General features: G+C 44.3%; 15 protein-coding genes, 1 non-coding gene and 1 pseudogene across 40 annotated transcripts in view; 6 read left to right on the top strand and 11 right to left on the bottom strand.

Moving 5' to 3' along the window:
- Positions 1 to 31693: 31693 nt before the first annotated feature.
- LOC127213185 (IQ domain-containing protein F5-like) lies at positions 31694 to 32161 on the bottom strand. The gene has a single exon (XM_051173477.1). It carries the CDS (start codon positions 32159 to 32161, stop codon positions 31694 to 31696), a length of 468 nt encoding a protein of 155 aa, XP_051029434.1.
- A 50619-nt stretch (positions 32162 to 82780) lies between these two features.
- Positions 82781 to 83477, top strand: Iqcf6 (IQ motif containing F6). The gene is made up of 2 exons (XM_051205579.1): positions 82781 to 82897; positions 83050 to 83477. Exons 1-2 carry the CDS (start codon positions 82826 to 82828, stop codon positions 83416 to 83418), a joined length of 441 nt encoding a protein of 146 aa, XP_051061536.1. The 5' UTR covers positions 82781 to 82825; the 3' UTR covers positions 83419 to 83477.
- Positions 83478 to 100193: 16716 nt separating this feature from the next.
- Grm2 (glutamate metabotropic receptor 2) lies at positions 100194 to 108944 on the bottom strand. The gene is made up of 5 exons (XM_051205332.1): positions 108170 to 108944; positions 104986 to 105823; positions 102622 to 103697; positions 100980 to 101160; positions 100194 to 100757 (listed from the first exon to the last, which is right to left on the bottom strand). Exons 1-5 carry the CDS (start codon positions 108614 to 108616, stop codon positions 100684 to 100686), a joined length of 2616 nt encoding a protein of 871 aa, XP_051061289.1. The 5' UTR covers positions 108617 to 108944; the 3' UTR covers positions 100194 to 100683.
- A 3825-nt stretch (positions 108945 to 112769) lies between these two features.
- Tex264 (testis expressed 264, ER-phagy receptor) lies at positions 112770 to 142030 on the bottom strand. Of its 6 annotated transcripts, none has more exons than XM_051205472.1 (6): positions 141903 to 142030; positions 141022 to 141088; positions 138567 to 138857; positions 129114 to 129335; positions 116456 to 116633; positions 112770 to 113328 (listed from the first exon to the last, which is right to left on the bottom strand). In XM_051205472.1, exons 3-6 carry the CDS (start codon positions 138822 to 138824, stop codon positions 113048 to 113050), a joined length of 939 nt encoding a protein of 312 aa, XP_051061429.1. In that variant the 5' UTR covers positions 138825 to 138857; positions 141022 to 141088; positions 141903 to 142030; the 3' UTR covers positions 112770 to 113047. The 6 variants fall into 6 exon arrangements, with proteins under 6 accessions (XP_051061429.1, XP_051061420.1, XP_051061400.1 ...); XM_051205463.1 differs by having other exon boundaries at positions 141723 to 141998; XM_051205443.1 differs by having other exon boundaries at positions 141770 to 141998.
- Positions 142031 to 148360: 6330 nt separating this feature from the next.
- Rad54l2 (RAD54 like 2) lies at positions 148361 to 245217 on the bottom strand. 2 transcript variants are annotated; one of them, XM_051205277.1, is made up of 22 exons: positions 245071 to 245217; positions 205286 to 205478; positions 176511 to 176709; positions 174154 to 174293; positions 173377 to 173493; positions 172452 to 172678; positions 171372 to 171554; positions 170916 to 171049; positions 169605 to 169801; positions 167371 to 167713; positions 166441 to 166618; positions 164625 to 164876; positions 164296 to 164414; positions 162644 to 162762; positions 160070 to 160169; positions 158959 to 159164; positions 158409 to 158581; positions 157342 to 157538; positions 155415 to 155614; positions 153734 to 153823; positions 151732 to 151824; positions 148361 to 149797 (listed from the first exon to the last, which is right to left on the bottom strand). In XM_051205277.1, exons 2-22 carry the CDS (start codon positions 205422 to 205424, stop codon positions 148782 to 148784), a joined length of 4422 nt encoding a protein of 1473 aa, XP_051061234.1. In that variant the 5' UTR covers positions 205425 to 205478; positions 245071 to 245217; the 3' UTR covers positions 148361 to 148781. The 2 variants fall into 2 exon arrangements, with proteins under 2 accessions (XP_051061234.1, XP_051061243.1); XM_051205286.1 differs by having other exon boundaries at positions 148361 to 149776.
- A 10-nt stretch (positions 245218 to 245227) lies between these two features.
- On the top strand, positions 245228 to 331874 carry Dcaf1 (DDB1 and CUL4 associated factor 1). Of its 8 annotated transcripts, none has more exons than XR_007835825.1 (25): positions 267171 to 267272; positions 279821 to 279938; positions 285190 to 285266; positions 288470 to 288543; positions 290117 to 290230; positions 291168 to 291305; positions 292866 to 293375; positions 294220 to 294321; positions 296782 to 296940; positions 298523 to 298702; positions 300200 to 300409; positions 302638 to 302807; positions 305196 to 305320; positions 306704 to 307967; positions 308490 to 308688; positions 309304 to 309386; positions 309919 to 310003; positions 312005 to 312238; positions 312645 to 312738; positions 313446 to 313550; positions 313978 to 314051; positions 314540 to 314641; positions 324624 to 324876; positions 326836 to 326948; positions 330906 to 331874. XR_007835825.1 is itself a non-coding variant. In XM_051205253.1 (25 exons), exons 1-24 carry the CDS (start codon positions 267251 to 267253, stop codon positions 326259 to 326261), a joined length of 4497 nt encoding a protein of 1498 aa, XP_051061210.1. In that variant the 5' UTR covers positions 267171 to 267250; the 3' UTR covers positions 326262 to 326290; positions 326836 to 326948. The 8 variants fall into 8 exon arrangements, 6 of the variants coding, with proteins under 6 accessions (XP_051061196.1, XP_051061210.1, XP_051061179.1 ...); XR_007835824.1 differs by having other exon boundaries at positions 330903 to 331874; XM_051205253.1 differs by lacking the exon at positions 330906 to 331874 and adding an exon at positions 326257 to 326290.
- Positions 331875 to 334630: 2756 nt separating this feature from the next.
- Rbm15b (RNA binding motif protein 15B) lies at positions 334631 to 337797 on the bottom strand. The gene has a single exon (XM_051205297.1). It carries the CDS (start codon positions 337621 to 337623, stop codon positions 334951 to 334953), a length of 2673 nt encoding a protein of 890 aa, XP_051061254.1. The 5' UTR covers positions 337624 to 337797; the 3' UTR covers positions 334631 to 334950.
- Positions 337798 to 339373: 1576 nt separating this feature from the next.
- Manf (mesencephalic astrocyte derived neurotrophic factor) lies at positions 339374 to 342684 on the bottom strand. Its single transcript, XM_051205310.1, has 4 exons — positions 342426 to 342684; positions 341659 to 341786; positions 340743 to 340884; positions 339374 to 339794 (listed from the first exon to the last, which is right to left on the bottom strand). The coding sequence occupies exons 1-4, from the start codon at positions 342667 to 342669 to the stop codon at positions 339610 to 339612; spliced, it is 699 nt and encodes a 232-aa protein (XP_051061267.1). The 5' UTR covers positions 342670 to 342684; the 3' UTR covers positions 339374 to 339609.
- A 790-nt stretch (positions 342685 to 343474) lies between these two features.
- On the bottom strand, positions 343475 to 651120 carry Dock3 (dedicator of cytokinesis 3). 8 transcript variants are annotated; one of them, XM_051205186.1, is made up of 53 exons: positions 650694 to 651120; positions 621276 to 621359; positions 593939 to 593979; positions 571072 to 571127; positions 547633 to 547729; positions 528556 to 528704; positions 522297 to 522381; positions 510708 to 510749; positions 509948 to 510102; positions 490217 to 490298; positions 483629 to 483689; positions 482280 to 482427; positions 459727 to 459815; positions 458840 to 458965; positions 447654 to 447778; positions 445717 to 445879; positions 444927 to 445033; positions 444228 to 444399; positions 443788 to 443885; positions 442481 to 442564; positions 440744 to 440844; positions 436024 to 436105; positions 426336 to 426506; positions 422036 to 422228; positions 417145 to 417272; positions 414356 to 414502; positions 411917 to 412015; positions 404723 to 404817; positions 402603 to 402678; positions 402127 to 402227; positions 401816 to 401874; positions 394453 to 394601; positions 386463 to 386548; positions 383370 to 383396; positions 383153 to 383248; positions 379683 to 379743; positions 379455 to 379548; positions 375609 to 375757; positions 374106 to 374192; positions 372562 to 372666; positions 365463 to 365604; positions 363954 to 364120; positions 363724 to 363810; positions 363102 to 363281; positions 362471 to 362554; positions 362230 to 362346; positions 359442 to 359563; positions 358059 to 358197; positions 357334 to 357415; positions 352530 to 352630; positions 351442 to 351529; positions 347351 to 347433; positions 343475 to 346534 (listed from the first exon to the last, which is right to left on the bottom strand). In XM_051205186.1, exons 1-53 carry the CDS (start codon positions 650728 to 650730, stop codon positions 346025 to 346027), a joined length of 6009 nt encoding a protein of 2002 aa, XP_051061143.1. In that variant the 5' UTR covers positions 650731 to 651120; the 3' UTR covers positions 343475 to 346024. The 8 variants fall into 8 exon arrangements, with proteins under 8 accessions (XP_051061143.1, XP_051061124.1, XP_051061098.1 ...); XM_051205167.1 differs by having other exon boundaries at positions 352530 to 352648; positions 357334 to 357481; positions 414398 to 414502; XM_051205141.1 differs by having other exon boundaries at positions 352530 to 352648; positions 357334 to 357481; positions 650694 to 651119.
- On the top strand, positions 384668 to 385170 carry LOC127237206 (60S ribosomal protein L23-like). The gene has a single exon (XM_051205321.1). It carries the CDS (start codon positions 384685 to 384687, stop codon positions 385105 to 385107), a length of 423 nt encoding a protein of 140 aa, XP_051061278.1. The 5' UTR covers positions 384668 to 384684; the 3' UTR covers positions 385108 to 385170.
- LOC127213521 (U6 spliceosomal RNA) lies at positions 568507 to 568610 on the bottom strand. The gene has a single exon (XR_007833643.1). It is a non-coding gene; the product is annotated as a U6 spliceosomal RNA (small nuclear RNA).
- Positions 651121 to 671954: 20834 nt separating the features above from the next.
- On the bottom strand, positions 671955 to 704641 carry Mapkapk3 (MAPK activated protein kinase 3). The gene is made up of 11 exons (XM_051205129.1): positions 704475 to 704641; positions 703961 to 704237; positions 680335 to 680474; positions 679137 to 679201; positions 678640 to 678719; positions 676620 to 676743; positions 675455 to 675530; positions 674978 to 675102; positions 674327 to 674412; positions 673981 to 674061; positions 671955 to 673278 (listed from the first exon to the last, which is right to left on the bottom strand). Exons 2-11 carry the CDS (start codon positions 704183 to 704185, stop codon positions 673126 to 673128), a joined length of 1155 nt encoding a protein of 384 aa, XP_051061086.1. The 5' UTR covers positions 704186 to 704237; positions 704475 to 704641; the 3' UTR covers positions 671955 to 673125.
- A 2511-nt stretch (positions 704642 to 707152) lies between these two features.
- Positions 707153 to 708917, bottom strand: LOC127213176 (40S ribosomal protein SA-like; annotated as a pseudogene).
- Positions 708918 to 711418: 2501 nt separating this feature from the next.
- Cish (cytokine inducible SH2 containing protein) lies at positions 711419 to 716809 on the top strand. The gene is made up of 3 exons (XM_051205119.1): positions 711419 to 711757; positions 714799 to 715019; positions 715255 to 716809. Exons 1-3 carry the CDS (start codon positions 711738 to 711740, stop codon positions 715785 to 715787), a joined length of 774 nt encoding a protein of 257 aa, XP_051061076.1. The 5' UTR covers positions 711419 to 711737; the 3' UTR covers positions 715788 to 716809.
- A 24344-nt stretch (positions 716810 to 741153) lies between these two features.
- Positions 741154 to 751077, bottom strand: Hemk1 (HemK methyltransferase family member 1). 5 transcript variants are annotated; one of them, XM_051205091.1, is made up of 10 exons: positions 750824 to 751077; positions 750423 to 750514; positions 750075 to 750168; positions 744752 to 744886; positions 744388 to 744452; positions 744063 to 744112; positions 742746 to 742854; positions 741826 to 741921; positions 741572 to 741685; positions 741154 to 741459 (listed from the first exon to the last, which is right to left on the bottom strand). In XM_051205091.1, the coding sequence occupies exons 1-10, from the start codon at positions 751052 to 751054 to the stop codon at positions 741423 to 741425; spliced, it is 1023 nt and encodes a 340-aa protein (XP_051061048.1). In that variant the 5' UTR covers positions 751055 to 751077; the 3' UTR covers positions 741154 to 741422. The 5 variants fall into 5 exon arrangements, with proteins under 5 accessions (XP_051061048.1, XP_051061062.1, XP_051061067.1 ...); XM_051205105.1 differs by having other exon boundaries at positions 750862 to 751011; XM_051205110.1 differs by lacking the exon at positions 750423 to 750514 and having other exon boundaries at positions 750862 to 751008.
- A 5776-nt stretch (positions 751078 to 756853) lies between these two features.
- On the top strand, positions 756854 to 763819 carry CUNH3orf18 (chromosome unknown C3orf18 homolog). The gene is made up of 4 exons (XM_051205078.1): positions 756854 to 757110; positions 760204 to 760229; positions 760686 to 760833; positions 761804 to 763819. Exons 1-4 carry the CDS (start codon positions 756877 to 756879, stop codon positions 761882 to 761884), a joined length of 489 nt encoding a protein of 162 aa, XP_051061035.1. The 5' UTR covers positions 756854 to 756876; the 3' UTR covers positions 761885 to 763819.
- A 47945-nt stretch (positions 763820 to 811764) lies between these two features.
- Cacna2d2 (calcium voltage-gated channel auxiliary subunit alpha2delta 2) overlaps positions 811765 to 906582 on the top strand; it is a 130073-nt gene continuing 35255 nt past the window's right edge. Inside the window, exons 1-3 of the mRNA XM_051205055.1 lie at positions 811765 to 812045; positions 837699 to 837780; positions 875869 to 875985. Coding sequence (XP_051061012.1) covers positions 811831 to 812045; positions 837699 to 837780; positions 875869 to 875985 — 414 coding nt within the window. The 5' untranslated portion in view covers positions 811765 to 811830. The remainder of the gene's footprint in view (positions 812046 to 837698; positions 837781 to 875868; positions 875986 to 906582) is intronic.

Below are 906582 nucleotides of genomic sequence, written 5' to 3'. Positions count from 1 at the left end.
AGGTTAGTATTACAAAAGTAACAGATTTTACTACCCTGTATTATTATATTCTTTAGTTTTCAATGTGTGTGTGTGTGTCTGTGTGTTTGTGTGTGTGTCTGAGTGTATGTATCTGTATGTGTGTCTCTGTGTGTGTCTGTATGTGTCTCTGTGTGTGTCTGTATGTATCTGTATGTGTGTGTCTCTGTGTGTGTTTGTATGTGTGTCTGTGTGTGTGTCTGTCTCTGTGCCTGTATGTGTGCATCTGTGTGTGTCTGTATGTGTATCTGTATGTGTGTGTGTCTCTGTGTGTGTCTGTGTCTGTGTGTTACTGTATGTGTGTATGTGTGTGTGTGTCTGTGTGTGTGTGTGTGTGTGTGTGTATGTGTGCATGCTAGTGTGAAGATTAGGGGACAATTTGCAGGACTCCACCATGTGAGTCCTGGGATTATGCGTGGGTTGAGGCTTGGCAGCAAACGCCTTTACCCAATGAACCATCTCACTGGCCCCATACTGAGGTATAAAGAACTTTACTGGATCGAGCATTAGAATATCACCTTGTTCAGAAAGAATATGAAAAGTGGTACAGCCTGGACTCAGTGAAGATTTTGATAGCTCTAGATCACCAAAGCCCATGAGAGCATGAATAACTACGAGGTGATTCCAGATCTTCATATGGACAAGGTGTGTAAATCTGGCAAGACTTGTAAGTGCTGGCAGGAGAGACTGCCTCCGGACCTCACTGTTCTGAGGTAGGTCAAACACAGCACGTAGCATCTCTGGGTTCAGTTTTGTCTTTTCGCAGTATCCTTGGGGCCTCTGCCTTCCCAGGATTGCCCTCTGAGCTCTCTTCTGCTTCCCTCCTTCTCTACACACACGAGGGAGAACTTTTATCTTTGCTTCACCTGGGAGTGAGTGTTCTAGTTACTTTTCTATTGCCATGAGAAAAACACCATGAGCAAAGTCACTTATAAAAGAAAGCATTTAATTTGGGGCTCACAGTTCCATGGCCATCATGCTGGGGAACACGGCAGTGGTCAGGCAGACGTGGCACTGGTATGGCTGCTGGGAATTCATATCTGATCCATAAGCACGAGGCAGGAGAGACTGGGAAACACCTCCTCCAAAAAGCCACGCCACATTATCCTTCTCAAACAGGTTCCACCAGCTGGGGAGCAAGCATTGAAATCTAGGAGCCCATAGGGCCGTTCTCATCAAACACCACATTGCATCTGAGAGTCGAGGCCTTGCCTCACTTCCGGTTTGCTCTCCCTGCTTCCTGTTTGTGGTGATTTTCAGCTTCTTGCTCCTGCCACCATGACTGCCCCGTGACTGATGCCCCATGATTGATGCTTCCTCCTTGCCATGAGGGACTCTTGTCTCTCTGGAGCTGTAAACCCAAGTAACTCTTTTCCATAAGTGGCTTTGGCCCGTTATGTTTTCTCACAACAGAAGAGTTCACTAATACAGTGACCATCATTGTGATCTCCTTCTAGGATGTTCTCATCATTCAAAACAAAGACAAAAGTCACTTCGAGCAAAAACCCTTTACCAGTCACTTTTTCCCGCTGACGCTAGCAGCTACTAGTTTATTTATAACTCTGTAATTTACCTCTCTGGGGCATTTTATATAAATTTTATATAACTCTGCAATATGTGTCTGTCTTTCACTTAACATAATGTTTTCAAAGTTAGCTTATGTCGTTTTGTTTTTAAAGTTAGTTTATGTCGTAGAACTTCTGGTTTTCACATTTGTTCTCTCCTCTCTCTGTGTGAACTTGTAAGCATGTACTGCATGTGCCACAGGTCAGACGGCAATTTTTTCCCCTCATTTTTTTTTTATGTTTTCTAAGAATTTTCTGCGATGTATTTTGATCCTATTCACTTCCTCACCCCTCCCAGATTCACCCACCCCCTTTCAGCTGACTCAACTGTGTCCCCCCCCCCAACAAGTACAATTTGTTCTGCCAGTAATACTCTTGTATCACTGGGGGATAGTCGACTCACCAGGCTGCACCTTAAACACACACACTCCCTCCCAGCAGCTAACGGGTGCCAATAGCTCTTTAGCTAGGGATGGGACTTCATGCCCACCTCCCCTTTGTATGCTGGGATTTTGTTGTGGGAGATTATGCAGGTTTTGTACATGCTGTCTCAATTTCTGTGAATTCATGTGTACATCTGCCCTGCTGTGTCCAGAAACACTATTTCCTGGCCTACAACTCCAGGGCTTATAACCCTTCTTCAGTGGTGATCCCTAGGCCTCAGGAGGAGGGGCTATGAAATAGATGTCCTATTTAGGGCTGAGCCTTCTTCAGTTTGTTATTCTTTGTGCCTTGACTGGTTAGTTGTAGGTGTGTGTTAATTGCTATTTATTGCAAAAAGAGGCTTCTTCAATGAGGGTTGACAGGTACACTAATCTAGGGATATAACCACAAGCAGTTAGGAGTCAATTTAATACTGTGTCTATTTAGCAGAGTCAAAGCAGCAGGTTCTCCTATGGGGCTGTGACTTGTCTAGCCATAGGTTCAAGGCCCCAGGAATGGTACCATGTATGTATGTGACTCAGTAAGAAAGTGGGTGGTTACTCGTGGTACTTATGCACTAGTGGATATCTCTTGACAGGTCAGTCATTGCTGTGGCTTACAGGGTTCACAGCTAGGTAAGACTGGTCGTTCCTTTTCTCTTCGGGTATCATGCATAGCACCTTCCAGATTCCAGATAGTATGGGTGACGCCTCCTTGTGAGTAGCTGCTTGATATTTCCTTGTTCTATGACTCAAGTGTGTGGTATCTTTAGCAACAAGGTCTTACCATCAAGTTCTGGGAGTAACCAAGAGCATTGGAAGTACTCCATAATAATTGGGGGGGGGGTCTGTGTGACTCACCTCCTGACAACTTCAAAAGACGTAGCACATTTCTAGCATCAAGCTTTTGTTACCCAGTTGTGTCTAATAGGACATTTTTGTCCTTCAATAGGGTAATTCTATTTAAACTCGTTATATATGTATATGTTCATATTTTAGAAATCTTCTATAGCAGTAGGCTTCCATATGAGTTTTTCCAAATGTCTTCGGTATTATCCCTCCTGTATCCATTCCACTACCCTTTTCTCCAGGCTGCCTTCCAGAGGACAACTTGTGGAAGCCAGTTCTTTTTTTCCAACATGTAGATTCTAGGAATTGAACTCAGGTCTTCAGGCTTGGAGGCAAGTGCTGTGGTGATATATTATTCATTATTTATTAAAGCCTGTCTGAGGGTACAGAAAGCCAAGCCAGCCTCAAGCTATGGAGGTCAGGCAGCAGTGGTACACACCTTTAATCCCAGGACACAGGATTAAGAGGTAGATGGATCTCTGAGTTCAAGACCACCCTGGGCTACTAGGGAGTGAATGAGAGCTCATGCCTTTAATGCCAGGATTTGAGAAGTAGAAAAGGTAGGGGCAGTTAGTCTGAGAATTAGTCTCTAGTCACATTGAAGAGCATGTCTGAGTGAATCTGAGGAGCAGTGAAGTCGGGAGCAGTCTGAGGATCGCCCCATTGGTCTGAGCCGAGTAGAGGTGAGAGCTAGTGTCTGGCTGCTTTGCTTCTCTGACCTTCAGCTTGAAGCTTGAACCCCGAGATCAGTCTCTGGGTCTTTTATTTTTCGTGTTACAAAGTGCCTTCCCCCACTAAGCTGTGCCACCAGTCCACACCCCCACCCTCTTTTGGGCATGTAGCCCAGTTTGGTCTCCCTGACTCAGTCTCTCAAATACGGGGATAAAAGGTGCACCATCACATCCGGCTTAGCTTTTCGAGGAATTGACAAATGGTTTCCTCCTGTCCATCAAGACTTCCCTTTTGGCGCATCTGGTGCAGGGATGCAGCAGGACAGAGCTAGGCTCATTCAAAGGTGGAGAGAGAGAGTCACTGGGATAAATCTGTAAAGGAGTAAGAGCATGAATGGCACAGCCAGGGGAAACCGGTTCTGTCTGTCTTGGAGGAATTCTAATTAGACTTTAGAAAAATACTTGCTTAGTATATAAGAATCAGTAAGGGCCAGATAATATGTTGGGCTTCATTTAACATTCAGTCTCTCGTGCAACAGCCTTGCTGTATAGGCCCTAATATTCTGACCTTTCTCCTAGAAGGGATAAGGCAAGAAAACAACAAATTGGAGGCTGGGGTGGTAAATGTATTATTTCTGTACTATGAAGGGGTGCTCATAATGATTAGACCAAACGATTGGTAGTAGGCAGAGAAACTGCACATCTCACATGTGCTTTAGGAACATGAAGCTTAGTCCCTTTACTTCCAACTTCAAAAGGCAGGGGTGGTCCTAGGGTTGTGTAATGGGATGCCTGGCTCTGCATAGATACAGATGTCTTGAGTCTCATTTCTTGGTTTGGAGGTACCAGGCTCTGTGGGGGGTGGGGAAGGTCTTACCCTAAGAATAGGAAGGGATGTAGAGTCTGAACCCCTGGTGTGGGGGTGTCCCCTATGGCACGACAATCACTAAGACTCACGAAACCAGGTCAGGTATTTATTGAGGCACTGGAGCCAATTCTTTGTGCTACAGGGCTTTAGAGGGACAGAATTTCAATGTGGAACTCTGGCTGCTTGGAAACAACTCCATATTGGACCTGAAAAATGTCGTCATTCTGGAAGGCAATGCTTCTATTGAGGGACTGGACCACACAGAGCTTGTTGCACATTTGACTGAAATACCGACGGCACTGCAACATGCGAATCCAGGCCTGGAGCCTGACTGCTGCCTCTTCCTCGATGACATATATCCTCAGCAGGGCCAGCCGCCGCTTAAGAAGCTGCCTGTGCAGGATGTTCCTCCACCAGCACTGAATCACCCAGGCATTGAGGGCAGCAGCCAGCAGGGTTTGCCTCACCAGGAATCCACGCCACAAGGCCTGGATCTTACTGGCTGCTTGGGTCCTTTTTCGGTGGTGTAGTTTTGGAGGAGGGCACTAACCAAGCAAAGGACAGGATGCTCAGTGGTTGGGGATACAGGAGAGATGGATAGAGTTTTTGTCTCCACCGCTGTATTGTCCACAGCTATGGCCATGGCTCATCTTCTGAGCCATAGTGGCCTTCTCTATAAAGTGAGGTATGCTCGTACTGTGTTGTTCACTGGGGACCCAGGGGAAAGACTTTCTGACCCTGAAGCCATTATGAGGGCTTCGTAAAGAAGATCCATAGGATTACAGCCTGCATCTCAGTTCTGAACCAGCCCACAATTCTGCTAGATATCACAGTTCCCTAGGTTCTCTCACCTCATTTCCACCCCTCTCTATCATGCAGTGCCCAGGGCAACCCCTGTCTACCTTCTCACTTCCCACTGCTCTGTGACTCACCTTCCTGTGTCCTGTGCACACGTCACTCAGGATAGGGAAGGGATTTAAGGAGCTAGAGAGCAATACTGAGCTGATTGATTGGGGATGAAGATGGCGCCTCCATTTCTACAAACACTGAGGACAGGGTTTTGGGGGATTCTGGTTCATTTATGGTCCTGGGTCTCACACTTACCTTTGGTTGCCTCTCTTCCTCAAATAGATCTGGTTCAGAGTCATACTTCTGCAATTTAAACGGAGAGTCACAGGTAAAAGCCAGCACCCATGCAAGACATCTGCAGCCCAGCTCCCCAGTCTTCCTCAGGGTCCCCTAGAGTAGCCCATGACTTCCCTCTGCCAAGTAGCATCCCCCAACCCTAGGTCAGTGGAGCTGACAGTCTTACACAACATTGAGCACCCATGGTAGAGAGAAGGGGCTCAGGTGATCATCCCCCTTTGGTTGCTGCTCATCCGACTCCAGCAGGCCCAGGATGGCTGGTGGAGGAGATGACCATGATGTCATAAGGGCAACTGTGACCCAGGGACCAGATTGCCTTCTCCACTATCATAGGTTTTGGATGGATAAGAAATATCTTTCTGTGTCTAGCCAGGAGTGGATTAGAGTTCTTAGGGTGTGAGTCTGTCCTATCCCAAAGATGAATCGTGGTCTGGCTATATCAAGCACCTTCTGTCACTGGCCACTGAGGACCATAGCTCATGTTGTGACAAGAAGGTACATGGGCCTCTGACCTCCCTTACTTATATTCTCCTCCAACTCTCTGCTTTCTCCTTGGGATGGAGAAAAATCTGTATGGAGAGTGTTGTATTCATCTCCTCACTGCTGTGGCGAAATACCTGGGTGCTGGGACTCAAGCCTGTGTTCTCTGCAAGAACAATCACTGCTCTTACTTGTTGAGTCATATGCTGGCTGTTTTTATGCCAATTGGACACAAGCTAGAGTCACTGAGAGGATGGAGATTCGGCTGTAGGCAAGCCTGAAGGACACTTTCTTAGTGGTCTAGCCCACTGTGGATTGTGCCATCCCTGGGCTGGTGAGTTCTATACGAAAGGAGATTGTGCAAGCCATGGGAGCAAGCCAGTAAGCAGCTCTCTTTATGACCTCTGCACCAGCTCCTGCCTTCAGTTTCCTGCCCTGTATATGAGTTCCTATCCTGACTTCCTTCAGTGATAAACAGTGATGTGTAGCTATAAGCCAGATAACTATTTCCTCCCCAGCTTGTTTTTGACCATGGTGTTTTATCACACAGCAATAGTAACCATAACTAAGACAGAAATTGATGCCAGGAATGGGGTATTGATGTGACAGACCTGACCATGCTGTTTTTGGGAGGACTGTGGAAGGACTTTGGAATGTTGGGTAGAAAAGCAATTGAGTGTTTGGAGCCCAGTGAGGTCTTCCGTGGGAGCTTAGAAGAAAAGAATGTTGGGGGCAATGTGGATGAGGGAAGTCTGGCTTGTGAAGTTTAAAGATTCTACTGGAGGCATTTGTTATTTTGAATTAAGATTTTGTGGCTCTGGTCTTCTGGGTCTGAAAAGTCAAGCATGATTAACAAGCGACCGGCACCACTGAAGGGAAACCTTCATGCTGGTTAGCTGGAACTGAGAAATAGTGGTGATTGAGAAGAGACCAGCATTACTGAGGTGGAAATCTTCTGGGAAGTGTTTCCTGAGGGCACAGGGAAGCTGTTACAGAGGTGGCCAAGGTTGTATCTTGTGCTGGCAGATGGACTCAGTAGTGTAAGGGTCACCCAGGTGGTACTGGTTTTGGGAGCATGAAGAAAATCACAGAGAGCAGCTGGGATGTGGCACTGTGAGAAGCAAGGATAGTCCATTCATTGGTAAAGGGGCAGCTTTAGTAGCAGTTGAAGGCTCAGGATAGATGGAATCATGCAGAGAAGTAGACACTTGACACGGTGAAGAGAGCCCAGGAGACACTATTGGTGAGGGCGCAACCCAGTTACAGCAGAAGAGCCAGCCTTTTGGAGATGCCAGTGCCATAGGATGACTTCTAAGAACAGCAGCAGTGGTGAAGTACAGCCAGCCAGAGCCTGGAAGACAAGCTGTGTGTGCAGCAGCGGTACAGCCAGAGAAGTGCCCTTAGCTCTGCTGTGGAAGAATTCTTTTGTGTGCTGTGAAGATGTCTTGCTCTTGTTGGTTTAATAAAGAGCCAACTGGCCAATAGATAGGCAGAAAAAGGTGGAGGTTGCTACCCTACTCAGTCCTGCAGCTGCTTAGTCCCAAATAAGCACACGGAAGCTCATATTAATTATAAACTGTTTGGCCAATGGCTCAGGCTTCTTATTGGCTAGCTCTCTTTTAATTATTAACCCATTTCTATTAATCTGTGTATCTCCACCAGGTCTTGGCTTACCAGAGAATGCCCAGGTGTCCTATCTTCCCCGGAGCTACATGGCATCTCCTTGACTTTGTCTACCACCTTTCTCTATCTCTGTTTGGATTTCCCGCCTGGCTAAATCCCACCTGCCCATTGGCTAAAACAACTTTATCCATTAATCAATAAGAGAAACATATTCACAGCATACAGAAGGACATCTCTCATCAAAAAGATTAAGTGGGAGAGCCAGACTGAGAGAACTTGGGGAAGAAAGAGGGCGGAGTTATCAGCCAGATGTAGAGGAAGCAGGATGTGTACAAAATGAGGTAACAAGCCCTGAGCCGCATGGCAGCAAGTAAAGGAATAGAAGTGGGTTAATTTAAGATGTAAGAGCTAGTTAGTAGCAAGCCTAAGCTGTCGACCTGACAGTTATAATTAATAATTAGCCTCTGTGTGGTTATTTGGGGAGCCAGTGGTCCCATCAAAAAACTTCTACAAGGCCCCTTGGGGTGGTGCGCACCTTTAATCCCAGCACTCAGGAGGCAGAGGCAGAGGCACAAGGCTAGCCTGATCTACAGAGCTAGTGCCAGGAGAGGCTCCAAAGCTACAGAGAAACCTTGTTTCAAAAAACAACAAAGAAACAAAAAACCAGCCAACCAAACAAAAGCAAACATAAACTCATAGCCCCTTGGAAGAGCCCACAGGATGGTGAGTGGATCCCAGACAGTGGATGTCAAGTTATTTACACAATTTGAACTTGGTTTTGCTTTGATTTGATTGTGACTATGTCCTGGTTCTTTCCCCTTGAAATAAGAAAGTCCAGACCACTGACATCAATTTGACCTCAGGCCTCAGTGCAGGACACTCGCATCAACATGCTCCCCCTCCCCCGTCTCCCCTCAGCAGCATGACCTGCTGCTGATATCTACATCACCTCAGGCAGCAGCACAGACCATGAACATCCATACGGCCTTTGATGGTAACCTGAGGCACCAACATGGCCTCCAGTGGCAGCATGGACCATAGAGGTTTATCGAGAAAGCCCAGTTCAGAAAATGAACTGTTCTCCATCTCAGACATCCTGCTGTTGCCCAGAGTCAGGACAATTGTGCAACTGGACAGGGACTTCTGGGGCAGAGCCTGCAAGAGCTCTAGGCTACTGCCCCGCCTTGCTCCACAATGAAGACTCCCCCATCCGTTTCCCAATATGCATGTGCTGCTCCTTTCAGCCATCTGCCTACATCTCCATTGCACATTTATTTATTCATCTAAATGACATTGCAAACTGCAGTGTGTCACACAGTAGAGGTTCCATGTTGTGGGGCCAGTGCACTGGCCTGAGCATCGCAGGGGACCAAAGAGCAGCCCCACGAGCTGCTCCACAGTCCTAAGGGTGCCAGCAGCCACCACCAACTTGAATTGATCTTCAAATAGTTTTAACAGAAATTACAGATGTGCCGGGGCACGTTTTCTGGAGATACTGCCATTCTCTCTGATGCTCGTCTCTGAGATTCTTGCCACAAGGCGGCGCTCTGGCTTGGGAGGCATCTGCCGACTCTGGCTCCTCCACACAGCTGTAAGGGTAATGGGTAGGTTTGAGTCCCACACTTTGAACATACAGTACCACAGACATTTCCATCCCTGAGGAGAGGAACAGGAGACTACCATAGATCGAGGGGACACTTGCTGAAGACTTTCAAGGCTGAAACCCAGCAGGATAACCTTTACCTCTTGGAGCTATGTCTGGCATTTTGGGTATGTGGTGGAAGAAGGTGAGCCTCGGAAGGTTTGGGTACCATCTACCTCTCTGGCTGCAGCCCACGAGTCCTGACCCAGGCTGGCAGACTTGCCCTATTCTTGGCTTCTCTGACTTCTAGGGTCTTCTGGGGGCTTTGGTTTCACTCCTGAAGCTTCTCACACTTTCCTCTTGGGGTCTGCTCACAAGAATTTCTACCCTGCCACATGTCTACCTGCCCTCCTATGCTTTGTTTTGTTAAAGAACTATTTGTGTGTGTGTGTGTGTGTTTCATGTATGTATGTATGTGTGTGTATATACCACATGTAAGCATTGCAATCAGGAGCCAAGGAAAACCACAAAGTCACCGTAAGTGTTACAGCTTATAGTCTGCTCCAGGGAGAAGTTTCCCCAGTGTAACAACTCTGCTGAGCTAGGGGAAGGTTTTCCTAGCCGGTGTTACAGTTCTGCTCCAGCTCTGTGAAAGTTGTTTCTTCTTTGCTCGGCTCCAGTCTAGGGAAAGAAGGTCTCATCCAAACCTCATTCAAGAGATTGATTGGAAGGGAGGAATCCAGGAGGATGGCTGTCTCTGACAGGGTGGGAAAAGGCAGCAGCAAACTAAATAGGCACAGGGCTTCTTAGGGGCACAGTTTTTCCAGGGTGACGATGTGCAGGGTGGGAATTGGTCGGATTTCAATCCCTGAGCTTGGACAAGCTCAAGCATTGGTTGATTTTTGTGCTGAGTTGGTGCAGGCAGAGTGTGTTTCTTTGGCTCTGGTTTCAGGGCCAAAGTGTGTTTCTTTCACTGACTGTGGCTTCAGGGCCAGGGGTATTTCTTTGGCTGTCCCTTTTACCCTACACCACATGTGTGTCTGGTGCCTGCGGAGGTCAGAAGAAGGCATCCGTTGATTTGAAATTGTAGTGATGAGTAATTGTGGGAGGTACTTTACATCCAAATTATAATGGGGTTATGAGGAGGGCCCTGATGGAGAGCCTGGGCTAGCTTCTAAGCCTCCTTGTCTGTCACTGTCATTATTGGTCCTCTTGTGTCTATGATACCTTTGTTTCCCAGCTGAACCCTTACAACAAGCCATGCCATCTTGCATCTGAGTGTTCTTTTGGATGGGAGTTTTCCGAAGAGAAGCTGTTGTACAAGAGAACGGTGCCCTGATCATTGTAGTAACCCGTTCAAAAGGCTCAGATAGTTTTCTAGGCTGATGTCAAGCCAGCATTACCAGTTCGTCCCTCTTGCCACCTCTGATTAGATCTCCTCCTTTCAAGGCTCATTGCCTTCTGAGGTGGGCCAGGTTCAGCCCCTTCCTACGCAACCTTGCTTTGGCTCTCTCCTGCACCAGGTGGTCTGTGAGTTAGTGTAGGTCACATGACTTACATGACTGTTCGAAGGGCAGATTAAAGAAGTCCACAAACGCCCGAGTAAAAGAATAGCAAATAATTATTTAGGGAACACTCACACACTGAAAAGTAGAGCACCACTGTGGTCTTCTGCCCTTAGAGGTACAGGATACTGCAATATAGGATGATGGTCAGGTCTTAGCTCATCACCCTGAGAGAGAGAGAGAAAGAGAGAGAGCGAGAGAGTGAACTACACCCCTCCACTTCCTTATAAGGAGTCACCAAAGCCACACCCTAAGACTCAAACTATTGGTGGAAATGAATCCCACTACAACCATGACCTATGACCTTGAATGGCTACATATGGGTCACTCTCTAATTTACCCTTTTCTATTTTTATTATTATTATATTATTATTATTTTTAGATTTTTAAAAATTTATTTATATATTTTTTTATTTTACATGTCGATCCCAGTTCCCTCTCCCTCCCTCCCTCCACCCATCCCTCCTTCTCTCCCTCCCCCTTTTCTATTTTTTAAATCAGGTTTTAAGTTGACATCCACAATAAGAGGTTTTATGATGGCATGTTCATGTATTCATGTCATTATACTTTGTTCTAATTTGTCCACTTTCTTATGTCCTCCGTCCCCTTCACTGGTTCATCTCTTCCCCCGAACAGCTTCCCATTTCTGCTTTTTTATGTCTCATTATTGTCTTCATAATGTCAAAATGATACATGCTCATCACGTCTAATGTACCCACTACCCTGTCTCTCTATCATGGCTCGCATACCCACTACCCCCGTCTCTCCTCTGCATTGCCCAAAACTTGACTCCCTCTTCCTCTCCTCTTTTTTCTCAGATCCCCTCCACACACAATCTTTCATTCTTTTATGGGATGATCAATATGTCACAAAAATAGTTGCAGAAACAGCTCAGGAAAACCAAGTTCATTGTTCTCCCAGGTTATAGGAGAAAGGCCTGTGTGTGCCCTCAGGATCACAGGGAATTTTCAGGTTTTGCGAGAAGGCAGCAGAGAGAAGCAAGAAAAGAGGTTAGGGCCAGTCTTATTGGTGTTTCCATGGAGACATCAGACAGACAGGCAAATGGTTTAGGGCTGGCTAGGTGGAAGTGTTGGAACCTTCAGGGTCAGAACTGTGCAAGTCTGGCACAGAGCTCTGCATCCCTGACGCTGGCTTCTAGATGAGGTCATGCAGTAGTCAGGGTTCTAACAGAACTTATGGAATGAATCTCCCTCTCTTGCTATATAAGGAGGAACCACTGGAATGTCTTATGGGCTGCAGTCCAGTTAATTCAACGGCTGGCTCTGAAAGGGAAGTCGAAGAGTCCAGTAGTTGATCGGTCCTCAAGGCAGGGTGTCTCTGCTGGTCTTCAATATATGCTGGATTCCCAAAATAGTCTCCAAGCCAGTGAAGGAATAGATGTGCTAGCAAGGCAAGGGCAAACAGGCAAAGAGCAGGAGCCCCTGTCCTTCCTAATATGGGCTTCCAGCAGAAGGTGTGGCCCAGATTCAAGGTGTATGTCTTCCCACCTCAGAGGTCCAGATTCGAAGCAGATTCACCCACTTCAAACCAAACAAAAATAATCGCTCACAGGCGTGCTCTGTTTTAGGATTGTAGTTCATTCCAGATGAAGTTAAGGTGACAACAAAAAATCGCTGTCTCAGGTCAGTGGACAATGAGGTTAGACACTCAGGATCTGAGAACAACAGTTAGGGAGCTAGAAGCAACAGAAGAAGGTCAGGGGAAGCTATGCAAATCAGAAGGCTCCCCACTCCAGCCTTTGTGCAGAGATAGACCCGAATGATGAGAGCTTCAGTAGAGAATTCCCAGGGGAGCAGGCAGCAAGACAAATTTCTGAGATGGGAGCAAGCTTGGGGTGCTCTCCTTGGGATGTCTGATGATTGGCAGCTTGAGCAGGTAGGACTGTTGTGCGGTCTACTGGGATCCAACACAACTCAAATACCAAGTCAATGCAGAAAACAAAAGTTTATTGTAATCAAGCCACTACGGATGGATCAGGGTCGAAGACCAGACTGGGAGCTGAACTGTGACCCTGAGCCAGAATACTACACACAAAAATCACAAAAGCCACAAACATCTGTGTCAAGTTACATTTTCCACCAGTCAGGACTCAGGATTCAAGGGATAGGGGACTCTCCTATCTATGGGCGTTTTTTTTTTTTTTTTTTTTCTTTTTTTGTTGCTCTTATCCTGTTCCCATTGGTTGGCTTACTCAACTCTGGCTGCATGGCTTGCCCCACATTCCTGTCTCAACTTGCCAACCAGGATGTCAGTCACCCAGTCTTAGAAACTTAAACTTTATTTGACTCCTATTCAAAATGGAAGTTTCACTCAAAATGGCTTCGGTTTGGTTCTTTCCTAAAGGACAGGGATTATGAACCCAGAAAAGGAATGGATTCGTTCTGCGCCTTAATATGCATTCTGATATCCACCTTCTCCTTACAATGCACAGAAGGTCTTTCTTTATATTTTCCTCTTATTACAGGGACAGATGCACTGTAAAGACCAGGGTGTGGCTGTGGTGTTTCTAAGGATGGGACGATTGTTGATTTGTATCATATACAAAGATGTTCCTTTAAGAATGTCATACCTGGGGGCTGGAGTGAGATGGGTCAACAGTTAAGAGCACTGACTGCTCTTCCAGAAGACCCGGAATCAATTTCAAACATCCATATGATTTACAACCATCTGTAACTATAGTGCTGAATTCCTTTAGCTCCAGCTGATTCCACCTTCCCCTACCCATAATACTTTAGCCTACAACACTTAGGCTCTTTGCCTGAGTTGTATTCCAATGCCACTGAAATCAAAGTTCCCTCCTGTCCAGTGTCACAGGAAGGACACTGAGAAGGTACAAAGATCAGGCCAGACCAAACAAGGTCACATGGAATATGGGGAAAAATTAAATCCAGAAGATGTTGGATGATGAGCTCCTCCATATTGCATAACTTGAGGGACATCATTTAAATGGATCAGTAAGGCAGCGTCTCTGGAGTTGGTCATGCAACACCTGGACCCTACAACGCCAATATTCCAACCAGCAGACATCGCTAATCAATCATAGATCTAGATCATGCAGCTTGAGACTCTCACATTCTCTGTCCCCATGGAGTGTAGACATTCCTTTTTGATTCTCCAGAGCACACTTGTGTTTTAAGTGGACATCCAACAGCTTGTCTTACAAAGACCCAGAGACAGATATAAGGAGCAACTCAGGTCAGTTCTTTATTGGGAGGAGTATGCAGTCTGAAATCCGACAGATTTGTGTTTCAAAAAAGATATCAACCTGAAGCTGTAGCTTGTTTCCTGTGATCTCGTAGCAGCCCTGGACAATATTATGCTTTCCATGACTGTAGTGATTCCTGGAGTCTTCCAGTTTTTGGAGGTACCACTTCCGAATGAGCCACATCCGCACCCAGGACTGCAGCTTCACAGCTGCCTGTACTTGCCTCAGGTTGTAGCCTATCACCTTCTGGAACTTCCTCTTCAGCAGCCTGGCCCTTGTCTGCCTCCACCAGCACTGAATGGTCCAAGCACTGAGGGCGGCAAGAAGCAGGGTCCGGCGCACCAGTGTGCCTCGCCACCAGGCCTGGATCTTTATACTTGCTTGCACTATTTCAGCAGGCAGCTTCTATTTTGAAGAGACGTTAAATGAAAAAGAAAAGACACTCAGGAAATCATTCTCAGATACCTCAGCCTCAGAATGGGAAACCAGGAGGCTCTTAGAGACCAGGAAGAGCATTCAGCCTCTGCTTACCTCTTTCTGTCATGTTTATTAATGGATATGCATGCATCACCTTGAGTCTCAATGTCCCCATTTACAGGGGGATATCTGCTCTTGATACCTCTTCTGGCTTTCCACAGAGCTGGGCTGGCCAGTCTAGGACAAAAGCCCTGTGTTCTATAGAACCATCTTGGGATCTGATAGCCACCAGGGCCCCTTGACCTCTTCAGAGCTCCCATCTGCAGGCGAGGACTTAACTTTTCTATCACCTTAATCCACAACCTGCCACCTCCCTCCCTCACCAGGCCCTAAGATTGTTTCCCTCCGCTGTACAGTCTGGGGTCTTTCTCTTCTATTTTTTCTACTTTTAATTCATTCTCTTTCCACATCTTACACACACACACACACACACACACACACACACACACACACACACACGTTCCACACTCTTGTATGATTTTGGGCACGAGATTCTCTCTGCTTAGCTATTTATTCACCAAACACACACCATGCCTAGCTTCACATAGTCTTGTTTCTAGCTTCTGGGACTTTTTCTCCCCATACATCCATCTTCGTTTCTTAGTCATCTGCTTCTCTGAGGTCAGCAGGTGACTGGATAAGACAGTCCAGGAGAAGTAAGCCCTATTCATAGCAGCACTGGAGAGTGTAATTGGCCCAGTTAGCTGGGACAGTCTTGGTTTCTGAAGGTTGTTCAGGGTGATGGTTTTACTCAGACCTTTTACTCTCACATGTAGCATGCCTGGAGCATCAGTTCCATGACTATTCTATGGTATGGGCCACAAGCAAAGCCTTCATCAGCCTGGGTGAAGTGAGTGCAAAGATGTGTTAGATCAGAGGTCACCCCCCCCCAACACCGGGGCCCTGCACCCCCTATCTTTAGCTGGAATGAGAGGTCTATTACCACTTTCTTCCTTTTCTGAAGTATGGTTCCATCTGCCTTTGCAGCTTGGGTTTTCTTATCTTGGGCTTGATTCTCCTATAACCAGAACCAAAGGACAAAATAGAACATTCCGCGTCCAAGCCAGTGCTGGTTCTAATGCTCACACAACCGCTTCACTTGGATAGTCCGCCTAAACACAGGTCTGTGTCCTGACCACTAGTGGACACCCACTAGTGTACAACTTGTCGGGGGCTGACTTCTAAAGTGCCTCTGGCAACCCTCTTCAACAGTGGGAAATCCCAAGCACTGTGTGCTGTTCCCTCCCTCCATTCTCTTGGCTTCCTCTTTGACCTCTGGGCTATCTGTTTCTATGGGATGGATAGGCTGTTGGGGATGTGGTGTCAGTGTCCCGGTAAGGATGTGACACCAGACCCTGTTATGGCTCCTTGAGTCAACCTCAGTCAATTGTTCCTCTTGGAGGAAGAGTCCAAACAGCCCATTGGTAGCCCAAACCCCAAGCAGCCCCTGGATGAGCTGCCGAGCACGGATGTCTCAACCTTATATTAAAAATTATTTAAAAATATATAATGTACAGCTTTGACTTCCTTCCTTCCTCTTGTCACATTTGCCTTCTGTTTAGGGTTTCCACATCATTGTTGCCTATGCATTGTTCCTTATCACATCCTTTTTAAAGGTGCAATAGCTGTTTTTGAAATGATATATTCTCTGTCCCTCATTTGCACAAATGTGTGTGTGTGTGTGGGGGGGGGTGTCAGGGCCTGTGCTCAGCATTTGGATCCAGTGTTGGGCATTCTGTTTTTTTTTGTTGTTGTTGTTGTTGTTGTTGCTGTTGTTTGTTTTTGTTTGTTTGTGGTGGTGGTTGTTTTTGAGTTTCTAGATATTTACGTTCCCTTTGAAGTGAAACTCTGAAGTAGATCTTAGCCAGTGACTAAGAATTTTCTCCTATATAGGTGTCTTGTTTGTTACTTCATAAAAAAAGATTCTGTTTCTTCTCATCCCTTACCTTTTCCCTTCCTCCTTGAACTGAAAATCAATAGGCTGAGCAGTAAACACAGCTGGACAAAGACATCAGCCTTAAACAAAGCCAGTGAGGATGGTAAACCAGGTGAGGAAGGCTTTGGCTTGGGAGGGGTCCCCAGCAGGGAGCCCAGGCCAAGAATGTGACATAAGGGGGGACCACACAGAGAGGCTGACACTTTCTGTGCTCAGGTGAAGGGAGAGGACCTTTGCATGAGTCAGCAGGCCAGTGAGGAGTCAGGAGCCTCATCCCAGTGAGGAAGGACTGTAGTCGCCTGGAGGCCTTGGCCAGGCTCAGTGCTGGGGCCCGAGTGAGTGGGAGGAACAGCAGTGTGGAGGATGGAAGGTGATGGATGGTGATCAGAGAGACCAACTGGAGCAGGCAGGGTGTCCACGGAGAGGGATGCCTCGGTAAAGGGCGTCAGAGCTTCGGTGGGGTGAGGAGGGTGAGGGCACAGGAATAGGGCCACAGGGGCAGTGAAAGGTAATCATGGGCGAGGAGAGGGAAGGGTCACATAAAAATTGCTATGGGTAGTTATTAAAGATTGAGAACAAGGCTCAGATCTTGTCCTACCCTTGCTTCACCTGTTTATTGTTACAAAAGAAGTGATCTGTGAAGGATTGCCCGTTTTTCAAAGGATTACACGTTGTAAAACTGTGGTCTATGGTGCAAGCCCAGGTATGGGTGACTGAGGCAGGATGAGAAGGGAGTGGTTGTGAACCCCATCTGCTGATTCTGGAGTCTTTAAGTATGTCACTGTGCTTAGGGGGAAGGGGACTGACTACACGGTAGAAAACCTAGTGCTAAGGGGTGGGGGTAGAAAAGCAAGATCTGGACTATTTTCTTCTGTGTATTTTTTGCAAGAAGCAACTAGCAAGGACTCCCTGGGCATTTGTCACAAACACATGGGGCTCTGACAGTCACCCATTTTCCTGGACACAGGGGGAAGACAGGTGGGGTTTTGTCTGTACCTTTGTCTTGCCCATGGTATGGGCCATGTCGGCTTACCCTCTGAGCTACAGCATCCTTGTCTATCAAGTGGGATTACACCTGCCACATGGACCTCTCAGGGGGAACTGGAGCAGATGCCTTCCTCTGTGTATAGGAAGCAATAGGTCCTAACAGGGAAGAAACTTTGAATCTATGGCCTGTGACTCGGTCCTGAGTCCAGGATGCTGCTCACCAATGTGTCACACAGTGTCCTAGCCATCCAGGGTCTCCCTCGCCTCGTTTCTATTAATAAAGTTACTCCATAATTTTGGGGCTCATGCCAACCTTTGCCCACCTTCCATTTCTTACCACCCTGGGCCTCACCTTCCCTGAACTGTGTATGCTGTTTACTCAGGGAGGGGATTTTGGAAACAGATCAATGCTGTACCAATCCAGTGGGGCCAGAGCTGGCTCTTTTAAGTCTAGGGGTGGTGACATCATGGGCTTGTAATCTCCGCTTTTCTCACCTACCTTCAGTTGCTTTTTGTCCTCCGATTCTTTTTCTTGTGTTTCCTTTTCCTTACATTGACCAGACTCCTGCAATCACAATTGGGTTGGTATGATGGTTTGAATAAGAATAGTCCCCTTAGGCTTGTAGATTTGAGTGTTTGGTCACCAGTGGGTGGCACTATTTGGAAGGATTAGGAAGTGTTGCTTTGTTGGAGAAAGTGTGTCCCTGGGGGTGGACTCTGAGATTTCAAAAAGTCCATTCCAAGCTAAGTCTGTTGCCTGCAGATCCATTTGTAGAACTCTGAGCTACTCCCCCAGCCCCATGTCTGCCTGCAGGCCACCATGCTTCCCACCATGATGGAAATAGACTAAACCTCTGAAGATGTAAGCCAGGCCCAATTAAACACTTCCTAAGAGTTGCTGTGGTCATAGTGTCTCTTCCCAGCCGCAGAACAGTGGCTGTTGGGTTGTTGTGGGATATTTGATGGCACAGTGAGACTCTGAGTCTTAATAAAGTTAAACCTTGAATTAAGGGGTGGAGTCCATGACTAGCTGATCGGAATTAGTCATAGAGATTTTAGAGGGCCCAGATAGATACAGGAAGGGAGAGGGGAGGGGCTTGGAGAGTCTCGGGCTTTCCCATCTGGGAAAGTGGAGAAAATTAACTAGTCATTTCTCTACCACTTTCCTTTCTCTCCTTCCTTCCTTCCTTCCTCCCTTCCTTCATTCCTCCCTTCCTCCCTTCCTTCCTCCCTTCCTCCCCTCCTTCCTCCCTTTTTCCTTCCTTCCTCCCTTCCTCCCTCCCTTCCTCCCCTCCTTCCTCCCTTTCTTCCTTCCTCCCCTCCTTCCTCCCTTTTTCCTTCGTTCCTCCCTTCCTCCCTTCCTTCCTCCCTTCCTCCCCTCCTTCCTCCCTTTTTCCTTCCTTCCTTCCTCCCTTCCTTCCTCCCTTCCTTCCTCCCTTCCTTCCTTTCTTTCTCCCTTCCTTCCTTTCTGTCTGTCTGTCTGTCTCTCTCTCTCTGTTTTTCAAGACAGGGTTTCTCTGTGTAGCTCTGGCTGTCCTGGAACTCACTATGTAGGCCAGGCTGGTCTCAAACTCACAGAGATCCACCTACCCCTGCTTCCTGAGTGCTGGGATTAAAGGCATGTGCCACCCTTGCCCAGTTCCACTGCTTTCTTGATCTATCAGGTTTGTACCTTTACATCTGACTCCCGAGTTTTTATTAATAGCAGAATAATATAGGTAAATGCTTCATTGGGTCATGGGTGAAGACTAACTTCTCTAGGATATATCTAATGCTCCAGCTCCCTATGATATTCCTGAAGCCCACGGCATCATCCAGGACTCCCTTCTGTCAAGGGATAAGTCTCCACCCCAGGGAAGGTGGGTCTGACAGTCTTACACACACTGACTGACCATGGTGGGAGGGCAGGGGTCAGATGTTCATTCCCCTCTTGGCATTACTCCTTTAACTTCAGGTCAGGGAAGGTGGTAAAGGAGATGACCATGACATCACAAGGACATCTGTGATTCATGGACCAGGTTGTCTTCTCCCAGCTCAAAGACAATGGGTAGAGAGGAAACCCTTGACTGTTTTTCTTCTGCAGGAATGGACTAGAGATGTCAGGCTGACATGTGAGTTTTTACTGCCTCAGTGGTGACCGCTGCTCTGACCCACACTAGTGACCCCTCCTGTCACTAGTTATTGAGGAGAACACTTCATGTTGTCACAGGAAGGACATGGACCTTCCCACCCTACTGACTGAGACTGGGTTTCCCTGATACTCTCTGCCTGTTTCCATGGTGTCTGAGACACTTGTCTCATAAGAATTCCTGGCAGCCATCTGGACTTTTTCCAGTGACCTTCATTGGTCATTTCCAGCCATCTCCATGGTTCCTCAGCCTCAACTCTGTGCCTTCTTTCATCATCTTTTAATTTCTGCCTCTCCCCTGCTTCCCTCCCGAGCCACTGTCTGGAACTGTTTGGGTGAATCTTGATGCTACAGTGACTGTCACAGTCACCAGCTCAGGGGACGAGGCACCTCTTGTCATTACTGCTGCTGCTTGTCATTGTGGCCAGCAGTGCTGTGGCCACTGTCTCTGCTGTCACCATGCTGTCACAGCCATCGCTACTGCAGTCAGACTGCTCCAATTCTGCAGCCACTCCCCTGCCATGGCTTCATGGCTGATGGCCCCAAAAGAGAGTGGCGCTATTAGGAGACGTGACCTTGTTGGAGTAGGTGTGGTCTTGTTAGAGGACATGTGTCACTGTGGAGGGGGGCTTTGAGGTCTCGTATATGCTCAAGCCATCTCCAATGAGACAGACCACTTCCTGTTACCTATAAGACGTAGAACTCTCTGCTACCTCTCCAGCATCATGTCTGCCTGCATGATGCCACGTCCCACCACGATGATAATGGACGGAACCTCTGAACTGTAAGCCACCCAATTAAATGCTTTCCTTTATAAGGGTTGCCATGGTCATGGTGTCTCTTCACAGCAATAGAAATCCTAAGACAAGGACTGGCTTTTAAATTTGGAAAAAATTTAAGTTGAAATATAATTACATAATTTCCTCTGCTCCCTTTCCTCACTCCAGTCCCTCTGCTGTCCTCTCTCCAACCTCTCTCACATTCTGCCTCACCCCCTCTCAAGTTGGTAGCCTCTTTTTATTTATTGTTATACCCACAAACAGATGAATATAGAAATACAGAATTACAACAGTCCTTTTAGTGTTACATGTATGGATATGATTTCAGGGCTGACCACTTGGTATTGAATAACCAGCTGGGGAATCATCCCCTGGAAAGACTAGTTCTCTCTCTCTCTCAGCAGTCTTTAGTTGCCTATAGTGTTTGTGTAGGGATGTGGCCCCAAGGAGATTTCCCCCTTCTAAGTTAGCATGTCTGATGGGAGATGTCATTCTGTAAATATGTTTCTCATACTGGTTAATGAATAAAGCACTGTTGGCCAATAGGAAAGCAGAACAGGTGGGACTAGGAGACAAGGAGGAAAGAGGAAGTAGTAAGGAGGGGTCAGCATGTAGAGACTGGAGAGAGCAGAACACTGGCCCGAGTCTCCGGTAAGATGAGACCACATGGAAATACTTAAATTAATAGAAATGGGTTAATCATTAAGACAGAGCTAGCCAATAAGAAACAGGTAACTGTCCAATAGCATTGTATCAAATACAGAGTTTCTGTGTGTTAATTGGGGCTGGCGTGGTGGTGGGACCAGACCGGCGGGAAAACCTACTTGTAACACATGTCTATTAGAGTCATCGTTGTTCAAATCTTGTTTTGGCAGCTATGTTGTTGAGGTATCATGGTTGTAGCTAACTGTTCATTTCTAGGAAACACAATTTCACAGAAGATGTCCTGGTTATCTGGCTCATATGATCTGTCTATCTCTTCTTCCATGATGCTGTGTTGTAGATATATCTGTTGGGCATTCCATGATCAGTCAATCTCTATTTTGACAATTTGTGGTTTTGTCTCTAATGAGGAATGAGAGCTATATTCATCTGTGGCTCTAAGGATATGTTTTAGAATGTGGTCTGCAATCATTCTGGTTAGTAAATTGTAGTGCGTTCTCCTCTAAGATCCTTGCATTAGAGATGATTTTAATATGTTTAACAATCCTCTTGACAATGATTACTACCTGCCCCAGAGATACCGCTCTAATCTGCCCAACTATTTTCCATGACTGATGGGATTGTAAACTGCCTATCATTCATAGTGACTATAGTCATAAGAAACCAAACACTTGTAAAACAGTGTTATAGATTCTCACACCGCAGTAATGTTTTGATCCACACTGTGATGTGAGTTTTTTTCTATCAACACTGTGTACTGAGAGGGGCCATACACAAATGATATATGGCTATTACTGTTTATATGAAATAGACAAATTCTATAGGGACAGGTTACATTTTGAAGAGCACAAGAGACTGGAGGAGAGGTTAGTGAGGAATGGACACTAAAAGGCTAGGGGATTATATAGTCAGTAAAAAATACCTTGGAAATCTATGTAGGTGGTGGCTGCTTAACAATTTGAACATACTAAATGACATTGCCTTAATAGCTACTCTTAAATGAGTGATTTTCATTTTAAACACTCAAAAAGTACAAGCATATGTGCACATGCATGCACACACATACACATATACACACATGCATGTGCTCACACACGTACACGTGCACGGGTGCGAGCACACACACACACACACACACACACACACACAGTGATGATCAGTCCCTGCAGCAACAAGAAGAGGTGATACTCTGCAAAATCTGGGCACAGAGCCCTGCCCCCTTGCAGCTGGCTGTGTAATGGGAGGTCTACAGACACCTCCAGTCCTGATGAGTACTTTGCAATCAGGATATCAGAGTTACCAACTAAAGCCAAAAGAAGATGGGCAAGGATAGCCATATAAACCAGGAAGACAGGGGAGGGCCCTCTAGGGAGTGTTTGTATTGAGACCAAGATGAGTAGAGAAAGCTCTTAGGAGAGACTGCCCTAGGGGACCAGGACAAGGTCCAACTTCTGAATGGGAACAAGGCAGGCATGTTCTGCTTGAGATACTTTATGACTGGCAGCGTGTCTTAGAGGACATGGGAGAGTTTGAAGGATACAGCTTCACCATTAGGGTTGTGGACACGGGGAGGCTGTCAGATTTGTTCTAATAGATGGGAGACGTTAGAGGATGACCACAAGAAAGTGGCATATTGAATGACTAAAGGGAGTGGGCATCTAGCAGTGTTCATGGTGACTTTATCCCTACTCTCCAGACATGCAGGCATTGCTAATCAGACACTGGCACTGTTGAGGTCCAAGGCTCTCATCCTCTGCCCCTGGGAGATCAGAGACATAATGCTTGCATGTGCACATAGGGACACCAAGTGGTTTGTGTTACAAAGACCCAGTGACATCTGTTAGAAGACCTGATCAGTTCTTTTTGGCAAAGATATTCAGTCTGATATGCAACAATTCTGTGATCCCAGGAAGATGTCAAGCTGGAGACTTAGTTTGTGTCCTGTAATCTCATAGCTACCCTCAAAAAAGCCACAGGTGTGGCAGTTATACCAGCGCCATGACACCTGGATGATGTGGGCAGCACTAAGCAAATGGCAGTAGAGTTGGCTGATTTTCAGTATTCCAACCCAGGACTGAATAGTGAGTGACACAGGCCCTTGTTTCTTGTGCCATCCAGTGCAGAGCCTGTAGGCGTCTCTTCTCCAGCTTCTGGCCAGTGTTTTTCTCCACCAGCACTGAAAATCAAGCACTGAGGGCGCCCCTCAGCAGTGCACACCGCACTAATGTGCCTCGCCACCAGGCCTGTATCTTTTTGGCTGCCTGCTCTTGGTACCACCACAGCTACCAGCTGTGATGGTAGTTTTGACTGTGGTGGTGGTGTTTCTTGGTCTGAGAGTTGGAAATTAAAAGGTTATTCAGTTGTATTTCCCACCTAGCCCCAGAATATTTTTGAAAGGGGCCTGATCGGAGGTCAATGGCCATCACTTCCTCTCAAGTTGAAGAACACTGATCAGTTAATCACTGACCCAGGAGACCAGGACATATTGCTGGCACTATGTCCCTCCTGTTTCTGGCCTTTTCTTTCTGCCATGCCAATTAATGATCATGCATCACCTTGTGCCCGGAGTCTCAGCCTACAGAATGAGAACATTTGCTCAGTTTAGAGAAAGAAACTTGTGACTTAGAGGATCCATCTGGACTGGACCACATATAGGGCCCATGGCCTCCAAGATCATCTTCCATTTGATGGGAAGCTGGCATTCTCGGCTCCCTCTGCTCTCTCCTCCTCTACCTCAGCCTGCACCCTGATAACTCCACCTGTCAGGTCCTAATGGTAAGTAAGCTTCCTTCTCTACACAATTTGAGGTCTGTATCACTCTTACTCATTTTGCTTCTAGTACCTTGTGCTTACACACACACACACTCCTGAACGATTCTGGGTGTGAGGGACCTTCTGACAACATACTAAAAGGGGTAAACTAAACTCAAAGGCTTCACTTCTAATAATTCACACTGGGGAGAAATTGTTTAAATGTGACAAAGCCTTAAGTTTCCATTCAACTCTTATTATTCATACTAGAGAGAAATTTAAAGGGACCAGACCCTCACCCAGCCCCCTGCTTTAGCAGCCATGACAGGCTACAGAAAAGACATGTAGATCTCTAACTCAGCACATGACACAAAGAAACTCCAGATCCCTAGCTTCCTGGAGCCTAGGGCCAAAACTGATCACAAAGAAATTCCAGACTCCCCCTAGCCTCCTAGATACTTAGTTCCTGGGAACTGTTTGGCCATAAAAGAAACTCCAGGGGAAACCAAAACCTCCCCTGTAGTCTCCAGGACACAGTTGTGGAAATTATTGGTATTTACGTATAACAGGCCACCTGCAAGTAACAAGACAAAGCCATAGAAACCACAGAACGTTCCCTCTCAGTACAGACCAATGAGAATAATTGGTATACAGGTATTCCATGCCAAAATATGACTTTGAGAAATTCCCCTAAAATATGACTTTGAGAAATTCCCCTAATTGTTCCCAAGTGTCAATCAATCAGAAACCAATCCATATCTACTGATGTAATCCTGTGATTTTTGCCTTTAAAACCCTGGCGGTAGACAGGGAACTTGCTTCCTCTGGTGGCTGCTGTGTCAGCCAGCTAGACGAGGTCCCTGTCATGGTTGGATGAACAATAAACCTTGCTTTTGCAGGTGGGTCTGTCTCTCCCTGGTAGTCTTTGGGGATCTGCGTGACTTGGGCATAACATTTGGGGGCTTGTCCAGGACCCCCAGGACCCCAGACCCCTGAAGGTTGAAGTCTCTAGCCAGGCAGGTAAATGTTCTATTTTTGTCAGGTTTCTGTTTGGGGAAGGCAAGTTCTGCTTTCTGCTTCTGGCTGTAGGAGCTTTCTTTGGCTTATGTTTCCTCTCCAGCTGGCTGGGTGACCAGTTAGGTAGGTTTCTATCAAGGTCCTCTGCTTGCTTTGGCTCTAACCGGTCTGGTGAGTTCTGTATTTCTTGTGCTGGCCTGGCAAGTCCTATGTCCTGAGTTCTGTGGCAGGTTTGTGATTTTATGTTTCTGTTTTTGGTTTGCTGGTGGGGACAATCTGAAACTGTAAGAAACAGATCAAGAAGACCTTGGCAGACATACTATAAGGTTAGATTTGGAGGAGTTGAGAGATGTCTCAGCTTCTTGGTTTCTTGTCTGAGCAGGGATCCTGCCATCCTCCATCTAAATTTGGATAACAACCCAGCTGAAGGCTGGACTGACCTACCATCTAAATCTGAGTAGCTACTGGGGAGTTTGCCTTCTGTCCGTAAATCTGAAACTTACAAGTCTTTGCGATGGGCCCCTTCCTTTTGTCTAAGTGCTGTGTTTGTCTTGTCTTGACGATACTAACAGTACAAACCTGAGTGGGACACAACCTAACACGGGACAGATACCTTTCTCCCCTCTAGATCTCCGCCTGAAAAAAAAGGAAAAAAATATATATGGGTTTTAGTCATTTGTGGCGGTTGTGCACAGCACCTCCCATGAGAGGAGGCTGCTGGCTGGGGGCCAGTCCTCTCCTGCAGGGTTCTGGTGCCTGCATGCAATCTTTCTGCATGCAGTCTTTCTGCACTGTACCTCGCCTTGGACGGCTAGCAGCTAACTTAAGCAGAATGGCCAAGGTACAGGTTTTAATGGGTTAATGCTAGTCATTAATGGGTTAATATGATGTTAATCATCCTTTCGTGTGCTAGTCATTTGCCATCTGTATGTCATTGGAAATGAAATGTCTGATCGTGGCCTTTTGCCATTTTCCACTTGGATCATGTCACTGTTGAGTTTTGTATAGGTTCTCTATCAGAGGAAAATAAGTACATTTTATCAGCCCCGATGCACGGCTAATCGCTAACAGAAGAGATGTGGGGCTGGGAGTGTATCTCAGCTAGTAGAGCAAGACACTCCTATTTCTGATCCGTGCCTCCCCCCCCCCCTTTAAGGAGCAATAAAGTCTATTCAGTTAGTGTTTTCTGTTCTAAAAAAGTATGTCAACTTTGTAATTTAATAGTCACCCAGGTAATAATAGCTTTAAAGACATAAAGGGTATTTTATTTTTAATATTAAGTTACCTCCTTCCCTCAGCCTAGACAGAAGGACAACATAGCCAGCTTAATAGCTCATTTATTCAGATGTACCTAGACAGCCCTCTAATACTTCAGAGATCTACAGAATATGACATTTAAAACGTTAACTAAAAAAAAAAAAATATCAGACAGAGAATCCCAGATTCTGACAGTGACCCAAAGTCTCCAGAGAAGATTAAGGACACCTCGATGTCTGCACAGCATTGACCAGGGGACAGGATGCCCCAATGCACACATGCTGCCAGGACCTGGGCCAGACCGTGAACAAGCGACAGGACACTGGAAAATTGATCACATCCCCTTTGCCTAGACAACATAAGGTCAGTCTTTTCCATGTCCCTCTTCCACAGTGGAAGAAAAAAAAAAAAAACAAAAACAAAAAACCTCTCACCTTGTACCTTGTAGGCCTGGCGAGGATTGATGCTGTTCTTTGATACATCTTCTGCCTGCTGATGGAGACTTGGGTATGGCTAACTGTATACGGACTGGACCCTGTCATTTTTTAATAGATTCAAAAACTGTATAAAAACGTATCCTTCTCAGATCTCTGATCGCATTAATGGTTAGAATATAGCCAGCTTGATAACTCATTTTATAGAATTCCGATACGCTGGTAAAATGATGGTTACCTGGTGGTCAGTCACAAGCTCAAGGTTTTAGATTTATTTTGGTTGTCATCTAAGTATAAACTTAAAGGACTTTTCATCCAGGACTGCCCAAATGTGTAGGCCACAATCAGTCTGGGTGACATAGGTCAGAGATGTGACAGGTCACAGGTCACCTCCAACCTCCAATCACCTAACGTTTGAGCAGTTGGAGGTGTGGACTTTGGCTTTTTGGTTTTGCTTCTTGTACTTCTTCCACAGGGATTTCTTTGGCTTTTACTACCTTTATAGTCAAGAATTAAGGGGGCAAGTTGTTAGTGTCTTATCCTTTGAGTAGCTATGAAACTGCTTCAGCACACGGCCAGTTTCCCTAGACACAGCCTCATAATCTGATTAACTAGAAACCAGTCAGCTTCTACAGACTATAACCTACCCCACATAGAGAGGCATGTTTAGAGATAGATGGCGAGAAGAGGGAGGGGAGGGAGACGGTAATGGTGCCATAAGGGCACCTGTGATGCAGGAATCAGAGTGGCTTCTAAGAGTTGGGTAGGATCCCATTCATTCTTACAGAAATTCCCAAAGTGGGGCTTTAAATGGGGGTAGAGACAGAAGGTAACAATTCCTCCACGCTGTTGGCAGAAGTGTGACCTAAACTACTGCAGAAGATGGTGTTTGGCAGTTTCCAATAGTACTGAATATGTATCTACACTATAACTCAAGGTCCCTCCCCTGGGCAAAGATGAAAAAATGAAAACATTTATGTTCAAAGCGTGTATACATGGGTTGAGGTTGTAATAAGTTGGTAGAGAACTTGCCTCGGCATTTTTAATCCCCTGCATTGTATAAATGATATGGGTATGCATGCCTGTAATCCCAGTACTCAGGAGGTAGAGGCAGGGGGATCAGGAACTCAAGGTCATCCTCAGTTATAGCCAGCAACTTGAATGTAATAAATCTGAGGCTAGCCTAGGATACAGGAAACAAACAAACAAACAAACAACAACAGAAACTGGGTGTGGTGGTGTACACCTTTAATTTCAGCACTTGGGAGGCAGAGTTTCAGGACAGGCAAGGCTACAGAGAGAAACCCTATCTTGAAACCAAACAAAAACAAGTTTTTAGAGCATGGTAGTGCACGCCTTTAATCCTAGCACTCAGGAAGCAGAGGTAGGCAGATCTCTGAGTTTAAGGCCAGCCTTGTCTATGACAGAGTTCCAGGCCATCCAGAGCTACATAGTGAGATCCTGTCTCAAAAAATAAAAGTGTGCACACAGATACTCACAGCGGCCTTTTAAAAAACCAATAGCTCAAAAGTGGAAACAATCCATCTGCCTACCAGTATAGATGACTGGACAAGAGATTAGCCTAGCCATGTAACAATTCCCAAATAAGCTCAGCAGTCACAATACACACAGATATACTTAATATAGAACAGTCTCAAACTCTGCTAAATGAAAATGCCAAGTATAAAAATTATCTGCCCAAGGATTCCATTTGTACGGAATGACAAATCCAATCCACAGACAGGAGAAATCAGACTAGCGTGTACAGCTAAACTAAGGACATAAAGGGTAGTGTCTGGAAATAGCACAAGGAAGCGGAGAGAAGTACCTTAGTGCGTAGAAAGGAGTTTGGCAATGAATCAAATGAAGTGCTTCATGAAGCTGCAAAGAGAGCTTGTCTCTCTCTGTACTGCCCTGGAAGAGCACAGAGGAAGCAAGTCAAATCTGAAGGACAGTGTGGTCCCTGCTGCGCTTGTAAAATCTCTATAAGGGAGGAGATAGGAACACACACACACACACACACACACACACACACACACACACACACACAAAGACTAGTGATTGGTATTGGGGTCCTAGAGGAAAAAGTAGACAGCAGGACATAAGCAGAGGAGGCTGTTACTAAAGAAGAGGCATTTTTGACTGAGTAGAATGAAAAGAAGTGGTCAGGCAGCATAGAGGATCGCCAGCTCTTTGGGAGCTTCAGCACAGAGACCCTGTAAACCAGGCCAGTCTATGTTCACTGGGACATGTGCAAAACGAAAAAGGAGACAGGAGAGTGAAAAAGAGAAACGAGGAGGGGGGGAGGAGAAGGCAGGAAGAGGAGAGAGGGAGGAGGAGGAGAAAACAGAGGAAAAAGAGGCGGCGGAGGAGGAAACAATACAGGGAGAGAATAGGATGGGCCTGGGCTGCTAAACTGCCGCTGGGTATTGGAGGGGGATTAAATGTGAAGGAAAGAGCTGAACGGGGGTGCACTGTGTGAACGCAGTCATGTCTGATGGATTCAGTTTTGAGTCTCTTGGCATGCTTTCCCTGACACCTAGAAGTCTGTCTTGCCTCAGGGCATTTGTTTGTGAATATGTCAGTGCTCAAGGGACTATCAGTGTCCCTTAGATTCCTAAATGATTGACACTAGAGCAGTGATTGGTTTTTATATGGCTATTACTGTATTTTATTTTTTTTATTTTAACCTTGATTAAATTTTCCTCTGGCAATTTCATACACACAAATACCACACTCCTATCACCGTGTTTTCACTGTGGATGCTCTTTTGAGAGACCAGGTCAGAGATGCTGCTCCGGTTGGTAGGTGGAGTTTCACAGGTGGCACATCAGCTCTGCGCACATCCTTCTGGAGTCCAGATGAGAATGCAAGCCCTGTTCTCTATAGTCACTTTCTTTGGATTGCTAGCTCTCAAAGGATGACACGGAGACTTCTTAACTGTGAAAGCTTGGCCTTAGCTTAGGCTTACTCCCAACTAGCTCTTATAACCTAACTCTTTGCATTACTTTGCATCCTGCCATGTGGCGCATTACCTCTCCTCCATCCTGTACACCCCACTTCCTCATGTCTGGCTAGTGAATCCCACCTCTCCTCTTCCCATAGTTCCTCTCTCTCCCCGAAGTCCCGCCTATCCTCTCCTGCCTATTGGCTGTTCAGCTCTTTATTAAACCAATCAGAAGGTGCCTTTGCAGATACACCTCTTCATAAGGCAAAAAAAAAAAAAAAAAAAAAAAAAGATTATCTCACAGCACTGCTTCTGTGTAAACCTCGCCAAAATCTGTCTGCATGGAGCCTGGGCGAGTTTCCTTCCAGACCCTGGCTCTGACCGGGGTTCCTGCTCACCAAATTCTTAGAGTCTTATTCAAAGTTTCTTTTCTATAATCTCATGGTTCTATTGTGGAGGCTTTAGCATACAGTCCCATGACACTTAACTGTGAGTTCCCCAAGACTGTGGTCTGGGTCTGCCGGGTCACGAACATAGAAGGGGTTTACTCATATACTTATTTATTTCTATCTCTTTTAGAACTTCACATATAAGCACTCTACCTAAATAATTCTAGTCTCCCCCTCTCTGCAACTCCTCCTGTGCTCCTCCCCTGCTCCCAAAGTCATGACCCTTACAGAAGGGGTCTTTTCGAAGGGACATCTTGCCACTGCTCCACTAGAATGCTGGGCTTTGAGCCCAAAGTGCTGAGCACCCGGTGACAAGAAATCCCCCTATTTTCCTATCCTTAAAATTCCTGATATAGAAGTACAGTGCATCCAGGCAGTGTGGCACACACCTTCAGTTCCGACACTCACAGTCTCTGAGTTCAAGGCCAGTCTGGTGTGCAGAGTGAGTTCCAGGACAGCCCAGAGCCACACAGAGAAACTCTTGTCTCCAAATCAAAATTCAAGTCAGACACAAAGCAGAGTGCAGGTTTTCTGAACGTCCCTGTGTTAAGTTGTGGCTCCTGTGTCTGCTCTTGGCAGTCTCCAGGAGTGCATAGGGAGCACTCTGGGACTCGCTCTGGACTTGCCCTCCTGCAGTGTTAGGTTTATGGTTTCGGGTATCAGCTAAAGTATTCAGAGACCATGCACCTGAATAGCTGTTCTCCAGCTTTCCCAGTCTATAACCCAGAGACACTGTCTGCTGTTGTCTGCCAGCCTCCTAACCAGAATTCTTTCTATTTCTGTGGTCTACAGCATTCCAGCGTTAATGAGTTATGATTGATAACATGTCGGGACATCTCAGGTTTCTAGAGCGCTCATCTCGGTGTCATGCACACCCAATGTAATTTAAAGAAGGTTCAGTATCACTTATTTGGCAACGAATCTCACAGACTGTACCATCAAGCCTCATTAGTTCAATTCTTTCCAAATATTTTGTATACTTATTTTCCAAAAAATTATGTGTATAAATGTTTGCCTGCATGTATATACAAACATTACATGTATATAGTACCTCATAGACAAGAAGAGGGTGTCAGGTCCCCCAGAATAGAGCTAACAGGTGATTGTAAACTACCATTTGGGGTACTTGGAATCAAACCTAGGTCCTCTGCAAGAGCAACAAGTGCTCCTGTAGACCAGGTTGGTTTTGAACTCAGAGATCCACCTTCGTCCTGCCTCCTGAGTGCTGGAACTATAGGTGTGCACTGGAATGCCCAGCTTCATTGCTATTTCATAACTGTTAATTTTGCTACTGTTATGAATCATAATGTAAATATCTGATATGTGACCTCCCCAAAGGGGCTGAGACCCACAGGTTGAGAAACACTGCCCTAGGGGACCAGGACAAGGTCCAACTTCTGAATGGGAACAAGGCAGGCATGTTCTGCTTGAGATACTTTATGACTGGCAGCGTGTCTTAGAGGACATGGGAGAGTTTGAAGGATACAGCTTCACCATTAGGGTTGTGGACATGGGGAGGCTGTGAGATTTGTTCTAATAGATGGGGAGACGTTAGAGGGTGACCACAAGAGAGTGGCATATTGAACGACTAAAGGGAGTGGGCATCTAGCAGTGTTCCTGGTGACTTTATCCCTACTCTCCAGACATGCAGGCATTGCTAATCAGACACTGGCACTGTTGAGGTCCAAGGCTCTCATCCTCTGCCCCTGGGAGATCAGACACATGATGCTGCTGTCACAGAGCAAGCTTGTGGGGTGCTTTGTATCTGCAGTCATCGTGCAGACTTGCTGCTGGATGGGGACGCCAAGTGGTTTGTGTTACAAAGACCCAGTGACATCTGTTAGAAGACCTGATCAGTTCTTTAATGCCAAAGATATGCAGTCTGATATACGGCACACTTGTGATCCCAGGAAGATGTCAAGCTGGAGACTTAGTTGGTTCCCTGCAAGCTCATAGCTACCCTCAAAAAAGCCACGGGTATGGCAGTTATACCAGCGCCATGACACCTGGATGATGTGGGCAGCACAACGCAGCTGCCAGTATTGTTGGCGGATTATCAGCATTCGAACCCAGGACTGAATAGTGACACAGGCCCTTGTTTCTTGTGTCATCCAGTGCAGAGCCTCCAGGCGCCTCTTCTCCAGCTGTGCGGCCAGTATCTTTCTCCACCAGCATTGAATGATCCAAGCACTGAGGGCGGCCTTCAGCAGTGCACGTCTTACCAGTGTACCTCGCCACCAGGCCTGGATCTTTCTGGCCTTCCGTACTTTGTCAGATGGAGGCTGTGGAGATGGGTGGTTGTGAGGTGAAAGGTGAAGCATGGTTTCAGTTTACAGGGGTGAAGCTACTGGTAAGTTATCTTGAACGATGTAAACAAAGCCCTCCTCATGCAATGACACCCCCTTCCACACACACAAATACACGTTAGGGTGAGGGATAAAAGAGAAAATGTGATCAAAGTACGTTATATATATTTTCATGAAAAAAAGAATAAAGCTATAATAAGGGAAAGGTTATAGAGAACACATTCCCCATGGTATTCTCAGAAGATGCTCTGATCCTGTCACTAACCACGGATGCCTCTCAAATTCTTCAGCATTCGGCAGGGCAACAGAATGAGCCCTGGAAGCAGGAAGGCTCACTTCTACCTCTGGTTTCCCTTGTCTGCCTTATCAGTTCACGAACTAATTTCTCCTTAACACCCAAGTCCTTATGTCACCATTTCTAAGATCTACCACATTCATTCCTGTATGTTTTTAAAAACTATTTTGTATGCATGACTGTTGTGCCAACATGTATGTCTGTACCACGTGTGTTCCTGGTGCCCTCACATGGAGTTACGGGCAAGTGTGAGCCGGCACATGGGCGCCGGAAACTGAACCCAGGTTCTCTGGAAGAGCAGCCAGTTCTCTTAGCCATCTCTCTAGCCCCTCACTAGGTGTCTATGGACCTGGTTTGCCAATTTAGAACAAGAGCCTTGTAATCTATAGGCTCTTTCTGGGCAAGACCACATACTGAGGCTGAGGCTTCCTACCAGGAACTTCCAGGGAATTGGCATTCTTTACTCACTCTGCCCTCTCCTCCTCTGCCGCAGTTCACAACCTGCTCCCTCCCTCCACTAGGTTCTAATATTAAATTCATCTCCTCACACAACTTGGGGGCCTGACCTCATCTGTTTCTCACTTTTCCTTCCCAAACCTTAAACTTCAGTTAACACAATCGCACATGCATGCACAGGCGCACATGCGTGTGTACATTTACTCACACTCTGACACAACCTCGGATGTACAAGTTCTTCTGTTTAGATGCGTTCCCTAAACACAGATCTCACACCCCACTCCCCAGTTCACAGGGCGTTGTTCTCCTGATGGGGCTCCCCTCCCCCACACCACCAGTCATCATGTCTCGGGCAGATGAGACAGTCAAAGAAGAGCCCCGGTCCAACCCAGCTCCCAACAGGGAGACTGGTTTCTTGGTTTCTGATGGTTGCTCTGAGTGACAGCTTCCCAACCCCTTGCTCACACAGATCTGTGTGGAGCATAAATTCCATGACCACCCTGTGTGTGGGACATGGAGAAGACCACCATAAGTCTGGGTGACAAAGGTCAGAGATGTGGCAGAGGTCAGGGGCACCTCTAACCTTGTGGCGTGGTACTGCTTTTGGAAGGGCTGGAAGAATTGACTTTTTTTCCTGTTTCGGTTTCTTTGCTGTTTCTGGGAGTTCACGGATTATGTAGACTTTTTCAACTTCGATATCACAGCAACCATTCCTGTTCTATAACCACAGTTAAAGGGGAAATCTATGAGTGGGTTGTTATTTGAGCAATTACATAGCTGCTTCAACACATGCCCAGTTCCCTCAGTTCCCCCCAGCAACCCTAGACACAGGACTTATCTCCTGATTAACTAGAAATCCACCATCTATAGCCTACAACTTACACTACATAGAGAGCCCATGTTTGGAGACAGATGGTTCAAATCTCCCAGGTCTGCAGTCTTAAATTACCCCATGGCTAGTTATGATGGAGACATCATCTCAGGTCTGCACTTCACCAGCCAAGGAGCTGGCAAGAAGAGCGAGGGAGGGAAGCCCTTGATGATGTCATAAAGAAGCCTGTGATACAGGAATCAGAATGGCTTCTAAGAACTGGGTAGGATCCCATTCATTCCCACATAAATTCCCAAAGTTGGGCTACAAGATCAGGATGTAAGCAACACTGGCTCATTGAATAAAGGTGGGGAAAACTTGGTCATTTTTTAATCCAGTGAAATAATTAAAATTAGTACAATCTGACATACCAACAGGGGTTTCAATACCTCGATTTCAGCTCAGTCACACAGTAGATCTAAATAATGAACCCATGACAAAGTGCATAGCAAGTGCTTTGCAGAAGAAGATTCACGAATGGCTCCTAAAAATACGTCCATCCTGCGGAAATGAGGTAAGAAACATGGACGGCCTTAAACGGGGCGGAGACAGGAAGTAATAGCTATTTTCCATTGTGGTGGCAGAAGTGTGACCCAAACTACTAATGGGGAAGATGCGAAACATGCATCCATCCTATAACTCAAAGTTCCACTCCTGGAAATAGATGAGAAATGAAAATGTGTCTTCACAATATGTGTGTGCAGTCTGAAGTTTGTAGTGCGATGGTACAGTGCTTGCCTAGCAATCAGGAGGCCTTGGGTTCAATCTCCAGCAGTCCATAAACTTAGTGTGGGTGTGCATACTTGTAATTTCAGCACCCAGGAGGTAGAGACAGGATCGGAAGTTCAAGGTCAGCCATTCTCAGCAACATATACCAAGTTTGAGGCTCTCTTGGTTACAACAGTCACTATCTTAAACACACACACACACACACACACACACACACACACACACACAGCTGGCAAGAAGTCTCAGTGAGCCAAGTGCTTGTCATACAAGTCCAAGGACCTGAGTTCAATCCCCAGATCCCTCAAAAAGGTGGAAGGTGAGTACTGAGTCCACAAAATTGTCCTGTGACATCCACATAGGTACCATAGCATGCTCTTCCCCAACGCACAATGAGGAAAAAAAGTGCGTGCACAGATGTCCACGGCAGCTTTATTTTTGATCAAATCAAAAGAGGAAACAACGCAACTGTTCACCAGCATAGATGATTAGAAAATTAATCACATTTGTATAACCAAATAATCTCTATCAGCATCAGCAAGCACATGGACAAGCAGTAACACAGTGTGCTAAATGAACCCAACGTGAAAGATTTCCTGCCAAGTGACTCCCTGGACAGAAGATGATAAATCTAATGCAAGGGCAGAAGAAAGCTCACCACCCTTTCCAGCTAGAATAAGGATATAAAGGGAGTGCCTGCAAATAGCTCAAGGAAGCACAGGGAAGTAGACGCTGTGTCTGTGGAGTTCAGACAGTTTGAGAACTCATCAAATCAAAGAGCAGGGCCAGACGAGTGAAACGAAAGGACAATATCTGTTTATATGCGTGTGTTATAAATCACTATAAAGGAGGGGGTGGGGATTAGGGCAGAGCGTAGCGGCACTTCCCTTTAATCCTAGCATTCAGGAGGTTGAGGCAGGCAGGTGTCTGTGAGTTCCAGGTCAGCCATGGTTACATAGTGAGACCTTGTCTCAAAAAACAACGGACACTTGAGGACATCCAAGGCTGGTTTTAGTTCTTTGAAGGTCTGGACACTCAATCTAGACTTGTGCATTAAATATTTTTATGGGTGTATGTACGTGAGTGTTTGTGCACATGTGGGCCATGGTATGCATATGGAGGTTAGAGGGCTACTTGCAGGAGCCAGTTCTGTCTACCATGTGGGTCCTGTGATTGGCCTCATGTCACCAGGTTTGGTGGGAAGTGCCTTTACCCACTGAGCTGACTTGCCAGCCAGAGGCATTTTCTCCTTTCAGTGATTTCTTTTTATCTTTTCTATGCATTGCTGTGTCTGTGTGAGGATGTCAGATCCCCTGGAACTGGACAATTGAGAGCTGCCATGTGGGGATTGAACCTGCGTCCTCTGGAAGAGAGTCCAGTATGCTTAACCACTGAATCATCTCTCTAGCCTCCTGTCTTTTATTTCTTTCCTTCCTTTTTTTCCCTCTTTCCTTCCTTTTCTTTCTCTCTTCTGTCCATCTGTCCGTCCTTCCTTCCTTCCTTCCTTCCTTCCTTGCTTTCTTTCTTTCTCGAGTCTCTGTGCAACTCTGGATGGCCTGGGCTGGCTATGTAGATGGAGCTGGGCTTAAAATCTCAGAGCTCCACCTGCCTCCCAAATCCTGGGAGCAAAGGTGCACCCCACCAGGGATCATTGGGAGATTTTTAATTATTGCTTTGTTGTATTGCTCATTATAGTTTGTTTAAATTGTTTATTTCATCCTGGTTTAACTTTGGTATGTCATAAGCACCTAGAAATTCATTCATTTTCTTTTTTTAGATCTTCCAATTTAGTTGTAAGTTTTTAAGGCAAGTCTTCATATATTTCCGAATTCCATTGTTATCTGTTGTAATTTCTCTCTTTATATTTAATTCTGTTATTCTCTTTCTTTTTGTTACTTTGGTTAAAGGTTTAACAGATTTCGGTGCAATTTCATTAAATTTCTATCTTTGTTATTTCTTCTCATCTTCTGCTTTGGGGTTTGGTTTGTTCTTATTTTTGCAGTACATTAAAGTGTATGATATTCATTTGAGATCACTCTGATTTTTTTTTAATGTAGGCACTTAGAGCTATAACCTCGCCCCCACCCCCCAAGACAAGGTTTCTCTATATAACAGTCCTTCCTGGATGCCCTGGAATTCACTCTGTAGACCAGCCTGGCCTTGAACTCACAGAGGTCCTCCTGCCTCCGCCTCCTGAGTTCTGGGGTTAAAGGTATGCACCACCACCGCCCAGCATAAACCTCCTTTGTAAGACTGCAGCATAAACCTCCTTTGTAAGACTGCTTTAAATTCTTTAAATTGTATCCCACTCATTTGTGCATTTTCATTTTCAAGAATTTAAAATGTTTTCTTCATTTCTTCCATGACCCACTTATTTAATAGTTATTTAATCACCATGGGTTTCTGTAATATCTTTTAATTTTTTACTTGGTCATATTTTTGGACAATTTCATATATATATATACATATATATATATATATATATTTTTTTTTTTTTTTTTTGGTTGCTCTCTTCTCCATTTTCTATCCTCTCCCCTCACCTGTTAACCCCCTCTTGATCTTTCCCTCAAGCCAATGTCTTCTTAATTGGCCATGGCTGTCTGCCAGGCCTTGGATTGAAACCACCCATTGGAGTCTGGTGGGTACATAGGTGGATAACTGGAGATGGTGACTGCCCAGCTTCCGGTCTTTAGTAGCTTACAGTTTAGAAGTAAGAGTTACGGCTCCACGATCCCCTTCTACAACCATGACTGACCGTTGAGAAGGGTCTTCTGTGGAACCGGTGTATGTAATCACAGCTTGTTACCTGGGGCTGTGTGGGTCAGTCTGCCCACCCACTAGCACAGAGTGCCTGGAATTCCATGGGTCTATGTGCATCCCCAGTCTACCAGTCCATGACTTTTCCCTGTAGTGCGTGTGTTTGTGTGTATGTGTATACAGGAGCACACACACAAGACATGAGAGCATGCACACTTCTGTCGGTACGGATATGTTAGAGGACAAGTTTTGGGAGTCAGTTTTCTCCTTGCACTATGGGGATCCTGAGACTAGATCTCAGGTGTCATGCTCAAGAGCCATTACTCACTGAGCAATCTTACTGAGACAGAGGAACTCAGTATATAACCCAGGTGTGGCGGCTTGAATGTGAACAGCTGTTTAGGAAGAAATAAGAGGTGTGGTCTTGTTGGAGGAGGTGTTACTGAGGGTGGGATCTGAGGTTTCAAAAGCCCTCCCAGGCCAGCCTTGCTTACTGCCTCTGGCTGGATAGGAGGTAAGCTCTCAACCAATGCTCCAGCACCAATCTTGCCTGTCTACCTGCCTGTCACCATGCTCCCTGCCGTGAGAGTCACGGGATCACCCTCTGAGACTGTAATCAAGTCTCCAACAAGACATTTTCTCTTCCCAGGTGCCTTAGTCACTGTCTCTTTACAGTAAGAGAACAGTGACTCAGATAGCCGGTCTTTCTGCCTGACGCTAGTACTGGGTTCCCTCGTGTGCACCACATCTGACTGATACTAAAACTTATCAAAAAATCTATTTAACATGTTTTAAATTTTTTTTTAAATTTTATGTGCATTAGTGTTTTGCCATGGAAAGTTTCAAGTTCCCTGATATTGGAATTACAGACAGTTGTGAGCTGCCATGTGGTGCTGGGAGTTGGACCTGGGTCCTCTGGAAGAGCAGTCAGTGCTCTTAACTGCTGAGCCTATCTCTCCAGCCCAATATTAAAACCTTTACAGTAAGGCTGGTTGAAAATTGAAAAATTCTCTGAAATTTGATCCCCATTCTAACAGTATTAAGAAATAGGTGGTGGTGATGGCATGTACCTTTAATCCCAGCACTCTGGAAGCAGAGGCAGCAGGATCTCTGTGAGTTCGAGCGGCCAGCCAAGGCTTTACAGAGAAACTGTCTTGAAAAGCAACAAACAAACAAGAGAGATAGGTCCCATAAGAGCTGATATTCCGTATGTGTGAGTGTGTTTATGTGTGTGTGTGTATGAGTGTGTGTGAGTGTCTGTGTGTATGAGTGTGTGTGTGCCTGTGTGAATGTATGAGAGTGTGTAAATATGTATGAGTGTGTGCATGTGAGAGTGTAAGAGTGTGTGTGAGTGTGTGAGAGTGGCTGTATGTGTATGTGTGTGAATGAGTGTGTGCATGTGAGTGTGTGTGTGTGCATGCATGTGGAGGACAGAAGACAGTTAACCTCAGGTGTCATTTCTCAGTGCTTTGAAACAGCCTCTCTCATTGGCCTAGAGCAACACTTTTCAACCTTCCTTATGCTGTGACCTCTAATGCAGTTCTTCATGTGCGGTGACCCCAATCATAACATTGTTTCCATTCACAACTGTAATTTGCTGCTGTTGTGAGTTGTAATGTAAATACTTTTGGAGATAGTGGTTTGCCAAAGGGGTCACAACCCACACGTTGAGAACTGCTGAACTGGAGTTTATTGATCAGGCTCGCCTAGCTGGCTAGGGAGCTGCAGGGACCCACCTGTGTCCATTCCTCTGCCCTGGTTTCACAAGCCACGTCAGGTAACCCAGCTTCAAAATAAATTGCTCTTTGGTAATCGTATTCAGTGCATCTTGAGCATCTTTACCTCCCACTCCTCTCCTAAGTCCTCCAAGATGCGCCCCACCCTCCTGCCCTCTCAACTTGATGTTCTCTTTTGTGCGTGTGTGTGCTCATCTTTTTAACATGGGTGGTAGGAATTGAACCCAGGTCCTTGAGCACACAATGCAAGCACTCACTCATGGAGTGATTTCCCAGCTTCAAGAACAGATAGTCTTTATAGAGAGTCTTCATATGATTTCTCTATAGTAGCACAAATGGCTGCTTCTTGTGTCCTTTTCCCTGAGGCTTTCATTGCTATAGGGCCCACTGCCCAACGGTTGTCTGGAGGCCATACTGGAAACTTGCTGGGTCTTTGTAAATAAAATATAATCCTTTATTTTCCCCTTACAATGAATAACATTTGGGGTGCATTTATAATTCTTGCTTAAAAAAGAGTTTCTCGATGGGCTGTGGTGTTGCACACCTTTAATCCCAGCACTCTGAAGGCAGAGGCAGGAGGCTCTCTGTGAGTTGGAGGCCAACCTGGTCTACAGAGTGAGTTCCAGAACAGCTAGAGCTCAAAAAACCAAAACCAAAGACACCCCCCCAACACACACACACACACACACACACACAGAAAGAGAGAGGGAGAGAGAGAGAGAGAGAGAGAGAGAGAGAGAGAGAGAGAGAGAGAGAGAGGAGAGAGATTTCTCCAGGAAATTGGGGTGCATGTCCTCTCTCTGCTCTGCTGATTTGCTGAGAGTCTGATTTACTCCCCAGGAGGTAGCAATTGGCTTTACTTCTTCACACATCCCCTGGCATGTCTGGCTCCATCTGTATCCAGTCAGCTTGGCTCAGCTGGCTGGCTGGCTCATACTAGTTTTCCTAAAGACTCTCAGATCCTCGTTCTCATCAACAGGGAGAAATTCTCTCTACGATGCTTCCGTTCTGAGGAGCACACATTTGACAAACACTGGGACCCCTGGTTCTTCCATTTCTGTGGAATGAGTTGTCAGGTAGGGTCATTCCTGAGCCAAGTTCTTACCCAGTGACACCTGTCATCAGGCCCTTTCATGCTTCCCCAAACCAGACACATCTCCCTAGAGAGAGTAACTGTATTAGTTACTGAAGGTGGGTTTAAATGAGCCCACAAATACACATATAAATAATTAACAGGTATTTATTTGGAGGACACTCACACAATGATGGTTAATAACTGCTTTAGTCTGCTCCTGGAGATGCAGCCTCTGCCCTTCAGGATATTCTGACCACAACCCAAAAGATGATGAGCCAGCCCTTCCTCTTCTTTATAAGGGGTCATATCTGCACACCTGAAGCCACACCCCGAAGTATGTCCACCACTCCAAGTCCACTGGCTGAACAAGATGCCAGTACATTTCCCTCCCCCCCTTTTTTTTTATAAATAAGAAGGTTTTAAACCTGATACAAAACTATATGCAATGATAACAATTATCAAATATAGTCCAGGAGAAAGGTGAAAATTCATACAAATTTACACCTATAACCAGCTAGAGCAACATTAAGCAAGAAACACATACTAAATGTCTGGTCCAAGGGTAATGGCTTAAAACAGAGATTACTCCGATGGCTGTCCTACCCTGAAAAGTATAAATCTTGTACCTAATATGCTCTAGCTAAGATAAGAAAGGATATTAGCTGTGACTAGTCTTCAACCTCATCAAAGACCTGAGAAAAAAAGTAACATTACTAGGGTAAGCAGGAAGTACAAGTTGGGGACTTTCTAAAGGTTCAAGAAATGACAGAAATAGCAGGCTACCTGGACAGTCACCCCAGGGCTCACAGTAGCATCAGGGCAACCAACTTTGGTTAAGGCCTAGAGTATCTGACAGACCATATCAGAAGCAGGAAAATTTGAAAGATTGCCATATTCTGACTTGGCAAGGTTCAACAGTCTCTATTTACCACCTGCTTGTCCATAGTGGTCAAGGCAAGGGCAGTTATTTGCTCAAAATGCAAGTTTTGCCAAGAAGAAAAGGAATTCCAAATGGAGTGTCACCGGTGTCATACTCTTGGGAATAGCTCAGTGCTGCATGGAGCAATTGTGTCTCATGTCAACAGAGTTCTAAATTATTAAAACATTTATATGCCATATTCCGTAGGTCTTTGAAGTGTTTGAAGATCAAATATCTATGCTGAGTATATCTCAGCATCTAGAGAACCTGATTAACATAAGTAGGTATAAGAAGCATCAGTGACGATAATCTGTAGTTCTCAAAAACATATATTGCTTACTGACTGAAGCTTCCCATATATAAATTAAACAGTCTTTAAATAGATGTGCAACATGAGGACAATGACCTTAAAATTGTAACTACACACACACACACACACACACGTAAATATCTTGATCAGAGGTAGAACTGAAATATCTTTTATTGGGGGGGTTTCTTTGTATATATATATTATTTTTTCTTATTTTACATATTGATCCCAGTTCCCTCTCCCTCCCTCCCATGCCCCCCACCCCACTCCCATCCCATTTCCCTCCTTTTATGTTTTTTTGAGACGGTTTCTCTGTATTGTTTTGGAACCTGTCCTGGAACTAGCTCTGTAGAGCAGGCTGGCCTTGACCTCTGCCTCCTGAGTGCTGGGATTAAAGGCGTGCACCACCAATGCCCAACTTCTGAAATATCTTGATCAGAAGTAGAACTGTGTAGCGCAAAAAAAAATCCTAAGTTGTATCAATATACAAAATATTTTAAGCATATGTAGAAACATACATACATACTTTACATGTGTGTGCAAAAACATTGTAAGCAGAAAGAGGAACCTACCCAGTATGACAAATATAATTTCAAATTTGAAACAATGTACAAATTACCCATGGCAGGAATATACAATTAATTTTACATAAGTATCAATATATAAGAATCTATAACAATATAAGTTGTCTACAGCGAATAGTTGCTAAAATAGTTCACCTGAAGCCACGCCCTAAGGTGTGATCACCACTCAAGTCCACTGGCAGAACAAGATGCCACTACAAGTTACTCTCTTATTGCTGTGATGAAACACTGTGACCAAAGGCATTTATAGAATGAAAGGGCTATCAGCTGTGTGTTTCCAGAGGGATAGAATCTAACACCATCATGGTTGGAAAGTGTGAGAACGGGGAGACAAGGCCTCAGGAAGATCTGAGAGTCCACACGTGACTCAGTTTCCATCTGGAGTCTATTTTGACTTATAAGATAGTAGAGTTCAAGCTGGCTTATCTCAGTCTCCTTGAGAGTCGTGAGAAAGTTCTGATTGAGCCCATGGGAAAGAGCACATTCTCTAACAAGCTTCTGATGCCAGCCGAAAGGCACACAGAGATAGGGAAAGAAGCTGCTTGCTGCTAGCAGGACTCACGTGGTAGATAGTGAACCTGGCGGCTCCTCAACTCAAGGACAGTGCAGGGAGCTGGTTAATGGACTATGCTGTCCTTTTTCTGCTTTGCCTCTGGTCTGTATATAAGCAGGGTCTAAATTAAACTCGGGGCTGTCCAGCGTGCTGAAAAGCGTTGATCGGGAAGTCCTCCCAAATCTATCCTGTGCTTCTGTCTCTGTTTCTTTTATCTGCCTTTTCTCAGTCCTCATGCCCCTACTCAGGTAACCCAGCTGACTGATTGGAGCAGGCTCCAACCGAACCTCAAACAGGAAGCAGAGGAAACACAGGAGTGGCACAGGGCTTTGAACCCTTAAAAGCCCGCCCCCTGTGATCTATGCAAGCCACGCCTAAACCTCCCAACTAGTGACCAAGCATTCAAAGCTGAGCTGTGGTGGGGGAGGGGTCACATTCTCATTTAAACCACCACATCCTGCTTCCTGGCTCTCATATGCTCATGGTCAATGCAAACTGCATTTAGTCTAACTTTAAAAGTCTCCGTCAGCCTTCAGCCTCAGCATAGTTTAGAGTTCAGAGAGCCAAGGTAATCTCTTAATTGCAAGCTCCTGATATATCTATATCTATGTCTATATCTATATTTATCTCTCTCTCTCTATCTATCTATCTATCTATATATATCTTTCAACATATAATGGCGCCAAATATGCCTTATCATATCCAAAAGGCATAGTGAGGATATACTGGACCATGAAAGAAATAAAAGGAGGATGACCCTAAGGGGGTGAGGTTTTAATTATAGACATGAGGGAGAATACAGCTAGAGGTAGAGGCGGAGACATAGGAAAGAACCCTAAGTGGACATGGCTGACAAACCAAGCCGGTAATGTGAGGAGAGGGGGAGGGGAGGAGGGAGAGCCAAAAGACCTAGAGCAGTGGCCAAGAGGCAAAAAGGTAAAAGGGCCAGGGTAGCCAAAATGGCTGGATTATGTAGGGAAGGGGTGGGGGGGTGAAGGGGGCTGCCCAGCCACTGGGTAGAGGGTGGAATACGCCAGCCATACCCTGTGCCAGATGTGGACTGAGAGATTTTGGAAGAACCTGGTGTCCAGAGTCCACTTTGATATGTTAATAGGAATCTCAATTAGCCGGTCATTAGTTTGTCTTGGGTTTGAGACCTGACACACAATAAGACCAAACCAAAGCAGGGGAAAGGCCAAATCACAGCTCTGCCTCTGATATCCGTGGGTTAAGGTGGCTCCACCCTTCCAACTTTGCTGCCTGCAACTTACAGTTTTTTTTTTTTCTTGGTGTGATTCTACTAGTTATGTATAGCTCTCTCTGGCCCATCCTGTGTCCGTGGCATGTCCAATGTCTTGGGGTCTCCAATGCCACTCAGGGTTCACTCCCACAGCCTCACGCAGTGACCTCTCAGGGCCTCCTGCCCACTTAGGACCCTCATGAAGACATTGTCCTGCCACGTGTCGCCTGGCCTAGGTTGCTCTCTGAAAGTGCCGCAGATTCCATGACCCCTTTAATCTGGACTTCTTGCCACATGGGCAACATTGCCAAGTTGGGCTGCTCGCCAGGGATGGAGCCTGACCCTTGAATCACATTTGCAGCAGCTTTTGTTTGTTGTTTCTAGGAGCAGAAAATTCCATAGGCCCTGTCAGTTTCAGGATTGGGAGGGGTCCTGCCCTCAGGGAGCCTTCCCTTTTAAGGAAGATCAGGGCTCTGCTAATTCTCTTGCAGCACAAGGCTGCAACCTTAAGTTTTTAATGTTTTAATTTCATTTCTTTAAAAGATATATTTTCATTAAATTTAATTTTTAGGAGCCTGTGTGTGTGTGTACACATAGACACGCCAGGATATATGGATGTGGACATGGAAGCCAAAGGTGTTGAATCCCCTGCAGCCAGTTTTACAAACAGTTGTCAGCTGCCTGGTGTGGGTGCTGGGAACTGAACTCTGGTCCTCTGGAAGAGCAACAAATGCTCTTAACCACAAAGCCATCTCTCCAGCCCATTCTTTTTAGTTTTGTATTTCCATACCCTCCTGTCTAAGGATGAATACCAATAACTACGTGATAGAGTCAATATTACATATTCTTAACATCTCCAGTAAAGGAATCAGTCCATTTTTTTTTTTTTTTAAATTAGCCTCAGGCAAGTTTTAAGAGCCACTTTTTTTTTTTTTGGTCAAAGTATTACAGGAACAGTCTCTAGCTTGGTGCTAATATTGCTCCCCCTGAAACCCTTTGAGCTGGCCCCCCACAGTCCACATTGCTCTCTCAGCCCTGTCCTCCCAGCTTCTTCTAAGATGGCCCGTGAATCTCTGCCTAGAGCAGTTCAGCCACTTTTCTAGTCCAAAGTTTTTCAAAGGCCTTCTACTTTCCTCAAAAGGCAGCATAGTCAGTCAGGTCTCTTACAGCAACATCCCACTCCTGGTACCAATTTCCATCTTAGTTTGAGTTTCTATTGCCATGAGAAAACACCATGCCCTAAAGCAACGTAGAGGGGGGGAAGAATTATTTCATCTTCACCTCTCAGATCCTGCATTATCAGAGAGGGAAGTCAGGGCAGGAACCTGGAGGCAGAAACTAAAGCAGAGAGAGAAGCTGCAGCGGCTTAGCTCCTTGATCTCTATGACTTGTGGTACCTCATACAACCCAGGGTCACCTACACAGGGTGGCCTGGGCTCTCCTGTATCAGTCACTAATGAAGATAATACCCCACAGACTTGCCTACAGGCTAACCTTATGAAGGCATTATTTCAGTTAAGAAGTTTGTGAAAAGCCGATATAACCCAAACAGCACTTTAATAGCACTTAATTTTTTTTTTTTCCCCTTTAGGGTGTGTGGTAAAAATAAGGAAACAGATTTTCCTGAGCACTGGGAATTTTCTTCTACGGAAGACAGATATGGCAGGATTTATGTTGAGCTGGCGCTCCTAAGGAAAGAGCCAAATTATGAGCTAAGGAGTTTCTGGAAAGGAAGGCTTTAAAGCCTGAGGAGAGCTGGCAGAAGAGCCCGTGGCAAGACAGTACAAGTGAAGATGATCAAGCCTGCCCGGGGGGGGGGGGGGGAGCAGTCACACCCCGAGACTCAGGGGTGCACTCCCTCCAGCAAAAGGTTACGCTAGAGTGGAGCTGGTCTGCCCAGTTGGGAACTCCCCCAACAGCCAGGTCGGGTGGACGGGGAGGCAACAGCTACAGCTACACCCACCGTGCCAACCCAGGGCCTGTCACGCTAAGGGAGCCAGCAGGTGCAGCAAGAGAGAACACCAGTTCCTCTTGGCCCTCAGGCTGAGCAGAGTAAGCCATGGCCACTGAGTCTGTCAGGTATGGAGAAATGCAGGGAAGCTCATACAAGAGCTCCAGGGTGTGTAAATGTAAAGCCTCACAGAGAAGGGTTGAGGATTTCAGAAAACCAACTAAGTTAGAGCCTCCTTCCCATTCCTGCTTTCTACCCAACCTTGATCTGTGGAGACAGTAATTGGTACAAATGGATGGAACCTTTTCATGCTGTGTTGGTTTCTGCTTTTGGTCTGCTTTAGTTGTGAACCTCTGGGGTCACCAAACACTTGTGCAGAACAGATGACAAAGGACTTTTATGGCATTTCACCAAGGTTACCTTTGTGGCCCCACTATTTGTTATGGGATGATGGTCCGGGATGTTGCTTTGTCTTGTCTAGCCTCTGGATAGGTTTTGTAATGTAGTGAATAATGCTAACCCCTAAGTGTTGTACAAACTTGGGAAGCCATGTAGAGACAAGCAGACACAATGGTACATTCATCTACCTTTTAACTGGGGCTGGGTCATAAGGCTATTGAATGAAAACCCAATACCAGGAGTGGGCTGCTTCCCTGTGAGTTGTGAGTCAGAGAAACCCCCAAAGCCCCACAAACCAGTCTGTTGCTACTGCTATTGATTGTATTCTAGAGCTAGGTGGTAAGAACCTATGACTGAAGACACCACATGCTTGGACTCTAGAAATGGAGAAGAAGCTAAGACTGAACTGGAAACTTCCATCCTGCTGACTGGCTTTCACAGTGCCGAAAGAGGCCATGAAGACCAAAAGTAAAGGGTTGGGAAAAGCTTTCCCAGGCAAATAGAAAGCAAAAGTGGGCAGGAGTAATTAGATCAGACAGAGAACTATGCGAAGAGACAAAAAAGGATTTACAAAGTAAATAAAAGGAAACAATTATACTTTTTTAAAGCAACAAATGTACTTTTAATTGATTTCAGGTAAAAACTACAAAGAGAGGAGGAGGATCAGTGATTAATTCTGGCCCTAATTTATCAGAGCCCATACCATCTACACTAGAAAAAAAAAAAAAAAAAAAAAAAAAACCAAGACATTATGTCCTCACGCTCACATGTGTGGCTGGCCATCAAGTCTGTCTTTTATTTCACCGTATTCCACGAACTCCGAACTCCACTTGGCCTCGCCCTTGAGAGCTAGCAGCCCAGGATGATCTGTATTTATGTTGCCCGAGGTAGCTTGTTTGAAGAGGCTGTGAATGAACAGCATCTCTTTATCGCTTGGCTGAGTCTCCAGGCCCTTCCCCTGCTCAGCAGCTATTTCAAAATTAAAAAAAGAAATGGCCAATTCCTATTCTGTTGCAGAAAAGTTTAGGATGAGCTTGTGACATGTGTTGCTGTCAATGACAAAGACATGTCAAAAGAATACAGAAGTCAGGCTGAAGAAACTTTGGGTGAGTACATCTGGATGAGTACTAAAATTTAAATGTAGAAAATCAATGACTCATACTATCTAGTTAAAGTTTGGTTTGATAAACATTTTTTAATAAATCTGTTTTCTGATTTTTTTCTTTTTAACCAAAGAGAAGAATCAAGTGAAGACATCTGGGAGATGTCAACTTAATCAGGTGACCAGTATCAACCTATGATAAAGGCACAAACCGAAATCATGTCACTGAAGGTGCGTGAGAAGGCCATGTCACCTCCACTCTCGTTCTGCTGATCATGTGTGAAAAATGCCTCAATATTCATATACCCAAGGGGATTTCCAGGACAATAACTGTGAATGCATAGTATCAGAATTTGTGCGAGGCTGTTAAAGCTGTGGCGAGGGGGATTTCACAATACCTTTAAATCAATACTCTGAGCTCACCTATTGAGAGGTGGGGGAGGAAGGCAGAATAAATGGGGTGGAGGAAACAGTGCAGATGGGAACAGAAATCCATAAAATTATACAACAGACTTGGTTCTAGGCAGAGACCAATGAAGCTGACATTCCTGAAGCAGGAAGAGGAAAAAAAATGACATACAATGGCTATCTCTACTAACCCTATAAATACTAAACAGATAACACAGGATTTCCAAAGACTACTCATATAACTATGACAACTTAGATTAAATGGACTAAGATTTCAAAATACAAACTGTTTTAATTTTCTCCATATGAAGTAGATAAATGAACAGTTCTGCACCCTGACAGAAATTAAATCTACAAATCTACAATTTAAAAATTCCACCCCCAATTTTAACAGCCCCTTACGTAGTTAAAACCTATTTCTACGACCTCTTCTAGGATATGGAAGAAGAGAGAATCCCCACATTTTTAATGAAACTGATGTTGATACCAAAACAAAAAATTTAACAAGAAAATGATACCTTCATGCACATAAATGCAAAAGTCCTTAGAAATATTAAATATAGCCCAGCATACAAAATAACTATATAATGTGACAAACATGTTTTATTCCACACAGATTCAACGTTCAAAAATCCAACCAAAAAGCATACACTATGGTAGCAGGCCAAAGAAGATATGACCGTATTAATTGACCATGAAGACATCTGAGGTGCGGAGGGGGTGGCGCAGGGCGTGCACAAGCAGGGGGACCTGAGTGTGGATCCCTGCAATGACACATCTGTAATCACAGCACTGAGGGGGAAGCGAGACACAGCCTGATCTCTGGAACTCACTGCCCAACCAGCCTAGCTGAGTCATTGAGCCAGGGACAGAGAGGAAGAGTTAAGATTTGAGATAGTGCAAGAGCCTGTCTCAAAAAAAAAAAAAAAAAAAAAAAAAAAAAAAAGTGACAGCAGCAGGTAAAGATGATACCCGTAGATCTCTGGCCTCCATATGCACATACATGCATCTGCACATGGAAACAATATATGCATGTATGCATATATATATATATATCATATCACACACACACACACACACATATATATCATACACAAAAAAGCATTTGACAAGACCTAGTAGCCTTTCATGTATCAACTGTTCTCATTCTTATTCAACAGAGGGCTACAAGCAGCAGTGTAACAAGACAAGAAAGGTAAATTAAAAAGAGCATGCCTACCATAACGTAAAAAAGAAAGCCATCTTTGCATGACGTAATTTCATATGCAGAAAAATCCCACGTGATATACAGAAATAAAACAAAAACTTCTAGAACTAGTAAGTGAATTAATTCATTAAAGTCAAGGATTCGAGACAAACAAAAAGTCAATTTTATTTTTACATTGAAAGAGCAAATGGTTCCCCCAAATTTTAATGCCATTTATATCTTTAGTACAGTGAAAAACATACACAGAGCTTGCATGGTAAAAACTACAAAACACAGATGGAATTAATTGGAGAAGATCTAAATAAGTAGAGACAAGGCATGCCAATTGGAAGACTCAACATAGTAAATATGTTAACTTTCTTGCAGTTAAAAAGTTTCTATCCATAGGTGCCTACTGAATCACCTTTGAGACCATCTCAGCAGGAGGTTTGGAGAATTTTATTGCAATCTGGGGAAGGCAGGAGTCTATGCTGCCCACTCTGCCTTGGATGGCATGCTTTTGGGCGTTTGATTGGAGTAGAGGGGTTATACCTAACAATTTTATCTTAGTCTGCATTTCTCTGTTGTTTTGGCTAAAGAGGGCTTTGAGGAGAGGGTGGCTCTTGTCCTTGACCGTTTCTGTTTCCGGCTTCTTCAGCTCCATTTCTAAACTGAGAGCAAGGTAAGGAAGTTGACTCTCAAAACTGTTACTCAACAGAGTGCTACACGTTACGGTCAGTGCTATAAGGCAAGAAAAGTAAATAAAGGGTTCTTCGTGGCCGAAGGAATCCCAGGGAATTCACCATGAGTGTGTTTTTTTTTTTTTTTTTGGAGGGGAGGGATCTGAGGTCCCTAGTCATTTTATTCTCTCAACCTTTCAGTCTGTGGTGTGTGTGTGTGTGTGTGTGTGTGTGTGTGTGTGTGTATACAATGTCCAGGGCTTTAGTCAGACACTGGACTTTGAAGAACTAGACACAAGAAGCTAGACATACTCTCCATTAGATTAGGGCACACCTTCTTGCGTCTTCAGGGAATTAGCCTCAGTCACAGCTTCGTTAAAATGTTAAGGGCTGCATAGGAGGTAGGATGCTGAAGTGAAGGCCAAGAGAGCTCTGAGGAGCTCATGAGCAGGGAGGGGAGGCAGCTTCCCCAGTGTGAGAACGTAACCTCCCCTCAGGTGCATCTTCTGCCTCAGCTCAGGTCCAGTTCCCAGGGCTGACTACTGACAAACTGTATCCACCTTCTGGCACAGGATTTCTTTAAATGCATATGCCCGCTAAATGGTAAGGCATCAGAAACTTCCTGCCTTTCTTCCTGACACATTATGTGATTCCAATAGCAGGTGCCACCTACCTGGGAGACAGCTTCACCAGGTGGAGCCCCACCCCCATCGGGCCAAACCCTAGTTAGCAGATGTTTGCAAAGGTTATACTCCCCCCCCAACTTAGATTCTAATTTCATTTCAAATTTGTATTTGGATCGTTTGTAGAGCAGAAAGAATGAGTCACTTGAGTCACTGAGTCTGCCCTTCAGAGCCAATTTTAAACAGTTTAAACACCCCCCCAACACACACACACACACACACACACACACACACACACACACACACACACACCAGTGAACTCTTCAGGGACTTGTCTTATGGAATTCCAGGCACAATGACCTTAGCTATTCAGTGAATGTAGGCAGAGCTCTCACAATGATGGCATAGGGTTTCTTTCTCGATACTTTGAGTAAAAGAGATGGAAACTATCCTAAAATGCCCAAAGAGAGAGCCCCTCAGACATAAGTTGGTCAAGGCTTGGCATGGTGAAATGTGCCTGTAATCATAACATTTAGGAAACTGAGGCACTGGTAGCCTCACTTAAGAGTCATAAGTTTGAGGCCAGCTAAGAGCCATAAACCATAAACCATGAATCATGAACCATAAACCAGGGCCTGGAAAGATGCTAAGTGCTTTAGAGTACGTATTGCTCTTCCAGAAGACGCAACTTCAGTTTCAAGCATCCTCATTAGGATACACTCTGCCTATAGCTCCACCTTTGGGAGATACAGGACCTTCTGCTAGCTTTCATAGGTACTGCATTTGCATGTGTGTGTGTGTGTGCGCGCGCGCACACACACACACACACACACACACACACACACACACAGATAAATCAACCTAAAAATAAAAAACTCAAAGGTCTTGGTCTAAATCTTTGCAGCATGGTGTTGGGCATCATACTGAACCTTGAACCTGAAAACATACCCCAGCTGTCCTGGAGACCACCACACCACCCTCACACACAGAAGAGGCTTGGGATTTGGAGAAGCTACCCTCAGTTGCAGAGCCCAGGAAGGCCTGGCTTTCATTGCACAGCTCGCAGCTGGTCCAATTACTTAAAAACCCCAGGGAGAGAGAAACCTCAGACTCTCGAGGGAGCCAGGTGAAAATGAAGGATCTCAGGCCTAGATAACGAGGCAGAGGTCCTGAGAGGCAACTGAGAAGAGAGTGAACCACAAATGCCAAGACCCAGAGAGCGGAGTTCGGCAGGAGCCCCTGAAGCTGGCCCAGCAGGGGGCGGCAGTCTGGGGAGGGATCAGCGCACAGCAGCTTCTGAAAACAGTGGGATTTGAAGGCTGTGAGCCCAAACCCACAGCCTCCAGTCCTCCCTGCTTGTGTGTCCACCCCAGCTGCCCCTCTCCACTCCCAAGCCATGCCTGCTTCTCCCAGGGAGTGGCCAGCAGAGGGAGGGAGGGAAGCCTTGATGCCCATCCTCAGGGGACAGAGGCTGCAGTCACAGCTGCTCCTCCTCCACTGGGCTGGCTTTCTTCAGGGCCGGGCTCTGGAGCACAGCCTCCCCCACAAGCCCATGGGACATGCATGTCCTGCTGCTGCTCCACTGAGGTGTGCTGTCCTCCTGGCTCCCCGCCAAGCCCTGTGCTGGCCCTCAGGGCCCTGTGGTTCAGGATATGGAATCCCTGTTTTCCCAGCTGGCCCTGCTGCAGCCAGACTCACTTAAGCTAGCCTCTGAATGGAAATGTCTAGGCAGGAGCTGCCAAAGAGCAAAACCCAAGGTCGGTATTCGGGGGGGGGGGGGGGGGGAGGTAGAAGTCGGGGGAGAAACAGGAGTGTGTGGGGGGGAAACATCACAATAGGCTTCTTCCTGTCTCTTTTGGCATTGGGCCTTAGTCCCAGGATCAATTTCAGACATGAGCCTTGCCCAATCTGTCATTAGGAGAACAGCCTAGGGTGGCCTCAGTTTGGCCAAGTTTGCTGATTAGCTGGATTTTCTTCTAGCCAGGCCTGGGTGCCAAAGGTGTCTCTATTTCAAGTGCATCTGGCTTGCTGTCACTGCAGACTGAGCAGATGTGATGGGAGGGGCTGGGAACATTGTCTGGGCTCTGAATCCAACTGCTCCAAGGCTGTATTTGACAGCTCAAAAATAGGCCTTGTGGTAGGCTAAAAAAACTGGCCTTCAGAAATCTATCCTTGTCAACTCCCTGGAATCTGTGAATGTGTTTAAGTCTTGGGTCTTGTGAGGAAAAGGAGTCTATCCTTGATTGTCTGAGTGTGACCTAAATATAGTCACACACTTTCTATGTGAAGGAGGCAGAGGGGGACAGCTTTGTGGGAAAGAGCCCTTGCTGCCCAAGCATGAAGCCCGGAGCCCAAATCCCTGGAACCCACATAAAAAGCCAAATGTGGTCACATATACCTGCAACCCCGGTGCTGGGGAGTGGAGACAGGAGGATTGCTGGGTTTACTAACTCCAGGGTCTCAAGAGAATAAAACAGAGTGTTGATAAAGTAGGATACTCAATATTCCAATGTCGCCCTCCAGCCTCTAAGCATGTGTAGGCATGTACACCCACATAGACATGCACATACATCTCTCTCTCTCTCTCTCACACACACACACACACACAGAGGAGGAGGCAGAGGGAGTCCTGAGAGAGACAAAAAAGAGAAGCCAATATGAAAATAGTTTCAGACTTGGAGAGTGGGACATCCAGTCAAAGAATGTTGGTGACCCCCAGATATGGCAAGACAAGCTCCTCCCCTAGAGCGTTAGGCTTACAGACCCCTTAATTTCAGACTCTGCTCTGCACAGATATAACATCTTTCTGTTGCTTTTAGCCACCAAGTGTGTGATTTGTCACAATGGTAACACAAATCAACATACTCCTTACCCCCGTGTAGTTGTGGCGATACCCAGACAGAGGTGTGCGTGGCAGACGACAATGCACTATCACAAATGGAGATGCCCCGCCACTGACAATTGGTATGATGTTCTGGCAGGAATGGGGATGCTAGCCATTCATACAGCCATACAGGAATACCTACCTATACACTGGGCAAATGCCCACCCCTGACACAATCAGCCGTCTGTGAGGAGGTGTGCCCATGTGTGGGAGCAGCCAGTAATGGTGATTTATTGCCATTTGTCTCCCTCTACAGGTGGGGTGTTCAATAATAGAAGGTCCAGCTGCTGGCAATACTCAGCCATGATCAGGACTGCCCAGCTTCTGGCCTAGAGGAGGGTAAGTCAGTGTAGGCAGCAGAGACAAGCAGGAGGGGTGGCCTCATTTTACAGTTCGCTTTTCTCCTACTTGAATGCTAACTCCCTGCCAAATGGGTGGATATGGTAGATTCCTTTAGCTTGCTTCTGGATGGTTGAGCCACCTGGCATGAGAAAGAGGAGAAAAGGGGACATTATGAAATCAAGGGTGACCACAGTCCAGGGGTTAAGAAACTGGTCACAGGAGAGAGAGGAGGAGGGAAAGGGGGAGGGAGAGGGGGAGGGGGAGGTAGAGGGATAGAGGGAAAGGAAGAGGGGAAGGGGGAGGGAGAGGGGGGAGGGAGGGGGAGAGGCCACAGTTGAATCTTCTTCAGGAAGCGACTTATAGAAAGGATGTAACCGTTGTCCATTTTCTGCCTGTCAAGATTACACACTTGCCTGTAATCCCATTACTCAGGAGGAAGAGGCAAGGAGATGGAGAATTGGAGCCCAGCTGGGCCACTTAGCGAATTCAAAAGCTAGCCTGAGCTATACATTTAAACAAAACAAAGTAGGCACCTACAAGAACAACGGAAATAAATTAAGAGGTGTAAGTATAAATATGTGATGCGTGCCCCATCTTATCACTCCCATGTCGTCCCCAGAGAGCCCTGTCCTTATAAGGTGATAAAGAAACGAGGAGGGTTAAGACCACATTGCCGCTTGTCGGGAATACTGCGCCTAGCTGATCTTGCACGTTCTCTTGTTGATCCCAGCCCTCATCTTTTAATCTTGTCTTTTTTTCTCTTTTGTAGGCTTTCAAGCATGTTCCTCACAGATTTTCAAGAGTTTATACACAAAGGAGAGTGGGTGCTGTGAGCAAGTTTGTGATTTCCACTGTGTCCATTCCCAAGCCTTTGTTCCTTATCCACACGAGCTAATGCAAGGAACAGCTGCATTCTGTGTCCATCAATCACTCAGGGCTGGTACCTCAACTCGTCAGAGGAGCAGAGACATTCCAAGATTGCCAGTGACCGCCAGTGTCAGGTGGGAGGGCAAGTATCAGGACTTCCTGGCTTAGCAGGCTCTCCTAGATGGCAGCCACACCGCCGTCTGTACTCCTGAGTGTTTTGTACAACAGCACAACCAACAGCTGAAAGTCTATTTTAAAGGGAAATGACTAGATTGGCTTACACGGTACAGCCAGAGTAGCCCATATATGGCTGCCTCACACCAGCAAGGCTGAGCACCCACCTCAGCAGTCATGATCCAGTACCAAAGGCCCGGAAGATTTCGGGAGAGCTGCTGAAGATTCGGGAATTCAAGGTCATCTTTCACAAAAAGTGAACAATAATAAAGCAGGTTGTGAGTGGGGTTTGGTTGGCCAGCACTTTACCAATTCCTACTGTAAAATATTCCTCGTATTTGTAACAGTTAAACTTTTTGTTACAAAAGTTCATTTTGTTTGAATTTGCCAGACATCTCTTCATCTATCCTTGTTCTCTGTGTTTTTATTATTTCATGTGTAGGGGTGTTTTGCCTGCACATATGCCTGTGTATCACATGTTTGCCTAGTACCCACACAGGCCAGAGGATCCACCATATCTCCTGGGACTGGAGTTAGAGATGGTTGTGAGCTGCCATGTGGGTGCTTGGAATCAAACTCCAGTCGTCTGGAAGAGTAGCCAGTAGTGCTCTTAACTGAAAAGACATTTCTCCAGCCCCTCTCCCTGATGTTTTTCTGCTTTCGGTGTTACCTTGTTTTATTTTGACATCTCAGAACATTATATAAATCTGTCCGGTATGTTTAATTAAGTCTACCAACCTGCTTCTTAATCATTTCATTTTACCTGTTGCAATTATTAGTCTCTTTGGGATCATTTCTGTCTTCAACCTTAGAATCAGATCTGGCCCATTACCAGCAGGCTGGGTTGGCTATCAGAGCCCATGACTACAGAATGAGCTCTGGGTTCTTCAGCCCCATAGGAGAAACGGGCCAACTTGCATAGTAGCTCCATCTCCTCAGAGTCCATGGGTACTCATGTTCCTCCTCTTTCTGGGAACACAAACAACTGCTGGAGACAAGATCAAGGTGTGAACGTTTCTGTTTCTTACTGGCCTTTTATGTCCTAGACATCAGGCATGTGGCAGCATTACAACTATAGCTCTCCTAGCCTAGGGGATTCACAGTGATAAGAAATGGTAATTGAGCTCGACAGTGGTGGTGCACGCCTTTAATCCCAGCACTGGGGAGGCAGAGGCAGGTGGATCTCTGTGAGTTCGAGGCCAGCTTGGTCTACAGAGCAAGTTCCAGGTCAGGCTCCAAAGCAATACAGAGAAACCCTGTCTCAAAAAACTGGGGGGGGGGGTAATTGCTCTATTGTGCACTGTTCTCCAAAAAGCACATAACAGGAGAAAATCAAGGCCAAGGACTGATTGATCTGACGGTAAAGACACCATGAGCCACTTTAGATTCAGATGAGCCAGTGGTTCTCAGCTCGGACAATAGAGAGGTTCAGCGACTGCTCCACATGTGTGTGTGGCTGAGTGCAACATGGCCACAGCAAAGCCATCCTTCGGCCACTCCGTCCCTGACTCTCACATGTGCAGCTAAGAGTTCTCAGGAACTTCGGCCACTGACTTCAGTTTGTTGTACAGCTTTGGGAGTTGAGAGGTCCATTTTACATGTTTGGGGCAACAATGAGAGTGACAGTTACTGTGATTCCTGTCAGAGTACCTGCAAGCAAGCCAGTAACTATACCAGTGGCCCATATGTGGCCAGAGATGTTGGTTACTGTACCCCCCACAACACACACGCACCTCAACCAGCCATCAGAAAGCGCAGGCAGTACCCACCGCACTCTCACATGAGAAAGATAACCAGTATCTGAGAACCACACAAAGGGAAACTAATCCATAGCAGAAAGAGGCTAAACAGAATCACACCAGTGTCCCCAAATTCTGTCCTCTCAAATGCACCTGCTTCTTGCTGACTATTGGGTGTTTTGGGGGGCTTTCGGATTGGGATATTTCGTTGGCATATGGCTGCAGTGTTCCTCATACAGGCTGGACAGGGCCCTGAGTCAGGGTTAGATGTGGCCGTCTCCTGATTAGCTGCTCAATGCTTTCCCTCGTCCCTTACCTCTCACTGGAGCTTCCTTAACCATTTGGATAAACCTGAAGCCACCTCTCCAACCTAGATTACTGCTCCTCCCCGCTCTGCCCCATTCATTCATCTGTGTACCCAGCTCTATTTGCAGCTGCTAGAATCTTTCCTGTGCTGTCACTGCTGTGACCCCAGCCCCTACAACGGTGTCTTGCACATAGTGGGTGCTCACTAAGTAACTATTGAGTTGAATAAATTCCATCTAGGCCAGTTAAATAAGTTGACCTTCACATCCTTAGCATAGGCCACTCAGCCACAGGTTATAGACACAGACCTGTCCTTGGTCAGAGAGCATGGTCATGGTTTCCAAGCAAGAACTTGTGTTCTGGGCATTTGTTCAGAAAGTATTGAAATCCCATTGCAGGCAAAAGCCATAGACAAATAGCTACCCTAACTTCAACCAAGGTCACCTTCCTGTGAGTGACAGGCCAATGTGTATGCGCTTCCCACAAGTGCTCTGGTTTCATTTCTATTGTAGTGGCAAAATACTCTTTCCAAAAACAACTTAGGGAAGAAAGGTTTGTTTTAGGCCACAACCCCGGGCCACAGTCAATCACTGAGGAAAGTCGAGGCAGGGATTTGAAGGTGGACCTGCTTGCTATTCTACACCAGCCAAGGAGCTCCTTTGACAGCAAGTGAGGAGGGGCCATAGAGACAACTACTTGTTGGTTCAGACAGGCTTGTTTTCAGTTAGCTTTTTAAACACTTCAGAACCCGCATTTAGGGAATGGTGCCACCCATGGTGAACTAACCCCTCCTACATCAGTTAACAATTAAGACAACCCCTGGCCGGACATTTCTGCAGGCCAATCTGATCTAATGCAGTTCTTAATTGAGGTTCTCCTATCTGCTGACTCTGTGCTAAGTTGACATTTAAAGCTAAACAAGATCCCATGCATTGGGGGAGATGGAGGTTTCTATTTGCCCTGAGCTGACAAAGAGCACATCACATAATCGGAACAATGTTAAGGAACAATGTTAACACTCACCAGCATGGGCCCATTGTCTAAAAGGATTGCAACAAAATCCCAGGTTTGAAACATTTGTTACAAACCAGCAAGGACAAACAAATGCTGCTGGTACTGCTGCTATTTTTGCCTCCCCTAGAGGGCGCTTCTCTCCAGCCAAATCAAGGTGTGCTAGGGAATGCTTGTTCTGAATGTCTTCTTTCTGTGGTTTTGTCAATAGGAACACTTCCCATTAAAATTCAGAGTTGATGGTAAAATATATTGTATGACATTTTCAAAGATTAAATAAAAACATAAAAAGAAACATAGTAAAACACCAGCCCTCTTAAATGCTCAAAATTTTGGAAAAATGATTTCCCCAAAAAGTTGTGTTGATTGGTTTGTTTAAATATTTTTTAACCAGGCAGTGGTGATGCATATCTTTAATACCAGCACTCAGGAGGCAGAGGCAAGTAAGTTTGAGACCAACCTGATCCAGGAAAGCTAAGGCTACCCAGAGAAATCCTGTCTCAAAAAAGTGTGTGTGTGTGTGTGTGTGTGTGTGTGTGTGTGTGTGTGTGTATTTTAAATGCAGTCAAGCATAGTGGTACACACCTTTAATCCCAGCACTCAGGAGGCAGAGGTCAAAGTCTGCCTGGTATGCACAGTGAATTCCAGGCTAGCAAAGGCTATATACTAAAACTCTGTATCTGTCTGTGTCTGTCCCTGTCTCTGTCTTTCCTCCACCATATATATATATATATGCTTAAAGTTAATATTTTAAAAGAAATTAGAACTAAGATTATAAATATTGAAATCTGGGGAGCAGATTTCTAATTATTTAACATGATATGAGAATCTAGTCTATTCATATAATCTATTGAAAATCATTAAAATACTAACATATCTATGCAACACTTTCTTACTGGTTTTCAGAACAGTTGATTATTAATAGGAAACATGGAATCTTCTAGGCAGATTTCATTGAAAGCCTTTCTAGAATCGGTGGATGCAGCTAGAAAGCAAGTGTCTTGAATTAGGACGCAGAACCAAATGATGCTGGGCTCTCTTCCTTGTTGGGGGACATTCGATCACATTGTGAACCCTGAGTTAGCATGAATTAAATAAAATTAACCTTGAGTCAGGCAGGAGGCTGAGTTAACATCTAGTTGACAGAAAGTAATCATAGAGTGCCAAAAGGCATTGGAAGAGACGGAGAGATGCAGGAAGTAGTAGGGAGGGATTTGGAGTGTTGCAGCTCTTTATTGTTTGATGGAGCAGGACTTTTTGAGGGGGGAGGGGAGAGAGATGCTAGCAAAGAGAGGTTAGCCTCTCTGAGCTAGCAGGTCCTCACCCCAGTCTTTGAATCTTGAGATTTATTTATAAATACAAAGATAGAAATTTAACTAAAGTTACCTTTAGCAGCAGCAACAGGGTTGGTGCCTGCAGGGACAGAATTCCAGCCAGGCTGCAGCCTGAGCAAGCAGGCCAGTAACTGGAGTTGCGATTACTGGCTGAAATTGCATTAGATTAAGACCCAGCCACTGTGCCAAAGTTAAAGCAACACTTCCTCCTCTTGAGGTCTGAATGAAGGCTGCTCCAGTTCCAGCAGCCATTACCATTAATATAGAAGGCAGCTGAGTCTAAACTCCAGACCATCAGATCCCTGTAGGTCAGAGGTTAAGCCAAAATATCGCAAATTAAAAGAAGAGAAACCAACCGCCTAGTCCAAAGCATGAACAGACAGTTCTACAGAAAAAGAAAGGGCTGGAGAAAAACATCCCAAACATATGTGAAGATGCTTAATTCATCCATAAAAAAAAAAAATTAAGGGAACATATTGGTGACAGGTCCTCTGCGTTGGCAGGGGTGGAGAGAAATAAGCAGCATTATATATTTTGTTGCTCAGAATATAAATCTGCAAAAAGTCTTTGGATAACAGTTTGATACTGTCCGTCAAGAGTGGAAATGTGCAGACCTTTGCTGTAGCTTTTCTACCACTGGGTTTTCCTATAGAAATGATCTTGGCTGGGTGTGGTGACATGTATCAGCTATTGGGGAGGTTGAGGCAGGTGAATCTTAATGGATCTTAAGTTCAACACAATAAGATTAGGAGATGCAAACACAGGGAATGGTCAGAATAACTGTCTGTATACAGAATTAGTGACACCTGAATCCATGGTGCTTTCAAATAATAAACATACGGCTTATCTCACAATGCATGTAGATTGGCCATTGCTTGCAATCACAAACAACATATCCTGGCTCATACTCATTTAAGTAGGAACATATACATTCAGTCACCCACCAGTTGGTAGGAAGTCTGGTGACCAGACCCAGAAAATAGATCAACAGAAGTCGTATATCCATGATGACAGATAATGTTGTCATTGCACCAACTGTTGAGGATGTCAGCGTCAGCACAGTGCATGTGATCCTGGTGTTCTGGATCCCAAGCTCAGACCAGGAACCACTCACAGGTACATGTGATTGGTCAGACCTGGTCTCATGTCTGCTGAAGTGTAACAACAGCTGGGAAAATGAAGACCAGGCATTTCATGTCTGTAACTGGAGACAGACTGTCTTACCAACACAGGTGGGTAGTCCCCACCACATGGGGAGGGATTCAAGTGTCACATGGCCAAGGTCCACTGTTGTGATGAAGATTCTACTGCAGAAAAATCTGCCGATGCAATTTGCCATATTAATAGGTCAAAAACAAATACTAAGCGATCCTCTCTGCAACTATGTAAAGTCATTCCTTTAGAAAGAACAGTCATCTTTAAAGCATAAATGCTTTAGAACAGTCTCATAAAGAACCTGTGAATAGAAAACACAGCAAAATTAACCAAACACAGAGTTTGCACATCAGCATCTACCCCCGTGCTTAGAAGAGCTATCCTGTCTGCAAACTGTGCCCTCACTACCAGATACATTTTTATGCACTTATCCTCTAGCCAAAATCTCTCCTGAAAGATCCCTGGCAGGGCTAAATCAGCCTCCTAAACTCTGAGGACCCATGTGTCTGTCACTTGTACCAAGTTCTCCCTCACTACCCAATTCTTTCTACATGTTATGCTGAGCCCATATGTGCATTTGGTCACTTATATACATATGTATTATAGGCTAGGATCTGCATATAAAGGAGAATGCGCTTTTTTAATTTCTGAAATCATGTGGTTAATATTATACATTGTAAGTCCAATGAAGTCTTGATTTTAAAAAATTATACCTGGATTAGGATTTTAAGATGCTAGGTAAGGGAAAGCCTAGCTACTGTGAGGGGGAAATAATGGCCACTCCCCCAGCGTTCTTCAACATCACACTCAAGCCTTTGTGCAAAAGGACAGAAGGAAGGAAAGAAAGAGAAAAGGAAGGGAGGGAAGTGGGAGGAAATGAAAATCTGTGTGGGCCTTTAGCTCTGAGACAGAACAGTAAAGCGCCTGGCCATCGGAGTGCCTTACAGCAATACAAAAGTAGTTCCATAAATACTTTTGGTGACTATATCTTATAAAATCACAATGTTGTAACGGTCCTGGCTGCCCTGGAACTCACTCTGTAGCCCAGGCTGGCCTTGAACTCAGAGATCCACCTGCCAGTCTCCTGAGTGCTGGGATTAAAAGGCGTGCACTGGCACTGCCTGGCATAATTAAAAACCTAATGCCTTCCCTCACTGGAAATTAAAACCCTTGATAGATGATGAGATACAAGTAAAAATTCAAAAGCCCGTGAATGTAAGATAAACCCCTCCCTAGTCAGCACTGGGAGCTGGCCAGGACTTCACATTGTGGCAGAAAGACAGAAAGCTTTCCCAACAAAACGAATGGGGATGAGGCGACAACAGTAATTTTGAGTTAATGAAATGGAAAACCAAACAACAGAAGTTTCAGGAAATATAATTAAGCTCAAAATCTGATTGTCTATAAAAATCAATAAAGTATATGTACGCTTAGGCCCAGATGAAAGACTAAGGGGAGGAGAGAGGGGGTGAAAATCCAGAAGACAGAAGAGAAAGCTAAGACATAGCTGCAATTGTGGTTAAGTTACAGTGATATGAAAAGACCGTTTGGGGCAGATTTACAGCAAGCCAAGTTTGCATGTTCTAAGGAAGCAGACAATTTTCCAGTGAATGAACAGCACCAGCAATCCAAGAAAAATGAAGACTGACAGTAATTACACAAAACTATTCTTGTGTTAAGATTGTTATGTCTTTATTGCCTTAGGGCTGGAGAGATGGCTCAGTGGTTAAGAGCTCTGGCTGCTCCTGCAGAGGGCCTGGGTTTGATTCCCAGTACCCTTGTGGTGGCTCACAACTCTAACTCCAGTTTCAGGGGATCTGACACCATCTTCTGGTCTCCGTGTACATCAGGCACACTTATGGTGCACAGAAATACATGTAGAAAAGCATGCATACACATAAAAATAAATACATCTTATACACGCATATCAGGTATCTTGCATGTAAGATCTTTACATTATAATTCATAACAGTAGCAAAATTACAGTTATGAAGTAGCAACAAAAGTAGTTTTATGGTTGCGAGTCCCCACAACATGGGGAACTGTATTAAAGGGTCACAGCATTGGGAAGGTTGAGAACCACTGGTTTAGGACCTAATGGTTTCATAGCTAAGTTTTATGCAGAATTTGCAGAATTTATAGGGGAAATAATTCACTTCCTTCCCCCCACCTCCCACCTCAACCCTCCATTCCCCCACCCCGAATCCAGGGCCTTGTCCCTGCAAAAGAGCTTGGCCATGAGCTTTATCTCTGGAATCTAAAGCTGGTTAACTGTTCCATCTAACAGGAAAAGGAATCCTTTTATTTTATCAGAGCATCTTAATTGCAGCACCAAACTGGTCAAACAAGGCTCCCCAAGAAAGACAAGGCTAGGTTTCTGTGAAAAACCTGAATTAAACACTTCAGGTTTGCAAGCATATGACCCTTGTTCCAACTTCCCAATGAAATAGATTATGTAGTGAACTTAATCCATCTTTATTTACAGACATTGAAATCTAAATCTGATATAATTGTCAAATAAAGTAAAAAGCAGGGGCTAAAGAGATGGCTCAGAAGTTGAGAGTGCTTATCGTTACAGAGGTCCTGAGTTCCATTCCCAGCATCATAAAGTGACTTAGAGCAGCCTGTGACTCCGGGTGGGGGGGGCTGGTGCCCTCTATAGGTGTATGTGGTGCACATACATACATACACATAGGCAAAACGTTCATTTATATGAAACGTAATTAAAATAAAGTAAAAGATACTCTTCTTATATTTTTTTAATTGAATCTTTGGGTATTTCACATCCCCACTTTTCTCCCAGTCCATCCATATCTGCCCAACAAATGCTAATGAAAAATAATAAAAAAAAAGAAAACATCTTATCAACCTCTCTGAGCAACAACCTGCTCCTCTATCAACTGCAGTCTTCTGTGCTGGTATCATTCCAGTCCTCTCTTTCCTGCATCTCCATCACACATTCATTCGCTATAGAAGTATTGGAAGTTGCAGTGTATCACACTGTGTACCCTTTTGCCCAAGCAACTTTACTTGAGAATACTCTTGCAATGAGTCGCTAGGCTAGTTCAAGACCTCTGGCTTCTGCTGCAAAGTCAATACTGAACCCTCATAGCGACTCTCAAAGGTCCTGCTGTTGCCCTGATCCGTGGGGGGGGGGTCTTGGCATCTAGATCCACATGCCTGGCCCCTTCACGCCCTCCAATAATTCCTAAATGGGGAAGATGTGATGAGCTCTGGATCCGGGCCTGGGTGGTAGTCGAGTTGGTTACCACCATGCCAGCTTTCCTGCATCCACACCACCAGAGATGGCTCACCCTCTGTCCATGTGAGGGGCGGAGCCAGCTCTCCCGCAGCAGCCGGAGAGGGGTGGGGCCAGCTTTCCCACACCAAAGGCATCAGGCCAGCTTGCCCACACCTTGCCACCAGGGCCAGTTCTCCTATGCTGCTCGGGTGGGGCCAGCTCTCCCACAAGCAGCATCATGAGGTCTACTGTGCTCTTGACCTCAGGACCAGCTCTTCTGCTTGCACGCCAGGGCCTGCTCTCCCACACAGCCAGGCGAGGGGTAGGACCAGCTCACCCCTGCCCACGCCATCAATGCTGGTTCTCCTGCAAGGCTGGCTCTCCCATACTCATGCCACCAGGCCCAATCTCCTGTGCCAGCCCAGCGAGGGCTTTCCCACACCATTGGGGCCAACTCTCCCAAGCCCATGTCACCACTGGTACCACCCTGTGGTGGCTGATGGGGGTGGAGCCAGCTCAGGACAGCCCTCGTGGCTTCTGGCTGCATTACATACCCCAGGCATCCTCAGCCTTTGGTGGTAACACAGGTCACTGACATCAACACAGACCCCGACTGCATAAGGACCGAGGACCCAGACATGGTCCTTGCATGGTTGCAGCGGGGGCCCAGGCATCACACGGTCTCAGGTGGCTGTGTAGGGCTCTCGGGTCAGAGTGCCCTGCACTGCCATGGCAACTCTGCCTCTCTTCATAGCTCTCGAACTCTCAACTCCTCTTTCCCATTTCTCCATTGCATATTTGCTTGCTTCTTCCTCTCCCATCTCTTTACCACACATTTCCTCGTTTCCTTATACTGTGCTGGCCCAGCAAGCGCAGGGCACTGGAGAGAGAGAGAGAGAGAGAGAGAGAGAGAGAGAGAGAGAGAGAGAGAGAGAGAGAGAGAGCTATGGGTGATATTTTTGCTGACCTTGGCAATAGGACAACCTTACTATTGATTACAGAAACAAAAGTATGAAAGGAGACATTGCAAAGTAGAATCCGGCAATGGGTCCAAAGAACAAGACATCAAGAGTAAAAAAGGAAAAAAAAAAAAAATGAGTTTGGTGTTGCAGAACACATCTATAATCCCTGCTCTTGGGAAACTAAGACAGGGGATTGCTATTAATCCAAGGCCATACTAGGCTGCTCAGTGAGTTCTTGGCCAGCCTGGACTACCAGAGACTGGCTCAACCCTCCCCCCAAATAAATAGTAAGGACAGCTAAGTTTTGTTCTAAGACTGGCTCAGCATTTAACACAGGGCAACATCATCGCCTTTACTGATTGGTCTGTTCACGTTTTCTTTTTCCTAGTTGATTTTGTGCTGAGCTTTTTGCTGGGAGGCCACCCACTTCCTCAACGTTTTTGAACTTGGCTCAGAATACACTTGCCTTCGGTATTGTATCTTACTTTTTTTATTAATTGTGATTTGTTCTTGGGTAATTTCACGCACATGCGCAATGCACACTGGCCGCTCTTACTCTCACCCTCTCGGATCTCACCACCACCTCCCCTGACCACCCTTCCCACTCCACTTCAGCCTACAACCCTCTCATGTTAATGTGTACTCCTTTCGTTATGTGACTCTCTGGGCTTAACCAGAGCCCTCTTCACGGCTATGGGTTTGGAGCTATCTGTAGGAGCCTAAGGGGCTCAGCAGTGTGTACACAACTGGAGACAGAATTGCTCACCAGAGCAACAAAAGGTTGACAGGGCCAGTCTTCCGTGGGCCCAGAGCAGGCAGCCACACTTGTGAGTTAAGTGCAAGGGTTCTATCAAGTCCGGAGAATGGCAATTTGCAGTCTCGCACCCTGTCTTCCAGCTCTTACATATACTTCCTGCCTCTTCCTTCATCCTTAAAGCTCCATGAGCATCAGAGGAGGGAGTGTAAATGTCTTGTTTAGGGCTGTTATTCTCAGCTTTTTGGGCTTCCAGGAATCTCTGCATTCACTGCCATTCATTGTATGGAGAAGCATTCCTGATTAAAGCTCAAAATAGCTTTGTCTAAAGGTATAAGCATAGCTATAGTAGTAGTTTGATGCTATGTCGATTTAAGTTAAACAACAGTAATAGGTTCCCCAACTATGATCTCCCAAAGCCTAGGTTGTTAGTTGGGCTTACAGTACCAGCCATGGTCTCCTCACCCCACCATGGAATAAGCCTCAAACCCAAAGAGGCCAGTTGGTTACCCGCATAACAGCTCAGCCACTACTGTATGGGTGGACACATCTTGCCTTATGGTTGGCCTATGGTTCACAGCAGGGCAAGACTGACAATAAATTCCCCAGCAGCTCACACAATCCCCTTCCACACTTTAAAGGCCAGCCAGCAGGGAGGAAGAACTTTGCTGGTTCTAGCTTACTTTCTCTACTGTCAAAGGCGGTGGCTCCTTTAATACAGCTCCCCATGTTGTGGTGACCCCCAACCACAAAATTATTTTCGTTGCTATTTCATAACTGTAATGTTGCTACTTGTATGAATTGTAATGTAAAAATCTGTGTTTTCCAGCGGCCTTAGGCGACCCCTGTGAAAGGGTCATTCACCCCCCCCCAAAGGGTTTATGGCCCACAGTTTGAGAACCACTGGTCTAAGGTATGTGGTATCTTCTGAAATATAGCCTTCTCTAGTTCTGGTGAGCAAACATGATACTACTGTTTTGGGAGGAGCTTTGAAGTCCCCCTGTCCAGCTCCTGCCTGCGGTGTCATCTCAACTCCTGACATGGGGCTGTAGTCAGCTACTCACTGCGGCCAGGAACTGCTTCCATCAGGCCACGCAGAGTAACTCCCTCCCACCCCTTCCTGTCTCATGTCCTTTTTATTCAGGTTACAGGACTGCAGGGTTCCACATGGCTACCCCTCCCCTACCCCACCCTCTCATCTGCTCGAGAACAGTCTAGACCCTTCCTAGGGTGCTGAGAGAGTCCTCCCAGTACCTGGGGTTTCTGACTTGGATAAAGAGCAGCATTAGGCTCCAGCCAGGGGCAGCCAGGAGCCACTAGCAAGGCTCTAGCATGTTCCTTCACACCCAAGTACAGTCTATGACATCTTCCTACATGCACCCCAGCCAGGGTTCACCTGATAGCCAGCCCTTCCTACTAACGGTACCTCCATGTTCTCATTGACAGTCTATGATCAGGGAGGCTGGAGAGCTGGTGCCAGGGTAACTGAGAGGGGTTTGCAACAGGCCAGCTTCAGCTGTAGCCTTTATTAGGACCTTCACTACCTGAGTATTGACTGTGAAAGACAAAGTTTCTTAGACACCGCCTGCCCACAGCAGGTCCCTTCTCCCAGGAATCTACTAGAGAAGATCGAACCTGGGACTCTCACAGATGCTAGGCAAGCATCTACCACTGAGTGATATCCCAGCCCCCACTGCCCTTAGGGAGATAGGACCTCCCTACATTTCTCAGATTAGCCTTGATCTTGTGAATATCCTGACTTAGTTTCCCAAGTACAATGGATTACAGGGCCATGGCACCAGGCCCAGAACTTTCTAGTTTTTAAGTTTGAAAGAACTTTCTAGTCCAGGTAGAAACCTAGAAACTAAGGAAAACATAGTTATAGCCATGCATGGTGGTTCACTATTGTAATAATCTCAGTTTTCGGGGTGTGGATGCAAGAGTTCAAGGTCAGCCTGAACTACATAGTAAGACCTTGTCTCCCCCACCCAAAAATAAAAACAATAAAAAAGAAAAAGAAAAAAATTTGTACTATATCAAAATTTAAAGGTTTTACTGGAAACAGATACATGGGGGGGGGGAAGGGTGAGAGACCAGATGCTTAAAAGTTGTTGATAGATGAAGCCTCCATGTCTAGAGTTAGAGATGTCACAGAGTAAAACCACAACCACATAGGAGATCAGCCAAAAGGATTTGAATAGAGGAGCAAATATTTTATCAATCAACCTAGGAAAATGTGCTCAATCTGTTCTGAGAATGCAAAGTGACGTGACTGTGGGAAATCCTTTCCACCCTTTGGATAGAGAGGAATTTTGCAGAAGTGTGATAATAAGTACTGTTGGCAGAGATGTGTGTTCTCAGACATGGATGGCAGAGGGATGGGAGTTAGTTAGCACAGCTTTGAAAAGAGCAGTTTGAGCCTGGTGTGGGGTAGTGCACGGCTGTAATCCCATCATTCAGGAGGCTGAGGCAGAAGGATTGAGAGTTTGAGGCCAGCCTGGGCTACGTAGTCTAGAAAACAAATCAATAATCTGGCATCATCTAATGAAGTTTAATACAACTAGGAGCCAAAGGAAGCTGAAGAGGGCGAATTCAAAGTGCAGACCACGAGGAAAAAGAAAGCTGCAGAGAGAGAGGGAGAGAGAGGTTTGAGGATCTCTAGATGATCTCTCCTTGAGTATTCAGTAGGATGCCATCCAGGCCTGCCTGAAACCTGAGGCCAAGAGAAAAGAATAGTTACTGAGACAGTGTCTTGTGCCCACGCAGTCAGGTACAGGTGCATGGGACACTGGACAAAGCAGGGTTTCTTAAACTTTTCTGCTCCCCAGAAACTTTTGGGTGACCCTGGATGTAAGGTATTTAAAAGTAGATGTATGAAGCAATTATTTATTGATAATAAATCATAAAGGAAGTTATTTTAAGTAAATATAGATGTATCTACGTATTTTCCCGTGTATTAAAGATGAATCAAATTTGCATGCTACAAGATGGGTGTGCTTATTTAGTTTTGCATAAGGAATTAAATCCTGACAGAATATTTGACCCTGTGGGATGAAGAGCATTACCAATGCTCTCCAGAGTTGGTCAATATTTTGATCTTATAACCATCAATTTATGTGAATAGCATCGCATAAATGCATAGCACAAAACAATAAAAGTATGTTTAGTAGAGATCTTTCAGAAATTATTAAAAATTCTCTTTATCTCAAGCCAAAATTCATCTGATGATTTTTTTTAATGAAAGTCAAGTCAGCCCCTAAAATAGCAATTACCAAATTAAATGTTCTAACATAATATAGTCCAAAGATATATTAAATTGATACATGCTGAAGAATGACTTAGGATAGTATTCAGTATTTGGCTTTGCTTCTATGAGAGAAGAAAACTCCGTATGTACAGTGAAGATGCTGCAGCTCAGAGCACACCAGTCTCCGCTCCTGAGCTGAGGTGTCCTGTGCTGTGTTTGTTGCTGTTTCCTAGTGATGCTACTGGTGACTGGATTTGGGGACAGACATTTCCAGGCTCTTGGTGGCTGATCCAAAGAATTGAAAATCACGGAATTGTGAAAGAAGCAAGATAATTTCACTTGGAGCAAAGCAACTGTGCAGGTTACAGAGAGATACACTGTCAAGACTGACAGTGGGCATGCGTGTGAGGACATTCAAGGGCCTTGGTTATTGTTTGGGGCTTCCTTTCATGGGGTTTAAGAGGGGTTGGTTTGATAAGTCACATAGTGTTTTCTCTGCTGAACATGTCCCTTCCCATGACTTGAATTATATACACGCCCAACTGTATATAGGCTTAAGATGGTAAGGCAGTTGAGGCCACATTGGTGCTTCTATTTTTCATACCTAGACACTTTGGGAATGCATTTGAATACACACAGTCTAACGTATAACATTGAGATGGGAGTGTATATAGTCTAATATGGGTGGGTTCCAGGGTTCTGAGATTGCTAGGTGCATTGTTTATAGAGACGGGTATGTGTGCATAATTTATACAGGCGAAGGAACTGGGTTGCCAAGTGCATTCCTATAAAAGAGGGGTATGTGCACAACCCTAAACCTAATGGGGATCCATGGTACTAACTGTCTCCTACGCTCAACTGCCACAGAGTGATGGCGCACCAATGCAAAGCACGCAAGGCTGCATGTTCAGATCCAAAGCTGCAGTGAAATTGTGCAATGCACCATGGGTAAGCTCTGCCAAAATACCTTGGACTTTGAACTAGGTTTTGGTCGTTGCACCTTCAGTAACCATTTCCTCTTGCTAAATGTTGCACAATCCCCACATTCAATTCTGTGAGGTCATGACCTACAGCTTAAGAAGCCCGATTTGGTGCTCAGAATGGTCCCTCAAAGCTGTGAGGAATAAGGAAGACTAAACATTGACTCTCTTGTTTCCTAAAGAAGTTTAGAAGCCAGATCTAAGAGGAGCAAACTGTTTCCAAGTTTCTTAACTGTATCCCAAGGGGAAAAAATCCAAGAGTATTTATAGGGACACAAAAATATCTAGCATCCAACAAAGTATAAGTCTCATTGACTGGCATCTAACCAGAAAATTACTGGGCAAAGAAACAGGGAAATACCACCCATATTTTGGGGGTGGGGTAGCAGTCAATCAAAACTGACCCAAATACCAGACTTAGAAAGCAAGGACATTAAAGCAGTTACTGTAACTGCACTCCATATGGTCAAAAGCTTAAATATAGAGACATGGGAGATATTTTAAAAGATCCATGTTGAACTAGAGATGAAAATGACAGTGCCTGAGATGAAAAATATAACTGGTGGATTAACAAATTACAGAGGACAAAAAGATAAAGAAGAAAGAAAAAGAGAGAGAGAAGAGGAAAGAAGAGAGGGAGGGAAGGAAGGGGAGACAGTCGATCCAGCTTTCTGATTCGATAACAAACAGAGAAAGGGTTTATTTTGGCTCATGCGTTCAGAGGTTTCAGTCTATGATCTGCTGGTCCATTGCCAACAGGCCTGTGACAAGCAGTCATGCTGGATTGCATGCAGAGAAGACAACTGCTCATGCCATGACGGGGAGATGAGAGAGAAAGAGCATGAGCCCATGGCCTCACATGCTTGAAGGCATGTCCCCAGGGACCTAAACCCTCTCACTAGGCCTCACCTTGTGAAGCTGCCATCGTTTACCCAGCTGAGGATCAGAAACCACCATCTGGGGGGTATTTAACCAAACCATACCAAAAGAAATCAGAAAAGCCGTTCGCTGAACAATATGACTGAGAAATTTCCAAATTGATATTTTTCCTATTTAAATTTTACTTAATTAAAATATTATTCTCCCTCTCCTCTTTCCTACCCCTTCAATGTCTGTCCTCTCCCAAATCCAAAGCAACCTAAACATATAATAAATCAACATAAAAAAGCAAACTGCTGGATATAGTCAGTGTTGTCTGCATGTAGGTTCCTAGGGCTGACCACGTGGTATTGGAAAACCACTTAGGGGTCCCATCCTGCTGGAAAAACTAACCCTTCTTTCTCAGCAGATGGTAATTGCTTGGAGCTCTTCCTCTAGGGATTGGGACCCTGTGAGACTTCCTCCATCTGCATTGGGCTGTCAACTGTTGTTGGAATTGTTCAAGTCTTGTTTAGGCAGCCATGATGTTGAGATTTCATGTGTGTAGCTTCCCTATCATAGCTAAAAGGCACATTCTCCTAGAAGACTTCCAAGTCCTCTGGCTCTTACAGTCTCTCTGACCCCTCTTCCCAGATGGCCCCTGAATCTTAAGTGTAGAAGTTGTATTGCAGATGCATCCTTTGGGACTGGGAACCGCATGATCAGTTGTTCTCTGCATTTTGACTAGCCAGGACTTTCTGTGGTGGTCTCCTTCTGCTACAAAAAAGTTTTTTTTTTTGTTTTGATGAGGGGTTGATTAAAAATTTTAATTCACAGAGTCAAGAAGTCTAGTGAAAAAAACAAGCCCAAAAAACAAGAACACCAATGTGCACTAAAGCCTTCTGCCTCTAGACATGTGCATGAACTTCAGACACGCGCATGACCTTCAGGCATGTGCACAAACTTCAGACATGTGCATGAACTTCAGACATGTGCACGAGCTTCAGACATGTGCATGAGCTTCAGGCATGTGCACGAGCTTAGATGGGGCTTCTCCAATTCCAGTGCAAACCTCAGATGACAACGATCCAGCCATCATCTAGATGGCAGCCTCAAGGCAGAACCTTCTGGGTAAAACATTCCTGGATTCCTGACTCATGGAAACTGTTAGCAGCTGTTAGTTCTCTCTGTCTCTCTGTCTCTGTCTCTGTCTCTGTCTCTCTCTCTCTCACACACACACACAGGACAAAAGTCATTTTTGTCCTGACATACTTGGAAAAACAAAAATAAAAAAGTAATTCCATGGTAAGTGTTACCATGTTAAAAACACAACGCTGGGGATTTAGCTCAGAGAAGGCCACCTTTTCAGTATTCATGAGGCCCTGGGTTTGATCTCCAGTACTTGAAACAAAAAGTCCCTCTACTAGAACAGTAAACACTGTCCAAAACTGTCAGTTTATTTTCTTGGAATCTAGAACTCAGTCAAAAGATCAAAGCACAGGGTGAATGCTTCATGAAGAAAACCTGAGCAAGGCAAACACTGAATCTCACCACACAGCTTGGTGGCTGTTCCACTTACCCGACTCACCCTTACTCCTAGCTCAGTGGCAGCCCTAAAGCCCACAGCAGAGGTTCAGTGACACCAGCATGTGTCCAAGAGAAGTGTGGTCACTGTATCCTGTCTGTAGTCTCCCTGCAGTACTGGCCTACAGGGCTTGCCTTTATTTAGCTGGACTCCCCTGAGCAGCTCCCCAGGGGTGTTTGTGGAAACCACTGAAAGCAAATTTATTAGCCACTACCCCATGGCGGGCTGGGTGGAAGAGCCCAGGGGACAGGAGAGGCTTTGAACAGCTCTCTCATTCCTGTTATTCTAGAACATGCATGCAGAGGGGAGATGAGGATCCTTACAGTGGGAATGACATAATAGATTGCCGATGGGCATTAGAACACACCTGTGGGTAAAGCCATTCCCAGAATCCATAATGGTATAAAGGAAGATCTCAGTGCCAGGGGCAAGCTACCTTTATATGAGCTGTTGGCCAGAAAGTCCATTGAGCACCCCCACCCAAACAGTATAAGCTACTGATACTATTATTCTTGCCCTCCAGAACAAGATAAGACACTATTGTTGAAGACACCACATGTGTTGATTGCAGAACACAATGAAATTAAGCTGGACCTGAAGTGGAAACTTCCCCCTGCAGGCTAATATTCATGCCATTATCAGTTTTGCCCCTCTGTGAACCCTACATGCTAAACTACTGACCTACCAGGCAAAATGTGCTCAAGAGTACATGCCTGTCATGAGGTTAACCAACTGCTTTCTGCTTGGATTTGAGGCACGCTTCATGGGAAGGGATTTGTATATGGTGCTGTAGACATGGCCTATGACTGGAAGATCCTAGAAAGGAAAGCTACTACTGTTGTGTTGTTAAATGGACATGACACACCTGCAAATTGCTTTCTAAATAGCTATGTTTATGCACTTAGATCAAGGCTGCTGCTGGCTTTGGTCAGAGAAGCTCCCCCCCCCCCCAGTGGGCTCCATGACTGGTACTCAGTCAGAGTGCTGAGACAAAGAGGCTACTGAATTCACAGCCCAAAGTGAGACCTCCCTCATCATGGAATACAGGACAGGCAGAATGTAGGAGGCAGAGGGAGGGATGCAATTGTGTGGAATGCTGTCTTCCTGGCATGATGTGGCCTGTGGCAGGCAGTCTTGAGCTTTACAGGCAGATTTTGGACTAGCAAACTGGGCTCACTGCATCCCTGTCTTTCCATTATGTGGGCCATTCAAGCATTGAACTTAAAATGATCCATATCCTATTCCCCATACATACTGTTAGTTTGTGTGTTCACTCTTTCCTCTCCCTAGCTTTCCCTCTCTCCCTCCCCCTTCATCCATCTACCCACAAGCTTTTGACTCATTTAGCGACCTAGAATAGATTCCTCTCCAAACTCACAGATCCCTCCATGACCAGGAGATATAAGTAACAAGCTTTTTAACTAGCCTATGTGGCGATATATGTTTAATCTATGCCTTCCATCTGAAGAACCAACAGCTACCCCAGGCCAGATCTTCACCAGTCCTCCAGGGGACAACAAGAGCAGGATTCTAGCACCAGATTGATGGCTGACAAGGACAGATATGGGGCATCTGTCAGACAAGAGCCACAAAGGCATCTATCTATCAGTACAAATTGCTCACTGTGAAGAACTCCCAGTCAGAATCCAACATCCAGGCGATAGGCCTGGCTGCCAGGCAAGTGCAGTGTCTATGAAAGGCACACTATGAGCACCGGGACTAGTTCTTTCTCCTTGCCCTCAGGGCAGAGTGCTGGCTGCCCTGTGCGCCAAGTCAACCAATGACGAGGATGGGAAGCTTCGCACAGGTTACCATCTCCACAGTGCTTATTAGCTACATCCTCTAAATACCTTCCCCTTTGGGAAGGCACCTTTGCTGGCAGTCTGTAGCGTCATTTTGTGCTAACTTCTGCTGCCAGGTCCCAGCCCCACCTTACCACTGAAACTCAGTACTGCAGAACAAATTCCCCTGCCATGCCCACCTTGAGGAACTAGACTCAGTTCTCTTGGGCATGCAGAACATTATGGCTTACAGAAGGCCCTCCGCCCATGCTTTTACTGGCTCTTGGAGGGTCACAAATGAATTACATGTTTGACCAACCCAGCAGCATGGAGAGAAATCCTTACCTGGGCCCATCTTTGTGGGATGCCTCCATTTCAAAAGATGTGGCCAAATGGCCAGGCATAAAGACTATATAAAGTTAAGTAAAGTTACGCGGTTGCATTAGGGAGCCAGGAAGTGTGGCAGATGTGGGTGGACCAGAGCAGGTAGTGTCTTGGATATCTGTGAGAGAGCCAGCCTTGCAGGTAAACATTGTCTTAAGAGTGGCAGTGTTGGTGTGAGTCAAGGTGTATAGCCTTTATGAAACTCCAGGAGACAAGTGCTTCCTTACATGGGGTGGACAATTCCCTCTGCCCATAGGCTTCTGGCTCTGAGACTGGCAAAATCCTTGTTTAGTAGATGTCCCTTTGCTCTAAGACATTAACCATACTAACCTCCAGGCCATGTTGTCACCATTCTCCTCACTGTAATTGGGTACGCACAGCCACATAGCCCATATTGGTAATCCAGGGGTAATCAGTATTATCTTTATATTCTCCAAAAACTCCCCCTATGAATTTGAAGTATCAGTTGTTTTGCTTTACGCTATCCATTGGTCGCCCAATTGGAGACAGATGAGGAGCCCTTTTCTGAAGACAACCCTACAATGTTGCTGCCTAATTATATCCATCTACCCACTGAAATCCCTGTGTACAGTGCCTTTCATGATGCTTTATCTATGTCTGACTTTTCCAGGAGTTAAAAAGAATCACAACACAGTGCACAGAAAGCATACCATGGACCTGGTGTTTTTGGCCTCTCTCTTTATAGTCAGCTAGTCAAGCCCCCTTACCTCAGTCCCCCATTAGGACATGCTCATCCCAGCAAAGGTGAGCTGTTTTTCTACCCATGAGCCTGTTGTTCTTATTGGCAGGTGGTGAAATGAGCATTACAGTGCTATCCATTCAAGTTATCAGGCTGATGCAAGCTTAACAAACACACCAATCTATTGTAGCGAAGCCTTGTATTGATGAGACATTTGCATGAGCTTCTGGTCCAGATGGTTGGTGTCAGATGGTTGACGTGTGCTGTGTGTTCCTGTGTCTGTGTGCCTATGTCTCTATCTGTGAAAGTGTCTATATTGTGTGCCTAGATTATAGGGGAGGGGTCCGTGCCATCGAAGAACAACCTGCTGCAGATATAAATAATTCTGGCCAAGCACAAGCTAATCTAACAGCTGTGGCTCAGCAAATACAGATATCAATAACATCATCCCACCCTGGCTCCAACTTAAGAATGTGACCTGTTCTCTTGGCTCAACCCTACATAATGGGGTGAATGGCCATGTACACAATGCAGCTCATAGCCAGTGTCTTCATATTGTTCGTCGAATTATGCTTTTCCCATAGCCTTAATGTCTCTATTACTCATGAAAGTGTTCATCACAATGGACAAGGTCTAATGCCTAAACATCATGGCTCTACCTCATTCCCTTGCTTCTGGTTAACCTTCAGACTCTGCAAGAGCAGAAAGTGAAGGCTATAAGCTCTTCATAGTTGTAAACTGACAGAAAGCCAGAGAATACCCCAAATCCACAAAGAGCACTCTGCAAACACTAGGAGTTGGGGTGGAGTGCTTCTTTGCCTCAAAGAAAATCTCTGTTGAATCACAAAATGACCACTAAGATCACAGCACAAAGATATTAGCTATACACAACAAAACACACAAATTTTATAAATTTTTTTCAGAAAATTTACTTTAAAAATCAATAACATATTCTGAGTAAGGAGGATGAACTTTTAGAATTTTTTCTCTTCCTCTCATACACACAGACAGCAAGTGAGAAACTGGTAAAATAAATGTATATTAATAAGAGGTTTTAAAAAAAGCTAAGAAGCTGGGGTATAGTACACACACACACACACACACACACACACACACACACACACACCTATATAATCCCAACATTTCATATGCTAGCCTGGGCTACATAGTAAGTTCCAGGCTAGCTGGGGCGATATAGTAACACCCTACTTCAAAAAGCGGGGCCTGCTAGGTAGATGACTCAGGTAACAAGCATGGGAATTTGAGTTCATACTCAAAGCCCATGTAAAAACTGGTAGAGTAACACACATCTGCAATTCCAGCGCTAGGACTCAGAGATAGGAGACTCTCTGTAGACTCACTAGACAGCTGGTCTAACCAACCATCGAGTTCCATGTTCAGAAAAGAGTCGGATGGTTAACATCTTCTTTGCTCACAGCTGCTCAACAATGTCCTGGAAACTCTAGCCAGAGAATGAAGCAAGGATGCACACAAAGACAGACTCAGTCTCTGTTTGCAGATGAAAGGGCCCTGAGGACAGAAAATCCGGGAGGATATGAGAAAGTCCTGGGGCTGAAAACTGACTCAACAAAGCTGCAAGCTGGAAGTCCAACGTGTCCCATTTGCTTTTCTACATATCAGGAATAAATGATTCAAAAAGGAGGTTACGAAAACAATTCTATAAACAAGAACACACACACACACAAATACAATTGTTAAGAATAAATTTAGAAAACCATACCACCCTATGGGAAGAAACTGAAGAGAATTTAAGTACAAAGACATCCCAAGTTCGCAGGTAGAAAAATAATCTACAGATTCAATGTATCAGTATTAAAATTCCCACTGTCTTATTTTAAAATCACTTGGAAAGCTAATTGTTATGGTGATATAGACTACAAAGGACTCAAGAGTCAAAACTGTCTTGAAAACAAAGCAAAACTGGGGGACTTACGCTTACCAGCTGCCAATTTTAACACTATAAAACTGCAATAATCAAAATAGTATGGTATTGGTAGAAGGGCAGATATATACAATGCTGGAATGAAATAAGCCTATGCACCTACATTTGGCTGATTTTGGAGGGCGGGGAGGGACAGGGTCTCTTTATGTAGTCCTGGCCTGGAACTCACTAGGTAGACCAGCCTGGCCTCAAACTCACAAAGATCCTTGTCTCTGCCTCCGAGTGCTGGATTAAAGATGTGATCTCCCTAGCCTGGCTATGTTCAGTTGATTTTTAGCAAGAGTACAAAGATTGGGGGGGGGGTAGTCTCTTTACCAAAAAATTATAACAACTGGGTAATACCATGAAGGTGAGTGGTTGGTTTCTAACCTGGCATCATTTACATATATTAACTCACAGTTATTTGAAGATGTTATTGTAAAAGAGAAAACTATAAAATTCCTTAAAAGAAAGCATACAACTAATTCCTAATGATCTTGGGTTTTGCAAAGGTTCCTTGATTATGACACCAAAAAACAAACAACAAAGGCAAAATAGATAATTGAATCTTCTGTTACTTTTCTATCAATGTGGTGAAACACCATGACCAAACCAACTTATAAAAGAAGGCATTTAATTTGGAGCTTATGGTTTCAGAGAGCTGGAGTCCGTGATGGCGGAACAAAGGCATGGTGGCAGGGACAGCTGAGAGCTCACATCTTGATCTACAAGTAGGAGGCAGGATGTGGGGTGCAGGCCCTGGGGGTGGCATGCATCTTTTGAAACCTCAAAGCCTGTTTCCAATGACACACCTCCTCCCACAAGGCCACACCTCCTAATCCTTCCCAAATGTTGCTACTAACAGGGGCCCAAGGATTCAACCATCGCAGATTTCATGACAATTCAAAACTTTAATGTATCAGTATGAGGAAAGTGAAAGGATAATGTCACTTTCTCCATCATATAGTTCCACCAACTGGGGGCCAAGTACTCAAACATAGGAGCCTATGGCTGGACATGTACGGGAAAAACTTAGATAGACACTGCTTAAAAAGTTACCAAATGTCTTTAATCCCAGCACTTGAGAGGCAGAGGCAGGAGGATCACTGTGAGTTTGAGGCCAGCCTGGTCGACAAAGTGGGTTCTAGGATGGCCAGGGCTACACAGAGAAGCCCTATCTCAGAAAACCTGAATCACAGTGGGACGGCTATTATGTTTTAAGGGGCTGTACAAAGTATTGTGAGAATGCAGAGATTGATGGGCTTGGAAAATAGTTCAGTTGTGTAAAAACAAAAATCAGAGCCAAGAGGTGGTGACACACCCCTGTGATCCCAGGACTCAAGAGACAGAGGCAGGCAGATGGATGAGTTCCAGGACAGCCAAGGCTGTTACACAGAGAAACCCTGTCTTGAACTCCCCCCTGCAATAAATAAATAAAAAATCAGTGTTCTGGTTTTAGGAAAAGTTAACTGCCAAATTACTGCATGACCACTCCTAGTTATATCTGAAAAGAAATTGAAAACAGGCTTGCATTTTTTATTCTTCTTTTACATATTAGACCCTGACTACAGCTTCCCCTCCCTCCTCACCTTCCAGCCTCTCCCCTACCTCCCTTCTTCTCTAGCCTTAAAAAGAATCATTTATTTTTAGTTTTGTGTATGCATATACCTATGTGTGGATATTTTCATGTGAGTGCAGGCATCTGTGGAAACCAGAAGTCAGAGTCCCTGTAGCTAGAGTTACAGGCAGCTGTGAGGTACCTGCTGTGGGTGTTAGGAACCAAACTCCCGTCCTCTAGAAGAGCAGTTTGTGCTCTTAACTGCCAAGCCATCTCTCTAGCACCTGAAGACTTGTATACGAGATATGGGAGATGGCATTCTGTAAATATGTTTCTTGTATTGGTTGATGAATAAAGCACTGTTGGCCAATAGGAAAGCAAGATAGGTGGGGCTAGGAGACAAGGAGGAGAGGGAAATTCAAGATGGAGGACGGAGAGAGCAGAACGCCAGCCCCTCTCCGGTAAGATGAGACCACGTGGAAGTACTTAGATTAATAGAAATGGGTTGATATTTAAGACAGAGCTAGCTGATAAGAAACACTAGTGTCGGGCCAGTAGCATTATATCAAATATAGCATCTGGGATCGGCCGGTAGGAAAAACCTACTCAAACACATGAGTGTTCATGGTAGCACCATTAACAGTCATAAAAACATGGAGATACTCAAAAACCCAACATCTGATGAATATTCAAACAGAACGTGATATAACCTCACAGCAGGATGATAGCCATAAAAATGGATGAAATACGGGCAGGTGTTGCAACATCTATGAAACTTGAGATCATTCCTCTAACTTTAAGAAGTCAGCCAAGGACGACCCCTGAGATACGATTCCATTTATATGAAATTTCCAGACTAGGCGAATGAGACTGAAGGGCTGGGGTGGCAAAGAGGCAATAGGGAATGGTCGCTCATCGGGCACAGGGCTCCTTCTTTAAATTAGGTGAAAACGGAACTAGAAATTGGAGGTGGTTTTTAAATACCAGGGAGTGTGCCAAAAACCTCTTGAAGGGCAGTTTTAGATGGTTAAATGCTTGATTTTATGAGATATTTTAAAACTTCAATTTAAAAAGATACACTGAATACATCTATTATGTTATTATATATATTAAAAATATAAATATGACTTCTTTATAAATATATATTTCTTTAGGCCACAGATGTGATATTTATAAATGTCTAGGAACCAGCCGAGCCTGGAGCAGCAGTAATAAAAGGAGTAAGCATTGATTGCCAAGGCTAAGTAGGGTTTAAAATGTATGCATTTTTATATAAATATGTTCACCTTTTTAGCTTTTGTCTTTTCTTTATTAATTTTTAGGTTAGCAATCAAAGTAGTAGATTTCACTATGATATTGTCATACATGGTCATGTTTTAAGTTATTTAAATTTAATGGAAAGTTAAGTCAGTATAAACATGGCCATAGAGGGATATATTTGAGTATAAATTTGAGTATAAGAAATTTACTTCCCTTTTATCACAATTTTAGCAAAAGTATATATCATATGTTTAATCAGAAAAACTTATCAATCAGAGAAAATGGGACCAGAGAAATGGCTCTGTGATTAAGAGTGCTTACTGTACCCACATGACAAGCTGGGCTTGGTGGCATGTACACCTGAAACCCCAGGACTGCGAGGGACAGAGATAGGGAAATTGCAGGGGCTTGCTAGCTACCTAGCCTAGCTGCAGGTTCAGTGGGAGACGCCATCTCAAGGGAATATAGTGGAGAGTATTACAGCCAAGCACCCTATGTCATCCTCCGGCCTCAGTATATTTGTATGGGGAGGAAGCTGTAAGGAAACAGAGAGCAAACATCATGGTCTATGACTACTTAGCAAGAATGAGGAGTTCACCCCACCTTTTGCCTTAGTCCAAGTAACTTTACAAAGAAAGAAGTTCACTTTACTCGTAATTACTGAGATTCAAGGACCTGTCTGTCACTAGTGTTGGTTCATGGTGGGTGGCATCTGATTGGTGGAGTTATGGGGAAGCCAGAGGGTGGTTCTCAACAGCTTTGGAGGGTTTCAGACTCCTGATCCATTCATCCATTTGTAGGGCAGCACCCAACACTAAGACCTCCCACTAAGACCTCACTCTTAGATGTCTCATCTCCCAGCACAGCCATCTTAGGGACCAAGTTTACAGCACATGAACTTTCTAGAGGATGGAGCACCCTGGGACCGGAGTCAGACCATAGCATTCCCCAACACACCAGCTGCCACTGCATAACTGAAAAATACGTGAACATAAAAGGACAAATGGAGTCTTTTTTTTCAAGTTCATCTGAAAAGGAGATGAAGCCAGGATACCATGGCAACCTCTCCCAAAGCCAGGATGGAGGGGGAGATGCGTAAGGAAAAGTGGGGAGTGAAGTGACATTTGGGCCACAGCAACCTAGTCTGATGGTTGGACAGGAAAGATGGACGTGTCCACAGCCCCCTCTATGTGATTCCTCCTGTAGGAAGAGACTTCTGGTGCCAGCACTGGGAGTTCGCCACAAAGACAAATGCTTTCGTGGTGACTGACAACTGCGCTGCTCACCCAGCTAGAGAGCCATGGACAGAACAGTGAATCCTTTTCAGTACTTTGAACACAATGGGAAGAGTTTGCTTGGTTGGACCTGCCACTCGTCCAGATGGACAACTCCATGCTGATGTATGAGCAGCAGGAGCCTCAATTACACATAAACAGGAACTGTGGATGGTGTATGGTCCCATAGCCATCCACACCCAAAAATCCTCCCACGCAGAAAAAGGAGCAATCATGCTGAACCCAGAATGGCCTCGCGAGCCCCATAGGGCTTGTATGTCTCTGTATTGCTCATTCTTTTGTTCCTGGATCATTGGGCTCCAATCCCAATGCTGAGTCTTGGAAACACAGTCCTTGGTGAGCTCCCAGGAGATCTGGCTTCACAATGGCATGCTCCCAGCATGAAGGGACAGATTTGGGTTTTGTAGGGTCTGAAGCTTATAGCATTTAGAGGGGCAATTTTCAGAAAAGTACAAAGCACACAGAATTGCAGATACAAAGTTAAGTGAGCCTTTAGGACAGGAAATCACAGCCGATCACCCGTTTTTGGAAGTTGGTCGATAGCTCATGCTCATGGGGTTTCTTTATATTAACTGCCCCATCTCTATAATACTTTCCTATACCTCAAGCTGTATGTTGCTTGAGTAATCCTTCATGCCATGATTTTATATCATTTTCTGAAAAAAAAATATTGACACTTGGAATGCTTAAATCATGTTTTTGTTTTGTTTTGTTTTGTTTTTTTCTTGCAAGCTTCCACTTTGTTGTTCTGCTGGGGTTGGCCCAATAATCACAGAGATTCTGAGAAATTCTTTTAAAAAATCCTGTGTGTGTGTGTGTGTGTGTGTGTGTGTGTGTGTGTGTGTCTTTAAGGGGAGTTGCTCACCTGTGTTTGCACATGTAGAGGGCAGAGGGCAACTTCTTAAGAAGCCTTCCTTAATTGCACTCCCCATCTATTATGATGGAGGCTCTTACAGAACCAGGAGCTCACCATTTTGGCTGCGCTGGCTGACCAGTGAGCATCCAGGATTCCCATCTTTTATCCATTCTCCCAGATAAGTGGTCATGGGTGCACACACCATGGCTAGCGTTTTGCATGGGTGCAGAGGATTACACTCAGGCACTTAGGCTCACACAAGCACTTTACCCACTAGGTATATCTTCAGCCCCAATTCTGATAAATTCTAGTTCACAAAACTTCCATCAATAAAAGAAAAATAATGACCAGAGATACAGCTCAATAATACAGAGCTTTCCTAATATGTAGACAGCTCTGGGTTTAATCCCCAGTTCTACATTTAAAAATAAATGTAGGTGAAGAAAAATAAGATATATATACTTTTACCATTGCATCACCAAGTATGAATTTAACAACAAAGATCTTCAGCTTGTTAACATTGATACAGGGCTGGAGAAATGTCTCAGCAATTAAGAGCACTTACTGTTCTTGCAGAGGATGCAGGTTTGGTTCCCAGCAGCCACATGGCAGTTCACACCCATCTATAAGCCTAGCTTCAGTGAATCTGATGCTCTCCTCTGGCCTACCCAGGCCCCTGCATGCACATAGTGCACATACATTCACTCAGGCACACATATGTAAAAGTAAATAATTTTTAAAAACATTGATGAAAATAGAATCTTCAGCTCGGGGAGTTATGCACCTGGCATCAGGAACAGTTTTCTCCAGTAGGTTTCTGGCTCCCTATTTCCTGAACTTTACTTTTCCTTTGCAATCCACATACTTTTGGTGCCAGGTTCTGTGGGACATGTGGATGTCACAATAGCAATACCTCTGTCCTTACATCTTCATGCTGTGACAAAGGGTGAATGAACACAGCAGCTGCAGAATGACAGGAATAGAAGTCCCTGCTCTCGCAGGCAACTGTGACTCACATAGGGCTATGCTGTTAATCTAAACCAGCCACATCCCAGCTCAGTTTATTGCATCCCCAAAGAAGCTGTCTTTCCACACAAAGCCCCAGGAGACATGACAGAGGAATCTAGGGAAGAAAAGACAGAGGCCCTCACTAATCAAAGCTAAGAAACGTGGACAAAAATACACATTTCTACTGCTTCACGCTGTCTGGCACTGCCCCTCACCCCGGGATCCCTGACACTGAAGCCTCTCCAAACCCACAATGGCTCTGGGCAGCCGTAACCAAAGACCTTTTTTACCTGCAAGAAGGTTATGTGGCTCTCCACTGCTACTAGGAAGTGGAGATGAGTCTGAGAAGTAACTGGAATCCACCGAAAACTGTACACCCCAAGGGTAGCAGCACATGAATAAAGAGCTTGCCCAATCCAGAAGGAAGCAAGGCTGAGGTTAAAATGCTGGCAGACAGGGCCTGATGAGAAGGCTCCTGTGCAGAAGGGCGGAGTCCAATGATGGACATGTGACTAATAGTTGAGGGCGGGGCCTAAAACTAGGGTAGCCTAAATGACAGATGAGTGAACTCTAAAGACCAAGGCCATGGACATACAAACTGTAAGTACAGCCCTTTCAGAAGAGACCTGCCTGGTGGATAACGAGCAGTGTGTAAAGGTGAGTAAGGGTTGGAAATAAGATAAATGGGGTCTAGAGACAAGAGGGCAGGACAGTCCAAGCCAAGTCCCCTTCCCTCCCAAGTCCCAGAAGTGGGGATAGAAATGGCAGAGAACTGAACATTTCCATATTCTTCCTCCCCCCACGATCAGTTAGAGAAGACAGCTATAAAGATTCAGTCATGGTGGCGTGGCAACATGGTCCGACGAACACTGTTGCATGCAGCACTTGGAGCATGGGCCATCCAGTGCTGGTGGAGGTCGATGCAAAACAAGATGTTGGAGCAAAGACGGAGCTTGGCTCTAAAACTCTACACCTGCCAGGAATGGGCAGTGGTGAAGGTGCAGGCGCATGTCCGCATGTGGCAGACCCGCAGACGATTCCTCCAAGCACGCCAAGCAGCCTGCATCATCCAGTCTCACTGGCGCTGGCATGCCAGCCAAAGCCGGGGCATGATCCAGGGCCGCTATGAGGTCAGAGCCAGCCAGCTAGAGCTTGACATTGAAATTCTTATGGCCTAGGGTGCTGGCAAAGCCAAAGGGGGCTGGATCTCCCTCCCAATAAAGACACTTACTGACCATAGACTTGCCCTGTGGATATTGGACCCACAGAGAGAACTTAGCCTCTAACTTACCTTTCATTCCCAAATATTCCCTGGTATGGATAGGCCCTTGTCTTGAGACCCATCCTAGGCCCCTGTTCCTAATGTCATTCTTGGCCAGTCTTGCACATAAGGGACTGTAGGGCTCAGGCCAGGTACTGATGCCTCCATCAGTTGGATGGGTCTCTCCACCATGGGAATGGGTCCTGCACGGTTGCTCTTCTGCAGCCCCTGCCTAAGCATCTCCATTCAACTTCAAAGAGTCTAGCTGCAGCAGGGCCAGCTGGGAAAACAGGGATTCCATATCCTGAACCACAGGGCCCTGAGCACAGGGCTTGGCGTGGAGCCAGGAGGACAGCACACCTCAGTGGAGCAGCAGCAGGACATGCGTGTCCCATGGGCTTGTGGGGGAGGCTGTGCTCCAGAGCCCGGCCCTGAAGAAGGCCAGCCCAGTGGAGGAGGAGCAGCTGTGACTGCAGCCTCTGTCCCCTGAGGATGGGCATCAAGGCTTCCCTCCCTCCCTCTGCTGGCCACTCCCTGGGAGAAGCAGGCATGGCTTGGGAGTGGAGAGGGGCAGCTGGGGTGGACACACAAGCAGGGAGGACTGGAGGCTGTGGGTTTGGGCTCACAGCCTTCAAACCCCACTGTTTTCAGAAGCAGCTGTGCGCTGATCCCTCCCCAGACTGCCGCCCCCTGCTGGGCCAGCTTCAGGGGCTCCTGCCGAACTCAGCTCTCTGGGTTTCTCACTGCCTTGGCTCTGTCTCTCATCATTTCTGCCTGGTTTCTAAGCTCGAGGTGCCTCTAACCTAGGGCCCTCAGGAGTCTGAACTTCCATTCTGAAAACATGAGGGATCTCAGATTTTTTCTCTCCCTAGAATCTGGAGGTGGTCGGCCCAGCATGGAGGATAGGAGGGGCAGCTAGTAGATGTGCAAGAGTCAGGGGTCTTCGTGGCATTGTTGCTGGAGGTTTTTCTCAACCCCAACTCCCCTTGTGTGTATGCATGTGTGTGTGCATGTGTGTGTGCATGCATGTGTGGGAATGTTTGTGTGCATGTGTGTGGTATGTGTACATGCATATTTATGTGTGAGTGCGTGTGTGTAAGTGCGTGCGTGTGCGTGTGTGTGTCTGTGCGTGCGTGTGCGTGTGTGCGTGTGTGCGTGCGTGTGCAGTAGCTTCCAGAGTAGCAGCGGCACATGTGAGGACTTAAGTTCAGTTTGCTCTCATCGCCTCCCGTAGCTGCAGATGACAGTGACGCATTTGGGCATCTGACCTTCTGAATGGATGTCGTTCTTGCAAGGGACTCAGCTACAAACTCCGCATCCAGCTCTCTTCCCACTTTTCACAGCCGTGAGTGAGGAGAGATGGGTAAGATGTGAAGCTGAGCATGAGGGAAGTTCTCCCAGACTGGCCATGTTGTTGCCATCTCAACAGTGAGAAGTGTTTAAAACCTGGGTTGGCAAGGGTTGAAGACTCTGATCCTCCTTTTGATAGAACATTAGGCTCTCCTAAGTCACTGAAAAAAACCATCTAGTCAGAGATTTTCCTTCTGAGTATGTTGGTGTGAGGTCAGCATCAAGAGTCCAATGTGTGCTGTACAGTGGTGGCACGTGCCTTTAATCCCAGCACTCGGGAGGCAGAGGCAGGCGGATCTCTGTAACTTCAAGGCCAGCCTGGTCTACAGAACCAGTTCCAGGACAGCCTCCAAAGCAATACAGAGAAACCCTGTCTGGAAAAAAAAAAAAAAAGAGTCCAATGCATGGCCACAATTGGAAACTCCTGAGTTCAGTGCTTTTCAATGAGCCTGTGTAATCTCACTTGAAGATGGTCATGTAGAATTCAACCTGAACCAAGCAGGTTCAAGGCCATCAAGGCGTTGTGCTCTCCAGTGACCTAAGAGTGCAAAGTGAGGCGAGGTCCCTGGGTGGTGGGGAGGAAGAGCTTTAGAGGAGGGAAGTAGACGGGGTCTCTTGTCCCACCAGGTCTGTGGTAGGAAGATGAGACCCTACAGGTTCCAACAATGGAGACTCAAAGCTAGACCCAGAAGGGTGAAGATCCAAGGTTTGGTGTCCTGCTAGTCAGTAGTCTGGGGTCTTGAGAAACCAAAGATGGTCTGGACCTGTAAGGTTATGCTGGAGAGCCCCGAGGAAGAGGAAGTGAGTAGGCGAGCAGCGAGTGGGAGAGGTTTCCCTTGGCAGTTGTACCTGTGGCCAGCCTCAGCCATGCAAATAAGCCCTGCTTTCCCAGCAGGGCAGAGGTTACAGGAGAAACCTTTAAAGGCAGACCCCACAGACCCCTGCTGCCCTCACCATTGCTGAGAACCGAGCTGCATAAAGAACTCCTCTGGAGAATGTATGCCCTGGAAGGGACATGCTTGCAGTCTCAGGACTTGGGGGGGGGGGAGGGCAGTGTACTCTGGGAGGACCTGGAACTTACCCCGGCAACATATGCATTACCAAGAGACATATGCCCCAGATTGTTCTCCTGTTAATAAACAGATATATTAACTCTCAGACTGGCTCAGACTATAGATTCTTAGGAAAGTATCCGGTACATTAAAGGCCCATCATGCAATGGTTCCCCAGATGGCATCTAGTCTCCTTGTCCCCAAGTCTTACCCTGTGTCCCCAAGCTCCTCACCTGGTAAATCACCAGACAGCACTGATCACTCAGCTCCAATGTCACCATCCTGTCATATCTGCTTTTCTGTGTCACACACACCAATCCAAGATGAGGTGGCCACAGCCACTGCCGTGTCATCCTAGGTACATTGACTGGATAGGACACAACCCCATCCATATCCCATCAGGGTAGAAATGCCTGGTGTCTAGAAAGGTTAGGTATATAGTTTAGCTGGTAGGCCTGTGCTAGCATGAAGGCATGTGCTAGCATGCACAAAGCCCTGAGTTTGATCCCCAATACCACAGAAGCTGGGCATGGAAACATGTGCCTGTAATCCTAGCATTCGGGAGGTGGAGAAAGGGGGATTAAAATTTCCAGGACAGGCACAGCTACAAAGCAGGTTCTGGGTTATATGAGACCTTAGGCAAATGAAGTCTTCGATTAGCTTTGCCTCTAAAAACTGAGTTTGATAGAAAGTCTAGAAGCAAATGTCTGTTGTATAGATGAACTGGGGTGTATTGAAGGAGTTTGGCAGTGGCCAAAACTGTGATATGTGAACTCATGTGACAATAAAAGACTCAGCATAGAACTTGACATTAAAGGGAGTGACTGAGAGTTAAATGGTCACTACTAGTAAATATGTTGGGGAAACAGAGACTTCTGAACAAAAGGAAGTTCTCATAGTTGGGGTGCAGAGGACGACAGGAGGTAGGCAAGGGAAGAACAGAGAAAGAATGCTGTGGTCACATAGAAACAAAATCCCATCCATATGACAGCGTATTAGGGAAATGAGTTATTAGTACAGCGCCTGCCTGTGCCTTCTTCCATAGGCCCCCCACAAATCACCCCAGTAGGAGATCCGAGGGTGTAATCTGGGAATTGTGCAGCTCAGATGTTGCAAGATGCCCAGATGCTGCCTCTGGGAGCTGCCCCCTTGAATCCAGAACCATTTTGGCACTGCATAAGAACCAGATTCCTCTGGACTTTTATTAATCGTGTTACACTGAAGTTGTGGACTGAATAAAAGGAAGACGTGGACAGCAGGGTTCATCTTCCTCTGCTTCCTGACTGAAGGAGCAATGTGACCAGACATTGCTGCTCCCGCTACTGCGCCTTTCCCAACACGATGATAGTGTCCTCTCAGACTGAGAGCCAGAGTAAACACATCCTCCTCAAAGTTGCTCTTGTCAGATGTTTTGTCACAAAAACAAGAAAAAAAAAAAAAAAAAAAACCAAGAAAAATGACCAATAGAGGGTGTGAGTTAAACACACTCAGCATGAGCTATTGCTGTTGAAGCTGGGGGATGACTTCTCACCCTGCTTCTGAAGTGTTTAAATCTTCCACAGTAAAAAACTTGTGGTGAGGAGTTAGGAGTAGATGTCCCCAAATCATATCACTGACTTGTTTTCTAAAATGAAACAAAAACTTGTTTTCTCTTCTCAAAATGAAGCCCAGCCATGGGAAGTACAAAGTGTAGCTGATACACACACACACACACACACACACACACACACACACACACACACAATCAGTAGAGTGATCCATTCCAGCCTTATTCCTTATGGTTCTTCTAGGATAAATTCAACTCCTCTTGCTGTCAGGATGACTCTCATAGGTCCAGCCCCCATGTTACACTTAAGAAAAAGAAGAGGAAGAGAAAAAACAAACTGCTCTTGTCCACTGAGTTAATTCCTTTAAAGTCCTTACCTAAAAGACACACCTATACCCAGGGACCTCCACTTATGTTCACTGGCCCCTCCCAGCTGTGAGGACTGTAGTTGCCACAATGACAGAGCCTGGGCATAGCTTCACGGACTAGATTCTGCTGTGACACAGACTTGCAGAGCTCAGGGACTTAACGGGGTGCACTTCCCACACAAAGCCTGCTTTGCTTCAGGCAGCATGTCTCCTCCACGTGTGTGTTTGGTCTTCCCGGCTGCCCCGCCCCATGTGGGCATGCAAGTGTCTGTGACTGTGCTTCTGCTAACGGGAAGGGAGGGAGGAAAGACGAATCTAGCAGTTCTAATTCACCATCTAGAAAGGTCTTTTCACTTCTGCTTCCAGTGTGTGTGTGTGTGTGTGTGTGTGTGGTAGGCGTGTATTCATGCGGATGAGTGCATGTCTGCAAGCGAGTGTTGTCGGGGCAGAAGTCAATGTTGGGTGGCTTCTTCAACTGTTCCCTTGTCTTTTGAGATGGAGTTTCCCTGAGCCTGGTTAATGAGCTCTAGAGATGTACCTGGGCCCGTCTTCCATCACTGGAGCTACTCAGATCCTCATCAGCACCCAGCTTTTTACAAGGGTATTGGGGATCTGAGCTCAAACCCTCATGGTCACACAGCAGACACATTAACAACTGAGCCATCTTCCAAATCTCTAGTGTCATTCTTTCCAAGTGCTGTGGCTTGAACCTGCATCCTAAGGATGATGGCCTATGCCTCTAGCCTCTTTATCCTCACTATGTTGGCTCAGTTAGCCAACGGCCCATCCAGCTGTGTCTAATTTTTGTTGTTGTTGGTGGTGGTTTGTTTTTCAAGACAGGGTTTCTCTGTGTAGCTTTGGAACCTGGCCTGGAACTAGCTCTTGTAGACCTGGCTGGTCTTGAACTCACAGAGATCTGCCTGCTTCTGCTTCCCAAATGCTGGGATTAAGGCATGAGCCACCACCACCTGATGCTGTGTTTAATCCTAAGGAAAATGGAATTATAAATTTCCCATGTGGCTGAAGAAGAAAGGGAAAATGTTCATTCACAAATCGATGCCCCTACGTCTGGCTCTCTACATGAGGTGCCATGGAAGCAGTTATCAGCTTTTGCTAAAATGAAGAAAAGATGAGAGAAGACCCCCCCCATGAGAATTAGTCTATATTAAGTGGAAACAGGTAAAATCCATCTATTAACACAACCTCGTTTTTTTTTTTTTTAATCTAACCATATGTTGTTTATAACAGATACACCTGAAATGAAAGGAAATTGCGGGCTGAAAATAAAGATGTGAAAGGTCACACAGGAAGGAATCTGTCTTAAAACACATTTAATCATCTCTCTTGAGACAGAAGAGGATGAAGACAAACCAATCACTTCCATCCCCCGAAGCTCGCACGGTCATGAAGGGCAGGAGAAAAGCCACGGGAATAAGAGGGAACGGTCCCCTAGGAAAGGAGAAACAAGCACTGAACTGTGAGATGTGGGGAGCTGATGGACAGAACACCCGAGGGGTGGGAGGAGGAGGCTGCCGAGGCTCACATGCAGCATCTGATTCCAGGCTCTTAAACACTCGTCACCTGCTTCTTTAAGGGGACTTGTAAAGGCCCTAACCTAATGTTTTTAAAAGAACACACATAAACAACACATGTGCCTTTAAAGGGTGAAATGGGAATTGCAGGTAATGGTATCCTTTACCACCAAGACAGGTTCTACAGGGGCTGGATAGCTCAGTGTTTAGGAGTGCTTGCTGTTCTTCCAGAGGACTAGGGTTCAGTTCCCAGCACCCACATGGGGTTATCTAACAATCATCTGTACACTTGTAACCCCAGCTCTGTGGAATCCTATGCCCTCTTACAGACTCTGTGTCCACCTGCACACACATGGCATACACACACACAGAGACATAAAAGAACATCACAGCTTAACGAGACAGGGTCTACAAAATGCTAAACAACAGATGATCCTAAGGATTAGGATAGAACACTGCACAGTGCTCTGTGGTAAGGCATGACCTGAGAAGTGTGTTACAAGAAAGGAACATTGAGGCCATTCTCAGTGGTAAATACAGATATAAAACCCAAGTCAAACACCAGCTAATTGCAACCATTGTTCCAGGAAAACAGTGATGGATACACTGTGGGTAGGCACACCAGCAACTTCAGCTCTCAGGAGGCTGAGGCAGGAGGATTTGTTCAAGTCCAAAGCCAACCTGATAGACAGTATAGATAATGAGACCTGAGGACTTTTTTTTTTCTTTTTTAAGGAAAAATCAAAATAGATATTGTGGTTTATGCTTGTGAAATCAACACTTTGGAGGTTGATGCAGGAGGATTATTATAAGTTTGAGATCAGCTATAGGTGGTGGCCCACTCCTATAATTCAAGCATTCAGGAGGCAGAGGAAGGTGGATCTCTGTGAGTTTGAGACCAGCCTGCTCTACAAATTGAGTTCCAGGACAGCCAAGGCTGTCACACAGAGAAACTCTGTCTCAAAAAAACAAACAAAAAAGTGGTATAGGGGCCTTTTTTGGATGTCAAGTTGTCAAGGAGTACTTTTGTGATTGTTAATCTTGCCGATAATTATGCTGAGATATGTCTAGGAGATTAATTTTTATTATTTACTGTGTGTGTGTGTGTGTGTGTGTGTGTGTGTGTCTTCTAGGATGTATATTGCTGTGAAGAGATACTATGTCAGCCGGGCATTGGTGGTGTGCGCCTTCAATCCCAGCACTTGGGAAGCAGAGTTCAAGGCCAGCCTGGTCTACAGAGTGAGTTCTAGGACAGGCTCCAGAGCAATACAGAGAAACCCTGCTTCAGAGAGAGAGAGAGAGAGAGAGAGAGAGAGAATGAGAGAGAGAATGAGAGAGAGAGAGAGAGAATGAGAGAGAGAATGAGAGAGAGAGAGAGAGAGAGAGAGAGAGAGAGACTATGTCCACGGCAACTCTTGTAAAGGAAAACATTTAATTGAAGTATCAGCTTACAATTTCATTATCATGGCAGCACGATGGAGCATGGGAACATGATGGCTTGCAGGCAGACGTGGTGCTGCAGAAGGAGCTGCAACATCTTGATCCACAGGCAACAAGAAATAGACTGAGTGTCACATTGAGCTTGACACACTTCCTTCAACAAAGCCACGCCTAATAATGCCACTCCCTATGATCTTATGGGGGCCAATCACACTCAAACTACCAGTGTGTGTGTGTGTGTGTGTGTGTGTGTGTGTGTGTGTGCTATGTGGTAAGAGGCAATGTTACGTGCCACTGCACACATGTAGAGGTCAGAATTAGTTCTCTCTTTCCATTGTGGTATCTGGGGTTTGAATTCAGGTCAATGAGATTTGCACAGCAAGCTCCTTTACCCACAGAGCCATCTCAATGGCTTACCTAGGAAATCAATAAAACATACTTCTAGGTGTATTTATGTGCAATTTCCCTATATTATTCAGTTTTTCTTTGCTGTAGTAAAAATGGAATAAACAACCTAAAAGGCTGGACATGATAATATAACAAGTTTGAGGTCGTCTCTGGCTACACATAGCAATCTTTGATGTGTGTAGGCTTAACATCAGAGCATCAAAATATAAGAGGCAAAAGCAGAGGGGACTGCAAGGAAAAAGATGAGCTCACGGTATTATAATTAAACACTCATCTATCAGGGAAAGCCAGCATCAGAAGTGATGAGGGCAAAGTGGACTCCACAGCACCAAATACCGACTGACTAGAATCAGCTGGACATCTTCACCAGCACAGCTAAGCTAGAGAAAGAGATAAAAGGCTTTGGAGTCTGGAAGGGAGAAATAGAATTGTCTCTGCTTGCAGGCGATGTGATCTTATTTATATACAGAAACCTCGAGTCAACCAAAAAACAAAAAACCACCTAACCCTGTGGGACTTACTACACAAATGCAGTGGAGTTTTGTAGGCGACAACATTAACCAAAGATGTGGAGGTGATCTGGCTGTGCTATCCAGCACCCCACTAAACACAAGGATGATCTGGATGACCTGGCCAGTGAGGTGGGTGTCCCCTTCCTCCCTCCATAGATGACCACTCTTCAGCCAAGAGTATACAAGTGGCTACATGCCTCTGCTGGAGCTCCAAACAAGCTTCCAAAGTCAACCGAACAACCCAGCTACACTAACATAATGAACGTATGTAGGAATGTTTTCAAATATTTATGTTTATTTTATATGAATGTATGAGTGTTTGCATGTATGTATAGGCATACATATGTACCTGTGTCTGATTGCCCATAGATACCAGAAGGGAGAGTTGGATCCCCTGGAACTGGAGATACAGACAGTTATGAGTCACCATGTGGGTGCTGGGAACCAGTGTGAGTCTTCTGCAAGAACGGTAAGTGCTTTTAACCACGGAGCCATTTCTCCATTGCCAAGGAGTAATTTTATACATATGTGCGTTTGTATGTATATAGGTCTTACATACCTACCATGTGAACACCTGAAGGCTAGAAGAGGGCATCAGATTCCCTGAAAATGGAGTCACAGATGGTTTTGCGCTGCCATGGGGCTGGGAATTGAATCCAGGTCCTCTGCAAGAGCAGCCAGTGCTCTTGATCACTGAGTGAACTTTCCAGCCGCTTTAGGAGTAATTTTAATCAAAGAGAAGGAACACCAGTACATTGAAAGCTATGAAACATTGATCAAAGAGATTTTTGACAGAAAGAGAAAGATAACCCAAACCATGGTCAATAAATTAGAAGAATTCATATTGAAATATCCATCTGATCTGAAGTAACCCACAGATGTGATGCTAATCCCTACCCAAGTTCCAGTTCCCACAGACACAGAAAGAAATAATTCTAAAATTCACATGAAACTACAAAAGACCCTGAACTCCCAAAGTTATCTTGATCAAAAAGAACAAAGCTAGAGACATCACAATGCCTGAATTTTAAAATCTTTCAGGAGACAGAAATCAACACAGCACAGTACCAGCATAAAAACACACAAACAATTGAACAGAACGGAGGGATCAAAAATAAATTTGCACAGCAACAAAGCAAATAACCTGATTTATTTACTTTTATTAAGAAAATTTATTTGGGGCATGTATGAATGCACACACGCATGTGGCATATGCATGTGTAATGCTCATGTGGCTGTGTGCAGGCTGGAGGTTGACACTGGGTCATCTGCCCCTGTCACCCCCCAACTTGTTTTCTGAGACAGTGTCCTCACTGAATTTAGAGTTCATTGATTCACAGAGACCAGCTGGCCAGCAAGCACTGGGTCCCTGTCTCTGCTTTGCCCACACCAGGATTACAGATATTCACCTATGTGCCTAGCTTTTTCCATGGGTGATGACAGTACAGGTGTGCACCTATGTGCCTAGCTTTTCCATGGGTGATGGGAATACAGGTGTGCACCTACATGCCTAGCTTTTGCATGGGTGCCGGCATCTGAACTCAGTGATTGTACAGCAATCACTTCACCAACTGAACCAACTCTCCACCCTCAAATAACTTGATCTTTAAAATGAGCAACTTGACTAACCATCAAGGAAATGTATATGAAAACCAGAATTACCACCTCACACACGCTAGAATGGCACAGAAAAAGGTAACCCGTGTCGGTAAGGGGGTGGGGAACAGAGACCCCTCATACACTGTTGTTAGGAATGTGAAGTGGCGCAGCTGCTATGGAAAACAGCAGGAGCTTCCTCCAAAGCCAAAAACAAAACCCTGTCTATGACTCAGCAACCCAGCATCTCAGCGCATACAGAAGGGAAATAAAATTAGCACATTGAAGGGATATCAAATGGGCTGGAATGGTGCCACACACCTATGATCCCAGCACTTGGAGGCTGGGGCAGGCGGATCTCTGTGAGTTCAAGGACAGCCTGGTCTACAGAGTGAGTTCCAGGGAAGCCAAAGCTACATAGTGAGATCCTGTCTTGAAACAAACAAACAACAATAACAACAACAAAAAGAATAAGAATAAGAGGAGAAGGAATGGGAGGAGAAGGAACATGCATCATGTTCACTGTGGCATTATTTACAAGCTATGGAATTAACCTAACCGAGAATGAATAGTTAAATGTGCTTTTCCACTGAGATGTTTATACACAATAGACTGTTATCCAGCCATCAACCAGAATGAAATTATGTTGCTTGCTACAATGGAGATGAGTCTGGAGTATATCTAAGTGCAACAAAGTAGTCAGACAAAGAGGACTATGGCATGATCTCATCTGTGAGTGGACTCTAAAACAGCCAAAATAAATAGAAGCAGAGCCAGGCATGGTGGTACATGCCTGTAAGCCTAGCACTTGAGATGAGGAGACATGAGGATCCAGGGTTTAAAGTCAACCTTAGCTATATAGCAAGAGCAAATTTAGGCCAGTTTGGGCTACATGAGAGCAAGCAGAGCCAGTCTCAAAAAAATCAAACAAAGGAAAGCAAAAACGTAATAGCAAAAAAAAAAAAAAAAAAAAAAAAAAAAAAAGATAACAAAATCCCTCCGAGAAGAGAGTAAAACAATAACAGCCAGGGTTGGGAGTTATTTAACGTGTCGGCAGTTTCATTCTGAGCATATAGGGGCTGGGTATCTGTGATTATAGTTAATAATAATGTATCATTTCCCCAAAGACTCCTGAGAGATCTTCCAAACCTCACAAATAGGGGAGTAATTATGTGGTGTGATGAAACATAGTTTAAGTGGTAATTTTTTTTGTCATTTATAATTTCCCACAATTTAAAAATCAATTGTTTATTAATAGACTAACAGAAAACAGCTGGAAAAAATGAAGTGATACTTTGAAAAATCTCTTCTGGTCACATCAAAAAAAAAAAAAAAATGCAGACACCTAAGAATAAATTCAATGCGATGATTGTAAAACTGCTACACTGGGAACTAGAAAACAGGATGGGAATTGGGTTGAAATAAAGAAGGCATTCCAAGTCTGGGAACTGAATGACAATGTTGTTAAGATTGCAATTGCCTATAAATTCAGTTTTTTCCCAAAGCTAGAAGGACTGGAATCAAAATTTGTGTTGAAATGTATAGGACCTAGGAAAACCAAGGCAGTGTTAGGCAGAGGGAGCAGAAAGCCAAAGAGGCTAACCTCTCATCCAATCCCTTCTCTACAGCTAGAGAACTGACGAGGTGGTCTTTCCTGGGATAGACACGAAGCTTACTGAGACTCAGTCGTGTCCAGAGAGAAACAGAGATGCCTGTTTCTAGCCGAGCAATTTGAGGGCACCTCAGTCTGCAAACACTGGAGCAACTGAGTATTGGTGTTGTGGGGACTTCCATTGACTCTTACCTCATGCCATGCCAAGAAGATAACCCATGAAAGACCAAAGACTTGAAGGGAAATAACAAAACCTCTCCAGTCTCTGGAAATCAGAGGAGTGACTCTGTGAAGAGAGGAGCACATTCCCCCACAGCAACGAGATTCCCAGCCTGCCTCACTCCCATGGTTGACTACGGCAATACTGCCAAAATGACAGGCCAACAGGCTCCAGTCCCTGTGTCCTGTGTGTGGACCTGAGACTATCAGCAGACCTCCTAGCATGTCCTAGTACGTGAGTCATGTCATTAAAACTGCAAGAAGGTTGACAATAGGTCAAACTCTAGAGACTGAAGGAATGTTTACCATCAAATGTCACACCAGCTCTTTTCTTAAGCTTACAGGGCTCATTCTGGGAAGAAAAGCATCTTTTGTGTTGAAGAAATGCATGTAAAGTTCAAGAATTCCTTCCAATTTTACTTCAGATTCATTTTCTTCAATTAGAGTCAAGTAAAATTAAATCCACTGAAAAATAGACATATGGCATGATCCCATTTTTATGAAAGTATTTCTATCTCTCCTATCTGTAAAAATGCATAGAAATATGTCTAGCATGCTGTACCAGAAATGTTAATGATGGTTATATTTGAATCATGAAACTTGAGGCAATACTTTGATTTTCTTTTTTGTACTTTTCTGCAATGTTTAAACTGTTTACAGGGATGATATACTGGAAAAATTAATTTTTCTTAAAAAAGAAAGAAAAGAAAAAAAAGCAATCTTAAGCCAGGAATGGTGAAGCATCCTTTAGTCCCAGCACTTAGGAGACAGAGGCAGGCAGATCTCTGCGTTCAAGGCCAGCCTGGACTACATCATGAATTCTAGGACAGCTAGGGCTATATAATGAGATGCTGTCTCAATCATTATCATCATCACCCCATCATTCCCATCATCATCATCATTATCATCTGTCTTAGCTGCGTTTTGAATGCTATGAAGAGACACCATGACCACAGCAACTCTTACAAAGAAAACATTTAATTGGGGTAGATGGCTTACACTTTCAGAGGTTCAGTCCATTATCATCATGACAGAGAATAGGCAGCATGCAGGCAGATATGGTGCTGTAGCAGTTGAGAGTCCTACATCTTGCAGGCAACAAGAAGTCAATGGGCAGTTACATTGAGGGATACTTGAGCAAAAGAGACCTCAAAGCCTGCCCCCACAGTGACACACTTCCTCCAGCAAGGCCATACTTCCTAATAGTGCTGCTCTCTTTGGGGACCATTTTCTTTCAAACCACCATACCAACTCCACCATCACAATTCCCATCATCACCATCCCCATCGTCACCATCCCTATCACCCCCATCATCATAACTGCCTTCATCCCCATCACCACCATCACCATCCCCACCATCCAGTCACCATCACCATCATCACCATTCTCATCTTCATCACCACCACCATCATCACTATAGTCATCACCACTATAATTACCATAATCACAATCCCCATCACCATCATCACCATCACTACCATCATCATCCCCATTATCTATTCACCACCCCCATCATCCAATCACTATCACCACCATCACCATAATCACCATCATCATCACAATCACTACCATCCCCTCCCCACCATCCCCAGCTCCATCATCACCACTATCACCATCATTACCATCATCACAATAACCTTCACCATCATCACAATCATCAGTCCTGTCATCTTGGTATGAGCCCTCAGGGTTTCATTTCCGTCTTCCCCATTTCCCTCCCTTTCTCCTGGCCTTGCTGGCCCCAGAGCTAGCCTATCTCTGAGACTGAGAACATTTCACCTTGTCATGATTAACTGGCCCATGGGAACAGTGCGTTTTTCCCTTTCTTTGTTGAGACTTGGGGTGGAGACATTTTCAGAGGGTTTTGAGGCCCTTGGCCTCCTTTCCTTTCCCTCCTGTGAGCTTTGCAGTAGCAGAGGAGGCAGGGCAGATCAGCTGGGATCGACAGCATGGGGAAGATGAGTGCCTGAGTGCCATTCAGAGAGTATTTTCTTCCAGGGATGCTGGGGGATGGAAGAGTTTGGATTTTATCCCTGGCTCCATGTCATTCTTTTTGTCACCACACCTTTGCTCAGTATATTGCTGCCATCCCTTCTTAGTCAGTTATTATCTCAAGGGTGTGCTCCTGGGCAGGGCTCAAATGTGGGGGAGCATCTATCATCAGAACTCCCCTGTGATGTGGCCATCCCCCCTGCTCTGCCATGCCAGGTCTCGGGGACTAGATTCTCAGTCACTCTCCCACAAGTTCCATGACTTGGGGAAGGGTAAGAGGGTCCACAAAACAGAAAGAAGGGTGTCCTTGCTGTTTTCACAGGGCCAGTGCAAGGGACAGATACGGGACAGAACTCGAGCCGGGAAGGTCTTTGAACAAAGCCATCAGTGGAACACCCACACTGCTGTGTGAACTCTGGTTCTTCAAGCAAAGCATGTGGGGTGACAGTCAGATGGCCAGTTTACCAGAAAATGTCAGATGGACATTTTCACAGATGAATCGCCCATGTTTACTATCTGGTCCTCAGACCCCACAATGAGCAGACTGATTTGAGGACTCCATGCTTAGTAGAAACAAACCCAGTAGGGACCCTATGGTCCTGTCCCCTTTCAAGAAGTGTCAAGGTTCCGCGGGATGTGGAATGTGGAATTGGAGAGAAAAATAAAAGAGGCATAAACCCAGGACACGGAGGACTGAGGATGAGATGATATGGCCTGAGCTTCATAATTTGTGGTAAGAATTGAGAATTGAGGAGCAAACACCTAGATTCACTGCCCATGGGGCTGGGGAGATAGTTCAGCCAGTGAAGTGTTTGTGATGCAAACACACTCGTGCGTGCGCACACGCGCACACACACACACAGATTCACTGCCACAGCTCTACAGAGTGGGGAAGGGGTGGCCACAGACTATAATCACGAAGCTTGTACCCACAAGGCAGGGCAGGTGAGGGGGGGGGAAGAAGGGTGTGGTGGACACAGGAGATAGCAGGGCCTTAGGAATTCTCCACCCATTTCTTGTTTCTCTCCAGATTCCTAGACCTTGGGCTCTTCTTCCCTTAGATAGCAGCATGGATAGACATCAGCAGACACCCTTTGGAATATTTTAGCTGTGTGCAGCAATACTAATTACTTGTAACGCTGATATATTTTAAATGGAAAATCCCTGAATGATACAAACAAGGGCACTCTTAGCTTTCCCAGGGGTTCAGCGTGAAATCAAATGCTCTCTGGATGGAGGATGGCTGAAAGACTCAGAAAAAACCAAAAATGACATGCTGGAAAGAGGATGGCTGCTCCAGGCACCCTAACCCTTCCCCCTGGGAACAAGCCTATGTTCTCTGGGACCACGGAGCCAGCTTCTCTACCCAGCTATGGAGATTGTCTTGGCAATATGAGCTGATGAAAATATAAGAGGTCCAGGTTAAATGAGAAAAGCTATTATTTTATCAAAGAAAATCTAAGAAACGAAGACTTTTAGTAAAGGTATTTCCCAAATACTGTGTGGGGGACACACACACACACACACACACACACATGCGTTCTCTGTTTATCACCTCCCCAGCTACACGGCTAGTTGAATATTCCATTTCCCTTTTACCCTTCCACCCCGCATGTTGGCTGAGGAGAAGCCATCCCTGAAGTTTCCTTTTTTTCATTTTTTCCCCACTTTTAAAAAACTGTTAACCCAAATTTCCAGAAACGCACCAGCCCACTGATGCAAATTCGTTCATTTGGAAATAAATGTCTCTGCTGGCTTTCTCTCCCTGGATTTTCGTCCCCGTGATCTACAGAAACCCTGACTAGGGTAGCCATAATCTTCCAGCTCGCCACCCTTCAGGCCCTGGGAGCAGCCGCTGAGGGTGGGCCTTGGAGCCCTCTGCTGGTGAGTTCCAGGTGGCAAACATGGTTGATGCCTGAGGCATGTCAGGTTCAGCCACCAGTCCTTCAGGCCGGAAGTCCTCCAGAGACTGATGACTTCACACCAGACCCATCCACAGACCGCCTCTCCACCCAGTGTCTGCACCCCCCCCCCCCGCTTCACCCCTCTTTGTGAGCCCCTGCCCTGCTTTTTGTATGTACATGTGAACAAGTAACAGTCATGCCTGTTGTTGGGCCCCTTTTGCATCAAACACCCTGGCTCTGGCTTGTCCAAATTCCAGTCCGCCAGTCTCGAAAAGTCCCCTGCCCATGTTCCACTTCCTGCAGGTTGGGTCTCTGAGGAAAACCATCGCCTTGAGGACCAGATAATTCTAGAGAGTGTTGACCAGTCTTCAATGGCTCCTTCAAAGAGGGACAGTCACTCCCTTTCAGCCCCCACACCAAGCAGCGGTGCTGGGCCTGCCTTGGTGGCTGCCAGGCCCCAGCACTGGACACAGCCCAGGGTCAACATGCATTAGCAGAATGGATATTGGGAAGGCTGAGGAAGGGAGCCCCAAAGACAGAGTTATTTTTTTTAAACAAACAAATAAGTAAATAAATAAATGGTCTTAATGGTTAAGAGTACTTGGGGCTTTTCCAGAGAATTCAGGTTCAGTTCCCAGCACCCACATTGTAACTACAGCCTCACAGCATCTGACGCCCTCTTCTGGCCTCCATGGGCACTGCATGCATGTAGTGCAGGAGACCTGCATACACACCTTTAATCCCAGCCGAGGCAGAGGCAGGTAGGTCTCTATGAGTTTAAAGTGAGCCTGGTCTACATAGGGAGCCCTGGGCCAACCAAGGGCCACATAGAGAATAGAGAGACCTTGACTAAACTCCCCCCTCCCCAAATCCAACAACAACAAAGACAAAAAAGAAATGCTACACACACACACACACACACACTGCTAACAACAAAAAGACATAGATGGGCTGGAGACGTAGCTCACTGGCAGCATTGTGCCTTGCCTAGCATACATAAGACCCCTGCATGAGAACCACGAATAATGACGCACGCCTGTAATCCCAGGCCGTGGGAGGTGGAGGCAGGCAGGTCAGAAGTTTAAAGTCATCCTCAGCCCCACAGCAAGTTTGAGGCCAGCTTGGTATACATAAGAGACTGTCTATGGAATAAAACTAAAATGTTTAAATAAAGACACTTTATTTACAGATAATACAAAATAAACCACGGGACAAACTACTGGGTAGGGAGGGGAGGGGAGGGGACGATCCCCACGGTAGCCATCCTCTCCATCCCAGAGTAACTTATAAAAAATTAAGAAGGCCTGGGCAGGGGCTGGACTGGAAGCACCTTTGCTGGTGGGGGTTGGGCCTGCCATCCTCAGCCACATTGTTCTAGAGCACAGTAGATACTGACTCTCCCCTCGGAGTCCCAGGCCTGGCAAATATGGGACATAACTACAAGGACAGTTAGTGGCCATTGCAGAGGCTCCCCAGCTAAGGGCCCTGGCTTCTTACCTAAGAGCTGGGGAATCGGTAGGTGGGTAAGTGACTTTAGGGGCAGGCATGGGGTGGGTCTTATTGCACTGCTCCAGCCAACTTCCTCCTGGCCAGGGGAGGGGGTCTACACTGGGTCCGGGAGCAGCCATGTCAGGGCAGGAGTGTGGGGCCTTCAAAGCGATGATGTTGTTGAGTCTACCACCTCACGGCCGTTGCAAACAGTGGGAACGAACTGGGATCCAGACCCTAGGGAAAGGTAACCAGAGGTTGAGACTGAGCCCAAGAGGCGGCAAACTAAGTAGGGCTGAGGAGGTAAACATCCACCATGACTCTCGCTTGTGTCCAGTGTCGCCTTGAGCATCTCATTCCCAGACAAAGAATTTCAGCATGAAGTCCTAGGGAGTGGACCTCAAGCCTGGGAGCTGGGCGGGAGAGGAGACCTAGGAGGGGAGGGTTTAGGATGCTAACCTTGACCAAGGTTGGCACTGGCCCTGGGGGCAGTGCTGCCAAAGCGGCTGGTAGGTGCCCGGTGGCTCACCACATTCTTCTGTGGCTGGAAAAGGATGATATGCAGCTTGGGTGCGAAGAGGCAGCCGAGCACCACAGAGCCACTGAGGCTGACCGACACGCACATGGTAGTGGTCTGTACCTGTGAGGGGTGAATGAACAGGCACAGGTCATGGAGGCTATTCCAAGTGCCTGGGCCCATGACCCCTCCCTAGACTGAGGCAGGGGAAAGTAGTAAGCGTCCATCGAACAGTCCCTTGGCAAGCCTCAAAGGAGGATGGTTATAATCCCAGTGCCAGCCCCGGGGAACTCGTTTTCCAAGGCACACCAGGAGTCTAGCTGTATTGTGAACATGAAAAGGTGCATGCCTGCATAGGGGTGAATGCATGCAAGGTGTGCAGGTATGGAGTACATTTGTGTAGGTGCGTGCATATCCGTGTGTGTGTGTGTGTGTGTGTGTGTGTGTGTGTGTGTGTGTGTATGGTAATGAGTGTGCAGAGGAGTATATTCAAGTGTTTGTGGGAGGGCAGAGATGAACCCGTGGACAAGATCTGTGTATGTTCCATGTGTGCCAGGATGTGTGTGCACACACTTGTAGATGCATAAGGGGATGCGTAGGCATCTTCACACATGCAGGCATGTGTGTCTGTGCACACGTGTGTGCATGCATGGTTGACTACTGTGTATCTCTGGTGAGTCTTTAGCTGCCTATGATTGGCATGCAAATGCAAACCATATGCAAATACAGGCTGAGTCAGAGCAGATTCCCTCCCCAGCCTTGGCCTCCACTACCCAAGCAGGTGGCCCAGCAGGTGCAAGCAGAGAAGCCAAGCCCAGTAACCCCACCACCACCAGTGCTCCACCACACCTCTGTCTTGGGGAAAGGACCCACGCCAGGGCTCTTGCCACAGTTACCCAAGCCAGGGCTCTTGCCACAGTTTTCCAGTTCCTTTCAGCGTTAAAAGCATCAGTTTAGACCCTGTTCTGGACTCCCATGCTGAGTGAATGGAACCATGGGTCTGACTCCCCGAGTCTCTACTTCATCAATTAAACAGGGGAGCTGTGGGACTTCCTTGAGTCATGAGGGTTAACCAAGAGGACCGTCTTACTATTCAGAGCTCAGCTCACCTGCCACCTCCTCAGAGAGACCTTCCCAGGCCATCTCATCTGAAGATGCTGTTGCCTGTTGGAGCTGAGGACACCCCTTGAGACACTCAGTGCCAATTGGGACCTTTTGCTTGAAAGCCACCAACTGGAGTACAGTTGTTACCTACTTTTATTTGTCTCAGCCCTCCTCCTGCAGCTCCCACCCCCTTTCCATCTCTAGATGACCCTTGACTGGAACAAGGCAGGGCCTACACTCTCTGCAACATTTTTCTGCAACCCCAGCTCTCCTCAGGTTAGGGCATGGCATCAGAGTCCCAACAGCTGACCCCGCCCCTAGTTTCCGCCTCCCTGGACATTTCTCCCAGCTTTCTTTCTCCCTTCAACTTTTCACCATTTGACTTCTTGAAACGTTAGAGTTGACAGCAGATACAATGAGATGTCAGGAAAGAGTGACTCCCGTGTTCCATCCCACCCCCCACCCCTGACTTCTGCTCACCCGATAATCACTGGAGGTGACGTAGAAGATGGGAAGGAAAGCCAGCCAGATGATGCAGGTGGTGTACATGGTGAAGCCAATGAACTTGGCTTCATTGAAGTTCTCCGGGCACTTTCGGGTCTTGAAGGCGTAGAGTGTGCAGAGGGCGATGAGGAGCACGTTATAAGCCAGTGAGCCGAGCATGCTTGCATCACGGTGGTTGCAGCGCAATGTCACTACTTCCCGCCGCTCAGGGGCAGTCTCCTTGCCTATGCCTGGCGCCTCTACCACCAGCCAGGCAGCGACAATGAGCAGCTGGCCTGAGATAAGCGCCAGGCAGATGGCCACCTGTGAGGCAGGGCTGATGAAGCGTGGCCGCTGAGCACCCTCCCGGGCCCCGCCAAAGATTCGAGCAATGCGATTGGTCTTGGTGAGGAGGGCCGAGTAGCAGACAGAGAAGGCAGTGCCCAAACCGAGGCGCCGTAAGGTACACACTGCCGTGGAGGGCTTGGCAATGAAGATGAAGGTCATACAGTAGCAGAGGAAGACACCTCCCAGCAGAATGTAGCACAGCTCTCGACCAGAGGCTTTGACCACGGGTGTAGCATTATGCCTCACGAAGACACCCAACACAAAGAGGGTGGCCAGGGCACCTAGGCAGGCAATGGTGACAGGTCCCACTGCCCAGGCATCACTCCAGCGGATATACTCCTGGGGTAGCTCAAAGCAGCCGGTCAGACTGGCATTAGGCCAGTAGCCCAGACCACAGTCAGCACAGGTGAACTCATCCAGCCGGTACTCATAGGGCTGGCAGGGGATGCAGAGCCAGCAGCAGACCTCACCTGGCTGTACACTCTTCACCTCATTCTGAAGGCAGGGCTCACTACAGCGAGAGGCAGGAAGGGGGCCGGCTGATGGGGAGGCCCACGGGATGAGGCTAGTGTCCAGAGTCAGACCTTCTGCCCAGTAGCCTACCTTTTGGTAGCGATAGCGCCCACTGCCTGCTCGCAGATAGGTGAAGATGTTGTAGCGGCCAATACCATCACCAAAGCGGTCAAAGCGGACCTCGTTGTGAGTATCCGCTGGGCGGAAGGGGGCTGAGATGGAGGAGAGAGGGAAGATGTTAGAATGTGAGTTACTCTGATGTGACCTCGACCTTCACTCTCAGATGCAACCCGAACCCCAGAGCTATGATAACTCTGAACCCCAACACCTATGATAACTCTGGGTGTTGATCCTAGTGGAATTACTTTCAACACAGGTTCCACAGCTACAGAGCTGACCAACTCCAAACCAGGGGGGAAAAAATAGATGTATCGTTTGTGTTTGAGTTGAGTCTCACTCTGTAGCCCAGTTGGCCTTGAGTTCACAGCTCTCCCTTTGCTTGGATTAGAGGCATGAGCCATCATAGCTAGCAAAAACAATTATTCTAAACATTCAGTTATGGGATGGTGAGATGGCTCAGTAAATAAAGGGCTTGCTGTCAAGCCTGACGGCCCAAGTTGGATTCCTGGGACATGAATGACCAATTAAAGCAACAGGAAGCTGAGTGAAGGTTATTTGGAAATTCTATGCCATTTCAGATAAGGGACCAGCGGCCCTCAGACTTTGGTACCCACAGAGGTCCCAGAAACAGCTTATTGCTGAAGACAGCTGTCCACTTGGTCTAAAGCTTGACCAGTGACTCTATGAGCCGGTCCTGGCCGTTTCTCCCACTGCACCCTTGAAGATTCTTCCCGAAGCCAAGCGCACCAGTCTGAGGCTCTTGCTCTTCTTAAAACTTTTGCTTTGAGAACATTTTGGCTACTTTGGGTAGAAAAACCAATATTAGGATGAGTGTGGTAGTACACACTTAAAATCCTAGCACTTGGGAGGCTTAGGTAGAATTTCCATGAGTTTGAAGCTATCCTGGGGTACACAATCAGCTTGTGGCAAGCCTAGGCTATATAGCATGACCTTATTTAAAAACCAAAAACAAATTTAAAAAATGGTTTTACAAAATCCATCAAGATTAACAATAGAAATTTCACCTAAATAGGATGTCTTCCTTTTGATTCACACTCAACTTACCCTGATTTTGGACTCTCAGTCTGCCTGAGAATTGCTTGGGTTCCCCTGGCCAAATAAAGAGGCAAGAGCTGGAGGATTAATGTCCAAGCAGTAGCCAGGGATCTTAGAGTCAGGACCAGTCCAGATTCTACTTTCTGGAATATTCTCAAAAAGTGGAAACCTCAGCCCTGACTCCAGCTGGGGTCCTCTGCTTATGGTCCGTTTGTCCTAACTTACATAACCCCTGACTATGTCCTCCTGTTACATGCTATGTTTCCTTAGCCAAGAAATGAAATCTGAAGGCCATCAAGCTAGCAGACTGGCCAGCACTATTACCATCAAACTTGACATTGAGTACGAAGTCTTTGTAGAGGCGACGCCCATTGACAGGTCTCATGGCGTCACAGAGGTGGGTGGTGTTGGGACAGAGGGCACGGTGCATGTTATGCAGAGCGTGGGCCATGGCATACACTGCGTTGACCACAAACATGATCTTAGACTCCTGTTCAAAAGGCACAGCCCGCAGTGAGTGGGCTGCACAGTCTCGTTGCCGGAAGCTGCAGTGGAATCTTTCCTCCCAGAACTCACGGAACCAGGGGTTCCGGCTGTTGTTCCAGGGATCCAAGCTCTGGAAGTAGGAGGCAAAGTCACTGATGGGATAGGAGGCCAGCTCAATGGTGATGGCACCCTCCGCAGCCCCTTCACTACCTGCTACCACACTCTCCAGGGCCCCCCAGCCATCGCTGGCCACCCAGGTGAAGCTGGCGTTGAGGCGTTGGGTGGCGGCAAGCAGCTCACGAGCATCCTCAGACCGGGTGAAGAGCACAGCGACCCGGGCGCTGGGCTTCTGCAGCAGGGCTCGCACCACTCCCTCGAAGGCTGCCCGGTTCATGGCACGGCCCACCTTCTCCGACGTGGCCACACAGATGTTTCGTGCACGAGCCTCCAGCTCAAAGGCCTCAATGCCTGTCTCACCGTAATCACCCTCAGATGCCACTGTAGACACATATGTCCAGTTGAAAAAGCGGAGGATCTCAGCCATGGCCTTGGCCTGGTAGAAGTCTGGGGGCACAGTACGAGCAAAGTAGTCATAACGGGACTTGTCGCTCAACTTGGCACTGGTGGAGGCGTAGCTGATCTGTGGGATCTGAAACAGCCGCAGGAGATTGGCCACCTGGGCAAGGGTAGAGAGTGTAAAGGTCAGAGACGAGTTTAAACAAGTGCTAGAGTCAGTCCCCATACCAGTGGAATCTTGGGACCAAGTGTCCACGGGTTACTTCTGAGGGTCCCCTAGCTATGAGTCTGAACTTGATGTGTCTTCTGCCTAGGGATTGAGGGTTTCTCTCCTCCCCAAAGGATTGAGAGGGAGAACAGCCATGGCCATGAGCTGTACCTGAACCAGATGCGGGGCAGGAAAATCAAGGAAGGCCCGGGTGGATAGAGGTTGACACTTAGCTGCATAGGTATAGAGAGACAGTGGGTGAAATCTGGGATACGCAAAGATGCCAATCTCTCTTTTTGTTTGGTGTAGGTAGCCTTCTTAAGTGCCGATTCTCATGAGAGGCTGGAGAAATGTCACTCCAAGAAGAAAGGCCTAGAGCCAAGGGTCCATGGCTCAGGAAGCTCAAGTTGGTCTCAGCTGGGTGCCTAAGCTTGAAATGAACAAGGCTCCTTACTCTACTACTGACTGCCTGACAGCCCATTTCTTAACCTTTGGTCCCTATGACCATGAGAATGGGGTCCATCGTAGATGGTGGTAAATAGATGTGCAGGTCCTACAGGAGAGGGCCAAGACCTTGTGATGGAACACGGGGTCTCTAGATATGCTCTAGAGCTCAAATAGCTCCTCGAACATTTTCATTCTCTGTACCCCTCTAACAAAAATCCCCCCTAAGCCTCGGGTTCTCACGCTTGAATCACAAGTTGCTGAGCGGTTGAAAATGGTCTGTGTGGAGGCTTCGGGTGTAGCAGGTAGAAGCCAGCAGTAACATGTGCAAGGCAGAGGGGCTGGGGTGAGGAAAATCATTAATAGAACAACACAATCTAAGGACTAAAGGCTGGGCCTCTGCTGATCAGAACAACAGAAAAACGCAGCCTGACTCTGAAGGATGGGCCCTGCTAGAGAAAGGTTGCTTGGGATGGTAAGGAGGTGACTGCACTTCTGCAGGTACATGGAGAAAACTGTGGGGGAAGGGGTTGCTGGTAAAGCACCCCAGAGTCCCCTGAAGACAGCCACAGAAGGCTGCCCGCCCATCCCTGTCAAAGCCAGAACTACAGATCTAGGTGCTAGCACAGCCACCCTGTCCAAGCAGCCATTAACACCTCCACAAACTGGGATTAGCAGGACAGGTTCCACCAGGTTCCAAAGCTCCTGCCTCTGCTTCCCTAAACAATCATCCCGGGTCAGGAGGCTAAGCTGAGCTTCAATTGCAATGACCTCTCCTAAGGAAACCGAGGCCCTCATCAAGGTCCCCAGATAGTTCCCAGCCCTGGTTCAAGTTCTCCTCTGATCTCTCTGCATTTACACTGGGCACAGACAGGAGAGGACATGAGTGAGGAGACCCGATCAGGAAGGAGAAAGATCCCAGCTAGGCCAAAGCAGTCAAGCCAGGCCAGCATTCTAGAGTACAGTGGCAAGTCGGCTGGATCCACGGCCGAAAGCCTTGCCAGGGGCACCCTCTGCTGACCCCTTGTGGAAGAACAGGTGGTTCTGGTGGGGTCCCTAACCTTCCTCCCTGCCCGCCCGCCCCAATTCTGCATCACCTGAAGATCTTAGGCTATGCTCCGCTCCGCAGCTGAGCTCTCGCCTTGTCTCTGGCTGCTCCAGGCTTCTGTCTGTCTACCCTGTCAAATCCAGACAGACATGACCTGACAGACTAGGCTGGGAGCCCTGGTCTCATACTTCCCTTTTGCTACCACACTGATTTATGACCTGCTTCCCCCTGAACCTGTTTTCTTGCCTATAAAATGGGTTAATACTGACAGCAGCTCACTTTGACTATGCCCTTATGACCTGCCAGACCCTGTGATGCACACTCATCTCATGAAATTTCTACTACAAATGTAAAAGTAGAAAGTGTTATTAATCTTATTTAATAAAGAGGAAGCTGAGACATAGAAAAAAAGAACCTGTCCAGAGTCATGCAATTAGTATGATGTGGAGCCAGGATTCAGTTCTGAGGCTGACTTCAGAGGCTGCCTAGTAATGCTTTGGGAACATTTAACATCTATCAGGTGTGTGTGTGTGTGTGTGTGTGTGTGTGTGTGTGTGTATAACAGGATGGTTCTGTTTTCTCTCCTCTCCCTCCCTGAGAGGAGTTTCTCTTATAAAATCTCTAGAAACAGACCCTATTATATGACCAAGGAACTTTCTTGCCCTTTTGTAAGAAACTACTAAGAGGATGATGCTTGGTACCCTTCCAATGTTTCCATCCAGGAAGTCCCTGCTCATCAGGAATGCTGGATCACCCTTCCCAGCCAGCCCCCCTTCCTGATACCCATTTGGGTGATTTTTACATACCTGGATGGAGACATCACTGTAGGAGCCACCAATGACGCCCGTGATGGCTGTGGGAGCGTCGCTATGGGTGGCATAGGAGCCGTCAGGGCAGATGTGGCGTGAGCCATCAGCACCGCGACTGAGTGAGGCACGCACAAAGTCCAGTGCCTGCTCCAGGGCGTGTGTATCCTTGGAGCAGCTGTCGAGGATGTGTGCACCCAAGCGCACACCAGGCAGCAGGTGGGGGTCGCGGTTGATGCGGTCCAGTGCAAAGAGCATGGCCTCTAGGCGCTGTATGCCACGGTGCTCATTAACAGGACCACATTCCTCCATTGGGCCACCCTTCTGGTGCACCGGGAACAGCCCACCCAGCACCAGGTCCCCCTCCAGGGTCAGCACCTTCTTGGCCGGGCCCTCGGCCACAGCACCCTGCAGCAGCAGTGCCAGAAACCCAAGCAGTGATCCCATGGCCCCAAAGGGGATGGTTAGGTCCAGCAGACCAGGGTCTTCAAGGGATGAGGATGGGCTCGGCAGAGGCAAAGAGAGGAGGAGACAGGGGCCAGGAAAGGACAGACAGGAAGAGAGATGAGAAGGGGGCCCAGCTCCTGCAGAGAGATAGAGAGACAGACAAACAGGGAAAAGTACAGCCGGAGAGAGGCTGCCCCCTTTTATTTCCAGCTTCCCCTCTGAGTCTGTTCCTCCCCACACACTCTTCCCAGGTACTCAGGAGTCATACGGAGGGTGATGTCACTAACCATGCTGAGAAGCTCCTGGTCTACTCCCATAGGCCTGTCTCTCAGCTTGGATAGAGATGGGCTCCGTGTCCCTACCAAACTCAGCAGAGGCCAGGGAGGGTGAGAGTGGGGGCCCAGGCCGAGGGTAGGGGACCCTGCCATTGCCAAGTCCTACATCAACCAAAGGGCCTATGCTAACCTCCTAGGAGACCCATACAGTAGTGGCTGAGGCCATGGCAGTTACATACTGAGGGGTCTGGCTCCCATTCTGAGCCTTGGATTTCCAGAGCAGGGGCATCGGAAGACCCACCACAGGGAGGGAAGAGTCTCTATGGGATAGTTTCCAACCCCAAAGAAACTGAAGCCCTGGGGAACACCCAAGGTCCTAGACTCTGGTTCTTAAAGGGCCAGTCCCTAAAGTCTCCTGAACGTAAAATAAATGGAGACCCTCTGGGCAAGGAGCTGGTAAGGCAGAGGAACTGGCCCCAGAGAAGGTTCCATGTAGTTAAAGGTCTCGGAGTACACAGATGTGGCTATATGGGTGTCACAGGTGGGAAGCAATTAGTCTGGTGAGGCCTCCGAACAGGGATGGAGCTGACTTGTGGATTCCCAAGCTTTACAGGGAAGCTTTTGGAGACTTAGGGTCTCTGTCTCTCTTCACTCCGGCCTTGGCCTTCTCAGCCTCTGATCGACCTTAGAGTTCCCCAACTAGTTCAAGGACCCCTGTCCTGGCCACAAAGACTAAGGCTGAACTAGTCTTCTGCTGGTGGTGCCAGGGCAGGGGAACTGGGAGCCTGGAAGCCCAACGAAGCAGCTCGGCCAGGCAAACAGGAGATAGAATCAGAGGTGAAGACTAACTAACACAGATGGGGCAGAAATCCCGGGGAGGCCCTGATGGAAGCTGAGGCAGAGAAGGGGGCAGAACCCGGGAGTCCAACCGAAAGGCAGAACCACAAAAATCTGAGAGCGCAAGCGAACCTGAGAGGCCGAGACAAAGACAGAGGCACAGACAGAAAGAAGGACCAGAGGACGCTGGAGCAGGAGGAACTGGGAAGCGCGATACAGGGCGTGCGTTCTCTCGGGAAGAAAGGCGGGGTGCCCGGGACGGTCCCGCTTCCTGGAAGCGGGAAGCGCTATCGGGATGCCTCGGTCCGAATGCTTCAGAACTCGAGGACCCACGGGTCCCGGGGATGTGGGGTCAAGGCAAAAAAGGTTGGCAGTGGCCTCAGCACCACAGGCTAACCCTACCTGGCGCTCCCAGCTCTGGCGCGGGGCTCCCGTTCCCGCTTGCTGGCTCTCTCGCTGGCTCTGCGCTCTCCGCCCGCCCGCCCTGCCGCTTTCAATCGCGGCCTGCCCCGCCCCCGGCCCCGGCCCGCCCCCGGCCCCTCCTCCGTTCCTTCGGACTCCTGGTCCCCCCCACCCCCCGCCGCCCCAATTCGGCCTGCACCTCCCGTTTTACCGGACCTCTCCGGGGTTCCTAACCCAGCACCTCCAGCAGATCCTGCTCTTGACAGACCCGCAGGGCCTGGAGCTGTCCACCGTGTGGTGCTGAATCCCCGGGCGCTTCCACTCTGCGCTGGAGCAGGTGCCTCTCAGCCTCCTCTACCCCTCAGTCAGAATGGGACCCGGCAGGAACAGGGTGTGAGGCTCTGGCTGGGGGAAGGTCACTGAGCTAGCACAGGGAGCATATTGTTATGGGTTCCTATATGCCATAGAGTAAGAGGAGGACTTGGGGTTGAGAGGTAACACTGGAGCATGGATAGGTAAAGGGGTACATAGGAGGCAGGTGGGGTGCTTGCTGTTTTCCCGACCATTCTCTCTCTACCCAGTGATGGCAGCTCAGTCTGCATAGTAGACAGGCCCCATATGAGAGCTAAGGCCTGAGTCACTAGGAAGAAAAGATTAGGAGGAGGGGGAGGTCAGAGGATGGGGCCTCCCCTTCCTTCCCGTAGGTGACCTTTAAAGCTGCTGCCCCTCCCCCATGGATCTGCACGCCTATGTGCAAAGGGCATTTACTGTAGAGGTGTCAGGCCATGGGGTAGAGGGGCTTCAGGGAAAAGGACTGGAATTAACCCTGAGGGACCTGCTGGGTCTGGGTTAGGGGTTAGAAGGGGAGGTGGCTGAAGAAAGGCTCCAAGAACTAGCTGCTGCGTAGGAGTTGGGAGCCTGAGCAGAGGGAGGACAGCTCTAAGAATGCTCTTGACTCTTCTCTCCCACAGCAGGATGGGGAAGGACACCCCTGGGTAGGGGGTGGTGGAAAAGCGCTGTAGTGCCAGGCTGTGCTGAAGGATCTGGGGAGAAGGTCTGTGCTCAGATTTGGCCTCCCAGCTTGTCCTATCTGGCCCTGGCATCCATACACCCAATACGCACTAGGGCGTAGCATTCCTACCCAGCCCTCCGGCACTGACCTGCCTTCCACAGGTGTCAGTGGGAGCAAGGTCAACTCAGGTACATGCGGATGAAATGCCATGGCCAGACCCCTTAGGCATCTCTCTCGCAGGCATGTGACATTTGGAGGAGGGGAATGACAGATAGGCCTTCTCCCTGGACACAGAAAGCGGATGCCCCTAACACAGCTTTTAAATAAAGCAGACACATTGAACCCAAACAAACAAGCCCAACCACTAATGGGAGACAAGATGGTAGCGGGACGAGGACTCAGAGCTGTCATACAAAGCTGAGGAGACAGACTCGCTGTCTTCCAGATCCAGCTCTGATACCGGCTGCTCTCACCCTTGGCTGGCTCAGAGAGGCTGCTCCCTGAGGTGAGTGAGTGATGGGCCAAGCTCTCAGAGCAGAGGGGATAACAGCGGGAGGGTGCTAAGGTGAGAAACTGCCGAGGAATCCCAGCCACACTTCCAACCCACTCACCAAAGACACAGGGCTTTCTACACAGATGTTGATGTACGCACAAGCGGCACAAGAAGCCCATCCGATGGCCTGCAGCAAGCAAGCTGCAATAACCCACTGCAGCACAGATGACACTCAGCTATGTAGCCGCTACTCCTGGCTGGGCACACAGACAAGGTCTTACTTGGATTTACAGCTACAGATATATAAATGTAGCCTTAACTATACACGTGGACAACACCCCCAAAAAATCTGTGTATATACAAATGCACACAACTGCACACATACGTAGCCATATAGCCACAGCAGTACATATATACAGATACACAGCCCACACAAACATGCCCGCCCCAACACAGCTGTAATCATGGACACACAGCTACACTCATAGCTTTATACATGGTGACAGAGTAAAGCACACAATTTTACATATAAACATACAATCGTACACACACGAATGCACCCAACTGTCTATACAGTCTATGTAAATGCTCCCACCTAGTTAGCCTTACATATATAATGTGTATATAATATAAATGCAACCACATAAACAGAAGGAACAGCAGCATACACACACAGCCACACAGCCATCCTCACACATGTACAGCCATGTCCACCCAGAGCCACACCCTGAAGCTCACATGGACACGGCCTCCCCCTGGTATAGGTACACATGCCCAGGGACAAAGGCACTGGCAGGCCCAGCAGGGATGTCTTCACCCGCTGAGGTCCCAGCATGAGCATGGACACACTGACACTGCAGACACAAAGGCATCTCATGGGTGCAGACAAAGAGTCTGTGAATTCCCTACTCCTGAGACCTGGAGGGCACTCCTTGCTCTGCTATCTAGTAGCCAGGAGAGCCCTTAGGGCTGCTGCAATGCAGGGGTGACTCTCCACTGGGGTGATAAAACAGGGAAAATAGGGCCTCCAACCCCTCTGACCAGAGGACTCAGTCATGTTCCTTCCTCTCCTGCCCAGTCCTGGTCTATACACAAACACTCTGCAAGACAGAACAAACAAATGCACGACTCAAATCCAGGTGAAACAAGAAAGTAATTCACTTTATTCTGGGTTCTGGAAGCTCCAATGAGTCTGCAAAAAGTCGACAACCCAAGAGGCTGGTGCAGATAACAGTCTCTGGCTCCTTTGGCCCTGGGAGCCAAAAGGGCAGTGAGGTTTATTTAGGCTTGGGGTAGGAGAACTCAGGCTCCTGGTACTCCTGGTCCAAACTGGGCAGGTCAAGAAAAAAGGGTGCTGAAGAGTTTGCTCAGTCCCTTAGCAAACGCACCACAAGAGGGCAGAGGGCTTGCGGTTACTCCTCATCCCTTTCAGGGGTGCTGAGCTCCCGGGTAGCCCCCAGAAGCTTGGCTTCAGGGCTCAATCGGGGTTCCCCCAAGGGAACCTCACCCTCCAGGTCCAGCTCCTCAAAAGACGAGCCGCTGGCACCTGATTCACTGTAGCTGTGCTCGCTGCGGTTATCGCCATCATCCCAGCCACGGTTGCTTGCCCCAGGAGAAAGTGTGGTGGCTGAAGTCTCCCGGCTGCCAGGGCGCACCTCCACGCTTACAGAACTTGCATCACTTGCGTCAGCGCCTGTGGCCAGGACAAGGGAGCAGTGGTTAGACAACTACCACATATTTTCAATTGCACCTTCCTTCAGGGTCAGGGCAAGGACTCTACCACCAGCTCAGGAACTGAGCATGTATAGTCCACTCATGAATAATATAGCCACCCTGTCTCAGGAGGCCCATTCCAGCTGCCCTCTGCCCTCTGCCCTCTGCCCTGACCGGGGCTGCCCTGATAGAGCCAAGGGAGTTTGCAGGGTGGAAGAGAGAGCATGGAAGAGGAGCAGCTGACTGCACACTTCTCTCCCTACCCTAAATTACCTCCTGTTCTCTGCACTTTTACAAAGCCACTGACCCCTACCCTCACATCCATTAAGGGCCACTCAGCCCCAGGGTGAGGAGCTGAGGGTAGAACAAAGGAGACCCAAATCGTGTCTTCTCTACCATTCATTTTCAGGCTGTCCAGGGACAGCTACAGAACATTGCCCAAGAGGCAGGAGGGCTGAAGAAAGAACCAAGAGAACTACTTTCCACTCCATACCCCCACAAAGGCCTCCCCAAGGAGCAGTGATATTCAGGACACGAGCTGCCTCCTGCCTCTAACCACATTGTATCACCACATAAAGGAGGAGCTGAAGCAAGAGAATCAAGAAATCTGGAGAAACACCCATCCGGTCGAAAGGAAGAAGAGCACTAGGGATGAGCATTTTAAGGATTCTCTCCTCATGTGCCTGAGCAAACCCAGGAGAACCCTTACCCACCATATCCCCACTGCAACCACTGATGCTTTTAAATCTGCCCCTTCTACTCCTTGTATATCCTCCAACTAAGTGGTCTTTGTAAACCCTGTCCAGGAGCAACCTCTTGGATCAGCTCTACAAACCAGATGCACTGAATGCAGGTGCAAGATGCTAAGGAACAAAGAGCCTGGACCTACTGTGTGCAGGACTCCAGATTGGGAGACGGCCAACACATCAACCAAAGTGCAAGTAAAGAGACACAGCTGTCAAAGCTGTTAAACATCATGGAAGGTGAGGGTAGGCTAGCTCACCCAGCGACTGTCTCCATGGTAATAAGGCCCGGAGCCTGGAGCAGATGGGGACTGCTTGGTATTTACACTGGCCTAGAGCTGTCCTTGAGCCTCAGCTGGGGCCTAGGGTAGTGAGGGTGAGGCAATAGAAGGACTGCTCCACCACTCTATTCTGCCTTCTGGGCCCTGCCAGCAAAGGGGAGGTGAGCCCTGGAAATGCAAGGCTGCTGGCCCCGGACTCTCCCTTCCCTGGGGTCTGTGGTATGGCTCCCACAGCAGCACGTCAGAAGAGAGCTGAGTTATGGGTAACCCTGCGGACCCTGGGGCAGGTTCTAGTTCTTCACTCACTAACACTGACATCAGTGTCCCAAGGGCTGCGGGCCTGAAAGGCATAAAGGAGTGGGGTAGTTTCTCCCTAACCTCATCACTGTCAAGTTCTGTCTACCCACCCACTAACGGTTCACCCAAGACCCCTGGGAGTAAGGAGCAGCCTCTTCTCTTCCCACTCCTAGGCTAGGAGTGATCAGAAGACAGCTTCCTTCAGCCCAGGCTCAGGACAACAAATGAAGATGGCTGCCGGGAACACATGGACGCTACTTACAAAGGAACTGTCCAAGGGAGGGGAGTGGTATCCCTACAACCATATAAAAGGAGGTCCCTTTAAAGAGCCTGTGTCCCTTGAAAGAGGACCACAGGCAAAGCAAAAGAGCACTACATTCCTAGGGCTGTTAGGCAGGGGCTGCAAAGCTACCACCTTTACCCAGTTCCTCCCTCTTCCTCTGCCAACAGCCAATGCAAGGAGATCAAATATTCATCGCTTCTGTGGAGCTAAATAATACATCAATGTAATAACAGGCACAAGGTAGATAATCACCCCCTTTCACCTCCCAGTCCAAGTCAGGGCCCCAGCAGGGAGGCAAGGAGGGACAGGCCAAGCCTTGGGTGGCCAGGCACCCACCATGCGATGCTGTGTAAGTGGCACGCACCTGACGAGAGGCTGCCCTGGGAGTCAGGACAGCCTCTGTCAGAAGTGGGCAGATCCCACAACACCCACAGTAGGGAGTAGGCGGGCAGACTGGTGGGGAGGACAGGCCAAGGACCTCAGGGGTGTGGGAGCTGTGGCTGCAGCCAGCTGTATGTAGTGAGTGCCAAGCCGTCCTTTAACACTCCTGGCAGGCAGTGTTTGGGAGGGAAGGGAACTGGGTGGGTGGGCCAAGAAGGCAGGAAGCAGAGGAAGGTTGTAGGAAGGTCAAGGCCCTCCTCCTTCCAACTCTGGGGGCTGTCTGGGCTTGCTGACCTTGTGCTATGTCCAGTGCCCACAGTAGGGGCACGAAGAGTATCTGCTGGGCACTACCAAACAGAAGGGAGCAGTACCCCATGGAGGTAATTAAGTGGCAGATGAAGTTAACTATGTTGGACACAAGCCCCAAGGGAGAAGAGACTGCCTCCCAGTACCCTCCCTGCACCAGCCCCTGCCAACACATGTCTCTCTAAAGTGACCTTGGCTGTTGAAGACTAGATGGGCAGAAAGACTCCCAGAGAAGTAAAGGAGAGGGACAGTCCCTTTTCCCAAAGCCCTGTTATCACGTCTAGACTTTCTGAGTCACCTATCAGAACAGCCAAAAGTCGGGGCCCTTAGGATTACCTGGCATGTTACCAACAGGGTTCCTTGCCCACGAGTGTCACACAAGAGCATGGCAGGGTGGTGTAAACAGACAAATGACTTGTGGGCCTGAGCCTAGGGCATTCCAGCTACTAGCATGGGCTGGCTCCAGTGGCAAGAGCTCTACAAGAAGCCCTCCCTATATTGGAGACAGGAGAACACCTCACTTCCAGACAAGCCCTACCCAGATGACGTCTACCCAACTGCTAAGGATTATTAGAATTACTACTGCACCTGAAGGGAATTCAGACAGGGCCTTGTTACCTGGAACACGTGTGAATCCACATTTGTGTGGATGAACAGGTTTGAGAACAGGCAATTTGCACGTGGATCCTGACGCAAGGTATCCCCTTCCCTCCTTTGCCAAGTAGTTGACTTACAACGCCAGCTCCCTAGGCAGAGGAGCCTCCTTAGATGTACAGAAGAGAGACTCCAGGCAGGTCCCCACCCTATTTCTCCCACCTTTGGTACCTGTGCCATCCATCTGGGTGTCACTGGCTTCTGCAAGCCCCCGGCATTTCCGCTCTGTCTCCTTCACTTCCGGCACGTAGAAATCTCCTTGGCGTGCTAGTGGGCACATGAAATGAATCTGGTCTTGCAGGTAGATCTCCAGCCGAGGGTGAGCACACAGCTTCCGCTCCTACCAGTGTTGCAAAATGTGGTATAAGCACTACAGGGCCCTGATCAACTCGTCCCATGGGAACCCTGGGAACTGTCAATAGCCTGTTCCTTCCGGAGGAATTAGCTGTGCTTTTCATCCCAATCTCTTCCAAGGTTTTGTTTGTTTGTTTTTGTTTTGCTTTGTCTTTCCCAAAACAGGGTTTCTCTGTGTAGCCCTGGCTGTCCTGGAACTCACTCTGTAGACCACCCTGGCCTCAAACTCACAAAGATCCACCTGCCTCTGCCTCCCAAGTGCTGGGATTAAAGGTGTACGCCACCACTGCCTCACCCCTTCTAAGTTTTAACACACCACTGAAGAGGCACATGAGAAACACTCCAAGAGCAGGAATATACAATCTAGGAGCAATGGTCTAATGATGGAGAACCCTTAGATCAGCATTCTAAGTCAGATGCCCTACTAATCCTATGTGTATGTATAGGATTAAATAGCTGGCCTCATAAAATATAGGAGGCAAGAACCCCCTGAACTATATATGGCCTCAGGCACTCAAGCCAAGATCTGACCTATCTGACTTTTTATTCGAGAACTTTGTGGACGGATTCCCCCTCTCTCTGGACAATGCTGAATGACAGAGATATTGGGTGAGGTCAGTGCCACTAGCTGGGGTTGGGGCCTCCAGCCCCTGTATATAGACCTATTACTACAAACTGCTACATTCCCACGGCTAGGCCTGTCACACTCTGACACTATCCAATGTGGCTCCTGTACTTCTTACACCTGAGCCCAGGGTTTCTGCCAGAGGAGGAAGAAGCAGAATCTGAGCTAGAGGATACGTTTGACATGGGGGTAGCACTGAATATTATCACCCAGCGGGCTAAAGAACCAACTTTTAGGGCCCCGAGTTCTCACAGGCGCTCCATTCCCCTTTGGCTGGACACAGACCAATGTTTCTTAACCCCTAGTGCATCAAAGCAGCAGACATAATGCCAAAGCTGCCCTGAGGGAGGCAGGAACCACAGGAACAGGGAGCGTCTCTTGGACTAGAATTTTCCTGTGATGGGGCGCAATTACCCCCACGACAACTGTGAGGCCCCTGCCCTGTCACTGCTCGCCCGCCAACCTTCACAACATGGCTATTTATAGCACCTGCCAGGCTCTCACCGTGAGCTCTAAAATGAGCCTTCCACTTAACAGTAATGAGAGACTTATCGCCTGGAAAGAGAAGCCACTCCAGGCCTCCACTTGTCCGCCTGCCTGGCCAACCCAAGGTTGAGGGACCTCCTCCAATTAAAAAGAGCCCATGGGAGGGAAATATAGGGGTAAGAAGTCCGAAAGGAGGACCCAGCTAGAAAGCGAGTATCCAGGAGGCAAGGTGGAGGTAGGTGGTCCAGCCTAGGTCAGTGGCAGTTCAGATTCAATCTCCACACGTAGCCCAGGCAAAGCCTTTCCTCCTGAGTATCCACGCACCCAGACAGAGTGAAACACCCTAGTCTTGACACTTGTAAGGTCAGTGAAACAGTCATTACTTTTACTAGTTTTAACTTTCTTCCATGCCAATCTGGTTGCTCTCCAGGACACCTCAATATCCAGTCTCATGTCATCTCTATATATACATTTTAGCTTTTTGTTTTGTTTTTGATGGCTGCCTCTGTTTCTAGACATGCTCACTGAAGGCTCAGTTCTCAGGAGGAGCCTGAGGACAATGTACTGTCAGGGAAGTAACCAATCATACTGTCGAAAAGTAGGAGCTACTCAGCTCTGGGGCTCTTCCAAAGCCAGCACCTGAGGACAGGTATCTGCTAAACCTGTGTTCCATTCAACAAACTGAGCCAGGCTGCCCAAGTCTTGGGGGGCCCCCAGAAAGTCCAGTTCCTTTCCTAGTAGTTAAAAATAAGTAGTCCCCAAATACAGTCAGAGTGTGGCATTCACCAACCCCACCTTACTCTGAGCACTTGAGAGGTCCAACTGGCAGCATCAGAGTGACCAACGGCCATCTCAGAAGCAAGAGTAAAGTCTGTGTCCGTCCAGAGATTCCAGAGACAATGAGGCTCTTAGCCCAGGCCCAACCCTTACCAAACTCATGCTACCTCCCAACCTTTCTTTCCGGAAGAGTCTGACAGTAATAGGAAGAGGGGTAGTGCTCTTTCCACCCTCTCTTCTAGGCTGGGCATCAGGGTGGGCAGCAGCAGACAGCCACCCTGTGCCACCTGTTCTGCCAGCCCCCTCACTGGCAGGCATCTCTGAGGCTGTTCTGCGCATCTGCCTCCTCCAGAGAGCCCAGCTCTGAAGTTGCCTGGCTGTGGACAGCCTGTTACCATGGAAACTGCATCCTCCATCCTTGCCATCGCCTTCATCTCAAAGCCATCGGGAGAACAGAGAGAAGGGGAGACAGAGGATGGAGAGCAAACTGTGGCCTGGCTACAGTTCTCTAACACCCCTACCTCTTCACAGCCTCCTACACAGGGAGCAGAACACTAACTGCCCAGGCCTGTTTCAGACCTGAATCCAGCAGTGGCCCACCCTTTGCCACCTAACAGGCCCTGGCCCTCCCTACTGGAGGAAAGCATAAAGCTAATTAAAATCCCATTGCCTGCTCAACCCCAAATCATTAAAAACACATACTGGGTCCTGTCACAATTCAGACTCAGAAGCAGAAAAGAAGGGGCATGTAGAAGGCAAAGGAGTAAAACTTCTACCTTAGCCCTCAGGCAAGGAAGGGGCCTATAGCTGTCCCTGTTGTCCTTCCTGGGAGACCATTCTCAGCTCTGTGCTCTGCTCACCAAGCAGGAATGAGTCTAATGAGAACTAGAGATAAAAGAGAAAGGGGTCAGAACCAGCACATGCCCTGTCCCTGAGTGATCAGGCAGGAAAAATAAGCCTTTCATTGCCAGACAGGTGCAGCCTCCAGGGAAAAAAAGAGGGTAGCCATGGGCTAGCTTCTGGGCCCTCACTGCACAGCAGGAGTTGCTGCCCAAACAGCATGCAGACGAGGCAGGAGATATTGGAAAATCATTGGAGGAAGGTGAAGCCAGCTGCCTCTCCCTCAGCTAGCCCCAGGGAGCCCTTGGAGAACAACACACTGCCAATGGCCAAGGACACCAGCTCAATGCCACAAGAGCCTGGTATTGGTGAGAAAGGGAGCCTGGACAGGCCCGAAGTCCCAATCAGCCCTGGAATACCACATCCCAAGAGACTACAAGGTAGGAGGAAGCAGTGCAAGGCAAGAAAATCTTCCTGGCCATGAGGCTATTGGTCATCTGACACAGAGACCATCAGGTCCTCCTGAAAGGGGAAGAGAGGCAGACTTCCACAGCCTATGCCACCTAAAGAAGTCAGGCAGCCATGCCAAGGTTTTAGCAGGAACCGCTAGGAACTGGGTTCAGGAGTGCCAGTCTCTTAGACACATCTCCAGGCCTTCTAGAAGTGGAAATAAGAAAGGGAGACCTCAGTATATCTCCCATTATTACTATCCCCTCCATTATCATGGGATACCTACCCCAAAATACTGGGAGACAAAAGACAGAGCACCTCACTACTTACACAAGGTATCTCAGGCACCCTGGGAACTTAGTCTTCACCTCAGGCTAAGCCCATCTCTAGGGTAGGGGCAAGGGTCTGCCCATACTACCCAGGGCTCCCAGAAGGCACTGGGCTGGTATGATGGGCCAAGGTTTCCTCTTGGGACCCACAGGTAGATCTCTCTGAATTCGGGTGTAAGGAGGTAAGAGAGGATCTGAATATATTGTGTTTTGCTCTTAGTACATCAGCCCGTGTATTAGCTTCAGCTAGAAGTATGGAAGGGCAAGAACAGAAGCAGCCAGGCTAGGCTAGAAACCGAAGGAGAATCCCACCTCCAGGCTGCTCAGGGCCTCGTTCTACTTAGAGCTAGGTGGCAAATGCCCCAAATGGAGAAGCCATGGGTGCGGGTCAAGGTCTGTATCATATATCTATTACCTAAGCTCTGGGTTCTGCCTGATATATCCTTCTTACCTCTTGCTTCAGTGGGCCTCTTTGTTCACCCTTTGCTGCCTGCCCAGTCTTACTCACCCCTCTGTACCAAGCTGGACAAAGAAGCAGTCACATAGCACCCAGCAGCTGTTGCATCCCACCCGAGGTGGAAGCTTCTTCTTGCTGGGGGAAGTGATGCATGCTCATTTTTAATTACATAGACACTGAGAGGCTCCCGCCTGCACACAGAGGTCCTCACAAGTGGGGGCTCAGACCCTGGAGATCCCTCAGGCAGCCGGTCTGCATTGCATGTGCAAAGTGCTTGGGGGAGGCACAGCAGGGAGGCTGCAGCTAGAATATAGCACGTTGTTATTATTCTGCCCAGGAACTTCTGTCAACTTCCCTTCCCATAGCCCCCACCCCACCTCCACCAGATTTCACAAACAGCTTCTGGCCCACAACCCAAACCTCTGTGTCAGGTCCTGGGGAACCCCAAAGCCAGCAAGGAAAGGCTACTAAAGGGTTAGAGCAACTTTCCCCCTTCCCTCCCTGTCCCTCCTCACTCCATCCTACCTCTGCCCAAAGCCTTGAAAAGTACAAGCAAAGAAGACAGTCAGGGAGGGGAGAAGCCCCACACAGGTGTCTAGAATCTCAGCCTAAGCTACTGACAAATAGGTGGCCCCTCTCTGGGCCTCAGTGTCTCCAATTATAAAATAAAAGAAGAAGAATAGATACTTTCTAGAGAACAGAGGAACTAGGAGAAACAGAAACACCATTATTTAAAGACAAGGCACTGTATATGACCACAAAAGAACGGATGATGGATAGGCCTACCATAAACATCAGTAAACACAAAGTTCATTGAAGGACAGCCCGCTTCTTTGTGTGCCCGTCAACAAATTAGAAAAACACAACAGAAGCAAAAAATCAAGACCTTCTTAGAATTAGGTTTAGCCCAGGTCAGCCTGGAAGCCCCCTAAATGGCAAAGATGACAGAGGAGCTAGGCAGGCATGGCCAGACCTGGGACGGGAGCCTGGGGAAGACTGCAGAAGGGGAAGTGTGAAGGAGAGGGTGGGGAGGTGAGGCGCTGTGCCTGGCACCCCAGCCTGCTGTGCCTACGCTGCCGCCGCTGCCTGAAGACTTTTCATTTTCACCTCAGAGGCGGCAGCTTGCCACACAATTTACACTTCTGTCTATCTCCCTGGTGCTACCCAGACCCTAGCTTCCCAGGTGGCTCATGGAGGGATTGGGGTGCTTAGTAACAGTCAGGTATCAGGGTGTGCTGGGGATTGAGGAGCAGGGGAACCAGGACTCCCTGGAAGCAGCTACATGGGACACAGGTCCTCATGTATCTTGGTACCTGGACAGACTATAGCCATGCCCAGCCTTTCCTTTCTCCAGGGCATAGACTGACAGACAATATGAAACTCTAGTTGAGCCCTGCTCTAGGCTTTCCAGGCCCTCACGGAAAGGGAGCAGAGGACTAGGGAGCCTGGAAGTGAGAAGCCCATGGGCATTCAGCTAGAGCTCTGAGTGGGTCAGCTACAGGATGTCAAGGCTCTACCTTCCAAACTGGATGCTCTTGATAATACCCCTCCTACCAGAGCTTACACAGTTTACCCTTTCTCAAAGATTCGGCCACTCTGCAGTGTCTAAGAACCAAGGACCTTGAGCCCTGCCTGGTTCACAAACTGACAAAAACGTTGATGACTGACTACCCAGCAGCAGGAAGGCTGCTCAGTGCAGATGGAGTCATGAAGCCAAGCACACGAGCGTGGAAGGGTGAGTGCGTAAGTGTGACAGAAACAGGAGAGGGGGAGAGAAGGTAGCCCTGGATTTCTCAGTTCCAACCGGCACTCTGACCCTTTCTCCACCTCTCAGGAAAGTCCTTCCTACTTGCTTATCTGAGGGTGTTGTCAAAAGGCACACTCCATCTGTCCCATGAAACAGAACCCTTTCTGCTCCCTAGTCCCAAATCCCAAGCTTTCTGGAGAAGAGCAACACAATTCTTCCCTGGTAAGTTCCCCCTGCCTAGCGAAGGTGTTGTCTCTGAACTGGTGATGGTCCAACAGAACAGCACCATTCAGACAGCCTCAGCCCCTAGGGTCCTACAGGGCTGCCAAGCTACAATACTCAAGCTGGTATTTTGAGAGTGGTGGCTCCCACGCCGCCCCAGCAAAGGCTGGCTTTGTGCTTTCAGTCCTGGGGGAGGGGAAAAGAAGAGGTGAATCCATGGAGCCTCAAAAGAGAAAGGTCTAGAACCCCATGGGTCCCTGTATACCTCAATCTCCAGAAACAGTTCCCCGAGGGATCCAAGAGGAAAGCCTTTGCATGTGGAAGGTCTTTGTTTCACCTTGGGCTTGGGCGTCTAAGAGTAAGCAGTTACTACAACTCTCGGCTAAGTTCTGTTTCTCTTATCTGCCCTGAGTTTGGCTGTGGTCCAGTTCTTCCTTCTCATCTCCCAGCAAGCATGTGTCCTGCTCTGAAGCCCAGCCTGGGATGTTGTCACTCAGATGACATACCCCTTGGTATGCTGGCAGATACTCAGATACCAACCATGGCTCCCTGATATTTGCAGGACCCAGCCTGTTCTTTTGGGCATAAACTTAGGTACTCTCCCAGGGTCCTCTGTCTCAGTGGACTCTAATGTATCTTCTGGACCTGCCTTCCCACCTAAATAACACTGTCTGTCTTTATTACCACCTCAAAATGGCTGCTTGTGTTTTTCCCTGTGAGTTGATCCTCCCCTTCCCACCCCCATACTCTCAGACACAGTTAAACTCTCAATGAGGGTGACAGGAAAGACTAGAGTCTAGGGCCTTGCCTACTCCTATGTCCTGGGCTACTGCAAGTGCATTCCTCCCCATGCTGGAGCAGGCCAATTAGCAGGTTACAGCTCTGCCACAAAACCTGGCTCTAGAGACCCAGTGAGAGAAGCCCAGGAATGGAGTAGCCTCAGCCTCACTTGAGGATGAGGACATCAGACCCAATAAGGTGCCTGGAGAAGCAGTTTCCTGTGCCTAGAGCAGCTGCAAGACCGCCATTAATGAGCAGCTGCTGGGAAAATGGGAAGACAGACCAGCAGCCTCAGGCTCCAACACTAACAACCAGTACTGGAGACTAAGTGTCAAGCTGGTGCATATTACTGTCATCTCAGGCCCACCATGGCACCATTCCAAGTACAGCCCAAATTCACAAGTCTTCTGCCTCTTGGTTCCACCTCCAACCACGCCTGAATTCACCCACTACTTCATCCTGACCTTAGGTAACCTCCCCTTCTCTTGGCTTCTGCCCTCTATTTGGGCTACCTGCTTTAATTAAGACCTCCTATGATTGATTAATCTTCTAACTAATCACCATGCTCAGAACAGTGCCATCCAAAGGAAGGTTCAGCAATTAATTGTTTAATGAGAGACTAAACTGAGATGTCAGGAAGGCTTCCACCTTTCCTTTGATTTTTGGTGCTAGGGAAGGAAATGGCCTGTGTATTCTAAGTACATGTTCCATGCTGAGCCCTACCATAGCCCAGCATTCCTTATTAAAATAAAGCTTATCATGTTAGTTAGCTTGGGCCAAGATGACCAGATCTCAAATTTCCCAAGGGGCTCCCTCAGCTGAATTCCCACAGTCAGGGCCTAATAGGCCTCCACTAGTATTCTGGACCCAGTCTCACCCGCTAACTCCCTCAGAGATGATGAAGCAGGCTAAGAGAATACAAATACAGGGTTCAGAACCTACTGGGCAGAGCCAAGTTTCTGGGCTTCATCCAGCTCATTGGGCTGACTCACCTCCACAGGCACCTTGTTGTGCCCTGCTCCTTAGATCCGAGCTGGTCAAACTAACCCACCTCCACTCCAGACAGACCTCTAACCTCAAGCCCCCATTCAGGCCCAGTTTCTAATCAGAGGGGTGCTTTTTCAGAAACAAATGCCTCTTCTGAAAGCGACCTGGCACCCCTTCACTCTACTTACACTGCAGCTACACAGCATCTTCAAAATCCAGAATAATCATGCATGGCAGGGAGTCTTCTCAGGAGTTCATCTCAACTAGTACACAAGTTTGCAAACCAGCTGAGCCTCAGAGGTCCTCTTTCAGACTAAAGGCTAAGACAGCAATTGGATTAAAGAACCCTGAGGCATAGCTATTACAGCTGAAATGGGGGGGGGGGTCCAAGCTGTCACCCACAGGGTATACCTCAGCATGGCCTTTAGCTTCCATCCCAGACCAGTGTGGAAAGTATGGTTTAAGCCTGTTTAAGCCTGTTAGAACAACCCCAGTCAACACAGCTTTCCCAGGACTTGGCCTTCATGGCCCCCTTTGTATGGAAACCACCTTTTCTGACAACTCCTCCTATAGCTCTCTTTCCAACTCTATAGTGAAAGAACCAGGTCTGATTTCTGGGGCCTGCCTATACTACCAGCCACTGTGTGAATAAGACCCTGCCTGTTTCCCTAAATTTGGGAGAAGATGCTTAAGCACTTTTTTTTTTTTTTTTAAACAAGACCTTTCCTCTGGAAACTCCTAGATATAAAAGACCCTAGAGAAGGGGTTTATGAAGAAGATTCTGTACCTTGCTGAAGCATGGGACAATGTAGTCAGGTGGCTTAGTCAGTCTAATTCCCTCAATGATCCCAATGAACTATTCATGCCTCTAGTCATGAGCTCTGCCCACGTTAGAGACCCCACAATACCACACATAGGACCCCTGTTTTCTCCATTCAGTCATGGATGCTGCATGTGCTCAAAGCCTTCCTTGGACACTTAAAAAGACTAGTTCTAACATGAGATGAATTTTGGTGGAATGGAAGTCTTTACCCATTGCTCTAGACTCATATCTAGATCATATCTCTTCTGTAGTGTAATTTTACAAAAGTTCAGTTTCCTCCTGTAGCTGCAAGAAGAAGCCTCGGGCTGGAGAGATGTATTAGCCGTTAAAGGCTAGGCTCACAACCAAAAACATAAGGAGAAGCCTCCTGTCTGGGACTTAAGGAGTGGTCTTCTCCTGCCCTTGTACTTCACTGAAGCAGTGTAGTCATGCTGGGACATCTTCTACATAAATAAATGGTCACAAGATACCCAGGTAGCCCTTACACATACTGTCCCAGAGTGTTCAGCCTGGAGGGTCCTAGTTATAACTTTGAAGGCAGAAATTCCAGCATCTGGCAGTGGGTGCACACCTTTAATCCCTGCACTTGGGAGGCAGAGGCATGTAGATCTTTGTGAGTTCAAGGTCAGCCTGGTCTACAGAGTGAGTTCCAGGCCAGCCAGGGATACACAGTGAAACCCTGTGCTAAAAGACAAGTGCCAGGAGGTGATGACACACGCCTTTAATTCCAGCATTCCAGCACTCAGGGGTAGAGGCATGAGAATCTCAGAGTCTGAAGCCAGCATGGTCTCCAGAGTGAGTTCTAGGACAACCAGAGCTTTACAGGGAGAGACTGAGACTCCAGCTCAGTCCAGCAGTTGCCAAGCTGAGAAGGGTTGGCCAGAGAGCCAGAGGCCGTCATGCAGTCACAAAGATGGGTTACAGCCAACCCTTCCAGAAACCAGAGGGGCCTGAAAAACACTTCTCTTTGGGCTCCTTGCAGTGACCCCTAGGTCCTTTGCTGTCCCATGAAACCAATGCCCCAGGATTAGGCACATCTACAATTGCCAGGACAGCAGATACTTTCCATCTCCCATACATCTCCGACTCCTCACCCCACCCACCTCAGCCTCTGGGGCAGCAAGTGAGACTAGCAGGTCAATCCTCCCCTTAGTCTGGCAGCAAGACCGTCCCTCATGAAAGAATACTGATGGCTGCTGTCATTTCATCTGAAGAACATCCACAGCAATTCCAAATCCAGAGAAAAGTGAGAGAGGAGAGAGAGGAGAGGAGAGGGGAGGGAAGAAATGGGAGGAGAGGGAGAGGGAGGGAGGGAGAGGGGGAGGGAGGGAGGGAGGGAGGGAGGGAGAGGGGGAGGGAGAGGGAGGGAAGGAGAGAGAGGGAGGGAGGGAGGGAGAGAGAGAGTTGTGTATGTATGCAGAGAGTCACATGTGCTGGCGTCTCAGTGACACAGGGCAGTGGGAAGGCGGCAGGAGTGTGCAGCAGGCTGACTCTGTTCTGTCTCTTGTGTGGAGAGACACAGGGCCACCTGCTATAGACTGCAGTTGTGACCAACCAGCTTCTCCCTCATCTCAGTTTCCTAGGTCCCAAAGCCAGGCTAAACACAGGACAGGGATGGCTCTCACCATGCCCCAAACCCCTGGCTTTTTGTCCCTGCCACCACCCCAGGAAAAGAGCCCAGAGCAGAGCTGACAGGCTCCCACAGGAGGAAAAAGGGCTTTCATCAAAGAGATGATGTCAAAACCAGCCAACCTGTGAAGCAGTCAGGGGCCGGGAAATTTGGACAAAGGTATCTAAAAATAAACCCCTGAAGCCAAGGAAAAGCTTTGGTGGCTGAGTCGCTTGCTACCAAACCTGGGTCTGGAACCCAGGAAACATTTTCCTGAGGATGCTCCTCCAGATTAGCCATCACAACTGAAGATGACATAGACCAGACAAGATGGAAAACACGGAACACCAGCAATCCCTTGAGTGCAGTGGATGTGAACCCCTTGAGGTACCATGCAGAGCAGGCCTAGGACGCTGGTGTCTCGCTTCCTGCCATTATACCAGTCCACCTTCCCAGCCCTCCACACCTCCCCTCCCTCTGGGAAGCACAACCTCTCCAGCAGTGCTCCAGGCTACCGTCCCAGCTCAAAGGAAACTTGTTCTTGCCTTCCCTAGCCCCTGACCTACCACCATGCCAGGTATCATCGTCACTCAGCCATTCCCACAACCCATACAGATGTCAAACAGTTTCACTGTCAGCTCACAGACCAGCTTTACCCCAAACCAGGCACCTCTTTTAGATTCTCACAGGTCAATGGAAAGCAACACTATGCTTTCAACTACCTTAAAAAAGGACACAGCTTCTGTGACACCCCTACATCATCCCTCCTAACAGCCAACCCAGCCTTAGTACAAAAGTTCTACCACAAAATACACTGCCAATCTCTGTGCAGGTTCTACATCACTACAATCACTGCTCCAGTGACTCACAACCTGGAAGAAAGTAATGCTGGCAACCCAAACTGTCTCTAGGAAGGAGGAACTTCAACCACCAAGAAGAGGTAGCCTTCCTGTGGACATCCCCACTCAGATCCTGAACCTCCTGAGCACACTCCTCATCCCTTAACCCAAAACCAGAAATGGGGTAACCCATCTTCAACAGATGGGTCGGTTGGTTATTGGTATTGGATTGAATCTGGGGTCCTACACATGCCTTCAAGCTATCACTTATACACACTGACACACAGGGAGAAAGATATTTATAATTCTTTGAGACAAGATCTCTTTATGTAACCCAGGTTGGACTCAAACTCTGGGTCCTTCTGCCTCAGCATCCCAAGATGCTGGGATTACAGGAGTGTACTATCATATCCCTACTACATTTAGATCAAACCTATGCTCCTTGCCAGGATGGTAGAGTATAGCTGTCATCTGAGAACTTGAGAGGTAGAAAAAGGAGAACCAGGAGTTCAAGGTTATCCTCAGCGACACAGCAAGTTTGAAACCAGCCAATGATTCCCTGCCCGGGGCGGGGCGGGGGGGGGGTAGGGCGGGGGACAGGAGGACGGACACAAAACAAAAATGTCCAAACAAACCCACTGTTGCTCTTCACCTTACCCTGCTTAAAACAAAACAACCTCACCTTCTCTGCAAAGCTCTCCTAGGACTCCACCCTGAGGTGGCCTGTTACATCTAACCATCCTGCCCAAGGGGCTCCCCCAACTCAGCTGCAATTTCCATAATATACCATATTTACTGCCTCTCTTCATCACCTCATGGTACATGCCTCTTTCATGCTCAAGTCTTCTACTCTGTGTCCTGAAGAGCACTCAGCACACACTCTATAAACACAAGCCAGCAAATGAATAAACAATCACTTCCAACCCAAACTGGTCCTTTCCTTAGCTCTCAAGCCTATAACACATTCAAAAACGTGGTGTAGACAGGTCAAGTTTTTCAGATTTTTGTAGATAGAGACCCCTGTCAGATCTCTTGGTGGCTGACTCTCCGCCTCCTCCGGACAGGTTGTGTTGCCAGCATTACTTCCTCCCAGGTCAGAAATAAAGGAAGCAGAGTCTGGCACTGCTGTTCAAGTCCTTGGGGGAATGTGGTGGGGGCAAATGTAGCATCGAGGTGAGGGGGACACATGGCCACTGAGAGCTTGTGAGGCCTCAAGCAAGATAGGGACAGGGTAAGGACAGGGACAGAGCCAATCTGACTATATCAGGTCAGGGTTCTGAACAAGCTCTTGGAGACAGTGTGACCCCAAGACCAACATCTGAAAGAGATGCCAGGAGTCTCTGCCAATATTCCCTGGCAACACAGGTGCCTGCCCAATGAGGGTCTCAGAGAGCTACTCTCTCCAAACTACTTAGTTCTCACATCCTGAGACGTCCTCTCCGTTCCCACTCAAGGGACCCGAGTGTCCACCCCATGTACTATGCCCATGTCTCACCTTGATGTAGGCATTCAAAGCAGGGTGGACTCGGTGAGCAGCCAGCCAGATGGATATAGGGGTGGTGTAAGGGAAGGTGGCTTTCACCACATGGCTGGGTGCTGGAAAGGAGAAGACCTTGAAGCCAAATTTCTGATAGAGGTGGATGAGCTCAGGTGAGGGTGACTCCTCTCCCTCACTGAGGATGCTGCCTACTGCACACCGGCACTTCTCAGGACGCACCTGCGGAGGCAGAGCATGGGGTCAGTACCACGCAAAGGAAGGAGGCCTTCAGACCTAAGGCCCTCTGTTTCTGAGCTAACTCAACCCTTCTCTGACAGGCTACAGAGCCCTAGATACCAGGATGGAGCTAATCATTTCTGTACCCAAACCAGCTATGGCTCATGCTATGAATCCTGCTGCATGACTCTAATTCATTTCACCAGCAAAAAAGCTGCATACGACTCAGGAATCACAGTGAGAAAAAAGAAAAGAAAAGAAAAAGAAAGAAAAAAAACTTAGTCTCTATCCTTCAGGAGCCATGGGGAGGAAAGAACAAAGAGCTATCTGAGCTATCACCCCATACAAAGCCTACATGGCAACTGCCAAGGACTTCCCATCTCCTGCTGTTACCTTCTATGGGTCCCAGTCTCAGAGGGCCTCCAACAGGACTGCAGACAGCTCATCCCAGGGTCTGGGTCCAGCACAGTCCAATTAGTTTATTTCCCTCCTATCTCCCAGAGGAGCAAGTTTCACTAACAGAGAAATCACAGTGAGCAGGGCAGCAGAACTGAGGAGCGAGAATAAAGAAAAAAGCCTACAGCAGCTGGTTGCTCTGTGAAAACAAGTGTGTGTAAATGTACACAGGGAACACACAGGACAGAGGCCAGGGTGGGGATTAGAATTTGCTGTGGAGGGTCAGGACGTGAGATAAAAATTTAAGAGGGCAGTCCTCTAGGTACACAGGTAGGAACAGCCACTATCAAACAGCCTCTACATCTTTTCCACCTAAAACCTGCCCACTTTCCAAATCCCTCCCTGGTTATACTCCATACTGGTGGTTCCACAATGTCTCCCAGTCCCTAACAAATGTACTTTCTATTCGACTCCTCTCTCCTAGGGCTCTCATCAGCCAGAGGCAATGAGTTCTTGGTTTCCAACCCTTCCTAGGCTGACTCAAGGCCTACAGGGACAGTGCTCACTTCTGGCAGCAGGTGGCACTAGTCTGCTCAACCTTTTATTTCCTATGTCTGTTTTCCTGCCATCTATGTACCAGCCCTTGGACTAGGCCCCCAGGGAAAGGCGTTCCTAAATCCAGGACATTTACCACAGATATAGTGCCTCAAGTCTGGGATTTTTTTTTTTTTTAATCTTAAGGCACCACTCAATTCTTTCCCCACCAGAACCTACAGACCTCTCTCCTCATTTAAACAGGACACTCCCCTTCCTCTACCTTCCTACCCCACTTTCTCAGCAGCATGAAGCAGTTATTATACATCTGCTTCTACCACCCGGTTATGGCCCTTTCAACACCTGTTACCATTCTCTAGGGGCTTTCTTAGCCCCGATCCACTTCCTCTACTCTAGCAACCTATCCCTGCCTTAGAATCACACTGTTCTGTTCTGGGTTCTGACCTCTGAGCAGACCCTGGGGGTTGGCCAACTCTCACGGTTCTGAGCTTGTTGCTTCCTTGAACCCAACGGCAGCAAGTATAACTTAGGAGTTTTAGTCACAGGCGATATAATGCAGTGTTCATAAACATGGCTACAGGAAGGCTGCCAGGGAGTAAAACCTGAGTCATGTGATCCTAGCCAGGTCCCTTGGCTTCTCAAGAGCACCAATTCCTTGATATTTCATTATAGGCCTTTCACATAAAAGAGGTAATTCACAAAGGCTTGGCACTTATAAAGTGTCTCATAACTATTTTTGATTATTCTTAACAGTAACACTGTCCCAATAACAGTCCCTTGGTCTAGAATGACCATCCAACCTAGCCTTTGAATATAGTCCTTCCCTACCCACCCTTCAGGCTTAATGCCCTCTCGATGAACATTACAGGGTAGCTTTGTAACATTTTTCCTCTCCCCAGACTTTTCCAAAATCTGCTGTCTTAGCCTTCTCGAGACTATTTAGCCTTAGGCTCCTCCCATTCCATTAAACACAACAGTGCTGCAGTACCATGTCTTGTCTCTAGATGGAGGACCTGTACCACTTATACCTGAAGAGCTGCAATGGCTATACAGGCAGGAGGCTCCCACAGGCCTGGCCTGACAGGTTAAGGAACAGGGAAGATACCTGACCCCCATGTATAAGCTATGCTAGCTGGGAGAGGAGTAGAGAAAAGAGAAAAACATGTTAACATAAGTTAGAGGGAAAAATGGGTGGAAAGTCACTTGTCAATTGACAACAGCTCCTTTCTCCCTTGCCTGCCTTAATTTGAGTTCCAAGGTCTTTCCTGGTATCAGTGTCCCCATGGAACTACCAACAAAACATTCTTTGACTCCAACATACTTGAACACGATTAGAACCTCTCAATGACTCCCAGCTCATATCTATGGCAAAACTAAACTTCCAAGCCAAACAGGTCGGGCATGACACTGAACTCACCTCAAAATCAGGAATCAGAGGGCCAGAACCTGGGCAGGCAGCCATTGGGTACATGGCAGAGGGAGGGGCAGACCCGCCTTGCCAGCCTCCTCTCCTACCACACCCCATATACACCCACATGCAGCTATTTGTAGCCAAACATGCCACGTCTTCCCATGCTGCCTCCCTTGCGTAAGCTCCTTCCTCTGCCTAAATGTTCCTCTTCAACCTGAGTCTTCTTTCTGGAAAACTCCAGTTCATCCTGCAAGACTCACCTCAACTCCTCTCCCCAAAACCTTCTGCTACTCTCCTGGAAGCTGCCCTTCCTCTTTGATCCCACATATACACAAATGGAAGAGGTTTCTACTGCACTATAATGAAGCCTTCTCATCTTTTCCTACCACTCTATAGCCTCAAGCCTGCAAAGTCTAGGATCCTACACAGAAAATTCCTTGGGTATGTTTGACAATGGTGCCAGTACACACACAGCTGCTCACACAGACCCTACACCACAATCAAATGATTGGCCAAGGGGAAGTGCTCCTCTCCAATGTAATACTGAGTAGTGTGGAACACAAGAGCTCCTTCTAGCTTGGTTTGTCTCTATGTCTACCAACTCCACAAGTAAGGTCATTATTTGCCCCCTTCCCTATCCTGGCCAGTGCTCAGAAGAGGTCCTACAGAAATCCTACCACCTGCAGCAGAAACAGGTCACCAGTAGAAAGATAGGACAGCTACGAAGATAATCCAGGAAGTGGCAAAGTTGCTCCAAAAGCAGTGGCCTAGCCCAAGACAAGGGCCTATGTCGTCTATTTGTCTACTACTTCTACTTATATCAAATTTGTTTGGAGTATCTATGACCAGAACAAGGGCTGGACCTGAACTGCACCACCCTGGAACCATACTAGGGAGACAGGACAAAGACAGAACCAACACCACTTTGAAGAAAGCAAAGCCCACCCAGGATCTACTATCAAAACCAAGACGACCATGCCAGGCAGTGATGATGCATGCCTTTAATCTCAGCAGAGGCAGCAGGCCAATCTCAGAGTTCAAGGCCAGCCTGGTGTATAAATTGAGTTCTAGGATAGCCAGGGCTGTTACACAGAGAAACCCTGTCTTGGAAAAGACAGAGAAAGAAAGAAGGGTGGGGGGGAGGTGGTGGTGCTGAACGCCTTTAATTCTAGCACTTGGGAGGCAGAGGTAGATGTTATCTCTGCGAGTTCAAGTTGGAGGCCAGCCTGGTCTACAAATGAAGTTCCAGGACAGACTGGGCTGTTACACAGAGAAGCCCTATACTACCAAGGAAGAGACAGGGGCATGTCAGGCTTCAGCACATTTTCAAGGTATATAGCTTCCTCTGTTCCAGTGCTATGTGCTATGAGGAGTTGCTTGGAACTTTAAGATTTCAGGTATGAGTCCATCCTAATTCTAGCCCACTGTCCCTAGAAGAGAGGTCTCTGACAACCATTAGGGCACAGTGAAGAGACATCACAAGGGTACTGCCTGGCTGAGACCTCAAAAGTGTAGGGATAGAACAAGATTAGTATCTTTCAGGATTCAGAAAAGAGAAATTATGTCAGTTGGCATACTAGGGTCAGCGGAAATGGCCAACCTCAGCCTACAATCCATTCAGTCAACAGGGATAGGTGTATCATCTGCCAATCCAAGACCAGAGGACTGCCATGATCCTTCTCTTGTTAGCTCTCAACCTGAGTTACTAAGGCAAGGGGATACACAGAGACAGAGCCCTGTGCTTGCACTGGTACTCCCAGGGTTAAAAAGGAGTGGTATCTGCCAATTACAGAAATGTACTGGGCCCCCTTTACCCAGACCTGGTATACAGTCAACACATCAAGATTATGTGTTCAACTTATCTGCTATGTGAAGGAACATGGAGTAGCCACCAGCTGGAATATGTGCTGATATCAACACCTAGGCCAGAGGACAGGACTCATACTTTAGGGAGCTCAGAAGGAAGAAGACATGGGATGTCAACTCTAAAAATGGTTTTCTGGGGCTTTCTGAGAGTTCCCAACTTTAGTCCCTTAGGAACTTTGTCTTCTACTCCCAGAAGCATACCCTACTGACAGCAGGCACCTGACAAAGCCTCACCACTCGCTGCTTTCCACACTTAAGCTCATCAGATCCAAACAGCTTTGTGTGCTCAGTTGGTACTGTTCTCAGCCTTGTTCCTGAGGCCCAGGGTACCAAGTTACTCAGCCAATGTAACATAGCAAGGCAGTGTTGGGGTCAGGGTTCAAATCTAAGCAGACAAGCTCTGGAATTGCAACACACAACCCACAGTCACATGGAAATTTGAGAATTCAGCCCTAGCTAGGATGAAGCAATAGCATTCCCCTGCACTGTGTCCCTCCAGACTCAGGGTGCCTGGAGCAGGCATTCCTGAAGACATAAAAGCCCCATGGTGAAAGGCTCTCACTGCCAAGGCTGCTGTAAGATGTGCTATGTACCATTAGGAACCAGGCATTGGACATTTGCCTCATTACCTTGATGCCACAAAACTAAAACCTGTCACACGGGAAGATGCATTTAGCATGCACAAGGCCTTGAGTTCAACATTCAGCACCTGAGGCAGAGGGACTCTTTCATCCCATTTGATAGAAGAGACAGGCTCACTGGGAGACCAAGTGACTCACAGAATCACACGCTAGGAAGCAGCCAGAGCCTTGATTCAGACCTAGAAAGGTGGATCCAGAGTCCTCTCCTCTCACGTTATCTCTGAAGGGCAGCAAGGAGCTCACCTAGAGAGACCTCTTCCACACTTAATTACAGAGCAATAGTCTGGCTCCATCTGGTAGAAAACATCCACAGGTTAATAGGAGTAGAGATAGCCTGGGTCCTCAGGAAACATCGGGTCAGCCTGTATTTCCACCACCCTGTGGAAGATGTCAGCCCTGGGAAACTTTATCTCCTTATTCCTTCCTAGGCTCCATCTGACCTATATGCCTTAAGGTAGCCCCACACCCCACTGAGCAGTGAGGAAGGTGGTATAGACCCAAGTCAGAACTCCGAAAACTCTCAGGCCCTGCAGCCTTGGCGGTTCTAGGCCTTGATTCTCAGTAGACAAATGGAAAGAGGATCCTTTAAACCCAGAGTGCCACCAGTTCCTCCATTACTCCATGCTTGGGAAAAGCATGGTGCTTGGTGGTGGAGGTGAACAGCATCTTGCCTAGGCCAGGTAAATACAACTAACTACCACACCCTCTTGCCTCACCTAGGCTACCACAATGGTAAACAGGCAGGTTGCATAAGCCCCAAACACGGGAGGAAATGTGGAAGGTATGACTGGTGGAGGACAGGGCCGACCTACAGGAAAGGTGACAGCCACTAACCGCAAGGGCCTATGTGCAAGCCAGCATGGCCAGGGTCAGATGACACATGCAGGGTCCTCCCAGTTCTTTATTTCCCTCCAACACAGAGGGACCCCCAAACGATTTTTGTTTGTTTTTTGAAACAGTTCCTCTGTCTAACAGCCCTGGATGTCCTGGAACTCACAGAGATCTGCCTGCCTCTGTCTCCTGAGTGCTGGGATTCAAGGTGTGCACCACCACCACCAGGTTCCCCAGGATTTTTAATACTAGCAGAGGAGGCTAAGGTCAATTTTCAACTCTCCAGGACCCAACTTAGAAAGAGGGCTGAGAGTGGAACAGTTTTTCCCAGCCAGAACCCTTCTCTAGCAAGAGGCAGCATGAACCAGTAGATACTGGAAATAAGGCAGGTCTGTTGTGACTATGACCTCAGGAACTCACTCCTACTCACCAGGTACCTTCAAGAGGAAATGGCCTGTACTCCATGAATGTTGGCCATTGACGAGAGAACACCTGTGATCCGTAGCAAGTCTTGTCCACTTTCTGACACATGTTGCCTCCCTGCACCCCTTTACACCTAACAACATCCAAGGCTTTCTGGGTCAGGGAATGGAATTCTTCCTTCTGCCTCACAGAAACCATCTACTCAGACCTCATAGTTTCTTCCCATCCAAGACTCTAGGACTCAAGGCTCAGGCAGCAAATAATATGAAAGAATTTATAGCAACTACTACTGTCTTGCCTTGGAGGTATCTCTTCTGCCATTTTCTAGACCCATACTAAAAAAGTGGAGCTTCCCTAAGCCTTTCTCGGGAATCTTCTTCCCTCCAAGACAGCTTGGGCTAGGAATGGTCACAACTAGGGAGCTGTCAGTTCATACCTCAGCAGGGTGAGTGACATCTAAAGTCAAGCAAATTTCTAACGTGGCTACTTACTGCTTTACTCATCACTTCCCACCACAATCCCAGAGAAGCCCATCTGAGTCCTGTTGTACTGTGTTGGGAGACTGGAGGTGGTGCAACCAAGAGGCTGGCCTATGTCCCCTTTTCCTATATACACATCTATGATGGACACTGCTAGCAGAGGCAAATAGGAAATGGCAAACAAGGATTCACAGCCTAAGGAACAAAACTGGTTCTCATTTCTAGCATCTCCAGGTTCCTGAACCCTTGCCCCAAGTGATTCTGGATCTTACGTGCTCAGCAAACTATACCTCATGGTTTCCATGGTGCCCCAGTGTCAAGCACAGGCCTAGTACAGAGCCAAGACTCAACAATGTACTGACTAAAACAAAAGAGACTAGTACCTCATTCAGGCTATCTTCATTCCAGGCTCTTTCCCCACCCTATACCTATTATACCTATTAGAGTACCAGAATGTAGACCAGGTAGTTTGACAAACGGATGTTAACCCCTGAATCCTAGGAGTCCATGGTTCCCTAGACCTTTTACAACCAACACTGGACAATGTCTAGCCCAGGTGCACATAGAGAGCCCCAAGCGTCCCTGTACTACCTACCCAAAGTGCACGCCAGGATATAATCTTGCTCTTAAAAGCATCTTCCGGAGTGACCCAAGTTAGGGATGTGCAGAATCAAAGTGGTCACTTTAACCTCTCAGCTCATGTTTTACCACCCTTTTCTGTTAAATGCCTGTTGAAAACCATGTGCTGGGATGAATGCCTCACTCATATTGCGTCAGTGAATCCTTGTCAGCCTATCTATGAAGCAAGTATTTTATCAGCATGTTACAGAGGAGAAAACATTAGTTCAGAAAAGTTGTGATATGCCCAAGACGGCACATCATAATAGTAAGATACAATCAGAACCCAGACTGCCAGCTCCAAGGCTGTACTCTCAGGACATGACTCCCCTGCACCAGTATCCAAGGCAGACTATGCTCAGCCAACACTGGAGTCCTAGGGCATACTCTATTCCTGATGGTTTATTGGAAGAAGCAGCCATGCCAGTAGAAAAGTACACTTTACTAGAGCTCTTTTGTCTCATTTTCCCCTGGCCGTGCCTCTAAATAATGACCCCTGTTACCTTGACCGGTTCTGATCCTGGAATGAGCACCTTCAACCAAAGAGGGTTATGTGCTTCCACTGTACTTGGGCCTCAGTGCTTCTGACTTCAGGTAATGCCCTCTCCAGTCACGTGACTGTAAAACCTCAATGTTTACTCATCCCTCAACTAGTCTGTGCCACCTCTCACCTGACCCAGCCCAATCTCTTCAATGGCTTCTATGCCTCATCTTCTTCCCTCCCTCACTTATCGCCCCCCCCCAGTCAGCTTCCAACACAAGGTGGTAAATGATGTCGAAACTTCCATTAGCCCAAGGAACCTTCTCTACCCCTTTCTCTACCAACCACACATGTCCAAGGGGCCACACTTCCTATTCCACCCATGACACCAAGCCTTTGTTCTTATGGTTCTTCTAGTTTCTAAGTCAAGTAGCTAAGCACAGCAGAGGCAAATTCTATTCATGTGAGAGGGCCCTTCTATCTCTTCTCTGAATCTTCCCCACATGCTTGAGATACTCTTCCTAAATCCCCCTACTCAAACTTCTAAAGACATGGAGTTCAGTGTCTTATTGGCAAATCATCTATATGGGGCTGACTACAGTTCACTGAGGGCAATGCCAGGTCTAATTCATGTCCAGAGTGCAGGTGTAGAGCTAGAGAGGACCTGGCAGAGAGGAAATCAGCACACCCTTGCTTCACCAAGTGTCCCAATGAGGCCTTGTCTTTAGGCAGTGTATAGGGCTTGTTCACTTGAGCTTTCCAAGCAAGGAAATCCAGGTTGAAGAGTCCAAACAAAAAATCCCCAGGGCTTAGTTTAGTATGGCTCAAAAATGAAGGCTAAAGAGTCCCTGGCAGAGCTGCCAGCCCATCTAGCTGTGGGCAGCACCACCCCATAGCACAGCAGGAAACTACATTGGCAAGCCCTGACTCACTATAGGCTTTCGTACAGCCAGACGCCTACAGGGTACCAGTGATGCTAGATTACTCTTTGACCCCAGCATCTTGGGCATTTGGCTCTAATCAGCCCTCTCCCAATAGGTAGCTTGAGGTCTAGAGAAAAGCCTTATCACTGGGTGGGAAGGCACCATGGTGACTAGAGAGGTAAGATTCTGAGCCCCATGCCCAGAAACTGCCCTCTTGGTCCTCAAAAGCCCACAAACCTGGCATGAAAGCTGAGGGATGGAAAGCAAACAAACAAGATTTAACCCTAGAGAATGGGGAAATGGCCTAAGAGTACTGGCCTCAAGTGGAGACAGAAAAAGAAAGGACAGCAAGAGACAGAGAATCAAGGTCCAGACAGAGGTTAGGGTCTACTGCTCAGAAATCCTTGAGCAGACATGGGCAAATACAAAGCTTTCAGAATGCAACAATGGTCCAGGATAAAACTGGAAGGGCTTTAAGCTTAGAGAGAGAAGGTAACTGCAGCACCAGCTCAGATTTCCTTGTCCTTTACTCAGAAACCCAAATTCTCCTACCCCACCATAACCTGGTCCAGGTTCATCCAAGAGGTAGAAGCCCTCTGAGGCTCCTTACCGTATGGGGGTTGTCATAGTAGACAGCGATGGAACGAAGCTTGGGAGAGATGCTGCAGCTCTCCGTGAAAAGCTGTCCAGTGTTACCATAGGACCCCACATGGAACTTGTAGGCCACAGTGATGTTACGGATTGGAGGTGATCCAGCACTCACTGTCACCCCAGTCAGCAGTCCTGAATACCCAGCAAAGGCCAGCAGAGTCAGCAGCAACAGCAGAGTCAGGCCCCCAATCAGGCCCAGTAGTAGGAGATCCGGCATGGTTCTGGGACTCCTCTCAGCACCCCAAGGCAGCTGTAAAGGAGACAGAAGGGAGAGGAGGCTGGTAGCCTGCTCTAACCCTACCTGCCTGCTGGTTCTGGCCCAAGCTCAGCCATGCCTTAGTGCTCTGACCTAGGAGGGGGAGGGACCACAGGTATTTACACACAGTGACCTAGAAGGGAACGACAGATGATTGAAGCCACAGGCCTCTTTTATTTCCTAATCATAGCCATTGACGCTACTGAAACAGCTCTCCCTGGCACTAGCAGGCCAGCTCATACCTGAGGAAACTGAGTCATCCACCAGGCCCTGACAAGAGAGATTTTCCCCAAGCTAGGCTAGATATCACCAGGAGCTATCCCTCTCCCTACTCTGCCTTTTCCTTCCTGTGGTTGAACCACACTGTCACCCTAGTACCCTCAAGTCTCACTCATCACTTGACAGGTGTGGGGTTGAAAAACTCATTAATAAATAGTATACCATAAGGAACAAAACCCATGGAGAAAATGGGCCACAAGAAGAAAATTTCATGGGAAATGCTTTTTTATTTGTTAGTGGGCCCATCTGGTCTATAAGGAGCTGAATTTCATGCAGAACTAGAACTCTAGAACTAGAGGAGACATGATCAAAACAGTCTGAGTGGCCAGAACAAAGTCCAACATGGGTTTCCAAGACATGAACCACCTAATCAGCTTTATTCCACTTTTGCCAGAGCACAAAGATTAGAAACAAATAAACAAGAAGAGGCTGTTAGAAGTAGAAACACAAAAGAGTACAAAGTAGGAGTTACTCCTAATAGACAGAAGAGTTCTACAGGAATAAACCCAGACTCAACACAGAAGCCTGTGTGGAATGTTCTAGGTAGAGTCTTACAGAGGGCTTCATTTGAACAGCCCAGGGATCACAGCCCTTAGAACAACAGTTAAAAAGAAAGAGAAACATGAACTTTACTAGGGTAACAGTCCTGCTCTAGTTATTTAAAATTCATATTATTTTAAGGGTAAGAAGGCTCAGTGGCTAAAGGCACTTGCTGCCAAACCTGACAACCTGAGTTCAAGCCCCAGAACCCACATGGTGAAAGCAGAGAATCAACTCCTTTAAGTTATCCTGTACACCACCCACATGGTGTTTTTAAAGAGCTGGAGGGATGGCTCAGTGGTTAACAACACTGGCTGTTATTGCAGAGGACTCAGGTTCAATTCCTAGCATGCACACGAAGATTAACAACTGTCTGTAACTCCAGTCCCAGAGGATCCAACACCCTCATCTAGTCTCTACCAGCACCAGGCATCCACGAGATATACAGACAACATATATGCAGGCAAAACATCCATACTCACAAGAAACTAATTTTTTAAAAAAACTCACATTTAAAAAGTACAAGGTTTTAGAGCTGAAAAAGTGACGCTTTATCCTTATAGAAAACTTAGCTCCATGATTTGTTCCCTGAAGGTTCTGAGTGTAAGATATGCTAAAATCTGTTTCTGCAGTCAATGAGCAGGCAGAACCGGCCTTGCAAAGAAGCCAAGAATATTTCTGAACTCTGGTGTCAGGACATTGGGGTGCCTCCCACTGGTCTCCTCGGGCATCATGTATGCCTGCCTGTAAGTTCCATTATCTTCTGTCTGCATCCTCTGCCCTGCTCATCCCTGCCTCCAGTTAAGTTTCCCTCTTCTTTGATAATGATAACAGTACTTACTCTATGCTAGGTACTATCTGTTGTGACTCGGCTGCTTCAGTAACCCTCAAAAGAAGCCAAGAAGGTAGGTGTACACAGGAAACAAGTAGCTGGAGGTCAATATGCAATTCCAAGGTCACACAGGTATTGCACAGAGCCACCTGGACCCAAACACAGGCAACAGGAACCCAAATGGCCCGACTCCAGTCCACTGCCAGTTTTTCTCTCCTCTGGCTTCCAGAATGGCATTCCATCCATGTTGGACCTCGCTGAACTCAAGGCTAGAAGCTCTCAGCATCTAGGCCACAGCCTGCCTTGGGAGTGACGAGCAATGCCACACACTTCTGTTGTAAGGGAACTTAGCTCCCAATCTTTCCTTCCACTTCTCAAACTGCTTGGAAAAGAGAGGGTATATTTCTGCCCACTCCCATAGCTTTGGTCAGCCTGGGAAAGAGAAGCAAGGCAAAATTTCCCCACACCCAGTAGGTAAAGACAAGAACAGGGGATGAGGAGGCTCACCTAAAAAGGCAGGCTCACTTTTAGCAACTCATAGCATCCAGTACAGCAGGGCTCCAGTACTCCGGCGCTGGGGGGGGGGGGGGGGGGGGACAGAAAGGAACAGTCAACAGCCCTAGACACAGGCAGTGAGCAAAGCAGGACACCCGACCCTGAGCAACCCCCTTGCGGTGAAAGCCCACTGGACAGGACTGTCTACCAGCGAGCCGACCCCACCCTCAGACCCCGCGGGCAAATCAGGCCAGACCCAGCCTCACAACGTCACGTCTGGGATCTTCCCGGGGCCCATCTGCCACACTTGGCGTCAACGCGGTGCCTGCCGCTGACCTTGGGCAGTGTGTGCCCTCTCTTGGGCCTCAGTTTCCACTAACGTCAGAGGTCCAGGGCAGATGCCTTCCTTGGCCCCAAAGCGTCGGAGCTGGGGCTCGACGCAGGCTTCCTGAGGCCGCTCACGTGCGCCGTGCGGAGGGCCCGGCCCTTAAAGGGACCTGCGCCGGCAAACTTGGGCGCTCGGAGCCACGGAGGGCGCCGCTTCGCGCCCTCGGCTCCCAGTCCCCGCTCGCCTCACGGCCTCAAGCACCTCCGCAACTTCTGAAGTTTGCCGTCGCGACGAGGCGCGCGGCCCCAGGAAGCGGAGCTGAAAGGTGAGCCCCGCCCCGTTCTCCCCAGTCCCACTGACCCGGGGCGTGGCCGCACCCAAGCACCCAAGGCCGAGGCAGCGGGCCGCGCCGGGGGATCGGGACCACCTCACCGTCGCTTTCAGACCCGAGAACCAGGCCGGGCCGGCTGTGCGCCAGACGCGGTGCACAGGGCGGCTCGGGCCCAGGCGGGAGGAGGATGAGGACACCCCGACCGGAACGCCTCGCCTCCGGCCCCGCCCTCACCTCAGCAGCAGCCCCGCGGACGCGGACCGGCGCCGGGGGAGGCTAGGGCTCAGGCGCGGAGCTTGCGCGTGCTTGCCCCTCACGCTCGCTCCGCCCCTGTCGCCGTGGGACGTGGCCGTGGCTGTGGGCGCGTGCGCTCCAGACTTTGGAGGCCTGCCCCGCCCTGTCTCCTTGGTAACGTGCACGCAACCCCCCCCCCCCCGGGCAGGGACAGCTCCCACAACACACATTCCTACTTCCAACATACCAAGGTGACCAAGCAACAATCGGTAGCCCAAGGTACCCGGGACGACCGGGTGGGATGGGAAAGCGCAGCGGCGACCGCTAGCCCTAAGCGCTGGGAAAAGTCGGCCTGTTTGCCTGCCCTAGAAGCCCAGAGGTCAGGACTGGACTGGATAAATGTTTGTGTATTTTAGGGAGGATCGGCATAGCAGTGTCAGCCTTTTAGCAATTGTACCACTCTTACACTCGCCACCTCCCCTCACTGAGGCTTCATGAAATGCCTGTGAACCCAGCAGGGTCGGGCCCCTTTGGTCAGGTTTTACAGCTAAGGAAGCTGAATTCCAACCTGGGCGAAACAAGCTCTGGACAACCTCTGGAGAGTGCAAATGTCAGTGTTTCAACTCACCTACCCATCAGCTCTTCGATGAGCGTAGGAGTGACCATTCCTCCATCCAAAATTTATTAAGTGCCACTTCTTATCAGGACAGTTCCAGGAGCTGGAAACAACGAGTGAACCAAACAAAAGCCTCCAGATGTTCACTCCAGGGAAGGGAATGCTTTTCTCCCAAGCTTCTCCTTCAGTGCCCTGGATGTGGCTGTTGAGAGGTCCTGCTGGTTTACTATAACATAGGTAACTCCCAAGCTAAGTGCAAGCTCCTTCAGTACAGGTTCAATCTGGAGCTAGTATCTGATGAACTATAAACCTCAGAGAGCTGTGCTAAGGGCTCCTTCTGGGACACCCAGATTTATGGTGGAGGTGAGGAAGGTAACTATGCTTGTAAACTTGGCTGTTCATAAATTTTGCTGCAAGACAGGCTGGTCCAAGGATTATCCCGATGCTTCTGACAAGGTTGTTATTTGGAGAGATGATTACCCCAAAGAGTGTATCAGAAAGATGATTTGGAAAAAGTCAGCAGCCACAGGGGAACATGTGATCTTGACCTCATCCATGAAGTCTGTCCCAGTGCTGGACAATTGGCAGAATGGGCAGCTGGCTATCAAAAAGTCTCCAGGGTAGGGCCAGCATCAAGATTGTTATAGATGTATACATCAAACATGGTAGATAGACTATACACTAGATATGGTCCTTGAAACACAAGGACACCCTTGGTCTGGGCTCAAGGGTGACAACAGCCTTTGTCTTCAGGGCACATGGTTAATTCTGTTTCTCAGAATTTGATTAGGCTCTCAGGAAATCATCATCAGGAGACACCCTTTTCTCAGCTTGTTCTCTGCTCACTTCCTTTAGCCTGGTTGGGAGCTCCAGAATGCAATATCAGAGTTCCAGGTGTGCCTTACTTAGTTTAGCACTGTACTGTAGGAGTTTGCCTGCAACGCTCCCAACTATCAAGTGGCCACTAGGGGGCAACAGACTCCTTTGCAAGGCCCTTTCCACTCTTGACAGGGCTGAGATCTGCTCGCCTTCTCCCAAGTCCTTTCCCAATAGCACATATTCCCTTACTGTAAGCCCAGACTTGCCCAAGGAATCACTCTTTCCCAGGAATCACCAACTGAGGCTCTTTAGTTCTGTGCAAATTGTTCAAGGGCTCCTTTTCTTAAATGATTAAACTTTTGGGGCTAGATGGAACTGTTCCTTCCCTCCCCACCTCCCATTCCAAAACCTTTAACTCAGCTATGGCATTATTCATGCAATAAAATACTTCCTGTAACTGCCAGCTCCACAGTCTGAAGGACTGAAGCTACTTCAGTCCCCAGCCACTCAGCCTAGAAAGGGCTGCCTCTGCAGGACGTCCCACAGTTTCAGCAACTCCAAGTCAGCTTCTTTGTTCTGCCAAGAGCTGGAGCTGCAGCATTCAACCCTCTTCGGTGTGCAGGAAAAGCAACAGGACCTGCTAGCAGCCTGCCCTACCTCCATGTACTGTTCAAGTACCCCTAGTTCTCTTATATTCCGCCCACTACCACCCAGCTAAGCTGCTACCCAGTTTCCTGATCAAACAACAACGTCTTGAGTTTAAATTTTATTTTACAAAAAGAGAAATAAAGAAAACTGATAGGCAGTTATACTGACTTACAATTGTTCTGTTTGCTTTTTTTAAAAAAGTGACACGAAACACAAGTAAAAATAAATACGTCATAGAAACAGCCAGTTGCCCAGTCTCTGGGGCAGAATGTGCCTGCCCTGCTGAGAGAGGGAAGCCCGTGATCACACCAGCAGCTGGATCACCCAGCCACAGATGGTCCTCTAAGCCAGGCACAGATCCTGGGCCTTCAGGGGTGTCCTGAGCAAAGAAGACAGAAAACTAAAGCCAGATACCAGGGCCTTGGGGCAAACTCGCCTCCTCCCCTCTCCCCCAACTCCTCTGGCAGCAGTGTGGCCTTAGTGGTTTTCCATTGCAACCCCTTCAACCCACCTGGACCCTCTCTCTGACCCCTCTGAAGAGGGTACAAGGGAAAAACTTGTCTTGGGCAGGCTGGAGGGATTCTTCTGGTGAGTCTCCAGCCTACCCTGAGTTACACAACCAGTTAACAGTCATTTTACACCACAGTGCACATGAGCACACACATGCAGACGCATACACACACTCACTCAATCACAGCTGGGCTGAACTCTTTTCCAGGGAGGGTCCTGGGTCAGGTCACAGTATGAGGTCCCCTCTCATCTGAACATCATCCTAGTAGTGGTAGCAGAGTGCCCAAGCCTCCCTCAGCCCTCTACGTTGTAGATTATGCAGCCTGCCTAGCTACCTCTCCCCAGCACACTAGAAGACGACTATAGCAAACAGACTCGTGGCAGGGGAAAGGTGCAGACTTGGGTCCCTGAAAAGCAAAGAGGGTGGACACTGCTCAGTTCACCATTACAGGACTCAGGTATAGGCCTACAGCCAAGCTAATGGCACAGAACAGACACAGGGATTACAGCAATTTGAATACACAGGGGCAGAAGAGTCCGTGGAAATGAAACTGAGTCTGCCAGTGAGCAATGGACAGCACAGCATTTTCAGACCGGCCTTGAGGTGCTGATTTCCTGGGAATTAGTCAGCAGAGAAGCCACAGTCATCCTTTGTGGGGAAGGGTGACTTCTCTCAGCAGCTGTGGTGGGGAGACAGCAACCTAGTTGAATGCACAGAAAGCCATGGCTCATGGTCATGTAGAAACCATAGGGAAGTGGGAAGCAAGAGTCTATCTAAGAACAAGGAATGTAAAGCCTCCAGAAAACCTTCCCCAGAGGGAGGGGGACTCAGTTCCAGAGCAATGAATGTCAGGCTTAAAGATACTGACTGCTTGCTACCGGCACTTCAGCAAAACATGCCCCAGCTCTTTGCTTCATGCTCCCAGACTGGGAAACTTCGTTTTTAGTTGTAAGTCACACATATATAAGCTACACATTAATTCCTAGAAAACAGTTCCAAGGGCCAGACAGAATTATCTTTAAGCCAGGAAACAGTATACTAACTCAAAGGGGTGAGGGCTTCAGAGATAAGTCATCAAGAAGGATCTGACCCAGAGACATAAGAAAAGGGAATCAAGTATCTCAAGTGTCATCTTGCATCATTTAGTAGTGTTCCCTAGAACAAGAATTTAGAATCCACCAGAGTGATTAGACTTGAGAGACCCTTAAAAACATTCCATGAAAGACAAACAGAGAGAAAATGTATAAGCCTGTCTCTCTCTGCCTTTCCCCTCTGCACAGGGTCTCACTGTGCATGTAGACTAAGCTGATCGCCCTGCCCACTTACCACCAAGTGTTTCCAATCTCAGTACAGTATGACCTGTAAGTGTCCTGCTCCCCTCATCACATGTTCGCTGTGCATGCATTCATTTGCCCACTAGCCCACAGGAAAAGCCAGGTGTTTTAGATTTGCTGGGTGGGAGGTACCGGTGCCAAAGCCCAGGGGATTAGTAGGCAATTCAATCTCCCATGATCTCCCTCCCACCCCTACAATAGAAGCTGCACATTTTCACAAAAGCCTTCTTTAACCAGGAGCCTTGCCTAGAGTTAGCCTCGGCCAAGATGATTTGAGTTCCAAGCCCTGGAATGACAGTGGGTAAAGCAGACACATGCTACCTCTCAGAATACCCATTTACTTCTGGGCAGCTTAAAAACCAACTGGATTCAGTTCCCTACTGAAATAATTTCTAGTGATTTTCTGTCTGTGAATCACCCATTTCCCTGGCTGGAAGGGCATACATACAGACACAAAAGTCCAGAGCTCTGTGTTCCAAGGTCTGAGAGGCATCCATGTAACACACACACAGACAAACAGACACACACAACTCTGGGAGTTCAGTGTTCCAAGGTCTGAGAGGCATCCATGTAACACACACACAGACAAACAGACACACACAACTCTGGGAGTTCAGTGTTCCAAGGTCTGAGAGGCATCCATGTAACCCAAGTTCTGTGTGTGTTCTTTAAATTATAGAGATCTGGACTAGCTCACTCCCACTGCACCAGCCTCAACCTGAGAGTTCACTCCAATTCAAATGCCTTGACTATCCATTCTTGGGCTACATTTCAGAGAAAGCACTGGTTGGAACTGCTATTTTCCAATTATTAAAATAATTGCATAGCTAAATTGTAGATCTAAGGCTTCTATGAGTAGAATAGTTAAGTGTCTAACAGGGTGTGTATGAAAACAGAGAAAGGTCCACTTTTGGTGTTACTGGACAGTACACACACACACACCCCATCAGCTAAATTTCCTTGTCTCTCTGAAAAAAAAACCCTATAGGGTCTGCCTTGAAGCTCCCTCCTTCCCCCAACAATGGAAATTGCTAGTCAAGAGTCACAGGAGGCAGATTTAGCAGTTGCCCAATCAGGTTGGAGCCACAGGCAGGTGGTAAAGGCAGGCATCATGTTTGCTATTCACCACAAAGAACTGCCTGGAAAACTTCAGGATGGGGTGGGGGGCTGTAAGACAGTATACACCAAGAAAACAAGCCAGTGTTTATATATAAACACTAGATACCCTGCTCCTGCATTTGGAACAAGGAAAGAGACCAGAATAACCCATGTATTCTTTTTAAAAACAGAAGCCAGACTTAAGACTCCTACAGAGGAAGGGCTTCCCCATGACCCTTCAAAGAAGGGAGGGAGGCAACAGAAACCAGGTCCATACTTATCACCTGATAGGTTGGGGAGGCCAAGACAGTTCCCAACTGGTAATCAATAGTTCATTACCTCAACCCAGCAGCTACCTATCCAGCTTCACAATTCAGCAGAGAGAACTGGCCTGTAAAATCATCATAGAAGACAGCAGTTCCAAATGTGGAGGTTACCTACTTCCCAGTAGCAAAGTCCATGATCCCAAGTTTCAATTTCTGTGGAATGAGTCTCACCACCCCCAACCAGCCAGTCTCAGGGCTCCCTGATTTTCCTGAGAGGCCACCTACACACAACACCGTTGTTTAATCTAACTCTTAGTTAATTCTAATTCTCTTTCCCTAGTCAATTAGTTCACCATCCATCTGGGACCTTTTTTTTTTTTTTTTTTTTCCTTTTCTTTCTTTCTTCCTTTTTTTTTTTTTTTTTTCTTTTTCTTTTTTTCTTGTACCAGCAGCTAGGGGGTCTGGAATATCTTAGAACTTCCTTTACTATCTCCTATCTTCCTTATAACCTCCCCCTACCATCCCTACCCAAAATGAAAATAAATAATTTCCCATAAGAAATAAATTAACATGGAGCTCTCTAACAGGGAGGGAAAGAGAAAAAGGCCACCAGCATGGGCAGCCTAGGGGCTTAGTTCTGTCTGGTGAAGAACTTCTTTTCTAGCCACAACATATAACCTCACCCTCACACTGTAGTGCACTTCTAGCCTGTGTAGAAAAGGACATCTGCTCAGAGATGGCTACTGCAGAAAGCCAGAGACTGGAAATGCTCATGTCCTCATGATTTCCCCTCAAGTTACAAATGTGGCTCTGAAAACTAGGGACTCACCTGGCCTAGATCTTCACCTATCTGGAAGGAAACTGATGCCCATGGCTCTTCTCCTGGACTCACTTTGATGTTCAACTTAATAGCCATAAACCACCACACTCTGATTTACACTTCAAAAAAGATAAATTCATTTCTTTCTAAGTTTACCTCAGTTTCCCCTCCCTTCCCTTCCCCCTGCTTTCACCCATTCTGCTACATTCTCTCTCTCTCTCTCTCTCTCTCTCTCTCTCTCTCACACACACACACACACACACACACACGGTCTGCTTCCTTCCAACCTTCTAAAAAAGATACCACTTATTGTGGAATCTTAGTCTGCTACCCACGCCTGCCCTTATCTCCCCTACTCTCCCTCCTCCCTCCCATCCCCAGGCCAAACGAAGCCACTCAGTAAGGCAGCTCTCTTGGGAGAGATGTTCCCAAAGGCAGAATGGGATATGAGCTTATACACTCAGATGGGCAAATAAGCAGACAGCATAAGCAAGGCAGGAAGGAAGAGGCAAGTTGCCCTACCCCTCCATCCCTGTTTTCGGTCCCTGATTTCCCACTATTGTGGCTCTGTTGGGGTTCTTTGTTATTTTGTTTTGTTTTCTTCTAATGAACAGCAATAGAGCTCTGCCATTATGGCCAACCACTCCTTTTTGTTTTCTTTTCCCTCCTGCCAAGTACCCTATTTTCAGAAAGACCAGGTTCACTGCCTTCCAGTTTGGTGGGTAACCTGCTAGGGGCCCCAAGTGAGGTGGGAAGGGGCTTCCTCACTATTTCCCAGTGACCTCTATCACATCATCATCTTTATCCTCATCATCATTGGAGCTGAACCCCACCTCGGCAACCTCATGGGAGTCAAATGGAGGCACCTGGGACCGGAGGAGACCACCAGCTGGGTAGCCTGCATGTGAGGACATATAGCCTGGGTAGACAGACATGCCCCGAGAAAGGTTACTGGGCAACACAGGGGAAGGGAAAGGCGCAAACATCCTCGGCTCTGATAGGAGTGGCTGTGAGAATGGGAGTGAATAGCTGGGTAGTATCCCTGGCACAGAGGGGTTGAGCATGAAGGAGGGGTTGCTGGCAGTGACTGAGGTAGCCGTGGAAGAGGAACTGACAGGGCCTGCTGGCACCAGAGGGTCAGTAGTCACTGGGAAAACCAGGCGGGCATCTGCCAGCAAATTGGACAGCTGGTAGTAGGAGGGGTTATTGCCCATAAACAGGGAATTATCCCCTGCCTGGGAGGTGAAGGGGGCGGTGAGGTTATGATTTAAGGAGACGGGTGGCATGGCAAACCCGCCAGAGACTGGATACCCGTGTTCATAGGGCTGCACGGGGGCTGGCAGATGGCCCTTCCTGGACCGCCGACGGACTGACTCCTGGGTGACAGATGGAGTAGCCAACTTTCGCTTGTGGCCTCTTAAGTCCAGCACTGGGTGCCTGCCACCACTGGGCTGGCCAGTCACCAAGAGGGAACTATTGAGGCAATGACCCCCAAGGCATGGCTCAGTTCCAAGAGCTGTCCCAGGAATGGTGCTACTGTCCATAAGTTGGGCCGGAGGGCCAGGCAGGGTGGTACTGATGCTTGGGGAGTTCTGGCGGGATTCCCGAGCAGCAGCCACATCTGCATACTGCTGGAGCTCACTGATGATTTCTGGGCTGTCAGGAGAGACGGGCCTGGCCAGCCCCTCAGGGTCAGGGGCTTTGGGTGATGAGGCACTGTGTCTGCCATTGCTTGTGGATGCAAGAGAAGGCCCCTGGGAACCTGGAGATAAAATACAGGTAACTGAAACCAGAATGAAAAGGAAAAACAATTCCATTAAGAATAAATCTTGGCTGATCCTACATTCAAAACAGCTGGACAAAACAGCCCTATAGTCTACAGCCAGGATATCTGAATCTTCTTCAAATCCCTCATGACAGCGCCCCTTACCAGCAGGAAGTAGTTTGGAAAGAACGACGCCCAAATTCCCAAATATTGTGTATAAATGTTTGTTTTCATTTAATTGGACTTTGTTATATATATATAAAAAAAAAAAGAATAAGTCTTGTAGTGTGGTCCCCAAGTTCTCATTGTTTGATATTTAAACACCATCCAGTCAGCTTTCCCCAGTCACAAAGACAGAGTCTTTTCATTCCAGAAACAAGTTGTAATGGTTAATTCTGACTGTCAACTTGACCATGACCAAGAATCACCTAGGAGACAAGTCTCTGGGCACCGCTGTTAGGGAGCTTCTAGATTAAGTTAACTGAGGTGGGAAGGTTCATCTAACTGTGGGAGCAGTGTCCTTCCATGTGTGAGTCAGAATAAAATGGAAGACAGTGAGCTGAACGCTGCCATTTATTACTGTTTCCTGACTGCACATAGGCTCAGCTTCTGCTGCCATGACTTCCTTCTGAAATGCAGTTCCTTGAACTGTAAGCCAAAGTAAACCTTTTTTCTAAGTTTCTTCTTGGTAGGTAAGTGGGTTGTCACAGCAACACAGAAACTAATGCACAAGCCTAGCCATGAAAGGATATGTAAACTTTCTGCACCTTCCTCTGTCTGAAAAATTTTACAAAGTAAATACTATGAAACACTGGGAAATTCTTCCCCTTTTTGGAAACCAGATCTCTTATGTATAGGTGGCTAGCCTGGAATTCACTATGTAGACTAGGCTGACCTCAAACTCACAAAGATCTGCCTGCCTCTGTCTCTGCTTCTAAATGCTGAATGCTGGGATTAAAGGTTTGCACCACCATGACCAGTTGGAAATTTTCCTTAAAACTAACTAGTCATATTTTTTTCTGGGGGCAACAGAAGGTATAAAAAGACACAAATGAAGTTAAAAGACAGCCTATCTAAGTTTAAGACAGAGCAAAATATAGCTATAAAAAGCAATTTGGAAAAATAGGAAATCTGGATAAAAAGTTGAATATTATGATGTAAGATTACAGAGTTATTGTTAGTTTTTCTTTTAGTATGTTTATGATGTAGCTAGGATGTGAATGTCCTTAATCTTACTACATACATTCATACATGTATATATATTTATGGATTAAAATAGAATGGTATTTTCAGCTTACAAATAATTCACATAATAGAAAGGCAAGGGAAGACAGAAGGTTAATGGGGAATTAATCCTTAGGTCTAGGTGCAGGGAATACAGATACCCAATACTTCCCTTCTTCCAACCCACAAGTGAAAGCTAGAACAGCACAGCCAGGGGCAGTCTAGCTCTCTCATCTTAGTGGTAGGATAATACATGAAAACCACTTCTATTCAGGAGAAATTGGCAAGAGCCCATAACATTGTTCATGTGCCATGGATACACCTTGCTCAAAAATTCTGCTTCTGAGAGTGTATCCCACAACTACACCCACAAGCCAGTACTAATAACCTAAATGTAAATCAACAGTAAATTTTCACCGAGGCAAGACTAAAACAAAGGACAGGAAATGAGCTATCACTAGTGAGTGGAAAAAAGGAATAAAATATAATACATTAGCATTTGCTTTTAAAATGCAAAGAAAAACTATGCATTTAAAATGCACAGTCACATTTGTATGTACACACAACCCTTTACCATGTATGGAATATCTTTAACAAAGCAGAGCAGACCTCTAGGGAGGACCAAGGAGGATTGGGAGGAGGAAAGAAAAACTTATTTTTCATCACCTATCTCCTTCTTGTGTTCTAAATTGTTGTGTAGACCAATAGAGAGTAAAAGGCCACCACACCTGAGGCAGCCATCCGACCATCTTCAGGGGCCTTTGGTTTGCCAGTCGCCCGGACAGCAAAGATCCGTCCATCACTGGTGCGGATGTATGTCCCTAAGAGATACGAGACAGACTATCAGGAACCTGCATGAAATATAGCCAGCCACGACAAACTGCAGGCACCACAGGCTGTGAAGTGCCTACAAAATTAGATCTCAACCCCATCCCACAAGACCCCTGCAATAAGAATAGGATTCATAATGACGCATCCATTCTGTAAATATTGATTGCAGAAAGGGGCTTGCTTCGTGGACCTTAACCTCTAGGTAATTACTCCACAAAGTCAAAGTACCAAAACAATGGAAATAGTAAACAGGTCCTGTGAAAAACAAACCCAGATCATCTTCTTGGTCTGGAAAATGGACCCTTATGCTTCAGTATCCTCTATTGCTTGGTTGGGTTAATTCAAGACCTGGAGTTTATTCCTAAAAGGCACTAACCTGCCTTGTTCTTCTCCAGTCCCAGGAGATGTGACACCCTTTTCTGGTCTCACTGGCACCAGGCACACATGTGGTGTACAAACACAAATGCAGGCAGAGCACCCACACAAATAAATTTTTTAAAAATTAAAAAAATCTTTTTATTGCATTTCTTTATTGTGTGTATGCAGGTGTGTGCCAGGGTGGAAGCAGTTTGCTTCTTCTATCATGTGGGACCCAGGCTTGGTGAAGAGTGTTTTTACCTGCTGACTTGTCTCACTGGCCTTCCATCTCTTTCTTAAACTGCATTATCATTTCTTGTCAAATAAAGTTATTTTGGAAAAGAAAATTTGAATTTCTATAATTTCCATATCATAAAATATTATTCTTGACTTTTCCCATTTTCCACTAATTAAAAATATAAAATACAGCCAGGCAGTGGTAGCGCATGCCTTTACCCCAGTGCTTGAGAGTTCAAGGCCAGCCTGGTCTACAGAGTGAGTTCCAGGATAGCACAAAGCTATGAAGAGGAACCCTGTCTCAAAGAGCCCCCCTCCCCAAAGTAAAATATACCATCGATTTCAATTATAGTACTAGAAGCAGGCTAGACATGTCACACTTAGCTCAGCCCGCCAATCCCTACTCCAAGGAGAGCACAGTTAAATAAGGCTGGGTTGAGTCATCTGTGTCTGTGAAGTCTATTCCCCCTGTGGTACTATTCCCCTTGATCCAATGAAGACTAGGGCAAATCTTCCCAAACACAAAGACTCAAGCAGTCTCATAAGGGATGGAACTTAGTGACAGTCTATGAGGGCTGGGTGTGGGACTACATACAACACAAGCATCAAATAAAGAACACTATTAAGACCATGTTTTTCATTCCAGTGACATCGTCTTCCTCTGTAAGAATGCTAGAAACACACTAGGCTGTTATTTATTGGGTTTGTTTGTTTGGTTTGGTTTGGTTTTTTTTTGACACAGAGTCTCACTACATAGCTCTGTCTGTCCTTGTATTCACTATAGACGCCAGGCTGTCCTCTATCTCACAGCCAAGTACTGGGACTAAAGGCATACACCACCATGCCTGGCATCATATTGGGCTTTTTAAAGTTGACACACTAAAAATTCTGTTGTACAACCCATCTACACTAATTCATGTACAGTACATATTTCCTAACTTGGGACCACCACCCTGGCTCAAAGGAACTGTGTATAAACGACAGCACACGTTTGCTTATAGGCCATTCCACAACTGTTTCCCTCAGTTTTGGTAACTATATATCTATGCATATTCACCCCAAGATTTTCCATTAAAAAAAAAAACAAAAGATACAGAAACATGGGAACCCCACTTTCCTTCTTTTAAGTCACTGACAGGTACCCTCTAAGTTCAATGTCAGCTCAGAGATAAGCATTCTCATATGTTTCTCCCATCTGTGAAGCTCTTATGGGATGATGCCTATGCCCTCTCTAGCTTAAACCATAAGTATTTATTCTGATTCTCAGTTTGGCACTCAGACAAAGGCCCTTGGCTAGGCTCTCACCTTTCGTCCCCCGGATGATGTGGATGCTCTCACCAGCATTGATTCTTGCCTGAACATCTGTGGAGCTGTTGAGTCCAGGAATAACAATATCTAGTGAGAAACAGACCTTGCATTTAGATGACACAGGGCTTGAAGAAAAGAAGGAAACAGAAAGTCTCACATCCAACCCAGGTCCTAAATAGTGTCCCACAGCCTTTCTGTAGAGCTAGAATCAGAAAAGGTTGAACAAGTAGATCTTTACAACTGTCTCATCAAAGAATACTATGATAATCAAAGGTGCTTTGAAATCTTGTCATCTTTCTAATCAATTTCCTTTGCTTTAATTAAAAATTCATAGGTTTTTAGTTTAGAAAAGAAATCAGTTTGAACAGCCATTCCCATTTCTCTCCACTCTGAACTATTTGTCTGTATCCATCCCACACCATTTGAGGCTCTGAAAGTGCTCTGACCTCCCTTGCTGGTATCCCCTCACAACTGGAAAAGAGTATTTTCAAGATCAGTTGAGAAATAAAATCAATGGTGATTTTGTTCAGTTTATTTCACAGTTGTTAATAAATGTCATGTATTGCTTTCATGCTCAGAAAAATCAAGATGTTTTTAATCAAAATGTGTATAACATGGGTATTCGTAAATAACAAGGGGAGGGGGCTGGAGAGAGGGCTCAGTGGCTAAGAGGTGCTCTTCTAGAGGTCCTGAGTTCAATTTCCAGCAACCACATGGTGACTCACAACCATCTGTAATGAGATCTGTTTCCCTCTTCTGATCTGCAGGCAGACATGCAGGTAGCATGTTGTATGCATAATAAATAAATCTTCGCAAAAAAAAAAAAAAAAAAAAAAAAGTGAAGAGGAAAAGCATGAAATGCTTTCCTCCCCAGCCACTCTGAGTCTCAGAACTGACATCAGGGATTGGCTGAAACACCCACCTAACCCCATCGCTCCCTGGACCACCATGTCCAATCTATGGCAAACTGACACAGAAAAGAAGGTCTCAACTCTGTAGGCTGCCCCTTTGAAACCCAGCTGACCCTGCGTTTAGGCATATCTCTGAAAATCTTTGAAGCCCAAGCCAATATTCTGGTAACATTTCCAGAATCCCTATAGTATTCACAGAATCTCACTCACCACCATTCTAAAACAATAAAGCAACAACAACAAAAACCCAAGTCATATATTACATTAAGGTATCTCACCAGAATGCAAATTCTTCAAGATAAGGGAACCTTTATTTTTACCTATGGTGCCAAATATGGAAAGGTCTACACAAAAGGTGTGTAATGAACACTTCTTGGATGAACAACATCAAGTGACAAAAGATAACACTGGGCCAGTGAGGTGGCTCAGTGAATAAAAGTGTTTTGTGGTAAAACCTGACTAGCATTGTGGCACACAAATGAACACAAAAATCAATGGTTATGAGCACCTGCTGCTATTGCAGAGGACCCAGATTTGATTCCTAGCACCCACACAGCAGCTCATAATTTTCTGTAATCTCAGTTCCAAGGGATCCAACATACTCTACTGACTTCTGCAGGCACCAGGTACACATGGGGTACATTTACACACATGCAGGCAAAATACCCACACACATAAATAAATCTTTAAAGAAAAGGAGGAGGAAGGGCTGATTTAAGGAGACAGACAGACAGCCATCCCCAGACCAGACAGCAGGAATTCCCAACCTGTCGTGGTGACAACTTTCTGCACAAGGACTCCTGCCCGCTGCAAGTAGTTGATGGGAAAGTTCATGGATGGATTTGTGCTGGAGGCAGAGCTTACACTGCCACTGAGTGGGACATGCCGGGGCATCATAGGGATGGGGGTGGACTGTACAGGACGAACACTGGCCACAGGCTTTTCATCACCCTTCAGTGTTGGTTGCCTGCAGGAAAAAAAAACAAGCACATTTACGGAGTTGGGCAGTATAGCCACTAAGCTACTATAGATGCCATGCCCTGCATGCTTAGCTATTGCTGAGAGAAGCAAGCATTGGAAGAATATGTAGAGTCTAGTCTATTCTAAGGAAGCCTAGAGGCGTGACCAAAATACAATGGCCAAGAAAGTTCATTCCCAGAGATAAGCAGTCAGATACCTTTCAGGGATGGAAAGTACCATCTGTTTTTCTAGAGAGTAGACCATCCACACCAGAAACTAGATCTAAAGGGAAGATTAGGTGATGCAAAATATAAAAAGGAAGGGCAAGCTCTTGTTACCACATAAGTTGAAATCCAAAGGGCAGAATTTATGCTGACTCATCTTTGTGATGCCTCATGTTCAGGGATCATTGATCCCAACTTCCAGTCTTTACTCACTCTCTGATTCTCTCACACATACCTTAAACATCTGAGTTGTATAGATGCCCCTTCTCTACTCCAAATTACTTTTCAAGATGCTTCTCTTGGCTCCTATCTGGGTCAGTCTCCATAGTGTCTCTCTAGTTATGACCACCGCACAAAAGCAGCAGCAACCAAAGCCCCTGCACAAAGCCAGACTTCTACATGACAGTACTACAAGCAGAGAGAGATTTTGGTTGTGCATCTCTTTCTAACAAAATATCACCCGTGGCCAGTGGAGAATCCTTCCTGGTTCACCTTTCAACTAGATGGTGGTACATGGTGAAGTATATAACTCCTGATTCAAGGTATTTCTCTCTCTACCTGCATGTCTGTCTGCATATCTGTCTGTCTGTCATCTCCCACCTTCAACCCCTATGTTTCGTCTTCCTCCTACCGCCACCACTTATGTACTGCTGGCTGGCCTCAAACTCACCAAGGATCACCTTAAATGTCTCCTCCTGCCTCTACATCCTGAGTGCTGGGATTACTGGCATGCACCACCACATTTGCTTTTCCGATAGATTTGTGAAGAAGCTTCCTTTTGCATTTAGAAATTTATTACACTTGTTGACATTTCCTACCTCAAGACATCTGACCACCCTGTGCCTTTTCCTCCACTTGATTTGGAATGGCTCTACTGATTCTTTGTACATAAACGCACCTTCCAGGCATGTGTGAATGCTCTGCACATAGTTAATTTTCAATAAATAATGAAGGAAAAAATTATTATTATTGTACATGCATGTATCTGATGTGTGTATGTTGGTGCATGCTTGCCAAGGCATGTGTGTGGAAGTCAGAGGGCAGCTCTATGCAGAGTCAGTTTTCTCCTTCCACTTAAATGTAGGTTCCAGGAATTGAACTCAGGTCCTCAGGCTTGCATACAGAGTACTCTCACCAACCCTACCTGTCAATATCTGTCTGTATCTGTGACCTTGTGCATGAGGAAGATACCCTCTTGGGTTGGCATATACATTCCCATGTGACTTAAAGCTTGCCCTGTAAAACAACCATTTTATACCATTCTACCAGAAGGGCTCTGCTGAGTGGCAAAATGAGCAGGTCATTTCTCCAGCCAAGGTCATTAAAACTAGAGTCATTCAGAACACTTGTGCTGCTGAGCTGCTTTGACATCTGATTCTAAATCTAAAGCAGGACCTTCTTTTCATAGCAGCCAAAGAGCAGGCTATACATCCTGCCTTTGGTTAAAGAAGAACTGAATGGCAGGAATTTGGGTCTAGACCAGCCAGACCCTCTCCCTTCAGTAACTCACCAGTTCCTCTGACTGAAGGCAGGGATGCTGGTCAGGCTCTGGTCACTGGCAGGGTAATACTGCGCATACGATGGGCGAGTATAGGGTACTGATGTGCGCTTGTCCTCCTCATAGCTTTTCTTTGCTGCTTTCTTCTCAGCTTTGGTCAGCTTGTGATCCTTTCGGTTGAGGAGCAATGACTCGTGCTCAAAAGGCTCCTAGAGACACAGGACATCAAGGTCTAATTGCCAGTCTTTGTGCAAATACAACTGATGTACAGTGAGCCTTACTTTGGAATCAAGAAGAGGTTGGTTTTCTCCAACACTAGCAAAAATCCTGTTATATGCAAGCAGGTTCTGTCAGGAGTGGAGTTCATAGGCTGGTGAGTGGTGCCTTGATGACCCAGGTTCAATTCCCAGAATATACATACAGGGAGAGAGAGAACTGACTCTGCAAAGTTGTTCTCTTTACCTCCACATGCATGCCGTGGTGGATACCCACGTGGGCACATATGTAAACACACACACAGTTTTCAAAAATTTAGAAAGGGCTAGAAAGATGACTCTGTAATTAAGAGCACATACTATCCTTACAGAGGACACAATTTCAGTTTCCTCACAACTTCCTATAACTTCAGCTCCAGGGAGATCCAACACCTCTGGGCAACACAGGACCTGCACTCACATGCACATACCCACAAAGACACACACATACACAAAAACTAAAAGTAAAAATAAATCTTAAAAATAAACAGTAGAGTCCACAACTCTAACCTAGTATCAGTTTCAAATGCCCAAGTTTATATTCCCTACTAGAAAGAATAGAGTGCAGAGAATTCAACTGCATTCAGAACTTCCCCCTCCTTCTGTTAGGAAGATTCACAGTGGTCAGATTATTGGACATGGCCGACTAAGCTCAACACTCCAAAGACTAGATAAGTGGTGGAAGTAGGCGGGGCCAGCAAAAGAATCACGTCACTCCCAGTTGTGCATGAAAGACCACTTCAGAAGGAAGCAGGTTTGCCAAACAAACCTTCACACTGAGTATGCCATACCAAACCAAGGACTTCATACATACCAGGTACTTACCTTGGTGATGAGGTGAGGGTATTTCAGACAGGCAAGCTGCAAGACTGACTCCTTGATCCCCTTTATATCCAAAGATGTTTGGGGAGCTGGCTCCTTCTCAACAAAGTGAAGCAGGTTTTCCACTTCCTTCCGGGTGAAGTTCAGCATTGGGTTTAGATCATCCACTACCCGGTCTAGAGGAAGCAGGTAAAAACAAAGCCAGTACACGTCAAAGAAGACTGAAAACACAACTCTATAGGTCAGCAGAGAGAAAGTGGCTTAACTGACAATAAGGAAAAGTTGGCATACAAAAGTCAAAGGACAGGCCGAGGGTCCTGGTAAAAGGGGAACATCATAGAAAACTACTAACTCCTCTTATTAAATTTACTTTCCACAATGAGGCTAGTCTCCTTAATGGTCTGAATTAGAAGGATATGACAGGAATTTCTGGCATTCTATGATTCAAAGGCTATCTGTGTTCCCATGCCCTCCCCTCATACCCTTGATCCCTTCTTTATAGGATAGCAGCTGGCATAGAAGTATATCTGAAACAGCCTGAAAAATGGCCCACCTGACATGCCCTGCTTGGAAATCTGCCGGTCATAGATCTTCTTTTCAAGAGTATAATCAGCCACAAGGCGATAGATGTGACAGGGCTTTTTCTGGCCATAACGGTACACTCGACATACTGCCTGGGCATCATGGCAAGGGTTCCAGGAAGCATCAAATACCACCACTCGGTTGGCACCAATCAGATTCACACCCAAGCATCCGGCCCTTGAAGACATAAATCAACAGCCATAAAGCCCTTAGTCTTAAAGATGGTTTTCTAGTAAGCTCTGCTTTGTCTTAAGCACAATAAACTCAAGAATTTTATTCTCCTAATAAACACTATGATTGCTCCTCCAGTGTGCCCCGAAATCCAACAGTTCTATAGCTCTCCATTCCTCTGTGATAAAGTCCTACACAGTAGCTCCAGAGTTCTTTCCTTTAGTGAGTAGAAATGTCTGTACATAAAATGTTTCTGGTGTTTTCACTCTCATACCTAAGGGGGATGACAGACTCTTATCTACTGGGAGCAGCCCATAACCCTATGATACCATATATGGTGGTAGAGGCAGGAAGGTCAGGAGACAAAGACCAACATGGACTACATGGGACCTTATTTCAAACAAACCAGTGGAAAAGAACCCATCCACTGTTGAACACTGTTGGCAGAAAGCAACAGAGCCTTTAAAGTAGTTGCCATGAAACAGAAAACATCAGTCTTTTACAGCTATACTACACTTAAGATTTATTTTTCCTTTTGGTTTGCTGTTCTGCCTTGAGGCAGGACTCACTGGTAGAACTCAGGGTAGCCTTAAACTTAAAATTCTCCTGCCTTCTGATAGCTGAGATTGGCCACTTCTCACCTTTTAAAGCATTTTTATTTACACTAACATCAATTCCTAATGTAATAAAGCACTCCTGAGAGAAAATCTAACTATAACAATTATTAATGAAAGTCTCAAAGAACTTTATGACACTATGATGACTATCTTCATAATAACTTTCCCTGGGATCCCCTGACCTCAAAAAACAATCACAAACCTAAGTAGACCTCTTCTGTAATTTAGAGGAGCCTTTGAAATACCTGCCCAGGTGGCAAATTGCACGAACACCCTCTTACAGACTCCACTCACCTTGTAGAAAGAAGGAACAGCCAGGTGGTGAGGTTGCTGGGATCATTGAACTGATTAATGAGCCGCTCTCTCTCAAAGGCAGGGGTGCTACCATCTAGCCCTAGGAAGAAAGAAAAACAAACAAAAAAAGCATAGATAAGAGCAGAGAAACTCAGCAAAGTCACTGAACAATGTTTTTTAAAGGAATTTTTTAAATTGCATCTCTCTCTCTCTCTCTCTCTCTCTCTCTCTCTCTCTCTCTCTCTCTCTCTCTCTGTGTGTGTGTGTGTGTGTGTCTGCCTGCAGAGGCCACAGGCATCAAATTTCCTAGGAGCTGGAGCTATAGGTATTTGTGACCTGCTTAACATGGATGCCAGGATCTGAATTCTGGTCCTCTGCAAGAGCAAGCAGTATGAGCTCTTAAGCACTGATCCATCTCTCCAACACTGCAAATGTATTTAAAACAAACAAACAAACAAAAACATTAACCCACTGGACAGACCATGGGTCTATGATGAAGCCTAGACATCAGCACTATGAAAGTATACTCAAGTAACTCTCACATGTGACACAAAACTATAAAATAAAGCCAGGGATTGGTGGTACATGCCTTAAATCCCAGCACTGGGAGGCAGAAGTATCTACGGATCTGAGTTTGAGATCAGCCTGGTCCACAGAGAGAAACCCTGTCTCAAAAACAAACACAAACAAACAAAACCCAAAACAACAATAACAAGACCTATAAAACACATTTTTTCTCCTCTAGTGAATTCTAAGGCTGGCATAAGACTCACCTATGGAACCTAGGAAAGACTGACTCACTCAGCTTTATATTTGAGGCTCGTGGTGAGTGCAGGAACAGCCAGGGCTTTGTGTTTTAATGTGGGCAGTGTTCTTCCTCCATTCCTCTCCCTTGAGAGGGTTTGTTCTTTTTAAACAGTGTCACTATATAGTCCAAGCTAGCTTTCACCTCAGGGTCATCTTACTCTAAATACTGGAGTTACAGGTATATGCCACCAGGCCCAGCAAGACACTGGCTTTTTTATTTTAACCTCTTGATGTTAAGAACTTGCCATTAAAAAGAGAAGGAGCAGGAGGAAGAGGAGGATAAGACCCAAAAAGGTCAGGTGTGGTGATCACAACTTTAATCCCAGCACTTGGGAAGCAGAGGCAAAAAGATCTCTAAGAGTTAGACGTCAGCCGGGCCTAGTCCACATAGTCTCAGGCCAACCATAGCTACATATTGAGACTCTGTCTTTTAAAAAAAAAAAAAAAAAATTCAAAAGAAAAGAAAAAAGAAGAAAAGGACTTGAAACAGCGTTATTCATTAAGAACAAAAAGACAACCAGGTAGTGGTGGCACATGCCTTTAATCCCAGCACTCGGGGAAACAGAGGCAGGCAGATCTCTGTGAGTTCGAGGCCAGCCTGGTCTACAGAGTGAGTTCCAGGATAGGCTCCAAAGCTACAGAAACTCTGTCTCAAAAAAACAAAACAAAACAAAAAAGCCAAAGGTTCACAAGTGGGAGAAACTATCACCTTCACTTAAGAAGCAGCATAAGTAGAGAGGAGGGGTAACACCTGTCAAATTGGGGGAGGACAGATCAAGGGTATGAGATACCAGATAGGGAACTGAACTGCTACTCTTCGAGGAAGCAGACATTTTAGCTGTCTGGCACTAGTGTTTTCAGTTAGGACCCCAACTTACTTTCCAATCTGAGTTTTGCAATACAGAAGCACAGCTCACCACTGTCTTATTGGACAGTCCTATAGAAAACACAAGCTCTGAACCTCCATTCTCTAAACTATGTCTTTAGGCCAGTGATTCTCAAAGGGTTATTTCTCCACTCTCCTACCCCCATAGAACAATCTGGCAATGACTGGAGGCATTTTTAGTTCTCAAAACTGAAGATGCTACTGACATTAAGTTATTAAAAAAAAAAAAAAATACAGATTCCACTGAATATTCTTACAGCCAAAGTCTGAGCCAAATGTCTACAGGGTAGGGTCAATATTTCTCAGCTTTTACTTTTTTATTACCACTCACTTTTAGATATTTTTCTTAATCACACCATGTCTTCTATGAAATATTAATACTATTGATAAAATGTATACATGGTTATATACACATCTGAAAATAGGGGTTCTTCTCCCCCCAACATATACATTCCCAAATTTTTCATCCCCTTGGGGGTGCTTAGCTCCCCCATAGAGAAAGTATGATCTAGGTTTACACTCACTCTGACCTGGATGGATCATTAGACCACTGTGATTCTAAATCTCCCATCTTCCCTCTAAGACTCCTCTGATGCACCCTCCACCTCCCCACCTCACACACAGTGACTCCACCCTCTTTAGAACCCAGCTTTAAGCCAGGCATGGCCATACATGTCTTTAATCCTAGTACCTGAGCCATCTTTCCAGGCCTAGTAGTGGTTCTTTCTTAAAAGCTACCTTTCAGTAACTTCCTATTTCTTGGCTAATCACATATTTCTATACACTTGAAGAATAATGGGAGTTGGAGAAGAGAGAGAGAAAGAGGGAGGCCTTAAATAGATCATGCCAAGACTCCAGAAACAATGCAGCAATAAACTCACGGAAGTAGCTGACATTTCGGACCCACTTCTGTGCTCCTTGACCCTCGGCACCAGGCAGACAGGGCACGTCTCGTTTCCCTAGGAACTCCTCGATGAGAGCCAAGGTGGAAAGACTCTGGCTGAAAGGGAAGAAGTCATTCAGATGGCTCCCACACCCCAAGTAACAAAGAGCATGTGCAACCTTCTAAACAGATGGAACTCCACCAAGAACAACCAAGGATATCCTCCCTAACCCAGAATGGGAGCCATTATCCATATACTTATTACCACTAACCCATAAAAACAAAAAAGACAGAAAAACAACCAACCAAACAAAGAAACAAAAACTCCACTATTTCTCCGATTCCTTAATCTCTCCATTGAAAATTCTGGGGTTTAACTCAATGCTCAGTATTTGGAAGTGAGTCTAACTGTGGGCCACAGGCAATCTTAAGTATCTTACTATGGAGATCCATCTGACTGTTTTCAAAACAGTCAGAGAGCTGGGTTCTTGAAAGGCAGTATGTAAAATCAGGGGACAAGTTTGAATCACTACCAACTGTCACAGATGAAAGCTCTCATCTGATGCTCCCAAACTAGTCTTTGGGGCACAATGTGGCCAGAAGCAATCCACTTGTATATAGTCCCGTTTCCTTGTATATAGTCTTGATGAGACTCAAATTTCCAGCCAAACCTAGAGTGTGATGATGGTGCAAACCAGGACACTTACTTGGTCTTTTATATGCAAAACATTATTTAAAAAAGGGGCAGGGGAGCAGGATAGAAGGGTCAGCAAATGTGCTCTATAAAGGGCAAAATGGCAAACATATAATCTTTTTGCTTGTTTTTTGGTTTTCTGCTTGTTTGTTTTGTTTGAGACAGGGTTTCTCTATATAGCCCTGGATGTCCTGGAACTCAGAGATCCAGCTGCCTCTGTCTCCCAGGTGCTGGGATTAAAAGCCACCACACTCAACTAACCAAATACACTCTTTATTCTTTGTATTCCTTTTTATAAGACTAAAGTGTAAAACTAGTTGGGCTTAATATTCTCACCTTCACAGGAGGCTGAAGTAAGAGGAACACAAATTCAAGGCCAGCCTAGGTTCTGGAGTAAATTCAAAACCAATCCAGGGAACTTACTAACACTATGTTTCAAAATTTTGAAAAGTAATGCCAGGGGTGTTGGCACACACCTATAATCCCAACACTCAGCAAAGAATAAGACATTCAAACAGCCTGGTTTTTTGAGTCTTATCTCTGACAAGACAGTTCAGCGCATACAGGCCAAGCCTAATCTCAATCTGCTAGAGTGCTTGCCTAGCATACAGATGGTGCTAGGTTCAGTTCCCAGCACCACAAATTTAAATAAAAATCCTAACCATAAATAAACACACAAATAAATGTTTAAAAAAATAAGTAAAAACTAGCCAGGTTTGGTATAGGCCATAGTCCCATATAACAGATCTCCAGTGTAACACATGGACTTAAATCCTTTGGGGAGGGGAGACCTGGGCTGGGTGTTGGGATGAAAGAAAGCCCCACCTCTGAGTGTCTGGTTACAGAGCACTGGAAAAGGCAAGGTGCAAGTATGAAGTTAGACAGTCTTACTTCATGGGTGCTGCATTTATCCTTCCTAGAGACACCAAGCTTCAACTGAGAATTTCACTTCTTACCTGAACACAAGGATCTTGTCCCCAAGCTTCACACTTTCTTCAATCAGGTGAAAAAGAAGTACCATCTTGGGAGAGTTTTCTAAGACCCCAGTCTGGTAATTAGTCAGGAGATCCTTGGCCTGCAAAAGAAAAGATTGGAGCAGGTCCAAGGTCGGATGAATAGAAACACAATTACCTCTGCTAAGGCAGTGGCCTGCTGAGTAACTTTACTGTTCTTTGCACAGGCCCAGCAGTGTAGTGGACTATGTACACTAGTCTTCTCTAGGTTGGTCATCACCATCCCTCCTCAGAAGCAGTTTATGGCTACTGAAGGCTCTGATTTGACTCACCCATTCATATGTAACAATGTTATTGCCTCGCTCCTGGAAAGGGTTAAAGCCAACTCCCTGCAGGAACTTGCTATTGGTCGCTTCTCCCATTGAGGAAGCCAAGGTGCTATCTTCTCCCTTGACTTTTGTGCCATGTGGTGGGCAACGGGCACTGGTCCCTGCTGAGCCAAGCTCTTCCACATCTAGGTCCTGCTCATTGGCTAGGTTTTCCTTCTGAAGGGCTTCATACAGAACATCAGGGTGGTTCCAGATCTAAAGTTAAACAAAGGAAGAGTATAGACCAGAGACCATTCCAAGGTTGTCCCCAGGAGTATGGAAACACGCTCAAACAAACAGCTGCTACAGCTCAGATTGCATACCCAGAATTAATGACCCAAATCTTTCATAGTCCAAGAGTGTGCGATTTCACTGTTGGCTCTGATGACCATGACACATTAATGGGAAATGCCAGTGTGTTTGGTATATGATCAGAAAGGGTGTGTCACAAATATTTTATTCTTAACTCAAACAGGCAAAGACTGTTTTATTTTCATTGTATGGCTACATTCAGCTACTACACAAAACAAAATCCCTCCCTATGTTTAAAAAAAAAAAAGATCTGACTGATAGATGACCAATCCTATGCGATTTCAGGGATAATTCCTAAAAAAAGCTGAGAATCCCTGGCCAAGGGGAAAGAAGGAAGGACTCCATAACCTGGAGTACTATCACAAGAGCACTTTTGCTTTTGTTTCTTGGCTCTGGTCAGGACAATGGCTTCAAAAGCACTATTCTGAAAGCCATGTGTCATGGTACTTGCTTATAATCCACAAACTTGGAAGACTGTCAAGAGTTTAAGGCCAATCAAGACAACATGGCAAAACCCTGTTTCAAAAGACAAAAGAAAATTCTGGAATTCCATCCATTGCCAGGTATGATGGCACATACCAGTAGTCCCCACATTCAGAGGGCTGAGGCAGGAGGATCTGAGTTCTAAGACAATCTGGTCTATATAGTGAGACTCTAAATACGACTGAAGAAATATCACCTGACCCCAGAGGTATCTCTTCAGTAGACTTACTAAATAAAGTAAGGGGAATCAGGAACAATACCCAACATCTGCCAAGAATAGAACCAGAGACACTAAGTTAAAGAAATAGGATCAGTAGCAGGGATGAGAATGATCTCAATCTATTAAATACAGATCAGACAGAAGGTACTTTGTATAACTTCTTTTATGTTCTACTTTTTGGAGGCAGTGTCTCCCTATGGAGCTCAAGCTGTCCCAAATCACTATGTTCCTGCCTCACCCTCCTGATTGTTAGCATTATAGGCTTACGCCACCAGCACCAGCCTCAGTCACCTAGCAATAAAAAAAGAAGAAGAAGGAGGAGGAGGAGGAGGAGGAGGAGGAGGAGGAGAAGGAGGAGGAGGAGGAGGAGGAGAAGGAGGAGGAGGAGGAGGAGGAGGAGGAGGAGGAGGAGGAGGAGGAGGAGGAGGAGGAGGAGAAGAAGAAGAAGAAGAAGAAGAAGAAGAAGAAGAAGAAGAAGAAATATCCCATAACAGTCATCCATCACCCTTCTTTTCCAAGGGAAAAAGTCAGTAAGAAAGGATGGTTTCTGGAGTTCAGCACAGCAAACTATGCAGCAGCTGTGTTCCTAAAAGAAGCACAGAGCATACTGTATGAGCAACCCCAAGAAGTTTTGGAATTGAGGCAGCTCTTCTCACTTTATACTCTTTCTTCACCAAGGATTCCCACTAGGAGTAACACCCTAGTAGTAGTGGCAATTGTGTGCATGCTTAGTTCTGAACTATCTTCCATGAGGCTCCCACTCACCTTGCAACACACGCAGAAAGCCTTCAGAGGGTTCAGCCCCAACCAGCCACTGCTACCACAGTCCCGGAAACGGTCCATGAATTGTGTGTACAAATCTCGCTGGATCTGAGAAAGCCGCACCAGGATCACATTCTCTTCTTTGGCAGGGAGGTGAATCTTCAACACAGTATGGCCTCTCCTACGGAGGCAGGGAGATTAGACATGGCCTATAGGAAGCGCAGCCAGGAACTGTAGCCAGGATGGGTCAGTACATGATAAAAACAAGATCTTGCACTCTTGCCACACTGTCTTCTAGAAATGTCTCAACATGCAATGCATCCTTGTGTTAGAGCGGGGTGGTTCAGACAAAGTAGCCTGTCCCAAATCATGACTAACTGGGTAACTAAGGCCAAAGAACTCTAGGTTCATGCCCCAATTCAGGGATGCCTCTCTGACCTTTTCCACATCTGTCATCCTACCAGAAGGAAAAGAACTATTTTAGGCTAGCCTACAGTACATCAACTGGGATGCTGAACCTGGCTGGTAAAGCAATATCCTAGAATCATATTTATTCTTTTCTTTCATCAAAGTCAGCAGAATGCTGGCTCAATTTTTTTTTTTTAAAAACAAGTTATAGCAGGTATTTTTTCAGCAACTTTAGATAACACTGGTTTGAGCTTGCTATGTAGCCCATGCTGGCCTCCAACTCAGCTACCTCATCTTCCTGAGTGCTAGGAGACATGTGCTACCACATTCAACAAAGACAACTTTTGAATTGAGTGCTTATAGGCCAAACTTTCAGAGAATAGAGACAGTGCACCCATCACCTGCTAGTTATTCAGGATCAATTGTTGCTCCACTAGGAAGAGCCCTCCAGTGATGACATCTCCCCTTCATAATAGCTTTGGCATGACCTCTATCCCTCTAAGGATTGAGAAAACAAGGTCTCACCTCTGCACAAAGCCCTCCAGGAGGCTGTGCAAAACATGGCTCCGGTAGCGCATGAGGCGGACATCCTGAGGTGTGCTGTCAATACACTGCCCGTTCAGGATAGGGCGTTCAAACATGTTGCTGAACTCCTGACGAGTACCAAGGAAATCTGGGCGCACAAAGTCCACCATGCACCAGTACTCAATGAGGTTGTTCTGTAGAGGGTACCCAGTCAGCACTACCCGCCGACGAGAACGTATGTTCTTCAGAGCCTGTGAGGTGCTGGCTTGGCAATTTTTGATGCGGTGTCCCTCATCACAGATCACCACATCAGGACCAGGGCGGCATAAGGCCTTCTCAAACTCTAAGGAGGGAAGAGGATCCGGAGTCAGAGGGTGAGAGGGCCTGCTCTTAGTCAGTAATATGACAAGTAGGGGAGAGCCCTGGAGGAGACAGAAGGAATGAAGGAAGCAGGGAAGCAAGAGTCAGCCCCATTGGTAAAAGGGAACCAGCCAGACAAGCTCTAGGTGTTCAGTGGGGTGCTAACCTGGCCAAAAACTCTTGCATTCATGTCTTCTTATCCCCATTCTTTGCCTCATTATACTTATTCACTTTAAATTTATCTTTTTCAAACCAAAAGTAAAAATTACTTACATCCCTAGGGCTTAAGTCAATTGGAGAACAGAGAGGGGGCCTAGCATTAAAAATATGTCTGAGTGAAATCCATGGAAAGAACTCAGACACCACAGTGGGCTCTTGCCATCAGGCATTTTGGGTCCTTCTGAAGGTTGAATGATAGGAGCTAGTTAAGGACAAGGTCTTCTCATAATTATTTCCCAGTCACTGCTAAATGGCATGTTCATCACAGCTACCATAGAAGCAAACGTAGAACAGACATAATCTCACAGAATAAAAGCTTATTTCTCAATGGACAAAGGCTCCTTAAAAAAAAAAAAAAAGAATGGATACCCATAGCTCAGTACATCTCTTATCCTCAGCAGAGAAGTTTCTCCTGAGAGAGGACAATAACCACGGAGACCCAAAATGGATCAACATGTAGACACACATGCACATACCAGGGTCTTTGTGGAAGAGAGGGTAGAAAGATTGTAAGGGGCAGAAGCGGTGGGTAACTTCAGAGAGTCAGTATTTTCTGGACACCACAGGGCAGCTGGACATAGGGACTCACGGTTATCATGACAGCATGCATGCACAGCAAGTTCAAGCCAAGCACACTAGCTGAGGAGCTACTGGAATTCGGCAGCTGCTGAGAGAGGCAGTCAGTTTTCTTTAATATCACCCCTAGAGGGCCGACCACACCCACTCCCAAGGGCAACATAAACTGAATTTGAGCTGCTGGGATAGAAAACTCAAAAGTTGGATGGGTAGGGGGGTGAGAGTGGAGAGGGCAGGTCTGTGAGGAACTGGAGGAGGGGGAATATGATCAAAATATGAAATTCCTTTTTAAGTTTTAATTTTACTAGAGGTATTCGTTTTTATTTTATTTATGTGTGTTTGTATGTATGTGCAGCATGTGCATACTTGGTGGTTGTAGAGGTCAGAAGACAGCATCTGATCCCCTGGAACTGGGGTTAAAGATGGCTGTGAACCACCATATGGGTGCTGGGAACAACCTGGGTCGCCAGGAAGAGCAACAAGTGCTCCACTGAAACATCTCTACACCCCAAATATTATCATTATTACTACTATCATTTCAAAGACAGGATACAACTATGAGTAGCAACAGAGATTATTTCTTTTTATAAAGTCACAAATATTATTCCCCTTCTGTCTTTATATTAGCTTTAGAGGATTTTTTTTGTTTCTTTTGTTTTGTTTGTTTTGAGACAGGTTCTCACGATGTAGCTCTGGCCTGGAATTCACTATACAGAAAAGATGGCCTCAAACTCACAGAGATCTGCCTGCCTCTGTCTCTCAAGTGCTGGGATTTAAAGACATGCACCATCATGCCCTGCCCTTTTATGAATAATAAATATAAACCATTTACATTTTCTTAATACTTTCTTATAACATCTCTATGAAGTGGTAATGGCTGTGGTTACTTTCTCAACTGTCTAGTGAGTCAGAGACTCACAAAGACAGGGAGAGTCCTCTGAGCCCAGGTGTGACTTGCAGAAAATGCAGCACATTCTGAAAGGCTCTGGAGGTGGTCCCACCAGCTTCCTGGTTTAGGGTAACAATGTTCTTCACAGCTAACTGGTACTTTTGGAACACCTCCAGGAAAAGCCACCCACCTTTCCGGAACTCCTGCTGTCGATCTTCTTCATCCAGATCAATAATGACCGGGTGAGAGCGCTTCTTCGTTTTCTTCGGTCTACCTGTGGCAAAGGACTTCTTCAGTGTGAGCAGTCTGTACATTTCATACCCCATCAGCAGCACTCCACCCTCTGAAACCCAATCAGCCGTCACTTTAGCACGAGATGCCACTGTCCTGTAGGAATGAGAAGAGAGAACTATGAGCTAAGAACTGTTCAATAAAGATGGCTTTTAGTTTTCAAAAAAGGAAAACAGAAAGAATACATTGTTGCTTCTGCTGCTACTCAGGAAGAATTTTTTAATCAAAGCTGCACTGACTTACACTTGGAATGCTTTGTTGCCAAAGATTTCATTTGGCAGCAAGCACAAGTTGGACCAGCTACTCAAGGACTTTCCTAGTATCCCAGAAATCTTTATTTATACTGGACTGGATCATTGATGGTGACTAAACAGCAAGAATCAATAATTCAATGGAAGAAGGCCAAAGAACATGCTAAGCCCCTGAATGTATACCTACAATTATAAGGCAACATTCTAGACAACATTTAAGTGACTCACATGGTAAGCATAAGTCATGGGAAGAAAGCAACACTCCATACTTCACCTGATAAAAGCAAACCAAAAAGCCAAGGGAAGAGGCAATGGAGAACCAAAAACCCTTGGCAGTAACTCCGCTCAAGCCCCCAAGCCCCCTCCCTCACTGTTGCACTAACTAGATGTGAAGTGACAGTTCAGAAATCCAAGAAAGCAGAGCAGGTGACCAACCACCTGTCGGGTCACTCGGAGTCTCCTCACCCCCCAAAAAAGCATCCTTTGTAGAAAGGAAGCCTGCCTTTTTAAACGGTCTGTGCCAATGAGAAGAAAGGAAAGCATGAGTAGCGGGCTTGCACCAAAGTGTGCACTTCTCAAAGTTTTGAAGTTGTACTATTAAAGGTCAACTATGAACCAGTGCTTCAAAGAAGAGTCTAAAGTTCACTGTGGCATGCTGAATATTACTACAGTATACACCAGAAATGTGACTAGGCTGTAGATTATTTTATGTCAGAAAAGCATTCTAGAACAGAACAAAGAAACTTCAAACTTCCCAGGACATATAACACTCTCTCTCTCTCTCTCTCTCTCTCTGTGTGTGTGTGTGTGTGTGTGTGCGTGTGTAAGTGGGGAGCTAAGCAAGACAGAAAAGGGAAACATCAAGGATTAATAAGAATGTGGGAAAACAGAGAGACATACTTTAGTAGCCCCAGAGAAGGAAAAGGAATAAGACAGAGAAGACAAGGTAGGCCACCTACTTGTGTTCATCATTCAAGATATGAACTTTGAAGAACCTCGGCTGTACTTCTTCCGGCTTGCTGTCAGCTGGGAGGGCTTCAGGAGCTGGGAGCCACATGTTGAACTCTGCCAGCCAATTCTGAAGAGTATTAACCTATGGAAAGCCCAAAAGAGTTGGCTTTTATCTTAAAAACATTTTTATTTATCTTGTGTATGTACATGGAGGTCAGAGCACAACCTGCCACTATGTAGATCCCCAGAATTAAACTTATCATTTTTACCCACTAAACAAAGATGTTTCCTCACACCCAATGCGCACGCACGCGCGCGCGCGCGCGCACACACACACACACACACATACACACACACACACACACACACACACGCCTATAAGTTTTAAGGAATAAGCTCAGAGCTGAACTCAACAAACGTTTTAGTGGCCAGGGATGTTCAGAGAAGGGAGTTAGAACTCTTACCGGCACAATGGCAAGGACTGTTTTGGCTGGTGTGTGGCGGAAGAGGACATCAATGAAGGAGATCACTTGCAGAGTTTTCCCCAGACCCATGCTATGGGCCAGTATGCAGCCAAAGCCACTACTGGTCTTAAACCTTTCTAAAGACTCTACTAGGTTATCATATAGAAACCGGATCCCACCAATCTGACAAGAGACAAACAAGATAAATGTTAGAAACACTACCAGAGACCGGGGCTATACAGTTTTTCTTACTTGGGGATGGTCACTAAATAAGCTTGATGGTATGAGTGGACATGGAAGTTTCCCTGCAGTCATCTTGGAGAATATCCAAAATAGCATTGACCTTGTATAATGTCCCATATAAGTTAAAGAATCTTTAGTATCAATCTCTTGACAAGGCCTTTTTCATTCAGCCTGGCTACCTTGGGCTTAAAGAGCTGCCTCCTCTAGGCAACCCAATAGTTCTTTCTGTGAGAAGCCCAAAATTGAGTCAATGTCTGGCTGTGTGGATATTCACTCAATGGTACTAGTTCCAGGCACTAGATCAATATAAACTACTATGCTCTCAATTTCCTTGAAAAGCTGACTTTCGTAAATCTTCTGATCTACACACCTCCCACGCTTCTTGCTGATCCAACTGAAAGAAGCAAGATGGTGGTCAAGTGACTTTTTTGTATTTATTCCATTTTATGTGTGTGCACCTGGGTACATGTATGTGTACCATGTGATTACAGGACCTCATGGATGTCAAGAGGTATCAGATCCCTTGGAACACGAGTTATAGAACTGCTATGTGAGTGTTGGAAACCAAACCAGAGTCCTCTGTAAGAGCAGTGTGTGCTCTTAACAGCTGAGCCATCCCTTCAGTCCCTACATGATTTCTACATGACAGGGCAAACCTGAGGCATATCTCTTTTCTCTCCCTATATATTCATATTTGAAGGAATCTTCACACATCAACTGGATCAGGGCTTTCCAACAGCTACTCTTGGGAACCACCAAGTACTTTACAGGCTATAACAACAACAACAGGCAACGTTTGCATCAAGGAAAAGGGACTAGGACCAAGACTGGCTGTACCTGATGAGGTTTCACAGCCCGTGCCAACTGTGGGGCCAGGAAGACATTCTCCTCCTCCGGAGGGTGATTCAGGTTGACAAGGACCCGCCCAAGAGCATCATGCTGGTTTAAGGCATCATTCACATGGGTGCCACCCTTCTCTTCTTCCTCATCCTCCTCACTGACAGACTCACTGCTGTCCACAATGTGCAGAGTATCCTCTTCTCCAGAACTGAGTTCAATCACCTCTGAAACAGAAAAAAATGAAACAAACATCCAAGGAACAGGGTACTGCTGATTGTCAGAGCGAAAGGGCACAGACTTAGTAAAATTTGTTACCACTTACAAAACAAATGTTCTGCTTGGTTAGTTTTGGGGAGGTGATTTTTTTGTTCTTGTTTTTTGAGACAGGATTTATCTGTGTAGTTCTGGCTGTCCTGGAACTCACTCTCTAGACCAGGCTGGCCTCAAACTCACAGAGATTTACCTGCCTCTGCCTCCCGAGTGCTGAGACTAAAGGCGTGCACCACTGCCACCTGGTCAAAACAAATGCTTTCAAAGCCTCTCTCTTTCAGAACAAGTTAAGGTGACACAGGTGCTAAAGGTAGGCTCCAAACTAAATGAATAAAGAGTGAATTTTTCAAAAGTATAGCCAAGTCAGGATGGTAGTACATTTAATCCCAGCACTTAGAAGGCTGAGAGACAGGAGGATTACTATGAATTCCAGGCCAGGCTACAGTCTAAGACTTGCTCTCATACCCCCCCACCACCACCAAAGGGGGGGGATGGAGAGGAGGGAGGGTGTGAGAAACAAAGAAAGAAAAGAAAGGGAGGGAGGGAGAGAAAGGGGAAAGGGAGGGAGGGAGAGGGGAAAGGGAGGGAGGGAGAGAGGGGGGGAAGGGGGGAGGCACTGGCCAGGAGTAGATGCCCTCTGGCCTGACCTTACCATCTCGACTGCTTTTTTCGTCCTCACTGCCACTGCTACTGTCCAAACAAATGACTTCCTGGGCCAAAACCCGAGGCGGGAGTTGGGGACCATCACTTGCTCTCAAGACAATTTCCTCTAGAAAAAGAAAGATGGAAGGAAACACATTTAGGGCCACTGCAGTGGTTCAGCAGGTGAAGGTGCTTGCTTCCAAGCCTGCAGACTCTTAATTACCAGGACCCGCACACACAGAAGAGGGAGAAAGCCAATTTTTTTTTTTCCAGGTTGTCCTCTGGCTTCTACACATGTGCCACGATTCACAAAATGTGCCTCTACACAGGCAGACAGACATGCGGGCACACACACATGCACGCACATGCAATAAAACGCCCCACATGTAGCTCAATGTATTTTCCTGAGTGATCACCAGTGATCATCATCCTTTGCTGCTCTAATGGGGAATGGCTATTGAGAATAGCCTGGGAAACCTTTATATATATATATATAAAAAAATCCCAGCCTTTTTTCCAAGTTCCCTTTTCTGTTGGTTTTCACATTGTGCCATCCATCCATGTGACAACTAGTCCCCATCTCTTGCATGCTAAAGTCTAAAGCTATAGGGAAAACAGGAAGCCTCCATAAAATTAATCCAAGTATATCTGAATCTATTTCCACTTTGTAAATGACTGTGCACTCCCAACAGGCTAAGGGCCTCAGAATTCCTGAGAGACCACATCCAGATCTGTCTGGCCACTCTGAAAGCTGAGGCCTTTTTTCCTAGAACACTACACTGCTTACCAGGCAGGAACTCCAAAGGGACCGTAGGAATGGGGGCTGCATATTCTTTCCTCTGCTGTTCCAGGCGCTTTCTTCTTTCCAGTTCCTCCTGCTGTGCTGCTTTGGTAACAGGCTCCAACTGATCCTCCCGGAGTAGCTTTCTAAGCATTAAAGAGAGACGACCCTTGGGTTACCTTGAGATTTGGGCAACTAAAAAAGGAGATCACCAGTGCTGATTTCCCTTCAAATCAGAGAACTGCAACTTAGACAAGGAGTGAAGCTGGGTTTTTAAGGTGAGGGGGTAAGATGAGATGCCAGGGGGATTTTAAATTCAAATGGCTCTGTGCTACCATAAGTTCCTTATTATTTGACTTCCTCACAGACACACTGCCACTCAGACCCCCGCATATAAAAAGCCAAGAGTAAAGAATGGGGGAGATGTCTCAGTGGGTCAGAGAACTTACTGTGCAAACATGAGGACCTAAGTTAGGATTCCCAGCACCCACCTAAAAGGCTGGGTTTGGCCATATGTACAGAAGGCATAGAACATACAAGAAGGTGGGACCAGACTGTTGTGCTTGCTGACCAACAGTCACCTGGTGTTTCTCCTGTGCTGTTTGAAAAACATCAAGCTTTAGGTTCAGTGAGAGACTCAGTCTCAAGGGTATATATAATGTAGAGAGCAACAGAGGAAGATATTCAAAATCCTCCTCTGACCTCCATACATACTCTCACACACAAGTACACACACAAAATACATGCATGAACACCCACAAATAAATGAAAACTAAAAGACCAAAAAGTAACATAAAATAGTATGGTTCACAAAGCTGAACCAGTATTAAAAATAAAGTTGTACCAGTGATGGTGGCACACACCTTTAATATCATCACTCAGAAGGCAGAGGCAGGCACCTCTTTGAGGTGCCAATCTGGCTCATACACCAGGTTTATATGGGTGTGCTTGGGGGGGGGGGGTTAGGGGAAGGAGGAGACAGCCCAGTAGTTAGGTGAGCTTGCTCTGCAAGCATTAAGGCTTAAGTTCAAGGCTGGTCAATAGCGATACATGCCTTTAATCCCAGCACTGAGGAGGCAGAGGTAGGTGGATCTCTGTGAGTCAGCCTGGTCTATAATGTGAGTTTCGAGACAGCCAGAACTGTTACTCAGAGCAACCCTGTCTTGAAAAACAAACAAATGAACAAACAAAAAAAAACTTGAGTTCAGATTCTCTGCACTCATTTTAACCCAGGTACGGCTGAATGTGTATAATTCTACTATTGGGGGACAGTGACAGGATAACCTCAAGAGTTTCCAGACAAAAATGAGCTTCCAATTCAGTGAAAATTCCTGTCTCAAGGCAATAAGGTGGAAAGCAATAGAGGAAAATACTTTGATTTCCTGCTGTGGCCTCCACACATGCATGCACTGAGCCATAAACACATGAGTATTGGGGCACACACATAAACACACACACACAAACAAACAAATTTAAAACTGTTAGGTGGACAAATGGGGTAATAGGGATTCTGCATCATTATTTTCTGAGCTTAAAGCAATATTTCAAGTTTGCAGTGTGTGTTTTGAAAACTGTGGGGTGATGCCAGACATGGTGGCTCATACCTGCAATCCCAGCACTTAACAGGATGTGGTACAAAGATTACCAAAAGTTCAAAGCCAGGACTACACAGTGAGTTCCAGGGCAGCCTGAGCTACTGGGTTAGAACCTGTCTTAAACAAACAACTGAAGAACAACAAAAAGAAAAAGGGGAAATTATGTCATTTATCTCTTTTAGTAAAACAAGCTGTGACTTGGCAGAAGGAAAGGTTGCTGAGGATTTGAATAGTTAAGAAAGTTCTTGTTTGGTTTTCTTTGAGGTGAGTCTACCATCTGAAATTGAATTCCAAGAAGATGATAGCTCAGTTTTGTTGAGGATTTTATGTTGTCGCTGTCTGTCTAGTGATTTGTTTTAAACTTCATGTTTTGAGACATAGGAAACATAAGTCGGATGGCCCTACCATCATTGAACTGCCACCCAAGTCCTCGTAATGGTCAAGGCCCCTACACATCCTTCCTATGTTCTGTGCAGGTCAACGCAGTTCAACAGTGGGTCTAAACTTCACCTCTGTTCCCGGGTTTTTGTGGTGGTGGTTGTTTTGAGTCAGGCTCTCCTTAAGTGACCTATGCTGGTCTGAAACTCATGATTCTCTTGCCTCAGCCTTTTGAGTGCTGGTGTTACAGGAATGTGTCACACCATATGTCATCTTCACTACTAATAAGGATTTATAGTTGCACACTTTTCTTTATTGGAAGAGGACACTCTTCTATCTGCTATATCTAGTCTATTCTCTTCAATGCTCTTTACCCAGAACACAGCTCACCGTATGTTTCTTCTCATATGGGAGGGCTTCTGAGCTCTCTTCTTTTTGGGGTCTTCGGATGCTAGCATCTTGCCTTGGTGCCTAAGCTGCTCTGAAGGCTCAGACTGAGATGAGGTAGTTGAAGTGCACCGCGGCGGCCGCTGCCCATCTTCCCCCAGCTGGGCATGCTCAGTGCCACACATGCCTTCCAGGGATGGGTCTGGAAAAAGGGGGGGGGGGGGAAAGAAGTGGTTTACTGGGGATACGGGTGCAGGGAGAGTGGGTGGATTTTGATTTCAGACATTCCCAGGTTCAAATTTGAGCAGCTTATTAGAAGATAATCCTTTAAGGCAGTATCTCTCTGAATGTCGGTAGATGTACCTATAACATGAAGACAGTGATACTCATACTCAGGACTATATGAGGACTAGATACTGAGTGTACCTAGACCTAATCCTGACCAGTGAAGGGCACATAACAAATGACATCATCCATTTAGCAATATAATAGGAGTTCGGAGCCTTGCTGGCCTGAGAATACTCAGAGTTCTGGGTGTGGCAGTGCATGCCTTGCAATCCCAGGATGTGAGTGTTTGAGACAACTCACACTTACTTCTCTCTCAGTGCTTGGAGTAGTAACTTGTTCAACTCATCAGCCATTTAGCGAGGACTTACAAATGGCAAGCTCTGCTCACGATGTATCAAGAGATAGTTAAGACTCTTTCCCTTTAAAAGATACTGTGTTCTATTAAGAGATGGGCCATGTAGACTGAGACACAACACAGCAACATGTACCAAAAGAAGGGGCAAGTCACAATGTGGATGCTAAGAACTAAACTAGGTTCAATGTAAGAACAGCAAGTGTTTCTCCAGCCCTAAATAAGTTTGTCTTTTGTTTCTAAAGACTTGTGTGGGGGTTTCTCAGACTGATTCTTGACCTCCCCATGAAAGTAATGAAACAGAATGAGGAAATTTACACAGGGCAGCTGTGTCAATTTGCCCTATTGTTGTATATATAGCAGTTGAAAAGGCTGGAATCAAAGAAGATCATATGTATCCCTTAATGCCTGGAACTGTGTCCTTGGACCCATGACATTGTATATCAAAGCAAACCCTGTGCCAGTTTACCATCTTAATAACAATAAAGAGAATTATCTCAGAGGAGGAGCTGTAGTCAAAGTAGAACACCAAGTCTTTAGCTGCTCTCCCATATCTGTCCTCTCCAATTCTATTTCAAACAGCCCAAGAGAAAAGCCAGGCAATTGTTTGCCACTAAAAGAACTATCTTTCAGCCATGTGTAGTGGTGTGCACCTTTAATCCCAGCACTCAGGAAGCAGAGATAGGCAAATCTCTAAATTCAAAGCCAGCCTAGTCTACATTGTGAATTCCAGGACAGCCAGAGCTACATAGAGAGACATTCTCCAAAAAAAAAAAAAAAAAAAAGGAAAAACAAATAAAATAACTTTTCCTTTCAGCACCCTTCCTCTCAAAGACAGATGCATAGCATTTACACATCTGTTCAACCCACACCCCTTAATTCTTATCTCCTAAAAGAGAGAGTCCTCCATCCCACCTCTCCCCCACCCACTAAATAAACAGTTGCTTAGAGAGCAGCAGATCCCCTAGGAGGGGGATACTATTGTCAAGAGAACACCTACAAAGGTGGCTTATTGGATAGAAGGAAACCACTTGGCCTACTATACTTGCAGCTGAGCTAAGACACTTCAACTTAGTGTTTTTACTGGTTCTCTGGCCTGCTGGTACACAATGGCCTTGTTGTTTTCTTGCTGAGGTATACCCCAAGCCTAGATAATGACCTTTGGTGCTCTTCAAATCTTATTGTTTTGTTTCTATTTCACAAGCAGATTTATTGAGTAACGGTTTGGAGGAAGAGTTGGAAGCAAGGTTAAAGAGTAGGCAGGCAGGACAGAATCAGCACACAGAGGGCAGGTCTGCAAGGTCAGGCCCAGGGTCTGAAATTGATCTGCTTGCTGGGCAGGGACAACTTGCCAACTGTAGTTATTTCCTTGTTCTAGCTGCCATGCTTCTTCACAGGATGGGCTGTTCAGAGAGGGGAAAGCACAAACTGCCAGTCTTTCAGAATTACAAATAAATTTATCATCAAATATCCATCCCAAGTTGTGAGGCCTATTACTACTGTCCCGCAGGGGGCTGAATTTAACAATAGCAATTTTGAAATGATCAGATATTAGTCATAAGAGACCTATACTCAAACAAGAAGGTAAAGAACCCTAAGTTCTGTCACATAACAAATGTAATTAGTATCTGCATAGCTTAAAAGTCAAAGGCTATTACCACCCTGACTAAGATCATAGGTTCAGACCTGGGCACAAATACCCCTGAACTTTGTCCTTCACCTGAATGCCCTTAAACTTTCCCTTTCACTATGAGTAGCAATCACAAGTTATATAAACAAAGAACACTTGCATAAGCTTCTTGGGAATGAGTTATAAATACCACCACCATAAATTTAATTGGCAAACCTATGGCTTGGGCAGGGGAGGGGTGCAGAACAGGACACAGTACATTTCATTTGGTGAGTGCACAAATACATATACTTCCAGGGCCCACCCTTCAGCTGATTTCTCTCTTCGGCACTAGCGAGATTAGTGACCTCTAAGTCTTAGCTAATGGCCCATGATAAAATGCATATACCAGGGTCTGGTGTGGGAGCACACTCTATGTAATCCCAGTACTTGGAAGGCTAAGAAAGTGAAGATATCCTGGGCTACAAAGATCCTTCCTCAAGAAACAAACCAACAAAAATTATGCACACACCACACTCTATGGGCACCAAAAATTTACAACCTAATCTCAACACAACTTAGATTTCATTAAGTGTTTACAAAAATCACAAAAAACACAGAACTAAATTAAATAAGACCACATGGGTATGTATAATCAGTGAAATCTAGCCTATATAAAACTATACAGCCAGTAAGGCCTTTTCCTCTAGAAATAAACTTCAAGGAAAAATAATTAATGTTTATTTATATTTCCTTCTAGAAATATAAATAAACATTAAAGATATTTTTAAAGATAATTGAGGATTATATCAATATTTCATAATTCAAGGAACTACAATTTTTTAGTTTATTTGACTTTCAGCCATGTGTATGTGTGTATCTGTATGAGGATATGCTACATCCGTGTAGGTACCTGCACAGGCTAAGTGTCAGTTCCCCTAGAATAGGAGCTGCAGGCAGTTGTGAGGCACCTGACGTGGGTGCTGGGAACAAAAACCAGGTCCTTTGCAAGAGAGTTAATACTCCCAACTACTGAGGCATCTCCCTAGCCCCAGGAGCTACAATTTAAAAAAAAAAAAAAAGATTTGAATAGTGGTTCATGCCTGTAATCCCAGTAGGAGCAGGCAGGAGCAGGAAGCTTGCACACTACCAAATCTGAGGCCAATTTTGTCTACATGGTGAATTCCAAGTCAGCCAGAGGAATATAGCTAGGACCTTGTCAAAGAGTGGGGGGGGGGGGGAGGTTGTTTAAAAAAAACAAAACATTGTAATGTTAGGGATGGAAGATTGGAAGATAAATGCCAGAGTGGCTGGCTACTCAGAGAGCTGGAAACAGAGTTTTATCACTTTTATTACTGCCTAACTTTCCTAATTCTATCATATAAAAAATAATTTATTTTTAAATTTTAGGTTTTATTTAACTTTTGCAGGGCCAAGAGTAGAGCCTATGGTCTTAGGTATGCTAGGCAAGTGCTCAGTTGCCTACCTATAAGCAAGTGTCAATTTTAAAGTCAAGAGAAAAGGAAATTAAATGAGCACTAAACTCTAAACAACTTATATGTTAATTTCCTGACATATGTTAATGCATTTGCATATTTCATATAGTAATTAATGAGTATATATACACCTTTTTGTGTTGGGTTAGCTGCCTGATACACATAAATATTTCCTTCTTTGTTTTGTTTTGTTTTGTTTTTTCAAGACAAGGTTCCTCTGTGTAACAGCCCTAGCTGTCCTGGAACTCGCTCTGTAGACCAGGCTGGCCTCAAAGTCAAACATACACCTGCCTCTGCCCTCCTGAGTGCTGGGACTAAGGGTGTGAGCCATGCTTCCCAGGAATATTTCTTTTAAAACTTTGATTTTGTGCATGTATGTGTGGAGGTCAAAGGACAACTTGTGGGAGTTGGCACTCTCCTCCCAACACATGGGCTCTGAGAATCAGACTTGGTTGTCAAGCTTGACATAAAGCACACTCACCCACTGAGCCATCTCACTGGCCATATATAAATCCCTCATTGACAGAGAGTACACAGTTGCCATTTACATGGCACGCTGTAAGCAAATCACAGAATGCTATTTTCCTGCTGCTTGGGCATATTCTAATTTTACGCTTGCAACTACAGTAATGTAAGTATCTGTACATGTTCTCTTTTCCATCTATTTAATTTTACCATAATCCATCAAAGATCTGCAAATATTTTCACAAGTTAATCAGATAATAAATATTTTAGATTCTACAGGCAGTAAGGTCTCTATCAGATACTTTATCATTGCATCTCAAGAAGAAAAAACAACCCACACATAAACAAATGAGGGAAAGTGTTCCAATAAAACTTTATTTAAAAATTAGGCATAAAAAATTGTGAAAGGAGCAAAGTTAGAGACGCATACTTTCTGATTCAACACTTAGTACAAAGCTGCAATGGCAAACCTTGAGGCTTAAAGCACACATGTGCACTAAAAGAATAAGAAGTGGAATAAGTTGCCATAAGACTATTCAATGAGGAAATGACAATCACTCAATTACTAATGCTGAGAAATCTACAAGCAGAAGAAAGAAGCTGAGTATTTAACAAAGGCCGCATATAAAAACTGGGTCAAGCTGGAGGTGGCTGTGGTGAATGGCTTTAATCACACAACTCAGGAGGCAGAGGCAGGCGGATTTCTGAGTTTGAGGCCAGCCTGGTCTACAAAGTGAGTTGCAGGACAGACAGGGCTACACAGAGAAACCCTGTCTGGAAAAACACAAAAGGACTTGGAGAGTTAAAATAAAAGATAAAAAGGACACAAAGTTAGGAGAGAATGGGGGTAGAGCTAAGAGGAGTTAGAGGGAGGGCAAGGGGTGAATATGATCAAAATATACTGCATCCATGTATAAAATTTTTAAAAAATAAATTTTCAAAACACTGAAAGAAAAATTCCTATTCTCTTTAACTCTAAATCCATCCCATCAACCCTACTCTCTTCCTAAGCCTTACCAGGTGGTCCTACCTTTTATAAATTTTATTACAAATTTAAGATAAATGATTCATTACATTTTTTTTAATTTCACTATATAACATAGGATGATCATGCACTCCTGACCCTCCTGTCTCTGTTCCCTAAATGCTGGGGTTACAGGTGTGCACCACCACACTTTACTCACCTAACCATATTTTTAATGGCACTCAAGTCAGCAACTAAAACAGCAATTTTTAAGCTTTCTAACATACTATTATTCAAAAATATTAAATTTTATTAATCTATAATAATTAATGCCTCAAATCTGAACTGAGGTATGGAAAACACAATTAAAATGGTGAAGAGAGTAAAGTTTTGTGGCATGTAATTCATTAGAATAAATGGAGGGGATGGAGAACTAACTACACATGATGACATACATAAATGGGTTATAGGGTAACTGCCATCAAACCTGATGAGCTGATGAATCCCCAGGATTCACACAATGGAAGGACAAAAGCAACTCCTACAACTTGTGCTCAGACCTCTGCACAGGTGGTATACACCTCCCACATACAAACACCAAATAAACAGGCCAGTCAAGCAATTAGAGACTGCAAGGCCCTTGGAGCTCACAGGGGAGCTGTCCTGCCCACCCATGGGGGAGTTTCCCACTGCAGCACAGAAACCAAGTAGAAGACTATGAGTGTGGGACTGTAACAAAGCCAGCACACAGAAGGAGCAGAAAGCAAAAGAAACTAAATTTTTAATGGGAGTGGGGTAGAATTTGGGAGCTCCAGATCTGCCAGATCTCATTAACACCTCATTAACAACAGATACACCAGCTGAGACATCAGGAAGGCAATGGGAATAAACTACCCTAGAGTAAATCCTACACTAGACCCTCCCTAATGAAGCTTCCAAAGCCAACGATTCTGGAACCAAGGTGATCAATCAGTGTCTGAACTGCTTGCTCAAATTAGGATGGACAACCTTCTGGGGAAAATCCACACAGAACTGTGTGCTACAGTTATACAAAGGCCTTTTTGTTGTTATTTGAGACTGAGCCTCTTTCTGCACACCAGGCATGCTCTGAACTAAAGGTATCCTCTTACCACAGCTTCCCAAATTCTGGGTTTATAGAATAAGCCACTAAACCGAGCCAAATCTTTATTCAAAACTCACAAGATATGCAAATAGATGGGAAAATACCATCAATAGTCAAGAAAAACTTGGTGTGCTTGTAGCTCCAGCTACAAGAGGCTGAGATAGGAGAATCATCATAGCCTAGAAATTGAAGGCTATCTTTGAACATGAGGTATCATCACAAAAATTGGGGGACAGGTTGCATAGTGACAAATGCCTGTAATACAACACTATGGAGGGAGAGACAGAAGATTGCCAGCCCCAGCTACAAGTGAGCTTTAATAGTCTAGAAAGTTAGCCAGCCAGCCAGGCCCTTCCTGAAACCTCAGAAACCAAGAGGTTTTGGAGGTGATTTAAGTTTCAGGCTGGCCTCAGCTACATAGGAGTGTGAAGGCATACACACAAATAAATAATAGAAATTTTAAAAAAGAATAAAAGGAGCCGGGTGATGGTGGCACATGATTTAATCCCAGCACTTGGGAGGCAGAGGCAGATGGATCTTTGTGAGTTCAGGACAGTAAAGGCTACACAAAGAAACCCTGTCTCAGGAAAAGAAGAAAGACAGGAAAGAAAAGAAGGAAGGGAGGGAGGGAGGAAGGGAAGGAGGGAGATGGATAGGACAGGACAGGACAGGGCAGGGAATAGTTTGGATGTGGTGGCACAGATCTTCAATCCCAGCACCCAGGAGCTGGAGACAGGAATAGTTCAAGATCACCCTGTTTACAAAGAGGAGGCAGAGGTAGAAGAATATCTGTGAGTTCAGGGCTACATAGTGAAACCCTGTCTTTAAGGGGGAAAAAAATTTAGGATGAGAACTGGGTACCTGCCTATAATCTCTATGTAGGAAGCAGGAGATCATTGAAAGTTCAAAGCCCATCTGCTCTACATATAGGGTTCCAGACCAGCAGGTTTATAGTGAGACCTGTCTCACACTTCAAAAAGATGGAGCTGGAGTTGGCACTCAGTTGGTAAAGTGCTTATCTGGGATGCATGGAGCCCTGGGTTCAATTTCTAGGGCTCCATAAATCATGTGTAGTGATCACACCTGTAATCCCAGCACTTGGGAGATGGAAGCAAGAGCATCGGAAGTTCCAAAGTCATCTTAGATGACATGGTAAGTTCAAAGCCAGCCCGAGCTACATGAAATCATGGGGAGGGAGGGAGGGGGGGAGAGAGGGAGGGAGGGGGGGAGGGAGGGAGGGAGGGAGGGAGGAATGCAGTTGAATTTCTTTTAAAAGTCAGAACAAGTATAGAGGGATGGCAGCACAGGCCTGCACTCCCAGCACCCAGGTGAAGGCAAGAGGATCAGAAGCTCATTGTCACTCTTGATTACAAAGAGAGTTTGAGACCACCCTGGGCTATATAGCACCCTGTCTCAAACAAACAAACAAACAAACAAACATGCTGAATGAAATACAATTTTAAGAGCAAAACCTAAAACAAGAGTTGATTCTACAACACTGCCTTCTTCAAGGCTCTCCAAAAACCCTGGCTAAAACGGACCCTTCCTCCCACTGCTAGGGCTCAGCCCATTCCTTTATTGTCTACATAATTCTTTTCAGGATATGGGGGGATTTTATACATTAATTTATTTGGGGGGAGTTATCACTGCATGTGGAAGTCAGAGGACAATCTGTGGGAGTCAGTTCAAATTCAGGTAGTTAGGCTCAGCAGTGGGCCCCTTTACCTGGTCTCCTGGACAATTTCCGCTGTCAACACAGCCCAAAATTATCTGAGGCAGTCTCAATTGGGGAATTGCCTAGATTACATAGGCCTGAAATGACATCTGTGGGGCCTTTACTCAACTGATGACTGATGGGGGTGGTGGCATCACCTCTGGGCAAGAGGGCCTGAGTTGTAGCTGGGGAGTGAGCCAGTAAGCAGTGTTCCTTCAGTTTGTGCTTTACTTCCTGCCTGGAGTTCCTGCCCTGATTTCTCCACTGACAGATTTGAGGTCAGGAAGTGTAAGATGGAATAAACAGTTTTCCCCTCAAGTTGGTTTTGGTCAATATTTTATCACAGAAACAGAAAGCAAACTAGATCATCTAGTGAGCCATCTCAATAGCCCATGAAGTTATTTTAGTAATGTGATTGAACATTTGTCATCTATCATCTCTCCTAGAATATGATTCCTTCAAAACAGATTCTTCTCAGCTCATTCTCTACTATACATATAATGCCCAAAACAAACAAATGTCTGCCACAGAGCAGAAACCTGACTTGTCTGAGAGCAAGCCAGTACCTGCAAATAGGCCTATGTTAGCTCTTGTATGAATTTTTGTACATACAAACCAAAATATGGTTCACCTTCAAAACAGGTTACAGAAAGATCAAAACTCTGCCATGGTTCTCTCCAGGAAGAAAAAGAAATCTTTATGACACTTATACTGCATAGTATTAGCAGATTCTAAATTAAACATTCTCTAAAAACAAACCTGAGATGGGGTTGGATAGCTCACTGTTGAAGAGTTCATTCTGCTTTTCCAGAGGATATGAGTTTGCTTGCTGATGCCTTCTAAGGTGCTTATAACCACTTTAACTCTTCCGTTCTCTAAGAGCACCTGCACATGCGTGGCATACACATGCATACGTACATACGTAATACATTCGTCATACATACACACACACACACTCCCTCCCCCTCTCAAATGAAAATAAAAATGAGCTTCATCTGAGGAGAGAGGGAGAGGGGGCATAGTAGGATAAATAACAAAAAGGATGTTTGAAAAGACACCAGGAATTATATTTTATGTCTGTCTAATATCGTGTATGTGTGTACATAGTTACACAGTTTAAAGAAGTGTCATACTACATGGAGTGAGAATTTTCGCCCCAAGAACCACAGACATTTAACAAAAACCCCAGAACCACACATTGGAAACCTCCTCTAAAGTTGCCATGCCCTTAGATGGCTCCCAGATTCGAAAGTAAGATCCTACTACTAAAGAGACCACAAACTTTAGAGGAGTTGAGCTGGAAATGACCTGGAAACCTCCTCCCTGAGAAGCAGGTGTCAAGGTATCAGACCTTGCTATGCAAGCTGCTAAGGCAAAGGATTAATCTGTTGTCTTGCTCAGCTGCAAAAGCCTATAACCCACAACAAAGACTGGATTAGCACGATATCCACAATGATGCAATAGTGACACTTTCAGCTTGGATGTAACCAACAGCTGTCTAATTGGATTTAAAGCCTGTTCAACAGGAGGGAATCCATGCTCCTTACTGTAAACCTAGCCAACTACTCGTGGCTACAGCAGTCATGGAAAAGTCATAGCCACTAAAGGAGAACCTACTACCACTTTCCTAAACCAACAAAATTTCTCTAAGTATCTTCTATCCTCTTCCTCTTTTTTTTTTTTTTTTTTTTTTTTTTTTTGGTGGGGGGAGGGTTTCGAGACAAGGTCTCTCGGTGTTGCATCGGAGCCTGTCCCGGAACTAGCTCTGTAGACCAGGCCTGCCTCTGCCTCCTGAATGCTGGGATTAAAGGCACCCACAGATAAGAGTAGCTCTTAAAGCGGGGTGGTGGTAGCATGAACCTTCAATCCTAGTCTCAGAATACAGAGGCAAGTAGAGCTTTGAATTCCAGACCAACCTGGTCTACAGAGAGAATTCCAGGACAGCCAGGGTTAAATAGAGAAACCCTGTCTCAAAACAAAATAAAATTGCCCAGCTGTGGTGCATCTTTAATCCCAGCCCTAGAGAGGTAGAGGGAGGCAGATCTCTTGAGTTTGAGGCCAGCCTGATCTACAGAACAAGTTCCTGAGCAGCCAGAGCTAGACAGAGAAACCCTGTCTCAAAAAACCAAGAATAGTTCTCATCTATCATAAAGAAGCATATATTTGAAACACATGGAGACTATTATAGAGATCTACAACTGCTTAAAATGTAGAATATGAGGTGTTCGATCCCAACTGATACATCTGCAAGACAACCTCTAGCCCTAAAGCTCAGGGAAAACATCAGAAAGAGAGGCAGAAAGACGGTAAGAACCAGAGGCCCAGGGTGTTTGTTGACAGATGGCATCCCCTAGACATGACAGGGAGAATGCATCTATGGACTCTCAACAACAGGGTGGCTAGAAGGTCAGCATAATGACAACACTAATTGACATGCCAATGCAGACGGAGAAACTTCACATGCTTCTAACCCTAGATGAGAAGAGCTTACAAGCATTCATTAGGCTGAGAGAGGAAGAATCAGATGGCTTTAGGGCCAAACTCCCACACAGGATGTCCAATCCCAGGTGGTCAGCCTAGGACTCACACATATACAAGCAAAGCTAAACAGACTAAATAGGTTATATACACCTGTAACAATAATTAAAGAACTCATGACTTTAGTGGAGGCAGTGCAGAAGCTCGAGAGGGGAAGGGAGAAGGTAGAATGATGTAGATGCTGTGTCCATATATGAAATTATCAAACAAGCAAAAGCAAACAAACAAAAATTTTAAAGATATAAAAAAGTAAATTCACTGTGTAATATCTTGCTAATCTATATTGTAATGTTGAACTCCATGCTTTCCAGAAGTTAGAGCAATGTTCATAATAATAATACATATATTTAGCTTCTTCCTTTGTACACATAATATCAGGAGTTAATTGGAAAAAAAAAGTAAAATTCGATGTTGCAATTAAATACACAGAGAAGAACAATTCTTCCATTTACAGCCAAGTCATATAAAGTAAGCAAAAAAGCAACTTTATGTCATAAAAAGAATAAGTGAAATAGTTATTGGTGAACTAAAGACATAATTATAAAAACAAATAAAAATTTTGAAGCAGCAGCAGCTATGATGATATACTTAATTCCCACACTCAGGAAGCAAAGGCAGGTAGGTGTCTGTGAGTTCAAGTCTAGTCTAGTCTACATAGACAGTTCCAGACTAGCCAGGACTACATAAATGAGACCCTGTCTCAAAATGTTGTTTGGGTTTTTTTGTTTTGTTTTGTTTTTAGAGACAAGGTTTCTGTTTGTGTCCCTGGCTGTCCTGGAACTCCCTCTGTAGACAGGTTGGCCTTGAATTTAGAGATTTGCTTCTAGAAGCCCCAAATGCAGGGATAAAAGGTGTGGGTCACCACCTTCAGGCTCAAAAAAAGAACTTTAATATAAAAATAAAAAGATCAGAGGGCAACAACCCAATACCACTCTGACTACCCAAGAAACAACTTAGGACAGGAAAAAAATAGGCAGCCTCTGGATTCAGCTCACAGAGAAAAACAACTACAAATTTATTTGTAAGTGATCCCAAGGCTTCAGCCTCAGCACCCAACCTCAGCACCAATACCACTGTAAGGCCTGATGATAAGCTGATCTGGAAGCTGCTCTGTTCCTTGTAGGATGTTCAACAGCCCTTCCTACTTGTACCCACTAGATGATACTCTTTCCAGCTTCGACACCAGCAAAGTCTCTAAGACATTGCTAAATATTCCCTCAGGAGCAAAATCACTCCCTGTGTGAGCTTCAGTGGAATCTAGGCTAAAAAGCAGTAGAGAAACAATCATTTGTAAACACAACAGATCTTTTCAGCCCATCTGAAATTTCAGCCCAGTGCTACAGAGGGATTTGTTTGACTCTAACCAATAATATGATTTTAGGGGGCCAAAGCTCAGCATTTTGAAAACTGAAGCAGAACTGCCAGCAATTTGAGGCCACTGGAATAGACATATAGTGGACATCTTGGCATAAGACCCTGTCTCCAAAAAAAGAAGGTTGCCAATGAAAAAGCAGATAAAGGCAACTGCCACTGAGCCTGACTACCTGAGTTTGTCTCTTGAGTCCACATACAGTGGGAGAAAAAACCAACTCCCCAAAGCTGTCCTCTGACTACACACAATGCCACAATACACACACCCACAACTCCCGCCCACTGCCCCCCCAAACAAAAACACCCACTTTTCTAAAGGAAAGAAGAGACCGGCAGTAGTGGTGCATGCCTTTAATCCCAGCACCCAGGAAGCAGAGGCAGGTGGGTTCAAAGTCAGCCTGTTCTGAGTTCTAGGACAGCCAAAGCTACAGAAAGAAAGCCTGTCTCAAGAAACCAAAAGGGAGGAGGGACTAGGAATTGTGGTTGCTAGTACAAGATTGTCAGAAGACTGTGCCCATCAACATTCCATCATAAGACCCCACCCCTCCCAGGAGATCTATAGAGTTAATTGTTGCTGAAGGTTGGGAGACGGGGTAGTATATTTCTTAGTAGCAAAACTACTAACAAGTAAGTCACCACTGTGAAGTAAAAAATTCCCGCCCACACTTATGCAATCAACTCTAATTAAATATAGTGGGACATACACCAAAGAAGGCATGGATAGAGGATGGGGACTTGTAGGGAAGAAGGGATACGGTAGTGTCAAGGTGGAAAGATTTAAGAGAATGTAAGAAATATGATCAAAGTATTATATAATTGTGGAAGCATAAACAAACAAAAAAGACCTAGAGAGATGGCTCAGTGGTTAAGGGCACTTTTTCCAGCACCCACACAGTGGTTCACAACCATCCATAACTCCAGTTCTGACCTTTGTAGGCACCAGGCACACTCATGGTACACACACATGCATCTAGGTAAAACACTAATGCATGTAAAATTAATAAATCTTGAAAAAATTTTAAAGAGAAAGACAAGACAGGGGAGGGAAGGAGACCACACAGTAGTGAACACGTGTCTATAAGACCAGTATTTGAGGGATGAACTCATTAAGATCAGGAGTTCAAGAGCAACATCAGGTACATAGTGAACTGGGGACCTGAGCTATGAGACCCTGTCTCAAGTGCCTTGCCCATTCCACACCCTGTACAAAAGAAATAGAAAAGACCTACTAATTTTCTCTCCTTAGCCAGTGGGTCCAATACAAGATTATATATTCACCTTGATTTCCTCCTTTCCATCTACAAGCCCACACCTAGCCCTCATCACACATGAAGAAAGGGAAACTACACAGCCCAGAGAACATTGTAGTGCTATGTCATCTCTAAAAGGGGCATTCATTTGCTCATTCAGAAGCAAGAGAGGCACCTGCTGAATGACCCCATGCTAACTCGCTGACATAGTGACAACAGGATGGTTACTCTGTCCTCAAGAGTCCTTTGTCTCTTTGGTAAAGATTTGTAGAAAGGAATAGGCAGGGATATGAATAGGAAGATAAAGGAAGCGGGATGTTTTGATTACTCGCTTCCACAAGTATGAACAATCTAACTATGGAAGGGAAAAATTGAAGATGTGGGAGTTTAAATAAGAACACCCCCCCCCAAATGGGATCATATATTTGAGTGCTTAGTCAGCAGCAGAGTGGGACTTTTGAAAGGATTAGAAGGGTTAGAAGAGGTATTATCATTGGGTTAGGATTTGAGGTTTCAAAAGACCCTATCAGCCCCAGTCTTTTTCTCTGCCTGCCTGCCTGCCTGAGGATCAGGATTTAAAGCTCTCAGCTACTTCACTAACCCATGCATGCTTCCCAGCCATGATAACGAACTAACCTCTGAAACTGCAAGCAAGCCCCCGGTTGAATGCTTCTTTTGTAAGAGTTGCCTTGGCCGTGGTGTCTCTTCACAGCAATAGAACAGTGACTAAGACAGAAGACTTACATACATTATTCCAAGAAACTTCAGAATCACTAAAGAGTCGATACCCTTCTACCTACCATTAAATACTACAATTGATAAAATAGTCCCCGACCCTGTAGTTGCCAAGGGTCATGTCAATCCTCAATCCATCCAGGCTTCCTACTTTTGAAAGCTATAATTAGCAGCCTCTCTTCAGGGTATCATGGGGGTTGTGGAAGAGATATGGGCAGGGACACAACCTCTTGGCATCTTAAGTGAATGTGGGAGCCAAGAATGAGAGGGACAAAAGTGACTAGGGGCACAGAAGGTACAAATCTTTGCATAATACAAACTCCACAAGGGTCCCATGCAAGGGTGGCCACAACACATTAGAAGAAACTGCTGCCCTTTCAAGAGAGAAGGGACAAGGAGAAACCCAAAGAAGCTCACCTGCTTTCTTTAAAACATGACTCAGGTAAACTTCTAAGTCTGTTCTGTGTGCCTGTTTAACCAGTACAGCGAAAGAGGGTAGAACTGTCTATGCTAGTGCCTTAGCTAGGGTTTCTATTGCCGAGAAGAGACACCATGGCCACAGCAACTCTTATAAAGGTAAACATTTCGCTGAGGGGGCTAACTTACAGTTTCAGAGGTTCAGTCCATTGTCATCATGATGGGGAACGTAGTGGTGTACAGGCAGACATGGTACTTCGGGAGTAGCAGGGTCCTGAATCTTACAGGTAACAGGAAGTCGACTAAGACACTAGGCAGTATCCTGAGCATTGAAAACCTCAAAGCCTGCCCCAACAGTGGCACACTTCCTCCAACAAGGCCACACCCACTCCAACAGGCCACACCTCCTAACCGTGCCACTCCCTATGAGATTATGGGAGCCAATTACATTCAAACTACTACAACGAGTAACCCTGAAGGGAAGGAGAGAAAGCTAACGGAAATTAAATGTACTTCCCTCCTACTGGTGAACATACTGGAGCACAAAGCAACAAACTACACAACAGCCCTAACAAAATTTCCAGAAGGACTTTGTAGTCCAGAAAAGCCAGTGGACAAAGACTGGGGATCCATGAGCATCTGACTTGGTAGTAAACATTATGCTGGGAAAGCTAAGGAGGCCAGTGAGAGGAAATTAGCTCTGTAACCCCCCCCCCCAGATTACTGTATACAGTACTAGATGCAAGCTCTTCTGTGAAAAATAATCAGATCTAATTAAAAAGTTTAAATGATTCTTTCACATCCTTAATTGTAATAAGAATTTATGGTTTAGGATCAGGAAATAAGACAGATTGAAAAGGAGATGCTATAAAAGGCAAAACTAAATACTTAGCCTCTATACCCTCGCCTAAAGAGAGCAACATTTGAAGTTATGCCTTGGCAAAAATGATAAACTCATTATCATTAGTTTTTTCAACTATTTCATTAATTAAAAGCCTAAATGGTGACTTTATTTAATGCAACGAGCTACAGAGCTGGGGTTTTGTTTGTTTGTTTTATTTTTTTTTTTTTCCAGACAGGTTTTCTTTGTGTAGTTCTGTAGAGCAGGCTGGCCTTGAACTCACAGAGATCCACCTGCCTCTGCCCTCAGAGTGCTGGGAATAAAGGTGCGCACCACCACTGCCCAGCTAGAATTAAATTATAATCAGAGAAAGACAGGAGAAGTTCTTTCAGACTGGTCACATTATATAAAATTAAGTTTTAGGTACATGCCTATTACCCCAGCATCTGGAAAGTGGTTAAAGGATTAGGAGAATTCAAGGTCATTTTGGTGGTTTGAATGAGAACAAACCCTATAGGCTCATACATTTGAAAGCTTGGTTCCCAGTTAGTGGAACTATTTGGGAAGAATTAGGAAGTGTGGTCTTTATAAGTAAATGTGACCTTGTTGGAGGTAGTGTGTCCCTGGAGGTTAGCTTTGAGGTTTGCAGGCTCAGGCTCAGGCTCAGTCTCTCTCTCTCTCTCTCTCTCTCTCTCTCTCTCCCTCTCCCTCTCCCTCTCCCTCTCCCTCTCTCCATCCCTCCCTCACACTGCCTGCCTGCCTCTGGATTAGGATATAAATTCTCCACACCGTGCCTGCCATCATGTTTCCTGTCATACTGATCATGGACTAAACCTCTGAAACTGTAAGCAAGCCCCAATTAAATGCCTCCCTTTTGAAGAGCTGCCTTAGTCACGGTGTCTCTTCACAGCAATAGAAGAGCAATAAAGACGGTCATCTTCTGCTAGTTCAAAGCCAGCCTCAACTACAAGGAACTCTATCTTAAAAAGAGGAGGAGGAGAAAAGGGGCAGGGAGGAAGAAGAGGAACAGCAGCAGCTGCTAACTCGGACTACACATACGCAGCAAGGCTGTCTCAAAAAACAAAACCAAAAACATCAATAACCAGACACTAGGACTGGTAGCATATGCCTGAAGTCTCAGCACTTGGGGGACAAGCACAGGAGGATCAGGAGATCAAAGTCAACCTCTCTGCTCCAAATCAAGTTTAAGGCCAGCCTGTGAGACCCTACCTTTAAAAAGAAAAAAGAAAAGAAAGAAAACCAGGAAAGGGGTGCAGGAAGATAGGAACAATCAAGTGGTAGAGAATATTTATATTATGTATAAAGAAGAAGTTGAACCTACATATAAAGAATTTCTACAAATCAATAGAAAATAGGAAGGAAAGTTCTCAAAAGTCAAAATGGTCATAGCATAAAAAGAACTCAATGTCTTAAATAATTTTAAATAATTTGAGAACTGCAAATACAACTCACAATCTAAAGTTTCCCCCTCCCTAATTATTGGGAAAGAGTGTAAAGGTCCTACCAAGTCATGCTAAACAATGGGGTCAATGTCTGGCATGCTTTTCTGATGCAACTTTGAAAAACAATCTTTTGGCCATGGCATGCCCAAATACTCTGCCACGTTGTGTCTCCAGCCTGGCAGAGAAAGGGAGGACAGGAACTACGTATCTAAATTGGCACTGCTTCTTCTCAAACAAGGAGGCTGCCATAAATTCTGACTTTTGCTATTTGACATTTGCTCTTAGCCAAAAGACTGAGAAGCTATGACTAATTCTATTCTAGAAAATCAGTCCAACAATACATAGTAAAGTACCCCCCCCCAAAAAAAAGTGGTATAGCCTCCTAGTGAGTGGGAAGAAAGGTGACAGAACAAACTCAGAAGAGACGTTCTGAAACTGTAATTTAGCTGGGAGTGGTCATGTATACCTTTAATCCCATCATTCTAGGTTCAAGGCCAGCCAAATCTTCATAGATAGTTCCAGACCAGCCAGAGCTATAGAGACCCTATTGCAAAACAAAAACTGTAATTTAAGGAATGCTGTTGGCATCTATAGAAACACCAATATGGTGAAACTGACCTGGCAGAAATACAATGATGAAGCTTCCATTTGGTCACAGAGCCTAACTGCTTCCCCATGATCAACTCATGGCTCCTTTTTTTAGTTTGTTTGTTTGTTTGTTTGTTTGTTTGTTTGTTTTCTTCCCAAAACAATGCCCATCCTTCCCAATCTTTATACACAAGAACAGAATAAAACCTAGAGTTTGGGTTCCAGAGTTTTCATTTTGTGGTCCAGGACCAAAAGGTTAATCAAGGACTTGCCCAAGATCACAGGCGTTTAGACATGATTGTCTTGCCCCGAGGCATGTTCCTGTCTAGTTCAGCATCTGTATTCTACAGTGCAGGCAATTCAAGGCCATAGCCACAGCCCGGATCAAGGCAGCACAGAGTGTCCAAGCCTTTCCTCATCATCAGTTTCTCACCCTCCCTGATCATTGCTACTGTCATAAAGCTAAAGGATAAAACTTAACCGTAAAAAGATAAATCAAACTACCCTTCCTTGTTGGGAATGGTGGCCCATATACTTTCCTAGCACTACAGAGACAGAGAGTGTTAAGCCAATTTAAGCACTAACAAATATAAATAAATAAAACATTAAACCAGAAAAAAATCTCTTGATCATAACTCTCCCTTCACTATTGACTCATTTATTTGTGCCTTTATATAGCAAAAGTTCCCAGCTATCTATTCTTAGTCGGACTTACAGCATAGGCCTGTAATCCTGTTACTTAAGGAAGCTAAGGTAGGAGGATTCAAAGTTTAAGGACAGCCTGGGCAACTTAGTGAGATCTTGCCATGGGGAAGGAGAGGGAAGGGAGAGGAGGGAGGAAGGGAGAGGAGGAGGGAGGGAAGGGAGATTAATTACTTTTTTAAAGGTAAGAAAAGATGCCCTAGATTCAATCCACCTGTTGTTTAAGCAGCTCTGAAACTGTTTGTCAAGGCATTAAGGGTAAGCTCAGCACTTGGGAAATCAAAACAGGAAGACTGTTAGAAGGTCAGCTTAGGCTAGCTATGTAGTGAGTTCTAGGCTAGCAAGGGTACCAAGTGAGACACTGACTTTAGTTGGAGAGGGAGTGAGCTGAATAGATGGCTTGGTGGTTAAGAAAACTGGCTTCTCTTCCAGAAGTCTGAGGGTCAAGTCCTAGCACCCACATAGTGACTTATAACTGTAACTCCCAGCTCCAGGTACCTGATGCCCTCCTCTGGCTACAGACTCCCTTCTTGGAAGTGCTTTGTTATCTGGCTTCCACAGCACTTTTCTCTGGATTCCTTTACCTTAGCAATCATTTCTTCATGCTATTCTTTCTCTAGCCTCCTCTATATGTTGATGTGCCAAAACTTGGATTTTCACAGTTTCTCTTATTCTTCAGATGAACTCATCTTGATTTGCAATTTAAACTCAGTTACAACTCATGCTTTAATCTTTATTCTAGAATCCCCTCAACTTCAACCATCTATCTGCTTTCCAGACACCTCAATTTAGAGGTACAAGCCATAGTAAATTTAATGTTTATAGATCTAAACTCCTTTGTGCCTCGTTTGTTTCTGCCCTTACCTCCAACTCCAGACTTTCCAAACACCACACACAGACTCTTCCAGCAGTTTTACAGTCCAAATTTTTTGGAATTCACCTTAATTTCTTTCACAAAATCTACAACCACTGGAGAAAGGAAGGAAAGAAGGGAGGGAGAAATGGAAGGAGGGAGGGAGGGAGGGAAAAGGGGAGGGAGATAGTTCAGAGATTAAGAGCCCCAGCTGCTCTTCCTGGGGACCTGCATTTGATTCCCAGCACCCATGTGGCAGCTCAGAACACTCTGTGGCTCCAATTCTGGAGGATCTGGTGCCCTCTCTGGCTTCCTAGGGCATCAGACAGGCACATGGTACACAGATATACATGCAGGTACATTCAAAATAAATACAGATTAACAAATCTTGAAAAAATAATTTGTTCTATCTTAAAAACATACTAAAATCGAACTACTTTTCCCACTTCCACCAAGCCACCATCATCGCTTTCTGCCTGGACTTTTGTGACACCTTTATAACTGGCTTCTCTGCTTTGGTCCCTCCTTGTAGCTTATTCTCTCCTTATAAGCCAGAGGATCTTTTAAAACTGAAGTCAGGTCTTGTTACTGCTCTACAGAAACTCTCCAGCGTCTCTTGCTATCTGACGGAACTGCTCTTTCCCCTGGGCAATGTCCTAGCACGCCCCTAACTGTTCAGATGGCAGTTCATTGACCCTGCCAAGAGGGGTTTTAGTTGGTTGTGGGTTATTTTGGTTTTTTGACATCCCATATAAAGTAGCAGTTCTCATATTCATATTTCACTTGGACTTTACCTAGTATCCATTTCTTTACAGCATTTAAAAATCTTTTGCCATACCATGTATAAACCAGGTATGGTTGATACATGCTGTAATCTCAGCACTTGGGAGGCTGAGACAAAAGGACTGCCATGAGTTGAGGCCAGCCTGGGCTATACAGTGAGTACCAAGCCAGCCAGAGCCAAATAATAATAATAATAATAATAATAATAATAATAATAATAATAAAAAGACATTGTTTATGTGTGTATTATAAATGAGAATCCATGGGGGGGAAAAGCATTTTTTTATTTCCTATATTCCCAATGCCCATGACAATGTGTTTAACAAGCAGAGGCTCCACAAGTACTAGCGAATGACTGAAACCATGTTCCCTTCCCTGCTATAGTTAGATATCCCACTGCTTTCCTGATGGCCCCTGCTCCCTTTCCAATCTGTCACCACTTCAGGTGCTGGCAGTCCCTAGGGTTTTTAAGTAACTCGGAATCCTAGTAGACTCTAAATACTAGGTATCTGTCTAACAAGAACTTAATACCAACCATTATATTTGACAAAGTATATAGTGATCTGTAATCTAGGCAGGAGTCAATTAGACATAGGGCAGAGGAATAACCTTATTCTGAATGGTGATGCTTGGCTTCGGGGGTAGGAGGTATCTTTGTGTAACAATCCTGACAGCTGCTTTGTAGACCAGGCTGGTCTCAAACTCACAGAGATCCACCTGTCTCTGCCTCCTGAGTGCTGGGACTAAAGACAGGAGCCACCACCAACCAGCCAGTAATGCTTAATCTTAATTTTAAAGGGAGTCTAGGGGTAAGAGGTTGGCCTTGAACTCACAGAGGTCTGCCTGCCTTCTGGAGTTCTGGGATTAAGAGTGTGCATCACAATGCCAGGCCCAACTGCTAACTCCTTTTATTACTAAAAACATGCCTATTCTCCCTTCTTTCATATAGAACCAGAAAACACATATGAATCTCAAAATAACTGTGCTGAATAAAAGAAGTTAAACTGGGAGAAAGAAAATAACATGCAATATACCATGTGATTCTTTTTATATAAAATTCTAGAAAACAGGACTGGGAAGCAGCCTTGGTGGGTAAAGGACTGGCTGTGAAAGCCTGAGGACCTGAGTTTGGATTCCTAGCACCTGTGTAAAAAGCTGGACACAGAGGACCAGGCCTGTAACTTGTTTTAGCGGGAGGTAACAGGTGAATCCTGGAGGCTTGCCTACCAGCCAATCCTAGCCAGAATGAGGAGCTCCAGGATACAGTGAGACCTTAAAAATTTAAGGTAAAGAAAACACCTGATAAACATACCTACCACCCACACACACACACAAATTAATCATTAGTGACAAAAAGCAGAAATCTCTCCTTCCAGGAGCAGTTTTGTTTAGGGAACCTTCCCCCCCCCCCAATAAATTTTTAGATTTACTTAATAAGTATCCTGCTTGCATAGAAGTATGTGCATCATGTGCATGCCTGCTGCCCTAGGTGGTCAGAAGAGGACACAGGACCACCTGAAAGTGTAGTTATAGACATTGTGAGATGCCATGTGGGTGCTGGCAATCAAACCTCAATCCTATGCAAGAGTAAGAAGTACTTCCAACCACAGAGCCAACTTTCCAGCCCTGTTTGGAGGACTTTTGGGGGTGGCAATACCAGAGATTGAGTCCAAGGGTTTATGCATGCAAAATATTCTATCACTGAGCTCATACTCAGCCCTTTTCTTGTTTTGCTGGTTTTCAAAGCAGGCTCTCGATACATTGGCCAGCCTGGCTTAAAACTCACACCAGTCCTCCCTCCTTAGCCAAAGTTCTAGAATATGAACTGCCACCCCTAGCAACACTTTGCATTGTCTGAAGCCAAGGTCTTCCACACATGCACACTAGGTAAACAATTGACTGCTAAGGTACATTTCCAGCCTTCTGAGGTATAATTGTTCCTACCCCCACACCCTAGGGTGGGGTTAGGAGTTCACAGGGTCTCACTATATAGCCAGGCAGGCTTGAGGAATCTTTCGCCAAGGTCTCCTTAGTACTGGAATTACAGTTTTTGTTTGTTTTTTGATACGTGTAATACTATATAAAACCAAACCCACTCTGATTTTGGTTAAAACTCTGAAGGCCCTTGTACTTTTTCTGCTCTCAGTAACCTGAAGAGCATGACCTTTCCTGGAGATTGCTGCTATTTACTAACATGGTTAAGAGTCTGAAATCGCTAACCCAGGAGACCAAGCAAACCATGGGGGTTAGCAAGGTGGCTCAGCTGGTAAAGCTTGCCGCCAAGCATGACCACCTGAATTCAATCCCTGGTACGTACCCACACAGTAGAAGGAGAAAACAAGTCTTACAAGTAGTACTCTGGCCTCCACACATACCTGTAGCACAATCATTCACACACACAGGCACAGGCACAGGCACACGCACACCCACCCACCCACACACACACACCATTTAAATTAATCCAGGAGTCTAGCTCTTGTGTGATGGTTAATCTTAATTGCCAACTTGATACACCTAGGAAGAAGAATTGCCTCCATCACACACACACCATTTAAATTAATCCAGGAGTCTAGCTCTTGTGTGATGGTTAATCTTAATTGCCAACTTGATACACCTAGGAAGAAGAATTGCCTCCATCAGACTGGCCTGTGGACATGTCTATGAGACATTACCTTTTTCTTTCTTGTTTTGTTTAATTAAGTATTTATTTATTTGTTTGTTTGTTTTTCAAGACAGGGTAGACCTGGCTAGTTTCAAACTCAGAGATCGACCTGCCTCTGCCTCCTGAGTGCTGGGACTAAAGGCGTGCACCACCACTGCCCAGCTGGGACATTTTCTTGATTACTAATATAAATGGGCCCATCCCTAGGCAGGTGCACCTGGGTTGTATAAGCAAACTAGGCAAATTCAAGCCTGGAAGAAAGCCAGCGTTTCTCCACCAAGCACCTGCCTGCCTGCATTCCCTTGGTGATAGACTGAGACTTGAAAGAGTGAGCCGAATAAACCCTTCACTGCCCTTTTGGTTGCTTTTGGTCATGGTACTTTATCACAGCAACAGAAAAGCAAACTAGAACACCTTGCCTATCTTATCCCAGACTATTCTGTCCTCTGATGTGTAACTGTCTCACTACACTCCAGCCACAATGGTCTCTTTGTTACTGATTCTAAATCAAATTTATTCCTGAGGCCTTCCCTTGATTCTCTGCCTAGAACACTTCATCCCTGATACATCGTTTCAAAAAGAATAAACAGAAGGAAGCAATAGGAAAAGCAAAATGCAAAGTTCCTGAAGAGTGTCAGAAGCCCAGAGGCTGAGGAGAGCAGCTTTCTCTATTCAATAAGATGAAGAGCTTCAGTCTCAGATCAAAGTTCCAAGACTAATGGGTTTTTTGTTTTGTTTTGTTTTGTTTTGTTTTGTTTTTTTTGGCTATGAAGCAGCTTCCAGAAGGGACTAAGCATGCCATATCTAGGTTCAGTTCTAGGATTCCAGCATCTTGGTATGCCATGTAATATAGAGAAGAATTTTATGAAAAGCTGAAGATACAGCTTTAGTAGAGTACTTGCCTAGCATTCCCACAGCCCTGGCTAAACATCTAGAACTCATTCTCCAAGAAAACCCCAAGAGAATAAAATATTCTAAAAAGTTGCATCCAAGGTCTTTCAGATTTTTCTGTTAAGTGGATCCAAAAAAAAAAAAAACCCTAAATATACTATTCTGTAAGAGCTCACAGGCAACATAAACAGCACACAAGACCTGATGCAAATTTTGAAGAAATACATTATTTTATTTTTTTTAGAGATAGGATTTCACAATGTAACACTGGCTAGACTTCAATTCAGCTTATCCTACCTCTGCCTCCTGAGTGCTAGAATTAAAGACATATTTAAAATGTATAGGAATCCTGATTTATTTTATGGTCATGTGCATTTTGCCCCACCACCTGACCTCTGTGTGTGTGTGTGTGTGTGTCTGTGTGTAACACTTCCATGCAATACCCACATAAGCCAGGAGAGGGCAAAAGATGCAACAGGAACTGTAATTGCAAATAGTTGTGAGCTGCCATGAAGGTGCTGAGAACCAAACTCGGGTCCTCTGAAAAAGCAGCCAGTGGCCTTAACCACTGAGTCGTCTATACAGGAAGTCGTGTCCCTGTGACTCTGGTGCTAGAAGAAAGCAGAGTAGGGCAGATGCCAGGGGCTCACTGATCAGCCAGTCTAGCCAAAATGATGACAACTATAGGAGCTTTCAAAAAAACAAGGTGAAGAAACAATTGAGGAAAAAGACATCCATGTCAATTTATGGCACTACATGCTCATGCATGCATACAGACATGCACACACACACCGTTTTTGAAAGAAGAAATATGAGTGAGATGGTGCATATCTGTAATCCCAGCACTCAAGAAAATTGAAAGAGGAGGTTCACTGTAATTCAAGGCCAAACTGACTACATAATGAATTTGAGGCCAGCTCCCCAGTCACAGAATAAACCTGTCTCACAGGCAGACTATCCACAGAAGTTTAATGACTAGTGATGATGCTCAGTGGGAGAGCACCTGCCAGTGTTCACGAAGCCTTGGATTCAAATTCAATCCCCAGCACCATTTAAAAAAAAAAAAAAAAGGTCAGGCAGTGGCTGGTACACACCTTTAAACCCAGCATTCAGGAGGCAGAGGCAGGTGGATCTCTGTGAGTTTGAGGCCAGCCTGACAAGGCCAGCCTATTCTTAAAACAAGAGTTCCAGGATGGCCACGTCTGTTACACAGAGAAGCCCTGCCTTGAAAAAAAAAAAAAAAAAAAAAAAAAAAGTTTGGGTGAAAACCAAGATAACCTCAATAATGAAAAAAGATTATAAAGTAGAAATTACAAACAAAACCGTGAAGATCACCAAGGCCAAAGGACAATATAAAAGTAAGCTATTAATATCAAATAGAAATCTTAGTACTACTGACACTTGGGCCAGATAATGGTTGCGTTGGGGTGGGGTGGGGATCTGTTCTATGTAATATAGGATGTTTCCCAGCATTCCTGGTCTCTAACAACAAGTTGCCAAGGAGCACTCTAACATCTATACCCAGTAGGTCATAACAACCAAAAATGTCTTTACACACCATGAACTATAGCAAAATCATCACAGGGTATACCATATTATATACCAACTAAGACTAGATTCTCCTAGACAGTCCTCATTTTATTTTCTTAACTTTAAAATTTACATTTTTATTTATTTAGTGTGGTCTATGTGTTCATGCACATGCCACAGCACACATGTGGAGGTCAAAGGACAACTTATAGGAGTCCATTTCTTTCTTCCACTTTGTTGGTCATGGGGAGCCAACTCAAGTGGTCAAGCTTAACGGCAAATACCTTTACCATCTTACCAGCCCCAACTGTTATGAGTGCTGGGGATCTGCACTCAGATCTCATACTTATGCAGTAAGTAGTTAACTCACCGAGTCATCTCCCTAGCCCTTGGTTTAGCTCCTAACCACCCACCCTCAAAAGCCGGATGTGGCTGGACACATCTGTAATCCCATGCTGGAAGGTGGAGACTAGAAGATCCTGAGGGCTCACTAGTCAGCCAGTCTAGCCAATCATTTGCTTCCAGCTTCAGTGAGACACCCTTGTCTCAAAAAATAAAGTAGATTCCAGCATGCTGGCACACACCTTTAATCCCAGCAGGGCCATGTGGATTTCTTTGAGTCCCAGACCTGGCCAGCCAAGATGAGGGAAATGGATAGAAAGAAATAACGGGAAGCATCCTTCCATCCATCCATCCATCCATCCATACACACACACACACACACACACACACACACACACACACACACACAAGAGAGAACACATCCATGCATATACACACATATACACCCACACACACAACAAACCAAATCAACTTTTTCTTTCCAAGAAGGTACATATAGCTCTGATACTGTAGTGAAACACAAAATGGTCTTGAGTCAAACTTAAGAAGTCAAGGTACCCTAGTTGAACAAGAAAAAGAAGACAGTATCTAATAAAACATTCTGTATCATTTTGAACTTTATAAGTGATAGAAATAATTTCTAACTTCAAAAATTAAATGACCCCCCACCCCAGCCCAAATTCTACCTATTTGGGTATGTGGTGGTACACTCCTACAATCCCATAATTCACCGAGGTAGAGGTAGAAGTAGTAAATTCTAGACTGCCAGCCACAGCAAGTTCAGGGCCAATCTGGAATATCACATATCAAGTCTGTCTCATTTTGGCAACATATATACTAAAATCTAGATGAAAGAAGATTAGCACGATGTTCCATATTTTTCAGTCTAGATGCCCATTAACGGGTGAGCGGATATAGAAAATGTGGTGTGTATACATAATGAAATTCAAAATTAAAAATTATTTGGATGAAAGTGAATAATAGAATTGTAGTCATAGAAGGTATGTGTATATGTCCATCTGTCTATCTAAGGCAGGGTCTGGCTATATAACTCTGGCTGACCTGGAAGTTGCTATGGAAACTAGGCTGCTCTGCCTCTAGAGTGTAGAGATTAAAGGCATGCATCTATATGCTTAGCCCAAAATAATTTATTTTTTTTAATGCAAAAAAAAAAAAAAAAGGTAGGCTTAGGATGCTGGCTGGGTGGTAGAGCACATGCTCAAAATTACAAGACCTGGGTTCCATCCCTAGTACAACAAAAAGACCCCCACACACACACACACACATTAAAATTACACCATTCTTAAACACAGTAAAATTCTTGCCACTTCTAAATAAAAAAATCTATACCATTTTCAAAGGCATGTAATTTTTAGTACAAACTTTGGTATCTTCAGGACATTGGTTCCAAGAGTTGTGCAGTTAATAGAATCCACAGGTATTTGAGCCTCATGTATAAAATGCCATAGTAAAGCCAGGTACAGTGAAACATACCTATAATCCAATCCCTCAAGAAGTTGAAGCAGGAGGATGTCAAGTTTGAAGCCAGACTGAAATTCATAAAGACCTCACCTCAAAAGAAAGAGGGGGAGGGAGGAGGGAACCTAGTGAGATTCCAATAAGTTAGGAAGACAGTGAGTATATATGTATTACACTCATTAGCAGCACCTAAAATCCATCCATCTGAACCTGACAGATATCTAAGGGTGTTTAAAAATACCGTTCTGAGAGCCATGACGAAAGAACAGAAAATGATGCAGATACCTAGAGAACTGAAGGTTTAACTGGAGCAGAAGATTTGGACAGTATAAAGAAAAGAAAACTGACTTCTGAACCATCCAGCAGGTGTTAGGATAGATGAGAATGGAAAATTTAAACTTGGTGCAGAAAGAGGACTGCTACTTATGATCCTAGACTCTGAAAGATCAAGCACACTTCCCCAGACACTTCAAAACCTGTTCAGTTTTCCTGACATGGTGAATTAGTAGTCTGTAATAGTATTACAAGCCACAAAAGGTCAGAATTAATTGAGAAGACCTAGGCCCGACTAGATAACCTATCCCTAGGCTAAAAGAAAAGGTTTGTGGAAGGCTGGGAAGATGGGGCAGTGCTTGCTGATCAAGCATGAGGTAAATTTGAAGCCCTGAACCCATGAAAAAAGCTGGATCTGGCAGCATTCATCAGTAATCTCAGGACAGCAGAGGCAGAGATAGTAGGATCCTTAGGGCTTATGGGCCAGCTTGTCTAGCTCAATCAAAGAGAGATCTGTCTCAGAAAGAAGGTGAAGAAAGTTGAAGAAGATGCCCAATGTCAACTTCTAGCCTTCATGTACAGACACATGAATACAAACATGTTGTACATACACTTACCAAAAGAGTTTCACCAACCAGGCAGTGGTAGCTTATGCCTTTAATCCCATTTGGGAGGCAGAGGTAGACAGATCTCTATGAATTTGAGACCAGTCTGGTCTATAGAGCGAGTTCTAGAACAGCCAGAGCTACACAGAGAAACCCTGTGAAAGAAAGAAAAAGAGAGGAGGGAGGGAGGGAGGCAGGGAGGGAATCTAGAGGTAGCTTAAAAGGCCATGGAGATGCAGTCACCCTCTAGTTGGAGAAACTTATAGTCACAAGTGACCAGCACTGCAGATGATGGACATTCTGGGGCTGTCAGCTGTTCTGAGAATCTTTATCCACACAATTCCCTCATGTACAAACATGAAAGTATAATTTTAAACTGTTTTTAAAGGAGTCTCACAGGACACTTAGTAGCCACCACTATGCCTGAGAGTTCACACTCAGTAGTCATCACTATACCTGAGTTCACACTCAGTAGTCATCACTATACCTGAGTTCACACTCAGTAGCCACCACTATACCTGAGTTCACACTCAGTAGCCACCACTATACCTGAGTTCACACTCAGTAGTCATCACTATGCCTGAGTTCACACTCAGTAGCCATCACTATGCCTGAGTTCACACTCAGTAGCCATCACTATGCCTGAGAGTTCACACTCAGTAGCCATCACTATGCCTGAGAGTTCACACTCAGTAGCCATCACTATGCCTGAGTTCACACTCAGTAGCCACCACTATGCCTGAGAGTTCACACTCAGTAGCCATCACTATACCTGAGAGTTCACACTCAGTAGCCATCACTATACCTGAGAGTTCACACTCAGTAGCCACCACTATACCTGAGAGTTCACACTCAGTAGCCATCACTATACCTGAGAGTTCACACTCAGTAGCCATCACTATACCTGAGAGTTCACACTCAGTAGTCATCACTACTCTTGAGAGTTCACACTTCAGGTTGCAGACTCAAGCACAGAGACTCTACCATGACTCCTCTATCACTTGGGTGAGTATACTCCACTTTTAAATTTAAATGTCTGGATTTGAGACTACCTTTCTGTTAAAGATGGGCTAAATTCTCATTTTTCCACTACTGGACAAGGTTTACTTGGAAAAACAACCATTCGTTCATTTCCTGAGAATGAACACAGAAGTTCTATGGCTGGGTTCTCAGCCATGTCTTCTTACTATGAACGGTTCTCTAAATCCAGTAAATCGTAGGCATAATGGCATATGCCTAGGAACAAGTTAGCTCATGGTTAGCCTGGCCTACAGTGCACTTTAGGCCAGCCTCAGCTATTACAGATCAAGACTGTCTCAACAGCTCCCAATCTCTCCCCACCCAAAAACAAACAAGCAAACAAAAAACCCAACTACTAGAAATACCACATTCACCTAGTAAAAGGATATGGATACGACAGTCTGTTATCAATAGAGGCGCTTACCATCAAGCAGGCCTTCCTCGTCATCCCTGTCATGCTCCTCCTCTGCCACCTCCTCCTCCTCCTCCTCTTCTTCCGCATCCTCCAGCTCCACATCCGGGTCCAGGTCTGGATCGCTCCCTGAGGCGGATTCGTCTGACATGGCTCCCAGAAGTCCTCAGTGGGCATTACCAGCTCATGGTCCACTGTAGGGGTCCTAAGAGGAGAACAAGAGATCAATCAGAATCACCAAAGTTTCACTTAGGAGTGCAAAGCTTTCCCAAAACAAAACAAATCCAAAAATCCAAATCTCAATCTTCTCTATGAGTATTCTAGTTCGGTACATGTTTTGTTGAGTTTGTCCAGTTCACCTATCTCAGGGACTGCTTTAACAAGGAAGTAATAGCCACTAAATAAAAACCGGATGGCTTAGAATTCCCTTGTCCACTCCTTTGTCTTACTCCTTCCAGTTTCCTGAAAACCATCTCCTATGCCCATACCTGCACACCTACACATACACATATATTTATTTATAATTGCAGACACTATTCTAGGTAAACAAGGAGGAAAAATAATGCAGGGGGTGTGAGGGGCTGCTGTGTGTCAGGAGGACCTGCTACTTTACACTGGGGTGTCAAGGGAGTTCTCACTGAGCAAAGACTAAAAGGACACATGGAAGCCATGCAGGCACTTGGAAGAGTGAGCATCAGAAGCCAAGCCCTGAATCAAGGGAACTGGGTATACTTAGAGAATAAGGAATGCTCCTATGTGGAATAAACCACATGACAGTTCTCTCTCCAATCAACTGAATCAAGATCTAGACCTAGTGAGAAGCTGACTGTTTACCATACTGTCACTCTGCTCAAGCTTGTAGGAAGCCTCATGTGTAGGTCTCAGGGGCCATGTCTGTAAGGAGTAAGATTTTTCCTTCTCTGTTTCTTAGACTAGTTCCAACCATATCTTTCAAAAAGCTTTACAAAGTGCTCTCAATTTCCGGAATCTCACTTCTCTTCTGAATTCCATTAGCCATATTACATACTACAAACCTCCACTGAAGAATTCAGACAGGCTACCTCCTGGCCCTACAGTAATGTAAATGGAACTATCTTTCGGCCGTGTGTGTTCATTTGTCCATATTCCCCACCTCACTTGCCAATCTGCTATATTACATATACTATGTAGCAGACCTCTATTCCTCTCGTCTCCCTCCATCTCCTTCTTCATTTCTTCCCAGTACCCATAACTTTATTGTTAATTACATAGGGCATCTCTTTCTTCCTCCTTCTTTTTTGGGGGGTTGGGAGAGGTTTGAGACAGGGTTTCTCTGTGTGGTCCTGGCTGTCCTGGACCAGGCTAGATTCCAACTCACAGTGATCGACCTGGCCCTGCCTCACAAGTGCTGGGATTAAGGCATGCTCCACCACTGTCCAGCTCTTCCTCCTTTTTTTGTTTGGGGTGGGGAATGGTTTTTTGAGACAGGGTCTCAAGTAGCTCAGGCTGGCCTTCAACTGGCAATGTAGCCAAAGCTATCCTCAAACTCTAGATCCTAATATCTTCATCTCCCAAGTCCAAGAATTATAGTTATGAACCACCACAACTGACTTTAGAGAAAATGTCTAATTAGTAACTATCTTTAGGTACCCAGATGCCTGTTATTCTAGGAAGTACTACATACACATAGACACAAATACATACACACACAAAATATAAACATAACCCTGGGTTTAATGAAAGAAACATGAAAACATTCAGTCTATAGCACTGAGCAATGCCCTGGGGGAGGGGGGGATTTAAAAAAAAAACCCAACTAGTTGAAGAATTTATATAATTCTATATAATTCCAAGACAAGAAAAGAGTTTAGTGCATGTAAGCTGTCCAGTCTTCTAGGAACCTACTAGAGATCACTAAAGTTACTTCAAACCCTTTCCATACAGAATAATGCCACTGCTCTGATCACTCCCAAAGTACTTCAAACTCCTACTAAGCTTAAATGCCTTTGGAGTGAATATCAGTTACTTAAAAGCATATTAAGACACAACCAAGGCAGCCACAAAGTTAAACTGATACACCTAACACATTTTACTTAAATGAGAATAAAACTTTTAAGACAAAATAAGAGAGAAGAGTAAATAAACCTATTCAAGACTCCCAGTAGTAGGGCCTTGGTAGACAACTAACTCTCTAAAGGCAATGCAGCAGAGCAGGACCCAGGGAATTGGCACCACGCACAGCAGAAACACAGACGTGTATTTATAAAAGTCAGTGAAGGATTCTGAAGTGCCGTAGCCACAGCTCTGAAGGTAACCAGCTGCCTGACTTCAGGGAGGTTAGTTCTCCTTTAGTTTCAACCACCCTTCTTATTCCAGGCCAGGAGAGACATGAACCTAAGTCAGTTCTCAAGATCTCCTCCTGATTCAAAACAGCCATTCCTGAAGGGAGGCAAAGAGGCTCTGTGTCCCCTTTGAGTCAGCCACAAGGTCAAAATCATGCAGTTTACAAAGTCATTCAAAGTGCAAAACACACCAATGGATTTCTACATAACAGAATACAGAAAGTTCCTTGAAACGTGTTCAAATTCCACACTGCGGCTAACTTTTTAAAAACCACTACTTATCAGAATTATGACAAAGTATCAAAGAATACACACAATTATAATTTTTATAGACTAAAGTCTATTAAAAGACTCCTCCCTCTCCAAGTTTGTTTCTATGGAGCCTATAGTTCAACAATGCAAAATGTCAACAACAAAGCTTTTAGATACAGAAGAACTAAGAATCCATCTGTCTCTGTTTAGCCACTCTCAAATGTGAAAAATGATTATACTCTAATTTTATGTGTGTTTGCTTGTTTGTTATGGAAAAGTAATTTTTTCACTTAAACTGATATTTATGGGTTGGAAGCTTTTTGTTTTTTGTTTTTCAAGACAGGGTTTCTCTGTGGCTTTGGAGGCTGTCCTGGAACTCACTCTGTAAACCAGGCTGGTCTCAACTCACAAAGATTGGCCTGCCTCTGGATTAAAGGTGTGTGCCACCAACGCCCAGCTGGGTTGAAAGCATTTTTTAATGAACAGCAGTATAAAACTCTGGAAAGCCACTAGAAGACACCAATCAAAGATGCACTTCGTTCTCCACACAATCATGGCCACAGGGAAAAGCAGGAGGAGACATAACAACAGAGGTTGATTAGATTTGATATAAACCTAGTGGGTGTGGTGATGCACACCTTGAGTTCTTGCACTCTGGAGGCAGAGGCAGGTGGGTTTCTGAGTTCAGGTCAGCCTGGTCTACATAGTGAATTCCAGGCCAATCAAGGCTACATAGTCTCAAAACAAAATCCTCACTTGTACATACACATTAAAACACCAAGTCAGCCAGGCACAGATCTCACACTCATAACCTCTGCTCTTGGCAGGCTGAAACAGGAAGATGGCTTAGAATACAAGGGAGTGAAGCCAGCCTAAGCTATGTAGTAAATCTCTGTCTCAAAGAACTCCTCAACCCCCTGTGCCTCCAGTTCCAGGGGACCAACGCTGTCTTTAGTCTTCCATGAGCTTCCGACATGCATATAGTACACATATACACATGCAGGCCAACCATACCTATAAAATATAATAAAACTAAAATAGACTGTGGCAGTATATAAATGAAAATCATTGATTTCTGAATTGATGCTAAGCACATAAACAATTCATTAAAAAAAAACTACAGTATGTGTATATGTGAGTGCCTGCATTACATATCACTTGAGTGCTTGGTTAGAGAAGCCAGAAGAGGGTGTCAGATGCCCTGGAACTGTAGTTTACAGGTATCTGTGAGCGGCCATGAGTTCTGGGAAAGAACAGCAAGTGCTCTTAACAATTAAGCCATCTTTCCAGGCCCTTCACAATTCTTTTGTTTTTTGTTTGTCTGATTTCTTTGGGGGGGGGGTTCTTTTTGTTTGGTTGGTTGGTTTTGTTGTCTTGGTTTTTTGTTGTTGTTTTGGTTTTGGTTTTTGGGGTTTTTTTTTATTATTATTTTGGTTTTTTGTTGTTGCTGCTGTTGTTTGTTCTGAGACACGGTTTCTCTATGTAGCCCTAGCTGTCCTGGAACTCACTCTGTAGACCAGACTGGCCTCAAACTCACAGAGACCTTCCTGCCTCTGCCTCGCAAGTGCTAGGATTAAAGGTGTGTGGCACCACCACCCATTTTTTCCTTTTGTTTTTAGGCAGTTTGTCATTATGTAGCCCAGGCTGATCTCAAATTGTCAATCCTCCTGCCTCAGTGCGCCAAATTCTAAAATTACTATGTATTCCACACCACAGGCAAAACAATTTCTCAAGGAAACTGAACATCATGAGTCCTGTACTCCCGGCACTCAGGAGACAGAGACAAGTGAACTACTACTGTAATGCTATAGTTTAAGCTCATCAGGAAGTTCCAGGCCAGCAAGACCCTGGCTCAAAAATAAATTAATAAAAATTTGAAAATAAAGGCAGCAAAGAAGAAAATGTTTTTCTGTTGCTAGTTTTCCAAAGGTTTAAACAGTTTAACAAGCATAAACATGTCTTATTTTGAAGTACAGATTTGAAATACTACCTAGCCTCCACTGTTAAGTATACTCTTTGGAAGCACTTCCTTTCCTTTCAGACTTTCATGACTTGGGGGTGAAAAAGGTTAATTAACTCTCCTAGTGTCCCATACACAAACAGGCTATCCTCTGGCTAAGAGATGGGTCTATTTCTCTTCCCTTGAACCCAGCAGGAATTAGACAAGTGTCTCACTTGGGCTGTCTCTGAAAAGGCTCTAGGCATGATCATTGACATAAATAAATGGCATCCCACAAGCAGACAGAAATTGGATTCATCAGCTTCCTCTCTTCTGTATAGATGTGACCCAGATCTGAGGAGTCTTCTAAGGAGACTTACGTAATTTACCTAGATTACAAATTCTGCTATTACTTTACGGCCAAAGTTTATTCTAATCCATACTTTCCTTTGCCTTGGGATTAATTCATATTCATTAACCTACTACTTTCTATTCTCCCTCCTTAATGCCCCTCTCCCAGCAACATACAACCAAAATTACATAAACCTATCCTGTATGCCTATCTCTGGTCTAACAATAAACATAAACACCGAAGAAGAAACCAGTAATATCGACTATCTATAAAATGACTGACAGAAAATGGAGACTTTGCCTAATGTTACTGATCCTGTAACTTCTGAGGAAAAGTATTGCAGGATGAACAAAACCAACTCTGTAAATTTCAGAAGTAAAAGAAGTTGCAAATTCAGCTTAGAGACAGGCCATAGTTCTGGTGAGATAGCTCACTGGATAAAGGCACAAGCTGCTAAGCCAGACAGCCTGACTTTATCCCTGGGATTCACACTAACTCCCACAAGTTGTCTTCCAACCTTCACTAGCAGGCACTTGTGTATGCACAGACTAAGTAATTAATAATGTGATCTAAAAAGAGTTTTTTTAAAGAGCCATTAATTGACAGGTGTGGTGGCACACACCTTTTATCCCAACACTCAGGAGGCAGAGGCAGGTGGATCTCTTTGAGTTCAAGGCCAGCCTGGTCTACAGAGCTAGTGCCAGAAAGCCAGGACTGTTATATAGAGAAACCTTGTCTCAGAAAACAAAGCAAAACAAAACAAAAACAAAAAAAAAAAAAAAAAAGCAAAAGTTAAAGTACTTTGAGAAAATATTTTTAAGAAAAGGGTATCTGGTAGCTGGGGCTAGAAATATAACTGAGTTGGCAAGATGCTGGCCTAGCTCTGGGTTCAGTCTCAGCATCACATAAAACTGGGGACAATAGCACACACCTGCAGGTCATCTTCGGCAACAAAGTTCAAGGCCAGCCTACTTTACATGAAATCCTGTCTGGAAAAATTAAAAACTAAAAAGCTTGGTACTAACTCTAAACCTGATCAAAAAAAATCTAACGACTGAGTTCCTCCCTGAAGAAACAATAACAACATGGCTAGGGAAGCTGTAGGAGTACTCTACTACGATTGCTTTGCTAAACAGACATGTTGTTAAACTGCCTTCTAAATATTTATACCCAGGCTCTGCAATGGGCATCGGGTAATGCAGAGGCCAAAACCTGGTCAACATTGAAAAAATGACTGTTGAGTGCTCAGCCTGAAATAAGCTATCTCTGTCACCTTCTCCAAGGCTCAGGGGACAGAAGAGAAAGCAGGACTAATTTGATGCTGTCTTCTGGGACTGCCCTGCCCACTGCACTCATGACCTCACAGCAGCTGTGGCCATCCACTGCCACCCAACTCCCAAATAAATCACGGGGGCTTATGCCTCTTATAAATGCTCAGCCTTAGCTTTTCTTTAAATGAGCCCCTCTTTTGTCTCTGGGCTTTTCCTTTTCTCTTCTTCTATGCCTTTCTTTCCTTCTTACTCCTTGTCTTGCTTGTGGCTGGGTGGCTGGGTGGCTGGGTGGCTGCCCCCTCACGCCTTCCTTCTGTTGCTCCTCCTCTTCCTCATTTCTCTTTCTATTTATTCTCTCTGCCTGCCAGCCCCGCCCATCTTGGCTCCTGCCTCCATATTGGTCACTCGGCTCTTTATTGGACCATCAGGTATTTTAGGCAGGCAAAGAATCACAGCTTCACAGAGTTAAACAAATGCAGCATAAACGGAAGTCACACGCCTTAAAATAATATTCTATCACAACCTACACAACATGGGATGGGGCCTGTCAGCATTCCATCACAGATGAGGAAGAGGCTCATGAGGCCCCCACCCTCCCTGGGAGCTATTGGCAGGCAGTTAATGGTTGTTGGAAAAGAGAATGTCATTTTCTTCAGTGGTAGTGAGTTGTCCATGCTCCAGTAAATAACCCCTAACCAATGCTCATGTAAGCAACCCTAAACCCACAGGAAAACAAAAACCACAAAGTAGGAGGGAGAGGGAGGGAGCAGCAGGATTGAGGAAGGGAGAAGAGAGAGCGTGGGGTGAATATGGGCAAAATACATTATATAAATGTGAAAATTGTCAAAGACAACATTTCAAGGGGGGGGGGGGGACTACAGAGGATCAGTCAGTAAAGTACTTGTCACACAAACACCAAAGACTTTGATTCCTGGCGCCCAGGAAAAAGGCAGGTGCAGCAGCATCGGCCTGTAACCCAGCACTGGGGAGGTGGGGACAGGAGAAGCCTAGCGATTGCTTGACAGCCAATCTAGCCAAATTGTCAGGCTCCAGTTTCACTGAGAAACTATGTCAACAACTAAGATGAAAAATAAATTGATTGAGGGAGATATCCAATGTCTACCTCCATCACATGCACTGACAGCCCCATACATATTAACACACATGTAACACATACACACAAAAAGAAAAAAAGAAGGATGAGGGGTTAAGTGTCTGGCAATTATTTTGGAGAAAGAATGATAAAAGGAAAGAGAAAAAGGCTAGCAATGCATTCAGTCCAAAGCCTAAGCCCTATTTTTTTTTTTTAAATAAAGACACTGTGCCAGACACCGGGAAGTAGGAACAGACAGACACATGCTTGTAGAACAAGAAGCAGAGAATCTGTGTCTCCAAAGCAGAAACAAAAAAATGTCATTTGGGGCTACTAAAGCAGTCAGCATCATTTAAATAAATACCAAATCACATCTAATCATAATGTAAAATCATATCCTTAATAGAAAAGAAAATAATACTATTGCCTCACGAGGATTTACAATTCACTCTCTTCCCTTTTAGACTAAACACCTGCCTGAATATACACACACTTCCATCTGGTCCCTTGGTACCCAAAGATACACATTCATCCTAGTACAGCTTAAAGTACCATCTAGCATGGCACGGTGGAACACAGCTGCCTCCCAGCACTTAGGCTGAGGCAGAGGATTAAGTTAAATAAAGTCCTGATGGGAGATGTCATTCTGTATATGTTTCTCATACTGGTTAATAATAAAGCACTGTTGGCCAATAGGAAAGGAAGATAGGAGGGACTAGGAGACAAGGAGGAAATAGGAAGTAGTAAGGAGGAGTCAAGATGGAGAGTCTGGAGAGAGCAGGACGCCAGCCGCCTCCCCGGTAAGAGAAGGCCATGTGAAGATACATAGAAATGGGTTAATAATTAAAGGCAGAGCTAGCCGATAAGTAACAAGTAACCGGGCCAACAGTATTGTATCAAATACAGAGTCTCTGTGTGTTATTTGGGGCTGGTGGCATGGTAGCAGGACAAGACCGGGCAGCAGGCGGAAAAACCGTACTCGTTACAGATGGCGCCCAACGTGGCTAGTAAGAACTTACTTACACTTAAAATTTAATAGAAGCTTAAAAAAAGGGTTTTAGAAACAAAAGAACAGAGACAAGCAAGGTTTCTTGCTGCAGCATTTCTCTCAGTTGAACTCTTTGCTAGAGACAAGCAGATATTCGCGTGGCTCCTTTAAGGGAAGATTCCTGACTCAGCTTGAGCGGCAAAAAACCGCACAGCTTTCAAATAACTCTGCTAACAATTTATTGGTGTGTATGAGAGATGGCAATGGCAGTGACCACATCTCCAAGCCGGCAGCATGCTTTCTGGGTGGCAGCACAGACCAAGGCGGTGAGCATAGCTCTCAGTGCTGGCGGTAAAAGTACCCGCCACCATCTTTGGTAAACCATGGCAGAAACAAATACTTTCATTTTAACAATGTTGTTGTTTAACAGATAAAGACTCATGGCCAGAAAAAGATAAAGATTTACAGTAGAGACAGATTCACATTAAGAAAAGGTGCTAAAAGTTTACAGTGTATTTTAAAAAAAATACATAGGCTTGGGAGAGAAAAATAAAATGGATTTAAAGAGACAAAGAGGAACTGGGTGTTGTAGCACACGCCTTTAATCCCAGCACTCAGGAGACAGAGGCAAGCAGATCTCTGTGATTTGCAAAGTAAACCTGGTATGCAGAGTGAATTCCAGGACAGATAAGAGGTACATAGAGAAACCCTGTCTCAAAAAATAAAAAGTAAAAGAAACAGAGTAATAATAAAGCCACATAAAGATGAAAAGCTCAGAGAGAATCTGGTTACTGTATGCTATTGTGTTGTCTCTGCATTGTTTGACTGCTGAGAAAATAACAACAACTGATAAAGGAAATGCTGCTGGATTAATTCAATTTATATATTTTAAAAATGCTTTGACTCCAACATTTAAGTTCAAGGACAAGTTACTGGGGAAAAGGATTTCTATTTTTGTTTCCACAGAAAATGAAAAGCTATGGATTCCTTCCAGACTAATGTGGTTTGATCAAGCCAGGCCCCCTGAAACAGTCGCTGATGATCCAACATTCAAAACAGCTTGGACAAAGCAGCCTCGAAGACTACAGCCAAGATTTCTGCAACTTCTCAGGATCCCCCATGACAGCGCCCCCTGTCAGCAGGAAGTAGTTTGGAAAGAACGACGCCCAAATTCCCAAACATTGTTTATAAATGTTTGTTTTCATGTAAATGGACTTGGTTATAAATGGGTAATGATCACAGCCAATTATTTTTAAAGGTAAAAAGGGAATTATGGTATTGATATGATTACTTTGTTTTGGAATCGATTTTCATTTATTGATACAATTTAATGTCAATTTTGTGAGATGTGTATTTCTCCTCTTGTTTAGGTATTGTGTTTATATAGAAATATAATGTAGTACAGATTATAGATAATTACCTATGATAGTCAAAGCTTAGAGTTAAGTTAGTTAGGGTTTTCAAGATACACAGATGTATTTAAGATAGATAGGAATTCTTCAAATCTTTCAAAGACCTACAGAATATGGCATTTAAAATGGGTTAGGGTTTTTCTTGACAATGAGACATAATTGTTCCTGGCAACACCACCTGCGTCAGAAAGGAAGATGAAGATGAACATTGAAGAAACTCATTATGGAGTTTACTTCCAATATGGCAAGACTAGCCATTTGGACAAGATACTGCTCTTGTCTGGACTGTTTGACTTTATGCTGTATAAACTGCACATGAAGTGACTTCTGATTCAAGATGGACATTGCTACAGAGATCCTGCTTCATGGAAGAGTCTTCGAGACAGTATGCAGGACACGGAGAAAAGTGACTGACAAACTGCCAATACAAGAAGACAGTATAAAGTTTTCTGCTTTACTGGAGAGTCTGTCAGACACAATATGGCCTATGGGCTGAAGATGGAAGATTACAGAAGAACTTCGGGTGACTGAAAAGGCAAGATGTCTCTGTCATTTCTAGAGTTTATATATTATCCTTCTGTGGTCTTTGAAGGAGTTGAAGACAGATAGTTATAGTTATAGTTTTCCTTAGTATTAAAGATAAGTTACTTTAGACACACAAAGATAGGATAGATGATGGAATATTTTCTTCAAATCTTGCTAAATGTTAATGGACTAAATAGTGTTAACTGTGATTATTTGATAACTGTTATGTGATATATTTTGCTATGTTAAGGTTAAAACCCTTCATGTTATTTTAGACAGAAAAGAGGAGATGATGGGAGATGTCATTCTGTATATGTTTCTCATACTGGTTAATAATAAAGCACTGTTGGCCAATAGGAAAGGAAGATAGGAGGGACTAGGAGACAAGGAGGAAATAGGAAGTAGTAAGGAGGAGTCAAGATGGAGAGTCTGGAGAGAGCAGGACGCCAGCCGCCTCCCCGGTAAGAGAAGGCCATGTGAAGATACATAGAAATGGGTTAATAATTAAAGGCAGAGCTAGCCGATAAGTAACAAGTAACCGGGCCAACAGTATTGTATCAAATACAGAGTCTCTGTGTGTTATTTGGGGCTGGTGGCATGGTAGCAGGACAAGACCGGGCAGCAGGCGGAAAAACCGTACTCGTTACAAAGTCCAGCCTAGGCTACATGGCAAGACCCTATCTTTAAACAAGAACCAAAAAAAAAAAAAAAAAAAAAAAAAAAAAGGCTGTAGTCTCTTGAAGCCCTTTGAGGCCTGAGATTCAACCCCCAGCCTACCATAGTCACATCTGGTTGGGAATGGTAGCACAGACCTGTAATTCTCGAATGTGGGGAGGCTGAAGGAGAAGGACAGACAGCCTAAGCTACACAAAGAGACTGTCTCAAGCAAAACAGCAACAATACAAAAAGAACGCCCTGAAGCTACAGGGTGAATTAACACCTTGTAATTAAATCCCAAACACCTGACTCATTAGTGTTCACTATATCAATTTACAACAATTAGCAACTATTATATATAAGACAATAGAGTTGAGGGACGAAAGAGACGGCTCTGCAGTTAAGAACACTGACTGCTCTCCCAGAGGACAGAGGTTCAATTCCCAGCACCCACCCGGCAGCTTACAACTGTCTGTAACTCCAGTTTCAAGAGACCCAACCCCATAGCAAAATACCAATGCATATTTTTAAAAAATTAAAAAGTAAAACTTTACTCCTAAAAGGCAAACACTGCAGCTCTTTAAGATAACATATATATATATGTGTGTGTATATATATATATATACACACACATATATATATATGTGTGTGTGTGTGTGTGAGAGATTAATAAAGTTAAAAAAAAAACAAATTGGAGTGAAGAGTAGGCCCAGAGAGATGGCTCAGTGAGTAAAGGCACCTGCCACCATGCTTGGAGACCTGAGTTTGACCCCCAAGACCCATATAGTAGGAGAGAACCAACTCCTAAGTGTTCTTCTGACCTCATGTGCCATGCACCCGTGCACACACACATACACACACACACACACACACACACACACACACACACACACACAATATCTAGAGTAGAAGTGAAAAACTAGACACAACTTCCAAATCTTAAAGACAGGAACTCCAGGTTTCCTTTGGAGCAAGAAGCTAATGAGGTACATACAATCTCTGGTCCTCAGTGAGCAGACAGTAATTAAACATTCTTGTGATCTCAAGTATACATCTTCCCAGCACAGCAGCCAACATGAAAATGTCTATCCAGAATGTAGAAGGGGATCGAGGGATGGAGAAAAGCAGGATGACAAGCTAATCAACCCTCCCACTCACCAGAGCAAGCAAGAAGTCGTCACTGTTACATAACCATGAGGCTGAATAAAGAAAGGCCCAGTTAAGTCAAAGGTGATGGCTAATGAGCACCCAGGGATAGTGACCAGCAAAATAGCTCAGTAAGGAAAGGCCAGGCTGGCTAGCCAGAGCCCAAAGGATGCACCTGTCTCCACCTCCCCCAGCACTAAGAATGGCACTTAGAATGCTACCATGCCCAACTTTTGAACAAGGGTTCAAGGAATTCAATTCATATCCTCATGCTTGCACAGTAAGCACAAATGAACTATCCCTCCAGCTTCTGAACTTTACTATTTCTATAGTTAATAACATATAGGTATCATAAGAATAATTATAGACAGTGTGGTGGCACACAACTGTAATCTCAGCACTTGAGGGGGGATAGACAAGAGAATCAAGTGTTCAAGGTCAACTGGTTCCTTTGATGAAAACATCATAGTGAGTCACAACTGTTCACCTCATGGCAGCCTGAAAACTGCAAAAGTACAAATAGGAAAAGGCCAAGGCCAAGCAAGACACAACCTCCATTTTTTGTAACTAGGTCGCAATAATCAGTGGTACCACTTTTAATCCCAGCCCGCTGGCAGCAAAGGCAGACAAGCCTGAGTTCAAGACCAGCCTGGCCTACAGAGTGAGTTCTACCTAGGACAGCCAGGGCAGCACAGAGAAACTGTTTTCACTTCTGTAAGCAAGATTGGCTGCCCCAACTGCACAGGATGTGCTTGATCTCACATAGGCAGAAAGTATGCCATGATGTATGCTTGTCCCCAATTGGACGAAGGCAGGAAGTGCATAGCCTTATGGGTTTTGCTTTTGTAAGTACCTGACCAATGTAATTCCGTCGTTACCTGGAAATCCCCAGATATGGACCTGACCAGTGTCCATTATCCTGGCCTGTTGTGGGATATTATTTTAGATGTGTGTGTGTGTGTTTTTTTTATGCTGTGTAATATTTGTTTAATGATGCAAACGTGTTGCATTCTTTTGTTTTGTTTGGGGTTTTGTTTTACGAAACAGGGTTTCTTTGTATATCCCTGGCTGTCCTACAACTAGCTTTATATTCCAAGCTGGTCTCAAACTCAAGAAATCCACCTGCTTCTACGTCCTAAGTGCTGGGATAAAAGGTGTGCACCACCACCACCCAGCAGTGTTGCATTCTTTTATGTTGTATTTGTTTAACTCTGTGAAGCTGTGTTACTCTGCCTGTCTAAACCACTTCACTGGGCTAATAAAGAGCTGAATGGCCAATAGCAAGAAAGGAGAGAGAAACAGGGGGGTTGGCAGGAATCTGGATAAAATAGGAGAAATCTGAGGAGAGGATTGAGACACAGGATAAAGAGGAAGATTCAAGGGCCCAACCACCCAGCTCCATAGCCAGACACAAAATAAGAAGGAAAGACACCCAGAGACAAAAGATAGACAGGATAATTTAAATGAAGGAAAACTGGCTAGAAAAGAGCCTAGCTAAGGCCAGGCATTCATAAGTAAGAATAAGCCTCCATGTGAGATTTATTTGGGAGCTTGGTGGTAGCAACGCCCCCCCCCAAAAAAAAGAGCCAAAAGAGTAAAACACAACACTGGCCAGTATTGAATAAAACTTGCTTCAAACTTGGCTCACAATTGTGGTAATGGTCTTATTCTCACCCAGTGAGATAGCTCAGTGGAGGGAAGAGAAAAAAAAAAAAAAAAAAAAAAGGAAAAAAGCAAAGTTTATTGGAAAAAAATGTACAAGATGGAGTAAGATGGGGAGCAGAATAAAAAGCCAAGACAAGAGTGTGATGGCACACATCTGGAGAATGCAGAAAGTGACGCTCAAAGCCAGCTGAAACTCAAACCAACCAACAAACAAAAAAGTCTTGAAAAATTAGGGGGTTGGAAAGGGGAGAGAACAGTGGTTCACACTTGCAATCCCAGGAAACTGAGGTAGAAAGGTCAGAAGATGAAGGCCAATTTCAGCCACAGTTCAAGACTGTCTGGGCCAGATGAGACCTTGTCTCAAAACGGCAAAGACAGAAGGCAGCTAAAGAGGTATAAAACAGTTTCTTTTCTCGTGGTCTCTGTAACCAGGGTAGATAGTACTACTACCATCATCTCTCAGAGTCCACACACACCTCAACTTTTAACTACTGAAAAGGCAGTACTCCTACCACAGGACAGGACCTCTTTGATGTCAGAGAGATGATTTAATGACACCATTTTACTAGAGCAAAGTACTCTACTTCTTATCTGTACAAAAGGAATAATGACACATACAACCCTGGGCTGTGAGGATTCACATAGCATGGGACCCAGAAACAGCATAAAAATGCAACAACCAGGGCTGGAGAGATGGTTCAGAGGTTAAGAGCACTGGTTGCTCTTCCAGAGGTCTTAAGTTCAATTCCCAGCAACCACATGGTGGCTCACAACCACCTGCAATGAGATCTGGTGCCCTCTTCTGGCCTGCAGGCACACATACATGCAGGCAGAACACTATACATAATAAATAAATCTTTAGGAAAAAAACCACACAACATAACACAACAAAAACAACTACAGAGATGTGAAGCATACTTTGGTGTCACTCATGAAAACACCATTATAAGCCAGTCCCAGTGGTACACACCTTAAATCCCAGCACTGGATGGGCAGAGGCAGGTGGATCTCAGTGAGTTCGAGGCCAGCCTGGTCTACAGAGCAAGTTTAGAAACAGCCAAGACTACAGAAAAAAAACCCATCTCAAAAAAAAAAAAAAAAAAAAATTAAAAACTGGGCCTGATTCTACTTCCAATTATGTGTCTGACATATTCCAAGGTCTGTGCTGTCTAATTACTAAACAGTCAAATTTGTTTCAGGGTGCTCATTTCTGGAACAACAGCTAGGACACAGTTTTACCCAAAAGTTAAGTTTAAAAATTGACTCAAAAAACAGAAAACAGGTACAAAATTAGACAAGTCAGTTCAACAAGGACTGAATAAAACACTGTAGGGAAATGAAAAAAAAAATATGGTGACATTTAGAATAATCCATAAATATTTAGTCTACATTAAGACTCAAGATTCATCATGACAGACTAGCAAAGTGAAGAGATATGACCTAGGGAAGAGCATCAATTGAGACAAAATTTAGAAACCTTAAATGCAAAAGAATATTTTCCAATTGAATATTTTATTTTGTTGATGCTGGCTACCATACTTCACAAAGCACTCTTTACAGATCATTTAATAAATAATAACATTAATGAACCTGAGCTACATGAGACTGCTTTAAATGAGAAAAACGGGGCCAGCAATATGTCTGTCTTAGCTAACTTCCACAATGTTGTGATAAAATACTCTGACACAACTTAAGGGAAAAAGGACCTATTTTAGCTCCCAGGATACAATCAGTCCATCGTTGCTGAAAGTCCTGGAAGCAGGAGCTCCAAGCACCTGGTCACATTGTGTCCCCTGGCAGGAAGCAGAAGACAGTAAATATATGAATGCACACATGCCGGAGCTCAGCAGCGTAGTAGGATCCGCTGCCACCCATGCTAACACAACCCAGCTAACTAACTCCCCTTAAGCACAACCAGAGGTCCTCCTCCCAGGTAACCGTAGATTCTGTCAAGCTGACATTTAACAGTGAACATGACAAAGGACCAGCCAGAAAGGTATTCATCCACCTGGCAACCTGAGTCTGATCCCTGAAGTCAAGAATCCGTGTAAGGGTGGAAGAAGAAAACCAACTCCATAAAATCTTTCATCTTCATTCCTGTATTGTGTCATATGTATTACAAATACACACACACACCTTTTTTTAATAAAAAAATAAAAAGGAAATAAATTCAACATTTTATCATTATGTAGATATGCTTTCTTTATGAAATCAAATCATCCATGAACAGAACCTTCTTGGCTAAAAAAAATGTAGCTGGACTCTGTCTTTAGCAGCATCTTGTTTCTTAGGCTGTGGCTGCCCTATTCATATCCACATGTAGTGATCAACTATGGTTGGCATATGCCAAAGGTCCACTGGTCATTCATTACAGGACCATTTGTAATGTTCTCCTGGATGTTTATAGTCGCCAGGTGAAAAAAGACTGTCTATTATCCAAGTTAAAGTCAATCTTAAAAAAAAAAAAAAATTGAATTGCTATGGTGGTTTGAAAGAAAATAGCCCCCAACAGGAGTGGCACTATTAGGAGATGTGGCTTTGTTGGAGTAGGTAGTCCTGTTGGAAAAGTGTGTCACTGTGGAGGTGAGCTTTAAGGTTTCATATATGCTCAAGCCATGCCCAGTGTCTCAGACCACTTCCTACTGCCTGTGAATCAAGATGTAAGAACGCTTGGCTCCTCTACCATATCTGCTTACATGCTGCAGACTAAACCTCTGAACTGTAAGTGAGCCACCACAATGAAATGTTTTCCTTTACAAGAGTTGCTGTGAGCTGGGCAGTGATGGTACACACCTTTAATCCCAGAACTCAGGAAGCAGAGGTCAGAGGCAGGCAAATCTCTGTGAGTTTGAAGCCAGCCTGGCCTACAGAGTGAGTCCCAGATCGGGTTCCAAAGCTACAGAGAAACTCTGTCTCAAAAAACAAAAAACAAACAAAAAAGTTGCTGTGGTTATGATGTCTCTTCACAGCAATAGAAACCCATACTAAGACAATTACCCATACTAATACAGTATATAGTTTTATGTAAGCATTCCTGTAGGTATATAAAGAGAAAGAAATAATTTAATATTCATCCCAGCACTCGGAAGGGAGGCAGAGGCAGGCAGATCTCTGTAAGTTCAAGGCCAACCTGGTCTACAGAGCTAGTTCTAGGACAGGCTCCAAAGCAATACTGAGAAACCTTGTCTTTAAAAAAAAAAAAAAAAAAAGTAATATTCAGAAATTAAACTACCTCTGTTTGCTGCTTAGAGCAACACAGCAATCTTATGAACATTCCAGTCTGTAAACTGTTCCTACTGATTCTCCCTTCATCATTTCTAGTAAGTCAATATTTCTTTACAAGTCTGTAATTCTCTATATTCCTATAGAATAATAACCAACCACACTACCACCAGTCAGCATTCAAGAATTTATATTTAGCTGTAATCTCAAAACTTGGTAAGTGGAGAAAAGGAATTTGGGAGTTTAAGACCAGACAAAGCTGCACAGTGAGTTGGCAGCCAGCCCCGACTACACTAGACCCTGTCCTAAAAAAATAAATAGCCAGGCATAGTGGCCAACACCTTTAATCCCAGCCCACAGGAAGATCTCTGAGTTCAAAACCAGCAGTCTATATACCAAGGCCAAAAAGAACTACATAGAGACCCTGTCTCAATAAATAAAATAATCAATCTTGGTATTTAAATTGTTACTGTCTCACCATCCCCCTTCTCTTTCCTTTAGTCAAATACATACTAACTTCAAGTAAATCTAATGTTAGATATGTTATATAATCAGAGTGCCATGCCAAGCATAATGGCTCATGCCTATAACTTCTATACTCAAAAACAGAGGCAAGTGGATCATTCGAAGTCTGAAGCCAGCCTAGTCTACAAAGTGAGGTCCAAACCAGCCAGAACTACATAGAAAAACTCCCCCCACCCTCCCAAAAAAAAAAAAAAAAAAAAAAAAAAAAAAAAGCCCAGTGAGGGGCACTTTTGTACTGACGGGTACAAAAAAGAAGTCTTGGTATTCATGGGTTTAATGTCAATCTAGATCAGGAAGCAATTCAAGGCTGTATTTATTAAGTGCTTAAAATGAATGGTAGAGATCCCATCTGCACCATAGTTTAGTGAAAGAGGCAACAGAATCTGAGGTTCAGATACTGGTTAGGGTTCCTGGAAGAGTCAGTCTTTGAAACAACCTCTAAAGCAGGGCAGAATTGAATTATACAAGTGACTGGAAGAGAAGGAAACTTAGTAAAGGAACCATCACTTAGATCTGAAAATTTCTGGAAATATAAAGTGTTAGGTTTTCTGGAATGGTAGATTACTTAAGAATATAAACATGTATTATTCACTAGCAATGGTTAACCCTGAATATTTACAGATGAATGGATCCTGGCCATAGAATGACTGGAGAGCTACAATGATGGCCCAGTCAACTGATGCTGATATGATGACATAAACTATGTAAGTACAGCAATAACAGAAAATACTATGTTCTTCCGTCAACCACAGTACAGAGGAATAAAATGTAGAATATCTACAGAAAATAGTGCATTATTCAGGGATGAAAAGAATAAAGTACCAGGCATCATGCTGGTTCATGCCTATATCCCAGCATCAGCAGACTGAGACAGGAACACTGTCACAAAATCAAGGCCAGTCAAGGTTACATAGTGAACATCCAGGACAGCGCAGCCTTTCAGAATGAAGCACTGTCTCAAAAAAACAAACAACAGTGACATATTGAGAAATTCATTTTTGTGAGCTACCCAGACCACTCAGTGCTGTGATGAGGAGAGGAACTAAGGACAGCAGCATATACAACAGTACTGTTCCTTGAAGATAGGGGTGAATGGAGAAGAATACCGAGGACACCACAGAAGATTCCAACTGTATATCCTGGGCATTTGCTAATGAGCCTGAGCTGTCTTGAACAAGGAGGACTGGTAAATAATGCAGCACTTGATTCCACTTGTCTGCCTGTGCCTCTGCCAGGTTAACAACTATGCCACTGAGCTCTTATCTCAGTGTATCCTCCATAACTAAATACACAAAATATTCCCCACAATCTATTTGCTCCTGAAACCACAGAAGGATCTCAAACAGGCAAGTGGCTTCATATGAATTTTCAATTAAAAAATGAGAAAGAAAACTATGGTGTCTGTGTGAAGACAGGAAAATTAGGTAGAAAGCTGTGTGGCCATCTGGGCACAAAGTGATGAGACCTTGAACTACACTAACAGCAAAATGAAAAGGACAAAAAGAACATCAGAGACTAAGGGAGTAAAACAGTAAGACCTCAATGGCCAGTGGAGCCCCATGAGTCTTGATCATCACTAAGTCCCCGCATCCACATTCCTGGCATATAGCAAGAATTCTATAAATATCTGCCAAATTGTTAAGTGCCTTATCATACTCTTCCACTGACTGTTCACAATACCAGAATGGAGGTTTTGTCATTCCACAGAAAAGGAATCTATGGTTTAAAAAGGTTAAGTGACTTGTCCCAAATACACAGCTAGGGAACAGTAGAATGTAATTCTGACAGACTTCTAACTCCAAAACCCAAGCTTTTTTCTGTAATCCTGGTTTCCAACTTGAACAACAAGCTGGTAACAGTATTGCTAACACTGAAATGACAAAAAAAGCAACTAAAAAAAACAGCCTGTGGTCAGATATTTGCTTGTTCTCACTATATTCTGGTAGGCGAAGCCTCAAGTGCTGGAAGTTATTCAGGAGGGTGTATGGTGAGAAGATGATTGTCAGGAGTGAGCTAACCTGCACGGAAAGTCACAGAGGGAAGCAGAGAATGGGACCAGAGTATGTGTACAAGAAAGGCATCAGCAAGTGAGTATGCACAAAGGGGTCAAATTCTACAGAAATGGAAGTACATTGGACAGGAGAGTCGCTGGAACTGCAGAGAGTGGCTTCAACTACTATGGAGTTGGAGTTAACAGGAGGTTAGGGGCCACCTGATATAGCTGTGGAACCTGAACCCAGGTCATCTGCAAGAGTAGCAAGCACTGCTGAGCCATCTCTCCAGTCCCAACTCTCATGTTTTTACATTGAATCTTTAATGCCTTTAAATGTATTTGGAGATAGTGTAAGGGTTCAGGCATTACGCTGGCCTGCCCCTGTCACCTGGCAGAATGCACACAGGCAGTACTCTGGTCAGCCCTGGGTTCCATGAGTACTAGTCTGCAGGCAGGTGTAAAGGATCCTTTAAAAGTCAGACCCCCGACCACTTACGCTCTCTTTTGCTTTCTCTTTCCTGCTTTTGGTTGGCCACCGGCTACTCCCCTCTTCTTCTCTTCCCTCTCTCTCCCCCTCTCTCCTCTTCTGTTCCCTGTGCCTCTATGTCTCTTCCCTACTCCCTCACTCCGCTTTCTATTTAAGCTCCATCTGCCTGGTGTGTTATTCCCTCCCGCCTAGGTCACACTCACAGGCTATGGAACCGCTATGCTCACACATGGTCCCTTATCTTGGGACCCCACTCATCTGGGACCCTCACCTGGGACCACCACCCTCACCACCCCCTTCTCCAGCTTTTATTCTTATAACTGTAACAAAAGAACAACGGATGGAACATTTGGGAAGTAACTGGATCACAAAAGTACAAGTTTGATTAAATAGAGGGGGCAATTTAAAATAAACAATAAGGGATGATCTCTGGAGGTATCACCTGAAAACCAGAGTGAGAGGTGTTACCAGGGACCAAATCATCCAGTCTCCCACTCTGGAAAACCACCCTCTAGAACTTGAGAATAAATGTGTTAACCTAACTCGGGCATTTTGTTATACCAGCCAGAACTAAGACAGTGATATTCCCCAGGTGACTGTCTCTTTATGCTTATTTCCTCATCTCTGATACGGAAGAAAGCCAGGTGTGATGGCACATGCCTACACCTAGAAGGCTGAGAAAGGAGGATCAGTCAGGGCTAGCCTGAATTACAAAGCAAAACCTTGTCTGAAAAGACCAAAATATTTCTTTTAAAGGAAAGGAAGGAAGGAAAGAAGGCTAGGGAGAAAGAGACATACTATCATAGCTATCTTCTCTTAGTTACTGTGACGACTTCTTTTAGTTTCAAGATCTTCATCATGTGTGGTGGCCATTCATTCTCGGTTGCCGACTTGACTACATCTGGAATTAACTAAAACCCAAGCAGTAGGGCAGACCTGTGAGAGGTTTTTTTCTTTTAATCTTCTGAGGTAAGAAAATCCACCTTTGATCCAGGCAGAAGCAAGTGTGCCATGTCTCTGCCCGCTTTCCCTCACTGACAAGTCCAATCCTTTACTGACATTACAGCCTACTTCTTTGGGATTCCAGAGTACACACTGACAACCAGCCGGGACTTCAGCCTCATGGGCTGAACAACTACTGGATTCTTGGGCCTTCTGTTGATAAGACAGCCATCGCTGAACTAGCTGGACCACACTAAGCCATTCTAATAAATAAACTTCCCTCCCTCCTTCCTCCCTCCCTCCCCCTATTAGGACCTACCCCCATCCCCCCCCAAAAAAAAAAACCTCCTGTCCATAAAATTTGGGCATGGTATCATATCTTTTCCTGTCAGGTCCTGTTCTGTTTCCCTACATACCCTATCCGATAGAAAGTTTCATGTGGTCTAGGATGCCCCGAACTTCAGAGGCAGTAGAAAATCAACCTGAATTCTTGATCCTCCTGCCTCCAACTCCCAAGCTCCATATCCATGTTACATTCCATGTTTTCTTACCTAAGAACTTTTCTATTGTCTCTTCCTTTGCACTCTTACATTCTAGAGCTCTTTGCTTAGCCCATCTGATATAAGAGCAGAAGGATGCCATTGTGTGGGCATCTGTAGGGTACAAACTCCTATTACATCCTCCTGCTGCAGACACTTTGTGTCACATGAATGGAATCCTTTGTGGCCAACCCATTTAGGGCTCTCACATTACATCACTTGCTGTGGCTCTGACTAATAAAACAACGAAAAGCTTCAGAAAATATAAAGGAGTCTTCCTAGGGTTGGGTAAGCACGGAAACTATTCTTTGCCCTCATCATTGAAGGACTCAACTGATATAAAACTTATAAAAATACTTACCTTAAAAAAGTCTCCAAAGCACAGCTGACATTTACTTATATATTTCCATTTATAAGAGCCAGAAGGTATTGGTGCATGCCTCTAATCCCAGCACTCAGGAGACAGAGGCAGACAGATCTCTGTGAGTTTAAGGCCAGTCTGTTCTACATCATGAGTTTGGACTGTCTCACAAAAATAAAAAACAGGGGCTGGAGAGATAGCTCAGGGATTAAGAGAACTGCTGCTCTTCCAGAGATCCAAGGTTCAGTTCCCAGCACCTACATAAGAGTTTACAGCTGTCTGTAAGCCAGTTCCAGGGGAGCTAATACCATCACACAGACATATATGCAGGTAAAACACTAATGTAAATACAATTCTTAAAAAAATCAACTGGAAGTGGTGGTGCATGCCTTTAATTCCAGCACTAGGAAGGCAGAGGCAGGTGGGTCTCTATGAGTTTGAGGACTGTGTTTACCTTCATATACTAGATATTTAAGATATACTGTCTATCATTTCCTATACTTTGTTTTATTATTTATTTGGATTTTTAGGGGTTTTGGTTTTGAAGTTTTTTTGTTTGTTCTTTGTTTTTTTAGAGATAGGGTTACTCTGTGTAGCCCTGGCTGTCCTGGAACTCACTCTGTAGACCAGGCTGGCCTCAAACCCAGAAACCGGCCTGCCTCTGCCTCCCTACTGCTGGAATTAAAGGCATGTGTCACCACAGCTCAGCTTTTTATTTGTGGCTTTTTGTTGTTGTTTGTCTTTTTCAAGAAAGAGTTTCTCTTTACTTTCTAAATTTTAAATAAAATTTCCTAGGAAAATATTAGATCATCAAGAATTATTTTCTTGTCAGATGTAATGACATACACCTTTAGCACTTGGGAGGCAGAGGCAGGTATATCTCTGTGAATTTGGTCTATATACTGAGTTCCTGAGTCAGAGATATGTAGAGACCTGTCTCATATATATATATATATATATATATATATATATATATATATATATATATATATTTTGAAAAAGAGAAAGGGAGAAAACTATTTCATTGAAGAAAGGAATATATTTTTGTCTAGATTCAGAAATTTCAGGTCAGAAGTACGGCATGTGCCTAAAACTCCAACATTTCAAAGGTGGAAACAGAGGGAAAGAAGTTCTAGGCCAGCCTGAGCTATGTTCTTTTTTTTCTTTTTAATTAACTAATTAATTTGGGAATTATGTGAGAAATGTTTCAAATTACAAATTTAAGGAAAACAAGGAAGGACAGAAACATCAAATAGGAAAAGAGATACTTAAAAGTTAAGTAAGAAAATACATATTTTGGTTGAAGAAAAAGGAGCTGCTTTGGATGAGAAATTTTTTTTTATAATTCATTTAATTTTATTTTATGTGCATTGGTGTGAGGATGTCAAACCCCCTGAATTGGAGTTACAGACAGTTGTGAGCTGCCATGTGGGTTCTGAGAATTGAACCCGGCTCCTCTGGAAGAGCAACCAGTAGTGATAACTACTGAGCCATGTCTCCAGCCCTTGATAAATGATTGTGGGGTTTTTGTTTATGTTTTTGTTTTAGATATGGTGCAATAATATTTTGTCCTAACTTAAAGGGTTGTTCCTTTAAGTATCTCACAAAAAGGGTTATGAAGAGGGTTGGAGAGATAGCTCAGAAGAGCTCTTGTAGAGGACTTGGGTTTGATTCCCAGCACCCATGTGGCAGGATGCAACCACCTGTAGGGGGATCTGGCTGCCCCTATTTATTCCTAGGGCACCAGGCATGCACATGGTACACAGACAGACATGCAAGCAAAACATCCATACAAATAAAAATTAAATTAAAAATGTATAAAGGCTCAAAAATATTTAAAAACTGGCATGTTTATGATTATGTTGACTGTCTGTACTTTTTTGTTTGTGTGGGGTTTATGTTTATTTTTTAAGATGTGGCTTCACTGTAGCTATGATGGCTAATTTTTGGTTATCAACTTGACTACAACTGCAATCTACTAAACCCAAGCAGCTGGGTACAGGAGTAAAGAACTTTCTTGGCTGGATCATTTGAATTCATGGCCCTACTCTGGGCCATGCCTTCTGGTAGCAATCAACATAAAAGGCCAGGGAAGAAAACATTTGCTTTTGCTTGCTCTTGTAAATTCATCTATCCTTTTCATAAGGCATTCCTTCCCTGGGATTAGAACCTACTTCTTTAGGATTCCAATGAAATCTAAGACCAGCAGCTTTCTAGGACTTCCCTGGGACTCCAGCACCAGACTGGATCATGCTGAAACATCCAGTCTTATAGACTGAATAACTATGGGATCCTTGGCTTTTCCTTCTATCACTGTTGGACTACTGGGACCACAGCCTGTAAACCACTTTAATAAGTCTTCTTTTAATTTATACACACACAAAACACACACACACACACACACACACTCATTCTATCAGTTTTCTTCTTTTAGAGAACCCTGACTAATACAGCAGTGTTGGAACTTACTATGTAGACCAGGCTGGCCTTGAACAACAGATTTAACTTCCTCTGCCTCCCAAGTGCTGGTATTAGAGGTATGTACCACCGACACGCTTCACGAACCATTTTTTAAAGATTTAATTTTATTTATGTTTATCTGTGTTATCTCAGGTGTGTGTATGCACATGTGGTATTTATGTCTGCATGCCAAATGTATACAGGTGCCTACAGATGCCAGAGTGCTGAATCTCCTCAGTAGTTATAGGCAATTTTGAGAACATGAGTACTGTGAACCAAACTAGGGTCCTCTAGAAAAACAGCAAGCACTCTATTGAGCCATGTCCCCCAAGGACAATTCTTTTCAATTTTAACTTTTGCTGTCTTCTGGTACCCTGCTCGGAGCATCCTGAGGACTGAGGACTGTGTGCAGGGAAGCCTGCCCTAGCAGACTGGCTCACCCGGAGTCTGCTAGCATCCTGGTCCCACCAACCAGGGAGGGGGTAAGTGTAGACCTGTTTCCAGCCTGCCATCCAGTACCCTGCTCGAGGCATCCTGAGGACTGAGAACTGAGGACTGAGTTCAGGGGAGCCCACCCTAGCTGACAGGCTCACCCGGAGTCTGCCAGCGTCCTGGTCCAGCCTCCAACCACAGGAGGAGTTCTACCACCACCCACTGGAGTAGGAGAGCTATGGGGGAATTGGACCTGCTTACACCCACCAGAAGAGAACCTTGGTCCCATACCCACCAAAAGAGGGAGAGACCCTACCAGAACGCACCGGAAAAAGAGATGGGTAGACAACAGTATAAGAATACAGTCAACAGAAAGATCAATATGATGCCACCAGAGTCTAGGGACTCCACACCAGCATGACCTGTACATCCCAACACAGATGAACCCGAAGAGAATGACCCTAAAAACAACTTTATGGCAATGATAGAAATGCTCAAAGAGATAATGGGAAAATCCCTTAAAGGAATATGTTGCGAAATTTAAGTGCTTGTCCCTTACAGCTCTCTTCTCCCCACCCAGATGTAGAACTTCTGTGCAAACAAGGTTGTTTTCAAAACTTTCCAGTGTGCAGTGCGGGTGCCTTAACCCCAGGTGTGGGTGGTGCATGACTTCCTCCTATGCTTAGCCCATCCCCTGGCTTGGGCATATAAGCCCATTACTCTCTGTAATAAACGGTGGGAGCGGCAGCAGCTTCTTCTTCACTTCTTCTGGTGGTCTGTTAAGTCCCGACACCCTCTGGCAAGCTCGGTACTCTGGCTGTGCAGGCGTGGCAGGAATGGAAGAAAAAATTCAAGAAATGCAGTAAAAGACAAATCAAAAATTACAAGAAACAATTCAAACAGTGCAAGTTTTGAAAGCTGAAATAAAGACCCAAAACACACACACACACACACACACACACACACACACACACACACACAGAGTCTGAGGGAATGCTGGAAATAGAAAAGTTAGGCAAACGATCAGGAACTACAGATGCAAGCATAACCAACCGAGTACAAGAGACAGCAGAGAGAATCTCAGGCATTGAAGATATATACTAGAGAAATAGATTTATCAACCAAAGAAAATCTTAAGTTCAACAAATCCCTGACACAAAATATCCAGGAAATATGGGACATCTTATCTTGAAAAGGCCAAACCTAAGAATAAGAGGTATAGAAGGTGAAGAAACCCAACTCAAAGGTGCAGAAAATATATTCAACAAAATCATAGAAGACTTTCCCAACCTAAAGAAAGACATGCCAATGAAAGTACAAGAAGCTTACAGACCACCACAGAGTGGACCACAAAAGAAAGTCCCCTCACCACATAATAATCAAAACACCAAATACATAGAAGAAAGAATATTAAGAGCGGCAAAGGAAAAAAGGCCAAGTAACATATAAAGGCAAACCTATTAGAATCACACCTGACTTCTCCATGGAAACTCTGAAGGCCAGAAGGTCCTGGATATTCTGCCAACACTAAGAGATAACGGATGCCAGCCCAGACTATTATACCCAGCAAAGCTGGATATTGATGGAGAAACCAAGATATTCCATTACAAAACCTGATTTAAACAATACACATCAACTAATCCAGCCCTACAAAAAGTTCTGGAAGGAAAATTCCAACCCAAGGAAATTAGCCACACCCACAAAAACATAGGCAATAGATAATCCCACTCTACCAACAGCCAAAAGAAAAATGGGGGGAAATCCACACACAATACCACCGCCACCAAAAAATCCAAAACAAACAAGAATTAGTAATCAATGGTCATTTATATCCCTCAATATTAATGGTCTTAACTCGACTATAAAAAGACAGGCTAAAAGAATGGATATGAAGACAGAATCCATCCTTCTGCTTCATACAAGAAATACACCTCAACTTCAAGGACAGACATCACCTCAAGAGTTAAGGGTTGGGGAAAAAACCTTTCCAATCAAATAGACCCAAGAAACAAACAGGTGTAGCAATACTTATATCTAACAAACTAGACTTTAAACTAAAATCAATCAAAAGAGATGAAGAAGGTCATTTCTTATTCACTGCAGGAGAAATTTAAGATGAAATCTCAATTCTGAACAACTATGCCCCAAACACAAAGGCACCCACATTCATAGAAGAAACATTACATAGAAACACACTTATAGTGGGAGATTTTAACACCCCACTCTCAACACTAAACAGGTGCATCAGACAGACGCTTAACAAAGAAACAAAAATAACAGAAGTTATGACTCAATTGGGTTTAACATTTATAGACCATTCCATCAAACACAAATGAACATACCTTCTTCTCAGGGCCACATGGAACCTTATCTAAAATGGACCACATACTTGACAATATAGTAAACCTCAATTGGTACAAAAAAATTGGAATAACTCCCTGTATCTTATCAGACCATCATACCATCCTGCTTTAAAGTTAGAATTCAAAAACAACACAAATTGCAGAAAACCTACAAACTCAAAGAAACGGAACAATGCGCAATTGCACATTCCTGGGTCAAGAAAAAAAAAAAAAAATAAGAAAGAAATTAAAGATTTCCTAGAATTCATTGAGAATGAAGACACAGCATACCCAAACTTAAGCAACACTTTGAAAGCAATGCTAAGAAGAAAGTTCACAGCCCTAAGTGTCCACATGAAGAAACTGGAGAATAGTCACACTAGAGAATTAACAGCACAACTGAAAGCCCTAGAACAAAAAGAAGCAAACTCACCCTGGAGGAGTAGACAGGAAATAATCAATTTGAGGGCTGAAATCAATAAGGTAAAAACTAGGAAAACAATACAAAGAGTCAATGTAACGAAGAGTTGGTTCTTGGAGGAAAATCAACAAGATAAACAAACCTTTATCCAAACTAACCAAAAGACAGACAACATGCAAATTAACAAAATCAGAAAGGAAAAGGGAGACATAACACCAGACACAGAGGAAATACAGAGAATCTTCAGGTCATACTTTGAAAACCTGTACTCCACAAAATTCGAAAATTTAACAGAAATGAACAATTTTCTGGATAGAGATCACTTACCAAAATTAAATCAAGACCAAATAAGCAATTTAAATAGAGCTATAAGCCCTAATGAAATTGAAACAGTCATCAAAAGTCTCCCAACCAAAAAAAGCCCAGGGCCAGATGGTTTCAGTGCAGAATTCTACCAAAAATTCAAAAACAGCTAATACCAATATCCCTCAAAGTGTTCCATACACTAGAAGCAGAAGGGTCATTGCCAACTCTATGAGGCTACAATTACCCTGGTACCTAAGCCACACAAAGACACAACTAAGAAAGAACTACAGACCAATATCCCTCATGAACATTGATGCAAAAATACTGAATAGAATACTGGCAAATCGAATCCAAGAACACATCAGAGAAATCATTCACCATTACCAAGTAGCCTTCATCCCAGGAATGAAGGGATGGTTCAACATATGAAAATCTATCAATATAATCCATCATATAAACAAACTGAAAAAGAAAAACCACGTGATCATCTCACTAGATACTAAAAACCCCTTTGACAAAATTCAACACTCTTTCATGATTAAGGTCTTGGAGAGATCAGGAATAGGAGGAACATACCTAAACATAATAAAAGCAATATACAGCAAACCAACAGCCAACATCAAACTAAATGGAGAGAGATTCCTCTAAAATCAGGAACAAGACAAGGCTGCCCACTCTCTCCATATCTCTCCATATCTCTTCAATATTGTACTTGAAGTACTAGCTAGAGCAATAAGACAACAAAAGGAGATTAAGGGGATACAAATTGGAAAGGAAGAAGTCAAATTTTCCTGATTTGCAGATGATATGATAATTTACAGAAATGACCAGAAAAACTCTACCAGGGAACTCCTTCAGCTGATAAAAACCTTCAGCAAAGTGGCAAGATAAAAGATAACTAAAAAAAAAAAAAAAGAAAGAAAGAAAAAAGAAAAAAAAAAAAAAAATCAATAGCCCCAATATATATAGACAATAAAGGGGCTGAGAAAGAAATCAGAGAAATGTCACCCTTTACAATAGCCACAAACAACATAAAATATCTTGGGGTAGTGCTTACCAAACAAGTCAAAACCTATATAATAAGAACTTTGAGTCTTTAAAGAAAGAAATTAAGAAGACCCATGAAAATGGAAAGATCTCCTGTGCTCTTGGATAGGAACGATCAACATAGTAAAAATGGCAATCTTGCCAAAAGCAATCTACAGATTCAATGCATCGAAATCTAGGCACAATTCTTCACAGACTTTGAAAGAACAGTCCTCAACATTATATGGAAAAACAAAAGACCAAGGATAGCCAAAACAACCCTGTACAATAAAGGAACTTCCGGGGGCATCACCATCCCTGACTTCAAACTCTATTATAGTCCTCAGAACACCTTGGGTTTGGCACAAAAATAGACAGGTAGACCAATGGAATCAAATTGAAAACCCTGATATTAACCCACACACCTACGAACACCTGATTTTTGACAAAGAAGCTAAATTTATACAATGGAAAAAAGAAAGCATCTTCAATAAATGGTGCTGGCATAACTGGATGCTGATGTGTAGAAGACTGCAGATATATCCAAACCTATCGACATGCACAAAACTTAAGTTCAAATGGATCAAAGACCTCAACATAAATCCAGCCACACTGAACCTCTAAGAAGAGAAAGTGGGCACCCTTGAAAGAATTGGTACAGGAGAACATAACACCAGTAGCACAGACACTGAGATTGACAATTAATAAATGGGACCTCCTGAAACTGAGACGCTTCTATAAGGCAAAGGACACAGTTGACAAGACAAAACGGCAGCCCACAGAATGGGAAAAGATATTCACCAACCCCACATCTGACAGAGGGCTGATCTCCAAAATATACAAAGAACTCAAGAAGCTAGTTACCAAAACACCAAATAATCCAATTAAAAAGTGGGGTACAGAACTAAATAGAGAATTCTCAATGGAGGAATCTGAAATGGCTGAAAGACACTTAAGAATGTGCTCAACATCCTTAGCCATCAGGGAAATGCAAATCAAAACAACTCTGAGATACCATTTTACTCCTATCAGAATGGCTAAAATCAAAAACACCAAAGACAGTTTATGCTGGAGAGGATGTGGAAAAAAGGGGCACACTCCTCCACTGCTGGTGGGAGTGCAAACTTGTACAGCTATTTTGGAAATCAATATGGTGGTTCCTCAGGAAAATGGGAATCAGTATACCTCAAGATCCAGTAATTCCACTCTTAGGCATATACCCAAAAGATGTACATTCATACAACAGGGATATCTGTTCAACTATGTTCATAGCAGCATTAGTTGTAATACCCAGAACCTGGAAGCAACCTAGATGCCCCTCAACTGAAGAATGGATGGAGAAAATGTGGTACATTTACACAATTGAGTACTACTCAGCAGAAAAACACAATGGAATCCTGAAATTCGCAGGGAAATGGATGGAACTAGAAGAAACCATCCTGAGTGAGGTAACCCAGTCACAAAGAGACAAACACAGTATGTACTTACTCAGATATGGATTTTAGACATAGAGCAAAGGATCACTAGCCTACAATTCACACCACCAGAAAAGCTAGGAAACAAGGAGGACCGTAAGAGAAACATACTTGGTCCCCCAGAGAAGGGGAAAGGGACAAGATCTCCCAAGTAAATTGGGGACATGGAAGGAGGGGAGAGGGAGTTAGGAGAAAGAAAAGGGGAGAAGAGGAGGGGAGAGGACATGATGGAGCAGGAAGATTGAATCAGGGAAGAATAGAGGAGACAAGAAAAGAGATACCATAATAGAGGGAGCCATTATAGGTTTGAAGAGAAATCTGGCACTAGGGAAATAAATATCCAAGATCTACAAGGATGACCCCGACTAACAATCAAAGCAATAGTGGAGAGGCTACCTTAAATGCCCTTCCCCAGTAATGAGAGTGATGACTACCTTATATGCCATCCTAGAGCCTTCATCCAGTAGCTGATGGAAGCAGAAGCAGACACCCACAGGAAAACACTGAGCCAAACTCCTGGAATCCAGATGCAGACAGGGAGGAGTGATGAGTAAAGGGGTCAAGACCAGGCTGGAGAAACCCACAGAAACTGCTGACCTGAACAAGGGGGAGCTCATGGTCTCCAGTCTAATAGCTGGGAAACCAGCATAGGACCAACTCAGATTCCCTGAATGGGGTGTTAGTTAGGAGGACTGGGCAGTCTACAGGGCCACTGGTAACAGATCAGTGTTTATCCCTAGTATACTAGTGGACTTTGGGAGCCCATTCCACCTAGAGGGATACTCCCTCAGCCTAGAAACATTGAGGAGGGCCTGAGCCCTGCTCCAAATGATATGACAGACTTTGAAGACTCCCCATGGAAGGCCTCACCCTCCCTGGGGAGCAAAAAAGAGATGGGATGGGGGTTGGTGGGGGGACCAGGGGAGGAAGGGAGGGTGCGGGAACAGGGTTTGACATATAAAACAAGCTTGTTTCAAATTTAAATAAAAAATATTATAAAATTTTAAAACATTAATAATTTTTTAAAAAGGATCTCTATGCTGGGAAAGGTGTTGCATGTCTTTAATCCCAGCACTGGGGAGGCAAATGCAGGCAGATAGATCTCTGTGAGTTTGAGGCCAGCCTGGTCTACAGAGTGAGTTCCAGGACAACCAGAACTATTACACAGAGAAAACCTGTCTTGAAAAAAAAGGAAGGAAGGAAGAGAGGGAGGGAGGGAGGGAGGGAGGGAAGGAGGGAGGGAGGGAAGAAATTAAATCACAGTAATTTCTTTGAGGGGAGGGGTTTTTCAAGACAAGGCTTCTCCGTAACCCTGGCTGTCCTGGAACTCCTTATATAAACTAGGCTGGCCTTGAACTCAGAGATCTACCTGCCCCTTCTGGGATTAAAACCATGCCACCACACCCAGCAAATCACAGTAATTTAAATGCTATTTTATATTTTACTCTTGAGAACCAAGAGTATCTTGTAGTGAGACATGCTTTTAATCCCAACATTCAGAAAGCATTTGTAGGCAGATTTCTTTGAGTTCAAGGGTAGCATGGTTTACATAGTGGGTTCCTGGCCAGCCAAGGCTACATATAATGAGAGCCTCTCACCAAGGAGGGGGGGAGGGGAGATTGAAAGAAAGGAAGAAACTAGTGAGGCTAGAGAGATGGGTCAGCTTGTAAAGTCAACTTGAGTTTGATTCCCAGAATACTTGGTAGAACAGAGCAGAAGTAGAAGAAAGTTAACCCCCTTGAGTTTTTCTCTCATTTCCACACATATGCCATGACATATATGCTTGAACATGAGGGGTGTGTGTGTGTGTGTGTGTGTGTGTGTGTGTGTATAGTGAGAGATGATAAGGAGACAGAGACAGATTTTTTAAAAATAGAGAGAATAGAGGTACAACATACTTCTGTACCTTCTAGGTAAATAAATCAGAACACAAAGCATCTTAGACAGGATCTATGAATTTCAGTATTGAACTGAGCAGAGAACTGGTACAAATAGTTTCAAAGCCATTGAACTCAAATTCCCAAATAAAGCTTAGGAAAATAACCTTCTTTCCTGAGAGTAGTGGCCATGAGTTTATTGGCCTCCAGGAAGCCCAACAGCTAGCGAAAGTAACAACATCCTACTGTTGAGTTCATTTCCCATTCCCAAACAGGTGGTGGCACTGGAGCAGCTGTCTGGACCTGGTGGGATAAACTAAATAGTCACTTTTTACACAGCAGGCAAAATGCCTAGAGCAACAAACAGCCAGTGGAAGACCTAAACTGGTAAATAAAGAACTGCCACATTTACTAACAAAGAAACCTAAGACCCAAAAAGAGCAAGTAACCGTCCCCAGCCCCCAAACCCACGAACACAGTCACGTCTGGTAGCACATACTATTACTCCCAGCACTTGTAAGGCTGAGGCAGAAGGATTGCAAGTTCAAGTTCAGCCTGGGCTACACAGCAAGACCCTGTCTTGAAGAAGATATGGAATAAACACTATTTTCCCAGCAAAGTAAAGTGAGGCCTTTAATAATCTATAATAAAAAACAGAGTACTGCTTCAGAGTCCCTGCAGATCAGATGCATCGGCAAAGTCAGGCCTTAATCACACCACTACAGACTAAATGACTTCACATCAGACATAAGCAAGCAGACTTCATTTAATTCCTCACTTAACAAACATTTGCCAAGTAGCTATTCTGTGCCAGTAATGGTTAGGAACTGGGACACAAAGATAAACAAAACTGGGTGTTGTGACACTCATCTATAATCCCAGGACTAAGGAGACTAAGGTAAGAAAATCATTAAGTTCCCTACAAGTTGTCCACAACTGACCTACAGACACACACACACACACAGAAAGGGGGGGGGGAGGGAGAGAGAAAGAGATAATTAATTAATTAATTAATTAATTAATTAATTAATAGGTATTTTTAAAAGAGAAAAGGGAAATAAAATTTTAAAATCCTGTTCTTGGGCTAAAGAAATGGCTCAGTGGTTAACATCACCTGCTACTCCCAAAGAGGAACCCATGTTTGGTTCCTAGCACTCAGATCAGGTGGCTTACAACCACATGTTAACCCTAGTTCCAAGGGACCTGATGCCATCTTCTAGACACTGGGAGCACCAGGCATATATGCAGTATACATACATATAAACAGATATACACACATATACATAAATTTAAATTTTTTAAATCTCTTTTTTTATGTCCTATCCTTGAGTAGTTTGAAATCTAGTAATGGAAAACATTCAAAAATACCAAAACTGAATAATTTAGTATGATTGCTAGAAGAACCCCAAACTACAGTGTATGCAAAGGAGAGACAGCCAGCCAAGGGAAGTTTTCATCATTGCAGATGGTAGAAAAATAAATAACAAATATTTAAACAAAAACAGGGCTGGGCATGAAGCTCAGTGATAGAATATTTATCCTAGCATGCACAGAGACTGAGTTCAATCCCTCTGGAAACTGTGGGTTTATGAAGAAGAGATGTCTGGATTTTTGGCTCAAGCCTTAAAGTTGGCCACACACTATGAATGAAGCATATTGGGGTATTTATGGAATTCACTATAGTATAAAATACTTCAGCATTTGTACAATAGTAGGCCAAGCAGAGAACTGGTATGAATAGCTTCACAATCATGGAATTTAAATTCCCAATAAAGTTTGGTCAAATAATCCTATTTCCTGAATATGGTGACAATGAGTTCAGTTAGGCCTCTAAAAAGTCTATCAGACTCAAAACCATTTATAACTGTATAACTTGGCCTCAAGTATCAAAGTAATTATAATAGAGGAGAAACTAAAAGATATGAGGGGCCAGGTAGAAAAATCTTTATAAAAAGTTGAATCAGAGACATGTGAGATGCTCGTGGTATTTCCAGGCCAGTAAAACATTATTTACTCTTCACTGGAATTACAGACTTCTCTAAAATGAAGGGTGGATTTCACTAATGTAAGATTGCGAAGGATTTAAGGGTTGCTCATTTCAAAGCACTCTGGCCGTTCCTTAATTTACCCTTTGAATATTAGTAGAATTTTATTTTTCATTAGGAAGGCAGAGATATGCTAATCTTAGAATTTGAGGTGGGTCTGACCTATAGAGAGAGTTCCAGGACAGTCAGGACTACACAAAGAAACCCTGTATCGAAAGCCCAAAACTAAATAAATGAATTGACTGAATGATTCTCTAACAAAGCCTGCAACCTTTGGTATATCAAAGACATTTCTGAGGACTGGAAAGAGACTAGATGGTTAAGAGAACATGCTGGGCACACACAAGCAGACAGCTTCCAATTGCCTGTAACAAACACACACACACACACACACACACAAGCACGCACGCACGCACGCACGCACGCACGCACGCGCGTATAAATAAGTAATGAATAAAATTAAAACAAAACAACCGAGCAGAGTGCTAGATTCTATCAAAGTAGCCCCAATTAGATGACAGATCTCTCCAGTATCTAGAGTCTTCCGCACAGAAAGACCAAAATCAGGTTCTTCCCTGAAGACAACAGAAGATAGCCAGAGATATTCTGTCAATGGGACTTCACTGTTCCCAAAGTAGGACATGCCACAGAAATTGCCAGAGGAAAAAACTATGGGTGTTGATAATGACCTTGGATTTTATATGTGCACTCCTACTTACCAGTACTAGATAAAGACAATCTCAACAGTTCCTCCCACCTGAGCACCAGCAGATGCACACTGGACAGCTCTTGCCGTCCACATCAGATCAGGTAACTGAGTCCCTCACTTCTACACAGTACCTAGCTACATTTTACTGCGATTACTTAGAATAGCAGCTCCTGACTCCAGGTGTAATGGCTCACACCTGCAACTGAACAATCAAGAAGCTGAAACAAGTAAATTGCTACAAGTTCAAAGCCAGTCTAGGCAATAGTGTGAACATACCTCAAAAAGAAAAATGGAGGAGAAAAGGAGGAAGAGGAGGAGGTGCTACGGCAGCAGCCACTATATAGTAATATACTACAACTTTTACTAATAACCTACATTGATCATCTATAAAGCACTTATGCCCCCATCTCCATCCCTCACTACAACCTATAAAGGCTAGACAGGTTAAGAGTAAAGTTATGTACAAACATGAAGACATATCACCAGAACCCACATATAAAGCCTAGGTATGGTATCATGTGATTGTAATCCCAGAACTGGGGAGGTAGAAAGAAATGGATCCCAAGACTTACTAGCCACCTGATTTACTCTATTTAAGGAAGTACAAGGTTAGTGAGAGACTCTATCTCAAAAAAAAAAAAAGTGGGCAGAACCTAAGAAAAGATAACCAAGGTTGACCTCTGGCCTCCACACCCACACATACACACATGAACATGCATACAAATGCAGATGCACACATACACACACACATAGTTTGCCCAGGGTCAAAGGCAAGAAATAGTTTGATGGTGCATACATGTGATCCAAGCCCTTAGAAGGCTAAAGCAGGTGAATGGCAAATCCAAGGCCAGCCAGGGTTACATTGAACAAATGAACAAAAAGCAAACAAGAAGCAAAAGTAAAGACTGGGAACACAACACAACCTGGTTGGTAGAGCGCTCCTTGCTATGTGCAATGCTCTGGGTTTCATCCCCAGTACAGCATAAACCAGGGAATGGTACACACTTGAAATCCTAGCATTCAGGAAGTGAAGGTACGAAGATTCTAAGTTTAAGGTCAACTTAACTACATAAGAGTTGAAGGTTAGTATGGGTTACATGAGACCCTGGCCAGCCTGGCCTATATTAAGATACCCTATCTCAAAACCACAAAGGCAACAAAAGAGAACTACTCTAAAGACTGTTCGTCCCATTGTGCGAGGGAGTCTAAAGAAATCGAGAAGTCTAGCCAGATGTGGCACATGCCTCATATCCCAGCACTTGTGGGTGGAGACAGAAGCATTCAGTGTTACAGGAAGTCCTGGGTTACATTTGGATCTTGTCTCAAAAGCAACAAAAAAAGAAAGAAATATTTCTTAAACTGAAGTGAAGTTGAGTCTCTCAAGTAGTCAAAAATACTTCAAGTAATCACCTTGCTTTTAAAGCAATGAATGAATCAGTTTTACTTTCTTTGACCAACTAATTCCAGATGAAAAGAAAATCCCAGTGCTATTTAAAATAATTTATGATCTAAGAATCTTGATTTTAAATTTATTTTTCATCAAGACACAAAACAGAAAAGAGCAAAGGAACAATGTTTATTAGGATGAAGGTTAGCAAAGGAAAAATTTGAATTTACTCATATTTTATGCAAGAAAAGTTAAGACATGGGGGCCTTAGCTCTTATGTTATTCTGTTATTACAGGAGACAGCACTCCAAGCCATCAACATAGAGAGTAAGCAAAGCCTTAATTCTTCCAAAACCAAAGTAAGAAGGAGAGTGTGATGGCGTCTTCAAAAAACTAAATACATATATTATTTGTAAACCATTGCTCACTCAAGCACACAGAAACAAAATGTTTTGCCCTGTGTTCCCACACACACACACCCCAGAAGAACTTAAAATTAACAGGTATTTTTAAACAAAACAATGTAACTCCATATCAGTGTGAACATATGCTAAGCTTTTTGCACAAAAACATGAAGAGAAGCAATTATCAATATTCAAAATCAATGTACTATAAAAACTTAAGCTGAACGGTGGTGGTGGTGCACACTTTTAATCCTAGCACTTGGGAGGCAGAGGCAGATGGATCTCTGCGTTCGAGGCCAGCCTGATCTACAGAGTAAGTAGGTCTACACAGAAAAACCCTGTCTGGGTGAGTGAGGGGACTTAACTGCTCTACTTAATAAAACCTTGCTATACCTGAGTCACTTCTTCATACATATACAGCTACTTCTTAACTATAAACTAGCAATATCAGAATGTCAAAAGATCACCACTTTAGAGCTGCCTAACACAGTTATTGGCATAAGGAAGCAAATCATAAGTTTATCTATGAATAAATGATTTGCAGAGTATGAACCTATAATCACAACATTGGTAAAATGAGGAGGATTGCCTGAGTTCAAGGCCAGGCTGAAGTCTGGGCTACAAAGTAAGTTCTAGGCCAACCTGGGCTACAGTTTGAGACTTTAAAAAAAAAAAAAAAAAAAAAGCTGGACATGGAGACATAGGCCTTCAATCCCAGCACTCAAAGGCAGAAGCAGGCAGACTTCTGTGAATTTTCAGTCACCTGATATAAACAAATTCCAGACCAGTCAAGGTTACATAGTGAGGACACTGTCTCAAAAAGGAATTTTAAAAAGAATTCTGGGTCAGGCATTGGCGGCACACACCTTTAATCCCAGTGCCCAGTAGGCAAAGGCCAACCTGGTCTACAAAGTGAGTTACAGAACAGCTGGGGCTACACAGAGAAACCTTGTTCCAAAACAACAACAGAAAAAAAACTCCAGGCTGGCTAGATGGCTCAGCAGTTAAGAGTACTGTGTTTGCAGAGGACCTGAGTTTGATTCCTGGCACCCACACAATTCACACCTGCCTGTACCTCCAGCTCCTGGAAGACTAACACCTCTTAGCCTGCACAGACACCCTCACATGCATGAGCATACACCCATATACACAAAATATAAGTAATAGCAGCAAATCTTTTTTTAAAAAGAGAAAACTTTTAGAGGCAGGCTGTCTATAGAGCAAGTTGCAGAACAGCCAGGGTTACACAGAGAAAATTTCTCTCAAAAAAAACGAAAACCAAAAACAAACAAAAAACACAAAGAGAGACAGAGAAAAAGAAAAAACTTTTTAACAGAAATTCTCCCCACCACCACCACCCTCCAGGACAGGGTTTCTCCCTGTTCCAGAACTCTGTAAATCAGGCTGGCCTTGAACTCAAGAGCTCTGCCTGCCTCTGCTTCCTAGGATTAAAGGCATGCACCACCACCCAGCAGAAAGCATTCTTAGATTTAAAGAAAAAAGGAATCCTTAGAATTAGAACTATCGGTACAGGTACACAACTACTCTTCTTACTTGACAATACTAGCCTGAAAATAGGCAATACATCCTACACACTCCAGGTAAGTTCAGATGGTACATTGATCCCAATAGGGCTTTGTTCATAGAGTTTTCCCTTTAATATACATAGACAACATATACCAACTTTCCAAAGTTCTGGTGCACAGCTGTAAGCCTCAGAGTGACAGAGACTGTGACATGGAAACACAACGAACAGATCAAAAGCCCCAAAGATAGCATTTATACTGAAGATCATGTCCTGTGTGAGTTAGCCAGGAGGCAGAAATGATGCAGACAAAGATTCAACAGATTGAATATAATCACTTCATGGCAATAAGAGATAATGACACTTCATGGATTTAGGGATCTAAAAAACTCTGAACAGCAGAAAGGTAATTGTTTTCCCCCACATCCTTCTCAATAGTTACATACATTTTTTTTTTAAAAATGAGAAATAAATTAGTGAAGTCTTTTAAACTAATTTGGATTTATAAGAATTGTACTGAAAGCTCCAAGAATTACAACATTATTATTGGGTCTAAGTTTGTCATTACAAACAATAGCTGCAGCGCTAAAAACAAAGTATGAGTCACAATTCAAAAAAGGGGAGAAAGGGGGGGAAATGAGCAGAGAAAAGCTTGGATTCAAATACCACTAAGAAATTCCTTACTTAAATGACTGCCAACGACAGCCACCACTTTGACTTTGGAGTAAGAAGGAAAGGTCCACATTGTTCTCTCCTCCTCTGGAACAAATTCATTAACCGCCCCCCCCATACCCACTCCAGCCTCAAAGTCCAAGCACCAATACAGCCAGCCACATCCGCCTGCAAGAGCAGTAATCTAACAGATCTGAGTCACCCACTCCCCCGCAGTAAGAGGACATTCTCTATCAGGAAGCCCACTCGGCAAAGTGCTCTTGTTCTACTCCCAGACCGCCACCACGACCCACAAAAAGCCAATTCTTTGACCCCAGCAGCTGCCGGCCATCTTCTTCCCTCCCCAGCTGACAATTCACATCGGCCTCTCCTAACCCAAGGCAGCCAACACTACTCCTGAGACAAGTTTCCTACCTGAGAACCACTCTTAACTCGGATACATCTGAGCCGCGAAGGATCCACCTAGCTCTTTGCTCAACTCTTTTGTGCCCAACTAAGCTTCTGCCTTTCCAGGAACTAGTAACCAATTACCTCGGAGAAGCTAAACTCTCCAAGCCTCTTCTCCCAAAGCCCGAGCCCAGTCTAATCGATTCCCAGACCTCCCGACGGGGTATGGAGGAGACGCGCCCCTGTGTGCTTTGGGGATCAAGCCACAGAGGCCCCTAAAATCCGAAATACAACCACTCTCGCCCAACCACGCCACGATTTTGTCAGCTTCTAGAGCGCCGGTATCAAGCATCAAGAGCGCACAGCCACCGTAGTTAAGCCTCGGCAATTCCGACTCCCTTCCTTGACTACGAAATCCCCAAATATCAAGTCACTGAAGCCCCGGGTGGCTGCCAAGACCCCCGCCAAGCCTCCCGCCACTGGAGTTCCCCAGGTCGGACTCAGCTCCCCTAAGGCCCAAGCCGCCAGCAATAGGTGGCTGCCCCAGGCTGCTGCACGCCGGGGACCCTGGCCGCGTCCCCATTGTTGCGGGTCCCAGCGGCCCCGGCAGGGAGTAAGGGGGATCTCAGGGACTCTCACCTCCCGTGCCACGGATCCGGGCCGCACCGGACCGGGCTGGGCCGAAGGACCTCGCGTTCCGCCTCGCCCGCCTGAACAGTGTCTGAGGCAGTGGGAGCCGGAGCAGCGGCTGAGGCGGGAAGCAGCCAGCCAGGCCCGGGCGCCACGGGCTGGCTCCGGCCGAGGGTCGATCTTCTACGGCGGCGGCGCTCTCAGCCTCCGCTCGCGGTCCGCACCAGAAAGCTTCCCCCTCCCGTCCCGCTCACCAGCCACCCGGGCGGGAACACCAGCCATCCGCAGTAAAGTTCCGCTGTGAGTCCTGTTGTTCTTTTATCTTCCACTAAACTGCGATTCTTGCCTGAATAAGGTGTGTTTGTTACAGAGGACCTGTTCAGGAATAAGTGAAATTAATAATAATAATAATTAATAATAATAATAATAAAGATCCAAGGCCAGAACCTGCCTGTAAGTAGTGAGTGCAACTGAATGGATTTGCATTCGTTAACCACAAACACACTCACAAATCAGTACAATTGAGCCTGAGCTACTCTCCTCAATAATTTTGGGCTAATGTCAAAACTTATCCGGAATGAGATGATGCGGATGTAAGACTACACTGGCGTTAGCTCGTTGCTGATGCTGGTTCATGGTAACACGGCTGATGCCTCCAAAGTATGTTACTCCCCTTGAATTGATATGAGCCATGTAATTCTTGCTCTTTTTCCCTTCATCCCTACCCGTCTCGGATTGTCGGTTGATTGAAGCTGTCTTCAGAATTACCTAGAAGAGTAGCAGAGTCGGAGGGAGGGTGCTGACTACGGATGGGGCTTTTTTTTTTTTTTTTTTTTTTTTAAATCACTGACACTCCAGTGCAGGTTAAGATTACAGGATTTTCTCCCTGGAGTTGGAGATTGTTAGCAATTACGTTCTACTTTCCTATGACCTTTATTGTCTTCTCTCTACTACATTCCTTTGGCTCTTTCTTCTCTCCCCTAACCCCAGAAGTGAATATGGGTGAAATATGAAAACATTATGTAAATGGGTCTATTTTTAAATTTTTATTTTGTTTTCCTCATGAAATTAATAGTATAAAAATTCTCTTCTCAACTCCAGGTGTGCTTTCCCAAACTATCTATTTGGGAATTTAGATATGCCACAGATACTTCCCAAAAAAAGATAACACACACACCTGACATATTCTCAGTTTTCCATTCTTACTCACCAGCTTAACTTTTTCAGATGCTTTGACACTCTTCTGAAGAGCTCTGAGGACCACAAATTGGCACCTGATGATCACTGTGTAATACACATAAATTTCCATTTAGATTACCTTTCTGGAAATTACAAATGTATTTAGATGTGTAAAGGCAGTCTAGCACCCTCTTGAAAAGCGGGACTGTGGGTTAGAAAACATCATACTCAATGTTTCGGGAAGATTTTTGCTGCTGTGAGAACAACTTAATCCTAGGCTGTAGATGGGCAAAGCATGTCCCAAAACCTGATTTACTTCTCTCAGCAGTCTGAGGTTAGTCTTTAATTTTTCCCATTGGCCTCCTAGTGGGGAATTCTTTGGGTGACAGATAAAGCAAATTTGGCTTCAAGAGGTGAAAGGACTCAAAAACTGAGCATAATACAAGCCTGAATGAGGAAGATTGTCACAAGTCTGAAGTCAACCTAGGCTATATAGTAAATACCTGGCCAGCCAGGGCTACATAGTAGGGCCATCTCTCTTTCTTTTTTATTTCTGTTGGGGGTGGGGCGGGTGGAGATTTGAAGTCAGGGTTTCTCTATGTAGCCCTAGCTGTCTGGAAACTCACTCTATAGACCAGGCTGGTCTTAAACTCAGAGATCCACCTGCCTCCCAAGTGCTGGGATTAAAGGTGTGTGTCACCAGTTCAGCTATTAGGACCATTTCTCAAAATTACAAAACAAGTTTAAACATGTAATAGTCCTAAAGATGACCAGAGGGACCAGTAATGGTGGCCAGAGACTTAAGAAAGGAGCTTTATTTGCATCTCCCCACAAATGAAGATGCAAAGCCCAGCTATCAAAACAGCTGCATTTACCGTTTTCTCCCATAACTGATTTTAGAGTAACAAGGGCCAACGCTGGCTCCCCTTCTGAAGTCCCTTCTATTCCTTCCTCCTAGGAAGCCATTGGTGTATAATATCACTGCTGCTTTGCCCTTCTGGAACTTCTGTGACTACTTTGAATGATGTTATATCTTCACTAAGGAGGGATGGAAATCTGGGATCAAGTTAGGTTTATTAACAGGTACCACCATTACTGTACACTTATGATACAGAATGAAGCTGTGACCCTGCCACTGATTCAGCTGCCACTCTTGTTTCCAAATTTGTGATGGGAAAGGTCTGGGGAAGGTCACCAAGCTGTGGTTTCAGCAAGCCCTCCACAGTCCAAGAGAGAGTGCCCCCCACTTCTTAACCAGTCACTGCCCTTCAGAGAAGACCAGGCCCATTGGACCAAGCTGCTACTTATTATTGGCTATCAGGGCCAGCATCAATAATTGCCACAACATTTCCCCCTTTTGTCTAATTAAGAAGGAAAGTTCTAATCTGAACATAATAAAAAACTATATGCAATAAGAACTATTATAAAGTATTGTCCAGAAGAAGGAAAAAGTAACAATCTTAACAAAAAAAATGAGACTACATACAAGAACAATCATCAAGTAAGAAATACATCTGAGATGTCCAGACCATAGGTAATAGGTGATTTTATAAAGATTTCTCCAATAGCTGTCCTTTCCTTAAGAATCTAGGCTTGCACTTGATATGTCTTTAGCTAAAATTTGTGAGGATCATAACTGTAACTATGTAGTCTTCAACCCCATCAGAGACCACAGACAGAAAGTAATATTACCTGAGTAAACAGGAAGTGCAAGCAAGTGAATTAAAAATGGGGGGAGGGGCAAGAAATGACAGAAACTGCTGGCTGCCTGGACAGTCACCCAAGATTTCTCTGTAACATTGGGGCCACAAAAGGCAGTTGGGGGAGGGTGTCAGTCAACAACCCATTAGGACTGTATGCACACGAGTACAGGTACATGCTGAGGCTAGAAGAGAGTGGAGGTACTATCTAGTTGTGAACCAGCCAACCTGGGTGCTGAAAACTGAATTCAAATCCTCTGCAAGAGCAGTATGTGTTCTTAACTCCTGAGCCATCTCTCCATCCCTGGAAATTGGATTTGTTATATCCCTTTTGGATCAGAAGAATAAACATTTTATTCAAAAGCTGTTGGGACTAATGTAGTGTTTCTCAACCTTTGAGTTACGACCCCTTTGAGGGGTTGAAAGACCCTTTTATGCCAGACGTTGGTGGTGTACACCTTTAGTCCCGGCATTTGGGAGGCAGAGTCAGGTGGATCTCTGTGAGTTTAAGGCCAGCCTGGTCAACAAAGCTAGTTCCAGGACTGGCTTCAAAGCAATACAGAGAAACTCTGTCTCGAAAAGCAAATAAAAAATAAATAAATAAATAGAAGACCCTTTCATGGGAGTCACCTAAGACCCTGTGGGGGTCGAATAACCCTTTCACAGGTGTCAGCTAAGACTATGGGAAAACACAGATATTTACATTACAATTCATAACCGTAGCAAAATCATAGTTATGAAGCAGCAGTGAAAGTAATTTTATGGTTGAGGGTTACCACACCATGAAAAACTGTATTAAAGGGTCACAGCAGTAAGAAGGTTGAGAACCACTGGTCTAGTGGCTTCAGATGAACAGCTGCATATTCTAGGCTATCTCAAAGAAGTTTTTCCTTTCTCTGAAGATGGAGGAAAAGGGACCAAAATAGATTCATGGAGTTGAGCCAATGTTGGAAAGCCCTTGCAGTGGCTGAATGGACATCTGAGCTACTTGGACTGTTGTCTTCATATTAATATCAACTCACAACCAACACACTGAAGAACCAAGGCCTCGCCTGCATGGAATCACCCTGAGGTAGAATTTACCCTACCATGCAATCCTTGCTGTTATCAGGTTAGGTGGAGGCAACCTGACCAGAAACACTTGGCTGCTATAAAGCAAGCACAACACTGTGATAAGGCAAGTGACCTGGTCTTATTTTGCATTGTCACTGCTCCCCCCCCCCACATTGCTGAGACATAAAAGACTTAACAGGATTACTGCAAGACCTCCCTCTGTCTTCTTGTGAAATACAAAGAAGAAGAAGGAGAAGGAGGAGGAGGAGAAGAAGAAGGAACCATGTACCATACCATTTGTATTTCTAATTAAAAAATAAACAATGGTATTCCCTAAGGTGAACATGGTTGTCCAGGGTAGAAACATTGATTGAGTTCCTAGAAGTAGACGTAAGAAAGAAAAAGAAGAGGCGAGCCAGATGGCTTCGTGGGTAAAGTGCTTGCTATCAAGCCTGATGATCTGAGTTCCATCCCCAGAACACACATAGAAGTAGAGAGTGAGAACTGACTCCAATAGTTGGTATCTGACCACCACGTGTACACGCCCCCCACATCATACATATTCACACAATAATAATACATAGTAAAAGAGAAATTATGTTATCAATAACAGAATAACTTTAAAATTATTTATTGGAGATGTACACAAGTAGGGATAAGAGGACAACTTGTGGGAGTTGCTTCTCTCTTTTTAACCATGTGGGAGCTGGAGTTCAAACTCAGGTTATTAGGTTTGGCAACAGGTACCTTTACCCACTAAGCCATCTTGCAGACCCTTGCAGTAACTTTTGGTAAAAGACCAAATTACAGCCGGGCATTGGTGGTGCACGCCTTTAATTCTAGCACTGGGGAGGCAGAGGCAGGTGGTTCTCTGTGAGTTTGAGGCCAGCCTGGTCTACAGATCAAGTTCCAGGACAGTCACAAGAAACCCTGTCTCAAAACAAACAAACAAACAAACAAACAAAACAAGACAAAAAGATCAAATTACAGTGATCTAATATTTCCTTAATGAAAATTCCCCAATTTTGAGTCGGTGTGCAAACTGTCTTGTAACTTTGATGAGGAATAGTGAAAGATTTTAAGTAGTTTCTAACAATGTTTTGTTGTTTAATTGTTGTAGAATGTTATTTTAAGATGTGTTGCATTCTTCTATGTTACATTTGTTCAATTAACTCTGTGAAGCTGTGTTACTATGCCTATCTAAAAACACCTGATTGGTCTAATAATGAACTGAACAGCCAATAGCAAGGCAGGAGAAAGGATAGGCTGGGCTGACAGGCAGAGAGAATAAATAGGAAGAGAAATCTAGGAAGGGAAGATAGAAGAGCAAGAGAAAAAGGAGGAGGACACCAGGGGCCAGTCACTCAGCCACACACACAGACACAGTAAGAAGTAAAGGAAAGATTCACAGAAATAGAAAAAGGCAAAAGCCCAGAGGCAAAAGGTAGATGGACTATATTAGGTTAAGAAAAGCTGGCAAGAAATAAGCCAACCTAAGGCTGGGCATTCTTAAAAGAGAATAAGATTCTCTGTGATTTATTTGGGAGCAGGGCAGTGGAGCTGAGTAGTGAGTCCCCAAAGAGTAAAATCATTAACAATGTTGGCAATGGTGGTACTCGCCTTTAATCCCAGCACTGGGGAGGCAGAGGCAGGTGGATCTCTATGAGTTCTAAGCCAACCTGGTCTACAGAGTTCAGAAAAACAACAACAAACAACAACCAAAAAAAAAAAAAAAAACAAAAAACCTGAATGATGAATTGGACAAGAACTTAGTCCCAGGACTTGGGAGGCAGAAGCAGAGAGATCTGTGAGTTCCAGGCCAGCCTGGTCTACAAAGCAAGTTCCAAGACAGTCACAGAGAAACCCTATCTCAAAACAACAAGAACAAAAAGACCCCTAGGCCGGCAGTTGTGGCCCATGCCTTTAATCCCGGCACTCCGGAGGCAGAGCAGGTGGATCTCTGTGAGTTTGAGGCCAACCTGGCCTACAAAGTGATTTCCAGTACAGCCAGGGATACACAAAAAAATCCTGCCTCGAAAACAGTGTGTGTGTGTGTGTGTGTGTGTGTGTGTGTGTGACCCAAATTTTCTTTTGTTAAAAAGTTATTTTTGTTTACAGGTTTATGTCTGTGAGAGTATATTCTATGTGTGTGCCATTGCATATAGAAGCTAGAAGAAGGTGTTGGGTTCCCTAGAGCTAGAGTTACAGGTGGCTGTGAGTCATCTGACATGTGTACTAGGATCCAAACTCAGTCCTCAGCAAGAACAGCATATACTCTTAACTATTAAGTCATCTCTTTAGCTCCAAAGTGATGGGAGAAGAGTTCAAATCTAGAGAAAGAATGGACATCCAAGTCTAGGAGGACACTCTTTCCAAAGGGGAAATTGGTACATTCCTGTAATCCCAGCACTTGGAAGATAGAAGCAGTATGATAAGGAGCACAAAGTCATTGTTGGCTCTATGACCACAGAAGAACCTCTAAGCATCATGTTATAGCTAATATGCCAAAGGCATAGGACAAAGAAAGAACATTGAAACTGTAAGAGAATTTCAAAGTTACTTACAAAGCATTACATATCAGAAAAATATAGGCTGATGTATGTTAAACCACCAAATAAACCAGCTGTTGTCCAAATTATTATATCCAGCAAAGATATCCTTTACAACTAAAAGAGGAAGGATGTAGAGGTGGCTCAGTGGTTAAGAGTTCTTTTGTCTCACTACTGTCTATAACTCTAGGTCCAGATGATCCAACTCTTTCTTCTGGCGAATCGTGGTGTGTCCTTTCTTTAATCCCTGCACTTGGGAGGCAGGAGGAGTGCCGTTACCTTGAGACCAACATAGGCTACATAGTGAGACCCTGTTTACAAAAACCAAATAAGTAAATAAGTACATTTATAAATTAAAATAGTAGAAATAAACAGCCTTCCATGATAAACATAAGCTCAAACTGTGACCACTCAGCAAGCATTGAAGAAGATATTTAAATGAAATCTGCACAAAGAAGAGAAAAAGATACACACAAGCAAGAGAGCTTGAGAAATAATACATCTCATAAGAATAATAAACAAATGAGAATTCACCAAGAGTGTCAAAAAACTCAGTAAACCAGTATTTCTTTAGATGCAGAAAAGAGACATGTGTACATACTTTTCAGTAATAACACAGAATGTAGAAAGTCTGAAGTGTTCAATTAAAAGATGTTACTTGCTAGACAGTTGTGGGGCACATTTTTTTTATCCCAGCACTTAGGAGGCAGAGGCAGACAGATCTCTGTGAGTTCAAGGGCAGCCTGGCCTACAGATTGAGTTCCAGGACAGCCAGGACCAGCTACACAGAGGAACCCTGACTTGAAAAACCATATAAATAAATAAATATAATATAATAATAATAATAATAATAATAATTATACCTGAGCTGCGAATGGTGGCATTTGCATTCAATCCCAGCACTACTGTGGGATATCTTTCTGTAGGCTGTGAATATGTTTTATTACCATGTTAAATAAAGAAGCTTCTTTTGCCTATAGCAAGGCAGGATAGAGCCAGGCAGGAAATCCAAGAAGAGATACAGGGAGAAGAAGGTCAGAGTCAGAAGGAGATACCAGCCAGCCACAGGAAGAGCAAGATGAATTAGATCATAGGTAAAGTTACCAGACGTGTGGCAAAACAGATTAGAAACAATGGGTCAACTTAAGTTGTAAGAGCTAACTAGAAATAAGCCTGAGCAATAGGCCAAACAGTTTATAATTAATATTAAGTCTTTGGGTGATTATTTTAAAAGTGACTGCAGGACCAGATGGGACAGTGATGGGGAGATATCATTCTGTAAGTATGTTTCTCATTCTGGTTGATGAATAAAGCACTGTTGGCTAATAGGGAAGCAAGATAGGCAGAACTAGGAGACAAGGAGGAAAGAGGAAGTAGTAAGGAGGAGTCAAGATGGAGAGTCTGGAGAGAACAGGATGTCAGCCAGCTCTCTGGTAAGATGAAAGCACGTGGAAACACGTAGATTAACAGAAATGGGTTAATACTTAAGACAGAGATAGCCGATAAGAAACTAGTACCTGGCCAACAGCATTATATCAAATACAGAGTCTCGATGTGTTAATTGGGGCTGGCGCGGCGGCAGGACAAGACCAGCGTCAGGCAGAAAAACCTTACTCCTTACAGGACAGAAAGGCCTCCATTAACACAGCACTTGGTAAATAAAGACAGGACTGAGAATTCAAGATGATCATCTGATGGGGGATGTCCTTCTGTATATATGTTTCTCTTATTGGTTGATGAATAAAACACTGATTGGTCGGTAGCCAGGCAGGAAACATAGGTGGAGCTACCAGACCAGGAGAAGGCTGGGGGGAGGAGGGCAGAAAGAGGCCTGGAAGTAATACTATGCTGCTGAAGGAGTAACATGCTGAAGTAAGAGAAATGGGTTAATAATTAAGACAGAGCTAGCCAATAAGAAGCCTAAGCCATTGGCCAACAGTTTGATATTTAATATGTTTCTGTGTGCTTATTTGGGGCTGAAGGGCAGCAAGACCTGGCAGGAAAGAAACTCCAGCCACAATCGTTAGCTACGTCCTGAGTTCAAAAGCAACAATGATACTACTGACAATTTAAGAAAAAAATTATATGTAACAATTGTAAATACATGAATGCCAAATATTGGGACACCTAACCTCCTAGAACAAATATTGCTTGCTATACATAAAGGGGAAAAGTCAGTTCAAGTACAGTAATTCTAGGTGACTTCAACAACTAACCACCAGTAAATCAATCATCCAGACATCTCTTCCCAAAAGTCAACACAGAAACTTCAGGAACTGAGCAAGTGCCTCACTTTCATCATCTCAGCAGTCTGGAGGCTGAGACAGGAGGACTATTCCAAGTTCAAAGCCAAGAAAGAAGCAAACTTCAAAGTTAAACCCTGTCTTGAAAAACAACAACAAAAAGTAGGAGTTGACACTATAAAACTGTTAAAAGAAAGCACAGAGCAAAGCTTAACATTGTGTTAACAATGGTATGGCTTTGGAGTTCAAAAGGAAAGCACAAGCAATAAAAGGGAAAAAAGGTAAGTTGGATCCCATCATACCTAAAAGCTTGTGTATATCAAATGCCTCTATTAATAAAGAAATGTCAACTTTTGGGATGGGAAATATATTTGCAAACTGTATATCACGAAGAGGGCTTGATCCTTATCCTGGCACTTGGAAGGTAGAGGCGGTGTTAATCCCACCAGGTGAGAATAAGTCCACAACCACAGTTTCTGAGTCAAATTTGAAACAGGCTTTATTCAGTATTGGTCAGGGCAATAGATACTGGCCAGGACATTGGACTCTGGCAAGAACAATGGACACTTGGATTCTCAGAGAGTGGCCATGAACTGAAAGGTTTAAACTTTCCCACTTTTACAACTGAATCTAAATTCAGTTCTCTGAGAGGGGCAAGTGGTTGTTTCTCTCAACAAAGGTCCATTCATCAATAATCACCCTTGTATTCATGGTTAAAGGAGAGAGCACACACATAGCCTGAGTCAGCCCCACAATGTCTCAAGGACAGTTCCTGCAACCCCCTTGAAAGTTACCCAAAGATAAAACCTCAGCCAATTAAAAGCATATTAATGAAAATGCTACTTCCTTAATGGATTGTGTTTGAAGTGACTTAACTGTCCCTGAAATTTCCCTAGCTGTCTTAAATTGAGCCTGCATACTCCTCTCAGGGGTCTTTGTCATTTTGAACAGGTGTTCAGCCCTTGTGTGATGGTTTAGTAATAATTGTTCTTTGTTCTTGCATACTATTTCAGTCTGGGGTCTTCTTTCGGAGTTTTCTTGGACCTTTACAGAACCACATTACTCAAGTGCTTATAAAGGCAAAACTCACAGGGCTATGTACTTCCTGCCTTTGTCCATTTAGAGGCACACACGCATCCTGATGTACTTCTTGTCTATGTGCCTCCCCACTAGTTTGTGATCAAGCACATCCTTTGCAGTTAAGGCAACCAACCTTGTGTATAGAGGTGAAAACATGTGGCTTGTTACCTTGTTTTTGTTTTGTTTTATTTGTTTTTTAAGACACAGTTTCTCTATGTAACTGCTTGACTGTCCTGAAACTTGCTTTATATACCAGGCTGGCCTCAAACTCACAGAGATCCTCCTACCTCTGACTCCCAAGTGCTGTGATCAAAGGAGTGTGTCACTACCACCATGCCACACTTGTTTTCTTGCATGAGCAGCTTCCAGCTTCCCAGGAAGTGATCTGTCCTTGAGCAAGTGATGATTACAGGTTAGAGACATTTTTATTTTATAGATCTCTTATGTATGGTAATTTAAACCTAAAAGATAACTTTAATCCTCACAGCATCTTCCGGTGCATCGTGAAGTACAAAGCTGGAGTACTGTGATACCCTGTTTCAAACAAGCAAAGATAACATCAAGGAAGCTAGGATGGTGTGGTGGCATACACCTGACCCCTGCTGTCTCAGTATGTAAAAGGCTCAAGCAGGAGGATGCTAAGATTTGACCTACATCATGAGTTCAAGAGCTAAACTAGACTAGAACACAGAAACCCTGTGTCAAAAACAAAACAAATAAACAAACAAAACTAAATCAAGAGAAAGCCTTCCTTGAGCTCAAAGCTGGAATTTGAGCTACTTTATTGTTATAAGCAAAATTAACCTTTTGAATACTTTTTTGTTAGTACTTCTCAGTTTCTCATCCCATACCTAAAGGAGTATGAAATCTATCAATTGTAAGTTTATGGAATCTACTATTACATTTAAAAGAGCACTTACTACGAAGTTTGGATTGCTAAACATATGTGCAGGTCTATTCAGTTCACATAAAATGTAGCCAACCTTTACACTCAAGGCAATTGCACAATCTGTGTAAGGATGGCTGGACCTCTCTGGACTCAGCTGCACATTTGCAATTATCTTGGTTACAACATCTCATTCTTAGTAGAATTTTGTCTGCTCCAGATGGGAGCAGCTGGGTCAATCTCAATACCCTGAAAGTCTGGTAGAGGATTGGGTTCAATCAGCATATATTTATTGCAGGGGATCTTTCCTTAACCCACCCATATGACAAAGGGGATTCAATTTCAGTCAACAGACTCTGGGGATTTGTTATACAAAGACAAAGCCACATAGCTCCTGGGGTGCCTGGGGGAGACAAGCACACAAGTGTAATTATAATAAAACCTTAACTACTGTGAGCACAGAACCATGAGCAGGAACTCAAGGGAGGAGATACTTTACTCATATTAAGTCTGGGTATGGTGGCATATACTTATAATCCTAGCACTCAGGATGCTGAGGCAGGAGGATCAAAATTTCAAGGACAGCACCCCTATATAGTGTAAGAAATATCAAACAGATCTCTTTTCTATCAAATAGTATAAAGCATTGTTTTTGGGATAAGGAAGTGCGATCTTTTTATCTCCCCCACCTCATAAGACTTCTGTGCAAATATTTCCATCCTCTCAGGCTTTGTTTGCACAAAGGCCCACTGCTCCATTCCAGCAATTTGATGGTCTGGAGCAGTGACCTTTTCTCCTGGGAGCAGAGATCCTTTCCCCATCCTCCATTTGGTGAGTGGGCCAATTCTTTTCAGGCAGTCAAATAAGATTGTGAGGTTGGATTCCAACCAATGGGGAAAACACACAACCACTACTTGAGTTAGAATAAAAAGCAAATGTAGGTGTGTTTGCTCTTCTTTCTCCTCTCCTGTCTGATACAGGGTCTTACTATATAGTCCAGGCTAGTCTAGACCTCCTCCCCACACCCCTGCCTCAATCTCCAGACTTCTGAAATTATAGTTTCAGACCACTGTGTCTAACTCCATCCTCTTCTGAATAAAGTAACACACCTATTCAGGGGTAAGGCTGTGAGATCACCGATTAACTAAGGATGAGTACAGGAGACTATGGAGTTACCTTATGTTCAAGGCATAACACTGTGTATGGGGTGGCATAAAATGGGAAGGTATCCAATGCCTTTCAGATGTCTGAGCTGAGTATAGAACCCTGATCCTAACAGAGATCAGTGGTTGTTCCCAGCAGCCTAGCTTGCAATATTACCAGTTAAGCCCTGTAGCTGAGCTAGTAACAAAGCCTCTGATGCTTCAGCATACTGAGATAAAGGCCTGATTCTCTGGAATTCCCTCCCATGAGTAGCAGCTGAGAGGAAACATGGGTGAGAGAGGGCAACAAAACAAAAGCCAGCTAGGTGCAGGGGGTACATACCAGTAATCCTAGTTACTTGGCAGGCGGAGATAGGATAGGGTTGCTTGAGCCTAAGAGTTCAAGGCCAGCCTGGGCAGCAAAATGTGTGTGTGTGTGTGTGTGTGTGTGTGTGTGTGTGTGTGTGTGTGTGTCCTCCTAGGTATCTCAGTCTTCTGAGGGCTGAAATTACAGATATGTGTCACACTGTCTGGTGTTATCCTATTTCATGTTTTTGTTTGTTTGTTTGTTTGTTTGAGACAGTGTCTCCACGTAGCCATGACTGTCCTGGAACTCACTCTGAAGACCAAGCCCACCTCAGACTCACAGATCCACCTACCTCTGCCTCTCAAGTGCTGAGATCAAAGGCATGCACTACCACTGCCTATGTTTTTGCTTTTTGAGATAGGGTCTCAGGTGTCTCAGACTGGCATCAAATTGACAAATAGTTGAGGGTGACCTTGAGTTTCTGATCCCCCTGGGCTCTATTTCCTGGGTGCTGAGACTATAGGCATTCATCACCACACACAGTTTATACAGTGCTAAGGATTAGACCCAGAGCCTTGTACATAATACGGACACCTACATCCCAAGCTCAGGTATCCTTCCTCTTTCTTTGCTTTTGTTTTTCAAGATAGGGTTTCTCTCAGCTTTGGAGCCTTTCCTGGAACTCATTCAGTAGACAAGGCTGGCACCAAACTCACAGAGATCCACCTGCTTCTGCTCCCAAGTGTTGGGATGAAAGATGTGTGTCACCACTGCCTGGTTCCTTCCTTTTAAAAGAAAACGCATCTGTGCCGAATTAAGCCTTTTATATCTGTTATTTCATATAGTCTATGAAAATCTATGAGGTGGGGTCTTGTGTTTGTATTCATTCATATAAATAGCTGTTTTAAGTTGATAGTAGAATTTATTAGAGTGTATAATTTTTGCTTCCCATTTATTTTGCTTTATATGGTGCTAGGATCAAACCTAGGGAATCAAGTATGCTAGGCAAGCATTCTACCACTGATTGAACTCCTACCTTTTGTATTATTGAAAAAATTTAATTACATTATTCTGTTTTTATTTTGTATTTGTGCTTCTACACAATTGCATGAGGGCTAAAGTTAAATTTTAAGTTTTAGTTATTATGCCACAGAGATCCATGAAACAAAAATGCCTCCGATCTGCAAGCCCCTTGCCCAAGAACAGATAGTCCCTGAAATGCTGGCAGCTATTGTTTATGTGAGATAACAAGTCATATGTTTTTCACTCTCCCAAAAAAGTTTGTTTGGCCCACCTGCACTGGATATGCTTGGTTACATGTGGATGGAGGTTCACTGACGGGAAATATATCAGGATATAGGATTAGCCTGACTGGATGTAGGCTGGAGGTATGTCAGGATGTATGCTCGCCCCTGATTGGACCTGATGGAATGTGCAATGAAATATGGGTTTTCCTTCTTAAGATGCTGAAAACTGTGACTCAGGGCCATTTCCTGGAAACCCTCCACCTGGCCAATATTTAATTAAAGCTTGCTTCAAACTTGGCTTTAAACTATGGTAGTGGTTTTATTTGCAATTCACAGAATTCAGATTACCCACCCGTTATGTGATATTTTTATTGTGCTTTGACAAATAAAGCCTGCTTGGAGTCAGAAGGCAGAACTGGCCACTAGCCAACCAAAATTAGTCACAGAGGTTTGAGAGATCTGTAGAAAGATAAGACAAAAAGGTGGGGATGAGACAGATCTCACACCTTTGTGAAGAAGGAACAGAGCAGGTAGAGGAAGATTGGTGGCTTCTCTGCTTCTCTGATCATTCAGGTTCTTACCCAGGTATCTGACTCTTGAATTTTTATTGATAAAGATGATTAGATTAATGCTTGATCTGGCATCCAACTTTTGGAGCACAAAAGCCTGAGATAGCCACTGGCCCCTGCCTTCGCAACTGATGTTGGTAACCTCTGTTTGTGGTCACAGCTGTGGCTACCAAAGTTGGCTGGTTTTTCCTTTCCTCTGAGTGAGTCTGGTATTTTCCTGTTGTAGCATTTCTAAAACAATTTCCACAGGCCCCAAACTCCACAAGCGCCTAGGTTCCAAACACTGCCAGGGTTAGTGGTCTACTTGCCGGGTCTGCCTTCAGTCAACTCTGCCCTTCTGGCCCGTCACACATGCTGCTTCTTCACATTCCCCTGTGCCTTACTTTCAGATGACTGACTTCATGGCTCCTTTTCTCCATGGATTGTGGGCCTTCCCTGAACCCCCTCCTCAGGTTGCTGCCAAACCAGGTTAGCCACCTCAACACCCACTCTGGCTCCTATGTTTGCAAATGCCACATACTCTCAGTTCACAACCATGTGTGACTAGCAGCAGGTGGCCTCAGCCAAGCTGTGTACTGCCTGTGTTCTCCACCCAGGCATTCCATGCAACTTCAGGCAGCTTCACACTTCACTATCATCAGAAGCAGATATGGGGAGACACCTGGAAATCCTTATGGGAGGAATTAGTTAATAAACAAAAAGAGGAGTACACACACACACACACACACACACACACACACACACACACACACGTTAAAAATGGGAAGCATTACAATGCATGGAGTTAGATCTTGGTATAGTTCCACAATAGATGGTTTGAAAATGAACAATTAAATGAAGAGGTAATCAGCTTAGCTGGGAACGGCAAAACATTAATTATCATTTTGGTAACTCTTATTTTATCCCTAAAAATGTTGTTTGATATCAGTGCTAAATGCAAAAAAAAAAAAAAAAAAAAAAAAAAAAAAAAGGAATAAGGTAAAATCTTTAGAAAGATAGATAATTGAACTAAGAAAAGTATTCACACAGAGACAGAGGAGTTTAGAGCAGAAGTTACCACACCATGACATTATGAAACTAAAGGGGAGAGGCTCAAGGTTATTAGAAAACCAACCTTAACTTATCCAATTGTCATTCAAGACTGACCACCAGATGATAGGCATTCCTAAGGCTATTCAGAAGTTCACTGTGTACCTATAGAAATCTTAGATTTGAAGAGATTTAAGGAAGCAATAGTTTTATATGGTATGCATTCACCTTTTTTTGAAGCAGTTGTTAAATTAATGATCCACTTGAAAGAGAATTATTCCACAAGACTGGAAAGATTTACTTACAATAGTATTCGAATCTGGTCCCCAGTTAAAGTTGATTCCTGGTGGAGAAATAAAGCTAGGGCCATCCATCTAACCATCTAAATGGTTAGAGGTTAAGAGATTTCCCAAGACCAAATCCTCTATGAGGGCCAATATGCTGATGTGGAAAGACAGATTGCATTAAATGATCACACCTTGTACTTACATCATACAGAAGCTTTGAATAGTGGGACAAGACCAAAGAATCAGGAAAGAGAACTGAGCCATATACTAAAATTATACAAGGCCCAAAAAAGCCTTGAAATATATATATATATATATATATATATATATATATATATATATTTCAGTGGTAAATAGAATGATATCGGATCCAGAAGTTAGAAGAATATTAATTGAATTCTTGACTTTTGAAAATTGTTTTAATTGTGTAAACTAGGTCATCTGAAAGGGGATTGAAGGCAAGGTGTTTCCTAGAACAATGTTTTTTCTAGAGAGAATCCAGATAGAAAGCCCCAGCCTTCTGGAATATGCAGAAGGTGTGGCAAAGGCCAACATTTGACTAATGAATGCAGATCAACACAGAACAGGCAAGGTAACCCTTTCCCATTAGGAAATGCCATAGGTGCATCTCACTGTCCCCTCTATCATTGGGAAAACTCCTTCACAGAGCAATTACAACACTTACTACATGTTACAGAAAATCATATAGCTCTGGATGACAGAACAGTTTATAAGATAAAACAAAAATTTCAGGAGAAACCATAAAGCACATATTTTGGCAAACTTCTATAAATGGTCACAGACCAAAGTCAAAAATACAAATAAATGGCATTGTAATAGAGGGTTTGATAGACACAGGGGCAGATGTAACAATGATCACACAAAATCTTTGGCATCCAAGTTATCTTCTTCAGAAGGTAAATGTTCAACTTTTAGGGATTGGAATTTTGTCTCAAGTAAAAAAGCAGAAGATGGGTTTAATGTATAGGACTGGAAGGACAGAGAGGAAAATTAAAGCCATATGTGGCTAACATAACCATGAATTTATGGGGATGTGATTTGCTACAACAATGGAATACCCAGCTTAACATTCCTCTGATCTCAGAAACAAACCATACACTAACATATGTTTCTGGGAGAAATATTAAAAGGTATTACATAGCTGGGCTTTGGTGGCATATACTTTTAATCCCAACACTCAGAAGGCAAGAGACACGCTGGTCTCTGTGAGTTCGAGGCCAGCCTGCTCTACAAAGTGAGTGCCAGGACAAGCTCCAAAATAATACAGAGAAACCCTGTCTTGAAAAACAAAACAAAACAAAAGAACAGTCACTGTCTTTTCAGGATGTACATAAACAGGGCAAAATGGCTGATGATCTTTCAAAGGCACCTACATCTCTACCTTTAAAACGGTTAACTGACAAACCTGTCTGGGTAGAACAATGGCCTTTGGCATCAGAGATATTACAGGCCTTAGAACAGTTGGTACAGAAGCAGCTAAATGCTCAACATATGGAAAATCAACCAGTCCTTGGAATTCTCCTATATTTGTTATTTTAAAATATCTGGCTGGGTGGTAGTGGCACATGCCTTTAATCCTAGCATTCAGGAAGCAGATGCAAGTGGATCTCTGTGAGTTCCAGACCAGCCAAGAATAGGATAGCCTACTTATAATAATTCCTGGCCTGTTAAAAGATATCAATGGAAAGTCCTTCCACAAGGAATCTTAAACAGCCCTACTTTGTGTCAATATTTTGTACAACAGCCATTGGAAATAATTTGTAATCAGTTTTCTCAACCTATAATTTACTATTATATGGATGATATCTTACTAGCTGATTCAGATGCCTTAGAGAAAATCTTTGAAGAAGTGAAGAAAATTTTGCATTATTGAGTATTACAAATTGTTCCTGAAAAGAATTAAAGAGGAGAGTCTATTAATTAGCTAGGATATAAGATAAGCTTACAAAACTTCAGTCTCTTCAATTAAGAGAGATCAATTACTTTAATGATTTTCAAAAATTGCTGGAAGATATTAATTGGCTATGGCTCACAACTGTATTGACAACTCAAGGATTAAGTGATTTATTTCAAACCTTACAAGGTGATGAGGACTTAAATAGTCCATGAAAATTATAAGCTGAGGTTGAGAGAGAATTTTTTTCTAGGAGAAGAGAAATTACAGGATGCATACATGGATCATTTGGATCCAGAGCTTGATTATATTCTGGTTATTTTACCTATTACACATTTTCCTACTAAAATTCTAATGCAAAGAAAAGATAATGTCTTAGAATTAATATTTTTTTTTTACCACATAAACAGAAAAAGAAGTTAAAGACCAATGTAGAAAAGGTTTCTGAATTTATTCTGAAAGGAAAATCAAAACTTCATAAATTAGCAGGAATAGACCCAGCAGAAATTGTGGTACCTGTTACTAATGCTGAAATTTACTCATTATGGACAGAAAATGAGTAATGGTGTTGAACCCTAATTCTGTGGTCCTGATGGGCCAATAGGAGAGCCCCACGACACAAACACCAAAACCAGGAGATGCAACAGGAAAGAGGTGTTTATTGAACAAGTGCACTCAGATGACAGCAATCTCGGGGAAAGCTGCACACCCCCCAAAGGGTTTAGGCTCTCTTTTTATAGAGAATGACCACAATTAGCATACATGCATGGGGCACAAGGTGATTGATTACAAAGTATGATCTCATGTTTGAGAGATCACCCAGGTATGACCTGTTCTTATTCAAAGGATAAACCATAGAATGACTTGGAAAGTCCCCAGAGTGTCCATTGGCCAGGAGTGACCCAAACAGGGCTGTGTATCTGGAATCATTTGTTCCAGGGTTGAGGGCTTATTTCCTTGTTGTGGGCCAAGACCTGTGAGAAACTTTTTTCATATTCTGGCTTTCTCTTGGATGTACATTTAGAGCCTTCAGTTATTCCACAAAGGTTTGATAATTCAGTAACTAGTCCTATTTAACAAGATCAGCCTAGCATGACCACTAGCCCCCTCACCATAGTAACTTCCTTGCTTTCATATTTTCTGTTCTCTCCTCCCATGTCAATGTCCATGCTTTATGCTTTTCTATATTCCGCTTGCAAGAATTATTCTCCTGCCCCTTTCCTACATCCTTGCTCTGCAAACTAAAATCTTTCAATGGCAAGGAGCTTGCAATAATTTTTTGGAGACATTAACAACAAATACTCCCAAAACAAGAGATTTTAGTTTATAAAGAGAACTAATTGGATCCTTCCTCATATTGTATGGGGAACACTAATTTCTGAAGCACCTTCATCCTATATTGATGCAAACAAAATGAGAGGCAGGTTATAAGTCAGGAAATTTAAATAAAGTAGCAAAGCCTTTATGATTCTTTTCAAAAGTCAGAATTACATGTTATTCTTATGGTATTACTACATTTTTCAAAATCTCTTAATACAATTACTGATTGCAGAAAAAGTTGTTTTACATATTGAAACTGATTGAAATGCTGAACTTGGGGGCTGGAGAGATGGCTCAGAGGTTAAGAGCATTGACTGCTACTCCAGAGGTCCTGAGTTCAATTCCCAGCAACCACATGGTGGCTCACAACCATCTGTAATGACATTTGCTCCCCTCTTCTGACCTGTAGGGATACATGCAGATAGAATACTGTATACATAATAAATAAATAAATCTTTAAAAAAAAAAGAAATGCTGAACTTGTTCCAGATGATTCAGAATTAACCTTGTTATTTACTTAATTATAAGAAATAATTGGATTGAGCAGTGGTGGCACACACCTTTAATCCCAGCACCCAGGAGGCAGAGGCCAGCCTGGTCTACAGAGCAAGTTCCAGGACAGGCTCCAAAGCTACACAGAGCTGTCTTGAAAACTAAAATAAATAAATAAATAAAAAATAAAAAAACAACAACAAACATGAAGGGGTAATTAAGATATCCAGAAATAGATTACATAATGTTCTACTAACTTCAAATTTTTAAATGCTAATGAGAAAGGAATGACAGCTGTAGAGAGAAGCCCTTCATGAAGGCATGGCTTAAAGACAATGATAAAATGGCCAGGAGGACTCCTTGTTCTTACAGGAGACTAATGAGTCCCCCCCCCATAATAGTTTCTCTGACAACACAGTAAGCCAGATTAAGCTGAACTGAAAAAGTATAACAGCAGGTATATTGAGCAAAGCAACTCCTGGGTATGCTCTGTGGTCTCTTGAGAATGAAGCCATTGAAGTGGTGCATTCAAGCTAAGGCATGGAGATTTACTAGATTAAAGGTGAGGGCTGATGACATGTCTGCCACAAGCTGGGTTTGTGCCCATGTATGATCAAAAGCTGATAGATTGGCTGTAGACTTGAGCAGCTGGTGGCATCCGGGGAGGAAGATGCAATAGTCATTAAGAAAGTGGGACTGGACTTTTTTGTGCCTTCCTTTGTTCAGACACTCTCTGAAGGGGTAGGGTTGGAGAGAGGAATGGGGTTGCCTGGACCTTGCAGGGCTGAGGCTCAAGTCCAAGCCTGCAGACCCTGAGAGGTAGAGGAGCCCTGATTCCATCGATGCAAATCCTAGGTCTTCCATGGTTTCCCCCCCCCCCCCAATTTGGGAAGAAGTCAGGATACAGTCTCCTCTCTCTCTCTCTCTCTCTCTCTCTCTCTCTCTCTCTCTCTCTCTCTTCTTTGTTGATGTTGGGGATGGAATACCCTGATCTAATAATCTAACATTGAGCTACAATCCAGTGTAGTAGTTACCTAAATTGTCCTAATATTAAAACTTGGGAGTCAGAAATTGAGATCGATCTGTTGATCCTAGTCTCCAGTTTTTTTTTTTTTTTTTCCCGTCCAAAGCCTGGAAAATCTCCCCCTAGCCCCTTTTCTCTTTTCCTGTCCCTCTCTCTTCAACTTCTCTAGTTTTTCAACAACTCTATGGCTAATCCTAGTCAAATGCTGCTTAGTCTTTAATTCAAGGTGGCTTTATTAGCACAGTGGAGTGACAGTGTGAACAGTTCTCCCATATCACTCCCCGACCTAGTAGTCTTTTTTTTTCTTTTTTCTTTCTTTTTTTTTTTTTACTATATAGAATGCTTTATAAATGTGTGTATTATCCTCAGGCAGGCACCATGCTAATCTGTGGTGATATTTTGTTTGTGCTTTAACAAATAGAGTTTTCGGAGTATGGAGCTATTTCACTAGTTAGCCATAGAGGCCATGCAGTGGTAAAACACACCTTTAATCCCAGTATTTGTGAGTCACATGCCTTTAATCTCAGCACTAGAGAGATGGAGACAGGAAGGGATTTGGCTTGGCAGAGAGAGGAATATTAGGCGGGAGGGGACAGGATCTCAGGCATTCAGTCTGAGAATCCCTAGAGACAGGATTGGGCATTAGATCTGAGGATTTGGTAGAGGTAAGAACTAGTATGTGGCTGCTCTGCTTCTCTGATCCTTCAGCATTTACCCCTATATTTGAGTCAGGGTTCTTATTATTAAGATCAATTAGAATTCACACTACATTAATCTCTGTACCATTTCAATTGTGGTATATGTGCCACCAAAGTGAACACCAATAGTCCTCTTCTTCTTTCTTTTCCTCCTCTGTTTCTGTTTCTTTCTTTTTCCTCTTGTTTTATTTCTCAGAACCATATAGTTCTGGCTGTCCTTGAACTCACAAGATATCTACCTGCCTCTTTCTCTGCCTCCTGAGTACTGGGATTAAAGATGTGTACCACCACTGCCTGGCTTATTAGTTTCTTTTAAAACATGGTTTCATCATGACCTACATATAAACCTTGACTTCCAAACTTTATAGAATAGACTTTCCATACTTTATAGAATTGAGTGTTCTCTTTCATCTCGTTTTCTCCTTTGGTTGGCTCTTCAGGAGGTAAGTCTCTGCATTTAGAAGACAGTGGGTACTCATTCTTCTGCTGCCATTCTTTTTCCTTTGAGTGGTCTTTGATGGATTTGAAGACATAGTTATGGTTACAGTTTTCCTTAGTTATAATAATAGATGTTACATATAAAACTTTATACTCACAAAATAGAGTAATAATATATTCTATAAATTTTGCCAAATGTTAATGGACTAAATATTGTAATTATAGTTCTTGCTTAATAACTGTTTTGTTATATATAGTTTTACTATGTTAAAGTTAAAACCCTTCTTTTTATTTAGACAGAAAAGAGGAGATAATGGGGGGGATATCCTTCTGTATTTGTTTCTCTTATTGGTCGATGAATAAAACAGTTTGGCCAATGAGGCAGGGAGACAGGCGGGACTAGGAGATGAGAATTATGGGAAAGGTGTAGGCAGGAGCTGGCCAGAGTCACAATGCTGCCAGAGAAGTAATATCATGCTGGACATTACTGGGTAAGCCACAGCCTTGTGGCAATACATAGATTGATAAAAATGGGTTAATAATTAATACAGAGCTAGCCAATAAGAAGCCCCAGTCACTGGCTAACAGTTTCATAGTTCATATAGCATCTGTGTTTATTTGGAGCTGAAGTGGCAGTGGGACCTAGGCTGGCAGGAAAGAACCTCCTACAACAGCTAAGGACCAAAATCCTAAGCTCCCAGAGGTTACTGGTGAGACCTGAGAAACTGTCTTCAATCCCAGGTCTTTGACGGCACCTCACACTGAGGTTGGTCTAGTGAGTTTTTTCAAGTTCCATATTTCTTTGCTCCAAAGTCTGTTTTCTGAAGTCCTACCTCCCCCTTCATTAAGTCATGCCCAATTAGTTCCTGGTGTCCTGGCCCTTGTCCCTGTGTTGAGGGAGTCAGCTTTGTGACTTCACAAAAATCTCTTGTGACAAGTATGAGGCCAGTGAATCAGGAACTGGGCAGAAGGGGCTCCCCTCAGGAACATCATGTGACTTTTCATAGCGATACACCCCCACCTATTAGGGAATGAAGAAGAGCTGTCCCTACGGTAAGAGCCCAGGACACCCTCTGCACCTAGAAATGTTTTCCCCTGATGGCTCTGACTTGCAGGCCCAAATGGGGTACTCCAGGCTATATTTGGCAATATCTCAGGGATCCAGTTTCATACAGACTTGCGGAGAGGCAGGAGGTGGTTACTCTAGGTGTGATGCTGGTCTCTGAATAGGGCAGAGAAGGAAGGGAGAGTTCAGGTAAGATCAGGGTCTTCTCATTGGACACTGCTATTTTGAAATGAAAGAATTGATGGTGTGGATCTTCCATAGGCTCTGCTCAACCAGTCCACACAGTATTTCCCAAGAGTCAGACCAGGGAGGGTCTGCATTCTGTAGAAATATTTTTCCCCCTGAGAAAGGGTTTCTTTATGTTGCTTTGGAGCCTGTCCTGGAACTCACTCTGTAGACCAGGCTAACCTCAAATTCATAGAGGTCCACCTGCCTCTGCTTCCCAAGTACTGGGATCAAAGGTGTGCGCCACCACTACCTGGCTTTTCTGGCATCTTGAAGGCAAGAATAATATTTCCTGTTTGATGTCAATTCCACTTCTATTTCCTTTTAAAGGAACCTGAGAAGCTAAAGAAGCTGGGAATGCCAGGCCGTGGTGGTGAATGTCTTTAATCCCAACACTCAGGAGGCAGAGGCAGGGGAGTCTCTGAGTGCAAGTCCAGCCTGATCTACAGAGTTCCAGGAAAGCCAGGGCTACACAGAAAACACCTGTCTCGAAAACAAAGCAAAACAAGAAAAACCTGTACCCCCCTTTCCAAACCTGCCCCTGGAGTATGGCCTTTGGGATGGGCAAAGCTTCAGTAGCCAGAGTGATTGGCTCACTGGGGGATCAAATGAGATAGAGTGGAGATGGGGGCAGGACCTGGAGGACATTTGGACCCTTTCATGCTTATGCTCCTGCCTTGTGTTGGGCAAGTAGACTGTGAAGAATAGTGTTGGGTATATTATTTCTAGCCACCCTCTTTGGCCTCTACTCTAGTTATGACATCACTGTTCTGCCAACAAATCCCAGGGAAGGAGGTAAGTGTGCTTTGGGCAAGTACTTGAAAAACAGACAATGGCCCAAGGGGAAGCCAGTATGAATGAGTTGGTTTGTGGGAAGAGTGAACATGTAAAGTTTCATGCCTAAGAGACTCCTTGGCCTTTGCTATCCTTCAACTTTGATTAGATGCATGGTTTTCAACGGTGAGAAAGCCTGGAGAAGGTTCTCTTTCTTCTGCTGACTCCATTACTTTCAGTCCTCTGCTAGGACAAAGAAACAGATCAAGAAATGGCTATTCTACCTTGCTAGATGTGATCCTGTAGTCCCAGAGCTCCAGGAGAGGATGGGGAGGCAAGAGGATCAGAGTTCAAGGTCATCCTTGCTACATCTCTATAGAGAAGTTTGAGTTCAGTCTGTGTGTGTCTATGTGAGAACCTGTTTCAAACTCTACTTTCCCTTCAAAATAAAGAGGCTATTCTACTATTTTTCGGGGCTGCTGAAAAAGTGCTCTAGGATTATTTCTCATTTATATGTAGAAAATATGTACTCCTCTGTAGTCATCAAAGAGGCAAAGTAACAAGTCAGAGCTAAGGCCACAGGACAAGTAAGGCACTTTATACTTAACTCTCATAACAGTGCTGGAAAAGAGAGAGCCATATTTTTCAACCAGAAAAATTGAAGCTCAAGAAAAATGGAGTAATCTAAAGCCCCAGAACTGGTAAAAGGGAACAAGTGTTTTAGCTTTTCTACAGTGAAAAAATGCCATGACAAAAAAAATTACAGGGAGGAAAGGGCTTATTTTACCTTGCAGCATATAGGTCTAGCACTGAGGGAAATCAAGGGTAGGAAATCAGGGTAGGAACCTGGAAACAAGAACATGAGCAGAGGTGATGGAGAAACATCGTTTACTGGCTTGCTCTTCCTTGACTTGCTTATCCCATCCCTGAGGCATCACCCACAATGGGTTAAGTCCTCCATCATCAATCAATAATTAAGAAAATGCACTACAGACTTGCCTACTGGACAATCTTATTAGAGCTATTTTCTCAATTGAGAGTCCCTTTTTCCAAATGACTAACCATGTCAGGCTGACATAAAACTAGCCAACACAAACAGTATTAGGATTGGTCTGTTGGCCTCCAAAGCTGTACTGGACCATGGAACAATTTAGTTTTCCAAATTCCACTAGAGTAAAATAAACTGTTTCCTTATCCCTCACCATCATGGACACAGGAGGAGCCTGGTTACATTGATCATCAGGTTTTAGATAAGGGAGGCCAGACTCCTCGGTTTGTCTAATCATTGTTTTGTGACTGAGTCTTGCTATATAGTTCACCCAGGCTGCTGTTCTGAAACTTGTATGTAGTTCAGGATGACTTTGAACTTTTGATCCTAATTTTTTTTGAGAAAGGGCTTCTCTCTGTAGCCTGTCCAGGATCAGTCTTCCATGTCCCAGGAATTGTATTCAGCCATCAGGCTTATCATTAAGAGCCTTTACACACTGAGCCATCTCACCTGCTCTGCTGTGACTTCTTTACGCTCTTGCCTTGGCTCTGCTCAGATTACTGCCAGGTGCTGCCATGCTAGCCCTAAGTTGTCTCTCATATTTCAGAAAACTTAAGTGAGGCTCCACAATAAGCAAAAATGGGAGTCATTGGAAGTCTGTGGTTGAGTTGACACAGGGCTGTCAGATAAAATGTAGAATGGTCAGCTATTATTATTGTTCTCAATAATTAGGTGGGGCTCTCCTGAGGTTTAGGGAGGTGGGAGCTGGGTAGAGATGGAGGTCACTGTTTTATTTCTGTCTGGTCTCTATGAAGTTATTTTGAACTATCAGATAAGGTAGTGGTTTAAACTTATCTTTGTAGATCCTCAGTTTATTCCTCTGTAAAATGGAGTGGTGTACATGAATATAATTAGGTATACATTTTTTTGGGGGAGAGTCATGTTTCTTCTCATTTTCTGGAGGGCTGTTGGAGCTTTCTGGGCAGGTCAATTAGTGAATAACTGAGCTGAGTTTTCCTTTTTGCCTAGGCAGGGATCCCCAGAGCCTGGTAGTACTACTATTCTCAGTGATTTCTTGGCTTTAATGATTCTGGGGAGTTCTGGATGATTCCTCCTCCTGTCAGCTGGGGGTTTTCTCCTCCTCTTCCTTTTTTTTCTTTTTTCCAGATAGGGTTTCTTTGTGTGGACTTGGCTGCCCTAGTTGTTGTTCTGTAGACCAGGCTGGCCTCAAACTTAACAGAGAGCTGCCTGTCAGCCTCCTGAGTGCTGGAATTAAAGGGCTGGGGGCTTGGGGGTTCTGTCTTAGTTGTACCACAAGGTAGGAAGGAACGTATAGAGGAGGGTAGAACAAAGCCCACAGATACTCTACCAAAGAGACAACAAAGCCAAACAAACCAGAAGAATCCTTTTCAAGATTTCAGAAACAGTATGTCAGAATCAAGCAAGATATGCAGGCCTGGATTAGCTGTGGTTTTGTGTTTATACAGGCTTAGGTGTGAATGTGTTGGCTGTAAAGACTGGTGCCCAATACACAGATGCACATGCTTTTGCAAACGGCAATGTAGGTAACACCCCTCTTCTGAACTATGCCAACGCTCACCCTAGGGATATGTAGCTAGGGAAGCCTGGGTGCCTTACCATTGCTCCTCCCAGAATGGACGTCTGGAGTGCTTGCAGGCATGTGACTGTGTTTATACAGTGTTTGCAGCGGGGGAAGGAGGGCTTTGGGAGTTACAGGGTAGAGATTTTGGTATTTTCTTGGAGACAAGGTCTCATGTGTCTTAGGTTTGCCTCAAACATGCTAGGTAGCCGAGGATGATCTTCAACTTATGATCCCTATCTCTCCACTCCATGTACTAGGATTATAGGCATGCACCACCTCACTTCCTGTCTGTTTGTACAGACCTCTATGGTTAGCTAGTAGCAAGCTCCATTCTCTGACCTTCAGATAGGCTTTATCTGTACAAGCAAGATATCACCACAACCACTTGCTTAGGGTGGACAATCTTGAGGGAGTTGCTCCTACACAGGCCCTGTATTTCTGCCTTTCTTCTCCAATGTCCCAGACTGTAGCTTCCCCCAATTCTCTCCTTGATTCCCCTTAGGACCACTACCAACCTAGTGACCCCTACACAGGGTTCCTAAAGTGGGGTAGTGCCATCTGGTGACAGAAAAAGGCAGTGACTCTTGCTTTGACTTTGGGTTCTCACAAGGGTTCTTAGAACTGATCACAGGCAAAGGTAAGGTATCCAAGGGATTAGGGAGGATATCTAGGGATCCATACCTCTACATTTTGGGTTCAAAGCTCAAGGAGGTAAGGCAGGAAAGCTGCCTGAAATAGTATTATGAACTCCATGTCTTTTTTGTTTGCTTTTCGAGGCAGGGTTGCTCTGTGTAACAGCTCTGGCTGTCCTGGAACTCGATTTGTACACCAGGTTGGCCTTGAATGCACAAAGGTCTGCCTACCTCTACTTCCTGAGTGCTAGGAGAAAGGCATGTGCCACCACTGCGTGGCCATCTTTTTTTTTTTTTTTTTTTTTTTTTTTTTTAAGATAAGAATTTAGATGGGCACTGTGGCACAGGCCTTTAATCCCAGGATTTAGATGGCAGAAGCAAGTGGATATCTATGATTTTGAAGTCAGACCTGGTCTACATAGGGAGGTCCAGTTCAGCTACAGCTACATAATGAGACCCTGTCTTGAAATAAAAAATTAAAGATTTACATGTACGAGTGTTTTATCTGCATGTATGTTGGTGCATCACATGATGCCAGAAGAGGGCATCTGATCCCCTGGAATTGTGAGCTGCCATGGGGATGTGCTGGGAATTGAATCGGGGTCCTATGGAAGAGATGTGCTCTCTTAATTGGGGAGCTATTCCCCAGCCCCCAAATCCGCATCTTTTGTTCACTTTTTTTGTCATTCATGACAGGGTCTCTCTATTGTGTAGCTCTGGCTGTCCTGGAACTCACTGTGCAGGCCAGGATGATCGATCTAACTCATATTCACTTGCCTTAACCTCATGAGTACTGGGATTAAAGGCATGTGACATCATGTCCAACCAAACTCCATACCTTGATTCAACCATACTCCTTCAAATTTCTCCTCCATAAAGTTGGCTGGCATTAACTGCCCTAGTGTTGAGAATATTGAGTGTAACTAAAATACTTGATGCAAGCCAGGTCTGCTGTAAAGACAAATTAAATGATAATGGTCATCACAGCAAGAGATCAAATTCCATAAGCACAGGAGAAACTGTTTTGTGGCAAGAGGAGTCACCGAAGACATGTTACATGTCTGTGGCACTGCCATCACCCTCTAGAATTTGTACTTCTGTTTGTTACTCCATGCTACCCAACTAAGTGAGGGAGAGAACTCAAATGGATGGGATGGGGTGGTAGCGGACTTGAGTTGAAACCCAGGATACTGGCTTTTTCTTCTCATTCTTCCTCTTCCCCTTCCTCTCTTTCTTTCTTCTCTCCCCTGCCCCTCTCCAAGACAGGCTCTCTCTGTGTAGCCCTGGCTCTGGCTGTCCTGGAACTTGCTCTGCAGACCAGGCTGGTCTTGAACTCATTATGTGCCACTACTGCCTGGCTGATAGTGACTTAACAGCCACAGAATCTGTTCATAACAATAGGTCCATAGTATTTTTTAATCCCTATGTGACAGTATTGGCTGTGAGAACTCCATGGAAACGCACAGAACATACTCAGAATTCTAAGAGCAATAATGAGTTGCATCATGCCCCACATCTGGTAGGTCTTGTCAAGATTCTACTCAATTGTGGAGTTTATCTTCATGCCCTCATATAGGATCTGTGGGTCAAAGTCAGATCCCCCTGATGATTCTTCCTTTTGGTTGGTGATAATTAGGCAAGTCATTTACTCTGGGTTTCACTTCCCTCAACTTTAAAATTAAGAAATTGAATTAGTGTGGTCTTGAATTAGTCCAGTCTTGGCTGAATACTTTTTTTTTCCTGCCTCACATATAATATCTGGCAACGAATGCGTTTTTGTTTCTTGCCGAGTATGTTTTGAACAGAAAGAAAAAGGAAAACGAGCGAGTTATTAATGAGAACTGTGACTTCCGATATATTTGTGCGAAATGCATTCTTTGACCCCCGCATATTCTAGGGCTTATGTGTCATAATAAAACTATTGAGCCTTTCCGATTACACAGGGTAGAATTAAGTATTGACAAAGTTATCAGGAAGCTATAGCCTGCCGGGCTTTAGAAAGATCGATTCCTTCCTTCACTTTTCGCTTCCGCTTTCGGAAACCGCCAATAAATACACAGCAATTAACTTTTAATACAGAAAACTACGGATCCCAGAAGCCAATGCGCTGGGGAGGTGCTTACTAGTATTTCTGTCCCCGCCCTTCCCGCCCTTAAACACGGAACTTCATTTCCCAGGAGCGCTTTGATGTTCCTCCGCTCGCGCCGACGTTCTCCCTCCTCCCAGCTTGCGAGCCTCGCGCCAAGTTTGCGCGCGCGCGTGCGCGCGCACCGCACGTAACATGCGAGTGACGCATAATATGTGGGCCGCTCTGGAGCCGTGGTCGCGCTGTGTGTGAGTGAGGGAGAGGGAGTGCGGGGCCAGAGGCGGTGTGTGTGAACTGTGGCCGCTGGAGGGGCCCGGGGAGAAGCGGCAGAGCCGCCCGCGAAGGTAAGCGGGGGAAGGGAGGAGCCAGCTCTCTGTGAGGGGCGCGAGAGGGCCGAGCGCGCGGCCGGCTGGGCGGGAGAGTGGGCGCCTCGCTGGGGGAGGGGCGGCACCTGCTTCGGCTGCGGGCGGCGAGGGGGCGGCGGGACCACCCGGGAGGCTGGGCCCGGGCCTGACGGGGCTTCCCTCCTCCTGATCCCTGGCCCGGGGGCGGGGCCTCCGGGTCCTTCCTCCCGTCTTCCAAAGAAGCTTCCTTAGAGTAACTCTTCCGCCCGGAGTGGGGGGCAGGGATGTGCTCGCCTCCACCTGAAGGAGGTGCTCTTTCAGCTTCTCTGGTCACCTCCCAGGCTGACGAGCCCGGGGTCCCCGTCTCCCCTGCCGCACGTTGGACCCCTTCCCGGACAGTGTCTCCGCCTCCAGCCTCAGCCACCTGGGCGGGCTTTCCCCTCCTCCGCCTCCGTGCCACCTCCCACTTGCACCCGCCCGGCTCTTGGACTGGGCTGGGGGGAGGAGCTTTCCGGGAGCCCCTCCCACTTCTACCCAGCGGTGGGGGGGGGCGGGGGAGGTGCCTGCCCGGTTTCTGGGGAGCTCGTTCCCAGGGCTTTCTGGTGGGCTTTCAGGGCCGTTTGCCATACTCTGTACGGTTTCTAGAAGGTGTCAGTCAGTTTCCTCTTAACTGCAGCGATAGCTCTTTGCTTTTTTCCATTTGTTGAGGAATTAACTCTAAGAGTTTTGAATAAATGACTACGACTGGTTTTTTTTGTCTGCCTCCTGTTGCGCCTCACCCCCACCCCCCTCTAGTTTGGTGGCCTCAAACTCGGAGATCTGCCTGCTTCTGCGTCCCCAGTGCACCAATACCCGGCCTGCCTGTTTTTCGTAACTTTCTGGCGAAGCCTTTTAACTGTTCTGCATGTTTTAATTATTTATTGTAGCACTATCATCCTGTTGCAAGCTCTTTCTTAATGTGTAGCTGGAGAGGTTCATTGATAGTGTCACCTGAAGGCTTTTATCGCCCCTTGGATTTCCTGGCATTTAACTTTAAGGCTTTTATAAACGTATGTATTTTGATTTTAGGAGTTGATACAGTATATTTCTTCCAGATGTCAAGATTTGTGTTTGTAGCAGTCATTAACCATTTTCGAGAATAGGGATATATTTTTGGGTGTTAAGATAATATGAGGAAATTGTACACATTTCTTGAGCGTAGCATTTTACTTACATTGACGTTGTTCAGTTGTTAAAGTTAATAAAATGTAATAAAAGGAGCTCCGTGTTAAATTGAAGTTGGTTTATTACTACTGTTGTTTTCGTAAAGCACATAGTCATGGACAATAGTAGTTATGTATGATTATGTGTCATAGTTTTTGCTTGAAGCTGTAAAATTCAGAATTTCTCTCCTCTCCTCTTCCCCTCCCTTAAGGTTTTTGAAAGAGTCTCTGTAACCCAGGCTGGCTTCAGACTTGTGCATGTGTCTGCCTCAGCTTTTTAAGTTCTGTGATACACGTGTGCACCGTAAGCTCAGGTTGGCCTGCTTGCCTTCCTTTTTTCTTCCCTTCCTTTTTCCCTTTCTCCCTTCCTCCTTCCCTCCTCCTCCTTTGTGCTAGGAATTGAATTTAGGGCCTTAGGGCCTCAGGGGCAGGCCCTACTATTTACCTATACCTCTCTTTTACGTAAGGGTTGCAACTTTCCTAAAGGAGTGCTCTCTTCCTTCTTTTTCTCCCTGACCCAGGATCTATTTTAACAGACTTTATCTTAGATATGGGGACAGGTTTTGCTGAATTGTCTATTATAGTGTAGTAGAAGAGGACCTATTTTGTGGTTTAATTTAAAAGTTGCAAAATAATGGGGAAATGGTAGACTGGAATAAAGTAATGAAAAACATTTTTCCTACACACAGTTCCTTGCCATAATAACTCATCTATATTTTGGGTATTCTTTTCATTTCAAGGGTTTACACATACACAGGTGGCAATCCTGCACAAAGTTTTTCACTTTGATGTTTATATTTAGCATTGTATTTGAGCTGGGTGGTGGTGGCATACACCTCTAATCCCAGCTCTCTGGAAGGCAGAGGCAATCAGATTTCTGTGAATTCAAGACTAGCCTGACCTACAGAATGAATTCTAGGAGAGCCAGGGCTACACAGAGAAGCCCTATCTCAAAAGAACAAACAAACAAAATATATTTGAGAATCCATCTAAATTAATTTGACCAAAAAGTTGGTTCAGTTCCAACATTTTTTTTTTTTTTTTTTTTTTTTTTGGATAATTTTGGAGATGGATGGACCACAGGAATTCTCTCTTGCGGCCTCCCCCCCCCCCCCAGGATTCTTTGTGTAACAGCCTTGGTTGTCCTGGAACTTGCTTTGTAGACCAGGCTGACCTAGAAACTCACAGAAATCTTCCTGTCTCTGTCTCCCAAGTGCTGGGATTAAAGGAGTGTGCTACCACCACCCAGCTTGTTTTTTGAGCTAAATTAAGTGATTACCTTTAGTTTCATCCATTAACTGCTTTGCTGTATATCTTTCTCTCTGTTTATTTTGGGGAATTACTTCAGGTTGTAGGTACATCTCCTCTAAATGCTTTGGCACTTTTTTTTTTTTTTTTTTTTTTTTTTTTTTTTAAATGACAGGGTTTAGGGGCTAGAGAGAGATGGGTCAGTGGTCAAGAGCAATGGCTTTTCTTCCAGAGGACCTGGGTTCAATTCTCAGCACCCACATGGCAGCTCACAACTGTCTGTAATTCCAGTTCTAGGGTACCTGAGGCACCCTTATGCAGGCAAGAACACCAATGCACATTTCAAAAAAAAGTTGGTTAGAACAGGGTTTCTCTGTGTAGCCTTGGCTGTCTTGGAACTTGCTCTGTAGACCATGCTGGCCTCAAACTCAGAGATCAACTTTCCTTTGCCTGAGTGCTGGGATTAAAGTCATATGCCACAACCTCCTGGCTGGTTTTTCAAGACAGTTTCTCTCTGTGTAGTCCTGGCCATCCTGTAGCTCACTTTATACCAGACTGACCTCAAACTCAGATTTGCCTGCCTCTGCTGGTATTAAAGACATGCACTATCACCATACTGGTTTTTTTTTTTTTTTTTAAGTATATGGTAGAGTTCAGATCCAGGGTTTTATAATGACATGCAAATGCTCTGTCACTCTATCTGCAACCCTTGTGTGTATTTCTAAGTTGAATTCTAAAATGTTACTGTTATAATGTCCTTGAATTATCCTTCATTACAACTTAACCCCCCCTCCCCCCCAAACACACACACAGCGGTTTTTCCATTGTAGATTTGGCTCCCTGGCCATCCTGGAATTTGCTATATAGACCAGGCTGGCCTTGAATTCTCTTCCAAGTGCGACCACCCAGCTCACTCCTTCCTTCCTTCTTTCGTTCCTTCCTTCCTTCCTTCCTTCCTTCCTTCCTTCCTTCCTTCCTTCCTTCCTTCCGCTTTTTGTTTTGTTTTGAGACATGGTTTCTCTATGTAGCTTTGGAGCCTGTCCTGGAACTAGCTCTTGTAGACCAGGCTGGTCTGGAAATCAGAGAGCTGTTTGCCTCTGCCTCTCAAGTACTGAGGCTAAAGACATGTGTTGTTAATGACAGTTCTGGAATGGGGTAGAAGGAGGTCTGGACCTGACTGCATTTCCTCATGTAGGAAATGAGCTGTTCTAGCCTTGCCTGACTTTTCCAAGCCCCTAGGCCATACATACTTCATCTCTGTTAGAGTGGAGACAAGATAGCCAGTCACAGAGCATAGCTTAGAGGACTCTGCCCCCAAGTGCTGGGATTAAAGGTGTGCACCACTACCACCAGACCCCGGCTATTTTCTTGTTTTTTAAAAACATCTATTTTTTCTTTAAGTTGTGCTAGTATGTGGGGAAACCTTGAAAATAGTATGTTAACAGAGTAGGTATGGTGCATACTTGTAGTCCTAATACTCATGTAACTTGAAGCTGAACAATCACGAATTTGAGTTCAAACTCAAGTTACATAATGACACTGTCTCAAAACAAATGAGAAAACAACCCAACAAACCATGGGTTACATGAGTGTCTTAGGGTTTCTGTTGCTGTGAAGAGACACCATGACTGTCATAACTCTTACAAAGGAAAACATTACAATTTCAAAGGTTTAGTCCATCATGGTGGGACATGGTGTGCTGGCAGACATGGTGCTGGAGAGGGAGCTGAGAATCCTACATCTTGACCCACAGGTGGCAGCAGGAGTCTGTATCTACACTGGATGTAGCTTCAGCATAGGAGACCTCCACAGTGAAGCACTTCCTCCAACAAGGCCATACCTACTCCAACAAGTCCATACACCTCCTCATAGTGTGTCTCCCTATGTATTTGTGGGCCAGTTACACACAAACTACCACAGTGGGCCTAGTGTGGCAGGCCTGAAGGCTCAGGACTCAAAGATGAACTAAGAATATCTAAGGTTCAAGGTCTACTTGGGTGACAGAGTGAGTTTAAGGACGATTTGGGCAAATAGACCCCTCAGAAAACAAAAACAAAAACAAGTGGGGTGTTGGGGGTAAAGGCCTTTAAATCCAGCACTGGAGGCAGAGGTAGGTGGATCTCCTGAGTTCCAGGCCAGCCTGGTCTACAGGACTGAGTTCCAAGACAGGCTAAAAAACCCTGTCTCAAAAAAAAAAAAAAAAAAAAAAAAAAACCCAAAATGTTCCCTCCCCCCACAAAAAAAAAAAAAAAAAACCCAAAACAACCCAAACCAAAATATCAACTACCCAACAAACAAAACTAAAACTGAAAACCCTAAACAAACACTGGGAATATAGCTCAGTGTTAGAGTGATTTCTATTTGAGATTCTAGATTTCTAGTACCAAGGAACAAAATGAATAAACCAAAGGTTAGTGATGTAGCTCAGTAGAGTTCTTAACATGAGCAAGACCCTGTGTTCGATCTCTGTCACTGCCAAAGGACAAAACAAAAGTGTCAACTAAAAGTAAGTGAAAGCAGCAGAAAACTGTAGCAGTGTGTGTTGTATTCTAGAATCCTTATTTCTTAAGGGCATTCTTTATAGTTTTTTGTTTTTGTTTTTTTTTTTTGGGGGGGGGTCTTGGTTTTTTTTGCAGAGTTGATGGTTATCAAAGCCTGACTATTTTGGCTTAGAGACTTAGAGATCCACCTGCCTTTGCCTCCCAAGTGCTGGGACTAAAGACATGCATTCCCATGCTTATAGCTTGTTCTTTTTGAGACAGGATCTCTTTATATAATCCTGACTGTCCTGGAATTCATGGAGATGTTCCTTCCTTTGCTTCCCAAGTGCTGGGATTAAATGCATGGAGAGGCTCATTTATTTACTTACTGTTTATGTTTACTTATTTATTTATTCACTCATTTTTAAATTTTAACCTATAAAAATTTGGAAAAAATAAACATGGGAAAAATAAGTGCTCTTGTCTATCATGTATGAAGCCCTGTTCAATCTTCAGCATTCCATAAACCTCTGTAGTGATTGTATATCTCTCATCTTAGCTTTTGGGAGGTAGAAGCAGGAGACTCTGAAAATCAAAAGTCATTCCTGGGTATTAAGAAAGTTCAGAACTAGCCTAGGAAACATATCCTGCCTGTGTCCTGTCGCCGAAGACCGAGTTAACAGTCCAGTGGTATTTAGTAGATTGACATTGACTGCAGCCATCACCTCTTCAGTTTCAGTGCCCTCCCACCCCCTGCTTTGGAGACAGGGTCTCCGTGTGGCCCTAGCTGTAGTAAAACTCACAGTGTAGACCAGGCTGGCCTCAGACTCCAACAAGTGAGTCATGTCCCCAGTCCAGGCCAGCTCATCCCCACCTCCCTACCTTCACTCTTTTCTTTTTGTGGCAACTATTCATGTGTGTTTGTTCATTTCTTACTGTTCTGACTTCTGTAGGCCAAGCCATGACTACAGTAGTGGTGCATGTGGACTCCAAAGCTGAGCTCACTACCCTGCTGGAGCAGTGGGAGAAGGACCATGGCAGTGGGCAGGATATGGTACCTATCCTCACCAGGTAAGAATAATTTGTTTTTCCACACCAAACTTAGCTTTCTTTTCATATACACAAACTATATTTTAAAAAATAGGTGTATTGGTGCTTGCAAGATGGCTGAGCAGTTAAGAACAGTTGTTATTTTTGTAGAATTTGGTTCTCAAAACCCATGTTGGGCTGCTCATAACTGCCTGTAACTCTAGCTCCAGGGGATCTGACACCCTCTTCTCATCTCTTTGGGTAACTTAATGCATGTGTACACACACACACACACACACACACACACACACACACACACACACACACACCCACACACACACACACACACACACACACAATGGTGTTGGAAGAAAATATAAGAATATTTTGAAAGAATCTGGTTTTTTCTCTTTTTAAAATTTTTCTTTTTTCCCAAGACCTGGTTTCTCTGTGTAGCCTTGGTTACCCTGGAACTCTGGAACTTTGTAGATTAGTCTGGCCTAGAACTCAAAAACTGCCTATGTTTGCCTCCCCAGTGCTAGACATTAAAGGTGTGTACCACCATTGCCCAGCACTTTTTAGTTTCTTATCTTTCATTTTATTTATTTGTTTTTTTGTTTTTTGAGACAGGGTTTCTCTGGCTTTGGAGCCTGTCCAGGAACTAGCTCTTGTAGACCAGGCTGGTCTGGAACTCACAGAGATCCTCTTGCCTCTGCCTCCCGAGTACTGGGACTAAAGGTGTGCGCCACCAACGCCCGGCCTTATCTTTCATTTTAGGCTGTTTCTCCTAATCTTAATGACTTTTTTTTTTTAATTACATTTATTGTATGAGCATGTGTGGAGGTCAGAAAAGAACTTGCAGGAGTCTTTACCTGTTCCCTATCCCTACTCCACAGGCCTATAGAATGCTCCAGGATTGCCTGCTTATCAGATAAAACACTGTCTCAGACAACTGACCAAGAAAACACTATTCTATATAGTGAGCTCCAGGCCAGCCAGGGTTACATAGCTTGTCTTTAAAAAAAGACAATGCTTAGTGGGCAAAAGTGAAATTGTCCTCTGACTTAATGCATACATTAATAATAATCAAAGTCTAAAGAATAAATACTCAAACTATTTAAAAAGGTAGTTGGAATTTAGACAAAATGAGTTAAGCGAATGTAACTATTGGGAGAAGATAGTTTAATTGGTAAAGTGCCTGCAGTGTAAGCATGAGGACTTGTCAGATTTCTAGCACCTGTGCAAACAAGAAAACTGTAAAACAAGCAAACCAGGTATGGTTTGTGTTTATAACCCTAATCCAGACGGATGGAGACAAGTGACTCTCTGGAGCTCATTGACCAGCATGTATAGCCAGTCAGCGAGAGACAAGATGGAGAGTGATTGAGGAATATTTTAGAGATTTGGGCAGCAACGTTTTAGATAATCTTTAAGAATGGAAAAGTTGTTGGGTGTGGTGGCATATGCCTTTTATCTCAGCCCTTGAAAGGCAGAGACAGGAGGATCTCTTAAGTTTGAGGCTAGGCTGGTCTACATAGTGAGTTCCAGGAGAGCTCAGGACATTTTGAGAGACCCAATTGCAAAAAAGCAAAAACAAAAACAAAAACCAAAAAAAGTTCAATTAAATAACAATAAAAAAAATTTGATAGGGAAAATTTAGGGCTAGAGAAAGGGCTTAGTGGTTAAAAGCACTGCCTGGCCCTGGGTTCAGTCCTCAGCACTTAACATGGCTCTTCACAACTGTCTGTAATTCCAGGCACACATGTAGTACACAAAATACATACATTCAGATAGTTATTAATTCACATAAAAATAAATAAACATTTTAGAAAGTTTAAAACTAAAAGAAAGGGAAATTTACAGGACTGGAGAAATGGCTCTGGTTACAAGTACCTATTGCTCTTTCAGAGGACCCAAATTTGGTTCCCAGTGCCTATGTTGGATGGCTTACTGAAGACGGAGTTTCTTTCCAGCCAGGTTCCATAGCCCTTTAGTCCCAAATAAACACACAGAGCCTTTTATTAATTATGAACTGTTTGACTGATGGCTTAGGCTTCTTACTGGCTAGGTCTCTCTTGATTATTAGCCCATAATTATTAATGTGTTTGTTTCTACATTTATCGGAGAATGCCCAATGTTCTATCTTCCCAGAAGCTACATGGTGTCAACGTGGCAGCTCCTCTCTGCCTACCTCTTCCCAACATTCCTCTAGTCTGGTAGCCCTGCCTATACTTCCTGCATTGGCCAATCAGCATTTTATTAAACCAATAAGAGAGACATATATTCACAGCATACAGAAGGACATTTCCCCCACTAGCTTATAACCACTAATAACTCCAGCTGCTGGGGATTCAGCTCCTTTTTCTGGACCCATATGCATATATCCCCACACAGACACACATAATTTTTGAAAAGTGGGAAATTTAGCTGGACTTGGTGGCACATGCCTTAGGCAGGCTCAGCTCTATGAATTGAAGTTAGCCTGGTCTACATATAGTTCCAGGACGTTCAAGAGAGAGAACTCACTCTTGGCAGTTGTTGTTTGACCTACACATATGCTCTGTCATGGTATGCTTGCATATAGATGCATACACACACACATACAAAAAGGAAAATATAATAAAAGAGAGGAATTTGATTTTTGTATAGGCAAGTTTGACTTGGGATGCATAGCATACTTTAGAGAGTTATCATAATAGATTAACGGGATTAAACAGTTTAAAACCTATATAAAACTGTCTTTAAAAAAGACCAAAATGGCCATAGGGTGGTAGTGGCACAAGTCTTTAATCCTAGCACTCGGGAGGCAGAGGCAGGCAGATCTCTGTGATTTTTGAGGCCAGACTGTATAAAGTGAGCTACAGGATGGCCAGGACTACACAGAAAGAAACTGTCTTGAAAAACCAGCCAGGAGGTTGTGGCATATGACTTTAATCCCAGCACTCAGGCAAAGGAAAGTTGATCTCTGAGTTTGAGGCCAGCATGGTCTACAGAGCAAGTTCCAAGACAGCCAAGGCTACACAGAGAAACCCTGTTCTAACCAACTTTTTTTTGAAATGTGCATTGGTGTTCTTGCCTGCATAAGGGTGCCTCAGGTACCCTAGAACTGGAATTACAGATAGTTGTGAGCTGCCATGTGGGTGCTGAGAATTGAACCCAGGTCCTCTGGAAGAAAAGCCATTGCTCTTGACCACTGACCCATCTCTCTCTAGCCCCTAAACCCTGTCATTAAAAAAAAAAAAAAAAAAAAAAAAAAAAAAAAAAGTGCCAAAGCATTTAGAGGAGATGTACCTACAACCTGAAGTAATTCCCCAAAATAAACAGAGAGAAAGAATATACAGCAAAGCAGTTAATGGATGAAACTAAAGGTAATCACTTAATTTAGCTCAAAAAACAAGCTGGGTGGTGGTGGTACACTCCTTTAATCCCAGTCCAAATCCTGTCTGGAAAAACCCAGGTAATTTTTGTTTTCATCAAATTTGTATGAACAGATAGGCATGGTGGCATACACCTTAAATGCCATTGTTTGGCAAGCAGAGATTAGTATCATGAGTTTGAGGTAATTCTCAGCTTAATAATAAGAACCTAGCCTGGACTACATCAGATTTTGCCACAAAAGAATAAAAAGAGGGTGGTGGGACTGGGAGAGCTAACTTGTTTATTAAAGTACTTGCAAGTATGAATTTGATCCCCAGAACTAAGCAATTAAAACAAAGCCTGGTGGTATATACACTAGTAATCTCAGTGCTGGGAAGGATGAGAAAGAAGGGACTCTGAGGGTTTGTCTACCTATCCTGTTTGGTGAGTTCCAGTCCATTGAGAGACCCTGCCTCAAAGAAAAACCATGTGGACTGCATTCCTGAGAAATGATCTTGGGATTGTCTTCTGGCCTACACACACATGTATACATGTACATCCATGTACCTGTATATACAAGAATAAAAAAATAAGAGTTCATGAATAAAAAGGGATTTGATACTGTAATATGGATGCTTTTCCAGAAAGATTCTGACATAATAAGACTTTATATGATTTTATTTATGTAAAACTCTAGAACAGGGAAAACTAATCTCTAGTAAGCAAAAGAAGAATGGTTACTTTCATCAGTAGAGGAGGCCTTGATGGTGGAAAGAACATTATGGGCTAACAAAACAGAATATGGAATGGCCCTGAAGTATGAATGAATTGGGGTTCTTTGGATAGCAAAGAGGGTCGTATGTTTGAAGTTTAATGAAAGAGAGTAGAAGAAGCATTCACAAAACTGGTAGAAGCTAGATTATTGCAGGCTATAGTAGTACTTGGATTTAATTCAAGGGATGTAGTTAGTCCCTGGAAGTTGGAGACAGAAATGTGCTAGGTAAAGCAGAGAAGTAGGAAGCAAGCGCTGCAAAATGGGTATTAGAAGTAGTTCAGGTAGTTAATGGTAGTGGTCTGTTTAAGGATAAGATTTGGAATCAAGAGACATCTGGTAGGTAGAGTTATAGGAATTACTGCAGTGGATGAAGGGAAGGAAGAGATCTTGAACTTGGTCTGTAACATATGGTGACTTCAAACTTGAAATTCAGCCTTCTGATGGCTCTGAGTACAGGCATGTACTATACCATGCCTATCTGAAAATGAAGATTTTTAACAACGACTTGTTGGCTTTAAGTTTCTGAGGTGGTAGTAATGTTTTGTGATGCAAAGAAGTTTAGAGAAGAATAAGATTGAGAGTAGAAAATATGTTATGAGGTGCTTATTTCTTTTTCAGTTTTAAGAATTTATTAGGAGCCGGGTGGTGGTGGCGCACGCCTTTAGTCCCAGCACTCGGGAGGCAGAGGCAGGCGGATCTCTGTGAGTTCCAGACTAGCCTGGTCTACAAGAGCTAGTTCCTGCAGGGACAGGCTCCAAAGCCACAGAGAAACCCTGTCTCAGAAAACCAAAAGAGTTTATTAGGTTATTTTTAAAGATAGTAATTACATGACTCTTTATACAATATTTATGAGATTATTGAGTTTTTGTTATTCATCAGGAAAATCATGTTTTTCTAACTATGTTCTGTACCTTAACTATTGACTGATTATTGTCAATAGTGCACTATTTTGAATTTTACTTTTGCTTTTTTTCTGATGTTGTCTTACTGTGTGGCCCTGACTGGTCTGATGATGCTCACTGTGTAGTCCATGTTGTCCTAGAATTTAAAAGCAGGCCTCCTGCCTCAGCCTCTCCAGTGATGGGATTTTGGACGTGTATTACCATTACTGGCATTTTTTTGTATGCTTGTTCAGAGTTGACTCTTTTCCTCTTGTGCTAGGATGTCAGAATTAATTGAAAAAGAAACTGAAGAATATCGTAAAGGAGATCCAGACCCATTTGATGATCGGCATCCTGGTAAGATATTTTTATGTCTGAGACTTTTATTTTCTATTTCTTTTGAAAGAGGAAATTGATGTGTTGTTCAGACAGGTCTAAAATTCATGATTTTCCCACTATAGCTTCACGAGTAGCTGAGATACAGGCATGTGCCACTGTGCTAATATGTTTTTTCTTAAAAAAGAAAATTGTTGCCCAGTGGTGGTGGCACATGCTTTAATCTCAACACTTGGGAGACAGAGGCAGGTCCATATCTGAGTTCGAGGCCAGCCTGGTCTATAGAGTTAGTTCCAGGACAGCCAGGGCTACACAGAGAAACTGTGCTTAAAACAAAAAACAAAAAAAAAAAAAAAAAATTTTTTTTTTGTTGTTCCTGCTGCAAGCCTGACAGGCTGAATACTGTTTGATCCCTGGAGATCATGTATAGGTAAAGGAGAGAACCACTCATGATTGTATCTGACTTTTGTACATGTGCCATGGTGTACTGTGGCATGTTCATTCATATACATGCTTATACATCACACCACTCCAACATACAGATAATAGTAAAACAACAATTAAAAAAACAAAATTGCTAATAGTACTTTTCAATTGAAATAGCATCCCTTGTGGTAATTATTATTATTTTTTTGGTTTGTCATGCTAGGATTTTCTGTGTCTGCCTAAGTGCTGGGATTCAAGGTGTATGCAACCATTGCCTGGTTCTCTGTGGTTAATTTTAAGTTCTTATATTTATGCTGGGCATGGTAGCATATATCTTTAATCTGAGCACTTGTTTGGCAGAGGCTGTGGATTTCTGTGAGTTCAAGGCCAGCCTGACTTAAATGAAGTGAGTTCCAGATTAGCCAGGAGCCAGGGTTACATGGTGAGACCCTCATAAAAATATATATACATCTATGTGTGTGTGTGTGTTACACTATTTCTCAAGATGAGACTCGGAAAAACATTCCGGTAAAACTGTAATATGTGTGATAAGTCATCTGTGGTGGCACACACTTTAATCCTAACATTCAGGAGGTGGGCAGACAGATCTCTGAGTTCCAGGACTGTCTGGTTTATAAAGCAAGTTCCAGGACAGCCAGGGCTCTGTTAGACAGAGAAACCCTGTATAGAAACAAAAAGAAAAAATAAATATATTTGATGGTTACAGATCACTTTCAGGCTCAAATAGAGTATGTTAGATAAAGAAATTAAATTAAGTGCACTTAACCCAAAGATTTTTTTGTTTTGTTTTTTCGAGCCAGGGTTTCTCTGTTTTGCTTTGAAGCCTGTCCTGGAACTAGCTTTGTAGACCAGGCTGGTCTCAAACTCAAAGAGATCTGCCTGCCTCTGCCTCCTGAGTGCTGGGACTAAAACAGAAGGCGTGTGCTACCAACACCTGACTAAACCAAAGACTTAAGGATTTTTTTTTTTTTTTTTTTTGACTTTTTTTCTTTCTTTTTTTGTGGGATGGTGGTGGTTGTTTAAAGACAGGGTTTCTATGTATAACATCAGGCTGTCCTGGAACTCATTTTATAGACCAAGTTGGCCTTGAATTTAACCAGGTTGACCTCGAACTTAGAGAGATCCTCCTGTCTTTGCCTCCTGAGTGGCACCACCATCCAGCTGCTCTTATAATTTTTTATTCATTAATTATTTTTTTTGTTTCAGTGTGTGTCTGTGAACAGGTGTGCTCCTGCCATGGTGAGCGTGTTGATGTTGAAGGAGAAATTTTCAAGAGTTGGTTCTTTCTCCCCCTGTGGGATCCGAGAATGAACTCTGGTCATCAGGCTTATGTGTCAAGCACTTTTATCCATTGAGCCATTTTACTAACCCCCACCCCCCTTTAAAAAAAAAAAGATTTATTATGCATACAGTGTTCTGCCTTCATGTTTCCCTGCATGCCAGAAGAGGGATCTCATAGATGATTGTGAGCCACTATGTGGTTGCTAGGAATTGAACTCAGGACCTCTGGAAGAGCAGCCAGTATTCTTAACCTCTGAGCCATCTTTCCCCTTATTTTTAACTTAAAAAAGAAAACAGGTTTTCATTGCACTAATTATTTCATTGCAGGAAATAATTATCCTGGTATTTGTGGGAAAATATTTTTTGTTTGTTTACTTTTCTAGACAGGGTTTTTCTATTGCTTTGGAAGCTGTCCTAGAATTCGCTCTGTAGACCAGGCTGGCCTCGAACTCACACCTGCCTCTGTCTCCTGAGTGCTGGAATTAAAGGCATTTGCCACCAACACTTGGCTGGGAAAATAGAGTTGACAGTTGTGAGCTGCCATGTAGTGCTTGGTACTGAATCTGTGTCTTCTGTAAGAGCAGTAGTTACTGTTAACTACTGAACCATTTTTTCAGTCTTCTTTTTTTTTTTAAAAAACCTTGTAAAATCTTGATGCTCATCTAGTTCCAAAGTGCCATTATCTAATTTAGTATTGTTGAAAAGGCTGAGCAGTGGGAAGATCAGTGTCTTAAAAGAGTTTATGTTGCATTTAATTTTAAAGAATTTAGGTTTGTTTGTTTGTTTTTGATTTTTTGAGACAGGGTTTCTCTGTGTAGTCTTGGCTGTCTTGGAACTCACTCTGTAGACCAGGCTGGCCTGGAACCCAGAGATATTTGCCTGCTTCTGCCTCTCAAGTTGCTGGGATAAAAGGTTGAGCCACCACTGCTCAGTAATTAATTAATTTCTTTGTTTCTTTCTTTCTTTGTATGTGTGGGAGTATTTATGTATGTTCATATATATGTTAGTATGTGAGTGAACTTTTTTGTTAGTATGTGTGTGCATGTGGAGACCAGAAGTCACCTTAAGATGTTGTCCCTCAGGAGCCATCTATCTGGTTCCTAGGGTCTCTCACTTGGACCTGGGGCTCCCAGTTTGGCTAGGATGGCTGGTCCAGAGATCATTCTGTCTCCATCTTCCAATTGCTGGGACATCAAGTGTGCACCTATGCCTGGCTTTTTACATGGGTTTCAGGGATCAAACTCAGGTCCTCATGTCTGCATGGTAAGCACTTTAGTGACTAATCTATCTAACTAGCCCCTAGAGAATGATTCTTAAAAATTGTTGTTGCTTATTTATTTATTTATTTATTTATTTATTTATTTATTGAGGCAGGATCTCACTATGTAGCTCTAGATGGCTATGTGAACCAGGTTGACCTCATAGAGATCCTTATTTCATAGGTCTAATTTGTTTGACAGGGTTACTTATTCCTTTGTGTGTCTCTCTTTTGGTAGGTCGAGCTGATCCAGAGTGCATGCTGGGCCACTTGCTGAGAATACTCTTCAAGAATGATGATTTCATGAATGCAGTAGGTTTGCTTTTTCTTTCCTCCAGGAATTATCAGAAGATAATCATACATTTATTTGTTTGTTTATTTAATAGTTTTTTTTGTCATCTAAAACTTTGTTAATGCAGTAGGTTTGCTTTTTCTTTCCTCCAGGAATTATCAGAAGATAATCATACATTTATTTGTTTGTTTATTTAATAGTTTTTTTTTGTCATCTAAAACTTTGTTAAAGTTGAGAGAAGAATGGTTAAATTTTTTTTAACTTAGTTATTGAAAAAGTAATCATGCTGCCTTTTTAACAAAGTTCTGGTTGTAATGCAATTATTTTCTTTTTGGTGTGTAATTTGTTTGGTGTGAATTATTGGTAAAGGCTCTCAAGGTATCACTGCTTATTCTTTAGTAGGACTGTTTTCATTTAGGAATGTAAATGTTCTTTTGAATGGAAAAGTAAAAGTGTAGTGATATTTTGTTTATGATTTAATAAATAATGCTTGCCTGAAGATCAGAGTGAAAAGCTAGCCACACTAGTTAGCCATAGCAGCCAGGCAGTGGTGGTGCAGGCCTTTAATTCCAGCATTCGGGAGATAGGGAAACAGGCAGACGGATCTCTGTTAGTTCAAGGCACCCTGGGCTACACGAAATTGATCCAGTCTAAGAGAAACAGAGCTCATACAGAGGTGATCCCAGCTCTTGGGGTGACACCTTTAATCTTAGGACTATGGAGGTTGAGACAGGAAAGGACATGACTGGGCAGAGAGAATATAAGGTGGGAGCCAGGAGCTCATGACAGTCTGAGGGAGCAGTTTGAGGAGCAGTACAGTTTGAGCAATCAGTCGGAGGATAGGATCACTGTTTTGGTCTGAGCATTGGTAGAGGTAAGAACTCTTTAGTGGCTGGCTGTTTTGCCTCTCTGATCGTTCAGCTTTTCACCCTCTCATAGCTGACTCTGGGTTTTTTATTATTAATATCAATTAGAATTCGTGCTACATAAAAATGATATGCATTGTATGATTCTCCACTAAAACTGTTGTATGCTTTGGTATGTGAGTGGATAGGAAGGTGTTTTTTGTCTGTTGTGATGAGTAAATGAAAGAGTGTATGTATACACACATTATGTACATTTTTCTTACAGTTTCTGAAAGTAGCAGTAGCTAAAGAAATTATGGATATTAGTAGTTGGAAGTGGAAAATGATGGGAATCAGTATGGTGGTTTATGTATATAAGCAATCCTAGCACTTGCTGAGGGAGGAAAAAGATTGAGTTTGAGCTACATGAGACCCTGTTTCAAAATAAGTCCCTCCTCCACTGGCCAAAAAATCCCCATGGGGTTTTAATCAAATTAAGGAAGTTGTTAAACTTATTTTGTTAATAAAGGAAGTTAGTTTAATAAATTCATTAAACGTCCTTAATTGGATTGGATTGAATTCCAGAATAAATAGTACTCCTTTATACCTTTCTTAAAAATTTCAATTATTAATACATTGAATATACAAGTTGATGGAATTGTACATTGATATAGTACATTGATCATGTCTACTCACATTTCTTTTTACCCCCATCCCTCTGTTTTCCTTTCCTCCTTTTTCTTTACAGCTGGTGAATGCCTATGTGATGACAAGTAGAGAGCCCCCTTTAAATACTGCAGCTTGCAGACTGCTACTGGACATCATGCCAGGTCTAGAAACTGCAGTTGTTTTTCAAGAAAAGGTACTTGATAGAAGAAAAGTCTTTGTTTTTGATTGAGTGGATTGAACTTTTGGATTTGTGTTTATTATTACAGTAATTGTTAATTTTTTCTTCAAGTATCAATGTGTGCTCTAGATAGGCAAAAGAAAAATTTAAGAAACAGTTAAATCAGGTGATATCTAACTCTTACCTCAGTGTGGGAAGCAGGAGGATCAGGAGCTGAAAGTCATTTTTTGCTAATTTGGAAGTTTGATGCCACTTTAGTCTACATAATATCCTATCTCCCAAATCAACAAAAGTATGTTATTTGAACAGCTACCTGCTATATGGGTGAAATAATATTTTTCAGAATCTTAAGATCATGTCTTAAAAAGTTTATTATGGTTTTATTTAAATTCTTGCTCTTTTTCTTCCTTTATGGTAATGGAGATTAAATGTAGTTACTTTAATGAATAACACTGGAATACAGTTTGTAAAGGTGTGTGTGTGTGTGTGTGTGTGTGTGTGTGTGTGTATGTGTGTGTATGTGTGTATGTACATGTGCACATGTGTAGGCAGGGATTGTACATGCACTTAAGAGGCCAGAAGAGGGTATCAGTTGGCCTGCGATATCAGTCTACCTATTTCTTTGAGGCGGCCTTTCCTTGAAGATGAGACTCCCATTTTCACTGCTGTTCTGGAAGCCAGGGCACCCCAGCTGTCCTCTTTTTCTTTACTCCCTTAGAGTTGTTAGAGGCATGTATGGGATCCTGGCTTGTCATGTTGGTGCTGGGATCTGAACTTTGGTACTCAAGCTTGTACATCAAGTTGTCTTAGCGATTGAAATATCTCTAGTCCGTCACTGAAACTTTTACTTTTTTTTTTTTTTTTTTGTTATGGGATAGAAACCTTGGCTTATAATTTTAGTTATGAAAATAGGCCTTTTCTGAATTGTACTATTTCATGTCCTTTACTATAGGAAGGGATTGTTGAAAATCTTTTCAAATGGGCCCGAGAGGCTGATCAGCCACTGAGAACATATTCTACTGGATTGTTGGGAGGTGCTATGGAAAATCAAGACATTGCTGCCAACTACAGAGATGAAAATTCACAGCTGGTAAGGACCATCTTAGAGTGAATTGTGGCACAATTGCTGCCTGAATCTGAGTAGGTATATCTTACCAAAAACCTGTCCTAGAAAATACTTATATCAGCACTTTAAGATTTCTCTCCATAGTAATTTTGATTTTGCATTTACATTTAAACTATTTTTTTTAATCTTCTCAGGAATCATGACATAAACCATTCCCTATGTCCTGTACTCATTTCTCTCCTTAACCTTTGTGTTTTGAAGATTTTGAAACATGTAGCAAAGTTGAAAGAATTTTAGTGAATATTTGAATCTGTACCAGTTGAATGGGTTGTTAACTTTTTATTACACTCATTAGTTTACTCATCTACCTTCCATTTATCCACTATTGTAAATTTTAAAAGAAATGGCAGCTGGGCAGTGGTGCCTTTAATCTCAGCTCTTTGGAGGCAGAGGCAGGTGGATCTCTGTGAGTTCCAGGACTGTCTCTAAAGGTACAGAGAAACTCTGTCTTGAAACAAAACAAAAGAAATGCGTTTCAGATTGAAATCCAGGTACAAACCCCTTCTTTAATGTAGTACCATTCTTAATTGCTTTGCTATTTCTGTATGTGTGTGTGTTTGTGTGTGTTTTGTTTTTCTTTAAAAAAAAAAAAATGAAAAAAACTTTGTCTTTCTGTGTAGCCCAGATTGGACTTGAATTCACTATGTAGCTCTGGCTAGCTTCAGACTTGTGCTGATTTCAAGTGTTGAAATTATAGGCATGTACCATTGCACTCAAGTAAACAGAACCAATTTTTAGTTTTGGTCTCCTAAATAAATACTAAAAAGTTTAAAAAGGCAGGCTTGGACATTAGATTATGTAGTTGCTAGTGACAAACAATATAGTCAGTAAGTTATTAAAATCTTCAGTTTTGATTGTCAAAGCCAATTTTTAAAAAGTCCACGAATAAATCTTGCTTCTGCTTTTTTAGGTGGGATGCATAGTCCAGTCTACCTTGGTCCAAACAGACCACTTGTAAATGGTGTGTTTTATGTACAAATCTTCTGGTTTGGGTTCTCTGGGAAAACACACACACACATGCATGCATGCTATTATATATGTGTGTGTCTATATATATTTTTAGTGAACAATTTATTTTTTTGGTCTCAACAGTGTTTCTCTGTATAACAGCTCTGGATGTCCTGGTACTTGTTCTGTAGATCAGACTGGCTTCAAACTCAGGAGGCAGATGGTCTGTCTCCTGAGTGCTGGGATTAAAGGGGAGTACCACCATGTCCATCTTAAAATAGACTTTAGCCATAGCTTATTTCATCAAATCACAGGAATTAAACCAACCTGTTTATCAAATCTACTATTCCCAGACATTGTGCTAACTGCATGAATATTGTGTTCTCTTTAATAGGAAGTAATATATAATGAGCTGTTTGTGGTCGTATGTGCCTACAAATTTTAGCATTTGAGAGACAAAGGAAGAATGAGATTCTACCTCATAAAACAAACACAAAGAAAATAATTATTTAATAAGAATCATGTAAATTGAAATTCAGAATAAATAACTGCTTTTACTCAAATATTTGTTGCTAGGTGGCGATAGTGCTTCGAAGACTGAGAGAGCTGCAACTTCAGGAAGTGGCTTTGCGGCAGGAAAATAAGCGTCCTAGTCCACGGAAGCTTTCATCAGAACCGCTTTTGCCTCTGGATGAGGAAGCTGTGGATATGGACTATGGTGACATGGCAGTAGATGTTGTGGATGGAGAGCAGGAAACTTCTAGAGATATGGAGATCTCCTTTCGTCTGGATTCAAGTCACAAGACCAGTAGTAGAGTGAACTCAGCAACTAAACCTGAGGAAGGAGGACTGAAGAAGAGCAAGTCTGCAAAGCATGGTGACAGAGAGAACTTTAGGAAGGCCAAGCAGAAGTTGGGTTTCTCATCTTCTGACCCAGATCGTGTGTTTGTTGAGCTGTCTAATAGCAGCTGGTCAGAAATGTCCCCCTGGGTGATTGGCACCAATTATACCCTCTATCCTATGACTCCCGCTATTGAGCAGCGACTTATTCTCCAGTATCTGACCCCTCTAGGAGAGTATCAAGAGGTAAGTTATTGGTATAAGGTACTATTCACATTTTGGGACTATTATGTTTGTGTTTAGGGTTTTTATGGTTGTATCTTGCCCACTGACACACTCTTAACTGCATTCTAGAAAGGTCTTCATCTCAAATAAATAAGGCCTTATGCAGGTCACTCTTGATAAAAGCTTAGTTTGATCAAAATGTATTCATGTAAATATGTCTTCATTAGACTTTCTGTTGCTGGGAAAAGGTATCATGACCCCAGTAACTCATAAAAAGGAAAACATTTAATTGGGGCTGGCTTATAGTTTCAGAGGTTTAATCTATTATTATAGGAAGCATGCAGGCAGACATGGTATTGGAGGAGCTCAGGTCTGCATCTGGATTGCAGGCAGCATGAAGTGAACTGGTTTGAGCTTCTGAGACCTCACAGCCCAACCCCTAGTGACACACCTCCCCTTCAAAGACATACCCCCTAATATTATCACTCCCTATGAGCCAAATATTCAAACATAGGATTCTGTGGGGGCCATTCCTATTCAACCTACTACCACATATGGACATAATCTTCATGGCAGGGGTGCTTCTTTTTTTAAAAAAAATTAAACTTTTGGTTTATTGAGACAGGGGTTCTCTGTATTCCTTTGGAGGATGTTTTAGAACTAGCTCTGTAGATCAGGCTGGCCTCGAACTCACAGATATTTGTTTACCTCTTCCTCTGGGATTAAAGGCGTGCGCCGCCAACACCTGGCTTTTTTAAACTTTTTAAAAATTTATTCTTTGAGGTTTCATTTCTTTAATATTCTTTCATAAAATACAGGGAATGAAAAAAAACAATTTAAGACTTTTTTTTGGTCTTCATTTCAGTTACTTCCCATATTTATGCAACTTGGATCACGAGAACTGATGATGTTTTATATTGATCTGAAACAGACTAATGATGTCCTGCTTACTTTTGAGGCACTCAAGGTAAAGATCTCAAAAATATTAGGTCACTGAGCATTTTATTAGTATTTGATGTTTATGAAACTCATGTTAAATGCAGTTAGTACCAGTATCAGCCAACCATATGTGAATTTTCAGTATGAAAATATAGTGTCTCATTTTACACTCCAACCAAAATTCTCCCTCCCGTCCCTCCTTTCACTCCCCCTTCATCTCCTCCCACCCACCCTCCCAAAATAAAAAATGGGGAAAGAAAAAATAACAGCAAGAAAAGAAAATATAGTGTCTCTGAAGAACTCAAGTTTCATTTATTTACTTTTGGGACAGGATCTCAGTTTGTGGCACAGGTTAGCATGGAACTCTATATATAGACCTGGTTGGCTTCAAGTTTACAGTAACCCTTTTGCCTCAGCCTTTTTGATATTGGGATTTTATTTGTGTGGTACTACATGCCTGGCTTTAAATTTTAAATTTTAGTTAATTTTGAGTAAGTTACCTGCGTGTCACCAGTGTCTGCTGTATTAAACAGTAGTACAGCTATAAGTGTGTTGAAGTGGGATTGAAATGAATAAGTTTGTCTTTTAGTCCTTAGACATTTTAATAAGTCTGGATGAAATCAGACAGAATTGAAGTAATATATGGCTGTGTGTGTGTGTCTGGTTGTTTGTCTGGTTGTCTGTCTGTCTGTCTGTCTGTCTGTCTATTTGTTTGAAGAGTGAACTTGGTGATTATACCTTGAAGAGTGAAATGGCACTGGAGGTTGGAGTTGTGTTCAGTGGCCCAGAAATACTTCATTTAGTTACAACACTAATTTTGGCCAAAATGCAATTGGATAGTGACTTTGTTCACTCTTTTTCGAAATGGGTATTGTTATCTGTTTCGATAAAAAGTTATAAATGGGACAAAAGATAATATGTATGAACAAGGAAAAATCAAAAAGAAAAAGGATCCTTCTAAGAAACAAAATTGGAGTTGGAGAGATGGCTCAACAATTAAAATGCCAAATTTGGTTTCTAGAACCTGTATGTGGCAGCTCATAATGGCTTGTAACTCCAGCTCCGGGATCTGATGTCCTCCTTGGGCACCCACATTACTATCTTATGTACATATTCTCTCTCTCTCTCTCTCTCTCTCTCTCTCTCTCTCTCTCTCTCTCTCTCTCTCTCTCACACACACACACACACACACACACACACATACAAAAAAAATCTGGGTATATCATTTTGTTCAAAAGGAAGATTCAAGTTGTGTAATAGAAGGAACATAAAGGAACAATTTAATAGGAACAAAATGGGTTAAAAGGAAATTGAGGCTGGTGGTGCACACAGTTAATGCCATTATTAATTTTAGTACTCAGGAGGCAGAGACAGGCAGATCTGAGTTTGAGGCCTGCCTGGTCTACAGAGCAAGTTGACTATCAGAAAGAAAACCAACAGGATCTGCTCAAAGGGTGAGGTGAAGTGGGTTTGTAGGTGGTGAGGACCCAAATAAAACTAGGCTTCTTGATAAATGTTAAGCCTACTTATTCTATTTCTCAACCTTTTGTGATGGTAAATTGTCGTGGTATGGTAGTAACATGAGAAAACCATTCTTGTGGCTGAAGTTACTAGGAATGGATACCTAGTTTAGCTGCTTCTTGAAGGAAGAATGGTAGAGGCCTTTATGACAAATGAAGGAAAGGATTTGAATTTTTTGTAAGGCTTAGTCCAGCTCTAGGTGTTGAATACTTATGAAGAAGGTATATACCTATTAATGGTGCCATTGACTATCTCTTCAAGTATGTAATTGCCAACTTGTATTGTCCGTTCTGGAAACAGGAGGGGGAGCTCTAGCTCTCCTGAGGCTGTGTTTGAGGTGCCTGGGTTCAGAAATATGAAGAACATCCTACTTTTGTTAGACTCTCTGGACTAGTAGGAATTGAACAAGAAATTAATAAAACTTTAATGATAAAAATTGAATGGGGTGTTGTAGTGCAAGCTTGTAATTCCAGCTGTGGGGAGTCAATGGGTTCAAGGCCAGTAGATAGCCTATCTAGGGCTAGTGAGATGGCTCAGCAGGTTAGGGCAATTGTTGCCAAGCCTGATGACTGGAGTTTGATCTCTGGGAACCATAGGTGGAAAGAGAAAACCGATTCCTGCTAGTTACTTTCTGACCTCCACATGTAACACCATAGCCACTCACATAATAAATACAATGAAATATCTTTTGTTGTTGTTTTTTTGAGACAGGGTTTCTCTGTGTAACCCTGGCAGTCCTGTAACTTGCTCTATAGATCAGGCTGGCCTGAAACAGACAGAGATCCACCTACCTCTGCCTCCCAAGTGCTGGGATTAAAGGCGTGCATTATCACTGACTGGCTACTCTAGCTATTCTTTTTTGAGAGGGTGGTTCTCTACTTAGATAACTCTATAGAAGTTAATATTGTGTTAAGAGATTTGTGATGTTTTTGATTATTCCACTGTAACATGTGTCCTTACTGTTTAGCACTTAGCATCTCTCCTGCTCCATAACAAATTTGCCACAGAATTTGTTGCACATGGTGGAGTACAGAAATTACTGGAAATTCCTCGTCCTTCTATGGCTGCAACTGGTGTATCCATGTGCTTATATTACCTGTCCTACAACCAGGATGCTATGGAAAGAGTAAGTCTAGTCAGTCCATTTAGGTGATGAGAATGGGATTTGATGGGGACCATCTCTTTGAAACAGCACATTCACAGATAAACATTTGGATAAGAAAGGAATAGTTGAAAAGACGAAATTCTTACGAAAGACATGAAGAATGTAGATGTATATCTACACAAAGCATCCTAAAATGTGAAATGGTTTAGAAAAAATTGACTCTACCAAGAAAGTGTAGGACAGATATTCTACAAGCTTTATTTGCTTTCTGTGATTTCTGTGGCATTACAATTAATAGGCACTTTTCATTTGTCTCTCATTGCGGTTTACATTTTAAAGTCAATTTATTATAAAAACAGATGATGCTTTATATGTGTTAAATAATTTGTGGTGGAGATAGTGAACTAATTTTAGCTGTTCTCATTTTTAGTTTAAGTCTCTTGTTTTTCCATTAAGTTTTTCATGTTTGTGATCATTTTTTTAAAAAAGTGAGTGGGCTGTACATTTGAAAAGTGATGGTCTCCCTAGGTATCTCTAGGAGAGGGCTTATTTCTGTACCAGGGACATTTTTCTAATATTGTATATTGTACCTGACTTCTTAGTAAAGCTCTTGATTGTCTTGAGTGTTGTCTTTGTCTTTGCTCCTTTATTAAGATAACTAATAATTAAAATTTTACTTTTTGTGAATAGTTAACTATATGCACAAAGTTAATTATGACTAAAATATAGAAAATTGAACCAGGCAAACCTAGGTAATGTTTTCAGTGTTTGACTTAAATAGGAAGCATACACATGTATGAATTAGTAGAGCAGCAGATACTACATTTGTAGATTTAGTATTATCAGTAGGCTAAATTATTTAAGAATGTCTTTGTTGGGCATGGTGCTACATGCCTTTTTAATCCTTGTACTTGGGAGCCAGAGGCATGTGGATCTCTTGAGTCTGAGACCAGCTGGTCTACATAGTTGAGTTCTAGGCCAGTTAGGTTCACAAAGTGAGACTGTGTCTCAAAAAAAAAAAAAAAAAAAGTTCTTTGTAGCACAAATTTTTAATTGGTTTTAATAAAAACCTAGAATCAGATATTAGGGAGTAAAAGCTAAAAGGTCAGAGAAGCAGAGCAGCTAGCCACTAGAGCTCTTACCTCTATAAAATCTCTAGATCTTTGAAAAGAGGTCGAGCTACTGTCTCCTGCTTTATATTCCTCTCTGCCCAGCCATCTTACTTTCTGTCTGTACAGACCTCCAGACCTCTATGGTTAACTAGTGGCTAGCTCCAACCTTTGATCTTCAGGCAAGCTTTGTTAGAATACAAACAAAATATCACCACACTTAACTTCTGAGCCTGTTCATAATTGTTAAGCAAGATGTTAATACTTTATGCACGTAGTCATTTAGAAGCATTAAATGATATATTTTTTTTGCTCTTGGTAAGTATAACTTGTACTTAATTAAATTTAGGTAGTTTTCAGGTTTGGAATGAATTATGTTCTAGAAATGATTTAGAGTGATCACTGTATTCTGTAAACATTTCTATCTACATTGGACAGTTTTTGAAGAAACCTTTGTCCCAAATGTTAAAATGTATTTATTTACTGTTTTGCAGGTTTGCATGCATCCCCACAATGTTCTTTCTGATGTGGTGAACTATACCCTATGGTTAATGGAATGTTCTCATGCTTCAGGATGCTGCCATGCTACAATGTTTTTCTCAATTTGCTTCTCATTCCGGGCTGTCTTGGAGCTCTTTGACCGTTATGATGGTCTTCGTCGCCTGGTGAACTTGGTGAGATTTTTTTCACTGGCTCCTCAATTAGCTAAAGGGGTCCTGTATATTTTGGCATCATGAATGATACCATGTAGAAAAGAGGAAATTCTTTTAAAAAGATATTTTGAGCTTTATTTTTAACATTTATTTTGTGTGTGAGTGTTTTGCCTGCATATGTCTGTGCACCACATCCATGCAGTGCCTATAGAGGCCAGAAGAGGGAATTGGATTCTCTGGAGCTGGAGTTACTAAGTGAGGATTATGAGTTGTCTGTCATGTGGGTGCTGGGAATTGAACCCTGGGTTCTGTGGAAGAGCAACCAGTGCTTTTAAGCCATCTCTCCAGCCCCAAAAGGAAGCTTCTTTTTAGTTGTTTGAAACAAGATTTCATGTAGCCCAGTCTGGTCTTAACTTGCTATGTAGCTAAGAATGGCCTTGAACTACTACCCCACCTATTTCTACTTCAGTGCAGAGATCGCAGACACAATCACTGCTGCACCCAGCTAGGTGCATTTCTGATTGGCGTTTTGGGCTTTGTTATGTATGTGTTTTTCTCCTTTGTTTATGATTTTTTAACTTACTTTCCTCTGGTTTTTGGTGCTGAGAGTTGAACCAGGGGCACATGCACTATACCACTGAACTGTTGCACCCAGCCCCTTTCCGTGTCACTTTGGTGGTTGGAGCTTACTATGCCGTTGTAGGCATTTTTATTATTTATTTTTTGACAGTAATTTTTTTTTTTTTTAGGAGGGTTGCTGGGATAACCTTAGTATCTATCCTCTTTCTCTCTCTGGCTTTTGTAAGAAAAGGTTTCATTATGTGGCCTTGTTTGGGACTCCCTTTGTAGACCAGGGTGACATTGAACTTGTATCTAATTTTCTGGCTCTGTTTCCAAGTGCTTGGAGCTGGATCGCAACTGTGGGCTACCACTCACTGCAACTGGTTGATTTTGATCTTTTCAGATGGCAACAGCTTTAGACTGATTTATCTTTGTTTTACTTTTCTAGGTGATTATTTGTTTTTTTACTATTTTATTCAATTTCGTTTTATGTGCATTGGTGTTTTGTCTGTGTTCATGTCAGTGTGAGGGTGTTAAATTCCCTGGAACTGGAGCTACAGACAGTTGTGAGCTGCCATGTTGTACTGGGAATTGAACCTGGCTCCTCTGGAGGAGCAGCCAGTGCTCTTGCTGATCTCTTCAACCCCTTCTCTTTTGATTTTTAAGACAATTTATCTTTAGTTCAAGAGCCTTGAATTTTCTATATCGTACTTAGTATTTTCATGCCTCAGCCTCTCAGGTGTTTTATTACAAGAATACACCACCATACCTCATCTTCTGCATATATTTTAATATGATTAAAAGCTGTCATTTTTTGTTTTCATATGACTGTTAGTATGTTATATATATGTCAGTACTGTTGAATGTAAGCATTTACCAATTTTTGTTTTTATCTTTTTGCTTTTCTATGTGTTCTTTCCCCATCTTCTTTGCAATTTTATACCTGTTTACTAATAGATCAGTACTTTGGAAATTTTAAATTTGGAAGACCAGGGAGCACTTTTGAGTGATGATGAAATATTTGCTAGCCGACAAACAGGCAAACACACCTGCATGGCTCTTCGGAAGTATTTTGAGGCTCACCTGGCCATTAAATTGGAACAAGTCAAGCAATCACTGCAGAGGACTGAGGGTGGTATTCTTGTTCACCCTCAACCTCCATACAAGGTAAGAGAATAGTCATTTACTTGTTTAATTTTATTCCTGAGACATGGTGATGTCATTACGGTGATGAAACACCATGACCAAAGCAATTTGGGAAGGAAAGGGTTTATTTGGCTTTAGTTTCTGTATCACTGTTCATCATCGATGGAAGTCAGGGCAGGAACTCAAATGGCAGGATCCTTGATGCAGGAGCTGATGCAGAGACCATGGAAGAATGCTTACTGGTCCATGGCTGGAAATTGGTTCATGGGCAAAGATTCTCTTTTGCTACAACCCAGTTGTAGTCTTTTTTTTGTTGAGAGTTTTTCTGCTTATACAGATTAAGCATGTAGTAAGTAGGCTTCTTTTCTGTTTTATGCCTGGAAAAACTTGACTGATCAGACAGTCCCAAAGGTCCATAAGAGTCATGCTGCTCTTAAAATCACTTTGCCTTTGCTACCCAGTTCAGGTCAGGCCATTATGGACATACTTTGTCTTTGCTGCTCATTATGATAACTATGATCATCTTGCTTTTGGCAGTTCAGTCCTGCCACCTGACCCTTGCTACTTTGAGGCTCAGTTTGACCTTTTGCATTTGATTCATCCAGCTGAGTAGCAGCATCTCCAACCACTAAGGTCTAGTACAAGGAAAAGGATGACAACAGAACTCTTGGAAATGTGCTGGTGTCCCTATCACCATTTTGCATTTTACAGGATTAGTGAAGGGCATGTCTTCTGTCCCTTTCCATTGTGGAGGATTAGGTTTTAGACAGCATACCCACTCTAACATTGCAGTTTCCCTGAGCCTTAAAATCCCTTCATCAACACTAAGCCAAGAGATATCAGGCATCACTAGCTTCTTTTCAATCGGCCATCTTTTGGCAGATGCTTCAGCCAACCATTTAAACAAACTTTTGACTTTTTTTGTTTTTTAATGTTTTTCAGAGAAGGTTTCTTTGTATAGCTGTGGCTGCCTTGGAACTCTCTCTGTAGATCAGGCTGGCCTTGAATTCAGAGGTCCTCCTGCTTCTGCCTCCTTGGTGCTGGGATTAAAGGCATGTGCCACAACTGTGCAACTTCAAAATTTTTATATAGAGTCACCAAATTCATTGCCTCTCAGAATTGATGAGTAATCAAATACATTTGCCTCCTTAAGTTTGTAATATAGTTTACACTATGAGCTTTTAGTACTTTGAAGCTTCTAGGAGAGGCTTCAGTAATTTGAAGGGCTACTATAACTGTAGGTGTTGGCCAATTGGAAAACCTGTTCCAGATACTTAAAAAATTCATCTTGTTAGGTAGTGGTGATACACACTTGTAATTCTAGCACTCGGGAGGGAGGGCAGGCAGATCTCTTAAGTTCAAGGCCAGGACAACCAGGGATACATAAGGGAAATCCTGTCTCAAAAAATTATAACCAAAACAACAACAACAACAAAACTTATCTTTCTGTTGCTGTAGAATTACTTCTGGTGCCCAAATCAGTGGTAGGGTTGTCTAGAAGACTAGAATATGTAGAATGAACACACACACACACACACACACACTTGTTAGAATGGCTTACAGACTATGTAGAATGAACACACACACACACACACACACACACACTTGTTAGAATGGCTTACAGACTATGTAGAATGAACACACACACACACACACACTCTTACTTGTTAGAATGGCTTACAGACTATGGTCCAGCTAGTCCAACAGAAGATCTAATGTTCCAGTAGTTGTTCAGTCAGTCCATGAAGCGGGATGTCTCAGCTGGTTTTCAGTACATGACAGAATCCTAAAGATGTAGATTCTAATGCCAGTGAAGGAATGAACTAACCAGATGGGTGGGGGAGGGGGTGTTAGGGAGGGAAGGGGGAGAGGGAGGAGAGAGAAATCTGTTTTCTCAACCTTCATAAATATGCACAGACCAACCTTTTGTTACTATTTTTTTAAATTATGTGTGCTATTATAAATAAAGGATTCTGCCAGGTGTTGATGGTGCACGCCTTTAATCCCAGCACTTGGGAGGCAGAGGCAGGCAGATCTCTCTATCTGTGAGCTTAAGACCAGCCTGGGCTACAGAGCCAGTTCCAGAACAGGCTCCAGATCTACACAGAGAAAACCTTTCTCGAAAAACCAAAACCAAACAAGACTCAAGAATTGTGGGAATTGATAGCTGCTATTAAAATATTTTGTCAAGCATTGAGAAAGTAGCAGATGATACATACAATTATAATAATACATACCTGTCCTTATAGGCATGCTCATACACCCATGAGCAGATTGTGGAGATGATGGAGTTTTTGATAGAATATGGCCCAGCTCAGCTGTATTGGGAACCTGCTGAAGTCTTCCTCAAGCTTTCCTGTGTGCAACTCTTACTGCAGCTTATTTCCATTGCCTGCAATTGGAAGACCTATTATGCAAGGTGGGACTAATGTTATACTTGACTCTGTGAAGGAAGCAGATTGAAGGAAGCAGATTAAGTATAAAAGTGTTATCTTTTCTTTCTTTCTTTCTCTCTCTCTCTCTCTCTCTCTCTCTCTCTCTCTCTCTCTCTCTCTCTTTCTTTCTTTCTTTCTTTCTTTCTTTGGTTGGGTGGTGACGGCACATTCATTTGGTTCCATCCCTTGGGTTGCAGAGGTAGGCAAATCTCTGAGTTCCAGGCCAGCCTGGTCTACAGAATGAGTTCCAGGACAGTTATAGCTACACAAAGAAACCCTGTCTCAAAAAAAGAGCAAAAGAGTAACAACAACAAAAAGGAACAAAGAAAGAAAAGACGGGTGATTTTTATTTTATTAATTTTTATCCCCTTCCCTTTTTTTCTTTTTGTGTATATGGAGCACTTATATATCCCACATGCAGGATCTTGAGCAGAAGAGAACATCGAATCCCTTGGAATTTGGTGCCAGACAGTTGTGAGATGCTGTGTAGGTGCTGGAATTTGATCCCTTGTCCTGGAAGAACAACCAGTGCTCTTAACCCCTTGATCTATCTTCCAGACTTTATTATTCCAGCCTTTTATATTTTGAGACAGCACCTCACTATGTAGCCCCGACTGGCCTGGAGCTTAATGAGATCTACCTGCCTCTGCTTCCTGAGTGTTGGGAATAAAGGTGTATGCTATGATGCTCAACTATAATGTGATCTTTTAAAATTTTTTTTTACTTATTTATGGAGAGAGATTGATTGAGTGCCAGAGACAGCATATATATAGCTGTTGGTTTTCTCCTTTTACCATGTGAATCCCAGAGATCATACTGTGATTCAGGCTTGGTAGCAAATCACTCTGTCTGCTCATGTATTGCAATGGCCTCAAAGGTGTGACATTTGGCATAAAAATTATTTATTTGCTTGCTTTCTTATGTGGGGTACATGTGTGGTAAGGTGAGTATTTGAAAGTTAGGGGACAGCTTGTGGGATGGTGCCAGATTACCGTAGAGTGATCTTGATAGTTTCCCACCTTCTTGTGTTTGGTATTTTCAGATTTTAGATTTTGTCATATATTTTCTCTTTCACATAATTGTATTTTGAACCCTTTCCTGTAGATTTTTTTTTTTTTTTTAATCATGATTGTTACTGGTTACAGGGTTGGCCATAATTGATTTTGGGGCACTTTTGATTTTAAGTTTTTAGATTAGTGATTCTCAATTGATAAACTCTATCCAAATACTCTAAAAATTGGAAAAGCACTGTCATTTGAAGTGGTCCAGAGCATTTTGGATAATGAATTCTTAGCCTATACATAAATACTTGTTTGTATCTCCTTCCTTTATACATAAATACTTGTTTGTACCTCTTTTCTTCTTCTCTCCTCTCCCCTCCTCTCCTTTATTGAGACAGGATTTCTACATAGCCCTGGTTCTGGATCTCACCATATAGAACAAGTTGGCCTCAAACTAAAAGAAATCTTGCCTCTGCCTCCTAATTGCTGAGACTAAAGGTGTGTGTCACCATTCCTGGATGTAAATATCTATCTTGCTGCTTTAGCTTTCCTTTGCTCCTATCAGACTCTGCCTCTTCAGTGCTACAACACAGATTGAAGACCAGCAGGTCTCTAGAAATTCCCCCAGGACTGTAGCACCAGATTGGGAATACTGAGACATCCAGTGTTTTTGGGTTTTTTTGTTTTGTTTTGTTTTTCTGAGGCAGGATTTCTTTGTATATCCTTGGCTATCCTGAAACTCACTCTTTAGACCACTTTGAACTCAGAGATCTGTCTACATCTGCCTCTTCTGAGTGCTGGGTTTAAAAGTGTGCACCACCACTGCCTGACCTAAATAAATCTTAAAAAACAAACAGATAAACAAACAAAAAAAACTGTTCTGGGCAAATGAGATGGCTCAGTGGGAAAAGAAACTGCTTCCAAGCCTTGTGACCTATGTTTGATCTCAGGTACCAAATGATGGAAGGAGAAAATCAGTTCCTGCAAGTTGTCTTCTGACTGTACACACTGTGACTCACACGTGAATAATTAAATGAAATTATAGTTATCTCATGTATCCAGATTAATTTTTTAGAGTGCCCAGTATATTGTCTTATAATTTTTTAAAAAATAAATATTTTAGAACCTTTCAAATGGTGGTTCCAATCTGTTATGTCTCTTAGGTTTTTTTTCTTTACCAGATAGGGTTTCTCTGTGTAGCTCTGTAGACCAAGCTGGCCTTGAACTCACAGAGAACTACTTGCCTCTGCCTCCCAAGTGCTGGGGTTAAAGGCATGCGCCACCACCTCCTGGCTTTTCTTCCTTTTGTTTGAATTATTTTTTTGTAGTTGTGTTATAGTTCTCCTTTGAATAATTCTTCTTTCTGTCTAGGAATGACACTGTGCGCTTTGCTTTGGATGTTCTGGCTATTCTCACTGTGGTGCCAAAAATCCAGCTCCAGTTGGCAGAGTCAGTGGATGTACTGGACGAGGCTGGCTCTACTGTATCCACTGTAGGTAGGTTGCACCTTGTTAGTGTGCTGCTTTTTGTGAATGTATGCAGGTGTATGCATGTTTGTGAAGGCCAGTGGACAATACCAGTTGTCATTCTTCATGGATTAAACCATATTTTTGATATCTGGAGCTCAACAAGTAGGCTAGGCTGGTTGGCCATTGAGTCTCGGGGATGGATTTTCTTCTTTTTCCCCAGTACTAGGATACAAACATATGCTAATATTCCTGACTCTTATTTATTTATTTTGGTGAGTTCTAGGGATCAAACTTAAGTCTTGTGATGGTAAGGTAAACATTTTACAGACTAAGCATCTCTGACGCATGCTTCTTGCCATTTTTGTTGTTGTGTGATAATTTGCCTTTGCTCTTCTAGTCATGTTTGTAACCTAATTTCAGGATGGTAGACTACAACAATATTTCTCAATCTGTGGGTCTTAACCCCTTTGGGGTCAAACAACCCTTCTTCCATAGGGGTTGCAAATCAGATATCCTACATATAAAATTTATATTACAGTTCATAAAAGTAGCAAAATTATTAAGTAGCAATGAAAATAATTTTATGGTTGGGTCACCACATGAGGAACTGTTTTTAAGGGTCTTAGTTGAGAACTACTGGAATAGAAAGTTGTGGAGTTTGCCTTGTCCATCTGCTATAATTGACACCATACAGTTCATATAAAAAGAGTACTTGTTATCATAGAACCTACATTATGGAATCAGTAATTAATGGAATCAGATGCAGTGACCCACAGCCACACACTGGGCTAATCCCTTGGAGTTCAGTTAAAGAGAGGGAGGGGGAATCATATGAACAAGAGGGTCAAGACCATGATAGGGAAAACCATAGAGACAGCTGATTTGAGCTAGTAGGAGCTCATGGACAATGGACTGACAGTTGGGGAACCTACAGGACTGAACTAGACCCGCTGAATGTGCATGACATATATGTGCCTTGACCTGTTTGGGGGGGGGGGGTTCTAGCAGTGCCACCAGGACCTGCCCCAGGGACATGAACTGGCTTTTTGGAGCCCTATGGTGGGATACCTTGCTCAGCCTTGATACAGTGGGGAGGGACTTGGTCCTACCTCAATTTGTTATGCCAGACTTTGTTGACTCCCCAGTAAGTTGTCTTGCCATCCCCATCTATTTTTTTGTACATGTTATAATTTCATTCTTTTTATGGCTGAGTAAGATTCTATTGTACATAATATCATGTCTTTGCCCATTTGTCTTTTGAAGGACACTTAGACTGATCCCATAACTTGGCTGCTGTTAATAGTGCACAATAAAGATGGATGGGTATAGTATCCTTGTGATGTGCCGCCTTAGGTCCTTCTTAGCTATAAGTTTTACGTATAATAATATGATTTTTTTTTTATGTTATAGGTATTAGCATTATTTTGGGAGTGGCTGAGGGTGAGTTCTTTATCCATGATGCTGAAATTCAGAAGTCAGCACTTCAGATTATCATCAATTGTGTATGTGGCCCAGATAACCGAATATCCAGTATTGGTAAATTTATTTCTGGAACTCCTCGGAGAAAGCTGTCTCAGACCCCTAAGAGTAGTGAGCATACCCTGGCCAAAATGTGGAATGTGGTCCAGTCCAATAATGGCATCAAGGTGCTTCTGTCGCTATTGTCCATCAAGATGCCCATCACAGATGCAGACCAGATCCGTGCCCTGGCCTGCAAGGCCCTGGTGGGCTTGTCTCGAAGTAGCACTGTTCGACAGATCATCAGCAAATTGCCCCTTTTTAGTAGCTGCCAGATTCAACAGCTGATGAAGGAGCCAGTGCTACAGGACAAGCGGAGTGACCATGTCAAGTTCTGCAAATACGCAGCTGAGCTCATTGAGCGAGTATCAGGAAAACCCCTCCTCATTGGCACTGATGTATCACTGGCACGGCTACAGAAAGCGGATGTTGTTGCCCAGTCAAGGATCTCCTTTCCTGAGAAAGAGCTGCTCCTGTTGATACGAAACCATCTCATTTCTAAAGGGCTTGGAGAGACAGCAACTGTGCTGACAAGAGAGGCTGACTTGCCCATGACTGCTGCCTCACATTCTTCTGCCTTCACCCCAGTAACTGCTGCTGCTTCCCCTGTCTCTCTTCCCCGGACCCCTAGGATTGCCAATGGCATTGCCAATCGACTGGGTAGCCATGCTGCTGTGGGTGCTTCTGCCCCTTCTGGCCCCCCTGTCCATCCTCCACCACGTCCCCCTCAGGGTTCGTTGGCTTTGCCTGGCCCATCCTATGCAGGCAACTCCCCTTTGATTGGTAGGATCAGTTTTATCAGAGAGAGGCCATCACCATGCAATGGCAGAAAAATTCGAGTGTTACGGCAGAAGTCGGACCACGGTGCATACAGCCAGAGCCCCGCCATAAAAAAACAATTGGATAGACACCTTCCTTCCCCACCTACGCTGGACAGTATCATCACAGAGTATCTCAGAGAGCAACATGCTCGCTGCAAGAACCCTGTTGCCACCTGTCCACCTTTTTCTCTCTTTACTCCTCACCAGTGTCCTGAGCCAAAACAGAGGCGGCAAGCACCAATAAACTTTACCTCAAGGCTAAACCGCAGGGCATCATTTCCAAAGTATGGAGGGGTAGATGGCGGATGCTTTGATAGGCACCTTATCTTTAGCAGGTAAGGAAAAGGTTCCCCACGCTCCTTGGAAGATTCTTTTATTTAAAGCAGTGTTTGGTCACTTATCACTGAGTGATTAGTTAAAAGTCATTTGTTGGCCTGAAGTATCACTGAGCATCATTTTTATGTGTTTTGTGAACTAATTAAATTATGGATTCATTTTATTAGATTCTGGGCAATATTTTGATTCCTTTGCTACCATCAACAACCAGTATGTTTGTTAGAACTTAAATTCACTGTTTCTAACCAGTTCTCAAAACTTGTCTTTTGTGCTGGCTGAGTTGTCTTCTGTCTGATTCTTTACAAATCTCACAGACAGATCATGGAACCACACACTTCTTCATTGATAATTTAAACTACTGAAGGTCACTGTGATGTTTTAGAATTAAATTTTTTGTTTATGAGACTTCACATTTTGAAACATAATACTCTTCTCTCCTACTGTCTATCAAAGTTTGTGTTTTTCAGAGTTCCTGGATATTCTTTTTCTGATTTATGCACTTTCTCTCTGTTTTTGCTTAGATTTCGTCCTATTTCAGTGTTCCGGGAAGCTAATGAAGATGAGAGTGGCTTTACCTGTTGTGCATTCTCAGCCCGGGAGCGGTTCCTGATGCTTGGAACCTGCACGGGGCAGCTGAAGCTCTATAATGTATTTAGTGGACAGGAGGAGGCTAGCTATAACTGTCACAACTCAGCCATCACACATCTTGAACCTTCCAGGGTGAGGGTTCCTTCCCCTGTTAGCTCCCAATTTGATATGGATTGGGGATCCAGAGTTAAAGCAGTCTTACCTTTTGTTGGACTTTATTTTAGATGAGTCATTAACTAGAAAGTCTAATTGATGTTGACTCATATCTCAGAAGGAATCTGAGATATTTGGCCAACTATTGATAGGAAAGTTTTAACTGTGTGGTGGTTCATGGGATTGTGAATTCAAGCCAACTTGGGTTACAGAGTAAGTTCTAGGCCAGCCCAAGTACATGGATTCTATTTCATCAAAAGAAAAACAAATGAATAAACAATCAAACAAAAAAGCCCAGGCCAGCAAGATGGGTTAGTGGGTAAAAGTGCTTACCCATGCTAATTCTGACCACCTGAGTTTGTTCCTTGGATCCCATTAACGGTAGAAAGAAAAGATAACTCTCCAAAGTTGTTCTCTGACTTCTACATGCATGGCACATGTGCTACCATAACTACATATCATACACAGATGCACAATAAATAAACTATAAAAAAGAACCATCTTTAGGCCCTGGGAATAAATATATTTTTTTCTAGTCCACTATAGGCACATGTAATTAAGATCCTAGTGATTACTAACTCCTTTTTCTTTTAGGATGGGTCCTTACTTCTGACATCTGCCACTTGGAGCCAGCCTTTGTCTGCACTTTGGGGGATGAAGTCAGTATTTGATATGAAGTATGTATTTATTTGCTTTACAGCATTGTATTTTGTGTCTTATTTACCCACTTTGTTTCCCTTCATCTGATTTTAAATTACAAGCCTTTTTGGGGAAAGACGAATAATGTCAGCTGTTGGTAATTTCTTCCTTTTTCATTTGAGATTCACATTTAATAAGAATTTATCTTAGTTTATAAATAATCTTATTATGTTTTTATGTTTTCATTATACAATGGACTTGTCACTAACCCAAAATGGACATTTATGTGTTATGTTCACATGCCAATTGTATTGATTTCTGGGATATTTCAAAAAGCATATGCCTTGTATTAGCCATTTCTCTTACCAACAAACTCCCATTATTCAGGATCTGTTTAGTGGACTGGTAGAGGGACTTTTCTTTTTAATCTATGTATACAATTGTTTCTTCTTCGGAAACCAAGGAGAATTAGGTAAGTATGATTTGTAAGAGGTTTAAAATTTCTTGTATTTTCAGGTGACTGAAGAATATGTCCTGACAGTTGTTACTCAGTAATGTTTTTGTTTATAGGCATTCCTTCACAGAAGATCATTATGTTGAGTTCAGTAAGCACTCTCAGGATCGGGTCATAGGCACAAAAGGAGACATCGCCCATGTAAGTACTTTAGAGTCTACTTCTATCAAGCTGATTTTACCCATTTGTTCACATTGAAATCTTCTGGAGGTAACGTGGGAATCTGTTGGCAGCTAGAAATTGATCAGCGATGTGGGTTTGGTTGTCCATGTCTCTAATTCCAGTTATTCTAGAGATCAAGACAGGAAGATTTCAGATTCACAGCTGGCCTGAGCAGATATTGAGCCTCTTCAAAGTAAAATTTAAAGGGCTGGGAGCTGAGTTGGAAAGGTAGTAAGAATTCTTGCCTAACATGATCTACAATCTGTAGTATCTCAAACAAAATACCAAAGAACCAAAGCACCAAAACAAAAACTAGTTAGAATCCAGAAGTAATTGTGAATTATACAAAGAGCCAGACATGGTTGTGAATACCTGTGATTCTCACTTCTGAGGCTAGAGGATCAAGAGTTCAAGCCCACGGGCAAGCACACTTTTAATCCCAGCACTCGGAAGGCAGAGGCAGGTGGATCTCTGAGTTCAAGGCCAGCCTGGTCTACAGAGTGAGTTCCAGGACAGCTAGGGCCATGTAGAGAAACCCTGTCTTGTGAGACTATGTTATAAACAGTGAGCTACACAAGGAAAGCAGCAAAGGGGTTGAGTTTGAATTTGGCAGCTTGAAAAGATTTTTTTTTTTTTTTCAATTTTCTCTTTTTTTTTTTTCAATACAGCACTTCTTTATTATAGACTTGCCTAGTCTTGAATTTAGTATTCTTCTGTCTCAGCCTACCAAGTTATAGGATTATAGGTGTGGGCCAGCCACACCCAGAATGGATGTTTATTGATTTCCTACCTTATTTTAGATGAAATATAGCCTTTGCCTTTAGGGAGCCTTATTGGAGAGACAATAAAAAAAATAAATATATTAGGTAGTAAGTGTTACAGAGTAAGACAGGGCAGTATTTAACAACACTGAAGGACGTGTGACTATCATTCAGGTAATTGTAGAAGCAGGTAGGAGCTTGGGGAGGATGTAGAAAACTGTAAAAAAGAAAAAAAATTCATATGCTCATTACCTACATTACTCATTTTAATATTTTGCAGTATTTTCTGTGTAAATTCTGTTTAAAAAATCATTTGAAAGGGGTTTATAAACACCATCATGGTATTTTTATCTTTATGATATTTACCTTCTAACAATAAAGATACTTTATTGTACAATAAATTTTCAAATAATTTCCACGCATCTACTACCTAGTCCTCATTCAGTTTTCATAATTGTTCTGATGAACTTGGTTGCAAATTTTTTTTTTTCTTGTTTGTTGTTTTTAAACCAGGACCTAGTTAGGACTCATGTAATACATTGATATGCCTTACTAATGTTTTAAAGCCAAGAATCTTTCCTCCAGTTTTCTTGTTTTTGAATTTTGCAGAGACTAGAATGGTTGTCTTGTCCATGTTCTAGGCTTGTTTGTTTCTTTATGGTGTCTCCTTTTTTATATCAGAGGAGGATCTTTCTTTTTAAATTGGAAATATTACAATGTCTGAGTTGATGCAAAAGATCTGGTCTGTGCATCAGTTGCAAATTATAAACTTTTAGAATTTTTTTAGTGTGATGGGGCTAAAATAATATACACTGGAATTTTTAGGAAAACAAAACAAAAAACGTAAGTATTTCACCAGTAGCTTCTGAGTAGTAGTTTATGGTTAATCATTGATCTTTGACAATTTCTCAAGGTTTAACCTTGGAAACATTTTCTGTTTCTTCAAAACAGAAGAAGAAAAGGTTTGTTTGTTATGTTAAATCCTTAATTCGGTTGACCTCTCATTTTACTGTGGGAAAGGGGTGTTTAAGAGCTCAGATGGGAGCTGGTGTCCTTCACCTTTACTCACGGGGTGTGCTGTCTAGGATTTAGTTGACCAGTGTCAGGGCTTTTGTGATCAGTGTTGGGGAATATGGAGAGGCTTTTCACAGTCTCTCTTTAAACCTGCCACTGCGTAGATTGGTCTGATTTTTCTCTTCCCGCCCCTTCTTCTCTAAAGATTTATGATATTCAGACTGGCAACAAGCTGTTGACTCTGTTTAACCCAGATCTTGCCAACAACTACAAGAGGAACTGTGCCACCTTTAATCCTACAGATGATCTTGTCTTAAATGATGGCGTCCTCTGGGATGTCCGCTCTGCCCAGGCCATCCACAAGTTTGACAAGTTCAACATGAATATCAGTGGTGTTTTCCATCCAAATGGGCTGGAGGTCATCATCAATACAGAGATTGTATCCTTAAAAGAGATTGCGTGTCTGTCTTCCCATTTGTTACCTGATTTGTTTTATAGAGCTGTTTGTGACTACTTCACTTTTGCACTGTGGAAATCAGTTGCTAGACATGAAAAGAGGGAAATGAACTGCTACTTTTTTTTGGAGTGGGGGAAGGCAGCTCATAGTGTTTAATTATATGGCATTATTTGAAGGAATATCAGTCAGTAGTATGTGTTGGCATTTAAAACATCAGTACTTTAAATTTAGTAGGAAGAAAAGGGATAGTTTAGAGATTCCATGAGGTTAGAGAAGAGCCTTTGTACCTTAGTTGGCAAAGTGCTTGCCAAGCATGGTTCAGTCCTGCCCTTGTAAAACAAGATTCTCAATTTTTGTATAATGTTTCCCTTAATCACATCTTTCCTAGTGGGACCTTCGAACTTTCCATCTTTTACACACTGTTCCTGCTCTGGATCAATGTCGTGTGGTGTTTAACCACACTGGGACAGTGATGTATGGAGGTAATAAGCCTTTTACTTCATCTTCTTTCTTCTATATCCTCACGTAATTGGGTATTTGACTTTTGGAAATGTTTTTCACTTGTGAAAAGCCACTGAAAATTAAAAGTTTAAAAAAAAAAAAAAAAGAACAAATGGTGATAGAAGGTGAAAAATTTTGTTGATGAGGATAAAAGGCAACTAGTTTTGAAGATAATTTGTATAGAAAAAAGTATATGAGCCAGATGTGGGACCTTTAATCCCAGCATTTGGGAGGCAGAGGCAGGTGTAACTCTTGAGCTCCAGGCTAGCCTGGTCTACAAAATGAGTTTTAGGACAGCCAGGGCTATTACAGAGGGAAACATTGTCTTGAAAAACCAAAAAAGAAAATAAATAAATAAATAAATAAAATAAAAACAACAACAACAAAAAAGCAAAAAACAAAAAATGCAGTAATCTCCATGATGTTTACTTAGAAGCCATTGTATTTGTTTTCTTGGGGTAATATAAAACTTGAGCCTCAGTACTTACTAAGAGATTGAGGGTATTGTTTGCTGCATTGGGTTGGAGATGTAATAAGTACACCTGGAGAAGAATTAACTAAATGCAGAATAAATTTATTTAAGAAGATATTCACTAAAATCTTGATTGACCTTTTTAATTTTCTGCACCTGTGGTTCAGTAATGTTTCTGATTCTTAATGTTTCATTACTCTCCCTCTCCTCAATCAGCAATGTTGCAGGCAGATGATGAAGATGACTTATTGGAAGAGAGGATGAAAAGCCCTTTTGGGTCTTCCTTCCGAACATTTAATGCAACTGATTATAAACCTATAGGTAAGAATGGAAAGGCAGGCACTTGATGATCAGTTTTCTTCATTTCTTGGTATCCTTCCTTAAGATCCTCCATTTTCCAGGAGGACTTTTTATTGACAAGTACACAATTTACAGAAATATCTATGAATATTAACCTTTAAAATTTTATTTTTAATTATGTCTATGTGTTTGTCTATGTGTAGGTATATGGATGTGAGTGCATTTGCTCATAGTGGCCAGAGGCATCAGATCGCCTGGAATTACTTATAGGTGGTTGTGAACCATCTAACATGGGTGCTGAGAACTTTGGGTCCTCTGCAAGGATGCACTCTGAACCTCTGAGTCGTCTATGTAGTCCTAAATATTGGCTTCTAATTAATCACTGTGAATAAAAAAGGTATTTAGGCCACAACAGTAATTTAAGTTTCAGTCACATTCTCTTTTTCAGCAACTATTGATGTGAAACGGAACATCTTTGACCTGTGTACAGACACCAAAGATTGCTATCTTGCTGTCATTGAGGTAAGGGAGGCTTATAGAGACTCTTCTATTATTCTGGTATTTACAAAAAATTTCCAAGTTATATTTAGGCATTTTATTTGACATCAGATGCATCCTAAAGTAAGTAATATTCTTGATGATAGATTACTGATAATGTACTCAATTGGTAGGGCTTGGGAGATGCACGGTTTAAGAGAACTGTGATAAAAATCCCTGTATAAATTCCTAGCTCCTGGACTGCTCTTCCTTTCTCAGAGGAGTCTTTGTGTCTCATCAGAGTAAGATAAGTCTGTTGCAGCGGTCATGGCTTCTCTTGAACTTCCAGCTGCCACTGCCTAGATGTTTCCATCACATCTATTTCCCGTTCTGTCCTGTATCTACCAGCCAAATAATTGTAGGGCTGGAAACTTTGATAGGTACAGGATCAAGGAAAAGGGCACCTGTCAGAGCTGAGATATGGATGGGCACTGTGACTTACTGCTTATTTCAGAGTGCTTTTACCATTCCAGAATCAAGGCAGTATGGATGCTCTGAACATGGACACGGTATGCAGGCTTTATGAAGTGGGCAGGCAACGTCTGGCAGAGGATGAGGATGAAGAGGAGGACCAGGTCAGTGATCTTTGAAATGTCTGCTAAAGCCTTGAAGAGTACATGCTCTGTTATTGTTGCAGGAGATTTTAAGATAAGTCTTCTACCTGTTGCCATATTTCAAAGACCTCTTAATTGATCTGAAACTTACAGAAAGTGAAATTATGTTAATATAAAACATTTTTTTTAAATTTAAATGGATAAATTAAAAAGCAGTCATCTTTACTAAAGAATTTTAAAATGGAAAGGGGACAGGAAACCACTTTGTCATTAGTGCAGGCTTTTAAATATGCAAAGAGGTAGAATTATATGCCTGCTATCTCAGTACTCAGGCAGGATTGTGAGTTCAAGGCCAGCCTAGTCTATATAGTGAGTGAGTTTAAGGCCAGCCCAAGCTACCTGGTGAGATTATGTCTCCAAAGCACAAATCCCAAACCAGAACAACAACATAACCTAGTGCCTAATGACCCTGTATTCATTTACAGTGTACAGCCTAGCAGTCTTCTGATTTTATTTCCATGTTTGTTATAGTGCCCATTTTGGGCTTCAAGATAAGCAGTTCCCCTAGGGCTAGTGAGATGGCTTATTGGTTAAAATTGCCTGTTGGCCAAGTCTGACTATCTGAATGCAATTCCTTGTATTCATGTGGTAAAAGAGGAAACCAATTCTTCTAAGTAGTCTGAGTTGTCCTCTGACCTCCACATGTGCACTGTGTCGAGCACCCCACCCCTTATGTAAATAAGGTAACACAAGAGATAGCATCTCATATCCCAGTGTCAGTGTGATCAGGTAGCACTCCTGCAGGAGACGGTAATAGTGGAATGAATAGGTAAAGATCATTTTGATGGTCTTTTGGAGAAAATTAAACATAAATACAATATAAATAGATTGTATTATATCTTACAGTATTAGCTTTACCTTACTTGTGAGGTAGGGAATTTATGCAGTAGATGTTTGTATTGGTTTCGGTTCTGAAGAGGGTCTCAAACTTGAGCATCAGCAGTTTCCCTGATTGCTGGGCTCATAGCCTTCTTTTTACATGAGTACCCTCTAGTACATCTTCTTTGTCTGATCTTTTACAATATTTGCTGCCAAGTTCATGCAGAGTCGAAATTGAAGGACTAGTGTTGGACTTCTCACTAAAGCTAATGAAGGCCAACAAAATAACCTTTTTTCCAGATGTTGAGTTAATTTCTTCACTTTTAGTCTTGGTCCTCTGTAAGGGACTTTCAGGTCCCCTGGATGATATGTAGTATAGAACAAGAAGAACTCTGCCCATTCTGTATTACTATTGCTCTGGCCCATATCACTCTCCTGTTTTTGATCATCAGGCTCTGTGGTCAGGGCTAATGATGTACCTTTTTTAGTGTCCCAAATAGCATGTACTCCATTTACATTTACAAGAATATTTTTTAAGTAATATTTTTCTGTCTCCTTCACTCTTTTGTGCATGTGCTCACTGTTTCTTTTGTGGTATTAGAAATTTTCTAACACAGGGCCTTTTACATGCTGAGCAAAACCTAGCCCCTCACCCTTTTTAAAACTTTAACATAGGATCTAACCAAGTTGCTCATACCTTGTTAAAACAACAAAATCTAACGAAACCAAATCCCAAAGCAAATTTACAAAACCAATAAAAAACAAAACCCAGTAGTTTCCTGAGTGCAGTGGGCTAAGGACTCACATTTTTTTGTAACAGACCCCTTAGTGCTAGAACTGAATAAACAAAAGCATTTTGTTGTGCCACTTTGAAATTCACTATAGTTCTAGTTGGCACATTATCTGCTTCCTGAACACTAACTAGGCAATCATTTTACCCAACTGAACTATACCCTAATTAGGAGTCTGTTTTTGAATACTGTGTTGTCTGAACTTGAAAGATGATGCAGGACACGTGAGTGAGAAACACTGGGTTGAGAAATCTAAGACACGTTTCTAGAACCCCATTTGTGCTTTCTTGGTTTCTGCTGGTCTGGGTGGTGTATTCCACCTGGCTAAGCATGCTCGGGGTGATTGGTAGTCCTCAGATAGGAGGTTTTGAAGGGAATAAGAGAAAAGTGTGTGTTTGTGAAGTATGTGTGTGTCTCTGTTTCTGGACAGGGCTGAAATTGCTAGGAGCAGGGTCTTCATTGCTGTCTAGCAGCTGCTTGACCCAGAGGCATTTTCCTCTGTAGAGTGTTCTCCTAGGGAGGGCCAAGTGTTGACATCCTGCTGCCTGATCCTGCTGCCCTTCAGGCTTCTTATTGGCTAGCTCTCTCTTAATTAACCCGTTTCTATGAAACTATGCCATAGGCTGTGGCTTACCCATAATGCTCTGGCATGTTACTCCTTTGATGGCTACACTGCATCTCTCTCAGGCTACTCTCAGGGTTTCTCCTTCCTGCACTCTTCTGTTCTGGTAGCCTATGCTTCCTGCCTGTCCATTAGACGAAACAGCTTTACTCATCAACCAGCAAGAGAAACATCCCTTAGCAGCCAAATGTTCAGCTGACTTCCTTTCCTCTGTCACACAGCTCAATAATATTTTCTTGAGTGCTAAACTCTGATTTATATGTTGCTACTCTTTCCACATAACAGCTTGAAAGTGATAATAAATTCTCTAAATTTCATGTGGTTGCCTTGAATTTCTTCTTGCTGTCTTTTGTTTGCTTTTGCGCCCCCCCCCCGCCCCCTTTTGAGGTAGGGTCCTTTGTCTGTATCCTTGACTAGCTTAGAACTCACTATATTGACAAGGTGGCCTTGAACTCACAGAGATCTACTTGCCTCTTCCTTGACTGCTAGAATTGGAAGCTTGTGCTATACCTGGTTTTGGTGTGTGTGTGTTAATTTTGAGGTAGAGTCATTGTCACTCAGACTGGCCTTTAACTTGTGGAAGTTCCTTTTTGGCAGTCCCCTGAATGCTAAGGTAAGATAGGCATAAGCTATCATGTCATGGTTTGAGTGGTTTCTTTTTCATTTCTTTCCTTTTCTTTTTTTTTTTTTTGGGGGGGGGGTCTGTCTTTTAGATTTTAGGCAGGATCTTATGTAGCTTAGACTGGTATCAAATACACTGTGTAGCCAGAAATGGCCTTGACCACCTGCTTTTGCCTCCACATTCCCATTAGAGTACTAGGCTTACAAGCATTCACTACTATGTCTGATAAATTGCTTCCTCTTTTCATTGTTCCCTCCTTTCCTAGATGGTGGTCTCATGTAGTTGAGGCTGGCCTTGAACTTGTTATATAGCTGAGAATGATGCTGAACTGATCCTCCTGGCTCTACCTTCCAAGTGTTCGCATTATAGCTAGGCATGAGCTACTATGTCCAGTTCTCTGAAAAGTTTTTCTTAACAGTTATAAAGATCATGTATTATTAATGTGTGTGTGTGTTGATAGAAAGACAGGTGGGGTGTATGTGTGCTACAGGGTGCATATGGAGGTCAGAAAACAACTTTGTGGAATGGTTCTTTCCTTCGACCTTCATCTGGGTTCTGGGAATTGAACTCAGGTCTTTAGGCTTGTGTAGTCAGTATCTTCAGTTACTGAGCTGTCTTGCTGGCTCTATGCAAGGTTCTTAATTGTGCCATTCTTTTATACTTGCTTTACTTTGTTGCTTTAGGCACTGTATTTTTCATACTGCCTGTCATGAAATAAGATGAGATTTAGTGGCTGGGAGTGGTAGTGCGTGCTTATAATTCTGGCACTTGGGAGGTTGTGGCAGGACAATTTTGCTTGAGACTATCTTGGTTGCATATTGGACCCTGCCTCCAAAATGCATGAGTGAATGAATTAGTAAATATTTTATTCTTGGTAAGTAAATAGAAAAGGTGCAATTGTCAAGCCATTTATCTTAACACATCAATGACGTAGGTATTCATAGACTCATGAGTTCCTCTGGCCATGGGTTTAGTCATAAAGACCATCTATTAGGTCTGTCTCAGGTTTCTTGGCTGGGATATATGTAACTGTAAATCTGAAGCAAATTTGAGGTATATTTTGAATTCCTTGTCTAACATCATGTGTCTGCCCTCCATATTTTGAAGTAAGACCATGGGTAGTCTTGTCTGGGGATCATCACCTGGTACCAGTGTGGCCTGATGTTTTGTCTTTTTAAGGTGGAGCCTGAAAGGAAGCTAGGGTTGTTCAGAACCCTTTGGGGGAGGAAAAGGGGCCATTCATTGTGTTGCTTCATTCTTGAGTACAGGGGGTAGTGAGGAAGGCAAAGGCACCGAGGAGAGGTTGCTGGCTTTGGAAGGGAACCATCATGAAGTAGCAACTTAAGTATCGCATTGCTCTCCCCACTCGCCAGGGAGCACGTGTTAGGAAAAAGACCAGTTCTCTTTGTGTGATGCTGCTTAACTTGTGAATAATTAAGCGAGAAAGATACTGGAATGAGAATAGATTGTTGGTAAGGGTTTCTGAGTTTCTGATTCTGAAGGAAATAGGGAGGCTATCTCTGAATGCTTTTGATTTAGAGATGTTTGGGATGGGATAATATCATAAGCTTCCTTTGTAATATTGTTTTGGTCCACATTATTTCTAGACACTTGTGATAGTGTGGTGTATTTACTGTTCCCATTCGATCTCTTCCCCACTACCTTGCTTTATGCCTCCTTGAATTTTTTAAATGAACACTTTGGTTTATATGCTTCACCTGATTTTTAAAACTAGACTTTTCATTTTCATATGAGTTATTTGCTATTCAAAATTTTGTCCTGGTCTTGCTACCTGCTCTTTGGTCTTCTCAGATGTTTGGGTGTGTCATGTGGGTTAGGGATGCAAGCACCTGTGACTAACACCTTTGAATTTGCCTTTCCACCTTAGCAAAACAAGCTCAGGATAATGAATGATCAGTTGCCATTTGCTAAAATGGTCTACCATAAAGTATATGAAATGCTAGTTATTGAGAAATGAATGATGACCTGAATTCAATCCCTGAAACCATGTCGTGGAAGGGAGAACAGACTCCCACAAGATGTCGCCTGATCTCCTCTCATATATACATAATATATGAGTGAAAAAATTGCCTTTTACCCTTAGGCTTAAATAAGTGTGGATATTTAACAGAAAGGGATGAACTGTCATAATGTTGATGAGTGAACACTTAACCTTGCAGAGTTGGTCCTGAGGTAGCTACTCTGCCTAGCATCAGGCAGTTCATAAAAGTGCTGTTGGAGTTCATATTAGTCATTGACAGTTTAGTGTCTATCTTTAAAAAATTTAGTCAACTTTGTTGTTGGCTTTTAGGGAAAATTATAAAGCCAAAGGTTAATAATTGATCATTGTTCTAGATTTTGAAAATTCAGTAGTTGTCAGTTAATTACTGTTAACCTTAAATTTATAAAGAACAATCTGAACAAGGGAATAATGTTTTCTTTTTCCCACTCTGTTTGGAATCTGGGACACACTGCTTCCTGTGTGTGTTCTTCACTGCCTAGAAGCGGATGGTGAGTCCACACCAGCTGCACCCCTGGCCAGAGGTGAATGTAGTGACTCCTGAAAGGTTTTTTGTTTTTTTTTTTTTAAAGGAAAAATGAAAAATGTACTTGAGTTAAAAAACCTAAGCCTTTTGGGGTGGTCAATCCAATAACAGTCAGGCGCTAAAGACGAAACAGTGTGAGGATGCAAATATGGCAAATATGACACATAAGTGTCAGGCAAGTAGGATTGCATTAACATTTTAAAAACTATCCTTGTTTTTGGATTAATTGTTCTTAAAGTATGGCCAGAAATTTGGTTTTCTGACTGATTATATTTTGGAAGGAAATACAGGCTGAAAAATGATTCAAGAAGAAATTTTGAATTATCTCTGAACAAATGCTATACTAAATAAGCATACGAGATTTTGCACAAATCTTAAGGACCCAGACAGTTTGGTGTATATAGGTGGCTAATGGGATTGCCTGCATCATTTTGGTGATTCTGTCCTTAGAAAGTTGAGTGAACAGAAAAGTGGAGCTTTAGAGCCATGAATACTTGAGCTGGCATTTTTACATGGTTCTTAGGGTTCACATCACAATTTTATTTGTGTGAACTTCATCCAGAAAGTTCTACTTACTTGCCCTGGTGGTACACACATTTAATCCAAGCATTCAGGCGGTTGGATCTCTTGAGTGCCATTGAGGCCAACTTTGTCTATTTTTGTGACTTCCATCCAGCTCAGCCAGGGCCATAGTGAGACTCTGTCTCAAAAACAGAAAAAACTGACCATTCTGTATCCTTGCTGGAGGTTAGGCAGTTTATGTTTTGGGAACACATTTTTTGGATGGTTCTGATGGCTACATGTGAGAGGGAGATCTAATTTCATCTGAGTACTTCATTTAATAAGAAATTGGATTCAGAGAAGTTGGCATTTGATAGATTTGCAGTAAATGGCCATTGCTTCTTTTGCAGCTCTGTATTGTAGGATGTGTCACACGGAGCCTTTGGGATGTTTAGCTTATTAAAGGGAATAGACCACATAGAGCTGAGAGACAAGTGGGCAAGGTGGGTAGAGGGGATGGTGCAGCAGTTGAGGACTGTATGTGGGAAGGGGAGGTGTTGGAGACACTGGTTTTTGAGAAACAAGTTAGCTAGAAGTAGAGCCAAGGAAGCAGGAGATTTGACCTGGTAATTGAGAGAAGAGGGATGAATGCTGTTAGAAGCATCCAGAATTTGGTTGTAAAACTATATGAGTTTTAAATTTCTTTAGGTGTGAAATGATATATGCAGGCAAAAAAAAAAAAAAAATATATAAGCTTAGGGGAATAAATAGGGATCAGTCTAGCAATGGTTTAGAAGCCAAGATTGGTTAGTTAATTCCATCACTGGGGAGACAGAAACAGAGGCAGGCAGATCTTCATGAGTTAAAGGCCAGCCTGGTCTGCATAGTAAGTTCTTGGACATCCATTGCTACATAGTGAGACCCTGTCTCAAAAAACTGTCAGTAAATAAAATACCACTTAAAAATTACCTGGCGGTTGATCTTCGTGCTAATAGAGGTTGAACTTAGTGGAGGCAGCCTCATTCTAGAGCGCATTGTACACTGCAGTGGTGCTGGCAGAAGCCAGTTCCCTGCATGAGGAGAAGGTGGACTAAGTACAAGTGGGGTAGTGGCAGCTGAGGGTTACCTTCTCAACAGTAGGCAGGCGGAAGGCGGGGGCTGAGTCTGAGTAAGAGGTGAGTAGCAGTGCAGGAAGTAAGAAGATACCCACTTCTCCCTTGTAAAGGTGGAAAGAACAAATCCTTGGGAACAGGCCCAGAGCAGGAAGCTTGCCAGTCACAGTTAAGGGTCAGAGGCCAGAGGAGGAAGTTTCTGCTTTTGATCTGGCAGGAGGTTTTGGGGTTTTAGATAATCATGAAATTGACTTGAAATGAATTTAGAGAGAGAAAGAGTTTACTTCATTATGTTCTAAAACTTATTAGTAAATGGCCTCATTCACAGTTCCTCTAAGGTGCTTGCTCTCCTCAGTGAAGACTTAGAGAATTAGAAGAACAAAAGCCAGCACTTTACATTAGATCCAATGAAGCCCTTATTCAGATAGACAAGAGAGGGACTGTGCTGTTGGGGCTTTGAGTCAGAGTGATTGCCCTTCCTTCCTTAGACTCTCTTTGGGTTCAACATAGGCTTAGATTCTGCTGCAACATTTGGATAGGTCTGTGAGCCTTTGCTCCATGATCCAGGTTTCAGATTTGAATTTTAGACAGGTAAGATGGGCACCGCGTTCACACACACACACACACACACACACACACCACACACCACACACACACACACACACACACACACACACACACACACACACACACAGGTAAGATGGGCACCGCGTTCACACACACCACACACCACACACACACACACACACACACCCCTACCATTGGTTATTCAGAGTAGAGACAGTAAGGTGACATGAAGTGTATAATGTCCTTAACTTCCTCCTCAGTCTACCTTCCCTCCCACCTGGCCTTCCAGAATTAGTCTACACTCTAAGCCTAAAAGTTTTGGTTTGTAGATGGTGAAGTTTAACCTCTGCTTTTGCTATTTTCCAGCATTGTTCTTGATTTGGAAACTACTTAATTCTTATTCAACTAAGCTTGCATTTGCTGACTAACCAATACCTAATTGAACAGCTAACATATCCACTCAACTGTAGACCTTTAAGTTACGTTGATTCTGGGTAGTGGTGTGCACACTTTACACTTTTAATCCTAGCACTAGGGAGGCAGAGACAGGAAGATCTCTGTGAGTTGGAAGTCAGCCTGGTCTACAGAGCTACTCTAGGACAGCCAGGGCTGTTACATAGAGAAACCCTGTCTCAAAGAACAAAACAAAAAAACTTGGTGTTTTTGGTCGTGTGTGCGTGTGTGTGCGTGTGTGTGTGTACAGTGGTAGGGTGCTTGCCTGGCATAAATGATGTCCTGATTTCTATTCTAACCTCATACATTCTGCCCCCCCCCCAAAACAAAACAAAATAAAACAACAACCAAAAAAACCTTGGGAGTTGTGCTATTGTAATTTCTTGTTTGTTTTAAACATAATTGTTTTGTTCCACAATGACTAGAGACACATATGGTCCTTATTCTTTCCTCTTCGTTTATTTTTAACCTAGTTCTTTGTTAATAGATGTAATTTTGGTCAAGGCCATGGAAAGGCCTTGGAGCTGGAGTTATTATCTGATGAGCACTTCCAGGTTTTCCTGATTTTGACCTCCTCTAGTGTCTCTTTTGTTTGTGTGAGCTTGTCAGTGTTACTCACTCAATCACTGCTCCCTCCAGACATTCTTAGCCCCTTTTGGGTGGGTGAATGCTTAGTAACTATCACGTCTGTTTTTTGAAGTGATAGGTAGCCAAAGATGTAGAATAGTGGTCCAAGTGATCACACAGCATACTCTAGTATAGTCACATACTCACACACATTAGGATTACTGATACATTAGTTTTTCCTATGTAGCTGCCATCACTTGTTGGAAAGTCTCAGACACTGCATCAAGCAGTTAATCTGTGGATTGGGGAGATGGCTGAGTGAGTAAAATGCTTGCCAAACAAGCATGAACCTTCTTGAATCCCCAGAATCCACATAAAGCTGGTTATGGTAGCAAGTAATTGTAATCCCATAACTCCTATAGTGACAGGAGGGGGTAGGTAGAGACAGGAGAATCGACAGAAGCTTTCAGACCAGACTAGATACTGTGGCTGAAGAAGAAGAGATCCTGTCTTAAGATGGAAGATGAGGATCAACACTTGGAGGGTATCCTCTGACCACCACATGTGTGCTATTACACGTCTGCCCACCTGTACTAACACCACACACACACACACACACACACACACACACACACACACACACACCTGTTGTGTGTTAAAAAGTCTTTAATGGTTGTTCCTGAGTTATGAGGCCTAGATGCAGAGATGCTTATGGACAAGTCTGGCTTATTCTGTAGCTGTGATTTTTCTTTCCTTTTCTTCTTTGTGGTGCTGGAGTTTGAACCCAGGCCCTTGTTAGCAAAGTGCTTATCTTTTAAGTGAGTGGCAGCAGGATAACTAGAGAAAATGGTTCACTGCTTTTGTGGCACATTATTTATTGATTGATTTATTGTTTGTAACAGGAAAAAGTAGATGTCTATTTGCTCTGTCTTGTGTGCCTGGTTTGTTTTGGAGTTGGCAGCTCAGCAGCTGTGTTCTTTGTTTTGCTAGAACATGGAACTTTAGGTTTCAGGGAAAACCTTTTGTTCCAGTGTCTCAGTTCCTCACTTTGGTTGATGGAGTAGACAGAAGAGTCCCTCAGGTTTTTGAAGGTTATTGGTGGCTTAAGACACACATGAGGCAGGTTTTCTGCTTTGCATAAGGGCTACATGACCAGGATGCCCTCGTCCTTGCTGAGGGGGTTTTCAAATGTCTTGAATGTGTATTGAATGTCTGTCCCAATCATCATGGATAACAGTTTATTCCTTTGTGCCTTTCCCCTTTCCCAGAGTAGGAATTACCACATGGCCCATATGGGTTAAGCCTTTGTGTTTGTCCTAATGGACTTGATGCTCTCTCTCCAGGAAGAAGAAGAGCAGGAGGAAGAGGATGATGATGAAGATGATGACGACACTGATGATTTAGATGAACTTGACACTGACCAGTTGCTGGAGGCCGAACTGGAGGAAGATGACAACAATGAGAACGCAGGAGAGGATGGAGACAACGACTTCTCTCCCTCTGATGAGGAGCTAGCAAATCTTCTAGAAGAGGGAGAGGAGGGGGAAGATGAAGACTCTGATGCAGACGAGGAAGTAGAGCTAATCCTGGGCGACAGTAAGTATAAGGCAGAGTTTTGGATGAGCCCTAGCACCCTGGGCCAGGTCACTCTTCTTGGACCAACCCAGTCCAGAAGACAGCTGTGCTTGGGCTCTGCTGATTCTCCACTCTGGCATCAATCACCCCTGTTCTCCTGTTAGACTTTGTAACCGTTCCAGCTGGCTCCCACCTCTTACATTTCAACCAAAGGCCTGTAAACTTTTTCTGTCAAAGCAAAGTCAATGCTTTTTTCACTTCCTGGGCTGTATGGTCTGCATTGCAGACACTCAGCTCTGCTGTAATAATGAGAAAGTAGTCACAGGCCAAACATAAGTTGATGTTTATAACTATCCCAATAAAACGTATTTACAAAGTAGGTATGAGCTTACAGCTTTTGAATTCCTTCTTTAAAGGCTTGACTTTAGGAAGGCCAAAGCACAGCTATCACTTGAGGTTCAGGCTGCTGTCAGTGAGAAGTGGTTTATCACAGACTGCTGTGCCTTTGTGACTGCTGTATAGAAATTAATGGCCTTTTGTGGGAGAGCCATTTCCAGTCTGCTTTTGGCCAGTCCTCTGCTCAAGGCTGAGCAACAAATGCATCTATTTTATTCAATCCTCCCCTACTTGTTCCAAAGTTTAAAGAACAAACTTCAGTTAGTGTAGTAATTTCCTACTAATAGATTTCTGAAGCCATCTTCTACTTTAGCTAATGAATCTCAGATAAACCAATTAGCAACATTTAGACTGAGCAAACACCACCATTGCACTCTTACTTGTCTCAGCATTGCTATAGAGTGCCATTGTTGGCAGCCTTGTAGCTGTGGTCCTAGTTCTTTGTATTGCTACCCTGCCCGAGTGAGGAGTGACTCCTGTCTCATATACCCGGCTAACATACCCAGCATTCTCACAGGCATGGTAGGTATTGTGTGTAATAATGACAGCCACTAATCACAGAGGGATGTTCACATTTAATTAAATTAAAAATTAGCTTATTTCCAAATGCCCTGTAGCCATGTGTTGCTACTGTGCTCAGCAGCAAGAATATACACATATCATTTAATATCATGACAGAAAGTTGTGTTGTGATGGCCTAGGCCAAGCAAATGCCAAGCTTCTTCATCAAAGGGCCTTATGTGTATGATCATAGTTCTTGGTGGGAGAAGAGGTGGGTGACTGATTTTTAAAGCATTTGAATATATATACTCCTGATAAGTACTGTGTTCACAGTACTGCTTCACCTGATGTAAGCCCATACTCTTTGGGACAGATAGCTAAAGACTGACAGTTGATTGCCTTAGCAGAGACATTTTAGCAAGTTCTCTTAGAGTTATTTGAGGAAGCTCTTGGTGGGGTTGGGGTTGCTTATATCCACCTATCTGCTGTTTATCATATTTAAAGGTTGAGGTGATCCCGGCCATGACCTGAAAGCCAGGTAAGAAGGACCCAGAGACATTTTTAAACAGAATATCAATGTTACCAATTATACCTCCTTTCAATTAATAACAGTAGTTAATAATACAGGAGAGGTGGGGGTCAGTTAACAGCAGGAAGCTGGTGCCACCCCCACATGTAAGAGAGTGTCCATTTTTTTTTTGTTGTTGTCTGTAAGTAAAAAATACTTTATCAAAGCATAAGATTTAGAGAAGTTTGCAGATAAACTAGACAGCGTAGTCAAATGCTGCTTTTGAAGGAGGGATTCTACAACAAAGTTACCAACAAGGGCTGCAATACTATTATTGGGTATCCCATTTTTGTTCAGTTAGGACTATTCTTCCAGAGCCTACTTTATAGTGAGAGGTAGCTAGACTGCATATTCTGAAGAACTGAATCCCTGTTTTAAACCAGTACAATATCTCCATAAAGGTGGGGGGGAAGGTATAACCCAGAGAATGAAAATAAAACTACTCCCCAACAAAGATGAAATAGAGAAACCTTCCCACCCCCTACTCTAACCCTGACAACTGCCTTCATTCACAGGGCTGTGTACTTAATCCATGATGGGGCAGTGAATGAAAGCAGAGAGCGGCTACCAGTGATCGTGTCCCAACAATCCAGATGACACTTCCAGCTTCTGCTCATGCTTTACAACAGTAAATGACACATAGATGTGCTAATGTGCATTTAATCACCAGAGGAGCGAAGATATCTGGGCTTTTTTTATTCTGTAATGTTTCTAAACCTCTACCCATTAAATGCAAAGAAAAATGGAAGGAGTCTTGACAGAGCAGCAGGGACGCCCATGTGGTGATAAGATGGATTTATCCGCGGCAAGGAGCCTAATCTGTGCTCCAATTTATTCTAGGTCTTGGACTTTGCTGTTTCGATATAAACAGGCACATCCCCAGTGCTGGGGACTACTTGCCTTCCAGACACCTTAGCATAGCCCTAGCTTACCTGTTTTGGGATGATGCATTTTGGTATGAAACACCCTTTAAGTTTTACATTGGCTCTTATTCTGGCAGGGATAGTTGACACTTCAGTGTTTCTCTGAAAGGGGGGATCCTGAGCAGCAGTGGCTACGTGGTTAATGCACACTGCTCTCAGCTGTTGAGCTGGGACACTAGGTACTGGTTTAGCCAAGGATGCTTGGTTTTATGTGGGGCAGCATGGTCATCTCCTCAGACCCTGAGTTTGTCCTAGTCACCTAAGTTGGTTTACTGTGTGGCCCAGATTGGCCTCAATTCCCCAATCCTTCTGCCTTCATCTTATGAGTACTGGGATTACAGGCATGTACTGCCACACCCAGCTTCAGGTTTTCCATTCTTAATTTGAATATAAACCCTCTTAATTTGTATTTGTTAACAGTACGCCCTCCTTTTGCCATTCTGAAAATTTCTTCTCTCAAAACAAAGGTAACCTGGAAAACTTTTAATTCTATAAGAATATTGTCACTATGATCTGGTTGTAAATATTGACATATACATGACAGTTGGATATTTCTGCTTGGACTCTGAGGTGGAGGCACAGAGGTGGCACCTGTAGGTTGTCCTTTATTGATTGCTCTTCCTGTGTTTTGTGGGCTGTCCATTTTGGATATTGCTATCCCTCATGGCTGCACTAAACTCCTCATAAGAATTATTGTTACAAGCTTCATTCTGATTGTCTGGAGGAACTCCCCCTGAGCTTATGGGGCCCCTTTTAGGGTATGGTGAAAGCCATAGAAACCCACACTCTATAGGTTGCCATTTGATTTTGCATAGGCCCTGGGTCCTGCAGGGCACAGCTCCAGACACAGAACCCTAGTGCTTGAGAGAAAGGCATGTTGTCTTCAGGGTCCTTGTGTCTCTGCTCGTAGGGACCCTTTGCTCCTAAACCAGGATGATATTTATAGTTCATCTGTCTTAGCTGCATAGACCTTTCAGAATGGGAGATCCTGACCAGAGGCTGGGGAAGTGGTCAGTGGAACACTTGGGGCTGAGAAAAGGCTAGGCTGGTCGATAGAAGCAGTCCTGTCATCTGACCACTGGGTACTGTGATCCTCACTGAGCAGTCCTTATATGTGATGCAGAGTTAGGTTTTGCTGGCCCTTTTTTTGCAGTAGGCTAGGGGGATTGAATTGCCCCCTTTTGGGTAAGGTTCTCTGGCAGGTGGGCCTGGTATTATTGACTTGCCTATAATGCAAGCACTAAAGGATTCTGTAGAGGTCTGCAGAGGTGTCTGGCAGGGACAGGTGCTGTGTGTGGCTCTGGGGAGCACTGCCTTACTGTTTCTGGAGCTTTTACCCCAAGCCATGGGTATGGTATGTTGATGTTCAAGTGTTAGCTTTTTATGCTATGACCACTCTATTGTAGTGACCAATCCTTGCCATGTTGGGCCATTACTTGAAGACCATTCTTCTGTTAGAACTGTCTTCCTTTTACTGTGCTCCCATCCCCCCAAGGGAACCTGCAGAGAATGAAGATTTGGGAACATGCATTTTTCCTTCCTTACCTTGCCCTAGAATTCTTTCAGGTACCTTGGAGAGGCTGCTGAGGCTGTGTACGTGTGGGCACCCCTTTCCATATGGACATGTTAGAGTCCAGGGGTTTCAGGGTTCAGGCTATATTGCCCACACTCCTGGGAACCTTATGAAAATATTTCCACAGCTTGTTATTATTTTAAAAATCTTTAAGGGGCTAGAAGAGATGGTTCAGTGGTTAAGAGCATTTGATCTTGTAGGACCTGGGTTTGATTCCCAGCACCTACAGACAGCTTACAACCATCTGTAACTCCAGTTCCCGGGGATCTGATGTCCTGTTACCTACTCAGGCACCTGACACAGATATCCTTGCAAGCAAAACACCCATCTATACTCTTTTTTTTAGAGTTCAAATTATATTTAGGGAGGGAACATGCTTTCTACAGTGTGGAGGCCAGAGGAAGATAGTTTGTGGAATTGGTTCTTTCCATTATGTAGACTCTAGGGGACAGGCTGTAAGTTGATAGGATTGGTGGCAGGGACCTTTGCCTGCTGAGATACTTACTGGCCCTTTTTCATAGCTTCTTGAACAAACAGTAGGCCTTAATTTTTTTTTTTTTAAGTTTTGACTTCAGATAGGTATGTGCTTTTTGTTTTGAGGGCCCTTTGGTGAGGGAGGGTTAGAATAGGGTCTCACTATAGCCAGGTGACCTCTCCTGAGCTTGGGATTACACCCATGGCTTTGAGGGGCTTTTTTTTTTTTTTTAAAGCTTACATAATTTTTTTTTAATTTTTTTAAAATTTATATAACAAAGTCCATTTAAATGAAAACAAACATTTATAGACAATATTTGGGAATTTTGGGTGTTGTTCTTTCCAAACTACTTACTGCTGGTAAGGGACGCTGTCCCTTGGGGGATTTGAAGAAGATTCAGAAATCCTGGCTGTAGTCTGTAAGGCTGCTTTGTCCAGCTGTTTTGCTCTTTTGCTATCATTTAGTTTCATTCCTCAGTAGAAGTGTCAGTGATTTTATTCCTTGTGTGCACATTGTCAGAGGCCTTTGGTCTCTCTCCATGCTCCTTCTGGCTTCCTCCTCTTTGTGGCTGTCTGTCTCTTCTATAGCTGCATTACAATATAAGGATTGAGTCCTAGGGTCATCTGCCTTTGTAGGCTCCTGAGGACTGGAGAAAGGGATTCAACCTGGCTTTAAAAATAAATTTTAGTGCCTGGCTATGGTGGTGCACGCTTTTAATCCCAGCACTTGGGAGGCAGAGGCAGGTGGATCTCTGAGTTCAAGGCCAGCCTGGACTACAGAGCTAGTTCTAGGACAGCCAGGGCTTCACAGAGAAACCCTGTCTTAAAAACAGCTCCCCTCCCCCCCTTAAAAAAGTTAGTATATTTAAGGTATCCATCATGAAAATATGGGACTTATGTAAAAAGGGTTATTGTATTGAAAAATGGACATGACCACTATCTAACCATCACCCACTTCCTATGGCAAGAACAGCTTAAAACAAACAAAAAACCCTCAAAACACCCTCCCCCAACCCTCATTAGTCTGATATACAGTATACATTCATTGATATTGTGCTCATGTTGTATGTTAGGACTCTAGACTTGTTTATCCTTTGTATCTGCTACTTTGAACTGTTGGCTTTGTTCTGTCCAGTATCCCAGTCCCCTGGTAACATTTTTTTTTTTTTTTTTTTAAAAGATGGGTTAACTCTGCAACTCGGGCTGGGCTAGAACTCACTATAGCCCATAAGCTTCCTTGGGGTCAGGCTTATCCTGCCATAAAGACACAATAGGCCTGGGGCTGGGACCTCTGTGTTCCTCTTAGCCCTGTCCCTTTGTAGCCCGGTGCCCCAGGTGGAGGCTTGTGGACATTTGATCCTTCTGGGGCATCTCAGGCAGGAAGCAGGGCCTCCAGGTTCAGGTCTTTTGAAAGGCAAGAGAACTAAAGGTCCCAAGGGTGTTCATTGTTGCCAGCAACAGGCATATTCTCTGGAGCCAAGCTCCAAGAAGTTAATTGTTGTGTTTTCTTTCTGGAAACTGGTAATTAACCCTGCTCAGGCATAAGTGTGTTGAATGCAGGGTTTCCTACAATCCTAGCACATAATTCTTTCTCCCTTCTCTTACCTTTCAGCAGACAGCTCGGACAACTCTGATTTGGAAGATGACATCATCTTATCTCTGAATGAGTGATGTGCCATCCCCACTCGGAAGAGAATCTTGGCAGGCCAGAGAAACTGAGTGAATGAATTCAGAACACCTGCCTTTTGCTGTCTCCCAGGGCTGTCCGTTAAGGAACTGTATGCCCTGAATTCAGAGGACTGATTTAGAGTCTCCCTGGAATCTAAGGGCCCTTCTAAAAACAATAACAACCACAAAAAAGACTATAGGGACTAGGCCCTAGTTTGCATCCCCTCCTCCTAGGAAGGACATAGCTTTCCTCAAGGGAAAAAACAAACATGTCTCTGGGTATTTCACAATATATTTTCTTTGTATAATGTTCTTTACTTAAAGGACAAGAAATAGTTTTTTATAAAACTTTAAAAAGAAAAAGAAAAAAAAAAAAAAAAAGCAACAGGCATTTATAACGGAGGGTCTGAACTTATATCCACCAGTCTCCTAACCCTGCACTTCATTTTCTTTGAAGAAAATGATGTCTAAGGAACAATATAGAGGCATTTTTACATACGTATTTAAATGAAGAGGAAAATCGTGGTTTCTTAAATTGATAAGGATTAAGAATATTTTATTATAAATATAATATATGATTTTTTAACCTGTTTTGTTGCCTCATACACTGTCAAGTTCATTTGTTTTCCTTTGTGCCAGGGCGGGAATGGAAGGCATGGCTTGTTACTTGGAAGTGCCCGGCTCCCACCTTGGTGGCCAGGCAGCAGTTCTGTGGTCCTTGGTTTTGTAGAGTTGAGAGAACTTTAGGGATATAAATTCACTCCCTCTCTTTCTCTTTGTGATTCAGTTTTTCAAAAGTCTTTTTTCCTTCCCTTTCTCCCCAATGTGGAAAGTACAAATCAAAGGTCTTTTTCTTTAATGTAAAGTGTATTTATTTAAAAAAAAATACAAAATAAACTACAAGTCTGTCTTTGTTTATGGCCTTTCCTTGTTTTCTTTTACTGAAGTGGGGTGTTACTGTCCACCCCCTCACAGTTCTGACCAGACCACAGGTCTTGTGAGGATGCCTTGGGGACACAGGGAGTAGGGCTACATCTCTGTTACCATGTGTGGGCCCTTTCGGGATCACTCTGGCCACCCCTTTTGGAGAAAAACCTCACCGGTCTAAAGCTGACAAAGTGTCAGGGGCTTTTGTTATCCTGCCTCTTCCCTTCTGACACTATGCACCATTAATTTCTCTGACTTTGCCCAAACGGTAGCTTCAGTTTCTGTTACTTAGGCATTAATTACACGGCCACAGAGACACCTCTCCCTTAACTGAGAAGGGTGCATTGGGTATGAAATAAACAAGCAACACTTGACAGCGAAAACTCTCCAGGGGTAGGTAGAGCCTGCTAACTTAAGATCACAACCTGTCACGCTGAAATGGCCTTTACTACAGAAGTACATCCTGTTCCTTTAAAAGCCTAGGCCTCAGCTCACTTGCTTCATGCCTTGGCATTAAATAGTTAGCTGACAACAGCCAGTGAAGTGTGATGGCTGGTACTGAGTACAGCTGAAGAGAAAGCAGTAAAAACTCTGCACTGTCACTAATGCAGCTCATCTGCCAGGAGCTCTTGGGAGCACCCACAGGCCTCCCTAAGGTAGAGATGGCTACATTTAATAGGAAAGCACAATTCTGGTTGACTTGACAACACTCCCTTAGGAACGTGCTTCCTGAGACTAAAGGAAAACATCTTTCTTGTTCTACTAGGGTTCAAAACCTGAGTCACTTAGGAAGACACGGGATATGAAAACACTACCAATTAGGGGGTTTTGTCTGTTCATGTTTTTTGCCTTCATGAAACATCCTCAGGCACTGGGTACCTGATGTTGGCTTTCTCACGGGAGACAATATCATTGATCAAACAAGACCTTGGCCACCTGACCCACCTTTAATGCTGGCAGGGCTGGCTGAGAGGCCACAGGACCTGTTATGTCTTAAGGGCTCAAAGGAAGTGGTTAAGATGGTCCAAGGTGGAAGGTTACAGTGGGGTGTGGTTCTTCACCCAGAAACAGTGGTTATCAGTGGAGCCAAAGGGTGCCCCCTTTCAAATAGGCTGATGAAACTTGCTTTGTTAAAGATGGGGATCCAGAGGTGCTACAACAGCTGTTCTGTGACACTGTTCAAGATCTACAAGAAAGACTACACAACAGGCCTTTGAGATGAGGCCCACTGTGGCTTCTGGTGGTATGACAAAGAATCCTCAAGTTTGGGGCACCAGATGGATTGACTTGCTCCAGTCCCTGAAGGCAGTGGCCACACAGCTCAATGCTACTACTAATGCTGTAGAGCAGTGGTTCTTAACCTTCCTATGGTGCGACCCTTTAATACAGTTCTTATGTGGTGACCCAACCATAAAATTATTTCATTGCTACTTCATAACTGTAATCTTGACACTGTTATGAATCATAATGTAAATATCTTCTGGCAATATTCAGTTTGTCAACGGGGTTGCGACCCACAGGTTGAGAATCATTGTTTTAGAGGCATGCTTGGTCTCATGAATACCAGTCAGGGCCTGGTGAGTGAAAAGTCCCTGCTCTGCCCAGTCTTCAGAATTTCTGTCCTTGTAGACAGGCATGAACACCATACAACCTCCAAGGTCCATCTCAGAGACATAAGTGCTGTCTCAGGAAGTGGGTCTGAATCTGACCAGGATTCCCACTGTCCTAGGCCTGACTGGTTTGGACCACCCAGATTGTCATATTTTTAGCCTTGCTGTAATCTGTGGTGACAACTGTAGCCTGATCCAGCTTCCTACTGAGACAGCAAAGGCAGAGCCTCAAACTCTTTAGCTCACTTTTCCCTCTGAGCCCAAGGATGCCCAATCTGTTTCCTTCTAACCATAGTTGATGTGGCTCTAGGCTCTAGCCTATCATTCAGCAACTGTGACTTCTTTCCCACAAAGAAATATCTATTTCCTTACCTCATTTCTGTGTATCAGAGCACGAACATTATGTTACTCATCAAGGACATCTTCCTGGCACTGTTTCCCTTGCAGCATTGAGGACTGTAGTTGGGGGGGTGGTTGTTTGTCATAAAGCTCTAGGTTTGACTGGCACAGGCTCACTCTACTGAAATAGCCCTGGAAGACCAAAGAAAGCCCAAAATCACAAGCACATTGAAGAGACAACCAAGTTAGGCTGCTTCTCACCCTGCATGCCAACTTTTGCCTCTAGGACTCCTGGGAACCAGGTAGCTGACTCTGATATTGGACACCCTAAACTACATTAAGACTAAAGCCTGAACCAGAGGGAGCCTGGACAGGTCATGTACAAGGCCCCTTAGCATAAATATTGCACTATTCCTTCCCCCCCTGAATGCAAGACTACAAACCTGAAAACTACCCTCTGTCCAACAGGCTTTAAAATTGGGAGCTTTGTCTAAGAGCCATACCTCAAACTGAAGCATACACTTGGACAGGGAAAAAACAAAACAAAACAAGAAACTACCTGTAGCTGTTGGCACAGATCTTAGGCCCAGACCCTTCCTCTAACAGGCTCAGCTCAGGGTGGTGTTAACAGGGCCCACGTCACACAAGCCCGCTGGCCACCAGCTAAGATTGACAAGTGTGAGCAGAGTCCCGACATGAAGAGCTGAGCACCACCAACGCAGCACAACTTTTAGACACGGGGCATGCACCGAGGGAAGGTTTCCATTCTTTAAGAAAAAACCTGATTAAACCAGGATTAAAAATTCATCCTCTGACAAAGGCTTTACTGACAGATTTTCATACAGTTAGTCAAAAAAATAAAAATAAAAAAATACAGAATACAGCAGACAGTATCTCATACACAGGAAACATAACAGGAGTTTCTTCTTGTTAAAAACAAACAAAAAGCCCCAGACCTAAGAACTCAGTTTTAGCAGTGGACAGGGTGCCACCAAATGAACCAGAACAACCCAGCAGAGAATTCAAACCAAGGGAGTAAGGTAGGTAGAGGAGGGAGCAGATTTTTAAAATAACTGCTTTTGTGACACAGACACAGCTGGAAAGAACAGGTGTGGGCTAGGCAGTGTCTCTTACTATAACTATCACCATGTGCTCTTCCTCTAGCTTGCCCAATGTCCTCAGTGCTGACTGGAGGTACTGCTGTGAAAAGTCGCAGGGTGGGAAGGCATAGAGCATGCCTGTGCTGTCTCTGCCCTTAGACCCACCCACTGGCAGGCTGATCACCCCTGCAGCCTGCTTCTGTTTCAAGTAGGAGACCAGGTTCCTGAGAAGCCGCCTCTGTAGGCCTGGCTCCACCGTGGGCACCCCCTCGGTGCCAGGCCCACTGGGGGCTGACTGGATGGCTAGGAGCACTGCATAGCCGTTGGGGCTCCCCTGCTTGATACGACGGGTGACCTCATCCAGCTTGGGCTGGTCCAGTCGAAGGCGCTGGGCAATCTTTAGCTGGGTCAGCTTGCTGCCAGAAGTGTGGTCTTTGAGGAGACCGCTGATAACTCCCTGGTCCCCTTCTAGGATGTGCATAGATGTTGGAAAGCAGCTATTTTTCAAAACTAGAAGCCCATTCCAACCCAGCTGCAGTGTCTGAGCATACTCTGAAAGAGTCTTTAGCTTTTTGGTCTCGTGTTTTGGCTCTTCAAGAGCCTTGGACTCTGCCTCAATGGTCCGATGATTGCGTTCACTCTCTCTAGTCTTCTTCGCGTGGGAAGAGTCTGGAGCCTCGTGGTGGTGGTGATGGTGGCCCCTCTCCTCCACACCATGCCTGCTGTTGCTAAGGGAGTTGCTGCCGGACTCCTTGGTCCCTTCACTGGAGTGGTTCTCCTTCCGGCTCCGCTCAGGGGTGCGGTCCGAGCCTCGCTCAGACTGCTGCCCCCCACCCTTGGTCCTGCTCCGTTCCTCATAAGGGGAGTGAGCTGTCCTTCCACGGTCACTGGAAAGGCTCCTCCGCTTCCGTCTCTCTTCCCAGGGTTTGGCTATACTCCGGTCCCCATCTCCTCCCCAGCGCTCACCACTCCGGCTGCGCACTGAGCGGCTATAGCCCTCCAGGCTGTTTCTGCGGTCCGAACTTTTACTGAGGCTGGTCCAGTCCCCTTCCAAAAAGGTCCGGTCTCGGTCTGAATACAGAAGGTGTGGAGGGGTCCTATCCCGCACCCTAAGGTCAGCATCCAGGTTTCGATGCCGGGTATATCCATCAGTGAGCAGCTCATAATGCACGGGGAGAGGTGAGGGCTGGTACTGCTGGGGATAGCGAGTCTCCTCTGCTTTGGCAAAATCCACCCTGAGCCTGCGATCTGGACCACCCAAGGGAAAGCCCCTCATTTTAGCACAGGCGGCTTGGGCTGCGTCCAGGCTCTCGTACTGGATGTAGGCAAAGCTGTCTCCTTTGACATGATCGATGGTCCGAATGCTCCCAAAGCGATCAAATTCCCTGGCCAAGGCAGCCAGCGAGGTGTTAGGTCCCAGACCACCCACCCAGAGGCGGGTGGTGGGGTTAGCCTTGCCATAGCCTATCTTTATGGGGTTTCTGCCAATCACGCGACCGGACATGGCCACCTTGGCTCTGTGTGCCATGTCCAGGTTCTGAAACTTGAGGAAAGCATAGGCACCACCCTGGCCACGGGCAGGCCTCTTGATGACCACCTCCTCAATGATGCCGTACTTCTCGAAGGCCCGTCGAAGCTCCACCTCGGATACACTGTGGTCCAGGTTCCCGATGAAGAGGTTTCGAGTGGCTCTCTGGTCATCCTCTGGCATCAGGTCCTCCTCGCACACGGCCGGGTAGCCGTAGGGGCGCCCACGGTCGTCGTACAACCCGTAGTAGTCCAAGGCCCGCTCCCGAGACAGTCCCACGGCCGCCGCGGCCGCGGCATCCAGGGCGAAGGCAGCCGCCGTGTGCCGAGCGCGGGGCTCCCGCAGGGGCGGGGCGGCCACCGGAGACAGCGAGCGCTGCTTGTACTGGTAGCCCCCGTGCAGCGGCAGGTAGCCCAGCGGATCGGCGGGCGTGGGAGGCCCTGGGGGCGGCGTGGAGGCAGCGGCGCTGCTGCTGCTGCTGCGCCGGCTGCTCCCGCCGCCGCCGCCGCGCAGGTAGACCGGCTCCACCTTGAGCGGCCGGTCGTACAGCAGCAGCTGCCGGGCCAGGGCATGCTGCCGGGCTTCACGCGCGTCCTGTGGGTGCCGGAAGTTCACGTAGGCCACGCGGCCCAGCTCGGGGGTGTGCGAGAGGCGCAGGCTGATCTCACCGAAACGCTTGAACTGGTGGAAGAGCCGGTCCTCCAGGTGCTCGGCCGGCAGCGCGGGGCTCAGGCTGCTGATGAGGAGCGTCTTGTATTCCGGAGCCGCCGTGGAGCCGGGCCCCGCAGGTTCCGCCCCGGGCGGCGGCGGGGGCGGTGGGAGTGGAGATGCGCGGGGCGACGCGCCGCCAGCACCGGGGTCCCCCGAGGCCTTGCCGGTGCGCCCGCCGCCTCCGGGCGCGCCCGAGGAGCGCCCGCCGCTCGCTCGGTGGTTCGCATCCCCGGCAGCGCGGCCGTCGCGATGCCCGCCGCCGCCGCCGCCGCTGCCGCGGGGCTTGTCACGAGCCCGCGCTGGGACCGGGTGCTTGGTGCCGCCGGAGGCCTTGTGCGCTGCTCGCCGCCCGCCCGCCTCCGCCTCCCGTTCGCGCTCCCGCGGCCGCTTCGCGGACGATGACGAGCCACGCCCGCTCGGGCTGGAGTCTCGCTCGTTCTGCCGCTTCATGGCGCCGGCGCGGCGGGCGGGCGGCCCGCAGGCTCCTCACAGCGGCAGCGGCGGCGGCCCAGGAGGCAGCGCCCCCGGCGCCGCCATCTTGGACAAAAGGACTCGGCGCGGCAGCGGCGGCGGGGCGGGGCGGGAGCGGCGCCGGGGGCCGGGAGCTGCGTTATCAAGCTGCGCCGGCCACACCACGTGACTGGGGTGGGCGGGACGAGAGTTTCGCTCGGCGCCTGCCATTGGGCCCGGCGGCCCGGCACCACGTGACACCTTGGCAAGCGCGAGCGGGCTGCACTGCGCTCTGGCGCCTCCCCGTGGCCGGCGGGCCTTAGGCGCGGGTACCGCGTTGTGTGCGGATTCCCTCAGGAGCGAGCCCGGGCCACAGCTGCACCTAGGCTTTGTGCTCTAGGGCTAGCCGCTACGGGTCCGCCTACAGGACTGCCTACTTTTTTGCGAGCTCCAGGCCGTGCCCACTGGAACAATAAAAGCCACTTGACCGGTGGCCTCTGCGTGAAGTATCCCACTCAGACCTATTCCCCTCCATGGCGTTTTCTAACTGGGACCACAGGTGGCATCCTAGAAGGATCCTTACACCCTGTCTAGGATCCACATCCCTGGCATCTTCTGCATTGAGATTCTTCAGGCTCTGTCCTGGCAAGACCCTGAAAACAAACTTTATAGATGCACGTGAGACCTCCCTAGGTCCAGGTACAGAAACTAAAAGACTGCATTTGCAACCTACAGGCATCTTGGTGCCCCTTGGTCCAACTTTCTGCTGTGGGTTTCCGGGCAACTAGGAGGCTGGGAAGGTAGGTCTGCAGAGCAAAAGGCGAAGAGCAGGTAATGCCAGAAGCAATCATTTCTTGCCATGCTGACATCTTGCTGGCTAGAGTTGTCTACATCCAGGGGATGAAGTACAGGTCAAGGTACCCAAAGGACGCTAGGGGCTTATGTTCTCCACAGATGGTTGCTGGATCCATTGAAGCATCTGTAGGATGTCGAAGGGTGCACCCAGCTCTTCCCTCCTCCCACAGACAGAAAGCAATTGGAAGGAGACAGTTGCAGGAGAAAAGAACTTGGAGCAAACAGCAGTGGGCTCCAAGGCAGGCTGTAAGGAACCACACCAGTGAGCTAAGACAAGCTCTTTGGAAAACGTAACTTCTCAGCTGTCACTCCTTTCACAGGATGTTTGGGGACAGCAGGAGCACTGTCCCTGGCAGTTCACCCTGCTAAACACCAGTCACAGCGCAACTGAAACCATACTGCGCGTAGCTCTCAGGCTACTGCTACCAGCCCTCACACTGCTTCTGTGTGAACCGATTCCTGCCAAACTCACAAAAATCCAAGTAAGCAAGAGGCTAGACCTAGACTGGCATCTCAATGAATGGAGTGAAGAAATGCCAATTCTGAGCATCTGTACTCAGTTCCTCTTCTGCATCTGCTGAGCCACAATGTAAATGTACTTTAGACTTAATAAGCCCAGTAATAGGCCCACCTCCAGCTCCTCCTGCTGGGTTGGATCGGATGGGGGTTTGAAGATGGTGTCAAGCCTAACTCTTCACCCTGCTCAAGTACACAATACTCTGAAGCCCAGAACCCACACACTATGGCTGCTCCAAGCCCCTAAATCCTGTTTTGGGAGTTTCTGGCACTGGCAGGCCAAGGGACCTTTGCAGACTGGAAAGAGAAACCAGTAGATTATAGGGCAGAGTTCTGTTTCAGTTCAACTCTCCAAAGACAGATTTTTTTTTTTTTCCCCTTTAATAAAAAAATCCCAGACAAACTTTGAAGTCCTAGAGTAAACCAGCAAAAGAAGGAAGTAAATTCCTCCCCTGTGGGGAGGGGGCACCACAGAGCCAGCATCATCATTAGGAAAGCTCCAGGCTTCACAACTCATTGTCAGGAGCCCGCTTAAAAAATAAATTACAAAATGGTTGTTTGGGGAAGAGACAGGTGAGCTGTTCTTTCCCTCAGGAGCAGCAGGGATTAGGCAGACTACAAATCAGTCCGTGCGCTGGCAGCCTTGGGGGCATATTTAGGCATCAGTTCATTTATCTTCCGGATATAGTCAGACTTTTCTGCACAGCCTTTGCACATCTCCCCCCAGTCATCCAGGATCCTCTTCAGCTCTTTTACCCGGAGCTTCTTCAGGTCGACTGTACTCAGGTCAATCTGCTTGTCTGCAGGGAGAGCAGGATAGTAAATGGCGGGGTAGGAGAGGCTGCAGCCCCCAACTGCTGCAGGCCAAACCATTCCTGAGGAAGACCAGCCCGACTTGCAGCAGGGGAGACATGCATACTGTGCCAAAAGGGAACTGGCATTCTTCACCAGCAGGGCCACACCAGGCTGTCAGTATCCGCTACAGGACATGCAGTATCCAGTTCAGAGAACCCACATGGTTCAGAGGAGAAACCGCTCCAGTTCTCCAAGGACCTTCTACATGTCAGTCAGCACAGAATGTGACAGTTCCAGGCTGGTGATGGAGCAGACAAACATCCCCTATCTCCTCATCAAGGAGCTGATTCTATAACCCATATGACCCAGACAGACCTACAGCAGAACCAACCAGGGTATACCAAATTACCACAAGCACAAACCACAAACAGAACTCCTGGACATGTGAGCTATACTAAACACTGGCACTGTTTAAACTTTATGGGAGAGGCCTGGCTCTTCTCTCGGCTGGGGTTATGTGCAATGAGATGGACTCTGCCATAGTGATGCTGTGACACCTATCACTCTTAGGCTAGAAGGATTTAGATAAAGTACAGCCATGACAAGTCTGTTAAAATCTCATTACATCACTTCTCTGCTCAAAAGTTTCTGATGCTCCCAAATTCCTCACCAAACCCATAGGCCCTGTCCAGCTTGTCCACCTTATGTATTATACCTCTATCTATATGCTCTGTCTGCACTGTCCTACTGTGAGCTGGCCTCTTGGCTAACCCTCCAGCTTTCAAAGTATGATAGCAAGTCACCCTCTCCACTTCTGACCTCCACCTAGCTTTGATGTAGACAACTCTGAACCCTGCACAGAGTATCACCCATCATGCAGTAAACACTCGCGATGACTGCCTAGAAGGGCACACAGACATTGCAGGAGGCGCACAGGTCCTGGTCACACTCACCGTATTTTAGTTCGCAGATCTGGCTGTCTTTCTTCTTCAGCTTCTCACAGATCTTCTCCACAGGGATATGGTGGGCCAGGGGCTTCGATACCTCATTGATGATCTTGGTGGCTGCATCATCTGTGGCCCCAATGTAGTAGCACTGTAGCAAAAAACCAAGCCAAACAAAAGCCTTAAAAAAAGAGTTTATGTGCATGACTAGGTGCATGTGTGTGCAGGTGTGGAGGAGGCCAGAAGGCATTGAGTCCCCAGAGTTGGAGTTAGAGTGCTGTGGGTGCTGGAATCTAAACTCAGGTCCTCTGCAGGAGCAGTACACTTTTATAATCATCTCTCCAGCTCCAGACAATGGCTGTTAGGTCATCCTGAAAACTGCTCTCTGCCAAGGTCTCATGTTTCAGTCCCCCCAAATCTAGTTGTTACAAACTCTGGGCACTTGATATGTGCTCAGTTCCAGAGTTTCCAGATGAGTTTAAGAACCATCAGAGTTCTAATGAGAGATGGCCAGAGAAACTAAAGCCACAAAGCCTGATGCTTTACGAGGGCCCTGGCCGTTGACTTGGCCCTGGCCACCTTGGGGGCGCCTAACTACTTCTGATCCCAAACACAGCACACTCTCCTTCTGGTCTTTGGATACTCACTCCACTTCACTGGTTCATCCCCTCCCTCAGAGACACCTGACTACTTTCTCTGACAGCCCCTCCCCACCCCCAAACCATCCTAGTTTGTTTTCTTCATGGACACACCATTCACTGCTTTGCATTTGTCTGTCATTTTTCTCTTCTGGCATATTCAGTTCACAGTAGACACTTAATAAATAAATACAGGCTAAAAATACTTAGTTTACAGACATGTCCTGTCATGAAGTGGACAGTACACACGTGCCAGGGACAGCTTAGGTGGCTCACCAGCTACTCACCAAGCGATTCTCTTTGCCTCTTGCTTCACGGCAGAACTTTACAAGTTCTTCTTCGATAGTGGCTGGTGAAAATGTGACATCTCTGTCTTTAAGGTCCTGGTAAAATCTTCCCAGGTAAGAAATACAAACTGGAAAAGAGAGATGGTAAGCAATTACTAATCCCCATTTCCCCAGAAGAAACTGTGTCAGCAGTTCTGGTAGAAGGGATGATGTTCTTTAAAATGTTTCCAGTCATTGGTTTTTCTGAGGCACTCACTCACGGGTGCACAGAACACTTAGGATGCTGGGGTCCTAGTACCCAGTGCATGCCGGGAACGAACATTACCCCAGTGACCCACACACAATCCTTGTTCTTTTCGAGTTTAAGTCGAAAGTGGACATGTGTCCTTGAGAGGGAACTCACTGTGACCTCATTAGGGGCAGATAAGAGGCTGAAACAAACGATCAAAACGCTCCTTATTCCAAAAACAAAGCCGAACCCGTAAGTGCAGATTGGCAAAGAGACCGTTGAGGCCCACGGAGTCCCTTTCCGAAACCACTAAACAGTGATGGAAAAGGACAAAAAATACCACGCTGTGGGCGACCGGCCAAGTTTTCAACGCGATCGAGCCGACGCTTTCCCCTAAATGTTTCTAGGCCCGGGTAATAATTCCGAGGCCCTTCCTCCAGGGGACCCCGCTAGCACGGGCCTCCGTCCCCGCTCTCGGTTCCGTTGGCTTCAGCGCCGCCAGGCCGCCCCCTCCCGGCCTCCCCCTCTGCCCCCGCACCTTCACAGTCGCCTGGCCGCAGTGCCCGGCTGTCAGGCAGCACGCTCAGGGCCAGCGCTACCGCCAGCCCGCGCGTAGCCCACATCTCCTCTGCCTCCTCCGCCGCCGCTGCCTCCGCCGCCGCCGCCGCCGCCGCGCGAGTGAACCGCACCCGGCGCGGTGCACCGCCTAGGGGGCTGGAACACAAGCCGGAGCTTCCCATTGGTGGGTAGTCTCCGCGCCCGCCCATATGCCGCATCTTCATTGGTCCACGTGCCCTAGAGCCCAGGCCGGCGGCTCCACGCTCCCCTTCCTCATTGGCTGATGGCGTCTGGGTCCTAGACAGCTGTCGGTTGCTGATTGAGCCTGGGCGGGCCATACAAACTGCTGGGCGGAAGCTGCACGGCCGCCATGTTGGGTAGGGGCAGCCGCTTTGGCTGCTGCCGGGTACACTCCGAATCCGGTGACTCTTCCCGAGTACCCCTTCTCAGCTCCGTACCCAGTCCCCTCCCGAGCCCCGGACTCGTAGCGCAGCGCAGGATTTCTGGCGTCATCAGACACCCAGCAGGATAAGCGGCGCCAAGCAAGCATCAGCAGCGGTTCCTTGTTTTGAGTCTCCACGTGGATTGGCGAACCAATCCACGCTTTCAGAGCGTACACGTTCATTCGCCGGCTGCTCACTCCTTATCCTGGGTCGGAATGCAGAACCGCCCAGACGGAAGCCTCGAGGCCAGTCAAAGTCGGCTGCTGTCCTGGACCTCTGAGGGCTCTGTCGGCCGCAAGCAGGCAAGCAAGGGTTGGGATAGCCTCCCAGTGCAGGCCAGGGGTTCTTGGGAAGTTTTGTGTCCCACTCTTGGAGACGCGCAGATGGAAACTGGAGATGGTACCGCCTGCCCTGCCCTGATGCTAACTATTGTGCAAGGGCTTGGCCACTTGCTCTCGAAGGCAGAATACGGAGAGCGGCCGGCTAAGTACAGAAAAGTATCTGCAGCTAAAAGGGCGTGGAGCCCGGCGACAAGGGTTTGAGAGGGGCACTTATGCTCCCATTCAGTGAAATCAGTGGATCAATATCAGGTATTCATCTTTAATTCACATCACAGCAGTCAAGGAAGGGGGAGGAGTCAATTGGCAGATATTTACATCTAAAATTCACATTACTTGTTGGATTTATAACATGCTACCACAATATATACAGTAAAATACCTCTTGGGACACCGGCACATTTTTTTTCCCCTTTAACTCTTCTGGTACAGGTAAGATCATTTTTAAATCAAATTTTCTTTAGACATGAATACACAAAGGAAATGGTTAGAAGTTTTCTTGTTTTAAATAAGCACAGAATGCCAGAGGTTAAAAACACATTTATAGGGCTTATTACCAATTAGACATCACACTCTATACATTTTTTTTGCTCAAATTCCTGTACAAATACACAGCATTCAAATAGATATTTACAAATATGCTTGAAAGAATGAAAATCAGTATTTCACAATCTTTTCAAAGGATTCTGATCTCTGGCCTCCCATTTCCCTCACACTGGCTAGTTTCTCAATAGAAAGTACTCAGAATAGGGCCATTTCATCCAGTTAGGGAAAATGGAGAGGGACAACACAAATATATTTCATCTTGCATAAAGCAAGGCCAAGGAACTTAACCTACATTCCCTTCCCTACCTCCTGTGCCACCAAGTGGAGAAGGTAAATGTCAGCATGTCATAATTGGCTGCCTTCCTGGACTGTCCTACCTAAGAATCACGTTCAATGACCCTCACACCTGTGAACCCAGACGGTCCAGAGACAAGCTTACCAATGAACCTAGGCTCAGGAGCAGGCGTGTGCCCTTGGAGCCAGGGCTCCCTGGATTGGCCTACATCCTCAGCAGCCTCTGCTCTACTCTGTCTGCCTAAATGATCCTGAGGGTATCAGAAAGCCCTACGCTATTGACCCTGGACCCCAACATACTCTGGAGGAAAATGGGCCTTCCTTCTATCTTCTCCCTTGGGTTATTTGCTGGCAGTTCTACTGAACTTGTTTGTAAGAGAAAAACACCCTGACCGTGGACTTCTCTGTTTGGGAAAGAACTGTGGAGAAAGAATGAGCAGCTAGGCCCAGGATTTGGCCACAGGAGGCCAGAAGACCAACAAGTTAAAGGGTGTAGGGTAATAACATACCTGCTCACCAAGGAGAAGGCAGTCTCATGGCCATCATTGATGTGAGTGTAAGCAAATGAAAAAAACAAAACAAAACAAAAAACAACAACAAAAGAAACCCAACTGTCTCAAGACAAGTTATTTTTTTAAAAGTAACTTAGAAGCACCCTGGTAAAATATTACCATACCCCCACCATAATACCAAGAGAAAAATCAGTGCCCTGACAAGAAAGAATTTCCTATAAAGTCACCACTGTGGCCTGCCTAACAGACTGGGGAGGTCTGAAAAGCTGCCCTTCTGCCGGTCCTGAACCCTGAGTTTGGAGTGGAGGGTTCAGTACTTGGCTACTTGGAAGATAACAGTTTTACCTGTGTGGCTCTCTGCTTCCAAAATTAGTTTCCTCCCAACATCGTTTATTTTTTTATTTTTTAAACCCAGGAGCTTACTGAACCTGACCACACATCCTCAGGGCCTGGAAGCCAGGCTGGGCAGCCAACCCCAAGGCTCAGAGGTAGTGCTGAAAATCCCTGATTCAGGCGCTAAGTGGCAGGCATTTGGGGCCACCTGTGAAAGCTAAGAGCTTTCTGGCTCCTGCCACATTCCAGCCTCACTCTTAACACCAGCTCTCTCTAACACAAGGGAAGGAGTCTAACTCCCTGAAGGATTGATAGCCCTTCTGGCTTCATTTAATTCAAGCCCTGGGCATAAGAGACAACCCTTGCAAGTCCATTCAAGCCAGGGAGGCTTCTGTAGATCATGAGGTGTTTTGAGTGGAAAGGAGCAAAAGGTCCAAAATAAAAGTGATGAATTACGTCCAAAGTGGGATAAGAGACAAAGCTGGCCCATGGAAGCCTGGCAGTGTGCCCTGGGCATGCAGTTAGGCCAGTCACGTGCCTGACCAGCCCCTCAGTTGCACACTCCTAGATGGAAGAGTGGGCTGGCAGGCAAGCATTTGTGCAAAACGGCTTGTGGCCCCTTAGTCCACCTGTGACATGTAGTCCATGTGGTCCTTGCAATCCCTGAATGCAACCATGATTTTTTTTTTTTCTGTCCATACAGCAAAGGAAGAGGTCCCTAGTGCAATTTCCATTCTTCGCCATCGCTACCCTGGAAGGAGGCCTGGGCTCCTACTCCTGGACTCTGCAATGCTGCAAAGCAATTCTGTCTGTGCAATATCTCCATATAGCTCCATGTGGTCTGGAACTGCAGGAGGAAGAAAGCAACTACTGCATAAAGGAAAACCCAGAAAAATGGAAACAAAAAATGAAATAAAAGAGAAGCCACAAGCCTTCATGCTGCTGTGGCCTCTGGACATGGCAATACATGAGTTCACGGCAGTAGAACAGAGACTCTGGTGGTTTTCTCCTGAGTGCCAAGCCTCTAGCTCCCTGGGAGGGACTTGCTTTTCAGACCCGGAGTGCCTGGGCAAGCTGCTTATGGAAGGTGGTGGTGCAGCTGCCTCTCTGCTCCTCACTGTTCCCCTCGGCCGTGCTCCCAGGCCATGCGGGCCTGCTCCTCCTTGATGCTCCCAGGAGGCAGTGAGGCCTTTCGGTGCAGGCCCCGTGGCCTCTCAGCCTCCTCCCGCAGTAGCACACCCTCATCGTGCTCTAGGGCTGGCAGGCGGGGGTGGTAGGGCTTGGGTGGCAACGCAGGTGGGTCCATGGGGTCCTGAGGGATGACACACCCTGGGGCTGAGTGGCTTCTGCATGGCTGGGACTTGATGGAGTCAAGGACAGCAGACTCAGAGAGGCTGTAGTGGACAGGGAGGTAGGGTGGCTCAAGGTCTTCATCGCCATTCCAGGCCTGGCTTGGCATGGAGTCCATGGTGTCTGTTCGAGGCGGGGCCTCTGAGGAGTGCCCAAAGTTACTCTCACTCAAGGAGGACACACCGCTGCTGGCACTGCCAGACAGCGTAGAGTTGCTGCCATCCAGGCCCGATTGGGGGCTTGTAGGGGAGGCTGGGATGGGGTGGAGAGGAGACTGTGCGAAGGAAAGGGTGGGTAAGTTAGAATTCCCCTCTAGACAGGTGGACTGGCCTGCCACGTGGAGACCAAGAGTGTGCTTATCAACGAACTTTAAAGTTTTAGCAGCTTCTTGTCTTTCTTCAGCAATGACTCCCCCTAAGTGACTTCCCCCCAAAGCAAGCTAGTGGAGCCCAGAATCACTATTATTTCTGAGGGACAATAAATGCCCCTGCCCTAGCTGCTGGGCATTGATGCACCTGGGGCCAAGTCCCAGGTTGGGTATGGTCTGAGTTACTGACAGGAGGGCTGGGTCACCGGGGAGAAGGAACCCTGGTGGGCCACAGGTCAGATGAATGTTATTCTGTTGCTAAGACTGTCACAGACTTGGTCTTTTCCCATTTACAGAAAAATTAAGCTAACAGGACTCAGATTTTACTTCTTGAATTTTTCATAAAACTTTAGTGCCTGATGTTTCTCATTTTCAGTTGACACTAGTTTTAAAAACTATAACCCACCACAGGTACATTTAGTTAGCTACTGCATTATAGTGTATTGAGAGCCTGTGATACTGGCAGAGAGCCCCCAAGTTTCTCAGTGCTCCCTATGCACATATTCTTGTCATGTGTTGTCCAGACCCTCTGACCTCCCTGTCCTCATCAGATTCGTGGCAGGATGCATGGGTCACTGCTGCTCTAGTGTGGCTCTGGACACCCCAGCTTCTGCCAGCTTAGGCTCTCAGGGCAGAGGAGCAGGGGAGGCAGGTTCCTCTTGTAGGCCCCAAGGGTGACTCTACAGCAGATGAGGCGGTGGGACAGTTGCTTCAGTACATTACCTTGCGCAGGGTCCGGGCAGGGAGGGCTGGGGGGGCATCACCCAGAGGGTGGTGGAAGGCGTCAAAGTGTAGGGAGTAATGACCTGTGAAAAGAGAACAGAACCATAGCCTCAGTTGGGGACCCCTGCACAAGTTGCACAGCAGTATCACCTTGCTGGGCACTGGGCAGAGGTAGAAAAGTCCCCCAAGAACACCTCAGCATTGAAGGCCTTTCTTTGTACTGACAGTCTGTAAAATACAGGTTGCTGGGGTAAAATAATTCCATTTTACACAGGAGGCCAGGAAGGTCGAGTGCTTCAGAGCCCACGAAACAGGCTTCAGGCAGATGTTCTAGTCCACGGGTAAGGCTGATGGCAGACTGGTGAGTGGTGGATCTGGCATGGTTGATTTTGTTGTCTTCAGCCTTCCTGGCTGGGATGGCTTTACCGAGCTAGCTTGCAGGACTCAAAACCTTGTTGGCCCCAATGTTCGGCAGGCTCCTTCCTGCGGAGTGGATGTTTTTTTCTTGGCTGGGATGGCCTACACAGCTTCCGATCTAGCCCCTGGTCAGAGTTCGAGACCAGAAACTATTTGGGGGACCCGCTTACCATGCAGCAGGCTTCGGGGAGGCACTGGGGGGGCCAGGATGTGCCCCATGAGGGCAGACAGGAAGGGCTGGGCCTCTTGGGCTCCGCTATCCAGGCTCCAGCTGCTGGGGGCTGCTGGCACCGCTGAAGGGTGGAAAGAGACGGAGTGAACGGAGGTTACTTCTTGAGCTTCCCACTTGGAGAAGCTGCCCTAGAGCCCGAGGCTTCCTTCTCTAGGTGTGTTCTGTGTAGCCATCATATAAGAGGCATGTCAGGCCCTACAGATGAAGATATTGGCCAAGCAAGGCACTGTGGCCCATAGAGATGACTTAAAGTTGCTTAAGATAACAAGAGCAAGCTGACTCTGAAGAGTGTTCAGGATAAGGCAGACTGAGACAGTGCAGTAAGGAGTAAACACTTGTAGCCTCTGGGATCTGTCAGAAGAAAAACCAGAAGACCACAGGAGAGAGCAGGGTAGGTAGGTCAAAGAGATCAAGAACACAGAGTCTTCACAAGTCAAGAATTAAGTCAAGGCACTTACACTCCCCATGCCCTGTGTGAAAAGCAGGGAGCAGGATGGGAGACAGCGAACAGCATCCTTTGAGAGACAGCTCCACAAGTTCCATAAAGGGCCTTAGAACATTGACCTATTCCTGTTGTTCTTATGTCTACTGGCTGGGTTTAGGAGCAAGACATTTTCCCAGCAAGGAGAGGTATTTAAGGTGCCCACTGGAGTAAAGTTAAAAAGCCCAGGATTTTCAGCCTAGACTCGGGAACACACTGCCTCCTGAGGAAGGAGAAGGCAATAAAGGCCATGGCTGCAGAATAGAGCAGGCCCCAAACAAAGTAGGCAATAAAGGCCATGGCTGCAGAATAGAGCAGGCCCCAAACAAAGTAGGCTGCCTCAATACTGGCTCTTTGGGTACAGCCGGGGTGAAAGTTCTTTGTAAAAGAGGAGAGTGAGCAGTGGCTGGATTTTGCAATTTGGGGTTTGGCTACTCTGCAGGTGCAGAAAAGGACATGTGAAGCACGTTTATCTAATCAGTTCTTTTCAGAGATCAAATGCTACCAAGAGGAAACATGTCTTTCCTCTGACGGGGCCTTTTGGAAGAGCTCTGTTTTAAGGCAGTGGTAGCTGAAGGGAGCTCACTCAAGGTATCCAGGGTTTGGGCTTTTATGGTTCAGACACTCAATGGAGAATTTCAAGGCCTGATAGGAGCTGGGAGCCTGTACAAAGAGCTGGAATCTGGCCTCGGAGTAGGAGATGGTCCAAAGCGCTGGGCCCAATGCATTCCATGGATAGAAGGATGACATCAGCTTTCTTCTCTGCTCAGGGACTAGCACAGGTAAAACTTCAATTATAAGGGCTGCTTAATCTCATGACATATTGGTGGCTAACTGCAGGAAGAGGGGCATCTGAATCTGATGAGTAGCCACAGAGCTGTTACCTGCAGGACAGAACTCTGAATCTGATAAAAGCATCAGATGGCTTCCTCAGAAGCTTGAGCCCAAGAATAGGTGTTTCCTCTCCCAGGTTCTCCAAGATGCAGCAGGGGCTTCTTGGTTCTAAGCACCCAAGCTCTCCTCCCCCAAACAAAGATGACATTCACTATGAAAGCTACAGGTGTCAGAAGCAGCAGCTTGGAGACGATCCGAGAAGCTTCTCCAAAAGGACCTAACAATCCAAGGCCTCAGACATGTCCTTATCTCCCGAGAGAACCGAAGGGGCTGCAAAAAGGTTACCCCAAGGGTCCACTCGAGGTCAGGGATGCTTTAGGGGAGAAATACTAGGAAATCTGTAATGGTGTACTTAAGATGGTGTCTGGGTGAGTCATTACATGTCAACTATAAATCACAAATCTGCAGTGAGGCCAATGGACCTTTGCCATGTGGAGTGGCCAAGAGAACAATTTATTCTAGGAGAAGAGCAATAACTCCCTGTGTACTGTCATTTGTCAGCATTAAAAGCTCTACAGCATTGGCCTGAGGTCCCCAGTGCACAGTCCCTGGCTTGAGGGAAGGCTTGTCTTGTCTAGGAGTGACTGGCAAGAAAAGAACCTATAGGTGAGAGGTAGGCTTCTAGGGGAACCTGGAAGTTATTCTGGCTTGTGTATTACCAATGGGAGCTATTCTGGCTTGTGTATTACCAATGGGAGCTATTCTGGCTTGTGTATTACCAATGGGAAGTTGTCTAATTTGTTGGCACTAAGTGCTGATATGGATATGGTAGCTCTGGGCTCAGCTTTTGTTCTGAGACACCTGTCCTTCCCTCAGACACCTAGGGTGGGTGTGTCCAGCTCCTTGCTGCAGTGTAGCTTGAGGCCTGAGGCTCTTCTGTGTCCAGCTGATGTAGCATCCTGGTTGACCACCGGTACTCATCTGAGCTGTGAGCTGTGTGACTCTTGGCTAGTTTTGAGATTGTTCTGCATCTTAGGTGAAGAAAACACATTGTGGATTCTGGCCTTCCAGGCCGAAAGGCCCATTGTTTTGGGGTCATAGGTGCAGGAATCCAAGAAGCCACTCATTCGGGATGTGCAGCCGTGAGGTTAGGAAGGCATCTTCAGTAGGCCCTTCATGGCTGAGCATCTGGCACTAATGCCCACTAGGAACCAAGGTTTTGGACCCAGTGTTTGGACTCCTTAAAAAGGACACAGAGTTTGTCCTCTACAACAATCAAGAGGGGTAATAATGACAGTGGAGACAGCAGACAGCACTTGGTAAGCAGGTGCAGTGACAACACGATGAAAGCTTTGAAGGGACATGGTCTGATGGACTAAGGGGCAGTAGACCATATTGGTGGGAAGTGAACATACATTTAGCACAGCAGATGGAGGAGAGGAGAGAACTATGGGACCAGGTTCTGGCTGACAGCCAAGCTCAACATGGTCCCCATTTAGGTACTGCTGTGCTAAAATTAATTTAGGTGTCTGGGGCTTCAGTCAAGGTTATAGAGGGTGGCTGCTGGTTCTCACATCAGCTTGAGAACACGGGGTAATGTGGCACCATCTATAAAGCTGCAGTTCTAGGTAGAGTTTCTCAATGGCATAGTGTAGTACAGACACAGTAGTCGCTGACCAGAGTGGCTAAACACCCAGAGCTTTCCCTGTAGAAACTTGCTTTCACTGTAGTATATTTTCTATTGCTTTGGGGCTTTCATTGGTGCCGGTCCATTCTGAGCTCAAGGAGAAGTTTCTGAAGCCCCAGAGGGACTACCAAGCTAGAAAGAACCTAGGAGAGTAGATGCCAATAGCAGCCAGAGTTATAACAAATTACTCAAGGCAGATGGCAGCTGGGCCTCTCTGAAGATGAGCCCAGGAGGGAGGGAGATACAGACAGACAAACAGGTTCCAGGCCATGTGTGATCTAAATGGTGACCTGAGGAGTTGGTCAGCACTATTTCTAGGTAGACAGACCTGGGCAATGGGTCGTGGCTCAGGACTGGACATTTAGTTGGTAACTCAGGAACAAGAGTAAGACACTCAAGATGGGACAAACATGAGAGATCTCCTAGAGAGAGGAAAATACCTTTTTCAGCCATAGACAGATTGGGATCACTGCAGGGTTTACAGGCTCCAACTACTTGCTGGAACAGGGCTCGCTGGAAGTTTGGTGGCTGAGGGAAGGAGAAAAATATCAAAGAGTGTAAAAGCAGCCAGCTACATCTGAGAAGCAGGGTGGTAGACTACAAGAGCCAGGACATTCTAAGCTCAGATGACGATATCCAAACAGTAAGATGGCTCATGCTTGAGATGTGCTGATAGCGTCTCAGTCCTGGGAAGGCTGTTACAACAGTCCAGGTATTTGCATCTGAGCACTGCCATGGATATTTGAGGCATTACCCAGGTTGTCTTGTGCAGGACATAGGTACCTTCCATTATTTAACTGTCACATCTTTCTAGTTGCCAGGGAGACCACTGACAGGATTTAAAAAGTCTGTCTGCTCCATAATCACAGATAGGTCTTAATTCTTGGAGGGCCCCACCCAGATCCAGGTTGGCACTAAGGGGAAAGAAAGGCAGCACCCAAACCTGGAGTTTGCAGGTCGTATTACTTTTCTGAGCAATTTCCATCAGATCTGCTCTCTGCCTGGCAGAGGGGTGCCACTGAGAAACTCCTGGCACTTTGGGCCTAGGACAGTTACCTGGAAGTGACTTTTATGGGCTTGGGTAGAAAGGTAGGGGCAAACTGCACAGGGTCACATGTTACTTGCTGGTCCAAGCAGGGTGTCTAGAGAACTATGTGAGGAAGGCAACCCTAGGAAGATACAGACTTCTTCCTACCCATGTTTACTACAGCCTCCTCGGATGTTATAAAAACCTGGTGTTTTATGCCAGAGGAATAGGGAACCAGTAGTTCAGAAAGCTGAGCAGAGGTTTAGGAAGCCACCCAATGAGGTAAAGTTCCAATACTGTAGCCAGTCTACTTATACCTGCACTCTGACTGGATTTCTGGTCCTCAGATTCACTGTCCTCCCCAACTAGGAGTCCAACAGCTTATAACAGAATGAGGGAGGCATGCAAGACTGTGCATGCAAAGGTTTAGCAAATGCAATGAGGGAGCCCAAGCTAACACACTTGTAGCAAAGGACAGTTAGTCAAGGATAGGTCTGCTACCTGTCCATTCTCTAGGATAGCTGTGGGATACATGGCACTGCTTGGGCGGTCCCGATGTGTGGGCAACAGCAACATCATTTCCCGGGCATGTCGGTACTTATCTGGCAGAGAGGGAGAGCCTGTAACCAAGTGAGAACAATCACGAACAGATGACAAACCACAGATGGAGGGCTCAGTAGCCAGGCATCCTTAGGACTTGGGACTAGGGTAGGTATCCTTTATAGTTAGGGTAAACTCAGCAAAACACAAGAGGAATGAAGCAGATCTAGTGATGTGATGGTGAAGATTGTATCTGGTATCTTGGCTGAGGTATACCCACTGACAGAGGCTACCACCATACCTGGAGGTAAAGGGTAAGGAGAGTTGAGGCCTGGTGCAGGGTGCTTGGGGATTCTGAACCTTGTGTTCTCAGGGCAGCAGTATGGCCTGAACACCAGGCTCTTCTAGAGGTCCTAGGTGTTGGCCAAAACCAGCTTGTGATGGTACCATCACACAAAGACAAGAGACACTTGGAATAACAACTACATAGTTCTGACTTGACATACTGGGTCTACACATACACTTACCTTCTCCAAACACCCGTGGTTCTATTTTCAGCTGGCTTCCTACTACCTTTTTGGCATATCCCTTCCAGATGGTAGGTTCCCACTGTCTTGATTCTGCCTACTTGTTGGATATACTGCAGCTCTAAAGCTAGGCTAGTTGGAAGCCCAGGGCCCTGTATACAGGTAATACTTGCTGGCCCTTAAGTTCAGGGGCATGGAACCAACCAGAAGGCAAGGAACTTAGAATCAGGCCGTGTGTGTGTGTGTGTGTGTGTGTGTGTGTGTGTGTGCGCGCGCGCACACGCGCACACGCGTGCGCACACATGCTCCCATACGGCCTGTCTGTCTGTCTGTCTGTCTGTCTGTCCTGAAACTTGCTCAGTAGACCAGGCTGGCAGTGAACTCAGAGATCTGCCTGTCCTGAGTGCTGGGATTAAAGGTATGCACCACTACCATTCAGGTAGTCACAGGCTCTTGAGTTGACTTATTTCAAGTTATTTTCCTTTTGTTGCTTTTCATGTCCTTTTTCTATGAAGCCACTGCTGGCTGCTGGCTGAGGAGTTATTAAAGCACTGAAGGCCTTCCCATCCGGGGGTTTTAAGAACACTATAAAAACAGTAAGACAGTGTGCTGGCTTTCCCGTGGGAAGGTAATATGAACAGTTCTGCAAACGCACACTATTCCTGTATTAGATGTCCCTCCAGGGCAAAGTCGTCTGGACCTCAATGCTGCTGGCTGACTCAGCTCTGAGAAAGCTGATAGTGGAGACTAGCCTATGGGCTGCAGCTGAGAGGTGAGCCTGTAGCTCCTAGAGGGCCTCTGAGGTCCTGAAACCACTCTTTCTAGGACTCTCCCCTAGGCCTGTGGTGCTTGTACTAAAAAAACAAAAAACAAACAAAAAACTCCAACAAATCAAAGCAAAAGCAGATCTTCAGCCAGCTTACGGCAGGGGTCCGTAAGAAGTCCAGGCATTCATTTTAGTCTAAAAATTCTGCATAAATAGCAGCGATGTAACTTTCCCAGGTATTTTGTAACTTTTTCTGTAGCTGTTCTGAGAGAACCTCTGGACTGGCTTTAGGACTTTCTGCTTTTATAATACCCTTTATTAGTAAAGGGATGCATAGAACATGGCTATTTAGAATTTTGACTTTTTTATTCTCTTTTAAAATTTGTGTTTTTAGGCAATCTCAAGAAGATGGCTATGTAAAGAAAAGAAAGGTTTAAAGAAGCTCCAAATCGCACTGATTTGTCTCTGCCTTCTCAGTTGAGACTGTGAATACCTCTAAGCCTGTGGGAAACCTCTATGTTTGCCTGCGACAAACACAAACATCATTTTGACATGAGCTCCCTCAGAAAGTCTATTTAGTATCTATTGCACACCAGGAAGTTGGGTTGGGATTGCTTCCCTTGGGCTATATTCTCTCACCTCAGGAAGCATGGCGAGTGAGACCAACTGTGCATCCTATGTGCTGCCTTGATTCATGCTGAAGGCCTGGGGCTCTGGCAAGGACTGACATTCAAGTGTGGGGGCCCCTGGTGTATTATACAAAGGAGTACTGTGTGCTAGCTTTCTCCAATTCAGCCACCTCACTTTTCTATGCCCTTGGCAGCCAATCCCTTGGCGTGACAGGGTGATGTTGACTTTCATCAATACATTCTATCAGGAGGGCTTGTCTGTTCATGGAGCTTTTGAACTACTTCAGTTGCACTCCAATAGGGAAGTTGGGTCCTAGTGCCACTGGATTACAAATCTATTTCCCAGGCCTGATCAGCCTTTAGACCAGCAGGGGGAGCCATGGACTTACAAAGACTTAGACTGTCCTTTGCAGGCCATTGATCTTACAGATTTCCAGTTACAGGAGTCATAACATAGGGTGTCAAGGAAGGACAATGGTCTTATGACTTAGGAGTAAGGAAGGTGATTCCATTCCAGACCTTATTCAAGGAAGCTTTCCCCTCACTGGTAACAAGGGCCATTAATGAACGAACAGATCCTTCACTGCCTTGCTTGTCAACAGTGCATCTATTATTACATTGCTACATTTATTTGAAATCATCTGTCTTACCCTATGTTGTTGTACAGTCTTTTTAAAAACTATTTATTTTTGAATTGTGTGCTATTGATAACATACACAGGCCCCAGTATGTGAGTGGAGGTCAGAGAACAACTTCTGGGAGTCAATTCTTTCCTGCCACTGTGGGTACTGGGGCTTGAACTCAGGTAATGCAGATCCATGTGACAAGTGCATTTACTCACTGAACCGTCTCACTGGCCCCATGCAGTCTGTCTTCCCCCAAAGGTCAGCACTGTGCCTGACAGCTGTGGGTGCGCAGCTTTCCCCAGATGGCTGGGATATAGAGTACAGGCACACTGCAGTCAAAAGTGGCTCCCTTTCTTTCTCACTGCTTCTGCCCTTGCTCTTAGTTCCCTACTTTGGGTCAAGTTCTATTTAAAGCATTTTGTTTATTTATATACTTAATGCCTCAGAGAGGGAAGGCACTTTTCTCAACTGTCCTCTGTGTAATAATAGTCTGCAGGTCAGCCATTGTGGGAGCTTGTCTCTAAAAATGGTGATCATCAATGACTCCCTTCCTCAACTGTGTGTTCCACTCCTCAAGAAACATGCTGTTAATTTACAATTCTAAGAAACAACTGTTTTAATATATCTAAGTTTTGAGAACACTTTATATTATGCAGCAACAGATAACAAAGACATTAGAAAGAAAAAAGAGATAAGCAGGAGAAAATTTTCCTGTTTTACTCTGATGTGTTCATTAGACAAGAGCCATGCAGACTCTCCACTGTGCACCAATAAAAGCTTATGAGGGACCAAATCTGTTACAAGTTGGCTACAAGGACAAATGATAGTGTAAGGGGTAATCTTATTGTTATTGGCTTAAGGATCACCTACAAGACAGGCTTCTGGGTATAGAAAGCTGTGAGGCAGGACCACCCACCCCATGGGCCAAAGACCTAAGCTGAATAAAAAAAAAAAACAAAACAAAACAGGGGGAAGCCAGTGATTGTACCAGCTACCTTACACTCCTGCTGCAATACCTTCATATTGACAGTCAAAATAAACTCTTCCTCAAGTTGCTTGTCAGGTACTTAGTGACAGCACTGATAATAGTAACCAATACAGGTGGTAACAGCTAGCCTGTCTCTAATAGCAGCCACAGCACAGAACAATGTCAAGCAGTATCAGGGCTGGAGAGATGGCTCAGTAGTTAAGAACACCCGCTGATCTTCAGAAAACCCGAGTTTGGTTCCTAGCTAAATCAGTGACAAGGGCTTCAAACTGGCCTCAAACAAACAAAGCCAAAAGAAAAATTGACAGCAACATATGCTGTTGTTTATTCATTGCTGGCCCAAAGCAAAGAAATAAAGAAGGTAAAACTGACAACAGAAAATGCAGACAGTTATCACTTCTATTCTAGGCTATCGAACCACAAGGCTAAGCCAAACTCACTTATTCCTCCCTTAGTGGGTCCAAAAGGCTTCACACTCAAGGCCTATGTCACTCACTCCCTTAGGAAGGCAATTTTGCACTCCATCAATAAAACTACACAAGCAGGCCAAGCATTGTGGCATACCTTTAATTCCAGTTTTTGGGAGGCAGAAGCAGGTGGATCTACACAGTGATTGAGTTCCAGGCTAGCTAGGGCTGCAAAGTGAGAATCTATCTCAAAACAAAATCCAAAACACACACACACACACAAAAAAAAAAAAAAAAAAATCACCTTCCCATCCCAACCATAAAGGCTCTGGACCCTCTCAGTTCTCTTTTGTCCTCAACTTGTTTTCTAACTCATCTTTGTTACTTTGCATTCTATTAGAGATAGACAGCTACTCAATCATAAACCCACTTCTCTGAAATTCTGGGCATGCCCTCTCCCAGCAACCCTACCCCAGTGATTCCCACTCCTCATCGCAGCTTCTTGTAGATTTACAGTGCTGAACCTTCTAACTTGGAAAGAGTAACTTTCTCTTCCCCCTTCCATCTCTCTCCTTCAGGCAGCTGGTGAGAACTCCAGCTTACTTGCTCTGTTATTTTCTCTAACTCCAATTAAATTGCCTTTGATTTTTCTTCTATGTCTGCTTTTAAATTTTTTTTTTCAATCTATAAAAAGGACTCAGTGTCCCTTGGTGACAATAAGGTCACTCTCAAAGATACAGACAGGCACAGATGAAAGGAAGACATGTGGGGTTTACAGAACTTCCCATTCTCCTTCAGCAAGTAACATCTTGTCATCCTTACCTCGGGTGCTAGAAGGGGCAGAGGTAATCATCTGGGATGGTGCTGAATGAGTGGAACTCAGGCTGGAGGAGGAAGGGCTTGCCTGGGATGAGGATAGAACAGAGACGTTGGTGACTGAGCCCTGGTACCTGGGGTTGTGATATGCAAGCTGCAAAGGAAAAAAACATCAGCCTTCTGAATGATCAGTACTCTAAAGCTGAGAGAGAGAGAGAGAGAGAGAGAGAGAGAGAGAGAGAGAGAGAGAGAGAGAGAGAGAGAGAGCACACTGGCTTATGTATTCATGTCCTGAAGTACCCAGGCCAAGTAACTGATTCTGTATTCTGAACCCTGCTGGAGGCTGGACTAATGGCAAGCACTAAGGATTACCCATACCACCCATATAAAGCAAGACAGTTGTGTTGTCTTTATAGAGCTGCACATGGAGAAGAATGTAGGGCTTAGCTATCAGGACTGCAAAGCAGGAGTCTAATTTGGCAGAAGATCTCTTCCATGTAATCTGTAATAGCAGCTAGGTCTGAAGCTAGAATTCCTGCTTGCAAAAAATAAGGCATAGGAACTAAGGCTTGGGATGGTATGTAGAAAGAAGGCTGCCTTGCTAGCTATGGAAAAGTGTGTTCTGAATCCAGGAACTACAGAACTTGATAGTTTCCAGCCATCAGACCAGACTCCAGAAAGGCAAGTCCTCTAGCCATGATACCCTGCTCATTCTTGTATAGCTCAGGTACCTGCATGTGGTGGTAGAGATCTTCAGGAGCTTCACCCATAGAGCTGTCACCCATCATCACCATGTTTCCTGCTTCACTGGATGCATGTGAGGAGAGAGAGGATGATGAATGACGGCCTGTGCCCATTAAGTTCATGGGGCTGTGAACAAGAGTAGGAAATAGGGAAGAATCAGGCAATAGCTAAGAAAGCATGCTAGGCAGTATGAGAAATCGAGAGATTTGTGAGACAGTGATATACACCCTTAACCAGCACTGGTTTGGAGGGTTCTATAGGCAATGTTCATATCTGTCTGAGGTCTAAAAGATTGGATCCTGAGCTCCACTCTGCCACTGGCCTGAGAAGGCTTATGCTAGTACAATCCTCAGAGTTAAATGGATGATAGCCATTCAGTATGAAGGCATTAGCAGTATAACAAGAGGAATGAAAGAGAGATGATAAATCAGATAAAAAATCCTATATCCTTTCTATGGAGTATCAGTTTGAATAGTGTCTAAGCCAGCATACACTATTAAGAGATCTGCTCTGAGATCAGAGGGGTCTTACTGGTGTGAAGACACTATCAAAGAGATAGTTGTAAACTAACTCTCTGTGGATTTCTGCCCTCTATCAATACCAGGAGGCCTTTTGTTCATTTGTTCCTGTTCTTATTTGCTGAGTAGCCACTCTTCTGGGTTGCTGCTCACACAGGAAAATAAATCTAAGTGAGAGACTCCGTGAACTAGTTTCCTTTCTTAAACCTGGCTTTCCTATACCAAAGGTTTTGAGTTTTCTCACTAAAGCCTGCTCAGGTCAGACTTCTTGAATTTTAAGCAGTCATTACTTGAATGCCCATACCATCACCATTATTCTCTTCCTTGAAAACAATAAAAGTTCTTCATTCTCTTTGGGGTCATGTTCAAAGGCATATATGAACAAGGCCCATACCCAGCTGTCCCTGCCCCCTACCATGCTAAGGAATTCTGCACTTCTGCCTCTTAACCTCTACTCAGCTCTTACCTGTACTCACAGTACCGGCCAGGTGGCATTATTCACACCATGCATTTGTATGTTCTTTTGCCTGGATCTTGTCCCGTCACTCTTCTAACCTGAACTCTTCACTGCCTAGTAAACTTCTGTCTGTCCTTTAAGACTTGTCCCAATGTCCCCTCCTCTGTGTACCTATGATACCATATGCATGCTTCTGTTATGTAGGATAATCTGACTACTTAGATGCAGGTCAGATGGCATTGATTAACTAGTGCAGGGGCTGACTGAGGCAAGGCTGGGGTTAGGGGATAAAAGGGGATGTAAGTACACAAGCACCCTCTGCAGCTCTTTCCCTCTGATGTCTCCCTCCTAGACCCGCCTCTCTGGAGGAAGCCTCCCCAGGCCTAATGCCATACCTGTGCCTGTGGGTCATCTTCATGTTCTCAGGGCTCATGGGGCTATGGGATGCCAGAACATTTCCCCGTGGTGTGCTGGTGCCTGAGCATGCAGGACTTAGCTTATCCAAACCTGGAAACTCCTGTTAAGAAACGAATGCTCATTCATAGATTGCAATGAATAGATAAGGGGTAGGATAGATGAGCTGACAGTTGGTAAAAAATGTAAAACAAATGAACAAACAAAAATAGAACCATAGGATATACCACTGGTTTCTTCTGGACAATCACATCTTCTTTCTAAATACCCCTGCAAGTGTACTGGAGCCTAGAGCAGATGCTATAGAGACACACATCTGGAATAGGCTGCAGTGAATCTGAGTTCAGCAGAGAGTGTTAACAGACATCCTCTCACAGTAAGTAGAACAATGACTGGGGAAGAGGAGAGGAAGAATTTATCAGCTGCCACTCAATACAAACTCTTACATAAGAACTGGTTCTAGTGGGGGGGGGATAAGGGAGGATGGGATGGGGAGGCTGGGGGGCATGAGAGGGAGGGAGAGGGAACTGGGATCAATATGTAAAATAAGAAAAAATAATAAATAATATATAAAAAACAAAAAAAGAACTGGTGCTGGATTTCATTGGATTGCTAAATGGCTCAGCTCTTAGTGATCTGAGTGAAGTTGCCTGAGACACAGTCTATAGAGAAACAGGAAACAAAGTTCTGATGTAAGTCCCTGAAAACAGCACAGTTGTATTTCAGCATAATTAAATTCTTGCTAAGTATGTACACTTCTTGGCAGAAACTTCTAATCTAACTTCCTGCTGGGTGACAGAAAGCATAATGGTCTCTGTCTCTGTGACAATGAGGATATTTTGTTGTTGTTTCTTTTGTTTTTTGTTGTTGTTGTTGTTTGTTTTTTGTTTTTGAAACAAGGTTTCTCTGTGTAATGTTCCTGGCTGTGCTAGAACTTACTATGTAGACCATGTTGGCCTCTAACGAGATCTGCCTGTCTCTGCCTCCTGAGTGCTGGGATTAAAGTGCACCACCACTGCCTGGTGACAATGAGGAAATTGTAAAGCATAACTTTATCCAGGTTTTCTCAAGTTCTTCATAAAATATTATGGACAAAAGCTCTTATATACTGGGTATGTTTCTGAGTAGGCTTAAAGTGGCACATTTTCTAATCTCTTCTTCTAGAGCAGGCACAGTGTTACAGTATGCTTCTTCAAAGTGCACAATAGGGACCTTGATGTGTATGGACAACACTTTGTGCTTTTGTTGTAGTGTTCTGACTATAGAGATGTGGCAGGAAACCTCCCCTGGTGCCAGGCTCTAGGATTGCCAGGGCTGCCAGTTGGGATGAAAAGTCTGTATAGAGCAGAGACCAGCCACATTGGCAGGAAGCAGTGTAGTGTGGTGAGTTCCCCATCCAATTCAGCAATGTTGCTCATGTTCTTCACTAGCCAGCCACCTCAGTTTTAAAGGGAACCACTTATGTTTTGCATGTTTCACTTTGAAAGGCCACGGGAGAACCCTACCAAAAAGGGGACATTTTATGAACTATAGAAATTTCTCCGCAAAGTGGGCCAGTCTCTCAAACTATGGTGAACTTCTTTCTCTATTCTGCTTTTCATGCTGTCCACTCTTGCAGTGAATTGGCTGAGGCCTGCACTGGGAGTCTGGAGACACTAAGAGAACTACAACCCGCGGCATCCAAGAACAACACAGGCCAGTTCCAGGCGGGGCAGACTCACTGAGTCCTGGGATGGTTCAACCCCCAGGCCTTTATGTCATCTCTAAAGAGGGAACTTCTCTATGATAGCATGGTGCAGCATCTGACAGTGATATATTTCTTTGTTTCCCTAATACTTATACCTGGTGGCCCTCAGTAAAATGAGAAGCAAGTTTAGTAGCTTGGCAAGTAATTTGGGTCATGGCCACTGAGCTCTGGAAGCCAGGATATTTAACAGAAAGTCTACACCAGAAATAATTTAGTCAGCCTTGTGGCTAAAAACTGGATAAGGGTATGTGATGTGAATAGGGGCTCAGGGTTGCCTGCATCTCAACTCCAATCAGCCATTATTCCATGTTACGACCATGCCAAGGAAAGCTGATCCTGGAATACAGGTCTTGCCTGTGTGTATTTCTTGGGCCAAAGTTGCTATGGAGGGTAAAGAGCCAGGTCACCCTCCATAGGTAGACAATCTGGGGGCTGCCGTGGCCTTAGAACTGTCTGACACCTTTAAGAGAAGCCAGAATGAAAGTACTTCCTACCAAAAACTTTCTTAGATGTGATCCTGGGTCATAAGACATTATGGAGGAAACTTAGATGGGGAGAAAGGAAATTAGAGGGAAGGAAATGAAAGGAAGGAGGGAAGGTAGATAGGAAGAAAGAAAGAAAGAATGAAAGACAGGGAGAAGAAAATGGGTAGGGAGAGAGAGAACAGAGATGACAAGAGGGCCAGTTCAGGCCATGCCTTTATTCTTTAGGTTCTTGGTAAGAAAACTACCTCCAAAGAAATTCCTGTATATGAGCTCTTTCTGCATGTGGAAAACTCTATTAGCACGGTGCCCAGAAAAATGTTCTTTGCTCCAAATCTGACTCCTTCCTTGGGAGTGAGTGAACGGATGAGAGAATACTGAGTACCTCGGTTAGATACAGTACCCATTACCCTTACCTCCCATCCCTCTGTGACAAGTTTAGATTCTCTCCTGCTTACTCCACTCCTACTTTTCTTTGACCGTGGTATGTCTAGAGGAAGTGAAAGTTGGTTCTACTGGGCAGGCATGGGATCAGCTTACATGGTATAGACTGGCCCTCATCATCTGGAACTGATCAATCAGCTTCTTATGCAGAGGTCGCATTTCTGGATGCACAAACTTCTCATGGACTGCCAGCCCAACTCCAAGAACATGGACCTATGAGAATTGCAAAATAAGGCCTTTTTCTGATAAGCAGGAAGCAGCCTCTGAGAGCTGGGTCATTTTGTAGTATGTAACTTTTCCCACTGGCTTTGGACTTTCCAAACTCTACAAGCCATACCTGTTCCTGCATTAGCTCTTTTAGCTGGGCAATCTTCTCAGCATCTCCCGGGTGCTTGGAGATATAATCTTTATCAAAGAAGGCCTGTGGAGAGAAAGTTCAGGTAATGAAGACTCTTCCTAGGTTTAGATGGAACCCTTGAAAGGCAGCCAGGTTGCTTCCTCACAGGTGTTTTACTAACAGTTAGCTATTGTGTGTTTTCTGTGCCTGGGAAAGAGTAGAGGTGGCCTAATCTCCTGAGGCTGGAGGCTAGCTCTAGTTTCTCACAAAGGTTGGATGGCTTGGATAGGTCAGTCAGAGCTGGTATCCTGAGGATGTGTACCAGTTTCTTAGGTAGTCTGTTTCGTGAAGGACTGGGTTTCTTAAGGGCCCCAGAAAGTTACTTAATTTCTATGATAATATGAATTATCCATCTGACAGAGATTGGGGTGGGGGGAAGCCCCACAGAAATCTGTGCTACAGAAATAGAGAGTGGCTAAGAGCTTACAACTTTTATCTCAGAACCACCTCATCCAGAAGAGGGCAAGCTTGGAAGGTTTTCCAAGGAGACCATACCTTTGGGAAGAGGAGCCTATGAACTGTGTTCTTAGCCTGGCAGACTGACTAAGTCTGGTCAAGGTCTCCGTCTTACCTCCTGGTAGCGCGCAATGCCTCCATTGACAGCTGCATCAATGACACCATTCAGGCACATGCTGAGCAGATTGATGTTGCCATGTACTTGTTTGTGTTGATACTGGCTTATCAGAGCTCGAAGCTCCTGATTCTTATTCTCGACTACCTGGATGGCATTCTCCAGAGGGCTCACCTCCACCTGTGGGCACACACACAGAGTCTTCTCAGGGATAATAACCCCTCATCATATCCTGAGAACAGAGAGTGATAACTTGTGATGCTAATCCTCCTTCCTCATTCCTGTGGTCCAGAGACTTCCTAGGTGTTCTCTACTTTTCTGACTTCAGGTACTTGGAAGTGCACAGAATACTGAGGAGTATTAGTTTTGAAGTCAGGGATCTCTGGCTTCTAGAATCTCTAGAATTATTTTTTTTCATTTGTAAACTGAAAATACCTGATGCTTAGGACTGCCCTGTGGTCTAGATGAGAAAATAACAAAGCTTCTGCATAGGATTGGCCTTAGAGAATTAAGGCCAGTAGGTGGTCAGAGTTTGTTCTTTCTTTAGTCCTTAGAGAAAGCTCCCTAAAAAATGGGGCTGAGGAGTGGCTAGGAAGTTTAAACCTTCTGAGGCCTAGCTTACCAGTTCCCTCCTTTCCACTTCAAACCACCGAGAAATGCCAGGCAAGCTGTGGGTCAGTGTCAATGTGGTACGTTCAATCCACAGGCTCTGCAGGGAGGGCACAGACAAGTGTAAGAAATTAGACAAGTGTTGCTATACTTGCCCTAATGGAAGGATGCAAAAGCGATGAGTTCCCAAGAGTGCCCCTAGATTTGCTATATGTATTGTACTCACTTTCCTGTATTGTTTACCTTGAATTCATTCTCTTTGTCCTTGGGGCCTTTGTGGAAAGGTCTATCATACCGAAATTTCCTCACATTGTTGACACGATAAAAGCTCTTGACACGATCAGGTACTCTATCCATTTGTAGAACATCCACATAGTCTGGAATAGGTGTCACTGCATAGATCTGTAAATCTGGACATGAGGTGAAGGAGAACATCTAGACTTGGCAAAGGAAATGATTGATGTGTTAGCCTCTTGTCCTCTCCTTGATGATGTACACTGCAGCCTTGTTCCTTACTGGGTGTTGTAATGGAGGCAGCAGCATCCTGAGGTGCAGATCAGAACTAAACGCGTTAGACAAACCCCCCCATCTGCCCCTTCCCTCCTGCTACAGCAGTGAATGTCATGAGCATTCGGCCAAGGTGAGATGGCAAGTGCCCATGCAGGAGAGGGATTCAACAAGCAGGAGATGTAGTATCCACACCATAGGGATAAGTGTTCATTGTAGCTAAATGGATTTTATATGAAAAAGACTTTTTGTTTCCTTTATTTTTGTTTTTTCATTTTTCTTTTATTTTTTCTTCCTTCCTTCCTCTTTCTTTTTCTTCCTTCCTTTCTTCTTCCCTTCCCTTCCTCCCTCCCTCTCTTCGTCCTTCCTTCCTTCCTTTTTTGTGGCATTAGAGCTTGAAACCAAGGCTTTGGGGTGGGAATGATAACTCAATGCTTATTCACTGGGCTACATCTCTGACCTCTTTTGTATTTGACACAGGGTCTCACTAAATTACCCAGGTTAACACTGAATTCACCCTGTAGATTAAACAGACCTTAAACTCAGTATCTTACTGCTTTAGCTTCTCAAGTAATTGGGATTACAGGCCTATGCCTCCAGCCCAGTCAAAACAACATTTTAATAAAAATACTGTCTGAGGTCTTTGTGAAGAGAACATGAATGGCAGTCTACTTGCTGTTTATTCTCTGGAACAAGTTTGCCATTTGGTGACGAGCATATAACTTTCAATGTGTAAAGTGGGTAGTGAGGGGCAGGCCAGTGTTTGCACTGAAACTTCCAGATGCTATCAAATCATAGGCATTCTCGATCTCCTCCCTGGTACTCTTCTACAGGAATTTTAACAAAGACAAGGGACAAAAACTGCACAGGAAAGCAGAGCAGGTGGCAAACCCATGCCAAGAGCCCTGTTGGGACCACAGTCATCTTATGCAGTGATTGGCCCTGACTACCTGACCAGGCCACATAGAGTCCAGGGTGGAGACTAAACTCATGATATTGACTAGCATGACAACTAGTCCCTGAAGCTCAGCTTATAACTTATGAGGTCATCCATGGCTAATAGCATAGCAAGGACTGAGTATCTTGCTAAATGTGGGTTCAATGGTAAAGACACACTTAGATTTGGGATGGCAGGTAACCTAAACAAAGGTATGAGGCCAGCCACAGGGTAGATGAGTGGTTGGTGGGTGGGACTTACATCTCAGGATCCCAGCCCTTCCCATTCTACCAAGTTTCAAAAGATACACTGAGCATCACATTGTAGGATGGCATCATCAGGATGGTTGGGGTGCTGCATAGCAACAGCTTGTGGGAACTCGCTGAGCATCCTCTGCTGGAAGGCTTCCAGTCTCTCATAATCATGACCACGGCACACATATTCTTTGTTCTGCCAAAAACATGAAAGTACATTTTATGCCTTATATGTACCCTGTCTCCATCTTTACATAGAAGAAATTTTCATTCCTAAACATACATTGGAGCCTCCTTTGCACTAAACAGGACATAGTACTCAGTCCCTGTCTTAGGAGAAATGACAGTTGAAAAGGGAGAGGGACAGATGAAGAAATGATTGTTCCTTGGAGTGGCAATCCTTGGGGAGAATGTACAGGCATCCAGGAACTTGGGGAAAGGAGGAATACTTTACTAAGGAAAGGAAAGCAAAATAGGGGAGGAACTTTAGAAGAATCAATGTTTAAAAAAAAAAACCCAAAGTGTCCACTTGATTAACCTGGTATAGAAGAGTGGGAACAAGAAAGTTGTGTGTATTATAACAACCCAAACAACAGCCAAACTATGAGAAAGCATAGATGGAAATAATGTATGTTTGTAGAACTGGCGAGAGGGTGGCTAGAAAGACTGGCAAATGTATGTTAAAGAGTGAGTGCCATGAATGTTGAAAAGTAATTTTAAATTAGGAATGACCATGTGTACCTAAACTTTATACAGCAGGTATCTATTATTTATTACACTTGATAAGTCCTTTTGGTAGCAAAATTCTTTGCAAACATGTCAGCAGAACAAATCACTATCACTCTCTCCGTAAGCAGAACAAATGTAGATCTTTCTTTCCTCACCTCCTTCAGCCTCATTATACAGTCCAGGTTAGCCTTGAACTAGAGGTGATCCTTCTGCCATAGCCTTCTGAATTCTGAGGTTACAGACATGCACACATTTGGTTTGGGTTAGGTCTCAGTTTTTCTCTTTGAGGAATGAAATATCCTTGTAAACAAGACACCCTCAATTCCAGTTGCTCTGTCTACCTCACAAATGGTCATCTATGAATAGCCAGAAGCCCCAATAAAACCTACTAGTAGGAGGGCTAGAGAGGTGGCTCAAAGGTGGCTCTTGCTGCACAACCATGAGGAACAACAGTTCAGATCCTGGCACCCATGTAACATTGGGTATTGTAGGCACACCTATAATCCCAGCTCTGAGGTGAGCAGGGACAGAGGAACTGCTGAGGTTTGCTGTCTTCCAGCCTAGTGGAAAAAATGTGAGACCCAGGTTCAGGAATAGGGAATAGGGAAATAGGGAATAGGAAAAAGAGTGATTGAGAAGGACACCTGATGCCCCCTTTCTGGCCTCTATGTGTACACACTCATGCCCATACACTTATACACAAACACACACACTCATACAAACAAAAAATTTAAAAAGCCTATTAGTCACACTGCCTACCCAGCTGGCTCACCAGGCCCCTTTGGCAAGTCACACTAACTCCACCCCCGCCTTTTTTTTTTTTTTTTTTGACATATCTTAGCGAAAGGGGAAGTTTCACAGGGAGGTAAAGAACAAAAGAAAGAGAGACAGAAGAAGGGGCAAGGCATCATAAGGGCAGCACTGGTCACGGCTTAGACTTTGGAGGACACCATCCTATCTATGGGTAAACGCAAAAGACTGAGCCATATATCTGAGTGAATCAAAATGGAAAACTATTACCTGCAAAGACTCTACAGACTACAGAACTCAAGTCCCTTATATAAAGGTTACCTTCATATATAAGCAGAGTTTATTTTCCTGTACACGTCAAATCATCTTTAGGGTATTTAAAATAACAGGATGTAAGTTCTATAAAACTGTTGTCATATTGCATTATTATGGAATGATGACAAGGAAAAACAAGTCTGTATACAGGGTGACTTTCCCTCACGTGTGTTCTGTTGAATCTGCAGATGTGGAACCCATGGACAGAGAAGGCTGACTGTAACTTTGAAGAACTGGCTTTCTGAACATCCACTAACATACACAATAATCCCCACAAGCAACTGTTCATGGATCAAGTGAAAAGAGTTCTCCCAAGAAAGGAAGACTGGGTATTTTCCCTACTCCTTCAAGATTAGTAGATAATCATAATTGTGAGGTGAGGGAAGCAGGTAACCCAGAGAAACAAGCTAACTGAGCTAAAGAAGTGGATGTCCCATGTATCCAGGGATGGGGAGGAAGAGCTGAACCTTATGGGGAAGGCCCAGTAAGAGAAGGCACACAAGTGCGGACCTTGAGGCTGCTTGTTGGTCACAGTCACTTGTGCCCTCATGCAGGCACCCCCACAAGAAGGCACATCTAGTTGCCACTACTCTGCACTCTGTGCCAGCGATTTCCACTTGCCACAGAACTGAGCAGCTTAAGGAAGGGAAGATAGGAGGTCAAGCCAGGAGAAATCTGTATGCTTGAATCAGCTGCCAAGAACTCCTTTCTGTAAACAGAAGGGATGGACTGACAAATGGCACTTTCTAACATTCTCTCCCATGACTGCAGCCTTTGGAACAACACTGAACAGCCAGACTTTTACTTGCAAGCAGACAATATAGGTTCTATGCCCAGGCCTTCTTGTCCCAAAGTTCTAAGAATCTGAGACATTGTATATTCTGTGACATGTACATGAGAAGGTGAAAGTGAGCTTGAATCTGATAGGGTATTCTTGCTTGGAAGACAGAAACATGAGACAACAGGTATTGAATTTACTGCCTGTCTGTGCCTCCTGAGTGCTGGGATTAAAGATGTGTACCACCGCTGCCTAGTTCCTTCCATCTCTTTTACTGACCTTTAGTTCAACTATTATTATTTTTTTCCTTTTTCCCTTCCTTCCTTCCTTCCTTCCTTCCTTCCTTCCTTCCTTCCTTCCTTCCTTTCCTTCCTTCCTTCCTTCCTTCCTTTTGGAGACATGGGACAGGGTCTCATGTAGCTCAGACTGGCCTCAAACTCACTATGAACTTTTGATCATCCTGCCTCCACCTCCCAAGCGCTAGGATTACAAGTGTGCACCACTATATTTGGTTTCCACTGTTTTCTTTATTTAGGCAGGGTCTCCCTATTTAAGAGGCTAGACTGCTCTAGAACTTACTGTGTAGCTTAGGCTGGCCTTGAACATACAATTTGTCTTTGGTCACAAGTGTTGGGGTTGTGAGCACAAACCACCACACCAGACTATTATAGGATCTTTGATTATCTGAGTAATAAATTTACCGCTTCTGAAATGCCTGGGCTGGGTAGTCATTATATGTCAAGGAAGCCAAGTCAGTCCTCAGAAAATTTATCTTTGGAAGAGTTGGAACCTTCCTAAGGATAATTATTAAGGAGGAAGAGTTTCCTGTTACAATTTAGGTAAGTTTTTCTTTTAGCTAAAAATGAGTACTTCCTAGAAAAAGTGAAATTTGACCTACTTTACATCTAAAACATAGATGTCATCTACTCTGTAGAATGGGTCATTCCCTGTCCCCCAACTCTCAGGGAAACAGCAGACTCTTGATATTATGTTAAACTTGTTATTGTTCACTGGCTAAAGCAATTTTCCAAAGGAGATCTTAAATATATTAAAGGGGTTTAGTGACCTTTTCCATCTGTTGGCTGTGGTCTGTGGACATTGAAATTTACTAAGCATTGGAACTGGGGACAATCAGAGCTAGTTTTAGTGCACTGCGGCTCCAGGGATAATTCATAAGGACAGCTTTACTTAAGTCATCTGAGAACAATAAATGCCAATGGAATACAGCCTAGAGGCCCAGGATACTGGATCATATGGTTTGTACTTGAATTAAATAGAGTCACACACTACCTTTGGGCTGAGCCATAGTAAATATTCTGTAACCTGATTTCTACACCATGAAGCATCAATCCCTTATGCAATTCCCCCCTTTGTCTCTCATTCCCAGACTTACCAATGCGGACTCACCAGAAAATGACAGTATAGGAATGGAATGGTACTGGACAGAAGTTACTCTGGAGAAGAAAAAGCTAGGGAAGACAACCAGGTGCTGTAAAGGAGACTATAAGCTTGTTTCCTGATGATGGCATTTTTTTCCCTGAAGGAAAACTATAGCATCCAGGGAATTGTGAATTGTTCTGCCGATGGCATTATCAAAGATATAAACAGCAACAAAGATATAAACAACTACTGAAGCCATTTGGAAATTGTTTTCTAGGGAAAAAAATCCCCATAGCAACATAACCTAGGCAGGATTGATTTAAAAATTTGTGTCCTTCTTGGGCAGAACTGATTACAATCCTTGTCTGTTTGAATCTGTTTGGGTGCTAGCACTGCTTATGGGAAATCAGAAGAGACCAATGCTATGGTTATTTCTGCTGGCATTTTCCCAGGCTCACATTAGTAAGCAGCTATATGGGCTGTGGGAAATACTGCAAAAGATGATTTAGTTCTCTTATACATAGTTACTCAGATCCACTATTAGTTTTCTGCAGTTCCTGACATACTATATTTCATATGTAGTACTGGTATAACCTGGACACCTTCAAATGTTTGTCACTTTAAGAATCCTTCACTCCCATTAGATGATGTTGAACAAATTTTCTCTACTTTTAGTTCATCTCCTGTGTCATGAAGATCCAGAAGCAGAAGCATTAGCTGGGATGTTTCCTGCCTTACCAATGATCCAAACACAATGAAATGGTCATGCAAACACAAGTTGGGCTTCAACTTATGAAGCTTCTAGGATCTGGTGAATTTCCAATTGTAACTTCCATGCTAAAAGCTATAGAGAACATTGTCACTGGAACAGATGAGTGGACTCAAGTTATGACAGGTGCAGGAGTATCTGCCATATTTCCCAGATTGCTAACCTTAAATAATAATATTCAGAAGGAAGTGACAGGGACAATGTCAAGCATCACAGATGGCTGTCAGGACCAGGAACAAGATTTATACATTATGGATTAGTCTCATTTTTCATTTACAAAAGGAAACTATATAGACTGTGACCATATGAGTCTTGGAAGGGTTGCCTAGATTGTATACTCCATTTACTGTAGTACAATAGACACCCTGAGGAATTTTTAACTGTGAAAGATTCTCAAAACATACTAGTCATTGTGAATCATTACAATTATCTTTTAGCCTACAGAGAAACTTGGGATAGTGACTAAAGAATATGTGGTCTTAGAGAAAATTGAGAATCTACAAAGCCATAAAAATAAGTTTATGAACAAAACATTATCAAGCTTAACTGAGAAATATTTCTTGAGTAGGATAAGACCAAGAGCTGGGGATATAGCTCAGTTGATAGAGGACTTTGTGTAGCATGAACAAAGCCTTGGGTTTGATTTGCAACACTGCATAGTACCAGGCTCTTAGCACTCAACAGGTGGAGGCAGGAGGACCAGGAGGAGTTCAAATTCAGTCTCAGCTACATAATTAGCTCAAGGTCAGCTTTGATAACATGAGACCCTGTCTCAAAAACCAACACCAAACAAAGGATCAAAACGTGTCAGAAACTACTTCTGAATGCTTTAACTTTCCAAATTCAGGATGACACTACTGGGACCTTAATTTTAAATACAACAAATTGTCTGTTGTATTATCTGTTATACTTAGTTAAGTTTTTCTTACTGTTTCTCTAACACGTATTTTTTTTTCCCTGTAAATAAGGTCTGTGTAGTTCAGGCTGGCCTGAAAGTCAGGCTCTTCCTACCTCCATCTTCAAAATGCTGGGTTTACAGGTGTGTGTCATTATGCCTGCCTTAACAATTCTTTTATAACGTGGTTTGTTACTGTAGCATTAAAAAAATTAAACTGTACTTGAACAGTATTTCCAAACTACCACATACTATATGAAGTCTGTCCTCAGAATGGGTTTCTTGTATCTATACATAATTTCATATCTTGCAGTGACTTGTAAATAAAGATTAACTTCCACCCTTTACTTCATAGTGGCTTAACTACTGTCACCAGATGTATGCACAAGTTATCCTTCTGCACTGTGTGTGTTTATTCTAGATCAGTCAGTCATTTGGACATATTTCTCCCATTGAAAGACAGAAGTTGATGTTGTTATCTTGTGTCATGGAAATGGCTTCTTAATCTTTCATAGCTGAACTTAGCTCATAGAACTCTCAAAGGGACCTGGGAACTGAATGTAATGTCATCTAGGTTCTTTTACTCCAACAATTCTCCATCCTGCCAATATGGTTACAGTGCATTCAGAAGGAAAAAACCACCACTTTAAACAAACACCCAACAGTATGCGTACTGTTGAGGTCAGGGCTATAACTAATGCTACTGGTTAATGTTCCAGGCACTACAGGCAGATGTTGGAAGGTACCTATATAAGAGATTTTTAGGCACTAGTTACTTCCTGACACATTTCTAGTAAACATAGAATAATACTTCAGATTAAAATAGAATTGAAGGTGACAGCCAGTATTGCTAAATAAAGCCAATGTCTTTGGTTAACTGATCAGTCCTTTGGAAAGAAGTAGTCTGAAGAATACAGGAAATTGAGAGGAGAGTGTACAGGTGTTAAGTAAAAATGTGTATAATATAAATGTTCTTGTGGGCTGGGGAGATGTTTTAGTTGGTACCTGTGGTGCAAGGATGAGGACGTAAGCTTGGATCTCCAGAATCTATGTACAAAGCTGGTCATGAAGGTAAGTACATCTAATGTTAGCACTGGTAATAGAACCATGAAGCTCACTGTCCACACCGCCGAATGGAATTAATGAGCTTTAGGTTCAAAGAGACATCTTTTCTCAAAAATAAGACAGAGAGGTAGAGAAATGGCTTAGCAGTTGAGTGCACCTATTGCTCTTACAGAGAGTATGAGTTAATTTTCTAGCACAAACATTAGGCAGCTCACAACTATCTGTACCTCAAACCCTACAAGGATATAATGCCCTCTTCTAGCCTCCCCCCCAACCACATACACTTTCTCTCTTAAAAATAATACATATAAATCTTAAAAATTAAATGGAAAGTGACCATGGAAAGACACCTGACATCTACCTCTAAGCTTTGCATGCACGTGTAAATATAGAATACACTACCTACCCACCACCACTAATACCCACTCACACACACTCAAAAAAATTAATGAGACCACTTGAATGGACTTACCCTAAGGAAGAAAGGAAATTTCCTGCCATAAAAGCCAACCCGAAAGAACTCAGGCTCCAGGCGTTGCTGCTCTATAATGTTGTCATAGTAGCTGGCCTCCATTTTCTGTTAACAATAAAGGTATGGTTGTTACCCAAAGCAAGTTCTCCTAGGCTCAACTAGACATTGTCTTCTAGAAAGGGATCAAGGCCACAAGGAAGTAAACCCCTAGACAGTACCAGCCTCTCTCCAGGGAATTACATCATCAAAGAGGAGAGCCCTCGGTCTTCCTTCACTGCCATCTGATGATAGGATAAAGACAGGCCTGCCCATTACATCCCTGTGAGTTTCTCTCAATATTCTCCCTGGGCATGGACCTAGATCCATGGAGATCTGAACTTGAGAGGTAAATAGTTAACATGATTTGACTGATACTATACCATCTGATCCTTGACTAGAGTTGCTGGGAGCTGTCTACCAACAACTCTCATTACCATTATATGCCAGCCCATTTGTATTTGCATCCACTCTTACTCATCTACCAATTGACTTAGGATACTATTAACCCCAGTGAGGAAGCCTCAGTTGCCAGCATCACTACCATTGGTTCTAATTTAGGATACTTTAAATTTGAAAAGATGACTAATATTCATGATGTCTAACATTACAAAGTCACTAAGTTTTTCAGTATGGCTATTCTGGCTTCATATTTAAACATCTTTAGACAGTAGCCCCCAAACATTAGCCAGAAAGCTACTTTAGAGAATCATGTCCAAATCCCAATCTAGACCAGACATTCTGGTCTTTGCTAAAAGGTCTGAGCCATAGATGAGGGTGTAGTGGATGATGCTCTGAAACCACTAGTCATTCTTTGCTGATGAAATAAGAACATATTATGATTTAGAAGATAGCACTGCCAATAAGTAAAGACCTTACAAAAACCTTCAAAATCCATATGACATAATTTTGAATGTTTTGCTCCCAAGAAGGAGGCAGGACAAAGTGCTTAAGTAACTATAAGATGCAGTGGGGAAATAATAAGGTGCTGGTGGACTATAAAAGCCCTTACTGGCAGCACAAGCCTGGTGATCTGCGTTTGATCTCCAGAACTCATGTAAAGATGGAAGGAACCCCCAAAGCAGTCTTCTTACTCTACACATGCACCTCATCATGTATGCCTACCTTATATCATTGTACCTACGAATAATAAATTAAAACATTTCATATACCACTGAACAAAACTATTTCATGAAAAACTTCTTCATGAAGTTAGGCAGCACACACATGCATACATGTTCATGCGTGTTCTCGTGCAAACACAGAGAAATCACTATCCTATCATGCTGCCTTCTTTCCCTGAGTACAAGCGGCTTTTAGGGTTCAGATGATAAAGTCACTTGTCACATATGTGCTTTTGTTCTCCAGTCAGATTGCAAGTATCTTGAAGACATAAATCTAGCCTCTGTCCACAGCAATAAGCTAAAGGCCCTAGGCATCACTTAGAAACCGATGCCAGAAGTCCAGGAGTCTTTGGTCAGAGATATGGTAGAAGAGACAAAGCTTACCCGAATCCAGCTGAGGCTCTGATAATCATAGAGGCTCTCATACTGACATGCCAGCTCTCTACATAGAGGGATTCCAAACTCCCAGCTCTGTATAAAAGACAGGAACATGGTTATAGCACCTCAGGCATTTGAGGTAAGTCCACATTGAACACATAAAAGACTTAAAAAAAAAAGAGGCTAGCTCCAACTCAAGTATTAAAAGGAACATAGTCTTCAAAACCAATTTATACAGAGTAACAGATGACACTGTTGTTTTCCAGCTCATGCAGAACCTTCTGGTTTCTGCTTAAATGTCTTAGCTTCTATGCCTCTCTTTGCTACCTTAGTATATTTTGGTCTGTTATTCTTATGCTATCTCTTAAAAATATATTACTTTTTGTTCTATTAGTCTATATTAGATGATAAATTATGTAAGGGAGAAAGCTATGCTTATTTATTTTATCTTCAGATCCTAGAACAATAGCAGATATGACAGCTACTCATTATTTCTTTAATAAGTTAATAAAGGGACTATGAACCTTCAAATAGAGACCAATTATGAATAATTAGGGCAACCAAGCATAAAGGGGTTGTTAAAGACATGGCAGTAAGCCTTTATGAAAAAAGACTATCACTTCAGGCTTCAGATGATCTTTGCCTAGTTGGAGAACAGACTTCCTTTTTTTTTTTTCTTTTTTCTTTTTTTACATATTGATCCCAGTTCCCTCTTCCTCCCTCCCTCCCATGTCCCCTGACCCCCGTTCCATCTCATTCCCCCCTCCCCACTCCACAGGGAGGGTGATGCCTTCCAGGAGGGATCATCAAAATCTGTCAAGTCATTTGCAGTAGGGACTAGGCCCTCTCTCTGCCTCTAGGTTAATGGAGTATCCCTCCACGGGGAATGTGCTCCCAAAGTACTTTCATATACCAGGGATACGTCCTGGTTCCACTGTCAGAGGTACCTTAGACTGCCCAGGTGTTCTAACTGAGACCCATGTTCAGGGGGTCTGAGTCAGTCCAATACTGGATTCCCAGCTACCAGTCTGGAGGTCCATTAGCTCCCCATTGGGACAACAGACTATTTGTGACACAGTTCCTGTTACAGCAAAAGGACCATCTAACAGGTGTCTGAAGAAGGCTGCAGTGAACTTCATTCTAATGAACTGTTCATTTTCTCCTCCTCCTTCCTTCCTTCCTTCCTGCCTTCCCCCCTTCCTTTCTTTCTTTGTGGTGCTGAGGGCTGAACCTAGGGCCGTATGAAAGCTAGGTAAGTTCTCTACCACTAAACTACACCTTTATCTTCCTCTTATTATTATAGTGTTTTCTTTCTCTTGAGTACTTAGAAACATTAGTTTACATGACATTTAATTCATTTTTTCCTAACTTCCAAATAGTAATTCAAATTTACACACATGATGAACTTAGTTACCTATCATTAACCTCAGCTATTCCTTGTTTCTAGCAAAGATGTCATACGCTCCAGCAGAAGTTGAGGGGCTTAAAGTCTTGCTTTCTGACACCTACTTTGCCTTTGTTGAAGTAGTGGATGATCTTTCTACACAGTCCCTCTTTCCGCTGCCACTCAGTCTGGGATGGATAGTGTAGGAACTCCCGTAGTGGCCGGTCTTCCCATTGTAGCAGCTCACAGTAAAGAAGCAGGGTAAATGCAGCCTCTGTAGGGACAGAGAGAATAGAGGCTCAGGACGTCCTCTGGGGGCCTAGGAACAGCTGGGCAAGAATATCAGAGCAAGGCATGGGTAGCACAAATCAGGAATACTAGATACCAAAGACAAGACAGTAAGATTGTTTAAGCTAATAACCCTTGTTCACAGAATGAAGGAGCCATAAATGCTCCCAGCACCTGGGCACCTGTTTTGAGTTCTAGATAAAGAACAAAGAAAGGTTCACATATGGAAACCTAGTAGTTTAGAAGTTTCTTAAAATATATACAAATATGAAAGAAATTTAAATGGAGTCACTATATAATAGGTGAGATGATGTCCCAACTAGAAAACTTATGCCACCAAGTAAAACTGCCAGTGCCAGGAATGAGTTACATCTTGTTAAGTAGTTGGTCAAAGGTGTCCCATAGAACCCCTAAACAACACAGGCTATTCCTAAGGCTATTGGTTATTCTCCACAAGCAGAGAATGAGGCTCTATTGCTGAAGACACCACTCACTTATGCCATCAAACATTGGAGAAATGGCACTCAATTGAGCCCACCTAGAAGCCTCATTCCCTACTGACTGGCATTCATGTTGCTGGAAGGTACTCTACACATTACTGGAGGTGAAAAGCAAGCATTAATATCACCCAGCAACAAACCCTGCGACAACAGCACCATACCTAAAGACATACTAGTGCAAAAGTGGCAAGAATGTTAGGGAAGCAACCAATTACTTTTTGATTGGATTTAAGGCTCATTTGTAAGATAGAATCCATACCTGATATTATTCAAGTGGCCAAGAACTTGAGGCTAGAGCTGGGAGAAGATCTACTACTATTTTTCTGCTAAGGAAACAGCAGTAAAATGACTCTTAATAACATATTGTTACACCCACAGATCAGTGCCTTGTTCAACCCTCATTAGAGAAGCTTTTTCTTTCAGTTGATGGTAATTAACTCTGAGATCCACAACTGAACAATGGGAAGAGACTGAGAGACTTTGGAGGATTCAGCCTTAAATGGGAATGTCTTCATCAAACTCCTCCTCTCAAGGCTAAGGGATCCATGTAGAAGAAGAGGTGGAAAGATTACAAATGCAGAAGTGATGAATGATTCTAAGGAAGCAGCATTTTCCAGACACAAAAGAGCTGATGCACATATGAACTCAGAGACTGTGATGGCAGACATAGGATTTCGACAGGTTCAAACCAGACAAAGTCCCAACTCTGAGAAGGGGAGGTAGACATCGAAGTCCCACACCTAACCAAGAAACTATTTGTAATTGATACTTCTGGGGAAAGGGAAATTAGTTTTCTAAAATGGCATGTCATTGGGTATATCAACTATACTCTAGCATAGGTCCTATGACTAGAAGTAGCTGCCAGTGAAAAATAGACTCCATGTTTGTTTGGTTTTTTTTGGGGGGGGGACTTTCTATTTCATTTTGTTTTGCTATGTTTGCCTTATTAATTTTTTGTTTTCATTATTTTTGAGAAGGAGAGACAGAGAAGGGAGAAGTGAAGGGGAATAGAGGGAGAAGAGAGAGGGACAGAGGGAAAGAGATAGAGACAGAGAGAGCATGAGTGTATAAAGTTGGGTGGGTAGGGAGGTAAGAAGGATCTGGGAGGAATTGGGAGGGGAAAGAATATGAACAAAAATATATTTTATGGAAAAATTTCAAATAGAAAAAGAATGGCCCAGCCACTTTAAGGCTATGCAGAAGTTGCTTGCTTTGGTGACAGATACTTGAGAGCTCTTAGATCCCTTTCTGTTTGTTTAGCTCCAGCTTTCTTTCTAACCTTCTTAGAATTGGCTCTATTTGGTGAGCATCAATTCATCAAGGCTTCTTCTAGTACTTCTTAATCTACTTTTGTCTACTGCTCCAGGGCATGTTCTTTTCTCTTACTATTACTGTTTCTAAAAGGATGAAAGTTAGGGAATGTGAGTGGTATTAACTATATGATGAGTCTGGAACCAGAGACTGTTTCTGGAGGAATGTGTTGATACTGGATTCAGATACTTTGTATGTGGAGCAGTTAGTGACAGTCACATAAAAACACAGTGTCCTTAGATGCTTAGTGTAAATTACAAGAGATAAGTTGCACTGAATTGCTACCAGGGTCCAGAGCCCTATTAAGGAATTTTCTTTCTTCTGTTTGGTAATTTTTAATGGCAGTTCCCCACTAGCAAGTTAATAAATAGTTCTAGCTTCTGCCCAGATTTCTAGGTCATACGAAAAAGTGCTCATATAAAGAATTTCACTTCTAATCATCTTGTGATCCATTTCTACTGGTCCACTCTCTGAGCTTCTCATTCTTCTCTCTCTACTTGTGCCCTGACACTGACATCTCCTACCAGGCCCTCTTTATGGAGTTTAGAAGACTACAAGAAATCTTTGTCTTCCTTGTTGTGATGGCTAGTCTTATTTCAACCTGACATACAAACTTGCATTATAGGAAAGGGGGAAACTATATTGAGAAAATACCTCCATAAAATCTGGCTATAAATCATTTTCTTAATTAGCAATTATAGAGGGAGGGCCCAGCCCATTGTGGGTGGTTTCACCCCTGGGCTGGTGGTCCTGGATTTTACAAGAAAGTAGGCTGAATAAGCTAGGGCAAGCAAGCCAATAAACAGTACCCCATCCATGGCCTCTGCATCAGCTTCTGCCTTTAGGTTCCTGACATTTGAGCTCCTGTACTGACTTCCTTCAGTGATGAACAGAAATATGGATGTGTAAGCCAAATAAATAAACATTTTCTTCTTCAACTTGCTTTTTGATCATGGTCTTTTGTGGCAGTGACAGAAACCCTAAGGCACTTATCTATATTATTTTGACATGTAACACATATAGTTACAAAATACACACACATATTTTCTTTTAACATCTAGAGACAAGGGTAAGGAAGGGGGTTTCTCTGTTTTTTACTAATTCATCTAATCCTAGTTAAAAATTGTACAAGTAAGAATAGCACACATTTCCATATTTAGATGACAAATTTAAGTCCTTCAGTCTGAGGGATAAGAATACAGCCTGGTCACAGTAGAAAAGATGGTTCTTTGGGGGAACAATGATACAAGGGAATCACACAGAACACTCACACACACATCCTTCCTCTTCATTCAGAGCTGCTGTCAGTAAAGAGATCTTGACAGACACTTTGCATAGACTGTAGACATAAGGAAAAGTCTCTCATTTGGCCTGTCAGGATGAATATTGTCTATACTTTGTACTGGAAGCTCAGTGTAGGAGCTGGTATGCAGTTGCAGAGGAAGAGCCAGATCTACCAGCAAGTTCTAGAAGTTCCAGGAGATAATCCTTTGCTGTGGTCTTGGTTATTTTCAGCTTTGTAAAACCCAAGAAAAGCTTCATTTCTGAGGAGTAACAGAACTTTAAATGTTCTTAACTTGGTGCACCAGAATTTGGAAGTTACTCTTGGGTTCTCAGAGACATGGTTAAGAGCAAAGGTGAGTGGAACAGCCCCAGACAGCAGAAAACATTCATGGAACACCTGTCAGGAAGAACAAAACTTTCACCTGCTTTTTCAACACTAAAAAGGAGCAGGACAGGAGTGAGGTTAAGAAATAACTTGGGACCCAACACTGTTGAGATCTGGCAGATATCATCCTGAAGCCTTTCTCTGTACAGCCGCCAGGTCTGTCCTAATGGAAAGACACAGCACTTTGTCTTTCCCTGACTCACCTGTGTAATTTTCAGCCTGTAAGTGCATGTCACAAAGCTTGTGGATGTATCTGATATACATTTCCTCTTTGTTGATCTCAGATTTGTAAAAGTTCTGTAAGACAATGAAGTATATGTAAGATGCAAGAGTCTTACATCCTTTTAAGGTCATTTCCAAGCTCCAGCCAGCCAGCCAAAACTCTGGCTGTATAGTCAGGAGGGAAGGAGGAAGAGCCCATGTCCTCTCACCATTAGGTTGACGGTGCAGCCAATCTTCTTGTTCTCTGTTTCTTCTCCTTTCATGCAGTCCCTGAAAGAGAGAAAAGAGATGACTGGCCGTGATGTGAAGTGATATTTCCTGGGACAATACATAAAACAGCTGCATTACTGGAATATTAGCACAGTCAATTCTAAAAGTAGTATGCCTTCTAACAGGAAGTACTTCAACAGAAGAGGATTGTATTGAGACCCCTCTCAGCTTTGCACCCAATCCTGGGGTTCAAAGATCTCTGTTAAGTTCCTTGTTCTGGTTGCAGAGTATAGGGCCCAGATGCACCATCAGGACATTAAGTGGCACTTAACCAATTTCCTTAGTACAAAAGGATGTGTCTGTAAGGTAGAAGGCCAAATTCCAAGTTCCCTAGGGAGGCAAAGTTATTCTTAAAGGGCAAGTTTCATTTCATGAGAAAATGTGAAACAGAAGTTACAAATCTATTCTAGAATTCACATAAAGTTAAGACATTACTGTCAAAGCTGAGGAGGTACTTCTTAGAAGACTTAAAGTTTGGCCAGTCTAAAAATAAGACTCACCAAATGTCCAAGTCATGCCAGACTACAACTTACTAGAAAAAGATATTAAGATATTATATATAACTTGTATCTAAATGACATATATATATAGTTTTTATTGTATGCACATATACTGTCAATAACTGTTTAAATTCTTGGGTAAAGGAAAACGTTTTCTTGGTATTGGCATAGTCTTCCCTGCAAGTTCATTTGATTGATCATTATTTACTGTGTACCTATCAGGGACAAGCAGAGTGCCAGCAGAAAAGTTCAAGGATCCTGCCTTCAAGGGGTTGGCTCTTTCTGTCAAACTGTGTCAGAGAGATGGAAAATGGTGTATACTTAAGGTATGCACAGAAAGCCAGGTGAGCTGTGGCTACTCTAAGGAAATTACACAGCATAAAGAAACCCGAAGGGAAGAGATCAATGAAGAAAAAAATGGATGGGGATCTAGAGCACAGCCTTTGAATTAGCTAGAACTTGGATCAATTTTGGCAACAGAACTTCTCACATGCACCTCTTCACTGACAACCACAAGAGCAACCCTTCAGAGATGCAAAGGAGAATAGTCACAATGCATATGCAACATTAACATGGTAGTTTTTTTTTTTTTTAAATAGACAGACCACCACAAAAATCATGGTGTTTTTCTCCATGTTCACAAGAAGTTATAATTGGGGGCTGGAAAGCAGAATGTGAGCCCTGGGGATTGGAAGGACAGACACAGGGCAAAGACCAGTTCATGTTTGAAGATCTGTGAAAGGCTGTGTACTTGTTGTATAGATACCACACTGAGACAAGAAATGGAGAGTGACATTGGATCTGGCCATTAGCTTCATTTGTTTACAGAAGACAAAAAGAAAATCAGACAGTTAAAAGAAGGCCTTTAACAGGAGGGAGGGCCTAGTCCCTACTCCAAATGACTTGACAGATTTTGAAGATCCTTCCTGGAAGGCATCACCCTCCCTGTGGAATGAGGGAGGTGGGATGGGAGGGGGGTCAGGGAGCATGGGAGGGAGAGGGAATTAGAACCAATATGTAAAATAATATATATATATATACACATACACACACACACACACACACACACACACACACACGGTCTTTAAGTCTAAGAGACCAATTTTGGGTCTTTCAAGTAGATAATGAATATGAACAACCTTCAGTAGATATTTCAATAAGACAAAGATGTAGAGCTTTAGCCCATTTCTCTTTACTGTTTGATGGCAGGTATAGGAGAGGCTTGGGACCTGGCATGTAAAAAGGAATCCTTTTGCTTTAAAAAGGGCTGACAAAGACCAGCTTTGACCTTTTAAGGCCCCCTCCCCTAAATAGATAGGAGCTGTACATACACAACTGTGCTAAAGAAAAGAGGGGATGTTTGGGATGGGATCAGTACACGGATACCTGAGTCTTTGGAATGGCAGGGCTTTCTTCTTCAGAAGACTGGAAGCAGTCTAAGCAGCCTCATTTTTTGATTCAGGGGTTTTTACATCTTGTAGCATTATGGCTTGGGGTTGGTTTTATTACTTTACTATCCTATCTCTCTTTTTGACTTCCAGAAAACATCCTTACTGACTTTCTGAGTCCTACTGAGAGCATAATTAAGGCTGAAGTGGTTGTTTCATTGTTATTTTTAGACCAATTCAGCAGTCATGACAGGACTAGGAAGGCAGGCTTTCATGAAACAAGTTTAAATCCACATGAATTCTCAGGCTGAACATGACAGAGATCCCTGAATTCACAAAACATTTCCCTAATTTGTTCCCATGGCTAGGGTTAGGGGACAGGAACAGATTTTAACAAGAGAATACAGGTATAAGAAAAAAGGTCCCCAGTCCATAGAGAAGCAAATGAAAATTGTCCTTGGTCATATTTTGGTACTAGGCGACATTTCCTTTTTTATCTCCCATATGGCTGAGGAAGGTCTTCATTAAGGAACTACAGTTATTCCCTAACTTTCTCTGGAGACAGTTTTTCCTCGCCTTGCTATATCTATTCCTCTGATCTCCGACTTTTCTAGATAGAAGGCCATATGTGTCTCCGGGTTGCCTTCTGGGTACATTTAACCTTAGGGGGATCCCAAAAAGCTCTAATTTATACTGAGGTATTGTTACTGGTCAGATAATCCCAACGACAGCCAAGGAACCAGAACAGTCCTCTCTATGTTAAGACACAGTGAATTTTGTTTTTTTAAACATGGTCTTGCTCTTTCTGCCTCTGCTTTTCCAGTGCTGTGATTACAGCTGGGCACCATGTCTAGTTCTCTCATGTTTGTTTTTAAAGACAAGGTCTCATTACATAGGCATGCCTGGCCTGCATCTCCAATGTAGACTAGACCAGCCTGGACTCACAGATTCACCTGCCTCTGCCTCTTGAGTGTTGGGGTTAAAGGTATGTGGCAACATGTCTGGCATGATTTTTTGTTTGTTTGGTTGGGTTGGTTTGTTTTGTTTTATGGAGGCAGAATTTCTCAGTGTAACAGCCCTGGCTGTCCCAGAACTTTCTTTGTATACCAGGCTGGCCTCAAATTCAGAGATCCACCTGCCTCTGCCTCCTAAGTGATGGGATTAAAGAGCTGCACCAGAAACACCTGGCTGGCAGTTGTTATTTTAATGTTTATTTATTTTTATGTGTTTGAGTGTTTTGCCTGCCTATATGTACATGTATTATGTGTGTACCTGGTGTTCACAGAAGACAGAAGTGGGCAATGGATACCCTGGACTGGGAGCTACAGCCAGTTACAAGTTGCCATGTGGGTGCTGGAAACTGAAAGCAGGATTTCTGCAAGAGTGGCAAGTACTTTTAACTCTTGAGCCATTTCTCCAGTCCCCAGTGTGGTCTTAAGTTTTAAAGTCAAGTGAATATCCTCGCAGAAGAGAATATTGTACTAGAGGAGAGGCTACAAAGGTGTCAAACTAAGAAAATACCTGTAGTCAAGAAGGCGTTCCATGAGGCGGGTGACTGAGGTAACAAAGGAAATGCCAGTCTCACGCCATGTTTCCTGTTCAACCTTCTCCAGAAGGCTGTTGGCAGAAGAAGCAAACATAATTCATGAGCCCTCTCTGGTGACAAGAGTGAGGTCCAAGAACCTGTGGAGGCTGTGATACATCTGGAGACAGGAGACTTGGCACACTGTAGTCTTACCTGGGGTAGGGCCCAAACAGCTGGGTTCTACTCCATGCAGCAGAAAGCAAAGACAAGGGTATTATTGGACTGATAGCAATAAATGACCATCTCTCCCAGTTTCCTGTGCATGTTCCTAAGGGTACTATGAGGTGGGGGTGAGAGGCATATGTGATAAAGTCTGTCCTAAGGGACACATGAGTTAAGAGTTCATGGAACAATAAGTTTGGTTTTGCCAATTGGCTAAGTACTTCTAATACCCAGAGCCATTTTCAGTAAACACACAAAACAAATTCTTCTCATAAATCAAAGATTCCCACAAGCTTCAGGAGCCCAGCACGAAGAACAGAGGACAAATTCAGGAGCTGTGCTCTGTTGTCACCTTGGTCATTGAATGCTTCCAAAACTGTGATAAAGACAGAAGCTTCATGTACAGGGCACTAAAAACCCGACAGTACCACACTTTTGTCCCCTAAGGCAGCTTGTGGCTTGCCCAAAACAGAAAGAACAACAAAACAAACGCAAAACAAAGCCCTGGCTTTAAGATATACTGACATCGCGGACATGCTTCTTCCAGGAGGCAATGACCTGCATCCTTCCTCCTTGCTCAGGTCTAGATCCCATTCCATACAACTCTACTTACAATTCCTTATGAGCATGTTCCTTGCTGTCTAATTTTCTAAGAGTCAGCTGGAGTTGGCTGGCCCAGGACTGAGGACAAGCAATGGGGACTCAAACTCACAGCTTGACTGCCATTATATTTTTTATTATGATCACTGCCTCTTTGTATAGAACATACACCTGGACCAAAGGTTCAGGGAAAGTAAGGGTTTCTGTGATCATACTGCTAAAGAGAGAGAAGAAATCTACCTTATGTGGACTACAACATTATACTACTTTCCAACAGCTCTGTGGCACTTTACTTACCTGGACATTGGGAAGATATGCTGCTCTATGAGCACACAAGCATGGAAAATGCAGATTACTACCTCACTCCTTTAACGGAATCTTTTCTAAATTAATTTATACACATTTTTATCTCCCTCCAAACCTACAAACATCATCCCCAAATTAAAACTATGAAATGATGCTCCATGGTATCAGTAGCTCTCAGGTCTCAAACTAACTTTAAAAGGGTTTACAAATACAATCTAGATAGGTAATTAGTAATTGTGAGCTATTTGTATACTTTTTCCTTTGTAATAAAGTTATTTGTTAGTAGCCAACAAAGAGAATTTAATGTCTTTCTTCCACAACTGGAAACATTTTGTTAAAATAGATGTATTAGAAAATGAATGTATTTCGCTTTTTTTCTGGCTCTTTCCGGGCGTCCAAGATGTCGAAGCAAGGACATGGTGGGTCCTCCGGAGCGAAATTCCAGATTTCCCTGGGTCTTCCTGTAGGAGCTGTGATCAACTGTGCCGACAATACAGGCGCCAAAAATTTGTATATCATCTCTGTGAAGGGCATTAAGAGACGACTGAACAGACTTCCTGCTGCTGGCGTGGGTGACATGGTGATGGCCACAGTTAAGAAAGGCAAACCAGAACTAAGGAAAAAGGTCCATCCAGCAGTGGTAATTCGTCAACGAAAGTCGTATAGAAGAAAAGATGGGGTGTTTCTTTATTTTGAAGACAATGCAGGGGTCATAGTAAACAATAAAGGCGAGATGAAAGGTTCTGCTATCACAGGTCCAGTTGCAAAGGAATTTGCAGACTTGTGGCCCAGGATTGCATCCAATGCAGGCAGCATTGCATGATTCTCCAGCATATTTGTAAAATATATTCATTAAAAAAGTCAAAAAAAAAAAAAAGAAAGAAAATGAATGTATTTCATCATAAAATTCAAAAAAAATTCTTATGATTCATCAAGGAGCAAAGCAGACATAGAGTACCAGAAAGAATCCCCCTCTTAACTGTAGCTGTGGGTCCTTCCTTCAGAGGTGCCTTTTACAGGTTAGCTAACAGATGATGAACTAGCACTTCCTCGAGCCCAGTCTCACTTCTAAGAAGGGGAGGATAATCCCCATGCTGCAGCCCTTGCAAGTGTGTTGTCAGCATCATGCCTAGAAGTCAACTTATACAATTTTTGAGTTTAAAATTTCTTAAAAGAGCTATAAAATTTGTTAAATTTGACATTTTGATATGGTAAGATTAATAAAGTACACATAGGAATTATGTCATACAACCAATTATATTTCAATTTAAAGTACTATTTTCTGTGATTATTATGGATCAGACACAGTCAATGGTACTTTTGTAATAACTGTTAATGTAACTCAGAATCTTAACATATAAAAATATCAATACATCTTATACACTGCCATCCTGACAGGTGTAAGATATTATCTCAGAGTTGTTTTGATTTGCATTTCTCTGATGACTAAGGATGTTAGCCATTTCCTTAAGTGTCTTTTGGCCATTTGACATTCCTCTCTTGAGAGTTCTCTGTTTAGATCTGTACCCCAGATATGTACCCCAGATTGGATTATTATTATTTTTTTTATGTCCAGTTTCTTGAGTTCTTTGAATATTTTGGAGATCAGTCCTCTGTCAGATGTCTTGTTGACCATGCCCTTCACTTTACAGAAACTTCTCAGTTTCAGAAGGTCCCATTTATTCATTGTTGCTCTCAGTGTCTATGCTACTGGTGTTATGTTTAGGAAGTGGTCTCCTGAGATAATGCCTTCAAGGCTACTTACTACTTTCTCTACTATGAGTTCAGTGTGGTTGGTTTTATGTTGAGGTCTTTGATCCCGTATGTTTTTTGAGACAAGGTTTCTCTGTGTGTGTGTGTCCCTGGCTGTTTCTGGAATTTGGTCTGTAGACCAGGCTGGCCTCAGACTCACAGAGATCTCTGCCCCAATTGCTGGGATTAAAACTATCACCACCAGGCTAACGTAACCCCATATCCAGAGCTGAGGAACCCAATACCACTGAGCTAAATCCCCAACCCCATTTGTTTTTTTGTTGATAGAAAATGACTACTGTTACCACCAGAATCAACTGCATCTCTTACGGTACCCAACCTCTGAAGCCTGCCCAGTGCAGGTTTCATGTCTACCCACATCACCCCTTCTCCCAACATGGGACTTTTGGGGAAGGAGCAGCTTACAGCAGACTGAAGAGTTCCCTGTAGCTCTCGTCACCTTTCCCCTCTGACACCATGCTGTCCAGCTTGTCAATCAGCTCAGCCTCCACCTAAAAAGAAGCAGAGACTTCAAAGCTCAAATGAACTCAGAGAAGGAAAATCTCCAGTCTCATGGTTATACTAGGATCACGGAAAACTATTTTTTAAAAAAACTCTTTATCATAGTTGTAAGTAAATTCCAGCAAAGACAGGATCTCACCTATTGCAGTAAGAAAAAAACAACAACAACAAAACAACAAACAAACAAAACAAAACACACCTTTGTCTTCTCAACCAGAGACTAGATAGCCCAGGGACCTAGAGTAAAACCAAATACTGCTCTTCTAACAAACAAACAAAAAAATAATACAGAAATAAAATGATTCCTAATGACATTGTACTATATTCATAGGTCAGTACTTTGCTTAGCATCAGAGAAGCTTCCTCCTGCAGCAGATGAGAACAAATAGAGACCCACAGCCAGAAATTATACAGAGAATAGAGATCTTTGAACACTCAGCCTTGAATGAGATGTCTTTATCAATCCCCTCAGAGGTCGGGGAACTTTTGGAAGAGTAGGTGTAAAGAGTGTAAGATCCAGATGGGATGGAGGACACCAAGGATACAAAGCCCTCTAAATCAACATGATCCACAAACATGAACTCACAGAGACTGAGGCAGCACACAGGGGCCTGCACTGGTCTGTACCATTTTCTCTTCATATATATTATGGCTTCCGGTTTAGTGTTTTTATGAGATTCCTGAGTGTGTGAATGAGTGGGCCTCTTGATTCTCCTGACTTCTCTTGGGGCTCTTTTCCACCTGTTTGCTTGTCTTGTCCAACTCTAATGTGTTACTTTTTGTTTTACCTATAGTTTATTTCATCTTATTTTATTTGTATCCATTAGGAGCCTGTTATTTTCTAATGAGAGACAGAAATGGAGTGGATCTGGGTGGGAGCAGAAACCTTAATCAGGAAAACTATGTAAGAAAAAAGGAAAAACAAACAAACCTGTCTCCCTTGCTTAGGAAGGCTTTTCATTCTGGTTTAGTTTACTTATGTAAATGTTTCAGATAACCATTTCCTATCTAAGAGCAAAAGATGACTCCTTCAGGGAAAAGGACTCCTTTTCTGACTCCTTTTAAATCTGACTCCTTCAGATTTAAAGGAGAAAGTCCTTTGTCAAATGTTCCTATTTTTTAAAATAGAGCATTTTTATTAATTATCTGAGAATTTCATATTCACATACAATTTATTTTGGTCTTATTCATCTCTCCACCCTGTCCCTAAGAGCCTCTGGGTCTGTCCCTGAGGTGTTCCCCTTAAATAATCCACTGAATCCAATTTGTGCTGCTCATATATGCATGCATGTGGGGTCATCCTTTGGAGCACACGTGACCTACCAAGTTACACTTTTTTTGTTTGTTTTTTGAGACAGGGTTTCTCTATGTAGCCTTGGCTGTCCTAAAGCTTACTTGTAGATCAGGCTGGCCTCCAACTCACAGAGATCTGCTTGCCCCATTTCTGAGTACTGGAATTAAAGGGGCATGTGCCTCTAACCCTACCAGGGTCCCAGGCTACAGTTTTTTTATTTATTAATTAATTTATTTAAATTTGTATTTCTTATTTTACATATTGATCCCAGTTCCCTCTCTTCCTGTATTTCTCCCTCCCACCACCACCCTCCCCACTCCACAAGGAGGGTGATGCCTTCCAGGAGGGATCAACAAAATCTGTCAAGTTACTTGGAGCAGGGACTAGGCCCTCCCTCCTGCCTCCAGGCCAAGGGAGTACCTCTCCATGGGGAATGTACTCCCAAAGTCCTTCTATGCACCAGGGACACTTCCCTATTCCACTGTCAGATGTCCCCTAAACTACTCAGGCCTTCCCACTGAGTCCGATGTTCAGGGGGTCTGAGTCTGTCTTAAAGTAAACAGACTCTCCCTCTCCTAGCAGCCATCAACCATCAATAGTTCCTCAGCTAGGGAGTGAGAGACTCATAAGCCCCTCCCCATTCCACGCTGGAAAATTGACAGGCTTGATCTTGTATAGGCCTTGTGCAGACAACCATTAATGCTGTGAGTTCATGAGTATATCAATCCTGCCATGCCGAGAAGACAGTGACACCCCAGTCTTCTCTGACCATTGCCTCTTATGATCTTTCCAACACCTCTTCTGCAATGCTCTCAAATCAATCTTTCCCTTTCCCCTCTCCCTCTTTCCCCCCTCCCTCCCTCCCTCTCCTTCCTTCCTTCCTTCCTTCCTTCCTTCCTTCCTTCCTTCCTTCCTTTTCTTTCTTTCTGACAGGGTTTCTCTGTGAGACCTTGTCTTTCCTAGATCTACTCTGTAGACCAGGTTGATCTCGAACTCAGAGATCCACCTGCCTCTGCTTCCTGAATTCTGGGATTAAAGGTGTGTATCACATCACCCAGCTGCTTCATTCTTTAAATTTTTTTATATTTAGTATTTTGTGTGTGCTTGGGGTTTACATGTGGAGGTCAGAGAATAATCTGCAAGGAGCCAGTTCTCCCTTGTACTGTGTGGGTCCTACAGATTAAACGCAAGTCATCAGGGTTGTTGAAGGGTACCTTTAGACTCTCTGAGCCATTCTATTGGCTTCAAATATTTCCTTGTTTAAAAAGCACACCTTTAGTACCAGAACTTGGGAGGCAGAGATGGGCAGAGCTCTGTGAGAGTTCCAGTCCAATCTGCTCTACAGAGCAAGTTCCAGGATAGCCAGAACCACACAGAGAAACGATATCTTGAAAAACCAAGCTAACAAATAAAAATCAATTCAAAGGAATTTATGTACAGAGACTATATCTACAGATCTGTAGGATAGGAACAATGTAGTATTGTTCCTCCCAGTTGAGGAATCCAGTAACCCAGTGTAGGGCCCAGTCATCACAGATAAAGCAGCAGCTTTAGGTTTTATGGGTACAAAAACGAAGCCTGTCATCCTGAAAGTTTCTGAAGGAAATATAGCTCATTCAAACTCAACTAATATCAACCTCAGTAGAACAAAGACAAATCATGCAACAAACTTCTTTTCTTGATTGGAAGACTATAGTATTGAATGATAACTAAATATAGTCAGACTATATTTAGTTGTAACCCTAATACAATGTTTAACCCTAATACAATGAGGTGGCTACAAACTCTCTAAGAAAATGGCCTGATACTAATAATGAATCTCTGTTCATATACAAAGGTAGCTAGTGTGGGCTAGAATGGAGCAAAGGTAGAGAAGGGGCCTGTAATAGCAGAGAGTACAAACAATGCAAATACGCTTCAATAGTCCACTGGGGTCCAAAATGTTTGTAGAATGGGTACCTGGGTCAGTAGTCTTTGTTTTACCACAGATCTTCTTAAAAATTCAATTTAGGTCTCTCTAAATCTGATGGACTAGAAAATGAGGGTCGGGGTTAAAGTCCACAAACTGTTATAAGAAGCATATTCAACTGTTAGGCAATACATGATGGAAGGCTGTAGTGACATTATTATCTCTGTAGAACTGGTAGCCACAGCTTTCTATCCATTCGACATTTATCCCATGACATAACCAGCTATAGAGTTCTGGATATATACCTTTATAAATTCAAATCTCCTTATTGTGAAACAGTTGTCATGGTACTATTCCTTTATGGTGTCACGATGCCCTGGCTTTTGAGAAATGTTCAATATAAGTTTTGATTGTTATTCTCATAACCCACCATGTACTGTGTGGGCATTACAGTGAGCTATGAGAAATAAAATGCACAACCATTCTTGTTCCTGGGGACTCATAATTTAGTAAGGGAGACAGAGGCAACAGTGACCTAAGTTCAGCATAGTAAGTGCTCAGATATAGCTCACAGAGAAACAGTAGTCTGAGATTTGAGATCTCAACACACAGCCAAGTTTCAAGAAATAGTGCTATAAAAACTTAAGAATTGTTTTTTACTGTTTGTCCTGGTTAGATTTCTGTCACTTGAAATGAGCTAGGGTTATTTGGGAAGGGGAACCTTAACTAAGAAAAATGACTCCATCAGATTGGCCTGTAGGCAAATCTTTGGGGCATTTTTCTTGATTAAGATTGATGTGGGAAAGCTCACTATAGGCAGTGTCATCCCTGAGTAGGCATGTCTTAAGTTGTGTAAGAAAGCAAACTGAGCAAGTCCTGGGGAGAAAGCCGTTAAGCAGCATCCCTCCATAATCTCTGATTCAGTTCCTGCCTCCTGGTCCCTACCTTGGCTTCCTCCAGTGATGGACTATGATTAGAATGTGTAAAACAAAACCACTCTTTCCAAGGTGCTTTTGACCAATGTATCTTTAGTGTAGCAACAGAAAGCAAAGCGAGACACTCTTTGGCACAGTGATTATAGGTTGAGAAAGCTACCTAAAAAAAATAACAGAGGAGGAGTAAAGTGATGAAGTGCTTGCTGTGCAAGCATGGTGTTCTGAAATCCATCACCAGAACTACATAAAAAAAAAAGCTGAGTGTGGTGGAAAACACTGTAGTCACTGGGACATGTTCACTGGCCAGCTTACACTACTTAGTGAGCTCCAGGCAGTCAAATGCATAGGCACCCACATGATATACATTCACATATACTCTCACAATGGAAAGTAAAAATGGATGGTTTTGACAATTTTAACATCCAAATGTTGAAATGAACCTAGCTCTTTTTTAATTATTTAATATTTTTTCTTATTTTACATATTGATCCCAATTCCCTCTCCCTACCACCCTCCTCCCATGGCCCCCACTGACCCTTCCCATCCCACCCTCCATCTACTCCCCAGGGAGGGTGGCCTTCCTTAAGGGATCATCAAAGTCTCATCATTTGGGGTAGGGCCTATGCCCTCCCCCATGTCTCTAGGCTAAGGGAGTAACCCCCCATGGGGAATGGGCCCCAAAGTCTGTTCATGCACCAGGGATACACATCCTGGTGCCCAGGCCTCCTAACTGAGACCCATACTCAGGAGGTCTGGGTCCGTCTTATGCTGGTTTCTCAGCTCTCAGTCTGGGGTCCATGAGTTCCCCCTTGTTCAGGCCAGCTGTTTCTGTGGGTTTCTCCAGCCTGTTCTTGACCCCTTTGCTCATCACTCCTCCCTCTCTGCAACTGGTTCTTAAGAACTTGACTAAATACACTATAATGGAAAGACTCTAAAGGTATAGTGGAGTGTAGAGGAACATCAAGCCCAGTTTACCCTTCAACCAAACTCTTGGTGTCACCACTACCATCTCCAACAGGGAGCCTCAGGTAGCTATTATAGCTTCAAGGTGATCTATCTCCTTCCCTCTGGACCAAAGCCACTTTTTCAGTCCTGATGCAGTTCTGCAGACCCACCCTCTTTCTTTTTCACCACACCCTACCACTTAGCTGTTTCTTTAAGGTATCCTTTTTAGCATTCCTTCCTAGTGGTACCAACCTGGCCCATTCCACTGGGAAGGGACCTCCTGGACAAAGTGGGAGCCTCTATTTCTTTTGCTCCCTCCAGCCATTTCCCTCCTCCTTTTCCTCCAAACCACACAATCTGAAACACCCTTTCCCTTACCAGCCTCTCAGGTAGATCCCTGAGTATTGGACATCCAAAACCCCTCTATAGCCAAATATCAGCATTCAACTACAAAAATCTCATCAAATATATAACCCAGGATCAACACCCACTTTCTTTCCAAAGCCTCAGGGGACTTAAGCCTCTTATCTCTGACCTCTTAAGAAAGAAATTTCTGCTCCCCATTTCTTCCTTTAATACCCACATACTTGCAGTTAAACAAACAAACAAACAAACAAACAAAAACAAGGGAACCTATTGCTTGGTTCAGGATCTCTAACTTATAAACTCAGTAGTAGTTTCCCTTTACCTGTAGTACCCATGAAAAGTCTTAATATTTCAAAATGACTCAGTTTGCTAATTTGGCTCTTTAAGATGTGTACAGATCATGTTTCTGCTAGTTTCAGCTACCCATCCTATTTGGTTCCAACTCCTTTAGTTGGCTCTTCCCCACACCTGCTCTAGCCATCCATGTCTCCTCACCTACTTAGTAAATGTCCTCTCTCTGGCTCCTGGAGCCTGCTATAATCTCTGGGGCCCCACCAAGTGAGCAACTCTTTAGTTATTAAGACACTTGCTCCTCTCCCTCTATTGGAACCCTCCCTGTTTTCTGGCTTCCTCTCCCCTAGGAGTTGTTTGTTAAGCCTGGCAGCTTCCTTAAGCCCTTCTGGGTCTCTATGACCTTGTTCCTTCTGTCTTTCAGCTCCTACTTGGAGCTTATAGAAACTCCCTCCATTGGAGTTCATTTTTCTAACCTTCTCCCTTCCTCCACAGTCTCCAATTTTATTGAAGCCTCACTCTGGCCTCAGCACAGTTCGGATGGCCAAAATGGCATTCTCTATTTTCAATGTTGATAACTTCTGCCACCACACAAACAAATGATCCAAAAGTCTTCCATAACTAAACTTGCTTTCTCCTTCATCTCTTCTTATCTATATCTGGTAACTCTTACATATGGATATAATGTATCCTCTAACCAACAGCCCATCCTAATAGGGTTAATAGGGTCAGGAATTGCTCTATATCAGGCTGTCAAAGGTTTACTCAGTTCCCTATAACTCCCTTATCCATCTCTCTCTCACGGGGGTTACCCCCATGCCGTGTGTGTGTGTGTGTGTGTGTGTGTGTGTGTGTGTGTGTGTGTGTGTGTGTGTGTGTGCTAATTCTGTCCTGAAAACAAAAATAATAAAAACAGAGTTTATGCTGGACAGTGGTGGCATACGCCTTTGATCCCAGAACTTGGGAGGTGGAAGCAGGCAGAACTCTGTGATTTTGAGGCCAGCTTTGTCTACAGAGTTCTAGGACAGGCTCCATATCTACAGAGAAACCCTGTCTAAAACAAACCAACCAACAAACAATCCAATCAGCTAAAGATACTGGGGCATGATCCTTTGACTGACCAGAATTTGGACTGGGGGGGTGGTGGGGTCCAAGAGGTGCCTCTTCCTGAGAGCAGAACTTTGGGCTCTGTGGACATGGCCTCAAGGGTGAAGATAAGGGGCAGCTATTCAACTTCTAGTATATCCTGACAGGAATGCTAGGACAGCAGACCAGGGATAATCTGCTGGGTCCCCAGAGGCTTCTTGACAGTGTTTCCATGAGAATAAACAGGGCCACAGATGTCAAAATAAACAAACAAACAAACAAAAAAAAACAACGAGGAAAGAAAAAGAGAAAACAAAAAAACCAACCAAACAAACAAACAAATAAAAGAAACCCATTACAGTTTATGCTAAAATTTAAAAAGTAATACTTATTTGGTAAGGTATTAAAGGTATTAAAACAGCACCTTCGTGCACACTCATACAAGAATGGTGCTGGTGCTGGTAGTTGAACATTTAACACTTCAACCAGACCACTCTCATGGTGGAACATCTCACCAGCAAGTTATCAAAAGGAGATCCTTATCTGTTTTGATGCTGGCTAGAAACTTAGGAAAGCTATGAAAAGTCACCTTGTTTGGCTCTAGCCTTAGAATTTTCTGGGCCACATGGCAGAGGAAGGACAGCATGCTCCCAGAAATCCTCTTCTTACCACAACTAGGATAGTTCAGTCTCTATTGCTTTTTCTTCATCAGAAAGTTCTTAACATGTTTATCACTTTCCTCTAATTCTTTTCTTTGCTGATTTGTCCTTGAAACAAGATATTGCTATGTAGCCCAGGCTTTAGTACTTGCTATGTAGCTCAGGCTGGCCTCAGACTCATGGCAATTCTCCTGCCCCAGTTTCCTGAATTCGAGGATCTGGTCTCTAACTTGATGGAGAAAACTTGCATATTAATTTTGGCTAGCATGTGATACACAAACTCTAAAGCAGGATTTAAGATGATTAACTTCCTTACTAGACCCATGACCACCCCATCTAGACTACCTGCCTGATACAAACAGGTTCATTTCAGCGGAGAGTGCATCAAACACTGAAGTTAACATTTTACCTGCTTGAAGTTGCCATTTTTCCTCTGTTCCCAGTCCATCATGTCATGAAAGATAGGAATCATGATATTCCGCACTTCTGGCTGTGGGACCAGTGTCACACCCAGAAAAGGACCGATCATTCCCGGAATAAAGTGGATCTTATGTTCACCTGAACAATAAAACCCAACAAGTATTAGTTCATTCCTGCTTTGCTTCTTACCTGGAAGAGTCACAAATGGGGCCAAGCATATTATAATTTATAGCGAGGCTGGAAATCTAGGCTCAGTGGTGGTATAGTGTTTGCCTAGCATGTATGAGATACTGAGATAGATCTGAATTTCTCAGCTCCAAAAAAGCCAAAACAATTGTTTATTTACAGTAGAAGCTTCCAAGGGTAAAAGATGATTTATTCTATGGTTTTCAGATAACCCCTATGCTTTTAAAATTTTTATCATTTTTAAAATCCTTTAAAACATTTATCATCTTATTCTATGTATGAGTGTTTTGCTTGAATGGATGGATGTGCACCATGTGGGTGCCTGGTACCAGATGGTACCACCTGGTACCAGGTGCCAGAAAACAGCATCTGATCCCCTGGAAATAGAGTTACAGATGGATGTGAACCACCATATTGGTTGGAGTCAATCCTGGGTCCTCTGGAAGAGCCGTCAGTACTCTTAAGTGCTGACTCCCTCATCTTTTTAGAGTTTTAAATTGACTGGCCTAGTCAGTATGAAACATATGTTCAAAGATTACAAAATCGCTTTTCAAAAAATTTCCTGTGAGCCGGGTGTTGGTGGCACACACCTTTAGTCCCAGCACTTGGGAGGCAGAGGCAGGCGGATCTCTGAAGTTTGAGGCCAGCCTGGTCTATAGAGTTCCAGGACAGGCTCCAAAGCAATACAAAGAAACCCTGTCTCAAAAATTTTAAAAAACCGAACCAAACCAAAACAACAACAACAAAAACCCAACCTGTGAAGTTTTTTTTATTTTATTATTATTATTTTTTATTTTACATGTCAATTCCAGATCCCTCTCCCTCCCTTTTTCCCTCCCTCTTTCCCTTTCTGCCCCCTCACATGCACCCTGACCATCCTCCCCTCCCATCCCCCCACTCCAATTCCACATGTAGGGCAATGCCATCCAGGTGGGGTCATGTAAATCTGTCAGGTCATTTGAAGTAGGGACTAGGACTTCTCTCCTGTCTCTAGGTTAAGGCAGTTATCCCTCCATGGGGGATGTGCCCACAAGGTCCTTTTGTGCACCAGGAGTACATCCTGGTTCCACTGTCTGAGGTCCCATAGACTGCTCATTCCTTCTGGCTGAGACCCATATTCAGGGGATCTGAGTCAGTCCTATGATGGCTTCCCAGCTATCAGTCTGGTGGCCCGTTAGCTCCTCCTTGTTCGGGTCAGCTGTCTCTATGTGTTTCTGCTACCTGGTCTTGTCCTCTCCCTCTGCATCTGGATTCTAGTTTGGCTCATTGTTTAGTTGTGGGTGTTTGCTCCTGTTTCCAACAGGTACTAGATGAGGGCTCCATGATGGTGGATGAGTTAGTAGTTGATCTCACTATTGTTCCCCTTTCTCCTCTCCAGCATGAGTTGTCATTACTGTTTCTAATTTTAGCCATTCTGGCGGGAGTAAGATGGTATCTCAAAGTTGTTTTGATTTGCATTTCCCTGACAGCTAAGGATGTTGAACACTTTAAGTGTCTTTCAGCCTTTTTTATTTCCTCTATTGAGAATTCTATGTTCAGTTCTGTACCCCATTTTTAATAGGGTTATTTGGTGTTTTGTTGACTAGTTTCTTGAGTTCTTTGTGTATTTTGGAGATCAGTCCTTTGTCAGATGTAGGATTGGTGAAAATCTTTTCCCAGTCTGTGGGCTGCCGTTTGGTCTTGTCAACTGTGTCCTTTGCCTTACAGAAGCTTCTAAGTTTTGAGGTCCCATTTATTAATTGTTGCTCTCAGTGTCTGTGCTCCTGGAGTCATGTTCAGGAAGCGGTCTCCTATACCAATTTGTTCAAGGGTACCTCCCACTTTCTCTTCTAAGAGGTTCAGTGTGGCTGGATTTATGTTGAGGTCTTTGATCCATTTGGACTTGAGTTTTGTGCATGGCGAAAGACATGGGTCTATCTGCAGTCTTCTACTCACCATCATCCAAGTGTGCCAGCACCATTTGTTGAAGATGCTTTCCTCCCCCCATTGTATTCTTTTAGCTGTTTTGTCGAAAACCAGGTGTTCATAGGTGTGTGGGTTTATATCAGGATTTTCGATTCCATTGGTCTACCTGTCTATTTTTGTGCCAATACCAGGCTGTTTCCAGAACTATAGCCCTGTAGTAGAGCTTAAAGTCAGGGATGGTGATGCCTCCTGAAGTTCTTTTATTGTACAGGGTTGTTTTGGCTATCCTGGATCTTTTGTTTTTCCATATAAAGTTGATTGTTATCCTTTCACGGTCAGTGAAGAATTGTGCTGGGATTTTAATGGGGGATTGCATTGAATCTGTAGATTGCTTTTGGTAAGGTTGCCATTTTTACTATGTTTATCCTACCTATCCAAAAGCATGGGAGATCTTTCCATTTTCTGGTATCTTCTTTAATTTCTTTCTTTAGAGCCACAAAGTTCTTATTATATAGGTCTTTTACTTGTTTGGTAAGCATTACACCAAGATACTTTATGTTGCTTGTGGCTATTGTAAAGGGTGATGTTTCTCTGATTTCTTTCTTTGTCTCTTTGTCATCTGAAAAAAGTAGGGCTACTGATTTTTTTGAGTTTATCTTGTATCCTGCTAGTTTGCTGAAGGTGTTTATCAGCTGTAGGAGTTCCCTGGTAGACTTTATTGGGTCGCTTATGTAAACTATCATATCATCTGCAAATAGAGACAGTTTGACTTCTTCCTTTCCAATTTGGATCCCCTTGATCTCCTTTTGTTGTCTTATAGCATTAGCTAGAACTTCCAGTACGATATTGAAGAGATATGGAGAGAGAGGGCAGCCTTGTCTTGTTCCGGATTTTAGAGGAATTGGCTTAAGTTTCTCTCCATTCAGTTTGATGTTGGCAGTTGGTTTGCTGTATATTGCTCTTATTATGTTTAGGTATGTTTCTGTTATCCCTGATCTCTCCAAGACCTTTATCATGAAAGGCTGTTGAATTTTGTCGAAGGCTTTTTCAGCATCTAGGGAAATGATCATATGGTTTTTCTTTTTCAGTTTGTTTATATGGTGGATCACGTTGATAGATTTTCATATGTTAAATCATCCCTGCAATCCAGGGATGAAGCCTACTTGGTCATGGTGGATGATCTCTCTGATGTATTCTTGAATTTGGTTTGCCAATATTTTATTGAGTATTTTTGCATCGATGTTCATCAGGGATATTGGTCTGTAGTTTTCTTTCTTAGTTGTGTCTTTGCTAGGCTTGGGTACCAAGGTTATTGTGGCCTCATAAAAAGAGTTTGGCAATGAACCTTCTGTTTCTATTTTGTGGAACAGTTTGAGGAGTAGTGGTATTAGTTCTTCCTTGAATGTCTGGTAGACTTCTGCACTGAATCCATCTGGCCCTGGACTTTCTTTGGTTGGAAGGCTTTCGATGACTGCTTCTATTTCATTGCGGGTTATAGATCTATTTAAGTTGTTTGTCTGTTCTTGATTTAATATTTGGTAAGTGATAGTTATCCAGAAATTTGTCCATTTCCTTTGAATTTTCAAATTTTGTGGAGTACAGATTTTTTTCGAAGTATGACCTGAAAATTGTCTGGATTTCCTCTGTGTCTCTTGTTATGTTCCCCTTTTCATTTCTGATTTTGTTAATTTGCATGTTCTTTCTCTGCTTTTTCGTTAATTTGGATAAAGGTTTGTCTATCTTGTTTATTTTTCTCAAAAAAACCAACTCTTTGTTGCATTGATTTTTTGTATTGTTTTCCTGGTTTCTATTTTGTTGATTTCAGCCCTCAAGTTGATTATTTCCTGGCATCTACTCCTCTGGGGTGAGTTTGCTTCTTTTTGTTCTAAGGCTTTCAGTTGTGCTGTGAATTCTCTAATGTGACTATCCTCTGTTTTCTTCATATGGGCACTTAGTGCAATGAACTTCCCTCGTAACACTGCTTTCAAGGTGTCCCATAAGTTCAGCTATGTTGTGTCCTCATTCTCATTGAATTTTAGAAAGTCCTTAATTTCTTTATTTCTTCTTTGACCCAGGTGTGGTGCAATTGCACATTGTTCAGTTTCCATGAGTTTGCAGGTTTTCTGCTATTTGTGTTGTTGTTGAATTCCAATTTTAAAACATGGTGGTCTGATAAGATAGAGGGGAGTATTCCAATATGCCACCTAGTATGTGGTCGATTTTAGAGAAGGTTCCATGTGGAGCAGAGAAGAAGATATGTTCTTTTGTGTTTGGATGGAATGTTCTATAGATGTCTGTTAAACCCAGTTGAGACTTAAGATCTGTTAGTTCTTTTTTTTCTTTGTTGGTTTCTGATTGGTGGTCCTGTCTAGTGGTGAGAGTGGTATGTTGAAGTCTCCACTATAAGTGTGTGAAGTTTTATGTGAGCTTTGAGTTTTAGCAGCGTTTCTTTTATGAATGTGGGTGTCTTTGTATTTGGGGCATAGATGTTCGGAATTGAGACTGTGTTGATGGATTTCTCCTGTGATGAATATGAAATGACTGTCTTCATCTCTTTTGATTTATTTTGGTTTGAAGTCTAACTTGTTAGACATTAGGATAGCCACATCTGCTTGCTTCTTGGGTCCATTTGATTGGAAGATCTTTTCCCAACCCTTTACCCTAAGGTAATGTCTGTCTTTGAAGCTTAGATGTATTTCTTGTATGCAGCAGAAGGATGGATTCTGTCTTTGTATCTATTCTGTTAGCCTGTGTCTTTTTATAGGTGAGTTAAGACCATTATTAATGTTGAGGGTGAGTAAAGGACCATTGATTGTTAATGCTTGTTTGTTTTAGATTTGTTGTTGGAAGTGGTATTATGAATATATTTGTCCTGCTTTACACTTGGTTTCTGGTGTAGTTAGATTATCTGTTGCCTGCGTCTTTGTGAGCATTGTTAACTTCCTTGGGTTGGAGTTTTCCTTCCAATACTTTCTGTTGGGCTGGATTTGTAGATACGTATTATGAAAATCTGGCTTTGTCATTAAATATCTTGTTTTCTCCGTCTATAGTGATTGAGAGTTTTGCTGGGTATAGTAGCCTGGGCTGGCATCCATGGACTCTTAGTACTTGTAGAACATCTATCCAGGACCTTCTGGCCTTGAGGGTTTCCATGGAGAAGTCAGGTGTAATTTTGATAGGTCTGCCTTTATATGTTACCTGTCCTTTTTCCTTCGCTGCTCTTAATATTCTTTGTTTTATTAACTACCTGAAAACCTTCAGAGCAAGGAAACAGCTTGCTTTCTACAGATGAGTAATGTGATAAGTTTCAGACATTTATCTACAACTTCTGTTTAGTAAAGAGAATCTGTGTGTTTCCTGACAATTTTATTTCTAGAAGGCATTTCAATGACTAGGGAGTCCAGTCCAAGGCTTAAGTTACGAAATGCCTGAAGACCATGGGCCCCTTAAAGGACCACACGTATGTATGCTAAAAAAATCTCTACCTGAGTTGCTAAGAGCTTACTGAATAGCTTCACCTTATTAGGCTAGCTTGAAGACCTAGATTCTTTGCACCCACCCACCCCTGTTCTTCACACTGTATTCTTATGGTAGGAATATATCTGCTCTGATCAGTCTGCTTACTTCCCAACTTCCTTAATGGGCTTTCCTATGGGAATTGAGGTGAGTGATATAGCTTTCCCTCTGGTTGGTCTATTCTTTAGGGAGTAGTCCAAGAGCCTAGGGCCAGTCCTGAGGACTTATCTTTGCAATGGTGTAACAGAACATAACAACTTCAGATCTGTTTTGGGTCTCCAGAGACTACAGAGGGGACTGTTTGCTTATGCAATAACTGCTACAGTCAAGTAAAGCTAATTTTGGGGGACCACAGAGAGAATGTTACTTCCTTCAAAAGCAATGAATGGCTTTTTAAGCAAATCTATTATCTAAAAAATAATCAGCAGTATTAGGGATTAAACGCAGGCTAATACCTTTTTTGTTTCTTTCATTTTGGAAGCCTATCTAAGAAGCAAATGTAAGCTCTGAGGCTCACTATGCATACTCTCATCTTGGTACCTGGTATAGTTGTCAGTCTCTTGTGTTCCTAGGAATTTCAAATTCAAGTTCAATGTTGAAATATATATCCAAATTCTGTTGTGGGCAGGTGTTAAGAGTGATACAGCTAGAAGGCTTGTTTGGAAACACGTATCTACTAAGGGATGAAGAACCCTATTGCTGTCCTAAAATTTTTATATTATTTTATATGCATAGGTACTTTACCTGCATATATGTTAAGTCTATCAAGCATATGCTTAGTGCCTGCAGGAGCTAGAAGAGGGCATCAGATCCCCTGGAAATGAAGTTACAATTGGTTGTGTGTTACTATGTGAGAACTGGGAATTGAACTCAGGTACTTTAGAAGAGTAGCCAGTGCTTTTAACTGCTGAACCATCTATCCAGTGGACCCTATTGGAGGTCACCTTACTTTTCAACTCTAGATCAGGATGAGGAAGGTTCATAGGTGACTTTAAGACTCTATGCCATCATTTCTATGGTTTAAGAGGCACAATTTAGCTTAAATCACATTTCATTGGAAATATAACTAATCTTTAAAAAATATTCTTGACAGAAGACTCATATCCCTCCAGAATTCCGGGTGGCCCAGCTAGTCATCCAGGCATCTAAAAGGCTCTACCAAAAACACTGGTGTGACCATTTTAGATTCAAAGTAGTGTGTATTAGAGGTGTTCAAAGAAAAAAGCCCAAGTCAATCTCATTCAAAGGCTCTAACTTTCATCTTTCATGTAAATGGTATCAGATACATGATCTGGATACAGAAAGAAATATGATCCAAAATTTATGTTGATCTTTATTAAAATCAGTACCTGTCCTTATTTTCGTGCTGTCTCTATTATCTACAATTCTAAGACTGTTAGCACATAGGCAGGGGCATGAGTAGTATAGAGGCTCTTACAGCATGGATTCCTAAACTGGGGAAAAAAAAAAAAAAACTACTGAATCTTCTTTTTACTCTTTTAACTTCTCTTCTCAAAATGGAGTACACATGTCATACTAGGATCTCTTAGCCAAACTCTCCCTGCCAAGGAGGGCTTTATATACATATGCTACACTACATTATTCATCTGAGGTGCTATGTTAAAGCTGTTAAGGGTCTTTGAGTTCTGAACTGATATTCAGAAAGCTTTGGAGAATTATTACTTCTTGTACTTTTTATTTACCTATGCAGTATATGAAAGGAAAAATTAGTACAAAAGACCTACCCAGATTCTGCCACATGCTAAACAGTTCATATGCCATCATCACGCGCATGTCCCCATACCTGAAAACAATAACACAGAAGCCAACTGTTAGTGGAAGAAGACAGACCTGAAGATCAAATGAGGTCAGAACACCAACACTATTATCTCTAATGCTCTTGAAATGCTAAGCCATTTGGTTATTGACTGAACTTTCATATTTGGCTTCTTGGGAAACCACCAATGTGAGAAACTTCTGGACTTCTGAGTCTATCATAGAAAAAATAGCTCCATCTGGGCAAGTAGTAGAGATGAACAGAAGACATCTGTCTTACTTATCTAGAATCTTCTTCCTCTTGGCTGAAGTAATGATTTCTAGCTGAAGGCTTGGCTGGTTTATGAACAGAACTGCCAGGCTAAAATAAGAATTCCACACCTAGAGAGACAGAAAAAGAATCACGTGACTGCCTAAGTCCTTAACCTTGCAGGGTAAGTAACTAAATACATGCATGTAGCACATAAGTCCATTTTACAATCTTAAATTCTTTGCTTAAGAAATGTTTTCCCTTTTAACTATCTTTAAAAATAGGCCTTTCCCCATTTTTGCTTTCTTGATTCTTTCTGAAGCCAACAACAGGCATCTTTATAGATGCCTAGCTCCAAATAATTCTACCAGGAAGGCTCTTAGGTCATATTACAATAACCATCAGCCTAGAAATCTAAGTACTATGAATATATTAATAAAGCAAAAAGGGGGGAGTATGGGCTTTAGCTTTCTAGGGTTTTTGTGATGAGTTTTGGGAGCTCCTACCTTGAAGTCAAAGTCTGTCTCTGTGAAATTCTTGTGCAGTGCAGAGGACAGGTACTGGACAGTAGTGACTATAATACTGCAGTGAGGAAACAAGGCATTGGTAGAATTAAAAGATTAACAGTGGCATAGCCTAGCATCAGCTGTCTGCATCAGTTGTCTGCCTGTAGGCAAACTTCTTAAAGACAACTTGCTTTTATGTAAGATGTGGCTTTCAAGAAAAGAGAAAATGGAACAAACGCCACAGAAAACCAGTTTCAGAGAAATGCCTCTTAGAAGATGAGATAGCAAATGATGTCACTGGGTCATTGATAATTCTTCTAAGTCTTGTTGTTCTTTAAAATTTCTTCTAGCTCAAAAGGTAATTTTAGTATTCTGGGAATCTCTGGATGACAACAAATTATGATCACTTTGTAGGACTTAGATCATAATTTTACATTTTACCCAGATAATAGGAATTTATAGTGATTAAGTATTTCCTTTTGTCATGTACTATTTTCATCTGGTTTCAGCCTTTGAACTATAATATCACTCTTAATCTTAACTTGGAACATATAAGGGTAGTAATAGGAAGCTAGCCTGTGAGAATTAAGATCATGAGTTGAAGTGTAAAGGAAGGGAAATGTGATGTTAAGGAAAGGGAAGTTAAGGGTTTTATTGCAGAGGCCTTGACTTAAAGAACTATGCTTAAGAGTGTAAGAGCCAGAGGGCATAGAGGACACCAGGAAAACAAGGCCCTCTAAATCAACACGACCAAAGCCCATATATGAACTCACAGAGACTGAGGCAGCGTGCACAGGGCTACATAGGTCTGCACCAGGTCCTGTGCCTGTATATTATGGCTTCTAGTTTAGTGCTTTTTATGGGACTCCTGAGTATGTGAATGAGAGGGTCTCTGACTCCTGTGCCATCTCTTGGGCTCTTTTCTTCCTGTTGGTTTTCCTTCTGTTTATCATATTTGTCCAGCTCTAATGTAGTAGTATAGTTTTATCTTATTATATTTTATTATCATCTCCTTGAAGCCTGTTCTTTTCTAATGAGAGACAGAAAGGGAGTGGATCTGAATGGGAGGGGAAGTAGGGAGGACCTCAGAAGAGTAGAGTGATGGAAAGCAATAAGCTTGATATATTATGTGAAAAATAATCTATTTTCAATGAAAAGTGCCTATATGGGTCTTTATACAAAAGAGGAACAAAGCAAAAATAGCATATAAAGGAGACTAGTCCTCTAGCAGAGCAGGGGGCAAGAGTAAGGGTAAAAGATAAAGAGGCTACTCCTGCAGGACAGGCTACAAAATCTAAAGTTTTCTAAGTATAACTAGGGGACAGAAATAAGAAGGATCTAGATAGAAAGCCACTATTTGAGGAAATATTTGTGCAATCTCCTATCATTCTTTTGTTTTGGACAAAGCATTTTTAGGTTTTAGGGAAAAAGGGCCCTATAAAGAGCTCAACATGAAAAAAGTTTACATTGCCTTGCTCATATACCTAACAAATAATTTGACTGCATTCTACACAGTGCTGACAACAAAGGTAAACCAGTGAGACAGTAGGCTAAATAGTGCAGACCAAGTAAGTAATAGATAGTAGACAGACACCAAATTAACAAACCTCTTACTACGTGTACATCACTTGTCTAGTTGGCTACGAGGAAGCACAGGTTACGAATATGAGTGGGAAAGACATATTAAGACAGTCTTAGTATTCTATCTTTATAGTCAGAAGATCAGAGAGCTGGGGCTTAGGTGGATAGTTAGCACTAGGAGGTAAGTACTGCCTGGCTAACAATACAACTCAAATCAGGATGGGAGCTTAGAGCACTGCCTAAAGATAAAGAGCAATGGAGCAATGGTTCTTTCTTAGTATTGTATTTCTCATCTTTAATGTACTTTTTCTATCCTCACTTCTGTAGATTCTGTGTTTTGAATTACCTTTGATTCTTTTCTTTCATTGTCTTTATGGCCAGTGGGCAAACCCTGTGGATTGTATCTCCAAACAAATGTAATGTTTGTCAACTCCTTTCTCTTCCCAGTCCTGGTCTTAATCTTCATCTCACTCATATATACATATTACCCCCAGCTTGACCTAGAGCTCTGTTGATTCTAGTACAGGGACTTTCCTTACTTGCTTGTCAACAGTCTCATCACCATCCAGTCTCGAGGGAAGACACTCATCTTCATTAAGTTTCTGAACACACAGAAAATCTTCAGCAGAAATTCCTGACCACAGAAGAAAAGCAATGTGAGACAATGTTACTACTGCTGTCCCCGACTACTAAGAGAATATGCCGTACTAGTGGACTAGATACCGGTCCTTCTCTGAATTGCTTGCATCTTACAGGTTACTTGAAAATGAATTCAGGACATTCTTCCAGATCATATGGGACCAGAGTCAAATTTGGCAAACTCAAGATAGCTTTACATCAACTCTAGATCCACACCTAAAACCTACAGCCCAGGGAAGACTAGCATCCAGCAGAACTATTAGACTGAACCCATGGAAATCACTCTCTAAGTGAGGGTCCCAGTCAAGCATTTGATAGTAAGAACATGCTTTTTTTGCATATTAGGAGCACTTTAATTGTTGAGAAAAACACTTTAGGAATGGGAGCATAAAATCCAAAAATTCCTAGGGCTGAACTCAGTGGTAGAAGGTATAGGTATACCCGATAACCAGAGTCTAATTCCCAATATCACACAAACAAAACCCCAAAACAAAACAAAGCAAAAACTACAAATCCTCTAATAAATCTGTGCCCATGAAAATAATGAGGTGGCTAAGACTGATTAAATAATTCAGTATTACATAATTTGAGGAGAAAGTACTGGCTAGTTTGGACAACTCGACAAGAGTCAGAGTCAGCTAGGAAGAAAAAAAAAAAAACCTTAATTGAAGAATTGCTTCCATCAGATTGGTCTGTGCATATGTCTGTGGTGCATTTTTAAAAAAAAACTTAATGTTTGATGTGGGAGGGGCTTATCTAATTGTGGGTTGTGGCCCCTCTGGACTGGTGGTCTTAAGAAAGCAAACTGAGCAAGCAATGCAAAGTAAGCCAGTAAGCATCACTTTTCCATGGCTTCTGCTTTAAGTTCCTGCCTCCAGATTCCTGCCTCTAGTTCCTGCCTTGGCTTCCCAATGATGGACTGTAACCTGTAAAGAAAATAAATCCTCTCTTCTTCCAAGTCAGTTTTGGTCAGAATTTTATCACAGCAAACAAAAGAAAACAAAAAGTTTAGTAAGGAAAAAAAGATGAATATCACAAAACACTGAATTTTGTTACATTTCACTCTTCTCTGTTCATACCTTCTCTACCTACCTTAACATTCAACTAGAACTACAGCAGCCACAAAAACCAAGAGCCTAGCAGTTATTAGGACAAAATAGTTTTAGAGTCCCCCAAAACCCCATTCTCTACAGAACTGTTATTATTTGACCTGTTTGGCAGCTTCTTGGACAAGTATATTGTCAGGGTTTGTTTTTATTTAATTTAACTCAGAGCTTATCTAGCTATCCTCAGGACATCTGTTGAAAAGAAAAAAAAGTCATATAATTTAACACTCCAGATACATAACACATTCGCATTAGTTGGAACAAAAAGAAATCTGCCAAAAACTTCAGGGAAAATCTGATGAATGATATATCTATAGGGACCTGTGAAAAGATCTGATACATTCCTTGGATTCTAGAAGGCCACACATGTGCTGGGCTGCCCATATTGCCAGAAAAGACTCAAGAAGCTCAAGTCTCTCGCCTCTTACCTAACATGAGGTTCTGTACAGATAGTATTCTAAAGAGACAGAGCTGTAACATGTTGAAGGATTAAAGAGGAGACCCAGGATATACATCCACAGCCCTTAGCAAAGACACACACAGCCCTTAGCAAAGACACACACACAGCCCTTAGCAAAGACACACACACAGCCCTTAGCAAAGACACACACAGCCCTTAGCAAAGACACACCCACAGCCCTTAGCAAAGACACACCCACTGCCCTTAGCAAAGGCACACACAGAGAGAGCCCTTAGCAAAGACACACACAGCCCTTAGCAAAGACACACACAGAGCCCTTAGCAAAGACACACACAGCCCTTAGCAAAGACACACCCACAGCCCTTAGCAAAGGCACACACAGAGAGCCCTTAGCAAAGCAGATTTGTTGATTTTGAACAACTAAGAACATATCTACTTGTTACATGATCACCAATTTAATTGGAAACAGTTGTATATACAAACACTCTAAAATATAAAGAATTAGTTCAGGAAAAAAAAATCAGTCAATAAAGAAACATTACAGCTGGGCATGGTGGAACACACTTTTAATCCCAGCACTCGAGAGGTAGAGGCAGGTAGATCTCTGAATTTGAGGCCAGCCTGGTCTGTACAGCCAGGTCTACACAGAGAAACCCTGTCTTAAAAACATCAACCAACCAGTCAACCAACCAAACAAACAATTAACCACCCCAACAACAAACAAAACAAAGCAAAACAACAACAACAACAAAACCACAACACCAAAAAGCCAAAAAAAAAAAAAAAAAAAAAAAAAAAAGCTAAAAGCACCATTACTAGCAAAAACAACAAAAATTCACAACAAACCCTGTGGTGGGAGTAATTTGATTTTCAGAGTTGCCACATTACATAAATATCTAGCTTCAGATTGTGGGACAGTCTGAAGAAAAACAAATCTAAGGTCACAGACATAGAAAAGATAAGAACTGCATACTGAGGCCATAGGAAACATTTTCACCATAATAATAGCAGAAATACTTGCAGATTTTAGTGAAAGAGATGCTAATCCAGATACAGGAAAGACATTTAGAATAACAGACAAGACCAGAAAAGAATGCTCCCTTGTCATACCGTAATTAAACTATGAAATGTATAGAACAAAGAAAATACACTGAAAGCAGAAAGGAAGAAACACTGAGCCATATATAAAGGAGCAGTTTCCTTATTTTATGCAGATATCAAACCATTTCAGGACTGTCTGTTGAGGACTCCTGTTTCTTCATTAAACTGTCTTGGCTTTACCATTGGAAATTAATAGTGTAAATATAAAGATTTATTCCTGAACTCTTCGTCTCAGTTTTATTGATTTATGTGTTTATTTTTTGCACTTTTTTTAAAGACAGGTCTTACTGTGTGGCCCTGACTGGCTCAGCCTTGAACTCACAGCAATATGCCTGCCTCTACCTCAAGAGCTGAGATAAAAGGTGTGAGTCATCATGCCTCAGCTTGACAGTGTCAATCTTGATTACTTGTTACTTTGTAGTTAAGTTCTGAAGTGGGTGAGCTTTCATCTTCCAATATTGTACTTTTTCAGCAATGTCCCTTTCAATTCAATAAAAACTCCATAAGTCTCTGCAAAAAAGGAGGTGGAATTTTGGTATGTTTTACAGCAAAACTGAAGATCAATTTAGAAAGTATTCCCATCTTTACAGCATAAAATTTTCTAATCCAGGAAGACATGGATTATTTTTATCTATTTGAGTTTTGATTTTTTCCTAATTATTTTATTCATCTTGATATAATACATGTGTGTTTTTATTTAGTTATATTTATTTGTGTGGTATACATATGTGCACACCCAGCCTTCTATTTTTTAAGACAGGGTCTTTGATTCATTGAGAATGGCTGGGCAGTGAGCTCTGAGGACCCTTCTGTCTCCACCTTCTTAGCACCTGGACTACTGGCGCACACCTATATCCATCCAGCTTTTTATGTGGGTGCTGGGAATCCAAATTCAGGTCCTCATATTTGCAACAAGCATTTTGACTGAGCCATCTTCTCAGCCTAGAATTATTTTTTCCTACTTTAATTTTATTTTACCACTCTTCCAAAAATAAAACTAATGTAATATATAACGTGAACTCTTGTACTTGACACTCACGAAAGCTACCATTTGTTATGGAAGAGAGTATTTGTTTAACTATGTAAAGATGTGTTGCTGTTTTACCTTGTTTGCCTAAGACACCTGATTGGTCTAATAAAAAGCTGAATGGTCAACAGCTAGACAGAGGAGGGATAGGTGGGGCTGGCAGGTAGAGAAATGGGTGGGGGCAACAGACAGAGAGGAAACAGGAAAGCAGGATGGTCCAAGAAAGCCTGCTACAACCACTTATCTGAACCAAGACCTTTATGTTGTCTTCCCTAGGCATTGTCAAAGCAAAACTGCTGGCTGTCTCAATGATGTTCATATGATGTACTAAATTGAAAAGGGCTTCTGACACACTGGGGCTGGTGTTAGGAAGAAAGAATGGTAATCAAAAAGCATAATATTGGCCAGGCTTGGGTCATACATCAAGAAACAATGTTTCAAGGCAAGGACTAACACTGAAGTTGTCCTATGTTCCACAAGCATGCCATGGTACATACATGCTTCCTCCCCACATGAATATACACATGTACACACATCTCTTACACACACACACACACAAAGATAAAAAGTTATAAATTATATCTAGATAAAGATCACATGAACAGATTCCATATTTAACATGGTAGACTGAACATGTTCTCTTGCTCATACATCTCTTCAAATCTTTAAAAATGACAGTCAAGAAAGTGAAATACATGGATTTACAGAAACAAAACAGAGAATATAGTAATCAGATGAATGCAACAAATACAGAAAACTTTAAAAGGGGTTTGAGAGATGGCTCTGTGGTTAAGAGCACTTACTACTATTCCACAGGATCCAATTCTGTTCCGACCATCCATGTAGGACAGCTCAGTGCTGGCTCCAGGGGATCTAATCTCAAGTCTCTGAGGGTACCTGTACGTATATGTAAGCACTCCCTGAACCCGACACATAATTTAAAAATAAAAAAAATTAAAAGAAGAAAGTGTGGTAACTGACTTAACATACTTGAGAAGTCCTAGTCCCTGAAAAAATGGGGCCTTTGGAGGTGTGGGCACCAGGAAGCTGCAAGAAAAGAAGACTCAGAAAGTCATACAATTGCAGGTGCCACCAGATACTTCTGTGGGACTGGGCTATGATGGACCAAAATTGGAAAATTTGTCTCAAAAAAACAAAAAAGTAAGGAAATTAATCTCAAGTCTCTCTGGAGCCCCTCTACTAGCTCACTCATGCCTTAGGTAATTAGCCTTTTCCTATCCCATCAGAAAGCTCAGAAATGTTTTCTAGAGTTGGGAGACCACTTAGTATTTGTTTTCAATACAGCAAAGGCTGAAATATGAGATGCAAAAATGAAAATAAGAATTGAAAGAAAGTTTATATGTTAAAGTGGAATACTCATGGATTCTGTTTTTCCATTATTAATTTTTAGTTCCCATACAAAATAACAGGTTTCATTATGACATTTTAAAAGATATAGATCCCTCTTATGTTCTTTGTCTCCATTCCAACTGTCATATATATTTATTTTCAACATTGATCTTATTATTTGTGAGTGACACAAATTAGTTTTTTTTTCCAGGTGCAAGAGAACAAATCTACATATTCACGATTAAGATAAGCCCTGTTCACAACTAAGTATTCAAAACAGCAGCAGAAGACTTTACTTTTAGATACATACTACCATTGAGGAGTCTTCTCTATATAGGAAGAAAAATCTTTAATACAAAAGACAGAGAATGAGCTAGGCATGGTAGCAGAATTCCTGTAATCTCAGCTTTATAAGAGATAGAGATGGGAAGATTGCTAGTTTGAGACCAGCCTGAGCCACACAGCAAAATCCCATTCCCTGCAAAACTGGGGACAGGATATAACTCATTGGTAATGGCACACCAAGGCCTGAGGTTCAATCCTAGCATTACGCAACAGAACAAGCCAGACTGAAACAAGCAAATAAAGATAAGGATGTCTTTAAGGGGAAAAAAAAGAATGCCCTTATAATGAGTCAGGCTGACAGGAGACGTATATTAAGTGATAGCTAGAGTGCAAAAGCCAGATGTGAAAACAAAATAAAATATAAACATATTAGAAATGAGACAATCAATTTCTGGACAAGAAACATGCATAAGAAAGAAAACAGAATCGCAGTACAGTTCTTGGCTCACCACCAATTTAAACAAGTTAACCAATTTAAATAAAAATGTATAAAGTCTACATTGGAAGAATAGCAGCATAGGTGGGCATGTGAGAGAGAAATAATTGAGGAGAACTCTTCATTCTCCTTGGGAAGAAGAAAATAGATAACAATATCAACATTTTTAATAGAAGCTTCCCGAAGAACAGCAAATTAAAAATAAGGAATAGGGACTGGATATTGGCCAAGCTAAACAAGAAATCACTGTTTAGTAATATATTATAAACTTTGTGGACAGTGTTTGTTTTTATAACCATATACATGTGTTCCTGTAATAAAAATAAATAATTAAAAGCGAATGATGTTAGCCTGTTCAGACTCAGTATCACACATTGGATGAGAACAATCTAGAACAGGCAAGTCTGTACTTCCTTTCTCTACATCTCAGCATGAGCATTGCTTGACCTGTATTTGGGTTCTGGCTGTCTTTTGATTCACTTTACAGGTTATAAGCGATACCAACCTACAGAGAGTTATCTGTAGAGAGGAGGCAGAATCCGACACCAAAAGGTGATAACTGATATTAAGTGACACAATAGAGTTAATAAAAATAATGTTAGTGGAAAAATAGTGGGATGCATTGTTATAAAGTGCAAATGCTTTTGTTCTGAATAAAAAAGCAGAGCACACACCTAAAGTCTGCATAGTCCTTAGGCCAGGGAGGAAGCAGCATGCTCTGATGTAGACACAAACCCTGGCAGTCTGTGAGCAGCTGAGGCTCTGCTCAGCCAGGGCAATGCTCTCCTGCTTTCTGGACTCCAGGCTCATTTCTTTGTACCATCTGCCCCTCATTACTTCAAATTCAAAATCTGGCAACTCAAGGTAGGAAGGGTATACTCTGGCTCTTGACAGGTATTTTCCAGAACTACATTCAAATAAAAAAATGCTGTCATCATCATCATTAGTATTATAGCTATTAACACAGTTATGCCTGGTTTGCACAGAAGAAAAATGTAAGAAAGGGAGCATCCTGGCTTTTTGACCCAGTGTGTTTCAGGTTATTCTCTAATAGAGACACATGCTCACAAGACTGCTATCAGCTAGATAAAAACTCTCAAGTGTCAGCCCGAGGTTCAGGGCATATAGAGGGCACTGCCAGATTTCAGCTTCTGGAGGTCATGTACTCAGCTTTAAACTGGGGCTGCTGAATTCTGTGCCCTAGGCAGTAATGGCCATTTGAACATAATCCCCTGCAAGGAGAAGCCTATTGGAAGTTGTGGATGCCTGCTTCCTTTCCTGGGTAAAAGCCAGTGCTCTGTTGCCTACCTTGAGTTCATCTTTGCTCTGGAAGTTGTCTAAAAGGTGTTGGTAATGGGTGTCACACATCTGACGGAGCAATGAGAGGAGGCAGGACACATATTCACCCTGGGAACCAATGCAAAATAAAACAAAACCAAAAACACTTAGCACAGCCAGTCACAGGAGCTTTGTTCTCCAAATCACAGAGGGTAAGAAGAAAAGGGAGGGTTTGAGATGGCCCCAAATGTTCATGGAAAAAGGTGACAACTGTGTTCCTGAAAATGAACTTTTTTCTAGGAGTGCTTTGGAGTTTTAATAAAGCTTTTGCAGCACAGAGTTATTAAAAAAAAAAAAAAAACAAAAAAAGCACTTCACTTATAACATGGAGTACTGCAAAGCAAAGTCTTACTATTTTCTCTACAGCAAAGTTTTGGTTAAATAGTCTTTTATTATCAGTATACAATACCAAAGTCTGTAGAGGCTGCTTGGAAAGGGAGTCTCTCCTCTGGACAGTTTAGATCATCTGCTGGGAGCAGCCCTTCAACAAGGACATTCTAGGGAACGGAAGCTCAACTGGGAAAGTGGGACATAGGTGATCAGAAGAAAGGCAAAGGAATCAAAACTTATCTTTGGAAGGAAACAAGCTATCAACTTGAAGGCATATTTAAGTATAATGATGAGTCTTTTAAGCCAACTAGGATACATTAGAAAAAAAAACAAACAAAAAAACAAAAACACGCTTAAGGATTCCAAAGACCATGCTATGGCAAGTACTGACATGATTCTTAAAGGACTGTCTCCTCAGAAAGGGGAAAAGTGTTTTACTTTCAAATGTTTCTAAATTCATGGGAACTTGTCAGTAGCCTTTAAACTTACCAAATCCTTTCTAAAGCCCTGAAACTACACAAAGGCTACCCATATAAATGAACTTCAGTTTTACTTGAAAATGGGCATAAGAAGTCATAATTAATTTTCTGTAAAGGTTAGATGAGTTTATAAGTGGGGGTAGCATTGAAGCACAAAGTCTAATATATAATAAAGGTACCAAACAAATTATAGTTATAAACATAATCTACAGAAATGGATGGTTTCATTAATAACATTTGTCAAATGCTTAAAGCAGGGTCAGAACCCCTATCAAGGGCTGTGTAAGTGTTGGTTAGAAGGCTGGGATACCAGGACATGCCAGGTTACATGGTTATTTTATCTATAATGAGGGTGTCAACAACAGTTTTCAAACAAAAACTCATTAAATTTTTCTTACAGGCTTTTACATGCTGTGATTCTTTTACTGCTTGTTAAGGGCACTATTGTGCTAAGCTGTAGTTTCAGATTTCTCCTCAAGACAGTCTAAAAGAACCGCTTAATACAGCTATCCAAGCTGTATTATCAGCCCCTAAGATTTACTTAAGCTTCATCTCTACTTGAATTATGGACATAGTGATGACAAATTAAAAGTTCTTCATCTGAAATCTTTGGCATCTAATTTGTTGAAGTTTACTTTAGGATCCGTTTTAGAACAGATGGACTGTCTTTTTTTCAATCCTGACATCCTACTTCTTTCAACACAAATGAGTTCTTGATTATGTCTCTTCCTAGGCTGTCACACTGAGGAATACCACAGAACTACCTGTGCAATAGATAATGCCTACGGTTAAAAAAAGTTCACTAAGTCTTGTGTTTTTCAACAGGGGCTCTTAATGAAGGAGACGCTTTTCCAGAACACATAATCACCCTGGCATGCTTGTTCTCAGAGATGACTTTTTAAAAGAGAGTTCTGTAATCTCTCACCTTCCAATTGAAACAGTTCATACAAACGGTTTATCATGTTACCACACAAGGGCTGGGAAATTTACTCTAAAATATGCAAGGATTCTATCTCTATCCCACCTCCATCTCTATCCCACCTGAGATGCTTTTCTAGTTTGTTTCTCTCTTAATTATGTCATATAAAATCATTACGTAGCAACACCTTTGATATTATACCACATTATATTTTTCTTGATGTTATAAATTTAGATACAGATACTATGAACTAAACTAACTAATCTGTAGACCCAAGAAAGTTATTCTGTCCTATATATCACTTAGGAGAGCTGTAAGTGAGGTTTCCTACAGGGGATAGCCTGGCTGTCTTTTATCTTTTTCCTATAGCTTTATTGTATCACTGATCCAATCAACATTTATATAAAGTGACTTGCTTAAAGGCAAAGACCAACTGAAACTATGGTAGGGAAACCATACAAGAAGCATTCCTTGAATCTTCCTTAAACTAGGTTCCTGGGAGTATGAAACTAGAGCTTTCAGAGAGGAGAGGGGATAAGACTCAGGAAAGAAAAGGGTGGCATGCTGACAACTTGCAGGGGGGAGGCTGAGATGAAAATGGTGGGGTGATGAGACAGGAGTGATGTGAGGAGCCCCAGGTTAGAAAAGAAAGCAAGAAACACCTCAGTGTTAGTTACTAACAGTGATCTCGGCTGTGCACTGCGGGCACCGCTGCCCTCTTACCGCCTCCTGAGCATGTGATTTACTCATGATGGTGAGGAGAGTCTGTAAGAGCACATCCAGGAGGCTTTCTACCATCATCTCTACCTCCTCCATGACATCTGCCTCCTGGGGTGAGCAGTGAGAGAGGATATTATTAGCATTAGGCCATGTACATGTTCAGTAGCAACAACCACTAAGCTGCATCAGGAGTGAGCTTTTGTCTAGATCTTCAATACTCATCTCTCAGACTCAACAATATTAAGTTGCAAGGAACCCAGGACTATGGTTTTAAGAGGGAGTGAGGAATGCCTGCCTCTGTTGTCTAGATATGGTGGCCGAGGCCTTGCTTTCCTAATGCCACCCACAAATTTGAATCTCAGGCAGACACATTAATGCTGACATATAGGACAGAGATGAATGCCCTAAGTGAAAAGTTTTCTTTGATTTCCCTAGTATAGTGAAAAGAAAGCATGCCTCTATTGATACTTTGAGAAATGATAAAGTTGTACCCCAGAGTGTGGCAGGGACCTTTTCACTAGTGCAGGCATCTTTTTATAAGTCCTTTCCTTTCTTTTTTCCTTTTTTTTTTTTTTTTTTTTTTAAATCACTACTCTCAATTTCTGCAAACCTCTTCCGTGGCCATTTCTAGCTTCTCAGTCTGTTGCTGTTCCCAGCTCTTCTAGAATCTATTCTCAATCCATCTTTCTCTGACAGCTTTATAAAAATAGAACATGGCATCTCATTATAGGCTACTTCCCAGTTATTAGAATTTTAGAAAAGTTTGTATTATCTTTTCATAGACATCACATATTCACTTCAAATTTTTTAGAGTAGCTTTAATATCTCTCAAAGAAATTCCCATTGTCCATCCTCCAAAATATATTTTAAAATTGTATTTTGAGTGTCTATGTGGTTTGTGTGTTGTGTATATGTATGCTGGTGCATGCAGCTGTGTGCACACATATGGAGGTTAGAAGTTGACACCAGATGTCTTCTATTTTTCTTCACCATTACTATCATCATCATCATCATCGAAACTAGGTTTAGTCTTCAACTAAACCTAGAGTTTGCCATTTCATCCAGAATGGCTGGCTATCAAGCCTCCTAGATCTTCCTGTTCTTCCATTCATTCCCTCCCCACAGAGTTAGGGTTATAGACATATGCACCACTGTACCATTTTTTACATGGGTGGTAGAGATCCAAATTCATGCTTTTGTGTCTGCAAAGCAAGCACTTTAAACATTGATCCATCTCCCCAGAGTTTCAAAATATTTGTACTACTACTGGTCAGAATGCTCAGCTTCTGTCCATGCAGCATCATCAAATATTTACTATGTGCTATTCACTGTTTGAGAACCTGACTATACTAAGATGAACTAGAGAGAGACTATCTCTGATCTCACAGAACTTAAGTTTACCCATTCACCAAATATAATTATATTCTGTCCTATTTCACATGAGGAATTAGCTCTTGGGACTAAAGTCATCTTTCCCATCTATCAAAGTGATTATAACACTCATTCCTGTAGTCGATAATTATATTCAGCTATCTATTCCTCCAAATACAACCGAACTACATTTTTCAGGTTTTTCACTGGTTTCCTTTTTTTTTTTTTTCCTTAAGAAACTTCACCCCCTCCCCCATTAGCAATACGCTACCTCCTATGTGATCTTGGGCCACTATAGATTTTATGTGCTTGGTGTGGCTTCCATGAGGCCTGATGGAAAAGAGAGTTGCCAGGTCTTGCCTGGAGCAAAAAGCAAACAATAGGGTCCCTACAACCATTACAATTACTTTATGACAAGTTGGACCTCTATTGTTAGATGATACTTTAATTCAGGATAGTAGACCTCCCTTTTGGGTTTCTGTCTTTTGCTCAAATGAGGCGTATCTTTGTTTTAGGGGCCTCTTTTGCTCCATCTAAGTAGTCTAGCTTTGCATGTTATTACCTGGACCATGACCTTCATTTTAAATGTAATTCAAATTTCATTCTAGGAGCATTAACTTTAAAAAAAAAAAAGTATGTATTAAGCCCATGCTTATTCTTCATTCTCTTTATAGCTTTCCTAACTCTCCTAATTTTTTTATAATACCCATTTCTTCTATTGTAAGTATATAAAATAAATAGCACGAAAATAAATCCTACTCTCCCCCATGCCTTTACTTTTCCCCTACTTCAATTTCTCTCCTTCTACCACACATTTCCTTAGAAAAGAATATAAAAACATTATTGGTTGAAATGTGACCTCTAAAGAATGATTCTACATCCCACAGGGTTAACCACTTTATGGGTAACACACAGCTATTGCATATCCTGACCTCATTTGGCAAGATGTAAGGATGCCACGAGTGGAATCAAGCTGTGTGGAAGCTGAGAGAAAAGTATGAATAAGCAACCTTCCTCTGCCTCCTAGACTGGATGTGCCTCCTGATATTTGCACTTACAATCCAAGAAAATTCTGAAGATTCCAGAATTAATACCTTTTGATAGAAACAGAAGATGCACCATGACTGGGCTTTCTGATCTAAGGGAAATTATATAATTGTGTACATTTATAGTAGTATAACAATTAATGTGCCAAGAATGTATTGTATTGAGAAACCCATGGGCACACACAGACGTCCATTCATTTGAGCACTTTCTTTTTCACCTATTAAAGCATCTCTGACTGAGAAGGAACAACGTTATCTTTGTTACTCTGCTCCTGACTATAATAACATAAAATCAGGGCAGAGATAACTGGAGGCGGGGGTTTGGGTCACTACCAGAGAGCTCGTCTTGACGATGGAGAAGATACTGCCCAGAATCCCTGAGCAGATTAGCAGCTCTTTCTGCTGCCTCAGGTGAAGATGAATGTGATGAAGAACCACAGGAAGCAGGATGCGGCGGGATTCTAGGAAAGAAAACAGAGATGAGGTTGTCCACTGGAGGACAGCTAACTATTGCTAGAAGATAGTGGCATTGTGGGGATGGGATAAGGATGTCTTAGTAGAGGTTACCCTCTTCTAAAAGTCTAAAGCCTAGAAATTTTAAGCCATACTATGATATGGTTCTCTACTTTCTTCATTATTATTTTAGACCCCTACACTAATGGCATTTGAGATAAGATGTAAGTAGAAGTCTGCTTCCAAATGAAACCTTTTTAAGGATTAAGCTCTAAATTAGTTTTAGCTGGACAGTGGTGGTGTATGCCTTTAATCCCAGCACCCTAATTCTGATTCACCTTCTGTTAGATCAAATGGGGCTTGGTTAGATTCTATGACAGTTGAAATAAATCATATTATGGCTAACAGTCATGATCCTAATAGTAGTCATATTGGTTCTTGTGTGGTGATAAGGGATTGAAGTGAAAATGAGCCATTTAGGAGAACTGAAAGTAGGATAATTACTATGGTTACTTCATATAAGATTGTTTGGGCAATTGCTCGTAAGGCTCCAAATATGGAATACTGAGTTTGATGCTCAGTAAGACCAAAGAATTGAGTAAACTGATAGACTTGAAGTGGTTAAAATAAACAGAATTCCTATGTTTATACTGATTAGTGGATGGGGTATGGGAAGAGGGATTCACAGGTTAAATGCTAGTGTTAGTGATAGTGTTGGTGCAATAATAAATAGAGATGTTGAGGTGGCTAGTGGGTACAATGGTTCTTTAATGGGTAGTTTTATTGCATCAGCGACTGGTTGAAGAATTCCATATGGTCCTACGACCTTTTCACAGTTGCAAATAGCCTAAGATTTTTCTGGGAAGCAGAGGCAGGAGGATCTCTGTCAGGCTAGCTTGGTTTACAAAGCAAGTTCTAGAACAGCCAGGGCTGTTACAGAGAAACCCTGACTCAAAAAATCAAAACCACCCAACAAAACCAAAATAGTTTATAGGGAAAATCCATGTAAATGTCAAGCTTATCATGAACTACAATGACTAGATTTGTAGGCTTACTAGGAATTGCTCCTTTTCATGCTATGGATAAGTAGTCTGTCACTCCTATTCTGGTATGCATTCACCTAGTCTATTTCTTTTCTGTCACTGCCTTGTTAGACTGCTATTGGTAATGTTCACAACAACAAATGGAACAGGAGTATAAGCTTAGTCTGTCATAGTCTTTGATAACTAGTGAGCTCTTATTCCAATCCTACTTCACATTTAAATATCTTTCATTTCCTCTTCATGTTACCAGAATAGCATATCATTAGGAAGAAACCATGTTTGCAACCCCTAATTCAGACAGGGTGGATGATATTCAAGCTCCCTTACCGATTTGAGTTCTAAAGCAGACTGACTTCTTCCACAGGCTTGATTTTCCCCTCTGTAGAATGGGGTGTTAAAGTAATCTTCTACTAAATAAAATGCAAGTGTGAACATATTTCTGGCATCCTAAAGTTTTGTGTGGTAGTGATTATGCACCCCTGCAGACACTGTCCTGCCTGTCCATAATGATTCAGTTGGATTATCAATAACATGAGCCATGGAAAATATAATTTATTGTTTTTATTTGACCATAGTTAAGAGCTCCACATTAACTTCAAAAATTATTTCTTTCATTTTTATTTTATGTATAGAGGTTTTGTCTGCATTCCACATATATGCAGTGCCCCACAGAGGTCAGAAGAGGGCACTGGATTTGTTGGTATTGGAATTACAGATGGTTGATGCTGGAAACTGAACCTAGATCATCTAGAAAAGCAGTGTTCTTAACCACCAAAACATCTCTCCAGCCCCAAGAAATAAAACAAAAATTTAAGCCAAAGATAAATTATATGACATATAAGACATTTTGACATTGTTTTGTCAGATACTTATCATGCTGCATTTTCTGCATTTTTTGATAAAGCATGAGTTGTAAGCACTGGATTTAGTGACATTCAATGAGGTAGAAAAAAGAAGTTTCTCAACAGCTACTTGAGGAGGGTTCATTTCTTCAATGGTAGTGTCACTGTTACTGCTCTGTACTAGTAGAGCTGAGTTAATGGAAACATCTCCTTAGTATTCTACGTGTATATAGCACTGAATTAATAAGTTGTTCTTATACTTTGAAGTAAAACATTAAAAATTAACATAAAATTCTAATTATGAAAATTCAGGTAGCTGTTTTGCTGATGCTTCAGATTTATTCTTGTGCTTGGAGGTTTATTCTAGAACAGTGGCATCCTACTTAATCAGTTTCATGTTGTATGCAGCTGAAAGGTTGAACTTGATCACAAGCAATATGTTTTCAAGGATAAATCCAAAGATTCTTTCTGAAAGGTATCCTAGACTCCTGATTTATCAGTGAGGCTGTGCTGACCTTCTAGGGAGTATGAAAGGCTTTCTGTCCATTTCTATCTTGAAGAGGAAGGAAGGAGGGAGAAGGGGAGGCAGAGAGAGAGAGAGAGAGAGAGAGAGAGAGAGAGAGAGAGAGAGAGAGAGAGAGAGAGAGAGAGAGAGAGAGAATATGAGAATCTATCTGACTGGTGAGCCAAAGAAACAAGTAAGTACAGCTTTTCCCAGGTCCTCTTCCAGGGACTTTTTAATTTTCTTGGATGTCCTTGTCTTCTTGGACCCTCTTCTTTAGTTCTCTCTTCTTCGCCTCTGTACATCCATATGATTGCTGTTGTGACAGGATCCCATAGCCAGGATATAGCTGTGCCTGTGGCCTGGAGACAAAGGGCCTCCTACTACACATTGAGTGTTTCTGTCCCTATCAAATTCATATTGTCAAAACCTAATCTCTAGTGTGACAGTATTGGAAGTGGGATACTTCCTAGTGATAAGGCCATCAGGACCTTACCCTCATGAATGAAATTAGTGCCTCATCTCCCCTTTGAGACAGGGTCTCATACAGGCCTACCTGGCCTGGAACTTGATATGTAGATCGGAGTGGCTTTGAAACACAGAGATATGCCTGTCTCTGCCCCCATGTACTGAGATTGTAAGTATGTGCTACCATTCCTGGATGAGACTAGTATTTCTTACAAAGATACTCAGAAAGCTTTCTTGTTTCTCCTGCAAGGTGATACAACAGAGAAGAGAGTAGCCTATGAAGCAGGAAGTGGGCTTAACTAGACATCAAGTCTACTGGTGTCTTGATCCTGGGCTTTCTCATCTTCAGAACTATAAAAATTAAGTATCTGTGCCTTTTTTTTTTTTTTTTTTGAGACAGAGTTCCATTTAACTCAGGCTGACTTCGAGTTTACTATGGGGCCAAGGATGACCTTAACTTTTAGTTTTCGTTTCTATACCTTTCTCTTTACTTTGTTTATTTATTCTTTGTGTCATGCATCTCCATTCCATTCATTTCCCTGTCCCACTGTATCTACCCCCTGCCTTGCAATCTTCCCCTCCCAAATAAAATAACATTTAAGAGAAAATAAAAAGAAAAAAAAGGAGAAACAGAGAAGGACAAATCAATCTCAGCATGGAAGCTGCAGTGTGACACAGTATATCTTTATTTGCAAGTGTTCATTGCAAAGTCATCGGTCTGGTTTGAGGCCTATGGTTTCTGCTACACTGTTGATGCTGGGCCCTCACTGGAACTCCTCTGTTCCTGCTGTTGCCCTGGGTTGTAAATATCCTGCAACTTTGGGTCTGCAGGACCAGTCCCTTCACAAGCTCCAGCAGATCACAGACAGGGTGGATGTTGGGGTAGGCCAACTCATAATTCTGGTTCTGGACCTGGGTAGTTGCAGGGTTGGTCAGCTCACCAGCTTTCCCTTGTCCTCACCACCAGAGTGAGCCCTCCTGCAATCCTCTGGCAAGTTCACCCCTTGTACTGATGAGGAGAGGGTGGGGCCAGTTCTCCTGCTTTCATGTCCTCAGGGTTGGTTCTCCCAACCTAAACCTTCAGGACCTGCTCTAGTGTGCTGCCCAGGCGACGTGCATAGGGGTCACTCTCAAGACTGCTGCAGCTGATGAGGGGCAGGGCCAACTCTCCCACACGCCTCAGGTGTTGATGGGTGGGGCAGGGGGTGGGGAGGAACATCTTTCCCCTGCCCATGCTGCCACAGGACAGACAGTAATGGGACAGCTCTCCCATGCTCACAACTTTGGGGCTGGCTCACCCATGACCTTTTCCTCTTTTTTTTTTTTTTTTTTTTTTTTTGGACAGGGTTTCTCTGTAGCTTTGGGGCCTGTCCTGGAACTCACTCTGTAGACCAGGCTGGTCTCAAACTCACAGAGAGCCACCTCCCTCTGCCTCACAAGTGCTGGGATTAAAGCCTTATGCCACTACCGCCTGGTGACCTCTACTTTTCATGTGCTGAGTACAGGCATGTGTCCTCATGTCCACACACACACACACACACACACACACACACACACACGCACACACTTCCAATGTAGCTCAGGCTGGTCTCAAACTCATAGAGATCTACCTGGCATCATACCCAGCACTACTGTTTGTAAGCCACCTAGTTTATGAAATTTTACTGTCACAACATGCACAGACTAATACAGCTCCTTTGAGCACGCCCTAAGGTATGGGTTCCTAAGAGTAAATTGTGAAAGAGGCTGTAGGTCTAGGTCTTGGACAAATTTCTCACATAGTTTACTAAAATCTCTACACTTTAAGGCTCATTGATTTCTTACATCATGATTGTTAAACTGATGCCTTGATTAATTTAAATTTGGCTACCATCCTGGAAGGGAAGAAATAAAATCTGACTCTCAACCTAATTTACCTGAGAAAGAAAACAGGCGACTATCCACCGTCCTGGCGATGGACTGCAGCTTCACCACATCCATTGACTGCCCGATGTGCACAGTGCTCGGCATGCTCCCCAGTGTACCTCTCACAAACTCTGCTACCTCTTGCACAGTAAACATTTGCAGCAGCTCGTCAAAGATGGTGGGGAAAGAATTAAGCAGTGCAGCCTGTGGGAGTAAGTAAAGCTGTGGTTAGCTCAAAGTCTGGTTTCTGTTTATCTTGTACGTTCAAAGGTATGGGGTTGAAAGAGTTTCAGAAGGCACTATAGTACCCCTGCCTTGAGAGGGTTCTTCCCTGGCCTTTGACTCTACTCAGCCCTGTAGCACTCTTGGAGCACAGAAAGGAAATCCAAAAATGAAACTAGGATTTTTACTAAGGCTCAAGCCATTTGAAGCTTTCATAACTTGCCAAGCATTTGCAGACAAGAGAAGGAAGTATAAAGAGAACTTTGCACAATGTAGCTTAAAACAGCTATTTTTCATCATAAATAGATTTAAACTTTTATTCTTTATGATTAAACTTTGGACTTTTCACTTTTGGTTTCCAACACAAGCCAGAAACCTCTAAGAAAGGGAAAAGTAATTAAAAGCTGAGTGCCTTCCAGCAGTACCAGCTGGACTCCAGTAATAGCAGTAACCCAGCTTTAAGAACTAAAGGATTTTCCAGGGATAGTGATGGTTGTCTATAATCATGTAATCTGAAAAACACATAAATTATTTTCTCACATGTGATCCTCTGGCAGTCTCAAACATAAATTCAAAAGTATGGGAAACACATGGATCTATTCAGTTATAAACTCTTCAGGACTACTGATAATGTTGACTTAGAATTCAGTGATTCAGATGGCCCAAACAAGCAGGGGAGTAGGAAGGGGGAGAGTAAGGGGACAGAGAAGAAGAGAGAAAATGTACACAGGGGCTTCTAGGATCTTAACTCTGGAAACACTATGTGGTCTCTTGAGAAACTTGTAATAATTTATTTTAATGAGGTGGGGAAAGCATGATGGCATTTTTAAAATTTTATTTATTTATTTTATTTATTTATTTATTCACTTATTTCTTTAGTTGAGGAGCACATGTTCATGCAGAGGTCAGAGGACAACTTAGGGAGTTGGTTTTCTCATTTTACCATGTGGGACCTGGAGACAAAACCCAGGTCATCAGGGTGGGTATCATGAGCCTTTACCAGGTGAGCCATCTTGCTGCCCCAACTTGATAACACTGATCCATAATTTTTGAGAGGCAGAACACGATAGGGGAAAAATAATAGATTTTGAAAATAGAAACATATGAGTTCAAATTCTAGCTTTTTGCCAGGTGTGATGTTTCATGTCTGTAATTTTAGCTATTCAGAAAACTGAGGCAGGAGGTTGCAAGTTTAAGACCAGCCTGGATAAATAAATATATTTTCAGTTTTATCATTTGCCTGCTTTATGTTTGATGAATTGGCCCAATCCTTAACTTTCTCATTTATAAAATGGGGTTGATGCTATTATTGGTATATGGAAAAATTAGGTGAGCTCTTTTCAGCAGAGTGCCTAGAGTGCAACAGGTCTTCAATAAATGCTATGTGCTCTGTTAATTGTCAATTTGTCAAAGTCTAGGATCACCTGGGAGATGGGTCCCTGAGCACACCTTTGAGAGATTACCTTGATTATGTTAACTATTGTAGGAAGGACTTCCAGGGCAGGGGCCCTGAGCTGCATAAACAACAGGACTGAGCAGCAGCACATGCAGTCACTGCTCTCTGCTCCCTGACTGGGGATGCAGTGATGAGCTTGACTTCCACTATGATCAACTGCAAAGCAGAACAAACAATCGCCTTCTTCCTTAAGTTGCTTTTGTGACAATATTTTACCACAGCACCAAGAGAAGCGAAGATGAGCTGGTTTTTATTTCCTACCTGTATCTATTGAAAGCTCCATGAAGGAAGCTTTTTGCATTTCTTAGTCTTCTCACACCACTAATCCAAACAAGATTTACAAAGGGAATAGAAGCGGCACCTTAAGAGCAGAAGGTAACAGCTCATTTTTAGGAAGTGAGCTGGGGTTGGGGGGAGGATGGCTTTCTTTTCTTTCCTTTCCTTTTCTTTTCTTTTTGAGGATGGTTTTCTTAAATGATTCATCCAGCAGTAGATAATTGTGTAGAGTGGCTGAAAATTTATGCCATGGAAAGCCTATATTACTACTGTCCTTTATGTTAAGGCCAGACTGAAGTGTGAAATTCATATGAATTCTGTCTTCAGGTTAATAACTCCATGAAATTGTTTTACAACAGTTAAGACCAGCATATAAGCAATTGTGTGTGTGTGTGTGGGGGGGTGTAGTTAACTGTGTCATACTCAGTAATAACACTATAGCTGGTTTCTTCCATCAAATGGTGAAACTTCTGATAGTCACGATCAATGATAGAAAGTCTAATTGAACAGTAAATTTTCCAAGAGTTCTGAAACTCATGAAACATAAGCTTGGTAGCAAAGTATCAGATTTGAACCCTAAATGTATTTAAACTGATACCAGGTCTAAGCTATCTGCCCTGATATTCCTCACAATGATCCAAGGAGGCAGCAAATGAAACACAGTGTTCAACTAGGAACAAAAGGTGGTTCCACAAGAACATTTTGGTAAGAGCATGTACCTGAGCCAAGATCACCACTGTTTGTACACAGCATTGACAAATACCCAGAAAACATGTCTACCCTGCTCTGTTAGCTACCTTCCACCTCTCTGTAACTCTTTTGGGGGAGAGAAGCAGCAGGTACCCTTGACCCCTGTTAAAAGGAACAGATAGATTGCGGTAAGTCAAGGAGAAAAATGAGTGTTTTGGGTTCCTTAGAGGCTCCTAAAACCTTGAGGATTCCTTTATCATAAGTAGCTCCCAGATGATCACCTGCTCTTGGGCCAAAGAACCTACAGACAATTCATGGGCATCAAGGGACAATATAGAGGCAAGTGGAAGACAAAAAAAAAAACCTATTCTAAAAGTAAGACAGGGTTTAAAACATACATTTTCACTGATAACACATGTAGTCATGTAGTCATGGAATGGGGAGACAGAGAAACTATCTGACAGCTTTTTTGATTTCAAGGAGGAGACCTCCACTAGGTAAAAGCCTACTAATTTGATAAGAAAAAATAAATCCAGCCTCTATGTTGATGGAGTAATGAATGTTTGATTTATTATGGCACAGTCTGCTTGGTAAAGGTAATAGACTAGCTGGTATAAGAAAGACTTTGGTATAAGAAAGAAAATTTCTAACACTGGTACTTCTAATAGAATCTAGCTCTAATTCTTAGTTCATTCAGTTATTCCTCTTAGGTTTCATTTTATGTCATGCTTAACTTTATAATGGGCAAGTTGTAATAAAATTAACTAGGAAATTCCCTATATATTTTAAATAGCCACTATGAATATGATGGTCATAACAATTATAATATGGCTGGGTGGTGGTGTCGGCAGGTAGAAGTAGGCAGATCTCTGCGACTTCTAGGCCAAACTTGTCTACAGAGCGAGTTCCAGAACAGCTAGGACTTTTATATCGAGAAACCTTGTCTTGCAAATTTTGTCTAAAGAGAATTCATAATAGCAAAGTCCTGTTTTTCTAATATGAAGTCACTAGATCCTTTCATGCCTCATAGCTGAAGCAAAATTGGCTGTTCTACCAAGTATTTACTTGTAAATCACCTCTTTCCCCAAATCAGACAAAAAAAAAAAAAAAAACAAAACAAAACAAAACAAAAAAACCAAAAAACAAAAAAACAAAACAAAACAAAACAAAACAAAAAACCAAAAACCACTTTCTAAGGCAGAGAATCCTAGCAGCAATACCTCTGACACAATAACTGTAGACGTCTGTCCTGAAATAGGGTGGTCCATACTAAGGCATGTGTGGAAGAGGGTCTTGGGGATCCTACCCCTCACTACTAAACTTCTTGCTACTAATAGGCTCAGAGAAGAGGGAAAGTCACTGCCTTCAGCTGAGCATCCATTGGATAGTCCACCTGGCTCTGATCGGCGGTTCCAATCCAATGGTTACACAGTCAGCCATGATTAAACTAAATGGCCATAAAACCAAGCCAAGAGTCAGGAATCTCAGAAAGGGACTGGTAGGGAAGAGCAGAAAGTTGTTAAGGAGGGAAGGGGATAAAAGAGGATTGGGAAAAGAGTAATCCGAAGTTACTACGATAAACTGTCAAAGAAGTAATTTAATTTGGAAACCTCCCAAACAACAATAGCAACAAGAAACCCCACACTATTTCCCCACAGTTCACAGACCTGAGTGAAGAGGAGTGTTTCTGAGTTTCTACTGTCCAGACTCAGCACAAACCGGATGGACTGGAAGAGCTCCTGAATGCTAGACCGGAATTGTTCCTCTTCCATCCCACATGTGGCTCTTGAATACAGGATTCGTGACTGCACAATAAACTTGAAAAGGTACTCCAGGGCCTAGATATGTAGGAGGAAAAGTTGTGGGGAGACACTTAAGATGGTTAGGAGCTCATATAACAAGAAACAGCAAAGAAACAGCAAAAAAAAAAAAAAAAAAAAAAAAAAACCAAAAAGTGACAGGTGATTTCAATGCCCACTTTATTCTTAAATTCTTTTCTCAAAGATAAAAATTGTTGACAAGCAAAAGCTGTCTGGCTACTGACAGAATAATCAATGCTTTTATAATTATTCTCTAGGTTCTGGAATTAAGTCACAGACAGTTATTCAAAGAGTTAAATTAAGCATTTAGAATTCAAAGAAAATTCAGCTTGTTTCTTTTTCTTTTGGAGAGAAAATTCCAGGCCGACCTCAAACTCACTATCCACCTTCATGCACATCCTCTGGAGTGCTAGGATTATAAGCATACGCCACCATACCTGGTCTAACTACTCTTGAGTTTGTTGTATGAAGGGAAAAGTCTTTAAAGGAGTCTCCTGTAACTTTATATTACAGGTGAGGTCTAGAATAGGGACTTCTGCCTTCTTATAGAAGGTCACAAGTCTGGAAAACTAGTCCTAGATTATACAGCAGCTTGTGTACCTGACACATTCACTCTCCAGTTCCTTCCACCAATGGCACCTACCATTAACAGTTTAAGAGCAAGATAGAAGGCAATGTCCTCAAAAAATGACTTAAGAGCAGAATGTGATTCTGATGGATTATTGGAATTTGGCTGATACTTATAAACATAGTAATTCTCCTTTAAGAGAACTGATTCAAGCCCCAAGACTGTTACATTATCTCACATAATGGAAAGACAAAAAACACTGGATTAAGACAAATAAAACCCAGTTACTTGAAATACATAGCAAAAACAATTCTTAGTCTCTTTTTAGCATCTGCCTGTTAGGTTTGGCTTAGGAAATTCAGTTCCCATGGGTGATGGTTAGTTTAGGAAAATGTGTCTGGTAAGTTGTTCTCTAACCTCTACATGCACATTCCACATCCCAAAACAAATAAACAAACAAATGTAATTCAATTTTTTTTTAATGTTGGGAAAGGAGAAAGCCAGATAAGGACTTGTGTTTTCCTTTGTTTACTGCTCTGTGCCACAGACTAGGTCACTCCTGAAGTCATGTCTTGCCTGCCATGTTTTTATTGGGTATTTGATCACAGCAATGAAAAAAGTAATGAATAAAGTGACCTCATAAAATGTTAGAGCTCTGTGCAGAAAGCCTTTTAACATCTAGGAAATCAAGAATCTGAAAAGCCTATTACTTTATAAGTCTAGATAGATACTTGCAAGCTATGTGCTGCAATCATTCCTCTCTATCTGTATTTCAGCGATTCTTCATGACTGCTGCAGGAAACAGAAAATACCAAGACCCAGTCTCATTTATTAGGTGCTGTGGGATAACCCTTCTGTACACTGTTGTTGCAACACATATGTTGCTCTCATTGATAATAAAAGGTGCTTTGGCCTGTAGCAAGACAGAATAAAGCTAAGTGGGAAAGCCAAACTGAATACAGGGAAAAAGAAGGGTGGAGTGGAGATGCCAGCCAGCTGCCAGAACAGCAAAATGTACTAGACCACAGGTAAAGCCAAGAGCCAAATGGCAATATATAGATTAATAGAAATGGGAGCTAGTTAAAAGTAGGAGCTAGTTAGCAATAAGTCTGGGCAATAGGCTATACTGTCTGTAATTAACATTAAGCTTCTGAGTGATTATTTGGGACTGGGGTGGCTGGGAAATGAAAGCACCATCTCAGTTTACAATTAGGTTATGCCAGTCACTCAAGTAGAAATTACTTCCTCTACTATGACACAGATATTCTCAGTCCCAGAAAAATTTCTCAAAACTTTCACATGCTTAGGATAGAATGTGAGCCTGTTAAATATCAGATGCTTAACCTCAGAAGGCAAAGGATCAGTGGTTATGCAGAATATAGGAAACAGAAAAAGTTGTATTTTTTAAATATGAAAGCCTAGGATATCTATTATATCTAGGTATATACTGTACACATCTTGAACTAAAAAATATTGTCTTACCAGTTCCACCCAATTGTTTTGCTTTTCAGTCAGAAATGACTACTATAAGAGATGCACTAGGAAATATTTACTAGTTTAAAAAGGGCAGAATCTGATAACAAAGTTGTTCATAATTTTCACACGATGATTAAGTTCTCTTTCTAGGTTTTATGATATAAAATAGTGTGCAAAGGAACATAGGGTGGTGTCAAAGAAAGTCCTGTACAATGTGGATGGAGGAAAGAAAAACACCTTAAATCTTCCATTACTGCCTATTTCCCCCTTCTCCTGATAACCAGCTTGCTACCTCTGAGACCCCACCACAGAGTGTGGTAGAAAGTGAAGGGTACATTTTAGAGTATCTGTTCAAGACTCAAGGAGTTGCCCTCAACCCTATTTGGAGATATTGAAGCTTTTAATTGAGGCTAAAGCAGCTACCCTGTCCTTTTCTACTCAATAAATCTGAAAGGAGAGGAAACTGTGAAAGTTATTACAACTCTCTGTCTCTGTCTCTCTGTCTCTCTCTGTCTTTCTCTTTCTCTCTCTCTGTGTGTGTTTGTGTGTGTGTGTGTGTGTATGTGTGTGTGTCTGGGAGGGAGAAGAGGTATGTATGTGAGTGTGTGATGTATTACTTGTATGTATACACACCTGTGTGCATGTGTAGAGGCTAAAGAAGACTTCAAGTGTCTCAATTATTCTTTTGAGATGAGGTCTTTCACAGAATTTGGAGCTTTACTAGCAGCAGGAAAGCCCCAGTGGTCCTCATTTCTGACTCCTATAGAGTTGGGGTTACAGGCATGCTTGTGGCCATGCCAGGCTTCTTGGGTACTTGGATTCAAACTCAGGTCTTCATGCTTGCACAGAAGGTGCTCTTGTCAACTGAGTAATCTCTCTATCCCTATTATTACTTTTCTATCACCATGAAGATCCACTGTACCCATCTGCTGCCTGCTGAGGGAGTGATACGGCTCAGCAGTGAAAAGCATGCTGTCCTTGTGAAACCCTTTCTCAAAAGCCACTTCACATCATGGTCCACACACACTTGCTCAGCCATGCTTATTGCCACTTCTATTCACAATAACCAAGGAATAGAAACAACTTAAAGGATATTCATCTGATGAATGGATAATGAAAATGTGGTACACATACACAGTGGAATTCTATTCAGCTGTAAAGAAAAATGAAATAATGAAATTTTCAGGCACATGGATGGAACTGGAAAATATATTGAGTGAGGTAACTCAGACTCAGACAAACACCATGTTATTATCTCTCATTTGAGGATCCTAGTTCTGAATTTTTAGATGTTAGTATATAACTTGGCAGTAACCACAGAAACCAGGAAAAATAAAAAAGGACCAAGAAGGGGATGGCTGAAGAAAAAGACAGGGTAACAGAACACTTGCTGTGAAGGGGGAAATGGGAAAACTAGGGAGGGGAACTTTATCTGGGGAGGGGCAGGAAGGAAAGAGAAATACATGAAAGGTATTTGAGAAAGCCAAAAAAACACATTATTTTGTGTTGGCTTACACACACACACACACACACACACTCACAATTCATGCATGCCTCTGTGTGTGTGTGTGTGTGTGTGTGTGTGTTTAACAGAGTTATGCCATGTGGTGGTTTGAATAGGAATGTAAGAATGGCCCCTATTGGCTTGGATATTTGAGTGCTTAGTCAGCAGAGAGGGGCACCATTTGAATGGATTAAAAGGACTAGGAGGTATGGCCTTGTTACAGGAAGTGTGTCACTGGGGGTAGGCATCAAGGTGTCTGTCTTTCCGACTATCTCTCTGCTAGTAGAGCAGGATGTTGCTCTCAACTGCTTTTCAGTACAATGCTTGCCACGCCGGCTTGCCATGCTTCTCACCATGATGATTGTGGACTATAAGCAAGCTTCCAATTAAATGTTTTCTTTTATAAGAATTACCTTGGTTTACTTCTCAAATTGTTCTATACAAATGAAAAAGAAGGAATGTTTCCAAACTCTTTTTATGAGGTTGGTTACCCTGACACTCAAACCATACAAAGATGCAACAAAGAAAATTACAGACTAGTTTCCCTCATAAACATTGATGCAAAAATACTCAATAAAATACTGGCAAATTGAACTCATTTAAGAACATATTTAAAAGAAAATCATCCACCATGATCAAGTAGTCTTAATTCCAGAGATGCAAGAATGGTCCAACATATGAAATTGATGGGAGATGTCATTCTGTGTATGTTTCTCATACTGGTTAATGAATAAAGCACTGTTGGCCAATAGGAAAGGAAGATAAGAGGGACTAGGAGACAAGGAGGAAAGAGGAAGTAGTAATGAGGAGTCAAGATGGAGAGTCTGGAGAAGGTAGAACCGCCAGCCACCTCTCGCTGGTAAGACCACGTGGATATACATAGAAATGGGTTAATAATTTAGACGGAGCTAGCCGATAAGAAACTAGTACCTGGCCAATAGCATTGTATCAAATACAGAGTCTCTGTGTGTTAATTGGGGCTGGCATAGCGGCGGGACACCCAGCGGCGGGACGAAAAACCTTACTCCTTACATGAAATCTGTCAATGTAATCCATCATGTATACAAACTTTAAAAAAGCCCACATGATCATCTCATTAGATGCTGAAAAAGCCTTTGACAAAATCCAACACCCCCTGATCTCTTGGAGAGATCAGGGATACAAGGAACATATTTAAACATAGTAAAGACAAATTATAGCAAGCCAACAGCCAAATTAAATGGAGAGAAATGCAAAGCAATCTCACTAAAATCAGGATCAAGACAAGACTGTCTACTCTCTCTGTATCTATTCAACGTAGTACTCAAAATTCTAGCTAGAGCAATAAGACAACAAAAGGAGATCAAGAGAATACAAATTGGAAAGGCAGAAGTCACACTTTTGCTATGTGCAGATGATATGATAGTATACATAAGTGATTCCAAAAATTCTACCAGGGAACTCCTACAGCTGATAAACACCTTCAGTAATGTGACAGGGTACAAGATTAACCCAATAAACCAGTATCCCTCCTATATCCCTTTACAATAGCCACAAATAATATAAAATATCTTGGAGTAACTCTAATCAAACAAGTTAAAGACCTGTATGACAAGAACTTTTAAGTCTTTGAGGAAAGAAACTGAAGAAGATATCAGAAAATAAAAAGATCTCCCATGCTCTTGGATAGGAAGGATCAACACAGTAAAAATGGCAATCTGACCAAAAGCAATCTACAGATTCAATGCAATCCCAATAAAAAATCTTCACAGACTTTGAAAGAACAATACTCATGTGGACAAACAAACAAACACCAGGATAGCCAAAACAACCCTGTACAATAAAGGAACTTCTGGAAGTATCACCATCCCTGATTTCAAGATCTACTATAGAGCTATAGTAATAAAAACAGCTTGGTACTGGCATAAACACAGACATGTGGACCAATGGAATTGAACCGAAGACCCTGCCATTAATTCATACCTATGAACACCTGATTTTTGACAAAGAAGCCAAAATTATACAACGGAAAAAAGAAAGCATCTTCAACAAATGGTGCTATCATAACTGGAATTCAACATGTAGAAGAATGCAAATATATCCATATCTATTGCCATGCACTCAAGTCCAAGTGAACCAAAGACTTCAACATAAATCCAATTACACTGAACCTGATAGACGAGAAAGTGGGAAGTAGCCTTGAATGCATTGGCACAGGAGACCACTTCTGAAATATAACACCAGTAGGACAGACACTGAGAACAACAATCAACAAATAGGACCTCCTGAAATGGAAAAGCTTCTGTAAGGCAAAGGACATTGTCAATAAGACAAAACGACAGCCTACAGAATGGGAAAAGATCTTCACCAACCCCACATCTGACAGAGGGTTGATCTCCAAAATATTCAAAGAACTCAAGAAATTAGACATCAAAATACCAAATCAATTAAAAAATGGGGTACAGATCTAAACAGAGAATTTTCAACAGAAGAATACCAACTAGCCAAAAGACATTTAAGGAAATGCTCAACATCCTTAGTCATCAGGCAAAGGCAAATAAAAATGACTGAGATACCATCTTATACTGGTCAGAACAGTTAAGATAAAAAACACTGAGGACAGCTTATGCTGGAAAGGATATGGAGCAAGGGGAACACTCTTCCATTGCTTGTAGAAGTGCAGACTTGTACAGCCACTTTAGAAATCAGTAAAGTGGTTTCTCAGAAAATTGGGAATCAATCTACCTTAAGACCCAGCATTACCACTCCTGGGCATATACACAAAGGATGCTCAATCATATCACAAGGACACTTGCTCAACTATGTTCATAGTAGCATTATTCATAATAGCCAGAACCTGGAATCAACCTAGATGCCCCTTAACCAAAGAATGGATAAGGAAAATGTGGTACATTTACACGATGGACTAAAAAACAATGGTGTCTTGAAATTTGCAGGCAAATGGATGGAACTAGAAAAAACCATCCAGAGTGAGGAAACCCATACCCTGAAAGACAAACATGGTAGTTACTCACTCATAAGTAGATATTAGATGTAAAGCAAAAGATAACCAGGCTACAATCCACAGCTCCAGAGAAGGTAGGTAATAAGAAGGACCCAAAAGAAGGACACAGGGATCACCCTAGGAAAGGGTGATGAGATTTCCTAGGTAAGCTTAGGGTGAAGGAAGAGATAGAGGGGAGGGGGGATGAGAACATATGGAACAGGATAATCAAGTTGGGGGAGGGACAGAGAGGAAGAGCAATGAAAAAGATCTTGATGGAGGGAGCCATTGTGAGGTTGGGAGAAACCTGGTGCTAGAGAAATTCCAAGGATCCCACAAGGATGACCTCAGCTAAAACTCCTAGCAATAGTGGAGAGGATGCCTGAGCTGCCTTCTCCTGTAAGTAGATTGGTGACTACCGTAATTGTCATCATAGAACTTTTATCCAGTGACTGATGGAAGCAGATGCAGAGATCCACAGCCACACACTGGGCTGAGCTGGGGGAGTTCAGCTGGAGAAAGGGAGGAGGGATTGTATGAACAAGGGGTGTTAGGATCATGATTACAAACCCCTGAGCTTGTGGGGGCTCATAGACTCTGGACTGACGGCTGGGGAGTTTGTATGGGACCGAACTAGGTCCTCTGCCTGTGGGTGGTGTGTGGCTTGCTCTGTTTGTGGGGCCCCTGGCAATGGGGCCAGGAGCTATCACTGGTTCATGAGATGGATTTTGGAGCCTATTCCCTATGGTGGGATGCTTTGCTTAGCCTTGATGCTGGTGGGGAGGTGATGATCCTGCCTCAACTTGATGTGCCAGGCTTTGTTGACTCCTCAGGAGAGGCCTTGCCCTTTCTGAGGAGTGGATGGGGGTGCCTGAGGTAAGGGAGAGGTGAGAGAGAGTGGAAGGAGGGGAGGGAGAGGGAACTGTAGTTGGTATGTAAAACAAATAGAAAATTTTAAATTGGAAAAAAATAAATTGCCTTGGTCAAGACATTTTTTTCATAACAATAAAGACTAAGATATGTCACACAGGGTGACAATGTTCTCCCCATCAGCCATAGACTATCTAAAAAACCCTCAGTGCTAATCATGAGAAATTTCTCTTAAAAGTTATTGGTAAGGGAGTTCAAGAGATTCCCAAAACCATATAAGCTATTGCCATTGACCTTGACTGCCTCCCAGAACTTGAAGGTAAGACTAGCGCTGAAGACACCACACACTTTAGACAACAGACTTGAGGGAACAAGCTGGAACTGGCCTGGAAGCCACCTCCCTGAGGGTTAATTCTCATAGGTGCTTTGCAAACTATCAAAGGAGAAAAAGAATCAATAGTCCTGCCCATGTTTAATGCCTATGAACCACAACCATAACCAGTCTAGCAAGATATTCCCACTAGTGTAATAGTAGCACTTCTATCTGGGATGTAATCAACAGCTGTCTAACTAGACTTTGGCCCACTTAATAGGGAATTCATGCTTGGTATTACAAACCAAGCTAACTACTCATAGCTGAAGAAGTCATGGAAGAACTAGAGAAGAACTGTCACTTTTTAACCAGTATAATTTCTAACTGTATTCTACATACTTATTCCTACAGGTAAGTGTAGCCTTCACCCTTCATAAAAGAAGCTACTTTTTGCAACAGATAGGGGTTATTACAGAAATGCAAAGAACAGACTGTGGGGTGCCCAATCCTAACTGACACATCTACAATACAGTCCCTACAGCTAAGACTCAAGGAACATCACAGAAGAGGGGCAGAAAAATTGTAAGAGCCAGAGGACTAGGGTGTGTGTTGTGAGACAGTGTCTCCTTTCCATGGCAGGAAAGACGACCCATGAAATTTTAACAATATGGCTTTCTAAACAAGACCTGAATAATGACATACCATTGATGGGGAAAGTTTTCAAATTTTCTATAGTACCCTTAAATAATTAATGGGATCACACAGAATCTTTTGTATTTATTTTTTAGGAGATGGGCTGGTCTAATGTATGCTTCTTAGCACCCAGAACAGACAGTAACCATTTAATGAACATATGTATGAAGGGATTGAGAAAAAAACTCTTACAGCCTCAGGTATTTAAAGTATTTTCAGAGAGTCAAGGAAAAGTAAAGAGATCTGTGACTTAATTTTACCCATGCTATCTGACACATTGTGCTATGTAAGCAAGAAGAACAACACACAGCACAGGGCCTATATTTAGTATGGATGATGTGATATTAAAAGAAGACAGAAAAAAAGAACAACTTTGATGCCATTCTCCTTTTAATTACTATGTAGAAAGTGGGAGAAACATAATTAAAAAGTAGCTTTAAGGAAAGATAACCCAAGTACAAGATAAGACAGGGACAGACACAGAAAGTATGATCTTGCTTTAAAGGTGTTTCTAGAAGACATGAAAGCTTTCTTAAAAGCATTTGAAAAATAAAAAGGACTTAATTGTTCTTACATAGCCTTCTATTGTTCAGAGAGGCGCCATGAGAAGAAGTTAATAGACTGAAGTTAACTCACAGTGGAGGGAGCCTCTCGGTATCTGGAGCTACCCAGCAATGAAAGGCAAGCTGCACTGTCAGGGAACCTATTTAAGCCAGTGTGTTGATCATCCCACAGAAGACTCCAGATTCTCCTTAAGGCCAAGGTTCTAAGGTTATTGTCTTCAAACATCTTCATATGGATATCTATCCAATTCTCTCTCTTTATGTAACACAGTCCCCAAAACCAGCATTTAGTATCCAGTGGGAGGGCAAAGTGATTTACTGGTAAAAATTAGGCAGAGGAGGATGGCCAGGATCCATGCTCACGTCTTGCTTCAAGGTAAAATGATCAGGTGTAAAGCTCTTATGGAGCACAGCTGAGGTGAAGACAGGAGATTACATGGATCAAGGCCTTCATTCCTGAAAGGAGGTCAGCACACTTCAGTTGTTTTGAGCACCATAGCAATCATATTACATACAAATAATTTCAGGAGTGTCCCCCTTCTGAATGACAAGCTCTGGACATTACCCGCATGGCTTCCTGAATGTGGTCCTGCCGAATCAGTTCTGCTGAGCAGTCCATGTACCACTTCAAACAGCGGATGAGTTCCCTGCAAAGAAAACATTTACTGAAATTCAATTTTAATCAAAAGGCAAATAAGTCTCAAATGTACATTTAGTCAAAAAGAAAAATAGTAAAGAACTGAAAGTAGGAACTAAAGTAGGAAATAATATTCTGCTGATGGATCCACCACAGCTGTGGAATTCTCACATTATCTGAGATAGATAGACATTCTCTGTCCATAAGAAGCTACAGAATTTTTTTATCAGCAGTCACAAGCACTCTTTCCCACTCTCACTTTCCCCCTAAACTTAGGTTGTATTATGTATTTTGACTTAAGTTGCAATATCTCCAGTACATACAATGAATAAAAGTATATATTTCTAAATGCCACTCCATTCTACCCGCCCCCATTTTCCAAAGAACCAAGCAGTGAGTTTACTGGGTCAAAAGTATTACAATTTAAAAGAGAAGGTTTAGCAGGTTTGTATAAAAGAACTGAAACAAATTACCCTTCAAATTAGGCTTTAGTAGGTGAGAGAATGACACAACTAAAGGAGACATGATCAAGCTTTGAAATGGGAAAGCATTAGGAGACAAATTCTAGGTACACTATGAGGAGGTCTTGGAGGAAAGAGCCTTCAAATTCATGGAGTGGACAGGGTTTCTGAGTCTTACAGGTTTCCAAAGTAAGTGGAGAAGCTTCATATTCTTGGCCTAGCCTATGTGACTTCTGACATGGAGGTAGGCACTAGATGAGACCATAGTTTAAAGATGTCTTGTCCTTAGCAGCAGAGAGAAGCTGGGCTTCCTATAACAGCCACAGAAAGTGCCTGTTGGTTCTTTGTTCTTAGGGATAGGCTACAGAAGACATGTGGCCTGATTTCTCCTGGGCTGCCATATTTAATATCTCTCAATCTCTCCTTTCCCCATCTCTGTCTCTTTCAGCTTTTTGAGAAAGGATTTCTCTGTGTATCCCTGGCTGTCCTGGAACTCACTCTTCAGACCAGAGTGACCTCAAACTCAGAGACCCACCTACATTTGCCTTCTGGGAGTCTTGGAATTAAATGCATGCACAACCACCACCCAGCCACTTTTAATCTCTTAAGGGACCTTATTTTAAAGTGGCAGGTCCATGATCTAACAAGAAGATAAACACATTTACATGGCAAGAGATTAACAGAGGTAAAGGGTACAAGCTGTGGGGTCTACTAGTATGCAATTTTGTGTTCTTAGGCACATTATTTAATCCCAATGTGTCTCATTCTATTCACTGGACATATGGAGGAAATAACAGTATATAAATCACATAGTGTCTACTCTCCAAAGTGTCAAAGTCTAAGAACTCTGCAGTTTTGCCACTGTTAGACTTTATTTATGGCAGTAAAAATCATAAAAATGGCAACATCTTGTTTACCCAATGGTCTTAGCTAATTCACTTCACATGAAGAATCCTTTTGTTTTATTTGATCTTTACTTGGGGTGCTATAATGTTGGCTTCTCATGTTTCTCATGCAAACAAGACTGAATTTCAGGAGGCTTATCATCAGTTCTTATAAGAAAATCTACAGTAATTATGTAATAAATTTTATTTTAAATTCCCAGCAGAAACCTGTAGTTCATATCCTATTTGTTGTGACTAACAGCTATTTTAAGATAAGGAAAGGAAAGGATACTCGGTTGGTTTTGTTGTTGTTAGTTTTTGTTTTTTTCTGAGACAGGGTCTCTCTGTAGCTTTGGAGCCTGTCCTGGAACTCGCTCTGTAGACCAGGTTGGCCTGGAACTCACAGATCCATTTGCTTCTCTGCCTTCTGAGTGCTGGGATTAAAGGTGTGCACCCCCCCCCAAGGTAGGACACTTGTTTTTAACCACTTATTTTTATAAGAAATTCTACCTAGAGCAATAAGGTAAGAAAAAGAATTTAAAGGCATTCAAATTTGCAGAAGCAAAAATATCTCTGCTTAGATCTCATATATGTTCATTTCTTATTGTTCTACTAGTCATCATGATTGTGAGAGTTTGTGTGGGTCACTGAAGATCCAGGAAATTGTTAGAACTAGGTGAATATCCGGAAAGAGGCCTGGAGGGAAACAGATAGTGGAACACTGGGAAATGGGAGTAGAGAGGAAGAACGCTAGGTTGGTAAGGGTTAAACAAAGAGGGGGTTTGGAGGAAGGTTAACTGAGAGTAAGGACATAAGAAATTATATGGAGAGTAAGACTGAGTGGGAAACAAAAATCCACATGCCAGTCTGGGGCCACCCTGGCCCACAGGAGAAAACAGGAGCCTACCCAATGCCTCAAGGTGCCTGGTAGACGGGCTCTATTGTGGTGAACAAATATATTGTGGGGTCTGGAGGGAGAGATAGAATGGTTCATATCCTGTGGAGAAAGGCAGATCCAAAGAGGCGAGGGCAGTGAGGACCTGGCTGAGATTGGTGACAAGCCTGTATTCATGACAGTGGCTGCTGTTACTACCAAAGGCAGAGGGCATAGGGCTGCACAGAGTAGGCCCTGCCCCTCATTGGCTGCAACTCTATGGAGAACTGGTCCTAACTCTCACTGACTACAGCACTTGAGAGAGTGGGTCCTGCACCTTGCCTGGGCAGCATGATACAGCTGACCATGTCAAGGACAATCTGGTCCTGAGGGTGTAAGAGTAGGAAAGCTGGTCCTGCCTACCATGTGGTAGTGTGGGTGAGGGAAAGGTGCCCTCCCTGCCCCTTGCCATCCGTGGCATGCAGGGAAGCTGACCCAGTCCCTCACCAACTGAAGCACTAGGGAGAGCAGGCCCTGCACCTCGCCTGGACAACACATTAGAAATGACCCTGCTAGCAATGGTGTAGGTGAGCCAACCCTAAGGGTGTGAGTGTGGGAAACCTAGCCCCACTACTATCTGTAATGCAGCAGTGTGGGCATGATGGTGTAGGTGAGCCAACCTCAAGGATGTGAACATGGAAGATGTAGCCCACTACATCTGTCATGCAGCTGTGTGGGCAGTAGAGATCTGGGCCCTGGGTCATGAGAGCGGAAGAGCTGTCCCTGCGGGTGAGGGCATGGGTGAGCTTGCCCTGAGGTTGTGGCAGGCAAGAAAACTGCCCCTGCACTTTGTCTGGGCAGCACAGTAGAGTTGGTCCCGTTGATGGGAACACAGGTAATCTGGCCCTGCTCCTCCTCTGCCATATGATGGCATGGGCAAGGGAGAGAAGCACCCTCCATCCTCACTCCTCAAAGCCTTGTGGCAGGTGGGAGAGCTGTCCATGACATCATGAAAGCAAAAGAGCTAGCCCTGCCTGTCACCAGCTACACCTTGCTTAGGCAACATGGTTGAGCTGGCCCTGGTGGCATAGATGTTGCCAAATCAGCCTCAAGGACATGAGAGTAGGAGAACAGGTCCCACCCCTTGTTCACCACTGCAAGGGCCAAACTAGCCCGGACAGTGCTGGAGAGCTCATCCTGGAATTGAGGATGAGGGAGAGCTGGCAGGCCAACCAACACAGCAACCACCAAGACTCAAAACCAGGGCTATGAGTTTGTCCATCCCAGCATCTATCCCATCTGTGATCTGCTGGGGCAGGTGAAGGGGCCAGTTCTGCAGACCCAAAGTTTCAGGATACAAGGCAACAACAGGATATCCAAGAGGAGCCCCAGTATCGATGGTTTAGCAAAAACCTCAAACCAGGCCAATGACTCAATGCAATGAATACTTAATGATATATGGACTAAAGGGTCTATTGTGTGATTCACTGTGTCACACTACACTTACACAATGAGATTTTTCTTTTCTTTTACATCTCTTTTCTTTTAAGTTTTAATTTGCTTTGTCCTTGTGGGGGGGGGGTTTGCAAAGGTAGAGGGCAGATGTGAAGGGACAGGGAAATGAGATGGATTGAAATGCATGATGTGAAATACACAAAGAATCATTAAAAAATTAAATTGGAAAAAATAAATTATATGGGAACCTACTATTCTATAAGATAATTTAAAAACATTTTGAAAAATAAATAGAATGGAAGTAACCTATACAAGTAGCTGTCAATCCCAGAAGTAACAGGCAATCAAACAAATATCCCAGTGGCTGTGAGTTGTTGGTCAGGAATGGCTATTGATGGATGCTGGGAAAAGGGAAGTCATGTGAGTGCTTGGAATTGAGCCTTAGTCCTCCAGAAGAACAGCCAATGTTCTTAACCATTGAATCATTTCTCCAGCTTCCTACTGTTCAATCTTAAAAAAGGAGATTCTGTTATATGCTACAACATGGAGGAACTCTGATGACATGGTAAATGAAACAAGCTACTTATAAAGGACAAATACTTGACTCTTACATGAGGTATTTAAGAGCAGTCAAAATTCAAAGACAAAAGCCACCATGTTTTTCAGAAGCTGGGGAGACTGACAAGTATAACCGTTGAATGTTATGGAGTTTTGGCTTGTGGGATAAAAAGAGTTTTAGAGATGGATGGAGTTCTGATGATGGCTCTATAACAATATGAAAAAATTATTTAATTACATGAAATCATAAACTTGAAAAAGGTTATGACAATACATTTTATATTACATATTTTTAGCAACAATTATAAAAGTAAAGTTTAAAAAGTCAGCTAAATGAATGCTGGCTACAACTAAACTTCTTAAATTTCTGATTTTCTACTCAAATACAAGTTGTAATAATACCACATACAACTTACTTATATGCCAGGGCTCCAGCAAAGTGCTTTTGGATATATGTGTCCATCACAGGTCGGAAGTGGAAATATTTTATGTCTCGAAGCAGATTGATGATGAAAACCTGACAAGACAAAAAGAAGGCCACCATGGCTTAATTAGAGGCCTCATAAAAATACCAAGGAGGGATCAGACTCTTGTTCTTAAAAGAGCAAACTGTTAGTGTTCCCTATGGGAACTAAACGTAAGATTTCCAGTCTGTATTTATGTCTTGCTTTTTGTTTCTTCCATTGACTTTCCAATACACATCTGTACCTTATCAGTTTGTGCCTATGTTACCTGGAGTCTCTCCATTTGCCACAATGATGAGTAGTACAATATGGATCAAGGACAGATAAAGCAATACCTGTATAAGTGGCATAAACACTCAGGTGTCCTCCAAAACTTGGAAAAGGGGGTAATTTAAGCATGTGGAAGGCTGTATTCTTCCAAAAAGGCTCTCATGACCAGGGAGCAAGTTAAAGATAATTAATTAATTAATTAATTAATTAAAAAAAAAAAGGACCATTCTAGCGTTAGCTTCAGCTCCCTGTCCCCTAGATTGGAGGACCAATTCATCTTGAATATACAACTCTTCTGTGAGACTGCATGTATTAAAGTGTGTCAAACACTGACTTAACTCTCAGTTAAGATCAAATGCAACTGAACTTGGGTCCCCTGTAAAAGTAGAACTTGCTCTTAATTGCTCAGCAATCCAATTCTTCAAATTTGATCTTGGAGGGGTCTGTGGGTAGGTTGGTTGGTCTTCCTTGGGAAGATAATCCTCAGGAACCCCCCCTTTTATTTTTTATTAAAAACAAACCTTCTGCTAACTCAGTCTAGTAAGTTGCTGCCTTCAGATATTTTTTTGAATCATGATGGTAATAATAATAAGCACATGCCTGGCACTCCTGGATGACTAGGAACTGGAGGCTGGACAGCCCAGAGCTTAGAGTAGAACCAATCAGGACTGGCAAACAAACAAACAAATAAACAAACAAATAATTGCATGATTCCTAATGATGTTCTGCTATACTTATAGGTCAGAATCTAGTCCTGTCAACACCAGAGAGGCTGCCTTTGGCAGCTGATAGGAGTAGATGTAGAGACCCATACCCAAACATGAGGTGGAGAGAGCACCCAGATCAGAGGTCTCCATCATGTCCCTCCCCTCAAAGCTCAGGAAACCCTCCAGAAGGGGGGGAGGAAGAATTGTGGGGTCCAGAGGGATTGAGGACACTGGGAGAGCACACCTGCAGTATCAATTAAGCAGGAGTCATGGTGCTGACAGAGACTGAAGTGGTAATCATGGAGCCTGCTTGGGTTTGGACTAAGTCCTCTGCATACATGTTATGGTTGTTGGCCTGATGTTTTGGGGGGACTCCTGACACTGGGATTGGGGGGGTTGACTCTTTTGCCTGATCTTGGGACCCTTTTCCTCCTACTGGGTTGCCTTGCTAAATCTTGATTAGGGTTTGTGCTTGATCTTATTGTACCTTGTTGTGGCATATTTGGTTGATGTCCCTGGGAGGCCTGCTCTTTTCTGGGGTGCAATGTAGGTAGGGGAAATGGACCTGGAGGAGAGGGGTATAGATCTGAGGGAGACTGGAGGTAAGGAGATCTGGGAGGAGTGGAGGGAGGGGAAGCTTCAATCAGGATGTAATGTTTGAGAGAAGAATACAAATTTTTTTTAAAAAATCAAAATTCAGGAAATGACTTACCAGAGACTGAAAAACCAAAAGGCCATATTTCTCTGTATTATCATCCAAAATCACAAAGAGTGTATCTAATATATCCTGCAGAAACTGAAACAATTAAAGAAACAAAGGGTTCATGTCTTCGGACTGTGGATGCATGATCAAATTTTCATGTAACAATGATTTTTAGCTCCCAGTAAACAACAACAAGAATCTCCAAGAATCTTAAAAGGATGACAAAAGGCATCCAATACCTGCCTCTACCTAGATAAGGGATAACTATGGGGCTCTTGGGGTTTCATATAGCTTAAGAATCTTGCAAAAGATATAAAGGAGCTTTCCCTATTGGGCAAATGCTAAACTGCTAAGGAAAGAATAATTACCAAAATGTCTCGGGAGAAAGGAAAATGCAGCCAATAAGGTTCTCAACATGGATAAAAATCTGGCAGTGTTATTTGTTGCTTGTTTTTGTTTTGTTTTAAGTATATGCCTTTTTTTTTGAAGCAGCAAAACTAAGGAAGATAATAGTAAATAACAATGGGTACTTGGAGCCTTGAAAAATAAAATCTATTATCTTGCAATCATAGCATATAAATTATACATTTATAATTTATTTCAAAACAATATGAGGTAACATAGGTTTGTTCCTCCACTTTCTTCAGCAGAGCATAGTCTGCTGTGTAGTATTTCCTGCTGAAGTGCCTGGTACAATTTCAAGCTAAAAACCAACCTGGCAAAATGCTACCCAGAGAATTCCTAAAAATTCAATTGGAAGAGAAAGTGTTTTGTTGGATGGGAAATATCACAAAGATACCCAAGAAAGAAGATAAAGGGTAAAAAAGAGTTCCCTCACATGGACGGACCCCAGGTAAGAAATAGGGTCAAAAGTAACAGCTACATGCTAATGGACAGTATTCAGAGTGTTTATAATGAAGAGACAGAGCTTGTGTGTTAAAGGCCTATAAAGGAAGGAAAATGAGAAAGACCTAAAGAAGGAAGAAAACAAAAGCAATCAGACAATACAATCACTGGGATTGACTCTGAGCAGATACTTTTTACCACTACTCTTTAATATTTTTTTCTGTGGGAAGTAAAACAAACCATGAAATAGGGTTTAAAATTTAAATGTAATTCTTGAAAAAAAATAGCTAGCAAAGAAACTGGAGAAAACAAAATAAAAAACAAAACAAAACAAAAAAACTTTCCCAAACTATTCCCATTCATCTATTATGTATTTGGAGAAATGGTCTTCGAGGCTTATTGGCAGAAATCACAGGGAATTTCTGCCCATATTCTTCAGACAGTGTGCTTAGAGTGAGTGAGAAACATACCTTAACAATTTCTTCCCCACTGACATGCCGCAATCGCCCTAGTATGTCCATGATCCGATCTGGGAAGGCTTTCCATTTCAGCAGAGCAAGGAGGTCCACTAGAATGGAAATCCAGAAGACATCGAACCATATAAAGTTAAGTAAGGCTCTGATTCTTTCAGGCAAAGAAAAATAGAATCTAGGGTAATAGGATTGATTGTGACTATATCAGATTTTTTAAGTGCTGGAAAAAAAGGACAAAGATATATTTATGGATGTGAACCCTAGGAACTACAAAAACTATGGACAACTTTGTGGGCTACTACTGTTGCACAATCCCTTCAATTTCAAATGGAAATAAAGGTCTCTACTTTGTCATTGAGAATCATTCTTCATCTCAACACACTCAGCAATGTGGAACCCACAAAAGAGAGAACCACCTTGCAGGCACCATTACCTACCATTTTGTGTGAGTTTGGTAGAAGAAAGCTGTGTAGAAATGAAGAAAGACTCTTTGGTGCTACGCTGGAAGATGAGGCTGGAGGGAATATTAGGGCAGCCATTGTAGTCTTCTTTGCAGCAGGGCAGGCCCAGGTACAGGGCATGGTTGTTAAATGTGCTATTCTCATCACACTGCAGGTCAACAGAGAACACAGGGTGTCTCCTAAGCCACTCAACATGTAAAGCCAGGCCCCAAGGAGCTTCTGAGTTAATACTATAACCATTTTCCTAATATTGGACCCTGGGTTGCAGGTTCTGTTACAGGAGTGCTTTCTGTTCATGAATTTCCTAGAACATGATAGGATCTGTGGCCTCTGATATATAAGCAACCTTGGTTAGCAGCTATGCTGTCGTAACTAACAACACTATGATCTCAAATAGCAGAACTTGGAACATATTAAAATGATAATGGCATAAAAGAGTTGGTAATGATTTCTCTCTACTGCAGTGAGAGGTGAGAAACAAAGGGCATGCTGGTTTAGTTGTGGGAGAAGGGCCACCTAGAAAGGCACTTAGAAAACTAAGGCCTGACCACAGTTGTCTTACTGTCACACACAATCCTCTGGCTTGACCAATGAAAACCATTTAAGTGAGAATCATATTTGAGAATGGCCATAACGGAGGTATGGAATGGAGATGAAAGAAAGCCAGGTCCGTACCTTATACACATAAAGCTCATGAATATCATCTGAGAGTGTGGTGCCATCATCACGCATCAGGGGAGAGAATGCAAAACCAAAGAGTTTCTTTTCCCCTTTGTCCTTTGCTGAAAGCAGAGCCAATTATTAGAAATCCCCTTGTATTTGTCACCCACACTCTTTTGAATTTTACTTCATTAGCTAGGTAGCAACCTGATTGCAGGATGATGAGAAATATGCTGGTCTGAATTTCCATTTATCTCAAGGTATACAAGGCTACCATGACCACAGGAGAAACTAAATTTCTGGTCTTGATAAAACAGGGAAGAGGGTTCTTTAAAAGTAGTTTAGTAAGTACAAAGAAAACATTCCAAATAACACAGGGCATTTCAGATACTAGGAAAAAGGCAATTATCAGATCCCAAGGATTAAAAACAATTTTTTTGGTTTGTGTGTGTGTTTGTGTGTGTATGTGTTTATGTGTATGTGTGCACCACATGTGTACATGAGGCTAGGAGAGGGCTGATCCCCTGGTGCTGGAGTTACAGATGGTTGTGAGTCATCTGATGTCAGTGCTGGGAATTGAATTCATGCCCTCTAGAAGAGCAGATGGCTCTTAACTGCTGAGCCATCTCTCCAGCCCCAAATTCCATGGTTTTAAACCTTGTTTTTATAGTCTAAGACACAGTCTCTGGTGACATCCTATTTCTGTTTATTTCTAGTTCCCACAAACAAGAATCTTCACAATTTTACTTCACAAGTAGAGTTACATTTTTATCATTGAGGGAATATGAATGGAAGTCTCACTCACTGGAACAATGTCTGAACTCAAAGCGTAGATGGGAGCCCCGGAATCTGTCAATGGGAATAGGTAATTTGATAATTTCTCCCCAACGAGGACTATTACTATGGTAGAGAACAAAGGAGTGATAAGAACTTCTATTTGGCTCTCCAGAACCCAAGCTGATACAGTCCTAGAAAAGAGAAGCAAAATAAGATGTTATTTTAATGGAGGAACCTCACTTTCCGTCATTTTATCCTATGTGAAGACCTTATTTTTGCAGCTGATCAGATGATAATATATTTGACTTAAATTCATTATTTTTGGAAGTAACTACATAGGCAGTGTAATTATTATAGGAATGCCCAATCTGAGGTCCACGGACCACATGCATCCTAGGATAGCTATAAATGCTGCCCAACACGTTGTAGATGACAATGTGCTGAAGTGTCAAACAACCAGACATTCCTGGCAGCAGTGATAATGCTTCTTATCTTCTTTGGGTCAGAAGTAACCACACAAGCTGTGACAAGCAGAAAGAAGCTGGTTGGTGCACCTTTCTGAAACAGGTTTTTCACTCTTTCTGAGACAGGACACAAGCAGTTCCATGAGAGAAGTCAATTATACCTGACATTTTATCAGACCAAGAAGAAATTCTAAATTATAAGATAAAGACTATTTTCTAATTTTCCTTAATGCTATATTGAACTATTTTAGGTTACCTTTATTAGCTTTCCATAAACAAGACATATCAGATTTAATCTGACTCCAGCTTTGAAACATTACTACAAAGATACAGACTTAGTACTATTCTGTCCCTTGCCCTGGAAGATGGAATTTTGGGTAACAAAATTAAGGCCAGCAAGACAGGCGTTGGTGACGCATACCTTTAGCCCCATCACCCGGGAGGCAGAGGCAGGCGGATCTCTGTGAGTTCGAGGCTGGCCTGGTCTACAGAGCTAGTTCCAGGACAGGCTCCAAAGCAATACAGAGAAACCCTGTCTCAAAAAACAAAAATAAAATAAAAATAAAAAACAAAATTAAGGACAGTTCCCACATATGAGTGCCTAATAGCTCTCTGCCTCTATGATGACTATCTAGGGTCCTTGAGTTGGGAGGGAGGGAGGGAGAGGGAACTGGGATTGATATGTAAAATAAGAAAAATAAATACGAAAAAATTTTATTTAATGTTTTACAGTGACACACAAATCACTACTGTATTCTTGTTTAAACATTCTCCTCTATTTCTATCTGCTTTGGGGGACTATTTTGACTAATTTTGACCTTTCCCTCTGTACAGTAAAGCTAATAATTCCTGTTCTGACTTCCTCATGGGGTTTTAGTCAGTACACCAAAGTGAGACTTGTAAATGGCTGGCTTGCCAAGAGCATTGGAAATGGATGGAGCCTAGCTGTTGTTCCCCAGGGTCTTTGCCCTGACAGGACTGAAGAAAAAACAGGCAAACTTAAAAAAATAATCAGCTCTTTAGGTGTCTATATTCAATGAAGAATGACAAAGAGTTCTTGTACTACATTGATGGAAATAATTTCCTAGGCTGGATCTGTTGTTCTCTGTCCCAAAACTTGGTGCCAGGAAGAGGCTGTGCAAATCCTATTCTGTCTTTAAGAGCAAAAAGACAAAGGAAGACCTAGTAATCACTACAAAAACCAGGCAGCTCTGTGCTGGGTGGAATGGAAACAGGTAGCATGAAGGGCAGTACTAAAGGATTAGGTCTAGAATGGAGTAAGAGGCCTGCAGGTTAGACTGTAGGAAGAATTAGTGCAAGGGCTATAGGACATTAGGAATCCTTTTCAAACAGCACTGTGGATTTCCTGGATGAAAAATGAAGGCAGGAAAAAGAAAAAGAAAAACAAACAAACAAACACACACCAGGGGCCATTTGAATTTGGTCCTACTTAAAGGGAATGAGCTTCTGGACAAAGACAGTTCACGGAAACACGCCTTACCTTCAAGATTTCTCCATCTGCATAAAGTACATACATGGTCACTTCAATATTCTTTTGTACACTCTTTCCCCCTCTTTCAAAATCCCCCTTCTCCAGGGTTAGGTACAAATCATTTCGGATATCACCTGTTGAGGGGGGGAAATGCAATATATTCATGACCATAGACATCACAATGCCCTGTTTGCATGGAGGATCAGACTAGCATTTGAATCCTAGGGGCATTCCAAACCTGGTTAATAGTAGTGGACTTCCGCCAACACCAGTGAAGCAGTATCAGAAGGTTAGTTACATATTTTCTAAATGTATTCTAAAGGTGTTCACTACACTTAGAGAATCTTATTGGGTTATTGGTGTTCAGACTTCTCACACTCTCCTCTCCAAGATGGCTGCAGTATAAACCCCTCATAGAAGGAATATTTTAGAAATTATTTTAGTCATGTCTGTCGTACTACCAGTCCCTTATCTTTCCTTTAGGAAATTTAGGAAATTCTTTTTTTTTTTTTTTTTTTTTTTTTTTTAGTTTTATGAGATTTTTCTTTTCTTTCATAGTTTTCCTTTTCAACTCTCAAAACACTGGAATCTGAATAAAGAACATACTACTTCTTTCTGGAGACTTATCAAAATATGTTTATCACCTAGAGTCACAATGTGAGAAATGCCATTTGGTTTTGATTAGCAAGGAAGCTTCCTGGTTTGTTCAAATATATGTAGCATGCATCTTTCTTGTACCAACTGTCTCTCCTCTCTACTTTGGAAAGTGTCTTAGCATCAACTCTGAATAGGTCTGGCCTATATGCAGAGAATTCTCATGAGGTCTTCATGACCCTTCCTGTCATTCTTCAGGGCATACCATCCCAGTTTAGGTGTGTAGCCTAACAATCACAATTATAAGGCTTTTGAAATATAAAGTTTTTGAAATAACTTGGCTCAAGTAGAAAAGAGCAGTCCATGACAAATATTTTTCAGGAGCCTAGAAAACTTTCTCTAATATTGAAAGCCATCTTGTTTCCATAGGCTTTCATGAAAGGAAAAAGAAAATGCATTCTAAAGATCATACATGAATATTCCTATTGGATATGTAGGCAGGTTTGAAAGTGTCCATTTCTGTAGCCTTCTCAAACTTTTCTCTTTGTTTGGGTGGTCTGTGCTTTAAAGTCTGGTAAGTTTAGAACCTTAATCTGCTTCCTTTGTTTTGGCCTTCCTTACGTACATTAATAGTACTGATATGTACAGCTGTGACGGGGAAAGGCAGACAGAAAAAAGAAATTCCAATTCATCACTTTGTCACTGTCTCATAACAGGCTGAATAAAATTATTCCTGTATGTATTACTGAAAGCCCCTAAAGTCTAAACTCCAAATTTGACAGGGAAATTTACTATTGACTATTGTCATTATAATTAGATGAATCACAGTTGATGACATGTGGGACCTTTAACAACTGAAGCTGCCTCTTCCAATAAAAGCTGCACATTAGCTTTCCTGTGAAATTTAAGTAATTATTCAGTTTCTAGAATGATTTCTAACAGTAAGTGAATAAATGAACTAAGATAATTTTAATGCCTATTTTATTTTATATGTATGGCATTTTGTCTGCATACCACATGTGTGCCTACCAGAAGAGGGTGTCAAAGTCCTTGGAACTGGAGTTTGAGATGGTTTGTAAACCATCATATGAGTGCTTGGAATTGAACCTGGATCCTCTGCAAGAACAGCAAGTGCTTTCGGCTCCTGAACTATCTCTCCAGTTCAATTTTCATATCTAATCTAAAGACTAGGTACTTGGTTTACCTTGGTTTTCAGTTTCTGTGAGTTACTTTAGAGATAGTCCATGTGGCTTTTAAAAGTAAGCATACAAACTTTTTATTTCTATGGCTTTATGTGTAGGCCAACAATAAACATACCCTTGAAATGAAATTTTTCAAACTTTTCTTAGCAATAACAATACTGAATAGTAACACAAAACTGAGTCTTCATCTTGCAGACTGTTAATGACAAAATTTTATCTGTGTTGCTTCATTAATGAAGTTTTTTGAGCAGGATATTTTAAGTGAAAGTGCCAATTTTAAAATAAAAGGGCTAAGATAGATATTCCTTCTGTTTTTACTCTTTTTGAAAGAGAGTGACTTAGTGATACCCTTCAAAAGATTTAACACAAGTATTACCCTCCAAGGTACAGACTGAAGCAGCTTGATTTTACCACGTCCCTGGTTGTTCCTTATTTAGACAGTAGATCTGCCTAGAACAGAGATAATCCCAGAACAAGTATTAGACTGCCTATTAGACTGCTGTAATTTTGCAAATTTGTCTTTCTTTTTTTTAAAAGATACTTTATGAAGATTAATGTTACTTGAGGTGATGCCAGGTTCCTTATCAAAAGGTCCCGGTGATATTACTAAAATCACACTCTTCACTAATTGTCCTGGAATTAGGAAAAAAAAAAAAAAAACTAAAAAGCAAGTGTGAACAGCCTAAGTGCACCTTATAGGTAGTCTCCCAGGGTTTTCCCACTCTTCAATTGTTCCCCAATCCACATTATATGTACCCCAAACCCATCAATGGAATCATGCCTCAAGGTTAAGACACTGTCTTCAGGAAAAGCATTAACACATTAACATTCATTGCCAGGGGCTACTAGCCAATGAGGGAAGATAACAGGCACTTTGTAATGAAGATGGCTAAGAGAGGACTTACATACTGGTTTGGAAGGTTTGTATGTTAATGCCTGGCTGATAATATTTTAATGACCCAGACATCATGTTAAAGATGGATTTCTAGTATCTACCTATTGGGATTATAGTGGGTCATGTGTACATATATTTAACATCACTAGGTGATTCTGTTATTCTTCCTAGTTTATATCATGGAGGCTTGCTAAGAGGGCAGTTGATAATGTTTGCTGCAGAGTAAAAACTTGGGCAGCCCTTAGGCAGGCAGTCTGGAGAAGTGCTGGGAGGGCATTACTGAGCATTGTCCTGCTAATGGGCTGTCTTAATTTAGGAAGGGAGATGAGCATCCCTGCCTCTCTTTGTTGGGTATTCAGTTTTCTAATGATGGCAGAGGACGTTACATTTTATATAAAGTCACCCAAGCTTAGTGTTTGGGTGCCACACAACAGTGTTTCTTTCTTGGAGATGGATTAATTGGGTTAATTCTTGTAAGAATGCCTCAGAATAAATTGTCTCCTCCTCTTTCACAGCTTTTATAATAACCAGTATCAGCTGTTAGTATAGCAGCAGGTCAGGAGACTGATACTTAACAGATGGCAGAGGCAGAGAAGCTTCCTATACAGATCTGATAGCATTTTAGGTATTGTGGTTTAGCTGCACATTATGTTTTCACAATCCTTTATCACATTAAAAATTTTGGGGTAGAAGGATCTAAGTTCAAGACCAACCTATATTATACAGAGAAATACTGTCTCAAAAGACAAAAACAGTTTTGGCTAGTAACTAGTACAAAAACAGATTTCTGGCTGGATTTGGCTCATGAGATTAGAATGTTTATATATCTTCACATACAGACTAGAATGTTTATATATCTTCACACACACACACATATATATGAGCTTCACATACATATATATGTAAATATATATGAATATATATATATATGTGTGTGTGTGTGTGTGTGTGTGTGTGTGTGTGTGTGTGTGTGTGTGTATAACTTCTACTATGCTTTAAAAAACAAAACAAAAAAAAAATCCAGATTCTTGTGAGCCTACAGAAACAAATTCTGGAAGCAAAGCTTTGAACCTGAGACCACATTATCATGATAGGAATTGGCCTGAAATTCTTCCTTAGGGTCCTCACAAAAGAAGGGCTCTGAGAAGGTAACAGCAGGTTGGTGAGCACTTTGACAGTTTAGTCTTCCAAAAGGTGTATTCTAGTGATTGAAGAAACAACATACCATGACGCAATTCTTTCTTCTACAAGCAGTCTCCTTATGAACCTGAGTTCTAATTAAGATACCAGAACATTCAGCTAGCAAGATTATCTCTTCTTACTCTGCCCTTGCTTAGGAGTTTTGGGTTACATGTATCTGTAGCAGTTTGAATATGACTGGCCCCCATAATCTCATAGGGAGTGGCAGTATTTGGAGGTGTGACTTTGTGGGGTGTGGCCTTGTTGGAGGAAGTGTGCAATTGTAAGGGTGGGCTATGAGGCTTCCTATGCTCAGGATACTGCCCAGTGTATTAGTCAACATTCTGTTGCCTATCAAGATGTAAAGACTCTCAGATCCAGTGCCATGTCGCCATGAGCATAATGGACGGAACCTCTGGAACTGTAAGCAAGCCCCCCTCAAATAAATGTTTTCTTTATAAGAGTTGCTGTGGTCGTGGTGTTTTTTCACAACAATATAAGACAGTATTGTATCGATCTAGACTATCTGGAATTCCATCCTGATAGAAATAGTCCACACAGATTTGGTTATACAGTCAGGTTTGTCTTATATTCACATCCATTCTGCATAGATTATTCATATCACAAAGTAAGGGGCTTTGAGTTTCAGTAAAGTGGTGTAAATACTACATCATTTACACTTTGTTCTAGACAGGACTAGCAAGGATGTCTGTGGAAACACTTTCTTCCCCTTGAGACTGTGGAAAACAGAACCTAACTTTCTCCTAGAAGATGTAGCTGCCTACTTGAGGTGATGCCAGGTCCTTTTTGGCAGAAAAAGGAAGACATATCCTAGCAGCAGCATTTATCAAAACATAGAGATGCTATTCTACATGGAGTTTCAAGCACAGGAGTCCAAATTTTACTTTGGGGTAGTTCTTACTTTCTAAGATAGGGAAAGAAGACTCTTGGACAGACTGCACTAAATTACCCAGAAACAATGGGATCCTTATTATGCTTACACTGTCTTCAGCCATACACTTTTGACTTCTATCATTATAAAGTCACAAATACCCTCTGTTCTAACAGGATGATAGTATAAGGGGAAAGTGTTACGGTTATATATAATGAATCCTTCCTTAGGCCAGGAATGTGATGACCTTCCAACAAAAAAATTTATTAGTCCTTTCAGAATTTTATACAATGTGTTTTGACCATATCTACCTCCTTCCCTATCCATCCAACTTTGTGTCTTCTTTTTTATTTCCCTGAATACTTATCAAGTCCCATAAATTCTTGGATGTGTGGCTTTCTACTGGAACATGATTGATCCAACAGGGACTACATTCTTTAAAGAAAACTGACTTATATCCCATACTTTAGCATCACTCCCTCTGTTAAAGCCCATAAGGTCAAGGACTCATTTGATAAAAACTAAACATGGGAACACATTTGTAGTAAATCATTCTACCAGTGGCCATGTGGAGAGTTTTCCCCCCAACAGTCACCTTTCTGAGTGTTTGCCATTCTTATGAGCAATGTCCTAACATAACTAAAGAAAGAAATCTTTGCCTTTCTGATTCTGTGGCTCAGAATAGTACTTACTCAGTTTTGTTTGTCTTTTTTGTTTTCTGAGACAGGGTTTCTCTGTGGAGTCCTGGTTGTTCTGGAACTGACTCTGTAGACCAGATTACCCTCAAACTCCAGAGATCTGCTTGCCTCTGCCTCTGAGTGTTAGGATTAAAGGTGTGTACCACCACCACCTGACCTTTTTTTTTTTTTTTTAATAACGGAGTAAAGCATAATGTCTTATTTAAAAGTCCTTTCCCTATCTACACTTGTTAAGATATTTTAAAAACATTGCAGTACGTCCTCAGATCTTAATGAACACCCAAAGAAATGTATGGTGTTTTAGCTTCTCTTTTAGTTCTTGTCAATTACCCAGGAAGGTGAGACCGATGAAGGATTAATAATGTACATGACACCCCACCCCAGTATTGCAACATTCCATGAAACAAATGGTGATGAGAACAAAGCAGGCAATAAGCAGTCAGGACACACAAAATCAAGAACTTACACCCAACTATCTTCATCTCTGCATCAGAAAGAAAGGGGCGAGAATGAGGGGGACAGCACAGAGAAAAACAAGAACAATTAAGACAAACAGGAAAAGAGAAAGAAACATCACTTGTAGGTCAGCGATGAAACATGCACTTTTTTAAAATTAAGGATCAAAGAAAATGACAAGAGTGTATTAACAAGCACAAAGGCAAAAATCAGATGCTCCATAAGAGGGGTGGCATGTCTACACAACTGTTTTCTAATGTGCAAGTCCAGAGACACCCAGGACAATTACTCTTTACCTTAGATCTGACTCAGCGGGGACAAACCACCCATACACAAAGCAGAGCACTTTCTAAGTCATGGCTTGCTCATTCCTTTTCTTTTTTTTAAATTTTGAATTTAAATTTTATTTATTGTTATTGTGTGTAAGCATGTATGATGTATGTATGTGAGTGTGGGTTTATGAGAGCCATGATATAGAGGTCAGAGGACAACTTTCAGGAGCCAATTCCATCGTGGGTTTTGGGAACCAAATTCAGACTTACACAGCAAGTACTTTTACTCACTAAGCCATTTTGCCAGTCCCAAGACATGGTTCTTTCATAAAATATTTTTTAAAAATGTGTGCATTCATGTGTGTGTGTTTGTGTGTGTGTGTGTGTGTGTGTGAGGACATGTACACATACACTTGTGTCTATGAAGCCCAAGTGAGAGGGTCAGATCCTCTGAAACTAGTTACAAGTAGTGAGTCATACAATATGTGTGCTAGGGACTGAACCCAGGCTTTCTGCAAGAGCAGTACAAGGTCTTAACCACTGAGCAATCTCACAGCCCCAAGACATGGTTCTTAAAGAAGTTCTCAAACTAGCACCATCATTACCACCTAAGAGTTGGTGAGAAAGCCAAACTGTTGGGCCCCAACTCAACAAATCAGACCTCTTGAGGTGGGCACAATAATTTGTTTTTCTAAGTCTTGCAAGTAATTCTGATTCATATTAACATTAGAGGATCACTGCTTTAGGGGAAGACTCATTGTAGATAGAACAATATACTAAGTCATAGGTGGAGTTTTATATTAAGATAGAAGATCATTTAACTAATCTAAAACTTGGCTCATACCACTAGAGACAATAAATACCCTTAGAAAGCCAAAACTTAAAAAAACAGATCAAAGCACTGTACTTGTCACAGAACCACAAAAAACTCTCTGTATTTCCATTAACCCAAGGACACAGGCTTTCCAGGAAAGACAAGAAATAAAATAAGAAGATACAGGTATTGGCACATCACTTAAGTAAGTTGTCTAGAAGGAGGGTATAGTACCTTCTTCAATAGCTATTTTAAGCATGCTACATTCTATTGGCTGCCAGTGCTCTTGAGATATTACTGTTGCTAATGCTGACCCACGAGTCACAGGGAATGATATTAACATCTATTTGTTTCCCTGGAATAGTTGTCCAAATCAAGTCTTTCACAACCATCATCCTTCAGAGGAAAGAACTAAGGGTATGCTATAGAGTTATTAACTTTTGTAATGAATAAAAATAATCAGGAAGGACAAAATGGAGAAATATTGTGATTACCCAAAAAAAGGTTTTATGTGCTCAGTTTAAAAGATGAAGAGATGGCTTAGTTGTTAAAGCGCTTGTTGTACAAGCATGACCTGAGTTCAGATCCTTAACACCATGTAAAAAGCCAACCATAGTGGTATGTGTCTGTAACTCCAGCATTTGGGAGCATGGAGATATAAGTTTTCAAGAGGCTGGCTTGCCAACTAATATACCCAATTGGTGAGTTTCAAAAAAAAAAAGATAAGAGACAGAAGTCACCTGGTGTCAACCTTTGACTTCTATATAAACACATATACATAAACATATGAATATAAACACACACACACACATACACACACACACACACCACACTACCACCACCACCACCTACTTAAACAAGACAAAGAACAAACTATGAGCTAAGTGTGGTGAGACCAACCTGTAATATTATTTGGGAGATAGAGGCAAAAAGATCAAGAGTTCAAGGCCAGCCTCACACTCACATATATAAATAGTTCAAAACCATCCTATATCAAATCAATCAAGGCTTAAATTCCCATAACTATTTTTTCTTTTATAATACAACATGGCATTTTGTGTTAGACATGCCTTTTTATGGGGTTTAAGTATAATGGCTCTCAGAATTCCTGCAGTATCACTGCTGCCTTATGCTCATTACTAAGGGCCACAAGTAGAGCTAGATAGCTTAATTATGGATCAGCTGTGGCATACAGGCTCTTGTCTTCTGCTTACAGCACCTACCTGGCATGTATATAAACTCTCACAGGAAAACAGTGAAGTCAGAAAGACCTTTTTAGGAATGACATGTTAGATACCTATGCCTAGAGTCTGGCTGAACTCCTCTATGCAACTCTAGCAACATGTTTTGACAGGGATCTATCTGGGCCAGCCTGACAAAAATAGACCTCTCCATATGAGTATCTGGTAGTTTCTGCCAAATGCAGGATACTTTTAAAATAAGGATCACAGCTTACGAGTAATTGTAATTTTTCATTTACTATAATTTCTCAGACTTTAGTGTTGATATGCTCACAGCTACTGACACAGTTTCTTTTCTTGTTCTTGCTCCATGTGTCCATGTGTCAAGAAGATGAAGTTGCAGCTTCTTGTAAGTTGGCCAGCACTTCAAAGCTAAAGAACTGTTATAACCCAGGTACAATATTCTCTTAGAAGAAGGGTGCCCCAGCTTCAGATGGAGGGATGGCTAGGACTGACAACACTCTACTCTCCAAGGCTTTTCTTCCTACAGTCATTGTTCCCAAGACAGATTGACCACAATATAATACACATGCAAGCACACACTCATGGTCACACACACACACACACACACACACACACACACTCCTGCTTTAGCAGAAGCTGTAGGTAAGCATTATTAACCTGTCTAAGTGGTAAAAACCATTCCTGACAATATATTGGAGCACAATATAAGGAGATGAGTTGTAATTTCAGGGGTGGCCATTTGTGTAAAAGGCTCTTTCCTAAAGAGGAGAAAGGACAGAATATGTACTAAGTACTGCTTACTTTTAGCTAGAACACTCAGCACTGCAAAGGCAGAAAACCCACAAGAGTAACACACTCATTACCCAGTCCCAGGTCTCCAAGAAATGTCCAATGTCCTGCCTTGTAGAGAAAATCATCTGATGATGCTTTTGCTTCTCAGGAAATGGAGTACTTCCTTAACCTCATTGCCTCACTAATGCCTGACATCACACACTTCCAGGTATTTTTAATGTAGATAAAAATCCCTTATAAGCCTGTGCATCAGTGACACACAGTGAGGGTGAGTACCTGAGCAGAAGGCGTCATTGACACACAGTGAGGGTGAGTACCTGAGCAGAAGGCGTCATTGACATTCAGTGAGGGTGAGTATCTGAGCAGAAGGCGTCATTGACACACAGTGAGGGTGAGTACCTGAGCAGAAGGCGTCATTGACAGTCAGTGAGGGTGAGTACCTGAGCAGAAGGTCTTTTTCCATAGATGAAAGTCTCTTTGTAATGTATCTTGCTAATATAATTTGTACAAATATGTGCATGTGTAGAGGTCAAAGGAAAGTCAAATGTTATTTCTCAGAAGCTGTCCATCTTGAATCTTTTTAAGGCAGGATTTTTCACTGCATGCAGCTTTTCCAAGTCTGCCAGGTTGGTTGGCCAGCAAGCCTAAAGGAATCTGCCTGTCTTTGCCTCCTGGTTGAGTGCTGAGATTATACCATACACCACCATACTCAGCTCTTTAAAATGGTTCCTCCTGATTGAGCTCAGGTCCTCATGCTTGCAAGAGAAGCACTCTATTGACAGTCTCTCACATATTATTCCACTACAGTTAGCACCTAGCATCTAATTTTGAAAAGGTTATTAGATCAATTTCAGTTAGCTTTGGTTCTCTTTTCAAAACCTCGTTGCTACAAAGGTGAGACTGTTGTTTGGACTTTTCTTTTCTTGATTACAGGGTCCAGACAAAGCTAAAGAAGGGATTGTGAAAGTATAGGTGCAACTTCCAATGGAACACTCATCTGTACAATAGCCAGATGTAGGCCCTTCATAAGCATGAGGTCCCATATCACTTAGCAATAAACATAATTGATCTAGTTGGCCTAAATCTGCCATCCAAAAGCCTCCTGTGTTCATGAGTAGGAAATAAAAGCAGTGCACAGCAGCTTGCTCTGCATGCACAGTGTCTACAGGGAGGGAATGGAGGTGATAGAAAATAAATCTGGGCAAACAGAGTAGCTGGTCCCACTGTGTGGGCCTTCCTTTCTCAAGTCATATTCCCCTTTGGGTGTGTATTGGCAAATGTTTCCAACATTAGTGAAGAACCAGGAAGAACTAATAGATGACATATAAAGTAGTCACAATTTAGTTCATTCTGGCCTGGCTCTTCTCAATAAAACAAGCTTTGTACAGGGAATTAAAACTCAACTGAGAGGGTAGGTCCACCTCTCCTAGAATCTATCTAGAGAACCAGGTGTTTGCTTGTTCTGAACTCCATATCCTTCACATCTTGGTTGCCAAATTACCTGCTGTCAATCTCGAGCCAGTCTTTTCATTTCTAACAGCTCTTTCAGCTCTAACAGCCCATTTGGATCTACTTTCCCAGCTCTACCCAAGTCCACCTAATAGAAAACATGAGCCTAGTACTTGCCTAGCAAAACCTTACTTGAGAGGCAATGCATCCCTACTTTCTGCCTTGGATCTCCACTGAGACAACTGCTGAGAAAACAGGCAGTAATATTTAGAAGGTCCAAATCCATGCTGTTTGTATGTCTACTTTCTGTTACATTAAAATTTTCCCCCTAATTCCTACACAAACAGGAGTCTCCGATAGTGTAGACACATATTGTGATAAATTCTTCCCCTTAAGCAGGAAGTTCTCATGAAGAAATCCCCAATCAGGGAATATGATGGAAGAGAAGGTTACAAAGTACATCTTTATGAGGAAATTTCACATTGCTTCCCTTATCACCAGAGCTCCACAAAGCCCACGTGCTGAACTGTCATGTTGCACTGGGAAACATGGTACAGGGGCTTCTGGCAAAGAACAAATGCTTACAATACCCAAAGGGCTGCTGCTGTAAACTACAGTCAGCCACTGACTTGGGAGGCAGAGACCTTAATGGCTGTATAGCTCACCTGAATAGCTTACCACCTGCTCAAGCAATAAACTCCATTCTGCTAATCCATCTCCCCCCCATCCCCACTCACTTTTTCTTACCTGGCATAATGACATCAGGAAATCCCAGTTTTCGTGTAATTGCTAATCCTCTATTAAATATCATGGGATTTTCTCTCCGGATCTGTTCCATGTCACCACGAAAAAGCTGTAGGGAAATAATAAGACCTACAAAAACAAAACATTTTTTCTTTATTCAGAGCCATACATATACCCTGTGCATAGTACTAGGAAAGACATCAATTTCGTCTCTTTTCCATTTCTCCAGCCACAGTGCTAGGAGGGATAGATCCTAGGGCTACATGTTGGGCAAACACTTTATCACTAACTTACACCATAGCCCTGATAGTTTTCTTAGAAAAATAATCATTAGTGTCAGTCTTTCTACAAGATGCTGACATTCAATAGGAATAGAACGAGAACTGGATACTAATACTTGTCATTTTGTTTAAGAAAACAGACTTTATAATGTAACAAACCTGGAAACATTTTGCTCACTGGACTGGAAGTCCAGCTACTTACCAAAGTGTATAGAGTTTATTATTAAAAAGATCAAAATGTATATTAGTCAAGGGATATTAAAAAGGTCTTAAATGACTATATAAAGGACTACTACTAGAAAACTCCCAGGAAGGAAACAAATGTGAACAGGAAATTAGTCAAGCAACACCAACCACTGAAGTGTTATACAATTAGACTATACAGACATAACATAAAACTTTCTAGCCAAAGGAATACATCATGTGCCAGGACGGTGGTGGTGCATGCCTTTGATCCCAGCACTCTGGAGGCAGAGGTAGGCAGATCTCTGTGAGTTTGAGACCATCCCAGTCTATAAGAACTAGTTCCAGGACAGCCTCCAAAGCCACAGAGAAATCCTGTCTCGAAAACAAAACAAACAAACAAAAGAAGAAAAAGAAATACATCACCATGGCTGGCACTGGGGGCAGAGTACTTGGTACTTGACTTCCGGATGATGTTCTCATGAATCTGGGTCCACTCGCTCTCATTGTTACATCTGTAACAGAAGGACAGGTTTTATGCCTCACCAGAATTTAAAGCATCTGGTCTGGTGGCTCAATGTGTACCAACAAGTTTGAAGAGAAAAGGATTTCTCACTCTCCTACAGAAATGAGTATATGCTTTACAATTAGATAAGGTTCTTTTACTACTGTTAAGTATAGAAGATTAAAACTTGGAGAAAGAGTATATATTAAAATAAACCCTTACATATATGCATATAACAATGTGCACATTAATACAACACACACATACAATTTTGAAACTTTAAAATTAATCCTTGCTAGTATGCACACACATAAACACACACACACACACACACGTGTCTATAACTTTTGGGGGTGCTAAGGATTGAACCCAAGGCTTCCTGATACTAAACATATTTTCTGCTACTAAGCTACATTACCAGGTATACAAATTTCATCTTCATCTCTGAAGTAGAATGAGTTTTTTCTTTTTTAACTCTGCACACACACATTGGGGGGAGGGGAGGAAGTTGTTCCGATAGAGAAAGGTTTCTCTCAACAAATTCTACTGTTTAGAAACTGCCATGATTTTTTCTTTAGCATATGAATCGTTAATGAGATATTTTAGCACTTGGGGTGACAATTTGATAGGTATTAAGTAAATGAACATTTTCAAACTTGACTGATTAACACTTCTTTTCTTTCATAAATGGTTTTCTGCTCAGTGTGGCATTCTGTTTTAAAAAATAATTAATTTTACATTCCAACCTTAGATTTCCTTCCCCTTTCTCCTCCCAGCCCCTCCCTGTGTTCCACACCTCCTCTGTTTCTATTCAGAAAAGAGTAGACCTCCCATGCATATCAACAAAACATCAAAGTTACAGCAAGACTAAGCACCTCCCCTGGTATTAAGGCTGGGTGAGGCAACCCAGTATGAGGAGCAGAGTCCCAAAAATCAGTAAAGGAGTCAGAGACAGCCACTGTTCCTACTGTTAGGGGTCCCATAAGAAGACCAAGCTACACAACTGTCACATTCATGCAGAAGGCCTAGGTCAGTGCCATGTAATCTCTGTGAGCTCCTTTGAGCCCTGGTTAGTTGAGTCTGTGGGCTTTTGTGGTGTCCTTGACATCACTGACTTCTACAGTCCTTCCATCCTCTCTTCAGCAGGATTCCCCAAGCTTGGCCTAATGTTTGACTGTGGGTCTCTGCATCTGTTTCCACCAGTTGCTGTCAGGGTTATATTCTGATGGCAGTTTGTTATTAGATGGCCTAAAGGCCATTGCTTCCTGAAATGTTAAAAAATATGCTAATTGATATCCTTTTCTAGTTTATATTTAAGCTGTAACTACATCCACTTAAGTAATAAAATGGACCAGTAATATTTTAATAATTAACATGGAGCTTAATAGCTCACACAGGGATCCACAGAGGTGAGGGGAGCTTCCCCTGAGTGAGTCAAGTCTACAGCAGCAGGTCTGAGGAACTCAGTAAAATTAATAGAAGAGCAAAACAATGTTCCTTTAATATACTCCCTTTATGCAAGTCCCAAACATTTAAAAAAAAAATTCTGAAGCTGGGCATTGGTGGTGCAACACCTTTAATACCAGCACCCAGGAGGCAGAGGCTGATGGATCTCTAAGTTCAAGGCCAGCCTAGTCTACAGAGTGAATTCCAAGACATCCAGGGCTACACAATGAAATGTTGTCTAAAACAAACAAACAAAACCAAACGAACAACCCTCCTACCCTCCCCCAAAAAAAGTCTTAAATTTTTTTTTTTTGTACTGTTTCAGGATCATTTTGTATATTTCCCGTTCTAACCCTTGATTCATCTACTCTTCCAAAGATCCCTGATTCCTTTAATTGAAGAATGGTATTCAAAACTAAGATTTGTGCTCTATATGTGATCAATGTTATTGGGTTATTGTTGCTTCTGAGTCCCTTCAGCTGACAGAATAAGAAAATATAGAAAGAAAGAGGCCTCAGCTGGAGAGTGCCAGTTTCCAGTGAGATCCTTCCCAAGTGCAGAAACTTCCCAAGTATCAGCCCAGCCTTTGTCCTCTTCTGCCAGTCATTGGCTAGTGGTGAGTCTGGGCCCAATTGGGGCAGCCTCGCCCCTACCAACTCTCCCTCCCCCCCCCCCCCGAACTCCCTGGATTGGCCCCTGATCCTGCTGCTCCTGTGTCCTGTCCCCATCATGAGCACCCTTGGAGCTCTGATACATCCCCACCCATCCCCACCGCTATCCTGCCCCCCTCTACCCTGCCCACTGTCCCGCTGCTCTGGTTGAGCACTGGGACAGGGTGGAGCCAACAGTATACCCTACTTCGGGGACTTCTCAGAGCAACTCTGAACAAAGGTGACCTGCCTATCTATGCAGGACCACACGTAATTTCCACCTGCTTGGTCTCTGACCCCGCCTCCAGTCCTCTGCTGGAGCCCGGGGCCCCTCCCAGAGACGAGCCTATCTCTGTGGGACCATTCTGAGTTTATGCTGGCATCTTCTACTGGACCCTCATCCCTGACCCCACCCCTGGGTCCCTGTCTGCGGAGAGACCTCCTATAGAGCTTGGACCACCCAGAGCTACAGATATTGAACCTCTGACCCACATAAGCCCAACTGGAGAAGTACCATAGAGAGAGGGGGAGACCCCACCAACACCTACTGGGAGAAGCTATGGGAAGATGGCAATACAAGAAAACACCTAGCAACAGAAAGACAAGCATGACACCACCAGAATCTAGGGAATCTACACCAACTAGAATGGAACACAACAACAAAGCAGAGGAAGCAGAAGGGAACGACTTAAAAATTACTATCATAAAAATGATAGAGGCCCTCAAAGAAGATGTGAGAAAATCCCTTAAAGAAATGGAGGAAAAAACAAACAAAAAAGTGGAATGAACAAATTCCTTAAGGAAAGTAAAGAAAGTACAGAAAGCCAAGAAGAAACAATTAAGCAGGTGAAGGAAACGGTTCAAGACTTGAAAACTGAAATAGAGAAAATAAAGACAACACAAACCGAAGGAATGCTGGAAATAGAAAAACTGGGCAAAACATTGGGAACTACAGACGCAAGCATAACCAACAGAATTCAAGAGATGGAAGAGAGAATCTCAGGCGCAGAAGATAAACTAGAAGAAATAGATTCATCGACCAAAGAAAATCATAAATCCAACAAATCCTTAACACAAAACATCCAGGAAATGTGGGACACCATGAAAAGGCCAAACCTAAGAATAATAGGCATAGAGGAAGGTGAGGAAGCCCAGCTCAAAGGTGCCGAAAACATATTCAACAAAATCATCGAGGAAAACTTTCCCAATCTGAAGAAGGACATGCCCATGAAAATACAAGAAGCATATTGAACACCAAATAGGCTGGACCAAAGAAAAAAGACCCCTCAACATATAATAATATCAAAACACCTAGCATACAGAATAAAGAAAGGATATTAAGAGCAGTGAAGGAAAAAGGACAGGTAACATATAAAGGCAGACCTATCCAAATTACATCCGACTTCTCCATGGAAACCCTCAAGGCCAGAAGGTCCTGGATAGATGTTCTACAAGTATTAAGAGACCACGGATACCAGCCCAGGCTACTATACCCAGCAAAACTCTCAATCACTATAGATGAAGAAAACAAGATATTTAATGACAAAACCAGATTTTCCCAATATGTATCTACAAATCCAGTCCTACAGAAAGTATTGGAAGGAAAACTCCAACCCAAGGAAGGTAACTACACCCACAAAAATGTAGGCAACAGATAATCTAACTACACCAGAAACCAAGGGTAAAGCAGAAAAAATATATTCATAATACCACTGCCAACAACAAATCTAAAACAAACAAGCATCAACAATCAATAGTCCTTTACTCACCCTCAACATTAATGGTCTTAACTCACCTATAAAAAGACACAGGCTAACAAAATGGATACAAAGACAGAATCCATCCTTCTGTTGCATACAAGAAACACATCTAAGCTTCAAAGATAGACATTACCTCAGGGTAAAGGGTTGGGAAAAAATTTTCCAATTAAATGGAACCAAGAAGCAAGCAGGCGTGGCTATCCTAATATCTAACCAGTTAGACTTCAAACCAAAATTAATCAAAAGTGATGAAGACGGTCATTTCATATTCATCGCAGGAGAAATCCATCAACACAAAGTCTCAGTTCTGAACATCTATGCCCCTAATACAAAGGCACCCACATTAGTAAAAGAAACACTACTAAAACTCAAAGCTCATATAAAACCTCACACACTTATAGTGGGAGACTTCAATACACCACTCTCAACACTAGACAGGACCATAAATCAGAAACTCAACAAAAGAAACAAAAGAACTAACAGAAGTTATGTCTCAACTGGGGTTAACAGACATCTATAGAACATTCCATCGAAACCGAAACACAAAAGAATATACCTTCTTCTCTGCTCCACATGGAACCTTCTCTAAAATCGACCACATACTAGGTGGCATAACAAACCACAACAAATACAAGAGAATAGGAATAGTCCCCTGTAACTTATCAGACCACCATGCTTTAAAATTGGAATTCAACAACAACACAAATAGCAGAAAACCTGCAAACTCATGGAAACCGAACAATGTGCAGTTGCACCACACCTGGGTCAAAGAAGAAATAAAGAAAGAAATTAAGGACTTTCTAATATTCAGTGAGAATGAGGATACAACATACCCGAACTTATGGGACACCTTGAAAGCAGTGCTACGAGGGAAGTTCATTGCACTAAGTGCCCATATGAAGAAAACAGAGGATAGTCACATTAGAGAATTCACAGCACAAATGAAAGCCTTAGAACTGACAGAAGCAAATTCACCCCATAGGAGTAGACGCCAGGAAATAATCAACTTGAGGGCTGAATCAACAAAATAGAAACCAGGAAAACAATACAAAAAAAAAAAAATCAATGCAACCAAGAGTTAGTTTTTTGAGAAAAATCAACAAGATAGACAAACCTTTATCCAAATTAATGCAAAAGCAGAGAAAGAACATGCAAATTAACAAAATCAGAAATGAAAAGGGGAACATAACAACAGACACAAAGGAAATACAGACAATTTTCAGGTCATACTTTGAAAATCTGTATTTCACAAAAATTGAAAATTCAAAGGAAATGGACAAATTTCTAGATAACTTACACTTACCAAAAATTAAATCAAGAACAGACAAACAACTTAAATAGACCTATAACCTGCAATGAAATAGAAGCAGTCATCGAAAGCCTTCCAACCAAAGAAAGTCCAGGGCCAGATGGATTCAGTGCAGAATTCTACCAGACATTCAAGGAAGAACTAATACCACTACTCCTCAAACTGTTCCACAAAATAGAAACAGAAGGTTCATTACCAAACTCTTTTTATGAGGCCACAATAACCTTGGTACCCAAGCCTAGCAAAGACACAACTAAGAAAGAAAACTACAGACCAATATCCCTGATGAACATCGATGCAAAAATACTCAATAAAATATTGGCAAACCAAATTCAAGAATACATCAGAGAAATCATCCACCATGACCAAGTAGGCTTCATCCCTGGACTGCAGGGATGGTTTAACATATGAAAATCTATCAACGTGATCCACCATATAAACAAACTGAAAAAGAAAAACATATGATCATTTCCCTAGATGCTGAAAAAGCCTTCAACAAAATTCAACAGCCTTTCATGATAAAGGTCTTGGAGAGATCATGGATAACAGGAACATACCTAAACATAATAAGAGCAATATACAGCAAACCAACTGTCAACATCAAACTGAATGGAGAGAAACTTAAGCCAATTCCTCTAAAATCCGGAACAAGACAAGGCTGCTCTCTCTCTCCATATCTCTTCAATATCATACTGGAAGTTCTAGCTAATGCTATAAGACAACAAAAGGAGATCAAGGGGATCCAAATTGGAAAGGAAGAAGTCAAACTGTCTCTATTTGCAGATGATATGATAGTTTACATAAGCGACCCAATAAAGTCTACCAGGGAACTCCTACAGCTGATAAACACCTTCAGCAAACTAGCAGGATACAAGATAAACTCAAAAAAATCAGTAGCCCTACTTTTTTCAGATGACAAAGAGACAGAGAAAGAAATCAGAGAAACATCACCCTTTACAATAGCCACAAGCAACATAAAGTATCTTGGTGTAACGCTTACCAAACAAGTAAAAGACCTATATAATAAGAACTTTGTGGCTCTAAAGAAAGAAATTAAAGAAGATACCAGAAAATGGAAAGATCTCCCATGCTCTTGGATAGGTAGGATAAACATAGTAAAAATGGCAACCTTACCAAAAGCAATCTACAGATTCAATGCAATCCCCATTAAAATCCCACCACAATTCTTCACCGACCTTGAAAGGATAATAATGAACTTTATATGGAAAAACAAAAGATCCAGGATAGCCAAAACAACCCTGTACAATAAAAGAACTTCAGGAGGCATCACCATCCCTGACTTTAAGCTCTACTACAGAGCTATAGTTCTGGAAACAGCCTGGTATTGGCACAAAAATAGACAGGTAGACCAATGGAATCGAATTGAAAACCCTGATATAAATCCACATACCTTATAAACACCTGATTTTTGACAAAACAGCTAAAATTATACAATGGGGCAAGGACAGCATCTTCAACAAATGGTGCTGGCACAATTGGATGAGGGTGTGTAGAAGACTGCAGATAGACCCATGTCTGTCGCCATGCACAAAACTCAAGTCCAAATGGATCAAAGACCTCAACATCAATCCAGCCACATTGAACTTCTTAGAAGAGAAAGTAGTAGGTACCCTTGAACAAATTGGTATAGGAGCCCGCTTCTTGAATATAACTCCAGGGGCACAGACACTGAAAGAAACAATTAATAAATGGGACCTCAAAACTTAGAAGCTTCTGTAAGGCAAAGGACACAGTGGACAAGACCAAACGGCAGCCCACAGACTGGGAAAAGATTTTCACCAACCCTACATCTGACAAAGGGCTGATCTCCAAAATATACAAAGAACTCAAGAAACTAGTCAACAAAACACCAAATAACCCTATTAAAAAATGGGGTACAGAACTGAAGAAAGAATTCTCAATGGAGGAAATCAAAAAGGCTGAAAGACACTTAAGAAAGTGCTCAACATCCTTAGCTATCAGGGAAATGCAAATCAAAACAACTTTGAGATACCATCTTACCCCTGCCAGAATGTCTAAAATTAGAAACAGCAATGAGGACTCATGCTGGAGAGGATGTGGAGAAAGGGGAACACTCCTCCACTGCTGGTGCGAGTGCAAACTCGTACAGCCATTTTGGAGATCAGTATGGCGGTTTCTCAGGAAAATGGGAATTAGTTTACCACAGGACTCGGCAATCCCCCTCTTAGGCATATACCCAAATGATCCACATCCATGCAACAAAGACATCTGTTCAACTATGTTTATAGCAGCATTATTTGTAATAGCAAGAACCTGGAAGCAACCTAGATGCCCCTCAATTGAAGAATGGATAATGAAGATGTGGCACATCTACACAATGGAATACTACTCTGCAGAAAAAAATAATGGTATCTTGAAATTCGCAGGCAAGTGGATGGCATTTGAAGAAACCATCCTGAATGAGGTAACCCAGTCACAAAAAGAGGAACATAGTATGTACTCACTCATATATGGATTTTAGACCTAAAGCAAAGAATCACTAGCCTATAATTCACACCACCAGAGGAACTAGGATACATGGTGTTTTCCAAGAGATTCATATAAAGTCCCTCACAGAAGCAGGAAGGGACAAGTCCCCCAGAGCACAGGGAAAGTGGGGGGGGCAGTGAATGGAGAGAGAAGTAGGAGAAAAAGAGGGGGAGGAAAGGAAAACATGTGTGACTAGGAAGATTGAGCCCGGTTAGGAATAGAAGACAGGAGAGAGAGAGAGAGAGAGAGAGAGAGAGAGAGAGAGAGAAAGCACATAAAAGAGGGAGCCAATATTGGTTTGAAGATAAAATTGAACACAAAGAAAGGTCTAGAAAACTACAAGACTGCTGCCAACTAACAATTTGAGCAACAGTGGAAAGGCTACCATAAATGCCCTTCCCGGATAGTGAGATCAACAACTAACTTATTCATGGAGCCCTCATCTAATTCCTGTTAGAAACAGGAGCAAACACCCATACATAAACACTGAATTGAAGTAGAACCCAGATGCAGAGGGAGAGGACAAGACCAGGCTGCAGAAACACATAGAGCCAGCTTACCTGAACAAGGAGGAGCTAACAGGCCCCCAGACTGATAGCTGGGAATCCAGCACGGGACTGACTCAGGCCCCCCTGAATATGGGTCTCAGCCAGAAGGACTGAGCAGTCTAAGAGACCTCAGACAGTGGAGCCAGGATGTATCCCTGGTACACAAAAGGACTTTGCAAACACATCCCCCATGGAGGGATAACTGCCTTAACCTAGAGTCAGGAGAGAAGCCCTATTCCCTACTTCACATGACCTGTCAGATCTACATGACCCCAACTGGATGGCATTCCCCTACATATGGAATTGGGGTGGGGGGATGGGATGGGAGGATGGTTAGGGTGCATGTGAGAGGGCAGAGAGGGTAAAAGGGAGGGAGGGAGAACTGGGATCGACCTATAAAATAATAAATTAAAAAAATGCTTTGACTCCAAAATTTAAGTTCAAGGGCAAGTTACTGGGGAAAAGGTTTTCCATTTTTGTTTCCACAGAAAATGAAAAGCTGTGGATTCCTTCTAGACTAATGTGGTTTGATCAAGCCAGACAGCCTGAAACAGAGTACCAAGTGATCCTACATTCAAAATAGCTGGACAAAGCAGCCTTGCAGACTACAGCCAGGATTTCTGCATCTTCTTAGAATCCTCCATGACAGCGCCCCTTATCAGCAGGAAGTAGTTTGGAAAGAATGACACCCAAATTCCCAAATATTGTCTATAAATGTTTGTTTTCATTTAAATGGACTTGGTTATAAAAAAAGAAAATATACGTGTATATAAATCTGTGTATACAGAGATATTTATAATATATCTATATGCAACTATCTGCCTCTGTATTAAGATAAAAAAAGTTCATATTGATGTCTCCAACCCCATTTCCATAACTATATGGATAATTCTAGCCTATACTTCTTTTGTTGTTATGAGTTTGGTTTTTTTGAGATAGGGTCTCACAATGTAGCCCAGGCTGACATGGCGCTCAAGATCTCCTTTCCTTATGCCCTTGAGGGATTGCGGGCATTACCAACACTTCTAGCTCAATGAGTTTTGAAAAAGAAAATGATTTTAAAATTAAAAGGAAGGGAATAAGCACCAAGAATATATTGAGCATTTTAAGCCTCAGAAATGTGAAAATAGACATAAGGAGTAAGTACTAGGCAGAAGAAAAAAAGGCATTGAAAATGAGAGAGCAGCAAATTAGGCAGAAAGAACAAAGAACTCAGGAACAGACTAGCACACAGTGATTAATTATCAAAGATATGGGTCTACAGAAAAGTGAAACAGAAATGACCAGATTAAAAAATAAATAAATAAAACCCATTTTTATAGATTAGTAACAATGATTCAATAGGGACTGATCTTGCCCTAAGGGACATAAGTAATATCTGGAGACATATTTCATTGCTATGTCTTAGGAGCAAAGATTAACTGCATGGGGATGTAGTACAAGGCAAGTGACTGGTAATAAGTATGCCACCTATGTATTTGAAGATGAGAATATGAGTGCCATTAAGTACAGACTAAGGATAAAGAGAAGCTACTCAAATCATTTTATTTAGATGGATGTAGCTTCATCAGCATATTTTATCTAATCACTAGCATATTTTGTAGGAAAAATTTAAATGTGAGCATTTATTAAATAATCAAATGATTCATGATTATAATGAAACATGATTATGTTATACCTAATCAAATTAATATGTAGAGTGTGATTACTGATGTCAACAGTTTGCCTTTACTTATAAGATGCATGAAGGATTTCATCATCCACATATTGCCATGGCAGCCCATTTTATTAATTACAGGGACAACAATAGACAATTGGGTAGCACTTCAGTCACTGCATATTCAGGGATTAAATTAGAGGGTTGGAAAACTTTTGTTTTCTACATGAGTTCAGAAGCACCAGGGCAGGTATTCAGGTTCAACAGAGGTCATAATGTTCTTCTCACTCACTGCAGCATATTTCATTTATTTCTTCCCTACTATATTATTATCCTCTTGATTTTTGTGTTTCTGACAAGTTTTCATTTATATTTCCCTGGTTAGGCAGCCCCCAAAAAATCTTAAATATTTTGGAGGGCTGTTAAGATCTGTACACTTGAATTTTAAAAAGAGAGCCTATGAAAAGTCAATAACTGCTGTGTTAATTTCTAAAATTAATAAAACAATACAGTAGGTATTATCATGTCCATTTTTTTCAGATTATGAGAATAAGATAGGACATGAGCCTGAGCATAGGTCTGGCTGGTTACAAAGGCAGACTAGGGAGAGAACAGGATAGACTTGTAGAGCCTTATTCTCATACTAGGGTCAATGGTAATTGTCTGCCCAATGTCAGTATTCTTATTTTGTCTTCATCTTTTTAATTGCAACTATTAAATTTTGGTCAAGGCTTAACTTAATTGTTTTTAACACTGACTTAAAAATTATGTATTTATCTGTGGGATCTAGTTAATTTCGTTTACTCAGTTGAAGGTCTTATGTTAGAAAACAGACAATAACCTACATATTTAGGAACACCATCAACACTGATCATTAGTTCATGATAACTTTACCTTTAGCGCAAAAGAAAAAAAGAAGAAATTAGAAGGATGACTACATATCAAACAAAGAAAATCACACACTCCCACAAAAAAGACCTAACTAATCAGATACAAACTGACCAATCTAATTAATTTTAGATAATGAGACATATCTGTCCTCAATTGTCCAGAAAGGAACTGTTTAGACCACAAACACATTTCTATGTCTTAACTAAAAATATGGTTGAAAATCTCAGTAGGAAGAAACTGATATTTTTGCTGTTGTTTATGTCAGAAGCTCTCCCTTTTCTAGAATATTTAATGCCATACTTCATGAGAAATATAGGTGGTTTCAGCTATAGAGGCTTCCAGAAGTGCATAATCAAACCAAACTCTTCCTGTTAAGCTAAAATTTATGAGAAAATATAAGCAGAGCATGCCTTTTGAACTGGGCAAGGAAATAGGAACTTCAGAGGATCACCAAGTGTATGTGAAGATTAAATAGGTTAATAACATGTCAAATGTTGAGCAGAGTGCCTGAATGTAGAAAATAGCCAAATGTCATCTGTGGTGGTTACTTTATGGGTATTTGGTATTATCTTAGTAGATTTACTCATATGAAACAGGCACATGATCTCCACCTTACAGGGAAAGAATTGAGGCTCACAGAGGCATATGGGAGGCTCAAAGTTATACAGCTGTTTTATGAGTCTGTATCATTGAACTTCTAAATACAGGCTCTTGCAAATATAATACACGTATACTTGAAATGTGAAACAGGAAAATGTGCTAATAGACTGGAGTAAGAAGAGTTAGGTTCAAATCCTAGTTCTATGAACTTCTGCTGTACGAGTCAGGAAAACAACATCAATTTACTTCTTTTGAATGCACATCAAAATCCTTCTTTTGAATGCACATATTTCACACAAGGAAACTACACATGAACATAATTACTGCAATTCCCATCCTTGAGTAGTATTGTGTCATTATAGTACAGGAAATAATCAGAATCATGAATAAGAGGAACACACACACACACACACACACACACACACACACACCATAGAAATGAATCATAAATTCTTGTACTTCTGGTATTAAAAAGGACATACAAGAACATGGAGAAAGTCTGGGAGTAAGAAAGAGTACAAAGATTATAGGAGGCAACTAGGCTTACTTAGGTCTGGCAGGCATGAGAGGCTCTGTCCATGCATTAATCAGTTCATAAACTGAATTAGTGCAAAAAGTCTATGCTGGGAAGAAACAGCAACAGGCTGCTTACTGGCCACATTCTCATCTAAAGCATACCAGAAGCATTCAGCACAAGTACAAATAAAGCATAATTCATGGAGCTGGAACAATTCTGGTTCCATCTTTCAATGCAAAGTCTGGTTCCAGACTTTCGAATTGTCTGATTGGGTCAATCAAATAACTGATTCTATAAAACTTATAGAGAGTATCTGTTAACAGTTAACAGGAGAAACATAACAATATTCATTATAGATCAACATCCAGGTCTGGAAAGATAAAATAACTCACTGTACCTTTTAGAGGAAGCTCCATTTCTCACTTTTGTTTGAAAGTCACATATAATCATCGAAGTGGAAAGGGGGAGTAAAAGTATGTAAGAGCTAGAAAATAGGGTGAATGGCTGTGAGATGCTAATTTCTAGACTCACACCTATAGTTATTGCACTGAGCCTTCACAAGACCAACCCTATCAACAATCGGTCAAATAAGGGAGAGGGGCTCAGAGCCCCTACCTTTTAGCTCTGAACTATTGGCTATTAACAGATTCATAGATAACCTTCATGCTGATTTTTTGGTTTTTACTTTTTATTTTTGGTGATGTTAGGACTGTGCATATTAGGTGCATATTAACTCTATTGTTAAACTACAACCCCAGTCGTCTTTTTTTTTAAACTACTTTCTCATGTTTTTAAATATAGTTGATTTTCATTTGTCCTTAACAGTAGCTGACAAAAGACATGTGGAAAATTATCTCCCCCTTATTTTGTGGAGCTGGGAATTAAAGTTGGCCCTTATGCATTAAAGACAAGCACTCTATCAAACTAAGCTAAATTCCTTGCCTTGAAATCACCTTTCTATTTATGAAAAATTTAAACTATTTTACATATTATTCAGGTTTATTTTATATACAAACCTTCAGTTCCTTCATGTATTCCTTTTCTTTCTGTAAAAGAGGTGACAAAAGCCATAGTGTGTGTCTGATGATGCTACTATTATCTGTTATATCAATCTTATTCATATTTTCTTAAATATAAGATTCTCTCCATACAGAATAATTTTTGTTTTCTTATCTGTTCAGAGATACAAAATCATCTTTGTATCATTTTAGTAGTCTTTCTGTTTCTAGTAAGTTTGCTTTATGGGAAATATTATGTGCATACAGTTCAATGCAATGAGATCATCCTGATGGATGCCACTATGTACTGTATGAAATCTAGACTCATTACAACTACTTCTATCAGTAACTCACACCTATAGTTAGGTGTTCCTGCAGAGAAAATAAAGATGAGGTTTTCTTTAACAGTGGAGAAGTGGAGGCAGAGGTGCTACCTAGTACACTGTCTCTGCCATTCCCCCAGATAACAAGGGTAGACATGCTAAAGATGAATTTGATCAGTGTTCCTGTAACTGAAATACATAGGCAGTTGGGAAAATTCCTCCAGAATGGCATGTAAACTCTGAATTTAAAAGGCAGCAAATAGTTTTATTTCTTAGAGACCAAGCAATCAAGTGGTGGTCCTGTTAGGGACCCCAGAGTTAAAGAGAAACACTGTCATGTGCCATCCTTGTGCCAACTTTGAGAGGCTCTTCACTTGCCAATGTGTTCTTAGAGCATGGGATAGGAAAACTTAACCCCTAGAGAGCATATGTGTTGTTTCTGCATCAATCCCTAATATACTAACATCCATTTTGTACATTATGTCTTACATTTTAATCACTAGTATGTATGTGGAATTTTCCTACTCTGTTGGTATCTGGCTATATATACGTATATATATGCATATATATCTTATTTTTATTATTAAATTTAATGTCTTGATTTTATTTTTATGTCTATGAGTGCTTTGCCTACATGTATGTGCATCCATTACATGTGTGTAGTGTACATGGATGTCAAAAGATGGCATCAGATCTCTTGGAACTGGAGTCAGAGATGGTTGTGAGCTATCATGTGGGTACTGGGAGCAGAACCCCAAGAGCAGCAAATGCTCTTAACTCCTGAGCCATCTATCTAGCTCCCTATCCTATTTTTTTTAAATTTGTATGTTTTTAGATAATGCTATTATCTTCCTGAATTTTTGTTAATATACAGAATTTGTTTCTGACTTTGTAGAATAATCTTATAGGACTTTTTTTTTCAACTCATTTACACTCGTTAGTACAACTGATTTTTTTTTTTTTAGTGCAGCTCCTAAACTGTACAGTCTGTGTTCTTTCTTGCACCTTTGTGATGAATGATTACATATTCTACATTTGTTTTTATTATGGGTTGCCTTTATGTATCCAAGGTATTTGTTTATTCTCATTTCATATACACTGGCTTGCCTGAATGAGGGTTTCTTAGAACTGGAGTTACAGACAGTTGTGACCTGCCATGTGGGTGCTGGGAAGTGAACCTGGGGCCCTTGGAAGAGCAGCCAGTGCTCTTAACCATTGAGTCATCTTCTCTTTAGCCCATATTCAAGTTTTTAACTGAAACATTAACAGTTGAATGATAATTCAACATCAATAAGAACTATATGTTGATTATAAAGAATAATATTTTATTACCCTTAGAATTTTTGTTATTATTATTTAAGAATCATTATAAGTTAAGTGAAATTTTATTTTTTAAAATTAAATTGTTGTGGTGGTTTGAAAGACAATGGCCCACAAAACTAGTGGTACTATTAGGGGGTGTGGCTTTATTGGAGTAGGTACGGCCTTGTTGGAGGAAGTGTGTCACTGTGAAGGCAGGCTTTGAGGTCTCATTTACGTTCAAGATACTACCCAGTGTCTCAGTTCACTTCTTATTGCCTTTGTATCAAGGTGTAAGGGCTGTAGCTCAAGCGCATTTCCACCAGCACGCTGCCGTGCTTCCTACCATGACGACAATGGACTAACCCTCCGACCTGTAAGTGAGCCACTCCAATTAAATATTTTCCTTTATAAGAGTTGCTCTGGTCATGGTGTCTCTTCACAGAAATAGAAACTCTTAAGACTATTGTCTTTACATAAAATATGTAAGATACATAAAATCATAAAAATCACTCTATTAATGGAGTACTATGTAACTTTCCACACATGTATACATTGTGCAACGATTAAATAAGGTTAAATGTCTACCTACCCAAACTTAATTTTTTGGGGGAGTGGTGGTACTGGAATCAAACCCAGGACCTCGCACACATGGTAGAGCTAGGTAAGTGCTCTCTGTACCACAGAGCTATATTCTTAGCCCCATTCAGCTTGTGTGTGTACAGTACATATGCATGTTCATGTGTATATATGAATGCTTATACACCTCTATGTAGGTGTGTGTACATGTGTATGGGGAGGCCATAATTCAATCCTTGGTAGTATTCTCCAGGTGCCATTCATCTTGTTTGTTGTTGTTAGGCAACAGTTTAAGTTGACCATCAGGTAAGCATCGGGGATCTTCCTATCTGTAACTCTCCAGTGCTGGGATTACAATAACATGGCATCGAGTCCAATTTTTTTTTTTTTTTTTTTGTGAGGATATTGGGGTAGAACTCAGATATTCACATCTAAAAGGAAAGCACTTTAACAACTGAGCTATCTGTGTAAACCTAGAATTTCTTTATAGTGAAAACTCAGAATCCTTCTTTCAAGTTATAATGGTACTTCTAGTTCTTATCTAACTGTAATGTTACCTATTAATTAAAATATCCCCATTTCTCCATCTTCCCAACTTCTCAGTTTCCAGTAACCATCATTCTTATTTCTACAAGATTCATTTGTGACAGTGCATATGTGAGTGTTATCATACTATCATGCATTTCTATGCCTAGCTTACTTTATTTACTACAATGATCTCTAGCTCCCTCATTGTTGTCATAAAAGACATAAAAGATAACTGAAAAGTAGTCCACTGCATAATACATTTAGGATGTTACCTTTTTTTTTTTTTTTTTGGGTTACTGTGAATAATGTTGGAAAAAACTAAGTGTTCAGATGTCTCCTGATATCAGATGGTTTCATTTCTTTTAGGTATGTATGTAATACCTGAAAAAAATGGTAGTTCTAGTTTTAATTCTTAGAGGGTAAAATATTAATTTTATAATCAAAATATGGACACTATCATTCTCTTGTTCTTTCAATAAATGAGGTTAACTTGTTGAGTCACTTAGTCATATTGTATGAAGAGATGCTAGTAGGCTGGAGCATGGCAAACATGGCTCTGGCAGGCCTTGCCCTTCCCCATTCCATCTTCCTTGCTAAAAGAAACCATTAGATTACATTCCTAAAGCTAGCCACCAAGGTTTATTCCCTTATTTGGCTACTTCCTCTCTCTGAGGCTAACTACCAGGTCCAACTATCAAAATATTAAAGTCTAGTAATCAAAAGCCCCCTTTGGGGTAACCCAATTGACCTGTCAGAATTAAACACCTCATCATGACTTTATAAATCTAGGAGCCACATCTGTCTCCTTTCTATCAAGTGGCAGTCCTTTGTCCCTCTAGAGCAAATATCCCTTTCCCCTCCCCCTTGTTCCCTTCTCCCTCTGCATAGCTCTCTGTCTCCTGCCTTTGTCTCCTATTCCTTACCCTCTTGTCCCTCTGGCCTTGGTCTTGGAGTGTCCTGTGCTAATACCAGTCCTTTCAGTATGACTGTATTCTCATCTGTAAGATGCTGAAGCTCATTTACAGTACAGAGAATTAAATAAATATATACTGACATTGGTATTAAAAACAGGTGATATTTTATGTGATCATCACAGAGTACTTTAGGTATTATGGATTACGTGGAGTCTGTAGCTGAGATATAAAAATGAGCAAAAAATAAAATGAGAAGAAAAGATAGGAAACTAATTTTAGATGGTATGGGAACCACTGTACAGCTACCCATCATTCCCTTAGCCACTTCTTTCTTCATTACATTGCCTCAATCATTTTAAGTCAACCAGCATACCTCGCACAAAGGTAAATGCATCTAAGGTTGTTTGTCTATTATTTGAGCAGATACTCTTTTTTGTCACTATGGTAGATTAGTAGAACAGAAAACAAAGGAAAAATATTTAGATTTTTTCCAATCTTGTGGCAACAAACAAACAAACAAAAACAACAACTTGGAATTAACAATGAGATCTGCATTAGATTCCTGTTGTGAGCTGTTTATGCCTACATGAACAATCGCTACCCTGAGGTGACCTAAATTCTGGCTCATTGAGTTCTTGTTTTTTATTTGTTTTTTAATTTTTTTATTTATTTAAAAGGTTTTTTTTTTTCCATTTTACATACCAACCACAGTTTCCCCTCCTTCCCCTCCTCTCATTTTTCCCCACCTTCCTCCACCCAAACCTTTAGTAAGGATAAGGCCCCCATGGCAAGTCAACACAGTCTAGCATATCAAGCTGAGGCAGGACCAAACCCTTCTCCCCTGTAGGCTAAGCAAGGTAACCCTCCATAGGGAATGGGCTCCAAAAAAGCCAGTTCATGCACCAGGGATAAATCCTGGTCACACTACCTGTTGCTCCACAAACTGCCCAAGCCACAGAACTACAGTCAAACTAATATACAGACACGATTACACACCTAAGGTAGAGATAGTGGGTATTAAGTAAAGAATAAGGGGTGGAAAGATGGCTTAGCAGTTAAGAACACTGGATGCTCTTCCAGAGGACTCAGGTTTGATTCCCAGCAACACATGACACCTGTCTGTAACTCCAGTACCTGGGATCTGATGCTCTCTTCTGCCCTCTATGGGCACCAGGCACACAGCAATAGTTATTCAGGCAAAATACCATTACATAAAAATAAATTTAAAGAGTAATTTCATGACTATAGGCACATTTTTCTCTCATGTTAAACATACATCTATGCATGCTGGTGCACTCAAGCGCGCGCGCGCACACACACACACACACACACACAAATGAATTCAAAGGGCTCTATGGAGAAGGGAAGGAAACCAATGGGAGAGGAGAAGGGAGATAAAGGGAGTATAACAAGGGAAGAATATGAAGATAAGAAAATAAAATAATGTGTATATACGAGGATACCATAGGAAGCCCATTATTTTACATGCTAATTAAAAAATTAATACAGGTGTTTGACAAATGGCTCATCAGTTAAGAGTGCTTGTTGCTTTTCCAGAAGACCTGAGTTTGATTCTCAGCATCAGCATAGGTGACTCACAAACCAACTGGATCCCTTGGCCTTTTTTGACTTTCAGAGTCACGAGGCACACATGTGGTGCATATACATGAAGACAAAATATGCACACACATAAAATATTTTATAAACATTAAAGACTGAAAAATTGCCTAGGGCCCAGATAGACATATATGCAAAAACACACACAGAAATGGGAAAATATATGGAAGTTGCCAACACCGCCACAAAGTATCCATTTATACAGGCTACGAAGTCTACAAAACATGAGAGAGAACATGTGATGATGGTGTACAGGAAAGGGAACCTTCATACGTTCTTGGTGGAAATGTCAATTGGTATAGCTATTAGAGAAAACAGTATAGAGGGTCATTCAAAAATTAAAATGTATGCTATCACATGACTCAGAAATCTCAATTGCAAGTATTGTGTGTGTGTGTGTGTGTATTTAAAACTCTCACCCATCCTCATCTACTCTCATTCCAATTCCATACTAATTTTCAAATCACCTTACAAGCAGAAAAGGCAGTAGCTATAATGTGAGTTCAAATGCATGGAATTAAAACAATCACCACCAAATACAGCTTAATTAACAAAGAAGTAGCTGTGTCTCACAATGAATTTCTGGTGAAAGAGCATCATTAAGGAATCACAGGATTCATCAAAAAGCAGCCCAATAGCAGCAAAAATTTTGTTCCTTGGGAAATCTTGTCAGTTGACACAAAAATGGCTCTACTGATAACAAAGCCATGACAGCATGGCTACATATGATAAATTCATGGAATTTTTTTATAACATATGAGAATGGAGAATAAGCAATACTCAATTTGTCAGAGTCTGAAGCATTATATAACAAGTAATAAAAATATAATCTAAATTATGAATTTAACATATCCATAATATTTATTTGTTAAAGCTGTCCCTTTATAAATATTTACTTAAACTTTTGTCATTGTGAAATTGGACAGTGGCCATCATGTACCTAGAATCTTCTTATATTTATTCACATTCATTACTTATAGATACCCATCCCTTCCAAATGTTGGCTTTAGTCCCTGATAGTCTTCTTTAGTTTCCTACAGCCTGACAACATGCTTGGTCCTGCTTGTGACCCTTTCTCCCTCTAGGCAACAAGAAACATGATATCTGTAGCATAACGAAATGCACATGATGCTTATCTACTTATAGTTTTAAGGCATTTGATTCAGCAAACAACCTGGTTTTCATGTCTAAGTTTCTTGTTCTTAAAAGGATGTTGTGTCAAAGGACTTTGCGAACACATCCCCCATGGAGGGATAACTGCCTTAATCTAGAGACAGGAGACAAGCCCTAGTCCCTACTTCACATGACCTGTCAGATCTACAGGACCCCAACTGGATGGCATTCCCCTACATATGGAATTGGGGTGGGGGGATGGGAGAGGAGGTGGTTAGAGTGCATGTGAGAGGGCAGAGAGGGAGGGAGAGCGAGAGAGGGAGGGAGGGGGGAGAGAGGGAGGGAGGGAGAGGGAACTGGGATCGACATGTAAAATAATAAATTAAATTAAAAAAAAAAAGCTTTGACTCCAAAATTTAAGTTCAAGGGCAAGTTACTGGGGGAAAGGATTTCTATTTTTGTTTCCACAGAAAATGAAAAGCTGTGGATTCCTTCCAGACTAATGTGGTTTGATCAAGCCAGACCGCCTGAAACAGAGTACCAGGTGATCCTACATTCAAAACAGCTGGACAAAGCAGCCTTACAGACTACAGCCAGGATTTCTGAATCTTCTTAGAATCCCCCATGACAGCGCCCCTTACCAGCAGGAAGTAGTTTGGAAAGAACAACGCCCAAATTCCCAAATATTGTCTATAAATGTTTGTTTTCATTTAAATGGACTTTGTTATATAAAATAAATTTTAAAAAATTAAAAAAAATTTAAAAAAAGGATGTTGTGTCTTAGCATGCACATATATGGTATTTAAAATACTATAATGCACAGTAGTGACCTTGGCAGAGACAGGTAAGAATTTGAATCTTCTCTAGTAGAAGGTGACTCTGACTAATACAAAAATAATGAGAATGTCATCAACTATAGAGGTAAATTTATCAATTACTGATTAATTTTGTAGAACAAGTTTTCATACTTAGAAAATTCTATCCTAGCAAAGCCTAAAGCACTGTTAGTGAAAATTAGTAAAGCCTTTAGGTTTATCATTTAATTGAATCAACAAACACATCACATGAAAGATACTAAAAAATATGGCTTCTGACAGCTGGGTTCAATGAGATGATAAGGCTTTAAGTTACTAATCCTGGAAGGATTCCAAACTGCATGAAAAATCAACTTCATAAACCTACATTTGGGAATCTGTTTGAGAGTTCTGTAACCTCAAGTTGAAAAGTCATCCTACATTTAAACTTTGTTACTCCTTTCTAAAGTTGTTCTAAAAACAACTACTCCTTTCTATAAACACTTTCTTTCTTTGGCTTTTTAGAACTGACACAGTCTGTAGGAAGGAGCTAAGAAAATACTATGCATGAATCCCACTTCTTGCAAAGTGGCACACTGGTATGGCACTAAAAGCTGTTGTTTTAGAGGCAATTAGGCAAGATTTCAGAAGAGAAGCAGTGCAAGAAGTTCCTTCCTTCTTTGCAAAGAGATTTTGTACTAAAGCAAGGATTAGCTGCTAAATACAGCTATACCATCTTTTGAACTATCCTTCAGCCCTTCGCCATTGGAAGGGATACAATGGAGTAAGATGATAAGAACAATGATCTTGGATTTCTGTTTAGTCATTTTGGAGGGAAAGCACAATGAAGAAGCATGCTCTATCACTCATTAAAGAAGAAACTCAGTATTTTTAGAAATCTGATTCATACACTAAGGAAGAAACAAGACAATCTCTTCTTTGTAAATGACTACTTCCACGAAAGATCTTTGCTTCATAATTCTACAACTCAACTGAACAGACCTGAAGAAAAATATGTAATAAATGTTTGGACTTTTATTTTGAAATTCATCAAATGTACTTCATTCCATATTTGATCCAGGAAATGTATGCAGGCAAATGTACATACAATGTTATAGTAAAACTATATTAACAAAATGACTGACCGTATTTGAGTTAATTTGGGGAAATGATACTATATTAAAGCTAACAGAGGACTGGTTTCTTTTAAAAAAATTATCAGGAGTAGGGCCTTAAGTTAAGAGCATTGTATTCTTGCAGAGGACCTGGGTTTGATTCTCAGCACCCACATGGTGGCTTAGAAACATTCATAACTCCAATTCCAGGGGATCCAAAGCCATCTTCTGACCTCTACAAACACCAGGATATTATGGTATACATACATACACGCAGGCAAAATATTCATACACATAAAATAAGGTAAGATAAATATTAACAATTATCAGAGATACACTTGTTTTAAAAACTCATGAAAGCTGGGTGGTCACTCATGACTGCAATCCCAGCATGCAGCATGCAGGATATGGTCACTCATGATTGCAATCCCAGTTTCCAGCTTGCAGGAAGCTGAAACAGGAGGATCATCAAAAACCAGACACCAGCATGAATACACAGTGAGCTCCAGACTAGACACCAGCGTGGGATACACAGTGACCTCTAGGCCAGCTGGGACTACTGACTTTCTCAAAAATGTCCTTATTGTTAAAAAGAGCAAAAAGTTCCTAAATTCACCACTAAACATTTTTAAAACTACTATTTATTTCTGCATTCCCCATAAACCAAGACAGACTCTACATCCATGTTTTATGTTTCTTTTATTGGTTAGTTCCTTTTCTCTTTCCTACTGTTGAACAAGGGCCATGAGGAGGAAGAATGCATCTATAAGGCAGTTCCCCTGGTTGAAGAATACTAAAAATAGTTCTATGACATGCCAGATGTGGCATAAGAGATCTGTGGTAGCAGAAGAAAAGAATAAGATCTTAGATCCTCAAAACATTGACTTTTCTTCAAATACATTGTAACCTGACTCATAATTCTTTTAGGTAAACTGCATTCTTGGATAGCTCAGCATCAGTAACTGTTGGACAAGAACTAAATATAGAATTGTGTATCTAAGATACATGAAAACTTATATTGTTAGCTTTTCTGAAAATATGTAATAAAGTTGGCTTATTCTACAGAGAAAATGACTATTATAGCATGAACAAGAAATGTATACTATCAGACTTTCACTTTAGGATAGAAGGTTCAGATGTTTTAGTACCTAGAAAATTTATTAAAAATAAAAATGCATGAGTCTTTAAAACCTTAGATCAAATCTTTGCATTCCCACTAACTTCCCTATGCTGCATTATGGCTAGTCTATGCTCATAAGGCTTGAGAACTGCTGCTCATTAATCCTCATATGTATTATTACTCACGTATAAACTTTAAGGACAAAATCCTTTTCTTCTTTTAATTCTGTAAGTGACTGCAGAACATCCAAAATGCTTAGAACTGCACATCCATAAGGTCGTCTGTAGTGTAGGTGAGCAGGACCCTTTTTGGAGTCATTCAGGAGCATCCGGCCTTGGGTATAGCAGAAAACAGTGGTTAGATGGAGAACTCCAAAGCTCTTCTCCAGCACCCTCTAACTGTCACCCAGTGACAACAGAGTTACAGGTACCTAAAAGATCCTCTAAGAAGAATAATGAGCTAAAGTGACTCATCTAAGAATATCTGTGTAGACCACCAAATTAGCCTCTGGCTAAAGCCCCTTTTCTGTCACATTTGGTCAATTAACCCCAACAGTACATTTATTAAACAATGAAAGTACGAATGGTGATGAATTTCTTTAAAAAAAAAAAAATCAACATGCTGATAAGATTTAAACTTCACGGCCATAATAATAACAATAATAAAAGTTCAGTATTTTTAGCTGTGCTTATAAACTGTATATTTACAGGTAAAGAGGACACCATGTTCTTCCTCTTACTAAATTCTAATGCCAAAGGTGCTGATGAACCACTGTGGGAGTGAGAGAAATCTTAGTTATGGATGGCTCCTTATTCCTCCAAGTCAGCTAGGCTGTGCCAGCAGTGATACAAGCACTTGCAAAAGCTGTGATCTTAACAAATGCTTTATGAAGTAAGTCAACATAGTTGTTTTATTGTCAAGGGATTAAACATATTTTTTGACAAAATTATATACCATATTCAAGAATTTAAACTATGAAGGAAAACCTGGTTAGTTATAGCCCCCAAATCTAAAATATGTATGGACAATCCAACTATGGAACAGTAGTGAAAAGTCACTTTCTTTCATCTCAGTTTGAGTAGAAATGAAAAGCTACTCATCTTTTGTAGTGGTGACATTAACTCTAATTTTGTGGGAAATGGCACAGATGCATAATTTTGGACAGAAACTACAGCAAAGGGCATGTACCACCTGTTCAATCGGCATTCTAATAACTTTATAAGAATTATAGAGAAAAAGAACATATACAGAATCAGGCAATGTGACAGGAAGAATATAAAAAATCAGACCACTTAAAATACAAAGTTTGAGTCCAAAAGCAAAGTAGGAACAGACGATTTGAAATGGGGAAACATGCATTCATTTGCATCAAATCCAGATACTGCAGCAGCTGAAATGAAAGGCAAAGCAGGCAAGCAAGCAAACAAGTTAGACTAATCCTGAGACCTGAAATAACAGGAAAGACAAGTTCAGAAGTATATTTTTCCTATGTTTGACTAGTGTTAATCAAAAGAACAACTAAAGTGGACAATACCTATTCGGATCACATGGGCAACTATGTATAAATCTCTCTTCATGTCTTTGCTGCTCAGATCCTAAGGAAAGAAAAAGAAATACAGGCAAATACTGCACAGAGAAGAAAAATTTCATTTCATTCAAATTTCATTTGAACTTCATAGTAGTTTGCTTCTAGAAGATATTACAGGTGGGAGAATGGAAATTATAGAACACAACATTTAATGCATACAATATTTATACAGAGGAGAGCCCCTATTATTGAAAACGACTACTTATGTCCTTGAACAATGAAAAATTGAGCTGGTCTTCAACTAGAAGTTTAACCCCCACTAACTATTCATGATGCTGGAAGGTACTTTGCGTACTACTGGAGGGAAAAAGTAATCACCAATATTAACCAGGTACAAATCCTATGACCTAAAACAGCAACCTGCCTGCAAGATATACTGGTACAATAGTGACATAAATGTTAGGAGTAATCAACTAGTTTCTGATTGGATTTAAGGCCCACTCTATGAGACAGATTTCACACTAGACACTGCTCAAATGGCCAGAAACCTGAGACTAGATAAATCATGGGCTCTAGGGGAAAACCTACCATTATTATCCTCCTAAAAGAACACAGCAATAAAATTATTACTAATGACACACTGCTACATCCATAGATCGGCGTCTTGCTCAACCCTCATCAGAGAAGCTTCCTCTAGTAGTAGATGGGAACTGACACAGCTTGCCAGTGTGTAAAGAATGAGATACTTTGGATGACTCAGTTCCAAATGGAATGTCTTCATCAAGTCCTTCCTTTCAAGGCTCAAGGATCTATACTAATGAAAAGGAAGAAAGAGCCGGACATGGTAGATGACTCCAGGAAAACATTGTCTTACAAACACAACAGAACTGATGTACAGATGAGCTTACAGAGATAGTGACAGCACCTATAAAAACCGCACAGGTTCAAACCATTCCAGAAGGGAAAGTGGACATGACATCCCACTTCTAACTAAGAAGTTGTTTGCAACTGAAACCTGTTTTCTCAATGGAGTATCACTGGGTATACAACCACACTCCAGGCAGGACCCATGCCCAGGAGTAGCAGGCCAACATAAAACAGACTCCATGTTTGTATATGGATGTGGGGGGGATTTTTGCTTCATTTTGTTTGTTTGTTTTGTCTTATTGGGTTGTGTGTGTGTGTGTGTGTGTGTGTGTGTGTGTGTGTGTATGTGTGTGTGTTAATTTTCTTTTTCTTGAGAGAGAAAGAACATGAGTTGGGTGAGTAGGAAGGTTGGAAGGACCTTGGGACTTTCTGGGGGAGAGGAAATATGATAGAAGTACATTGTACAAAATTTTTTATTAAAATAAAAACTGTTAAAATATTTACATAGTGAAAACTTGAATATCATGTTCCTTTGAAAATTTATTTTACTGATAGTATTTTTCTAGCTCTCATTTAGATCATCTAATAAATCAAGAATCTACAAAATTTTTACAATGAAAATCATATTGTCTTCATCCATGGTTATTTTGTCATGCAAAAACATTTTGTAATGAAAGTAAATGTTCAGTGCAATAAAACATAGCAACACATTAAAAGCTCATTAATGACTAATGTGCTAAAAATTTGTTCTGTACTATCTTTATATTCACCCCACTGTCCACAAATCATTATAACACACTGGCCATATTTCTTGTAGATGAGATTAATTATGTCTTTGTGAAACCTTGATAAAAGATTTGGGTCTAAATTCAGATATTTATTGTTATTATCTGTACTTAGTTATAAGGCTGAAAATATTTTATCTCTTGTTTTCATTTATTTGTGGAAGGGAGCAAATATGCCATGGCATGCATATGGAGGTCAGAGGGCAACTTGCACAAGTCCGTTTTCTCCACCATGTGTGAGCTAGAATCTAACTCAGGTCATCAGTCTTGGCAGCAAGTACATCTGTCTGAGCCATCTTATTGGACCTAAAAATAATTTTATTGGAAATTTTAAAGAGCGTCTTTTAAGTAAACAAATATAATCCCAAATCAGAAACCATCAATCTGAAAAGTTATAAAAATCTGTCAGCCTATTTATATTTAGAATCCATTGTAAAGTAACACATTTGCTATTTTTTTATTTAGAACATTACACCAGGAATAGTAAAACTTATCATATAATCTGTCTGCTATCTATCTATCTATCTATCTATCTATCTATCTATCAATCAATCAATCATCTATTCAGTTTCAGATTTTTCATCAAGCTATCCAATTGCAGGTTGCTTCCAGCCTTTACTGTGATTTAGTGATGCCTAATGGCATGCCCTTTGTCATTCATGAAACAGGTTTTCCTACTTTCACTTCTAGGAAAGAGCCCCCCCTCCCCCAGCTCCCTTTCCTGTCCATCTTACCTTGGTTTCACAGGTTTGTCTCTTAATACGGTAAGAAAAAAGAGTGGCTATGATTTTGGGTTAGCTTACAATGCAGAGTCACATTTCTTTATTTATACCCTTTTATTGGACTAGAATTACGGCGAAACAAGCAAGTAATCTACGCTAAAAATATAAAGAGTCTCTCACTCTTGGGATCCCGTGAGTAGCTCATCTTACTCTAGTCCCAGCTCTGTCCTTCTGACTAATTCTGAACAAACAGAACCCGGGAGACATTAAAAGGTAATACAGAATGGATAAGGAAAATGTGGTACAGTTACACAAAGGAGTATTACTCAGTGGGGGGGGGGGGGGGTGGATGGAATCTTGAAACTCACAGTCAAATGGATGGAACTAGAAAAAAAAAAACATCCTGAGTGAGGTAACCCAGTCACAAAAAGACAAGCATGGTATGTACTCACTCATACATGGATTTTAGACATGGAGCAAAGGATCACCAGCCTACAATTCATACCGCCAGAGAAGCTAGGAAACAAGGAGAACCCTAAGAGAGACATACAAGGTCCCCCACAGAAGGGGAAAGGGGCAAGATCTCCTGAGCATATTGAGGGGGGGGAGTGAGGGGGTGAGGGGCAGTGAGTGGAGAGGGAGTTAGGAGAATGAGAAGAGGAGGAGGGTAGAAGAGAACATGAGGGACCAGGAAGTTTGAGTCCGGGAGGAATGGAGGAGAGCAAGAAAAGATACCATAATAGAGGGAGCCATTATAGGTTTGAAGAGAAACTGGCACTAGGGAAATGTCCAGAGACCTACAAGGATGACCCCAACTAAGAATCAAAGCAATAGTGGAGAGGCTACCTTAAATGTCCTTTCCTGATAATGAGATTGATAACTACCTTATATGCCATCCTAGAGCCTTTATCTAGTAGCTGATAGAAACAGAAGCAGACACCCACAGCTAAACACTGAGCCAAACTGCTGGAATCCAGTTGCAGAGAGGGAAAAGTGATAAGAAAGGGGGTCAAGACCAGGCTGCAGAAACCCTCAGAGACAGCTGACCTGAACAAGGGGGAGCCCATGAACCCAAGACTGATGGCTGGGAAATCAGCATAGGACCAACCCAGACCCCATGAAAGTGGGTCTCAGTTAGAAGGCCTGGGCAGTCTAAGGGACCTCTGACAGTGGAACCAGGATGTATCCCTAGTACATGAAAGGACTTTGGGAGCACATTCCCCATGGAGAGATGCTCCCTTAGCCTAAAGACAGGAGGGAGGGCCTAGTCCCTACTCCAAATGACTTGACAGATTTTGATGATCCCTCTTGGAAGGTCTCATCCTCCCTGTGGGTGGGGAATGGGATGGTAGGTAGTTCAGGGAGTGGCATGTGAGGATGGGAGGGAGAGGGAACTGGAATCGATACGTAAAATAAGAAAAAAAAATCTAATTAAAAAAGTAATACAGAAAGGCAAAATTGTAGTTTTAGATTCTAAAACTACATATCATACCAGTTATGATATACTGCTAAGTTCTTTAAAAAATTGTAACAATGAAATAAGTTAAAAAATGTATTGGACATAATTGGTATATCTGGCATCACAAAGATAAATGTTACATGAAAGTTATATTTTAATTATGAGTGGATGTATTGGACTCCATTTTTCATATTTCTCTAATTTAAAATGGAATTTTAGGGGCTGGCAAGATGGCTCAATAGTTAAGAGAATTTGCTGTTCTTGCAGAGAACAAAGTTCAGTTCCCAGCACCTACATGGTGGCTTACAAACATATGGAACTCCAGTTTTAGAATACCCTCTTCTGATCTTCATAGGTTCCAGGCTTGCATATGGTTCATATATGTATGTGTGAAAAACACTCACACACATGAAATAAATCTAAAAAAATGTTTAATAATAAAATGGAATTTTAAATGATTTTTTTTCCTAGGTAACACTGTAATAAGATATACAACAGCCAGGTGGTGGTGGAGGAGCACACCTTGAATCCCAGTACTCATGAGGCAGAAGGAGATAATGCAGATCTCTGTGAGTCCAAGGCCAGCCTGGTCTGTACAGAGTGAGTTCCAGGACAGCCAGAGCTGTTACACATAGCCTATATTAGTGTTAACACACACTTCAAATGTCTAGCATCATTATCCATCGTGCTCCAGTGGGCAGCCACATATCCAAATGTGTGTGTGTGTGTGTGTGTGTGTATACATATATATATATACACACACACATATATATATTTCATAGAGAGAAAGAAAGAGAGAGAGAGAGAGAGAGAGAGAGAGAGAGAGAGAGAGAGAGCAAGCACAAATTGGACTCAATTATTTTTTAATGAGGACACAAAGTTGGGAGAGGATGGAATGGGCATGAATATGGAGGAGTTCAGGTAAGGGGATGAATATGATAAAAACAACATGCAGAGAATTATTAAGGAATTAATAAAATATTATTTAAAACTTTATAAATACTCCTCCAATAATGCTGGGGAACTTTAAAAAATTCACGGCTGTACCACAAAGGGAACATACAATAATATATTTAACAGTCTTCCCACCATGGCAGAAGAGGAGTGCATCATGAATATTATGAACATTTCTTATTTATACAGGTGATGCTACAGCTTTGGACTCCAGGTTCATATAGATAATTAAAGTCTAAATAAAAATTTTAACTTACTGTAATTACATTCTAATATCTCCAAAATTAAGTACATTTTTCAAGAGACAAGGAACATTTATATCTAATAATTTAACAAAGCCTACTTATACACTTAGCTCTTGCAAATCTAAACAACAGTCATCAACTATTTCTCGTTTACCAGAAAATATGAGGGAATCAAGATCTAGAAAAGCATCTTTCTATTTTAGAAACGAAGTCTCAAAGAGAGCTCCAGTCAGGCACTCTCACTTCAAAAGTTCTCAGTAACATAAATCCCATTTCCTATAATCTAGATTCTTTCTTCTGTTTGATGCTGAATAGAGTGTATTGTTCTTTCCAGATAGGCCATTTTAGTTTCATTCCCTCAATAATTGTCATGGGTTTGCTTTTTCTGTTCTTTTGTCTTACATTGTCTCCCGAGGTTTCAATGATGAGCTCACACATGGACAAAACATTATTTACTGGAGCTTAGCTAGATTTGAAAATCTTCCTGTACAGCTGGAACCTTTTTTTCTTTATGGAAAATATTTTCAGTGAAATCTATTCCTGTGAAAGCAGTTTCTTGTTCTGTAGTACCATTGTTTGACATTTTGAAAGATTACATTGTAGTAAATGATCTGAAATCAGGTGAAGAAATATAATTTTAGCTCTCTAAAAAGTCACATATTAGATCTTCAGATAAACACCATTTTCCCTTAAGAGGCATCAAGTCAGCTTTATAGTATCTCTCCATCTACCAGTCATAGGCCACATGCAAGGCCAAGAACACTGTGAAACTAGCACACCTTCCTAAGCTCATAAGGATTTTGGGTTTTTTTTTTTTTTTGGTTAGCATCCTGTTAATCCTCCAGCTTTTGCTTTCTAATTAACTAGTTGTAACAGACATAAGAAAACTATGCCTAGCCAATGAATTTGATATATCTTAATTATCACTGAAATAGGTCACAGAATTTATAAAGGTCAAAGAATTTATAAGGATCTAAGTGCTTTAAATTGTGACATACTTTTGTTTTCTTCAATAAATTAACTCAAATAAATGTGGATAGTTTTCTTTCTTAGTAAAAACAAAGTTGATTTGGAGAACACAGAGACAGTGTGTTATTATGAGATTTAGTATTCAATAAGCAGATTTGCCAAACCTACTGAGATGATGACTTCATGAGTGGAGACCATGAACAATAACATAATTATTCAGAAAAATGTAGACTATAGATGAGAACAGAAAAAAATCCCTTCATTTGGTATTTAACAGAGGACTGGTTAGTTTACATGAACTTATTAAAAGGCTCCTAAACTGTAGCTCTGGTAGATGCCTTGGACTTCAGAGATTTTGTATAAAATGGCTTATAAGATCTATATTAGTAACATACTTGATTTTTTAAAAATAAAATTCCAATTAAAAATCATTACTAATTGAAGGGCTCCAAAGATATTTCACTACAACTTCATGGAAACATAAATCAATCCCTATTCTCAACAATGGAGGTGAGGATATGAACAGATGTTTGTTCTAACACAAGCCCTTGGTTAGAGCTAACACATAAAGGGGAAAGAGAATTTGCACATACTGTAAAAAGGGCACACATTCGTTCTATCTTCTCTGGGTTCCTTGGCCCACCATTCTTGTTCAGTCTCACCAGAAACCGTTCACTGAAATGTAGGAAAGAGAGAGAGACAGGAAAATGTAATGAACTACATATTCTAGAACAAATTAAAAAGGCATATACAGGAAAATCCCTAAATGCTATGAAACAGCTTATTGTGATAGACAAGGATAAAACCATGTGCATTGGCAAACTTTGTTGTGTCCAGCAATTTGCAATGGATATTCTAAACCTCCTCATATATGTTGATGTTATTTATTGGTTGTGGTTGTGTGTCTAGTCTCTCTCAAGTTGTGAGCTCCTTGAGAGTAGCAATGAGTTTATACTCTTCCCTAAGTTCTCCTCAAATAAGCCTGAGACTGATTCAACAGCTATTATAACAGATACAATCTTCGATGTGAACATAGTAAAAATATGTAACTTACTAGAGCTAAGAGAAGCTATATTATCCAGTTATCTAGAGAATTACTTTAGGACTTTAACTATTATATATTGATTTTTAAACTTTACCTATGTTTTCATAAGTATTTTTCTTTTTGCTGCAATGAGAATTTAAGGGACACTAAATATTTTATTTTCAATCCACACAGACTATTCCTGTGAGAAATTATGGAATAAAATACATCAGAAACAGTATTTGCAACATTTGGAAAAACATTTCCTTGCTCTCTAATCTCCTTCCTATCCTTTTCCCCCCAGAGGCTCCCTTCTAACTATAATAGCCACATTAAGCCATGGTGAAAAACAAAACAAAACAAACAAAAAAAAACCTATGTGATGATGAAGTAAATGTACTTTGTTTATGTGCTCAGTTATACTCATTAAATGTATGATATTTAGCAAAAGGATGGTATGAAAATATTACACTTAGAATAATAAGAAATTTCCTACAAAATTTGAATAGTTCTTCATATATTTATTTGTTCACATAATAAATTGCTATAAATTTCTGTGACATTCTATGTACTAAACATGGGAATGCAAATGTGAACAAGATACATACAAGATACTTTTCTTTCACCAAAGTTTTAGTCCTGGTAGATAGTGAGATATGCATAGCCACATCTCAAAAGATTTAGATCAGATATAAAGTTGAGATTCTTTATCTGAAGGAGTAAATAAGAATAAGAAAGGGATACATATAGAATGAGAAGAAGCTCTTATCAGAATCCTAAAGGTACTTAGAGTTAAGAAATAGGCAAATAAACAAAACCTAACAACATAGACACACAGGGACAAATACCAACACAGAAGAAAAATTAGGACAATGAGATGCTGTTTAAGTCAAGACCATAGAGAATCACCTTAGCTAAGGACAAATGTTAGGACAGTGATGATTCTGGGAGACCTGCCTTAGTGAAACAATAGAGAAAAGCATGGCCGTGAAACAGACGTGGTGTACTTTTAGTTAAAGTCACATGCAGTTAAGATCATTGTTAAATGAGAAAATAACCCACATGGATAGAGTCAAATACTTTCAATAAAGTTATCAAGGTAACTCAAAGAGATAAGTGGTGGGAGATGTCATTCTGTAAATATGTTTCTTTTATTGGTTAAAGAATAAAGCACTGTTGGCCAATAGGAAAGCAAGATAGGTGGGACTAGGAGACAAGGAGGATTCCAGGATGTAGTAAGGAGGATTCAGCAGGTAGAGACCTGAGAGGGAAGAACGCCGGCCCCTCTCTCCGGTAAGATAAGGCCATGTGGATGTACTTAGAGTATTAGAAATGGGTTAGTAATTAAGACAGAGCTAGCCAATAAGAAACTAGTAACTGGCCAACAGAATGATTTCTAATACAGCATCTCTGTGTGTTATTTAGTGCTGGCGTGGCAGTGGGTCTAGACTGGTAGGAAAATCCTACTCATAACATAATGGTGTCTGCAACATGGCTAATAAGAACTTCACTTAAAACTTAACAAAAGCTTTAAAAAGGGTTTTAGAAACAAAAGAACAGAGATAAGCAAGGCTTCTTGGTAGCAGCATTTTTCTTGGTTGGACTCTGTTTTGCTAGAGACAAGCAGAAATTTCTGTGGTTCCTTTAAGGGAGGTTACCTGACTCGGCATAAGCGGCAAAAAAAAAAGGCAAGGCTTTTAAAGAGCTGCTGACAACTGAATGGTGTGTACGAGAGCTGGCAATGGCAGTGACCACACCTTCAAGCTAGCAGCATGCTGCTGGATGGCAGCGCAGACCAAGGCAGGGAGCACAGCTCTCAGTTCTGGCGGTAAAAGTACCCGCTGCCATCTTGGATAGACCGCAGCTAATACAGCTGTGACTTTCATTTTAGCAATGTTGTTGTTTAGCAGATAAAAGACTCGTGGCCAGAAAAAGATAAAGATTTACAGTAAAAACAGATTCACATTAAGAAAAACCACTAAAGGTTAACAGTGCGTTGTAGACTTGGGAGAGAAAATGAATAAAATGGTTTTAAAAAAACAGAGTAGCTGAGTGTGGTGGCACACGCCTTTAATCCCAGCACTCGGGAGACAGAGGCAAGCAGATCTCTGTGATTGCAAAGTAAACCTGGTATACAGAGTTAATTCCAGGACAGATAAAAATTACACAGAGAAAACCTATGTCAGAAAATGAAAAAATAAAAATAAAAGAAATAGAGTAATAAAAAAAAAAGCCACTTAAAGATGGGAAGCACAAAAAGAGTATGGATGCTATATGCTGTTCTGTTATCTTTAAATTATTTGACTGCTGAGGAAATAGCAACACCTGCTGCTGGATTAATTAAATTTATATATTTTAAAAATGCTTTGACTCCAAAATTTAAGTCCAAGGACAAATTACTGGGGAAAAGGATTTCTACTTTTGTTTCCACAGAAAATGAAAAGCTATGGATTCCTTCCAGACTAACATGGTTTGATCAAACCAGACCCCCTGAAACAGCGTCCCAGGTGATCCAACATTGAAAACAGCTTGAACAAGGCAGCCTTGCAGACTACAGCCAGGATTTCTGCATCTTCTTAGGATCCCTATGACAGCGCCCCCTAACAGCAGTATGGAAAGAACGATGCCCAAATTCCCAAATATTTACTATAAATGTTTGTTTTCCTTTAAATAGACTTGATTATAAATGGTTAATGATCACAACCAATTCTTTTTAAAGGTAAAAAGGGGATTATGGTATAGATAGGAATACTTTGCTCTGAAATGGATTTTCATTTATTGATACAATTTAAGGTCAATTTTGTGATAAGTATATTTCTCCTCTTATTTAGGTATTGTGTTTATATAACTCAGTAAAAAGGTAATGTATAAATTAGTACAGATTATATATAGTTACCTATGATAGTCAAAACTTAGAGTTAAGTTATGTTTTCTAGATATATATAGAGATGTATTTGAGATGAATAGGCATTCTTCAAACCTTTCAAAGACCTACGAATATGGCATTTAAAACGGTTTAGGGTTTTTCTTGGCAATGAGGCACAACTGCTCCTGGCAACACCGCCTGCGTCAGAAAGGAAGATGGACATCGAAGAAACTCATTATGGAGTTTGCTTCCAATATGGCAAGACTAGCAATTTGGGCAAGATACTGCTCTTGTCTGGACTGTTTGACTTTATGCTGTATAAACTGGACATGCACGACCCACAGGAAAATGACTGCTGGTACAAGATGGACATTGTTACAGGATTCCTGCTTCATGGAAGAGTCTGCTAGGCATTCTGCAGGACACAGAGAAAAGTGACTGACAAACTGCCAATACAAGAAGACAGTTTAAAGTTTCCTGCTTTTTTAAGGAGTCTGTCAGACACACTATGGCCTACTGGCTGAAGATGGAACATTACAGAACAACTTCGGGTGACTGACCAGGCAAGATGTCTCTGTCATTTCTAGAGTTTATATATTATCCTTCTTTGGTCTTTGATGGAGTTGAAGACAGATAGTTATCATTATAGTTTTCCTTAGTTAAGATTAAAGATAAGTTGCATATAGGACTTTAGACTCACAAAGATAGGATTTTAAAATGTTTTCTTTAAATCTTGCTAAATGTTAATGAACTAAATATTGTTAATTGTGATTCCTGTTTGATAACTGTTGTATAATATATTTTGCTATGCTAAGGTTAAAACTCTTCTTTTTATTTAGACAGAAAAGAGGAAATGATGGGAGATGTCATTCTATAAATATGTTTCTCGTATTGGTTAATGAATAAAGCACTGTTGGCCAATAGGAAGGCAAGATAGGTGGTACTAGGAGACTAGGAGGAGAGAGGAAGGAGTAGGGAGGAAATTCATCATGGAGGACTGAGAAGAACACAAGCCCCTCTCTCCGGTAAGATAAGACCATGTGGAAGTACTTATAATAATAGAAATGGGCTAATATTTAAGACAGATCTAGCCGATAAGAAATTAGTAACTGGCCAACAGAATTATATCTAATACAGCGTCTCTGTGTGTTAATTGGGGCTGGCTCGGCAGTGGGACCAGACTGGCCAGGGAAAAACTACTCATAACAGATAAGCATGGGGCTGGACAGATATCTCAAGGGTGAAGGGCACTTGCTGCTCTTCCAGAGGAGCTGAAGTTGGTTCCCAGCTCTCATGCTCTCAGCTCACAATTGCTTACAACTCTAGTTGTAGAGGACTTAACACCTTCTCCCTTTGCCAAGGACACACATGGCATACAGACATATATACAAATAAATAAACTTTTAGAAGATAGTAGTTTACCAATACTGAAGAATCCATGTTAAAAATGAACCTTGATCCTTATCTACAACAATTAATTTGAATGGATCACATACTTAAACAGGCCAAATTATAAAACAGTAAGAAAATAAAGGCAAACTGTAAGAAAAAAATAAGAGCCTTGCATCACTCTCCCTGTGGACTGTGTGTGTGAAGAATGGAATGGCAGGAGCACGGAAGGGAGGGAGAAGAAACTGGAATCGGTATTTAAAATAAAATTATATATATATATATATATATATATATATATATATATATATATGAGCCTTGTATCTTGTTGATATTTGTGTTTTCATAGTTAACATATAATGGAATGGAAACACTTTGTAGCCTGGGATTATTAAGAAGGCATCCTAAGTCACAGGAATGAGATAGTAATTGCTATCCAGTGGAAACTACCTTCCTTTTGAAACAGGATACAAAGAAAATAAAAGGATGGGGTACTAACTGGGAGAAAATGTTTAGCAAATATTTATCAAAAATTAAAAAAAAATGTATTGAGAATATATAAAAAAGTCAACTCAATAACATGAATAAATCTCTTTAAAATGGAAAAAGGATCTGGGGAGAAGATTCAATTATTTAAAGTACTTGCCATGGAAGTCAGTCAGAAGACTAAAATGTAGATCCTCAGAACACATATAAATGTGCCTCTTCTGTAACTCCAGCCTTGGAAGACAGAAGGCAAAAACAAGGAATCCCTGAAACAACATGGCTAACTAGACCCTGGTGGGCTCTAAATTTAATTGGGAGAGACTCTGTCCCAAAAGAGAATAAAAGTAGAAAGCAATCAAGTAAGATTCCCAACTGACATCAACCTCAGGCCTCCACATGCACCTACGTGCATCCCCACATACAACTGTACTTACATGCAGACAAACACATTGATATTGCACACACATACACATGAAAAGGACACGGGAAAAATAGATTTGACTAGATCCTTTACCAAAGAATGCACAGGGATGGAAAGTAAGTGGGGACAATCATTAAATCTACTTGCCAGTAACTGCTTCCATTCCTCCAAGGTTTAAAGGTAATTATAGTCAAAACAGTCAAATTTTTCTTGAGATTTTTTTAAATAGCATTTCACTATATATCCCTGGCTGGGGTGGAACTTGCTATGTAGACCAGGATGGTTGAACTCACATACATTTACTTGCCTCTGCCTCTAGAGGGGTAGGATTAAAGGCATGTACTATCACACATGGCCCTACATATAGATTTTATTAACATCAATATATTTACATGACAGTTAACAGGTCATTCTTTCTCTTAAAGAACAGGTGAAAAATTCACTAATGTCTTTCAAGAGAAAAGTGAGATGACTAGTATTCTTTCCCTATTTTGTTTTGTTGAGATAGGATCTTGTTATTATTTCTGGATGGGTTGTAACTTACTATGTAAATTGTGTGTCATCAAATTTGTGATGTCCTCCTGCCTTTGTTTCCCCAGTGCTGAAATTACAGGTGCACACCACTGTGTCCCCATTTTTTCCTCTTTAATGAACTATATTACCAGAAAACTCTACATTTAGTTGTCTTGATAATGATGAACTATGGACAGACACTATTTGAAACTACATTAATTTCATATTATAAAACAAGTCTTACAAATTAATTCCATTATTAGAATCTGTGACAAGTCTAATGTATCTTAATTTTAAGATCACTTGCTTTTATGAACATTATTAATTCTTTGGTAGCCCTGCATTTTATACATTTCATTGCTGGCAATTAACACGTCACTACAGCAAATGTTTGGTGAATGAGGTGTACTAAGGCAGAGGCAAAATCTCTCATCCTAAAGGACGATCTTTCCTAAAGATTGTTTTAGAAATAAATGCCGTTTCCTCAAATAAAATCAGTTGAATTCTCCTGACTCTTCCAATTTAGTTTTTAAGTTCCTCATCTGGTCCTCCCTGGAGGGGGATGCCCGCCGCTTAGCATCTCTCTCAGAATAACTGGCCAGGTGCTTAAAAACTGGCAAGTGGCCCCAAGGATATACTATGTATATCCTAACAGATTAGGGAATTTCTAACACTCCCTCATAGATTTATTTTCTAATTTAGATCACTTAGCTTTATTTTCCAAGTTCCTTAAGTTTTCCTGCTTCCCATTAAAGTAGACAGAGCAAACATACCCAAAAGGGTTTGTTTCATAAAAGCAAATCAGAGTCCAGTGCCATGGTTTCCGATTTACTTAATTTTCTGCTTTCCCCTCCTCTTCAACAAATCTTACTGTTCCCCAACAAAGGGAAAATTAAAGAACAGAGTTACTTTGGCAGGATCATAACATTTTTGTAACTACTAACACAAGGGTCTTTCTACCGTTTCCCCTGCCCTTACCCTTTACTTTTTTCAACAAATCTTCATTGACTTTTATCATGTTTTTAGAGCTTGGGATCCAGCAATCCTTTTCCAGAGTCTCCCTGGGTGAATCTGCCTGACCCTCTCCTCCACATACTCTCCTAAACTGGCCATATCTAGGCTGGGGTCAACAGCTAGCATGCTGGCTGGCTTTGTCAGGCCATCCCTGCCTGCAAAGCAAATTAACCTCTAGGACCTATCCTACCTGCCACTGACCCAAAGGTTCCTGATGCTGCATCCAATCTCTCCACCCACCCAGATCTCCCACATCCTTCTCCAGGGTCTAGTCTATTAAGTCTGTCTGACCCTCCCCTGCACACATTCTTTTCCAACTAGAAAGATCTAGTCTGAGCTGCTGTATCTAAGACCTAGGTCTAGTCTTTCCATTCCTACCAGCACAATAACAAATTTCTAGGCTTCCTTTGGGACCCACCCTGTCTACTCCCAACCCACAGGCCATGTCAACTTCACAACCTCCTATGCCACACCCAACCTCTTCACCCAGATAGCTCTACCCCACACTCCAAGGTTGAACCAGGAGACACATCCTTAAACCACTTCAGTTCCTTCTGACTTCTTCATTACACCCAAGTTATTTCCTACCTCTAGGCCCAGCCTGCCTGCACATCTTCTTTTCTGCCCCAAACTGCTCTTTCCATATTATACTTAGAACAAAGGAAGTTCACACACTCAAGATTCCATTGCGAATATTCAAACAATATGAAAGATCAAACTAGTTATCTTTTCTCCAGAACCTACCAGTCCTGTAGAAATGTTCACCAATACACTCCCAAATTCCTTCTAAGAAGCCAGTATCACTAATACCCAAACCAGGTAAAGACACAGCAATGACAACAACAAAAGAAAACTTCAGGCCAGTATCTCTGATGAACTTGCACTACTTCCAAACAAAACACAGACATATAAAAAAGAGTATCCAACATGGTCAAGTTGGTTTTATCGCTGAAATGCAGGGATGGTTCACCACATGCAAGCAAGTAAATGTAATAAACCACGTTAATAGACTAAAAGACAAAAATCATATGATTATCTCAATGGAGGCAGAAAAGCCTTTGACAAAATCCAACTTGCCTGTATGATAAAAATCCTAGACAACATAGATCTAAAAGGAACACACTTTACTTCAACATAATAAACATTATATACCCACAGCCAACTGACTTGCTTCAGAAACAGAAAAAACTATCCCCAAATTTATATGGAACAACAAAAGACCCTGGATAGCCAAAACAATCCTGAGGTTAAAAAAAAAAAAATGCTGGAGGAATTACCATTCCTAATCTTGAAATACAATATAGAACCATAGTTAATAAGAACCAACCAAACAGTACTGGCACAAAAACAGACAAGCAGATCAATGGAACAAAACTGAAGATCTGAACGAAACAAACATATAATTTCAGCTATTAAATGTTTGACAAAGATGCCTCCTGCCTCCGCTCCCCCCCCCCAAAAAAAAAGTATCTTCAACAGATGATGCTGGGAAAACTGGGTATCTATATAAAATAAAATCTATCACCTTGAATGAAAACTAACTCCAAATGGATCACAATCCCAAATGTGAAACCCCAAACACTGAAATTGCTAGAAGCCTACATAAGTGTAGGAAAGGGCTTTCTGAACATGACTCAATTCACCAGGTTGTCATCAGTTGCTGAAGACAGAAGGTCTTATTATATATTGGAATGATGTACATTCTCTTGATTCAACTGTCCTAGGGAATGGCAGGGTATTGGGAACTGAAATTAATGAACAGAAAAGATTAAGGCTACTGGCATAAGCTATGCATGGCATCACCTGTAATCCTAGCTTTTGAAAGACAGGCAGGAAGATGGCTATTAGAGGCATGTTTGAGCTATTGCCTTAGTTAAGGTTTCTATTGTTGTGAAGAGATACCACAACCAGAAGCAATTCTTACAAAGGAAATCTTTTAATTGGAGCTGGCTTACAGTTTCAGAGGTTTAGTCCATTATCATCATGGCAGGCAACATGGTGGCATGAAGGCAGACATCGTGATGGAAAAGGAGCCAAGAATTCTACATCTTGATCCAAAGACAACAGGAAGTGAACTAACTGTGTCTCACATGGGCATAGCTTGAGCATAAAAGACCTCAAAGCCCACTTCCACAGTGACACACTTCCTCTGACAAAGCCACGCCCACTCTAACAAGGCCATACCTTTTAATAGTGCCACTCCCTGTGGGCATCCAAACACACAAGTCTATGGGATCATACCTACTCAAACCACCACAGCTATTTAGTGAGAACCTGTCTTAACAACAATAAAAGAGAAACAAAAAAGCACTTTTCTAAAACCTGCTCTTTTAAACTTGTCCTCCCCTTTTGCATTATCTTTGTAAGTAGTAGATTCAGCAGTCAAAATCACTTTTGTCACCACACTTTTAATGAAATGTCTCTTGAATGTGTATGTTTATGACCATTTCTTATATTTTTGGTTGTGAGCCTAGCCTTTAAGGGATGAGCCATCTCCTTATCCCTTTATGGACATTTCTAATGCCTAGCTTATAAGCAATTATTATGTATTTGTCTTTTTAAGCATGCTGTCATATAATTTACTTATAGCAATACATACAAATCTAAGGATGTGACTGTTACTTTTGCTTATGGAATTACCATGCAAACCATTATACCGAATGCTAACTCTAACACCTTCCTGCTCCCCTGTGATGTTTCTAGTAAATATCTAGGCATTTAGAAACTGTATGCAGACTAGTTTTCTTTAGGATTACCTACTCTTAAATCTGATGTGAATGTGATCATTTGTATATTTCATTTGAGATCTGGCATATTTTATCACATAATGAATGCTTTCAAGATTAATCCTTGTTAATGGCATCAATACTCTATCCTTTTTATTGTTGGTGAGTATTACATTATGTAAATATACACCAATTATTACTCATTCTATTGGTATTTTGGGTATTATGAACTTTCATTAGACATTCTTGTTTAAATATTTTTTTTACAGACCTGTATCTTATTTTCCTTGGGTTTACCGAGGAAGGAAATTAATTGCTAGAACAAAGAGTAGGCATGCTTAACTCTATTAAGAACTTATCCAAGGAGGGTGAGCACCACAGGAAGACAATGCTGGGGCACATGGGTGGCACTGTGGAAGGGCAATAGACACTGGTTACAGCACCTACTGGGGTTGTTGGTGTCTTATGGCCACTAAGCAGCCTGCAGCACCTGTAGGTAGGGCTTCTAATGTGTAGTACAGGGCTCTAAAGCATGGAGGGGTTTGGGTACAAGTAGAGGAATTCTCTCACAGTTGGCAAACTTGCTGGCTTATTCTAGATAACAGAATCCTGTCTTACCAACAGTCACAGGATGATGTCTTCAAAGGAAGTATAAAGATGGCAGTTTGTGAGATTAAAGCCCACTCGACAGACAACACAAGAATGAAACTAGTCATTCCAGGAAAGTGGCATTTCTACATGAGGGCAGTAAATACCATTGACAAACATGGTGGCTGGTTGCCCTTGGGAGCTCCAAAGTATGTTTGACTGACAACAGGACTAAAACAGAAAAAGAAATGTGCGACTAATATATCTTTGAAAACCAAAGTGTCTGAACTTCGCCTATACTGTGACCTCCTAATAGAGCAGGTGCATCCAGAAATTTGTTCACCATGCCTAGAGCCATTTATGAGAAGCCACTTCCCTGCGCAGTGCCACCTTTAACACATTCATCCTATACTCAAGAACTGTGTGAAGACAGCAAATGCCAAGTTTAAACCTGACACAGTCAATGGCCTCATCTGGATCCCTTGGTTTTGCTTATTTCTCCTTTTGTGCAAATGACACATTCAGTCAGCTACCCTGGTTCTTGTAGTTCAGAGAGTAGCAGCTACTCTATCAAAGGACCAGCACCTGCCCTTTAGCTACTTTCTCAGTGATACCAAAAACCTACTTGGACAGATTTTTGTGATGATATTCCCCTTAAAGACCCAGATAAACCTCTTCCCTGTAGGAAACATGCTGATAGTGATCAGCATCAGCAACAATTCCTGAAGAAAGCAGATCTATGGCCAAGACAGTCAGAGGAACTTCTTCCACCCTCTTCATGAGGAAACTGGTTTGTCTAGCTTCCTCTCGGTATTGTTATGTAAAAGATGCTGTAATTAAACTCTTTATAGAAGGTAGTTTTCCCTTTGCTTAGGATCTCTTCGCACTTTATAGACTATTATAAACAAAAAGCACAAATACTTTTGAAGCATATTTTATCTTTCATTCACAAGGGTATTTTCCTAGAAACTTCAAAGTATAAGTGTACATTTTAAAAAACAAATGATGGTGTAACATTTTGACAACCCTAAGGAAAATGTAGAGATTTTTCTAAAAAAATTACAAGGGACTGACAGCTTGGTCAGTGTGTATTGCAGCTTATAAACATGAAACCTCACCAAGTTTTTTGACAGAAATGTAATATATGTAATTTGTACACTGACCAAGGTAACTTCACCCCAGCTTAAAATGAGTTATGATATCGGTATGATGGTCATTGTATCGCATTCCTTTAATATAAATATCATTAGTCCAAATAATATGACATATTTTAAAAAATTAGACTTGCTGTCCTTCATATGTGAAGTTGACACTACTGACTTGTCAATACCAACTATCAGGTTACAATATTTAATTCTTATTTTTGATTTGCTTAAAACCCTTTTTAAGGTCTACCAAATTTAAGATGTATATGCACTGTTGTTATTTATTTTGTTCTAAAAGAGGCAAGTATCAGACTGACCTTGTCCTCTTATAATATAGAAATACACGGCTTAAACAATTTTCTAACCTCAGACTCTGGACATCATCTATGTTCCCTTTAGATCCATACTACATAAGGGACCCATTTGATATGTAACAATTTGATTATGCCAGGTTCTTTCTATTTTTTCCCCCGAAATAGGGTTTCTCTCTATTGCTTAGGAGCCTGTCCTGGAACTAGCTCTATAGACCAGCCTGGCCTCAAACTCACAGAGATCTGCCTGCCTCCACTTCCCTAGTGCTGGGATCAAAGGCATGTGCCACCAACACCTGGCACCAGGTTCTTTCTTAAATCTCAATCACATTCTCTATCATCTCAGCTTCAATATCTGTGACCTACAACAGTGACCTGCCTGCAAGATATACTGGTACAATGGTGGCATGAATGTTATGTTAACCAATGACTTTCTGGATTCAAGGCCCACTCCATGAGATGCAGCCCATACCTGACACTGCAAAGGGGCCAAGAACCTGAGACCAGACAGGTCATGGGCCTGTCTTAATGCTGGGATCCTTTAATTCCCCATGTTGTTATTACTTATGACTATAATTTTGCTACTGTTAGGAATTGCAATGTAAATATCTGTGTTTTTTTGATAGTCTTAGGCAACCCCTGTGAAAGGGTCATTTGAACCCCCAAAAGTCCCACAAGTTAAGAACAACTAGTCTAGAGGAAAACCTAGTACTGTTATTCTGCCAAAGAAACAGCATTAAAATGACATCTAATCACATACTGCTATATCCACAGATCAATGCATCATTCCACTCTTATCAGAGAAGCTTCTTGCAGTAGAAGGGAATTAACACAGAGACCCACAACTGGACTGTGTGCACGGAGTAAGAGACTTTGGAAACTCAGTCCTAAATGGGATGTCTCCATCAAAGCCTTCTTTCCCCTCAAGGAATAGGGATTCATGTGGAAGAGGAGGTAGAAAGTTTGTAAGAGCCCAAGGTGATGGATAACTCCAAGGAAAGTGTCGTCCAGACACGAAAGGACTATGCACATATGAACTCACAGAGACTATGGAAGCACATACAAGACCTGCACGGGTTCAAGCCAGATTGGGTCCCAGCACTGAGTGGAGAAAATAAGACACATGGCCCCACCTCTATGCAAGAAGCTCTCTGCAACTGATACCTTCTGGCAAAAGAAAAAGCTGTTTTTTCCAGTAGAATCTCACTGGGTATATTACCCACTCTACGGGCAGGCACCACAAGTAGCTGACCAGCATAAAACAAACTCAATGATATTTCTGTAGTCCTTTTATCTCCTTTTGCATTGGGCATTTTTTTGTCTTCATGGTCTTTTGCTTGTTTGCTTTTGTGGGGTTTTCTTATGTGTGTGTTTGTTTGCTTTGTTTTTTTTTTTTTTTTTTTTTTTTTTTGAGACAGGGTCTGTTTGTGCAACAGTCCTGGCTGTCCTGGAACTTGCTTTGGAGACAGATCCACCTGCCTCTGCCTCCCGCATGCTGGGGTTAAAGACGTGTGCTAGCACACCTGGCTACTCTTGTTTGTTGTTGCTACTATTGCTTTGCTTTATTTTTGTCTGTTAGTTTTAAAGAAAGAGATCAAAGGAGGGTGAGTATGGATGTAGGGAGGAACTAGGTAGGATTGGGGAATGGAAAAACAATCAAAATATATTACATAAAAATTTTAATAAAAGCTAAAAAATTATATTCATTTCCAATCTAGTTTCTATTATCAATACAGCTACCAAAGCAAAATTTAAAACTCAAATCATGTTTTCTTCTTTTACTTAAAAATTCTTACTGGCTTTTCATCAGAGTAAATTCCAAAGTATTTATGACGTATCAAAACCCCGCAGTTCTCTATCACCCCCTTAATTAAGGCCAACCACTTACTCCTCTGGCCTTACCTTCCACTTAGCCCTATAAGCTTTCCTTCTCCTTGCTCACTTTGCTATTTTCAAATCTTTAGGCATGTATCTGCCTAAGGCTCTGTTAATGTACATTAAATTGGCAAACTGTCTAGGGCTGTTTAAGTTCACTGAGAAGCTGGCTCTGAAAGCAGTTTCCCTCCATCCCTCATTGCAGGCCCAAGCATATTTCTCAAAATCCAAGGTGTCCTGCCTGGTGATGGACTGATACTTCAAAATCTGTTACAGGGATGGAAAGATGGAAAATAGCACTGGAGTAAAACCATAGTGTCCTTGCGAACTAGAAGCTAAAAGATTAACAACACATGCCACTATTGTTCATACTACATTATAACGTTCTTGCAGTGATAATGAGAAACAGAAAATTCAGCCACAGACAGAAGGCTCAACTGGAACTCCAGCTGACAACCTCAACTTCCCTAGTTGCATTTTGCTGGATATTGTTAAACACTTGATTTGGCAGTATCTGCTGCTATTTGTACTTTTATTTAGAAACCTCACTGTAGAAACCCACAGAAACAGCTGACCTGAACAAGGGGGAGCTCATGGACCACCAGACTGATAGCTGGGAAACCAGCATCGGACCAACTCAGACAGACCCCATGGAAGTGGGTATCAGTTAGGAGGCCTGGGCAGTCTAAGGGACCTCTGACAGTGGAATCAGGATGTATCCCTGGTGCACAAAATGACTTTGGGAGCACATTCCCCTTGGAGGGATACTCCCTTAACCTAGAGGCAGGAGGGAGGGCCTAGTCCTTACTCCAAATGACTTGACAGATTTTGTTGACCCTTCCTGGAAGGCATCACCCTCCCTATGAAGTGTGGGGGTGCGTGGGTTGGGAAGGTGGTGGTGGTAGGGGGGCATGGGAGGGAGTGAGGGAGGGAGGGAGAGGGAACTGGGATCGATATGTAAAATAAGAAAAAAGAAAAGAAACAGACAATGAACTCTTTCATTTTAAGATCATTTAGCTTCCTTTTTAAGTCCTTTTCAGAAAATGTTTCCCAATATTGTGTCCTACTGATTCAGTACACACGCATTAAAAAAAAAAGAAGAAGAAGAAAGAAAGGAAGGAAGGAAGGAAGAAAAAAGAAAGAAAGAAAGCTCACTGTAGAGGATACTCAGCTCTGCCTAGGATTTTCTCTTTTGGGAATCCAGCTAGTTTCTGCTAGATGTTTTAAGCCCCCAATTTAATGATATTACCTTTCTGCTTGGGGTAGTTTGAAAGTAAATGGTCCCCATGGGAAGTGGCACTATATGGAGGTGTGGCTTTGTTGGAGGAAGTGTGTCACTGTGAGGGTGAGCTTTGAGGTCTCCTATGCACAAGCTATGCCTAGTGACATAGTTCATCTCCTATTGCCTATAGATTAAGATGTAGAACTCTCAGCTCCTTCTTCAATAGCATGTCTGTCATGGTATTTCTTCACAGCAACAGAAACCCTAACTTATTTTTATTTTTTTTACTTTGGCTTGCTGTACAGTTAACTTATTCAAAATGAAAACATGACTATCATAGATTATTCTCCAAACCATACAAATTAGGGTCTTTGCAACCTCTAAGACTTCACAATTGTTCTCTCTCCCTTTCTCGGAAAATAGGTTCATTAGTACACTACAAAGACAACAATAGGGTAGCAATGACAGAACTACTTGCCTATTTTGTATCTCTTTTAGGTCTTTTCTCAGTTATCTTCTGAGTTAAACTTCAGTCATTGACTCTATTAAAAATTCTCAATCCATGATCTAGGCCCCTTACTGCCTCATTTCCCCTTACATACACTATCTAAACATATGTAACTAAGCATACAATATATTTTAGTTATATATCTTATTTTTACTCTGCCTAGCTCACTAATGTATACTCAGTGTATACATAGTAGCTGGATTGTGTGTGTGTGTGTGTGTGTGTGTGTGTGTTCACATACATATATTAGACTTATAATATAGAAGCACTAAATGGGTCAGAAGGAAGCATTTGAACAATATTGTCTTTGGACCTTCTATGAAACAGCTGTACAATGCTTAAGTATTCTGATAGAATCACATTAATTTGGAGAGACAAAATGTAATTCAGAGTTAAATATGATAAAGAAAGATAATTAAAACATAGTATTTTTTAAATAAACAAAACATGACTCAGACCAATTTTCAATTTTGCTGAGGAATTTATAAATGACTCTTGCTTTTGTTTTTCCAGATGCTGAATTTGATCAGTTTTATTTCTTCTGCATATCTCCCTCACTTCTCTCCTCAGTTTCCTCCAGCCCAAACTCTTGGGTCTGCACCATAAGCAGTTTACTGAATCTGCTGTGTGTCTCTCCATCCTACCTGGTGATGCTAAATATCTCTGTTTGCTATTAAAGACATGGGAAAAAAAGGATACCTTTCTATATATTTAGGTAGAAAACTTAAACACAGCAATTAAGGTATTTAGTAAAGTATTTTACAAGCTTGATTTAAAGAATCATTATGAAACATAATTAATTTTCTTTTTTCCTTCACACTTTTTTTTTTTTTTTTTTTTTTTTTTTTTTGCTTTGAGTAACATAGAGTAGTTGTGGGCTCCTGGTTCCTATTTATTGCTGAAGACATAGCTAGTCTCAAAGCTTCCTATCTCTTGTGCTATTCCCCATTATTTCACCTATTTCGTTGTTTCCTTAACATCTGTTATCTCCTGCTCTATGGCAGGAGGCTTGTGATGTTCTGATATTCTCATCAGTTCCTAGGTGTTGGAGGCCCAGGGAGGGGTGAGGTGTTGCTAGTTCACACATGCTACACATGTGTTCTACTACTAAGCTAAATGCCATTCTCCCAGTACCTGGTTTTTGCTTTTAAACACTATTCAGTACATTCTTCAAAATTCCAGTCATGTGAAAATATTAAAAAAAAAAAAAAAAAAAGACAACTATCTGTAAACTTGAAATAATGCTATCAACTAATTGCTAAAACTTTCTAGCTTTTAGAATTGTGAGAAATATAAGCCTTCCAGTCTATGACTTTCTGTCATAGAAGCCTGAAATAAGACATAATACCCATACAAATAAAAATAATAAACAAAGTGCCTCTCTCAGTATAAATGCTATCACTACTCTCATGCCTTGATCAGTAGTGATGGCGGACATCCTTCTGAATGCTGTGATTATATGTTTCTCTTATTGGTTAATGAATGAAACACTGATTGGCCAGTAACCAGGCAGGAAGTATAGATGGGCTACCAGACAAGGAGAATGCTGGGGAGAGGAAATAAGAGTGAGTCACCAGAGAGATGCCGTGTAGCTGCCAAAGGAGTAATATGCTGGAGTATTAAGGGTGAGACACAGCCTCATGGCAATATATAGTTTATAGAACAGGTTAGTAATTAAGAGAGAGCTAACCAACAAGAAGCCTGAGTCACCAGATGCAGAGGGAGAGGACAAGACCAGGTTGCAGAAACAAATAGAGACAGGTGACCTGAACAAGGAGGAGCTAACAGGCCCCCAGACTCATAGCTGGGAATCCAGCATGGGACTGACTCAGACCCCCTGAACATGGGTCTCAGCTAGAAGGACTGAGCAGTCTAAGGGACCTCAGACAGTGAAACCAGGATGTATCCCTGGTGCACAAAAGGACTTTGTGAACACATCCCCCATGGAGGGATAACTGCCTTAACCTAGAGACAGGAGAGAAGTCCTAGTTCCTACTTCAAATGACTTGACAGATCTACATGACCCCACCTGGATGGCATAGCCCTACATGTGGAATTGGGGTAGGGGGATGGGAGGGGAGGGTGGACAGGGTACATGTGAGGGGGGACAGAGGGTAAGAGGGAGGGAGGAAGGGAGGGAGGGAGAGGGAACTGGGATCAACATGTAAAAATAAAAAATAAATAAATAAATAAAAAAGAAGCCTGAGCCATCAGCCAAACAGTTTACAATTTATATAAGCTTCAGTGTGTTTATTTGAACTGCACAACTGCATTACCAGGTGGGACCGAAACACCATCATTACAGTAGTGTATCAATCTACTTATAGATAAAGGGAAGCAGTGCTTTAATTTATTATTTGTCAAAATCAGAGCACTGTGAAGCATGCAAATTAACTTTTTTCCTTCTTTTTGTTTATTTATTTATTGTTGTTATTTCAAGACAGGATTTCTCTATGTTGTGGTGATACACTTTGTTTGTGATCTAACAAATAAAGCTTGCCTGAAAATCAGAGAAGCAGAACAGCAAGCCAGTAGTTCTTACCTCTACATGTCAGACCAAATGGGGGTTCCGGTCTCTAGGAATCCTTACACTGAATTGCCGAGCTCCTGTCTCCCGCCTTATATTCCTCTCTCTGCTCAGTCATGTACCTTCCTGCCTCCACCTTCCTAGTGCTGGCTTTTAAACTGGATCAATATTGTGTAGCTTTAAATTCACAGAGATCTGTCTGTCTCTGCTTTCTAGTGGTGGGATTAAAGGTATGTGCCATCACTGCCTGACCTCTATGGCTTAACTAGTGGCTTAGCACTCTGATCTTCAGGCAAGATTATTTGTTAGATCACAAACAAAATATCACCACACTGTGTAACAGCTCTGGCTGTCCTTGGACACTCAGAGATTCATCTGCCTCTGCTTCCTGAATGCTGGGATTAAAGACTTCTCAGCCAAATGAACTTTCTTTCACATGATTTTAATTTTCATTAAATTTTTAATGTGTAAAATATAGTTCTAAAAGTAAATTTACATAAAAGGACAAATAAGCTCCATTAAATCACTCCCATGACAAGAAAATTCCCAAGTAATATAAAGTACCCCAAGATTTCTTTCTCTTGGCTCCACTTAAACCACAGAGAAATGTCTGAATTCTCTAAAATAGCAGCTTGGCTACAAATGTCACCACATACTATCAGATCTTTATACCTGTTAGACTAAAGGAAGCCTAGGGTCTTAATTTTTCCCTATCCATGAAGAAAGCAGTACTGTAGTTATTTATACTTAAGGATCCAACACTCTGCCAGTACAGTCGATTGTGTACCAACCCATGTTGTTGCCTTTTTTCCAAACCAAAGCAAAAATGACTGACAATGTCAGCCTTTGTGTCTGCTCAGAGGATACACTCCCTCTCACGGGGCTGCAGCAGCACTGCGGGCCAAAGCTGCCCTCAGCTGTAACACAGCCTTTTTCTCTGTGCTCTCTCTCACATAAAGCAAAACCAAGCCAGGACCAAGTGCCTTCTGTTCTCTGGGGCTGAGCATCTTTGTCACATTCTCTTTGCCCTTCTACTTCTCCTCTGTCTTTTCTCTAACATTAAACACAACATGTTTTTTGAGGCAGTGATAGTCAAAACTTAATTTTTAACTTCCATATGGAACTAGCTATAGAAGAAAAAGAAACCATTCGTGTTACAGGTGTTTTCTGGAATATCCTTTCCAAGGAACCATGTTGAATGTTTTATTCCCACTTGGTGATATAACTGGGAGGTGGTGGTAAACTATAGGAAGCCAGTCTTAGCTGGAGGAAGTAAGTGAATGGATCATGTCACTTAAGAGTACACTAAGACTCTAGCCCTTCCTCTGCCATGCTGAACAGTTTCTTTCACTCCATCACGTATGTTCATTGTGCTATTCTGCCTTACAAGTCTAAAAGCAATGAAGACAGCCAACAATGGACTGAAACCGTTGAGTCAGTGTCTAAAATAAATCGTTCTTCTTGTAAGCTGCCTACCTCAGATATGCTGTCATAGTGATGGAAAGTTAACACAACATGAGATGATTTAGATGACTTCAATGGCTACTGGGAGCTGAAGCCAAAGTTTCAGCTAATAAGACTAAGCTATTTTATCTTGTTATACTGCCTCAATACATTTACTTTGAAGGCCAGAGTTGCCTTTGACCCATCCCATTCTAATAAATACAAATATGAATATAAACCCCACCAGAACTTCCCAGGACTCTGACCTGATCTGCTTGCCTTCTCTCATGTCATACAGAGAAAAGAAAACATCAGTATCTTCCCCAATGGTATTATAGGTGAAACTTTTCAGACTGAAGAAGAAATGATGTGGTACTGGCATCCGACAGCTTTCCCCATGGCGTGGGCGCATTGTATCTACCTATTGAAGAAAGTAAAAATGTGATCATTTATATTTTGTTACTCATTATATTTATCATTAACAAACAAAAATAAATTACTAAGTCATTATACTGACAAATGGGATTATTAAATAGGTAAGACAGAAGATGATTTCTCTGGCAATAAGGACTACTACAACAGACTTGGACTGAGCAGGGCAAGCATCTGACATATGCAATTTAAACTGTTAGGTGGTGATAGCAACCATTCCAGATATCATTTTCTCTTTTCCTAAATAGAGTCTTTTTTAGTTCCTCAGTCTACTTTCTTTTAATTGTGCTTATATAAATTTTCACAGAAGAATGGAGACTGGCTGAACTGCTTGGAGGACAAAGCCCCTTAGAAAGAAAGTATAATACAATCAATGTCTTAGGAAGGCAAATATGAGCTGAGTGCAATAATATATATATACTATGAAAATGTCTTTAAAAAGCCCATTATTTTATATATGTCTTAAAAATTTTAATTACAAAGTAGCCCCCCAAAAGTAAATGGTGTCCATTATTTCTTGGTGTTTTCGCATATATGATCTTGTAAAATAAAGAGTTGATGAAAAAAACTGGATGGTTTAAGGAAGTCACTTACTTGGGATGTGCTCTGCTGTACACTCTGTCGGCTAGATAAATGCTATGGGAGGAAAGAAATACAGAAAGATTTATTCTGTGGTGGAAGAAATTAACTTTTATTAAGCAGTCTATTATGCCTATTATAGCCACGACTTCACTTAAATCAGTATTATTCATATTTGATAGCGACAATCAAAGCTCAGAGTAAAGGACTGGTTTGCTGAAGGTCTCACAAGAAGGTGGTAAAGTCTGTGTGTAAAACCCAAGCCTCTTAATTCCTGAGCAATAGCCAAGACACACATGGGTGGTTGATGGTTACTAGATTTCTGATTTGGCAATATCTTTCACATTGCATAATTTTCTATGCTGCTGGTTGAAGTTTCTTCAGGCTTTCCACAATGGAGCCCTTTAATACAACCTTTCAAAAATCTTTCTACATTATTCCTTTATCACTGGTTGAAGTTACAAGATATAGACTACAATTTGAGCTCAATCATGTAGGCTGTAAACTTTTTTTTTTTGAGAACCAGTTTTAATACTTGAAACAATAAATATCTAACAATCTCCACAGTAACTGCTAGACAGCAAAATCAGCATTACTTATCAGGTCAGTGATCCAATGCTCTTTTTCTTTTGGCAGTAAGTAGGAATTCCAAAGGACAGGTGAACAACTACAAATTAAAGGTTGTGCTTGCTAATCCAGAATCACATTTCCTGTCTTGGAACCCCTGAATATGGGGAAGGAAGATATGAGTGGCAAGGCTGCTGGAAACATAAAGGGTGTACCTTAACTTCTGGCCCCACGTGGGCTCTGAGGCAACACACAGGATTTGAGACTGAAGAAACCGAAGACCTGGGCCGCAGCTATAAGGGAAGCAGGGCCCCCAGCGGTGGAACCAGTGCTGGGTGGGCTTTCTTCTTGGCTTCCCTGTCCTTTTTAAACCTTAATATCTTCAAGTATTTAGCCAAGCTTGACATGTATGTCACAGTTCTAAGCCAGAAACAGTCCAACCACTTTGTGTGGATTAAATCCAAGCGGAACTGGAACATGGCATCTGTCAGTAAGGAGGATGATTGAGGGCCCTCAACTCCTTCACTTGGGGCCTCTTCCCCATACCTAGGCTATGAAAGTTTTTAAGATGCCCATCTTTCTGTTAGAGATTCCCCTCAAATATAAAAGATAAGAATCGGTCTCATTTTTCGCAGTGTTGGTTCAGGTGCTCATGCATGTGAGTGTAAGACAGACACACAGAGGTCAATACTGAGTCTCTTCAGTTGTTTTCTCCCTTAAGTTTTGAGACAGGGCTCTCAGTGAACCTGATACTCACCACCTGGTTAGGCTTGCTGGCCAATGAACCCCAGGATCTCCTAGGAAGTTCTCTTAAGCTCAAATTACATGGTGGCAATCAGTATTACATTGTAAGTTAGGAAGTTAACTACAGAGGTCCATTCTGGTTTTGAGTCTTGGCTCATGTTTACTAGCTCTTAACAGCAATCATCACTTGTATCAGGACTTTAATTCATCAATTGTTCCTTGTTTACTACCTAACATTAGATTATGAGCTTCCACGAAGCAAAAAATTGTTTTATTTATCTTTTTGTTTTGTTTTGTTTTTCGAGTCAGGGTTCTCTGTAGCTTTGGAGCCTGTCCTGCAACTAGCTCTGTAGACTAGGCTGGCCTGGAACTCACAAAGATCCTCCTGCCTCTGCCTCCTAAGTGCTAGGATTAAAGGCGTGTGCCATCAATGCCTGGCTTTTATCTTTTTATTCTAATAGTATATATTCTAATAGTATACCAATGCAAATAAGACTTAGAAATTAAAAAATGCATAGACTACATTATTCCTTTTGGCAATTTTCCTCCAGATGTTTCCAGATCTTTACAATCTCTAGTCAATTTAGTCTACCAATAAGAAAACAAACCTATGCATCTTTGAACACAGTATTAAATTGAATAATGTAACTAACTCTCTGATGTATACACTGGGGACTGTGCTAAGAATTGTCAGTTTTAGGGCTAGAGAGATGACTCTGTGGCTAAGAACACTGAATGCTTTTCCAGAGGACCTGGGTTCAATTCTCAGCACCCACATGGCAGCTCCCAACATGCAGGCAAAACACCAATGCATATAAAACAAAAGTAAATAAATTATGTAAATAAAAGATTTGTGAATCTTACAAGAAGACATAAGGTATCTGACTGATCAGGATTATCAATGACACCTTAATTTTGATAAATAATACAGTCAAGTGATTGGCTCCAGAAATGGGAAAACATTTATATATTAAAATATCAATTACAATAAGGGCTTTATTTTGATATACTAATTAGTACTAAAAGAAGATTAAGATAACAGAATTTCAAATTAATACAGCAGTGAGTAAAAGGGTAAGAATGAAGCAGGGGTTACAATGTATTGAGCAACATGACAGAGCATGGAACAATTTGGATAATTTCTTTGCAATCTCCACCTAAATGCAACACAAGCTATATTTATAAAGATGGGTTTTTTTCCATTTGTTTGTTTGTTTTAGAGCTGAGGTCCATACCCAGGGCCCTGCACTTGCTAGGCAAGCACTCTACCACTGGGCTAAATCCCCAACCCCATAAAGGTGTTTTTTTACAGGAAATGTTTGACAAAGAGTACTAAAATTAGAAAGTTTCAGACTTAGTTTTTTATAATCTCTAATTTTATTTAAATTTTAAGATAAAGAGACTTTTTTGAACCTCACTGATCATTGATAACTTTTAAGATTTAACAAAAATGTATGAATTATTGTTCATTTCCTTTTCATAAAAATTTGGTTTATTTCTCTAAGACATATATATTATCTCTATTGGGCATATACCCAAAAGATGTAATCTCATACCACAAGGACATTAGCTCAACTGTGTTCATAGCAGCATTATTTGTAATACTCAGAACCTGGAAACAACCTAGATACCCCTCAATTGAAGAACAGATAAAGAAAATGTGCTACATTTACACAATGGAGCACTACTCAGTGGTTAAAAAAAAAAGAAAAAACAAAGACATCATGAAATTTGCAGGCAAATGGATGGAGTTTAAAAAAAAAAAAAAAACCATCCTGAGTGAGGTAACCCAGACCCAGAAATACAAACACAGTATGTATTCATTCATAAAGGATATCAGATGTAAAGCAAAGGATAATCAGCCTATAGTTCACGACCCCAGAGAAGACAGATAACAAGGAAAACCCTCCAAGAGACATACATGGATTCCCCTGGGAAGGGGAAATAGACAATATCTCCTGAGAAAATTGGGAGTGAAGTGGGAGAAGGGGAAGTAGAAGGGAAGGGGGGAGGAGAAAAGAAGAGGGGAATTGGGAGGAGAACATGAGGGAATGGGAGGGTTGAGATGGGGCAAGGACACGGAGGGAGAGCAAGGAAAGCGGTATCTTGATTGAGGAAGTCATAGAGCTATCTAGAAATCTAGCACTAAGGAATTTCCCAGGAGTCCACAAAGGTGACCTCAGCTAAGACTCTAAGCATTAGTAGAGAGGGTACCAGAATTGGCCTTCCCCTATCAGATTGATGACTATCTCAATTATCATTGTAGAATATTCACCCAGCAACTGATCAAAGCAGATTCAGAGATCCACAGCTGAGCATTGGGCTGACCTCCAGTGTTCAGTAGAAAAGAGGAAGGAGTAACAATATGAGCAAAGGGGTCAAACCCATTTTGGGGATACTCACAGAAACAGCTGGCTTAAGCTAGTGGGAGCTCACTGACTGGACTGACAGCAGAGGAACCTGCACAGGACCAAACTAGGCCCTCTGAATGTGGGTGACAGTTGTATGGCTTGGGCAGTCTGTGGGGCTCTGGTAGTGGGACCAGGAATTATCCCTAGTGCTTGTACTGGCTTTTTGCAGCCCATTCTCTTTTGAGGAATACCTTGCTCAGCCTAGATATAGCAGGGAGGGCCTTGTCCCTGCCTCAAAGTGATATGCCTGACTTTGTTGGCTCCCCATGGGAAGCCTTACCCTCTGAGGAGTGGATGGGGTGTGGATGGAGGAGAGCAGGAGAAGGGGAGGGAGTGTGAAAAGGATTGGTATGTAAAATGAGAAAAGATTGTTTTAAAATAAAAACTATTTTAAAAAATTGTTTTTTAATTTTCATTTTATTATTTATTACTGTGTATATAGGTACTTTGCCAGTATGTATGTGTGTGCACCATGAGTGTGCCTGGTACAAATAGTGACCAGAAAATGATGTCGGATTTCCCTGGGACTAGTATTAGTTGCCATGAGGATGCTGTGACTCAAACCCAGGAAGAACACCCAATGCTCTTCACTGCTGAGTCATTTCTCCAGTCCAATAAAAAGCAGAGGGGAGAGGGGGGAGGGAGGAAGGGAAGAAGGGAGAGGGGGTGGAGAGAGGGAAGGAGTGAGGGAGGGAGGAAGGGAGGGAGGGAAAGAGGGAGAGAGAATATATGTGTATCTTATGCTTATGAATCCAGGTTAAGTCAGAAGAAAGCATCAGATCCTCTGTAACTAGAGTTCCAGGCATTTGTATGCTTACTGACAAGGGTGTGGAGAACAGAATTTGGGACTTCAGCAAGAGCCCACACTATATATTTCTGTAGATGAGCTAACACAAATTCCTAAGTGCTGAAGTTGTAAACTCTCAATCAGTTTTTCTTTATTATAACTAATTCTTTTTTGTTGGTGTATTTATTTATGTTTTTGGGACATGATCTCACTACACATCCTCTGGCTGTCCTGAAACTCACTATGTAGACCAAGCCAACCTAGAACTCACAGAGAACTGCCTGCCTCTGTTCATGGAGTGCTGAGATTAAAGGCGTGCACCATTATGTCCAGTTTATTATACAGATGATTCTTTCAATATAAAAATAAATGCAAAATACAAAAGAAAAGAGTAGAAAATAAAAGTCTTAAATTTAAGCTTTTATAATCAATATTTTGACAAAAATTAATAAAACTAAAGCATGTATTTTAAAAGCTAAATATCTTTAAAGACTTAAAAGAAAAAATGACTAGTCTTTTGCCCATCTGTCCTGTTTCATCAAGATAAGCAGTTTTAACTCTTCACTGTGTTTTTCTCCAAAACTTATCAAATACTTCTAAATGTTATGTTTATATGTTCTCTCTTATTCCAATTTTAAAATGATCTAATGATGTTTTATTACAGCAGGTTAAGACAAACTCTTGTTTACATCTTCTTCCATTCATCTATCTTCCTCTCAAAACTTTTGGCTAAAACTGTTCATAATATTATAAGATAAATATTGTTCACAGTTAAATAAGTCAATATTCTTCTATTATAGTTCTTTTGTTTCATATTTTTAACATGGATATAATTATTTATTTTTAATTTATGATCATTCTTTGTTAGCAGTCAGAAATTTGTTCTAGGCCTCCTCAACAAAACCTGCAGGATAGATACAGCCTACACACATTCTGCTCTTTAACTCATCTCTCAGCTGCTTAAAATATCAGCTACAATGCAAATGTTATATAATGAGTGGCTATACCATCCTCTTTAGGAATAGCTTCTTTGGTATGTATGTATGTATGTATGTATGTATTTATTTATTTATTTATGTGAACTTGATACAAACTAGAGCTATCTGAAAAGAGAGAACCACAATTTAAAAAATACCTCCATAAGACTGACCTGTAGGCAAGCCTATGGCACATTCTCTTAATTAGTGATTGACATGAGAAGGCCCATCCCATTGTGGGTGATACAACCCCTGGACAGATGGTCTTGGGGTATGTAAGAAATCAGGCTGAGCCAGTCTTGGGGAATAAGCCAGTAAGCAGCATTCCTCCATAGTCTTGGCTTCAGTTCCTGCCTTAAGGTTCCTGCCTTGAGTTCTGGCCTTGACTTCCTTTGATGAGGGGCTGTGATGTGGAAGTAGAATAAACACTTTTGTCCTCAAATTGCTTTTGATCATAGCATTTTATCACAGCAGTAGAAACCCTAAGACATATTGTTTGGAATAATGACATATTTAAAACAGACATAACTTTTTTTCTTGAATATTTTCTATTAGAAGTTGGTAAAAATCCTCACATGTGGAACCTACAGAAAGGTTGTACCAATTGTAAAGGGTCTTTTCCTATGCCCTCCAACAGATCTACAAAATACCTTTCAATTTCATATTCCAGAAAACGAAGGTTATCAAATAATTTAGTTTTTCTTCTGCAGATAAACTTCCTGGTTACTTTCTTCTTATCTATTGTGGGCAAGTTCTCTGTTGTGGATATTATTTGAAGATGTGTTACACTTGTTTAGGCTGCAGAATATTTTTATTGATGCAAAGATGTATTGTATTCTTTTATGTTGCATTTATTTAACTGTGAAGCTATGTTACTTTGCCTGTCTGAAACACCTGATTGGTCTAATAAAGAGCTGAATGGTCAATAACAAGGCAGAAGAAAGGATAGGTGGGGCTGTCAGGTAGAAAGAATAAATAGAAAAAAGTGATAAAAGAAAAGCAAGAATGAGAAAAGGCGGAGGAGGACACCAGGGGCCAGCCATCCAGCTACACAACAATCCACAAAGTAAGAAATAATGAAAGGTATTCAGAAATAGAGAAAGGTAAAAGCCCAGAGGCAAAAGATAGATGGAATAACTTAAGGAAAGAAAATCTGGCCAGCTACAAGCCAAGCTAAGGCCAGGCATTCATAGGAAAGAATAAGCCACTGTGTGTACAGGCCTCTTGAAAAGAGTAAAGAGTAATAAAATAACCAACAACAGTTCTCAATGGTTTTTCTCTTAAATACTTGTACAAATGCTACCTTGGGACTTCCCTAGACTGATCACATCACAATTCTCTGCCCATTTCACTTGGACGGCACATACTACCTTTGGTCTCCTTTCCTTCCCTCCCCTACCCCTTGTCTACTCCTTCATTCTGAAGGAATAATTTGTCCTTCAGTATTATCTTGTAAAGAGTCTCTCACCCCTTGTGTCTGCTTTTTCTTCTGAAAGTCCATTAATCCCATCATACTGAGACTAAATTTCTCATCTTTGTAGCTTCTCTCTCCTACTTTTATCCTTTTAAGATTTATTTCTTTTCAAAGCCTTTATTTTATTTTTATTTTACATATTGATCCCAGTTCCCTCTCCCTCCCTCCATTTTTCCCTCTTTCCCACCCTCCCATTCCCCCCCACACCCACTCCACAGGGATGGTGATGTCTTCCAGGAGGGAATCATCAAAATATGTCAAGTCATTTGGAGTAGGCACTAGGCCCTCCCTCCTGCCTCTAGGTTAAGGGAGGGGAATGTGCTCCCAAAGTCCTTTTGTGCACCAGGGATACATCCTGGTTCCACTGTCAGGGGTCCCTTAGACTGCCCAGGCCTTCTAACTGAGACCCATGTTCAGAGGGTCTAAGTCAATACAATGCTGGTTTCCCAGCTATCAGTCTGGGGGCCCATTAGCTCTTCCTTGTCCAGGTCAGTTGTCTTTGTGGGTTTCTGTAGCCTGGTCTTGTCCTCCCTCTCTGCATCTGGATTCCAGTTTGGTTCAGTGTTTAGTTGTAGGTGTCTACTTCTGCTTCCATCAGCCAGTAGATGAGGGCTCCATGATGGTGGATAAGTTAGTCATCAATCTCATTATCAAGGAAGGGCATTTAAGGTAGCCTTTCCACTGTTGCTCAGATTGTTAGTTGGGGTCATCCTTGTAGGTCTCTGGACATTTCTCTAGAGTCAGTTTTCTCTTCAAACCTATAATGGCTCCCTCTTTTATGATCTCTCCCTCCCCCCTCTCAGATTTATTTTTTATTATTTTAAAACATGTGTAGTCAGCCATATGTGTCTGCATGAAGGAATGTACATGTGAGTGCAGGTGCCTGAGGAAGCCAGATCATTATGAGCCACTCTGACAGGTGCTAGGAATAAAAACAGTCCTGTGGAAGAGCATAAATGCTCCTAAGCACTGACCCATCTACCATATCCTTTTTCATCTTTTGATGTTTTCAAATTAATGTCCTCTTCTCCTATAGTTATTATTGTTTTGTGTATGTATATGTATTCATACCCTATTGAGTCTAGTTATTCTTGCCCATGTATACATGGATATGTATTCATACCCTATTGAGTCTAGTTATTCTTGCCCATGTATACATGGGAACAGAACTGGCCAACTGAGTATGGGCAACCTGTTTGGGCACTCATTTCTCATTTCCTCAATGGCTATCGATTGCCTGTCTTAACCCAACCTTGCTGGTATGTTGACTTGTATGGTCTTGTGTGGGTCTTGTACAAGTAATAACAGCTGTTTAGAGTTCATGGAGCAACAACCTCTTCATGTCAAAAAGACACCATTTCCTTTTTTTTCACACACTCTTTCATAATACTCCCTGAGCCTTTGGCATAGGAATTGGTGTCTCACTCAGGGATAGGTCAGGGAGATTTTCTCTTCCTTCTATATCATATTTATTCTAATGATCTTTGTTTAATTTTTTTTTTCAAGACAGGGATTTATTTCTCTGTGAAGATCTGGATGTCCTGGAACTGACTCTCTTTCAGGCTAGCATTGAAATCAGAGGTCTTTAATCCCAAAAAAGCATGCATTATCACCATGTGGCTAGTTTAAATTTTTAAAAGTTGTGGATTACTATGCTTTTTGTACTTGTTTTCTCCTTTCTCTTTGTAGACAACAATCACTATTTTATCCTACTTGCATCTTTCATACACTGCTTGCTCTGTTCTCTAACTTTTATGTAGGAATTTTTGTTCATTCATGTATGGCTATCTAAATGTTCCATGCATGATCTGATAGCATTGAGTTTCACTGTAGAAAGTTTGGAACAGAAAGTAATCCTTAATGGGGGATGTCCTTCTGTATGCTGTGAAAAGATGTTTCTCTTATTGGTTGATGAATAAAGCTGTTTGGCAGGATGTAGCCAAGCAGGAAAGGTAGGTGAGGCTACTGACTACAAAGCTGGGAAGAGGAAGAGATGGGGGTGGGGTAGCTGTTGAGGAAGAGACCAGAGCATCAGAAGTAAGCTAAGACCATATGAAGATGGATTAATAATTAAGAGAGATCTAGTCATTAAGAAGCCTGAGCCATTGGCCAAACAATTTATTAATTTATTAATATAAGACTTTGTGTGTTTATTTGGGACTAAATGGCTGCAGGACCAGGCAGGACAGAAACTTCTGTCTACAAATCCTCTTGCTGAGCTTCAAATATAGCTATTTTTCCTGATAACTCTAAAATTACTATAGCTAAACTTTACTCCTGAATCACAGACTTTAAACACACTTTTTAAAGAAGTTTAGAAGATACACCAAACAAAATATCTAGCATTCTTGGTCCCCCATTTATTACCCTCCAAATCTGATTCTGTATAGTTTTCTACTGTACTTTTATCATCTAGGCAGATAAAACATAGGAGTCACTGTTCTTTTATCTTTCCTGTCCACGTTCTTTTATCTTTCCTGCATACCAATTCAATCTATCACTAACTCTGGCTCTAATGCCAAACTATATTCAATATTCAACAACTTCTTACCAAGTCCACTGTACTGACTCTAGCCTAAACTACTGAAATTCAGATCTCTTACTTAAATGATTCCTCTGTGGTTCTATTTTTATGATGTGAAAAATTTAACCATGTCTAGCAGACTTCTGGAGAGAATTTAATTTGGAACCTACAAAGCTCTTTACAATTTATCTCTGGACTCCTTCTTAGCCAAAATTATCAAATGTCTCACATATCCCAGAATTGCCATTTCCTTCTGCTGTGTGTCATTCTGGAAGTTCTTTCCTTAATTTTTCTGGTCTCAGAACACCAATCATTGATTCTAATAATATTAGCATACATCTTATTTATGCTGTGCAGCATGTGCAATGGTAATTGTGATCTATACATGAAGAGCTTCTAACATAGGTTCATAATCACACCAATAAGTATGATGTTCAATAAAAGCATCTATTTTTCTTAAGTCTCTAAACTTGTAGTTTTCATCATATATTCTGAATCACTATAAACTCTTAAAAGTGAAGTCCTTTAGTCTGAACTTCTCACCTTAACTTTCTACTGTACTTTACATCATGATGTTGTGGGGGTTTTTTTATGATATTTTTTATTTAAATTTGAAACAAGCTTGTTTTACATGTCAATCCCAGTTTCCTCACCCTCCCCTCTTCCCCTGTCCCCCTCCCAACCCCCATCTATCCCCTTTCTGCACCTCAGGGAGGAAGAGGCCTTCCATGGGGGATCTTCAAAGTCTGTCATATCATTTGGAACAGGGTCTAGGCCCTCCCCCATGTGTCTAGGCTGAGAGAATATCCCTCTATGTGGAATGAGCTCCCAAAGTCCATTCATATCCTAGGGATAAATGCTGATCCACTACCAGAGGCCCCATAGACTACCCAGTCCTAACTAACACATTGTGGGTATTTTTTTTGAACTTATTATCCAGCATGTAAATATAATTGACCCTAAAATTTTTTTCATTAAAATGGTTACTTAGATCTATTGATCTTTTACTTTATTCCCAAAATGTTATACATTGTTATATAAATGTTATAGTCCTATACTTATTATATGATTTAAGTATTATACAGCATTACATGGTCTATTGCTAGAAGTGGTTAAATAACTGTGTTACACAACTACTAAAATATGACTGGGGCTTAAGGCTCATCATTTTTATTGAGTATTCTTACTTTAGTCTGAGTTTATAATTCAATGTCATAACTAGAAAAATGACATTAATTGGAGGTCAGTTTTATTTATTCAGCATATTTTTATAATAACCAACATACATCTAAGGTTCTATCAGATGTTTATAGGCTTTGTCATCAACAATGTTCATCCCAAGAGTGGAAACCTCTGTATGTTAAGAGAACTTGAGTTCCCTCCATTTTCCAATGGCTTATAGACCATGTATACATACTATAAGGATGATGATTGACAGCAGGACCCTGAATATGCTTCTTAATAACATCATGTCTCAGGAAAGATTAATATATTGTTTCCAGGTTCAATCGCCTTTTTTTTTTTTCAATCATTGTTTTAACTAACAACTGGTTTTTTGCAACTTTAATCATCTTTTCACTATAAGAGGCAAGATAATGTTATTAACTACCACAGTGGTAGAAAAACCAGCAGGGCAGAATTAACAGGGAAGTGACCCCTAGGAAATATAGTGAGCTAAACATCTTTGCTTTGTATTTCCACTTGGAAAGTGTGACGCCTGAGTAAAACCAGTTGTTTCTTAAATATGGAGACAGAAGCAAAATGACAGTTTTTAAAATGTTGCTTTAGCCTAGATACACAGGGGAGGGCCTAGGTCCTACTCTAAATGACTTGACAGGTTTTGATGATACCTCATGGAAGGCCTCAACTCTCCCTGGGGAGTTGGGTGGGGGATGGCATAGTGGAGTCGGGGAAGCATGGAAGGATGGGAGGGAGAGATATATATTGGATATATAAAATAAGATTGTTTCTAATTTAAATAAAATTTATAAAATTAACAAACAAAACAAAAATATGCTGAAATACATGAAAAGAATATGCAATATACAACATTACCAGGGAAAACAAAGGAGAAAAATGAGCTATGAAGGAACAATCCATCCCTTGTTAAGATTTCTTACCATTTTATATAGATCGGAGACACTAATCTGGTCTGAATCCACCACTTCAAAGTCCTTCCGAGGCACCAAATCAAGGCCCAAATGCCTAATAAAGAGAAACACCATATTTAGTTGCAAGTGTTCCAATTACTCATCTCTCTGTATAGAACTGGAAACCTATACCTGCCATGGTTTTATAGACAGAGCTTCAAGCACTATCCGAGAAGGGAAATGCCTTTATCTATTAACATCTAATTGTGTTCACTTTGGGAAAAATAAATGAAGATAAGGATTTTAAAATACGATTACAGTTACTAAACAGTTCCATGGGTAATTACAAAAAGTTTTCATCAGTATGTTTAAAACAGTACTTTAATTCATTAAGAATACTTTTTATTAGACAAATAATAAGCCATTTTTTATTTCTCCCACCATACTATTATGTTCAAGGTTCAATTATGCATTATTTTCATTACAGAGAAAAAATCATGTCCTAGCACTTAGCATGGTGGTGCACACCTTTAATCCCAGCACACAAAGGCAGAAGCAGGAAGACTTCTGTGAGTTCAAAGCCAATCTGGGCTACAAAGCAAGTTCTAGGCCAGCTAGAACTATACAGTGAGACTATCACAACAAAACAAAACTGGGGCTTGTCCACTCAGCCACACAACGATACACCATCCCACCCAAACTACACACAAAACTTCTGAAATTCTTTTTTTATCACATCATGCTAACAGTATTAGATACAAGGAATAACCAGTTTTGAGTCAAGAAAATGTCATTTATCAAACTTTCTCCTCTGAGAACAGTGCTTTCTGTACCTAGAAGTAGCCACAATGAAGTGCCCTTTCAGTGTCTTCATTATCTTGGGAAATAAGAGAATAATTAAGGGGTGATTTCGTAAAAACGGAAAACTGAATAATATGTACTATGATCGGTTTTTAAAATAAAAGATTTATTTCATTTTTAATTATGTGTATGCATGTGTTGTCTGTGTGGGAGATATGTGTATGTTAGGGGAGTTTCCTAAAGAGAAAGCACCCTGGAGCTGGAGTTACAGGTAGTTGTGAGCTACTTGACATGGGTGCTGCAAAATCAAAATGTACTCTTAACTGTTGATCCATCTCTCAGCCTTACTATGATCATTTTCAATTCAGGAAGAAAAGTTTGCAAAAGTTAAACTAATACTAGTTTCATTTGAAGAAAGCAGAGCAACTGCATAAGGAGATGTACACATGTTCTCTACAAATTTAACTCTGACAAAGAAGTTCCAATTTTTCCACCAATCCACACTGACTGATACATCCTCATTGGCTGTTTTGAGGATTGATGCATGTAAACACTCACCACTGTCTGGTGTTGTGGAGAGCTATCATTAACCCCTTCCAGCCCTCCCCATTGCTTTCTACTAATTGAACTAAGGGTTTTTGCATATGCTAGGTAAGTGTTCCTCCACCTGAGTCCCTTCATATTTTTTGAGCCAACCTTGACCTCTCCCTATAGTGTAGGTAGCCTTAACCTTGGATCCTCCTGCTTCAACCTCTCTAGTAGTTAAAGTTAGACAGGCCTAGACCATGACATCCAGCTAGATACATTTTTATTAGTAAAGAAAATGAAGGTTTAGAGAGATTAAAAGTGGCCTCTTGAGGGGAGCTGAGTTTTTCTCATTTGGTCTATCTTGCTCTGAACTGATAGCATTTCATTTTTCAATTATATCCACTATCTTTCTAGAAATGACTATCTAAATACTAATGGCTACAACTGACTATAATAGTTTGAGGGGTAATTATAAATACTTCAATCTAGAAAGAAATACCAATTCATTAATGAGTAACCACTAGGTATGGTAAACGTTTATTTTAATACAAAAATACATTATGTACTAACTACCAAAGGTAGGCATTGTACTTATTACAAAATATAAGGATAGGGGGAGAGGAAAGAGTAGGAGCGGGGAGAGGACCTGGAAGAAGATGAAAGAAAGGTGTAGAGGAAAAGGGAGAGAGGGAGAAAGAGAGAGACTGGTCTGAAAGTAAAACTTCAAGGTTTTGTTTTGTTTTTGACCACACATAGTCAAAATTCTTAAACAGAACAAGAACTGCTCCTGAGGGTGCTACCCTTAACACTAGAAGAACTTGAGCAGTCACTGATATTCCTGCTGGTTTCATGTCCTAAATGGGGGAGGGGGGAGGAAATCACCATATCTTTAATAAGGAATCCTAGTTTAAAATCTACTGAGGGGAAGTTCATTGAGTGTATACTGTATACAGTTTGTATATTACAAACCAACCTACTGATTGTGTTGCTTTCTTTAACCACAATTATCTAGACAAAGGACATAAACTAAATTGGGGAGAAAAATATGAAGGAGTTGTTATAGGTAAAAATCGGATAGTGGAGATAAAAAGGGGAGGAGAAAAAATGATAAAGACAAAGTAAAATTAAGAAAAAACAAAAGGCTGAGCAAAAATTAGACATAACCCTAAAACTCAGGATACTGAAGTAGAATAATTATAAATTCAAATCCAGGCTATAGTGAGGCTCAATCTGAAACAAAGCAATAACAAAATAACTAGAATTATAAATTTATAAACGATTCATTTAAATTTTTTTGAACTTGGCAAAACACTTCATTTTTTTATTTAAATTAAAAATCTTATTTTACATTCTAATCCCAGCTGCCTCTCCTTCCCTTTGTCCCATTGCCCCCACCATCTCGACATCCCACCGCCCATCCCACTTCTCAGAGAGGTTGAGACCTCCCATGGCGGATCATCAAAGTCTGTCACATCATTTCGGGCAGGACCGAGGCCCTCCCCCTCTATCTAAGCTGGACACCCCCTCCAGAAGGGGAAAGGGACAAGATTTCCTAAGTAAATTGGGAACATGGGGAGAGTGGAAGGGAGGTAGAAGAAAGAAGAGGGGACAAGAGGAGGGGGGAGGAGAAGAACATGAGATATCAGGACAGAGAAGGGGAGTAAGGAGAGAGATACCTGGATAGAGGGAGCCTTTATGGGCTTAACAAGAAACCTGGCATTAGGGGGAAATTCCCAGGAATCCACAAGGATGACCCCAACCAAGATTCTAAGCAATAGTGGAGAGGCTACCTTAAATGTCCTTCCCCAACTAACAATCTAAGCAATAGTGGAGACACCACCATGACTACCTTAAATACCACCATGGAGCCTTCACCCAGTAGCTGATGGAAGCAGAAGCAGAGATTCACAGCTAATTGAACTCCTGGAATCCAGTTGTAGACAGGGAAGAGTGATGAACAAAGGGGTTAAAGACCCACAGAAACAGCTGACCTGAGCAAGTAGGAGCTCACAGACTCTAGACTGACAGCTAGGGAACCTGCAGAAGACTGAACCAGGCCCCCTGAACGTGGGTATCAATTGGGAGGTTTGGGCAGTGGAACCAGTATTTATCCCTAGTGAGTTAATGAGATTTTGGAGCCCATTCCCTATGGAGGGATACTCATTTAATTTTTTTTTTTTTTTAGTTTGCAATAAAAATACCAATTTCATTTTATAATGATACGCAGATTTATTTATTTATTTATTTATTTTTTGAGATAGGGTGTCAGCAGCTAAGGCTGCTGAAAGGAGTGCAAATTTATACAGCCACTTTGGAAATCAATAAGGAAGTTTCTCAGAAATTGGGACTCAGTCTACCTCAAGACCCAGCAATGTCACTCTTGGGCATATATCCAAAGGATACTCAATCATACCACAAGGACACTTGATCAACTATGTTCATAGCAGCATTATCCATAATACCCAGAACCTGGAAACAACATAGATGCCCCTCAACCAAAGAATGGATAAAGAAAATGTGGTACATTTACACAATGGAGTACCACTCAGCAGGAAAAAAAATGACATCATGAAATTTGCAGGCAAATGAATAGAAGTAGGAAAAAAAAAACCCGAAAAACAAAAAACAAAAAAAAAAAAACAAAACAAAACAAAAAACAAACAAAAAAACAACCTGAGGGAGCTAACTCAGACCCTGAAAGACAATGTACTCACTCATAAGTGGATACTAGATGGAAAGCAAAGGATAACTGGACCACAATCCACAGCTCCAGGAAAGCTAGGTAACAAGGCAGACCCTAAGAAGGACACATGGATTGCCCTGGGAAGGGGAAATAGATGACATCTTCCGGATAAACTGGAGGCTTGAGGGGAAGGGCGGTAAAGGGAAAGGGATGGGGATGAGAATATGAGGAAATAGGATGGTGGAGTTGGGGGGCGGGTGGAGTAGAAGAGCAATGAAAAAGATATAGAGAGAGCCATTATGGGGTTAGGGAGAGACCTGATGCTAGGGAAATTCCCAGGAATCCACAAGAATGACTCCAGTTAAGATCCCTAGCAATAGTAGAGAGGGTGCCTGAACTGGCCTTCTCCTGTAATCAAATTGGTGACTACCCTGCCACCATAGAGCTGTCATCCAGTAACTGATGGAAGCAGATGCAGAGACTCAAATCCAAGCACCAGGCCAAGTTCTGGGAGTCCAGCTGAAGAAAGGGAGGAGGGATTATATAAGCCCGGGTGGGGTGGGGGTGGGTAAGATCATGACAAGGAAACTCACAAAGACAGTTGACCTGAACTTGTGGGAGCTCATGGACTCTAGACCTACAGCTGGGGGCCCTGCAGTTTTGTAGCCTGATCTGTTTGTGGGGTCCCTGGCAGTGAGACCAGGATTTATCCCTGGTGCATGATCTGGCTTTTTGAAGTTTATTCTGTATGGTGGGATACCTTGCTCAACCCTAATTCAGGGGGTGGAGGTGCAGGGAGGTTGGTACTGCCTCAATTAAATATGCCAGGGCTCGTTGACTCCCCATGGGAGGTCTTATCTTTTCTGAGGAGTGGACAGAATAAGTTCAGGGGAGGAGGGGATGGAGGGAATTGTGGTTGGTATGTAAAATGAATTTAAAAAATAACTATTGACTTTGTTCTTTTTCTGGGAATTATATCTGATCTTGAACCTTCCCAGTAATTACTCTCTAATAGTAAATGCATTCACTGAATTATTTTCCATCTTTTTTATTTTCAAGGAGATTATACACAATTTATCTGAGTGTCTTATTTTAGAAATCATATTCTTCATTCTTTTTTCATTGACTCTAGTTCTACATAATGAGCCTTCTTGATTCTCTTTGTAGATACAAGGGGAATTTGTTTTGGTCTTAAAGTTTATAAATGAACTTCTATTTCTCTCAAAGGAGAAATCATTTCCCCTGGGCACAGGGGTTTTTTTTTTTTTTTCAAATCCTGATGTGTATGTATGTTTTGCCTCCATGTATGTCTGTGTATACACTATGCGCATGTATGGTGCCAAAGAAGCCATAAGTGAGCAGCAGAGCTGGAGTTGCAGACAGTTGTGAGTCACCATGTTAGTGCTGGCAATAGAATCTGGGTCCTCTGAAAGAGCAGCCTGTGCTCTTAACCATAGAGCCATCTCTCCAAACTTTATTTTAAGGGCACAGAAAATCATCACATCCACTGCACAAATGTAGGAAATCTTTCTGAATGACAAATGAATTAAGAATATCTGAAGTATAAATCCTCATTTGTAGGTTATGCTTACTCAGAAAATGTATAAAGAACACTAATTCTCTCTCTCTCTCTCTCTCTCACACACACACACACACACACACACACACACACACACACACACACAGAGTATACATTTATTTGTGGTGTGTGTGCATGGAGATACCCATGCAGAAGTCAGAGCACCTGTAGGAGTCAGTTTCTCTTGTGGAATTCCACTGTGTGAGATATGGGAATCAAAAAAAAAAAAAAAAGAAAAGAAAAAAAGAAAAAGGAAGAAAGAAGAAAGAAGAAAGAAAGAAAGAAAGAAAGAAAGAAAGAAAAAAGAAAAAGGTAGAGAGGGCAAGTGGCAAGTACCTTTATCTGCTGAGCCATCTTTTCTGACTCACCCCTCCTTTTTCCCCTCAAGTACCACAATTTATTTTTTAAGTATGCTGTGAGTTATGAGGTTTAAAATAAGGGAATTTGGTCTCCTGGAAGACAGCTCAAAGGATAACCCAATTCTTTAATTCTTTCCAAATAAAACACAGGCTAAGAAAACTTCAGGTTGGAACTAGTGAATGCCCTTTGATAACTAGAAGAAACAACAATACCTAGCAAAACTGTACAGAAGATATATGATCTTTTAATCATCAAAGAGAAGCTTAGATCAAGTTTAAATTCTATGAAGACTGAGTTACAATGAAACTAGAAGATGCCCAAGTAATGGTCATACTTACTCATTACCCCAGTCCAGGCGCACGGTGATGTGCCGTTTAACCTCCCGTGCCTGATCCTGCGTCAGGTGACCAGACAGTAGTTGCCTTCGCAGGTCAATAAGTTCATTCATCACATGGCGTAGTTTGTAGAAAAGATCTACTTTGTGTTTCTGAAAGGTATTTTGGTGTGGGTGAAGTATATAAGGGATATGGAAAGGGAATGAAAAGAGAAAGAAAAATAGTTAAACTATGAGAAGTGCTCATTTCCCTGAACTACATAGGCAATGTAAGGAGGAACATACTTAGAAACAAAGTTTTGACTTCCTACTTTCTAAAACTTTGCGCACAGTGCTATCTAACAAAGCATCATAACTAATTTGGATTAGGAAAAGCACAACCTCTATCCTATTCTGAACTACTCATCTCAAGTAAATCAGTTATTAAGCTTAATCAGAAAAGTAACTTACACAGGAGCCCAAAGTGATTTCACAACGGAAGTAATAAAGCACTTAACAGCAAAGACTTCAACCATCTGGCAACACCTCTACTTTCATCAGGAGGGACAGTCAAGTTGAAAGAAGGAGGGAGAGAATTAATTGCCCTATTTTGAAGCCACTAAAGTTCATATAAAGCCAGTCTCAGGAGTGAGATTCCTTTCTTGGTTTCTAGACCTCATCTGGCTTTCTAATTAGTTTCTTTTAAACAGTGTGGGTCCCTAGAGCAATAGACTTCTACTCCTTTCAGCTTAATAAAGATCCTTACGTTTACAAAAGTTAAGTAGAAACAACATAATGAACTTAATTAAGGCCATTATAGTGTTTATTATCTTGCAAGAAAAAAAAAAAACCCACAAAACTAAGCACCTAGAGTTGATACCTCCAAAAAAAAAAGTTCTTAATAAAAATTTAAGAACTGAAGTCTTATTTCATAGAAGCAAAATCTTGACTTTTGAATACTTAGAACTCTGTTTCTTTCGGGGAGAAAGGTGATTTTATATGATTACTTTACAACTTGGAATAAAACTAATCTATAAAGAATGCTTTCAATGATCAATTAACAATGCCCAGATGCAATTCTTTTCCAAGTATTTCTGTTCCAAATTCACTTGGGTAGAAAGGGGTAACTATATTATCCCAGAAAAGAAAAGCCCCTAATATGGGTAATGACACAGAGAGTTGGAAAGGTAATGAAGTGACTAAGGCTTTTTCCTTCGATTGCTTCGTTCTCAGAGAAATAAAAGGCAAGATCATCCATGAGAGTGATACAAAAGGGTGCTTGCTGAGGCTCTAGAAGACACAAAACAGTTTCTCAGGGAATGATACCTTAAATTAGAGGAGGAAAGGTAGCTTCAGTTGCTAGGTAGCTCTGGAATTTATGTACATCATTTAAAAGTGTTTTGTTTTGTTTTGTTTTTAAGGCCAACTATAAGCTAGTGTACTGACATCACTGCATCACATGTGTGCTTATGCCTTATGATTATTTTAATTTTTTTTAGTTTTAAGTGTATCAGCTTTCTGCCTAAATGTATGTTGTGTATCACATACAAGCCCAATGCTCACAGAGGAATGAACAGGGCAGTGGATACTCCTGGAACTGGAGTTACAAACAGTTATAATCTGCCATGTTGATACTGTGAATCAAACCTAGGTCTTGTGAAGAAGCAGCCATACTCTTAATTGCTAAGGCACAGGTGCTACAATTTAAATTCTTGTGTCACACCAAAATTCACACATCAAAACCCCTAAGACAACTATATTGGAAGGCAAGACCTTTGGGGAGACAATTAAAAGTCATGAGGGCAGAGCCCAAATAGCATTAGTGCCTGTATAAAATTGCTCAACAGAGTGTGTTCATTTCTTACACAATGTAAGGATGTAGTGATAAGGTGCCAGCTATATGGAAATGGGCTCTCCCATGAGAGTAACTCTGTGAGTATCTTTATCTTAGGCTTCCCAGACTCCAGAACTGTGAGGAATAAATTTCTATTCTTTACAGTTTATAGAATTTTGATATAATAGCTTTAATAAACTAAGTGCATGTGTAGCATATATGTATAAAATTATGTATATGGGTATATGCACATATAAGTATATAAGCATATACACATGTAATATATACACACATGAACATACATACATAATATCTATGCAAGAATACATTGTAATTAAGGAATTACAAACATTTATTTTTTAATAATGAGTTTTCATATTAAAATATCCAGAGAAGACAATATCTACCATGCCCTGTTCTTCAGTAACAATGTGAAATTGACAGTCCTTCAGTGAAAGACAGAGTGTGTCTCCATGGATCTTGGCAGGTCCTGAGACTGCTCTGTGACAGCAGTGAACTAAGTCAGTTGTTAGCCCTTAATTAGTTCAGTTCTTGCTACCTCTTAGCATGCATGAATCAAGGAATGCATAAAGGAGACATCCTTTTAAAAGCACAAGCTGCATGCTAAAGTCACAAGTAGGTATCCTAATAAACTAGTTCTGAATATGTGAGCCATGTTGTATATACAGCCTTATCAAATGTTCAGAGGCCTACTGCCCACCCTGCAACTGTCTGAGTGAAACAGAATGAGAAACTCTAAGAAAAAACTGCCCATCTGAGCTTCTGAAACATTTAGCAGTTGACTGAAGCTACTAAGCTGTTGGTGTTTCATTATGGAGGTAACTGGAATATAGCCAGTTTACTTTTTATCTAGAAGAAAATCCATTCTCATTTAACTATGCATATGTGGAAAAACCTGTGCTAGCCTTTTATACAGAGGTAAAGTAAGAATGACATGGATCATATAATTAGAAAGCAGCATTATTATTACAATCAACATGGTGTCATTGTACTTTTCAATCCACTACTCTCAACTCAGTGGTTTCCTCTCTCTAGGACTTTCTCCTGCTACACAGGTGCTCTGATAGTTTACTTTCCCTTAAGCTTTCACCTATAATAATGTCCTTCCTAAAATCTTACCCTACCTGTTGTCAGTAAAATTCATTCTTTGAATTCTCAAGATAAGAACCTAAAGCCACTAACTCAGCAGAAGTTCTGTGTAACCAGCTCTTCCAGCACTCTCACTTCCAAATTAAGCTACCCTACAACTACATGTGCCAGAAGTAAAGAAAATGAGCTCCCATGTTGGAATAACCAGATGTGTAGCCTGCATAATAAGTCTACAATAAAACAAAACAAAAGACAAAAATAAAAAATGGATGCAATGATAGACATTGTCATAAAACTTCACAATATTGAGGATCCATAAACGTACAGGGAGACAAATTGTAAGTAAGAACACTGTCATGGCATGACAGAAACAACAGCACTGGAAGACGGAGAATGATGAAGACATGCTTTCAGTGTGCTGCAGGGCCTGCTTCTGTTGTTTTGTCTGTCTGAAACAGTCTCACTGGGTGTTTGAGCCTGAATGAACTCAAACTCTTGATCCTCCTGCCTCAACCTTCTGAGTGCTGGCTAGGATACATATGTATATCCACACTAAGCTAAAATTCCGTATCTTCTTTATAATAATTTTATACTCATCATAACTACCAAATGCAAAATGTTAATTTTTATTTTACATGTTTTTTCCCAGAAAGCTATTGGTAAAGTGTTTTCCCAAATAAACCAAAATTAATGCAAAATGGTTTAGCCTCAGAGACAAAGACATTCTTCGGGACATACTAATGTAGAAGGTGGCAGAGTTCCACACAGGATGTAACTGAGAAAAAATTATGTTGGCTAAATACTGATGTATTTGAACATACTCAATATAGATTTTTATTTCTGCAAAGATGTTAGATTTTAGAAAGCAGGGTAAATAAGACCAAGCAGTTATTAACAACGAAAACAAGTTATATAAGAAAGGAAGCACAACCTGAATTCTTTATTTATGAAAGTAATTACACAGACATCACAACAACTTAATATTGACTCAAAATAGGTCACATGTAATTTATGAAAATAGTTACAGAAACATCGTAACTACTGAATGCTGACTCAAAAGATGGTGCTATAGGATTCTGGACACAAGGCAGGAGGGAGTAGCACGTACATAGGTGCATGTGCATTCAGTTTAATCGCTGTCTTTTACAATAAGAAAACCATTAAGTAACACCTAAAGTTTAGAAAAGACATCCATTAAGGAAATGTTTCTAGAAATATAAAACATTAAAGAAATAGCTAAAGAGGTAGAAAAAATAAAGACTAGGAGGGAAGGGATGGCACTAGAGCCCAAATTTAATTAAATGACTAGCAGTCCTTGATGTATAAAGTTTTATTTAAAACCCAGATTTACAAACATCTTAACTGTTTTTAAAAGATAAAACTGAATAACCCCAACTATATAAAAGGCCTTTCTCCATCTCCCATCCCAAGGGAGTTATCAGAGGACACAAAGTTAAGTAGAGTCTGAATACAGATTTCATTGCTTTTTACCAACTTAAATATTGATAAATGGAACTAGCAAATCTAAGTACAATAACTCCCTGTCAGAATCAACACAAAAGCTAGACTACTTATATGTCTCATTCCTGCAACCCATGAGAAATGAAATGCATTCCACAGCAGAAGGTGGCCCTGGAGAAAGCTTTGTGTCTTAACTACTGCATGTCATTTGTCCACTGATAGCTTTCACACACTGGTGACATTACACAGACAGCAGCAGTGATTGCAGCTACCCTGCCAACCAACCCCCTTTAGGAGCTCAGTCATCCAGCAGTAGTTAAAAAAAAAAAGGCAGAAGATACATATTTACATCTAGTCTAGAAATACAGCAACAGTCATTTCATACCAGGATCTAATACCAAGGAAACCCTATGAAAGCTCAGTGTTATGTTAAATCCTACATTTGGTTTGTTTTCTCTTAAAGGTCTGTCTTTTCTACTGGGGGGGGGGGGAACCTCAATAGTTTTAATTAAATGTTAAACAATTCATCCCTGCTCTTCCAAAAGGAATCCTCAAGTTCATCATTAGCAGTAACAGGAGACCATCCCCTGCTTTCCTACTACTGAACATCATTCTAGACTTTAATAATTCTTTAACAATATAACACAGTGGGCATTATTACAGTGGTATTATAGGAATATTAATATAGTATCATGAATGTGTGGTGCTCTATCTTAACTGCCAATCACAATCATCTAGGTGAAATTTACTAACACCTGTGGTATGTCTTGGTCTTTTAATTTGGGGGAAGAAAGGAGAGGTGAGAATGTATCTATCTGCAACTATAGTTACGATCACACCTGTTTTGTTCTTTCTCCACTAGACACTGCTCTGAATCTGGCCTCCAAATATCACCTACTTTGCTAGATAAGCTTCTAAACAATGACCACCAATCTTTGCCCCATGGCTTACTTATAAGTATCCCTACTAACAATAATGCTTTTTAACATCCAACTGGTAATCACAATCTTGGTTGGTGTCATACAGTCCCTTTATATTATATCTATGCAGATAATTCCTGTTAAGAAATGCCATATGCAGAAATTCTGTATCTTACTAATGAAATGAATCTTTAAGTTCCGAAGAGCGTACTGCTCTAAATAAGATAAACAAGTCAGTCATAGTTGTTTTTCTTTCAAAGTGTGATTGTTACTGATGAAGTCTTAGACTTGAACTCAAAAGGCTATCAACAATCAGATGAACAACAAAGTAAAAACAGTAAATTTAATAATAATTTTCAGTTATCATGAAAAGTACATACAGTTATATATAACTATAAGCTGATGTGAAAGCACAGTTGTCATTTTTAAGTAAGCATGAGCTTGTTTATTCTGGAGCCAAATATGAATGACTTTGGCACAGGATTTTTAATTGTGTTTTAATTTCCTTTAGCAATGTTTCACCTTTTAGTGTACAAATTTTCCACTTTCCTGGCTAACTTTATTCCCAAGATTCTTATTATTTTTGATGCTATTATAAATGGGGTTTTTTTCTTCATTTCCTTTTCAGATGATCTGCTAGTTTTATAGAAATGTTAATGACTTTGGTATGTTTTTTTCTATCCTATAACTTTACTGAATTTGTTAATTCTAATGAAGTGTACATATGCACATAGTCACCAGAGATTTCTACAAATAAGATAGTTCTCTAAAAACAGGTAATTTTGCTTCTTTTCCTACCTGAGTGCCTTTAATTTTTCTCTTACCCATTTGTTCTGGCTTGCACTTCCAGGACTAAAATTATAAAAGCAGGTATCTTTATATTGTTCCTACTCTTTATCACCACTGAGTGGACTAAGGTTGGCATACAGGCTTATCACATATGACCTTTATTATGCTGAAGTGCACTAATTATTGTGAGGGTTAATCTTAACTTGACAGGAACCAGAATCACCTACGAGACAAACCTCTGGGCATATCTGTGGGAGAATTTCTAGACTGGGCTAAATGATATGTGTGGCACAATTCCATGGGCTAGTAACCCAGAACAAATAAAGACTATTTGGTTTAAGACTATTTATGCTTATTTAGAAAGGATAGTGGCCTATAGTTTTCTTTTCTTCTGGGGTCTAAGTTTGAAATTGTGATTATGTTAGCCTTGTAAAATTACTTTAGAGGTATTTCTGTAACCAAAATATGAGATTAATTGTTCAGGACTTTACCAAACAAACAAACAAAGAAAACACAAAAAACCAAAATGAACCAAAGCAGTGGGTAGAATTATACAAGATAGTATTCAATTCAACTTTCCCTCCTTCCCTTTCTTTCTTCCTTCCTTCCTTCCTTTTTTCTTCCTTCTTTCCTTCCTTCCTCCCTTTTGTTTCTTTTTCTTTCTGTCTGTTTTCCTCCCCATCCCTCTCTCCTGCATTCTATCTTTTTCTAGTTTGACCAAAAGTAGAGACCTAAAACTCTCCAAATGAGTGAGAAAGCACTAAACAGAACAGGGGAAATCTTTGCCAACTATATATTAGTATCTAGAATATATAAAGAACTTTAAAAACTAAACATCAAGAAAACAAACAGCCAACTTAAGATTGGGCTATGAACAACACAAAGTTATCAAAAGAAGAAAGACAAATAATCAATCAACACTTTTTTTTAAATTTTCTTTTATTTTGTTATTATATATATATATATACATATATATATATTTCTTTTTCTTTTTTTCTTCTTTTTTTATTTTAATTATGAAACTGTTGGTTACTGACTAAGGCTTCTTATTGACTAACTCTATTTAAATTAACCCATTTCCAATAATCTAAGTATTTCCATGTGGTCTTCTCTTACCAGAGAAAGGGTCAGGACCTGTTACACCTCTTCCATCCCTACATGGTAACTGACTGTGCCTACCTTTCCCAAAATTCTCCACCTCTCCTAGTCCCACCTATCTTGCCAGGATAGCATAACCCTTCATGTGGAGTTGTGGGGGGATGGGAGGGAGGATGGTCGGGGTGCATATGATGGGGGAGAGTGGGAAAGAGGGAGGGAGGGTCATTTGGAGTAGGATCTAGGCCCTCCCTCCTACCTCTAAGCTAAGGAAGTATCCCTCCATAGAGAATGTGCTTCCAAAGTCCTTTCGTGTACCAGGGATACATCCTGGTTCCACTGTCAGAGGTCCCTTAGATTGCCAAGGCCTTCTAACTGAGACCCATGTTTAGGGGGTCTGAGTCAGTACAATGCTGGTTTTCCAGCTATCAGTCTGGGGGGTCCATGAGCTCCCACTTGCACAGGTCAGCTGATTCTGTGGGTTTCCTTAGCATGGTCTTGACCCCTTTTCTTATCACTCCTCCCTCTCTGCAACTGTATTCCAGGAGTTTGGCTCAGTGTTTAGCTGTGGGTGTCTGCTTCTGTTTCCATCAGCTACTAGAAGAGGGCTCTATGATGGCATCATCAATATCATTATCAGGAAAGGGCATTTAAGGTAGCCTTTCCACTGTTGCTCAAATGGTTAGTTGGGGTCATCCTTGTAGGTCTCTGGACATTTCTCTAGAGTCAGTTTTCTCCTATGTCATTATTCTTAAACAATTCTTGGAAATTCTTCAAATAAGGAAGCTTATCTAGATGATAAAATTAAGAATACTTAAAACTGTAACTGAGGTTTAAAGAAAAAAAGAGAGAGAAAGAAACTATTCAATGACCCAAATGCTGTTTCATGAAAGTAGCATTATCAATGGTAAATAAAATCAGATCACATGGGACTGATCTAGGAACTCTCCATGTATGTTACAGTAGGGTAGCTTGATTCTCTCATGGAACTTGTAACAGCAGGAACATGGGCTATTTCTGACTTGAAATTTTTGTCACACAGGTCTTTCACTTGCTTTGTTAGAGTGACCCTAAGATATACTATATTATTTGTGGCTCCTGTAAAAGGTGTTCTTTCCCTGATTTCTTTCTCAGCCTGTTTGCCATTTGTATATTAGAGGGATACTGATTTTTTTTTTGTAAAAGTTAATATTGTTAAAGTTAATATTGTAAAAGTGTTAATATTGACACTTCACTGAAGGTGTTTATCAGCTGTAAGAATTCCATGGTAGATGTTTTGGGAAAGAACATCCAGAGGTATCACTATCCCTAATTTCAATCTGTACTACTGAGCTACAAAAACAAACAAACAAACAAATAAAACAAAAGATGGTAACCCACATGGTATTCACATACAAACAGACATGTTGATGGATGGAACTGAATCAAAAATCCAAACATGAATCCACATACCTATGGACACCTTATTTTTGGTAAAGAAGGCAGAAATACATAATGGGAAAAAGAAAGCATCTTCAATGAATGGTACTGGTCTAACTGGATAACTGTATGTAGAAGAATGTAAATAGATCCATATCGACCACCCTACACAAGTATACCCTATTCAAGTCAAAGGGTATCAAAAATCTAGATCCATTGAACCTTATTTAAAAAAAATGGGAATAGTCTTGAATGTATTGGCATAGGAGACAACTTCCTGAACAGAATGCCAGTAACACAAGCACTAAGATCAACAATTAATAAGTGAGACCTCATGAAACTGAAAGCTTATATAAGGCAAAGCACACTATACATAGGACAAAACAGCAGCCTACAGAATGGGAAAAGATTTTCACTAACTCCAAATCTGACAGAGGGCTAATATCCAAAATATATAAAGAACTCAAGAAACTAGACAGCCACAAAACAAATATTCCAAATTGTAAAATGGGGTACAGTTCTCAACAGAGAATTCTCAACAGAGGAATCACAAATGGCTAAGAAACAAATAAATGTTCAATATCCTTAGCCAGTAGGGAAATGCAAATCAAAATGACTTTGAGAATCCATCTTATTGACCTGCCAGAATGGCTAAGGTCAATAACACAAATGACAGCTCATGCTGCCAAGAACATGGAGCAAGGAGTCTTGTGGAATATTACTTTAACTAGGCAATGATGTGTTACATTTATTTATGCTGTGGAATACTATTTTAGCTATGTAAAGGTGTGTTACATTTGTTTATGCTGCATTTGCTTAACTATGTAAAGATGCATTTGTATAATTATGTAAAAAAAAAATGTGCTGCTGTTTTACCTAAGGCACACGAGTGGTCTAATAAAAAGCTGAATAGCCAATAGATAGGCAGAGGAGGTATAGGTAGGTTGGCAGGCAGAGAGAATAAATAAGTAAGAGGAGAAATCTGCTCAGAGGAGAGAATGAGGGAGAAAGAGAGGAAAGCACTTGGGGCCAGGCAGCTATTAGCCAGCCAGACACGGAGTATGACATACAGAATGAAAGAAAGGTAAAAATCCCTGAGGCAAAATGTAGATGAAGAGAAACAGAGTAAATTTAGTTATAAGAGTTAGTGGGACAAGCATAAGCTAATGACAAACATTTATAACTAATATTAGTCTCCATGTCTTGATTTGGGTATAGACAAAAATCACAGAAAAAGTAAATAGTTTAAAAATAACTAAGTCTTTAAAGAGAGATTAAAGTAATACAAAAGAAAAGGCCACATAAAGATGGGAAATAAACAGGAATGCTTTATGGCATTGACTTTGAATTTTTTGAATGCTGATGAGTGAATGACAGCTGCTGAGAGACATGGGAATATAAAAGAGAATGCTAAATTAAACCACCCTACTTTAGGAATGTCTTTACTTTAAAATGGAATTAAGCAAATGTATTTTATTGGGGAAGAGGTTATGCTTTTGTTTCTACAAATATGTTATTTAAAATGTTTAATAACCTAAGGCTTCTTATGACAGTGAGACATGTCTGCTCCGGCCAGCACCAATCTACTTCATAAAAGGATGATGGACATCAAAGAACCTCCATATGTAGTCTTCTTTCAATGTCCCAAATCTGGCCATTTAGGGGGAAAAATTCTTTGCCCCAACTGCTGACAGTATAGCATCCAAACTGGACATGCAGAACAGACAAAAAAGTGACAGCCTAACTTTGCCAAAGCAAGGCGGGACAGTTCTTCAATATTCTGCCAGATGTCTGCCAGATATTCTAAGCCTGTAGGTCAAAGTTAGATGCCCCAAAATTGCAGAGACAATATGGGTGACTGTCCAGGAAGCCAGATGTCTCTGATATTTCTATAGTTTTTAGAAGTGGCTTGCACTACACTTTCTGTTTACTTTGGCAATATTATATCCTTCTGGGTTCTTTGACAGAGTTTAAGACTAGATGGTTATAGTTATAGTTTTCCTTAATTATGATAGAAGGTAAATTAGGTACAAAACTTTGAACTCATCAAGATAGGATAGATAATAATCTCTCTGAATTTGCAAATACAAATGGACTGGATATTGTAAATGTAATTCTTACTTGATAATTGTTCTTATTATATATAGTATTAGTATGTTAAAGTTAAACCTTTGCTTTTTATTTAGACAGAAAGGGGTAAATGTTGAATATTACTTTGACTAGGCAAAAATGTGCTGCATTTGTTTATGCTGCATTTGTTTAATTATGTAAAAATATATTGCTATTTTAACTTGCCTGCCTAGGGCACCTGATTGGTCAAATAAAAGGTGACTGGCCAATAGATAGGCAGAGGAGGGATGGGTGCAGCTGGCAGGCATCAAGAATAAGTAGGAAGAGAAATCTAGGCTGGGGAGGAGAGAAAAAAATAAAGAAACAAAGAAAAAAAGATGAGGGAGAAAGAGATGGAAACGCCCAGGGCCAGCCAGGCAGGCAGCTGCTAGCCAGCCAGAAAAGGAGTAGGCTATACAGAATGAAAGAAAGATAAAAAGCCCTGAGGTAAAACACAGATGAAAAGACACAGGTTAAATTAAGTTAAAAGAGATAGTGGGACAAGTATAAATTAAAGTCAAGTATTCATAATATTAAATCTCTGTATCTTTATTAAGGAGCTGCTTGGTGGCCCAAAAGAAAACCCCACACAAAGTGGAAAACTCCTCCATTGCTGCTGAGAATGCAAACATATATAACAACCATGGACATCAATATGGTGGTTCTTCATAAAATTGGGACTCTATATACCTCAAGACCCAGCTATCCCATTCCTGGGCATACACTCAAAGGACACTCCATCCTAGCACAAGGGCACCTGCTCAACTATGTTCACAGCAGCTTTATTTATAATAGCCAGAATCTTGAAACAACCTAGATATCCTTCATCTGAAGAATGGATAAAGAAAATTTCTTACATTCTGGAGTATTCTCAGCTGTTAAAAATGAAATTTGCAGCCAAATGAATGGAATTAGAAAAAAAAAAATCACCCTGAATGAGGTAACCTAGACCTAGAAAGACAAACATGATATGTACTCACTCATAAGTGGATATTAGCTGTTAAGTAAATGATGATCATGCTGTAAACGGATCCAGAGCAGCTAAATTACATGGAGGCCTTAGGGGGAGACATGTATCTCCCTGAGAAGGGGAAACTGAATAGATTTTATGAGTGGACTGGGACAGGTGGGAATGGAAACAGGTGGAATCAGGTGTGGGGGGGTACTGGGAAAGACAACTGGAATTTAGGGGCATGGCGGGGGCAATGTGGAAACCTAGTACAATAAAACTCTCTGTAATCTATGAGGGTGATCCTAGTGAAGACTGCTAGTAATGGGAGATACGGAGCCTGAACTGGCTATCTTTTGTAACCAGGCAAGGCTTCCAGTGGCAGGACTGGGACATCAACCCAGTCACAACACCTTTGACCTACAATTTACCTCTGCAAGATGTGCAGAGAACTTGTGGGAGTGATCAACCAATAATTGGTCCAACTAAAGGTCCACACCACAAGAGGGAGTCCATGCCTGACACTGAGCCTAGAGACCTAGGATAGAACCAAACATGGCTGAAAACTCAATGAAATGATTTCTAGTGATATTCTGCTGTACTCATAGATCAGTGCCTAGTCCAATCATCATCATCAAGGCTTTATCCAGCATCTGATGGGAGCAAATGCAGAGATCCACAGTCAAACATTAGGCAGAGTTTGGAGAATCCGCAGAAGAAGAGGAAGGACTGTAGGAGCCAGAAAGGTTGATGATACCAGGAAAACATAACCCAAAGAATCAACTAAGCAGGGCTCAAGGGGCTCACAGAGACTGAATTGGCAATCACTGAGCCTGTGTGGCTCTGAGCTAGGTCCTCCTATTAGAAACTCCTAATAGTGGGAGTGTGGACTGTCTCTGACTCTTGCCTGCTCTTAAGACTCATTTCCTCCTATCAGTCTTGATATGAAGGTTTGTGACTAGTCTTATTGTAACTTGTTACACTGTGCTTGGTTGATATCACTGGGAGGCCTGGTCTTTTCTGAAGGGAAACAAAGGAGCAGCTGATCTGGAGAAGAGGGTAGGTGTGAGGGAGGACTTGGAGTAGTGAAGGGAGGGGAAACTGTGGTTCTGATATAATGCATGAGAGAAGAATACAGAAAAAAGAAAGCATACACAGGCTATACATATCATTTTGCATTTTGCCATTTTGTATGATTGATCAAATTACTTCACATCCTCATCAAAAATTGGCATTGTTACATATTTTTAGTTGTATGGCATTATAATTTTAGCTTTTTTTCTATGGATACTAATGGTATTGAATAATTTTGGTGTGCTTATTTGCCACTTCTACATGCTCTTCAATGAAATGCCTTTTCAGGTCATCTGATGATTTTTGTAACTTATTTTTTTACAAACGTTTTACAAATTTTGAAAAAAGAAATAAGTAGATAAAGTAAAAAAAAAAAGAAGAAGAAGAACATAACTTGTTAGCAATCAATTTGCTAGGGTTTTTTAAACCCAGTTAAAGATCTAAAACCTTTCATATTAAAGAAGCAACTCAGAATTCTCTGACGTAGATCCATGCTTGTTAAGTGATATCCTTCCCACATTATAACTTAAAACTCCCACAGTATAAACTTCACTCTTGCAAAGAATAGCCCCAAAATGTTCTGCCTTTTACATGCACATAGTTCAGGCAATCAATTCTTCTCACATGTGCACATGGAAAACCACCCCCTGAAACCAACAATACACGTTATCTGCTGCTTCATTATCTCAACTGCAATCATTTTACTTTTTCTATTATCTTTAATTCCAAACACCATTTTACTTTGGTTAATTTCTTTTCCTGCCTTCAATTTTTCTTTGACCAATCCCCATTACCCATGTCATTTCTCTGCACTACCGTGAGAAATGAATGTAGAAAAGGAAAAAGACAATTGCTTTTCAAATCAAGACATTCTAGATGCCTGTGAGTGGATCCTGGACTTAATACACCAATAGTTCTGACACATATCAGTGCAATTTATTTACGTATATCTGCTCACCTGACATAGTGTGAGACCAGTGGTGCAATTATCTACAGGGAAATCAGCAAGCCTAAATTAACTTCTGAAACTCTCTACAAGTTTTCCAAATACTCATCAAATAGAAATATTTTCAAATATTTAAATGCTTAGCAAAATGTTCTAGAACAAAACAGTTTAAAATTTAAAACATGAGCATTTTTAAAAGCCACAAGATCTGAGTTTTCCTAATCTAAAGGCAAGACTTAAAATATTTTGAAACTGAACAAACTTAATAATATGTAAATATAGGTACCTACAGTAACATTTACATTCAAGAAACTATGTAAAGAATAATCTGGGCTTCTTTCTCATGTGGGGTTGATTTTTTTTTCCCCTCTAGATCTTAAGGCATCAGTGAAATGGCTCTGCAGGGAGAGGCCTTGTCACTGAGCCTGTTGACCTGAGTTTGAGTTCCAGGACTGATAGAGTAGAAGGAAAGAACTGACTCCTGTAAGTTGGCCTCTGATCTCCATACATACACAACAGCACTCATGTATATGATAGACACACATACATATAGACACACACAAATACACATACATACAATAAATAGATAAAATGTAATTTAAAAATCTAGGTCCAATTAATCTAGGATTAACTGTTACCCAAATCAAAACTCTAGGTATTTTATTAGACTACAAAAGCCATTCTGCAAATTCAGACAAATTGGTCTTCATGTTATTACAGTCATAAACTCACAAATTCTATTTCTACCTCTGCAAGTGACCATAAGCACAAAATTAAACTTCTCTGTAACAAGTTAATGCCAGCTCCCTTGCTGTTAGCATAGAAGATGGTCACCTCTCTTAGGGTAGCAAAGGGATTGATGAATTAATTTCTAGTAAATTCAGATTGTTTGCAGAATGTACAGGAGATACAAATGATTGGAAAAAGTCTCTGTATGTATCCACATGTTATTTTATTGGTCCTGTTTCTCCTTTCAAATGAACATGCATGAGCAATCTACAAGGAAACAAAGAAATTGAAACAAATGAGTACCCAAGAACAAATCTGAAGACTCAGCAAATATTCTGAATTCCAAAAACACATTTCAGACCCAGCATAGGGGTGCATGCGTTTAATCCCAGCACTTGGGTGGCAGAAGCTGATCCCTGCAAATGAGTTCCAGAAAAGCCAGGTCTACATAATAACACACAATAATCGAAAAAGTTACTAAAAGCATCTCTATAGTTTGCATAAGCTTCCTTATGCATTTAAAATACAAACATACAGGGGACCGGAGTTACACAAAAACTTTAGTGTATTTCATAAGACCAAAACTGTTTAGCTACTACTACAGGATAACAATATGGAGGTTCCTCACAAAATTAAAATAGCACTATATGATCCAGCTATACCACAACCAGGTATTTACTCAAAACATTCTAAAGAAGCATATAACAGTATACCTCACATAGAAATGTGTAGCACTAATTCTAATTGTTCTTAATAACGAAAACTCAAGAGTCAGATATTAGGGTTAATGCTAAAGATCAAAGAAGCAAAGCAACCAGCCACTAGGCAATTTTCTCTCTCTCTTTTTTTTTTTTTATGTTTACTGTTTTATTTACTTTTCTTATTTTACATGCTGATCCCAATTCCCTCTCCCTTCCTCCTTCTCTTCTCCCTCCCTCCCTCTCATGCCCCCCGACCACCCTCCCATCCCATCCCCCATACCATCCCCCACCCCACCCCCTGGAAGGCATCACTAGACAATTCTTAACCTCTACTAATGCTCAGACCAAAGGAGCGACTCTTCCCTCAGATGGCATCCTTAGACTGCTTAGATGGCACTGTTCCTCAGATTGCACTGCCCCTCAGAATGCATCTCCTTCCTGTCTCCTCCTGCCTTATATTCCTTTCTCCACCCAGCCATATCACTCCTGTCTCTACTTCCTTAGTGCTGGGATTGAAGGTGTGGGATCCCAAGAGCTGGGTTCACCTTTGTATGAGTTCTGTTTCCCTTTTAGACATTCAATTTTATGTAGACCAGAGTAGCCTTGAACTCACAGAGATCAGTTTGCCTCTGTCTCCTGAGTACTGGGATTAAAGGCATGTGCCACCATTGCCTGTCTCTATGGCTAATTAGTGTGGCTCCTGGAAATAAATGTGTGTACCACCACTGCCTGGCCACTATGGCAAACTAGCGTAGCTAGCTTTGCATTCTGATCTTCAGGCAAGCTTTATTTATCAGATCATACACAAAACATCACACAGAAATGGTAATGGGAGTAGTTTCAATTCCTAGCATGGACTATGGCAACTCTTTAAAATTAAGAATAAAAATAATTCTGGGAAATAAATGCCTTATCTAGTAATATTGATGATCAGTCATGATTAGACTGTTTTAGAAAAAAAGGAAAGATATAACTTTTCTGTGACTTCAAATGAGCTTATACTTTTTAGTTTTTTTTATTTGTTTTCAAGACAGGATTTCATTGTGTAGTCCTGGCTGACTTGGAATTCAACATGTAGGCCAGGCTGGCCTCAAACTCACAGAGATCTGCCTGCCTCTGTCTCCTGACAGCTGGAATTAAAGGCATGTGTCACCACACCTAGCTGACAATTTTGTTTTGACTGAAAAACATAATCAGGTATTTTTTACAAATGAAAGTTTGTAGATAATATTTATGTTAAAATAAGACCACTGAACAGGGAGATTGTAGTTTGATGTCTCAGAGAGATGAGATTTTCCTATTACAATTCATGTATGTATATATTATGTAAATATCATATTGTCCAAATAACCTCCTTATATGAGTCAACCCCATTTTATTATGTCCATTTATTTTGTTTTATTTTACATATTGATCCCAGTTCCCTCTCCTTCCCTCCCTCCCTCTCATTTCCCCTGACCCTCCTCCCATCCCATCCCCCCCCCATACACACACACACACACACACACACACACACTCCACAGGGAGGGTGATTCTTTCTCAAGTGATAGAACTGCTTTGCCACTAAATATCATATACATTAGTAAATAAATAATTCTATAAATGTAACTTTAGCCACTGAATATACCTTATATTGCCACAGGACACTGTCATAATCAGGAAATTGATATTGCTATAATATGGTTACCGAAATACCTCTAATCACAGGTCATTAGTGAGAAATTCATCAGTATTAAACCTTAAAAGTCACATTTCAACTCCAATTGACCTACTTCAATCACTGGATTTCTTCAGTTTGAGGATGTTATATAAACAGGATCACAGTATATTCAACTCTATGAATCATAGGAATTTTATGCAACATGATGCTCTTGAGATCAATTAAGATTGCTGAAAAGTACCATTAATTTCTTTTTCATTTTAGTTTTCTATTGTATAAATCAAAATAAACAAAAAGCTATAAACTCATTTAAAATCACACATAAAGTTTTCATTCCCCTCTTTTCAAAAACAACCTAATTATGACTGATCATCAATATTTCTAGACAGGGCATTTATTTCCCACTATAAAATATTTGGTTTTACCAGTTTTGTGCTTTAAAAAAAAAAGTTTATGAACATTCACAAATTGGTTTTCATTTAAATTTTTACTTCCATAGGGTAAAATACACAAAGCTTGGTCATTTATTAAATCCATGTTTACTGTTACAAGAAAATACAAAAATTTTCCAAATAGCTGTACCAGTTTACATTCTCATCAGCAATACAGACAAAAACCTGAGCCACATATGTGCCAAGACTTGGTATTAGCAGTATTTTCTGCTTCACTTACTCAAATAGGTGTGTATTTTACTGCAGCCTTGATTTGTAATATTATAATGGTTAATGATAAGAACAATATTTATGTGATTACTGACTATCTACATGCAGTCCTTAATAAAGTCCCTTTCTGTATTTTTTGGCAATTGTACAATTGAATAATTTCACTATTTTCAGCATAGAGAATGTTTTATATATCTTAAATACATCTCTTTTAGGGATGTGTGATCTGAAATCTTTCTAGCCTATTGTTTTATCTTTTCCATTCACAATGGTGGCTCACAAAGCAAAACTTTTTACATTTTATTTTCTACTCTACTCTGTCAAGCTGTTCTTTGTGAATTATGCTTTGGATAACACTAGCAAGTCCCTTCCCTTCTTTACCATATCTTCTGGAGTCTTCTGGTATATGATTTATTTGTTCTGTCCAGGAGTCTCTGTTGCAATGTTATTATCAGCAAACAACAACAAGAAAAATACTAGCAAGGATATGGAGAAAAGGTAAGTGTAAACATAGTTGGTAGGCATGAAAATCAACACAGCCAAAACACTGCTAAACCAAATGTGCTTACTCCATATTGCCTAGAATTCAAACCTAAAATGAGTTGTTTGGTTCATCTTGCTCAGAATTCAATTCTGCTACTTATTTCTAGTGTATAACTATGCACATCTTATCATTCTCTACTCTGTGTCTAAATGGTTTTATTGTTGTTGGGTTTTTTTTTTCTTTATTTCTTTATTTTGGATTTCGTTATCCCTAATGGCCAAGGTACTAAAAACCTAGTTCCTTGCTGGTGGATCCACTCATTGAGAGATAAGAGGATCTTGAGAATCACTGATCCACTTGATAGATTATCCACTGACAGATTGATCATAAATTTAGAAAAATGGGCCTGACTGAAGAAGTAAGTCATTGGAGCAGTGCCTTTGAATACTATATCTTGTTTTTGGCACCTTCAAATCTGTTTCTTTTTGCCTGCAATCTGCCCTTTTCTTCCATAATATTCTTTCTACCAGGATGCATTATTATGCTCAGGCCCAGATGCAATAGAGCTAAGGAGACCATGAACTGAAAGTGCTAAAAACCATGAACCACAATAAATGTCTCTGTTTTGATATCTTTCTTTATGTTGTCTTGTCACAGAAATGACAAGTAACTAACATAGGTTTCTAATAAATTTTCAGTTACTTTCCAGACTAACAAAGTGTTACATATGATACATTCTTTAAGTAGTGCAAGAAACCATTAATACAACTTCTTGGCCTAAACCACTCTTAAGAGTGGTTTTATTATCTTAAGATCATAAAAGTTAGGAAATTCTCAAGTTTTTAAATCATTCAGTAAACACCTGTTTACAAAAGCATATATGCACTTGTAACTTACAAGACAGATAAGACTCATTGTTATAGAACTTCAATTCTAATGATAGTAGGATAAATGTGCCACATGTCTTAATATATGAAAAATGTGTTATGTGTAGGTTCAAAAACTTCAGTTTGTTACATTTCAACTGATAATCAGAACATTCATTTAGAAACTGGAAATAATTTTTAAATTTTACACTGGAGAACTGGCACCAAGGCAGACTTTCTTTCACTTGGTACAACAGAACTTTATTGCTCTTTAAATTATTATGAACTACTTACCACATATAGTTGTTTCCACAGGCTGGCCCATTCTTGTAGAGTTGTTGTAACTTCTGTCACAATAGAATCTTCAAGTGGAACCACAGTTTCATACTGCCTAGAAACAAAAATCACCACAGCCACATTATCTTTGATAAAATACTAGATGCCACTTGCTAAATTTGTCAGTGTTCTAAACTCAAATTTTAAAAACATGAAAATGTAAAGAGAAATACAACTAACTGTTCAGACACCTTTGTATAGTGATAGTATACAATGGTATAACTGGGCTAAATTAATGTAAAAATATTTAGTTTTGTTACATAATTTCCAATTGCTTTTAGAAAAGCTGCCTAGAGAAAGGGACAAGATCTCCCAAGCAAATTGGGAGCATGGGGAGAGGGGAGAGGGAGTTAGGGAGAACAGAAGAAGGGGGCATGACAGAGCAGGAAGATTGAGTTAGGGAAGAATAGAAAAGAGCAAGAATAGAGATACCATAATAGAGGTATAGGCTTTTAGAGAAATCTGGCACTAGGATAATGTCCAGAGATAGACTAGGATGACCCCAACTAACAATCTAAGCAACAGAGGAGAGACTACCTTAAATGCCCTTCCCTGATAATGAGATTAATGACTACCTTATATGCCATCCTAGAGCCTTCATCCAGTAACTGATGGAAACAGAAGAGGCACCCACAACTAAACACTGAGCCAAACTTTTGGAATCCAGTTGCAGACAGGGAGGAGTGATTGGCAAAGGTGTCAAGACCAGGGTGGAGAAACCCACAAAAACAGCTGACCTGAACAATGGGGAGCTCATGGACCCCCAGACTGATGGACCAACCCAGATTTCCTGAATGTGGTGTTAGTTAGGAGGTCTGGGCAGTCTATGGGGCCTCTGATAGTGAATCAGTATTTATCCCTCCTATAAGAATGGACTTTAGGAGCCCATTCCACATAGAGGGATATTCCCTCAGCCTATATATGTGGGGGATGGCCTGGGCCCTGCTCCAAATGATACGACTTTGAAGACTCCCCCATGGAAGGCCTCATTCCCCTTGGGAAGCAGAAAGCAGATAGGAGAGGGGTGATGGGGGGAACAGGGGAAGATGGGAGGGTACAAGAACTGGGATTGATATGTAAAACAAGCTTATTTCTAATTTAAATTTGAAAAAATTAAATAATAAAAAGAAAAGCTGCCTAGAAAACATTGGCTTTTTTGTTTGTTTGTTTGGTTGGTTTTTTTTTTTTTTTTTTTTTTTCTTTTTCTTTTTAGTATAGTCTTAAAACACTAAGTGTTTTTCTTCTAGAAAAACCATAACTAGGATACAAGGTGTAGTCTAAGAGATTCAAATAAAGTCCCTCACAGAAGGGGGAAGGGACAAGTTCCCCAGAGCACAGGGGAAGTGGGGGGGGGGCAAGGAAAACATGTGCAACCAGGAAGATTGAGCCTGGTTAGGAATAGAAGATAGGAAAGAGAGAGAGAGAGAGTCAGAGACAGAGAGAGAGAACATAAAAGAGGGAGCCAATATTGGTTTGAAGATAAAATTGAACACAAAGAAAGGTCTAGAGAACTACAAGACTGCTGCCAACTAACAATCTCAGCTTCCGTGGAAAGGCTATCATAAATGCCCTTCCCGGAGAGTGAGATCAACAACTAACTTCTCCATGGAGCCCTCAACTAATGCCTGTTGGAAACAGGAGCAAACACCCATACATAAACACTGAGTCGAACTAGAACCCAGATGCAGATGGAGAGGACAAGACCAGGTGGCAGAAACACATACAGACAGCTTACCTGAACAAGGAGGAGCTAATGGCCACTAGACTGACAGCTGGGAAGCCAGCATGGGACTGACTCAGGCCCCCCTGAATATGGGTCTCAGCCAGAAGTACTGAGCAGTCTAAGGGACCTCAGACAGTGGAGCCAGGATGTATCCCTGGTACACAAAAGGACTTTGCAAACACATCCCTCATGGAGGGATAACTGCCTTAACCTAGAGACAGGAGAGAAGCCCTAGTCCCTACTTCACATGACCTGTCAGATCTACATGACCCCAACTGGATGGCATTCCCCTACATATGGAATTGGGGTGGGGGGAATGGGAGGGGAGGGTGGTTAGAGTGCATGTGAGAGGGCAGAGAGGGTAAAAGGGAGGGAAGGAGAGAGGGAGGGAGGGAGGGAGGGAGGGAGAGGGAACTGGGATCGACATGTAAAATAATAAATTAAATTAAAAAAAAATGCTTTGACTCCAAAATTTAAGTTCAAGGACAAGTTACTGGGGAAAAGGATTTCTATTTTTGTTTCCTCAGAAAATGAAAAGCTGTGGATTCCTTCCAGACTAATGTGGTTTGATCAAGCCAGGCCGCCTGAAACAGAGTACCAGGTGATCCTACATTCAAAACAGCTGGACAAAGCAGCCTTACAGACTACAGCCAGGATTTCTGCATCATCTTAGAATCCCCCATGACAGCGCCCCTTACCAGCAGGAAGTAGTTTGGAAAGAACGACACACAAATTCCCAAATATTGTCTATAAATGTTTGTTTTCATTTAAATGGACTTGGTTATATAAAATAAATAAATAAATTTAAAAAAAAAGAAAGAAAAACCATAACACTATAAAGCTCTTGCCTAGTGTGGTAGTTTGAATATAATTAGTCCCCATAATTCATAGGGAGTGGCATTTTTAAAAGGTGTGGCTTTGTTGGAGTGGGTGTGGCCTTGTTGGAAGTGTGTCACTGTGGGGGCAGGCTTTGAGGTTTCCTATGCTCAGGGCACTGCCCAGTGTTGCAGTTGACTTCCTGATGTCTACAAGATGTATGACTCTCAGCTATTTCTCCAGTACCACATCTGCCTGCATGCCGCCGTGTTCACTCCCATGATGATGATAGACTGAATATCTGAAACTGTAATCCACCACCTCAAGTAAATGTTTTCTACTTATAAGAGTTGCCATGGTCATGGTGTCTCTTCACAGCGTTATAAACCTACTAAGATACTTAGGTAATTAAAAAAAAAAAAAACATTTTCTATATAATGCAAAGCAGTTCATACACTAGGCTAAAAGATCTGAAAGAATTCAAAGTCCCTAACCCACTGCTTAGTGATGGCATTCTTCTCCTTAAACCAGACCTGTAAGACTGGAGAAGGTGACTTTACATTCAAATGAGAAGACAGAAATGGAAAGCTTCAAGGAACACGCACACACACAAATTAAAAATGATACAACTGAAGTAATAAAATAACATACTAATAATCGATACCAAGTAAAAATGAAGACATGAATTTCAGAAAAATAATTCAAAATTATTGTGTTGTGAAATCTCATTAGCTAAAATAAACAGGAGCTGGCTGGCAGAGCTTGGTATGTGTGGGTGATCCAGGCTAATGCCACAAAAGACAGTGAAAAGGGAGACCTGTGGTGATATCATTTGTACAAGTAAAGCATATCTGAAGATCAGAGGGTGAAGCTTGCCATTAGCTACCATAGCCACTAGCTAATCAGAAAGTGAGATGGCTGGGCAGAGAAAGGAAATTGGTGGGAAGAAGCAGGAACTCGTTCTCTTTTCCCCTGGAAGTTAGTGTGGTAAAGGTGGCTTTGGTTGGCTCCTTCCTCTCTCTGATCTCTCAGCATTTTCCTGCATATCTAACTCTGGGCTTTTATTACTAAGACCTATTAGAACTCATGTTACACAGACCCATTCATATGAGAGCAACATGCCATCAGATTTATATCCTGTTGGACAGAGAGCATTTTCTTAATAGGTAAAGTAGCTTCCCGTTATATGTAGAACTAAAGAACCAGAGAGATTATATGACCCTAATTAAAGGTTGTAGCAGACTGTGACATTAATGAATTAAGCTCAAAACTAGACGATGTGTTTAGCTGCCATTTGAACAAATGACCTTAAGTAGAGATTAGGTCCCAAAAGGTCTTCTGTAGGGAATATAATTTAATAGTACTGCATTCACTCAGGACCTGCAAGGAAGGCCTAAATAAGTCAAGCATCAAATGTGCCTATTCATTCTACTACAGACAGATTTAGGCAATAAGGAAATAGTCTGTGTTATTTCCTACTTTAATAATAATAATAATAATAATAATAATAATAAACAATCTTGACCCAGAAACATTCAAGGAGATAACATAATTAATAACAAAACAAATGTACAATATAAACTATCAGGTCCTAGAATCGTTATACATAAGTAGATTTACTACAGATTCTTACTATCAGATAAACATCAGTGAAAGAACTGAGGATCCTAAAAGAGGGTTATGCCAAAAGATAAACAGGTATGAAGAGGGACTCTGCACACTGCTATGTTATAAAAAGAAACATGAAAACAATGAGAAAGGCATGTTTTAAAAATTGTACAAGGGACATAGATGTAATAACATCTGTTATGACAGACTGTTATCAATGGAAGATTAAAAGATCTAACCTTAACATTATAGAAAGAGGAAGACATGTCAGCAATATGAATACAGAAATGACACACAAGATAAATAGCAGAATGCCATTTCTTTAGAACCTCCTCTTTTTTTGTTTTGTTTTTTTGTTGTTGTTGTTTGTTTTTGTTTTCAGCTACTTTAATCACTGGCATTTTTTTGAGAGACATTTTTCCTATTTTAAAGTTCCAAAATTTCTAACATACTGAAATATCTATCTTTCTTTTTTGTTTGTTTTTTGTTGTTGCCACCACTGCCTGGCCTGAAATCTATACTGTCAACCTAAATTAATATTTATTTCTTTTAAACTATAATATATAACCAATGTATTTATGATTCAGAAAAAGTATAATATGTAGACACATTATTACATAAACCAAGTAGAATGTATTTATAACACTACAAAAAAATGCACCAAATTACTTAACTGAATCCAAAGGAACCCCAGGATCAACAGATTTTGAGTTTATGAGAATGAAAATTTGACAATGAAAAAATACAACACTTTCATTACATGGATATTATACAATCAGCTGCTTGGTAGAAGGAGAGGTGGCCTTCAGAGAAAACTCCCAGGGCATCAAGGTAAACATTCCTAAGCATTGTTTAGTATCTAAAAAAGAGATAAAGGGAGGGGCAGGGAGAAGGAAAACATCTGTATTGGTTTTGAGACAGGTCTCACACTGTATTCCAGGTTGGGTTAGAAAACATTATGTAGCCTAAGTTGGCCTTAAAGAACTACTACAACCTCTTTGCCTTAGCCTCCTGTGTGCTAGGATTATAAACATGAGCCATGTCCTGCCGTATTTACCCTACGTGATACCCCTGGTTTTTCTTTGGTACCCTGAAACAGTACTCTGGGGTTTGGGGGTCTCCTGGTTTTACTAACAAATGGCACAGTCAGCAGTATACCAAAAAGAAATACAGTAAAGAAAAATACAGTAAAGAAAATCTTAGAGTGGACACAGATGAGAAAATCACAGGCCTAAAATGTTTATGTAGTTTTATGATGTCTCACTGTGTCACTCCTGGGAACCACCATGCTAAGTTCAAGAACACATTAAAAGTGACAGAGTTTAGTAGCTATAGTGAAGGCAGCAAACAAATCAGTCCCAGAAAAACTGAGTAGCAGTTGGTTATTCATTGCATTGTCCCTGTTGGATGTACTGAAGGATAGCTCTGACAAAGACATAGGTACCCACTCACAACTTCACAGACTCTAGGAAGAATTAAAACTACAAAGTAATGCCAGCTTAGCATAGGCTCACAGCATGGATGCTCTGACAAAAACAAAACAAAACAAAACAAAAAAAACTTGATCTAGCCAATGAGAACCTTCATGGTATAGAGGTCATCCAATATCACTATGCCACCTATAAGGGCACAGAGAGAGCCGAATGTGAGGATCTGCACTAGCATCTCTAGTGGAAGTTGGGATCCTCAGACAAAGTGAGGTATGAGAATAGGGCAGAGGACAAGTTTCAAAGAGCCTTGGGCTTAGGTAGTCAAATTAATGTATGAACAAGGGAAAGAAGAAATCTGGAAACCTAGATGAGAGTGACTAAACACAGACAGGCAGCAGCACAGGCACACACTCCACAGTAGCTGAAGGCAACCCCATGGCAGACTATAATACTAAAACACACACCCCTGGTTGGAGATGTGTGGTGATACTTTGTTTATGCTGTAACAAATAAAGTTTACCTGAAGATCAGAGTGCAGAGCTGAGCCACTAGTTAGCCATAGAGGACAGACAGTGGTGACACACACCTTTAATCAGTTTGGAGACAGAGGAAGACAGATCTCTGTGAGTTCAAGGCCTCCCCGGGCTAATGAGATCGAATCACTCTAAAAGAGAAACAGAACTCACACAAAGGTGATCCTAGCACTTGTGATCATAGGCCTTTAATCCCAGCACTAGGGAGGTGGAGGCAAGAGTGACATGGCTTGGTGGAGAGGGGAATATACGGTGGGAGAAGACAGGAGCTCAGGGCAGTCTGAGGATGCAGTCTGAGGACAGGATCACCCACTTTGGTCTGAACATTGATAGAGGTAAGAACTCCAATTGCTGGCCACTCTGCTTCTCTGATCCTTCAGCTTTGAACCCCTGATAGCTGACTCCAAGGTTTTATTATTAAGACCAAACAGAATTCATGCTACAGAGAGTTATGCTAATAAAACAGAAAATGCATGGAGTTGCATTTAGAGTTACATAAAACAGAACATGTAAAAGAAAAGCCTATTTTATGCAAATGATCTAGAAAACTCCTATTACTTGACATAAAAAAAAAAAAAATCATCCATTCTGCAGCAGGGCTCCATTGGCTGTGGTGCATTTCCTCCAGTGAAAATGGTTTGTTTGTTTGTTTGATTTTCAGCCAACTGCAACTGTTTGTCTCTGCTCAAGTCTTTGTTCCACATAAAAGGACCTATAATCCCTCTGGATTGCATACTTGACACTTATATCAACTGGTGACACAACCAAGCAGAAATATTTATGTCACTGGTCTCTGAAACTTTGTACTCATTCTGGAGGTACTCAAGAGGGGCCACTGCAAATTGTGGGCATGGGATGGGTAATTACACACCATTAAAGAGCACCTCCTGCTTGAAGAGTCCTGTGACAGAATTATCTGGTCACTAGATGATATTAGAACTGCCCCTTGCCAAATGTAAGCAAATGTTCATGCATCGATGCACACTGTAAAATCACAACTGCAAACATCCTGTGGTAGCTCCTTGATAAAGACATAATTACTTCCAAGAAGCTGAGACTGTTTTCATTCTCTCCCTTCTCTTTCTCGTCCTCTAACGAGGCCTTCCTTAAGTCACCTATTTCTACCCTTCTTTCATCCCCTCCTACCACTTTCCCTGAAGCTCATAGGTATAGTGGATAAATAAGAATCTGGGAAAACGAATCAGCTGATGAACGTTTATTCGGGGAGAAATCACTTACACCAGAAACAGATGACTGCCAGCAGGTTCCCTTCCCAAGGATGCCTCCAGATGCTCTCTGTCTCCAACCAGGAAGCAAGAAGAGAGTACTGGGGTTCCAGACCCCAGACCTAGTCCCCCCAGGTCAGGCCCACACCTGTCCCCACGCCCCAATGGGTGTGGTCAGTGCAACAGGTGCAGGTGGGGTGGATATCTCACTACACATAGGGATGGTAGGTATGAGACAGGGAAGAAGAGGCTATCTAAGTATAGTGTTGCTTGTACACTAAAGGTCTGGCTCCCTGCCCAAGGAGTGCAGTGCCAGGAGACCCAGGCATGCAAGCATCATGCTGGATGTTTTTCTAGGGTGGTATTAGCAGTGTGACCTGGGGTACGGCTTATCTTATTACTGCACTCCACTGAGAACTGCTGTCTCTCCAGGCTCCCCTATATGACAGGAGGTTAGCTCACCTATCCCCACTTGTCCTTTTTAGCACCTCTTGCTACTTTTGCTTTAGAACTTCCTACCAACATTCTGAGCTACTAAATTTATTTACTTTTGGTTTGTTGGGTTACTTACTGCTCTTATATCACAGAAAAAAAAAAAAAACATTTCTGAGATATGTACTCTCCAGGTAGTAAGACACTCTCTTCAACATGAGATCCAGAAAGAGACTGGTCACCGTGTATACCTCTGGCAATGGGGGTGGGGAAAGGCAAGAGCTGTTCATTCAAGCAAACCTCTGTTAATGAACCTAATAAACTGAGTCTTTTAAAAGAGAGATCTTGTTAAACTGGTGTAAAAGAAATAACCTCATATACTTGTAGTATAGGTTACAGCTTAGTTCCAGGAAAGTTACCATGGAATATGGTCCCTAGAGAGACAACACTTAGCATTGGTTAAAACCCCAGTGGATATTAGGAAGCCAGGAGGGTTAAGAGTTCAAATTAGTGTTTCTAACCCTCTACTAAGCTATTTTCAGTTCCTCGGAGACACTTAGTAGTATGATGGAATTAGGGGAGACCACAATTTGTGAAGTCCTCTTGAGATTTCTGCACATGAGCTGAATCAATGCATACCTCCATTCCAAAAATTCTCTTTTTATCATATCTCCCCTTAAAAAGTACAATTTCTTCTAGTTCCCCGCTATATTGGAGTAAGTCTAATCCCAAACAAGAGAAGAGTTTAATACTTTACTATAAAACTGTCTGCCCCAATAAATGATGTGTGATAGGGAAGTTTAGCTAAAAGTTGGAAAGGCCTATACTTTATCAGATTTCTTGGATAAATCAGAGGAGTTGGCCTCCCAGATCAAGGAAACATGCAGATATACTATTTGCTCAAAAACACTCTGCCCACCTCCCCTGAACACACCTTTTCCAGATCAGGACCCCATTTCTTGGGATTATAAAACCTTACTGGACACAAGTTGAGCATCTCCTCCAAAGAAAACTGTGTTAAGAAATTTGTCTGCTCTGATAAGAAAAAGAGGTCATTTACAAAAGGGGAGAAATCTTGCCCCCCCTTTTTTTTTCCATCAACTAGCTCAGGCTTTGAAAAACATTAAAGTTACCTCAGTGGATCCTTTATAGTTTTTTACTCAATGTACAGAAAGAAGTATTAAGGTAAGCATACAGTAAGCTTCATCTCTTTATTGTTTTTGCTTTCACAAATGAGGACTTTCTGACATCTCAAAAATAATACAGATATAACCTTTCTACTTCATTTTACTAAATTTCCTATTTTGTTTTTACTAAGAATATACTCTGATTAAGGTAATTATGTCATGGGTGCCCATGGTAACTGTTTCGGTGTGTCATTCTATATCTGAAACAGCACAGAACAAAAAACTCAATCTGCCACTAGAATTCTTGAAATAACTAAGTAACAAAACATATGTAACTACATTTTACATTTTTTTAACTTATTGTAAGCTAAAATTACCCTTCTTAGCATATCTAATTAAAATGAGTATACATATATGTATGACTATAAAAACTTTAGTATATTTTTTAAACTTTTAATTATGGCATAAAGGTACAGGAGCTTATCTGCCTGAGTTCCCTTCTTCAAAAAAACAACAACAACAAAAAAAAAAAAAACCAACAGACTTTCCAATGTTCTTATCTTAGCCAATTTGGGACTACAGAAAAAAAATTGTCATTTGAAACCAAGCTGTAGCTGCCTGTTCAGACTAGTTAGAGATTTATTAAGGACAGTGACTTATCACTGTACTTTAATATGCCTATGTACAGAGTTAAGAAAACAACCCCACCAAAAAAGAAAAAAATAAATAAAAACAAAAAATAAAATAAAAAAAGAAGAAAACCCAAAGGAATGGAGATAAATGCAAAGTAAAGGCAGGGCTGTGATATAATTTTATCCTGCTGTTGGAAAAAAAACCCAAAAAATATATACATACATACATATATATGGCAGTAAAGCTGTTTTTCCTGTTTTAGCTACAACTCCCTGTGTTTTCATAGGGATATATTTTATTGAGAAATGTTTTTCAAAGGACAGAAACCATCAAATGCAAAAAGGTACAGAAGGACTATGAAATGGCTCAAATAATAATGTGCTTGCTGTTCTTGGAGAAGACTAAGAGTTCACTGCCCATCACCCACACTGGGCAGTTCACAGCAACTCCACAGGATCAGACACCCTCTTCTGGCCTCCACATAAACACATACAATTTAAAATTTTTATATATAAAAATATATGCATAGAAAGTTATAGATATATGTTTATTTTTGAAGAAGGTTAAAGAACAAAGGAAATACTCTTTAGAAGAGAAAGGACTTCAGGTAATTGTGTCCTAAGTAAAGGATTATTTCAAATTGGAAATGAAAAAGGTGAAGACAAAGCCAGAAAGCTTAAGCACACTGCAGAAGGTCTGATTAAGTCACAGTAAGATTGTGAACACAAGACTTAAAAAAAAGATGGTGTATAAATATGACAGTTATTTTTTATAGCCAGGTAGTACTGTAAATGAACTCGTCTCCATATTAGCAAGAAACCTCAAAAGGAAACAGAAGGACCCGAGACACTCCAAACAAAACTTTTTATTGTTTTTTTTTTTTTGTTTTGTTTTGTCCTTTATTTTGCATGTGTATTGTGGTCTAAGTGCATAATATTGCCACATTTTTGTGGGAGTGCCCAAACATGGATGGAGGGTAAAAGACAATGTGAAGTGTCCTGCTTTCACTCACCACCTTATTCCTTTGAAACAGGGCCTCTCACTGACACTGTAGCTAGGCTGGCAGCCAGCAAGCACAAACAGCCCTTCCATCTCAGCCTGCCACAGCACCAGGGTTAAATACTCACAGGGTCACACCCAGATTTTTAATGGATTCTGGGGATTTGACCTCAGACCTTCATTCTGTTTAACAAGCACTCTTACTCACTGAGTCAAACCTTGAAAATAAACTTCTAAATTAAGCTTCTGGAGATTTTAGCAACAGACATAAAACAAAGATAGTCTAAAAGGGCCATGGCAAATAATTGCAGATACAAGAACAAGCCTAGGGAGGGAGAGGGAGAGGGAGGGAGGGAGGGAGGAGGAGGCAACTGGGGTTGATATGTAAAATAAAAAAATTAAAAGAGTAAAATAAAAAAATAAATAAATAAATAAATAAATAAATAAATAAATAGAACAAGCCTAATGCCGGCCTTCAGTGAACTACTGTGTTACTCCAGGGAATTTACATAGCTCAAAATATGCTTTGGGATAGTAACATTTAATCAAGTATCATGGATCAAACCACCAACTATTCAAATGTCATATTACATTAATGATATACAAACCTTTCTCTTTCAACTATACATCTGGTTTGGAAAACTTTCTAGCTTACCTGAGAAGGAATGGTCTATGAATCTAGAAAAGCTCCAAAGGCCATGGCTTATTGGTAAAATTGTGGGGTTTTTTTTCTGGTTGAGTAAGATTCAAGTATTGTCACAGGAGGTAATAGACAAAGTACAACTTTTCCTTCTTCCTCACATGGTGGAGCCAGTGTAGGAGCTTGTGAGGCTACTGGAAGACTGGTGGGCTTTTATCTCACATTTGGACCAGATATTGAGGCCCCTCTACAATTTCAGTGGGAATGAAGTAGTACAGGACTAGACAGAAGCTGTGCCATGGCTTTCAAATGAGCAAAACTGGCTGTTCACCAGACACAGGTATGAGAAACATGATACATCTCATCCTGAAGAGGTAAAAGTAGATTCTGACAAAGGACAAATGGCTCCAAACAGCCTACATACAGATTTCTGCCCTAGGCTATAAAAGGATGTCAAGGCTTGACACAGTCTGCTAGAAAAACAATTATATAATTCTGAAGCCTTATAAAACACAGAACCAGTTAGGCAAGGAGCTGCTGTTGAGATGCTGACTACTCCCCCTACCTGGAAGTACAGACTCATGAACAATCTAATACTGCACACCTGAGTACCTTGACCAAATAGGAAATTGTGTCTTAGACAATGATCTGTGGTGAAGACTGTCCTACCCAACTCTCACCGAGGAAATACAGGAAAATAATTGAATGACATAAGACAAATACAAGATATGAGATATTCAAGAAAGACAATGGATCTCAAAAAAAGGAAACAGAAATCTTGAAAATAAAAATTACAAAAGAATGAAAACACTCAGCTAAATGTCTATGCCACTGACGTGTGTGTGTGTGTGTATGTGTGTGTGTGTGTGTGTGTACACATGTGTGCATGTATAGATAGCTAGATAGAAAGGATGAATGAACGAATGAATGAATGAATTTGGGGGTATGTATGTCCTTTGTGTATATATAATATACGTATGTTTCTGAATGTGCATTCATGCCTGTGAATGCAAACATCTGTGTACCTTGGTGCACATGTGGAGATCAGAAGACAACATGGGGTGTCAGTCCCTACCATCCCCATCCCTCATATTTAAACAAGATCTCTTCTGTATTTTCTGGATGTGTGATGGCCGCTCTTGGTTACTAACTTGCCTATATCTTTAATCAACTAAAACCCAAGTAGTTGAGCATGCATGTGAAAGATTTTCTTGATTGGATCATTTGAGAAGGGAAAACCCACCTTAAATCTGGGCCACACTTTCCGGTAGCAATCCACATAAAAGAACAAGAAAGGACGGAAGCTTTTTATTTTTACCCATTTGCCATCACTTTTACTCCCAAGTTTATCTATCTTGTTCCTTTGGTTTTCCCTTGCTTGTATCAGAATCTCCTTCTTGCTTGTATAATAATCTACTTCTTCAAAATTCCAATACAGACTGAAAGCCAGCAGGTCTCTAGGAATTTCCCAGGACTCCAGCACCAGATTGGGAATACTGAGACATCCAGTCTCTTGTTTGGTGTTTTTTTGTTTTTGTTTTTGTTTTTTTCTGAGACAGGGATTCTCTAAGTAGCCCTGGCAGTACTGGAACTCACTCAGTAGACAAGGCTGCCCTCAAATTCATAGGTCCACCTGCTTCTGTCTCCCAGGTGCTGGAATTAAATGCATGTGCCAACACTTCTGGGTAAGACATTCACTCTTATGTATTAAACAACATTCATTGTTTGCCTTTCCCACAGCAAATGACTACTGTTAGACTACCTGGACCACAGACTGTAATCCACTCTAATAAATCATACATGTTGTTTCATAGTATCAATTCTGTTCCTTCAGGAAAACCCCAATTGACATATGCCATGTGTCAGTTGTGTGGCTAGCTGACCCACAATCTTTCAGTAATTCTCTTGTCTCCACCCCTCATCTCCCTACAGAACACTAGGATTATAGCTGCTGATGCTGTATTTCCAGATTTGACATGGATTCCGGGTATTTTGAAATCAGGTCCTCATGTTTGTGTAACAAGTGCTTTTACCTACTACATCATCTCCTCAACCCTAGATATATTTCTATTCTGATAAATTTGCTATATTGCATTTATATAATTCCAGTAGTTATATAAAATATGAAGTTATAATACTGAGCAGTTTTGATATACAATGATTGCTTTTAAAGACCCCAAACGAAAACTCGGCCTTTTAGTAGAAAATAAGTTGTTTCAGGGGGAAAATGTTGCTTAGAATTAGTTCCTCATTGGCATCTACTGCACTTAAAAGCCTCTCTCTGGCAAAACATCTTAATCCATTAAAGTGATATGAATACCAAAAATGTCCAGCTGTGCCATAGGGGCATAAAAATTGTTTAGGGATGAAGACATCCATCCAAGAATCAACCATTGCAGGAAGGAGTCTTCTCTTAACTATGTAAAATTATATTCCTTTAAAAAAAAAATCACAAATCTCCTCTTACTAGGAGTTTCAACCAAAAATTGATGCATCATAAGAGACCAGGCAAAATTGACACAATACACAAGGTAAACATTTTTGCAAGCTGTCGGGTCTCCCAATTATTCTCCTCAAAGCCTAGTTACCTTTCAGATGTCATTTGTGCTTCTATACATGTCTCTTCCCCACCCCCTCTGCTCCTGTAAAAAAGCTATTTATTTTTCCAGAAGTACCTCTCTGTCCCTTCTTTTCCCCTATTAAAATAGTATAATGAGCTCCCAACTGTCACTGCTGCTTTGGGTATTCATTTCTTCCATGATGCTCTTGTGCACATAAAATTAAAAATAAACCTCTATTTTTTTCTTTTGTTAAAAAAATATAACTCAGTTAAAATCTTCAAATAGATTAGGAAGAAAGAATAGCAAGTCTCATGGTTTATGAACTGTACCATCCGACAGTGCTGTAATCTCTATGTGAAACATCTCTCACACTCTCATGTGTTTATACTCCTGGTCCTCAGCTGGTGGCTGTTTTCGAAGGTTGGAGAATCTTTAGAAGGCAAAGTCTCACTGGAGGAAGTCAGATGCTGGAGACAGATTTTGAGGTTTTATAGACCAGCCAACAGTAGATGTCCGCTTCTCTATTTCTTGACTGTTGAAAAAAAATGTGACCAACTACCTCATATTCCCACAACTAAATATTCCCCACCACAGCATCTTTTCTTAAACTACACATAAAAATAAATCCTTTGTTTCCTAAGCTGCTGCTTGTCAAGTATTTAGTCACAGCAACAAAAGTAGCTCATGCAGACAAGGAAAAAAGGGAGAAATTATGAACAGAACATGTGTTTGAATATGAACAACAGACCCTTATTAAGATTAGTAGGCACAGAAAACACATTTAGTAGAATAAACAAAAAATTCTCTGATCTTGGGAAAAATATGGACCTACATGTGCAAAAGGTATTTAGACCTTAATGATGCATATATGCAATAAGAAAAAGACTCTATGCACACTCCTTTAGATCCAATATTCAGGAAACAGAGGCAGGCAGATCTCTAATGAGTTTGACCAGCCTGGTCTACAAAGTGAGTTCCAGGACAGCCCAGGCTACACAGAAAAACCCTGTCTGTAAAAACCAACAACAGTAATAATATAAGAAAAATAAAAGTATTTTGTGAACTACTTCACAAAATACTTCAATTTCCCAGAGTACAAAACAAAGACTATTGAGAGCCACAAAAGAGTAACCAACTTACATAAAAACTAGCCCATCAGAAAAACAGCCAACTTCTCAGCAGAAAACTCAAAGGCTAAGATGGCATGAAATTTTTTCAGATCCTACAAGGAAATAACTGCCAACCTAGATGACATAATTTAGCTAACTTGTAAAGACAATACAAAACTACAGGGATCCAAGAGAACTAAGTCAGTACTGCAGAAATTACTTAAAAGATCCCATACACAGAAAAGACATAGCTACACAAACAAAAAAGCACAGGAAAAAAAATAAACCTCATAGGAATATTTAGAAAAGCTAGGGTAATTAAGAAAGCATCAAATATTAAGTCAGTAAATTATCCAAACTATAAGAGGAATAAAGGAGGAAAAGAATTTGGAGTATTTAAAACAACTGGAATAAAACAAACTAACAAGAATTAATATATATATCTTCCAACAATAACTTAATGAAAGTGATATTAATTCTCCAATTAAAAGACACAGGCTTATCAATTAGATTAAAACACAAAAACCAATTGTGTCTGTCAAAATACTGATTTCACCTGCAAAGCCAGGATGAAAGGATAGAAAATTATATTCCAAAGAAATGGAATCTGAAAGCAAGCAGTAATTTAACCTTGTACCCAATGAAGCATATTTCAAGCAAAACTTAGATAAATGAGACAATGAAGGTCACTACATATTGATCAAAGAAAAAATTTATCAAGATGATGTATTCTAAATACATGTGTATGAAACATCACTGCACCCAGTGTTATAAAAGAAAAACTACTGAACATAAAAAAATAGTTGGGCTTTCAAGAGACAATAGCCAGAGTGGAGAAGAATACAAAATTTAAAAATAATTTTAAAAATAACTTTTAAAAATTAAAATAAAGGGAGGAACTTTGTAGTGAGATATTCACTTTGTCTGCACCTGTGGCACAGACCATGCCCATTGGGGGTGGGGACAGGGATACAAACCTGGTACATGAGCTAGTTTGTTGCAGCCCATTCCCTATGATAGGATGCTACCCTCAGCCTTTATGCATGGGAAAGGGCTTGGCCATGCCCCAACATTGTGTCAGACTTTAGTGACTCCTCATAAGAGCCCATGCTTGTAATGAGAAGTGGACTCGGGGTGGGCAGGGGGGAGGCAGGGAGAGAGGGAGTGACAGGAGGGATGGAAGGGAGAATTGTGGTTTGAATGTAAAATGAAATTTAAAAGAATAAATAAATTATAAGAGAGTCAACCAACAAATAGATGGTAGTATCAGATAAATTCACTAATGAATTTATCAGACACGTTTAAGATTCTTCTTTTATTTTATGTGTATGGGTGTTTGCCTGCATATATGTCTGTGCACTGTGGGTATACAGTGCCTTCAGAAATGAGAAGGCAGCTTTGGATCCTCTGGAACTGGAGTTAACCATTGTGTAACTGTTGTGAATCAAACTCAGTACTCTGGAAAAGCAGCTCAGTGCTTTTAACCACTGAGTCAGGTCTCCAACCCAAAATTTATCAGGCTTTAAATAAAAAATAATATCCCCAAGATCTGTTCCTGCTGAGAAAAGCTTAGTGGAAAACAAAAGGGAAAAATACTGAATTTCTGTTTCCATAACAAAATCTATGCAGGAATGCTATCCAAATGTTCTGAGTGCTTTTCCCAGCAAGACTGAGATTTGGGATCTTGATGGAGCATGTCCTTCTGTTTCTCTTATTGGTTGATGAATAAAACATTGTTTGGCCAATAGAGGCAGGAAGATAGGTAGGACTAGGGAATGAGAAGAACTCTGGGAAAGGCAGGCAGAGAGAGAATGCAAGGAGATGCCATGTACAGATCGGGAGGATAGGACATGCCAGGCGTTCTCTGGTAAGATAAGGCCATGTAGAAATACTTAGATTAGTAGTTATGGGTTAATAATTAAGACACAGCTATTCAACAAGAAGTCCTAGCCACTGGCCAACAGTTTTATAGTTAATATAGCATCTTTATGTTTACTTGGGGCTGAAGCAGTGGCAGGAGCAGGCTGGAACAAAAAAACTCCAGCAACAGGGTCTCATCATAGCACGTTATGAGCCTATAGCAAGAGCATCCCAGTTAAAGAACAAGCACTGAGTTTCTACCATATGTGTGTACTTTACCACAGCCTATTTGTACAGGAGCATGGCCATGCCTGCCAGTGGCTTACAGTATGCAAGATGCTTTTTGAAAAACTTGTACTGTGTTTGCTGAAGAGCTTGTTTCCATTTGGTTAATGAGTTATTTAAACAGGCTACATGGGAATTTTCCTATGGGAAACTTTAAGTTGTCATAGTTTTAGATTGGTTATAAAATTTTTCTTTTTTTTTCTTTAATGTTACTAGACAATTAAGCAAACTTTTATTGAAGCCTACACTGTGGTACAGAAATACATTTCAACTGATTATAAGTCTAATACCAATGAAGAGAAATTATGACACCAAAACTTCCCCTCTTATAATCACACTAGGATCACTAGTCAATCTATATTTAGTTTTCTAAGCTTTGTTCCACAAAAACTTATGCAAATTTCAATAATAGAATTCTTAATTCTAGAGTTCAAGGACAGTTTGCTTTATAGAGCTAGTTCCTGGACAGCCAAGGCCACAACACACACACACACACACACACACACACACACACACACACATACACACACACACCACCTCAAAAAAAAAAAAAACACAAAAGAAAGAATTCTTAATTCTTTAAGATCAGACCTTAACAACAAAATCTACTGGGTTACAAAGTCCAGCTTAAGTAAACACCAGTCCTCCAAATAGCATTTGAAAGCCATCAGGTGCTGTGCTCATTGCAAAACAAGACTGATAAAGCTGACTAAAAGCTTTCCCAATGACACATTCAATCAGCAACAGCATGCTTACAGTAAAAACTGCCCATTTTCTTCTTTTTAAAAATTATCTGGAGGGGGGTTGCGCATCTTTAATCCCAGCAATCAGGAGGCAGAGGCAGGCAGATCTCTGTGAGTTCAAGGCTACCTTAAATGTCCTTCACTGACAACAAGATTGATAACTACCTCATATGCCATCCTACAGCCTTCACCCAATAGCTGATGGAAACAGAAGAAGACACCCACAGCTGAACACTGAGCTGAACTCCTGGAATCCAGTTGCAGAGAGGATGAGCAAAGGGGTCAAGACAGGCTGCAGAGACCCATAAAAACTGCTGACTTGAACAAGGGGGAGCTCATGGAGCCCAGACTGATAGCTGAGAAACCAGCATAAGACCAACCCAGATCCCCTGAACGTGAGTCTCAGTAAGAAGGCCTGGGCAGTCTAAAGGACCTCTGACAGTGGAACCAGGATGTATACCTGGTGCATGAAAGGACTTCAGAAGCACATTCCCCATGGAAGATACTCCCTTAACTTAGAGACACAAGGGAAGGCCTAGGCCCCACCCCAAATGACTTAACAGATTTTGATGATCCCTCTTGGAAGGTCTCATCCTCCCTGGGGAGTAGATGGGGAATTGAATGGGGGTGGGGGGAAGGGTGGGAGAACTGGGATTGATATGTAAAGTAAGAAAAAAAAATAAAAAAAATTCATAAAATAATCTTGGTCATTCTATTCAACATCAACATTAACACATCTATTTAACTGGTTCTTCTCTGCAACGTTTCTGTTCTCCACCTCTAAGAATGTTTCTTATCTCCATGTACCTCACTGGCTACAACTTCATCTTACTATGAATTCTCCCCTTCCACCTAAATTGAAATGCTACAGTTCCTTAGAATCTGTCTTCAGTTCATCTCTGGCTACATTAACTGCTTATTTTTAACAACGGAATTATACAACTTCACATTCAGACAGACAACTGCCTAATTTACAACTCCACTTAAATCTGTAACTCTTCAACTTTAATATATTCAAGATTGTAGTATTTTATGTCTTCTTAAAAACAAATCCTTTCAAACTACATATCTCCCAGAATGATGACTACATCCTTAGTGAAAAAGTCACATCTTCTTTTATCTGTATATGTTATTGGAAAATTATCCAAGAATGATGGTGCACACCTTTGATCCCAGCACTCAAGAGGCAGAGGCAGGTGGATCTCTGTGAGTTCTAGGGCAGCCTGGTCTACAAAGCAAGTTCCAGGATAGCTAGGGCTATTACACTGAGAAACCCTATCTCAAAAAAGAAAATTCCATCATCTCAAATACCAAAATGGATAAAGTACCTTGACACTTTATATCAGCCTAATGAACATCTGCATCTAAGCCAGCATAGTGGCCTCCATGAACTAGAATAATCTTCCTTTATATTTTTCTCTGGTATTTACTAGTGATGGGAACTGAACACAGGGCTTTTGCATGCCAAGCAATTGCCTTACTATAAAGTTATATTTAGCCTGGACCAGTTCTAAATTTCTGTGGTCTTTGTGGTTTCCATGATGTTTATAAAAAGGCATCTTATAATCATCTATTCTGCTATTGTGTATGCATGTGCATGTGTAAAAGAGAAGGGGACATATACATGTGGAGGGTATGTGTCCATGTGAAGACCAGAGGAAGACCCCAGGTGTCTTGCTCTATCATGCTCCACCTTCTCTTGAGGCAGGGTTTCTGTAAGCTAACAGGCTCCAAAGATCCTCCTGTCTATCCCAGGCAGCATAAGGGTTACAGGTACAAATGACCATACCTGGCTTTTTGCCAGAGATTTGAAGTCAGATTCTCATGCTATAAAATTTTATAAAATTTTATATAATTATGTTTATAAAATTATGTCTAATGTTTCTATCTTTGCCTTCACCCATAAATCCTACACTTTCATTTTCCTTTAGAACACACAGGAAGCACCCTTTTTGCTCCAACTTACAGAACTCTTTCCTTGTACTTCTTGCTAGGCAAATCTAGTGATAAATTACCTCTGCTATTATTATTTGTATTGGAAAATCTATCTTTAAAGAGTCATTTTACTAGGCACAATATTTTTTGCTAAATGGTTTATTCCTATGATATGCCTAATTTATCATTCCATTTCCTTCTATTTTGAAAAGTCTCTACTGAGAAATCTTCCATATCATCAAGTTTCCTTGTACACAAGTTACTTTTTCTTTTGTTGCTTTCAACTCCTATATTAGCAAAACGAAGGGGAGAAAAAAAAAAAAAAAAAAAAAAAAAAAAACCAGCCACCTTCCTTGGTGTTTGTGGACTGGCTTTTTATATGAGGACCTGGGAACCTCTTAAGCCTTTTGTATGGATATGTATTATTCCTCCATTCTTCCTGAGAGTCTCAAGATTATGGGTCTCCTTCCAACTGTTCATACCCATAAATAGCCACAGTAAATCACTCTTCCCTAGGGTAGTGTATTTAAAAGACACGGGCAGCAGATATATACTCTGTCCTTCTCTTTCCCTCTGAGAAAAAACTCAATCTTGCAGAACTGTACTGACTACAGGGAGATGCCCATCCCTTTCTTCTAAAAGTGTACTTACTAAAAGGCTGAGACACTAAATGCCTGTTACACTCCTTTTTATCCTGTCTGGGAAGAAGTCTTGATTTTTGCACTATTCTTCATCTTACAGTGCTTTACACGCTTCAATATGCTGCCACTCCTTTTATTTGTTTTTTTAGTTGCCTCTGAAAGTTTAAACTTATGCAGGTAACTTCAGCAATTGCAGTAAAGCAGGTTAAAATGTGTCACTTGGACAGTGACCCAAAATGCTAAAGATGTTAAATATATTATGCTCATTTTATGATGCTCTAGTGAAATAGATCAACTGTTGTAAATTCTGCCTTAGCTATCATGGAGAAAGGGATGATCCAAGTAAATGAAATTGTTCTTAAAGGGTTCAAAAGTGGCTGTTTCCTATTTTGTACTCTGGGGGAGGGGGTCCTGCATCAACTTTACTGGATTCTGTACAGCTCATAAAACATAAATTGCTGTATATGTGATTGTTAAATCAATGTTTCTGCAAAGGATGAGGAATGGAATTTCCTTTCTACCTTTTATCTCTTAAAATATGAACAGTGCACGGATTTGTGTGTCATCCTTGCACAGTGGCCATGCTAATCTTTGTACTGTTACAATTTTGCTGTATGTGCTTCCAAAGTGAGCACTTACTCCATCTTGCTGATGCCAAACCAAGGAAAAAAAAAAAAAAAAAAAAAAAAAACACTACTATTGTCTTCCTGGGCTCTCTTTCCATCATATGACAAATTGAAACTTTCTGAGGGAAAAAAAGAAGCCAAAGTTAACTTGAAGTTCTTCCTATGTGTATCTGTTCCTTCATGGATCACCACCTTTAAAAATCTTTACCAAAAGAAAACAAAGTCAGCTAGGGCTAGAGAGACCCCCCATTTCAAATGTAAGAAAAAGTATAAAAGCAAAAGAACCTTTAGAGAACTTATCTATGTCAGTTGTTTGTCAGTGCCTGCATGCAAGAATTTTTCTTCATACTTTATCTGGGTTTTATAACTTCTGTTCTGTGTGATGACCCCGCTAGACATCTAGACACAACAGTTAATTCTAGGTAGCTTTCTATGACTTATATCCAAAGCTATGCTCTCACAGAGAAAGAATACATCCAATAAATATGACCGTCCTGAGCAATTCTGCATAGCCCTTCTGCTTTCCCTAAGCAAACAGAATTCATGTATTTATACTTTTGAAACCAAATTGTCTCCCAAGCCTTTCTGAGCTCAAGATGAGCTTGCCTTGCTAGTATTTTCTGAGACACTCTTCTTCTGGATCACTACATATTCCTGTAAGTCCTTCCTTACCTCACTCCCACGGTGCTTCTGCACAATTTCAGCTCTGTTACAGATCATAGCACTACAGATCAAGAATATCATTTTTAGGTTTTCCTACATAAAACATAAAAGTAGCCATTTCAACTTGGAAAATATATTTTTGTAACTTCTAAAAATCTATACTTTCCCCATTGGGAGCCTAGATACACCCTTTTCCTCATACAACTTCTATAGAGTGTTTATACTTTGACAGTCCTTACTTAAATTTTTGAAGTGGCAAGTTTACACACATACACACTAGTGTATGTTCATTTCATAAAAAGAAAAGAGGGAAGAAATAGAAATATGCCAGGGACTCTATAGACATGGCTCAATGTAAAGTGTTCATCACACACAGGGCTCTGGGTTTACTTCTTAATACAAAGCAAAAAGGAGATGGGTAAAGGATTGTTTTAATAATATTCATACCATAATATTGTAATTCTTTTAATTCCCCAATAACAAGTTTTACCTTTGAAGTCAAACCAGTGATTTACTAATAATTATAGCCTCCAAACCTAACCTTCTTCACACATGAACTTCATTACACAACCCCCTTTGTCAACTACGGACATTAGAAAGATAGCAAGGAAAAAACTGTGTTTCTTACTGTTCCTATAAACAATTCTCTATCGATGAAAATTGGCCTTAGCATCCAGTTGTCTTTGGCATTGATAGTATGCCCCTATTGCCACATTATTCATATACAACACCAGCAGCCCTGGTATTTCCCTTTCTTAAAGTTTGAGCTCTAATGTCTCAAGACCCATTTCCTCCAGTCCCTAGGGTCTGGTGTCCCATCCTCTTGTTCTTTGTGTCCCAGCCACTTGAGTAGACTGATGTCTGTTGTTATCATTACTTGGATGACATCAGTATTTCCTCTTTTGTTTTTCGCCCTTAAACACAAGCACAAATAATGTCCTATATTAAATCCCACTTCATACTTTTACTAATGTGTTTTATGTCTTCATGACTAAACTTTAAATGACTATAGACTCTGCTGCTTATTCACTCTCCAGTCAAAAGCGTCCTTAGTTGAAAAGTAAATACTACTTAAATTTTACATAACTTTATAAAATAGGACATGACAACAGCAAATATCTTAAAAATCACTCTTAACATGTAAAACAATCAATGTTAGTATTTAGTATATTTATTTCTCATCCCTGTCGCAAAACAAAAAAAAACTTGCCTTGGCTTTTCAGATGTGTGCTTAATATATTCATATTGCATAATAATGTTTCTATCCACAAGATAAACCTTTAAATTTTTTAATCTCTACTTATAAATAAAAAATTTTAAGTTCCCTTCACTTTGACATATAAAAGTGAAATGATAAATTTATCTCTAATACCTAGTCTAGAATGATAATTCTCAAAGTAATACCTAATATATATAAAAGATAATATATATGTAACTGCTTTAATGAAATTTACAGCTAAGGTTATTTATCTGAAATATTGTTTAAAAAAAGCATAGCTTGGGATTCTATACAATAATAAATGCATAATTTTAAAAATCCCTTCAGGGCCTGGAGAGATGGCTCAGTGTTTGAGAGCACTGACTGTTCTTCCAGAGGATCCAGGTTCAATTCCAGCAACTACATGGCAGCTCACAGCTGTCTGTTGTAACTCCAGTTCCAGGGCATCTGATCCCTTCACACCAATGCACATAAAATAAAGTTTAGAAAAATTTAAATCCTCTCAATAATATATTTTAAACTACAAACCATGTCAAACTTCCTCTGCAACCTCTAATAATTATAAATTAACTTAGGCTAATTACTTACCCCCTATTACTGACAATTGCCTTTTTCAAATGAATATAATTTGCAGGAAAGATCCCCTGTAAAACAAACAAAAAAATCTAGTTAATGAAATGCAAATTGTGATTAACATTTCATATATATTGAAAGAAAGTGGAAATGTAGTGAATATTCTAAATATTCTATTAAAACTACCACTAGTAGACAATCTAGTTATACATGGTCATAAAATTCTATCCTAATACCCTTCCTTCAACTCTGTATTCTTGATGCACAATTTTATGACCATGTATAGGTAGACTGTATACTCAGGAGAATACTACAGCCTTAAACACTTCATAAATAAAATGTTAAAAAAATTACAAAGAAATACTCTATCAAATAACTCACAAGCTACAGTACTGTGCACAGGCCATTCATGCTCAAAACTCACATGTAGCATGCATGGAGGTCAGAGGACAATTTATGTGATTTCCTTCTCTTGTTCTGTTATATGGGTGCTGAGGCTAGAACTCAGGTGGTCAAGTTTGGTGACCAGTAAGAGCCATTCCAGTTTTCCAATTATTTCACTTTATCCTAATAAAATTCCTTCAAATAAAACATGAATAGCCTAAATACTATCATCCTTTAACCTAGAGTATAATAAAGTCAACCATTAATATGAGGCTATCAGAAACTTAACTATAGTAATTCATTTTATATAATGCTTTATAACAAAAGATAACCTGTATACTGACAAGGAATATTAAGTATGAGATAATATAAAGGCTTAGACTACACAACTACATGCAGAAATAACTAAATGAAGCTCTCATAATGATAATATACCCACCAAGAAAAGTTAAGTAGAAGTAAAGACGCCAAGGGAATAAGTCATAAGGATGTTATAGTGATTGTATAAAAAAAAATCAATAAATGAAGGCTTTCCCAATAGCATAAAATAAACATTAAAGCACATTAAAAGTCAGATAAATCTTGATATAGTAATAGTGGGAGGCTTCACTGCCTCACTATGAACTTAAGTAGGTCCCACTCTTGATATAGTGCTTGGAACTTTAGCTACACCAGTAAGAGAAAAAAAATAAAGGGATACAAATAGGACAAGAAGTTAAATCATTCTTTTTGCAGGTGACATGATCTTATACTTAAGGATGCTATGCTTACCACCAGAAAACTGTTAGATTTGATAAATATTTTCAGCAAAGCAACAAAATACAAGCACACACAAAAACCAGTAGCTTTCCTGTTTATCAATAATAAAGTGGCCAAGAAAGAAATTAGGAAAAATAATTCATTTTCAATAGCTTTAAAAAATAGGGAGCTGGAGAAAAGACTCTGTAGTTAAGAGTGCTATTGCAGAAGGGGTAAGAGAAGTGGCTGGGAGGCAGGGTGAGTAGAAGGGAAGTGGTGGAACGTAACAGGAGGAAAAAAGGGAGTGGAAACTGTGGTTGTTATGTAAAATAAATAAAAATTATGATAAAAAAGATGCTTTTGCAGAGAAATGGAGTCTAGTTGCCTTCATATTACAGGGCCCGTAGCCTCCTATAACTCGAGCTCCAAGGACTCTGATGCCCTCTTCTAGGTTCTCTGATTACTGCACAATATACACATACACACATAGGCACACAAATAAGCATAAATAACAAAATAAATCTTTTTTGAAGTTAGGAATAAACCTCATTGGGAAAATTAAAAATATATCTACAATGAAACCTTTAAAACATTTAAGAATGATACTGATACAGTCACTAGAAAATAAAAAGGTATTTCATGCTTAGAGACTGACCCAATTAATACCATGAAAAAAATTACTAAAAGAATCCTAAATATTCCACACAATTCCAATCAAAATATAAGTGAAATTTCTCACTGAACTATAAAAAAGTCTAAATTCATAGAGGACTACAATGACCTCAAAAAGACACAGCATTCACAGCATTCCAAAAAACAAATTAATAAATATTTAAAAAAAAAAAAACAAAACAAAACAGATTTCACAATACCTGACCCCAAGTTAGCCAAAGTGATAAAGAGCATCGTACTGACATACAAACAGATGTATGAACTAATGGAAAAGAAAGGAAATACAGAAATGAACCCAAACAGCTATAGCTACATAAGTTTTGACAAAGGTGTGTTAAAACCATACTTTAAATTAGAGGGGTAAAATAATTTCTTCAACAAACAGGGGTTGGGAAAATCGGGTATCTATATAGAGAAGAGTGAAGTTAAACTTCATCTCTTGTCCTGCACTATATACACTGTGTGTATTTTTTTCAAATTTTTGAAAAAAAAATACTTTATTATAAAAACTGAATGCTGAAATTGCTGGAAGAAAATCTAGGAAAAGCGTTTCAAGATATGTTTCTTTTGTTTCGTTTTGTTTTTTTTAATTCTGGAAATCACACTAGTGGGAAATAAATGAATTGACAAATGGGATTACATGAAATCCAAAGGCTTCTTCACAGTAGTAAAGCTACCCACAGGGACTGGCTACAAAACAGGAGAAAATCTTTGCCCATTATACCTCAGATAAGCAGTTAATAAATATGTAGATATGTATTTTTTAAAAACTACAAAAATGAAACACCAAAAACTAATGAGCCAAAAAGACAGTTCTCAAAAGAAGAAAACCACGTGGCCAACAAATATTTGAAAAACGCTTTATAGCTTTATGCATTAGAGAAATACAAATTAAAACTCTTTTAAGATTGAATTTTACCCCAGTCAGAATAACTATCACCAAGAAAACAAGAGGCAACAAAGTCTGCTGAGGATAGAGCAAAATAGGAACCCATATTCACTGCTGGCAGGAATGTAAACTTGTGCAGCCACTATGAAAATGAGTATGTAGATCTCTTCAAAAACTAAAAATGGAACTAACATATGGTCAAACTATACTACTCCCAAGAATACACACAAAGGATTAAGTCCTACTACAGAGATACTTACACATCTATATTTATTGATGCACTACTTATATTAACAACAGAACCAACCTAAATGTCTGTCTTAGTTAAGGTTTCTATGACCATGGCAAATCTTACAAAGGAAACATTTAATTGGGTGGCTTACAGTTCAGAGGTTTAGTCCATTGTCATCATGGTGGGACAAGGTGGTGTACAGGCAGACATGGTGCTGGAGACAAAGCTGAGAATCCTACATCTTTGATCCACAGGCAACAGGAAGTGAACTGAGATGCTAGGCATGGCTTGAGCATATATGAGAACTCAAAGCTCACCCTCCAGTGACATACTTCTCCAACAAGGACACATCTACTCTAACAAAGTCACACCTCCTAATAGTGCCACTACCTATGATGGGAACCAATTATATTCAAACTACCACAATGTCCATAAAAGATGACTGGACAATGAAAATGTGATGTACATACACAATTAAACTTTATTGAGCCATAAAGGAAAATGAAATCATGACATGTAGTGATATATTGTTTGTAATCTAACAAATAAACCTTGCCTGAAGATCAGAATGCAGAACTAAGCCACTAGTTAGCCATATAGGACAGGCCGTGGTAGCCACACCTTTAATTCCATCACTCAGGAGACAGAGGCAGATGGACCTCTGTGAGTTCAAGGCCACCCTGGGCTACATGAGAATGAATCAGTCTAAAAGAGAAACAGCTCATACCTTTAATCCCAGCACTAGAGAGAATATAAAGCAGGATCTCGGTGAAGCCTCAGATTGCATTCTGAGGATTCATAGAGACAAGATTGTCCTTTCAGTCCAAGGTAGAGGTAAGAGCTAATGAATAACTGGCTGCTTTGCTTTCCTGATCTTCCAACTTTAACCCCAATATCTGTCTCTGGGTTTTTATTATTTGTACTATGATAACATGCACAAATAAAATGGATGGACCTGGAAATTATATCTTAATGAAGTATCCTAGAAAGACAAATACCCTGTTTTTTTTTCTCATATGCACAAGACTTGTACAAGATCAAGCCAATCAACATTCAAGCATAAACAGGGGAAGAAATCATTAGGACCCAGTATTAGCCAAAAATATATTGGCCATAGCTACTGGGAGGGAGGGTCATATTTCTTTAGGGGGTGTAGCTCTGGTAGGTTGCCCATATTCTGTTGAGTAGCCTTATGTCTATTCTAATACAAGCAGCAATAATTGGCTCAATGAGTTATTGAACAAAAGGACAGAAAAAGAGGAGAATAAGAAAATGGAAAGGTAAAAAAGAGGGGCAAGGGCCAGTTAAATTGATATTATTGAGATAAATACAGGTTAAGAAATTGTCAAAGAACAAATAAAATATGCAAAAAAAGTATGTGTGAGGATCCTATGGTGAAGTTGCATTACTTTGTATATTTAAAAAAAAGAAACTAATAAAAATATCCAGGTGTTGTGGGACCCACCCATAATACCAGCACTTAGGGGGCAGAAGCAGATGGATCTCTGCGAGTTTGAGGCCAGTCTGGTCTGTATAGTAAGTTCCAAAACAGTCAGAACTATACAGAAAGAGCCTGTCTTTAAAATAAAAAAGAAGAAGAAATTAAGAAAAACCTAATAAAAATAAATAAAGTTAAAAGCCTCTATTCAGCAAAGAAAACAGTTACCAGTGAAGAGCCCAAATAATGGAGAAAATCTTTGCCAGATATTCATCACATATGAAATTAATACCAAGAATACATCAAGAAGCAAAAAGAAAAAAATTAAATACACAGACACACATGCAAAATCCCCAACCAATTTAATCAATAAATAGGTAAGTGAACTGAGTAAACAGCTCTCAAAAGAAGTAAAACAAACAGGGTGGTGGCAGTGAGCACCTTTAATCCCAGCACTGGTAAGCAGAGGCAGGCAGATCTCTGAGTTCAAGGCCAGCCTTGAACTACAGAGCAAGTTTCAAGACAGCCAAGGCTATTTGTTATTACAGAGAGAATGCTGACTCAAAAAAACCAACCCCCCCCCCCAAAAAAAAGGAGGATGGGAAGGAGAAGAACAAGAACAAGGGCCTGCAGAGATGACTCAACAGTCAAGAGCACTTGCTGCTTTTCTACAGATTCAGTTCCTAATACCCACATAGCAGCTCACAACCATCTATAACTCCAGTTCAAGGAGATCCGATACTTTCTTCTGGCCTCCATGGACACCACACATGCACAAAGTGTACATAAATACATGGAAGCACTCATATATACACATGAAAATAAAAATAAATAAATCTCTTCATAAAAAAGAAAAAATGATGGCTGTTAGGAGTAGTTGTCCCTTGCTGGTCTGGTCCCACCACCACGCCAGCCCCAAATAAGACACTGAATTTGATATAAAGCTGGTCAGTTACTAGTTTCTTATCAGCTAGCTCTGTCTTAAATTAACCCATTTCTATCAATCTAAGTATTTCCATGTGGTCTCATCTAACTGGAGAGAGAGCCCAGACCTCTGTTCTCTCCAGTCTCTACATCTTGACTCCTCCCTACTACTTCCTCTCTCCTCCTTGTCTCCTAGTCCCACCTATCTTGCTCTCCTATTGGCCAACAGTGCTTTATTCATTAACCAATGCAAGAAACATATTTACAGAACAACGTCTCCCATCAGATGGCTGACAAAAACATGAAAAGCTCTTTATCTTTAGCTATTATTGAGGCTGGTTTTAATGTCAATTTGCCACAAATTAGAATCACCTCAGTTGGGAGTCTCACCTGAAGAACTGTCCTGATTATTGGGGGAAGATTCAACCCAATCATGGAAGTACCTTTTGGTAGGAGCCCACATGAAAAAGGGTGCTTTAGAGGAAGTTTGTTCTCTTGCCTTTTGCTTTCTCTCTTACCAGTGGGTTGATTTGCCCTGTTGCTGCTGCTTCCTTTGCTAACAGTAGAAACAACATTTCTGAGCTTTCATCAGATAACAGAGATCATAATAGAGAGCAGCAGCTTTCTAAGAACTTACCAGCACTACATTGGGAATACTGAGGCACCCTACCTTGTGGACTGAGTGACTTCTAGTTGTCACTTCCCCACACACTGGAAGAGTTATTCTGGAACTACTCCAATACTGGCTCATAGCCTCAAGGACCCAATTCCAGGATCTCAGCATCTTAAGTATGATTTGGCTGTAATTACTATTTTAAAGTTTGTTTAACAGGTTCCCCATGGGGAAAGCAAATCAAACTTTGGAGCTTCCCTGACTAATAACTTGTGAGGCGGTATCACACACCTGGCACAGAAAATTCCACTTAATAACCCATGTCTTCTGAGGGAAGTGTGATGGCACATACACAACATTAGGGAGCGAGAGCTTTTCTTGCCTAATTTTAATAGAGAAAGCCGAGATGAATCAATCACAAAGGACGCAGTATCAGCAGAGATGGTGGAAAAGCAGCAGTGGAGCAGCTAGCTGCTTTAATAGCCACATAAGAGGATGAGCCACCAGAGACGCAGACAACAACAAAAGCTGAATCTCAGTACCTTGGTTTATTAACTACATTAGCAAGGGCTAAGGAATTCCAGCTTCCCAGACTTCCATAAGAGATGTGACTTTATAAGCTATGCCTGAACAAGAGCTGTAATACTTATTACCATATAGTTAGAGTCCTAGTACCTAGTACTCTAAACAAGAGCTAAAAAAATCAGAGGGGAACACCTGCTGATGCTCCCTCTTGCCTGCTGCTACCACTCACCATTGTCAAATGCCAAGGGATATAAAAGCTGCCAGAGGCCAGCAAAAGAACTCCTCACCTACATACAATTTCTACTCAGAGAAAAATAACCCCAACATAGCAATTCACAGGAAGCACAAAAAAAGGTGTTTTGCTGTGAAATAACCCTTCTGTACACTACTAATATGTATTACTCTCATTGGTTAATAAATAACTGACTGACCAGTAGCCAGGCAGAAAGTATAGGTGGGACAGCCAAACTAAGAATGCTGGGAAGAAGGGCGGAGTCAGTGGAAGTCACCAGGAGATGCAGAGGGAGCAAGACATGCCAGAGGACAAGAAAAGCCATGAGTCATGTGGCAGCACATAGATTAATAGAAATGGGTTAATTTAAGTTGTAAGAGCTAGTTAGTAATAAACCTGAGCTATCTGCCAAGTACTTATAATTAATGTAAGTGTCAGTGTTTATTTGGGAGCTGCTGGCAGGACAGAAACTTCTGCCAACAGTGCTTACAATAAAAGCTTAAGGAAATTTTAACAATAAACTACCTATTCTAACAGTATTTGACTGTACTTGTGTAGGGAATTTAAATTTTGAGTTCAGCCAGGGTTATACACTGAATTTGAGGTCACCTTGACCTAAACAGAAAGACTCTGTCTCAGAAAATGAAAACAATGCACTACTCACCCAGTACCTTACAGTAGTTAACAATGCTAAACTGTACCACACAATCTTAACTCATCATTCCCCAGTAATCCTCACTGCAGTACTGTATAATTCAGAAAGCATGTATACATTCATCAATAAGTATCTTTAATAACAATTTCTCTTATAAGTCAAATACTGTGTACTATGGTTTGTGCCCCCTGAGGTTTTTGTGTTGAAGGTCCTTGGGGTAGCACTACTGGGGGTAACCAGTTCTTCAGAGAGTAAAGCTCCTGGGAGGTCATTGAGGCAAGAACCCATAGGAGAGTCTGGTGTCCTAACTTCCCAGCTTTGCTTCCTAGCTTATATTATATACAAAGTGCTTGATCATACGCTCCCTGGCCACTGTCATTTGGCACAACAATCCCAAAGGCTCAATGAAACACGCTGCCTGATCGTGCATGGACTTGAAGATCTAAAACTATGTGCCAGAATAAACCTGTTTATTAAGCTAATTATCATGTGTACTTCGTTGTAGTAACAGAATGTAAGACAGTGTGTGACAACAGCACATGTGCAGCTTGGCTGACTCACAGACTCCCTGTTAGCAGTGAGAAAGTCAAAAGGCCTTACCACTCTCTGTACTCTCTGGCATAGAATACACTAAATACGTGTCTGACTTACTTTTCCTGTCATGCCAACCACCATTCTCTTAACACTGTACTTCAGCATTATTTGTTATTTCTTGAATATTCCTTGTAGTTTTCAACCATACAAAACACTCTATAAGGCCCCTTTCCTAGATTGTGTAATTCTAGGAATCTGTTGATCAGTGTATGAAGGATGCTTGTTAAAATCACAAAATGGAAGTAAATGTCAACTCTTCCAGAATGGTTTTTCCCTCTTAAGCATATGCTTGATAGAAAGCAAAAACTGTAATTAGTTTTCCTTACTTATTTTGTTCTGTTATTCTTTAATACTTTGGGTATATTCTTTAAAACTATAACTTTTTATTAAATATTTTGATAACCCTGATTGGCAAGCCCTTCTTAATAGTAGCCTTAAGAGAGCAACTGTTAACCCAGAGCCCTGAAAACATCCAGGCCTGGGCTGCAGCCAAGGGCCATATCTGGGTCTGTGTTGATGTCTATGACTCCTTTTCCCACCAAAGGCCATACAGATGCCTAGAGTCTGAACTGACACCTGAGGCCACGTTGGTATCCAAGGGTCATCCTGGGGCTGGGGCCATGCAGATCTATCTGAGTGGCCTACACTGCCACTCATGGCCATGGTGATATTTGGCCCCAAGCTGCTGCTGCTAGAGGTATGATCCAGGGTCTATGTTGATGTCCACTGCCATGTTAACATAGTGGCCCATTCAATCCATGTGTGTTGAAGTCCGAGGTCCATGAGGAGTTGGCTCTGCCCCTCACTGGCTCTGGGAAAGCTGGCCCCACCCCTCATAGGAGAGGAAAACTGGCCCCTATACTTGGGAAAGCTGGATCCAACCCTCACCTCTGAGGGGGACTGTTATCATCTAGGCAAATCTGGTTCCACCCTTTGGGCACCTTGCAGAGCATGCCACCTCTGCACACATGACAGGCAGTTAGTTCACTGCCTCTGGACACAGGTGCAAAGATTCCTTTAAGAGACAAACTCCTCCTTCACTTTGATTGTACTCCAGGAGTTTAGCCTAATGGTTAGTTGTGGATTTCTGTATCTGCTTCTGTTTCTTCTGGAAGAGGGTTCTAGCTTCTCTGGGATTGTAGACTGTAGGCTGTGTATCTTTTGCTTTGTGTCTGTTATTATATTTGTCTTTCTGGGTCTGGGTTACCTCACTCAGAATTTTTTTTTTTTTTTTTTTTTTTTTGCCCTGTCCATTTGCCTGCAAATTTTAGGATGTCATTGTTTCTTACCACCAAGTAGTGGTTCATTGTGTAAATATACCTCATTTTCTTTATCCATTCTTCAGTTGAAGGGCATCTAGGTTGTTTCCAAGTTCTAGCTATTACAAACAATGTTGCTATGAACATAGTTGAACAAATGTCCTTGTGGTATGAGTGGGCATTCTTTGGGTATATGCCTAAAAGTGGCATTGCAGGGTCTTGAGGTAGTTTGATTAGACTCCCTGAATACAGGTGACAAAGGTACAAACTGGGTGATATATGAGGCCACTGGCAGTGGGTACAAGATCTAATTCTAATGTACAAACTGACTTAGTGGAGCCCATTCTACATGGAGAGATACCTTGCTCAGCCTAAGCATGGGGATGCGGTGGGGGGGGGTGCCTGTTCCTGCCACAACGAGATGATAGAGACTTAGTAGACTTTCTAGGGGAGGTCTTACCCTCTCTGAGTATCAGATGGGAGGTGTAGGAGGAAGAGGGGGGAACAGGAGGAGAGGAGGGAGAGGGAACTGGGATTGGAATGTAAAAAAATAAATCAATAAAGAAATAATAAATTTAAGCCAGGTGGTGGTGGCCCACACTTTTAATCTCAGCACTTGGGAAGCAGAGACAGGCAGATCTCTGTGAGTTTCAAGACCGGCCTGTTCTACAGAGTGAGTTTCAGGACAGGCTCCAAAGATACAGAGATACCTTGTCTTGAACCCCCCCCAAAAAAAATTAAATAAATAAATTTTAAAAAAAAATAAGACAAGCTTCACCTACTTTCGCTCTTTCTTTCTGCCATTTCTCTGAGAAGGAAGGCATATCTCTATCTCTCCCCTTTACTCCCTTCCCTATCCCAATAAATCTTCCCAAGTAACCTCTGTATGGCTGGTGTGTTGTCCCACCATGGGATCCACCAAGATTTCCCTCCCACTGCATATCAAAACAGGGGTGATCCCAGTGTCCTGGACTGACCAACTAAGCTATCACCCAGGCAAACAACCAGGGCTTTAAATTGGCATATCCCAACATCTACCCCACCTATAACACACTGGAGCTTGTGAAGGGACGGGTCCTCCAGAACCATAGCAGCAGGGTCTCTATGACTAGGGAAAACTGCATGATGTCAGAGAGGAGTTTCAATGAGGATCCAGTATTGATGATGTAAAAGAAGCCAGAAGCCTTGAACCTGACCAACAACTCATTACACAACAAACATTTGCAAGTAAAGCTGTTTGGACAAAAGGGTCTACTGCATGACACATCATAGTTCCCAATGCCACTAAGACAAACAAAGAGGTGATGGAGAGGCAGGAAAGATGGAAGAGTGAATTAGTTTTTTGTTTGTCGTCTTCTATTTTATGGTTTTTGTTTGTTTTTTAATTAATATTTTATTTGTATTTTTATTTTGTTTAGTTTCCTTTTAAATTTTTCTTTGGGGGAAATGCTACAAGGATGAAGGGTGGATATGGAGGAACTAGAAAGTACTCAGGACTGGGATGCATTTGTGAAATTCCCAAAGAATCAACAAACGATTATGTTCTAAATAAATAAGTAAATAAATAAATGAGAGCGACTGTCTTCCAAGAAATCCTTAACTGTCAACTAGCCAAACTGTCCTCTTAGAAGTCTGGCTGTTTTAGACACAATCACTGTTGGCTATTCACACTGACTCAGGTGATGAAAGGATAAAAATACAGCCTAACTCTCTAATGGCCACTAAAAGTTAAAAATTGAAAAAGTCCATCAGCATGTATTTAAAAATCACCCGAGCTGCATGCAAAGCTCAGGAAAAAAGAAAAACACATGAAATAGCTTGGTCACGATGACCGGTTTCTGGAAATTATTAGTATTATTCATAACTACCTAGTTTCTGAAAAATGTTATTATCCACAACAGTCTAGGAACTGTTATGGGTCATGCTGTCTACAAAAAAATTAATAACTAAAAAAGACAGGACTCATGGCAAGAAGGAAAAACTAAAAAGAACAAGTGCCTTTGCCAATAGATATAGAAAACTCCCTGACTGGAGAGTACATTCTCCCAGCCGCTCAAGGACAAGGCCACTGAGCCCGCTGATCCTAGAGAAAGAAAACCCCCTAAACTTGCAAGTGTGCTAAACAATCTTGCCTTGTAAAAACTGTGTACTCTATGAAATCTCTGTAACCTAGGAAACCTTATTAACCATTCCAAGTTTTGAACTATCCCATGACCTTGCTTTTAGGGCTAATGAAAATAACAGGCTATCTTTGAAACTAGCCTTGTTAGCTTTGATGTAAATCCTATAAAAAGCTATCTCAATTCTGCCCTCAAGGTCCTCAATCCTCTACCCCTGCACGGCATATGACTGTGGACCCCCAATGCACTTGAAATAAAAACTCCTCATGCTATTTGCATCGAGACCGCTTCTCGTGAGTGATTTGGGGTATTGTCTTTCCTAAGTGGGAGCGTGAAGGTCCATGCTCTGCAGGTCGTTCAGTGACACAGGTGACTTTTCCAACAGCCAGGCCCCACCACTGAGGAGATCCAATGGCCAGGCCCTGCCCCCAGATTTCTCTAACGGGTGTAATGGCCATTCCTAGTCCCCAGAGGTAGGAGAGTGGTCATGACACACCCTACAGGAAAAAAAAAAAAATATCCCACCAGTCTCTGAGCTTGCCCCAAGATCTGGCCACATAATCCCTCCAATCCCAGGCCACCCAGGAAAGCTCCCCACACACACACTCGCCAGAAATGCTATACAGACCCTATCTTCTGTTCAGCTTTCTACTGCTTCTCACTTGAGCACAGGCAACTCCCCTCCTGAGCTTTTCCCTCCCAATAAATCACTTGTGTCAATGTGAAGTTTGTTGTATGGTGACTTTGTGACATTCTTTGGCTGCCAACTGCCAAGATACCTTTCCCATCTAAGCAGTAATACAGTCACTCTAAGGACACTCCTACAGATTCAGAGGGCCAATTACAACCATAGCATGGCTGAAGAGTAACCACTCCAGACTTTGTTTAGAAAGCAGCACTCCAGAAGACTCTACAGTCACTTTCATCAACACAGGGTAAAACGGCCAGCCAAAGAAAGATACTCTGACCCTACAACCAGAGTCACTTCACTGATCCTGAAACCAGCGCCAAATGGTTAAAAAGGGTCAGTGAAAGAAACACACCCTGACCCTGAAACCAGAGCCAAAGAAACATACTCTGGCCCTGACCAAATCAGCACAAAAACCAACCAATCTCTGAGCAGAAAATCCAGCCAAGTCTGAGCTGGTCCAAGCTCTGGGATTGAAATCTGACTAAATCCAACCCTGAAAATCTTCACCCTGAAAAAATGCCACCCCTAAGAAGCCCAATATAAGTCCTGTACCTGTTCAGCTAGCAGCTGCCTTTTTCTACCCTGGCAGAAGCAGCCATCCTCCTGGATTCCTCCCTCCAAATAAATCTCTTGAAAGAGGTCTGGGTGATGGCCTTCTTTTGCCAGAATGGAGCACAGCAAAGAAGTAACAACTGGAGCCAGAGCAGAGCAGAGCAGAACTGCAACACTTTCACCGGGGAAACCTTCCCCTAGTAAAGCAGAGTTGTTACACTGGGGAAACCTTTCCCTGGAGAAGGGCTATACATTGCTATGCTTACAGTGGAATTCCTTGGCTCCCAATTGCTAGGCTCCCTTTCCATCTGAGCTGCAATGCTTACAATCATACCATACCAGAAAGGAGTACTCTGATTCATGTATAACAATCCTTCATTAGTATGAATGGTTGCCCTCTCCTGACTATATAAACACACTACCTAGGAGACACCCTCTTGTACTGGCCCCTGGTGTTGCAAAATTAGGCACAATAAAGCACTTTTTCCTGATGGGAATAGGCTGAGCTGGTAAAAATCAAAGAAGAAAAATGGGGTGGTAGTAATGGCAGTGGAAAGAAGAGCAACAGTCACAGTGGTAGTAACAAAAATAGAATACTGACAAGTAACTAAAGAGTTCCAGAGAAAGGTCAGTGGCAGAAATGGTAGGAAATAATTATCCACATGGACAAAGGATGGTAGAAGTATAGAGGTGGCTATGTAGAGCCAAAGGCAAGGGATTATGGGCAATGATTACTGGAAGAGTTCCAAGGAACTGCCAAACCCTAGGATCTTGACACCCAATGCCCAAAAGATACATACAAGCTGCTGTTAGGAGCCATAAATCTATCACCCAAGGCTTTGAGAATTGTGACAGTAACTGATACTGGGTGCTGCTACCTCTACCTACTACTAAAAGCTAAAGACTGGACAGATGGCTCAGGGGGTAAAGGCTGACAATCTGAGTTCTCTTCAGGACCTTCAGGGTGGAAGGAAAGAATTGACTCCCTCCAGTTGTCCTCTGATCTGCACATGTGTGCTACTTTGTACATGCTCACTCATACATGTATACACAAGACACACACACAATTTTAAGATGAGGCTTATAATAGCTACCAATTAATGGTCTCTTACAATCAAAGCATAAAAAAGTAAACTTGCAACCTGAGCAAAAGACACTGGACTATAGTCTAGCATTACAAGCTAGTTCTCAGAACATGGAACTATAAGTATGTCAACTAAGTCCATAAGTCTTTGGCGCTAGAAGAGCTACTGCTCACTTATTAGTGAGATATCTCTCTCTCTCTCTCTCTCTCTCTCTCTCTCTCTCTCTCTGTGCGTGTGTGTGTGTGTTTGCAGATATGCATGTGCCACAGAGCACATGTATATGTCAGATGTTACCAGGTGCCAGGGCCTCACCTTTCACTGTTTGAGACAGGAACTCTCACTGTTACAGATGCCAATCTTCCAGAAACACTCTTCTTTCTCCTCCCATCTCCCAGTAGGGGTATACTGGGATTACAGACATGTAAAGCTTTTTACGAGGGGTCAGGGATCTGAATTCAGGTCATTGGGCTTGCACAATAAGCACTTTACCAGTAAGCCATCTCCCCAGACACCATTTAAAATTGCTATATGCCTACAGAAACAACAAGCTGACTGGCACTATCAGTCTTTTACTGTATCTAAGAGAATGTATACTTGAAAAAAAATGTTAAAATGGCCAAAGCCTTTAGCTTTCATTCAAACTTTATTCAACAAGAAAATTCAAATATATAAATATTAAAAGTTATTTGTCCAAAAAATATATACCTTAGAAAACACCAGAGAATTCAAAGTGAAAAAAAATATTGACAGAATGAATATGGACAAGTAATTAAAAAGCCAAGTCTATATACATATATATGGAAATATTTATGTGTAGCAATAATAATTAAAGAAAAAAAAGGCCATGGATTTGAGAGGAGGAAGGAAGGGCATAGGATGGGCTAGAGGGAGGAGGAAGAAATGATGTAACTATGTTTTAATTAAAAATAACTTAATTTTTTACCTAAATGTGGTGGTGTGGTGGCATATGCCCTTTAATCTTAGCACTCAGGAGGCACAAGCAAGATCTCTGTGAATTCAAGGCCAGTCTAGTCTACAGAGTGAGAGTTCCAGAGCATCCAGGGCTATACAAAGAGACCCATTTCAAATAATAATAATAATAATAAATTTTTAAAAGTCTAAATGAAAATAAGTCTCACACTAGAAACTAAGAAATTTACTCTTTAGATATCATTGACACAGAATAGTCATAATAAGTAATTTACTTATGTACACATTTAAGCCAGGAAGAGGTTAATTTTGGGGAGTTATAGTTATATTCAATGTACATGTCTACATTCAAAATTTTGATATTTATCTGTATATTATTTATTAAGAAAAGTATATATCAGGAGCTGCAGAGATAATTCAGTGGTTATGAGCACTGGCTGCTCTTCCAGAGGACCTGGATTCAATTCTAAGAACCCACATGGCAGCTAATAACCATCTGTAATTCCAGTCCCAGGGGATTTAATGCCTTCTTCGGGCATCCACAGGTATCAGGTATGCAAAAACAAAAACATGAAAAAAAAAACATATAAAATATTTTTTTAATTTTAAAGCAATTACTGATACAAATCTAAAAATCACTTATTCGTGTTTTTATATGATGGTACATGGTCAGGAGTGGCTGATTCAGTGATGGAGAGATGGCTCAGAGTTTAATAGCACTGACTGCTCTTCCAGTGGTCCTGAGTTTAATTCCCAGCAACTTTATGATGGTATACATATAGGCAGAACACTGTATACATAATAATTTTTTAAAAAAAAGAGTGGCTGATTCAGGTGTACATATGATCTTTCTACATTAAATAGGTATGTACTATCATATCAACTTTTAGTAGCAGAATAAAGATAAGGAAATGAAAGATCATAAACACTGTCTAATGGAAAGAATTTTGTGGTTGATACAATGATCCTATAAGCCATATATAAAATAGTTACTCCAGGAAAATTGGAAATTTTCTAATGAATATTTCAGCAAATGAACCCAATGTTGTCTTCTGTCCTACACACACACACACACACACACACACACACACACACACACACACACACACACCACCATTAAAGTAAGGTTAATACTAGCTTGTTATATTTGTATTATACTGATTATATTTGTATTACTCAGTAGTTAAGAATCTTGGGCTGGAGTTAGGTATTTGCCTAGCCTGTCTGAGGCCCTGAATTCAATCCCAAGTACCACAAAAAAAGAGTTAAACATTTTGAATTTTATTTGATATGGCAGAAATGAAGAAATCTTTATATAATTCAGAGAAATTTTCAGATGATCCTTTTTTAAATGATTTAAATGTATAAATCTACATTTATCAAATAGTCATAGTCCTAAAAGATGATGAAAGCATAACTCTCACATTTTTCATTACATCAGAGAACAAGAAATTGCTTCTTGAATGTTTCTAATGTATGTTTTAATCATTGAGCATATTATACACATAATTCCATGTTTTATTCCGACTACATATGAATTTTGTTGAAAAACAAAACTGAACGGTTTTCAATGTGTTTTGAAAGGGAATACCAATTTAAATTGAAGATGTAAATATCTATTGCTAGTAAATGTTATAGCCACCTAAAATCTAGAAGAAAGTTGAAATTACCAAAATACACAATCACAAAAATACTATATTTGCATAAAGAAAACAATGAAATCTGGTTAGACACACACACACAAAACCTTCTATGATGGCATATAAATTAGTCATCAATCTCATTATCAGGGAAGGGCATTTAAGGTAGCCCCTCCACTGTTGCTCAGATTGTTATCCCTGGTGCACAAAAGGACTTTGGGAGCATATTCCCCATGGAGGGATACACCCTTAGCCTAGAGGCAGGAGGGAGGACTCAGACCCTACTCCAAATGACTTGACAGATTTTGATGATCCCTCCTGGAAGGCTTCACCCTCTCTGTGGAGTGGGGGAGGAATGGGATGAAAGGGGGTGTCGGGGAGCCTGGGAGGGAGGGAAGGGGAACTGGAATTGATATGTAAAATAAGGAAAAATTATATACATATATGTATATATATGTATACACACTCACACAAACACAAACTAATACTACTTAGTGTAACTTTTCTGTTCAATTGGCTGTCAAACTATTTCAGAAACTAAACACAAAATAGCTCTCTCACAAAATCCAAGTAACTATACCATAATAAAAAGAATTTAGAAACAGGTATAAGATTCTGAGCACTGCTTTGTAATTCTTTCTGGAGAAGTCAGTTAAAAAACTAGAAGAAGGGACACTCTTTTAAGACTATGTAGAGAAACCCAATTAACATAGTGGTTCAGATGAAAACAGCTAGTTCAGGAAGTTTCTATTTCTATATAACTTTTAAAGTCATGATCAAACTACCAAGAGCTAAAATATGAATAAGAACTATTTTTTATCTCTGAATAAGAACTATTAAAAAGCAATGGAAGGTTATAATTTATATCATATTCTATTTATCTTGATATCTGTGACCTATACCATCCACTACCTTGATTCCATTACTAGTATTTTGATATCAGAGTGAAGAAAGTATGCTATGGAATAATCCTCTTGTGCCCCATAAAGATTTGTTACTTGAATTGATAGCCAGGCAGGAAAACCAAACTAGAAGAATGGTGGGAAAAAGAAGGCCAGGGTCGGAAGCATGATGTGTAGAAAATGAGGTAACAAGCCATGAGCCACATGGCAAAACACAGATAAGAAATGCAGGTTATTTAAACACAAGGGTTAAGTAGTAACCAGCCTGAGCTATCAGCTGAGCATTTACAATTAATATTAAGTCTCTGAGTCAGTTATTTGGGAAGTGGCTGCAGCTTATTTGGAAGCAGGTGGTCAGGACAGGAAAACTATGCCTACAAAAGTAATCACTGACAACTGTTTTGTGACTAAAGTTTCAAATTAATACACAATGTATCATTTCAAGGTTTTTTTTATGTTTTTTTGTGGATTTCACATAATGCATCCTGATCCCACTCCCTGCTCCCATGCTTCCACCCTCTGCCCTTGCAACCTCCTGCCCCAAAACAAAATTTAAAAGTAAAAACAAAAACAAATGAACCAACAAAATATAACTGAAATCTTTGCATGGAAGCTGGAGTGTGGCCCAGTGAGTCACACAGTACACCCTTCAGTCCATACATCTTTACTGTAAAAGTTCATTGCAGCGAGTCATTGGTCTGGTTCAAAACCTGAAAATAGAAATAAAAGCAATAAAAAAAAAAACCCTGCAGAACCCTAGATATGGAAAATCTAGATAGGAGAACAGGAACTATAGACCAAGCATCACCAACAGAATACAAGAGATGAAAGAGAGAATCTCAGTCACTGAAAACATAATAAACAGGTACAGTGGTCAAAGAAAATGTTAAATCTAAAAGATACCTAACACAAAACATTCAGGACATCTGGAACACTATGAAAAGATCAACTCTAAGAATACTAGGAATAGAAGAAGGAGGTTTCCAGCTCAAAGGCCCAGAAAATATTTTTTAACAAAATCCTTGAAAAAATATTTCCTAACCTTAAGAAGGAGGTACCTAAAAAGTTACAGGAAACTTACTGAACACAACATTGACACAACAGAAAAGGAAGCAATAATCAAAACACTAAACACAGAGAACAAAAAAGGAATATTTAAAGCTGCAAGGAGAAAAGAGAAAGTAACATGATGGGAGATGTCATTCTGTAAATATGCTTCTCTTATTGGTTAATGAATAAAGCACTGTTAGCAAATAGGGAAGCAAGATAGGTGGGACTAGGAGACAAGGAGGATTCTGGGAGATGTAGGAGAGGAGATTCAAGATGTAGGGACTTGAGAGAAAAGGTCCGGATTCTCTCTCCAATAATATAAGACCACATGGAAACATTTAGATTAATAGAAATGGGTTAATGTTTAAGACAGAGCTAGTCAATAAGAAATGCTAGTAACTGGCCAACAGCTTTATATCTAATACAACGTCTCTGCGTGTTATTTGAGGCTGACATGGCTCTGGAACCAGGCTGGCAGAAAAATTGCCTGTAACAGTAACATATAAAAGCAAACTTATCAGAATCACACTAAACTTCTCCAAGGAGACTCTAAACACCAAAAGGACCTGGACAAATGTGCTGCAGACTCTAAGGGACCACACATACCAGCCTAGACTACTATACCCAGCAAAACTTTCAATAACCAGAGATGGAAAAAAAAAAGATAAACCATGATAAAGTCAAATTTAAACAATTATCCATCCACAAACCCAGCTCCACAGAAGGTAATAGAAGGGAAACTCCAACCCAAGGAGGTTAACTACACCCACAAAAACATAGGCAATAATAATCTCACATCAGCATAACCCAAAGGACACACACACACACACACACACGCACACCAACAACAACAAAAACAACAAAATAACAAGAACTAACAATCATTGGTTATTGATATCTCTCAATATTGATGGATTCAATTCCCCAATACAAAGACACAGATTAATAGAACAGATGCAAAAAAAAAAAAAAAAAAGGGCCCATCCTTTTGCTGCATACAAGAAACACACCTCAACATCAAAGACATTACATCAGAGAAAAAGGTTGGAAAAGGTTTTCCGCATATGCCCCAAGAAACAGGCTTGTGTGGCTACTGTAATATCTAACAAAATAGACTTCAAATCAAAATTACTCTGGATAGAGAAGGACACTACATACTTATCAAAGGAAAAATCCACAAAGATTACAATTCAATTCTCAACATCTATGCTCCAAATGCAAAAGCACCGACATTTATAAAAGAAACATTACTAAAGCTTAAATCATACATCAATCCTCACACATTGATAGTGGGAACCTTCAACACTCCACTCTCATCAATGGACAGGTCATCCAGACAAATACTAAGCACAGATATAATGGAGCTAACCATGTTCTGAACCAAATGGACCTAACCGATATCTACAGAACATTTCACCCAGAACCCAGACACAAAAGAATACACCTTCTTGTCAGCATACACCTCATGGAACATTCTCCAAAATTGACCCACACATTCAGTCACAAAGCAAGTCTCAAAAGATACAAGGAAATTAAAATAACCCCTTGCATCTACCAGGTTAAAGCTGGATTTCAACAATGACAGAAATAACAGAAAGGCTATAAACTCATGAAAACTGAACAACTCTATACTGATGACTACTGGATAAAAGCAGAAATAAAGGAGGAATTAAATACTTCCCAAAATTCAATGAAAATGAAAGCACATGTCCAAACTAATGGGACATAATGAAAGCTGTCCTAAGATGAATATTCATAGCACTATGTGCCTTTACAAAGAATTTGGAGAGATCTCATACTTGCAATATAACAGCACACCAGAAAACTCTAGAACAAAAAGAAGCTAATACACCCAAGTGGAGTAGATGTCAGGAGATAATCAAATTGAGGGCTGAAAACAATAAAATAGAAACAAAGAGAACAATACAAAGAATCAATGAAACAAAGAGTTGCTTCTTTGAGAAAATCAAAAAGATAGAAAACCCTTATCTAAAACAACTAAAAGACAGAGAGAGAATTTCCAAATTAACAAAATCAGAAACAAAAAGGGGAACCATAACAACAAGCACCTAGGAAATCCAAAGAATCAGGTCATGCTTCAAAAACCTGTACTTCACATAATTGAAAAACTAAAAAAAAAAAAAAAAAATGGACAAATTTCTTCATAGATACCACTTACCAAAGTTAAATAAATACCAGATAAACAATTTAAATAGAATCACAACCCCTAAGGAAATAATTGGACCTCGTGAAACTGAAAAGCTTTTGAAAGGCTAAGGACACCATCACTATGACAAAATGGCAACCCACTGATGGGAAAAGATCTTCATCAACTCTACATCTGACAGAATGCTAATTTCCAAAATATATAAAGAATTGGAGAAACTAGACATCAATTAAAAAGTGGGGTACAGATCTAAACAGACAATTCTCAACAGAGGGATCTCAAATGGCCAAGAAACACTTAAGAAAGTGTTCAACATCCTTAGCCATCAGGTAAATGCAAATTAAAACATCTTTGAGATTCCACCTTACACCTGTCAGAATGGCTAAGATCAAAAACACAAGTGACAGCCCATGCTGGAGAGTATATGGATCAAGGGTAACACTCCTCCCTCCACCCCTTGTATAGCCACTTTCAAATTCACTATGGCAGTTTCTCAGAAAACTGGGAATCAATATACCTCAAGACCCAGCTATCACATTCCTGAGCATCTACCTAAAGGACACTCCATCCTATCACAGGGACACATGCTCAACTATGTTCACAGCAGCTTTATTCATAATAGCAAGAAACTAGAAATAATCCAGATGTCCCTCCAGTGAAGAAAGGACAAATAAAATGTGGTACATTTATACAACAACTGCATATTGCTCATGTGTTAAAAACAATGGCATCATGAAATCTGCAGATAAATGGGTGGAACTTGAAAAAAGAATCCTGAGTGAGATAACTCAGACCCAGAAAGATATTGGCTGGAAAGTAAAATATAACCATGCTACAATACACAGACCCAGAAAGGTTGGCTAACAAGAAGAGCTTAGCTTAGGGAAGACACTTGGATATCCCTGTGAAGGGGAAATAGAATATATTTTGGTGGTGGACTGGGGGCTAGTGGAACTGGGAACAGGAGGAATCAAGTTAGAGGGGCAGTATAGACAGGGAAGAGTACTGGAAAAGACTAAAGGAGGGGCACATTTCGGGATGAGGGAAAAACCTAGTGAAATGCAAACTCCCAGGAATCTAAAAGGGTGATCCTAGCTAAGACTCCTAGCAACTGGAGATACACAGCCTGAACTAGCCATCTCCTATAACCAGGAAAAACTTCCAGTGAAGGCACTGGGACACCAATCCAGCCACATAACTTTCAACCTACAATCTGTCCTGCCTACAAGATGTGCTTGGGTAAAGGTGGCACAGAAATCATGGGAGTAGCCAATTGATGACCAGTCCAGCCTGAGACCCATACCACAAGAGGAAGCCCACCCCTAACACTGCCTGGATTGCCAGTGCACAGAGGATGGATAGCCCTGAGACCTAGGACAGAACCAAACAAAACTGTCAAAAGAAAAAGTCAATGTAATGATACCTAATGATATTCAGCTTTAATCATAGATTGGTGTCTAGCCCAATTGTCAGCAGAGAGGTTTCACCCAGCAACTGATGGAAACATATACAGAGACTGACAGCCAAACAGCAGTCATAGCTCAGGCAACCCTTTGGAAGAAAAGGAGGAAGGATTGTAGGAGCCAAAGGGGTCAAGGACATCACACAAGAACCCACAGAATCAACTCCTGGAGTAACGGGTTGAACCAACAACCAGAGAGCCTGCATGAGACTGACCTAGTCCCTCTGAATATATTTTACAGTTATGTCTTTTGGTCTTCTTGTAGGACTCCTAACAGTGGGAGCAGGGCCTGTCTTTGACTCTTTTGCAGACTTCTGGGACCCTATTCCTCATACTGTGTTTGCTTTGCCCAGCCTTAATATGAAGAGAGTAGTTTAGTGTTGATGTAACTTGATACACTATGTTTGATTGATATCCCTGGAAGCCCTGGCCTGCCCTTTTCTAAATAGAAACATAGGAGAAGAGGGTAGAAAGGGTGGCTCAGAGGGGAAGTGGTAAGGGAGGGTCTAGGAGGAGAAAAAGGAGGGGAAATTGTGATCAGGATATAAAAATAATAATAACTAATAATATAATAATAAAACATTAAAAAGAATGTTTTAGTTATAACTGCTCATTAAAATATATTTTATTTTATTAAGTTAATAGTAATAATGGGCTGAACACATAATATCTAAGATATGACATCAGTATTCTATATAGCCTTATTTAAGTTCACATTTTAATTTTTAATATCAACAAAGAAATGCCTTGTTAAGCATTATTTTTATTTTTCCTACTTTGCATCTTAGCAATAAATTCATCTAAGTAGACATATGGTTCCACAGCACTAAAACTATAAATAAGTCAATTTAGTTTTTGTCAAATCTTGAAGAAAAATTACTTAAAAGTATGAATAGGTTTCTTCAAGATAAACATATAGTTATAACCACATTTGCATTTTCTTTGCTTTCTGAAAAATCATTTTAATACTGCCTGGGCCTTAGAAGACTCTTACACAACTCTGCCAAAAAAGATGACTATATCTACTATAAAGGATTAAAGATGAACTAGAAACAGCTGTTATGACTGTTAATAACATATGAGGCAAATCTTACACATTGAGGAACACAATGATAAACTCTCCATTACCTTCACATTAGGCTTCTTTGTTGAAACTCCTCTGTACCAACCTAAAAAGATATTAAAATAATGTTACTGTCATTCTATAAGAGACATAGAGTAATTTTCGAAAAAAGCAAATGTGAACTTTTCCTTACTATGCTTTGGCTTCATTAGGATCTACAATGAAGTACTAGCAGTTTACTCCTGAAAAAGCAGGTTATTATTTTTATTTGGTCTTTTTTCTATGGCAGATAGGAAGTACATTCCAAACTATTTCCTGATTCATTCACTCACTCTCCCATGCTGCATACTATACTAGTCTCTAAGTTGGTTGTTATTGTTTCTACTCAGTTGCTAAAGTCAGTATCATTATATTACAGAGAGATTAATCTATATTTTTCCTTTCAGCATTTATTTACAGCAATACTAATAAAAGTTTCATTTATACAACAGAAGTATAATTTTCAAACAAGGGAAATTTTACTGCCAACCTTTCTCAAGTCTAATCTATTATTTTCAGAGTTTTACTATAGTTCACTCGTGTTTGGGAGGAAACAGAAGGTAAAAGTAAAACCGAGAAAAACACAGAAGAACATTTTTTTTATTAATTTTACACATTGAAATTGGGGGCATTATCCATGTACTAATCTTCAAATCTCATGACAGTGCCATGAAAGAGAGAAAAATCTAATTTTCTCACATGAAAACAACAGAGTACAAAAGAACAAAAATTCTGCTTCTTTTAGTAACAATAGCTGAGATAATAAATTTCAATCACAAACTGAGTCTCAATTTCTTCATTGATCATTTTAGATAATTTTCAGCACTTGGGAAGTAGAGGCAAGCAGATCTCTATGAGTTCAAGGCCAGTGTGAGTCTACAGGGCTAAGCTATATGACATCCAAGGCTACACAAAGAAACCCTGTTTTGAAAACCCTTAAAAAAAAAAACTTACCATACCTAACACCTAACAAAAATACATTGAGATACCACATGGCAGAATGAGTCTCTCTAAAATCCTTGAAAATTGAATGAATAAATAAATAAATAAATCCATGAGAATGCTCTAAAGCTACATAATTCAAAGCTGTGGAGTATGGGGGGGGGGGGGAGGCAAACAATCTACCGAAACAATCCACTGAACAAAAACTAAAACCCATAAACAGACCCACACAGACTTCAACCACCCCTTCACAAAGAAGTGATGGCAACACAGTAAGAAAAGGTGTGTTAGTAAGAGGTGCAAGAACAACTGGTTTCAACTGGGAAAACATAAACTCTGTATACACACTCAGCCCAGCCCCCAACTCGGATGGAGGCCCCTGCTCCACCAGAGACCAACCCAGCCACCAGAGGTCCAGGTAGGCCACTGCCCAACAGACCTCTCCCACTCTCTCAATGCCCCTCCCCAATCCACCCTCACCTCCTTGTCACCAAGTCCCAGGCCCCAAATCAGACCGAGAACCCCTACTCAACTACAGGCCATGCCACCCATCAGAAACCCAAGTATGCTGCCCACCTGTGTGGTCCCCTACTCTCTTAAGTCCCCCACCCTATCCCCAATCCCCCCCATGCCTCCTTGTTGCTGTGTCCGAGACCCCAACTCAGGCAGAGACCCCCTCCTCAACCAGAGACCACACTTGCCAGGAGACCAGAGAGGATACAGAAACAAAGAAACAAAACACCTATTATACAAAGACAAACTCAGAAATAGGCACCTAGACCTATTATCTCCCCAAACCCAGATGCCTAGAGGCCAGCTCAAGAACATAATCAACATCAGTTCCCACCAGAGCCCAGCTGTCCTCTATAGCAAGCCCTGAATATCCCAACACAGCTGAAACATAAGAAAACAACCTAAAAGCAACTTTATAAAGATGACAAAGGGCCTTAAAGAGGAAATTAATAATTCCCTTAAAGAAATTCAGGAAAAGGCAGTCAAAAAAAAAATCGGAGGAATTCAATAAATCCCTTAAAGAAAACCAAGAAGAATAAACAAATAATTGAAGGAAACGAATACAACTGTTCAAGACCTAAAAATGGAAATAGAAGTAATAAAGAAAACACCAACTTTGGGAATCCTTTAAGTAAAAAAAGAAATCTAGATAAGAGAAGAGGCAAGCTTTACCAACAGAATACAAAAAGTGACATTGAAGACATGATAGAAGAAATAGATACACTGGTCAAAGAAAATGTTCATGCTAAAAGACACTTGACACAAAACACCCAAAAAATCTGGGACACTATAAAAAGCCAAAATCTAAGAATAATAGGAATAGAAGAAGGAGAAGTATCCCAGCAAATATAAAGGCCCAAAAAATATTTTTAACACAGTCATAGGAAGGAATTTTCCTAACCTAAAGAAGGCAATGCCTATAAAGGAAAAAGAAACTTACAGAACACCAAATAAATTGAACTAGAAAAGGAAATCCCCCCCCCTTACCACACAATAATGGAAACATTTAACATAAAGAATAAAGAAAAAATATTAAAAGCTGCAAGGAGGAAAATAAACAAATATCAGATAAAGGCACACCTATTAGAATTACACTCAACTTCTCCATATAGACTCTAAAAGCCAGAAGGCCCTGGACAGATGTCCAACAGACTCTAAGAGACCACAGATGCCATGCCAGAGAGTGGAAACAAGATAATCCATGATAAAGTCAAATTTAAACAATATTGATCTACAAATTCAGCCCTACAGAAAGTATTAGAAGGTAAACCCCAACTCAGGAAGTTAACTATAACCAAGAAAACAGGCAATAAAAAAAAAATCTCACAGCAAAACAAAAAGGTAGGTAGGGGTGTGTGGGTGTGCTCGCTCACGCGCCACCTGCCTACCTGCCGATGCATGTGACTCTATCAGGGACTCCTTGTAATAGAAGATGTGGAGTCTGAAACAACCATCTTCTGTAACCTAGCAAAGCTTTCAGAGGGAGACTGGGACACCAACCCAGCCATGAAACCTTCAACCTACAATTTGTTTTGCCTGCAAGATGTAGTAGGGAAATGGTGGCACAGAACCACACCACCCAATGACTGGCCTAATTTGAGGACCACAACACAGAGGAAGCCCATGCCCAGAACTACCTGCATGACCAGGAACCAGACGCTAGATAGCCCAGAGACCTAGGGTAGAACCAAACATGACTGGCAAAATAAAGAAATAAATTTAAAAATAAACAAATAAAATCAATTAAATGATTCCTAATGATGCTCTGCTATACTCATTGATCAGTGCCTAGTCCAGACATCAGAGGCTGCTTCTGGCAGCTGATGGGAACAGATGCAGACTCACAGCCAAACACTAGGGAGAGAGAAAGCCCAGATTGGAGGTCTCCATCAGGTCCTCCCCTCAGAACATGGGACTACCCACAGATTCAACTAAGCAGGGCTCATGGGGGCTCACAGAGACTGAAAAGACCATTTCAGGACCTTCATGGATCTGTGCTAGGTCCTCTGCATGTGTTATGGTTGCTAGTTTGGTATTTGGTGGGGAGGCTCCTGACAGTGGGAATGGGGTGTCTCTGGCTGTCTTGCCTGCTCTTGGGATCCTTTTCCTCCTACTGGATTGCCTTGCCCAGCCTTGATGTGAGAGGTTGTGCCTGATCTTATTGTATCTTGTGCCTTGTTTGGTTTATATCCCTGGGGAGGCCTGCTCTTTTCTTGGGGAAGACAGGGGTGGGAATCTGGAGGAGACTGGAAGTGGGGAGTGGATTGGGAAGAGTGGAAGGAGGTTAAGCTGTAGTCAGGATGTATTGTATGAGAGAATAAATTTTACATATATATGTGTGTGTGTGTGTATTGTGTGCATGTACATATATAAAGACAGAGAGAGCGTTTGTACCCCTCACAAAAATTAACTCAGCTGAATCATGCACCTAAATGTAAAGTGCAAACTATAAACTCTCAGAAGACAATACAGGAGAAAACTCCAGTAATATTAGGTATGGTGAAGACTTTTTGGATGTAAGGCAAGATTCATGAAATAATTGATAAATTGGACTACATAAAAAATTTAAAGCTTCTGCACTATGAAAGACAATGTGAAGAGAGTAAGTAAGACAGGTCACTCCTGACTAGGAGAAAATCTTCACAATGAACATATCTTATAACATACCATTACCTCAAATATATATAAAGAATGCATACAATTCATGGGAAAAAAGAGGGGGAGGGGGCTGGAGAGATGACTCAGAGTTCAAGAGCACTGACTGCTCTTCCAGAGGTCCTGAGTTCAATTCCCAGCAACCACATGGTGGCTCACAACCTTCTGTAATGAGATCTGCTGCCCTCGGAGATACATGCAGATAGAATACTGTATACAGAAAAAATAAATAAATCTTTACAAAAAAGGGGAGAGAATGGGTAAAGGAAGCAGAAATGAAGGGAGTAGACTGAAGGGGAAGAGAGGAAATCAAATTTAAAGATAGGTAAAAGATAAAGCTAGACATCTCAGCAAATAAGATATATAGATGACAAATGGTAGAATAAAAAAACAGTTGTCATCAACTGATTAAGGAACTGCAAATTAAAACAAGGATACAAGTGCACTCAGAATCACCTAAATCTGGAATACTGGAACACAAAATGCTAGGTATAACCTTATATAGATAGTGTTCAGTCGTTTATAAATATTACATGAGGAAAATGTAAAACCATGTTCTTTTACAGTCACCCCTTTTTCCAAACTTTCTTTCCCTACAGTCCTGGCAAGCACTAATCAAAGCAGCTTCAAGAATGTATTATCTGTTTTCACCATTAAAAAAAAAAAGTATTATTATTGGCTAGGCAATGGGAGGTACACGTGCCTTGAGGGAGGGGGCAGAAGCAGGAGAATTTCTGAGTTTGAGGCTAATTTGGTATGCACAGAGAAACCCTGTCTATAAAAGCAAAACAAAACACACACACACACACACACACACACACACAAAAGGTGGGCAGTGGTGGCACATGCCTTTAATCCCAGTACTTACTTGGGAGGCAGAGGCAGGCAGATATCTGTGAGTTCAAGACCAGCCTGGTCTACAGAATAAGTTCCAGGACAGGCTCCAAAACTATAAAGTCTTGTCTTGAAACACCAAAAAAAGGGGGGTGCGTTATCATGACCACTTTAAGGATCATGAATGAGCATGTGCTCACTGAAATTCAGTTATCACATTTTTTCTTTTCATTTTTAACATGAATTAACTATAATACTACTGAGGCAGTGTACACTATTCCCATACATGTATATGGTGTGCTGTGATAAAATCTACCCCTTTTTTCTCAACTTTTACCCCAGTGCATGCACCCTAGTCCCTAGCAGTAACTTTAATTTTCAGGTTAACATTTTTAATTTCTAAATATGTGAAAGAATGTACAGTAACTGTCACTCTACGTCTAGATTACTTCATGTAACACAATGTCCTCTAGTTTTACCCACTGTACTGCCAATGACAGAACTTTGAACCTATCATTGTAATACTACTCTATCGTGTGTACAAAGCATATTTTCTTTATCCATTCATTTGCTGGTGAGTATCCAGGTTGAATCTTTATTTTAGCTATTATGAATAATGTAGCAATAAATAATGTGTATGCATGTATTTCTTTGTTACACTGACTTCATCTCCTTTGGATAGCAACCAAACACAGGAATAACTGAATCATATGGTAATTCTAATTTTATAGCTTTCTGAGGAATCTCCAAACTGTTCTCCATAATAGTTGTGCTAATTTACACTCCTACCAACAGTACTTAAGACCTGCTTTTTTTCTCCATAACATTACCATTTTTGGTCTGTTTATAATATCTTCTAATTGGAGTAACATGGCAGCATCTCATTGTAGTTTTGGTCTGCATGTATCTAACAATAATGAAACTGAACATTTTTCAAATACTTAAGGACCAATTTCTATCCTTTACCTCTGCCATCACAACTACACATCACACCAAATTACAACTTAAATTTTAAAAAAATAAAAAAAAAGATTTCATTTGAGTAAATACTGTTCTTATTTGAGGTATTGTTGTTTATAGTCACTGAGCAACCTCTTATGTGTAGGTCTTCTTGGCTCAAGTGCTTTACTACATATATGTCAGAACATCACTCAATCTCCTGCCTCAAAACACTGGAAGAAAGAAATACATATGGGGGCTCCCACCAGCACAAAACTCAGGAGATCCTACAGGCTGAGGACTTCATGGTTAAATACGTCCAGGAAGGTTTACATCAGCAGACCTGTCCACTTATATTTTTACTTTTTAATAATAGCCATTCTAGCAGGAGTATGGCAGCACACTATGGTTTTGATTTGCATTTCCCTATGACTTGTGATGCTATTTTTCACATTTTAATTTGCCTGGCTTCTTTAATTTTCCTTTGAGAAATGTCTATCTACTTGAATCTTTTGCTCAATTTCAAATTATTTGCTTCTTTGCTAGTGTGTTCTTTCCATACTCCTGATAATAGTTCTTTGTCACACTATAGTTTGCAAGTATTTTCCCCCATTCTGTAGGTTTTGTCTTTCAGTCTGTTATTTCCCTTTGCTATGCAGCAAGCAGCTTTTGAATTTTACAAAATCTCATTTATTAACATTTGTTTTTGTTAACTGTACATTCCAGGCCTGACCCAAAAATTCCTTGCTCAGACTAAAGCCATTAAATGTTTCCACTAAGTTTTCTTCTACAAGTTTTATATTTTGGGGGTCTGACATTTAAGTCACCAATTCATTTTAAGTTGATTTATATAAGTAATTTGAGTTAGGTTCATACTTCATTCTTCTACAAGCAGAGATATTGAATGTTCAAAGTATCTAGGCTAGATGTGAAATGTTCCCCCACAGAATTGTGTGTTCAGTCACTCGGTCTTCATTTAGTAGTGCTGCTTTGGAAACTAATCTGAACCTTTCACAAGTGGGACCTAACTGAAAAATGGATGGGCAATTCATCAAACACTCCAAGAATAATGGTACAAACTCATTTGAAAAACTGTCATTTGAGGGGCCAGAGAGATGGCTCAGCGGTTAAGAGTACTGCTTGCTCTTCCAGAGGTCCTGAGTTCAATTCCCAGCAACCACATAGTGGGCCCTGATTCCCTCTTCTGGCATAAAGTTTCACAGGCAGATAGGGCACTCATACACATAAAAATAAATTTATATTTTTTAAAAGAAGAAAAAAACTGTCATTTGAAAACAGAGTAGTGAGTTAATCTTGTATTCAGCTACTTTGCTAAAAGTGTTTACCAACTGTAAGTTTCCCAGTGGAATTTTTAGTGTCACTTATGCATACTATTATATCTTAATCTGCAAATAAAGACACTTGACTTCTTCCTTTCCACTATGTATCCCCTTGATCTCCTTCAGTTGTCTTATTGCTTTACCTAAGACTTAAAGCACTATATTGAGTAGGTCTGGAGAGTGGACAACCTTGCTGTGCTCCTGACTTTAGTGGAATTGTTTTGCGTTTCTTTCCATTTTAGTTTATGCTGGTTATGGGCTTACTGCAAACTGTTTTTTATTATGTTGAGGTATATCCCTTGCTTCCCCCTAATCTCTACAGCAATTTTATTATGAAGGGGTCTTGGCTTCTGCCAAGGGCCTTTTCTGCATCTAAATCATGTGGTTTTTTTTTTTTTTTTATTTCTAACTGCATTTTCTTTTCTGCTATCAGTGCTTGCAGATGCTGCTGTTGGGCTTCCCTCTGCTTTGCTATGGATTTGAGGAGGTTCCGAGCACCGATGGCCTTCATCTTCTCATTCTCCGCTTCTTTTGCAGGCTGATCAACAAGCTCAATTAGACCACCAACTATTTTCTGAAACTGGCCAATTTTGTCCACAAAATCCTTACACTCTTCCTTGAGCTCTGTGGTCTGCTGGGTAACCTCTGGGTCCAACACCTGAAGCTTGTTCAGCTCATCAAAGTGCAGCCCTGCTTCCCCCAAGATGTCCCTCCTTGGCCATAGCTGTTTCCCTTCCAGGCTCCCTAGAGAAGTTCTGCTTTGAAGGGGTGACAGTGGCAGTCAGGAGGTATGTCATAGGAGCAAGGGTCAGGAAAGAATAAAGTCCAATTGCTTGTCACAGGCATTGTTCATTCAACATACATTTCTTGAGTGCCTACTACATGCCAACACTGCTAGATGCAGGGGGGGGGGGAGAGATAAAGATGAATGCAACATGGTGCCTGCCCTGGAGCAGTTTAGCTGCCGATCCGTCCTGGCGTCGCGCTGCAGCCCAGAAGGCTGAAGGTGGAAAGTTCTCTCTGGTAACTGCAACCAGCCGCTGCAATGGATACAGGAACTATTATCCCTACTTGCTCTTGATGGGTGGTCTTTTTGATGCATTTGTGGATTCTGTTTGCAAGTACTTTATTGATAATTTTTCATCTATGTCAGTGGTTCACAAATTTCCTAATGCTGCAAACCTTGAATACAGTTCATCATGCTGTGGTGTCCCCAACCACAAAATTTTTGTTGCTACTTCATAACTGTAATTTTACTACTGTTATGAGTCATAATGTAAATATCTGATACACAGAATACTGATATGGAACCCCAAGGGGGTCATAACCCACACACTGATCTATGACCATGAGGGAAATTAATCTGTAATTCTCTTTGTTGGGTCTTTATGCGGCTTGGGTGTCAAGGTAACTGTAGCCTTGTAAAACAAATTAGGCAAATGTTGCTTCTGATTCTATTTTGTAGAATAATTTGAAGAGTATTGGTACTGACTATTTGAAAGTCTGATTAAATTCTGACTAAAACCATTTGGCCCTGGGGGAGGGGATTGTTTGTTGTTGTTGTTTGTTTGTTTGTTTGTTTTGGGTGGGGTTGGTAAATAAACTTTAAACTTTGAATTACTGCTTCTATTTATATCCCTGTCTAAATTGCTTATCTGATCTTGATTTAACTTTGGTAGTATTTATCAAGAAAATAATTAGAAACGAAAAGGGAGGACATAACAACGAACACAGGAAATCCAGACAACTTTCAGGTCATACTTTGAAAACCTGTACTCCACAAAATTTGAAAATTCAAAGGAAATGGATAAATTTCTGAATAACCATCACTTACCAAAATTAAATGAAGAACAGACAAACAACTTAAATAGACCTATAACCCCTAACGAAACAGAAGCAGTCATCGAAAGCCTTCCAACCAAAAAAAGCCCAGGGCCAGATGGCTTCAGTGTAGAATTCTACCAGAAATTCGAGGAAAAGCTAATACCAATACTCCTCAAATTGTTCCACACAATAGAAACAGAAGGTTCATTGCCAAACTCTTTTTATGAGGCCACAATCACCTTGGTACCCAAGCCACACAAAGACACAACTAAGAAGGAAAACTACAGACCAATATCCCTGATGAACATCGATGCAAAAATACTCAATAAAATACTGGCAAACCAAATCCAAGAATATATCAGAGAAATCATCCACCATGACCAAGTAGGTTTCATCCCTGGGTTGCAGGAATGGTTTAACATACAAAAGTCTATCAACGTGATCCACTATATTAAACAAAATGAAAAAGAAAAACCATGTGATCCTCTCCCTAGATGCTGAAAAAGCCTTCAACAAAATTCAACACCCTTTCATGATAAAGGTCTTGGAGAGATCAGGGATAACAGGAACATACCTAAACATAATAAGAGCAATATACAGTAAACCAACAGCCAACATCAAACTGAATGGAGAGAAGCTTAAAGCGACTCCTCTAAAACCAGGAACAAGACAAGGCTGCCCTCTCCACATATCTTCAATGTTGTACTTGAAGTTCTAGCTAAAGCTGTAAGACAACAAAAGGAGATCAAGGGGATACACATTGGAAAGAAAGAAGTCAAACTGTCTCTTTGCAGATGATATGATAGTTTACATAAGCAACCCAAAAAACTCTACCAAGGAACTCCTACAGCTGATAAACACCTTCAGCAAACTAGTAGGATACAAGATAAACTCAAAAAATCAGTAGCCCTACTTTTTTCAGACTACAAAGGGGCTGAGAAAGGAATCAGAGAAACGTCACCCTTTATAATAGCCACAAACAACATAAAGTATCTTGTGCTAATGCTTACCAAACAAATGAAAGGACTATATAATAAGAACTTTGTGTCTTTAAAGAAAGAAATTAAAGAAGATACTAGAAAATGGAAAGATCTCCCATGCTCTTGGATAGGTAGGATAAACAAAGTAAAAATGACAATCTTGCCAAAAGCAATCTACAGATTCAATGCAATCCCCATTAAAATCCCACAATTCTTCACTGACCTTGAAAGGATAATAATCAACTTTATATGGAAAAACAAAAGACCCAGGATAGCCAAAACAACCCTGTACAATAAAAGAACTTCAGGAGGCATCACCATCCCTGACTTTAAGCTCTACTACAGAGAGCTATAGTCCTGAAAACAGCCTGGTATTGGCACAAAAATAGACAAGTAGACCAATAGAATAGAATCGAAAATCCTGATATTAACCCACACACCTACGAACACCTGATTTTTGACAAAACAGCTAAAGGTATACAATGGGGGGAGGAAAGCATCTTCCAAAAATGGTGCTGGCACAATTGGATGATGGTGTGTAGAAGACTGCAGATAGACCCATATCTATCGCCATGCACAAAATGCATCAAAGACCTGAACATAAATCCAGCCACATTAATCTATTAGAAGAGAAAGTGGGAGGTACCTTTGAACAAATTGGTATAGGAGAGTGCTTCCTGAACATAACTCCAGTAGCACAGACACTGAGATTGACAATTAATAAATGGGACCTCCTCAAACTTAGAAGCTTCTGTAAGGCAAAGGACACAGTGAACAAGACCAAACGGCAGCCCACAGACTGGGAAAAGATTTTCACCAATCCTACATCTGACAAAGGGCTGATCTCCAAAATATATAAAGAACTCAAAAAACTAGTCAACAAAACACCAAATAACCCTATTTTAAAATGGGATACAGAACTGAAGAGAGAATTCTCAACAGAGGAAATCAAAAAGGCTGAAAGACACTTAAGAAAATGCTCAACATCTTTAGCTATCAGGAAAATGCAAATCAAAACAACTTTGAGATACCATCTTACTCCCGCCAGAATGGCTAAAATTAGAAACACCAATAACAACTTAAGCTGGAGAGGATATAGAGAAAGGGAACACTCCTCCACTGCTGGTGGGAGTGCAAACTTGTATAACCATTTTGGAGATCAGTATGGCGGTTCCTCAAGAAAATGGGAATTAGTTTACCACAGGACCTGGCAATCCCCCTCTTAGGCATATACCCAAATGATCCACATCCATGCAACAAAGACATGTGCTCAACTATGTTCATAGCAGCATTATTTGTAATAGCAAGAACCTGGAAACAACCTAGATGCCCCTCAATTGAAGAATGGATAAAGAAAATGTGGCACATCTACACAATGGAATACTACTCTGCGGAAGAAAAAAAAAAAAAAAAAAAAAACAATGGAATCTTGAAATTCGCAGGCAAGTGGATGGAACTTGAAGAAACCATCCTGAATGAGGTAACCCAGTCACAAAAAGCGGAACATGGTATGTACTAGCTCATATATGGATTTTAGACCTAGAGCAAAAGATCACCAGCCTATAATTCACACCGCCAGGGAAATTAGGATACAAGGTGGATTCTAAGAGATTCATATAAGGTCCCTCACAGAAGGGGGAAGGGACAAGTTCTCCAGAGCACATGGGGAGTTGGGGGGGGGCAGTGAGTGGAGAGGGAACTAGGAGAAAGAGAAGAGGAGAAAAGGAAAGCATGTGGGACTAGGAAGATTGAGTCAGGGGAGGAATAGATGAGAGAGAGAGAGAAAGAGAGAGAGAGAGAGAACATAAAAGAGGGAGCCATTAATTATAGGATTGAAGAGAAAACTGAACATAAAGAAATGTCCAGAAATCTGCAAGACTGACTCCAACTAACAATTTGAGCAACAGTGGAAAGGCTACCATAAATGCCCTTCCCTGATAATGAGATCAACGACTAATTTATCCACCATCGTGGAGCCCTCATCTAGTACCTGTTGGAAACAGAAGCAAACGCCCACAACTAAACACTGAGCCAAACTAGAATCCAGATGCAGAGAGGGAGGACAAGACCAGGTTGCAGAAACACATAGAGACAACTGACCTGAACAAGGAGGAGCTAACGGGCCCCTAGACTGATAGCTGGGAATCCAGCTCAGTCAGACCCCCTGAACATGGATGGGTCTCAGCTAGAAGGCCAGAGAAGTCTAAGGGACCTCAGACAGTGGAACCAGGATGTATCCCTGGTGCACAAAAGGACCTTGAAAGTGCATCCCCCATGGAGGGATACTCCCTTAACCTAGAGACAGGAGAGAAGTACTAGTCCTTACTTCAAATGACTTGACAGATTTAGATGACCCCCTCCTGGATGGCATCACCCTACATGTGGAGGTAGGGGATGGAAGGGGAGGGTGGTGGGGTGCATGTGAGGGGGGAAAGGGGGAAAAAGAGAGGGAGGGAGGGAGGGAAAGAGGGAGGGAAGAAGGGAGGGAGGGAAAGAGAGAGAGGGAAGGAGGGAAGGAGGGAGGTAGGTAGAGGGAACTGGGATCGATATGTAAAATAAAAATAAAATAAAAAAAGAAATTATCCATTTCTTTTAGACTTTTCAATTTGGTGGAGTAAAGGTTTGTAAAGTATGTCCTTAGTAGTCTCTGGATTTCTATAGGTGTCTATTATATTGTTATGTCACCCTTTTCATCTCTAATTTCATTAATTTGGATCTCTCTTCACCTTTTAGATATTTGGCTAAGGGCTTGACAATCTTACTGATTGTTTCAAAGAGCAAACTCTTTGTTTTAATGGTGTGTGTGTGTGTGCATGCGTGCGTGCATGCATGTGTAACATGAGCTTTTTCTCCTGGCTGGTCCGGAGGCCCTTGAGCCCCAAATAAACACATTGATGCTATATTAGTTATCAACTGTTGGCTGATGGTTTGGGCTTCTTATTGGCTAGCTCTTTCTTAATTATTAATCCATTTCTATTCATCTAAGTATTTCCACATGGTCTTATCTTACCAGAGAATGCCTGTCGCATGTGAGCATGGTGTCTGCTATCTACCTACACTTCCCAGAATTCTCCTTGTCTCCTAGCCCTGCCTATACCTCCTACCTTATTGACCACATTGTTTTATTCATCAACCAATAAGAGAAACATATATACAGAAGACAAACCCCATTGTTGTGTATGTGTGTGTGTGTTTCTATTTTATTGATTTCAGCCCTGAGTTTATTTCTTGCCACCTATTTCTTTTGAGCGTAATTCCTTCTTTTTGTTCTAGAGCTTTCAAGTGTATTGTTAATAATATGAGATGTCTCCAATTTTTTTATGTACACATTTACTGCTATGAACTTTCCTTTTAGAACAGTTTTCATTGTGTCTGATTTGGGAATGTTATGTATTCATTTTAATTCAAGTCTAGAAAGTAATTTTTCAATTTCTGTCTTGATACATTTTTCATTCAGTAGTTAGCTGTTCAGTTTCCATGAATTTGCAAGCTTTCTGTTGTTTCCATTGTTGTTGATATCAGTTTTAATTCATGGTGGTTAGATAGGATGCAGGTTATTACTGCAATTTTCTTATATCCATTGAGACTTACTTTGTAGCCAAGAATATGGTCAATTTTGGAAAAAGTCCATGAGCTGCTGAGAAGGTGGTATATTCTTTTGTGTCTGGGTGAAATGTTTGGTAAATATATTAAGTCCATTTTATTTATAATATCATTAGCTCCAGTATTTCTATGTTTTAAGTTTTGTCTAGATGACTTGTCTATCATTAAGAGTGGGGTATTGAAGACACCCACTATCACTGTGTGAAGAACAATATATGATTTAAGCTGTAATAGTGTTTCTTTTGTGAACTTGGTCAGTGTCTTAGTTAGGGTTTCTATTGCTGTGACAAAGCACCATGACCAAAAAGCAAGTTGGGGAGGAAAGGGTTTATTTGGTTTACAATTCAGCATTGCTGTTCATGACTAAGGAAGTCAGGACAGGAATTCAAACAGGGCAGAATCCCAGTGGCAGGAGCTGATGCAGAGGCCATGGAAGGGAGCTGCTTACTGGTTTGCTTCCCATGGCTTGCTCAACCCACCGTCTCATAGAACCCAGGACCAACAGGTCAGGGATGGCACCACCCACCATGGGCTAGGCCCTGCCCCACTGATCACTAAATAAGAAATGGTCTTACAGCTGGATCTCATCAAGGCATTTATTTCCTCAACTGAGGCTCCTTTCTCTCATGACTCTAGATTGCATCAAGTTGACACACAAAACCAGCCAGTACAGTCAGTTTAAATTAATACTCGTATAATGTCTTTACATAGTCTCTTACCCACAGTAACTCAGTAAGTAAGAGAAGTGGCAGATGACCAGAACAAAAAATACTCTTTATGTTTGTCTTTTAATGATATAAATTTTTTTCAGGAAAGACTAGGCTTATGAAATGAGCCTGAAGTTGCTTAATATAAATATTGTGGACTCTAGGAGACCAAAAACACATACTTACAAAGATCTATGTAAAGTCCATTTGGAAAAAGTTAGGATATAAAAATGGGGGTATTTAAATCCATGCATGAATTAACAGCTATGCTTCTATTCCTACCAACAAAATAGTAATAAAAAAACACTATTAATGAGACATATTATCACTGATTATCATTGATAAACAAAATGACAATCACTAGACATGAAACTAGAGGAAATGAATATGAAGAGCTTCCATACCTACAGAAAGCAAATGACTCTTCCAATGTTAAACAGGAAAGATTTCTTCTCCATAAAACCTGTCCAGTTATCGGTAAAGTCTATACTATTCATATGAATATGACTTTATCTATATTCTCCTGATTTTATCGATATTCCCCTTAGTTGGCTAACTGTCTGTATGTGTATACATGTGCATGCATGTGCATGTGTTTATACAAAGTATGTGTGCAACTGTGTATATGGATAACAGAAGCAGACACTGGCTGTCTTCTTCAATTACTTTCCACTTAATTATTTTGAGACTGAGTCTCTCACTGAATGTAGGGCTCACCAACTCACCTAAACTAGTTGGTTAGTGAGCTCCACTGATCTTCCTATCTCCACCTCTCCAGTGATAGGATCACAGACATGTAGTCCTGCACTCAGATATGTTTATGGGTGCTAGGGATCCAAGCTCTTATCTTCATGCTTTGCACAGCAAGTTCTTCCCTGGCTAAGCTATCTCTGCAGCCCCATAGTCCCCTTATCACCACTGAAGTCTCTGCTAATCCTAACCACAGCTCTGTTACAGCTAACTTTTACTTATAAATCATCTTTACTTAAAATGCTATCTAAAGCTATCCATCTGTTGGTTGTCTTTTTTATCAAGGCTTAAAAAGAAACTTCAGCCAAAACCAAGATACAAAAAGTAAATTAGAGATATGAGAGACTAAAATAAACCGAAATGTTTCTTTTGGTGTCCCAAGCGCACAATGGGCTAGTAGGGAAAAAAAGGTTCTTAGTCTACTCTGTTTATTATTAAGGGTAGAACTTTTCATGAAAAGGCACACAGGATTGTCCTCTAAACCAGGTCTACAAAAATTCTAAATACTCCTTCATTGACACCAGAACTACATAAAACTTTTTATGCTGAAAATACCCAAGCAAAGGGCGGCTACAAAGTAAATGGAAACAAACAAACAAAGCCCCAGGGTTGAAATTCCATTTAGAAGGCATATCAATGATAGAATAAGGCCTCTAAAATAAAATAAATAGAAAGTAACAAAATAATGAAAAAAGTAGGAAGTAAAGCCAAATGTTCTAACATATTAACTGGGCCTATTTTGACTCTTCTAACATTGTCCTAATTTGAAATAGAAATGGCCCTATGTTATATAAATTTGTTAACTCAAACACCTGAATTCTAGGGAAGACAGTTTAAAAAGTGAGGCATTTTTTATTTATTCATGTCTTGCATTTGAAGTACTCTCTAATGACATTCTTGGCCAGAGATTCTTTTCCATAGTCCTTAACTACTACACAACTGCAGCCAACCACTTTCCGTGGTTTTCCCTCTCGACCAGTTTTACAGAGGCCTACACATTCCCCTAGTTTCTCATTGTCATTAACCTCAATTAGGTTGACTTGGTGCTTAGCACAAAATGCCTCCACCAACTTCACATACACAGATTTATCACATTTGGATACAAGCACACAAGGTTGGGCTTGGTGATTGTCTAAGGCTTTGGCAGCATCAGGTATGACACATGCCAGTCCATTGTGGCAGGGGTGGTCTTTGACATCTCCTGTAGTGCAGTATTGCTGTCCATTACACCTCCAGCAACAATGCCTTCCTCTGCCATGGTGGTGAATTACAGGTGAGGCCAAATCTTGAAGGCACTGAGCCTCCACCTCCACAAAACTCAGTGGCAGCAGAGGAAAAGCAAAGGGAGGCATTTCACTGCAAACATTACTAATTACATTCACTAAAAATAATAAATTTATCTAAATACATTTAATAAAGATATAAAATTCAATAATATATATTCAAAACATCTACATTAAAATACTAAAAACATAAACTCTTTTTTAAAAACCTCCAGGGTGGCTCAGTAAGTAGAAGTGCTTGCTATACAAGCACAGCAACCTCAATTTGCTCACTACACAAATGTAGGAGAAAGTTGACTCCACAAAGTTGTTCTCTAACCATACGCAAATATCACACTATGAGCACATGCATAGATACACACAATGAATTCAGATGTTATGTGTAACCAGATGTGATTAAAAATTAAGGTATGGAATAAAACTAAATTTGTGACATATACATATTAATTTTTCTTTTATACTAGGGGTTTTAAAATTTAAGAGTATAATTGTTACTTTTATTGCACTGTGGCAAAATACCTGACAAGTAATTTAGGGGAGGATTTATTTTGGCTCATGGGTTGAAGAGATACAGTCCAGTGTAGCAGACACAAGACAACTTTGGTCACACTACCTCCAAAATAAGGTGACAAACAAAGGTGCATACAGTACTCAGCTAGCTTCCTCCTTTTTCCCTTTTAACTCCAAGACCTCAACCTATTTAGTGTAAAAATTTCCCTCCTCAGCTAAATTACATCTCTGTAAATGCCTTCAAACACATACATAGAGATCTCCTAAGAGATAAGATTAACCATCAGAAAAAGTTATTTTACAGCACATTCTGCTTAAGCAACTGGGTCACAAAGAACAGGAGCATATTATGAGAAACAGTTTAAAATTAAAAAATGACCATATTAGGCTGAAGAGCAAGAAGCAAACAATGATTTTAGAAGACCTGGATTGACAATACTTTCAAAGATAATAAATTCATAGAAATATTCTAAACTGTTTAAAGGTCACTAAAGTACAAGAAAAAAAAACTGAACACTAGGCAATCACCATAGAAGTACAACAGAGTGCAACTGTGCATTCCATCAGTGATTACTTACATGAAAAGAGGTGAGAGTTGTGTGGTTTACATTTATCCTCTTAACTGTGGATTATATTTTACTTCATTAGTCACAAACACCTCATATATAAATTAAAATCACTTCAAATTTAAAATTACTTAAAAGTAAATATGGTTTATTTTGTTTCATTTTAATTCTGCTATATTAAACAAGCAAATAAATAAGAGAAATACAAATAAAGAAAATCTATTTGAAAAAATGTTCTTTGTCTTTGTGTAAATATGAGATTAATTTGTGTGAAAGGCATAATTGTTTAAATGCATAATATATTCATAAAATTACTTCACCTTGTGCCACATTCTATGCTAGAAGTTTTACCATCTACAATCTCAAACACTGATGAATATCACTTTGATAAATATACAATATCATTTAGATTGTAAAATGAACTTGCTAGGCCCCCCAGTGCAAGTGAAGCCATACTATCCCATAGAGGCAGAAAGCACTACTACAATTGCTACTGACAGAGAGGCTGCAGAACAATGTGAGCAGTGTGAACTCAAAGAATGAAGCCTCTATACAGACCAGGCCATGTGACAGTCAACAATTAGCAGCCAAACCAGGTGCAAACCAAGAAAGTCAGATCAAAAGCACTAAATGTAGCCCAAGAATAGTACCCCCTTTGACAAGAAGTTTCAAGGCTTTTATTTCAATGGTATGACATACTGACAGAGGTAAAACAACCCAAACTTATTGACCCTTAACCATAGCACAAGATACTCAAAAAACAAATACAATCTCTTCTCCATCCCATAATCTCTAAGCCTGATTTGAATTTTTTGAGAAACCATTAGGGTTGATAAGATGGCTCAGCAAGTAACATCTGCTGCCTAGTGACCTGAGTTCAATCCTCAGCACTACGTAAAGACAGAAGGAAAGAACCAATTCCACAACGTTGCCTTCTAACCCAGGCACCATGGCACACACGCCTGCACATACAGTAATAATAAAAAGAATTGCAGTTGTTTCTTTGTCGATTGTACATTCTAAAAACCATGTAAAACCAACTGTGGAATTGAGGCCAAAAACAAAACTTTCAACTTTTAAAAAATACTTCTTTACTTTAGTATGTCAATAAAAATATATGTATCCTTCAAATTCTTAGTCTCTTTTCCAGTTATATAACTAATAATAGGCAAGAAAGTGCCAATCAATTATAAACCTAAGAAACTTCTAGCAGAATTCTGCCCCCAAAAGTGGGAACATAATTATTCAAAAAGCTGACTTTCAAAATTATCTTTCCATTATTTTCACAGAAAAGCCTAAAGAATAATCTTGTATATTTATTCACAAAATTTAATGCTATTTTAAGTCTTCATTTATGACCTATTACTATAAAAAATTTTAATCAGCAAAAATTAAATATGCATCCAAAAACTGGATTTTCTTCCAAATGAGTCATTATTCTCTTGATGTTATTCTGGAGAGCCCTAAACAAATTTGAACAATACTGCCATGATCAAGAAGATACTTGTAAAATTCTACAATGGCAATGTCTTTAAAAATACATTTTTGAGAGCTGGTAGTTGGCTCAGTAAGTTAAGTATTTACCATGCAATCATGAAGAACTGAGTCAGATCTCCATCACCTAATAAAATGCCAGGCGCAGCAGCATTCATCAGTAATACAAGCACTGGGGAGGCAGAGACTAGAAGATCCCTGGGCCAGCTAGCTTAGCCAAAGTCAGTGGGCCCCAGGATCAGCAACAGACTCCATCTCAAAAACAAGGTGGGGGAAACAATTGAGGAAGATGCTGGATGTCTACCTCTGCCTCCATGTGTACACACAAACACAAATAAGTTTGTGAAATTTCTGCTTCCTTCTCTAGAAACGACTTTGGGAAAAAATAAAACTCAACAAAGTACATGAAAAAAAATATGAAAGAACACAAACATAAATACCAAAGACAGAACTTGAGGCACTATAATTCTTAAGAAAGGAAACTGTAAGAGTGAGCTCCTCAACTCACTTGATATTTTTCTGAGGATATCCTATTAGAAAATGATAATCCCACTAAGATAATAAGATTTGAAATTGAAATATCTGAGTCTTAAAGGATAAAATTCTGTAAGAAAGTAAATTACAGTCAATTCAAATTTTTCTATATAATCTCTAATCCTATGACTACCAGTTTTGTAAAACGATAGCCATGGAAAGGCTCCAGGAAAGCAGCAGCTCTGAGGCTAAAGGACTGGGTAGAGCCACTCTTAAGAGAAAACAGTAACACAGTGACTTTTCAACAGAAACTATGCAAATCAAGTATTAATTAAATGAAACTTATTTTTTTTATTATTGTGTGTATGGATATGTTTGGGTGGGTAGATGAATGTGTGCCACAGCACATGTATGGAGATCCGTGGACAACTTTGTGTCATTGGTCCTTTCCTTCTTCCAAGTCCTTTGTCTTGCACAAGCACTTTTAGCCACTGACCCATCTTGAAGGCCCAAATAAGTAAAATCTCTAAAATGTTAAAATATCAAACTAAAATTCTCTACCAAGAAAAAACAATGACAAATTGAAAGGAGATTTACAGAAGTAGAGGCTAAAAAAAAGAATCCAGCCAACCTGCACTAAGAGAAAATTTTAAAGATGAAAAGAAAATGATTCTGATGGAATTTTGCAGATGAAAAATTAAAGGGAAAATACTGGAAAGGGTTAATGCATGTGAAAGAAACTAAATACAAACAGAAGTAAAATAGATAATGGGAGAACTGAGACGATGGCTCAGTCACTAAAGCACTTGCCTCACAGCATGAGGGCCTGAGTTCAGATGCCCAGAACCCACAAAAAAAAAAAAGTCTATTGTCTCAAGCTCAGGAACTGAGATGCTACCAATCCCCACAATGAAAATCTCCACCTTAGAGAGCTCCACCCCTAAGAATCCTATATAAGCTCTGTACCTGTTCAGTTTGGGGCTGCCCTTTTTTCACCCTGGCAGAGGCAGCCATTCTCCTGGGCTCCTCCCTCCCAATAAATCTCCAGTGAGGTTTGTGATAACAACTTTCTTTCACCTAAAGGAAACAGAGCAGCTATATTGGCTCTCACCAGAGTGGAGTGGAGCAGGAGCAAAGTAGAACTGTAACATTTTGGTTGGGGAAACTTTCCCTTGCTGAAGCAAAGTATTACACTCCTGGGAAGCTGAGCAGAGCTGTAACATTTCTCAAGAGCAGAACTGTTACACTTGCATTAGAGAAACCTTTCTCAGAGCAAAGACTGTCAAACTTTGCTGGAGAAACTATACCCACACTGGAACAGAGCTGTAACACTTCTGTTGGGATACCTTTCCTTTCAGAGCTGTAGATAATCCTTGGATTCCAACTGCCAGGATACCTTTCCCTTCCAAGTTGTAGGTATTCCTTGGCTTCCAAATACCAGGATACCTTTCCCTGCTTAGCTGTAACATTTACATGTATTCCTTGGCCTTCCACTTCCAGGGTACCTTTCCCTTTAGAGCTGTAACACAACAATGGCAAGATGTAAAGCAAAGGAAGATGGATCCCTGAAAGCTTAAGGCCCAGTTATATAACAAAGTTCTGGGTACCAAAGAACCACTATCAGAGTTTGTCCTCTGATCCACATATGTATGTCATATACATGTAAGTAAATCAGCAAATAAAAAAAAATAAGAGCAACATAAAATATGGGGGGAACATAATTTAATCACTATAATTGTTATATATTGTTGACAGTATATAAGCATAAAATTAATGTAGACTCTAAAACCAAAGTGCATGTTTTAAGATTCTAAGGCAGATGTATTCAAACTTTTGACAGTGTAATATAGTGTTGTCATTTACAAATGTGTTGGGCCATAGTCATTAGCCAACCTGAGTGACAAGCACAGAATACAGGCTGCAGGTTGGACAGATCTGTTCTAGAGTAACCACCAAGGGAAAAATAATGCACAAAAGAAGAAAGGATGTAAGAACCAAAGGATAGAGAGCTACTCCACAAAAAGACATCTTCTGGACATAACATGTCCACTGCACTCATGAATTGCAGCCACAGTTTTAAAGTGTTTAGAGCTAATATTACACAATGTACTTGAAATACTCTGACTTCAAATTCCATGATTTCTAAACATAAAATAATTTCCTCTATTAATAAAAAGAAAATTTTACAGCTACAAGTACTTTTCTTTTTATTGAAAAGTTGTAAACTTTACCCATATGTCACCAATAAATAGCAGGGAATATGGATCCACCAAGTACAGTTAAACTGAATAAAAATGGTATCTATCCATTATTCTCTTGTATCATCTAGTTTTTATAATATCAGTAGTTAAAAAGTTTTCTTTCATTTTTATATGTGATTCATACAGTTAACTCTTTTTCTGCTACTGATTGTTGCCTGAACATTACAGTAGGGCAAGACAGGAACCAGAAAACAAAATAAAACAAATGGAAAGTTCCATTTAAAAAAAAAAAAAACTCTAAAGGAAATCATAAAGTTTCTAGATGACTAAACTGTGATTGACCTTGTCTGCTTACTTACTAATTGTTTTACTCTGAGAAACACAAAGACCGAATTCATTATTTTCTCTCTCTGCAAACAAAATAATTATGCCAACATTTGGATTACTCAGTTCAAAGAAAAAAATAAAAGAATTAATCAATATTTATTACGCTTAGATCTCTCTGGATAAAAGAACTCTTAACACTGACTTACTTAAGGAATCATTTGCTCAATACTACTTTAGAAAAGACTATTAAATCTGTGTGAAATATTATCTATGATATAGAAACATTTGTTTAGAACAGCCAGCATCAATTTTAACACTATAGTCAACAAAAGAACACAACTAAATCCAAAAATATTAAGAGAATTAGAAGGCAGGAGTGTTAAGGAGAAACTGGAATCAAATGAAAAACCTACACAGAAGAACATGTAAAAACCAAAGTCAAAATAAGGTTATAAATTATTAATCAGTGTAAAAAGACAGTAAGCCTGGAATCTATGACCATTCCAAATTGGGGAAATTTCCCCCTCTTCCCAGAATATCTTATAGTGTAGAGAATAGGGAGACATCTTTTAAACAAACATGCACACACTTGTGTGTGTGTGTGTGTGTGTGTGTGTGTGAGAGAGAGAGAGAGAGAGAGAGAGAGAGAGAGAGAGAAGAAGTATATATTTCCCATGAATGATGTACCATATATGTGAAGGTCAGAGGATATCTCTTCTTCCACTATATGGGTTCTAGGAATCGAACTCAGGTCATCAAGCCTGAAAGCAAGTGCATGTCACAGCCCCAGGGAGTCATCTTGAGGTCTTGTCACAGAGTTTTAGTCATGAGTCAGAGTTCTCTGTATATTCCTATCTCTGGAACCTGTAGCAAATATCAATTTACTGAGTAAGTGAATGGGTGTCTTCCCTTGCAAGCTAGTTTACCTACAGAAAAAATTCTGAAGAAATCAAAAGAGACACTGAGAGGTCTACGTAGAAGTTAAGTATTTCTGAGATGCATAAGGGAAGTGAAGGTGCTTTCACTTCATACTATGAACTAGGGAAACCATCGGTGTGAGCTAGGTACTAAGGCAACAAGTGATCATATGTGACTGAATGTAAGAGCTAAATCTAGGAACACCAGAGTCTGTGGAGTAGTAGTATGCAAACGAATTTCCAATATACTGCCCTCTATTTCACTGTACAAAGTGGTTACCCCACCATCCTATCTGTCCCCAGCAGGCATCACAAAGGTATCAGACAGATAGACTATGCACTATGTACTCTGAGTGTGAAGAAAAACAATATAGGGTAAGCTGCGGGGAGGGGGAGCTACATCCTATTTGCAAAATAACTGAGAAATAGTAACAAACCATTACAACGTGACAATTAATCTTTACTGTCAGTCAATTTGACTGAATTTAAAATCACAATGGACCTGCTCGTATATCTATTAGAATACCACCAAAAAGGGGTAAAGAATGAAGACACACCCTAAAGGTTGGTGGCACCATTCCACGGAATGGGGTCTTGGACTGAATAAAAATAAGAAAGCCAGTAGAGCATTGATCTCTGTGTTTCCTGGCTGCAAATGCCCTCCATGATGGACTGTATCTACATATCGTGAACCAAAATGAACTTTCTTAGATTGATTTAAAGTAACTAATACACAAGTCTTAGTGCTAAGCATCAAGGAAAGGAAGCTGCCATAGTCTAAGTCCTCTACAAGGGGCACAGGGTCTAAAAAGGTCATTGGAAGATCATGAGTTCAACACAGGTTGAGAAAACCTGAAGATGGGTATCATTTGGGAGCCTGGGCAGTCTATGGGGCCTCTGGCAATGGAACCAGTATGTATCCCTAGTGCAGGAATGGGCTTTGGGAATCCATTCCCTATGTAAGGATACTCTCAGCCTAGATACATGGGGGAGGGCCTAGGTCCTGCCCCAAAGGTGATAGTCTTTGATGATCTCCCATGGGAGGCCTCACCCTCCCTGAGTAGTGGATGGGGGATGGGATGAGAGGGGGAGATGTGGAGGGGGATGGGATGATGGGGAGAATAGGAGGATGGGAGGGGGAGGGAACTGGGATTGGTATGTAAAATAAGATTGTTTTTAATTTAAATAAAAGTTAATTTAAAAAATATTTTCAAAAAATCAGAAATTTATTTTTTTCTAAACTTCATTACATAAATTGTTGCAAAAAAAAGACATCACATAAACTTTCAGTAGTAAGGAATATGTGGTTATCATGTCATTTCTATTTCTGTATATCTTTGTGACTTATGTAATTGATAACAATTACTATGGAAAGTGTGTAAATTTTTCTTTTGACTCCAATTTAAATATACATGACAAATATACTTTTACAATAAAGAAAACCCATTCTTTACAACTAACTTCCTTGGCACACAGAAGACTTTTACTTTATTTCATGTAATTTTAATTTTACTAAGATTATTTTTTGTTATACCTATATAGCTTGAATACACAGATGTGCATTTTTCTTTTTTAAATTTTTTTTATTTTTTTCTTTTACCCTTATTCTTCAAACAGATCTTTCTCTTGTCATTTTCCTTCTTATTTACCTTTCTATTTTTAACTAGTTTTTAAAGTATTTCATCTTTATTCAGCTCATTGTTTATTTTTGTCCTTTTCTTTGCTATTCTTATTGATGCTGTAAGGATTCTTGTTTTAAATTGACTATTTCCTATTTTCATATCTTGTTTGTTCTTATCATGTGGTTGTCACTGTTTATTTTCTTCTGAACAATGCTAGGGATGAACAGTGCCAAATGCCTTGAATTGTTAGGTAGGGACACTGCTACTAAATCTTAATCTGAGTCAACTGAGAAATTTCATCTAAACCCAGGCAAGTTTCATCTTGCATGGATCTATCACACACTTTCATATAAAGAGACAAAGGAAAAGAAATTTAACTTGGATCTTCTACAAGAGCAGTAGTGATCTTAACTACAGACCCATCTCTTCAGCCCCCTATTTTTTTTCATGTGCTTGTTCTAGGTTGTTATTTTGTTTTTGTGTGTGTGTGTTTTTTTTTTGTTTTGTTTTGTTTTTTTTTTTTTTTTTTTTTTTTTTTTTTTGTAAGACCTTAAGAATACATTTAGTTGATGTCTTGGTTTTGTTTTTGGGTTTTTTTTTTTTTTTTTTTTGTTAATGTGGGCACTTTAATAACTATAAAGTTCCCTCTTAGAACTTTCTCCACTGTATTCCATATATCTTGGTTTGTTTTAATTTGGTTCTATAATTCTTATTTTTTCAAAAACTATACTTAAATAACAAAATATAATAGAAAAAAAGAAAATTACCCTCTATTTTTCTTTGGTTTTTAATCAAGGAAAAAAAAATATTGATTTACACTTCTAAGAAAATTTAAAATGAGTACTGCCCTGGAGACAATTTTCCAACAAAGTATACTACTAGACTAGTACACTTCCAGGGGTGAGAGAAATGGCACTTGTTATTATTGAAGATCTGGTTTAGTTCCCAGTACCTACATGGTGGCTCACAATTATCTATAACTCCAGTTTCAGGTGATTCAATGACTTCTTCTGACCTTTGCAGATACCAGGGGCACAGGCAGGCAAGACATTTATAAACTTTTTAAAAGTCTGTAAGCCAGTTAGTGGCAATGACACACACCATTAATCCCAGCACTTGGGAAGCAGAGGCAGGCAGATCTCTGTGAGTTGAAGGCCAGCATGGTCTACAAAGTGAATGTCAGGACTACACAGAGAAACCCTGTCTCAAAAAAAAAAAAAAAAAAAAACTAATTAAAGTTTTTTTTTCCCTTAGGAAACCTGTATGTTTCCAGAGTCAGGTCACAATAACAGCCTAAAAGTGTCATTTGCACAATGCCCACAACACAACAGTTCCTTTCTACTACAAGTGACTTCTAGTCATGCTAAACACATAGACTAGGCTGCTGAAGTTATTTCCCATGACATCAACTGTGTTAATTTTGGGTTTAGTTTTTTTGTATGTTTGCTTGCTTTTATATGTATATCTGTGTATATGATAATGTGTGTGTTCAACCATTTATATGTGCAAATGTTCATGCAGGTACACTGGTTCACGTGGTTGTATCTACTGTATAAGCATGCATACAGAGGTCCGAGCTGATACAGGATGCTGTCTTCAATCACCACTTTCTCTTCTGTTTTTTGTTTTTTTGTTTTGGTTTTGGTTTGGTTTGGTTTTTTTGTATGTGTGTGAATCTATGCAGATGACCAAAGGCCAAAGGTGCTGGATCCCCCTGGAGCTGGAGTTACAGATGGTTGTCAGCCTAATATGGGTGCTGGGAACAGAACTTGAGTCCTGAAAGCTCAGTGCAAGTTCTTAACCAGAGCCATATCTCCAGCCCCCACCACCTTATTTTTTGAGACAGAGTCCCTCACTGACTCTGGAAGTCAGACATTCAGCTAGACTGGCTGGCCACTGAGCTCCAGTTATCTGCTTATCTGTGCCCAGTGCTAGGGTTATAGATACAGTGCTGTACATGCTTTACATACTAGAGATCCAAACTCATATCTTCGTGTGTAAGCACTAGGTACTTTCACATCCAAACTATCTACCCAGTGCCCTTACTTTTTTGCTAAAGCTTTGATTCCGTATAATTTCTAAGTTGATTTTATTGCAGGACTTTAGAATATATTTTCAGAATGTATAAATATCATAGTAAAAATGATCACATATATAAAAGAAAAGACAGTAGTAGAATCAAACTTCACTGGAGCACTGTGGTGTTTTGAATGTAATTGGCCCCTATAATTTCATAGGTAGTGACATTAGTAGGAGGGGTGGTTTTATTGGGGTAGGTATGGCCTTGTTGTAGGAAGGGTGTCACTGTGGGGGTGGGATTTAAGGTTTCCTATGCTCAGGATACGGCCCCATCTTTCAGTCAACTTCCTGATGCTTCCAAGATGTAGGACTCTTCCAGCACCAGGTCTGCCTGCATGCTGCCATGTCCCCACCATGATGACAATGGACTGAACCTGTCAAACTCTAAGTAAGCCCCCTCAATTAAATGTTTTCCTGGAAGAGTTGCCATAGTCATGGTGTCTCTTCACAGCAATAGAAACCCTAAGACAAGCATATATTTAGTTTTGTTATAGCTAAAAATATCTAGTCTATTTGAAAGAAAAACAAAAAAGAACTAATTACAATTCACTCAAATGCAGATAAATTAGAGGTGTAAAAGAAATTAAAAATTTGATTAAATTATATGTGAAATTAGTATACTGATGGCCAGAAATGTCTGTTACTACATTAAAACCAAAAACGTATACATATAGGAAAGATTTTATAACAGTATTTAATATGGTTAATAATGGCTTCACAAAGATTGCTAAAAAACCTATTAGCACAACTGCAACACTTCCACAATTGATCACAATTTATGTGTTTTATAGGACAGCACTTACCTTCACATTTTTCAAGAATCTGAACTGTTTCTCCTATTTCTAAGACCAGGCCTTGAGGGACAGATCCTCGAAAGCTGCATATCACTATAAGAGCAAAGATAAACATATCAGTTAGTATTTTTTAAATACTTATGGTCATAGTTACTGAATTAAGCATTGAATTTTCAATATTAACTCTCCATTATTCAATAATTCCTGTTTTAATGTGTAACAGTCAATATATTGTGAAAGGTAGTACCATTAAGTCAGAAAGCTACATACATTGTGGCAAAATTATTATTCCTGAGTGGATTGCATGTGCTCCTACATAAAAACATTTCATGTATAAAAAACTCTTCCTATCCCCCAGCATGACCTAGGTTCACATAATCTTTCTGAGCAAGCTCGTTAGTAATCCTAATTAACAGACTGGCCAACCTGCAGGCCAAGAATTCAGGTGTAGTATCAGAACAGAACCTATGGATGGCACTCAAAATCTACTACAACAGGTTATCTGTTGAACATTACTGTAAACCACAAGTTGTCCCAACTCCCAGACCAGCCCTCATGACCCTTTTTATGCTAGGCTAGCCTCCAAAGACCTAAGGGATGATCCCAGCACTAAGCCAGCCTCTACAACATGTGGCTGAAGACCAGTTTCAGGTTCTGGATCCACACCTGAGAACTAAGGCACCAAACCAACCCCTAAAAAAGAATCCACCACCCACATGCTAACCAAAGCACAAGACCAGGCCATCCAAGAACTCCATCATGGAGTTAGTTAGTGTTAGTTCCAGGGCAGCCTCCAAAGCCACAGAGAAACCCTGTCTCGAAAAAGACCAAAAAAAAAAATAAATCAATAAATAAATAAACAAAACAAAAGACTGAAGTAAGAAATACTTATTTCTTCAAATTCAGGCCAAAGCCAAAAAAGATCATAAATAACCAGGAAAACATAAAACTGCCACCAAAGGAACAAAACAAACACCTCTGGCTGAATAAATAAACAGAACTAGATATGTGACACAACTTATAATGTCAGGACTTGGAAGGTAGGGTGTGATGGGCCAGACACAGATAAAGCTATTCTAAAGAGACACCTATGTCCCTCCCTCACTCTATGAGACTACTCAAATAATGGACTGGAATTCCCCCCAGGAATCTCATGCTGAGAAAAAAAAGCCTAAAGCCTGGCCCAACCAAAGTTGTCTTAAAGAAAATAGAAGACAATGATGAGTGGTTCTTATCCTTGGTTGGTGGGAGAATTTGGAAACGGACTCAGAAGGAAACTCAAGGATCATGTTGAAGTTTGGGAAAGGGAAAACAAACTGGCTTGTTGGTCTAGTGATATGATTCCTGGTGTGGGACCGAGAAGAGGGAAGTGAATAGACAGGGTAAACATGTTGGCAGCTGTTGTGGGGGGAACAGAAAACCAGTGTAGTTCACAAAAAGACTGTTGGACTCTGACTGTTGGACTATAAAACTCAATATCTACATTTGTAGACATAATGGTCTTATGATATACACATAGATGAATTATACTATGTAACTCTGACAGGTGCAATATAAAGAAAATGCTACTGGAGATTTTGTTTACCTTTTGATTTTACATATTCATATTTACTGCTATCCATAGCATATAACAGTTTCAACATTAATTCAACCTGAGAGCTTATTATTTCCTTTTAGTATTCAGATAAAAGAACCCCACTTTTGTGATACAAGGCATCAGAACAGCAGCCCTCTCCATCTTTGCCTGAGCATTTCCTCCATTTTCCCTTTGCTCAAACAGTTACATTTTCTTGGTATATGAAACCTACTGGAAGAACTAGCATTGCAACAGACTGCTAATTTACATATTTAAAGTTGCAGTGCTGGGTCTTCTCCCCTCTGTTATAATTCTGTGCTTAAGGTGTTAGATGAGCTATATGTAAACTCTTCTAAAAGTGAACTAATATTTTTAATGATAAAACACTTCTGCAATTAACATTTATCTTCATTAACCTGTGTCCTTTAATTTTAAAATCTACAGTTTTAATTCATCTATTATCCATTTAAACAGAACTAAGAAACAGCTGCAGTCTACCCTCCTTCCTTTTTGCCACATCTATTGTAAAGAAATGTTCTAATGACTGGAATTGAATGCACTATCCAGTTCAGGTTTACATAGCTAGGTATGAAGAACCTTAGGAAAAGCAAAGTGAAAGCTTTCTTACAAAATCCAATTTCTGTAAATATATCTCTGTGGTTTATACCATCAATCACTCTACCCTAAGACTCAACAACATTTTAATATTCTCACCTATTATTTGGTTTGGAAATGTTGCTGTACTTGTGTATCTTGAATTATCAGTTCAATGTAGGTATAATTTAAGAGAATTCAGTAGAAATTACAAAGTGACAATTCAACCAATTTTGCAAGTTTTCATTTTGACAAACTACTTAAAAAAATCACTCAATTACAAATTTCATCTGGTTATTATTGTTTCAGGAAAAATGTACTAGCTTTTTTTAAGCTTTTTTTATATTTTTAAATAATTTATTTTATGTGGGAGGGAGGGAGAGGGAACTGGGATCAACATGTAAAATAATAAATTATATAAAAAAATGCTTTGACTCCAAAATTTAAGTTCAAGGACAAGTTACTGGAGAAAAGGATTTCTATTTTTGTTTCCACAGAAAATGAAAAGATGTGGATTCCTTCCAGACTAATGTGGTTTGATCAAGCCAGACCACCTGAAACAGAGTACCAAGTGATCCTACATTCAAAACAGCTGGACAAAGCAGCCTGACAGACTACAGCCAGGATTTCTGAATCTTCTTCGAATTCCACATGACAGCGCCCCTTACCAGCAGGAAGTAGTTTGGAAAGAACAACGCCCAAATTCCCAAATATTGTCTATAAATGTTTGTTTTCATTTAAATGGATTTGGTTATATAAAATTTAAAAATAAATAAATAATTTATTTTATGTGCATTAGTGTGAGAGTGTCAGATTCCCTGGAACTGGAGTTACAGACACTTGTGAGCTGCCATATGGGTGCTGGGAATTGAACCTGGGTCCTCTAGAAGAGCAATCAGTGCTCTTAACCACTGAGCCATCTCACCAGCCTCCTTTTTTTAACATTTTGATATTTGTAAAAGTCTTTAAAATGCTCATGAGTTTAAAAATTAATTGAAATTCAAACTTTCAAGATTCAAAATTTAAGTAACAGATGCCCAAACACATTCAAAAACTCAGTTTTCTTTTCTAGTCACCCACTAACCATGCTATCAACAGTTGAGAATCCTAAGGGTGTTGAGAAAGTTGACTGTTCAGTTTCTTGGCTCTGAAAATATAGATGGTTATTTTTAAATTTCTCTGTTAGAAACCTGAGAAAAATATAAGGCAGTCTGTGCCCCTAAATAGCTACATGCCATCTTATGACATTTTAAAACTTGAGTATGAATACTGTTCTGCTAATAACAGTTTATGTTTAACTTAAAAGGCAAGATTTTGTTGGGTTTTTTGTTTGTTTTTCATTTTTTAATGTTTCAGGCTTGGATTTCTTAGGAAATTACTGTAGCAAAGCTGAAATCCATTTAAGTATCTGTTAAAGTCTTTTAAATAACTGCTTACACATAACTACTTTAAAACAATACCCTATGTATCTGTATGACTTTCCGAAGCATATTAGTTATGTGTATGAACTTCATATGTTATTTTAAAAGTTTACAAAACCAAAGACATAAAGTTAATGCATTCAAAGTAACCAGTAACTGTTGTTGCTCAGCCCAGGGCCTTCCCAGAAGCCAAGTGTGGGTGACAATAACCGAAGCTGCAACTAGAGCCAGTCTGAGCAATGGGCACAGCCGGCCAGAGCACAGCCCTGCTTTCCCTTGGTCCTGGGTCAGGCTAAATAGCTTGAGTTAACAAGGAAATTCCTCCCACCCATGCAATTGTACCTAACTCAGCTCTCTTAAAAGAATAACTGATACAAACGATGGTATCTTTTCATGCTGCACTGGACTTGTGGTATAACATTGACCTCTTAATGTCTCACTGACAAAAGGCATCTGGGGGAAAAAAATCTGTCATCTAAACAATCATACTATTTGAAACTCATTGTGTGTGTGTGTGTGTACATATACATATGCATATACATACACATATACATTTGCTTTGGCAAATAATATAATAAAATTTTGTTGTACATACGACATATACTTGTATACAATCTGACTGTAATAACTCATACTGTTCCATAAATTTTTGTAAAAATAATTTTTAAAAAGCTTTGTAATTCTATGTATAAGAATGTAATGCTCCAGCTGGGCAATGGTGGTGCACATCTTTAATCCCAGCACTCAGGGGACAGAGGCAAGAGGATCAGGCAAACAGATCTCTGTGAGTTCAAGGACAGGCTACAAAGCTAGTTCCAGGACAGGATCCAAAGCTACAGAGGAACCCCTGTCTGGGGGGTGGGGGGTGGATATAATTCTCAGGCCATAATACACAATTACAATCAGTAACCGTTCCCTGTGTCTGGCTACACAACCTCTTATTGAGGAAGGGGGGGGGGGGTCGCCCTGCTCTCTCGGGTGGTGAAGACCTGGGCAGATGGTGTGAAGCAGCATGTGATCAGTCCCCAGCATTCCAAGGACTCTGCAACTGGACTTCCCACATCCTGTATTCATGAGTGTATTTCCCCACTTTCCTATCTTCACAAATCCTTGACGCCCCTTAAACAGATGCACGTGGGTTTCTCATTACACTCCCCCTGTGTATCTCTAGCTAACAGATTTCCAGGTACCAGGGTATCTCACCTGGGGATGTACATTTCCATTAAAGTGGCCACACATCCTGTTCCTCACCCCCTTTCCAACCTCTGCCTGAGAATCAGGGAGCATGATTACAGGCTTGTGCCATGAAACAACCCCCATTCTCAGAAAGGTGTAAGAGACGCTCCCCTACTTCTGCCACATGGCCCTGATTTCCTTTCTTTGGAGCCTCTGCCACACTGTCTGTCTGTTGTTGGGACATAAACTTTTCTCAAAGCCCCTGCCATACATACTGTTACCCACCTGTTTGACCATGGCATTAACAACTCTTCTAATAAATTCCTTACCCCCAACAATCAGTCTCAGTGTCCCTCTTGAACTCATATGTTAATTGTCACTGGCTGTCTCACATATATATTATATACTCATTCTGTGATACAAAACTTAATGGTTACAGTAATGGTAACTTCTCCAGAATCTATGTATCTGCATTCCTAATTATATCATGACTATTCTCTTCAGCAAAGGCAATTAAACAAGCTCTAAGACTAGGAACTCCATGCAGTACCTTTTGAAATTAAAAGGTATTGAACACTGATAAATCTATATACAAGTACTTAATGTTAAAATCAGATTTATTCTTGCTGGTTATCATAAAGCTTTGTAACTATTGAATTCTAATTCTGAAAAAGTACTTGATCTTGATAGTTGTGTTTTGTTTGTAAAGCTTTAGACTTTTTTTTAAATTTTTTTTATTTAAAATAGAAACAATCTTATTTTACAAATCAATCCAAGTTCCCTCTCGATACCACCCTCCCATGCCTCCCACTGCTTCCCCCATTCCACCCCCCCCCCATCCACTCCCCAGGGAGGGTAAGGCCTTCCAGGGGAGATCATCAAAGTCTGTCACACCATTTAGGACAGAGTCTAGGCCCCTCCCCGTGTATCTAGGCCGAGAGAGTATCCCTCCACTGGGAATGGGCTCCCAAGGTTCATTCCTGCACTAAAGATAAATACTGGTTCCACTGCCAGAGGCCCCATAGACTGCCCAGGCCTCTTAACTGACACCCATGTTCAAGGGGCCTCGTGCTGTCCTATGCTGGTTCCCCAGCTGTAAGACTAGGGTCTGTGAGCTCCCACTTGCTCAGGTCAGCCGTTTCTGTGGGTTTCCCCAGCATGGTCTTGACCCCTTTGTTCATCACTCCTCCCTCTCTACAGCTGGATTCCAGGAATTCTGCTCAGTGCTTAGCTGTAGGTCTCTGCTTAATGAGATTGATGACTACCTTAAATGCCATCCTAGAGCCTTCATCCAGTAGCTGATGGAAGCAGAAGCTTTAGACTATTAACATGCTGCACATGAACTGCTTCTGACAAAGAAACTAAACAATATTTTCGAGACACCATTGCATTCATTAGCCACAGGACAAACAGAATGGACTTCAGGTTCACCTTTTAATTGCTTGTAAAGGATTCACTGACACTAATTCCTTAACATCTGTCACTTATTGCCTCCAATGTGGGATCAAATCACATCAATCTTAACAAAGCTTGTCATATCAACATGAGACAGAAGAGAACAAACTACCCAATAGTTCATGCTTTCAGAGACAAGGCAAGGAGTATCAGAACTGAAATGAAGTCACATTGGGCACAGTAACACTTGCCTTTAATCCCAGCACTTGTGAAGCCAAGACCCTGAAGAAGATTTACAACTTGTCATATCACCTTACAGAAGAGAAAATGATAGGTCAATGGTGGATGGGACTATGCCTGGACAGGACTACTCAGATATGCATAAATCCCTGACCCTCCCCTGACACCTACGACACATGTCAGGTCCCAGAAAATGGGTCACTGGAATTTGGTGTCGTTCTCCTTTTTCTGCTTTTCACCATTAAATTGGCTATTCTAATTGGTATACTAAAACCCAGAGGCTGAACCTGGCTTGTTGGGGAAAACTGTGACCCTAAGTCTGACAACAAAGCAGAAAGATACGTGAGTTCAAGCTAATCTAGGAAACACAGCAAAATCTTATCAAAAAGAAAAAGAAGAAAATCAAAAGAAATTCAGACCTACAAACTGCCTTACTGATCCAAATTAACCATTGTAGTTGAGCATGGTGGTTGGTTCACACCTGGAATTCCAGCATGAGGAAGGTGAAATACTAAGAGTTAAGACTATTGCAGGCTACACAGTGAGATCCTGTCTCAAACAAACAAACAAAAAAATCCTCTTTTTTGTTTGTTTGTTTTTGTTTGTTTGTTTGTTTGTTTGTTTTGTTCTTCGAGACAGGGTCTTACCACGTAGCCCTGGCTTTCACTATGTAAACCAGGCACTGGCATCAAACTCACAGCAATCTACCCGCCTCTGCTGGGATTAAAGATAGGCCCCTTCCTCCTACAGCAGATGGGAAAAAAATACCACAGCTGGACATTATACAGAGAATGAGAAACCTTGGAACACACTCATCCCTAAATGGGATGTCTCCATGAAATCCTCCCCTCTGGGGTCAAGGAACTGGTGCAGAAGGGGAGAAAGAAGAGTGTAAGAGCCAGAGATGATGTAAGACACCAAGGAAACAAGGCCCTCTGAGTCAATAGGACCCACACACATGAGCTCACAAATCTCTGTGAGCCAGCATGCACAGGTCTGCACCAGATGAGGCCCTAGAACTGAAAAATGTGGACACATGCCTCTATCCCTAACCCAGAAACTATTCCTTATAAATAATCATTTACAAATTCTCCAAGGGAGTCTTATTGGGGAAACAAAATACTCTTAAGGGTAGGCTACATGCCCAGCAGTAGATGGCCAACAGAGAGTGAATTTAATGGCATCTTTGGAGGTTCCTTGTCTCATAATGTTGTGATTGGGCTATTTCTTTTCTTTTTTAAATTTTATCTTATTTTTATTTTATTTTTGTTTTGTTTTTCTTCTTTTGCTTTATTCTTCTCTCATACAATACTCCCCAGATGCAGCCTCCCTTCCCCCCATATCCACTGATCCTCTGTTTCTCTTCAAAAAGAGAAGGCCTCCAAGGGATATCAACTGACAAGGTACAAGATGCAATAAAACTAGGCATAAACCAAAATAACAATACTGGATGAGGAGGAATTATTTCTATTTTTTCTCTCCTTTTACCCTATAGGTCCTTTGAATATATATTATGATGTCCAGTTTATTGTTTCTATGGTATTTCTGACTGTGCATACATGTGAGTCTGTCTTTATTTCTTGTGCCTTTTGGGGGCTCTTTTATTTCTTTTTGTGTTGTCCTATTCCCATGTGTTAGCCTCTGTTTTATCATAGCATATAACATCACTTCATATAATAGCACTAATTACCCCTATAAGCCTGTTTGTTTTCTAAGGAGCCGGAAAGGGGTAAGTGCAGATGGGCGAGGAGGGAGAAGCTGAGAGGAGCTCAGGAAGAGAAAATTATAACCAGGGTATGTGAGGGAAAACTATTTTCAAAGGGGGAAAGAAACCTTTAAAACTAACTTGAGGTTTGACTTAAAAATATAAATAAATAAAGGCACCACCACACCTGGCCACAAACAAGGAGAGTAAGCTATGAGGACACAGACAACTAATGACATCAGGGAAAGAGTGAACAAGATGAGAAATTCAACAAATATAAACCACTAAGAGAAATTATCTCTCCCTGAAGAAAACAATGACTAAGCGTAAAAAACTTCACAAGAACTTCAATAGTGCATTCCTCTAATGGAAAAAAAAAAAGGTAAACTAATATATATCTTCATAGAAATTTCAAAAAGAGGGAAACAGGGAAGGGGAGAGAAGGCTTTTTTAAAGAATGAATGAAAATTGGGTGTGATATGGTTTGTGCCTATAATTCTAGCACTTAAAAGGTAAAGACAGGAGGATCTCAAGTTTGGAGTCAACTAGAGAAGACAGCAAGCTCTAGCAAGTCGTGGGTGCATGGTAAGATCCTATCTCATAAAAACAAAGACACTGATGTATAATCAGTTAGCAGAGTGCTTTCCTAGCATGCTCAGAGACCTGGGTAACCCGCTGTAACAAACAAGCAAAAATCACCCATAGCCATGAAACACAGTTGTATAAAAAGTAAACAGCTCTTAACTAAGACACATTATTATCAAATTCTAAAATGTCAAACACAGAATTCTGAAAGCACCAAAAGCAATTTATTATATGTAAGTGTTCTTCCATAAGAACATGAGTGGATATCTCAGCAAAAACTTCCCAGGCAGGAGACAGTGGAATGATACACTCAAACTAATGAAAGGAAAAAACTGCTATAAAAAACAGATTACTCAGCAAAGCTGTCTTTCAAAAATATAAGACATACAATTTTTATTTCCAAACAAAACTGCTGAGACATTTTATTACCCCTGGACATACCTTAAAAGGAATATTGAAAAGAGATCTTCAAAGTGAAAAAAGCTCATGCTAAAGTTGAGAGAATTGATCAAATTGATAATAATGTATCACTTTAGTATAAAACTTAAAAGACAACAGTCAAAAGTTTCAGTTAATGAATGTCCAATATAAAAAGACAAAAATTAATATATAGAGATAAGATAACTGTGGGGGAGTTGATGTTTTTTAAATTTATATCTAACTGAAAAGGTATACAAGGTGATACTGGTACACACCTTTAATACCAGTAATCGGGAGGCAGAGGCAGACAGACCTCTGAGTTTGAGGCCAACCTGGTTTACAAAGCAAGTTCCAGGACAGCCAGGACTACACAGGGAAAACTCTATCTTGAAAAACCTAAAAGAAAACAAAAGTGTGTATCTCTATTATGTACAAAATGGTATTTTTAATTAGTTATTAACTCACATACTTATATTTTGTGTAACATTTCAAATCTTTTAGCAATTTTCAAGAACAAATTACTATTAACTATAATTACCACATTGTAAGTGTAGAAATTTTTTACATATTGTCACAGGCAATTGCTATCAGTTATAAATAGACTTATAAAATGTCTTGAAATACCATCTTACATCTGTCAAAATGGCTAAGATTAAAAACACTGATGACAGTTTATGTTGAAGAGGATATGGAGTAAGGGGAATACTCCTTCACTGCTGGTGGGAGTGCAAACTTGTACAGCCACTTTGGAAATCAATACGGCTGTCAAAAAAAAAAAAAAAAAAAAAAAAAAAGGAACCAATCTACCTCAAGACCCAGCTATACCAATCTTGGGCATAGGCCCAAAGGATGCTCAATCACCACAAGAACAGTACTCAACTGTATTCATAGCAGCATTATTCAGAATAGCCAGGACCTGGAAGCAACCTAGATAGCCCTCAATCAAAGAATGAATAAGGAAAATGGGGTACATTTACATAATGGAGTATTATTCAGCTGTGAAAAACAATGACCTCATAAAATTTGCAGGCAAATGGATAGAACTAGAAAAAAAATCATTCTGAGTAAGGTAACCCAGACCCAGAAAGACAAACATGGCATATACTCACTCATAAGTGGATAGCAGGAGTAAATACAGGATAACCAACCTACAATTCACAATCCCCAGAGAGGCTAGATAACAAAGACAGCCCAAAATGGGATACATAGATTTCCCTGAGAAGGGAAAATAGAAGAGATCTCCTGGGTAAACTGTCGGGGGTGGGGAGCACACTTGAGGGAGCTGGTTGGGTGAGCTGGGTGCAGGAGGTAGGTTGGAGGCAGGGTGAAGGGAGAGAGTAATGAAAGAGACATTTTGATTGGGGAGGAGCACTTCCGGGTTAGAGAGAAATTTGGTGCCAGGGAAACTTCCAGGAATCCACAAGGATGACCCTAACTAAGACTCCTAATAATAGTGGAGAGGGTGCCTGGAACTGACTATCTACTGTAACCAGATTGGTGACTGTCCTAATTGTTATCAGAGAGCCTTTATCCAATAACTGATGGAAGCAGTTGCAGAAATCCTCAGACAAGCATTGGGCCTGGCTCCAGGAGTTCTGAAGAAAGTGGGGAGGGAATATACCAGCCAAAGGGGTCAAGGTCATGACAGGGGAACCCACAGAAACAGCTGACTTGAACATGGGAGAGCTCACAGACTCTGAACCAACAGTTAGGGAGACTGCATGGGGCCAACCTAGGCTCTCTGCATGTGTGTGACACTTAGGTAGCTTGGTCTGTTTGTAAGGCTCCTAGCAGTGAGATCAGGACCTGTCCCTGATGCTTAGCTGGCTTTGGGGAACCTGTTTCCCATGCTGAATTATCTTGCCCAGTCTTGATAAAAGGGGAGGAGCTTAGTCCTACATCAACTTGATGTGCCAGGCTTTTCAAGCCCATGGGAGACCTGCCCCTTTCTGAATGGAGATAGAGGAGGAGTGGATGAGGAAGGGGGAAATGGGAGTAGGGATAGGGAACAGGAGGAAAGAAGGGAGGGGAAACTATGGTCTGTGTGTAAGATAAATGAAAAAAATGTTAAGTAAAATTTTTAAAAAGGAAGAAAAGGAAAATAAATCGACTAAGAAAAAAGCAGACACTTCATATGATTTTTCACATGATAATTATATATGAAATATAAAATATGAGACATCATAACTGGCACCACAGAAATTCAAAAGGTCCATAAGACACTATTAAGAAACTTATAGATGAACACATTTTATAACTCACAAAAAATAAGAAAATATTCCTGATCTACAGAGCTAGTTCCGGGATAGGCTCCAAAGCAATACAGAGAAACCCCATCTGGAGGGAAAAAAAAAAGGAAGGAAGAAAGGAAGGAAGGAAGGAAGGAAACTATTCCTATGTAAAACAAGCTTGGTTCTAATTTAAATAAAAAAAGAAAAATAAGAAAATATTCCTAAAAACTATGACTACCAAATCTGAATCATAGAAAAATACAGACTCCTGGAAAGACCAGAAGTTGCTTTCAACTGATGCAGTGAATGAAAAGACCCAGAATAAGGGAGAAAGGGAGGGAAGGACGTAGGGAAGGAGTGAGGGAGGGAGGGACAGAGAGAGGGACTTTTCTACAATAAGAATTTAAATAGTTTACAAAGATCAATAACTTTTAATAATTTTAGGTATGTTATATGATTCCTTAAACATACAGAAAAAAAAACAATGAATGACACATTGATCTGACACCCTCTTCTGACCTCTGCAAGCACCAGGCACACAAGTGGTGTACATATAAACATGCAGGTAAAACACAAATACACACACACACACACACACACCATAATCTAAAAAAATTTTAATGACCAATGACCTCAAATAAGACGTTAAAAGAAGACAAATTCAATACAACACAAGAAAACAACAGAGGAAAGCTAGCAAAATGGAGAAAATCAACACTATAAGTGAAAAAGTCAGCAACATTTAAAAAAAAAAAAACTTCAGAAAACAAAATTGATTTACAAAACTAGAAATATTCTTATTTGGCATCATATACTCTTCTAATTCTGCTTATGAATTCTTATTATGGAATAAAAAATTCTTCTTCCATTATCATTTTATTTTCCTTTTTTCTTACACCCTGTGTTCATTTTTTTTCTTTCAATTATACAATGAATAGCATTTTGACTTTATCTTATTGCTTCTATGTAAAGAAAAAAAGACTTTTTAATTTTCATTCTCCTAAATACAATTTACCTAATTTTGTCCTTGAGCTTCATCATTCTTAGGAAATCTAAAGGCATGGAATGTCAATAAAATTGGTGCAGAAAAATTCCCCAATATAAAGAAAAGAATGACCACCCAAGTACAAGAGGGAATTAGAACACCAAAAAGGCATGATCAGAGAACTTCTCCACAACATATTATAGTTGAAATGTCATAAACAGAAAACAAACAAACAATATTAAAATATATAAAGGAAAACACCAACTCAAAAAGGCTAAAGAATATCAGATCATTCATCTACGATCTAAAGTCACAAATGCAACAATGTATGCCAAGCCCTAAAGTAAGTAACTGCCATCCAAGACAACTATAACCAGCAAAGCTATCATTTAGAATTGATGGAGAGGCCTGGTGGTGGTGGCTCATGCCTTTAATCCCAGCACTCAAGAGGCAGAGAGAGGCAGGAGGATCTCTGAGTCCGAGGCCATCCTGGTCTAACAAAACAAGTTCCAGGATAGCCAGGGCTACACAGAGAAATCCTGTCTCTAAAAAATCAAAACTTAATAGATAAATAAAATTGATGGAGAAATAAAATACATCTAGCAACCAGCACTAAGGGAGTTCATTACTAACAAGTCAGCACTGCAAGATTCTTAAAGGAAAACTATGAACAGAGAAGTAAGAACAGTCTCAGTCACAAGCATGAGGAAAAGAATAAACTTGATGAGAGATGAACAAAGAAGAAGGAATCCATTATGTCCAACACAGTCAACCAGCAAACTCCTAATACTACTAAGGGAAGGAAGAAAACAACCAAAAAAACAAGCCAACAAAATTATAAAAATTAGTAAGCATCTCTCAGTAATAACCCTAAATGTAAATAAATGTCCTCAATTTACCAATGCAGATTGGGTGACTGAATTAAAACCAAGATTCAACTATCTGTTATTACCAAGAAGCATGCTTCACTGGCATGGCAGTTTAAATTAGAATGGTCCCCACAGGCTCCTATGTTTGAATACTTGGTCCCCAGTTGATGGAACTGTTTGGGGAAGATTAGAGGTGTGGCCTTGTTGGAGAAGGTGTGTCACTGGGGGTAAGCTTTGATGTTTCAAAAGTTCACACTAGACCCACTGTGAATGTTAGAGACAGACAGACAGGCAGAGAGAGAGAGAGAGAAAGAGAGAGAGAGCACATGTTTGAGACAGAGAAAGAGAGTAAGTACCTGTGTCCCTCCTCTCCCTCTGCCTGCTTCCTGCAGACCACGATGTAAAGCTCTCAGCTACTCCTCTAGTGCAATGCCTGTTTGCTTCCTGCCATGATGATCGTGGGCAAACACTCTGAAATTGTAAGCAGGCCACCAATTAAATGATTTCTTTTTATAAGAGTTGTCTTGGCAATGGTGTCTCTTTACAGCAAAAGAAAAGTAACTAAGACAACTGGTAAAGACACCCACTGTGTACATAATGCTGGTCTTTAACTCACAGAGATCTGCCTGCCTCTAACTTTTGGAGTGCTAGGTTAATCTTACCAGGCATATACCATGTGGCAAGTAAATAATAAATAAAGAAATAAATAAGTAAATACTTCCTGACAGTATAAATATAAAAATTTATATTTATTTTATGTATGAATGTTTTGCCTGCATGTATGTATGTGAACCATATTTATGCCCAGAGGCCAGAAGAAGGCATCACATCTGGAACTGGAGTTGTAGATGGCTGTGAACCACCATGTGGGTGCTAGGAACCAAACCCAGGTCATCTGTAAGAGCAATAAGCACTCTTAACCATGGAACCATCACTGCACTCCTTTAAAGTATGCCTTAACAAACAGAAAATGTTAGAAATAATTTATGTTTAATCAGATAAGAAAACTAGAAACCAATAGTAAGAGAAAGTATACAAAGTAAACAAATATTTGGAGATTGAACAATATACTCTTGAATGGCAGTAAGTCATGGAAAAAAAATCAAGAAGTATATAAAAAAAATTGCTGGAATTGGGGACTGGAGAGATGATTCACTACTTAAGAGCACATATTATTCTTACAGTGGACCCAAGTTTGGTTCCCATCAACCACTTCAGCAGCTTACAATCACCTCTAGCCCCAAAAGGATCCAATGCTTCTGGCATTTGTGGACATTACACACACACACAGGCACACGCATACACATACACTCTGTTAAATAGAAAATCAAACACACCCAGATGAAATAAGACAACTCCGCAGGAAAAGATGTTTGCCTTCAAGCCTAACAGTCTGAGTTTGATCCCTGAAATGCTCATAGTGTAAAGGAAGAACCAACTCCCTTAAGCAGTCTTCTGACTTTCATGACTTTCATATGCACACCACTGCAAATGCATGTCCACAAACATATACAGACAAAAGTAAACAAAATGTAAAATACTTTTATTTACTAATAATTGTAGGAACCAAAAAGCTTCTATAGAAATACAAGACATAAAAAGATAGAAATACTAGAAAAATCTTATTGACATATTTAAAAAGTTCAATAGACAAAAACTCAAGTAAAGCTTTCCAAGAGACTGGATCAAATAGGAAAAAGGATCAAGTATCAGGACTTGAAGACAAGTAAGAAGAATTAGAACATTTAAATCAGTAAATATTAAAATTAATAACCAAGTATAAACCAATATTAAAATTAATAACAAAGTATTAATCAAACATGTGATATCTATAAGACACTATTAAAAAGCCAAATGCATCATAGGTATTGAAGAAGAATATACAGAAACATATTGAATAAAATCATTTGCAGAACACTTTGTAAGCTTAGGGAAAGAAACAAACATCCAGACCTAGGAAGCATTTAGAATACCAAATAAGACTAGAAAGTAATTTCCCCATACCATATTGCTACTAAAACAGTTTTCTAATTGCTATGACAAAATACTTCACAAAACCAACTATGGTTAACTTTGTCAACTTGACCCAACATAGACTCACCAAGTAAGAAATTTTCACCAGGAGGCTGTCTACACTGGGTTGCATGTGGGTATGTCTGTGGTGGACTGTCTTATTGATTTAATGTGGAAAGATCTAGCCCACTATAAGTGGCATCATTCCCTAGGTAGGGGGTCCCAAACTGTGTAAGAGTCAAGAAACTGAGCTAAACCTAAGTAAATAGGCAGCATGCATGCAGTCATCTCTTTCTGTTCTTGACTAGAGGTGTGATGTGAATTTCTGCCACTTTGACTTCTCCAAAATAATGGACTGTAACCCAAACTTGTAAGCTAAAATAAACCTCTTATACCTTAAGTTGCTTTTTTCAGAGTATTTTAGTATAACAACAGAAATAAAACTAGAATACTAAAGAAAGAGTTACTCTGGTTTAGTTTGAGAGTACAGTCCATCCCATCCATTCAGGGAAGTCATGATCATGAGGCACCTGGCACATTAAACCAGAAGTGTAGTGTTAATCTAATTCATCTTTATCAATACAAAATTGAGAGTCAAATATTGGGATAAGAACATGGAAGATCAGAGAACAAGGAGCAGCCACCAATTGCATCCTACCTCTTCATTTCCTCTGTCCAAAAGGGATTAAGATCAGCCCTGCTTTACCACTTCCTGTTCCTCTCTCTATATCCTCCAAACCTCTATGGTCAACTAATAGCTAACTTCTCCCTCTGACTCCAAGCAAGTTTATTTGTCAGGATACAATCAAAATATCACACAACAAAGAAGCAGAAATACATCAAAGCTAGTGCTCACCTCATTTTCCTCCTTTTATTTAGTCTAAGAATCCAGCCCATGAAATGGTACGACACATAATTAAGGATGTGTCTTCCCACCTCAAGTTAACCCAATCTAGAAACTCCCTCACAGACAGTCCAGAATTTTGTCTCCAAGGTAATTCTGGATACTGTCAATTGACAATATTAACCACCAAAACTAAATATACGAAACAAATGAAGTTTATTGAATGAAACTTCAAAAGAGAAACACCAATTCAGGTATAAAACAAGACCCATCAAAGTAACAGCACATTTCTCAACAGAAATATAAAACCAAGAGGGCATAGGATGGCACATTTCAACCTCTGAATGACTGACTGTAACTGTCAACCCAGATTACTATATCTTGTGAAGCTATTCTTTATCACCAAAAAGAGAAAAGCAAAATTTTTCCATAATAATAACAAACCAAAAAAAAAAAAAAAATGACAACTAAGCTAGCACTACAGAAGATACCTGAAGGAATCTTATACACAAAAGAAAAAGATAAATGGGAGTGGAGGAGATGAACTAGAATCATAAATAAGCCAGTGAAGGCAAGGAAACAGTAGTAAACAGTACTAAAACAATAAAATGACATGAATAAAATGTGTATCTTTCAATAAAAACTCTGAATGTTAATGTTCTTAACTCTTCAATCAAAAGGCACAGAATAACAATGGATTTAAAAAACAGGTCCCACCAATCCCAGCATTTGGGAGGGAAAGGAAAGTGGATCTCTTGAGTTCAAAGCCAGCCTGGTATGAATAACAGTTCCAGGTCATCCAGAACTACATAGGAGACACAAATGTATAAACAAACAAACAAACTAAGATCCCTCAAAGTGCTATTTGCAAAATATCTCACTGGCAAAGCCAAACCAGAGTCTTAGGGTAAAAGATTGGGGAAAAAAATATTCTAAACTAATAGCAGTAAGCGGGTATAGTAATTATAGTATCTAACAAAATAGATTTCAAATGAAAATTATTTTATTTAACATTAAGATAATTTCAAATTAAAATTAGAAAGGAACAAGATCTTCTGAGCATATTGGGGGCAGTAACTGGAGAGGAAGTTAGGAGAAAGAGAAGGGGAGAAAAGGAGAACATGTGGGACCAGGAAGATTGAGTTGGGGGACAAATAGACAAGAGTAAGTTTAAAAAAAAAAAAAAAAAGTGAGAGAGAGAGATACCATAATAGAGGGAGCCATTATACATTTGAAGAGAAAACTGACTCTAGAGACGTGTCCAGAAACCCACAAGGATGACCCCAACTAACAATCTGAGCAACAGTAGAAAGCCTACCATAAATGACCTTCCCTGATAATGAGATTGATGACTAACTTATCCACCATCATAGAGCCCTCACCTAGTAGCTGATGGAAACAGAAGCAGACATTCACAGCTAAACAGTGAGCCGAATTCTTAGAATCCAGTTACAGAGAGGGAGTGGTGATAAGAAAAGGGGTCAAGACCAGGCTACAGAAACCCACAGAGACAGCTGACCTGAACAAGGAGGAGCTCATGGACCCCCAGACTGATAGATGGGAAACCAGCATTGTACCGACTCAGACCTCCTGAACATGGGTCTCAGTTAGAAGGCCTGGGCAGTCTAAGGGACCTCTGACAGTGGAACCAGGATGTATCCCTGGTGCATGAAAAGACTTGAGGAGTACATTTCCCATGGAGGGATACTCCCTTAGCCTAGAGGCAGGGGGAGGGCCAAGACCCTACTCCAAATGACATCACAGATTTTTGATGATCCCTCCTGAAAGGCATTACCCTCTCTGTACAATGGGAGGGAGGATGAAAGGGAGGGAGAAAGAGGGAACTGGGATTGATATGTAAAATAAGAAAAAAATAAAGTATAAAAAATAAAAATAACTGTATAAATAAATATATTAAAAAATCTTTAAAATTAAATTAATTTCAAATTAAAATGAGAAGTTTCAAGGAAAAACCAGAAAATTAGGGTTGGTTTTGTTTTTGTTTTTGTTTTCTGAGACAGGACTTCTCTGTGTAGCTCTGGAGCCTGTCCTCAAACTCTCTCTATAGACCACTCTCACCTTGAACTCACATAGATCTGCCTGCCTTTGCCTTCCAAGTGCTGAGAATAAAAGCATGTGCCACCACAATCTGGCAAAATTAGGGATTTTTAAAAGGTCCCTTTATACTGATTCAGAGAATGATCTACCAAGAGGACATACAATTTTAAACACATATGCACTGAATATTTATGTACCCTATTTCATACAACAAGTACTACTAGATGTAAAGTCACAGATTGAGTCCCAACACACCTGTAATGGGTGATGTTAATAAGTCATTCTAACAAATAGACAGGTCAGCCTGATAAAAATAAACATCTGAGTTAAGTGATATCACAGGTCAAATAGACCTACCAGACATCATTACAAAGCATTCCATCCAAACACTGCAGAATATACACCCATCTCCCAAGCTTTCTATCATCCCACAGAACCTTCTCTAAAGTAGATTATAACTTGACACAAAGCAAATCTTAACAGATAAAAATCAAAAAATTTCTTGTAATCTACCTGACCACAATGGAATAAAACTAAAATCAAAAGCAAGAGAAATAGAACACTCACAAACTCACAGAGATTAAATGACACAATAGTAAATGAGGAATGGTTCATTAAAGAAGTTAAGAAGAAAACTAAGGCCTAGGGGAGATGACTAAGTTGGCAATGTGCCTGCCATTCAAGCACAAGTACCTGCATTAAATACTCAAAATGCACGGAAAAGGCTGGGCATGGAGGCATGTGTAATACCAGCTTTGAGGTATAGGAGACAGAAATTAGAAGAATCCTAAAATTCACTAGCTAGCCACCCTACCTGAACAGATGAATTCAGGTCCAGCAAATCCTTTCTCAAAGGAGAGACTGATTAAGGAAGAGATTGTGATGGGAGGAAAGACTAACTCCACAAGTTGTCCATTTACTTCAGTGTGTGTGTGTGTGTGTGTGTGTGTGTGTCTGTGTGTGTAAAACAATATGATCCTACAGTTATTTTAAATGTCTATTTACATGGACATATAGAAAGAAGACTAGAAAGTTATGTCAATATGTTAGCAAGAGTTATATCTGTGTAAAAAATGTTTAATTGTGTGTGTGTTTTCCATATCTTCTGATATTTCCATAATATGCATCTTATATAATCAGAAAAGTGAATACAGGTAAACATAAATGAATTCAACATACTGAATTCACACTATAGGGAAGACTGTAATACAATAAAATTGGAGAAATTTCAACCAAAATAGACAAAATCTCTTCATTATGCTTTTAACAGTGGAAAAGCTACTGATCCAAAAATACAGAATTCCCTAAAGATGCTCAACAAAAAGTAATGGGAAAAAGTCAAATTATATTACAATTACTTGATGTAAATTTCTGAATTACTGTTGTGATAACTGTATTCAAGGTGAGATAAATCGCTTCAAGAATCCTCAGGCTCCCACCCAAATTCAGTCATTTGAACTCAGTCATAAGCAGTAAATCCCTAACAGGCTCAGGAAGAAAATGGTCAAGCACAAATATATATTCATGTCACATGCCTAACAACCATATATTAGACTTACAGCCTGACTTTTAAAACAGCCTCAAGATTAATAAAAAATAATAAACTCTTTACCAGTTCAGACTTCCAGTAGAGTACATATTAGATCCTGATGACACAAACATGAACAAAGTTCCTTGTCCAAAAGCTGCTAAGTCTTCTGGGGCAAAGAAATGCAATCAAGCACATTATAAAGGATTAAGGGACGTGTCAGAAGCAGCACTTCTTTATATCAGGCAGAGCTGTGGAAAGGCATCCAAGAGATGACATTTGAGCTTTTTCAGCTGGCATTCCTCAAACAGAAAAAGGTAGTCACAGAATTTTGGTAATATTATAACCTAAACAAAGCAAAAAAGTGGAGAATTAAGGTCTTTCTGAACAGGGGTGTATCAAGAACATAGGTATATCATAGTCAACTAACATCTGAGATAAACTAAACAGAAAAGGCTTACTTTATCTCACAACTTTGGAACTTTAGTCTATGGCTGCGCAGATGGAACTAGGTCTCTCAGGAAGCAGGAACACATAGCACATCAAATTTACCTCAAAGCCAGGAAGCAAAAAAATGAAAAGGAAGGAACATCTAGGTCCTCACTAGTCTTTCCAAGGATGCATCCCCATTAACCAGAGGACTACACACAAAGCCCTGCATCTACCACTTCCCACAAGCCCAAGCTATCTTTTAACACGTGAGCCTTGAGAACAGAAATATTCCAAGTCCAGACTATAGCAATGTGGAACTCGTAAGGAAAGTCAGAAATAAAAGTCAAGAAAATTTTGGCACTACATTTCCTATGTATAATGATGAAAATGGAACTAATCTCTTTTCAATACTAATATTTCTTTGACAAGCACCATAACTAAAAGTAGGTCCACACATTCCTCTCAACCACATCCTTCTTCCTTGAAAAAATACCTTGGCCATAGACCACAGTCTCACCCTAATCCCAAGCACCATCAGATTCACAAAGGTGGTGTAGCTGGCACTGTCATAAAATGTTTAACTAGATTATTTGCATTGAAAATATAACACAGCAAAAAAAAAAGTTTTATACACTAAATATTTCCCTCTAGTGTTTACTGAAAATTAAGTATTGCCTTTTAATATTTTCATTAGCTATCTGCAAAAAGACAAGCCACTTGGATAACAAAGTTTTATTATTTGTATAGATAAACGATCAAAGAAAGATGAGCAAAATCACAAATTCAGCATTCAAAAATATTTGAGAAGTGGTACTGATAAGCCAAAAACAATAACTTAAATGTGATGACAATAAAAAATAAAACATTTTAAAAGAACATTTAGAGACAGGCAGTGGTGGCAAACACCTTTAATTTCAGCACTTAGGAGGCAGAGGCAAGCAGATCTCTGAGTTTGAGGCCAGTCTTGTCTACAATTCCAGGACAGCCAGGGCTACACAAATAAAGCCTGTCTTGAAAAAAAATAAAAAGGAATATTTAACATCTTTTATTTGTTATTAGGTATAAGTTCAGAATGCATAGTTTGATTTTGTTGTTGTTGTTGTTGTTGTTGTTCAAATGAAGTTCTAGGAAAAAAAGAAGTTCTAGAGTTTAGTTGGTTGTAAGTTCAATATGAACAAATTAAATATGGAATAACATCTCAAAAGTCATCAAAAACCAAGCATAATGCCACAGTAACAAAAGTGTTCAATTGAATTCACAAGCACATGAAGCCCTCTACATTCCTGGCACTGAACTCTGTCTTCCAAGAACACAAAGGTAACTGTAACACAATACCTACTTTTAAAAGTTTATAAAATGAGAAAATTGGATTAAATAGAAAGAAACTCAAAGTAATTCCACTAAAATCAGGAACAAGACAAAGCTGTCACTCTCTCCATGTTTATTAATATAGTACTTGAAGTAGCTAGAGCAATAAGACAACTAAAGAATATTGAGAGGATACACATTAGAAAGGAAGAAGTCAAAGTATCACTATTTACAGGTGATATGATAGTTTACATAAGTGATTCCAAAAATTCTACCAAGCAACTCTTACAGCTAATAAACACCTTCATTTAAGGAAGTGGCTGGATACAAGACAAACTCAAAAAAAAATCTGTAGCCCTCCTATACACAAACAATAAATGGGTAGAGAAAGAAATCAGGGGAGAAACACCCTTCACAGTTGACACTAATAATATAAAATATTTTGGGGTTACTCTAACCAAACAAGTAAAAGGCCTGTGTGACAAGAACTTTATGTCTTTGAAGAAAGAAATTGAAGAAGAAATCAGAAGGTGAAAAGATCTCCCATGCTCATAGATCAGTAGGATTAACACAACCTACCAAAAGCAATCTACAAATCCAACACAATCCCCATCAAAATCCCAACACAATTCTTTACATATCTTGAAAGAACAATACTCAACTTCATATGGAAGAACAAAAAAGCAGGATAGCTAAAACAATCCTGTACAATAAAAGAACTTCCAAAGGTATCAACATCCCAGCTATAGACCTCTGCTAAAGACCTCTATTATATTAGGTATTAAAAAGGTCTTAAGAGACTATGTTGGAGAACTTTACAAAATCTTGCTTCTCTATACAAAATTTGTTGGGGGGAGCATTGAGAGCACAATCCTGAACAGGATTGTTCACTACAGTAAAACCATTGGAAACAAATCCCTAATATAGCAGGCCAACTGCTGTTTACATACTAGGAATAATTTAAAACATTCTTATTATCACAAATAAAGATACAGAATTCAAAAGAAGATGCAAAGGCTATTAAGTTAAAATTCAGCAAGTATAAATATAAGGTACTTCCAACCTCAATGACCATTCTTTTCAGACTGTCATGTTTTAGGATGTATCTAAAAATGCTACACATTGAGCTGGAGAGATGGCTCAGGGGTTAAGATCATGTGCTATTCTTCCAGAGGACCCCCGTTCAGAATCACACCCATGTCCAGCAGCTCACAACTGCTTGGAACTCCAGGTCTAGAGGAACACCCTCTTCTGGCCTCTGACATTAATGGAACACACTTGGCTGACACAAATACATACACATAAATAAACATTTTAAATGTTAAACTGAAAACATTACCATGTTTACAATGCACTTTAATACTTCTAAAATATATTCAAATACAGCATGATAAAATCATCTGTAAATGTGAAGTCTAGTGAATGTTGTTACACATTAAATCTATTAATGTTAAGCTGACTATGGTAGCTCATGCACCCTGTTGACCAGCTACAGTGGAGATTCAGGTGGGATCCCAGAAATAAGAGACTAAACTAGACACAACACAGCAAGACAACCATTTCTATAAGGGGGGGTTCAACCAATGAAATATTTGTTCCACAAGCCTGGGAACATGAATTCAGATCTTTAACACCCATGTAAAAGTCAGACACATCTGTGACACCAGTGCTGGGGTGGGGAGATCTCTGGAAGCTCTCTGGTCAGTTAGCCAATCTAGCTAAATCCTTGAGTTCCAAGTTGAACAAGAGACCCTGTCTCAAAAAGTAAGGTGGAGAGCAATTGAAATAGACACTTCAAGGTCAATCTCCACCTACACACATGCACATATCATAAATACCACAAACACAAGCTTTTAGTTGATAAATTCCCTGCAGATTGTTTCCTGTTTGCTTTTTTTAATTATTTATTTTCTTATTTGATATATCGATCCCAGTTCCCTTTCTCTCCCTCCTTCTCTCCCTCCCTCTCTTCCTCCTTCCCATTCCCCCACCCTCCCATCGCATTCCCCACACACACACTCCACAGGGAGAGTGATGCCTTCCAGGAGGGATCTTCAAAATCTGTCAAGTCATTTGGAGTAGGGACTAGGCCCTCCCTCCTACCTCTAGGTTAAGGGAGTATCTCTCTATGGGGAATGTGCTCCCAAAGTCCTTTTGTGCACCAGGGATACATCCTGGTTCCACTGTCAGAGGTCCCTTAGACTGCCCAGGCCTCCTAACTGAGACCCACATTCAGGAGGTCTGAGTCGGTACAATGCTGGTTTCCCATCTATCAGTCTGGAGGTCCATAAGCTCCTCCTTGTTCGGGTCAGCTGTCTCTGTGGGTTTCTGTAGCCTGGTCTTGTCCTCCCTCTCTGCATAGGGATTCTAAGAGTTCGGCTCACTGTTTAGCTGTGAATGTCTGCTTCTGTTTCCATCAGCTACTAGATGAGAGCTCTATGATGATGGATAACTTAGTCATCAATCTCATTATCAGGGAAGGGCATTTATGGTAGCCTTTCCACTGTTGCTCAAATTGTTAGTTGGGGTCATCCTTGTAGGTCTCTGGACATTTCTCTAGAGTGAGTTTTCTCTTCAAACCTATAATGGTGCCCTCTTTTATGCTCTCTCTCTCTCTCTCTCTCTCTCTCTCTCTCTCTCTCTCTCTCTCTCTCTCTCTCTCATCTATTCCTCCCCTGACTCAATCTTCCTAGTCCCACATGCTTTCCTCTCCTCCCCTTCTCTTTCTCCTAACTCTCTCTGCACTCACTGCCCCCGCCCCCTCTCCCAATATGCTCAGGAGATCTTGTTCCTTTCCCCTTCTGTGAGGGACCTTGTATGAATCTCTTAGGTTCTTCCTTGTATCCTGTTTGCTTTAGAGAACAGAAGTGAACACAACTCCTTTTGGCTTAAAAAGTCATTCAATAAATGTTTGCTACATTAAATTTCTTTCCTCTGTCCTAGGTTTCTTTCTATAAGAGAACATTATGTGGAGATGGTCAGCCTAGTCTATATAGTGAGCTCCAGGCCAGTCAAGGAACTGAGACCCTGTCTCAATAGCACCTAATATAATCCTCAAGGCATTATTAAAAACTTGCATTCTGAACTCACACCCTGTATTTATACTCACTATCAAAACAGATCATTATATTCAGAAATGGAACAATACTATTATGTAGCCTTATACAATGTCCAAGGTGGAAAAAAATTCCTTAAATATATTTACCTATTTTAAAATGAACAGACTCTAGAGCAGTGACTCTCAAAATGTGGATCACAAACCCTTTAGGTCAAACAACCCTTTCATAGGGGTCTCCCAAAACCATTGGAAAACACAGATATTTCCATTATGATTCACAATAGTGGCAAAATTAAAATTAGAAGTAGCAACAAAAATAAATTTATGGTTGAAGGTGCATTAGGAAGGTTGAGAACCACTGCTCTAGACTTTGTCTCAACTTTCAAGTTAGACATACAGTACTCACAAATTCCATTCAAAGGCAAAAGGGTATAATAAAAGAATCTGTAGCAGATAAAACAGCACTTCTGCCCAAGCCTGTCAACCTGAGTTTGGTCCCTGGAACCCATGGTGGAAGAAGGAATCCAACTCCCAAAAGTCTTCTCCATACCACAATGGGACCTCAGACACAATATATAGCATATATACATACATACACACGCACGCACGCGCGCGCGCACACACACACACACATCAAAATAAAATTTGTAAAGGGGGAAAAATCTGTGACATAAAATTCTGAAATCTTGGATTTAAATCAATTCAGCCCTTAATAGGCTAGTTATATCTGTCACTTTACTCCTGTCATAATGCTTAAGTAAAATCTTAAATGTTAACATTCCCTATAAATACTAAATCTGTGATCATAAAATGCAGATTATATCCTTGTTTTTCAGAACAAAATAAAGTTCTGGAGATGTGACATCTCTTCCCCTGGTGAGTATCTTTACCTCAAAAAGAGGTATTGGTTCTCAGCCAGGCAGTGGTGGCACACATCTTTAATCCCAGCACTAGGGAGGCAGGTGGTATAGATATGAATACTTTGTTTTGGAATGTATTTTCATTTATTGATACAATTTAAGGTCAATTTTGTGATATGTATATTTCTCCTTTTGTTTAGGTATTGTTTTTATATTGCTCATTTAGAAATGTAATGTATAATTCAATACAGATTATAGATAGTATCTATGATAGTCAGATATTATAGTTAGTTAAGATTTCTAGATATACAGACATGTATTTGAGATGGATAGGCATTCTTCAAACCTTTCAAAGACCTACAGAATATGGCATTTAAAATGGTTTAGGGTTTTTTTTGACAGTGAGACATAAATGTTCCTGGCAACACCACCTGCACCAGAAAGAAAGATGGAAGATGGACACTGAAGAAACATGTTATAAAGTTACTTCCAATATGGCAAGACTAGCCATTTGGACAAGGTACTGCTCTTGTCTGGACTGTTTGACTTTATGCTGTATAAACTGGACATACAGGACCCACAAAAACCGTGACTGCTGATTCAAGATGGACATTGCTACAGAGTTCCTGCTTCATGGAAGAGTCTACAGGACACAGAGAAAAGTGACTAACAAACTGCCAATACAAGAAGACAGTTTAAAGTTTCCTGCTTTGCTGAAGAGTCTGCCAGACACACTATGGCCTATGGGCTGAAGATGGAAGATTACAGAAGAACTTCGGGTGACTAACAAGGCAAGATGTCTCTGTCATTTCTAGAGTTTATATATTATCCTTCTGTGGTCTTTAAAGGAGTTGAAGACGGATAGTTATGGTTATAGTTTTCCTTAGTTAGGATTAAAGATAAGTTACTTTAGACACACAAAGGTAGGATAGATAATGGAATATTTCTTCATATCTTACTAAATGTTAATGGACTAAATATTGTTAACTGTGATTCTTATTTGATAACTGTTGTGTGATATATTTTGTTATGTTAAGGTTAAAACCCTTCTTTTTATTTAGACAGAAAAGAGGAGATGATGGGAGATGTCATTCTGTATATATGTTTCTCATACTGGTTAATGAATAAAGCACTGTTGGCCAATAGGAAAGCAAGATAGGAGGGACTAGGAGATGAGGAGGAAAGAGGAAGTAGTAAGGAGTCAGCATGGAGAGACCAGGGAGACCAGACGCCTGCCCCACTCCCCAGTAGGTGAAACCACGTGGAAATACATAGAAATGGGTTAATACTTAAGACAGAGCTAGCCGATAAGAAAAAAGTACCTGGCCAACAGAACTGTATCTAATACAGGGTCTCTGTGTGTTAATTGGGGCTGACAGCCCGGTGGCTGGAAAAACCTTACACCTTACAGGGTTACACTGTGAAAACTGTCTTGAAAGAAAAACATTAATTACTATTAGATTTCAAAAGCCTTACAAATGTGAAAACACAATGAAACAACTTCATACAGGGTGGTGGAGGGGAGACTTTTACAATGGGGGCCCATTCCCTCACAGACATCAGGAGCTCTTTCTTACAGTACTCCAGATTGGATGGAAAGTATGTTTTCTTCCTTGCTGTAGGGTTACAAATTACCAAACAGGAACAGAAATGTGTGTTCCAACTTAGTCACAAAATTCAAAGCTAGGGCCAGTGAGATGGCTCAGTGGACTAAGGCACCTGCCACTAAGCCAAATGAGCTGAGTTCAATCCCCAAACCCCACAGGGTAGAGGAAAACAACAGACTCCACCAAAATGTTCTATGACCTCCACGTGCATGTCATAGCATGGGTACACCCACCCATGCCCCACTCAAGTAAGTAAAAATAAATGTTTAATTTTAAAAAGAGTCAAAGCTGAACTCAAAATATTTTCTTACAGAAACAATGGTAATAGTTAAACTTTCAAGCTAGTCCTTAAAGCAATTAAACAATGGAACAAATGGAAAATCATTTGTATTGACTTTTTTTCTCATTTTTAAGCATAATATTGAAGATACCTTAAAGATTAAATTAGATTTTAAGAAAATGCCTAGAAGTGCAGCCCTTAGCATGTTTATGGAGGGGAAAATGTCCTGAGTTTTAAACAATTTAAACAAAAACTTTAGACCATAACTGAGGAAGAGACAGTTGAAAAAAAAAAAAACTGTGGGAAGAATACCAAGTAATTGCCTTTCTTTCTTTCTTTTTTTTTTTTTTTAAGAAGAAAAAGCATCACAATCATACCAAACCACAGCTGCAAAGAAACTGTTTTCAGAATGACAACAAGCATCAGACCTACCCTGTGCCCAATGTTGTGCCCCTCTACAGGGAATAGCAATTTTTCTAAAGCTAAGCACACAGTCTGAAGAATTCAAGAATCTCCTTCCATCCTTTGTCTTGGTAAATCATACATCAAATACTAGTACTGTAAAAGATTCACATACGCCTGTCCTGATTGGTTTGAATAGCCAGTCTCACGCTTAGCATTTATTATCAGAGTGTTAGCACTCTCTAAGTACTAATGGGGGGATCAACATTTACTACCTACTTAGTGTGTAGTTATCTGGTTTTCCTATAAGATATGTAAACATGGACCCTCATTTACACATTAAGAAGATGATTTAAGTAAAAGCACCAGTAAAAAGAAGTTAGCACTCTGAACTCCATTATCTTGCACTACTTGGGAGTCGTCACACACACACACACACACACACACACACACACACACACACACCAAAAGAAATTAATCTGGTTCCACTGGACAGCTGACCACTTTCACAATGATTGTTTGGTATTCTAAATAAGTGGTTCTGACAGCAAGTTATGAAGAAGAAAAACCATCAAACCCTCATTTCATAGATCAACTTAGTAGTATTCAAGCAATGCTTTCAATAGCAAAGGTAAAAGAGTCCCTAGGGGTGGACACCAGCATGAGCATCGTCATTTCCCAAATCTGTTTCAACAGACTCTAGGACCAGGAGTCTTTTTCACCAGCTCCACTGCAACACACATAATTACAAACTTCCGGATGTTACTTTTCAGGACAAGACAGAGGGCTTCTCTGACACAAATCCTATTTTGACACACCTCGCCTGATGGCATTCCAAAACAATTGTTACCACTTCAGTTTACAAAGTTACTTTGTAATGAATTATGAACAAATTACTGATAGATAGAATTGTTGCAATAGTGGAAATAATTATTTGTCTTTAAGCAATATAGTTCCTATAAGGTTTCTAAAAATTTTCCATTACAAGCTAAGAAAGAAAAACACTGCACACTCAACAATGTAAATATTTCTAAGTAAATCCAAATTGTAATCCCAATTTACAATAATGTAAAGTGGCTAAACACTCCTGACATGTAATGACCACGAAATACTAACACTGTAAAAGTAAAACACTTGGTCCCTGAAATAACTGAATATTCATTTTAAAGAAACAGAATGTTAAAAGAAAACGTTAGCCTCTGGAGTTTCACATAACACTTAAAAAGAAACTAAAGAATAACGTCCTCATTAGAAAATATTTCTTAACAAAACCATGTCAACAAAATACACTCAACTTTAACAATGATGTATGTCCAAAACACCTCCCACGATAGTAGGGTAACTATTTCTAATAACCTAAAGCAAAACAAATATCTGCAGCATTTTGAACTGAGAAAATGATGTCAACGATTTTCATCCTTTATTGTAAGGTTCCAATCGGAAAATAAACCGCCATCGGGCTCATTAACTTCTGTGCAGAAACTCATTAAAATCGAGCTTTTGACTGCTGGGGGGGGGGAGCAGATCCTCAGAACGTGTCTTCTTAGGTAAACTGTCCTGCGCCCCACACCACAAACCTCCTCCCGCAACTGCCCCGGCCTTGCGGCCCCTCCCGCGCGCGGGCCGCACCTGCCGAGGCCGCCCCGGCAGCGCCCCCTGCCGCCCTCCCGCACCCAGAGCCCCGAGCCCATCCCCGCGCCCCGTAGCGCACCCGCCCCGCGCCGAGGCCGCACAGTCTGCGGGCAGGGGCGGAGGAGCCGGGGCAGCGATCGAGGCGGGGCCGGGCACCCGGGCACGTGCCCCCGGGTCCCCGCCGCTGTCAGGCCCGAGCCTCACCTACCTACGCCGTATTTCTCCTCCTCCGTGGGGGTCCACATGGCCGGGCCGGGCGCAGCCCCGCAGGCGCGGCGGCCGGGTGACAGCGCGGAGGGGACGACCGCAGGGGCGGCCGCGGGCCCGGCTGTGGCGCACCGCGAGGCAAGGCGGGGGCGGTCAGGCGGCGCGGGGCAGTAGGCGGCGCATCCCTCACAGGCCGTCCGGGATGCCACCGCCACCGCCGGCTGCCACGTCCTGACCAGCGAGACTCGGCGGACGGCCGAGCGGCCCCAGACGAGGCGGCCGAGGGCTCACCACCTGTCCGGCGCCGCCGTCCCTGCGCCGCCGCTCGGCTCCTCGCAGCTCCGTCGCTGGCCGCCCGGCGCCGCCGCGGCTCGGCTTGCCTCAGCGGGCTCGCGGGACACCCGCGCATGCGCCGCTCCCCGGCGCGCGGGGGCTCGCAATACCCGGGCTCGCGCCGCCCGAGCCCGCGCGCGAATCCACGAGATGCCGCTGCGGTCCGGCGGAGGGAAATGGGCGAGAGGCTATTGGATGGCCCGGCCAGGGAGGCCAGGTCCCTCCGCCCACCCAGAGCCTTTGGCCGCAGCTAGCGCCCAGGGAGCTCGTGGTCCTGCGTGTGGAAGGCCACCGTGTCACCCGCCAGCCGTACCGAGATGGCCGCTGGCCCTGTGGTCCGAGACAGGAGAGCCAGTAAAAAGAACAGGGGGGGAGGGCATCGTCATTAAACTCATATCATTGTCACTGTGCTGTCGCAGACACATCCTCTGAAAGGTCCTCTTCTGCCACCCTGGGTGGCCGGCAGAGTGGGATCGCCTCAAAGGAACCAAGGGAAGCGCAGGCACGGGTTCCTGGGCCCCTAGGGTGCTGTATCTAGGCCAAGGCCTCTACATCCCCTGAGTTCTTTTGTTGAGTTGGCTGCTGTGCTGAGTGTGTGGGGCCTGAACAAGCTTAGCAGCCTTTCTAGTAAAGGAAGCCCTTTCTCTCAGAACTCTATGTAGTTGTGCACACCGGAGACCTATGCCACAGCCTCTGATGGCTACCAGCATCACCTAGCATATAGCCAGATCAGCGCTCGTCACAGCACTGGAAGTTCAAAATCTTGGTGTCGTTCCTCGATATCACTCTTGGATGACCTGTCTTCAAAAATCATCTCAGTTAACTCTCTTCCAGAAAGCCTAAACTAGTACTACAGTCAACACAATGACATCTTTCCTCTCTTTTGTTTTAAAGGGTGTGTGTGTGTGTGTGTGTGTGTGTGTGTGTGTGTGTGTGTGTGTGAAAATAATGTCCTCTGGAAGAACAGTGCCCTAAAGCCAAAACCATTTCTCCAGCCTCCTCCTTACATCTTTTGTCTGGGATTTCAGGTATTCATTTTTATCTAACAACCCTAGCCTTTCTCCTGTAGGACCTCAGCTTATTGGCTTGTAGGCAAGCTTTAAGCTAAAGTCATCTTTCTGGCCTCTCAACTCAGCATTTAGTGCATGGCCATTAATTGAGGAGCAAGGCTAGAATAAGAATATTCTGGTGTAACTGGCATGGTGGCACTCACCTGTAATTATAACACTCTGAAAACGAGGCAGAAGAATCCTGTTTGAGACCAGTCTAGGCTATATACAGAGACCTTGCTTTTGGTTTCTTTTTTTAATTTAAAAGTAAGTATCTTAGTAATTGTCAGGTCTTGTTGATTACTTCTTCAAAGTGCCCTGGCTGTCCTCATCGACACCTGGATTATTGCCACTGCCTCCTGATCTATGGACTCTTCCTTTCACCAATAAAGGCTGCCTGTCACTCCTGCCCAGAATGTCTATTGAATTTCTCAATAACCAGATACACTTTGAGAGTAAAAGGTTGATCAGGAACCAAAAGAAAAACAACAGAGATGCCCTTATTTATTCAGCTAGCTCTTCCAGGATTATAGACCCCAGAACGATGTCAGTGATGGAGGGCATTCCAGAATGGAGCCACGTTCCCACAAACCTCTCTCAGAGAACTCAGACCAAGTAGTGGGTTCCGGCAACACAGGTCTTCTGAAGACCCATGAAGCTCTTACTTCCCATGCCCTTGACTGATGTACATAATGACAGTTGCAGAGCCTAAGGTCCATTTTCCCCAAAGTTTACTCCCATTTCCAAAGAAAGAAAACCCACCCTACTGCTGCACATCTCAGCTCTGGGGTCAGAGATCACTAATTGCAACTGGTGAAAGGGAAAGGAAAAGGGCCAAGGAGAAGAAATAGGATACTTGGTTCCGTCCTGAGCTCCTTTACTCTTGCTGTTCGCACTAAATTTAGATTGTTTTTCTTGAAATGAAGCAAAAGGACGCAGCGTACAGTGTGGAGAAGCAGACCTCATCTGGTCGGAGCCTTCCCTTCCTCTGGTTCTCAGTGCACTTGACAACCCCTACACACAACCCTCTCAGGCATAAGCTGATTTGCAGCTTGTATCTGAAATGCAGACTCCTCACTGACCTCCCCTCCTCTTTCTCGTTTTCTTGCATTCCCGCCAGTACCCAACCTCTTGCTTTTTCATTGGAAGCCTCTGTCTCCTTTTTCACCCTGCCTTGCTCCACAGGCTCCTACTGCCCCAGGAAAACCATCTTGCCAGTAGCCTCACCCATCCTCAACCACTCGTTCCTCCCCCTCTTTCCACCCAACTTCAGGAGAGAGCTGTTTACTCCAGGTCCTTTTATGCCAGTGCAATGTATTTCATTCTCAGCCCCTCCAGATCTGGTTTCTAACTTTACCACCTAAAACTGTTCTCCCGGAATTTCTCCAGAGCTATCCTAATGCCAAACGCTGGCATCTACCATCTCTTGATCTGATGGGATTTTTGTGAACACTATCCCTCAGCCCACCACTTCCACTTGAAATCCGTGGGTCATCCTCACTCTCCAGGGCTTGCCTCAGGACCACTTTGTTCAGGAAGACTCCCAGCTACCCACATTGAGAGGAAGCTTTTCTCTACCATCAGGGCCTTTCTTCCCCGTAGCGCTTAATCTCCGATTTCACTCTAAAAGATGGAGTGTGTCTGCTTGCCAAATTGACAACCACCCATTTTATTTTTCAATGGCAAGGATTTCATTTCTTATAGCCCCACACAGAGGCCAGTACCTGACACCTATCAAGAATTCCACATGTACTCTTTTATGAATGTTCTACCTATATGTATACTGACACCATAATAAAATTAGGCTGAAAAGGCGAACTGGGATATTTTAGCAAATCACAGATCTCCCAATCATTACTCAGAATAAATTTCCCCATTATATGAGCATCAGTTTTAATTAAGAGACATCCTACTGAACAGCTATATAAAAGATAAACGTGGTAGAATAATTTAAGATACAAAGAAATCTGCAAACAGTTTAAGTTATTGTGCCACCATTACTCTTGGTTTTACCTCATTACCTTAAATGATAAATTGCAACTTGATGACTGAGGAAGGAATCAAATTTTCAGCAGGAAATCCCTTAATACTAGTGGCTATTAAAAGTAGCTATAATGAAACTGATTTCCTAAGTAATGTATAAGAAATGCAGAAAAGCATCATATTTCCTCTCAAATGAAATGAAAGTTGATCGATAATCCTTTTATCGGGAGTAAACTCCCTAAAGGCAAATCCCTCATCACCTTTGACAGATGAGACTGACCCTCTATAAAGTTCAGTCAGATTGCACTTCAAGCCCTCTTGTTTTCTTCTGCCTGAAGATTCAGACAGCACATTTAAGGAGCCAGCCAGGCTGATGACTCAGCTCATAAAACAATGTGTGGCCACAAAGATGATGTTTATCCAGGAGCATTCTGGAGGCTCTCGCTACTGAAGTCGGCAAGCTGTGGGTATGTGACACACGATGCTCATTCTCCCAGGAGTTTCTGGTAGCAGTGACAAAGTAGCACTCCCTTCCCTCTCCCAGCAGTTGCTCTCGCATGATGCTCTGCCTAAACAGAATGGTAAGAAGACTTCAGAGAGGCACATTTGGCACAGAAGCAAAGCCAAGTAGAATGCAGTGGCACCCCGCCTTCCCTTGACCAGGAGGCAGCAGCAGTCAGAGCTCCCATCCACCTACACAAAGCCCAGGAGGAAATGGAGGTGACTTACACAGTTAACCTCTGCTCTGCTGGCACCCTCAGGGTCTGAGCCTCCTCTGCTGGGTAAAATCCCAACTCACCGTTCATGTTCCTTATGGAAAGAAACTGCTAAGGTAGTGTCACTTTCCCACCACTTCTAAAATACCCCAAACTGACACCTTGTAGGAAGCCCAGGAACAAAGGGCTACACCAGCCCCACAGAGTTAGCTGCCCAAGTTAGGGTCCTTTCAGGTAAGAGACCTAAAGTGACTAAAAAAAAAAAAAAAAAAAAAAAATTATTAGCATTTTGCCTCAAGTCTTTTTGCAATGAATATCTATGCAGTGGGGAGGGAATGGGGAAGAGTGTGAAAGAGAAACAGATTAAGCACAGCAATATTTCATTATTTTTCCTAAAATGACAAACTTTAACCATCTGTTCCTATTTAATCAACCCATTCAAAATATTATTAAAATGCATATTTCTTGCAGTTAGCCAGTGTCTTCAAATGAGAGAAAAAAACAGGGTTCTTCTGGTTTCAACCCCTAAACACTGACAGAGCATTTCTGGATGGGATGTAGTCATCTAGTTCCATCATGTTGAGTACCACAAGATATGTTCAAATGTGCCAGGAATCTATAGCACGTCTTGCCTCACCCCACACTGAACTACTTGGAGATAATATGTCATTTTTTCCATCTTCGGCGCCTGACACAGAGGATGTCACACATAGTAGGCACTCAGTAGCTACTCTTTGAATGAATAAATTAGTAAAGGAGGGCTTTTTTAAAAATCTCAGAAATGTGTATCTTTGTTTCAATAACGCTTTCATTTGCTTATGGGGGGGGGGGCAAAGAAATGAGCAAAACCAGAATACAAAGGGAAATACCCCCAGAAGGAAGGGCAAGCAGATAAAACTTGGCATTGCTTAGTTCTCCTTCCTCTTGGGGGAAATAACTTTGCCCTTGAATTTCTACACTAAGTCATCAAGGAGGGATTGAAATTAAAAACCTTGGAGAGTAATTAGCAACAAAACGTTCTAATGTCAAGAAGTGAATTTTATGGGACCATATTTGTAATATTAATTGAGCCTCTGTGTAGCCAAATGGTGAAATTATTGCTCTAATACAAATAGGCCCAAAAGAGAAAAACAGCTCAAAATAGCACAGATATTGCAAATCAGGACAGAGGTAATTTCCCTATACATAAAAAGCAACCAATTGTAATGCATTCACCAACTCACTGAAGTGCAAAACAAAGCCTGTTTCCTTGATACAGCCCTACCCACCCAGCATCTGAATTGCTGTGGGACTGGGACTAAGAAGGGAACTGAGACTTTGTTCCTTTGCTGCTTTTCACATTGAATGCATAATTTTTGCAGCATTCCTTCACCAAAATTTTATTGAGAACCTATTAGGGGCTTGGGTCACAACAGGAGATGTTCACAGGTCTTTTTCATCATAGGGTTTATGATCTAATCATAGGAAAGAGAAACTGAACCAGTTACCACAAAAGCAAATTGTAATCAGAGACACAGACTACTATACAAAGGGAGCATCAGTCAGGTGGCCAGACCTTGTTTGCAAGTGAGGGAAGACTTCCTGGAGGAAATGATACTTAAATTGGAGCCTAGTGAAGCAGATGAGTTAGTCAAATAAAGGAAAAACTGTTCTAGACAGAAAGAGCATTGGGGGGAAAAAAACTAAATAGAAAAGTTGCTTAGTGTACTTAGGATGTGATCTGTAAGGAGGCAAGTAGACAGTGGGGAGAGACACATTTGGAGTAAGAGGTGGAACCAGGTCTTAGAACCCTAGTAGGTCTTGTGACATTGGGTGTTAGCCATTGTTGGGCCCTAACAAGCCATTAACACATGACACATGAATAAGATAGACCCTGAGACAAAGCTTTTAGAAGAAATCCTGAGTATGCTTAGGAAGAGTCTAGGGAAAGGCCCACCCACTTGAGTATTAGGCTCAGAGCTTACTTTTGCACACTTCCCAGTTTTCCTTGAGAAACATTCTGTAGAGAGTTAAAAAAAAAAAAACCTCAAAGGACTCTTTTATGAGAACAGGTCTTGAATATGTGTTTAGAAAATGTAAGGTCTTGACCCAGAGAACAACAGAAACAGTATTCACCTGTTTCCACTGAGAAAACTTGAAGAAATGGAGACTATTCTTCAATTAACATTGAGGGTGATGGATCATAATTTATTATGCACAGTCATGAATAATAAAACAACCGGAGAAGTAATATTGGTCCACCAACCTGCTGTGCCAGGATCCTATGAAAAATTTTATGAGAACTCATCATTGAATGGTCTTGCTAGAACCACTTCTGCACTCAGCCTCCTACCCCTAACCCCTTGCTTCAAATTTTAGGTAACATTGCAATAAAGAGTAGATCTTAAGTCCCTAGAATCAGAACTGGGCTCACACTCAGTCCTGGACACATTCAAGCTGTGTGACTCTAGGCAAATAATTGAATCTCTCTGAACCCAGTTTCCTCTAGCAAGTGAAAATAATAATGCCTTCAATACCAGAAATATCTATGAGGACACTGCCTATAAAATTCTCAACATAAAGCATGGCCCAAGTTAAAAAAAAAAAAAAAGAATTCATTCAACATTGGAATCTTGTCCCTCTCCCAGAAACACTAGGTCTCCTCAAATTTATAGGACCTGCCTTTCTTCCAAGCCAGGCTGAGACTAAGTTGGTCAGTCCTGCTCAGCTGGGCTATCCACATCTACCTTTTATCAGTCCCCACTTAGCTGAGCATCAGCCTCCTCTCTCTATTTAACACCAAAAGTATTGATTTCCCCATTCTGTTTTCATGATACAACACCCTCGAGATCTATAAATGCCATTCATTCTCCTCTATGGCCATCAAATCCCCTGCTCATAGTCACTCTACCTACAGCCACAGGGTCCTCAGCTGCTGAGGCATAGATATGTTTCATTTTGCACTTGCTTAAAGGTCAAACATGAATTTCTCCCCATTATTGTACTGTGTCTTGTCACACAGACTCTGTTTCATGGATTAGTCACAGTCTTGCTATCAAATTAAATATTCCTCGGTGGTTATTTTTAGAGAGATCTTTTTCTAACTCTACATGGTGCAATGATGTGTGTGCACCCACAGCTCTGGAATCCAGGCATTTGCAGGTGGGCTCCAAACTCTGTGAGGGCTTGAATCGCTCTAGAAAGCAGCAGCCAATGGAGCAGTGGGATCTGTAACCTGTCTCTATCCATGAATTCCTGATAAGTAAAGAATATGCCATTCCCCTGTGCCTTGGGTGATTGATCATTCATCACTCAGTCCAATAAAGGCTCAGAAAAGCTCTGGACACAATTGTGAGTTAGGCCACCTCTCATTTGGGTACCCCCTATTCCAGTGCCCTCATTTCCTGCACCCTCATGGAAACTTCCTAACCTATTCCCATGAATTCTGCTTGCATAACTAGGCCGTCACCAATAGAGAAATGAGGCCCTCAAAAAGGAACAAAATCTCAGATTTGGCTAGAGGGGGCGTGCTTGCTAAGTGAGTCTTTTTCACCTACCTACCTACCTAAAAGCAGTGTGGATAAGAAGTTCTACATACTTTGGGCCATAAGGTGGTCAATGCATAGCTGAAACAATAAAATCTAAGAAGTGACAAAATTATAACGGCAGATGAGATTTAGTGTTTCTTCTTGGGGGATCCTCTGTGTGAAATACCTCATTGCTTATTTACCCTTCCATGTGTGTTCCTTCATTGACTATGGCATTTGAGACTTCCCTAGGAGCACTTGAGACTTGAGGAGAGATAGGAAAGATAATTCTGGGGTCAATTTACAGTTCTATTTGTCTTCACACTAAGCTGCTTCCTCCACAAAGCCTGTATCACCGAAGGAAAAAAGGTGATGCTTTGACCTCTACCTGGACTACCTTTCTCAGTACTAAAGGCTTTCTTAAAGACCCCCTGCATACTGAAAATGCTTCAGACACTCAGAAGTAAGATGGAGGCTGAGTGGGCTGGAAGAAAATCCAGGAAACTTGACTGAGGAGGCTATGTCTCAGAGAATATTTGACTTGACATAGCCAAAGAGTAAATAGAGGCTCTCTAGGAAGAGGGTCTCACAAACCAAGATACAGAGGGAGGAAGAAGTAGAGGGTTATAGAAGGAAGCAAAACAAGTCAAACTAAAGCCCAATATTTCCTTCAGAAAGGTAGCAAATAGGTGGAGACAGACTAAAGAATTCCAAGCAGTCAGTCAAGAAGTGTTTCTTGAAGTTTTTGTGAGGTCCATGGAAAATGGCTAAAGAGAAAGCCAGTGATGGTTTAAAGAAGAGTCCATAAAAGGTTGCTCTGGGCCTTCAACAGGAAGTTGAAGAGTGGCTGGAGGTAGGGAAACATGCAGAAGGGCACAATCATTTGACTTGGTTTACCTCAGTAGGTGAAAACAGTCCCGGCAGAGCTTGGGGAGCCATCCAGAGACCTCGCAGAGAAAGACACCAATATGAATCACTCTTTGGGAGCTGCATGCTCCCAGTAAATGAACAGATGGGAAATGAGCATCTTATTTAACCACCAAAGACAGACAAATTGGATGAGACCCCCCTCTTTGGTGCATCAAGTTTTTAAAAATTTAAGTGACAAATGTGGAGGAGTACTGAGCTGTGTACCCCAAGTGGGGTGGGTCCAGTTGACCTCCCATCAACAATGTGGCTAGAAAATACCAAAAGAAAATATATACATACTAGTAATTGTATGGATCAAGACTAAGTTCTATTTCTATAGCTAACCAGTGTGATGCTGTTTATAAATATTAAATATAACCCAAATGGCCATCCATAGGGAAAGAACTGCTTGAACTAGAGGAGTTACACCAAGCAACTTTACTATGAAAGCCATATATCAACATGGAAAATGTGTTTTATACAACATTCAATGAAAAATAATAAATCCTATGCAAGAACAATTGCACATAGATACAAACTAGAAAGTAAAATATGTCAAAAGATAATCCTTCATTTTTCTGTCATTTCCCAATGAGTACGCATAGTTTCCATCTTAAACTCAACTGTATAAGGCATTGTAACTTTCTCAGGATAACACACATAGGAAGAATGTGGTATTTGAGAACACTAGCTCCCACCCTTCCACCTTCTTTGGAGCTCACCTCTGCTGGAAAGGAAAGGGCTGTCTGTCACAATGAGGGTCCTGTGATAGAGAACCAGTACAATACTGCAAAGGGATTCCTACACTCGCTTCACTTACTTCATCCTCCCTAGTCTGCCAGCCCCGTGCCCTGTCTTGCAGGATACTGGGTCTACTTTTTTGTGGCCAGTGAGGGCTTTGGTCACCAAAAGCTCCTTAAAACTTTTTGAGGCAGTAATAGAGAAAGGCTTGAATTCCCCACTGCCCCTGTGCTGTGCTGCATGCCTCTACAGATATCAGTAGCTCTCACTTCAGCCGAATAGGCCCCTAGCTCTATTGCTCCACGGAAATGCCCTCCTTGACTCTACAGAGGATGTCTGTAAGCCAGCTCTCATGATTGCTTCTCTGTCCTTGTCCTACTTTTCCTACTCAGCAGCATCTAACACATTAACCAGCCCTTTCTGGGAACACTTGCATTTTAGAGTCTTATAATAAACTATATAGTCAGATCTGTGGATTTCCACATCAGTGGTTTAAACCAACATTGGAAAATAGATTTTTTTTTAAAATTACATCCGTACTGAACACAAAATTTTTCTCATTATTATTCCCTAAACAAAACAGTATAACAGCTATTAGCACAGCAGTTACATTGTACTAAGTATTATAACTGATCTAGAGATGACTTAAAGCACTCATGAGAATATGCATAGCTTATATGCAAGTAGTACGTCATATTATGTAAGACACCAGAGCAACTACAGATTTTAGTATATGTGGGGATCTTGGAGTCAATCCTCCCCTGATATCAAGGGACAATTTTTCTCTCCTACCTGATTGCCCCTGTCTGTTTACTTTCCTAGTACTGTCTCATCTGAGTGGATTAAGAGACATTTAGGGCATTAGTGAAAACACCTCTTGTGGTGTTTGTGAGATTGCCAGCTGAGCAACAGTATCCTCTCTTTCTTGCTTCCTGATCCTCCATGATATGAAAGAACAGCCTCCTGCTACTCCCGACGTGGCGGCCATGTCCCCTGAACCACACTCTTTTGTCGGTGGTCATGAACAAACAGCTAATATATCTTCCTTCAATCCCTAGTTCAGAACTGTGACTCTGCCTTGGTTACTTTTCTGTTACTGTAATAGAGGAGAGTTTACTGGGGGCTTACAATTTCAGAAGGTGAAAGTCAATGGCAGCAGTCAATGGCAGCAGGCATGCCACTGGAGTTGTAGCTGAGATCCTACATCTTGATCCACAAGCACAAAGCAGAAAGAAAGCTAACTGGGGATGGCATGGGCTTTTGAAACTTAAGGCCCAGACCCAGTGACACACATAGTTCAACAAGGCCACACCACACATCCTAATCCTCCCCAGATAGTTCTACCAACTAGAGACCAAAAAATATAAGACTACATGGGCCATTCTCATTCAAACCACCACAGACTTTTTTTTTTTTTTTAAATCTCTCTCCTCTTCTCAATTCTCTTCTCTGCTTCTCTCCTCTCTTGCCTGGTTTTATAGCTTTGAATTGCATCTAAGCCATTTCTTAAACTTAAGTCATGTCTAATCCAGTGTCTTAAACTGGATTATTACACAGCTCCCTTCCAAAGATCAAGAGCATCTAGTAGTATCCTGAAAAATAGGTGGAAAGCTACTATCCCAAGAGTAAGTTTTTCTGTATCTCCAAATGGCTAGTGGTTACCCTCTCCCACATGCATCCACAGTGAGTGCTATGACTCCAACTCTAAATTCATCCAGCTCTTCTATTCTCTCAATCCAAACCATCTCCCTCTTTTACTTGGAATTCTCAGCCTCTTTCTCTGCTTTCTTCTAGGTTTGTCCCCTATGATTCTTCCCAGGCAGTCAGAAGAATTAAGTATAAATCGTAGCATGGAATAATGACTTCTTGGGAACTTAAGTCCCAACCTGCATATTGTGTTGAACTAACGTCACCATCAATGCAACAAAGCAAGGAAAACAGCCATACAGACTGGAAAGGAAATTCCAGGAATGATAGCACATATCTGTAACACCAGCACGCGGGAGGTGGAGGCAAGAAGATTAAGAGTTCAAGGCTAGCCAGGCAGTGGTGACACACGCCTTTGATCCCAGCACTCAGGAGGCAGAGGCAGGTGGATGAGTTCGAGACTAGCCTGATCTACAAGAGCTAGTTCCAGGACAGCCTCCAAAACCACAGAGAAACCTTGTCTCAAAAAAAAAAAAAAAGAGTTCAAGGCTAGCCTGGGCTATGAGACCCTACTGCATAAGAGAGAGAAAGAAAGGTGAAGGAGGAAAAGATTGTAAAGGAAGAAATAAAGCTGTCTTTATTCACAGATAGCACAATTATGTGTGGAGAATATAGGAGCAAATAAATAACTATAGTATTATCAAAGAATGCAAGATCATTGTGAGAAAAACAATACTTCCACAATCTAGCAATAAACTACCAGGGAATTAAAACATTCTTACATTTCACTTACAATAGCATCCAAAAGCTAAAAATACTAGGAACAATAAAAGGAAAAGGACTGCTAATGCAACATGGGTAAATCTCCTAGCGAAGTCAAATACAAAGAGCTATGCACTTACATACGTAAAATTCCCTTTTTATGAACTTCTAGAATAGGCAAATCTCGTCTATGATAATAGAACTCAGACACTATTTTCTGGGTTTGGGAAAAGAAGTGACTAGAAACAGAGATGATGAAGATGTTCTATATCCTGGTTGATAAACTGGTCATATGAGTTAGATCAAAATTATCTATCTTTTTACTTCATATTTCATTCTGTGTAAATTGTATCTCAAAAAGGAACTTCAGAAGACACTTGCTTGAGCAGAACAGACCCAAACAGTGAGATGCCCTCATAAGGACCGGGACATGAACATCCTGCAGCTCCTTCTTGGTTGTAGTCTGGAGGAACAAGAAAAATCAGGCCTGGAAATATATAACATATATTTGACCTACACTTAACTAGATGAGCCAGGGCTGCCAGAACAAGAGAGGACAGGTGGCTGAAGGCCTTGGGTTTAGAACCCTTGGAGCTCTACTTTTGTTTGAAAAGTTTTGTCACTTAGTCAGCCAGACCATTTTGTGGGCAGGGATGGGAGTCTGACATCTGACCCCATCCCTAGTAAGCAAGACCTGAAGGTGATTTAAGTTCATGAGCACAGGCGTGGCCTTTAAAAAACAGAACTCCATCTTCTAATCCATCTACCTACTCTCCAGGGTAGCTAATGACAGCACTACTGTGTGTACCCATGGATCCCTTCAGTGTCTTTACAGTAGACATCTCTGCAGAGCTCAGCAACCTTAGACTCTTAAATCCCCTGGCCTTCCTGTCATATCAGTTGTCACTTTCCATCTAATCTCTTCCCCCCTCCCCATCCTTTGGAGCTATCTCCTACCTCCCCCCATCCTGGAATAACCTCCATTATTAGACTTTCAATTCAAATCAAAAATGTGGGTTTTTTTTTTTCACTCTTGTGCTTTCATATTGAATTTTCCCAAGAATCCTGGGAACATCATGGTGGACACTTACGGGCAATGAAATAGAGAATCCAAAGAAGGAAAGAGGCTTGTCTAAGAGTACATGTAACAGCTGGTCCTCGAGTTCCAGCATTTCCTGGCAGGGGCCAGTCTTCAAGAAGTTGAAGTGGAAATTCTGCAGAACCTAGAGGGAGATGTGCCAGATCTAGAACTATGGCACTCAGCTGTGGAACATACTTTGGGAAAGGAAAAAGTGGGAGATTTTTCTCTTCCCCCTTACCAGTGCAGGACACAGCCTATATTTTTTTTTAACTCATGTCTAGATGCAGAGAATCCCAAAGGCTTCGTGAATGACGAGGAAATAAAAAGGTGGCTGCTGTCATTGGCAATCACTAGCCAAACAAACCAAGTGTTGGCAATTAGATCCAAGGTCCCTAAACCCAACCCATTGCATTTGTTACTTTTCTTGTTGCTGTAACAAAGACACCTGGCAAAGACAACTTAAGGAAGGAAGCATGTATTTTGTCTTACAGTTGGAGACTGCAGTCTATCATGACTGTGATGCATGGTAACAGAAACATCCACAGTCATAAAGCAGGAGTGATCAGTGAGGTGGTCAGCTCATTTTATCCTTTTTATTTGGTATAGCAACACTTCCCACCCCAATTAACTTAGTCTAGAATCTCCAAACAGGCATGCCCACGTTTCCATGGTGATACTAAATCCCATAGAGCTGATAGATAACCAAGATAAACCATCACACCCATAAAGCCTCCTAAATTCTTGAATTCACTGTGTCCTTACCTCCTCCAGACAACTTCATATGGGAAAGATTTACTCCTTGAAGCTGACTCTCTGAGGTAAACCACCTGACCTCAAGAACAACAGGACAAAAACCTTCTAACAGGCTCTGAAAGGCAGTTGTTGGGGGGGGGGTGTCACCGCCCTGTGGGATCACTTTGTTGTCTCTTGACAGTACTCCTATCCTGTTAAGGCCACACCTCTTACAGTCAGATTCAGCAAGTCCCTTCCAGAACAAAGCCTCAACCTTTCCCAAGTCCCCTCTTCCTTCTAAACCATCCCCGAGGTCAAGCAAAGCTACCATTCTATTCCCAGAATCTCCACGGTGCTGATTCTAGGAACACAGCCTGTAGGGGCTGACCTTATCTCCAGCCAGAGAGACGTTCCACTATAGACAGCTGTGGCTTTCAGCTTCTCTACAGCTTCAGGGACAATCAGGAGGTTCTGATCGCAAGCTGGGGAGGAGGAGGCACTTGACTCTTGCTGGTTGAGATCATGATGTATGACTATTACTGAGAACTTCTGCATATGCCAACCTCAGCATCTCCTTACCGAGCATCCATATAATGCCAGCAAATGAAATGCCAATTCTGAGAGCTCATCAAGAGGAATCTGCCCCCTCTTTCTCTGGCCTGGTAGATAGAGCACTCTCTGTCTTTACAGACTCTTATCTCCAGGGCTGGAAAGATGATTCAGTATGTAAAGTATTTTCTGTGCAAGTGTAAGGACCCAAGTTCAATACCCCGCACCTATGTATAAGCTAGGCATTGTTGTTCACATTTATAACCCCATGTTGGGGAGGTAGACTGGAATATTCCTGAAGTTTGTTGGCCAGACTAACTGAATTGATACTCTTGAGTTTAGTGAGAGACTTTGTCTCAAAAAATAAGTTGGAGAAGCAATTGAAGAGTGATACCCAATGTTGACCTCTAACCACCGCGTACATACACAAACCTGCACACACATGCCCATGAACAACTCACACACTCAAATCTATATCTAGATGTGAAATATATATTTTTAATATTTATTTTTATTATTTTAATTTATATATATGCATGTCTTACAGTTGGAGACTGCAGTCTATCATGACTGTGATGCATGTTGAGTGTAGATGGCCTCAGAGACCAGAGGCATCTGATCCCACTGTAGCTGGAGTTAACAGGCTATTATTGTGAACCACCCAACATAGGAGCTGGGAACCAAATTCAGGTCTTCTGGAAGAGTAGTACATGCTCTTAACTGGTAAGGCATCTCTCCCTCCAGCCCTATAAATTATATCTCTTTGCATCTTGGTGTAAAAAGATATAGCCATTGGGTTTGCTGATACTAACAGCCCCAGAAAAAAAAACTGTGTATCCACAAGTTAGTGAGTTCAATTTACTACCAACAATAATGTAGTAAAACCATCTCAGAAGCCAATGGTTCTTCTGTAGAGTCAAAGACTAGAAGAGGGCTGATATACATTTAGCCAAGCTACCCTAAGCCATGGGCTTGACCTGCTCTGTGCAGTCAGTGTACAACTTAGTGAAAGAGACCTCCAAAAATCTGTTTCCAGCAAGGTATAGTGACACACACCTTTAAACCCAGAACCTGAGAGGCAGAAGCAGGTAGATCTCTGTAAATTCGTGGCCAACTTGGTCTAACATAGCAAGTTCCAGGTCAGGCAAAATTACATGAGGAAATCATGTCTCAACTCCACCCCATTCCCAAAAAAATAAAAATAAAAAATAAAAAAGGGTGTTTTCCAAAGCCCATAGGCAACCCATATGTTCACTCCTGTTTAAGAGAGGCTGGTGGGAAATAGCCCTCTCTAGGAACAACACACACACACTTTACCCCTCTGCTTCCCCAAGAACTTTTGAGCCTTTACACTTACTTTCTTTTTTTTTTTAAGAGTTATTTATTTATTTTACATATACAGTGTTCTTCCTGCAAGCCTGTAGATCTCATTATTGATGTTTGTGAGCCACTATGTAGCTGCTGGGAATTGAACTCTGACCTCTGGAAGAGCAGCTGAGCAGCCAGTGCTCTTAACCTCTGAGCCATCTCTCCAGCCCCGGCACTTACTTTCTTTCTGTCTAGGATGTCCTTCTTCTTCCTCTTCTTATAGCCAACTTTTTGTCATTTGTCCCTAGTTGGATATCCCCTACTCAGTCTTCTCTGATCCTTCTGTCCATATCTGTAACCTGATTCCTCAGCTGTGGACTCCAGCTTTGGACATGGAGTCTCATCTGCTTAGCTTGCTCCAGCCAGCACACAGGGAACCTGCCCATTGTAGGCCCTCGGAGCCAGTCCACTCCATCATCCGTCTGATGCAGGGTGCAAGCCTGTGCGCCACAGCTTCTCGTGCCTTTTAGAACCCTCTAGGAGAGAGTCTCTGGGCCTGCCTAACATAGCGTCCCCTACCTTTCTTGCCTCCTTATCAGCCTTGGCAGCCTCATCACACAGCCTACTAGGCCTGGCAAGGGATCTTCACAAAGAGGCCCAAAAGAAGTAGGCAGCTCCACCAGACAGGAGCTCCTCCCAGGAAGACTGCCTCCTTTTAGAGCCTCCAACCCATGACTCAACACTTTTCTGAATGCCATCATACCCCCCCACACAGAGACCTGTATGAGGTGAAATTTTTCAGGACCTGTGACAAGCTGGGAGTTCTAAAGAATGTCATGCTTTGCCTTTTCTAGTCTCGTGGTATAAGGGACAGGCATTGTTACCCATATTTCCTAGTGAGAAATGGGACTAAAGGGATTATCTAAGTTTCAAAGCAGAGTCAAAAAAGAACCCCAGGTTGTATGACTAGGGTATTCATTTGCAGATAAATACCTTAACTGCAAACATTCATCCATGCCCAGGGTCAGGAGTCAGATCCACAGAAGATCACTGCAAGTCCTTCTTCTGGTAGCCAGGAGTAATGAAAAGCAGGGGAGGAGAGGGACAGATGAGTGACATCTCAACTAGAACAGGTCTGGGAAGGGATTGGATCGTCAGCTCTCTTTGGTTACTGACAAACTTCTTATTGAGAAGACTATGAAGATCCATGCCCCTGGCCATGACATAGCTACTCAAGCCCCAGGGACTTGGATTGTAATATGCGCATAACTCTGCTTCAGAGGCTGCTGGAAGAACAGAAACATAAGGGAGGCCATGGGAGATATATCTGGCACACGTGAAGTAACTCAAAACATGAGCTGAAAACTGCTTGCAATGGGCTCAATAGACTGACGGTCTTCAGTGACCTTTACCCAAGCTCCTATAATAGCTATGCTGTGGAGAATATCCTATAAGCCAAAAAACCTACCACCTGAAAGAGAGGCTGGATTGGGGTCTGTACACACTGCAATGAAAGGCTGCTTTGTAGGGAGCTGACAAGCCTGCCTCATTCTTGCACAAAGAATCTACCCCCCCATGGGAGCGTCAACTACCCCTGGTTTGCTGTGGACACTTCACGCAGTCCCTGAAGCAGAAGCCACCTTTGTAGAAGAGAGTAGACGCCCCAACACCTTCCCCGCTATCTCCTTATGCCTGTTACTGCCTCTTCTCCCCAAGTCTCTCTTCCCAGAGAGAAACACCGCCCCCACAGTGGCAGCACAAGATGACCATGGCCACCCAGCCATGTCTGCTCCCTTTGTCCGGGAGTGCCGGCAGCTTGTCCCTGCAGAATCCTGGCTCTTGAGGGCAGGCACAGTCACAGAAATGATAACCTGAAGGTCATTGTGCCATGTCAGAGCTCCATCCCCTGTCCTCTCCAGCTTTGGACTTCGGAAAGCCACTGAACTACTCTCAGTCTTGGTTTTCCCACATGTAAACCGGGGAGCGTAGTGCTTGCATTGCGGGATTCGAGATGTATTTTGATAATGTCTAGTTCAGTGGTCCATAAACTTTTTTTAGAGCACATAAATTCATACTCAATTTAAATCTCAAGAGAAATCCCAGTGCATAAAATAGCTCTGTTGGCAGCAGAGGTGTAAGGCAGGCAGCGAGGACTCCGCCACCAAATGCTGGGAGTCCAGGGAGTCCAACATAGATGAGACCAGGTTCCAACTCTGACAGCCAGCTCAGGAGTGAACTGAAAATTCCACAACAGCAAGAGGAGGTGGATGGATTGTTTGACAAACTGGCATCAAAGGCGGGAGTATCTCTGGGAGAGACGGGGGTGAAGGGTAGGGGTGGCAAATGTGACACACAGGAGCGTGCCCTGAGAGCACGTGGAGGAAGAAGCTGCCTCCAGGTGCCCGCTGCCTCACACTGAAGACCCCACTCTCATTTCCTACAGGCAGATGAAGAAATGAGAGACTGCTTGCCAGAGCTGACTCTCGCCTGCTCGATCAACGGACATAGTCTCTGCTAGCTGAAGTGCCCACTCCTAATTTCTCTAACCAAATCGGGCTTACCCTTTGAATTCCATTGTTACTACATCTCAGAGGTCTTCTGGGATTGTCTCCAGCCAAGACCAAGAGTAGCTTTTCCTTCCTCTGGCCCCTCAATCATAGAGGTGGGGAGAGTATGCAGTTCTCCATCTAGAACTAAATTAAGTGACCCAGGTAAAGCCCAGCACACAACAGGTACTCAGCAAACAGAAACTGTTCATCATGATGTAGCTGCATCCTCTTCCAAGTTCTGCTACACAGCAGGTTTCAACAAAAATGCTTACCTGGGTGGCCAGTAGATGGCCTCACACCTCCAATAAACATGTCCACTGTCCACTAACTCCCTGAGGGCCCCCATCCCGCCCAAACTGGCTCCCTTGAATCACCAGCTATATTTTTGGGGCAGAGGAAATAGAGGAAGAGTTAGGAGAATGCCAGGCAGCTGGACTCACCTAGCAACAGATACTGGTGATGAAGGCCTTTGGGAGTTCATCTACCCATTGTCCTCCTACAGCCTTAAGGGGGGCTTTCTCCCATTTAATAGGTAAGAAAACTAAGACCTAGCAAAGCTTGTGGCCTGCTTGAGACCACAGCACATGCTTCCAAGTCTATCAACTCTTGCAGCATGTCTGCCAGGCTGCTGGAATAATCTGCTCCTGCTTAATCAACATCTTATTTTACTGACAAGGGAACCTCAAAAATGAGTACAGTCTTGGCCAAGGCCTCAGAAAAACTAAAGTTCAGGTCTGGTTCTAACCCCATCCTACACATAGGGTATGAGGTGGGCTTCCTGCCTGCTCATTTTTATTCCAAAGGATAAGCAGAGTGGCTGCTCAATGGGACAAAAGGAGGAAGTTTACCCTTCTGGGCTTGAAGGCAGCTGTGAGAATCCATGAGAGCTACAGAGGCTCAACCTAAGGCAACCAGGTCTGGAAACAGCTACACAGTTCCCGCTGCACCCCCATGCCTTCCAGGGGGAGTTTAGGAGGTCAGAAAACATTGAGACCCTCACAACGGCTATAGCAAGCTGCATTTGGAGGCTCAGTTCTGATGCTACAGTGGAGGGGCTGAATCGAGGGCGAGGGCGGAGAGGGGATGGGATAGAATAGCAATGAGCCAGACTGCTGGAAGCCAGCCAGCCTCAGGTTCTGAGGACAGAGTCAGGGCTCCCCCACCCAGCCCCTTTGAGCATACACTCGTGCGCACGCGCGAGCGCACACACGTACACATATCTCTCATATCCTTATATGCGTCTCTCACACAGATCTCTCTCACACACACCCACACACGCATCTCTCTTACATACACACACCCCTCTCTCGCACACACATGCATCATACACATACACACACACTCTCTCTCTCTCACACACACACACACACACACACACACACTCCTCATGAAGTTCTTCACTAAAAGCTCCTAAAGAAGCCACCACAGTAACAATGTATAATAAATGCCTGTGTTGAGATTAGCTCATGTGAATGTGTGGCCAGATGGCTTCTTAGCTCATCTACAACACCTACCATCTGACCATAGTTTTCCATTGTCCATTTCACAGGTAGCCACACTGAGGCCCAACCTCCCAGTCTTGGCTTGTGGGAACTGCATCTAATGACAGAGACCAGGGGTGGAGCCATGGGCTGGGCTGTCACTAAGTCAGATTTTCTCCTGGGATCAAGCAAGTGGCTAAGGAGACATGGGAAATAATAAGCCTTCCACCCTCTTCTCTAACTTAAATGCCCCTACAGCACCCCTTCCCTAAGAGTCACATGAGAGGTAAACTCCCCCCCCCCCCTTGCGACAGTGATGGGCCAAGTGTCCTTGGGGCTGGAGGAAGACACTGGTCTGATAGGAGCCTCTTCCAAGACTTCTGCAGCTATGGTCTTACCTGTGGAGAAGATGGGTACAGCAGAGGATCGAGGCCAGCCCTAGGGAGACACAGACTAGGAGAGCTGAAGTACAGACAGAGCCCTAAGGCAGTCTATCTGTCCTTGAGTGTCCTGTCCCAGCTGTTATACTCTTGAACCCTGTACCCATCAGGTCCCTTCCCACCCTCTAGGTTGCATCAACTCTTTCCTTGGCTTAACTGCCCATGAATTTTCCTCTTAGACCATATGAAGACCATGATTCAATAATACACATTTATGTAGTACTTAAGGTGAGTGCCTGATACACAGTGGATGTCCAGCCCCTATTAGCCACCCAGTATCCTCTGCCTCTCCCCACCAATGTAAACTCCATGTAGTGAGAACCCTACCTGAAGTTTTTACTGCTGCCTGCCCTGTACCTACAAGTGCATAGTATTGAATCAGCAGCCAAGTGAAAGAATCCATCTATCTGCATGTACTATATGTACCTTCCTACACGGCCAGCACTTCACCAGCCTTAGCACACTAGGAATGTAGACCCTCACAGCCATCTAACCCCCCTCCTTTGAAGTCCAGATCTGCAATAAAGGTCCCCAACGCCCACATGTTGCTGTCCCGAAGAGCAAGTCCTTGGAAGTGAAATCCCATGAGTACTGAAGATCTGATCTTCTGGATACAGAGTCCCAAAAGTAGAAATGAACCTGGAGTGAGCCTCCTCCTCCTCCTCAGACCACTCTAAGTTCTCTCCTAAGTGGATTTGGATAACAGTATTTCACAAATGATATCTACCCAACCCCCTAACAGAACTATGTGATGGGTATCCTCATCTGCAGTCCTCAATTGAGGAACTGCAAGTCAGGGAAGCTAAGAAACTTGTCCAAGGTCATCAGGCTAGGGAACAGTAGAACATCTCAGGAGTGCTTGCCTTCTAATATCTCTGCACCCTCCCCCATGTCCTGGGGGGAGGAGGAGCAGCTGAGGAGGAGTGAGCCTGCCTGAGCCAGATGAGCTCTTGAGAAACTGGGAGGTTTCACGATTGAAGCTGGGGGTTGAAATGCCACCGCGAGGGCCCCTTGAGGCTGCCCTCAAGGGTTCCCAAGGGGTGAGGGTGCTCTCTTGCTGGAGTAGTGAAAAGACAGTCTTCCAGCATGCCACCCCTCCCCTGCCCGATATTCTCACTGCCAAATGAAACCTGGCAGCTTCTGAAAATAGCTCCTTGCTGCAGCAGGCACTCTGCCCGCCCTTCAGCAGGCTGGCACGCAGCTGGGGGTGGCCACTGTGGGCAGACGCTGGCACACACAGGGCCGGGGGTGGGTGTCACACATACAGTGCACAGGGGCGGCGCAGAGCTGGAGGCATGTGGCAGCTGCCATCCCTCAGTCGTTCTGACCTTTCTACAATGAATGAGGCAGAGGTGCTGGCGTCAGCTTGGTGTGTTTACCAGGCCAGAAGCGCCCTCTCCAGCCAGGATAGAATCACTAGTAGGGGTGTGGAGCTGTCCACCTAGGTACAAAAAAAGAAACCCAGGAATCATTGAAAAATGTTAAAAAGATGTTTATTAATATCTGGAGATAAAAATCCAGCAGTATTGTTCTAGCTGATATGATCTAAGGTTGCCCAGCCAGTGAGAAAGGCCAGGATCTAGGAACGAGGCTGGATGCCAGGCACTTGTCAGGCCATCTATCAAACACTCAGCACCTGGAGGCTACCCTGGGCATGGCAGGGCAGAGCTGGCTAAGTCTGGGGTCAGTCAAGAAGGACCCTCTCTGTTCCAACTCATGCTCAAGCCAGGACTAGACCTCTTAAGCATGGCTCAGTAGCCCATCACCACCTCAGGCCTGATTTAGAGTCCTGGAAAATGGAGCCAAGCACTCCCTTTCACAAGTATTCCCAGAGTAGCCCTTGCTATCAGCAGAGAGGGACTTTCCTACCTGAGATCTGCTGAGCAGGAAGAGGTAGGGGCTTTTGTCAGAGTGACGTTTTCAAAGTGGAAAAGGTTAAGGATACCCACCCCCAACACACATACCCACACCTACAACTGAGATGAAAAGTTACCTTTTGGATAGGGGGTAGTGACAGGATGCTTTGTCAGAGACTCTTGTGGACTGACATGTGGGCTGTGCTACAGTAAGGCATGGCTGGACCACCCAGGGAAGTAAGTAAGCTGGACTACACAGCCAGCCTCTGGCAGACTAAGGAGAAGCGGTTCTGGAGAGAGACAGTCAGTGTGAGAGAGACAAGTCTCCCCAAGAACATAGGCCCTTGGTTGTCCCTCCTTTTTCCTTTGTTCAGTATTCATAGACAGCAACATGGCCTCTGGTCACCATAGCAACCAATGGCCAGATACCTTTCTCAAGGCCAGACCCATCTGCCCACACAGCAGGATATGTCTCTGTAGGAAAAGGGTAGGTTCTCCACAACCCCCAGTGACCTAGAAGTAAGGCCAAGTCCTAAAGCAGAGCTGTGGCCTCACTCAAGACACACTGGCCAAAGTTGCTTCTGTTGTAACAGAGGGCATCCCCATCCTGGAGCCCAGCAGCTTTCTAGGGCCTGAGCTTAGGCTGGGACCCTTGGACCAAGCTCTTCAGCCTCAAGTTCAACATGACATATTAAGACAAGAAAATTATCTTTTTGTTATAAAAATGACTTCGACCTCTCATGGCCAGAGCCTTACAACATTGTAGTCTGTCACTCTGGCTCCCCCATGAGCTACTGGTTGTTGCATCCTTGAGAGGCTGAGGAGCCGCCTGCTTGCTTTTTCCTCCGCTTGTTGAGGAGCCGGTTGTTAGAGGTCTTCAAGTCCTTGATCTTCACCTGGTCATAGTCTACCCGCATGGTGGCCAGGGCACTGGTCATCTCCTCCTGTGTGCCATTAGCATGGGGGGAAGAAGAGGTCAGGATAGCCTAACACTAAAAGCCATCTCGTTCGCCCCTGTGAAGGCCCTCAGTAACATCACTGACAGGGTTAACAGCGTGCACTGCTCTGGTACCTACTATGTGCTTGGCCTTGGATACAAAATCCTCCCTGCAATTGTTTTTTATGATGGAAACTCAGCTTATTCACAAAGGCAAAGGAGACAGATGACTCCCTGAGTCCACACCAAGGCTACTTGGACAGAGAACTGAACCAATGGCATTTAAACAGAGCCACAAGGCCTGCGGACAATGGCATTTCCCTAGGTTCCCAAGGGTCTGAACTTCTGAGACTGAACCCTGGGTACCCCAGTGCTCTAAGATGCTATCTCACAGGGACAAAACTGACCTTTACTATGTCTAAAACAAGGCTGGTTCCTATTGAAAATGGCAGGTCATAAGAAAGTTTCTGGCCAGTGCTTAGGCTCCAGATCCTTTCATAGAATGCCTGGCCTAAAGCCCCCTCACTAACAGTGCCCCGTGAGCACCACCCTAAATGGGAAAATGAGCAGCCTAGTGCTCAGTGGCATGCCCTGGTTGGATCACTGGGGCAGACACTGACATCCTCTAGGCTCAGGGGAAGTGCCAAATTGGATTCTAAGGTAGTGCCTGCCATCCAGGAATTTATAGACTGAGAAAGAATCTACCCACCTTGACTTCATCCCAGTGGTCTTTATCTTCCTGTAGCACTCGGGCTGTGTGGAGTGGGGTCTGTGGGACCACCATGGATTGCTAGAAGGAACCCCAAGTCCATGGATTAGAGCCTGGAACTGTGCGGTACAGCATAGACTACCACCACCACATACCCTTCTCCCATTCTCGGGTGGGAAAACGGAGGCTCAGAGAGGCGAAGGAGCCTGACTGGAACAGTGGCAAAGCCAGGCTACAGTGTTACCATACATCCCTGTGCAAGGTTCCAGTCCATCCCTGAACCCAGGCCTCCAGGGCTACCACTGTCCAGCCTGCCAGACCTACTCCAGGCCAAGACCACGCTCACATTGATCCAAGGGTGGTTCATGAACTGCATGATGGTCAGCCTCTCTGTAGGGTCTGTCTTCAGGAGCAGGCGGATTAGCTGCTTGGCTAGGGGACCCAGAAAAGAGGGGAGTAGTGAATTGTAGTCCCCCAATCCTCCACGTGAAATCACAAGCTCAGTTGGAATGTAAGTGCTGCATTCTTCATGATCAGAAAAGGGGAGCTAACAATGGTGTCTTACTTGAAGTCATTGAGTGCTCAGGACAACTTGTTAAGCAACAATAGATAACTAATACAAGGCAGCATTGTTTGTGCTACCTAGGAAGGAAAATATGAGCAAGGAATAAAAGGAAGAGGGAGCCCTGGGGAGGCAAATTTTTGTCTTGAGTCTGTTTATATAGCCCTGGCTATTCTGGAACTCTATGCAAATTCATAGAGATCAAGCCTGCCTTTGTTTCCCAAATGCTGGATTAAAGGTGTGTACTACCACACCTTGCTGGGGAGACAAATTTTGAGCCCACTTGACAGATACAGAAACTGAGACTTGAAAATTTCAGATGGCTTGCCTAAATTCACATAGCTAGGATGCAAACACAGGTTAGTTTGACAGCCAAAGTTTGATCTCCCAAAACAAAGGCTAAAGGGACCAGATTGAGCAGAGAAGCTCACTCACCATCCTCAGAGACCTCTGACCACTCAGGCTTGGGGAAGCCATATTGGCCCAAGCGAATCCTTCTCTTCATGCCTGGAGAGATGGCCTGTCCAGTGTTGGAGTAGAAGGGTGGGAATCCACACAGACTGGGAAAGAGAAGAGGTCATTTGGTGTAAGGTTTGGGCACGCAAGGGTCAGGCAGATCTACCCTGTCCTTCCACGAAGGACACAGGCAGCCAGACACCACAGCAATAACGCCGAGCCTGGGGACTCTTGAACATATCCCAAGAATGCCATCAGCCTTGACATGAGGAAGCCCTCAGGCGGTCTCAAGGAAAGTGTCTCACAACACAAGAAACAAAAGATAATCTGGTCAAGGGATGGCATGTCCCTGAGGACACAAAGGGCGAGAAGCTGAACGGCACTAAAAGGACATGGAAAAGTAAAGGCAGAGGCTTGAGGCAGGGTGGGGTGGGTCGGGGGAGGAGCAGTACTCACAGGATGTACATAATGACGCCCAGGGACCACATGTCACATGACTTGTCATACTTCTCTGGACCCAGGACCTCAGGAGCTGCCAGAGCAGAGAGCATAGGAGATCTCTCAGCACCAAGGGTCTTGGGAACTAGGAAGGAGTCTTAAGCCTGGGTAAGGTGAGGAATAGGTACCCAGGCTGGGAGGTAGGGCAGAGAAGACTGGTGTCTGGCACTTTCTGGGAAGGCAGCATGTGTGTGAAGTAGGGGGAGGAGAGACAGCTCCCAGAAAAAAAGAAACTGCCTTCAGACAGCCCCCTAGCTACTTGGGCCCTCCTGCTAGTCTCAACTTGGTAAGAGAGAGGAGGGAAGAAGGCCCCAAATTTAGTGAGGCCCTGCTGCTGACAAGAGGGTCTCGGTCTGCCCGCTGCATTGTGCTGTGCCTCGCATCTCCCTGGATGCACAGCCTAGACTGCAGACCAGCTTGGCTACCCACCCATCGGCCTCGGACTCCCAGTCAGTGCAATGAGGTCAACCAGCCAGACTGAACATTAAAGAGCTGCAGAGTACACCCTGGTAAACAGGGGCCATTTCTGAAGTCTCCTACCCCTTAGCTGCCTTCCCAAAAGGGAAAAAGCTTCCGTTATTACCCTACTCTCAGGAAGGGGCACTTGTTACAGGGACCTTTGGTGATCTTAGAGGTTGCCATTTCCCTAGACATCATAAGTGTGTGGACATCCCCAAGCCCCACCTAGTTCTGGCCTCAAAGGACCTTTTCCCATAAGGCAGGTGACTAGGGCCCTGTATCCCTCTAATGTAGGAGAAAAGGCCTGCCCACTTTCTGAATATGAAGACGAAAACCAGAGAAAAACAACCGCGTTTGGGCTCCGTCCCGAGCTGATGGCAGCCTTTTATCACATATATATTTAGAGCTGCTGTGATGTCATTCAGCTCACAGGCCACAGCCAGAATTTTCCTGGATCTATTTTCAAAAGCAGAAGCTGAAGTTTGGGAGAATATTTTTGCAGCCTCCGGCCCCCCACATCACCCGCCTCCATGCAGACTAGAGTGCTCCCTCCTCCCTCCTCATCAGGCTTTAACTCTTTGGTTCCCACAACCCACTGGCTGCCCACCCCTATTCTATAGCAGTATACAGCAAGGAGGATACAAACCACATGATTAAGACTCACCCACATAATAGGGAGTGTAACAGGGTGTCTGCAGCGCATTTTGGGTGGTTTCTTTGGCAAAGCCAAAATCGGTGAGCTTAAGCACTGCATCTCTCTCCTTGGATGTATAGAGTAGGTTTTCAGGCTGCATCCAGAAGAGAAAGAAAGCATTGGTATAGACAGACGAAGGTACCAGGAGGAGACAGAGCCGCAAAGTAACCTTTTGTCCCTGCCTGCATCCCAATTCATGATGAGCCAGCTCTGTCTTATGAAAAGATCTAGACCTTGGTCACCAACAACATGGATTGAAGGTGATGCCTCCATTCACAGAGATAAAAGTGAGGCAGGTGTTCAGCCAAGACCATGAATGACCGGGTGCCATAGAAAGTCCCTAGGCAGAAACTTCAGCTCCTGAGTTGGTGTGAATACCATGAAATGCCAGAAAGTCGCTGGGGTAGCGAAGAAAGCAGACAGCTCATGAGCCAGAATTGCTAAGCACAAGTCCCACACCCAACCCAGAAGGAAGCCCACCAAGCCAGCAGGCTAAGCCCATTTGAGCTAGCTCTAGGGAGCAGGTGCCCCCTCACCCAACACAGACCTCAGGAGCTACACAGAAGAAATCTTCCTAGCTACAAAGCACAGATGGGCCTGGCAGATGGGAACAGCCAGCAGGGCTCCATGGAGGAGGCAGCCCTGAAGCTGGCTGTTAGTGAACAGGTAGGATCTTGGCCTATGTCAAGGAGCAGGAGAGATGATTCCCAAGCAAAACTCGGGCGGAAGAATAGTGCTCCAGTTTGGATCCAGTGGGAGCTATTTCTTAGGTTCTGTTTGAGACGATCTGACCTTGAATTGGAATAAATAGAGAAGCAGTTTAGCATATTCTGCTCTGCAGGCTTTTCTTCCCTTAGGAAAAAAGGAACTCATGAGCTAAAAGAAAGCAAGGATTTAGAAGGTGAACCTGCTTTGGCTGTGTGTCTATCCTGAACCAAAGGGTAACTGTACAGGCTGGCAGCCCTCAATCAGAGAGGCATATCAGCTAGCATCTCCGGTCTCCTAGGTCCAGGCTTAGGAGGAATAAGCCAAGCAAAGGCAAGGAGGAACAGATTCTGTGCTAACAATGGTTCACACACAAATGCTTATGTGTGCACATGCATATAGGGATGTATATTAGGGCCGGGGAGACCTCGGCTTTCCCAGAAAAGAATATTTGGAGCATTGTGCTTCCTACGTTTCAAGCCCATTCACTGGGATGGCAAGCAGGCCCAGCCCTGGGACCACCTAGATTCCTTCCTCACATAGCCATTTAATGTTGTTGTTTGGTTGGTTTTTTGGTTTTGGGTTTTTTTGTTGGTGGTGGTGGTGGTTTTTTGTTTGTTTGGTTGGTTGGTTGGTTGGTTTTGGTTTTGGTTTTTTGTTTTTGTCTTTTTGTTTGTTTGTTTTGTTTTGTTTTTCGAGACAGGCTTTGGAGCCTGTCCTGGAATTCACTCTGTAGGCCAGGCTGTCTTCAAACTCACAAAGATCCACCTGCCTCTGCCTCCTGAGTACTGGCCTAAATGCTGTTGTTTGGTAGCCTAATCTGTGACTTCACAGAAGACTGACACTATAAGGCAGCCCCTCTCAAAGGTCTGGCACACTGATGGTCATAAAACTTCTTGCTGAGCAAGTGAACAAATGAACCAATGAATCCCCACTTGTAGCAACTTCACAGCTTAAGGCAAGATGATTAATTTCCCAAAGAGCCTCGGTTTGCTTGTCTGTGAAATGGGTAATGGCCCCATCCCACAGAGCCAGTTGAGGATTAAAAGACATGCTTGTTAGGGCCCACTGGCTGGAAATAGGCAGTTATTCTCGTTACTATTGGGATTACCCAGTGTTTGAAGAAAACAAGGAGGTCCATCTGGCAAGAGCAGACTGAGTGAGCTGTGCCATGGGAGGAGCAGGGAGGCTGAGGCAAGGCACTTAGCTTCAATCAGTGAGTGCTGGGAGGCATCAGGGTGAGTGACTCCTTCACTGTCTCCCAGGCTGAGTTCTGGCAACTCACCTTGACATCTCGGTGGGCGATGTTCTGGCTGTGCAAGAACTGGATGGCAGTGCCAATATCCCGCATTATCTCTGCAGCCTCTGCAGGCACAGAGGAAGGGGACAGGATGTCAGTTAAAAGTCATGTGGCCTATAATCTCTCTTGAGCAAGGTCTGGCAGGCCAGCACTAGATGGCAGTCCTGCAACCTAGGTAGGTCTTCCTACCTAGCTATCCACCCATACATTCCAATTTGCTCCAAGAACGTTCTGAGCCCGCCCAGGCCTGTTTCCTCAGGCCTACACTGCCTCAGATCAGTTCTGCCGTGGGTCAGCACCGAAAGCCTCAGAGTTCTCATGGGCACAGATGGTGTTACAGATTCAAAGAACAAACCCCTTGAGGGGGTGGGGCATTCCATCTCATTCTCTTTAGCTCTTATGTGAATCTTGAGGTTCGGCGAAGGGCAGTATCTCATAGCCTTCCCACACTAACTCCTCACTGGTCCCAGGGCCACACAAACCTCTCTCAGTGAAAGCCTGGTCACCACGTTCCTGGATCCTGCTGAACAGCTCACCGCCTTCCATGCTGCAAGAGAGGCAGAAACGGGGAGAAGTGAGTGTCACCAACTTGCTCTGTTCTGGATCAGGGGCCCTGCCTGGGCCATGGAGAACCTGGCAGATGGTGAGCTGTCAGCTTGGATGGCTTGATCTGAACTTTCAGAACTAAGAAAAGGCGGTAAGCCCAGATCCTTGCCAGAAAACCCCCATGCTCCCTGTGGTGCTGGCTCGACCTGGCTGTGAGACCTTGGACACCCCCAGCCCTAACCAAGGGTATTTCCCCAAATGCATAATGAGACATCAGCTGTCATCTTCATGGCCCGTTGCTTTCTGTGTGCTCAGTATGGGCTATGCCCTGAGTTCCACCCTTCATGCACAGTGCTATGGAACCCTGGTCTGGTTCTTTCCCTCAGCTACCTCTTTTGTTAAAGGAGAATAATAACAGCAACCTCCAGGAGTCATGAAGATTGACTGTGTGATATACAGCAAGAGCTTGGAACAGAGTCAAGCTCAGGGTGAACACCTCATTACAATCTTCCTCCACATTTAACATGTGAGCTACAGAAATCCAGAAAGATTAGCAGGTGCCTACAGTTCCACAGCTAGTGGGTGGCAGAGCCAGGGTCTAAACCCCAAATCTGGACAGCTAGCTAACTTATAGAGAGAGAAAAGACTTGAAAAATCAGACAAAAAAGAACCCAGACAGGGGACATAGGTCTGAGGAAGGCTAAGATTGTGCCCTACTGCTGATGGCCCAAGCCCAGGGTGGAGGAGGCCAATGGCTCCCATCCCTAGGTCTTATCACCCATAATCCAATAGCACACGTCCCATAGAAAGGAGAAATCCAAGGAGCTGTGTGTACCCTGCTTTTTCCCAAAGCTCCCTGCCCACACATTCAGAGCTTGGCAGCCTTTTCTGACAACTCCTTGCAGAGTGAAAGTCCTGTCCAGAAAGGCAACAGAGAGCTGTGGAAGTATTTTTCCTGCCCTTGTGGAAATTCCCTGGTGGTCAGCTCTACAAATCCAAGGCCTGTGACTGTCTACTCCACTACTCCTCAAGAGCTGGAGCGACACTCGGAGCTGCCATCTGAAGAAGTCCTTGGATAGCAGTGATCCTGGGGGCACAAGGACACCAAAGGGATTTGAAGGGGTACCTGCCTACCATTCCATGACGATGAGGAGGCAGCGCTTGCCATGATGCATGTTCTCATACACATCCAGGATTCGCACGATGTGGGGGCCGCCTGAGGCCTGCCAATGGTGGTCCACCTCCTGCCGGGCCTTGGGGCTGTCATACAGGAGCTGTGGGAGGTAGGAACCAAGGGCATCAGACTCATACTCACTACCTTCCCTTTGATCAAGGAGGCATGTGTCATGCCCAAGCACCAGGATTTTATCTGAGAAGGACAGAATGAAAATTCAAATCCAGCTTTCCTTGCTTTCTGGTCCATGAGCCTATAAACTTGTGTCAACTCAGGGCATAAGCAACTTGGCCAATAGCTCTAAAGGCCCCTGGAAGGTAGGTGACAGGCTAGAGTTCAGAGATCAGAGAAGTCCCTATTTCTCTTTTTAGGAGAAAAGAGAAATTGAGTAAGGTGCGTGGTGGGTCACATGAGACGTGGGCAGCAGCCCAGGGACCACATATCTTGTAAGCCTCTTTTTTTTTTATGATTGATGACAGGGTTTCCCAGTTATCCAGGCTGATTGGGATCTGCATATGCCAGGCTTTTGGTGACTCCTCGTGTTCCCCATCCAGAATCTCTATGGGAATGAGGGGTGCCAGAGAAAGGGAAAGGAAAAGCTCAGCACACATGGAAGATGTTTGAAGAGGCATTGAGTCCTGTGTCCATCAGTCTATCCCTCTGGGACCTGACCCTGAATGGAGGGAGACACAGCTGCATTCCCGCAGGAGCAAAGGTAATTAAGACATCACATTCTCCAAGAGTGGGTGCAGAAATAAAACTGTCACTACCCAAGAAAAGCACTTCTAAAATGAGTTGCTTTTTAGATGGTGAGACAGCTCAGTGGGTTAAAGTGCCTGTTACCAAGCCTGGTGACCCAAGTTTGATTGCTGGGACCCACGTGGTGGAAGGAAAGAACCAACTGCTGTAAGTTGTCCTCTAAACATGCACACACACACACACACACACACGTACACACACACACACACTCCAAAATTGAATTTATAAGATAAAATTAGCTGTTTGGTCATGACTTCTGGCTTTCAACATAACTCTGTAGCCTCCCTGAGAGCTGTGCAGAGCAGGGCGATGGAGCAAGAGGGATGGAACCACCTCAAGGTGACTCACCCTCACCCGATGCCCACAGACCCCCGGTTATAACATATAAACTCGGGGCGGGGGGACTCTAATGGAGGGAAATGACAGTTGAGTGGAGTTGGATGTAGTATGGGGGTTGAATTCCTCCAGCGCTTACTGTGGCCTTAACTAAGTATGCACAGCTCCAAGCCACAGCCCACAACCCTGTAAAATGTAGTAATAACAGAGTCATCTCCACAAGACTCATCTCAGTCAAGCGGGCATGAGGTAGGCGAGTGTCAGGAATCTCACTCAGGTTAACAGCCTGGGGCTATGGCTGCCTTCCATAAGGCTGGTCATCGGAAATGAGCAAACTCTGGAGTGAGAACCTAGAGGAGTTGTGAAAGAAGTTAACATACAAGAGGAGAGGGCCCAAAATGGGGACAATAGTGACAAGCCACCGCCAGCACGCTTGCTGTATTTTATTTCTTATTTGAGGGAGGCTGGCGATCTGCGCTCTGATCATCTCTGCCCTGCTCAGCACCTGGAGGAACCTGGGACACACTGGCCTCAGTTTCCTCCACACAAGATGGAGAACCAGACACTTTACACAGGGCACAATTAAGACGGCTGTAGAGCCAAGCTCTCCAGATAAAGACAGGGCAGTGTCCCAGGGAAGGGAGAGCAAAGCAGTAGTCTCTGGAATCTTCTACCTTTTGGCTGTTCCTCCAGTTCTGAGGGTGTTTCTCTCTGCTTCATCCTGAAAACTCAGGCAGTGCAAGAAACCCAGGGAACTAGGGGCTAGTAAGTCCCTTCGTCAGCTCTGAGTCCCCTACTCTGTTACCCTGGCACAGCTGTAGGCCAAGGCCACTTCTGGGTACCAAGGAGCCTGGCTTCCTGCTGTCAGAGGTGAGGACCTTTGTCACAGACCCTGCAATTACTATAGCAGCCCACCTCCACCATGTCCCTGTCAGGGTGGCTCTAGCTAGGATACCCTCATTCTCAGCCAAAGGCCCCCAGGTGAGGTAGTCTTCTTTGAACATCAATTCTCTCCTACATCCCAACCTTCCCACTCCCCAGGCTGACCTGTCTGTCAGACCTCCCAGACTGGCTCTGGACCCCTCCTCACTCTGACTCCCTCTGCCATTCATTCCCACCCAAGTCCTCTCTCTTTTCAGAAACCCCAAGCTCACAGATAGAATGCATCCAGCAGGGGCAACGGCCCTCCCTCTTCTCCATCTGTGAACACAGATCTCTTTTCCACAGGCCTTCTAGATAAACACCCTCGGCCCCAGCACCCAGACTTCACCGTCCTCATGATGTGCTACCTCTGGGCCCTAAACAGTTTGTTCAGGCCCGCAGGCTGCCCTTGCTATTCCCAAACAGCCCCTCCCTCTATTTTACCAGCCAGGTTGGGAGCCGGTACAGAGCAAAAGCAAGGCAGATGAACTGGGGCTCCCTGACTGGTTCTCAAAGGAAACCTGGGGTCCTGAGCAAACAAAGGTGGGGAGGGTGGCAAGGGCTGGAAGAAGAAAGGATGGAGGGATGGGAGAGGGTGGCCACAGAGCAGCTACAGAAACTCAGAGCTGGGCCTGATAGGGAGAAGCAGGTGGAACAGCTCTGAGATGAAGCTGTGTGAGGCCCCTCCCCTGCTTCCCATGTAGACTAAATAGTCCTTTAGTTCCAAGGCCCTGAGGACAGGCACAGGCAAGGGACAATGGCTGTTCCCAGTAAATCAATGAATGTTTCCTCTGTTCCCTCTGCAGGTGAGACCACAGGGCTCAGAGCCTTGAACCTGGGCCCACTCAAGCCCAGCTAGCGGCCAAGAAATATTCTCGACTGTCACTTCTGCTACCTTGATTTGTCCCTCAACATAGCCTCAAATCTGTGGTGTGTGTGTGTGTGTGTGTGTGTGTGTGCGCGCGCACGCGCACACGAGCACGCACATGCGCGTACTTGCCTGTTCATGAACAGGTGAAGGCTAGAGCTCCACAATGGGTGTCTTCTATTCCTCTCTACATTTTTGTTTCTTTGTTTGTTTGTTTGCTTGTTTGTTTTGAGACAGAGTTTCTTTGCATAGCCTTGGCTGTTCTAGACCTAGCCCTGTAGATCAGGCTGATTTCAAACTCAGAGATCTGCCTACCTCTGTCTCCTTGAGTGCTGGGATTAAAGGTGTGCAACACCACCACCGGGTAACATCACACTTCTATACTTTTAAAAAATATTATTTTTATTTTATGTGTATAAGTGTTTGTTTGCATACATGTATGTGCACTGCATGCGAGCCTGGCACCCAAGGAAGCCAGAAGGCTGTGTCAGATCCCCTGGAGCTGGAGTTAGAGACAGTTGTGAGTTGCCATGTGGTGCTCTTAACCACTGAGCCATCTTTCCAGTCCCATCACCTACTTTTTTTTATTTATTTAACTAGTTTTGTGAGACCAGGTCTCTCACTGAACCTGGTGTTCCCTGTTTCCGCTCTAATGGCTGGCCAGTGAGTCCCTGGGATCTGCCATCTGAGCCCTACCCAGCACTGTGGTTACAGACAAGCTCGGCCATACCCACCTTTGACACCAGTACTGGGGATTCCCAGCTCAGGTACTCGGGTCTGTTCAGGAAGTAGTTTATACTCACTGAGCCATCTCTCTAACCTACAAATCTGGTTTTGGTTTTGTTTCCTTTTGTGTTTTTTGTTTGTTTTGTTTTGTTTTATGAGACAGGTTTCTCTGTGTTGTCCTGGCTGTCCTGGCACCCTCTCTGTAGACCAGGGTGGCCTCAAACTCAGAGATCACTTGCCTTTGTATCCTGAGTGCTAGGATTAAAGCCCTGTGCCACCACCAACAGGCTTTTGTTTCCTTCCTTCCTTCCTTTCTTTTTTTTTTTTTTACACTAGGTCTCATAGAGCCCAGGCTGGATTTGAACTCACTATATAGCCAAGAATGCTCTTGATCTCCTGATCCTTCTGCCTCTACCTCTTCAGAGTTGGGGTTATAGGCATGTGCCACCAGTCCTGGTTTAAGAAGTGTTGGGGATCAAGCACTCTACCAACTGAACTACACTGTCAGCCTCCAAATATTGTAAAAGCTAATTTTCTTCATAGTCTTTCCCCACAGCTACAGTCTCCTCCTCCTCCTCAAGATGTCCCTTAATGTCACCTCCTTCCAGAAGCCTTTCTGACCATCTTTCCTAAAAAGGACTCCAACAGTCTCCTTTGGTCCTGTATTTTTCTCTTTCTTTCTACATAGTTTCTATTTGTTTGTTTACAGAGTACAATTTACAGTGGGTAAAATGTACAGGTCTCACAGGTCTGGTTCAATGAGTTTAGACAATCCCACACACCCTGGGAACCACACCCCCATGGAGATGGAAAACATTCCCAGCTCCCCAGAAGGCTCCCACGTCAGAGGCCTTTTTACCTCCCATGCCGCAATGCTCACAGCCTACAATTAGCCTGTTCCTTTGATCACTCCTTAAACAAATATACACAGACACTGTACATTCAGTGTGCCTGGTTTTGTTCAGAACATGTTACAAATATCAAGAGGAGAGCACATCGTTATCGTTATTTTTTAGATAAGAAACTGAAGTACAAAGAGAGGAAATAACTAGTCCCTAATCACATGACTGTTCTCCCAATCTCTCCCAAGGCCAACATCCTGCTGCCTCCCTCATCAAACTGTGAGCCCACAGAGCAGGGTCTGTCTGCTTGGTCACCTCTGGTTCCCAGTCCTGGGGAACAGGGCCTGGCACAGAGCCCAGCCCTATCTCTAATATTACTTGTAAATTAGGTGACTACATCCACGAAGGATGGATGATAGGAGGAAACTCTTACAATGCATTATGGGAACAAGATAAGAAGAGGCAGGCTCTACAAAGACAGGCATGACATCCTAGCCAAACTTTCTGTGTATACCTCCTCCGCCTCCCTGGTGAACCAGACTTTACTTCCTCTTTCAGGGACCCATGAGAATTTATTCCCCACAGCAAGTTGCCATCATCCATGCAGGCACATGACTCTACATGATCCTTCTTAAACAGTGTCCCCAAGCATGCAAATGAACACAGGCTCAGGGACAGGAGGCCCAGACTCTATTCTTAGAATGTCTGTAGGCCAATCCCCTTGTCTCTCTGGGCCTCTGTCTGCCCAGTGCAAAACTGTAAGCCTCAGTAACAAACGGAGCCTTTGGACAGGCCCACTTGCAAAGTACCTATTATAGCCATTGTTACAGCTCCCATCCAGGACCCATAGCCACACGTGGAAGGCCATTCAGGTCTACTCAGAATAGGCAACCATTTGCCCAGTCACAGTTTGGGAGGCACAAAAAGATTAGGGAAAGAGCTTATGAAACACCATTAAACAATCCCCCAACCATTGCTTCATTCCTATGTCTCCTGGGCTCCTCAGGAGTCCATCTACGCTGGGGGGGGGGGGGGTCAGCAATGACATCTGGAGCAGCTAGCCCCATAGACACAAAGAGGTGTACACAGAGGGACATCTGTGTACATGCACACATACACTATAAGACTATAAGGCTTCCTTCTGAAGATTCGGCGTTCCTGGCTATAGCTGAAGTCTGGGCCCCCCTGAAGCTCAACAAAGAATTGGATTTGAGGTAGCATGTCCTTCTCTAGCCTAAGACTTTCAAGCAGTGGTTTCCACTTCGCCTTCTCCCCTCATTCTCCTTTGTCAAATTCTTTCCCATCTTCAAAACTGGCAGCCAGATGGCCAGACCCTAGCAAGCCAGTGACTTGCTGGTGCCCTCCTGACTGCCCCAGGTGGGACTGAGCCTCAGGAAAGCTAGCTGGCACCACCCACCTCTGAATTCTGCCCATTCCCACCCAGAAAACACAGGGTGTAGTGATGGTGGATTAATTCTTGAGTTCCAGGGCTAAGAACACAACCATAGCATTTGTTTGTTTGGAAAACAATTTGCAATTTACAAAACAGTCTGCTGTACTTTATCTCCTGGGAATGCTTGGTGCCACCCTGTGAGGCAAGCAGGGTGGGAACCATTAGCCTCAATTTGCAGATGAAGGAGCAGAGGCCCAGGAAGATGAAGTCATTGCCCTGGGGCCTCCAGTCTCACTGTGGAGGCTGGGAGAGAACTAACTCTAAGGAGAGATGCTCTCTCAAGGGGTGGCCATAAGCTGGAAAGCCACAGCTTGCACAAGACTCAGAAAACTAAATTCTAAATAAATGTGTGAACAGGTGTATAAGCACATGGAGGTATATGTGTGTATAGGCACGTAGGTGTGTGCATGCATGCCAGAGTGTAGGGTGGGGATTGGACATTTTGGGTTTGCGTGCATCTCCAGTCTCTATGATGTTGACTTCGAACTCTTGGAGAGTGGGATTCACCCATCTGTTCATTAATTCTTCCAACAGCATCAATGTGGAGAACCACAGTGAGTAGCAAAGAATTGGCCACAAAGAGGGTCTCAAGAAGGAATTATGGTCTTGCTGCCACAACTCAACTTATGACAGCCTTGCCCAAGACAGAGCCTGGCAACTTCTGACATCTTCCATTTAGACCACTGAGGATAACACAGGATGTGAGGGGGCTCCACAAAGGAACCACAGAAACTCCAAACCCATTATCTCCGTATGCCTTAACCACGGACCACAAGATTTCAGGCATTATATGTAATTTCCAGGCACGAGAGAAGCCCAGTGAAACAAAAGCCTCTGGTTGTCTCTAGAATGAAGACAAAGTTACCAGAAACCTATTTAAGTTTATAAGTTTAAACAAAGACAAATTTTAATTCTGAGCTTCCTGGAAGTCTTGGCAAAGAAACAAACCAGGTATGTACGACTGCTTTCACAAGAGACCAAACTCCAAAAGTGATTTAGTATCAACCCTTACATGAAAGGCAACGGACAAAACGTTCTAGCAACGCCTTTAGCAATAGTCTTGCAGAAGATACAGGAAGACACAAACTGACATGTTTAATATGGATTCCCCCATAAGGACTGAATTTAGCATGGTGAACCTGGCATCAAGTGCCAAGATAACCAGACCATTCCTTTCTTAGGATTCAGGCTTTGTTCTTTTCCAGAGGACAGAGAGGAGACAAGTGCCAAGAACTGGTATATCCATCCCCTCAACAGCTTCTCACTTACCTAAGAGGTTCCGTCCCGGCCTCAGGCAAGAGCAGACAGGAAGCAGAAACCCTGAATTCCCTGCTGTTGATGAACTAGGGTTGTGCATGCCCGGTGTCATCAAACACTACAGTGTTATAGGAAAACAGCTTCTGACTCGTACTGTTTTTCCTGTAGTAAGCCCATATTCCCACAGAGGAGGCTATGGATAAGCAAAAGCACTAAAGCTAGAAAGTGGACCACGGGCGGGGGAAAGGGACAGGTATTTTGTGGGAGAGGAGGTCTCTAAGGGTAAAAGAACACATGTGACATGGAAACAATGGAGGCTACTGGATGTGGAAGGGGGAAGGAAAGGTGTAGAAGAGGAAGAAAGAGCAGAGACAAAAACAAATTACGTTGGAACACGCCATAATGATGCTAATCAGTGGTGACACGTGCCTTCAATCCTAGCAAACAGATCTGAGTTCAAGGCCAGCCTAGTCTACAGGGTTCCAGAACAGCTAAGGCTGCACACAGAAACTTTGTCTTAAAAGGAAGGAACAAAGGAAGGAAGGAAAGAACGAAGGAACGAAGGAAGGAAGGAAGGAAGGAAGGAAGAAAGGAAGGAAGGGAAAAATGCCATAATAACCCAGGTATATTGGTTCACACTTTTAGTCCCAGCACTTGGTAGGCAGAAGCAGGCAGATCTCTGTGAACTGAAAGCCAGCCTGGTCTACAAATCGAGTTCCAGAGTAATCAAGGCTACACAGGAAAACCCTGTCTTGGAAACACAAACAAACAAACACACACACACACACACACACACACACACACACACACACACACACAGAAAGCAAACAAACAAGAGAGAGAATGTCATAATAAATCTATTCTGTGTATTGCTTAAAAAAAAAAAAAGACAACAAAACAAACCCTGCCACACACCCTCCTTGACAAGAATTGTTAACGCAACCATCTCCAAGGTCCCTTATGGTTTATTGGGCACTGTGACTGTGACCCCCACAGGGGCTACTTCTCCAGTTTTATAAAAGACACCATTGGAATAGTGGGACACATTTTTTTAGCCTTTTTGTTTCTTTATAGGACCTCGTTATTATGAGGCTGGCCTCAAACTCATGATCCTCTGCGTCAGCCTCCCGAGTGCTGACATCACAGGTGTGCACCACATCTGGTTCCCACCTAGGTATGAGACCACCCCTGCCTTGCACTCTGTGAGGGTTGTGAACACACTTGCCCTTGGCCCCCACCTACCAGTGTGCCCTTCTGGCTGTTTCTGCCTGCTGAGAGCATGAGACATAGCCTCTGTCTATGATCTGGGTGCAGACATCATCCGGGTCAGCTCAGGGCACACAGGCAAGAGTTTCTTTCTTTTTAGTATTTGTAACACTTAACTTATTTTTTACCTTGTGTGCATGTGTATGCCTGTGGGTTTGTGTGTGCCATAGTAGGTGTGGAGGTCAGAGGACACCTTGCTGGAGTGAATTCTCTCCTTCCATCATGTGGGTACCTGGAATCAAAAAGTGCTTGGTGGCAAGAACTTTTACCTGCTGAGCGATCTCACTGTCTTGATAAGAGTCCATCCAGTCCTGTCCTGTCCCCCACTCCCTGTCACAAGACAGGGTTTCTCTATAGCAGAGCCTGTTCTGGAACTCACTATGTAGACCAGGTTGACCTCAAACTCACAGAGAGATCCACCTGTCTCTGCTTCCCAAGTGCTGACATTAAAAAGCACCACCACTCAGCTTAGCAAGAGTTGCTTTAAAACAGGAAACTTACAAAAGCAAAGTCGTCACAACTCCCCTCCCCCCTCCCCCACAACACTCCCCGAGGCCGTATCCTCAAGAGTAGTAGTGCTATTTAGGGAGCTGGTAGTGATGTCAAATCTAACTTCTTAGCCACAGTTTCAAATTAGAGCCTCAGACATGTGCCATTATTCTCTCACACTCATTTCCCCAGCTTTTGTAGCTCATTAAGAGAGCTAATGGAACCAATTTTGCAGCTATGGATTAGTTGGCCTCACGCCAGATCAGACTGCACTTCGGTAAGTTCCGACCACAGCTTGTCCGCTATGGGCACCCTGGTCATTTGCCATCTCCTCCTCAGATGCAAAGTTTCAGGGAGATCAGCTCACATGATACCAACGACCCTGGAATGCCCAGGCCCAAGCTAGATGCCTAGGTAAGGATGGTTTTGGGTCATTGTGAGTACCCCTTTCAAAGCAATTGTTCTTGCCTGGTGCATAGCCCTTGTTTGTGCTGACACACCTCACCCTTCGCTCACCAGAGAAGAACTAGCAACACCCTTTTACCTATGGGGAAATTGTCTCTCTGTGAGGTTAAGTGACCTACCCAAAGTCACACAGTCGCTATTGGCTTCTAAATATACACATACACAGGGAGAGAGCTTCTTCCCATAGCTGTGAGGTTGAGTGGGCAATACTCCCACAATATCAACTAGGGAAAACTGGAGGGCTCTATCTAGCCAGTCCTTCCTAAACCTGGGCCCCATACTCCTTGGTCTAGACCAGACTTGGTAGATGTGCCAACTGTGGCAGATGTTTGCAGATCCCATGCCCTGTCCTAGGCACGGTATATCCATTAGCTCTTGTCCTTCAACAGCTGCGCTGATACCCTCCATCTTCAGCTGAGGAAACTATGTCTCAGAGGTTTTGTGGCTTCCCTGGGTCATGTGATTTGCAGAAGGGCATCTCCAAGTCTGAGAAGTCCCTGGGATCCCAGATTCTGCTCTCTTCCCTAGCAAGGCCTGTCCATTCCCAGATCTTACAAATAGTTACTGGCCCTACCTTGGCACCAGGTCCAAAACTTGGCAGCAAGCTGGGCATTGGTGGCACATGCCTTTAATCCCAGCACTCAGGAGGCAGAGGCAGGAGGATCTCTGTGAGTTCGAGGCCTGCCTGGTCTACAGAGTGAGTTCCAGGACAGGCTCCAAAGCAATACAGAGAAATCCTGTCTTGGAAAACCAAAACAAACAAACAAAAAATAAAAACTTGGCAGGGAATGCTGTCACAGACATTCTGTCCTCAAGGATTCGGGGGCTCTATGCATGAGTCACTGCAACATTTGCTGAGGTCCTCTCTGGGAAATGGGCCTTGGCTCCCTCTCATCTCCCTTCTTTCAGCGACTATACCTTTGCAGAGCAGGCAAAATGAGGAAGACTACCCCTAAAAGGGTACCCAAGAGCACAGAGGGTTCCCAAATGACTGTTCCTCTTCCAGATCAAGGCCAGGATCCCTGGCAGGTTAGAACCTTCCTCAACACTACTCATCAGCGTTCTGGGAGGAGGGGAGCAGCTGTGGCACCAAACCCCACTCTCCCCAAGATGCCCGGCTGACAGCAGAGCCAAGGCACATTTTGATGTCAGCAAGTCTCAGAACACAGACTCATCCGATTGATTAAATTTTGATGGCCTCAGTTTTTCTGCTTCCTGCCAGTTCCAGACAACCCAGAAATAAAGGCAGAAGGGCCAGATCTGGTGGGGCTGGGGTTGGGAGAGAAATGTTGCCAGTAAAAGGGACCAAAACTGGTCTCATAGGCGCCTGAGTGCTAGTTGGAGTAAACCAGAGTTCCAGTGCCTCAAGTCATGCATGACAAGACCAGCTGTGGCCCGAGTTTCAGGTGGGACACACCTGAACATTGAGATTAATTCATGCCCCATGCTTACCCAATGGTAAACCATTCCATACCCCTGAATCGCTGGCCCAATCTGAACAGTAGGGATAATGACAGTGCTCATTCCCCAGGCAGCCTCAAGGATGGACTGAGAACACACACAGTTCAGATTAACACAATGACAAGCACACATTGAATGCACTGCGGGCTACTGTTTCATGGGTGGACATGGCTTTCCAAGCTTGCTTGAAGATTCCCGGCTTCATCTAGGCCTTGCCCTGAGATAAACTTATGCTCCTCTCCCTGCTTCCCAGAGCTTAAAGGCAACCTCCAGGAGCAATCGTGTGGGTCAGGAAATAGTCTCAGCCTTCAAAGGGGAGAGTCCTGAAGTGCACACTCAAAGGGCAGCCTTTGAGCTGTCCACCTTCCTGTCTCCTCAGAGGAAAAATCATTCTCTGTCTTCCTTTTTTCTTTCTTCCTTTTTTCCTTCTTTCTCCCTTTCTTTTTTCATTCTTTCTTCCTTTCTTTCTTTCCTTTTTCTGTCAAACCAACTACATTGGGACTGGAGAGATGGCTCAGCAGTCAGGAGCACTGGCTGCTCTTCCAGAACACCAGGGTCTGATCCCAGAACCCCTGCGGGTCACAAGTGTCTGTATCCAGATCCCGGTGATAACGACCTCTTCTGGGCCTGGTGACACCAGGCACATAGGTGGTGTGCACACATACATGGGACAAAACACTCATACACAAAACAATTAAATGAAAAATAAATAAATAAACTTAAAAAATAATAAGCAGGGGGAAATGTCACAGGGCCCCACCCTTAGAACTAGGGCAATGAATGTCTGTTGAGGGGAGAATTAACCTCTCTCAGGGATGAACACCCTTATTGCTTTTCAATACACAGTGGTCATCTCTGAGACCATATACTCACAAACAACAGAAATGGTCTCCACAGTGATATTTATGTTTATTTGTGCACACACAGAAAAAGGAGGGAAAGTGATGTAATTCTATTTCAATAAAAATATATGTTTTATGCTGGGCACTGGTAGTGCCCATGCCTTAAATCCCAGCACTCGGGAGGCAAAGGCAGGTACATCTCTGGAAGTTCAAGGCTAGCCTGGTCTATAGAGCAAGCTCTGGGACAGCTGGTGCAACACAGAGAAATGTGTCTTTAAAAAAGAAAAACCAACCCAACATGCATATATAATTTTAAAATTCTAAGTAATTTGTGAAACATTACCCCAGTACTATGTCTTCCACGATAGTGTTAAAAAAAAAAAAAAAAAAAGAGGGTGTTTTCATTGTACAAACAGAGACTTTAATATATACAGCGTTTTGTTTGGATCTCAGAAATAATGTTCCTTTGGTGGTCTGTCTTCACCAGTGAATCTGAGCCTGGCCACAAATATGTGCTTCAACTGGTCAGCGGTGCTGTGTGATGTCCATATAGCTGGCACAGGGTTACAGGTGACAGTGGCTAGCTACTCTGTCTAAGCATGGATGACCAGAACAGGTGAAGCCAAACTCAGATGACCCCTGCTGAGGCACTCAACTTCCAGTCGGTTCTAGAGAAAAGGCACCCAGTACATTTGTAACTCCCAGAAGAATGACAGATAGTATCGCTTACTACGGTCGCCACAGAAAGAAGTAGGGGTGAGGGGCTGGAGAGATGGCTCAGTGTCTACAAGCGCTGGCTGCTCTTCCAGAGGACCTGGTTCAATTCCCAACACTCACACCAGGCATCTCACATCTGTCTGGAACCCAGCTCCTAGGGCTTCTGAGGGCACCAGACATGCATGTAATATAAATATCCAATACCTAGCCAGCGTCTAGAATAATTTTCTTGTGTCTAAAAGTCATGCCATAGAGCCAGGGACTTGGAGAATGAGAGAGAATGGGAGAGATCTTGCCCTCTTGGGGCCAGGATGATGGTCTGGCACTGGCCAAGGGACACCCCTGTGGAGGTGATGGGCTATAAGACTCATATCTGCCTTCTTGGGCTTTCTGAAGATGCTCTCTGGCACTGGGTTAGCCTGACTCAAACATTTAACTGAGCCATGGAGGAGAATGGAGAGGAGTTCCCAAGCCAGAGTTTCCTGTCCCTAGTTGACCAGGGACCCTGCTAGTGGCATCATCCAGCTACACTTTCCCTGGCAGCATCATTCACTGAGTGGCTAGGAGACAGGCACCCTGGGCATTCTCTGGCTAGTCCCCACCCTGCAACTCAACCACTTGCAAGAGCAATCCCAACAGCGAGTAGGACTCCCCCCTGCCCACTTCCCTGGCACTGTTCATGATCACTATCCACCCAAAGTGTCACAGTCAGAAGGAAGACCCTTTGCCAAGGAAAGCACCCAGCCCCTCATTTTACAGATTGGGCTGACTATGGCCCACAGGGAAGGATGGCAAAGAGCCGGGAATGGGCTGCCTGCCAAGCCTGGCACCCAGCCCAGCATGGACACAACCCCGCTCTGTGAACATGGGTGAGTTACTCTGCCTTCTTGAACCTCAGTGGCTGCAGCCATGACAGGAGGGTGCCGGCCAGTTCTCAGACTCTGCCGACCACTTTTAGCACATAAAGACATTCAGCAAGTGGGGCTCTCATCTCTACCCTTCAGCTCCTGGTTAGCTGCCTACCAGAGGTCAGGAAGAGTAACTGCCAGGACCCCTGCCACATCCTGAAGAGAGCGCTGTTCATGCTGAGGAAATTTGTAAGATGAGTTCAGGTCCTCTGGGAATGCCTAACTCCTCAGGAACAGAGTAATGGGCGTGGCTGAGCAGGCTCTGGCCACTAAGACTCTAGAAATAGCCTCTGAGATTACTGGAGTGACGGAGTTAAGTACAGTCTAGAAAGACCTGGGGATGGTCCCAAAGAATGCAGGGACAGCTCACAGACTGCCCCACCCTACAGAAACAGAATCAGGTTGCACCTCACATTCTAAGACTTCCCAGTCTGTCCCAGGCTCCTCTGCTAGCCTTGGGGCTCTAAGACCCTGGTCCTTTTCTTCCCTGGCTTTGGCTAGGTAACCTTAGGAGTCATAACACACCTAGTTACACTGTTGTCCAAGCAGTAGTCTCTGACCATTGCACCATAAGCAGACCCAGTAAGGAGAGACTGCAGCTAAAGTTGGCTTCCCACTCTCCACAGGGACGCCTCAAGTTACAGCTCAGCCCCAGTGCGCCTGACTCCACTATTCTGCCAGCACCTGGTCAAAGCTGAAAGCAGGAGGGGACATTGGGAGTGGCATGGGCGCTCTTCACTCTTGTCCCACCCCAACTGTCCCCTGAGTATGGGGGAGTGGTGGGGTGACTAGAATGAATCCCCAGCACCTGCCCTACCCTGTCCTGGGTCTGCCCTCAGCCTGTGGGCTGCCGCAGAGAGGGCCCATACCAGCACAAGCAGCAGCAAGGCTTGGGAGAGGAGGGGTGAACCACAGCAGGAGAAATGGGCCGGAAAGGGAGACTAGGAGGGACAAAGAGGTAAAGAAACAACTCCATTGCAGAAAAGCGGCAAAGACAAAGGCCTAATCTAAAGAAAATGGCACCTGCCCTGAAAGCAAAATCAATTTTTCTCAGCACCTCTGTCTATCCTGTTCTGAAAAGGCTTCCTGGGAGTCCCGGTTCCCTGGTGCCTTGTATTTCTGCTCAAGGCCAAGCTGCCGTAGTTCCCACGCAGCAGGGTTTCAGTCACAACAGGGTTTCAGTCACAATTGAAACCCACAATCTAATCCACTTGGTTCCAAAAGGGCAAGAGGGTGGGGAGGAGCGCAGCAACCCCAGCTTCCTGGATAGTATTCTTTCTACCTCATGATGGCTGGTTCCTCCAGATCCCTTAGAAGAGCCCTTAGAAGAGCCAATAAGTACCGGCAAACAGTTTACCTGAGCCCCCGGAAGGAGAGCCGCCACCGGAAGGAGAGCGCCACCCGCTGAGAGTGTGTGCTAGCTTGTGCTGTCTCTTCATTAACACAAAGATGGTTAGAGCCACCAAGACTGAATCCTGCTCCCTGACATACACACAAATCCAGGCTCAGTCGCAAAGAGTTTGACAAAAAGATTCCCAAAGGCTTTTGTCTAAGGTTACTTAGGAAGAGCAGGAGGGGCTTTTAAGCTTGGAGCACAGTTATCTCTGCACCCTATACAACTTCTCATTTAGGACCACACAGGATCTCAAACAGCAAAAGCCACAGAGCCAGATTTCTGTGGAAACAGTGGTGCTCTTAGGAACAGTGGTAGAATATTTAACTATGTCCCATTTGTTTATGCTGCAGAGCATTACTTTAACTGTGTAAAGGTGTGTTGCATTTGTTTATGCCGCCTTTGTTAACTAAGTAGAGATTGTTACATTTGTTTATGCTGCATTTGTTTAGTTATGCAAGGATGTGTTGCTGTTTCCCCTCACCTGCCTAAGGCACCTGATTGGTCTAATAAAAAACTGAACAGCCAATAGCTAGGCAGAAGGGGGATAGGTGGGGCTGGTGGGCAGAAGGATAAATAGGAGGAGAAATCTAGGCAAAAGGAGAGAGAACAAGGGAGGAAGAGAGGGACATACTAGAGGCAGCCACTAGCTAGACTTGAGAAGCAGTGAGCCTAAGATACAAAGGAAAGGAAGGTTTAAAAAACAAAAACAAAAAACCCTGAGGCAAAATACTAAGTTATAAGAGCTAGCAAGAAATGAACTTAAGCTAAGACCAAGCATGCATAACTAATAAGTCTCTGTGTCATGATTTGGGAGCTGATTGGTGGCCCAAAAGAAAAAGCCTGCTACAAGGAGCCCTGGTCTCCCTGTCCGGAAGAGCACATCCAGCCCTCCAGGAAGTGCCCTGTACGCTGTTATAGCACGGGTATGTTTGAAATTACTCTTCACACAGAGATGACTACTGTTCTCAGCTCCTGCATAATGGTCATCACGAGGCTGGGACCATGGGAGGCTAAAGAGCAACAAAGCCAGGGTTTTCCGATTTCCATGATAACACAAAGAGGAAAACTACTATCCCAAATTTGATGGTCACAAGAGATAGCGACATCTGTTGCTATGGAAACCAGACTCTGGACAATAGCCCAAATGACCTAGGCATCTCTACTGCATTCCCAGCAATGGTGCTTTTCCTCCTCCCAAGCCTGTGACATTGACCCCACTGGAATCATTCTGCCAGGATCTGATCTGCAAGTGAGGAAGTGGTACCCACCATAGGTGCCACGGTTCTAAACCAGACATAGTGTCACCCACGCCAGATCATTCTTCTCAGACCAGATCATTAAAGATGGCAACACCTTCCAGAAAGTCGTCCGCCCCCCTCCCCTCCTCCGCCCCTCTCCCTACACACTGTACCCCAGTCCAGATAGTTCTTACACACTCGACAGCCAAACTTCCTGTCTGTGGTACACTGGGCTCTGGCGTACTGGCTCATTTTGATGAGGCCTGAGATGAGCTACACAGTTTGAGGAGCCCCAAATCCATCATAACCTTTGTATACTTACTTCATGGAATGAAACCTAGGATTTCACAGATACAAACTTCTAGCCAGTGAGTGAATTCAGTAGATATAAGCAAACACCAGCAGTATCACATGGAACTAAACAGGGACCGCAAAGATTCCCAATAAAATTATAGAGGGTGATGCTAGCATCCTTCTAGAGGTCAGGTCTCAAAGACTTCCCCTTGTCTTCGAGAATTTACATGAGGTAGGGATGACATAGATACTAAGACTAGCATCAAATTTCCTAGGCTTTACCCCGGCCCTGCCATCTACCAGATGTGTGTACCCTGGGCAACAGGGGACCTCTCTAAACCTCTGTGTTCTCATCCACAAAAGGAGAATGGTGAGGATCCATTAAAACAATGCCTGCCAAACAGATGTTTCCAGAAAACTGTCAGCTGTTTATGGGCATGTTAAAATCCACAGAACCAGGGATTGGAGAGATGGCTCCATGGTTGACAAAGCTTGCTGCTTTTCCAGAGGACTTTAATTTACTTCCCAGCACCCATGTCAGGGACAACTGTCTGTAACTTCAACCCCAGGAGATCTGACACCTTCTTCTGGTCTCTGTTGGCACCTGCATCCATATCCACATATCTATATACATATATACACATAATTTTTTAAATAAAATAAATCTAATTAAAAAAAAAATCTACAGACCCAGGGCTGGTAAGATGACTTAGCAGGTAAAGACTATTGCCACCAAGTTGACAACTTGACTTCAATCCTATTCCCACAAGGTAGAAGGAATGAACTGTTTCCTGCAATTCTCCTGACCTCTGACCTCCACATGCAGGCCATGGCATGCACACACCCAAGTGCATGAATATACACACAAATTAGTAAATGTCAAAAAAATTAAATTTACAATACCCAGGAATGCTGTGGAATATCACTTTAACTATGTAGAGGTGTGTTGCATTTCTTTATGTGGCAGATTACTTTAACTGTGCAAAGGTACTTTGCATTTGTTCATGCTGCTTTTGTTTAACTACATAAAGATGTGTTGTTTCACCTTGCCTGCCTAAGGCACCTGATTGGTCTAATAAAAAGTTGAACAGCCAATAGTTAGGCAGTAGAGGGCTAGGCAGGGCCGGCAGGCAGAGAGAATAAGAGGAGGAATAAGGTTCAGGAAGTGAGAGAAGAGAACGAGGGAGAAAGAGAGGGAGGCACCTGGAGCCAGCTAAGAGGCCACAGTCAGCCAGACACACAGCGGAGCATGACCTACAGAAGGAAAGAAAGGTAAAAAGACCCCAGGCAACATGTAGATGAAAAGAAACAGGTTAAATTAAGTCATAAGAGCTAATGGGACAAGCACAAGAAAAGGCCAAGCATTCATAATTAATAATAATTCTCCATATCATTATTTGGAAGCTGGATGGAGCCACTCCCCAAAAAAGCCCTCTACAAAGGAATGCTGGCATTCGCTTCTAGATGGGCTGGGGGCAGTGGGGAAAGGACCCTGAAAGACTATCAGAGGGAATCTCAAAGTCGGTTGGCAGCACACTTTCCAACCAGGTGTGGTATGAAGTATAACTTCTTAAACAGTGAGCCAAGACCCCATATGGGGATGCCTAACTGAATGTGAGAGCTGTCAAAAATCTAGTAACGGTAAAAAGTTTCTGAGTATACAACAACCAAAAATTTTAAAAAAAAACGAACACATAATGAATCCAAGGTGTTGATCATGTGCCTTCCCTGCCTTGGTTCTCAACACACAACACATGGGCTTTGCACTGTGCATGTCATCACAGCGTGCAACATGGAAGCTGCCTGCCTTAAACCACCTCAGTTGAAAATTAATGCAACTGTATATTATGGAAGGGGCTCCCCCCCCCCAAGTCAGGATTCCTCTGTAACAATCCTGGCTGCCCTGCAATTCTCTTTGTAGGCCAGGCTGTCTTTGAACTTACTGATCCTCCTGCCTCTGCCTCTGGAGCGCTGGAATTGAAGGCGTGTGCCGCCACCACCTGGCAGGAAAGTGGCTTTAAAAACAAAAATGTATACAAAGTTTTCTGCTCTTACAGAAACACAATGGTTTAATTACAGAAAACAAGACTTTTAATATTTTCCTACAATCATTACTCGGCAAGTTTTACACGAGTATATCTTTGGATTACATTATTTTTTAGAATATTTGACTTTTAAAGTTGCTGTTTGAGCAGCTGACTTGAGTTATATTCTTAAAAATCATTAAAATAGATTTTGACTTGAGATTAGGGCAAATTTCCAAGAATTTCTGAAAAGGCCCTAAGCATACTTCTGTCATTTTCTTAAAAGATTTGTTTGTTTTTATTTTATGAGTTTGACTGTTTTGCCTGCATGCATGTATGTGTACCCCATGTAACCCTGATACCCGCAGAGCCAAGAAGGCACTGGATCCCCTAGAACTGGAGTTACAGACAGTTGTGAGCCCCCATGTGGGCTCTGGAAACTGAACCTCTACTCTTCTGCAGAAGCAAGTGTTTCTTGACCATTCAGCCATCTATCCAGCCCACTTTTCTTTGTTAGAAATAGAATCTCACCCTGTAGGCCCTGGCTGACTTGGAACTCACAGAGTTCCATCTGCTTCTGCCTCCCAAGAGCTTGGATTTAAAGAGGCATGTGCTACCATGTCCAGCTTCATTTTGTTTTATTTATGTAAAAAAAAATTAATGGTTATAAAATCAAAATATTAATCAACTCTGAAAAACAATCTAAGTCTTGTGGTATCAAATATTCAGCCAAGATATCTTTTCGTCAAAAATAAACAAAAGTGCCAGACAGTGGTGGCGCTCCCCTTTAATCCCAGCACTTGGGAGGCAGAGGCAGGTGAATCTCAGTGAGTTCGAGGCCAGCCTGGTCTACAGAGCAAGTTCCAGGACAACCAGAACTGTTACACAGAGAAACCTTGTCTTGAAAAACCAAAGCCAACAACCATAAAAAGTAACCCAAACACTCTGGAGGCAGAGGCAGGTGGATCTCTATGAGTTCAGGGACAGCCTGGTCTACAGAGTGAGTTCCAGGATAGCCAAGACTACACAGAGAAACCCTGTCAGGAAAAACCAAAATAAATGAACAAGTGTATTCATCTCATTAATATGGAATTTTGCCTTCATTTTTAATAAATAGTCACATAATAAAAAATTTTAAGTAAATGTCTTGGTGATTTTTTTTTATCAGTAAATGTATGATTTATAAGCCTTGGTATAATCTCAGAACACCCAAGCCTAGACCCAAACCCCCTTTTGCTGTGTAGACTTAATGCTCTCCTGAAACCTGCTTAACCAAACAGATCGCCCCTGGGTGTTCAGAAGCCCCCAGGCTCCCCTGATATTTCTTTCCTTCTAAGTGAGGGGTCACCTGGTGAGACCCTTTGGCCAGTGAAACCTGTTCATTTCCAGGGACTCTGTTGTGAGAGGCCACCGGCCTGGCCGTGTGCCTCTGGCCTGTTGATTGAACAAGTAACAAGAAGCAGAAGCTCATCTGACTGGCCTGGGGATGGCAGGTGAGGGGGTGATGGCTGCCAAGTGAGAAAAGGTCTGCCCTGCCTTGCAGCCCCGCCCAGCCTCAAATCCAGCTCAACCACACCAGCCCCAACAGGCCATCCCCGCCCGCCCGTGGAGCAATAGGGTGGGGCAACCTGGAGCCAGTCCCCCTCCTTCTTTCGCTGCCTCCCACTCAGACTTCTTCCTCCTCCTCCCTGCCGTTCTGGGTGGAGAGAGCCCCTCTGCTCACAGGTGTGGCCCAAGGGTAGATCCGTGGCAGAAAGGACCTCACCGAAGGATACTTCCTCCCCAGGCCTCCCCAGTGGCCTCTATCTTTGTGAAGTGCCCGGCCTTTAGCATTTTCCTGTGGTTAATCTCTGAGAGACTGTAGGAGACATTTGGAAAAGTCCAGGTGCTTGAGCTTGGTTATTCCAATCAGCACTTATGAGATACCACTGCAGGCCAGGCCCTGGGCCCACGTGCTGCAGGGAGCTTTGATTTATAGCTTCAGGGGCGAAGAAGATTCCACTGCTCCAAAAGGCAGTCTCAGGGCAGCTTCCCGGAAGGGGTGGCAGGTGACATGGCTCCATTACAGAAGAAAGTCACCTATGGAAGCGAAGACCAGAGAACTGCACTGCAAAAGTCTTGCATGCCATACTCAGAGGCTCAAAGTGTACAGAGTCAAGTCCAAGGCCCTGGTGACAGCAAGCAAGAGCTCGGGGTCTCGAGGGTGTTTTCCCACTCAATCAGGGGGAGATGTCCTCTGCGGCACTGTGCTTCCGAATATCACTGTGGTCCTACACAGCACATCCAGAGCAGCCCAGCTTACCTCAGCCATCCGCACACATGGAAAAAGAACTGTTCAGGGTGAGGTGGCCAGCCACTCCCTGGGAGGAGGATGTTCATTGTAGAGACCCCACCTGGAAGACGACAGGAGATAGCCCACCCCAGCATTCCGTTCTCTTTAGCAAAGAAGAGAAGACCAGGCACTAGAACCCAGAGGGGATCCAACAGGCCATGGTGATCGGAAGGGAAGGTTCTAGTGTTGTCTAGCATCAGGAGCAGAAAAAGGCCCCTGCCTCTCCCCCAGTGCCTCCCCAGGCCCTTCTGTTATTTTCACTTGCGGGCACTAAGTGCCTGGATCACATCTGCTTTTAATCAATTAGGCCTAGGAAGGAGCACAAGATGTCAGCAGGGGGAGTAGGAAGACTGTACTCCCCGAGGCACCCCACTCTCTAGTTCCAACAGCACAGCATAAGTGTTCGGGGTACAACCGAAAGCTCTACTGGTCACAGAAGCTGGGCTGGGGAGAGAGGCCTTGCTGTGCATGAGGCCAAACCAGAAGAAGCCAGTGGTCAGCGGCAGAGAGAAAGGGGAAGAGGGGGAGGGCCTGCCCCTCTAAGGCCTTACGAATGGTCGAATGGTCGCAGCTACTGGGACAATGACCACACTCTTCCTGTTTCATGAGTGCCTACAGCATTTAGGCTTCCTGCTAGGTACCTTCTGACCGCCCAGGCAACAAAGCCTAAAGATGAGCATAAAAAATTGATGGCTTGACTAAATTCAGGGTACAGGGTGAGAACGGGACAGCCTAACAAACTGAGGCACCTCTCTAAGAAGGCACAAAGACACAGAGCCCATGACCACCCCTACCCCCACCCCCGGGCTGAGCTAGAGAACGGCTGGGTAGAGGGTTAGGGCCCACTCCAGGGCTGGCTGAGCTCCCCAGGCCCAGGCCTGCCACTATGCTGAGGCCCCCAATATGTCCTTGCTTTCCTGAGCAGAGGACAGAAATTATGAGTGAGAAGATGCCACCCTCCCACCACCAAGGCCAAGCCACTAAAACAATGTGTACTCAGTCACTGAGCCAGAGATTACACCGGCCTCTTTTTGAGGGTAGGAGCCAAGATCAGAAAGAATTGTGGTGAGGGTCACATCTCATCTCTGTCCCCAGACCAGGACATCGAGAACACTAGGGCCCCAAAACAGGAGCTGGAGTGGAGCTGCGGCAGTCCCAAGTCCCTCCAGTTCCTAGTCATCACATCATCTCTGGGAGAGCTGCAGGACCAGCCATGCTCAAACCTAGAACTGCCTGGGCCACAGACTTGGAACTCCCACTCCATCCCTGCCTTGCTCACAATATCTGAATCCCAGGAGTCAGAGCCCCCAGGCTCACCTCTCAGGGTCAAAGCCTTGGACCTGAGAAGAGAGTCTCTGGCCTCAATCAACCACTTACACCCTCTCCCAGACTGCCTCCTAGTTCAGACAGTAGCAAGGGAGAACACAGAGACTCGGGTTTCATCTCCTTATGGATCAGCCATTAGAAAAGCCACCTATGCCGGGCGGTGGTGGCACATGCCTTTAGTTCCAGCACTCAGGAGGCAGAGGCAGGTGGATCTCTATGAGTTTGAAGCCAGCCTGGTCTACAGAGTGAGTTCCAGGCCAGACTTCAAAGCTACAGAGAAACCCTGTCTTGAAAAACAAACAGAAAAAGAAAAAGAAAAGAAGAAAAGAAAAGCCCAGAAGGACTCAGAATACCCCCATCCTGGAACCTCAAAGCTCTAGTGTGTCCGTGGATAAAGAAACTGTGCCTAGGTCCCAGCTCCCAGGTCAGTCCTTACCCTGCCCTTGAGCCACCTTCCTCCAGAGTCCTTCTTGGGGGACGACCCCCTCTCCCTCCCCCTCCCATACACCAGAGAAAGACAAAGAATGGGACCTGGGCCCTCACTCAAATGCCTGTAGATCGTGGGCCTCAAGTAAGCCCTGCATGATTCATCTCAATTCATGTTCGCACCAATTCCTGTTCTTTCTGCCCGAACAAAGTCAGAGACTCAACTACAACCATCCAAGGTATCACCCAAGGTCACAGAGCTGGCACACACAAGGTAGAGATTACAGCCACATCTATAGGACTCTGCACTCTGGCTCCTGCTGCCAACTTGTGAAACAGACCTTTCTTTACTAAACGGACTCCCAAGAGTCACTGTCCTCCATGCTGTACCATCCAGGTGCCAATAACTTTACCTCTGTCTGGGCTAGGTTCCCAGTGACAGGCGATTCATGGGATTCTGGAGGAGTGGGATAGGGGTGGGGTGGGGACATGAGTAGGGGTGGGGTTCTTGGGCTGGAACTGGGTGTCTGGAGCCAGATCCAGAAATCAGCTATTCCAAGCCATTTCCCCCAGTCCACCTACATCAGTGTGCCAGGCCTCTAGGGAACCTTGAGTACCACGTGAATAAATGGCTGCCCATCATTTGTCCAGTGTGGGTCAGCCTAGGAGCAGAGCTGGCCCACAATAATTCATCAAGAGCCCAGTAGTCAAAGAGCACCCTAAAGTGTGATGGGCATCGGCCATTGCCCCCCCCCAACTGGCTCTAAGAGGCTCGCAGTCCAGCCTAAGCAGGCAGAGGCAATGAGGAGGAAGCAGGCCACTCTGAGCCTTGGGGGCTCAGCCTCGGGTAGATAGAGGGAAACTTAGACCCATCACCATAGCAGGAGCTACTTAGCGGAAGGGTGGGGGGGGGGAGCCAAGCAGAAAGAGCCCCACTTGGGCCTGAACACATAGCCCAAGCCAGAACCACAGCATACAGCCTCTCCCTCCCACCTTCCGAGTACAGCAGCTCTACTCACAATGGCTCCTCCCCTTGTTCTCTGGGACACACCCAGAGCTTGGGTAGGTTGAGCCTCTGTTTCCCCAAGTGTGAGGCTGGAAGGACCATGAGTCTGATCTTAGAGGAAGAGTATGATGCTAAGTGTAGATGCTTAATAGAGGATCCGAACATACACCCACTGGTATCTACTGTTAGACCCTCCATGTCACCTCAGCCCTCAGAGAGATTAGGGTCACTAACCTTCAAGGCACACTTCTGCCCAGTGCGCCGATGGTAGCACTCCAGCACCTTGCCGTTCACACCCAGGCCCAGCACCTGCTTGGATAACTGATAGTCATCAGTCACCGCGTACTTCTTGGGCTCTCGTCGCACACCAGGGGCCTGAGCACCGCCCAAGGTGGGCCCTTCTAGTGCACCTGGCGGGGGCACAAGACTCCCCTTTTCCCCTGCTGCCTCGCCATCCATGGCCCCCACGGGGCGCTCGGAGGTAGCCCCAGCCTGGCGCGTCCAGAGGCACCTGAGGGAAAGGGAAAGAGTCACTCCCCACATGGAGTTTTTGGACACACCCCAGCCTTGGTTTCTCCAGAACTAGACTGACTGGGCTTCTGGCCCCGAGACAAGCTGGAAACTGCCTGAGAGTGTCTACGGGCAGCAGGGTGGGAGGTGATCCCTCAGCCCGGCACCTGTCGAGTGGGGAAGCAGCTCGGCGCCAGATCCTGAGAGCTGGTCTTACAGGGGTCCGGGGAAAGCGTACCTGGCAAAGGCGCACTTGGTAGCAATGCACTAGACGGAAGCCATGCTGCAGGCGAGACGGGCAAGGAATAGTGATCGGGTAGCCGGGAGCCGAGGGGCGCCCTGGGCCCGAGTCTCGCCGCCCGCGGCCCACGTGACCCCCACCCCCCTTCCCGGCACGTCACCCGGACTTGGGGCCCCGCTAGGTCAGCCTTAAAGGGCCAGGCGGGTCCGGGCTGGGCTGGCCAGGGCACAGCCCCTGGCTGGCTCCGCCCCCAGCCCGGACAAAATGGGGGCGTGGCCTCCTGGAGAGGCTGTAACTTTTCCTGGCGTCCTGCGTGCGACACCCGTAGAAACTCCTCCAACTGCCGTACCAGCCTCGGATTTTATCCGCGACCTAGAAAAGTGACAGCGCAAGTAACGGCAGCAACATTTTGTTTCTCCAAGGGCTCTTGAGTGCCGTGTTCTTTTTGCACGCGGCCAAGGGACTTGTTAGATCCTCGACTTTCCAGGTGGCTAAGCGTTCTAGAATTCAACCTAATTTTTGCCAGCCTGCCCGGGGAAGTGATACGTTGTTTGATTCGCCACTCCAGTCCCTGGTGGTTTAGGGTACCTATCTAGCACTAGCCAACTTTTCTTTCTGTACACTACCTGACCAATCTCTTGACTTTGCGACTTACTTCTCAGCCACAAAATTTGTGGGCCACATTCATGTCCTGTAACGCATGCAGCCCGTAGCCGCAGGGTGAACACACCTGGGATGTTCTTGAATCAGAAATCTTGATCGGGTGCATCAACTTTTCATATTATGGCTTGGGCTTCAAGTTCTATTTCAAATCTCTGGTCGTGATGGTGAAAACTTGTAATTCCTGCACGAAGAAGGTTTAGGCAGGAAGATTGTGAGTTCGAGGTTAACCTAGGCTACATCGTGACGTTGTGTTTATAAAGATGCAAGCCTTTAATCCCAGCACTGGGAAGGCAGAGGAGGGCCTGGTCTACAAAGCTAGTTCCAGTTCAGCCAGGGCTACACCGGGAAACCCTGTCTCGAAAACCAAATAAATAGAGATTAACTTGACATTAAACTCTTTCTCCTACCCCAGAGGCAAATTCTCTATCAGCTTTGAAATTTCCCTTTCTGCATTTAGACATCAAGTTCATTCTTAGTCCACCTTAGCCTGTCCTAGATATCTTGAGCCAGTTTTCCCAAAAGTCTCTTATTTTACAGAAGAATCAGAGGCTCTCGTGGGGTCGGGGCGTGGGAGGAAACTCAGCGAGAGCCACAGAAATCTGGACTGTGTCTCCTGTGACAAATTTTCCAACCATATCGACAACCCACAAATTGAGGAGCCCCAAGTGATGATTCCTTGACACTTTCGAGCAGACCCTCTGAATGACTCTTCTGCCATCTACAGGCTATATTCAGAACTGCAGTTACCAGGACCTCTATTTATAAGTTTCCTTGAAAACCTCCCACCACAGCACATACAAATATGCATGGCTTAACATCCACAATTATCAGCGAACTAGCTAACAGAAACTTGGTGGCCTTCTATCTATACAACTGCATCCCGTTGCTGAAGAATACTGCAACTATTTGTGGGTACTCTCTGTGTGCAGATGGCTCAGCCTGTCTCCTCCAGGCAACATTTAAGGTAGCAACAACCAGTGAAACAGAAGTTCTAGATAAGAGCCTCTGCTAATCATAAGAGCACTTCCTGTGAACACCACGGCCTCACTGAAACAGGGGGGAGGGTGTGGGAGGGATGGAGGTTACCATCCCTTTAGACACACTGAAAACACACAAGACCAGAGAGGGCAAATGACTTTCTTGAGTCCAGCAACTAGCAAGGGAGCTCCCCATTTTTTACAGCACATGATGCTGAGATTTCCCCCCCCATTTCAATCCCAAAGCACAGCCTCAAAGTTGGACCCTCTCAAATAATGACCTCCACCCAGGATGCTTCCTTCTTTGCTCTACTCATTCACACGTGCAAGTATACTCTTACACATGCACTCACACTACTGTGGAATAGTATTTTAACTAGGCACAGATGTGTTGCTTGTGTTTATGCTGCAAAATATCAATTTAACTGTGTAAATGGTACATTTGTTTACGCTGCATTTGTTTAACAATGTAAGGATATATGTTTAATTATGAAAACATGTGTTACATTTGTTTCACCTTGCCAGCCTATGGCCCCTGACTAGTCTAATACAGTGCTGAATGGCCAGTATCGAGGCAGAGAAAGGATAGGTGGGGCTGGAAGACAGAGAAGATAAGTGGGAGAAGAAGCAAGGGAGGATGAATGAGAGAAGAATGGGAAAACAAGGGAGATGCCAGACAGACAGACAGACAGACACGGGGAAGCAGTGAAAGAAAGATATACAGAAGTAAGAAAGGTAATAGGCCCCAAGGTAAAAGGTAGAGGTTAAGTTAAAAGAGCTAGCCAGCAAGGAGCCTAAACTAGGAGGGACATTCAAAACTAAGCGTAACTCTTTGTGTCATGATTTGGGAGCTGGTTGGTGGCCTAAAAGAAAAAGCCTGGTACACACACAATGCACACAAGAAACACAGATAGATAATCATATACAGGACTAGATTTTAAGTACCCTAAAATTCTCATAATTGTGTTTTTAAGTTAAATCATTTTATTAATTTTTGTTTATTATTCATGTCTTTTTCAGCTTTTAGGAATTTTATTCTCCTCCCACCTTTTCCTGTTTGCTCGGGTGCCTGCGGAGCAGCTCAGGAACACTCAGTGGTTGATTCCAACCACTCAGTGGCCTGCACTGTGGGAGCTGCTGACCGGTCCTCAGGGGCTGGCTGGGCACTCCAGCCTTTAGTAGGGAACTGCTGGATGGTTACAGAGGGCACATGCAACTCTCAGACAGGTCTGTCGCCTCTGGAGAGCAACGATGGCCTTAGGAGCTGGTGCCATTCTCTCGCTGTGAAATTCGTCCTTGGTCACAGCCTTCTCAGCAGCAGCCTGCTCCTCCTTCTCAATCTCCTCTGGGTAAACATCAGGCATAACCTCCCATAGGCACTCACAGGAGATATCGCCATGCATGCAGAGTACCTCCGGGGCCAGCGTCCACCACATCAGGCACACTGAGTGAGCTCCTTTGTTGGCATGGGATGGCAATGCTCACCTAGCGTAGAATCAGTGTTACACAGAGCAATAGTGAGCAGGTTGACATAAGACGCCTCTGTGAGGGGCTGGTGGTCAGCCCAGCCTTCAGTCAGCACTAGAAGCCACAGCTCCCTGAAGACTGCTTGGATCTGGTTAGTGAAGGTGCCAAGTGGGAAATAGCAGCAATTGGAGTGGCATCAGCAAACTTCAGCAGGGCTCACTGGCCAGTGTTCCCTAAGGAGAGGATGCTGACATCAGCAGGGTTCTCAATGGCAACCATAGCCCGAGCTGCAAGCAACAGCTTCCCCCGGTCCTCTTCAAATTTATGACTGAGAAACCATCACTTTTCCTTTTGTTGATGTGCTGTTCCATCTGAGAATTGAGGTCGGTGCCTCAAGGAATTTGAGGACATCAAAGGCTCCCAACATTGTATAAGTTTCCCTTTAAGTAATAGGAACCAAGAACAATGCCATACGAACCCATCCCTGGGCATTTAGAAAGCATTTAATTTATTTTTTGAGACAGGGTCTTGTGTAGCCCGAGCTGACATCAAACTCACTAAGTAGACAAAAACCTTCAACTCCTTATCTTCCTGCCTCAACCTCTCGGGTGTTAGAATTACAGATATGAGCCACCATACACTTCATTTATACTCATAGAAGTCTAATTTGCTTGCTGCAATTGTTCAAACCACATTGAAGTATAGAAAATAAGTAGTCCCATAAAAAAAAATGCCCTTCCTGGCTGGTGAGATGATTCGGTGGGTAAATGTGCACTTCTTACATAAGCCCAGGGTTCAATCCCTAGGATCTATGCAAAGATGGAAGGAGAGAATAAATAGACTTCACAAAGTTGCATTCTAACCTCTATGCTCACACTGTGGCATACACACACACACACACACACACACACACACACACACACACTTAAATGTAAATGCCTATGATTATACAAACACATGAGGTTTTCCAGCTGTTCATTTAACCCAGGAAAATCAGAATATGTAGCTTCTTCTCAATGCTTATGCTGCAGCAACCACCTGGAATCATGTCCCTTTTCACACTGTTGAAAAGATGTAAGACATAGGATGCTGGGGCATGAGCAGGCATGCAGACTCTGCCACTTAGCCCTTTGTAATGGTTGTGTTCAAGGGAACAGAGACTGTGGCCTTTGTAGTAGCTGACAGTGGCCAAACAGACCATCCAGTAAGTGCCTGGTGGAGGGCGGTCGCTGCTCCTCACCACAGTTGCCTTTTGATGAAAGGGCACCTGCTTATGGTGAAAGGGTAGAAACCAGACATTGAGGGAATGTTGCTGTGCATTCTTGTTATCCATCTTGTGATTTTTCTAGGAGGAGGGAGACAAAAGTGTCCTGCAGCGACCGGAATCCATACAGTGCCTGGAACATGCTAGAAAGGACTCTCTCTGGCTATTTGGCTAGTGAGGGCTGAAGAGGCGCCACTAGGTGGCATTGTGGGCCCAGCAGTCGAGGAGGAGCCCATTTAAAGGGCGCAGCCAGGGACTGGAGAGGCAACAAGGAAATGGCCAGAGTTATTCACAGACCTTGACTGAAGCAAGTAGATGGGCAGTTGGGCAGAACAGAGGCACGCCACAGTTCCAGGCACACAGGTGAGATGCATAACACTGTTAAATCCACAAAAGACTATCAGAAGAGTCAAACCCCTTGTGAACACTGGTTTGCTCAGGACGCCCTAACCCCTGACCTCTGTAGGAGATGCTTTCAAAGGGATACCCAGGTGTTCTGATGCAGACTAGATTGAGGACTGGAAGGATGCTGAGGAGTTTGAAGGTTACTTTGACCTAGAGAGGAAGTATTTGGAAGGTTGGAGGGCTTTGCTTCCAACCCACTACTTGCTGGCTGTAAGATCTAAGCACATTGTAATCTGTCTTAGTTTACACACAAAAAAAGACAGCATTGTCTGTGGTAGTTGTGACTGAGAAATAAAACTGGAATTTGCTGAGTGTCTAGCACATGGTAAGTGCTCAGTGGTCTCGGTGAACTGGAAGGGACATAGTCTTGGGGTAGAGTACTTGATATATGGCACCATAAAGATCCAAGTTCAAAATCACAGCTCTGGGGGCCAGTGAAATAGACCAGCAGACCAAGATGCTTGCCACCAAACCTGAAAACCTTAGTGTGAGCCCTGGGGCTCACATGGTTATCCTCTGGTTTCACATGAGTGTTGTGGCACCTGCAAACATGTGAACACATACACATGCACACACACGCGTGCGCGCACACACACACACAGTTGCATGACATCTGTGAAATCTTATCTTCATAGCAATGTGGCAATAGGCAGTTCCTACTGAAGAGTTAGCAGCCATACAGGGATCCCATGCTCTCTAGATACTCCAGCTCTACCCCACCCACATTCCAAGAAACTGGCTTCTTATTCTATTCTGGGAGCCCTGGTTGGGTTACCCTGAAGTCTAACTTCCCCTTCAAGGCAGCTACGGAGAATTGGGTCCCTTGGAGTCATTTCTGGTCTTCACTAAGTACTCTTTCCATTTCACAGAGTTTTATCATCAGCTCTCTATCTTGGGTGGGGCACCCAGAGCCTTATCTGTGTTGGGGAAAGCCCAGACTCTACTATTCAAGATTCTATACGCAACTAGAAACCTGTCATCCCTGCTGAAGATTCTGTAGCCACCCTTTCTGAGGAAGCTGGGTGGGGTGACATGTGAGAGGGAAAGGGCACACATACTTGGCAGTAATGGGTATGGAAGTCGTGGATACTACTGGCTCTCCAGCTCTCGTCTCCCCATATCCTGGACCACGGTTTTGGAGGATGTTCTCAATAGACCCTATAGTCCTTCAGTCTGCCCCTTGGTAAACTGGATAGGGTGGCTTAGCCTGTAATCTTACACTGGAAGCCTGTTCTGGGAAGTTTTAGGATAGCCTGGCCTACATACTGAGTTCCAGGCCAGGCCAGTCTGTATTTTTTTTTTTTTTTCTCCCTGGTGAGTTACTGGGAATAAAACACAGCAAGTTAGTCAGGCGTTTGTGGTGCACACCTTTAGTCCCAACACTTGGGAGGCAGAAGCAGGTGGATCTCTGTGAGTTGGAGGCCAGCCTGGTCTACAGAGCTAGTTCCAGGACAGGCTCCAAAGCTACAGAGAAACCCTGTCTCGAAAAACCAAAAAAAAAAAAAAAAAAAAAAAAAAAAAAAAAAGGCAAAACACACAAAAACAAAACAAAACAAAAAAGCCACCAGCTGAGCTATTTAGGAGAGGACTGTCTCTGTGGGATTTCCACGACTGGAGACCCACTCAGAGATCAGGCACAGATGGGATGGATTCATTTGATACAAAAGATCAGATGTAGCCTGAATCCTTCTAGCTGTGGTGATCATAGCAGACCTGACAATTTCCTCGAGCCCCCTATGCACTCCACGCCTTTCCCTAAGTCTCTCTCCAGATCTCACACCATACCCCCAACTCCTGGCAGCTCCACACTGTGAGACCCAATAAGGAGCCCTAGGAGCGGCTAGCTAGGAAGACTGGCCCAGACCCTGCCCCCGCGCAGGGGAGATAAGCGCACCCATCCCCAAAGAAGCAGAGGAAAGGAAGGCATCCTGGCCTCAAGTTGCGGGAGTCGCACCGTTGTTCTTTCTTAACTTGCCCCCAACCCAGTCTTCTCCCTACCGAGCTCTAGGTCCCGCCTTACTCGTTCACGTCAGTCCAGGGTCCACGCACTTCAATTGGCCCGTCCAACTGCTCGGCTCCACCTCCAGCGCTACGATTGGTCAGCTCGAGGAACGCCCGCCCAATTTTCCTGGAAAGTTCTTGGAAACCTGTCAAAGGTGTTTCCTTTCGCAGTCCAGATCCCCGGACGCCAGCGCCCCTGTTCCCCTCCCGACCGCCACAAAGCCTGCGGTTCTAGGAAGATGCGGCTTCCGGGAAGGGCTGGGACGCAGCGAACAAAAGATTAGGAGGCGCCTGGCCCCGCCCCTCCCTCCTGTCCGGCCCGTCCCCCTCGTCCTTCCAGGCTGCTAGCTCTACAGCCTTTCAGTCCCTGCTCGTCTCCTGTGCGCCCCGGGACCTTGACCTTCGTGCCCTCGACACCCACTGGCTCCCTTCTGCTCCGGTCCCGCCGAGTCCCGACTCTCGAGCCGCCCTTGCCTCTGGGATATGGTCCTTTGCGTACAGGGGTAAGCACAGCTCTCTCCCTGCCCGTGCCCCATGCGGGAAGCACGGGAAATCACGGGCCTCGAGCTAGCTGCGGGGTTTGGGAGGGCTTGACCGGTTGGAAGTGATGAAGTGTGAGAGGAACTCAAGAGGTGCGTCTAGGATCCCCCCCCCACACACACACAAACACACAGTATGGATAGGGAAACGGGGTTGGCAAGCAGTGGGAGAAGCCCCCATTCCTGAGATCTCCCTGGCGCCAACTATAAGAGGTCCCCCAGGATGGAGCTCACCAGTCTAGACCTTTGTGAGCCCAGAGCTTACCCAGCCATCCGGATTCCTACTTATCGGTGACCTTGAGCTAGCCCCATTTTCTGTTCAGGTGTCCGTTCCTCTGTGCCAGGTCAGCGGTTAGATTCTTCCTGGGAAGCCAGCCTGAAGTCTTTGACTCTCCCAAGGCTGGCACCTGATAACCAACACCCTTAGTAGCACCCCCCACACCTCTTTAGCCCAGAGGTGACAAAAACTTTAGCCTACCTTCTCCAAGGTTCCCCAAAGACATGGAATATGGGACTGTGGTGGGAGTGAGGCTTTGGGAAGACAAACTCAGCGGAGTTTTCTTGGCACACTTGTTCACACTGTTTCAGCATCCCCTTAAGTCACTGGCCAGTCAGTAATTCAGGAAACGCTGAAAGGAAATAACATAGGTGGACATTACACGCCCAGGGAGAGCTGGGTGGTCCCGCAGCAGTTGTTATAACTGACTTGGAGACGGTGCCAAGGGAGAGAGGGGAGGGGAGGCTAGGCTGAAGTGCCCTTGCTCGAGAAGTCCCAGATCACAGGAAGAGGACATGGAGGTGCTGGGAAGACTGGTGGTTCCTACCATGTTCCTCCATTCCCTAAACTTTGGGGTCCTCAGCAGACCCACACACTGCCTGCCTTCTTGGGTACCCCCTCCTCCATTCTGGGTCCCAACAGCCTCTTTGACTTTGACTTCACTGACGGCCCCTGGGGCCCTCAGGACCTTGTTGGGTATTATGGAAATGAGATCTTTAGCAGATGTGTGTGTAACCCACCTCCCTAGGCCTCCTTCATCTCACCGGCATGCAGTCTCGGGCAGGGGCTTCTGGCTAGACTCCAAGACATGCACACACAGGTCCATGGAAGACACCAGCCCTAACACCCTCCATCACCACAATGGCACAGCGGTAGACACAGCCCTACCTAGATATGTGGTTTCTCCCCAGTAACCTGTGGGGATTGACAGAGACATTCCACACCCAGACAGCATACCAGCCCCAGAGTTGCCTACTACTCACATGTGGGACCTGTGCTAGCGGCCTCAGTCACTAAGCTGTCTGGTTATGCTTACCACAGAGGCTGTGGAATGACTGGCTAGCTGCCCACATACTCTCAGAGGGTACCTGAATCAGGCTATGAGCCCCAGCAGGCAGGTCACCTCAAAATTCTGCTCCTAGCTCACTAAGTGGGTTTCCAGAGCTCTCACAGCACATTCAGATTGTTTGAGTGTGGAAAATCCCTTGGCAGGCAGAGCCAGTCACCCCTTCTCATGAGTGGCGACAGGACCATGACCTTCTAAACACCACTTACACTGTCAGGTCTGGCTTCTGTTCCTGCTGACAGCCACCAGCTATTAACTGCCCTTGTTGTTTACAAGCAATACCTGATACAGGGTCCCTTCCCCAGCAAGTGTAGGCAGAGCCTATGGATTCATTATCTTGAGTTCCTCAGATCCAACAGAGGCCTAGACACAGAACTGAGGCCCGGGGACATATTGTATTAGAAATGAGAGCGAGCCAACGATTCCTTTCTCAGGAAGCAGGGCCCCTGAATCACCACCTGGGTGGGCTTCCCCTGGGATTTCAGCCTTCTGAGGTCCTCTAACCCCAGCTCTCCAATATTGCCAACCCCCTCAGGGCAAGTAGGCCCTCATCTGGAAGGAGGGAAAACTGCAACCCAGAGAGGCACAAACCGCCCACAACTTCATACAACATAGCAGAGCTGACTCAACAGGGTGGAGTCTGGAATGTGGGCTGAGTTTTCTGTCCTTTAGTGGGAGCTCATAGTTATGAGACATGAGAGTTGCCTATGCCTTTAGAGGCCACTGTCTCTTCTCAGCTGGGAGAAGCAAAGCCCAGGATAGGGATCCAGCTGGTATTGGTAGGAGCTTGTCTAAGTCTTGAAGTCCTAGCCAGTGTAGACTGAGGTCCCCACCCCCAACAGATTGACAGGAAGCTACCATGTAATCTTAGGCTTTCTCCTATAATCTTGAGGTCTCCCTGGGGATCCTACCCTCATTCATTCTGTGACTCTACCAGATACAGTGCCATTTGACAGGCTACCTCGGTCAGAGCACAAGTGGAGATAGCTTTTGTGTTGGCAGGTTCCCCATCCTGTGGTAGGAACGCTGAAAGTGCCCATGGGGGATGGCCTGTGATTTTTGGTGAAACAAGTTGAGGGTTGATTTGTATATAGTAAACACGGGAGAGTAGGAAAGAATCTTTTGAGAATGGGTTCTGTGAAGCTGGGGGTATGGGTTTATATAGATCAGTGGTAGAGCAACTTGCTTAGCATGTGTGAGCCTCTGAGGTCAATTTCCAGCACTCCAAAAAACAAGAAGGATCTGTTTATATGAGCTGGGTGTACTGGCTTATTCCTTCAATCCCAGCATTTGGGAGCCAAGCAGGTGGATTTCTGAGAGTGTGAGGCCAGCCTGGTCTAAACAAATTACAGGCTAGCCAAGGCTACATAATAAGATCCTGTTTTGTTTTTTCCTTTCTTCCTTGCTTTCTTTATTGGTCTTTCAAGACAGGGTTTTTCTGTTGTCTTAGAACTAGCTCTTGTAGACCAGGCTGGCCTTGAACTCACAGAGGTCCACCTGCCTCTACCTCCTGAGTGCTGGGGTTAAAGGAGTGTGCCACCAACGCCTGGCTGTTTTGTTTAAAAAAAAAAAAAAAATCTGTATATTGGAGGGAAGCAATCAAAGAACTCTTCTAAAAATGGAGACTATGTGAGACCTCTGTCACCTATCTGCCCACTTTAGATCTTGTCCTTTGCTGGCTGTGGAGCAAACTGGGCAGCGGCCTCTGTGGGCCCAGTCTCTGGAGCTGCCTGGGCCAGCCATGCAGCCCTTGCCCACTGGGGCATTCCCAGAGGAGGTGGCAGAGGAGACCCCTGTCCAGTCAGAGAGCAAACCAAAGGTGCTAGACCCTGAGGAGGACCTGCTGTGTATAGCCAAGACTTTCTCCTACCTTCGGGAATCCGGTGAGTCTCAGGGGAGAGACAGATCTTGTCCTGGGAAGTCTGTGGAGGAACTAAGCTCTCTGGATTTTGAATCTGCTTTGGGAAGCGTGGTCCTGCCCCCAAGTCTGATAGTAGAGATACATCCCTCTCCAGGGAAATGTGAAGAAGGGCCCCTCCATCTTGACCTACCCTGGGTTGGTGCTCTTAAGTAATTTCCTTTCTGATCAGTTCCTTGGCCTCCTTTCTACTTGTCTAGGATGGTATTGGGGTTCAATTACAGCCAGTGAGGCCCGGCAGCACCTACAGAAGATGCCAGAGGGCACATTCCTGGTGCGAGATAGCACCCACCCCAGCTACTTGTTCACGCTGTCCGTCAAAACCACCCGTGGCCCAACCAACGTACGCATTGAGTATGCTGATTCTAGCTTCCGACTGGACTCCAACTGCTTGTCCAGACCTCGAATCCTGGCCTTCCCAGATGTGGTCAGCCTTGTGCAGCACTATGTGGCCTCCTGTGCTGCTGACACCCGGAGTGACAGCCCAGATCCTGTTCCCACCCCAGCCCTGCCTCTGCCTAAACAAGATGCACCTGGCGACTCAGCCCTGCCTCTCCCCATGGCTACCGCTGTGCATTTAAAACTGGTGCAGCCCTTTGTGCGAAGGAGCAGTGCCCGCAGCTTACAGCATCTGTGTCGCCTAGTCATCAACCGCCTGGTGGCCGATGTGGACTGCCTACCGCTGCCCCGGCGCATGGCTGACTACCTCCGACAGTACCCCTTCCAGCTCTGACTGGGTCAGGCACCCTGCCTTGCCTCACATAATTACATCCTGGAGGGGACACAGGGCCCAGCTGGACTTGGGTTCCTGTTGTCCCTTTTTCATTCATCCTGGTGCCCTGCATACATACAGCTGGCTCAGAAAGTGCCAGCAAGAACAAAGCAGGTGGGAGAAGGGTTGTCACACGACTCTGAGGTTGATGCCTCCAGGTCCCGCATGGCTCTTTGTGGTGAGCCGTGTGTCAGAGCTCAGTGAGACAGGCAGGTCCTTGTCTCACCCTGGAGGCTGGACCCAGGCCTCCATTCACTCGCGTGCCCTAGTTACTCAGACTCTGTATGTTCTCCCAGCCCTGATCTCTTAACCTACTGGGTAGGGCAGGTCCCCTGCCCATCTATAGAGCAGTCAGCTTGTTTCTGGGAGAGGATCAGCCAGAGGAACTGAGTTTGGTAGGGCCAGCCCCTTGTGGGGAAGCAGGCCAGGCTGAGGGACTACATAGTTATACAGTATTTATTTATTTATTCTTTTGGGGGTTGGGGGTGGGTTAATGGCATGAGCCATTTCACTTCTCTGCCCTAGGCCTGGGTGGTTCAAAGATCCCTGGCTCTGGTTCTTCCCATGGAGACCCCCATCCCCAGATGTATTGTTGGACCCAAAGTAGTCCTGAATGCCTTGGCCCTGTGCATGGATGTGCTCACTCTCTTTTCTCCTAGCCTCTTTTGAGAGGCTGGGTAACCAGACAAACAGGAGCCAGAAACATAGAGCTCACACTTAACCTCACAGGCCAGTGCCATGGCCCCTGCAGAAGGCCACACGCTGGGTCAGGAAGGGGATTGCTGGCCTAAGAGCTACTGTAGCAACTCCTTTGTGTCTGCTTCCGGCCCAGGAAATCAGGAAGTTGCCTGCATGTGAGAGAGGGAGAAATATACACCTAAGGAGACTTTATAAAGCAGTTATTATAACACAAAAACCAGTTTGGTAGTTTTCCTTCCACTGATTTTTTTCTATAATGATAATAAAATTATGCCTTCCATTTATGAAGCTTTCCATGGGGCATCTGGAGTTGTGGAGAGTTTGCCTCCCTTTCATCCTATTATCATGATCCAGTTTCACATCTGGAAAAGCTGAAGCTCAGAACCTTACATGACTGAGCAGTTTCCGCCAGGGAACTGAGGGGTACAAGTAACAGAGAGCTGCCTTTCTTGTCCCCGTCCCCCTCCTTCCCCTTGGGAAATGAGAGACAGGAAGTGATGGTCTGCTGGCATGCCTTCCAGGGTGCTATCCACTGTACTGCTAGGTATGCAGAAAGTGGTAGCAGAAGGGCTCTAAGCCTGAGAGGTGTATGAAGAGGACATATCCATTCAAAGTGCAAGTGGGCACGGAGGTAGGGCAGAGACTTAGAAGGAGCCACAGAAGTCAGGCCAGTCCTCGCAAGGAGAACGTGCAGTGGGAACGAAGGCATGGCGGTATGCTGAGGAGTCCCTGACTTGAGGCCTTAGAGGGCTCTTCCCAGGCAGTCAGGTAGATCATTTGAGTCAGAGATAGTGACCGATGAGCTGTGGGGTCTGGTCTGGGGGAAGGGTGTCAGGATTCTTGCTCAGGCTGTCTCCTCTTAGTCAAGATTTTGTACATCAGAAACACAATTAAAATGAAAATGCTATCTAGGGTTGATGGTCTGACGCGGGAAATAGTTAGGCTGCTGGGATCCTGCTACGGCCCTGATATTTTCTCCATGTGTGAAGGACCTCTCAGGGAAGCCCCTTTAAACTGTGCTCGTGGCCATCTACGCCTTATTCTGTAAACAATTCGAGATATGTTCTTAGTCCTGAGAACATTAGAAGTTGTAAATTACAAGAGGCCAGCAATGGTGGCTTGCGAGCAGGAAACTATGAGATGCGATACAGAAGAGGCATAAATAAATAAATAAAAAGATAAATAAACCAGAATCAAGGAGGCCCAGGACTGAGGATAAGGAGACAGTCATGACAGTCAAAGAAGAGGAATGGCATTGTGTGGGCCAGGAAGATGGCTCAGGGGCCAAGGGGGTTTGCTACTGTTTCAGAGGACCAGAGCTCCCAGTTCCAATGGAACTGATTGCATCGTCCAGCCTCGGCACTCCTACCCACACAGAAACACACACACTAAATAGAATACTTTTTTTTTTTTTTTTAAAGGAATGACATTGGGTTAGAGTGAACAAGAGGTAGATGAGGGAGGGATGATATTTTTAAAAGCCAGGAGTAGTGTCCAAGCCCATGTCTTTGATCTGACACCTTCTCGGTTGCTGGTGGCAGCTGGTAAAACTTTTGCTGACTGTGGGGGCCAACAGTTGCACCTCTTCCGAGTGTCGCCATGGCCCTGGTAGAGCCTTTTCTTCAACTTTGGTCTCAGCCTCTTTGTGGTCCCCAAAATGTGTGAGGTAATCCCTGTTGCCCTCCACCCCCCAGATCTGAGTCATTTAGTGGGAAAGCAGTGGGTACATCGGGGCCAGAGGCAGGGTTTCCACATCTGGTGCCTCCCCCTGGGCAGTCAGCTGCTGTAACAAAGAAAACCTCATTCTTCACACGAATGTCTGCATGAGAGCTGGGCATGCGAGTGGGGTTCAAATACTACCCTAGATTCAAATTCCAGGAGCGGGGCTGGCTGAGGCCACTCAGAGAGCTGAGCACAGACCCCACTCACCCTAAGTGCCCCTCTGCACCACGCGGCTCTGTGAGATGGGGACAGCTTGAAGAATTGTTTCTCTCCACCTGCTTCTGGCTGCTGAGAGCCCTGGCAACGCGCCCCCCCCCCACCCCCAGCTCACCTCAAACCAGGGTCTCTTTCCTGAGAAGGGACTGCCAGCTACTGACATTTCAGTCTTCATATGCGATGGCTAGCAATGCCTGCCTGGGGATAGGGACAGCAGAAAACATGTCATTGGACCCCAGACCCAAGCCCAACAGAAAGGGAAAAAAAGCAGCTAGCCAGGGCAATCATCCCTGGATGGCCCTGGGCTACTAAAAAGGACAACCCTGCTGGTACTAGCTGGGGAGGAAGGGTGAGCCATGAGGTGGACATGGGGGGACCCTGCATAATATCCAAATAATAATTAATAGTAACCCTTTAGTGATTGAGTTTCTTCACATGTGCTCTTTGGCCACTAACTGAGCCAGACTTCCTCAAGGCCCTGGGGACACAGCAGGGAACAAGACAGACATGGCCCCCATTCTCATGGGACTTGTGGGTAGTGCAAGAGAGGTTGTAAACAAGTGAACAAATGGGCAAGTTTTGAGTGGATGAAGAAAGCAAAGGCAGGGGAGTGGCCTCAGGTGTGGGGGTCACCCTGCAGCAAAAGGGGTTTGAGAAAGTGCTGAGTAGGGTGGCAGTGGCCTTGGCTACCAGAGCAAAAGGGGGGGGGGATTAACTCCTGTGGATAACGTGGGGGAAGGGCTGTCCCAAATCCTGGGAACAACCAGTACAAAGGCTCTAAGGCAGAAACAAACCTGGAATCCAGGGTGGAGTTGGGAGGGTAAGGGGGCATGGCTGATTCACTCCAGCTGGTGGAGCGCCTGGTGGAGCAGGGCCATGTTGTGCTCTGGTGCTCATTTCTGAAGGGTCCTAGGTGGATGGCTCCATGAGGGCTCCAGAGCAGGTGGCCAGTGACACAGGAAACTTAGAGGGGTGGGGTGCCATAGGAAACTGGAGGAAGGAAGGGTGGCAATTTGGGGCGTGGCTCACTCCCCATTAATTTTACTTCCAGCTCTGCACAGTAACAGAAGTTGTCCCTGCTTTCAACTGAAGGAGTATGGCTTAGAGCAATGGCTCTCAACCTGTGAGTCAGGACCGGTTCACAGGGGCCCCCTAAGACCGTCAGAAAACACAGATATTTATATTACAAATCCTAACGGTAACAAAATTACAGTTATGAAGTAGTAACAAAAATAATTTCATGGTGGGGGGTCACTACAACATGAGGAACTGTATTAAAGGGTTGCAGTGTTAGGAAGTTTGAGAAGCACTGGCTCAAAGAGAGGCAATGGCTAGCTCAGGGTCATAGCCTTGTCTCTAGACCTTATTCATGTAACCACTACTCTACCCGGTCTCTAAAGACTCTCCTGCCAAAGCCTTAGACGTCTGAGGTTCAGAAGCCAGACAGAATATGTTCAGCAGGGCCTTGGGGGTTGGGGTGCTGGAGCTGGGCCCTGGAATATTCCACTGGGCCAGAGAGTGGTCCTATGTGGGGTCCCTTTCTGGCCTTTGCCTCTGGAATGGCTGGGGAGCAGGTGCTATGAAGCCACACAGGTATTTCCTGTCAGCAGGTCTAACTGGTTAGTATCTTGTTAAGATGTTTCACTCAAGATTACTGAGTCACCTAGCATTCCTTTGGACCCGAGGGCCCCTTAATCTAAATCCAGCATCTAACTTGCTGTCTGAGCAGACCCTGTTAGACCAAAGCTATATGTGTCTGAATAGTGTTGAAGCCATGACTGGCTGGCTGCCAGTGTCAGATGGAAACCCTCCTAGCCTGAGTGCCAGGCCTGAAGTGAAAGGCCAGGGGCCTGGGGCCTGAAATCAAGTACTATCCAGCAGACAGGAAGGTCTGGATCTGTGTGTTGGGAGGGGGTCTGGCCCTGAGAACCTCGCTGAGGCTGAGCTTGGGCAGGCCAGAGCAGCCCTTTTCACACCAACCTGTTAGACCAGTTTTACACTTGGCAGGCTTACACTTGGTCTCCCTACCCCTCTCTGGCTCGGTGGGGGCAGCACCGCCAGCCTACTGGGGGCACCCCAGTGGCCATTGTAGGGCATCAGGATCCATGTCTGTGACACAAGCTAGAGGAGGTCCCTGGAGGGTTAATTCTGGCCAGACTGCAGACTGGAGGGTGAGTAGAGAGAGACTGGGTCTAGCTCTGGGGGAAAGCCAAGTACATGGAAGCTGATACTCATCTATGAGCAGGAGATACAGCAGGCTGAGTACAGAAGGAGGCCAAAAGCTGTCTGCTCGGTGGAAAGATGCTGGTTTCCATAGCCCAAGCCTCATCAAAGCAAGCAGAATCCAGGGTACAGCAGGCAGCCTCTGAAGGCTAGGAAAACTTGGGGCTACCACAACTCCTCCAGGCAGCCTTCCGGAGTGTTCCACCCACACAGGAACTTACTGTCCCCAGAGATATCCTGATGGTGTGGTTGAAAGGGGGCATGGCATCTAGCAAATGCTTTCCTGGGGAAGAACCCTGCTCTGGGGACTTTCCCAGCCCTAGCACTAATAAATCAGACCAGGCTTTTCCTGTCACTAGACATGGGCTCCCTTTCCACTGAAGATGTGTTCAGTTCCAGCCTGTGTTAGGCCAAGGCTGTGTGCGTTCTAAGTGACTCTCAGCAATCAGCCTCCTCCCAAGAAGCATTTTACCCTCCCCACTTGAGCACATGAGTGTGTGCGTTCATAAGTGCGTGTGAGTGTGCATTTATGTGTGTGTGTGTGTGTGTGTGTGTGTGTGAGTGCATGCCTGTGCTTGTGTGCATGTGCTCGTGTGTTCGTGTATGCTCGCATGCATGCTGACCTTTCCCCTTGGCTAACACTCCTTTGTTTTCTTCAGCTCCTTCCAGGGGACAATTTGGTAGGAGGAGCCAGCCGTAGAAGAGAGAGGTCCTCAGGGAAACATTGCCTCAAAGCTCAGAGACATGAAGGTCTATCCAGATAGAGATGGTTCCTGTGGTAGCCTGAAAAGAGACTTCCTGGGAGGGTGTACTGTTAACCCTGGCACTTGGGTGCCTGTGCCCCTGGGGTCTTGCTATCATCAGTCTGTCATTGACAGGGTAGGCTCAGCTTTAACAAGCAAAGCTGGGTGGCTCTGAGCAGGTTGTTTTTATCTTTGTGAGACACACATTCTCATCAAAATTCTGGGTTTGCTGTCTGTGGGACCCATTTGCTCTGTGTCTTACCCAAAAGGTGCTCAGGCTGGTTCTGCATAGCCCTGTCTGTACCTTTTCCCTTCGAGTCAGCCAGTCAGTATCAGGATGGGGAGGTGTGAGCTTTGAGCACACCAGCACCCCCTTTCCAGCAACTTGCCCATCCTCAGTTTCTCTCCTGGATCTCAGCAGGTTACCTGTGGGTGCTTGTGGAGGGCAGAGGAGGCATAGAGTGGGCCGCTCCGCCCCCACCCAGGGTGAGGTATTTTCGCCAGAACCATAGCAGCTGTGGCTAGAGGCCTCTTCCCAGGAAGAGCAAAGCGCCTCTTCCAAGAACTCTGAGGAGGGCGGGCAGGAGGGTGCGCGGGGGAGTTAATTTTAAACCAAACAGCTTTCCACGCTTCTCAGGAACTGGTTGCTCAATGTGCTCGGGCAGGTCCCAGGCGAGTGGGTAGGCCCGGTGCCAGCTCAGAGGTGGAGTGGGTGGAAGACACCCAGACGAGAGGCCCATCTGACCTTGAGGGAATTTGGACTCTGTCTCTGTGCAACCATCAGGGCCTGTCTCTCCAACTCCAGTCACCTACCCAACTTGCTGGGGGACTTGGAGGGGTGGCTTACTCAGTTATAAGCAGGCAAAGCAGCACCATAATAAGATTCATAGTGAAGATGCCACTTTTCTTTCGAGGCCCCAGAATTCCTGCTCCCATCCGCTTCACTGTTGAGAACTTGCCATACTGTTCCCTTGTCTGTTTGTCTAGATGTTCTCTGATGAAGGCCTCCTCCAAGGCCATGGGAAGGCTGAGCCAGTTCTCTGTGGATTAGCCCTCTAGAAACCAGGCTAGTGGAATGGGGAGTGGAGTATGGAAAGCTAGTGGAAGTGTTGGGCCCAGACAATCATTTTCCTTTGTGAATAGGGAGAACGCATAGGCCTGTCCACATGGCTGACCAGAGATAGGCCATTTCACTTCATTGACCTCCTATGCCCAACTTTAGTGTGTTTATCCCCGTTGCCTGGCAGTCTAGGACCACCTCGCAATATCTAATTCATTAGGGTCATCTCTGTAGAGAAGTCATCTCTTTCCATTCTCCACCTCCAACTCTCCCTGCCCTGGGACTCTAGAAACCTGAGTAGGTTCTAAGAAAGAATGCCAGGCAAATGTTGCCAGGGCCTGTGGTTCTTGGAACCAGCAATGGAGACACAGGGGACACTTCTTGGAACCTGATGGTCATTCAAGGGAAAGGCTCAGAGGATATCCAGTGACCTGGGGAAGGGACGGAGTGTCAAAGCTTCAGCTTAGGTCCCTACCTCCAGGAAGCCCTCCTTGACTGAAGCTCTTTCCTACAACTCTGTCATCTCACTAAGGACTCTGCTAGGGAAGGCCCAGGTCTGATGTGGCCTTTATGGAGTCTACTCCTGGGGCAGAGTGAACAACTAGAAATGCTGTGGACAGAAAAAAAAAAAAAAGCACAGATAAAAGGGGTGGGTGTTAAACATGAGTGCCCTGCCAGGTAAGAGGAAAGAGGGGTAAGAGGGCTGTAAGAGAAAGTAGGAGGTCAGCAATGGCAGGTCTTGCTGAGGGGACTTCCTGTTGAACAGGAAGCCTCCAGGTCAGTGTTGTCCCTGGTTTCAGATCCTTGCACCTTAGAACAGGTCCAGCTTCAGTGTCCGGCCTACCGGGGTTCTCCTGGTAGGCACTGTGCAGCTGTGAGCTGGTACCTCGGTTCTCAGCTGGGAGCAGGAAACTGCCTCTCCACTCACATCTGTACATCACTGTTTGCCCAGCCTGCTGAGCCATCCATATGCTCCAGAGAAAAGGACACCCTTCCCACCCCCCAGCCCAAGGCTGGTCCAGGGATTGAAGGCTAGGGCAGTGGCTGGGGCAGTTATGAGGTGGTCTATAAGAAAGAGATCCCCAATCCCTTATTAAAAAAAAAAAAAAAGGCAGTTCAGGTGACCCAGAACTCAGTTCCCCATTGTGCCCTCACCTTGAAGCAGCCAGTCATCCGGGGTTCCTAGTGCAGCTGACAAGAAGTGGAACCCCCTCTACCACTTGGAGCCCAGGTGGTTCCTGTCCCTGGAGCCTGAGAACCTGACCTGAGATTCACTCTATGGTGATACATTGTTTATGATTTAAGAAAACAGAGCTCAACCCTTTAATCCCCACACAAGAGAGGCACGTAAGGAAGAAGCAAAGGGTCTCATGGGAGATTCAGTTACCAGTCACAGGGAAGACAAGATCTCCATTTCAGCCTTGGTAAAGGTAAGAGCTGCTGGCTGGGTGCTTTGCTTTTCTGATCTTCAGCTTGAACCCCAATATCTGTCTCTGGGTTTTTATTATTTGTGCTGCGTCACTCCACTTGGGTGGCAGAGCTGCTGGGCTTGCTAGGTTTGTGGGGAATGGTTACGCTCAGGTGCAGGTGGTTCTCCAGCCAGATCACCAGCAAATCCTGAACATCCTTGAAACTCAGCCTTCCTCACCAAGTAAAGTGAAGTCAGTGCCATCATTTATTTACCATATGGAATCGCTGTAGAGTACTAAATAAGTTGTAGACAGGATCATTTCCGTTTTCCCTGAGATGATCTCTCTGGGCCCCGTGCCCTCTCCAGCTTCCCCTTCATCGGGAACCCGTGTAGACATGCGCCAAAAGGACTGTCTCTGGTTCCTTTTGCAGCACAGAGCACTTGCAAATCCACCTCCCTCCTTCCCTCTGGAGCACAGGCCCTGATGTATTCAGTGCTCTGGGCAAAGGGACAAGTTGAGGTCCTAATAAATGAGTCTAAATATTGAAAAACCATAAACAACAAATTGCTAATATGTGCCCGCCTCTCACTTAACAAACATGCTTTCATAGTAATAAAAGTATCTAAAAATAGACAACTTTTATAAGTCTGGAAGTCAGGATATATTAAGGATTTTTGAACTTTATGATAATTATTTGTGTGTAGGTGTTCTCTGATGGGTCTGAGGTTTAAGTAAGAAACAGAGATATGCTTAACTCATAATCCATTCTCTATCCTGTAGCACCAGTTGATCTTGTATTTAGTCTAGAAAAGATGATCATGTTATAATCATTTACAAGACCAGCTATTGTAAGATTTGCATGCAATTATTGTTTTTGACAGTAATGGTTTGCAAGGTTAAAATAACATAGTATACTGGGCAGTGGTGTTACACACCTTTAATCCCAGCACTCAGGAAACAAAGGCAGGTGGATCTTCATGAGTTTGAGGCCAGGCTGGTCTACAGAGGGAGTTTCAGGACAGCCAGGGCTACACAGAGACACCCTGTCTCAAAAAACAAAACAAAACAACAACAAATAAAAAGTGAAGCAAATCCACAGTATAATCAAATGGTATAAAAATGTTAGGTTAAGTGAAAAATACCAAAATTGCAAGTATTTTAAACATAGACTCAAATCGATTGATTGATTGATTGATTGATTGATTGATTGATTGATTGATTGATTGATTTAGACAGGGCCTCAGAGTCCTGATTGTCCTGCCCCCATCTCCTGAGTATTGGGATTATAAGCATGTGCCACCATGTTTAGTTTTATATAGTGCTGGGGATCGAACAGGAATACTTCACAACTACTTCACCAAGTGAGCACATCCCTAGACCCAAAAAAAAATATTTTTAAAAGAATTACAGTTGGGGCTGGGAAAATGGCGACTCAGCAGTTAAGAGTACTTGCTAGTCTGGTCTTCACAGGACTCAGGTTCAGTCCCCCTGCCTCGCCCCCCCCCCCACATACATAGATTCACAGCCACTTGGAACTCCAGTTCCAGGGATACTCTCCTCTGGCCTCTGAGGAACACACATGATGCCCATATATAGGCAGGCACTCACACACATAACAATAAATAGAGTTTTTTTTTAAAAGATTATCTATTAGAAGTGAAGTAACAGGTTGGGATGGTGGCTCAGCAGGGAAAGTACCTACAACTTCAGTTCCGAGAAGTCAGAACCCACATAGGTGCCCAGGGGGGGCAGAGTGGGGTGCCTGCGAGTCCAGTGTCAGGAAAGTAGAGACCAGAAGAGCCTCCAAGAACAAGGCAGAGAGGGACCAAAGAAGACCCCGATGACCCTCAAGACCTCAGTCCCTGCCCAGGCGCCTGCATGCATATGCACGGGCATCCACCCACACGTGGGCTCCATGCAGAGGAAAACGTACAAAATTAAGAATTAATTAATTAAGAGGAAGTAACTTGGGAGGCTGAGGCTGTAGCATGGGTTACATACAGAGTGAGTTCCAGGAAGCCTGGCATACAGAGTAAGACCCTACCTCAAAAACTAACAACAGCAGCAACAACAAAAACTGAAGTAATGAGTTACATATTGCACAATAATGTCAAATATTAAGATGATTTAAAATTAAAATTTTACTTTTTTATTTAACTAGTTTTGTTTGTTTTTGCAGTTGAACCCAGGGTCTCCTATATGTCAAGACCAGTGAGGCCCACCCTTAGTCCTGAAGTTTTTATTAAGATGTGTTAGATGTTTTCACAGTAGTGAATCTTCTCAGAATGCAGTTCAAATCCTCCGTGATGGCTGCGGTGGAGTTTTTGCTGCCTCAGAGCGGAGCCTGTGTTTCCCTGGAATGCAAACTGTCATCATGGGAGTGTAGTTTTGGCTTTTCTCACTGTCCCAGGCACAGGGTATCAAGTCCCTAGTATTGGTAATGTTCATGCATTCTTTGTAAACGTATCAGAATTAAATTTTTTATGGGTTTGGACTGTACTTCAAATGACAGGTTTCAGGAGTGAGGAAACAAGGATAACCGACCAGATGTAATTTCCAATGAGTGATACCAGAATAACTTTGAAAGAAAAATCCAATGTCTACCTCCCCATAAATTCTCCGATGGATCAAATATTTCAAAATTAAAGTGGAACGATGTTTAAAATGTCCTTTACAGCTCCTCCTGGGTACTCAAACCAGTGGCTTCCTAGGCATGGCTTCCCTGCATTCCCCCAGAAGTACACTGAGACAAGGACTCCAATGCATGTAGCTCTTTCCGAAGCCATGCTAAGGAGCCCCAGTAGGATGCTGGAAGACTACAATCCACAGTTCTTTCAAACTTCTGTACTCTTGCAGGTCAGCAAGCACTGACAGCCCTTGTTCCTGATAAAGCAGATGTAATCTGTCTTTTGTTTCTAAACCAGGATCTTTTTGCTTCCTGCTAGCATCTTTGAGAACGTGATAGGCTAGCCCATTTGCTTACACAGTGGATAAAAATCTCAGCTTTCATCCTGTGTGTGTGTGTGTGTGTGTGTGTGTGTGTGTGTCTGTGTGTGTACATGTGCGTGCATGTGAAGACCAGACTCAACTTTGGAAGTCTTTCTTCAGCACTGATGTCTTTTGAATCAGCATCTCTCACTGGCCTGGAACTCAGTAAGTAGGCTAGACTGGCTGCCCAGTGAGTCCCAGGGATCCTCCTGTCTCCACCTCCCCAGCCACTGGGATTAAAAATAGAGGCAGCCACACTTGGCTTTTATATGGGTCCAATCCTCATGCATGCATGGCAAGCAATTTGCTCAACACAATTCTAAACATAAAGGCCAGGAAAAAGTGACACATGGGCCAATTTCAGTCTTAGTGGTGGACATGAAGGGGACAGAGGCTAGAAGGAAGAAGGTTAGAGTCATAGGAAAATTCCGGAGGATGAGAAAGATGGGGGCATTGGTCCTCAGCTGGGCTCCAGAAAGGTCATTGACCTGAATAGTCACCCTCCAAGACTTACCCCCAAAACACTGAGATGGGAGACCCTCAGTTTCAACATTGTTTTCCTTGATGTGCCTGGTCTTCCACAGGCTGTCATGACTCAGAAATAGTGGTTAGGCCTCTGAGATAGGATAATCTCTCTCTCTCTCTCTCACACACACACACACACACACACACACACACACACACACACGGAGGGAGAGGGAGGAAGAGAGAGAGAGAGAGAGAGAGAGAGAGAGAGCTCTGACCCAGTTTCCAGCCTAGAGCTCCTCCACCCAAGGGAGGTTCTGTAAGGGTACCTATGATCATGAATACCAGCCGGTGTTCAAGTGCCACACCCATGCACATGCATGTACAAGTACATTCTTGTGCAGAGGCATATATGCGGTTCTCTGATAAGCATTACAATATAGACAGCTCTCCCTGGAGGGCAAAACTTTATGTGGGTCCCCTCTGCTGACAAGAAAAACCCTAAAGACCCAGAGTCCCTCACAGGGACAATAGGAGGAGTCTGTGCCTCCATCCTTGAGCTCTAAAGACAAGGAACCCGAGGGCCCCCTGAACCACCCTACCTTCCTGGCTCCACCCATACAGTCAGTACTTAGTAAAAGCTTGAGGGGTGAACAATGGCAAGAAAACAGGAGGGACAGGGTACAAAGCATCTCAGTCGCCCCTCCCCTAAGCTTGGGGGGTGGTCTCAGCGCCCAGAACCACTCACGAAGGATGCTGGAAGAAAAGAGAACTTGTCTCAGATGCTGTGTCCTCACCTGACCCTGAATCCTGCCCCAGCCAGTGGCCCTAGGGAGGCTGAGGTGCCTGGCTCTTGACTGTGACTCAGCGGAAGAAGGCAGAAGGGGGGGGGGGAGTAATGCTGGGGCCCAAAAGGGTTTTGCTTCTCATTTCTTTCTCTCTAAAGCACAGCCAGTTCCCAGAAATGAAGGTACCCAGAACCAGAGAAACCCGATGCTTTGTGGGGCCCTGGGTTCCCCGGTCTGCCGGCCTTAAAGGCACCACGAAGCCTGGGGAAGCCCCTAGGCCATGCCTCCTGCTTGGGCCTTCTTTTTACCGCCTTAGACCAGGGCATCTGTGCAGCCAGGTCGGGGCTGTGGACTCCAGGGACCCTTCAGAAACACGTGGCACAGATGCGGTTGCTGTGACAGATGCTGGGTGGGAGAAGATGCCTCTAGGACATTAGAGTTGGAGAGGTTGGAGGCTTCAGGAATAGAGCAGTCAACACAGAAAAAAACAAAACCCAAAAAACCGATGCCTCATGCCCCACCTACAAGTTCCTTCCTCCCTTCTAACGTAAAAACTTTTAACATGAATTTGTTATGTGTGCCCACACACACTCAGATTCATGTGAACGCCATCGTGCTCTTGTGAAGGTCACATGCATTTTTACTCTTTCCACAGGTAACACAGGTCATCAGGCAGCAAACACTTTTACCCCATCTTGCGAACCCTCTTCCAATTTTCTTTCCTTTCTCTTTTTCTCCCCGCTTCCTTTCTCTTCCCTTTCTTCTCTTTTTCCCTCAGCCCCCTTTGCTTTTTTTATATTTAAAAATAAACAGTGGATGGAACAGAGGTCACAGAGAGTGAAATAAACCAGACTCAGACAAATGCCCAGTGTTTCTTCTCATACACACAGGCACACACAAATACACACACATGCATGTCACACACACACACACATCACAGAAGGATACAGAAGAGACACTATGTAAGGGGAGGAGGAGGGTAATGAGAGGCAAGAAAAAATGTCAAATCTTTTCTCTCCTGTGCAGACTCTATGCAGGGGAGCAAAAGGACCATTTGGAAGCGAAAGGACAAGCAAATGGGGAGGAGAGGGGTAGGGAGTGGATAAAAACAAGATACAATGTAGCCAGGCATGGTGGCTCATGCCTTAAGTCCCAGCACCTAGGAGGCAGAGACAGGTAGAGCTCTGAGTTTGAGGCCAGCCTGGTCTACAGAGTAAGTTCCAGGACAGCCAGAGCTACTCAGAGAAACCCTGTTCCTGTCCTACCCATTCCTCAAAAAAAAAAAAAAAAAAAAAAAAAAAAATATATATATATATATATATATATACATACATACACCCACATATATGAAAATCTAACAATATATAACTCATTGTTTTGTATGCTAACGAAATTAATTTTAAAAAAATAAATAATTTTAGGACCAGTGATATGGCTCGGTGGGTAAAGTACTTGCAGTGCAAGCCTATGACTCCATAAATTGGCACTCTGGTCTCTACATGTCCACCATGGCATATGCACACGTACCCCACACAAATAATTAACAATGATGATGATATCTAAACACCACAGGCTCAAACAACTCATCAGAATCTTCCCCGTGACCTGGGCTTGAAATGAGCCTTCTGTCGCAGTTGGAGACTGTCAGTGGGCTAAGTACCACCACTGTTGTGAACCACTTCCTGTGAGCCCCTTGGTCCTGTGTTGGGATGAAAGTGGAAGCTTAGACCAGCGTAAGTTTCTACTCGCTGGGGCTGGAGAGAAGCCTCAGCAGTTAATAGCACTGGCTGCTCTTCCAGAGCACCTGGGCTTTGTTCCCACCTCAGGCAGTGTAACTCCAGCTCATGCAGAGAACCGGAGCTTGAATTTTAGTATCCATGTCCAGCTGCCTATAACTCCATTTTCAGGAGATCTGAAGCTATCCTTCTGAGCTCCACAAGTCCTGCATGCCTGTGGTTCACAGATACACAGACAGGAAAATACATCTTTAAATTAAAAAACAGTTCCCATCCTAGGCCCTGGTGCAGACAATTGCTGTTCATCTTGATGGACTTTATGCTAAGAAAGAATTTAAACGTTTAATTATTATGTTGTTAAAATGCTGCTTTTGCCATTTTAAAATGTATTTGAATGCCATGTGAAACTTGGTTTGAGGGAACAAACTCCAGCTATAAAGAGGCTGGGGTGAGATGAAGGAGAGTTTTACTAGGTGTGGTGATGGAATGCCTTTACTCCCAGCAATCAAGAATCAGAGGCAGGAGGCCCTCTGCCGAATCTGAGGCCAGTCTGATCGATGTAGCAAGTTCCAGGCCAGCCAGAGCTACATAGTGAGACCCTGTCTTAAAACAAACAAACAAACAAATATCTTCACAGTGGAGTGCCTGCAAAAAGGGTTTTTAGGCCCATCCATCCAGTGATTCTTCCTAGAACCTTCCAGGCCTGGGGATCTGAAATGTTTCTTCCTCACAGCATGATGGGGACTTACCTCCTTAACTCACCTGTCAGTCAAGAGCCAGAGTGTGATGTCTGCCAGCCACACCTCACAGTCAGTGTACAGGAGTCCTGTTTCAGTACCAGTTACTTGCCCTGCCTCCTCCCCCACACCCAGGGCTCCTTGTCTGGTTCCTCTGCAGTGGGATGTGAAATCTGGGCACCCAAGGGCAGCCAAGAGGAAGCTCACCAGAGTCCAGTGCTGTTAGGTTTGGCCATTCTCCCCTTTGCCTAGGGATCTATGTTGGCTCTGGGCCTCTAACCAGCTGCCAAACCTGTGAGGTAAGGCCCTGGGTGCAGGAGGCCTCTGTAGCCTGCTCTCCTTCTGTCCAGATGTTAGAGGACTAGGTACAAACCCCAGCATGGGCACTTGCTGTGTGACCTTGGGCAGGCCAGGGCTCCCTCTTTGTCCTGACAGCGGGCCAGACAGGCATCCCTGATGTGCTGTTGTCTGACTTAGGATCAAAGGCTGGTGAGGCTCATCACCGCTTATACATAGCAGATGTCTTGTTCCTGTTGTCAGCAGCCCCAAGGCCTGGGAGAGTCTTCCCAATTGGATGCTATCCCCCCCCCCCATGGTCACATCTGGACCGCTGGATGCCCAATGCTACCTCTGGGATGTTCTGAGAATATCCTTTACTCTTATCCTCACTGTCTCCAGATCCCCAGTCTCCAGCTCAAGCTCCTCTGGTACCAATCAGAGCCATGGGCCACACATCATGCTCCTGACTACTCCATCCCCATCACCATGCAGCTCCTCAGTAATGATTGTGAGTCAGTTGATCCAGATCTTTTGCTTCCACTATAGCCCTACCCACCTCCAGATTGGACAGCTCCGCCGTTTGCCTGAGCCCTTTCTCCTGTGACCATGTAAGAGCAACTTTAATGCGTACATGACAACCCTGTAACTCAACTCAAAAAACTTGCTTTTAAGCCCATCATCCAGGGCTAGAGAGATGGCTCAGTAGCTAAACATACTGACTGCTCTTCCAGAGGATCCAGATTCAATTCCTACCATCCACGTGGCAGCTAACCGTGTGTAACTCTAGTCATAGGGGATCTGATGTCCTCTCCTTGCCTCCATGTGTACCAGACATGCACTGGATACATGGACATACAAGCAGGCAAAACACTCATAATATACAAAAGGAAGTAATAAATGAATTAGCTACTGGTCCTTAGTTGTGCATTTAGAGCTCAATCAGGACATTGTACTCCTATTCACTTGGTACCACATAGCCCTGCTCATGTGCCTTGCACCCCCTAGGCATTTCCCCCGGCTCTCCCCACTGCCTGCCAGTGTTCTGGTTTCCACCTTACGGGCCAGCATGTAGGCTGATTAAGATAATCCAATGCTCTTGTCCCAGTGTGCACCATTCAAGTGCAGTGTTTTACAGCCCTTCTGCTCGGGCATGAGCTGTCTTTCTGGAGTCTGACACCTAGTAGGACTTGGGAGATTGAGGTTCTGGCTCTGAGATGCACACGCCTCAGGAGAGGAGCTCATCAAGCGGCTGCATTTCTGAAAAGCCCCCCATGGAAATAACTCCGGCAACCTCTGCTCCTGCTCTGACAGGTGGACCTTAGTGTTGAGGTCTGCAAGGTGCACCCCAAGATCCATCTACACCCATCTCTGGGTCTCTGATGATCAGATGGGTGTCAAGGGCAGCCTCATCCTCTCTCCCAGTTTGCTGTGCAAGCTAACCTGGGGTGTTCTCAGTTACAAGGCCTGAGGCCTTCCTGAGATTTACAGTTAATAGTGCAGACCAGCTGTTTGGGGTCAGTGCCTAGCTGGACACTAGACACTTAGCTACAAGGTCAATAGACAGGGAGGGCCCCGGCAGCGCCAGCTTGAATCCGTTCTGCACATGCACAGAACTCGGGGTCTCACTGGCTAACAGGAGGGACAGAGGAATCTAGGTACTTCTAGCAGGTGAAACTGATTCTGGAAAGCAAGGTGGGCAGGAGCCTTTAGTGGGTGGAGGAAGGGAAGGGATGGCTGCTGGGATTCCCAAAGAACTGTCCTGCTCCCCACCCTTCTGGGCCTTAACCTCACCTGCACAGGCTCTGTGGGCACACTGAGCCCTAGCAATGGCACCTGCTGCTTGGACCCTGAGCGGGGAGGGGACATTTGGCAAGTCTGCTCTTCCAGATGAGGCCCTTGGAGAAGGTGGCAGGGCCGAGAGGATGGGGGCCCTTCAGCGGCTGCCTCTTCTCTGAGAAGCAGAAGCCCTAAGGAGACCCAGGCCCTGGGAAGGGGGCTACCTGGTCAGGGCCGCCCCAAGCCCTCTCAGCTGGGCCTTAGAACGTTAGCTCAGTTCAGTCTCCCAGCAAGACCCAGATCAGCTCCTTTTGTTTGTCTTACTCTCTGAACTATAAAATTGGCCTTTGCTGACCACCTACGGGCCCGGTAGACAGTTATCTGGAAGAAAAGAGGCCCTCGGGATGTAAAATTGTTTCATTTCACATTCCTGATTATTATAAGTGCAAAGACACCCAGCGATTGGCCTGTGCTGGGGCATTTTACATCAACTTGACACAAGCCAAAGTCACTTGGGAAGAAAGAACCTCAACTGAGAAAATACCCCCAGCAGACTGGTCTGTGGGCAAGCCTATGGTGTATTTTCTCCACTGACAGGGCGAGAGGGCCCAGTTCACTGTGGGCAGTGCCTCCCCAGGGCAGGTGGTTGTGGGTGCTATAAGAATGATGCCTGAGCAAGTTATGTGGAGAAAGCCAGTCAGCAGCTCCTGCCTCCAGGTTCCTGTTCTGTTAAATTTCCGGCCCTGCCCTTCCCTCAATGATGGACTATGATGTGAAAGTATAAGCTGAAATAAACCCTTTCATCCCCAGGTTGACTTGAATTATGGTGTTTCATCACAGCAATTGAAACCCTAACTAAGACAATGCCTCACATGGGCAGTGGTGGCACATTCCAGCACTCAGGAGGCAGAGGCAGGCAGATCTCTGTGAGATCAAGGCTAGCCTGGTCTACAAAGCAAGTTCTAGGACAGGCTCCAAAGCTACACAGAAGTAACCCCGTCTCACCCCCCCACAAAGACAATACCTCAGGAGGGCCAGAAAGCCTGTTCCCACAGAAGTGGTAGCACTCATTTATCCTACTGAGGAAACTTCACTCTCCTCACAACTATCAGGGCTTCAGATGGGACCAAGATGGAGGAATCCATATGCCCAATGCCACAGTTGAGCCAATGTGGCTCATGTTAGTCTATGAACCTATCCCAGAAGGTTTTATACATTAGAGTCCCTAGTATAAGAATTGGTCAGTGGATCTCAACCTAATTCTGCAACAGCTCCTTATGCTGTAGTGACCCCCAACCATAAAATTATTTTCAGTGTTACTTCATCACTGGAAGACTGCTACTGTTATGAATCACAGTGTAAATACCTGTTTTCCAATGGCCTCAGGAGACTCCAGTGAAAGGCTCTTTTGAAAGGCCAAGGGGTCATGACCTACAAGCTGAGAACACTGAGCTATAGAGAGCCACATATACGCACTGCCTATTGGCCACAGGACTTTGAAAACCACGGAGGCTGAAGCCCTAAACTAGGAGTCAGGAGGCAAGTGCTACATAAACTCAATTAAGGGCCCTGAGTGTGGCAGTCCCTCTGGAGCCTGGCTTGAGAGCCTGAGATACTGGCTCTGTGTTGCATATGCCAGGATTAAGGCAGCTGCTGTGGTTGTGGGAAGCCCTTTGGGACAGCTCTGGCAACTTCTGCTCCTGTCCCGACAGGTGGATCTTAGCTCTGAGCTCTGCAAAACATGGCTCAGGATCTAGCCATGCCAATCCCAGAGCCTCTGATGGTCAGTGGCAGCCTCATTCTCTTCCAGCCTGCTATGCAGACTTCTTCTTGGGAAGAGGGAAAATAGGAATTAGATACAAGTCTTGTTACAGTTCCCTCTTTTTATTACTGAGTCCTCTAGGCTTCATCCAAAGTGTATCCAGGGGGGATTCGTGTCCAAGCTCCCCCTTAATCCCAGGCATCTGAACTATTCCAGGTATCTGAACTATCAGTCCTCGGCTTCTCTTAAACCCCCTGGGGTTCCAGAAATCTCTCCATGTGACACCTGATTTAAGACTGTAGCTTCAGGAGGGCCACACAAGGTGGGGTAACTTCTCCACAGTGCTTGAGTTCCTCATCCAGAGTAGTTGCAGCCTCAGACTGGCCAGGGACAGGGTCCAAAAGGTAACAGTTGGTTACCCCAGCTTTGAGAACCAGAACACTAAGATCCTCAAGGACAACCAGATTTAATTCCAGGATGGAATGGTGACATGGCCCTGCCCAAACTGCGGACTGCCTGGTCACTGGAAAGAGTAACTATGCACCGAAACAGGGGTCAGGCTTTCTGTTTACTCACAGGTTGTTGTGCTCAGTTCACAGGCATGACATGCATATAGTGTGGGCCTTCCTCCCTCTCCAATGCTGCCTGGCCAACCACATGATTCCACGACAATCCAGGACCAGGACCTGGGTAGTCCTCACAAAATTAAAAATAGCCCAAGGAGGCCAACCTTGCTCTCTCTCTCTCCCTCTCTCTCTCTCTCTCTCTCTCTCTCTCTCTCTCTCTCTCTCTAATTCCAGTACTGTCCCCTCATCGCTCCCAGTGTCTGGGCCAACCTCTCTGTTCTGAGAGATGGTCCACTCTCTCTAAGCACCACACAGTTTTGCACAACTCAGGCTGGCAGACCGAGGAGGGCTCACCACTCACTCTGGCCACATCTCTGAGGAGAGGTGTCCAAGGCAGAATATCATGTGTCTACAAACTCTTCTAGTCTCTGCCCATTTCCTCATTGCAATTCCAGAAATACTTCCACTTTTAAGTGTTTGCTATCGTAGAAATGTTCCAGTATGGACCTGGAATGTCCTTGTGTGTTGAGGTGCTAGTCCCCAGCCAGTTGCATGACTGAGAAGAGGTGAGAAGATACTGGACCTCGTTGGAGGTGGTAAGAAACTGGGACCTATAGAAAAGTGTGTGTTTGGTTTCTGTTGCGGTGATAAAACACTGACCAAATCCCTCCCCTTCCAACTGTGGGAGGGAGGGTTTATTTCAGCTTAAAGGTTATAGTCCATCCCTGAGGAAAACCAGGGCAGGAGGCCAAGGAAGAACCTGGAGGCAGGAACTGACGCGCAGACCGAGGAGGAGACTGCTGACTGGTTTGCTCCCAGACTCGTGGTTAGCTTTCTCTAACACAGCCCATGTCCACCTGCCTAGGGGATGGTACTCCCCACAGTGGGCCGGCCCTCCAACATCAATTAGCAATTGAGAAAATAGCCCACAGATGTGAAAACAGGCCAATCTGATGGAGACAGTTCTTCACTTGATGATTCCTCTTCCCAGATGTGTCACGTTGACAGCCAAGGTTAGCCATAAAAGTATGTACCATCCGAGGACCCTTTACTTACTTTGCTTCCTGGCTGCCACGAGGCGAGGAGCTTTTCCTCCACCATCTTTCTACCTTGTCACATGCCTGACAGAGTCAGCCAATCCTGGGCTGAAACAATGAGGCAAACTAATCTTTCCTCCTTGTAAGAGATTTTGTCACAAGAATATAAATAAAGGGACAGGCCAACCAGGGTAACTCTGGGTAAAGGTACTTAAGGCTAAGCCTGAAGAACAAAGTTGAATCCCCAGGACACACATAGTAGAAACCAACTCCTATAAGTTTTCTTCTGACATCCACTAGCATGCCGTGGCATGGATGGACACACACACACACACACAAACACACACACACACACACACACAATAAAAACATTTAAAAAAAAGAAAAAAGTGACTAACCCAAACTCCATGGAGCATTAAGGTCTATATTAGTTTCCTAGAGTTGCTGTGAAACATTACCACAGACTTTGTAACTTAATACACACTACTGCAGTGTATAATTCTAGAGGTTAGAAATCCAAAATTAATCCCACTGTTCTCAAATGAAGATGTGGGCGGGGTTGCATTCTTTCCCAAGGCTCCGTGAAGAAACTGCTGGCATTCCTTGGCTCATGGCTCCATCCTCCTGCAATTACACCACACTGACCTCTGCTTCCTCTCACTTTTGACACCCCTGTCCCCTTCCTATAGTCACCTGTGATCATACTGTGTTTACCTGAACAACTTAGGACAACTTTTCCTTCTCAAGATCTTCAGTAACTGTAGGGCAGTTTAATCCCATCACTCGGGAGGCAGAGGCAGGTGGATCTCTATGATCTCTATAGTGCTAGTTCCATGACAGGTTACACAGAGAAACCCTATCTCAAAAACAAAAAAGCCAAAACAACAACAACAAACAACCCAACAACAACAAAAATAGATCTATAGTCACAAGTCTGGGAAGAAGGATCCATTGGTAAACTGGCCTGCTGCACAAACTTGTAGGCCTCCCTCAGTTAGGATCCCCAGCATCTATGCTGAAGCTAGGCATGGCTTCACACATCTGTAACCCCAGCTTTGGGAGGATGCATGCAGGAGCCCTGGGGCTGTGTAATCTGTGAGGTCCAGGTCAGTGAAATGCCCTGTCTCAAATGTAAGGTGGTGACTGAAGTCTTTGCCCCCATCATGCATGCATGTATGTACACTCAACATCTGCATGCTCATGTGAAAACATTCATGCCACATACATGTACACACACACACACACACCCCTTCATATCTGCAAAGTCCTCTGTGCCATATGATAGTCATGGGTTGGGGGACAAGGACACAGGTGTCTTTAATTACTATTCTATTGCCTATAGGGTTGCTTTGTCTCAAACCCAGGCTCTTGTTCAGGGCAGAGTTCGTAAAGAGAGATCAGGCCACCATTACAGCTACCACCTTGACTGGGGGCTGCTTTAAGGCCTAGAGCTCCAGGAAGCCTGGCATCTGCTCCTGCCGCCGCCAAGAACAGCCTGTTCTCCTGGCATGCTGTGGGGTGGGGATCAGGTGCACTGGAGCCCTCAAAGAGATTATGGCTCAACTTGAACAGCTGCCTGGCTCGGGCAGGAAGCCAGACCCCATGGTTTCCTCTCCCTACTGACTGGAATATGTGAGTGCTAGTCAGATGTGGGCCACTCAGGAAGCTCTAGTCTCAAGTCTAGAAAATGGATATGGGGCCAGTTTATTGGTGGACATTTACTAAACCTGAATGTGCCAGTTTCACAGGGGTTCCCAGAACGAGACTAGAACGTTTCTGGATTTAGGGGCCGGAGATGTGGGTAGGGGAAGGCTAGAACACAAAGTCAAGGCAGGTCTGTTACAATTTAGCAGGTATGACATGGATTGGCAGTGACGGGCAAGGGCACTTCAGATGGGACAAGAGGAGGGTGTTCAGGGAAGGGTACCGCAGGGTAGCTGAGGTACAGGGCAGTAAAGGATCTGAAGGTGGATAGGGAAAGATGGACAGGCCTGCCTGCAGAGATTTAAGGGCTTTCCACTTCAGCCCAGCAGTTCTCAGCCCCATCAGTGGTGAAACCCTTTACCCTGACAGAAGCTTACTTATGGGGCGAGGGAGGGATATCCTGGAGCCTTTCTCAGAGCTGTCCTCCCCCACCTTCAGACAGCACTCTGCAGGACACAGGGACCACACTTAGGTCCTGGGAATACAGTCAAGGTTTAGAATAGAACAGATGTCCAGGGTCCATGGAAGTGGGTGTGCAGAGAAGGGTATATTTCTTACATCTGGGGACACATTTTAATAAGCCGCATGGAACCTAATAACCCATAGGAAGGTGCAAGAAGCATCCAACTGTGAGGCAAGACCTTAGTTTCTCCACCTGCTGGAGGGGACAGACTGCTCTCCCAGTCTGGCCTCAAGACCTCAGGGCCTGTAGAACCTGCAGGAGCCTGGGTGACACCGTTTGCACCACATCCTCCTGCACTCTCCCCAGGGGACTTCTTAACTTGTGCCAAGCTTCTGGCACTAGCATCAAGAGAAAGAGGGAAACAGGGCATGAGAGCTTAGCCTTTCCAGAATGGAGCCCCTGGCTGCCATGGCTTGGGCCTTGGGTACTCAAGTCCTGGTAGAGAGATTCAGTGAGGGTTGGAGGAGGCTGCTCCTGGTGGCTTCATCTCCAAGACTGAACTCCTGCCATCTTTCCTCTGCTGACTGCCATCTCTCTGCCTGCCTCATGTTTGTGAGGCAGGTGCACGACTTTCCCCGTCTGTCCTCAAGGCCACAGAAACACCTACAATGTACCAAGAAAGTCTCACAACCATCCTTGTGGTAAAGTACTTTGGCCCTGTTTCTCAAGGTTTAGAGGCCAAAGCTAAATAAGGTGAAGTCATCTGCCCAAGGTCACATCCTGGTAAGGGGCAAACTCTAGAACCTGGGTTGATAAGGCTCCAGCATGGCAACTCAGTGTCTAGCCCAATTAAGCCAGTAGCTGTAGTCTGGAGGCCCTGCCTTGCCACTCTACTTGGCTTGAACTTTTATCCCAGTGGAGTCAAGCCCCACATTTTTCTGGGAAGGAAGTTGTCCCAAGGGTGGCTCTTGCTCCAATGACCCCAACTGGCCCTCCACCGTCATTCTCCACCACTGTACTCTCTTGGGTGCCATACCCGCAGGCTCTCCAAGGCCTTACCTCAGAAACAGGCCTCCGGCCAGGAAGCAAAACCGTCAGGGAGCTCAGCACTGAGTATAACCCAAGCTGGGAGACAGGAGGGCAACAGAAGGCTGCGAGGTCAGGGCAGCCTGATGCCTGAAGACAGCCAGAGCCAAAGGGCAAAGGCAAGAGAAAGAAGACAACATTCACACCGGCTTTGGCAAGCGAGGGACATGTGGCACAGGAAGTGAGGGACCTTGCTCCGCTTGTACCCAATGTTACCCTCCCAGGTTCTTTCTGGAACAGTCGTGAGGGAAAGCCCAGGCTCCCTCCTTCAAAGGAAGCCAGAGACAGCTTGAGGGTAAGTCACCGGGACCAGATGCTGGGGCTCTGAGCCCTGCAGTATGGTCTCTGCCAACACAAATATACCCTTTAACCACAGCAGCAGACATCACTTACACAGGGTGTAACTCCAGAAATACAGACTCCTAGAAGGCGAGCGCCTGACTTCTGTTCTCAACCTAGCTGTCTTGTATCATGGGATTTCAGAGGCCTTCTCTAAGCACCCTCCTGCCTGGACCGTGGGCATTTACACGCCAGCCTGCATGTTCTACTTTGCTGATCGGGACTAGGATAGAATGAAGCTATTTTCTGTACTGCTCCTGGACCCAGAAGAGTCCTCAGCTCATAGAGAAAGGAGATGACTGAGGTCCAACTCCAAGACAGGACCTGGAACTCAGCTGTCTTGGCCCTGGTGGAGCTGCTGCCTACCAGAGCACACTGCCTCTGGCTGTTGTGACTTAGGTCAGGCCCTTGCAAATGCTGGGGAGAGTCAGGTAGAATGAATGTGCTTAGTCTTCAACACACATGAAGAACTATCCAGATGCAGTCGTGTGATCACTCACCACACCACTGAGCAGCTTCCTGTTGCTGGGACAGTAGGCTGGTTTTTAGGCCTCCTGGTGGCTGTGACTCTGCCCAGGGCTGGGGTGAAGGTCACAGTTCAGTGCTCAGGCGTGGTTGGGTGCACCAACCAGGGTTATTTGGACTCCAGATTTGAATTTCCACACTTGGAAAGGCGGTCAATAAAAGCAAACACAAGTCCTGTGGTTGTTTTCCTACCCTACTGTCTCATACCTTCACTTACCTGAATGTGGGCATGTAATCCCAGGATCATGCTGAAAAGTTTCTATACTCCGATAAGCCTCTCTGCTGTTACAGCAACCCAAATCAGACCAAATCAAACTACGTCAATCTCACATTTGATGCTCCCGGATGGCCTTTCAGCGCCCCCCCCCCCACCAGAGGAAGCAGGACAGAGAGACTGTTAAACCACAAGTCTATTTTCTGGGGGCAGTATAAATACCCTGTGGAAATGGTCTTGAGCATCTCTGGGGGAGGGATCATCGTTTGGCAGGCTTTCTGAGATGCAATAGGGTTTGGAGGGAGATGGGGGAGGTGGAATCTCCACCATAACATTCCAGACTCTCTGGGTGTACGGATGCCAGGGGCTGGAGTGAAGCTTCCACCATAACACATGTCAAAGACCCTCAACTCCCGTCTCAGAGATGGCCCCCATGCTCAGCCTAGGCCCAGTCAAGGGAAGGTATGTAGGGATATCCAGGCTAGAGGTGGATGATGTTAACCAAAAGAATGAGCTATCCTGTGTGGCCCCATATCCCTATCCGTCTTCATGTGCTATCCCATACTGGGCCCCACCCTCACCACACAGTCTGCTTGACCTGCTGGAGTAGGAGGGGCTCTCGGGCTTGATCCTACATGGGGACAGGGACCCACACACACTGATAACAAAACACTGGTTTACCATTTATTGCTTTTTTTTTTTTTTCCCCCCTGAGAAAGGGTTTCTCTGTGGCTTTGGAAACTGTTCTGGAACTAGCACTTGAAGACCAGGCTGGTCTCACAGAGATCTGCCTGCCTCTGCTTCCCGAGTGCTGGGATTAAAGGCATGAGCCACCACTGCCTGGCTTATTGCTCTCTCAGTACTTGACTGGCCACATTCCCCAACATCTTCACAGCAATTTCACCAACAGGAACACCAAGTAGCCTGCTACACTGAGGGAAAGAGCTAAGCTGGAAACCCAGCTCAAGTTTCTGTTCTTTGCTGCTCCAGGAAGAATACTCCATCCTTGTTAGACCCATGGGCCATGCCTGGACCTCCCTGTGGGTAGCGCTCCATGCAGCATCAGCCAGGCACCCAGCAGGCTGGAATCCTGGCCAGCTGCTCAGAGTAGCCACGCTATGGTGCAGACTTCTGGACATGCAGGAACCGGGGCCTGGGGAGACAGGACGAGTATCTGGGTACCATCTAAGCTCTAAGGAATGCACAAGTGATGGGGGCTGCTAGAGAGCAAGGAAGTGATACGGCTAAGGGAACTGTAGCCTCACCTCCCACAGAAGTCTTTCCGCACAGCCACAAGACTAAGGTGCAGGTCAGGCCGGCTCTGAAGCCAGCTGCTGACAAGCTCTGGGTGCCTTGTGTCCACTTCTAGGAAGATGCTTCTACATGGGGGAGAGAGGGGTCAGCTCAATTAGGTAGGGCTAGCCCCTGTGCTTTTGTGTTGTCTAGCCTGCAGGAGACCTACAATGATGCCAAGGCATGCCAATTACACAATGGAAGTGGAGGAGGCTGGTGTCCATACCCAGAGGCATTCAAGAGCCGGGGTGCCAAGGTCAAGATGTGGGTAATGATGTCCATGCCTTCCTCACCACCATCCAGAGCCACCAGATCTTCATAACTGAATGGGGAAACAGTGGCAGGTAAGAGCCTGGGGTAGCCAGGCAGGCCTTCACAAAGGGCCCGCTGGGACGTAAGACTCTGGGCTGAAAGGTAAGCTGAGGATCTATTAGCAAATGATTCCTAAATGGATAGCAGGTTTTACCTTCCCTCATAGAGAAGGGCTAGATGGACTTGCTGAGTCCCACTGACAGACGGCATGAGTCACCCTCAGAACTCAGCTGCTCCAGCTCTTGATCTGAAGACATTTGAAACCTGATCCTGACTACTTCTTTGAGCCCAGAAAAGAGGAGCCAGCATCCACCCATGTCACCAGTGCTTATGCAGGGACACATGGTTACCCTGAATTTCCTGTCCTTATAAATGCCGATGGCTTTTCCAAAACCGGAGGAGGGTTCAGTGCTGGCTTTCCCACTAAATCCTCATGGGACCTTAGACAGGGCACCCTCCCTCTCCCAGCCTTGGTCTGGTGTAAAATGGCACATCCCTCTACAGGTACCTTCTATTAGGTCTCACTATGCCCAATGCTAAGTCCTTCCCATGGTCCTTCAATTACTACCACTCCTCTTTCAAAGCAGGAAACGGAGGTTCAGGGAGACCAGGGGTCTCCAGGGGTCAAAGTGCAAAGGCAAAAACTGTCCCAATAAGGCAGCAGGCTCTAAAGTGTGCCTCTCAACACTGCTGTCCCCTCCGGGCCCCTCCCATTTTCTCCAGATGGAGTCCCCAGCTCAGGCCAATCCCACCCCGTACCTGCAGATCTGCCATTCCACCCACCCCGTACCTGCAGATCTCTGGGGCTTCTCTGCCATTCCACCCACCCCGTACCTGCAGATCTCTGGGGCCAGTTGTCCCATGTCCTTGTGGAAGACGTAGGGAGGATTACTGACCACCAAGTCCACAGGGCCCCAGGGCAAAAGGTGTGTCCAGCATCCTTCTGTGGGCAAAGAGGACACAGAGAACAAACTGAGAAGGAAAAGTTGGTAGCTCTACCTGCCACCTTGTCCCTCAGGTAGCCCCTCTCCCCAGGTCATACTGTGGGCCTGTCTCTAGACCTGGCCAGACTTGAAGATTAGTAGCCAGAGTCCCCACTTAGCAGACTGGCCAGGAGTAGACATGCTCTGACATGTAGCCTTTCACCTAGCATGTCCTGTTGAGGCCTCCTCATTAAGCAATATTCAAGTGCCACTTCCAGAAAGCCCTCCCTGATTACACAGGCAGAGGAAGGGCTTCCCACTCTCTGCTTTATAACCAATGTAGTCCCAAAGCATTGTGAGGACAGGCACCCTCAGCCAATCCTTATGGTTGAGTCTGGGTCACTATTGCACTAGATGCTAAACCAGGTGTGTCACACTGGCACAAAGCTCGGGGACTCCATGGCTAACAGAAGGATCAGAACTGGCGCTGGAAACCTGAATATACTGCAAAGCCTGCCACAAGCCTGGCACGGCCTGACCATCTCTTCCAGGACAGCTGGAGACAGACAGACAGACACATACACACACACCCACACACACAGACACACAGACACACACATTCAGGCCCTAAAGTTTTCTTTGTTGTTGCTGTTTTGTTTGATTTTTGTTTTTTGTTTTTGGGGATGCTTCACTTTGTACCCCATGCTCATGGAGAACTCACTATGTTTCCCCTAACAGGCCTTGAATTCATAGGAGTCCCCCTGCATCCCCACTGCTAAGATAACAGGTATAGGCCACTACCTGGCTCTGAACTGCATTCCTTTGAACATCTGTTTATCTCTTGCCAGTAAAGAAATCCTAGTTAAGCTTATCAGTTGTAGAGGATCCAGAAGAAAGACCTTGTGGCTGGGCAGTGGTGGCACACACCTTTATTGGCACCACTCGGGAAGCATAGATAGACAGACAGACAGACAGACAGACAGACAGACAGGGCTCCACAGAGAAACCCTGTCTCAACAACCCCCTTCCCCTCAAAAAAGACTTGTGGCTAGTCCCTTCATGGGTCAGATCAGCCAACAACAGCACCCTGTCTGTCCTCAGCAAGGGCTGGTCTGAGATGGTCCACTGGTCCACAGGTATGGTTACTGGGAAACCCTTCCCCCATTTCTGCTGTACCTCACCCACCAGCAAGTCATCTATTCAGGACACCCATCCCAAGAAGATGTACCTGAGGTTACATCAAGGGGAAGGATCCGAATCCTTTCCTGCAACTGAAGCCTGGAGAGATGGGAAGGTGATGGTGAGCATGGGATGCAAACTGTTACCCTTGACTACAAGGACCAAGAGGGAAAGTGAGCCCTTCTTGCACCAGCAACATAACCACTGCTCATAGAGCATCCATTCATAAACCCGTGGGACCAATGCCAGGCGACCCTCATTGCACCTCTCCCTCAAGAATGGAAGTGATACACTAGGTTTGATACTAGAATAAAGGTCAAGTCCCAAAGTCCAACTCCCCAGTGCTGGCTCTCTGGACCTCCCAGACCATATACCTCTGAGCATTCTCACGAGTCAGGCTAACGGCGGCTTCTTCCTTATCCACAGCAATGACTCGACTCTGCCCCAAGAACAAAGGAAGAGAGGTGGAACTCTGGGAGATGTTTGTCTGGGAACCCTCCCTTAGCTCCCCGGAGAAAGAAATATGTAGCAAAACTTCCTATAGTTAGGTTCTAGCTAGACAGACAGGGATGGAAGTCAGACGTGATCACCAGGCTGCGCTGGGCACACCTTCCTTTTCTGGCCACCTTCCCTCAATGCTTCTGCAGAGGGTGTGGAGAAAGGGCCAATGGTAGGACCAGTGGGTGACTATCTCAATGTCAGGTAAAGGCAGGGTAGAGAGATGCACAGGGGGCTTACCTGCGGGAGCTGACTCAGCAGGCTGAGGGCAATGGCTCCTGATCCACAGCCCACCTCCAGAATGAGGGGACCACTTTGGGCTACCAAAGCAGGAGGCCTCTGGACCACTTCCTCTAAAACCCATTCAACCAGCTCCTGGAAGGCAGAGGGTCTGGATCAGACTGGGTGCCATTCTTGCTCCTGGGGAGCCTTAACAATGAGGCCCTAGCGGCTGGCTCCTAGTGAAGGCAGATGGGAGACTGCCAAAGCCTAACAGATCTTGACATCAGCAAGGACCCGGGGTGGGTCAGTCTGTCCCTGCATGCCTCAGTTTACTCGTCTGCAAAATAGAGCACTCCCCTCAGGATCATAATAAAGATTAATCAGAAGCACATACCTGATCCCTTATCTGCTGCATATGTGCACAATAAACCCCAGATATGCCCTTCCAGACATCTTCCCATTTTTATCCTCACAGCAATGCCAAGAACCTTATCTGATAGTCAATCCCTCTGTTCTGGTCCTGACTCTAGAACCTGTACTAATTTGTTGGATCATCACCACTGGCTCATGAAGAAACACCCAGGAGTTGAGGCCCTTACTGGGAGCCTGAACTGTGGGCTGGGAATATAGTTGAAAGGAAGAGTACATGCCTAGCATGTAAGATCCTAGGTTTCACCCCCAGTACCATGGGGGTAAAATAAATAAACCGGGGGTGGCTGGTGTGTCCTCAGCTTTCCCACAGAGCTGAGTTTGGGAATTCCCTAGAAGACTCCCAGGCCAAAGGGACAAGCAACTATGCCCCAACCCGCGGGGCAGTCAATGACAAAGTGGGAAACACCTCGGGGAATCGAAGGGCAAGGGATACGAAGAAGGACAGCAAGTCCATATTCTGATCAAGCTGCCAAATTTTATTTTCTCAGGGGAGGCTTAGATAGGACCATGGGCAGGATGTGAGCAGGGTTTGCAAGTGGGCAGGATGAAAGGGTCAGTAGGAGGAATGCCCTGAACTGATCTTTAACTGGCTGTAAAACTGCAGCAGGAGGAATATCCTAAGCTATTCTTTAACTGGCTGTAAAGCTGCAACAGGAAGACTACCCTGAGCTATTCTTTAACTGGTTGTAAAACTGCATGCCTGTATCTAGGAATGCTCTGCTGAACATTCTGCTTACTTCTTAAGAGTAATTTTCTATCTCAGAGGCCTGAGGTAGTGAGGATGGTGATGGTCCCCAACACAACTTCATTAATGGAGCAGGGATACACCTCTGCCCAAGTCTCATACTTGCAGGTGGCACAGGTGTGGTAGGAGCCTGTCAGGATGGTACCCATTTCTGCAGCAAAAGTACACTTTCAGCATGAAGTGACAGGGTTTGGGGTGATGCGTACTGATGCCACCATAGATGCCACTGGGGCTGTGCATGGTAATCAACACAGGGTGATCCAGGAGTGAAGGGTTCCTGTTGCCCATAGCTGAAATGTGTCTAACCAGATCTAAGCATTCAGCAGGGGAAGGGCAATGTGGTCTCTTCTCAAAGACAACCTCCCTCGGATCCAGGCAGAGGGACTATTCAAGGCTCTGGAAACTGGAAGGGAAGCAGCAGGTGAGGGTCCTTCGCAGGAACCCTTCCTTAGCCCCTGTGGAGTGTTTCTGTTGACTTGGGAGGTCCCAAACTGTGCCCCAAACCAGACCTGGCCACCCATTCTCAATAAACCAATAAAAAGAGCCAAATTAAAAGTAGAAAGCAGCTGGGCAGTGGCAAAACACAGGAGGAAGAGGCAGATAGATCGATCTCTGTGAGTTCAAGGCCAGCCTGGTCTACAGAGCGTGCTCTAGCACAGCCAGGGCTACACAGAGAAACCTTGTCTCAAAAAACAAACAAACAAACAAACAAAAAGTAGAAAGCAAAAAAGGAAGGAAGAAAGAAGGGAGGGAGGGAGGGAGGGAAAAAGGAAGGGAGGGGAAGAGAAGACTTATATAATGTGGCCACACTGTGGGGCGGACAAAGAGACCCAGAAAACCCCTCAGGTCCATCTCAGATTCCTGAAGTGAGATCAAAAATTAAATAGTGGGCCAAGGATACCCAGGTCTAAGCAGTGTGGATCAAGGTGTGGTCCTACCCACCACAGACCATCATTGTCTGGGCTTCAGTCTCATCTTTAAGATGGTCTGACAAGTTGTTAGGACCTGTGTGAGATCGATCCCTTTGTGGGAGACAAGCTCCCCCTGACTAGTCTTAGGAAATCCCTACTTCTTTGGGGTCCACTGTTTCCAACAGTCTGACAGACTGAGGAATACAGTTGTCTCTTTAGAACATCTTCATTCTGCAGACCAGTTACATCTCTACAACCTGACTTGAAGATCTAGGACAGGGTTCGCCTCTCTTGTCATATTAAATTAGGAGGAGACCTTGGGTCTGACCCATCAGCCAGGCCCAGTGGAGCAAACAGCACTAGATCGTCTAAACCTTTTAAGTTTGTCCTGCTGAGTCCCAAAGCCACTTTGTCTTCCTAGGGCCCCAACCTCATGGCAATGCTCATTCACACCAAAGGTAACAAGTCCGAAGCAGGCAGGAGTTGGAGAGTTGGACCAGCCCTCCCTGTTTGGAGCTGCTTCTGCGCTAAAAGTCTACTGTCCATAGGCGAGGGAGCCTGGTTCAGTCCTGTGCCAGGCAGAAATGAGTAGAGAGCACTGGAATGTGCAGCACACTGGGCTTGTGACTGGTGAATGGCTTGCAGTCCAGGGCTGTGACCGAGAGACTGCGGTAAAGGCAACAGGCTGAAAGGCCAGCAAGATGACAGCCTATGCTAGGGGTGTGAGCTTCTCTGGGTTTCCTGGCCACAAACATCCCACTCTGGCTGGAGGATGACCCCTCAGCCAGCCCACACTGGCGAGCCACCTCACAGAGGCATCCCTGACCTCAGACACACACACCATCCATGCACAGGGCTACCCGGGGCAGGGTTGAGTGACTGGGTTCCTGCTGCCGCCAGCGGCCTCTTCCCTTCCCTTCTACCACACACCACGGAAAGCTCAGCTTCATCGTAGGACCATCTGGGGACTATCTATGTTGAGACTACATCCAGGAAGTCTAGGAATTTCTTCCCTATGCAGTGAAGACCTTCCCTCTACCTAAAGCTGTTGGCTCTTTGGGAAGGATTTGAGTCACACTGTCAGGGACCCAGCTCATCTGTCCCAACTGAATCCAGAAAGAATTCAAAACATGGAGTGATAGAAAGAGAGAAATATGAGGCCGGGAAGGGGCACCTAGAGCCACTGCTCCAAATGGGACTGCACAACCCTTATGTAGCCCTGAGGTCTCAGAAGGATGTCCCATGAACATCCTCTGCTGGATTATATCCCTGGTGGGCTGACCCTACTCAGGTGTACTGCCTCCCTAAAACAATTACAGCACTGAGCCTCTCACAGCCTGTACAGTCATACCACACCAGATGAGAATGGAATGGGTCACACCCCAGCCTTAAGTTTCCTACTGTATATAACTACCACACAGGAGACTCATCCACCCTCTCACACACACCCCCCCAGGCAAAACCAAGCTCATCAGGCCACAAGCCACTTGCAATTTTGCATCTCAGACTTTCGCACCCACCATTAAAATTGCTCTTTGATGGATAAAGAATATGGACTCTGTGACCCCTCCCCTACACCCGATCTCTCCACACTCTGCCACAGGCCACGTCCTCTTGATTTCTCAGTAAAGCAACCCTGCCTGATGTGGCTTCACATTGGGGCAAACCTGGTGAGTTCTCAGAAATGTCTGTACAGTGAGGCAAACCTGGCCTCTCAACCACAGCATCCTCACTCTTCCCCTCCTCAAGCTTCGAAGCTGCCTTCCTGGCCCAGACACACTGAACGGGTGGGGCACACGGGAGCTGAAAGCTCACACCCAAGACCTAGAATCCAAAAGCACACAGCAGAAACCGCCATGATAGCTGCCCTTTTATGTTCTGAGCCTTGACAGTCTCCAAGGATGGCAAGTGATATCCTGGCCAGAAGTCACATATGGGGAGGCAGCTACAGGCTAATCCCCCCAAAGCCTGAGGATGACAGACCACATCCTGCTTTTGAGTGTCTGTACCCCACCCAAGGTTATGTCAGTACTAAACAGGATAGAGTTGGGAGAGTTCAGGTGCAGCCCATGGGTCCCTTCCTTGACAGCTCTGTGACTTCTCAAGGCCTCAGACTTCCTGCAGTTCTGCCTCAACTTTGGCGAATGAGGTGAAATTCAGGTTCCCAACCACAAGATAATGGGGAATGCCAGGTGATCAGCAGATCCATTTTTTTTTTTTATGTGTATAGTATTTTGCCAGAGTGTCTGTCCATATGCAGAATCCACAGAGGCCAGAAGAGGATGTCAGATCCCATGGGACTGCAGTTACAGGTGGTTGTAAACCAGTGTGTGGGTTCTGGGAATTGAACCTGGGTCCTCTGGAAGAGCAGCCAGTGCTCTTAACCACTGAGCCATCTCTCCAGAAAGATCAGAGAATTCTGACCAAGGGACAGAGATTGAAAGGGTGAAGGTCAGACATCTCAAAGACCCTGGCTATATGCCGACGTATCTTTTCCAGGAATCTTTTCCAGAGTGCAGTGCCCTCTGATTTTGTTCAGCATCCCCTATGCAGCCCACTTCATGCTAGCGGCCACTTTCTAGCTCCCAGCTCTGCCGTCAACAAAGCAAGGGGGGGGAGTCCAAGAAGGACAGAGAAACACCTTTCCTAGATCAGGGATACATGGGCCACATAATCCCCAGTTCTATAGTTTGAGGGACTGACACAAGCAGTCACCTGACCAGATAATAGACTTAAGCAGACCACTGAGTCATAGATACCCTGGCCTAAGAAGCCAACACTCCCATCATCTGAGCCCAGAGTAGGTAGCAAGCCCCTATAAAATCACACTGCTCATACTAGGCCTCCAGGTGTCCAGCTAGAGTCCTCTACTTCTCCCCTGCTCTCTAAAGTTGCTGGAGGCCATTGATTTCCCAAGGGTTACGTCTGCCATGGGCCTAGGCGATAGCGCCTAAGGAATGACCACAATGAGCCGAGCACTGGGACAATACTACTTGGAGCATGTTATGTCACTTCCAGTCCTTGGAGGTGGGGCAGAGGCTTGGAATATGAAGAGATTCAAAGGGAGAGGGCAAGAAGAGTCCTCTGTCACGGCTCAGTCAACCTAGCCAGCGAGAAGACAAGGAAGGAAGGGCACTGCCCCTGTGAAAGGCAGTCACGGGGCCTCAGCACCCCCTGGAGGAAGTCTGGGGAAAGGCAGGTACCTTGAACCCTTTCTCATCTCCATCCTGACCTGTCTCAGTGATATACTCACTTCCGTCTCTGGCCGAGGAATGAACACTGGAGGTACCATCTTCAGAGTGAGCCCCCGAAAGTCCCATTCCCCAAGGATATACTGCACTGGCATCCTGCGAGAAGGGCATCCAGGAAGTCATCAGTCAGGGTCCTGTCTGCAATACCCCAGGACACAGTCTAGGCCTACTCTCTGTCCCTTCTTTAAATTTCCTGTGTCAGTCCCTCTCTTGACACTTCCTCACCCCAACAGCTCTCTAGTCCTTAGGCCCTTTACCCCCCCCCCCCCCACCATAATTTGTTAGGACTAGGGAAGGATGATTCTCTGCTCCTAATTCAAGAGTCCTCACAACTGTCCATGGTAGCTTACCTCTGTAACCTACGGCTACACAGTTCCTGGATGCATTGCAGCTGTTTAGGAGTCAGTGGCTCGGTCCAAAGTACTGGTTTCAGGCTCTGAAACTGTTCCCATGGAGAATGTGAGTGGCCGGTTCCCTTGGTGTCTTGTGTGAACAATGGACTCAACATAGCCACTTAATCATCCCTGAACCTATAGTGCTAGAATGCACTATGATAGTTTGTCAGATGAATGAATAAATACGTGCCTGAAACCTTTGTTCAGCAAAATCCCAGCGGTCTCAGCTAAGTACCCTGACTGAGGCAAATAAAATAAAATAAACAGGACAAACAAACAAACAAAAATCCCTCAGTATCTGTTCTCCAGAGTCCTCCCTCCTCCCTCTCCCTATCCTCCCCAGCATGGCACTTAACTGTTTTGGCTCCAAGAACATGAGCCACGATGTACTCACTGGATTCCTGAGCCTCTGGGATGCCTCTTTCCTCAAAGACCTGTGTCCAGTGTCTGACCACCCTTGTGGCACTCAACATCCCAGGCAGAGATGAATGAGACTTCCATGAGTTGAGGCCCCAGCCCTGGGGTGCTCCCCTCCTTCCCCCGGGACCACATAGGAGGGTCCAAAGTATTCGTCCCCAGAGTTTCATGTCTTGGAGAAAGGTTTGCAAGTTTGTACGTCTCCCTTGTGATGCCAGTCATTGAGGGGATTGCTGGGAGCGATCCCTAGGCTGGACTGGGTACAGAAGCATCAGTCATGGGTTCTGGCTCACAAGCATTTTTTGTTTCTCAGATGTTGTTGTTACCCTAAAGGAGAATGCAGAAAGACTCAAAATTACATGGAGAGAGTGCTTTTAGTCTGCTAATTCCTGAACTATATTCATACCCTCAACCACCCATTTGATTTCTTGGTTTTTGTTGTTTTGTGGGTTTTTTTTTTTTGTTTGTTTGTTTGTTTTTTTCAGTTGAAGTAGATTGAATTGGTAGAGCGTGGTCCCTATTAACAGTCAAGGTATGGGATTGGGAGTAGGGCATATGGCAGACCCCAGTGTGTGTGAGCTCAGTCAAGTAAGTCATTGTTTCTGACTTCCAGTTTGAGCATCCGTAATGTGGGGAAAATAACACCAGCTCTGTGGTGACTGGTACCTTGACCAAGGGATGTCAAGGGCCTGGCAGACAGTACACCACACATCAGGAACTCACTAATGGATGGCAGGACATTGTCATGCTTGGGAGCTTTGCTTCTGACATTCTGTATGCACAGCCATTATTTGGAAACTGATTTTTATTTCCTCTAATTTAACCCATAACCCCAGACATTAGGATAACTTGAAGGCTGAAAAATTAAGTGTTGCACTTAAGTTAACATAAATAAGTTATCTGAAAACTTAAAAATCGGTGGGTCCCCTATGCTTCCAAGCAAACTAAGCAAGGTCCAAACTAACATCTGCTGGGACTTCCTAACTACCACAGCCTCAAAGACAGGGCTCCAGAAGAAGGAAGCAACTTGTACCCAGTTCCGGAACTCCATCCTAAATTCTCAAGGACATTATCAACAACTCAGGTAAGGGCGCCCTCTCTCCGAGCCTGTATCCCCCGACTGTGAGGGATAGGGCCGGCCTGGCCTCAAAAGGCAACGTTGCCGTCCATGCATTCCCATCCCGATTTCCACCTCCGGTGCATACCTGATTAAGGGAATGCACGCTTGCCCTACCTACCCACCGGCACCGGGAAACAGCCCCGGGGTCGGCCCCGGATATGCGTAGCCTGCATTGCACTCCCTCAGCACCTTGCTTCCGCCTCAGTGCAGTTGAGAAAGCGCTCGGGTGCACCACGTCTGCCTGATCTAGGGTTCCTACAGCAGAAGGGTTCCCTCTTTGAAGATCGGGGGAAGGCAGGGAGGCTGAGCTGTCCTGCACCCACCCGCAACCCCGCTCGGGATGCTTTGTAGGGTTGCAGACTCACAAGTCTTCCTTAAGGTCGCAGCAGAGATGTGGCTCCAACCTGCAGTGATTGCTTGAAGCACACGTTTGCATATCCAGCCTGGGTGGTGGATGGGCAGAAACAAACAGCGAGAATGTCACGCTTGTGCGCTGGATTTCAGAGCCAGGCTAGTCGGGAGAAAGGGTACTTGTTCTAACCCCTCGCAAGCTGGGTCTAGCAGCGTGTGGTTGGGTTCCAGTGTTTGGGGGCAATCTCTGTTTTCAGGAAGAGACTAGGTATCTAAGGACCCCAAGAGCTTCACATGTACATAAAGTTTGGACCAGATAGCATGCAAGCGAATACTGGAAAACCGGATTTGAACCCTGATTTTGTTAGCAAATCGTTGTTTAAGTGCCCAGGCCTTTCTAGGCTTTAGTTGCGCCCTTTATAAAATGCATAGCAGTTGCAGGACCTGGTGCAGGCATATGATCACAGCTACCAAGTCACAGAAGCAGGAGGGTATTAAGTTCAAGGACAGCCTGGGTAATTTAATAAAACCCTGTCTCAAAATTTAAAAGGTGGGATGGGAGCTTGAAGAGATGGCTCAGGGGTTAGGCACACATATTGCTCTTGCAGATAACTGAACTTCAGTTCCAAGCACCCACAAAGGTGAGCCCCAGTGGGTACCTGTACTCCCATGCATATATCTACCCAAACACACATACACATAATTTTGAGAAATAAAATTAAAAATTTAAATAGCAGATAGACCATGGGGTAGCTCAGTTGTTGATGTACTCACCTAACATATACAAAACTCTGGGTTTGATTCCCATAACTGGGATATGGTGATACATACTTATAAATCCCAGCTCTTGGGAGGCATGGAGACCTTCTGGCTCATCTTTCAAGGCCATACTGGGCTACATGAAACCCTGTTTCACAAAAGTAAAAAACAGAAAATTGAAGAAGGGAGGGAGGGCTGTGTTGTGGAATAGACTATTTGTTTAACTAAGATGTGTTACATTTATGTTGCAAAATAATTGTTTAACTATGTAAAGATGTGTTGCATTTGTCTAACTGTGTAAAGGTGTGTTGTTTTTGTTTGTGCTGCGTTTATTTAACTATGTAAAGATGTATTGTGTTTCACCTTGCTTGCCTAAGGCAACTGATTGATCTAATAAAAAGCTGAATGGCCAATAACTAGGCAGTAGAGGGATAGGCGGGGTTGGCAGGCAGAGAGGATAAGTAGGAGAAGGAATCTAGGCTGGAAAGAGAATGAAGGAGGAAGAAAGGGAGGTGCCCAGGGCCAGGCAGGCAGGCAGGCAGGCAGGCAGGCAGCCACCAGACAGATAGACACAAAGTAAGACATACAGAATGAAAGAAAGATAAAAAGCCCCAGGCAAAACATAGATGAAAAGAAACAGGTAATATAAGTTGTAAGAGCTAGTGAGACAAGCCTTTAGGCTGAGCATTCATAACTAATAGTAAAGTCTCTGAGTCGTGATTTGGGGGCTGGCAGTCCTAGAAAGCCTTCTACAGGGCTGGGAACTAGGTGTACTGGTGCACAATTATACATCCCAGTACAATGGGGCATGGGAAGATGGCTGAGCAGTTAAGAGCACTGGCTGCTTTTCCAGAGAACCTAGACTCAATTCTCAGCACTCATGCAGAGGCTAACTAACAGCAGCCTATAACTCCAGTATCAGAAGATCCAATGCCCTCTTCTGGCTTCCTCAGGGACCAGGCACACACATAGTGCATAGATATACATTCAGACAAAACATCCTTACACATAAAAATCAATTAAAATTAAAAGTCCTAGTCAGTACCTAGGAAGTGGAGGATTGCCTCAGTTCAAGGCCAGCCTGGGCTACATGTATCAGGCCATCCTGGACAACAGTGTGCTACCTTATTATCTAGAGGACAGGAGATGGGGGCGTGGTTTTAAAGGGTTAGGGATATAACTCTGGAGTAGAGGGAATTAGTATCTCTGTCCTGAAATGAATTTTGCTGTGGATAAAAGTTATTATGAGCGGTATAGGTAGGCTTGCTTGGGTCAGGGCACACAATTTATAATGCCATTAAATAATTCAATAATTCCATTCTGCTTCCAACATCTCTGGACTGAAGATTCTCCATGTATAGCCCCATAAGTTCCATAGTTGTAGTCATTTACCAAAAAAAAAAAAAAAAAAAAAAAAAGCCTTTTTTTTTTTTTTTATCAGAGTTCCTATCTAAACAGGAAGCGGACACAAAGGGAAGAGAAGCAGCTTGTTGTCCAAGGACATAAACTCAGTAGAGGATTAAGCCAGAGTTCAATGTAGGCTTCAAAGACTCGGAGTATAAAGCTCTCGCCAAACCTCTGTGCCTATGCATTTTTGGCTTATAAGTCTGTCCCAGTGCGAGCGGAGCTGTCCAGAAGCCCAAATTCTGGTCCAGAAAGGGTCTGGTCACCTATGGCACACTGCCCAACTTCCGGCAGGCCATCAGGGTCAGAGGTGTCTTCTGAGAATCTCTTTTGGCAGTCGGGTTTCAGCTCCCGTCTCCCGCTAGGGGCGGAGCTATATTCGAGTGACAGGCGAGTTGGCCAATGCTGGCTGGGTTTTAGGCTTGGCACCCAATCAGAGCCCGGAGGCGCGGAGGGGGCCGGGAGCAAGGCACTCCGGCTCCTGGGGATCCCCGGAGGCTGCTCATCTCAGCCCCACCCCCTCCGTGGTCCGGGCCCAGCCCACCTTACCCGAGGCTGTCAGCCGGCGCCGGCTAATACTAGCTGATCCGTGCGTTCAGAGGAGGAGGACCTTGGGTCACCCCCAACGCCCAGGCCTGGGTGTTCCCCCCTGCCCACGTCTCCCGCCCGTCCGTCGCTACCACCTTTAGCTTCTCAGACTGAGCTCCGCGTCCCGGAGAGGATTAAGTAAGTGCCTGAGATCGGCTGCTTCTGAGCAAGAATGGAGGAATCACAGGGTCGTGGAGGCGGGCGTGGGGACTGAGGCTGGGAGGACTGAGAGACCCGATGGAGAATGGCATGCAGCTTCTTGGAGGTCGCGGTGCCCACCACTTTCACCCTTCCCCTTTGGACCCCGAGGCAGGCCAAGAAAATAGTCAGCAGGATGCCTTCTCTCCCTTTGGCTCATAATAAACCGAGACTCGGAGCAAGTTAAGGGTCTGGTCCAAGGTCACGCTGGGATGAGTGGCAGAGCCCAGAAGTAAACCTGAGACTTCTTGCTGAGCCAAGCTGGAGAGGACAGGAAGGAGTAAGTCTACTCCATGCATGACCCTCTTCCAGCTTTGTTCCTTCCTAAGGGACCACGATGGATATGTGCACACCTCTCACACATAATCTTGGCCCTGCAAGAGGAGGCATCCCATGCACACCTAGGAGCCACACAGAGAAACATGCATGGAGCCATAAACTAAGGAGCCTTTCTTTCTAAGTCTGCCCTTCTGCACCACCTGCTAGGACTCCTTCCCACCGTGCTTTACCTAAGACCCACAGGGCTGAGTGGTCTCCCACCCTCTGCTTCCAAAATAGGAGGGAAACCGGAGAAGGCATTTCAAAGTGGGCATTCCTTTTACTGCCTTTCCAGATGTAACCCCTTGCCTTACTATTCGGAGTGGAAGGAGGTGGTCCAGTGCCACAGGATCTAGCTCAGTCTATCCTTCCTGTCTTGTGGTGACTCCACACCAGCCCCACCCTAGCTCTAACCACAGCCTGGGCCACACAGGTCCAGTGACTCCTGTGCCCTCCTCCTCCTGGCTTGTTGCTGGTAGTGATGGGGATTTAGAACGTTGACTGGGTGCCTTCTGTGGACAGGCCCTGTGTTCAGCTAAGCCCCTCCCCCAATTTATTCATTCTAACACACCACTAACCCTACAACCTCATGTAACCCTACAACCTCATGGGGTTGCTCTTAACATTTTCCATATTGGGAAAAAAAAAAGTAGATACAGAGAAAAGGGGTGACTTGCCTGGGGTGATCCATTGAGCCCAGGATTCAAAATCAGGTCTGTCTGAATCTTAGGCAAGGGTTTCCCTTCAAGGAAGGAAAAGGTTGCCCTTTTTTTCCCTCCAAGCAGGGTGAGGGATGTGTGGGGTGTAGGAGTGAGGAGGTAGGAACAGGAGAAAAAGAGAGTGCAGAGATATTTGTGCAGGGGGTAGACTTTCCGTTTAGGGCATCTGCATCTTCTCCCATTTTCCATGTATGATCAATATAATCATATTTTTCATGTGCCTGCATCCATATGGGAACCATGGGCAAAGCCTGGGCCCTAATACTCCCCGAACTTGACTTAGGTCTCTTTTGAAGCCTTTATTTCCTCAGTGCCTTCCGGTTCTCAAGGGATTTATCTCTGGTCATGCCCTGGGTGGTAACTCTTGCTTTTATTCTTGCATTTTTAGAACCCAGGGAGGCAGGGGTCTCCTGATAAGGATTTGACTGTACCGGTGGTCATCACAGTGGCGGGAGCTTCAGCCTTGGATGCTTCTCACATCAGAAGTCAGTAGGAAGGCTGACTGAGCACTGACAGTCTGTCTCCCCGCAGCAGAATGAACTCCAGGGTCCCAGCTACTCAGAGCTGGTTCAGTGGCCCCCCACCTACCACTGAGCCTGACTTGGAACCTGCCACTGAAGGGTCTACCACAGAGACCGCTACCCTCAGCCCAGAAACCACAAGCTTCAATGGCACCAGAATCCCTGATATGGCAGGGGGTGCGGCTGGTGTGGGCACCATGCTTCTGTCTTTTGGGATCATCACAGTGATTGGCTTGGCTGTGGCCATGGTGAGAGCTGGGGCTAGCTGGAGAAGGCCGAGAAGGCTGTCCTTTGCGGGAGGGTGATTAGTGTTTAGACTTACAGACAATCTAATTAGAAGACAATTGTCTATTAATGATAATGCAACTCCTTCCCATCTCCCCGCCCCCCAAATTTATTTACTGGGGCCCACGTAAGCAATTCTAATTGGAAGAGCCAGAAATACATCTGAATAATACATGGTACTTTGAGCTCCTGCATATAAGATTGGGACTGGGGAGGGGTCACGGCACAGGATCTCGATAGGCAGATTTTTGAAGCAGGTAGGAGAGGTCCTGTGAGCAGCAAACAGGGCAGTGAAGCAAAGGAGTGTGGGAATTTCAGTAACAGGAGAGGCCAGATGTGGGCGGCTGTTTCATGGGTTGCAGAACTGGGTGGGATGCTTTATTCATAGCAGTTCACGTATGCATTCATTTGGCAAGTATTTACTGACTATCCTTTTTACCCTTGGGACACAACAGGGCCAGAAGAGATGAGAGAGGCCGTGATTTGTGTTTCTTATGAAGAATGGTTTAATAGGCAAGGGGTTTTATGTGGGATGGGTGGTCAGAGACATTAGAGCTCTGACTCCAGGGAGGAGGCTGACCTCATTGTCACAAGAAGGGGCAGGTAGCCATCAGAGCAAAAGGGAGCTAGAACACTGTAAGTACCCAGCAGTGACAGACACAAAGAATACCACTAAAGGGCCACTAGAGACTGTACAAGTCAAGACTAAGGAAAGTGGGGTGCACCTGGAGTGTCCCAGAAGGCATTCTGCCCACTGTCCCTTTCAGGCAATGGACGGCTAGCTTTAAGCTCAGGAGCAGGTGGGTCTGACAAACAAGGCTAGACGGGCCACTGGGGATGTATGTCAGTGCTCAAGTGCATGCAGAGCAGGTGCAGAGAGAGTCCTAGGTTCAATCTCCAGCACTGGGCTAAAAACAAACAAACAAACAACACACACTCTCACACACACACAAAACACATACACTCACAAAAGGCAGGGATAGTCGTCATCCAAGGCCTAGCTAGAGCTAGTGTTAAACTAGGGTTGCCATATGGGCCCGGCAGGCTCCGGATGGATGCCAGGGAACAACTACTGGCCAGCAAGTAGGGCCAGGGTGCATCACAGGCAGAGGGAAGCCAGGAAGGAGAGCTTCCCTGGGGCAGGAATGAGGAAGTATGGTAGTGTGTCCCTTCAGCTAAAACAGCCTGAGACACCCTAACCTCAGGGGCAAGTGGCTTAGAGTCTGTCTCAATTCTAAGCAAAAGATTTTGACATAAGAATTTGATAAGGCTGCCTTGCTCTTTGTCCCCAAGGGACATTCAGGCCAGTGGATGACCTTCCCACCGAAGGTAGAGGGGCAGAGGGTGGTAGGACAAGGAGACTGGAGGGCAGGAAAGGACTCCAAGGCACAAGGGAAAGACTTCTAGAAATGTCCCGAGTGCCTCTTCCTTCCCCCTTGTGGCAGCCTTGAGCCATGCCACAGGCGCATGGCGGAGTGAGTGGGTGCCAGTGGGTGTGAAAAGAGCTTGGTCAGGGAGGAGCAGAGCAGGAACACCTCCTGTCAGATGCGGGGCTGGACAGCGACAGGCAGAGAAAGTAGAAGTGTGTCCTCAGCTGAGGCGGAGAGGCTGCAGGGCAAAGGCATGCAAGCTGGATGGAGTTTCTGGCTTGCTTTTCCTGAGATTATCCTGAGTCACAGGCCTCAGGGAAGCGGGGAGATTTGGAGCAAGAGCCACGAGGCCAGGGTGCAAGAGCTCAGGGTGGCTGGGAGCTCAGAGTGGAAGGAGGCTAGGAAAGACTCGGAGACCTGAGCTTCTCCTCCGCTTCCGTCTACCCATAGGACAGCATGGAGTCACTCCCTGGAGCAAGTGGATGATCTGGGGACACGTGAGCTTTTTTCCACTTGAGATCACACGGGGAAAGCTGTTGGCCAGATTGGGAATTAAACAAGATATAAGCTATGAGTTGGTTACATAAATGGAGGGAGCCACAGGACTTTAGGACAAACTAGAGGATGTGGTTTTCCCCAAGCAGAAGCTGTTTGTTTGTTTTTTGTTTTTTGTTTTTTGTTTTTTTTTTTTTTTTGAGACAAGATCTCACTATGTAGCTGTCCTGGAACTCACTCTGTAGACCAGGCTGGCCTCGAACTCACAGAGATCTGCCTGCCTCTGCCTCCCAAGTGCTGGGATCAAAGTTATTCATGACTACACCTGGCTGTCATGTTCTTGATATTCAAAAATTGTCAGTTTGGGGAAGAGCAGCTGGTGGCAGCAGTCCGTGGAGTCCCTGCCCGGGCGTGGTCTCCCAAATATCCCTAATTTCTACCTCTTTGGTGCTTGGTGCCAAGGCTTCCCACTCCTGCTGGTGAGTTCTGTAGTATCTAATTGTCAACCTTTTACTTTTGTGTCTGGACAAGGAAGGGAGGGACCCAGGGACTTCTGAGGATCCCTTAGCATCAGAGTTCTGAGGGGGTAACCCTGGGGCTCAGATGTGTAGAACATTGCCTGGAGCCACTGCTCTGAAGACTGGCAATTGTTGATCTGCCGTTCATTTTGCCCATAGGTGGCTTCAGTGAAAATTGGAAGGGACATGCCAAAGTCCTCCCTTTCCCCTTCAGCACTTAGGAGTTCCAGGCAGATGCTGAGTGGGTGGTTAGTCAGGATTTAGAGAGTGGAAACAGTCAATTCCAGACAGGCCTAACTAGTTTTCCTGTGCCTGGCCCATCTCTGAGTCTCCAGACTCAGTCTGGGATCTGTTGGCATCTGAAGATATCATAGTAGCCAGGTGTGGTGTGCAGGCCTGTAATTCTAGCTCTCAGAGACTTAAACAGAAGGATGGAGAGTTCAAGGCTGGCCTGAGCTACAAAGGGAATTCCAGGCAAGATTGGGCTCCATAGTGAGACCTTATCAAGGCAGGGGATGGAGTGAACGTGAAGCATACATGTGAGATGTCTGTATGGGGTGGGGACCCACGAGTGGTCCACGTTTCATCCTCTACAGTTCCCCCACCATGAGGGCATGCTGGCTTGGTGGGGATCTCCGTTTCTCTCCGTCTGATGCTGTTCCTTCTCTTGCAGGTTTTATACATCAGGAAGAAGAAGAGGTAATTTCCCCAGATGGTTCCTGAAGCTTTAGCCCTTGGGAAGGGCTGGGCTGAGACCCAGGGGTACAAGTGAGAAAGGAGAAAGAGGCCCAGCACTGGGATGGGGTGTGGCAGGAAGAAAAGAAGGGTAGGGATCATCACCACCCAGCTACCCTTGCCCTGATGTATTAAGCTAACTGCCACTGGCTCTCTTCCTCTGCCTCAGTCCATACAGGCTAGGATTGCAGGAGAATCCTGGCCCAGGCAGCCCCCACAGATCTTATAGCCAGACCCAGGAACCGCTAGTTGCTCATTCTAAAGCTACCGGTTTAAGAGTCATATTGGTACTATAGGTTCAAAGATGTCTGTCAGCAAATCCTGAGGGGAGACTTAGGGTACCTTAAACTTGTTGAATGTCTCCCTTGGCCACCAGGACTGAAGGTGGCCTACCCACAAACAGCCCCTGTCCTCCCCCAGGCTGGAGAAGCTACGCCACCAGCTCATGCCTATGTACAACTTTGACCCCACGGAGGAGCAAGATGAACTGGAGCAGGAGCTACTGGAACATGGGCGAGATGCAGCCTCCATGCAGGCTGCTGCCTCCCTGCAGGCCACACAGGGCAAGGTGGGCACTGGCCGGTTTTCCTACCCACTCTGGAGCTTTCCTGTCTCTTGCAACCCACCTTCCATCCTTTCCATGCATTTTTCCAGCCCCTGCCAGGTGCTGAGGTGGAAGCTTTGAGTATATGGGTCTCTTCATATTTGTGTAGAAACTGCTGGAATTGTCCTATGGCCCTCACAGATTCACTGTGCACAGCCAGGCCTTGTGGGATCCAGCCTGGCTGGTCTCTGACAGCCTGGAGATCTTGGAAGCCTAGTTGGGATCACTGAGCCTAGTTTTCTCATCTACTTAATCCTAAATCTTGCCCTGTAAACCCTCATGCATTGCCTGGGAAAGCAGAAAAGCAAACAAGCAAAAACTAAAGGCAAGACTGACAGAGTCAAGGACTCGGGTTTCTCTGGTCCATGAGGATCCATGGACCTGAGTGAGTTGTGAGTGGGCTCAGGATCTTCAGCAGAGGCTCCTCTGAGTAGGCTGGTGAATCTTAGTCCCTGACAGTCTGGGGCAGTGGAGACAGACCCAAGCCAAACACACCTTCTCACCCTTATCCTTATCCTGCCAGAGCCATCAGGCAACCTGACTGCTACCACTCTCCCAAATCCTCAAAAGCCAGAGTACACAAAGGGCTTAGGCCTGTCCGTGGTCCATCCTTATGTTTGCCCCTGTCCTGAGGGGAAGAGGGCCAGAGGTGAGATCTTCCTGCTGGCAGAAAGGAATACATGCATAATTAATTCAATACAAAGCCCATAGTAAGTGCTGCCAAGGTGCAGGGCAAGCTGGGAATGGCTTGGGAGAGGGAGGAGTCATCGGAGCCAGGGCACATTTCTAGACTGAGCTTGGTGGGAGGGCATTGTAGGCAGAAGGCACCGCTGACGCCAAGCAAAAGCAGGTAGCAGGAAATGAGGGTGGAGATGACTGGACCAGAGACTGGCTTTGGTCAAGGTTTCTGATGCCCCTGCCTGTCTCCCTGCAGAGCACTCTCCCTTCCCAAGGCCCACTGCAGAGGCCTAGCAGGCTGGTGTTTACTGATGTAGCCAATGCCATCCACGCGTGAGTGGCCTGAGAACAGGCCTGGACCTCTGACAAAGACACCTGCCACAGTGCCAGCAGCGCTGCCCACTTCCTGGCTGTCAAGACCTCCTCTCAGGACCCGAGCCACTGCTACCCACAAGACAGGAAAGGGCTGAAACAGACCCCAGCCGTGCTGAGGCCCCACCTACCGACTCTCAGGCTTGAAGAGAGACCTCTGGCTAGGCTCGCCATCTGGCCACTGACTTCTCCTGAACCGATGGCCCTGGCACAGAAGGCAGCCCTCATGCAGGAAGACAAAGAGCCACTGCTGGCTTCCTGGTCTCCTGGCCAAAAACCCTCACATCAAGGTCTGCTTCTCTGATGGGGAGAAGGGGCACAAGCTTGAACGGCGAGGGAGAAAACAGGAAGGCTCTCCTCTATCTAGGATTGCTTTTTTTTAATTTTTTTAAAGCCTGGAACCTCCTCTTGGGTAGAGAGATACAAACCAACCCCCAGATGACAGGAACATTGCAGGGCAACACCGTTTGGGAAGGTTTATTTGGTCGTTTGTTTTTTTTTGAGACAGGGTCTTGGCTGGCCTGGAACTTTCTGTTCCTCCAACTCAGAGATCCACCTGCCTCTGCCTCCCGAGTGCTGGGATGAAAGGTGTGGGCCACCACATCCAGCAAGAGCAACACCATTTATAGGCCCAGGAGGCCCAGAGACAGAGCTGGGAATGCCCAGTGGATGCCAGGGAAAGGGCTACACAACCCCAGGAGCTGTTCATAGTTAAGATAGTACGGGGAGTGGGTAAGCATGAAGTCTCCCAGCCACACACACTGGCAGCCAAGGTGGCTGAGGGAAAGGAAGTTGGGAGACAGGGTATGCAAAGGTGCAACTCCCCCAGGCGTGGAGAAAGGCTTCATGAATGTTCATGAGTGGACTGCACACAGACATGTACCTGTTCCAGCACAGGAGTAAGACAGAGGCCTTGTGTTCCGGCTCCACCTTGCAAGCCGGCTCCCAGCCTGTGGAATGAAGGGGAGTTGCCACCATACGCTGCGTCCCTTCCTTCAGTGCTCGGGGCTACATGGAAAAGGGACAATGCTGAGTTCCTCTGTCCGCTGTTTCTTCAGTGGGCTCAAAAAGCTGGTCTGATCTGCTTAAGGAAATGGCTCTCTTCCAGCATGGGGTTCTGGGAGAAGCCTTTGGTCTAAGGGCAGTCACAGGCCAGAAGCTAGCAGGAAAAGTTACTGTTGCCTGGAAGAAATCACCCTTAGAGGAAAAGACCTAAGAAACCCAGTCTGGTTTTAGTTTTTCCCTTCCATCCTATATGCAGGAAGGGCCACTCAGTGTTCATGGAATGTGGAAGGAGACTCTGCCATTGGTCTCGCTCTACATCTTAGAGGTGTGACACTGGTACCAGGAGCCTCTGGGCAGAGGAGATCGCAGTTTTCTCCACTGGGACGCACACAGGAGCATGCACAGAGACGTGTCCCCCATTTCACCAGCATCGCTGTCCTCTGCTGGCTAGAGGGGATGCGGGGGTGGCACATATGCCGTTGGGCAGATACCATATGTCAGGAGGTGAGAGGCTAGGAGGATCCCATGGGGATGGTTCTGGTTTTATCCCTGCCTCTAGATGCTATAAATATGTTAGCGCTTGAGCAACTGGAGGGCTGTGAGTAATTTAGGATGCACAGAGCTGTAATTTAACTCACAGCATCTCCACGTGTGAGAGCATTAAAGATGTAATTAAGATGTTTACACAAAGAGAATGGAGTCTGTGACACTTGGGGTGCAAAACACCAGGAGGGGACACAGTGGGGTGAGGTGAGGATCTGTGGGAGGCCTGGGGACAGTCACGAGGACCCCAGCTACGAGATGGCAGGCAGCCCAGCTGCTTTTCTTGATCTATACATGGAAATGCTTTGGACTGCAATTCAGGGTTGCTCTGGGGCCTTGCACTTCGACTCGGAGATGGGATGCCAGTGCCTAGGGAGGTGGAGAGGTCAAGAGGAAGACTCTTGTGAGATTAGGTCAGGAAGAGGGCTTGATTCCCAAAGATTGTGGGGTGGCATGTGGTGTCTCTGGATCCATAGGAGCTGTGTCTGAAATACAAGGGTAAAACAGTTTCCTGTGGAACACAAAGTACTGAGTACACGGCATGGGATGGAGAGTCAATAAGGTTGTCTGTATGGGACCCACCTGTTAGGCTCAGAAAGAGTTAAAAGAAAATGACACCATGGCGACCAGTTTGCCCAGGAATGCTCCAGTGTTAGTGCTGAAAATTCCATGAGAGAGCAAGCCAAGGTCTGGACTAGCATGATGGATGGGGTTAGCCTCCAAGTTTCATGATGGAGGCCTGGGCTGAAGGAGGGAGCTGTAGATGGTAGGATCGGATTTTAGGCAAGGCTGAGAACCATGTCCCCCGTAGGCCACCCACACGAATTACAGTTGGACCTGTCAGTGACAGATTTGCTGTTAGGAAAGACTCTCCTCTCAGAAGACTGGCAGGGGCGGGCATGGGGTGAGCAAGTGGGCTGTGTGTACCCAGCCCCTTGGTTCAGGTGTGTGGGTGCGGAAGACCCTGTAGAAACAGTGACACCCAGGGACCAGGGCTGGTGAGGGATATAGGAGATGCCCTTCTCTTCGGTTGCACGATCTAGTTCCCTCTCCTGAAGGGTGGGCCTAGCTAAGAGAAGGATACAGGCTGCTCTCTGTGTAGGCAAACCACCTACTTATAGACTGTACTCTCACAGTAAATTGTCCCGTCTACTCACCTTGTACTATTCTCCAGATCTTTCTTCTCTCAGAAAAAAAAAAAAACCAAATTCCCATCTCTTTCACAGAGTGTTGGGTTGATAAATATCGGGGTGAAAGGTTCTGGTGATGTTTTCTCCTTGAAGAATCAAGCCTAGGGTGGTAAAGAATCATTGCCTCCTTGGTGGTGAACTGGGTGAGGCAGAATTGCCCACTATTGCTGCTTCTAAAATTGGCAACTGGGTCCCTCTCAAGAAGGCCCTCCCCCTTCTATAATCGATCAGACTCTGTGTTTCTATGTCTCTCTGTCTCTCTCTGTGTGTCCCTGTTCCTATCTCTCCATCTCTATCTGTCCCTGTTCTTCTGCCTCTCTCTGTCTCTGTCTCTGTCTCTCCCAGGCATAAAATCCCTCTTTGTGAGCAGTAAGCAGGGCTTCAGGTCAGAAGCAGCGGAGGTTGCAGTGGGTGGTGTCGGGGTGGATGTGGATGGACGCCTTCAAAGGAGGTCGTCTCTTGTTTAAAATAGTGAAGTGTCACCTTGGAGCCAGTGAATAAAGTAATCCCATTGCTTGGCTGCAGGCAGACAGCAGGGATGCCTTCAGAATGTAAAGGAAAGCTCTTGTCAGGGAGAGCTCAGAAACTCCTGCAGTGTTCTGACCTTCCTGTAGACTCCTAGAAACATTTCCCTCCAGCCTAGTAGCCCATCAGTGAGCCAACCCACACTACTTCATTCTACATGGGAGAGAAAAATGCCAAATAGAGAAAAAAGATGAGCAGTGTTATGAGTGAGTGTCTTATGTGTCCATATCTTATTTACAACTAAATATAAAGAAAGGCAGAAGGGTGAGGCCAGGGAATGCCTGGGGTATTCCACGGCTCAGGCAGACATTCCTATGGTATCCTGTGAAGTTGTACCCCTTTGGTAGGTGTGTGTGTGTGTGTGTGTGTGTGTGTGTGTGTGTGTGTGTGTGTGTGTGTGAAATCCCAGGGCCACCTGGCCCCTGAGGGCTCAGGACATGGGGACAACTGCAAGTAGGGCAGCAGTGGTTTTCCAGGGAATGCTCCCGAAAGACCATACTCAGAAATGAACAAGAAATGTATGAGCCTCGGGTGCAGGGAGCAGAGCATGGGGCCCTGCAGGTGTGACCAAGCGGGATTAGAGCAGGTGCCATCCCACCTGGGACTAATTTGCCCTTAGCATGCCACCTCACTTCACCTTCAGAACTAGGGGGCAGTGGTCCTGCAGAGGCGGATCAGGGTAGGGGACAGGACTCCCTAGGGGCATCCTGATCACCTCCACCCAAGTCCCCAAGAAAGCTAGGTGAAGCAAGCAAGCACGCAGAGCAAGAAGAATCTCAGGGAAGGACTAGAGACGTTGCCCAGTGGTTACAGCATGTACTCAGTTGCAGAAGACCTCAGTTCTCTTCCCCAGCATCCATATCAGATGGATCACAGCCCCCTGTATCTCCAGCTCCAGGGGACCCTCTTCTTGCCCCCATGGGAGTCTACACTCGTGCACAAACCTATGCATATAGATAATTTTACAAATTACATCTTTTTATTATTTTTTTAAAGAATCCCAGCATGAAGCCCAGCGTTAGAGCCTTCATTTGAGAGAGGGACTGCAAAGGAAGAGAGGGGCCGAAGGTCCTGAGATGCAAAAGGCAGTTTCCTTCCCTAGGCCCTGCCCTGGGAACAGGAGTGTGCATGAGGAAGCCCGCTTCTCAGAGCATTCCAGTTTGCAGGACCCTTCCCAATTCTCAGTTCATCTAAGAAGGTGACACCCTTGGAACTTGGTTGGGCCCAAGATTGGCAGGCCTGAGATCCCCATATGATGGACAGGAGGAAAGCCTGGAACACTGAGGTCTCTCAGAGGTCAGGGTTTCTGTACGTGGTGTTGAAGAGCCGGGACCCAGAGGCAGGGGATGTTGAGGGAGGTAGCCTTTCTCCCAGGCCAGAGCTCCTTTCTCTCTGACCAGTGGGTCATAGCCTGGCTAGAGTCTTAGGGTTCCTATTGCTATGATAAAACACCATGTCCATAAATAACTTGGCAAGGAAAGGATTTGATTTCAGTTTTCAGTTTCACATTGTAGTCTAATGTTAAGGGGAGTCAGGGCAGGAACCTGAAGACAGGAGCTGATACAGAGGCCATGGATGGGTGCTGCCTACTGACATGTTCCTCATGGTTTGTTCAACCTGCTTCCTTATGTACCCCAAGACCACCTGTCCAGGGCTGGCCACAGTGAGCTGGGCCTTTCCACAGCAATCATTAATCAAGAAAACGCACCGCAGGTTTGTCCACAAGCCAATTAGGAATGTGTGTGTGTTTGGTATGGGGCTGGGATTTCCTCAGTTGAGGATCTTCCTTCCAAAATGACTTTAACTTATGTCAAGTTGACATAAAACTACCCAGCACATAGAGGAAAGCCCAGGCAGCTTAGAAACAGAATCAATCATAGGAAGGCCTCCTTCCAAGTGTCCCCCACAGTGTGAGGTTTCTAGAACGAGTAGAGAGCTAGGAGGCGGGCTGGGACACAGCTGAAGTCATAGTGAGTCCAAGAGCCCATTAAGCATCTCACCAGCTTCTGGAGGCACAAGTGAACCTCCCGGTGGGCCTGTATAGGAAAGACATAGATCCTCCCAGTGGCCCAAAGGAGACAGCAGCAAACATTGCCCAAAGTGTCCAGAAACATAAATAGGGCAGCTCTAGAGTTGTGCAGGGTTAGGAAGAGGCTGAGAACCACCTGCCTGGTGGGTGATGGTCTGCCTGGTAGGTGGTGGTAAGTCTGGTGGGTGGTGGTGAGCTTGGAGAGAGCTGAGACACTCTCTTGCCTCCTTGAACACCCAGCTGAGGAGAATGAGTACCATCATTATGTGGTCTCCAGTCTAGACCTCCTCATCAGAGGCTTGGCATGGTCCACGGCAAGACAGGAAGGTCCCTGGGCCCCTTCCATCCTCCCTGGTCACCAGGCCCATGGTGCCCTCCCCCCATCAGGTGACTCTAGCAGGCCTAAAGAGCTCTCTGAGAGTCAAGGTCTGACCTCACATCGCCACAGCCATCTCTCTCACCACCCCATTTGCCCATCCCAGATGGAATCCAGGCGAGTCCCCAGTGACGGAAGTCTTGGCAGAAGCTGAGATTTGGGCCAGATTCCACTTGGCGAGAGTACTCATGCCCTTCCCTGCTCCCTTCAGGCCAGCTGGATGCTCCTACAAACACCTCTACAGCTTGCTTGTTTATAGTGCAATGAGATGGGGTGGGTGGGGGCCCTCAGACCCTGTCACAGAGTCTTTGACCCATGGCATCCTTTCTTCCCTGGGCCTCTCAGACCTCAGAGTCTACAGGACTGAGCAACCATTTTGATTGTATCTGACATGTGAGGGGCTTCCTGACTTCTGGGACTGAGAACGGGTGCTGACCAGAGCTAATCCCAGGCCCTAAAGTTTAGTCAGGAAAGGCTGCCTGGAGGCATACTCAGCCACTTACTCTTTCTGCTTGCTGGCCAGGATGCGGCTGTGGCTGTGGCTGTGGCTGTGGCCATGACTCACCTATGTCTTTCCCCAAGAAATCCACAACCTGGGAATGGCTACTCATATAAACTGAAGCTTTTCCCCAGGGTCCGAAGAAGAGGATGAGGGTTTATCCCTCATAGGGTGTCCTAGGGCAGGGATTCAGGTAAAGTCATCTTAGAGGCCTGGCACCTATGGGCCTTGAAGGGGCAAGGTGGTGAGTGTAGAAGGAAACCAACTTACTTGGCACCCAGGCACACATCTGACCAGATGACAGAAGACATGCTTAGCCAGAGGCTGGAGGTTGGGTAACGGCCTGGAGTCCAGCTGCCTGCCTTGGCAGGCCTGGGACCCCGAACATCCTCTTACCAGAGACATGTTCCTGCTGGACATGACAGTTCATAGGGAGCTGCCTGTGATCTGGAGTCAGGGCCAGGGACAGCAAGACCGGTGCAGCCCACCCTCATAGGGACGTCCCCCTGGACATCCCCCACCTGGCTGTTCTTCCTGACCCCTCGGGGAACCCATCCTTTCTCCTCCAGACTTGCCTGTCTTTTGATCTTTGACCCAGCCAATAGGGTCTCTCTTTTGCCTAAAACAAAGCTAAGTGAAAATGAGCACCCTGGCATCTATCCGCAATCCCAACATTCCAGAGGTTCACACAGAAGAATCATGAGTTTGAGACCCAGCTGGGCTACAATAGGAAGAGCCTCACTAAAACAAAGACAAAGAGGACAAAAACAAGGGAGGGGGAGAAAGAAGAAAGTGCCAGACAGAACCTGAGAGTAACTTCTCATGGCCCTCACCCAACCTCCTGCCGGCTACATAGTATCTGCTACAAGCCAGGCATTTCTGCTGGTCCCCCACTCCAAAGCCTTTGCCAGACAAAGCACAGGTGTGTTCGGAGAGGCAAGGGGACCAGTCCAGGGTCCCCTGAATGAGAAGCAGGATGGCAAAGGGATAGCTTGGGAACATGTCTGGCTCTTGGTAGAGCTGATACCACAAAGGCAGCTGATTTCTCAACCCCCACCCCCAGAACATTTTTCTGCAGACTGACCCCATCAAAGAGATAGCCCGCTGCCCTTGGTCCAGGTCAGAATGCAAAGGTACTGGACAGCAGGTCTGAATGGAGAGGCAGAACTTACACCTGGAAAAGTTGGCTCAGAGGAGGCCTCTCCCCTATGTTCACTGCCATGACGAAACCCACAAATATCCACTGTGCCTCTCAACTCAAGGACGTGGGGTAGTGGCTTCAGCTGGTAACTCTGGTCCCAGGATCCTTGATCCAGGCACAGGGTGTGGGGATCAACAGTCACCCTGATTGTTGCGATTCTTCATGATCGGCCCCTCCAGGAAGCAAGGGTCACCTGCGCTGCACAGGAGAGCCAGAGTCACATTGGGAGCATCAGGCGTCCAGCTAGACTAGGGCCTTCTACACCATTCCAGACAGGAGCTTCAGATAAGGTCTAGATGCTGGGGTTCTATAGCCAGACAGGTCTCCAGCAGCCACTCACATCCCATTCGGCCTTACAGCCTCTTTCGCCACCTGCCGGCAATTCCAGGCATTGACAGCCTCAGCCAAGTACTATTGGATGGCCCCACTCCTCTCCCCTCCCCTCCTCCCCTTCCCTCCTCTCCCTTCTCACACCCCTTCTCTTCCCTCCCCTCCTCCCCTTTCCTCCCCTCTCCACAAACGCTGGTCATGCACGGTCATGAGTTCTCACCATAGCACACTCCTTATCTCTACACCCTGGCTGCCTCTCTCACCTCACCCTAGCACCCATGCTGCTACCCAGGCTTCTGTGGGTCAGGACCCAGCAGGGGCCACCCTATTCTCCTGCCATTAGACTGCAGGACCCAGAGAGCCACAAAATGGATCAAACTCTCCCTGCCTGGCATTCACAGAAAGACTCATCCACTAAAGGAAGCCAAGAACACAAGATAATGACAGGTTTAAGAGATTTACCAGCAGCTCAATAATAAGTCAATAAAATGACACTCTGAAGTTCTGCTGAGGGAGGGTGTGTGGATCTCCTGGGTACTCGTGGACAGAACCAGAGAGGTCCAATCTCCCAGCAACCTGGTGAGCATGCTTTGCGTGTCCGGATTACAGATAGAGAAACAAAGGCACAGGATAATAGGAGATACAGCAGAGCCTGGACCTGACCCCCAGGCAGGACAACTCCATAGCTCACTGCCAATTCTCAAAGAAGGAAAGAATATTCTCTGGAGCTGGAGCCGCTCCTCAGCTAGTTATTTGTTCTCTTTGGCTACTCTCAACTTGTCCACATGAGGTTCTCTGCTGGGCTCTGGTGCTGATGGGCACAGATGGGGCTGGCCTCGGAAGAACCCCATCTGTCGTGACAGCCAAGGCAGCAAGGCTGTGAGCAATGACAGCAGCCCTCACTGGAAGTGGGGAAGGTAAAGGTGAGGTCCCAGGAGAGTATGGAAGGGGACCCATCATTCCTGGATAGGGCAAGGGTTGTGTTGTGTTGGGCCTTGCACTGAGTTCAGTTAGGTTTGAGATAAATCCACAGGGGTATGTCTCCAACTGAGATGAGCTTTCTTCAGAGGCGGGCAACTGTAACCCCTGTAAACCTGGAGAACTTCACCACATGGGATCCACACCACATGGCACACCCATTCTGCTTCCCTTTCTAAATTGCCTTTCCTGGGACTAGTGCTGGTAAAGATGAATCTATTGGACATTGTTCTGAAAGCACACCTGTGTCCCCAGCTCCAACCCTCTAAGTGGTAACGTTTCCAAGTCTGGACAATGAGTGAGACCGAATCAAGTTAGTTCCCTTGGCCAAAGGAAGCATCAACACTGTTTGGAATATTCCCAGTATGACCACCAGGTGGCAATATAGGTCCAGAATACTGGGTTGACTGTGGCTTAGCCAGTGATGAGTGGGAATGGAGCTGAAACTGAGAATGGAGTTCCTTAACTGAAATTTAGTCTGAGATTTCACCTGTCTGCCTGTCTGTTTGTTTGTCTGTTTGTCCTTCTGTCTGTGTGTCCATCTGTCCACCCATCCATCCATCTTAGGACTCCAGAGGTCCTGGCATCTGGTACATTGTCTGCCAGGAGCAGGTCTGGAGTGGGGCTGGATTAGGATGATCAGTTGCTGTTGAAGCCTGAGCCTCCCGAGTGGACCCCAGTGCCTAGTAGGTTCTCAGAGCCATTTATTGAGTGGTGTATTGGATAAGTGGTTCTTGCCTCAGGAACTAAATGAGTTAGGATGTTCCAAGAAAGCTAAGAGCCTTCACTAAATGTATGCAACTACTGTACTTTTATTAGAGGATGGCTCTTTCTAGTGCAAAGACTGGGCTCTAGAGGATACCAGGCTCAGGGGGTCTGGCATCTTTCTTGCCTCCAGTCAGCATGGCAATAAATGTCTGTGTCACCCCCCACTGTCTACTGAGCTCTGACGTTACTCAGCTATCCTATCTGGAGCCTAGTTTCAGTGAAGCCGAATGACTTGTTTATCTCTCCATCCCTCAGGGTGGGTCCTGTTTAAGGTTGAGCTCAGAGGGTCCCAGCCTCCTCTGCTTTTGGCTCCTGCATCCTTACACATGAACATGAAAGAAACAGGTATTTGTTGACCTTGTGCTGGCTTGAATTAGGTTTCAGATAATGCCACAGGGGTGTATTTTCAGCAGGACAGACAGCAGGTTATAAGAGACAAGGAATTTCTTCAGAAGCAGAACATTAACAATGGAGATCTCAGCCATGAAGTGGTGGCACACGCCTTTAATCCCAGCACTCGGTAGGCAGAGGCAGGCAGATCTCGAGTTCAAGTCCAGCCGGATCTGCAGATGAGTTCCAGAACAATCAAGGCTACACAGAGAAATCCTGTCTCAAAAAAAAAAAAAAAAAACCCAACAACAACAGAACAAAGGTAACCTCAGCACTGACCCTTGCCGGCTGGGAGTACCTCCCTGTGCCTGGGCCATGACATACCCACTCTCCCTCCCTTCCTAACCCCCTGCCTGGTACTAGAGCTGGTGGGATGGATCTTTTGGACAGCACTCTGAGACCACACCTGTGTCCCCGCTGAGCTGTATTCCCAAGGGGGCAGAAACAGTGTCGCCTGATCCCTGTACATCGCAGACAGTAACAAGCAAACAGCTCAAAGTGTTGCCACAGGCAGCAGGCAGTAGACACCTGTCACCAGAGATGCTAAGCAGGGCCAAGGTCCCCTTGAGTCTTAAGAATCAGCCCAGTTATTCTGCCTGGATGCCAAAGCCAGGTGTTCCAGGGGCTTCTGACCAAGGATCTATGACAACTAGGTTTTGCTGAGTGTCCCTTGCTGTATTAACATTCCGGTCTGAATCCCAGCTTACTACCGTAAACTCCCAACCAGGTGTCTGAACTCTTACCTCAGTTTCCCCATCTGCAAAATGGGGTGGGTCTTCCACGCTTGATGAGATTAAAAAAACCTCATACTTGTAGGGAGTTTGCGTGGCACCTGACACGTAGGAACGCTAGATAAATATTTAGTAAATCGATAACATTCTAGGTGTCCAAAGGGTGGCTCAGGGGATGCTGGGGCCTTTTCAGGCTTTTGCAGGGGTGAGACCCCTGAGCTACATTCAGCCCCAGTCTTTGGAAAGTCCTGCAGACTGGGCTACAGGTTCCCCTAGTTCCAGGCCACACTCCAGACTCAGTTTCTGCTCTGACTCTCCCGAGTGGCTCAAGTTCTAAAGTGGCCTCCCACCACCATCACTTAGGAGAGCAGGTCAGACTAGGCTGAATTACAGTGAGACCCACTCTCACAGAGAGAGCAAGGGACTGAAGCTTCCCTTCCACGGTGGAGGGCTGGCCTACTACGCACAGAGGCCTGAATTAAATCCCAGCACTATAAAAAAAAAAAAGTGGCCAGGTGGTGGTACACACCTTTAATCTCAGCACTTGGGAGGCAGAAGCAGGTGGATCTCTGTGAGTTCAAAGCCAGCCTGGTCTATAGAACAAGTTCCAGGACAGGTTCCAAAGCTACCCCCTGTCTCGAGACCCCCCCCCAAGGAAAGTGGCTCCTGACTAACAGAAACCATGGACCCTCAAGTTCCTCAAGGCCAGGTAAAGAAGTCCCCTACTTCAGATTCAACTGACCTTGTACTTCTTAGATCCAGACTGGGATGGTCTAGCCTGGGAACTCTGGAACAGGGCCTGAGCTCTGGAGCCAGGGAACCCTCTAACAAGGCTTCAAGCGGCAGCCTTGGGTCATAAGACCATGGGATTATTTTTTTACATGGGCAAGGATGCGGTTCCTAAGATTTGTGGAAACTTGTAAATGGCAGGGGCTGCTTCCCTGATGGACCGTGAAGTGACATTCTCAGAAGGGCACTTGGCCCCAGCTTCTTCTGGCTTAGGACACCCTAAGTCAGTCACCATGCTTTATCCAGTCCCAAAGGCCAGTCACTCTGTCCCCTCAAGTCTTATAAGCACGCCTATGCCTATGTGTACCAACTGGTCACCCTGCCCTGAGCCTCCCCCTCCCCCACCATGCTCGATCCATACCCTGCTTAGCCTCTCCAACCGTCTCCACCTGAGAGACTTCAAGTCAGTTCAGGAAGAACCCAGTTTGACCAGCAAGGTCTTCCATGAGCTGCCTCTCATTGTACCCAAGCCATCTGATCCTAGAGCATGCTGCCCTCTCAACCTCTGCCTGGGCTATGGTTACTCCTCATTCCATCCCTGGCCAGGCCCTGGTGGGCAGTGGCCTTCTTCCCTTCCTCCACCCAGTTCTTCTGCAATTACCTGGGTGATTAATTTGGCAATTAATTTAGTAATTAATCATGCTCTGGCTTCTCAAGATGCTCTTTTTTAGCTAGCCTGGCCTGGAATATAGATCTGCTTGGCTCTACTTTCCTGGGAAGGGGGAGGGACCAGGTTTATTCTGAATGCTCCTAAGCAACCCCAAGCATACAGCAGCTCTAGTGAAAACATTCAGAATGAGATTTAGCAGGGAGAGAGTCCCAGTCCCACCTCCAGAGGCCTTGGGGGAGCTCCAAGCTACAGTTTGGCACTTTCTCAGCCTGTATCCAGGTATGAGGACTTATTGCTCCTGAAGCAGTCATCCTGCCTCCTGTCCAGCCTCCTGGAAGCTTCTTTCAGGATCTCAGGAAGAGCCAGTCACTGATGGAGAGCCTCCAGCCTGCTCCTCAATGGGTCCCCAGCTCTCTGAGGCCTCCTATCTTCCTGGAAGAATGGTAGGGGGTGCCATTTCAGTTTAGCTTTGATCAATACTAGGACTTGGTGGTAACAAGAGGGAAATTGAGTCTTGCTGTGTGGTGAGGTTTGGGAGCTAGGTCCAACCTAGGTGGCCCTGACCTTGCTGTGAGCTCCTACAGTGCTAGCCAGCAGATGGTGGCCTGCCCTTGTAGTCACCAGATGTACTGCCAAGATGGGGTTCCTATGGAGCCAGCCCTGTGGCATTGATTGAAATGCCCCCTGCCAATTATGATTTTTAAAGAAATGCATAATGATCCTTAATTGGCAGCCTCATTGGGTGCCAATTAAACACTCAAGTATTTCTTACAAGTTTAACACATTAATAAGGCAGTTCATTACATGGTAATGAGATTTATTTCTCATATTTAGTATATTGTTTTACCATCATTGACAGTAGAGTCATTTTGGAAAACATGGCATCTTAGTGATCACACACGTGCTTTCCCACCTTCCCTCAGCCACTGGATGTTCCTGCCAGACACCAAAGCCTTGACCTCTGGTTGGCCACGCCAGATCCTGGGTCCCCTGGCTTCTTTTGGGCTGGCCCCCCAGTGGCAAGTCAAACAGGGTCACATCCTTCCCAAGCCTGGAAGGGCCACAGCTGCTTCTGCAGCAGGGTGCAATCTGGTGGGCCCTGCACAACTCTTGTCCATTTAGACAGCTTTGCACTGTGAACACTGGAGTGGGGGGTGCATGCTTCCGGCTTTCAGTTTCCTGGCAGAGGCCAGGTTGGAAGCAGACACTAGACTAGTGGCTGACATTGTAAGGGCAGGACAGAAGCCAGAGGAGGAGGGAGAGACCCTTTGAGGCTGCACTCTGGAGTGGGCAGAGGGTTGCAGGAAGAGAGAACCATGCAGAGGCCAGCGGCCTGCGAGGGTATAGACTCTAGACCAGTGATTCTCAACCCGTGGGCCGCAGCCTCTTTAGGATGTGTGATAATGCTCGTGTACACTGTAAAGATTTATCACTTGTATTGGTTTAATAAAACACTTATTGGCCTGTAGCCAGGCAGGAAGTATAGGCAGGACTACCAGAAGAGGAGAATTCTGGGAAGAGGAAAGCTGAGTGAGTCCCCAGCCAGAAACAAAGGAAGCAAGAAGAGAATGCCTTACTGAGAAAAGGTACCCAGACACGTGACTAAACATAGATAAGAATTATGGTTTAATTTAAGTTGTAAGAGTTTGTTAGTAATAAACCCGACCAATAAGCTGAACAGTTTATAATTAATATAAGCCTCTGTGTGTTTATTTGGGACTGAACGGCTGCAGGACTGGGCGAGACACAAACGTCGGTCTATACCTTTAGGGTTCCCATATCAGACATCCTACATAGAAGATATTTACATTATGATTCAAAACAGTAGCAAAACTAGTTATGCAGCAGCAACAAAATAATTTTACCATTGGAGGAAGCCACAACATGAGGAAGTGTGTTAGAGTCGAAGCACTAGGAAGGCTGAGAACCACTATTTTGGGGTCTAGAGGATGGACTGCTAACTGGAATAGACCCTCTGATGCCTTACAGAGTTCTGGCCTCCATCCAGGGGGCAATAGGGAATCACAGTGGTTTGAACATACACCCACATAAAGAGGAGAGAGAGAGAGAGAGGGAGGGAGAGAGGGAGAGAAGGAAAGAAGGAGGTGGCCAGATGTCTGGCTTAGAAAACTCAAGTGGAGGAGCCCAGGGTAATAAATATGGCCTCTGTCTCCTATCTGCTTAATTCCTGGGTACTGGCCACCAGGCTAAAGATGCAGTTAAATTTTTTGAAACAGGACTTTAGATGGAAATGAAGAGGTCTGGAGGACACCATAAGCTTTGTGCTGCTGTCTCTTATTTATTTATGGGTGTACCTGTCTTGTATGCACATGTGTACATATGTGTGCAGTTGTCTGTCTTGCAGGCACATGTGTGTGCAGTTGCATTCACAGGAAGATGCTGAGCAGCTCTCCTGGTACTCCCTTATTCCCCTGAGACAGGATCTCTCACTGATCCTGGAGTTCAACATTTTCCAGCTGGGTTGGCCAGCAAGCCACACGGGTCTTCCCAGAGGAGGTCACAGATGTATGTGGAGAAAACCCAGCTGCTGGTGTGAGAGCTGAAGATCAGGACTCAGAGCCTCACTCTTGCACTTACCCACCATCCCCAGGCCCTGCTGTCTTCTTAAAAACAAACAAACAAAACAAACAAACGGGTTAGCATCCTATAGCTTCAGGACTCCTTGTGTTTCTGTCTCTGCATGTGACCCACCAGCCTCCATCCTCTTTAGTAGCTGCAGAATACGCATGATGAGACCACTCCCTATTTACCCAGCCATGCTCCCCAGGCTAGCTGTTTCCAATTACTCTTCCAAACACTACATAGGGAGCATCCTTGGACATAATTTCACACGTGTGTGAGTTCATCTGTAGGATATTTCCTAGAAACGGGTTGTGGTGGGTCAAGGGGGTTGTGCATTTTAAATTTTGACAGACATTGTGAAATTGCTTTCAGGGAAGTTGAGCAATTTCCTCCCATCAAACAGCTTTAATTTCTGCTCCACCCCCCACCATGGTATGCAACGGCTTCTGACTTTGCCTGTTTAACTGCGTCTCTTCAGATCCAGATGTAGAACTCTCAGAGGATAAAGGACTAAACCTCTGAACTGTAAGCCAGCCCCAATTAAACATTTTCCTTTATAAGACTTGCTGTGGTTATGGTGTCTCTTCACAGCAACAGGACACATACTAAGACAAGCTTTCTACTTTTTTTTTTTTTTTTTTTTTTTTTTTTTTGAGATGTGGTCTCTCATTAAACATTAAGCTTATTGATTCAACTAGGCTGGCTGGCCAATGAGTTCCAGGGATTCCTCTATCTCCATTCCCTTCCTGGGGTTACAGACACCTCACTATGCTCAGCTTTTTTTTTTTTTTTTTTTTTTTTTTTGGTTTTTGGTTTTTCCCGGACAGGGTTTGTCTGTATTGTTTTAGAGACTGTCCTGGAACTCCCTCTGTAGACCAGGTTAGGCTGGAACTCACAAAGATCTGCCTGCCTCTGCTTCCCGAGTACTGGGATTAAAGGTGTGCACCACCAATGCCCGGCAACCATACCCAGCTTTTTATGTGGGGGCTTGGGATCAGAACTTGGGTCCTCATGCTTGTGTGACAGATGCTTTACAGACTGGGCCTGTCTCTCCAGTTCATAATAGTTAATCTTGATTGACAGTTAGATGATATGTAGAACCCCTGAGAGGCAAGTCTCTGGGGTGCCTGTGAGGATGATCAGCAGATAAGAAGACCCATCCGAATGCAGGGGATACCATGGGCTGGAGTCCTGAACTGAACGCAGAGGAGAAGACAAGCAGGGTACCAGCATTCATCTGCCTCCTGGCTGCACGTATAATGTGACCTGCCATCTCATGCTCCTGCCACCATGACGACTGTATCACTTTAAACCCATGAACGAAAAGAACTCTCCTACAGTTGCCCTTGCCGGGTACCTGGTGGCAGCAACAAGAAAATACAACTATGCACAATGCACTTGTGATTCATGTGTCTGAGGGCGGAGGGCTGAGCGGAGCCTGCGGGGCTCACACCGGGTCCTTCCGAGAGAGGATCACTTGTGGGGAAGGTGAGATCGCAGGGGGAGGGCCTGGCTGGGCTGCACCCACTTCCCAGTGACTTTCCTCCTCTTCTCGTCTCGTTCCCATTCTTCTCTGTCACCAAGACCTTAGATGGGGCCCTCGGTGTCACTGGAGCTCAGTAGAGTGTAGGCAAGACAGGTCATCTCTGATCCTAGTCAAGTCACTCTATAGTTCTCTGCAAGATTCTAGTGACACCCAGACCAAGCAAAGTGAAGGCCGGCAATACTGGCCTGGAAGAACCCCTCCCCCCCTGCACCCCAGCGTCTTCGCCTCAGTCCTATGCTATTTCTTTCACTCGCCTCACTTCCTGGAATTGGAGCAGCATGATTTTGTTTGTCCTTTGGTTTGGTTTGTTTTTCTCTTGCCTATATTGTCCCCTCATCCACCAGGGGGCAGCAGTGAAATCTGTAGGCTGTCTTGCTTGATCCCTGTGGACTTGACCTCCAAAGAGATTCCAGGTTTCTCTGGTGATTCTGGACCCGACAGGGTTGAAGAAAGCCGAGGTCTATACTCTAAATCAAAGACTCTAGAAAGAAGTTAGGCAGCAGGAACTGCAGTGGAGTGCTGGGGTGGGTCTCAGTGGCTTGGCCACACAAGGCATCCACATCTCCCAGGCCTGCTGATAGCCTCGGGGAACCATAAAGGACCTTTCATGGAGCTGAAGGAGGTCAAGAGAGTGGAGGGAGAATGAAGAGGGTTGGGGAGATGGGGACAGGAGCCAGGAGTAGTGGATGAAGTTCCTTCACTGCCCCCTGCCAGTCCCTACCAGGACCAGCAACAGGGTGATGCTGAGGGCTCTCATGTGGCCCCTCCATGACTCGGGCTGAGCTGGGCTCTAGGCTTACACTATCATATGCCTTCAGGACTACCCCTCCATCAAGGACGGTGTTTTGAAGGGTTTATGGATTCTCACAAGGTCTTGTCACGCCCCCCCCCCCATTTCCCTGCGCGCCTCACCTTGGCCACCTCACAAAACCCTGCATCAGTCAGGCTGCACCAGCCTTCTTGTCATTTATTAAAGATCCAGACACCTCTCATTTGTCACCATCATGTTGGGGGCGGAGATACCATGACTTTGTGTCAACATCCCTTCTGGGCTGTGGTCACAGGGTTTAGCCCAGACAGGGCTCCAAGAATCTACTTTCTGGCTATACAATACCCTTATGGTCCTGATCATACAGACGGCCCCTCCTACAGCCTGGACCCCCAAAGTCATAAGCCTCTCTGTGTACAGTCCCTCAGTGATGGACAACAACCCTCTCACTACTGGTCCATGAGATGAGTCTGCTTTGCCCTGACTTGAATGTCCTGGGGGCCTGATGGGGAGGTAGCTAGGACCTCACATGTTAGGAAGAGCTTGATGAGGGGCTTCTCTTTGGGATTCACCAATTCCTGATGGAGACAGCTGATAAACTGATGAACTAAAAAATTAAAATAAAATAAGGGATTTCCAGGTTCTGAAAGGAAACAAACAAGGTCGATATGGATGATGAGGCTGAGGGGGAAGAGTGGGGGGAGGCCACAGGGGACATGGGTGACCTGGCCTTTCCAGTGGAGAAAGTTCACAGCAGGCAGGAAGGACAGCAAGTCAGACGCGAGAAAGGATGGGTGGGTGAGTAACCAGGATTTTACAATAGCTTAGTTCTCACCCTAAAGCTGTGGGCAGTTGGTCCCTCCTATCAGAGCAGATCTACTACAAGAGGCCTCCTTTTCTTCCTGACCCAGCCCTGAGTCATCCATCAGGCCCAATACTGCCTTACCCAGCCCTGACCCCAGCCTGGGACAGGGGCCATTTATCTCCATCAGCTGCTCTCAGGAGCCAGGCTCTCAGCCAACAGGTCCTATCTCCACACTTTGGAGCTGATGCAGTCGGTTACTTCTGATTCTTACCTCATTGGCTGAACTGCCTCGGGGAGACACTACAGCGGCTGGGCTGGGGGACCTTGCTCAGTTCTGGGGGACCCAGAGGACACTCCACCCACTAAGTCTCAGGAGCCCCAGTTTCTAACACCTTAGCATTACCTGCCTGCCATGATGGTATTGGGCAGGCTTAGTAAACAAGGCCAGGGTCCTACCCATGAAATTAGGTTAACACTGGTCAAGAAGGTTTCCTGGCACAGGAAGTCAGGCTCTGGGAGCCTCAGGCTAGGCTTGTCACATCCAAAGCTCAGGGTCCCTGGACCTCCTGTCTTGGAGTCAGGAGGTATGAGTCTTCAAAATCTAATCCTAAGAACATCAAGGGGGGGGGGGCTGGAGAGACAGCTCAGCAGTTAAGAGTACTGGCTGCTCTTCCACAGGACCTGAGTTCAATTCCTAGCACCCACATGGTGGCTCACAACCATCTCTAGTAGGATCTGATGTCCTCTTCTGACATAAAGGTGTACATGTAGGTAGAACACTCACATACATTACATAGATACAAACATACACACATACAAAGATGTCATCAGGCAACACTGGGGTCTCCCTCTCCCAGTACCCAGCCTAACCCCAGCTGGTTGGGGCCCATCTTCATCTCCTGGGGGTAAGAGCCACAGGGACCAGGCTGAGTGTAGTAATAGAGAAGTATGATGAGGGGCTATAGGACATAGCTATACAGGACATAAATATGCAAGGGTAGCTAAGCCCACTGGGGCAGGGACAGCTCTAGTGACAGGAACCGTTGCCATGCCTGTCAGGGGTTAGGATGGCCACAGCTACAGCTTGTCTTCGGTTGGGAGACAACCCTGCACTCAGGGAGTCTTTCACACTGCCCTACCCCTCTGAACACTGCCTGGGTCCAGCACCTGGGCCTGCTTAGATCTGCTGGGCTGCAAGGATGGGGGGCTTTCTTATTCATCCCAAGGGCAGAAGGCTTCCCTTAAATAGGGGCTTTCTCTTCTTTCCCCCAGCCTTCCTCTTCCTGGGTTTCCACTCGTAAGACAAGCCCTCGGAGCCCCTAATCCCCACGCTCCCATCAGCTACTGTGACTGAGTCTTTCTCCCCAACCTTATCTGTCTCCTGCAGCCACGGTTGACTCCCCTGCGGCCCAGGCTCCCCCTCCCTCCTCCCTCCTCTTCCCCTCCTCCTTTACCCTCCTCCCCCACTCTGCTCCCCTCCCTCCTGTCAATCTCCCCCTCCTTTCTGTTTTCCCCTCCCCTTTCCCTTCTCCTTTCTCTCTCCTCGCCCACCCCCTCCTCCTATTTTCCTCATTCCTTCACACACACACACACACACACATACACACACACACACACACACACCCGCCTCTTAGAGAGGGAGGTGAGGGATGGGGGCCAGCAGCCACGACACTCACTCGTCCAAGGTCAGTCTTACAGCACGGGCTGACAAAGACCCCTGGGCCACTTCCTTAACAACCCCCAATCTAATCTGGCCAAGTGAGGGAAGAGCAGCTAATGACACCCGGCAAAGGGAGGGCCTGGGGCTGTTTTTTTATGGAGATAAGGCGAGCCAGGGTGGGGGCACACTTACCCATTGCAAATGTGAGCTGCCTGCCCTAGAAGGGCTTGGATTCCACCCCACAGAATGTAATCTTCAGGAAATCTGGCAGGAGCCTTGTCACGCAGTTCCAGAAAGAATAGCGAGGAGAGAAAAACGTCCTATGATTTCTTTACCTGTGGAAAGGGTTGTAGCCCATGTCCCTCTAACAAAAGATGGATTAGCAGAGTAAAGCAGGACTTTCTCTAACCAGTATTACGTGCCAGGGCTCAAACACGGAGGGTTCGGAGACTAGAAAAGTCAGAATTTCTATGCTAATTTGTATTCGTTTGTTTATTTGGTTTTTGTGCATAGCTGTGGAGAAATACACATAAAGAGAACGGGGTGTGGTCTCAGGGTGATAGAGAGACTTGGTGCTGCTTTTCTGTGTCTGTGTGAGGCAGACTTCCCTCTCAACCCTCCGATTAAGGGACAAGATGCCCATCTTTAAGGGAAAGAGGAATTGATCAGAGTAAGCTCTCCAAGCTTTATGGCTGGCATTGGGCAAACAGGAATTGGCTTGTGACCCTTTTTGGAGGAGAGAGATGGGAGCAGAAGAAAATACACCCTGGAAGGTCAGCATGACCTCTAAGGTGCCATATTTGGGGACATCATCTTTTTTTTTTTTTTTCTTTTTTTGATCCCTGACAACAGCATACTTCTAATGCTATGCATCCCATACCCAAAAGAGTCTGTGTGTGGCTGTGCTTGAGACCACCATGCACTTCCTTTTTTAACCTTTGGTCTGTGTAGTGTGGGTGTCAGCCCAGCCCAGCTGGTGACCTACCTCAAGGTCAATTCTTGCTTCAATATTTCCAACAAGTCATTTCCATCTCCCAAAGTCTTACTTTCCTTATCTGGGGTGTGTCACTGCCAGACAGCAGGCAAGGACCTTGGCAGTCCATAGGAGGCAAGATCACAGAGTATCACAACCACAAGGCAAATCAGTTAATGGTAAGCAGGAAGGACAATGGGTCCCCTTCTCCAAAAACATGGACTCAGACACACCCCTGACCTTGCAGAAACAACTCGAGGACACTGGAGAGGGACCTTGAAGCCTCTGTGAGGAGCAGGGATGTCCTGAGGAACTGGCTCTTATCCCTGAGAAGAGGATAATGGGGGTAGGTGTGGAGATTAGGACACTTGAAAGTGTTATGGGAAAAGCCCTGGGACCCCAGGAAAGGACCACTTCCTCCGGAGCTCTGCCTTCTCCAGGATGTGTTCTCTGTGCTCCCCTTCTCTGGTGCCTATGATCTGCTCAGGGTGCAGAATCCAGGTACCACCTAGTTCTGGCTGACAGAAAAGGGGCAGCGATGTTTGAGCGGGAAGCCTTTTGCTACTTGTACCCTCGGGTTCAGAGAGAAGACGCTAAAGAGGGAAACTCAGAGTATCTGCTCTGGGGACTCCCCCAAAAGTAGCCAACATATTTTCCCCCATCAATAGAGATAGGCTGAAGAGAACCCCCTTTCTCTGGTCAGTCCTTCAGCTGCCCAGCTCCTGGCCTCCCACTCCCAGCCCCATCCTTAAGCTGTCCCAAGTGTCAAGGGACCCCTCAAGTGGAGTGGCTGGAGCGTTTTGTTGATATCTGATTATAGAGACCTCTAATGCCAGGCCTAAGACAGTGATGGCTAATAATAGAATAGCTGCTTGCTACAGCTGGAGGCATATCAGCAGGTATGGATGTGGGTGGGACACTGTGGGAGACAGTGTATGTGTGCATGCGTGGCTTACTATGCGTGGGATATGGCTGTGCAAGTACCATGCATGCGTGTGTGTGTGTGTGTGTGTGTGTGTGCGCGCGCGCGCGCATTCACGTGCATGTGTGGGTGGATTGCATACACTTCTGCCCCTTCTGAGAAACCCACCTGCTCTGCTATACTCCTGAGTGAACAGGTAAGGACTCCCCAGAAGCCTCTCTGCCCACGGCCTCACCCACCTCTGTGTGGGTAATGCACACAGCAAATTGAGTCAACTTGGCTTCTTAGAGGAAAGTAGCTGCCCTGTGTGTACTATGGAGACCTGTGGTGAGCGGGCGGGGGCGTGAATCAGGGAGCCCAGGGGTAGGGACTTGGGGGTGGAAAGGGGTGGTTGGTCAAGATGCCACCCACACTACAGACACACTACAGAGAGGAAAGGCACTGTTACCAAGGGACCAGGTTGGGACTGGGTGTGGACAGAGTAGGAAGGATGTAGCCAGCAGGAGGAAGGGCTCCATCTTCTCAGCCTACTGAGGCCCCTCCTATTGTATAATGTAGACTGAAATACAGACATAGTATCCAGATCCCTTCTAGAATGGCTCCCTATTGACTCTATTAGCATGTATGAGTCTGCTCTGTAGGCTCTGTGGGGGATGGGGAGGCCTGGGAGGTCTTTTTGATTGGCCCTGCCCCTTGATGCACATGAGAGGACTTGCTGGAGAGCCATCACTCACTGCAAGACCATGCACTGAGCATTAGGCTCTGAGCTGTGCACAGTCAGATGACATAAGGAGTCATACACGAGCTGCCCTTGAGAGGGCCATGTGCCACTGTAGAAAAAGACCTCACACAGACAAAGTCTTCCACGGCAGGAGGAGGACAGGGTGCAATGCCACGTGAAGGGACCACAGAATTCTTCACCACTATAGTTGGTGATCTCTGAGCTAAAGCATGAAGAATAAGGGAATTAGCTAGAAGAGAGTTGGGAGAAAGAGGCCACTCTGGTATTGGGGACAGCAGAGCCACAGTACAGGGCTGATGAGAACACCTGCAGAGATAGACCTTGCCTGTGTGGAGAGGCCAAGATCAGGGCATGTGGCTGGAGATGGTGCAGTCAGCTTGGGGGATGGGGCTGTTGGACTAGTCCCAAGAACAATAGAGATCCGGGAGTGATTTGTGTAGGAGAAGGCCGGGAAGGAGCCCCTGTCCAGTCCAGAGTGTAAAAATCGCCACTGTCTGCAAGGTGAGTGTGATGGATTGGTGGAGAAGGTGCATGCCTGAGCACGACCCTGAGCTGCTGCTGCGTCATACATGTGCAGGAACACCCAGGGCAAGTGCCCCACAGGGAAAATGGAGACAGAGATCAGGGGCTGGGGGGGGGGGGAATGTGTGTATCAGGACCCATGTATGGGAGTGAGGCCACAGGCAAGGGTGGCCATGAAGTTCACTCTCTAGTAAATATATTAACAAAGAGGCTAGCTGAAAGTAGCGGAGCGTGTCTGGAATCTCAGCCTTAGAGAGGGTGAGGCAGGAGGTCCATACGTTTGTGGTTATCTTGGGATATACAGCAAAACCTATCTCAAACAGACAAAAACAAAGCTTTATTTATTTATTTTTTTAAACACAGGCTGCAGAGATGGCTTGGTGTTTAAAGAGAACATACAGAGCCTACATGGGACAGCTCACAAGTTTCTGTAACTCCAGCTCCAGAGCAATCAGAAGAAGCCTGTAGCTCCTATAGGCATCTGTGGCCTTCACACAACACACACAGTAAGTCTTTTTAAAAGAAACAATAAAGCTAAACAGTCACGTGAGTGTGTTTAAGCACCTGTATCCACCAACCATGCCTGAAATTCATCTGATTTTTTTTTTTTCAGTTACTTGCTTCAAATCTTCACTTTTGACTGAAGTAGCGGTGAGTCAGGGTCTGAGGTGTGAGTTGCACTACAGGCTTGGTCAGGCTGAGCAGAGAGGATGGGAAAGGCAAGAGCTCGTGGACCGATGGACCCTGAGACTGATGAAGGAAGAAGCTGCCTAGTGGGCACGATGCCCTAGAGCAGTGCTCTGGAGAGCCGTGAGAGGCCTCCGGAGTGAAGGGATCAGGGTTAAACTGAGCAAGGCATTGGGTAAACTGGAGCATGGGCAGGAACAACTAAGGCTTCCCAGGTCCATTAGTATGGCTCCCTGCGGGGCCTAAGAAGAATATGATTGGTCCTGGGGGAGGCAGGGGCGGAGCTAACCTCAGATAAGGGACGGGAATACAAGAATGGATCCATAAATGCCGCACAAGGGACTTTGGAGTCTGAAGAGATGAATTTTGTTCCGTGTGTGATCTGCCAAGCATGGTCTTTGGGAGCCTTCACCTGGGCCCTTTCTGGGGTGCAGAATAGGACAACGATAAGCTACAGAGAAAATGGGGCTCCCAGTGCAGGTGAGGCTGCAGGTGCCAGGTGGGCAGGAGGCACTTGGAACTCAGTCAGCCCCTCTTAGACATCACATACTTGGACTGAAGCCCACCCCCCTGCCCCCAGCCCAGTAGAGGAAGAAAGTCCATCAAGAAGTTGTTGCTGAGCTCCTCGGACTTGTGTGTGTGTGTGTGTGTGTGTGTGTGTGTGTGTGTGTGTGCAAGGCAAGGAAAGGAGATACCAGAACAGGGAGAGGGAGGCAGGACATGTGGCAGCTCAAGGTGAGATGGGGCTCATCCCAGACAGGCAGCAAAGATCCTTCTATAAGGAAGAAGAGTTGGCAAGGTGAGAGCCAAATACTTAGACCTACACTACAGTGGGGCTGGATCCAGAAAACATGGCGGCATCTGCGCAGGCCTGCAACTATTTCAGATTCTTAGCTGAGGTTCTCCTCCCTTCTGTGAAATGGGGGTACCCAATGGCTACCAGGAGGAGGGGCAGGAAACAGGAGCCCCACCCTAAATCCACCCCTCCCCACCCTACCGAGTGGCTAAAAATAAAAGCAACAATAATTTCCCTAAATGAAACCTCCACTTAAACACTTAAAAAGCAATAAAAACTCAATTTTCTTTCTCTCAATTATTTTACTTATTCCATTTTCCAAAAGGTTCACCCTGTTATGAAGATGTATTTTCCCCCATCATCGGCAGCGTTCTCCGCCATTACTCAAACTGACTCAGCCTCCCTCTGCCAGGAGGGTCGCCTGGTCTCCGCGGCAACCAAGTGCATATGCCTGTGTGACTGTGACCCCAACCACTACTGCTGTGGTTGGTGGGGACACTGAGCGGGGGATGCGTTCCCCACTTTGGCCCTTGCTCATTTTCCCAGTCTGTCATCTCTGCCCCCTGCACCATCACTGGATCTCCCTGCCTCCGAGCTCTACCACCAGCTGCTGCCCTCTACCTCCTGACCTCCCAGTCACGGAGGAGACCAAGTCCTACCACCCTCAGACAAGCGCGCAGCTTGTTTCAGAGCGGTAGGCCTGACAGTTCAATCACACAAGCCTGACACTGTAAAAATTAGGTTTCCCCGATGTCATTAGTGCTCTGTGATTGGCTCCATTTGTATGGCACTTGCCCTGTTGACTCATCTCTGCTAATTGTTTTTACCCGTTCTTTCCATTTTTAAACTGCTGTCGTGTTGGCTTTAATTTTTAATTATTGCTACCTCTCTTTCCTTCCTAATTGTGCCTGTAGCTATAGCCACCTCCCTTTTGATGGCTGGCACCCGGTCCTTACCAATCGTGACATACCTGCCCCCCTGGTCCAGTGAAGGAACTTGATCCTAGCCTATCTCCCAAACATGCACTGGGCACCCAGCATTCAGTCCTAGGAATGATCTGGGCTCCTAAGGGGTACAGGGGGTAGTTGAGAGCTGATTTTGTTCTGGTGTGAAGAGGCATGGGTACACAGCCATATCCCGTCCACCTGCCACCCGACCTTACTTTCTGGAGGCCTCAGTCCTCTGAGACTTACTGCGATAGGACAGCAGTCTTCTCCTCAGTCTCAGCTTCCCTCTGGACAATCTGCACCCAGGCTCCTACTCTGGTGTGCATGTGTGGGCCCCTTAGTTTGTCCAAACTCTCCATGCCTCAGCTCTAACCTCAATCTTCCCCCTGACATCTGTCCTGGTGCCCTGGGCCTCTGGTTTTCCTCTGCCATGAGATACAACTCTGTGAAGGACTCTCCTACATTTCATTTGTCTGACTTAATCCTTTCCACTAATGCAGGCTTTACTGGGTGGTAAATACTGACCGGGTTCTTACATGCCATTTGATCCCTGCGCACTCTTATAAAATAGCAACTATCCACTAGCCCCAGAAAGAGATAAGAGGTGCTCAAAACCCATCGCTAAGAGAGGCAGAGCAGAATTTGAACCCAAGATTGTGGTAGCCTTGCTGGGGCTGTTCAGTGGCTATAGGTGAGTATAGCCACTCCTGAGGGTTGGGATGGGCAGCTCTAGCATCAGTCAGCAATGTCAGCATTTTACCCAGACACGCTCTGAGATCAAAAGGATGAATGACATCTTATCCTCCTTCTGTTGGGAGATGAGCCACGACATACCTGTGGCTAGCTGAGGAACAGGAATGGGGAATGGAATGGCTGTGGTCACAGGTGACTGAAGTTAAGCTCACCTTGCTTGGTCTGTACTGCTACAGAGAGACAGGGAAGGGCAGAATGGAAAGAAATTTTATTGTTGTTTGATTGGTTGTTTTATTTGTTTGCTTTGAGACGAATCCCATGCTGTAGCCCAGGCTGGCCTCAAGCCTGAAGCAATCCTCCTGCCTCAACTTCCTGAGTACTAGGTTTGGAGGAGTAAACCACCATGACCAGCTCAGAAAGGACAAGGCCATATTTAATCCCTAAAGTCATTCTCTTTTACAGGAGCAGACTCAGGCTCAGCTAGAGGCAATGACCAGCCCTGGCCCATTCCTGGCAACCCCAGGCTTCCTCTGGCACTTGCCAGCCATCATCTCACCTCAACACTTTGTGAGGGGAAAGCTATAAGAGGCCGGTGGCTGGAGTCCTAGAGCATAAACATTGCCTGCCTTGCTATCCCTCCTCCATGCCAGGCCCCCCAGGATGTGTGTGGGGACTCCCAGTTTAGAGCAGGTAATCTGACCATTTACTACTTGCATCAAGAAAGAAAGAGATGCACACCTGGGCCCAAGTTGGCCTCTGCTAAACGCATTCCGGGTGCTTATGCACTCTTCGTGCTAAACATGTGGACTTCAAAGGCAGCGCTGGAGGAGGCGAGGTTCGCTTAATGGCATCGCAGGCAGAACTGAGGAATTCAGAGACTACTGGTATGGTTGCCTTCCTATTATTATACCTGCTACCGGCTCCCACGGCAATCCCAGACGACTGGAGGCTCCCGGTTCTACCTCCCTGTTAACCTAAGGATGTGTGCCCCACTATTCCGGTGTCCCCTGCGGGCAACCGGCAGCGATGCTGGAGCTTGCCGCTGCGGAGGGCAGCACCACCTGGACCGACGCACATGCGCGGAGCAGCCGCCCGGCCCTTGCCGCAGCAGCCCGTGCCCCCCGCCGCCTGTGCACAGAACGCGCGAGCAAAGCAAACAAAGACGTATTGGTTTCTGCTCTATTAGAGGCGCAGGAGGGGGGAAATCAATGTTTAGTAAATGGGAAAAGAGAAAATCGTTCAGGAAAGACAGTCTATTTCCAAGTCGGGGAGAGGTTCGTAAACAGCACAGGCCATTGCCGAGGAAGCACGGCGAGCCATAAAACTCCCCCGAGCAGAGGAATGTTCACTTAGCTAGGCTGGGCAGGGTGCAAGCGCTAACCCGGGTGCGGTGACACTGGATGCCCAGGATGGAGGAAAGGGCCCGGCTTATTAGTGCATAACTCCACCTGTGCACCGCTCATGGACTACATGGCTTCCTGACCCCTTTCATGTCCCACCATTGCTATGTAGCCCCTATTAGTGGTGCAGCAACACACTTTCTCTGGCCTCCTTTACCAGCCTCACCTCAAAGCTCTAGCCATCCTGACTTCTTAAATTTGACTGTGCTCCGGAGGGTCAAGGTTGCTTTCCAGAAAGGAGAGTTTGATCTGGATCTTAACCCTGTATCGTTCTCCAGGCTAAGAAGGGAAGGAATGGCGACCTAAGGGTCAGGTAATAGCCTATACAAAGGATCTTTGGAAAGTGACCCCAGGTTCTAAGGGGGCGACTTAGGGCAGGGATGGCAAATGCTGCTAGAGAAGGGCCAAGAGAGAAGGGGCTCAGGTTGAAGAAATGAATAGAAGTGGGAGCAGACATCTTGGTAGTCCCAGGTCCCACAGCCCACCTTGACCAGGCTTCAGTAACTCCAAAGTGCCCAGAAAAGCTTGCGGAGAGGGACGATGTGTGTCTGAGGGAGGCTGCAGACATGAGGGTGAAGCCAGACATGTCCTGTCAGAACCTCTGAGGATAGGGTGGATGCTGACCTCCTACAATAGCTAGGACTCTATTCCTTCCATCCTCACTGGACCTGTGGCTGACATTCCCTTGCTCTAGAGAGGGAGGCTCAGTGGCAAGCATGAGACAGAGCCTTTGTCCTCTCCATTCATCAAGGAGCAGCAGGCCAGCCGAGAAGTATTGAATTTTAGCTTAAGATGGATGGCACGACTAGCTTCTCCTTTACAAATGAATTACATTTTGTTTACCATTTGTGTGTGTGCATTTGTGTGTGTGTGTACCACATGGGGGTATGGGTTTCTGGTCTATTCTGATGGCAGGCATGCTCCTACAGGAAGACACAAGTACTTAGGATAGGAATTCAGAACGAAGTAGCAGTAAGGATCTGGTCAGTTTTGGGGGGGGGGATTGCTAAGGAAAATATCCTCCCGGGTGGGGATTGAGGAGGAGGAGGACATAGAGAAGGGAAGCCATTTAACTCCCATTGTTGCCAATATTGCCATTTTGTCACAGAACCCTTCCAAGTGAGCCTGCTCAGGGTAAGATCAGGACTACTATTATCCCATTTCCTGAGGAAATGGAGATTCAGAGATGAGAGGTGACTTGTCTGAGGTCACACAACAGGAAGCCAGAGCACGGTGGGCGCTGGGAATTATTTTCCTATGGGAAGATGGTAGGAAGAGGGAGAGAAAAAGCGTAGGAGAGAGCCAGGAATAAGAAGGTAAGTGGGGAGGGCAGGTATGAGATCGAGGGGTTAAAGGAGACTGGTGCTCCCCAAAACAGACTCTTAAGATCTTGTTTGCTCTGCACAAGAAAAGAGGCTGCAGCTGGGAGTGATGTACACATATTTAATCCCAGCATTACAGAAGCAGAGGCAAGTGGATCTCTGAGTTTGAAGTCAGCCTATTCCAGAACAACCAGGGCTACAAAGAGAGATGCTGGAAAGAAAGAGAGAGAGAGAGAGAGAGAGAGAGAGAGAGAGAGAGAGAGGGAGGGAGGGAGGGGAAGGCAGGATGAAGAGGGAAGCGAACCAGGCGATCGGTCTACGTAGGAGGTTCACCTCAAAAGAAGCAGGAGACCCCTTTCTCTCTCTAGGACTTTGCAACCCATCTCCCACCAAGGTGACTGCTTGCATTTCAATCGTACAGGCCTCTGCTCTTTATTGCACAGCAATACATCTACTCTGGGTTACAGGGAAGTGGTGTGTTTTGGGCCTCTCTGAGCTCTGACCTTCTTTTGGCAATATGGACTGGTTTGTGAGTTCATGGAATTTTTGAGGGAGCCAATGAGGACTACAAGAGCAAATCATGGATGGGGTGGAAAGTGCACACTGGGTAAGGTAGGTGATGTCTCTCAAGAATCCGCAAGGTTAGCCAAAATCTAGATGATAGAGTGGGTGTAGACACGAGAAGCCTGTTGAGGTAGGGCCAGACTGTGTCTGTAACCCGAGGGGCAGGAATGGAACAGAGAAGGTCTCTGGGGTTGGAGATGATAATGAGGGAGCTTCAGGGTGAAAGCCAGCAGCATAGACCCTGGGCTGGGAAGGGCTCAGAGCAAGAGTGGGTTATGAGGCATAGGCTGAGCTGAGGGAAACTGAGGAAAGAAGACAAAGGGAAAGATTACCCTGGAGGTCAAACCACAGACAGCTCAAGAACACGAGAGATATATGGCTATGTCAGAGAGGATCCATATATCTGGTGGGGGGGGGCTTTCTTGCTCAGTGCCTATACGGCCCGTGAGGAGCTACCCGCCCTGAGAAGTTCCTGGGTTCCTAATTGTCCTCTAGCGTGGATATCCAGGGAAGGTGAGCATGGAGTGAGTGCAGAGTCAGGAAGACGCATGTGCTGAGAAGAGGTCAGGGTAAAACCCGAGACAAGTGCGATGCTTGTGGAAAGTCAAAGGGCAATGAAGGGAATGGGAACCAGGGTCCCAGAGGCTGCTTCTCTTACCAGTGTGGGTACCTTCAGCAGAGGAGGTGCCCTCGGATAAGGGGGATCAGGTCACAGCACTCCCGAGCCTCCTTGCTGACAGCGAGCAGGCGTCAAAGTCTAGACCACACCAAGACCCATCCAGCCAACCTACTTCAGGGACTCGTCTTGCCATGGTTTAAGATCAATCAGGACTGGGCAGTGGACTGTGGAGATGAGAGCTGTTAGATGAGCGAGGCAAGGGATGCAGGTTAGAAGAGGCTCAGGCAGGTCTCCTGGACCGTGTCATAAGGTGTCCTTGCCTCTAGGGACCTTACTTCTTCTATGACAAGAACCACTCAGACCCTGACCAGCTACACAACCATTGCAGTACCCAGTTCATCTGCCAATCATGGGACGTTCCTACAGATACCTCTGCTGTGACCACCTTCAAAACTGGAAGGGAGATAGGGTTAGTCTGGGGCCCCTCCATCCCCCATGATGGTGGTGGCTGAGTGAAGGACCTGGAGTTTCTAGCTGGAGGTAGGGTGTGTTTTTAATGCATTTTTTTTCCACAAAAGAAACACGAGTCTACCCTTGAGTCTCAGGAGCCTCTAGAACAGTGGTTCTCAACATGAGGGTCATGGCCCTTTTAGCAAACATCTACCTCCAAAAAATTTTTCCTTCAGGATGGTTTCTCTGTGACTTTGGAGGCTATTTTGGAACTAGCTCTTGTAGACCAGGCTGGTCGAACTCACAGAGATCCACCTGCCTCTGCCTCCTGAGTGCTGAGATTAAAGGTGTGTGTCACCACCGCCCGGCTCCAAAAATATTTATATTGCGATTCATAACAGTAGCAAAATTACAATTATGAAGTAATGATGAAAATAATTTTATGGTTGGGGGTCACAACATTAGGAAGATTGAGAATCACTGCTCTAGAAAGACGTGTAACCTCAAAATTGCCTGGTCCCTGCAAGGGAGCCCAAGCTGTATGTGATGATAGGGATGTTTCCTGATACTCTGTCTGTTACCAAAGCAACCCATTGAGCAACACTATATGCCCATTGGATGTAATACACTCATGCTCTCAAGTACAGGTCCAGGGGTACATGGTTGCTTACTACCTGGCCTTGACCTTTAGGTTCCTGAACATCTGAGAACAGTGTTTCCTAATGGAAAATGCTACCTACAAAGGAAATGCTCTATCTGCCCTGTTGTCAAAGCTTCAACCTATCAGTTTGTCTCTTAGTCCTTTATGTCTTATTGACAGTATCTGGGCAAGTTCCCCATCTTTCAGCGAGAGAGGATACAAAGGGCATGAAGAAGAACCCGAAAAGGAATGATTGCAGAGGGTCCTTGGATGAGGGAAACTGTGTTATGATGGAACACAGAGCCAGGCAGAGAAGGAACAGAGTCCCTCTGGCTGTGAGTTGTGACTGGAGGGGAAGAAACCAGAAATGATCATCAGCACCATGGAGAGCTCCCACAACCTCGTGCCGCCTGCTGGACAGAACCCAGTGGCCCCTTCTGCTTATGAGCCAAAGCCCACTTCTGGTGAGTCTCCAAAATGCTGTCCCTCCAAGAGGTAAGGCCTCACCTCATCTGCGGTCTCCTCACTCTAGCCTAGATAGATCAGGCTCTCACGGCTCATGTGAGTACTGAACGGCGATTTCCCCAGAATACCTCCGCCATGCTCCAGGCTGCTCTTGGGTCTTAGGGACCATCTTTCTATACTCTATTTCCTCTCCAAGTTTTAATTTAACCAAACCATCCTTTCTTCTCCCTGAAGAATCAATATTTTCTCTGTCTTTTGACACTTATTTTATTTTATTTTTACATGCGGCCTCCCAAAGGCTGTAATTTACAACTAATACCATACAATCAGAGACAATGGCTAGGCGCCCATCAGCGGGAGCAGGCAGGCTCCCTGCCAGGTGCCCCCACCCCCTCTTGGGGGGGGTACCCATAGTCATAAAACCTCTGGGTGCAATGTCCACGGGCAGCCAGGAGGAGACACAAGCTAAGACCTCAACTCTTCTCTGGAAGACACAGAGTATGAATATTGGGGGGGGGGTTCCTGGAGAAACTCAGGGGCTTATGGGTTCCTATGGGGGCCTGATCCTGGTGCAGAGACTGGTGGGGTGCTCAGATCTCCTTACTGGACTGGCTTCAGCTGCAAAGAACTCACCACTTGGGTACCAGGGCAATAACTCTGGCCTGTATCTCCTTAATCCCCACCTTTCCCTCCTCCGCCTCTGCTCCTCTGCCTTGCTGAGCCCTCGTGGCTCCCGCACTGTAATCTACTGCGCTGTTACTCTGTGTCAGTGATTTAAACCTTCTGATGGAGCTGGTGACAGCTTAAATGGCTGCCATCTCCTCCCCATATCCACCAGGCCCTGACGAGGCCCCATGGGGGGAAGGAGGGTTTGCTAAGGTGGGATTCAGACAGTATTTTCCAAGCTCCAGGGTGGCCAGGCTGCTATTCCTTGCTCCTCTGGAGGGGAGGGAGCCAAGCTCGCCCTCTCCTTTCCCTCATCAGTGATCAAGGAGGGAATATAAAACCCTCCATAAATCCCCAAGGAGAAAGAGTGCCTGGAACCTAGAACATGTGCAATTCCACCTGCTTGCAGCTGAGAGGTGAGGCGAGAGGACAGGAGCCTGGGACCCAGAGGTCCATCTCTGAGGCTGTGGTCAATGACAGCAGGAAACAAGACAGGCCTAGAGCTCATCTGAGCTCGGGCCCAGTTCCTGTCACTCCGGTCACCCCCAATGCTATCGATGCTTAATCACAACTCTCTTGGGTCCTCTTTTTTCCTCTGGAGTCTTTGCCACCACTCAGACTTTTCATCCGCTCCTCATCTTTGTTCAGAAATTGAGGGAACTGTACATATATTGGGCTAGTAAGGTGAACAAAGGCAGGACTTCCTAAGCTTGTGAAGGGGCAGACATCTTGAGAGTGAAGATATCTTCTATATCCGGCTTCCTCTCTGGCACAGTGCTAAAGGTAGGGTACAGAGGCAGAAGGTCCAGTTGTCTGGTACTCTGGTTTTAATGTCCTTAAACCAGTAGGTCAGACAATATACCTGCAATGCACCTACAGAAATACCAGTTTGCCCCATCCAAGGCTGAGTTGCAGGGGAACAGGTCTCAAGTAGGAGGTGAACATAGTCTCTGCACTGAGTTGCAGGGGGACAGGTCTCAAGTAGGAGGTGAACATAGTCTCTGCACTGCTTGGAGGGTATCAGGGACAAAGCTTGGCCTTTCTGGCACCCAAGACTAATAGGGGAAGACGAGGCCTAGTACCATGAGATGGAAAAATGCCCCCCAGGGGTTACATAAATATCAAGATTTAAGGGAGATCACTAAAGCAGAGGTCTAAAGAGAGGATAGGTGGAATTTTCTAGGAGAAAAACGTGTGAAAAGGGCAGATATTTTAGCCAGAGGGAACAGCATAAATGAAGCAGCCCCTTAGAGGAACCAGACCTTAAGAGACCTGAGGAGCTGGGCATGAAGTATGACAGAGCTCTAGCTAAGGAAAGAGAAACCTTGATCTCATGACCTCTCTTGTGGTTGGTAAGGAGACACACAGCAGCACCCTCTTTCTCCAGAAGTGTAAACTACGGTTCTGTGGGGTGAACTGTCCAAGGTCAACAATTCTTGGGTGGCTGAACTGTGACATGTGCCCAGCTCCTATTGCCAACCCTCAGCTCTGACCTGAGCCAGGGCTCAAGCTAAACTCGGCTTGTAGCTTGTCAGTCTCCCAAACCCTTGAAAATCCCTCCTGGGAGTAGGAAGTGTCAGAGGAGTAATTAAATGATTGAATGAGCAGGGCCAGTGACTGGAACGAGGCACCCGGCCACACCAGGTGTCCTTCCAAATAGCCACATGTCCCCACGTGGGGGCTCCAAGAGCTTGTGCTGTAGGAGAGCCTGTTTCTCAGCCACAGTGGGAGTCAGGCTAACTCAACCCTCTGCGCAGAGCTACAGGACAGTGGGGCTCAGGACTCAGTTGGGCAAACTGTCACTATGAGTAACCTGTTCCTGCCACCACACTATTCCATAGAGTTCATAGCCTGGAGTGTAGACTCAGGACAGACAGGTTAGGGAGGCATTTGGACTGGGGGTAGGAGGGTGACTGTAGTGAGGTAGTCCTTCTGTAGCACTGACCACGCCCATTGGGGGGTGGAGCTATGGGCGGAGGTGACCTGAGGAAGGAGGTCGGAGGGGGCCAGGAAGGCGCTCTCTTTCTGGCGTGACTCGGACAGGAGAGGATCGGGTTGAATTTCCTGGTGTTCATCTGTCTAGGTTGTAAGTTATTTCTCCCTGAATAAACATCTATTCGGCTTATTTGTTTATCCTGATCCTTATTTACCGCAATAGGTGACTTCTCATTTTCAACTTGAATTGAGGCAAGCTTAGGGAAAAGACATACCTGGGGTTGCTTCCCCCATGCAGAGCTCTGACTCAGTGTCTTCGTCCAGCTCTTCCCTCCACCCACTATCCCAACCGCGTTAATGACTTTTTAATAAATTGAAAAATTGTTCCAGTACCAGATGCGATCCTAGGACATTGTTCGTGACTGTATTGAGCTTAAGTCAAATGCTTTGCGTCCCCAAATCCAACTGATTAATAATTACGAGGAGCAAGTCTGTCTTTACTGTAATGTGTTTAGGAAAACTGATGGATTTAATTTTTTTATCGGCCAAAGTAAGAAAATGTAATCTTTCTGAAAGTATCTAATACAACAATGCACCATAATTAGTTTCTCTGGAAACAGGCATAATGGAATAGAATAATAAATCACTTCTCTCGTCCCTTTTCTCTGATGGAGAGAGATTTTCCTTCCGTGGGGCTGGGAATACAACAGGGAAAGAGTTGGTGGGGATGTCCTTGTGACCCTGACTCCTTTCAGCTGACTCAGCAGATATTGGGTCTACTTTTCCAGGGGCCACAGGGAACAGCGCCCTCATTCCCAGGCCAGACCCTAAGCATCTTTCAGGAGCCAAGGCTCAGGTTTTAGGGTTATAGTATCTCCTGCCTGTCCCTCTTGCTGGACACATATGGATTTCCTTTAATACCTTTTCTGTCTCAGCAACCAAAAGAAGGTGCCTTGAAAGGGCAATGGTGAAACGTTATTATTTTGGCAGAGTGTTTAGGGATCCTGAAGTGAGGGAGTTGAGCTAGGCGGTCAGAGGAGGGTACCCAATTCACAGCTGAGATTACTCATAGTATCTAATATGGCCCTATCGCGGTAAATAAGGATCAGGATAAACAAATAGGCCGAATAGATGTTTATTTAGGGAGAAATAACTTACAACCTAGACAGATGAACACCAGGAAATTCAACCCGATCCTCTCCTGTCCGAGTCACGCCAGAAAGAGAGCGCCTTTCCTGGCCTCCTTCCACAGGTCACTCCGCCCATGGCTCCACCCCCAATGGGCGTGGTCAGTGCCACAGAACTATCTCACTACATGGCCCTTAGCATAAGCTGGCACAGAATGAAGGAGATGCTAAAAGGAGCAGAGGGGTAAAGGGATGGTGCAGTCCCATCCTACTAAGAGATATGTGGGGACCATTTACCCACTTCTCTAGATGTGGCTTACCGGACAGTTTGGTTTTCCTGGAATTTATTCCTACTCTGCCTGGCAGCTCCAATCTTTAGTCTCCATCTCCCGACACCCCAATCCTGGGTCAACACCCAAAGTGTGGACACGGTTTCCATTAGGATCTTGAGTATAGCTCGGGTGCCTGCCACGTCCCCCTTTCCATGCTGTTGACTGGCCGCAGGCCTGCAATCAGTAATGACAGGATAATTGTTTGTCTTATTGATCACAGCCAGTCTTCTGTGGCTCAGTGATGGATGATGTGAGGAGAGCCACACCCTCTCAGGCACAGGCACCCTCGTGCTAGGAGAGCAAGAGATGGTTTTACTTGGACCTATTCCCATTTTGTCGCCTGGCTTCTCACTGCTCTATAATGGAGCCCTGAGGTTTAGCCCTGGTATCCCAGATTTGCTGGCCAATCCCTTTTTCCTCCCCATTCTCTTGCCTCAGTGTAGTCCTACAGCTCAAACTGCAGGAGACCCTTACCCAAGTTAGAGGTTTGGAGGAACAATGTGTGACTCGGGTATTCTAGATGGTGTGGTACAAATGTCTGCGGACTGCAAGCTTGGTAGCCCATCGCTGGCCAATAAGCTGCCGAGCTTGCAGTCTGCAGGCCACCCAGAGATCACCTCACTTATCCTCCTTTGTGTTGGCCTCCCCTCTGAGGCTCTCTCCCTCGCCTATTCCATTCTCTACACTCTCCCAGCTGGTTTCTGTCTCAGCCTCTCCTACGGTAACCCCCTCCCCAATTTTGAAGTACCTTTTACATCTGGGAGCCACGAGGGAGCAAAAAGCCCAGACAGGAAGATTATAGACATCTCATCTCAACCTTCATGATCCTGCTGGACCAGTGGACTGGAGAGCGCGGGTGTGTGTATAGGACTGGGAGGTGAAGGAGAGAAGGAAAGAGGGTAATTTGATGCCCTTGTCACATTACTCTTGCCTTGCTTCAGGCTGAAAGTAGAAGTGCACCTTTCTGCCCCCTGGTGGTCAGGTAGTGCTGTACCTCTGGTTCTAGCCAATGACAGTAGTAAGCAAAATCTGTCGGCCAAGGAATTCTTCAACCAGTGAGTCCTTTAGGGGCCCTGTCTTCATCTGCCATGACAACAGTCAATCTTTCAGGCTTAGATGTTTGGTCAGCCTGCTCTCTGCATGAAGATGGCACGGAGCAGAGCCTCAGCCGACCCATGAAGGACATGGAGCAGGAAAAAGAAATAAACCTCAATTATTTCAAGTCACTAAGATTTAGATGACTGCTATTGCAGCCTAACTGAGTCCGTCTTGACTGATGTAGGAAGGAGGATATGTCCTCCTGTATGAATCATAGTATATTCAGGGAGGCCATGTCCTCACACTGCTTTGATGAGCATACCACCACCCTATGCCTTGGTCTCCCTACCAATAAATGACCTGTCTTTTAGGACTGCTGGGAGAATCAAATAAGGGGACAGTGTGAAATCTTGGAGTCATGGAAGAGTGAACACAGTATAGGTAGGGATGATGGCAGTGGATTAGTGAGTCCTGGTTGGAAAGTGTTGTTGCCACTGTGTGGGTGACAGCAATGTATTGATGGTCACAATGACAGTGACTATGACAATAACAGCAACACTGAGTGTTAGTAGTGGTGTTGGTGATGCTATTTGGGCTGGCAAAGAGGACACAGATGGCAATTGAGTCTGCTCCTGTTAGCTTCACCAGACCCTGATTTTAATGAGGGCCCAGGCAGAGCAGTGTGCACAGAGCCTTGGATGGATGGGAGGCCTGGAACATTGATTAATTACCTCCACTGGACTGGCTAATTGTCCACTGATCTCTGCTGTTCAAATGCCCTGCCTGTCTGGTCATGGCAAGCCTTCCAGAACAGGAATGCATGGTGTCAGGGCAGAGGTTGCCAGATCTGCCAGATCTGCCAGATCCAAGACCTCTTTATTTGCCTTAGATGAGCCTGTCCCAATGGGCACAGGGCAGGCTTTTCCTAGGAAGCTGGGTGCTACCCGACTGGGCAACTATACAAAGCATCAGATGGTGTTTTCTTAAAAGCTGATGGGTACAATATGGAGTTGCTGTGTGCCAATGGTGTGTTCTGTGTATAGCCTGAAGAGCTGGGGGTGGGGTGGCCAGGGAATGGCCAACTCTCCGCTGCTTAACAGAGCTCGGAAAACCAGCCTTGGCTCCCTCGGTAGCTTTGCCCTTTCTATTCAGGACCTCTTACCAGCTTCAGGAGGGGGGCAGAAGGGCACCCTGGATTCAGGGATGATTGCCCTGGCTTGCTCTCGAGGAGTGCTCTGGCTGCTAGAGGAGAAAGTTCTGGAGCAGACACACCTGGGAGAATGTGTATGACGTGGTTATCTGAGCAAACAGGGCAGAGTATGTCTCTGGCTGTAAGTATTCCCATCTCCAGCCTACTTCCCTGATACTGATGGGCAGACTAGGGTCAAATATGTGTGATGCAGGTCCCAGATCACACTGGGAGGAGCTGGAACAGAGCTACACCCGGACTCCTCCCTCAGTCCCTTGGGACTCCGTGCATCATACCCAAGTTCTTCATTCCCAACTCTATTTTTTGTTGGAAGATACAGACAAAAATGGTATGAGTGTGTGGAGGAGGTGCCAAAAAAATAAAACAAAAACTTACATTTTTACTTTTGCTGAATTGGCATTTCTGTCATCCCAATTTGAGGGGCTTGGCTTGTCTGCTCTGAGTGGGGAAAATGCCTCCATTTAAAAGCAGAACTAAAAGAAAAACATCCACAGGCCCCATTTCACTGCGCCAGACACGATGAGCAAACCATGGTCGTTAACATGATAAAAGTCACTTTGTCTGGGTGTAAAATTCATTTTTCCCCATTTAGCACATGGTGCATTTGCCTCCCGCTGCAGTTCCTAGGCTGCAGTCTCTTGCCAAGGATGTCCCGAAATTGTTCCCATTCCCTAGGCAGGGTGCCTAAGATCTAGACCTAGCAAGACAAGGACCCCCAACTCCAAGAAGAGCCCACTGTATAGGTACTCCCTAGGCCATTAGGCAGCTCCCTCACCCTGTAGCCCTCCACCCTGCCAGGCCCAGAGGATACCTGTAGGGTAAGTAAGTGGGGCCTCTCAGGACTCCAGTGAGCTCCAGCTAGCTGGATCTGTGACTTGGTCCTGTCACAGAGCAGCTATCGGCGTCTTTCCGGCCTACCACTTGCCCCCAGCCTTCGCCTGCACTTTATGAGCCCCAGGGTCCTGCCCTCATTCCTGACTCTCAGGACACAGAGTGACCAGTGTCCATTAAGCAACTGAGTCAGGACTCATTCCTGCCACCCCAGGGTAGAGAGTTCATATTCCAACATTGCCTGTGTCAAGGACAAATGCCTGGGTTGGGACTAACAGCCTGGGTTCTCCTCCTAGCCTGTCTTAAAATATAACATAGGTGTTTCCTCACGCTTAGGTCTAGTTTCACAACTACATAGTGACATGGGCCAGACTTTGAAATCCCTCCCAACTCCATCCATCCCCTAAGGTTGCTCAAATATCCTTTCTTCTTTAGCCTGAGCTTTTAAAGGGAGGACTTAGAACCTGGCTGGGGCCCTCACCCCAGCTCCTTCCCTGGTGGTAGTGTTGGTGGCATTGTTCTATTGCTCTAAGTGTCCCAGAAAAGCCTGGGAGCTGAGAGTGGGCCTATGGGTCAGATCCAGCCCAGAGTTTTCCTGTGTAGCCTTGGCTGTCCTAGAACTAGATGTGTAGACCAGGCTGGCCTCGAACTCACAGAGATCTACCTGCCTCTACCTCCTGCATGCTGGAATTAAAAGTGTGTGCCACCACCGCCCAGGGCTAGCCCGGAGTTCTTTAAAGATCTGTTAGCGTGGCAGAAAGGGGGACGAGTTTGGATCTCCAGGGCCCCACACCTCAGCTATGGAGGCTTGGGCTACCTACTAATAAAGCTTCCTATGGGCAAAGCACCAGACACAGTGACCCTTCTGCAGAAGATGACTGGGCAGCCCCATAGGAGAATGTGTGGGTTCCAAAGAGGGGGGTGTTATTTGTCCTCAAGAAGGACTGGGGATGGAACCCTTAGGTAACAATACTCACCTAGTCCTAGGTCAGGCCTGGACACAGTGACTCCTGAAAAGGCACACTGCATCTGCCAGACAGCCAGGCAATGTCTTGTCTCTTTGATTGGAGCTCTAGGAAAGCCTGGACATTGAAAAGGAGTTCTGGCATCAGTGGGGAGGGCCAGCAGGTCACAGAGGCAAAAGGCCATGCTGGATATCCTTCATTTTGTTATATTTATTTATTTTGTGGTGCTAGGGATGAAACCCAGGGCCTTGCACATGCTAGACAAGGCCTCTATCACTGACCTACCTCTCAACCCCTGTATGCCCTTTTAAGAGAGCGTTGGGGTCACCACATGGACTTTTCTGGGAAAAAAAAAAAAGCAGGATTGCAGCAAGGCTATATCCAACCTCACAACCTCAGGGAAAGCTATAAATTGTTCCCTCCCATCAGTCTGGGACAAGAGGGTCCCTGCTCCCCACATACCATGATTCACACGTGGCTGTTTGAAGAACCCTTGGACTGCGAGCCAGAGCACGCCTCTCGGTATTAAAGTTAAAGTGCCTGGGGAGTTACTGGAGCCCCAGCCGAGGTGTCAGGGTGCGGGAGGCGCAGTGCGCATGGCGGGCGGGGCCAGCAACAGCTGTTCACTTACTGAAGCTATTTTATAATATTGCCGGAGCTTTTAAAATAATCCCATTTCTGCAGAATATTCCCAGCTAATTGGAGCTGTCTCTTTCTTATTAAACAGAAAGGTTATAAAAATGTGTGTTGAGGGTTTAAGAGCAATACCTCTCGGCTGCTCTGATTGTTATGACAAGGATCACGTACCGGAAGCCCGTGTTTGGCGGGCTAGGCCATGCAGGCTCTGGTAGCCAGGCTGGTGTGGGGCTGGGGCAGGGGCAGGGGCAGGGACAGGACCAAGGACAGGGTCTGGCAGACTCTCCCCATGGTACCTTGCACGGCACAAGCTTGAGGAATGGCAGCCCTCCACAGAACAATTACTCTCTAAGCACTTAGGCTGCTGTGACAGGGCTGTCCATCACCCAGGCCTCTGACTGGGGGAATTCGAATAATTTACTGAGAGTCAAAGGGAAAAAAGGGGAAAGTGATTCCAATTAGCTGAGCCAGGAAGCAGATGAGCTCGTCAGGTCCCCAGCTCTGGGAAGATGAATAAACAGTCTCTGCTACGTGATGGGGTGCAGCCCCACATCAGTTCCAGCAACCGAGAGACAAGCAGGCCCCAGGGAACCAAGAACCCTCCATTCTTCAAAGGGAGGAGTGTATAGCCTGCATCTGCAAAAACTTTGTCCCAAGGTGACCGTGGAAGGATAAAAATGTTCAGATTCCTCAGGCTGAGGCCTGCCCAGTACGTGAATTTCCTTGTACCCAGTCTGGTCCAGTGTGCTCAACTTGACTCTGCGCTGGGAACCTTGAGACCCCTTCACTTCCTCCATCAGAGCAACCCCATTTCAATCCGTCATATAGCGGGGGTCTGCATCAAATTTAGCTCTAAAACAACTTCCTTTGTCTTTGAAGAGGCCAAGCTGACCTCTATAGATGCCCTTACTGCTTGCCCTGTCTGACGATGTTCCCAGAGGCAAATATATCAGTCCTAGAGACTCTCCTAGGGCCTTCTGTTAGAGCATTCTAGACTGTCCTGACCCCTACCTTCTGTTCCTATTCTCTTATTTCTGTAGGAAATTTCTTGTTCCAGCTTCCTTCCCCTGTGCATCTAGGCAGCGAGTAAGGTCCTGCCCACTATTTCACCTTCACCAGTTAGTCACTCCTCAATGTACCCTGGTCCTGCCTCTGACTTGGGGCTCACTTCCACATTGTCTGGCATGTGTCAGGCATGGCTCAGCACCTCTGATAGGCAGTGTGTGCAGGAGTGGGGATGGTGTTCATGCCCATCATGAACCTGGAGAGCATCATGAGTATGCCCTCTCCGTGAGTGCTTCCAAACTCATCAGCAGGTTAAACCCCCAGAAACCAGCCAGCAGCTCTGAGAGGAAGCCCAGGGCTTGGTGTGAGCCCATTTTCCCTCCAACGAGACTGAGGGGCAGTGATGTTAGGAAACAAGCTCAAGGTTACCTGGGTCCTGTAAGATGCTTCCCCGACCATGAATCAGCTGGAGGCTTGACTGTCCTTTCCACCCTGTGCTCATGGGACATCTCTCCCGTGATTTGCGGCCACAGCTTGGTGTTACAGTCCTGCCACCTGCCCGCCAGCCTCCTGGCTTGTGTGCTTCGGTGCAGTGGGCTCCTTCATCACAGGGAAGAGTCGCTCCTCTCCACAGAGCAGACTTTAAATGCTTCACCAGCTTTCTCTGGAGCAGATCTTACCTCAGTACCTTTTACTAACTGTCCAAGGTTCTTTTCACCTGAATCGTCCTTCCTTCTACCTCAACAAAGCTGCTTCATGGCCCTTATGCTAATCTTCACCAGAATGCAGACTTTAACTCTGCTGTGCTGTGGTCCAAGGAAGGGCAGGGATAGGATGTTCAGAAGGCTGACTCATCCCTAGGATCTAAGACCTGCTCACCAACTACATGGCATCAAATGCCCAACTTTCTCTGGTGAAGCCCAGCCTAAGGTACCTTGGTAGAGCAGGGAGATTAGAAGAAGTAGGGGGTGTGAGAAGGGCAGACTGTTGGATCATTGGTAAAACCCAATGCACTTCCACTCTAGGAGCAGGCAGGAAATGCTAATTTGCATTCCATGTGCATAGTTTTGCATATTGAGATAAGATGGGCTTATTAAAAAAAAAAAAAAAAAAAGATTACACCATGCTCCTCTTGCATTAATTCAGGAGGAGCTGAACTGAGAGTCTGAGCCTATCTACTGTTTCCCAACCAGCCTAAATCAGTCACTCCAAACTGCTGGAGCCTCAGTTTACTGATCTGCCCAACTGGGCTAATGCTGTCCACTCAGCAGGTTCTTTTGCAAATTAGAGATCTTCTGGTTCAGTCTTGGTAGGTAGTGAAGATGGAGAGGTTGGAGCAGAGGGGAAGAATGATGATTGGAATTACTCTTACCTTTAGGAGGAAATATCTAAGATTCATTTAGAAAAAATATACCTGTGTGACAAGGAATCTCCAAAGATGCCACTGGGCTTGTTTTCTGTTGGCCATCTACTCCTGGGCATGTGGCCTGCCTTCAAGAGTAGTTTGTTTCCCCAGTGAGATGTCCTTGGAGAGCACTAAATTTTCATTTGCATGTGGTTATCAATTGGAGATTGGGATGGGGCATTAGTCTATTTCTCCTTTCAGCTCTAGGGGCTCCTCCTTTCTCCTTTAGTGATCAAACCCTCGGCAAGATAGTGCTGAGCTGCCAGACAGGGCCAGAGAGAACTTCCCAACAAGCCAGTGGGAGTCAATAGGTAGGAGCCTCCTCACTCTCCCTGTTCCCACCTCCCTCCTTCGTAAGGCCTCCCAGTCACCCATTCCACCTCCCTGCAGCCTAGAGAAGCCTTCTGATGCCTTACTTAGACACAGCCATCTCTGACCACCTGATAGTGCCATGGCTGGCCCACAACACAGGCTGTGGTCTTAGAGGTGTCATTGTTTATTGTGTGACTTAAGGAATCATCTAGAGAGTCAGTGGGCCTCATTTGCCCAGTTCTGGAAAGGAGTGAGTCCACAGAGGTACTGCTGTTCTTTGAAAGAGAGTCTGAGGCTTGGTCATCTCTAGAATGGTCAAAATGTCCCCTCTCTGTCCACATTCTGGGCACAGGTAAGGTGGGACGCAGAATTCTTGCAATCCATGATTGTTCCTGGGCAGGTGCCCTGGACGATCCCCTCTTCCGAACATTATACCTTCCAAAGTAGGTATGTGCTTCGGATCACACTGCTCTTCTGTCAGCCAACTACTCCTAAGGCCCTGACGTTTCCCCCTTTTCTTAGATGGGTTACTCCCATCCCTTCTGCTTCCCCTTTCCCACCACATAAGCCACATGGCGTGTTCCACTTGTGGAAATGGGCACTACTTCCAGCCAGCAGAGAGGGTAGGAAGTATGTCTCCATGCCGACAGAGCACCAGTCCCGTTGGCTTTGCCCCTTTGTGTAGCCTAAAGAAGCAGAACTCCTGGCCCTGTCACCTGCCCTGACAGACCCAATTCTCTTGGGTGCTACTCAGACTCCGCCAGGTCCCCTAGGTAACAGAGTAGCCTCCAATGTGGCATGGCCTTCCCCTGCAGACCCTGTTCAGACAATCCCTTCTTGGCTCAGCATCACTGAAGAATTCATAGTTAGCTGAGGATGAAGCTCAATGGTAGAACACTTGCCTAATAGTCACAAGGCTTTTGCCCAATGTCTGGTACCCAACAGCAACAGTAACTGCAACAATGTTTCCCAGGAGCTGGGGCTAGAAAATACTTTGTGCTTAAGAGGGCTTGAGGAAGTGTTAAATAACAAGAACCCTAAGTTCCCTTGGAGTATGTGTGAAGTTGACTTCTGGGACAACAGACGGGGACTAAGAGGGCACTCCAGCCACTTGGGAGGAGTCACATGTCTGTCTCCTTCTTCTTCCTTCCCTGTGTTACCTCCCTTTAGCCAGCCTCGAGGACAGATGTGGAGTCTGCAAGTAGGACTGCGACTCCAGGGGGAAAGCTCCACCTGACCTTACTAGGGAAGCGTGTATAGTTACTAGCTGAGAATGTCCCTTGCCTTGATCAGGACTTAAAAAGATCCAGTTGCAGAGAGGGGGAAGTGATGAGCAAAGGGGTCAAGACCAGGCTGCAGAAACCCACAGAGGCAGCTGACCTGAACAAGGGGGAGCTCATGGACCCCAAGACTGATAGATGGGAAACCAGCATAGGACCGACCCAGACCCCCTGAATGTGAGTTAGGCCTGAGCAGTCTAAGGGACCTCTGACAGTGGAACCAGGATGTATCCCTGGTGCAAGAAAGGACTTCAGGAGCCCATTCCCCATGGAGGGATACTCCACTTGCTTAGAGACACAAGAGAGGGCCTAGGCCCTACCCCAAATGACAGATTTTGATGATCCCTCCTGGAAGGTGCTTTTCTCTGGTTGGTGTGAGGTGTGGCTCTGTCCCAGAGAGACCCCTCTTGGGAAGTGGCTCTCCCACTCCTGACGTGCTGTGCAGAGGTGGCTCATTCAGGCGATGTGTCCCTGGACTGTTGGCTTCATTGGCCAATTTGTCAAGGTCCTCTTCTCCTCAATTTCTACACTTGCAACATGAGCAAGTTAGGAAAAAACCATTTCCAAAATTACAGACTGGATGCTAGCTAGCATCCTGGTCAGGACACAGTCCTGACCAGAACCATCTTTCCTACCCTTGATGGGGACAGCACCTGCCCCTCACCCTCTTCTGAGGGGCATGGAGGGGCAGCTAGCAGAGGGGGCAATTTGCTGTGGCCACTGGGCTAAGGCACTGATGGGATGTTAGGCAGTGATAAAAGGCTGCCTCTGTCAAAGCCTGACTTAGCCTACCATCGGCACCCTTCACTTCCACCTGGAGGCAGAAAAACACATCTTGTGGAGAGTTAGAGCTGCTGTCAGCCCTGGCCAGGGGCTCTGAGGAGACTTTTATTTATTCGAAAACCGTTCAGACACCTAATGCTCTGCTGAGGGGACAATTTCTCTCTTTTATTTGTCCTCATTTTCTCCTGCCAGAGTGGGATGAAGGTCTGAGGAAAGTGAGTAAGACCAGCATCTGGCATTTCTGTCACAGCAGTGGGACCCAGCAATGGGGCCAAGAACCCCTTCCCACACTGGGCAGGCATTTTGGTCAATGTCCTCCTAAAGATTCAAACTGAGAAGGAGGCAAAGAGGACAGAACCCAAACAGTCTGGGATCTCTCTCTCTCTCTGGTGGGGGTTGAACCCAGGGCCTTGTGCATAACAAAGAAACACTGTATCACTGAGCCATATCCACATCTGGTCTGGGCCTTGCATCTTTCTATTTACTGAGCCTCCAATGAGCCCAGTTTCCCTGAGCCTCAGTTTCCACATCTGTAACATGAGCAGGTTGGTCCAGGTCTTTGGAACACCTGCTGTAAGACTATACGTGTAGCCAAGACAGGAGCTCTCTGATTGTGTAACCATGTCTGTCTGGAGGAACCCAGATACAAGCAGCTGAAGCAGTGTAGATGCTGCTTCCCCTAAGCTCACACAGTGATTGACATATTTTTACTTTCCTTCTTTATGGATGAGGTTGCCCAGGGTCCTGGAGCCCTGGGTACAATGGTAAACAGCCTGCCTTGACATCTTATCATATTCACCTCATGCTGTCCATGAGACCACACTGTCCATCTTCCTGCCTCTGCTGGGAGCTCATTCTTGGTTATTCACACATACTTTGCCTGGAGAAAGGGTCTGCCAAAGATGCTTTTTTGTCCTCCATCTCACAGCCACACAAGTTCTTTCCTGCCCTTTTGTGCCACTTCCAGGCTGCTCCCCTGAACGAGATCTTTCCTGACTGCCTGGGCCTTGCAGAGCTGAGTAATGATATGCCCTGTTTGATCATGCGCCCCCCCCCACACACACACACTCACCACGCATGTTTGAGGCATTTATCATATCTTTCCTATGTGTTGTGTTCCCCTGCTAAGTAGGGAGTTCCAATGGATCAAGCCTCTTATAGAAGCTGAGATCCACCTAATTAACCAGCTCTCTCCATTTGAGCAGGTGATCTGAGTTCAGTGACCCCTGTGATAATGGCAATCTAAGTAGGCAGCTGCCATTGCAGTATAAAAACGTTCTTGCTCCCCCATGGGCCCCAGTCTAGGACTGTTCTTTTGCCCTGATTCCAGAGGCCAGGATGAGCATGTCAAAGTCAGGTCTGAGGCTGTGACTTCCTTCTTTGCCGTGGGAGACAGAGCTGGGATAATAACACCATCCCCAGTCTCAGAGCTCCACATTCAGATCTTCACTAACATATGGGTGGCTTTAGGTTAGTTTTTTCCCCTCTCTGGATCTCAGTCCCCCTCCCCCTTCTGTCTAAAAAGATACTATGGACTCTGATGGTCTGTACGTCAGGATTGGGCGTACTTTAATGTGCAGGTCAAAGGATTAAACTCCTCCTCCGTCATCTATTACAGCAAGTGTTAGCAATCTCACTGAGGATATTTAAAGGTTGTTTTGTTTTGGGTTTTTAGTACAGGAGCTCACTATGCTGTCCAGGTTGTCCTGAACTCCTGGGCCCAAGTGATCCTTCAAGTCTCTGATGATCCATCCCAACTGGAAGTATTCTCTACGCACTCGGAGGTGGAGCCCTCTTCTGGTTACATAAGGAGGTTGCAGTTCATCTGCACCATGCTTAGACTAGGGCACTTTGGGGAGGCTGAGCTGGGATCTCTCTGCCTTTTCCAGGAAGAGTCTTCTTGCCTCAGTGTAGAGCCTGCCCTTCCTAGGAGATGTGTGAATCCTGTGTCTTCCTTCATTAAGCACTTGGTAAACTACTGCCAGATGAAGCTCATGTTTGGCTCCAGGTGGATGAAGACACAGGCAGAGTGGACTTGCCTTCATAGTCCATAGTGCCTATTGCCACGGTTGATTCACCTCACTCCCAGGTCAGACTACATCTTCTGGGCATAGCTCTCAGGCTCCTTAACCTGCCACCTGTTGGATTTTTTTTATGCCAAGATTTCTTTGCCCTCCCAAATGGCCACAACCTATATAGGACCTGGAGAGTGTGACAGGGACTAGAGAACTTTAGGTCCCCACTTGACGAGAGTAGGGAGTATAGTATAGGTGTGTTTCAGACCCCAAAGCAGAAGCCACGCTGTGTGTGTGTGTGTGTGTGTGTGTGTGTGTGTGTGTGTGTGAAGAGATGGGAAGGCTCATCCAATTGTGGAGGGCTGTTCTAGGAGTATTTCCTGGCACAAGCGGTTTGACAGGCTCTTGAATACCCTGGGTTCAGATGGTAGAGGTGAGAGTGCATGCCCCCAGGGAGAAGAAACTGCAGGAGCAAGGCCACAGGGCAGAGTTTTCACTGAGCAGGCTGCTGTCCAGCCTGTGGGCTTGAGGGACAAGTTGGGCTGGTGAAGGTGGGGCAGTTTGGGGCAGGAATCTTGCTGTCCTGGCATAGTAAATATTCCCTGATGGGCTTCCTCTTCCCTTGGGTGGTATGGCTGAGCCTAGGGCCTCCTTGGCACATAGTAGGCTCTCCATAAAGCTCTGTCAGTCTCTCTGGTCACTGAGCTGACCTCCTGTAGGCTTGGACATGGAGATGGTTTTTGCCAGGTCCTTGGCAAGAACCGGTTCTTTTCTGCTGACTGCAATGTTGCATGCTCCTGTCACCCCACACTTTCAGGGTAGTCACCTTGGTCAGGTGGGTGGTGCTAGGCATTTCCTGCTGAACCCATCTGCCTGCTGTGGACATCTTATTCTCTGGTAAGCCACAATTTCTCCTCCCCAGATCTTAACCTGTGGCTGGAGCCAGCTGCCAGGAGGCTGTGGATATTGTAAGCCTCCAAAGTTGGAATGTGTAAACGCTTACTACCCATTTACTCTTAATTACCGCCCGTCCTTATTTGTCTTCCTTTAACGGCCTGTCAACCAAAATCTCCCGCCTTTCCCTCAGCGCCAGCGGCCTCAATTAGGTGCACATCTGCAGAGGCTGAGACTAAAATGCCCAACCTCCAGTGCTCACTGACAAACTGTCTGGCCCCAGGTGCTTGATGGCCTGGGTTCTCTCTGAGAATAGCACTTCCATCTTTGTGTCAAAGGTCAAGCAGGCTGTCCCTGATATGTGTCAGGACATTGCAGAGTCTGCCTTGGGAAAATATTCACCCTGTGCAGGAAAGCCAAAGGGAGTTGCATCCTTTGGGCTGAATGGTTATTTGTCCAGCAAATGAGTCGGGGGGGGGGGACATCTCAGGCCAGTCTTCCCTGCACTCGAGGGATACAGGCATTAGATGCAAGGGGGATGCTTAGCCTAGGCAGACTGACTCCAGTGAAGGACACTCTCTTTATCTATCTTGGTGGTGAAACTGCCCTGCCCAGAGCTGGGGACAGGGAGCAGTAGTTATTAGACACACTTACACATCTGGCTCAGTGAGGTCCCTGCTTGTTTCCCTGTAGACCTGGCCTGATGCAGCCTCCCATAGTTCACTAGGCCCTTGCTGTCTGTCAGGTCCTAGGAATTGTTGGAGCCCAAGACCTCTGGCCCCCGTCATTGATGGGGCCTCATGGTTTTCACCATATTGTCAACTTGGCCCTGAAACTTCACTCAGAAAGGAGGAAGCTGGCCCTTTGTCAAGTCCTAACTTACCCGAGTTGGGCAAGGATGGGAAGCCCACAGCAGGGTTGAAAATCAAGTAAAGGCTGTCCTATGTCTCCATCACCCCTGTGACCCTCAGTCCAGAGGCCATAGCTCTCTCCTCTCTCTGAAAACTCTCCTCCAAGTAGATGATAGGTAACCTACCCAGGCGCGAGATTGAAGTCCCTGGGCGCCTCTGAACCCAGCAGCAGTTAAGAACTCCTTAGTTTCAAGTTTGGCAGACTTTGTGAGCAGTTACTGCTAAAGGGATCCAGCCCTGTGTAGGACTGTCAGGGAGCATCCTCATCTGTGTGGGCGGGGAGGGGGGAGTGGGGGGCTCAAGGGCCAAATGCAGCAGTTCCTTGAGATGCTCCTCCCAACTGTGAGTGCTACTCACAGGATGTTCGCTCCGTTCTCCCCACATCCTGGAAATGACACTGAGTACCTATAGGCGTATTCCTAAGAAAAAATGGGACTCTGAGAAGGTGGCCCACAAGCTGAGGAACTGAATATTACACAAACCGTATCCTTGTAACTAGAGCAACGAAGTGCCAGGGGTCACTGATGAATGGATTGTGCTGGGGCGAGCTCCCTGACTCTAGACTAGTCTGACCAGAGGCTCTGCTAGTCCAGGGAGCTGAGGCTTGGGCTGCCCTGCACACATTGCCTTGGCAGTAAAGTAGAGCAAAGCAAGAGCAGAGGGAGGTATCCTGCCACCCAAACTCCCTTCCAACGAACTAGAAGAACTAAAATCATTTTTTTTTTCCTACCAAGGGCTGGAAGTGCAAGCCCCCTTACTCCCCGCAGGGAAAAAAAAAACCTTGAGGTAGCTGGAGTTACTGTTGGGGGGGGACACACTACTGCCACCCTCCTCTCTAGTCGACAGAAGCCTGCCATTCCACCATTAAACCTGTGACTCCAGGCCTTAAGCCTGTTGAAGGTCGAGTCCCAGAAGAGTCATATTTGCGACTGCCTAGTAGAGTTCCCACTCACGGGGCAGAGGGGTGTTCTGGGGTTTGAATTGGGAGAAGGGGGCGGGGGCGGGGACGTACGCTGGACGCTCGGACAGCGTCTGGGACGCGGAACTCGCGAGCCTGGACTCGGCTTCGGCTGCACGAGCCAGTAGGGCAGGCTCGGGGGTGAACGGGGACGAGGGGCGCGCGGGCACAGGCGGGCGCGTGGCCGCGGCGGGGGCGCGCGGAGGCGGGCCGGCCGAGGAGAGAGAGAGGGAGAGAGGGAGGGAGGGAGGGAGCGACAGGGGAGGGCGGCGCCGGCAGGTTGGCGGCGGCCGCTATTTGAGCGCAGGTCCCGGGCCAGGCGCTCAAAGCGCTTGGAGCCAGCGCGGCGGGGAGATCGCTGCGCGCAGCCCGCAGAGGCGCTGCGGCCAGTGCAGCCCCGGAGGCCCCGCGCGGAGAGGGAGGTGGAGAAGAGGCCGGCTTGCAGCCCGCAGCCCGCCGCCCGCGCCCCCCCACATCCCGCCGCCGCCGCCGCCGCCGTCCCCCCCCCCTCCCCGCGGCGCCGCATCTTGAATGGAAACATGGCGGTGCCGGCTCGGACCTGCGGCTCTTCTTGGCTCGGCCCGGTGCGAACCGCGCGCCCCTGGCCCGGCCGCGGCCCCCGGCCTTTCCCTGACCCCCGGGGCCCAGCGTCCTGGCCCGCACGGCCGCTCTTGCTATTGCTGCCGCCACTGCTGCTTTTACCGCTGCTCACCGCCCCCGGCGCCTCTGCCTACAGCTTCCCCCAGCAGCACACGTAAGTGGCCTCGGCCAGCCGCGGGACCCCGCGGAGCCCCGCGCTCCCCTGTGCCCCTCAGCCAGCATCTGCCCCTCCTCGCGCCGGGTGTCAGGGCGGGGGACTCTGGATCCCATGGCATGCTACAACTGAGGGTGGCGGCTACAAACCCCCGTGGGCTGGCAGCCAGGGTCCCGGAGCTTCTGGCTGCGTCGCGAAACTTCCTTGCGGTGCCCCTGCGCTTCCCATAGACCGCCCCCACCCCCAACGGGACAGAGCAAAAAAATCTTCAAGCCTAGGGACGGGGCGGGGGTGGGGGTTCAAGTCTGTCAGCTGATACTCTTGACACTGTCCTGGTAACAGAGGATCTTGGGTTTGGTTGAGAGAATGGTCAGCGACCCCTGCCCAGTAGACTTGGAGCCTCGCATCTGCCCTGTGTTCTATCCCTGATGGGAACCTAGCGCTTTAGAGTCAGACTTGGGTCTGACATCCACACCTGTCTTCTTGGGCCTTTTCCTAGTGTGTGTGTGTGTGTGTGTGTGTGTGTGTGTGTGTGTGTGTGTGTGTGTGGTGGGCAGCTGGATGCAGAGGATGTCTTCTTGATGTGGTCAATGTCACCTGTTCTTGGCTGCCCACCTAAGGGGCTGTCCCTGGAGAGCTCATAAGGAGGTGAAGGTGCTGGGGGTGGGTCAGAAGGTGAATGATGGGAGGACCCCTGCCTGCCCCTGATGCTGATACTGTCACTCCTGCTACTAACAGGGTAATAACATTCCCAGGTTCTGCCAGTTTCTGCTGGCACATATGGTCCATCCGAGCCTCCTCACCTTCCCCGGGAGCTGGCAAAGTCGGGCAGATGTGTCTGGAGAGGGAGTGGGTACGCTGCATGTGGCCTTTAGGACATCTGTTTCTTGACACCATGCCCCAGCCATATGCCAATGTCCAGACATCCCTTTGGGGCATGGCAACCACCACGCTTCTGTTTTCTGTCACCGACTTTGAGGAGCCACCTGTCCCTGGGCTCTTCACGAGTGTCCTGGCTCAGGTTTGGGCATGAGAGGAAGGGTCTGGCCCCAGGAAAGAGACTAGTTAGTCTGTGTCATAAGCGGTTCTGCCCTTGGGTAGGAGCCTCTGGTTCTGCCACAGAACCTGCCTACTTCAGCTGGTAGCTTCTCCCAGATGAGGAAAAAACAAACTCGGATGAAGCCCTGCTCTGAGTCTGTCTTCCTGTCCTCTCTGCCATCGCTCTGCTCACACAGCCTGGCCATGCTCAGGCAGGTGATCAGTTGGCAAATTACAGGTGCTCAGAGACGTGTCCTCTGTCAGCTGTCTGGGTTTTTCACGAGTGGATGGGGGAATGCAGGGAAGTTCAAGGGTTGGTGGGTTGTGTTTTGTCTTTCATTTGCTTCAATGAGACTGGATTGAAACTACAGTGTTTAAAAAGAGCAAAGGCATTTTTTATTGTTCTTTTTTTTTTCCCTCAAAGCCAAGCCACAGTTTTTTTTTTCCTTTCCTAGCTGTTTCTTTCCAAGCTCAAGTGAAGGTTTAAGTAGTCATTTCTTTCTATGTCTTCTGACCTCTCTCCCTTTCCCTGCAGCATGCAATGTTTTGCATGGCTGCTAGGCCTTCCTGAGTCTCCTCTAGGACAATGTAAAACCCTGAGAAAAGTGTACACCTGTCCCTCTGTCCTCAGCCAGAGAATGTTGGGAGGGTGTGACTAGAGGCACACATTTCTAGCTGGACACTCTACTCTTATTGATGTAGTTGGAGTTAATTCGAGGGCTTGGGACATGTCTTACAAGCCATAATTAGGGAATGAAAGTAGGGAATGGACAAGGGCTGTGGAGCTCTGGGGTCTAGTGGGAGGTGACAAATGTGTGACATGGAAGCAGATTTGCCATGACAGGCAGCGCCCTTCAGCTGCCCTGGTCCCCTGGATGCAGATGTCTATTGGTCCTTGGAGGAGAAGGGGGACTCTTATGGACTCCTCCCAGTGACTGTACTGGTTCTGAATTTGAGCTTTTATTAAACTGACATAAAAGGCCGAGGCAGCCGATGGGCTACAGGGTTCTACAGGGCTGCTCAGGGCCAGGTGGTATTGCTCTGAACCTTTTCTTGGGTCAGAGTGGCTAGCCTCGGAGGACACTGATACAGGTGGATTCTCAAGATGGAAAGTAGGCCTATCAGCCCCATGGTACTGGGATAACTCAGAACAAGCCTTCCATGGGGAGAATAATACCCTCCTGGGTGTGGAGCTGTGGGAGGGGGCCCGCTTCTCAAACTGCTCGGTTTTAATCAAATGCGGGCTTAGAATCTGGTCGCCGTTATCGCTCTGGCAGCATGGCTGTCTGCCATCGGGTGAAATGAACCAAGCCATTAGATTTCAAAGGGCAGAGGAGTTGCCATTGGAGGGAAGACGGGACTTTGGTTTTAGGAAGAGGGGCCTCTGCCGCTCCACCTGGATCTGAATCGGGGTTTCAGATACATGTGTCATGCATGGGTGTGTGTGTACTCTCGTGTCCAGGAGGATGGAGTCCTAGTACAGCACACACTCCCTTTCACCTGCTTCCTTCTGTTCCCATTTATGCCCACCCCAGTGCTCAGGCCAGCCAGGGCTGTTGGCTGAGAGTCAGTCATGGCTGCTGAAAGCCTCGGAGTATTTTCTGTCCCTCTTTGTTGCCCCACACTCCAGCTTTGGGTTCCCTCCCTCCCTTACCTCCTTATTTATCCTCTCATCATTCTGTGCCCACCCTGGTCTGCCTGCCTGCCTTTTTGTCCTCTCTGTTGAGTCCCTGTACTGTGTTCTGTGGTACCCTTGGCTTCATGCTTCCCTGCTCAGTGGAGTACTGGTTAAGTACTGTATGGAGTGCCTGGCTGAACCACCCGCCCCGGCTGCTCCTCTTAACCCAGCCCTGCTCTAGTGATGGGGTAGATTTGGCGCCTTCCTTTCTCTGGCAGGGGTAAGGAGCAGAGAGGGGACCCTGAAGGGTTTGTACCCCCAACAAGTTAATGTCCGTCAGAGTACATAAATGCTTTTCTCCTGAGCAGACAAATGGGGAGCAGTACCCATGACAGGGCATGCGTCAGTCTAGCTATGGTTAATGGTGGGTGACGCGTGTCTGTCTGGGCCTCAGAGTAGGTCTCTACCTCTCTGTGGCTCTCCCTACTGGTGGGAGGCAACATTACATGCAGGAGGGAGGGGTGAGACTTCTAGGCCTGCTGCTGCTGTCAGTAGAATGCTGCATTGCCCGGTCCCTGCACCCCTCCTGGAGTCGAGAATCTGGGGGAGACCTTTGGTTGCTGTGTGCTATACCCTACTTTTATTAGACTACTCCTCCTGCCCAGAAATGTCTGGCTAACCTTCTGAGAAGGGAAGAAGCCCACATTAAAATGGCTACCTTCATAATTTGAGGGGCTAGTCTTCTTCCAGATCCCTCACCACACATATGTCCCCAAAGTGAAACTGGTCCCACAAGCAGACCAAGTGAGCCCTTTGGCAGTCAGTGCCTCCTTCTCCCCTCTACTTGAGTAGAGGTAGACACTACCAGTTCTTAGCACCTTGGATGTCTACAGTGAACACTGTCAGTGTCTTAGAGGACACAGTTTGAGGCATGCTGGGTATCAGTGTCAGCCTTGCATGCTCCATTTTGGCCTCTAGACTTGACCCTCTTTTTTGAGACGACCTTGCCTTGATTTCCCTTAGTGAAATCATGTAATCTTAAGAGGCTAGTGGAGGAGAATCCATGGGAGAAGGGCAGCCTCTAGTGGGCAGGAGCAACTCTCTTGGGCACCAAGGCAGTGACTGTTCATATCTTCATCAGGTTCACAAGCCATGGCTGTGGGACTTCAGCTGCCTGTCATTTCACAATGCCCACCACACCGGGTTAACTGCTTTCTTTTAAAAGTATATATTTATTTATTGAGACAGAGTCTCATCATGCAGACCAGCGTGACCTTTTGAGGGATTAAAGTCTCGTGCTACCACACCCAACACTAACTTCCTTCTTGTGTCTTCTTTGCTCCCCCATCTAACCATCATTGGTAATTGGTGGTGGAGGATGTTGCAGGGGTGAAGGGGATGGGCTGCTCACCTCCGTCACCAGCTTGTGACGGTTCCCCCAGACTGGGATACTGAGGATCAGAAAGATGGAAAGGCCTGCCCAAAGCCACATTTCCTGTAAGGACAGAAGGAGGATTGTTCTGTCAGATATGCATCCTCCCTGCCAGGGGCCTGGGGACATCTGGACAGGGGTCCAGGAAGTGGGGAGAGCACTAAAAACTCAATCTTTAGGAAGAAAATGAAAAGGCTGAGGGTGTGGGAAGTAGTTGAAAGCCACCCCCCCATGACCTTGTCTGCTTTGTCCTTTTCTCTTGTGGGTCTTCTGCAAGCCTGAGGGGCCATCCCTGGCCACGGCCAGTCCTCTCCTTTTGCGTGCATGCTGGCCATCAGAGAATGCCCACACAGCCCAGGATTGCCTTTGCCCTAATGCTCTAATTGTGGCAAAGGCTGCCCAGCAGGGCACTGAGCTGAGCAGCAGTGTGTGTGCGTGTGTGTGGGGAGAGGATTGTGGGGGGGGGGCGACTTCATTTCCACATTCTATTATGATTCTGGGAAAAAAGGTTAGAGAGTGGGGGTAGAACCTGGGTTTTAATGCACATATGAAATCGGAGCCTCTCGGCTATCTTACCAAGCCCATAGAACTTGGGAAGGCTCCGACCTTCCAGGTGCTTGAGACGTTTGCGCTGCCTGGACACAACAGGTGGGGTTGGGACAGCCAGCCCTGGATTCTTGAGAGCCTGCTGCTCAATTCAGAGGTTGCCTGTAGGTTCAGGAGTCGAAGCTAGCAGGTCTGGGCCCTGCAGGGTAGCATGGCCTAAGGATGGGAATGGGCTCTTTCTGAGAAACGTCCTTTCTCACTTCCAGCCTCCAACCTATTCCAAAATTGCCTGGGAACCCTCTATCTGTGCCTCTGGTGATTGGGCCCTAGGCCTGGGAGGTGCTCTGGTGCCTGAAGTCCCCAAGGCGATGGGGAAGAGTTTCCCATCACAGATACAGGCCTGCAACTTGCCGAGAAGATCCCTCTTCATGTCAGGGCTATTGTTCCTGGTGCCCACTGTCTAAACAAGAAGCTACGGAATCAATATTCGTATTCCCAGAGGGAAGTGTATATGTGGGTTATGCTTTTCTTTCTAAATTTGTTTTTTACCTTCCCTTTTTCTCTTGTCCTTTACCTAAAGAGCCTTCTGCATTAGCGTGGAGGGTGTCAGTACAGATGACCCCTGAGATTGAAATGCCCATAAAGGCTTCTGAAATCCCTACAGGTTTCTTGGGATGTCCTTAAGGACTCCAGAATTCTGTCCTTTGGATGCACATAGATTGAGATGACCTCATACAGGTCCTGTCCTGCCCCTGTGAGAATCAGGCTCATGTGGTCGTCCTCACCACTGATCTTGTCCCCTGTCCTGGACCTACTGTCCCCCATGGTCCCATGTACTTCCTTACCTGTCTGGTCTGGTCTGATTCTCTTTGTCTCCTGAGGCTGATGACTGAGCCTGGTGGGAGTTCGAGACCCTGCTTAGCTGTGTGTGGGGAAGGGGTTGGGGTGCCACTGTCAAGATCAAACCCAACCCAGCCTTCTCTGATGACCTTGGACAGAGCTCCTTCCTGCTGGGCCTCAGTTCCCTCCCTTCTCAGCTCTTTTGACTCTGACATTCCGGCACCCTAGGAAGACAAGTGTGGGACTCTGCCTCCCAGCTCCTCTCCATACTCCATTGTAGCAGGGATGAAGCAGGGCCTCCCCCCAGCCTGCCCACTCTCTTCTGCTCTCTGTGTGCATGAGCTTGTCTGGGCCTAGTTCCTTGGGTGCCTTGGAGCCTCTTGGCTTCTGACTGACCCACTTTGGGCTCCGATTAGCCTAATTGTTTAGCAGAGAAGGAGGATGGAGAAAATCTTTCCTGCTGGTCATTAACCACCTCTCCCCACCTTAGAAATTATACTCATCAAACAAAGGGAGCAGGGAAGGAGACCCCCACCCCATCATTCTCCCTACAATTCCCTTAGATCCCGGCCCCTTGCTTCCATCATGGTGCGTTCCTACTCCAGTAGATGGCCGGTCCTTTCTGAGCAATGCCCTCTTTCTGTGCCCTGAGAGTGCCACTCCACCACCCCCCCACACACACACACACAGCTTCATGACCTTGGGTACTTCCTAGGCTTCTCTGGGTTTGGAAGCCTCTGTGCTACCTCCTAGAGTCAGGATGGCACAGATCATGAGGCATAGACCTACTTCCAGGTCCTGGATCTAGAAGGGCACTCAAGTATAGTTGTGGCTGCCCTGATTATACCTGTCCCCTTACCTATAGCATCCAGTATTCAGGCAGGTCCTATAGGTACCTGGACCCAGTTACGGCTTCTGGGACTTTCCTGTTGTATTGGGCCCTTACCTTGGCCTGAGTGCATTTGTAATCTAATAGGTAGGATTGTCTACACCTGTGTGCTCATGTATGGCTTGGCACATGTATTGGACGCACATCATACTTGTTTATTCGCCTATTTGTGTGCCTTCGAGTAGGTATGTGCTTAGGCATATTTGTGCTAGCATGGTGTTTCTATGCACATGTGTAGGTATATATGTGCATACATGTTTGTATATATACACAAGTGCAGGCAAATGTACACAGGCACATATGCACTCAAATGTGGGCATGTGCTCATGTGCCACTATGTGTGTGTGTGGTGCAGGCACACAATAGTTTATCTCTGCAGCCAGAATGTGTTTCAGTGCCCACCTTCTGTACCTGTCTTTGATGTGAATGCCAGAACGTAGTGGGCGAATGCTGGCAGTGGGAAACAAAGCCTCCTGCTTGTGAAGACCCATGTTTTGCAAACTCTTATGTCAGGAACAGCCTGAGTTAAGGCTGAGCTAGAAAGTTTGATCACTTCCCAACTGGCAGGGTGACAGTCTGCGAAGAAAACGCACAGAGACTGTGTCCTCGGAATTCAGATTTCTACAGATTGAATGGTGTTTAGATTTACTGGAGGACTGGGGACTCTGAGGAGCTCTGTGAGGACTTCTAGAAGCTGAGTGGCTTTGCAGGTAGCCCTCGTGTGGAGAAAATCTGCAGGGTTCTGGAAAACTGGAAGGCTTTTTGCTCTGTGACCTTGGGCTGGTGGGTTTCCCTCTCTGCACACTTCTCATTTGCACAGTGAAGGGCACGGAGCACCTGCAGCAGATTTTGGGGTCCCTGCTCAATGCAAGATGCCCATGCAGTCAGCAGTCACCATTCAGCATCAGGCCTGGTGACCCTGTGTGCTCTAATGAGATTCAAGGATAAATTTTTGTGTGCTGAATCTTTATGTGATTGGCTATCCTGTTACCCCACGTTAGGGCGCTGGCCCTTGGGGCTGTACAGGTCCTGATGTCTGAGAGAACCATAAGTTTAACTTTATTGGCATTCTCAAAGTCTGTGCGTTGGGAGACAGGGTAGCCTAAGGTTCTGGGCACTTTGAGAAGAGGCTTCTGTAAGAAGGGCAGAGGTGCCTACCATAGGCTCAGGAGCCTGTTGGACAGGGAGTATTTTTGAAGAATCAAGGGACCTGGGAGAAACCAGATGGGCACTATGAGCCTTGCATGCTTCCTGGAGTTAGGAGGGACACAGCCACAGAAGCTCCAGGAGAGCCACGTGTCCTGATCTCATACACAAGAAAACTGAGTCCAAGGAGAGGGAAGTGAGCCCTCAGATGCCACATTTATGCTGTCAGCTAGGACTCAGTGCAAGCAACTTGGAGCGTGACTTCCCACACAGCCATCTGCATACTGGGACATGCAATCATTTGTCTTAAACAGCCTTATCTGTGGCCTGGGGTGAGAGAGTAGTTGGGGTCTCCCTGGATGAACTTAAAGCAGAATGCCTATGTAGTGTGATACTCCAATTCCTGATTAGGGGGTGGGAATGAGGGCAGACCTTGACGCCAGTGTCCCTGTGCTGTTTCAAAGTCACCTAAGCATTCGGGGCCTCCTTGAGAAGGACATCTTTGCCACTAGGCAGGAGGGTGGGTGCTGAGGGATGGGCGTGCTCTCAGACAGGTAGGAGCCCCTGCTCTGCCTCGTTTCCAGCCTGACGTGGCATTTCAGTCTTGATAGCTTCCTTCCGCAACTGCGTTCTCCCGCTGGCGCTGCCTGAAATGCTGCATTTGAAGCCTTAAAGGTCAGGCTCGGTGCTGCCATCAGCTCCAACAAACACACAACAAAGCACCCCACTCTGGCCCTGCCCCCAACTTCAGTTATTAGAAATGTGAGGGCGCTGGCAGAATGGCTGCCCTCCACGCAGAGCCTTCACAGAGGGACCTTTCTCCATCCTCTCTGTGAGCAGGGCCGGGTGGGCTCGCCTTCTTTCCTGGACCCTTTCCTCTCCACCACCATGTTCCTTTATGGGGATTAGCTGTGACCTACACTCCAGCCTGGAATTCAGATCTTTGCCTGGGTTGCCTCTAGCCGTGGGAATACCTGTTCTCCAGTCAGGTAGAGACATTTGCAGGTCCTATAGGCTCTCTGGCCTCCCTGACTCCTGGCTTCGCCCAGACTTCTGGCCCCAGTGCAGGACTGATGAGCCTTCCTGAATGATGCCCTTTTGCTCTTTCTGCTCTGTGTGTCTCTCCTATAATCCAGTGTTAAGGGGCCTTGGGAGGAGGGATTGTGCTGACTGTCACAGCCCTGGACACAATGTGTGGGATGTGTTTGGCTAAGGAGATGAGGAAACAAGGCTGCTCCTGTGTACAGCGTGGGAACCGTGGTAGGTTTTCCCCTGTGGTTAGGCCTTTCCTCCTCTGATACAGAGTCAGGTTGATAAGTAAAAGCTGTCAGTGGGAACCAGATCTTCTGATCTCTGCCTGGCTGCCCATGCTTTCGGTATGGCTTATTATTTTGGTCAACTTCCCTAATGGCAACAAGATGGCTGCCACAGCTCCAGGCATCATATCAGACCCAGTTTTTATGTACAGAACAGGAAACAGTTCCTCTAGGTTTCTCTTAAGAGGAGAGGAAACCTTGCCTAAGAAGCCCCTAGCCTACTTCCCCTTACACTTCATTGGCTAGCTCTGGGTCACATGCCCACTCTAAACCAATCACTGGCAATGGAGAAGGCACATTGTGATTGGTTCAGGCTAATCAGGATTTACCCTTGAGCTGAGGATGGGGTCACCTTGAGGCTGGAGGTGGAGATTCTGCAGGATTGGGTTCTGTTAGCAAGAAGGCTTGCTTGATGGAGGGTAGAGAGACAGTGGCTGCTACACAGTTAGTCAAGAGGGCAGGGGAGGAGCCAAGAGAGGAGGAGAGGAAAGGGGAGATATAGTCGAGAAAACAACAAAGTAGTTATTTGAGCCACAACTTCAGTTTTTGAGAGCTGGGCCCTGGTAGTGTATTTCGTACATGCTGTCCAAGGAGGCCGGTTCACACATACCCTGTTTTACACTCAAGAGAAAAGGAGACTCTCGGGAAGGCTCACAGAGAGCCAAGTGGTGGGTCCAAGTTCCCTCTCTGCACTCAGCACCAAGCTCTCACACACTGTCCATGTAGCTCCAGGCAGCCTCTAGCCACAGGACCTTTGGGATGTCCCAGTAACATCCATGTTGTCTCATCATACACGGCCATCTGCAAGAACTATCTCTGATGCAAACCTTAGTGGGTTGATCATGGGGGCTCTCTCTCTGGGCCTGGAGCAGCCCCAGAGACGGTGGCATCTCAGAGGTTAGAGGACCCAGTAGGACAGCTCTGCTCCCACAGTATAGCTGTGGGTCGGTGGCATTTGTTGTGAGATGATATGTTGAGAAATTGAGTCCTACTAAGAGACCATGCTTGAGCTTTCTAGCAGTTGAGTCATAGCCGAGACCCCAACTTATCTATCTATATATATATGTTATGCAGTGCCAGTTGAAGTTGGCCAGTCATGACGTGGAGGAGGTCATTCGGGTCACTTCTATTTCTTTGTCAAGGCAAGGGCAAGCTTTCCCGGGCAGTGGGAGCTGCTAGACATTATCAAGCCGGTGGTAGACGGGCATATCTTGCTGCTGTGGAGCCAAGCAGCTGGCCTGCATTAATGGGCTGCCATAAGTATCCCATGGCCACGGGAAGACCCAGACTTCACTGCACGCTGTCTGTGAGACTTCCTCTTCATCCTAGAAGGGGAGCAGCTTCAGGAAAGGCTATTCTTATGCCTATATTGGGACTGTATTTGTGCCTGGGCACTGGGAGAAGCCTGAGTTGTCGTTGATTGGCTCTCCTGATGAATGATAAAATCCACACTCCAAAACATGACCTGATACCTACCTTTCCATTTCCCTCTGGGCTCTTTGTTGAACCAGTCCTTGGTCTGGGTTGGGCACTCTGGGCTCTTTCTGGCTCCTGGGTAAGGTATCCCTCTGGTGGTTAATCCCCACCTGCCACCTGGGAGTATGGCCCTCAGGAGCTTCTTGGGGTCCAAAAAGGGAAGGGTATGACCTCTCCTGGGCACAGCCTAGAGCCCTTTTGTCCACTGCAGGCCTCCTGTGATCTGCACCTACTTCTGACACCTGCTGGAAGTTGGTGGCTTGGTATCCAGGGTCTGTGTGGACTAGAGGGGAAGAGCAGTCGAGGCTCATTCCTTATTTCCCGTCTCCACCTCTACCTTTCTGTAGTCCCGCTGCCCCAGATTGCATCCAACATTAGGCAGGCAGAGAGACTTGCAGGGAGTGAGGCAGCACATCCAATTATTTACATTAGTCAGGACACCAAGGACTTGTGGATGAGCATCTCAGGAATCCCCTCTGCCTTTCTCTCCAGATCCCCCCTGTTCCATTTTAACCTATGCCCCGCCCAGCTGGCTGTAGGGGTCTGCACAAACCCCTGTCTTCCTCCCCCAAGCCTCAGGGGCCTCATCATTCCCAGGCCCTTTCAGAACTATAATCCTGCAGCTGGTGAAGATACTCCTCCGCCACCCCATCTGTATATCCGCCCTCTGTATCCTGCGCTTTAAGCTGCCATTCATTGGTGCCCACTGTCCAAGAGCCATTTTCTGGTAGGCACAGGGGTGGACTGAGGGTAGCACCGGAGAGGAGCTCTGCCCACTAGAGTACCAGATCCTGCGTTCCATATTCTGTGAAGATGGGGACAGTTGAGAAGGGCTTTAGAGGGTTCAATCAGCCCCAAGCAAACCTAGCTGTGGGACAGCTAATGTGTGCATGTTTCTTAGTACTTGTCGAGGAGTAACTGTCCTCTGAAACCTGTATCTCCCTATGAATGTCATGGACAAGTATTGAAGTACACGCTTCTTCCTGTATCCTGTGCCCATCAAGGCTGTGTGCTCAGGGCCATGATTATGACTCTCAAGTGCTCCATAAATGTTTGTAGAGCAAATAGCTCATGATATGCATAGGTGGTCCCAGGACAAAACTGGTCATGTCTATTGAGGCTGAAGTAGGCTTATCCGTGGTTTGGGACGGGCCCTCCTGTGGACCTGTTTTGGCTGTTGCTAGAATACAGTTTGTGCCCCTGTCTTCCTGAGATTTTATTGCAGTGGCTTCCCTGAGGGTGGAAAGGAGGCCAGAAACCCATAGAACTGTAGCCTTTAATGTGGAGGTAGGGAATCCACATTTTCCCTTTTTTGTTTATTTATTTATTTAGAGAGGAGGTAGCCCAGGCTGGCTTCAGGCTTCAGATTTACTATGTAGCTAAGAATGACCTTGAACTTCAGATTCTCCTGCTTCCAGATCCAAGTGCTGGGATTACAGTCACACACCATGACACCAGGCTTATGTGGTGCAGGGAACCAAACCCGGGGCGTCATACGTACTAGACAAACACCCTGCCAAAGGAGCTGCATCCCCACACCAGAACTAGAGTCCCCAGATTAGCCAAAGTGGAGACAGGAGAGTCAGTACCCGTTCTACTTGACGAGGGTGAGGGGTATGGTGGACTTGCTCCGAGGAGTTGCCCTGACCATGGTAAGAGCTCATGCTGTTCCCACATCCCTACACGTTCCCTAGGGGGATGCCCTGGCATCCTGAGAAGGCTGTCCCACTCCATCCTGTTCTGCAGGGACGCTTGCCCAAGCCCCGCCTGCCCTGTTGAACACTTCATGAGCGGCTTATCTTTCTAGACCCACCTCCTAGAACTGCCTTCCCTATTTAGGCCCACTCCCCACACCGTCACTCTGTGTTGAGCTAACTGGGTCCCTGTTCTCAGGAGCTCACAGGCTGTGGGAAAGATGGTCAGTGAAGAAGACATGTGAGTGTAGCTGAACAAATGGTACCCCGAATGGCCTGTGCATCATGGATTATCTAGGGAATTTGGAGACACCATACTCCAGGCCACCGATTGTCTCTGGCCATTCCATTGGCCCTGAACCTTCCTTAGTTGGGGTCATGGGGGTTCTGGAAGATCACACAGACCCACCTTCCACTGAAGACAAGCTGTTGTTGTGGGGCCAGGCAAGGGTAGACTCTGAGAGAGGTTGCCTTGTACCCTGGCCGGCTTGTCCCTTTCTCCTTCCTTGCTCTTAGATACTGTTGCCCCTTTGGGCAGTCCCTCCTAGTGCCTAGAATGCCTTAGGAAGCCGGACCATATGCCTGGGGCCAGCCAGCCTGCTGCCCTACAGCCCCAGTTTCCTAGCACAGAGCTTCTGAGAAGTGGGTGGCAGAGAACAATCTCAGAGGCCATTAAATCGAGTGATTTACATGGTTCCTGAGCTAGTGCCGGGAGAAATATATTTCACAGGTGATTTCCGGACTGGTGGCGTACAGATGAGGCCATTACTCTAAAATGAAGCAGGGTGGAGACTCCATGTACCCATCTGGAGGGACCTGTAGCTTTGGTTTTTGTTGTCCTTGATGTGCATACCTACTAAGTGCTAGACAGTCTACAGGGACAAGGACTGGGGTGGAAAAGAGCTGAGGAATCACAAAATCTGCATCTGAAGTCACAGAGTTCCAGTGATTTGGTACCTTGGTTCCTTCATCTCTAAAGAGGATTGGATATGTTTTTCTCAGTCATTTAGCCCTATTCTCAACAGGTGATGTTTTAGTGGCATGTAGCTCCTCTCTGCCTGGAGTGGGCCTCTGGGTGGCCCGTGAAGCCCCTTCTTGATATAACTGAGAATCCCTTAGAAGCCCATGGAGGGGGTTCGCATAGAGCACCAGCAAGTAAGAAAAAAAAATGCCAGAAATGGTAAAGAGCCTTGTGGGCCCGTCTGTCAGTAAGAGGGTCTGATGGCCGGGCAGCAGGGTAAAGAGTGTAGAGGATAATAATGCTCCAGCCACGGTCTGGGAGTGTAGCTCAGTTGGTAGAGTGCTTGTCTAGCATGTGCAAGGTTCTGAGTTCAAGTCCCAGTACTGCCTAAACTGGGCATAGTAGAAACAGGAGGCTCTGAAGTTCAAGATCACCCCCAACTATGTACAAATTTGAAGCCAGCCTCTGCTACCTGGATCAAGCCTCAGTACCTACTACCTCACCTCAGGAATAAGGATACTAGTTATGGAGTATAAGCTACAATGTTGAAATAAGCTACAATGTCAAAATGCTGCTACAATGTCAAAATGCATGAGCCCACCTGGTGATGGTGGTGGTGCAGCCCTTTAATCCAGGACCCAGGAGGCAGAGGCAAGTGGATCTCTGTGAATTTGAGGCCAGCTTGGTTTACAAAGCAAGTTCTAGGATAGCAAGGGCTACACAGAGGAACCCTCCCTGTCTTGAAACACAAACACACACACACACACACACAGAGAGAGAGAGAGAGAGAGAGAGAGAGAGAGAGAGAGAGAGAGAGAGAGAGAGAGAGAGACCGGGGGAGGGGAGAGAGGAGAGCATGGGCCAAAAGACTCAACAGCAGGGCCCAGTTGTAATGGGTACAGGCTTGTGTTCTGTGGAGTCCTTAGACATGTAGTCCTTAGCTGTCAGTCTGTTCTCCCTTCCTCCCAACTCAGAGGGCCTAGCTTCCTGCTATACACAGAGTACCAGGCATCTTTGGAGAGAGGTCCTGGTTAGTCTGGGCACCAGGAGTTGAGTAGAATCCTGCTCCGTGACTCTTGAGTTTACCACCCTTTGCTTATGTCTGATTTCCTAATACCTCTTTGGGAGCTGCCACCCTTACCACCCACCCAGCACTCGAGTGCTTCTCGTGCTGGACTTCTGCAGCTTTGGTGTGGGAGCAGTCTGCTTGGGTACTCATGGAGCATCACTCTGTGCAGAGCTCCCTCCCAGCTTTGCAAGGCTATGCCATGTGTGTGGACTTCCCTCCAGCTCAATGGAACTATCCCAACCTGACCCAGGCTAAGGTCAGGCATCTTGTCCCTCAGGCTTGCAGAGTTCCTCTTCCCTCCACTCACAAACATGCTCAGATGTCTTCCATCCGAATGGATGGATGAATGGTGAATGAAGAAGGAAACTGCTAGTTAGGAGTTGGCAGAAGGCTGAAGATACCTACAGACTATTTTTCCAGGACTGAGGTCTGTTGGTTCACCTTCTTGCCTGTCCTTGAGTCAACCCTGAAGGACAGTATGGGTTCATCAGGCAAAGTGGTTCCTCCCTGCCTGGTCACTCCTCTAGGGATACCAGAGGAGGAGGGACCCATATGAAGCCCCTCCCTCTTTGCAGCATCTTGGTTCTCAGAGGGAGACTCCCAAGTCACTAATTGGCCTGGCAGGTTGTGTACTCATGCTGGTGGCTTGGCTTACTTGCAGAAGTTGGTCACTATCGGGAATCAAATTCCAGAGGAAGTGGTTCTTCTGCTCCTACCTGGCCCCGGCTCTTCGTGTGGGGTTTGGAGGAGCTGTAGGGAGACAGCACTCCATGGCCCCGTACTTCAGCTGGGATATGAGAAATGGCTTCTCCATTGCACTCAGAATTGGCTTGGCTTTTGGAGGCAATAGTCTCTCCTGCAGGAGTGGAGAAGGTAAACAAAGAATGGTGGCCTTTACCTGCCTGCTTTTCCCTAATTTTGGCCATTGAAAAGCCACCTTGAAAGTAGAGACATGTATAGTCTCAAGGCAAGGCCAGGACTCAGAGGCCAGACTTTTGCAGGTTCAAATTCTGTCTGATTGCACAAACTGGCTATATGGTCTTTACCAGTTGCCCTGACTGTGAAGTGGGCATGAATTGGTTTGTACTTGGCTGCTTATCCTGGTCGACCACAAAGAACACTGAGCACACAATGGGTGCTTTACACCCCTATTTCCTGTGTGTCTGGGTGTTTGCCGAGGGTGACATCTCTCTCCCAGTCCCTACTCTCCCAGCCTCTCTCACACTGCAGAGGGAGAAGGTCAGATCAGGAACCAGTTTGGAAAAAATCTGTCCCCAGAAGACTTCTTTGTCTGGCTCTAAACTATGCAGAAGTTCTTTGCCTGGTTCTAAACTATGCTCCAGAAGGATGGTTATGTCAGGCTACAGTCTCAATTTAAGGTGAAACTTGCTAAAATATGGTGGAAACTGTGGATTTGGAGGGGGGGTAGGGAAACCCAGGAGGGCTTTCTGTCGGAGGTGACTGGGCCAGATGGAGGTGGAACAGAGCCAGAGAATAGAGCTGTCCTGATAGGTTGGCCTCTGATGTCTTGGCCTGGGTTCTCTTCGGTATCTGCAGGTCTTCAGGCAGCCTAGAAACTGTGCAGGAACAAAGGATCTTGGGGGGGGTCTCTGTCCTCCTCAAGGCATGAAACCACGTTGAGGACAACCGGAGGACAGCTATTTGTAGCTCAGTGAGGAGTTGACTCATACTGGGGGAGGGGAAGGACATGCAGAAGGGGAGTGGGGACTGATGAATCACAGACTCTGACCAGAGTGGCTGGTGAAATGTGGATGGGGTCTGTCCTGACGCCTCAGGGGAAGCTCTAGCTACTGGCTGGAGCTGGGATGGGAGGATGTCACACATGTGCCATTCCTGACTCATTTGGTGACTTCTACAGGTGTCTCAGACCTGCTATTTCCTTCTGAGACTAGCTAGGCTACTCCATCGCAGCACCTGGCTAGGCACACAAGGGTGGCAGCCCTATGGCTACCTCCTAAGAGCCACTTTGAGGGACATAGCTTCTCAGTTTGTGAAAAGGGTGTGGGCGGAGCCTGACTATAGGGAATGTACCAGAAGGGGGCATACAGTGCATGGTGCAGGTGACTAAGGGCCTAGGAAGCCTATAACAGATAACCTACCTTCCTAACTATGGCTGGGGCCCTTTGTCCTGCCCTCGGGCCTCAGTTACTCCATAAGTGTTTCTTGCTCACTGTTGAGTCCCAGTTTGGGATTGGGAACTTCCCAAACAATGAGACTTGGGTGCTGGCATTCATGAACCTTGCCACCAGGGAAGTTGCTGGTGTTTTCCAGGACCTCAGGAAAGGATTCCAGACCCTACTCATCTTCAGTGAGCTATAAATCACGCATACACAGGGACTTTCTCCGCACAGTGCAGGGAAACTAAAGTACAATGCTAAACAAGACACCGGGGCCCTGCATAGAGCTTAGCTGGAAAATAAAAGGTCCCCCAAAACTTACCAGCCTTCAGATGGGAAACCGACAGACAGGGGGTATGTGTGCTTGCACGAAGCCCATATTCTTCAGCTCAGGGCACCAGAACCCAAGTGGACATGAGGAAGCACCATGGGCCAAAGGGTAGGTGAAAAGGCACTGGTGGCCTTCACTGGGGGCAGGGTGACAGGCTGGAGGACAGTCCGCTTCTGGGCTATTCCTCTGCACTTTCTTCTTGCTTCCTGGAAGAAGTGTCAGTGCCAGCACACCACCCTTCTGAGAGAGCCATGAATTATGCAGGGAAGCCACAGGCCTGGGCAGGCCCATCATAAATGAGCCTTAATAATTCATCCGGAGAGGAGCCAAGGGAAGGAGAGCCTCCTGGACTGGTTCTGGGGCAGCCTTCATTTGTGCATGCCTAGAGCTGGCCACTCACAGGCCGGAGCAGCACTCCTGGGAGGTCAGCTGGTCTCTGGGGAAGTATATTTGCTCAGTCAAGGATCTGTTCCTCCAGGCCAGAGATCTGGAATGTCTACTCTCGGGGCTCACAGCCCAAGGCAGAAGCATTTACAGAGGAGAAAATGGCTAGTTAAAACAGCGACCCTCTAGGAGGAATGGAGACCAGTTGCTGCTAGGGGAGAGCTTGGATTTTAAAAAGGAGTTAAGGTGGGCTTCGCTGAGTGGATGGTGTGGGTGTGTCTGCAGAGACCTGGAGAGGGGAAGAGGACTGGGCCACTGGAGAGAGACCGTCCCAGGCTGAGGAGCAGTGTGTTCCAGGACATGTCCTGTGAGCTCAAAGCTGTGTTCAGCCACACTGAAGGATACGGCCACTGTTGGACTTTGGCTTTCCCCCAAGGGCCCAGGAACTAAGCTTGCTGCAGATAGGAGGAACAGCATTCCAGAATTTTGGCTGGGTTGATCAAGAAGCTGGGGAGATGAAATACCAAGGCAAAAGCTAGCAACTAGTTAGTTAACTGCTGCAGGTCCAGGGGAGATGGATGGCCACCCAGGACAGACTTAGGCTGGGGGCTGGGGGGCAGAAAGGTGATTTGTAGGGATGGAAGGGGCACATTGTAAAGGTTTTGCACAAGTTGGATGTGGGTGTGAGAAGAAATAGGTTCCTAGTCACCCCAAGAACTTTGGCCTAAATAGAGGGGTGACCATCAGCAGAGGAAAAAGGCTGAGGGGAGGGGACTGGCCCCAGAGGGAAGGACAGGATCTTAACTTCACACACATTCCGAGACCTGCTTGACACCCAAGTGGCCATATTATGTCAGCAGCTGGATGTTTAAGACCCGTGTCCTCAGGAGAGAGATTAGCCATCCTGATTGGCCGTCACGAGCCATGCAACCTCGGAGACCTTACTCCATTGCTCTCTGCCTCAGTTTCCCCCTGAGGATTGGAGATGCTGATTGGGCTGCTGATGAGATTGATTAAGGTAATGCAGTGCGTCCCTGGGGGACCCTAGGCATCAGGAAGGTCTCCGGTCAAACCTCTTGAGACATGAATCTTCAAGCAGTCTGGGGAACATTGCGGCACCCCTGTTTTGGTCAGGAAAACTGAGATTTGTATGTGGCTCATGGGGAATGGCCTGGTACATGGGAGAGGTTGGAAGAAAGATGGTGGCAGGGTCTCTACCCACCAAGGCCATCCGTTAGGCCAGAACCCTAACCAATGCTGGTCCACTTCCCACCCTTCCCTCTTCCATCTGCCTTCTCCAGCCCCTCTCCCACTGCAGCCGCAGTTACTGAATAGAATCTGCTCCCCTGGATGCTTGAGCAATCTACTTTAGGGGTTCTCGGTGTAACTAGACTACTCCATGGAGACCTGAAGGAGGCGGTCATAGCTACAGAGCCAAACCTGGGGAAAACAGAAGTAAGACTCAGACCTTCACCACCATCCCTAACTGCCACCAGGGAACTTCTTTCTTAGCCCCCGTCCCTAACTAAAGCCTAACCCAACTGCACAGTCCTCCCTGCTTGCGTACCAGCTTCCTCATCCTTGGTGGTGAGCTAAGGGGTTGGGGTCATTTGTTCTGTGACCCTGGATCTCCTCCATGTCTCTCTGGGCCAAGTGGGCCGCCTGGACTCTCCTGGCCCTGAGTAACAAGACTTCCTGTCTCCAACTCTTGTTCCTTTGTTCTTCCCCCAACCCCCAGCCGACTGTTATGAGTAAATATTGGGTGGACCCAGTGCCCTAATTAAAGGCAAAAGACCATTAGTGTGGTGAGGGGTGGAGGTGGGGCCAGGGTACAAGTTTGCTGCCTCCCAGCCAAGCACCAATTAGAAGGAAAAGTTCTTTTTTTCAGCAAAGAAAAGGAAGGGACAGCTCCATAATTAATAACCTCATTAAGGCGCAGTATTTGGGCAGGGTCCCAAGACACACGTAGATGAGTAGACGAGGCGGGGGATCTGCACTAATTCAAGCATCAGCAGTACTAGCCTCTGCCAGCTTCTCAGGGTCTGTGAGTCCCTAGCGACAAATGGGCCACGTGGGACAGGGGAGGGGCTCTCAGAAGCTTCGGGTTTCTCATTCGGAAGGTCCCCTTTGAGTCACAAATAGGTTGATGATGATGTCAGTCCCCTTTGAGTCCTGTACCTCAGTTTACCTGCTTGTGAATTTGGAGGGGGCTGCCTCACACCACCACAAATCATCCCAGCAAGCGCACTCTGGTCCCATCCCCACCATGACACCGCACATGCTGTGGGAAGCCAAGGCTACATCTCTGGTCTTACCATCTTTGATGGCTTGGCCCACCTGGCCTCTGGAGAGCATGTCACTTTGACTAGACGGTGGCCCTCTGCCAGCTTTCTCATCACTGATACGCCTGGGGTGGAGTCCTCCCCCAGTGCTGAGCTTTGAAAAAAGCTGGGGCGCCGTAGAAGGAAGGATCCAGAAGGAAGGATCCGGTGGCTCAGCAGTCCCTTCTCTTTCCGCAGGCTTTTAGGAACAGGACTCAGAGGGGTATAGCCATCCCGGAGGCCCATCCGAGGGGGACTGGATGGTGGGAAGATAGACTGGTGAGTGTGTGGGGTAACTGCCCTCCTTAGCATTTCGTATATGAGGCAAACTTCCACTTGCCTCCTTTTTGGGCCTGGGAAGTGGACAGGTTAGTCAGTTTCATCTTCATTTTCCAGACGGGAAAACCGGAGAGCACACATCTGCTTTAAGAGTTTGGAATATCAAGGGTGGACATAGGCATTCAGGTATGACAGGTCGTCTGCACACGTGGTCAGAAAGGATGCCACGATGCTCAAGGATGGCCTTGAACTGCCTGCCATCTGTAGTAGGCTGGAGCCTAGGAGGGGGAGGTTGCTCACAGCTGCTGTTGGAGAACACCGAAGCCCCTGGGGAAGCACACCTCTTCTGGGCCAGCGTGGAGTTGTGGACTTTGTGAATACCACCAGCTTATCTTCCCCAGGCCAGGTCAGCCTGGCGGTGGCTCTCCAGGAATCTTCCGTCTGTCTTTCCATCTCTTACTCCCCATCTTACCCCGTCTTTCTTTCTCTCAGAAGCCTGCGAGGGAGATGAGGTGGAGGTGGCAGGCCAATTGAAATGTAATCAGAATAATTGAATAGCACTTTATTTTAAATTGTTGCCTCCCCCAAAGCTGGGAGAATAATTGGCCAGCCTGTCACGAGAGAGGCAAGAGACCTGGGGCCTTTAGCAGTGCCAAGCTTGGTTCACTGTGCCCTTGGCAGCCAGAGGCTTCAGCTGTGTGCCTGTCCCTCACACCCTTGCCTGCTCCAGCTGAGCCCCGGCCTAACACCCGCCTTCCTGCTCCTCAGGCTCTCCCATCCCAGTGTGCACCGCTTGCCCTTACAAATGATGGCTGCTCTGCTGAGCTCAAGTCCCTGGTGAAACAGGCTGCCTGGCAGGGGCAGCAGGGTTTTGATGGGGGAAAAATGGCCTCCAAGTGTGGTGAGAAAGGCCTGCAGAGGCAGAACTCAGGGGTCTGAGTCCCTTCCTCCTGGCAGGCCTTGGCCTCTTCCGGGCGAGTGCATCTGCTGTTGCACAAAGCCCCTCCCTTCCTTTCTGGTCCCTCTGCAGGGTCCGAACTGCCCGCACTGGCCATGCCCTCTGAGGGTGAACGGGCAGTGTCACCTGTCTCTGGTTTTTTGATTTGTTTAATTATAGATGAGTTTTCTGCATAATTTATTCCAAAAGCCTGGATTATACTGTACAATTAAATCACATTCTGATCAACAACTTCACATATAAAATTAACAACCAACAACAGTTTAATCTATGCTGCTGCATCTGCACACGGCCCTTTCTCTTTCTCCCCTGTCCCTTCCCCGCCCCCCTCTCCTCCCCTGTCCTCAGGGTGAGCATTTGCAGCCCGCCTCAAGGCTGGATGGCCCCACCTGAGGTTGGACAGAGCCTCCCCGCCTGCTAGAGGGCTTCTGGATGGTTCTGTGTACTAAAGGGCGCCTCAGCACCAGCTCTCACCTCACATATGGCTGACATTGCTCTGTTTTGAAAGTGACAATCACACGTGCACACGTGCGCACACACACACACACACACACACACACTCCTCTTGGCCTAGAGACTGAGAGCTGAGCCCCCACAACTCCTGAAGTGGCAGTTTCTTTCCTACTAGGCTGACTCAACATGTCATATGCATCACACTCTCCCTTTGTGCCCCCCATGTCCCCAGGAGGCCCTTCAGTTTTGAGGATAAAGGCCATACTGCGTGACTGTCTAGTCCTTTAGGGACAGTCCAGTGTGGTTACTGCTTATCAAGGTGTCCCTGTGAATATGTTCTAGACTGGTCTTGAAGTTCTGATCCTCCTGCTTGTGCCTCGAGAGTTCTGCAACTGCAAGCATGCACCACCACACCTGGTTGACATGGCACTAGGCAAGCACTCTACCAACCCAGCTATATCCTCCAGGCCCCCATTTACAATATTCAGACAGTTATTATTATCCTGTTGACAGGTGGGAAAGCTGAGGTTCCAAGGGGACAGAACTCGCCAAAACTCCACAGCTGGCGGTCTCCCCTGGGGCTTCTCGGGAGCTGCTTTGTCCTGGAAGGAGGGGCTGATGGGCCTAATGGGGCTGGCTTCTTTCAAGTGTCTGACTCTGTACCCATCTCTCCAGGTGTCTTGATTTTCCTATCTGTAAAGCAGAGCTGCAATGCCTTTACTTCCCCCAGTTCAGGCACATGGGAAGCCGAGGCTGATCTCCATCCTCTCTCCATATCGGTCAGGAAGAGCTGCAGACAGGCCTCTGGCTGCCTCCTCCCTTACTGTCCTGCTAATGAAGCCCTAAGAGATAGCGGAGCCGTTTCATCGAAGAGGATGGGAAATGCCCAGGATCTGAGGATATAGCAGATAGACCTCTTTGTTGCAGTATGACCTGAGGGGCAGCACTATCTGGCTAGGGGGCACTGGCATGGACTCATGGGTCCAAGTCCACAGAAACACGGGTAGTATTTGACCCATTTACCTTTGAGTGAGTGAGGCTATGGATTCTGCTGCCTCTCTTATTCTCCCAAAGTGCCTTTCCCTGGGATTAAGCTCAGCTCTGCCTCTGTCAGGGTTGAGCTTGGCTTGCTGTGTGGTTTTCTAGCCTCAAGGCAGGAATGCTGCAGGCATACACTTCATCAGCTCCTCAGTACTATAGACCAGCCCCCTCCCAGCTAGCGCTGGCCACTGGCCAAACCCTAAAACCCACAAAGTCATATCTGTGTGACAATGAGATGGATTATCTGTCAAGTCCTTTTTAGCTCCAGGACATAGACATTGCCTTCCTAATTTGGTTTGGTTTAGGTGAAGAATCAGAGTAACTTGTTTTCCTTAACACTGAACTGATAGGCTGCAAGCTGAGGACCTACAGTTGACCTGTGAGGCCCAGGATACCTGACTAAACCTGACTAAGGACTAGAGCTGCTCCTAAATCCAAGAGGGAGGGGTAGAGAGACAGAGACATACAGAGAGTCACAGAGAAACAGACAGGCAGACAGAGAGACACAAAGACAGAGAGGGAGTGTATATGTATGTCTTGTGGAAAAATTTGAATTTGTCCAAAGATTTGGCTCTTCTAAAATGATTTTAATGTTGAAATAGCCCTTTTACATGAAATGATGGTAATTATATTAATAATGTGTTGTCTGAGCAAAGTAAAAACTTGGCATCCATGCCTGTTTTTCCAATTAATTGTCTTTTACTTTTCTGTGAGATTCCAGAAGCAAGGGTCTGTATGCATACTAGCAAAGAGTCCATGCCCAGGCAGAATCATTGGTGACTTGGTAAATATTGCCAGCTATCAACAATTGATAGCTTCTGGGGGAAGGAGAATTGGTTTTCTTTAGAGGGCTGATCCTAGGTAGTCTGACCACATGGCCGTGGATATCGCCCCCACCATGGGACTCAGTGGGTTATTTAAAAATAAATGAGTAAAAGAAATGGCACACAACTTTAACTCCAGTACTCAGGAAGTAGAAGCGGGTGAGTCAGGGCCAGCCTGGTCTACACAGAGAGTTGGCTAGAACTACATAGTAAGAAACTATCATTCATAAATAAATGAATGAATGAATGAATGAATGAAGTTGGGAGGTAAAGATAAGTCTGGGAGGAGGTGGAGGAGGTAAATATGGCCAGAATACGTTGTATGAAATTCTTGAAGACTTTTAAAAAACTTGTCAGTTTGCTGCTGGGGGTGGGGGTGTTGCTGTGATTTCTGACATCTGCCCATTTCTGTGGTGTAAATGTTCCCACTGTGGCTAATTAGTGTAACATGAATATTAAAAAACCCAGAGACAGATATTGGGGTTCAAGCTTCAAGCAAGCAGCCAGTCCAGTAGCTCTCACCTCTAACTCAGACCAAAATGGGTGATCCTGGCTCTATAAATCCTCAGAGCGCACTGTTCTCCACTAAACCTCAGACTGCAATCCTCCGAGCTCCTGTCTCCTCCCACTTATATTCCCCTCTCGGCCCAGCCATATCGCTCCTGTCTTCACCTCTCTAGTGCTGGGATTAAAGGCGGGTGACCCCAAGTCCTGAGATCACCTTTGTGTGAGCTGATTCTCTTTTAGACTGGGTCAATTTCGTGTAGCTCAGGGTGGCCTTGAACTAACAGATCTGTCTGCCTCTGTCTCCCAAGTCCTGGGATTAAAGGTGTGCACCACCATCGCCTGACTCTGTGTTTAGCTAGTGTGGCTGCTGGGATTAAAGGTTGTATCACCACCGCCTGGCTCTATGGCTGTGGTTAGCTTTGCATTTTGATCTCCAGTGGCTTTATTAAATCATAAATAAAATATCACCACAGATTGGAAAACCGAAGGTGACATGTCAAGTCAGAAAGGGATGCACACGGTGACTTGTGTGTTAGTTCTTGTAATTCTAGAAAATTGCTGCAGAAAGTCCTGTCTCCACCATGTCTTGGAGGAGTATCCTTAGATAGGACACTAAACCCCTGCTTTTAAACCCTCAGCTTCCTCATCTGTAATTTGGGGGCTTTGCCTCTGAAGATTGAAGCCAGAGAGCACATGGCATGCTGGTACTGTGCTTGGCACATGGTGGGTGCCCTTCTGTATATTCACACAGGAAAGATTATGATTGACATCTTGTCCCCTAAGCCAATGGACTGCTGAGGTCAGGTTTAGAATTCAGGGCAGAGATAATGGATGTCTTTGAAGATCAGGTCCTTGACTCTACCCATTCTATCCAGATGCAGGACTGTGTGAGACTCTCTCCATTATTAACCCCCAAGGCTCTGTAGTTGCAGGATCACAAAAGAGCCACCTGCTACATTGTCCTCATGCCATCAGGGCCAGAGCATCGATGCTGGTGGATGGGGTCAGGCAGAGAGCAGCGCCTTTCCCCCTGCAGGCTGACCGCTGAGGCTTACACCCTGGCCTCTACCCAGGCGCGAGGTTAGACTTTGCTCTATGGTGGGGAACAGAGCTGGGGAGTCAGGCTGAGGCTCAGCCCACAACAAGCTGAAGCTAATACCGCTTTCTTTTGATGTTGATTTTTTTTTTCCATCACGGTCCTGACATTCAGCTTGGCAAATTGCAATTAGTGATCTACCCGCCTCCTGCTCTGAGTTCCCATGCCAACCAACCGGGGCACACACAATGGCATGAGCCCAACCCCCCCCAGCACAGGCCTGAGGAGGAATGTGGGACAAGGAGCCAGAAGAGAGAGAGTCCTGGCCCTAAGTGATACTAGGGGATGTTGTTGGCCCTGAGAAGGGTGTTGGGGACAGTTGCAACTTTCCTGACATCTCCCTACTCCATTGTGCTCTATGATCTCATGGCTTCTTTACAGCCTGGTGGTGGGTCCCTTACGGGCCCTCTTGGAAGAGCTTTGTCTACAACATGCTAAAATTGATGTAGGCTTGAGAATACAGGATCATATAGACACCTGTTCATCTTGTCCACGAACAGAGATTCCTGTATAGCCTCCTTGGATCACCTATTCTTATGTTTCCCTGTGCCATTCTAAGAGATGGCTCCAAATTATCTCAGGAAGCTGAGAGAGACAGAGATGGTTTTAAATGATCAGATGGTGGTACCCACGTACAGACAGCCTGTTTAAGCTTGCAATTCAGGGGCTTGCCGGACCTCCAGAAAGGACCTGGATGATCTGTACTGGAACTCTGGTTGGGCTCATGGTAGACATCCAGCCTTGGGTCTCTGATGAGCATCTCCTACAGGAAACTAGGAAAGCAAAGGCCATCTGAGTTGGAAGCTCTCTGTGTCTTCTGCTCAGATGCAGCCCAGGGAAGTGGGTACCTCAACCTCCTGTTTACATGCTGGGTCGGAGGTGGCAGCAGTGTCCCTCTCCCCTTCCTCAAACTTCACCTAGCTTCCTCATGTCTTCATCCTCCCTGGTGTCCAGACGTCCCCGTGTTCAGAACAGCAACATCAAGGACTGGTCTTCATAGTGGACAATAGTCGCCCTGCAGGCTTCTTCCAAACTGCCAAACTCCCTCAGCGCATCCACAATGCCCTCTCCTCTCCTCCCTGGCTGCCAGTCAGTGCGAGGAAAGCCTAGGCCACCAGGCCAAACATCAAAGGGAAACATCACAGGCTCACTCTGCTCCTAGTGTCTGTCCCTTCTCTGGTGAAAATGAAGTTGAGGGAGTAGCTGCCCTGGTTCCCCTGGGTGGCCAGGAATGGGTTGTTGCAGCTGCAGCTCCAGCAGGCCTGGTCCTGACATCTCTTTCTCCTCTGGATGCAGGATGCAGCACTGGGCCCGGCGCCTGGAACAGGAGATTGATGGTGTGATGCGGATATTTGGAGGCGTGCAGCAGCTCAGAGAGGTAAGCTGGTGTACTTGCTTTCCTGCAGGGACCTGCTTCCCAGCAAGAGTGACAAAAAAAAAAAAAAAAAAAGGGAGAAATGAGGTGGTGACATCACTGAAGTCCTGGCATAGCGAGCTACTACTAGATCTCAAGTAGTAGTACTCCATGGGGTCTCAGTCTGACCTTCCCCAGGTACCCGTTGGAATGGTGGCCCATTCTGATGAAACTTGTGCTTGGAAGGGTGTTGGGACTTTGCAGTTTTCAAGGGCGGTGAGCTCTGTATTTGAGGCAGTTGCCTTGGGTGGGAGGCCAGTTCCTTGAAGGGCCATAGCTACAGGGTGTACAGAAGCCCAAGAGTCTCATCAGCAAGTAAATAGGATGGCCAAGCAAAGCAAGACCCAGAGAAGAGGGTGGGAGGCTGGGATTCCAGGCACTACAGTCCGTATGAAGTGGCAAGCCTATGTTAAGTGTGGGAATGAGGGATCAAGGTGCGGGAGGGGGTGATTGATTAGGCGCCAGCGACCACATTCATCCTGGGAGATTATGTTAATGTTTGAAATAGTGATGTGAAGAGCCAGTCATCCGTCACCCCCAGAAGGCTGCAAAATGTGCTGCTGTCAGGCTACGGGCTTGAGCTCTTTATGTGGAATGCGGAGGCTCAGAGAGCAGAGCTCTTACCGTAATAGGTGTGAGGCTCTAATAGGAGGGCATCTCTTCACTGGGGTCTATAAGGGATAGAATCTGCCAGAATCAAGCAGAGTAGTAATGGGGATCTCTTTCCCATAGTTGGCCTGGGAACAGCGGAGAAGACAGCTACTATTGGGGATTGAGTCTAGGCCTAGGGCTCAGCAATTATTGTTTCTGTCATCCATCTTGCCAGGGCCAGGGTCAGGAGCTGTAACCTCTGGAGTAGACAGGGAATGTGGGGATCATCCTCATCCCCTTTCTAGGCTTAGCTAACTCAGTGTGAATATCTTTACATTGCTTATGGATGTAAGGCCCCTGGCATAAATGATGCTAATCAGAAGTGGCTAATTAGTGGGTCTGAAGGTCTGAACTACTAGTGTGTTCAGCATCCCTTCTGAGATCGCCCAGGCCTCTATACCTGCCTTTCCTGGTGCTGGCCTTGAACTGCAGTAGCCCCCATCCTACTCTTCCTGTGAACTCTCAATGACTCAGCTGCACTTGGAAGCCGCCAGAGTTTCCAGAGAAAGCACTGTAGGAAAAGCTGTTCCGGAACAGGAGTCAATTTAGGCTCAGGAATAGCATCCTGCACTAACAGGCTCTAAGTGGGCATTGCCAAGTGCAACCGTATAGGTTAACAGAGGAATGGTAGGTCCCTGGAGTTTGTGATGCACGCTTTTCCAAGTTTCCTATGGGGCATTAGTGCATCTTTGTATTTCTAATGCCAGTTAAGAGCCCTGCAGGATTCTGTATTTATGAGCAACTCAGAACATTTGTCTATGAGAAAATAATAGCCACTACATGCAGGAGATGTGGATCTGTCTGGACTAGAGAGCTTCCTGGATGGTGAGGGCCAGACATGGAATCTGATAGCAAACCTGTCATATGCACCTTGGGGAGACCCGCCTGGATCCCTCTGATCATCCTTCTTCGCTGGGGGTTTTGCCCGGAAGATGTGGTAGTAAGGTGGCAATAGAGCCAATCATACCTCCCCACCCCCGTCCAGAAATCTTCAGAGTTTTCTTCCGTGGTAATTTTCTCTCCCAGGACAATTTTCTCTCCCTTTGGATGGAGTGTGGGAAATTCCAGGCCCTTCCACCAGTAAAGCATCTCTTCTCTGGCTTTTACCGGTTGGGCAGCGAGCAAGCTGCCACAGCTGGCCTGCGGCAGACCTGGGGTCCCTGCCTCCTGCTCCAGCCCAGCCTCTGACCATTTTCCTCCTCCTGGGTGCATGGAGGAGGCCTGCAGCTCTGGGAACCGGGGCAGGACTGTGTTTGGTACGGCAGGTGGGCAAAGAAGTGCTGACCCGGCGTCCCTTCCTCTTGGCAACCCCTCCGCTGCCCACGGCTGCCAGCTCTCAGTGGCTCTGTCCTGCCCCAGTTTTTCTCACCTGCTTCCTCAGCCTCTTCCTGCTGACAGCTCTCGGACTGCTTCCTGGCACAGAATACTTGGCCGAGATGTGTCATTGGGGGAGGGGACAGGTGTACAGCTCTAGCAGAAGAGAGCAACCCTGTGGGAGCTGGGATGACCTATAGAGTGGACTCCTCACCTACTCCATAGTTCACATCTGACCCAACCCTCACACCTTTTTTCCTCCTTCAACGCACGTGTGCCCTGCTTGTGTTTGGATCCCATGGGTCAGGAGGGTGCTTGGTGCAGAGCTGTGACCCAGCTACCAATGCTACCACGGGCCTTCTCACTAGTGTTGCCAAGCTGACAGCCCAGGCCCCCACTGGAGCTGCCCCTCCTCAGGCTTCTGAGCCAATTCTGAGCCCTCCAAAACGCCCCCCCACTCCACTGTGGTGATCAGAGCCTCCCCCATGGCTGTGTTCCTTGCCTGCCCTGCTCCTAGAGGCCGCCCCATCCCCCAGTAGCTTGGAGCCTCAAGGGCTGGCAGCTGCAAGAGAGCAGAAACTGCAGACAGTGGCATTTGGGAGAGTTTTCCTTGCCTTGGCATTTTCCTCCTCCTGACCTTATCACAAACTCCATGGGGGCATGGCTGGGGGCACAATGTGGCCCATTTATAGGTTAGAAACCATGGCATACCATAGGATAAGGAAGCTGCCTATGAAGACCCTGTCACGTTCCCTCATCTGACCCCAGGCCAGCACCTAGTCTGCTGCTAACCTATCATCTCTTCTTCCTTAATTTAGCCAGACACCCCTGAGCTACACTTTCTCAGGCAGGAGAGCCCCACCCAGCCCTTGCCAAACGTGCCTGTACCGTCTATGAAAGTGTGGACCCTAAGCAGTCTGTCCCCTCCACAGCCCATGGGACTGAGAGAAGTCTCCTGAGCTCCTTCTCCACCCTCCCCCATCAGCACCATATTGTCCCCATCCTAGGGGGAGAGTAGAGAACATATGCTTGGGCTCGGAGCTCATTTGCATAATGAGGATATCAGGATGAATAATTCATCAGTTGCTTGGGGGTACAAGAGGAGGATGAGGAGAAGGGCAGGTCTCTGCTCTTTGAAGCCTAGGTCAGGGACATTCCCACTTCTGAATGGATGTCTAGGGTACAAAGAGAACAGCTCTGGGGACCTTGTGAAGAGTAAAACAGAGCGACTGTCCTCAGGCATGGGACTGCGGTCATCACATATATCAGCCCTAGGATAGGTTTCTGACCTGGTGACATACTCCCTTCTGCTTGGGCTAGGAGTGAGGGGAAACAGTTGACAGAGCTGTCATGGAGCAGGGACCTGAGATGGCCATGTCTGGGACCACAGCATATCTTCTGGAAACATACCGCTCCTGTCAAACTCCACGTACCTCATTTGCTGCTCAGGGTAGAAATGCCTATTGCCCTGTCTATATCCCAAATGCCTTCTCCTGCATGGTGATCTTAGCCAACTTACATGCTACTGGTTATCCTCACAGACTTAAGAAGGAAGGAAACCCAAGGTCCTGGTCAGTCATCTCCAACAGCCAGTCCTGGAGCTCAGACAGGCAGCCGTAAGTGCTGGCGAGCGGGTGTCAGGATAAAGGAAGCAGGACTCAGGTTCAGAAATCCCCAGTCCCAGTCATTCTCCCGCTGGGTACCCCCAACTGACATTCCAGCCAGGGCAATTCAGCCCATGGTATCTGGGGCTCTTGACCTCTTAGGAGGACCAAAAATAGTATTTCTAAACCGGTGCCAATGTCACAGTCCTGTTCTGTCTTGTCTGCCCCGAGCTATTCCTCCTGCTCAGCGCTCCCAGGAATGTGTAATTAATATTTGCAGAGTGCCACATCTGGAGCTGGCTATCAGCTTGGGTCAAAGTCTGGAAACATCCAGGGTCCTCTGTAGGTGCCTTTGAGAAATGACTCTCCGTGCCCCCACACCTCCTCCCCAGCTGGCTCCTCTGCAAACTCGCACACTGGATTTAGTATTTGCTGAAGTGTTTCCGTTTGAGGCGAGTGTGCACTGGGCATCCAAGACAAGGTTACCGGTGCCCTCAAGTGGCATGGAGCCCCAGAAGAAGAAAACAGCTTGGGTGAAGGGAAGTGCCAGGGGTTTGAAGTGATTCCAGAAGGGCCAGGCAAAGGCAGAGGTTGTGACCCGTGGCCCACACACTGATTTGCGTGTGCCTTTGAAAGGCAGGCAGCAAGCAGCTCCTTAGGTCTGCTGGGGGGTGATGAGGGAACCCACCAGTTTCCTCCCACATCCTCACTGGCTTACCACTCCTCCCCGCCCCCCACCCGTCTCAGAACTATCTTCTTAGTGGCTCTGCCCTTACTTATCAGGCAGGCCCCACCCCTTCACCCAGCCGCCTGCCTCCTGTTGGGGCCCAGCGGCACCCTCCTCTCTCCTGGTGCAGATGATGGTGATGTGGGGCGTGTTGTAGCAGCGGAGGGGTGGTAAGGGGCTCGGGTGTGAAATATGCCGCTGGGTAGGGATTGCTGTCGCTTGCCTCCCTAAAAACCCACATATATTATTCTTTAATGGAAAGTTAATTGTCTTATTATTCCCTCCATATGGTCCTCTTGCTCGGCACCCAGCGGGGATGCATGGGGCTGAGGGGGGGCTCCTGGGAGGGTGTCTGAAACGTGATGAGGCCGCTGCTTGAGCATAATTGGTTACAGAGAGACGGGTGCATCAGAGCCTGGCCAAGCCCTGTCTGGACTCCCGTTTTGTACTCTGTTCCCTGTTCTCAGTCTGACCTACTCCCTACCTCTTCCCTTCCCTTTCCTGTCCTGTGTGGCAGGACATACACACCATGAAGTCTGGACTGTGCTTCCCTGAGTGGGGATCCGCAGTGTTGGATGGGAAGTGGTTGTTGCTCTTCTCCTCCGCCCTGAGATGCACACTCTCCAATGAGACCTAATGGAAAAAAATTTCCATTTTTTGAAGAGTTTTTCTAAAAGCTGTTTCATCTATGGGCCAGCCAGGCTAAGGTCTACTACCTTTTCACAGAGCACATCAGATAGGGAGGGCCTGCAGGAAGTAGGGCGGAGGGTGGCCTCCCCAGGACACCTTCCCTAGGTAGGACTTCTGTTCCCTGCCTCAAGCACCAACAGCCTGTACCCCAACCCTGACAGCTCCTCCAAGTCTGCTAGGCTGGACTGGCACCAGAGCCTTCCTCAGCCCCTCCCTCAGCTCCAGCCTTCCCATCTTCCTTCTGTCTGGGAGCATGAGAGTATTGTGTGGAAAAACCAGAAGGGGCCTGGGCACAAACACATGCCTGCCCTTCACCTCTGGAGCCTCAGCAGGGAACAGCCAAGGCTGGGCTACTTGCTAGATGGCTTCTGGGATTCTGAGCATCTCCTCCGGAAGATGCTGCCAAGGTTTCTGGGAAGTCCATAGATACAGAGGGATCTAGAAGAATATCCTTAGATGGGGCTGTCAGCGATAGAACCACAGGGACAGTGGCCTCTGGCTTCTAGCTTTTGACAAGAGGTCACTGTGGGGCACATCTGAGGTCAACTCCAGGGCATGAGGAATAGCTTGGAGTGGGAAGGACATGTTTGGTGGTCTGTGTCTTCTGAAGACAGAATCTGCCCTGGCTCACGCTGCAGCAGAGCTGAGGTTGAACCTAGAGTTTGTGCCTTGAGCAGCGACTGAAGGATAATATGAGTGGGAATGACAGACAGGGCTGGACTTTTACTATGTAACCTGGGGCATGCCCTCCTGCCTGTCTGAGCGTGTCCCCATGTTTGTGATGTGGAGGTCCAAGCAGCTCTGTCTTCATGGGAAGTGGGGGAGCCTCGGGGGAGCAGAAAGAGTCAAAGGTGCTGGTTACAGGCAGGCGTGTGCATCAGAGCCTCCCTGCCAGAAAAACGGGCCCTGTAAGTGTGGGGTGTCTTCGTTCCTTCATATCTCCAGAACAAATTGATTGCAGTTCCAAGGGTTGGTCACAGATTTTTTTTTTAAAAAAATTCAGATATCAGGGTGTCTTCTCTGCTTAGCTCTATCCAGGATTTTGAAAATTGGTTTTCTCATCCCGGCTGATCATGACATATTTTGGAGACATTTTACTGAGAAAGGCATAAAGGCCACCAAGCTTGGGCAGGGCTAGAATAAATAGCATCTGTGATCAAATAAAGGGTAGTGGTTTTCTTGGCCAGAAGTCCAGGGAACCAGATGAGGAGTCACACTGGGGAGGAGATGCCAGAGGTTAAGGGGAGGGACCTTTACATCCCAGAAGGCTCAGACTTGATTTATCTGGTTAGCAAACAAGTCGCTTGCTTGCTTACTTGCTTGCCTCTCATGTCCTTTAAGAAGAGCAAAGAGTAGCTGGGAGGTGGTAGCACAAGCTTTTAATCTCAGCACTTGGGAGGCAGAGGCAGGCAGATCTCAGTGAGTTTGAGGCCAGCCTGGTCTACAAAGCAAGTTCCAGGACATCCAGGACTGTTCCACAGAGAAACCCTGCCTTGAAAAAACAAACAAAAGCAGTGAAGACATAGACAAGGGGGGCAGTAGAAGGCCACCAAGCTCTGAGCTGGTCTCTGGAATGAGGAGGTTAGTGAGTCAGGCCACAGCTGTGATCTTTAGCTGGATCTCAGGGTCGTCTGGCCCAGGGTCTTAAGTAAGGGGCAATGTTGGAGGGCATGAGCAAAACCTTTCCAGGTAGATGACACTGTCTCAGGAATTTTGGAGACGCCTAGTCAATAAAAAATGTCTATCCATAAAGCAAGATAACTCTCAATGCACACATTCAGAGAAAGAATGTTCTAGTGAACACATGGGTTCTCCTCTGAGATCCCCCAGAGAAGCTGGCTTTGATGCAGGACAACAGAGTTTAGCTTCTATGATGACCCAGCCCTTGTAGCTTATGGAAGTAGCTAGGGCCTCTGTCCTCCTCCCCCAGCTTCCACACCCAGCTCTGAAGAGTGATGGAGCTGCTGAGCCTAGAGGGGGGGGGCCGGTCTTGATGATCTAGGGTTGGAAATGGGGGATGGGATAGAAAGCCTAGTGGGTTTCCATCTTGGGCCATGGGGGACAGTTGACCCAATCTGTATTCTTCCCCATTTGTTCTTATCCATTGCTGGATCAGTGGCAGCCATGGCGACACTTGACTCAGATTCATGGAGCCCCAAGTGCTTGGCAGAGGCAGAGAAGTAATTGGTTTTGACAAACCACAGCCAGCCCCAGGGGCAGTGCAGGGAGCATTTCCCACTACCAGGCTGAAAATGGAGATGTCCTCTCCCTACCTTTCCTGCGTACAGCTGTCCTCTGTATGTATAGAAGTGCTGTGTTTGGAGAAAGTCTTCCCTACCACTCTCTCCTAACCTTGGGACCGGTGATTCTGAAGGCTAGCTGACCTGTCCCACATCGGGGAGGAGACTGAAGTAGCTGGATCCTGAGTAGACCCCTAAGGTCCTGTCCTTGTCTCTCCTTGACTGGATATCCACATGACTGGCACTTAGGCTTGGGTGCCTAGCCTCAGGGTACACAGCAGGATGAGAAACAGGCTGTGCACATACATGGCTGCAGTATATGCTGGGCATGTAGATGCCACATGACTGTGACGACAGATGATCAGCTAGTGACTATTCTGTGGATGGATTAGGAAGGAGGCACTTGGGGCTCTGGCTGTCGCACAAGGCCTTGGGTGCTAGCTAACCCCCACATGGGAGAAGTGAAGTCAGTTCTAGCTGCCCTGGGAGAGAGAGGGTTATTATGTATGAGGCCACCGGAATACAGTCTGTGCACGGGATCCCTTGATTGCTCTCTGTGAGGAGATAGAGGACACAGGCAGGGCAGAGGTGCTCTGGAGAAGAACCGGCCGCACAGATATGCTGGCACCTAGCTGAAGCTGGGGAGTATGGGTCATTCCGGGGTGATGCAAAATCTTAGCTAGGACGGAAGCTTTGAGTAGAGGTAGCAGGAAGCTTTGCCTAAGCCTCTGGGCCTCCCAGCTGCCCTACCCTCCCTGGACTTCTTCCAAATCCACCTGCTATCATTCTTCCTCCTCCACCTTCTCCACCTCTCTGCTGACTTAAACCAAGATCACAGCTCTCCTCTTCCAGGAAGCCCTCTAGGCCAGTGCCAAGGCCGCCCGTGTGTAAAGCTTCCCACTTCCATCAGCTTTTGCATCCTTACTGTACACATAGGCTGCCAGGAATCTCTGGGAGGTCCAATGTTGTGATTACATCATGTGGAGTACAGAAACCATGGCCAGAGGGCAGGGTTATGCCCAGGCCAGAATCCACCTGAACAACCAGGAAGGCCATTAGTCCTGATGACTCACCGAGACACAGTGCCTTCCTGCTGAGCCTGGAATGCAGTGGCACATGGCTGACCACTGTGTATGGAAGAGAGGATAAAGTATGCATGACACTAAGCGGGAGTGTGAGCATGCACATGTGTTCATACTGAAGAGACACCTGTGCCTGAGTGCTACACGGGAGGCATGAACAAAGGAGGGTGTGTGTGTCCATAGGAGGGAGTGCTGGTGCCTGCATGTAACCCACATGACAAGTGTGACCAGGCAAGAGGGCGCATGTGGATCTGTGTGTGGTTCCGAGAGCTGCCTGTGGAAGTGTGTGCAGGCATCCATAGGGCAGGGTGGGACTGGAGGAGGCAGATGCTAAGAGTTCTGTCACCTAAGCAGGTGAGAACTACTTAACGAGTCGTTATCCAAGCTGAGAAGTCTCAGTTGTGGATGGAGAACACACGTTACACACACGCTTTCCCAGGTCGTTCCCAGGTACTGAGTGCAGCTCCCTGCAACAGGGAGACAGGATAGCATCAGCCGTGTGTCTGTGCTAAGGATGAAATGACCCCCACAGTGGAGATCATGGACCTTGTACAGGACCTTGTGCAGTACAAAGGCTGGGCTTTAAAGCCACCTAGGGCCCAGTGTCCATGGAGTGGTGGCTGTCAGAGGGCACAGGTTCTGTGCCTCTGCATTGTGTGTAGGGAGCTCTTGTTCAGTCTGCAGGCATCGCTGGGCCCTTTTTCAGGCAGCTCTAGTAGCCCATCATGCTTTCCCTGCATTAATGCCTATGCTACCCTGTCCCTCCAAAATGAGGGCCTTCACATTTCCCAGTAGCCACAGCCCCATACCCCTTCTGTTTGATACATCAGAGTGGTTGTAGCTGCCCTGCTCTGCACAGATCCTGAGACACTGGTGAGCTCTGCACTAGAGTCTTACAATCTGGGCTCAATGCTAACTCCAGCCCTCACTCTTCAAAGACCCCCCGGCCCCAGCCCAATTCTCTACTGCATCATTGCGCAGTCAGACTGGGTAGCTGGGTCAAGAAGCAGCCACTTGCCTCTTGATCAGGTGTTGACGGAAGAGCTTTCATTATACTCCATCTACAGGCGTGGAATAAATTGGTGTGCAGTGAATTTATTCTTTTTAAAGAGGGACTTTACCACTGGGGAAAACTTTTAAAAGGAACATTTATATAAAAAGCAATTACCATGCCAGTAATTTTTATGTATTCTCCCCCTTCCATCGTTGCCTTTGTGTTTGAACGTGACCGCCTCCTGGGCAGCTGCAGCCGGGCTCCATGGCAGCCTAACTAAAGCTTCCTGCCTATAGGAGTGGCTACTTCCAGGAAGGCTCAGCATTCAGGGCCTGGGCCCAGCAGAGGTGTCGACTCCAGGAGCATGGCTGGGCAGATTTGTGCTCCAAACTTGAGGACTTTGGAAATTTCCTCCAGTGTTCACCTTTGTCCTGGGGTTGCTCCCATCCCTGTCTTAGGCCGGGTATGTCCTTTCTAGACTCCTCTTGGCAGCTGTGGAGTGCTTAAAGGCCCCGCTTCCCAGCAGCCTCACAGGCCGGCTCCGTGAGGGAGGGGGTAGTGGTGTGGCGGCAGGTAGTTCCCCTCCCTAGGAGCCACTAAGGGAACCACTAACCGGCACCCTACTTCTCCAGTCATTATTGCGCTCACATTCCATGCATTATGTAAATTGTCTCCATCACTAAGTGGTAAAGGAACCACTCAGGGAGAAGGAGGCAGTCGGGTCTGGAGCCTACTTGGGGGTGGACAGGAAACTGGTCCCTGAAAACTCTGCTTCAAGGAGGGTCTGGCAGCTTCTATTTCTGATTAGGACCCCTGGGAGCCTGCACAACATTTACACCTCCGACCACAGCTTTTGGGGGACAGATTGGGAGTTCCCAATAAGTTGAATGAGCTGCCTCACTAGATGGTTTCTTGGGTAGGACATATCCCCACACCCACCATAGAAACCTGTGGTGGAATCATGAAAGGTTTCGGGTTGGGAAGAGAGCTCATTGGGTAAAGACAAGCATGAAGAGTGAAGTTTGTATTCTCAGAGCCCACACAAAGCCTGGTGCAGTAGCGTGGGTGTGTGATCTCAGTGAGACTGAATGAAGAAATAGGAGATTCCTGGGGAGATCACTGGCCAGCTAGCCTGGCATACCCAGCAATAAAGAACAGACTGGTTTGAACAAGATGGAAGATGAGGGACTGACACCTGGGGTTAGTCCCACACATATGTCATAGGATACATGCACTTGCACTCTTATACATGAATGAACATACACATAATAATAACCAATTATTTATTTGTTTATTTTTCTAGACAGGGTTTCTCTGTGTAGCTTTGGAGCCTGTCCTGGAACTCACTCTGTAGACCAGGCTGGCCTCGAACTCACAGAGATCCTCCTGTCTCTGCCTCCCGATTGCTGGGATCAAAGGTGTGCATCATCACCACCCCCTATCAATTAATTTTTTAAAAGGTCATATCTGGCCAAGGAGCTGACTCAGGGGACCTCTTACAACCTTAAGCCCCTTATGAAGCACCAGTGAACATGTGATGGGTAAAGGTTTCTATTTGGGGCAATGCCGACATCCTGGGGTACCAGCAGTTATGGAGGATCCTTTGGGAGGGGCTGTGGTGCTCCCAAAGCATATGAGGGGCATGGAAATCCCCAGGCCTTTATGAAGGCTAGGATGTGATGGGGCTCTAGTGTAGACTCAAGACCTGTTGTCTTTCCTTTGACAAACATGGTTTGCTGGGAGAGCCACGCCCACCCAGAGGGTTTGGATCCAGCACATCACTGTCTGAAGAACTTGGTGCTCTGAATTTTCCAAACTGCTCATCTGAGCCCGTACTTGACCTGAGGCCTAACAGTACAGACCACATACTGGTCCTCTTGTCCCAGGACCGGGGCTCCAATCTGTCCTCTGAATAAGAGGCTATGGAGTTATGCATTCCCTATACATTAGGCAGAATTTGTATTCTACAAAGGCCATGAGCGTTAACAAGCTGGCAGTCTATTCAGTCCCAAACCCTTCCCAGGCAGGACTTGCCTATGAGTCCATATGAGAGAGGCCCCTTGACTTTGGTATAAGCGCCAACAATTGTGAAAGACACAGTGTCTCCAGCCTTCCTTGGCACTGTCCCTCAGGTCCCTGGGATGGGTGGCTTTATCTGTCAGATCACTCCAGGGGCTGCTATCCCCTTCTGATTATTTCTTGCTTTGGGAAAATATAGGAAAGGGACCCCAGAACAGAGGTCACAAACGCCAAGTTGGTCTTTTTGGTCATCTATATCTGTGATGTTGTCTTCCCTTTCAGCCTGAGTAAAATCATCAGCTCCCACCATTTGTAGCTGCTGTCTGGAGGCCAGAGCCAGGGTCAGAGTGGTCTCCTGTCTAGTTCTTGTACCTCTGCTGTTTGCCCTTCTCTCTTCCTTCCTTCTCTGCCTTCTCTACCCCCTTACATTTCTAGATGCATTTCAGAATTTAGGGTTTTTAAGTCTGCGTTGCAAGGCACCTGGTATAAAGTAATGGTTACACCAGGCAAGCTGTGTAAGCCCAGCGGCCCCCTCTGCATTTCCAACTCCCTGGAGGCTGGCACTTCTCCAAGCTCCATACCTTAGAATGGCACACTTATGTCGCTTCTGCGTGGTGTTCAGGGGTAGGCATTATCCTAAGATGAGAACTTGCCCCACCGCGAGTCCTCCAGTGTCACCATATTAGGGTATGGTTCGATTCGAACTCACTGCTGGCCTCATCCTGACCTGATAAATGCTGTTCATAACCGTACATCATAACACACGTACTTTTTAGTGGTTTTCTAAAGATGACAACTGTCAGGGTTTTGTTTGTTAATCTATTTGCTTAGTTTGCTGTGAACCTGTCCTTTTTCTGCCTGGGACTCCCGCTGCTTTACCTGACCCTCCTCTCATTCAAGCTGACACTTCGGTTCTGAGGCCTTCCAGGTTGCTCCAGTGAAGTCTGGCTGTTCTCCAAGCTTACTTACAACTCTCAACGCTCGACTCGCAGGGCATCGCCCCTGGGATTTCCTTCACCTCTCTGGGACATGTCCCCTCTTCTTCCTTGATCTCTTGATTTTTATTTTTTCTTTGTCTGGCAGAGAATGTTTTTCTTTCATTTACCTTCCTGAGGCAGGTTTGTGGAAACCTGGCTCTTGGCTTACAGGCCTCAGCCTTCCTGCCCTGTATGCTTCACAGGAATCAGAGGCGGGTTGGAGTCCAGCTGGATATCATTTGCCGCTAATGTTCCTTCCGGCAGCAGAGTTTGAAAGCATTCAGAGTCCTGACCCACCGTGTATGACCTGTTACACTCTGTTTCTTTAACCAGAAACATAAAAATTTCCCCCTCTGCCCAGCGTTCAAACAATTCCATACTTTGCTAACGGTATTTACTTCCATTCTTAGAGCCCAGTGGACACTGCAGACTCCATGATCGAGGCCGTCACTTTGGGAACTCTGAACTCACACACCTCCCTCACCTCCTCCCTCACCTCCTCCCTCACCTCTCCCCTCCCTTCCCCTCCCTTCCCCTCCTTCCTAGTCCTCCTCACCTCTGGTTTTCCACGTCTGTACTTTTGTCTGGCAATTTCTCGGTTTCGTATTCCAATCTTTACGTTTTACCACCATATTTAAGGTGTCTTTTTGCACCTTTTTAAAAATAACATTGTTGCCACGATGTCTGCGACTCAGTAGTTTCCCTTTTTTAGAAAACCTTTTTTTTTGGGGGGGGGAAATAGATAGTACAAAAATGCCCCAATCCCTTACCCAGTTTCTTCTAGTTGCCTTGCAGAACATAATACAAATGTCACCTAAGAAAGCGGTGTAGCACTGCCCTCCAAAAGAAGACTCGATGTAAAGTTTTACTAGATTTTGCACTCATCTTCTCTTTCTCTTCCAGGGTCAAATTTAAGACAGTCCATTATATTTAGCTGCCATATTTCTTTAATCTTCTCTCGTCTGTAGCAGATTCTGTATCTTTGCCTGTCCTTACCTTTTTTCTTTTTTTTTAGTTTAGTTTATCTATTTTTATTTCATGTGCATTGGTGTTTTGCCTGCATGTTTTGTCTGCAATTCTGTGTGAAGCCATCAGATCCCTTGGAACTAGAGTTACAGACAGTTGTGAGCTGCCATTTCAGTTCTGGGAATTGAACCTGGGTCCTCTGGAAGAGAGCCAGTGCTCTTAACCACTGAGCCAACTCCCCAGCCCATCCTTTTTTATCTTAACACTTAAATAAATTATGTGCATGGAGGTTTATGTGCATGCACATATGTGCACTATGTTTGTTTCTGGTGCCTGTGGAGGTCAGAGGAGGGCATGGGATCCCCTAGAACAGGAGTTATGGATGGTTGTGAGCTGCTGTATGGATGCTGGGAACTGAATCCAAGTCCTCTGGAAGAGTGGTAAGTATTCTTAATCACTATGCTAGCTCTCTAACCCCTGTCTTAACACATTTTTTAATGCCAGCTAGCTGTGCGGTGGTGGCACACACCTTTTATTCAGGAGGGAGGCAGAGCCAGGCCGATACCTGTGAGTTTGAGGCCAGCCTGGTCTACAGAGTGAATCCAGGACAGTCAGGGATGTTACACAGAGAAACCCTGTCTCAAACTGCCCCCTTTGGTTCCTGCCAAAGCTAGGTGTGGTGACTCACACCTGAATTCCCAACATTTAACAGGCTAAGGCAGGAGGATAGAGATTTGGAGACCAACCTAGGCTACATAGCAAAACCTATCATTGGTTATAACTCAATAATATCATCATCTTCTATGAAGAACAAAACAAAGTAAAAGCACTCCTCAGTTGTTTTGTTTAGTAGCCCTCCCCCTATTTTTTTTCCTGAAGATTCCTCATTAGTAGACTGAGGGTTTACATTTTTTAAGAAGAAGATAGATGTGTGTCCTTCTCAGTGTGTTGTATTAGGGCTATATGGTGTCAGTATGTCTTGGTATTGGTGATGTTGGCCTTGGTCACTTGCTTAAGGGAGTATCTGCTTGCTTCCTCCATAGTAAACTTGCTGCTTTTTCTATTTATAATTTGAAAACCCTTTCTTGGAGGAGATACTTTGAGGCTGTGCAAACATCCCATTTCTCTAAAACTTCTGGCTGTCAGCTTTAGCATCCCATTGCCGAAGCTTGCCTGCAGCGGTTATTACAGGAGCGTTCAAATGGTGCTTTTCTATTTCTCTCATTCCTTCTGCATGTATTAACTGGGTTCTTCTGTAAGGAAGAGCTGCCTCTTTCCCTCTGTTTATTCTTTCAATTATTTATTTCAGTGTGGACTCATGAATGCTCTTTGTAGTCTGTAGATATAATTCAGTAGTGTTGTTAATAATTTTATTGGGCAAATGGCTCCAGCTCTGGAGCTCTCTTGGGTCATCTCCTGTGCTCTTTGGGTGTGCCTTCACCCTTGCATGGGCCCTTATTTTAATTTCTGTCACCACAAGATGCTCAAAGCACATCTGTCCCAACCTTGGACTGTGAACTAGTCCAAGGAATACTAGTTCCATTTATTGGAGAATATTTAGACGTCAAGATCTGGGTGCTGCGTGTGCTTACAGGTACTATGTGTTAATACTGCGTCTAGGTCCTCTTGTGATCAGGAGTAGTGTGTGCATGTGTGTGTGTGTACATATTTGCGAGCTCACCCAGGTAAGCACAGCATCTGTAATTATGCCTGTATCTACCCTTCAATACATTTTTACATTGTGAAGCCACAATGGACTGGCTCCAGTACAGCAACCCAGAGGCTCATTCAATTCTTCTTCCTTTCCTTCTAGAGAATTCTTTCCCCAGCAGCAAGAACCCAGTTCTCATTATATAAAAGACTCACATGTTAGTCCACCCCCAGTGTTTACTTTACAGCACATTTCATATATTCTGTGCTAGATTGGTCTCTGATTCTGAGGTGCGTGTTTCCCTTGCTCTGTACATCTTTAAACAGACATAGAAGATCATGTGATAGGAGTATGGCACTGACATAACCCTAGAAATCCCAGGTCAATGTACCACCAAATGGTATGGGTAGGAGGTCTGGGTGTGGTGAAGGGACTTGTGTATTATGATGTTCATTGTCTGGTCAAATTGCCTTCCTGGACTGTAGGTCCCCACAAGAGAAGTTTCTTCCAATATCCCATTTGGGCTTCAGGGTTCCCCAATATTGGGATTTCCCCCACTACTGGCAGAAGTGAGGCTTCTGAGATCAAAGGACTTAGAGAGGACGAAGAGGCAAAGGACACTCCCGACCTCAGAGGGACATTTGGACAACTTGGTTTTCTCCCTGCCTGTGGCCCAGCACCCCTGCATCTGTGGCCCAGGTCTTCCGCTTGCAGAGAAAGCATCAGTGGTTGTGGGGAGGGTTTTCCTGAGAGAGCATGTTCTGCCTCAGATGAACCCCAGTACCCAACACCTGTGTACCTGTAATTAGAAAACAAGACCTCCGTGACTAGGAGGCCATTACCCTTTGGGGTTGTTCCCAACACCTCAGCTGGTTCTGAGTCATCCAGGACAGGGTCTCATTTCAGTGCAGCCCCAAGTCTTGGAGCCCCACCCAATGCCACGCCTTTATCCGAACAGTTCTGTCCTCCTGGGAGCCCTCTTCAGTTGCCAACTCCATCTATTGAAACTGAGCTCACCTGGAAGCTGCAGAAGTGAGCCTGGGCAATCTTGAGAGGTCAAGCCAAGTAAACCACTCAAATCAGATGACACATGCCCCAACTTCCTCATCTCTTAAAGAGAGGGATGTCTCAGCCCTTGGAACCTGGATGATATGGTGAAGGAAGTGAATTTATTACAGGTAACAGAACCAGGCTACAAGTGTGTAGAGGCAGTAACAGAGGGCCATGGCAATCCAGAGGCAAAAGCTGGAGGTAAAGCAAGACGTGAGAATACAGATAAACTAGCACTCAGGACCCAGGACACCTGGGAGCAAGGTGGAGAGTTCCAGGAGCTGATGGGAGACATTCCTCACTCTTACAGATAGAGCTGGGCAGGCTAGGTAGAGCCACAGGCTAGTCTTGCAAAGCTCAGAGCCAATAGAACGACTTTTTGCAGGCAACTGCTGGTTATAAGGAAAGATGCTTAGAAGGAAAAGAGATTTCACTTTCAATTTCTCTGATGGCATTTTCAGAGGCTAGGCTGGCTGGACCACCCGCCAGAGTCCACTTTATTGCTTTTTGTACTAGCTTCATTCGGTAAAGGATGGAAGAGGGGACAGAAGGCTTTTAAGAACTCTAAAAAGGCAGTGCTGGGTGGTTTGTTTGTTTGTTTGTTTGTTGAGGACATGTACGTGTGTGTGTGTGTGTGTACGTGTGTGTGTACGTGTGTGTGAGTGTGTGTGTGTACGTGTGTGTGTGTGTGTGTGCGTGTGTGTGTATGTGTGTGTGTGTGTGTGTGTGTGTGTGTGTGTGTGTGTGTGTGTGTGTGTGTCACTAGGGATGGAACCCAGAGCCTCATCTGTGCTAGACAAGTACTCTACCACTGAGTGTCCTTCCCAGCTCAACAGTGGTACTCTGGGGGAGGCTATCGTGGGGATGTAGAGCTGGGATGGGCGGCCAGGCTCTATGCTGACCTCTTCAAGATAGATTTGGGTATCTGAACTTTCCCTTCCTGTTTTTTGGTTGTTTTGTTTTTGTTTTTGTTTTTTTTCCTGCAAAATTGGGTGGTGATAAAGAACCCACTGCCACACTCTGTGCTCCTGATCTGGAGTGGGTTAGCTGTGGAGGAAGGGCAGATGTAGACACTGGCCTAGGAAGACAGCGAGGATCCTGATGAGTCCTGAGCAGGCATGGCATTGGAAATTGTCTCCCTGGGGAACTGAGGTCCAGAGAGGATCAAGACAGGCTCACGGTCACACAGCAAGCTGGGGCCAGAACACTAGATCCAGATCCCACCCCAGGTCAGTGGGTGAAAACGATCAAGTCCATCTGTTGTGCTGGTTGCAGTAGGTAAGACACATCTGTGTGACGGATGCAGCCAGCCATGAAGGGAGCTGGCCCATCATGCGAACTTCTCCCCTCCCCCGCCCAAAGCCCTTGCCTTTTCTTGCCCTTTGATTTGTGAGAACCACCCTTTCTGCCCAACCCTTCCCCTTTGCACACGGCCCTCTCTGGCGAGTGTACCTCTCCATGCCTCAGTTTCTTCTCCTAGAAGGCAGGTTTAACACTTCATGCCCTGATTCTCTCCTGGTGTGTCTCCAAATTTAAGCAACACATAACCTGCTGGGCTGGTGACAAGAAGTACTGGATGGTGGCTGATGGAGTCCTCCGTGGTGGTGGTGGGAGGGGAATGGACTTGGAACCCTGCCCTCCTGGAATCTGTCAAGAGTTGACAGTGCTTGGCGCTGGGGCAGGCTGGGATGGATAGAGCAGAGCATGAAGAGGACTGGGGTATGCAGGCCCGAGTGTCTGTTTTGCTGATTGCTCCTTTTGCTTTCAAGGAGATTAAACTATTTTTAGTCTGTGCCTACTGCTGGTGAGACGCCGGAGGAAGCCTTTCCATCGCCGAGATTTTCTGGAAGCTGCCAAGTGTGGTCTTCAGCTCAATTCTGGGAGCCTCCCAGAGCGGGCAGGAGGAATGTCTCCATCTGGGGGCTTTGGGGACAGGCTAAGATCTTCCCTGAGGTCCTTGCTGCGCTGGCCTCCTCAAACCACGCTGCCTCGGCCTGCATAAAGCAGTAATCTGATGCGCCCGATGTTTGTAACGCTGTGTTTAAAAAAAGTAATTTATTTTCTAATTATTCCTTGTCTTGCATAACCGTGCATTGCCAAAGTGTCGCTATTTAAAATATTTATCTCTCCACGCCGCAGGAGCAGCTCTGGAGCGTGGAGGGGGAAGAAATAAAAGTCCGCGTGCCAGTCGCAGGCATATTACTTTGACTCGTCCTGGCGTCTTTGACGTCTCCCTGTAAATACATTTATTTTTCATTAGGACATTTCTGAGCTTGTGGCCCCCGGAGAGCGGAGTGATTATGCTGTTCATCTGCAAGAGATGCAATAGAGGGGTGCTTGCAGAATGAGTTTCACCAAGAGCATCCTGAGCCTGTCTGTGTTGGAGGGGCCTGGGTGTGGGGCTTGGGGTATGGGGCTTGGGGTATGGTTGAGGCGGACAGTATCCAGTTCGGAACTTTATGTGCACTGGATGAACATGTGGTCAGGGAAACTGAAGACCACAAAGGGTCTGCTTGGAGGAGAATCAGTCTCATTGGTACAATGGGCAGCAGGCCCCTGGCCTTGGAAAAGGCTTCTGGGTTGGGGTCAGGGAACTCATGGGTAGCTTCAAAGGGAGCATATGCAGAGCTCAAGCAGAGGGCCTCAGAGTACTGCTAGCAGGCTTCCCACGTGCAGGTCTCCCAACTCCTTCCCCATTGTCCATCCGTGGCTGCAGATCTGAGGCATCGTGCAGAGGCTGCTCAAAGGGTTCTGAAGGATTTCCCACTGGGGTCCACTGCTAGTGGGAACTGGACCTGCCTGGCTCCTCCCTCACTAACAGACTCTTTTTCCAATTTAAAAACAAAAAAACAAAAAGAAATTTTTTTTTTTAGCTCACTGAGTCTAAGAGAGAGTGTTATGCTGAATTTTAAAATACCTTTTTTCCCCCCCAGTCTCTAAACTGCTAATCTCCCAGGCTAAGGGATTCTGGGACAAAGGCGACGCCTGGAAGTGGAAATCTGTAAAATTAGCTTCAGTGGTATTAGTGTTTGCCGTTGAAGATTGAAAAATTGCTTTCCCGGGGCCTGATTGGAGGCTCCGCTCTCCTCAGGGAAGAGACAGGGACTCTGTACAGACACCAGAGACAACCCCTGGGAGGCTGGGGTGGGGCCTGGATTCCAGGCTGCCGTGTGCTGGCCTAGGAGTGTCCTCTCCCAAGTTGCCCCCAGCAGCTAACAGCTTTTCTAGCTCTCAGTGCACAGCAGGTGCCAAGTTCATGCTCTGGAGTCCAGCTGGGCCCTTCCTCTTCTCCTTTTGAGACCTTCTGAGCACAGTTCCTTACACACACCCACACCACACACACACATACCACACACACCACACACACACACAAACCACAGACACACACACCACACACACAGACATATACACACACACCACACCACACACACAGACACACCACACACAGAGACACATACACACCACACACATACACACACCACGTGCACGCACACACATACACACACACCACATGCACACCACACACACACACACACACACACACACACACACACACACACACACACACACACGCCAGTTCCCAAACCCATGAGAGTGGGAGGAGGCTCCACAGCCAGGCAGAGGGGCCAGCTCTGGTGCATGTGGTGCGCCCGCCCGTCCGTCCGCCCGTATGGCCCATCAGGCCTCTTGTGTGCTTGATTGCCTCTGATTGGCTGCAGCTGAATTCAGCAAAAGCTATTATTTGCCCTTGATGAGCCAATCAGATGGCCTCATTGGCCATTCAGAGCAGGCACCGGAACCTGGGGGTGGGGGTGGGGGTGGGATGGATATGGGACTCAATAAAGGGGAAGGCTAGGAAACAGATGCAGGACCCAAGCCTGGTCTGCGTCCATCACGACCTTCACATAGGTCACACCTCCCTTCCCTGAGTCATCACCCCAAACCAGGGTTCCTTATACACCCTACCTTCCCTGTTACCTGTTAGCCTTTGGCCTCACAATTCCTCCTTTCTGCAGCACCTTTCCACGTAGCTCTGCCTCTCTGCTCCATGAAATCCGTTCCCATCCCCAAGGTGAGCTAACTCTTCTAAGGTCCCAGAGCCAAGGCCCCTGCTGGCCCTCTGGCCTGCTCCACCAGCAATTACAGAAACCATGGCAATAACAACCAGAAAGATATAAACAGCCAGACCTGGTGGCTCAGGCCTATAATCCCAATTACTCTGGAAGCTGAGACAAGAGAATCATAAGTTGAAGACCAGCCTGGGCAACTTAGTGAGACTGAGTCTCATAAAGTAAAAGAGAGGAGCCCATCGGGGTGGCTTTAACCCCAGCACCCAGCAGGCAGAGACAGGCAGATCCCTGAGTTCAAAGCCAGCCTAGGATATAGATTGAGTTCCAGGACAGCAAGGGATATACATAGAGAAACCATGTCTCGGGGGAAGAGGGAAAAGTAAAGAGAGGGCTAAGGCTCTATAGCTCAGTGGTAGACCTTTGGTCTAGCATACATAAGGCCACGGGTCAAATCTTTGGTATAGAAGGAGAAGAATTGTTGTCATCTTTATCATCAGGATCAGGTAGACTAAGTTCAGTCATCTTTCCTGAGACCATGGGCAGGTGAGTAACATTCTCAGAGTTTTGTTCTCCTTGCCTATAAAAGGGGCTAATAATCCGGGGCTAATAATAAGGCGGTGTGACTAAAGTTTTGGACTGGGAGATGTGAAGCACAGGCCTAGGGTAGGAGTGTGGAGGTCCTACAGACCCCATGGTAGGCCTTCTTGAACCTCTGTAGACTGGCCTAGGGTATGGCAGAGAGGATTGGGCAGTCCAGTGGTTCTACCCTGTCCAGATGATATTTGAATGTTAAGATACCAAAGCAGGTAACATGCTGTATACTCTGTGTGTGTGTGTGTGTGTGTCTGTCTGTCTGTCTGTGTGTCTTCAGGCATACATATTATATCCCACAGAGGTTAAGAGGACCTGGTGGGACAGATAGACAACCCCCTTCATGGGGTTAGTGAAGGCTCTAGAGGAAGGTAGGGCAGAGAGAGGAGCATTTCAGGTGAGCATAGATGAAGGCCTGATAGCGAGAATGAGAAGGGGAACTTGGTGTTGGGATGCAGTGATGTGTAGAGGGGTCAGAGTGAGGAAACAGAGCCTTTGTCTTGGGTCGTGTTCCTTGGAAATGAACTCTTAGACATGAACACAGGAGGCCTTTTCAACAAGTCCATCATGGGAAATCATCTTTTATCATTGAATAGTAAGGATCGGGGGGGGGGGGGGGGGGGGAAACAGCCTGAATAGATGTTTGTTCAGGGAGAAATAACTTACAACAGAGAGAGATGAATGCCAGCAGGTTCCTGTCCCAAGGATGACTCTGGATGCTCTCTATCTCTGTCCAGCAATCAAGAGAGTGCTCCCGGGTCCCCTCCCTCAGACCTAGTTCCCCCAAGTCACCTCCACACCTGTTGCCACCCCCAATGGGCGTGGCCAGTGCAACAGGTGCAGACAGAGTGAATGTCTCAGAGTGAATGGAGTAGTGGGGTGTCTCTCCTATAGGCTCAGCGTTTATGGGACCTCAAGGTTCTCAAGGGCAGTGGCCCAGATGTCCCCATCCCATGACTCAGGACTCCAGTCAGGGTCCTGGATGTTGTGTAGCCAACCTTCTGGAATTGTGATGACAACCCCCTTCAGGGTCCTTGACTCTTATAATTAAGCCCTGTGCCTGACCCTCAGCTTCTCTGCCTCTGGCTGCAAGAGATGAGAGAGTCTTTTTATATCCAGCCAAAGGGGCTTCTGACTTACACATTTCACCTTAAATCCATGATTAATCACACTCAGTTTTTGATTGTCTCTCCAAAGTGCTGGGAGCCTGCAGCAACAGCCATCCCATTCCAAAACCCTTATAATTACACTTCCCTGGGCCTCTCAACTGCCTGAAATATTGCACCCATTTGTAAGTGTCCCACCTCAGTTCATGACAAGGGAGCATTTGATCAGTTGTACCTGTCACATGCCAGAGTAGTTAGTACCCTACCTACCTCCACAGTGAGGCTGTCTTTGACAGGGAGACAGCGCCCACTATAGAATCTGCTTTCTTGAACCTTTCCTGCCTGCAGCTGTGATGGGGCCAGTTCCCCCGAGTCAGGACCTGAGGTGGAGAAGGCATGCAGGGTTTGCTAAGGACCACATATGGGTGGCAAATGAAGCAGGGTTAATTGGGCAGCTGAAGAGGTTTGGTGGCACACTGGCCAAAGCTGACCAGAGGAGACCAAGCCTTTGTCCTCTGCTGTGTTACCCTAGCACGATAGGGCTGTTCCCTTTCACTCACAGCCTGGGGGGAGGGGGGGGACTCAGAGGCAAGAGCTCAGCAGCCACGGCCCTGGCATGTGTGGGAGAGAGACAGGTGAAAACCTGTCCTGATTGTCCCTTACCAGCTCTGAGACCTCAGGTGAGCCCCAAGGGCCCTCTCAAACCAGGGCCACGCATTTCATCAGGGTACTGCCAAGCCTCCAGTTAGGATGTAGAGGCTTCTGAGAGTGGTACCGGAGCTTGGTGTGAGCTCTGGGCCGCACATACTTGGGTCAGGCTCAAGCTTCATCTGCTGTCCATCTGGGGGGGGTCTCACTGCACCGGCAAATCAAGGCCAAGAGCGCCTGGGTCTGAGAAAATGGGGACCATGAGTCACTGCCCTGCCAGTGAATCCCCACTGATGTTGTCTGAGCACCTCGTTTGGTGACCCAAGCCTGTAATCCCCGGAATTGGGAGGCAGACACAGGATGGTGAGTTCAAGAGCAGCCTAAGCTACAAAGAACGATCCTGACTCAAAGAAAACAAGTTTTCTGAGTGTTCAGGCAAGGACTCAGGGAAGGAAATGGTGGTGTGTAGGGGCAAGCAGGGAAGTCTGTCAGCTGTCTCGATGGGTTGATTAATTAATGACATATTGGGGCAGGCTGGGCTCTGGGGACTGACACTAGTGACAGTTGTTCAACAAAGTGACCAAACAGCAGAGGACAGAGCTTAGAACCCCTGGTGGAGAGAAGAGCAGTGATAAGTGGGGCTTGGCCAAAGGGCCCTTGCCAAGGCCATGGTTGGGTTCCCTTTGTTGAGGCCTAGCAAACAAGGCAGATATGAGCACATTGGTCATATTCCTTATTTGAAAATGCTCCGTGTAGGCCCGAAGATGGTTCCTAGTTAGATTCCATGTCCAAATTTGCCACACTGGCCAAATACTCCTGCAGCATCAGCCTGTGGGCTGGTGTGGAAGGGCAGGAACGTAAGGGCTGGAGCCTTATGGGTGTGCCTGTGCTTAGGGAAGCATTGGCATGCAATGGAAAAGGGAAGGCTCTGAGCCGGGCATGCGCAAGCTGGCATGCCAGTTAAAAACCATCATCAGCCTTAGTGTTCCAACAGCCTCTTTCACTCTGTAAAAGCCTTTTCTTTCAAAAAATAAAAGAAGATTGGAGGCAAGTACAATATTTGGCTGTGGCGGCTGTTAATTTGGCACTGGATGTCACCTCCGCCTTTCTCTTCCCGGATGCCAAGTGTGCCTTTCCTAGCTCTGGGTGGGTGGGTGAGGTGATGAGGGTGCAGAGCGGGCTTCCCAAGCCTCTTAAGATTCGAGATTCATTTCCTTAAACACACATTGTCTCACTCCAATTTCACGTCCGAGCAGTTCTGGTGAGGAATTAGCAGCCCCTGGGAGAGAGCAGGCGGGTTCTGTTTACAGGGGGAGGGCGGGCAGGCATGCAGGAGGGTGCAGGCAGGGGCTTGGGGCTGTTTGCACAAGGAGCCCACAGACAGGCTGGGTCCTGGGTTGAGGTTGTCTCCCTGGCCAGAGGCTCTTGAAAGAACCTATTCAGTCTCCTGTCACGGAATGTGTTAAGTCCCACCCCATTTCAGGTGCATGGAAGGGGACTCTGATGATTAAGGGACAAATGGAGGACGCTGGGCCCTCAGCTCAGAAGTGACCCTTCAGCACAACTCTCAGAGAAGTCTAGCTACGATCAGAAGGTCTACGTCTCCATCCCCTTCTGCATGTGGACTTAACATTTCTAGAAGCTGCCCCTTCCCCTGCATGCTGCCTGTACCTCCAACTACATGTCTCCTCCGTGGTCCATGCACCTGAGAGGCTACAGCCCTCTCCAGCACATGAGCAGATCCCCAGGACCCAGCATCAGGGCTCTCTCTGCGTTCATCAGTCCCCAAGTCCAAGATGTCATGTAGGAAGTGTGGGGATGGTGACTCGAGATGGGGTTCCCGCTTGCCTGCTTTCTCCTTTAAGGCAATAAAGTGTGTGTAGGAAGCAATCCAAAGGGGGTCTGAGGAGGGCTGTGTTTCTGCCACCCTGCTTTTCTTAAAGGTGCCTTCCAGACAGCAGGAACACAGTCCATAGATAGAGCCTTCCTTCAGTTCTGCAGGTCCATGTCCTGGGCTGCACTGCCCATCTATCTCCCGCCTGCCTTTAGCCCGTAGTCAGCATCTGTCCCCAGCTCATGTCTCCCTCAGCGTGACAGAGCTGTACACCCCAGAGAGACCAAACAGGGCTGAGCCTAAGGCATGCTGCAGGGGAGGTGGTCCATCCTCCAGCCCTACTGACCTGCTGCTCAGTCATCAATCTTAGAGAGGAGACCTGCTAATTTGTTAGCCCATTAGCTGGGCACTAGTGGCATATGGACCCGATTCCTGCTGCTCTCGTCCTGCCTGCCTACCTGCCTCAGAGAGCACCGTCTGAGCTCATTGCATGGTGTAAGGTCCAGGCTTGTCATAAGGTGGGGGGGGGCTTTATCTTAATCAGAAGCTGAGCCCATTGGTAAGGCATCGGAGTCTTATTTAAAAGTATACTCTGGACTTCAACAAGTCTACATATGGAGTTCAGTCACATCCACAGTTGAGACAGAGCCTCAGCTAAGCTGTGGACTAGGGAGGGGTTCAGAAAAGGGTGGCTGCTCTAGCCCCACCAGCAAGAGGTCAGCCATTCCCCCGCTGCTTCTAGATACTCTTGCTGGAAACGGGGGTGGGTAGAGATGATGCTTTGTCTATGGTTCCTTTATTGTGTCCCCACACCCCTGAATTTCTGTGACAGAGCATCCTTATTGGAGGCTCTGAGATACCTGGGGCTGAACATGTGGCAAATGCAGAGCTCTAGTCTCTAGGACAGTGGGCAGAAGGTTTGAGCAGAAAGACTCCTGGGACTCGAGGTTTTATTCGTGGAAGGAAGGCCTCTCCTCTCATTCGCTGCTGCTTTCCCCCAGCATGCACAGGTAAACCTGGACACATGCACATCAGGACACACGTAACAAGAGATATGCATGATGGGTCTTCCAGGTACCTAAGGACACACAGTCACTAGGACATTTGTTTGATATGTGTTACCCATTGGACTATGCACACACTGCTGTGCATCACGTGCCCTTCAACACGTGCACAACTTCTGTGTGCACGCTTACACACACACACACACACACACACACACACACACACACACACACACTTCTCCATTATCTGGGTTTATGGGGGAGATAAATTTGCAGTTTAGCAGCCCTAAACCTGCCAGGATTATAACCATAAAGAGCCGATAGCCTGGGCTCCATTGAGCCTTGCTGAGGATGCACTGTATGGGAAGGAAGGGTTTCCCAACCTGCTTTGCTGGACAGTCCTCCGGGGGGCCTATGCAGGAACTGCGTACATTATGCTGGGGAGAGATAAAGAATCAGGGCTGTGGTTACCACTTTGGGACCCCAGCTTGGGGCATCTCTAGTCCTAGGATGGGAAGTAGTAACTGTAGCTCCAGTTTGGAAGCAGGACAGTCTGTAGGCCATGTGGAGGATACAGCTGGTCTATTTCTTACCCCGGTTCTAGGGACTAAATGGGAAGGGTGCTGAGAATTGCCCTGGGGTGTACTCCAGTTGGGGATGTGGCAGGGCTGACTACGGCTATATTCAGGAGGAGTTTGGGGTTCTTTGGTGGGGGAGGCCAAAGGGTGGGGTGCGGCCCAGCTCAGAGTACAGGCTGGAAAGCGCAGTGATTAACTGAGTCGAGCCCATGAGCCTTCCTGAGCAATGGTGGGAAGCCCAGGCCACAGAGGAGTGAGGTAAGGAAAAACACAGCTGTCCACTCTTCTACCTATGCGAAGAGGGAAATAGGGCCGCCTTACATAATTGGGGCAATTTGTTCCACTCTTATCCTTCCTGACATCATTGTCATCGCCACCTCCTTGCTCAGGGAGTCCTTGACAGAGCTAGAAGCTCAGGCCTTCATCTCACCAGCTGGAGGTTGCTAAACAGAGGGTATGGGGGCCCCGGGCATTGTCACTGCTAAGATCTAATCCTTGAGGAAATGGAGGCAGGTAAGTCACAGCATGTATGGAGACCCTGTCCTCTAGCCCCACCCACGTCTGCCTGATAGCTCATAGGTCCCCAAAGAATTTGCACTGACAGACAGCCCCATTCCAGGTCTTACCAAGAGGTAGAGAGGCAAAACTGCCCCTCCCGACCCTGGGTTCCCTCAGGAAGCTCTGATTTGGCCTTGTCTAAGAATGGGTTTTCCCCACCACAATCCCTCTCCTCTGGGAAAACAGAGCTTCACAAGTCAGGACCTGTGTGTGCGCGCATGCGTGTGGTTGGAGGAGGAGTAACCCTAGAACATAAGCAGCATTCTCCTAAGACCCATGGGAGGAGCCACTGAGCAGATCCAGGCTTCACCTGACAACCTGAATAGATCTAAATGGAGAACCTCAGCAGATGAACATGATGTGAGGAGGTTGTCTTCCTATTGATCGTTTGTTCAGGGGTCTCAGAGGAACAATTCTCCATAGTATGTTCAAAACAGGATGGACTTGCAAACTCGGGACACAGCTGTCCCCATGACTTTTGTAGCCCTGGGACAAATGGTCCAAGACTTATGGCTGGGGGCAACAGTTAAATGATTTCCTGAAGACCAGTTGCTGGGGACACAGGCCTGGGTCTGGGCCAGGTTCTCTGTTTATATGCATGGTTAGTCCTCATAGTCATTGAGGCAATTACTATCTGTGTTCAGCTGACCCGTCTCTGAAGCAGGGGTTTGTGAGGACTTGATACAACAAATGACTGCAATGGAGGTTTGTTTCTGCCTTGCCAGTATTCCTGCAATAACCACCCGTTGAGTGGTTCCCAAAGCAGGGTGAGGAGGTAGCCCCCATGGAATGGGGGCTCGAGCAGAACATCTGTTCTCCTGAGAACAGCACACTTATTTAGAAGTTCATGACCATTCAGGCTAAGGGCCTGCCACTGTTTGCCAGCATGTCAGGCTGCCAGTCCTGTTTGCACAGTTGGTTTGCATGGCAAACACTGCTCAAGCCCACAGAAGGTAAATTCTGGCTCCTGTGGTTGCTGGAGTTCTTGCATTCATAGAGAGGGAACAGCAGGTGCCAGGTACCCTCCCTCTCCACAAGCAGTGAAATAAAGGGAGACTGAGGCACAGAGGAGGGTTGGAGCCTGCCTAAAACACCTGTCAGACACCGGGTCTGCCGTCCACTGACCCCAGCTCAAAAAACCCCCGAGTGATGACCGCCAGCATTTTTCAGATTGCAAGGAGGGAGCTCTCCCGTGGAAGGGTAGGAGAGGCTATGTGTGATGAGAGTCCCCTCTAGGTTTGTGTCCCCAGTGCATGTGCATGTCCTGAGTGCACACGTGCCCTCCATGTGTGCCTGTCCTGTGTGTGTGCACAAGGCCCCAGTGCCTGGCCCTGTTTGTTTATGCTTTCAGCTTGTTCTGTGGAAGATGTAAAGGCACTTACAAGGATACATAAAACTCAAGAAGAGCTATAAACTGAGAGCAGGAAAGAAAGAAAAGCGAAGAACTAGGGGAGGGGCTGAGATGGAGCTGGCAGATACTGACAGAGGAAGAAAACAGCGTCTCAGGCCTGAGCGTGCCTCACACCTCCACTGGTGCCTTCAAGTGGGCAGCTCCAGCTCGGCACTGGTCCCCCCCCCCAGTATCGCTGCCTCAGACTCTGGCTGTGAGGACTCAGGGGACGTGCCCAGTGTCTCCTGGGGCCTGGCTCAGAGGCCACTGCTGACCATGCCATGTCTTTACTCCTACCAGGGTCCCGGCATCACCAGGAGCCTCTCCAGCGGTATGCTGGAGTTAGGGCTGTGACCTGTAGGTAGCCCAGCCCTCTAGAAGCTGCAGAGCTCCACTGCTTAAAACACTGCATGCTGTAAGGTGGCTCCAGAACACCTCTTGACGTATGGATGGGAGACGCAAAGAGCCTTACCCAGGCCTGGGGCTGCCAGTGACAGGCATCCTCCATGAGTCTAAATGGAAAATATTAGTGGGATCTATACATCACCTCCTGGCTGCTGGGTGTGAACGAGGTACAGTCAATGTGTGTGACAATCTCAAAGCCCGTGCTTTTCCCCTTTCACTTTTTAAATTATTTTTTGTGTGTAGGTGTTTTGCTCGCATGAATGCCTATGTAGCTTGTGAATGCCTTACGCCTGTAGGGGCCAGTAGAGGGTAGTGGGTCTCTTGGAACTGGAGTTACAGACAGCTGTGAGCTGCCATGTGAGTGCTAGGAATTGAACCTGGGCCCTCTGCAAGAGCAGCAAATGCTCTTAACCACTCAGAAATCTCCCCAGCCCCACAGGCATGCTTGAAGCTGTCTGTGGAGATGCGTGTGGAAGCATGATGGGATGGCATTACCCAGGAGGGGTCTCTTAACACAGCGTGGGAGGCTGCAGCCACCACTGAGGCTTGGCATCATCTCTGCCTTTACGTCCCACCGTATCCTGTGAAGAGCTCATGTTTTCACAAGAGCAGCCAGCCCAAGGACCCTGGCACGCACCCCCCCCCCCCGCCATGATCAGGGCTGTTACTGATGCTGTCATTAATTGGTGGCACCATTAGCAGCAAGTCTTAATAGTAAACAGTAGTCTCTAAGACCAGAAAATTGGTCCTTGGAGGACATCCTGCACAAAGAAGGTACCCAGGGCTGTGGAAGCAACCTGGAAGAAGATCCCACAAGAGACCCCCAGCACCCTCCATTATGATCATCCTCCATCTTGGAAGAGTGCCCAGAACAGCCAGGCTGAGGGGACAGGGTTGTGCCTCATGAAGAGCAGGGCCTGAATTCAAATTCATGTGTCTAAACATTCTAGGGCTTAGGCAGGAGATGGGAAATTTCACCTTTGTACAGGTTCTGACTGGAATGGCACCTCAGTTTCTTCACCTATAAGATGACAAACCAGCCAGCCTTGTCAACTAGTTATGATGGAGTATGAAAAAGGAAGCCTAACTAGGGAACTCTTGGAGCAAGGTCTGTTTCTAACCACTCTGGAGTCCCTGAGGGACCTGCCCAGCCCCTGTGCCACAAAACCCTCTGTGCTGGGTTATCCCAGTAAAATGGAGGCCATGCAGGCCGAGGAAGCAAGCTCTGCCCTTTGCTCTCTGGCCTCCAGAACGGTGCTTCAGGCCAAGCCTCCAACCCATCTTGTGAGAGTTTACAGAGTGAATATCTGCTCATTTTAGGGAACGAGAAATAGACATCTCTGATGAGATCTGAATAGCCAGCGGGCTTCTCAGAGCCATCATTTTGGATAAGGTCACATCTTGGGCCTATGAAATAATTAGAAGCCTCCCCAGCCTACCAGGACCACACTGAGCATCTGACAACCTTGGATCTCAGACCCCTCCCAGCCCTCTTCTCCTAAGAGATCATAGACCTTACTCCAGTCCATTGTCTAAACCCCTCAAGGGTGAGGCAGAGGAGAGAAAGGACTAAAGAGTCTAAGCAATGAGGCCCAGTCCCTCCCCGGGTCTGTCAGTGGAAGAGAGAAAGCTGGTTGCTTCCTCTGAGGGCAAAGTTCTCACCCAGAGACAGGCGAGGGCAGGGCCACTCACAGAGGTGAGTGGGAGTGTATGAGAAGACTTGTCTGGCAAACCTGAGGATGGCGATATACCCAGAGCCTGGCAAGAATGACGGTTCTAAGAAGCCCTGTGTCACAGAGGCATCCTTTCATAGTTGCTAGACAATTTCTTTAGCTCCCAGCTCCTCGATTTCTTCAGCAGTAAAATGGGAATAGTAGCTGTGGGATTGTTAAGGGGCGTGGGGGGTTATATTCCAAGCCCTATCTGGCTGCACAGAGGGCCTTATCATCACTGTCATTGTCCTTCTGTGGTGTGGCTGATAGAATTCCCATGGGAAGAAAATATGAGCCAACTGGGTGGGAGGCAATGGGAGAGAGTGCAGCCAGGGTGGGTGGCAAGGGGCCTCAGATGCCGACACAAACAATCTGTTTCCCATAAACATGGGCACCCACACCAGCCGGCCGCCACCCGCGACTTCTATGAGTTGGGAAAGTGCGGGTGTGTTTACTCGCACTCCCCCGTGCCAGCTGGTATGCTGGGCACAGCTTCCCTCCCAGCTGCCTCGACAGCCGGCAGCTCCCAGCTCAGGGAGGGGAGTGTGAGCAGGGGCCCCTGGATCTTGCCTGCAGTTTAGTTCACCTCGGGTTTGAATCGCTGATGCTTTCCCAAGTCAAATGTGGAAGGCGGGGTTGTTGAGAGTCTCCATGGCAGTTGGTTATGTGACTGGGCTGGGTCAGAGCTGGATTTCCTGCTCCCCAAACTCCATCTGTCCAGGGACCCCTGTCCTGAGTTTAAACAACAGGTGTCCTTCCAATGGGGTCCCTTCCTCCTACACACCAGCTATGTTCTTGGCATCTCAGCATGCTCCAAACAGATCCATGCGCACTGTAAGCAGGTGCAGCTCTGTTGTTGGGCCCATGTGTGTTTCAGGTTTTCTGCTCTGTGAACGTGTGTGATCTAGGCAGTGGTGGAGACAGGGAGACGCATCTTCCACTTGAGATTAAGGCAGGTGTCTACTGTTGCTGTTTAGAATTTGGTATTGAAATACACTAAAGTATACTCTCCCCACTCCTCATGGACTGGGCCATTTAGGAGGGATTACTATCTTTGAAGTAAGGACAACCATGTTTCCTCTCTTAGGGATGGAGAGACAGCTCAGTGGTCTTTCAGAGGACCTGGGTTCAATTCCCAGCACCCATGTGACAACTTCCATCCATCTGCAACACTAGTTCCAAGGAATCACTCTCTTCTGGCCTCTGAGGGCACCGTAACACACATGATGCACAGACATACATGCAAACAGAACAGCATACATATAAAATAAAATTTTAAAAAATAGTTCTTCAAATTTCTCTCATCCCTTGCCTGTTCCCAAAACATCCCTTCAGTAGTAAGAGAGCCAGGATGTAGGGAAAATTTAGTCATACTCTGTCACATAGGCATAAGGCCATGGGAATACTGTTATCTAATTATGGCAGCCTGGAGCCATGCCACTGTTGTGGGTGACTGTAGGTGATCCCTTAGCCTTCTTGACAGCTGGGCTGGCAGTAGTTCCTGTGACAGAACTTGCTACTCACCTAAGCGCTGCTACCAGGGTTTGGGAATCCTGGATGTGAGAAAGTCCCTTTAATTTTTCCAAGAGGGGATTTGTTCCTCTGTTCACAGAAAAAGGACGTTTCCTTTCGGAAAAGTCAGTGTGAGGCAGATGTGGTGGTAAGTGCCAGTGATTACAGAGGGCGGTGTGCTACAAAGTAGCAAGGATCCTGACTCAAACAGTAAACTGAATAAATGAATAAGTCCATTTCGAAATCCACATTTCAGAGGAGCAAAGGCAGGACCACACCCAGGAATGGTCTCTGTTTCTTTTGCTTGGATGTAGGGCAGGACTTACACGGTGAGGGACCTTTCTAGAGCTTCCTTGGGGAAGTTGTCTCAGACTAGCCCCAGCCTGGCTGGGAAGATTTTTTTTGGTTTATTGTTTTGTGTCTTTTGAAAAACAAGAGATTGAGCCTTTTTATGACATGGATTTTACAGCGTAACGAGGCAGCGTAATTTCCCATTCTCAGCGGCAAGTGCACTTTTTACACTAATTGCATAATTAGACATAATGTACTAATTGCAGTAATGGATGACAGTCAACTAAACTTTAACTTTAAAAACAGGGAGGCGTTGCTGGGGGTGGTTGGGGGGGACTTTATCCCCCTCCCTGAGTTTTGTGAAGGGAGTGGGGAAACCCTGCCTTTTAAAGCTCTTAGATGCTTCCTCTTAGGGCCCAAACCAGGGAGCCACCGGGCCCTTCTCCCTTGCCCAGGCTCAAGCAGCATATGTCACAAATGTGGCCTGCCCCGGGGAATGTGGGCTGTGTAGGTAGGCCGTGTCCCTCACCTACTGAAGAAGTCCTCGCCTATGCCTCCTGCTAGGCTGCATTGTTAATGGCCTGGCTACATCTGTCTGTGATCCCCTCTAGACAGGTTGCTCCCCAATATGAAGGTAAATTATTAACAGTGTAGCAAACAGTGTGTCACAGTATACAAGCCCTTATTGTGACAATGTACCATATATACCATCTGTAGCTGACCCACCATGAAATGGTGGCAGCTGACAGATGTGAGCAGGTAAGGAAGCCTGGAACTGCCTGGCACACACTGGTGCCCAAGCACTGTGTCCTGAGGGTTCCAGTGGCCACTTGCCCTTGTCCATGGCAAGCGAAGCTGCCTGGGGAGTTCTCAATCACAAACACAACCGTGCAGAACAGCCTGCATTAGGGTTTTTGTGTACCTAATGCAGGACACCCTCTAAGTCCCAGCCTGCGCCAGATCTATCCTGGGTGTTGAATTTTTATTTCTCTTGATGGTGATTCGCCTGCATGTGTGTCTGTGTGAGGGTGTCAGATCCTCTGGAACTGGAGTTGCAGACTGTTGTGAGCTGTCATGTGGGTGCTGAGAATCGAACCTGAGTTCTCTGGAAGAGCAGCCGGTGCTCTTAACCACCGTCTCTCCAGACCCATATCCTAGGTGCTTAAATAGGAAAGGACTCCAGGTGCCTGGCCTTGCATCACTCTTCCCATCTTCAAGAAGAGATAGTAGTATGTCATGATCCTTAATGATGATAGGAGCCTGGTTAAGCAGCCTACCGGAAGTAAGGCTGGGGACCTCACTCAGGCTCTACCCTGCCTGTCCTCCACTCCTCTTGCCTCTTTGCTGGCCTTGAGCTACCTATGACCCTAACTTGTGGTTTCTCTACTCTCTAGCACAGCCCAGTCTAGCAGTGAACACCCACCATCAGTGCCAGAACTCTTCCCTAGGAGGCCTATTCTGCCCTCTATAGTCGCTTGTTGCCCTCCCTATTAGGAGCCTGGTAGCATGAAAGATTGGGCACTTAAGATACCCACCTTGGTTGTTTTTTGTCAGACAAAGGAGCAGCTAGCAAGAGGTGTGGTTAATGAGGGTTTAGGGAACAGCAGCTCACCCAGGGTTACCAGTTTCAGAATGGGGGCCAGGAAGCTGGATCACCTTGCTGGGCCCCACGCTGAGCCTGGGCCTTTGAAGAGACAAACAGAAGCAAGGCAAGCTTGCATCAAATCTTTCTTGTTCCATTTTCTTTCTGATTTAATTTTCCAGAGATTAGGGCCCGTTCACCTTCACTGCAGAGAGAAGCCTCAGGAGTGTCTGTTTGCACTCCCAGGGTTATGTGGTTGGTTAGAGGATCTAGCTGGTTCTGCCAGTCCTCCGCCCCCTCCCTTCTGGAGTGGCTGGCTTCCCACTGTCCCCAGCTCTGCCCTAAGCTCCTTTCTGGTTGGTCAAACCCCCAGCTCATCCCTTCAAACCCTAATGCCCTCTTTCTCAAAAGTCTTACCTTCAAGTTCAGAGAGATGCAGAGGGCCAGATCTGCAAAGTACCCTAAGGCAAGGGCTTTGAATCAGACCGCCCTGTTCAGATGCCAGCCCTGCTGTGGGACTTCACCTCTCTAGCCCACGGTGCCTTTGCCTGTTAAATGGGGGTGATGAGAATGGACCATCTTCCTGGGCCATCACGGATCAGTGAGGTCAAGTATGTAAAGTACTAGCCCTGGGGTAAGCCAATGGGACTCCTGAGGCCTCCCCACCTTCCCTTGTTTTCCCCTCATCCCTCTCCCTTCTCAACTCTCTCACCCTGGCTCAGGTCTGGACCCCACTGTTGCTGGCTTTCTGGGACTTTGTAAAATGCCTCTGATGAAGTCTGTCCATGCCACTTGGCCTGAGTTCTTCTTTCTCCTGTGGTAGCTATTTTAAAGTTCCTGGCGTTTGCAGAAGAGGCTGGCTCCTTCTGCCCTGCAAGTGTTCAAGTTTCCCATCCAAGGTCGCTGTGCTGCAGGCACCTACAGTCTCCCTACCCCACCCCACCCCCAGGAAGCAGGAGGCTGGGCAGAGGGTTTGGGGCCCCTAGAGGGACCGTGGAGCTAGTATGAGTACCCTAAAGGTGAAAGGCACCCTACTGAGCTACGGCTACAGCTAGGGCCTGGGAAGATGGCTTCCTTGGGAAAAAGCCTGCTGCCACATGAGGGCACCTTTGTAAACACTGGGGACACTGTAGAGACCAGAAGGTCCCTGGGGCTTGCTGGCTAGCCCATCTAGCCAGATCAATGAGTTCCAGATCCAGTGAGCACCCACACACACACACACACACACACACACACAAAATAAGGTAGAGAACACACTTGCACATCATACAAACACATTTTAAAACATAGCGACTAGAAGAACATGATAGAGGTCTATGATATGTAGAATGAGGGACTCCATAAGCCTCTTAAATTGTCCCTCCTGTCTTAGCCACTCCTGAAGCCCATGTTCCTCTGGCCCTCTGCCACTGTCTCTTTTCCCTCTGCCATGTGCCTACATGACTCTGTCTGCCTCCCCTTCCCAGCGCCTTCCTTCCATCCCCTGTAGGGTGAAGCCCCTGCCTCTTGCCCCACTACCGTGGGTGGCTTAGAGTTGCAGCAGCCTGTGTACCCACTAGCCCCTGTATTCACCTCCAACCAGCTACCTGATTAAAGGTGAGGACCTCTGATGTGGCATTGCTGTGAGAACGAGTTGTGTTTTCCAAATAACTCTCTGGGCCAAGGAAACCAGCAGGCATATGGTCCTGCTGTGGCTCTGCATCCCAGCTGGTCCCAAGAGTAGGGGTTGGAGTTGGTGGGGAGCTAGCCCTTGGCAGGGTCCAAGCACTGTGCTTTCTCTGGGCTCCCTACTGGGCCCATTCTGGAAAGCAGCTTCCTGGCCCAAATCAGTGTAGAGATGAGTTACCTCCTGGGGAAGGGCACATGCTGAATTGTGCCATTTGGATCTCCCTTGGGCTCGGGGCTGAGCTCAGGGACCTTCCAGGGAACAGAGCAGCTGGAACAGGTCCAAAGGAATGTTGAAAGTATGAGACACCAGAGATCAGCCATTCGGCAACTTCTACATATCGGGTTCATTTGGGATTGGGGGCTGGCTGGGCTGGCAGCTTGAACAGCCACTAGGATTCTGTCTTCATTACACCAGAAACCCCTTACGATCCATTTCCTCATTCTGGCAGGATTTAGAGCACATGGGAAGACAGTAGCAGGGATAGCATGGGTCTGCTAGCAATAGTCTAGAGAGGTCTCAAATGCAGGCGCTGGGGGCCAGCAGAAGGACACCTTCATAGGTCCTTCAGTAGAAGCAGAACATGATGAAGGCCTGGCAGAGGCATTCAGGACTCCGGGAGCTCACATCACTGCAGGCAGAGGTGGAGGGATGAAACCTAGGTCCCAAAGCTCTGCTCTTGAACACAGAATTGGGCATATGCCTTTGTTCAGTATCCTTTGCACACAGACATGGTGCCTGGGAGCTGGGGGGTGGACAGTAAAGGAGCTAGCTGTCATTGTGTGCTATCGGTGGCTCCCTGGCATCTGGGCTCCGCTGTTATCACCTTCAGGGCTGAGACTGAGGTGTTAGGGAAAGAGACAGGGTGGCTGGCTGAGGGAGGGACTTGAGGGACTTGGGCTAAACTCAGGAATGAAAACTGATGGCTTTAGACAGTTCTCAGAGGGCATATCTAGCAGAATAGTGGGAACAGGGAGGGAACTAAGATTACTTCCTCAGCCTTGGTGACCTTAAACTGTAGCCACGATGGCAACAGTACCAGGTTCCAAGGACATGCACTGTGCTGCTGTCTGGCTTGGAAGACTCCCATTCTCACAGATACATCGAATACCGACTTCCAGAGACTTTTAGAAGAACCTCAGCCTCCAAGCTTTGCGTCACCTGTTGGGACCCTGAGGTATATAACCCTGATACCAGATCTCTTCCCACTGCTGGCCCCAACCCGGTAGCCACGTAGGATTCAAAGTGTATTATAAGTTGGGAAAGGGGTTCCAGACGTTTCCAGAAGACATGTCAGGAAACCAGCATGGCCCAGCCTCAGAGCCTGGGAATGACCTTGACAAGCGAATTTAATACAAGGAAACTTCATCCCTTGGCCCTGATGAAGCCATGCAGCTGCGCCCCCTGCTGGCACACATAGACTGAGTGCTGCTTCAGCTGTGTAGCCCAGATCATGGTTGCTACACAACCAGACTATGTACGGTTCAAAGCGGGGTGGGGGGTGTTGTTGTTGTTAAACCTCCAGACCTGAGAAGGACGGGTCGGAGAAGATATGGAGCCTGCCTTTGCCACTCAGTCCTACGTCCAGGATTGTGCTCTTCTCTCTGACTCTCGGTTTTCCTAATGTAGGATGCCGGCTCCCTGCATTTCCCTGCAACCCTTGGGTTCCGATTCTTCCTTTCCTTTGCCTCCATCACTGAGAACCATCTGAGGACCTTGGTCCAGAGTCTGAACATGGACTGTATGGAGCAACCTGACCTGGTGTCCACTCAGACCCTCAGTCCTCTCCCCCACTCGCCCCCTAATTGCCACAGCTCTGTAGGAAGGAGCGACTTCACCACAAATTATTTTGTTCTAAGAGAAGGACAAAAAGAAAAGAGAAGCAGAGAGGGATGGGGGGTGGCAGAAGGAGGAGAAGATTGCCTGAGCCTGCTTTGTATATTGCTTTAACCCTTGGACTGCCAGGCTGGGAAGGCAGCAAAGGCTCAAGTCCCCAGCTCCCAGCCCATCCGCTTGTCGGATGGCAGTGTCCTTATCTCTGCACCTCTTCGGTCATTCTCCAGCCTTGTCATGCCCTGTCTGCCTGTCTCCCGTTGGATGCTTCTGTCACCTCCTTATTTCCCTCACTGCCAGTCCTTTCTGTCTCTACACGCCCCCACTTCTGCACAGCCTGGTGGCAAGTCTCTGTCATGGTAGCCAGGCCTGTGACCTCTGGTGGTGAAGGAGTCAACTTGGGGTACAAACTTCCTGGAATCATTTGAATGGGTGCACAGACTGGGTCAGGCTTGGAGACACACACACACATATGCATGCACACACCCAAGACCCCAAGCCTAAACAAAGACGCCTGTAGAAATCTGTCTCCGAGACTCACATACAAGCTCCCAGGCTGTATCTAAAGGACCTAGCCTCACCCACTCCAAAGCCCACACCCTGGCATGTGCACAGATAGCAGTGACAAGCCATGTCACATACTAACCATTTATTTACACGCATGTGTACTCAGACTCCACCTCCTAAGGAAGGGAAATGGGTAGATTAATCCTTCCTACCTGGTCTCCCTCAATATTCTGTGCCTTGAATGGCAAAGGATCCTCCAAGGGGCTCCAAGAATTCTCCATAATTTCTGCAAATGGCCTAGGGTGGCACCCACAGAAACATCACATTTCCTGAGGCTGTGTGGAGTAGCAGCTATGTGTATACATGTAAAAGATTCGTGTACATATATGTACATGTGTGGGTGTGAGCATCTTGTTGGGATGTGGTTTATGGCACATGCTTTTTAGCTCCATCTCCCTCACCACATACGCTGCCTTTTGTTTCCCACCCAGCCGACCCTTCCCCTCTGCTGCTCATCGCCACTTTGAATTAATAGTGGATACAATTCATGGCCCCTGGAAGGGGATCCCTGAGGTCCAGATAAAGCAAACTTGGACCCATCAACCACCAACACTGGCCACCAACTAGCTTACACTATACCTTCATCCTAGACGCAAGCACTCTGCGCTTGATAGGACCAAAGCTAGGGTCCTATAGGGATAAGGGCTGAACTGAGCTGAGCATGCAGTGACAGTATATGAGACCATGGTGTGGGAGTTTGGACCACTCTGGCCTCACCCTTAACCTCTGCTTCCTTCTAGATCTACAAGGACAATCGGAACCTGTTTGAAGTACAGGAGAACGAACCACAGAAACTGGTGGAGAAGGTGGCAGGGGACATTGAGAGCCTGCTGGACAGGAAGGTGCAGGCTCTGAAGGTAAGCCAGTGTATTGGGAGCATGAGAGCATTACAGGAAGGCTAGGTGTCGTGGCCTTGACTGGAGACGGTGCTCCAGCCCTCATTGTCACAGAGCACTTGGATCCCTGAGTTTGGGCAGGAGGAACAGCTACAGGACTGTGCGCAGCCATGGCAGTTGTAATTGGGTTTGGCTGCCTATGAGGTGACCTGGCAGACCTAGGCAGTCCTGCCTCCCCCTCCTGCAGGGCCTTGGCACTTTCTCGTCCCTCTCAGTCTCCTGGTTTGTCTGTAAATGGGGGAGGGAGCACTGGGTCAGAAGAGTGACTAGTATGCCCCTTGGTGGGCTACAGGACCCGGTAGGGAGGGGATGGCACAGAGGCAGCCACAGATGGGGAAGGCTGGAGTCCCTGCTTTGCCCAGATCTTCAATATTTCTCTGCCTGCTCTGGCCCTCAGTCTCCCAATTTATACTCAGAGAGGCTGCAGCTCTCAGGCACTGGGTTTCCATAAGTGGTAAGACCTGCCAGGCTAGCCTGACAAAGCAACCAGATCCCCCCCCCCAACTGCTCACTCCAAGGATAGAAGGTGGGAAGGGGCCCTCAGGAGCTTCAAAGTCATTCATAAATGGGCAAGAAGCATCCATTCTGACCCTAGATAAGTGGCACCATTGCAAAGCAGATAGCAACATCTGCTTAAAAAAAAAAAAAAAAAGAAAGGAAGAAAGAAAGAAAGACAAAAAGAAAAGAAAAAAGGAGGTCTTTATATGCCCTATAACATGGATGAACTGAAACACATCATGCCAAGTGAAAGAAACCAATGACAAAGGCCACATGTGTGATCCTATTTCCATGAAATGCCAAGTAAAGACAAATCCATAGACATGGAATGCTGGCTTACTGGTTACCAAGGGGTAGTTGGGAGGAGAAGGGCTGGTGAATACAGGGTCTCTTTTTGGTGGTGATGAAAATATTCTAAATTTAGATTATGGTGGTAGTTGTGCAACTCTAATTATACTAAGAACCACTGAAATGCATGTTTAATGTGACTAAATTTGCTATGTCAATTAAATCTCAATAAAGCAATTTTTTAAAAATTAGCACATCTATCCACGACTATGGCCAGGGTCAAGTCAAGGGAACTAGCCTGGATCCTCCATATCTAGACCCCAATAAAGAAGGAAGCCCCCTTTCCAGTAACCCCACTGGCCAACTACTTAAGTGCACAGAAGAGGGTTAGGCTGGCCTTCTAATTGGAGGGAAAATGGGTTCTAAGGATCGCCCAACAATTACGAGCCCAGCAAACCAAGAGTTGTGCCTAGACAACCTAGTCTCACCTGATTTTTGGGATATCTTGGTCACAGACAGGCTTCCACAGAAGGGGCAAAGCCAGTTTTCAGTTGTAGGGGGTCAAAGGTCTCTCCCTATTAGTATTCAACCATGTGCTCACCTACTCAGCTAGCATGTCACACCTAACCCACACTCTCTCCCAAATGTGTCCCTTTTTATCTTATTCTGACTCCTTGCCCCGCCCTCATTCCAGACCCTTAGTTTGCACACTGCTTCCTAGTTTTCCTGCCCCCTCCCAATTTGAAGAATATGCTGTCTTGCTCAAACTTTTTTTTTTTTTTTAAAGATAAGGTTTAAGCATGTAGCCCAGGCTGGCTCATACTCCCAATCTTCTTGCCCATGCCTCCTGACCTGGGGTTACAAACATACACCACCATACCTGGCTTGCCAGCCAAATTAGTGCCAACATGAGGTATGTGTGGGAAAGGTCATGTTCATGTCTTTGGGAGCATCGCTCGCAGACTTCAACATGGGTTGCCTTGGTAGAGGCTGTGCTGAATGGTGGCAATGAATGCAACCCAGAATGCAGGCTCCATCATCTTCCTCAGAATCCATAGTCCTAAGTCGTTCCCTACTCCCCTGAACCCAACACTACAGGAACAACCAACTTTAGCAGCAGAGGAGTCTGGGGCATGACCACAGGCTTGGAGTCTTAGTCCAACTCTCATCATGTACCCCACGTGCTCATCCCTGCCTGAGAGACAAGACGGATATTTGCCTTCTTTCACTGAGCTGACAGCATCAGCCTATTCCCCATTACACAGTCAGGGCCGAATACAAAATGATCTTCAGTGGAAGAATGATGGGAAAAGCACGTGCCACGTGGTCAGTGTATCACAAGTCATTCTCAAAGCAACCCCAAAAGGAAGTCTTTGCCTCTTCCTCTTATAGAGGGGCACAGTGAGGCCTGGAGGTGTCTGGACAGGATGCAAGAGAACCAAAATTAAAACACAGGTCTTCCTGTCTCCGATCCTGGCCTGTGTCCCAAGTCCTGGCCACAGTCCCAAGGCATGCACTAAGGCTACAACCCTTACCATCCCAGCATCTCCTTCTGTGGCGGTCTGACTTCAGACTCATTCTGCATCCCCAGAGGACAGAAGGACTGCCTACCCCTTGGTTCTAATTGGCCAAAGTAAGCTTTGAACTTCGTTATGCTTTAAATTTGCTTTCAATCGAGTTCTACTCCTTTTCTTCTTTCCCACATTTGTGTGCAGCCTGAGTGCAAGTGAGGGAGGGGCTGGGGGGGTCTTGACCCCCCATCCCCCATTCCATCATTCCTCCTCCCCTGGACCCCATCCAGTAATCCAATTTAAAACACTTGATCCGGTGTTGAATCTTAATTTGCAAAGAGGGGGCTGAGCACCACAGGACACAAGTTCACTATTGTCCAGTCAGGGTCCATCAGATAGAAGCCGGCCAGCTCAGGGCCTTGCAAGCACAAGCAAGCAGTGTCCCCAGATTCAGGAACCATGCAGGTCTCTCTGCTTTGGACACGTGAAGGGGACCCTGTCTTGAAACTTCAGCTGCCGACGGAGATGAGGCCTTTGAGCCAGGGCGTTTTGGGGACTTGAGCCCCAGAAGGGACAAGACGGTGCCTGAGTGCCTATTGTGCACCATGAGAACTTGGGCAGATTGAAGCACAATTGCCATTGCCACCATCCCCTCTGAACTGAGGACTTGGCACAGCCCCTTTCTCGGAAAGGTCATTTATTCATTGTTATGTTCCCCCTCCGTGTTGTTGTTACCAGTGTTCACTTACGGCCAACCATGTACTAATCATCCCTGTGCTGTGGCTGAAGGCGCAGCAGGGAAGAACAGGCCAAGGTCATCCATCTCAGTCCCTAGCTTCCTTCTCTGTGCCCCTAGTGCCAGTTACTCAGGAGGCTAAGGTAAGAGGATTGCTTGAGTTCAAGAGTTCGAAACCACCAGTCAACATCAAGGGGCCATGTCTCAGAAACATAAATAAAACTAAGGGCATGGGCACCCTCCCTTCTCAGTGCCTCTAGCTTCACAACTCCAGGAGCTGTCATTCATAAAGGACAGTGTCCTTGAAGGCTGTGTTGCTTGCCACCCATCCCTGGCACCTTGGCTGTGTGGCTCAGGAAGAGGTCTTGGGTAAAGTGAGAGGTAAGCCCACAAGCAAGGGCACAATGGCTTAGTGAACTGGCTGCCAGAGAATGGGAATCCCAGGCAGGGCCAGGGCACCCAAGACACGGCACCAAGACCAAAGCCCATTACTGTACACAGCAGTGTAGAAACTGGCGGCCTGCTCCAGAAGTCCTTTTGCTTTCCGTCTTAGACAAGCTGGAGCAGTGGTAGAGCCTGGCTGGGACTCCAGAGCCCAGAAACTCAGGCACCTTCATACATGCCACCATTGTGACCATGTGGAATTAGTCATCTACAGAAGGACAGGACCTTGATGTATGATGACCTAGTGACCGTGGACAAATCCCTATCCCCTCAGCTTCTTTCTTAGACAATGAGTGTCCCTCCCAAAGGCCCCCCCCACAAAGTTCACATGGGAGGGGCAGGGGGAAGTGCAGTCCTAGCCTTGGATCTGGGGGTTCCAGTGGGCAGCACCCCCACCGTCAGTGACCTCTGGGGAATTAGCATCATTTAAAGAGTAGAATTAAAAACCCTTCTGAGCGCAGTGGCCCCGCTTTTGCTGCTAATGGCCACTTAACCCAATTAGCTGATGCATGTTGGCGGTGCGGCCGGCCGGGTCTGTTCAGGAATGGAGCTCTGAGCTGGGTGTTCAAGGGGGCAGGAGGGAGAGGCCAGGGGCCTGAGGACAGGCTGTTCTCTGTCAGGACAGGAAGGTTCCTCCCAGTTCCGCCTCAGTACCAAGGGTGTTTTGAACTGGATCAGTCCCTGTGGGGCAGGGCCTGCTCCGAGCACTGGAGCACCCTTGCCCTCTACCCACTAGATGCCAGTAGCACGCCACTCTAGCGATTGTGTCTCCAAGTACAGCCTCGTGTTTCCCGGTCAGATGGCACAGGGATGGGACGATAATGAATAGAAGTCCCACAAGCAGTGGGTCACTGGGGGCAGGAGCCTCAGCAAGAGGGAGACTCCTTTCTTCCAAAGGGACAGTAGGGAAGGCCACCTGGAAGAGGCCGCAAGAATGGTTGGGCACTGAGACGGCTAGAGGTCAGTTCAGCTGGGTCCGGGGTGCATTCATTGATGAGGGTCCCACAAATAGGTTGGTCCTGGGAAATCCAGGCCATGAGTCATCTGCCAAGCTCTGACCTGCAGTAGGAGCTTTGTAAGCATTTGTGGAACAGATGCTGGACCTTGGCTCCAGATTCTGCTGGGGCTCAAATTCTGGGATGGGGGGGGGACTCCAGTTCCGAGAAGCTCAAACAGGTACAGTAATGGCAGGCTGACAGGCAAGGGAGTCTGTAGCACCCTTTGTCTCCGCCCACCCTTCTCTGAGCAATTAAAAGGTGTTTATGTGGGGCTGGCAGTGGCTTCTGCCTCCCTTCCATTACGAACATTAAGAGATCTTGACCCTTCCACTTTCCCGCTCTTGAAAGGATCTGCAGACACGTGGAGCCAATTAGGCGCACGCGTGGGCGCCGAGGGCCTGAGCAGCCTTTTCTCCCTGATTGCGGCGTTTACAGCTGATTATTCTCCCCTCACCCAAACAGTGCTGCTTCCTGGCAAGGTGCCACCCAGAGGAGCTAGCTGGGGGCCCCTGGGGACAAGGATGCATTGGATGGCGCTGGGCATCTATCGAACACCTTCCATGTGTGTGGCCAGAAGGAAGACAGGTGGGGAAGCCCAGGTAGCAGTGAGGCTCCTCCTAAGCCACCATTTAGGGATGGAGGTCAGGGAAGGATCCTCAGAGGAGGTGGCCTGAATGTGTGTAGAAGTTGGTGATCACTCTCCACACACCCAGTCATCCTTGTCCTTGAAGTCAGCCAGCATGCACAAGAGAAAGACACACTGTTCCAGTTCCCAGTGGACGTGAGTGTGGAGCCCTCCTCTCCTGCCTGCATCCTGGTGGGATGGCCAGAAGACCCTGGAGATACTCTGGAGGACTCCAGGCTGTGCTAGTGGGGCCAAGAGCAAGTCTCGTGGGTCATTGTGGGGACCATACAGGTACAGGGTAGCTGGGCCATAGCCAAAGGATCCCAGAGTCTCATCATTCCGTCATCTTTACTTACCCAGCCTCCAGAAATGCCAAATTGTCTATTTGGAGCCGGCCTCCTCCAGTCTCAAATTGCCCTTGTGCAGTAGGCTCTGGGATCTCCAGAGAAAGGGGCCCGGAAGAGCCACAGCCATCCCCCAGCATCTGCTAATCACCAAGGGGATGGTGATTGGGGTGCAACATCTCTAAGGTCTAGGAGATGAAACACACATGCTGTAGCTGAGTTTTCCCCAGTGGTAGAAGGTTGGAGCAAGGGGCTGATAGCTTGAATGTATTAGGCCAGGAAGCAACATTGCCTTGACTCGGGGGCAGGGCCAACTAGATGGAGGAAATGATCCCTGAGCCCAAGGAGGAACACTGAACTCCACTCCCCAGACAAGGCCTGCACTCAGGAAAGAGTCCCCTCTACTTGCGCCTACTCTTCTGGGACTGGTGGGGGTAGGGAGTCCTAGCTGGCAAATGGAGAGCTCCTGCGAGGCAGGGGAAAAGGACCGACAGGTGGCACAAGGACAAATCAGACTAATTTAGGAGCATAGAAGTGAGAAATTTAATTGAGTCTTAATAGCATGTGGCCCTTGTTCTGAAACCCTTGTGTGTGACGGCTGAGAAGGGTAATAGTGTGCCAGCCAGGCCGATCCTGACCCTCCAGGCCCCAGATTTCAAGGAGACAGACAATAATCTATCTACAGGGTGTCAGTGTGCAAATCGGTCACCATGAGAAGCCTAGGATGACAGCCTGGAGGAGGTGGCAACTTAAACCCAGTCTTAGAAGACAGGAGGAATTGTCAAAGGCAAAAAGCAGGGCTATCTCAGCAATGTCTATCCCGCGCTGGCCTGGTAAGGAGCATGCGCAGAAGGTGCAACCGGTACCTCGGTTTCCACTGCAGGGAAGAGGCGATGTGGCAGGGGGTGGAGCTAGGGACAGAACTCATAGTCTGATGTCTGGAATGCTTAATGCACATCCTTAAGCGTGGTCCAAGCATGCTCTAGGAGCAGATTCCCCAGTTTTCTGAGCTTAAAGCCATGTAATGGACAGCACCTCCATGGGGACAGTGGGTGCCTATGGGAGAAAGCACTGGTTCAGAAGCTGGTGTCATTGACCTCGGGTGGTAGACAGGACACTGAGGGCGTGAGAAGACAGGGACAGTGCGCATAGACCTAAGGGAGTACAGTCTGAAGGTGACATTGCTGTGGACCATGGCACAAAGTATGGAGCTTGGGGCTAAGCCTGAGGGGCCTGGGAAGAGGAGGATGTAGCCAGGGAAGGAGGAAGAACGTAGAAGAGGCACACAAGTTCAGGGGCCAGAAGTAGACCTTCGGCCCCACCCAGTCCTCTGGGGACTTGACAAGGAACCCTATTCCCGACACGCAGCTCCACGGCTCCCAATGTCAAGGCTACGCACGCAGCGCTTCCTACCTTCTGGCCCAAGCCATGGAACCGGTGTTTGGGAGACTGGGCATGGTCGCTGGCCCTCTGTTGCAGCCTCCCCATGTTTGCCCACTCTGTTCCTCAGTGAATGGGAGTCGTCCCGCATTTGCTGTGTGAACACCAGCTGGAGCCCAGCTATGGTGATTGCTGAAGACATGAGGCTGCATCCTCCAGCCTCCTGGGGACCTGGGATTCGGCCCTTACGTGGCAGGGTCAGGGTCAGTGAGCTATTGGGTATATCTCCTCAGCTACAGCCTCTACATTTGTCCACGGGAATGCCGAGTACGATGAGGCAGATAACTGGAACCAGGGAAAGCAAGTTCCCCATACACAGCTCAGGACTTCTAGGCAGAGGCTTTGGGGCTAAATTACGAGGTTCCCCAGCCCTTTGTTCAGGGTCCCTCTGACCTCCCATAACCCCAGGTCCCCTCCTCCCGTGTGTCCCCAGTCACCAGGTCCAACGGCCTAAAAGAGGCCTAGGCAGGCGATCAGATGAATAGACAGGCAGTAAGGCAGAAACAAGGCAAGGGACAGAGACTGCATGACTCCAGGAGGCCATGAACCAGGGAAGCCGATGTCCGTACAGGAGTGTAGAAGCCTGAGACAGTGGGGTGAGCCAGTGCACCGGGGAGATGCAGGTGCTGGCTCTCAAAAACAGATGGGAACAGAGGAGCAGAGAGTAGTGAAGGAGCAGGCCTTCCAGAGATGGGCCTTAGAGAGTGATTGACTGGGAACAAGACACCTGGGTGAAGAGACAGGTAAGGTCACAGCCACCACTGTCACTCAGCCTCAGGGCATTCTGCTCGCCGGTTCATTTCTCTGCTTGGTTGCCTTACCTGTGAGGTGGGTGCTGAGAGTCCACACGGTGGGTTTACTGAGTGATGCCCTCTGTGGATGTGGAGACTCCTGGAGGAGAGGCTTCTGGAGGGTGGACTCTGGGGTGGGACGTGACAAGGCTGATCTTCCTGCTTCACTCCACTTTGGGGTACTTGGAAGCACAGAAAAACTGTCACTGAGGCCAAGGCCAGGGGAAAGGGGGTAGTTTGCCCCTCAGTGAGCAGGGAAAGCCTTCTGAAAGAGGAGAGGAAGAGGGGGCGGAGCTAGATGCCTGAGCTCTGGAGTGGTCCATACAGTCTCCAACACGGGAAGTAGGGCTACTCAAAGGAAAGGGGAGGCCATCATGGGTGTCAAGAGAGGGGCTGAAGGCCTGCAGCCTCATGCGGGAGGGTTGGAGGGACCTCAGACCCAAGAGAGGTGGCAAGAGTGGGTTGATGGCAGCCCGGTAAGGAGATGGGAGTCCAGACACTTCCCGGTGCTCACACGTATGAGGCAGGAGACATTGAAAGGGAGTGGGCTGCAGAGTGAAGCCGAGTCCCCAAGAATCCAAAGGGATTGTCAGGAAGTTGGCAGCACCTGCTGCCTTTCTCCCAAGCCTGGAGCTTGTGGACTATAACAGTAGGATGCTTATGGGCAAGGGCTGCTGAAAGCCTGGCCTCTCTCAAGTCCCAGGGTCTTGGGTAACTTTGCAGGGGTGATACTGCATCCTGCCTGAAGTTTAGCAGGGCATCTACTGAGTTTACAGCTTGAAGGCCTTTCTCCCAGAGCTGGGGACCTCAGGGCCCTGCTTCTAGCCAGCTTTTAGATAGGCTCCAGACCCAGCCACTCGGGAGAGTTGGGGCCAACAGGTAAGCCACAGTCTATGGACAATAGTGACAACCCAGACTTGTGACTATGGTCTAATTCAGGGGACCACTAACCCCATTCTCCAAGTATCAGCAGGAGTACCAAGTTCCACAATCTCCAAATAACACTGGCCTTTTCCTGCCACTCAAGTGCACACCCGGGCTCCTTTTATCAAATATTCCTCTTCTAATCTCATCTCCCTGTGTGACTACCGTGTAATTAGTTCATTTTGGAAACTATTGCATCTGTCATATTTCCCCTTTACTTTTTCCTCTCCCAGTAAAGGGTGTAAAGGGTAGAGAGAGAGACTTCTGGGTGTAGGGACATCTCATAGGTTAGCTTTGGCTCCCATTTCCTCCACACAGGGCCTCACAAGCAGTGACCCCCCTTAATACATCCTGGCCCCAGCCTGATAAGTAGAAGCAAATCAGTGGGTTAGGCCTGAGGATGTCAGAGCCCTCCCTATGCCAGGAGGAAGGGACTGCACAGACCTCAGCCCTTCCCAAGAATATCCACCCATTTCATTCACACCCAAGCATTGCCCAATCACAGAGCTCAGACTGGTAAAATACATGGTGGTGTTGCTACCCACAACCCAGCATGTAATGGTCAAATGTGTACATAAGTAAGCAGAGGTGGTAGATGAGCCCTCAGGCAGGGGCCCCTTGAAGCCATTGTCTATAGACAAGATACATGCAGAACTCCACAGTGGGTTGCATGTCCCTAGGCCTTGGCCAAGCATGACAGCTCCTGATCAAGCCTCAAGCCTCATCTTCCTGGGGTCAGAAATGTCTGGGGCTAAGCAGAGGGAGCAGCCCCTAGTTTAGGCCAATTGGTTGGTTGATTTTGTGTTGATTCTGTTTTAAAACAGGGTCTTATAGGTAGCCCAGGCTGGCCTCCAAGTGATTCTGCTTCAGTCTCCTGAGTGTTAGTATTGTTAATGCGTGCTGTCATGCCCAGCTTTAAGCTCTCACTCAGAATGCTCCCAGGCTGGCCATCAGAGCTGAGCCCCATATCCCCATTCTGCCAACGGAGAACTAAGGCTGCATTGCACAGGGCCCAGCCTGCCCAGCCTGTGCATCGCAGGAAGCAACTGGAAGAGCTGGGCTCGGAGCCTTGGCTGGTGTGGCCTACTTTTCTGCTCCCCGGCCCCGTGTGTCCCCGCCTTTTCTTGCTGAGATTCCCTCGGGATGTGAATTCTCTTAAACTTTTAATTAAAAACATTCTCCTTTCTCCCTTCAAGGGTTACTTCCCTGTGATTTTCCTCTTAGAAGGCAGGATGGGTGAAGGCAAGGAGTGGAGGTCAGGCCTGTCTGGGTCTCAGTAGAGGATCCTGGAACCAGGCCCTAGCCCTAAGGAGGAAACGCCACTCTGTGGCTTCCCAGCTCTGCCTGGGGAAGGATTTCCAAGGACCTGGATGTCATGTTCAAAGTAGAGCTTGTGTAAGGGTGACACACACAAGGCCCCCAGAAGCTCTACTTCTGCATTGTGGCTCCGAGACACAGCATATGCCCATTAAACAGTCCAGGACTTCCCTGAGTAAAGGAGCCTCCTGCTTCTCTTTGAGGGTGCTGTTAGCTGTTAGCTGTGGCCTCAGGGTCAAATATGAGTCCATGGGTTGCAAGCTAAGGGAGTACCTACCAAGGAAGTTCAGCCCTGGACTGTATCAAGGGTCTCAAGGTCACCAATTAGGTCACTGAAGCATCACATGTCAAATTCCCAACTCAGAGCTCAGGGGCACATTGTCAGATCTTGGCTCACAAGATCAAGGCCCGAGGGATGCTGGAGATACAGGTCCTTGACCTCAGGGAACCAAATCAGAATCTGTAATTATAGGACTGGAGGGGGCTAGTCCAGCTCTTTCTCTCAGGCAAGTGACCTGTCAGTCTACATCTACACCGACCCTGAAGACAGATGCCACCACGTTTCCAGCTCCCTGCTTCACAATTAGAACCGTTTCAGAGTTCTCTGTTGGGTCAAACCACGTTTGTGCTTGCTGAACCCTAGGCTGTTCCTGGGCCGAATGTAGAGAATTTTGGTATAGATACTCTACCAAAAGCTCTCCCTAGCCTAGGAAATTGAATTGAGTCTCTACCACCCCTATCTCTAGTACTCCTCCAAACCTCCACAGCATGTTACAAACTCACACATTTTCCCAGGGATATCCATGTATTACACTGAGATGCTCCCAGTAGGTTCTATTTCTCTACCCTCAAGGCAGAGGCCATCCCCATGTAAGCCCTGCACGCCTAGAAATTCAGAATTCAAGCCAGGCAGGCCCCAGCCTTAGAGGAACAGAGGCATTACCAAAGGACTGCATGCCTCTAGGTGATCCCTTCCCTCCACCTCCCTCTCCTGCTCTAGCCTGAAGCAATAGAGACAGCCAGGAGGCACTAAGGGGGCTGTGATGAGGTGTCAGCCCTGTGGAGCCAGAATGAGACATGCACACACACCACACACACACACACATACCACACACCACACCACACACACACACACACACACCATACCACATACACACACACACCACAGTACACCACACACACACACACCACACATACACATACCACACACCACACCACACCACACACACACACCACACCACACACACACACACCACACACACACACCACACACACCATACCACACACACACACCACACTACACCACACACACACACACCACACACACCATACCACATACACACACACACCACACACACACATACACACACACCACACAGACCATACCACACACACACCACACCACACACACACACACACCATACCACACACACACACACACACCACACAGACCATACCACACACACACCACACTACACCACACACACACACCACACACACCATACCACACCACACACACACACCACACCACACACATACACACACCACACAGACCATACCACACACACACCACACTACACCACACACACACCACACACACACACCACACCACACACACCACACTACACCACACACACACACCACACACACCATACCACACCACACACACACACATACCACACACCACACCACACACACACACACACACCACACCACACACACACACACCACACACCATACCACATACACACACACACCACACTACACCACACACACACACACCACACACACACACCACACCACACACACACATACCACACACCACGCCACACACACACACACATACCACACACCACACCACACACACACCACACTACACCACACACACACACCACACACACCATACCACACACACACACACACACCACACAGACCATACCACACACACACCACACTACACCACACACACACACCACACACACCATACCACACCACACACACACACCACACCACACACATACACACACCACACAGACCATACCACACACACACCACACTACACCACACACACACACACCACACCACACACACCACACTACACCACACACACACACCACACACACCATACCACACACACACCACACTACACCACACACACGCACACCACACACCATACCACACACACACACACCACACACACACACCACACAGACCATACCACATACACACCACACTACACCACACACACACCACACACCACACTACACCACACACACACCACACACACCATACCACACCACACACACCACACACACACACCACACACACACATACCACACACCACACCACACACACACACACACCACACACCATACCACACACACACACCACACTACACCACACACACACACCACACACACCATACCACACACACACCACACTACACCACACACACACACACCACACACCACACCACACACACCATACCACACACACCACACTACACCACATACATCACACACCACACACACACACACACACACACACACACACACACGTCTTCTAGGCTGCTCTCAACATCCCTCCTGAGACATCCTGCATGTCCTCTGCTTGGTAGACTCTGAGACCACCCCCAATGGCCTGGGAGTGAGCTAAGGGAGATATCACCACAGGAATAAGGAGTTAAGAAACCTGTGGGCCATTTAGGAAAGACAGAAATGAAGCATGGCGCAAAGGCCCAAAGTACAAGAACTTGAAGGTAGAAACAAGACCATTTGAAGTTCAGGGTCATCCTCAGCTATATAGTGAGTTTGAGGATAGCCTGAGCTATTTATTATCAATAAGTAAATGAACAGAAGCTGGGGAGATAGCTCAGTTGATCAGTGCTTGCTGTGCAAGTGTGAGAACCTAAGTTCAGGCCCTGGCACCCCTGTAAAAGGCCAAGCATGGTGGCACACACTTGTAATCCCAGCATTAGGAAGGTGGAGAGAGGAGAATCATTGGAGCTTGCTAGCCCCCCACTCTAACCAACTGGCCAGCTCAAGGAAGGTTCACTAAGACATCTTGACTCAAAAAAATAAGACAGAGAAGGCATTGAGGGAGACAGGCTTGCCCTCACACCTCCATACACAACTACACACACACACACACACACACACACACACACACACACACGGGATTGTGGCGGGAGAGGTAGAGCGGGAAAGATGACAGAGGGCAGTAGGAGCCCTGAACCTCGGGCACAGGACTGGGGCCAGGCATCAGAACCCTGGCGGCCTCTTGAGGAAGCAGAGGTCACTCTTGAAGGCGTGTTGAGCACTGACTGTGCCTGCACTGGTGTCCAGCCCTGCCGAGCCCCAGATGCGCCTGCTCCCTTTTATAGGTATGCTGAGGCTCGAGGGCTGACAGTCTTAGGAAAGGAGCCTGTGTGTCTCTCCTCTGGCCTTGCCTCTTGCAGCCCTACCGTCTCCTTGTGGGGCAGTAATTCCCGAACCAAGGATGGCAATGTTCTTCCTCCCACTGTAGCTTATTTCAGTTCCCTGAGCCCCATCATGCCACGCTCCACTCATTTATTAATCCTCCAAGCATGCGGGGAAAGTCCAGAAAGCCGGAGAGGTCAGAAAAGGCTGCTCTGCCCCTTCAAGGCACCTTGGGCCCCACATAGACATTCAAATAAAACCTGTGCCTGCAGTCTCCATCTTCAGTAGGTTTCCCCACACCCCCCACACCCCGTCGGCCCCAACATTCCTTCTGCCTTCCTAGACACTTTTCTCTTAGGCCACATTCCTTTAGCCCCATCTTGCCTTCTTGTCCTCTACAATCCCCTCTACCTTACAGGTTTGTTTTAATAGCTCATGGTATTTCCAGCCCTCAACCTCACAAGGCCCCCTCCATGGCCCAAGGAAGGACAAAGAGGAACCAGGTCCCAGCCGACTTGACAGAATCTGGCCCAAGGCTGGGGCTGTAGCACAGCGGTGAAAGGTGTGCCAAGCATGTGTGAGGTTCTGTGTTCAGTCTCCAACCCTGGGGCAGGAGTGGAGGAATTGGTTCAAAGTGGGCTATAGCCATGGAGTGACAGGGGTACAAAATGAGGGGGACCAAGCTGAAGAGGCCTAGGAGGTGACTAGAGAGAAATGAGCGGAACGAACGAGGCTCCGGGTAGAAGGAATGGTCCATGAAGGATAGGATATGAAAATGTATCACAACAAACACATTCAGGATCCCCTTTCTCACACAGGTCTAAGCACACATGTCTTACATCCATCCAATCATCTGTTCATTTAAGAAATAGTTACTTTGCACACATGTCTTACATCCATCCAATCATCTGTTCATTTAAGAAATAGTTACTGGGCCCTGACACCATTGTGATTAAAAGGGGGGAAAATACCTCTGCCTCCCACAGTGCCTGTTTAAAGTTAAGTCCTTGCCAGGCAGTGGTGGCGCACGCCTTTAATCCCAGCACTTGGGAGGCAGAGGCAGGCAGCTCTCTGTAAGTTTGAGGTCAGCCTGGTCTACAGAGTGAGTTCCAGGACACCTAGGGCTGTAACACAGAAAAACCCTGTCTTGAAAAGCAAAAACAACAAAACAGCAACAAAAGTTAGGTCCTGTGAGAGCCAAAAGAGAGACCTGATGTTAGCAAACGGGCACTTCACAAGTCCTAAAGTGAGGTAGATGGAGGCACCCTAAGGAATGGTCTGGCAAGGTCTGGAGCTTGTTGCCAGCAATATTTATTTGGTATTTGCTATCGGGCCTTCAGAGGTTGTTATACACGAGAGAGCCCATGATGATCCAAGTGTATATTCTTCATTGTAAAAGTGGCCAAAGTGGGCCTGGAATGCAGGTCTCTGGAGTATAAGAGGAGCATAAGCGTACTGGCAAAACTCTTCCATATCCAAATCCAACCTTGGCGTCACAAAGGCTCCTTCCGATCTTTCTGCATAGCACCTCCTACAGCCTGAAGGTTGAATTGCAGCCCTGGGAAGCTCCTTTTGGGGTAGAGCCAGCCCTGGCTAGGTACCCTCTGATGCCTGTGTCCTTTTTAAGCCAACAAATACAACTAGGGACCCATGGCCCTCAGTGTATCCCCTTAAAATGGCAACACGATTCCTAGCCTGTCTGTCTTACTGGGCAGCTGTGAAAAGGGAGTTCTAGCTCCTATGTTCTGTGTTCCCCGGAAGACCTTTCTGCTAGGGGGACATAAAGCTGCCAGCCTACCTTATGTGGTAACCGGACCAGTGGCTGGCTTCCCCTCCTCCTCAGTGGCCCTGAAGCCATCCGTCACTTACAAATTCTCTTTATTTCTAAATAAAATGATTTGTTAATTTGAGTGAGTGATCGCCACTCGTCCGAGGCTCTTTGCAGGCCCAGGAACAGCTTGTGGGCTCCCGGAGCCCCGCGCCGCAGGCCTGGCGCAGACTTGCAGGGGTTGTTTTCGATTTAAATGTGAATTGAATGAGGAGAAAAATGTTTCTCTTGGCAATTCCATAGGAGCTCGCTCTTCTGACAGATGTTGGAGTTTATTATCCCATCGGGCCTGCGTTTTGTTGAGCAGAATTGCTAATTATTTCAGAGACCGGGCCACAGCCAAGGAAGGAAAGGAGGTGGCAGGCGCGGCTTTGGGCGGAGTCTGTTGAGGGCAGGTGCTGAGACAAGGGGCCCCTACGTGCCCTCCTTGAATCTGCAGATATTTTGGATCCAGCCTACCCTGCCCACCCCTTAATTTCTGTTCTGTGTGACACTCTGGAGGAGGCAACAAGGCCTTTTGTACCAGCATTACTTTGACCTTATGGCAAAGACTCTAGAAGGTGACATTTGGGAATGAATTGCTTGTGTTTAGTGGGTCCATGGGTGGCAGATGGGGGAAAAAAGCAATTAGAAAGAACCCAGCACGTTTCTTCCTGTGTGTCACCAAAGTTGTCCTCTGGAAGGACTTTACCTCGGCTGAGGTGTGTGGGGTCTGTGTCTTTGGAACCACAGCTCTGTGCGGGCCTATGGGAGTCTGGTATGTCTGAGTGCTGTTTCAGGACACACAGCCTGGAGTGGCTTTGTGAATCTGATGCCTGTGTTTGTTCTGCCTTCGAAGGATACTACTTCTACCTCGTTTCTGCCCCCCAGCTGCAAGGGGAAGAAGGCCTTGAAAAAATAAGGCCATCCGAGACTAGACCTCTGTTGGAACAGGCCAGTACTGGCCAGGGTGCTGGAGCAGCCCAGATGTCATGCATTCTGTGGTAAAGTGAGTCGGGGGTGGGTTTGGAGGCGGAAACCCTGACCTCTGTTCCAATCTGCCCTGGACCTGAACCTCACTGTGAGTACACACGGCCCGGGCCTGAATCTCTGACACTGGTGGAGTGAGGCGTGGTATTCCCCTTAGTTTCGTCTGTGAACAGCCCCTCCCCCTTACCCCACCTCCCCATCCCAAGCCTCCAGACAATAGGCTGGGTGTGCTGACTATCCCAGCCCTGGCAGCCAGGGATTCAACCCGGTCCCCTCCCCCTCCTCACCCTTGTCCCACCCCGTTCCCTGAACTCAGCTTCCTGGGTTTAACAGAAAGGCGACAGCAGCTGGGCAGGATTTTATAACCCTAATTAACACAAGATTCCCTGGGGTCTCAGCTCTAGAATCCTGGTGCAAACTGAGGCCAGCAGAGCACAAAGCCAGGAGGGTCCATTGTGGAGCCAGGTAAGGGGGGGCAGAAGCTCAACCTTTCCTTGCCCCACCTGGGTAACCCTCTCGTGGGAGACACTAGGGAACCGGGAGGGGTTCCCAGCCACCCTAAAGCTGAAATCGTGCCCAGCATCTCTGATTGACCGCGTGTCCCTGGGAACACATGGTCTCTCCTCCATATAAAACTCCACCTTGACATCCTTCCATTAGATAGGGCATGTTCAGAAGAGAAAATTGCTACTATTTTCCCCTTTTACTTCACTGTCATCAAAAATTGATCCCATATTGCATCCTTATTTCAAAGAACGAGCTAAAAAAATAAAATAAAAATTCCCACTCCTTAGAACGGCAGCTGCATCAAGCTTTCCACCCCCACCCCAAAAAAAGAAAGGAAGAAAAGGAAAACGTGACCCATCTCGGGAGGGTGCTTGCCAGCCTGGCTGAGGCTGTTGAGCTGCTTTGGCTTTGGGATGCGCATGACCTGGCCTTGGGGAGGACTGGGCACTCGACTGTGCAGGCAGAAGGGGCTTCGATCTGGTGAAATGTGGTAGAGAATGGGGTAATTGGGGGAGGTTAATTTGGATCTAAACGGAGCGATTTGTTATCTCAATAAGAAGCATCTCGTTTTCCAGGGAGACGGCTGCGCTTGCCAGATGCTGGCCTGCCTATGTAGTCCGGGTGGTGGCTCGGCACAGGGCCCCACAGTCAGTCCAACTTCACCAAGCAGGCTGTGGTGTGAATGTTGCCCACCCTGGTGCAGCCATCTCAGGCTGTGGAGCTGCACGCCTGGGTTAGGCAGAAACCCTTCTGCCATCTTCGTGGACTCTGGGCACTCTACCTTGTCCAGAGTGTTTTCTTTTTTAAGAAAAGAACAAATGGCTCTGGCCTTGCCACCCCATCCCCTACCTGTGGCTGTGGAGGCCGTATGTGGGGATTCTAGAAGCACTTGGGGTTCAAACACTAGGTTTCTTTGGTCTAGCCTGGTGTTGGCTGTACCAGGCCTGGCTGGGGTGAGGGGTGGCATTGAGACAAGTGGAAGCCCCTCCCCTGCACTGGGAGTTCTGTGAGGTTGGGCCAGAGCCCCTTCACCCTTCCTGTGTCTCTAGCCCCCAACACGCACCACTAATAATGTTCGTTGGTAGAAGAAAGGAGAGAAGGCCTCGGGGTCACCTTTTCATTCATTCTGCATTGTGGTGTTTGCTGAGACGAGATAACACGAAACGAAATGATCAGAGGCTAGGATGAAGGCCAGGAGGAAGGAAAAGCAGTGGACAGATTGAGGTCACATTGGAGGAGGGGACCTCTGGGTGGGAAGCAAGTAGGCCCTAGCCAGGAAAATTCACTTGGCTGAGCCTCAGTGGCAAGGGCTGAGACGTGTGTGTCTAGGAGCCAGAGCTCGGTAAACTCCCTCCCAGAAGAAATGCCCGACTACCAATACCTTAGAAACAGTTAAGGATGCAAAGGCAGTTGTTTGTCCAAATGTTAAGATCCATACCATGTGGGCATGTGTGTATACTCTCCCATGCTCACATTTGGACACATTTCCAAGTCTGCAACACATTCACATATGTTCACATGTATACACTCCCTCTTTCTCAAACCCGAAGGCCACCACCTCCAATGGCAAAGTGGATGGCCACAAAGTCAGAGTGAATGGAGAGCCAAGAGACCATGGTCACAGGGATCCTGCTTTCCTGTGGAGATGGCCTTGACAGTAAGGTGGCAACACAGAGCCCGAGAGTACTGGGGAAGACCCTATCCTAGAAGTGTGCCGGCGGGGCAGAGCTCTGGGCTCTGGATGAAGCTGCCGGCGCCCTCCAATACATTTTAATAACTTTAGTGGGCTGAGGCTGGGTTGATGTGGGGAGGGGGGCTCCTAGCTCTGTGGGTTCAAAGATGTGAAACAGACCCTGGGAATGACCACATTCACTGTGTAGCCCTGGCTGTCTGGAACTCTTTTTGTAGACCAGGCTGGCCTTGAAATCATGCAGATTTGCTTGCCTCTGCCTCCCAAGTGTACCTTTATGCTGGGCCTTCAGGAGCCCTCACTTTGAACTATGTCCTGGAAAAGTGCTTGGGCCCACCTTTCACCTGGGTGTCTTCCCAGATCTGTGGTGATCTGTGGTGTCTCCCTATGCATATTCCTGGTCCATAGCCAGCTGAAGATCTCCTTCCTTGGAGGAGCTTCAGAGTATCTCTTGAGTCAATCCTTGAGTGGGGGGTGAGGGACACCAGCACAGCCCTGGGAAAACCCTGCTCTGCCTGCAAGGAGCTATGACTGAAAACTGAATTTTTTTTAAATGTGCATTGTTTTTGCTATGGGTGTTGGGTCCCCTGGAACTGGAGTTACAGGCAGTTGTGTGGGCTGCCATATGGGTGCTGGGAATTGAACCCAGGTCCTCTGGAAGAGCAGCCAGTGCTCTTACCTGCTGAGCCATCTCCTCAGCCCTGGAAACTGGGTACTTCCAAACCTCGGTTGAGTCTGTACAATAGGATGAGGTTGGATCTGCTTTATGGGGGGGTAGTGAGCAGCACTGGGGCTCAGCATGTGCTCAGACATGTTCCCTGTGACTGCACATACTCAGTGATGTTCTTCCAGATGCAGGAGTTCCTGACACACCTAGCTGTTTGCCCCCAGACTCCAAGTTCTGGGACTGTAGGCTCGTGACACTTCACCCAGCTTCCTCTGTGTTTTCTTGTCAATATGATCCAAGATAAAAGGTTCTATCTTCCCATTTTACAGGGAAGGAAACTGAGGCTTCACAAAGCTCTGTTAGGATGGATGTGAGTGCAGTGTGGGTCCTTCACCTGGAGGATCTGACTCTTGCAAAGTCCAATCAAATGGCTGAGGAGGCAGAAACTAGCCAGCTGGGATTTAGGAGTCCCTTCCTTGGGCATGGCATAGTGGAGAACTGACTCCCAGACCCCTGTCCCAGCGGGTAGGAGAGCTAAAGCCTGAATGGAGGTGGAGACGGCAAAAATGCCTGAAACAGGCAGGCATGTGCTGCACAGCTACCACCCCACCCTCTCCAGCTGGTACCAAGGCTATGCGGCTGTTGCTAGGCATCTGCAAGGCCCAGGTGGGCCCTACCTGTCGTGGAGCGGCCGCGCAGCATGAGGTAGGCACGAGGCCCAGGCAGGAGCAGGGCCGCCTCCGCCTGCCCACCCTCCTCTCACTTGGCAGCAGCACACAGAAGCCATTAGCGCCTGGCAGTCCGTGTCCCACAGCTCTGACAAACGCCTTAAATGTTGTCGCCACGGCTCCAGCTGTCCCGCCGGCCGCCTTTACTCCTCATAATAACCAAGTGTCGAGGCTGATTGCAGCAGCGGGGCGCAGCCAGTATTCAGAGCGGCTTTTACTCTGGGCGTTTCCACCTGGCAACCGGGCTGTGCCCACCTGCCTTCCACCTCCAGGCCTTTGTCTGTGTGTCACTTTTGCCAAGGCTCCCAGCATGACCTCTGGGCCAGCTGGTGCCCAGCCTTATGTCCAGGGTAGAACCCGTGCTGCCGCCACCAAAGCTAGCGGGCAGCCCCGGGCATCCACTCACAGCCATTTCCTGGGTGGAAATCCATTGCTTCAATTCCCGCTCTTCTGGATGACTTCCGTGGGGAGCCCCAACTTCACCTTGATCCAGCTTCATCTCTTTGTGTTGCAGCCAGGGAGGCATGGAGGTCAGAGGTCAGCACTGGTATGGATAAAGGCATATTCTAGTTTGAACTCTGCCATGCATGCCATCGCTGTGTAGTCTTGGGCAAGTGACTCACACTCTCTGAATCTCGGAACCCTGGTTTATTGAATGGGAATACTGCCTGGGGTTCATTGGGCTGAGAAGAAGGATTGGGTGAATCTAGGCGTGAGCAGTGCAGTGAAGAGCTCTGCAGAAGAGGCTTGACCGTGCTGGTCAGCACCCAGCACCCTGGGCATAAGCCTTGGGTGGAGAGAGGCTAAAGGAGACCAGAGGTCTTGCTAAGCTGCCCAACCTCACCTGCCCTGCCCCCTCAGGGAAGCCCAGGCATTGTCCACTCCACACCGTTGTCCCTGCAGACGCTCCCACTTGGCAGCATTTCCCCCCTCCCCCTCCTTCTGACCTCCTGTCCCTCAGGTTGGGTCCTGCTGCCCTCCTTTCCAAAGCCATCCTGGCTTAGACCAGTCATGCCCTCCCCCACAGCGCCTACTGGAGACGCTCAGCATTGCCCCTTCGTTGCCTCCTTTTTCCCTCACTCAGTGACTCATTAAATTTATGAAAAGCCCCATTTTAGAGGTGAGATAATCTAGACTCCGCAGCTCCAGCCATCCATGCCACATGTTTGCTTCCTTCAGTTCTCTCTTAACAGAGTCCCAGGTTCTGCTGGAACCGGCGCGTAGACCAAGCTCCATTCTCTCCAGGGCCTCTACCTGAGTGGATGAGCACCCTAGCTCACGTGCTTCCTTCCTGGGGCACCAGATAGAAGCCTAGTACCCAGGCCGGTGTTAGGTTGAAGATGGTCGCTGGGTCACGTGTTCACAGTCGTCCTAACCCTCTGAATGAAGAATGGGGGAAAGTAAAGAGTACTTTTCTCAGCGTTGCGTGGGTGATAGTGCAGGAAGCGACGACGGGGTCAGTAGCAGTGGTGGTGTTCGCCAGGAGACTGAAGTGATAGCAAAGGCAGCCCCAGGGTTGTAGCGGTGGCGGTGATAGAGGCGGCATTGGCGGTAAAGGTGGTGATGGAGATGATGTTATAGAGTTGGTGGCGGTGATGGGTGAAATCAGTGATGAAGATGCTTGTGGCGGTGACGGGGGAGACATCAAAAATGACGAGGGAGGAAACGGTGGCAATAACAAAGGTAACGTTGACTGTGAACGCGGTGATGGCGGTGGTAGGAATGGGAAGCAACTGTGATGATACAAGCGGAAGGGTCGTGGGACGGCAGCAGCATTGTGGAGGCGGCAGGGCTCGCTGTGGGGAGCACTCTTGGGTCAGTCTTGAGAGTCAGTCTTGAGCAGCCTGACCCACTGGCGGACTGTGCTCTAGGGGAAGGCAGAACACGGTAGGTCTTACTTGGTTCCCTTTTTCTTGTAACCTCCAGTGAGCAGAGGCTTGTGGGTAATGAGATGCAAATTGACAGAAAAGACAATGAGCCAGCCTGCGGCCGGTGGGGCAGCTTTTAGAGTCAGACTGATTGCCTTTGTGCCAATTTGCATGGCATTAGCTGTACACATCTCTGCCAATAGGCTTGTATATTTTATCAGAGGTCACCTGTGTGGTTACAGTCTACAAGAGGCAGTGATCCCAGACCACAGGGCCACCCTGACCCTAACCTGAGCAAGGGTCCAGTATGTGGTTCCACAGGGTCTGGGGCAGTGAGGAAATGGAATGAATTAAGGAACTTCATGGCCAGCCAAGAATAGGTCCCACAGGGCCAGGCCTAGAGGCCTTGATTTGGTCAGTACTCTATGTCCATCTGAGCACAGGGCAAAGAAAGGTGGCAGAGGCCGGAGATGGGAGAGAAGACTGGCTCTGGCCTAGTATGCCCGGTACATACCCATGTTCTGTCCCTAAGTGACATGGTGGCTGGCAGCCCTTCCAGGCCTCGGATCCTCCGATACGCTGTGGAGCCAGAAGGCCTCAACTTCATGGCCTTCACATTAAAGGTGATAATCATTCAACCAGGCCTTCTCTGTGCTGTGCTCAGAGAAAGTGGCCCGGGTCCATTTATGTGTTGCAGCCCTCTGAAAACTCTGCCACTGCCACTCGGCTCTGCCTGGGGTCTGCTTGGATTGTGAACTCTGAACTCGGAAGGACCTAGGTACAGTGGAAGCCAGGTCATTATCCAAGTCCCACCCTGTTGTCTACCAGCCTGGCGTCTTGTCTCTATCCAGGGTACTGAAAGTTTGGGCCTAACCTGCGCTTGCTGTCTGAGCCCTCAGTCCCTCTGACCCAGCATATACCAACTTCACTCCACGCCTCTTCCCTGCAACACACAGTAACAGAGTTGGGGCTCTTCCCCTCTGCCCTCCACCCTCAGCCAAGCCAGCGTCCCCTTAGGCACCTCCCGACGCCTGTCCAGCCCCGCCTTCCTCTTCACTGCCCCACTCCCTCTCCCGAGGTTGGGCCTAATCAGAGCTAATCAGAAAATTATGAGCTGCCTGATTACTGATTAGATTTCTAATGTTAATAGAGTTGAGAAGGGCCTGCTCAGGCTATGTTTTAGGGAAAAGTATAAAAATAACATCATGGCAAGAGAGCGCGGTGGCTGGGCGAGGGCTTGGGCTTTAGTTGGGGTTGGTGGCCCAGGCTCAGGTTCCTGATGGGAATACTTCCTGTGGCAGAGGGTCTTCCTAGAACCCTACATCCTGCCAGTGAGTTTTCAGACCCAAGCAGTTTTCACTGTAACAGTCCTCTGGCAGTTCTGTGTTCAGGCCAGTGAGACTGAATTGCAGCTGGAGGCAGTTAGGTGGCGCCTGATGAAAACCGTATTGGTGACATGCCGTGGAACAGGGGAACCAGGCCCACTGACCTGTGCCCACCTAGCATAGGTCGAGCCCACAGGAGCAAACATTTAATGGCAAGAAGGACAGGGAGCCACATTAACTCCTGCCCTCGGGAGCCACCACCCTTCACCCTCAATCCAGCCAACGAGCCTGCAGGCGTCCTAATTCTGTGAGCCACAGTGAGTGTTAGAGACAGACATCTTGGTAGATATGGGGGGTTGGGGCATGCCAGGAGAATGTGCTGGCCCTGGGCCAGGCCAAGGGTGTCTGCTTCCCATGGATTTAATACCCCCACGGACTCAGCTCCTGAGTTCATGAGGTGTGTGTGACCGCACATACTTAGCTTTGTATTCCAGAAGACTCCTGTGGCTTTCCTCCCTGTCTCGTCACTAACTTGACGACAGCGAGATGGGACTGGCAGGTGACACAGTCATGTATAGAGTGGGGTGGAGACCCTAGAAAGACAGTATCAGTAACCCTCTCTGCGTGGGTGCTAGGTGACACTTGTTCTTAGGCTCAGCCTCATCCTGTCAACATCTCTTCTCTGTCATCTTTGTTCCACGGAAAGCCAGAGCCTCCGAGTCAACAGCCCCCTTAGGGAACCTCCTGATCCACCTCTGAACCCCACTGACCACCTTAAACCCTGAGGTCATTTAGTTCCTTTGGCTGAGATGCCCCATACTGAGACTATTTAGATCCGTGAATCAAGTCCCTGCCCAGAGGCATAACATCTGGGACAGACTCAGACACGGTATACCGTGATGGAAACCCCAAAGGATTCTGGACCCCAGCCTAGCAGACAACCAGGTGTCCTGAAGAGTGTTGGTGAACACCAATTCCAAAGGACGAGGGGCAGTCCAGGCTCGGGGAACAACAAAGACAAGGGTGTGGAACCTGAGTGTGGAAGGAGGGTGGTGATTCAAAGTTAACATGATGGAAGAGCAACAAGGTGAAGACAGCCCTATTAAAGCTGGCAACCAGACGCTGGGTGTGATAGCACTCGCCCAGCACTCAGAGGCAGAGGCAGGTGGATCTCTGTGAGTTTGAGGCCAGTCTGATCTATAGAGTGAGTTCCAGGACAGCCAGGGCTACACAGAGAAACCCTGTTGATGGAGAGAGCTCAGTATGGTAGTAGGTACCTGCCTATAATCTCAATACTCAGAAGGCAGAGGAAGAAAGATTGCCTGATTTATATGGTGAGTTTCAGCTGGCCAGGCAAAACCCTATCTCAGAGACTAAAAATGAATTAATTTAAAGAAAAATGCAACAGGAAGAAAGCATGATCAGAATACCCAGGACACATTGGCAGACACATAGGAACCAACATGGTGACACAGGCCTGTGGAGACCCCGATTGATGACTCCATACCAGACACTGTGGGTACGGAGGGTTGAATTTAGTGTTGGGGGCTCTGGAAGGGTCTGATCAGGAAGATGGGGGGTCATCATTGGGATGACTATCATAAGGGATGGTACAGCTTGGTAGGCTGGATGAGGACACTCTTCTGGATCTCTGCTGTGGCAGCACCAGGTTAGAGGTTAGGGGATAATGAGCAACTCTCAGCCAAGAGGATGCCAAAGAGAGGGACAGTCCACTGACACAAGCTAAGTTAGACAGCCGGGTGCACCGAGGAGTAGAAAGGGAACCATCATTAGAGACAAGGGAAAGGGAAATTCAGGACCTGGAGTTGTGTGTCCAAACTGAGACCATATCTTGCCCTCTGTCTAGACCCATTCTGTCCCCACAGGCCTGAAGGTGAGAAACTGAAGCCAGGCAAGTGAGGGCAGTGACCCAGATCTCATGTGTGGGCAATTGCTGAGCCTCAGGAACTCGGGCCTCCAGCATGGAGGTGTGAGCGGGACAACATTGTCACCCACAAGCCCATACACACAGGCCTACATTTGTCTGTCTCAGAAATGTAGCCTGATGAGGAGCCTGATGAGGTGTGCTCCATGGGGAACTCAGATAACACTGCGCTTCCCTGATGCGGTCTGTGTGTCCTGGTAAAAGACTAAGAGAAGCTTTGATAAATATACTAAGTCAGAACTCAGAGGAAGCAAATCTGGTTAAATTATTGGAAAGTCCGCCTGGCTCACCAGGGACTAATTCACCTGCAGAGACATACAGGTTTCATGCTGGGGTTCGAGCAGGGCCGGGGGGTTACAAAGTTAGAGGTTCTCAGTCCTTGGCACTCTCAAGGGGTAAGGCAGCACCTTAGACTGAGCCCCTTCAGCCTTGGAGTGCACCAGGCACAACCCTTACCTCAGTACCCCTTGGTGGAGAGCACTGACCTACAGCGAGGCTCTGACGGCCGTACCCAGACGCCAACCTGAAGCTGTTCCTTGGCATCCTCTAGCAGATGTTCAGCAGGGGTACCTAGAGGTTGTAGAATGACCAGGTATGTCAGGGACCTATGACCCCATGCCCTCCCCCTCACCCCTCTGAGCCATGTGTGGTTATCCAGGTCTACACTCAGCCCTCCTAAAAAGCAGCCCATTGCAAGAGTCAAACTTTTCAGAGGGTTCACTTCCCCCTGGGTAGTGGGAACTGCTTTGGAAATTCAAGCTGAGCCCAATAAAATATAGCAAGCCACAAAGTTCCCTTTCCCATCCCCTCACCCTGTAGACACTAGATATATTTGGCTGCCATCCAGTGACACAACCCACTCTTTCTGTACGGACTGGAGTTCCCGTTAAAAGCTAAAGCAACCAAGCCAGTAGAACTGATGGCCACCTGCAGATGCTCTTGTCTCCTTTGTTCCCTAGGAAGAAATGTCTCTGAGCTAATAACTTTCCTCTTCTTAATGGTAACACATTCCCCCACCCCCTTTTTGTGGGGGTAACACAGTTACAGGAGAATGTGATTTTTTTTTCATGTGTATCTTCTTTGGGACCCAATCCTTAAGGACCCAGTATTTTCTGGGGACCCTTGTGTGATCTGAAAGTCACCCCTTGGGGACACCAGATGGGTCATGGTCTTCACACACATACACACACACACACACACATTCCAAGCCACACTTTATATCTTCCTATTTGTCCTAGGAAACTGAAACATAAGCCATACCTCCCAGGTAGCAATGGAGAGATTCAGGAATCAATAACCAAGCTGATGTGGGCCACAGGGAGCTGGGGAGAGGGGGGGGGGGGGTAAAGCCCAGAAGAGGAGAAGCAGCTTCGTACCTGCAGAGAAGAGACTGCCACTCTGATGAGTTTTCCCTGTTACATGTGTTCTGACCTTTTTATAAGAAAACAAATCCATTTTTTTTAAAGCAACTCATGTAGTGTGTGTGTGTGTGGCATGTGAGGGAAAGGTCAGGAAACCTGTTGCTGTCAACAACCATAAGGCCACTTCCGTGAAGCACTGGCCATCCAGGGGCTGTTTGCTTTTAGCTGTTTGGGTTGCTGGAATTCGGGTGAAGAGTTAGTTTGTTTTCCATTGTTCTGGTGGCGATTGAATCATTGTGTTTGGAAGCAGAGTTGAATGGATGAAGCAAAGGACCTTACAGGATGGGCAAGGCCGAGTGACTGCCTTCTTCCCCAAGAAAGCAAGCCCCTGATGGGTCCCTATCACACGACCTATGTCCTGGGTCTGGCTGGCCTACTTTCCTCTATCCCTTAGAATTCGAGAGAGTGGGGGACTAGGACAAGGCCTCCCCTCAGAAGGCCATGGTCAATGAGGTCATGTGTACAAAGCTCTGAGTTCCTCATGCGCTGCAGACGGTGGCAGTAAGACATCTGTGCCACTAAGACACCGACAGTCCACAGATTGGACACTGCCCATTTGTGCATGCACAATCTCAGATCACAAGATGCACAGAGATGGGTCTGAGCTGGGGTTCTCCTGCTCTCTGGCTGGAGGGCTGGGATGGACACACTGGTGCCTATCCAAGGTCAAGGTGGCAGGGAGGGAAATCCACAGGGCCAGGACCCCCAGCACAGCCTTCACTACTGCTCCCTGGGTCTCTAACTCCCTCTTTGCTGAGCTGCATCTTGCTTCATTATTATGCAGATATTTTAATTATGCAGATATGTTTTTAGACAGTTTTAAATATGTATATTATTTACTCATTAGACCATAACAGCTCTGGAAATTGGAAATCTGTATTTAGTATCTATCAGTGCACAATATGGAGCTAATGCAGGGGCCCTCGGGGAAGGAGAGAAGGTAACAATGAGAGAGAGCTGAGCTGGGCGAGGCTACTGGGTGGGGCTGCTGGGGATGCTCCCCCCACCCAGGACTGGACCCAGTGACACCAGGGCTAGTTGTTAAGCTCTGGACACTTCTGGGAGACCGTTTTCCTGATCTCTCTTAAGTAAAGAACAAAGGAACCACAGGGCAGAGCAGCTAAGCCTAGCCAGCCAGGCCCACCTGACCTGATTAGCTATTTCCCTGAGAGGTTTTTTTGTCCAACCCTCCTACACTTGGGCATTAGGTAGACCTGAAGGCACCTCGTCCATCACTTCCTGACCAGGGCACTGTGGCAGTGGCACTGATACTCTGAGCCTCAGTCCCCTTGGCTGCAATAGATCCCCTCTTAGGCACCCTGCAGTCCTCCATCCAGCATTGAATTACCTGCCTTAGTCTATGGGGCCTTAGCCTACGTAGGTGCTGGGCACGTCTAATGCCCAGCTAGCCTGATGTTAACCTTCTGACAGCCCTCCTGAAGTTTCTCAGAGCCTCTATCTGGTGCAGCCACTCTGCTCTGGACTTACTGGCCCTGACCTTTACCTCCCAGCTCCCCACTCCATCACAGCTCCCACTTGACTCACCCCATCCACCCCCCCCCTCGCACCCCAGATCTCAACATCCTGCACATCACGAGTTCAGGGCCTTTGACTCCAAGCCTCTCATAGCCTCTTGAAAGCAGGAGTAGCTCTAACTAATTAAAACCCCCCCCAAAAAAAAAACTCTTTAAAACCTTCCCCTCTGAGCTATGCAGTTGAACAAGTCCTGTTTGATGGGCAGTTGTTACCAGACAGAACCTTCTGCCACCAGCGCTGAGGGCTAAGGGGTTCCCAGGTGAAAGAAGGCACAGAAGGCAACAAGTGAGGTGCACTTGCCTGGTGTGAGAGGAAGCGGTGTCTTTAAGAGGGGGCCCACGTGAGGGCTCTCGCCACCCCAAGCCCAGCCCAGGATGTAGGGACTCCTACCCTCCATGGCCCAGGTCCCTTATCTCACACAACATTGTCTGACTCAGTTCTCCTAAGCTGAAGATGCTTAACTTAGTGAAATTTGAAGGTACTGGTGGCCTTACTGCTCCCCAGGAGGGTATTGTCCCCAGCCCAGCACACAGCCAGTCCCCTTCTTTCTTGCCTTCTCTTGTAAGAACGGCTCCCGGAGCTGAGGGAAATTGATTGTTAAGTGAAACTCTCTGATAATTGCCTCTGAAATGCCTGCTGTTATCGTGATGGACTTGGCTGCGAACAACCTCACTCAGAATCCCACTGTGGTTCCCTCCAATGCTGACCACGGAGGGAACATCACAGGCCAGGCAAGACACCATCAGTAATTTCACAGCAGCAGCGTACCCTGCAGGGTGGTAAAGAAAAGAGGTCCCAACAGGCCAAACCACGCACCAGGATCACACACCTGGCAGGACAGGGCTAAGCTCAGGCCCCAGACTTCTGGACAGGCCCAGAGACAGGCTAACTTTGATTTAACAAATTCACCATACACCCGCTTATATGCTAGGATCCAAGTTACCCTGAACTCCACACACTGCCCACACTGAGCTCTGAGATCAAGGAGATGGCAGAAACACAGAAGGTTCCCTGGCAGGAGTCAGGCATTTGTCAAGGGTGAGGACTCTAGTCAGAAGTGCACATAAGGGCCTGGTAGAGGAACCAAGGACTAGGATGGCTCTTAAGAGCAGAGCCCAGATTCCGAGCAGGGAGTCAGCCCTAGGGGACAGTTACTCAGAGTCCAGGCTAAGAATAGACTGTCTCTCCCATACACAGCAGACACCTGGGGACTGGACTAAAATGTGCTCCAGCTTGACCCAGAGCTCCCCCTTTGTATCCTCACCTGTTTCTTTCCCTAGTCCTCATCCTGCCTGCCCCTGGCCCATCACAAGGGCCCTGAAGAGATGGAAGAAAGTGCTGGAAACGTCCGTCTTGGAGGAGAGTGAGGGCCCCTTGGCCTCCCCAAAGCAAGCCTGACTGTTGTGGCCTTTGTAAAGACAGGACCCCAAGGCTCTCGGTACCCAGCCTGGGCCAGGCAGATGTTACTAAGCTTAGGAGCTCCACATACACACGAGGCTGTATCCTACCTAGAGACAACAGGAAGCCCACAGGCTGGGCAAGGGCAAAAGAACATTCCAGAGAGGGTGGGTAACCAGGCAGAGGAGCAGATATGAAAGGAAGGCCTCAAATGGACAAGAGCCTGCTGGAAAAACCAGGATGTACAGGCTACCTAGGAGAGCTGCTAGAGTTGGAGGAAGGGGGCTGCCGAGAGCCTCCCTCCAGTTCACAGAAAGCTCTGGAGGGCCAGAAAGGAGAAACCACTACTGAGGAACCCGGGTTGAATGCACGCCGGCTGCAGGGGTGGTCCCTGGACCGCTCACCCTCCCGCCCTCAGGTCTGGCGGACCTTGAGCAGCGGTAGCCTGCCCACTTTATTCTATCCCCCACACCACTAGACCTGCCTATTTAGCAGTTTCCACACGTCCAGTGCCCGGGGATGGACTGATTGATCTGTAACACCGAAAAAATAATAATGGCTTGATCGTTACTGAGGATTAAAAGTAATCCTTTTGCTGTGGCTATTGCAACTTCGTTATTCACGAGTCAGCGGGCTGACCCAGGCCTTTGAGCCCATGGGACTCTGTGAGCTTAAGGAGACCAAGGGCTAGGGCCCCCCCTCCCCGTACTCCCTTACTTCGTCTGCTAGGTTATAGAGCCTGAGGATCCCCACATTCTCGGGGCCCTTGAGTCCCAGGGCCACAGCACTGTGCTGAGAGGGTGAAGGAACACACACACACACACACAATGGCCAGTGGTTGAAAGTAGATGAATGCCAGGCGGTGGTGGTAGCACACACCTTTAATCCCAGCACTCAGGAGGCAGAGGCAAGTGAATCTCTGTGAGTTTGAGGCCAGCTGGTCTACAGAGTGCGTTCCAGGACAAGGACAGCCAGTACTGTTTCACAGAAAAACTGTGTCTCAAAAAAACAAACAAACAAATAAAGTAGATGCATAAGGGAACAGATTCTCTAGCCATCGCTCAGATGGTGTCTACGGTCCACCTCCTCTCTCCATTCTGTATACTATGAGGCCTTAATCTGGCTCCTACATTGCCTTGGACATGACACTTATGAAAGACAATGGCCCCTACAGAGCTGGAAAGTAGCCTCAAATCCCACTCTGAAGTATATCTGGGGTGCCAGGGGAGCCAAGGGTCCCCTAGATAAGAGGGGACATGCACTGATTGCCCAAGGCTCCTTCTCCGAGGTGTGCCTTCGGGCCATTTCCCTGAATTTGCTGGATCTTTTAACCCAAATACC

The sequence above is a fragment of the Phodopus roborovskii genome, unplaced genomic scaffold (genome assembly GCF_943737965.1).
Source record: "Phodopus roborovskii unplaced genomic scaffold, PHOROB, whole genome shotgun sequence".
NCBI classification, from domain to species: Eukaryota; Metazoa; Chordata; class Mammalia; order Rodentia; family Cricetidae; genus Phodopus; species Phodopus roborovskii.
The sequence above is the reverse complement of the archived record's forward strand: the minus strand, read 5'-3'. Positions and strand labels throughout refer to the sequence as shown.

Excerpts from the sequence above, each read along its gene's own strand:
- Rbm15b (XM_051205297.1), bottom strand. The coding sequence starts at position 337,623 with ATGAAGCGGCAGAACGAGCGAGACTCCAGCCCGAGCGGGCGTGGCTCG.
- Dcaf1 (XM_051205215.1), top strand. The coding sequence starts at position 267,251 with ATGAAGAAGAGCTGTCCCTACG. Across the intron at positions 293,376-294,219 it reads CTCTAGGAGAGTATCAAGAG|TTACTTCCCATATTTATGCA; the intron begins GTAAGTTATTGG and ends TCTTCATTTCAG. Across the intron at positions 310,004-312,004 it reads CAAAAGGAGACATCGCCCAT|ATTTATGATATTCAGACTGG; the intron begins GTAAGTACTTTA and ends TCTTCTCTAAAG.
- Mapkapk3 (XM_051205129.1), bottom strand. The coding sequence starts at position 704,185 with ATGGATGGCGAGGCAGCAGGGGAAAAGGGGAGTCTTGTGCCCCCGCCA. Across the intron at positions 676,744-678,639 it reads TCGCCCACCGAGATGTCAAG|CCTGAAAACCTACTCTATAC; the intron begins GTGAGTTGCCAG and ends TTCTGGATGCAG. Across the intron at positions 675,531-676,619 it reads TTACACTCCCTATTATGTGG|CTCCTGAGGTCCTGGGTCCA; the intron begins GTGAGTCTTAAT and ends CTGCTCTGGCAG.
- Cish (XM_051205119.1), top strand. The coding sequence starts at position 711,738 with ATGGTCCTTTGCGTACAGGG. Across the intron at positions 711,758-714,798 it reads ATGGTCCTTTGCGTACAGGG|ATCTTGTCCTTTGCTGGCTG; the intron begins GTAAGCACAGCT and ends TGCCCACTTTAG. Across the intron at positions 715,020-715,254 it reads CTCCTACCTTCGGGAATCCG|GATGGTATTGGGGTTCAATT; the intron begins GTGAGTCTCAGG and ends CTACTTGTCTAG.
- Manf (XM_051205310.1), bottom strand. The coding sequence starts at position 342,669 with ATGAAGATGCGGCATATGGGCGGGCGCGGAGACTACCCACCAATGGGA. Across the intron at positions 340,885-341,658 it reads GAGGCAAAGAGAATCGCTTG|TGCTACTACATTGGGGCCAC; the intron begins GTGAGTAGCTGG and ends TTTTTGCTACAG. Across the intron at positions 339,795-340,742 it reads GATCTGCGAACTAAAATACG|ACAAGCAGATTGACCTGAGT; the intron begins GTGAGTGTGACC and ends CTCTCCCTGCAG.
- Dock3 (XM_051205141.1), bottom strand. The coding sequence starts at position 650,730 with ATGTGGACCCCCACGGAGGAGGAGAAATACGGCGTAG. Across the intron at positions 383,249-383,369 it reads CTGTTTGGGCCCTACCCCAG|CCTTCTGGAGAAGGTTGAAC; the intron begins GTAAGACTACAG and ends TTCTGCCAACAG. Across the intron at positions 365,605-372,561 it reads AATTTCCTTTCTTCCTTAGG|AACAAAGAATATGTGTGCCG; the intron begins GTAAGTCCATTC and ends TGTTTTTGGCAG.
- Iqcf6 (XM_051205579.1), top strand. The coding sequence starts at position 82,826 with ATGGACATACAAACTGTAAGTACAGCCCTTTCAGAAGAGACCTGCCTG. Across the intron at positions 82,898-83,049 it reads ATAACGAGCAGTGTGTAAAG|TTAGAGAAGACAGCTATAAA; the intron begins GTGAGTAAGGGT and ends CCCCACGATCAG.
- Hemk1 (XM_051205091.1), bottom strand. The coding sequence starts at position 751,054 with ATGAAACTCTGGGGACGAATACTTTGGACCCTCCTATGTGGTCCCGGG. Across the intron at positions 742,855-744,062 it reads TCCCCTTGATGTAACCTCAG|AAGGATGCTGGACACACCTT; the intron begins GTACATCTTCTT and ends CTTTGCCCACAG. Across the intron at positions 741,922-742,745 it reads CTGGCCCCAGAGATCTGCAG|TTATGAAGATCTGGTGGCTC; the intron begins GTACGGGGTGGG and ends TTCCCCATTCAG.
- Rad54l2 (XM_051205277.1), bottom strand. The coding sequence starts at position 205,424 with ATGTCAGACGAATCCGCCTCAGGGAGCGATCCAGACCTGGACCCGGAT. Across the intron at positions 167,714-169,604 it reads ACAGCAGGAGTTCCGGAAAG|AGTTTGAGAAGGCCTTATGC; the intron begins GTGGGTGGCTTT and ends TTCCCTCCTTAG. Across the intron at positions 158,582-158,958 it reads TTCCAAGCAGGGCATGTCAG|ACCGGGTAGTGGATGATCTA; the intron begins GTGGGCCATTTT and ends TGCTTCCTCTAG.
- Tex264 (XM_051205472.1), bottom strand. The coding sequence starts at position 138,824 with ATGCCGGATCTCCTACTACTGGGCCTGATTGGGGGCCTGACTCTGCTG. Across the intron at positions 116,634-129,113 it reads CTTTGAATGCCTACATCAAG|GAGCGGAAGCTGTGTGCTCA; the intron begins GTGAGACATGGG and ends CAACACTGGTAG. Across the intron at positions 113,329-116,455 it reads GGATGGCACAGGTACCAAAG|GCGCTGACGCAAGTGATGCA; the intron begins GTGGGAGAAATA and ends TCCTGGCCACAG.
- LOC127213185 (XM_051173477.1), bottom strand. The coding sequence starts at position 32,161 with ATGCTTCACCTTTCACCTCACAACCACCCATCTCCACAGCCTCCATCT.
- LOC127237206 (XM_051205321.1), top strand. The coding sequence starts at position 384,685 with ATGTCGAAGCAAGGACATGGTGGGTCCTCCGGAGCGAAATTCCAGATT.
- CUNH3orf18 (XM_051205078.1), top strand. The coding sequence starts at position 756,877 with ATGAACTCCAGGGTCCCAGCTACTCAGAGCTGGTTCAGTGGCCCCCCA. Across the intron at positions 760,230-760,685 it reads TACATCAGGAAGAAGAAGAG|GCTGGAGAAGCTACGCCACC; the intron begins GTAATTTCCCCA and ends GTCCTCCCCCAG. Across the intron at positions 760,834-761,803 it reads TGCAGGCCACACAGGGCAAG|AGCACTCTCCCTTCCCAAGG; the intron begins GTGGGCACTGGC and ends GTCTCCCTGCAG.
- Grm2 (XM_051205332.1), bottom strand. The coding sequence starts at position 108,616 with ATGGGATCACTGCTTGGGTTTCTGGCACTGCTGCTGCAGGGTGCTGTG. Across the intron at positions 103,698-104,985 it reads ACTCAATGTCAAGTTTGATG|CCCCCTTCCGCCCAGCGGAT; the intron begins GTAATAGTGCTG and ends CCTCCATCTCAG. Across the intron at positions 101,161-102,621 it reads TCACCTCCAGTGATTATCGG|GTACAGACCACTACCATGTG; the intron begins GTGAGCAGAAGT and ends CACCCCTCACAG.